Source organism: Neodiprion virginianus, chromosome 2 (genome assembly GCF_021901495.1).
Source record: "Neodiprion virginianus isolate iyNeoVirg1 chromosome 2, iyNeoVirg1.1, whole genome shotgun sequence".
Classification (NCBI taxonomy): Eukaryota; Metazoa; Arthropoda; class Insecta; order Hymenoptera; family Diprionidae; genus Neodiprion; species Neodiprion virginianus.
Genome location: NC_060878.1, coordinates 17,351,665 through 18,451,183, shown reverse-complemented (window position 1 = coordinate 18,451,183; position 1,099,519 = coordinate 17,351,665). Strand labels below are relative to the sequence as shown.

Genomic DNA, 1,099,519 nt, shown 5'->3' with positions numbered 1-1,099,519 from the left:
ATTATTATAAATAATGGAATGCTTGCCGCTGCAATGCAAGAACTGTATTTGAATCAGAAATGAGAATTTCACTTTCATATTACGAGCAATAATTCTCTTGTTACTCCAATAATGTCTAGTCATTTCTGAACAAAATTGATTTACCTTCGGAAATCTCGCCAGTAAATTCACATCCACGTGAATAATCTTTTTCTCGAAGAACGCCAAAACTGTGTTTGTATTTCCCGAACTTTTTTCTTCTTATTTATAATACATCTCTGCGACTAGATTGCAGGCGCTGACAAGTCCACGATAAAATCGTAATCACGCGCAATGTGCTTGGTACGTTACTCCGCGCGTTGACGCACCTAAAAGTGAATCATCGAAGTTTCGCAAACCGGCTTATCTAATATGTACTGCCCTCGGTGTCGTGTGACAAGTTTTTATTTATTCACTTCTTTCGTGCCCTGTTCCTTTAGTCAATTCATGATTTAACCTCGACGATATGGGAACTTAATCGCCAGACAAGAGACGGTTGTTGGATTGAAGTTATCACAAGATAGATTCTAGTATTCCGGGCTCGAAAAACGATTCCTTACATTGTCAAACTATGAAATAACTTACATGTGCTAGTTCGATTTTTTCCGAACATAAATATTACATCTTGAAAATAAGGAAAGTACTGAACGTGCTTTTCAGTGGTATCGAATATTCTTAACGTCGCACCGAACGAAATATAGTACGACCAATAAATTTCAATAAGTTCCCATTCAAAAGAATCTCAAAATCACCTAGTGCGTCAAGTTCTCAAGTTGAGAATTTATCAGTCTAAAATCTCAGTGCTTAAGCTACTGTTTCAAGATGTTTATCTCTGTGGTTGAAGATGATGCCGATGTTTCCACAAAGTATCCAAGTCCAATTTTGATGATATGTGGAGACTGTCGTGCTCTAGTTTCTTACAACAATCTTATTTTCGAATAAATCGCATTGAATGCTTTTTATGGAGTACTTGTTAAGGTATTTAAAAATCTCGCCGATAGTCCATCTCGTTTCGATGGGGGAGATGGTGAAAATTTGTAACACACTATTCGTTTTATCGTCTACTTTCGTAAAATTGAATACCTGTTTCGTAAACGACATGCAAAAATCTGCAGAGAAGGATTGCTTTCTATTTTCAGAGGACACTTTGTGTCCTGATAAGATTTGCACATTCCATACTTTGGTTAATATTCCGTACATTCACAAGATTATCTTCGGAATTCTTCAAGCATCCGTCGTTTCATTTGTTCTCATATTTCCGCCGATTTTATACTGTCGGTAATCGGCGAGACGCATGACTGTTGCACTCTCTGTATCTCATGCATTAAAAACAAAGCAGTTCGGTCAGCTCCTCTTTCAAATCTTCATCCACTTTTCCCAGCTCTCTCGCTCTCGCACTTCATCTCTCATCCCGGCTGAACAACTTGAGCTAACATCGGTTTATTATCATTACAGATAAGTAAGGTATGGCATAAGTGCGGTTGGCGGGGTTACTGACTTGGCTTTTCTAATGATTGAATTACAAATTATGACTGTGTGAATTGCGAACGATTCCTAGGGCATAGAATATAAAGTGCATTGACTTTTCACAACGGCAATACATACGCTAATTCCATAAGATGACTATAAAACTGCCGCGGATTTCAAAGTATATAATGCATTGCCTTTCGAAGAACAATCGAACCCCTCGTAACTCCCCATCAACACTTATAAACGCTTTCAGTGCCTTTGGCGTAAGTTATTGACTTATGCACTATGTGTTAATTAGATTGAATTGTTTATGAGGCTTGCACGTACACCATTGTAAGGTAAAATAATTCATGTGAATTTGAACCTACCGCAAAAGTTCTCCATGACTTTTCTGCTTAATATGGTAACTGGACGTGTCAGATTTCATAATCCGTTTTAAGTGTATTGCGTTATTGTACGTGTTCGAAATGAAACAAAATCAAAGATTTCTCGTCGACAATCCAAGCGCTTTCACCGCAAGGGATCAAATTGTGTTTGTGTAATAAGCATTTTCCTTTCTTTTTTTTATCAATTTGTTTTTGTTTCTGTCAACAAATTTCTAAATTTTTTTCTCTGCTTGCCAATAATTGGTGGTGATTGGTGAACAGTATTTGAAATATTTTAGATACAATTTTTGATCATCACGCAGTCGGTACTGAGAATACAATTCACTGACATGTATACGAAATGAAGAAAACGTAAAATTGTTTCGGGAATTATAACCTAAAAACGAGCGATCAACTGAAGCTGAAGAAGATGATTGTGCATTACAATCGTTAATGAAAAGACGGAAAATGGACTTTTGACTCACCTTTACCTGAACCTGCAGGCCCTCGGAAGGGGAAATGGACTCGCAAGCACTCGGCCGCAGGGGCTGCTGGTTGTGCACTGAGGGACAGACCTCAGTTGCGAAACCAACCCCCGGTCGATCATCCCTCCTTGCTGCCTCCACCTTTGCGGTTATATACATACAGCTGTTCCCATGGTGACCGTCACCGAATAACCTACACTGTCCCACCTGAGTTCTGTAAATGATTACACAGAGATATTTACCAGATATCGAAATTGTTACTTTGCAACGTGCCATCTAGTGAGAACAAAATGAAACCAATGCAACCAGGCTGACAGCTGACCGTTGGCCGTGTTTTTTCGCGTGTGGATGGTAGAACATATGTTATTAATTATGTTTGATTGATTTATATGAAATGAGTCATTTGAAACCCCATGAATTACGATTTGACACCATTAAAATTACAAACTTAGGTTATGTGGTTATATCATGGCACCAACAACCAGGCTCTCACCTCATGAGGACGTTTTCCAATATTCGTACTTGTATCAGCATTATCGATCCGCATTACTGCATAAGTACATGGATAGTATGGTATGGAGGTATGGATCCTCGTTTAAAAAATAATTAGTACTGATGAAAAAACCACTGCACGAAGCTTAGTTACTATCAAAACCACTAAGTACTTAGAGAATCAGGTGTCGATGCATAGTTATTTCGGGACGATTATTTTTTCAACTACTGGTATTGGTAACTTTGCCGATATTTCAAAAACATTTAGTTTTTCGGAATTAGTGAATCACGGTTTAACTTCATTTCATTTGGCATCTGCTCTGCACCTGTATGTTCGCATATTCGAAGCTAACGATTGCTGTCATTTTAACCATACAAACTACTTTTGATAGTTGTAAACCGTCTTACAGAATATGAGTTTATCGTGATTGACCACTTTGATCGAATCAGTGGCGCTCATTTTTATCTACGTTCCAGATCTTACCCCATGTTTTTCCCGTTAATGAAATATTATTTCAAGTCTCTGTTAACATTTTTCCGCATTAGATCATTTTGTCGCGTCTGAAGATCTAACTCGAAAAAAACAGTTTCTGTTTTCTCAAAGGAGCTGCTATGTAGCTGTAAAGATTGGAACAATTTCTATTAATTTCATCAACGTGTAGATTATGTTTGTCGTGAATCATAACGGGGTTTTTTTATATCCCAAGTGTATGCGGGTATCTTCTATAACAGCTGTATTCAATTGAAAAACAAATAAAATGACAGCTCCTGCTGTTTCGCCTCGTCTCGCCTCTAATTTCAGTAAGTCTGGTATAGTAGATATATAATGCCAGGGCACAGGGTCCTCTCATATGTTTGTTTACACGTCGAAAAAAGGCAGGATGTCTACATTCAACATTCTCAAAGTTTCCCGGAACATAAATTCAATGAATCAGATATTATAGTTATACATACCCCATGTATTATTTAATCTTTATAACATGCATGCATTCTGTAGAAAAGAATTATCTTTTGTATCGTATATATTCACTGTACAGTACAACTTCATTTGTTGTTCTTCTTTACTGACGCATCATTTTATCAATCATGTTTTTTTCTGCTGACGGAAATTGCCGTAATTCCTGGTGACCATATAAATCACTAGTGCATTCTCGTTTTGCGTCGTTTGAACGCGACAAGACAAACTAGCCATCATTTTTGTGTTAAAATTTGCTGATTTCTGTTAAATCTACCGTTTAATATATTGTAGATCTGAATTAACATTTACAGTACAGGAAATGTACTTATAGCTAGCTTTGAAACGGTGGTGATTTCCACAGAAGAGATATTAACACAAATACGAAAAATTCAACATCAATGCAAATTATTTCCCAAGGTATGAGCCATTATACCTGATTACGTAAATATTTTTTTCAAAGCTGCAATCGTTTTCACATGCGACTTTTGAAATACGCTGAAACAACTTCAATTCAAACATCACGCGTAGTGGCAACCTTCGAATATCTCCAAGTGTAATTTCTTGACGCTACAAATTCGTTGAAATGTCATGAAAATAACAAGATTTTGACAAAAATCCAATTTTACTTTTTACCGGTAGATGCCTATAATTTTATTTTATTAAATCACATGGATTCAAATTTGGTTCAACGAATAATAGATTTTGCACAAAATTGCAATAAACATTGAATTTGGAACTGATGATATATTACAATTTTAGTTGGTCTCCGAACAATTTATTCAACAAATCACTATTTTCCGTACACATAATACCTTGAAATGCAGATTCATCTTCATCCCAATGGTCATCTGGATATGATAACTGAGGTACGCGAAAAAAAAGAAGTTTTTTTTCAAACGCGCATCGAAATATCGGTAGAGCATTTCATATAGAATATCTCAGCCAAATATGAGCTGTTAATATTGATATTTAGAGGTGTATATTTTATTTATCCCATTTTCCATTTAAATAATACGTAAAAAAAAATTGGAAAACCTTTGAATTTTTTTTTTCCAAAACGGTTTCATTTATAAACTATGCAAGTACAGATTCTTACAGGAAATTTTGCACTCTTTAAAAAAGGAATGAGATAGAATTTGCCTAACTCTAACCGATTAAGGGATATTCGCCTATAAACGTTGAGTCATCTTGAATATCTCTTAATAGGTTAGAGTTAGGAAAATTCTATTTCATAATTTCTTTTAGATAGCGCAATATTTCTCATAAGAAGCTGTACTTACGTAATGTATAAGTCAAACTGCTTACGAGAAAAAAAATTCAAGTTTTCCGACTTTTTTTTACGTGTTGTTTAAATGGAAAATAGAAAAAATAAAATAGGCACCTCCAAATATCATTGTTAAGAGCTGATATTTGGCTAAGATATTATATTTGAAATGCTGAACCGGAATTTTGATGTACGTTTGAAAATTTTTTTTTGTTTTGTTCGGTACACCCTAATGATAACCCTGATCCGAATAACGTACTTTACGATACATGACCTGCCGTGCGCAAGTTTCGGAAAGCTGAGCTTGCCACGATTCCAAACACGCGTGTGACGCAGGTGAGTCGGTATTGGTGCTCTGTCACAACTACACAAGTGCCAGGTTACACGTTTGACCTAGTTTAAGGTTAGCCAGCGCAGGCATTCTCATTGATCAATAATATCCCGGAACGGAGCTATAGAGACGTAAGTGGGGGTATGGTTATAGGAAAAACTTGAACGCTGTCAAGGCACACACCAAGCTGCCTGTACTGTTCTTAAACTCTTTGAGATTGAAGAAATAAATGGCACGTAAAAATTATATTTTTTCAGATTTTTTGTAGCGGAATTTTCGAAAATCATTACGGGCATGGTCTGATTAATTTCAATTCGCGTCAAACAGGCGCGGACTGGCGTCATGAAACCGGCCTATGCAAGGGAAACATTTTTGTTAAGTTAATGGATACGAATTATTTTATTTATGGATAAAATTTCATTAAACTATGTAATATAGCCATATAGGTTATTACTAAAGGAGTAAACAGATAAGGTTTGTGTTGTTTTGTTAAGGTTCATACTTTCAAATTTCTCCGATTGCCGCTTGGACTCCTTATTCTGATTATAAGACGGTGCTACTCCAGCCCTAATACTGTCTTACTGCTGCTCAATCGCGTTTTGGATACTAACTTTTCATGCTCATAAATGATCATTACTCGTGATTTTTTACTATTTGATGTATTAAATACTAATCGAGTTACGCTCTTTAAATCAATTCTGAACATATTTCATTGTTATTTTATGGTCAGAACTCAGTTATAGTAGAGTATAGCGTAACACCTGTAAACAAGTCACAACTGATTATTCAAGCAATCCTAACTTTAAGTTGTAGAGTTCAAAAATCATAAAGATGGATTCCACGTCGTTGGTTCCAGGTAACGCAGAGATGGAGAATGTCGTTAGCTGATGTGGCCCAAATTTCATGGACCCACATCGATCTGTTTGTCACCGGCCCACCGGGCTTTATGCCCGATGGCCCGACGGCCCAGTCTGCGCCTGGTGTCAAAACACTCAGTACACAGATATATTGCACACCACCTTATTCTACACAGCAATATTCGACAAGACATTATTTGTCTCAGGTGTTATTGAACACGGACATGCATTTACCTGAGAGCAAGTACCCTAGGGATAAGTGTTCAAATCTAGGGTATGAAATTCCATGTAATGATTGTGGCAAATGCTACATTGGCCAAATTAGTAGACTTTTAAAAACAAGTATTAATGAACACAAGCGTAACATTTTTGCGGATCAGGACAGACAAACGGCCTTGACAAACCACAGGATGGATTATACGTTCAATTTTAGTAACCTTAAAATCCTCTGTCGTGAAAAGGATTATAGAAAAAGGCTTATTTTGGAAATGTGAATCTTAGATCTGATACTGACAAACCGACTGACGTATAGCACAGTTTGATTGCGAACGAGCTCAATAGATAACCCTTCTTACGACAGAGGATCTAACTATTATGTCGGTAACAGGCGATAGATAGATGATAGGCACCATGATGATGTCATTGAACAGACGCAATGTTTTTAGTTGTTAGTTTTAGTCTACATGAGGTTTACCGTACTTGTCAATTCGTGTCAATGGTGTTTCTCCTTGCACCTTCTCTTCCTCTACGGACACGGTTTAAGGGATCGTCTCAGTGTGAAATTTTCAAAAAATTGTTTTTTTTTTTTGCATTATCGTATAGTATACACTGTTCTAAACATTCTCTCAAATTTTTAAATCGAAATTCAAATTATTACGGTCGCTACAGCGTTTCTTGTAGAAATGGAACGGGTTTTCTACCTGCGCGAGTACTAAGGTGCTTAGGTTCTATAACCTTGCAGAATAAACTGTCCAAGCATTTCAGTTCGTTTTTAACATCCACCACGGATAGACGTACGAGAGAAACCCCCAAGAAAAAAATCAAGACCTGGCATCGCCGATTGATCGTAAGTAAACGATTTATATAAACTTTTCCAACTTCAATCTTTAAACGCGTTTTTCTCAGAATGGTGTTTTTCAAAACGGTTTCCACTCTCAAAGGAAGAGCTTTAAAGATATCTAGTTCCAATTTCGGGAGAACATTTTAAACGTCATTCTTTATCGCGCTATGGAAGCTTTTTTTTTTTTTTGAAAACTTCCTATTTTTTTTTACGAAAAACTGTCGAAAAAAAGGGCCACATTCGACACTTTTTGTTCAAACCGCCGCCATTTTGTCAAATTTGAAAGAAGAAAAAAAACCGTCCATAGCGCGATAGCGACTTTCCTACAGATCAATAATCTTTTTGAAATTTTTTTTTCAGATCAAAATTGCGGCCGTCATCGTGGAAACCGTGCAGCACCTTTTTTTTTCACGTGAAATTACAACAATTTATACAACAATGATGCACTCAATAAATAAACTTTAAAAAAATCATTTTGTATTCTTCATAAACCTATTTATTTATGAAAAAAAAACCGGACCGATTAGTTTATTTGAACATTAAAAAAAAAATTCGCGAAAATCAGTGATTTTTCGGAGGGTCACACTGAGACGATCCCTTAAGTGTCGGTAACGGTTCTCAAGGTTACCGAGAAACTTATTGATTTGTATGTGCTACCACGTTACCGAAATACTCAGATAAGTGGAAAGTGGAAGCTTTTTATCTTGGTAAGGATGATTCGAAGTGAAATAAAATATTTCTTTGGTTGTCGCATGCCTATTGACAGTAACGGTAAATCTAACCTGACTCTTTCACGATTGTAGTTGACAATATGTCTTTATTCTCCCGGACATGACTGATTTGCGAATGACCGTGTTACGATGCGGTTATTTCATTCGTTGTTTCACGTATGTTTCGTGTAAGTATAAGACGTTAATTGTTTTCCCTTCTTTTGATGTTTATATTAGTTGTCAATTCACTTTGTATGATGTGAATAAACTTTTACAGTTCTGAGGATGGCCCCCCAAAGGGGCGAAACGTAAAAATGAGACTAGTTCTTGATTGACCTACGACACCAAAAAAACATCATTATACATCAAGAAGGTCGAGAAACACTTCCTACATTATTTAACCTTTTGAGGGGCAGTGGGACGTATACGTCACACCTATTTTTTTCCATATTTCTAGTATATTTTTGCACTTTTTATGTGCTCATAAATACTTTTTAGACTCTCAGATGCCGAAGTCATTAAAATTCCATGCGAAATTGTAATAATTTATTTATGCATATGTTTTTTGTAAGCAATCATGGTGAAAAAACTCGTTTATTTTTGAATCGTCTTTTTTTTACGTATTCCCCAGACACAGTTTTATAATATATATCTCTTTCAGAATTTTCCGTACTCTAGTTTAAAAAAAAAAAATTGGAAATTTCGGAAAATTACCGCCATTTTAAATTTCGTAATTCTGACTCCAGAATCCTAATCAGCGATCCCGAAAACTTATTTTCCATCTATGATTTTTTTAAATTGTTAGGTAGAAAAATGTTCTTAAAAAGTTGATACGGGCTGATTCCACGTGAAGGTTATTTGATACGGCGTTCCTCTGATAGGTCATCCTAGTAGACGTGATTACACGTTAGTATTTGATTTCAAATAAGGCGCACGGCATTTGTTTCGATTTTTTCATTATTTAACTACAGCATTTGGATGAGTTAATAAAATAAGTCCGTGCCGAATAACACTTAATACGACTAATGTGACGAATAATGCTGGGTGGGGTGACGTTGTGTGCAACAAGTTTGTGTTCAAGGTGGTTTGAGGCGAATGGAAATTAGGTGAATCAGGCCTTCCGTATCTCACACATATATCTGTCGTAGGCATCTAATAAAATCGGGCATTTAATTAAAAGCCTAGTCATCTAATTAAATGCCGGCATTTAATGAAAATCGTATTGATGTCTTTCATTCACCATTATCTGCCTAGGGATTTACTTAAATGCCGGCATCTAATTGAATGCTGGCCGGATCTCCAGGCAAATAATAAAAAAATCAAATGTATATCCACGCACGATCCGCCCGTGTTTACCGCGCATGTTCACCTAGCGACAGTTTCAAAACAAATATTATGCCCAATTAATTCAGATAGAAGCAGTCGGTCAGTAACCGTTATTGAGTATACAGATTCGCCAATTTATAAATCTTTGGAAATTCTTGAAAATGGAGAGAAGTGGTGTTTGTGAAGAATCATTTTTGCAAAAAATCAAGCATATCATGGATTCCAATAATGGGAAAAGAGTGATGTGGGATTGTGAGCAGTTTGAAAGAGTGAAAACGATTTTGAGCAGAACGGAAGCGAAAGCAGATATGTCTCACTACTACTACTTCAAGAAATATGAATTGTTGCAAATCGGGTCTGTGAGTAGTATTGTCTTGAAGCGGAGTAGCGAGAGTGACGATTTAGTCTATATGGTTCCAGTGGAAGGTTATTTCGAGAAACTGTTAGAAGCTCATAATCAAACTGGCCATGGACGTCGAGATAAGATGCTGTACTACATGAAACAACAATGGCGCATCCCCAGGAGTGCATGTGAGATTATTATTAGTTATTGTGAGACATGGTACTGAGTACACAGGAAAAAACCCAGGAGCATATGTGTATTGTTTGTGGATCTGGTGTATCACTTAGACGCAGTGACATGTCAGGAATGTGATCTGGAAACGCACATTAATTGTGGGACCTTGGCCGATCAAGATACATTTTTTTGCTCGTTATGCTCAAAAGAAAAACATATCCATGATGTACAGGAAGATTGCCATAGTAGGCAGAAATTGGCAGTAAATAAAATGGTAACATTTTCTACTGAGGAATTTCCAGAATTGGCTGCTGGAGATTGCATTACACTAGCAGTTTCAACTGTAGATCGAGCCTCCATTGACTTCAGCAGAATCTTGGGCGTTGTTCTAGATAAACAAAATGAAGTATATCAAATCGGAACTAAGGCAGGAATAATGAAGGGTTGGTCTTCTCGACCGGAGATACAGAAATCAGGAGCCAGTATGATTACTCTTCTGGATGTTCGGAGAGATAATTTTCTTACTCTTAGAGAAGCAGCGGTGGCGCAATCAAAATGCGGGGGCCAAGGTTACAAAAAATGTAACTGCAAAGTGACAAAAGAGCAATGTTCGACAAAGCGGTGTTCTTGCTTCAAAGCCAATATGAAATGCGGATCTCGGTGCCACAATTCTAATCCTTGTGCGAATAAAGACTGTTAACTACATTTTTTTTCTAAATGAATTATAACAAATTTTCAAATGACTTATATAATATTATTATGTTATATGATTTTCTAGCTGACTATAATAGTTTAATAAATATGACGCGTTGATATATTTCATGGATATACATTTGCTCTTTTTATTATTTGCCTGGAGATCCGGCCGGCATTCAATTAGATGCCGGCATTTAAGTAAATCCCTTGGCAGATAATGGTGATTGAAAGACATCAATACGATTTTCATTAAATGCCGGCATTTAATTAGATGACTAGGCTTTTAATTAAATGCCCGATTTTATTAGATGCCTACGACATATCTACGGTATAGTATATTATGTTACAAGTGTGGAAACTGGGCGATTTTCCATGAGTGTGAAGTTTGCAGCGTGAGCCGCAAGGGTGAGTGCTGCAATCCTACGAGTACAACGGTGGACGCAGCATGCACCAAGCCGAGCGCTATAATCACACGAGTCAGATATCGCCCATCCGCACGTGTAATACACGCCATTTTTTTCCAATTACTTTGAAGGAAAGTTTGATTTGAGAAATACTGAAGGCGTTACTTACGGCGCAGGGATTTGGGGTTAGGTAACCTCCGCTTCCTCTTCCCGTATTGAATAAACAAACGAATTTAATATACGAAGAAAAAGGGTAAGTTTGCTCGGTCTGTAAAGGTAGGAGTACTGCATGACCTTAATGAAATGCATGCACTAAAAAAAGCCCTAGTAGGTAAAATGTAATATTTCAGGAAGTTGGGCGTACACAGTGTTAGTGAAAGTATCGAGTCTGCCGACTCTCATAAGATTGAACAGTGTATTAGTTAATCTTGATTTTTTCGAAGTACTAGTGTAGTTTGAGTCGAGTCCCAAGGATCGGGGCTACAATGAGAAAGTTCAGTCTTTTCCGTGCAACATAGTCTCTGAACGAGGAGTCCCTGTGAATAGGTAACTTCAAATTGCGGATAAGCAACTGAACATTAATTTCGGAAGATAAATAAACGGTCTCAACGAATGAGTAACGACATCTCTTGACTTGAGATAGGACTCGAGCCATCATATGATAAGCAAGGCTTACCGACCGATCCAACAATAACAAAACATAATTTTAAGCCTTCGTTTAAAAAGCGGGGTCCTTCATGTCCGGGCTAGATCGGTTTCGATTAATAATTTTCTGAGAAGGGAGGGAGTCACTGATACCATGACCTGAAAAAAAAATTATATAAGAAGGGGAACCGACCCTCAAGCTTGAAAGTCTAAGATCCGAACAGTTGCTGTGAGCAGGTCAAATCCGGAGCAGCACCGCTTCGGAAATTTGAGGCCGCAGGTCAAATATTACCGTTGCTTAATCTAAAGCCGTTGGTGCAGCTGTCTCTTCACGTACACCTATACAATTTTGGAGCGCGTTATTTACCTAGGAGATATTGGAAATTATTTTGAAATACGCGGATGCCGAAATCGAGCGATACGTAGCCGATAAAGGTAACAGAGATTGTGCATCGACGTTTCAAACCCTTACTTTCAACGAATTGAAGGCATTCATAGGCCTTCCATACTTTTGCAGCGTGCAAAATAATGACCGAGTAAATCTATCGGAGATCTGGTCGCGCGAGTTCGGGTCAACGCTGTCCAAACTGACGATGTCACAACAACGATTCGAATTTATTAGCTGTCGGCTTCGATTCGATGACAAAGCTACGCGAGCTGCAAGTCGTGCCGAAAATATACTAGCGCCAATTCGCGAAATTTGTGAGATTTTTTTAATGAACTGTCAAAACAAATATAATCCGAGTCTGTTTTTGACTATTGATGAGCAATTGTTAGTGTTTCGTGGACGTTTCTCAGCACGTCCTTACATCAATTCCAAACAGGAGCGGCATCGAATAAAAAAAGTTTCCATGAACGACGCGAAAACTTTGTATATGTACAACACCAGACCGTACATTGGAAAAGTGCCGGTAGAGCGACATGAGAGTGTTCTTTTCATCACAATATTATACACTTCGATTGAGATTTGTAATAGAATGAAGCAAGAATTTAATTCAACAGTAACAGGCATGCTACGCAAAAATATGCGTCAGATTCTGGATTCATTCTAAAGAAATGCTTCAATGGGCGCTGCAAGTGAAGTAAATGGAAAACCAGAAATGATAGAATTTTATGATAAAAATACATATGGCACAGATTGTTTTGATCAGGTCAGTGGAAATTATTTCTTCGCCTGTACAAGCAATCGCTGGCCAATGCGCTTTTGTTTAGGCATGCTGGATCACGCCCGTGTTAATGGTTGCATTTTATATCATTTTCTGCCTGAAAATAAGAATAAAAATAAAAGAAAGTTTTTGAAAGAACTGACACTTTCATTAATAAAACCTCATTCACAAGAGCGCTGAGCGAAGCCCGGATTGCACAAGTCTTTGATAGCGTCCAAGAAATATCGTTCTCGGACGAGATTGGTAACCCAACGCTAAGATCAAATAAATTAGAAAAAAGAAAGCGATGCCATTTCTATAAAGTCGACAAAGGCAGGAAAACGCAGTACTGCTGCGCGAAGTGCAAAAAGTGGAAATGTGACCGGTTCGTTAACGGCCTGTGAAGATCATTGACTTGTGAGTTGTGCACATTGCCTAGAATAGAATAGTTATACTTGAGTCAACATAATTTTGTTTGACTTGTAAACTTTAGTTTATAACATAAGAGTTGACGGAGAGAAGTTTCAAATTATTTAGTTTTGTGAAATAGACGATAAAAGTAATGTTTTTTAGATAATAATGTTACGAGGTAGAACGCGTAGACTTCGATGAGCGGCAATCGAAACTTATTCTACGCTCAACCAAGATGTTATCTGGCTACTTCAGGGTTCGTACACGTCGATTATGCACTTACTTGCCACTACTCCCAACGCAAGAAATGATAGAAGAAATAAGGAATCGGTTCTAAGGGAGATAGACGATTTAAATGGTATAGTTGGTTTATTATTGATAACCGAGTAATTGTAGTATAAAAGTGATCGGTGTGAAGGCGTCGGCTGGGGGGAAGGGTTTGGATTGGCATGGAGAGTGTGCCGTGGTATTTCATATTCCGCCACATAGGTTATAATAACGCACTCTTCCCTCCACAGAATAACGCATAAACAAAGAAGGCACGTCTCAGGCCAATACTCCATAAAGAACGACTAGCGAAATTTAGAGAAGATTTATGTATTAATATTAGGCTAATACCTGTCTATTCTCTATCGTTCGTACCGCACTACAAGAGCCACCTCCACCAGACTGGTGGACTTTGGATGAGAGACCCGTGTGGATATCATCATCACCAGAAAGACTCGGTACGATGGCGCCGTAGGGCGAATACCGAGCACGGTGTAAAAATCAGAGGTGGTCCGACTGGCCCTCAGACGCTGTAATTATTTTATCTTAGTACGGTGGGAATCTGCCAGGAGCCTCATGCATCGGTCCGGATCAGGTAAACAATAATGGCGGCGATCTAACCACACAGTATTTTACTAAAGTTGACAGGCAATCCGGGATCGACGTTTGGGTCTCTGTCGTTTACTCAAAAGACAAGAAAATGGTGAATTGTTGTTTGCCCGACTGTCGGAGCGGATGTCTAGGAGATGACGAAACAATCTCCTTGTTTTGTGCTCCCAAGGATTCTGTTATACTTCAAAAGTGGTCCAGTGCTGTGAAAAAATTTGGCGTCGATCTTGAATTCAATTATTTTATTTGCGAAAAGCACTTCAACTATGGCGTACCTAATTTATGTCAGGCGACAGTTGATGATGCTCTAATAAATTGTAAGTTTTCGATTCCATGTGATTTGCATAAGGAAGAAGTCATTGCAAAGTGTCTACGTTACTATACAGTCATGAAAATGCATCAATGAACTAAAACAAAAAGTCGGGAAATGGTAAAGACTAGTAGGGTCAAAAAGAAGCAAGCCAAACCATACTCTAAGTAAAAAAGCTACGTTAAATTTTTGATATACTTTAATATAATGTGACGTAGTATTTCGTACCTCGTCACATGGTTTAATTATCGCACTTCCCTACGTACGGAATATCGCTAAAAATAACGAAAGCACGACTGAGGCCAATACTCCAAAACAAACGACTAGTTATCTTTAAGTGAAACTCTCTTTATTAAGCTAATTCTATTCTATTTTCTAATTTTGTAACGCTCTACGAGAACCATCTACGAGACTTCCGCTTCAAGATACCAGGACACTGCCTGACAGGGGTCACGTACCTGCTCAACACCGACCACCACCGACTACAGACGAACGAATACCGCTGAAACCACTCCTGATGGATGCCTATCTAAGTTGTGAACAGGGTCGTGCGTGATGCACAAGCAGTACGTCCAACTATTTAAGACTTATCGGCCAGGAGCCTAACCACGAATCAATGCTTCTACCGCTCGGATGCATCGCCCGACGGCGTACAGGGCTGTGCGTCAAAAACACAACAAAGCCTTCCGTCGACGATACTTATCAGACTGGAGTTGAACCGACCATGACATCTACTAAGTCGTTGTCTATCAAATAGAGGACGGTTTTCTCTTAATGAACCGTCCTATCGAAGGGCTGTGATGTGGAATAGGCTAGACTATGCTGACCACGTGGATCTGGTGGATATAGTGTGGGGATCCGCGTCGAGGGCAATCACCACCAGATCGTTCCGACATGAGGGCTCCGATGAGCGAGGGCCGGAATACAGCGCCAACGAAATAGCTACAACGGGGGGTACCAGTAAAGCAAGGGGAGTAGTACAGCAGGGCCGGTTCTGCGTCCAAACACCTTCTTTACCGACCGAGCCGCTCCGCGCAGCCCAGACTCAAACCCTTTGACGTGAACATCAACCACCTCACATTCCTTTCCCACCTTATCAACCACCTCACATTCCTTTCCCACCTTATCAACCACGTGACATTCCAAAATTAATGGTTCCGAGAATTGTTTGTCCCAACGTCGCACCGAAATCCTTTGACCGCATACCGCTCGCCGTCGAAACGAACGCATTGTTTTGTCTAACCACCTTATCAACCACGTGACATTCCAAAATTAATGGTTCCGAGAATTTGCTGATGTGTAACATGAACCACCCCACATTCCTTTCCCACGGTAGGACTGCTGATGTGTAACATCAACCACCTCACATTCCTTTCCCACCTTATCAACCACCTCACATTCCTTTCCCACCTTATCAGCCCCGTAACATTCCAAAATTAATAGTTCCGAGAATTGTTTGTCCCAACGTCGCACCGGAATCCTTTGACCGCGTGCCGCTCACCGTCAAGTCGAAACTTGTCAGGTGCGCGCGCATACGTATTTGATATCAGTCCCGTGACATTCCTTACCCTCCATCAAATTATGTGGTGGGGGAACGTTATAAAAGCGAAAAGTGAAAAGTTCGTCGTCAGTCTGAAGCTGTTCTTGCAAATGAGAAGTGCTCTGGAACAACGTGAGTTGAAGAAACGATTAGAACTGCTCCTCAAGAATATCAGAGAAGTAAAACATCTCCTGAAAATCAGATCCGACCTCAATCGACTTACAAGAGATTTTGAGCACCTACAACTGGACCGTAACGACAATGGACTTCTCAAAACTGAACGAAATCGCGCGGCTGGAGACGTTTCTGCCGTTGAAAAAAGTTTCGGATCTTGAAACCTACTTCGAATACAGAGTCAGCGGTGTTCGTCGAGTCAAAACGAAATTTGGAGACAAAATCGTTCTGGACTTAGATGACGCTTTTACGATTTTTCTGCCCAACCGACTGAACAAAGCCCTCCACGAAAACGAAGATTTGTACCAGAAGGTGACAGCAGCCAGTAAGGAGATACGGTTGCATATACGCTATCTTGGCGGACCCTACAGTCAACTCGAATTTGTATACGTATAATATTCAAACAATGTTCTGTGTAAGTCTTACGTTTAATAAACAAAAAAAGATTGAAATTATGAATATTTTTTCATTTATCCATCCTGTATACCTTTAATCCTACGTACGTTTTGTATCTAGAATTAAGTCTCAAAATCTAAGAAAATGTCCGAACATCACTAAGCGACGACGGAGGGTTTCGAGCTGCAACTCTACGATGAGTATTTGGACGGGTTCAGACCGGAGTGCAAGGTCGACCGATAGCCGCGGTACAGAGCCTGCGGTGTTGGGTTACTATCGCTCTTGGAATGCAAAACTCGGTTTGAGTACAGCTCGGTCAAGGATGGAGAGCAAGGTCGAATCTTACATAAGCTTCTGAAAAAAATTCTCTCTTAAGAGCTAAGGTGAAGGTATAAAATTATTTCATGAATATTCTTTAAGAGTTTTATTGAGTACAATTTTTAGAGTACGGTTGACAATTACTTCACAAAAAAAATAGTACAATAATTCTATTCAACAGTGTCATGACCAGGGTGATATATTCGCCAGGAATGCGGGACCGTTCTTGTAGACGCTTCTGCGCAGTAACACAAATCGTACAGCCTCGCCATCCGGACAGTACGATGATTTTGTAGCCAATTCTGGAGTATGCAAACGTTTCGTGCTGCACAGATTGCGTTGGGTATGGTGTGAAGGTCGCATCTCAGAGCTGAAGTTTTTTGCAGGGTTTCAAGCGACGGGCAGTCAAAGTCCAACATATCGATGATTTCAACTTTCGGAACGATTTTGAGCAACCAATCTCGTTTTTCTTCTCCTTTTACGTACACGGTTTGAGCTTTGCACAGCCTGTCTTGAATGGTCAGCTCAACTTCCTCAAAAGGTACGGTTCCACAGCTCCAACGTAAGCCGTGAAAATCGCGTTCTAACCAAGAATTTTGGCTTTTATATTTGACGTCCAGTAAATTCCATTTGTAAGGTGGTTTGAAGAAAAACACTGAAGGAGATGCTTCCGAGTAGATTGAAATTACAGCCAATTCTTTTAACGTGAAGGTGTTGTTGAGAGGTCTACGAAAGCCTTGTATGTCAACGATGAGCTCCATCTTTGAACTGTGCGAGATGGTGGAAACGGGTCAGCTTTTATACCAACTTTTTCACCCCACCACTGAGCGGGTTGTATTCGACAATACGATCGTGAACGATCAAGCAGTACGCCGATGTTTCAGCGGGAAAGTTGGCTTTAGCTTCAAATTCAAGACGGATGTCGACGGGTCCGTACTTCAAAGATTCGTTTTGTTTCGAACAGTCGATAACGAACAAGGGGACGTCTCGAAGGAATTCACTCTTTGTCAGCAACGGCTCGGGGTTCTTGTCGTAGTAGGTAGCTTGGAAGTTTGCGTACATCTCGTACAGGAGCGCGTAGAGATTACGACTCATGTTGAGGTTCAGGTTACCGTACGGATAAGATTGAGAGTTTAAGAATAGCTTGACGTCCGTGATATTGCAATGATCGAAATGACTTGCGTTCTTGCCGGTCTTGTTCTTTCTACTTGTTTGGAAACTCAAAATGACGTACCGAGGTTTTTCAAGCTGAGTGGAAGTTTTCACAGTCCAAACGTGTTTCGATGTCGTGGGAAGTAAGGGATATTCGTACAATTCCCAACTGCGGAAGCTCATCGAAACAGGCGGATCTCTCTGAATGAAATTTAGTAGGTCAACTTTTTTCTGATCCGCGAGTTTCAAATACGGTATTAGCCATTCCACTGCATTGATCGTGATTTTGAATTCCTCCTCCTGAGTCTGCACGATTGCGTTGACGTCAGTTTTTGATCTCGTCAAAATTAACTCATGTTTAGCGTTGACAACGATCTTGCGGTAGTCTTCGGCGAAACCCAATATCATGCTGAGCGGTATCAGTACGTCAAAGTTACCATCGGCATCGGTTAATTTTTTCTTCTCTTCTACATCGAGCCATCCAGCGTTCTCCATCAGCCAAGTCTGACCAGGGTGCAGGGAAGCGTAACCCTTCATGAGACTTGTCAAGCCAACGTTCTTGCTTCTATCAACCTCAACTGCGTTAATTTCGTAGCGAATTTCTTCAAACAGATGACAGATGGCGTTGTTTACGAGCTGTGTGTTCACAGTAGCTGTACCATCAGGTTTGAGGAGTCGTCCGTGGATATGTACCGAACTTTTGCTGGGTAATATGCATAAATCCTGATGCTGAACGGTGATTCGAATTTAAAGACGACTGGTGTTTGAATGTTCAAGATTTCCTCCTCCATGGCACGTAGCAGATGATAAAAAAGCAAAATCGGATTTTTATTTGTCGGAAATTCCTCTTCCAAAAGGTGTCAGTTTCAGACCCAGAGCTATCAGGAACTCCACGTTTCGAGGTGTTAGCGGTTCGGGAATCGAACGACGACTGACTTGATCGGGGCATGTCGACTTACTGATATACCTACTCTTTGACAGTCTGTTATATACGATTCCCATCGTTTATTGCGATTTGATGTGTAGTCTCACAGTGATAACTTCTCCACGAAAATTAACCAGGTCTCCGTCTTGATCCACTAACCGGAGCTGAACGTGATCTATGGTCTTGACGGTGATCGGAAGATAAATGACGTGCGACGGTACTTCCACGATCTTATATCCTGGTGGGACGGTCGGGAAAAACTCGTGAATAGTGTGTACTTTGTGTCCATTGACGTAGGCGCCCGTTGTAATGCTACACTCGACTCGCAACGCGTTGACCTTGAGTATAGTTACAGGCACGTCCGATTCGTGAGTTTTGTCAACCTCCAGTACACGTGGTGTAAATCCCAAAAGTTGAGCAATGGAATCATTCGGCTCAAAGTTAACCGTGTGGTTGCATGTGATTTCGCTGCGTAATGTATTATTGTTGGGTTTGATGGCGAGCCTGATGTCTGTATTTCTTAGCACGTTTTGAAGATACTTCTCTATGTCCTCGATCTCGTAGCTGCCGGTAGGTATGGTGATCACTTTGTCAGCTACGTAAATTTTATTGTGACCGACATCAACGTTGGGAATCGAATTAAAGGTTAACAGCTCTACCAAGCCAAGAGCATAACTTTTATCACGAGCAAGTTCGATCGGTGGGAAATATTGTGCCTCGAGTATCGAAGAGGTTCCCGAAATCGTTAACGTTAACGAATCATCCATGACTGCGAGTGGTGGACTGACTTTGACGAATCACGCACCATGTTTATATAGCTCTCCGCTTAGAAATTTCAGACACAAGTGTCCGCATTCAAATGTATCGTAATCCTGGTACCTCTCATGATTGTATTTGACGCTACCAACGCCGAGGTATTTTATGAGGTCCGAGGGTGGTTGAAGGTTGCCGAAACTGTCAAAGTAATCGATATTATTGTCGCGTTTCTTGTACGCAACCCAGTGTGTTCCCGGACCGTCTTTGTCGTCAAGGTTGATTATAGCTGACTCGTTTTTTCGTGGACCGTTTTCGGGCATTTCGTTTCGCATGTAAACACCGCGGAAATGTGGAACCCTCAAGATTTTTGCATATTTCAACAAGTCCCAGTCAGTCAACGCTCGACGTGGTAGCATCGCATCTAGTTTTTTGAAAGATGGAGACCAAGACCTGTTTTGTACGGTTTCATGTGAAGCCCTTTGCCCAACGCGATAGCTTCCATAGTTTTGTTGTGTCTTTTGCTTTCCTCCAATTCTCGTTTAGCCGCGCTCGCATCGTTCACAGCTTTTGCTATACCGGCCGCACCACCGGCTAACGCACCCGTAGCGCTGAGACCGGCAAAAATAGGAATCAGAAACGGTAGAAAACCACCGACTTTTGAAGGTACCGGTAGGACGCGAGGTGTTCGCACTTTACCACCCGCTTTTTTAACGGCGTTCTCAGCTCCCTTCAGCGCAGATTCGATAGCTACTTTTGCATCGTTGCTTGGAACCATAGAACGTTTTGCGGCATTTACAATTTTTCTCAAGGTCACATTTTTTGACTTTCGCATTCCCATTCCGAGTTTTGATTTTACTTTCATTGTATTAGCTACTGCCCAAGCGGCTGCCTTCTCACCCAAATTTGCGTCCTTTGCGAGAACCCGTTTCCAAGCTTTCTCAGCCAACACCCTATCAGCCTCGTTTCTAACCTCAAGGTTCTCACGATTTTTCGAATACGCTATATCGTGTTCCTTACACGCTGCATCGAGAGGATTGATACCGGAATCGCCTCTCGCGAGTCTTTTCGTCAACTTCGTACCGGGACCGCAGTATTGGTAACCGGGAACATGCAACTCGATCGGAAGTTTGTTGATGATTCTATTCACCAGACCCTTGCCACGATGTTGCCGCCTGCTGCTGCTTCGTTTACCTCTGTACGCGATCATGTTCGTGCGTTGACTGAAGAAAAGTGCTTTAAAACGGGGTATTTATAGCAAATCCGATCAGTCATGTCCGAGATGCGATTTGAGAAACAACCTACCAAGCTTCCCGTGATGAATTTTGACAAACTTTCGGAGCAAAATGTCGAAAAGCACAAACGCCACGGTGAATTACTCCCGAACAGTGTACGTGCGATATTCTGTGGACCGTCGAATTGTGGTAAAACTAACGCGTTGCTCACACTTATAACCCATCCCAACGGACTCAGATTTGAAAATATCTACATCTACTCGAAATCTCTCAACCAACCTAAATACCGATTGTTGAAGCAATTGCTGGACCATGTTGAGAGTACGGAGTATTTTGCGTTTACCGAGCGTGAGCAAGTGATTCCACCGGAAGAAGCACGGCCCAACTCAATAATCATATTTGACGATGTAGCGTGCGAGAAGCAGGACAATATTAGAGCCTACTTTTGCATGGGTAGACATCACGACGTTGACTGTTTCTATCTCTGTCAGACGTACGCGCGTATTCCCAAACATCTCGTGCGCGACAACGTAAACTTACTCGTGTTATTCAAACAAGACGATATGAACCTGAGACACGTATACAACGATCATGTGAACACCGATATGTCTTACACAGAGTTTAAAAGTGTGTGCTCTGCATGCTGGAACGGTGAGAAGTACGGGTTTCTGGTGATCGACAAAGACAGTGAGCTCAACGAAGGACGATACAGGAGGGGATTCGATTCTTTTGTTAGCCTGGAAAAGGAATAAAATTTACCGTTTTCGAGCGAGAGACGCAGTAGCGTTGCAGACTCAGTTGCGTCAACATGCAGAGCTCTGAAATTTCCAAGCAAAAAGATGTCCTACATCAGATCGCTCAAGCAAGTGCTGCGATCCGTCGAAAACACAGATTGCTCAAGTCGGGCAGGGAATCTACGACTCAGAAATTGAGTGACGTTTTCAAACCAGTAGTGACTCCGTTGCAAGAACTGGTGAATGTTACAAAAGACACCAAACCTGTCAAACAAGAGGTGGAAGAAATTAAAGAAGAAATAAAGGAGATGAAAAATGAAACGAAAAATGAAACTGTCTCGGAAATGGACGATTCCTTTGCTTCGGCGGGGGATGAAACAGTCGTAGAAACACCGGTCGAGGACGAGTATTTTGCACTGATGAGAGATGCGAAGACAAAAGGCGAATTGGACAACGTGTACGGTGTACGCAACCTCTCAAACGGACCGATGATCGGTGATTCGTTGATATCTTTTGAGAATGACTACGTTCGTATTGGCGACACGCGTTACCCGAAAACGAAGGGTTTGCTGGAACTTTTGTTCAAAAAGAAGCCCGACGGTTCTTCTGTGAGCGCCGGAGATCGGGAAAATTTTAAAAACATAATCCTCGCAACGAACGCGCATAAGAAGTATTACTCATCCGACGGGGCTGTTCGAAACGATAACAGTTACAAATTTAGAAATGTCATTGCCGAATTGATGGATTATTCTCCGTCACCTCGCCGAAAGGGTAAAGGTCTACTTCCGCAAGCTATGATCACTCGACAAGGTGTTGAAACGGAATACGTCTTCTGGGATGATCCAAACGAGTTGGTGGAGCGTCTTCGTTTACTCCTGGCATCTCAGGCAGCGGGAAATCCGAGTCACAATAACGAAATAATCTCCATTATCGAAGAGCTACGCGAAGCAGGAATCATTTATTAAGCAGCTCCCGTCATTTTTGCATTCATTACCGAGATGAGCGTCGACGTGTTTGGACGTCAGCTGAATAAAAACACGACCGCGAGCACTCGCGGTCCTCCGGGTGTCGGGTTTCAAATAACAGCGGACGGGCATTACGATATACGGAACAAGAGACTGTGCAACGTCGCGGATCCCGCAGAGCCGAACAATGCTGTAACTTTAAAAACCTTGAGACGAAAATTCGGCGTGCTGCAAAAACGAATCGACAACCTCGATCAAATGATCAAAGCTTTGGAGATCACCACGGAGAAAGCCTTGGATACCTTCTACACAGACTTTAAAACAGGCAGAGACTTATCGATTCGAAACGCGGAAATCATTTCCAAATTGGACACCAGACTAATAGCGTTGGAATATGAACGAGGAAAAGCAAGCACTGGTGACGGAACTGCATAAGCCTGCACGCCGGAATTACCCGCGTCGACGTGTAGACGTGCGCGGCATCGACGAGACCTGGCAGGCGGATCTTGTTGATATGACGTCGTACGCTGGACAAAACAAAGGCTACAAGTACATGCTCACAGTCATTGATATCTTTTCAAAGTATGCGTGGGCTGTACCGATAAAGAGCAAGTCTGGAGACGATGTTACGAAGGCAATGGAATCTGTGCTTGTCCAAGGACGGGTACCGAAAAATTTACACGTCGACAGAGGAACGGAATTTTACAACTCGAAATTCGAATCGCTTATGACACGCTACGGAATCAAACTTTACTCCACGTACAGTAATTTGAAGGCTTCGATCTGTGAACGTTTCAATCGCACGCTGAAAGGTAAAATGTGGACACGGTTCAGCATGCAAGGAAGCTACAAGTGGCTCGATATCTTATCCGATTTGGTTTCGGCTTACAACAACGTCAAACACCGAACCATAAGAATGAAACCGTCGGATGTCACCGTTGCAAACGAGAGGCTGTTGTTACGTCAGGCGTACGGAGGGCTTCGAGCGATACCTACCGTATCGACAAAGTTCAAATCCGGCGACAAAGTTCGAATCAGCAAATTCAAAAATGTCTTCGAGAAAGGTTACACTCCCAATTGGACGACCGAAATATTCACGATAAGTCGAGTGGAAAATACTCATCCTGTGACGTACAAGCTCAAAGACTACCGAGATCAACCCATCGCTGGTGGTTTCTACGAACAAGAGCTCCTCAAGGTTAAGCATCCGGATATCTATCTGGTGGAGAAGGTGCTCAAGAAGCGTGGAAGAAAAATATACGTTAAATGGTTAGGTTTTGACAATACACACAACAGTTGGATAAACGAATCGGACATGTAACATTTTAATAAATGAATTTTTTTGTAAAAACGTATGTCCCTCTTTATTTTATATCCGACACACAACAAGTATGCGTCTTTTTTAGACAATCGACATGGTACAGTTATAAATTACAAAGCTTAGGCTTGTAGCCCCACGGAAGCGTGTCGGTTGTATTTTGAAACACGATCCGCTTGTCGTCATTCCAGCTCAGTGCTACTTTCTGCTGTTCTACGGTGTACACCTCGTGCTTTCGACTCATGATCAAATGCTGATTTGAGGATAGATTTTCACGTTTCAACGCACAGTCCAAATAATCGTTAAAGGTTATTTTTCTTAACGCTGATCCTCTGACACCTTTGGCACGTTTAGTGTCTGTCTCATCTTCCATCACTCGGAATGCGTACAGTTTAGCTCGTAACCCTACAAATTCGAGCATGATTTTGCCGTTGTTCTCGTCTTTCATCAAACCGAGAACTTTTTTGTTTGCTCGAGGCATTCCGTAAGCGTTGTCGAGCGGATAATCCGACGTGTCAAATTTGTGTAAGTCCGCCTTCATGTGTTCGTAAATGTCGGGGACGGTAAAATTGTAAATTAAACTATCAGTATCTGTGTACATTAATTTTGCTAAGTTGCCGAATTTCTGTTTGATATAATTATAATGAAAATCATAGATATATGTTTTGGCTAGATCCATAATGGAGAAACCTGCATACAATGGTTTATTCAATTTAACTTTCATCTTACTCATCTCAACGATAATTATATCTTTGTCGAAAACGGTGCAGCTGTGAAAATTAGGCTTGGCTATGGTAGCTCTCGCACCGTACCGTCCATCCCATTTCGTGATCAACCTGACATCTCTGTACTTTCGCACGTTTTCCATAGTTTTGCCAAAAACTGCGTTGTTCATTAGCTTGTAAAAATTTTTCTCAAATTCGTTGTCAGATTTTTTTCGCAAATCGGTATTTAAATCTATATATTTTTTCAGCCACGGAGTTTGCTTGAATTTCAGAACTCTATGAATTTTAAGTAATTTGTAACGATATTACATGCGAGTCACATAGAATATAAAGTAATTCGTATGTACGCGCCTTAAGCACATACAACGTTTCAAAATAAAGGGCAAACGCTTAACTCTAGGTGTCACGTCGGTCAAGATCACCTATCCGGTGAAATAAGTGTAACTCTCTCTCTCTGCGAGCCGGGGTCGAAGCGAACGGTCGATATAAAGTCTAGTCCTGTCATATTCACATTCTTATAATTTCGTTAACATTTGGGAAAACAAAACAAGTAAAAAAAAAAAAAAGGGGAAACAAAAAAAAAAAAAAAAAAATTGAGACGACGATTCATACAAGAAGTGTAACCCAACGCAATCCCAATCTTTCGGAGCCTGTGAGCCTAAAGAACAAATCCAAATATCTGATCGACGAACGACCACGCAGTATAATCGGTGAAGACCGATTCTATAAAAGGAATATCAAAGAACTTCAACATCCATGATCATCTACGGAGCCGTTAGGCCACCTCTCTTCATCAGAGATATTCCGAGCTAAGTCATCTTTTCATTACTGATTTGTAGGTGGATTGTGCCACAAATCTGTAATAGCCTTCTTAAGTCAGTATTTTATATCTTCGTCTGTTAACTTTATTGTAATCTCACCATAATTTAGAGTCCTTTGTCAGTAGATTCATTCTTTCACTAGAATCATTTTTAAATTTGAAGCATAAAGGAAAAGAGAGCCAGTCTTTCGTTAATATGGTACAAAAATTTTACCAGAATAATTATATACAAAACGTCGGTAATCGCATTGAGTAATTTTAACGTGTGAATGAAAGAGTGAATGAGATTTTCTATGATTGCCTGTTCTTTTAAAAGGTTATACCAAAACTCAATAAATCTGTGTTCTACATTGTTTCCTCCTGATTTAATGTATTTTGTTTATTGAATATATCTAGATTTCTAATATAACATAAAATCAAAACGTATCGGTTGAACCTCAAAAAAAAAAAAAAACCGTTACAAATGGCGCCCGAACATAAAGTTTAGACATAAAGAAAGTAAACATAGGATTAAATTTGAAACTTCGTCGTTGAATGTTTGTATGATTGACCTTAGGTAGTAATTGTAAGAAACATATATTACGCGATAAATAGAAATATAAGAATTTCAAAAGTACATGGCACCAACGATTAAAAGAACACCTGTTAAAACTAGGTCAAGGATCACAAATAAACCAAGGAGGTCAGAACCTGACATATCAAAAGCAGGCAATAGTCAAATACGAAATAATACAGGCGAGATGGAGGGAGAACTGGAGCGTTTGAAGGAGGAAATGGCGAGTTTCGCGGGTTTACGAAATGCGATTGAACAGCTACAGGCACAACAAGCAACTAACGCACAGCTGGCAAACGAAGTCGCATTGTTGAAGCTCCAGAACGAACAACAAAGACAGGCTCTTCAACAGATACAGAATCCAGTTCAACAACCAGTTACCAATAACGATCAAATATCGGTGAGTGAGTTAATAGTAAGTTTGCAACGAAGTCACATTGATGCCAAAGCTCCCGAGTTTACAGATGAAGAAGTTATAAATCCTATTGAATATTTGGAAAATTTGGAAAATTATTTCAGGTTAAAATGTGTGAAGGAAGAGTGTAAATTGTCGATAGTCGAAAGTAAATTATCAGGTAGAGCAAAAATATGGTGGGAAGCGAGTAAAGAAACTATCAACACGTATAATGATTTTAAAGAAGCCTTTAAAAATAAATTTTATTCCATTCCAATCCAAGTTAAAGTCAAAACAAAGTGGAGTTCAAGAAGGTATAATCAACAGGATGGTTCACTTCAAACATATTTTTTTAAACAGCTTAAGGAAGCAAAATACCTATTACCGAAACTAGACCAGTTCGAAATAAACTATACCATTATCCAACAATTACCATATAAAATTCGTGATACTCTAGCAACTGTGAATATGGCGGATACAAAAATAATAGAACAAGCTTTATCGCAATTAGATGTAAATTATGAAGAAAGAAACAATAATAAACACAAATATCAAAATCAAAGTAACAACAATCAAGTGAATAATGTAAACAACATGCAAATTCAACATAAACAACAGCAACAGATAAATAATACAAGTAGGCAACAAAATTATCCAAATGCTGCAAACAACTTTTATCAAAATCCTCAATTTGGTACAAACTTATCACCATGGCAATATCAACCGCAAGTTCAAGCATCAACAAGCAACCAAATGAATTTACCAAACGTCAATTATCCACCACCTTATTTCTCAGGAACCAATAATCAGATACAGTCATTACAAACTCAAATGCAAACTAACACCAATAATTTACAAACCAGTCCAAATAGAAATTTAAACTAATAAACAGCTCGATGTGTATAAGTCCGACATCGAGTTGGGATTATGCAAATTTAGTTGAGGACTTAATGCACGAAATTGGTAATGCTGAAGAAAAAATTGAAAGAGTAAAACAAAACTTATCGAATGGTCCAAATGTAGTAATAAATGTGTTAAATTATCGAATGGTAGCTTTATTTGATTCAGGAAGCCAAGTAACATGTATGTCTGAAAAAGTATATAAATCTCTCAAAGGTAATCATAGTTTAAATGAACTACCAGTTACAAATGTAGTAGTTTTACCAGCAATTGGGAAAAAGCCCACAGCGGTTAAGCGACAAATTTTGGTTGATGTTCATATGGGATCGCAGAAAATCACAACAGCTTTTTTAATTATACCGCATCTGTCTAGTAGTGTGATTTTTGGTAACGATTGGCTTGATATTAATAAAGTAGTTTTAGATTACGGTCAGAAAACAATTAGTATTAAAGGTAAAGTAATAGCTCCACCACTTTTCTCATACGACCGGGAACCTGCGGAAAGGTTGAGCTCATTTGCACAAAACGCGAAAATATATATCAAAATTTTAAGAACTGAAGATTCAGAAAAAGAACATGAAAAAATAGGTAAAGAAATATTTAAAAAGAATTCAAAGAAAGAGAATAATAATGAAGAAAATAAAAATGATGATGAAGATATAAAAACAGTTTTTGAAAATATCACAACTAAAGATCCTGAATGTAATAATGATGATAAAATGTCAGAAACACATGAAAATGTGATGCAAATTGACAATGAATCTGATTGTGTAGAAGAGAATAAAATTGATGAAGAAACAGAAATAAATCTAAAATATATCTTTGTAGAAAATGATGAAATTGATAAAAATATTTTAGTAGATAAGGAAAATATATGTGTAGCAATAAGTGAATTTGATAAAATTGCATCGGTAGATCAAAGAGATAATCCGAGAAATAATGAATTAGAAAATCTAAATTTGATGTGTGTAAAAAATAATATAAAATGTAATGAATCTGTATTTCAAAATGTAAACGAACATGAACAAAATAACGCAGAAACAATAGAATCACAAGACCATAATTTTTACAAAAAGAATTTAGTTTGCCAGAAAACAGTAGAATCGGAAGATCACAATTTTTTTAAAGATAAATTGGATGAAAATATCGAATCAATTTTAATAGAACAAATTCAAGTAACAAGATCTCAAACAAATGATCAAAACTTTTTCGAATCTGTCCGGTCGATCGCGAATAATCTTATGGGTACAAGTGAAGAGCAAAAAGTTGAGCTGGAAAAATTGCTAATTAAATATGAAAAACTATTTTCAGAGAAAGCCGGATGTACAAACATTTATGAACACTCTATCAAATTACTAAAAGACAAGCCAATCGTTAAAAAATCATACCCGGTACCATTTAAACTTAGAGAAGCAGTAGATGCAGAGATAAAGAAAATGCTTCAAGCAGGAATTATAGAAAGATCAAATAGTCAATACTGCAATCCATTGCGAATAGTACAAAAGAGGGAGAATGGAGTGAGGTTATGTTTAGATGCCAGATATATAAATGACATAATTGAGTCTGATAACGAATGTCCACCACCAATAAATGAATTATTAAGAAAATATCATGGTGTAAAATACATGACATCTACTGATCTAACACATGGATATTGGCAAATCCCGCTAGAGAGAAATTCACGTCAATATACAGCTTTTTTACACGGTGGCACTTTATACCACTTTTGCAGAATTCCATTTGGTCTCAAGACGGCAGGAAGTGGATTCATACGTGCCCTAAATATGGCATTAGGTAATGAATTTACCTCCTTTCTGACTTGTTATATAGATGATCTTTTAATAACCTCAACTGATTTTGATTCTCATATGAAACACCTAAGCCTAATATTTGATCGTTTAATGAAACACAATTTTACACTTCGTCTAAATAAGTCACTTTTTTGTAAGAAGTCAATCGCATTTCTCGGATACGTTATAACACCTGAGGGAGTTAGTCCCAACCCAGACAAAATCAAGGTGATTAGAGAATTTCCAGTACCAACAAGTAAATTGATTTTACAACGATTTTTAGGAGCGTGTAACTTTTACCGGCAGTTTAGCATAAAATATTCGAACTATGTCACGCCCTTGAGAGATTTATTAACAGACAATACACCGTTTAGATGGACAGAGAAACATACGAAAGCATTTAAAGAGATAAAGGAAAGTTTTATAAACTGTGTAACCCTTAATCACTATTTACCTGGCGTCATATGTAGAGTACAAACAGACGCAAGCGATCTTGGAATAAGTGCGATTTTGTACCAAATTGATGAGGAAGATAACCATAAAATTATTTCACTTATAAGTAAATGTTTGTCGAAAGCAGAATTAAATTACACAACTACGGAAAAGGAATTACTGGCAATAATGTATGCATTAGATAAATTTAGAATTTGGTTAATTGGAAGTCCATTTGAAATAATAACAGATCATAAAGCATTAACTTTTATAAATACAGCACCGTTTTTAAGTCCACGATTATCACGATGGGTTGTAATCTTACAACAGTACACATTCACAGTCAAGCATTGCAAAGGAAAAGATAATGTGGTGGCAGATTTTTTCAGCCGAAATATCAACGGGAAACAAAGTACAAACGAACGTAACAAGTTACTAATAGCAAAAATAAACCAACTGCTAGTAGATAATGTAGAACTCGAACTAAACAAAATCGCATCTCAAACTATTAAAATGAATCCAACGTTGATAAGAAACCTGAAAAATTTAAAACAATTGCAAATAAAAGATGAGGAATTGAAAAATATCATAAATAAATGCAATACAGATTCATCTGATGGTTGTTACAAAGTACATGAAGACTTGTTGTTTTATAAAAGTAAATTCGATCAAAATTGGCGAGTAGTAATCCCACAAAGTATAGTAGATTTACTCGTAATTTCTGTACATGAAAAAATAGGTCATATGGGTGTATATAAAACATACCAATATATTAACAGATATTATTACTGGCGAAAAATGAGAGAAGGTATCAAAAAACGTATTCAAGCATGTGACACATGTCAAAGAACAAAGGCATTATCCTACAGCATGCAAGGAAAGTACAAGCAGGTAACAGCTGATCACCCGAACGAATTGACTACAATTGACTTCTATGGCCCTCTGCCGAGATCTATTGGGGGAGTCCAATATTTGTTAGTTGCAATAGATGCATTTTCAAAACTAGTTACGTTATACCCCATAAAACGAGCTACTACAACAATAGCATTAAATAAAATAATCAACGAGTACTTTAAAAACGTAGGAAAACCAAAAAGATTGCTATCCGACAATGGAACTCAATTCACAGCTGCTAGATGGAAAGTCGAATTAGAAAAACAAGGAGTAGAAGTTTGCTATTCATCAATTAGACACCCACAATCCAATCCTACTGAACGAGTGATGAGAGAACTGGGGAGATTTTTCCGTACCTTCTGCAATGATAAGCATACTAGATGGGCAAAATATGTCAAAGAAATCGAAAAATTATTAAATTTAACAACACACCATAGCACCGGTTTTATTCCATACGAACTTCATTTTAATAAAACAGCGCATGATGAATTAACAAAAATTGTAAAATTTCCAGACAGAATTGAAAATAGTCACGATATTAAAATATTGTTAGCCAAAGAAAACTTGAAGAAAAATTTTGAATATAGAAGCCGGAATCAAAAATCAATTTCAACTGTAATTTTAAATGAAGGAGATCTAGTTTTACTACGTGTACCATATCCATCCTCCGCTATCGATAAATTAACACACAAATTCTTCCATTTGTTTAAAGGTCCGTACAAAATAAACAAAAAAGTTAATGAAAATGCATATAATTTAATAGATACAAAAAATAAAAACAAAAACTTGGGAACTTTCAATCGTGTGAGTTTACGCAAATATTATCAGCCCACAAATCCAAGTGCTAAATAACAGATAATTTTTTGTAATGAAAATTCACGAAAAACTCGTCATGAATCCTTCAAATGTTCTAATAAGTCCAACATGCATAGATTATAGAATTTTTTAGATGTAAGTCCAGTTAAACAAAATGTTTGCTAAAAGAAAATGTGATTAGATTTTAAAATGATAATTTTAATGATGAATGATGAAGGATGAATGGATTGAATGATTGATAAGTAAGAAGTAATTTAAAGAGAGGTTTTTAGATTTTACTGCAAATATAGGATAACGAGTAATTTTCGATATTTTCGTTCTCACAACAATCTCGAAAATGGGGGGGGTGATGTAACGATATTACATGCGAGTCACATAGAATATAAAGTAATTCGTATGTACGCGCCTTAAGCACATACAACGTTTCAAAATAAAGGGCAAACGCTTAACTCTAGGTGTCACGTCGGTCAAGATCACCTATCCGGTGAAATAAGTGTAACTCTCTCTCTCTGCGAGCCGGGGTCGAAGCGAACGGTCGATATAAAGTCTAGTCCTGTCATATTCACATTCTTATAATTTCGTTAACATTTGGGAAAACAAAACAAGTAAAAAAAAAAAAAAGGGGAAACAAAAAAAAAAAAAAAAAAATTGAGACGACGATTCATACAAGAAGTGTAACCCAACGCAATCCCAATCTTTCGGAGCCTGTGAGCCTAAAGAACAAATCCAAATATCTGATCGACGAACGACCACGCAGTATAATCGGTGAAGACCGATTCTATAAAAGGAATATCAAAGAACTTCAACATCCATGATCATCTACGGAGCCGTTAGGCCACCTCTCTTCATCAGAGATATTCCGAGCTAAGTCATCTTTTCATTACTGATTTGTAGGTGGATTGTGCCACAAATCTGTAATAGCCTTCTTAAGTCAGTATTTTATATCTTCGTCTGTTAACTTTATTGTAATCTCACCATAATTTAGAGTCCTTTGTCAGTAGATTCATTCTTTCACTAGAATCATTTTTAAATTTGAAGCATAAAGGAAAAGAGAGCCAGTCTTTCGTTAATATGGTACAAAAATTTTACCAGAATAATTATATACAAAACGTCGGTAATCGCATTGAGTAATTTTAACGTGTGAATGAAAGAGTGAATGAGATTTTCTATGATTGCCTGTTCTTTTAAAAGGTTATACCAAAACTCAATAAATCTGTGTTCTACATTGTTTCCTCCTGATTTAATGTATTTTGTTTATTGAATATATCTAGATTTCTAATATAACATAAAATCAAAACGTATCGGTTGAACCTCAAAAAAAAAAAAAAACCGTTACAAATTTTAAACCTAATTGTAGACATTGTTTCAAAACGCGGTAGTGAACAACGTAGTTTTTCTTGGAAAATAGCGTGGGTGTCAATTTTGGCTGTTTATTGGTCGAAATCGGAGGTACATAGTGCTCCGGACACAGTGGTAGATCCTTATGAGTTTCATGCAGTTCCTCAGGATATTCCAAATCTACCTCCAGCACGTAACCAAACTCCGCATCGTCCGAGATGGTAAGAACGTCGCATTGTCCGAAGTCTGATAACCATTCGAAGGAACTGTACGGCAGAGCAAAGCTCATAGCAGCACCGTACAAATTATTAACGTCAAAGTACATGAGATAAGATTCTTCGACCTCAGGATCGAATTCCTCTCCCATGTACCTGTTGTTGGCCTTTGCGTATCTGTTCGAACACTGTGATACACCACCACGAATACCTTTTTCGATAAACATAACCATGTCTATGTCGGTGAGAAGCTCGAGTTCGATGTCTGTACATTTTAACATTGCATCAAACGACAGACCAGGCGCTGTGTAGTAATGTAACGGGTCCAGTTTGTACGTCGTCCAACAGCTCTGTCGAAAATTTTGAAAAACGTCAGCCAGTAAAAACACGTCCGTCTGTAAATACAAGTCCGAATACTCTCCCAAAGTTTGGACGTTAAAAGTTTTCCATACGTCGCACGCATGCGCGTAATCGTCGTCTGATATATTCCGGTCGTTCAATTTTGAATAAAACTGTTCTTTGGCTGGTAAATGTTTCTCCTCGAGCTTCTCCCAACTGTCTATGTATTCGTACGGGAAGACACCTTTCCTAGTCAATAACCGAAATTTGTTCAAGCTACTGCAGAATTTACGTGTTATTGTTTTTCGGCAATCGTCCAGATACGATGATAATTTATCGAGACTACTGGGCATGAAACGGTACGAATCTATGAATCTAAACTTTATATCTGTCCCCTTAACGAATTTAGTGAAGGAAATGTACTTTTCTTTGTTTACGGGTAGAAGCTCAGTTGTGCCCTCGAACGATGTAGCCAGTGCTTTGATCAGGAAATGTGAATCGTAACCCGACAGATTGTGGAATATCACTGGGATGGTGTGCGAATTTTGGTAATTTAGATTACAGCTGCGGTGAGCAGCACCACGGTACTTTCCTGTGAAATGACAGTGATCTCGATGTTTCACGTCTGTGAGCGTAAACGGTTTTTCACAAATATGACAGACCGCCGACAAATCAAATTCGTTGATCTGATTGAAATTTAGTGGTTCCATCGGTACAACAGTCTTGTAGTATCCCTCTAACGAAAGTGCCAATTCCTTTAACTCGTTCACAAACCATTGGATGCAAGTTTCTCCACGATTAATTTTGAATTTTGAAAGCGAATCGTCAAACGCGCAATGTAGATAGTAAGCTATACTATACGGAAGATGCTTCTGATAAATTGTTCTATTTTCCCCAAAGCTTTCATGTGTGGGTTGCAGTAAACATTCGAGATCCGCGTAAATGCAGAATGGAACGGTTTCTTTGTGCTTGAAATTTTTGAATTTCAGTATTTTTTCCTCATCTGTAGGTAGAATAACTTTTGTTTTGTTTAAATTCATGCAATCAGCTCGGTGCTTCAACAAACATCTTTCGAAATTGAAATGAGACAGACACCTATCGCACAACCACGTCTGATGTGCGCGTTTGGAAATTTGGGAACTCGTCAAACGAGACAGATTTCGAATCCATGTAAAATGAAAGATTCTGTTTTCTTCATAATTATCCATACCGTCATCGCCATCGTCAGTGGTTTCAGTTTCTATCGTCAAAAGATGAATTACAGGTTTATCAGACTTATTCTGACGCAGGTGAATCGGTACAATTTCACTTTTTTTCCGATCACCTTGGTCTATACCGTAGACGTTAATTGAAAGACCGTTAAGCTTCTCAAATTTTGAAATGGTGTTTTTGTCTAGAGACATAGGAAACGTTATACCATCATACCGTAGCACTGAGCTGAAATGTGGATACGAAGTAATTTTATTGGGATTTTTGTTGTTGGCTGGGAACAGAGCTGCGGTGACCGACCAGAGGAAGCAATACGCGTCTCTGTTACGGATGTTGACGACAGCCTTCTTATCTTGAATATCTTTGGGTAGTGGTGTGTATGTGAAGACACCGCCTCGTAGTGGCACGTACTTGTTGATATTCACAGTCAAATTGATTATTTCGGTCAGCGACCAGCCCGAATCCTTTTCCTGGAAATCTTCCACCTTTTTCAACAAACGCTCCGTCGCGTTTTCGATGAACCATTCGCTGATATCCGTTGTCTGGAGGATGATTTCATTTCTCGTATTAAAAAATTTGATCTCTTCCACCGTGCGATCAACTTTTCTGAGTTCAAATTTACAAGCCAGGATAACGTTGGCTTTCAAGCTCCCGTCTTTCTTCAGAGCGTTTTTCAGTCTCGTCACAGCTAGTACCTTTGCGTCTTCTAGAAATCTCTCCACATCTTTATGCTTCAAATTGACGATGGATCCAGTTCGAATTCTCCTCTCGAAAGCTGATTCCAAATCTTCCCACCGTACTCGATCGCTTCTTCGTCGGCTTCGTAATCCGTCACCCACTTTCTGCAATTGTTGAAATTTGACTGTCAACGATTTCAGAATTCCAATTGTAGTCAAAATTCTTGTCTTCTCCCCGATCGTTGAGGCGTTGTTGCGTAAGATTCTATTCAAAAGCCTGATATTTTGGGTTCCGAGTCGAATCCATTTTGCAATCTCTGCCGGCGACGATTTTTCCGATAAAATCTTGAACGCCGATTCCATAATATCGATCAATCTCAAACACTTCGCGGATTCCATCTCGAGCTCTCACGTATGCTTGACAGGTTGTAACGTAATGATCGTTTGCAGTGATGAGCGTCCTTTTTATAGGGCAGCTGTACGGATGCGCGCGCACCTTTTGGCATTCCAAGAGCGATAGTAACCCGACACCGCAGGCTCTGTACCGCGACTATCGGTCGACCTTGGATATCAAACCGAATAAGTGAAACACGATTCTCGGAACCATTAATTTTGGAATGTCCTGTGGTTGATAACGTGGGAAAGGAATGTGAGGTGGTTGATGTTACACATCAGCAGTTCTACCGTGGGCAAGGAATGTGGGGTGGTTCATGTTACACATCAGCAAATTCTCGGAACCATTAATTTTGGAATGTCACGTGGTTGATAAGGTGGTTAGACAAAACAATGCGTTCGTTTCGACGGCGAGCGGTATGCGGTCAAAGGATTTCGGTGCGACGTTGGGACAAACAATTCTCGGAACCATTAATTTTGGAATGTCACGTGGTTGATAAGGTGGGAAAGGAATGTGAGTTGGTTGATAAGGTGGGAAAGGAATGTGAGGTGGTTGATGTTCACGTCAAAGGGTTTGAGTCTGGGCTGCGCGGAGCGGCTCGGTCGGTAAAGAAGGTGTTTGGACGCAGAACCGGCCCTGCTGTACTACTAAGGGGTGAAGTACAATCGGTCGCAAGTCCAAGAGATCGGTGACGCAATATTATCACATACCTCAATATCGCAACATATGAGCGGTACGACCTTCCCCTCACCAACGATACCGCACAGCTGAGGGAAAACATCTCTGACCACCTTCCGACGTCCCGATACCTCGATACCTGTCGTCGAGGAAGAAGAAAAACAAGCGGCGAAGGATTATCACCGCCTACCTGTAGACCAGAGCTACGCGACCTGCTGGCCCAATTAGAATAACGCAAATTTGAGGAAGAATCTCGTGACAGCAGCACGACGAAAATCAGGATCATCGCTCGTCTCGACACTCTACGTTCAGTTTTCCATCAATCAAGACGTGCTCTCGTAGTACCCAGAATTATTATCGCTATCCATAGATTCAGTTCTCGCTTTATTACCGCATCTTCGGTGCCTGTTCTATCTTCTTTCTACGTAAGTGAGGTTCTATATATTATTGAATCTTGGTGAGCGGTAATAGAAATGTAAAACGTATTTTCGTTAACGTTTCGGCCCGGATATGGGCCCTCCTCAGAACGATTAGTTTTTTTATTCAACTGTCAAGAACAAAAAATTTTTTTATAATTTAAAAAATGTACAATAAGACATTAATTACTCTAGATGTAAAACTATTGAAACTATTCTCTATTGTAGGTTAGTGGGTACATATTAAGTATCTGTTATGGTTATAAAGTGATAAAACTTAGAGAGTAATTTACCTTTTATAGGAAGGAGGATTAAGATACAGTCAGAATCGTAAAATACACGTTAACGAAAATTCGTTTCACATTTCTATGACCGCTCACCAAGATTCTCTACGAGGTTGAGAATTCTTACCCTTCACTTTAAAATTGGATTATTTCTGAGAATATGGGCTATATTCACAACATCGAGCTTTCACACGGGAAAGCGACAGCTGACTACCTACGTCGTTGGATTCGCACAGCTGAAAAAAATATTGAGGATGAAGAACCACCGGATCTTTCTACTTCGATGTAAGAAACAAAGAATAATGCCCAAACACTTAAGTTTCTCAAGGACAACCTCTCACAGTATTAATTTTAATCTGTCAAGTTCAAACACCAAAGCCAAACAATTAGCAATTAATTACGAACTATATTTACTAAACCTAGAAATTAATGACGTACATAAGTATATTATCAATTCCGAAAAGATTTTGACTAACATAACCGAGCAAATCAACCTAAAACTAGGGATCACTTGTGGAAAAAAGTTCTTTGATACCCAAAATCGGATGTTAAACAATAAGTTCAACTCAATCAAAAATCGGAACATCAAAAAATTCACCATGTTGCTGGCTCAAAAAAAACCTTCCAACAACCACAATGAATTACTTTCAAATAGAAAAAATAATTGGTTAGTAAATTTAACCGACACTCATATCCCTGATAACGTTGCCGAAGTAGTACAATTCGGTCCTAAATTTGGACGCCCATATAATAATCGCGATCTTCCTGTTTTCAATCTCATCTTCAATTTTGAAGCAAAAATAACGAGTTTCCCAACCGATTCAAGAAACCAAGTAAGATCAGAATTTACTAACAGAGTTCTCAACTTTCCAAAGAACCCTAGAAACAACAACATTCATTTTGTCCCAGATAGAAAAATTCGTGATACCATGTTTTTAAAAAAAAAAAACCCGAACATCATGTTTTTAAAAGCAGATAAAGGCAATACGTCAGTAGCCATGCACAGAGACACTTACAACAACAAAATGCGACAACAGCTTTCGGACACTAACACCTATAGAATTGCTAGATACGACCTCTGCAATACTCTACAGACTAGGGTGAACAAACTCACCTTCAAATGGTTCAATTCCAAACTAATAAACAAAAGCATACACAGAAGCCTCGCTACCTATAACAGTGTTCCCCCACGTGTATATGGGCTCCCTAAAATCCATAAAGAAGGAATCCCATTACGAATTATAGTTTCTTTTGTTAATAGCCTGACTTACGCATTATCTAAACTAATTAATTCATGGCTCACTACAAATATCACCCCCCCCCCCCCCCCCTACCTCCAGAGTCAAAGATAGCTTTACATTGGTTGAAAAAATAAATAGACTGATTATTATATATATATATTATATATTATATATAGATAATTATATTCTAATATCACTAGATGTAATATCTCTATTTACTAATGTACCCATAGATCTCGCTATGCTCGCAGTAAAAAACCGTTGGGCCTCTCCAGATAAAAAGATTCCAATCCCACTTACTGAACTGGTTAAAGCCTTAAACATTTGTTTTGATTCGGCAATCTTTGAATTTAACAACGACACATACGCACAACAATTCGGGTTGCCCATGGGATCCCCTCTCTCTCCAATCCTGTCTGATCTGGTGATGGAAGACCTAGAAAGGTCATGCATCAGCAATCTAGACTTTGATTTACCCTTCTATTTCCGATATGTTGACGATATCTTAACTGCAGTCCCTAAAGAAAAAATAGACTACACACTGAATATTTTCAACCAATATCATCCACGATTACAATTCACCATCGAAATAGAAAATAATAATGCCATCAATTTCCTGGATTTACTACTGATACATAACAACTCTAAAATCAAAACGGATTGGTTTCACAAAAAAACTTGGTCTCAAAGATATTTGAATTTTAATTCCCACCACCCGATGTCATACAAGGTAGGTACCATCTTTCATCTTGTTGACCGAGCCATCAAACTATCAAATATAGAATTCCATGACAAAAATTTGTCACTCATATATAATATTTTAAAATGGAACGACTATCCACATGGCCTTTTACACAAACATATAAATAAGAGACGCTTCCATATCAAGGACCTACTAGACAATAATATTGACTCTGCTTCCGCAGACGAAAACAACAGACCAGCCACTACATTTATTCCCATTCCATATGTATCGGGCCTCTTTGAGTCATTGAATAGGTTATTTACTAAATACAATGTCAAGTTTGTGGGAAAAAATTCAAAACACTTACAACTTGTCTTTGATTCGGGAAAAAATAGGATCCCTATGGGGAAACGTTCTAATGTTGTTTACAAAATACCCTGTAACGATTGCAATCAAGTTTATATCGGACAAACTGGCCGCCATCTAGACACTAGAATCAAAGAACATAAACGCAATGTACAAGACAATGAGGATCGACATACTGCTCTAACCAAACATGTGACCAAAAAACAACATACTTTTAACTATGACAATACTAACATCCTTTGTGAAGAACCTAATTATTATAAACGGTTACTACTAGAAATGTGCAATATTACAGGACACCCAAATTCCGTTAATCTTAGACAAGACGTTGAACATCTTAGCAATATTTACAAACCGCTGATTACCTCCCACACAGCACACATTGTTTAACCTTAACTAAGTACATAAATTTGTTGTCCCCATGCCACATGTTTTTATAATTGTTTGTACTTGTTCACCTTCACTCTTGGGCATATTTGATTCTCCCATCAGTCGTTGTTTACCAGTTGACACAAACGGTTTAACAAAAATTGTTCAGACATGGAGAACAGGGTCATAATGATACCAGTACCACCGTTTGGACATTGTTTTAAACTATTTTAACTACCACAAACCCTTTGTTGAATCCGCTCTGTAAATTAGCGGCATTCTTTTCACGTTTTACAGTCTTTAATCCTAATCTCTGCGTGGACATTTTAGTCACGTTTTAAGGTCATAAACTACTCAACTGCTGGAAGTTCCCATCCCTTATTGACGAATTGCGTCGACTGATTTGCAAAAAAGGATACTCCTTACGCCGGTCTGCCACATCTGGCATCCAGTTTTGCAATCTCGACAAATTCTCTACTTTCTACTCGTAAATACCTTTGCCTACCTACCAATCCTCTAATCTTCACTTTTCGTCCTTGTTTTTTCATGACGTGTATCCTAAAACGCCCGCACGTGCATCGCACATTGGGAATGTACGTTTCTGCTTCTGGCTCACGTGCTCACTCCCACTCCCAAGCAAAATTCATCCCTTCTCTCAAGGGACAATCCTACCCCTTCCAGTAGTTTTTTGGCCATCGGAACTTAGTTAATTTTTAAAACCTACCTTTAAGATCAGATTCGTTTCGACCAACGCGAAGAGAAGACCAACTTACTCTACTGCCACAACTTCTTTTCACTACCTCGCGTGAATCTCATACAACCGAACTCAACAGTGTATTCAATTTACTCCAAGTCTGTTAATAAATATATCTGTTGACTAAAACATTATAACATTGAATCATCTTTGAGTCAAACCCAATTGTCTCAAGGAAGCCAGTGCATCGAAAATCTTTCCCGATTGGTTTGACGAGGATTTACAACCCTCATTGGTAAAAGATCTCTTACCGCCATCGGTGCCGAGCGCAAACATTTTGGTCCTTCGAGCCGGATAACTACAAAACTAACGACTTTTTCAACGAATTGTCATTGTTATCCATATTGCCATAAAAACTACTGCCATAAAAAAGTCTACGTCGGAAAATCACCCACAACAACGGTAATTCATCGCCACTCAACGTAGCAGCCACGCAAACCTCAACAATCGGTAAGCTCGTTAATTTATCAAATCACCAATCGTCTCCCTTTCCTTCCTCAATTACCACGCAACTGTCAAATACTCCGTAAAAAATGCCAGAAACGCAAGGCTCTAGTGGAGATCGAGCAAGTGAACTCGTAGAATTGCATCAATCGCGAGGTCTAATGAAACGTCGACTTACGTACTTTGAAAAAATGCTCGTCGAAGAAACAGGAACAGGTGAATCGGGTCGCGTGTATCTCAATAAACAATTCCAAACTCTTCAAGAACAATGGAACAAATTTTTACCTATACAAGAAAAAATAGAACGAATTAATCCTACAGATGTAGAACAAGATGAAGGTTCAAACATGGAAGATAGATATTATCAAATCATCGCGAAGGTTAGCAATATATTGCCGAACTTGCAACGCGACACCTCGTCTACCACGACGGTATCAGATCCTCAAGCAAGCATCTCAGTACCCAGTTCTTAAATTATTCCGGTGAGGTTACCACAAATCCAGCTAAGTAACTTCGACGGAAATCATGAAGACTGGGCGCCTTTTTACGACATGTTTACCGCGCTCATTTACGAGAACAAAGATCTAACTCTAGTTCAAAAATTCCAATACTTACGATCTGCACTTACAGGAATAGCTCTCAGAACCATAGAATCATTAGAAACAACCGGACGAAATTACGAGGATGCCCTAACAATGCTGAATAAAAAATATGATCGGAAACGGCAGGTAATTGAAAGACACTGGAATGCTCTTAGTGAATTTCCACGCGTCGCAAAGGAATCATCCAGATCTTTAGAAGAATTAGTGGATGCCTTTCGACAACATCTCCGAGCAATCGAAAATGAGGGTCAATCCGTAAAGATGTGGAGCATCCCCATAATTCATCTCATTCGGTCAAAAATCAACGTATCGTTAATGACAGAATGGGAGCTATCGATAAAAACTAACGAAGTTAAATCATACACCGATTTACTCGATTTCCTTGAAGCTCGAGCGAATTGCTCAGAACATGCTTGGACCGCGCCAAAGACCACAACCTCGAACCCAAGGGCCATAAACTCTCGAAACTCTAAGCCAGGTGCGGCGCATCGCGAACGACAGGGAACGCACCTCCGCGGTCAAAGTTTCGTTACAACGACGAACGCTTCTTCAACCAAACCAACGTGCCCCATATGCAACCAGTCTCATAAAGTTTATGGTTGCGAGAACTTTCAAAAAATGACAACTCAAGAGCGGATCCAAGCTGTATCGAAGGCGGAACTCTGCATAAATTGTCTAGGAAGGCAACATTCAGCAAAAACCTGTTTGTCAGCGCGAAATTGCCAAACTTATAACAAGAGACATCACTCTTTGTTACATGAAACTAAGCCAGCTACCAAATCTAACGAAACATCAGCATGACTAGCTTCAGAAACCGAAGTATCACGAACTCCGCAGCCCAGCTTTGCATCATCATCTAACACAGTCGCCGATCAATTGATTGCAACTGCGCAAATTCTTGTGTTAGATAACTCTGAACCACTCATATCGTGTAGAGCCGTTCTCGGCACAGCTTCGTCTTAGCAAACGAACTCAACTTGCCGAAAGGGACATGCTCCTTTCCCATCGGCGCTGTAGATGGTATGTCAACCATTTCTCACTACGTAATCCAAGCCACAATCCAATCTCGGATTACCGGATACAAGAAGACACTCGATTTCTTCATTGTTCCCCAAATTAGCTCACTCACGCCTCCAGAACATGTCGATTACTCCTCTATAGTGATCCCAAAAAACATTCGGATGGCTGATCCTGATTTTGACAAACCAGCTCCACTACAGATCTTGTTGAGCGCAGGTCCCTCTATGGCCACGCTCTCAATCGGGACAATCCGTCTCTCATCAACTCAGGACCCAGATCTTTATCTACAAAAAACCTTACTTGGTTGGGTCATCGTGGATAATATCTCTTCCCATACAATAATCGATCAGCAAACAAGCAGCGCTACCTGCAATACGTTGAAACTACAGGAGGATATGAGCAGGTTCTGGGAGCTGGAAGAAGGCCCCACCACCAAATATCTCTCCGCAGAAGAACAATCGTGTGAAGATCATTTCACAAAACATGTATCTCGCAATCCTAGCGGACGTTACGTCGTAGCCCTACCTTTCAACGAAAAGAAAAACCAGTTCGGATTATCCAAAGATCTCGCTCTTCGACGTCTCCAAACTCTCGAACGACGCTTCGCTAAGGACGCTCATTTCAAACAGCAATATACCGAGGTCATTGAAGAGTATAGAAATCTCGGACACATAACAAGGATACAATCTAACGACGAAGAAGGATTTTATCTCCCACATCACGCTGTCATCAAGGAAACCAGTCAAACCACGAAGGTACGAGTAGTGTTTGATGGTTCCGCTAAATCAAACACAGGGATATCGCTGAACGAACGTCTCATGACTGGACCAACTATTCAAGACGATCTTCCTACCTTAATCCTACGTTTTCGACTTCACAATTACGTCTTAACAGGAGACACCGAGAAAATGTATAGGCAATGTCTTGTTCGACCGGAGGATAGGAAATATCTACGAATTCTCTGGAAGGAAAACGACGGTTCAATCGCTACGTTCGAACACAACTCTGTGACGTTCGGACTCACGTCAGCCCCATTTCTCGCGATAAGAACCATAGCTCAACTAGTTGAAGACGAAGGTCAGGACTTTCCAGCAGCATCCCAGGCCTTAAAAAATGCTCTGTATGTCGATGATCTGCTAACCGGCGCACCAACAATCGAAGAAACTATCAACTTGAGGAACGAAGTTGTCGCTCTACTGAAACGAGGAGGCTTCAACTTACGCCAATGCGCTTCGAACGACATACATGTGTTAGAAGGCTTGCCCGCAACCAAAGTAAATCGACAACTTCTAGCCGGTGATGATCCGAATCTCAAAACTCTGGGCGTATATTGGAATTCCGAAACAGATAAATTGATATACACCGTCAAACCTATAAACCTTTCATCGCGCTTTACAAAAAAGACAATCTTCTCCGAAACTGCGCAAATTTTCGATCCCTTAGGATTGGTAAACCCAGTCATTGTTCATGCTAAGCTGATAATGCAAGAACTTTGGCGAATGAAACTCGATTGGGACGAATCCATTCCTACATGGCTTCATACCAAATGGACCGAGTTCGCAGGGCAACTCAACCTGCTTAACCAATTATCATTTCATCGAAACCTTCTTCATAAAAATGCGAAGGATATCCAAGTACATGGTTTTTGTGACGCTTCAGAAAAGGCTTATGGAGCCTGTATTTATCTCCGGTCAGACAATGGTAACACCCAGGTATCCTTGTTCTGTGCCAAATCAAGAGTGGCCCCCATAAAAACGGTACAAACTATACCGAGACTCGAATTATGCGCGGCGCAATTACTCGTCGACTTGTACGAGAATATCAAATCAACTCTCTCGGTACTGATCAGTAAAACAATATTCTGGTCAGACTCGTCAATTACGTTGAACTGGTTAAATACATCTCCACATGTATTAAAAACCTTCGTAGCAAATCGAGTTGCAAGCATCCAATCATGAGCGAAGTCGGTAGAATGGAATGTCCCTCTCCCTCTCCCTCGCCCTCCCCCTCCCGCTCCCCCTCTCCCTCTCCCTCTCCCTCTCCCTCTCCCTCTCCCTCTCCCCCCTCCCCCTCCCCCTCCCCCTCTCCCTCTCCCTCTCCCTCTCCCTCTCCCTCTCCCTCTCCCTCTCCCTCTCCCTCTCCCTCTCCCTCTCCCTCTCCCTCTCCCTCTCCCTCTCCCTCTCCCTCTCCCTCTCCCTCTCCCTCTCCCTCTCCCTCTCCCTCTCCCTCTCCCTCTCCCTCTCCCTCTCCCTCTCCCTCTCCCTCTCCCTCTCCCTCTCCCTCTCCCTCTCCCTCTCCCTCTCCCTCTCCCTCTCCCTCTCCCTCTCCCTCTCCCTCTCCCTCTCCCTCTCTCTCTCTCTCTCTCTCTCTCTCTCTTGGACGTTTGACGTTTGACGTTACGTGACGTGCTCGGTTCTGCTCTTAATTTCTTTAAAATATTTGCGCGAAACGTTGTGACATTTCGGTACGTGAGTGTAGCCAAGTTCTTGCTCTGGAGCCGACTTACCTTTGGTACATCCTCATAGGCAACTATTGATGCTGTGTTCTGAGTTTTCTGCAAGTTTTGCATATTCCGCAAAATTTTGTGTTCGAATTATATACATATAACGGTCAAGACTTTGGTGATGACCAGTGATGCTAGCTGGCAGTGTTGACATTCGTCACGCCTGACTGTATCTTTCTAAGAAGAAAAACTTTCTTAAGAAAGTGTGTGCCCTTCTTTGTGTGCGTTCACACGCCTCTGTGTATATTACACTTCGATCTCTGGACAATTCGACTAATTTATGATGTTAGAGCCGTGTGTGTCACTTGGACTATTCTAAAGCATAAAACTAAATCTCACTCTGAACGTCAATTTTCATCTTATTTTATCCTAATTTATAACATTATAATTTTAAAAATATTAATTCATTTTAATTCTTTTTAATATTTCCCGCGGACATCATGCCCAGCAAACCTATTTGTGCTCTATGTTTTGGTCTCGTGGAAAAACCTTCTGATGCGCTTACCACAGACGCACCGTGTAAGCATATTTTTCACACCACATGCATTAAGACACGTTTCTCGGTCGAATCGTCGCGCGCTGCGCAAAGTGCGATACGTGACGCGTGTCCTGTATGCCAGTCTCAGATCCTGTCTATATTGGAATCAATAGACAAACGGTTAGGCAAACTTGACGGAACAGCTGGTCAAGTCGATACGCTTGTAGGTGAGGTCGAGCGTCTAAACAAAAAGGTTGACGCCTTAGTGTCTGAAAACTCTACCTTCAGGCAGGAAACGTTAGAAATGCGTGGTACCATCGATGCCCTCAGAAAGGATCTTGACAATGTGGTCCAGAACGTTGCTGCGCAAGTGGATCGGGTGACAAACTGCGAATCCGCGCTAGCCGCACGGGCCACAGAACCCGTCCGCGGTACCAGCGAGTCCACCAGCCTGTCACAAGGTAACGAAGCCATTCTTTTGCGTATGTTATGTCGCGACATGGCTACACAGCTCGTGGTTTCTGGTGTACCTGAGACCTCCGATGGAGTAGAAGACCCCCATCGCCTTGCACTCAAACTAGCTGAAGTACTGGATGTGCCCCTGTCTGTCGCAGATATTGTTACGGTGGAGCGCATGGGCAAGAAGCGGACTCAAGATCCAGGCGCTAATCCAGCTATTGCCAGTACTCGTACCATTCTTCTTGAGCTTACAACTAAGGCGAAGTGCAAACAGCTCATTGAAGGGAAAAGATCGGTACCTGACTTACGGGCCGGCAGGCTCAACGCTAAATTTGGTGATCGCAAGGTCTACGTGAACCATCGCCAGCCTGCTCAGCTACATCGACTGCGCGCTCGGATTCTCCAGCAGTGCCCCTCCCTTCTGCCTAAACAAGTATGGATCACAGATGCGGCCGTTTTTGTTCGCAAAGATCCCTCCTCAAAACCTATCAGACTTCTCCCTTCCACCGATCTGACTCAACTCTCTGATTGACCATCTGACTCAAAGAACTCTCGCGCGCCCCCACCTTCTACCACCTGTGATCCGGTACTCAACGCTTGCTGCCTAAACGCGCAGTCTTTTCCGGCGCACATCGACGAGTTTCGCGAATTTTTCAGACTCAATCCGTATCACCTCATCGCCGTCACAGAAACATGGCTGAATGATCGCATCAAGGATGACCAGATTGCACTTGCCTCATATTCCATCCTCCGGATAGACCGCAGAGGGCGACATGGTGGTGGCGTTGGCCTTTTTCTGCGCAAAGAATTCAGCGCGAAGATTGTCGCCTCCTCAGCTTTGATGGCGCGAGACGGAGTCCCCGAATTTCTTATCGCTGAAGTGTGGGCTGTCGGCCGTCCTAAGATCTTGGTGTCCGTAGTCTACAGACCGCCAAAGGTCGGATTCCTGAATCTGTTCGAAGCGGAACTGGTAGCACTCGCTCCCCGCTACAAATTAGTTTGTATCTTCGGGGACTTCAACACCGATCTACTGTCATCATCCTACGACTCTACTCATCTCAACGATTTCTTCTCATCACAAGGCCTCCGCATCGTTCCCTTATCGCCAACACACCACACACAGTCATCGCATACATGGCTGGACGTCTGCGCTGTCAGTGTACATAGCTCCCTGGCCACCTGGGGCCAATCTGCGCAGCCATTTCTCTCAGGCCACGACCTTATATATGTGTCCATTAGGTATGCGGTGCCGCGGCTCGTGCCGAGGTCTTTTCGTTATAGGTGCTGGGATGCAGCCGATCTCGATGGCGCTGCTGGTATAGTCTCTGCACTAGATTTGACGCTTCTAGAACATCAGCCAAACATTAACTGCAAATTATCTGTATTTAACTCTCTCATGAATAGCCTTATTGAACACTTTGTGCCGATAAAAGAAGTTGTCGCAAAGTGCCCAGCAGCGCCCTGGATCTCTAAGGACTTACGATGCTTAATGCGTAATAGAGACGCATGTTTTAGGGCTTTTAAGCGATCTCGCTCACCACTACTACATGAGAGATATGTCTTGCTGCGCCGGAACGTTAAAAAAGAACTATGTATAACTAGGTCGGCCTTCATTCAATCGAAATTCGTTGCTTCCGGAAATACTCGTTCTTTCCGGCGGGTAATAGATCGGCTAGGGATAACCAACCGTAAATCTGCAGACCGTGTGCTTCCGTCTCACCTTTCCGTATCGTCACTGAATGAATACTTTACGTCAGTATCCCCTCCTGATCTCTTTCCCAGCGTTCTACATACCGCCGTCTCTCGAAGTCTCACTGGGGTGAACGGTCAATTTTCCTTCTCTCGTATAAATGAACAGTGTGTTGGTGATGCTATGGCTAGAGTTGTTACGCGCGCGCACGGCCCCGATGATCTGCCTATCCAAGCCTATAAGTCGTTTAGTCAGCTAATTATGCCTTTCATCGTGTCTCTCTTTCACACCTCGCTTCGTGACGGTATATACCCCTCCCTTTGGAAGTTCTCGTACGTGACACCTCTCCCTAAAGTGCGTAGTGCACAAGTATACTCTAATTTTAGGCCTATCTCACTACTTTGCGCTATCTCAAAGGTTTTAGAGCGTGTAGTTTTTGACCAGGTAACGCGGTATCTCGTGGTAAATAACTTACTCGACCCGCGTCAGACGGGTTTCCGGAAAGGTATGGGGACTCAGACCGCTGTGCTGCGACTAGTGGATGACATCCGGCAAGGTATAGACGACCGTATGGTCACTATCGCTGTGTTTTTCGACCTTAGCAAGGCCTTTGATATGGTTGACCACTCATTACTGCTCCAAAAGCTTCGAGGCTTGCAATTCTCGGAGACTTCGATCTCATGGTTCTGTTCGTATCTAAGCGGCCGCCTCCAAGCGGTTCGCGACGGTGAGAATGGTCTCTCTGATTGGCTCTTTATTCGGTCAAGTGTTCCGCAGGGCAGCGTTCTGGGTCCTCTCCTGTTCTCGCTCTTTCTAAACGACCTACCCTCATGTCTTCGTCACTGCTCGCACCTACTTTATGCTGACGACCTGCTGATCTACCTTCGTTGTCTGCCTGCACAGTTCGCCGAAGGTATGCATTTACTAAATGAGGATGTTGAGTCTATCGTATCTTGGTGTCTCGAAAACCATCTGCGCTTGAACGCGGGTAAGACCAGGGCAATGACCTTTGGTAGCTCTAAGTTTATCAACGACTTTGACTTTTCATCACTACCGACACCTTCACTGCGTGGGGAGTCTATTGACTTTGTGCCAGTGTTTCGCTACCTCGGGGTCATGCTTGACAGTACCCTGTCGTGGACTCGGCATGTGGCACAGGTGTGCAGCAAGGCTGCATGTGCCCTCTATCGCGTTCGAATGAACGATAATCACCTTACTCCAGAGTTAAGGCGTCGCCTGGTTGTTGCCCTGGTCCTCCCCCATTTCGACTACTGCGTGGCTGCGCTCACCAATCTGTCAGAAGGGCTGGAACTCAAACTTCAGGTCTCACTCAACAACTGTGTTCGATTCCTACTAAGGGTGCATCGTCACGAGCACATTTCAGCTTACCGGCGAGGTCTCGGCTGGCTCAGACCATTTAACCGTCGAAGGCTTCTTATTGGCTGTATATTTTTTAGAACGCTGTGTCTGGGTGAGCCGGGACTCCTCGGTGACCAGCTTCAACTTAGGTCTGACCTGGTGAGACGCCGTGATTTGACCCGGACGGACACGGTTTATGTCCCCTCTGCTCGGACGGTTACATTCCATAAATATTTTCTGGTTACTGGAATCAAATTCTGGAACTCCTTGCCGCCAGAAATCACTTGTGCTTTCACACTTTTAACTTTAAACTTTTCAGCATTTCGTTTTTAAGTATCTGCTATCCGAGGAGGAGCGCAAGGGTGGGATGTCCGGGTGATTGACCGGAGTGTAATTTTTAATCTTTTGAACTTTTAATCTCTATTGTAACCTTAGTTTGAAGTTAAATTCATTTTTTATATTTTAATATTTTTATCTATTAATATTTTACAATTTTTTATTTTTAATTTTATTTTTATGTACATTTATTATTTTAATATTTTTTATTTTCATTTTTATATTTATACTATCTATGAGATTGCATTCTATTTTATTTTATGTTATGATATACATGTATTCTTTGCAATTTGCCTGTGGCCCTTACGGAGCATTGTTCCAGAGTGAAATAAATTCTCTCTCTCTCTCTCTCTCTCTCTCTCTCTCTCTCTCTCTCTCTCTCTCTCTCTCTCTCTCTCTCTCTCTCTCTCTCTCTCTCTCTCTCTCTCTCTCTCTTCCTTTTTTACAGAAATTGTTCAATTCCTGCTTTGACAACTCGTTCTTTCCGGCGAGTTGGAAACGATCATTTATTAGACCTTTGTCAAAACAAAATACACCTTTGTCTCCTTCAGATACTCGACCAATTGCGAACTTGTGCGAACTCTCCAAAATCTATGAAAAGATTGCTCATAATCAGATCATTAAATATCTTACTTACTATAATATTTTGGATTCTCGCCAATCAGGGTATCGCGCAGCTCACAGTACACAGACAGCCTTGCTTCGCCTTTGCCATGACATTAGAAAGTCTGCTGATGATGGACGTGTCACTATTTTAGTTCTCTTTGACTTCAGCAAAGCCTTTGACACGGTCTCTCATTCCATTCTGCTGAAAAAGCTCTGTGACATTGGTTTTTCCGAATCGTCTCTGAGCTGGGTTCACTCCTATCTCACTGGTAGAACTCAGACTGTCATAGATAAGACAAATATTTCAAACTGGCTTCCTATCACATCCGGTGTTCCACAAGGCTCAGTATTAGGACCCTTATTGTTTTCTATCTTCATCAACGACATAGGTGCTTCTCTCAAGTATTCCGACCATATAGTGTTTGCTGATGATACCCAAATCTACTTGAGCTGTCACCGGTCAGAGCTCAATGTAGGGTTAGCTAAGATACTGTATGATATCAACCAGATATCTGAGTATTCGAATGAAAATAGCCTTAAATTAAATTTAGCGAAGTCTTCAGTAATGATTTGTGGTAGTGGAGCAAACGTTCAGTCCATCGACTTTAAACTATTGCCGGTCATGGCAATTAATCAGACCTCTATACCTTATGTACTAGAGGCTCGTAATCTGGGAGTTATATTGCAAGCAAATCTTTCTTGGGCTAGTCATGTAACAACAATATCTCGCAAAGTGAATTTCACACTTCACAGATTAAAATATCACAAGAACTCGCTGTCAACTGAACTTCGCATAAAATTAGTCTCCACTCTAATTTTTCCTTTACTCGACTATTGTTGTGTTGTTTATAATGATTTGTCAAACGAGCTTGACTTAAAACTTCAGCGATTAGTAAACAGTGCGATACGATTCATTTTTGATCTACGTGGTGATGTACATATCACCCCGTATCGATTACGGTTGAAGTGGTTGTCAGTCTCAAACAGGAGGAAGTACTTTGTAGCTATAGTTACTTATAATATTCTGCATAACCATGCCCCGTCGTACTTACGTGAACTATTTCCCTTACATCATGATTATACTCGTCATTCGTCACGCCTGGGCATGGCTAATACTTTTCATATTCCGCTACATAGAACTTGCATTTACCGCAACTCCTTCCATCTCACTGCTGTTTACCTATGGCATTCTCTTCCTCCTGACATTACTTCCTCGTCCTCATGTGCTGTTTTCAAGGCTAAGGTGTATGAGTACTTTTTATCTAATGAGGTTTCTGCCCTAGCTAGCTCGATTAATTAAGCTATCTTTATACTACCTAAGTTATAGTATTGCGTAGTGCTAGTTTATTTTGTTTTATTTTGTTTTATTTTATTTTGCTTATTTGATTGTGTTTTTCATTTAATGTACTCACTTTACTTCATTCTAACGAAAATTTATTATTTTATATTTTATATTATATTTTATTTTATTTAATTTTATTTTATTGTATATTATATTTTATTTTATTTTATTTAATTTTATTTTACTTTTATACTTGTGTATATTATTAATATTTTATACGTAGTTTTTCTCTTGCCCCAAAGTATTCTAGGGCATAATAAAATATCTCTCTCTCTCTCTCTCTCTCTCTCTCTCTCTCTCTCTCTCTCTCTCTCTCTCTCTCTCTCTCTCTCTCTCTCTCTCTCTCTCTCTCTCTCTCTCTCTCTCTCTCCCCCTCCCTCCCTCCCTCCCTCCCTCCCTCCCCCCCTCCCCCCTCCCCCCGCCCCCTCCCTCCCCCCTCCCCCCTCCCCCCTCCCCCCTCCCTCCCTCCCTCCCTCCCTCCCTCCCTCCCTCCCTCCCTCCCTCCCTTCCTCCCTCCCTCCCTCCCTCCCTCCCTCCCTCCCTCCCTCCCTCCCTCCCTCCCTCCCTCTCTCTCTCTCTCTCTCTAATTCCTTATCTTATCACTTTCTATTTCTTATTGCAAGTAGCTTCGCGACTGGTTGACTCTTACTTACGCATTGTTAGTGACTATTGCTTTATTTTGTTATCTCTCTCTTCTAGAATACCTAAATATCTAATATCGCTGTATAGCAGCGTGTTCTGTTAAATGATCAATTCTTATCTTACCTATTGAGCATTACTATTTCGTTATACTTTCTCTGATTAATTCATAACTGCTTCTTTACCTATTATCTTTGATTAATTTATCTTAGTGAGTGTACCGCGTAAGCGATCTTACATCGCCGCGCGGTCTCGCTCGTCGTTCTTTTGACTTTCGAGTATTGCGCCGTACCGAATAACATCTTTTTCATTATTTTTTTCGCTAATACCGCTGATCGTAGTTGTCCGTAGTCTCTTTGGTTTGTTGTATGTTGCGTATTAATTCTCTTGAGTATTAATTCTCTTGAGTATTATTTGTCTTAATCCCGAAATTATCTTTTACTGTACCGAATATTATCTCTCTTTCTTCTCGCACTTACCGCAAACTAGAGACTACGTATTATCTGTTAGTTTCTATATTTTATAATAATTCTCTACTTGACCTGTTTCCTTGAATTTACCTCGTAATTAATAATTCCCTGCCTCTGTTATATCTCTGATAATTCTGGTAGTGCGAGAACTATTACATTTTTTGTATTTCGCATGTTTCTTATAATCGCTTCTCATATTTTATGGTTTGCTTGATCAATGCTTAATTTAAGTACCGTATATCTTTTTCTGTTCTGCCTATTCATTATAAAACCGTGTTAATTATTACCTCGAATCATAGTATCGCGAGCCTACGCATATCTCTCGTTTATTCTGAAAACGTTCTGTTATTTGTTAAAGCTCTTGCTTAACTTTTCTCTGGCTGTGAATTAATTATCTCATCTATCTTAATTGTATCTCAATCTCTTCAGTTGTTTGCTTGTTATTAAGATTTATCGCTTCTTAGCCAATATATTTGATACTATTTCTGCTTCACCTGTTTCTTATTTTATCTATCGGATTCAACCCCTCCCCTCTACCATTACCTTGTCTATACTGAGCAAGCTGTGCAAAACCGTCGTAGAACCTGATCTTGTCTTTATCTATATCTTTTTCTCTAATTATCTATTTTCTGACGCATGTGCGTCTGGCGCCCAACAATCATATCTTTCTCTTTTATTATCTCTCAATATCTAATTATTCAGGTTAATAACTGCGCCGTAGGGTAACCAATCATCTCACTTATTCTTTAACCCTCACACACAAAAATAATATTGGTTACAATAATAATATTAATATTGTACACAATGTGTAATTACTTCATTATTACCCCACACATTTATTATTGTGCATCCTTTGCATGATTGATTCAGTGTGATTATCGTTTTCTTTTTACCAAGAAAGCGCACCGATGGAAGTTTATTTAATCTTTGGTCTTTCGATTCATTATCCATTTTATTTTCACTAATATATTGTCGCTATAGTTACATACATTCATCATACAATTATTTTCTTTCATCAAATACTAGGGGCTCCGCCCCTGCGCGCATCGCGCGCCAACCCCAGGTCGGTGCTTCGTGCCTCACAGATTGTTTTATTTATGTAATCATCATTTATCTTTGTTTAAATGTGTGTTCGTAATCTATATTCCTCTACGATATGAAAATCCTTATCCGTTCAGTCACAGATTTTGACCGAATAATGCAGTATAACACTTGAATCTCGCTAGAACCTAGCTATGAAAAACTAGCACTGAATATGATAATATTAAGGTATCATTCCAGCGTGACCCTCCCATCAGTCTAATTTTTGTTTTTAAATTGAGGCAAACATGACGAATATAAAGGGTTGTGAAGATATCGACAAATCTGTAAGAATCACGTTTAACGGGTTTCCACCCTCCGTTGAAATCACGATCAACCGCTTTTCAACCCCTTATTGTCTAAATTTCTAAATATGCAGAAAGTACTTTTTAGGTATTTATATTATGAACTGTCTGAATCAAAAACCAAGTCGATGTCTCATCTGTGTGCGGAGATATCGTCGAATCCGTAAAAATCACGTTTAACCACTTTTCACCCCCTTAAGGTTCGAATTTCTAAAAATCGCTTCTTAGTGGGTGCTTACGCTCCGAGGGGAATATGCATCCTAAATTTCAAGTTTCTAGGTCAAGGGGTTTGGGCTGCGCGTTGATCGTACTTGTTCCTTTATATATAGAAATTAATTAATTAATGTATTCATGTAAGCTTCAGCAGCAGATTTGATTTTCCATATGCAAACGGCAAACTTTCGTGAATACTGTCTGCTAGATCACCGCCATTATTGTTTACCTCATCCTCACCGTCGCATAAGGTCCCTGGCGGATTTCCGCCGTACTAAGACATAATAACCACAGAGCTCAACAAAGGTAGTATAGGGCAGTCGGACCACTTCTTATTTTTACACCATTGTACCGAGCTGCGACAGCGGAGAAATGGACTGCACGGGGAATACCAGCATAGCGAGGAGTCGGCACAGTCTCTGTACTTTTTAATAACGATACCATAACGTTAAGTCAGATCGCTATACCACCCATTATCATCTTCTACCGGCAAGATCTACTCTCGCATCGATACCGCGATATCGTGTGGGGTACACCTTCCCTTTCTAGGCCTTTCACCTACCTCAACTTGTTCTGTGTATTCTCGTTTAGGTTCTGTTCAGTCGTTCTCTAACTTCTCTGCTGTCTTGATCAGAGCACCTTTTCCTTTTTCTTTGATTCCTCTTTTTGTTTTTTCTTTTCTTTGTTAGTTAGTCTATAAGTAGCCTTAAGAATTCTCTGTAGCTTTCTTTTACTTGTCCAGCATTGTCATGGACATTATGAATTATTATTCTATTCTTTTCGACTCGGCACATTCTACCTTCAGTGCCTGCACTAGCTAGACGTGCTTTCGCTTCTAATTAGTTTATTTTTTCGTTATCGCACCTTCTCTAACTTGTTCCTCATGTTGCTTGAACTGTTCTCCCCTTTGTCTTATTTTCACGTAAGTGAGGTTTTCTTTGTTAGATTGCGAAGCCCGAAGTTATTTGCATCGTATTTTGTCTAGATCTTTTACCTATCTTCTGCTTTATTTTTTCTCGCAGCTTGCACTGCGTAGGCCACGTGGGCTCGTCCCTTACCTTATTTCTTATCTAATACCGCTAATAACTTCGCGACTAGTTAGCTTACTTATTTAATTTGTAATGACTATTACTTCCTTTCTTAATTTTGCTTCGCGTATCGAATATCGTTGAATCGCAGCGTTTTACTATCGCTTTTCTTATGCTACAATAGAAATTATCTAATTACCTGCTTTGATTGAGTAGTTTACCCATTGTTTCTTGTAGTGCCTGACGATTTAATAAGCTTATAAATTCTCTCACAAACAGTGACTTATTCTTATTGTCTCATGGTTCTCTTTTTCTGTAATTTTTATTCCCTTGTCCGTTATGTTTTCTGATTTGATTATAAGTTGCCTTAGTACCGAATATCTTTGAGTAATTATACATATCGTAAGTATACCGCGTGTGCGATCTTCCATCGCTGCGTGGTGTAACACGTCGTTCTTAGAATCTGGAGTATTGCGCCGTACTGAATAACATCTTTCTATTTAATTCTCGTCTCTATTATCGCTGTCACGTAGTTTGTCAGTAGTCCCCTCGCTTGTAATATATCGTGTTATAATATCTTCCTTATGATTTCTTGTATTGAAACGTTAGGAATATCTGTTTCTTCTCTATATCTTATCTTTATTCCTCTCATATCTATCGCATATATTTCAAGCTAAACACTACGTATTTCTTTATATTTTCTATTATACTATCTCAATCCTGAATATTCACGTCGAATATCGTGTTTCTTTGAATTCATGAATCTCTATTCAATTTTGATATTACCTGATTGACTTGTATTTCTTGCTTTTTTTTTGTCACTGCTGATATTTCTTACTTTCTTTATTATTTGTAATATCGCCTGCTTTCTTTATTACGTGTAATATTTTCTGCTTCTCCTGCAAATTATCTCAACTGTTTTTCTTTACCGTGATAATACTATTCTCTCGCTGTATCATTCTGTTTCCGCTTGCATTGTTAACTTAATTTAAGAACCTTAGATTGTAGATTGCATGCTAGCCTAGCTTGACCGCTACTTGTGAATCTTGCTGATTGTTACACCGAGTAATAGTATCGCAAACTCACACGTTTCTCTCGCTTATCACATTTCACTTGTCTCGCTAATTTGTTAATTCTCACTCATAAATTTTTCTCTGGCTGTATTTGGAATTTCTTACATGGTAATTGTACCTAAATCTGTTAAATTGAGCACCTGTAATTAATATCTCTCCTATTTTTGTTAATACACTTGTTACTACTAGCGTTACCTATTTTGTTATGTTTATCTGTTAGATACGACCCATCCCCTCTACCATTATCTTGTCTATACTGAGCCAGCTGTGCCAAACCGTCCTACAACCTGAACTTTTCTGTTCTTGTCTTTTCTCTGATTATCTGATATCTAACGCTACTGCGTCTGGCGCCCAACAATAGTATCTTTGATAGAAGGTATAGTCGTGGATATGAAGGTCAAAGATTAAACGAAGTGAAGATTTTGTTTACGTTTCGTCTCAAGTTAGGGCCTTCCTCAGAACAAAATAATTTATTATGGTCTTACTAAACCAAATAGTGCACACGCACGAGTACTGGTTAAAACTTTGAAAAAATAATAAATTCAAAAACAAATCATATGTAGATAAGGTTAGCGGTATATTATTTTTGAAAATTACAAAGCGATACATCTCTCCCACTACTTATATTCACCGACTTATCTCGTAAGTGCCTGGAAAGCAATTTAAATTCAATTTCTGTCACTTGAACTGGTCGCATTCGCTCCCTATTCCGCGCTTAGTGCCGCACATACAATCGAATATCTCAATAGGGCCTCTCGCGATGGGGCCGCTTCTCCTCAAAAGAGCTCAGCAACGTCCCTCATTACTTTACTTTGGGTGAACAAAGCGTAGCCGCAATTTCGCGGCAAATACTCTCGCAATACGGCCGGCAGCAGAAGTGAAATGTTGATAGAAAAAAGCGTAGCTGTTATGGACTTTGGGCGCCCTGCTGCAAGGCGAGAGTGAAAGCGCTCAAAGCGCTATGAATGCGCGTCGAGGTCGTTGGTCGGGACACGCTAATTTTTAGAAATATCCTCCCCTACACCCTCATGACCAGTCGTATTTAGGGAGTGGACTGTACTCGGAAACGAAAATTCTGACAAATGATTCATTCGCCAGCCATTCAAGCGTTCCCTCTCTGAGGTTGTTTTACTGTCGTATTCACAATTATAATGGCGATTTCCCTATGATTGAGTTTGGCCTAGGATTTACGGAGCCTTTCACTACAACCATTTTAGTCCCGCGTAACACTGCATCACACCTGTGACCATTGAACTAGCATGAAGAATCGTCAATCCTTGGCATAATGAGACGCGGCTCCGCGGGTGATTACTGCGACATGAAGCGGCAGCGGGTACAAGGGTACTTTCAGACATGGTCAGGTATATGGGTTCGACCAATTTTTCAGGTGCCGCGAATTTTATTACACTACCGAGCACCCCAAACACAGTGAAAGGCAATCGGGGGGTACATTCTCCGCCGTATATGTATAAGGTGCGAGCAAATTTTCAGACCATTCAGTTCAGCCTGCGCTTCGTTGGGTCCTAGACACATCATCGCAGTTTCACTTGCATTCTGTGTTAACGTGCGATTCGTTCGCGAGTCAGCTCCGAAAAAGTTTGCGTTTGAATTCCTCTGCACGGACTTATACTTGTGCAAGCAAAAGAGTTGGAAAAAGTTTTTAGTGACACAGCAATTTATTCGTACCGCACCTACGCAATGGAACCTCCAGCAGAAAATAACCACATTTACGCGGGCCCAGCGAAACTAACGACGGAAACGAATTTCATGCAGGTAAGTGAACGACGACGATACATTTCATTTTAATGAAAATCAAATTAAAAGTGTGTAAGAAACGCGTCTTCCATCACTACACACTGTGAGGTGGATTTTTCTCGTCCTCCGGTCACTCGGCGAAAATGACCGAGAACTTACCGCGTACACAATAATTGGGCGACCCGCGATGTCAGCTGACGTGGATCTTACGAAAGGTATCGCGAGATTCTGTTGAGCGCCTGGCGTGATTAACACGCCTCGAAATCGTTGTTTCGCTAGACCTCGGCAATTGACTCGGCAGCTCAGAACCGCGGAGATGGTAGGGGTAATTTTTGGGAAAAGAGCTCGACAAAAACACGTTATTAAACAAAATAAGATAAAATCATATATTTAACGACAGCGATGATTCAAAAACGAAAAAAGAATAATTCAGAATTTGCTCTTCGCGATTCAAAATCGAATAAACAGACCTGAGAAAAATTGACTCTATAAGAAAACTTAAGCCTTCGTGCGCTAGTCGCCTCCTTGATAGTAAACAATAGAACTGAAGTCAGAAACAAAATCCGACCTGAAGCGCGCGCTAACCGCAATCGTCCTTTGCTATTGTGACGTGGCATTTCGTACCCCGTCACTTTGTTTAATTATCGCATTTCCCTAGGTGCAGATATCGCTAAAAATAATGAAAGCACGTCTGAGGCCAATACTCCAAAAATGAACGGCTAATTATCTTTAAGTTGAATTCTCTTCACCAAGCTAATTGTATGTTATTTTCTAATTTTGTAATGCTCTACGAGAACCATCTGCGAGACCTTCGCGTCAAGATACCAGGACACTGCCTGACAGGGGTCACGTACCAGCTCAACATCGACCACCACCGACTACAGACGAACGAATACCGCTGAAACCACTCCCGATGGATGCCTATCTAGTTGTCGAACAGGATCGTGCGTGATGCACAACAGCACCACCAACTATTTGAGACTTATCGGCCAGGAGCCGAACCACGAACGAATGCTTCTACCACTCGGATGCATCGTCAGGCGGCGTACAGGGCTGTGCGTCAAAAACACAACAAAGCCTCCCGTCGACGATACTTATCAGCCTGGAGCTGAACCGACCCTAACATCTACTAAGTCGTTGACTATCCAATAGAAGACGGTTTTCTCTTCACGAACCGTCTTATCGAAGGACTGCGGCGTGGAATAGGCTAATGATATGCTGACCACGTGGATCTGGTGGATCTAGTGTGGGGATCCGGGTTGAGGGCCATCACCACCAGATCGTTCCGGCATGAGGGCTTCGATGAGCGAGGGCCGGGATGCAGCGCCGACGAAATAGCTACAACGGGGAGTACCAGTAAAGCAAGGAGTGAGTTACAGTCTGTCGCAAGTCCAGGAGACCGGTGACGTAACATTGCCGCACACCTCAATATCGCAAGACATGAGCAGTACGACCCCCCCCCCCTCTCACCAACGATACCGCATAGCTGAAGGAAAACATCTCTAACCACCTTCCGACGTCCCGATACCTCGATACCTGTCGTCGAGGGAAAAGAAAAACAAGCGGCGACGGATTATTGCCGCCTATCCGTGGACCAGGCCACGCGACCTGCTGGTCCAATTAAAATACCGCAAATTTTAGGAAGAATCACGTGACAGCAGCTCGACGAAAATCAGGATCATCGCTCATCTCGTCACTCTACGTTCAGTTACTGATAACAACAGACGTGCTTTTAGTAACCGCTCTTTTAGTAACTCTATTGTCAGTTTTGCATTTGATTAATCTTACATTCAGCTTTCGTGAATTATACAAGTGTTCTTGTCATCGCTAATTACCGCTACCTTATCGCATTCTCTCGCACGTGTTATATCTTCTTTTACGTAAGTGAGGTTCCTTTTCTATTTTGTGAAGCCACGAGATTACTTGCAATATATCGTACCTTTACCTTTATCTCTTTCTCTCTTTACCTTGCAGTTGGTCTGCTTGAGCCAATTGGGCTCGTATCTTTTCTCTTTATCTTGCAGTTGGTCTGCTTGAGCCATACCTGGGCTCGTACCTTATTCTCTCTTATCTCTTATCTTGTCCCTTTCTCTGTCTTATTGCAAGTAACTTCGCGACTGGTTGACTATTACTTACGCATTGTAGTGACTATTGCTTTATTTTATTATCTTTCTCTTCTGGAATATTTGAATGTCTAATATCGCTGTCTAGCAGCGCGTTCCGTTGAAGGATCAATTTTTATCTTAGCTACTGAGCATTGCTATTTTGTTATTTTTTCTCTGATTAGTTTCTATCTGTCTCTTTACCTATTATCGTTGACTATCGTATCTTAGTGAGTGTACCGCGTGAGCGACCTCACATCGCCGCGGGGTCCCGCTGCTCGTCGTTCATTTGACATTGGAGTATTGTGCCGTATCGCATAACATCTTTTTCACTATTTTCTTCGCTAATATCGCTGATCGTAGTTGTCCGTAGTCTATTTGGTTTGCCGTACGTTGCATATTAATTATCTTGAATATTGTTTGTCTTATCTTGAATTGCCCTTTATCGTACCGAATATTATCTCTCTTTCTCTCGCACTTACCGCAAACTATAGACTACGTATTATCTGTTATTCTCTATATTTTATGATAATTCTCTATTTGACCTGTCGCTTGAATTTACCTTGTAATTCATAATTCCCTGTCTGCCTATTTCTGATTATTCTGGTAATGTGATAACTATTACAATTGTTGTATTTCGCATGTGTTCATAATCGCTTCTCATATTTCATGATTTATTTGCTTACCGCTTAATTTAAGTACAGTATATCTTTTTCTGTTCTGCCTATCTATCATAAAACCGTGTTAATCGTTACCTTTAGTATCGCGAGCGTGCGCATATTTCCCGCTTATTCGGAAAACGTTCCGTTATTTGTTAACTCTCTCGCTTAACCTTTCTCTGGCTGTAAATATTGTTAATTATCGCATTTATCGTAATTGTATCGCAATCTCTTCAGCTACTTGCTTGTCATTAAACTTATCGCTTCTTGTTTAATATATTTGATATTATTCCTGCTTCACCTGTTTCTTATTTTATCTATTGGATTCGACTCTGCCCCTCTACCATTATCTTGTCTCTCTGAGCGAACTGTGCAAAACCGTCGTAGAACCTGACCTTACCTTTATCTATTACCTTTACCTTTACCTTTGTCTTTTTCTCTAATTATCTATTTTTGACGCATGTGCGTCTGGCGCCCAACAATCGTATCTTTCTCCCTTAGTATCTCTCTGTATCTAATTAGTTAGGTTAGTGACTGCGCCGTAGGGTAACCAATTATCGTTCTATCGTTTTACCCTCAAACTTATTATTATTACTAAAATTAAATTGGTTACAAAATGGCGCCCAACGTGGGGCCACGGCAATAAAGAGGGATTATCTTATTCAAAGGTGGAAGCAAATTATATCGTATACCGTCAAAGCACCAGAGAAAAGTAAGAGACCGAACACGAACCCCAGAAACCCCAAAAATTGACAAAATTGCGAGGAACTCAGACGATTGAGCAACATATTTAAATTAATTGATTACCGCAACCGAGGTTGGAGATAAACCAAATTTTGAATATAAGAATTTCGCATTGCGACCGAGTACAGCATGAATATCGCCAAATTAAAAATAACGTAAATCTGAAAATTATCTAAATATCGCACGGCTTAACCGCCATCAATAACGCAAATTCGAAAATTATCTAAATATCGCACGGCTTAACCGCCATCCATAACGCAAGGTCGAAAAATATTTAAATATCGCACAACATAACTGCCATAACTAACGCGAACATAAAAACACTTGGATACCGCAGAGGTTAACCGACGTACCTCTTGAATAATATCAACAGAAAAACTCAGGGATAATACGATACGACCTAAACATCCTGACCTTATAAACTGCTCAGTCTAGTGTATGGCCAGGGTGATCCCTTGTTGTAATCAAACTTGTTATCGATTCGCTAGATCGCGGTGTTTTGGTTTCTTCAGCGAGGTCACCATATTAACCTTCTTGCATAACAAAATTTATTGTGAAACCTTTGGCTTGGGTAGGATAACATAATCTTCCGTTGTTTATATCGCAGTTTCCGGCTTTACAGGGTCACGCTAGTTAACCGATTCAATGATCCGTCAATACCGCAATTTCTCTCTCTTCGGGTCACCTATCGCTAGTCAATACTTCTTATGTCAATACACACGTCCGCTAAGGCGTGGGTAGACTCCTTGACCGACGCCGAATTAAACACCGAGTTAGAAGGACGCTCGTTGTCAATAGCAGGTATATTACCGGTCCGTCGTCAGCGGCTGACGAATTACTGTAAACAACACGGCCTAAGCATGGACGGCCCCCCTGCTCTCGACGACGTTTATATGGCTACACCGACAGACGACAGCGACAGTATGACGTTACCTACACAGACGCAACCGATCAACCCCGCGTCTTATACCGACGAGGAAATTCGTGACGTGACGCGACCGTCGAACCGTAACACCGATACGTCAGCAACCGGCGCGATTCGGAAGCAGCCACCGGAACCACAACCTAGCCGAATTAGCACGCGAAATATACCGCCAGAATTCCTTCCCGGCAATGACGCACCGGCTAAGCCGGCGCCCGTTTGGCAGCCGCCGTTGAGATCACGGGAGTATCACCCGGCGAATCCGCAACCATTTGACTACCGCACAGGGAATTCTCCACCTTATGAATATCGCGACGCACCGCCGCTGCGGAGACCTGCCTTCCGCAACCAGGGTTTCGAGGACAGCCAATATAACTTCCCGCGACCGAGCATGAACAGCAACTTCGCATCACCGTCTAGACCGACAGCGTTAGCAGCGTACGAAGTTATGAGGAAATGGAATCTCAATTTTTCGGGAACGCGTAACGAGGACGCCGAAGCATTTCTCGCACGTATAGACGAGGGCCGATCGCTCATCAACATTCGCGACGAGGATATTTTAAATAGCATCCCCTTCTTCTTGTCAGGTGTCACGATTTATTGGTTCCGCAACAAACGCGAGGCGTGGCTTTCTTTTGCAGAATTTAAGGCCGCGTGGGGCCGTAGATTTGTCAATCCGGAATTGCAGTTCGCATTGAGGGAGGAAATTCGTAGACGAACCCAGGGCGAATTCGAGTCAGTCGCCGATTATTTAACATATATGAGAGCGTATTTCGACAGATTGAGGCCCGCGTGGTCGGAAGAGGAACAGCTAGATTACGCATACCGCAACTTATTACCGCGATTACCGGTAGCAATTCGACGAGACGAATTACAGGACCTCGATCAATTAGAAGGCATTAAGAGTCGGATAGAAATCAGCTTCCGCGTAGCAAATAATTATCAAGCACCGCCAACCCCGGAACGATCGGTACTACCCGAATTAGCTTACCGCGGGCAAAGAAACCCAAGACCTTCTCGCAATAATTTCGCAGCAATTAACTTTTTCGAGGAAGGCCCGGAACCCGAGACGGAACTGGCCAACGCGACCCAATTCGCTCGATCAACACCTAATCGTGGGACACAGGGTAACCGACCCAACGGTCGAAGTGCACCACCGCGTGCTAAGACCCCGCGATTCAATAGCCGAAACGATACCAGTGCGCTAACCACTCCTACCGCTACCACGGCTCAGACGGATACCGCGGGCATCGCGAATAACTCTCCTGAGTTCGCCGGTAACCCCTTTCTGCCGAGCCCGAAAGATAAGCTGATCTGCTACAGGTGTAGAAAACCCGGTCACCGATATGCGAATTGTCCCGAACCCGCGACCGGTCTATACTGTTTCCGATGTGGCAAAGTCGGATATACTAAGGTGACGTGCCCGAATCGGTGTGCGGGAAACCAGTGATGGAGCCGCACGAACGGGGAACCGCGGAAACCCCTCCGTCACCCGAATCGTTAGATTTTTGTAATCCGATCCAAGCGCCCGCTAGAATGCCGCTATTGTTTCTCAACTTCGAAATTTTATCGCAACCAGTCGCAGCACTATTTGATTGTGGCTCTTCTCGCACCTTTCTTGGCCCAGAGGCTATATTGCTAGTTACCGCTTTAAATCTTCCAATTTTACCGTCTCTCTTAGGTCCGGTCAAAATGGCCGCCGGTCAGGAGGCACAGATTACCGGTGAGGTGGACTTACCGGTCATGCTACGAGGGGTTTACCATAATATTCCCGCTCGTCTAGTGCCCAGTCTTAGCTTCTCTTGTATCATTGGGTTAGACTTCATTCGGATATTCGGGATCGTAGTGAATTTTGCCGCATTGACCTGGCGTTTCCAGGATGACCTTAAGCGTATTTATACATTCGATCATGATCCACGCGTAGCTGCCAATCCTTGTTGCAATGGTTTAGTCACCTTATCGGAACAGCAAAATCTCAAATTAGCAGACTTTATGAAGTCCGAAATACCGCCTATGCCTGAACACATTGGAGTAACCAAGCTCACTTCCCATCGAATTGACGTAGAGAACGCTCTCGCGATCCGCCAGAGATCTTACCGCGTATCGCCTAAAATACAGGAGGCTATAGACGAAGAGGTAGACAAAATGCTAGCAGCCGGTATCATCGAACCTTCTCATAGCGCATGGGCTAGCCCCATAGTAATGGTAAAGAAGCCAAATGGTTCTTATCGCTTCTGCATAGATTTCCGCAAAGTCAATCAGGTATCTAAGAAAGACGCGTACCCTCTGCCTAGAATGGACAGTATCCTAGACAAGCTTCGTTCAGCTCGCAATATCTCGACCATCGACCTTAGCCAAGCGTATTATCAAATCCCGCTTACCGAAGACAGTCGTGAAATTACCGCATTCATAGTCCCCGGGAAAGGACTATTTCATTTCACTGGGATGCCTTTTGGCCTAACCGGAGCGCCGGCCACGTTTCAGAGGCTATTAGATAGATTAATAGGACCGGATATGGATCCACATGCGTTTGCGTACCTGGATGATATAATAATAGCTACTAAAACTTTTGACGAGCACCTTCACTGGCTCAAACATGTCTTACACGTCATTCATTCCGCAGGATTAACCGTCAACCCTGAAAAGGGTAAGTTTTGTCGCTCGGAGGTCAAGTACCTCGGTTTTCTCGTAAATGAACACGACTTGCAAATAGATCCGGATAAAGTCTCGCCTGTAGTTAATTATCCAGTACTGACTAACGTCAAATTAGTCCGACGCTTTTTAGGAATGGCATCTTGGTATCGTCGCTTTATTCCCAAGTTTGCTTCAATTACCGAACCGTTAACTAGACTTTTAAAGAAATCTCAGGACTGGATTTGGGATCAGGAACAAAATACCGCATTCGATGAAATTCGAACTCATTTAACTACCGCACCAACCTTAGCCTACCCGAATTTTGAAGTACCTTTTGTCTTACACACGGATGCTAGTAATGTCGGAATCGGGGCAGTATTAACCCAGACTCAAGATGGCGCGAAGCGTGTTATCGCGTATGCCAGTCGAACCCTATCGGACGCCGAAAGAAAATATTCAGTGACCGAACTGGAATGTCTCGCCGTGTTATAGGCCATACAGAAATATCGCGCTTACATTGAGGGCTACCATTTTACCGTCATTACCGATCATAGTAGTCTAAGGTGGCTCCATAATCTCAAAAACCCCACGGGAAGATTGGCCCGTTGGGCTCTCGAGCTACTTAGTTATGATTTCGAAATCATCCACCGTAAAGGTGCGCTAAACGTAGTTCCTGACGCACTATCCCGCATCCCCGAAGTAGCCGCCGTTATAATACCGTCGGATGACCCCCGGTACGATCGTCGTCGAGCCGAAGTAATATCGCAATCTAAAAAATTTCCGCGTGGAAAATAGATGGGGATAAGTTATATTTTTATCGCGAAGATCCAATAATCGGTACCCTAGTTCAGGATTTAGATGCTTGGAAACTAGTCTTACCCGCAAATCTTCATTCTCGCGCCTTGCAAGAGGCACATAGTGACCCCCAAGCCGGTCACCTAGGTGTTGACAAGTCTTACCGCAGGTTAGCTCTCGCATACTATTGGCCTAAAATGTATCACGACATGGTCCGACACCTCCAGCGTTGTGACGCCTGTCAGCGAAGCAAGGTTGACCAACGGGCCCCAGCAGGTTTAATGGGACGTAGGGTCATCGAACAACCGTGGACAGTAGTCGCCGCCGACATAATGGGTCCGTTCCCTCCCAGTCGCTCGGGCTACGCCTATCTCCTTGTCTTCCAGGACCTGTTTACGAAATGGGTCGAGATTTGTCCTTTGCGGAAGGCTACCGGTCGTAATATTAGTGACGCCTTCACCGATTCAATCGCGTCACGCTGGGGCACCCCCCAAGTACTACTGACTGACAATGGCACCGAATTCGTAAACAAATCCATAAAAGAACTTGCCGATACCTACCACGTAACCCACGCGACGACGCCACCATATCACCCTCAAGCAAATCCCGTAGAACGAGTCAACCGCGTGTTAAAAACCATGATTATCGCTTTCCTCGAGCAAGAACACCGTGAGTGGGACCTACACCTCCCCGACTTCCGTTTCGCTTACAATACCGCATATCATACTTCCGCCCAAACGAGTCCAGCGTTCTTCAATCTCGGTCGGACACCAGTTCCAATAAACTCCCTTCGGCGAACAGCCAGCGGCGGCGTACAAGTGGAAAGACAGAGTCCCGAGCTCTGGAAGGAGCGTATGGAACGCCTCCAACTGTTACGGGAATGGGTCGCCGAAAACCTGGCTAACGCGTTTGAACGACAAGCCAGTTATTACAATCGCCGTCATCGGACCCAGCCGTACTCCGTGGGAGAACTAGTATTGAAACGCCAACATACTCTCTCTTCGGCTGCTCAAAATTACAGCGCCAAACTGGCTAAGAAATTCCATGGACCATATCGCATTACCAAAACCATCTCCCCTGTAGTCGTTGAACTCAGCGACGCAGTTAGCAACAAGCTGATTGGGAAAACCCATATTGGGCATTTAAAGGCATATCGTAACAATTAGACTTGACTTTCGCAGATACTGCAAAAACTCCTCGCACCAATCTTTTATACCGCAACCACCCATATCGCAACCGACTCGAGCATGAGCGACTCCAGCGGGACGGAGGGGGAGTTCGAGGAACCCCAGTTCCCCGAGACGGAAGCCGAACCCAGGGGCTGGGCCAGGCTGGCTCGCCACCAGCCGCTGCTACAGCAGCTGAGGCGCCAACATCCGGCCTTCTGGTTGGACCTGACGACCGCCGCCCTGGAGGTCCAGGAGGACCGGGCGGAAAGGTACCGGGCTCTACGACAGGCCGCTATCATCCACCCGCACCCGGACGACAGCACCCGGGGTACCCAGGCCGGTAACGGCCTCGGGTGGAACGACGTCGCGACTCAGGCGGAGCACCCAACCATCCGGTGCGAGACGCGGTCAGCAGGGACCCAGACCCACGAGACCAGGGTCATCGTTACCAACCATCTTCCGACAACGGGGGTGAAACGGGCCTCCACCCCACCCGAGCACCACCACCGGGAGAGAACCGCACCCCGGACGGCAAGTACCAACCCCCGGCCAGCACCAACCGCGATCTCACCGGTGAGGCCGAGGTACCCGCGGCCGGTGGTCGGTGGCAGATCCCCGTACGGCTCGTGCTGGATCTGCCAGCAATACGGCCACCGGGTGTCGGCGTGTGCGGATAGGGTGCCCGAGGACCGGGCTTGTTACAAGTGCGGCGTTCACGGCTATTTGCACCCGGAGTGCCCGGAGTGCCACCCGCCACCCGAAGTGCTCAGTAGGGAACGGGGCACCTCCCCACCGCCACCGGGGGAGCCGGATGTCTATTGGACCCGGCGCGACGGCGGCCCCGTCTACCGCGATTTTCGTTTATTTTAGGGCCGTTTTTCTTATCTTCCGTACCGCAAACTTTCTTTTTCTTTCGCTAATGTTCGTTTCATTTTTTTTTTATTACCGCAATTTTTATTACCGTAATTTTTTTTTTCTTTCTTTCTGAATTTTTTTTTATTACCGCAATTTCATTATTACCGCAAAATTTTTTTTTCTTACCGCAAGAACCTATCGCTAAGGCTACATTTTTCTTTTTCTCGCAAACATTTTTTTTTTTTTTCGTTAATATTCATTTCTTCCCCTTTAAATTCATATCGCAGCCTCTCGCCAAGGTTACCGTTTTTTTTTGTTTGTACCGCAAACATTTTTTTTTATTTATCGCAATTTTTTTATTATCGCAATTTTTCCTTGTCGCATATTTTTTTTTTACCGCAAAATTGTTCCCTTTCTTTTTTTTTTTTGCCGCTAGGCTTTTGAAATTCTAAACTTGGAGTCAAAACTCCTTTTTGTCGCAATTATCTTAAAAGTAACGCTTACAAATTTTTTTTTGGTCGCTTTATCCAGAATAACACCTTACATGAGGCCAATATTTCAATATCGCTCTATACCGCATAAATTGTCTGAACTCCTCTACAACAACACCCCTCAACCAAGCAATCAAATCAATCACCTTTCTACCTTCTCGCAAAAATTTAGCTCATTTTTTCGCTTCCTTCACTCACAACCGATCAGGTCAATAATAGAACTTGGAAAACTATGTTTCGCCAAGAGTCAGCAAGCCGTACTCCAAAGTCTCTCAACTAAGTCAAGTATCGCACGGATTTTCAATTTCAATCCTATCTATCGCAACTATCTCTAACGTCTGTAACGGCCATCTAGTCACATGCAAAAGTAAGTAGTCAACATAATGGTTTCCGAATGGCAAAGGACCTCCTCGGTCCTCCGTAAGGAGGGGGGAGTTGTGACGTGGTATTTCGTACCCCGTCACTTTGTTTAATTATCGCATTTCCCTAGGTGCAGATATCGCTAAAAATAACGAAAGCACGTCTGAGGCCAATACTCCAAAAATGAACGACTAATTATCTTTAAGTTGAATTCTCTTTACTAAGCTAATTGTATGTTTTTTTCTAATTCTGTAATGCTCTTCGAGAACCATCCGCGAGACCTTCGCGCCAAGATACCAGGACACTGTCTGACAGGAGTCACGTACCAGCTCAACATCAACACCACCGACTACAGACGAACGAATACCGCTGAAACCACTCCCGATGGATGCCTATCTAGTTGTCGAACAGGATCGTGCGTGATGCACAACAGCACCACCAACTATTTGAGACTTATCGGCCAGGAGCCGAACCACGAACGAATGCTTCTACCACTCGGATGCATCGTCAGGCGGCGTACAGGGCTGTGCGTCAAAAACACAACAAAGCCTCCCGTCGACGATACTTATCAGCCTGGAGCTGAACCGACCCTAACATCTACTAAGTCGTTGACTATCCAATAGAAGACGGTTTTCTCTTCACGAACCGTCTTATCGAAGGACTGCGGCGTGGAATAGGCTAATGATATGCTGACCACGTGGATCTGGTGGATCTAGTGTGGGGATCCGGGTTGAGGGCCATCACCACCAGATCGTTCCGGCATGAGGGCTTCGATGAGCGAGGGCCGGGATGCAGCGCCGACGAAATAGCTACAACGGGGAGTACCAGTAAAGCAAGGAGTGAGTTACAGTCTGTCGCAAGTCCAGGAGACCGGTGACGTAACATTGCCGCACACCTCAATATCGCAAGACATGAGCAGTACGACCCCCCCCCCCTCTCACCAACGATACCGCATAGCTGAAGGAAAACATCTCTAACCACCTTCCGACGTCCCGATACCTCGATACCTCGATACCTGTCGTCGAAGGAAAAGAAAATCAAGCGGCGAGGGATTATCGCCGCCTACCCATGGACCAGGCCTACGCGACCTGCTGGTCCAATTAAAATACCGCCAATTTGAGGAAGAATCACGTGACAGCAGCTCGACGAAAATCAGGATCATCGCTCATCTCGTCACTCTACGTGCAGTTACTGATACCAACAGACGTGTTCTTATTATCGCTACCAAAGTTCGTCGTACCTATTGTATCGCATCTATATCGCATTCTATACCAATTTCTATCTTCTTTCACGTAAGTGAGGTTCCTTTTCTATTTTGTGAAGCCACGAGATTACTTGCAATATATCGTACCTTTACCTTTACCTCTTTCTCTCTTTACCTTGCAGTTGGTCTGCTTGAGCCAATTGGGCTCGTATCTTTTCTCTTTATCTTGCAGTTGGTCTGCTTGAGCCACCTGGGCTCGTACCTTATTCTCTCTTATCTCTTATCTTGTCCCTTTTTCTGCCTTATTGCAAGTAACTTCGCGACTGGTTGATTATTACTTACGCATTGTAGTGACTATTTTTTATTTTATTATCTTTCTCTTCTGGAATATTTGAATGTCCAATATCGCTGTCTAGCAGCGCGTTCCGTTGAAGGATCAATTTTTATCTTAGCTACTGAGCATTGCTATTTTGTTATATTTTCTCTGATTAGTTTCTATCTGTCTCTTTACCTATTATCGTTGATTATCGTATCTTAGTGAGTGTACCGCGGGAGCGATCTTATATCGCTGCGCGGTCCCGCTCGTCGTTCATTTGACATTGGAGTATTGTGCCGTATCGCATAACATCTTTTTCACTATTTTCTTCGCTAATATCGTTGATCGTAGTTGTCCGTAGTCTATTTGGTTTGCCGTACGTTGCATATTAATTATCTTGAATATTGTTTGTCTTATCTTGAATTGCCTTTTATCGTACCGAATATTATCTCTCTTTCTCTCGCACTTACCGCAAACTATAGACTACGTATTATCTGTTATTCTCTATATTTTATGATAATTCTCTATTTGACCTGTCGCTTGAATTTACCTTGTAATTCATAATTCCCTGTCTGCCTATTTCTGATCATTCTGGTAATGTGATAACTATTACAATTGTTGTATTTCGCATGTGTTTATAATCGCTTCTCATATTTTATGATTTATTTGCTTACCGCTTAATTTAAGTACAGTATATCTTTTTCTGTTCTGCCTATCTATCATAAAACCGTGTTAATCATTACAGTTAGTATCGCGAGCTTGCGCATATTTCCCACTTATTTGGAAAACGTTCCGATTATTTGTTTACTCTCTCGCTTAACCTTTCTCTGGCTGTAAATATTGTTAATTATCGCATTTATCGTACTTGTATCGCAAACTCTTCAGCTACTTGCTTGTCAGTAAACTTATCGCTTCTTGTTTAATATATTTGATATTATTCCTGCTTCACCTGTTTCTTATTTTATCTATTGGATTCGACTCCGCCCCTCTACCATTATCTTGTCTCTCTGAGCGAACTGTGCAAAACCGTCGTAGAACCTGACCTTACCTTTATCTATTACCTTTACCTTTACCTTTGTCTTTTTCTCTAATCATCTATTTTTGACGCATGTGCGTCTGGCGCCCAACAATTGTATCTTTCTCCCTTAGTATCTCTCTCTATCTAATTATTTAGGTTAGCGACTGCGCCGTAGGGTAACCAATTATCGTTATATCGTTTTTTACCTTCAAAAATATTGGTTACAACCTTTATCTCTTTCTCTCTTCACCTTGCAGTTGGTCTGCTTGAGCCAATTGGGCTCGTATCTTTTCTCTTTATCTTGCAGTTGGTCTGCTTGAGCCACCTGGGCTCGTACCTTATTCTCTCTTATCTCTTATCTTGTCCCTTTCTCTGTCTTATTGCAAGTAACTTCGCGACTGGTTGACTATTACTTACGCATTGTAGTGACTATTGCTTTATTTTATTATCTTTCTTTTCTGGAATATTTGAATGTCTAATATCGCTGTCTAGCAGCGCGTTCCGTTGAAGGATCAATTTTTATCTTAGCTCAGTATAGACAAGATAATGGTAGAGGGGCGGGGTCGAATCCAATAGATAAAATAAGAAACAGGTGAAGCAGAAATAGTATCGAATATTCTGATTAAGAAGCGATAAATTTTAATAACATGCAAATAACTGAAGAGATTGAGGTACAATTAAGATAGATACGATAATTAACAATATTTACAGCCAGTGAAAAGTTAAGCGAGAGATTTAATAATTAACGGAACGTTTTCCGAATAAGCGCGAGGTATGCGTAGGCTCGCGATACTATGATTCGAGGTAATAACTAACACGGTTTTATAATGAATATTCAGATCAGAAAAAGATATACGGTACTTAAATTAAGCATGGATCAAGTGAACCATAAAGTATAAGAAGCTATTATAAGACACATGCGAAATACAGAAATCGTAATAGTTATCACATTACCTGAGCATTGCTATTTTGTTATTTTTTCTCTGATTAGTTTCTATCTGTCTCTTTACCTATTATCGTTGACTATCGTATCTTAGTGAGTGTACCGCGTGAGCGACCTTACATCGCCGCGGGGTCCCGCTGCTCGTCGTTCATTTGACATCGGAGTATTGTGCCGTATCGCATAACGTCTTTTTCATTATTTTCTTCGCTAATATCGCTGATCGTAGTTGTCCGTAGTCTCTTTGGTTTGTCGTAGGTTGCATATTAATTTTCTGGAATATTATTTGCCTTATCTTGAATTATCTTTTATCGTACCGCGTATTACCTTTCTTTCTTCTCGCGCTTACCGCAAACTAGAGACTACGTATTATCTGTTAGTACCTATATTTTATAATAATTTTCTATTTGACCTGTTGCCTTGAATTTACCTTGTAATTCATAATTCCCCGTCTTTGCATATTTTTGATAATTCTGGTAATGTGATAACTATTACGATTTCTGTATTTCGCATGTGTCTTATAATAGCTTCTTATACTTTATGGTTCACTTGATCCATGCTTAATTTAAGTACCGTATATCTTTTTCTGATCTGAATATTCATTATAAAACCGTGTTAGTTATTACCTCGAATCATAGTATCGCGAGCCTACGCATACCTCGCGCTTATTCGGAAAACGTTCCGTTAATTATTAAATCTCTCGCTTAACTTTTCACTGGCTGTAAATATTGTTAATTATCGTATCTATCTTAATTGTACCTCAATCTCTTCAGTTATTTGCTTGTTATTAAAATTTATCGCTTCTTAATCAGAATATTCGATACTATTTCTGCTTCACCTGTTTCTTATTTTATCTATTGGATTCGACCCCGCCCCTCTACCATTATCTTGTCTATACTGAGCAAGCTGTGCAAAACCGTCGTAGAACCTGACCTTACCTTTACCTATTACCTTCACCTTCACCTTTATCTTTTTCTCTAATTATCTATTCTCTTTGACACATGTGCGTCTGGTGCCCAACAATCATATCTTTCCCTTTTCTTATCTCTCTATATCTAATTATTCAGGTTAGTGACTGCGCCGTAGGGTAACTAATTATCTCATTTCTTCGTTTTTACCCTCAACGCCAAAAATTGGTTACGATATATATTGTGACGTGGATTTTTCCCGCTCCTCGGTCACTCGGAGAAGATGACCGAGAACTTACCACGTGCACAATAATTCGGCGTCCACGATGTCCCCTGAACCTGAAATAATACCGCGAAATTTGTTGGGCGCCTGGCGTGATCAACACGCCTCGAAGTCGGTAATACGATATACCGCGACCATATGCTCGGCAGCTCAGTACCGCGGCGAGGGGAGGGGTAATTTTTGGGTAGAGAGAGATACGCCACACGTACGCCAACAAGTTATTTCACAAAGCAGCAATAAAATTAGACAATATATTTCAAAATAGCGATAATACAAAAAAAAAAATAAAAATAATAACAATACTGCGAAAGTTTGTCCTCGCAATCCCAAATGCAAACGCTTAGCTAAAAAAAAAGGAACGAGCAAACAAAATAATCAATAAAAAAATGAAGGGATCCGGAAGACCTCTACGGCCTACGTGCGCTAGTCTCTATACTAATCGTGACCGCTAATTTACACACAAAAAAAAAAACCAAAAACAAAATAGGACCCGATGTGCTGCTCGCGATCGTCCTCTACAGAATGGCGCTAATCGCCAACTTAATACTAACGGATTATGCAAAAAAAACCAAACGGAAACGAGGCTCGTAGCGTCACCCACGACTATCCTCCACCAAAGAATCTTTTTACTAGCGCGCACCCGAGCTCCGCTTTCTCTGCGACGGCGGGACGCGGTCGCGAATTCGAATGCTCCCCGTGAGACTGCTCGCGACCTATACGAGAACTGAGGCTGTATCGAATGAAGTTAAAATGACCCCGTGTAACGGAATTCAGTTACACTCAAACTCGAGGCAATAATGTCTCGGCTCAACCCGTGACTCGACTCGATCTCCTCGGTCACCCGAAATTAACGCTACTTCCTTACGCGCAACTCAGGCTACGGTTACCAAGCAGATGTATCGGCTAAAGAATCTCGAGTACAGTCGCTAACGCCAATCCTCACTGGCTATCCGTCCTCGGCAAGCCTACACTAATTATCTCTCGAGATTCTCTCGCAAGAAGGTTAACAGCGCTTACCGCTCCACATCCAAGCGATGAACTCGCCCACTCCCTCGTGATTTTTCCCGGTCATCTTAACTCGCAACCACACTAATTCCCAGAAACCCACGAAACAAAACGCAACTGTCACAGTGTGCTAGAGCTTCAGCTAACCGCCAGAACTAGAGTGATCTCGGATGGTCGCAACGCCGATCTCGTCCCGCTAATCCTTTGTGACGTCATCACCCTAAGAATGCGCAACAATCGATCTGTCATCGATTTTGGGGATTGCGCAACTTGCCGCGCACCTGTCGTCGCTACGCGGCGCGGAACTTCGGGCTAGATCGCGATGTCGTCTCCCGCGCAGCTCTACGGCGTCCTGGGGTTGGGCGGGGTGGTGCTCTCTCGTCACTACCTGGTCTCTCGCGGTTGCCTCGGTTGAGCGTTGGCGGGGCGAGCGGGGAGGCTGCGGCGCGCCGGCCGCCAGCGGGAATCGCGTCCGCCTTGGATTCCCGCGCTGCAGGGATCTGCGTTGTCTCCCCCTCCGCAGCCTCGGTATCCTTCCCGCGAGATCTCCGCGGTTTCGCCTTGCCTCGAAATCTCTTCGGCGTCGGAGTTGGTCGCTGGATGGTGGACGGTGTACTCGAAAGAAAAAATAAAAACAAAAGCCTGCAATATCTTATTCTTACTTCGCTATTTCGTCCCTGTCGAAGCCCGGGTGCGTGACTCCAGTTCTGGCGCTCTCTCTCTCTGATTATTTCGCGACTCGATTCCCGAACCCTTATCCCGCGATTCCGCCCAGGGTTCAGGGAGTACCTTGTAACGGGCAGGCCTAATTGAAATGCCACGTTACAATATATATATAATTATTATTCTATAATTATATAGAATTATTCTATATCTACAATTTTGGCTTGATAATCAAACTCGCGAATCCATATTGTTCACAACAACATTATGAACGCAACTCGTTGGTCGCGCGCCTTCCAACCCACGCGAGGCAACCAGCCTTTCACACTTTCTAATCACGCGACCCAGAAGAAAGTGTGACGTCACGCGCGCCGCTCACGCCACCCACGCAGCCGAGCGCGTTGCGTAATCAACCAACGTGGTCTCCCGCTGCCAAGGACCAACCGAGGCTGCAATAAGAGACGACCGATCAGACCGATCGGCAGGACACTTCGGGTTCACCTCGTCCTGACCAACCTTACTGACGCTGACGCTACAACGCCACGCCTTACCTACGCTTCAACGCTACGCCGACGTTACGACACTACGACGTTTGACTGACGCTACGACGACACGTTCGAAGACAGACCGGACAGCAGACTGATTGCATAACGGATCCTGTTTATCTGGCTGCGGTCAGCCCACATACAAACACAGCAGCTTCGAACCCTCGTGCTCCTTGGGTACTGCACCCTATCGATATCCCGTCACGGCCTCTCACCAGACCTCCAGTTGTATTACTTTCCTTGTGGGATGTACGGAGAGCTCGACTAACATCACCTAGCTACTACAGACGCATCCCGGCTCCAGTTTCCCCGTTTCACGAGCCGCAGCGCTCCTTCGTGTCAACTGCCACCCAGACGACCGACAGTGAGTGGGAGTCTCCAGTAAAGACGACTGAGAACCGCCGTCCCCCGACACCGCCAAGCTCTCCAGAGAGCCGGTACACGCCACCACCAAGGACTGAGACTGACCCCCCTCGACGCCCGACATCCTCGCTGCAGCCTCCACCACAATTCAAAAGGACAAAAACCTCTCCTATTATCACGTGGCAACCTTCACTCTAACTTGTACATATGTAAATAAAATAAATAAGATGTAAAATAAACTCAAAAATAAAAACAAACTCATCCTTGACTTCAGCGACCCACACCTTCCACGCGGTTCGGTCGAACTACTAGCTATCAAATAGCGAACAGAATGTATTGACAGCATTGTCAGAAGGAGAAATTTCCGATTATGATAAACTTAGTTCCGCGCCTAAATTGAGATACGGAAATGACCATCTGACGAAACTGTACACGGCTCAATGACAGATCAGAAGACAGGGACGAGACGGAGACCTCGCCTCACTTAGCCAAGATATTGAACGGCTTTCTCGTGTAGCTTTGCTAGATCACGAGCCGTCTCGTAATTTATTAGCGATCCAAGCTTTCCTAAACGCATTAGTGATCCGGAAATCAAAATGGCCGTTGGGACATCGGGTTTCACTTCTCTGCGAGAGGCAACGGCCAAAGCCCTTGAGGTGGAGGGTATGCGTAAGCAATATTTTGGGAAAAATAAGCTTCGCCGGATTGCGATGTCCAAAAACACCTCAAAAAGACGAAGTTTTGAGCACTCGGAAAAGACAAAGCCTCAAAATTACAGAAATAAAAATGATAATAATAATTTTAAACAAAGAAATCGTGGTTCTTTTCAAGACCAGAAAAACAAACGTGACATTAAAAGCGCGGTCATGACAAATCAAACTGGCTTGTCTTGTTTATTTTATAAGAAAGTTGGACATGACGCCAACCATTGTCTTCTGCTTAAGAAAATTACTGGAGAGCCGATGCAAAAATCGAATCCGAATTCCTATAACTGGCGGAAAAAAGATATAGATATTAGGGAAGCAAATTTTCAGTCGAGCTGTTCAACAGAAACTCATCCAAAAAACTAATTTTGGATGATTTGTCGGGGCGAAAATCATCGCAGATTCTTAAAAGTGAAAGCCCACTCAGAGAACAGTTTTTAATTAGGAGTCTACGACAGTCTGGTCTTTATGCGCGCGGTACTGTAAATGGCGTCGATTGTCTTTGGGTAATAGATACCGGCGCGGAGGTGACCGTAGTTCGATCAGATCTCTTTGAATACGATGACCAGATTGTTCCCTCTTTATCCCTGCGAACAGCCACAGGAGAGACGACCCCAGTTTTGAGACAAGATAACCTTTTTGGGTGTATCGACTCTCCACGTAAGGTTTTTATAGCAGATATAGAGGATGAAGGTATTTTGGGAATAGACTTTCTTACAGCTCATAACTGTGTCATCTCGACTAAGAGAAATTCACTAGCTTCAAACAATCGCGAAATAGCTCTTTGTACAAATAGGAATGGAATTTATTGGACTCCTCCTAGAATTCGGGAAATGGAACTTTCAGAGGATGATTTTCAACAACACTTTCCTTCATATTTACAGGGCCTTGTTGATAAATCTTCGATTTCATTAAATCTAGCTCAGTTGGAATCGTCTAAATCTCTTTTGCTAGAGTTTATAGATTCTTTCGCCAAAGATAGTGGTGATGAGGGCCGATGTACTTCCGTCAAGCACAAGATCGACGTTGGAGAGAATTCACCGATAAAACAGGCTCCTCGAAGACTCGCTCTCAACGCTCGGGAAGAGGCGAAGAAGCTTGTGGAAAACATGCTAACGAATGACGTGATCGAACCATCGTCTAGTCCCTGGGCCTCACCAATCGTCCTTGTTAATAAAAAGGACGGATCCTAACTATTTTGCATCGATTACAGGAAGCTGAACGACATAACGAAGAAAGATTCTTACCCTCTACCCAGAATCGACGAGACACTCGACCTGATAGCTAGTGCAAATTGGTTCAGCATCATAGATCTTCAGAGTGGATACTGGCAGGTCGAAATGGATCCTCTAGACAAAGAATAAACAGCTTTTGTCACAGGTTTAGGAGGATTATGGCAGTTCAAGGTAATGCCTTTTGGCTCAAGTAATACCCCGGCTACCTTTGAACGAATGATGAAGGCTGTTCTCCATGGGCTCACTAGCAAAATATGCCTCGTTTATTCAGACGATATAATCGTCTTTGGCAAGAACTTTGAAGAAGAAGTTCAGAATCTCAAACAAGTTTTCGCCAGGCTGAAGCAAGCAGGCCTAAAAATGAGCCCGAAAAAATGCCATTTGTTCCAGAAAAGAAGTAGGCTTCCTCGGACATATCGTCTCAACACAAGGTGTGAAGAACGACCCATCCAAAATCAAGGTTTCTTCTTGGCCGACACCTAAGAATAAAGAACAAATTCAAAGCTTTTTAGGCGTCTGTACTTAGTACAGAAGATTTGTAAAAGGTTTCGCTAATATAGCTAAACCTCTCCATCATTTAATCGGAATCAAGATTCCTTTTGACTGGACCGCGGAATGCGAAGAGGCTTTCAAGCAATTAAAAGAAAATCTTATTTCTTCGCCGATTTTAGCTTATCCAGAGGTCGAACTTCCTTTTATTTTGGATACGGATGCCTCTCTTTCAGGAATAGGCAGGGTTCTGTCACAAATTCAGAGAGGTCAGGAGAGAGTGATAAGCTATTTCAGCAGAGTTTTGAGTAAAACTGAGAGGAATTATTGTGTCAATCGTAGAGAACTTTTAGCTGTTGTTAAGACCGTAGTTTATTTTCATCATTATCTGTACGGTAGGAGATTTTTGATACGAACAGACCATGCTTCTCTTAGGTGGTTACTTTCGTTGAAATCCCCTGAAGGTCAGGTAGCTAGACGGTTAGAAAGACTCGGACAGTACGATTTTGACATTCGTCATCGAGCAGGAATTCATCATGGAAACGCCGATGCTCTCTCTCGAAGACCCTGCGAAGTAATGCCAGAGTGTAAACAGTGTGCACAATTAAAGAAAAACCGAGACCCCCCTCTTTTAATACGGAAGATTTCACTCGAAAATAACCTGGAGGAATGCAGAAAATCACAACAAGCGGACGACACTTTAACTCAAGTTAGGTCCTGGAAGGAAGCAGAGACTCGCCCAGACTGGCAGGATATATCCTCAGCCGGGCCAGATTTGAAAATTTATTGGGCTCAATGGGACTCTATCCTTTTAATTGACGGAATTTTATACCGAAAATGGGAATCTGCAGACTTGAAGGAAATCAGGTGGCAACTTTTGGTTCCCAGGACACGAATTCCAGAGATTCTTGCTCTTCATCATGATTCTCCTGCAGGCGGACACTTCGCCTCGAATGAAACTCTGGGCAAAATTCGCAACTTATACTTTTGGCCCCGTTGCCGGACGGACGTTGAAGATTGATGCCGAAGAAGTCGAATCTGCACGGCAAAGAAAGGACCTCGAGCAAAAGGACAAAGCTCTCTTCAAGTTTACAACATGGGAGCTCCATTTGAAAGAATAGCAATGGACATTCTCGGACCTCTCCCGATAGCCCATTCTGGAAATAAATATTCTCTGGTCATTGCCGATAATTTTACTAAGTGGCCTGAAGTGATCGCTCTCGCTAATCAAGAAGCCTCCACTGTAGCACAGGCATTCGCTGAAGAGTTTATTTGTAGACACGGAGTTCCTCTAGAACTTCATACTGATCAAGGCCGAAATTTTGAGTCAACCTTAATGAAAGAGGTTACCCAGATTTTAGGGGTTAGAAAGACTTGTACGACTCCTTTGCATTCACAATCTGACAGCATGATTGAGCGTCTGAATCGAACCTTGCTACAGTATTTGTCGTCTTTTGTAGAGCAGAATCAGAGAGACTGGGATTCGTGGATCCCTTTCTTCCTCTTATCTTACAGATCTGCGATTCATGAGACGACGAAGCAGACGCCGGCTCTCATGCTTACTGGAAGAAATCTTCGACTTCTGTCAGATTTAGACAAAGGTCCTGTTCGTGTGCATAGACAGCATCAAACAGATCATGCCTTTTTATTACAACAACGTTTATGACTTCCGTTTCCGGTTTGGATGTGAGTGGCAGGTGTGAGAAAGAGTGTGAGTGGAAAGGCGAGAATTTAACAGGATAGCAAAGGTGAGGAGGAAAGGAAATAGGGAAGAGAAGGAGCGGGGAAGACCAGGACGTGCGGACGGGTGAAGGGAATAGGGAGGCAGGAGTAAAAGGGAAGGACAGGTGAAAAAAGGGGGAGAGTTTTGAGGTTAGTCAGAGAGAGCCGGCGGACGGCAAAGGGAAGGATAACACAAAAATAGTCGGTGACATCTAAGGAGTAGGAAGGGGGATAGAGCAGAGACAGATAGGCGGCAGGTAGATAAGGTAGGGAGCGGTGGCGGAGAGAAAGAGTATGAGCAACGCGGGTGGCCAAAAAGAAGGGGCGAACAGAGTAGAGGAGGAGAAAAAGAAAGGTAGGCCGGGTGCAGTAGCATCATTAGGGAGAGATAGGAGTCATAGCCTGGGATCGGCGACGACGGTGCTAGATTTATGGAAGAGAAAGCGGGAGGAGGAAGGGGAAAAAGGGGTGGAGGATGCAGATGAGATACAGGAAAGAGAAAGAGTATTTGGGAAAAGCAGGAAAGCTCACCGGTCGCCGGAGGGCAAGACAGGTGAGGAAGGGAAGACAGAGAGAGGGAGTATACAGGATATGCTAAGGCTGATTAGGGAAGACTTAAAGATAGGTCTAGAGGAGGTCAAAGGGGAAGGAAGGGGGATCAGGGACGAAATGAAAAAGATTAAAGGGGAAATGACTAGAAGGGAAGAGCAGTGGGAAGTAGAGAGGGGGGAGATGAAGGAAACGATAAGGGACCTAGGTAAAAGATTAGAAGAGGTAGAAGAGCGGAGAGGGGGGGGAGATGGAAAGGGTAAAGGGGAGGCTGGCAGAATTAGAAAAGAAGAGTGCAGAAGGCGGGGGGGAGAGGCAGAGACAGGGGAATGCGGAAGTGGCGCAGGTAACAATAGATCGGTTAAAAGAGATGGAGTGGGCCATAGAGAGGTAAGAAAGGGAAGAAAGAAGGGGAAATATAGTATTGAGAGGAGCGAGAACATAGAAGGGAAGGGAAAAGGAAGGGTTGAAAAAGATTATGCAGGTGATAGGAGTAGAGGTCGAGGTAAAGGATATGTGGGAGGTAGGCTCAAAAAAGGGGGGAGAAAAGGGGATATGGATAGCAAGGCTAGGGAATAGGGAGCAAAAGAGGCAGGTAATGGGAAGAAAAAGCCTCCTCAAAGGAAGGGAGGAGAGAATAGAGGAGGAGCTCACCTGGGCAGAGAGGAGAATGAAATGGAAGTTGAGAGAGATAGCAGCTATCGAGGAGAGAAGGGGAAACAGAGCAAGAATAGGGTATGCAAAGATCTGGATAGAAGGGTAAATGTGGAAGTGGGATGAGATAGGAGAAGTACTTAGGGACGGTGCAGGGAGAGAGAGGGAAGAGTGGCACAGGGAGGGGAGCGGAAAAGTGGGGGAAGGCGATAGGGAAAAGACAGCAAGCGAGGAAAGACAAGAGGGAGGTATAGAAGCACAGGCTGGGGTACGTAGGGAAAGGCAGTCGGGGGAATGGGCAGTGGGGTGGGGCAGAGGCAGGGGGGGTGGAAAGTAGTTTTCTGGAATGTGGCGGGGCTTGCGAGAAAGGATGAAGATTTCTGGAGGGGTCTAATTAGGGAGTGGAATGTAATATTTTTAATGGAGACATGGATAGAAAAGAAGGGGTGGGAAAGGATAAGGAATAAGTTGCCAGCAGGGTATAAATGGGAAGTGCAGTATGCGGTGAGAAGAAATAGGAAGGGAAGAGCAATAGGCGGAATGCTGTCAGGGGTAAAAAAGGAGATAGTAAGTGGGGAGGGAGGGAAGGAAGAGGTGAAAGAGGGGATGATAATAAGGAAAATAAGTGTAGGGGGGGAAAAATGGATAGTAATAGGAATATACGTAAATGGGGATCTAAAAGAGAAGATAGGGGAATTGAAGAAGCGGGCAGAAGAGGTAGAGGGAGGAACAAAAGTGCTAGTGGGGGGTGATTTTAATGCCAGGACAGGGCAGGAGGGGGGAGGATGTTGGGGAGAAGGAGAGGAGGAGAATAGGAGTAGGAAATCAAAGGACAGGAAAATAAACTCGGAAGGTAAGCAGCTGGTGCAATTTTTGGAAAAGACAGGATGGGCAATAATGAATGGGAACATAGAGGGTGATGAGGAGGGAGAATTTATGTATGTAGGAGGGGTGGGGGTAACGGTGATAGACTACGCTATAGGAGACAGCGAGGTAAGGGATAGGGTCAAAAGGATAGAGATTGGGGATAGGGTTGACTCGGACCATCACCCGGTAATAGTGTGGATGAGGGGGGCAGTGACTAGGACAAGAAAGGGAAAAAGAGTAGGGGAAGCTAGTAAAGGAGACTGGACAGAGGAGGGTAGGAGGAGGTTTAGAACAGAGGTCAAATGGGAGGGGGTAGGAGAAGCGGATGTAGGCAAAGAGATGGAGAAAAGAATAAGAGAGCTTACACGTGCTTTAGATGTAGGAGGGAGGAGGAGTGAAGTGAAAAAGGGTTGGTGGGATGAGGAATGTAGGCGAAAAAAAGCGGAAGTTAGGCAGAGTTTAAGGAACTGGAGAAAGGGGGAGGGGGAAGAGGAAGCGTATAGAAAGGAAAGAAGGGAATATAATAGGCTATGCGAGGAGAGGAAAAAGAAAGAAAATGCGGGAGTCATAAAAGAAGCAGCGGAAGCAAGGACAGAAAGCAAGGTATGGGAGATAGTTAACAGGGAAAGAAAGAAGTGGACGAGGGTGAATGAGGAAATAGGCGATCAGGAGTGGAGGGAGTATTTCATGGGATTATTAGGCGGAGTGGAAAGCAAGGTAACAGAAGGCGTGGGGACGGCAAATAGGAAGGGGGAGGGAAGGCGAGCTGCAGAGGGAAGAGATTAAAAAGGTGATAGAAAAGCTGAGGGATGGAAAAGCACCAGGGGGGGATGGAATAGCTAGCGAGGTATGGAGGTATGGGGGGGAAGAGATGGAGCAGTGGGTATGGAAAACATGTAACAGAGTTTGGGTGGAGGAGAGCTGGCCAGAGGATTGGAGAGAGGGATTGATAGCGCCGATAGTAAAGAAGAGGGAGGGGAAAAGGGTAGAAGAGTATAGGGGGGTGACGCTGATGCCAACTCTGTATAAGGTGTATGCGATGGCATTGGCGAAAAAGTTAGAGAGAGAGGTAGAGGAGAAGGGCATGATACCGCAAAATCAAACTGGCTTCAGAAAAGGAATGGGTACAATTGACAACGTATATGTGCTTAACTATTTAATCAGTAGACAGGTGGGAAGGGATAAAGGAAAGATGGTGGCGTTCTTTGTGGACTTAAAAGCGGCGTTCGATTCGGTGGACAGGAAAGTGCTGTGGGAGACTATGGAAAGGAAAGGGGTGAGGGAAGGGCTAAGGGTAAGGATAGAGGAAATTTACAAGGAAACAAAGAGTCGGGTGAGGAGCGGGGGAAAGGTAGGAGAGGCGTTCTGGACGGTGAGGGGGGTAAGGCAGGGATGTCCGCTCAGTCCGCATGTATTCAACTTGCTGCTGGCGGATTTAGAAGAGGAAATGGGGAGAGGGAGAAGGGTTGGGGGGTGGAGTTGGCCGGCGGCAGGGTGTGTACGTTAGTGCTGATGACATAGTGATACTAGCGGAAAGTGAAGAGGAGATGGAGGTAATGATTAGGAAGTTAGAAAGGTATATGGATAGGAAAAGGCTGACGGTAAATGTAGGGAAATCAAGGATTATGAGATTTAGGAAACGAGGTGGCAGAAGGAAAAAAATGGATTGGAGATGGTAAGGGAAAAAGATAGAGGAGGTTAAAGAGTTCAGCTATCTAGGGTATAGAGTAAAGTGCAATGGGGGACAGGAAGCACACGTGAAGAAGAGAGTATAGAAGGCAGGGGTAGTAATGAGGCAGGTATGAGAAATAGGAAAAAGAAGGTTTGGGAGGGATTGTGTTCACAACAACATTGTAAACGCAACTAGTTGGTCGCGCGCCTTACAACCCACGCGCCGCAACAAGCATTTCACACTTTCTAGTCGCGCAACCCAGAAGAAAGTGTTACGTCACGCGCGCCACTTACGCCACCCACGCAGCCGAGCGCGTTGCGTAATCAGCCAACGTGGTCTCCCGCTGCTGAAGACCAACCGAGCCTGCGATAAGAGACGACCGATCGGACCGATCGGCAGGAGACTTCGGGTTCGCCAGAATTGACCGCCCTAAACTGATACGCTACGCTACGCTACGACGCTACGCTACGCTACGACGCTACGCTACGACGCTACGCTACGCTACACGACGCTACGCTACGCAACGCTACGCTACGCAACGCTACACTCCGGACCTGACCGCAGACCCTCCTGCATGACGGACCCCGTTTATCTGGCACCAACCAGCCCACACCGAAGCACAAGAGCCTGCAACCCTCCAGCTCACTGATATTTATATACACTGGATTGGATTTAAGCGTGGTGCCGTCACGCCAATTGAACGGTAGCCATTTTGTACAGATTCTTGTCACTTCAGATATATATAAATATATACGTGATATATGCATGTGTATATAATCGATTGTGTTGGAAAATTACAGTAACAATTATTGAGGTAACAATGAGTACCTGCGTTTTTTGCAAAACAAAGCAATCAAAATATTGTGGGCGATCATTTTACAAGTGAGTATACAACGCTGAAGCGTTCTGCAAATGATAACTTGCAGAGGTTATGTCAGCATACGAAGTATTTACTAATTATATTTAACGAGTATTATAACGTACGAATCGTGTCAGTAAAAATTCACAATATTTGAATTATGAACCGATCTTATTATAATTGAAATTGAAAACTCGGGTATTATTGACTCAGCGATTAAATTATAATTCGATGTGTAGATTTCCCGTGAAAGATGTGTTCCGCCTTGCCGTACCGAGCGAATCAGTGATCAACATTGCTTCTGTTGCTGAAAAAATGTTCAGGCACGCTGTAAATTGCAATCAAGGTCTCCCTCCAGTAGAGCCTCAGTTTCCAGGTATTTTGTGTTTGCAGATTTTAAAAAGTCTTTTACAGAATCCGTTGGAAAATTTAATATTCAGTGAGCTAGATGCTCACATTTTCGACGATGCGCCAGATGAGCTTTCTAATCACGTATATCAACTCACAAAATCTGTCATCAAAGAGTATATCGAATTACGAATGTTTGCTTTAACCAAGATTGCTACTTTGCGACAAACAGGATTGAATATACGGCATTACACAAATCGGCAACTCGTATGGGCCAATCAGTAACCATTTATATCCCCTGACGAGATCCAATATGTCACCTACACATTTGTACCTGATTTGCATGCTCAGATATGTATATCTTTTTTATTTTCTTTTGATTGTGCTTGTAACTTTTTCTTCGTGTGAATGGATTGTGGATTGATACTACTAATTATATTACGGTTGTGGTTTATCGCACGCTACTATATAAAAATCCCTTAACATTTGCAAGGAATGTTTTATTCTCCATATTTTTGAATAAAGTTTTTACTCACCCAATTCGATATAATTTAATTCAAAACTTTTTTTTACATGTCTTAAGCTCCACTTTGATGCCAATGGATGGTAAATGGGTTCCCTAACGGTTGAATTAGTGTTATACAAATTTTTGAATAATCCGTATGGAATTCAGCCCACCATCGGATAAAGGATAATGGACGGAAACTTCTTAGAATTGAGGACTTCTTTTGAACATAAAGAAAAATCACGCTTAAATACAAGTTTTTCGTCATATTATTTAATGATCTTTTACATCATATAATTGTAAATAATAATATACTTTCGAAAAAATGATTTGTTCTCCATTTAATGTATCAAACATTATTTTACTCGTCAAAAACTTTTTTGTGTGACGAATATATCGTTAGATTTAAATAGCATATTTTACGCAGTTCAAATCTAGCGCACATTCTGTGACAACTTTCTGTACAAGATGGCGGAAATTCAAGTGTTCAATTGGACACGCGAGCTTACACGTAGAGTATAGGGTAATATCCAATCCAGTGTATATATTGTAACGTGGCAGTTCGGTTAGGCCTGCCCGTTACAAGAGACTCCCTGAACCCTGGGCGAGATCCAGGAATAAGGGTCTAGAAAATCGAGTCGCGGAATAATCTCAGAGAGCGCCAGAACTGGAGTCACGCACCCGAGCTTCGACAGGGACGAAATAGAGCATTGCGACCCAGATATTTCAGGCTTTTGTTTTTAATTTTTTTTTTCGAGTGCACCGGCTACCCTCTAGTGACCAACTCCAACACCGAACATCTTTCGAGGCAAGGCGAAACCACGACGATCTCGCGGGAAGGACACCGAGGCTGCGGAGGGGGAGGCAACGCAGATCCCTGCAGCGAGGGAATCCAAGGCGGACGCGATTCCCGCTGGCGGCCGGCGCGCCGCAGCCTCCCCGCTCACCCCGCTTACGCCCAACCAAGGCAACCGCGAGGTACCAGCTAGCGACGAGGGAGCACCACCCCGCCCAACCCCAGGACTACGTAGAGCTGCGCGGGAGACGACATCGCGATCTAGCCTCAAGTTCTGCGCCGCGTAGAGACGACAGGTGCGCGGCAAGTTGCGCAATCCCCAAAATCGATGACCGATCGATTGTTGCGCATTCTTAGGGTGATGACGTCACGAAAAATTAGCGCGACGAGATCGGCGTTGCGACCATCCTAGATCACTCTAGTTCTGGAGCACAAAGAGACAGGTGTTCTTACTTTGCGTTCGTACTTGGTGCCTCTTTAGAGAAATTTTTTTTTTTTGTGTGGTTAGTTGCGAGGAATAATATGAGCCGGCACGAGGGAGTCGGACCGTTTGTCCAGTGGATGTGGAGCGGTAAGCGTTGTTAACATTCTCGCGATCGAATTTCGAGGGTAATTGAGTAAAGGCTGATCCGATAAAGGATAGCCGTTTTATAGTTTGCGTGTCGAAAAGTACTCGAAATTCGTTTGCCGATTCTTTTGCTTGGTGACCGTAGCCTGAGTTGCGCGTAAGAGAGTAACGTTAATTTCGGGGGATCCAGAAAATCGAGTCGAGCCACGGGTTGAGCCGAGACGTTATTGTCTCGAGCTTGAGTGTGACCGAAGTCCGTTACACGGGGTCATTTCACGTCATCCGGCACATCTTCGATTATCGTATAGGTCGCGAGCAATCACGGGGAGCATTCGAATTCGCGACTGCGTCCCGCCGTCGCCGAGGAAGTGAAGCTCGGGTGCGTGCTGATAAGAGTATGCGTTTTTAGAGAAGGATCGCGGGTGTCGCGACGAGCCTCGCATCACTTTAGTTATTTAATATTCTTTTTAGTTATTTAATATTCTTTTTTTTTTCTTTCTTCTTTTTTTTTGTTGTTTGCATTATCAGTTAGTATTAAGTTGGCGATCCGCGCCATTTTGTAAAGGACGTTCGCGGGCAGCGCATCGAGTCCGATTTTGTTTTTGGTTTTTAGGAAGTAGGGTATTGTTAAGACGGCGACTAGCGCACGTCGGCCGTAGAGGTCTCCTAGATTTATTCACCTTTTTTTTTGTTGTTATTATTTTTTTATTTTTTTATTTTTATTTTATTTGGAGTATTTCTACCTTTCTTATTTAGTTTAGTTAAAGGTGACATTGTATTTGGAATTGCGAAGGACGACTTGCGTGGTCGTATTATCATCATTTTTATTTTTTTTTATTATTTTTATTTCTTTTGTTTTTGTATTATCGCTAATGAGAAATATATCATTGGAATTGTATAGTAATTAGCCACATCACGCGTTGGCGTACCTGTGTTGCAATTCTCTCGACCCAAAATTTACCCCTCCCCTCTCCGCGGTACTGAGCTACCGAGCATATGGTCGCGGTGTGTCGTATTATCGATTTCGAGGCGTGTTGATCACGCCAGGCGCCCAACAAACTTCGCGACACTGTTTCAGATCAAGGATACCTCGCCGGACGCCAAATTATTGTGCACGCGGTAAGTTCCCGGTTATTTGCTCCGAGTAACCGAGGTGCAGAAAAATCCACGTCACAATATATATCAGTGCTCCAGCTCCGTGGGTGTTGCATCAGATAGACCTCCCGTCAAGGCCTCTCACCAGACCCCCGGCGGTGCTGCTCTCATTGTGGGACGTGAGGAGAGCGAGAGTGACGTCACCGAGCTACTTTCGTCGCATTCCAGCAGCGGTCTCTCCGTTTCCCGAACCGCAGCGCTCCTACGTCTCGACTGCCACCCAGACGACCCAGTCGGATAGCGAGTGGGAGTCTTCGATAAAGAGCACCGAGCCTGAGAATCGCCGCCCCCCGACACCGCCGAGCTCTCCGGAAAACCGGTATACGCCGCCCCCGACGACCGAGCCCACTCAACGCATCACATCCGCACTACAGCCTCCACCGCGGTACAACCGGCCGAAGACCACTCCTTCCCTCACGTGGCAACCATTATGTTAATCGTGTATATATGTGAATAAAATAGTTAATAAATAAGATGTACATATAATAAAACCAAAAACTCATCTTTGACTACAGCGACCCACTCCTTCCACACGGCTCGGTCGAACTACTAGCTAACTACAAATAGCAAACAGATTAGGAAAAAAGAAAAATGTAAAAATATGGTAAAGGGAGAGGAAAATGGAAGTCTTTGTAAACCCAAGGGGAACAATAAATATTACATACATTACAACAACGTTTAGAAGAAATTCATCACTTTGCTAGGAGTAGAATTTCTATGGCTCCAGATAAATTAAAATCTCGTTATGATATTCAAGCCAGAGATTTCAAATTTAATCCTGGAGATTCTGTCTGGCTCTTTCAACCCCGAAGACAGAAAGGACTATGTCCAAAACTACAAAGAAATTTGGAAGGCCCTTACTTCGTGGTTAACCGGATAAATGATGTTGTTTATAGAATCCGAAGATCTCCTCATTCACGTCAGAAAGTGGTACACTCGGATCGTCTTGCTCCATTTGAAGAAGATCAACCTGGAACAGTCTCTCCAGGAACAAGAACATCCTTCGAGGTTAGGTCTTCGGATGACCACCCTTGACAACTGTGATCGACTTCACCTTCTTTACAGTCGGTCATCGATTGGGGAAAGAAACTGTCTTTTGGAATTAATTTGAGCAAAACTCGACTGCTTACGATTATTATCGAAGAGAATATCGGTTGTGGAACAACAACTTGCACCAAAAGGTTTTTAGCAGATCGCCAGGTCAGTACGCTTTTGGAACCACATGAGAAATACCGAAATGTCGCCGGGATTAATCTTTTAGATTTGATGTATCAAGATCCAGATCGTTATTGCTATCATTTTCAGCATTTCGCTCAGATGGTTATGTTGGATAGGAATCTTCAGACGACTTCATTACCTGTAAAGGTGATGGAAAGATCGATATTCAGTAGCAATTGTTTTGTAGAAGCTCGTCGAAGGTTAGGTAATTTTCGCGACTTCGAATCTCATTTATTGAGGAAAAATTTTGATCTCCTCATTCGCTCGTCTTAACTCAGAGTGGATTTAATTGTTTATTTGCGAGTTTCCCCAGAAACTTCTTTCGCTCGAGTTAGTTCCCGTTCTCGTGAGGAGGAATCGAGCATTTTTTTAGAGCTACTCATAACTATTCATGAGGTTCATGAGGATTGGCTAGTGAAACAAATCTTTTCTTCTTTATCGGCTCCCGTTTTGGTTATCAATGCAGAATCCACAGCCGACCAAGTTTATTCTAATTTTTGATTCGCAATGTCATATTAACAGGGTTGAGCCTTTGAATTTAATATTAACATTTTCTATTAAGGATAATTTTTTTTTTTAAAAGAAATTCATTAAATCAAATATTCACATTTGATGTAACGGACAACACAAATATTCAAACAGTAAACTAGATGATTGGGAAGTAAAAGGCGGTTTTAATAATTGTTTTCAGTTCTGTTTTCACAGACTCGCATTCCTAACATCCTTGGGTTCGCTTCGCGATAAAGATCAAGCTTTCTTTGCAACCTCTGCAAGAGGTGTCGTCTTTGAGAAAGGTCGCATATAAATCTACTTCGCCACGCAAATGTTCGGGACTGGAATTTTCAAAGATTTTCGAAAAATTAATAAACAAATTAATAAGGAGAGGTCGTTTCTTGTGTTTGTTTTTCACTTACCCGTGGGCGAAACATGATCTCCAACTTTGATCTTCAACTATTCCTCCGAAAGGTTTTTAAAACTTGAAAAATCAAAAGTTTGTGCCAATATTCCGGTGTTTATTAAATTGTGAATTTGGGTCATGTTCCTTGTAATTGAAATAACTCGATAATGATTTGTTATTTCTGGGTTGTTAATCAACTCAAAATTTGTTTTCTTCGATTGTTTCTTTCTAGAAACTTCTTCTCTGGAATCGAGTTTTGTATCGGATAGGCTTTGGTTTCTTTAATGATGTGAATAGGGCCACGATTGTTTTTCGAGGTCGATGAGCGATTGCTTGATTTTCACATTTTATTAACCTCAAGTGTCAGTTTTTGTAAGCACTTTTCAAGGTATTTGCCGAACAGCCTTTTCCTTCCGACCTTTCCCGATTCCTAAGGATGACTGATGGCCTTCGTTTTGAAGAATGACACAAAAAAAAAAAAAATGACATAAGATCGTTTCTTTTCTTTTCAATAAATATTCAATTCATCTTATTCGTGCATTTTCCCAAATTCACTTAGTGAATTTGGATTGTTCTACCACCGCTCACGTTTGTCCTCCAAACTCTAGGGTGTGCTGATTCTAGAAGAAATCTTGGATCCAGTCACCCAATCTTTTCCTGTTTCCTGTGTCACGAACGCCGCATATTCACACCCGAGTATATCATCATAACCATGTCAATAATTATTAATATCGTTTTAGAGACAAAGAAGCATAGCTTAAATTCATTACTTAAATTCATAAATATTCATTATAAAACAGTTCGTGGCACGACCAAAGCGCAACGGCGTAGTTGACGGTCAGCAACGTCAGCGTCTCCGCGCCCGCCAGATCCCGAGTGTAATCAACACCGGGATGAGGCGAGCGCGAGATCACGCGCTTCGAGGATGACCGTCGCGAGGCGAGCCTTTGTTCCAAAATTGTAAATTCAGCAAAAACCTCGCTCGCTGCCCAACGTTTCAAGGGGTGTCGGACGAGCGAGCGAAGTTAGTCCCGTTAGAAACAGGATCAAACCAACGTCAACGGGAACAGGCTCCTTTCAAGCTGTCGAGTATAGAGTTATCAGTCTTAGAGTCACCGACGAATAGAGAGAGAATTCCTCTAATTCTACACGCGGTGCTCAAAGCGTTTCGCGTCGCGACGTCAACTTTTCGAAGTTAGATTTTAAGTGTAGGAAGCTGTGCCACGAACTTAATCAAGTTGTGTAGTCTTAATTGAATGTGAGTGTGAAAGCGTGAGCCGTTCTGCGAATTCGAAGTCGAACTACCGAAGAGTAACTGTGAGAGAGAGAGAGAGTAGGAAACATTTGGTTAAGCATAAACATTCTAAGCTTCCCCGTCTCCCATTTCTCTTGCTATCTTTTTTCATTAAACATTTTGGTTCCATAGAAAACATTCCTAAATTTCATATTGAAATCCTCCAATCCATTTCACAAGGATCGTCCTGTATAGGACGATCACCTCCCGACCCACCAAAAAAATAAGAATAAACCTCTACGGTTACCTAGAGGGTTAAGTCGTCGCATGTGAGACCGCTCCGCACGTGACACCTGTGCGAATTCTCAAAAGGAATCAGCCTTTACCCCGCTTGGTCCCGGAATTTTCGGTTTCCCGCCTCGATGTTCTCGCCCGAGTCTGTTTTGATCGGACGATCCTTCATGAAGAGGATTAGATTTCTTTTCGACATCGATCTGGACCATTGCTGATGTCTTCAAATTCATGAAGATACATAACACTTAATAACACTTACCTTTATAAACCAAGGCACATAAAATTTTGAAATTCAATTTAACTCTCAGCTATCTGCTCAAGGTTTTCTGTGGTTTACCTTGAGACTGTGAGCAAATGCCAGATAGTAAAAAAGGGAGTATTTAAATCTTTAGAGCCACAGCTCCAACTCACCTTTGAGCACTGACTGCTAGATCACTTTTACAATTGCTTTTGTTGAAGTATGTTCAGGGACTCAGCCTAGAGACTTGCTACTGCATGAGAGCAGAAAAGGATCAGGATATTGAATGAGTTTGTACACGTGTTTTAATAAAGTAATGAATGGTTTTATTTGATGCGTACCTCCTGCTCGGGTCACGTCTACGAGATGACTGACTCGCCGTTGCGTGAGCGCCGTTTTCATGGGCGCGCATGGAGACCGACGAGAAGCTTCCATGGCGCAGTTGCGCGCGCATGCGAGACTTTCGTGACAAGCACGCTAGTCAAGCTTAACACTTCCGCCGTCTAAGTGCTTGTTAACGCGTACATTCATCATCTCGCGTAGACGCTTGAAGCTCTCTTTTGGTAACGCTTTTGTTAGTATATCGGCTTTTTGCATTTCTGAAGGAACATACATCGCTTTTATCTCATTATTTATTATCATTTCACGTATATGATGATGTCGGACGTCGATGTTCTTTGTTCTTTCGTGGAACTCAGGGTTTTTTGCTAATTTTATTGCACTCTGATTATCGATGCTAATTTGAGTTGCACTCTTGCAACGATGTCTGACATCATTTAACAATTGCCTTAACCACACCGCCTCTTTTGCTGCCGAAGACGCCGCTACGTACTTCGACTCGGTGGTACTTAAAGTTACCATCTTTTGTCTGCGAGATGACCATATTATTGGGCCACTCGCAAGGGTGAACAGATATCCAGTTGTTGACCTACGAGTATCAACGTCTCCCGCATAGTCTGCGTCCGAATACCCGACTAGTTCGGACTCGCTTCCGCCGCTTTGGTATTCGATACCGAAATCTTTGGTTTCTACGAGATATGCAAATATTTTCTTTACAGCTTTCCAGTGATTTACCCCGTGTTTGTTCAAGAATTTACTCGCGTTATTTACTGCCAGCGCGATATCTGGTCTTGAAACGATCGCAAGAAACATGAGCGACCCTACCGCTTCCCGGTATGGTACATTGCTCACGCTTTCACTCTCTTCGACTGAACCCAGAACAACATGGGGATCTGCCGGCACACTCACACCCTTTGCATCGCTCATGTTAAATCTCTTATGGATTTTTCTCACATATTCGCTTTGGTGTATAAATACAGTTTTTCGCTTTCTATCACGCTCGATTTGTACGCCCACAAAGCAACTCGAATCACTCAACGTAATCTCAAACTCTTTGCGTAATTTTGACGTTACTCGATCGAGAATTGCTCTCGATTTACACGCGATCAAACCATCGTCTACAAAAAGAGCCAAATACACTTTGGAATTATCGTGAATCCCAGTATATATACATTTGTCCGCACTTGTCTCGGAGAATTCGCATTTTTTAAGAAACGCATCGAACTTATGGTTCCAGCACCTTGGGGCCTGTTTGAGACCATACAGCGATTTATTCAACTTGCACACACTCGCGTCACTGTTCGGGAGATTCAGGCCCTCTGGGACGTCCATGTGGATGTCCTCGTCCAGACTCCCGTGCAGGAAGGCAGTTTTTATGTCGAACTGTACGAGTTTGAGATCCTCTTGTGCTGTCAGTGCGAGCAGCAGACGGAGAGAATCATACCTTACCACCGGGGAGAATGTCTCGGTGAAATCGATCCCTTCTCGCTGTTGAAATCCCCTCGCACACAGGCGAGCTTTGTATCGAAAACCATTTTTCGACCCGTCGGGCAGCCTCTTGAAGACCCACTTGGAGTCGATCCTCTTCTTCTTCTCGTTCTTGGGGATGATGGTCCACGTTTTATTCTTTTCGTGAGCCCTCAGCTCGTCCTGGATTGCTTCTCTCCATTTTTTCGCATCTTTGCTCGAGATCCCCTCGTTGAAGTTGGCTGGAGGTTCATATTGCGCCAAATGCAACTCCTCGACTTCTTCGACTTTGTCGGAATCGGAGCTGTTGTCTCTGTACCTTTCCGGTCGCCTCAGACTTGCTCTGTCGCGCAGATTTCGAGGCTCAATGGGTGGTAATTCTGGCCTTGGCAGTCTTTGGGCTTCAGCCCCTTGATTACCGACCGCGGGTGCGGCACGTTCGACTCCTCTGTAGAGATGTACACCGGTCACGTGACGAGTAATTTTACGCACTTTCGACCGTCACAAAACGGTTTTGTGACCGATAGAGTTGTGACGAGACAGTCACAAATGACTGCCATCTAGCGGAATATATTTCAATTACAAGCAATAACGTATTTTAGCGGGAAATCGTCGGACCTGGAGTGTATTTGTCCTTTTCTATTTCAGTAATATGCACGTGGTCATATCGTCAATCTGTTTCGATTATTAATTATTTAATCATTTTTTTTTTGTATTCACTTGAATGTGTAAGTATGTTTATGATTTAAAATATACTATTTATTCTAAATTTCAAGCATAGTTACTAATCTGTTTCTGTCAATAAATCAAATGATGACGTTTTTTTTTCCTAAAAGTTGGGTTACTTTAAATAATTTATATAAATTTATTTATTTAAAATTTCAGAACTATGACGAGGGCTTATTTAAAAAAAATCATTATTCGAAACTTTGCTGGAATTAATTTTCATCCAAACCAAAAGATGAAACAATACAAGTGTAATCATTGTAATAAAAAGTACGCAATCAACGTCACAAGAATGGCTAAACATCTACGCAAAGAATGTAGGACCTGTCCAAAAAAGGTGATTGACCAATTAAACTCCATGTATGCTACTAACACAAGAGAGGAACTAAATCAATCATCTGACCATGGATCAACAGACAACTCTTTCGTGGTCGAAGAAGTTGATCTTAATAGTAGCAGTATTCCTTCAACTCCTGATGATTCGACGGAGAATCCAAATCGTTCTGATCAGATCTCAAGTACGCCTAAATCACCCAAGTTTTCGTCCAATTCTATGAGTAAATTTTATGATTCTATGACTGAAAAAGAAGAAAAGAATCTCAATAATTTATTGGCACTAGCTATTTACTCATCAGGTACGCCATTCAGGATAACTGAAAACACTTATTGGCAAAAATTTTTTAATGCTATTCGTCCATCTTTTAAATTGCCACCAAGACGTAAAATTTCCAATATTTTACTTGATTCTACTTATGAAAAAGTTAAAGGTCAAGTTGATGAAAAAATAATATCTGCTCGAACTGTCGGTATGCAATGTGATTCATGGCCAAACATACGAAATGAGTGCATTATGAATTTTATTGTTACAACACCAACACCCGTATTCTTTAAAACTTTGACTACATCCAGCGCATCTAAGTCAACAATTAATTGTTCGAGGAAGATGATGGAAGTAATTGAAGCAATTGGTCCACAAAAAATTATGGGTATTTGCACAGACAATGAGTCAGTCATGAGATGCACTTGGGAAATTTTAGATGAGCAATATGAGGAACAGAGTATTTCATTTTACGGTTGTACTGCTCACATTCTTAACTTATTAGTCAAAGACATAGCTAATATACCTTCGGTCAGCGAATGCGTGCAGAATTCAACTTCTATTATTAAAGAAATTAAAAAAAGTCATGTTCTCAGCGCTCTCTTCGTCCAAGCTCAAAATCAAAACTCGAACAACGTGAAATGTACTTTAAAACTACCAATTAAAACTAGGTTCGGCTATTTGCTTCACTACTTGGAGAGTCTTTTGAAAAATAAAAATAATTTAGAATTATTGGCTGTTATGCCAGATGCTCAAAAATATTTGAGCATAGCGACGAGGAACAATATTCTTAATAATGAGTACTGGATTCGAGTGACAAAAATCAATGAGTTAATTAAACCTATCGGGCAATGGATTTTTTATTTAGAAGGAGATGATCCTAAAATAAGTCAAGTAACTGAAGCGTTTGGTGAGCTAAGTCAACACTTTATTAACGAATTGGAAAATTCAAATCTAAGAGTTTTGAATTCAACTGATATTAATAATTTTCTTACGAATTTTCGTAATAGACGAGTAATGGCTTTAAAACCGATTCATTACGCAGCTAACTTATTGGATCCCAACTATAAAGGGGCTAACTTAACTATTGACCAAGAAGCTGAAGGTTATGATTTAATCTCAAAAGTATCTAAAAAATTAGATCTCGATTACAATCGTGTTATGGCTGAATATTCAGACTACGTAGGCAATGATGGCATTTGGAGTAAAGATCATATTAAACAAGCCATTACAGTGATTTCTCCTTTGAAATGGTGGCAAGTTTGGTGTGGTAAAACTCAACTCAGGAAGATAAGTGTTGCTATTCTAGGATTACCACCAACTTCATCTGCTACAGAACGTTCTTTTAGTACACATGGGTGGATACATTCTTCAAAAAGGAATCGCTTGACAGTTGAACGAGCTGGCAAAGTCACTTACATTGCACACAATGTCAGACTTTTGGATAATAAAAAAACAAAAAAATTCAAGGCGATGCAGATGATGATGATGATGAATCTTATGATGAAACGTCAGATGATAATGAGACAAGATAGAAACAATTAATGAGGTAGAAGTGTCTTAAATAATATTTAATAATAAAAAAACTTGACTAGTCATGAATTAGTCACTAATATTACTGATCTCACAGGATTTAAGTATTTTATGGTAAAAATTGATATATTTAAAAAAAAGATTGATTTATTATAAGTAAATAATATAATAAAAATTATTTTTTTATTGAAAACAGATTATTAAAATATTCAAATGATATTAAAAATATCTAAAGAAAAAAAAAATAATTATATGTTTTAATGAGATGTAAGTCGTAATGTAAAATGAATCTTTAAATAATAAAATAATAGTTGACATAATTTAAATTTTTTTATGCGATCGTAAGTAAATTGAGCCAATTCCAGTCTTGAAATTCTATTTATTTATGCAAAAAATTATATTTTTTAATGAAACATTTCATTTAATTTGTACACTAATTTGTTTTTTCTAATTAAATCAGCAAACATTCCTATTTCTGAACTCTACACAGCATCGACAATGAAATTGTTGTCAATTAGGTAAGTAATTAATTTAAAGAAAAAAAAAAAAAAACCGTCACGGAACGTCTATCTAGTTGTATTTGACGGTAACAATTGTGACCGACCTTGTGACCGTCATTTACACAACAGACCTACTGAAAATATTTGTGACGTCACTAACCGTCACAAAACGGTATTTGTGACGGTCACGTCACATAAATTGAAAATACCGGTAATTGCACATCTCTACTCCTCTGTCGGGCACAACCGGGGCGTTACCGACTGCTGGTACGTCGTTATCGACAACAGGATCAATTTCCTCTAGTCCTTGCAGTTCTTCTCCGTCACTCCAGTTACCAGCTGTGTTCGATGCCTCGTGCTTGCTCGCTGATGAACTTGACTCGTTGAACGCTACGTTCCGTGACACCTTGACACTTCGCGTGTCTGCGTGATACAGTCTATAATTCTTGGAGCACCCCTCGTACCCCACGAGCAGCACTTTCTTAGACCTCGCGTCGAATTTCTTTGTGAATTCCTTGGGAATATGCACAAAAGCTTCATACCCGAACACTTTGACATGACTCAAGTCCGGTTTGTTACCTGTCCAAAGCTCGTATGGAGTTTTTCCCCCTCTCCTTACCGATGATGACACACGATTTTATAGATACACTGCGGTGTTGACCGCCTCACCCCACAGAAAGTTCGGCAAATTTTTGGATTTGAGCATCGTGCGAGAGCTCTCTACAATGCTTCGGTTGTCTCGCTCGGATTTGCCATTCTGTTCAGGCGTGTGCGGAGCACTCGGTTCGAACTGAATTCCTCGCGTTTTTAGATATTCCCGCATTTTATCGTTGCAATATTCGCGACCGTTGTCTGACCGAAACGCCCTCATGGGCTTCGCGAACTTGTTTGCGACGAGTCTCTCGTATTCTTTGAATTTTTCAAACACCTCTGACTTGTGTTTGATAAAGTATACGTGGCGGTATCCTGACGCGTCGTCGATAAACGTAACAAAGAAACGCGCACCTCCTAGAGACACTTCCGGAATCGGCCCGCACACGTCGTTGTGTGTAAATTCACCCGGTTTCGTTTTTATTTCTTTTTCGCTTTTATTGAACGTTAGTCTGTGAGCCTTGCCCAGTTGACAGGCGTCGCAAAAGAAATCCGTGCTGTTCGACAATCTTACACCTTTTACGAGATCTTGTTTGACGAGATCGGTCAACGCGCGTTTGTTCAAGTGTCCAAGTTTTTCGTGCCAGACCTTGACGCTCGTCGTGGTCACGTTCACTTCATCGATTTCGCCCGCGACTTTCACTCGAAAAAACATCCGGTAGTTTTTATTCGACTGCATTACGCCAGTCGCGACTGTCGAATTTTCCTTGACTAGGTTCATAGATTCTCCCACGAATTTCACTTCGTACCCTCGTAGCGCGCACTCGCCCACCGAAAAAAGGTTGCTTCGCACGGACGGTACATAGAGTACGTTCTCGATTCTCGCTTCACTCCAGTTGCCATTCACTAATCTGTCGATAAGTATTGTCCCTTCGCCGGCAAGGTCGCACTCTGTATTATCGCCTAACGTAATGGTAGAGCCTTCTTTTGGACGAAACTCACTGAACCATTCGCGGTGAAAAGTCATGTGCCTCGAGGATCCACTGTCGCCGTACCAGACATCTCTTATGTCCAATCTGAGCCACGCTCTCTTATTGTTTTCAGGTGAACCAATGCCTTGGCTCGACTCATCCTTACTTCTCGCACTTTTTGAGCACTTAGCAACGAACGCGCAATCACGTGAATCTTTTCCGTCGCGGCCATCTTTGTTCTGTCTTTTCGAGCATTCCCGCGCGTGATGTCCCTTTTCATTGCACACGTAGCACTCGACATTTTTCTTCTTCTTTTCGCGATAAGCTTTCTTTTCCGCACTGCTTTTTGAATTAGCACTTTTCTTTTGAACATTCGTTTTTTCATTCTTCTTCTCGGATTTTATCGCCGCGAACGCCGCCGTTTCTCCATTTTCAGCATACATTCTGCTCTCCTCTCTTAGGAGTCGCTCTGGCAGATGTTCCACAGTTTATCGCGCTGGATCCACGCTGTCCCATGCTGTGACAAAGTTTGAATTTTGACGTGAGGCCCGCGATCATTTTCGCCATTATCGTTGTATCTGTGACCGTCTCGCCAAGATCTGTTAATTGCGACGCCATGTTTTGTACTTTCGCCACGTGGTGGACTGCCGTGTCTGTCGGCGCCATTTTGTATTCATGGAATCTTTGTGTGAGGAGAAGTTTATTCGTCGACGAGTTTTGTGCATGAATTCGTCCTAACTTGTCCCACATTTCTTTCGACGTTGTACAAATCAGAAGCGGCTCTAAATATTTGTACTCAATGGCTCGCGAGATGTAATACATCGCTTTTGCGTTGTCTTTTTTCCACGCCTTGAGCTCATCGGCCTGTGCTACTGCCGGTCTCGCTCGCGTTCCGTCGATAATGTCGTAAATTCCACTTGCGATCAGCGACGCTCTGATCTGGAATTTCCATCCTTGGAAATTGCCGCCATCGAACTTCGGCACATTTCCTCTCGATAAATCGTCTGACATCGTCCTCACCGACGATTTATATCACTCGCGTTCTCAAAACTTCGACTTTTAAAAAAATGGCCGACACCGTTTTTCGCAACACGTGAGTCTACGCGATCCTTTTTTTTTTTTTTTTTTCTCTCAAGCAAGTCTCACTCTCGCTACCGCAACTGGGCCCATAACCTGTTGAAGTATGTTCAAGGAGTCATCAGGATATTGAATGAGTTTGTACACGTGTTAATAAAGTAATGAATAGTTTTATTTGATGCGTGCCTCCTGCTCGGGTCACGTCTACGAGACGACTGACTCGCCGTTGCTTGAGCGCCGTTTTCATGGGCGCGCATGGAGACCGACGAGAAGCTTCCATGGCGCAGTTGCGCGCGCATGCGAGACTTTCGTGACAAGCACGCTAGTCAAGCTTAACAGTTTTATCCTTACTGGGTCGGGACGACTCTTTTTCTCGGGGGGGAGTAGTGTTACAAAGGGTGAAATCACCCGATTTATCCCGTTTTGATGATCTAGTAGTCATCATAGATGAAAGACGTTTATAAACCTCTGATGTCTTTCAAAAGAATAAGGTTGCTGCGTCAACCAACATTATTGTAAAAACAGTCTTGTTTCAGACTTAAAACCAGAAACACGTACCCGGCAATTGAAACTTTTTCACAACATTTATTTACGCCTTTGATTTTGGCTTATAATCAAACTCACGAATCCATATTTATTTCCGTAACGTCCAAGAACGTTACAATATCAATATTGACCACGGAGCACATCGCATTCCTGTCCAGTTGTTCTCTAATAGCCAACTCTAACCGCATTACCGCGTCGATCGTCGATCTTCCTACCCGGAATCCGTATTGCCTGTCGTTGATGGCATTGGTGTCCGCGAAGTGTTTCACTATTCGTTGGGCGATTATCCTTTCGAAGACTTTAGCCATCCCGTTCAGCAGGGAGAGCGGTCTGTACGCCTGTTTCCCATCAGCCCCAGGCTTAACCTTGCGGAGAAGAACAAGGTTCGCGTACGACGTTCCTCGCGTCCTCTGGGTGCAGCACTGTCCTGCTCTGGAGCTTGCCCACGCATATTTTATATAGTATTCCCCAAGGGTCTTTCTCTATGCTGTTGAGCAGCTCTTTTCATGCCGCTTCTTTGCTTCTGACGATGAGGGTCCGGAGTCTCTTCCTTGCGCGTTTCTGGGCTTCGTCGGCGTTACTCACCTCGTTATCCATCACCGCTGTCGCGCCTCTGCGCCTAGTTCTTTGCAGTGTCCTTCGGGTGCTGCTGCACTCCCGTCGTGCATCCGTTACCTCCTCATTCCACCATTAAACTGGCCTCTTGTCCGTAAAGTTGCGTCACCTCGGGGCTGCAACGTCGCAGGCCCTCTCGATTCTCTCTCGCAGCTCTCTAGCCTCCACCTCGGGGTCATCCGATGTCTTCTGGGCCCATTGCGGCAGCCTGTTCAATAACTCCTCTTGTAGTTTCGCTCGGAACTTGTTTGGGTCTATCTTACTTATCATCCATCCCCTGGTAATACTGGTGGTGGGTTCCACTTCTTCTCCTCCCCTTGGCTGTGCTACCCGGCCTGGTTTCGCACCTGAGTCCCGATTGCTAGTCTCGTACATCACGTACTTGTGGTCGGTCAGGCTCTCGTCCTGGCTGACTTCCCATGTACCCGCCACTGCTTCAGTGAGCGAGCTTGATGCCAGCGTTATATCCACAGTCGATGTAGCTGTACCTCTTGCGAACGTCGGCCGCTGCCCTTGGTTGCAGACCATGAGGTCTGCCTGCGCTGCCATCACTTCCACGGCCTGCCCACGTGTGTCTGCCTCGCGCTTTCCCACGCAGTTGACCATGCGTTTAGATCTTCTGCCACTATGATGCCTATGACCCCCTTCTCCTTTGGTTTGTTGAGCGCTGCCTCGACAAGTCCATCCAGATATTCCTGGAATTCTTCGTCCGTCTTGTTGGGTGAGAAGTAGCAGCTCGTCACAACGACGTTGCCAATACGTGTCGTGGTATATCCTGTCCCCCTGATCACCAGTTTGGCTGGCAGCGTGTTATCCAGGACCAGTTCACCGGCCTTTCTGTCCGAGCTGTCAAACCATCTTCCCCCACCCTGGCTCCGGCTGGGCTCGCTCACGATTGCGGCCTGCACTCGCTTGTTCTTGGATGTGGCGATCAGTAGGTAGTCGTGCCTTGCATGAGTTGTTGAGGTTGATCTGTATCACGCTTATGCCATTGCAATTGCCCGTGTTCCCCCCGGGCGCCTATCACACCTGGTGCAGTGGTTAGTGGCGCGCCCCCAGCTATGCCGCCATCCATGCTGGTGTTGAGGACTAGGCATGGTGGGCAGAGTCGTTGTTACGGGTTTGCTCCGTGCCCTCGTTTATGGTTGCTGCCTGCTGTGGTTGCGTGTAGAATGGGTTCACCGCTTCAGTGCCCTGCGGCGTGTCCAGGCCCTCTCTCCAGGTGTCTATCTCCATCCCCAGCTCCATACCATCCCTATGGCTGCGCTCTTCTCCGCCCTCTCTGATGGCGGTCGGGGAACCGCCGTTTGGAGTATACGACGTCCTACTTCCGTTTCCAACTGCCACTGTCGCCTTCTCCTGTTTGTTCTCAACTTCGCCCACCCGCTATTGTTGTTGCTGCTGACTCTGCACCGAGATTTCCGGGGCTTCGCTTCTTTGCAGTGTTGACTGCGGTGACTGCGACCCCACCTGTAGCGGGAGTGTTTGCTGGGGTCGTGGTTGTTGTTGTTGTTGCTGTTGCTGTCGTCGCTGCTGTTCTCGTACCTCGTCCCCTTTCGTTCGTGTTGCCGTTGGCCGCCTGGGGGTTGGGGATCCGCACACCTTAGCGAGTGTTATTCCAACTCTGAGGTTGGCTTTATCTATGAAGACTTTCTTCGTCGATGACGTAACCCTAATTATGGCCGCTTTCTCCTCCCAGTGGTATTTGTACATCCTGACGACGTATGCCGGCTCCTCGGCTTCCAGTTTTCCCACTGCCGCCCCGACTGCTGCTACCAGTTTGTCTTCCATGGTCATGGCATCGAGTTTCCATATCTTCAGCGTTTCCGTATTAGACAGTTTTATCACTTTGGCGTCTTCCTCCATGGCTACTTGTAGCTGCCTGGCTCAGTTGTCGGCATCCGCCAGACTACCGACTTGGAGCAGCGTTGCCCCGGCCCTGGTTCTACGTATTCCAACGACGCCACTCGCAAGCGCGTTGGTCGAGGCTTCCTGGGCACATTCCCGGGCCCTTGCCACCATCTCGGCGTACTGGCTTTCCGGATGGCTGACAAGGACCGCGTGCTCACACCTCCTCTTCTTTCTTCGGTTGGTTTGGCGCTGCGTTCGGATCCCTGACTCCTGGTCTAGTAGCCCTGTCATCCTCTTGTTCGCCGATGTCTTTGTCGTCTTTGCCATTTCCTTCCGCTCCCTCCTCTCCGCTCGTTCTGTCCCCTGTGTGGTGAGGCAGAGGATTCCGTGTAACGATTTGGCTCCACTGTGTCACAGAAGCTTAGCTTCTCTTCTGTTCATCGTCTAGGCTGGTCTCGTCCGTCTGGGTGCCTTTGTCTACCATTGTTGGCCTGTAATTCCGGTCTGACCTCACTAACGCCGCTGCAGCTGCAGCTGCGCCTTCGCGCCCCGTTCGGCGATGGGAAGCTGCAGGCTTAAGTTCCGGCCATGCCTATCCTGCGCTGTCGCGTGTTTCTCGGAGATTTTTTCTTTCGGTGGTGGGTACATTGCTAGAGGCTGCTCGCCCCACCTCCTTCGTCTTTTTCACCTCGTGGCGTTCCTCCGTGAGTACGTGTAGTAGTCGGGGAGCAAGTCGCCCTTTTTGGCCGTTTGCCGCGCCCCGCCTCGGACACAGTTTAGCAATGTGTCCGGGAATGCTGCATACGTAGCACGCCTGTTCGCCATCCTTCTGGTGGCAGTCCACCACACGATGCTCCCTGGAGTTGCAGCGAAAGCACCCCCTGAAGTCTACGAATTCCCTTGTCCCATCTGGCCCAGCCGATCTGTATCGTGCCGTTCTCCACGCACGCTGTTGCGGCGCGCACTGACATTTCGACACACGCTGTCAGAGTCCCCGGCCTGCCCTGTATCTTGAACACAACTTTGATGCTGCGCGTCTCCGCGTATCTTCCCAGCGCTTCGATAATCTCTTCGTCCGCCGTTGGGTCATGCAGTCCCCTTATGTGTATCCTTTTCGTCCTTGGGCCCAGAACTTCTGCGTTCCTTCCGCATGCTGCCGTGGTCTGACGCACTAGTTCCAGCGCCTGTCCGTACGGACAGTGGCGATGATGTCCTCTGAGGCGGCGGCCTTGCTAATGCCCATTATGTCTAGGTTGTCTGCCCTGATGGTCCCTCTCAGTGCAGCGCTGGTTGTCGATGGCTGGTCGTATGTGGGCGGCTCTGGGCTCTCCTCCGCTTGGTTCCTGCCTTTCCCAGTTTCTGTCTGCCGGAGCGCGTGCATTGCGTCCTGGACGGGTCCAGTATCTTTCGCTATACCTTCGTCATCTTTGTCTTTTTCCGCGTGCCCCAGTGCATCTGATTCGATTCGCCCTGGGCTGTAGTACTGCCATCGCTGCTGTTGCCGCCTCCGGTCGTCGCAGTCTTCGTTAGTCTGTTCCTTGCCGTTGCCTTCGTTTCTTTTCCCGATGCCTACCACCCTCTTAGCTGGTGGATGTGGGAGTGAAGGTGAAGGTGTGCCACTGCCTGGCGGCACCTTTTGATCCGTGGTGTTGTTGGCTGCAGCTCGCTTGCGCTTTGATAGGCCAGTGGCAGTCTGCCGTTGTCCGGTGCAGCCTGTATCGTCCGTGTGTTCGCCGTATCCCGCCTCGTGTTCGACTTGTGTGGTGATTTGCCCACTCTCCTCCCTCAACTCGGTGATCCTGGCCACCTCTTGACTCCATAGCGTGCGCAAGTCTGTGGCCAGCTCTTTCTTGAATCTGTTCTGCCTGCTCAGGTTCTCTACCACACCCTTCATCTCGATCGCCCACTTGCGCATTGCCGAGGTCAGTGAGTCAGCCCCGGTGTTCGGCTCGTCTATCTCCCTGCGCAGTTCTTCCCGCCACCTCTTCAGCTTGACCGTCGCCTGCTCCCTCTCCTCTCTGTGAAGGTTACGGCTCTTCTCATACAACGCCTGTGTCATTCGGCTTATGGCGATGAGCTCCTCGGCCGTCCTGCAGGCATTCGTGGGGTCGACCGTGAGGGCCTCCCACGCTTCACTCCTTGGTTCTTCGGGCTTCTTCCGAGTCATGTCCCCTCTGTCCTCGGCTCTGTCCGCCCCGCCGTGGTCAGTTGGTTCGAGGGTCGCTATGGGCCCCTTGGCTGTGCCGCACTGCCATTGCTGCTGGAGCGCCTGTGAGGCTTGTAGCTCGGCTGCTGCCGTCCCTTCAGTGTCATCCGGTCGGTCCGCGCCCTCGCCCTGCTCCGGTTTCCCTGAAATCCTGTCCGCGTTTAGCTGAGGCGTTGACCACTCCCCGTCGTTATGTGGCTTGGTCCTGTGTTCCCGCCTTGTGGTTGGTGGCGGAGATCTCCGGACAATATTCTTGCTTTTAAAGGGGTTGTCCAGCGGTCCGTCTACAATAATGCCGGCCCACGACAGTCTGCGTTGGTCCGCTTCCGTGCATAGCGTCTTCCCTGTCGCTCCTACCGGCTGAAGGGCCATGGGGTCCACCCTCTCAGCTGTTGCGTTGTAGTCGCGTGATGTCAATGGTCGCTGGCCTACTTCCTCACCCCGCGCCGCCGTGGCTGGGGCTCCGTACCCCTACTCCGTAAGTTTTGATCCTTCAAATCTCTCCATGACGGGTTTTTGTCAGGGTGCCTCCCTTAGGTCGCCGTTAGTCACTCCCCGCACCCTATTGACCTCACCGGCATGGTAGGACCTTCTGGGGTGCGAGGGCTCCGCCGGCATCGCTACAACAGTTCATCACAGCGAGCCTCAAGCCCCCCACACGACGACAAAGTGGCGACCCTGTGGAGGGAACCTACCCTAACCTAACCTAACCTTACCTAACCTTACCAATGTAAACAACAAGATTGGGGAGCAAGATGTCTGACATGAGATGACAGGACATGGGGTCGGTGTGTTACCGGCCTAACCTAACCTGAACTTTTTTTTTTCAGCGGCGAAGGGGAAATTTTCAAAAAGACATCCGGATGTTCAAGTTGGTGTCTTCGGATAGTGCCGGATTTATACCGGCTAAAACCCCTCCGCCGCTCATCACCCAGGACGAGGCGGAACCGCTTTCGCATTACTTCACCTCGTCCCTGTGGCCGGCCTGTTCTTCTGGCCTCTTACCCGCACGCACAGAATGTCTTGCTGCCGGCTCGCGGAATCTGCTGTCACAGCAGTTCCGTGCCGGCTCATACTTAGTTACCTACTTAACTACCTGCTACCTGCTAACGCAATAGAGTTTATTATTATAGTGTGAGTATGCCTTATACTACCTTAGTTTACCTATTAACGCAATAGCGCATCGTATTAGTATGCTTTCCCCTGCCCCCGCGCAATAGCGCATTAGCCTATGTTAGAGAGTATGTTTGTGTTACCACTTGCAACACATTTATTGTTTATAAATTTAATCTTTACGCCACTTATTATATAATGCTGTGCTGAGCGTAGTCAGGTGTCATGCCTACCGCAGCCTGTGGCCTACTGCCGGCGCGGAATTTGCTGGCACAAGTGTTCCGCGCCGGCCTGTGCCATTTATCCCTTCATTCGTTGTGGTCGCTTCACTGTCAGCTTGACCCACTACTGGCGCGGAATTTGCTGGCACAAGTGTTCCGCGCCGGCCTGTGCCATTTATCCCTTCATTCGTTGTGGTCGCTTCACTGTCAGCTTGACCCACTACTGGCGCGGAATTCGCTGACGCATTGTTTCGCGCCGGCCTGCTCGCACCTGTTGCAACTTGAGTCACTTAAGTTTATATATAACCCACTGCCGGCCGGAATTGCTGGTGCAATTACTCCAGTGCACAGTGGTCCAAAAGCCCGAATTCCTGGTCAAAACTAATAACTCAAATATTTCTCAGTGAAAATTGCTAGTATTACTATACCTATAGTTTTTTGGCTTGCTGGTTTCGAAAATGAACGCAAAAATGCGAAATTCAAAATGGCGGCCCCGAAATGGCGGATATTTTTTACGAAAAATGGTACGAATTTTTAGAAATTCATAGTGCGAATGTTTTTTGGGTCGCTGATTCCGAAAAAAAAACAAAAATGCAAAATTCAAAATGGCGGACGTTAAATGGCGGATGTTTTTCGCGGAAAATGATACCAATTCACTGAAATTCATACTAGTAATATTTTTGGGGTCGCCGATTCCGAAAACGAATGCAAAAATGCGAAATTCAAAATGGCGACCCCGAAATGGCAGATATTTTTTACAAAAAATGGTACGAATTTTTAGAAATTCATAGTACGAATGTTTTTTGGGTCACTGATTCGGAAAAAAAAAACAAAAATGCAAAATTCAAAATGGCGGACGTTAAATGGCGGATGTTCTTCGCGAAAAATGATACCAATTCGCTGAAATTCATACTAGTAATGTTTTTGGGGTCGTCGATTCCGAAAACGAATGTAAAAATGCGAAATTAAAAATGGTGGACAGAAAATGGCGGGAATATTTCGTGAAAAATGGTACAACTTTGTTAAAAGTGATATTTTGTAAATTAATTTCTTTAATTCATACAGTCTTTTTTCTTATAAAACAAAATAACATAATTTTTAAAGATTCATACTAATCGCTATCTGAATTCTCATCATCGACGTCGTTTCGATGAATGACGTTGTCTGTGTCGCCCCGCTACACTAATCCCACGAGGCGGGCCATGAGGCTCCGACCGAGTCGACAAAACACTGCTTCAAAGAATGCGTATTTTTGACCAATGGAGCAAAAACGAGCAGGCGATGCCAACGGTTTCACATTCTCTATACTTTTTCACACTAGGAATCGTTGAGATCTCCGCAGGATCTCCGGGGATCATAACTAATTCTCTACAGATAGTAATGCAATTCAATGAAATAGGTTATTTTCCAGCACTCGTATTGCATCATTAATATCATCGCCATAAATTCCGAAACTTGGTTCATTCACAAAATTTATGTAATTGACTTGCCTTGAGGAATAATATCCATTTTGGTTGACTCGATTTCGATGAAAATTGAAAAAACTACAGCCTTTTTTTTCGCGCGCTCGAAAGCGTGTACACACCGCAGTCCCGCGCGAGTCTCAACAATGGTCACTTTCGAGGGCTTACCACAGGCCATGGAATGAATATGAACATCTGCCCTTTTGGATTTCAAAGCTCTAATGCTATCTATTGACAAATATGTGAAGCCTTACCTCGGATGATAACTTTCGGTTTTGGGGGTTTTGGCCAAGAATTCGGGCTTTCGGACTACTGTGCAGTGGCCTGTTCACATTTCGCTATACCGTTTAATTAATTGTTTTGGTATTGTTCACGTTATTACTTAAGTCGGTCACTCGTCACTCCTGTCCCTTTCAATCCCTTCGGATTTGTATCCCTACCGCCACTTCTCACCGGCATGTTGCTCGCATTGCTTGGCCTGACCTCCCTTGTCAGCCTCCAGTCAGACCTGGTGACCCCATCCTCCACGGTGGTGCGGTGGTGCGGGAACATTCGTTCATGCTCCGCCGAGCTGCCACACTGACAGCTGGCGGTGAACACCGTTCCGTCCAGCAGTACCGCGTCTCGCCCGGGGGGTTGCAACCCCAGTGAGCTGGTCGAGTTGACCAATTTCTGCCCGCCCCCCCCCCCCCCCCCCCCCACCGTCTCTTGATGTAGAGGATGGCCCGGTTGTTACCTAGGTTATTCACATCACCGTAGGTCATCCGGACCATCGCTCCCTCCTCCGCTGTCCTCGTAGCTGGGGGCCGGGGCTCCCCTCTTCGGATCGGCCTGGCTGCGTGTTCGGTCGCCAGGTTCTCCACCCTTCTCATGGTGTCTTCGATACCCCTACTCGCTAATTTTATCTCGTCCTTCCGGTCGTGTAGATGGCCTCCTCTGAGGAAGCAAATCGAGTGTGTGTATGATAAATCACACGCGCACCCGGCCGCCCCCTACCCTCTCAGCCTGTCCACTGGTCTGCTAACAGGCCGAATGATCGCTGGTGTGGGCTGTTGTCTGGGCGGTTGCCCCTGTCGCACCCTCTCTGCCTCTTACTTTGCGCGCAGAACCCCTTTCGCGTACCGCTGCGCCGCTTCCCATTTCCTTGGAGCCTCCAGCATCGCCTTGACGAGTTCGGCGATGCCTTCGACTTTCCCGGTGACACCTTCCATCTCATCGCTCCGGTCCTTCCATGCCGGGCAGCGGAACCAGGTGTGGTCCGCGTCGTTCTTGGGCTCATCACAGTGGTGACACCTCGGTTTCGCCTCCTTACCTATCCTGTTGAGGTACTCACCGAAGCAACCGTGTCCGGTGAGCCCCTGAGTAAGGTGGAAGCTCAGCTGGCCGAACCTCCGTTCTACCCAAGGCGCGACAGATGGTATGGCCACCCTGGTCCACGACCCCTTTCCCCCGTTGGCCCATTCTTGATCCCAGCTCTGGCGATCTTACTGCGCAGTCCCTTTTCCGCCTCCGCGGCAGAAATTCGCCTGCGCTCTTCCGCCATGAGGTGAAGCGGGATCAGCCCCGCCAACACCATGAACGCTGCTGTGGATGCGGTGCGGTGCGCTGAGATCACTCTCAGTGCGCAGATTCTTCCCACTGTGTCGACTCTGTTCTTATTTCTGGGCATTTTTAGGGCTTCGGCCCAGACAGGAGCCCCGTACAGCATTACTGAGTACGTGACTTCCGCCAGGAGATACTTCGCGCTCTTCGCGGGTGCCCCTGGTGCCCCTTGACCATTATGGGGTTGACTATGAGTTTATGCCTCGTAGTCAGGACCACCACTTCTGTCTTTTTTTCGGCCAGCTCCAGCCTTTTCTCGTTCAGCCAGTCTCACAATCGGTTGATGGCCTCCCATGCCGTTGCCTCGAGCAGTTCCGCTGTCCTCGCCGTCACCAGGAGCGCGATGTCGTCTGCAAACCCGATGGTGCTCACCCCCTCTGGCATCTCGATCTGGAGCAGGTCGTCGTAGGCTAAGTTCCACAGGAGCGGTTCAAGGACCGATCCCTGTGGGACTCCCGCCATTACCAAGCGTATTTTCATTCCCTCATTGGTATGGTATATGAGCTGCCTTTTTTCCAGGTAGCTCGCGACCATGCCCAGGAGGTACTTCGGCATGCTGGTTTTTCTCTCTTTATTGCCTCTAGTATTGTGCTATGCCCCACCGCGTTGAAGGCGTTTTTGACGTCCAAAAGCGCCAGCAAGCAGGGCGTAGCGTGTCGCCCTCTCCTCACATTCGCCTCTCTGGCGATACTCACCACGTCTTGTATGGCCTGTATCGTAGACCTGCCCCTTCTTAACCCATACTGCCTGCAGGCTAGACCGCCCGCTTCTTCTACGGCTTCCACAAGTCTCGCGTGCACCATCCTCTCCAATAGTTTCCCCGTGGTATCTGTGAGGCTAATGGGCCTGTACTTCTGGATTCCGGGGGTCCCTTCGGCAGTAGGACAAGTCTCTGGCGTTTCCACTTGTCGTGAAAGCGGCCCGTCCGGAGGCATTCGTTGAAGGCTTTCAGGAACGCCTCCGGGTCACTTTTCACCGCCACTGCCAGAGCCTCGTTTGGAACTCCATCTGGTCCTGGGGCCTTTCCACCAGCTAGTTTCTTGGCTGCCTCCTTCAGCTCTACCTCTGTAAAGGGGGCCGGCGGCTCAGTCTCTCCTGCTTCTCTTGGTGTTGGCATGGTCCTATGCACGGGAAAAAGCTCGTTCAGGACTCTTTCGATCACCTCGGGATCGTCCGGTTGCTTCGTGCCTCCGAGCTTCTTCGTGATCAGTTTATACGGAAGCCCCCACGGGTCCTCCTCTATCGTGCGGAGCAGTTCTTCCCAGCACCTTTCCTTACTTGCCTTGATCTCCCCCCGCAGTCTTTTTTTGGCTGCTTGGAAGATTCCAAGGCTTGCGTCCGTTTCTTGACCCCTTGCTCTCTCCCGCTGTACCTTCCTCCTGATCCGGAGGCAGTCCCTGCGCAGTTGCGCAATCTCCTCGGACCACCAGTGCGTCGTTGCTCTGCCTCTGGGTGGTTTCTTCTTGGGCATCGTCGCGTCGCATGCTGTGGTGATCCTTCTTATCAACCTAGCTGCGTCAGTCCCCTCTGGAGTTCCCCTCGTGTCGCCTTTGCAGAAGGAGTTTGCCATGGCCTCTTTGTTAAGTTTCCTGACCATCCACCCCCCCCGTCAGGCCACTTCCCTTTCTGTTCTTACCTCTTCTCTGGTACCCAGCTCATAAAGAGGTAGCGGTGGTCACTGAGGGTTTCGTCCTCCAGGACCCGCCACCCCTGTACTTCGGTTACGACTTCCGGTTTCCCCGTCATGATGTCAATCACTGACCTTGATCCCGTGCTCTCCCGATACCAGGTTGGCTCTGCGCCAACGTTGATCGGGAGGAGGTGTAGCCTTGCCAGGAGTTCGGCAACGGCTTGGCCCCTCGCGTCCAGCTTCGAGGACCCCCAGCTCGGGGACTTCGCGTTGAAGTCCCCAGCCACGATGATCCTGCCTCTTGTTGTCCGGATGCTGGCCTCCAGGCTATCCAGCTGGGCTTCGAAGTCTCCGGACGCGACGTTGGGCGAGAAATAGCAGCTAAAGATTGTTAAGCCACTCGTTCTCGCCCAGACGAACCCCTCCCCTCTTGCCTCCAGCGTGAGGGTGCCCGGGAGGTTGTTCGTCGCCGCTATTGCCGCGTCCCCCCTCCGGTCCACCAGCCAGCTTCCCTGCTTCCCCGCGCTGCTGGGTTCCGAGACTATCAGAATCTCGGCCCTTTGAGCGGCAGCGGTCTGGGTCAGCAGGTCTTAGGCCGCACGACTCCGGTTAAGATTGACCTAGAGTATTACTACTCCAGGTCCGCCCCCGGGTCCCGTGGTGGCATTCCCTCTCACTCCTGGCATGCTGTGGTGGAGAACTCGAGCCTCCGCCCGAATGATACTCCAAGCGTGGTGGGGGAGAGCATTACTGCCGCAACCCCCGCCGTGCCCGTCTCCCGCGTGGCTGGTGTGCTGTTGTTCACCTTCCCGGTGGCCCTCCTTCCCTGCCGGAGCTTAGCTTTCTGTAGTTCCTCCTTGAACGAACTGCAGCGGCCGCTCCCGGAAAAATGGTCTCCTCCTGCAGTTCAGGCACCTCGGACTAGATCCTTGGCACTCCCTCCCCTTGCGCCCCTCCGTACCGGACTTCCTACAGGCGTTGGAGTTGTCGGGTCCAAGGCACTGCGTCGCGTGGTATCCGTACCCCTGGCACCGGTGGCACCGATCTACCGCGACCCTCTCCCGGATCCGGCAGACAGTCCACCCTATTTTGATCTTGCCTAGGGCCACAAGTTTTCGGGCAGTCCGCTCTGGCATTTTGCACAGCGCGGTCTGTGTTCCCCGGAAACCCGGCCTTAGCCTTATCAGTTTCGCCAGAGGGGCCTTCAGGGCTTCCGACAGGGCCGCCCTAACTTCCCCCTCCGTGGTTACCTCGTCTAGGTCTCTGACCTCAACGACCATGGACGGCTCAGGGTCGAGACCTTCGCCCCTTCCCCCAGAACCCCCCTGACCGCCTCGCTCAGAGCCCGGGCACCGCTAACGCCTTTCACTTCTAGGAGGACGTCACCCCCCCTAGTCCTTCCTGCCGCCGTGACGTTGGCACCGGCCTTGTCTGGGTCCACGCCCACCTTGACCTTTTTAAGCACGTCGGCGTAATTACTGCCGCTTGCTATTTTTATCAAGACCGCATCCGGGCGAACCGGCTTCCTTTTGGGCCCACCCTTCGGCTGGGCCACCGCTGTCATCTTGTGGGTTGGCTGGGGAGCAGAGGTAGCGGGTTTGGCCGGCCTCTTGGGGCGGCCTCTCCTCACTACCTCGCTCCAGGCTTCCTTACTCCCCTCCTCTTTCTTCTCGAGGCGCGGCCGTTTTTCCGCCGCCCCCGCGGATGGAGAAATCTCCTTCCTCTTCGACGTCGCCGCGTCCTGGACAGTTGCCTGTTGTTGTTGCTGCGGTGGTTGCCGAGGTTCCCGCGCTGTCCGGGTGACCTTGTCCCCTGCCGTGCGTGGAGCCTTGGCCACTGCCAGCTCCTCCTCCATTTTCCTCCAAGCTCTTTCGACCTGGCGACGACGATGGCTGCCTTTGCCGTGTCTTCCTTCAACGTCACATTGGTGTTTTTGTGCGCTAGGGCGAAGCCCTTCATGCCCTCGATGAGGTCAATCAGGGATTTCAGGCAGTCCCTCCCGCTTACCTCCGTGGTGCTTCTGGTGGCGCTGGGGCAACTCATCAACCTTGCTCCCTCTTTGGCCATGGTCTTGGGGATCGCTCCCTTCGATCCGGATGCGTCCACCTTTGCCTCGTTTCTTGGCACCTTCAAGTCGACGAGAACTAGCGGCGTCTGGACAGGCGCCGGCTCCCTCATCTGGTTCTCCACACTGATGATCGGCTTGTATGGTGGTGGTGACCTTCGGAGGCTGGTCCTTCTCGCGAAGGGGTCCAGCTCGTAAACCTCAAACTCCATATCGTCATTACTTTTGCTTTTGTTTGTTGTGTTTGTTTGAGCATGCTGCGGCACCCGGCCCAAACAGATCCGGCGGCCCCGACAAGTTCGAACTGACTTTCTACCTCCTCCGCTTCCGGAATTCCTTCACGCTTTCCTTTACTCCTGCAGTTCTATAACCTCACGTGTATACATGATTACGAAGAAATCGCGCCACTTCCGTTTATACGAAAGTCGTTCAATCGATAACGCGCAGTCGAATGTACGTACATGTAACGTATATACGTACCTACCCACGATTATCGAAATCCTGCCTAAACGTCTTCTCCTCTGTAGTCTATACCCAATACACACAGGCAGACTCACAACCGTACTAAGACGAACACAGAGTCGCGTAGAATACGATTGTATTTCAACTTGTTGGGAAAAAACGCGGCGCGAGTTTTGGGCCGGACCCGGTCGTCCGGGGGGACTCCTGGGCCCACGGCGCTTGCACTGACCGCTAGCTAGATGGTTGAACTAGTCCAGTCGCTCTGTCTCGCTCTGAATAGAGAATAAGGAATGAATGCAAATGGAGGGTTGGTAGAACGAAGAAAAATAATAACGGTGGGTCGAGGAAACGAAAGGAAGGAATGAAACGACACAAATGGGATGCAGAACGTCAGTCGGCCACACGGTTCAGCGGACTTTCAAGTCCGGGCGAAGATAACGAGATGCCGAATCTTCCCAGGTAGTTTATTATTCTGGTCAACGTCCCGCGTGGCCCGGTGCCTGAATCCAGCCTCCCGGAAAACGAGATGCGCGAGATGATTATCGTCCGAGTATCTAAAAGGACCCGCGACGCTTTTGCGATTTTTCGGCTGGTATACATATAGCGTATATAATCGTTATCGTATAATGTAAAATCAACCAATGTTTCGCAGGAGCATCGCGCGGCAAATATTATACCTTTGCGGTGATCGAATAAATTTATACGTACAATATAATTATACAGAAAGAATTTTGACAGACAAATCGGGGGGCAGTCGCATTCATCGTCAAACCTCGTTCGCTCCCTGAATTTGTAAATGCTTTAGGGGAGGTAAAAGTGAGGCGGAGATGTTAAGAAGAATAGCAACACGTCGGGAAGAATATCAGCTGAAAGTGTAGCTCTTCTTTTTCATTTAGCTATTTTCCCTTCCGTACCGGTCTTTTTATCCCTTTATACATACAGATATGCACTTCGGTGGTAGCATTTTTATACGCCGCGAAGTTCACGCTCGTTTAAAAGAAACGCGGGGAAAGTGAAAAAAGATCAAGTTTATTTTTATCATTTCGACGCATAGAGAAAAAAATTATGTGAAAAGGTAAGAAAATTCATGTTCATTTTTTTCGTTCTCGAATCAAACTTTCAAAGGCAGAAAAACACATACAATTAAGGCTGCCACTGTTTTGTCTAGTTTGCAGGATTTGAAAAAAAAAAATTTATTCGTGGTAAACCGTGCTATACATATAAATACACTTGTACGATTAGCAGCTCCTGCAATGGAGATATTATACACAGGTGTATCTATACTGAATATGCATATATCAAGGTATTACGTAAGAATATAGGAATAAACCGTGAAATATTTACGAATCAAAAGAACCTTGTAAAAAAATTTTGGTATTTCGGGTGAGAGTACATGTATACGCATTGAAGTGGAATGAGAAAATAGTATAGAATCGCGAAAAAATCAATTGTACGCAGGTTACCACGTCTGAGAGTATTTTTCTTCCATTTTTACTCTACACTTATTTATCTTTTAGTTCTGTTTTGTTCTGGAGTGGTGTGTGATGCAGAAAATAAGTTGACACACACACACACACACACGCACACACACACACACACACCCATTTATACATTATACATACATACTGTGACGTGGTATTTCGTACCCCGTCACTTTGTTTAATTATCGCATTCCCCTAGGTACGAATATCGCTAAAAATAACGAAGGCACGTCTGAGGCCAATACTCCAAAAATGAACGACTAATTATCTTTAAGTTGAACTCTCTTTACTAAGCTAATTGTATGCTATTTTCTGAGTCTGTAATGCTCTTCGAGAACCATCTGCGAGACCTTCGCGTCAAGATACCAGGACACTGCCTGACAGGGGTCACGTACCAGCTCAACATCAACACCACCGACTACAGACGAACGAATACCGCTGAAACCACTCCCGATGGATGCCTATCTAGTTGTCGAAAAGGGTCGTGCGTGATGCACAAACAGCACCTCCAACTATTTGAGACTTATCGGCCAGGAGCCGAACCACGAACGAATGCTTCTACCGCTCGGATGCATCGTCAGGCGGCGTACAGGGCTGTGCGTCAAAAACACAACAAAGCCTCCCGTCGACGATACTTATCAGCCTGGAGCTGAACCGACCCTAACATCTACTAAGTCGTTGACTATCCAATAGAAGACGGTTTTCTCTGCACGAACCGTCTTATCGAAGGACTGCGGCGTGGAATAGGCTAATGATATGCTGACCACGTGGATCTGGTGGATCTAGTGTGGGGATCCGGGTTGAGGGCCATCACCACCAGATCGTTCCGGCATGAGGGCTTCGATGAGCGAGGGCCGGGATGCAGCGCCGACGAAATAGCTACAACGGGGAGTACCAGTAAAGCAAGGAGTGAGTTACAGTCGATCGCAAGTCCAAAGGACCGGTGACGTAATATTGCCGCACACCTCAATATCGCAACACATGAGCAGTACGACCCCCCCCCTCTCGCCAACGATACCGCATAGCTGAAGGAAAACATCTCTAACCACCTTCCGACGTCCCGATACCTCGATACCTGTCGTCGAGGGAAAAGAAAAACAAGCGGCGAGGGATTATCGCCGCCTATCCGTGGACCAGGCCACGCGACCTGCTGGTCCAATTGAAATACCGCAAATTTTAGGAAGAATCACGTGACAGCAGCTCGACGAAAATCAGGATCATCGCTCATCTCGTCACTCTACGTTCAGTTACTGACATTAACAGTCGTGCTATCGTAATCTTCTGTGCCTTATCGCTATCAAAGTTCGCTATTGTACCTTATCGCATTCTCTATACCAGTTCTATCTTCTTTCACGTAAGTGAGGCTCCTTTTCTATTTTGTGAAGCCACGAGATTACTTGCAATATATCGTACCTTTACCTTTATCTCTTTCTCTCGTTACCTTGCAGTTGGTCTGCTTGAGCCAATTGGGCTCGTATCTTTTCTCTTTATCTTGCAGTTGGTCTGCTTGAGCCACCTGGGCTCGTATCTTATTCTCTCTTATCTCTTATCTTGTCCCTCTCTCTGTCTTATTGCAAGTAACTTCACGACTAGTTGACTATTACTTACGCATTGTAGTGACTATTGCTTTATTTTATTATCTTTCTCTTCTGGAATATTTGAATGTCTAATATCGCTGTCTAGCAGCGCGTTCCGTTGAAGGATCAATTTTTATCTTAGCTACTGAGCATTGCTATTTTGTTATATGTTCTCTGATTAGTTTCTATCTGTCTCTTTACCTATTATCGTTGATTATCGTATCTTAGTGAGTGTACCGCGGGAGCGATCTTATATCGCTGCGCGGTCCCGCTCGTCGTTCATTTGACATTGGAGTATTGTGCCGTATCGCATAACATCTTTTTCACTATTTTCTTCGCTAATATCGCTGATCGTAGTTGTCCGTAGTCTATTTGGTTTGCCGTACGTTGCATATTAATTATCTTGAATATTGTTTGTCTTATCTTGAATTGCCTTTTATCGTACCGAATATTATCTCTCTTTCTCTCGCACTTACCGCAAACTATAGACTACGTATTACCTGTTATTCTCTATATTTTATGATAATTTTCTATTTGACCTGTCGCTTGAATTTACCTTGTAATTCATAATTCCCTGTCTGCCTATTTCTAATTATTCTGGTAATGTGATAACTATTACAATTGTTGTATTTCGCATGTGTTTATAATCACTTCTCATATTTCATGATCTATTTGCTTACCGCTTAATTTAAGTACAGTATATCTTTTCTGTTCTGCCTATCTATCTTAAAACCGTGTTAATCATAACCTTTAATACCGCGAGCTTGCGCATATTTCCCGCTTATTCGGAAAACGTTCCGTTATTTGTTAACTCTCTCGCTTAACCTTTCTCTGGCTGTAACTATTGTTAATTATCGCATTTATCGTACTTGTATCGCAAACTCTTCAGCTACTTGCTTGTCAGTAAACTTATCGCTTCTTCTTTAATATATTTGATATTATTCCTGCTTCACCTGTTTCTTATTTTATCTATTGGATTCGACTCCGCCCCTCTACCAATATCTTGTCTCTCTGAGCGAACTGTGCAAAACCGTCGTAGAACCTGACCTTACCTTTATCTATTACCTTTACCTTTACCTTTGTCTTTTTCTCTAATTATCTATTTTTGACGCATGTGCGTCTGGCGCCCAACAATCGTATCTTTCTCCCTTAGTATCTCTCTCTATCTAATTATTTAGGTTGGCGACTGCGCCGTAGGGTAACCAATTATCGTTATATCGTTTTTACCCTCAAAATATTGGTTACAAAATGGCGCCCAACGTGGGGCCACGCCAATAAAGAGGGATTATTTTATTCAGTGGTGAAAGCAAAGTTTATCGCATACTGTCAAAGCACCAGAGAAAAGTAAGAGACCGAACACGAACCCCAGAAACCCCAAAAATTGACCAAATTGCGAGGAACTCAGACAATTGAGCAACATATTTAAATTAATTGATTACCGCGACCAAGATTGTATATAAACCAAAGTTTGAATATTAGAATTCCATATTGCGACCGAATACAGCCTAGATATCGCTAAATTAAAATATCGAAAATTGAAAACTATTTAAATATCGCAAGGCTTAACCGCCACCAAAAGCGTAAATTTGAAAACTATTCAAATATCGCACGGCTTACTCGCCATCAATAACGCAAATTCAAAAATTATCTAAATATCGCACGGCTTAACCGCCATCAATAACGCAAATTCGAAAATTATCTAAATATCGCACGGCTTAACCGCCATCCATAACGCAAGGTCGAAAAATATTTAAATATCGCACAACATAACTGCCATAACTAACGCGAACATAAAAACACTTGGATACCGCAGAGGTTAACCGACGCACCTCTCGAATAATATCAATAGAAAAACCCAGGGATAATACGATACGATCTAAACATCCTGACCTTATAACCTGCTCAGTCTAGTGTGTGGCAGGGGTGATCCCTTGTTGTAATCAAAATTGTTATTGATTCGCTAGATCGCTGTGTTCTGGTTTCTTCAGCGAGGTTACCATATTAACCTTCTTGCGCAATAAAATTTATTGTGAAACCTTTGGCTTGGGTAGGATAACATAATCTTCCGTTGTTTATATCGCAGTTTCCGGCTTTACAGGGTCACGCTAGTTAACCGATTCAATAATCTGACAATACCGCAATTTCTTTCTCTTCGGGTCACCTATCGCTAGTCAATACTTCTTATGTCAATACAAACGTCCGCTAAGGCGTGGGTAGACTCCCTGACCGACGCCGAGTTAAACACCGAATTTGAAGGACGCTCGTTGTCAACAGCAGGCATATTACCGGTCCGTCGTCAGCGGTTGACGAATTTTTGTAAACAACACGGCCTAAGCATGGATGACCCCCCTGCTCTCGACGACGCTTATATGACTACACCGACAGACGACAGCGATAGCATGACGTTACCCACACAGACGCAACCAATCAACCCCGCGCCTTATACCGACGATGAGATTCGTGACGTAACGCGACCGTCGAACCATAACCCCGATACGTCAGCAACCGGCGCGATTCGGAAGCAGCCACCGGAACCGCAACCTAGCCGAATGAGCCCGCGAAATATACCGCGAGAATTCCTTCCCGGCAATGATGCACCGGCTAAGCCGGCGCCCGTTCAGCAGCCGCCGTTGAGATCACGGGAGTATCATCCGGCGAATCCGCCACCATTTGACTACCGCACAGGGAATTCTCCCCCTTATGAATATCGCGACGCACCGCCGCTGCGGAGACCTGCCTTCCGCAACCAGGGTTTCGAGGACAGCCAATATAACTTCCCGCGACCGAGCATGAACAGCAACTTCGCATCACCGTCTAGACCGACAGCGTTAGCAGCGTATGAAATTATGAGAAAATGGAATCTCAAGTTTTCGGGAACGCGTAACGAGGACGCCGAAGCATTTCTCGCACGTATAGACGAGGGCCGATCGCTCATCAACATTCGCGACGAGGATATTTTAAATAGCATCCCCTTCTTTCTGTCAGGTGTCGCAATTTATTGGTTCCGCAACAAACGCGAAACGTGGCATTCTTCTGCAGAATTTAAAGCCGCATGGCGCCGTAGATTTGTCAATCCGGAATTGGAGTTCGCATTGAGGGAGGAAATTCGTAGACGAACCCAGGGCGAATTCGAGTCAGTCGCCGATTATTTAACATATATGAGAGCGTATTTCGACAGATTGAGGCCCGCGTGGTCGGAAGAGGAACAGTTAGATTACGCATACCGCAACTTATTACCGCGATTACAGGTTGCAATTCGACGAGACGAATTACAGGACCTCGATCAATTAGAAGACATTGCGAGTCGGATAGAAATCAGCTTCCGCGTAGCAAATAATTATCAAGCACCGCCAACCCCGGAACGATCGGTACTACCCGAATTAGCTTACCGCGGGCAAAGAAATCCAAGGCTTTCTCGCAATAATTTCGCAGCAATTAACTTTTTCGAGGAAGGCCCGGAACCCGAGACGGAAATGGCCAACGCGACCCAATTCGTTCAATCAACACCTAATCGTGGGACACAGGGTAACCGACCCAACGGTCGAAGTGCACAACCGCGAGCTAAGACCCCGCGATTCAGTAGTCGAAACGATACCAGTGCGCCGACCACTCCTACCGCTACCACGGCTCAGACGGATACCGCGGGCATCGCGAATAACTCTCCTGAGTTCGCCGGCAACCCCTTTCTGCCGAGCCCGAAAGGTACGCTGATCTGCTACAGGTGTAGAAAACCCGGTCACCGATATGCGAATTGTCCCGAACCCGCGACCGGTCTATACTGTTTCCGATGTGGCAAAGTCGGATATACTAAGGTGACGTGCCCGAATCGGTGTGCGGGAAACCAGTGATGGAGCCGCACGAACGGGGAACCGCGGAAACCCCTCCGTCACCCGAATCGTTAGATTTTTGTAATCCGATCCAAGCGCCCGCTAGAATTCCGCTATTGTTCCTCAACTTCGAAATTTTATCGCAACCAGTCGCAGCATTATTTGATTGTGGCTCTTCTCGCACCTTTCTTGGCCCAGAGGCTATATCGCTAGTTACCGCTTTAAATCTTCCAATTTTACCGTCTCGCTTAGGTCCGGTCAAAATGGCTGCCGGACAGGAGGCACAGATTACCGGTGAGGTGGGCTTACCGGTCATGCTACGAGGGGTTTACCATAATATTCCCGCTCGTCTAGTGCCCAGTCTTAGCTTCTCTTGTATCATTGGGTTAGACTACATTCGGATATTCGGGATCGTAGTGAATTTTGCCGCATTGACCTGGCGTTTCCAGGATGACCCTAAACGTATTCACACATTCGATAATGATCCACGCGTAGCTGCCAATCCTTGTTGCAATGGTTTAGTCACCTTATCGGAACAGCAAACTCTCAAATTAGCAGCCTTTATGAAGTCCGAAATACCGCCTATGCCTGAACACATTGGAGTAACCAAGCTCACTTCCCATCGAATTGACGTAGAGAACGCTCTCGCGATCCGCCAGAGATCTTACCGCGTATCGCCTCAAATACAGGAGGCTATAGACGAAGAGGTAGGCAAAATGCTAGCAGCCGGCATCATCGAACCATCTCATAGCGCATGGGCTAGCCCCATAGTAATGGTAAAGAAGCCAAATGGTTCTTATCGCTTCTGCATAGATTTCCGCAAAGTCAATCAGGTATCTAAGAAAGACACGTACCCTCTGCCTAGAATGGACAGTATCCTAGACAAGCTCCGTTCAGCTCGCTATATCTCGACCATCGACCTTAGCCAGGCGTATTATCAAATTCCGCTTACCGAAGACAGCCGTGAAATTACCGCATTCATGGTCCCCGGGAAAGGACTATTTCATTTCACTAGGATGCCTTTTGGCCTAACCGGAGCGCCGGCCACGTTTCAGAGGCTATTAGATAGATTAATAGGACCGGATATGGATCCACATGCGTTTGCGTACCTGGATGATATAATAATAGCTACTAAAACTTTTGACGAGCACCTTCACTGGCTCAAACATGTCTTACACGTCATTCATTCCGCAGGATTAACCGTCAACCCTGAAAAGAGTAAGTTTTGTCGCTCGGAGGTCAAGTACCTCGGTTTTCTCGTGAATGAACACGGCTTACAAATAGACCCGGATAAAGTTTCGCCTGTAGTTAATTATCCAGTACCGACTAATGTCAAGTTAGTCCGACGCTTTCTAGGGATGGCATCTTGGTATCGTCGCTTTATTCCCAAGTTTGCTTCAATTACCGAACCGTTAACTAGGCTTTTAAAGAAATCTCAGGACTGGGTTTGGGATCAGGAACAAAATACCGCATTCGATGAAATTCGAACTCATTTAACTACCGCACCAACCTTAGCCTACCCGAATTTTGAAGTACCTTTTGTCTTACACACGGATGCTAGTAATGTCGGAATCGGGGCAGTATTAACCCAGACTCAAGATGGCGCGGAGCGTGTTATCGCATATGCCAGTCGAACCCTATCGGACGCCGAAAGAAAATATTCAGTGACCGAACTGGAATGTCTCGCCGTGTTATGGGCCATACAGAAATATCGCGCTTATATTGAGGGCTACCATTTTACCGTCATTACCGATCATAGTAGTCTAAGGTGGCTCCATAATCTCAAAAACCCCACGGGAAGATTGGCCCGTTGGGCTCTCGAGCTACTTAGTTATGATTTCGAAATCATCCACCGTAAAGGTGCGCTAAACGTAGTTCCTGACGCACTATCCCGCATCCCCGAAGTAGCCGCCGTTATAATACCATCGGATGACCCCTGGTACGATCGTCGTAGAGCCGAAGTAATATCGCAACCTAAGAAATTCCCGCGTTGGAAAATAGATGGGGATAAGTTATATTTTTATCGCGAAGATCCAATAATCGGTACCCTAGTTCAGGATTTAGATGCTTGGAAACTAGTCTTACCCGCAAATCTTCATTCTCGCGCCTTGCAAGAGGCACATAGTGACCCCCAGGCCGGTCACCTAGGTGTCGACAAGTCTTACCGCAGATTAGCTCTCGCATACTATTGGCCTAACATGTATCACGACGTGGTCCAACACCTTAAGCGTTGTGACACCTGTCAGCGAAGCAAGGTTGACCAACGGGCCCCAGTAGGTTTAATGGAACGTAGGGTCATCGAACAACCGTGGACAGTAGTCGCCGCCGACATAATGGGTCCGTTCCCTCCCAGTCGCTCGGGCTACGCCTATCTCCTTGTCTTCCAGGACCTGTTTACGAAATGGGTCGAGATTTGCCCTTTGCGCAAGGCTACCGGTCGTAATATTAGCGACGCCTTCACCGATTTAATCGCATCACGCTGGGGCACCCCCCAAGTACTACTGACTGACAATGGCACCGAATTTGTAAACAAATCCATAAAAGAACTTGCCGATACCTACCACGTAACCCACACGACGACGCCACCGTATCACCCTCAAGCAAATCCCGTAGAACGAGTCAACCGCGTGTTAAAAACCATGATTATCGCTTTCCTCGAGCAAGAACACCGGGAGTGGGACCTACACCTCCCCGACTTTCGTTTCGCCTACAATACCGCATATCATACTTCCGCCCAAACGAGTCCAGCGTTCTTAAATTTCGGTCGGACACCAGTTCCAATAAACTCCCTTCGGCGAACAGCCAGCGGCGGCGTACAAGTGGAAAGACAGAGTCCCGAGCTCTGGAAGGAGCGTATGGAACGCCTCCAACTGTTACTGGAATGGGTCGCCAAAAACCTGGCTAACGCGTTTGAACGACAAGCCAGTTATTACAATCGCCGTCATCGGACCCAGCCGTACTCCGTGGGAGAACTAGTATTGAAACGCCAACATACTCTTTCTTCGGCTGCTCAAAATTACAGCGCCAAACTGGCTAAGAAATTCCATGGACCATATCGCATTACCAGAACCATCTCCCCTGTAGTCGTTGAACTCAGCGACGTAGTTAGTAACAAGGTGATTGGCAAAACCCATATTGGGCATTTAAAGGCATATCGTAACAATTAGACTTGACTTTCGCAGATACCGCAAAATTTTCCGCACAAAATTTTAATACCGCAACCACCCATATACCGCAACCTACTCGAAAATGAGCGACTCCAGCGGGACGAAAGGGGAGTTTGAGGAACCTCAGTTCCCAGAGGCGGAAACCGAAGAACCCAGGGGCTGGGCCAGGCTGGCTCGCCACCAGCCGCTGCTGCAGCAGCTGAGGCGTCAGCATCCGGCCTTTTGGCTGGATCTGACGACCGCCGCCCTGGAGGTCCAGGAGGAGCGGGCGGAGGAGTACCGGGCCCTGCGACAGGCCGCCATTATCCACCCGCACCCGGACGACAGCACCCGGGGTACCCAGGCCGGTAACGGCCTCGGGCGGAACGAGGTCGGGATTCAGGTGGAGCACCCGACCATCTGCGAGACGCGGTCAGCCGGTACCCAGACTCGCGAAACCAGGGTCACCGTTGACGACCAGCCGCCGACAACGGGGGTGAAACGGGCCTCCACCCCACCCGAGCACCATCACACCCGAGAGAGAACCGCACCCCGGGCGGTAAACACCAACCCCCGGCCGGCACCAACCACAATCTCGCCGGTGAGGCCGCGGTACCCGCGACCGGTGGTCGGCGGCAGGTCCCCGTACGGCTCGTGCTGGATCTGCCAGCGGTACGGCCACCGGGTATCGGCGTGTGAAGATAGGGTGCCCGAGGACAGAGCCTGCTACAAGTGCGGTATTTATGGATATTTACACCCGGAGTGCCCGGAGTGCCACCCGCCACTCGAAGTGCCGAGCAGGCAACAGGGCACCTCCCCACCGCCACCGGGGGAGCCAGACATATATTGGACCCGGCGCGGCGGCGGCCCCGTCCACCGCGATTTTCGTTTATTTTAAGACCGTTTTTTTATCTTCCGCAAACTTTTTTTTCTTCTTTCGCTAATTTTTCGTGTCAATTTTTATCACGGCAATTTTTTTTTCTTTCTCAATTTTTTTATTACCGCAATTTTTTTTTTGCAATTTTTTATTACCGCAAAAATTTTTTTTTGTATCGCAATTTTTCTTATTACCGCATTTTTTTTTTACCGCAAACATTTTTTTTATTATCGCAATTTTTTTTTCTTTTTCTTATCGCATATTTTTTTATTATCGCCAACTTGTTCTCTTTTCTTTTTTTTTGCCGCTAGGCTATTGTAAATAAACCATCTTATTACCGCTACACAATTATTTTCTCGCTGACGTAGTAACAGTGATCCACCTTATCACATGTATCCAATCACTCACGGTGCGCCCACGATCCACTCCTGAATTCTGTCATATTCACCGATACGGGCTCAATTAACCCCACTCTCGTAAATCGGTAACAAAATAACGTCCAACAATTAAAACCCCACTCGACCTTAACATCAGGACTTCGTCGGAATTGAAGAAAGTAAAAACTAAAGAAACCGGCTCTCGGTAAAATAAACGTCTAAATTCTACCACGTCGTCGTTGCGATGTCTAGTCATTTAACGCAGTGACAACTTGGGGTCAAAACTCCTTTTACCGCAATTATCTTAAAAATAACGCTTAACAATTTTTTTTTGGTCGCTTTACCCAGAATAACACCTTACATGAGGCCAATATTTCAATATCGCTCTATACCGCATAAATTGTCTGGACTCCTCTGCAACAACACCCTTCAACCAAGCAATCGAATCAATCAACTTTCTACCTTCTCGCAGAAATTTAGCCCATCCTTTCGCTTCCTTCACTCACAACCGATCAGGTCAATAGTAGAACTTGGAAAACTATGTTTCGCCAAGAGTCAGCAAGCCGTACTCCAAAGTCTCTCAACTAAGTCAAGTATCGCATGGATTTTCAATTTCAATCCTATCTATCGCAACTATCTCTAACATCTCTAACGATCATCTAGTCACATGCAAAAGTAAGTAGTCAACATAATGGTTTCCTAATGGCAAAGGACCTCCTCGGTCCTCCGTAAGGAGGGGGGAGTTGTGACGTGGTATTTCGTACCCCGTCACTTTGTTTAATTATCGCATTCCCCTAGGTGTAGATATCGCTAAAAATAACAAAAGCACGTCTGAGGCCAATACTCCAAAAATGAACGACTAATTATCTTTAAGTTGAATTCTCTTTACTAAGCTAATTGTATGCTATTTTCTAATTCTGTAATGCTCTTCGAGAACCATCCGCGAGACCTTCACGTCAAGATACCAGGACACTGCCTGACAGGGGTCACGTACCAGCTCAACATCAACACCACCGACTACAGACGAACGAATACCGCTGAAACCACTCCCGATGGATGCCTATCTAGTTGTCGAAAAGGGTCGTGCGTGATGCACAACAGCACCTCCAACTATTTGAGACTTATCGGCCAGGAGCCGAACCTCGAACGAATGCTTCTACCGCTCGGATGCATCGTCAGGCGGCGTACAGGGCTGTGCGTCAAAAACACAACGAAGCCTCCCGTCGACGATACTTATCAGCCTGGAGCTGAACCGACCCTAACATCTACTAAGTCGTTGACTATCCAATAAAAGACGGTTTTCTCTTCACGAACCGTCTTATCGAAGGACTGCGGCGTGGAATAGGCTAATGATATGCTGACCACGTGGATCTGGTGGATCTAGTGTGGGGATCCGGGTTGAGGGCCATCACCACCAGATCGTTCCGGCATGAGGGCTTCGATGAGCGAGGGCCGGGATGCAGCGCCGACGAAATAGCTACAACGGGGAGTACCAGTAAAGCAAGGAGTGAGTTACAGTCTGTCGCAAGTCCAGGAGACCGGTGACGTAACATTGCCGCACACCTCAATATCGCAATACCTGAGCAGTACGACCCCCCCCCCTCTCGCCAACGATACCGCATAGCTGAAGGAAAACATCTCTAACCACCTTCCGACGTCCCGATACCTCGATACCTGTCGTCGAGGGAAAAGAAAAACAAGCGGCGAGGGATTATCGCCGCCTACCCGTGGACCAGGCCACGCGACCTGCTGGTCCAATTAGAATACCGCAAATTTTAGGAAGAATCACGTGACAGCAGCTCGACGAAAATCAGGATCATCGCTCATCTCGTCACTCTACGTTCAGTTACTGACATTAACAGTCGTGCTATCGTAATCTTCTGTGCCTTATCGCTATCAAAGTTCGCTATTGTACCTTATCGCATTCTCTATACCAGTTCTATCTTCTTTCACGTAAGTGAGGCTCCTTTTCTATTTTGTGAAGCCACGAGATTACTTGCAATATATCGTACCTTTACCTTTATCTCTTTCTCTCGTTACCTTGCAGTTGGTCTGCTTGAGCCAATTGGGCTCGTATCTTTTCTCTTTATCTTGCAGTTGGTCTGCTTGAGCCACCTGGGCTCGTATCTTATTCTCTCTTATCTCTTATCTTGTCCCTCTCTCTGTCTTATTGCAAGTAACTTCGCGACTAGTTGACTATTACTTACGCATTGTAGTGACTATCGCTTTATCTTATTATCTTTCTCTTTTAGAATATTTGAATGTCTAATATCGCTGTCTAGCAGCGCGTTCCGTTGAAGGATCAATTTTTATCTTAGCTACTGAGCATTGCTATTTTGTTATATCTTCTCTGATTAGTTTCTATCTGTCTCTTTATCTATTATCGTTGATTATCGTATCTTAGTGAGTGTACCGCGGGAGCGATCTTATATCGCTGCGCGGTCCCGCTCGTCGTTCATTTGACATTGGAGTATTGTGCCGTATCGCATAACATCTTTTTCACTATTTTCTTCGCTAATATCGCTGATCGTAGTTGTCCGTAGTCTATTTGGTTTGTCGTACGTTGCATATTAATTATCTTGAATATTGTTTGTCTTATCTTGAATTGCCTTTTATCGTACCGAATATTATCTCTCTTTCTCTTGCACTTACCGCAAACTATAGACTACGTATTATCTTTATTCTCTATATTTTATGATAATTTTCTATTTGACCTGTCGCTTGAATTTACCTTGTAATTCATAATTCCCTGTCTGCCTATTTCTGATTATTCTGGTAATGTGATAACTATTACAATTGTTGTATCTCGCATGTGTTTATAATTGCTTCTCTTATTTTATGATTTATTTGCTTACCGCTTAATTTAAGTACAGTACACCTTTTTCTGTTCTGCCTATCTATCGTAAAACCGTGTTAATCATTACCTTTTAGTATCGCGAGCTTACACATATTTCCCGCTTATTCGGAAAACGTTCCGTTAATTGTTAACTCTCTCGCTTAACCTTTCTCTGGCTGTAACTATTGTTAATTATCGCACTTATCGTACTTGTATCGCAAACTCTTCAGCTACTTGCTTGTCAGTAAACTTATCGCTTCTTCTTTAATATATTTGATATTATTACTGCTTCACCTGTTTCTTATTTTATCTATTGGATTCGACTCCGCCCCTCTACCATTATCTTGTCTCTCTGAGCGAACTGTGCAAAACCGTCGTAGAACCTGACCTTACCTTTATCTATTACCTTTACCTTTACCTTTGTCATTTTCTCTAATTATCTATTTTTGACGCATGTGCGTCTGGCGCCCAACAATCGTATCTTTTTCCCTTAGTATCTCTCTCTATCTAATTATTTAGGTTAGCGACTGCGCCGTAGGGTAACCAATTATCGTTATATCGTTATTACCCTCAAAAAAAATTGGTTACAAGGTATGTTTGCGTAGAATTCCCTTTCATTTGACTACCACGCTAATAATATTCAGTCTTGCCATACGTAAACTGAACTACTATCCAAGTCCTTCTGACTACTATGCTATCACATAAATAATATTCTGTCTTAGTACTAACTTAACGAATAATTATTAATATCGAAACAAACTGTCAGCGACGATTCCACATTGTCGAATACCGTCTCTCTGACGACCAGGCTATCACGCAAATAATATTCAGTCTTGCCATAGGTAAACCGAACTATTATCGAAGTCCTTCCGACTACCATGCTATCACGTAAATAATATTCTGCCTTAGTACTAACTAAACGAATCATTATCAATATCGAAACCGACTTGTCAACGACGATCCAGCATTGTCTGATACCGTCGTTTTGACCACCATGCTATCACGCAAATAATATGCACTCTTGCCGTAGGCAAACCTAATTATTATCAAAGTAAATAACGAAGATGCTCTGCAAGGTAAACCGGAGGTCGTGGAAGACCTGATCCGGTGGGAGGTATTGCCGGGCGGAACTCAACCCGCGACCCTCCCGTTAGCCGAAGCCGAGGAGGAAAAGGACACCGAGGACGCCAAGGCAACCTAAAAAGGACCAGGTTCACGAGGACGACGCAGCTGGCCAGGCGCAAGGACCACGGAGCGACGAGCCAGCGGCGAAGTGACAACGAAGTGAGTGAAGTGACCAAAACCAAAAAGTTTCGTATGTGTGCGTTGGTTATGAAAGAGCGCATGTGCGATGTATAAACCATGTAATTACCGATTGATCAAAATATGCGGTCAGGGGTGAGCCAACCCTCCAGTGCCGGTGTCACCGTCGGCCTAGCGCACCGAGTCGGTAGGGGCATCGACACCCAAGGGGGGAGGGATGTCACGAACGCCGCATATTCACACCCGAATATATCACCATAACCATGTCAATAATTATTAATATCGTGTAGTGTACGGCATGGGTATGCGACACCTTCCCCCCCCCCCCCCCCCCCCCCTTAGCTTGCTAGAGAGGGGGCGAAGCGCTCTAAGCACTTGTAACTCACTGATTGTATAAAGAGCAGTCAGTTCAAAATAAAGACTATTATAAGCAACATGGATTGGATTTCCTTGGGTCTTCACAAACATTACATATCGCTTTATAGACGAGGAAGCATAGCTTTAAATTCATTAGTAAATTCATAATTATTCATTTTACAAAACAGTTCGTGGCACGGCTAAAGCGCAACGGCGTAGTTGACCGTCAGCAACGTCAGCGTCTCCGCGCCCGCCAGATCCCGGGTGTAATCAACACCGGGATGAGGCCAGCGCGGGATCACGCGCTTCAGGAATGAAGGTCGCGAGGCGAGCCTTTGTTTCAAAATTGTAAATTCAGCAAAAACCTCGCTCGCTGCCCGACGCTTCAAGGGATGTCGGTCGAGCGAGCGAAGTCAGTCCCGTTAGAGACAGGATCAAACCAACTAAGAATCAAACCAATTAAGAACAAAAATAACTCTGTCAACAACCGCACTGATATCCAACATCTCAGCCATTTGTACTCAAACATTCTCTAGTTTTCAAATATTGGCGCCCTTTGCTCTGGTTGGTCATCAGTTTTAAATTCATTATTCTCCAACATAGATCAATATCATACCTCATTACCATAGATTCGCGGATCGATATCCGCTAATCTTCACTTCCGTCCAAAATGCTGAACTGACAACATTTTATTTTATACTATGTTCGCCATCCGCAATTTTTACACTTAACCTCAAAATTGTCAGTCAAACATGTGACAATTTATTAATTTATAACTAAGTTACAACAACAGCAACTATTCTTATGAACGTAGTTCTCTGTTTCAATTCAGAATTTTTTTTTTTTGAAACACTTTCTTGTTAATTATTATAGCCTGAGGATGGTCGGCAGGGCTCGGCCGAAACGTCGAAAACGTTTAAACATGTTGCGTTTTCCCAACAATTAAACTCTCTTTACCTGACCAGAATTTTCGACTAAACTTTTTTCTTCAATCAACCTCCTGGTCACGAATACTTCACAGATCAAACCAACGTCAACGGAAACAGGCTCCTTCCAAGCTGTCGAGTATGGAGTTGTCAGTCTCAGAGTCACCGTCGAATAGAGAGAGAAGTCCCCTAATTCTACACGCGGTGTTCAAAGCATCTCGCGTCGCGACGTTAGCCTTGGAAGTTAGATTTGAGGAGTAGAAAGCTGTGCGACGAACTTGATCAAGTTGTGTAGTCTTAATTGAATGTGAGTGTAGAAGTGTGAGCCGTTCTGCGAATTCGGAGCTGAACTACCAAAGAGTAAGTGCGAGAGAGAGAGAGTAAACATTAGGTTAAGCGTATTCCTGTAAGCTTCCCGTCTCCCATTTCTCTTGCTATCTTTTTCACTAAACATTTGACTTTCCATCATAAACGTTGTAGTACAATAATATTGAAATCCTCCAATCCATTTCACAAGGATCGTCCTATAGAGGACGATCACCTGTCAACCCGCCAAAAAAATAAGAATAAACCTTTGCGGAAACCTGGAGGGTAAAGTCGTCGCGTGCGAGACTGCTCCGCACGTGACAAGTACACACTGGAGGTGGATTTTTCTCGTCCTTCGGTCACTCGGCGAAAATGACCGAGACCTTACCGCGTACACAATAATTCGGTGGCCCGCGATGTCAGCTGACGTGGATTTTACCAAAGGTATCGCGAGATTCTGTTAGGCGTCTGGCGTGATTAACACGCCTCGAAATCGTTAATTCGCTAGACCTCGGCAATTAACTCGGCAGCTCAGTACGGCAGAGATGGTAGAGGTAATTTTTGGGAAGAAAGCTCGACAAAAACACGTTATTGAACAAAATAAAATAAAATCATATATTTTACGACAGCGATGATACAAAAACGAAAAAAGAATAATTCAGAATACGCTCTTCGCGATTCAAAATCGAATAAACAGACCTGGGAAAAATTAACTCTATAAGAAAACTTAAGCCTACGTGCGCTAGTCGCCTCCTAGATAGTGAACAATAGAACAAGAGTCAAAAACAAAATCCGACCTGAATCGCTAACCGCAATCGTCCTCTATGATATACAGCATTATCGCCAAACAATAATGATCATCCACAAGGACAATAACTAAAACAAAACTTTAGTCGACGCGCTAATCGTACCTCTAATTATTATTCGTAATTACTCGTTTCTCAACGGTAATCATGGGACGTTTATCGCGACGCATCCGAACTCAGTCCATACTCGCGATTAGCCCAGGTTCACAAATTGCTCTGCTAAACCGAGCGCTCACGCACGACGATACGCGACTTTCACGAGAGGTGATACTTTTACCTCAGCTGACTCGACGGGACCCCGTGCAGCGGAATTTGGCTGCACTCAATTTAAAACGATAGTGACTCGACTCAACACCGTGACTCTACTCTATACCATATATAAACCAAATGTTACTCTACGCGTTATCGCGAGAACTCAGACTACGGCCATCAAACAAGGAGACTCACTAACTCAATTATTAACTGGCCAACTGTTGATCGGTGCTCCGATCTGAATCGTACTCGAAATATGTTCACGAAGAATTAACAGCGCTGACCGCTTCGCAGCCACACTAAAAACTCTCCGACGCCTGTCTCTGCCATGCTACACTCCCAGTAATTCAAATTTTCTCTTCTTTCATCAAACGCTCCGACACCATTTTCGCGAGCTGTCCCCAGGACTCAAGTGCCGAGCTTCGCTAATAGGAGCTGAAAATCGAACATTCTTCGAACGCAGGCGCTATCAGTCCTGAAAAATTCTTCCGATCTGATTGGTGTTCTCCTTACGAAATTCTTATAGCCTAACTTATCGTTATCGTTGACTCCCGCTGTCACGGAACGCTGATTGGCTGTCCAATTCTCCGGTGTCCCGTCGTTCGACAGTGGCGTGGTGACGACTTCGCGAGTTTGCATGACGGCGTAGCGGCACCGCGGCGAGAGGGAAGAGGCTACGGCTGGCCGGCCACCAACGGGAGTCTCGTCCGCCTTGGTTTCCCTCGCGGCTCTACGTTGGCACTCTCCCCGTAGCCTCGTGTGAGGCCCTTCTCTCGTCGCGATCCTCCCCGCCTATAGTCCTGTAATGCTGTTGAATTTGCCGTCGATCCCGTGTATGGTGTCATATTTACTCGGAACATGAAAAAATGAACAAAAATCCTGAAAATTCGTATTTTCCAGCCCGTAAAATGTCCCCTCTCAGAGTATCGGATGCGTGACCTCCGTCCTGGCACTCTTTTACGAAATGATTAGCGGCCTGATCGCGGAATCCCTGATTTTCGAGTTTTGCCCAGGCTTCGGAAGCCGTTTGGAACGCTCGAAAAAAAATGCCACGTTACAGCACATCAATTCAATTACCGGAAGTACCATCGAGTAAGGTTAAAAGCTTTTGTGGTTATAATTCTTTATTTTTCGTGAAACGTTTCTTTCACGTTTCATCTAATTTTTTTTCATTATATTATGTTACTCGCTGTTAGCAATTGGTGTAAAATTTCTATGAATGTGGTACGAACCGGTCGGAGTCCTTCGAGTTTTATAATTTTTTATTGATAGAAGTACACACGGAAAAAAAAATTCAGCTCGTGGAACTAAATATTAGATAGTTACTTGTAAACAGTTCGTCGAACTAAACGTTCTGTTATTGGAAGAGCACTGCATGGTTCGTATAACTGACTGTTAGTCAGCTGTCATAGCTGTACGTTGTTCAGCTCTCTCAGCTAAACAGCTTCGTTCGAAGAGCTAGACCAGAATTTTTCGGCTCCGCTCACAGCGCTTATTATTAAATAGTACAATTATATTGCTATTAGTATTATTTTTCATCATTATTATTATTTATTCAGTGTCATTTACATATTTGAATGGACTATTTAAACAATTATCTATCAACTGTATTTAAATCATACTCATGAAATTTGAAGGTTATGAAATATGTCAACGCACCAGAGCACAGCGCAACTTACCGTTCTTAGAGCAAAACCAGTCAGCTGTGAGAGCTGAACAACTTGCAGCTATCAGAGCTGACTAATATATAGTTGCTGTAACTACAAGATAGACCGTAGAGTGCGTATAGTTACTGGAGCTGTAGAATACAGCTCGCCGAACAGAATTTTTTTTTCCGTGCACAGTCAATGACGACAAGACGTGGGAATTTTTCATGCCCAACATTCGAATATGAAATCGTGTGAATTCCAAATCATTTTATCTCTCCGTTTTCGTGATGATTGCGGAAATTTATCGGGACAGATAGACAGACTGACATTTTTCTAGAAACCTGTTTTTCGTATACCAGAGGTCCGAAAACTTGGAAGATTTATCGGAATAAAAAGACTCATATTCGACTGAGACTAACACCTTGCTTACATATTCACCTCAGGTGACGAAGAGTAAAAGAACTTGCTCTGTGACAGAAATCTGTTTTCGAAATATGCTCGTACACATTGATCTTCGACAATTGAAATTAAACTTCCTTTTTCACCATTATCATCTTTCTCGGCACAGCCCGAGATTCAATTGACACAGTTGTGCGCGTTTCCAGCAGAATATATAACTTGAATAATTTCAAACGCATACACTGAGAGAAAAATTAACACATATAGTTGAAAATCTGTACAGTTGAAATATTATAGTCGTGCCGATAATTTTTACGGTGAAATATAGTCAAATTATCGTTTAGCACACTATAAACACAATATCAATTTTACTATACACTTGTATTTGATGCAAGGACTTCAAAAGGACTATAATAATCTCGTAATTAATGATGTGCACATCCGCATATCATTTATTAGACGGCTTTGCCCGTCTTGCGTGGCTTCCCATAGGAAGCGTAAGATTCCAACATGTAAATATTCATCTACATACATTCTTACATCGGGTGCTCAAGAGACGAAAACGGTCTATTCGGACTATAATAATACTACAATTAACTATATTTTTGTTCTTAATGTTCACCATGTACAGATGTTCATCAGAATTATTTCGGTATCGTGCCGTGAGCTTCGTTTTATAGTCTTCGACAGTACAGCGTATAGCTTTTTTTTATTAATTAACTAATTAATTAACTAATTCATAATCAACTATTTACAGATAAGAATTTGGACCATCCGAGATGATTCATGCAACTTTTGGCAGAGTTGAATGCCTCTTACATAGTTTGACTCGACTTAAATATGGTTAACGCTAATACAGTAATTATTCAGACAAGATCATACGAACACAGTTTCAACAACTATACATACACTGTTGAAAATATTTGAAAATCTACGACACATTTACAACACAAAAGTGTAGTTGAATTACAAATTTCGTCTTATAAAGTGAATTACTAAGCATTCTCGCTAAACGTGCATTAAAATTTTGTCATTTTGCTTAACTTAGTTGGAAATACGCAAAAGGGTATTTTGAATTTACGTCATTGTGCAGTAAATGTATTAGGTATATTTTTAAATTTCATTTACGGTACTTGGAATTTACAAAACATTCTGCTGAATTTACTTGATAAATGGAATAATCTTATTGATCAGTTTTCATACTGTACCCGTCATGCCTGTATGGACCGTATATTGTATTATAAATCAAATGAAGTCATGGATTCCCGTGAAGTAGTTTGGCGTAGGAGGTAGGGTGCTCGACTTATAATCTGAACATTGCGAGAGCAAAAGGGTTCGAGCCCCGGTTAGGAAAAAATAATGCGCTAGGTTTTAATCGATACAAAATGCGTTTTCGACGATTGTAGCTAACTGATGAGTTGTCAAAATGGTGTCTGCGCTCACAAAAAATCATTGACATGAATTATCCACGAGTTCCTCATCTATTTTTTTTCATTCCTCAGTTTGACTATACATTTACGATGATGCTACTCAACTCGTATAGTAAAGTTAACAAACTGCAATCTATAATTTCTGTATTGAATTTCCAAATTATAAATCGAGTAACGATAAGTTTATCACAGTCATCGCACTAATGTTTAAATATGGTCACGTCTTCATTATTGTACCGTTAACCATACAAGTTTTGTCAGATATAACGATAAGTTCATAGTTCGGAACAATATAATGCAATAAGCTCTATGAACTATAACCTCGTATTGTCCCCTCAGCACACTATTTTTTATAGTAAAGTTAACCACATTTTTCTCTGAGTCACGGTCTTAGAGACAGGTCTGGGTACTCCGACTGTAAAACCGTGCTCGAAAATGATACCGCTGTTGTGAATTTTCACCGCTAGCGCTAGTGAGGAAGAGACCTACTTAGAACGCATACACCGGCCTCAGAAATTGCAGCGCTCCGGTCTTTGGTGAACAAATTAAGATACACAGGCTTCTAAACGGTCACGCTGCGTTATATAGGAAGGGGCTTGGAGTGCCCAGACCTGTCTATAAGACCGTGCTCTGAGAGTATGTAGGAAAATGACAGATAATTCTGGTGGGTGAAGTGAGTGACTTGAGTTCGAGCCTGAGAAATACGTCTTGAAATCAAATGATAAAGCATAACGAGACGGTATTAGTAACGCGAGACAAGACAGAGACTCTCTGTCTTAGACAATTCAAAGGACAGTTCCACAACGAGTAAATGTCATTGTCGCTGTCATTTTGACGTTGTTGGATTGCTTCAATAATTCGTCGAATTTAATGATGCTTTTTTTCTTCCCCTCAACAGCCAACCGAGATGCGATGTTCCACCCCGATTTATGAGGACTACATTGTACCACAATCGAATTGTTTCATCCCTAAAATAAACGAGCCAACGGACATTCGAGGAGACCCAGACTACAAATATTGGAAGCGGCAATTGCAGCGGAAACAGCTGAGGTACTTCAGGATCCGCAGCAGGGGTACCCAAACTTTGTCCGACAATGAGCCCGACGAGGAGCTTGAGGAGGTCACATCTTACGTCGGTACCGGTTGCGGCCCCGTCAACTCCGGCCTGTTCGGGGACCACTGCAAACGGTCATTTGCCCTATTATCATGAGGCATTTCCAAATAGATGTATTTTCCGCGGGCACGTTCATCGTCAACATCATCTGATTCCCCAGGATCCTCGACAACTGCCGTGTGTAGGCCCCGTCTGGTAACCGGTGCACACTTGGAACATGCAATTCCGGATGCTAGAATACTGCCAACCGATTTTAAGACATACATACACTCCGCACAAGACATCCGTAAAAATCCGGAAGTCCGATCATGTCAACGTGCGAACATCCGAAGCCAAGTAGGGCTGCATATTCCCGTTCATGATGGACTGTAAAAAGTTATTTGATTTGTATAAGTAATTAGAGTTAAAAATAAATAAAAAAAAAAATTAGCAAGAGAGCGTTACACACAGTTTTTTTGCGGTCAAGAAATTTGAGACGACAAAATTTGCGGTAGATAATTTTTTATTTTGCGTCATGGTATCGTTTCCATTATGGATGGATATTAGGGTGGTCCTCATTTAGAATGTTGACGAATTTATTGCGGTTCACCCCACCAAATCAACTCTAAATAATTCCAAAACAATTCATAATTTTTTTCAAATTTTTATACCAACTGTAACCCGTGCCTGTAAGAGGAAGGATTTCCCAGTTCAAAATACACGTGTTTCGGACACGTTCTTAGCATATATTTTACTGTAAGAGTAATAATGTTCAAAAAAATCCATGAATGTGAGGTTCTAGTGAGCATTAGTGCTACTATCTGAAAAAAAATTCACATCATCATACCAGGTAATATAGGCAATTGCATTTGTTCCTACCCTAAGATAAGTGTCCCAGGGGCGTATTATTTTCACATCCTGAATAGTTAATCACATTTAAACAAACAAATAATTTATTCGGAAATGCAATCTACACGTATCGGTTACAGTTAAAGTGCCTAATATTATTTGACTGGACCCTAACTGATTAATCTACAGCAGACTGAAGTACGTCTGAGGGAACTACGATAAAGAACCGGAAGAGTGTAGTGCTTCAGTGATGGTTCTCGTGTAACTGATTTTGTTTAAACATGAAAATTATGCCTTAGGCAGTAAAGACTGAACCCGTAAGGGTGGGAGGCAATGCCAGGTACCTCCATGCATGGTACGGTATGGGTTGGAAAAACACAGAGACGCCTACGTCACATTCGCGAGACCCTAGGCGTAGGACCCTTAGCGGGCAGCTCATGGTAACGCGTATGGCAACCACCTGGACGCGGTAAACGGAGAAAGTCCGTGGTCCCAAATTCATTGGCTGTATTCTGACCTTGTCTCTGCTACCTTTCCAGGCATGGTTATTTCTTGGATAATTGATGTTGCGTTCTTTACAGCACATGAAAACCGTGGGTCAAACCTGGCCTAGGATTGCCTCCCTTCATAGTTTGGGAAACTTCAAAAACTCAAGAAACTATTTGATCCACAATAAAACTATAAAATAGAACATTCGGGCATGCAGGACCGAACAGCATTTCTTATAAATAACAAGAAAAAGTGAAATTTCGAGGGTGTACAATTCGTCGAGATTGGTTGGTATGATGATGTGAATTTTTTCTCAGATAGTAGTACTAATACTCACTAAATCTTCGCAATTACAGATTGATTCGAATATCGTTACTCTTACAAGAAAATATATGCTGAGAATGTGTTACGCCCCGACGTACCGCCTTGGCTTACCTTTTTCAAAATTCCATTTCATTCCATTTCATTAATTTCTTTAATGCGCAGATATTATTTCATCAAAATCTCATATTCTAATAACGGCGAGTTCCACCCCTCCTGGCAAAACTCACGTAGAGACCGACAATGATCCCTAGTATAAGGTTCGACTTTCTTCTATTTAACTGGTACCAAGAACGGAGATAAGGGACTGCTGAATTAGCATCAGTAGCGCTCAGCCTGGAAATATCCCTCTTTTTAAGTTAAAACTATAACCAATAACTAGGATAAACCACTACCTTTGGAACCACTAAATTAAAATGGATTACTTATTAAGATGTATGAATGAATGTGTGAACATTGTATGTAAATATCTCTTGTTCATATTTTTAATATGTCACCGACGAGATTGAGAATCGTCGGAACACCGTCGAAGAGCGTGAAGTAACGCTGACCATGTGGATTCGGGCACCGGGAGGTCGCCCTCGCACTTCATTGGCTAATTACCGTTGTAACTTATTACAACTGCAGCTCCTTGGACCCTCAGGCCCAAGAAGCCGCGTTTTTCGTCTGTTAAGTCGCGAGGTGCGTGGACGTCAACCCGTATTAGCCCTTCTTGAGCAATAGTAGCGTTCGGAAAATCTTAGTTGTGACCGGCCTAAAGTCTCACGCTAATTCGTCAAATTCGAGCATTCAGTTATTCTATTAGCTGTAAAAGACTCACTATCTTCTACGTTTCCATCTTTTCTGTGCTTTACTAAATCTCATCATTTCGAGAATAGACATTTTTATGCCATTCCATTTTTCGTAATTAAATTGAGTTCGGCCCTGATTCAGCCGAATCAGGTAATTTTAAGTGCTAATAATAATAACTACATTATCATTTTTAATAAATAATCTTTGGAATCATTTTTATCATATATCAAAATCAACAAATTGACACTTTCAAATCATAGCCTTCGATAGTAAAGTTAAATCATTCTAAATCCACAAAGACTAAGTGCCCGACGTTCAACATCGTTCGATTCATCAACTCTTCCGAACTTGAGGTGAGGCCCTGGTTCAGAATTCTACTGACGCAGACCGACACGATCCGACGGCTCTCAAACTCGTCGACTAATTCACCTAAAAATAAGTCAATCCGAGTGTTAATCTTCGACATTGAACGAATTCTTGTTTTCACCTTTATAATCAAAATTTACTTCTGTAATATCCATTTAAAAGCAAGTCTAGAATTGGTGGCTAGCTTCACTACCCCAATTAAATCATACGTATTGTTTCCAAGATTTAACCAACAAGAATTAACAACAGGGAATATAATTAATTTAAGATAATCTAAAAAGAGAGATACAAAAATCACGACCAGCTAGTTATAACCATCGTTCAGAGTAGATGTTCCTGGTACCAAATAATAATATCATTTAAAATAGAATAACACATCATTTGCTAAAACCCGTAAACGGTCGAATTTAGCAATTCTACAGCTTCTCTGCATTTGAATATAAATTCGTCCGCCAGCGTGGATTATTACATAAACTTAAACACTTTATAAATTGTTACTTTCGGCTTTTACGTCATTATCACAATTCATTGTTATCAGACATTTCAATCACCAAATCGTACAGAATATATTTCATCTTTTACCAGTTAAATCATATTAAACCATTTATTTTGAATGACCTTTTTCCCATTTTTATTATTATAAAATTGCCTCAACAATTTAAACAAACCTCACAGACCTGTACAGGGCTATAGCAACACGATCCTACAAATTACCGGCTTATGGAAAGGTCGGTCTTTTCTTAGTTTTAATTTTTATTCATTGTCGTTACGTGGGAGCTTGATTATTCAATTAATAATTAACTACCACCGCTCAGTACACTCTCGCCCCCACGTAACAAATGTATCTGAAACAGGTGTATTTTGAATGGTGATATCCATCCATTTACAGTCACGGATTAGAAGTGATATAAAAATCTGAAAGAATTGGGAAATTGTTTTTGAATTATTTATAGTTGATTTGGGGGGTGGTCTGAAAAAAAATCATCAACACCCTAAGTCAGGATCACCCTAATAGATATCGAGGTATCAGTACGGGTACGGGTAATTCTGTTTCATTTAAAATTCTGATCAATTTGTCGAAGGTTACCGATTTAGTATCTCGACATGTCATGTTGTACTTCCTAGCTATTGAGAAAAAATGTTAAGCTCTTAGATGTATTTTTTAACGATTTATACCCAGGAATGTTAGCATCATTTCGATCCAGCTGGTAATTTGGAATTAAGTAGTTTTATGAACAACATGTCGTTCAAATAAGAAACTTTAGTATGTAAGGTTTTGAATTTTTTCAATGAAAATGAGCACAAGTTTTAGCATTAGCATTAGCAATGCGTATTTTAACTTTTGTAAACATTGATATCATACACAGACGTGTATCTATGTATGATAGCATTTTTTATTGATTCGCGAAATACGTTTAGATACTTAATCAAGAGTTTTGCAGTGTAAATCGTGTTATAACCTGTTACACGAATAAAAAGACGTTTGCAATGAACACAATTCATTCTTGTAGAATTTTTAATTAAACCAAATTCAAATAATACAATAAACAAATATTAGCACAACATGATACACGATTTCTTCGATTCGCCGATGAATTTATGTATATACCTGGGAAATTCTACGCCAACCGCGACAGTCTTTGACCCTCGCACCTCTCGATTTTTTTCATACTTTTCTCTGATATTCGGTCGACTGAAAGAAGCGCTCGTGATTTCCTACAAATTTTTATCTCCAATCATTTTCGATTTACATATTTTTGAAAATTTTCATTTCCTAACGACCGTTAAATATTTGAACTCTCATATTTCTGGATCCATCAGTCGAATTACAAGATATGACTGTGTGAAATTAATCGGTAAGAAGTGTAATTTTCAAAATAAAGTGTGTCGGGATAATTGTGCCTTGTCCTTTGTGGTGAATTCTTCGTTTAACCCTTTCTATGTCTAAAATCCAATGCCGGATTCGTAATCAGCGACCCCGAAAACCACCGAGTACCAATTTTCATCGAAATCGGTGCAGACGAAAAATGCATGACTGAAAGGGTTAAACGTGTAAAATCGATTTTCCTCAAAGTATGACGCGATTCATAATTTTCAAAAAATTCTCCAAAATACTTCGAGGAAAAACAAACATTTCAGGTTATGGCCGATCGCGGCTTTCTCTTCTGAATTTTTGTTCGAATTTAAAAAATTTTCAACGCCAAAAAGATGGCAGTACTGCATTTATTCATTGAGGAAAGCGCGCTATACAAACTGCATACACGTTCGAAAAATAAGTTTTATAAAAAAAAGTGTGTGTGTCAGCTCCAACGCACGACTGGAGCTTATTCCTTACGAACGTCAATTATGATATATATCGAACAGAAAAAGAGGGTAAATGAATGCATCTTCCAAAATGATAAGAGAAACAAACATATATCTGTAATTATTCGGATTATTTTAACTTTAATCACTTGATGATTTCTTTAATAGTACATAAAAATACACGTATCAATGCATAGAAGTACAAGAAAACTTTAATATCAAAACATTAAAAGTTGATGGTTAGGTTACTGTTTGTGTACGTTGTATCGATACAATAAATGCTACTATATGTATTTATTATACAGCATGCATACCCTGTATTCGGCAGCAGTATACAAGTTGCGGCAGAACTTTGTAATACGCAGGCACACAACACACACGTACAAACATACGCACACACATTCAACTCTCAGACCAGCGGTAGTGAACTATACAGTGAGACTACGAAGTATCGCACAAAGAAGAGGCCCCGAGAATAATATACATTGGGAGCTTTCCAGCAACGACACAGAGCGACACTTTGTCGAACATGGTGCTTTCCAACAACGATACAGAACGACACAGTCGGACACAGCTGCGGATCATGGTTGGACATTGTGTCGGATTCATTGCTGCCAATTTTTTAGTTAGAGATTTTATTTTCGACGCATGATATTGTTTATATTTATTTATTAAATGCAATGATAATCTACACGCGTTTCACAAATGTTTTTTTTTCCTGGAGCGCTCAATGATCCTAGATTTTTCGTATAATGCATGAGCGGACTCTAGTGACTGAATTAAGAACCTCAAAGCGTTCCAACAAGCACCAAGGCACAGTGTTCGACCGTGTAACACAGTGTCACACTGTGTCTCCATGCTGGAAAGCTCCCGTTGTGTAATGTATTCCATCTAATTCTTTTGCACGTTCAATCCTACAGATATATCTTAATATATATAAATCTCGTGTCACGATGTTTGTCCTCAATGGACTCCTAAACCACTTAACCGATTATAATAAAATACGCACACCATGTGCAGTTCGATCCAACTTGAGAGATAGGATAGTTTAAATCTCAAATTATAGTCGCAATTATAATATATTGCTAATTATTTGTCTGTTATTATTTGACAGTCACAATTATCTGTTAACTCCGAATGATTCTAACAGATGTCGATACCTTTCGACTGGGTTGAGTAAGTAATCAATAGATGGCGCTGCTATGGTAAATCTACGAACGTGTCATATAAGCTACATTTTAACAGCATAACTAGCAACCCATCCCGGCTTCGCACGGGCATATAATAATATAATAAAAGAAAATACACAATGTTTACAGTGAGTTTCTAGAAAAATAACATTTATATTATTACTTAATATTATTATATGCCCGTGCGAAGCCGGGATGGGCTGCTAGTTTATTATATATGTTTGTCTCTTTCTATAACGCCTCAAGTTTTCGTGTTACACTTGATTTTACTACTCATAAAATTTCCGTTCCGGGCCTTATAACTAAATCGTTTCTTAAGGAGTAAACTCCAAAAACAATGAACGAAACATAATACCAAGTTCAATCGCTGCTCATATTTTTCTCTAGGTATTTCACGAGTATCAAACTGACAGCTTCATATATCGATCCTATTTCTAACGAAGTTATTGTTGAACCTGTGTGGTTCTCTTGCCTCTGTCATTATATCTGTTTGGTCATGGTGCTGAGTATGTGTGTGCATGGATTAGTGTAGGCCGGAGAGCGTGCCTCTCTTATTGTTAGCGCATTGCGTATCTTAGTTTGTAAACACGCCTTGAGACATGTGTGTCGAAAAGGCTCTGAGCTTGATCAATCGCCGTTATTAATGAAATTCTCATTTTTGTTTTCAACAACGCTTATATGTGCCGAAGAGCCCAATAGATTATCAGTTATTTTTTGGCGCGGACAAATAACATTCAAAAGCACCGAAATGAGTAGAACAATGAATTGTTATTTCATCAATCGATGCAATTTCACGAGATACGTAGTTCCACACTAGAAAAATTCGCTTATGTATTCCTGCAATTGAAAATAAACTTAGCAATCTTGGGCGAGCGGCTTTTGGCGTTAAAAATCTTTTAAATTCGAAAAATAGTTTAGAAGGAAATAGAAAGTCACGATCGGCCCTAACTTGAAATGTTTGTATTTTTCTCGAAGTATTTTTGAGAATTTTTTGAAAATTATGAATCACGTCATACTTTGAGAAAAGTCAATTTTACACGTTTAAACGAAGTTCACTATGAAGGACGAGGCACAATTATCTCGACATACTTTTTTTTTTGAAATTACGCTTCTTGCCGATTAATTTCACATAGCCATGTTTTGTAATCCGACTGATAGATCCAGAAATATAAGCGTGTAAACAGTTGACGGTTGTCAGAAATTGCAAATTTTCAAAAATATGTAAATCGAAAATGATTCGAGATAACAATTTGTGAAAAATCACGAGCACTTCTTTCGGTCAAACGAATATAATAAAAAAATATGAAGAAAGTCGAGAGTGGTGAGGGTCAAAGGCTGTCCCGGTTGGCGCGGAACTCCCCACCTGTAGGGAAATTCCAAATCTCGGAGTGATATACTCAATTTCACCTTCATTTACCGGTACAATTGCGAAAAATTTGACAACATTACAATGCATATCAATGGATACTGTACATACCTACATATTTTATGTAACGATTTATACAGATGATTTTTCGCTCAATTCCGCAAAATCAACACTCTCAGTTTTTCAACCATAACCTCTAATCCGTACAGCAAGCAGGACAAAAGTCACAAGCCAGCACTCGAGCAAAACGCCTCTTGGATAACTCTAGTGGCGCGGCTCGGTGGCAGATTCAGACAACACGTGGACGTGCGAGTGCGGCAGCTGTGCGGTTTATGTATTAATTCAATTAAAAAGTGCTCTCCGAAATAAACGAAAAATGGGTGGTACGAGGTACTGTTGTGTTGTGGATTGCAAAAATGCCCAAAAGAAAAATCCAGAGTTAACTTTTTATTCGTTTCCAAGACGAAATTGGGAAATTAGCAAAAGAAATGAGTGGATAAAAGCTGTCAGAAGATGTAAGTAATATTATAACAATTTAATACAAAGAATTAACGTATTGAAAATATACAAACGTCAGATTTTCTGTAATGTTTTATTTTTATAGTACACCAGATAACAAGCCGTGGCAGCCGAATAAGAACACTCGGATCTGCAGTGCTCATTTTATTGGTGGCAAGCAGTCTAACATCGAAAACAGCCCAGCGTACATTCCAACAATTTTTCCGCCTGTACCCAAAAAAAAGTCATAACAAAATCGGCCATAGCTAGACACGAGCGACTCCTGAAAAGAAAAGGAAGAAAGGGCACGTCAAAAGTTCTAAAACCGCAAGAAATAGAAAGCCTCGCGAGTGATATTGAAGTAGGTAAGACGAAAAATTGGAAATATATTTTAATGAGGTCATGCAAAATATTTCAATATCTGTAGAAAAATTTGATTCTTTTACACAGCACACAAAAATATTCAAAAATGACCGTGTAAAAAACCAGAGGGGGTTACTGAATTTTTAAGCAAGAAAAGAATTATTAAAAATTAGATTCTTTGAATGGCAGCAAATGGACCGTGACTTTCGTAAATAGTGGAGAAAAAAAAGTAAAATCACCTGCGTATTCGTTAAATATTAATGTTGTTATAAGTTTTATAAAAATGTTAGCTAGCCGAAATTTTAAGGACAAAATCGTAAATTAATTACCATTACGGCTTATGATTTCAGGTCTCGAAGTGACTTGACGTTACCAAATCAAAGTGAAATTTTTAGTAGTAACCACATTTTTTAATCCAACAACAAATTACAACGAATTAATTTATCATTTATACTAATTTTTCAATCTATGAATTTTGAGGGGATAATTACATCAATCCGCAACGATAAAAATATATTACAGTTGTTCAACGCACGTGTGGTCTGTATGATCTCATTAACAGTATCTGTGAATGAATGATGATTTTTATTGCGGTTTCAAGTTTTTAAAATTTACATTCGTATTATGGTACGTTATTTTAAATACACTTTTGATAATTTTATATATTTCTAGGATTAAATGAATCTATCAATGAAGCTGGGAGCACAAGCATTGGTTGCCAAACCGATGCGTGTGACTACGAAGAAGACAGTCGAATAAGGAATACTTTCTGGAGTTGGAATAACGATAAAAATGAAGCTTCAATGCAGACAAACATTTACATTGGCAAGCCAAAAAAAAATGAGCGAATTATAGTTAACGGACTGAAAACCGTTGCCACTAAGTTGTGTGGTCCTGACGATATTGTACATTACGGCTTCTCAGGATTCTCTGATATTAAAACCGATAAGACTATGTTGCAGTTAGGCGGAGTTACACTAAATTTTTTTATGGTGTTGCTCAATTTGATTGACACGAAAGCAGACGGTCAACCAGCTTACTACCGGGTATTAAATAACCAAAACCGATTATTGCTTTTTTTATGCTTTATTTTTCTTTTCTCAAGGCTTTTTGGAAATGTTGAGTACGTTGACGCGGAATACCAAAACTTGGATTTTTTGGCCATCAAGGGAAAGTATTAAAAAAAATTTACCGGTCGCTTTTCAAAAATATCCAAATTGCAGATGCATAATTGATTACTCCACCTACCGTAGAACAACGCGTTCTCATGTACTCCAACTACAAGTCACGTTTCACAGCAAAATATCTGATCGTTATTACGCCCGACGGTTTCATTTGTAAATTGGCAATGGGATATGGCGAAAGAGCTACAGATAGTTTTATCACAAATGACTGTGGACTTTTACAATTCAGAGAACCAGGGGATACGGTTTTGGCGGACAAAGGTTTTCCTCAGATAAAATCTGAACTGCTCAAACGTAAAGCTTTATTGGTGATACCTCCTTTCGCGTTCCATCCACAATTCAGTAACTCTGAAGTAGATGAAACTTACAAAATCGCATCAGTTAGAATACATGTCGAGCGTGCTATTCAAAGAATAAAACTCTGTAATATTGTAAAATTAATTCCTGTAACGCTTTTACCATATTGTTCACAACATCATTGTGAAAACAACTAGTCGGTCGCGCGCCTTACAACCCACGCGCCGCAACAAGCATTTCACACTTTCTAGTCGCGCGACCCAGAAGAAAGTGTTACGTCACGCGCGCCGCTTACGCCACCCACGCAGCCGAGCGCGTCGCGTAATCGGCCAACGTGGTCTACCGCTGCTGAAGACCAACCGAGGCTGCGATAAGAGACGACCGATCTGACCGATCGGCAGGACACTTCGGGTTCGCCAGAATTGACCGACCTTAACTGATACGCTACGCTACGCTACGCTACGCTACACGACGCTACGCTACGCAACGCTACGCTACGCTGCACTCCGAAGCGCAAGAGCCTGCAACCCTCCAGCTCCGTGGGTGTTGCATCAAATAGATCTCCCGTCAAGACCTCTCACCAGGCCCCCGGCGGTGCTGCTCTCATTGTGGGACGTGAGGAGAGCGAGAGTGACGTCACCGAGCTACTTTCGTCGCATTCCAGCAGCGGTCTCTCCGTTTCCCGAACCGCAGCGCTCCTACGTCTCGACTGCCACCCAGACGACCCAGTCGGATAGCGAGTGGGAGTCTTCAATAAAGAGCACCGAGCCTGAGAATCGCCGCCCCCCGACACCGCCGAGCTCTCCGGAAAACCGGTATACGCCGCCCCCGAAGACCGAGCCCACTCAGCGCATCACGTCGTGGGACATATTTTGTGGAAGTTTGACGATAGTGGTGTGATTATTGAAATAACTCTAAGTTTTAATTCATAAACGAGACCGACGGATTTATCGGTATTTTGCGAAGCAGTACATTATGCGCTAACTTAGTGAAATGGCTGCCAACGAACAACGTCAAGAGGTTTTCCTCCTGTCCATCTATCCTCGATTATATTGAGCCAAAGAGGAAACGTGAGCCAGAGGACTCTTACAACAACGAGCCAGTGGACAGACCAACTAAGATCCCGCACAGTGCCTGCAAGATCCCTGAAATTGTTGGCACTGGTGAAGACGCAGACATGGAACAAATCTTAGCTGAAATCAAAGCTCTCAGACAAGAACAAGACATCAAACACAAAGATCTCACCGAGAGGATTGAATAAAATTCTATCGCCTTCACAAAGGCCTGCTCTGGAATTACGGAAAATTTAAAGAAACTACAGGAGGATTTTCAGAAATCAAAGGACAGACATGAAGCAAGAATAACTGCTCTGGAGACAGACTCAGTCAAAAACTCTCAGCGTTTACAGGAACTTACAACTACCCTGGAGTCCCGGATCAAGATTATACTAGCTAATAATGAGGTCGAGCTTAACAGAAAACTAGAAGACTTGGATAGGAAACTAGAGTATCTGGAGAAAGAGCGTAAGAGAAACAATATCTCAATCGGAGGACTTGAGCTACCAGCTACCAACCAGGCTTCTCACGTGCAAAACTTCTTAAGATCTAAATTTAATGTTGATTGCTCCTACGACTCGATTAAAATTTTCCCAAAACGTGTAATAGTGGAACTGAAATGCACAGAACTAAAAACCAACGTGATGAGAAATAAAAAAGAAAAACTAGCTGGTACCAATATCTTCATCGAACCAGACCGCACTGCTAAAGAGTCCCTGCAAGATTGGCATCTTAGAATTGCTAAAAAACAACTCGAAAAAGATGGCAAAAAAGTAACAAGAAGACACAATACCTTAACAGTAGACGGCACTGTCTACAGATGGAGCATCGAGGATAATAAATTCGTCATCCAAGACAGCAGCAAGAATTCAAGAAGCTATCATGAGAACAGCATGTCAATGGAAACTGACTCCTCCTCGCAAAAAAACTCAGCATAACCAGTAAAACAACGCAACGATGAGAATTACCTTTTGGAACGTTCATGGGCTATCAAATTTATCTCTGTGTCCACATATTCATAGGCATGAAGTTCTAGCTGTCTGTGAGACCTGGTGCACCAACCAAATAACTCCTGTCTACATGTCAACCATCAGTTATTCTGTGCAGCCGCCGTGAGGGAACACCAAGTAGGTAGACCCAGTGGAGGTCTCCTTATGGCCATCAATAGATATCTTACCTCAGAAATTCTAGTCATCTCCGTGGTGGCTGTTCAACAAGGTCAATGCTGGTGGTAAAACTATGATTATCGGGTCTGTATACTTCAAAAAGAATCTGGATCTTCATTACTTACTAGAATTGTTGCAGGACACCCTGGACCAGATAAAAGCTCAGCAAAACTATGATATTCTCGTCCTTGGGGGTGACATGAATGCCAAAGTAGGATTGGTTGATATTTGGCCAGAAGAAATCTTCGAAGGTCTCACGATAAACGACCGCATGAGCACTACCGATAGTACCATTTGTGAAAGAGGAAGAAAACTTATTGAATTTATGGCTGATAACAACTTTGTACTCATCAACGGAAGATCATTAAGCGACTCACCAGTACAGCCGACATTTGATGAAAGAGGCACTTCAATCATCGATCTGATATGGGTGGATGCCTCCTGTATGCACCTCATAACGGATCTTGAAATTCTCATGGAGTCCACTCTGTCTGATCATAGGCCAGTCTGCCTTACTCTTAACATTCCCTGGAAAACTCATTATGACATCATCTCAGTCCCTCCTGCCAAACCAGTCACAAAAGTTAAATGGTCGAATGAATCCAAGATCGAATACCAGCTGCAGCTACTCAAGGCGGAAATCCCCAATACTAATAATCGACAAACACAGCAGATCTATGATCTAATACACAGCGCCATGATTAAGGCGGCTGACCAGGCGGGCATCTTAGTGACAAAAGTTCCTTCTCTGCCACATTCTTGCCTGATAAATCCGTGGTTTGACATAAATTGCAAAATGGCCAAAAGGAATCTCCGAAAAGCCCTACGCACGTATAAGGCCAGTCATCTCTCACCCATCAGCAAAAATAATGTGGCTAGCTGTAAAAAAGCCTACAGAGATATTTGCGCACCCAGGAAAAAATCTTACTATGAAGATATCAAAGACGCCTTCGCTAACTTGTCAAATCCAGCGAGTTTCTGGGCAGCGGTAAAAAAATATACCTTCAAAGGAAGCCTGTCCACGACTATTTCAATAAGCAGATGGAATACCTTCTACACCAATATCTACCAGCCCCGCTACTATGTCCACGCCAGACCTTCGACCTTTTACAACGAACTGCTAGACTCCGAAATCTCGCACGATGAACTGGAAGAGGTTCTTTGCGCTCTGAAACACGCCAAAGCAGCCGGACCAGACCTCCTGACAAACGAGCTATTTCAAAACCTCACAGGATCTTGGAGGAATCTACTAAGGGATCTCTTTAATCGAATACTCGAAGAAGAAATTGTCCCCAATAATTGGGCCAATGCACTGATGACAATGATTTTCAAAAAAGGAGACAAAACCGATCCAGCTAATTACCGCGGTATTGCCCTTGTTAATGCGGTGACAAAAATATTCACTCTGATAATGAAAAGACGATTCGTGAAATGGATGGACACAGAAAAAATTCTTCTAGAATCCCAACTGGGCTTTAGGAAAGGGAGAGGTTGTACGGATGCAGTTTTCATTCTCCACAGTGCACTCCAACTACAACTAAGGCATAATGACGGACGTGGGATCTTTGGAATTTCGGTAGACTTCAAAAGAGCCTTCGATTCTGTTCCACATCCACGACTCTGGCAAAAACTGCGAGATAAAAATGCAAGCAGCAAATTCATAAACGTACTTATTTCACTGTACGAATCGGCGTCTTTCCAAGTTAAAACAAACGGTGAACTCTCGGATAAGTTCGATGTAACCAGGGGTGTGCTACAGGGAGAATCATTGAGTGCCGATCTCATCTTCTTCCTGTGGGACTTTGAGCAGTTCTTCCGGAATCGGGGCTTAATCGGACTAAACATAGACGGATTAAACGATCTAATTACTCTACTTTATGCAGATGATACATCAATTCTCGCACACTCACATGTGGACCTCTCCAGGAAGCTAAAAGCGCTACAGGACTATTGCGCAGCTAACGGCCTCGAAGTAAATCGCAGTAAAACCAAAATTATGATCTACAAAGCAGCTGGCAGAACAAGACCAATTCCTGAACTGATCAGATCCTACAATGGACACCCCCTGGACATTGTTAATAAGTTGGATTTCTTAGGCGTCAAAATATCTTCATCCACCCTTGGACTCGCTGCTCTCAACTCAGCTGTGCTAAAAGCAAAAAGTGCTACAGGTATCGCTATCTCGATACTATCAAAAGCTAAATGCGACTCCTGGGATGCCTACAATAAATTGTACGAAAGCTTAGTAGCCTCGGTACTATTGTATGCCTTCCCTGCTTGGGGTCTCCGATACCGCAACTCGCTAGAAGTCACCCAATGCTTCTTTTACAAAAAGTTACTACATCTCTCACGTAACACTGCTGACTGGGCAATCAGATTGGAGTTCAACCTGACCCCTGTAGCCTGGAAGGCCATGAAGCTGCTATGGATGTGGATCATCAAGAAACTACGCTCTGAAGAATCTACCCTGGTCAAAATTTGCCTACATAGAACCTATAACCTGCCGAAGGAAATGCAACACGTCTCTAAAACTAACTGGGCATCCCAACTTAGAGAGTTCCTCTCAGAGTGCAATCATGCGGAGCTTTTCAACAACCTAGATCCCGACCTCTGGGAAGCTAAAACCGATGATGTCTTTAGCAGATACCGGGCTGTTCTAAGAAATAAAGATTTTGATGCATACAGGCAATCTACCTCTGCTCAGCTATCACTCCACAGAACATTGCAGGACCGGGAACCGGCCTACCTCCTGGCAAATTACTCGATCTCAATCAAGCGTATTTTTGCCCAGCTGAGACTTGCCAATAAATTCATCTGTCACCTGTCACTCCTGAACTCATCCTGTAAACTTGATCCAGCAAATATGTGTCCTTTATGCAATCTGCAAGAACTAGACACCATCGAACATTTCATGATGAGATGCCCGCTCTTCACCCCGTACAGAAACCACTATCTCAGCCAACTTATACTCAATGACACCGACGTAACCACGCTACTTAACGCTTCAAGTGAACGGTCTATCTTTCCCGTCTACAACTACACTAGGAAATGTATCCTGCTCCGCAACTGGGCCCTACAACACTAAAGTTGACCTACAAAACTGCATCCATGACGTTCTTCTCATCGTAATCTTTCAAATGACACTTTTCCCATGCCAAACTTGTGTTCTCTTACTGGATATTAAATTAAAGTATTAAACTATTAAATTTTATGATCTGTTTAGATTTAATTAGAATTTATCTGTTCTGTTTCTTTTGTTGTTTAAAATTTATTTAACTCTATGTCAAATGCTAATTTTGAGTGTAAAATTATTAGTTTAAATATTACAAACATCATTTTGCCCATGGCACCTTTTGCTATAAGATGTATTTTTGTACTCTTAACGCAATAAATTAAAAAAAATAAAAAAAAATCACCGACTGACGAAATTTCGTAACACCTATAATCTCGTCTCGATTCTTGTAAGCTATAAATTAGATCCAGAATATTATATTGAATTTTGAATTTTGAAAGCGAATGGTCAAACGCACAATGCAGATAATACGCTATACTGTACGGAATCTGATTTTGGTAAATTGTTCTTTTTGTACCCATCTTTTTGAGCGTAGGTTTCAGTAAACATTCGAGGTCCGCGTAGATGCAGAACGGAACGGATTCCTTATGTTCGAAATTTTGAAATTTCAGAATCTTTTCCTCCTCTGTAGCTAGAATAACTTTCGTTTCGTTCAAACTCATGCAATCAACTCGGTGCTCCAACAAGCATCTTTCAAAATTAAAATGAAACAGACACCCATCGCACAACCACGTCTGATGTGAGCGTTTGGAAACTTCAGAACTTATTAATCTCGACAAATTTCGAAATCATGCAAAATGCTGTGTTACATTCTTTTCAATATTTTCCATACCATCATCATCATCATCGTCGTCATCGTCGTTTTTAGTCTCTATTACTAAAAGATGGATTACTGGTTTATCAGACTTGTTTCGGCTCAAATAAATGGGTACAATTTCACTGCGCTTTTGTTTTTCCGTACTATCTACACCGTTAACGTTGATTGAAAGTTTGTTAAGTTTCTCAAATTTTGGAATCTGGTCTAAAAACATTGGAAAACGCAAACCGTCGTATTGTAGCACTGAGCTGAAATGTGGATATGAAGCAATTTTATTGGGATTGTTGTTGTTGGCCGGAAAGAGGGCTGCGGTGACCGACCAGAGGAAGCAATAAGCGTCTCTGTTGCGGATGTTGACGACAGTCTTCTTGTCTTGAACATCCTTCGGTAGTGGTGTGTATGTGAAAACACCGGCTCGCAGCGGCACGTACTTGTTCAGATTCACAGTCAAATTTATAACTTCGGTCAACGACCAACCAGAGTCTTTCTCTTGAAAATGTTCGACTTTGCTTAACATCTTTTGTCTCACGTGCTCTTCGAACCACTCGTGTATGTCAGCTGGCTGGAGGATGATCTGGTTTCTGGTATTAAAATATTTCATTTCTTCAACAAGTTCGGCGTTTTTTGTTTCACCAAATTTGCAGGTTAAGATGCAGTTGGCTTTTAAACCTCCAGCCTTTTCTAGCATTCTCTTCATTCTGCCAACAATGAGGTGTTTGGCATCTTCGAGAAATCTGTTCAAGTCCTTGTGTCGTAGATAAATGACGGCTGCCGTTCGAATTCGGCTCTCGAAAGCCGTCTCCAAATCCTCCCATCGTACGCGGTCGATCCTCCGTCAATTTCGCAATCCAGTGCCCACTTTCGTAAACTGTTGAAATTTGGCTGTCAACGATTTCGGAATTCCAATTGTAATCAAAATTCTTATCTTTTCCCCGATAGTTGAGGCGTTGTTGCGTAAGATTTTATTCAAAAGCCTGGTATTTTGGGTTCCGCTTCGAATCCATTTTGCAATCTCTGCCGTTGACGATTTTTCAGTTAAAATCTTGAACGCCGTTCCCATGATTTGTATTAATTTCAAACACTTTTCAGAATCCATGTTTGTTTCTTCTTCTTTCGATCACGCACTTAATTGACAAAGATACAGTTGCAAAGCTTGCTCTAGAATGACCGCTCCACGCTGGCACGGTCCCATTTATGGGTAAACAACGACGTGATTCACACATTGCCGAAAATTCGTGAACAGCCGTATGCAATATTCTGTGTTAGAGCTGGAACATTTGTCATAAAATGTAACAGTTTTATATCCTCTCGTAGGAACATGCTGGGGATCATTTAAATGAGTGCGAAATTCATCGTGCAGCAAGCCCGCCTTGCGCACTTGGCTTCCTTATCGGCAGCAGTGCTCAAATTATGCGATTATATGCACTTGTATGCACTATCGCTGAGCCCGGCAAGAGACTGGATAGACAGTCTCAATACTGCCTCCCGGCGTAACGCACGCCTAATTTTGCTTATACATAAATTTATTATAGCGTTAACGCCCACACTCACAATTGCTGTAAATTGTCAATTATAACGCAATTCTCCTTTTTGAATAAACGTGAATATATACAATCATTGCGTGATTTTCGCATGACAATTCTTCAGCGACAAAAATCCGCTGTCCGCCGTCCGCTCGCCGTCAAGTCAAAACTTGTCGAACGCATTGTTTGTCAGCATAAGTATCCGAGAATCGTTGAGGGTCGAGGCGGCTTTTTCACACGGTTCACGAACTCAACGTCGCACCGCAATCCGTTGTCCGCAGGCCGCTCGCTGTCAAGTCGAAACTTGTCGAACGCATTGTTCGTCGGCCTACGATTCCGAGAATCTTTCAGGGTCGAAACAGCCGCATACAAATTTCAGAACCTTCCAGAATTCGACGTCGCACCGGAATCCGTTGTCGGCAGGCCGCTCACCGTCAAGTCAAAACTCATCGAACGCGTTGCTTGTCAGTCTAATTGTAAGTTTCCGAGAATCTTTCAGGGTCAAAGAAGCTCTTTCTCACGGCCCGGACCGCTCGCTGTCAAATCGAAACTTGTCAAACGCATTGTTTGTCAGGCTAAGTATCCGAGAATCGTTCAGGGTCGAAGCAGCCGCATACAAATTTCAGAACCTTCCAGCATTCGACGTCGCACCGCAATCCGTTGTCCGCAGGCTGCTCACCGTCAAGTCGAAACTTGTCGAACGCATTGTTCGTCGGCCTACGTATGTGCCTCTTTATTTTATACCCGATATATAACAAGTGTGCATCTTTATTTTTTAGTCGCACGGTCCATGCTTGTAAGAAGAAGAGAAAATTTTTTTTAATACGAAGCTTATGTAATATTCAACCTTGCTCTCCATCCTTGACCGAACTGTACTCAAACCGAGTTATGTTTTGCATTCCTGGAGCAATAGTCACCCAACACCGCAGAACCTTGGATCTGAATGGATACTGCCGCAGCTATCGGTCGACCTTGCACTCTGGCTTTGACTGAACCCAATATCAATATCAACCGTTAATTCAGAACCTGTGTCTTGCTAGTTAAGAGTTTATTTCAGAACCTTCCAGAATTCGACGTCGCACCTCAATCCGTTGTCTGCAGGCCACTCGCCGTCAAATCGAAACTTGTCGAACGCATTGTTTGTCAGCATAAGTATCCGAGAACCGTTCAGGGTCGAGGCGGCTTCTTCACACGGCTCACAAACTCAACGTCGCACCGCCATCCGTTGTCGGCAGGCCGCTCACCGTCAAGTCGAAACACGTCGGATGGATTGTTTGTCAGCCTAGATTCGTTCAAGGCCGTTGCATGAGCCTCCCAACGTCGCGTCGTACCTCCGCCCTCGAAGCCTCTCGATCGCCGGAGAATCTTCTCCGTTTTATCTTACGAGAGTGGGGGTAACCTTCAAGGGTTTGCGTCTGGGATGCACCGATAGGCGGCTTGGTCGGCGGGTAGGCGGCTTGGTTGGTAAATAAGGTGTTTGTACTCAGAACCGGCTTTGTATTGCTACTCAGGACACAAATACTTTAAGACACACTAGAATGGATCCCTTAATACATATCTGTGATGTTAGCAGCGATATATTTTATTTATGTACACGTCATAATTGTAATAAATATTAGTGTGACTGGTACGTGAGGCTGGCTGGGATTATCACACAACAAAATCCATTCATCCCTATGTCCGGAGATGACAAGGCCCGCCAGCCAAGCAGGACGGCGGTCAGTCGGTCACCAGTCATTTACACAAAAGAACCGCGGTACAGATTTCGGCATCGTCACATTGTCGGAAGTAGACTTTTCTATAAGATACACGGGAGTAAGCTGAGACGGAAAAAGAAGAGGGACCAGGCCATACGAGCAATAACCCGGGGTTTCCCAGTAGATTTGTGTTTTGTGTTGTCCTTTCTATTATTCATTTATTTTTTTGGCCTTTTAACTCAAAACTGGTCCAGTGTCTATTTGCCGCGTGTTTCTTTCGTATTCTTGGTTTTAGTATATATTTATTCCCGTCAGTAGGACTTCCTTTTTGTAAAATTTTATCTATGCATATATTGGCCGTGTGTAATTTATTTGATATGTCTTTAGTTTTTAATTTTCTGTATGAACTCTATTGATTCTGTTTTTATATATATAATTTTAAACATTTGATGTTCTTATAGCGATTAGAGCTTAGGTTATATAGTTAGCATTGTTATTATTTATTTCTTTTTTTTTCTTTCTGCCTGTTTGGAAAACGTGCCGTGAGAAATCTGGGGAAGGGTGAGTTAATTGGGAAAGGCACCTCGAGGGAAACCACTGGACACCCGTGAGTTGCCAAATTGAGACGAGAGCTCGTAGAAATATCAACTCACAAGGGGAAATTATTTACACCTTTATTTATCGATGTTTGACTATATAACATTGGAAATTCGATAAAGGTTCATGCAAATACACGTATTTTTTCATTACACTACCTTTAAATTGTAATATATATGAAAAAGAATATGACCAGTGTTATAGGAGGAAAAAAAAAATAAAAAAAAAAAACACGAGCGGGACTAGATCCAGCAACCACGGATATCGAACGCTCACCGCTCGGCCGCCGCCTCGTTGTCAGTATCGCTACGCACCGGTAGATATTGAATTACGTAAGATTTCTCTTGCGATTTTCTCGAAAACGCCGAAGTTGTACGCCTTGCTACTTGCACATTATGTTGTTCTAATAGAGTACGAAAACTGTACAAAGTTTGAAGAAAATTCGTGATCCGGACGTCGTGCGTTCTCCTTTCAGCCTTATACGTTGAAGAACTGACTAGAGTTATTGTCTGTTTAGAAGATTTCCGGTAAAACGAACATTTGAAACGCAGCCGAGGCTTATCGATCGCGCAGAAGATAACCGAAGAGCTGACCGCTCACAGCGCGTTCCCGCGTTTTTTACACGCAATCGAGGATTATCGATTGCCCGGAAGATGACCGCAGAGCTGACCGCTCACAGCGCGTTGCCGCGTGTTTTACACGCAATCGAGGATTATCGATTCCCCGGAAGATGACCGAAGAGCTGACCGCTCACAGCGCGTTACCGCGTGTTTTACACGCAATCGAGGATTATCGATTCCCCGGAAGATGACCGAAGAGCTGACCGCTCGCAGCGCGTCGCCGCGTGTCTTACACGCAATCAAAGCTTATCGCTCGCGCAGAAGATAACCGAAGAGCTGACCGCTCAGAAGAAAGCCGAACGAAGTTGACACGAGATCACGCGAATATTCACGCGTGGTCGTAAGGCGCCTGTAGATCGGGTCGAAAATGTTACTTGAGAGATACCAAAGCAGAGAACAAGACTCAGGAGAATAACAGACCGCTGACCGCGAAGGTGGTCGACGAACGAATGCGGCAAGAGCGAAGCAGGCCGGGAACATAGACCAAAAAAAAGGAGGAGGGGGAAGCACGCCGGCCGGCGAGTCTGGTCTAACGTCTGAGTTGACGAGCGACCAAGCACGCCGGTTAAATCCCCCCCATCCGCGATACATAATTTCACTTGAGATTTTCCTGAACACTTTCTAACCCACGTCATGCGTGCAGAGTGCGTGCAAAGAAAAGAGTCCTTTTTTTTGAGACAATAAATAAAATGTAACGCTCGTCACCCAGTATCCTGCTGAAGATAAACAAAAAATTCGTTATATTATCTAACAGACATATCAATTCTTTGGACCAAACAAAGACGAATGCTTGGAGACCCAAATGTTACGTAACATCTGTTCTGTGAATTTAACATAAAATTTTCACGTAGCGGTTACGTTACACTAACGTCAACGTACCTTGTAGGGCACATACAACATATCATTTATATACCTAACAAGATATATCATTGACTTTTTCATTGTGATCCAGCAGCTATACAAACGAAGCAAGTGTGCTGTCTGGGTTGTTATATCGAAGAAACAATATGCTTATGTGCACGAATGTATGTAGACGTGTTAACACTAGCTGATGTATACATAGGTATCATATGCATATCGGTAACTCCAGGAGGCAAAAACTTTTAAACTTACCTAGAGAGTAACTTACCTAAGCATGTAACAAATGATACTGCAACATGAGTGTGATCAAAGACTCGATCGAGTTTGTCTACATAACAGGTGATTCAAAAGTGTGTATTTTGATTCTTCAGTGTAGTATGTCATGATTTTAATATTCATATATCTGTACTAACAAGTCGTGGAGATACGTAAAAGTATGCAGTTTCAAATCTATGTATGTATAATATATTGCTGGATTGTTATAGCTTGCCGTGGATGCAATAATAATGTATTATATGCTGTGACGCCGGACTTTTATAGGCCTTAGGCACCCAAAGAAGTGACCGAGAACTCGCCGTGAGCACAAAGAATTGGCACCCCGCGATGATAGCTGAAACACAATTCTACAGACTTCTAAATACTCGATAATGACGCGCCATTTAACGATATAAAAAAAAATCATAAATTTTGTATACCAGAAGCGATAAAAAAAAAAAGAAACAAATAATCCCTAAATTTGCTTTTCGCGACTCGCAAACGAATACCAGAGGATAACAGTGAACTATTTCTCAATCTATCGAGCTCTTAGCTCGCTTACTAAACTAAACTGAAACATAATCTGTCGAGCCTTTCAGCTCGCTAAGTAAAACTAGACTCAACTTGAGATTTTCAAAATCCCAAATCTCAACTACATTCTAAATTCTCAACCTAATTGTAAGCAAAAAGCGATAATCACTACGACCTCGAAACTATAATTAATTCTCGTCGGCATGCCGACCGCTAGAAATATAAATGGTGAAAATGACCAGTAAATTTATCGTATTTTTACCGTCACAAGCAGGTAATGTGACTGCAAATTTACCACATTGGTCACATGAAAAAAGTCTCATAAACTAACATACTTATTCTAAGAAGAATATTATAAGAAAAAATTATAAAAAAAACTAAGAAGAAATCTAAGAATTATCTTATTGGGTATATATTTTTGTGATGAAACTATAATTTCATCAATATATTCATAGTCAGATGCAAAGATTATGTAGTCTTCCAGTGAAAAAGATGATATTTATGATTATGAGAGGTGAAAAAAAATGACGTGCTACCTCTATCTAGTTATCATTTTGTTTAATTTTCCGAAGAAGAACGTGACCGGAATTCTTGCATGTAATTAAATGGGGTTACCCTATTTTTTACCGTAGAATGACCGAAAAAAATTGTGACCGTAATTTCACAACACAAGATTAGATAAAAAAAAATTACATCAATTTTCGGTACAATTGCGGTATTTTTTTGGCAATTTTACTGAGAATCTTATCGGTATTCTTACACCTTTACCGATCACGTGATCGAACAGACGGCATTCTCAATAATCACCCGATTCCGAGCATCGGCACAACCGCGTAATGACTAAAACCTCAACTAGACAACTTGAACTGAGCTAAACATTATTAGGCCAGGCATCAGAACGGGCCAGAATGATAAAATCGACCAAAAGTGCGAAAAAATGTTGGTAAAGGTTTTATTGTTTTAAACGCTTCATTTTGGTATAATTCACAAGATTTCAAGTTTTCACCTCCACCCTAGACTCACGCTGAACTCTGTAATGACCAAAAAGTACAAAAAATTAATTTTATCGGGCAAAATAGTTCCATACAAAATTAAAGGTGACAAAACTGTCTACAAATAAGGTTGTATACATAATCTCGGTAGGACCTTTACTTTTGAAGCAACAGTCGCGCAAAGTGGACCAATTTTCGACAGCCGCAGAAAATATCAATTATACGTAGGTACCAAATTCCACTTTTGACTTCCTTTAGAAAATGTAAATCAATACTTGGGTAGAAGCACAATATAATCAAAGTGCTTTGAAAATTTTTCATGATTGTTTACATTCAATCACATTTCATTCTTGACAACACTCGTGTCCCCGCACATTTTCATATTCATTTAGCTACATTCACAAAAGTCATGAGCATCGCCAGGTATAAACATTCTGTTTGATTGCGGGAAAAAAGGACTCCCATCTGCTGAAGAGGTGGAGGGCAGGCCTTCGTACCTGCTAGGTGTCTCTTTTCAAACCTTCAGTGTAGCCTGGCTGTTTAGAGAGAAGGCAAATAGATATGGATCATCGACGTGGGATCCGCGAATTAGTAACGAGGACGAGTGTAAATGAAACGAAAGTGATGTTGAGATGGAGAGAGATAATGACTACCGATAAACGAGACTTTTATTGGTTTCGATGTGGCGATACAGACCGTATCGCAAGAGAACGTTACAGAGAGTGATGATTTTACAGAGCGAGAGAACACATAGATTACACACATCCATGATTTCGAGACAGTAGACAATACATGAGATACAGCTGATAGGTTTTGAGTCGCGACACGGGCAAGCGGCGAGATTTGACGCAGAGACAGCAAGTAAACATTGCACGCGAGTGTGCGTACATGTGCGAGGACGATTTTGAGTGTCGCGAGACACACATTTAACTATTCGATACTTTGCCGAAACACTGGCATATATATGTAAGTTCGTGGCCTGTTTACCCAAACTTATCCATGAAAAACAATAAACACGCTGAACGGGTTACGGAAAGGATAACCAAGAGTGAACACCGCGGAGCCATCGCCTCGGGAGAGAGGGGAGTGATTGACAGGCGCTCGAGACATCCACTAGCGTCATAGTGAATGCTCCGCAAAATATATTGTTTATTGTAAATTATTCTTTGTCATCACTGTTCGATCACACCTTCATAAACATGAATTGAAAACAATAGAAAATTTAATGTCTAGTCTGAGTCAACTTCAATCAATATCAAACAATAACAACTCACGTATAGAAGTAAATAAGCAACATCGAAAGTTCGATCCATGTCGTATTTGCGAGAAAGCCGGTTATAAGAATAGATTTCATCCAGAGGAAATTTGCAGAAATGCAAGATCAGCGATTATCAAATCTGCCGAATCAAAAAACTAGATAGCATCCCACTCATAAGACTACATGTTACCGTAAATTGTAATGAAAAGGCAGTTGCTCTTTACGATTCAGGAGCCAATGTGTCCCTGATTAATTATACATTTTACAAAAAATTAAAAACGAATATCCCTATGAGTGGGTGCTCAACAATAAGAACAATGGGCGGCGTAGTAAGTACAAATGGAACGGTATTTTTTAAATTAAAGATATTTGAAATAGAAAAAGTAGCGCCATTCCTAATAAAGAAAAATGATTTATTTGAAGAAGATTTGTTGCTTGGCTTGGATTGTATAAAATCATTCCGATTGCGTCAAAACGAAAATCTTGAAATTTCTCAAAATATAAGTTCGAACCAAAGTTTTGATTGTGTTAAAATAAACTATGCTTCGAACAATAACGATAATAACGAAGATAGTCTGAATGGTTTGTTAAATAAATACAATTCAGTCTTCGCCAAGGAAAAGTTCGATACAGGTACAGTCAGAAACTTCGAAGCAAGAATAAAATTAACGGAAAATAAGTACATATCGAGAAAACCATATAAGTGTTCTATTCCCGATAAATTAGAAATAGAGTTTCAAATAAAGAAATTATTGGAATCAGGATTGATCGAGGAGTCGTATAGTCCATATGCCTCACCAGTGACCTTAGTACACAAGAAAGATGAAGACAAAAAATCGTGACTATGTATTGATTATCGCGAACTAAATAAACTCATAGTACCAGAAGGTTACCCCTTTCCTAGAATTGATGATCTGATTGCTCGTGTTGGGAGGTGTGTTTACTTCTCGAAGTTAGATATCAACTCAGCGTTCTGGTCAATACCATTACGTGCGAAAGATAAATATAAAACGGCTTTCGTCACACACCACGGTCACTGGCAATGGGCGTGCCTTCCTTTTGGTTTACAATCGGCTCCAGCAATATTCCAACGAATACTTTCAACTATAATTAGAAACAACAATTTAGACACCTTTGCAATTAATTATATCGATGATATTCTGATATTTTATAAAAATTACGATAAACACGTACAACATATTAAACAAACATTGGAAATTTTACATGAGCAAAGCTTGAAATTAAACACGAATAAATGCAGTTTTGCTAAAAAAGAAGTTACGTATCTAGGACACACAATATCAAACAATAGTGTAAAACCGATTAATGACAATTTAATAGCGATCAAAAACTTTCCGATTCCGAAAACAAAGAAACAAGTTAGACAATTCCTGGGAAAAGTAAATTTTTATCTGAAATATATTCCTAGATCCTCAATTATCTTGGATCCATTGCATCATCTCTTGAGAAAAAATGTGCAGTTCGATTGGTCCGCTAGATGTCAAAACAGTTTTGATAAAGTTAAGGGTTGTTTATGTGAAGCACCAATTCTTGCAATATTCGACCACACTAAACCAATTTTCATATATACAGATGCTAGTTTAGAAGGCGTGGGTGCAATACTAAAACAACTTCAAGAAGATAACACACTTAAACCTGTCTTCTATTTTTCGCGAAAATTGTCAGAATCTCAAAAAATAAAAAGAGCTATATTTATTGAATTTTCAGCAATCAAAGAGGCGATTCTATATTGGCAATATCACTTAATAGGACAAAAATTTAAAATACTCACAGATCATGAACCTTTACGTAATTTCAACATAAAAAATTGCAAAGATACAGAACTTTTACACATATTAAATTACATTTCACAATTTACATATGATATCGAATGTAATCCCGGCATAAATAACTCAGAGGCTGATTGCTTATCAAGAAACCCGGTTCTATCAGAAAACGAAAATGATGAAGGTTCTAAAATACAAATCGTCAACTTCATAACTATGCAAAACATTTTACAAAACCAAAAAGAATTAAAGTGGGACAAACATTGTGGTAGAGAAAATGATATTATATGTAAAACCTTGAACAAAAGGAAAAAGATCTGGTTAACAGAAGAATATGGTATTGCAGCGCTTGAAAACTTACAGGTCACAAGGTCACATTGGAACTAAACAGATGACACTTACGATTACACCAATATTTTATTTTAAAAATATGCATGAACATAATAAAGTGATCTGCAGATCATGCGAAACTTGTATTAAAAATAAAAGAAGATTTGGAAACTTTAAGGCGCCATTGTCGCAGTTGGTAAACTTTACGAAAACCAAAATAAATCATTGGCAACAATTGCCGAACAATGCATAAATGAATATAACTATACAGTACATAGTTCTACAGGTTTTCACCAAACTATTTGCAGTCGGGAATGGACAGGTCAATAATTCCAAGGGAATTAAATGAAAACACAAAAAAGAATTTAGATTTCAATAGAACAAAAGCATTAGAAAATTCCAAAAAATCGCATAACAGGAGTAAATTATACTACGACACTCACACAAATGCAATAGAATATAACGAAAATGACTTAGTGTATATACAAAATGGGAATAAATTAAATAGAAAAAAATTAGATCCCGTCCGAACTGGACCATTCAAAATTACAAAAAAATTATCTAAATCCATTTATGAAATTGATATCGGTACAAGAAAGAAAGATGTGAATATTTTTCACAAAAGCAAAATGGTCCCATATTCACAACCCGTCCCAGATCCTAACCAATCCTCTCCGGTAAGGGGGGATGTAAGTTTGTGGCCTGTTTACCCAAACTTATCCATGAAAAACAATAAACACGCTGAACGGGTTACGGAAAGGATAACCAAGAGTGAACACCGCGGAGCCATCGCCTCGGGAGAGAGGGGAGTGATTGACAGGCGCTCGAGACATCCTCTAGCGTCTTAGTGAATGCTCCGCAAAATATATTGTTTATTGTAAATTATTCTTTGTCATCACTGTTAACTAAGCTTGCATTCCCGATCGTCAAAACCGACATTGTTGTTGATTTTTAAGTTATAAGCGTGACTCTTATAACTTAAAAGGGTTGCGGAAATAATAATTCCTGGGTCTCAACGACTTAGGTTAATCTTAAAGCTACTCGTTAATCTTAAAGCTACTCAGATTTAAAGAGTGTATGGATATCTGACATAGAAATTTCTTCGGATCGTTCCCGCACGTCTTTCCGTAACGCACTCTCTTCTGGGTATATTTCCGTTATCCGAACCTTACACATGAAATGCTCGCATTCGAACTGTTTCTTGTATTTTTCGATGTTCTTCGAGTATTCTGTCATTTTCTCCAGAAATTGTTGCATTAACTTGGATTGTAATCTTTCCCATTGATTTTATATATGATAAAGATTTCAATAATTAGTAGTATTAGTTTCCACATGGTTTCCCTTGTTCTTGGACTCGAGAATGATAGCTCTTTCAAATATCAGTTTTTTTTTTTGTTAGTCACGTTCGTCAGTCTAGTTTATCTACGTGTTTCACAAATCGTTCACCTTTACTGTCTTCCAAAATTAGATTATTATTGCCCAAGGCTTTCACTGTTTTGCACGGTCCTTGGTATCGCTTGCTAAATTTCCCCTTTCTCGCTTCAATATGTACGCGTGCCATGTCCCATGGTTTACCTTTAAACGGATGCACCTTTTTATCGTAGTACATGTTAGATCTTTCCTTTGCCTCCACTAACAATAAGTTGTTCGCAGGTTTGCATCTCTGTCTAGTCTGGTCTTGGTCTCGTTGTCGATGCAGATCTTAGAAAAATGCTTGCTTTTTTCACATGTTCTTTACAGATGTTTTAAATTTCTTTGAGACTTCTTTTTTATAAATATCAATATCAATTGGTCTGATTATATTTACATGAAGTAGTCCTTATCTAAACTATGCGTAATCCTTCTACAAGAGGGTAACAACAATTATACCTCATTGGAGACGACCAAATTAGTCTTTTTGGATTTTTAAACCCAGCAGTACAACATGCTGGTTTTCGTAGTGAAAATCTAACCGTGCTAGTTTTCGCGGTGAAAACCACAACAAGTTAGTTTTTTTAAGAATTCTGAAACGTGCTACTTTTCGTAAGAGGCCTCGATGTACAGAAATAATCACGGTATACACTGGATGGCGTATTTAATGGGCCGACTTGTTACGAGTTAAAAACCATGCAGCCATTTTTGATAATGTTTATCGTAATATGACGACGTGGCGACCGTGATGGAGCCGTATGCGGATGTTGACTAGTACCATACGTAGCAGGAAGGATTACGTCTATACTTATTTCCGGTTAATTCCACAATTTTCGTGTTTAGAACCACTTTCTGAAACAATGCATAGAAGCCATAACATATCAAAGTCAGTCTACAAATCATACATTCAATAGGGTGGCAGTTATTTCGGCTGTGAAATTTTTTATTGCTCTTCCCACTAAAATATAATCAAGGTGTGCAAAAAAAAATGTGTGTCAAGTTTGAAGGCACTCGAATAATTTTAACCTGTGCCAGTAAGTGTGCGAAAGTTTAAATGAAAATAGATCTACTTTTTTGATAATAATACCTCATAATTCACGTCACGTATGCGATAGCAGTCGAAAAAAATCTGAAATTTGGCACATTCACTGTACATTTTGAGAGTGATTAGTGAACAAAAGGACTTTACTGCGACCGCTTCGTCGATAAACTATCATCTGAATCACTTATACTTTACTACTACTTTATGTAATGTTGCTAGTTCGGATTTTATTATGATCGAAAAAATCTGTGAAAATTGTATTAAATTTGCCGTCCCATAATCACTAATCACGTATGTGGTTACATGAAATGATATTTTAAAAAAAGCATGATTAGTACACGGAGAGAAAAATCTGAGAAAAATTACCCTGCTGTCTATAATCGTGATGTAAAAGACACCTAATGCATTTTTTATTGATGCATGTTACAAAAATTATAGGTTTTTATGAAAAAAATTACTACCTTGTTTAGAAACTATGTATTTCGGCAGCACAAAATTTAAAATGTGACGACGCATTTTTCTGATGCAGCACCGTAAAAACTGCATTAAGTGTCTTTTACATCACGATTATAGTAACAGCAGGGTAATTTTTTTCAGATTTTTCTCTCCGTGTATGAGGTATTGCCGCGATGGTACGAGTAGCGCAACCATGTGGTATAGGATAAAACGAAGAAAAATGTTTAAAGTGTTGTTGAATTTGCGTATTGTAAAATTATGTATGAAAAAGTTTGCAACTCTCGAATTATTTTTGTTTTTTAATCTCATATAACATTTTCCTCTATTTAATGTAACATACCTATAACTATGTATATTTGGTGACGGTCTTAACTTACGCATCTTGAAATTAAGATTGACATTTATTCGCAATTCACTAACAAATGAATATTTTTCACAACTTAATTGTCAGTTAACCACCACCCCCACCGTCATTCTTACCCCCACACCCTTCCTCCATCTCCAAAATCCACCACGTTCCAGACACGATTATGATTTTCAACAGTTTATTCTCTTTTTTGCAGTTACTGCAAAACATCATTAGCATTCCAAGTATTGACGAAGAACGACGACCCATCGATGCACTGGTAGGTATATAAATTTCTCGGTCAATTTTTTTTATCATAGTGAGTCACATGTACAAATTTTTACACCCAATTTGTCATGATTGATTGAATTTTAATCGTGGGTAAACAGATTGTTTCACACAATTGTATATTATATATTCCATTTATGATTGATTAATTTGATTCCAATTACAGCCTTATTATTTTCAAACCATAATTGTACTTACCTATAATTTATTATTAATCTGAATTCAATTTTCAGCCCTATTTTCATTTAATATTTCAATTCATGAAATTCAATATTTTTATATACATCCAGCACTTCATAGTTAATAGTGCATTCATGTATAACTTATGAATTATCACGGTTGTTGGGAAAAACTTAAAAATCAAATGAATTTGGAATAAATTATCATTTTCTAATCCTCTCATTTACGATGTGCGTTTAATGCATTTTTCTATGTATTCCTCACTTATTTTCATTCTGTCTTACGCATCACGCACACCTTACTCTTACTAATTACACTTTTATAGTACGCAGTATATATTATAATACGTGTTATTTAAGTTTGATTCAAATGATTACACTGAACATACAGCGAAATCAACCTTTAGCAATAAAAATATTATACTAATAATAGAGCTCTCTATTTTCAATGTTTTAGCTGTATGAAAATCTTTAAAATTAATACATATTCCCATCGTTATTGCAGTTTGAATTGACCACTTAAACATGCATATTTTCACTTGGTCAAAGATAGCTACCTAGCCTTCAAATCAGATCTCTCTTTTTCCACAGCATGCGCCATTCAGTGTAAATGTATGGAGACCGGTGATTACGCCTCTATTTATGTACAAGTATACAATCAATAGCGAAAGGCAGAGAGGCCTTGGCGCTCGATAAATCGTGGCAAGCCAATTGTAGTTTTTATGTGAAATCTCTCAGAGTTTATTACAAAGTTTTTGTGCTATTCCGTCCATTTTATTTTTTTAATTCCATTCTTCTTATTTAGTCTTATTTCATTTTTTACGCCAACGAACATCAATTGAATCAAGCACAAGTTGATCGGAATCAAGAGACCTTGTCGAATTGATTGGGAATCTCGAATCAGGCCAACGAACACAAATTTATTATTCGACCGCGTGTTGTGCGCACCACCTCTAATCTCTTGTTAGTGATCTACCTTTTCTCCAATACCTGCTTGGAAAGTTTGTTTTTCGAAGCTCGTGGAGCGTGCCTAACAGGCCCAGTGTCCGAACAGTGGGATAGAACAGTGCTGGCAAATGCGCACATTTGAAATGCTAGATACTTACACACTAGGGTTTTCTTTGGCGCATGCGCACTTGCGAATGACTTAATTTTACGCGAAGTGTCATTGAGCCCAAATTGCTGAACCTCAATTTTGATGATGTGATGCTTTTCAAATCAAACTTTCCTTAACAGGTATTGAAAAATTAGTGAGTGCCAACACGCGTAGGTGGGTGATATCTGACTCGTGTGATTACAGTGCTCGTCTTAGCTCATGCTGCGTTCACATTTATCGGAAATCGTCCACATTCTGCACTTCTCATATAATATACTATTTTCTATTCGATAAGATATTGACGTATTTGTCACATATTTAACCAACCCGACGATTGGTTATGTTTATGAAATTTTAGCAGTGTATAGGAGAATGCTGCATTTAAATGACATTTAAAATGAAGTACGGGCTATTCCGCGTCAACCGGATCAGTCATCTCTCAGATATTTTTTTAATTTGGCATGTGGATTGTGTGTGAGGAGTTAGATTTTTGTGCCAAAGCGCGAATCTCATAATGCAAAATTCGATTTTTTATTAACAATAACAAATTAGACTCCCATTTTTTTCAAAAATTCATAACTTTGGCAAAAAATTAGATACAATATATGTTTTTTTTTCAAATTACGCGGAAAACTCCATAGAATTTAAAAAAAAATACGAAATGGTAAAAAAAAGTTGTTATCAATTGTTTATTTAACAATTAATTTTTCAAAGATTTTTAAAACAGTGACTGACACGATCAAAAAATTTTTTTTAAATTCTGACATGTTCCTTGAACTGTACTACAACCTGTGAATTAATTCCAGAGGGGTGTTTTTCTTCGTTTTTGAGTAAAAAATCATTAAAGGTGTCGATGCGCGTGAAATTGCGGCGCGCCGAGTCTCTACGTAATGGCGGGCGGCCGGTTGCCGTCCACCGCTACCCCGCGGTGGCGTCGCAGCGTTATTTTAGAGTCATTTTCACGATGTAGGACATGATTGAAAAATCTGAAAAAAATACTGTACCTTCACAAGGCCTGCTCAAAGCGATAAGTGAAGTTTCAAGAATGTGTTTTTATTTTAAAATAAGTAGCAAGTTATGTAATTATTATCATTTATGTGCACTCTCATGGTGTGTATTTCGAATCTCTGTAATAAAAAAACGGTGAAAAACACATTCCTGAAACTACACTTATCGCTTTGAGCAGGCCTTGTGAAGGTACAGTATTTTTTTCAGATTTTTCAATCATGTCCTACATCGTGAAAATGACTCTAAAATAACGCTGCGACGCCACCGCGGGGTAGCGGTGGACGGCAACCGGCCGCCCGCCATTACGTAGAGACTCGGCGCGCCGCAATTTCACGCGCATCGACACCTTTAATGATTTTTTACTCAAAAACGAAGAAAAACACCCCTCTGGAATTAATTCACAGGTTGTAGTACAGTTCAAGGAATATGTCAGAATTTAAAAAAAATTTTTTGATCGTGTCAGTCACTGTTTTAAAAATCTTTGAAAAATTAATTGTTAAATAAACAATTGATAACCACTTTTTTTTACCATTTCGTATTTTTTTTTAAATTCTATGGAGCTTTCCGCGTAATTTGAAAAAAAAATATATATTGTATCTAATTTTTTGCCAAAGTTATGAATTTTTGAAAAAAATGGGAGTCTAATTTGTTATTGTTAATAAAAAATCGAATTTTGCATTATGAGATTCGCGCTTTGGCACAAAAATCTAACTCCTCACACACAATCCACATGCCAAATTAAAAAAATATCTGAGAGATGACTGATCCGGTTGACGCGGAATAGCCCGTACATAAAATTTGGCCGATTCTGAAAAACAGTTGAGTCAATTATTTGATGCACTATATCGAAGTAGTTTTTCGAGAGGAATCGATTGAACGCCGTCCGAATACGCTGCGAGCAACGTATCAAGAATTACAGCCGAAAATCGAAAGGTTTCCATTGGAATTTCTCTGCTGTTGAGCCCACGCTTCTTCAGAGGTCTTTTTCGTATTCCTGCGAGACCAATTCGTAGAAAAAGAGTCCCGCAAAACGATTCTGAGACAAAGAGTTTCCAGGCTCTGAGTGTCGCGAAAAAGCAAGGCTAACGTCATTTTCCTCCTAACGGTAAATGGTTGTGAAATTTTACAATTTGTTGGATTGCGTAATAGGTGAGTGGTGGCACTGCAGTTTATCACAAAGTCCAGAGTTGTTCATATGAAAAACGTGTGTTCACAGAATTTTCGGTGGAACACCACAACGAAAGAAAATTTGAAAAAACATGAAATGAAAGTAAGTTAAGTTTAAGTTTAATTTATTGAGCTTCTAGGACAATTACATAATCCATAGCCCAGGGGGCACTTATACAATTAATTGACACATTTAATTATAATTCTTAAAAAACAGAGTAAAATAGAATAAAACAAAATAAAATAATAAAGTAATAAACGAGACTATTACAATCAAGATAACGGCAATACAAATATACTTTTGTTATCGACAGAATGCGAAGTGATACTAAAGAGTACGCGACAATTTATTCGTTTAAAATAAATGCTCTCAGACGGCAAGCCTGAGGTATGAACAGGCTGAGAGCTTTTATAGTTTGCATATCAGGATTTTTCAGAGCATCGTGGATTGCAGGAGGTGCAGAACCAGTATTAATCAGGTACTGCTGACGGAGATGAGCCAGGACTGGGCAGTCAGTCATGAAGTGTTCGATGGTGTCATTTTCCTTGGTATTGCAGATTGGGCATTTTGAGTGGTAGTGCAGTTCATAGCAGCATCCAGAGGTTTTAAATGCAAAGTAAAATTTGCTGGCAAGTTTTAGTTGCATAAACAGTCTGGTGGCGTTGAGCTTCATCCTTTTGGAGAGATATTTGCAGCAGCCTCTTGGATTATCATTTGTGTAAGGTGTTTGTAGGTAATGGGCATTACTGGCCAGCCGCATATCTTCCCACCAAGTTTGATTCTGATATCTGCGTAGGAACGTATCCCTGTATGAGCACCATGTGGGTAAGTCCAGTTTTTCGAGACGTGGTACTATATCTGGATAGTATTTTTTGATGATCTCGAGAAGATGGCAAAGCCAATTGAATTTAGCCTTGGATTGTGCAGCCTGGGAGAGACTGCTAATACGTTTAAGGCAGATCTTTGGTAGCCGCTTATCATCCATTGCCAGAATCTTGCAGATCCAGTCCCAGGTTGCCTTCAGTACGAAGTACGCTAGTCTAGGTCGTCCTAGTTCCACTCTTAAGAGAGCACCGGCAGTAGTCTTTGGCAGGCCGAAGACTCGTTTGAAGAACTCACATTGAATCTTCTCTATGAGATCAAGGTTCGATAGTGCCCATATGGGTGAGGCATATAGGAGAGTAGCTTGAACGATGCTGTCAAAGAGTTTTATAATGCACGGCACAGAGTCGGTTTTGGTTGAGAAGATGATTCCGCTGACTGAGCTGAGAGCTGAACGAGCTTTGTTGATGGCATTGATTGCAGTGGGGCGGCTGAATCCACTGGCCGAGACAGTTAGACCCAGATACTCATAGTTGTCGGTAATTTCGATTTTTTGATCACCAAAGCGGAAGTTCAGGTCTCTTGGTAGACGACCAGCGCAGCGGCAGTAAATTATTTTGGTTTTGCCAACGTTGACTGCTAGTTTGTTTGATTGACAGTATTGCGTGAGCAGATTTAGCTTCTTCTGGAGATCGGCCTTGGTATGAGCGAGTAACGCGAGATCATCCGCGTATAGCAAAGACAGTATGTCGCATTTACCATCAATATTGATATCGATGCTTCCGTTGTCTCTGAAGAAATCCTCGAGGTCGGAAATAAATAGGATAAACAATAGCGGGCTCAATATTTCGCCCTGCAGAACACCCTCTGCGACGTTAAAGTTCTTTGTTGTTCTGCCGTTGCTTTGAATTTTGAAGGTTGCAGAGCTGTACATTTTGCGAAGCAGTCTGACCAGTTTTGCACTAACACCCAGTTTGTGTAGCTTTAACCAGAGGAGCTTATGATTGACGGAGTCAAAGGCTCTCCTGAAATCCACAAACAGAATGTAGAGTTTGGCCGTAGGTTGACGCAATCGGAAGTTTATTGCCGAGAGTAAGTTAAACAAATTATCTGTGCAGCCTTATTTGGCTTGGAAGCCAGCTTGCGACTCAGGGATGGCTCCAGTGTCACGTGCCCATTTTTCCAGTCGTTTGTTTAGCATGTATGTGAAAACCTTGGTAATATGGTTGACGAGTGCGATACCTCTGTAGTTTGAGGGGTCGCCACGGTCGCCTTTTTTATGGAGCATCGTTATCGAAGTAGAGAACCAGTTGCTAGGTATAATTTCAGTGTCTAATATTTTATTAAATAGACAGAGCGTGTAATATTTCCAGTTAGATGGCAGCGATTTGTAGAACTCGCTTTTGACTTTGTCGGGACCAGCTGCTTTGTTTGATTTAGAGTATTTTAATGCCGAATTTAATTCCTCGATAGTAAATTCCAGGTCCAGTGATGGGTCTAGAACTCCGTAGAATAGTGTTTCGTCCGGTTCCTTCGGCGGAGTTACCAGTTCATAAAAAGAGTTCCAGGCTTCTATGTCTATAGGAGTAGCATTGGAATTATGCTTCTTTCTATGCTTCTTGATGGTAGCCCAGAAGTCGGCAGAGTTTTTGATGTTTGCCAAGGTTTCCAGTGCTCTCTTGTGCGACTGGCGCTTTTTGCTTTTGACCAACGCTTTGAAATTCTTTTTGGCACTAATGTAGGCTGACTTTTCTGGGTCCTTGAATCTTGCTTGTTTGAATCGCGTGAATAGGTTTTTTAGCTCGTGTTTTTTGTATTTGCATTCTTCATCAAACCACTCCTGTGACTCTCTGTAGTAATTCTTGGAGGATGATTTCTTAGACATACCTGCATGTTGGGCACTTTCGATGATGGCATCAAATGAAAGTAAATCGAATAACTCTCATTTCCGGAAGTATTTACAAATCTGCGAAAATCTAGAAAAATTCTATTTCTTTAAATTGAACATATTCTCAATGTTACATATCAATCAAATACCATGAAAATAGTGTTCCCAGTTTGAAAAAAAGAAAAAAAAAAACAGCAACATAATAAGAAATCATACATAAAATAGATTAGAATTTTAGAATGTTACGCAGAGAATTATTTTTTTTCGCACCACCTGCTTAGAAAATTGGATTTTAGATGCCTGTAGAGTATACGTCAAGTGCCTGATTTCCGAACAGTAGCGCTATAGTACAGTTAAACGATGTTCCTGCATGTACGCAATTGAAATGCTCGATTTCATACACTAGGGCTTCCTTTGACGCATGCGCACTTCCGAATAACTCAATTTTACGCACTTTGTTATTCGGTGTAAGTTTTACTCGCTGTCAATGGCTCTTTTGGTAATTCTCAAATCAAACTTATTTTCACAGGTGTTGGAAAAAATTAAAATGTTATGGTGTGCGCAACATTACAAGGCGCGCCCTGACTCACGCTGCATTCGGCATTCGGTTATACTAATTGAAAATTACTCACTTGCTGCAGTTGTAACTTGTGCAAAACAGTCGAATCTGTATCTTCAATATCACGCAAAAATACTGATCTTCCTCTTGCAAATTTTTCACAAGTTCATCAAATGAATGCAAAATTTTCACAATGGAACCGATCTTAGTCAATTATAGGTGCATTATGCTTACAATTAAAGAAATAATCGGCAAGTAACAACCAGCTCTCTTTTATTTGTACATGTATATAATATTAATTTTTTTAGTAGGTATCAGTACATCGACGTATTGTGGGTAGGGCTGGGTAAAATACTTTTATGAATACATTTAAAATCGAGGATGAAAAATGCTTATGACAATATAATTCAAACGGACAAATGGAAATGCTTTGGTTCTCTTCCATTTAGAATAAATAGTGTGAAATACGTATTCAAACTAATTTAAAATATATGAAATGGTATACTTTATTCTGTAAATATTTATATTTCTTGTAATAATTGAGATACGCCACATCATGTTTGTCATTTTATTTTGTACATGGATTACTATTTTTGACAAGCAACGGCAGTTCTTCAAATTATATTAGGTAGTTGATGTGTTTCTTAGTGAATACATTAGCATTACACTATACGGAAATAATCCATGGTAGATAAGTATTGTATTTCAAAAACGGTTTTTCAGTTGTAGAAAACTACAGTTTTCAACATTACTGCTAGATATAACTAGTCCATTAGTTATTGTAAAAATATCTCAAAAACTGTAATCAAACGCTGTTTCTTTGTAGAATATCATTTGAAACGCTCTCATATCTCTGGATCGAGACAATAAAATGAGGCATATTTAGTGAAGACCTGATTCTAACATTACGTATCCCAATCCGAGAGAATGTAGTTCTAGAATATCGGGAATTTTTTTCAGACTTCAGAATCTATTGTAACACAGGCATTGTAGAAATTGGTAAATAATCATTAATTAAATAACATTTTTCCATTAAAAATATAAAATATAAAATGCACGTGCGAATTTATTTGGAATAGAAATTGCAAAATGCCATTTTGCACATTAATTGCATATTGAAAATGAAACCATTTCAAATGTTACCCAGCCCTGATTGTGTTTATACATACAATTTACATACCAAACAGTATTATTATTTCATGTATATCACATGATGAATTTTCACTCTTGTTGGAGATTGAAAAACTTTACTTTAATAGTTATATACGTGTATAATGCACATATTCACGCTTTAATCTCGATTCATAGATTCGTTTGCGATTTCATAATAATATATATTAATAATAATATTAATAATAACAATGATATCAATAATAATAATAAGAATAATGCTAACAATAGTGATGGTGATAATGATAATGACGATAATAATCATAAGATATAATATAATATGTATATGAGGTATTCCATGCGAACTGAGAGGACATGTTCCCTGACCCCCGCCAATTTGCTTCATTATTTTTTATATGATTCTACAACCTAAAAAAAGCACTCGACATTTTTTTTTAGATTTTTCGTCCCAATCATCCTTTTTTAAAAAATGTTACAAACATAACATATGTTTTGTATACGGGGCATTCCATGCCAAACCGACCTACCATCGAAATTGACAAGTTTGATTTCGTCGTAATTATTTTATCTTTTTGTACTCTGTGAAAAAGAGCTTCATGATTTTTTTCGAATTTTTTTATCAAGCCGTTCACGAGATATGAATTTTTCAAAATTTTAGATGTTTTTTTTTAAATACTCATAACTTTTACAAAAATGCATCAATTTGAATTTTTTTTTTCAAATTGTGTGTATTTTCATGAAGTTTTCGAAAATTTGATGCAAAAAAATTTCGAAAAATTATTTGCTTGATTTTTTTTAATTCATAGATTAAATTCTGATTTTGAACATTGTTTGTATCCTTGGATTTTTTTTTTAAATTCTCAAAAAAAATACTTCCCATTTCACAAATTTTAAGCCTCGTCCCGTCGTGGGAAAACAATTTATTCTATTTTTTCAGAATTTTTGAAAATTATCAAATTTTTTTTTTAACACAATATGATATAAGTATGACTTTTACTTATTTCTGAAAATAACACAGATAAATAACAATGTTTTCTTTAGTATTTCTCTAACGACACGGTAATATTTTGATGTGAGTCGAAACATAAATGAATGCTAGAAAACAGCTGACCGTAATGCCAGGAAACAGCTGAGCGCCTGTAGCGCTGTGCAGCGACTACCGGAGGAAATACTTATTTCCCATATTCATCAGTCCAAATAGTTATTATTTTGCATACTGAGATTGAAAATAAGAATTTCTATAACACATTGAAAATAATGCTTAAGTTCTTTTATTTAAAAAAAAAATCGATTATTTTGAAAAATTCTGAAAAAATAGAAACAATTGTTTTCCCACTACGGGACCAGGCTTGAAATTTGTGCAATGGGAAGTAGTTTTTTTGAGAATTTTTCAAAGCAAATCGAAGGATACAATGTTCAAAATCAGAATTTAATCTATGAATTAAAAAAAATCAAGTAAATAATTTTTCGATATTTGTTTGCATCAAATTTTCTAAATCTTCATGAAAATACACAAAATTTGAAAAAAAAATTCAAATTGATGCATTTTTGAAAAAGTTATGAGCATTTAAAAAAAAACATCTAAAATTTTTGAAAAATTCATATCTCGTGAACGGCTTGATAAAAGAAATCGAAAAAAACCATGGAGCTCTTTTTCACAGAGTACAAAAAGATGAAATAATTACGACAAAATCAAAATTGTCAATTTCGATGGTAGGTCGGTTTGGCATGGAACGCCCCGTGTACAAAACATGTGTTATGTTTGTAACATTTTTTAAAAAAGAATGGTTAGGACGAAAAATCTGAAAAAAATGGTGAGTGATTTTTTTAGGTTGTAGAATTATATAAAAAATAATGAAGCAAATTGGCAGGGGTCAGGGAAAATGTCCTCTCAGTTGGCATGGCATACCTCATATATACTTTGTACACCAGCAATTTGAATTCATCTGTGTACTCGTGCGTGTTTTATGTGAAAAAAATTAAGAACAAACCCGAAAAGTAATTGAACGAAAGTGATGATGCATTTTCCAGTTACATTTGTGGTCGCTACCTCAGAATTATCTAAGAATTTCATATATAATACCTACAATTATACTCTAATCTTTGATCTAGGCGGTTACAATTTATACACATTCATTCGTTTGTCAATTTATTCGTTTATTTATCAACTGTATGTATCTCGTGTCATTTATTTTTTTTCATTGACGTATGATATAAAACTTACGCAAAGGTAATCAATAAAATTGGTGTGTATAATATATAAGTATACATATAATGTACGCATGTAATATGAATTTACATTCACAAAATTCCGCTGCAGAGTTACTCATGACAATAAGTTAAATTTACATTTGCATATATATATTTAATATGTATATATATATATGTATACATATATATATATATACACACACACACACACACATACACATATATATATATATATATATATATATATATATATATATATATATATGATGCATAATCTGTAAATGTAGAACTATGTCTCCGTTTGTTTGTTATTCTATAGCTGGATAATTTTCAATACGTGTTGTGTAGTTTCAGGCTATATGCACAATAGTAGGGCCTTCACAAAACATAGATAGATCCTATGGAAACAGACCGGATAAAACGGACGTACCTCAAAATACGGAATACTTCCGTTTCCATAGAACCTGTGGATATCAACTACGCATCTAAGGCGTCGCCTCGCCTCATTTCGCATCTAGTACATATTTGACGAACCTTTTCAACATGATTAGAGCTAAGTTATTCCTTACATATTTATTTTATTCGACCGACAACCCTGAAGGTTGCAAAATTTGCGTGAAAAAGTTTGCATCATTTCTTCGATGTGTTTGTATTCGAATTTGAAAACCCGTGAAAACTGTAACTACGTCTATTTTTGAATTTCTGAAATTCTATCGAATTTCCTTCGCTAACGTTTCGGAGAAAATTGCAAAATACATACTCCCGGTTTCTGTAATTAAAACTGAAACATTACCAAACAGATTTATCTACACGAATACTTATAGATTGATCATTTATTCCTACAAGATTTTCTGAAATTCCCTGAAAATTCTTCGTAGATTATTTTAAAACTGTTTCGATGCTAAATTTCGAATCAAGATCAGAACTTTTCAAGTGCATGGAACATCTGTAGTCAAGAATTTTTCAATCCCAGGGCATGGCAGTGCAATCGCAATATCAGGTATCTAACAGTTTCTATACACATAGGTTATGATATACGTGAAATATCTATTACCGTCATCTCGACGTAAAATTTGCGGTGGCTATAAAACTGATGATCCATATTACACGTTATTGTAATTACGTTAAAAATCAATAATAATTAAATTCAACCTAACAGAAATGAAACTGCAATGCGCATAAATAAGTTGTGAGATTTTTAATAATTGTTTACTAAAACAATTGGTATTGGTGGAATTAGTAAATCTTTTCTTCTGAGAGAAGAAAGAAAGTTGCCAAGAAGAAAATATAAATTTACAATTACGACTATTATTCTACAACTTTTGTGCCAAACTTTTATCTATCGGTATGAGAGAAATCCTTGGAGAGCTCACATATTTTTACATAGCAGTATGAAACACTTTTTATGAAAAGTGAAAATACGCGTAGTATGTGTACGCAAAAATATCGTATTTGGGTGCAAAATATTTTAATTCAAAAATTATAATACTTGTATGCATTACTGTAGATTATGCCTAGTGTAATGTATCGGGAAGAGAGGGTACAGGTTTTATTTCTTCTTAATCCTGAGCTGCACGGTGTTAGAAATACCTAACACCTTTTTCGTGAAAGTTATTTCATCTTTAAGATCTCATTCTCTGTATATGTTTGCACAAAATAGATTTTCATATGATCTTCAGACATGAATTTAATAATATGTGACTCCCGAAATCTGATATCGTACATATCTTATTGGTATAAGCAAATAAAGCATTAAAAAATTAATGTTTGCGGAAAAAACTTTCCTGGTGAAATTCGGACGTGAACATACCAATATTTTAATAGATATTCAGGTTTTGAGGCTCGCTGATAACGAATCTGGAATCGCGCTTTTAGAATTAAAAATGGCGGATTCAATATGGCTAACCAAACTGCAAGTCACTGAATTAAGGTAAAACTCAAACAGATTTTCGATTATTTGCATCTTCATCTCCAACGACTAAGAAAACCTTATTACTCTAACTCTCATGGCAGAAATGTAATTTTACAAATCTGAGTCGATTGTATTAATCCCGCGAACTTTGATTTTGCAAATTAGATATCGGAGTCATGATTAGCGACCCAAAAAACTTTGAGATGTGAAATTTCACGGCCAAAAAGTATGTTTTGACATTTTCATTTACCATAATCAGTCCGTCATTTTGAATTTCGAAATTTTGAATTCAGATTCGTTAGCAGTAACCTCGAAAACCCTCGGGTACCCCATCTTACCCAAATCGAGTGACTTTTTGAATTTTCGTCCGGCATATTGATTCCACCATTCTGAATTTCGAAATCTTGTGCTCAGATACGTAATCATCGACCTCGAAAACCGCCTATCCAGGGCATTTTAGAAGAGCTGCTTGCACAGAAAAGTTCGTGCATGAAAGAGTTAATTAGTGAAACTGATCACAACAACACTTTGCAAGAAGTTAAAGATAGCTAAGATTAGTCTAGATTACTATAATGGTGAAAAATGCACAACAGTAGAAATCTATCTCACTTGATATTCAAATCTAGTACGGCTCGGTAACGGCTCAAGTCAAACTGAATGTCGTGGACGAAAACGGAAGACCAATTATTAGTTGTCACTGGTTATTCGAATTCGGTATATAACCATTATGTAGAGGTAATTAGAAGATAATACATTAAAAATTGTAAAAAATAACAACTGATTCGTTGCTACCGAGGGTACAGAAAAAATACTATAGCGTAAACGGAACGAGTAAGTTGTTTTCCATGGAATTAGGCGCTTACGACAAGGCCGAACTTGTCACACAAATGCATCCGAATGCAATTCCGATGTATCAAAACAATCGACCAATACCACTGCATTAAAGGATGAAGTAGCACGATCAATCGATAGATTATTAAACGAAAACGTTTTGACACCAGTAGCTGTGTGCAACTGGCGGACACCTGTAGTACTCCTGATGAAAGCAGGCGGATGAATAAGAATAATCGATGATTATAGAGTCACGATCAATGAAAATATAATTGTAGATAAACCCTTGTCACCCCGGATGGATCACTTGTTGGGGGATTCAAGGAAATGTTTTCTTCTTTCAAAAATCGACCTAAGAGAAGCGTGCGCGCAGCTACCACTCAGTCCGGAGTTAAAACAGTTATATTATATTTCAGTGATAAATTCTATGGAAAGATTCCTGTGTAGAAATTTGAAATAGGCGCTGGCTAGACCTTGTCTAATTCCAGATCAAGCATGTAATGCAATATTCCTTAGTGGAATTTCTGGTCAGAAAACTCAGCAGCTGCTAACCAGGGTACTCGCCAGTATCTAGCGCGAAAACTCGACGATACTCGAGTAGAAACTACAGTCCCATCGAGACCAGGACTTCATCAGTCTTGCAGTCTACTGCCTGATTAGGCTCTTTTTTACTAGATTTAGTAGGTTTTAAATTACGTAACAAATTATTCAGTTCCATGTAAATGGACAGAGAATGCTTCCGCAAGTGAGTAATTGAAATCTGCAGACAGATGGCCGTAAAAATAACATACTGGAAGATAATATTTCGTACGGTGTTGGAAGTGGATGGCCACAGGATATTAGAAATCGTGTGATATTTTTATCACGGGAACGTCAAGGAGTTCCATGACGCCGGGTGGCTGCTCTCGGTACTTGTAATGTGCCAGGTTCAGTCAGGGTCAGATAAATCTGGCGATTGCCAAGTCGGGCCTTGCCTAGTTTGCCCTAGCCAGAAGATGCACATAAAAGCTGACCAGTGCCAAGTCGAGATTTGACGAGTTCGCTTTAGACAGTTTATCCGGGAGAAATGTCACCAGTATCAGGTCCGGATTTGCCGAGTTCGATCCGGCCAGTAAATACTCATCTATAGAAACCAGTCACCAAATTTCAACCATTATACGAATCTTTACAAAGAGAAAATTTTTCTGGGATAGGGACATATCAAATATCTTTAGAGACGCCAAAGAGAGGATTAATTTCAGCCCAAGTTCTAATGAATTTTCATCAACAAAAAGATATTTTACTAATATGTGACGCTTACTGTTACGGACTACGGCGATCCTTTCCCATTTCACTACTGAAGGTGAGCGCCCAGTAGTGGACGCTTCCAAGTCGCTATCAGCGAGTAAGCTGAACTATGCACCAATAGATAAAGAGCCACGAGCAATCGTATTCGGTATTAAAAAAAATCTATGATTACCTTACGGAAGTAAGTTCATATAACAAATAGATCGCCAACCATTAGTCGGATTTTTCGGAGAAAACAAAAGGATTGCAAATAACACTTGGCTGCCGGGATGGAGCCGCGTTGAAGAACGGTTTGTTGCCAACGTTTCGCCAACATTGCAGTCCATTTCATCAGGGCGAGAGGCAACCTAATACTGGCTGCTCCCTTGAAGGGTATCCTTATATGTATCTGGACTGGATCCGTCAGGGGCTGACGTTCCAGTTGGATGGAATTGGCCAGTCTAGTGTTCTTAATTGATTAGCCAATGGATCCGCCACTGCAAATTTTGGAAGTCATACTTTGGATTTGATATCAGTGATCTAAAAAATCTCCACCGACTAGTTTTTATCAAAATCCGAATATTTTTAAATTTTCATCCAACATGTTGAATTCGTCAATTTGGATTTCGCAAATCTGACCGCAGATTCGTGATCAGCGACCCAACAAACCTTCAAGTTCCAATTTTCTTCAAAATCCAAATGAAACCGGTGATTAGCAACTGTCATCAGCTATTTGCCATCGAGGGTTCTAGAGCCCTTCGGTTATTGTAGGATATCTCGGAAACTATTCATAATATTTACTTGAAATTTTCAGAGAATATTTTCGAGGCAGGATACTTGGAGAAAATACCTAAAAATCAATTTTTCGACAATTCTTACTACCCCTAACCCCTGAAGACTGAGGAGTATCCATATTGTATGAAATATAAAGCCATGTCCAAAATAAATCCTCTCCAATACCTGCGTCGAAAGAAATTCGTGAAATGCGAAAGATTTTTGACACGAAAGCTGAGTCTGCCCCTCATTGTTTGGATAAATTCAAAACTTCAACTATTTTTCTGACACTGTATATCCGCGCTCTTTCATGGATCAAGGCGATTGCGCAGACGTGGAACCGCAGTTGGGACCCTATCCACTTGGAACTAAGCCGACCGTTCAACAGTTCAACGATTATTCCAGATGAACGTGTTACATGAAAGCCCATCCGGAACGCCAGGGAGGAGTCGCTTTGACCCATGCGGAATGCAACGGAATCATTCTGCGTCACAAGAAGACTGGAAATTGTTGAGTTAATTAAAACTCAAATGTGTGTATTATGACGTGGCGTTTCGAAGCTTACGTTACAAAGAGGTTCTCCGAACCTGAAACGGCATAATTTCGATTCAGTAGGAAAAAGAGAAGCATCAATATCATGACGAGAAGGGGCGATATTCCTAAAGGTGACATTAGCAAGTTCGTAATAAGATTTTAGCTTATTCTTTTCGTTATTTTCTTTTGCGAGGTACGGTACACACGAAGAAAGACGAAACGGACAGAACTGATAAACATCGAGGAGAGTAGCGTCGGACGACGACAAAATCCTGCGAAACGCAGGCTCTCCCCGCCGTCCCCCCGCAACAGCTGATCGCGAAATTTAGAGAAAACAAACGACTAGCGACGACGCCTGACCTGATCCATCTTCACCGGATCATCTAGGAGTTGCGCAAACGACGAAATTACGCCCTAGTCTTCAGCTCTGCGTTAGCGACATGACAGTAGATGCGCAACGAATTGCGCAATAGACGTATATGATCTAGAATCGATTGTTCCGAATTTTTGCAAGTACATGACGTCACGGAACAGGTGGTGCAAAGGGTCCGCGTTAAGGTAGTCCGCAGAAGGTTTTGACACTCTTCGTCGTTACGCTATCGCTTGTAATCAGAGAATTCCGTAAGCTTTTTGGGGAGCATTCAGTTACGGCATTAAGTCCGATCGCTTCTTGCGATTATAAGGCTGTGATATTATTTCCTCAGTTCGACATATTGTATTGTGCTTGCGCTTTAACTCAAGTATTGGTTAATTTTCTTTTGTCTCTTCTTGTAAATTCTCGATGTAAATTCCTGAATTTTTATTATTAATTATAGCGCAAGTATGTCAAATTTATTTCGCTGTTTTCCTTGTCTCATTCTCTGTTCCCTCAAGTCGTCCCACTCCCTCTCCATAATATTGCGTTAGTCAGAGCTGTCGCGAAAGAGCTGAGTAGCCAGTAGCGTATTGAAAAAGCGATGGAGCAATATACCTGGCACCCATCAAAATTATTCGCGACTGTCATGTACCGGCAACAAGAGAGGAAGAGAGTCAGTGGCTGCCGAGTTGTGCGAATGTACGGTGTGGAAATCCCCTCAAATAAACATTTGAAACATATATTACAGGTTCTGTGTTTTTATTTCGATATCTAACGAATCATCGCGGGTGCCAAATCATTGTAAGCCATAGCTAGTGGCCGTGTGGTTACCCGGACTAGGCGATCGTAGAGAAGATGAATTTTTTCTTCTCTTCAAGCACTATATGTGTAAGAATGGATGTAGATGGAGAATGTTTACATTTTGAATTCTTGCTTCCGATGGGAAGCCAAATAAGACAGACAAGCCGTCTAATAATTGATATACGGATATGCATATCGTTAATTACGAGAATATAATTGTTGAAAGATATAAATTCGAACAACTGGTGATTTCGAAAAAGAAGATCGTAGCGAAGAGCTAGGTTACAGTATACGCATATGAAGTAGCAATGAAAGGTAATAATCTAGTGACGAATGAACAGTAAGAACCACTCATTGCCCATGTATCTGTAATGATATATTTACTTTTTGGAATTTAGGTTGGAAAAACCGAACAAGTGCGAAAAAGACTAGCCATCTCAAAGATTGAAGTCTCGAAACGTGCTCGAAATTCGTTTGCCGATCTTCTTACTCGGTGGTCGTAGCTTGTGTCTTCGCATTTACGCGTAGAGTCGAGTTTGTTTGTTAGAAATTTAGCGTAGAGTTACGCGTTGAAATAGAGTCATTTCTTTTGTAAATTGTGTACAGCCAAACTCTGCTGCACGGGGTCTAGTCGCGTTAGCGTGTTTTCAAAGTGTCACCTCTCGTGTAGGTAGTGTTGTGTGTGAGCGTTCGACTATGTGTCGGATAGTTTGCGTATTTAGCATAAATTGGCGGTTTCGGATGCGTGGCGTAAAGCGTCCATTTCATTAGTTAAGTTGAGTTTATCTCGAGATTTAGAGTAAGCTAATTTATCAGGATTCACTTCTTTCCCTAGTTCGTTTTCGGATTAGATCGTGATTAACGCGGTAGTTATTAAGATTTTTCTATAACGTCGTTGCGAATAGAGTCTCGACAGTGTTCAATAATTTATCCATTTCTCCTTAGCGATTAGCGCCATAATTAGTTATAAGATTTGACTTTGTTCCTTTTTTTTTTTTTTTTTGTTCATGCTTGCCGAATAGTACCGTTATTGAAGTTAAGTTAAAATCCGTGGCGATTAGCGTCTTAAGGGGGTAGTCTGCTTTAGAGGCTTCAAAAAATCGATTTTTTTTTTGCATAAATGTCTTCCTAAACTATCCAAGGATGTGTCCCTAAAATTTCAGAAGCAAATTCGAAATATTTTCGGAGTTACAGAAGAAATAGTGAGCAAGCGTCGAGCAGGTATACGAGCGGTTTTTTGAAGTTTTCAACCAGTTTTTTGAAGAGTCTGAACCAGTTTTTTGAAGTTTTGAACCAGTTTTTTGAAGAGTCTGAAGGGCAACTCTATGGACCAGGAATCGCTGATTAGCATATTAATGCGGTAAGTTCAAGAAAATTACGATTTTTTATGTACGAAAACTTTAAAGCCCGTTTTCTCGAGTTTTCATTTTCACAAGTTTTAGGAAACGGTGCCGGCGATGGCAAAAAAAATATATGTCCGATCGAAAAAAATCAAAGTGATCTAGCTTAAGTATTAAATTATCTTCTATTTGAACTAAAAAAGTTGGACAAAAGTACTATTTTAATTACTTGTCTTGCAGCTTGAAGTGAAATTTTTTTTTCAAGAAAGTGAATTTTTTTTTCAAGCTTCGAAAAAATTTGGAATTTCATCATTTCTTCGGTATTTTTTTAGTTCATATAGAAAAGGAACTTAAAAAAACTAAAAAAAAATTTGGTTCGACTGTTTCAGATGCATCGCACGACCTCCACCACCGGCACCGATTTAAAAGTGCAGACTTCAGGCGCCCAGAAAAATTGTTATAACTTTTAAAAATTTCAATATTTTTTAATAATAAAAATTGTTCTTTAAAGCTTAAATATCATACACTATCATCTCAAAATTTCGTTTTACCGCAATCATTTCCTTCCCTTTCAAAAAAATTGCTGAAAAAACGCTTTTTTCGGCTTCTAAAGCAGACTACCCCCTTAATCTAGTAAAGAACTATCGTGGTCAGCGCGGTTGAATACTCCTTTCTTTTTGGTTTTGTTGACTTTGTTTGTTATCGACGGCGCGACTAGCGCAATTAGATTAAAGATTTATTAGATATTTGGTTTACCTTTATATTTGCTTTTGAAATCATGAAGCGCGAATTGAGTATTTTTTTCGTTTTTTTTTTTTATTTTTTTGTATCGCCTTTGCGCTATCGAGTACTTAGATTATTTTATTTTACTTTGTTAGATTGCGTAGCGTACAGGTGTTCGTTCTTTTTCTCTACAAAACTACCCCTCCTCTCTCCGCGGTACTGAGATACCTGGTGCAGAGGAATATAGCCGAGCAATAGCGAAGCTGACGATTGAGAGACATTCAGCAAAATCTCGCGATATCTTTTGTAAGATCAATTTTCCAGCTTTCATCGCGGATCGCCAAATTATCGTGAACGAGGTAGGTTCTCGGTCACTTCTTCGGGTGGCTGAGTGCATCGAAAATCCGACATCACAAGCATTAATAGCGGAAAAGTTTTTTTTTTGACAATTCACAGTTTAATTCAAACTATTTTTCAATTTCAGATGTAAATATGCATTCATTTTTCACTTATCATATCAATTAGGTACTTAATAAGTAAGACAATGATAATAATTTATACTTAAATCACATAAATTGATATTATATTGCATCGTTCGTAGGAGTGAGAAAACAAAAATCGGTTGCGAGGAATAATAATTAATCGTCGCGATTGATTAATAGAGTTTGAAAAATAATCGATCGCACTCGATTAGTCCGGAAAAAATAATCGATTTAATGGCAGATCGATTATTATTGGTCATTCTTAGCGTATACTGTACGCGTGATAATAATAAGTAGTAAGTAAGGAAAGTACGATGGCCAACCATCGAGGATTATTCTATCGTACCGTTAAACGTATACACGTAGTTCTAAACAAACTTCCTTCTCTCTCCGATACACTACATCTAGCTGTCTATATAATATTGGGATTGAAAACATTGACGGGCATCTGGAGGACGCTGATGCTGCCAAACAAACATGAACGCCACGGGGATAAGCCGTTGGCAAGGTTCGCGTTGATTTGACGCAGCGTGTAAACTTTCTTCCGTAAAAATGTCATTTCTACGTTTAACAATGCTGTCAGTGTGTCTTAAATCGTTTTTTGGATACACAAAATCGTCTTTCACTAGGTGAAATTTTATGAAGGTCGAAAGAGCTGTTGATTCGGGTACATGAAATACTGATAAACGCGTTATTTGCAAAAATTTTGGTGGAAGAATGATCTGACGCGAAGAGATGCGCAGTAATTACGATTAATGCCCAGATAATGCCTACGATGATGTTTAGCTGTAACCCCGCGGTCCTCATTTTGAATTGTACACGGAATCGCCACCAGATCTCGCATAGAATGTTTATACTCCCAACATAAAGCTGCTTTGAAATTTTTTTTCTATAAAAAGAAATTACATTGACGGCCATACGATAAATAACAAAACTTAAAAATAGTTACGTAATGATCCCCGGTAAGAGTTCACGTAATGAAAGTTTTAAGGTGTCTGTAGTTCCTATTTATTTCCATTGCACTTGTGTATATTCTGTCTGTCATTAAAGCTTAACCCTACAACTCACGACTTTATTTTTCTACCTTCAAACGCATGACTGGGTTCCGAACACACCTCGTAGCTTGTCTTGATCATAAAACCGGTTCTATCCTGATAATCAGACTTTCTCATACGTAGTTTCGTCTTCTTTACACAAGGAAAGGAATAATGCACGAGAAATCTGATTTTATTTACATTTAGTCAATGAAAAACCCATTCGAAGACTGTAAACCGCTTAGCGACATCGACGCTGAGCGTAGTTCAAAGTTTGGGTGAGGTGCGTTCGGACTCCAGTCACGAGTTGTGTAAGTAAACATATTTTTTTAATATATTTACATTTCTCTTCACAACTTCGATATTGTACCTCTCTTGGAAAGTAACAAGGTTACGGTTGTAAAAAAAAAAGAATACTGTATCAATCGATATCGAAAGTAATATAAATTGCTAAAATATTTATAAATATCAAACCGCCATTTTTAGCTTTTTCATGAATTATTTCATTCTTATGTAGCGGCATAGATAAAGGTATATATAATACAAGGACGTTAACTTTATAATATAATACATAGTGCGACTCTTCACTAGGTCTTCGGCTGTGTTTTTTTCCTCGAGGATATTTCGTAATACCTTCAACATAAACTAAAATGCATTGAAAAAATCTTTTACCCAGAGCAAAAGTTTTTTTAGTTTTCAAAACTGAGAATATAACGCGATCTGAAAGTGTTCAAAGCACACAGACGGAAGTGAACGCTTTTTTTTAGTCAAAGTAGTGCACCGTGTGCTGCACTCCATAATACTCCATATGCCTAAAGTTCAAATGTGTTAATGCGTTCGAACTATTAATTAATCGCTAAGAATATCTTTTGTTTTGTTTTCGTTTCATTTTTAGCATGAATTGAACCTAATACCGTGAAAGAAAAATAAAAATCTTCTTACTATATTTATTTAATTGGAAAAAAACAGCAAACTATAGATCTTTACGTACATTTGACGAGATAAGATGCAACTTCGTTCTTAATTATTTTGTTTCGAGATTTAACAGAGAAACCGAACATAACGGGTTCTTACTGTTAAAATTGAGGAACTTATTTGTTTTTAATAACGAGTTGAGTAATCAGCCAAAATTGATGTTAAATTAATTAAACATATATAACGTGAAAATATGTATATAGAAATTAACTAAAGAGCCAATGACACAAATTCTAAAACACAGCCTTGACGTGTTAAATTATAATACGTATATACATAGTTTCATTACGTCTTATACGCGTCTATTGCGTATAATTCGAACCACTATTATAATTTTATCTCAGCGTTTCTCTGTATCTATGCATTGAACGATTTCATACACAACTGTATATTCGTTTTCTAATAACGATCATCAAGGATCACATTGAATTCGTATTACATATATATGTTGTATATACCACGTTCAGGATTATATACCTATATATACATTAGTACAATCATCACCGCACGTATTATTACATACGCGATTTACGATGCTCTATCCCAATACTTAGAGTAAACTACAGCATATGTACGATTTTTTTTTCAATATGCGTACGTACGTGTATAATATTATATACTTTGGCAGTAGCGTTACTTGTACCAATTTGGTGTTGATGTAGGCCCGAATTATAAAAACAAAGCCCCTCTTTGCAATATAATTCAAAAATTTGATAGCTATTCTATACATAATGTAAACGGAATGGTCAGATTACCTAATCTGACATTCATCGGTCTTACAAAGTGAGCTGTCGTTCCATTCGTCACCCCTTGAAGCATTCATGTCATGCATTACCGTCAGCCTGATTATTGGTATTCGATGTATCGGAAGACGCCGTGTAGTGGCATAAAATGCCCTGATTCTAGTTTACGTATATTTTTCACCGTATTTTTTATTCTATGGTAATTTAGTATAAAGGTATATAAAAGTTTGGAAGCTTGCAGAATGCTTTTCTATCAAATTTAATTCAAGATGGTTTTAAATTCGTGAACGCATTTTATGTGTGGAACGTCATGCGTCATGCGTCAATGGGTTCAGAACAAGAATGAAAAGCACAATGTGTGTGTCCTTGTGCGTGTCCGATAGTAAAATCGTCGAAAATCTAGCGGAGTAAGTAAGGATTAGTATACCAGGTCATTTCGTTGATGCATCCCACAGGCACGTGTATGGGACGTATCAATGAAATAACCCGATGTACCGTGTGTTTTTCCAACAGCGAAACGATCCGTGCGCCTGATACAGGCAACCAAAGTTACAGCTGATGTTTAGGTTGAGCACCGTATCCCGCCACGGGCATTACAAGCATAAAAAATTATTTGTCAAAATAACCTGAATATTACGAAATTCGGAAAATGATGAAAAATTGAACTCGGACAATCAACTAAAGCTACATTTTCACGTGCATCAAACACCTACACTTTGATCTTAGCCAGGTGTTTGCTGCACGTGAAAATGCAGCATTGGTTGATTTTCCGAGTCCAATTTTTTATCATTTTCCGAATTTCGTAATATGCAGCAAACACCTGGATGCAAAAATGCTCCGATTGGTCAATGATTCTGGTGTCTTCTTCAGGATCTTGCTGCACATGAAAATTGCTGTTCGAAGTGTAGAAATGAACCCACTTTCTACATCAGTTTGCTTTGCTACATACATCAGAAGCATCCCATCATGTACACATCAAGCAGTCAATGAGAGCATTTTGCTGTTGCTGCATCCAACTGTTTACCATACGTGAAAATCTAGCTCAAAGCAATAATGAAGAAACTGAAAGTAGGGCTGTCATCAAATTCAGTTTGTCGTTTGAAATGGCCTCAACCTGAACATGATATGTAACTCCGGTTGCCTTTCACAGGCGCACGAATCGTTTCACTGTTTGGAAAAACTCACGGCACACACTCACACACACACACACGCACGCACACACACACGCGCGCACACACACACGCACCCACACAAGGTTTACCTTAGGTTTACCAATAAATTATTGTACAATTATTATAAGTAGGTGTTTAAGGTGTTTAAGGCTGTTGAGCGGCGTTGATGACGGCGACTTTCAAGTCCTTTGCCAAGTGCGATACGTCGACGACGCTATCCACCATCTCTTGGACGGCGGTTACGCTCGGGAAAAACTGCGCTGCCTGTTTCGTCTTCAACACAGTCTGCGCCAGTGCCTCACTCAGCGCATTGGCGCATTCTAATACTCTCGTTCGAACATCATTCCTCTGTACGTTTCTGTGCACCGTATCTCCTATGTGTACGAGCCGGTGTGCGCTTAGGACGACAAATTTTCCGTGCGCCAAGAAAACCTGGAGAAAGGGTCAGAGTTAAAAATATACAGCAAAAAATATGATAACGTAATTAACATCTGGACACGGGGTTGCGCTGATTGGCGCCATGTTCTTACAGTGGAACCTCGATATTGTCAACACCAAGGCCCAAGCACTGGACAACTACGAGTACAATTGAATCTTTCTCAAGGTATATCACTTTCCAACCGAATGAAACTCGCAAACCGTGTATTTTCTCCGCCATTGCATTTCCCAACACTCAATGTGCCCAAGCACTTGGTTCCGCAAACGCATGTTTAATATCTTATATTGTGAAGTCTCTATAACCTAACCTATAAATAATAACTTGTCATGTAATTATTAGCCAGTGGCGGGAGAAGAGGGTAATATGTACGTTTCGACAGTTAAGGGGATATCAGATCCCCGCCAAATTCGCCAAATCTTTACAATCCTTTCTCTTCCTAAGTAATGAAATTTCTTAAAACTTCGGAAAATGATAGCGTGTATGATCGTGCTTGTGGATTGGGTGAAAAAAGTTTAGAAAATTGACAGACGCACCTAAGGAGCTTCCCTGGTCAATTTCAACTTTGACGTATACATATCCAAATGCAAAAAAGAGATTAACAGCCCTTTTCCGTACGCAATTCTGAACAAAAACACTCCAATACATTTTCATTTTGACGTAGAAATAAAAAAACGGCATGAATTTTACGAATTTGGTATTGTGATTTCGTAGAATCCCATTTTTTCGACCGTATTTGCTCAAGAATACGTTCTATTCTTATTAATAACTATTGAAAAAAAAATGAAAATCATAAAATTGTTCGTCAACCAGAAAATACTATTCCTCTGAATATGTGTAGGTACCAAATTTCAAGTCGATTTATTAATTGAAGCCCGAGATATAGTGTAGATACACCGTTTTGAAAAACATAGTTTCGAGAAAACGATTTGAGAAAAACATAAATTTATACATCTTACTGTTAATCTACCATTCTTGCCTTGTATTGCATAATAATTTTGACCGTTCAAACTATTTTTTAAAGGGATAAAATTAATAATTTTATCTTGATAATTTCACAGTAGGGTAAACCTCTTAAGTGTTTGCGGCTGAATCAAATCTTTTTTCATTCTATAGTCAATTTTCCTTACTTTTGGAGAAGAAGAGAAGTTCCGTACAATTTATTCTTACCAAAACGACCTGCTGCATGTTGTCAGACCATGTCTTTGTGTCACGATTAGAAAACAAAATAACTGGCAACATTTTTTCTTTTGTAAAGGGATATACTTACTGCAGTGTTGTAAGTAATGAATGATGACTGGGCTTTAAGGAATAAACATTCCCAAACGAGTTTTTTAGACCAAATTGCCGCCTATATAGGCTAGATTGCGTTGAACTTTACGAAGAAAAATTTCGTCACCTCTCATACATACTCTACTGCTTCTTGATCATGAAAATTTCGGGTTCCATTGGATTGGAAATGGGACGTGGAACGCGCTGGTATTTTTTTTTTTTTTTCCAGAATTTTAGGTCGTGTATGGCGAAGAATCCATTTGAATATTTCAACTAATGAAAAAAGACGGTATGTTACGAGGGAAGAGGAATTCATAATTCATATACATTTTCTGTAGGATAATTATATTTGCTTAAAAATAAGCCCCAACCAGACCCTGTACGATGAATAAGTTCGGTGATAAGAGCTTTTGAACATCATGTCCAACTGTTTTGCTGGTTTTTTTTTTTTTGAATTTTCAACCTTGTGCAACTCCGAAAATACTGACTCTGGAAATCATTAGATTAGAATTATAAAAAAAAAAAATCGAGGAATTCTCCCGGGGTATAGACGACATATTCACGAAGTTTTGTAGAATTTGGAAATATCGATATAACTTTTGTCCGAAAGGTGTGCGGTTCGATAGAGAAAGATTCATATGCCGAATACGAGCAAACAGCATGGTATAATATTATGTTTTTTTCAATTCAAATTCTGGGACTGAAAAATGCGATTCATGAGAATTAAAATGTTCGACACTTTTCACATTTGTTTTCGTTTACTGAGTAATAATTATAGCATAGACGACAGGTTGATGTTAGGTAATTAGGATTGGAGCCATATTGCATATAACTTCGCCGTTACCAAGTGTCGTGCGCATTGAGTAATAGGAAAAGCCAAAGCGCTTGCGACCACGGAGAAATTAACGTTTTGAAAGTTCTAAACGTTCAGAGAGTTTCGACTGTACTTGTAAAACTATTTACTCGATTTTCATGAAAGGCTGTGCCCGGGTACGCATACCAAAAGTGCCCCCATTTTATTTAATTTAAATTTTAACACTCTTGGTATGCTTACCCCGCTATAGCCTTTGATTTTGGAAGGCTGGTGATCTTTCCAAACCTAAGACTGAATTTGTGAAATTTAAATGGTGAATTGATCACGGTGAATTAGTGATGGGTTGTCACTAAATGATCGTTTAATTTTTGGGACAATTCGCTGTCAAGCATTTTTCGGAGTGCCGTTACCGAACCTGAGGGCTGAACAGAGAACATACAATTCCAAAATTAACCCTGGCGATTTTACAATGAACTTTCTATTTTTGCAAAGATCTCGTCAAGTACAAGAAAAAAATCAAGAGCTGTAAAGCTGACGTCTTTGGCATTCTCCAGTTATAGACCTTCGGATATCAGAAAGTCAGTGATGTTGTTTTTTCTACGCTCAATTGCTTTCTAAATTGAGATTTACTAGAAAAGACCAAAGATACCCAGGAATAGGTCCCATACTCGACAGGTGTCTTTAAAATTTCAACCGCTATGTCGTATCTCCAAGGCTAGAACTGATTAAGTATATCTAGGATTAGGTCTCACTCTCGATGCACTAGACAAAAATTTTTTTTACTTTCAGGCTAACGATGATTTATTAACTGTTCTCATGTTTGTGGCCCTATACTACAACTAGTGCCATTACTACGAAGGGTTTCGAGTTTATACCTATTGATACTTGCAATAGGTACTCGATGAGATCTTTCCAATGCCACGGAGCTTGTCGCGAAACGTACCGCGTACTAGGGCACCAGGCCACAAGGGTTCAGAAATTATCCTCTGGTTCTCGTTACCGTTGCTTGCTTCAAAGTTTTAATACCAGATTCATAAAACATGGCTTCCGAAAAATCTCTTGAAATAGCGTTATTTGATAAAATCACTCTGTTCTGATCCTCCGTATCCAAGGTTGAGATTACTCTTTTTTTCTCTGAATGTTTACGATCGAACTCGCTCGAAACTGAAATGTCACAATTACGGTCATATATCACGCCCAAAATCGGGCCGATACAGCCATAATGAAACTGTCGTTATTTGAAAACTTTTTGAACAAGAAGAATCCAAAGGACGCCGCAGAATCCTTATGGAAATTGGGTTCCGGTTAAATTGGCCAGATTTTCTGTATGTTATAGTACATATCCTCCCAATCAAAAGTTCTTATAAACCCATATACGAAGAATCGGAAGAATGGTGTCCAGATTTTTTGAGATCTATGGATTTCGTGATTTCATGAATTATAAAGTTTGAAGGGGACTTGAAAGCAAACAAATCACTCAAAAACCTGTACTGTTGATTCTTAAAGATAGACGGGAAACTGTGATTGATTCCATCCATAAACTCGCTGGTTCACCGAAACGCTGTGCAATGTCAGATTTCGCGTGAAGAACTCGACGCTCCGACTCTTGCAATAATCGACTTGTCCTGTTTTTCACGCGTGTGCCGAGCTCTGCAAATTGGCTGTGAAGTTGTTGAGTGATACATTTAATTTCAAGTTCCCCTTGAAGCTTTTTGATTCGTAAAAATCGCCTACTCCATAGATACCAAAAAATCGATACACCTCCTTTCCGAAGCCTATATCTCGGCAACTATTGATTCTTGGGACTTGTGTCCGTAAGAACGTTTGATCGGGAGGATATGCACTATACATACTGAAAATCCAGCCAATTCAACCGAAGCCTAGTTCCATAAGGATTCTGCGGGGTTATTTGCAGCACCAAGTAACAGGCACATTGAACGTGTCATGCGAGAAGATGCCGCGGCTGGTTCTTACATTCATGATTGTTAGATATTGAATCCACTGTCATTCGAACATTAGACTGTTTAAAGTGAATACAAAGCCGTTTCGGCGTTCCTCGAGAGATAGTCAGATTAATCGGCGCTTCCTTAAGTAACTAATGTGCCGTTAATTCTCACTTTCGGAGGTTGATTCCGTTCGACCGTCTGCAAAAAGGCGTCGATAGCGTGGGTGAGGTGAGCACCGTGAGTTATGAGCTGAGCGGCATAAAAGGCCAGAAGTTGTTTATCGTTTGGATCCATCGGCGTGGGAGTAGCGGGAGGTGCCTGGACCGCGGCTGTGTCATTCTCCGTCACGAGGAGGTCATAGCTGCTCCTAAGTTCTTGCGGCAAAGCTGCCCTCAGTTCTTCTCGTTGCTTAGCGACCACCTCCCGCGACTCTAAATTCACGTAGTCGTAGTCCTCGCCCGTTCCTTCCTTGCTACCGTTGTTGTTACTCCCGCTCGACATCACCGAGCATCTTTTGAAGAGTAAAGTCGAATTGCCCTAATGTGGAATTTGAAATAAGTTTTGTCAGTGTTGTTGTTATTGTTATTGCATGCTAAAATTGTTACAGCTTTATCAATTTTCATCGTAAAGATATCATTTGTGGATATGAATCGAGCACGGAACTTAGAGTGCTATGCAAAAATTTCGCAAGACTCTGCATTTTCAAACTTAATGGAATTTTCTAGTATGGGCTCGGCTGGGAAAATGTGGCGTCGAAACTTGTTAGAAAAAAATATCTGTGCTTTTCAACTCCTAATACGCACGTCTATGGCAGTTGAATTACGCTTTCGTGACCTGTTTTTCTTGAATATGCATACACAATTGTATTTCTGGTCGTTTTTAACGAATTTTAGATAATGCAAACACATAAGTCTAGTTGCTCATAGCGGACATATTAATTTATTCTCGTAACCCCTTAAAAATATATTGTTGTATCTTTATTACCTATTGTTCAAGTTTTGCCATTATCCGAGCTATGGCGGGTTCATATTAGCTCAGATTAGCTTGTATCTATCGTATTTTAGATCGCAGTATATGATTCTTTGACTTGAACATGAAGTACCAAAATGTTGTAGACAGACTGTAAAAATTTGTCTTCTCTATTTTTTCACGAGTGTACACTATTGGAATGTTTTAAGTATAGTGTGAAAAGTTTCAAAATACGCTTTTGGTGTAGTATTATTTACATTTTTCATTAAATAAGTGTTTCAAACGTTGAATTTTTTGCTTTCTGACTTAAGATTTCCTAAATGTGATCGAAATAACAAAAACCATATTCCGGTACCTCAGAATTGCGAATATGTACAAGAACTACGCTTCTTTTGAGATAATAATTAATCGACAGATAATTAAAGGATCAATCGAATTGAAATAATTTGATTTGCAGAATTGTAGTCGATGGAAGAAAATTCAGTACAAAGGTATTCGTTAGATATTTCGGTTCGATTTTCACCGTGATATAAATATAGATTATGGCAGCTCAAACTCCAATCTGTACTTCTCTAAAAGTGCACAAATTTCACAAACAAATGCAGACTTGCACGATAATAAATGATTCCGAGATAACTTGTACGGATAAAAAGCCAAAATATTAAGCTAAACAAAATAGTACTAACGATAAATCTATTGCGTCACTTTGTCTGTACACCCATAGAATGTATATCCATTAGGGTGGTTCGAACAAAAAGCTTCTCTCCGCCGTTACCCCCGTGAATGTTAGTATCTGATAAAGAAAAGATCCTCCCAAAAGATCAGCTCTCTAGCTCAAGATTGACAGGTCGCGTTTTTATATTTTATTTCCCGTTCATTTAACATGGGATTCACTTTTCGTTGAAAGTTAACATACTCGTAAACTATTTAATATTTTTCAAATTCATGCATAGGTTCTTGAAGCTGATTTTTCAAACTTTCCAAAATTCTGTTACAAAGCATAGTTATCATCATTGGAACAAACATTACAGTCATCTGAAAACTACCGATTTTCTCTTTCAGATGACTGTAATGTTCGTTCTAAACTGAATGATGATAACTACGCTTTGCTGTACATACTTCAAGGTATGCTTCAAGAATCTACGCACGGATGCAAAAAATATAGAATACTTCACGAGCATTTCAAGTCTCAACGAAAAGCGAAAAAGAAAGTGACCTGTTAGATCTGACAGCTAGAGAGCTTAGCTTTTTTCTATCAAACACTAACATCTGAGCGAGTAAGTGAGAACAAAAAAGCAAAATTTTTTCTTACATCCACCCGAATGTCCATCCTTTGTGCATCCAATTAGAAGAAATAGTTAAACAAGGTAACGTTGCGATTCTAACCTGGATGAAACTGGCGACTTGACGAACATCTTCGGTGAGGGCCCTGGCACATGCAACGAGTTGATCCAAGGGATCCGGCTGCGGATGAGGTAAGAGGGACGGGGGTGAGCCGTTCGTTGGGGTTGGTGTGTCATCGCCGCCTCTAGACAGCCTCGCAACATCCCATTTAATCGAGTCAAGCTCGGTCGCTGCGTCTTGAACAAGCCGGTCGGAGTCGCGAAGAGCTTTCACCAGCGGGCGAAGCTTCGTCGCCAAACCCTTGTCGGGCGCTTTTCCCGCATTGCCGAGGGTCCCTTGAAAGATAAATTGAAAACTTAATCCTTACTTTGAGATTCCCCGGAGGCGACTTACAGAGTATTGGTTATTGGAATCCGGAATTGCGCTCGTCGGGTGAAACGTACTAAAAATTGATCGCCCGACAACGTGTGATGTACTTATCGTGAATCAAGTGATGTGATCGTGAATCAGGCTATGTTATTACTTTAGGTATAGTTTTATCCTTAGCATTAACTTTAGCATCTTTCAGGAGGAACGAAAAACGAAAAACAGTTTATAAGGGTAAATATAAATATAAAAAAAGATATAATTTTGAGACACGGGATGACATACTTCAATGTATAATATATTTTAATTCTCTTAGGTTTATGGATACCACGACACAAATGTGTTTTTCGTCATTTCAAACTAATTACGCATTAGAAGGATACTAAGTCGTTGAACATGATATATTTTAGGGCTGAATTACGATTTGGCATAGAAAAATCTATAGAGACACCAGGTAGTGAGATTCTTGATAGTTGAAAGATGATTGTTTTCAAAGAACAATATGTTCACTGAAGTGCTTCGAAGTCGTATTCGTAAAGAAAAATTTACATCGTTGCTGCATGTCACTCTGAAGATTGAAACACAATATCTCTCGCTATTCGACTTTTACTTTGCAGTTTTGAAAATAAACCAAATAAACTAGACAATAATACCTACTTACACTTATTAGCATGCTCAACGGACAGTTTGTCAGTGAGAGAACATTTTTTTCTCTTTACACTAATCTAATATTAGAGAACATGAAGGTTTCAATATGCCGAACCTACATCTGCGTTCCATTTTTTTTTTTGCTGTCACGTACATGTTACATAATATAATTTTTTTTTTTTTTTATTGTTTAAAATTCAGAGTTGTAATTTGTGTTTGCATTCACACTACTTTAATTTATTTAAATAGTATCTCTATATATAAAATCAGTTCGAACCCATCGAAAGAGAATTTAAAGGAGAAATTGGAAAGGAGAAATTAGAAAGAGAAGAGATTCGCTTTGAAATTCCAATCGATGATATGAAAGGAAAGAAAACTACAAAATAGCTGGACTCATACCTACTATGTAGTAGCTAGGTTTTCTGAAAATTTTACTGTTTAAAATTTTTAGGGTTTTAACTTTTTTTATAAGTACTGTTGCTATCATTATTATTTGATTATAATTTGTAAAAAAAATTGCGTTTTATTAAAAAAAAAAAAATATTACGTGAAAAGTGAGCGTGGTACATGTTCTTTACTACTATATTTCGGTTTAAGAGCATCAAATATATTATAGTTGCACATAATATTCAGGAGAAAAAAAGTTTTTTTATTGCAGACCAAAATCTTGTGTCGCCTAATTTGATTCGTACTTACTGCATCAATTTCTATAGGAACTGTAAAATATACGAACGCCTGTGTCTAGGCAATACGTAGTGTGATTTAAACTTTGAAGCGCAAGTAGTTGCCTACGCGCAGGCGAACATTACTCAATTGGTTACGATTTTATAAGAATTTAATTGATTGCGAGGCGTAATGTCTTAATTGAAAGTAATAACTCAGTCGAGTCGAAGAAATTCTATTCGTGTAACTGTTTATGGTGATGTTAAATAAATTTACAGCCAAAAATCGGTGTCATAAAAATCAGAATGCGTTCGTGTGATCATTAACATGTACATTAGGCTGATTCAAAAAAAATGGCTAATTTTTTTTTTTCGAAATCCCCGCATAAAAACTTCCGAGAAGGTGTGAAAAGACGCCTGTAAAAAGCAGAGCTCTTAATATTATTATTTAGAGGTCGCGCATCGGGAATTTCTATTTCCCATTTAAATAACACAGGAAGAAATTTTTTTAAATTTTGCAATTTCGTATTTTTGCAACGGCTCATTAAATCAGCGGACCAAAGCATATTCTTGTAGGAAATTTGACGCTCTACAAAAAAGGTCCTTACAAAGTTTTCGATAGACACACTCCTTCAAAAGTTATTCGAGGTCAAAGTTGAACTTACAAAAAAATTCAATGTTTTTTTTTTTTTTCGATGATACTATGAATCTTTTCTCATTATTTTATTATAAATATATATTTAATAAATACATCTTACTCTAATTGGGCTTTTTCAATCATTAATTTTCCCATCGAGTCAATATAAAGTTACCTTACAAAAATGCGATGTTAAATAATAAACATGTTATCATGGAGAATCCATAACTGATGCACTTGACTATTTAAAAATGTAATTGTTCCGAAATCTATCTTCTTTATAACAAAATAATGAGAAAAGATTCATAGTATCATCGAAAAAAAAAAAAACATTGAATTTTTTTGTAAGTTCAACTTTGACCTCGAATAACTTTTGAAGGAGTGTGTCTATCGAAAACTTTGTAAGGACCTTTTTTGTAGAGCGTCAAATTTCCTACAAGAATATGCTTTGGTCCGCTGATTCAATGAGCCGTTGCAAAAATACGAAATTGCAAAATTTAAAAAAATTTCTTCCTGTGTTATTTAAATGGGAAATAGAAATTCCCGATGCGCGACCTCTAAATAATAATATTAAGAGCTCTGCTTTTTACAGGCGTCTTTTCACACCTTCTCGGAAGTTTTTATGTGGGGATTTCGAAAAAAAAAAATTAGCCATTTTTTTTGAATCAGCCTAATGTACATGTAGTTTTTCAACTAATATAATCGTCTGTAGTTTGGTATGTCATCACTGCATCAGTATTATACAAGTAGGAGAAATTAGTTTCAGAATATACCGATTTTGATATGAATATAAACAATATTTTCATATAAATCATTAAAAGTTTTAGGTACGAGCAGAAATCAAAAACGCTTATAGCGAGCACTGGTTTCATTAAAAATGAATTCCAAATAACATTCAGATGTATGAAATAGCTCTTTGGACAGTTTATGATTTGACCATATTATTATTCTGACTTATTACTAGCTTGCCAGTTCATAATGTAAAAAACAAGCGGGAAGTTATTACAGTACTTCCGAAAACGAAAGGTTGAGCGTCCATAATTAACGAATATCTCGTCACTGTTACCTACAATGTGCTACCAATTTTTATAATTCAAACGTTTTAGCGGCGATATTTTTTTATCTGCACAAGTGAAATGTATTTACGTACTAATATTAAAACGTTGAATATTTTCTAATCGAAATTTGAAATTTCACCTTCTCCGGTGACAATCCGTTAAATCATCTTTTCAGATTGTATTTCGAGATCGCATAATGTGCCTTTGATATGTCAATATTTATTCGTTCAATACTATGAAAAAATATTGCAAAAATGTTAAAACTGTCCAAAAAAAAGTAAGAGTTCAAATAAATAGAAGAGAGAATTCCACTATTTCTGCATAGCCGTTGGCTTCTGTTTGGTATTTGGCGCCGTTCGATTTGCTGCGACATATTGTACATACCTGCATGCGGAAAAGAAACAAGAATATTCAAATTCGCCGCGTGTAGCCAACGTACAGTGCGTGTACAAATTATCGTAGAGGCAGTAGCGTAGCGTGGGTTTTAGCCACCCGGGGCGTAGACCAAATTCGCCGCCCCCTTATTTACGTATTTGAGTCCAATAGTTTCCAAAATTTACAGAAATGTCAGAGAACTTTTCGGCAAGAATAAATTTGTTATTGTGTATTGTACAGGGTACAAATAAAGGAGTCAAGTATGTATGGTTCATAATATAATAAACACGGAGAATTACCGCAAAGCAACTGGTTCATATAGACGGTATTGCAAGTTGCTAGAGCGAGCGAGATTACTACAATCACTTAAGGAGTATAACCACTGTAAAAACAAAAGAAAAGCGCCTTTTTGATAATATATATATATTTTTTTTTGTGCGAAGGAAAAGCAATAAGTTAATAATTTTTAAGAAAGTTATTAGACATATATTTAAATATGATATAAAAAAAACTAATATCAACAAACATTCAAAAATGGCGACACCAGAGCGAGACATGTCGAATTTTGTGACACGCAGTGTAACTGGTGGAAATTTGAATCTGAAAAAAATTACTCAATCTACATATTAATAGCCATAGAAATACGTAGAGGATTATTAAAATATGTTTATTTTATTTTATTTTTTTTAATTGTTTTATTTTCGACTCGAATTTGGCCCAGTTAAATCGTGTGCCGCAAATTTGGCGAGAATGGCTTCAGTGTCGCTATTTTTTCAATATTTTTTGATGATAACTTTTTGTATTATACTTAAATATATGTCTAATAACTTCCATAAATATTATTATCTTATTACCTTTTTCCATAAAAAAAAAAAAATAATAATGGTGTATTTTTTAGGTTTTTACAGTGATGTTACCCAGGCAGAAGAGAGATATGAAATGTTTCAAATTTTTAGTTCAGATAACAACATATTATTATTTATTGTGAAATTTTTCCCCCTCCCCTCCGCCCCTGCTTAGACGTTCGCAGCGGTTCACCGCCATTCGCTGCGTTGCGATGCGCGCACATGCATAAGAAAACGGGTCGAGAATACCAATTCGCAGCGATGTAGTGCGCGTTGACCTTAAAGAGTTACCTCTTGTGAAGATGTTGAGGTGATTGATCGAATAATTGACGCCACATACTTAGGCTGGTGTAACAACACGGATAGGAAATGGTTCGTGCAATAATAATCAAGGTTACAAGGTTTAGGCGATCGAATCGTACTAATGGACGCAAAACACAGAGATGAAAATAGCTAGTTTAAGTTGTGCATTAGACCTGTCCTTAATAAGGGTAAAATCGAATTTTAATGGTCTCGCCCCCCAAATTGGTTCGAAATAATACTGGGCCTATTTAATATGAGGGTTTGGCTCGGATGAATCGTTTAAAGGACCAAACTGAGGCCGCGGGTATAGAAAATATATATTAGAAAGTTAATTGTAATAGTAAACGAGGTGAGATAGGAAAAGTAATTGAAATCGGAAGAATAATCGTGGTGTTATAACGTAGCGTGAGTAGCTCTGTATTGGAAGAATCTGAAAAGTAAAGAAACAGTTTTAATTCGTTGTTGATTGAGGAGGTTTGTTCAGAAATGTAGGTACAAATTGGTTATTTTCAAAGGTGAGTAGACAACATATCCAGACTTGAAGGAAGTAGTACAGACAATGCGTTTCATGATTGTAAACGAACGAGTCGTTTAGATACAATAGCGCGAACTAGGCGCTGCGGACAAGATTGCACGAACTAGTTGTAATCAAGTTCAGTGCATGAATTAAATGCTCTTAAGAAGGTTGCACGAACTAGGTACCTTGAAATAGAGTGCACGAACTAAGTGCCTGAACGAAAACTGCACGAACTCGGCGCGGTAAAGTAAAAGAGGGTACTCATTGTCAACCTGTTATTTAACCAAGATATGGCGTCTTTCGTTTACTCATAGCTGATGTCAACTCGGCGGTGGTCAGACTAGCTGTGAGCGTCCATTTAACCCCCACCCTTCCAGCCAAACCGATTATGCCATGAGTTTTAATTTTCTATTTTTTACGATCACTCCGATTTAATTATTTCGATATTTAGCTCTCCAAATGACGTTTTTCGACATTTTTAAAATGTTTTCCCAGCGGTTTCCCAAACACTAGAAAGGAAGATTAGGTGATCGAAATTTTTTAATTTCTATTTGTTCTTTCCAGTGAAGAATTTCCTTTTCATTCAAGACCAATCCCATTGAGTTCCTTGACCGCTCAAAAGTTTGGATTCACTAGTCGAAATTTCTTGCCGCACTAAAAGTTACATAGCGGAGTCAAAAATAGAGATAGCTACATTTTCCGAGCGGCGTTCGAAATGGGACAAATTCACTTTTATTTTTCTTTTTTAGAAAAATTTTTACGATTTTTTTTTGGGCCCGGTACGAATTTTTGATTAAAACCTCGAAAAACCAATGCTTTTCTTATGGGAAAAAGTAAGGCTTTCTAGGGGTGGGTAAATATCGAGGGAAAATTTTTTTTTAATTCCTAAATTTTTTTATAAAGTATTTAGAACCAATTTGGGGGGTGAGACCATTAAAATTTGATTTTACCCTTATTAAGGACAGGTCTATTGTGCATTTTACGAAGGGGCGCTAGCGAGTGGTAAAAATTATGCTGAAAATGGACACATGTTGTATATCTGTGCGTGGGTGCATCTTCAAAAATATGAATTCTTTTGTCCTACTATAACTCGAAAACGGGTAGAGTGATGAAGGTGAAGTTTGTTCTATTGGTCGATTTTATTCCTTAAATTAAAACTGACGATGAGATTATGATTAACATGGGTGAACTCAACTTGAGTTTTATTTGGATGGATGTTTTTTTTTTCTTTTCGTATGCTATGGGAATAGCAGAAAACGTTATTATACTGGTTTTTTGAGACACTGGATTCTTCTGTTTCTTTTTCTAGCCATCAGTTACGAAACCGGAGATTTTTTATCAATTTTCAAAGATATAACACGTCAATATAAATAGTGTAACATCCAGAATTTCAACGTCTAACTATACGGAGTTATTTCCGTGATACGCCTGACAGTGACCCCTAATTATACGCAAATCAGGGTACAAGTCCACTCTGAGCAGCTCCGCTACTCTTTTGTTGTCACACAGCTGATGTCACCTGATTGTGAGCGAAATTCGGAGCTGCTTAGAGCGTGTATGTATCCTGATTTGCCTATAATTAGGGGTCCTTATGAGATGGATCGCGGAAGTAATCCGATATGAATGTAAAGAACTTTTACTTGAAAATTGTTTCCCGAAAGTTTCCGTAAGTGCGGACTAAGCCTTTGACCTGAAGCAGCTCGCCCCCTTAATTAAGTGGAAGAGAATATAAAACGTCTCGTTCGCTCATGTCAACCAGCTTTTAGCAAGAGGGGCAGCAGGGTGTTAATAAATGCTAAATGCGTCAACTTTCGCGAGATTCGTTTTGTTGACGGACAGAAATAGGTATGTTTTTGTTATTTGTTTGGAATGAATGAAATAGAATCTTGAATTTTTTGTTTTATATGAATGTCAATATTCATTTGAGGATTATTCGCAACGATATTGAAATACCATTAATCTCTTGTCACGTGCGTGCCTTCCTTATTACTTTTTAGGTTATAATATATATATATGCGTAGACTGGGCGCTGAGATGTGTGAAGAGAGAGTGGAGAAGTTGTGTGGACGTGAGTAATGCGTATGTGAGTGTTTAGGTCATGGTTCCGTCTTTTTTAACAATATGTTTGGAGTATAACAATACGTGTACCGAGAATTTTACTTGAAAGGACCTGCTCGTAGCGTGCGCAATTCAACTTGCTCAACTTTGATTGACTGACGTTCGTGCCTGCAGCTTGACGCAAGCCTTAGCTGACAAGAAAGAAATCCCTAGTATCGACCGGTTGACAAGTGACAATCAACCATAACCTCTCGCGTATTAAGGGGGTACCCTGGTCGATTTCGAGGTTGACGTATACATCTCCAAGTATCGAAGTCCACGTATCTCAAACGCGAAAACAACCTTGACAGCCCCATTTTATACACAATTCTGAACAAAAACACTATTAAAAAAATTTTCATTTTACGCCGAAATAAATAAATAAGAGGAATTCTACAAAATGGCAATGGTAAATACGTAGAAAACATGCCATTTCTTTAGTTGATATTTTCAGGTATATACGGCATCGTCGAAATCGACCAGGGTATCTCCTTAAGAATGGCCAAGTCACAGTGCCGCCACGATACCTACGATGTTGATGATATTTTTACGAAATTGGCTACGTCGCGCTTATAAACTGAACGAGTTGTAATTGTCGAGCAAGTCCTTTTAAAAAGAACTCTCGGTATAGACAGAAGCTATATATGGCTAAAAAAAGGACACGGGTCAAGAAGGAACACTCAACATTAGTTTTTATAACTGGACATCGTACAGTTAACACGCGAACCCAATATAAAGAAACACAGTACATATTTCTAACCCACTTTACCTTTCTGGATTAGTATTAAAGTTTGTTTTATCAATTTATTACATACCTGAAGTCTTATTCATCATACAATTGACAGTTAATTAGAGCCATAATATCATTATGCAGATTCACTCACACATTACACTACGGCATTAATACTTGCATCACTCGTACGATCAGTTTTATTGCGAACCTACATTTATATTCAATAAATGAGTTATTTGAAAATAAAACAAACATAATATCTCGCTTTTCAAACGAAAATCAGATGAATCGGGTTATTTGGGTAGATTGCTTACTTGGAGACAGCTGGGTTGTTTCTGTTCGAATAAATGTCATGATAAAATGGACTTGAATTGAATCGGTATCTATTCATAGGATGAGAAATTGTGAATTTGTTTCTAAATACATAAACGTTTCCGTTTCTTCGATTAACATGGAATATTGGTAGAATAGCATATCACAACGTTCGACTTTTATAACATTCGAATCATTTTCCTCGTTTCAAAGCGAAGCAGCAAAAAATCAGCGAAATGTATATCTGTTCAACTTCACGGACTTACGTGAAAGGTTCTCTGCGGCTTAATGTACGAAGAGATGTTCACCAGGTATTGACGAGTGAAGCATATTGATACGTGAAAAATCTCACCTTCAGCAAATTCTGCCAAATCGTGTAGGGAGGTTCTTAGCCTGAGAGCGGCAAGCCTGAGGTCCATAACTGTGGTGTCTAGCTTTTGAGACGTTCTCCATCCGGGACTCACAAAGCCGAGAAGTCGAGCGATCGCGGAGCCAGCCTCTCCCTGGAGCCTTTGAAGACCTTCGAGAGCGGATTCGAGCTCCAGAGGAAGTTCTTTGCTCACAGGGACGTCGTAAATTTGTTGGGACTGCTGGAGCGACGGGGGTGGCGTCGGCGTGTGTGGCACAGGTGTGTTGTGCCTTGAGGGCTGATTCGATGCCGATGATTGCTGCGCTGGAAGACGTGGTCGTGGAACGTCGTAATCTGGGGCGGCGAGGCTTGATCTGCGAAACGAGAAGCTCTTATTTCATTTTTTCTTCTCTACGTGATCTACACTCAGAGAAATTTTTAGTTCCGGTTACCGCTCAATCCTTAACTATTTTCATTCTTCACCACAATCGAAAAAGTAGTTCTAGGTACGAAATGAAAATTAGTTTTCTAGCTGTTACCAGAAAGCCTAGTATCCGTTGCTATTCTTTCTCATTATGATCGCTGATACTATATTTTCTTGTAACTGTTGTGAAAATTTAATGCTTGTGCAACAATAAATTGATGTTAAAGCCTTAGTTAACTAAACAAATACAGCAAGCCCAACAAACTGATTTTGAGTTGCAATTACCAAAAAAAAAGGATCGACAATAGCGCAAAATGGTTACGTGTACCTCGTTTTTCGTAATTCCAACAATATTCAAACAGTTTTTTTTTACGAAACCCGGTACTGAATTTTTCTAGTTACTATAAGAAATGAAATTTTTCTTAATGTACACTTCAAGGGGGTAAAGACCTGCAAGGGCGTGGAAAACATGGCAATTTACTTATAGAAAACTTCATTGATGCACTGCGGTATTCACCACGAGTCATGAAGGACCCTTAATTCGTAACATCAGGCTTTTCACTTCCTGGGAAGAATAAAAAGAAAGAAAAATGAAAAAATTCGAGTTCATTAAGGTTAGTTAGGTTTTCTATTATACAACAGACACCTTTTTCACGCACGGAGACAGTAAAAGAACAGATTTTACTAAAAACGGCAGGAAAAGCGGGATGCATCACTAGAGCCTGTCAAATAATGGATAGGAATTTTTTCTACAGCCTAAAACGGGGAATATTTTTCCTGATGTTTCTAAGTGAACAGAAAAAATAAATATAATTCGAACAAGCATAATCATACACTCGTTTAAGAGTCCCACTTTGCCCGGGGGTCATCTATATTATAGATATTACTATGAATGGTGATTCAATTTAATTGCCTGTTTAATTTTTTTAAGTCTTAGTTTTGTTCCAAGTAACAAAGTGCAGTGAACTGAAACTACGATTCACTCATTCGCTACAGAATTTTATTAAACACAAGAACGCTGAAAGTTCATCTTGATTATTTTTACAAAATACTAAACCGTTCCTCAATCACATATTTAATAGTAATTTTCATTTTTTCAGTTTTCTTCATTACATCTTTATTGTGAATGGCTGTCTATATTTTTCAGACTGACAAGATTTGTCACCGACAATCAGCAACTGATAAGCGTGCCAATGTAAAATCACATCCGAGACGATGATTGGTCTCATTTCTGATTGTTCATCGTGTATATTTGAAAGACAATACATGATAGAGTTCCAAGTAGACAATCGAAGAGGTAAACCAAAAAAGGCTGTAAGTAACCATTTTCAATTTTCGTCTTCAATTCCCGTCCGGTTTTATCTTTATCAAGCATCGATCCAGTTTCTCAAGTGGTCCGATTCTTAAGGTTATATTGAATACAGAATTCATACGCTAATGAATATCAAACAATCTACGTCGTGAGCTGACAATGAGCTACAGACACCACAGATCTTATCGTATATGCACGATACAGGAGTTAACCGCCCGTGCAGCGTAAACGTCCTCACGAAGCATATAACGAAATAGCGTAGAAATTTTCCCAAGCATCGTATTCATAAGCGTTAAATCCATGAGAGATAGATACTATTGTTATTATCGTCCTCAGGATACTAATGTGTGATTAACAAATCACAAACAAGAGATTCTTATACTTACATAATTGTATGATTTTTTTTTTTTTTTTTCGGGTCAACAATATTTTCTATCGGAAATCTTCCTCATTGTTATCGAAAAATGAATCACCTATGCTGCGTCTCTTTCAAGGACTTCCCAGCAGTTTGGAACATTTAGCTGTTTTAATTTGTATTCGTTTCCAACTCAGGAACCAACATACGGTTAAAAGAAATAAAAAAACTAAATTGAAAATACCATGGAGGAGTAAATTCTGATCCGTGACATATTGCGCTCAAATATCCGGTTTCTCACCTATTGGAGCCACTGAGGGATCCATCGTTGGTTAAGCTGGATGCTGAGCTGCTTGGAGTGAGAGGCTGTAGAGGTCTAGGAACGTCATAGCAATCCATCGGTGTCAACCCGGATCCAATGGACCCAGCGGAACCGGCGGAACAGTTCGAATTGGGGGTGTAAGACGTCGGCGGACGAGGGATGTCGTAGCAGGAAGGCGCGGGACTCGGACTGCTAGCTGGCGATGGAATAACGGGCACAGCCCTTGGCGGAACGTCGTAGCAATCGCTTACGTCACCACCACTATCCACCGAGCTCCTCGCCCCGGAAGGATATCGCCCTGGAAAGATATATTAGGTGAAATGGAGACGTGATGAAAATCCAGCAAGGCGAATTTCAACAGCTGCTGCCTTTGAGGCAATCAAGTAATGTAATTATCAAGATATCACACTGTGATTTTGTCTAGACGGGGTAATGTTATTTAAAAAATTTTGAGACCCAGCAGAGAGCTGAGAACGTGTTAAGGATTTTTTCAGATTTTTCTGTAGTGAGCTGTACCTTATAAAAATTCTTCAACATTCGGATTACTGATTTCCGGTGGATTTTAAAGAGTGACCACCTTTTCCTTTATACGGTGTGAATATCTGGTTTTGGGTAATCCCTAGTAATTTTATCGAATTTTTTTTTTTACTGAAAGTAAACCATTGCTTAGGAAATCAAAAAACCGACATGTTTTACTATTTTATGAGCATCACCTCAAAATAATTTTTTCCACTTACAGAACTAACACAGAAATTCGAAGTGTGTAACCAGTTTGGGAGAACTTTTCCCATTGAACGTTAATTTCAAAGCTTTCGACCAAAAGAATCGGTAATATAATGTGTGTTTTGCAAGTACAACTTGCGTATTGTTAGTCACCGTTAGCTACTTCCGTTATCAAGTTTTCACGCCATCTTACATCAATGACTAGTATATATCTCTAATTTTGACATGTAATTTCCCGAATGAATAACAAAACCTCACCCGCTTGGGCGGCAACGGTGTGAAGGTGTTCAAAAATCGCAATGAATAATTGGCTACGAGCAAAGAGAGGAATAAGTGATCCAGTGCTGCTCTTTTTACAAAATCTTTTGAAATCGCACGAAATCCTATAAATTCTTATAAAAGGCGCCTGCTGTATAAAATTGTGGCAATTGGATACTTCTAATTTTGTAACCGGATGCGGTTGAGTTTTCAGAATTTTGATACATCGTTCTTCAGTATTCGGGGAAATGGGGAGTGCTGCACTTGATCCAAGTCAAAGATCAAAGTTTTCTTCCAAGCATGACATTTTTCGCGGGGTTAAGTCTATAACACATTGGTCCCTATGAAGATGGTGATGTGTCTTCAAGTGAAATAATAAATAACTAGGCAACGGATCAATATAATGGGGAGGGGGCTTTATAACGCACAGGATATAATGGATTGGAACAAGGTGAAGTTTTGAGTTTCATGATTTACTGAGAAGATAGAGTTTCAATAGCGTTAATTTTGTGCTGAATTGGCTACCTTAACGCAATAGACGTCTAACGTAGAAATTCGATAGCTCACTAAATACGAATTACATTGATTGACACGCAGGTTGTGGAAGATTAATTTACACTCACTCACTCATCATCGATGTGCATTGATGTCATATCGATGGTGATCTCGAGAAACTATCAAAACCAAGTTTGTGGACCCCTAGTACTTAAAAATAAATAAAATTTATATCTCCATAGCTCCTTGACGAACAGAATTGCTACGAAAAAATTGATCTGCATAGCCTGCGAGTTCACGGAACGAAAGGACTTGAGTTGAACGACAACTGGCAAGAATTGTAATCGCTAATCGGGAAGCTGATAGGTTTGAAATCAGTTCTGCTATATATTAAGCTCATGTATTCTAAATGCTTCCAAAGCACCTTATATGCAAGAACATTTCACGGCATACATTAGAGTGGAAGCTCTTAACAAAAATTTACTTTGCGACTTAGAAACTACCAAAATAATAATTCCCAAAGATTCTTGATATCTACATCTACGATAAATATTGAAATCGTGCAAGGAGTGTCGATTTCACTTCAGTGAAAGTTCTTGGTATTCAAAACCTAGATAGAACGTTTTGATTTTTGGGGTATCACTCATTTCGAAGCAAATTCCTGTACAAACCATACTGACACGAGGTCTTTGTAACGCTTTGATTTTCGGTTTTGTTTCATTACTTCTACGTACTCTGTTACGCCCATCCTTATGCTGAGAAAATAGATGACAAAAAAAAGAGTATTACACCGGGTCTTTTAGCGGAGGCCACGAAGACTTAAAATTATAGGTAACTCACGATCAGTGTACAAGTCCACTTTGACTTTTACTGGAGAGTGGAAAAAGTTTCTCGTTAAAGTGTGCGAGAAGCGGGTTTACGAATCTGACTAGGAAAATTTTTAAATCGTAGCTTAAATAAAAGTGTACGTCCCTAAATCCGTGATTGCTGACCTACATCGCTGATAATATTTATTACGATTAATGATGAATAAACAAAATCCCGTCATTCGCATCAAACATGGACGATTGGAACGATCGACTTGTTGAATATTCACCGCTTCTACGATTTCCGAATTTATTTCACTTCCAACAAGGAGTTAGGGACGAATGAAAAGACACACGTAATTCCGGAAAACCTACTACATCAGTTAGCATTTTGCAAATACGGCACACTTTAACAAGGAAACTTTCAGGTGACAGGAGCCCGTTCATTGGTGGCCACTTTCCTTTTACTTAAATTTTCTGACACAACACGGTACTAAGTGATTTTATTGGCCAATTCCGTTAGATCCGACCAATCAAATCACTTAGTGTCGAGTCTGAGTTCAACGTTGAAGATTTAGAAGCGCTGACATCTTCTCACTCGGAGTTATAAGTCGAAGAATACATCAAACCATGAATGTTGTTAAAATAATTTTCGTGTAATGGAAAATTTTTTAACTCATAAAATAGTACACGAACGAAAAGGCAGCGTATTCGAATAACTTTTTTGGATGTGAAACTTTCTGCTTACTCATCGGTGAGTACGGGTGGAGGAGGTACACGTGTATCTTGAGTGATTGAAAAATTATTTATGATAGTACAATCTCACGCCGATATCACGGGTCAACATGAAATTTGACTTTGATTGCAAAGCATTAAATTTCGGTAGTTTAGGTCGTAATAAGACGGGAAAAAAATATATGGCATGAAAAACTTTGCTTTTGTGCTTAGAAGACTGATTGAACGAAATTTTTAAAAATCGTGGATTTTAATTTTTGATTGCAAATAAAACTATTGAAATAAAAATGTTTATTATTTTTATTAAGTTTTACTATCAAATTAGCTTACAGAAAAGTGGAAAATAACTTAAAAGTGCACACTTTTACTTTTTCTTTTATGTTCATAGCTACTTTCTCTCAATAAACCCCAAATATAGTCGCCCATCATGTTTTCATTGTATTGGCCTTGATAGCGTTGTTCAAAATTCATGATGTCCTGATGGAAACGTTCTCCTTGCTCTTCGGAATAGGCTCCCATATTGTTTTTAAATTTATCCAAATGAGCATGCAGCATATGTACTTTTAATGACATCCTGCAGCCCATGGCCTTGAAATTTGTAAGCATATCCTCAACCAACTTTTCGTAGTTTTCAGCTTTATTATTTCCTAAAAATCCAGAAACTACTGCTTTAAAACTGTTCCAACTTGCTTTTTGAGTACGATTCAGCAACGTTGGAAATTTTTCATCGGCGAAAATCTGTCTTATTTGCGGACCAACAAAAACCCCAGCTTTAACCTTTGCTTCCGATAACTTCGGAAAAATTTTTTTTAAGTATCCAAAAGCTTCTGAAGTTTCATCCAGTTTTTTAAAAAATTGTTTCATCAACCCTAACTTAATGTGCAAAGGCGGCATTAACACTTTTTCCGCTTCAACAATCGGCCTTTCTAAAAATATTAAAATCAATTAAAATTTATGAAAAAATTGAAAAATGAGTATTATTATTATAACTATCACAAAAGCAAACTTTATACCGAAAAAAGGTATTTTCTTTTCGTTTTTGTGCATAACTAATTGGAAAATAATAGTATAAACTTTAGGACAAAGAACGAAAATTTTTTTGTAGAGTCGTGTATTCGATGCTGTCTTCTATGTAGAATGATCATAATCCAGTAAAGTTTCATGATTGTGTCAAATGACAAGACGAGCAGTGCATCCCATTAATTATCCAAAATTAATTAAAAATTCAAACTCATTAATTACCTGACATACATATTCACGCTAAAATTCGGCTTTAGTCTGATTATGTTATCAACAATATCATACTAAAGTGATCATATTTTGTAAACCTGCATATTTTTCCAATCTCATGTGATGTGAATGAATGTGGTTTAACACCAAGTCAGAAACTACAGTGCGAAAAAACTGTTGGTTGAATTTGCCACACTCCCTTTGTAAACGAGCCGTTTGTATGAGAAGTATGAATTCACATGTAGCTAAGGAGCTGGGTGCCATTTTGGTAAATAATTTGCTCGTCTCTCATATCGATAGGGATGAAAGTTCAGATCAATACAAATCGATTTGGTCCAGTTAATTAAGGTCCTACGTCCCTGCGTTTTTGAGTTACTGCGCTTCAAAAATGTAAAAAAAAAAGGGTACTAAATCATGTGTTCGTGTCTGCCTCTTGGACTGATGGTCAGAATCGTCCTGAAAACGTTGATAATCCAGAGGCAGACATGCAGGGCCCTGCATTATCACGGGACGTAGTTGTAAAAATGTAAAAAAAAAAAGCTCTACTAAATCATTTGTTCATCGTTCTGGTTGCGTCCATTCGATTCAATAGGACTACCCGAATACAAAGAAACGGTGGCAGACATTTTGGTCACTGATTTTGAGGTGTACCATTTTTTCACGTTCACGCAGAATCAACGGAAAGTGGGTATTACGGCTATTTATTGTTAGTATTAATAGTTTTAGTATTATTATATTGTTGAGTGTTTTTATTTGATCCAATAAAAAAAAGAAAAAAAAACAGTTTATTACAACGTCAGAAGACGCAAATAAATTTAAGGATGTGTGTCGTGGATCGTCCCAGCCAAAAATTGTATACGATCAGACTTTTCTTACTTTGTTACTTAATAAAAATATGAAAAAATTCAACAACATTCGGCATGCTATGAACAACAATCATGAATAATAATATTGCCCAAAAGTTATTAACAAATTGTTTAAACTAATAATTATTTAACAATTAGGTATATACCTACACATATATCTATGTATAGGTAATAAATTTAGGGTGTTTCAAAAAAAGACGAACTTTTTTTTTTTTATGGTGTCCAAAAAATGATAGTATACCTAAAAACAAAAATTTTGGCGCCAATATGAGCTCTTAATATCAATAGTAAGGTTTGTTTATATCCATTTCTTTATTTTCCATTTAAATTAACACGGGAAAATTTTTTTTTTTTAATTTCGAATTTTTATTACTTTGGAACGGTTCATCGTAACAACAATCTGAAAAAAACGAATTGTAGGAAATTTCACGCTCTACAAAAAACGTCTGAAGATCAAAGTTCCTCAGATCAACCGTTTCAAAGATATCAGCTATCGAAAATAACACTAATCAAAAATTTCAAATATTTTCCAATAAAACTACAAAAAAATATCATTTCCCATATTTATATTATTTTTTATGTCAAATTACTTTAATTCTGATAATCTGAGACTGCAAACTTTTTTTTTTTTTTGCTAATTACTTCAATACTTAACTCACAAAAAGCACAAATAAATAAATATAAAGGTTAAAAATATCACATAAATGATTTTAATTCTGTGGCCCTTCACATTGTTTTTAATCGAACAATTCATTTCTGCCGAGCGGACATTTCATATACACGTTTCTAAATCACAAAAAAAAACTTAAAAAATTTACTACTACAAAAGTCAGAGGTCTGGATGTCTGCCTCTAGATTTTGATCGTTTTCAGAATGATTCTGACCATCAGTCCAAGAGGCAGACACGAACAAATGACTTAGTACACCCTTTTTTTTAATTTTTTAAGCGCTGTCAATTGCCAACGCAGGCCTGTCATGGTGGCAGACGCAGTCCTTAATGTTTCTTATGGTACAAAACTTGATATTAATAATGTCTGCCAGACGAACAAATCATTTAAAAATTTTGGCACTCAGCTCCCTAACTAATAGTACTATGACTCTCCAATCTTCTGTCCTGTCACTTTCCCGTCGCATAACAATTAGGGACTGAAAAATAAAAATTCAACCCACGAAGCACGCTGTCTGCATTATACATATGTTCTAAAGGCCAGCTAGAAATACTTATTAGACGGTTAGATTAATTGGTGAATTAAATTTTCGAAGCCTACCTGATTTAATCAAACTTTCTCTTGAGTAAGATGGACCTCATAAATTTTTTACACGCAATGTGAAAAAATTGAGAGAGTTTTTTCAAAATTGTTCGTTTTGTTGTTTTTGTTCGTCCATCATATTGGATTCGCCATTTCAAATTTTCGAATTTCGACTTCAGATTGATAATCAGCGACCCCAAAAGCCCGTCTACGCAAAATTTGAAGTGAATCGCATGTAAGGAAAAATGTATGCATGAAAGGGTTAATAGTTAATAATCATTTCTGTCAATTATATATTTGCTTTCCGTCCGTTCACATCATACGCCATCGGTTTCACAGCTAATGAATTCTTTACGAAATTAAGTCATGTACCACACTACCGCGTTATTATAGCTATAGACAGGTAAACTTGCGTATTTTCATCTCTGTTCAAGTTTTGTACAGGTCAAGCGATTATTTATATAATTTTGTATACTTATGAAAATCTCTTATACCTACCATCGACCAAATATAGCTGGATCGACCTGCGCTGTTATTTCTATCTCTTTGTAACTTCTGCCAGAGATAGGAGAGATCTGTGCTTCTGCATAAAACAACCACCTCTCAATTCTATCTTTATACTCATATAATTTTGGATCAATAATCTGGGCTGAAAATGGAGAAGTCGAAAATTCTTGCCCGAACTGAGCACTACAAATATAGCAAATTATTATGCGTCGGCTCTCCGTTCACGCATTGCATTGAAATTGGGTTTAAACGAAAGCTTTTTTTTTCTATATTTTCTATAAAATCGTGTACTTGGTGTGAGACTGAACTGAATCCCTCGATGCCGTTACATTTTGGTACTAGGATACGAATTTTTTCCTACCTGAAAGGAGCAAATCTGATGATCTCTGCATAATGCATGGCCGTGGATTTCAGTATGCAGCGATCACCAGATCGCCAACTTCTGAAGGCGAAAAAAGTTTCCAGCTCCCGAAACTTCGAGGTGAATATTTTAAGAAGCAATAAGCCTAGACCTACAAATCCCAAGGAGTGGGTGGTAGGACGAAAAGGGGAAAGAAGTAGGGTTAGCCCTTTTTCTTCCGTCACTCCTGAATTCCCAAAAATAGCAATCACGTTACATCATTGCTGTAAAATTCATGGCTGCAACTTGGATGTTAACAGATATAGTGATATATCTACTCACTTGTATGACCAACAGAGATTTCCATAAAGAGATTACGTTTCAAAGATAGATCAACATTATACATGAACAGTTTTCGGTTTTTTATTTTTTTTTTTTAAAGAAATATCATCCTTGTTTTCAGCCTGAAGTTTCAGAAGTCCAACCTTGGATTTGTTATCAGTGACCCAAAAATCTTCCAGCTACTAATTTCTACCAAAATCCGAATGTTTTGAGATTTGTTTTCTACCGTATCGGATTCGCCATTTTGGATTTCGCAATTCTAACTTTAGATTCGTGATCAGCGACCCCAAAAACCTTACGGTACCAATTTTCATTAGAATCTGTTCATCCAATCTCAAGATATCACCATTTTAATTTTCTTCTTAGAATTTTGTCGTTTAAATGATTCAAGAATTACTGAACCGATCACAACCAAAATCATTGAAATCCGGTAACTCGTTCTCGAGTAGTCGTTGCACAAAAAAATTAAATACACGCGTTTATCAAGATCTGTGGTCGCCGATCGCGCCAAGTTCATTATAGAAAATTAATTAAACGCGCGATCCGAAGCACTATCTTTTACCGCGAAGAGATGCCTTCTAACCTCTCCGGTGAAAATATTATCACATATTCTAACCGATCGATGCACGAAGAGCCAAAATATATCAGTTGTAATATTCCCAGCATCGTCGAAATCGTCAGTTCGGTCAAGAATTTCATTCACCTTCAGACCGTTCTTTTTCAGACTACAATATATGACATACGCTTAAAGTGTATATGTATAGGTAGACATACTAGGTTAAAATAGATCCACCCCCAGAAGTTCACGGAGACAGCACAAGAGAATGCGTGTCGATCGCTCGCGCTCGGTCGATAATAACGAACGTGGCAGTGCGGTATACGATTTAATTTCGTGAGCAATTTGTCCGCTGCGTGACACGTGATGCGAATGAACGGACAGAAAGAATATCAGAGCCAGTGTGGAGAAGTTTTTGAATACAAGACATAAATCGGTGATGATTATTTACATCGATTTGTTAAATATAAAAATATTGCGGCATAAAAATGGCACCAAGTATTGCTGTACTTTCTTGAATAACGGTGCGTCGACTTTTAGTTTATGAGAGCCAAGTTGTTGGAATTATCTACGTAACGAATAAGAAAGCATTCGAATGTGCTCTAGAACGTACGTTTAAAAATGTATGAAGTATATTTCGACGAAGGAAGAGTCGCCTGTCAGATAATTATCAAAAAATTTTACCGATAAGCCCAACCATCTGAGGATTATTTATACGAGACGTAAGATTAGAGAGTATCGATATATGAATTACTATTATCTTTGCATAAAACTATCTGATAACGTAAGTGGCGTTGTTCTAAACAGTCTCCCTTCCCAGATACACTTAAAATTGGGCTAACTCCTAAACATCCAACACCGTAACTCCTATAATAATTAAATGTATATCCATCTATCTCGTGTATTGATGAATAAAAATTCTCGACCTCGTATGTAATCTATTATAGAATCTTGGTGATCGGTCAATTAAGAAAACGTATTTTTAGTTAACGTTTCGACCCGGATATGGGCCCTCCTCAGAACGATTTATTTATTTAACTGTCAAGAAAAACAAAAAGATTTTTTATAAAATAAATAATAGTACTAGAAGTAATCAGACTTAAATATTGTAGATGTAATACTCTTAGAGCTATTATATATTGTTGATTAGTAAGAACCTTATGATTAATTGAAATAAGGATGTTTTTAAGTGTTATTTACCTTTTGAATTAAGTAAGTGGATTAAGATGTAGTCGAATTCACAAATACTATTGGTGGAGACAGTGTTCTTTTGAGTGACGGTAGACAATGTCAATCTTCAAGTTATTTTATATGTCGGAGTTAATGGTTGGAAGTCATTAATTAAAAAGATTAAAGAACTATGTTTCTTCACAGTCAGTATGTCATTGTGTTAAAAGGTTATTAAAGAAGGTCTTTTTAGCAATAAAATTAATTCACAGGTGTCAAAGAAGTGGAGGTAGGCTCTTTATAATTAAGTTCCACATGTCTAACGAAATATTGTCGGTTGAACCAATTGAGTCAACAGGTGAATAACGACTGATGGGAGAAAACAATGTAATACAGAGTGAAGGTGAACCTATTATAAACAATTATACAGAAAAACAATAAATATTTTGTAAGAAAAGTTATGTAGAAAGGACTGTATAATGGGGACAAAAAATTTTTTTTTGTATGTAGTTAAGGTTAAACAATATTTGTTGTGTGGGCGGAGATTAGAGGTTTGTAAATATTACTTAAATGTTCAACATCTTGTCTAAGATTAACAGAATTGGTGTGACCTACAATGTTGCACATTTCTAATAACAGTCTTCTATAATAATTGTGTTCTTCACAAAGGATGTTTGTGTTGTCGTAATTAAAAGTGTGTTGTTTATCGATACTATGTTTCGTTAGAGCTGTGTGACGTTCTTCAATCTCATGTACTACATACAAAAAAATTTTTTTTGTCCCCATTATACAGTCCTTTCTACATAACTTTTCTTACAAAATATTTATTGTTTTTCTGTATAATTGTTTATAATAGGTTCACCTTCACTCTGGATTACATTGTTTTCTCCCATCAGTCGTTATTCACCTGTTGACTCAATTGGTTCAACCGACAATATTTCGTTAGACATGTGGAAGTTAATTATAAAGAGCCTACCTCCACTTCTTTGACACCTGTGAATTAATTTTATTGCTAAAAAGACCTTCTTTAATAACCTTTTAACACAATGACATACTGACTGTGAAGAAACATAGTTCTTTAATCTTTTTAATTAATGACTTCCAACCATTAACTCCGACATATAAAATAACTTGAAGATTGACATTGTCTACCGTCACTCAAAAGAACACTGTCTCCACCAATAGTATTTGTGAATTCGACTACATCTTAATCCACTTACTTAATTCAAAAGGTAAATAACACTTAAAGACATCCTTATTTCAATTAATCATAAGGTTCTTACTAATCAACAATATATAATAGCTCTAAGAGTATTACACCTACAATATTTAAGTCTGATTACTTCTAGTACTATTATTTATTCTATAAAAAATCTTTTCATTATTCTTGACAGTTAAAAAATAAATCGTTCTGAGGAGGGCCCATATCCAGGTCGAAACGTTGACTAAAAATACGTTTTCTTAATTGACCGATCACCAAGATTCTATAATAGATATCTCGTGTATTTCCTGAATAATCCAATATTATTTCACCATCACGTATACTTGTCCGGGTTGCCTTGCCGCTTTATTGCCTACGTTCTCTTACCTAGCCTAAGATATTTGGACAACCCATGGTTCTTAGCGCCCCCAGAAGAACTGTATTGCTCTCCGCATTTCACGTTTCCACTTCGTTGTTCATTATTATTACTCGTGACAATTGGTACCCAACATCAACTTGATAAGATAAGATTCGTACGTGGCCGGAGTGCGACACTCAGTACTATGCAACATTTATGCGTACAGTTCTCTTAGAATTTGAAACCGACGAACACTTGGAAAATGTAAATAATACTGCGGAAGAGTATCAGTGAGAAAGTGTCGAGTAATGAGTGCAGCAAAGTGTTATGCACCGCGACTCATGTCAGCGGCACATCTGTCTTTCAACCGGATTCTCTACTTCGTCGTAATTCTAGTAATAAAAAGATCAGGGACAGAGAGTTTATATCATCGCGTACTCCGCTATTGCTCAAGTTATGGGGTAAAATAAAAGTAAAAACATATCACTCATACTGAATACGATATTGGTTGTTTCAATGTTTCACTTGACTTCCAAGCAAGCTTACAAACACACGTTAATCAATGGTCAACAAAATTCACAAAGAAAAAAATAAAAATAGTGCATTTGAATAATGCATAGCAATGGAATTATGAACATTTATTGTAAATGCCTGCTGAAAACTTTTTTCAAATTCATCCATTACTGTTGTTCCATTTTGTGACTTCAGCTGGAGTGATGTCCATAACTGCAGATGTGGATTTAAATATTCTTATAACTTTTTGCATAAAAATTTTACACGTCAATTTAATGGAAAAAAAATATGTGAAGGTAAAATGAATTCCAAAGTGGAGGTTCACGATATCGGCAAAACTTTTAAGAAAATTAAAATGCTGGCTTGAGCATAATTAAAAGTGTGATCAAAATCGATAGCGTGTCTAGTCAGCGCCGTATAATTATCGTCATGTTCATGGATATTTCGTTTAGGTTCAATTATTCTCGTACGTAACTTCCTATTTGTTTGAACTATGTATGACACGTTGCATTGAGGCGTTGAAAAATTTTATCAAAATCACTGTCGTTGGAGTAGCGAAACATGTCGACTGCAATTACTTGCATCGTTGATACAAATAACAGTGAACTGCAGGTGAATTAATGCGAGATGCGTTTTCTGCTGATAAGCATGGATGCGGCGTAAATCTCATTACATACGTCACAGAATGGGGCCAGCCTAAGAACCTCCTACTGGAGTGCGTTTCAAGCCGATTAAACATCAACAAATGAAATGATTTTTTTTTACTTTGTTATTTAAAGAACGCTAAAGCTACTAAGCTAATTATATTCAAAATCTAACTAGTTCTACGTAAAATTCCTATCAAACCAAATGCATATTGAAAACCCTGTAATTAGTTTAAACGTGTGAGAAATAGCTGATGTTACTGTTAAGTAACCCGTGAGATTAGAAGTACAGTACATTGAATCTGACAGCGTCAATCACTTTTTAGAAAAAGAGGTTCATTATAAGTGTCGACGCAACGAAGATTCGGCAGATCGTTAATATTATGTGAATAACGAATTACCCCTCATAATAATATTATTACCGATTTATTTTTTTGACATCGTCTTGCAGAGCAAATAAAAATAATGATCGAAAATATTGTTTTGAGAGTGTGAGAAAATTGTGAAAGTTTTAGTTATAAACAAAATCGATTTTTGCGTGACAAAATTTTTGTAATTTTTCAAATTGCAAGGCTTGGAGAGAGAAAAATACGAGAACGAATCTTGTAGAATCCAAATTTTTCTATACTTGAAGGTCCTGAAAAAAAACCACTTCGGTCCATTTTTCATTGAAAACGAGTTAGCGATACCATTGTTTAGAGAGTACATTCGGGAAATACAACTGTTAAATGAAAAACCAGCATCTGTCCAGGAAAATTCTGCCAAAAACGAATTGCTTTCGGAAATACTCTTACGAGAAAGCAAACATTCATTTACATTTTTCTTTAAATAACTATAGCAATTTTTTCAGCATTGCGCGTTGGGACGGAGAGTCTCAGCGATACGGAAATATAGCTGTATTTGATGAAGATGAATCTAGTAAAGTTACTGTGACGATTCATATTTAGGAAAAATCGCAAATTCGCATCCTTGCGACTTTCCGAAATTGAGTAAACCATTAAAAATAGAATATACACTGATCTCGATAGGCCAATACCCTGAAAATCATCATAAAATTGCCGAATAATGATTTTTTAACCCTTTGTTGCCACGCTTCTATAGAATGACGTACTTGCCACACAAGGGTGCTATACAATATTTTTTTTTTCGAACGCATTAAGTTTACTTTAAAGGATCATGTAGATAATATAGTCAAGAATTAAATTAGGTGTACCAAAAAAAAAAAAAAAAAAAATAATAAGGAAATTGAAAAAAAAAACAGTTTGATAATTTTTCTAATTTCATATAATTGAGGGGAAAAAAGCCAGGGGTGGTCTATGCCCCAGGTGGCAAGTAAGGGTTGACGTTACTTGTTTCAGTCTCAACGTATTCGAACGTTTTAGATTTTTTTTTTTTCAAAAATATTCCAACCTGCAATATCAGCAACTCAGATTTTGATTAAACATGGCATGCCGAATATCTTATCTCCATTCATATTTTTATCCATTGAAAAATTATTGTGATTTCAGCCTCAACATATCGCTCACTTGACTGGCCTATTATACGTAGGTGTAATGTATATAACCTAACCTAACCTAACCAAACCAAACCTAACCTAACCTAATTAAGTGAATATTAGTTTAGGAAATAATATTCTACGGGAACAATGCAAACTGCGCGGCAGGAGCTCAAGGGAATTGACATTAAACCTGAATGCCAGTCACAATCCTCGTGACATATTTGCCTCCGGAGGTATTCAAATTTAGAGGACGCAGGCACGCGCGTTCGTCAAACGTCAGGCCATTAATCCACGTACAAGAACGAGTCACTACTTAGGATCCAGATGGCTGTGCCGTTTTTATTCTCGGCTCATTGTTCTCTTCGATTTTGTGTTCTCACAAATAGTACGCTGATAGGTGGTATTATTAAAGGTTTCATTTGTTCGAATTAAATGCCTCCAGGTAACCATTCAACAAATTGATACTAAATCTCGAAGAAAACTTTTATTGTCCGTGAAATTATTGTATAATTACTCAAGACTAATCACCTATTATTCTTCGGTTATACTAACTCCGCGTAGTATATTTTCAAGTGAACGTTTAGCCTCTTTGACGTTGATGGTGTCAAAATTTGACAGACATTTCTCTCAATTACTCACGTTAATCCCATTAAACCCGGGGCAATCCGTTTGCGAGTGAATCGAAGTCAAGATTTTTTGTATCTCACGATCAGTGGAGAAAGTTTTTTTCTTCGCATTAAGCCGAAACGCGGTATTTTATAACTTTTGTAGGTTTAGGATTAGGTTTTTTAACTCTCTCGAACTCCAAGTGACTTTATACGTTATGAATTACTCGCAACGTGATTTATTCTTGAAGTTTTTCAACCATTTCTCAAGTAATTAATCGTGTATTATCAACCTGCGGATTGATCCGATTACTGTAACTGAAAAATGTTTACTGCTTTAGCTATCTCTGAATACGTATTCCGAAAATTGATACAGTGCACAAATAAATTAAACAAGTCTCAAATTGCAGAGATGAATATCAAGACCCAAAATTGTTCCACATCCTTATGACCAGACGTATGTATACAGATAAGGGGAAATTAGAGCATATAATATGTTGGACCACCATGTAAAATTGGACTGTTGTATAAGAAGTATATTTCTTGTCCTACACTTTAAGGTCATGTAGCACACCTACCTTTACCGACCGAGCAAACCCGCCCTTCTCATCCTACATTACATCAATAAGTGAATGGAACGGGTTCAAATTTCAACGGTGCATCACTCTTTTGTAGCAGAATTCAGGAGCCAACCAGGAATGTTCGACCGTGTTCTTTCCGGAATGGCGGAAACTATTTCAACTGCGCACTTTTTGGCCTTCGAAATGCGGGGTAACGTGGAAATAGTAACACATGTGAAAAAACCACAAATTTTTTCAACGATTTTCGGGATACGAGTCACTTTCTTGAATTCCGCCACCAAAGAACGATACACCGTTGAAATTTGAACCCTTCCCGATCGTTTGTTTATTTAATACATGAAGAAAAAGGGTAAGTTTTCTCGGTCGATAAAGGTGGGAGTACATTATGACCTTAATACAGAGTGGTCCAATTTACCTGGTAGTACAGCATACCCTTCTTCCTCTTGTATGTAAGACTCCCGATATCGTCAAGTTCAATAAAATTGTAAATGGATCTTCACTTGTTAACGCAAATTAATGTCCTAATCAGGGTTTTCTCTTCGAATCAAATTATATTTCGCTAAATAACAAAATAGATCAACTGATACAACACGATGAATAGATCAATCGATTAATCGAACAAAGAATTAATCAAATATACCAATTAATCGATTAATCGCGCATTCCTAAATTGAATATATTTGTTCTCTTATTGTATAAAAAGGCCAGTACAGTACACGTACCGATGTGAAGATGATCGTTAATTGGATTGAGCGGTGAATCGTGGCGCGACGAAGGTGCTGGGCTGCCCCTGCTTGCCGGAAGATCGTAGAGGTAGACGTCACCGCATTTCTGGGGGGTAACCACCTGAAAAATAGAATAGAGTCACCTCCGCTTGAGTTAAACGTCTGATTACTGAAGCACGAACAGTTGAATTATTCGGGGCTAGGTAGTCACACAATTGATATACAGTCAGAAGTTAACCCTCATTGTGTTAATGTATTCTTTTGCGGTACCTCCGTCAAGAACTCGACTACTTGGTGGTTTTTGGCGGAAGTCAGCGTGGAAAATAGGATTTGTGGCATGTACGCATATAGCGACTTGCTATGAAAATAACTGTTCTCACGTCCGGTTCGTTCTTTTCCATATTTCAATAAGCCGAAAGGCCCGAGCTTAAGGAAATCTGCAAGGGATGTAGTAAGAAAACGAAGAAGACAAAGGACTCAGATTGTTTCCTCTTTCATCTCGACATTGACGTCGGGGATTTGGCACTGATGAATTTTTACAGAATCGAGCAGAGGGTAAAAAAAAATCAGAAGAACCGAAAATCAGAATGGCCAGAATTCCGAATTTATTAAACTCGAATGACGACTATAGCAGAATAGTTACTGTCTGAAATTTTAAGTCCCGAATGGTGCCCAATAAAAAAACTGCAGTTTACTAAAAATGTGTTTGGTTTCTGCTTTCCTGCTCAACTGCTTTCCGAATCAATTACTTCAGAAAACGTTATTTTAATAATTCAGTCAATATTCCAGAAAACAAATCTGTAGAATTGTTCAAATTCTCAAACGTCCAAATAATATAAAAATTTTAATTTGAACTCATCATCTGGAAGTTATAGAAAACAGACGTCCAGAATGTAGAAGAGTCATTACTTAGAATTGTACAATTTAGAAAGATTGGTATTCCTAAAGTAAACGTATAGAGCGCTTATCGTCAGAATTTCACATTTCGAGCCTAACGGTTTAATTTATTTTAATCTGTAAAATGTTTTGGCTTATACATCAAATTCTTTACTGAATACTCAACAAAGAAAAGTAAACACTAAGCAAATGGACAACTTTTAGTTTTTCAAACCGTTGAATCAGGCAGGATTAGTACGTGTTATGAGTGGAACCACTGCTCATGTCACGGGCAAAAAGCCGAATGACGCATCTTTGAGCTGGTTCATTCATTCAGATTTTCTACTCAGATTTGTAATCAGCGACCCCAAAGACCCATGATTGCAAGATTTCAAGGGAATCTCACGTAAAAAAAGATGTATGCATGAAAGGGTTATATAAGATAAGAGTGTGCGAATCTCGAGTTTCAAACAGATGCATCGGGCGCATATTTTTAGTTGCAATATTTTTGTATCATTGAAAGATAAAATATCACTTCCCATGTCATTAAATTATATTTCTTGGTTTTTAATATGATTTAAATTATTGATTCTTCTGATATATTGCGATTCTTCATTCTGACGATTCTGATATACTTCAATTCCATATTCTGATCCTTCTATGAGATTACTACCCGAAATTCTAGCCGTTCTGATTCTTCACCTTTCGCATTTGTGAATTCTAATGGACCAAAATTCTACATTATTATTCATCTGAATGTATCTTATTTCAGATTATGAGCGATAGCATTTGCCTCATTCTGCAAATGGCCTTTCGAAATTTTCACCAGTCGCGTATTCTAAATTCCATAACTTTAAAGTTAGGTACTTTTATAATCTATTTGTATTATTTCTGACTCGATGAGATTTCACACTTTGTTCTTTCCATGTTGTGAATTTTCGATATTTTTATATTCGGAGTTCTGGCCATTCTGATTTTCGGTTTATCCGATTTTTCATCCCCACCCATCGAGTAGAAAACCGACTGTTTTTAAGTACACGAGGGCATACCCATGAATGATATACGTATAAACGATCTCATGTAAATGCGTCGATTCCACACGAAAGAAGTTTTGTATCCAGTTTAACAACAATGTGTGTTTGCTGATCTGAGGAAAATCTGGGGAACAGTTTCTTCTGTTGAGTTCACAAGACTGTAAGTAATGTTTTATCACCGTAACCAAATAATGATTGATTATTTTCGCCACTGCAAATACGATGACCTTCAAAGATCAGATATCAATATCACATGTAAAGTCAACTTCAAACTTGTGTTATTTCTCTAACAATAAAAACGATAAGAACTGTAATACATTTATTCCCAGGATGCATAAAGTTTTTCATGAGACTCATGGTTCTGTGAGCGGTTAACCCTGAAAAATTTGAAAAAAAAACAGAATCCGTTCATGTTGCAGTAATCACGGTGAAAAATTGACTTGGTTCGATTGACGGAAACAAGCGTGGCATAAACTGCAAGCGTCAGTCTTTCCGAAACTGCTTTCTTAATTCTTCACATTTAGCACCCGACAGTAGCTATGCAACATTACAAAAGAAAAAGTCCAGTTCACATAATATTTCGGTTTCGTGGGGTTCCAAGTTAATCTTTGGCGAAGCTTCAATCATTGGGGTCATATTAACTCTTCAGAAAAGAAGCTTCCCTGTCATCAATATTGTATTCAAAGGACCCTGCAGAATACTTATGGAAATTGGCTCCTGGTTGAATTGGCTGGATTTTCAGTATGTTGTAGCACATATCCTCCCGGTCAATAGTTCTAATGGACACAAGTCCCAAAAATCAGTATTTTCCAAGATACAGGCTTCGGAACGGGGGGTGCATGGATTTTTTTTTTTTTTTTTTGATATCTAAAGATACGCAATTTTTACGAATTAAAAAACTTGAAAGGGTACTTGAGATCAAATAGAATTTTGAAATTCGTGACCAATGTGGTTATATATATTAAAAATGATTCGTCGAAGCTGGTCATGGTAGAATATCCTTTTATTAATTGATTAAGTGGTCGCGACTTTTCGATCGGCCATGACCAATCATCTTCAGGCAATACAAGTGACACTTCCTCCTGACATGGCTAGACAACAATACGTTATGCTTGTAGGATTGTCGATAATTATTGCCTGAAGATGATTGGCCGTGGCCGATCGAAACGTCGCGACCACTTAATCAATTAATAAAAGGATATTCTACCATGACCAACTTCGACGAATCGTTTTTAATAATGAAATCAAATATATCACTCAAAACTTTACAGCCAATTTTCAGAGCTCCGCACACGCGTGAAAAACAGGACAAGTCGATTATTGCAAGAATCGAAGAATCGAGTTATTCACGCGAAATCTGACATTTCACAGGGTTTCAGTAAACCAGCGAGTTCACACATGAATTCAACGCATTGATGAAATCAATCACAGCTCCCGGCCTATCTTTGAGAATCAACCTTGCAGTTGTGTGAGTAATTTGTTTGACTTCAAGTCCCCTTGAAGCTTTGTAATTCATAAAAATCCCGAAATCCATAGGTATAAAAAAGGTGTTTCTGGACACCTTTCTTCCGAAGTCTGCATCTCGGAAACTGTTGATCTTTGGGACTTGCGACCAGGAGAATTTTCGATCGGTAGGACACATACTATAATATAATGAAAATCCAAGTAATTCGACCGGGAGCTAATTTCACGCGGGGTCCTTTCCGAAAATAGGAATTCTTGAATAAAAAGTGGTAAAGGTAGATCAAACTTTGGAATATAATATATCCAATTGGCAAGATTCCAATAAAGTTTTTAGTTTCTAAACCGGACTATATCATTGAATGTCATCGCCCAAATCTGTCTTAAGCGTGACAGTGTGGAATTGCGGAGAGTAGTGGCTGCCATTCCAGAGTCCTGAAAGGACTTTAGGGGTGGCGCAAACTCCGTCCTGGTAGCCATGGAGACCGCCTCTCGTCCCTTTCTCTTCCTCTCTATGTCTCGCGGCGTGTAGGACGCTGTGTATATGTGCAGATTGTTCGGTGTGCACCAACACCTACGCAAATCCGTTATCGACCCGCACCTACTACCATCCTGCAGGCAGCGTACGTTGGTATATCTCGTGATAGTATACTATTCAATTGATGCTCGAAAGATTATAAAGCACGACAGGTAGGTATAACCATGGTTTGATTCACGGGGATGGATTCAATGGTCTGCAGACATCAATGCCAGCCATTTTATAATCCTTCGAACCTTCGGCGTTTCATCGTATTTCAATATTTTTCCATACATATTCCAGTATAGCGCCAGGGCGTGGAGATTAAAAATGAATACCGCGATCGGATTTACTCCAGGAGATGAATCAAAACCGACTTGGAATACACGGAATTGATTCTAATTCGGAAAGTATGTGAGAAAGATTAGCAGAACTGGCAAAAAAAAAAACCGCCTTTTCTATCTTGTCAGTGGGAAAATCGCGATTCCAGCAGTGAGGTTGTAATAATATGGCAATCCTATCCGGCACAAAAAAAATCTTAGACTTACCGTCATACATTTTCTATACAACAATTTGATTGACAAAAATTCAGTTTCAATTTTTCTTCTTTGTTTTCTCGGATCAATTTGTATTTAACTCAATTTTTCAAATTCTTCGGTACTGACTATCAAGTTTATTTGTAAACATGACTAGTTGTATTCGTGTTAAAGTTTGGCTTCGTAACAACTTTACTAACTTTGCAAGAAAAACGGTCAGGGACCCAGGTCAGCTAACTACTTTCCAAAAACTTGATAAAGTCCAAGATCGGTTAAATTCTTAATCGAAAATCATTTCACGTGGAAAAACATTGTGACCTAAGGATTTTTACATACTTATGGCCAATTTACCCTTTTGATGCCTCATGTCCATAGATGCGGTATACCTCATGGTATAAACGTATGGTTTGGAAAACAGAAAATCGTTCTAGTAGTTATGAACAATTATCCTAACCTTTGGAAAAAAATCACTATTTTGCAAATAGCTTCAGCAGAAAAATTTATTTGTTATACCTGCATGGAAAGGTGGACTTTTCACAATGTGGAGGGACCATGAGTCGCGGATTATCGAACCAGACGAAAGCCGTATCGGAATATACATCACCGTATCGTCGGCTAGGAGGAGGAAGGTGTTGTTTCGGCTTTGATTTGAAAAACGTGATGTTTCACGGGCGATTTTTTAAATAATTTTTTGTAGGCATCACGCGCGAGAAATATGAATTATTAGTTTAATTGCATGAAAAAATCGATATCAAATAGCCATATATTTTAATTTTTTGTACCGATTAAATTCTTACTATACGATGGAGTCATTGAAATGTTCGTACGTCACATACGATTTAAGATGTTGTAGTAGATTGTAAAAAAATACAAATAATCGTCTAAATATAATATAAATAAATTGCAAAACAGTACGCGTGGAGAAATCGAATTTCGGAGCCTATAGAGTATGCATTAAGGTTCATATAGTTCTTTCTTGAATTTGCTTAGCGATGAATAAAAAACTGCACTTCATCTGGATAAAGTAAAAAAATCCGTTAAACATTATGGTGGGAGAATACAGACTATTTATTTCTCACTCTGGAGAGTCGCCAGCTGTAATCAGCGACTTTTGACTGATATAATCTATACAGCCGTGATGCGTGAGGCAAAGGTTAACTTGAAACATAGGAAACTTTAGATCTTGCTCAATGGTATGGTGGCTAACAGAGAGAGAAGTAAAAGATGAAGTGCGCAGAGGCCGTTCCAGTCAATTCAGCCAGCGGCTATAACGTTGAGTTCACCGATTTTCCAAAAATGCATCCACCTAAGTGACATACGAGGCTGAAAATAGTAGCCAGAATTAGCAACCGAACGTTCTAATGTTCATTTCAATAAGATAGCGAAGTCCTAAAATCCAAAGTTTGTAAAATACCTTGAATCCCCAATACTTTTATAGAATTATGAGTATAAGACTGGACTGCATTTTTCTATTTCCAAAAACGTTAACACGTTTGGCTGCTAACTCAGGCTGCAAGTTTGAGCTTCATAAGTGATATAATAATAAAATTACGAAATCCGTTAAAGACGTTTCACCACATAGCTCTCCTTTGTCATATTCGAATACTTGATTAAAACGTTCAATTACGTATCTCACCCTTGAAATTTACAAAAGAATAAAATTTACGGCGCAAAGTTCGAATATTTTATAATCGTATTAATCAATGTACATTAGACTGGGCCAAAAAAAAAGACTATTTCTTTTTTTTGAAAAATATACTGAGAATATCATTCAGTATGGCAAAAAAAAAAATTTCATGAAATTTTAAGCCCTTAATATTAACTTTAAGAGGTCTATCATCGCTATTTTTGATTTTTAGTAATAATTTGATGTTTTACGTCAGAACTGTCGAAATATTGAAGTGAAAAAATTTATGTTCACTTATCCCTTTACAAAATTAAATTCCCTACAAAAAAGGTCTGATTATAGATTTTTGTCAGACCAGTCGTTTCCGAGTAATTAAGCTTAATAAATTGATATAATTTCTCGATTTGACTTTTTTAATTTAGAATTTTGTAACTAACGAATCAATGAATGTATAAAAAAGATCATGACAGATTCTTAAAGGAAATTTAATGTTCTACAAAAAAGATCTTTTAATATTTTTGGCTGAATTTAATTTTTCAAAAGTTATTCATTTCAATTTTAATTGAGAATAACTTTTGAAAAATTAAATTGAGGCAAAAATATTAAAAGATCTTTTTTGTAGAACATTAAATTTTCTTTAAGAATCTGTTATGATCTTTTTTAAAAGTTATTCTCAATTAAAATTGAAGAAAAACTTGAAATTTCAATTTTTTTCTTTTCTCAATTAAAATTAAATTGAGGCAAAAATATTAAGAGATCTTTTTTGTAGGACATTAAATTTCTTTTAAGAATCTGTCATGATCTTTTTTATACATTCATTGATTCGTTAGTTACAAAATTCCAAATTAAAAAAGTCAAATCGAGAAATTATATCAATTTATTAAGCTTAATTACTCGGAAACGGCTGGTCTGACAAAAATCTATAATCTGACCTTTTTTGTAGGGAATTTAATTTTATAAAGGGATAAGTGAACATAAATTTTTTCACTTCAATATTTCGACAGTTCTGACGTAAAACATCAAATTATTACTAAAAATCAAAAATAGCGATGATAGACCTCTTAAAGTTAATATTAAGGGCTTAAAAATTCATGAAATTTTTTTTTTGCCATACTGAATGATATTCTCAATATATTTTTCAAAAAAAAAAAATAGTCAATTTTTTTGGCCCAGTCTAATGTACATAACTTGTAACCTAAATAACTATACGTTCTATTACAGATCGAATTCGTCTGGAATAAAAATTTCTAAACGACTACAAGCATCGTCTGTACGCAAGAACTCGAAACGGATCATCAATAAACGATGCTGATGTCTTTACCGAGTCTTGTTGGACTGACCCATCTAGGGTAAATACAATTTGTTAAAGTGCTCTCGTGCAAACTGAGGCAGTTCCTTAATAACCGTAAATATCGAGGCCTATATTTCGCGTTCTTTACCCGATAAGAAAGGCGCGCCGTTGAGGATGGGCTTGGCTCGCGATATACCCCATTTCGAAGGTTATTATGAGTCAGCTGTTAGCCAGACCTACCTTAGAATTGTTGCCGATGACTATACCTAGGCAACTCTGAGATTGGTATCGGTGATGTTTCAAAACCAGACCTCGGTAAAAATCGCAACCTATTCAGTCATTTGCAGAATCCTTGACAGGAGAACCTGAACTCGAAATTCAAAAATTTAAAATGGCGGATCTAATACGGCGGACGTGAATTCAAAAAGTTATTTAATTTCGATAAAACTTTATGTCACATGGATTTTGGGCTCACTGATTACGAATCTGACCGCAAAATTCGAAAATTCAAAATGGCGGACAAACAAACACAGCAAGACAAATTTTGAACAGACTTTGTAAAATGTTTTGGTGTGCGTTGAGTTATGGCTTAGCAGAAAATGCTTTTTTTTGTGGAATAGTACTAATTTTGACTATTTTTTTATTGTGTGTGCTATTTTTGCAATTAATAAATAAATAAATTTTACATTTCGTTTTATACTTAGAAATATTCCTGGGACCATTTGGAACCAAAAATCTTGGCAATTGTTACCAAACAAGTAGTTTAATAAATAAAAAGCTGCAAAAAAAGGTGAGCGTCCCAGCGTGAATTGAAGGGTTAAGTATCAGTATAAAATATTGCTTGCGTTATGTTGTTCCACGAAAACAAGACTTTAGAATTGATTTTATGGAATTGTTTATTATTTTATTCACATTACTTTAAAATGCATTCATGGAATCATTGATAATCGTGAAATTACAAATCTTGTTGAGGGATTGCGAAATCGCAGTAATTTACTGGAAATGATCGATTTTTAGTAATCTCACAAATTATTGATTCATTAGAGTAGGGTAGACCGGGGCTAGTTTGTACACGAGACGAATCAATACGCGTGGGTTATTTTGAAAAAGGAGCATCCGAGAAACTTTGGATCTTAACTGATTAATTTCACCATACCTTTTGTTTTTCCAGAACACAAGCCTTGCTGATAATTTCTATTTTGTGACTTCACAATTTTCGCTTTAATTCCTAACCATAAAAATACACTTTTTCACAGTACTTTGACATTTTTTTCAAATATATTTGTTGATATAAATGTCATCTGTTTGTCAACGGCATAAGGAAATTCTACTGTTATAGTGATTTTCTCAAAAAAATAATCGGATCGGAGCGATTTGGTACAATTTTTTTGAGTCAAGGCTCTCGGCACTCACTCCTGTCAAATGTTGATTGTTAAAACAGTATTCAACAATAATTACTAGCAGGCAAATCTTGATTTGAAGCTTGAAATAGAAATGTATAAAAATACGATTTTTATTTTTGTAGCTTTTTCTTCAGTTTAAAATATCATGACTCAATACGTATACGTATATCAATGTTTAGTAAATCTCTGATCTTAAATGTTCCAATTTTATCAAATACTCGTACGAAAATTTTTCAAGTTTCATTGACGCTTCTTTCACTTTATATCACGAACGGCCTCTGATAACAATCAAGTTGCGGACAACCATGTTTAGTCGATGTGCCAATTTTTCCAGTTATCAGATCATGGCACACAACTGTTTATCGAATTGTTTTATTAGTTCCTTTTTTTAGTAGCAATTGTAAAGAACATTTTCACGATACGAGTCAAAACTCGAAATAAGGAAAATACCAAGAAGCGAAGATTAACAAATGACTTACGCAAAGTGTCAAAACGATTCACCCCAGAAAATTATTGAAATTAGAACCGTTTGAGATTCATAATTCGTAAATTCGATTATTCCAAGCTCGAACTATTCAAAAATTCTAAATGTTCAAATTTTTGTTCATTCGAACTTACGAGATTCGATGTAATGGTTAATTTGAAATCAAACCATTCAGTGTTTTGATGTAAAATTCATTTTCATTCTGCGAACATACATAATCTCTTAAACAGTTACATCTGAGAAACGGCAGACGTTACTTTAACGATGCATGTTTGGGGAAATCGTTACTTCGCAAGTTATTCAATCGTAACAAAGAAAACATGTTCATATTTTGAAAAGCCAACTCCTCGAAGGTCGCTTCAAAATTATAAAACGATTTATTCCATGATGTTTAGTTACGTTAACGTAACTAACTTCAACATGGTAGACTTACAGTGTTTGCACCGCACATAGCATACTGAAAAGTTCACTTCCTATCTCGCTCCCGCTTTTTCGCGTGTGTAGCATTACCATATTTATGCTTCCTAAAAATCCGAGCAACGAGAGTTTGCCAAGGAGAGGAAGAAGCTCTGGGGACATCGTGGGTATACAACACCGGCAGTGAATATTTAGCGCGAGAATACTCGTAAGTCGTGACCTGCCCACGCAAACGTTGCAGCTTTTGCTACGCCGGTCTAACTTAACCAACAAGCCTCCCGGCACAAATGCTGACTGAGCCCACGTTCGTCCTACCTGCAGGATGCAGTCTGCAATGACCATTCTCCTGCACTCGCTCTCACCCCGATGCAATCTCATCGTACCCGCTTTTTTACTCTTACTTTCCGTTTCATACCTTTCTTCTTGTCTTTACTTTTTTCACCGTTGCATATGCTACGTGCAGAGTGGTGGGTAGACCGTCGTAATTTTTATTCCCAGCTTCTTGTCACACAGACTTGAATAGAGGATTCAAATAGTCGATGAACATTAAAGAGACCGGACAAGTGAGAGTAGAACTCGCGCGCTGAAGGTTTCGTACAAACTAAATTATTTTCTTTTTTTATGCGATATAACTATAAATTAACTATTTTTCGGCTTTCTACTTTAATTGTTCTGTGAGACCTTGCTTCTTTTTAAATTTCATGATTCTGGGTCAACGGGAAGTACCTTATATAGGTTTTGATGAGTGAGTTTGCGATTATCAAAATATGTAACGTTAATGGCCGTATCTTTCGATTGCGTTGACTTGGAAACTTGAATTTTTCGTAACTTTAAGTGGCCGTAGTCCTTAGTATTCGATATTAATTTCAACTTGATACCTCCATTCGTTCCTGAGAAAAAGGCTCATGACTGACGGACAGACGAACAACGAAGTGATCCTATGAGGATTCTGTTTTTTTTTCCCCCTTTTGAGGTACAGAATCCTAAAAATTAATACATGTGACGTAAAAGGTTCTCCAAAACTTGACTTTCATTTACAGTAACCATAATTTTATCATGAATTGCATTTATTCACAGCTGCATTTCTTGAGCGTGCAATAACAACTTGAACTCAGGCTTCACGCGCGTTCTTCATCATGAAATTCACACATAGCCTCTTCCCAAAGTTAGATAGTTTATAGTGATACAGGCGTCACCATTTCCAAGACATTTTTGAAACTGTCAATCCTAGGTCTAGTGGAATTTTCAGTATATCTGAACCTTTCACGGTTTGATTGCTCCCACACTAGATATCGACGAATAGCCGTTGTGTTACTGACAATGTGTTCCATGGTGAAAATTTCACTGTCCCAGCACAAATATGTATTTTCATCAATGGCCTTGAAGTTATGGCGGCCTGCGCTATTGGCAGCTATTTATAAATTCACAATTTATTGCGAAAAGTGTTTGCTCAGGTCCCAGTTCATATCCTCTCCCTAAATTTTGGAAAATGGTACGAATGTTGAACACTATTGACACATGGCCCCTCTCAACACGTGACCTGATTTCAGATAAGAGGCAAAATAATGGATAGACCTTCACGAATAATATCTGATACGATGGCGCAGATTCTGGTCTGTATTTGAAATAATTGGTTACAGTTATATTATTCCTTTCTCTGAGGTGCGAAGGGTTTTTCTAAATTCAACACCGGTATAACCGACTGGCCTCGAAAGTCTTTTACACGCATATTTGCAGTGAATGACGAAAACTCCGGAGCATGTAAAGAGAGTCGAACGAGTAACAGCGTATAATTTGCATCTGAAATAAATGCCAGTCGCGAACATGTGCAGCTCCAGTCTCACGAACTCGCAATCAGAGTCAGTTTGTCCCACGCGAGCAAGTTCTACCGAGTTCATTGATACGTGAATGAACCTTGCGGCCCACGTATGTTCAGCGCCATTTACATTTGATGGTGTTCATTTTATTTCACCCCTCCCGACTGATCGCCGAATGACACCTACGTGTGTCTGATCCTCGCCTACGATTACATACGTGTACAAGACACTACTTACAACGTTTATTGCAACTGCCTAAAGCTGCCAATGGTTACGGATGTAGGACGTTTGATCGAAACCTCCAGCTGCTGCGTTTGCGCGTTATTTTGAGAGTATAGTAATAAAACAAGTCAAGACATCTCAAATTCGAGTGAAAATTACGTCCAGTGAGTTAAACTTTACTTAAAAAAAAACCATAAATTTATATAAAAAAATTATAAAAAAATGAAATAAACGGAATCACATTGTTGTTTTAATGAAAAAATCGTTATATTCATTGAATTTTTATGGGTCACGGCTAATATCATTTGTCAATAGATGCTATACAGATCATATCAAATGAGTTTTTGATTACCTTAACGTATTTCAAGTTAAGGTATTATTTTGTTAATTACAATCCACAATTATTTTGCATACCAAATTTTTGTGATTGACAATTTTGTGATTTTGTCATATCCAGTTGTGTGTGGGGAATTTATTAAAAAACTAAATAAGATGTAATTCATTAATAGAAATAACAGAACAATGTATTTGTTCTCTAGTTATCAATGACTAGGCTTTTCTCAGTTAGAAATTACTTGTTTCAAATATTTTTCTGGCTTACTTCCGTCAAGAACTCGACTACTTAGTAATTTCTATGAGCACTAATTGTTAAAAAATTGACTCGCATGATTACGAGTTTTTCCATGCGTGTTTTCCGTACACAAAATACCCGTTTTTATGACAGACAAGAGAGTCTACGAATGCGCATGCGCAGGGTACTGAAAAACCACTTTCAAGTCCTAGGAGTCAAAAGTAGTATTTTCTGCACAGCGCGCATGCGCTGTTGCGAACAAATCTGATATTACGCGACCCTAACCTCAATTTCGTGCTTCGTGAAAAAACTCATAACATATACTTGTTATATAAAGAATCGTATGCAACAAGGAGGCAACAATCTTTTCGCCTCACGTATTTGCAATATTCGTCTTCAGCTCACCTACGACTCATATTGCAAACTTACGCCTGACCCACAAAGACCGAGTCTGTCTCCTTGCTGTACAATATACTATTTTGGCATGTCCGCAAAAAGGAATTACTTGACTCGTATGAGTTTCTTTACATTACTATATACTCGACAAAAGATCCCTATTTTATGCGCATTTGCCACGAAAGTAGGTTTCGGTGTTTTGGGGATGTCGTTTGAATAAGATGCAGCTTGATTGACTTTAGTCATATTTTTTTAAGCTTCATTTCGTAATTCTCATGCTCCAACTGTGGGCTTGGTGTATTCTGAGGTTTTTGTTTTTTTTTTTCAACTAGAACCGAAATAAAAGCTAATTAATTAGAAAGCTACCGAATGAAATATCAAATTCTTTGTAGCGTGATCGTTGAACGCTTGGTAACATTTGGGGACTCCTCACCGTACTAGAAATACCTCGTATTTCCTATTATTTGAGTAAAATAACAGGAACAGGCCTGGATGGGAAAGTATCAAAAATTCGCCAACACTTCGACTGTATTTTAAAAATCGCACAATTCCGTTAAGTTATCCAAACAATGCCGACTTCGAGGAATCGACGGAAACGTGGAGTGAAAAATGAACTCCAAAAATTACTAAGGATAAAAACTTTCTATTATGATACATACCACGGGTCATTCCTAAGAGTGCATATAATTACTAATTCGTTTATTTATTTCTTTATAACCATCCAATTTATTTTAGGCGACAAATTCTCCGGACGCAACAACGGCCAATGCTATAAGCTGACCGGTAGTTCCTAAAAAGGAGTCTGCCCTCGACCCTGGCTGAGCCTGGAACAGTCCTTATAAGTCCCTCCTCTGCCGAGACAACGTTCGACCAAAGACTATGCCTTGTCCACCGAGTCAGTCCCCATGGTCACGATAAGGGTTAGCAAAAAAGATGAGGAATTTGTCTTGGATACTTAGCCCTTCACGAGCGCAATTACACAGTATACAGGTAAAAGTCGCGGTTAAAGAACCACCGCGGAATTGATTACTCTTACGTGAAGTGAGTTTTTTGCTTTTACGCCGTAGCATTCGGATAATTCAACAGACATGTGGATATATTAAGACCCTCGTCCTGTAGTAACTTTCGTAAATAACTAAAATATATCCAGGAAAATATCACAAAATGAGAGTCTGAGTAATATTTAAGTAGATGAGTTTTATGAAAAGAAAATCTTCGCTAAAGCGGGATGAAGTTGTTTTGCTGATAATATAAATCGGAAGAAGTCCAATTGGTCAACATTTTCGATAACTCATAACGTTCATAAACGGCATCGATCCAAGTGCGATGTACGAATAGTTTGAGATGAATTTTCGACAAGTTTTTTCAATTTCTTTGCATTGATTTTTGGATGATAGTTGTCTCAATCGAAAAACAATGCTGTCAAAGATCTTTTGTGAAAATTTTCAATTTTTGATCGCATTTACCAGTACTATTACTTTCACCGGGAATAGAAATTAGAGACAAAACATTGCATTTTCGAAATGTTCAATATTGTATACGCTTTTAATTAACGTAAACGTTCTAAAAGTTTCGATGATATATGAACATTTACAACCCCAAATTTTAAATTCTTGTTTCATAAATGTCTTAATCGTCATGAAATGGGGCGGCAATACAGAATATGACGAGGTGTTATAGCTTTCTTTTAACACGTCAGAAAAGAAGCAATTTGCCCAAATTTGGCTGTTTTCGAAGTTTTCAAAAATATGTTATCTTCATTCACAGCGATTGAAGTATTTCCGAAGTTTTCGTTACAGCAATTGTTCAAGAAATAGTCAGCGAGTGGTTTCTTGCAACCTACGATTTTAATAAAATTTGAATCGCGAGATCAAGCGAGCCTAAAAACAGTTGAAAACTTTGATTGAATCTTAACTTAACTTCCATGCAAGATTATACATGTCCCAATTTCTGGATAACTCTTTTACACGATTCATCGGAGCAGACACAAGAGTCTTGGGCAAGTTTCTTTACCCTCGTGGGTAACGTGCATTTTCAAAGAAATACTTAAGGTCATGTAGTACTCCTAGATTTACCGATTGAGCAAACTCACCCTTTTCCTTCCTATTTCCTGAATTTCGCTCCAACAGAGCAATCAACCGTTGAAATTTGAAACCTTTCCATTCGTTTCATTATGTAATATAGGAAGAAAAAGGGTGAATTCGATCGGTCGGTAAAGGTAGGAGTAATCCATGACCTTAACCCCTACATGATCAATCGTAGTTTGTAATCCATGAAATTCTGAGATGACTGGAGGATCTGCGCAGGATGATGAGCTCCTGCACGCTATTGCTCCGCATCAGAAATAAGATAAGCATACCTGTTATTGACCCCAACCCAATTATTGACCTTTTTTGGGTTGTATCTGTTTGATTCTCAGTTTTAAGATTAAGAAAAAGTAAATTTGTAGCATCTAACCCTCTAGCAATTGGTTTCGGTCGTCGAGAAATTCATAATTTGTGCCATAAATTTGTAATTGAGAAAAATAAAAGGGTCAATATTTAGGTCTGAACTTGTCAATAACTGGTTCGCATACCATTTTGATCATACAAGTTCCTCGTTGCAAAACTTTCGAGTTTGAAACGTATGTAAACAATTACGGGCAGAGTGGTTCACCAATGTATATATACGTGTTCATCTTCCAGCGAAGCGGGGCGACCTCAAGAGTCATCTGAAAGGAATGTCACGCGGCCGCGGCACTGTCGCTCAAAGAGCAGAGCGGCACGGACTCCGACAAAGTTATGGTAGGTACGCCGTGCCAGGCTGTGCACAGTGGTAAACATGTACAAATGGTGATCTTAGATCTTCAGAGGCGACAAGAAAACAATGTAGAAACCCACGTATGAGCTCTGTTAACAAATACACACCGGAGAAAAGGCGAAGCCGGACGCAGTCACCGGCGTTTGAGTTGTTACGTACATATAATTATATTTGTTATACCTGCGTGAGATCTCGTTGCCGAAATCACAGAACCAAAACCACCGACAAATGAGCTCGTTGAAAACTTTAACCACCATTTTTCTACACGTTCGGTAACTTGGACACACCTGCGGTAATTTCGTTCCTGCTTTTCTTAGTGATGGTTTACTTGTAATCAAGATCGGCGGTATCCCGTAGTGGTACTTTTTTCAAAAAAATTAAAACTTTTTGTCACCGTGAACCGACCATGCACTGACGTCTTCACCTTTCGAATATGCGATGTGTTCAAACACCTTGAAAAAATCTTCAATGGCCTGTAATGACGGTGAAATATTTTTTTCCTCAAAGTACATTTTAAATTTAATGAAGAAAAAAATTTAAAAAAAGAAACAATTTCCTTCAAATAGAAAGAAAATGGTAATTGTTTTTTTTTTTTTTATGAAATAACGATTTTCAGACATCGTTGTTCTGAATTTTAAGCATTTTTACTATGATAATATTATTCTTCGCATTCTAGAATATTACCATTCGATTTCTAGGGAATTTGTTCTCCAAGAAACATTGCTTATCGATCACTTTCGTATTATTTATACCGGAGCTATAGTGCGAATCGCACTAGTGAGTCGGTATGTTCAATAGAGGTGTGGTTACTACGGGTTAGATACAAAAATTTTCGAATTTCACTGACAACAACAAACCAAGGCTAAATACAACAAATTTAATCTAGATGATATGCAAGCAGATAAATTGTTTTCAGTCATAAAAACCAGAATTAATAATAAACTAAGCAAACCACAAAGCAAACCAATCCAGTTACTTACGTACCTGATAAATGGCTCGCTAATCCATTCAACACACCGTTACTTGATGATATGAAATAATTTTCAGCCCTAGGTCCGAAACATGGACTACCTTTCAAGGGGATGTCTTGAAAAATGCTTACTTATACGCCAAGCTCTGGGTCGTTTTAAGTCAATCAAGGTTATTCCAAGTCATGTACAGTTCATAAATGTGAACCGTTTCGAGTCTTGCCGGGAAATAATAATTAGGGACGAGTCCGAACTCCTACTCCCAACACACGTCAATAGTGGACCTAGTTTTGGTTACAGAGTTTGGTAGTACTAAGGGTGCAGCTTGTAGCGTGGTGGTTCTGAGGCAGATTTAGGATTTCTAGGTAATACACTGAAGCAGAAGAAGAAAGAATCAAGTACAGTCGTAGCTTACAGCATATTGTAGCGCATACGGAGTGTTTGCAAGTGGCTGCCGCAGTATGTTGAGTTGCCTACCATGAGGGTAGTAAATATCGGTAAAACAGACTTGCGGGGTTATCGGTAGATAGCGCGTTTAAAGTCTTCGTGAGTGGCCCGTGTTACCAAGTTGTGCGGATTTGTCCAAACAGTTGTTTCGTTGTTTGTACCGAACCATTCAATGATCCCGTTCTGGAGTCACGTTAAAGTGATTATACGACTTGACTTGACTAGAGTGATAATGACTCGGTAGGTCTGTTTTACCGATACTTGTTCTGCTCAGTGGTAGGAATCCAACATACTGCAGGGTTTACTCGGAAACACTCTGTATATTGTAACGTTTATGGTTTTCAGAAAGCCACAGGCTCGTGTAAAAATCCTTTTGTTAAGAGATTTTTTTCCTAGAAATGAAATTAATGGAAAAAGGAGTTCCGCTTAGTAGATAGAAAATAATTAGGTTTACCAATAAAAAACACCCCTCGCTAGTCAGCTAGTTTCATTAACGGACTCCGGCAATTTACGTTGTCAGAGCCGCCTTTTCCTCCGCAGAGCAGGAAGACTGAAATCCTGGCTTACCGTGCCTATTCTTTATACGTGCGAAATTCCCAAGCTCGGACCAGGAATAAAATTCATAGCTGTCCGCTGGGTTCTGTAATTGGGTTCACCAAAGTTATTTCCATTCCAGATTTGGTTTAACGAGGAAAATTAGTATGAATTCTTAAACTTTGGTGACATAAGAAAACGAATTTGGATAGAAAATAATGTTTCATCGAAATCTTGAAAATTCATCAGAACATGAAATAAAATGAATGTAAGCTTCGCGCTTCTCCAATTATAAAGAGTTGTCTCGCTGACCATTGTTATGCCAGGCATTTGATCGGCTTGAACAGCTGGTTGTGTTACAATATATTGCAAATTTGCTATATCTTTTGGCGTGCTGCTATTGCACTAGGCATTACCCACAATTCCATTATCTGCCTCGGAACCGCCACGCTACCAGCGGCAGTATCGGTACTATCAAACCCTCCCACCGAAATTGGGCCCACTTGTACAAGACAAGTCCATTCTCCTCTCTAATATTACTTTGTGGATTTAACATTATAATACTGTGTCGCCTAACACCACTTTGTGTTGCAAATCACTTCAAGCTATTAGTCGAAGACGTGATAACTTCAAGTTATTTCTAGAATACTGGAATAACTTGAGCACATTTAAGGTCATATCTGTGGTTCTTTGAGGTCCTGTCAGTTTTCAATTATTCGGCTGTAAACATAATGTCATAACCAATAATTTGAAGTCCCTTGTATTCGCATGAAGTGACATTATAGTACCCAAACTTGCGTGAATTTTGCTCTAAAGTATATTGCAAAATCATAGGCCAGTCAAATGAGCACTGACGATTAGATTCTGATGATGCACGTCGTCCTGGATATAACCAGTATTTTTTCAATAATCTTAAAATTACTGGAATTTCACACTATAAACATTGCTCATTTGACTAGCCTATCACCTACTATGGGCATAAACAATTTAGTTACTCCACTTCACGGTACAATAGTTCAATCAAAAACAAAGTTTCAAGCAAAAGTTAAAAACCATGGCGCAAGTTCAGAGTTCGTTCAAGCAAAAATCTTGATATTAGCTGCATCGCAAATAGTTGAGTGGCACGTTAGGTTGGTAATAAACAGATTTTAATGGTATAAATTTTTCTATAAATTTTGAGAATGGCTAGCCTCCTTACTTCCTGACCTCTCATCTATAAACTTTTTTACCCCTGGGGACCGAATGTTTGAAATCCTTCCAAATTTCAAATTGTATTCGCTCAAGTGGACTTTAGAGCAGGTCTTCGAATTTTCGTCAGATTTTTCACACCATTTACCAGACAAAACTACTTCGTTTTGCACTTACAGTTCCGTATTGCAGGTTTGCCTCATAAAGAAAAACAAACATAAATCTGGGACTATTTCCAGCAATTAGGAAATAATTGCCCACGTGGCATCCACACGGTCCAATGTAAAATTATTTTTGGTAGAAGAACGGTGGGAGTTGACGAGTAGAATATTTGCTATAGTTGTATAAAAGGAGGGAAAAGATACGGGTTCAGTCTCCGGACAGGCCCGCAGACAAACGGAGCCGACGTTTCGTTGACCCTTCTGGTGTATTTCCGTCCACCAGACGCTTACGTACTGATCGCAGGACTCGAGCTTCAACTACACAGTCATAGTTCTATCGTTTTACCGTTCACTGATCTACGGGCCTGGTGTTATCCATGACCTTTCCCGAAAAGCTTTTGGTAAAAACTTGAGGTACCCTCACTGAGATCGTAATAAGTTAAAACAATAGTAGATCGTGCACCAAGGAGGCAAAGTAGGTATTTTTACGCTGAGACTTAGCTTGCAATATGAGTCGTAGACGAGCGCGCTCAACAAAAGTGAGGTTTACAATTTTTTTTTTTTTCTTTTATATAGCGGAATACAAAAAAGAGTACTTTTAGGTACTCCGATACCGTTTTTTTTTTGTACTATCGCAGAAACGATTAATTTAGGTACAAAACGCAAGCAAAAAAAGACGCGTAAACAATACTAGTGTTACATAAGGATGCTTAAAAAAACTGGATACTTACACGTGGATAGGTTAAAAGTCCGAGATTTGCTACATGATTAAAAACGAATCAAAGACAAACTATATTGAACTTATTGCTTCTGGAAATTTTCTTAGTCATTCGCGCAGGAAGGAATTTCGGCACAATAATTGTAAGGCAAACCTCGGTTGGACAGGAGAGATGGAAAATACATTTTCAGGTGTTATTTGGAGCAAATTGAAGCATTTGCAGAAAAAAAAATTGAGTCTCATAAAATAAGGTGAATAATTGTGATGGGATAATTTTTCTAAGATTATCAAAATCAAAATTATTGAGTATTAATTATTTGACTTGAATCCTGTCTTCTTGATGTCTCACTACTTTTGTGTTACTTATTCGTATCTCACTTCACTCTGAACATTGAAAAAGGCAAGACATTTTACCCCTGCTCACGTAGTTCAAACTTTCACCTACTGATACATTTTCTGTCGTTAATCTCTCCTGTAGGAAAAATGTTCTTAGATTTACGTGTTCAACATTCCTTGTTGTCCCGATGATTCACTAGAATCAATCAATACTGGCACGCACTTTATTTTTCACCCTTTCCATCCAAACGAAAAAAGAACTCACATCGAAGTCACGTGCATACGAATACTGCTCAATAGTTGATAATATTTTGTACAGCGAACCAGGAGGGGTTGGCTCGTATTAATCGATACTAAAATGACTTTGGCCTACACCGAAAGAGTCCGGGCGGTTTCCAACAGTTCCCGCCCGTTCCGTTTTGCCACAGTCGACAGTCTCATTTCCGCTCTCAGTCTAGCGCAGTAATTATTCGTCATCACCGCGATGCTGCGACATACTTTTACACTGCACGCACTGCAAATGCATGCATAGGTAACTATGCACGTGTACCATGGTACCTCCAAAAATTGGTAAAGTGGTGTAGCGATTAACAGTATATTTGTTACAAGTATGGAAAGTAGGCGATTTTCAACGAGTATAAAATTTCCATCATGAGTCCAGGCAAGCGCTGTAATCACACGAATCCGATATCACTCATCTGCGCGTGTGCGACACGTTCTTTTTTATAACGCCTATGAAGGACAGTTTGATTTGAGAAGCAACGAAGACGCCACTGACAGCGCATAAGATTTGTGATAAGTAACTTACGGTCAATGAAAAAGTACGTAAAATTGTGTTATTCGAAGGTGCGGATGCGCCAATGAAATCAGCTTAAACAGACACTTTCACGTCAACCCGATATTGAAAAAGCAAAGCACCAAAAAGTGAAAATTTGAAAATTGAAGTCCATTTTAATAGAAAGACTTTTTTTCTCAATAAAGAGGAAAAATTGAGAATCATAAATTCGAATCAAGCAAGCTCAATTAGCAATCATTTCGTAAAGATTGCATCCGTGTTTCATTTCATTGACATCAATATCGTATGATTTATTCACTTTCGATGTATTTAGAATTTGTATTAATTACAAACGAATTTGTTACGAATCATGTTGATACGAATTTTTATTAATGTGGACAGATTTCTCAATAGAATATGCGTGCATCAATAGAAACCTATAATGATTTCGCATTCAACGTTTTCCAGAAAATTTATAATCATCCGATTTTCGCAGTTGAAGTACGTGAGTTTGAAACTTTTTCTGTAAAATTTAACTTGAATCGATTCCAGTCACGGCCTTTTAGCTTGTTCATTATTAATATTTCAATTCCAACTTTTTTGTTCAGACAGCTTGTTTAAAAAAAAAAAAACCCATTCTTTAGCAATGTCTGTTTTTGTGAATTTTCCATAGAAGACTATGAAGAATGAATTTTCGCGTGCTCTTCACCTCGAGTATTGTCATAGACGTTGAACTTCAGGAAAATTATCCTCATCGCATGCACCCGTGCTCTTATACCCTAACAATAAGTATCCCAGAACTAGAAAGATGCGTGTGCCTTATTCAAGCAACAGGAGTTTCAGCTCATGTCCGGATTGAGCGTCGTATCCTCCCACCGTCATCACAAACGTCAAATAATATTTGTTTTGACAACGTCAAAAGGCGCAAAATTGCTTGAATAAGGCGCACGCGTCGTTCAGCGTCTGGAGATACTTACGTTATTGGAAAATGTCCTCATTACGTCAGAGCTTGATCGTCGGTGCCATTTTATCACCACATAATCAAAGCTTTTAATTTCAATGGAGGCAAATCGTAATTCTTGGGCTTTCAGATCACTCATGACATCACATAAATCAATTAAACACAATCAATAATATACCCGTTCTATCGTCCACATACGAAAAAACACGGTAATCGGTCTGCTGTCAGGTTGGTTGCATTAGTTTGATTTTTTCTTTTTTTTTTATTCACAAGATAACGAATTGCAAAATGGCCACAATCGAGCGTCGTCGAATCAGGAATAATCGCTACCGCAAAGAAACTTAGGGTATGGAGGTGACGTTGCATAGAGAAACAAGTTGTAAGAATGTAAAAGAGCACGTGTACGACGTGCAATCGAAGTATGAGAGACTGTTCGCTTGAAATAATCTTTAAGTTCGGAGAGAAGGATGATGATGGTGGATCAATGACGTGGGATCCACAGATAAGCGATTGAACGAATGGAGTGAGTGAAGTGAATCGAGGGATTAAGCAAATTGACGAAACTTGAGTAAAAACGATGCTTTGCTTTATTTAACCCTTTACGGCACAGCGCCTCATATATAAGAGACACTTTTTTTCAATCGGTTATTAAAGTTTCATGTTCAATTTTTGAGATATGTATTGTAATTTTTTTTTTTGGCATAATGGGACTTCTTATATGTCAAAGTTGATGTTTTAAGAGGGGTTATGATGATTCCACGAATATAGCGAGCGCTATAAATAAACAAAGTTTAGAAAATGCCTGTTTTCACAGAATAAATCTAATTGTGGCAAGGTTATGGGGACTAGAAATGTGTAACTCGGTAATCTTCGGTTATTGGGGTCGCTAAAAACGATTCAGATATCAAAATTTCAAAATTCAAAAAGCTGATCCAATATGGCGGAGTGAAAATATAAAAATTGATTCTATTCGCTCATATCACATCTGCCATTTTGAACTTTGTAACTTTCTCAGATTAGACTCCATTTTTGAAATCAGCAGCCTCGAGAACCCCTGTATACCCTTTTTTTAAAAATATTGATTTATTTATTTATTGTAAAAATATCACGTCTAAACAAATCGTCGAAATTTGTACTATTTCACGAAAAAAGCATTTTCGGCTAATCTGCCATGAAAATCCAACTACCAATTTTTACACAATCTTAATATACACCAACAAGTTTTTCAGAATTTTTTCTTATTGTTTTTGTTTTTCCGCTATGTTAAATCCAGCATTTTGAATTTTCGAATTTCGAGTTCAAATCCGTAATTAGTGACCCCAGTAACCCATGTAACATAAGGTTTTATCAAAATCAAATAACTTTTTGAATTTACGTCTACCACATTGGATGCGCAATTTCGAATTTTCGAATTTCGACTTCAGATTGGTAATCAGCGACCCCTAAATCACATGCATGCAAAATTCCAAGTGAATCGCATGTGAGGAAAAATGTATGCACGAAAGGATTAATCGTTAGTTCGCTCCCTGTTTCGTTGTTGCGACTTTCTGTTGTAGTATTCGGAAGGTAGGACAATTACACGGAAGGAGAGGGGAAATGGACGTGCTTAAAACGTCACTAACTAAAACATTTTCAAAGCGCTGTGTATGCGGCTTCCTTGCAACTTGCACCCTTCGTTTAGTGATTCATTTTTCCGCTGCGAAAAATGCTAATTTTCAGTCAAACTTGTATTCGGATAGGCGTGAAGTGAGATTGCATGTCCTTTAGGGTAGTCGAGCTAGATCGGTCCATTTGATTTTTCCATTGTTGCTGTCACCCGAATTTGCAATTGGCAAATGTAACTAATTGTCAATGTAAAAATAGGGGGAAAGTAACGGGAGGTAATCAAAAATACTTAAAGAACCGAAAGAATATAATAAACGACGACAGAAATTGGAAACTAACTTTAAAACAATTATGTATAATGCCATGCATGATCAAAATATTGGGACAAAACTTTATCTTAGCCTGTGATAACGTCAACAAAGATAAGGATTTTGATTTAAGCGTGATATTAGCATATTATTACTGTCACTGTTTAGTTCCTTGGGTATATAATTTATTTGTCAGAATTGACGTTCGTGCGAATGATAATAAAACGTACTGTTTGGCTGATGGTCGGATATTAATCAGACTAGAGTCAAATTTGTACTCTTGAATAAAATTTTGGATTTGAATTTTTCTTCACCAATCAACAATAGTAATACATATAGATTGTTACGAGGTCCAGTGTTATCTTATATGAAGTTTTTTTTTCTCTTTTGCAATCTTAAGATTAGCAAAACAACTAATAAATACACTGTTATTTAGCGAAGTAACTTCTGACAATTTCAGACTCTTCAGAAAAATTCTGTGCAACAGTTCTGCCAGGCAAATTTGTTTAGAAATCAGGAAGTGAAGAGAATAAGCTATTCAAGAAGCTGAAACAAATATTTTTATTGTTGGTTATTATTTCAAAAATTTATTACAAAGTTGTCGTGATTTCTTGAGTCACCGCATAAGGTTATAAAAAGTGTAAAATTTCATTCCCATTTATGGAAACGAAAGAAAAAGATCAAGCATTCTAATATTTTAACAAATTCAATGTTTCAAATCACTAAATCACGGCTTGCGTAGAATATACTCGCACCGAATTCCTTGGAGAAAGTAAATTTTACTCCAATCTAGTTGAAACGAAATTCCCCGAAAGAATTGGTGCGGAAATTTGTTCTTTCAATTCGTATATCCAATCCACGCTGAGACAGTCATATTCGGCGTGTTTCCGGAACGAAAATTAAACGAAGGGTGAAAGAACGAGAAAAGTGGACAAGAGGGATATAAATTTGATGAAAGGTGCGCCCACGGTTAGGAATACATTTAAGTGTAATAAAACTCACCCTGTTGGGCTGCACGTGCCAACTCCGCCGTTTTCCGTGCCTCTGAATTCCATCTTCTTGTATGCTGAGGTCACCCCGGCTGCCCGCGAGGCACCCACCAGTCTCGTACTGCCCAACCAGAAGTCGTAGTCTATTTCCCGGACAAATACCCTATGACAGAGAAATATCGTCCCTTTTATGCCTCGGCACATGCCAAAGAGAGAGAGAGAGAGAGTTTCGCTAGTTTTCAGCTAATCCGCTGAAACCACTCATCGTTTGTTTGAGAAGCGGCGATCACAAGTTAAAGATAAGATCTGCTTCAGGGGCGGAAGCGAATCGCAATTGTTGATAATAATACTGATTATGACAGATACCACCGCGCTGGAAAATAGGTACAATCTGACAACGCGGAAAAATTTGTGCGACTGTCAATCTAACGCGATAACCTACTTTTGCAATAAATGCTCATCGATTGTATTCCTTTTTCTATGCGACACGGAGAAGGACCCCGCAGAATCATTATGGAAATTGGTTGTATTTTTACTATGTTATAATACATATCCTCCAGAGAAAAAGTTTCTCGTGGACACGAGTCTCAAAAATCAGTAGTTTCTGAGATACGGGCTTCGGAAGTGGGGTGTATGAATTTTTTAATATCTATGGATACGTAATTTTTATGAATCACAAAAGTTGAAGGGGTACTTGAAATCAAATATATCAATCAAAAACTGCATATCTGATTTGCAGAGCTCCGAACACGCGTGAAAAACAGGGCAAGTCGATTATTGCAAGCGTCGAAGAGTCTCGTTCTTCACGCGAAATCTGAATTTGCACCTTTTTCCAGTAAACCAGCGAGTTTATAGATGGAATCAATCATAGCTTCCGGCCTATATTTGAGAATCAATCGTGTAGTTTTTTTGAGTGATTTGCTTGATTTCCAGTCTCCTTATGACTTTCTAATTCATTCAAAAAAATCTGATCACTTTTCTTCTGAAGCCTGTATCTCGAAAACTACTGACTTTTGGGACTCGTGTGCATGAGATCTTTTGATCTGGAGGACCTCTACTATAACATAACATAACATAACATACTAAAAATCCAATCAATCGACCAGAAGCCAATTTCCATAAGGATTCTGCGGGGCCCTTTGAGGAAAAAATTAAACAGGTTCAAAAATGTGTCATTTAAAAAATATATATATATATATATATATATATATATATATATATATATATATATATTATATACGTCAACGTACAGAAACAATGTTCAATTTTGATATTTCCTAACTGTTGAATAGGGATACTGTTGTCGTTAGAACAAAATTATCTGAAGGATTATTACTACTGAACTATCAAGAGAATCTGCACTACACGAGTGTAACAATCAAAACAAAAATATGTTGGTTGCGTAAACGAAAGCAATAATCCCTCCGCAACGGATAAACACAATTATACTTGTCTTCGATCGTTAACAATGTTGAAGAAACTACAAACCTGAATACAACGATGTTGTTCCGTATAGTGGGTGTAATGAGATGCATGATAGGCGCGTCCGGGATTACGGATATACGCCACCCACGTTCATACATCATTTATACTTCCGTGAATATAATTTCACACCTAGTCATCGTGGTTATCAACTGTGTAACGCTCGCGGGAGTGTTCTTTTATTTTACTGTCAGTATACGCACATTGTTTGTGGGTAAATGTGAACGGCACATTCATGGCCTGCACAACGATACGTCTTATGCCTGACTTGCCTTGCGTACAGATCGTGAGTATGTTGGTACCTTATTATTTGAGTGTAGGCAGGATTTCTTCCGCAAAGTGACTAGGAATACATTTAGTTGGATGAATTCATCTGTCCAAACATGAACAAATCGACTGAGTCGGCTGCCACATTGCATCCGGCTCACAAACTCCGATTATAATAGGTACTAGAGAAATTCATCCGAAGAACTGCAAGGTTAGAGAAGTTCATACGCTGTGCTCAAACTGCTGTTACATATAAATTATACGAGGTTTACAAGGTATCCCAGGTCGATCTATCCGATTTGATCTCTTCTCTAACACCAAATTGCCCCTTGACAGGCATTATTTTGTAGGGTGGTTTCATCCCTTTAACGTGTTTAACGGCAGGTTGAAAACTAAGCGACACGCATTTTGTTTATCAACTATAACATATTAAAAAAGAAATCAAATCGGAGGGATCGACCTGTGATACGTTTCTTGTTAGAGCTGACAATAAGAGCTTCAGAGATGGGCAATGAAATTCTTGTCAGAATTATAAGCAACAAGAAAATTACGATCAAGGGTGTGAATGGGATGAATGACGGAAAAAATAAAAAAAATAGGAAACTCATTTCTTTGAATTTCTCTCCTGTTACATTGTATTATAAATACGTTCTGGATCGAGTTCACTATTTTAGTCCAGTCATTTTAATTTCTGACCTCACGGGACTTTTCCAGGTTACCGAAACCTCATCCAGGCCGCAAACAATTCGTACTGCCCAATTATTTAAAAGCCAATAAAAAACGACAATCGGCACGAAGTCATATTTAATTGGCTGACCAGAGAAGTCCGACCACCGCTGCTCCAGCCTTGCGCATGTTGTAAAAATTTGTTTGTTACCATACGAAAACTAACTTTCAACTAGCCCACTAACATTTCTCAAGGCGTCAAAAATAAAAGGCCACGCGGTAAATTTGCAATCTTCTCGGTACCGTTTCAATTTCTGTTCAATTATTTTCAAGGTGTATTACAGTTATTTGTTGTTCTGTTACTAATAATTCACGATTTCAAAATAACAATGTCATCATTTTGCCTGTACGAAGTAAGCCTCCTACCCTTACCGACGAAGCCAACTTACCCTTTTTCTTCCTATATTATCGTCAAGAAAATGTGTGGTTTTTTGTCACGTCCTAATATTCCCACATTTCCTGCGTTTCACGGGCCAAAAAGTGTACAGTTCAGATACGTTGCAAAATTCGGAAAAGAACGAGGAGTAAAATGAGCCGTCGTGAGACTGTTTTCATGCAATATTGAGGTTGCTAGAGAAGAACGCAGGCTCCACTGACCGCAAGCGCCACTTCGTGCTGCGGCGACCACACCAACCAAGAAACGCTCGGCCGTGGTCCCAGCTGATTGTGAGAGCACATTTCAATTACGAAATTATTGTAACTCCTATTCCTCGACTAACGACCTCAAAATTGCATGAAAACAATCTCACGATAGCTCGTTTTGCTCCTTATTCTTTCCGAAACGGCGGAAAGTATCTTAACTTACTATGCAGTTTTTGGCCCCGGAAATGCGGGACATGTGGGATTAGTAACACGTGTCAAAACTCCAAACATTTTATTGACGATTTTCGGGATATGAATAACTTTTCTGAATTCCGCTACGCGTAATGCACCGACAAAATTTACACCCTTTCAGTTCGTTTGTTTTTTTTATTATAATATAAGAAGAAAAAGGAGAAGTTTGCTCGGTCGATGGAGGTAGGAGTACTACGTACCCTTGAGTTGAAGTTCGGAACGTTCGCAAGTGTCATTTGATGTGAGACTTACAACCGCACAAGACAACTCAAAAGGGTCACGATGCTCGCAGTCGCATGAAATTCTCCACTTTCACTGCTTCTCGAGTACGTCGACGAACTGGCTTTTTCCGCGGTATATGATATTACAAAAAACGTCGCGTACGTCACGTCGGTTAAATAAAAATAATTCAATGACCAACTCGGTTCTCCGCATTGTTATTTAAGCATATGGTTTTCTGTCGGGCTGATCTGCGTGAGTGGCACGTGGGGTGTGTAGAAAACACGTGACAGATGTGAGGGTATCCCCCGTAAGCAACCATCGACATCCAATGCAAGCAAGTTCGTTGCATTGAACTACCGGCTCGTGGAACGCATCGTTGGTATGAACAAGTATACAAACACAACAATATGAACAATGCATGTGCCTCACTTACTGGCCATCCACGTATACGTGTTGCATCCCCGCAGGTACGCACACATATATGCGCACTTAGGTATGTACCTACGCAAAACCATATGTGCACAAGGTGACTCATTCCAACAATCTATAGAGTGGATTGCCACCGTGGAACGTAAAAATGTATTGATCGGTGTTATGTCGAGAAGAGAGACGTATGGGTTGAATACTGTTGCGGTGATTGGCATTCTTCAAATAGGATTGTAAGAGAAATTCGATCTCGCTGCAGTGATGCAATTATGAAAAGTTAACACTAGATATCGATTGATAACAACAAAAAATATTACACCATGTGAGTAATACTGACAGGTATTATATGTAGGCATTTTTCAAATCTAACGTAGAGTCCAACGACTGTTGGGTAGTATAGAATTCCACATAGTTTGGTATCAATTTCCACACCATAAGGTGTTGACCAACTTCCAAGGGTCTCTTGACAATATTATCAAAGGGTGTTAAACGAAAGGTTGAATATTGGACCAAAAAGCGAGTTTGACAAAAGCAGATATTTTCTTTTTTTAACGCCTATAGTTCAACAACATTATGTCTATTTGTTTCAACTTTATAGAAGCTTTGGTTATGTTTAGAAAGAACTCCACGGATGGATTTGAGAGAAACTGCATGGTTACTCAAGTGATAGGTAGTTCTATTAAGATGCAATCCTTGTCAAAATACCAGCACTTTTAGTAGAATGGATCATATAACCATTAATCCAAATCAAGATACAAATTTGGAGGCGGCAAGTATAGTAGTTTTGGTTGCATCGACGTTGATTCATGCCTGCGAATTGTACATCGTATTTTTTTTTTTAATCGAGGTGAGACTGTTTTTCAGACATATAAGTAAAGCGTGTGTCTATAAAATCGTTAGTCTTGAAAGACGGAAGGAAGTTAAGAAATGAAAAGCAAATGTAAAAAAATCATCCTTGTTTTTGTGAAAAATATTTTTTCACAGAAATTTTCGTTCTGATCCTACTAACGTATAGTACGCGCCAAGAGATCGTTCGCCTTTTATAATTCACTAACGTATAATATGCATACGAAGAGCCATAATCCTGTAAAAATATCCGATCGGCATCCGTCGGGCAGTTTGCTCAAAATTGGTTCAAAGTTCTCTCATACCGAAACCCTAATTCATGCTCAATATTAGGTCTACAAATGTAACTCAAATAACCAAGAAGAGAGTGATTTCTTAATTTTAATTTTCACCTTTTTCTCCAAATGACAGAATTTGATGGAAAGTGACATCACATTTAGAGCTCAAAGCTAGAAAAAAAATTGTATAACCGAGCCACATCATTTTACGGAACTATTCGGATATACGGCACCTTACACTCGCTCTACAGTCTTCGGAAGTAAGTGTTGGAAGAATATTATTGTTTAATGTTTGTGTGTTACAATTCGATGGAAAAAATGTTGATCATTTTTCATATGTCAGTTTCCCATCGAGGTACAAGCGCCAAACTTTTTTTTAGGAAACGTCTGACGTAGAAAAACTGATTTCTTTTGTTTCGATCGATTTTCTTTGGCGCAACACAGCGGACCAAATGGAAAAAAAGTATTTTTCATGTTTCATCGTTTAGATTATATGCTTATAACTAATTCTCGGATTCGATCACTCTCTAAGACAATATAACTGACAAAGCTTGATCTAATATAAGACGCGATATTCCTTTTCTGCGAAAGTGAGACTATTTCTGGAAACTTGCGTGTGAAAACACCGTGAAAATTGCTGTGGTGCACAATACGTATAAAATAGAAGTTGCAAAACCGTACTAGAAAATTATTCGTAATGAATACATTTTCTTTCATTTACTTTCTTCCAAGAGAGTACATTAGAAAATATATCACTCGCCGTCTCTTACATGTCTCTTGTTGATACGTGCGGCGTCTTTTTGGCAAAACCAAATGACGCACCATACAATCTACTTCGTCTATTCTGAATGCAGATCCATTTGACGGTAAACCTGCGCGTAGAAGAAACATTTTTTTTTTAGGCGTTTTTTCTTACGTTGCGACATCTATGTCTCAAAGCAGTCCAAGAAAGAAATCTCGTAGGAGTATACGAAACACGCATTTGCGTGTCAGTTTTTCAATATGTCCGTCATGACCACGGTAATAAAACGTATTTTCGTACATTGCGATATGAAATATCACTATCGATCGTAATTTTCAGAGTATAAATCCTAGAAGTATTAATATGAAAAAATGAATTCCAATTCATTCGATTAACCTACTAGTCTCTTTTTCTGGATATCGAAATGTTCGTATGTCTTTTTTTTTCTGTAATATTAATCAATTTTCAGTATATCAAAATTCTTGAAATTTTTGTTAAGATCAATAATTGTTATCATTCCGATAGATGTTCCAAAAGCTTGCACCAGATTATCTTGTTTTGATACGTCGTTATTCAGAAGGCTTCATTTTGCTATCGATTATCTCTGAGTAGATGTGCTAATCCGAGACTGTTGAAAACACGTGAAACGATACATCAGGAAAAAAATTATTTTCAATTAGTATCACTATGTAGCACCAAAGAAAATTGATTGCAAAAAATTAAAGTCATTTTTCCGTATCAGACGTTTTCTGACAAAAAAAAAAAATTGGTGACTACACTTAGATGACATGCTATGGAAGCAAGCATTTGAAAAATGACAAATAAAAATTCGTTTAGACTGTTGGCATACAAAAATTGAAAAAAAGTGTTGTCTGTTCAGTTTCAAGCTCTTGATGTAACATACTTTTTCAATGGATTTCGATCACTCAGCGGTTTATGTAAGGTTTAGGGTATAAAGTCCAGTTGTGAAAACCGATTTGCGGACATTTTCGTTAAAAACACATCTTTCGTCACGCCTTATCACGCAATATGACAAGTTTAGGAGTTGTAGGTACATGTGAATTTGATGAAAATTTTCAATAGAAATTATGTTTTGATCAGTCACATTTTCGAAAAACTAATTCCACTATTAAGGAGGATTTGATAGCTGGTAAATTTTTAGGTCGTACCTGTCTTCCCCTGAGTGCGCAGAGCCACCATCCCTCCAAGCCAGAAGTATTCTGTTCGAGAACTGTCAAGACGTCTCCCTTCCGAAAAGCCAATTCGTCAGGTGCCTCTGCAATGTTGTCGTAGAGGGCTCGAGCCTTGACACATTTTGGCTGGAAAAGATGAGGAAAAATGAGATTAGACGAAGTAACTGATCGACCGAAGTCGACGATTGGTCGATTTACTTGAATTTGTGGAAGATTGGTTTCTATTTTCAAAAACAGATCAATCTTCACTTTACTTTTCACAAGCAATTGAATATCGCGTTGATTCCATAGCATAAGAACTGAACTATCCGTCCGCGTCGTTTAAACGAAATTATTGATTCTTTTCAAGATATCTCCAGAACTATTCAAGCCAGCTGGATTAAATTCATGTTGGAATCCACCGACGTCTACTGGCTACTGATCGACCCAAATCTCGACCGGTACAAATCGAGAGTATCTGTAGGTATACACGGGGAAATGAATTCTGAGACGGCCAACTTTTGTAACACGTCAGTCGCGTTGGCAATGCAGAATTAGCGCGCAGCACCATAGAAACAAGCTCAATCTTTGTAAACATAACATAACATAACCCATTTGAACATTGAGCCTGTGGCGCTGCACGCTAATTCTGCATTGCCGATACAACCGACTTGTCGAAAAAGTTAGCTGGCTCAGAATTCATTTCCCCGTGTGTACGTGGCGAAAAATTGTAATTCGCGTCGTCAAAGGCTTCGAGACTCCTTCAGAATTGAATATATTTACTTAACGGATATTCTAAATGTTATATCATACATTTCAATGCTGGAACTGTAACACACATGAGTGTTGTTCAATTTCCATTGGAAATCTGCTCAAATTAGCATCAACAGTTTCGTAGATATACTTCGGGCCAAAAGTTTGGGTACACCAGTCGAAATTTCTTGCCACACTAAAAGTTGGATATCGGAATTGAAAATAAAGATAATGAAATTTACCAAGTGGGGTTTTAAAAAGGGCAAATTTACCTTCAGTTTGCGTTTTTAGAAAATTCTCTACGATTTTTTTTCAACCCCGATACGTACTTTTGAACATGGCCATTTTTCGCCTATTTTTTAGCCGTCCAATACCCCACAGCTTATCAAAAAATTTTCCCTCGGGTATTTCGACGGTCAACTTAAATAGGATATCAAAACCTACATTTTCGTCTTTTACAAAGTTTCGTACGATTTTATTTGATTTGGTTATCTTCATTTTTGAGTCCGCTGTTTAACTTTTAACGCGGCAAGAAATTTCGACTGGTGTAATCAAACTTTCGGCTGGCAGTGTATTTCACAAAAGATACACTACATATCAGTGTAGCTTGTTAAGGAAACCGCAAATTCACAGAAACAGAAATTAAACTGCACCGAGCCAAGACAAATAACACATTCCAGGCCGAATACTTTAAATCCAAACATCTTCGACTGGACCAGTAATTTCACTCGATGGTTAGGTTTTCCAAATCCCACCATCTTTTCCTATTCGTAACGCATCATGCACATAGTGAGAACTACGTCTGCATACAACACACGTGCCTACGATTGTAACGACAAATGGTTTCTCAACGTTAAGCCGGCAGTAAAACACAACAGCATGACGTCATTGTCAAATGTTGACCTGTTAAGCTATCGCTCACTCGTTCCCTATTGGCTGGATGTAAATCAATTATTATTGTCATACGCAATTGAAAAACGCGCTGTGAGTTCAACGGGTTCAAATCCTCACGTGCAGTGTCAATAAAAATCGCCTCATGCCGAGCGTATATTCAGCTTGGACGAGTGACGTCTTTTATTTGCTTTCCGCTTGTCTCCCTTCAATTTCTTATTTCACAAATATTAACACGAGAGCGGAAAGAACAAAAGAGAAAGAACACCCAGAGAAATTAAGTATACTCGTAGATAGTGTTGTAATAGTCAAATAGTGCTTCTCGCTAGGCACGAGTGAGAAAATATAACCTTCTCTGGTTGACCTCGTAATTCACATAAATGTAAAATGACCTTTCGAGTCTATTTATGGCTCACGGGATTCTCACTGTACACGTTTTACTCTGTGATGCGATGCTGGAACAATATGTGCGTACGTGTGTGGGTTCGTATGGCTACGAATGCGAATGCACTAAAACAGACAAGTGTCTACAATGTTTGTCCGTCACGCATGATGTATTATGACGACGTTTATGACGTATATAATTACAATATACTCGTACATATATGCATATATATTTTTATGTACATGTATAATACGATTATGTATACCCAATGTAACTGATGTGTGCACCCGGTGGGGCCCAACTTTTAGGGCTTAATTTTCTTCTCAATCGAATCAATATGCAATTATAACGTCTTCCTTGTAGCTGCACCCGAGGCTGCAACCTCGTTTCAAGTACATATGTACGCTTGGGGACAATGAATCTGAGACGGCTAATTTTTTACGCAAGACAATTATGTTGGCAACACACAGACACCTACAGCGCCATAGTCGGCCGAGCGCGAAACTAACTCAATCTCAATAAACATAACATAACCCATGACCGTCAAATCTAACCTTAGAATACCGCGGGGATAATGACTTGTTGGATGGACACGTATTTTAAGGTTAGATTCGACGGTCATGGATTACATTATGTTTATTGATTGATAGAGTTTGTTTCGCGCTCGGCCGACAATGGCGCTGTAGGTTTCTTTCTGTTGCCAACATAACTGTCTAGTGTAAAAAATGAGCCGTCTCAGATTCATTTTCCCCAAGTGTACATCTTCTGCGTTATTATCTTTGTTTTCATGATAGCCGCTCACTCATTGTCTGCGGCAGATACTCTTTCCCATCGTGAATAAGTCTTTAAGGCGCCGCTTAACTGGCTTCTCATGTGTGTGTGTGTGTGTAAAAAATTTGAAATTATGAAATGAATATAACAATGAAAGAAAAAAAAAATTTCAAAAAAAAGTCATTGAGATGTGAGACTAACCCCTCAAATGAACACTGGTGTGTCTTCGCAGTTTATGTCATTGTGCCGTAATTAGCGCGCAGCAAGCTGAAATGTTCCAATTACAATTAATTTCCAACGCAACTGGCTAGAGAGAAAAATTAGCTGTCGCAGAATTAATTTACGTATGTATATCTGAAGCAAAACCCAATGAAAATCATAGAATTTATCGAATTGCCGAGTCTGGACTGGACAGAAATGGCAGTGAATCCTAACATTGAAACTGGAGTACCGTCTGCATGCAGCGTGTTTAATACTGCATATGCAAACCGGCGCTGATGCCACAGCCTGTATCGGCTGTGAGAAAGGTGAAGGGGCAGAAAAAGAGCCCGTTCTCTGTTGATGATCGGTCGGAGTAACGCGGATGAATCTTGAGGCCAAATGAACCAACGGTAACTCATGACTGCAGCGCGTTCTGAGTTCTGGTACTTTTAGTACTTGGAACGAGACTCCAGATGCAATATTCATCTCTGCCGATGCACGTGCACTCGATTAGATGATCTTTGTATCGAACTAAGATGTGCGAACTAGCAACACTGATCAATTTGGATCAATCAGATAATTCCAGTGTCATTCTGTAGAATGCCTCGTCAAATTTCGAACGGTACGGTAAAATTGTTCAGAGTAACACGTTTGTTAGTGTGAAACAGATAATTCCAGAAACAATAACAGGTTGCCGGCTTTTCGATAACTGACATTGCACTGAATCGGAATTGAAACTTCAGTTAATAGACGTTCCTATCATTTACTGTATGATGTTGTTGTTCGTTGACTGGGATCGTCGTCTTGTTTAAACACTCGCCCAAGCACATCACCATCCCTTTATGTTGAATTAAACTTCAAGTGAATCGTAAAAAAGTGTACTTATAAAATAATACCACTATTGGTGAAATGGCGATCATAGGATCTAATGTTTGAGATTCATTCTGAAATAGCAGGTTTTTCTTTTTCCGATTTCATTCGAGCGTATTTTCAATCGACAAATTTAAAAGTATTACATAAATTTCACCTATATGTAATATTTTTTTTTTCTATCGCTTTCTAATACTTTGCTTTACTTTCCAAATATGAATTTTGCGTTTTTTCTACGGTACTTTGCTGCCCCTTGAAGCTGATCATACACCTCGCATTTTGACTTGCGTAACCAGATGTACAGGCCGTTATTTATAATACGACTTGTTTCTCTATATTTCAGTTTTTCTTCGGTTCGTTTCTTCGCAACTTGCCACAAGAATCGCTATGAAATGATGAAAACAGACAACAGTCTCAATCAATTGGACCTGCTTACATCCTTTTATGTAAATTTGATATCGTCAAGTTTAGAGCCATTCATTTAATAACACAGTCACACGTATGCGAAGCGAACTTCGCATTGATTAGCTATACACAGCTATAGCGCATGTAGAACATATAAGTACGAGGAACAGATAATACCGATGGAGAAAGCAGGAGAAAAAGGTAAAGAAAAGAAATTAAAAATAATAACCGCATGGCGCCGCATCTATCATCAAACGTCACTCCTCGAGTACCAGACTCTCGGTCTTGGAACTGGACTAACTGGTGAACGGATGTCTATAAATAGGAACTACGAAAGAAATCACACGCGAATGTCTTGAAATTAACACAAGAAAATTAGAAAAAGGAAAGAGATTGGGAGAGCATACATTATGTAAATTTAAAAGAGGTGAGAATAATTATAGATATTCAATACAAAGAAGATAAGAGAGCCCGCGGAAAAGAGAGATGCCTTTATTACTACTCATTAAATGTTGAGTAAGGCACGGAGAGGCCGAAGATATACAACAACAATATTATTCACTGGTACTGAAAGCAGGAAATACAATTGGATGCAGAAGAAAGGAAAGCAAAGTATGGATATGAAGTTGTAGAGAGAAGAAGAATCAGTCGGTGATAGTGAAAATATTAATAATTAAATGAAAATGCATCGAATACATTTTTTTTAAGTATTGGTATATTCAGTCATTTCAACCTAGAGAGAAAAGAGTGATATTGTAAGAAGACAAGAAGATTGAAAGTTAATCTCAAGTTTCGTGTCTAGTTAGAACAGGTCTGAATTGAAAATGTTCGGTACGTGGCTGCATTTTTGTCTGTAGGGGTTTTCGTTTCCCTCAGAAACTCAGATCTGAAGTCATTATTGAGCGGCATAGTCCATGTTTCGAGAAAATAGCAAAATTTGACGGGCTTCGCGTTTTCATCAAAAACTGCTATCGACCGATGAACATGACTTGACCATCGTGTAGAGTGAAAAATTTTACATCAAATTATGTCCTCATAAGTCGGAAATGGAGTCGGATTAACAAATTAATGAAAAAAAAAAAATTCTACTTATTGACGGCATCTGGGGAATTTTTGTGAAATAAATGCGGTCACAAGAAATAATCTTCGGTGCGAGTTATAACGAGCCAAGTGCGCATTTTACTAACTATTTTTGTATTTTGAACAGTTAATGGTTAATCACCGTAGAGCCCGCAACAAATTTTTGGTTTAACTTGAAGTTTTCAATATTTCTTGGAATCAATTGTAAGTCAACTTCTCTTCACTTTATACAACTTTCTTTTTTTGGTTTTAAATCTTATTCGTACCACGTCTTTTAATTAATTTGAGTGTAAAAAATCAATTCGGTGTAGATTCAACAAATCGTTTCGTTGTCTGGAGTTTTGGAAATTCGGTTCCTCTCGGTGGTAACTTATTCATGTTTTAATGAGTATTATTACTCACGTTTGCAATCAGTTACTTCTTATATGACATGATCAAAGCGAATAAAAACAGCTCAATTTTGGTGCCAAATTGTTATAACAGCTGAAAATCGCTTATGCCTCAAGTACTTTACCTAAACAACGTGCATCACTAGGTCTGTATCATACTGTATCCTTTATAAAAATATGAGAATAGCATTACAGCAGAATCTCGATTATCCGAACCATCACTTGATTTATCCGAACGTCGGCTCAAGAACTACATTTTTAGTGAAAAATATACATCGTTGCTCGCTGAACAATATGGATCAGACGTTCGTCAATCGACAAAAGACGACTAGATAAAACGAAAGTAATAAAATAAGCGTCCGGTTTTTGAAAGAGGTTCAACACGTATTCAGATGATTAATACGGACTGTTTATCGATTTAAATTTGTGTTGTACATCATTACACCTCAAGATAAAAATTCCATTTCGGATATCCGAACTTTTGATGATCTAAACTAGGCTCGGTTCCAACTAATTCGTATAATGGAGGCTCTACTGTTGTTTGAACAAAGATAAAACGCGTATTGCCATATTTAGCGGGGGCAAATAAGTGAACGAAGTATCCATGGCTTCAACAAATCCCTACCAAGCTCTCGATCACCGTAACGCAGACGATAGCTGGTAACGCAATCTTTTCTTTTTCACAAAGTTGAATCGCACCATGTGAATAATTGCCAGTACCGCTATCCAACAGCGGTATACTAGGCACAATCATCAAGCTACCATCATCGAGGATATCTACCAAGGGAAAAACGTACAAGACACAACTGAGGGGAGAAATCGCCTCAAGCGAATGGCAAGAATTGCAGTATTCAGACGCTTCGTGCTCCGCGCTATGTTTGAATGAACGCGATGACCGGTTATGCACGCATGACGCGTACGCGTGCAAGTGTGTTATCCTTATACGACAGATGAAAATAGCCGATGCACACGCACCATGCGCGTGGGCTCATTAATGCGATATTATGGGCGCGTAAACTCCAGCTCCTGGTTCAACCGCCCGCTGATCATCGGACATACTCGTGTTGTATACGTTGGTTCAAATTCAACCGCACACAGCGTGTGAGGTTATGGTAGTCCAGTCGAGATAGACATAAAAATAGCCTTAAATGGAAATAATTAGGGGGAGCGATTTTTTTTTTTTTTTAAATTTGGGGGGGAGGTGGTTGGAAGTCTAAATCTCGATTTTCGGGAAAATCCCGGCATTGCGTTCGCCGCCATCTTGATTTAAAGTTCGATTTTTTCGTTTTTCTGAAATAACTCGTTAATTTACAACCTTAGAGCAAAAATGGTAGAATCCAAAGTTGTTGGAAATTTAATTTCCCACAAGTTTGGTCGTTATCATTTTTACGCTAGGATCAATATTTGCATTTGATGAGAGGAATTAACGACAACAGACTCAGGGCGGCTAGGTGGTCTAGTGGAGTAAGGCTCCGGTCAAGCATCTCTAGATACCAGGTTCGATTCCTGGCTCCGTCGTTAATTTTTGGAAATCACCAGTTTTTCAAATTTGTATCTCCAACAATGAATTTTCTCGTAACTAATGATACTGCACATCCGCATATCATTTATTAGACGGCTTTGACCGTCTTGCGTGGCTTCCCATCGGAAGCGTAAGATTCCAACATGTAAACATTCATCTACATACATTCTCACATCGGGTGCTCAAGAGACGAAAACTTTCTATTCAATCATAAATGATATTCGATATTCCATTCAAGTAGCCAATATCGCTGCTGCTTCGGTGTTTGCGTGTGGACTTTGCAGAGAATTTCAAAGCACAGCCAAGTTCTATGATACGCTTATACCTCACCAGTAATTCATTCCTTTTAACCCTTTAATTTGCGTTTTTCTTTGCAACTTTTCATTTATAAAACTATTTAATTGGCAACAACTGCCAAGTTCTTTCCTTTCACGTGGTTCTGAGTCTAAAAAACCTATAAAATTTACTTATTTATTTATTTATTGCAAAAATAGCACATGTAAACAAATTGTCGAGATTCGTACTTTTCCAAGAAAAAAAAATCGTCTTCTGCTAATCTGCCATGAAAATTCTAATGCCAATCTTAACACAAACTTAATACACACCGAAAAAATTTTCTTGTTGTTTTATTTGCCCGCTATGTTGGATTCACCATTGAAAATTTTCGAATTTCGAGTTCAGATTCGTAATCAGCGACCCCAAAAGCCCATCTATGCAAAATTTCGCATGTAAGGAAAAATGTATGCACGAAAGGTTTAAATTTTATACTCCTTGAACTTACAATTAGAATTTCTTTTTCGCGTCCTATTTATATCAGACAATTCAGGGAATGGTTTGTGAAATATCCAATTAAAGGCGTGACCGGTAGATGAAGTTACATTGCTGAGTTTCGGTGAAGATTTCATCAGACAAGCACAAATAGTTTCGAAAATATCATGGAAATTGTAACTGCTTACATCATTTGCAGCTCAATATTGTAGATATAAAATTGGCTTTCTTCGCCCACTTTCACCAACAATTGGGATTATTTTGACACTTATCATTTGAAAACCTCAGTGAAATGGTGATGATAATAAACTGCTGCATGCCAAGTTAAGTGAATTTCACGTTTCATTTCGAAAACCTCCTCAATCCAAATTTTTCAATTGTCGGATCAGACGTTAAAATTTGAGAAAAAAAAGATTAGGTAAATCTATGAGTGAATTGGTAGAAAATTTCATCATGAAGCATTAGGAGTTGAAGATAATGTTCTAATGAAATCTGGAGAGATGGAACAAATTGACCTCTTTCTTCTGTTTAGGGACCCGTTAAAATAAAACCTCAGTCCATTGCCACTGCAGTAGCTTTTTTCGTGCTTGAATATATAAACAATATGTTGAAGAAAATTCTCAGGAACTGGGAATCCCGGAGCGTGAATAAATGATCAAACATCTTCGCACTTGCTTACGTTCTTGAAACATCTAATTTGAATAATGTAATTTCATGTTCACAAACCAAACGTTGATCTATTTACTCTACAAATGAATTTTTGCACTGAAAAAAAAAATAAAAATAATGTATACTTCTGAAATCACTTGGGCACGTTTAACCGCAGCCCTAATTTAACAATTGTACTCCGCAGACTCAGCTCGTTCCTTCATTAATGCACATCCTTAATTACAAGTGTGCTGGTTTATCGATACTACTTTGTACCTGACCACGAATGGACTTTGGAATGGATGAAAGGACCGACTTGCTCAACCGACGATGTCATTGTCACGAGTTACTACTAATGAAATTTCGATAGCCTTAGTCCAGGCTTATAAACCAAAACAGAAATTCGATTTCCGAATAGAATCTTGGTTGAATTCGTTGCCATGCCAGTGTTACAAAGAAAAGCACACAACAACCATCAGACGCACGTATCGATAAGCCTGCCTACCCGCCTACCAGATCACTCGACCATAAACCATGCAACGGAGCTTGGGGCTGAGCACGTGACGGGAAGTTTAAAACGCCCGAGGGTGGTGAGTAAGTGGCTGTATATCAAAACCAACCGAATTCAACCCATTATGTGCACCGCACATGACGCAGAGGTAAAGTAAGTATATGTACACAGCATGTATTTCTATTTATATCACTGAGCGCACAGCGTCCTCCGGTTTCTTTCTGCCTGACGGAAGCCGTCGTGCGGAAGAGATCAGAGAACGGTGAAGGGTGAAGGGTACGAACCCTTCGCCACGTGTCCGAGATCAGGGAAACCCTCGATTATCTCTAACCTTTTGTTTTTATTCCACTCCATGATCCGACACCCGAAGTCATCGGCGGTGGCGTAACTTTTCAGCTGTCGAAAATTCTCGATTAACATCAATTATCTCGCCACTAGTCACACTCGTAGTCATCTTTCCTCTGCCGTGTCGACACGCCAAATTACCGCGTAACATTGAGTATTTTTGCAAATCATCTCGCACGCTCGAAGTCTGGATTCGTTAAGGAGCGGCTTCACAGACTGTGCAATAACGGTAGAACTCTGCAGTGGGTTCGGATATAATCGATGTATTAGGGCGGCGTTGAAGTTCCGAATGTGGAAACTTCCGAAAGCGACAAATTCGGAATTTTTTGGTGGTGAAACTTAAAGTGAAGAAATCAAACTTTGACGAAACATCAAAGCTTCGAATATTCTGAAACGCGACGCTCAAAGTTCCGAAAAGACGAAATTCCGAAGGGACAAAATGCCTAAAGGGCGTAACTTTGACAGGTCGAAGTTGCGAAAGTGTAAAAATGGGAAAATTTAAAAATGTGAAACATCAAAATTCCAAATGATCGAAGATTTTTAGTTCAGTGAATTTCTGGCGTGGTGAAATTTTACCACTTTGATCTTTCTTGTTTTGGATTTTTGTTATTTTTACGTTCGGAATGCTGGTCATTCTGATTTTCGGTTTTTCTGATTTTCTACACCCACTCGTTGAGTAAACTTCGCTGTGTGAGTATATTTTAACTTTCGAAATTTCACTCTGTCGGAATTTTACTCTTCGTTACTTTGCTCTAAGTATCGTACTTGAATTTTCAGAATTTTATATTTCGGAACATTGAGCCTTCAGGTTTCTGACCATTCGAAACTTTGATGTTTCGTAAAATTTTCATTTCTTTACTCCAAGTTTCGCCACCAAATAATTCGATATCAGGCGCTTTCGAAACTTCAACACCACCTCTCGAAGTTCACGTATCTCAATCGCGAAAAAGTGCTCAACAGCCACATTCTGTACACGATTCTGAGGGAGAATACTCGAACGCATTTTCATTTGACGCAGGAATAAAAAAACGGCACGGATTCTACGAAATTACAGGAATAAATTCATAGAATTCATGCCATTTCTTTATTTTTGCATCCAATGAAAATGTATTGGGGTGGTTTTCTAGAGAATTGCGTAAGGAATTTTGCTGTCGAGCACTCTTTCGTTTTAGAGATACGTGGACTCAGATATTTGTAAATGTTTATACGTCATCGTCGAAATGGACCAGAGCAGCACTCCCTTAATGTTTATTAATTTATATTTGGAGCGTTGAACGACATCCCTTCACTAATTTATTCACTCTTTCTTGATTCGGACAATTTTTTATTTGTTTTTTTTTTTGTCGAGCTCCGATTCAATCGGTAAAAGTGAAAAAATTTGGTTGTTAAATAGTTCAAAGGAATCAGAGCTTTATCTAGCGCTATCGAGAGTGATGCAATGAATATCTGAGAACAAGTTGAACCTTGATAATTCTTAATCAATTAGCCGGAATCGCCCGTATATGTTAGGTACATGAAAGAAGAGAGGAGAAAAAAAACAGGTGGAAATTCAGTTGAAAAATGGCTCAACACCGATGCATGACAAAGTTCAAACGACCGAAATGAACGCTCTTATTATTATACTCAGAAAGATTACCACTTCGGTATGGAATGCCATTATATTAAAAAAAAAATCAATCAGGAAATCCTGGATCTCAGCGTTCTTGAACATTGAAGTTCGACTTTTTTTTTAAATTTAAATTTAACTGTAATCACCCGGAAAACGAAAATTTCAGTCATCAATTCATACCATTAGCTTTTTCGTGTCGCTAATCACGAATCTAAAGTCAGATTTACAACATTTTTATTGTTGTCCTTGTTTCGGCTCAAAACGAGTAATAAATGGGAAGTTTAAAGACGGTACAATCCTTTTTTTTTTTTCTTTTTGCTTGGGTGTCAGATGCGTGGCGTTATATTTTCGAGTCTGTCATTCACTGGGCTTAAGCTAAACTTTGGCGTCGATCGAGCATTTTGAAAATTAATTTTTGATGCTTCTCTGGGGAGAATTGTATCTGACAGTACGATTCAAAATTAATTTTTTTCCAGTCTATTCACATAGCGGCAGAGGTGAAGTTGAGCATCATTCAGACTGAAATGCACAATATTTTTCGTCAAGTCTTCGAAACGGATTAGTTAGTAGGTTAAGAAAAAAATCCTCACATTTATAACAAAAAAGTTAAGACGTAATTATCGTCGTCAGCATATACAAAAGCGTCCACCAGATTACAAACCTGACTTATAATCGCTGACAAAGATAATGGGTGTTATGTGATACGTAAGTCTTGAGCCAAGAGAATTGTTTTCTTTTCCCCATCCCATCCTCGTTCGCCTTCATTCTTATTCCTTTTTCGAACCATGCGTCTGATTATTAGGAAAGATGGCTACGTCCGCAAACCATGTGCTAGTTCTGCATCTACCAATGAGAAGTATCTCCATATACGTAGATGCATGTAGGTATGTAAGTAAGGAACGAGCTTACGCACATAGTCAAATAATACGACGTCTCGCACACGTACTCATTTTTCCCTTTGTGCAAGCACAACGATGATAACTGACGGAGAGGTGGGGAAGTATTCTCGGGTTACTTCCTGGCAGCTGAACGATTCCATTACCTACGTGCCGATAGGCGAAATTTACCCACAAAGCACCGGTTCGTATGACAATCGTAGGAAAAGGGTCATATAAGCTAAGTTTGTTTGGGCGAATAATGTTTTTCACATGAGCATAAATTTCATGTTTACAGGAAACACGTTAAGCTTAATCCTCTAATTCATACTTTTTGCAGCAGCAGCGCAGCAGTAGCAGCATTTTATTTATTAACCGAATTTTTTGGTAACGACTGCCGAGTTTTTTGGTTCCAAGTAGTCTCTGAAATATTTCCAAGTCTAAAAGAAAAAAAAAAAAAAAATTAAATTTATTTATTTAATCATCGCAAAAATAGCACGTGTAAACAAACGATCGAAATTCGTACTTTTCGACGTAAAAAGGCATTTCCTGTTAATCTGCCATGAAAATCCCGATGCCAATTTTTAACACAAACTTAATACACGCCAAAAAATTGTACAAAATTTTTTCAACATTTTTCTTCTTGTTGTTTCTGTTTGTCCACCATATTGAGCCCGGTATTTTGAATTTGCAATCTTCGAGTTCAGATTCGTAATCAATGACCTCAAAAACCATTGAACGTAAGGTTTAGGGATGCCAAAGCAAATGCGCACAATTCGTGCGTACTCGTTTGATATTTGTATTATATAAATTCTTCCCTAAAACATAGTTTCGAATAGTTCTTTCCCAAAAAATGATCGTGGACCAGATCCTAAAATATATTAACCGAATTTATCAGTCATAACACTGTCTTAGATGTTCTGTTTCCATAATAACCGACAACGATCCTTTTAATGAATTTTTACTGAAAAAAGTAACAAACCCTAAAGATATATTCCAATTATTGATCGTGAATAATTTGAAGTTCGACGCATTGGTTGAGAATTTTCAACTCTGTGGCGCTTAATAAAATCAGATTCACTTGAACCTGAATACTGAACTACTGGTGTGAGAATGATGACCCGTTACTCTGTTTCAGGAATGACGATTGCTGTTAACTTCGTGTAATAATCGGTTGTGGAAACCAAAGTAAGTAAGCATAAAAATGAACGTGTCTAATTCATTAACCGTACAGCAAAAAGGTCGTTAATTGAAACTAATTGGAGTAATTAGGCGTTGACTAGTCGTGACGGATAAATTGCTCGGGAGAAAGACTCACTGGTGATGCGGTAGCACCATTTCAATACTATACCTAATTTGTAAATGCAATATAGTATATATTTCACAAGTAATCATAATCGATAAGTGTATACTCGTTACTGATATAGTTTCTTTATACGAGATAGAAAAAGAATTGCAGTTTATTTACTGCAGAAAAACAGAGAATTAAACGGATTATTTTAGGATATTGATGTTGCATTCCAATTAAAGTTTGGTGAGTATAGAAATTTTGTATTGAAAAGGAATGATAATTGGGATTAGGAAAACTTCGTACACTCCTAGAGCTGTAAAATTTTCACGGCAAATAATTATAATGCCTCAAACAACGTAAACCTAACCTTCCTCAACCAATAAAAATTAATAAGACAAGTAAGTACTAATTCAAATTTTGCCAATTTCTCGTCACATCAAAAGGTGTCCAGTTACAAATATGATAAATTGATGTCCGAAACGTTATTAAACTTCGCATATAACATGTATTACACATTCGTAACGATCTATTTTACCATAATGTTGAATAATATCAAAGTTCTCCGTTATAAAAACTACTTAAAAAAAATTAATTTATTAAGAAATATGGACATTAAAATGTTTCCCCTTTAATTAATAACTTTTTTTTCCAACTTCATGTTTACGATTGGGCGAATGTATGTAGTAGACCAAATTTTGGGTAAAACAAATAGGATACTGTAATTTGTATAATCATTCAAACGAATGTTCGCTGTCAAAGAAGAAAAACTTGATAAAATCACAAACCATGTAACAATAACGCTGTTAGAAAATAGGAATTCAAGTCGTGTAAAACGCTGTCTCTTTCATCAGCTTCGCTGTCTCTCACTTCTTGTCTCAACTGATTCAAGTGTTTGCACAGTTGGAAGAATCACACACACCTTCGAAACTGGCAGTAAAGCTAACAGTTGACGCAGGTCAGCTTTGTCTCCTTTTCGAGTTACTAGCTCCGAGTGGTTGACTGTAATATACTCGCATGTTACACGGGAACTTCGCTTATACACAGTCACAACCACTCGCAATTATACCGAAAATGCGCCACATTATAGGAGAGCATCACCGCTGTAGGGTCGTGTAGTATTCCCACCCTTACCGACCGAGCAAACTCACCCTCACTTCACGGCCAACCAAGGAACGCTCGGCCGTGAGCCCAGCTAATCGTGAGAGTATATTTTATTTACAAAATTATTGTAATTCCTAGTTCTCGACTAGCGACCTCGAAATTGCGTGAAAACAGTCTCACGACGGTACATTTTACTCGTTTTTTCCGGAATCGCACAATGTACCTCAGCTAAGCGCCTTCCGTCCCCTGAAATGCGGGAAATGCGGAAATAGTAACACGTGTCAAAAAGCCCCACACATTTTTTTTCTTTTTTTTTTTACGGTTTGCGGGATATGAGTAACTTTCTTAAATTTGGCCACTAAAGAGCAATGCACCGTCGAAATTTCAACCCTTTCCGTTAGTTTGTTTACTTAAGATACGAAGAAAAAGGGTGAGGTTGCTCGGTCGGTAAAGGTAGGAGTACCGCATGAACTTAACGTCGTATTCCTCGCAATCCAGGGCGTACACGTCGTGAAGGCAGCTCACGTAAACTCGTCATAGCTCGTAAGTGCGTGCGGTGAAGCCTGATGCGTGACAGAGACACGCGCCTAGCCGAGCAATAGTAACTAACCACTCATCGTCAGAGAACTCGCAACCTGGCCTAGACAACATTCCTGCAACGTCGCAGGCTCGAATTCTTGAGAAGATGCCCACCCGCCTTACCGTGCACTGCCCGGCTGATCGACTGCGACACTCAAATTTAACGACCTTCGCCTACCCGGCGGCGATCCACGTTCCAATTTTCGTTCTTTCTTTCTCTTTTTGTCGATCTTTCTTATTTCGGTTTGCTGTAAAGAGTCTTGGGCTGTTGCGAAAGTTCCGACTGTTTTAAGGCGTGAATAGTATTTTGAACAACTGAAATAACAATCGTAAGAATGTTCTATTCCCTCGTTGTTTTGTTAAAATGAAAATTGTTCAGAGACGAAACGGAAGACAGTATCGAATTTTTTAATAGAAATAAGTTCGATAATATCTTTCTGAGATTCCCAGCTAGAATTGTTGTCAACTTTCTGTAAAGTATTTCATTTCACTTACATGTATTCCTGTAAAAATAAAAAACGAATGTTGTGGGTTGACCATTTATTTAAATAAAGCTTATCTTGTTTTAATCTCTTTAATCCTAATTCATAACGATGCACAGATCATACAGCTTGAAATTAAAATACTGAAAACGTATCCGGCATTACACTTTACTCTTTTGGATAAATGGTCTGTTAAATTGTAGAAAAGATTATTTTCAGATATATTTTTTGTTCAACATTATGTACTTGAGTCAGACTTTAAAAGTTGAAATGAGCTCAGGTCTCCGATTTGAATACGCCACAAGATTCAACGCTTTCAAATTGATGTGATTCAACTATTCCATACTTACACATATTTAAGAGTAGTGAAAGAAATGTTAACATAAAAAGAAATAGATATTCCGTTTTGATAAAGTTTGTTCTCTGCACTTCTCAATTAGCGATTATTTCCGAGAATAATTCAGAGTAAAAATGACCGCTTTAATCGTTGATAAGTCATATACACCTACTATCGATAACCTTAAGCCGATATCACGATAGCATCGCTTTGCGTAAGCTTGTATCACGATAACCAGTATTGGTATACCCAAGTTTGACGAATTTGAGTCGACGTAGGATCAATGGCGATACGCACTAGCAATCATAGATAGATAGTCATCCGCAATGTAAGCTTCAAGCGACGCCATTTGTTCAGAACTCGGTTGGCTTTGCTGTCACGAGGCCCCCGTAGCCAAAGAATTTTATTTATCACCACTCTGATTATATATCCAAGTATTGAAGAAATAAAGATACACAGATGCAATGAGTCCAAAACACGACCCACCACGTAGGATTTCACAATATATACTCTGATAAAAATTTGCGAGACCATTGGCGAAAACGGCGCGTTCAGTCTGACCTAACCTATAAATTTTAAACCGATGGACGATGAGACCGCTCGCTTACCGCCTGAATACAACTCTCGTTCCTCCTCACTTCACTTGGTAGGAATTGCGCTAAAGATTTACTGCCCTATTGACGGTGGCTAGTGGCCAGGATGCAGTAACCAAACGACGACAATGGATGGACGACTCCGCCTTCTCCCAATAGCCACCAACCAAACTAACCCTCGGACGTGGTCACAGGAAGAAAGACCGACGAATTTTTGCAGATGGTAGTGGATCAGGGTCAAGACCGGATTGCGTTGAAACAGGGAATATTATACTTATCTTGGCACGGAACGAAAAAATTTCCGAATCCAAACCTCACGAAGTAATTACAGTCGATATTTCTTCCGAGTTGCATTTTATTCTCGAGTGTGTGTTATAACTGCACTGGCTACACTCTTGCACTTATTTTTAGTATGCGCCGGATATACGTTATTATACATGTTGTGGACACAGCAGATTACGGATACATACTAGCAAAAACGCGTCTGTTGGCTGTCACTTGGTAGGCTGGAGCGGCGAATATAATAGGCGCATTCATAAGAATGAGATTCGAAAGATACGCTACACCACGTTGCGTGAGAGACGTGCATATGTGGATGTGATGGCCTGATACCCAAGCAGGCGTGAGTGAGGGCGACTATTTATGGCCTATGCCACGATCGAATCCTCCATGTGCGCCCGTTATTGATCAATAAAACAACCGGAGGTAGGTAAGAAACAGTCGCAAGAAGAACGAAGGATCTGTAGAGACGGAGGCGCTAAGGAAATATTTAATTCCAAGCATTTCTTCCAGTCTTTCACCGTCATTTTTTATTGTTTTATGTTTTTTTTTTTTTTCTTGATACTCTGAAGTACTTCAACAAGTGTTTGCCAAGTCGAGTTTTCACCTACTAACTGCTGCAAGCCTGCTTGCTTCTTTTCTCCACTTCCTTCCGTTCGTCTTTACAGAGTGTTAAGTGTCGGTGATATGTGAATATGTTGGAGGATTTGAAACGGCCAGAGTTTGTATACGTATACGGTTTACGGGTACATTACATGTTTTATGCATTAAAGCATAACATTATAAACTCAAAACTGTCACGTGATCAATGACGTCTTCTCACTTTCAAATTTTCCAAGCACACGGATTATTTTTGATAAAATCATGGAAGCTTGTCATCGAGAACAAGAACGATGCAATCAAAGAGATACGTAAAAATAATCAGGGCTGCAACCAAAAACAAGTTCGACGTTACAAAGAATAATAATACAGATTGTTAGAAAAAAATCACACAAGGTGATAATTAGTATGTACTCACTGAGTTGGCGCTAAATTTCGTGGATGAATAGGAGGTTTTACGTTAATTTCGAAATATTACTTTGAATAATCGATAATCATTAACTTCGTATCGATGGATGTAAACATTACCGCGTGTGATTTAAAAATCTATACGCTTGTCGAATAATTTTTAATTATTCTTCCTATCAATTGAAGACAACTTTTGTCTTCTTATAAGCGCAGGCTGCATGTTAGTCCAAAATATAGCCGCAATCAGCAAAAAAAATTTATATAAAACGTAAGAACAGCGTGCTTGTACCATATTTTTTTTTTTGCCCGTACGTACTGCAGGATGCAGAAGAACTCATTGGATAACGATTATTTTTTTTTTTTTAGATGGAAGAACCAACCTCATCCTGAAGTCTTACATCCATTCGGAAAAAGTTTGGCTATCACACCAAAAAATTGTTGCACCAACTGAATTTTTAATTTTTTTGTTACTGTTTAAACAACTAAGTTTTTGCCAAGTATAAAAAAAAAATTTTGTTGCATTGTTTTGTAACAACAATCCATTGGTTCGTTTGGACAACATAAAAATCAAATAGTTGTTACAAAATAGATATGATAAAATAATTTGGTCGAAATAACAAATTAAAATATCAACAAATATATTGTTGAACCAACAAAATTAATTGTTGCCAGCTCCGCTTTAATTTTTGTAAACCAGTAAAAGGAATTGTTCCCAGTGAAAGAAAACGAATTGAGTAGGAGAAAACGGAATTAACACAAATTAGATAGAATTAAAAAGAACTTTGTGTGAATTCCTTTGTTGTAGCAAAGAATTTACACACGTAAAATCTCCACTCCACTCTAGTAAAATCAAACTAGCTTCATCGTCCATCTGTATTTTCTTCAATTAATGTCGCAATCAGTATTTTTCCACTTCTTGTCCTTGTTTTGCGTGTTTTAAAACTTTTAACGTTGAATCCGTTGCACGCGACGACCACACTAGATATGCGGCGTGCTCATCGACAATTTGCGAATTCGCATCACTGCGCAACGTTCACGCGCAGGTTACGGTACTGACAACCAAAGCTATTGGTTGCCGATGAACAGAAAATTTGTCGCGGACGTTTGATCCGAATTTTCACATTGCGCAATGTTTGCGCGCAGGTTGTAGTACTCAACCACCAAAACATTCGGCTGGCCGTAAAACAATAATTCAATTCACAATTCATGACAAAGCCATTTTGCTGAAAAAAAACTAAGTATAAACAACTAAATAATGAAGTATTATTAACAAAACTGAAGAGCTATGCTAATAATATTTTTCGTTACGAAGGCCAAAAATTGCCTACAAAACGATTTTGGTGCAGTGACTGAAGTATTTTTCTGGTTGTGCGTTTAAGTGTATTGGTATGTCTGTTCGGGGATAAAGCTGTAACAACAACGTGTCGCATCTTGGCGACAAAAATGACACAACGCGAAAATTGGTAATTTTTAATTCAGACCATATTTGGATATGCAAAGTTCGAATCCATAAGCTTGAGAAGTGACAAACGGAGTGGGAAACTGCGAGAGAAGAAAACCCAACCTAAAGATACACTCTGCAACAGTGATCATTGTACTTTTGCAGAGGTGGATTCTGACCGATTCAGGGCCAACCGATTCTTATGCCACATGAGTAAAATAGATGGCAACAGAAGATTCTCGTGGCCTTGAGTCGGTCAGAATCCACCACTGTACGTGTACAAACAACGGTTATTTCGGCCCTGGACGGGTGTCTCTGGTTTCAAAGCGGGACCGCCCCGACCGGGCCCCAATCCAAGTATATCAGCTGGAACGCTTGAAAAAATGCTCCGGTGGCAACACGGTGGTAATGTCTTTTTCTCTTTCTAGGATACTTTTTTACCGATTTTTCGGCTGAGACGAAACCTATGGAGGTTTTTTTTTTCTCTCTTTAACAACCTCAAGTGGGTATGCCTGTGGAGTGTTCAGTCTGCGTAGCTTTCATTATGCAGTTGTACATAAGTTTCCTTTCTTGTCTTTCGCATTAAGGGGGTGTCCCAGACAATTTCGACGTTGTCGTATACATCTCCAAATATCGAAATCCATGTATTGCGAACGCGAAAAAGGGATTAACGGCTCCATTCTACACGCAATTCTGAACAAAAAAACTCAAATGCATTTTCATGTAACGCAGAAATGTAGAAATGGCACAAATTCTAAAATTTCTAAGAGGATACTAATTTTCAGTCTTCACCGACCGAGCAAGATTTCACTTATTTTCACTATTACTCACGCTATCATTTTTTACTTTTCATAACCTTTGGTGACATAAGAGAAGTATTGGTGTGGGTAGAAAATTTCTTCTTCTAATTTCAACGAAACTTTACGTTTTTGAACCTTTGGAATCCAAAAAACAGGGTGTTAGAAAAATGTCGGTCTGTCGACCCATCGGTTTGGCCGAAAAACTTGCGCCATGATCTCGGAAACGGCTTGATGAAAAAGTCTAAAACCTACAGGATTTCACAACGAAATGATGGGCATGAAAAATTTCCATATCCCGTTTAATTTAAACTTCCTGTTCTATCGGAAATCAATCGATTTTCAATGTTTTACCAACAAATCTATACTTTTTCCTTTTTATTACCTTTTCTAAATAAACGATATTGTTTTTCCCAGTTTATATGTTTTGTCGAAAAAATGTCCCATCAGTTTTAGATTTTTCATTCGCTCGTTTACAAGATCAAGACTGACAAACTTTTCCCTTTTTGTGGTGATAAAAAGTATCGCGGAAATTACGTAATCCTTTGATGGTAACACTTGAGACCATTTCCTGTTAATTTTGCTGCTCGCCGAATATATAAATGCAACGCTTACAAAATGTAAAAGTGTTAAGTTTATGTGAACTCGACATTTTTTTTTTCTTTCAAAGCAGATGATGCTAGCTAAGTATTAGTTTGATAAATTATTTGAATTTCGGCGCACCAAGTTTTCATTCTATATCTAATTTTTCAATGAGCCAGAGCAACATATTGATTTTTGTTCACACTTCAAATATTTTATACACGTTAGGAAGTTCGTTTTTACATTTTAAGCAAATCATCGTATTGAAGTAAAATTAAAAAAAAGGGAAATAACGAGGTTCCCGTAAAACAAAAATCTGTCAGATTGAAAATAATCAATAGGTACTGACATTTTGTTGCGCGAAATCAGATGATCAAAGATTTGTAAACGATATACTGAAAGAGTAATTAACTAGCGGATTTTCAATCTGGTTGTGTTACGAATTAAAAATAATTCAACAAGTCAAAAACCAAATATAATGAGATACAGGAATATTAGGCTTATGCAACTAGTTATTCCTCTGCTAATGGCAAGTGAAAAATTTAGCATTCAGAAGTATCAAATCATACGAAAATCTCGATCAGTCGGTGAAGTGTGCGACAGTAACAGGAGCATTGGTAAAGAAAGTAACGGGGTCGAGGCAACTGCCTCTCTAGTCAAGTGCTCGTACTTATTTTAGCCGTCATACGTATTTCGGTCTGTTTTTACCAGTCGTAAGCACGCCTGCAGCTTTTTGACTTTTCCATATTTGGTAGTTCCGCGAACGTGGGCATGGGTTACAGGTCAATTACCTCCAATCAAGTTTTGACCCGTTACAATGCACTTGTGGAGGGTGGAGGTAAGGAGAAGTATCTCGTATTGGTTTGCAGCTGACAATAAAAAAAATTTCATCAAAAAGTGAGAATGGTTCAAGAAATCTCCAGAATGGCGCTTTATGGAACTTTTGCTGCAGCAACACCGTCTTAATTTCCCTCTAATTTACGAAGACTTTCTATACACGGTGATAGTCCGTGCCTTCATCTTCCATAAATGCACGTTACCAAGTCGATATGGAAAGCGAACTGTCACTATTTTAAGCACACAATTATTCACCTTCGCTGCATCGGTAAAGAAATTCATACCTTGGAGTCTGATTGTGAGATATGGAAACACGCCACATTGCGACAGAAAGTACAATGCTGTATCCGGATTACGTTCAATCAAAGTACAGGTATATCGGAGTGATGACGCGGTACCTCAAGATTTGATCGAAAAAGACGCTATCTCAAGTACATGTTTGTTCTCTTTGAAAATAAGTCGGGAATACTACGACACGCTACATGTGAATTCAAAATCTTGCACGATACTTAATACTACTTGTTAACGTGACCTATAATAACTCAAATCTTTGTAGTAATTGCGGAAGAGAATTTGTGGCTTGCAATCATTTGAAACAGAATTTTTTTTCTTCCATCGAACTCGAATCTGCAGTAAAATTTTCAATGCATATAATATTAAGCAAATTTAATGTTACATACATCACATGACTATAAATGAAATATAAATCAGTAGATGTGGATTCAACTTCGTCGATGAACATTTGTGTAGATTTACAGATGTTATAAGACTTGCTTTTCGTTATCCGTAGTTTTCTTTATCTCATTTTTCTTTATCACACCACGACCAAGGCGTATCGAAATTGACTGCTTGATCAAATTGCTATCAAGCACTCGGCAAAGAAAAGATAAAATGATCGTTTTAACGTTCCGAATAATGTCAAGTGCTTTAAGTAACTGTTGGCCACAGGTTTGCGTCAGGCTTTCCCGTATGAGACACTTCAAAGTATGTAATGGAGCGACCCCTGCCATGGTACATCTACAGGCGGATGAAGTCCCCTGAACAGCTCTCAAGAACTGTAGAGCCCTGTGCACAAAGTGCGTCATAAGTTAGCAATCTGACCTTGTGTAAGAATTTTGTTTTCCATATATCCGTATCACGGCAGGTCGGTCGGTCTGTCTTTTCCCTTCAAAAGGGTTTATTGCTCACGTGTGTCATACCTGCGCGAAAAGAAATAAATTTCTTGAACCAACAAAATAGATTAAGTTGGAGTATTACTCAATATGAAAATAGCAGTGTGAACGGGATCCGTAAAGAATTTTACTGACCAAAGATATAAGAACAATAGTAAAATACGACTATGAATTTATCACTCTGATTTTGTAACGCCGGAATTTCGAATTTAGAATTTTCGGAAATAAGATTAGAATTTTGAGTCTATCGGTGAAATAAACTCGTTCGTATACAAAGTACTATCGATCTTGAGAGAAACGAAAGTTCATACATTCTATGTATATTACTTAATACCAAACCTTCCTCCGTTTTTTTTTTTTTTTTTTTTTTTTTTAAATTCTTTAATTTTTTATTTCATACGGAAAATCGCAGGTTGTTGTTTGTAAGCTGATAGTCAGACAGAATGAGTTAGTTACTAGGTGATATTGAAGATATTAGTATTGATGTATAAATAAACTTGTTATTAATTAGCGACATTTCTTTTAAAGGTTACTGGAAAAATCTTATTTTCAGACTGGATTACCTTGAAAAGTTAGAGAATTTTAGAATTCCGAGCAGCGTAAAAACTCGTAACGATTAATGCTGAGGCAAAGCCGTTATTTCGCGATTCTGGAATTGTCAGAAATTGAGTAAATCGTAATATAACAAAACACGCTCATATTTCGAAATCTTACAATTAGTTCCTTAATGATCATTTTTTTTTTTTTTTTTTTTCATGTTGAATTTTGCAACTACATCGTGTGAATCAAAATTTCAATCATTACAGTCAGGACCGCATATACATATTTCTTACATTGTTATACATCTTTTCATACTTGTATACGTCCGATTCGTGTGGAAATATCAGCATTGAGCGTTTAGTTGCATAATTTACGCTCGAGGCTGAGAAAAAATAAGCCGTAAAATAAGAAAAAAATAAATAAATAAATAAATGAAATAAAATTGCCTGGGATCCAAATATCGTCAAATTCGTGTGTGTTCTACTTCGGTTAGTCATCGCCGACAAACTTGGTGCAGTCTTCAGAGAGATTATACGTAGAGGGAACAAGGCCGCATAGAGCAGATTGTAACAGGCGTTCCGTTCTGACGAAAATCACCCTTGTCTGCACGTGACACCCTCATGACGGAGAGGGATTAGTACGAGGGCCGAGGGGTCGTGGCTGTTCCGGGCGGCGACGGGAGTGGAAAGTTTTATTGCCGCTATCAGACACCGCTGAACAGGATCCGTCTCGCTTGGGGGTGAATTTTTGGGAATTTTCAGAATATTGTAACTATTGGGAATTCGAGGTGTTCGTAGTACACTGGGAGAAAATTTTATTTCCGGTTACCGCTCAGTCCTTCGATTATTTTCGTTTTTTTTTTTTTTTTTACCACAACCGAAAAATATAGTTCTAGGTAGAAAATAAAAATTAGTTTTCTAGCTGTCACCGGAAAGTCTAGTATCTCTTACTACTCTTTCTCATTGCGATCAGTGTTACTATATTTTCTTGTAACTGTTGCGAAAATTTAATGCTTGTGCAACAATAAATTGATTTTAAAGCCTTATTTGACTAAAAATACAGAGTGAACCAAACAAACTGATTTTGCGTTGCAATTACCAAAAAAAGATCGACAATAGCGCAAAATGGCTACGTGTACCTCGTTTTTCGTAATCCCGACAATACTCGAACAGTTTTTTTTTTTTTTTTTTTTAACGATACCTGTTTTACTAAATTTTTCTAATTTCTCTAACAGATGAAATTTTTCTCAGTGTAGAACTAAGGAATAGTTCTTTAAAAAAAAGTTATCGCGTTGTTATTTTTTTTTTTTTTTTGGCCGATTTCTCAACACTTTAGATATTTTAGATATTCATCAACTAACTTATAGGTATATTAGATTGTCATTTTCATTGATTATAATAATCTAGCAGCTCTTTTCCGCACGCTCGACTTTCTTTCTTCTTTATTTGTTTTGTTTTTCTTTCTGTTTTTTTTTTCTTTTTTTTTAATTACACTTTAATTTTACTTTATTCTATGCGTACTTGCCATTTTCCAATCAATTATCATTATATTTACTTTATACCTTCGTACTTCTACATTTAGTTTCACCTCTTTTTATTTCTTTTTACTGCTTTATTCGTGTTTCTGATTCTCGATCAACATTGCCATGGTCATAACAAACCCTATCTGTATATATCTAGCTTCTCGCTCAACGATAATACCGGGTGTGAAAAGTTTGATGGTAACACCGAAACTCATTTGAGGTGACAAAAAGTAGACAGGAATCACTGATACGAAAGAAGTGAAACACACGTAATTTTCGAAATTGAATTGTGACTCGAATTTCTGTACGCCCCTGAATAGAAGTAAGAAATACAAATTTTAAAAACATCAAACCCAAATTGTCATCCATGTTCCCAACCCTGTTTTCAAAATACTAAAATTATAATTGTAATTTGTGCCCATTCCATTATTAATCTGCCATTATTTTTTCTCTCCAACACTTTGAGTAACACATGATTGTGCCAAGTCAACTTTTATAACAAGATAGTATTCTATGGTTTTTGGGGTCGCCGATTACAAATATGAAATCAGATTACAAAAATTCAAAATAACGGATCGAATATTATGGACGAAAATTTCATGTTTGATCGAATACGGTAGTTCACTTATTAGAAATATCACAAAAAAGACCGCAAAGAAATATATTTAAAAGTATACTTACCACTATGACTGAAAGGGTTAAACTAAAAATTGTATGGGAATTTATTTCATCTGACACTGGTATGATTTACGCGTCTTTTCTTTTTTTTCGCTTACGTTCCGTACGTAAAGTAATTGGTTTTTGTGATAGAATAAAAAAAAGAGCATCGGAGCGCGTAAAAGTGTACTATTACGTCATAACAATTGAAAGTATTCTTTTTTGTACTCTGCTGCAAAGAAAAACTTGTCAACCACACTTATTTTACATCGAGTATCACGCGCACTATAGATGCAAAGTCTTCTTCACCTCGCGTACTTGAAGTACTCTTAAATTTTCATTAAAAACGAACAGAGTTTAGTTTATTAACATTACTATTGGAAATCTTAAAGTATAAGAGCAGTACAAGAACAAGACTGTAATAGTGAGAGAATTCCTTCAAATTTTACAAGCTCATTTACAAAGTGGGATGATTAAAAAATCTGAGACACATTCGAGACACTTGTTTAAATACTTAATCTTATCGTTGTTAATACGGCTACCGTCAACCAGCAAATATCCTTTACGAAGCATTCCTCTTCTCCACAGAGGCGAGCGACTGTGATCATGCATCGACTCAAAGAGAAATGAAAATTATCCGGAAAGTATAATAGAGTGAAAACCAGAAGACAGAAAAGGAGAGCGGAAAATACCATTGGGAAATATTTGACGTGCCGCGTGTTTTTACAAAACCGGGTCTAAAATATAGTAATAACTGTAAACACGTTTATCATCGCGAGTATAAGTGTAACTGTAAGAAGCCAGAGCATATTTCGTTTTTCGTTTACTTAGGATCGATGAATCGGCCTCCTGTCAGCTCCGGAGGCGAAGGAGAATAAAAAAGACCCTTATTTTCAGTCTCCCTTCTTCGACGACTACACTTTCCCATGTATCCGATATATTGTCGGGACTCTTAGTTTCTGGCACCACGATAATATTTTACATCTATACATACGTTAATGTACGTAGACGGTTAGAAAAAAAATGTCCCAGCAGGTCCACTACAATTTTTGGGTGGTTTGACCATTTTTTTTTTTTTTTTTATGTATTACTAAGTAAAAAAAAGCAGGAAAATTTACGAATTACGTGTCGATATGACAATTTAAATGTTAAAATGACAAACATTTGTGTCATATTTGCTAGCAGAAATGTAACAAATAGCACAAATATGAAATAGACCTGCTGGGACATTATCCTGAGTTAAATTTTTCTGACCGTGTACTGAAGAAATATCGAATTTTTTTTTTTTTTTTTGATTCTCCAATTAGATCAGAATTTATCTCCATCAATACCTACGTAAGATATCCTAACATAAATACTCCATGTTGCTATGACATGTTTGCCAATGTTTTAAAGAGATGCCATACAAGAGTCCATTTTCCAGTTTCAGAAGTTTTGGTTGTGATCAAACGTCTGTTGCTTAAATTTTGTAAAAAATAACTCTTTCGCAAATAAAACTTGGGAAAATAATATCAATCTTATTCTGTGAACTAATCTGAAAATGTTTATGGAGATTAGCCAAAACTTGAAGAAATCTCAAATCAAGTGTAAATAAAATGATTGATATTATGCGCCAAAGAATTCCTTACGTGAATCTGAAACTGTGATCTTTACGAATTGCTATTCGTAGAATACTCTTTATCATACCGTCTTTTGAATGCTCTTTTCCATCTTTTGGCAATAATCCTCGGTGGCAAATAAATATATTTGTGAAATTTTAATCGAGTGCAATACACCAGATATATGCGAATATCTTGATCTAAAATTGGCAAAGGAATACAAGTTATTGCGAATCAAACAGACAAAATTCCTTGCTTTATAATTTACATCGAAACTGATTTTTCACAATTATTTGTTCATATGAAAATCGAGTTTTCTGAAATTCCTAGGATAAGATTGTAACGTCCGAGTCTTACGGAGCAAAATTGAAAAACGAGCGATTGTTTCAGTGTCACTTCCCAATGAACTGAGCTATACCCAGCTCTAAGATCTATCCAGTATAATCAAAATAATTACTTCTCCTTGCATTGATATTGTACAGTGCAATTTTCACCCTTTCAGGCCTAACGAATGAATCATTTCAAAAAAGTTTAAAATCCACAAGGTTCTTCCGACGATGTAAGTTTCCCTTGAAGTGATATGATAAGAAATTGAAAAGAAAAGACAAACAATTTGAAAAACAATCTTACTTCACTTACTACACTTACTAAAAAAAAAAACAAAAAAAAAATCAGAAATGATTCGAACGATCGGTGGACCGGTAGGAACATCACGTATAAGGTGTAGCATTCGGGTATTGATGCTTCCCGTATAAAGTGCATCAGTCACTGCTCTCTGAGTGCAGCCATAAAGCAGCAGGGCCAATGTTTTATGAATTATTATAGTAGCCGAGATTAGCTCGCGCCGGCGTAGGTATACGATGGCTAGCGTAGACGTATCTCTGTAGGCGGCTGATAATTCTGCAGATAGCGGATAAAAATATCCCACGCAGAGCGAGAGATGCGAGATTGACACTAACACAGTATGTGTAAGCATGTACAATGTGCAATATATAGCATGTGTGTATATATTTAATGTATTTTATTTCACATATCAGAGGAGAAATAATCTAGAAGAGAAGAGGAGAGTAAAATGGCGCAAGATCCTGGTTGTCGGCGCCATTTTATCGCCACATAACCTAAGTTTTTAATTTTAATGGAGCCAAATCGTAATTCTCGGGGCTTCAAATCACTCGTATTAAATAAATTAATTAAACATAATCAATAATATATCGGTTATGCTATCCAACCGGGAAAAAAGACAGCCAACGGTCAGCTGTCGGCCTGGTTGCATTAGTTTCATTTTTTTTTTTTTTTCTACAAGACGACGCTTCGCATAGAGACAATACCGATACAGAAAGTTCCGTCAAATTCAAACAAGAGATTCGAGAGATTTCCGATGATTCCAAGTATAGGAGAATAAAATTATGTATTCTTTCCGTGAAGGTTGATTTTTTGATCACGTGACTTGACGGCCAATGAATTTCAAAAATTAAACTAGATTTTTTCAGCGGAATCTGAACTGACGGGCTATCAAAAGTCATAGGATTTATACCAAGTTTAGTATAACATCGCAAAGAACGCATACTTGCACATTTTCAGTCAGGAATGGATTGATTGATCGATTTCAGACAGAACTCGAGATTCCGTTACACTTACCAAAAAAGTTCAGTATATACCAAAGTCGTGAACATATTTTTACGTAGCTGTCATTGTAAACTAATTTATGTGAGTCGTTTCTTTGTTTTCTTTTTTTTTTTGGTATTAGATTCGAGACAATTACAGAAGAAAACCACAGTTTCAATATTTTTGCGTAAACTATAATGGCTTGAGAATATAAGTAGATACAACAAGATAGACAATAATGACTCACGAATGTAAGAAAGTGCTGGAGGATCTACATTTTGAGCTTTGTTTCAATTCATCGGCACGATTCGTTGCAGAGTTCAAATTAAATTCCATACAACGGGAAGTTTATTTTTTTATTTTGTCATTTACTTAATTACGTAAAACAAAGGGCATTTTCAATAATACCGGGCGCTGTGTAGTTATTAATGAAGACAGTGATGAAGATTGACGAAAATATTAACAAATATTTTGATGACCACTTGCGTTTTTGATGAATATTTTTATGAATAAATACATTTTATAATTAGTTGTAAGTAGTGTTCTAAGCAGTTGAAATATAAAATAATTAACAAAAAATTGGTTCTTAATTTTTTTCATGACGTTGCACCAAACCAAAAAAATTGAAAAAATTCCTGAGTACAGAGGGGTATAAAAGACGTATTCTGTCCAAATTTGGTGATTGCATGTTTTAAAATAGGCATAAAAAAAAAATAATTGTAATTTTGTTTTTTAGTTTAAAAGTCGGCTATTAGTCTAGAAATCATAAAAAAAAAAATTTTTCACAGCTTTTACTCGTAAGTATTTAAAAAAAAATCAGCAAAAAAAAATTTTTAATTTTACTATTAAAAAAAAAAATAAATACTAAAAAATAGGTTTTTTTTCAATTACTCGGAAACCGTTTAAGATTAATAGCTGAAATTTTCACTGAATTATTTTCATTTGGGTCCAAATTGATCCCTGAAGTACCGACAAAAAATTCAGCGGGGGCCGATTCGACCTGCGTATCCGGCTATGTCCTTTCAAATTTCAACAAACCGTAAAGTTTTTACAGCTATATGTGGGCATAGATTCTATGCCGAAAAAGTACGCGAAACGCTTTCGGGGGAAAAAACAGCGAACTCTGTATCGGAATTTGTTTTCAACGTGATTATTCATATCTGGAGCATTGAATAAACTTTCACGAACGACGGTTAAAAAGTTCTTTTTTTTCCTACAAATTCTAAGCTTAGGCTCATGCAGTACTCTTGCCCTTACTCACCAAGCAAACTCACCCTATTTCTTCCTATATTAGATTAAATAATTAACGGCATGGGTTCAAATTTTGACGGTGCGATTTTTGACACGTTTTACCATTCCCAGGGTTCCCGCATTTCAATGGCCAAAAAGTGCATAGCTGAGATACTTTGCGCAATTCTGGAGAAAGAATGAGGAGTAAAATATTAGTCTAGAAAAAGTGCACTTGCTCGGTCGGTAAGGGTAGGAGTACTACGTGCCCTTAACGTACAATATTCTGACAATGTCAGGCTTTTTTCTAGGCATCCACCATACCACGAAATTCCAAACGATAATTCCACGATTCGAGAACTTCGACGATGACTCGACACCACGTTGATATTACATTGAAATAACGACGGAAAACCTACACACCCAAAGTGGCATCTGAATGGAATTTCGTCTTTTAACCGCGTTTGCGTGTTTCACGTGACACAGGTAGGTATAAGGTATAATACCACGTATATTACACGTGCCAGGGACACATATGCGGACATTTACAAGCACTACGTGGTAAACGCGAGTCCTTCAGGATGATCTTGAGATTTAATGACGGGGTGGTCGTTCAAAATGGCGAGCGTTTATCGGACCACTTATAAAGCTCAGCGCAGAAACTTTTCCGCTATGCTCACTGACACGCAGTCCCCAACCAATCGAATGGACAGCAGCTGTGTTGCGTGCTCGTACGTGTAGAGCAGCGAATAAATTTCTGCGCTGGAATTACGATTAAAACCTAACCTAACAGGGCAAGCGACGCAGCGGCAACGGAAACCGGAGCAAGCGATCGGATGCTTCTCGTGCTACTCCGTGGTAATTGTGTTACCTATATGTATCAGAAATAACCAAATAAAACGCCAAGTGGTTATAAGAAACGATAAACGCAAAACTTACGAAGAGGCTGCAGGTTCCGCTAACGAGCGGCGTAAGTTGAACGAAACAAGTCCATTAGGGTATATCTTCTGTTTCTATTCGTCTTCTCTCTTTTTTTGTTTTCTTGGATGCCCGAAACATAACTTTGAAAAAGTATCGCTCGTTATTTCCGTTCACTGAAAAAAATATTTTTAAATGCTCTGCCAAGTTTAAATTCATGATATTATCTGATAGAATTTTTCACAAGAATGTCGAGTTGAATTTTGCAAATTTCTTTGATTAAAATATTTGAAGACAACAAACTCTGGAATAAGGTAATGTTTGAAATAAAAATTTTATTATACTTCACAATATTTTTTCTCAAAAATCACATAATCCTACGATATAATACATATTCATCACTGGGTATATTGTGCAACAATTTTTTCCCACAAAGATCAAATTATTGCATATTTCGTGCTCAAATGATTTTGCACAAGTTAACGCATCATCGTCCGTTTTCCATACGGTATCCTCAGCTCTGATGCACCTATAACTCTGATCGTGTGTGCAAAGAGAGAAGGAATGAGAGAGAGAGAGAGAGAGAGAGAGAGAGAGAGAGAGAGAGAGAGAGAGAGAGAGAGAGAGAGAGAGAGAGAGAGAGAGAGAGAGAGAGAGAGAGAGAGAGAGGGGGGGGGGGATTGGTTGAGTGAGAAAGAGAAGTTGGGAATGAGAGGGGGCAGGGAGGGGGGGGGGGTGAACGTGGGAACACCGTGAAAACGTGTTGGTCACATTTCGAACCACGTGGTTCTCACAGGAGTTTAAAATAAATCTCTTTGGAGCGAGGTCGACGTATCTCCATATCCACCGACTCGGAATCGCTGTTGCTTACCGTCTATGGTGAAAATAACTAAGAACCATTAGGTTTCCTCGTTCCGTAAGAGTGAAAACGAACAAGCGGTACATTTTTTTTTTTTTTTCAATATCTCATTCGGCGAGGAATAAAAGAGAAGGAACAAAAAGAAAAGAATAAAAAATCGATGCACCTCACCGTCAGCCCTTGTATGTTCCTTATTTTTTTTTTTTCCAATTGGTCTCTCAGTCATCTTCCCTCTCTCATCTCTGCGAGATATATCTCTACGGAATCAAGCACCGTACCAGTCAAAAGACGCATGCCGCCTTATTAATATGCAAGCTCCGTGTGGCCGAGCGATGCTCACACGCATACGTGTTATACATACAACACGTATTTGAGCGTGTATCATACGTCCATACAGGGTGAGGAAAAAGTATGGAAGCCTTCTGGAAATCTCCTAGGGGTTCGGTGAAAAATAAATTACCAAGGTCAAATAGTATCTTGGGTAATTTTTAACAAGGGTGACCTTTCATTTGACCTTGAGCATCATCCTCAAGGTCATTCTGAGATCAATTTTGTTGCCATAAATATCGAAAATATCGGGAAATTATACGGTTAAATATGTGTCAAGGACTAAGGTCAGCGTGACCTCTACGGGTCAAATAATGGTCAAGGGATCGCTTGCTAACAACAAAAATGACCTTAAAGATGAGGTTCAAGGTCAAATCAAAGGTCACCATTGAATCACTCGTTTATAAATTACGTAAGATTCAACCTTTGTAATTTTTGTTTTTTTTGAAGTTATACTTCTTTAGGCGCGTTATGAAAAACTGATGAGAGTGAAATTTCAAGATGCGCGCGCATCACTGTAACACAAAATTAACAGGATGAAGTTGCCCACTCAACCGAATTCATTAAGTCTCGAAAAATTTGTGAATATTAGTGAAAAAATTGTGCTAAAATACTTTTTCAAGTGCTCCAATATAATTGAGGTTAGTTATCCGTATGTATTATTTATTGATATAAATTAAAATATCATTATTTAATATAATTAATACTAAATATTATTTAAATTATCAATGTTGAATATTTATTATTGGTTTTTTAATATTTACAAAATAAAGAAATAAATTTAATAGAACATTTAATAAAAAGTTCGTGACAAAAATTTAATAGATTATTTAAATATAATGTAAGACATCCGTTATTTGTTTTATTGTTTTTCATTACATACTTCTTTTCTTTATCATTGTGTGACAGAAGATTTTGACATGTTGTGTATTTTTTAATGATGCCAAAGAAGTATAACTTCTCACGCGCGTACATAAGTACACGCACCCATTTTTTTTTTTTTTCACCGAACCCCGCGAGATTTCCAGGGATTTCCATACTTTTTCCTCACCCTGTATACACGGCGTACATACGACATATAGGCACGTAGGAGACGCGTGCATACACGTGTATCATACGTATTACGGGCAAGTATGTATTGCCTGTAATATCATACATAACACTTTGAAAAGGTGGCATCCCTCCGGGGCTCCGTGCGGCAGGTAGACTTTTGTATATTACACACCTGCTCTTTTCATGACCTTGATAAACAAGAGCCGGGCCATCGGCCAGGATAAAGCGAGATGCTGAATATGAGAGTTTAGTTTTTTAATTGGAATGCCACGATCGGGTCGGAGAGCCCATTTTCGCTTTAAGGGGGTATTCTAGTGTAGAAATTTGAAAAAATCGATTTTTTTTTTTTTTTTTATATTTTCAAAGCTTAACCTTTCAAGAATGTGTCCTTAAAAGGACAAGTCAAAATTTCAATTATTTTCAGAGATATAGCTATTTTAGTGACACGTCTTCAATACTGGCTCGGCTGGAACGAATTTTACTCGAAACTTTAAACGCGTTTTTCTCAAAACTACATTTTTCAAAACGGTTGACATGATTTCTCAAGTTCTATTGAACTGATTTACTTGAAATTTGGTGAGAATCTTCTCAATACATGTCTCTATCGCACGAACTATTATTATAACGAAATAATAATTTTTACTATTTTTAAAAAATTCAGAAACGTCCAAAACAGTCAAAAAAAACGTATTATTTTTTCGGACAGCCGTAATTTGGCAAAAAAAAATTTTTTTTCGACTATTTTTTAGCTAGTACGATAGCTGCATTTATGTAGATTAATAATCTTTTTTTCTTTTTTTTTTCTGATTTTGAAAATGCTTGCAATCGTGACAACATTGGCGCGCCATTTTTTTTGTACCTCCCACTTCAACAACTCATAGCACTTTCAATTTTGTATTTTTTGACTTGTTTTTTTTTTTTTTGTAATCGTGAAATAATAATAAACGCCTGATAAAAAAATGGATGGTAAAAATATTTTTTGTTTTTTCTTTATAGCACTTCAAAAAACACCTCAAATTCATGCCTCTACACTAGAATACCCCCTTAAACATTTTACGGCCCTACAATGCCCTATATGTATACAACTATACCACGGATGGTGCGACAAGGTGAAAAGATGATGCCGGTATTTCAGTTATTTCGATCAGAGAATCTTTGAACAATGGCAGTACGGGTATTTCATTCGGTTGAAATATAGAACGATTCGAGATAGATTCACACGCGAATAGACGCTTCGAGACGGTGTCTACTTTTTTCGGCGAGCAAAAGATCATGACATTTCAGGTTTTTTCAGAAACAAAATATGGATGTTTTCATGACCTTTCTGACGATTCAAAACTACATTATAAAATTTTTAAATGTGATTTTTCAAATAATTAGAGTATAGCGAGCAACTTAACACCAACATCTCGATTTTTTGTTTATTAATTATCACAGATATTTCTACCACAACGCTAAAGCAAGAAACGTATTAAATGCATATATTTATTTACCTTCGTAATACTCGCAATAAATATAGCAATATGTTCCGTACATAGGAAGAAAAAATAATCATATTTTCATTAAATCGATCTATCTGTACAAGCGACTCAAAATTTTTAAAAATGTAAATGAGTATCGATATTCCAATATTGTTGAAATCCGAGTTGTTAATTGACCGAAAAAAAAAATTTCAGTTTCATTACTAAAATTTCATGACTTTTTAAGGGTCGCATTGAAATTCATGACATTTAAGACTTTTCAGGTTTTTTCAGGCCGTTAGACATCCTGTCATTAGAATTGCTTCAACACCTGTGACATCGACGCAAACTACTATTTCATTAGTAAAAAATAGCTGGATATTTTGAGATACAGGTAGATTCCTGTCAATTGAATACTACGACACATAGAAATGGATCCTTGCAGGTTGAAGCGAAAGACGGAAAGGTGATCGAGACGGTCAGCCATCTTGACAGGCACTATCGATAAACATATCGCGTGACTAAAGGTAAAAGGGCGCATCCCAATCTATGTGCCCTTTTACCTTTGCAAAAGTAAAAGGGCGTATAATTTTTTTTTTTATTTTTATAATTTTTTTATCCATAAGGAAAAATTTCTTAGGTATAAAAAAAATTTTTTTTTAGTGCATGTTTCGTGAAACTATTTTTCAACATTTAGTATCAAAATGAGAATTTTTCTTTATGCGCCCTTTTACTTTTAAGTATTATTTTTCTAAAAGGTGAAAGGGCGTATGTCTTGAGATACGCCCTTTTAGCATTAGGATGCCAAAAAAATTTTTTTTACAGATCTTTGCGTTTCAGACGATTTTGAACCGATTGGCAAAAAAAAATTTTTTTGTACGCCCTTTCAGCATAAATCCCTACTAACATGTAGGGATATGCCCTTTTACCTTTAGGCACGCGATATACCAAGCATTGTGACAAATGATAAGATAACTTATGAAAAATTCAACCACGTGCTGGGTACAAGTATCATGTGGAAATCTAGTGCGAAAGATCATTGGTATAAACTTGTTGGTTAGGATTTCGGACGAAGAACAATTGACTTTTTCATTTCTGCGCGTTGCGTCATCACGCCAAATTTGCTAAGATACATTATTTGTGAGATATGAATAATTTGCCTTTCACTAATATACCTAAATTACCTACGTATCGACTTGAAAGGCAATTTTACCTTAAAAGTTTCTTTTTTTAGAGAAAAATCGTGTTTCTTTTTTTTCATAAATAAAATTTTACTCTTAAAAATATCTATAGTTATTGAAATATACAATCAATGGCCTCGTAAAATAATATCTTATTACTGGAAAAAAAAAATTGAAATTGAACTCAGCTGATAACAATTGTTTTATCGACAGATTTAGGCTATCTTGTGATAATTTGAAAATAGCACGAGAATAGGGCCTATTATCAATATGGCCGGCCTGCTACCGTCTGTAATCCCGCAATATTCATACTACTTGTCTGTAATTTCATCATGTGCTCCGTCCATAAGTCTATACGACGGTAAATTTAAAATTGTTTCTTTTTTCTTTTTCTCTTTTCTCATTTTCGAAACTGCCGAATTGAATTCCTTCATATGCGGAAACAAATTTAAAGATTAATTTTAACACGACTTAAATGAGTCAATTTTTAATCTCGCATAGGCAAGTACTTGTTTGATTATTACCGTTATGAACTTCAACTTTGTGAAAATTGTGCCTACGGTAATTCAAAATCAACCCATGTTGTTTTCGTCAGAGGTCGGACGAAATAGAAGAATAAATGAGACTGTACAATTACACAACTACTTGATATTTCGCACACTCTGTTTCAAAAGAGCTATTAGGGAAAGGCTTTGTTGCATTGTCGAAAAATTGGTCACCATCACGAAACGGAAAAATAACAGTCTTATTCATAAACGTCCCTGCATAGCAATTGCAATTTTGTCTGGTGAACGAAATAACCATTTTGCAAAAGTCACGTTAAATTTAAGTCGTGCAAACATTAACCTTCAGCCAGGACATGAAATCCTTCTGTGCACCAACTGTCACGTCAAGAATTGTGTCTGAAAAAAAAAGAGAATAAATCGAGGAATAAATCGTTTTTCCTAGCTGATAGTTGAGTATATATTGTCATTATATCGTTCGGCAAATGTGCTTATACATTTTCAAGCGGTTTTTTCTTTTTCTTTTTTTTCGCAGTTTTAGCACATCTCAGCTCGGTTTCACCGCTTCGACCTTGTTCCGTCATCTTTGTTGTTTGTAGATCTGTTTTTCTTCTCTTCTTCTCTATTTTTTTTTTTTTTTGAAAAGGATAGTGTGGGTTACATTTCCTCCAAATCCAAGTGCAAACTCAGTTCTTACATACGAGAGTATCTCATGTATGACATTTGGAGTAGGTATGTATACGTCACCGCAGAACAAGATTGCTTCAGTTGTACACGCGATACCCATAAAGCATGAGCGTGTAAAAGTCGAAAGTGAAAGTTGCATGACATTGTCACGCTGCTTGTGTGCGTACACACACGTATATATATATATATATATATATATACTGTAGCTCGTGGCTGTAATGACTCCGTGAAAATCTGTGCGCATGTACGTACGCTGGTTATACGCACCAACACGCCAGGCGAAGGTTGTGCCTCGCACTTGAAGCCAGTGGGTATGTCGTGTACATCCAACGAGGTTTATTCCGACCCCCCCTGGATTAAGATTACTCGGCATCTCTCATTGATCCATAGGGTACAATACTTCTGATACGACGACATGGTTAACCCTTTGAAGTATACATTTTTCCTTGTCAGTCAAATCCCTTGAAACTGGTTGTATAAGGATTCTCGAGGTCACTGATTTGAAAAATGACCTCAGATGTGAGAAATTTTCCAAATTCAAAATGGCTGATCTAACATGAGCGAATCGGATCAATTTTTATATTTTCAGTCCGCCACACTGCATCCGCCATTTTGAATTTTTGAATTCTGACGTCAGGTTCGTTTCCAGTACCCCCGAAAACCCTCGGTTAACGAATTTCAAGCAAATTGGATCAATTTTTATATTTCCAGTCCACCGTATTGGATCCGCTATTTCGAATTTTGAAATCTTTACGTAGGATTCGTTTTTAGCGACCCCCAAAAAATCCAAAATTAACGACTTCCACTTTTATAGCCCCCCTAACCTAGCCGCAATTACATTTGTGTCTATATTCGTGAAACCATCATAATCCCACTTAAAACATCAACATTGAGATCTAAAAAGTCGAAACAATGCCAAAAAATGCCGATATGTCAAAAATTGAATGGTAAATCTTGAATAACCGATCTGAGAAAAGTGTTTCATATATGAAACGCTGTGCCACAAAGGGTTAAGGAGGGCCTTCAAAGAGATCTCAAGATTGATTCTCTAAGGCAATCAGCGCAATGGATTTATAATTTTTTGGAGGAATATATTAAATTCAATTAAAAAATTCACTTATCACATTATAATGCCTGAGTGCGCCAAATTATTCATTTTCAATCTTGTCAACTGATTTAGGTATTCAATTAAAAACGATGTAGGTGCTTTTAGGGAAATGTGAAAAACTTTAGATACTCGATTACTTTTTGTTTGTTTTTGTTTAAATTTCGATTCACATTATGACTCGTGTCATGTGACTTCAGGTTATACTGATTGAATTCGTGAAATTAAATTGATAGAACCATCTGTGCTGGTTCACCTTGAAAAATCAAAACTCCAATGTGAAAAAAGAAGTATCGTGCTACGGTAATATCGCCCTGATCTTTTGATTGTAGAATATCACGAACTGAATGTACCGAAACATCTTCAGAGATGATTGAATTAAAAAAAACTGTATAAAATCCTATCAAGACCCTGAAATTCCAATAAAGAAATCTTCGGAAATCTCATTGTGCATATTTTCAAGCAACGTAAAATTTACTGGATCACAAGATAGTGTAATTTCTAAATACTTTAATATTCATGCGACTCGAAAACCATACTATGAAATATTGTAATTCCGGAAGAATTGTAATATTTAAAATCGATTTCCATTCTTTCAAATTTGCGTAGTCCGAAATCTTCCAATCCCCGTCTACATTGGCGAAAACTCTTGGTGATTGAAAACTTAATTCTCATTCCGTTTCGATATTACTAATTTCATTGTTTTGTCACATTGGGTGCAATTAAGGCTTTGCTTGTACGAATAAAGCAGGAGAAAATCTCTACTTTTTTCTTGCCACATTTTCACGACATTCGCAACACGCGCAAAATGCCCTGATACCGGAAACAAGTCTCATTACATACTACATAATTCAATAGTAACAAATATTTTCATGTTTCAACGACTGTCAAATATTTTATGCACAGTTCTAAGGAGTCATATTAATTTATTCATTTATCCTGCAAGTCAAGTGTTTTTGCTTTTGAACCCAACAGAAAACTTCGCGAACTTCCTGAAAAATGTTAACTTCACAAAAGAATCAGTCACGTTGGGTGTACTTGGGAATACAGACCAAGTGTCGTAATCCACGTACGCAGCTTCAGAGTTGAGAGGCAAAAACGTGGTGGAATTAGAGCCATCTCCACGCTTCGTGCGCCTCGAAGGCTCGAGTCGTGTCTGTTGGATCAAAGTTGCTCCTGTAGAACCTGCTCCTCCAACGTATATCACGGCGACTGCTTCAGAGCTATTAACTTCGAAAACGTAGTCCTGCAGGTGGCAAGTTCTAAGTCCAGACCTGGATCCTCATTCCGATAGCACTCCCAGTTGCTCGAATGGATCACCTCTAGTTTTGAGCGACACATAGATTATGGCATGCCACAGGATCTCCTTTCCTGTCCCTTTCTACATAATGCGATGACGTGTCATCAATTGCTTATCTCGGCCCTCGAAGGCGCGAGTCTTCTTCCAAAGGATAGAAAATTTTTAGATTAGGTTAGGCTAGGTTAGATTAAGTCAGTTCTCACCTCAAGTGGTTTCAAGTTCTGAGATTCTTTTGAACAACATCCCTGAAGCTCTTGAATTCAAAATGGATCAGGTGATTTAAATTTTGATGCTTTTTTCGAAAAAACGGTACGAAGAAAAATGTTGAATTGAATGAATTTTTTTAAATTAATTTTAAAAATTTATCACTTATCTCATGTAAACCGATCATTAAATCAATGTTGGAAAATCTTGCATACGTAAGACTTGTCTAATCTTTTCACCAGACTACTTTTATTTTTTATAATTTTTTAAAAAGGTCACGTCTTCTAACTAATTTCAATATCAAGTCCAATATTTTCTTCAACCAAACTATCGAAGATATTGAATTCCGCAGCGTAAAAGCATATTAAACACATTTTCATAGAACTCTGTTACCAAATTTATTATGGAACCAAATCATTAGTTACAGACATGTATTTTTTTTATTTAGAATTAAATTCACCGAGTACTTAGAATCCATGAAGTACCCAAAGTATTGTTTCGACGAATATTCAATTGAAAAGGTATCTTGGAACTTTATTATTAGGTTCATATATTGTGACCCCCAAAAATTCTGGTATCTTTTAGTGTGATTGAAACTATCGGTACGGTATTGAATTACTATTAAGTAGTTATCTACGTAAGCGAGATTGACTTTAGTGACTCCATCTCGTGTTTTGTGTTCGTAGAAGAAACACGAAGTCAGAATCACACTGACATTTTTTTCTGTACCGGATGATGTAATTATTTCACACGTGTTAAAAAATTAATTCACTTTACGAAGTTCATGTAACCAGTTTAACTATGACTGGCACTAGATATTGAAACAACTTTTTACAAAATGACCTAGGTCCAGTAGTAAAAATATCTCTCACTTTAACGGTAAATTTTTCTTATCGTAAAAACGGAACCAATTCAAACACAAGAAATTGCTGAAAACAATAACTGCAAAAATAAAACCTGATCCAAAATTCAGTATCCAATTCCTTAAAAACAATAACAAAAATACCTAATCTGTTCATTTATCTCCGTATACATTTATTTATTTATGGGACAATTCTGTGCACGAATATCTTTTAGTTTTCATGATAATACAACCAACATCGTGGCTTTCAAATAATAATATATCCGCTAACGCTAGAATCTATGAAAACTTGTCATTGGAACGTTGCGAGAGGACAATCAAAATGAAAATTTCAGGCAAAAATAAGTAACAAATTTTCTTTATTAAAATAGTTTACTCATTAAACTGCTAATGTAATCAATTTTCATCAGAGCGAATAACAGCCCAATGGATCATACTACACTTCAGAAGCGCTATAATTTTGGAGAAAGAAACACCTCTAGCATTTTCAATAGAATCGGGGATGGAGATTTCTGATACTATCGTTCTAAGTACGTACCGAGGTACAGTCTAAAATACAAACCAAACGAATATTAATAAATTAAAGAGTTTGTACACATCAAATAAAGTAACAGTTGTACTAATAATTATTTTCAAATTTTTTAATTACATCATAGTATATCATAGAATTGAGATATATATATTTCAGTTTATGTATATTAAGAGTATTTTTGCTTTACAGATGAGATAGTATGACCTAAACGTGAATTTTCTATTTACTTATTCATTCAAATTATTACAATTATATTAGAAAATATGTAGGCTATGGTGTGACGAAATATTTTTACTTTTCAAAATCGAATTGCATTTCGGATAACAGATTACTGTTTCTGTAAAAAGGCAGATGCGATTCTTTGTTGACCTTGCAAAGATCTTTGCAGGCTTTGAGATTATTCATATTGGTCTATAATGAGTGTATCTTTCCATTTTTCGCCTCGTTTGTAAATTGGAATAACCTGCAACTGAAATAAGCTCCAGGTTTCTTTTCTTCGTGTATTGTTCGCACAATAAAGAATTTCTTCCTGGAATACAAACGGAGGATATCAAAACAATGCCAGAATTGAATTAAAATAGCCATCCACTAGTTCCTCGCAAAAAAAAAAAAAAAAAAAACTAAAACAAACAGATCACTAGTCGCACAAGTTTGAATCACCAATCATGTTTAAAAGAAACAGATTTTGGAGAGGAAAAAAAAAAAAAAAAATACCGAAATAAGATATATTGCGTGACCCAGTCTGTATTTTCAACAATAATGGCGGCATAAAAAGCTGTGCTGATGCATGAATAGATCCACTCGTTTCCCACAGAGCGTATAATCACCCGACGAAATTCAGGTGAAAAAACGTATGCATAATCCGACCGATTCAATTTTCAATTTCTAAAAGCACATTCACAATATTGTGATCTTTGTATTATATCATCCAGGCATATGGGAATATGTGATGCGTAGACACATTCTCCGAGAGTCGGAGTGAACGAGTTTTCTCATTGTGACGTACAGACATTATTATAAGCTAGGACTAGTCCTGTCCTATGCACACCATATGTGTTGCTTCCAGAGGGAGCGTGTATGTCATGTATAGCTTCACGGATATCAGGGTTCCGTTTGAAACTGTCAACGAATAAAAACCGAAGATACAAAACCGTGCTGGGGTTTCAGCTCGAGAAGGATATATAATATATAGCAGCCCATCCCGGCTTCGCACGGGCATATAATAATATTAAGTAATAATATAAATGTTATTTTTCTAGAAACTCACTGTAAACATTGTGTATTTTCTTTTATTATATTATTATATGCCCGTGCGAAGCCGGGATGGGTTGCTAGTGTAGCTTATATGACACGTTCGTAGATTTACCATAGCAGCGCCATCTATTGATTACTTACTCAACCCAGTCGAAAGGTATCGACATCTGTTAGAATCATTCGGAGTTAACAGATAATTGTGACTGTCGAATAATAACAGACAAATAATTAGCAATAAATTAAAATTGCGACTATAATTTGAGATTTAAACTATCCTATCTCTCAAGTTGGATCGAACTGCACATGGTGTGCGTATTTTATTATAATCGGTTAAGTGGTTTAGGAGTCGATTGAGGACAAACATCGTGACACGAGATTTATATAGATTAAGATTATATTTACATTGTTCGGAGATATTTGTATGATAAATATACGCGATACCCAAAGTCCTCTTTGTCGACTAAATAAAAAGAAATTATAACTAAAATATGGTTAGAGTGTGCCTTTCAAATGTGCAGTGTGCGTGTTGGCATCGTGTACACACCATATACACAATAACTATATTCAAACGCTTGTAATCACGGAAAACAATATTTCGCTGGACAAGCATAGTTTAGGGTTAGTACAGAGATGAATAGAATTCAAGGTGTCAAAGTGAGAACCTTTACTGCAGAAATAAAGATTTTGGAAGCATAACGAAGCGGGCTTTCCAATGTATGTGGTAAACCCGATAGTTGAACTTGCAAAATTCTAGGTGCAGCGACAAGTTCTCTCACTGTCTTTATATCGACACTAAAATTTGCTAGTCCAGCGAATTATTCTTTAACGTCTACATAATGTTAATTGCGATTCCGAACCGATATTATGTCGGTCGTTCATTTCGGTTTTGCACTTACGCAGCTATAAATCTTTAACCGTGTGTTATATTCATCATATTTTTTATAGTTATTTCGAATCCTAAGTAGAAGTACAGAATGTCTGATTTCCATTGACCAGAACGATTAACAATATTATAAGAGTTACGTACCGTGCTTCTACGGTATAAAATTTGAATATTTTGGAAAAATCCAGGAACATACAAATTATTATACACGTTATACATATTCGGATCGCTCCATTTATCTCACACAATCAGATGTAGAGAAAGCAAGATTATATCAGACATGTACCTCTCATCGTCAGTACATGCTTTAACAATAAGAGTTAGCCTAATTAGCCGACTGTTACCGACTGTTACCGACTGTTACCGACCGTTAAGTCGGTGTATGCTACGTTATCGACGTATCGCACGTGTACAGATGTTACTTAGGTGTTCGATGCTTGACGTAAGTTAACACAATTTGAATGTCCGACGATACGATTCTAAAATTTCCATCCTGTGCGTACACCACAATGGAGGTGAATCACTTTTTTTTAGTAGTTGAAATGCTTTGCAAAGAAAACCCACATTTTGTAGTAATTCTAGTATTTTTTATTATTTTTTTTTTGCTCTTAATCGCAAAAAAAAAAAAAATGAATTTTAGCATGAATTCAACTTCAACCTTGAACAAATTTGGAGAGTCGAGTTATCGAAGAATTATAAGAGACCTTTTTTTTTTTGTAGAACATTGAATTCGCTACAAAAATATGTATCGGATATTTATGTGCATTGCCTCGTTACTGAGCTACTTTATTCATAATGAAACTAAAATTATTTTCGAACGTTCGTCAAATGGAAAATGAAAAATAGCGTTCAGGAACTACTAAATGGCAAGATTAATGGCCTCAAATTTTTACAAGCATCTGATTTCCTGTTCCTACAACTAGTAAACGTGTTGCTTCAAAAAAAGATTAGAATTTTCATTTTTTTTTTTTTTTTTTTTTTAGCCCAGTCTAAATTGTGGTATCGACAAAGAACGACTGGGAGGAAGAGGAAGCAAATGTTTGGGGTGAAAATGTTCAATATATCAATTACAATTGGCCATATTGTACTAAAACATGTGGTCCGGTTTTTTTTTTTTTTTCAAATGTTGGGAATCTCAGTTTTCATACAAGAAATTCCGACCGTGCGAATCTCCGTGTAAATTATTCCGAGGTTTGGAAAATATCGTGCGTGATGACGTCAGTAACGAGTTTACTCGGGTAAATATTCACATCTAGCAATCGCCGGAGTACGGATAGACACTCGGCGGCGATTCACTGTCGTCACTAATCTTGATACATGTAACGAATTTACTGAATATAAAATATCACCAAATCGGTATAGTACACAATGAACGCAGTTCGACTCATAATTTTCAAAACTTAAAAAACTTACCGCAAGGAGGCGTAAATTGTCAAGTTTAAGATTTCAGAAAAACTATTCGCAAAACTCAACGCAATTAGAACACGTTGAAATGAAAATATGTGGATTAAAACTCATTGTTAGTTTGACGTGGCCACAGTTGAACGTCAGACGTCAAACACCAATTGAGCTGACTAGGAATGCCCTACATATGTTGTTGAGAAACCTCTCGAGGAAAGTAGGAGACATCAAAAAGGCCGCAACGGGTCAATCCATGTACAATGATTATTCCTCGCATTTGAAACCGTGCACCGTTAGAGACGCTCTGATCAATTTAATTTCAAAAACGCAGGCACCCGCAGAGGGATGTTTCTTAATTCTTAAGGGCTGGGACAGTCGTTGGAGTTTGTAGTGAATCCGCACCCCTATACAGTCGCAATTGAAGTTTAATTTATACGTTACGCTGTCGTGCCTTTTCCTGTTTTTGTCGCCGAACAATTTATGTCTATAAACATTGTTTGGATATCGGGGCGTCCAGAGAAACAGAAAAAGCAATATTTATCTTTTTCGTCTCATCTTTAATTCACAGGTTTACACGCGTTGTAAATATCAATTTGAAGAAGCGATCACAGTTCTGCGGTCAATTAATAATAATTGTCGAGCGATCTTCCTGCTTTGAAAAGGCAGTTACATTTGAAACGAGCCAGTGGTTGAAATGAAACAAGAGTTACATGTTTGAGGTCTAGAGGCAGTGTGGATTCGTTGACCTGTTAGTTTATTGTTATTAAAATCGAAAGAACTACACTGGGGAAATTTATAAGATATCACTGGATTAATACTATATAAATTGACGTTATAATTATTAGCAAATAGAATTGCAGTAAACTAGGTGTATAAGCTAACAGTAAGATAGAAAGATCCCTCCACTACAGCGCTAAGTTTGAAAATTTTTGTATCTGACACCAGATTTTGCAGATTTTTTTTATTCTCAAAAAAAAAAAAAGATAAAAATTTAAAAAAAAAAACGAGTGCCTTTCACAGTGATAACAATCACGGGCCCAATTCGAGAGGTCAACGATCGGAGCCAGATCGAAGTGATAAGGTGCCCCATATACCATATATTGTAACGTAGCATTTTTAACACGAACTTTGGACGGTACCCACAATTAAAGAAATCGTAACAGCAACTGTCGAGATAGTAGAAAAAGAGCGCCAAGACGAGGATCACGCGTCCGGAACTTCGAGAGGGGACACTTTCCAGGCTGGCTAATAAGTTACACCGTGATTTTTCAAGTGAAAACTTCTTTAGCGCCGTTGACGAAAACTTCAGCACGGGAGTGATTTGAAACTCGATGAAACTAAATGAAACGACTATCGATGAAACGGAAATGCAAAACTTAACTTAATTAGCGCGGTAGTGATTTGAAACTCGATGAAACGACTGTAGATGTAACGATATGAAATTACTATCGATGTGACGAAATGAAACGACTATCGACGAAACGAATAATTATTCCACTCCTGATACTGCATTCTCCTCATTCTCTCGCAGTTTACTTTCCGAAGGTTTCACTTCTACCACCTGTGAACTGCGCACGTTTTTTTTTTTTTTTTTTTAAGTTATACTTCTTTAGGCGCGTTATGAAAAACTGATGAGAGTGAAATTTCAAGATGCGCGCGCATCACTGTAACACAAAATTAACAGGATGAAGTTGCCCACTCAACCGAATTCATTAAGTCTCGAAAAAAAGCTAAATATTTATCCACATGGTTTTAGTTTTTACAGTCACAACACGTGTTTTATTTTCATACAAGTGCGAATTATATATGTGGCAATAAAATATATTCAGTAATGATTTAAATTGAATATTTGGATTAATATTATTTACTATTTGTGAATATTAGTGAAAAAATTGTGCTAAAATACTTTTTCAAGTGCTCCAATATAATTGAGGTTAGTTATCCGTATGTATTATTTATTGATATAAATTAAAATATCATTATTTAATATAATTAATACTAAATATTATTAAATTATCGATGTTGAATATTTATTATTGGTTTTTTAATATTTAAAAAATAAAGAAATAAATTTAATAGAACATTTAATAAAAAGTTCGTGACAAAAATTTAATAGATTATTTAAATATAATGTAAGACATCCGTTATTTGTTTTATTGTTTTTCATTACATACTTCTTTTCTTTATCATTGCGTGACAGAAGATTCTGACATGTTGTGTATTTTTTAATGATGCCAAAGAAGTATAACTTCTCACGCGCGTACATAAGTACACGCACCCATTTTTTTTTTTTTTTCCATAGAGTGGAGAAAGCCACGCGCCTTTTTGTTTACAAAATATACACATAACAAGAATTCACGCGAGCACAAAAGACCATATGATTCACTTTTAAGGTCAAGTTCGGATTCGTTGCGATTAGCATGTTAGTTTGAGTCCAAGATGATCTTGGTTAACGCGTTCAAGTCACATTCAACAGACTTAATTTTGTCTTTCGTTTGTGAGTGCGACTAACACGGTTAGGTTTAGGTTTAATTTGATACTTTTTTTGGTGTTTTTATTTGTTTAACGTACGAAGACCGACTTTAGTATTATTATGTTCCGTTTTTTCTTGTATCGCGTATAGTTTAGAATATATTATTTTCGGCTTAATATGTTAAAACGCGTAGTGTAACGAATGTCGCTTTTGTATACACTCCATGAATGATAATCGATGTGAAAGTATCACATGTAGTACGTTGGAAGAGATTTATTCTGGGTTAAAGCGAACTCCAACCACCTGTGACCTTTTGAAAAATAAGAAGTGTTCAGTGATCACGATACACGGAATACCCAACACATGTCCATTTTACCATTGTTTTCAGTGCTGTATAGACAGCTCCAATACAGAACGTCATGTGAGTTGAAAAAGAAAGACGGTGTGCAAAACATTGTGAAAAAATGTATTTTCAAAAAATAGACATACATATCCGATCTGAATGTAAACATCTGACGAACTGTTCATACTTCGGTAAAGAAATCATTGATTCTAACGAAGTGAAGAGTTCAAGTCACGGCATTTCAATCATGCAAGATTTAAATTTTGTGCAAAATTTCATATGCTTCTTGATATTCTCAGTTTTATTCAAATAGATCATAGAGTATGTGCCGTTTTGAGTTCAATAGACAAATATCCTAGGAATAATAGGAAAAAAGGTAGCGTTTCCAACAACTTTCTAACAATAAGTGATTGTAGTAAAAAAAATGGGTGCGTGTACTTATGTACGCGCGTGAGAAGTTATACTTCTTTGGCATCATTAAAAAATACACAACATGTCAAAATCTTCTGTCACACAATGATAAAGAAAAGAAGTATGTAATAAAAAACAATAAAACAAATAACGGATGTCTTACATTATATTTAAATAATCTATTAAATTTTTGTCACGAACTTTTTATTAAATGTTCTATTAAATTTATTTCTTTATTTTGTAAATATTAAAAAACCAATAATAAATATTCAACATTGATAATTTAATAATATTTAGTATTAATTATATTAAATAATGATATTTTAATTTATATCAATAAATAATACATACGGATAACTAACCTCAATTATATTGGAGCACTTGAAAAAGTATTTTAGCACAATTTTTTCACTAATATTCACAAATAGTAAGTAATATTAATCCAAATATTCAATTTAAATCACTACTGAATACATTTTATTGCCACATATATAATTCGCACTTGTATGAAAATAAAACACGTGTTGTGACTGTAAAAACTAAAACCATATGGATAAATATTTAGCTTTTTTTCGAGACTTAATGAATTCGGTTGAGTGGGCAACTTCATCCTGTTAATTTTGTGTTACAATTTTGTGTTACAGTGATGCGCGCGCATCCTGAAATTTCACTCTCATCAGTTTTTCATAACGCGCCTAAAGAAGTATAACTTCAAAAAGGTCGAACTTGCTTCAGATTTCTTGATAGTGAAACTATCTTTGTGTTAGATAAATCATAACTGATCACGAGACAAATGCGTCAAAAAAATTTGTGGAATTAGCTTCAACGACTCAAGAATCGTCGCATTTTTAAGCCGCTGAAGATTCACATTATACAGTTGAGAAGCAACTCCAGCAAAAAATAAGGTCGTTATTGTTGATTCGTTCCAAAATTATGGTTGTAATCACAAGTACTCGTTGAAATTTGGTAATTTCAAATCCGAAATTATTTTAATATATTTAAATACGGTTCAGTGGCCCTTCTCTTTCACCCATTTTCAACCGTTGATTATCATAGATTAGAGTACCAATCACAGCACGAGCCGAAGATAAATATTTGCATTTTATTTAATTCCTATTTTCGACAGCAGAACTTTCCACCACAGGATTTATAAATAAAATAGTTTGTAACTTGCGGCTCGACGATTCCGCAATGCCCGACTCGTGTGAATTATTAGTAATCGAGAACTTCCTGCAGTACTTGCATAAAGTATAGTTTTAAATGGTTAAAGTGTAATTAATAACGCAATTGGAACGATTCATGTTGAGGAAAAACCATTATTTCGCAACTTTAAGACGGTGTGAAATTCAGTAAACCGTAATAAAACAAGACATGTTCAGATTTTTAAATGATACAATTAGTTCTTTCGGTAATTGTAGAATCAAAAAAAAAAAGTGATTTTTTTCCCCAATATTTTATTACAATGGCGTTACTAACTTCAACATTGTATATTTATCATAATGAAGGTAGTAACGTTGTCGTAACGATTCACGCTGAGGAAAAACCATTATTTTGCTATTTTGAAACTGTTTGAAATCTAGTAAACCGTAATAAAATGAAATATACTCATATTGGGCAATTCTAGTGCGTCCAAAATCATTGTAAAAATAAGAAAATAGTGGATTTTTCTCAACGTTTCGTTACGATAATGCTACTTAATTCAACCTCATAAGTATTTGGGCATTCCACTCAAAATGGATCAAACTATTCGGCCAAAATATCATTTTGGTTCAATTGTTCCGAAATAATTTTGCCTTAATTTCTAGAATTTGAGGAGCTGTAGAGACAGATGATTTTAAAAATAACAAACACTAATACCAATCACTTGGTTCGTGAGAAACCAAGTCAACTAATGCTAAATACTAAAATAATAATGTGGTAAACTAATGCATGCAATTCACCTGATTATTGATAATCGGATTGATCTTTGTCACTTCAGACTCACAAAATGATTCTATTTTTTATTTATTTTTTTTTCTTATTGTTCGATCAACACAAATTCTGCCCTCTTGTTTTTCGAAAACAAAAAAATTAATATTCGCTGAAACGTAGGTAAATGGCAAAAATATTTTCGCTTTGTTAAAAATAGATTCAACGAGTGATTAGTTCTTACGTCCATCTGTTGGGTTCGATTAATTTCTACCAAAGAGATGAGAGGTAAAAAATATGAGGGAAAAAACGAAAAATAAAACGCTTGCGCGCTGGATGAAAAATCTCTCGAGTTCACTCCTAGAAGGTGGGTTGGAGTTGGCGTGTTGAGGCGCGGACGGGCTTTGCAAGCTACGGTTGGCGCCGTTAAATGCCGAATCGATTCTACCCCGGGAGCCGTTCTACCCTGCAAACTGTCAGCTTTCACCCTCGAGCAGTTGTTGTTCCTTGGCCAATGTCATTTTATCCTAACCTTACTTTCCTCCTCCTCGTCTGTTTTTTCTTTCCCTCTTCGTTACTATCTCGCCTATAAAACGTGACTGGGCGAGCTTGCGTACTCAACTCTGTCAGAGTCTGGCGCCCCCGTTAAATTAATTACTAAACTCTTTGCTCGATCGATCATGCAGCGAAACGACATTTAGACATGTATAAGTAAAATTGTATTTCCACGTACGTTGTTATACGTCTTGTATGCACAATATAACAACCCTTACACATGATTAATATATAAGCGACCTCGTTCGTTCAAACGGGGCAGGATTGGAATTCCGATTTTGTAAAGTTCCGAGAGCGACAAATTTCGATTTTTTTTTTTTTTTGTAGTGAAACTTAAAGTACTAAAATCAAATTCTGACGAAACATCAAAGCTTCGAATGTTCCGAAACCCCGTGCCCAAAGTTCCGAAAAGACAAAACGCCGAAAGAGAATAACTCCGAAAAGTCAAATTTCCTAAAATGCGAAAACGAGAAATTTAAAAAATCTGAAACTTCGAGATTCGTAATGATCGGAAATTTTTAGTTCTATGAATTTCTAACTGCGTGAAATTTCAACACTTTAATGTTTTGAATTTTCGACATTTTTATGTTCGAATTCCTGGTCATTCTGATTTTCTATATACCCACTCGTTGAGTTATGTAACCACGCTGTGTGAGTAAATTTTTATTTTCCAAATCTTACTCTATCGTAACTTTATTTTTCGGTATTTTGCTATATCGGAACTTTACTTTCGGCGCTTGGCTCTATCGTATATAACTTCAATTTTCGGAGTCTTGCATTTCGGAAATTTGAGCGTCGAGTTTCGGAATATTCGAAGCTTTGATGTATCGTAAAAGTTTGATTTCTTTACTTCAAGTTCCGCCACTAAATAATTCGGAATTAGGCGCTTCGGGAACTTTTCAAATTTAGACTTTAATCCCCGCCCCATTCAAACCTGAATTTCTGTTATATATTGGTCCGCTACTCACCTATATATGGAATGAATATTTCCGAGTTCAATTTCAGTAAGTGTTCGAAAAGTACGAGTAAAAAAAAAGAACATTCGAGATATGCAGGACATAACGTGGCGTTTATCATTAATCAAAACATATTATATATTCGACGAATCAAATGACATTTCTCTATTACCGTTTACTTGTATAAATTAACGTAAATATTGCAGCCTTTGAACTCCCAAGACAAGAATTTCATTAGTAGCGAACTAGGACACAACCGGAAAATGTGTGTAAACAATTTTTGTTCATTTAATTTTTTTAATACACCGCACTTCGCCCCGAGTGTGCCCGCATCCTCTCTTTTCTCTGAACTTGAAAAATTCCCATCTTCAAGGAGATGAGAACCACTGTCTATACAGGCGGTAATTGGATCCTACTATCAGGCAAGTCATATTATACGAATCAGAGCTCCTACCTACCCATATGGTAAAATTCAAACCTAGCCTGAAAATCAAGTATCCCTGTAATATCGAAGCTCACATCTTGATTCTTGAAAAAAAACCTACTATGATCGGATTACAACGTCTTTTCACCCATCGGATCGGTTAATTGATAACTCTTTTTTTTTCTCTCTTGATTATTTATCATGAAATCTAGCTCCAATCGAGACATATATTGCTTGTGTCTTTCGCTTCGGTTTATTCGCGAGAAAATGTATTGAAAAACGGATTAGACAACCGAGACGAAACTTGATCTCGCACTGATTATTTCTTCGTAACGAATCACCAGCGAGATTTCAAAAATTATATATATATATATATGTATATATATATTAGGGTGGTCCTTATTCAGGGTGTCGAATTTTTGCCAGACCATCCCCCAAATCAACTTCAAATAATTCGAAAACAATCGCCTAATTTTTTCAGATTTTTACATCGAATCTAAGATAGTCCGCATTGTGATCGAAGTTTCTTATGGAAATTAACACGGGTAAAACTTTTTTTCTCAGTATATATTTTATTGCAAGAGTAATAATGTTCCAAATAATTTGTAATCGCGAGGTTTTCGTGAGAATTAGTGCTGCTATCTGGGAAAAAATAGACATCATCGTACCAGATAATCTAGACGAATTGCACAACCTCGAAACCTGACTTTTTTTTTATTTAGAGGAAGTGCAATTCGTCTAGATTGCCTCGTACGATGATGTGTATTTTTTGTTTTTTTTCATATAGTATCACTAATGCCGACTAAAACCTCGCAGTTACAGATTTTTTGGAACATTATTACTTTCGCAATAAAATATATAGTGCGAAAAAAAAATTTTCTCACGTCACTTCCATAAGAAACTTCGATCACAATGCGGACAATCTCAGACTTGCTGTAAGAATTTGAAAAAATTTGGCGACTCTTTTTAAATGATTTAAAATTGATTTCAGTGATGAGGCCTTAAAAATTCGTCAACACCCTAAACAAGGACTACCCTAATATATATATATCTCGTTAACATTAAAAATTTAGACAGGTTGCGGGACGAAGATGAAAAGAATGAAAATAAAAACTAAAATTCTTAATAAAAAAAGTGCAAGAAAAAAAGATGTAGATATATTTCTTCAACAAGGTACACTCATACGGGTGACGTAACTGGCATACAGATATGTAACTGGAGTTAGTTCAGCGGAATGTGAATAAGTGAATATGTATATTTGCAAATTTGCGGTGTCTCGCCGTAAGACCCGAGTCTCAGAAATCCATAATATGTTGACATTAGCGAGCTGAGTCGTGGGATTGCACATCGACGGAGTTGGAACGCTTGTACATACCTATATATAGTATAGGTAGATGCCACGCTACGTGTACAGAACATTCGACACGCACACCTTCATTACGCTCATTAACACGTACATTGAAGCAGACAGCAAAATAAGTTACACATGCAACTCATGTCCACCGAATGCATGCTCAATAATATAGCAGTCGTTGTTCAGCTGCATATTTTACATTGTATTTTTGAAGTTATCAAGACACTAAATTGGGTCTACTGCTCGTGATTCATCCGTGTGACATTCACATTGCGATACGAGATCTTCTTATCAACACCTCCAGCTTACGTGTGGCTTGGAAAGAACAGTCACTAGTGCAGTGGGGGTATGGACATAACGATGAATCATCATTTCACCTGTCCTATAAATATTCGTGGCAAATTTTATAGACGTGAAAATACAATCTGGCGATGCGCTTATACGTGGCGATATTAATGTGAATATTATAAAAAAAAAAAAAAAACATAACAGATCCGCTAAATTAGAAATGGAGAGAAAAATAAACTACAACATGTACTTGTTCATCGGTTGAACATTATTCATTACCATTATTATTAATTTTTTTTTTCTTTTCTTTAGCGTACTACGTACAAGATTTCTTAGATCACAGAATATGTTATGTAGATGTATGACCTATCGTGTGTCGAAGAGAGAATCAGGAGAAAAGCCTGGTCGAAAAATTGATCGAACACAATACGGTGGCCATTCGTCACCAGCAAGACGGCTACGACGAAAATTCTTGATATATTTATTTATATAACGCGAGCATGTTAAACGCGTTTTCCATGCGTGTTTCCATTACACGAAGTATCCGTTTCTATTACAGTAGATTAAGTCTGTATACGCGCGAGCGCGGAGAACTGAAAAGACGACTTTTAAGTCCTAGCAGTTAGAAGTGGTCTTTTCTGTACTGCGCGCATGCGCTGTCGCGAACAAATCTGACATTGCGCGACCGTAACCTCAATTTCGTGCTTCGTGAAAAAACGTTGTATAAAGAATCGTGTGCAACAAATAGGCAGCGGTCTTTTCGTTTCGCGTATTTGCAATAATCGTCTTCGGCTCACCTACGACTCATTTTGCAAACTTATGCTCGGCCCGAAAAGATCGAATTTGCCTCCTTGTTACACGATATACTATTCTTTTTTGTTTTTTTATTCTGTTCAATTTCTTTACTGCAACGTTGATTATCCTTTCTCCGACATACCCAGGACGTGCTTCGCTTGTCAACGATGGTCAAGGATTCGGCCGTGCCTGGGATTTCCACATATCTGGCATTTGTGGCGTGACGCAACCTTTACCTCTGACTTGGGGGGTGAGCCTGCATTATTTCTGCATAATTTTCACCAGTCTTTACCGTGTCTCCGCAACGTACTCAACCAGCTAGTTTCATCTCTGCCTCCTGCAGCCATACTATTTATAAATAAACCATTTGCTATCTCCGTTGTTACAGTTACCGAAACTTCGGCGTCAATCATTCGATCCATCCCTCCACGCATCTCTACACACAAAAATAAAAATAATCAAACTCGGAATTGAAGAAATGCCAACGAAGTTGATTGTGTTATATTTTACTGAAAGAATTTCTCACTAATGTTGAAACAAGTTGAAAACCGCAACTACGAATGAATAAATGTCAATGATTTTGTAGACAGTATAGTTTGCGATGAACTGCCATATCATAAGGATAAAAACTCATCACAGGTACTGCACAAAACTTATCCGCCAATAGAGTTAGCCATATGTATCATTGATGGAAATCGAAACAACATTACGTGTTTCGAATTGGTAAACTGTTGTACAATAATATAATTCATACTTCAAAATGATTCACAAACCGTATATCTCATAATGAGTTGAAGTTAATCAGGTTCAAAATTTTTTTTTTTTTTTCAGTATCAAGAAAATATGCTTTTAATTATTCTTAATATTTTCTTTCAATCAAATTCATTTTTGATCGAGTTCATTTTTGAATTTCTGCATTATTTGATACATCATCAAAAACCGTATGTCATGCTTGTACAAGTCTGTGGACTTATATTTACGTTTCATCTTAATCGTATTCACCCAGTCGTCAAATGCGATAATGCGACTGTGACCGACGATCATCGATATTAAAATTAGCCCAATTACGTTCCTAGTGCAAGCAGTCAGGAACTGAGGAAAAAAATGAAAGTTAAAATAAACACATCATGGCAGCTTAATAAAACGATTAACACTAATCAGCATCAAACGACATAGTTAGGTAGTAATTAAGATATTCTCCCGCGTTAATTTATCTGTTTATATAATGTTGCACAGAGTGTTTCATATGTCACGTGACTGCATACATATGTAAATCGTTGATTAACCAACTTTCATTTTACGGATTTGTCTCTAACTTTTTTTTTTCATACTTTGTCTTAACATACATTAAAATATAATGATTCTGCAGCCCGAAGACGATCGGCCTGGGTCCCGATCGAAAATTTATTTTTGTCGATAAATCACTGACCCAAAGAAGATTAAACCTCTTTCCATAAATAAAACGCAATAGCAATGTTTGATATGAACCCGCGACATTGAAATTTCTTGCAGATAAAACCAGGCAGATTGGATTACACATAACCGAAAATTGAACAATAAATATGATGGGTGAACCACCTCGATACATCTTTCGATTCTATGAGACAGAAACGTTGAAGTCTGATCAAAAGTCATCCCACGATTGAAGACGACGCATTTACGCGGTGATGATAATAGTTATTAGATTTGAGCGCCAATTGAAACGCCTTTTCTTTACCCTTGACACAGGCGAAATTCGAGTCCCTGTACAACACACACACACGCGTCTTTTTTTTTTTTTTTTTGAATGATGCTTTTTGTAATACTGCTAGAACAGATATACGGCGTGGCGTAGTTAAATATTATCAAATTGGCGAGATTTGTCGACGTGAACGACTGACACGGGCAAACTACCGCGTTATACAAATTGCCTAAATACACACAACCCACGTGCAACCGAACTCAACACGCAATTCACCATCTGCTAGATGCCCGAATACAATCATTCCACTTCCAACCATCGATTTGCAGAACGAACCTACCCAGATACCGTTCACAGGTACGTGTATCTATATGTATAGGCAGTTCGACACACGTAAAACATACCTAACCTAACCTAACCTATAAGCCGAAAATATATAGTTTATTCGTTCTACCTGAGGATAACGGTGTGACGGGTTCGATGCTATGTGTGCGTGTGGGTGTGTGTGTGTGTGTGTATGTTGTACGATTTTCCGCGTAAAATCTCAGAAGCTGTTCTATCTTCAACAGTGAATATCACAGTATACACAATGGTTGGTAATCGCGGATGAGGCGTAAATTTATCGTGCAAGTGGAGAAAAAAATTTGTACTCGTTACAATTTCTTTATGATCGGATATTTTATAATGAAAATAAAACGAATGAAACAGGTGAGAAACAGGGCGAGCTTATAGATTTACGCAGATACCCATATTAACGTATAAAAACAGTAAATTTCTTACTCAAGAGTATGCTGTAGTCAGTCTTTACCGACTGAATAAAATGTCACTTATTTTATGGCAGCATTGATCCGATAATGCCCGCAGTCGGCACAACCCTACATGCAATGCCTGTCAAAAGTATATCCAAATACTTTTTTTTTTTTTATTTCAAGTGAAAATAACCTATGATCAGTAAAGACTGACTATAGAATACTCTCAGATGTTGTCCTGGTCGATTTCGACGTTGCATATCTCCAAATATCGAAGTCCGTGTATCTTTAACGTGAAAATGGATTCAACAGCTCCATTCTATACGCAATTATGAACAAAAACATTCCAATTCATTTTCATTTGACGTGGAGATATATATGTGAACGTCGAAGTCGACCAGAGCACCCACCGCAACGAGTTTTTACAAGAATCCATCTCATTCTTTCGTAAAACTCTGAATCGATACCGAATTTCTCGTTAAATGATGGTGCTGTTGTTGAAAAGTGCGCTCTGGTGAGCCAGGATTAAAAATAGATAATAATAGATTTTTCATATAATCATTTTGCTGCGAAACAGGCTTGGAGGTTGCACTTTGCAAATTATTCGACTAATGATTCATATGAAAAATTATCGGGCCTAGCTGACCAGACCGCACTTCCTAACATCAAAAATTATGCGACCAAGGATTTCAAATCGAATCGATGGCTTACGAAAAAATGAAATAGACTTTGATAAAAACTTTCAGTCGATCACGACGTATTACGCAATTACGCTGAAACACCTCAAGAGCAGTGTTTGCCCGATATAAATATCGTGGGTGTAGGAGTAGGTATATCAGAAATTCGACGCCGAGGTCAAGTAGGTGAATGATGAAAGAGGTCTGATAAGATAAGCTAGCGAAACAACAATGTGTTCTTTCATCGCGTATCATCTGCGTCGCCACGGATATACCTGCGTGCCACATACGTGGCGAGGCGCACTACGCGTGACGTGTGCGCCTTGAACGCGGTGCGGTATTTTTGAATTTTTAAATGCCCGTTCGAACGAAAAGCGCGCCACGCGAGAGTCGTTGGCTATTAACGATCGTCGCGATAGGAAGGATAGCGACTGGGTAGAAGATGATCATAGGCATGTGTGGCGAACAGTACCTGATTCAAAGACGTGGGAATGATGTCAGGAGTCTGCGGTAACATTTTCACGTTCATTTACCGTCGTCGTTTGGTCGATGCTCGCCTATATCGGCACACAAGCTGTTGCGCCTAAGGCGATCTGCGATAAATAGCAACCGAATGGATGTTCACACTCGGGCAATCGGCGAATTATAATATTATCCACGCACTTTTGATACACGAACTTAAATGTAACGGAACTCCAATTTTCTGCACTATTTCTTAAAATTCTATACCGTTTTCCTCACTGAACTGTCAAAACACAAACACATGTGTACACGAGTAAAAACTGACGAACAATTTGCACCGTTTTCCACCTTGTTTAGAAAACAACCGATTTCACGCTCAAGCGGAGCGGGCAGCGTGTTGAATTGCACTGATTCGATGCTTTGTGATCTGTTCGTGTGTCCGTTAATACCCGGAATTTCACGAAATTAGAGTAACGGAGAGCGGAAGAGACGGGGACATCTTCACCGCCGGAGGTCGTGCGCGAGACTGGCGGCTCTGGAGAATCGAATCGAATCGAATCGGGGCGGTGGAACCGTTGGCCCGAGGCTTGCCGAGAACGCACGATTGCCTACGACGAACCTTCTCTGCACCCTTGTCGATGCAAGGTGTCTGTGACGAGCGTAGTACAATCATATATGTATGAATGCCGGGACAATCTCTTGAAACTTGAAAATCAACCGCGCATGTGCCAAATAATTCAATCTCATTGGTCGGCGAAATCTTCGCGCAGCGATATTCATGTCTGCGACGCAGGCGGGCCAACCTACGCAAAATGTGTACGTTTGAATTTTCAATGAGCTCAAGCATTAAATTCCGACCGTTCTTTGAAGAATCAACTTTCCGACCCAATAACAAATGCTTCCCAAACCTTTCCGAGTCACTGCCTCACTTATTTGAGATTCTAACCTCGATAAACTCGTATCAACTACATCGCTGCCTGAAACAGTTTGACAGCTGAAACTCGGGATGGCCAGCCTGCGCGAACAGCCGATAAAACTCGCGCACGCGCAGTTGATTTTCAAGTTTCAAGAGATTGTCCCGGTATGTATTAAGAATGACCAGAAGTAATCGATTTTAGATTAAATCCATTATTTTTTTTTCAATGTCGATTAATCGACCGACTCGATTATTTTTTCTTACAATCGGTTTCGGTCCTTTTTTTTCGTACTCTCATTAACGACGTAATACACTATCAATTTATGTGATTGGAGTATTAATTATTGTCATTTGCTTGCTCACTGAGTACCTTTTTGATATAATAAGTGAAAGATGAATTAATATTTTCACCTGAAATTGAAAAATATTTTAAATGCATTCATAAATTATCAAAAAACTTTTCCGCTATTAAGACTATATGCTGAAATTTACAAAATTTTGGTTTGATATTCAATGTTTCAAAAAAATACAACATAATCGATTAACCGATTCATTTTCACCGAATCAATTGATTCGTGTCCGATTATTTTTTTTTTTTTTCGCAACACTTTTTATCACCATAAAAAGTAGATAAATCGACAGAAATTTTTCTAAGAACCTATTTTTCGGATTCTAGAGGTTCGAAAACGTAAAAGTTCGTTAAAATTATAAAAAGTTATTTTCGACCGACACCAATACTTCTCTTATATCACAAAAGGTAATGAAAAGTAGTTTTGAAAATAGTGATTACGTAGTTTATACGTGTAAAGTTTAGAATGCCAATGTATTGCGGAACGTTAATTAATTTCAATTTTTAAGAGTATTCGACTGACAATAATGTGAAATGGATCTATTTCAGCGATTAATGAATTTGAAGAAGGCTGTCAATATTGAACAAAGTAAGTAAATGAAAGATGAAATTGAACGGGCATTATGTACGAATAAATCAGTATAAGAATCAATTTAATTAAATTGAAATAAGTCCACTTTGGCCGATCTTCGAATCGATTTTTTACTTGAAATGGGTAGAAAAAAAAAATATTCGGACATCACAAACATTGACATTAATTATTCTCACGCATTTCAGTAAAACTAGCATCCTTTATACATAAATGATTCTGTGCCAACCAATACATATATTTAACATGATTTATTTTAAGATAAGCAAAGTAAACGTGGGACAGTAAGATTAATTACAAGGAAATCAAAGTAAACAGCATGTAGCGTTGTATTGCACAAAATGAAATTTGGCCGCCTAGAGTAATTTTATGTTTTTTTTTCATTGCTATTGTGATTCAAATTGAATGCCTATAATACCCTCTCACTCCTTCATTCCATCCAAAATTACGCTGTCTAAGAATCAATTGATACTTCTGGTAAGATAAAAATCATGAATAACGAGGGAGGTCGAGTGACGACTCGTCTAAAACATCTTTTTGAACAAAATACACTGTAACTAAATTTTTCCAGTTTAGTTGGTGCAGCTAATCCAAAATGTATGACACAGAGATACTTGAATTTTTTGCACACTAATCTAAATTTAAATCTTCAAACGCATCCAACGGTAGATCGGTAGCTAAATAAAGAACACACCTTCCGGATGTTAAGGGATCATCCTAGTGTAAAATTTTTTTTTTGTTCTCTGCATTATCCAATACTATAGACAGGATATCGTATAGGCCTAGCATCGTCGATTGATCGTCAGTAGACTATTTGTATGAAAATTCCAAAACCTTAAACGCATTTTTCTCGAAACGTAATTTTTTAAAACGATGCTCACCCTCAAAGAAGTTTTTAAACTATGCGTCTCAAATTTGGACACAACATTCTTCACGCCATTCTTTATCTCGTTATAGAAGCTTTTGCTCTGAAAGCTTCATATTTTTTTTTTTTTTTTTTCAAGAAAAACTGTCGAAAAAGTAAGCGAAATTCAATACTTTTTCTTCAAATGGCCGCCAATTTATCGATTTTGTTAAAAAAGAAAACAACAGAATAGTGGTTTTCATACTGATTAATAATCGTTTACAAATTTTGTTTCAGATAATATTTACGGCCACAACCGCGTCTACCGAGAAGACTCCTTTTTTTTTTGTCGAAATAATTTTCAACCGTTAGAAAAAGTTAAAATAAATAAAAATAAATAATTTTTCTTCTGTTCTTCACGAGTACTCAATTTGACTTAAAAAAAATCAGACTGATTAACGTATTTTAACTATTATCAAAAAGAAACACAAAAATCAGCTGTTTTTCGATCCGTTATATTAGGATAATCTCTGAACCCGCCGTCTCCAAAACGTGCTCACGTAATTTGTTAACGGCCCCTATGATAAATTTTAATCGGAGTATATATAATGAACATCACAATTTATTTAGTAGGTATTCTCATTTTTCAAGGCAACGATATGTTTCGATCACATTTCTGATCCGTATAGGTACTGTAAACTGCCACTAATACACATCATCATACCGATGTGTCTCGCCTTGGTAAGCTGTAACGATTATTTGGGCATAATACATTATACAGATCACCTGTTTAAAGAGAGAATGTTGTGAGTGTCGTGGAATTCTTTTTTAAATTCTTGAAAAGCATGACATTCCATTCTTAAACTCGTTTGCGTGCAGAGAAAAAGTTGACGGAATTTTCATACTTCACGGTGACAGATTTTTATTTTTTTTTTGTCTGCAGTAAACCTTGCAATAATTTTATTATTCCACCTTTGGTAATACTTTTAGTAACAAAATAGTTATTTCGGATGAAAAATTGAGATTTAGTTGACAAATTGCCACATTCGAAGTGACTAATTTTGTAATCCATTGTAATATAGAGTCTTCTAGAATTCCGGTGGTTCGATTTTCTTCACGAGGTATATTGTATGTGTACTGATTTGGTGTAGAAAAAGCGGTGAATGAAGAAAAATGAACGATTACTCGTATTATGCAATAATTGGTATTTTGTCAGTGCGGCGAATTCGGGTCATACAAATAAATTAATGTCACTTTCAGCATATAAGTAATATATTGTTTCTTATATATCACTCCAATGCTAGTTCGGCAATATATTCAAATAATTGTTAGGGAATCACGGAATTTCTCGATGCAAAATCACGAGTCGATCAACAGAAATGAAAGAAATGTTACTGCAAATTATAAAGCTGACAGAAGATACGTTACCGGCAATAGAAACGAGAGTGTAATGAAATATCGTCCTGCATATGGGGCATTCCACGTTAAATTAGCAGCCCATGTGCCTCAGCCCCCCCCCCCCTCTCCTCTTCGATTCTGATCATTTTTTAGTATAATGTTCTTATCGACTCAAAAGTGTTTCGGGAATTTGTTTTTATTTTTATTTTTTTTTTTTATTTTGCATATGTCTCGATCTAAATAGATTGCAGAATCACATTATTTTCACGATTCCGTGATCTGTTTAGATCAAGCAACAGAAAGAAGAAACTCCAATTTCGACATATTAAAACTAAGAACTTGCGAAATTAGTAGTAAATATTGAGATTCCGTTATCGTGTGTTGCTTAAAAATCAGATTTCAAATCATAGAACCGGTGTGACATTTTTTTTCCAGATTTTCAAAAATGGCGTTTTTGGAATTAGTTTACGATTTTATTTATTTTTTTTTTTTTCAAATTTCACCGGTAGCTAAAAATATTTGAAAAAAATTCCGAGCCCCTTTTGGGTTGATATGAACAACACACTGAAAAATGATCAACATCGAAGAGGATGCGGTACATGGACTACTAATTTGACGCGGAACGCCCCATATACATGTGCATGGATACAAACATACGTAGATGTGTGCGTTCTGTGACATGGGTTAAATATAGAGGACCGGTTACTGAATCGGGCCTTCTGAGGACTAATAAAGAATGGTCTTCTTGTTTTTCAGTAACAGACTGCACACATCCTGCGCACTTAGGTAGTTACATAAGAATGTTTTCCAAGTAGGAATAAAACCGCTGCGGTAAAGTGAGCGTGTATGCCTATACTTATTACAGCAGTATACGAGATATAAAACGTTGTATACTGTATACACCGTTTCAAGTTCGATCCAAAAAAAAATAACCACTTCCAAAGAATTGTCAGACGAAAAATACTTTATTCGTGCATACTTATGGTACGTGAACGAATGCGTATCAGTGTATATTTGCGAAAATGAAACCCTGAACATCAGGGGCTAGAAACCTGGGTGATAATTGGAAAAACGGACAAAATCAACCACAAGAACTTTCAAAATAGAGTCTGGTCGATATTGGAAAATGTCCTCATGACGTCACAGCCTGGTTGCCGGCGCCATTTTATCGCCACATAGCCCATGCTTCTTTTTTTTTTAATTCTAATGGCGGCAAATCGTAATTCTTGGGGTTTCAAATTACTCGTGTCACGAATGAAATGATTGTGAAATCAAACAACGTGTCACTTAAATTAACCCCACTCACTTACACTTATGGAAACTTCCACGTTACTTACACGGAGTTGCCGAGATCACAGCCAAACTTCGGAATGTTATTACTGTACACAATATTACGTTATGCACAGTTACGACTTGAAGAAAATTCTGAGACAAAATTTAGAAATTCAGATCTAGACTCCAATCTTACTTTTAGGAAAAAACGATGGAGGATGTGGGGAAAAATTCTTGAAGCAAAAAAAGTAAAACAATCTGCGATAAGAAACCACAAAGTTTTTTCAAACATTCTTAATTTTACTTGCACAAGCAGCCCTGATTTAAGCACGCTGACTTTAAAATTGTACGTCAAAGTTAGTTCTCGGGGTCAACCGGACCCCGTTGCAGTGATATGGGTTAATTAAACGTAATTAATAATATGCCCGTTCTAGCATCCGCACGCGAAAATACACTGTTAAAGGTCGCTGTCAGACTGCTTGCATCAAGTTTTTTGTTTTTACGGTTATTTATACATAAACATATTGTGTGTTGAACATGACCGTAGGAAAAAGTATCCGACTACCGACGCATCTACCCTATATCGAGTTTAACCCCAACAGGTATAACTTGCGGTGAATTTCACCCCAAATATTCTTCAAACTTCTAGTAGAGTCCCTTAGTTTTTTTTTTTTTTTTGGCACTCTGGCATTTTCTTTAACTTTACCGATGTTTTGCAATATTTAAACAATCAATTTTGGTTAGGAAAACTGGAAAAGATTTGTCTGCGATCCTTAAACAACATCTAGAGCAGATTTTCTTTTTTTTTTTCTATTTATTCAGTCAAATATCACATTTGAGGTGAATTTCACCCAGTGTACTCGTTATACGATTCTACTCATTGTGAGGTGTGGCCTACTATAGTTAGGGAGCTGGTTGCCATTTTGGTAAATGATTTGTTCGTCTTTCATGTCGATAGGGATGAAAGTTCAGATCAATACAAATCCATTTGGTCCAGTTAATTAAGGTCCTACGTTCCTGCGTTTTTGAGTTACAGCACTTCAAAAATGTAAGAAAAAAGGGTACTAAATCATGTGTTCATGTCTGCCTCTTGGACTGATGGTCAGAATCATCCTCAAAACGTTGAAAATCCAGAGGCAGACATACAGGGCCCTGCATTATCACGGGACGTAGTTGTAAAAATGTAAAAGAAAAGCTCTACTAAATCATTTGTTCGTCGTTCTAGTTGCGTCCATTCCATTCAATAGGACTACCCGAATACAAAAAAAAAAAAGTTGGCAGACATTTTGGTCACTGATTTTGAGGTGTACCATTTTTTGAAGTTCACGCAGAATCAAGGGAAAGTGGGTATTACGGCTATTTATTGTTGGTATTAATAGTTTTAGTATTATTATATATATTACATTGTTCAGTCTTTTTTATTGGATGCAATAAAAAAAAAAACAGTTTATTACAACATCAGAAGACGCAAATAAATTTAATGATGTGTGTCATGGATCGTCCCAGGCAAAAATTGTATACGATCAGACTTTTCTTACTTTGTTACTTAATAAAAATATGAAAAAATTCAACAAAATTCCGTATGCTATAAACAACAATTATCAATAATAATATTGCTCAAAAGTTATCAACAAATTGTTTAAACAAATAATTATTTAACAATTTATTACATATGTATAGGTATATACCTACACACATATCTATGCATAGGTATGCCCCAACTCTCTACGGAGTTATAACGTTCTCACTTTCTTCTCTCTAAGAAAGAAAGACAAACTATACAGTTCATTTTATACCTGCGGGACGGCAGGTAACTTATTTAGAACCCGAATTTTTGAAATATGTTTTTAAAATTGTTCCTATCGATTGCTTGTATGTAACATTAATTATTTTCATCAACATTTTGTTGGCGCAGAATTTTTTACTTGTGGCTTGGCGCAAGCGTAGAGTTAAAAAAAAATTTATATTCAAATGGTCTGCCTCTGGATTTTCAACGTTTTGCAGACGATTCTGAGCATCAATCCAAGAGGCAGACACGAACAAATGATTTAGCACAGCTTTTTTTTTTACATTTTTGAAGAGCTGTCAATTGACAACTCAGCGCTACCATGGTGGCAGACCATTTTTCTGTGGCCCTTCACATTGTTTTTAATCGAACAATTCAGGTCTGCCGAGCGAACATTTCATATACACGTTTTTAAATCATAAAAAAAAAAACTTAAAAAATTTACTACTACAAAAGTCAGAGGTCTGGATGTCTGCCTCTGGATTTTGATCGTTTTCAGGATGATTCTGACCATCAGTCCAACAGGCAGACACGAACAAATGATTTAGTACACCCTTTTTTTTTAATTTTTTAAGCGCTGTCAATTGACAACGCAGGCCTGTCATGATGGCGGACGCGGTCCTTAATGTTTCTTATGGTACAAAATTTGATATTAATAATGTCTGCCAGACGAACAAATCATTCAGAAATTTTGGCACCCAGCTCCCTAGCTACTAGGATTAATCAGATTTAGAAATGGAGCCGTTGCACTTCTTCCTATATTTCGTTCATTGAATTCATTTCAGCATCGTAAATAGATTTATATCACCTGGAAAGAGTCCATCTGTTCTACGTATTATAATTTTTTATAAATAAACGAATACCAACCAATTCCCTACTAACAAAAGAGACTTGTTCGTCCAAGAAACATGTATATCGCTGCCGGCGGTAATTTTTTGGGCAAGGAAATGAAAGATTTTGTTACGGCAAGTAAAATTTAGTTGGGACTGTGAAATATGTTTTTTTTTTAATTTTTTTTTTTTTTCACCACCCGCAACCAAGTTACTCTTTACTCGATGTTTAGTCTAGTCGATAAGCTCAAAATGGTCTAAAATAGAGATACTGCTCTTAAAATTATGTGTGATAGCTCATTGAATTTGGAATGACGCATATGCAAATGTGCTAAAAAGTTTATCAGCAGATAAAAAATTGCAAAAAGTTATAAACAATTAAGGGATCGTCTCAGTGTGACCCTCCGAAAAATCACTGATTTTCGCGAATTTTTTTTTAATGTTCAAATAAACTAATCGGTCCGGTTTTTTTTTTATAAATAAATACGTTTATGAAGAATACAAAATGATTTTTTTAAAGTTTATTTATTGAGTGCATCATTGTTGTATAAATTGTTGTAATTTCACGTGAAAAAAAAAGGTGCTGCACAGTTTCCACGATGACGGCCGCAATTTTGATCTGAAAAAAAAATTTCAAAAAGATTATTGATCTGTAGGAAAGTCGATATCGCGCTATGGACGGTTTTTTTTCTTTTTTCAAATTTGACAAAATGGCGGCGGTTTGAACAAAAAGTGTCGATTGTGGCCCTTTTTTTCGACAGTTTTTCGTAAAAAAAAATAGGAAGTTTTCAAAAAAAAAAAAAAAAAGCTTCCATAGCGCGATAAAGAATGACGTTTAAAATGTTCTCCCGAAATTGGAACTAGATATCTTTAAAAGTCTTCCTTTGAGAGTGGAAACCGTTTTGAAAAACACCATTCTGAGAAAAACGCGTTTAAAGTTTGAAGTTGGAAAAGTTTATATAAATCGTTTACTTTCGATCAATCGGCGATGCCAGGTCTTGATTTTTTTCTTGGGGATTTCTCTCGTACGTCTATCCGTGGTGGATGTCAAAAACGAACTGAAATGCTTGGACAGTTTATTCTGCAAGGTTATAGAACCTTAGCACCTTAGTACACGCGCAGGTAGAAAAACCGTTCCCTTTCTACAAGAAACGCTGTAGCAACCGTAATAATTTGAATTTCGATTTAAAAATTTGAGAGAATGTTCAGAACAGTGTATACTATATGATAATGCAAAAAAAAAAAAACAATTTTTTGAAAATTTCACTCTGAGACGATCCCTTAAAGATGAAAAAAAAGGCATTTCGTTTTTCGCCAGTATCTTATAGACTATTCATATTTCTGAAATTTAAAAAAAAAGATTCTCATAAAGGAGGAAATTTCCAATAAAAGACTCCCAGCTCCCGGAACTCTATCTCCATTATTTATAATTTTAAGTTAACGCTGAAAATGGGTCTCCGCGCTTCGTTTTTAGGTCGCGCACGCAGCGTCAAAAGCGAGTACGACACATTGATTAATTTTTTTAAGGTGTGGATATTTTTTAAAAATTTGAAAAAATTATGGTGTATTTTGAACACTTCAAAAACTTTATCCTCGTTGGAAATTTTACTTAAAGTTAATTTTTCACCAAGTTAAACGATTGTTCAGTAACAATATTTTCTCCAACTTCCGTCTTCATTGTAAATGAAAAAAAATTTTTAAATAATTGTTGCAAAAATATTTCGCTTCGTGGAGCCTTTCTTATATACATACTCAACAATATCACACCATAATAGTTGAAGAAATATTCATACTTTGTTTATAATAATTTTTGTACTGGAACAAAAAATGAAAAATCCAAGTAATAATGTTGAAAAAATTTTTTTTTTCTTAATCATGATATTATCGTCTTTTTTATTATTACAAGATATTATTTGATTTGCAAAAAAAATTTTTCCGCCATTTGTTCATAAATTTTTTACAAACCAATTGATTATTTTAATATTTTTCCACAATTTTTTTTCACAACTTTATTATATTATAAATATTATGATTTTTGAAAAAAAAAATTTTTCTTAACAACAATGTTTACTTGTTTATAATCGTTTTTTTATATTTCTATTGTTTAAATAATTAGTTGAGAAATTATTTTTCATCTAAAAATCATAATTGACAGTCCTCTATAAAATAACAAAAAAAAATTTTTTTCTCATACTTCTAAAAATAAACAAAACAACCAAATATAACAAAGTACAGAAAAAAGTTTTGTTCAATTTTTCATTGTAATTTTAAAAAACACGTGCTACAAAAGTTGCAGCGGCTGCTTCATTTGTCTACTGAAAAACAAATATAACTTTTATACTATTACAGATAGGAAAATGAACATTCCAGTCGATTTTATAAAGAATTAAACGATCTTTCAAATGAGTTATTAAAAAAATTGTAGTTATTGTTAATCTGTTGTTATGCGCATTTGTTTATAAAAACTGATGTTTTTTTCGATGTTTTTGGAACTTTTATGGCTTCTAACTTTTTAAATAATGCAAATACGGACCTTTAAGGCAATTCGGTTAAGTAATAAAATATATTAACGTTGCAGTTGTTTATTTATAAATAATGTCAATTTTCAATGAATTCATGCCGTTTTTCTCTAAATCTTATGGTTCTCTCTCTTCACAGTTATTATTTTGCCTGTAATATTCATCATTTATTTTGAGTTCTGTACTTTACAATGAGCAGCTGCTTCTTTCAGAGGCCAAGCCTTTTGACCGACCCTTGATCCTGATCCCTTCTGTTACCTGCTTTCTTTACTGATTTTTAATCAAAATCAGAGGTTTATTCAACAATACAATTTTCTCCTCACATTATTTGCAAAAATTTTTGCATGTTTTTAAAGAATAGACTGTAATCGACAATAATTTTTTATGAAATGAAAAAAAAAATTTAGAGAAGCTGCAACTTTTGTAGCACGTATTTTTTAAAATTACAATAAAAAATTGATCAAAATTTTTTTCTGTACTTTGTTACATATGGTTGTTTTAGTTATTTTTAGAAGTTTGAGAAAAAAATATAACAAAGTAAAAAATTTGTTTGTAACAAATAGATAAGTTAATAAACAATGGAATTGGTAATAAAAAAAATTTTTTTTTCTTCTTTTATAGAGGACTGTCAATTATGATTTTTAGATGAGAAATAATTTCTTAACCAATTATTTAAACAATAGAAATATTGAAAAAAACGATTATGAACAAGTAAAAATTGTTGTTAAGAAAACTTTTTTTTTTTTTAAAAAATCATAATATAATAAATCAAAAAAATCATAATATGATAAAGTTGTGAAAAAAATTGTGACAAAATATTCAAATAATCAATTTGTTTGTAAAAAATGTATGAACAAATGGCGGAAAAATTTTTTTTGCAAATCAATTGATATCTTGTATTGATAAAAAAACGGCAATATCGTGATTGAGAAAAAAAAAATTTTTTTTCAACAGTATTACTTGGATTTTTCATTTTTTGTTCGAGTACAAAAATTATTATAAACAAAGTATGAATATGTATATAAGAAAGGCTCCACGAAGCGAAATATTCTTTTGACCATTATTTAAACATTTTTTTTCATTTACAATGAAGACGGAAGTTGGAGAAAATTTTGTTACTTAACAATCGTTTAACTTGTTGAAAAATTAACTTTAAGTAAAATTTCCAACGACTATAAATTTTTTGAAGTGTTCAAAATACACCATAATTTTTTCAAATTTTTAAAAAATATTCAATACCTTACAAAAATTAATCAATTTGTCGTACTCGCTTTTGACGCGCACGCGGGACCTAAAAACGAAGCGCGGAGATCCATTTTCAGCGTTAATTTAAAATTATAAATAATGGAGATAGAGTTCCGAGAGCTAGGAGTTTCTTATTGGAAATTTCCTCCTCTTTAAGAATATTTTTTTTAAATTTCAGAAATATGAAAAGTCTATGAGATATTGGCGAAAAACGAAATGCCTTTTCTTTTCATTTTTAATTGTTTATAACTTTTGTCATTTTTTGTGAGGTGATAAAATTTTTCAACACATTTGTATAGGCGTTATTCCGAATCCAATAAGCTGTCGCACATAACTTTAAGAGTAGTATCTCTATTTTAGACCATTTTGAGCTTATCGAATAGACTAGTTCAGTGACTTACTGGCATGGCATGAGACGCCAAATCTGTGCATGCGTTTGATGAAGGACCGTAAATTTATGTAACTTGTGACGCGTTTGGACTACTTTCCGGTTAAAGTATACTTGGAAGCTCAAGTGAAAATACCAATTTGAAGATACTTATGGTAAGGTATATCATGTGGAGAATGACGTTCTGGTGAAATGTACTATCCATGAACTTGCTACAGGGTGTAATACCTTGATTAAAAACGCGGTTAACATTGTAGGTATAATAGTGTATCCAAAAAATAAGAGAATAGTTAATAAACCACGAATTGAGAGGAGATGCAAGGACATGGATCTATTTAAAAATTAAGAGTGGTAACAAAAAAGGATCTAAATCTCTATTAAGAGATGAAAATTATCTATGAGAAAGGTGAAAAGAGTAATCCTCATAATTATAGACCAATTGCACTAGCTAACGTCCGTTTCAAAGTCTTTATACAAATAATGAGCAAAATATTGAATGTTTGGGTGGAAGATGGAAAGTTGTTACCTAAATCCCAAAAAAATTTAGGGCTGATTGTGGATGCATGGATAATATCTTCTCATCAAACACAGTTATTCAGGTACATTTAAGCAGGTACAAAGCGGAATTTTCCTGAACGTTTGTGAACTTTAAATCAGCTTTTCTGTCTGTAAGCCACAGCCTGCTGTGGAATAAATTACATAAGCTCAAAAATTATGAAATTCTAACTGAACTGTACCCAAACGCTGAACCGATGTAAAGGAGGAAGTCTCAATGGAAGTTCTTGAAGAAGAAGCTTTCAGCCCAATTACTATTCTGTAATGTAAGAAATAAATAAAATAAGAGGGGTTTCAATCAGCTCAATTGAAGGAATTTTGATGTTCGCATATGCAGGTCACAAATATGTAATCATAAGTATAAGTTCAATTTTAGTATTGCAGATATGAGAATTACAAAAATGTATAAGCACCTAGAAATCACTTTCACTCATTGTCAGTCAGCAATATTTAAACTTACAGCTGAAAAAAGAAAAAAAAATTATAAGTAAGGCAAATTTCACAAGCGGTAAGTAGGTACTAATACTACATGAAGGAAAAGGGTTATTTAAAGTGCCGCTGACCTGGATCTAAAACATGTAATCGATCGAAGCGCCCTCTGCGTAAGTTTCCTCGGTTCCAAACCATTCGAAGGTGGTACTCTCCACCGGGGAGTAGCGCAACACTATATTAGACAAAACGCGGTCGGTAAGAGGCCTGAATCTGAGTCGGTAACCATACCAACAGGATTGACTCGAATTTTGCATGCAAATGATGACGTCATGCGTGTAGCGATTGCATCACGACCGAACTGATTATTTTGATAGTTTTACGGTGAATATAGCAAATTCAATTTATTGTTCCGTCAAAAACACCCTTGAATATGGGACATTCTTTGACGAATCGGACAGATTTAGATAAAAATCGACCGACACAATTTTGATGTAGCTTAAAATTGTTTCACGGCTTCTATATAGAAAAAAAAGGGAATACGTGTTCGAGGATTTTTTTATTTTACATATTTCGTAACATAGAGGGGATCGAAAATTTGATAATCTGGTGTTTTCTGGCACGGAGAACTCATTTTCAAAAATTCATAACGCCGGTTCTGTTTGGGCTGGAAAGTTCGTTTTTTTCATCTCAAAGCTAATAAAATGAATTTTAATGCAACAATTGTTTCATTTACGATTATTCCGAAATTTATATTGGTATAAATAATTAATGTGTTTAAATCGATTTTTAGCAATTGCCTTCACCTCGTAGCGAGTTCTCAGCACGACCATCGTATTCTACGTCAAATTATCTATCAATAACGCATTTTTATTTAATGGAGAAATTATTATTACTGTAGGAAAAAATTAATTTATCCAGCGCGGCACGTCACATCGGTGCGCGGGTTCCATTGCACGCCTCATTATCTTGCCTTGTATCGTTTTCTTCTGTAATATAAATGATTACTGTATATTCTCAATTGAATAATAATATTCAATAGCAAGTAAGACTTTATAAAAAATGTAACAAAAAAATAATCAAATACAAAATATTATTGTGTCAAATAAAAAATCAATTTATTAAGATTTCAATACATTATTTTTAGTTAATAGGTACCTCGTCCTGCAGTACGTCGTACAATATTTACATTTATTCTTCAAAATTTGTATGATTCCAACCTCTCTTGAAGAATTGGAAACAAAGCAATTCTCATTGTGTCAACAAAAAAGCGGTTGTACAAATTTTTAAACGAAAAATATTATACATATTAAAAGTGAATGTAAATATTTTGAGACGTAATGCAGAACGAGGTGTTTATTAAATAATAATAATGTATTAAAATCTTGGTAAATTAATTTTTTATTTGCCACAATAATATTTTTTATTTTATTATTTTTTTGTTAAATTTTTTATAAAGTCTTATATGCTAATAAATGATATTATTCAATCAAAAATATAGAGCAATCATTTATATTACAGAGGAAAACGATACGAGGCAAGATGATGAGGCGTGCAATGGAACTCGCGCGCCGATGTGACGTGCCGCGCTAGATAAATTAATTCTTTTCCTCCAGTAATAATAATTTCTCCATCAATTCAAAATACGTTATGGGTAAAAAATTTGACGTAGAATACGATGGTTGTGCTAAGAACTCGCTACGAGGTTAGGGCAATTGTTAAAGATCGATTAAAACATATTAATTGTTTATAACAGTATAAATTTCGGAATAATCGTTAATGAAAGAATTGTTGTAATAAAATTCATTTTATTAGCTTTAAGATGAAAGAAACGAACTTTCCAGCTCAAATAGAACCGGCGTTATGAATTTTTGAAAGTGAGTCTTCCAAGCCAAAAAACACCAAATTATCAAATTTTCGATCCCCTCTATTTTACGAAATATGTGAAATAAAAAACCCTCGAATACGTATCCCTATTTTTTCGGTATAGAACCCGTCAAAAAAAATTTCAGCTGAATCAAAAATGTGTCGATCACAAAGGTGTTCGGTTGTAAAAGAATGTCCCATATACATTAAAACATATCGCGCAATATTAGTTTTACACAGCACGAAGTATTTTCAAAATGATTTCATAAATATCACCATTCACCATTTGTAGATATTTGGAAATATGTTCGAAAAATACGATTGAAACAAAACGGGTACGAATCGTTGTGGTCTCGTTTTATGAAGTTACGCCATCGGTCGCCCCGCCCCCCCCCCCCCCCAACTCCGCTTCTACTTGTCGCAAACTTGAATGGTCATGTTTATTTTCCGTCCGTGCATTACATTGTATTCGATTATTCGCTCAGTCTACGGATAGTGACTGTGCGCGAGAAAAAAAAAATCTTTGTGTCGTCAGACGACTGTGCTCGAACATTTTGTAGTTCCAAAATAAAGAGTATTTCTCATTCTTCTTCAGAGGTTTCCTATGAGGTAACATACATGATTATCTCTGGTGAGTATTTATACATATATATATATACATACATTATACAGTTGTATAAAACGTGCACCCCGACTTACGTTTTTTTCGACTTGCGCCGTCAATGCCGGAACGACCCACAGCGTAACTTCGGGGTATTACTGTATCGGAATCATTCTGAAATTGTACATCGCTTGTTACACACAACTCTACTGACAATAATGAAATAATTTTATGTTCGAAGCTATTTTACTAGTGAAAAGGGTTTCAAAAAATGATTATATATAACATTGGAACACTTTATTCATGTTACTATGGATATATGAAACAATTGTTGACATCGACGTTGAGGATTATTTTTATACCCTCTGAAATATTAAATGCAAGGAAATAATATCTGAGATTCGAGGTAACTATGAAGCTGCGGGTTGTGCGAAACAGCTCCTTCTCCCGGTTGATGGGAGTTTCTAACATCCTTTGCGAAGTAATGTAATTCGAACATAGTTCACCACTCCATGAAGATATCATCGCGGCATGTGACATTGCGTCCGTCCAACGGTTACGACGGCTTATTCTATAAAATATAAGCGTGTTCATTTGGTTGTTTCGCTTTTTCAATGCAGAATCCGTAACATGATTAGTACTTGTCGATAAAAATATACTTTGGCAGAGAATTCGTGCCCTCCCCTCCTTATCATATAAAGACACATACAAATACATGGGTCCTCTTCTGTTCTCTTACAACCATGTGTCGGCGCCATCTCACTATACCCAAAAATGTTAAAAGTGAATGGTCGAATCTGATGAAATGGAATAGTGTGATTAAAAATTTTCATCATCTTGAGTAATTCGAAAAGTTTAGATAATTCTTTTGAAATTAAGATATTCATTTTTTACGAATCACTCTAAATTTCACCGTGTTCAATATTTTACTACAGATAGCAGATATCTAATGTATGGTCATTCGGAATGAATATGAATGGGAATTTCCTCGTCAAACCCGACGGATTATTTGTAATCGGAAAGATTTTTTACAGGATGTATAAAATGGTAGAAGCCTCGCCAAAAAATGGTACCATTAAACAATTCGTTCGTTAATAACAATTACAATGTTCAATGTTTCCGGATAAACCAAAGTTTTCTACGAAAGCTTATCCTCTCTGCTCGCGAATGTGCTGTGAATAATTTTTCTACGTCAAATAGAACCGGAGATGAGATATTGATTCTTCAAGTTTACTGCGCGCTCATTTTGCAACAAAATTGAATGACTCGGCGCTTCCGGAAAAAAAAATCGTAGAAATAGGTTTTGACTTTTTATGCTCACATATCCCTTCGAAAAAGCTTTCATTGTTTTGGAAAATACCCGGTCTCTTTGTTTCGGCAAGATATCGAATAGTTAAATGTGTGTCTCGCGACACTCAAAATCGTCCTCGCACATGTACGCACACTCGCGTGCAATGTTTACTTGCCGTCTCTGCGTCAAATCTCGCCGCTTGCCCGTGTCGCGACTCAAAACCTATCAGCTGTATCTCATGTATTGTCTACTATCTCGAAATCATGTATGTGTGTAATCTATGTGTTCTCTCGCTCTGTAAAATCTTCACTTTCTGTAACGTTCTCTTGCGATACGGTCTGTATCGCCGCATCAAAACGAATAAAAGTTCTCGGTTACTATTAATCATCATCTCTCTACATCTCTACATCATTTCGTTTCATTCACACTCGTTCTCATCACTAATTCGCGCATCCCACGTCGATGATCCATATCTTTTTGCCATCTCTCTAAACATTTTTTGGTCCTTCGAGCCCGATCAGTCGCGAATCGAATCGGATCATTCGCAAATCGAGTCGAATCTTTCGAATCGTTGCGACTTACGGGAAAACGAATTAGCCAGTGAGTGAAACGGAACTATCGCGTGTGCATCAAGTTGCAAAAGTTCGCGTAATTAAAGTGAACAATATCGTTATCGGTGAAAACCATCATCAAAATCAGTCGCGTCCGTTAAATTCAAACGTGCGGTGTCCTCTGTAGTGACCGTGACTAAGATCTGAGCGTCAACAACACCGATCCCTCGAAGTGTGTATCGACGACGCCCTATTATCACTGTGTGCGGATCTCGGTCGTGAAAACTCTGTTCGTCGCGTGAGTTACACTTTCTCGTTTGTCAAAATGACGATCGACGAATACATTGAACGTCAAACCGATCTCTTCAGGCGCATCTGTCGCACTCTCGAAAACTTGCGCAAGCTCGGTGAAGCAAAAACCACCCTCGGGCAAGTGCAATCGCGATTAGATGCTTTAAATTCAAATTGGCTGAAGTTCCAAGACATGCACGAGACAGTCGATCAAATTAGAATCGCAGCAAAAGGTGATCAACTCGACGCTATCAAAAGACTTTCGTATTTCGCGAAAGACTATTACGGACAGTGCGAAGAGCAATACTTAAACGCGAAGGGAGAGATGCTAGATCTACTCGGAACTCTCAAGACTCTATCGGCACCGATCGTGCCAACAGCCGTAGCCCCCCAACTCACAACTGGAGGAGCCTCAAAACGGCTACCACGCATCGAATTGCCTACGTTCTCGGGCAATTACTCAGACTGGAAGTCTTTCCACGACCTCTTCACATCAATCGTTCGCGAAAATTCGCAACTCTCGGAAGTGGAAAAACTGCACTACCTAAAAACAAGTCTTACCGATGAACCGTCACGACTCATTAAAAACATCGCTCTTACCGCTGAAAACTTCCCTCGAGCCTGGGAAACTCTCGTCTCACGGTACGAAAACAAGAGACTTTTGACGGATTCTCATCTCGCGACACTTTTCGCGATTCCTCGTGTCACGAAAAAGTCGTCATCAGAACTGAAGAGCTTGCACAGCAACACTTGCGAAGCTCTTGGCGCACTCGAACTTCTCGATAGTCCCGAGAAATTAGGGGATCACATCATCGTGCACATGACGATTCGCAAGCTCGACCCAGCATCTCTCGAAGAGTGGGAGAAAAGTGTTAGCGAGAAACTCGAGCCCCCCACGTTTGCGGAGCTCAAGGCGTTTCTCATCGGTCGCATCCACACCCTCGAAGCCGTGGAGCAAGCTCATGCTCACAATCAAATCGCGACGTCGAAACTGCACTCATCGCAAGGAAGGTTAAATCTTCAGACGACAAGGTCACATACAGCGCAATCAAATGAACAGTCGTGTGCTTGTTGCAAAGGCAACCACTACATCGCGTTCTGTTCGACCTTTCGCGACAAATCTCTGGATCAAAGAAGGGAAGTGGTTTCTGCGAAAAAGCTTTGCTTCAATTGTCTCGGTCCACATCAGCAGAAGGACTGTCGATCCAACAAAACGTGTCGCGTGTGCAACGGTCGACATCATTCCTTGCTGCATCGAAACTCTTCCTCAATCTCGACAGCTGCTAACAGCGGCACATCTCAAGGACAGGCTGCAGTAGCGCAACCTGCAGTGCAGAACGCACCGATCTCGAACAGCGCCCCTCAGGTGAGCAACCACTCAGCTCAGCCTACAATGATCAAGCGCTCTCCAGTTCTTCTCGCCACAGTGCAATTGATCGCTTCGAATCCGGAGACTGGAGAAAGAATCATCGCTCGCACTCTACTCGATCAAGGATCCGAAAGTTCATTCGTCACGGAGTCGCTAGCGCAACAATTGCGACTACGTCGGCATCAAGCAACGATACCGATCATTGGCGTCGGAGCTCATCAATCGGCAGTGACTCGCGGCATCGCGACATTGCAACTCCAATCTCGTGCTCACACCTCGTTCTCATGTCAGGTGGAGGCACTCGTGCTTCCACGACTCACATCGTATCTACCCTCATTTCGACTTCTCGTCGAAGACTGGCCTCATCTACGAGGACTCAACCTCGCGGATCCAAGCTTTGCACATCCCAGTCAAATCGACGTAATTCTCGGAGCTGACATCTACAGCAACATCATTGGTCAAGGAGTTAGAAGAGGAGCACCAGGAACACCAATCGCGCAAGAAACTCAGTTCGGTTGGGTCCTCTCCGGCTGCGTTTCAGCGGAAGCAGCAAGCCCCTCGTATAGCGCAGTCCAAGGCTTCCAATGCTCCCTCGATCACGAACTGCTCGATCTCGTGCAGCAGTTTTGGAAGCAGGAAGAAGTGTCGAAACCTTTGGCACTAACTTCCGAAGAAGAGCGTTGTGAGCAAGACTTTCGCGAAACGGTTTCTCGAACTGCGTCCGGTCGTTACGTAGTTCGGCTGCCGCTCAAAGACAATTCGGTAGAGCTCGGCAACTCGCGGAATCCCGCGCATCAAATGCTCCTTCGTTTGGAGAAACGGTTCGGTAGCGACGCGAAACTCAAGGAGGCTTACTCGAGCTTCCTTCGTGAATATCGTGAACTCGGGCACATGCGTCGCGCTATCAATACACCTGAAGACAATTCCCGCGTGTTTTATCTTCCCCATCACGGTGTAGTTCGCGACAGCAGTTCAACAACAAAGTTGCGTGTCGTGTTCAACGGGTCTCAAAGAACCAACCTCGGACTCTCTCTCAATGACAATCTTCTCGTCGGTCCAAAAGTGCAAACCGACCTCGCGGACGTTCTCTTACGCTGGCGACAATATCCAGTCGCGTTCTCATCAGACATCGTCAAGATGTACCGACAAATTTTGGTCCACAATGATGACCAAGATTTTCAGCGAATCCTCTGGAGGGAAGAACCAGAGCTACCGATTGAAGAATATCAACTGACTACGGTAACGTATGGTCTTGCAAGCGCTCCGTATCTCGCGATCCGTGTTCTTCATCAACTCGTTCACGACGAAGGTAAGCAGTATCCCTTTGCGAGCCACGTCATTCTGGAGAACACGTACGTCGACGACATCCTCTCAGGAGCAGAGGACGTTGATCAAGGTCGCGAGAAAATCAACGAACTCAATCAATTGCTCAAGGCGGGCGGCTTTGAACTTCAAAAGTGGACTTCAAGCCACCCAGAAACTCTCGTTGACATTTCTCGAAACCATCAAGAGATCGCGATGCATCTGAATCTCGATCAAAGTCCATTCTTTCGGGCTCTCGGTCTTGCGTGGAGACCAGACATCGACGCGTTCGCGTTCTCTCCGCAAATTCATCAAACTCGGGACAATTTCACGAAACGAAAAGTTCTCTCACAAACCGCGCAGCTCTTTGATCCTCTCGGATGGCTCTCGCCGATCACGATCAGAGCCAAAATCTTTATGCAGGAATTGTGGGCACTCGGTTTCGACTGGGACGAGCCGCTCTCAACTTCATTATCCTCGCGATGGATCGAGTTTCTACAAGATCTTCAAGGCATCTCAGCTATCACCATCCCACGATGGATCGGGTCAAGTTCAGCATCTCTCGGGATAGAGATCCACGGTTTCGCGGACGCTTCTCAAAGTGCATTAGGCGCAGTGATCTACGCGCGAACGTATATCAACACTCACGAAGTGCGCGTTTCACTAGTGTGCGCGAAAACTAAAGTAGCGCCGCTAAAGAAAGTGACAATTCCTCGTCTCGAACTCTGTGCTGCGAATCTTCTCGTCCGGTTGATGTGTCATGTGGAAAAGACTCTTAATTTCGAAAACACCCCGGTTTATCTGTGGACGAATTCCACAGTCGTGCTCGCGTGGATCAAAAGCCACCCATCGCGGTGGAAGGAATTCGTTCGTAATCGCGTAACGGAAATCCAAGAGTTCGCGCGCGCTCGTTGGTATCACATCTCGGGTTTTGAAAACCCCGCTGATCTTGCGTCTCGTGGTGCATCTCCGGAGCAACTTCAAAAATCAGAACTTTGGACCTTCGGACCATCCTGGCTCTCGAAGCCTTCTGTCAATTGGCCATCCTTATCTCCGCGACCGGAAGAAAACATTCATCTCGAGGAAAGAAAAGGGCTGTCGACGCACATCGCAACAGCTAAGCCGCTACAAATCTGGGATCTCGTCGATCGCTACTCAAAACTGTCGACTCTCCTCAAGGTCACATCATTCTGTAAACGCGCAGCAAATCGGTTCCTCGCGAAGACGACATCGAATCGCGTAAACACGTCTATCACTGTCGGACCGATCTCTACTCTCGAATTGAGCGACGCTCAACTGTTTTGGACCAAGGTGACCCAGCAGGCGTACTTTGCAGAAGAAATTCGCCAAATCGAGACAAGCTCAAGTCTCATTCGAAGTCATCCACTATCGCGACTCACGCCGTTCATCGATTCGAACGGATTCCTCAGAGTCGGTGGTTGACTGAATCACTCATTGCTTTCGTATGACGAAAAGCACCCGTTCATCTTGCCTCGCGAATCGTCGTTCTCCACATTGATCATCGATCATCATCATCGGTTGACGCTCCACGGAGGTCCGCAACTCACTCTCGCTACTATCCGACAGCGGTACTGGATCCTGGGAGGAAGAGTACCGATCCGCATGTCCATACATCGTTGCGTTCCTTGTGCGCGTCATCGCGCCACCCTCAGCAGCCAACAGATGGGCCAACTCCCTCAGTCTCGAGTCACGCAATCAAGGCCGTTTCTTCACTCTGGCGTTGACTACGCTGGTCCATTCTCGATTCGAGCCTCCCGCGGAAGAGGAGCGAAATCATGCAAGGGATATATCGTTATCTTCATCTGCTTCACGACCTCGGCTGTGCATCTCGAGCTAGTTTCGGACTACACGACGGAGGCATTCATCGCGGCGTACAAACGCTTCACATCTCGACGAGGAATTTGTGCCTCAATCGCAAGCGATTGTGGAACGAATCTCGTCGGCGCAGACTCAGAACTTCGCCGTCTTCTCGCTGCATCGTCAAAGGAGTTCGCAGAAATCGCAAACACCCTCGCATCACACGGAACCCAGTGGCGGTTCAATCCTCCCTCCGCGCCTCATTTCGGTGGAAAATGGGAAGCCGGAGTGAAATCAGTCAAATTTCACCTCAAACGAGTCATCGGAGAAGCTACTCAAACGTTCGAGCAATTCGCGACGTTCCTCACGCAAGTAGAAGCCACGCTTAATTCTCGACCTCTTTGCGCTATCTCGGACGATCCACGGGATCCAAGTGCCTTGACTCCAGGACACTTTCTCGTCGGCTCAGCATTGAACACAATTCCTGAGCCGTCACTCATCGAGGTGCCAGTTCAACGGCTATCGCATTGGCAACACTCGCGTCAAATGCTGGAGCATTTTTGGAAACGGTGGAGTACGGAGTATCTTCAGTCCTTCCAAAACCTCTCGAAATGGCAGACTCATCACGGGAACATCAAAATCGGATCCATCGTTCTCGTAAAAAACGAAAATCTACCTCCATCTGTGTGGCCCCTCGCGAAAGTGATCGAAGTGCATCCGGGAACCGACGGTCTCGTTCGCGTTGTGACCGTTAAAACGAAATCCTCTGTGTTAAAACGTCCAATCGTAAAATTGTGTGTGCTTCCAGTGTCCTCTTAAGACAATTATTGACTCTAAGAATAAATAACGCACGGCGGGCGGCATAATCTAATTTCGCGATCGTTACCGATAGCGAAGCGGGCGGTATGTTTCGGCAAGATATCGAATAGTTAAATGTGTGTCTCGCGACACTCAAAATCGTCCTCGCACATGTACGCACACTCGCGTGCAATGTTTACTTGCCGTCTCTGCGTCAAATCTCGCCGCTTGCCCGTGTCGCGACTCAAAACCTATCAGCTGTATCTCATGTATTGTCTACTATCTCGAAATCATGTATGTGTGTAATCTATGTGTTCTCTCGCTCTGTAAAATCTTCACTTTCTGTAACGTTCTCTTGCGATACGGTCTGTATCGCCGCATCAAAACGAATAAAAGTTCTCGGTTACTATTAATCATCATCTCTCTACATCTCTACATCATTTCGTTTCATTCACACTCGTTCTCATCACTAATTCGCGGATCCCACGTCGATGATCCATATCTTTTTGCCATCTCTCTAAACACTCTTTTTGTCAGAATGATATTTCTGACTCAAGAACCTAAATTTCGTCCCAACTGACTTTTTATGGTTTATATGATGAAATAATAACAGTCGTAATATTTATTTTCCTTAAGATTTGAAATTTCTCGCATATTTGCATCGTACTTAGGGTATATGTCAACACGTGTAAATTTCTCCAATTATCGGAAAAGAAAATGACCGTACGATTATAATAATTGAACTCTCCGAGCATTCGAATCTATGCTCCGATAAAATTGTGGTATTCGCAACGAAGCATTCAGCAATTCTTATATTCTGCACACTCCTAACGAAAAATCAAAATGATTACATATGAAGAGAACAGAGAAAAGAAAATTTGAAACACGTATACAATTTGGTTACTCAATATTTTGAAAAATGTATAACAAAACGACGTTCGGAACAAATGTCAAGAAAACGACGATCTTTCGAACGCCACTCCTTCGAAGCAAACGTAAACAAGACGATTTGTTTTCTACATTTTTTTTTTTATACTATGAAAATGCTGGAAGTCCCTCCCCACTCCTCAACGGTATACATTTTCGTAGAAATACAATGAGCATCATGGGTACAGTGAGAAAACTCTGGGGCGAGTGTTTCCATACTTATGAACGGTAGTGTATATTCATTCGAAAAAAAACGGCAATTTCTCAAATAATGAATTGAAAAATCTGAAAAAATTCACGCAGAGTACCTTTTAGTAGTACTTTGATGTAACCAATTATGGGGCAGATCTGAGATGGTTGAAAAAAAAGTGGCCGAGTTGACGGAGAATCCTTCCTTTTCGGTTTAAATTCCGAAAATATCGATTTTTGGAAAAAAAGGTGAAAACCGAAGTTGTTCAGAATTTGATTCTCAACAAGTTTGTTACTATTCATTTATGCTATTAAGTTGAAAATAAACGAGATAATGGAAATATTTCGAATTTGTCGCTTTTTTCAGGTTTAATTCCAAAACTCTTGATCCTAGAAGAAAAACTGTAAGTACTAAACTTGTAGAGAATCAAAATTTATACAACTTTTGTTGTTACGGTTTTTCTGTAAAATCAAAACCGGCCGAGTTATTCAAAAAAAACCATTTTAACCTAAAAAAACCATTTTTCGAATATACGCATAAGCATGATTTGGTCACCATTTTGAATTTACACTCCCAGTGACTCCCCCGAGACAGCTGTGGGAAAAAAAATTTTGTACAAATTATTTACAAATTAACCGGGAAATTTCGATATCAATTCTGACGATGACCCAAGAAATTAAAAGGTTGATCGGAGCAGAAATCCGGAAAAATGAAATTTCCATTTCTTTGAGTGAAAAAAGGCGTTTTCCCGAAAAATTTCTTAGGAACTTTCGACTCCAATTTTGACAAGGATTCGCCCTGTCAAATATTTGCTGTGAATTACGAATCACCCTGCATAGCAAGTGCAGATTTGGCAGGATTCTTGTAAATGATATCTATAATTGCATAACAGAAATTTGCAGCATAAAACACTTACCATTGCAACGAACGATTCGTTCGTCGGCGCGTCAAATTTAACCTTTTTTCGGTTCAGCCGTGCGACGTAACTTATCCATTGTTGCACTCACAAGATTATTGTTGTTTGTAACAAATATACCTATGTATAGTTTCAAGAGATTGTCCCGATATGTATGATCAAGGAATCGAGAAGTGTAAGCTATAGACGACGGATGAGCGGTCGATCGTTATCAGAGTGCGCTCTAAGAAAAAGGAATCATGACGAATGGACTGATACAACTGACGAAAAATAAAGTAAAACGCGTACGGATTCTATTGCGATAACAAAGGCAAATTAGCAGCGACCCATCTTTTACGGATTCCCGATGGAGAAAAACCGCCTAGAAATGACGGACGAGGGGAGTCCAATTGACTGGGAACGGAATTAGAGAGTGCAACATGGAAAATGGAAACTGGAATGTGGAGAAAATCACAATAAAAAAGACACTTATGATAAAATTTTATATTCTGACCTGATCTAATTTTATTTCTAGTTATACGAGTATACCGTTTATGGAATTGTTATTGTCAAAGATGTCCGCCGTGCCCATTTTATTTATACTATTTATTTATCATTTTCTTTTATATGTATACGCTTCTTTTATTCGGTTTTAGTTTATAGATGAATGTCATAAGGTCATACCGAACATCCGAAATTCCATTTCATGTGAGAAAAAAATTGAAAAATAAATTGATAGCGGATGATTTTTGTTAACTGCGAGAGGCGCCTCAGTTGGAGTTGGATCCTGGTAGGAGCAAACCGCGATAATGGAAGGACCGTTACAATGGTGTGAGCCGACAGGCACTGAAACGCCAAACATCTTCGAGGTCAAACAGTGTTACCTTACAAATGACAAATTGATTGCTTTCTTTTTCTTCAAGTAGATATAGTGAATATTACAGCAGTATGTGAGAACACGATATACCTGTAGCCGATTTACGCGGGCTCATCCAGACTCGGAAAATCGAATTCTCCCAAAGCGACATGGGCGAGTTCACGCGGAACCGCTCTTACATCGGGGACTTGGCCGCCTCTATAACCAAGACAGGCTGGCAGAGATATCCCGTGATTGCGGTGCACGATGCTCGAGACGATTCCTGGGTCGTGTTGGACCACAGGCGAATCGCCGCAGCAGTGATAAGTCAGAGTGAAACGTTAATGGTTCAAATGCGTGTGTACGAGGAGAACAACGTACTCGACGAGGCTTTACATCCGTACGAGCGATTCAAGACGCGAAACGCCGGCGAAGCCATGCGTAAGAGAATCGAGAAGCAGACAACGCAGCCGAGAGAACCTGGCGCAGGCTTCCATTATGACAGAGTCAGCGTCAGGACAACCAGAGAAGTTCTGCCAAACAGATATGAAACCGAACGTGCGTTACGAGAATTCGGATTCATAATTTGAGCCACTAGGCACTGAAACGCCAAACATCTTCATGGTCAAACAGTGTTCCCTTACGACTGAAAAATTTTTTTTTTTTTTTTTCCAAGTAAATATAGTATATATCACAGCAGTATGCGAGAATACTCTATACATGTAGCCGATTTACGCAGGCTCATCCAGTCTCGAAAAATCAAATTCTCCCAAAGCAACATGGGCGAATCCACGCGAAACCGCTCTTACATCAGGGACTTAGCCACCTCTATGACCAAGACAGGCTGGCAGGGGGATCCCGTAATTGCGGTGCACGATGCTCGAGACGATTCCTGGGTCGTGTTGGACCACCAGGCACTAAAACGGCAACTGAAGGGGTCAACTGCAACTGATCAGGTCAGATGCAGCAGGGCTTCCAGATCATCAAAATTTTTCGAAGTTCTCAGAATCCATATTGACGCCGCGGGGCTTCAAGATCACCCAAACGAACGTTTTTTTCAGACGAAACTGTTTGAAGTATTACCAAACAGTGGTGGTGCTGAAGCAACGCGCAAAACTAACACTCACAGTGGAATGCGTTCGAGTCCGCGACAGAAGAAACACTGTTCGTTCGCGAAATTTCTTAAACCCACCGTCTAGCACTAGCTCATGTTCGACGAGAGATATCAGAGACTGCTAACAGCCGAGGGAATACGTATGCCTCAAACATTAAATATAAAAGTACTCGTTACGAAGTGAAACGTAATTCGGTTTCATATCTGTTTGGCAGGTCTATCCGAGTTGTCCTGACGCTGACTCCGTCATAATGAAAACCAGCGCCAGGTTCTTTCGGCTGCGGTGTGTGCTTCTCGATTCTCTTACGCATGGCTCCGCCGGCGTTTCGCGTCTTGAATCGCTCGTACGGATGTAAAGCCTCGTCGAGTACGTCGTTCTCCTCGTACACACGCATTCGAACCATTGACGTTTCAATCTGACTTATAACTGCTGCGTCGATTCGCCTGTGGTCCAACACGACCCAGGAATCGTCTCGAGCATCGTGCATCGCAATCACGGGATCTCACTGCCAGCCTGTTTTGGTCATAGAGGCGGCCAAGTCCCCGATGTAAGAGCGGTTTCGCGTGAATTCGCCCATGTTGCTTTGGGAGAATTTGATTTTTTGAGACTGGACGAGCCTTCGTGAATCGGCTACATGTATGTAATATACTTATCCCTGGGATGTGGATGGAATACAGGTTCTTAACTCTAGTGGTGAATAGGTTCAGGCTTTAGTTTAGGTGTTCATTATAGTGTTGTACTGTGACGTGGATTTTTCTGCACCTCGATCACTCGGAGAAAAATGACCGAGGACTTACCTCGTACACAATAAATCGGCGTCCACGATGTACCCTGGACCTAAAACAATACCGCGAGATTTGTTGGGCGCCTGGCGTGATTAACACGCCTCGAAATCGGTAATGTGAAATATCGCGACCATATACTCGATAGCTCAGTACCGCGGAGAGGGGAGGGGTAAATTTCGGGTAGAGAGAGATGTAACACAAGTAAGCCAATGCGTGGTTTGGCCAAATCACTATAAAATTCCAATAATATATTTCTCGTTAGCGATGGTACAAAAAAAAAAAAAAAAATTAAAAATAAAAATAATCATACGACTGCACAAGTCGTCCTTCGCGATTCCAAATACAACGGGTTAAATTTAATCCAAAAGAAATAAGAAAGGGAGAAACAAACCAAATAAAAAAATTTAAAAAAATGAATAAATCTAGGAGACCTCTACGGCCTTCTTGCGCTAGTCGCCGTCTTAACAATACCTTAACTCGCAAAAACCAAAAACAAAATCGGACTCGACGCGCTACCCGCGATCGGCCTCAACTACGACGCTACTCGTCACTTAATTATAAACCGCTAAGCAAAAATGTAATCTAGATCATGCTCGACGCGCTAATCGCAAATTCTGATTAAATCTAGCTGGTATCTTATTTCTACGGGCGCTAGTCGCCACCTTGCTGATGCACAATAATTCATAAACTAAATCAAAAAGGACGTGCCTCGACGCGCTAATCGCGACCAAATTAATCACTCTAGAAAGCTTTTCTAATCGCGCGAGTGTATAGCGTATTATGACGCATCCGAGCTCAAATCGTAGTCTCTATTCCCTCTAAGTTCACCACCCTTTTTACGTACGCAGACTCGACGAGACCCTGTGCAGCGGAATTTGGCCGCACTCAATTGCACTCCGAAGTTGTTCCCCACGCGAAACCGTGACTCTACGCGTTATCGCGAAAACTCAGGCTACGGTCATCCTCAAGGAGGTCGGCAAACAGATTTCGAGCGCTACTCTAACTCTAAAATTGCGTGGGCCGACCGTTTATCGGTGTGCCAATTTAACTTGCGCTCGAAATATGCCCGCAAAGAATTATAAGCGCTTACCGCTCCTCAGCCACACCAAAAATCCTCCTACGTCCGTCTCCGCCATAACAATCACACAATATCTTTGCTTTTTTTTCTTTTTAATTTAAATTTCCTCGCCACGCAACTATCTCGAACTGTCGCCAGGACTCAAGTGCCGGGTCCTGCAAATCGGAGCCGCAATTCGAACATGCCCCGAACATAGGCGTCATCCCTAGTCAAAATTTTCCCGCTCGCATTGGGGTTCTCGTTACGCAATTCTTACAATCTAGCGTATCGCTATCGTTGGATTCCGCTGTCGCGGGGTGTTGATTGGCTGACCAGTCTCGTGTACCCCGTAGCTTGGCAGTGGCGTGGTGATGACTTCGCGAGGGCACCTGTCGTCAGTTGGGCGACGGAGGGGGGGGGCTACGGCTCGCCGGCCACCAACGGGAATCTCGTCCGCCTTGGATTCCCTCGCGGCAGAGCTCTCCGTTGACGCTCTCTCCGTAGCCTCGTGCGAGGCCCTCCTTTCGTCGCGATCCGCCGCGATTGCCGTCCAGTAACCTCGTTCGGATTTGCTGCCGATCCCCTGTCCGAAGCCGCATTTACTCGCCACCCAAAAATAAATAAACAAAAATCCTGAAAAGTCTTATTCGCTAAACCGGCGATGGTCCCCTCTTAGAGTCTCGGATGCGTGACTATTGTCCTGGCGCTCTTTTTCGAAATGAGCCGCGGTCTACTTCGCGTGCTCCCTAAGTCGGTGGTCCGTCTGGAGTTCGGGGAGCCGTGTGGAACGCGCATGAAACTGCCACGTTACAGTACATAAGAGTGACACGTCTTTGTCGGTAACGCAGTAAGAACTGAACTCCCTTCTCAGGTCAATTGACCCTCTGTCCCCGTTCACCTCCCACTCCACTCTTGCCTCCCTCAACGTCATACTTACTCCTACACTCTGTACAAAATACCTTATTACTATACCTAAAACTACCTGATGGCCTGTGCATACTCGCATGTTTTTATTTTTTCGATATTACATGTATAGCGTATTCTCGCACACTGCTGTGATATTTACTATATTTACTTGGAAAAAAAAAAAAAAAATTTTTTTTCAGTCGTAATTGAACACTGTTTGACCATGAAGATGTTTGGCGTTACAGTGCCTAGTGGCTCAAATCATGAATCCGAATTCTCGTAAGGCACGTTCGAGTTCATATCTGTTTGGCAGAACTCCTCTGGTTGTCCTGACGCTGACTTCGTCATAATGGAAGCCAGCACCAGGTTTTCCAGGCTGCGTTGTCTGCTTGTCGATTCTCTTACGCATGGCTTCGCCGGCGTTTCGCGTCTTGAATCGCTCGTACGGATGTAAAGCCTCGTCGAGTACGTCGTTCTCCTCGTACACACGCATTCGAACCATTAACGTTTCACTCTGACTTATCACTGCTGCGGCGATTCGCCTGTGGTCCAACACGACCCAGGAATCGTCTCGAGCATCGTGCACCGCAATCACGGGATCTCCCTGCCAGCCTGTCTTGGTCATAGAGGCGGCCAAGTCCCCGATGTAAGAGCGGTTTCGCGTGAATTCGCCTATATTGTTTTGGGAGAATTTGATTTTTCGAGACTGGATGAGCCTGCGTAAATCGGCTACATGTATAGCGTGTCCTTGCATACTGCTGTGATATTTACTATATTTACTTGGAAAAAAAAAAAATTAAAATTTTTTCCAGTCGTAATTGAACACTGTTTGACCATAAAGATGTTCGGCGTTACAGTGCCTACTGGCTCAAATCATGAATCCGAATTCTCGTAAGGCACGTTCGGTTTCATATCTGTTTGGCAGAACTCCTCTGGTTGTCCTGACGCTGACTTCGTCATAATGGAAGCCAGCACCAGGTTTTCCAGGCTGCGTTGTCTGCTTGTCGATTCTCTTACGCATGGCTTCGCCGGCGTTTCGCGTCTTGAATCGCTCGTACGGATGTAAAGCCTCGTCGAGTACGTCGTTCTCCTCGTACACACGCATTCGAACCATTAACGTTTCACTCTGACTTATCACTGCTGCGGCGATTCGCCTGTGGTCCAACACGACCCAGGAATCGTCTCGAGCATCGTGCACCGCAATTACGGGATCTCCCTGCCAGCCTGTCTTGGTCATAGAGGCGGCCAAGTCCCCGATGTGAGAGCGGTTTCGCGCAAATTCGCCCATGTTGTTTTGAGAGAATTTGATTTTTCGAGACTGGATGAGCCTGCGTAAATCGGCTACATGTATAGCGTATCCTCGCATACTGCTGTGATATTTACTATATTTACTTGGAAAAAAAAAAAATTCAAATTTTTTCCAGTCGTAATTGAACACTGTTTGACCATAAAGATGTTCGGCGTCACAGTGCCTAGTGGCTCAAATTATAAATCCGAATTCTCGTAACGCACGTTCGGTTTCATATCGGTTAGGCAGAACTTTTCTGGTTGTCCTGACGCTGACTTCGTCATAATGGAAGCCAGCGCCAGGTTTTCTTGGCTGCGTTGTCTGCTTCTCGATTCTCTTACGCATGGCTTCGCCGGCGTTTCGCGTCTTGAATCGCTCGTACGGATGTAAAGCCTCGTCGAGTACGTCGTTCTCCTCGTACACACGCATTCGAACCATTAACGTTTCACTCTGACTTATCACTGCTGCGGCGATTCGCCTGTGGTCCAACACGACCCAGGAATCGTCTCGAGCATCGTGCACCGCAATCACGGGATCTCCCTGCCAGCCTGTCTTGGTCATAGAGGCGGCCAAGTCCCCGATGTAAGAGCGGTTTCGCGTGAATTCGCCTATATTGTTTTGGGAGAATTTGATTTTTCGAGACTGGATGAGCCTGCGTAAATCGGCTACATGTATAGCGTATCCTCGCATACTGCTGTGATATTTACTATATTTACTTGGAAAAAAAAAAAATTAAAATTTTTTCCAGTCGTAATTGAACACTGTTTGACCATAAAGATGTTCGGCGTTACAGTGCCTAGTGGCTCAAATCATGAATCCGAATTCTCGTAAGGCACGTTCGGTTTCATATCTGTTTGGCAGAACTCCTCTGGTTGTCCTGACGCTGACTTCGTCATAATGGAAGCCAGCACCAGGTTTTCCAGGCTGCGTTGTCTGCTTGTCGATTCTCTTACGCATGGCTTCGCCGGCGTTTCGCGTCTTGAATCGCTCGTACGGATGTAAAGCCTCGTCGAGTACGTCGTTCTCCTCGTACACACGCATTCGAACCATCAACGATTCACTCTGACTTATCACTGCTGCGGCGATTCGCCTGTGGTCCAACACGACCCAGGAATCGTCTCGAGCATCGTGCACCTCAATTACGGGATCTCCCTGCCAGCCTGTCTTGGTCATAGAGGCGGCCAAGTCCCCGATGTAAGAGCGGTTTCGCGTGAATTCGCCTATATTGTTTTGGGAGAATTTGATTTTTCGAGACTGGATGAGCCTGCGTAAATCGGCTACATGTATAGCGTATCCTCGCATACTGCTGTGATATTTACTATATTTACTTGGAAAAAAAAAAAATTAAAATTTTTTCCAGTCGTAATTGAACACTGTTTGACCATAAAGATGTTCGGCGTCACAGTGCCTAGTGGCTCAAATTATGAATCCGAATTCTCGTAACGCACGTTCGGTTTCATATCGGTTTGGCAGAACTTTTCTGGTTGTCCTGACGTTGACTTCGTCATAATGGAAGCCAGCGCCAGGTTTTCTTGGCTGCGTTGTCTGCTTCTCGATTCTCTTACGCATGGCTTCGCCGGCGTTTCGCGTCTTGAATCGCTCGTACGGATGTAAAGCCTCGTCGAGTACGTCGTTCTCCTCGTACACACGCATTCGAACCATTAACGTTTCACTCTGACTTATCACTGCTGCGGCGATTCGCCTGTGGTCCAACACGACCCAGGAATCGTCTCGAGCATCGTGCACCGCAATTACGGGATCTCCCTGCCAGCCTGTCTTGGTCATAGAGGCGGCCAAGTCCCCGATGTGAGAGCGGTTTCGCGCAAATTCGCCCATGTTGTTTTGGGAGAATTTGATTTTTCGAGACTGGATGAGCCTGCGTAAATCGGCTACATGTATAGCGTATCCTCGCATACTGCTGTGATATTTACTATATTTACTTGGAAAAAAAAAAAATTCAAATTTTTTCCAGTCGTAATTGAACACTGTTTGACCATAAAGATGTTCGGCGTCACAGTGCCTAGTGGCTCAAATTATGAATCCGAATTCTCGTAACGCACGTTCGGTTTCATATCGGTTAGGCAGAACTTTTCTGGTTGTCCTGACGCTGACTTCGTCATAATGGAAGCCAGCGCCAGGTTTTCTTGGCTGCGTTGTCTGCTTCTCGATTCTCTTACGCATGGCTTCGCCGGCGTTTCGCGTCTTGAATCGCTCGTACGGATGTAAAGCCTCGTCGAGTACGTCGTTCTCCTCGTACACACGCATTCGAACCATTAACGTTTCACTCTGACTTATCACTGCTGCGGCGATTCGCCTGTGGTCCAACACGACCCAGGAATCGTCTCGAGCATCGTGCACCGCAATCACGGGATCTCCCTGCCAGCCTGTCTTGGTCATAGAGGCGGCCAAGTCCCCGATGTAAGAGCGGTTTCGCGTGAATTCGCCTATATTGTTTTGGGAGAATTTGATTTTTCGAGACTGGATGAGCCTGCGTAAATCGGCTACATGTATAGCGTATCCTCGCATACTGCTGTGATATTTACTATATTTACTTGGAAAAAAAAAAAATTAAAATTTTTTCCAGTCGTAATTGAACACTGTTTGACCATAAAGATGTTCGGCGTCACAGTGCCTAGTGGCTCAAATTATGAATCCGAATTCTCGTAACGCACGTTCGGTTTCATATCTGTTTGGCAGAACTTCTCTGGTTGTCCTGACGCTGACTTCGTCATAATGGAAGCCAGCGCCATGTTTTCTTGGCTGCGTCGTCTGCTTCTCGATTCACTTACGCATGGCTTCGCCGGCGTTTCGCGTCTTGAATCGCTCGTACGGATGTAAAGCCTCGTCGAGTACGTCGTTCTCCTCGTACACACGCATTCGAACCATTAACGTTTCACTCTGACTTATCACTGCTGCGGCGATTCGCCTGTGGTCCAACACGACCCAGGAATCGTCTCGAGCATCGTGCACCGCAATCACGGAATCTCCCTGCCAGCCTGTCTTGGTCATAGAGGCGGCCAAGTCCCCGATGTGAGAGCGGTTTCGCGCAAATTCGCCCATGTTGCTTTGGGAGAATTTGATTTTTCGAGACTGGATGAGCCTGCGTAAATCGGCTACATGTATAGTGTATTCTCGCATACCGCTGTGATATTTACTATATTTACTTGGAAAAAAAAAAAATTAAAATTTTTTCCAGTCGTAATTGAACACTGTTTGACCATAAAGATGTTCGGCGTCACAGTGCCTAGTGGCTCAAATTATGAATCCGAATTCTCGTAACGCACGTTCGGTTTCATATCGGTTTGGCAGAACTTTTCTGGTTGTCCTGACGTTGACTTCGTCATAATGGAAGCCAGCGCCAGGTTTTCTTGGCTGCGTTGTCTGCTTCTCGATTCTCTTACGCATGGCTTCGCCGGCGTTTCGCGTCTTGAATCGCTCGTACGGATGTAAAGCCTCGTCGAGTACGTCGTTCTCCTCGTACACACGCATTCGAACCATTAACGTTTCACTCTGACTTATCACTGCTGCGGCGATTCGCCTGTGGTCCAACACGACCCAGGAATCGTCTCGAGCATCGTGCACCGCAATTACGGGATCTCCCTGCCAGCCTGTCTTGGTCATAGAGGCGGCCAAGTCCCCGATGTGAGAGCGGTTTCGCGCAAATTCGCCCATGTTGTTTTGGGAGAATTTGATTTTTCGAGACTGGATGAGCCTGCGTAAATCGGCTACATGTATAGCGTATCCTCGCATACTGCTGTGATATTTACTATATTTACTTGGAAAAAAAAAAAATTCAAATTTTTTCCAGTCGTAATTGAACACTGTTTGACCATAAAGATGTTCGGCGTCACAGTGCCTAGTGGCTCAAATTATGAATCCGAATTCTCGTAACGCACGTTCGGTTTCATATCGGTTAGGCAGAACTTTTCTGGTTGTCCTGACGCTGACTTCGTCATAATGGAAGCCAGCGCCAGGTTTTCTTGGCTGCGTTGTCTGCTTCTCGATTCTCTTACGCATGGCTTCGCCGGCGTTTCGCGTCTTGAATCGCTCGTACGGATGTAAAGCCTCGTCGAGTACGTCGTTCTCCTCGTACACACGCATTCGAACCATTAACGTTTCACTCTGACTTATCACTGCTGCGGCGATTCGCCTGTGGTCCAACACGACCCAGGAATCGTCTCGAGCATCGTGCACCGCAATCACGGGATCTCCCTGCCAGCCTGTCTTGGTCATAGAGGCGGCCAAGTCCCCGATGTAAGAGCGGTTTCGCGTGAATTCGCCTATATTGTTTTGGGAGAATTTGATTTTTCGAGACTGGATGAGCCTGCGTAAATCGGCTACATGTATAGCGTATCCTCGCATACTGCTGTGATATTTACTATATTTACTTGGAAAAAAAAAAAATTAAAATTTTTTCCAGTCGTAATTGAACACTGTTTGACCATAAAGATGTTCGGCGTCACAGTGCCTAGTGGCTCAAATTATGAATCCGAATTCTCGTAACGCACGTTCGGTTTCATATCTGTTTGGCAGAACTTCTCTGGTTGTCCTGACGCTGACTTCGTCATAATGGAAGCCAGCGCCATGTTTTCTTGGCTGCGTCGTCTGCTTCTCGATTCACTTACGCATGGCTTCGCCGGCGTTTCGCGTCTTGAATCGCTCGTACGGATGTAAAGCCTCGTCGAGTACGTCGTTCTCCTCGTACACACGCATTCGAACCATTAACGTTTCACTCTGACTTATCACTGCTGCGGCGATTCGCCTGTGGTCCAACACGACCCAGGAATCGTCTCGAGCATCGTGCACCGCAATCACGGAATCTCCCTGCCAGCCTGTCTTGGTCATAGAGGCGGCCAAGTCCCCGATGTGAGAGCGGTTTCGCGCAAATTCGCCCATGTTGCTTTGGGAGAATTTGATTTTTCGAGACTGGATGAGCCTGCGTAAATCGGCTACATGTATAGTGTATTCTCGCATACCGCTGTGATATTTACTATATTTACTTGGAAAAAAAAAAAAATTTTTTTAGTGGTAATTGAACACTGTTTGACCATAAAGATGTTTGGCGTAACAGTGCCTAGTGGCTCAAATTATGAATCCGAATTCTCGTAACGCACGTTCGGTTTTATATCTGTTTGGCAGAACTTCTCTGGTTGTCCTGACGCTGACTTCGTCATAATGGAAGCCAGCGCCATGTTTTCTTGGCTGCGTCGTCTGCTTCTCGATTCACTTACGCATGGCTTCGCCGGCGTTTCGCGTCTTGAATCGCTCGTACGGATGTAAAGCCTCGTCGAGTACGTCGTTCTCCTCGTACACACGCATTCGAACCATTAACGTGTCACTCTGACTTATCACTGCTGCGGCGATTCGCCTGTGGTCCAACACGACCCAGGAATCGTCTCGAGCATCGTGCACCGCAATCACGGAATCTCCCTGCCAGCCTGTCTTGGTCATAGAGGCGGCCAAGTCCCCGATGTGAGAGCGGTTTCGCGCAAATTCGCCCATGTTGCTTTGGGAGAATTTGATTTTTCGAGACTGGATGAGCCTGCGTAAATCGGCTACATGTATAGCGTATCCTCGCATACTGCTGTGATATTTACTATATTTACTTGAAAAAAAAAAAAAAAAAATTTATTTTAGTCGTAATTGAACACTGTTTGACCATGAAGATGTTTGGCGTTACAGTGCCTAGTGGCTCAAATTATGAATCCGAATTCTCGTAACGCACGTTCGGTTTCATATCGGTTAGGCAGAACTTTTCTGGTTGTCCTGACGCTGACTTCGTCATAATGGAAGCCAGCGCCAGGTTTTCTTGGCTGCGTTGTCTGCTTCTCGATTCTCTTACGCATGGCTTCGCCGGCGTTTCGCGTCTTGAATCGCTCGTACGGATGTAAAGCCTCGTCGAGTACGTCGTTCTCCTCGTACACACGCATTCGAACCATTAACGTTTCACTCTGACTTATCACTGCTGCGGCGATTCGCCTGTGGTCCAACACGACCCAGGAATCGTCTCGAGCATCGTGCACCGCAATCACGGAATCTCCCTGCCAGCCTGTCTTGGTCATAGAGGCGGCCAAGTCCCCGATGTGAGAGCGGTTTCGCGCAAATTCGCCCATGTTGCTTTGGGAGAATTTGATTTTTCGAGACTGGATGAGCCTGCGTAAATCGGCTACATGTATAGTGTATTCTCGCATACTGCTGTGATATTTACTATATTTACTTGAAAAAAAAAAAAAAAAATTTATTTTAGTCGTAATTGAACACTGTTTGACCATGAAGATGTTTGGCGTTACAGTGCCTAGTGGCTCAAATTATGAATCCGAATTCTCGTAACGCACGTTCGGTTCCATATCGGTTTGGCAGAACTTTTCTGGTTGTCCTGACGCTGACTTCGTCATAATGGAAGCCAGCGCCAGGTTTTCTTGGCTGCGTTGTCTGCTTCTCGATTCTCTTACGCATGGCTTCGCCGGCGTTTCGCGTCTTGAATCGCTCGTACGGATGTAAAGCCTCGTCGAGTACGTCGTTCTCCTCGTACACACGCATTCGAACCATTAACGTTTCACTCTGACTTATCACTGCTGCGGCGATTCGCCTGTGGTCCAACACGACCCAGGAATCGTCTCGAGCATCGTGCACCGCAATTACGGGATCTCCCTGCCAGCCTGTCTTGGTCATAGAGGCGGCCAAGTCCCCGATGTGAGAGCGGTTTCGCGCAAATTCGCCCATGTTGCTTTGGGAGAATTTGATTTTTCGAGACTGGATGAGCCTGCGTAAATCGGCTACATGTATAGTGTATTCTCGCATACTGCTGTGATATTTACTATATTTACTTGAAAAAAAAAAAAAAAAAATTTATTTTAGTCGTAATTGAACACTGTTTGACCATGAAGATGTTTGGCGTTACAGTGCCTAGTGGCTCAAATTATGAATCCGAATTCTCGTAACGCACGTTCGGTTTCATATCGGTTAGGCAGAACTTTTCTGGTTGTCCTGACGCTGACTTCGTCATAATGGAAGCCAGCGCCAGGTTTTCTTGGCTGCGTTGTCTGCTTCTCGATTCTCTTACGCATGGCTTCGCCGGCGTTTCGCGTCTTGAATCGCTCGTACGGATGTAAAGTCTCGTCGAGTACGTCGTTCTCCTCGTATACACGCATTCGAACCATTAACGTTTCACTCTGACTTATCACTGCTGCGGCGATTCGCCTGTGGTCCAACACGACCCAGGAATCGTCTCGAGCATCGTGCACCGCAATTACGGGATCTCCCTGCCAGCCTGTCTTGGTCATAGAGGCGGCCAAGTCCCCGATGTAAGAGCGGTTTCGCGTGAATTCGCCTATATTGTTTTGGGAGAATTTGATTTTTCGAGACTGGATGAGCCTGCGTAAATCGGCTACATGTATAGCGTATCCTCGCATACTGCTGTGATATTTACTATATTTACTTGGAAAAAAAAAAAATTAAAATTTTTTCCAGTCGTAATTGAACACTGTTTGACCATAAAGATGTTCGGCGTCACAGTGCCTAGTGGCTCAAATTATGAATCCGAATTCTCGTAACGCACGTTCTGTTTTATATCTGTTTGGCAGAACTTCTCTGGTTGTCCTGACGCTGACTTCGTCATAATGGAAGCCAGCGCCATGTTTTCTTGGCTGCGTCGTCTGCTTCTCGATTCTCTTACGCATGGCTTCGCCGGCGTTTCGCGTCTTGAATCGCTCGTACGGATGTAAAGCCTCGTCGAGTACGTCGTTCTCCTCGTACACACGCATTCGAACCATTAACGTTTCACTCTGACTTATCACTGCTGCGGCGATTCGCCTGTGGTCCAACACGACCCAGGAATCGTCTCGAGCATCGTGCACCGCAATCACGGAATCTCCCTGCCAGCCTGTCTTGGTCATAGAGGCGGCCAAGTCCCCGATGTGAGAGCGGTTTCGCGCAAATTCGCCCATGTTGCTTTGGGAGAATTTGATTTTTCGAGACTGGATGAGCCTGCGTAAATCGGCTACATGTATAGTGTATCCTCGCATACCGCTGTGATATTTACTATATTTACTTGGAAAAAAAAAAAAATTTTTTTAGTGGTAATTGAACACTGTTTGACCATAAAGATGTTTGGCGTAACAGTGCCTAGTGGCTCAAATTATGAATCCGAATTCTCGTAACGCACGTTCGGTTTTATATCTGTTTGGCAGAACTTCTCTGGTTGTCCTGACGCTGACTTCGTCATAATGGAAGCCAGCGCCATGTTTTCTTGGCTGCGTCGTCTGCTTCTCGATTCACTTACGCATGGCTTCGCCGGCGTTTCGCGTCTTGAATCGCTCGTACGGATGTAAAGCCTCGTCGAGTACGTCGTTCTCCTCGTACACACGCATTCGAACCATTAACGTTTCACTCTGACTTATCACTGCTGCGGCGATTCGCCTGTGGTCCAACACGACCCAGGAATCGTCTCGAGCATCGTGCACCGCAATCACGGGATCTCCCTGCCAGCCTGTCTTGGTCATAGAGGCGGCCAAGTCCCCGATGTAAGAGCGGTTTCGCGTGAATTCGCCTATATTGTTTTGGGAGAATTTGATTTTTCGAGACTGGATGAGCCTGCGTAAATCGGCTACATGTATAGCGTATCCTCGCATACTGCTGTGATATTTACTATATTTACTTGGAAAAAAAAAAAAATTAAAATTTTTTCCAGTCGTAATTGAACACTGTTTGACCATAAAGATGTTCGGCGTCACAGTGCCTAGTGGCTCAAATTATGAATCCGAATTCTCGTAACGCACGTTCTGTTTTATATCTGTTTGGCAGAACTTCTCTGGTTGTCCTGACGCTGACTTCGTCATAATGGAAGCCAGCGCCATGTTTTCTTGGCTGCGTCGTCTGCTTCTCGATTCTCTTACGCATGGCTTCGCCGGCGTTTCGCGTCTTGAATCGCTCGTACGGATGTAAAGCCTCGTCGAGTACGTCGTTCTCCTCGTACACACGCATTCGAACCATTAACGTTTCACTCTGACTTATCACTGCTGCGGCGATTCGCCTGTGGTCCAACACGACCCAGGAATCGTCTCGAGCATCGTGCACCGCAATCACGGAATCTCCCTGCCAGCCTGTCTTGGTCATAGAGGCGGCCAAGTCCCCGATGTGAGAGCGGTTTCGCGCAAATTCGCCCATGTTGCTTTGGGAGAATTTGATTTTTCGAGACTGGATGAGCCTGCGTAAATCGGCTACATGTATAGTGTATTCTCGCATACTGCTGTGATATTTACTATATTTACTTGGAAAAAAAAAAAAAAATTTCTAGTGGTAATTGAACACTGTTTGACCATAAAGATGTTTGGCGTAACAGTGCCTAGTGGCTCAAATTATGAATCCGAATTCTCGTAACGCACGTTCGGTTTTATATCTGTTTGGCAGAACTTCTCTGGTTGTCCTGACGCTGACTTCGTCATAATGGAAGCCAGCGCCATGTTTTCTTGGCTGCGTCGTCTGCTTCTCGATTCACTTACGCATGGCTTCGCCGGCGTTTCGCGTCTTGAATCGCTCGTACGGATGTAAAGCCTCGTCGAGTACGTCGTTCTTCTCGTACACACGCATTCGAACCATTAACGTTCCACTCTGACTTATCACTGCTGCGGCGATTCGCCTGTGGTCCAACACGACCCAGGAATCGTCTCGAGCATCGTGCACCGCAATCACGGGATCTCCCTGCCAGCCTGTCTTGGTCATAGAGGCGGCCAAGTCCCCGATGTGAGAGCGGTTTCGCGTGAATTCGCTCATGTTTCTTTGGGAGAATTTGATTTTTCGAGACTGGACGAGCCTTTGTGAATCGGCTACATGTATGTAATATACTTATCCCTGGGATGTGGATGGGATACAGGTTCTTAACTCTAGTAGTGAATAGGTTCAGGCTTTGGTTTAAGTGTTCATTATAGTGTTGTACATAAGAGTGACACGTCTTTGTCGGTAACGCAGTAAGAACTGAACTCCCTTCTCAGGTCAATTGACCCTATGTCCCCGTTCACCTCCCACTCCACTCTTGCCTTCCTCAACGTCATACTTACTTCTACACTCTGTACAAAATACCTTATTACTATACCTCAAACTACCTGATGGCCTGTGCATACTGGCATGTTTCTATTTTTTTGATATTACACTCGGCCATACTGCAAGGACATCTGCCCTCAGATGTTTTATTCTGCTTCGCTGCTACCTGAATCGTCGTCCTCGTCGTTGGCACCCCACAGCTTCATGGAATCAGCCGTTGTTGATGTTTGGTTAGGTCCTTCGTGCTCCCCAACCTTTTGAACTGTGTAGCGGTCATTTCGTAATGCCCGTATTACTCTATACGGACCCAAAACTTGTCTTTCAGCTTCAACCCAGCTCCGAACTGCTTCCTTTTTATTGCTACTAAGTCACCGCTCTTGTACTGCCCGGCGTCCTTCCTCCCTTTATTGTAGTTTCTTTTGTTCTTCTCTTGTGCTTCAGTGATCGCTTTTGCTGCCTCCTCGCGCAACACACACCTGTTTTCATCAAATTGTGCTGTCCACTCTGCTTCAATCAATTCTCTGACCTGCATGTCCTCCTTGATCCGCATATCCACCCCAACGAGCAACTGAAATGGCGTCTTCCCGGTGCTCCTGTTGACTGTGGAGTTCAAAAACCTTTGCACCTTCTCGACATGTTTGTACCAATCGTCTGGATTAGGCGCCGTCAGTTTTGTTAACAATGGTATGAGAATACGGTTTACTCTCTCTACCTGTCCGTTTCCCCTGGGAACTTCGGTCGTAATTAAGGAATGCTCTACACCTTCTTCGATACAGTAGTCCTTGAATGCATTAGACGTAAATGCTGTCCCTCGATCGGAGATGATTCGTTTCGGATTTCCAAAAAGGGCAGCTTGCTTCGCAATCTGTCTAATACCTCCACTGTATCCGTAGATTTAGTGGGATAAAGCCACGTAAACTTTGTAAACGCATCCACCACTACAAAAATATGCGCATATCTTTTCTTTGTAACAGTCATTGGGCCCACATGGTCAATATGGTAAGTATCCAACGGCGTGTCTCCTTTGTCCAAAGGATTTAAATACCCCTCTTGTTTACCCAGTTTCCGCTCAGCCAAAATACAGTCTAAACAGTTGGCTATTACGTGCTCAACCTTTTCTCGCAGCCCCTTAAACCAGAAGTCTTGCTTAACAAACGCTTCGGTCTTTGTGACCCCAAAGTGGCCACGTTCGTGTGCCTGCTTGACTACCTGGGTCTGCATCGCCTTAGGTACTACAATTAGCAAATCGTCTTTACAATTTTTGTACAAAATATTATTTCTAATTACATACCCCTCGGTCCGGCTGCACGTTACGGCATCTATAAGCTTACGGACTTCACTGTCCTTGTTTTGTGCGCTTCTTAAACGTGCAATCAGCCCATCTTCACTCTCGCTTACACACATGACACTCGGCAATGGATTTCGGTTTAATGCATCAACATGCTGCATACTTTTACCTGGCCGATGACATACTTCATACTTAAAATCACCCAACAATAAAGCCCATCTGGCCACACGCAATCATAAATCTTTCTTTTTCATGGTCATTGCAAACGCTTGACAATCAGTTACAATAGTAAATGGTATAGGCAGTAAATACACTCTAAACTTAACCAATGCCTTAACAATAGCTAGCACTTCTAATTCATAACTCGTGTACTTAGACTCTGCAGGAGTTGTTTTCCCACTGGCAAAATAAACCGGATGGAACCTCCCGTCGTCCGGGTCTAATTGCATCAATATTGCCCCGTACCCTTCTATAGACGCATCCGTATGCAATTCAGTCTTAGCCCCTATTCTGTATAATTTTAACACAGGATTATTGGTAAGTACTGCCTTCAAGGCCTCGTATGCTTCTGTTTCATGATCCCCAAACCGAAACATTACGTCCTTTCTCAGTAAATCTGTTAACGGCTTAGCAATCTTCGCGTACCCTCTTATAAATTTTCTAAAATAACCCGTAAGTCCCAAGAAACTTTGGACTTTTTTGACAGATGTTGGCTTGGGAAAGTTTGCCACGGCCTGGGTTTTATGAGTAGATGGTTTTATGGTGTCTTTCGAAATGACATACCCCAAGTACTTGATTTCTTTTAACATAAAACGACATTTTTCCCAGTTTATAACTAGCCCGTACTCTTCGGCTGATTTTATAACCATTACCAAACGTTCCCATGCCTCCTGGAGATTCTTCGCCAGGATAACAATATCGTCCATATATACTATGACAATACCCTTATCTATAAGCTCCTTAAATATCATCGTAATATATTTCTGAAATACAATCGGGGAAATCTTTAAACCAAACGGCAATTTTAGAAACTCGTACTGTCCCGTCGGTGTGACGAAACCTGTATATTTACGACTCTTTTCGTCTAGCCATACATGAAAAAACCCATTCTTTAAATCTAGCGTCGTAAAATACTCCGAACCCTGTAACGCGTCTAAAATATCATCTATTAACGGCAACGGGAAATGTGGACATTCAATAAGCTCATTTAACTCGCGAAAATCTATACAGACTCTAATTGAACCATCTTTTTTCCTTACTACTACTATAGGACTCGCGTATTCAGAATTTGACGGTCTTATCACTCCGTCCTCTACCCACATCTTCATTAAATCATCAACTTCTTTTTTTTCGCAAGGGGCCAGTCTTCGCGGCCGTCTAACAATTGGCTTCTCGCTCTTTAAAACAATTTTAGCTGTTAATCCAACATCTCGCGTCTTTTCCGGCTTATACCCGTTAATAATGTCTCTCAAAGCGTCTCGATAAGGTATATCTTCAACATAAGATAAGTCTACCTCCTTGGTCTTCTCTATAACATTTATACTAAATATCTCCGGCGCGTTTACGTTAGTCTCGGCTTCGTCTAATTTAAAATCGTCACTTCACCTCGTTTGACCCTAACTTCTACTTGGTCCAAGAAGTCAGTACCCATCAATAAACCGTGATTTGTCAAAACCTTATTAGATACTACATGCAATGTTACTGGCAAATTGTGCCCATCAGTATTAATTACCTTAGAAAAATCACCCCAAGTTTCATTACCAGTGGATCCAACACCTGCAAACTCAATTCTGCGGTTACCCAAAGGTGGTGACCCCAATCTTACATACTCATCTGATCTTATAAACGTTAAATCACTCCCCGTATCCACTAATGCTACAAACTTAGAGTCATCTATTGACACTTCCTTGGTGTACTTCTTCATATCTAGTCTTGAGATCACGCATGATTCTTTCTTCTTGTCCGGGCACCGCGCCGCGATGTGCCCAAACTTATTGCAATTGAAACACTTCGCTCCTTTTTCCTTATCCGGACACTCCGCACTAACGTGATCTTCACCGCCACAATTAAAACACCTCGTTTTGTCACTTTTCTCACCAACTGCCCGCTTCCTCGGATGACCTTTTGCTTCCGGCTTCTTCGTCTTGTCGTCTTTCTTCTCGACGGGCTTTGGCTTCGTCTTCATGTCCCTTTTCATCGCTTCGTACTGTTTGAACCGCTCTTTCAACTCTTGCATCGTCTTGGCACCATACAGTGCACTTTTGTTTGTTACTTCGTCAGGAATACCCTGAATAATGTACTCAACTAATGATCGTGTATCCACTGTTCCTTGCCCTGCAATCTCACGCATAGCGTACATGTACTGTTGCAGGGTCTCCTCCGTTTTCTTCTTCCTTTGCCCCAGCTCTCGGTGAATCTGCTGATCGGTCACTTTTTCTTGGAATTCGTCCTCCAGGGCTTTCTTGAGCTTAGCCCACGTCATCGTACACCTTTCCTGCCGCACAAAAGCCAACGCTGAACCCGCCAACATCTTCTTTCCGAACGCGACTTTGTGTACGTCAGACCACCCACAAACTTCCGCCATCTCTTCAAAATCTTCAAGCCAACGAGAAACGTTCATCAAATCGTCCCCGCTGAACTTCTCCAATGAGTTCTCCACGTCTTTTAAGAGCAATAACGTCTGCTTGGGTCTGTTCGGTCGTCGGATTACTGGGGTTGCACGGTCTACTTCATCGTTGTTTTGAAGGTTCACCTCTTGGCCTGCCCCGGCGTCTTCCGGGATGCCTTCCGGTTCCTCTTCTTCGTCTTCATCTTCTTCTTCTTCGTCGTCGTCGTTGTCGTCTTCCTCGGCCTCTCGCGCCCCGTGCTCCCGTTCCAACCTCAACGCCGCCATCAACCGCTGTAAAAGTTCCCGCTTCCGACCTGATACCCTGAGGCGTCTTCCCCTGAGCTCAGCTTTTAGCTCTGGTACGGTCATTGGGGCCACTTCTTCGTCGGTTAAGCCCAATACTTCGTTAACTCCTCCGTTGTTCGCCATTTTATCAAACTACACTGTCACACTTAACTTTAAACTCGAACTGTCACAATCTAGATCCCGGTTAAGCCCCCAAATGTAATATACTTATCCCTGGGATGTGGATGGAATACAGGTTCTTAACTCTAGTAGTGAATAGGTTCAGGCTTTAGTTTGAGTGTTCATTATAGTGTTGTACATAAGAGTGACACGTCTTTGTCGGTAACGCAGTAAGAACTGAACTCCCTTCTCAGGTCAATTGACCCTCTGTCCCCGTTCACCTCCCACTCCACTCTTGCCTCCCTCAACGTCATACTTACTCCTACACTCTGTACAAAATACCTTATTACTATACCTAAAACTACCTGATGGCCTGTGCATACTCGCATGTTTCTATTTTTTCGATATTACATGTATAGCGTATTCTCGCATACTGCTGTGATATCTACTATATTTACTTGGAAAAAAAAAAAAAAAAATTCTCTTCAGTCGTTATGGAACACTGTTTGACCATGAAGATGTTTGGCGTTTCAGTGCCTAGTGGCTCAAATAATGAATCCGAATTCTCGTAACGCACGTTCGGTTTCATATCTGTTTGGCAGAACTTCTCTGGTTGTCCTGACGCTGACTTCGTCATAATGGAAGCCAGCACCAGGTTTTCTTTGCTGCGTTGTCTGCTTCTCGATTCTCTTACGCATGGCATCGCCGGCGTTTCGCGTCTTGAATCGCTCGTACGGATGTAAAGCCTCGTAGAGTAAGGTAAATACCCCAATGATGGACACTTTGAGAAGAAAATTTTGATATTTTAAAAAATACACTTATACCCGTGAAAGTTTCAACACAAAACGTAGTGAAAATCGGAAGTCCTGTATTTATTTCATTTTTCTGTTCTATTTAATGTAGAGCACTCCAAATGGTTTTGATGTTATTAACAAATAAAAACTCAGATTTTTCCGACCAGTTATGGACAACGAAAATTTAGTTATGGACACCCAGTTATAAACAAGAACCTAATATGGACAGCCAGTAATAAACATTATTGTTATGCTCTACAAGTCCCTAAATAATCACTTTGAAAACTTTAGAAACTACTCCCAATTAGCCTTTCATGTACTCATATTCATTTATATACTATATGTTATACATATTCATATCTTCCATGTATTAATCAGTTGTTCACTCATGAACTATGTATTACTTTTGGAAGTAAAATATATCATCAGAATTAACAATATTAAATTATCTTTTCCGTCACAAACTGTCACAAACAAAAAAAACTAATATCTCTAGAAAAATATAACAATTAAGAAGTAAAATTAGAGTATTTTTTCATATCCTTTACAGCATAAAAACTTCTTTTGTCAATCAAACTTGGCGGACAAATCTGCTCCACGATATTTATTTGTTGGTACCACATCTTATCGGGTTTATCTGACCATTTATAGGTGTTTCCAGTTGAAAGGGTCATCGTGCTTACTTCATACTCATTTTTATTTGTATTTCCAATGACTCCAAGAAAATGTTGTCCTTCATATAAAACTATCACGTAATTTCCCTTTGATAGTTTTTTTCGGGACAAAAGCAATGTACTCAGTGGTGCATCGTCCGATTCCGATCCTTCAGTCAAGACACTTCCGTCACTTTTAGCGTAAAGGACTTCATCCTCAGTTTCAGATGATTCAACTCTGCTTTTTCGTTTATTTGAAACTTTTTTCTTCTGCTTAAGTTTCTTAATTTTATTTTCTTCTCGTTGTTTTGCTCGCAATTCCTTCTCTTCTATCTGTTCTCTTTTCTCTTCTTCCTTCTCGGTATTGTATGCTTTCCATGCAGGGCTCGTAATCGTAAATGGAATTTTCTCTTTTAATTTCCGTTTTTTATTTTTTGTTATTTCATTCGTTTCTGGCCAAAATAAGCTTCGTTTAAAAGGCGATGGTATAACATAATTTGAAGTGCCAGGGTTATTAATCTTCATAGGTGTTTCGGCACTACGTTTTTGTAAAGAAGTGTTAATGACTTCTGAATTTCCCTGTTTTGCATTTCGCTCATTTGAGGTATTGAGAGTTGAAGTGCTTGGTTCGGAATTGTTCATCTTCTGAAACAAGACCGCAATAGTTTCGTTTGTTTTTGGTAAAGAATTATTAGTGGCTGCTAAGTCTTTCTGGCCTGCATTTGAAGTATCAAGATCTGAAATTTCTTTGGATAAACAATTGTTTTGTAAATAAGTTCCTGGTTTAGAATTGTTCTTATTATGAGACATGACAGTAATAGTCTCGTTTTCTCTTGATGATGAATCATCAATAACTGGTAAGTATTCCCGGCCTGCATTTGAGGTATTGAGATCCAATGTTTTTTTGGCTAAGCAAATATTTTGTGAGGAATTGCTTGGTTCGGAATCGTTCATGTAATGGGATAAGACACCAATTGATTCATTTTCTTTTTGAGATGCGGTTTCATTGAGATCATCAGTTTCTGATACGTGATTTGATGTTTCAACGGAGTTAGTGGGTGCCGATACTTCACATCTTACATCCTGATCGAGAATTTGCTTACTACTGGCCCAAATCAAATACAGAGATTTATCTTCATTTGGCAGAAGATTTTCCAGCTCGAGGTGACTTTTGTAATAAAGATCTTCGAAAAGCTTCAGTTTGGCACAAGACAAAGTTGCTTCAATCTTGTTCTCTAAAGTTCTCAAAAATTCTCTCTGGCCAGTAGAATCAGTATTCTGCCTGTTTTGAAATTTAATTTTACTCATGTCTACTAATTCTGGACTAAATGGGTACAATCCTCCAGCTCGAAATCCATTTTTGATTGTCTCAATAGTAAGTTTTTCGATTGCTGTCTTCAAAACTGGAGCAAATTGCTGTTTTTCAAGAACTTGTCCTAAATTTTGCGTTTTCCAGGTCTTAACCGCTTCTCGCCATGACAACTTCAAAGGCCTGAACACAGCCAAATCCATTGGTTGTAATATGTGTGTAGAATTTGGATTGAGTGCTATGACCTCAATACCATTGTCAGAGCAGAAATTAGACAAGTGCAAAGTCAAATGTGACTTGTGTCAATCCAAGAATAATAAAATAGGCTTTTCAATATTTTTGTTAGTCAGCCAAGGATTGAACACATTCGTCATATATTCGAAGAATGTCCCTGAGCACATCCATCCGCTTTCTGAACGACCAATAGCCCAGTCATCAGGCAAAGTTTCTGAAATTCATGACGGTATCCTTGCATAATTAAAAACAACCAGAGTAGGTGCGAGCTCTCCTGCTGAATTTCCAGTAACCAGAACTGTTGAATTTTCTTTATCATCTCCTGAAGAAGCATATACATTTTTATGACCCTTTTTAGCAAGGACACGTCCTAATTTTGGATTTAAAAAAAACGCGCTCTCGTCGGTATTGAAAATCCTTTGAGGGTTTTTCAGTATTTCAATTAGTCCTCTTTCTTTCAAATCAGTTTCAACTTCTGAAAACCATTTCTCAATGTCATTTCGAGTAACATTATCCCTTGCCGTGCATAAATTTTAAGCAGTACGTTCAGCAATCGTAGGGTGTCGTTTCATAAAAGAGGAATACCATTTTTTGCCTGGTCTATTATTAGTGAAAGGAGTCTCCTGCTTTTTGTCGACTATTATACGTTGAACACTATCTAATAATTCCTCTTTGGTTATTGGAATATATTTATTTGACATATCTATTATCCAATCTTCTAGAATGTTTTTTTCTTCCTTCGACAAAATGGTACTGGGTCCCATTAGACACTCTACGGGACTTTTCGCTGTGATTTTATTATGCGATGTTATTCTAGGCACGTTAAATTTGTTGGCTGCGTCAGATATTTTCGCGCCTTTTCTAACAGCTTTGATAGTCCAGCCCATTTGTCGAGGTGTATAATTTTTTTTGGGCGCCATTTCTAAAATAAAAGGAAAATTTCTGTATTACTTATTTTACTTCCATGTCCATAACTGAATTTCTATGCAATACCCCAATAATGGACACAGGCGTCCATTACTGGCAGGCATAAATATTTTTATAATTCTGAACTAGCTTTCAATAAAGAATTCAAAAAGGAGTAAAATTATTCAAAATCTCAGTGAACAATAAAAAACACAAGTTTGGACATTTGTTCATTATTGCAACTATTCAACTTCAGTGCACCAGTAATGAACATTGACAAAATAACGTGGAACATAACCTCTCAAGAGTAAAAGCACAGTACGTCTTTATCTTGATTTCATAGTCAATCCGAACAACAAAATAGATTTTGTTTCAAATGAAGCAACAATAAATTAACAAATAAACTTTCTACCTACCTCACTAACCATTTCCGTAACAAAAGCCACTAATATATATTTTTAATACCACGAGCACCAATTTACCTCATGTCATTTTGTGTTATAAAACGGAAGTGAATGAAACGTCGAAATTTGGCAGCTCGACGACTTTTGTCTATGGTAAAGTGTTGCCAGTATAATAAAATTAATTCCCGCCCTTATTCTAGCAGATTTGTTTTTTTTTTCGTCCATTATTGGTTCCTTGTCCATCACCGGTGCGTCTACCTTGTGTCGTTTTTCTCATACACATCTATTCGAACCAACAACGTTTCACTCTTACTTTTCGCTGCGGCGGCGATTCGCCTGTGGTACAACAAATTTCATGTTAGTGCGGTTCGCAACAAAGAAAATCTAATCGGAAGCGTAGAAACCAGGAACGTAGATCACATCCTGTGACACAAGTTGAAAATCAACCTTCTCAAAATGCGCCTTAACGTCACAATTAGCTTCAAGGACAATCATGTTTTAGAGTAATGTCAGAAAATTATTACGAGGATATTGACTTATCGGATTCAAGATTGTGTCCCTTATTCCATCAAAATAAATTAATATCTAATTTTTAACGAAGTTTATGCAGATTTTTTTCCAAATAATGTAATCCGATACAATATCTTGTCCATAGTCCTCCGAACATCACCTTGTAACAAGGATATTTGGAAAGAGTCCCTTTGTTGCAGGAACCATTATAAAATTCTTGGTTTTCAATTCGTGCTACTGAATAACTTCTGCGTTTCAGGTTCCGTTTCCAATCTCAAAATGAGATTTTTTTTGCTCCAGACAATGCTAACATGAAATGCAGAAATAATTGCGGTAAATGGAGATTCACAAGCTTCCAGTCTTAGCGTAGGACCCTATAAAGAGTGTAAAATTAAATTTGGTTTTAAGTTATCGTGCAACTAGCTAGCCTGACGACACCGTCAACTAAGATTAAATTTAAAGACATTTTTAACCGAAGTTATTTAACAATTCTGGATTTAGATTGATTCAGTTTGCTTGGAAAAATTCAACCCTAGAATCTAATTGAGGACTTGAAAAACTATTCATCTGAGATTAATGCCAAAGAGAGTAAAAGTAAGCTTCAAAATAAGATACCAAATTAAATGGTATAAAGTTTGAAAAACAATGCTTGTCAATAATAATGCTTGAATTGCAATGGTGCACAGAATGATTCCTCGGTAGAATGATATGGCAGCAACGGTTAAGTAACAAACTTATCGCTATTGGCTCGATCAAAGTAAAATGATGGGATATTCAGCCATTATCATCTGTAGTATATCCCGCTCTTCAATTTTGCCTCAACTGATGTTAAGAAGGTGGCGATGGCCTGATGAAATTCACTCTGGCACCTGATGTCTGGCGGAACAACCAGGTTCGATGGTTATAATGATTGCACCGCTCGAGAAACCAGGATCCTTGCCACCTAAACCTTTTGACCATCAGGTAAGGCATAATTTTCCTCGTGTTAATCAAAGTTTAAACTTTGAGCCTGCTAAAAAAAAAACTAATTTTATCATTGAATCCATGTTGAAATATTGTAATAGTCAAAGATCACGTAATTAGAAATGTACCTACATGCTTCCATGCCTGACTTTAGTCCCGCTTTGACAATGAATTATTTCGTACCTGAAAATATTAGAAGCTATTATTATCAGACAGGATCTTTCGGTGTTTTTTGATACAACTAATTTCCAATAAAATGCACAAAACATAAATCGTTAATGAGACGCATTTTTAATTTTATGTAAATAAAGAATCTGTTCACAATAAATTTTGTTTTTACTTACCTACCTCTGTTTGTCCAGACTCCCACTTGTTAATGACATTTCACATTGAATTTCAAATTTCTTCTTTCAATAAATAACACCCAATTTCTGTATCATTTGATATTTGCTTTTCCGTTAAATTCTTTATTGCGTAGGTTGGATATCTTCCGATATCGACCGCGGTATTGCTAAACGATACTGTTCTTCTTAAACAATTCACGTTACGTAAAAATAAACAACAGCATAACCTCAATCCACGGCTTTACGCGCGAGAGATTTACAGCTTTAGTTTCATTTTGTGTACGTTGGCGCTCTGCTCAGCAAACGAAAACATCGCCGCAGAGCGATTTCACCGACCAATGAGATTGAATTATTTGGCGCATGCGCATTGTATGTATACTTTCAAGAGATTGTCCCGGTATATACTTGGAAAAAACGACGTACTCGACGAGGCTTTACATCCGTACGAGCGATTCAAGACGCGAAACGCCGGCGAAGCCATGCGTAAGAGAATTGAGAAGCAGACACCGCAGTGTCACATTACAAACATTCGAATACAGGCGGCAATATTTCGGATTTGACCGGACGGAAGGAGAGTGAGCGTTTGACTAGTCTATAATACTCCGCAGCAATTGAAAGTCTAGTCTATTTTTACATTACAAAACTCAATATACACAGTACGAAGTTCACCGAATATTCGATGTCATTGCGATCCTTGCTGATTTCATCTCCACTCTGAACGTGTGTAAACGACGAAGCCTGAAGGTGAACATCCAAATTCAAAGTATCTATCGAACGAGAGCAATGGAGAGAAGAAGATCAGGATCGGCAAGTGACTCACATGGTGCAACCACATTCGAAGATTAAGACAAGCAAGCAGCACATTTTAACGTATTGTGTATCCATGGCGTATTTTTTAAATTGTGTGAATGTTCGAACGAATGTTTAGTTTTTAATTTTTTACATGAACACTTTTATTTCTACCCTTTATTGCAATCTGCTTATTTGAACTGTTTTATTTATACTATTTTATCGTTACAATTTTGTCGACTCTTTTATTTACAATTTATTTATTTATGTTTTTTAATTGTTCAGGGAGAAATAAAATGTTACAGCAGCCAAGAGAACCTGGCGCTGGCTTCCATTGTGACAAAGTCAGCGTCAGGACAACCAGGAAAGACCTGCCAAATAGATATGGAACCGAACGTGCGTCACAAGATTTCGGATTCATAGTTTGAGCCACCAGGCACTGAAACGCCAAACTTTTTTGAGGTCATACAATGTCACTCCGTGAATTGGAAATTAAATTTTTTTTTTAAATACTTTTCTGTGCTACCTGAACCAGGAATGATCGATGCGTTGCGCTGGCTTGCCGATGTTGCCCTGAGAGAATTTGATTCTTCCAGACTGGATGAGCCCTCGTAAATCGGCTACAGGTATATCGTATTCCCGCATAATACAGTGATATTCACTATATATACTTTATTTTACTACATCCGCAGCACGAACGCATGCCATTGCGAACGTCAGTTTTGCGCATTGCTTCAGCGCTATCGTGCCTGCAGGATCACGTCGATTTGGGGACTTGGAAGAATTTGAGTGAGCGAAAAGCCCGTTAGCACCACTACTCTAGAAGCCCTGCAGCATCACTTCTTTTTCTTCTACTTTATCTACGTATTATAATTTGAAGCATTTATAACTGACTGATTGTCAGCCCAAGTCAGCCAGATGGCATTTTTGCTGATGCAGCGCCATCTTACAGATAGTTTGCCAGATGGTATTTGATTCTTGCAATTAAATGACTCTCTTTTCACTATCTACCTTGCGATAGGAACCGGGTGCAAACATTACGTCTTGGTGGTCGATGTTGTACTAGAGCTGTATTCTGATTAGAGATGTGCGATTCTGCTGAAAAAGATCTATATTTGCGACATTGATTACAATGGTCTTCCAAGACAAGAGAAAATGATTGATATTCAAGGAAATCTATTAAGGATTGTTTGGTATCAGAATTGACAACTAGAGTCCGTGCGAATGATTTAATGAAATTCTGATTGTACCATGATTAATAATAGCAGATTATTTTGTGTGCTGTGTAGCCCAGAAATATGATCAAAGATACTTCGCATGACAATTCAAGAGCAAACGAAGTTGTTTTGTCGGGTCGACCAACCGTTATAAGTTATCAAATGACAGATCGCTGCGATGTATGTAACCTTAACTGTCCCAACTGTCAAACTTTTCAAGGTTATACTCACATCCCAGCGACCTGTGATCTGAATTTAAGACGGTTCGTCGACCTGACAAAGCAACTACTTTTGGTCTCAAATTTTAATGCATACGCGTTAACCCATTTTATCGTGAGCTAATTACTCTGTAAATGGGACATTCCAGGTCAGATCGACCTCACCAAAAGCCTGACCCTCTCAGAATTAGTTTAAACTTTGTGAAAACCTTCTGTTACTTCTCGAGAATATTGGTGATTTCTCAAGACCTTTATTCGATGATGTTTAGACGTCAGCATTCGATATAATAGATGCGGAAGTCGAGTGTACAAAGTTCAATTAAGTATAACTCGAAAACTGTTGATTATAAGAAAAAAGTTAGGTATAAAAAAAGTTCCAGTTTTGCGTTAACTTTAATGACATTATATGCAAAAATGTGTCGAGACCACTGAAAGTTCTTGAAAACTCAAAAAATATTAGTTTTTCAGAATTTTCAAAGCCGATTTAATTTTTTTCGCCAAGAATTTCATAGGATATTCCTCTCTTAGTGTTCAACAGCTTGTGTAAACTTCATCATTCACCGGGATTTTTTTTCGCTTGACAAGCGAGCAAACCGAGTGAACAAGTACAATTATCAGCTAGTTTTGTATTCGGTTCAGATTACTCTAATTGAGCAGTTGATCCGCACCCACAACGGAATGTTTGAAATAATTGACTTCACTTGCAAGTACAAAAAATTGAATGTTCAATCACTTTCAATGACCTTTGATGCAACTTAGTTCAGGATATGCACGAAACAGCCGGCAAATGTTTTTCGGTACCAAAGATATCCGTAAAGGCTTTGATAATCTTTAAAGCACTGTCTGAAATAACAGTGACCATCTTTTCTATAGGATATTCCACTGGTGGAGCGTAAGGTAAGTGTACCAGTTATTGACACGGGTAGACTCAATTATTGACCCTTCTATTTTCCAAAATTATAAATTGACGGAACAAATTATGAATTTCTCGATGACTGAAATCAATAGCTAGAAGATGTAACTCCCTAGAAGATTTTTACATTAAGCGTTTCTGTTCATACATCTGTGGTGATGGAAGTGTTTTCAACAGTTCCGAGTGTCTTCATGAACACCTTAAATCCTTGGTTTTCTGCAGTATGGAGTAACAAATTGTCCTTCGAAATCATGAAAAGCATCGCGGTCGTCACTCTACCAACTGTGGTTCCATCATCTTTACTAAGAAATTCAATTCACAGCTATGAAAATGTCTCCGGTTTAAAATCGGTATTTTAAAGTGCGTAAGCATTGGTGCACATTTAAAAATACAAGTATTTCATAATGCTTTCAAAACGTTTATCAGCTGTAAAAGCATCATCTAGCCGAATCTGGGATGCTAGTTTTTGCAGTTAGCTTGATTCCACTGATATCAAAGATGCAGAAGATCTTGATTCATAGGTTGGTTCGCTCGATTCAACTCTTGTGTTCATAGGCTTGACGATCATCCGGCATATTTTCTTCGCCACTATTATGAATGAAAAATTAAAGGACGTAAATAGGAATTTTTTTCATGGCGCATACCTATATTGCAATAGTGTAGAAATATTGGCATCGTCTGATCAACATGAGAGCAGGTTACTTCTTTCACCAAGTCAATTCCGAATATTGCTCGTCGTTTCTAAGCGTTGGGCTCACATGGTTCAGACATTACTTCTGAATGAAGGATTAAAATTCTCGACCTCATAGATAATGTAGTGGTAAATCTTGGTGAGCGGTCATTGAATGTATTCCGTATATTTTCGTTAACGTTTCGGCCCGGGTAGGGGCTCTCCTGAGAACGATCAATTTTTTATTTAACTGTCAAGAACATAAATTCCATCAGTAAGACATTAACGTCCATGGATATAATACTATTAAGAGTTATTATCTATTGCACATTGGAGAGAACATTTCAGCATATCTATTACGATTAAAAAAGTATATAGACCTTACGTAAGGCATCCAAATTCCGTTAACCTTAGACAAGATGTCGAACACCTTAGCAATATTTACAAACCACTTATCACCGTCCACATGCCACACATTGTCTAACCTTTAATATAAGTTGTACATAATTTGATGTCCCTACGTTGCTATTGTTTTTACTTTTGTATGTACCTGTTCGCCTTCACTCTGGGTCACATGTGATCCGCCCAGCAGTTGTTGTTTACCAGTTGGTTCAAACGATTGAGTAAAATTGTTCAGATATGGAGAACTGGGAGATAATGACACCACTATTATTGTGTCGGCATCGTTTTAACTATTTTAACTTTCCTAAACCCCTTCTTTAACCTTTTTAATCTTTTGAATTGTGCATTGTGAATATATTATTGTTAATTTATTTATTAATACTCAAACCTTATACACCTGCACTGTTTAACAATTGGAGAAGATGCCAATGTCTATTGTCATCCTATGTGAAGAACCATCGCTCTCCAATTTGAATTTTATGATATTGACCAGTGTTTTAATCCTCTTTCTTATACAAGGTAAATTACCCCTTAAGGTCTACATACTTTTTTAATCGTAATAGATATACTGAAATGTGCTCTCCAATGTACAATAGATAATAACTCTTAATAGTATTATATCCATGGATGTTAATGTCTTACTGATGGAATCTATGTTCTTGGCAGTTGAATCGAAAAATTGATCGTTCTGAGGAGGGCCCCTACCTGGGCCGAAACGTTAACGAAAATATACGTAATACATTAATTCAATGACCGCTCACCAAGATTTACCACTACATTACTTCTGGATGTTTACAATTCAGATGATGTTTCAAGTGAGTCGTGACACCCCTTTAGTCTTCACTACTGGTTTGCATAATTTGCATGTTTCGCTATCCACTGTTCTAACAAAATGATGCCACATAGTGATCAGCTTCTTTCTTGACGTCAATGTAGTAAAATTATATTAGCTTTCTTACATCCATTAAGTAAAAATAAGTTCAAAAATCCATCTGGCACCGACTTTTCTCCAACGATTATAGACAGATTTGAGGTAGTGTTTTTAAATTTTTTAAATTTACATTCTCTTTATTAAACTATTACATCAGGCACACAAGCCAAAAATAAGTACGAATTATACAATGTGATAAATACGGAGTAGTTTACATATTGTTTGTTAAAGTTTCGTAAAAATGACATAAACTATGTAAATATAGATTAGATATATATTTTTATATATGATAGATACGCACATAACAGATAAAAACATACAAATACATGCAACATATTAGAAGCCCGACTAGTTTTTTTTAGTACAAGTCACAACAGTTTGCGTTTTCTTCCAATCTCTTCTTAAATCATCACTGTTTCTTCTTGAGCTAATTGTAAAATTTTTGATTTCCTACTCTGCAACTCCTTAGCTTCGAGTGCAATAGCTTTTCGTTTCAAATCCGAACTATTCTCCTTCATCTTTTCTTATGGTTCAACTCCAATGCCTCAGTATATTTGCTGTGCGAATTTTTTGCTGCATGAACAAGTGATTTTGAGATCTCAAATACATCTGGACCTCCTTCAGATGAAACGAAGTCATAAACACCCCTTCTGGTTATCAGTGATTCTTTTTTCGCATTTTCTAGCAGACAATCTTTATTCATGGAAAACCCCCGCTCTGCATTCGCCTTACCATGCGAAAGTATTAAAGTCATTATAATAATTTATAATTCAAGATAACTTTCGGATCGAAACGAGAAACAGCCTTTGTCAGCGGATGCAGGAGAGGTGAACGTGATTTCAATTTTTTCACACATTTGTGCGCATATTCTCTGCAGTTATTACGGAAGATCAAAATATCTTCGTCACACAAATTCTTGGATTGTTTAAAAATGCTTCTGGTAGTGAATATCAGCTTGAAATGAGCTGCAGTAAAAAGATGGTCTTTCTTTTCGAGATCTAGGTTCATTAACAACGCGGTATTGCTAAATAAATCGGTCTTGACTATGCGTTCTATCAAATTACGCAGCTCCATAATCATCTCACTGTATAAAAATATTGAGAGATAGCTGTCAGTCTAAAATTCGCAGAAAAATTTTTCAAATTTCAAAGCAAGTGATGTAAAAAAAAAACTAAGGTTTGCAAGTAATAGCTCGTCTTGCACAGAATTTTTGGCAATCTTGTAGCTGTTGTTGGAGGGTTCTTGTTCATCTTCTTTTACACCTTCTATAAAAGCCTTGACATGAGGAAGAATACTGAGGGCCCTTTCAGCTACATTCGCATTTTCCAGTCGTCTTACTGAAAAAATTAGAGAGGAAAAAAAATTTGAGCTGGAGTAGGTGGTGTACATACTTCTTCGCGCTGGTGAGTTTTTGAATAAGTAATGCAAAGCTGTTAAGAAGCCCATCCCATCCCAGCCAGTAGCATTCGTATATCAGTCTTGAAAGCACCGTGCATCGCGTGAGGTCCACAACTTCCAATACCCGAAAAGGCTCGATCAGGTTCCTTTTCCTTCAAATGCACTTGAAAGTCTTTTACGAATTTCTGGTTAACGTTCGGACCATCCATAGACAACTACAGGATCTTTTTGGGGTATAATGGTGAGATAGCACTTCAAAACGAGTTCAACATATCGCTAGCTCGAATACGGCCGGGAAAATCTGAAGGCAAACACAGCGTTGCTACTTCATCGACGCTATTGTCCCAAAATCTAACGTTAATATCCATTTGTTGTCTTTGAGCAAGTCAATTCAGCGATTCATCAAAATCCATTACATAGTTATCGCAGGATAGAATTTTTCCTTCGAGTTTCTGTTTGAAAACAGGGCTATGCCATGTACAATCATGTACCCAATTTTATCTGTGTGTACCTGCATCTTATTGGATGTTTCAATGTTCGGGACCATATGCGAAAATCTCTTCACATCTTTTTCTATTTTTCTCGCTAATTTGTATACCAGTACGCACTGTAGAGGTCATATTACTTCCGCTTTAATGACGTTTTCTTTTAAAACGAATTTTTCTAATCCACGATTGCGTGGTCTAGAGAGCAAAGTCTCAACTTTCTCAGCAGTGGAAGGTTGGGTCTGTGATGTTGATAGAATTTCCAGTCGTTCAAGTTTGCTTTTAAGATAATGAAGACAGTAGTATCTGTAGAAAATAGATGTTGCTTTGGTCAACAAGCGCGATGGTGTAAACATTGCAATTTACGGTGACGACTTCATGTTTTCTACTCTGGCTAGATGTTTCGTTCCTTTGCTATAGCTGTTTACTGCCATGAACCAATGTTACTTAAATAGAAGGTAACCTGGCATAGTTTACAATGAGCCGATTTTTTATCGCGATCTACCTCACACAGCTAACACAAACTTGGGTTATTCAGTCACTCAACCGGAAACTGTGTATTCTTACGTTTAGAGAACACCATTATTTGTAAAAGAACGGAGAAAATATTCTGATTTTATTTTTTTCGTATTCATACTTGCAAGTCAACCTAAAAATCATTTCGGTGTCACGAGCATGGAGACTAGAGGTAAAGAGCCCGAACGGCATAGGAGAATCATAATAAATTTGGACCCTGAAATCGACGAAAAAGATAAATGTTGGTTGTAGTTCGAAATCAGCCACGTGCGCGTTTGTGTTGTCAGTATAGGACATGAAGTATGGCATTGACCTTATACCATAGACTTATAAAGATAGACTGAGCGCTCTTATGAGCCGCTTAAAGCAAACATTTAAAGGACAGAAATATGCCGGAAGTACTCCTTTCTCTCTCTGACGATATTTGTGGCGGGGATCGAGGCGGTAGAGGAGAATGAGGCGAAATTATGTGCCTATATCTATAACTGTTCCACTTCCACTGCTCCGTTGTCTCCCACCATGACGGCGATTGAAAAGAGAGAGCAGTACTCCCGATATATCTCTGTCTTTTATATGTAATTGTCAGTGCCTCTTATAGGAGCGCTCAGTCTATCTTTATAAGTCTATGCCCTATACTAACGACAGCAGCGCCACCACAGCCTATGTATCTTTTTTGGCGCTTTCAGGGTCCATATCCATAGTACAGCGTTCGGGCTCCTTACCTCTAGTCTCCATGGTCACGATTCTGACGATTGACTTTGTGAATAGATCACGGAAACTGATATTTGATTCTTACTTACCATTTGTAATCAATAATTTTCAATCAACGAAACTAGGGCTCCCCTTTTTTCAAGACAAGTCACAACTGTCGCTGGCCATTTGATATATAATACGTAGTCAAGTTGTCCTACTTACCTCACTAGATATCGTACATCCTCTGGAAGTCTCTTCTCGTGTCACGAACGTGGCGCTACCATGCGGCAGGGCAGTGCAACGCAATCTGTACGTTTCGCGATTCAAAGAATTCCCCGTCACTATACCGTCTATATTACTATGTAAGGCAACGCGTCCATGAACTATGTGTAGCCGGAGTTTTAGTCTAGACGAGTTGTACTGCATTTCTGGAAATTTCCTGCTTTTTTAACACAATTCTCAAATTCCCTGTCTTTTGCCTAACTTTTCCAGTCACTGAAAAATTTCCTGACTATTCCCGGACTTCCCGGTTTTCCGGGATCAGTTTAGACCCTGAGTACATTTTCCACACTGAACTTTTACACTGCAGTAAAAAAAAAAAATAGATTGAGATTTAAGGATTCTAACTTTTCTGCATCGTAAGTAACATTGTGTCAAATATATTTTTGGCCGAAGGATAAGATGAGCCCGTTGTGGTCTTAGGGACAAAGGCTGTGAATGGCAAACAATACATGCAAGCAATATATTAGATTAGACAATGCAAAAGTACTTGAAATTTGAAATGCCATTGTACCCCTAAATATTGTTTGTTTTCAAAATCTTACCTGATATTTGGACGAACTAGCAGATATAACAAAGAACCACTGTCCAGACTTAATAGTACTTTTCCTAACAAGGGCGTAAATCCTACGCCCGAGTCGCAAATATCAGTTCATGATACAGTGGGTGGAAAATACCTCACGAGATTGCGTAGATTAATTAAAACACAAAAAATAGACGCAATTTAAAAACACCAAGCAATATAAAAATGATACTGAAGGAAAGATTTGGACGGGCGCACAGTGGGCTGAATCGCCGAAAAAGTCGGCAAAAGTCGAAATTTCAAAGTTGGCGATCAGAGTTGGTTTTGAAATATATTTAAGAGAAGGGGGTCCTTAGCTAGTTTTCGGAAGGGCAGAGTGCTGACTTAGGTATTTGGACTACAACAGTTGTTTAAAGTGCACCGTTGCGACAGTAACCATTGCGACCTGATGCTGCTCAAAAGAAACGCTGTATTGAAAGTGCCAGTAAATTTTGTTTTTATTTCTTCATATTCGAGATCACGGCCATTTTTCTCGTTAACGTGCATGGTCCGCACGACCCGGTACGGCCGAGTTCCCACAATAGCACAGTGGGCTAAATCGCCGAAAAAATCGGCAAAAGTACACCAATGTTGTGATTGTGACGAAATCTTGCGTCCATACGTTTTCGAGGTCGCTGATCACGAATCGAAAGTCGAATTTGCAAAATTTAAAATGGCGGATCCAATATGGCCAACCGATATCACAAAATTTCATTGGATTTGTTCTGATGGTTCTGTGGACGTGGTAGAGAATGACGATGAATGTGAATAGTTTAGATTAGTTTAGAGAAATTAGTATATATTGACGATGACTTGTACCGTTTGAAATACATAAAAATGTTTGAAATAAATGTCTTATATTACATCAAGCGACGCTTTGTACTCTTTTTTTTGTTACTATTCATGACAAACCAACAAGTAAAACCTGGATATACTAAGTGTAACTTTGAGAAACCAGGTTGACTCAGGAATTTAAAATGTTGACATGAAATTCGTTTTCAAAAACCTGGAAAACATAAGTACAAGACGTTTTACTCAAATCCAATGAAATTTTGTGATATTGGTAGGTCATATTGGATCCACCATTTTGAATTTTGCAAATTCGACTTCAGATTCAAGATCAGCGACCTGGAAAACGTATGAACACAAAATTTTGTCACAATCACAACCTTGGTGTACGTTTTCCGACTTTTTCGGCCCTTCAGTCCACTGTGGGGCGGCTTGTTAAAGGGTAGGTGGAGCTTCAAGGGCACAGCCCCTAATCGGGGACCTAGAGCCCCTGACAGGATGTGGGAACGCGGAGCCCCCTTACTGAAATAATAATGGACTGAAAAATCATCAAAAACATCCCTCAAGTTAATCATGTTATATTTTATTACTTTGAGGAAAATAAAATCTTCATCACTCGCTTTGTTATCACTCATTCTACTGCATACAATCAATTGAACACGTGTTCACAAGTTCGATTGGCACTCAACACTGATATAGCGGTAACAATATTAAACAGAAAGGCGCAACCGTTACAATGCTTTCGGTGGTGTTTAGTAGCGCACGTTCACGCGGAGATGCCACATTTTGACTGTGAGTTTGATTTGTCGCGGCCAGCCTGCAAACACGAAAAAAGACAGAATCCTAATCCTTCACTTGCGCGAGAGTGATGAAAAACATCGTGCGTAGCGTAGTTTTGCGTAGTATCACTCCGAAACTGCTTGTTTCAGTTAAAAATTATGATTTTCGAGAACCTACATTTCACGCCCCCGGAGGTGTGACACTGGCATTTGACGCCCGCAAAAGGTGGCGTAAAATAAGCATTTTACGCTATTTGATGGGGAAATCTGGTTAAAGTAAACTATTTAAAATGATAAGACTGAATTTATTATTAAGGGAAATATATAATAAGAAGGCAATAATAATGAAAGTCTTATATAAAGAAAGAAATTAATTTAAAGGAAAAAAACAATCGAGATTTTATCACTTAATTTGACCTGAAATGCAAAAGAGGCTGTATTAAGATGTGTTTGCACAAGTTATGTGCTCTCAAATAGGATGCAAATGGTACAAACCAGTAACTGCTGCTTTACGTCCATGAAGTGAACTGAACCCTGATCGGACGAAAACTAGGCGCCCGCTCAGCGGCGTCACTTTTATACAAGGCGGTCGGGCATATGAAGGAGCGCTTAGAGAACCGTCGGTAACGTCAAAGCTCTAGGGGATCTCCCTAGATCGACTGATCAACCCCCGTTTCGTTTGTTGAGGCTAAACGAGATGATCATTGATTTCCAAACAATCTATCCACGTTGTACGTCTTGAAGCATTATGCAAGAGAGTGATTGATCTTGTAGAGTGTAATAAGATTGTACTTCCGGGAAATCCAAATGAAAATTTATTCTTTAATTAACAGAAAAACAAATAACAACGGCAATATAATTGTTCAGTTTCTAAAAACGCCCACTGCATCAAAATCAAATGACGTGAACGGGAAACCCCGAGAAACTGTCATTTAGCAATTCTTGATATACCAAGGATGGATTCCCGCAAAATCGAAGCGTGAAAAGACCGATTTGCAAGATCGAATTTTCAAGGTAAAAAGATTAATCTTTGGACTCTTCGTTATAAATCGGACATCCCTCATTCAGATGTTACAGGTACGAAATTTCATCTATCATGCTGTTCGGAATACAGTTATTACGTGTCCCATGTCCTAATACATCTACATTTGTCGAGCCATCGCAATTTAGATGTGTAACACTCATAGAGCGTAAAATAATAGCGACAGTATGCGCCAACTCGAAGTAATACCAATGGCGAATTTACGGTACAAAGATGACGATATTCTTAAAACCATATAATTTATTATATTCTGAACAAGAAGAATTTAAGCTTATGTTGAGAAGTAATTTATAACCTTTGGACGGAAACTTTTCGTCAATAACAATAATATTTGGGTTATGTTTGGTCTATATTTATTAAAACGAAAGATAGAAGTTGTATTAAGTAACATCATTTGTAAAATCTGATACCTTCATTTTTCATGAAATCATTCTTGCAAAGAATTCTTGCAAACATCTAAGAGTTGAATTAATAATAAATGTTCGATATATTGTTAGACTTTGGAAAATGATAAATCACCAGTATCTCCAACTGTTGGTAAATATAGTTAAACTACTTTTTCACATTTATAAATTCAAAAAGACAGTATTTAGAACTAACGTTGGAAAAAAGGTCAATACATATAATTAATGTGCTGGCATTAAAAGTTTGACATCACAAGTAGTATAATCCAAAGCAGGTCAACATTAAAAAGGTGATTTTTTTTGTTGCACTCCCTTGTCCACATTTCATTTGACGTTGTAAAGGTGGGATTTAACCCCGAGTTACCGAAGAGACGTCGATCGGAACGGATAACCGATTAGAATGTGAGGATTGGCGCCACGTGAGCTAGACGTTCATTAATAAAACATGGCTGCTGAGCGCCGTGACATGATAAACAAGAAAACCCGTAGCCTCTGTCATGCTGTCTCCTCGTCCGTTGTCAACACGCGGTTATGTTGTTTGCACTTGAGCAGTTCTATGTGTGAGTTATACAATCGCAACCGGTACAAATGCCCTGAGGATAGTTGCGATCGTAACCTCAGAATTAGAAAGAGAAGGAGCAAACAAGGTTACGCTGCTTAGCCGTACGTAGATACCCACTAATTATGGTTATATGCACCTCACGATTAGTAAATTTCTCAGAACCGGTATACTTGGCATTGTCGACGTTGTGTGGTTCACCGATTTAATTATAATGATGCGTCATCAAAATGCTTGGCCACCGGTTCATGGATTTCAGCATTCCGTTGCAATACATTGATGTGCCTATAGATCATTTCACTTTGTTTTATACCTATCATTAAATGAATTATTGCACTTCGTGTGCAATTCGGGAATCCCAGGTCTCCGTATCTAATGGTACAAATAGTGGTCCGCGCTATCTTCCGGAAGTTTGCTCGCTTGGCGGCTGCAGCAGCATTGGATTGACAAGTACCCTAATTAACATCTGAATCATGTCTGATAGTAAATCATCAATTAATGCAGATGCTAAAATAAAGCATCGAAATGCTGAAATCTTGTTTTATCGATACCGACTGAAAAAACTGCGTTCGGTATGCATACAATTCATAATTCCACTTAATACGGAATTATTGGTTCCAGAAAAAGTTTTTCATTTATGATCAACTTCTCAAGCTCGAAAAAAAAATTATTCAGTAGATAAAACTGAGAATACTAGAAAGCAATGCAATAACACAGTACAAGGAAATAATTAGATATTGGAAACTCTATGACATAGCGTATGACGTAGCGTTTCAGGAGTTCATACTAACGGAGCCACACACTAGTTTTAGGTTGTGTCCTCGAACATTGATATTTTTAGATAGTTTCAAAAGATCTGCTCCTTTGATTTTGTAGTGCTCCTAAGTAAGTTGTACGTCTTAATCAAGTCACCCCTTCCCATTTTAAGGTTTAGTGTGTGTAGTGGTAAACATCCGGGCCTCTCTGTGTAGCATAATAATCTTAATGCACTCGGAATCTTAGTGGCTCTACGCAAGATTGTTTCTAAGATTTCGATGCTTCCCACTAGGGACGGGGATCATAAACGTTAGGAGTTTCCAGTATAAGGCGTACATAGGTTTCACATATTTTAAACAGTAAAGCTAAGGTAATGTATGGAAATGTTTCTTTTCCAACATCTGTTTGTAAAGTTCAATTTTCAAAGTCTGTGCGTGAAGCCTGCGTGAAATACCCTATTTCCGAACAGTGTGGTAAAGCAGGGTTGGCGGATGCGCACAACTGCATGGACTGCTCGATTTTACACACTAAGGGTTTCTTTGGCGCATGCACACTTTCACATAACTAAATTTTGTGCCCTGTCAGTAGTACCTTCGTTGCATCTCAAATCAAACTTGCCTTCAAAGGTATTGGAAAAAATAGCATGTGTAACATGTTCGAATGGGCGAAAAATAACTCGCATGATCAAAGCGCTCGCCTTGGCTCATGCTGTATTGATACGAATACCCTTGCCATGTCTCCAACTTCGTACTCGTATTGGTGTGAACGAAGCACGCGTCTTTGTAGCTCACGCTGCAAACTTCACACTCATCGGCAATTGCCCACTTTCCGTATTAATAACAAATTATACTATTCTAACTAAGTACAACGGGGAGCTTGATTTCTTAAAAACATTGTTGATGTGGCCTGCCACTTCAGGCTGCTCATGAGGGTGACCCCACGATTCCCGTGAGAGTCAACAGGTGTCAGTCATCAGCCTCTAAGTTCGTACTGCAGGTGTGAGTTACTCTTGCCCAAATACAATAACCACACACTTGGCAGCGCTTAGAGAAAGCATCCATTTCCAGATCCACTTGTCCAAATCACGCAATGCACTCTTCAAGGAATGCCCATACAGTTTTGTATCGTCAGCAAATAGCGGTGATTACTCTGAGCACACTTGAAACTCTGGCAATGTATAGTTCGCAGCGCAGCGGCCTCTGGACGGAGCTTTTCGGTACAGTACTAGTGACTGGCCTTGGCTTACGCACTATCTATCCAATTTTAAGCTGCAGCGTTCTTGCTGATAGGTTGGCCCTGATCCACTGGAGCCGCCTGCCGCGTACGTCCAGGTACCCAATTTTCTGATCATTAGCTTGTTAGGCACCTGGTCGAAAGCTTTCTTAGTAAAATTTTTCTAGTAGGCTTTTCTAGTAGGTTCTTAGTGACAGACCTTCCTGGGAGAAAGCTCTACAGACGTCTTTGAGTTAAACCGTTATCATCAACGAAGTCCCAGATTGTGTTTACGATTCCTTCTTAGAAACTTGCAAACTGTCGAGGTCAACGAGATGGGACAATAGTTGGCTGATAGTAGCTTATCTCATTTTTTGTAGATTGGTGGACGACGCATTCGACCAATATGCAGTCCCTCATAATATAGCAAAGTTCTGGCGGCAGTGACACACGTAGTATCTTGAGTGGCAGCGAGAGAGAGAGATATATATATATATAATACATAGATTTATGTAGAGAATATTCTTGATGAATAGATAATTGTACAGGTGTAATAACAATATTGAAACTACTTAAAACTAAACTTAATTTAAATGCTTGAAAAGAACTAAATATGGAAATAACAAAATATTAAAGATATATGGGAATCGAATACAGAGTAATATAGTATAATGTTAGGCTCATAGGACTGGAAATCAAAATCAGGATACTGCATTGATATATTGTTGATATACGCAGACCAGAGCCGAACTAAGAAGAAATCGGAAATAATTCATGCTGAATTTAATAAATGAATTTATTATGTCTGAGCACTTAACAAACCCTGCTCTAGCTGCAAAAAATGTGCATAAAGTTGTGATTTGAATATATTTAGAGTAGGGGAGGAAGTAATATTAGCTGGTAACGAGTGCCAGAGATATGCTGCAGTGAGTCGAAAAGAGCAGTGATACGTTGCTGTTCTATGAATAGGGATATGAAAAATGGAGGAAGAAGGAAGTCGAAAAGAACGTCGCAGATCAGGGTCGAGTTTGGGAAGGAGAAGCTTTTGATAGAGAGGTGATTTCATAAAGAGGATACGGTATGTCATTATGCCAAGAAAATATCTTCGACGATTGCTCACATTTAGCCAATTCAGCTGTAGACGGTAAGAAGCAATGCGTTCATCACGATGTAAATTAAAAATGAAACGAATGCACGAGTTTATCAAACGCTGAAGTTTAGTATTTAGTTCGTCAGTTAAATCATTATATACAAGACAACAGTAGTCTACATGAGGGAATACGAGAGTCCTGATCAGTTTCATACGAAGCGGTACAGAAAGTGAGTTTTTGTGATGTTTAAGTTTATGTAGTATCGCATATATTTTCTGTGATATCAAAGAGATGTGGTGGTTCCATGAGAGATCATTGTCAAGGAGGATACCTAGATTGCGGACGTTCGATACATAAGGTAGGGGATTGTTACCGATAGAAATGGATGGTAGAGTAGTCAAATTAATGTTACGAACGTAGGAATTGCTGCCTAGAATAATAGCTTTCGATTTTGATATGTTTAGAGCTAGACCGTTCGAACGAAAAAACTCAGCAATGACCTGGGCATCGTGGGAAACCTTGGCAATCGCATCATTTATTTCAGATGGTAAACGGTGCAAATAGATTTGCGTGTCATCTGCAAAGATCATTCGCTGACAATAACGCAAATTGTTTCCAATGTCATTTAAGAAAAGGGTGAACAGCAGTGGTCCAAGAACTGAACCCTGTGGAACACCAGCTGTAGTATTAAGCCAGTTAGAAGATTCGCCCTGGTCATCTATAACAGCTTGCGATCTACCCGTTAAGTACGAGAAAAACCAAGTGAGAGCTGAATTAAGAGAGAGAGAGAGAGAGAGAGAGAGAGAGAGAGAGAGAGAAGCGTTTATTTATTCGCCCTGGGACAAGTCCCCTCAGGCGGCATATGTATAATCAAGAACTAGAACAGAAAAATTAATCAATACGAAAATAAGTAAATTAATTAATTAATACAAAATAAAATAAAAACAAAACACAATAACATTGATAGAAAATAAATAAAATAAATAAATAAATAGATAAATAGATATGTAAATGTATAAAAATAAATAAATAAATAGGTAGAAGTAAGTAAAGATAGAGAAAGAAACAGAATAGGATTAGTTGAGACCGCCAGTACTCAAGCATAACAACTCGGGGAGTGAGCCGAAAAATAAAAAATAAAATATAGAAATAAAAATAAAAATAAATAAAATATATACATATATAATAGGATTATAGATAAAGACATAGCCGGGGCGAAAATTGTCTCGTGACAGTAAGAAACAGAAACAGAAGGCTAGCAGGGCAGAGAACAATAAACACAATAAACATAAAAATAGATTCACTGAAATAAAATAATAAAACAAAATAAAATAAAATAAAATAAAATAAAATAGCCTCATATTTTAGACGAGGAAAATAACTACTGCTAAGAATCAAATCTTTGTTGCTTGAGATTTAAGTAATAATCATAAAGTTTGACCTTGAATGTAGCTAGCCTATCACTGTCAACAATTTTCTGTGGGAGTGAATTCCACAAATAGCAGGCACTGACTATAAATGATTTTTGGTAACAGACCGTGCGGCAGTGCGGAATGCAAAGCCTGGCAGTAGCTCCCGTACTGACAGCAATACGTTGCGACCGCGCCTCAGCTGGTTGCAACGTCTCAGCCAAATAAGTTGGCCTACCTGAGCGTAAAATAGTAAAAAGATAAGAACCGATCAAGTATAGCCTCCTATTTCGCTGAGTTAGCCAGCCCAACTCAAGTCGGTGTCCCGTAATATGCTCATCCCTCGCTACGCCTGTAATAAATCTAACAGAGGCGTTAGTAAGTCGCTGGAGCTTAATATCAAGTACACCAGGTAGATTAATATAGACTGCTGAACAATAATCGAGGTGAGGAAATATAAGAGCCGTAACTAACTATTTACGAAGAGAACCAGAAAACAGTTCCTTGTTGATTTTCAAATGGTATAAAACCCTGTTGACCCTGTTGCAAATTACATCAACATGGTCATTCCATGTTGGAGTCGAATTCATAATTAGTCCAAGGTTACGGACCCTGTTGGCATACTCGATAGTATGATTCCCAACCTTAATTAGTGGTAGATGAGAGGCATCTAGCCTGTTAATGAATTTGGAACTACCACAAAACATTCCCTTCGTTTTTCCGAAATTGATTTTCAAGCAATTGTCACCGGCCCAATCATGAATTGCTTGTACATCACGCGAGACTTTACTTACGCCCTCGGCAATATTTGATGGTAGAAATGAAAGGTAAATTTGTAGATCATCAGCGTACAAGACATGCTTACAGTAACGTATCGATGCGGGTAAGTTGTTGACAAAAATGGAAAATAGTAACGGACCCAGCACCGAGCCCTGTGGGACCCCCGAGTGAATATCAACCCAGGAGGATAAATCCCCATCTGACCCCTTGACCGCTTGACGTCGATCACTCAAATACGACCTAAACCATTCAACCGCCGAAGCTGAGCAGTTAAGAGCTTTTAATTTATCTAACAGCTTCGCATGACAGACAGTGTCGAAAGCTTTTCGGAAATCGAATAGCACAATAAGAGTGATCATCCAGTTATCAATAGCTTTTTTAACGTCATCCGTTAGTTTAATTAAGGCAGACTGAGTGCTGTACCCGTGACGAAAACCCGACTGATAGGGATCCAACAAGCACTTTGACTCCAAATAAGCAGTTAACTCGATGTAAACAATCCTTTCAATACCCTTGGAGAGAGCACAAAGAATAGATATAGGACGGAAGTCGTCAAGCGAGGTTGGATTTTTTATCTTATTGATAGGCTGAATTAGCGCTTTCTTCCACTCAAGGGGGAAGACAGAATAAGTCAGCGAGTAATTATAAATTTTCAGCACAAAAGGGAGCAATGATTGTATAACCAAACGTAACTAGCTTGCTGGAATCTCATCACAACCACAAGCTTCAGTTTTCGAGGAGAGTAAACATTCTGCGAGATAAGTAGGAGTGATGTGTTTAAAGTCAAAGCGCTCAGAGTCAAAAGCGGACTCGGAATCGAGTACGATTGGACTGACCGTGCGATGGCAGGCAGAATTGGCAATCCTAGCAAAATGACTATTAAGTTGAGCGGTCGTGAACTCAGCATGGACTACACCTTGACGCTGCTTGCAGAGGCCAAGATGCCTGACTTCTCGCCATAAAGACTTAGGAGTAGTTAGGGCGGAAAACAGATCTTCATAATAGCCCGATTTAGCTTCACGAATTTCCAACTGAACTCGATTCCGAGCAGCCTTGTACTCGCCATAGAGAGTCACAGAACCAGATTTTTTGAATGCCCTAAAACACACGTTCCGTTCTTTGATACGATCACGGATAACTTCAGACAACCACGGAGCTGGTTGACGCTTAGGACGACAAGTTTTAAAGGGGGCATAGGTGTCCAGAGTACTAAGCACATGCTCATTAAACAAGGCTACTTTATCATCGATATTCACAAACCTATCGAAAATAGGAGACCAGTCAAGACCAAGGAGGTCACGATTGAAGGACTGCTGGTCAATATTTTTGATATCTCGGTACCTGATTGATCTAGTCGCTAACTTAGGCACCCTAAGCGAGTATTTAATGTAAATAAGCTCATGGCCTGAAAGAAAAGGGGTACCAGATTGCCCATTAGCTGAAACCTTAGCGATATCGTCAACAATACAAAGGTCTAACCAGGTATGTGAGTGCGCAGTATGATGAGTCGCCCGATACGGGACAACATGAAGGCCACTACAATGAAAAATACCTAAGAGTTGACGGGAGTCAAACGAGTCAGAGTTAAGGTTGGCGTTAAAATCTCCTACAATAACGAGATTCTTATACGATTGCGCAAGTTGCATAAAAGCATCCTCAAACTCTGATAAAAAACCAATTTTCGGAGGTCGATAGACGACAGCAAACAGAAGTTTAGAGGCGTTCGGTACGATAATCTCCATAATCAGATACTCAGGCTTGTGACAATAGAGATTAGGCGAGGATGAGATTAACCGCGCATTTCAACTTTTGTGGACATATACCGCAACCACACCTCCGCCCTTGCCTAATCTGTCGTTCCGAAAAAGGACGTAATCTTGAATCCCGATATCTTCATCGGGAATAAGATCATGAAGGAACGATTCAGAGACTGCTATGACATGGTAGAAACTGTCTGAAAAATAACTGAGAAATTCATCGAAATGCGGAACAAGCGATTGCACATTCGCATGACAGATTGTCAAACAGTCCGAGTCTCGAAGATGTGCGTTGGGTCGAGCAGCTAGGGTAGCAGGTGACGTTGACGTCGATGTCCGTTGCACACGTCACAGAGACGCAGAGGGTTGAGCAGTAGGCAGGTCAGCTAGAGTGCGTATGCGTAATGGTAACTCTCCGGTGGTCTTCTTAATATATATTGTAGCCCTCCTGGCCCAAACATATTTGAAGCCGTGTTGACGGGCATAGCTACGTGCGGAGTTCAGGAGCAGTCGCTCTGAGGATGTCAGGGATTCGTTAACAAAGACACGAGCTGCAGGAAGAGAGTCATCGACATCCTTGGCTAGTAGCCCACTTTTAGCTTGCCAATTATCCAGCCACATATCCCTTATCACACAGGAAGTGAGACGAATGATGAGTGGACGCGGTTTGTCGCCCTTAGAAGGAATTAGATAGGCGCGAGCTATATCCCCAGCTGAACAGGAAACACCCAGGGCACCAGCAAGACGTGAGACCATCCCTAGCACAGTAGTGCCAGAAATCTCCGGAAGACCCGTCACAAAAACCTCGAAGTCTTTACTTTGCTTCTCCAGTTGGTCCAGCCTTGAAGAGGTGAGCGGACAAGACCTTCTCAGTGCATTGGTGGAGGAGCCTGACTCTTGAAGCGATCCTACCGATGCAGCCAGGTCTGACAGCCTGTTCTCAACCACATCAGAGCGATCTTCGAGGGTTTGACAGCGGGCAGCTAGAGCGGCATTAGACCGCGTCAGCTCGTCAACCTTAGACACCAGCTGCTGCGTTACTGATGCAACACTGTCGAGCTTTTGCGCACAGCAGTCCAGCCTCTTTTTGATGTCCTCGAAATTGTCTAGTTTTTTGAGGACAGTTTCCATCGCCCCCGAAATGGTACGGAGTTCACTGGCCAGTGAGGTGATTGAGACAGGCCGACCCCCAAAAACACGACCTTCACCCAGTCCTTTACGCACCCCGGAAGTACCGGCGGTAGCTCCGGTACCCGACTCTCGCATAGCCTGACCTGGAGAAGGACTGCAAGTAGTACACATGTACTGAAATGCTCAAAGTACGGGTTTAGAAGACAGTCCCAAGTGTTTTTTTACACAACTTGCGTCAAATGACCTCGCACAGACACCCTGATAGCCAATGTCTGATTCCGACACGAAGCCGCTGCAGAGACCACAACGTGGCGTCATAGTAAGGTGAGTGTAAATAGATGTTTAGGCAATCTGGAGATTATCAGAGCAGCTGAGGTAAAAACAATGTAAACACTATCACCAACAGTATTAGGATTGACCTATGTGTGCTTGCACGTAATATGTCAATAGACACACATAAAACCAGCTCACGCAATCACACTCTAGCGGCTAACAGCTGAATTAAGTCACTCAAAGTGGCAGTTATAGAATTTCACTTTAAACGATTAAATAAAACACTGAAAGCACAGTTACAGGGAATAGATTACAGTCAGAACAGTGAGAGGTACACCGAAACTCAGGGGATACCACTACACAAAATAAAACCGAACCGTAAAGTCCGAAAAAATATAGGAAAATCCTGCACCTGAGGTAAGCACAACCACTCAAGTTGACAGTTGAAAGCGAGAGAGAGAGAGAGAGAGAGAGAGAGAGAGAGAGAGAGAGAGAGAGAGAGAGAGAGAGAGAGAGAGAGAGAGAGAGAGAGAGAGAGAGAGAGAGAGGGAGGGAGGGAGGGAGGGAGGGAGGGAGGGAGGGAGGGAGGGAGGGAGGGAGGGAGGGAGGGAGGGAGGGAGGGAGGGAGGGAGGGAGGGAGGGAGGGAGGGAGGGAGGGAGGGAGGGAGGGAGGGAGGGAGGGAGGGAGGGAGGGAGAGCCCTAGACTCGGCTTGAAGTGCAATACAATGTTTTACTGAAAATAAAAAATTGCAGTGAAGCAAAGTTTAAATAAGTTCAAAAAGTGTGTGAATTGTTTGTGTAGCACATACAGAAATCGGCAATAACAAGGGAATCGTCTAATGTTGATCAACTACGTGATCGTGATAACTGGTATAAATGGCGCTTTGTTGTAAATGTAACAGAATCTGAATTCTTCTTGTGACATGAAGTTCGATGAAAATCCATTAGTAGTGCACAAACAATTTTTTCACTGTAAGTGGAATAAAAGCGAAAATGTGGCATATAGCTTACCAAAAATTGAGCTGTTGGCAAGTAAAATGAAGACGCGTGGAAGCGAGGGACCAGAGAGCATGTTACTTGTGAGAATTTTGTCCTCTCTGCCTAGGAAATTGAACCATTTTCATAGTACGTGGAACTCGATGGAGGAAACAAGGAAAAATCTGCAGAATCTGACAGCTCGCTTGATGGGTGAAACAACAAGATTACAAGAACAAGAAGACGTCTACGAATCATCAGCGGCGTTGGTTACAAAGTCCGAGTGGAATACTATACCAAAAGGTGAACAGCAAACAAGTCTAAATACGATCCACAGGATCGAAAATATAACAAGACACAGACATGCTACAACTGTGGAAATGCAGAACAGGCCACCTAATAAAAAATTGTTTTCGATGTTTTATGTTCGAGACAAAAGGGCACCGAAGTAGTAATTGTTTGCAGAATCGAAGCAATCAGAGTAACGATTGAAATGACGCATGCTATAATTAAATGCCGAATAATAATAACAACCAAGGAAATAATTCATCAAAACAAGCATTGATAATGAGCAAAAGCGACAGGGAAGACGATGCCTGCATAGTAGATTCAGGAGCGACGGATCATACGTCCAAATGACGAGACTGGTATTCAACCTTTGGAGAATTTGCGGAACTGATATATGTAAGAATGGGTAACGGTCAAACGATGCCTGTGCTGGGAAAAGGTAACAGAGATATCGAAATGTATGTGTATAATAAACGAGTCGAAGTGACGATGCGTGATGTATTGTTTGTACCAGATGCAGTGCATAATTTATTCCCTGTAAAGTGTGCAGGTAAAAAAGATATAGATTATTTAAGAACTAATCGAGGTACGCAATGTTTTTTGAAACGGAACAACAACATAATAGTAACAAGTTCTGAGTATGCAAATTTGTTTAAATCAGATGAACGCGTTACAATGCCGTAAGTGTGTAATTTTTCCGAGCAAGCAGATAAAATGAATAAAAATGACCTTAGTACGTTACAATTATGGCATGAAAGACTTTGCCATCAAAATGTTCGAAACGTATGAGAGTTTTTAAAATTTATGAATGTAAAATTTTATGATCATGATTTCTTTTGTGACGGATGTGCTTATGGAAAGTGATACAGATTAATTTTTCATGAAAAAGTTTAACGGGCGACTAAAGTGCGTGAAATAATGTATACCGATGTTTGCGGTGCGATAGAAGTAGAGTCTGTTGGTAGAAAGTTGTGTTTCGTTAGTTTTAAAAATGATTCTTCGAGTTTTGTAAGATTTATTTTATTATACATGAATTAGAAGTTTTTGAAAAATTAAAATCTTTTTGTCCTGAGAATGAAAGCCATTTAGCCGAGATATTAAATAAATTCATAGCGATGGCGGAAAAGAATGTATTATACTAACAAGTGAAGAGAAAATTTTCTTAAAGATAAAGGAATTAAATATACAGTCAATGTACTATGTACAACCAAGCAAAATGGAATAGATGAACGCGAAAATAGAACACTTTTAGAACCCGCAAGGTCAATGCTATATTCGAATCCGAATTTTCCCTTGTTTCTCTGGGCTGAAGCGGTAAACACCACAGAAGATGTAATTAAGAGAACAGGCCCAACAAAGGATGGTAATAAGACGCCTTATAAATTGGGGTATAATAAAACACCTTAAATTAATAATATAAACGTATTAGGAACAAGATGTTTTGTACACATATTATACCTTACGAATAGCGAAAGAAACTTTATAAATAATCGAAAATGGGTTATTTAGTTGGTTATCATGAAAATTGTAAAGGATATCGCGTATATATGTATATGTTCCAAACATAAAAGATATTGTTATTAGTAATGAAATTTAAAGTGGAAACATTATGAGTTGAAGTTAGTAACATAATTTTTAACAATGACTAAGTTAATGATGAATCTTCTGCTACAACTGAAACTGAAGTCGAAGAGAATGAAACGAGAAAAAAGGAGCCTTTGCAATCTTCAGAGAATAATCAAGAACGGTTACGCGATAGGTTATATGTATATTAAACGAACAGATTTTTACGGCTGTCCAATAACTTTTGTTTCACAAAAACTACCATCTACGTATAATGAAGCAATTACATCCATTGAGAAAGAATATTGGCGTGACGCGATGATAGATGAGATTAAATCGTTGTATGAAAACGGAACCTGAAGCTAGTAGAAAAACCGGAGAATAAATGGGTTTTAAGTGGCTGATGGGTTTTTACTGAAAAAGTAAAGTTAGATGGTACAAAAAGATTCAAAACACGGTTAGTGATAAAAGGGTATAAAATATAATATCAAAAAAAAAATAAGGGTATAAAAAAGGGTATACACAAAAGGAAGGCATAGATTATAAAAATACGTTTTTTATGAAAAACTATGTCTTGGTCAATTTGATATTAAAACGGCCTTTCCGTATGGAAACCTTAACGAAGTACCCTTGGTACGCAGTAAGTCAAAGAATTTCAACCTTCTACTTGAGTAATGTAGTATATAATTTGGCAACACCGCATTCCTTGCTTCGATGTATATGCTCACGTACAAGCGTCTAATAATTATATGTATAGGAGGCTGAAGCAACCAGCAATATATGGATTAATCATTTTTTTGGATTACAATGTTTTTATCATTGAGTTAATGAACATGTTCATACGGTTCGTAAGTGCTGCAATTTAGTAACTCACCTTTGAATGAAGCGCCATAATCTATCATACTGCAGTTTTGCCACGTTTGTGAATTGCTAAAAAGTCTTTTTTTTCAGTTATTCCTCCGAACACAAGCGAGTTTTACATGTTTTGGAAAAAGAAAAATATTCATGGGATATTCGTTTATATCTCCTTAAAATTTTATCAAAATTTGTTTGTTAATTTCAATTGGATAAGCGATAAAGTATGACAAAATCACAGATTCTCATAAGACCGGATGTTAAGTGCTTCGAAATAAAATTGTTAACATCTTTTTTCAAAGTTAACCAAAGCTTACAAAAATTTAACTGAGTCATTTTTAGAAAGGTTTTGACATCTCTGCAAATTTTCGACACTTTCTGTTTGTTAATTCATTAACCGAGGGTACTTCCTAGAAGAATTTTATATGAAAAAAACCTGAGGGGTTCGATGACGGAACTTTGCGCGTATGTAGATTACTTAAAAGTCTGTATGGATTAAAACAAGCTCCAAGATGCTGGGCAGAGGATTTCAGTAGTTTGATAAAAGACCTAGGTTTTCATCAAAGCATAGCTGATCCATATTTTTACATTTTTATTACTCGTCAAGATAAAATTTTACTATCGATGTATGTTGATGACGGTTTGGTAGTGGCCACAAATAATAATTTAATAAATCAATTGTTTAAGGATTTAGGAAGTTGTTTTTCAATGACAAGCACAAAACAAAAGTGTTCTTGGAGTAGAAATATGAAGTATGAAAAATGGTTCTCTGTTCATTCATCAGTATAATTACATAACTAAGATGCTAGAGAGATTTAATACCAACGATGCGAACATCATACGATGTATCTATGCCGATTGAATGTAATTATAGAGATTACGTAACTGAAAGAAATGATTGTACGAAAGCGCCATATCGCGAAGCATTAAGTGCTTTAATGCTCCTACAGATTGTAACTCGAAGCGGCATAAGTTTTGCCGTTAATATTGTATCCAGAAAATTAGAAAAACTGAACGAGAATCATCGGGCAATTGTAAAACGAATCTTTCGACATTTAAAAGGAACGTTATATGTAAAATTGTTATATTGCAAAGATAAAAAGTTTGAGGTCTACAGTGATTCAAATTATGCTAGTGAGAAAATCTCACGAAAATCTATATCAGGGACTGTGTGCAAGTATAAAAGCGCAACCATTTCTTGACAAAGTAAAAACAAACAATGCGTTGCGATATCTTTCACTGAAGTTGAGTACATTTGCGCCGCGTCAGCTACAAAAGAAATTTTTTCGTTGAAAAAATTATTATTCACTGATTGCAAGATAAACATTGATGATTATATTCAAACAATATTTCTAAATTTGATGATTATATTCAAACAATATTTCTAAATTTGATGTCCTTTAATAAAATTCTGGAGACTACCAGTGTCCCTTCACCGTTCACTGTTAGCAGAGGAAACATAGCCAAAATAGACCTTGACTTATGTACCAAGTGCGGTCTTGCTAGTCGAATGACTCCCGTCCCCCTCGCTGAATCCAACAGGTTGTTCAAGATTAATTAAAAGCCTTCGTAGTTTAGTTACTCTAAAGCCCAGGCTTGCCATTCTTGGGGGGGGGGGGGGGGGGGGCATTTTCGCAATTATGACATTAAGCTCACCTTGAGCTTATCGAAAAGTTTACTTTTCGTTTTATCGCAACATTCTTGTACCGAAGTTAGACGTGGTTAGTAAGACTATGGATAGAAAGGAAGAAATTGGTAGCGGGGCGGTTGGATGTTACAATGTGAACTCGCGGCTAGTTATTCACTCTAGGTACATATGTGCAATTCAAAATGAGCTCCTAGTACTGTTACGTTCGTGAAGGTTGTCTATTCCCGAACGGTAAGGAATATATTTACATTTGAGGATTCGTCGCGAAGAGACACAGTTTTGACATGTGTGTAAAGCTTGTTGGTATGTGTACACATGTGCTATATGTGAATATATTTATGTGAATTAAATTTAATTCACTTAACCACTTAAACTTTACACACATGTCAAAACTGTGTCTCTTCGCGACGGATTCTCAAATGTAAACATATTCAATGGCACACGAAAACAACAATCTTCGAAATACAGGTGATGAGAGAAATTAATGACGTGTAGTCAGGGCGGTTAGGTGGTCTAGTGGAGTAAGTCTCCGGTAAAGCATCTCTAGATACCAGGTTCGATTCTTGGCTCCGTCGTTAATTTTTCAACTCACTTGAAAATTTCGAAATTGTACTCTTATCTGGTAAGGAATATACTGGTTCGGCTTAGGTTTTACGTTCTAAAACAACCTAAGGTTAGGATGGGGGTTGAATAACTTTAGGTGTGTTTGGAATATCGATTACATGTTTATTGTGAAGAAGTTGATGGAACAATAGAAACAAATCGGGCAGTTCAGAAGGTAAGTAAGAAGTGAGACATGTGAGATTGTTGAGCGTTGGAATATGAGTGGCTTTAGAAACAAACCGTATGGGTATAAAAAAAAGTGTGAAAATAAGAGGGAGAGAAATGGAATTAGTTGAGTAAGGGCGATAGCGAATATCGTGAGGCTGGATGAAGATAGGAGGACAGAGCTATGGCATGTATATAAAAAATATGGGAAAGTTAGCAAGTAGGAGCAATATACGTGAAAGACGTGTGAGCGGTACGCTAGATGTAACAGTGCTGTCAACCATCTTTTATCTGTTTTCCGCTGCAAAGTTCACGACTAGCTCGGCCTCTATCCTAGGCAGTTTTTAGTGCTGACAGTTTGTTTCGGAACGTACACTATGTATTTAACATGGGGTTTGACAAGAATGTTACTTGAATTCTCTAGACGATTTGTTTCAATTTTTATGAATAATCTATTGACTACCAAACGTTGGGAATATGCCATCAATCATCTACATACGATTTACAAGCTGTAGTCTTTTTATCAACTGAATTTTACTATTCCAAAGTTATCAACTACGCATAACACCGAAACTGTCATGGAGAGCAACATAGCCTTAAATCTCTTAAATGGAAGAGCGAGAAACGGTCGTTGAAGAGGGGAGCGCGAGGGAATATATATATATTACGTAGTACACGGACGACACTTTCCCTATTTCAATTATCAATAAATACATATAAATTGTTTTCCTAATACACGCATACCTCGCTTTACGGCCTAGATACGTTCCGGAAAAGTTGGCCGCAAAGCGAAAACCCGCATAATGAATCAATTATTTTTACACAAACCCATACAAATTCAATTAAATCTATTTCAATTTTTGATAAAATAATATAGTCTTTCGTTCATAAAGTATTTTATTCTTTTTATTTCCTATAAACATGCTTACATAAGAATAATTTTTTTGCCGTGTAACGAAACATTGAAGGCCATATTTAATATAGAGAGCCGTATAATATAGTGAGGGATAGGTGTTATTTAACCTTTCGTGGTCACTCTCATTTTTCGTCTCATAAGAAATACATTAGTTTCTGGAGTCGTGTTGACCGCAGGTGACCGCGAAGGGTTAATAATTTCAAAATCATTTTACTGACCGTAGTAGCGTAACGCGTAGCATGCATGACTCTGGAACGAAAGGACTTAAAATTCAAATCCCCAGCCTTTCGAAGAGGACCTGAGCGGCAACTTACGAAAACTGTGAGACAGGTTACACCGTTTAGGCGCCAAATCATTGAGTTGCGGTTTGAACTCGGTTCGGTTGTACCCGGGCAAGGTTTTCTGCAGTTTACTTTGTCCTTCGTGCAAATACAGATGTTTCTATTAAGCATCTTAAGCCGGCTGCAATCGCAAAATGATGGTTACTGGTCCATTCGCTGATCCCTTGCACCGCACAAGCCAGAAAATGTTTTCTGGGGATATACCCTATCGCGCATGGTTGGTTTAGGCAGTAATTATTATAAACTAAGAATAATGAAATTGGTTAATTTACTTGCCAGCTGTACACTTAAGTAATTTTCATTAACGATCATTTATTAATTGTTTTCCAAACGACAAAAATTATTTTCTGAATTTGTCCAAATGATTAGAAACATTCAGTTTAAAATTGGTTCCAACAGTTTGTTAGGTATACGGTCCTGCTTCGTTCTTGGCTTCAGGGGGGAAACCAGTTTAGACCGATCGAAAAATCGTCTTTTTTTTTATTGCACGAATCGTTAGTATAACTATTCAAGAATATGTGGTCAAAATTTCAAAGCAAAATTCCCATTAGTTCGAATGCAATGAGCACTTAAGTGACCGCCCGTCGGTTCTGTGAAGAAGCGCACGGTAATTATAACGGAGCGGTCGCCCAGGCCCTTCTTTTCCAGCTACCTGCCTCAATACCGCTGTGCTATTGAATAATAGAAAGAGGGGAGTTTCGGCAGATGTTGTTGTTTGGCATTGGGTAGGACGTTCTCGAACGTTTACGATATTTCGACAGAGCATCGAGTCTGGTTAGTTGAGCTCCGGCTTTCTTACCGAGAGTTTTCAAAATGTCCTCGTATCCGAAAGGTTCTCATGAGTCTTGCGAACGACGAAGTAGACCACGTAAAAGATCATTTTATGAAAATCAAAACACCAAGAGTGAGTCGAGTGTCAGTGAAGAAGGTGGAGCAAGTACGAGCAGAAGAAAACTTTCGACTGCTGCTAGTGAGAATGTGATTATGAATCCTATACATTGTTATAGGATCATCGAATTTTTCACAGTATTCACTGCTTTGTCGGACATTCTTATTTGCGGAAATTGTAAACAAAAAGTAAAATTTCAAGAAACTCAAAAACGTGGCCTTGGTTTCAAGCTTGTTGTCGATTGCCACTGTGGATCGAAACAAATTAATTCAGGTCCTTTAATCAACACTGGATTTGAGATAAATCGTAGGATTGTATTTGTCATGCGGCTCTTAGGTGTTGGCAAACAAGGGCTAAATTTATTTTGTAATTACATGGACATTGGTAGTGGTATAGCCGAAGAAACATATAATGGAATTTGCGCTCACATCCATGCCGCTGCGAAAACAGTGTATGAATTCTGCTGTAAGAAAGCAGTTGAAGAAGAAAAGAAAGAGAACGAGAAACTCGAGAGACCTATTTTGAATTTGAAAATATCTGGTGATGGAACGTGGAAAAAAAGAGGATTCAAATCACTTTTTGGCGTTACAACCCTCATCGGATATTACTCCGGAAAAGTCATCGATCTGGTTGTACGAAGCAGTTACCGCCAATCATGTACATATTGGAAAGATAAATCGAAAAATTCAGCAGAATATATAGCATGGAAAGAGGATCACGACGAAGAAAGTTGTATGAAAATACATGATGGCTCCGCGGGAAGCATGGAGGTGGAATCGGTGAAAATGATGTTCTTGAGATCGGAGGAACTACATGGTGTCAAATACGGCAATTATATCGGTGATGGAGATTCGAAAACGTTCACAGCAATTCTAAATTTGAATGCCTACGGTAATGAACTGAAAGTTGTTAAAAGTGAATGTATAGGCCATGTTTAGGAAAGGATGGGAACTCGGCTCCGAAACATCAGGAAAGATAAAAAACTGGGCGGAAAAGGAAAATTGACAGAGGCGTTGGTGAAAAAGCTCAGCACGTACTACGGCTTAGCGATTCGAAGAAATATAAACAGCGTCGAAGACATGAAGAAGGCTATAATGGCAACTTTTCAGCACATGATATCCACAGACGACAATCCACAACACGACAACTGTCCAGAGGGAGAAGATAGCTGGTGCAAGTGGCAGCAAGTTAAAGCACTTGGAACAGAGCCTGAACCGCACCCTGCCCCATTACACCCCGACGTTCAAAAAGAAATTCTTCCGATATACGAAGATTTATCGAGAGACGATCTGCTGACGAGATGCTCAGGCGGTCATACGCAGAATGCGAACGAAAGTTTTAATTCAACCGTTTGGCGACTGGCTCCAAAGCATCTACATGCTGGTTTAAAAATAGTCGAGGTTGCAGCATTCTTGGCTACTGCATTATTCAATGAAGGAAATTCAGCCCTTCTAATGCTGATGAATGAATTAAATCTCGTCGTTGGCTCACAGAGCTTCAATTATGCCGAGAGCATGGACAGAAAGCGCGTGACGAGACAGAATAGGCGCAGCTCATTGGAGACGAAGGAAGGTCGTATAGCTCGGAAAGCGGAGTTGCAAGCTAAAAATGACGCATATGAGCAAGAAGAGGGATTGCTATATGGTGCTGGAATAGCTGATTAACCGGTGAGCATTTTTTATAATTAATTACTGCCTTGAATTTCTCGTTTTCGCTACATTTTATTTCAAACGCGTTTTTCTCGAAACGACTTTTTTTCGACTAGCGTATATTCTAGCTCAAAAAGTTATTGATCAATCGTTCTGAAATTTGGTGCAGATATTCTTTATTCAATTCCATGTAACATGAACCAAATTCGGGGATTATATTGTTATTAAAAATATATGTGTTTATGCAAGAAAGATGAAAAAATATAGTATAAAAACATGACATTGTGTTCAAACACCTCAAAAACATGCAATTTTCAATTTGTTTGATCAAAATTAGGTTCATATTCTTAGAAAATATGTTTTTAATGAAAAAAAAAAAATCTTGATGATTACAGATAAAAATTGCGACGTCAGGGATGTACGCCAGCCAAATGCTCGGATGGCAATCGCCCATGGACTGCACGCGGTAACTCCACTATTTCCGGCGGAAATCGTTTGAAAAAATTTTAAAGTGTACTTGCAAACATAAATAAAATATCCTCCAAGTTTAAACAATTTGTGGATTATTCCTTCCTGGTTAAAAAAAATCATGAAAAACAGCAAAATTTCGACCTCATGAACCGGTTTCCCCCCTTCAGCAACCCTGTAACACCGCGCAGTGCATCTTTACCAGACTATATAGTCGGTACTGATGGCCACTCAAAACTACTGACTCTGCGTTCTAGTATGTACATTTTCACTACATAATTTAAGGTCCACCTCTCGATTAGTCGAAAGTGTTCGTTAAGACGTCATACTCAGGTATATGAGCTCTACGGGCTGTGTAGTACGGACGTTATATGTCGTTTACGTTTACGACCGGACACCTAAGAAGTTACATTCTAAATTAAATCGCGAAAATGTACTGAGATGTACAATGGGTAGTTTGGGTTACCAATATCGATTAATTGTAAGTATTAAAGTATACTGGAAAGACGTGAAACAGCCATGTTATAAAATTACAGTTGGGATATTAAGTGGAATCTACAAGGAGGAACTCGATGGATAATAAGATTAATAATAATGATTTGATGTACAACTTACCTTGTCTCTACTCGATTCAGGACCAGCAGTTGGCGGCCGATGATTCTCGTGGAATTTTTAGGGTTTGAGGAACTAATTGATAATTAGACTTTGAGTTTATAGGTGGATTTAAAAAGAATTAAAACTTGAATCTGATACTTTTAGATCATTCAAGATCGATGATAACACTATAAGTTGGATTACAAATTGGAATATGATATTATTTGAAATACTTGGATGAAATTGTACTTCGTCACCTCATAAAGTCTGTTCGCGTACCCCCGGCTAGCTTTTAGCTTGCTCCCAGAGCTACTTTGCTGGAGTTTATAATATTTGATATTGGATATATTTTCGCGTGTGGCTCCATGTATATTTTAGAATAATTTTTACCATCGAAATATTCCTGTAATTCAATAATTTTATATTTGAATAATTGTATACTTAAATAATTCTTTGGAAGACTGCACAGGTGTGCAAGGGTGCATTGAGTATTGTTATTTTAGACCGGGACAATCTCTTGAGATTTGAAAATAAACTGCGCATGCGCCAAATAATTCAATCTCATTGGTCGGCGAAATGTTCCCAGAGCGATTTTCTTGTCTGCGATGCAGGGGGCCAACGTACACAATGTGTGCGTTTGAATTTTCAAAGAGCATAAGCATTAAATTCTGACTGCTCTTTGAAGAATCAACTTTCCTACCCAATAACAAATGCTCCCAAACGTTTCCGAGCCACTGCCTCAATTATTTAAGATTTTAACCTCGGAAATTTGTATCAACTACATCGCCGCCAGAAACAGTTTGACAGCTGAAACTCGGGATGGCCAGCCTGCATGAATGGCCGATAAAACTCGCGCATGCGCAGTTTATTTTCAAGTTTCACGAGATTTTCCCGGTATACGATACCTAATGGCTTTGCTTCACCTCAAGTAAAATAATATTGACTAATACGACTTTTCATCTATGATCAAATATGATCGAAGAAGGCCCTTAAGACTTCGCAACGTTGCCAGCTGTTGCGCACCATTTCTGAGAATTCAGCCTTCGCGACGTACCGACGCACTGACGGTGGCACAGCATGGTAAGGCTCATGATTATATGAAGGTAAATATAATTATTAAATATAAGTATTGTAACATGGAGAAATAATAGTCATGGTTATGTATGCTATATATCGTTAATGAGGTATGAGTATAATATCCTTGAGTACAAGTGTCGATTATGCCTATGGTATCCTTAGCGACAAAACCACTTAGTGCGCGTGGCGTTGGTCTATGCTTTTCCTGAGAACCACCTCTGAGGTTTTTCGATTGATTACAATTAATGCTGAATAGTGCCTTTGAGTAGGTCAAATTATGATTATGGTAATTTTAAGATTCTGTAGGAGGATGTCACGATTTTCAGGTAAGTCTGGTTTGCAATTTAAATACATAGTTAGGTATGAGTAACCGAACGTCATCTAGTAACTTTTGGTTTGATCGCAAGATCCTCGTGCCAAAGCAAGGCGTGGTTTGTAAAAACTGTGAATATAAAGAAAAATATTTGTAGCGAGGCGGTCGCATGTCACAGGCGGTTGGTGATGGTTATTTAGGGTGCATTCCGATATTAGCTCCCAGTGCTGTCAACAATTTCTTATCGTTTTTGCGCTGCCGAGTTTGTGAATAGTTCTGCCTGTGTCCTAGGGAGTTTTTAGCGCGGTTACCTAATTTTGGAACGCTTCCTAAGGGGAGTTTTGGGCGGAACCCTTAGAGCATATATTACTGGTGGTAGCCTTGCATGTATAGAAAGAGTGACGGAAGAGTGAAATAGAGCCTTATGCCATGTACAGCCTGTCTCTCTTACTCTATAACCTGGTTATCTGATACGTTTCCTTTCAGCCAATAAAATACAGAGTGAGAGAGTCAGAGTATCCACGGTAACCTGGGGATATATATTTCGCCCTCTCACCACACAACCAGAGTTTTCGCGCAGTTGATGGCATGTGTAGCTGCCTCTAGTTGGATATGCTGTAAGGGCTAAGCTAGAGACAGTGTTCCCAACCGTCACATAATTATAGTAGATGTCACATAAATATGAACTTCGTACTATGTAATATAGAACTTTCATTATGTGACGGAAATCTACTATAATTTGGAAATTTCTATAAAAAGAAGTTTTTTTTGTAATACAAAAACTGGCGGGACAAAATTCTTTAATACTTTTCGAAAAAAAAAGATTTTTCGGAAAAAATATTAACTTTGAATTTATTTCTCCTTCTAGTGTATCGTATATAATTTTATTGTACTTATTATTTACCCAATTAAATACAAATTTTTACGAAAAAAGTTGACAATCTTTGTTTAATATACTTATAAAAATAATATTCCGTGATTTTATTGCATTATTAACATTTTCAAAAAAGTACTATAATTTTTTGTTCGGTACTATAATGCTACGGCCCTGGTCACATAGCCCCCCACAGACGGGTTGGGAACACTGGCTAGAGAGTACCTAGGAGGAAGTAACACGACCATCTAGCAATACTGACTGCTTTTCGGCCAGCTGCTTTCGTAGGAGTTACGTGAGGTTAACTTAGCACGCGTCGTGTGGGATTTCAGCACGATGTACGACGATTACAATGATCAGGTGAGTAAATCGAGCAATATGCAACAATTAGCACTGTCTAATTCCATTGTATTTTCATAATCCAGTATGATAGCTACGCCGACTACGGGCCAGTCGCGGATACCCACACCGATGAGTATGACAGGGACGCATACCGCCAGGTGCCCGAACTGGTTAGAAAGTTCTTGATATATTTTCGGAACTGTATAAACGAAGGAGTAATATTCGAGGTTCAAACCCTCTACGAGAATTCTTTTCCGAAACTGTCCGAGCAGTTCTTCGACAAACAGTCGTGGCCAGACGAGACCGACGTCGCCCACATCGTCGACAACGACCCAGTGTTCTTGGTCCTCTATAAGGAGCTCTACTACCGGCACATTTACGCCAGAATTCCAGGTGGTCCGACCCTAGAGCAGCGATTTGGTTCTTTCTTCAATTACTGTGATCTCTTCAACTATATTCTCAGCGCAGAGACTCCTGTTCCATTGGAACTCCCTGATCAATGGCTGTGGGAGCTGATCGACGAGTTTGTTTACCAGTTTCAGTGCTTTGCTCAGTACCGTGCAAGGCTGTTGAAAAAGACACCGGAAGAGATAGAAAACTTGAATGCGCATAATAACATATGGAGCGTACTTTGTATTCTCAATGTTCTGCACTCACTAGTTGATAAATCGAAGATCAAGAGTCAGCTTGAGGTTTATGCCAGTGGTGGGGATCCCGATTCTGTCGCTGGAAGTTTCGGTAGACATTCCCTGTATAAAATGCTTGGATATTTCTCGCTGGTAGGTCTCCTCCGGCTCCACTCTTTGCTCGGAGATTACTATCAGGCTATAAAAGTCCTTGAGAATGTGGAGCTTTACAAGAAAAGTGCGTATTCGCACGTTCCAGCCTGTCAGATTTCTACAGCCTACTATGTCGGCTTTGCTTACATGATGATGCGCCGGTATGCAGATGCCATAAGGACCTTCTCGAGCATCCTACTTTATATTCAGCGCACTAAGCAACTCTTTACGTCAAGAAGCTACCAAAATGATCAAATAAACAAACAGACCGAGCAAATGTACCACCTTCTTGCAATCTGTCTTGTTCTTCACCCTCAGTGCATCGACGAGGTTCTGCAGCAGGCTCTGCGTGAGAAGAATTACCATGAAAAGATGTACAAGATGCAGTATGGTGATCTTGCTGAATTTGAAGCCTGCTTTCTCTACGCCTGCCCCAAGTTTTTGTCTCCTTGTCCGCCGCCACCTGATGCCCCCAATGAGGATTACGTCAAAGAAGCTATCAAGCATCAAACCCAAGTATTTATGGACGAAGTTGCCCAGCAGAAAATGTTACCCACAATTAGGTCCTACTTGAAGCTGTACACTACACTTCCCCTCAGTAAACTGGCCACATTCATGTGCAGCAGTACTCGGCCTGATGGATCTTGGGACTTGGATAAAGAGGTAGCCACATTGGGTATTTATTTGCTCTGCTTCAAGCATAAAATGAAAAACATTGTTTGGACCAAAGGCTCTTCGGGATTGGATGGAAAGTTTCAGTCTGGTTCTGAGGTAAGGATTTGTCATTTTTTAATGAAATCTACTTTGCATAAAACGGGTTGTCCGGTCCCACAAAGATCTTTAATTATTAATTAGCATGTGTTAATGACTTTCAGGGAGTTGAATTTTTCCTACGGTGTCAACTTTATTGAGTTGTTTATTTGCAGTGAAACTTCATCACTGTCGGAGTTAGATCGAAACGTTCTTCGGTGCATTCTTTTATTGTCAGTCTTGAAAACAGTTAGTTTCCAATTCTTTCTTCAGTAATTAATTTTTTTTAAATATCTTACACATTAGTTCAGATTTTGCTGTCCAATTTTTAACAAAGTTCAAAGTATACTGGTTCCATGTATCAGTTTTAAAAGTTCAGTCTTGATTCTATGAAGAGAATTACTTAAAGTGGATGTGCACTTATACACTTTTCTGTACTTTAAATTCAACACCAGCATTTATTGAAATTTTTTGGGTATCTAGAACATATTCCAAAGGTCCCTAAACAAAATCTGTTGAGTAAATACTTGATTCTCCAAACTCGAGTATGAAAAACTTGATCCATCGTTTTTCGCGTGTGACATTCAAAATATTTTGATTTAACATTAATAGTGATGGAGTTCCAGTGCAAACAGCTTCATGAATTCTCTGCTTTTATTTTTGCGATAGTCTGTAATTATATTGCATGTTTAATCTGTATGGAAAACGAATTAAGAATTTCAATGTCCCGATTGATCTATATCCTGCAGAATAACTCACAATTGTGAATGGTTTTGATGAAATTTTGATGAACTATTTTTCGTTTTTTTACTACAAAGCTGGACTTTTACATCGATCACGACATGATCCACATCGCTGACACCAAGGTGGCTCATCGTTACGGTGATTTCTTTATCCGTAAGATATTAAAGTTTGAAGAACTCAATCGCAAACTGCATAAAATAAAGATCTAATCTGTTGGAATGTAGATTTGCAATTATGATTAATTTGTGTACACCTAAATTTTGGAGAATAAATTAATGAAACTTTAAAATAAATAATTTTTATATTTTTTTGATACAAAAGTCGAAAACCTATCGATACCAATATTTTTCAATGCATTATTGTTACATCATAGATTAGGCACAACGTATCCTATTCACAGTATATACATTATTGCATCACCAAATGCATATTATCACTAATAGGTCACCTTTACAACGGTAAAATAAATTTGATTCTTTTCTCAAAGATGTTACTATGATTTACGAATTATCTACAGAAAATTTCAGATTAAAATTACATTTTCGAAGATGTTGTTTACTACAAAACTCATGCCATCAACAACTTCAAATCCGGCACAGAACAGTTGTAATGATAGAATTGATTTATTTTGAAAGAAAGAAAATTTCAGATCAATTCACGAGCAGATTACAACTATTTGATTCGTTACCAACAATTAACTCATTTTCGAAACACTGTTCACTAATAAATAAATAAAAAATTTTTTCACAACCAAAGTTCTTGAAATCGCATAACATGGAAATTGACGTGTAATGGATAACCAAACAACAGTGCAGTAGAAAATTATGAACATATTAAGGTAAATTAGTTGTATTGATAAAACTCAATGAGTATGCTTCGTTATTGCGTTATATTTTGTAGTCACGTCTGAGAGTAGTCTCTGTAGTTTTTGTTAAATTACCTGAGTCTAAAAATATTTGTGATGAAAAATCCACATCTGCAATAAATTCTGTGTAAACTCTACCAATTTTTGGAAAATAAATCCAATAATTTAGTTGACAATGAAGTTCAGGTACAACTTACTACTTCAATTAACATATGAAAAAAATAGTAATAATGGTACGAAAAATATTAATGGCAATACATAGATTAACTATGAGAAGGATTTGTTCGTTATTTGAAAACAAGAACATTGGGAAGAGAAAAAATTTTTTGTTTTACTTTTGCGAAGATGCTGAAGATCAAAAGATTAGAACTTGAAAAATTTGAATCAGGGATTGTTAGGCAAAATAAAAATAGATAGAAAAAAGATATGCTGGAATCTGAGATAGCCGGACATTTGAGATAAGCTTTGACGATGGTGGAAAGTTGTTTCCGCAGCATAAAATAAACTGGCCATTCAATTGTGATTCGAATTCAACCCGCATTTTACCTCAAATCATTGTCAGGTTCAATGAGATCGGATCATACAATTTAAAATTGGACCTCTGAAATCGAGATAATAAGTTATTAAGGCACTATGAGTCGGAAATGAACCTAACTGATTCCCGGATTAGGGTTGATTAAATTAAACTCAAATTTAGTCATGTATGTTTATCTTGAAAAACAGTGCTAGCTGCAGCGAGTACGTTATTTGATGCAGATGTCAGGTTTAGGCCGTGTAAATAATTGTGAAATCGGTTTCCCCGTTTGGTATTAGCTTTTGCTCGGTTTTGTTCAGTTCTGCAGATAGTTCTTACAACGGGTAAATAATCTGTTGCTGTAGATCTATGTTCTAGAGTTGAAGGAATGGCTTGTGACAACGCGAAATCGACCCCCAATTTCACTTTTCTTTTTACAGCCAATTGATGAATGCAGTCAAAATTTGTCGGGCTGACAGACTGTTCAGATTTGAATGAAAATCGGTATAGCCATTCAGCGATGTCATTACCAAGATCAGTAAAATTTGAGTATGGATTAAAGTCTTCAGTAAGAGACAGGCTGGCATTCAATTTTTGGCTCCAAGGAGGTGCCGCAGGATTCTCCGTTTCTGTTAATGACGATATTAAAGAAATAGTATCTAACTTTTCTGCCAGTGTATTGACTAGTTTAGCGTTTTTCTCGGCGATTGCCTTATCATTTAATTTTTCTTTTTTATATTTCTTGCTAAGCTTAATCGCCGGTTTATAGAGCAGAGGCTGCATGTCTGGCCATAAAGTTGCCATGGTGTTTGAATGCAGTTGAGAAGTACTTGGTGGTCCAGATAGCAGAATATACTGAAGTTGTAGCAATGATTGTCTTAAATCTCCATTTCGTAGAAGGATCTGCAAACAATATCAAATATAATCGCTGTGAGTAAAGGGAGGAAAACTAGGCAGACAATTTAAAAAATGAGCTTCAATTCGATTATTCAATTTCGAATTCAGAATTTTACAAGATTGCATAACTTGTGGCTTTGATTTTACACAATGTAATAGCTCTCAAAAAAAAAAGTTCAAGACCAAGAAAGATAAAAAAAAGGGCGCCACAGCTTGCTTATTACAATTTGATTGGTTTCACTATACACCTGAAATTCCCTGACGTTTAACAATTTTCCAATACAGGGGCCATCTGCTACTTACATTCAAGCAAGGTTGAGGGAGTCGATACCCAGATTCAGCTAATGATATTAATTCTAATAATGCCGAGACTCTGTCTCCTTTAGCTGCTTGAAAATGAATGAATTGTTGATGGGGAGCCATTTTGTTGAGATGTGGACATGTCTCTTTACAGGTCATGACAATTGGTCTTTTAGTGTTGGCGGCCAGCTGAAAAGTTGCCGAGATAAACCCCTCGTCTTCCTCAAAGATAAGGTCCACATCTTCGATCAGAATCAGAGACTTCTGCGGCACTTTTTTGTCAATAGGCTGTTTCTTCATTGGTACCGACAAGGATCCCTGAACCCTCTTTACTCGGTGCGATTTAGTGGCCTCTTGGAAATCGGTTGTAATTTTCTTACCTGTACGCCTGGACGATGCATTCACCTCTAGTACTCTATTTAAAAAACAATTCTCAATAAATAAACACACTGGTTCTCAGGGAATCGATCAATTGGATACAGGGCTCTAACAACATTCGATTGTCAGGAACAGCATAAAAAGGTGAGAAAGTGTGCAAGTCAAGTGAAAAACCTGTGAATGAGCGAGTGTGAAGTCTGAACTGTAATTGATAATTTGAACATTAACCTGTATCCAAGTTCTGCAGCAATGGCATAGACGCTAGCTGTTTTTCCACTGCCATGCGGCCCAAGCAGAACAGCGACTTGGCTATTTTCGCAAGAATTATGGCTATCACAATCTGATGAGTAAAATTCGTCACCACTGCTGTGATCGTTAGTGAGTGAAGGTAACCGCCATCCGCTAAGCCAGTTCCGTAATTTAGTAACTGCCTCGTCGTTACCAACAACTTCGCCAGAACTTATCGGTTTATATTTACAAGTCCAGGTTGGGTTTTGGTTTTCTGAATTTTCTTCCTCTTGCGGATTGTTGCTATTTCTTTGGAGACTGAGCTTCTTGGTACGTTTTCTTGGCGATCTTTTCGCCTTGTGATTTAGAGACGATGATATACTCGCCCACATTGTTCTCGTCTCTGAACAACGCGACTCAATGTCTGTTAACACGCTTTCAAAATTAATTTTTTCGACACGATCGATTTCATTTAATTCAGATTTTTCCATGACCTTTGGTAGAGCTTCTTTACAGTCAAAAAGAGACTTGAAGTGGCTCGAATTGACTGAAAAACTGAGTAGCGGGAGTTCTTGTTTACGTTTGTGCAAAGTCTGACAGCTAATTTCCTCCGAATCTGATTCAGCCGGTAGCTGGGAAACGTGACTGACCATGGGAAAGGGCATTGTCGATGATCCGATGTCATTGTAGCAAGTTCTCGGTTCAGAAATTATTTTTTTTAAGTTTTCTGGGATACCGGATAGCAGAAAATTCCGCCGTGCTTCAACAGTTGCTGAATTTGGCTTGGATTTTTTGACAAATAAAGGTGCGAGTTTTTTCTTCACCATCATGGCAGAGCAATCGTTACTTTCTGCCATAATTTCGTTTACGACTATAATACTCTGCTCACCAGGATTTTTAATCACATTCGTTTTACTACTTTCTATTGTGTCTATGAGAGGATTCTTATCTGTACTTTGTTTGATATCCTCGTCAATATTTCTATTACCTTTCTTCACTTTATTTTTCCTGCGACTTTGGTGCTTCATTTCTTGTGTCTGAGATAATTCGGAATCAAATTTTGAGATTGAATTTGTGGCGTTTCTTGAATCATTTGGCTTATCCTGCTTTTTGCATTCCATCGACTTTCTCCTCTCCTCAGTTTTTCCTTCCCTGTTATTTGATCGTATTTTAGTTTTTCGGAACTTTACTTTGGTCTTGGGGGTGAATATGTAATCATCGTTGCTGGAACTGCCATCTGTAAAGTAAATGTGAGTAAAGATTATTTCCAATCCACAAAATCACAAAAATTGTTAGCTACAGAAAAATATCAGCGATCAAAGTGCAACAATCATTGCCATCATACTGTGCATGAATTATGCACAGGAGACTCTCATTCTGTGTGTCATCATCTTAGTCGCCATTTTTACATATGAGTATTATGAGTAATACTCTTTCACCTCTTGAAAAATTCGACGCGGTGAATTTTACTGGTATAAAGATGGTAATGAATTTAATTATGTTTCTGGCGGGAAGCATGGATTATACGGTAATCTTTTAAAACTGTCAATATCATTTACTTTTACAAATAATAAATTTTTAACCAAAAATCCTTAGGGAAGACTATTTTATGGTAGAGCAACAAGTTTTTCACCAGAGTCATGTTCTCAAACAGCATTTGTCATTTAAAGTATATTTATCAGTGGAATGAAATAAACCCCTTAATACCACCATAATAAAAATAAGAAATTGGACTGTTCTCTGTGAATAACGAGTGAAGCACTTTGTAAAGTAATTGAGATGGATTGGAAAAGGTGAGTAATCAAAGAGTTCTGCAGCTATGAGAGTATTCTTTAAAATAAAACTGGTTTGCCTCAACTTTTATAGTAAATCAGGGATCCTGTGATTTGTCATACTTTTTTTTATTATCTCCGGTTTGCCAAACTTGTAACATCAATGCGTCAATATCAACTAGCGGATGGGAAAAGAAATTCACCACATCCAAAACGAAGAAAACTTACCTCTCACTTCTTCATTGTCAGATTGAGAATGCAATTGAACCCTCATAGTCCATTTGGTTTTAGTTTTGAGTGTATTATCTGTGGAGAATGAGGATGACGATGACATAGATAACGATAGATTCGGAGGTTGTCTGACTACAAGGTCCTTAGCTACAGTGCTCGTACCTTCTTTTGCTTGGTCCTCTTCTATTTCGACACCTTTATCGCTATTGCTACTCCGCATACTGTTAAGAAAACCTTGTGCTGTGTTCTTTCTTGCTTCACCTGGAATAAAACAGGTGCAACTCATAACACGAAATACATATTTTCATTATGTAGCAAAGCAACTAAACAGTGATGGTGACTGCAATTAGAAAATATAACAATATTATTGTTGTTAGAAGGCGTTTAGAAGATCAGTTTTTAGTCCATCGATATACTCTCATAATTGATCCTGGTTTTACATGAGATAATCTGAAATAAAAATCACAAAACACCGAAGGGAAATCGTAAGCAAGATTGATCAAGAGACACGAAAGTGCGAGAATTTTCATTTAATTTATCTGCTCTTGGTTCTTAAGAGCTAGTAACTGAAGTAATTTGTCATACGTCAAGACATATTTTATGACAAGTATCTTGAAAAAAAGTATTCGTGAAACAGCTGCAAAATTACATTGAAGTTTAAAATATAAGCCATATGTCAAAGTAATGATAAATAACAATTAATTTTCAATGGCAAAAACATGTTAGATATTAGTAGTTAATACTTCAGTCTCAGATCAAAACTGTGATCTCTTAGTTTTTATATGTATGGCATTAATACTGCAAAATTTATCTATACGTAAGCCTTGAGCACCGATTCTTACCTTTCCGCTTCGCTCTCTTATCGCTATTCTTTTCTCGATTTTCGACCTCCTTGCGGTCGAATAATTTTGCACGCTTTTTAGGCCTGTTCTCGATGACTTCGATCTCATCAGCCTCAGTGTTTTTGCGCTTGGAATAGCCTTTCTCATCAGCCGTGACGATGAGCTTGCGCTGGTTGTCCATCAGCTTTTTCTTGTGCTCCTTTGACCTGTTGATGTTATTTTCACCATCTCGCGGTGAGGATGTGGGCAACATATTGAGGCGCAGCGGCTTCTTACCCATCATGAGAACCTTGAAGGCGTTTGGCGTCACCTTGTCTTTGGCACAACTGTCAATAAAGGGTGTAGAATCCTCATTTCCGGAGACTGGGCTACGTGTATTGGAGCTGTGCACCGCAAACGGACTGGGGGTTTTTTCCACGGTGTCATCCTTGCTGTTGATTATGTCACACCGTGTTGTCCTCGAGTCGTTTACAGATATTTTTAACTTAACCCTCAGGCGTCTTTTCACCGGTGTCTTCTTCCCGCTACCGAGCTCAGCTTCCTCTCTTGTACAGTCAACGGAAGCAGCGTATTTCTTGTCGCCATCCGCGTTTGAGGGTGTAGCCGAATTTTGGTTATCCCCTGGTGAAGCGGTAACTTCTTGCCCCGTTTTTGGCGGGCTCACGAAGTAATGCGTCAAATTCTTCATCGCTAACGATTCCTCGCCAGCGCTTATTAACAGAATAATTATTCGCTAGTAGAACATCAATATTTCGGTATTTATACGAGGTCACAACACATTTGCAACATGCAACAATTGTCTGGCGCGAAAAAGCCATGACACATAAGGCTGGGTTCGCATAGGTGTGACGTCGAGCGGCAGCTCCCGGAAATTCCAGTGGTTAGCCACTGTAATCTGTTGATGAAAACTCAACTAGACGCTAGAATTAACATTCAGTTTTCGATAAAATTTGGTAATTTAAGATTTATGTGATTCAATCACCAGATTAAAATTTTAGATCGATTCACGGGATTGTTTATGAGATATAAGCAAATATATCTTTGCTCGCATCTTTTACACGTATTCTTATGGAGGAATGGACGAGAAATGGAGTCATCGATTAAGTTTGTAATGAAGTGGTATTAAAATTTCGTTGACATTTTTTTGGCAGTAGAAGGAAGTCTAATAATAATTGATATGGATATTTCAGAATTATCCATCACTCCCATGATATTGGGAAAATTTATTTAAAAAATGTATACATGGCTGAGGTTGTATCCAACTGTGCAGGTCACAGTACGTTATGACGTGGCATCAGCGCGTCACATGCGTATAGGTATAACATGAAATTACTGTATTAGAGTTACTTTTCTGTCATAAATAAGAAAAATTGATTTTATGCATGACAGATCTTGGAAGTATATAGAGTGAATATACAAAGCATTCACGATAACTTGACGCTACGTTGCCAAACTGAAAAATATAATATGGTAGTCAGTCACGCAACGCAGCCGTACAACACCGCTCACTCCCTCATCCTATATTTTAGTTCTAATGATAATCTTGTATTCATAAGCCATGCTAGGATCCTCACCTTTCAACGCTCACAGCCCAGACACGCCCAGAATATCTATATTTTCGTGCGTTGTTCCAATGCAGTCATTAGTGCTATGTGCAGCAGGATACAGTTATTAGATTGATAACGTATAAGCGTTTTTGATGAGTAATTTGTCAAGATTCTACGCGTGTGAGCTTTGGCCGCATCGGTTACCCTGTTTCTTAATAAGATCCTTTTATAAGCTATGTGTACTGACATATTATGCTTGCTGTGCCTTGTGGATAAATAATATTATTTACTATCCTCCTAATATATATAAAATTCACGTGTCACAGTGTTTGTCACCAAACTCCTCCGAAACGGCTGAACCGATTTCAATGAAATTTTGCATACACATTCGGTAGGTCTGAGAATAGGTTTATAACTTTTTTCATACTTCTTAGTGCTATTGTTTAATAAATATTCTTCATTTAATAATTTTTGGCATCGGTCGATAACTGCACAAGTGATAATTGCTCATCACCGGCTGATACCAGTTTAGCCCGCCAGGTGTCGCTGCTTAATTTAATAATTTTTGGCATCGGTCGATAATTAGCCCGCCAGGTGTCGCTGCTAGGAGACTCATACACATTCGGTAGGTAATTTGTAAATGGTAATAATAATATAATAAAAGAAAATACACAATGTTTACAGTGAGTTTCTAGAAAAATAACATTTATATTATTACTTAATATTATTATATGCCCGTGCGAAGCCGGGATGGGCTGCTAGTACCTTATAGATTAACATAGTATCATGGTGGACTGGTTTGTATCTTTGTTTAATTAAAGTGACAACGTTGTTGCTATTGTTACTAGTTGTGTAAACTAGGCCTCTCATAGCTTATTGGTATGGTATTGGTTTTGTAAGTTAAATGTTCCGGTGTTAAGGTTTTTTTTTCATGAGCGTGATATTTTTTGAGACAGGACTCCTTACGAGCGTGGTGCGAGTATACGATGTCATGTGTTGGTTGCCTAGTATCTGGGGCTGCCACGTGAATGATTTATATGTGCTTTGCGGGATGTTGGGGTTTGTTTGTGGTCACATATTAATTACTTATGAGTATTGATTATATTTATTTAAAAGGTTATACAAACGGTTATTATATACCAAGTGGCTTTCATGGTGTTTTCGTTATAGTATTCTTGTTGCCTTACCTTACAAGATTATCCCCTGAGTTAGCTTATCTTCGGGCGCCCTGTTGTTGTGCTGTCGGTATGTTCCCCGGGTAATCGGATGTGTGGTTCCGCAACGGGGATCTGCAGCGCTCACAAAGCGCGTGTGTTGTCTACAGTACGGCGTTCTAAGAATGGCGCTTTAATTCACGTTAGGGTGATGTTAGTCACAGGGTTGTTACATTTGGAGTTATGGTGATTAGTATAATTATATAGTATAGTGATTAGTGTAGTCGTATGAACGTTCCAGTCGGATGTTACATAGGCGCGACGGCGCGGGGCGCGGATGAGTGATAACCAATTAAAATGCCTGGAATATAGTGTTCACTAGATTTAATGTATTTTGATCAGTTTCCGCGTAACCGCGCTTATATGTAAACCCGCCGAACTGAAATATAAAAAACCAGGTCTGAAAAACCCACCGTTAGATGTCATTCCAAGGTAGCGTTCCGAAATTAGCTGGCAGCGATATAAACTCCCTAGAACAGAGGCAGAGCACTTACGAACTCGGCAACGCAATGGGTGCTTCCATTTACATGACTTTTGTGTCGACTTGTGTCAACTCGTGTCGACTCTCGAAAACGAATGAATGGAACATTACACATTTGCGCGAGAGTTGATGCGCCCGACACAGTAAGGTTAGAATGTGAAAAGAATGGTGTCAACAAATTTAAGCTTTGCGATGAGTAAATAAAAATGTAAAAGTAAAATTGTCTATATATTAAAAGTTCTGTGTATTATATTTAAATGGAGCAAACATGATATATACTACATCAATAATTACAGTATGAATGAATCCATAGAATAACGTATTCATATTAATCGAGTTCATTTCTTAAGAGCTAAAATATGTTTTTGCATTATAATTATATGTTATTTCAAAATTAAATATTACCGATTTTATTAGATGGAAGAGGCTCTATGAGCTATCCTGATGAATGAATCCAGTAGTAGTAGCAGCAGCAGCAGTTCAGATTCTTCAAGCGATGATGGTTTCAACCCGCTATTAGAAGAAGATGACTACGAAAATGATCTTTTATTCCCCTTCTCCACTTTCTAATGGACGGACGTGAACGACAGCGTGTGCGAAATTTTCTCAAAACAGTTCATGCTAAAAGCAACGAGGAGTTTAAGGAAGATTTCAGATTTGAGTGGCCAATTGTTAACATATTATTAGGTAATTATGTGCACATATTTCACGACGGTAGTTGTATACTGATATTTTTAAAGGAAAAAGCTAATACATATACGTCGATATATTTGCAGAAAGTTTGGAAAATAGTGGATTCATTCCAACCCATACCTTTGGAAAGGCAAAGAAACCTGCTGAATTGTGTTTATTAATGACACTTTGGTTTCTCGGGAACGAGAAGTCACATAAATTTTATATTTATAGATATTAAAATACTATAAGTCGATAACAAAACTATAAAATACATTTAAAGTCTTGAAGGAGTTGACCGTTTTAATCAATAAAGCACTCTAACTTGTAACAGTCTTTTTTTGATCAAGAATACAATAACAGTACACGTACATAACTATGAGTATTAACTACAAGCATGAAACTATTGGTATTAAAATACTATACACTCTGTAACAAAACTATGAAATAACTTCAGTCTTGAAAGAGTTAACCGCTTTAATCAATAAAGCACTCCAACGTATAAAAGTATTTTTTTGGTCCAAAATACTTTTTAGAAGATTGCAACTTCTCTCTTTCTATATTCATTTTTCTCTGTGTCTTTCCATTTTTTTTTGCCAGTTTCAAATCTTCAAAACGTAACTTTTTTTGTTTTAAATCAAATTTATCTTTCTTTAATTGTAATTCTTCTTTCCGCTTATTCTCGTTTTCAGCTAATAACTTTTTTTCAGCTTTTTCTTGTTGTATAATCTTGAGATGCTGTAGCCATTGCTTCTCCAATTCCATCTTCGTGTTTGCAGTTCTCGAACCAGTTCTGTGAGCAGCTTTACGTTTTATTGTATCAGGTACATTGTCGCTTGCTTCTGGGGAAGCTGAAATCTTGCTTCGTACGTTATTGGTGTACTTGTTTTCTTTAAATGGATTTGTATTTTCATGTTGATGTTGCGAAGTATTAACGAAACCTGGTAGTGGTGAATTTAAAGAACTGCAAACTGGATCATCAACACCTTTTTTGTCGCCTAAAATTTCCGACAGATGCTCCTCAAATTCGTCTAAAGATTTTGGATCGTTGCCACTCCCACGGTTATGATATTTTTTTTTATTGTACGATTTTTTTACAGATTTTTCATTTTTTCTTTGTTCGGTCTGCCTCAATATCTCTTGCCTCGTACGCGGATAAAAGCGCAAGAGTTGCTGAACTGGTCCATACAACTTTCGTCTCCAGATTTTCCTTAAGTTCATGTACGGTAACAGTTTTTTGTTTAACACAGTTTTCTGCGGTTTGCTCCTGAACTTCTGTTTTGGATTGTGGTCGATCCTGTTGCTGGTGCAATGTCGATGTTATTGGCAACAATTTTATTTGTCCTTCTCCCTGCAAGGCCTTCAATTCGTCAAATGTAATGCGCTAATAAAATCGTAACCATTTTATTTCAATTAAGACAGAAATTAGAGAAATGTTCCGTTTAATATTGACACGAAAAACAAGTATTATAATGTAAGAGAATTATATATATTTAAGTTATAAGCGTGACTCTTATAACTTAAAAGGGTTGCGGAAATAATAATTCCTGAGTCTCAACGACTTGGGTTGATGTAGAAACGATACTAAAACATTATATTAACACCAATCACAAATAATTACATAAATAATAACAAAAATAATTATAACACTTATAGTCACCTAAATCAACAACAATGTCGGTTTTGACGATCGGGAATGCAGGCTTAGTTAACAGTGATGAAAAAGAATAATTTACAATATATTTTACAGAGCATTCACTATGACGCTAGTGGATGTCTCGAGCGCCTGTCAATCACTCCCCTCTCTCCCGAGGCGATGACTCCGCGATGGTCACTCTTGGTTATCCTTTCCGTAACCCGTTCAGCGTGTTTTTTGTTTTTCATGGATAAGTTTGGGTAAACAGGCCACAAACTTACATATATACAACAATGTGTGCAAAATGAACTCGAACCTGTATGCGCACACAGCTGAGTTATGCACTAAAGAATTGCTGATTTTTACAGATAAATATACAGATAGTTTGTTTTATTCGTATAGTAATTACTTATCTGTTTACACTTACTTTCATTTTTGGTAGATGCAGTTTGATTACATGCAGTTTAAAATTTGGGGAATCTGTGTTTATCACGTCTATCAAGCGTCTTTGTTTGTTGTGTTTATTCAAGCGTCTTTGTTTTTTGTGTTTATTCAAGCGTCTAACTTTTCCTTGTGTGGACTAGTGTGCTGTATGTGTGATGTTTCTCATTGAGTTTCTGTCTTGAGACTGCGGAAATGATGAGTAGGAATTCTCGACCTCGTATATAATCTGTTATTGAATCTTGGTGATCGGTCAATTATGTAAACGTATTTTTAGTTAACGTTTCGGCCCGGATATGGGCCCTCCTCAGAACGATTTATTTATTTAACTGTCAAGAACAACAAATATTTTTTTGTTTTTTTTTTTTTATAATTGAAGTACAATCAGACATTAAATATTGTAGATGTGATACTCTTAGGGCTATTATATATTATTGGTTAGTTAGTACATTTTGATTAATTGAAAAAAGATTGGCTTAGAGTGTTATTTACCTTTTTTTATAAATATAGTAAGCGGACTGAGACGCAGTCGAATTCATAATTTACAATTTGTGGAGACAATGTTCTTTGAGTAACGGTAGTCATTGTCACTCTTCTAGTTGTTTTACATGTAGGTGTTACGAGTTGGAAGTCATTAATTAAAAAGATTAAAAAACTATGTTTCTTCACAGTCTATATGTCATTGTATTAAAAGGTTTTAAAGAAGGTCTTTTTAGCAGTAAAATTAGTTTGCACAATGTCCAAGAAGTGGAGCTGGGATCTTTATGTCTATGTTCTCCATGTCTAACAAAAAAAAAATAACAAAAAAAAAAAAATTTTGTTGTTCTTGACAGTTAAATAAATAAATCGTTCTGAGGAGGGCCCATATCCGGGCCGAAACGTTAACTAAAAATACGTTTACATAATTGACCGATCACCAAGATTCAATAACAGACTGCGGAAATGTTCGTTCACTTATATTCCTGGTATTGCATACCAACTTCGGTTCATAAAATTTTGATTCACGGAGCTCAAATTGTCGATAGGTCCCCACTTCCGATCGGGCAGTTGTCGAAAGATGCTCAGGAAGCAAGAAATAAGAATATAAAAAAAACATAGAGAGAATTTTTCGCGGAAATGTTCGAGAGAGAAAACGATGGAAGATGTTTTTCAACGCATGATGATCACATCTGATCGCTACATTTCAACTCTGGGAAAACATTTGAAAAAGACACGAAGTAGCTTCTCACCTGAAGCTACGGCCATGTTTCTGTGTTCTGATGGTTCTGTGGACGTGGTAGAGGATAGCGATGAATGCGGATAGTTTAGATGTAGTTTAGTATATATTTACGACGACTTCTACCGTTTGAAAAAGAAAACAATGTTTGAAATACATGTCTCATATTTCATCAAGCCACGCTTTGTACTCTTTTTTTGTTACTATTCATGACCAACCAACAAGTAAAACCTGAATATACTAAGTGTAACTTTGAGAAACCATTTTGACTCAGGAATTAAAAATTTTGACATGAAATTCGTTTTCAAAAACATGGAAGACATAACTATACGAAGTTTTACTCAAATCCAATGAAATTTTGTGATATCGGTCGGCCATATCGAATACGCCATTTTGAATTTTGTAAATTCGACTTCAGCTTCGTGGTCAGCGACCTAGAAAACATAAGTATACGAAGTTTTACTCAAATCCAATGAAATTTAGTGATGTCGGTCGGCCATATTGGAACCACCATTTTGAATTTAGCAAATTCGACTTCAGATTCGTGATCAGCGACCTCGAAAACCTATGAACACAAAATTTTGTCACAATCACAAGCTTGGTGTACTTTTGCCGACTTTTTCGGCGATTCAGACCATTGTGGTGATGCTACTAAAGGTGCGCGTCGAGTTGCGCATCTACGGAATCGATGAAGGATCGATTGTTGCGTATTCTTGCGGGTATGACGTCACATAAGTAGTAGCGTATCGAGATCGGCTTTGCGGCCGGTCAACGATTTGAAAGATCACTCTAGTTCTGGTGATTGCGCGAGGTGGTAGTTGGAGAAAATTTGTGACACCACGTTTGGTCCTGTTTTTTTTTTTTGTTGCGACGATGTCGGCGAGAAGTCACGAGGGAGTGGGAGGGTTCGCGTCTTGAATGTGGATCGGTAAGCGCTCCTAATATCCTCGCGATTGCATTTCGAGAGTAATTGAGAAACGGCTCGCCGAATAACGGAAAGCCATTTTGGATTTGCGTTGTCGAAAAGTACTCGAAATTCTTTTTTCGCTTCTTTTGTTTGGTAACCGTAGCCTGAGTAGCGTGTTACGGAGTTGAGTAAATTTTGAGTCATTGAGGAGAATGTTGAGTAGAGTCACGGTTTTGAGTTTCGTCTTTTTCGTTTTTGGAATTACGTACTGCCCGAATTCCGCTGTCAGGGTCGAGCCACGTTATCGCGTTTTTCAGTGCCGCATCTCGAGTAGGTTGCGTATCGTCAAGGGTGAGTGCTCGGCTTAACGAATGACTTGTTAATTTTGGGTGGGCGCGGATACGGATTGTGTTCGGATCCGTTGCGATATGCTTCATAAAATCAAAGTTGAGAAAAGTGTAATTTCGGATAATAATTAGAGTTGCGATTAGCGCTGTAGTTTAATCGAAGCCGATCGCGGTTAGCGTGTCGAGTGATATATTGTTTTTGGTTCTTGCCCTTTTGTTTATTATTAAGAGGGCGACTAGCGCAGGTAGGCTTAAGATTTCTTGGACAGTTTTTTTTTCAGTTCTGTTTATTTTTTTGTGTTTGTTAATTTCGATAACGCGGAGAGCGAATCTTGTTAGTCCTTTTTTTTTGTTTTTGTATTACCGCTATTGTAAAATATATTATATTATTTTATTTTTCGTTAAATAGCGTATTGTTATCGAGTGTATTTTTCTCTCTCCAAAATTTCCCCTCCCCTCTCCGCGGTACTGAGCTACTGAGAATATCACGCGAGGCTTAGCGAAGATAAAGGTTTCGAGGTGTGTTGACCACGCCAGGTGCCTAACAGAATCTCGCGATATCTTCTGTAAGATCACATTTGTTTTCAGCTTACATCGCGGGCCGTCAAATTATATATTTTATATTGTACTATATTATATAAAGATATCGCCGCCACCACCGTGTCAAGAATCCCCTTCCACTTCCCTTCACCATCCCTCTCACCCTTCCCTTCCTCAGTCATTTCATCCGCCACCCACCCTTCCTCTATTTAACCCTTCACCCTTTGATCTTCGACCTTCAACTTCGACCCTTGGTATTCGACCTTCGATTTTCGACCTTCGATTTTCGACCTTCGATCTTTGATCGACCTTTGACTTTCGATTATTGATCGACCTTCGACCTTTGCAACGTTTATGCCCTTATGGCTATGACGATTTAACCCTTCACTCTACGTATATACCATTATACATGTGAAGATTTAACCCTTTGCCATACATGTATACCCGCATACTTATGCAGAATCAACTCTTTTTCTTACGTTTATGCCTATATACCTGTGAAGATTTAACCTTTCATCCCACGTATATACAATTATACCTTTACTGATTCAATCCTTCACCTTTGAAAATAAAACTAAGTTAATCCTATGAATAAGTAAATTTGTGGGAAAATTGGACTGGGTAAGAAAGATGATTCAAGTCAATTCATAAGATTCATTAATTTTAACGTCAGGTTTGTCTTGCAATCGTAAGATGTTTTTGTTGAATCGTTGGAATAAGGAAATGATTTTTTATTATAATAAATGATTAACAATTATCTGCTAACAAAATAATGCTACATTAGTAATTTGTGTTACACGCTGTTGTGATTAAACAACGAATAATGAATGAATGAATGAGCAAACTCGTCGAATTAAAATGATGGATTGCCAATAAATCGTTTATTGGAAAATAATAGTAAGAAATCGAAGAGAATTAATTTTCGGACGTTTGTGTGGGTAATTTTCAAACGTTACTCCCTCGATGAGCCTCGTCGATACATTTACGCCGCAGTGGAGCAGCTTTCTGGGGTTGAATACTTCGATGAAAATCAGCCAAGTCCCTCGATGAGTCTTGTTGATACAATCAAACCGCAGCGAAGCAGCTTTCTGGCGTCACTAAATTTGAAGCTAGACTTACTTGAAAGTCGCAAGATCTTCTTACAGAATCCTAGTATTGCCATAGTTATAACCTAACCCATTAAAAGTATAATTAGCATTAATTATAGTCAACGGAAAACCCCTAGAGGAGGTTTTCCGGGAGAGCATGGACTAACGCCAAAATAAAGGCAACCCCATCTACACGGAGTAGATCTATCGGTACAGACACCGTAGACATAATTAACACTTGTAGCCGAGAATATTGTACTTATATCTCAATACCTTTATACATATAACCTTGAGCATTATTCCTATACATCATAATTTAACACCGATAACCCAAAATTCTGTTCAACTACACATTACTATTTCAAAACACTTAGAACAAGAATATTGTTTTTCTATACTAAAATATTATTTACTCATATTATAAATCAGTATATCGCTATCAAAATCATGAATTCAAATATCTGTAATTTTGAACATTGTTAATTCATATCATCGTTCGCATTATAATATCCAATATATCTGAAGAATAGGAGATATAAAGAATTTATATCTCCCAACAACGAACTTCTCGTAATTAATGATATGCACATCCGCATATCATTTATTATACGGCTTTGCTCGTCTTGCGTGGCTTCCAATTGGAAGCGTAAGATTCCAATATGTAAACATTCATCTACATACATTCTTACATCGGTTGCTCAAGAGACGAAAACGTTCTATTCATATCTGAAGAATATTATCACATTTTACTTGAATATAAAATAGACAATTTAAGTATTGGTTTTAAGCAGTGTTGTACCACCGTTAGTTCAACATTGGTAATTTCGCACCGCGAAGGTGTAATTCTTAGAATTGGTGCGCGGCAATTGGCAACGTGGCGGAGTCTTGAGAGATATATTCGATCATAGATGAAATGCTTGTTAGTCAATATTATCTTACCTCAAATATCGAATATTAAATGTTAGGAATAAGTCCCAAAGGTGAAGCAGCCCCGTAAAACTCTACCTAAGATAATTATACTCGATACACTCCGAACACCTGTTTAGTCTTGCCATCTGTGCCATCTTTCGTACAATTATCGAAATCATACAATTAGTATATTATTCAATTGTTCAACTATAAATTATGGAATTTCAAGTATATGCTGATTATAGATATGATATTGAAAATACATGAAGCCACAAGCGATAGCTTATTTAATATCAAATATTATGAACATAACAAAGAAGCTCTGGAAGCAAGCCAGCAGCTAGCCGGGGCTATGTGAAGCATACCGTTTTAGGTAACAACTACGGAACGAAATTAAGTCAACCCGGTGCGAACTAATCACAATTTAGATCACTTGAGACTCAATTTCATAGATCTGTCAACTGAAATTGTGTAGAAGATGGCCTATGATATAGGTATAAACGGGTGTGGATCAAGGTCAAGCGCAGTGTGAAAATATAAAGTCATTTAGTAACGCGTCACTATGCCCAAACGTAGAACAGTTTAATATCAAAAATTCAATTAGTAAGGGGTCACTCTGCCCGAAAGTAGATTCATTTATATTCCATCCGAGGCACACTCATTGAAGTACATTTTCGTACTTAATTTTGAATAATATTATATTCCAACGTGTAATCCAATGTACACTATATTTGAATCCTGAATAAACTACTAGCATCAAAGTCAAAGTTTAGTTATTTAAAAATTCTCTTATAACTTCATATATTAATTATCAATTGAATCTTCGAACACCAACAACTCATCTACAATTCGTCATCGAGAAGCACCGACTGCGGATCCTGAGTCGGGTAAATCCAAGGTGAGTTATACATTAATTATTCTTATATCTCTCCAGTTCCGTCTTTCAAATGTCATTTAATACTTTAATTATAATTCTTTAACGCGATTATTTCATGCTCGTCCAGTGTATTTTAGTACTTAATCGATATTCGCAACTCAAACTACTAATTGTACGTCCTAGTACATTTTCGCTACTAAATTTAGAGGCTAACTCATAAATTGTCCGGAACTGTCCGTTAGGACATCACAGAGGCATGAACTCGGGAATTTGCTGACTGAACCAATAGATCGCACATCCAACTACTATCTTGTGAGGTTGTCACAACCCTGGCTTTCGTAGGGTGGAAACCATTTACTTGAGATGATGGCCAGCTTCGGAGACCCCTCGGATAAAGATCACGGGTCTACTACCGACCGAGGCGCGAGCTCAAGAATGCGCGGACTGAACCATACCGGTAGACACATTCAGCCACAATCTCGGGATGGTATCACAACCCTAGCTTTTCCAGAGCGGACTCCGTCTCCTTGAGACGGCTAACCTCGGAGATCACTCGGTGTACTTCAATCGACAACCCCCAACACAGGCATACGCTCTTGTCGATTCACTCGTCACTCAACGATCTCATTTCGGCGACGCTCCAAATCCAACCGATCGTGCTCGGACTCACGCGATCCGTATTCGGATAAGTCTCGCCCCCTTTATCGATCGATCGATACATCCGAGGTGTGACAATTTCTTTACTGTTACAAGCGTTACAACCACAGTTTAGCTTCTTTCAAATTTGACAGCATTTTCACTGATTTAACCATCACCCTCACTAACGGTAGAGTTCCGCACGAGAGATCTGCATAGCTTCCTAAGAGCGATGCCTACAATACAGCGTTTCGGAAAGCATTCTACTATTTATGCTGGATAATTGGTATTCATGGTTTTGGAGGTTCCAGTCATTGGTTTTATGGGTCATTGCAGCAATGCGTACATCTCTACATTGTATTGATTATGTATGTACCTATTGTATTACAGTCTTGTTTATCTTCAAGGCTATATGGTGTAACGTAGTTTGCCTATAATGTAGCTCTAAGCTCCGTGATCGCTAGTAGCATTATTAAGTATTGTATAATGTTTGCATAGTTAATTATAGGATTATGTGTTCTTGCGATTCACTGCCATTATGCACATGAAGTTATTTTGAGCACTATTTTTAAAAGCTACAAAACAGTCATTCATTCTTACGTCCACCGTGCCTTATTTGATGGGGGAATAATATTTAAATGTTAAATAATTGTTTACAGAGGTTATCTTGTACCCTTTACGACAAAAACTGAATTTTCGTCATGACGTCATGTGGGAATCACGTGACTTTCCTACTGCGCATCTCTTTTTATATTAGATCACACCAGGATGTCTAGTCATCCAAATATCCCTAGATGAGGTATAATAACAAGAATTATCAATGAAGAGTCTAAAATCATATTACGAGATCTTCGCATTACAGAGAACCATAATATTATTATATTACTTGTTTCCTTACACCATGGTTAGACATTTTCCATGAATGATCTGGTTACAAGATTCTAACATTTGGAATTAGGTTAGTTGGTACTAGTGTTAAGGAATAGTTATAAGCAATAAAACATACGGTCGTTCAAGTCGCATTCAAGTCAAGTCGAATGGCGATTGAGCCTCTTGCTCGATCATTCTTCCTGACGGTCATTGGGTGCTGTAGGTCGTTGAGTAGATGTAGGCAACGATCCTTACGACTGGCATTGGTATTGATGACTTGGGTAGATTATTGGTTTGTGTTCGCAATGCAGAGTATATTAATTCTGTGTTTTCGTAGGATAACTGCTGTTCTTCCGGCCCGCCCTTGTTTGGAAAGTATTTTTTTTATTTCCGTTCATTGGTTCATATTGCGATGATGTCGTCTATCTTGTAGTCGGTACGTCTCGGATAGCATTGGCACTGCGTACACATGTTTAATGCACATGTCCATGTGTATTTCACGGCATTGCTTCGATTTTGTTTGTGTTTGAAGGATATACCCAAAGGTTGAGTTACTGGCGTGGTTCTTCTTGCTTGTCGGTTGGTCCTCTGGGTTCTGTTTTGCCTTTTTTCTTTTGTCTGGCTAGGTGTAGAAGCAGGTAGTGATGACTACTAAACTAAAAATAATCGATGCGTCGATTAATCGGGGCCAAGAATATAATCGGACACGACTCGATTAAATCGGTATAAAATAATCGATTGATTAACTATCTCGCATTTCTTTGAAACGGTGTATAAAAAATCAAAATTTTGTAAATTTCAGTTTGTAGTCTTATTGGTAATAGCGGAAAAGTTTTTTTGATGATTTATAGTTTCATTCATAATATTTATCAATTTCAGGTGAAAATATTCATTTATCTTTCTCTTATTATATCTAATAGGTAATTAGTAAAGTAAGACTATGGTAACAATTGATACTCCAATCACATTAATTGATATTGTATTGCGTCGTTCCTGGGAGTGAAAAACAAAAACCGATTATAGGGAAAAATAATCAAGTCGGTCGATGAATCAAGTTTGAAAAATAATCCATTATACTCGATTAATCGGGAAAAAATAATGAATTTAATCGAAAATCGATTACTTTTGATCATTTTTAGAAGCAGGTTCGTCAAGGAATTCCATGTAGCATCGAGCATGTGAAGCTGCACCTGTGGGCTTTCTTCACGTGTTTGACACGTTTCACGTTGATTACAGTGTCGAGAATAAGCTGTGTTATTTGAAAATTTACCCAAATTCCAATTCTTCCTTCAGTGAGGGTGCCAAAGTTTACGAACCAACTCCACATTTTCGATAGTTGACATTATCTCAAACTATTTTGTGTAGGTAGTGGTTTCTTGTAATTGATATTCAATCGTTAGAAAACGGTACAGTATATTTATACATACTGTGGAATATCACCGGCTATAACTACACATGTAGGCGCCGAAAAAAGTTTCTTAAACACATACGTAGACTTTGCTGAAGTAACTTGCAGGGCAAGGATATTCTTATTTTTACCATTGAGAATAATTATGTTAACATTTGGATTTTATTCGCAATTTGCTTTGTATTTTTTCACAACCCGATTATAATTTTAAGGATCTACATGATAGATCTTGCAAAAAATATACATATGCATAGACATACATATTGCGTACAAATATACAATAGATACCGATCATGTCTTCATACTGAGGTGAAAATTAGTAGTTTCTTGAATTGTTTTCTCTCAGCAAAATGAAGAAAAAAAAATTCCAAATGAAAGAATAATGTTTTTGTGAAATTAGAATTTTTTCGATAACGGAAATTGTCATTTATCTGAAAAATCTGGGAAATGACGAGATATTCTGAAGACCGAGTCCCTCCCTAAAGTTTTTTAGAAATTCTCGCCCGCCTGGCTAGAGAGCGAAAAAAAGATTTCCTTCGCGAGAATTTTCACCCGGAAATGTGTTTATAAAAGCACAGCCCCCGGGGTTTGGACTTCGCAATAGCTGTCAAACTTTTTCATTTCCGTCGTAAAGGTTGCGTACATGTTCATATGTACACTGAGAGAAAAATTTGCGCATATAGTTAAAAATCTGTATAGTTAAAATATTATAGTCGGGAAGATAATTTTCATAGTAGAATTTACTCAAATTATCATTTGCCGCACTATAAACCAAATGTTAATTTTACCACACACTTCTAGTTGATCCAAGAACGTCAAAGGGACTATAATAATCGTACAATTACTATATTTTTTGTTATAATGTTCACCATACACAGATGTTCCTCAGGATTATATTCGTATAGTGCGGTGAGCTCTGTTCTGTAGTCTTCGATAGTATAGAGTATGGTTCAATTAACTAATTTATAATCAACTATTTACGGATAAGTATTTAGACCACACGAGATGATTCCTGCAACAGTTGTCAGAGTTGAATGCACCATATATAGTTTGACTCGACTTAAATATGGTCAACGCTAATACAGTAATTATTCAGACAAGATCCTACGAACATAGTTTCAACAACTAAACATAAACTGTTGAAAATCTTTGAAAATCTACGACGAATTTACAACACAAAAGTGTAGTTGAATTACAAATTTCGTGTTATAAAGTGAATTACTAAGCATTCTCAATAAATGTGCATTATAATTTTGCCATTTTGCTTAACTTAGTTGGAAACACGCAAAAGGGTATTTTGAATTTACTTCATTGCGCAGTATATGTATCAGGTATATTTGGAAATTTCATTTACGGTACTTGGAATTTACTAAAAATTCTGCTGAATTCACTTGATAAATGGAATAATCTTATTGATCAGTTTTCAGTGACTGTACCCGTCATGTCCGTATGGACCGTACATTGTATTATGAATCAAATAACGTCATAGATTCCTATAAGGCAGTTTGGCGTAGTAGATAGGGTGCCCGACTTATAATCCGAACATTGCGAGCGAAAGGGGTTCGAGCCCCGGTAAGGAAAAGATGATGCGCTAGGTTTTAATCGATCCTAAATGCGTTTTCAACGATTGTAACTAACTGATAAGTTGTCAAAATGGTGTCTGCGCTCACGAAAAATCATTGAGATGAATTATCTACGAGTTCCTCATCTATTTTTTTTCATTCCAGTTTTACTATACATTTACGATGAAGCTACTCAACTCGCATGGTAAAAGTTAACAAACTGCAACCTACAATTTCTGTATTGAATTTCCAAATTATAAATCGAGTAACGATAAGTTTATCACGTTTATCGCACTAATGTTTAAGCATAGTCAGGTCTTCATTATTGTACCGTTAACTATACAACTTTTGTCAGATGTAACGATAAGTTCATAGTTCGGAACAACATAATGCAATAAGTTCTATTGACTATGAATTCGTATTGTCCCCTGAGCACACTATTTTATATGGTAACGACAACCACACTTTTCTCTGAGTGTATACACACAAACACAACATAATATGTTTTGGAGAATTTCAGCTATCGCGACTGTTTTTACATTTTTGTGAGGTCGAGAGCCTTGACGCGGTTCTTCCGTTAAAAAATTACAATTCACGGTGCGAGATATCTATGGTGCGTGACAGTCCTCGGAAGTAGAATTATGGAACGTTGGGTTAGATTTACCGGAATCTTTTGGCGGAGAGGGGTTTGAATTCCGAGTTTGAAAAGTTCCGAAAGCGGTGAATTCCGAATTTTTTGGCGGCGAAACTTAAAGTAATAAGGAATCGAACTTTGACGAAACATCAAATTTTCGAATGGTCCGAACCCCGTTGCTCAAAGTTGCGAAAGTGCAAAGTTCCGGAAGGGTAAAAATCCGAATGGAGAAATGCCAAAAGAGCATAACTCCGACAAGTCAAAGTTCCGAAAATGCGACAATGAGAAAACTTGAAAATCTGAAATATCGAAATTCCGAATAATCGAAGATTTTTAATTTTGTAAATTTTTGGTTTGGTGAAATCTTACCACTTTGATCTTTCTTTGTTTCGGATTCTCGATATTTTTACGTTCGGAATTCTGGTCATTTTGATTTTCGCTATGATTTTCGGATTATCAAATTTTTTACACCCGCTCGTTGAGTAAACTACGCTGCACTACTATATTTTAATTGCCCGAATTTTACCCCACCGAGATTTGGTTTTTTGACATTTTGCTTTATGGGAATTTTACTTTTCGGAACTTTGCTCTATCGTAACTTGAATTTTTGGAAGTTGGAGCTGTCGGGTTTCCGACCATTCGAAACTTTGTTATTTTTTAAAAATATGATTTATTTAACCGAAGTTTCGTCAACAAATAATTCGGAATGAGGCACTTTTGGAACTTTCAAAATTCGGAACTTTAACCCGTCCCGGTCGGACTTTGGTCATTAAACGAAGAAATCCATTCTTCGCGATCCATCAATTGGGATGAGAGTTTTGATCTCAAGGTCACATTTTTTGATTTTCGAATTCCCATTCCGAGTTTTGATTTTACTTTCATTGTATTAGCTATTGCCCAAGCGGCTGCCTTCTCACCCAAATTTGCGTCCTTTGTGAGAACCCGTTTCCAAGCTTTCTCAGCCAACACCCTATCAGCCTCGTTTCTAACTTCAAGATTTTCACGATTCTGCGAGTAAGCAATGTCGTGGTCCTTGCAAGCTGCGTCGAGAAGATTGATTCCAGGGCCTCCCCGCGCGAGTCTCTTTGTTAATTTTGTACCAGGTTCACAGGACTGATAACCAGGTACATGCAATTCGACTGGAAGGCTGTTGATGATTTTATTCACCAGACCCTTGCCACGATGTTGCCGCCTGCTGCTTCGTTTACCTCTGTACGCGATCATGTTCGTGCGTTGACTGAAGAAAAGTGCTTTAAAACGGGATATTTATAGCAAATCCGATCAGTCATGTCCGAGATGCGGTTTGAGAAACAACCTACCAAGCTTCCCGTGATGAATTTTGACAAACTTTCGGAGCAAAATGTCAAAAGGCACAAATGGCACGGTGAATTACTCCCGAATAGTGTACGTGCAATATTCTGTGGACCGTCGAATTGTGGTGAAACTAATGCGTTGCTCACACTTATAACCCATCCCAACGGACTCAGATTTGAAAATATCTACATCTACTCAAAATCTCTCAACCAACCTAAATACCAATTGTTGAAGCAATTGTTGGACCATGTTGAGGATACGGAGTATTTTGCGTTTACCGAGCGTGAGCAACTGATTACGCCGGAAGAAGCACGGCCCAACTCATCATATTTGACGATGTAGCGTGCGAGAAGCAGGACAATATTAGAGCTTACTTTTGCATGGGTAGACATCACGACGTTGACTGTTTCCATCTCTGTCAGACGTAGGCGCGTATTCCCAAACATCTCGTGCGCGACAACGTAAACTTACTCGTGTTATTCAAACAAGACGATATGAACCTGAGACACGTATACAACGACCATGTAAACACCGACGTCAATGGACACAAAGTACACACTATTCACGAGTTTTTCCCGACTGTCCCACCAGGATATAAGATCGTGGAAGTACCGTCGCACGTCATTTACCTTCCGATCACCGTCAGGACCATAGATCACGTTCAGCTCCGGTTAGTGGCTCAAGACGGAGACCCGGTTAATTTTCGTGGCAAAGTTATTACTGTGAGACTACATATCAAATCGCAATAAACGATGGGAATTGTATATAACAGACTGTCAAAGAGTAGATATATCAGTAAGTCAGCATGTCCCGATCAAGTCAGTCATCGATCGATTCTCGAACCGTTAATACCTCGAAACGTGGAGTTCCTGATAGCTCTGGGTCTGAAACTGACACCTTTTGGAAGAGGAATTTCCGACAACTAAAAATCCGATTTTGCTGTTTTATCATCTGCTACGTACCATGGAGGAGGAAATCTTAAACATTGAAACGCCAGTCGTCTTTGACGAATCCGTTGCGCATTACGAGATTCACGCTCACAAACCTTACGCCTCGTCAACTTTCAACAACAGCGATGAAATTCGAATCACCGTTCAGCATCAGGATCTATGCATATTACCCAGCAAAAGTCCGGTACATATCCATGGAAGACTCTTCAAACCTCATGGTACAGCTACTGTGAACACACAGCTCGTAAACAACACAATCTGTCATTTATTTGAAAAAATTTGCTATGAAATTAATTTGGTTGAGATTGATAGAAGCAAGGACGTTGGCTTGACAAGTCTCATGAAGGGTTACGCTTCCCTGCACCCTGGTCAGACTTGGCTGATGGAGAACGCTGGATGGCTTGATGTAGAAGAGAAGAAAAAATTAACCGATGCCGAGGGCAATTTTGACGTACTGATACCGCTCAGCATGATATTGGGTTTCGCTGAAGACTACCGCAAGATCGTTGTCAACGCTAAACATGAGTTAATTTTGACGAGATCAAAAACTGACGTCAACGCAATCATGCAGACTCAAGAGGAGGAATTCAAAATCACGATCGATGCAGTGGAATGGCTAATACCGTATTTGAAACTCGCGGATCAGAAAAAAGTTGACTTACTAAATTTCATTCAGAGAGATCCGCCTATTTCGATGAGCTTCCGCAGTTGGGAATTGTACGAATATCCCTTACATCCAACAACATCGAAGCACGTTTGGACTGTGAAAACTTCCACTCAGCTTGAAAAACCTTGGTACGTCATTTTGGGTTTCCAAACAAGTAGAAAGAACAAGACCGGAAAGAACGCAAGTCATTTCGATCATTACAATATCACGGGCGTCAAGCTATTTTTAAACTCTCAATCTTATCTGTACGGTAACCTGAACCTCAACATGAGTCGTAATCTGTACGCGCTCCTGTACGAGATGTACGCAAACTTCCAAGCTACCTACTACGACAAGAACCCCGAGCCGTGGCTGACAAAGAGTGAATTCCTTCGAGACGTCCCCTTATTCGTTATCGACTGTTCAAAACAAAACGAATCTTTGAAGTACGGACCTGTCGACATCCGTCTTGAATTTGAAGCTAAAGCCAACTTTCCCGCTGAAACATCAGCGTACTGCTTGATTGTTCACGATCGTATTGTCGAATATAACCTGCTCAGTGGTGGGGTTAAAAAGTTGGTATAAAAGCTGACCCGTTCCCACCATCTCGCACAGTTCAAAGATGGAGCTTATCGTTGACATACAAGGCTTTCGTAGACCTTTCAACAATACCTTCATACTGAAAGAATTGGCTATAATTTCAATCTACTCGGAAACATCTCCATCAATGTTTTTCTTCAAGCCACCTTACGAATGGGATTTACTGGACGTCAAATACAAAAGCCAAAATTCTTGGTTATAACGCGATTTCCACGGTTTACCTTGGAGCTGTGGAACCATACCGTTTGAGGAAGTTGAGTAGACCATTGAAGACAGGCTGTGCAAAGCTGAAGGCGTGTACGTAAAAGGAGAAGAAAAACGAGATTGGTTACTGAAAATTGTCCCGAAAGTTCAAATCATCGATATGCTGGACTATGACTGTCCGTCGCTTCAAACCTTGCAAAAAACTTCAGCTGTGTCTCTAAGATGTGACGTGCATACAATACCCAACGCAATCTGTGCAGCACAAAACGTTTTGATACTTCAAAATTGGCTACAAAATCATCATACTGTTCGGATGGCGATGGTGTACGATTTGTGTTACTGCGCAGAAGCGTCTACAAGAACGGTCCCGCATTCCTGGTGAATATATCATCCTGGTTATGATACTGTTGAATAGAATTATTGTACTGTCGTTGTGAAGTAATTGTCAACTGTACCCTAAAAATTGTACTCAATAAAACTGTTTTTTAAAGAATATTCATGAAATGATTTTACACCTTCACCTTAGCTCTTAAGAGAGAATTTTTTTCAATACAAAGCTTATGTAAGATTCAACCTTGCTCTCCATACTTGACCGAGCTGTAATCAAACCGAGTTATGTTTTGCATTCCTAGCGCGATAGTAACACAACACCGCAGGCTCTGAATGTACCGCAGCTATCGGTCGACCCTGCACTCTGGTCCTGACTGAACCCGTTCAAAATTCATCGTTGAGTTCACATGACAGTTACAAGCCAAAAAGAATGTCACGTGGTTGATATCAAACCGGCACCCGAGTAAGTGAAAAACAATTCTCAGAACCATTAATTTTGGAATGTCGCGTGGTTGATAACGTGGGAAAGGAATGTGGGGTGGTTGATGTTACACATCAGCAGTCCTATCGTGGGAAAAGAATGTGGGGTGGTTGACGTTACACATCAGCAGTCCTACCGTGGGAAAATAATTCGAAGTGGTTGATGTTACAAATCAACAGTCCTATCGTGGGAAATGAATGCGGGGCGGGTAACCGACATCCAGGTGGGTAAAAAAGTTCACGCCCCCCGCTGCGACCTCTACCGTTGGCAGGTGAGCACTACATAGGGACTCTGACCTTCGGTCGGTAAGACAGCACGATTTTGACCTTCTACCGATAAGAATTGTCGGTAAGGCAGTGCGATTTTTACCGTCGACTGATACAACTGTCGGTAAGGTTGCACGGTTTTGACCTCAAGTCGGCACGGCGGACTGTGACGTCATCGCGGAAAAGGGTTTGAGTCTGGGGAGAATGTCGGTAAGTGTCGGTAACAGGAATCTGTAAGTAGAACTCTCATAGCTATGCTACTAATATCGATATACGTCAGTTATGAATAATCTCAATTTTCACAGTCGTTTCAATAATAAGATTAAACAATCAACAGTGGCATTTATGTACATTAGTAAATTTGTAAATATCATAAAGTTCTCAGCTAAAATTTGTGATTCACTTTACATTAAAGAAACTTGACGATGGTAGGCGGGGCCTGGCGAAACGTCGTTTTGAAAAATATAATTGATTGCTTAAAGTACATCATTCCATCACCGACTGTCACCAAATAAATCGAATCTGTATATCTCCACGGTCACGAACATCAATCTCATTAATAATGCGAATAGTTACCACTTTAAAATTATCATGATAATAGGTAAGGTTTGATTGAAATTCGTGAGCACGAAATTATTTTTTAATTTGGGAAGTTATCAAGTAGATAAAATTCAATTCGACTGATCGTAATTACAGCTTTTGAACCATTATTTCATGGTATTTTTGTAATTTTCTTTTTTAAAATTCGCTAATTCACGTTTCCCAGTAGAGTCACACAAAATATGCAACGATCCTTGTTTTGGCACGGAAAAGAAGAAAAAAGGTACTAATTATTAATTTTATCACAACGTATCAAGGGCCAAGAAGACGATTAACACCTTAAGTCGCACATGATTGTGCTAAGCCATCTTTCATAACAAGATAGTATTCCATGGTTTTTTTAGTCTCTAATTACAAATCTGTAATCGAATTTTCAGAAATTCAAGATCGTGGATCCTATATCATGAACGAAAATTAAAAATTTGATCGAATACAATCAAAAATCTCTATGTAGGGGTTTTCGGAGTCGCTGATTGGATTTGCTATACTCAATTTGCGAAATCTGATTTCATATTCGTAATCAGCGACCTCGAAAACTTATAATTTATGCAAACATGTATATGGATATGTGGGGGGGGGGGGGGGGGGGGGGGGGGGGTGGTGACTTTCTCGGAAATGAGTTATTCCTTAAATTTTCACGATTTTTTCAATAAATTTGTTTCTAACAATAAAAATTTACTTATATTGCAACAATTGCTCTCGACTATTGAAAACCTATCAGTATACTATCAAAAATAGTATAAAATCCAAGGAAATATGTTGAAACGTTCTGTAGATTTACAAAAAATGAATATAAAAGAGATGGTAAAAATACTTACCCATATGACTCAAAGGGTTAAGAGAAGGTTAAGAATAAGAAGGGGATGTGCAAGTGTATGCGTAAATTTTGCACGGCTCGAGAATGGTGTAATTGCTCAGGTAAACGAAAACGGTGGTATTGTACCATCCCGTATACTTACTTCGGTCCCTATTACAATTCTTTTTGGAGATACGGGAGATCACGACTTTCGTTGTGTGTCTGGCTTTTACGTAGTGACTGTGCCTACCAGTGGCTTCTTGGTCGTTGCGTCGGCAATGTGCTGCGTTGTATCAGATAGAGCGATGAGAAAGAGAATGGATAAAAGGGAGAAAAAAGGGAAAATGAGAGAGGAGTGTAGGTAGGATTTGGAAGGGAAATTCAAAATGGAAGCCCCGCGACCTTTTTCGCAGATATACTTATCCTTCCAGCTGTTCTGGGAGATGTTGTACTACATATAGCTAGATGTCATGAATACGTTATTGGAAAATCCAGTGTATAAAACACGGGACATATAGAGATGGGTTGAAACGAGTGACGTTGAATAAAACCCGGTGCGGTAATATACAATTTTTACATCTTATTCGAAGGGCTTTCAGCTGGGCGCGTTTAGGAGTCGACGGATCTGCGCCCTCGCCTCTTTTTTCACCACTTCATTCTTTACTCTTCGGTGCTCAGTTCTGGATCAGCATCTGTCACTCCTTCGGCATTGGTGGGATTATCATCAAAATAGATGAAAAAATCTGAGAATTTATGCACCACGGTAAATCTCGATTTGATTAAATATTTCTTGTCACCTCTGCATTGGTATCATAAAATCCGAGCAGCTTTTGTCGTCTGCACTCTGTCCGAAGAGTTAAAATCTAATTTTCTTTGTTATCGTACTCGCGTGCTTTGGGGCTCCAATATTCCTACTCTGATGAATTATACGCATTTAGTGCTGACTGACTGTTACGCAAAAAAAATAATACGAGTTTCACGACTTCTGTGGAAATTTTCCAATTTTATATACTTCATTAATCTATATTCATAAATCTACATATATGGTTCTTAAAGGCTATGGTATGAGCATCTGTGCTCTCTCATGATAATTGCACGTCGGTAGGTTACGATACAGAGAGGGTGCAGCCATAATTATCGGCTGGGACGTAACACCAAGGAGAACTGTAGAAAACCCTGCCCGGGTGTAGCTCGACCGAGTTCAAACCTCAGCTCACCGATTCGATGCCTGAACGACGTGACTCGTCTTCAAATTTTTGCGAGTTGTCGGTCATCGGAGCTCTACTCAGAGTTTATTTGTACCCTCAATTACCTATCATTAAGGGTCCCTATGGGACGCTTGATGAAAATAATGTGGTATTATGTTACAGGGCGGTTTTTATTTGGGGGTTGGAAAAATTTTCACTGGGATGCCCCTCAGATCTGTTCCAAAACATTCAGAAAACATCTGTGTAAAGTTTTAGGCATTTATGTCAACTGCAACACGTGCCTCTAGGCTCCGAAAGTTTTAAATGTAAAATATATGTAGTTTTAATATCCAGTTATTTCGTTTTGTATGACTTTGGTATAACTTAAGGGACCAAATTGAAACTTGGCAGAATTGTTGCTTGCTTATAGCGATAGGAACAAACCCTGAAAATATAAAAATTGTATAATTACTGTTCCCTTATATATAAAACTAACGAAAGTGATGCTATTAAGCGTATATATAAAAAGAAATGTATTGTAAGATTGTATTGTAAAAACTACATGTATTTTATACTTAAAACTTTCGGTGATTAGAGGCACGCGTTCCAGTTGAGGCAGAGGCTTAAGATTTTACACAGATTTTTTTGTAATGATTTGGCATAGATCTGGGGAGCGTTTCAATGAAAATTTTTTCGACCCCGAAATAAAGACCACATATACATTATACATACACTCGGAGCTCTGGTGTTCCGATTTCTATGTGCTGCTCTGTTTTCATAGAAAAATTGATATTGGTGTTCAATTCTTACGAACTCTGCTCAAAGTGTATGTGTACCCTGAATTGCTTGCCAGCTTATGTGCCTTTTTCACTAGATCATCGTTCAGCTGTACCGGTACCCTTGTTACTTCTAGCTCATTGTATTAAGGCTGATGCTCACTAGACCGCGGCGGCCGCGGCGCAGTTATTGAGAGGTGCGCCCACTATAGTCGCTGTGACCACCCGCCGATACTGTTTCTATGAAAAAGAGATATTTATCGATTATCCGATGACCGCCATTTGTCTCAATCATCATGGGCACACAATAAATAATCATGCATATTTGCCACTACTTCTTGCCTAGTCATTATGGATAGCTCAGATGAAGAAGTGTTTACGGTCGCGTTTCCATGCGAAGAAGCTGAGAGACAAAGTCGAAGGAAAAGAAAGTCGGTACACGACATCTGTAAGGACAGAAATGTTCACGGCGAATACTACACAAAAACATGCTTTTATAAAAATATCGATTTCACCGCAACCCTTAACAGACACCCTTAAAATCTCGTTTTTCAACAGACACCTTGAGGTCCTTTTGCATCAGTTGCGGATTTAAAAGTGTTATTGTTTATTCATGAATCTAAAGAAAAAAAAATAGATTGTATATATGGGCAATTCCACCAATTAACGACAAATGAACGGAACTTCAGAAATTCGATCTGAAATTTTAGTCTTTAATAGCTTATACTCAGATTGGATAGTCCACCGAGTTTCAGCCCTTTGCGACTCACCGGTGGCGATAAATCAGACATAGTCCGTACGCTAGGGGTCGAAAGATATGCAATATATCCCGTGCGGAAATTGAAACCGGGAATTGGCCGGGTACTGGTCAGTTCTCGCGGTTTCAAACCGGGCACTGAGCAGCCTTTCCGGCGAGCTCCCGGACAGTAGTGTTACGATCGGCTGGACAGCCTAAGCCCAGTTATGCTTATACGGCAACTATCCGGGATTTCTCGTTAAAAAATAAATATTAAAAAATAGTTGATGTTAATATTTATTGTGAGCAGAAACAGCATTTCAACAACTTACTAGCAAATGCCATTGATCATAACGCATTTTACAATTAGATCTATCAAAAAAAAAAAAACCTAGCGCATTATTTTCTCCCAACGGGGCTTGAATCCCGTCGCTTGCAATGTTCAAGCTTCTTAGACAGGTACCCTACCTACTACGACAAACTACCTCGTAAGATCAATGACTTTATTTAATTGGTAATACAATGCACGTTCTCAATAAGATTATAATTTCAGAATTCGTACTCACAATACAATTTTAAATAAATTTACGAAAGCATTCCCTTTCCAAATTTAGTAAATTGTTAGATAGTCCGTAAAATTACAGTGTAATTATCTAAAATTGAAAAATTGCGTATTCCAAAATTTACGTGGGAATTCTTTGATCTTTGTTCGGATCTGATACTCTTAAGTATGTCGTATAAAGTTTATACGCGCACAACTTGAGTAGATTCACAAGAAAATTACGGAGTTTCCAAAAACTATTGAGAAATCTTGTAATACAGTACGCGTGACATACTATCAATTAAAACTAAAATTCTCCGAGGTGATTTTAGAACTCAGATTTGGGAAAGTCGAAATCTGACTAAGGAACTGAAAACCCACATGCGACATTTCCGAATCTAGTTGTGAGATATTTGCAATCCTTTTAATTCCTTCTGCTATAGTATATTCTCAATTTCAACAGACTGTGATCAAATTTCTTTGTACATTCGTTGCGTGAATTTAGCGGAATGTTTAGTAAATTCCAAATACTTAATGCAAATGTACAGTAAATGTACAAATATAATATATTTAATTACATTTTTGTCTAGTAAATGTGTAGTAAATTAACCATTTGAATAGCGTTAATATATTTATACATTAGGGTGTTTTAAAATAAAAAAAATTTCGATTTTCCAACGGGCCACACCCGAAATAGTTAGTTTAGGTAGAAACCAAAATTCTGGCGAAAGATGAGCATTGTCGGTTGAGTGGAAGATCGGGCACATTTGATTTTTAATCTTTTTTTCCTTTTTATCGAATTTATGATGGATAATTGTTAGTAAAATTTTTTTCGTGTTTACAGCTGTCAGCGAATCAGTTTGTGTCTTAAATAAGATGCTCCTGGAACTCTTTAGTTGATATTTAATAGGGACCCATTGTAATGAGAAATGTGTAAATATTGAATAAAATATTGAAATCTGAGTGAGGAAATGTTTTTCATGTATTTTAATTGAATAATAATCAGAAAGACATTTTGTTGTTTAAGCGGATCATGTATTGTCTCATTGAGGTATCACCCGTAAGTTGGGACGATGCTCTGGCGCTGTCATTGTCATCTTCGTCTAACAACAATTTTATTTGATAGAATACTTCACATACTTTGCTAATTCGATCTTCGCACAAGCTATACCGAGACGCCATTTCGGCCATTTTTTCGAAACGTTCAACATATTGAATATTCAATAGAGAACATACTATGTACGTGAATAATTGTCTCAACCCTAAGGGACGATGGTGTCAACAAAATTTATTTCATTACCGTAATTCGCCAGGTTTCTTAACTTTCTATCAATCATTTTTAGAACTAACAAAATATGTAGTTGTCTCAACTAACACATGACTGTGCAATTGAAATTTCTCTCGATCAAAAATGATTCACTTCGCAAAACTAATTTAATTTCATTGAAGTAAATGAATTTTAATTTTCGCTATAAAATTAAGCTGCCGTAATGGAATGGGATTTTAATGAAACTATTCAAACATCGGGATGAATTTTTTTTTTTTTTGGCAGTGTAAGAATATGTTTATCACTAAATGAAGAAGTCGGACAAACGAGAGGTTGAGTAGAAGTGGGCAGTCTTGCAGCTCGACATGTTATCCGAAAGAGAAAAGAACAGTTTTGTATCTGGCACGAGAGGCATGGCCTTCTCCGGGCAATTTATTGCCCACAGCATTGTCGTCGCGGAAGTGGATAACACCCTACGACGATCGCGTCAATGTCGCAGAAACGCGGCGAAATATCACCGGTACCTACACTGTATCGCGTAGACATCGGTGTATACCTGGGAGTGCTTGGAGCGGAACCGGATGTGCCTAGTAATAAACCCGAGGACAAGCGCGGATGTTGGATGAAAGTCATGTCGCACTTCTATCTCAGCCCTTTCCAACCCCTTCGCGCTGTAGACCAGGGTCGATAATTTTTGAAACCAAATTTTAAAAATATTATAATGAATAACGTAATCAGTATAAAGTATCTGAATTCAATACTACGATTTACATGTATATTTATATATTATGAGATTTTCTATGACATAAATGTAATGAGAATTTAATGAATAACATTTTTTACTGATAAAAATTGCAGCGGTCACATTTTTTAGATAAAATCCCCTTTAAATCCTATCTTTAATATTTAGAACTATTTTCGCATGTTTTGTACAATCTTTATATTTTATGGATTTGCAATTTTTGTGTTCATCAATGTAACATGGAATCTTACGTTTTTCGAGTAATTAAAGTGTAAATTTTAATAAATAGCTCAAAATTGTACATATGATTAAAAAAAAAAATTTCGGATTCGAGTTTTTTTGTTTCTTTGCATTTTCTGAGAATATTTACCATAGTAATGTATATTTTTTTTACATCATCAGAAAGTAGAGATTTAAACGAACAAAAAGCGTACCGACTTTTCTAAAAAAAAAGCAGATATTTTGACGTGAGAATTTTCGATTGAAAATTAGGGTGCTTTTTCGATATTAAGTCAAAATAAGGTGAAAAAATAAATATTTCAATTCAAAAAAATTACAGTGTGTTTGGGACATAAAAAAGTAAGTTTTTACAAAATTTCGTAAAAAAAAAACTTTTTCGTAAAAGATAAGAATAAAAAAACCAAAAACTTGGTTATTTGAATTTTTCACATAAATTTTGAGCTTATGTGAAAAAAGTGTAAACAACAAAGTTGTAGATCTTTTTATTACCTACAACTTTGCCATTTAACTTTTTTCCATAGGACTTGTAGTTTTACTGGAAATCGAGATAAGCCGTTTTTTACCCTTAAAAACTCACCCCCTTCCACTTCCCGACGTCAGCTCGCCCGTAATTTATTTTTCCTTTCATTTTTGTTATATTCTCTTCTTTTTCCATTGGGTTTCATCCTACTATTATTGTTTTCACTTTTTATCATTTTCAAAGGTTTCAGCCCTGGTCTACTGAGCGAAAGCTAGGATTATCCATAGCAGCAATTTTATCACCGTTTCTTCTTTCAAAGTATTGTACCATTTTTTCTTTATTCCTTCGCCGCTAATAGGCAACGATAATCACCTCTCGTCAACAGAAATAAGGGTGATTTGTAACTCCGTTCTCTGAGCTCTAGATCTTTCGAAATTCTTTTTGACCATATTCTCATGGTTTCAAGTAAAGTCTCATGGATGATGGGCGTTTTGTTCGTCTGTTTACATCTTGGCTAGTTACTGTGTTGATTCGGAAAAGATTATTGATGTAGGCGGGTTAATTGGCGTCCTGAGCCATCCGTATTATCATTTATTTGACGTCTTGAAACCTCCTTACTTCCGTTTATTTCCGGCATACTGAGCCATTCGTATTCCTGTTTATTTGGTATCCTGAGCCATCCGTTATTTCATACCGCACCGGTGGCCATATTGGCAGGGGTGAGTTCTTACGATTGAAACAACCAAGGCCCACTATTTCCTCTTCCCTCGCTTCACAGCGAGGGGTATGTATGCCAATCTTTTCTCGGCCTCTCTTGCCGTTCCATCGCAGGCGTACTGAGTATCACGTACCGGGTGTCCCGAATTGAATACAAATATCACTCACTGCACAACTGCGCAATTTAGGGTTGAACAAATACCGCGTCACGCCTGGCAGAAGGCTGACGATTACAAGTTTTCAGACGGTACGCTACGATACAGGTCAAGTGAATTTGTTGGCGTTTTTGAAAATGCGCTCAGGTCAGTCGCTACGCACAAGATATCTGAAAACAAAAATATTAGTAATAAGATTACAAAACCTATGTACATTTTCAAAATTAGACGGAATGCTATAATTGTTTCTTTGTATGATTTTTTTTTTTCAAATGGTCTTTTGGGTAAGTGCAGCGCTATCGGCGTCTACAAGATATATTCTCGGTATCTCGGGACTATCATTAAACAATATTATCGGGATCAGACGGGTTGCTATGATATAGGTTTGCTACATTTTTTGACATTTTTGAAAATACACTCAGGTTACTTACTGCGTGCAAAATGTTTGAAATTCATATTTTTAGGTTTAGAATCATATATAATTTATTGATTTTATGCGTTTTGAGCCGGAATACTAGGTGCACGGAAAAAAAAATTCTGTTCGGCGAGCTGTATTCTACAGCTCCAGTAACTATACGCACTCTACGGTCTATCTTGTAGTTACAGCAACTATATATTAGTCAGCTCCGATAGCTGCAAGTTGTTCAGCTCTCACAGCTGAATGGTTTTGCTCTAAGAGCTGTAAGTTGCGCTGTGCTCTGGTGCGTTGACATATTTCATAACCTGCAAATTTCATGAGTATGATTTAAATACAGTTGATAGATAATTGTTTAAATAGTCCATTCAAATATGTAAATGACACTGAATAAATAATGATAATAACGATGAAAAATAATACTAATAGCAATATAATTGTATTATTTAATAATAAGCGCTGTGAGCGGAGCCGAAAAATTCTGGTCTAGCTCTTCGAACGAAGCTGTTTAGCTGAGAGAGCTGAACAACGTACAGCTATGACAGCTGACTAACAGTCAGTTATACGAACCATGCAGTGCTCTTCCAATAACAGAACGTTTAGTTCGACGAACTGTTTACAAGTAACTATCTAATATTTAGTTCCACGAGCTGAATTTTTTTTTCCGTGTGACCAAAAGGTTGTTTGTTGGCTCTTGTAGTAGAACTGTCGCAAGTGGGGGTAGCGCGTCCGTTTTGAGACAGTCAAGTTGATATCAGTTTCATAAGCGGAAGCATGCTTGTATTGAATCGATCATTGTTCCGGATTATTGACGTTCTTGGTAGAAAGAATTGGTGGCTTCCGCGGCTTGAATTTCAGCAGTTTTTTAATCGAAGCAAGTCACATGTGTGTACTGGAGTCCCTGATGCTATGATTGATAAGTAAGTGACTGCGGCGTGGGCTTAAAAGTGTCTGTGTGACCGCTTTAGGTCTCCGGCGTGGGGCACATTATGTGCATGTACTGAGTTTCGACTTAGTAACTCCTTGATTAAAAATCAAGGCATTTTAGTAAACTACGTTGTATTATAACGATTGTATCTAAGATGTGTGTACGCTAGATTGTAAAGAATTATGAACCACAGAATAACAGAGAAAAAATTCAATTAAGACTAAAAATTGTTCTTGACTGTGAACACGGCTCTCTACACTATGACCCCGTTCATTCGGTGATGTGATATGTCCTTGGTGACCTTACTCTGAGTGGAGGTGTTATAAGTTGGAGTGTCAGGGTAGTATCAGGGACAGCGCCCTTCAAAGATTACTTAGAACTGGAAATTAGATTCTTACATCACGCTAAAATCACTCAACCGATGAGCAATTTTATGCTGAAAGCTACTAGTGCTCTGCGGTAAAATTTTTTTTGCGATAATTCGTCAACAATAAAGCAATTTGATAAATCGAAGATTTTTTGAGAAAAAATTCATAATTTGTCCATTCAAATTTCTCGGTTTTATCATTATCTTTCCTATTCCTTAGATCACAATAACCTAATCTTTTATGGAGATGATTCCGTGATAAACTAAACCTCACTAGAAAAAATTTTTTTTTTTCTTAATCATGATATTATTGTTTTTTTATCAATACAAGATATCAATTGATTTGCAAAAAAAATTTTTTCCGCCATTTGTTCATAAATTTTGTACAAACATATAAGTTTAACATGTTTTATTTTGAGCGAGCAACATAGATTTTTACAAATAAACCATGCACAAAGGCATTCCCTCACGTCACACACACTCCTTCACTCACAGAAGATTTTTGTACTTGATATTGATGAAATTTCAAGTTCACGATTATAAATTAAGGGAGAATTTCGTTCGGTAAAGGCTAATAATGAAGATCGCTTATCTGAGTTTTGTGGAGTTTTTTATTGGAAATTTCCTCCTCTTTAAGAATCTTTTTTAAAATTTCAGAAATACGAATACTCTATGAGATATGGGCGAAAAACGAAATGCCTTTTTTTTTCATCTTTAATTGTTTGTAACTTTTGAAATTTTTTATGTGCTTATAAAATTTTTTAGTACATTTGTCTAGGCGTCATTTCGAATCCAATGAGCTATCGCACATAATTTTAACAGCAGTATGTCTATTTTAGACCATTTTGAGCTTATCGAGTAGACTACAAGGTGGAAGAAGGAAGACAAGATGATGGTGCTACGCGCGCTAATTCGTGTCAACAAGGAGAATGATGTGCACACTTAGTAGATAATTTAGAAGTTAAGTAGACTAAGTCAACACTGTCGGTAACATACCATGTAAGTCATTGACCTATCGCCAAAGCGTAGTGTTCAACATCATGTCATAAATTTGCAGCTTGGGGGATGTTCCACATCTCCAGAAGGATTCGTCTGTTCATCTGATATGATAACATGATCGCAGTTGAAACCGTGCTCCAATTTGACACTATGTCTCGTTAAATATAGATGTTTTTCTTATGTTCGTTAATTTTAGTGTGTAGCTGTCTACAAATTTGACTAATATAAACCTGGTTACTACCTTTTATTGGAATTTTATACATTACACATGAAAGTTTATCTTGAGGTAACAGATCTTTACCTAAATCGTAGGTTAATGTAAATCATGAATATTTTTACCGACGAACTGGATATCATATGTGCTGAAGATCCTATTTTAAGATTCAAAATGACCTTCTACATAAGGGATGGATCTAAAAATTTTCTGAAATGCCTTGCACTGTAGACGGTCTGTTGTTGTAGACAAAAGAATAACATCGTATTTCTTTTGAATGTGTTTGTTGAGCAAACAGTGCAGATGATATGTAATACAATACAAATGAAAAATGAATTCTTGTTGTGAAATTCGCAACTAGGCAGTCTGATGACTCTATTAACTAACATCAAAATAGTGCCAATCTTGTAAGGTCTAGGATGATGTGACAAATGATTTAAATAACGTTCCTCGGTCAAAATGATTTCTACGAGAAACTAGGAAAAAGCGTGACGCTTGAAAAAATTCTTCAGGAATCGTATTTTTGTTTATAGTTTTTTCATAGAAAACTACAACTTTTCATGAACATCTATGAAAATTAACGATGTTTAACGAGAATTCACGAAAATATGCAACTTACGTAAAGGCGTAATAGTTTACCATAAATTTTGGTAGCAGGTATGAATATCTATAGATTAGAATTCTTCATATATGAAGATTTACAATTGAAATCATGGGAAATAGTTCTGCATCCGTTGCGAAAAAGTACAAAAATAAAATCCATAAAAAACTACTATTGTCGTTGAACGGAATAGTTTCTTTCGTTTAAGCAGACCAATACTACATCGATCTATGGAAATCTGAGCCTTAAATTTGCATTGAATTTATAATTACGAAAATCTATGGAAAAACTACAACCGTAATTCAATGGAATAGTTTATCATGATTAAGCGAAATAAAACTATGACGATCAATGAAAATCTAAGCTTGAAATTCACACTGAATCTAAAAAAAATGATAATCTATGATGAAGTACAACCGTAGCGAAATGGAATGGAATGGAATAGTTTTTCTCGATGACGCAAAGTAAAACTGTCGCAATCTACGAAAATTTAAACTTAGTATTCCAAATGTTGAAAAGTACAACTTTTCGTAAACTCCATGAATTCTCATAAAAGAGTACGAGTTTTTACGAATAATTGTGATAATAGACAATTTGAGAACTCAATTTAGATTGATAATATTACGAATATGTATGAGAAAGTATGAAATACTATTTTTCAATCACCGCTAGATGTCACACCTCTCTCACAAGGAAAACTTATTGCAGACAAGTTAAGTTCTTAGCGAAATTCGGGTGTACATCTAAAGACTTATCTTCTCATTTTTCATCCGTGAGTATGATCTAGACGGATTTAGAGAATCTGTCGTATATTTATGAACTCACTTTATCTCAATAAGTGAGTCGTATGAAAAAACTAACATTCATGCTATTCTACTAAATCTGCTTGTACGAGAAAAAAAAAATATTTATTACAGAAGTAGCGCACTTGATTCGAATAGTATTCCATTCTACAAATATTTACGAGAAACTACATAAATCTAACAACCAGTTAGAAAACTATGACAACGACCAAAATCTACACTCTCGCATAGAAGTTTTTATTGAAATTCATAGAATCATTTTCACCCGGGTTGTGACCAAATTTTCCTACGAAACGAATCAGTTTTAATATATTGGTTATCGTGGATAATCGAGACATCAAGAAAACTAGTTTTACAATCAGCTTCCACTTCACAAGTAAATTGTAGTCTAAGGCGGAATTGATTAAAAATATCAAGAATAAAATCTATTTTGTCACAAGAAACGGTGGTAATTATGTCATCAACATATCTAAAATAAAACGATAACAAGAAATCAAGTTTGTTGATACATTCTTTTTCTAAATCATCCACAACCAGATTTCTTTTTACTCTAAACAGTGATTTGTTTACATAGATTGCAATTTAATAATGCTCTAACTTCAATTTTTGAATCTAAATTCTGTAATTGTTTTTTCGTTTTACTAATTATGTTGTTGTTTAAGCGGGGCTATACCCTCGAAACCAGTCTTATGAAATAATATTAAATGGACTCTGATGCATTTTGGCGTATTATTTTCATGAATCATTCTTACCTTACAAAAGCTCAACATTTTTGAATTACTTCTTCACCATTTTCAAAAATGTTAATTAGGATATAATGATGATATCGAAAATCCAATCTGATAGGCTTTTCGAGTTAGTCTTTTGAAGATCTGAAAAAATTGGAAGTTCTTTATGTTGAAAATTGTGGGAGGAGATACGATTTGAAGTCACTGAAATTCTACAAAAAGCAGTTTTCGTCCTGATTCGTTGCCGTAAGTTTCTGGCCTGACCCTTTACACACATGAACTAATATGACTACAAACATATGATGCCAAAGAGAATAATATGCTGCAAACATTTTGACGAGTAACGTAATACAACCTATAGAAACCTGTGAATATTGCTGTTTTCGTGCGTATTTTGAATCTAAAAGACTTGTTATAAATTGCTTTAATATTGCACCCATCGTCAGCAACTTATGCATATTTATGACCTCTGATTTTCATTCCATTCCACCAAATACCGAAGAACTTCCAATTATGGTGCTTTGGTAAATTCATGTTTTGAAAAATGATGACGAAATGATTAAAAAATGTTGAGCTTTTGTGAGATTAATATTCGAAGGAAATAGTGCTAACAAAAATCATCGACCATTGAACGTTTTTATTTCATAAGGCTGGTTTCAAGGGCATAGGGTCCTCTATAAAAGGGACAGTAAAATAATGTTGAAATTGACACACCATATTTTCCAAGAGTGCAGCTTGTTTATTGATTGATTGTCATCTGTGGAAGAAACTGCATTGAATCATAACCGTTTGATTTATCGGGCCAATATCAAATGAACGATGTTCGAACCTGTAGAGGCAGATATTAATATCGTCCAGACCTTAAAATATTTGCCAATTAATAACCCAGCCACAATAGATCGCAATATATCTCCCAAATTGCAACGCGTACTACACGTGCGAGGGTAGGCAAGCAGAGGTAAACCGGTTTTATAAATTTACAAAAGTTGAAACCACCCAGAGTATAGTTTTTGCCCTCACGTATACAATATACATTACGTATCTACCTACGTTGCACTTCACCAACCGGGGATGAAGTTTGAGTCGGAAATAAGCCGCGCTTGCTTAAGGGGGAGAAAACCCTTTACAATGTGCAAAAACTCAATTTATATAATATATCGAGAGTATGCTGGAAAGTTGATCAATCGAAATCTGAAATACTTACGAAGTTATAGCACGTAGTCGAGAGCGCGTCAGGACTGCATGCTGTAAACTAGGGAGTCAGGTCTAGTAGGGGAGACCGGGGCTAGAAGTTACACTTTTTACAAAAAACGAAATTTCGCATCATATATAATTACGAATGCATTTCTAATTGATGTGGCGTTAGGTTTACTATCAAATATTATTTCTGCGACAGAACTAATTGGATATCGAAAATCGTTCTTGAGATGTGCATTTTTTTTAAATCTTACCCCGGTCTGGGGCAAGGAGTTACGGCCCTGGGGTAAATTGTTACATAGTTTTTTTTTCTGTGGTGTAAGAGGAAGTTAACCCTATTCTTACCTTCACAATGAAACGCAACAAGTGTGATTACGAATAACATTTTTTATTTATTGAAAGTAATGAATACTTGAGATTTCGAGAAAACGAAGCTTAATTCGGTCAAAAACAAATCATTTTCTTCGTTTTACTCTTGAATCAAAAAGAAAGTCGAGTTTTACCACGACAGAGTTTCTTTTTATTTTATTTTTTTACTACAAGAAGCCATCTTAAAAAATAAATTCCAAAAAGAACTTTTTTTTTTTGAAAAAGTACTACACGTACTCACTGCAGCGGCGCAAAATTTGTTTGTTGCGTGAGAAAATAGCTTTTTTAGTTTAAACCGTGGCACCATATTCCATAGTTTAGAAATAATAACCGTTGTAACAACCTACCCTTGTAACTTCTAGCCCCGGTCTCCCCTACTCAAAGCGCTGGAAGCGGATCAACGTCTCTTTCACAATAGCTTTGTATAAACTTTTTGTTAATGTGTTTTTGTCCCTTTAGTTTTGGTAAAGCAGATATCCTTTAGAATATTTCAAACAAAAATACCATTATATTTTATTTATAGAAGGTTATATATATATATATATATCTGTATATAGCCTGTAACTGTAGGTATGCGAAATAAACGTTGCCCGAGCGATAGAGTCAGTTTAGCTCGGGCGTTTGTTGTGTGCAGTTGAATTTTCAAAGCTGAAATACCAAACAATAAAGGGTCGAGAGGTAATAAAGCTCGAAGAAGTTCTAAAATGAGACATTACCAAGGGAATCGATTCACAGATAAGTACGGGGAGAGTTTCGGGCCGAGTACAAGTGCCGAAAAACTAAAGACTGCCAGCAGTGAAGATATCCATAAAAATCCTTTGCACGGAGGCAGAATTGTTGAGTTTTTCACAGCTTTTACTGCTCCGTTAGACATTTCGATTTATTTTACATGCGAGCAAAGAATAAGTTTTGGAAGGTCGGGACAGAGATGCCTGGGTTTTAAAATTGTCGTTATTCGTCAAAATATAATAAAGAAATAAATTCAGGATCTTTTATTAATACTGCTTTCGAAATAAATCGATGGATAGTGTGGGTGGGACATGAGACTGTTGGGCGTCGGAAGAGAAAAAATAAATGTATTTTACAATCTCATAGACATCTGCACTGAATTGAGTTAAGGTTGTTACTAAAATACTAACATCATCATCCATTTTTATGCAGCTGCTAAGTCTTCATTTGATTTTTTTTTTCGCGAAAAATTATTAAAGAATAGATCGAAAAACATTTTAAGAAAAATTGAGGTTGATTCTGTGAAAGAAATGTTTTCGAGGTCGGAAGAAAAGTTCCGCGTGAAGTATAATAACTGTATAGGTGATAGGGATTGAAAAACTTTCATGGCCATTCTAGAATTAAATGCTTGTGGTGATGAGTTGACTGTTATAAAAAGTGAGTGTATTGGTCTCGTAGAATAAGAATCAGTACCAGACTCCGAAAAGTAAGAAAAGCAGAAAAACTTTCGGGAAAAAGAGAGTTAACGGATAAAATTGTAAAAAAACTTAGGAAATATTGGTTGAGTATTCAAAGAAACAGAAATAGTAATAAAAATATAAAAAAAGAAATTATGGTTACCTATTTTCATATTTTTTCAAGAAAAAAAGAGCTGAATTGTGAAAACTGTCCAACTAGAGCCGAAAGCTGGTGCAGGTGGCAGAAAGCTATCGCTTTAAAAAATTATTCAAAACTTGAAGATCTTATTTTATTACTTGGCGACGACATGAAATAGCATCTCCTACCGATTTATGAGGCTTTATCCAGGGGCGATTTACTTCAAAGATGCTTGGCTGGCGATACTCAAAATGTTAACGAAAGTTTTAACGTGACAGTTTGGTGATTGGCTCCAAAGCACCTGCATTCTGGTCTAAAATCCATTCAAATCTCAATCTATAACATTGCCGTTAGGGTATTTAATGAAGGATACAGCCCATTTTGAAAATTATGACCACATTAGATATAATTGTTAATACCTACTCCAAAGTCCTTGCCGAAAACACCGATGATGCGCGAGTAGCGAGGAAAAACTGAAGGAGTCTTTCTGAGACAAAAGTACTTCGCACAACCCGAAAACAGCAGCAACTCGAAGATAATCAGCTCTGAGGAAGCTGAAGGCTTATTATATGCGCGTGGAAAGGCTGATTAATCGGTAAGACACTAAAACTAATAGTTATCGTCATGAAACTTCAAACGCGGCTATCTCGAAATTGGATTTTCAAAAAATACTCATGTTATAACTCAAAAAATTATGGATTGATCTGGTTAAAATTTTGGGAGGTTTCTCACTATAATACCATTGGGAGGATATCCTTAAAGTTTTAAGGTTATCGCGTAAATAAATTTCTTTTTTGCCTGATTCCTTTGAAAACGAGTCCTTGTACGTGTCCACCCTTTTTGGAATTGGTGTGGAACGTGCTACTTCGCACCTGCTTTACTTCGCGCAATGTACTATTTCGGGGTTAAAATTATCGGCAAATGGTTAAATATATGAACATTTGATTAAAAATCTCACTTAATTTTGTATTTTATACTTTTTTGTATTATTATAGGTACATCCTTCCCCTACACATGTCAATAATCGAAAAATATTTTGATTTTCTGTTTTAGATCAATAGAAAAAAGCCGATAAATAGAGCACTTTTTGATGTTACGCAAAAGGTGACTGAAGAAACACACTAGAACACCGACATTTTATTTGGTAAAAAAAAGAAAAAAATAATTCTTTGTAACACTTGAAAGTTGTAAGAAGATAATGTCAAAATTTCAAAGTGATGCAATTATATTATCACCTTTAAGAAAATCCATGACAAATGGACTATTTTCGGGCGTCAAAACAGATTTCTTCCCTTAAATTTGTCTAATAACACGATCCATTTCTCTATATATAGAAACTCGAAATATCACCAAGTTTAGAAAAAAGAGAAAATAAAAGGTGAATCAAAGCATGCGTATTTGCTACTTTTCAACTTAATTTTTTTTTTTTTTGATAAACATGTGAGATTCTTTGTCGCGATAAAGAGGTAAGCGAACGAATACTACTGCTGTAGTTTCCACGATGCAACCTCAAGTGCATGCAAATTGCAGAATAATTTATAGAATTGCAGATGAACACCTCGATTCTGCTTCGCACCAAATGCTGGAGAGCCTGGCGAACTTCCGGGAACGTATAAAATTCGCATTATTTCTTTGCAATCACTTGAAACTTACAAATAATAGCAGATAAATAGCCCAAGGATTCTCACTGTGAACCCGTGTACACCGAATGAGCACCTATACGGCTTTCGTATTTTCGAACATTTTTATTTTATGCCGAGGCGTCAGGGGGCGTGGGCGGGAATGGCCGAATCCTATACACAACACACGCCCGGTGTAAGCGAATCAGCAATTTGCGACGCATAAAAAACTAGCGTTTTATTTGCGCTCCGGAGATTGTTGGGTTGGATACCCACCGCGTTCCGTCTGAATACTTGTATGCGTGTACTACAGTATATAACTAGAGAGTCAGCTCAGGTTGGCGCTTGTTTATCTTTTTATTCTTTATGGTGAAAATTCAAAGTCAGAAACATTTTTTGTTGATGGAAAAAAAAAACTGTGGGAATTGAGAAGGCTGTAAATATCATACCCATGATAAAAAGAGGATAACGAACTTTCGAAATACGATAAAAGTATCGATCGAACCGCCGTGTGAGTTTTATTATCGTTTATTTCGACAAGACCAAGACTTTTTTCGATTGTTTTATCGGGATTAATTACTCTTGTAATTATTCGTTACTTTAATCAACACACGATCAGTTTGTATGCGCATAAATGATTACTTCCTCGGTGAAACAGGAAAGGTACTTATAGTTTAATGGTGTGGCAAGTTTTATTCTATCAATGTTTTGCTCTTCTCCCTCCACCATTGTGATTTGTCTTTCTTCCTTCCTCTCACACTTCATTGTTTTCTTTTATTGTTTTCCCCGTTCTAATTTTTATTCTTATTCTGCTTTTCTCCTTCACTTCAATCGATCGAGGCCAAAAAACTGACGAAAACCAGAAACTGTGTAAACACCGGTATTTCGTATTGCTCGACGACTCCGTATACACTTGCTTTTAACTATACATATGTGCTGTGCGCGCCTTTATTTTTTACTTTCTTCACTCAGCGTAGCATCTTGTAAATGCCTCTGCACGAGCCCGTGATGGTGACGTGGAGCTCACATGGTTCTACCGGTCGGTTCGGGGAAGATTACATAGGCTTCCAACTGACCGCGTCAAGCCGAGTGAAACTCTCCCTTCGTCTTATCACGTTAGGACAATTGTAAAATAGTTTTAAAATAACATTCCCCAGGCCTGAAGGCAAATTCGCTTAGTTCTCGTGTACCAGCCATAATTTAGAGAAAGCGACCTGAGTCGGGACCTTCGGGCGAAAGCCTGGGTTGCCTCCTTGCATTCACTCAGGACATGTGGTGATCCACTATGCTGGGTGTGGGGGTTGTTGCCCACAGCCTGGCCCTCTGAAAACACTCGACTCAATTTGGCAGATGGAAAAGAGACTTCAGAGATAACGCTCGTGCCTTCAGCATCTATCCAACTTTCTGGATAATTCTTGATTCTCTTATAATTTACGTATCCTGTTATTCGGCTATGTCGTCACTTATAGAGTGGTTGTTTTGTGGTAGTTTATCATCGTGTGCTTGTAGCTGGTTGTGTGGACGATACAAGACAGGGCTTTCACCTGAAGATGCATCGGTTGTGACATCGCTGTTCCGGCTGTCATCGTTCTCGAGACGTTGGGGTCCTGTAACGAGCTGGGCTTTTGCCATCCGGAAATCGTCATTTGCCCGGCGACTCGACATAGCACGGAGGGCGGTCCCGGGATCATAGCGCACACCGTGTATTGCGAAAATATTGCGGAAGTTGTACCCTCCAATGCGTAAGAGAGCTCTCTTAGTTGATATAGTTAAACGAACGATCGTTACTGGAGATATAAATTTGAAAAACTGGTGATTTCGAAAAATTAACGACGGAGCCAGGAATCGAACCTGGTTTCTAGAGATGCTTGACCGGAGCCTTACTCCACTAGACCAACTAGCCGCCCTGACTCTGTTGTCGTTAATTCCTCTCATCACCAGTGAGTTCAAATTTGTTTTCTTGTGCTTGGTATGTGTGAATAGAAAGTTTTCGTCACTTGAGCACCCGATGTAAGAATGTATGTAGATGAATGTTTACATGTTGGAATCTTACGCTTCTTGCGTGGCTTCCCATCAGAAGCGTAAGATTCCAACAAGTAAACTGTAAGAATATCTTTTATTTATTAACTATTTATTGAAGAAAAACACAAAATGAAGAGATGGGTGACCGAAACCTTGAAGGGTTATCACCCGCTTATTAATTATTACCAATTCTTGTCTTATCATACACCCTCAACAATAATTCGAAAAACTGTCCTTAATTTGTAACTCGGTGTTCGTCTAATTCCCGTGGGCTCAGCGTCTTCGTCGTTCCTGGAGATATTCCCTGGGATGATGTGTTGTAAATAAGGTTGAGTCCCGTGTGAGATCGATGGTACGAGAGAGAAATGGTCAGATCGAATCCCGGCTCCAGCGTCGTCGATATTGGACGCTCTGTCCAATATTCTTATCAAGTCGTCCCCCTCTGATCCCCTTTTCCACTGTTGGCTATAGCCCGATTGATTTTTATAACAATATTCATAATAATCACTGAGGTGTTTCTGATTGGTAATTGTTGACTATTGTGAGATACGATCCTCCCCGGCCAGGTGTTCTAGGCTGACTGCCTATCCGTCGCTTATTCCCTTCTCCTCTCTCTTTCTTATTCTTCGTCGTCCTTTCTCTCTCTTCTCTGTCTTCTCGAATATGCCCACAAAACATTCATCTACATACATTCTTACATCGGGTGCTCAAGAGACGAAAACTTTCTATTCGAACGGTCATTACAACTACGATAGATTGAGTTAGAAATTAATTCTCTAACTTGTGGTGGTGGGTTCACCCTTTCCTATACTTGGATGTTACCTGATTTTGTTGAATACATTCAGTGTCATTCATTGGCTTGCTCGGGCTTTTCCCTCTACTCCGTGAGGGTCTTTATGCCTCACTAAGTTGTTCGTTGTTAGATTGTCCACGCAATTACCGTGTTTCTATTCAAACGGCCCGATTACTCGTTCCTTTCCGAATTTTCCCTTTTGTAGTATAAGAGTAATTCAACCGTCACAAGCAACAGTAAGTAAAGAGGATATGAAGAACAGGAGTGGGACAAAGAACTAGGCTTTTCAATCCACGACTGTCAGACCAAGGCTGGTTCGAATGAATCCTAGAGTAATTATTCCGGATACAATTCCGCTGGAGTTTTTGGAAGGGGATAATAAAACTTGGGCACTTTGCCGAGGTAAGGGAGAGCGTGAAATCTACTTCTCCCCTACTTGCCCCTCCCTTTTCACGGAATTGTTTTTCATAATTATAAGGGTTCATAATGAAAAACAAGAAGGCAAAAAATTCGAGGTCCTCGCGGTTGTATTGATTCCATCCGAAATAACAATTCGTTAAGTTTATACGGAATACGTCTATACCAGTGGGGGTGGCCTCTGTTAATACAACAATAACAACGAACAGCGTAATAATTATTACACAACAGTTATCCATGCAAAAGATGCCTGGTTGTCGGTGCCATTTTATCATCATACAACCTAAGTTTTAAATTCTAATGACGGCAAATCGTACTCTCTAAATTTGAATGAGTGAAAATTCACTGATTCCCAGTTATAAATATACCATTGGAAAAGAAAAACAGTGCATATGCACTGACGTTACAGTGACTTTTCACCGATATCCCTGCATACTGATTTCCAGTGCATATACACTTATTTTCTTCAGTGGTATACTTATAACTGATTCACATTTAGAGAGTAATTCTTAGGGTTTCAAACTTCTCATGTGAAATAAATTAATGAAATGCAATCAATAATATACCTGTTCTACCATCCACAAGCAAAAAAAACACGGTTAATGGTCAGCTGTAAGCATGGTTACATTAGTTTGATTTTTTTTCCACCAGATTGCAAAGTGACAATCCCAATATACGAGGTAATAAAATTCTCCTATTCACTCTCACGACAAAGCGACAGAGGCGGATCTCCCGACGGAAAACCTTCCTCTCCATGTCGCTGTAAGAGCGTCTTAGACAGATTAATCAAACTTTTCGGTGGTCAAAAATTCAAGAATGAATACATCCCGAAAGTACCAAGATTGCTCAGATTATGGTGTCGGGTAATCAATACACTTTCCATGAAATGACAAAAGGGTTACAGATACAAACAAGGAAAAATGAACCGGGGGGGGGGGGGAGGGGCATGTTAAAATGTGTGCATGTGAGTGCACTACTACAAGACACTTTTGGTACCAATGCTTGTTTTATGACTTTTTTTTAATTTATGCTTAATATTATGCTTCTAAACTAAAATGTTTTTAAGTGCCTAGTTATTCTATCACCACCACCTGCTGATTACGTCACGCGGTCCAAGTATCGGCAAATACATTAGCATTGTACTGCAAAGAGGGCCTTCTTCTCGCGCGTGGGATGTCCTGGAACGTCAGGTTCAATAGACAGCCTTCTATCCTCAGAGGCGCCCAGCGTCTTAACTCAGGCTGTGACAAAATATTATTTTAGCTCCCATCCGCTCCTTCTCTTCCCTACCAACCTCTCTTACCGCCCTAGCCGTAAAATTTTCAAGAAAGTGTCAACAAGCTTGGAATGAAATCTTCTCGGAAACCTGGGGCGCTTTCTATTGCGTGGGTGACGTTAATTAAAACGAACCTGATACGTTGACAATGGCCCGAGAATCATCCTCAAATTCCTTTCGTCATTCAGGTAGGTTCTGCGAGAGAAAATTCAATTTTTTAATATAAAGTTTCTATATGAAGAATCTACAAGCTCATCAAATAAAAAGTGAAGTGATATCTTGAGAAATTATCAAGTTCCTTCGGAAGCGGAACATATCACTATAAACATCTGAAAAGAATCTGTCGCCATTGGAGATCGTCGATAGAGGAGCATCACAAAATTAAGCCAATTAAGTTGCCAACGTCGAAACAAATTTCCACGTGAAATAAAAATTAAAGAGTGATTTCTTGCAAGCAAACGACGTATAGCAATTTAAATTAACGAAACACAACCGTATTTATAAAAAAACTTATAAGAATTTGTTGAATTTAAATTTCATTAATCAATTAGCGAATAAACTTTACGCATATTTTATAAGGTACGACGAACATGGCACAATTTCTTTTATTCTTTTCTTTATCTATATCTAAAACACGAGCCTTTCTTAAGTTTAAGATTCACTCGTTCATCCATTCCATCATTCATTTATTCCATGTGTAAATTCCATGTCTATTAAAAAAAAAAAAGAAAAAATACAATAGTTATAACGAAGAAAATTGCTGAAAGGGGAAGTGTACATAGGGTCATAATCTGTTTACCTTAACACACCACATAGTGCACACGCAGGAGTATTATTTAAAAATGCAAATCATTTGCAGATAAAAGAATCGGCCAGTTAACAGTAAATTATTTTATAAAAGATAATGTGATACGATACGGCTCTCCCAACTACCCATGTTCACGAACTTATCTCTTAAGTGACTAGCAAGGAATTTAATTGAAAATTAAAATTGCACGAAACTGTGAATCGATGTACTATCGTAATGGTCAATAGAGGATGAGACAGAGTGGCCATATGGCTGCAATACAGAGAAGACCATAGTTTGAGGTCCCTATTTAATAAATCACATTGTGGTTCTGATACAATCAAAACTGATAAGAAAAATATTAACTGATGTGTTTCTATACGCTTCCAGGCGAATTTGAGCGGCACTCGAAAGCAAAAATTTTGATTTTATTTATGATCACCCAGACTTTGTAATTAGTTGATTATGATCTTCTCTTCTGAGTCTTTGGTCCCCGTAGGATCTAGATGCTGAGTTGAGATTCAATTACAGTACTGTTGCATCGGGTGCGTTGGTTGGGCTCGGTGACAACTGGTAGGTATTGTCAGTCGATAGGCTGTTAAAAATATGCTTTTTGCCTTTGAACGTTGGTTTTTGCGAAGTAAAGACGTTAAGTTTTGATCAGCGAACTCGATGGCCATAAATAATGAGGTGTCAGCTGATAGTTCTGTCCTTATTTCTCGGAGCCTGTTTCTGCTTGGTTCGTATCCCCACGAGCGACACAGACGGAGGCATTGATTTTTCATTTCTGTCGGCTTCCATTAGGCCGTCAACGCATTTTTCCCGAAGAATCAACCGAACTTGCTACTTACGAGTTCTCCATAGATTAATAGAACCTGTCACAGAGTATCGGCGCGGATGGTTGTTGCAAACTTTGCTTGGCCAGTTATAAATACAGAGAAAAAAGTGAGAGTCAGGGCATGGCTCGGGAATTAGCCTGCTAGATTAAGGCAAATTTGATGAGTTTCTTGAAATGGCTGCACGGGGGCTGCACCCTCAAAATTAAACTGACAGTAAAAATATACGTCACAATTCCCAGCTTTAATCTCGAATTGTCTTGACGCAGCAGCTAAAACGTGTATTTTATCGTTCCCTGGAATTAATGAAGGTTTATGATGCCACTTTCAGCGCTCATCGCGTCATTTTCGAGATGCTAATTACACGCTCGTGATCCATTACGTTCACCTAATTGGCCTCTTGATGTAGAAGTATTAAACTCCGCGTGTCACCTGGCTAAGCTAAGTGTATAATTCATGTTATAGAAGTGGAAATCCGGTCTGCTGGCCAGCCGTCAAGTCTTTTTACCTCGATCTCATGAAACAGAATAAAAAGAAGAAGAAAAGTTAGCTCGATGTAAAATAAAAGGGGCAAAAACTCCCAAATTGAAGCTCGAAACTCTGCGAGAACTTCTCTCTTCAGCTCGATTCCCACGGGACAGAAAGAGTAAAACAATACCTACGACGTATACTACCCGGAGATACGTACATTATTCCTAAATATGTACAGTAACGTGCACACATATATAACAACGTTCCTTGTGACTATAACTACGGTAGTCAAGTTACCGAAAAATGCAGTAAACGGATCACTGCTGAGGTTTTACGATTTTTGTTTCCCTGTACAGCAGGTTTTAATCATAGAATGGATGCGGCTTAAAGGTTACTGTTCCTAGTCCATTATACTTATTGCCAGCAAAAAAGATACAAATAAGATCCTCGAAAATGTAATTCAGTGTTTCGCCAAGAACATCCGGAATAGAATCTCGATGTAAAATTTACTGACGCCTTTTTTACTATCCTGCACATATTTCGATGTACTGGATGACTCTGAGATTAAAACTAGATTCTGGCTACATTTTCAGTTACTGATTTAGAATGTCCTTACAAGAGACGAAAAAGAAACAGAATTCATAGTTTCATATTGGATTATACAAACAAGCTTGATGAAATTGGCTCCTTGACTCGTTTCTCTAGGCTGACTTGTATCTTCGAAATTACTCACTCCTCCGGGGAAATTATTTCTGCAGAACACTCTTGGACCTAGATTCCCGAAAATTTGATCCGTGCTATTTTTAGGTTGTATCGACGTTCTCACTTGAACCAATACTAATGATTTCGTTCAGCAAAAGCAATGGGGCGTTTGGTCTGAGCCACGGTTGAAAGCACACGTGTTTATACTTGCGCTCCGCGATTCTCAATCCTCGCTTTACCGTTGTTTCGCTGGTTTTCGTCCGTACGACTTATGATTTCACATCATCATAATGAATGGCGACGAAAATGTGGTATAGATTGTAATGGAAATCAGAAATGATATCAAAGATGTTAAGATCAAGTAGTACTCCTACCTTTACCGACCGAGCGAACTTACCCTTTTGCTTCATACATTAAATAAATAAACGAACCGAAAGGGTTCAAATTTCGATGGTACATCGCTCTTTTGTAGCGGTATTCAGAAAAGTTACTCATATTCTGAAAATCGTCAGAAAAATTAGTGGTTTTTTTGACACGTGCTACTATTCCCACATTTCCCGCATTTCAAGGACCAAAAAGTGAGATACTTTGCGTGATTCCGGAAAGAATAAATAGTAAAATGAGCCAGCTTGAGACTATTTTCATACAATATTAAAGTCGCTAGACGGTAACTAAGAATTATAATAATTCCGTAAATAAAAGATGCTCTCACGATTAGCTTGACGCACAGACAACCAAGGAACGCTTGGCTATACACTTTTTGGCCCCTGAAATGCAACAAATGTGGGAATAGTAACATGTGTGAAAAAACCTCATATTTCGTTGACGACTTTTGGGATATGAGTAACTATCCTGAATTCTATTACAAAAGAGTGATGCATCGTCGAAATTTGAATCTTTTCCGTTCGTTTATTTATTTAATATAGGAAAAAAAAGGGTGAGTTTTACCGGTCAGTAAAGGTAGGAGTACTACATTACCTTAAACGATGTTGATCAATAGAAGTCGGGAGATTTAAAATGTGGGACCCCCACTGAACTCAATAACAATTCTTCATTTCTCAGTAGCTCAATTATAATGATTTTTTTCTCATTTTTTAAATACGTTCTGGCTTTGTTTCTACCGTTCTGGAAAAATTAAAACTTGTTCGTATTAAATTGTAAAGTTGTTGCAAATTAGTAAATACATGCATGAAGTAAAAGCAATGGCGGCATAAATACGTGCGCCATTTTAATGGTGGAAACATTTGTCGGATTAATGCTTACACAATTTTTACCTTCAGGTAAACCTGTGTCAAATTGGGGAATACTATCATTAGAATCTTGATAACCCCGTAGGACACCATGGGATAACGGTAATCCAAGTGGAAACTTGGCTTTGAAAATACCTGCTATATCGTTGGAGAGCGTGTCGAAGAGAGCGGGGCTACAAGCCTGAGAAGAACAGGTAACCAATCAAATGCATGAAATCTAGAGAACAATATATTTTAGTACTCATAATATCTCGTAACCTGTGTTACAATGCTGATTTGATCAACGACGAGAGAAACGTACTCGAGGACGTAATCAAGTCCGTTAGCTGTCAAATGAATACAATTTATTTAAGGCACCAGAACCAAATAGCAGATGGAATATCTGCAGATATTGCACGGGGTGCAAGTATTGGAGGCATTGAAAATATAGTAACAATGATGAAGAATAAACATTATACTGCTATATATTGCATTCATTAGTAACCAGGATATAGACATCAATTTAAACCATGTATCAGGAACAGAATTGACATAAACACAAATGAAATGTTCAAGATAATCATAACGTCAAAGATTTTTATCGTGTATGAATAAACATGGAACATACATGCATATTTATGCCAATCAAAAAAATCGGTTTCTCTGTGTTGGCAACCTGTCTGGTGTAAAAAATTAGTGTATCTAGTTTATTTAGATTGATATAACATTTGTTAAGGGCTCACATACTCCTGGGCGCGCTGAAAACCGAGTAAATTTGAAAAATTATTATAAAGGTTATATGTTGAAAGAAAATTAAATTGACGATTTCACATTTTTTATTAACTTTTCAAGTATAAGCAAAAAATGTTGTTTTTCATCAATATTAAGACTATTTTTTATATATGTATAAATGGACTACTAATGAACCACGGCGCCTCCTTGTCGACATCATAACTTCATCAAAAATGATCCAATCTGCAAAAATAAAAAAGAATCTTGTAAAATAATGTAGTAGTAATAGTCTGACAGAATGTTTTTTTTTTTTTTGTTATAAAGAAATTACAGTATTTGAAACCATGCTATGCAATTAATAAAAAAAAAATCGTGTTCAATAATTCATAAAAAATTGTCCAACCAAAAAATTGAAAAAAACTTCTCGTCAGACTACAGAGAAAATAACTATCAAGATTGAAAAAAAAATAGTAAAAAAAAAAATATTGAATCGGCTGAATTATCGTGCTATCTAAAATCAGTTTCGAGAAATCCGACCGTACACCTTCTTCCTTTTGTATCTTCATGTTTTTTTATTGTTTTCTGGAATCTCTTGTCAATTCTACTTTCTTTAGTGGATTGAATTTATTGTATCCTGGTATCTTCTTCTTTAGACAAATACCACGTTGATCCCTTGATCCTTTGCGATCGACGGAACGACGTTTCAACATTTGTCAAATGTTCAAGGAAATACACGAAATCTACTCTTCGCAAGACGACAGTCAACTAATACTAGAATCTTCAACTTCACAGATAGTCCGATACAAAAGACCCTGTTTTCTAAGAAATCCAGGTTTTGCTAAGAAGAAAAAGTATGAAACGCAGCTGTCGAGAGGAGCGCGGCAGTTAGCCACGTACCCGTCCAAACCTGATGTCCGATCACACTTATTGAATTTTCTTATAATGTTACTTTTGAAAGATTCTTAAAAGTATAAATAATAAAAGTCCGTAAACAAAAACGATTTTTTGAAAATTTCAGGAGTATGTGAGCCCTTAAAGAATTTCAACGACTGAATTTAAATTATTTCGCAGCTAGAGTATGTTTGAATATAAATTCGGGCATCAACGTTACTTTCATTCACTTTGTCATATTTTACCGATTATAACTTTTCATGTCGTTTGATTTCATCGATTTGTTAGCTATAATTCGCTCAGAATCGTTTAAACAATATACTTAATCTTTTACCAGATTAATTCATATTAATTCATTCATTTTGAACGATCACCTACTTATTATTATTATAATTTTTTCACAACCATTTGAACAACTCTCACAGCCCTGTATAGGACTATAGCAACACGAACCCACATACCGGCTTATCGAAAGATAGGCCCTTTAAGTTTTTAATTTTTGTCCATTGCCGTTACGTGGGAGCAACTTTGATTATTTATCATCATTTACAACCGCCACTATTTTTTACGTCTCAACCCCACGTAACAATCGCATATAAAGTCGATCAAGCGTTGACATGCCATAGTACGCTTGCACACAGAATCTTGGTTGACTGGTGGGGTAGACGCTAGACCAATCACAGCGCGGTCGTTTTCGTGTGACATCTCTGCCAGAATCCTCCTATACAGGCTCCAATCTAGCCAGTACCCCCGCCGTAAATAAAAAATAAATAAATATGGATATAAAATGGCATGTGACCGCTTTACATGACGCCCGAATGTTCGGTTGGACAATTTCATGCGGAGCAGTTTCTACATTTTTTATGAACCTTCAGAACTTTGCTCGTAGGTAATGGAGGAAGACGACGGTGAAAGAGGAGAAGGTGGAGAAGCAGTAATACGTTGCCAAGATATTTCAAGACAAAACGAGGCGAATGAAAGTTTCCCCGGCATTGAAAATACCGCATAGAGCAAATTACGGCACTGTGGTGAACTAGGAATTTTAATCTGCGTAGCATCACACATTGAACTTGTGAGTGAACTTTGCATTTTTGAATTCAAAGATTTATGCTTTCAACTTTAAGTTAAATGATTTGTAAGTATCTGTGTGACGTTTTATTCCTTCTCGATTGGATTTGCAGTTAATCAATCCGCAATTCAAGAAAGATTCAAAGCCAATATTAAAGTTGATTGAATCTGAGCTTAGAATGAATAACTATTTGAATGAAAATAAAATTTTTAATTACCATTAATTTAAAACAGATTACAAAGTTTGAAGTGATAAGATTTAAAACGAAAAACGTTGCGCACATGCTATAGATGATTGATATATGAATAGTTCATCTAAATCAGTAACAATTTTATTGCACTGCAAATGATATAACGTGTTGTGTAAGTTTCTTTAACGACAGCTACTCATTAACACTCGTTACTATTATCTATTGCATGCGCGCTAGGTTATTAGTTTTGTATCATTATTTTATACTTTTTCGTCCGTTTAAAGAATGTGATAAATAAAAAGAAATTTGTTTTTATTTGAATTAATATTTCCATATTTTTGGTCTTGTTTGTGTGATTTTTGTGTGAAATTTTGCAATCGATTTTAAACATTTTGTTGAGACTATGACAGAGCACGTATTGCAAATTTCAGGTCACTGCTTCGAACGCTTGTCAGTGAGTCTATTTGTCAGTGTGCGTCATGGACCACCCCTGCTGTCTCTGTCTGTCGCTGGTCAGCTTCGTTTAACGTCTTCGACTACCTTCGGACTACGTCGGCTATTGTCGTGTCCATCGGTCTTCGGCTACCTTTGGTCTCTGTCGGTGATCGTCGTATCGTTCTCATGTCCACGGTCTTACATACAGGTCTGGAAACACGCTCTAAATTTCAATGGTGGGGGTGTCCTCTTATTGAAGCACCGGCCGTTTCGCCTAGTGACCACGAGTGTCGCTGCTATCGAGGGATTCAGGCTGTATGAGAGAGACGGAAACAGGTTTCAAAACCCTGGACGGTGAACAACCTGTTTCACAAGAGTTTCCAGACCTCTATGTAAGACCGTGCTCATGTCAACGTCAGCTTGTGTCTGTATAGTTAAAAACGATCCCAAAATTTGTACTAAACAGACAAACAAGTAATATTGCATTATGATCCACTTCTAAGCTATGTCCAAAGTTTCAAGTCTCTGACTCATCGGGAAGTCAGTTCAACACCGGTTGCAAAATTTGTACCGAATAAACAAACAAAAAAACAAGGATGCTAGTTAATAAAAATGTGGTAAAATAAGTAAGTCTTAAGTGAGGCCCGATCAAGTCTCCTATCAATTGGTTAGGTGTCAGTGGACAGCAGGTTTTGATGAACGTTTTTAAGTTACCTATTCGCCCCTGTAACCAGTTTCTGATCATGTCGTTCCAATGACTCGAATCTTTTGACTGAGCATGTACCAAATGGTTTGGGAATTATCTGTAAGAACATCATTCGAGTTTTAAACTGAAATTATCATTTAGTCGTGGAATGTAATGTTGAACTATCTTTAAGTTGTAGCGATATACAACAAGTGAAGCAATAAACTCTTATTATGATCCTTCACGTGTTGTCATATCGTCACTTTATTTCGTATTACCACTGAATACCTGCAGGCAGACTGCGGACTTGACTTTGATATCAACACGCGGGCTACGGCCTAATCGGTCAACAAAGCTCCTCCCATTCTCGGTGTTTCAATTGACTCGCTCCAGATTGGCTAAGAGGTACGGCCTAATCCGTCGACTGAGCTCCTCCCATTCTGGCCGTTTTAACTGACTCACCCTGTATATCTCGGATTGTACCAATGTTCTCTTTACACGTTTTTTTTTTTTTTTTATGAATTATTTAATTCGAGACTAAGGAAAGGGGTTATGCAGAAAATTGAAACATATCTTTTCATCAGTACGCAAACGGTTGATTACTTAATATTTATTCAAGGCAGTTTTTCAATTAAATGGAGCAATCATTTGACAGCAGCGTGGTTTGCCCTTTAACAATGTTTAGAAATAGATTTCTCAAATCAAGATAAACACTACATATAAACATTCATTCTTTGAAAATACGCCGACCAGCCTGTAATGAGTACAGTTGATTAATTAATTTGACTCGAGACAGTTGGTGAAACCTGCATAAATGACTCTAAATGGTTACACAAGAGTCGAAGCTAAATTTACAGGATTTCATGGAAGAGAAGCAAAATCAGAAAACGATTTATATATAATCTAAGAATTGCAGGCACTCATCTTATAATGCGAAGCTTGGTCACGAATCGTGACACAATGCGACTACAATTCGTTCATTAGTGATGTTATTCCTTGACGATGTTTCAAGCGCTTTCAAAGGTGGTATGTCAATTCTGAAGAGTTACCATTAGATTACTGTTTTGAATCACATTGAACATCAATGAGGATGAAAAGATTGGCTGACTCTACGAGGTATTACTGAAAGTCTTCCCACAGAGTGAACGAAAAACGCTGATATCGGGATCAAGCCTTAACTATAAGACAATCATTGTATTGATTTTACCCATTTATTTGACTTTCTTATATTGTCAATACATTACATTTTCCGAAGTATCGATATTATCGTCCACTGACAGGTGTCCCCATATATCCGTTGTACAGTGAAGAATCCCACGTTACAAATAAATAGTAATTATTAAATTATAAAGTAAAAACAGTTCACTAAAATTTGAGAAAGTGATTTGTAGGAATAGTCATTCCAACAATTATTGCGTGTGCCTCGCTTTTATACAGGAATATATATTTTGGAAGGTAGAGTCGGCCCGGAAGTGAAATAAATGCCCACCATGATTTGCAACGACGAGATACTGAGTTTATTTATCCAATATTATTTAAACACGCTTGCAGTGGGTGATATGGCTAATTACTCATGACTGATTGTTAGTACGTTGTAGGCTGTTTTGTTAACTCGGTGACGTATCGTTACTAGTCAGCTGTGCTACTTTTTCTTTGTTGAATCGTTGCGTTTCAAGTTCCTAACTGCAGACGGAATCGATGGCTTAGAGTTTGAGACGTACTCGTGGGGTATGTATGAGTTTCGCGGAATGCGTGAGCTTTGTGGATTAGGACACAATGTTTATAAAACTTGAAAGTAAATCTAAAAAATGAAGGTCAGTAATTTCGAGAGGAAGAGCTGAGCGTCGCTGTTTTTTACCACGTTTTTATTAACTCGCATTCTTGTCTGTCTGCTTGTATGTTCGGTATAAATTTTGCAATCGATTTCAAACTAACTTCCTGATGAGCTAGAGACTTGAAACTTTGAACATAGCTCACAACTGGGTGATAATGCAATATTACTTGTTTGTATGTTTGGTACAAATTTTACAATGGAATTTAGTAAATTATACAGACGCGAGGTGACGTTGACATGAGGACGATACGACGATCACCGACAGAGACCGAATGTAGCCGAAGACCAATGGACACGACAATAGCCGACAGAGTCCGAAGGTAGTCGAAGACGTTAGACGAAGACGGCCAACGACAGACAGGCACGGCAAGCATGATCCATGACGCACACTGACAAATGGACCCACTGGCAAGCGTTCGAAGCAGTGACCTGAAATTTGCTATACATGCTCTGTCATAGTTTTATCAAGATGTTTAAAAACGATTGCAAAATTCCACATACACAAGACTACAAAGCAGAAAATAGTTATATGAATAAGTAAAATATTTAATTCGCCTCGTTTTTTAAACGGACTAAACAGTATAAAATAAAAAGATTTAAAACGATAAATGTGAGGTGCTTTTGTTTTAAATCTCATTATTCAATACTATTTACTCCGTTGTTACGTCCGTGAGTAGAGTTTACTCCTGAGCGGAAGGAGTAATCTGGTTGGCTTCGCTTTTACGTTTCACGTCAACCGGAAATCAGGATGAGGATTAAATAAACTTGAGTATGTTTGATATATCGATTATATGTTTATTGCGTAGAACTTGAGATACCGGTAGGAATGAATTGTGTGGTGCGAAAGATATAAAGAAGTCTAGATGTGGAGGTGTCGAGAGTTAGAATAGGAATGTCGCCCGAGACTTGAAACGTACGAGTGCAGAAAAGGTGTGACAATGCTAGAAGTAGGGAATGGAATTTGATGAGTAAGCGCGATGGTGAATAGCGTGAGACTACGTAGAGATAAGAGGACAGGACAGAGACCATGAGATACGTAAGAACTGTGGGAGAGTTAGCGAGTAGGAAAAATAGAGAGAAGTGGTATGCTGGACGTAACAACGTTTTAAAAACGTGGGAAATAAAAAATTTCATTTTGATTTAAATAGTTATTAGTTTCTTGTATGGTAAATGTCCAAAGTATTTTCACAACCGATGTTTCTCACTGCCATATCAGATTAACTCTGTTATCACCGTCTGAGGTCTCGCAGTAACGACGCTCAATATTCAAAGCTAAATCCATCGTATTCCTGTAGTAAAAATTACCCCCGTAGCGAAGTAAGCTCTTACTAATGCGTGAAAAGAAATGTTGGATTTTCTCAGTTCTTGTCTGGTTATTTTCTGTTACAGAAAACGTAGCGTATCCAACTAGCGCATGTCTCATCATTTGTCTTCATTCACACCGCCCTCACATTTGTAAATCTCCACTGAAGATGAACAACCAAGAGAGAAACTACGTCGAACAGGAGTTGTCATTTATCTGGCACATTTAAAAATCACGTTAGGACTCAGAGCGCGGAAAAAAACAGTTTAATCTTAGACGGCAGTTTCATGACATACGTTTACCTTGCTCGTTTCCGCAGCCGTTACGCAACACCTTGGTTACAGGTGGTTATAAAATGCTGCGTCTCGTCCTTTCTTCGAATGTATTTCTATATACCCTGCCCCTGAGCTGATCTGATACCCGCTGATTCCAGCACTGTGCTGCGTTCGGCTGGGTCTGTAGCCGCACTATAGTGAAACGGTCTGTTTGGACATATTCACCAGAACTGCAAAGTTGAAGATTTTACGGAATTGCCATAGTCGGTTGAATACCTCTTGATCTGCTCTGCATCTGGCTCCAAGTGTCTGCTTACGAGCTCTACACAGGTCTTCAAACACAATTTACACAGATAAGGGTATCTATACCTTACGCAATGCGATGCAGTAGTTGCGGAAATCAATGGCTTCATCTGTTTGAATTGTAGACGAATAAACTTCAGTGGTAGCAGCTGATTCTGGATTCAATTGAGGGAACGGCAGTCTGCACTTTGACACCGTTGTAGGTAAATTGAAAGAGACAATCTTTCGACGTTTGGTCTCTGTTAGCTGTAAGAGACCTTGCCATGAAGCACCCCGCTTTTTGTACGGTCGTCAGTCTCATGGACACAGGCGTTGCCGTGCAGTTGTGAAAACCATCATTCACATACACCTTGATGGGTTTCTAAGCTGTATGGAAAATGATGGACAGGCATGCAATTTGCCAACTAGTTACCAACTCATCAAACAATTCCAGGCACGCGTACACTTCCCGTGAGAGTTGAGTGTACGTATATTACAGTTTTCAGTTTGAGAACGTCCGGATTCATCTGATCGATTATTCCTGTAGTTACTCTTTGCAGCTCGCAGTATCGGTTGTCTCATTGGCTAGAGTTTTTTCGCTGACACGTTTGTATCAGGTACCTAATGGAGACACCTGCCATCAGAGTAAAATAGCACAAAACAAAAATTGTCTTCAACGAGAGTCAAATAAGCGCTTGGATAAAAACGAGAGCCACACGTGATCAATTTTCTAAGCTGAGTCAGAGTTCGGCATCCCTCTCACTCTGCGAGAAGACGCCTAAGCGACGATTCGCAATACATAAGTTCCTTGTAACAGAGTACCATTAGAAAGATTACAATTTCGAAAATTTTCAGGTGAGTTGAAAAATTAACGACGGAGTCAGGAATCGAACCTGGTGTCTAGAGATGCTTTTCCGGAGACTTACTCCACTAGACCACCTAGCCGCCCTGACTACAGTGTCATTAATTTCTCTCATCACCTGTATTCGAAATTGTTTTTGTTTTCGTGTGCCGTGAATATGTACATATTTGAAATTCGTCACGAGGCACATTTCCGACTTGTGTGTGACATGTGAACATCAGACATCTGTATGTGGCTGTTAATATGTGTACATCATATTACATTACATAATTCTTACCCAATTTGAATGGACCCAGCCGTTCATTTTTAAATGATATGAAAGAAAAAATTAATATTTCAGCGAGAAAAATTTGCTAGAAAAAGTACAATTTCGAAAATTTTGTTTACCATGAGTTTTCATACTCAGTCGTTATAAATTGTGACACAGGTTTCTGCTGTAACTCGACCACCCGGAGAAGTGACCAAGAACTTGCCGTGTGCATAATAGTTTGGCGACCCGCGATGTAAGCTGGTTGGGCGCCTGGCGTAGTCAATACGCCTCCAAAATCTTGACCTTTGCTAAATCTCGCTAAAGCCAATATATTCGGTAGCTCATATCAGTACCGCGAAGAGATAGATAGATAGATAGTTTGATATGCCCTAGCACGCTATGGGGCAACATATAATACATAGATTTATGTAGAGGATATTCTTGATGAATAGATAATTGTACAGGTGTAATAACAATATTAAAACTACTTAAAACTAAACTTAATTTAAATGCTTGAAAAGAACTAAATATGGAAATAACAAAATAATAAAGATATATGGGAATCGAATACAGAGTAATATAGTAAAATGTTAAAAAGGATATTGCAATGATATATTGTTAATATACACAGACCTGAGCAACTAAGAAGAAATCGGAAATAATTCATGCTGAATTTAATAAATGAATTTATTATGTCTGAGCAGTTAACAAACTCAGCTCTAGCTGCAAAAAATGTGCAAAAAGTTGTGATTTAAATGTTCACAACAACCTTGTGAAACCAGCTTGTCGGTCGCGCGCCGTAAAATTCACGCACCGCAACAAGCGTTTCACGCTTTCCAGTCGCGCGCCACAGAAGAAAGCGCTACGTCATACGCGCCGCTAACGCCACCCACTCAGCCGAGAGCGTCCCGCAATCAGCTAACGTCGTCTCCCGCTGCTGAAGTGGAACCGAGGCCGAGATAAGAGTTCACCGATCTCACCGCTCGGCAGGACAACTTCGGTGTTGCCGGAGTTGACCAGCCTATACGAACAACACCAGTGGCGTAGCTAGGAGGACATGGGCCCTGGTGCATAGGGAAAGAATCGGGCCCTTTCCTCCCCTCTTTCCGCGTAGTATGAACTTATATTGGCCTTCGAAATTATTGTTGAGAATAAGAAGAGGAAACAGTGAGTTGAACTTATCCCTAGTAGGCTAAATCCACACGTTGTCTATATTAGAATCTCCATGTGTTTAATAGAAGACAAAGGGAATAAATAAACAACGACGCACATGACAATATAGAATATTTATTATACAGATGAGATTAATTAAGGGCAAAACCGATTTTTAACAGAATTCGCCGCCCAATTTACAATCTCTTGCGCGCTTCAATTATTACGAATTCGTCTATAATTTCACTAAAATCCAAGTTTGATGCCGCCTCATTTTCTATTGCAATTAACGATAAATGTCGGAGGCGATCTTGTCGAGTGCTGTTTCTTAAATAATTTTTTATAATCTTCAGTTTACTGAAAGATCTTTCTGCTGCCGCGGAAGTAACGGGAATTGTATGAAACAGAAGCATCGCTGTATACACTTCCGTAAGGTCACATTCGAGCACGCCAAATTTCGTTATAATTTCTTTGCAAAGCTGGCGAATAGACCACGTCTTCATCAATTGAGGGAGGATCAGATGATAAACATTAAGAAATTGAAGCGAAAAATTGGGTCCAATTATATCGCAATATTTCTTCTGAAACTGATCACATTTCTGGAGTAAAATCGTTTCATTCCAGCTAAGCAAATTTTTTGGCATCAGGAAGTCGAACGATTTACGAACTGCACTCATACCAATAAAACGCGCATCTAACTGATTGATTATTATGTCGAGTACATTGTTGAAAATAGTTACTCTAAAGACTTCTTCTTGGTTTTCAAATCGGTGATCAGAAGCCAATTCATCGAAATGCTTTTTAGTTTTTCTCCGTCGCTTTTCTGGAAAGGTAGGATCGATATCGTATTTTCTTGCGGTTTCGGTAGCCTTGGATTTAAAGGACTCGAAGTCATTTCGATACTTTTTCAATTTATCCGTTGTTTCGTCCAAAGCCTTACTCGCCTCATCCAAAACGATATCACGTTTTTGCAAAATTTTGGAAACATAATTGATGTTGTTCACTACGTTGTGCATGAATTCACAAAGAAATACAAACTCAAAATTCAGCATTTTTGATTTTATAATTTCTGCTTCACTACGTTCATCTTTATTGGAACTCTTCAGCGTTATTTCGGACAATGCTTTAATGATATCGAAAAAACGAAGTTTGACTGCAGTTATTGAGTTTACCCTGCTGGACCATCTTGTCGGATTCAATTTTTTCAAAGTAAGTTCTGATTCACCGGTGAATTTCGATAAAAGGTCCCAGCGCTTAATGCTGTTTCCAAAGCAGTTAAACAGGTCTTGAATTGTTGCAAAAAACTTCTGAATTTCGACGGAACTTCGAACGGCATCATTAACTACCAAATTTAAATTATGGCTGGCGCAATATCTTTAACTTGTTTTTGTACTCCATTATACGCACCACTCATTACACTGGCCCCGTCGTAACCTTGCCTAACACACTTTTTAAAATCAAGACCCTTTTCGGAGAACAACGTGGTATCTTGATTTACCAAATCCGCGGCGCTGTGTTTAGTGACTGCGTGGAAACCTAGAAATACTTCTCTTACTTCAATACCGATTGGTTGTCCATTTTTCGATCTTGATATCACTGCATATCTTACGACAATGCTTAGTTGATCCACTTTTGATATGTCCTGCGTGGTATCCATGATAATGGTAAAAAACGGTGACGCCTTGATTTGATCCAATAAATGATTCTCGAGTTTGGTGCCCAAACATTCGATCATTTCATTTTGAATCGTTGCACTGAGGTATCTTGTTGATCTACAAAACATGGGGAATATGAGAAAACATTAGATTATGATAACATAAATTATAAACTCAGTAAACGAGATATAAATTCTTACCTTTGGGCATATCCAAAACTTGACGCAAGATGTGGTCGTATCTAGCAACGAGTTGGACAATTGAGAGAAAATTTCCGTGGTTTCTTCCTTCACTCAGATCCTCTCGATGTCCTCTCAAAGCCAAAGAACTCTTCGCAAGAGTAATTATAATATCGAATAATCTCCGAAGAACATGTCTCCAAAATGATGCTTCTTTGCGAATTTCATCTTCAAGTTCTCTGTCGATGGTAGAACTTTTTTGCCACGCTTCATATACAGCGCACGCCTCCGTGTGTGCTTTCGAGGAACCATGTTGCTCAACTCTATCTGATAAATGCCTCCAGTCCCGAATGCCTGTGCACCATGCTTTTATTTGCGAAGCAAACAACCAACACGGTTGGCAGTAGGCAACATCCAGCATTTTCGAGTAGCATATCCAAAAACGATCAACCGGACCGTATTGTGACGTAGAAACGTAATACGTTTCCGAAAAGCTCCTGTTATCTTGGTGGTCCTTCGGAAAAGGTCCCGGAGGTTTCAAAGGTCCTTTGTCAAGAATCAGCCGTTTTTCGTTATCGTTCAATTTCTTGTTCATGTACTTTCCCAAGTCATTTGAAATTTCAAGAACTTTTGAAGATGTAGAAATGGATGATTCTTCTAATGTAGGTTGCACGGAAGCGTCGAGGTAGTCATTTTCAGCAGTGGCATTGGTGGTAGTTATTGGATCCTGATATTCCTGATCTACTCGAGTCGCTTTATTAATTAACACAGCTGTACCCACGTTATCAATAAATGAACACTTGTCACTTTTGACCGATATTTCAGCTGTTGAAGGAACTGTAGCAGAAAGCGGTTTCGTAAAAAAGCTGTCTAGCTTGGTCAATTTTTTTTTACTTTCTTCCCTTTCTTGACGTTGTTTCCGCTTTGCGGCACCGCTACGTTCTTTTTTTCATAATATTTTCCATAATTTTTAATTGTTAACTATCGAAATTTTAGAAATTCGGAGTACTTACTGAGATTTTCCTATATTGCTTTTCAATGTTCAGTAAAGATTACAGGAAGCTCAACAAAAAAGACAAAAGACAAAAAAGTAATCATGCGGGAAAATCAATATTAACTCATAAGGTCATAAGAAAATATTATAGTTTCAATAGTAGCTCATTTGTCAATTTGAATTTGAGTTTAGAATAACGTTGTTTATTTTTTGTTATCGATCATGTTGAGAGCTATCATAGATTATACGGTTACCGTTGGGCTGCAACCTGTATCATACATATTTTGTCATCGGAAATTTTTTTAGCGAAAATGAGTTCTAGCAGAATTTGGTGCCAGATGGATGGATGTGCGGAATAGAAATCATAACATTAGTGGTGATCCTTGATGAAATAAGGCTGGTAGTAGGGAATTACGAATTACAACAGTCAGCGACACACCTAGCGTCAACTATTTGAACTATTGTAGTACGTCCCAGACCCCAGAAGGTTGAAAACATCGCCACAAATATCATAAATGAGAATTGATGCAAGGCAAGAGCGAATGAAAACTTCATTAAAAAGTTGATGGGTGGAATTGGCGAATTGATCTCGCGACCGTCAAGCACGTGAGCTTATCACTGATCCAATGAGCTACTGGTTTACTCATCCAAACTACCAAATAACCGAAATAACAATAACAAACAGCACATGCCTATCGAGGACGCTTAGCGCATGTGTTTGAAATGTTAAATAAGAAGTTCTATAATTGGTGATATGGTGATGTTGATTCGAAAAAAAAATTAAAAATTAAAAAAAATATAAAAAAATCTTGTGAGCAGGCTCGAGACTCGAGGCTCGAGCCTGGTCACAAGATTTTTTAATATTTTTTTTTAATTTATTTTTTTCGCTCACAGTCACAAGATTGAAATTTTTTTTTTTTTTTTAATTTTTTTTTTTTAATTTAAAAAAAAATTCTGTTTTTCAAAGCTGAGGTTAGAGGGCCCCCTGAGCTCCAGGGTCCTGGTGCACTGCACCACCTGGCCCTATGATAGCTACGCCACTGACCACCACTGTTACTCTATGTTTCCAGTACGCCACAGTTACAGACCAGCACGCAGGCTTTTTTGGACATCTGCATGACTGATTCTTTTCAACTGGCACCAGCCAGTTCAACACAAGGGGCAAGCTCCCTCAACCTCTCAGCCCCTTGGGTGCTTCGACCTGTGGACCTCTCATCAAGGCCTTTGACAAGGCCACCCACAATCCTACTTTCGCTGTGGGACGTCCGACGAGCCAGGGTCACTTCTCCGAGCTACTACCGGAGCATCCCGGCAGCGGTCTCTCCATTCTTGGAATCACAACCCACCTACGTGTCAACGGCCACGCAAACAACACCATCTGACTGCGAGTGGGAATCGTCACTACCAATATCAGCACCGGAGAATCACCGTCCTCCAACGCCGCCTAGCTCTCCAGAGAGCCGTTACACGCCGCCACCGAGAACCACACCGATTCGTTGCCGCACATCATCGCTGTAGCCTCCACCGCGGTGCAACAAGACCACGACTACCCCTTCCCTCGCGTAGCAACCAAATAACTAACTGCCTTTGTATATATGTGAATAAACTATAAATAAATAAGGTGTACATACAACATAATCAAATTCTCATCTTTGACCCCACAGCGATCAACTCCTTCCACGCGGCTCGGTCGAAAAGCTAACAACAAATAGCGAACATTTACAGAGTAGGAGTATAAAGAGTAGGGGAGGAACTTATATTAGCTGGTAACGAGTGCCAGAGATATGCTGCAGTGAGTCGAAAAGAGCAGTGATACGTTGCTGTTCTATGAATAGGGATATGAAAAATGGAGGAAGAAGGAAGTCGAAAAGAACGTCGCAGATCAGGGTCGAGTTTGCGAAGGAGAAGCTTTAGATAGAGAGGTGATTTCATAAAGAGGATACGGTATGTCATTATGCCAAGAAAATATCTTCGACGATTGCTCACATTTAGCCAATTCAGCTGTAGACGGTGAGGAGTAATGCGTTCATCACGACGTAAATTAAAAATAAAACGAATGCACGAGTTTATCAAACGCTGAAGTTTGGTATTTAGTTCGTCAGTTAAGTCATTATATAGAAGACAACAGTAGTCTACATGAGGGAACATTAGAGTCCTGATCAGTTTAATACGAAACGGTACAGAAAGTGAGTTTTTGTGATGTTTAAGTTTATGTAGTATCGCATATATTTTCTGCGATATCAAAGAGATGTGGTGGTTCCATGAGAGATCATTGTCAAGGAGGATACCTAGATTGTGGACGTTCGATACATAAGGTAGGGGATTGTTACCGATAGAAATGGATGGTAGAGTAGTCAAATCAATGTTACGAACATAGGAATTGCTGCCAAGAATAATAGCTTTCGATTTTGATATGTTTAGAGTTAGACCGTTCGAACGAGAAAACTCAGCAATGACCTGGGCATCGTGGGAAACCTTGGTAATCGCATCATTTATTTCAGATGGTAAACAGTGCAAATAGATTTGCGTGTCATCTGCAAAGATCATTTGCTGACAATAACGCAAATTGTTTCCAATGTCATTTAAGAAAAGGGTGAAAAGCAGTGGTCCAAGAACTGAACCCTGTGGAACACCAGCTGTAGTATTAAGCCTGTTAGAATGGTTGGGAAAAATGAGGCTCCAATAATTCTATTGGTATATTTATTATATAGAAATACGTTAAGAGTTAATATTTGAATATTCGGGACAACACCAGACACTCGTGGCGCTTTGCCTGCGATCTTGTTTTCGACTCCTTTCGACTCTGTGTACAGAAAAAAAAACACTCTTGCTTCCCACACACTCACTCGGTATTAGAATACATACGTGTAGGTCAGATTCGGTTTCCTCAATGTCAGTATACATTACAGAGTGTAGATATATGTGTGTACAATATAAATGTATAGTACATACATCAACAAAGCCAGTTAGAAGATTCGCCCTTATCATCTATAACAGCTTGCGATCTACCCGTTAAGTACGAGAAAAACCAAGTGAGAGCTGAATCAGAGAACCCGAGCCTCTTTAGTTTAGAGAGAAGTTGTAGATGAAGAACAGTGTCGAAAGCCTTGCTAAAATCGAATAGTAATAAAATAGTTAGTTTTTGCTCATCAGTAGCTAGCCTGGCATCGTCAGAAACTTTTAAAAGCGCTGTTTGGGTACTAAATGAACTACGGTAAGCTGATTGTCGATTATCAATGATGTCGTGAAGTTGAAGGAAGTCAACAATCTGACTGTGAATTATCTTCTCGAAGAGCTTCGAAAATTCAGGGAGATTAGCAATTGGTCGGGTATCAGACGGTGAGCGAGGTGTTGTGATTTTTGATAGTGATCTGATGAGCGCTCACTTCCAACTGCTCGGAAAATGAGAGTGGTGAATAGAGAGATTGAAGATGGATATTAGATGTGAAACTAGCTTGGGTAGAGCTTTGGAGATACAGAACAAGGAAATACCGTCTGCACCAGACGCAAGTGAGTTACATAGTTGAGAGTGAAGATAATGAGACACTGTATCAATAGCAATCGGGGAAAATGAGAAGGATAGGAGAGGTTGGGGGTTTTCTATGAGCATGGATGAAAAAGATGAAAATGTTAATGGAGGATTTACTCCAGAGACAGAGGCGAAATGAGCATTTAACTGTTCAGGAGAAAAGAAATGATGTGGAGATGAAAGTGTAGATTTTGTGATGCCCAAGTTTGCAAGTTCCCTCCACATTCTAGCCGGCTCATCAGTAGAGCTCAGTTTATTTAAAAGGTACTTATTTTTTTGCTTGTCTAGGGTCAGTGATCAGCTTGTCACGGTATTGACGATAGATAGCATATCCTAAAATACTACTCGTACGCTTCGCATGTTTGAAGAGTTTGTTCCTATTACGCATTCTTGATCTAAACTCAGGAGTGAGCCATGGTGATACTGTTCTCCTTACGACGAACGAACGATTGGGAGCATGTAAATCAAATGCTGAATAAAGAGATGATGTAAGCGACTGTACTTGTAGATCTGCATCAGTTACAGAAGTAATCGAGTGAGGAAAGAGAACAGGTTCAGTTGGAGATAAAAGAGTAACTAGCGTATTAAGAAAATCTCGTTGACTAAAAGTCTTCATGCAGCGCCTTGTTATGTGCCGTTGTGAAGGCACAGATAAATGAAACGCAAAACTAAGTTCTAGAAGATCATGACCTACGGCGAAGGGAGCAGACGACTTAGAGTATGACACAAGTTTATCTTCACTATCCAAGATAAACACATCGAGCCAAGAATCGGAGTGCGAAGTATGAAATGTCGCCTCAGAAGGAACAAGAAAGAGAGAATGAGAAAAACTAAGTTTCTTAAAGAAAGTGCTTCGAAGTTGTTGGATAGAAGATTGCAATTTAGATCGCTGGCTATAATGATATTTTTATACGCATGCGCAAAACGATCAAGACTCGAGGTGAAATCTTGAAAGAGATGACCTTTAGGTCTCCTATATATAGAATTAGATAATATAGATTCACCATTTGGTTGAAAAATATCAAGAATGAGAAAATCAGGGGGGTTTGAGAATTTACTAGGGAACGCGTAGAGGATATTAGCTTTGAGTGAAGTATGAATATAAACTGTAACCCCGCCCCCTTCTTTACCTTCCCTATCATTTCTAAAAATAAAATAATTGCTAATATTAATGAGATCATCATGAATGTGTGAGTGAAGCCACGTTTCAGAAACAGAAGTAATGTGAAAGAAATTTGATTCAAAAAAAGCTCTGACTAGATCAATATAAGCAAGCAAGGAGTTAGCGTTGAATTGATCAATTTTTACATGAGATGACACAGATTGAGTATGAGGAGAAGGATTTGAAAAGATTTGTCCGGTTGAGGCAGTCAAATGAGAAGCTCAAGATCATTAATAGTGCGAATAATGAACGGTTGCTGACCATTCGCTTTCCTAACAAAAATGGTAAAATTTTTAACCCAAACATAGTCGTAAGAGGTTTGTTTAGCACGGGCTTTAGTCTGTTGCTATAATTTGTACAAATCTGATGGCAAGAGCTCATTAATAAAAATGTTACCGGAAAAATTTGAACCAAGAACCTCACTGATTTTCAAGTCACGTTTAACGCGCTTGCTGTTAATAACTGCTTCTCTGACTGCAGCAGAAGTGAGGGTGACGACAAGAGAGAGAGACGTACGCGTAACGAAGGCGCACCTAACGGAAGCAACTCACTATTTGTAGTGTTGTTTTTCTTTTGCATTACTCTGACAGCAAGGATATGAGGTATCAATTCAGTAATACCGAGTGCATTGAAAATTTTTTTGGACCACAGAAACCGGAGTGTCAGATAGCCCAGTGGGCAGGCCAGCTACAACAATCTTGTTTGGCGTGTCATTATATCGAGTGTCTAGAGCTTCGAGTTTCAAATTTAATTGCAATATCTCCTGCTTTAGATGAGCATTAGCATCCTCCAACCGGTCGATTTTTTCAGAATGAGCAGTGACGGTTTGAATAAGTTTTGGTAACTCACTGACTGAAGTTTTGATATTCTGAATCGCTTGTTTCTGTTCATTTGCAAAAGCAGCGAAATTCGCTTCAGAATTACGTAACATGGCCATAATTGACTGAAGTGTAACCTGATCATTCTGCATAGTCGGTAGCGGAGTTGAAACTGCGCCAGTATTGAGCTGAGATGAATTTCTACCAAACATCGTGGTAAGATGAATTGAGCAACAGCTATTGACTGATCGGTAAGTTAGGTAACTTTTACTATAGCCGGGATGGAAATGACGGCCGCACTGAGAGCACGATAATGCTTGATTTGCTATCGACTTCTTACATTTAAAGGAGCGAGGGGGAGACATACAGAGTCACTACGCGACACTGTTGATATGGAGATGGTAGTTACAATGTGGACACTATGGATGGCAGCAGAAGTCAGTCATGCGGATCACCGAGGTTGTGGATAGATTGATCACAGTCCAACGATGATCAACGAGCGATTCCCTAGCGGTCATTCAATGGGAAGAGGGAAGGCAGCGTGGGAGTTGTAAACAACTTGAAAATCGTTCGTAAACTGTCAAAGTCGTTACAGCCAAGAATTTTAGGTTATAAAGAACCAGTCTTCGGTTTATTACCTCAGCCCGTAGCTCAGAAGAGAGCAACGACGATTTTTAGGTCAAAATTTTGCCAGAGCGACGGGGGAGGAAAAAAACCTGGAAGCAGAGCCCAAAAACGGGCAGGAGACAGCAGGAAATAGTTCAGAAGAGGAGGTTGACTGAAAGTAGCTAAATAGGTACTCACCAGAGAGAGAGGGAGAGAGAGAGAGAGAGAGAGAGAGAGCCTAATACCCCCTAGCAACCATAGGCATAATATACATTATATATAATATACTGTGACGTGGATTTTTCTGCACCTCGGTTACTCGGAGCAAATAACCGGGAACTTACCGCGTGCACAATAATTTGGCGTCCGGCGAGGTATCCTTGATCTGAAACAATGTCGCGAAGTTTGTTGGGCGCCTGGCGTGATCAACACGCCTCGAAATCGTTAATACGACACACCGCGACTATATGCTCGGTAGCTCAGTACCGCGGAGAGGGGAGGGGTAAAGTTTGGGTCGAGAGAATTGCAACACAGGTACGCCAACACGTGATGTGGCTAAATTACTATAAAATCCCAATGATATATTTCTCATCAGCGATAAAACAAAAACAAAAGAAATAAAAGTAAATAATACAAAAAAATAAAAAGAATGATAATACGACCACGCAAGTCGTCCTTCGCGATTCCAACTACAATTTCACTTTTACCTAAACTAAATACGAAAGGTAGAAATACTCCAAATGAAATAAAAATAAAAAAAAATAATAACAAACAAAAAAAAAGGTGAATAAATCTAGGAGACCTCTACGGCCTACGTGCGCTAGTCGCCGTCTTAACAATATCCTACTTCCTAAAAACCAAAAACAAAATCGGACTCGATGCGCTGCCCGCGAACGTCCTCTACACAATGGCGCTGATCGCCAACTTAATACTAACTGATAATGCAAACAACAAAAAAAAGAAGAAAGAAAAAAAAAAAAGAATATTAAATAACTAAAAAGAATATTAAATAACTAAAGTGATGCGAGGCTCGTCGCGACACCCGCGATCCTCCTCTAAAAACGCATACGCTTATCAGCACGCACCCGAGCTTCACTTCCTCGGCGACGGCGGGCCGCAGTCGCGAATTCGAATGCTCCCCGTGATTGCTCGCGACCTGTACGATAATCGAAGATGTGCCGGATGACGTGAATTGACCCCGTGTAACGGACTTCGGTCACACTCAAGCTCGAGACAATAACGTCTCGGCTCAACCCGTGGCTCGACTCGATTTTCTGGATTCCCCGAAGTTAACGTTACTCTCTTACGCGCAACTCAGGCTACGGTCACCAAGCAAAAGAATCGGCAAACGAATTTCGAGTACTTTTCGACACGCAAACTAACAAAAGAAAACGGCTACCCTCTATCGGATCAGCCTTGACTCAATTACCCTCGAAATTCGATCGCGAGAATGTTAACAACGCTTACCGCTCCACATCCACGCGACGAAAGGTCCGACCCCCTCGTGCCGGCTCATATTCTTCCTCGCAACGAAAATGCTCTCTCTTACGGGCACAGAACCACCGCAGCTCTAACTCAATACAACCAAAAATGCTACTCAACCGCCTAGTTTCCTCGCCAGAACTAGAGTGATCTAGGATGGTCGCAACGCCGATCTCATCGCGCGAATTTTTCGTGACGTCATCACCCTAAGAATGCGCAACAATCGATCGGTCATCGATTTTGGGGATTGCGCAACTTGCCGCGCACCTGTCGTCTCTACGCGGCGCAGAACTTAAGGCTAGATCGCGATGTCGTCTCCCGCGCAGCTCTACGTAGTCCTGGGGTTGGGCGGGGTGGTGCTCCCTCGTCGCTAGCTGGTACCTCGCGGTTGCCTTGGTTGGGCGTAAGCGGGGTGAGCGGGGAGGCTGCGGCGCGCCGGCCGCCAGCGGGAATCGCGTCCGCCTTGGATTCCCTCGCTGCAGGGATCTGCGTTGCCTCCCCCTCCGCAGCCTCGGTGTCCTTCCCGCGAGATCGTCGTGGTTTCGCCTTGCCTCGAAAGATGTTCGGTGTTGGAGTTGGTCCCTGGAGGGTAGCCGGTGCACTCGAAAAAAAAAATTAAAAACAAAAGCCTGAAATATCTGGGTCGCAATGCTCTATTTCGTCCCTGTCGAAGCTCGGGTGCGTGACTCCAGTTCTGGCGCTCTCTGAAATTATTCCGCGACTCGATTTTCTAGACCCTGATTCCGAGATCTCGCCCAGGGTTCAGGGAGTCTCTTGTAACGGGCCGGCCTAACCGAACTGCCACGTTACAACTCCCCCCCCCCTAGACGGATCGTGGGGTGCCAGAGCGCCAGCGCTGCATCCCGCGAGCCGAACTTCGCGAGGTGACCGCAAGCTCGAAGTACTCACACGCTATTGCGCGGTACTCACCGAGAATCCCCTCCCAAGAGGACGATAAAACAACAAAAAAAACAAAAAAAAAGATTTTCTCCCGTGTCCTCTAGGATCCTTCGCGAGCTCAACTGATCCCCTTCCTCACGCCATGGTTGTCTCGGGGAGCTTTCTACTTCGCCACTGGATCTGAAATTTTTCCCAAAACCCGCCACCTGGGATCTATGAAAGAAAGCGGACGCCATTTAGGTTCGGGGTTAAGAATTTATTATAATAATAAAAAAAAAGAAAGAATGATTACAAGAGAAAAGAAAGCGAAAGAAAAAAAACAAATCCTGGCGGTTGTGGGCCTAGCCGCGCCGCCCCGGCCGGCCTCGATCCCGGCCCCGGCCGGTCGCGGACGCCACTATCCTCAGGCGGAGCATCTCCACCTCCATAGTCACTTCTGTTTCCCCCGCAACGATGGGGAATGACGGGGCGGTTTCCCTCGCAAAGGGGGGGTTTGGCGGGGTGACTTCCCTCGCAAATCCGGGGGGTGGTGGCACCCACCTCGCGAGCAAGGGGGGAATCGCTGGCAACTTCCTCGCTACGGGGGTTGCTGAAACTGGGGTTGGTGCCCAGCGAGGGGGTCCCCTACCGGGCCTGCTGGGCTGGTCTTGGCAGTCGGGGCAGGTGGTCTTTAGGTAGCCTGGCCACCCACATCGGCGGCAGAAGACCCCCAACGCCTGGGGGCAGTCCCTGTAATCATGGAACTGCCACCAGCAGTTCCAACACCCCCCTTGTGGCAGCCACCGCCGCCAGGTCGCCGGTGCCGGCTGCCCTGGGTGACGCCCGGTGGAGGCGGGTGGTCGCGGGATCTTTTCCCACTCCAGCAAATCCCTTATGGCCCTCACGTCGTCCTCTTCCCTCGCTACATCTCCGCCAACTAAAGGGAAGAGTTAGTTAGGATCGTAGCTATCGCTGATCACTCCTTTCCTTTCCCCGAGAAGCCTATTTCCCCCTCACGGTTCCTCCCCGTTTCTAGGCGCAATTGCCTCAGACTCCACGTACCGCTTCAAATCCTTTATGTGGTGTCTACCGCGACCCCCTCCTTCGCTATCCTCTAGTTCGTAGACGACGGGCGAGATTACCTGCGCAACGCGAAATGGACCGGCAAACTTGGGGGCTAGCTTCGCAGCGACCTGTTGGGTGGCCGAGGACAGAACTCGGTTTCGCTTCCATACCCATTCCCCTACTTCGAAACGGATATCCCGGTGCCCTTGGTTATAATAGCGTGCCTGTCGCTCGTGGGCTTCCTCGAGATGTTTCGTCACTAGGTCACGCAGCTCACCTAATTTCGCCATTCGGTCCCCCCATACTTCGGGACGGGGAACGGGGATTTCCGCGGGACCCTCCGCGAGTCGTCGCAACTGCATTCGTGGTTTGGGATCGCGACCCAAGTTTAAAAAAGCGGGACTGACTCTCAGTGAGCTATGCACAGCGGTATTATACGCAAATCGAAATTCGTGAAGATGCACGTCCCAGTCCCGGTGATCTGCCTCGATGTAGGCCACGATCATGGTTTTTAATACGCGATTCACCCTCTCCACGGGGTTTGCTTGCGCGTGGTACGGCGGTACTTTCGCGTGGGTAATATGGTACGCAGCGCACAGTTCGTCGACGGCCTTATTCGCAAATTCCGTGCCGTTATCCGTCAGGAGCACCTCTGGGGTACCCCATCGGGACAGCACGAGATCCTCCAGCGCGGCAAGAATGTTTTTCGCGTTTGATTTTCGCAACGGCGCTACCTCCACCCACCGGGTAAACAGATCTTCAAAAACCAACAAATATTCGAACCCGGCGCGACTTCGGGGAAATGGGCCCATGACGTCCGCCGCGACCACAGTCCATGGCGTGTCGACGACCCATCGACCCATAAGGCCCGCTGGTGGCACCTGCTGTACCTTACACTCCTGGCAACGCTCGCACGCTCGGACCATCAAAACTATATCGCGATACATTCCGGGCCAGTAGTAGTCGGCCCTCGCTCGCGCGTAGGTCTTTTCGACGCCAAGATGCCCTGCCTGGGGGTCCTCGTGGACTTCCGCAAAAATCCGCGATCGCTGTTCCCTCGGAAGCACCAATTTCCACGGCGCCAAGTCCGCTAGTATTGGCTCGACTAAGGGGTCCGTCCGGAAATGGTATAGGCGCCCCTCGACCACCGACCAAGTTCGGAACTTGTGTGGGTAGTCCAGGACGTCCTTTACGCGATGCTGGTACCAGGGGTCGACGACGACATCCCAGACGGCTTTACGCTCCGTCCCTGGTCTGCCGTCCCCCGCCACGTCGAGGGCGGCTAGCTGCTCCGACCCCTCGTTTTCGCCCTCGTACATCCGCGATAGGGCATCGGGCACATGGTGCATCGCCCCTTTTCGGTGTCTAATTTCGCAATCATACTCTAGTAAGTCGAGCGCCCACCTAGCTAACCGACCCGTCGGATTCCGCAATTCCCGCAACCACTTTAAACTCGCGTGGTCGGTTATCACCGTGAAGTGGTATCCTTCTAGGTATGCTCGAAACTTTTTAACGGCCCAAATCACCGCGAGACACTCCTGTTCGGTTGTGGAATACTTCCGTTCCGCATCCGACATTGTCCGGCTCGCGTACGCGATCACACGCTCAATACCGCCAATAGTCTGTGTCAAGACTGCGCCAATGCCAAAGCTACTCGCATCGGTCTGTACTACGAACTCGTGCTCAAAATCGGGACACGTTAAAACCGGAGCCGACGTTAACGCGGCTTTTATGCGTTTGAACGCCGCTTCTTGTTCGCTACCCCAGTCCCATCTCTTATCCTTACGCAATAGCCGGGTAAGGGGTTCCGCCACGCTCGCGAACTCGGGGATGAATTTTCGATACCACGACGCCATACCCAAAAATCGCCTCAATTGCCGCAGGTTTTTCGGCGCGGGATACGCTAGGATAGGTTCCACCTTGTCGGCATCGACTTGTAGGCCGTCCTGGTTCACTTTGAACCCGAGGTACCGGACTTCGCTACGACAAAACTCACACTTTTCCGGGTTGATGGTAAGCCCGGCCAACACTATCCGTTCGATAACGCGGGATAGCCATTTTAAGTGCGAACGAAAATCGGTGGTCACTACAATAATGTCGTCGAGATACGCGAATGCATGCGGCTCCATCTCGGGAGTAATTAATTTGTCTATTAACCGCTGAAAGGTGGCCGGGGCTCCGGTAAGCCCGTATGGCATCCGCACAAACTGAAATAATCCGCGACCTGGGACCGTAAACGCCGTTATTTCGCGACTCTCGCGTGTCAAGGGAATCTGGTGGTAAGCTTGACTCAAGTCTATAGTCGAGATGTACTTGGCCGACCGCAATTTATCCAATATCCCGTTCATAAACGGGATCGGGTACGCATCCTTTTTCGAAACGCTATTTACTTTTCTAAAATCCAAACAGAACCGATATTTCCCGTTTGGTTTCTTGACCATCACGATTGGCGTTGACCACGAACTTTGGGAGGGTTCGATCACTCCATCCGCGAGCATACGGTCTACCTCCTCGTTAATAGCTTCCTGCACTTTCGGGGATACGAGATAGTACCGCTGCTTGATCGGGGCGCTTCCCTGCACGTCTATTTTGTGCTCCGCGAGATGAGTGAGACCCAAGTCTCCCGAGACTTTCGGTAATTCCTTCGCTAAGAATTCCTGTAATTCGCGATTCTCGGTATCCCCTAGCTCTACGATACCGCTACAACTTGACACCTCGGTAACGGGGATCGGGTGACCCTCCTCAAATTTTCCCTCGTATTCCGGAATATTCGCGATTCTCCATGATTCGCGCGCGCCGTCAATCGAAAAGCCAAATTTTCGCACGAAATCCATGCCCAGAACGCAATCTCCAACTAAGGTGGGGATAATCCGCAACGAAAACTTATGCGCGACACTCAGCAACGTTATCGGCAGCTCTACTTCTCCGGTTATTGATTCTACCGATCCATTCGCCAATACGACACTCGAACAGCTGGGTGATTTTACCGGTTGACCGTACTCTAACGCAATTTGGTGTCCGATCGAACCGAGAAATGTTCGCGATGAGCCGGTGTCTAACAACGCCCTGACCCATGTGCCCCCGATGCACACCCGCAAAAACCAGCGTTGACCGAACTCCATGGTCTGCATCGGAAAACACGTCGCGATTTCCCCCTCGACGCCACGCAATGCCGTGGTGTCTTCCACTCGGGGCGCCGCGCCGACACTTAGCGAGGCTGCCCTCCCTGGTTTCCCGAACACCGCGGACAATTCGTCGAATAGACGCCGTCGTACCCGCAATGGTAGCAAAAGGTTCGCAAGGGGTCCGGGCAACGGCTAAATCGGTGACCGGGACGATGACAATTCATGCATAACTTTTCGTCCCAAACCTTGTCGCCACGAAATTGTTCGGCCCGGGACACGCCAGGGGCCGGCTGGTTAACCGAGGGGGTCGCTCCCCTCCTGGGCCCTCGCGCGGGTCGCGTTGGTGAGGTCCGCCTCGTTGGAGTCGGGCTTCCGCGACTTGGCGGTGCGCCGCTCGCTTTACCCCTCTGGGTCGCCACCGCCATTGCCTTCAATAATTTCTCCTCGAGCCCTTTCACCTGGGCCGCGAGCAGCTTCTCGATCGTCTGCGCTACGGTTGGCTCAATCCCTACTTCTGTAATTGCGGCTAATCCATGTTCGCCTCGAGTCGCCGCGGTTTTGGTCCGGCACGCTAATTCGCTAATAAAGGACTCTTTCGGCGTGGGCGGGGGGCGGTATTCGCGAGATAATGCGAGGTTTCTTTCCCGCTCCGTGGCGAGATAGATCAATTCGCTCCACGTACGAATTTCCCTTCGACGGAGGACTTCGCGAATTTCGGGACGCATGTTCTTAAAAGCCAGGTCTAATTGCTGTTCCATAGTGTACGGACGCGGCATCCGTCTCAACAACCCTCGAACACAGGAAAGATATTCTGTAACTGACTCTACTGGTCCCTGAGTTCGTGACCTAGCCTGGTCCTCCACGCGACTTCCGACTGTCCCGTCCCCGAACCACAAACGTAATGCCGCGCGAAACTCATCGTACGTGACCCAGCTGTCCCGTTCGCAACGCAACCATTCCAAGGCTACGCCCGAGAAGATCATCGTGAGAGAACTCAACACTTCGTTCTCGCTCAATTCTGACAAACTACGCCACTCTTCCAATCGCGTCAAGAAATCCTCGACGCTCGGCTCGCCAATCCCAGAGAACTTGAGGTTCCACCCTCGCAGGGCCCTCGGGATGTCACGTATTGTTTCCCGGGTACGCAATTCGATATTTGAATCCCGGGTACAGGTCGGCCGGGCAGCGGTCGCCATACCGCGAGAAATTGTTGCGGGATCGACCGGTAACGACCGGAATTCGACCCGCGAAGCTGGTGGCCCCGCGACTAGCCGGGTAGAATCCACGATGGGTTCTTCGAGCCCGTGTCGGTGCCCCTGGATCGGGGAGGCCTCTCCCCAGTGGCCCTGGGCTCCGCTAGCCATCGAAAACGGAATCGAGTGGAAGGGTATTCGCGTCGGAACCTGGTACGCGGTCGGTCGCGAGGTGCTACCATACACCGCCGAGGTGGTGATAGCCGCCGAGGCGACGGCTACGCTCACCACCGTACTCGTCGTCGCTACCGTGGTTAGCCGGGTCGCGATGGTAATATTCACTGGCTCTAACAGCCGCGAATCGCTAGCCCTTCGGGGCTGTTCCCTGACCGGTTCCGTAACGGTCGCCAATTCGGCCAACCCCGCGAAGACATCCTCGTCCTCTGGTTCCCAGGTGACCGTCAAATCCCCGCGCTCACGCAAGAGGTGTCGTACGTACCGGTCACGACGCACCAGTATGCTACCGGTGGAATTTACCCTCGCGGTCACTAACGCCAACTCGAGCTCATCGCTTGTCATGTCATACAACCACGCGCCAATGGGTACTTCCGCCATGTTGACTTTACCCGCGAAAATGAAGAGCAGAAATGAAGGTAAAAGCACGCAAAAGAAATGAGAAGTGATGAAAGTGAAAGCACGCACAACCACTATTCGCACCGAAAGACAAAAGCCGTAGGTAGAGTCTGAGCGCAAGCAATGATACCCAGTATGGATACTTCCGCGAAACTTGTTGAATTAATTCGCTATTTTCCACCAGCACCAACAGAACGTGAGAGAGATGTTTCCTCGTATTGGTGTAATCACCTCTATTACCTTAGCGATATCAAAATTGCGAATAAAAGCGACAATAAAAGAAATACCGTAAACAAAATAAAACAGAACAAAAAAAAACAAAAGACGGGCTGAAAGAAAAAAAAATATGTTGTCGCACCAGCAACAAAACCACAAAAAAAAATTTTCAACCGCGATGCTGAACTCCGTCTTCGTAACACACAAAAAAAAAACAAAAACAAAAAAAAATATTTCGAAATCGCAGCAAACAAAAGTAAACAAAAGAAAACCAAAAGGGAAGCAGAAATCCAAAAGCGATAACAAAAGAAAATAAAATGACACAAGCAAGAGATTGGCGGTAAAAGCAGGCGATCTTATCCCTAGTATTAGAAATATACGGTGTGAATATATACGGGGTACTTTTTCGCCACCCGATATATTCTTCAAGTCGTAGCCTGAGTCGTAAATCGCCAGTTTCGGTGTTATTTGCCACCCTTTGTATACAATTTTATTCTCGTCCTCTGTATTCAAAATTGTCTCGCTGTACTGCAAAAGTCAACACGCTTATCCGAAGTGTCGCGCAACCTCTCTCTCCCCTTTTCTCCGACCGCTGTTGTTTTGGTTACGCGAGCGCAACCCGTTACTAAGTCAAAATTTCCGAAGCGCGCAACGCTATTATCTTTCTCGGAAATTTACAGCGGAAATTTCGCGAAGGCCCCACGTTGGGCGCCAATTTGTGACGTGGATTTTTCTGCACCTCGGTTACTCGGAGCAAATAACCGGGAACTTACCGCGTGCACAATAATTTGGCGTCCGGCGAGGTATCCTTGATCTGAAACAATGTCGCGAAGTTTGTTGGGCGCCTGGCGTGATCAACACGCCTCGAAATCGTTAATACGACACACCGCGACTATATGCTCGGTAGCTCAGTACCGCGGAGAGGGGAGGGGTAAAGTTTGGGTCGAGAGAATTGCAACACAGGTACGCCAACACGTGATGTGGCTAAATTACTATAAAATCCCAATGATATATTTCTCATCAGCGATAAAACAAAAACAAAAGAAATAAAAGTAAATAATACAAAAAAATAAAAAGAATGATAATACGACCACGCAAGTCGTCCTTCGCGATTCCAACTACAATTTCACTTTTACCTAAACTAAATACGAAAGGTAGAAATACTCCAAATGAAATAAAAATAAAAAAAAATAATAACAAACAAAAAAAAAGGTGAATAAATCTAGGAGACCTCTACGGCCTACGTGCGCTAGTCGCCGTCTTAACAATATCCTACTTCCTAAAAACCAAAAACAAAATCGGACTCGATGCGCTGCCCGCGAACGTCCTCTACACAATGGCGCTGATCGCCAACTTAATACTAACTGATAATGCAAACAACAAAAAAAAGAAGAAAGAAAAAAAAAAAAGAATATTAAATAACTAAAAAGAATATTAAATAACTAAAGTGATGCGAGGCTCGTCGCGACACCCGCGATCCTCCTCTAAAAACGCATACGCTTATCAGCACGCACCCGAGCTTCACTTCCTCGGCGACGGCGGGCCGCAGTCGCGAATTCGAATGCTCCCCGTGATTGCTCGCGACCTGTACGATAATCGAAGATGTGCCGGATGACGTGAATTGACCCCGTGTAACGGACTTCGGTCACACTCAAGCTCGAGACAATAACGTCTCGGCTCAACCCGTGGCTCGACTCGATTTTCTGGATTCCCCGAAGTTAACGTTACTCTCTTACGCGCAACTCAGGCTACGGTCACCAAGCAAAAGAATCGGCAAACGAATTTCGAGTACTTTTCGACACGCAAACTAACAAAAGAAAACGGCTACCCTCTATCGGATCAGCCTTGACTCAATTACCCTCGAAATTCGATCGCGAGAATGTTAACAACGCTTACCGCTCCACATCCACGCGACGAAAGGTCCGACCCCCTCGTGCCGGCTCATATTCTTCCTCGCAACGAAAATGCTCTCTCTTACGGGCACAGAACCACCGCAGCTCTAACTCAATACAACCAAAAATGCTACTCAACCGCCTAGTTTCCTCGCCAGAACTAGAGTGATCTAGGATGGTCGCAACGCCGATCTCATCGCGCGAATTTTTCGTGACGTCATCACCCTAAGAATGCGCAACAATCGATCGGTCATCGATTTTGGGGATTGCGCAACTTGCCGCGCACCTGTCGTCTCTACGCGGCGCAGAACTTAAGGCTAGATCGCGATGTCGTCTCCCGCGCAGCTCTACGTAGTCCTGGGGTTGGGCGGGGTGGTGCTCCCTCGTCGCTAGCTGGTACCTCGCGGTTGCCTTGGTTGGGCGTAAGCGGGGTGAGCGGGGAGGCTGCGGCGCGCCGGCCGCCAGCGGGAATCGCGTCCGCCTTGGATTCCCTCGCTGCAGGGATCTGCGTTGCCTCCCCCTCCGCAGCCTCGGTGTCCTTCCCGCGAGATCGTCGTGGTTTCGCCTTGCCTCGAAAGATGTTCGGTGTTGGAGTTGGTCCCTGGAGGGTAGCCGGTGCACTCGAAAAAAAAAATTAAAAACAAAAGCCTGAAATATCTGGGTCGCAATGCTCTATTTCGTCCCTGTCGAAGCTCGGGTGCGTGACTCCAGTTCTGGCGCTCTCTGAAATTATTCCGCGACTCGATTTTCTAGACCCTGATTCCGAGATCTCGCCCAGGGTTCAGGGAGTCTCTTGTAACGGGCCGGCCTAACCGAACTGCCACGTTACAATACATAATATACATAATATGGCGGTTGGTGAACAGTACCGAAATAATATAATATAAAATAATACAAAAATAAAAATAAAATAAAAAAAATAAAAATAGAAATAGAAATAGACACAAGCCGAATGAAAAAGCGTACATACAGAGAGGGCAGCCACATTCTGCGCGCATAACACATCGTACAGCATTCATCATACATCATACAGCATACATCATACAATACATCTGTCGATTTCAATAATTTCACAAGCGTCACCCTCGCTGCACACGCTCAGCCTCTTCCGCTCGCAGATATTCTAGCAGGCCAATACGAAACACCGGCAGAGTACCGAAATAATATAATATAAAATAATACAAAAATAAAAATAAAATAAAAAAAATAAAAATAGAAATAGCAATAGACACAAGCCGAATGAAAAAGCGTACATACAGAGAGGGCAGCCACATTCTGCGCGCATAACACATCGTACAGCATTCATCATACATCATACAGCATACATCATACAATACATCTGTCGATTTCAATAATTTCACAAGCGTCACCCTCGCTGCACACGCTCAGCCTCTTCCGCTCGCAGATATTCTAGCAGGCCAATACGAAACACCGGCAGAGTGGAATGAGGGAGTGGAATGCTGATGTGATTGACGGAGGCAAAGAGTTCCAAAGGTTAACGCCAACATACGCAAAAGACTTTTGATACGTCACCGTACGAGCCGATGGTAGGACAAGAGTGTCAGTTCGCGACGGGTCACGACGACGTGATGCATACTGACTTGGCTGAAAACAGTCGAATAGGACAGGAAGCCCTTCATGTATGGCCTTATAGAAAATGCAACCAATAATGTACAATCGGCGATCGCGTATGGTGAGCCAGCCGAGCCTTCGTCGAAAGTCAGATATGTGTACAAACCGCGTTTGACGAAAAACATAGCGCACACAATTGTTGAGCGCAACAGAAATTTTCCTGTCTAGGCCTTCGGAAAGGTTAGTGAACACTCCTGCACAGTAGTAACTTATCGGTAGGACAAGAGACGCGACCAGGCGCCTCTTAAGCGCAACATCCACGTCATAGGTTGTCATCCTCAACCGATATAGAGTAGACGCGCTACGTTTACACACTTCAGTAATGTGTTCCGTCCGAGAGAGAGAGAGAGAGAGAGAGAGATTGATTGATTGTTCAGTTTATTATGCCTTGGTAGCACCCTGAGGCAAAGTACAAAGCTATGGAATAACTAAAAATAAGTCGGTAATTAGGTTTAGAATAATAAGTAGAAAAGAAATATAACGGAATAAAAAAAAATATAATATAAAATAGTAACATAATAATAAAAATAAAAATGAATTAGAAATAAAGATCTGAAGATATAATTGAGAAATAGTGAGTAATTAGTGCTAATAATACAAAATAATTAAATGATACCAATATTATGAGAAAAACAGAATAATGATTGATCCAACATATCTAAGTCGACATGTCGAAAATGTCTAAGCCATGATTCCGTCTAAGGAAAAGAGGTAGTTTCGTAGCCGGACTTTTAGGATCGGAAGTGAAGATGACGTTACTACTTCCTCAGGGAGGGAGTGCCAGAAATAAATAGCTGACAGGAAAAAGGAGTCCCTGTAGGTAGTTGTGCGGTGTTGGGGTATGAAAAAATAGTCCGTTATTCGTTGTCGTGATGGATGATTTGGCTGATTTCGTTTGGTGAATATATCTCTGTGAGATATGAAGGAGAATTTCCGTGCAATACGTTGTATACTAATATGACGAGAAAATACAGTCGTCTTGACTTCACAGTGAGCCAGCCAAGAACTCGTCGATACGGTGTTATGTGGGCGTCGCGTCTTAAATTAAATATGAATCTTATTCCATTGTTAACGAGTGTTTCGAGCTTGTTGTTGAGCTCTGAAGTTACATCATTGTATACTACGCAACAGTAATCAATTAGTGGGAATAAGAGTAAGACGATCAGTCTAGTTCTTAGTTCCCGTGATAAAACGTTCCTGTGATATTTTAACTTATAAAGAGAGAAATTTATTTTCCTGGAGATTAACACTACGTGTTTCCGCCATGAGAGGTTTGACGACATTATCACACCGAGATTTCGTACTTCGTCAACGTAGGGAAGAATGACGTTGTTAACGACAACTGGAAGAAGAGAGGTGACATCGATTCGGCTAATGTAGTTATTACTTCCCTGTATTAGGACCTTGGACTTGGATAGATTGAGCTTAAGCCCATTATCGTTCGCATAATGAGCAATCACGTTGACATCGTGTGTGATACGCGCGATACCATCATCGAGTTGTGAGGGCAGACAGCTCAGGTAAATCTGTGTGTCATCTGCAAAAATCATGTGCTTTGTAAATTTCAATTTCAGGCTGATATCGTTGATGAAAAGTGAGAACAGAAGCGGACCCAACACAGACCCCTGGGGAACTCCAGCGGTTGTTTTCAACCAGACGGAGCATCCACCTTGGTTATCAACTACAGCTTGCTGCCTGCTCGATAGATAGGAAAATATCCAGTGTAGCACGTTGGACGAAAAGCCAATTTTTTGCAATTTTGTGAGAAGTTTGAAATGTGAGACTGTATCAAATGCTTTGCTGAAATCAAACAATACTAGGATTGTTAGCTGTCTCTCATCAACAGCTCGTCGAACATCATGGCATATGCGCAACAAAGCAGTGTGCGTGTTAAAGCCTCGCCTGTAGCCCGATTGACGCGAGTCAAGGATATTATTCGCTGAGAGGAAATCATTGATTTGCTTGTGAACTATTTTCTCGTATATCTTAGAGAGTTCACATAAGTTGGCTATTGGCCTGCAGTCAGACGGAGACAAGGGAGGATTCACCTTCAATAATGGCCGAATGAATGCAGGCTTCCATAAAGTCGGAAAACACGATAATCGAAAACAATTGTTGAACAAGGACGCTAGGATTTCTGCCAAAAGAGGTGGTGCTTTTGGAATCGAGAAAACTGAAACGCCATCCGGGCCAGCAGAATGAGACGAGGAAAACGAATTGATGATTAGTTGAACGGCATCCGGAGTAGTCGGTACAAACTCAAATTGCGGTTGATCATGCGATTCATCGACGATAATGTCGTCAAGGTCATGTATTTCACACGCCGGGGAAGAGCAGGAAATACTCGCGAAGTGTTTATTTAATTCTTCAGGCGAGAAAAAATTGAGCGGAGAAGACGTAGTCTGTTTTACAAGTCCCAAGTTGGCTAGTTCTCTCCATAATTTAGTAGTGTCAGTGATTGACGAAATTCTTAGCAAATAGAAATTATTCTTAGCTGCCTTTATGTCGTTACTAAGTTCATCTCTGAATTTTCTGAATGTCGCTAACCCGAGGAGACTACCTGATCTTCTCACTCGTTTGTAAAGAGAGTTGCGTTTCTTGATACGTGTTTTCAGATCCTCGCTTAGCCAAGGCGCATGACGTTTATTAATATTGTACGTTTGTCTCGGGGCCTGGATATCCAAGATTGAGGAGATCATAGTAGAAAGAGAATTCGTATAAGAGTCAATATTAAAACTGGAGAGAGGTGGATTTGAACATAACGCCTGGCTAGTCCGGAGCTCGACTGAAAACATATTACGAAACGCCAAGTCATCGGATCTCTTGAAATTACGCCGAGAGATCGTACGATTCAAAATATGTGGTGTTTCGAACTGATAGACCAATTCGATCAAGTCATGCCCGGCGATAAACGGAGCGTCAGACTTGGAGAATGACACTTTCTTGGAAGAAGAATCAATAATAAAAACATCAAGCCAAGAGTGGGATGTGTTCGTGTGAAAAGTGGCCCTAGATTCTTTTATGTGCAACGATTTAGATGAAGAACATTCTCTTAAAAACTCCGCCTCGTAACCCGAACTTAAAAGATTGCAGTTTAGATCACCAGTGATAATTATATTTTTGTACGCAAACGCAAACTGATCGAAAACAGAGAAAAAATCGGCAAATAAGAACCCCTTGGGTCTTCTATACATCGAGGTGAACATAAGAGATTCCTTGTTTTGACAGCATAATTCCAGGATAATGTATTCTGGTGCATGTGAAAATTGGTTCGGTGAAGCGGCTAAGATCTTTACAGTAAGAGATTTATGAATATAGCATGCCACTCCACCTCCCCGTTTTCCGTCGCTGTCGTTCCTTATGAGTAAGTAATTATCTAGTTGAATCAGATCATCGTGTATTAGAGGATGCAGCCAAGTCTCGGATATTGAGATGATATGATAGCTGTGGTTAGATAAGAGAGCTCGGACAAGATCGATGTGACCCAATAGGGAGTTCGCGTTAAAATGCGTAATATTGAGATTAAGGGGACCCGGTGGTCTAGCGCACGAAAATGACACCTATTTTCACGATTTTTTTTTTGCTATTAAAAATAAAAAAAATGATATTCTAACTTTTCGAGCTTATTACTACGTTTATTAATCATACAAAAAAATTTTTTTTTCCTTTTAAAAACAATATTTATTATTATAAAAATGCCGCTAAAGATGACCCTCTCGAAAAATCGGATCCGGACTGCGGAAGTGATTTCGAGACTTTTACTCATCAGAAACAAAAAATTCGAAGACATTCTTAATCAGAAAGAGTGCAGTTATGGTCGGAACTAGAACAAATCGAAAAAATTGAAAATTGACAAAATGGCGAGCGTTGAAAAAAAAGTTCGTAAAATCGGGTTTTTTTCACTAGTTTTTTAGTGTAAACAATAGGAAATTATTTAAATAAAATTATGATTCTAGTTCCGACGATAGCCATACATGTTGAGAACAACATATCCAAATTTCAAGTCATTCTGTTGAATAGTTTTTTTATTTTCACCCCGCAGTGCCGAAAAAAGTCGTTTCGAGATAAATGAGTTCAAAGTTTGAGGTACAGATATTTTCAAAAATTGAGCAAATTTTGAATACTTACAGTTAATCCGCGATTCCGGCACCATAGAGGATCCTTTCGGAACGTTTATATTCCGAAGGGATTATATTGTATTCGGTTACAAATGTAAAGGTAAAATGCGGAGAAGGGTCGGGAAGCTGCCGCGCTCCGAGTGCTGAACCCGTTAGAAGCGCGCGGACCGCTCTCTACCTGGAATGGGCTGTAGAAGCTATAATATTCAGAATTTCCGCATGAAAATTTCACAGTATATTCTTAAGATACTATACTTTCGAAATATCGAAAAAAAAAATCGATTTTTTGAAATTTCTAGACCACCGGGCCCCCTTAACGTGAGACGAGTTAGTTTCTAGCGGCGGTGATGTAACGTTGTCGTTGGAAGACTTCGATTTCAGTCATGTGAGTGAGTCCAGGTCACTCTCGGCATTGATTTGGATAATTTCGGTTTTTTCACTCCTTCGAACGTAAACATTCCCAGCCTTCAGCCATACGAACTTGTAGCCAAGTTCTTCTGCTTTCGATTTTGTGCGACGCAGCAAGTTATAGGTCGCTGACGGCAGGAATTCGTTGATGAAGATGTTTCCTTTTCTATTAAGTGCGAAAACTTCATTGATGGATAACTCCTTTTTCTCACGTCTTTTCTGGATGATAAAATCGCGAACTCTTGATGACTTTAGTGAAACAATCAGAGTCCCCAAAGAGGCTTGGGTCGTAGTGGATGTATGCGGACGTTCCCCATCAGCCAAAGGCTGTTTCGAAGGTATTTGTCGTATTTCAAGAACGTCGCTAGTTAATCCGGGAATTCCGAGTGCCTTAAGAATCCTGTCGACTATTGTGTTCGGTGTATCTGTGATATCAATCGGCAGTCCAGATATCGTGATTTCCGCGCTCGTGTTGTTGGAATCGTTGTTGGTAAGACGATTCGACAGTAAGTTGACTTGCGACTTGAGTGCAGAGTTTTCTTCCCTGATCGTTTGAATGTCCACCTTTGTCGCTTCGGAATTAAGTTCTAGTGTCCCGATACGATTGTTGAGCGTTTCGTACGACGATGAAAAAACTGAAACGTCGGCACGGAGTTCGGCAATATTTTGCTCTACACTTGAGATTGACGTTTGAAGGCATTTAAATTGGCCGGTGTTGACTGTGCTCATCGATTGTAGTTGACGCATGAAATCCTCTGAGGTGATTTTGTCGTGAGATCCTGTGTCATCTAACACTTCCTTGTGCGTTGGAGGATCGATTGACGTATGGCTCTTTATGGGTGACCGTGGGATGGTTGTGGAACGCTGCATGACGCAAGGTTCGCAGTAGACACTGTCTAATGAATTCGCGCCATCGGGGTCGTACCCTAGTCTGTTTGTGGCACACTCAGCATGGATTATGGCACCACAATCGCCTATGCAATCGACAGTATTCAGTCCTCTCGTCGTTTTGTTGCAGACCGAGCAGCGCGACATTGTAAATTATTGTTGTGATTTGATATGATGTGCGTTGATATTATAGTCGCGCGAGAATCGTGAAGTAAGTCTCTGATGATGGTTCAATATATGTGAGTTAGTTTTTCATGACACGAAGAGTTGAAGATACGAAAAAAAAAAAATCGTCACACACACTGTAATGTGCTCATATAAGTAAAGATTGAACAGCGAAAGAGTTAAAAGGTCCAAGTCACTATACACTACACGCACTGAATGCTGTTAGTGTGAGAATGTTTGTCAGCAACAAGAGATCGACACACGTACACGCCCACACACGATCATGAGCCCGCGTAATCTCAAGCGCGAAAATTTCGATGACTCACACTCATGATACTGGTTTCACAGTTTCAACGTTGAGCTGGTCACGACCTAGCTGCGAGGGGCACCAGTAACAGGATTGTTATAAGTCTATGTTTACACAATACGTTTACTAAGATGTAAGTGCCGATGCGAAATTCGAATATTCGCGGCTTTATTAGGCCACTAAAATGTTGAATGAGAGGAGATAGGTGAAGCGGTGCCGAGTAGCGTTAATAGCCGATACGGTCGCGGTATTCGCTCGGCCAGCGAAAGGGGTAAGATTTTCGGGGACAACGGGATCTCTTTCTCTTTCTCTCCGGGGACATTGAAGAGGTCAGTCGCGTGCCACTTTATAATAACTGGAGAAGGAGGAAGGGAGGGTAACGTAGACTGGATACCGACGGCCCATCCCGATCGAGTTGAACACCGGAAGATTCCACAAATTAATTCTCCGCCAAATCACCATCCGAGAGTCCCTAGAGTTTAAAAGAAAGAGCCAACGATCGACGAGGCATCTGGAGAAGATAAGTTGCTAAGACCATCGTAATTTCGCCCTGTAGGGATTGTACGGCTAGTGAACCGATATTCTATTATTTAATTGTTGTAAAAAAGGAAAATCGGGACGTTGGTTTGGTGAAGCCAGATTCCCAGAATTAAATATATTTTTGTCTTTTGGATAATCTCATAAAGAGTTATGCACATTCAAACCCTTTGAATGTGTCATACTGATCGTTACACAATAAAGACGTCTGTGCAGTAAATCGGCGCACGGCACTGTCGAAACCGTTTATCGCGAGATTGAAACAGGAAAGTGGAAAAACTTGATAACGGTCTGAAAAATGCACTCGCGAGTCAGAAATTACGGCTACTGATAAATTCTTGGATTCGGCATTTGATGAGCCACAGAAAATAAAAAACTGATCTCTCTTTCTCGTGTGAATTGAACGAGTTTACAGAGGTCGACGTGACGTTCGTCAAACCGCTAAGACAGAGAGAGAGAGAGAGAGAGAGAGAGAGAGAGAGAGAGAGAGAGATGGATGGATGGATGGATGGATGGATCGAGTTTATTATGCCATGACCCGCTTGGGCTTTACAAAAGGCAAACAAAAATACGATCAGTGAAGGAACTTCAAAGATCGATGCAGGTAATTTTGATACATAGGTAGAGACATAGAATACAAGAACCGGATGGTACAATAGATCCAGTGATAGTAGTGTAACATAACAAAAGTATAACACAATAAAAAGGATATATTACTGACCATCGGACCAGAAAGATTAAGTAAATAGATAGCCAACTAATAATAGGTATACAGACTAGAGTTCATAATCGTTGAAAATGATGAATGGTTTATAGTTTAAAGAACCGACGGTAGGAATACAATAACAATTAGATAGATACAGGATAAGAATAGGTAGTACAAGAAAGTATATATAATAAATTATAAATAGTAATAAAATTAATAGTAACAATGAGAATAAAAGTATAACATAGTAAAACGGAAATAGACATAGATTGTAAAAATAGAACAACAGTGGATAGACGAAAACCAGATAATTGATAGTTAATCCACGCTGTGAAGTTTCCTGCTATACGGCCGCTGCCAGTCATAGCCTGGATCTTATTAGGGTCACGGAAGAGCCCGCTGCTACGAGATAGTGATGGAGCTTAGGCTTGAAAACTACAAGCGACGGGGAGTTTTTTAGGGACGATGGAAGGCTGTTTCAAAACCGCATGGCAGATAAGAGAAAGGAGTTTTGGTAGACCGCTGTCCTGGCTAACGGAATAGGCAGCGTCATGCCCTGAGAAGATGCCGCTAACCTGGATTATCGTCGCGTACTACGATCATCCTCAGGGATTAACTTATTTAGATAAGATGGCCTAGACGTTAGGAGCACTTGATAGAAGACACATCCAATAAAATAAAGCCTACGATTCACGACAGAGAGCCATTGGCGCTTGACACGATGAAGGGTTATATGGATGTCTCTCCGCAGGTTAAAGATATATCTAATGCCACTATTGACTAGTCTTTGTAGCTTGAGATTCAAATACTCTGTGGCATCATGGTAGACTAAACTACAGTAATTAATGTGAGGCATGATGAGTGCATGGACTAGCATGGCCTTTACCTGAGGAGAGAGCGTATCGCCCCTATGCTTGAGCCTATAAATCGAGGCATAGACTTTTCTCGACACTTGCTCTACGTGTCCATTCCAAGCTAGTTCCGCAGATATATGAACACCGAGATTTCGGACTGTGTCGACGAAAGGCACAGATTTACCATCGATGATAATCAGTGGTTTTGATTGGCGTTTTAACTGCTCAACAAAGGCAGAACTACCTAAAATAATTGCCTTAGTTTTGATGACGTTCAACTGTAGTCCGTTTGTCCGGGCCCAATCCGCGACTGACTCCGCGTCCAGATTCAATTTGGCTATGGCCTCTGCAATGCAAGTGGGTGAAGCATGCAGATAGATCTGAAGATCATCAGCGAAGATTACATGCTTAGTATACCTCAACCCAAGCCCAACATCATTGATAAATATCAGAAAGAGCAGCGGCTCAAGAACAGAACCCTGCGGCACCCCGGAGCTGTTGGGCAGAAAAGTAGAGTGATGGCCGCTAAGATCTTTCACGGACTGGGTTCTACCTGTAAGGTAGGAATGAAACCACTTTATCACTTCATTGGAAAAGCTATAGTTCTTGAGCTTGGTCAGGAGCAGTCTATGATTAATACTATCGAATGCTTTACTGAAATCGAACAATAAGAGAACGGTAACACACCTATCATCAACAGCTTTCCGTGCATCATCAAGCACTTTGAGGATAGCAGTCTGGGTGCTATGGTGCTTTCGAAAACCGGCCTGTACCGGGTCCAGAGTGTTATTTTGGTCTAAAAAGTTAGTAACTTGCTCTGACACTAATCTTTCAAGTACTTTAGCCAGGTGACTGAGATTCGCTATAGGCCTTGTGTCCGACTCGGACCTGGGTGGGTAAGATTTACTCAGAGGAATGATGTAAGCAGTTTTCCAAATGGTCGGGAACAAACAGGAGGACATCGATGCATTGAAAAGGTCAGTGAGGCGCGGTACTAGTATTGACAGAAGATCCCTTATATGGATCAGCTTGATGCCGTCAGGGCTTTGGCCACGCGAACGTGTGAGACAGGATGTCAAGATTTTCAATACCTGCTGATCCGTGACATGAGAAAAATTAGAATTTACACTTGCTTGCTGAGTCAAGATAAATGCTAGTTCTGACGCTGAGCAGGGAGAGTGGGCACTTGTCACCGAAGGATAATGGGTGTTCAATTGATCTGCCGAAAAATGGTGGAGCGGAGATGACGATTCCGTATTTTTGGCAATGAGACCCTGACGTCTAAGTTCCGCCCAGATGCTATTTGGATTGGTAAGTTTGGCTATCCGCTCCTTAAAGTAGAGATTTTTCGCACGTTTTATGTCACGCTTGACCTCTCTCCGAATAACTAGAAACTGACTGAAAAGTTCATTGGAGTTAAGACGCTTGGCAGCTGCGTAGGTTTTGTTCCGCAGTTTGATGCTACATTTGAGCTCTGGTGTAAGCCAGCCAGCAGGAGGTTTTCCTACTTCACGTGTGATTAGTGGAGCCTGATTATCAAGCGCAGTCACGATAGAGCGACACAGCATCTCTGTATAGAGATCAAAATCTGGGTTTGCACTTGAATGCTCTAGTATTTTGTTTAGAATTGAGAGAAAGCTAATCCGAAGGGCATTGACATCACACCTTCGAAAATCGCGATATATTTTTACACTCTCGGCGATGGTCTTGATTGGCAACCTATATTCTAGCTCGAGTAGTTTGTGACCCGCTATAAACGAGGATAAGGACTTATCATGTGAAAGTAGTTTCTCAGCTGAGTCCAATATGACGACATCTAGCCATGAGTCCGAGTGGGCCGTATGATGTGAGCTTCCATGGGAAACAAGAAAGAGTGAATGACTATGAATAAGATCTCGCAGATAATCTGCCTCAAAGTTCTGTCGGTTTAGATCACAATTTAAATCTCCAGTGATTATGACATTAGTATAATTATGAAAGAATTTGTCGAACTCCACTAGAAAGGCGTCTAATAAAACGCTCTTTGGTCTACGATAGATGACGACAAATAATATTTTATCATTCTGAACTATCAGCTCAAGTATTCGGAATTCTGGAGAATTTGTAAACAGAGATGGAGATGAATCTAAAGTCTTGCATTTTATGGATTTGTGGACATACACGCCCACTTCTCCTCCTATTGTACCGAGTCTGTCATTCCGCAAGAAGCAATAATCGCTAATGGTCACCACATCACTAGCAATGTCCGTGTGTAGCCATGTTTCAGTGACAGAAATTACATGAAAGAATTTCTTGGAGAAGTGAGATCTTATCTGATCGATGTGGGCCGGTAAGGAGTTCGCATTGAAGCTGGCAATCCTCATATTGCGATGGTTTAGGCCAGCTGAACCGTCTGAAGAGTTTGCACCGTCAAAAGCAGCTCCTGCAGACCCCGCAATAGTCTCCTTTGTCAGCAAATCACCTAGGTGGCGTCAATCTCTCGGAACAGGAACCAATAAATCTAGAACGGCCTCCGAGTTGATAATGAGTTTATCTGCCCCTTCGCTCTTCGTCACGTGGACAATTCCATTTTGGATCCACACAAAACGATAGCCACATTCCTTTGCCCGAGTCTTGACCGTCGCTAAGAATCTCACTAATGAGGGGGGAAGATGTTCGTTGAAGAAAACTGGTGTATGCGGGTGGTTTCCGGCAAGACTGATCTCATCAGCATGGATGGCACCTTTCGCCCGCTTGGCTGACAGAATCTCGTTCCGGCATTGCACAGTCCGTCGACAGAAGATCATTCTGGAGGATCAGTCTGGGCTTATTCGTGACTTTAGTACTTCTAATACGAGTGGCTTCAACGAAGTCATTGCGAGTAGGTACGATTTCAAGTAGCCTAAGCATGGAACTAAAAACGTCTTGGAGATCTTCGGTCTCCAGCTCCGGGACTCCAGATACTAACAGATCACACATCAGATTTTTCATTTCTAGACTCTTCAGGCGCTCGCGAAGTTCTGCATTAGACTCTACAGCCTGCCGGACATCCATTTGGTGACTTTGTTGCACATTTTCTAGTTCATCTAGGCGAGCTGCGTGCGCTCGATTTTCTGCAGCTGCCGCTTCTTTTTGAGCAGCTAGTTCAGTGTTCAGGTCGGTAGCTGATCGCGAGAGAGCATCAACTTTCAATGATGGTTCGTCCATTCTAGCTGGTAAGGCCAGTAGTCCATCAATTTTGGACTCTAAATCAGCTTGTTTACGCTGAGACTCCCTAAGCATTTCTGCATTCGCTTCCATCGCCGCAAGAACAGTCTCCAGGCTGCGTTGAAGTGCCGGAGAGGATACAGTGGTGCGGTTTGAGGGAGTAGACTGTATAGTACTGACTGTATACGCCGCATATTCAACTTCAAAAGTTCAGATGCGCTCGCTGCAGATGAACAAGATCTACACCTGGCAACCGACTTGCTCTCATGCATAATCCTTGTCATTTTAGTACACGCCGGATGATAGTGGTTACGACAGAAATGGCAACAGACAGCGTTCTTCACCTCCTTCTTGCATCCTTTGCAGATTTTAAGCAATTTGGCAAACTGGGGCTGATTTTGCGAAACGCCTTCCTCAGATATTGCAACCTGTCAACTTGGATGCGATTTTCTCCAGTAAATAGCTGACGTTACCTTGGATGACAGCTCCGACTGTATACAATGTAACACTTGCTTACTGAAGCAACGCACACAGTCCTCATACAACTAACAACATGAACCACTGAAAATCCAAATGTCAAGGTCTAATCCTCACACTCACATTTGCACATATACTTAAGGGAGGGGTACACCATGCAAGCAAAAAAAAATACTGCAACTTTGCGATTTTTTTTTGAAAAAACGGATTTATTTATGAACATGCGGTCTTGAATACATTAATATATAAGTCTTTGAGAACTTTAAAAAATTTTTTTATTGTCGAAAAATTTCAAAATGGCGTCGTGACAGTTGGATCCCCAAAGCCGCTCGGAAAAATGGGGTGCGAGATTTGGTGGAGTCGTGGATAGTCCTAGAACACACAAATTACAAAAAATTAGTTGTATATTATGTTTTCTTGTCCACTACGTACCACTTTTTTGATATCTAGTCTGAAAAATTTTTTTTGACCGTTTGAAGTCGCAAAAACGTGGTCGAAAAATTGAAAAAAAAAAAATCGTCACTTAAACAATCATAAAAAATTTTTGAGACTACATATCAAAAAAGTGGTACGTAGTGGACAAGAAAACATAATATACAACTAATTTTTTGTAATTTGTGTGTTCTAGGACTATCCACGACTCCACCAAATCTCGCACCCCATTTTTCCGAGCGGCTTTGGGGATCCAACTGTCACGACGCCATTTTGAAATTTTTCGACAATAAAAAAATTTTTTAAAGTTCTCAAAGACTTATATATTAATGTATTCAAGACCGCATGTTCATAAATAAATCCGTTTTTTCAAAAAAAAATCGCAAAGTTGCAGTATTTTTTTTTGCTTGCATGGTGTACCCCCCCCTTAAATCAGGGCACACACCACGAGGGTCTCGAAAATAAATAGAGCTAGGATCATGCACACTGATCAGCTGTTTTGGACACGCACATACACAGTACACAGAGTTCAAGGTGCTCTGACCAATTTAAACGTCACGCTATCACAGTGGTCGTTAATATTCCCGTAGGAAAGTATCACCACAGGTTTGACGCAAATTGATAACCTCTACCAGGTATATGGAATTTTGACAGTCGGTGATTCAAACGAAAGCAATTTTAAAATTGCGTATTTACAGTCAGCTGGTGAGTGTATTATGTCACTGTCAGTACACAGTGACACACATATCAAACACACGCAGATGATAATACGCAATCAACCATGGCGAAAGACAATGATAACGGTTCATGCAAAATCGATAAGAAAGTTTTTCCCGGATAGAATTTGGAGAAAAACTGGAAAAAGGTCAGAAATCTCCGGTAGTTGAAAGGTTTATTTTCCGCACTTTCATTAAACTATGCTAGAACTTTTTATGAAAGAATATGCCGTTAATAAAATGGTAAGAACATGGAGCGAAACAGAGCACGTCAACTCAACGAACGGGTTAACAGAGAGAGAGAGAGAGAGAGAGAGAGAGAGAGGGAGAGGGAGAGGGAGAGGGAGAGGGAGAGGGAGAGGGAGAGGGAGAGGGAGAGGGAGAGGGAGAGGGAGAGGGAGAGGGAGAGGGAGAGGGAGAGGGAGAGGGAGAGGGAGAGGGAGAGGGAGAGGGAGAGGGAGAGGGAGAGAGAGAGAGAGAGAGAGAGAGAAGCGTTTATTTATTCGCCCTGGGACAAGTCCCCTCAGGCGGCATATGTATAATCAAGAACGAAAACAGAAAAATTAATAAATACGAAAATAAGTAAATTAATTAATTAATACTAAATAAAATGAAAATAAAACACAATAACATTGACAGAAAATAAATAAAATAAATAATTAGATAAATAGATAAATAGATATATAAATATATGAAAATAAATAATTAAATAGGTAGAAGTAAGTAAAGACAGAGAAAGAAACAGAATAGGATTAGTTGAGACCGCCAGTACTCGAGCATAACAACTCGGGGAGTGAGCCGAAAAATAAAAAATAAAATATAGAAATAAAAATAAGAATAAATAAACTATGTCAGAAACACACAAATAACGTGTGTTAAAAATAAACTAGAGAGAGCAAGAGTGTGCTCTCAAGACGCAATAAATATCTCACTGACGGCCGCAGTGACACAGCGTACAGAATTTATTAAATGATTCGATACAAAGATTAAAAGATGCAGGATAATCGTTATAAGGAGATCTCTCGAAGGTGGTGCTAGCGGAGTGTATCGCGCAGAGCCTTTTTCAAAGTATGATCTTTTCGACTCGATGACTCGAGCGAGAGTGCCCGGAATGCATTCCCCAAAAGCCTGAGACCTCTTCGGCCTTCTTTATTCTTTATGACCTAGGCCTCTACGCGATACAACCCACTCGTGGTACCTGCACCACGCACCCGCAATAGGCTAAGTATTTCTTAAACATCCTGACGACATCTGGTCACTCGATGTTCGACTTATGACCCTCCATAAACGTCATAAAAAGGTCGAGTGCGTCGTCCGGACTCCGTCCTCGACTGCGATGCGACATATATATTTAAGTTATAAGCGTAACTCTTATAACTTGAAAGGGTTGCGGAAATAATAATTCCTGAGTCTCAACGACTTGGGTTGATGTAGAAACGATACTAAAACATTATATTAACACCTATCACAAATAATTACATAAATAATAACAAAAATAATTATAACACTTATAGTCACCTAAATCAACAACAATGTCGGTTTTGACGATCGGGATTGTAGGCTTAGTTAACAATGATGAGAAGAATAATTTACAATATAATTTACAATATATTTTACAGAGCATTCACTATGATGCTAGTGGATGTCTCGAGCGGCTGTCAATCACTCCCCTCTCTCCCGAGGCGATGATTCCGCGATGGTCACTCTTGGTTATCCTTTCCGTAACCCGTTCAGCGTGTTTGTTGTTTTTCATGGATAAGTTTGGGTAAACAGGCCACAAACTTACATATACATACTGTGACGTGGACTTTTCCCGCTCCTCGGTCACTCGGAGAAAATGACCGAGAACTTACCGCGTGCACAATAATTTGGCGTCCACGATGTCCCCTGAACCTGCAATCATACCGCGAACTTTGTTGGGCGCCTGGCGTGGTCAACACGCCTCGAAATTGGTAATACGATATACCGCGACCATATGCTCGGTAGCTCAGTACCGAGGAGAGGGGAGGGGTAATTTTTGGGTAGAGAGAGATACGCCACACGTACGCCGACAAGTTATTTCACAAAGCAGCAAGAAAATTAAACAATATATTTTAAAATAGCGATAATACAAAAAAAAATAAAAATAATAACAATACTGCGGAAGCTTGTCCTCGCGATCCCAAACGCAAACGCTTAGCTTACAAAAAAAAGAACGAGCAAACAAAATGATCAATCAAAAAAAAAAAAAAAAGAAAAAAATATGAAGGGATCCCGAAGACCTCTACGGCCTACGTGCGCTAGTCACTATACTACTCGTGACCGCTAATTTACACACAAAAAGAAACCAAAAGCAAAATCGGACGCGACGCGCTGCTCGCGATCATCCTCTGCAGAACGGCGCTAATCGCCAAGTTAATACTAACGGATTATGCAAATAAAAAAAAACTAAACTGAAACGAGGCTCGTAGCGGCACCCGCGACCCTCCTCTAGGAACGAATATTTTTGTTAGCGCGCACCCGAGCTCCACTTTCTCTGCGACGGCGGGACGCGGTCGCGAATTCGAATGTTCCCCGTGAGACTGCTCGCGACCTACACGAGAACTGAGGCTGTATCGGATGAAGTAAAATGACCCCGTGTAACGGATTTCAGTTAACCTTTAACCTTTAAAGTGCATCGTTGTTTCGCGGATCATTAAGTGCATCGTGGGTGTCCGACACCCGCGAGACTTTGAACGTTAATTACTCAGCCGCTATCGAATATTTTGTTACAAAAATTTAATCCGATATAGTTTAACATATATATTTTATTATATAGTAGGTATTTTAATTATTTATTTATTTTAATAACACAAAAAAAATTGCTGAAAGAAAAAAAATGGAAAAAATGGATTTTTTTACTTAAAAAATTATATCTCGCGTAATTTTAAATATTTTTAGCTAAAAATTTAGGATGGTACTCTTCAAATACTATACTTTTAGAAAAAAAATACTATTATACGGATGTTTTCAAAAAAGATATTTATTTGCACATTTGAAGTGCCAATTTTTCGGGTAAAATAACACATCAATTCTTAGCTATTTTCATGTTTTTATTTAATAAAAAAAGGATCGAAATAATGAAATAATACAAAATATTGAAGGATCACATAAAAAAGTTTCTAATAACGTTTCACGCAACAAGCGTGGTCGTAGGCTATAAGCCATCTACAAAGCAAAAATGTGTTAAATAATGAAATAAAAAATTTTTTTCACTTTCGATAGTGTACTTACGTTAAATTATTGTTAATTACGTATACTAAAACAGAGAAAAAATTTGCTCCAAAAACACTTTTTCACCCACTACGTGCACAGTGGGTGTCGGACACCCGCGGATTTTAGAACGTCTACTTTGGCGGGCATCTGTTCGTATACTGACGCTTACCAAAATATACTAACCTACTTTACTTACAGTTAGTGATCTCAATTGCAGGTAGATGGAGACATATACCCACTTTTTTCAAATTAAGTAATGTTTTTGGGACCTTAAACATTTCTGCGGGTGTCAAACACCCGTGATGCACTTTAACCTTTAAAGTGCTTTAAATTGGCACTTCAAATGTGCAAATAAATATCTTTTTTGAAAACATCCGTATAATAGTATTTTTTTTCTAAAAGTATAGTATTTGAAGAGTACCATCCTAAATTTTTAGCTAAAAATATTTAAAATTACGCGAGATATAATTTTTTAAGTAAAAAAATCCATTTTTTCCATTTTTTTTCTTTCAGCAATTTTTTTTGTGTTATTAAAATAAATAAATAATTAAAATACCTACTATATAATAAAATATATATGTTAAACTATATCGGATTAAATTTTTGTAACAAAATATTCGATAGCGGCTGAGTAATTAACGTTCAAAGTCTCGCGGGTGTCGGACACCCACGATGCACTTAATGATCCGCGAAACAACGATGCACTTTAAAGGTTAAACTCAAACTCGAGGCAATAATGTCTCGGCTCAACCCGTGACTCGACTCGATCTCCTCGATCCCCCAAAATTAACGCTACTTCCTTACGTGCAACTCAGGTTACGGTCACCAAGCAAACGTATCGGCTAAAGAATCTCGAGTACAGTCGCTAACGCCAATCCTCACTGGCTATCCGTCCTCGGCAAGCCTTTACTAATGATCTCTCGAGATTCTCTCGCAAGAAGGTTAACAGCGCTTACCGCTCCACATCCACGCGACAAAAGGGCCAACTCCCTCGTGGTCCCTTGCTGCCATTTTCCTCGCAATCACTCTATTCTCTCGAAACCCTCAAAACCAAAAAAACGCACGATCACTGTGTTCGATAGTCCTCGTTAACCGTCAGAACTAGAGTGGTTTCAAAAACCTACTACCTGCCGCAACACGGATCTCGATACGCCATCCCACACGTGACGTTATACCCAGAAAAATACGCAATAATCGATCCGTCATCGATTTCGTCGATCGCGCAACTCGACGCGCACCTTCGATAGCATCGCTGCGCAGAACTTAAAGCTAGGTCGCAATCTCGTCCTCCGCGCAGCTCCATGACATCTTAGCGGTGAGCGTGGTGCTCCCTTGTCGCTAGTCGGTCCGTCGCAAGTTCGCTGGTCAATTGTTGGCGGGGTGAAGGGGAAGAGGCTGCGGCGCGCCGGCCGCCAGCGGGAATCGCGTCCACCTTGGATTCCCGCGATGCGAGGATCTGCGTCGGCTCCCCCTCCGCAGCCTCGACATCCTTCCCTCGCAATTTTCGCTAGTCCGCCACTTCGCAATTTCCTCGAATTCAGTGTCGACTTCTTGCCTGATGCCGTTGTAGCTCGAAAAATAAAAAAAAACAAAAAAAACCTGAAATATCTTACGATATTCGCTAAGGTGTCCCCTCTCGTAGTTTCGGATGCGTGACTCTAGTCTTGGCGGTCTTTTGCAAAAACTTCGCCACTCAATTTCGGAAATTCCTAAATTTTGGTTTCGCCCAGGGTTCAAGGAGCCCCTTGTAACGGGCATCAAAAATGCCACGTTACAATATATAATAGGATTGTAGATGAAGACATAGCCTGGGCGAAAATTGTCTCGTGACAGTAAGAAACAGAAACAGAAGGCTAGCAGAGCAGAGAACAATTAACACAATAAACATGAAAATAGATTCACTGAAATAAAATAATAGAACAAAATAAAATAAAATAAAATAGCCTCATATTTTAGACGAGGAAAATAACTACTGCTGAGAATCAAATCTTTGTTGCTCGAGATTTAAGTAATAATCATAAAGTTTGACCTTGAATGTAGCTAGCCTGTCACTGTCGACAACGTTCTGTGGGAGTGAATTCTACAAATAGCAGGCACTGACTATAAATGATTTTTGGTAACAGACCGTGCGGCAGTGCGGAATGCAAAGCCTGGCAGTAGCTCCCGTACTGACAGCAATACGTTGCGACCGCGCCTCAGCTGGTTGCAACGTCTCAGCCAAATAAGTTGGCCTACCTGAGCGTAAAATAGTAAAAAGATAAGAACCGATTAAGTATAGCGTCCTATTTCGCTGAGTTAGCCAGCCCAACTCAAGTCGGTGTCCCGAAATATGCTCATCCCTCGCTACGCCTGTAATAAATCTAACAGAGGCGTTAATAAGTTGCTGGAGCTTAATAGCAAGTACACCAGGTAGATTATTATAGACTGCTGAACAATAATCGAGGTGAGGAAATATAAGAGCCGTAACTAACCATTTACGAAGAGAACCAGAAAGCAGTTCCTTGTTGATTTTCAAATGGTATAAAACCCTGTTGACCCTGTTGCAAATTACATCAACATGGTCATTCCATGTTGGAGTCGAATTCATAATTAGTCCAAGGTTACGGACCCTGTTGGCATACTCGATAGTATGATTCCCAACCTTAATTAGTGGTAGATGAGAGGCATCTAGCCTGTTAATGAATTTGGAACTTCCACAAAACATTCCCTTCGTCTTTCTGAAATTGATTTTCAAGCAATTGTCACCGGCCCAATCATGAATTGCTTGTACATTACGCGAGACTTTACTTACGCCTTCGGCAATATTTGATGGTAGGAATGAAAGGTAAATTTGTAGATCATCAGCGTACAAGGCATGCTTACAGTAACGTATCGATGCGGGTAAGTTGTTGACAAAAATGGAAAATAGTAACGGACCCAGCACCGAGCCCTGTGGGACCCCCGAGTGAATATCAACCCAGGAGGATAAATTCCCATCTGAACCCTTGACCGCTTGACGTCGATCACTCAAATACGACCTTAACCATTCAACCGCCGAAGCTGAGCAGTTAAGAGCTTTTAATTTGTCTAACAGCTTCGCATGACAGACAGTGTCGAAAGCTTTTCGGAAATCGAATAGCACAATAAGAGTGATCATCCGGTTACCAATAGCTTTTTTAACGTCATCCGTTAGTTTAATTAAGACAGACTGAGTGTTGTACCCGTGACCAAAACCCGACCGATAGGGATCCAACAAGCACTTTGACTCCAAATAAGCAGTTAACTCGAAGTAAACAATCCTTTCAATACCCTTGGAGACAGCACAAAGAATAGATATTGGACGGAAGTCATCAAGCGAGGTTGGATTTTTTATCTTATTGATAGGCTAAATTAACGCTTTCTTCCACTCAAGGGGGAAGACAGAATAAGTCAGTAAGTAATTATAAATTTCCAGCACAAAAGGGAGCAATGATTACATAATCAGACGTAAGTAGCTTGCCGGAATCCCATCACAACCACAGGCTTCAGTTTTCGAGGAGAGTAAACATTGTGCGAGATAAGTAGGAGCGATGTGTTTAAAGTAAAAGCGCTCAGAGTCGAAAGCGGACTCGGGATCGAGTACGATTGGACTGACCGTGCACTGGCAGGCAGAATTGGCAATCCTAGCAAAATGACTATATAAGTTAAGAGGTCGTGAACTCAGCATGGACTACACCTTGAGGCTGCTTGCAGAGGCCAAGATGCCTGAATTCTCGCCATAAAAACTTAAGAGTAGTTACGGCGGAAAACAGATCTTCATAATAGCCCGATTTAGCTTCACGAATTTCCAACTGAACTCGATTCCGAGCAGCCTTGTACTCGCCATAGAGAGTCACAGAACCAGATTTTCTGAATGCCCTAAAACACACGTTTCGTTCTTTGATACGGTCACGGATTACTTCAGACAACCACGGAGCTGGTTGACGCTTAGGACGACAAGTTTTAAAGGGGGCATAGGTGTCCAGAGTAGTAAGCACATGCTCATTAAACAAGGCTACTTTATCATCGGTATTCACAAACCTATCGAAAATAGGAGACCAGTCAAGACCAAGGAGGTCACGATTGAAGGACTGCTGGTCAATATTTTTGATATCTCGGTACCTGATTGATCTAGTCGCCAACTTAGGCACCCTAAGCGAGTATTTGATGTAAATAAGCTCATGGCCTGAAAGAAAAGGGGTACCAGATTGCCCATTAGCTAAAACCTTAGCGATATCGTCAACAATACAAAGGTCTAACCAGGTATGTGAGTGCGCAGTATGATGAGTCGCCCGATACGGGACAACATGAAGGCCATTATAATGAAAAATACCTAAGAGTTGACGGGAGTCAAACGAGTCAGAGTTAAGGTTGGCGTTAAAATCTCCTACAATAACGAGATTCTCATACGATTGCGCAAGTTGCATAAAGGCATCCTCAAACTCTGATAAAAAACCAATTTTCGGAGGTCGATGGACGACCGCAAACAGAAGTTTAGAGGCGTTCGGTACGACAATCTCCATCATCAGATACTCAGGCTTGTGACAATAGAGATTAAGCGAGGATGAGATTACCCGCGCATTTAAACTGTTGTGGACATATACCGCAACCCCACCTCCGCCCTTGCCTAATCTGTCGTTCCGAAAAAGGATGTAATCTTGAATCCCAATCACTTCATCGGGAATAAGATCATGAAGGAATGATTTAGAGACTGCTATGACATGGTAGAAATTGTCTGAAAAATAACTGAAAAATTCATCGAAATGCGGAACAAGCGATTGCACATTCGCATGACAGATCGTCAAACAGTCCGAGTCTCGAAGATGTGCGTTGGGTCGAGTAGCTAGGGTAGCAGGTGACGTCGACGTCGATGTCCGTTGCACACGTCACAGAGACGCAGAGGGCTGAGCAGTAGGCAGGTCAGCAGGAGTGCGTATGTGTAATGGTACCTCTCCGGTGGTCTTCTTAATATATATTGTACCGCTCCTGGCCCAAACATATTCGAAGCCGTGTTGACGGGCATAGCTACGCGCGGAGTTCAGGAGCAGTCGCTCTGAGGATGTCAGAGATTCGTCAACAAAGACACGAGCCGCAGGAAGAGAGTCATCGACATCCTTGGCTAGTAGCCCACTTTTAGCTCGCCACTTATCCAGCCACATATCCCTCATCACACAGGAAGTGAAACAAATGATGAGTGGACGCGGTTTGTCGCCCTTAGAAGGAATTAGATAGGCGCGAGCTATATCCCCAGCTGAACAGGAAACACCCAGGGCACCAGCAAGACGTGAGACCATCCCTAGCACAGTAGTGCCAGAAATCTCTGGAAGACCCGTCACAAAAACCTCGAAGTCTTTACTTCGCTTCTCCAGTTGGTCCAGCCTTGAAGAGGTGAGCGGACAAGACCTTCTCAGTGCATTGGTGGAGGAGCCTGACTCTTGAAGAGATCCTACCGATGCAGCCAGGTCTGACTGCCTGTTCTCAACCACATCAGAGCGATCTTCGAGGGTTTGACAGCGGGCAGCTAGAGCGGCATTAGACCGCGTCAGCTCGTCAACCTTAGACACCAGCTGCTGCGTTACTGATGCAACACTGTCGAGCTTTTGCGCACAGCAGTCCAGCCTCTTCTTGATGTCCTCGAAATTGTCTAGTTTTTTGAGGACAGTTTCCATCGCCCCTAAAATGGTACGGAGTTTACTGGCCAGTGAGGTGATTGAGACAGGCCGACCCCCAAAAACACGACCTTCACCCAGCCCTTTACGCACCCCGGCAGTACCAGCGGTAGCTGCGGTACCCGACTCTCGCACAGCCCGACCTGGAGAAGAAGGACTGCAAGCAGTACACATGTACTGAAATGCTCCAGGTACGGGTTTAAAAGACAGTCCCAAGTGTTTTTTTTACACAACTTGCGTGAAATGACCTCGCACAGACACCCTGACAGCCAATGTCTGATTCCGACACGAAGCCGCTACAGAGACCACAACGTTGCGTCATAGTAAGGTGAGTGTAAATAGATGTTTAGGCAATCCGGAGATTATCAAAGCAGCTGAGGTAAAAATAATGTAAACACTATCACCAACAGTATTAGGATTGACCTATGTGTGCTTGTACGTAATATGCCAATAGACACACATAAAACCAGCTCACGCAATCACACTCTAGCGGCTAACAGCTGAATTAAGTCACTCAAAGTGGCAGTTATAAAATTTCACTTTTAACGATTAAATCAAACACTGAAAGTACAGTTACAGGGAATAGATTACAGTCAGAACAGTGAGAGGTACACCAAAACTCAGGGGATACCACTACACAAAATAAAACCGAACCGTAAAGTCCGAAAAAATATAGAAAAATCCTGCAGCTGAGGTAAGGACAACCACTCAAGTTGACAGTTGACAAACAGAGGAGAGAGAGAGAGAGAGAGAGAAAATTTATTGACTCTGGAGCAATGCTCCCTAAGGGCCACAGGCAAATTGCGAAGAATACATATATATCATCAAGTAAAATAAAATAAAATAAAATGAAATGCAATCATATAGATAGTATAATTATAAAAATAAAAATAAAAAATATGAAAATATAAAAATAATAAATGTACATAAAAATAAAAAAAAAAAAAAAATTGTAAAATATAAATATATAAAAATATTAAAATATAAAAATATAAAAAATGAATTAAACTTCAAACTAAGATTACAATAAAGATTAAAAGTTTAAAAGATTGAAAATTACACTCCGGTCAATCACCCGGACATCCCAGCCTCGCGCTCCTCCTCGGACAGCAGATACTTAAAAACGAGATGGCGAAAACTTAAAAGTGTTGAAGCACAAGTGATTTCTGGCGGCAAGGAGTTCCAGAATTTGATTCCAGTGACAAGAAAAGATTTCTGGAATGTAACCGTCCGGGCAGAGGGGACATAAAGCGTGTCCGTCCGGGTCAAATTACGGCGTCTCACCAGGTCAGACTTGAGTTGAAGCTGGTCACCGAGGAGTCCCGGCTCACCTAGACACAGCGTTCTAAAAAATATACAGCCAATAAGAAGCCTTCGACGGTTAAATGGTCTGAGCCAGCGGAGACTTCGCCGGTAAGCTGAAATGTGCTCGTGACGAGGCACCCTTAGTAGGAATCGAACACAGTTGTTGAGTGACACCTGAAGTTTGAGTTCCAGCCCTTCTGACAGATTGGTGAGCGCAGCCACGCAGTAGTCGAAATGGGGGAGGACCAGGGCAACAACCAGGCGACGCCTTAACTCTAAAGTAAGGTGATTATCGTTCATTCGAACGCGATAGAGGGCACATGCAGCCTTGCTGCACACCTGTGCCACATGCCGAGTCCACGACAGGGTACTGTCAAGCATGACCCCGAGGTAGCGAAACACTGGCACAAAGTCAATAGACTCCCCACGCAGTGAAGGTGTCGGTAGTGATGAAAAGTCAAAGTCGTTGATAAACTTAGAGCTACCAAAGGTCATTGCCCTGGTCTTACCCGCGTTAAAGCGCAGATGGTTTTCGAGACACCAAGATACGATAGACTCAACATCCTCATTTAGAAAATGTATACCTTCGGCGAACTGTGCAGGCAGACAACGAAGGTAGATCACCAGGTCGTCAGCATAAAGTAGGTGCGAGCAGTGACGAAGACATGAGGGTAGGTCGTTTAGAAAGAGCGAGAACAGGAGAGGACCCAGAACGCTGCCCTGCGGAACACCTGACCGAATAAAGAGCCAATCAGAGAGACCATTCTCACCGTCGCGAACCGCTTGGAGGCGGCCGCTTAGATACGAATAGAACCATGAGATCGAAGTCTCCGAGAATTGCAAGCCTCGAAGCTTTTGGAGCAGTAATGAGTGGTCAACCATATCAAAGGCCTTGCTAAGGTCGAAAAACACAGCGATAGTCACCATACGGTCGTCTATACCTTGCCGGATGTCATCCACTAGTCGCAGCACAGCGGTCTGAGTCCCCATACCTTTCCGGAAACCCGTCTGACGCGGGTCGAGTAAGTTATTTACCACGAGATACCGCGTTACCTGGTCAAAAACTACACGCTCTAAAACCTTTGAGATAGCGCAAAGCAGTGAGATAGGCCTAAAATCAGAGTATACTTGTGCACTACGCACTTTAGGGAGAGGTGTCACGTACGAGAACTTCCAAAGGGAGGGGTATATACCGTCACGAAGCGAGGTGTGAAAGAGAGACACGATGAAAGGCATAATTAGCTGACTAAACGACTTATAGGCTTGGATAGGCAGATCATCGGGGCCGTGCGCGCGCGTAACAACTCTAGCCATAGCATCACTGACACACTGTTCATTTATATGAGAGAAGGAAAATTGCCCGTTCACCCCAGTGAGACTTCGAGAGACGGCGGCATGTAGAACGCTGGGAAAGGGATCACGAGGGGATACTGACGTAAAGTATTCATTCAGTGACGATACGGAAAGGTGAGACGGAAGCACACGGTCTGCAGATTTACGGTTGGTTATCCCTAGCCGATCTATTACCCGCCAGAAAAAACGAGTATTTCCGGAAGCAACGAATTTCGATTGAATGAAGGCCGACCTAGCTATACATAGTTCTTTTTTAACGTTCCGGCGCAGCAAGACATATCTCTCATGTAGTAGTGGTGAGCGAGATCGCTTAAAAGCCCTAAAACATGCGTCTCTATTACGCATTAAGCATCGTAAGTCCTTAGAGATCCAGGGCGCTGCTGGGCGCTTTGCAACAACTTCTTTTATCGGCACGAAGTGTTCAATAAGGCTATTCATGAGAGAGTTAAATACAGATAATTTGCAGTTAATGTTTGGCTGATGTTCTAGAAGCGTCAAATCTAGTGCAGAGACTATACCAGCAGCGCCATCGAGATCGGCTGCATCCCAGCACCTGTAACGAAAAGACCTTGGCACGAGCCGCGGCACCGCATACCTAATGGACACATATATAAGGTCGTGGCCTGAGAGAAATCGCTGCGCAGATTGGCCCCAGGTGGCCAGGGAGCTATGTACACTGACAGCGCAGACGTCCAGCCATGTATGCGATGACTGTGTGTGGTGTGTTGGCGATAAGGGAACGATGCGGAGGCCTTGTGATGCGAAGAAATCGTTGAGATGAGTAGAATCGTAGGATGATGACAGTAGATCGGTGTTGAAGTCCCCGAAGATACAAACTAATTTGTAGCGGGGAGCGAGTGCTACCAGTTCCGCTTCGAACAGATTCAGGAATCCGACCTTTGGCGGTCTGTAGACTACGGACACCAAGATCTTAGGGCGGCCGACAGCCCACACTTCAGCGATAAGAAATTCGGGGACTCCATCTCGCGCCATCAAAGCTGAGGAGGCGACAATCTTCGCGCTGAGTTCTTTGCGCAGAAAAAGGCCAACGCCACCACCATGTCGCCCTCTGCGGTCTATCCGGAGGATGGAATATGAGGCAAGTGCAATCTGGTCATCCTTGATGCGATCATTCAGCCATGTTTCTGTGACAGCGATGAGGTGATACGGATTGAGTCTGAAAAATTCACGAAACTCGTCGATGTGCGCCGGAAGAGACTGCGCGTTTAGGCAGCAAGCGTCGAGTACCGGATCACAGGTGGTAGAAGGTGGGGGCGCGCGAGAGTTCTTTGAGTCAGATGGTCATTCAGAGAGTTGAGTCAGATCGGTGGAAGGGAGAAGTCTGATAGGTTTTGAGGAGGGATCTTTGCGAACAAAAACGGCCGCATCTGTGATCCATACTTGTTTATGCAGAAGAGAGGGGCACTGCTGGAGAATCCGAGCGCGCAGTCGATGTAACTGAGCAGGCTGGCGATGGTTCACGTAGACCTTGTGATCACCAAATTTAGCGTTGAGCCTGCCGGCCCGTAAGTCAGGTACCGATCTTTTCCCTTCAATGAGCTGTTCGCACTTCGCCTTAGTTGTAAGCTCAAGAAGAATGGTACGAGTACTGGCAATATCTGGATTAGCGCCTGGATCTTGAGTCCGCTTCTTGCCCATGCGCTCCACCGTAACAATATCTGCGACAGACAGGGGCACATCCAGTACTTCAGCTAGTTTGAGTGCAAGGCGATGGGGGTCTTCTACTCCATCGGAGGCCTCAGGTACACCAGAAACCACGAGCTGTGTAGCCATGTCGCGACATAACATACGCAAAAGAATGGCTTCGTTACCTTGTGACAGGCTGGTGGACTCGCTGGTACCGCGGACGGGTTCAGTGGCCCGTGCGGCTAGCGCGGATTCGCAGTTTTTCACCCGATCCACTTGCGCAGCAACGTTCTGGACCACATTGTCAAGATCCTTTCTGAGGGCATCGATGGTACCACGCATTTCTAACGTTTCCTGCCTGAAGGTAGAGTTTTCAGACACTAAGGCGGCAACCTTTTTGTTTAGACGCTCGACCTCACCTACAAGCGTATCGACTTGACCAGCTGTTCCGTCAAGCTTGCCTAACCGTTTGTCTATTGATTCCAATATAGACAGGATCTGAGACTGGCATACAGGACACGCCTCACGTATCGCACTTTGCGCAGCGCGCGACGATTCGACCGAGAAACGTGTCTTAATGCATGTGGTGTGAAAAATATGCTTACACGGTGCGTCTGTGGTAAGCGCATCAGAAGGTTTTTCCACGAGACCAAAACATAGAGCACAAATAGGTTTGCTGGGCATGATGTCCGCGGGAAATATTAAAAAGAATTGAAATGAATTAATATTTTCAAAATTATAATGTTATAAATTAGGATGAAGTAAGATGAAAATTGACGTTCAGAGTGAGATTTAGTTTTATGCTTTAGAATAGTCCAAGTGACACACACGGCTCTACCATCATAAATTGGTCGAATTGTCCAGAGATCGAAGTGTAATATACACAGAGGCGTGTGAACGCACACAAAGAAGGGCACACACTTTCTTAAGAAAGTTTTTCTTCTTAGAAAGATACAGTCAGGCGTGACGAATGTCAACACTGCCAGCTAGCATCACTGGTCATCACCAAAGTCTTGACCGTTATATGTATATAATTCGAGCATAAAATTTTGCGGAATATGCAAAACTTGCAGAAAACTCAGAACACAGCATCAATAGTTGCCCATGAGGATGCACTAAAGGTAAGTCGACTCCAGAGCAAGAACTTGGCTACACTCACGTACCGAAATGTCACAACGTTTCGCGCAAATATTTTAAAGAAATTAAGAGCAGAACCGAGCACGTCACGTAACGTCAAACGTCAAACGTCAAGAGCCTAACTCATTTGTGTCTCCATATGTGTTGGAAACGTGTCGGTAGGCACTAGAACTTGCAGTGTGTACCTATTTCGCATTGATGACTCATTTTGAATATCGCATGTTTGTAACCTTTGACTCCACACGTAATTGGCGGTAGCTCGTCTATTAAATTTAGACTCATAGGTTTTGCAATCCTGATTTTCTCGGTTCCAGTTTTATTATAAAACCAAGCAGTCTTGCTATCACATGTTTGATATGTCAGTGAATCATGGTGGACTCTATACTTAGTGATATGTTCTGTGACTCTACTAGAGATGTAGCACTTTATCACTGGTCCTCGACTAGGTCGTAGTCGTATTTGCTCATTAAAAATCCTTCTCGCCTCTTTTCCGAAAGTACGGAGTAGGCTTGGATCTTCGTAGATTTTTTGTTGTGCATATGCATTGCCTTGGTGCACTTGGACCTCGTTCGATTGTGTTTTGTACTTGTGTTTCCTTTATACACTTTAGCATTGTTTCCTTTTGATCATTTCTTGTCACGTTATCGAATGATACGCGAAATTTGAGTGTTTCACCGCATGTGAGATAACTCTCAATCTTCTTGATGATGTTTGGAAATTGGCTATATGTTAGTGGAAATTGTGTACTCTCCTCAATTTTGAACGATGTTGTCGAAACCTTGTACTTATACGCTCGATGTATATCCTCAGTGGTTCCCACGAGCAATCCTTCTGGGAACGATTCCTTGACCTCCATTTCTGGAATTGTCACTTCATTCGGCCCAAAGATTGTTGCCAGGTACCCATTTTGGTTCCATACCTCAAGGTTTAAGGTTTGTGCAGGCTCTTCTGCTATCATAGAATTTGAGTTAATGTTTGGCAATACCTCACAGAAATCAGGCATAGCGTTCGTGGCTTCTACGATGCACACAGCCATTCCTAATAGAGGATCATCCTCCATTTTCTCTTGTATTACCGTATTAGCTCGTTCCGCGATAGTTTTCTGCTGATCGAAATCCATTCGCTCTGGTACTTTGAATAGCGCAGATCCCATTATGCTTGCTGCGAATATTGGCTCGTTAATTTGAGCGGAGAAGTTTTCTCTCGGTACTCTTAGCTGCATAGGTTCTACCCATTCGGCACTTTTGCTGGATGACGATTGCTCTGCCATAGGCAGGTGTGTTGGTGGAGTGAGTTCCTGTGATCTTGCGATCTTTTGGTGTTTCCCACTACCTTTCTTCGCTTGAGACTTCACTTTAGGCTGCTTCTGTCCCACTTTCGTAGGATCAAAATTTTCAACCTTTCCCCGATATCCTGGGGCTATCTTGCGAATCTCTGCGAGTGTATAAATCTTGCGATTTATATCCATTTTGATGTTATGTTGGTTTAGGTTTTTATTTTCTTATCAAAGACCAGTTCGTAATCTGGGAGATTTTTTTTTTTTGGATTTAGATTTATTTTATGCCGTGGCCTGTAGGAGCCAATGGGCAAGTTGAACAGAGACAGAGAAAAATAATAGAATATCTTAATAGTATAAACATAAACAGGAAACTACTAAATAGATATAATACTATATAGACATAAATAGGAAAAGAAAATAGAGAGGTACATTTGTGACATTTATGGAGGGCAATGTAACAAGATAACAAAAAATACTTATAATTACGATAATGAGTAGGGATGAACGGGGATATGAAATGATGATGGGTAATCTGTAGTTGCAGAGAGTGGCATCAGGAATAGAAGAGATGGAGCCGCAATCCAATCCAACGAGGGTAGGTTCAGATGATTTCGACGTTAGTCAGGTGCGATGCGAGAGTAGTTGAAGATCAGCCTCAGATTTTATCAGGATGTGATCAGAGGACGCATCCTGCTTGACGTATACTAATCCATTTCGAGTCCAGATGAAGCGATAGCCTCTCTCCTTGGCATAGGCTCTCACCTTTCCTAAAAATTTGGAAAGAGTAGGGGGCAGATGCTCGTTGATGAAGATAGGAGTCCGGAGCTGATCGTGCGGCAAGCCAAGCTGATTTGCATAAATGGGGCCTTTAGCTCTTTTGGCGGCAAGTAGGCGATTTCGACATTGGACGGATCTGAGTTTGCAGAGAATCAATCGGGGCTTATTGGAATTCAATGTGCTTTTGATGCGCCCAATCTCCAAAACATCGGTAGGCGGCACGTCGACAGAGAGTTGGGTTGTAAGGGCGCCAAATGTAGCCAAGAGGTCCTCGCCTTCTAGCTCGGGAACTGCAGAGATAATTAAATCGCTATTTAAAGAGTTTTGCTCCAGAGACGCCAGCCTGTCCGTCAGATTAGTGTTGCACAGTTGTAGCTCAGTATTTGATGTCACTAGGCGGGTGATCTCGGCCGCCTGTGATTTACTAGTATCCTCGAGGTCGTCGATACGAGCACTAAGAAGTGCATTTTTGCTTGTGAGATCCTCTACTTTTGCCGTAAGGCTGCTGAACATCTCAGTTGTGGATTTAGAAAGCTGATCAAACTTGGATGTCAAAGATTCCAATTTAGCTGGCAGCAAGGTCAGACCATCGATTTTAGTCAAGAGCTCTGCGAACTCTCGGGCACGGGAATGCGAATTTTCCTCTAAACCTTTCACTTTAGTAGAAAGTTCACCAACCTTATCAGGCAAGGTTACCAACTTATCAAGTTTCGCATTGATAGCTAACGAGTGCTTCGAAGAGGCTTCAATAGCTGCAAGGAGCGTTTCGAGCGAAGGCGAACCTGTGGGAGGAACTGGAAGCGGTGCAGGTGTGCAGACCTCAGGCAGAGAAGTAACAGCTCCAGCGGTATCGACGGAGAAGGGAGCAGCCGGTGTGGAGTATGTGGCAGCAGCTTGGGCCGTGCAAAACTTGCATCTTGCAGCCGGTCTACCATTAGCCTTTGTAACTTTCGTCGCTTGGGCGCAACTGGGATGGAAATAACCAAGGCATTTGTAGCAACAGATAGGTGATTTGACATCCTTTTTGCATCCTTTGCATAATCTTGTTGCTGCCTGTGCAGAAGTCTCGGTATTGTCGTCGGACATGATAAGGCTGATGTGTATAGAGTGGAGAGAGTCAGGTGGATTTACACGTGACGACGTGAAGAACGGGTTAGAAAGAAAGTAAACAAATACGCTATGGCGATAATAGAGTGTGTTAATCCTTAGAGATCAAAGATCACAATAGCACAGACACAACCACGCACTGACACACTACGTTTGCACATGTATACCAGCTAGAATTTGAAAATTGTAAAAGTCGGCAATAAATGCAATGTATGCACACTAGAACTGGACACTGACAGTATTGAAGGGAACGGAGGCGATTTCACTATAACTTGTCCATAGGTGAATAATAGAAAATTTGATTGAAAGGTGACAGAGAGAGTTTGACTGAGGAGGCGAAATTTACGTGACAGTTTACGTTGACAGTACCCAAGAGAGAGAGAGAGAGGGAGAGAGAGAGAGAGAGGGCGACGAAGAGGGAGAGGGAGAGAGAGAGGGCGAGGGAGAGGGAGAGGGAGAGGGAGAGGGAGAGGGAGAGGAAGAGGGAGAGGAAGAGGGAGAGGAAGAGAGAGAGGGAGAGGGAGAGGGAGAATAGAATAGAATAGAATATGGTTTATTATTATCCATAGCAATGTTGGACAAAGATAACAGCAAGGTACAGAAAGAACTTAAGACTAGTTAAAGGTAGGCTAAATCTAAGTATACAAGTAAGTAGGTCTACGCGTAGGTAAGAGAAAGCAGGGAGAGGTGCGCAAAGGATGCGAAAAGGATGCGCAGTGAAGCGAGACGGCCTGCCATCACCGAGCATCTTCCGTGCTGAAGAGAAAAACATGCAAGCCACGCTTGAACGACTGGAGTGAGACCGCAGACTTAATGTCGGCAGGCAAAGAATCCCAGTGATGGACCCCCACAACAGCGAAGGAGCTCTTAAAGAACTCTGTGCGCGGGGATGGGACGATAAACTGGGAGCTCGCAAGTCGCTGCAAGCGGTGCACAGGTGCGTCGCGATCAACAAGAAGCTCACGTAGGTAAGAGGGGCGGCCAGTGCGGACGACAGTCAAGAAAACCGACAGAAGAAAGAATAGTCTCCTATCCCTAATCGTCAGCCATCCAAGTTCCCGCCGAAACGGAGTGATGTGTTCATCACGTGCGACACCACATACAAAGCGTACGCATGTATTGAGAAGACGTTGCAGCTTTGTATTTAGAATCCCAGACACATCATTGTACACAACGCAACAGTAATCAAAGATCGGGAAGATTAACGTTGTAACTAGCATCTTAGGTAACGGCTTCGAAAGGAGGCGCCGGGAGGCAGAAAGCTGACGAAGAGCGCCATGTACACGGCAAGAGATGTAATTAATATGAGCTTCCCAGGCCAGCTTATTGGCAATGATAAGTCCCAAGTTGCGGGCCGACTCAATAAAAGAAATGCATTGTCCATCCAGCATCACTCTAGGCAACCTCAAGAGATCTATTTTTGAGACGAAGGAACCGCTGCCGATTAACAGAGCATGAGTCTTTTTCGTATTCAGATGCAGAGAGGATTCCCTCGACCAAGCAGACACCGCTTCAATATCCTGGTTTAGATGAGCTATTGCTTCAGGAAGATCATTGGGTGCACACCGCAGGTAAATTTGCAGGTCATCGGCATACAACAGGTGATCAGTATGGCGAAGCACCTTGGACAAATCATTGACGAAAAGCGAGAAAAGTAAGGGACCCAGTACCGAGCCTTGCGGAACTCCGAGATCGAAAGGAGCCCACGAGGACAGACTCATGACATTAATTGAGACCGCTTGAGCCCTATCCTGGAGGTAAGACTCTATCCACTTCAACACGTGCTGCGAGAATCCAAGACCAAGAAGCTTAGTTAGTAAAATAGCATGGAAGAGCGTGTCAAAAGCCTTGCTATAATCGAAAAGTACCAAAATAGTCACCTTCCGATCATCAACACCTCTACGGACATCTTCAGTAAGCCGAAGCAAAGCAGATTGGGTGTTATGGCCCGGTCGAAAGCCAGTTTAGCGAGGATCTAGTAGGTTCCGCTCCTCAAGGTAATCGGTTGTCTGCTCTAAGACGATTTGCTCAAAGATTTTGGACAGCAAGCAGAGGTTTGAGATGGGACGAACCTGATCGAGTGAGGTTGGCGACTTCACTTTCCCTATTGGACAGATCCGAGCTTGCTTCCAGAACTCCGGAAAAACAGAGGTGCTGAGCGAGTAGTTAAGCAGAGGAAGAAGGTAAGGCAATATAACTGGAAGCGCAAGCTGGATGTTGGAGAGCGACAAGTCATCAACTCCACGCGATTGCGAAGAGAAATGACGAATCGCAGATTGGAGCATTATAGGCGAGATGTCCTTGAAGTAAAACTGCTCATCACTAGAGCACGCGGGAGGAAGGTCCACGAAAAACGCACGTACTTCCGATGAGGAACCCGGTCGCTGAGAAACTGCGGCAAAGTGAGAATTAAGCTCATCCACCGAGAAGTCACCAATGTCATTCCCTTGTGCAGGGGCAATGCCTAGATCCCTGAGCTCGATCCAAAGCGCACGAGGTTTAGTGATGGCCAGAAGACGAGATGCAAAGAAATCGGAGCGAGCCGCGGAAATAAGCCTATGAAGCTCATCCCTAGCCTCTCGATAGCGAGCAAGGGAAATTTCCATACGAAGGCGCTTGTAAGAACGATACAATGAGTCCCTCGCCCGTGTGAGAGCAGTGAGGGCCGGAGAGATCCATGGGGGCATACTACGCTTGACAGTGCAAACACGGTAAGGAGCGTGCCGATCTAGGGCCAGAGTGACATTGTCCTGTAAGCAACGCAATAAACCATTGACCGGATTCTGAGCCTCAAAAGATGACCAGTCGGCGGACGCTAAGTGACCCAGGAACGCATCAAGGTCAAAGCTGCCGAAGGAACGTGCTCTGAAGGATTTGCGACCAGGTGGCGGAGCAGGAGTATGCAATTCCACCGAAATTAATTCATGCCCAGCAATGAAGGGTGCGGAGGACTGGCAAAACGAGAGCACAGTATTCTGATCACTAACCAGGCACAAGTCAAATCCGCATCATAGGACTGGCCTAGCTGATTAGCATTGAAGTCACCCAACACTACCGAGAGACTATAGGCAACAGATGTAGCGTCGAAGGCAGATTCAAATGCCGCAAGGTTAGCTGCCTTAGGCGGGCGGTAAACCACAGCAACAAGAAAAGGCGGGCTAGATGGAGAGTTGATTTCCGCAATAAGAAATTCCGGACTGTGCGTATACTGCGACGGTGAGACAGCCAGCACTTTCGCACGAAGCGAGGCATGCATATACAATGCGACCCCACCTCCTATTTTGCCGGCACGATCATTACGTAGAATACCATAGCCCGGCAGTGACACCATAGAGTCAGGAATCAATGAGTGTAGCCACGATTCACTGATAGCGATAATATGGGTAGAGCAGGAGGCAAAGTGATATCGCAGTAAGTCAATGTGACCTCGTACGGAATTGGCATTGACATGACATATCCGCAGATGTTGATTGCAAGAAGATTGCATACGTCCAGCAGGCCTTGGAGAGTGCAGGTGATGGTCCACAGATGGTCGCAGGGATGGTCGGCGTCAGTCAAGGGCAGCCGATTCAAGATCCACGGCAGAGCGAATTCGAACGACAGGAGCACCATGTTCCCTTCGCATAAAGATGATGCCATCGCGGTGCCAAACAAATCTGAATCCCCTGGTTTTCGCAGCTGCTTTGACACCGAGGAGAAGATTGTAGGTATCAGCGGGTAGGGCCTCATTGACATTCACAGTTGTGGGCAGACCCTCAGGCGGAGGAGTAAAGACCTCGGTGTTAACGTGGCCCTTGGCATTTTTCGCTTCCAGGAAACGAGCTGACAAATCACGAGACCGGAGGGTAACGATAATCGGCAACGGGGTATCCTTTTGAGCTTTGGACGGAGTTATTAAAAAGCGAGAGTCAACAATGTCAGTAGGGTTAACAACACATTCAACGGCAGCCGCGATCTGGTTAAACACTACGGGTATAGCTTTAACAGAAAAGTACGGAGCTCCCGATATAATCACACCAGGAGCACGAGCAGAGGCGACGGGATGGCGCAACCCTGCTTGTTCAGCAGCATCAAGCCCCACGCGTAGCTCAGCTAGACCAGTGGAAAGGGCACGGTTCTGGCCTTCAAGTTCCACAATACGCACCGAGTTGGCATCAAGTTGTACTTGCATCGCAGCCAGAGTGCCAATACGCGAAGAAAGGTCGTCAAAGCGTGCGTTCACCAGTCGGAAAAGGTCATTAAGGGTGGCAGCTGTAGGGACCGGCCAATCAGCCATAGGTGCAATCGATGTTCCGCGACGAGGTAGGCGAGGAGTGGGTGGAAGGCGGAGGAGATCTGAGCTTAAGGCGTTCGAACAATGCGCCAGGGCAGCAGCCTTGAGTTTTTCTCGTTGCACCAGCTGGAATCTTTTTCATCGTACAGCTGGGGTGGTAGTAAGATCTGCATGCAGCGCAAAAGTCGGCATCGCGCGCTACAGGTTTGGAGCAGCCTGAACAGATTCGGGCAGGAGGCATGCTGCGAGTCGTTTGTACCAACACAGATTAACAAGGTACGGTCGATAAGCGGTAGGTAGCAGCAGTCAGTTGAGGCATAGGAGTGAAAAGAATCGATGAATCACTCGCCGAACGACGATCGATCGATGCGTAACGTCAGGAGCACAACAGCGCATGCGCGGTAGAAGGCAGACAGCAAGCAGGCTGACAGATTGCAGGCTATGTTTCATAACCAGCATCCAGGAGACTAAACCAAGAGGAGGAAGAGGGGGAGGGAGAGGGAGAGGGAGAGGGCGAGGGAGAGGGAGAGGGAGAGGGAGAGGGAGAGAGAGAGCTGTTTATTTCGTGCTCTGGGACTGAGATCCCCTAAGAGCACCGTGCAAAAAAAAAACGATACAGGAAAATTTAGTAGAAAGGTTACAGGCGATCATGGAAGCTTAAAACTTAAAAGTAAACAGTGAAACAGTAAATATAAGTATTAAAGAATAAGAAGGAAAATAAGTTTTCACATGTATGAAAAGTTATACGAGAGAGCGCACAAGACGCACTTACTCTAGATGGAAACTAGAAATAAAGATAAATAAAGATAAATGAAGATAAAATAAAATAAAATAAAAATGAAGTAAAATAAGATATAGTTGTACATTAATAACTAAATTAAATTAAATTATGCTGACTCTACAAGCTTACATACATTGGGGACTAAGCATCACCACCTGCAAGCAATAACGCACGAAAGGCCGTCTTAATACCTTGCAAGGAGGCTCTCCTCCTAAGGTCTATTGGTAGAGAGTTCCAGAGTGTGCAGGCTGAAACCGCGAACGACTTGTGGAAACACTCCGTACGGAATGGTGGGACCATACAGCCTAGATCAAAGCGCACACGTCGAGTGCCATGCAAAGCGACGGGAACAGGACGCGCAATAATGTCGAGCAGATAACGCGGTGCTCCAAAAAACCGAATTGCAAACACAAAGGACCCCAGGAGGTAGCGACGTCTTTTCGCCACCTTCAACCAACCTAAGGCCTGAAAATAAGGCGTTACATGCTGATCCCGGCGCACATCAAATATAAACCGCACGGCGCGATTCAATGCCCTCTGCAAGAGAAGGTCCAACTCGAGCGTAATATCCGTATATAGCAGACAACAATAATCAATATGAGGTAGCACTAGATACCTCACCAGCATTTTGCGAACATCACGGGGCAGTCTACTACGACAAGTACGCAGACGGTATACGATGCTGTTAATTCGACGCGAGGTCCGCAGAAAATGCTCACGCCACGACAAAGTGTTCTCGATGATGACACCCAAGCACGACACCGAACTTGATAGCGGGGCAATCACGTCCTTCACACAGATGGGCGGAAGCACTGACTCCTGAAGGGCACTTACATAGCGCGCGGATCCAATGATGATCGCTTTTGTTTTTGCAGGGTTAAGCTGTAAGCCACGAGATTCAGCCCACTCACAGATGGCTCTAACATCTTGATTTATACGGGCAATGCCCTCTTCTATTGCTGCAGGAGGACACGACAGATAGATCTGTAGGTCATCGGCGTAGAAACTATAATTACAATTAGAGAGAGCATCCCTGAAACCGTCCAAATATAGCGCAAATAATAAAGGGCTAAGAACCGAACCTTGAGGAACCCCGGAACTAAGCGAGCCCCACGAGGAGCGATTTCCATCATGATCATACACAGCCATACGACGACCACCGAGGTAGGACGCGAACCAGCTCACTGCAGAAACCGAGAAATTAAGTTCGGCAAGAGTGACAAGCAGTAGGTCGTGACGTACACAGTCAAACGCTTTTGAGAAATCAAAAAAGAGCACAATAGACACATTCCGGTTGTCGATGGCCATACGAGCATCATCGACAGTACGTAGTAGGGCTGATTGCGTACTATGATACTTCCTGTGAGCTGACTGAAATGGATCGCGGAGATTACGTGAGTCGAGATAAGCCTTGACTTGCTGTGCCACAATACGCTCAAAAACCTTGGACAGCGTGCAGAGTAGCGAGATAGGTCAATAATCCGAAGTTGAGGTCGGTGTAGCCACCTTGGAAATAGGACAAACAAGCGCGTGTTTCCAGGCCAAAGGAAACTCAGATGAGCAGAAGGAGAAATTCAGCAAGTGCAATATGTGTTCGCGGATGACAGGGAATGCCAGTCGATGCATTGTTGCCGATATCCCGTCAATACCCAGTGCATCTGAAGCCGTAGCACGCAAGGCCGCCTCGAGACTCTCTCGCGAGGCCGGTTGAAATCGAAAGGCATCCACCGCATCCACTGAAGACAGTTGGAAATCCTGTGCAGGCACACCAAGGCCGGCGGACAAGAATTGCGCAGTCAGCGCTTCGAGGGGAAAAACCGGAGCAGTCTTGGCCTTTCCTGATGTAAGTAGTCCCAAGTCCCGGAGCCTGGACCAGATCTTCGCCGCATCGTCCGTTTCAGCTTGGAAGCAGTCAAGGAAGTAGCTGTCACGTGCAGCCCTGAGCATTGCCTTAACCTCATTACGCAATGCTATAAATCGAACATGCAGATGAGGCAGGCGCGTTTTCACGAAGACTCGACGGAGCCGATCCCTGCGACGAATCCACTCTCGCAATTCAGCGGTGAGCCACGGGGCGGGACGCCGCTTCACATGGACCTGCTTTTTTGGCGCATGAATGTTAAAAACTCCCAAGATTGCTGCGTTTAGAAAGTCCACCTTCTCGTCGACGGATTGAAGTTGGTACAGGGGCTCCCAGTCCAGGGCCGAGAGGTCTCGGAGAAGAGCCTCCGCGTTCACCCTCCTGAGCCCGCGGCAAGTAAATGAGATAGGCTCGCGCGCCGGCACGATAACATCGTACACCACGAAAATAAGGTCATGTGCAGATAGGAATGGCACAGGATATTGGCCAAAAGATCGAACATTAGATGCATCATTGACAATGCAAAGATCCAGGCGGGTACTTGACGTCACAGTGTGATGCGTGGCCCCATGATGGACAATATGCAGTCCATTTGCCGTACAGAAATCGCGGAGGTGCACAGGATCGAACGAGGCCGCGTTTAAGTCCACGTTGAAGTCTCCAAACACAATACCATGAGAGTAGTCCGGAATAATCTCAGTGAACCGATCCTCGGACATAGAGAGATGGCCCAGATGAGGGGGGCGGTACACTACCGCCAGCAAAAGCGCCGGAGCATTGGGAAGCTTGAGTTCCACAATAAGAAATTCAGGTAAGCGGCAGTAAAGTTCAGGCGACGCCGACAAGACAGAGACTTGAAGACTGTCAGCCACAAATATTCCCACCCCTCCTTCAAGTTTGCCCACCCTGTCTCGGCGCAGTAACTTATAACCCGGTAGCTCTACCATCTTGTCCAAAATCTCGGGCTTAAGCCAGGTCTCCGTCAGGCAGATTACACGGTGAGTTTTGGACATGAGGTGCAGGCGAAACTCGTCGATATGAGGCAGCAGCGACTGGCAATTTACATGGCAGAAGGAGAGATGCCGGGGCCTAGTAGAAGAGAGGGATCTATCCATAGTTAATTAGGCACGCTTTGGCCTCAATCCTCCTCCGTAGGATGGGACAATGAACACTGTCCAAGCCCGAAAGTCCGCGATCAGGTAGCTTTGCAACTGTACAGTTGTGACACACCACAGGAACGTTTTCAGAGACACAGGTGTTAGAGCGGTGATTGCCAGCACAGTGGCCACAGTGAACCTCTTTGTTACAATCCTTGGCCAAGTGTCCGAAATTAAGGCAATTAAAGCACTGGAGCACCCGAATGTGATCCGCGACACGAGACGAATTCCAGCCAAGCGAGATCTCAGGTAGAGCAAGAAGAAGCTTCCGATTTTCCGCCGTGGTCTCAATAACGCAACGAGTAAAACGACGCCCCCAAGGTGGATACATATATACGAGTTTTGTGTCTTCTGTTTTACTCCCGACAAGGTTTAGCGCGAGAAGGTTTGCCAAAATTGCATCGCGACTCATTGCAGACGGGACATTGTGCAGGATCATTCGAGGGTTGAGCCTTACGTCCTCCTTGACTACGAGACCGGCCGCTTCCAGACTAGCAAGTCCTTTTAATCTCGTGAGGTCTCCTTCCCTCGCCTGCAAGCGCACGCCATGATTGCGCACACTTGAGTCTCGCGATATTTTAATACCCAGGGCCGCCGGGTCTACCGATCCATGGAGTGCTTGCCTAGTGACCTTGACAGACGTGAAGCGGGCCGCTTCAGACGCCTTAGGTTCGATAATAACGCGGTTTTTAGCGGCTTTTGGCACCATAAATGAGGAGCCACGTGCAAGGTACACCGTTTCACCGTGCCCAGCAACGGCTTCAGCAAAAAAACGCGTAGCAGGGGCCCCGATCCCGTGCCTAGCACCATCGCCCAAGAGTTCTTTGGCTTGATTTGCCTTAAACAGCCTATCACACGCGACGATAGTTTCAAGCCTGGTGAGCAGTTGAAGATACGCGGAGCTTATGGCGTGAAGAGAGTCATGATAGTGGTTCAAGGCCCCATTTACCCGCTTGCGCCTATCCACCGATTCCTTACTTGTCAGTAATACAGAGGCTATAACTTCTCTCGAGTTAGTCATCGAATTTAGCATTTTTGTGACGTCTGCATGTGAGTAAGGACTATCTCGCATAAGCCCAGCAAGCCCAGCGAGGTGTTTAGGCGTCATCCTGACCACTGACTCCAATGACTTCGCGTCAACATCTTCAACGGACTCAAAATCTGACTCATTCTCCGTCTCATCGCAGTCTTGCCGTGGAGTGAGAGGCGTCGACCCGGAACCCGCCATAGGAGTAAGAGAGAAAGAGAGAGAGAGAAGTTCAAAGATTAGGCTGCCCACAGTGCCGTGTACGCCCCAGCCAGCCAAGAGAGCGACCCGCTCCCCACTATCACTTGAGTGTCAACCGTCAACCTTCACCTCACATACAGTCCCCACTCGCTTACACACCGCCAGTCGATGGAAACATCCTCGCAACTAGATGGACAGGCGATAAACAGACCGTGACCGCCCACGCACACCGAAAGATCTCTGTTTGTTTGTTTGTTTGTTGGTATTTAGTCTAAGAACGGCACCAAAATAAAACCACACGCACACTTGCTCACTGTACACAATCTCGTGTCACCTTTGAGTGATGGTGAATCCGAAACCAAGGAAAAAGGCACGAAACTATTACCAAAAATTGCCGAAATCAGTACTTTACAGTATAAAATGCTGCACCCGCCCCCCCCACTGTTACTGCATACGCCCAAGGCAAAGCTGCCAGCAAGGCGGCAATGTACACAACGCCTCGTTTAATAGAGAAAAACTTCGAGTAAACGGAGCGATTGAATAACATGTCTATCCGCGGTTTAATAACGTCGAAGAGGGGGAGAGAAGGAGAGGGAGAGAGGGAGGGAGAGGGACAGGGAGAGGAAGAGGAAGAGGGAGGGGGAGGGGGAGGGAGAGGGGAGGGGGAGAGGGAGAGGGAGAGAGAGAGAGAGAGAGAGAGAGAGAGAGAGAGAGAGAGAGAGAGAGAGAGAGAGAGAGAGAGAGAGAGAGAGAGAGAGAGAGAGAGAGAGAGAGAGAGAGAGAGAGAGAGAGAGAGAGAACATTTATTTGACTCTGGAGTAATGCTCCCTAAGGGCCACAGGCAAATTGCAAGAAATACATGTACTCGTATATCATAAAATAAAATGAAATAAAATGCAATCATATAGATAGTATAAATACAAAAATTAAAATTCAAAAATATAAAAATAATAAATGTACATAAAAATATAAAAAAAATGTAAAATATAAATGTATAAAAATATTAAAATACAAAAAAATTAATTAAACTTCAAACTAAGGTTACAATAGAGATTAAAAGTAGATTACACTCCGGTCAATCACCCGGACATCCCAGCCTCGCGCTCCTCCTCGGATAGCAGATACTTGAAAACGAGATGGCGAACAGTTAAAAGTGTGGAAGCACAAGTGATTTCTGGCGGCAAGGAGTTCCAGAATTGGATTCCAGTAACCAGAAAAGATTTCTGGAATGTAACCGTCCGGGCAGAGGGGACATAAAGCGTGTCCGTCCGGGTCAAATCACGGCGTCTCACCAGGTCACACCTAAGTTGAAGCTGGTCACCGAGGAGTCCCGGCTCACCCAGACACAGCATTCTAAAAAATATACAGCCAATAAGAAGCCTTCGACGGTTAAATGGTCTGAGCCAGCCGAGACCTCGCCGGTAAGCTGAAATGTGCTCGTGACGAGGCACCTTTAGTAGGAATCGAACACAGTTGTTGAGTGACACCTGAAGTTTGAGTTCCAGCCCTTCTGACAGATTGGTGAGCGCAGCCACGCAGTAGTCGAAATAGGGGAGAACCAAGGCAACAACCAGGGGACGCCTTAACTCTAGAGTAAGATGATTATCGTTCATTCGAACGCGATAGAGGGCACATGCAGCCTTGCTGCACACCTGTGCCACATGCAGAGTCCACGACAGGGTACTGTCAAGCATGACCCCGAGGTAGTGAAACACTGGCACAAAGTCAATAGACTCTCCACGCAGTGAAGGTGTCGGTATTGATGAAAAGTCAAAGTCGTTGATAAACTTAGAGCTACCAAAAGTCATTGCCCTGGTCTTACCCGCGTTCAAGCGCAGATGGTTTTCGAGACACCAAGATACGATAAACTCAACATCCTCATTTAACAAATGCATACCTTCGGCGAACTGTGCAGGCAGAGAACGAAGGTAGATCACCAGGTCGTCAGCATAAAGTAGGTGCGAGCTGTGACGAAGACATGAGGGTAGGTCGTTTAGAAAGAGCGAGAAAGAACGAGTATTTCCGGAAGCAACGAATTTCGATTGAATGAAGGCCGACCTAGCTATACATCGTTCTTTTTTAACGTTCCGGTGCAGCAAGACATATCTATCATGTAGTAGTGGTGAGCGAGATCGCTTAAAAGCCCTAAAACATGCGTCTTTATTACGCATTAAGCATCGTAAGTCCTTAGAGATCCAGGGCGCTGCTGGGCGCTTTGCGACAACTTCTTTTATCGGCACAAAGTGTTCAATAAGGCTATTCATGAGAGAGTTAAATACAGATAATTTGCAGTTATTGTTTGGCTGATGTTCTAGAAGCGTCAAATCTAGTGCAGAGACTATACCAGCAGCGCCATCGAGATCGGCTGCATCCCAGCACCTGTAACGAAAAGACCTCGGCACGAGCCACGGCACCGCATACCTAATGGACACATATATAAGGTCGTGGCCTGAGAGAAATGGCTGCGCAGATTAGCCCCAGGTGGCCAGGGAGCTATGTACACTGACAGCGCAGACGTCCAGCCATGTATGCGATGACTGTGTGTCGTGTGTTGGCGATAAGGGAACGATGCGGAGGCCTTGTGATGAGAAGAAATCGTTGAGATGAGTAGAGTCGTAGGATGATGCCAGTAGATCGGTGTTGAAGTCCCCGAAGATACAAACTAATTTGTAGCGGGGAGCGAGTGCTACCAGTTCCGCTTCGAACAGATTCAGGAATCCGACCTTTGGCGGTCTGTAGACTACGGACACCAAGATCTTAGGGCGGCCGACAGCCCACACTTCAGCGATAAGAAATTCGGGGACTCCATCTCGCGCCATCAAAGCTGAGGAGGCGACAATCTTCGCGCTGAGTTCTTTGCGCAGAAAAAGGCCAACGCCACCACCATGTCGCCCTCTGCGGTCTATCCGGAGGATGGAATATGAGGCAAGTGCAATCTGGTCATCCTTGATGCGATCATTCAGCCATGTTTCTGTGACAGCGATGAGGTGATACGGATTGAGTCTGAAAAATTCACGAAACTCGTCGATGTGCGCCGGAAGAGACTGCGCGTTTAGGCAGCAAGCGTCGAGTACCGGATCACAGGTGGTAGAAGGTGGGGGCGCGCGAGAGTTCTTTGAGTCAGATGGTCATTCAGAGAGTTGAGTCAGATCGGTGGAAGGGAGAAGTCTGATAGGTTTTGAGGAGGGATCTTTGCGAACAAAAACGGCCGCATCTGTGATCCATACTTGTTTATGCAGAAGAGAGGGGCACTGCTGGAGAATCCGAGCGCGCAGTCGATGTAACTGAGCAGGCTGGCGATGGTTCACGTAGACCTTGTGATCACCAAATTTAGCGTTGAGCCTGCCGGCCCGTAAGTCAGGTACCGATCTTTTCCCTTCAATGAGCTGTTCGCACTTCGCCTTAGTTGTAAGCTCAAGAAGAATGGTACGAGTACTGGCAATATCTGGATTAGCGCCTGGATCTTGAGTCCGCTTCTTGCCCATGCGCTCCACCGTAACAATATCTGCGACAGACAGGGGCACATCCAGTACTTCAGCTAGTTTGAGTGCAAGGCGATGGGGGTCTTCTACTCCATCGGAGGCCTCAGGTACACCAGAAACCACGAGCTGTGTAGCCATGTCGCGACATAACATACGCAAAAGAATGGCTTCGTTACCTTGTGACAGGCTGGTGGACTCGCTGGTACCGCGGACGGGTTCAGTGGCCCGTGCGGCTAGCGCGGATTCGCAGTTTTTCACCCGATCCACTTGCGCAGCAACGTTCTGGACCACATTGTCAAGATCCTTTCTGAGGGCATCGATGGTACCACGCATTTCTAACGTTTCCTGCCTGAAGGTAGAGTTTTCAGACACTAAGGCGGCAACCTTTTTGTTTAGACGCTCGACCTCACCTACAAGCGTATCGACTTGACCAGCTGTTCCGTCAAGCTTGCCTAACCGTTTGTCTATTGATTCCAATATAGACAGGATCTGAGACTGGCATACAGGACACGCCTCACGTATCGCACTTTGCGCAGCGCGCGACGATTCGACCGAGAAACGTGTCTTAATGCATGTGGTGTGAAAAATATGCTTACACGGTGCGTCTGTGGTAAGCGCATCAGAAGGTTTTTCCACGAGACCAAAACATAGAGCACAAATAGGTTTGCTGGGCATGATGTCCGCGGGAAATATTAAAAAGAATTGAAATGAATTAATATTTTCAAAATTATAATGTTATAAATTAGGATGAAGTAAGATGAAAATTGACGTTCAGAGTGAGATTTAGTTTTATGCTTTAGAATAGTCCAAGTGACACACACGGCTCTACCATCATAAATTGGTCGAATTGTCCAGAGATCGAAGTGTAATATACACAGAGGCGTGTGAACGCACACAAAGAAGGGCACACACTTTCTTAAGAAAGTTTTTCTTCTTAGAAAGATACAGTCAGGCGTGACGAATGTCAACACTGCCAGCTAGCATCACTGGTCATCACCAAAGTCTTGACCGTTATATGTATATAATTCGAGCATAAAATTTTGCGGAATATGCAAAACTTGCAGAAAACTCAGAACACAGCATCAATAGTAGTTGCCCATGAGGATGCACTAAAGGTAAGTCGGCTCCAGAGCAAGAACTTGGCTACACTCACGTACCGAAACGTCACAACGTTTCGCGCAAATATTTTAAAGAAATTAAGAGCAGAACCGAGCACGTCACGTAACTTCAAAACGAGAGAGAGAGAGAGAGAGAGATTTATTTCGATTTTATGCCGTGGTCTGTAGAAGCCAATGGGCAAATTTAACAGAGACAGAGAGAATAATAGAATATCCTAATAGTATAACTGGAAATAGACATGACATAAACAGGAAGAGCAACAGCAAACTTATAATACTAAATAGATATAATACTCTATAGATATGATTAGGAAAAGAAAATAAAGAGGTACATTTGTGAGATTTATCAAGGCAATGTAACAAGATAACAAAATAACACCTATAATTACGATAATGAGGTAGGGAATAGATTTAACCTAAAAGGGAGTGAACGAAACTTAGTAATCAGAGCCTCGACGACGGTGGTAGATTGACGGCTGCTAACTCCAATGCAAAAAGCCGATCGAAGAGTTTAGCCTTGAAGACCGCCAGAGAGGAGGATTGCCGGAGTGATAGGGGTAGACTGTGCCAGAAATAGATAGCCGACAGGAGAAATGAATTTCGGTAGCAAGTCGTGCGATGAGCGGGGATATGAAATGATGATGGGTAATCTGTAGTTGCAAGCCTCAAAGAGCGACGTACGTCGGGATCTGTTTCGACAAAAGAACTTTGAAAATAAGTCGGTATAGACGTCAATAGAAGCTGATACAGAAAAGAGCCTAAAAAGTACAGGCGACGATTTGCTACCGACAGCCATTTCAACTGAAGACGGTAAGGTGTAATATGAGTGTCCCTACGACAGTTGTAGATAAATCGGATGCCACAGTTTACGAGCCTCATCAGTTTAAGATTTAGATAATCGGGAAGGTCGCAATAGACGAGGCTACAGTAGTCAAGATGAGGGATAACTAGCGCATGAACGAGCAGCTTTTTGACTTCCGGTGATAGAATATTTCTATGTTGTTTTAATTTATGAAGAGTTCCATGGACTCTGCGAGAGATCTGAGCTACGTGAGCGTTCCAAGATAAATTGGCAGAAATAAAGACGCCAAGATTTCGAACTGAGTTAACGTATGGGATACACTGTCCATTTATAGTGACTCGTGGAAGATTGTCGTGACACAGTTGAGTAAGATAGGAAGAGCTACCAAGGATAATGGCCTTGGTTTTCGCAACATTGAGCTTCAAGCCGTTTTCGGTCGCCCAATCCGACACCGCCTCTGCATCGATACTGACCCGGCCGAGAGCCGAAGCAATGTCGGTCAGGGAGGTATGCAGATATATCTGGAGACCGTCGGCAAATACAATATGCTTCGTGTGGGTTAGTACATGGCCAATATCGTTAATGAAGATAAGAAAGAGAATCGGACCCAGTACCGAGCCCTGAGGAACTCCTGAGTGGTTTGTTAGGAAGCTAGAATGTGTGCCGAAGAGAGTTTGGACGGCCTGGGATCGGTTTGAAAGGTAAGACTGGAACCACCTAACTGCATAGGCAGTCAGCCCGTAACGAATGAGCTTAGCCAGTAGTAAACGATGATTTATACTGTCGAACGCCTTCGAGAAATCAAAAAGGACTAAAATAGTAACGCATCTATTATCAATCGCTTCTCTCGCATCGTCCAGTAACTTGAGCAGGGCCGACTGGGTACTGTAGAATTTACGAAAACCCGATTGATACGGATCTAGTATGGCATTCTGCTCGAGGTGGGCCATAAGTTGAATTGCTACTAGCTTCTTGAAGACTTTCGAAAGATGAGCTAGATTGGCCACAGGTCGAGTATCTGATTCGGAGGCAGGTGATTCACATTTGTTCAACGGGACGACATAAGCCCGTTTCCAGATCTCAGGAAATGAAGTATGACGAAGGGAGCAATTGAAGAGGTTTGTCAGAAGAGGTGCGATCACGTTTAGATGGTCACGGAGGTGTAGTAACTGGATATCGTCAGGACTCTGACCGAGCGATTTAGTAAGACAGGATGAGAGTAGGCGCAGGACTTCGGATTCAAGGACAGGTGAAAACGAAAACTGAAATTTGACCAAAGGTAAAACGTCTTCTAGCAGCTGATCCAACTCATGAATTGAGCAGGGAAGATGGGCATTTGTGATGGAAGTATAAAAAACATTTAGTTGGTCAGCCCCGAAGTGATGTAAGGGGGAGGCCAGTGGACCCTTTGATACAATAAGAGAGAGAAGGAGAGAGAGAGATTCTAACCCAAGAAGCACTCAAAAACACAGCAATCATTTTTACGGAACCGAAACTATCCTCTCGACTCTAACCACCCGACTCGGAGCTTCGGCGCGACCGCGAAATGACTTAAATCTAAGCTCGACAACTTAAATCTTATTCTTTATTCAAACTGAACGCCTCTAAATCTGAACTGTACTTACTACTATCTTAGACTCAACTTAACAGGACGTAACCGCAATGGGATTAAACACAATCTTAATTGTAACTTAACTCAATTGAAATGAAATCTGCACGATATGCAACTCGACACTACACAAACTAAATCGTAACTCAAACATAATCGAAACTCCAAACCGTGGGATTCGCAACTCAATCGATACTAAACCGACACAACGACACTCGAATCATAATCATGATTTGATCAGAAATTATTAACGCTAACTCATTTCAGTGCAATTACAACGTATCCGAGCTCAAAACTTCCTCAAAATCCTCAAAGACCCTATTCGCTAATTCGAGTACTCACTTTCGGCAAATCGCAACTTACACGAGAAGCGACACGGTAAAACACGATACCGCGACTCGACTCTGTACAGCGGAATTCGGGCTGTACGTAAAACGAAAATTGACTCTGCGCGTGTGACGTTGCACCTAGAGTGCAAGTCACAACAAACCCCAAACCCGCGGGGAAGAGCCGAACGGGTGAGTCCCGGCCCGTCGGGAAACACCCGAAGCTACCCGAAGCCCACCGAAGCTCGGCTGAGCCGAGCGCCAGCCATTACGACTGGGTCTCGCAGAGAGGAACCACGTAACCGAGTCACACTGCACAAGCACCCGAGAGAGAGAGAAAGAGAGGAAGAGAGAGAGCGAGAGGGAGAGAGAGAAGGAGAAGGAGAACGAATCGAGAAGCGGGACGTCCCCCCACACAGCCACCCAGCCACACCGACACGACGACGATACCCTTACCGACCGACGACACCAGGTTGGCCTGCGAGCTACAGCCGATCTGCACCTCCCCCCCATTCCTCTCCCCGCAATACCGACCCTTCCTCACTCACACTCCCCGTCGCCCTACACCGCCCCCCGCGCGCGTACCTTTAAGCTAGAATTAAGTAACGCTAAGGGCTGAGGCGTGATCAGCCACATCCAACGTCTACAACCACTTTATATATATCTATGCTCACCAAAATACACACACCAAGTTTTACCTATCCACTCAGTCTTGACTCTCTCGCCCCGTATCTAATTGTTCCTCCCTTCCACATATTTAGTGCGGACTCAAAACCCGTCACAAATTGGCGCCCAACGTAAATTACCCACATTTTTACCCCAAATTCGAACAATTAAGAGACAAAACACAAGAATAAACGCTAACAAAGTACACATAAACTCACGAAACAAAGCTACACAGTCACGAAAATTCGAATAAAGACAGTTTAACACACACACTACCAAACACGATGCACACAATGGCAGACCAAGGACACAGGGAACCGCAAGGCCTAGCGCGCGAACACATGGACATACACACACCCGAACGAAACCAAAACAACTCGACACAGAGCGAGCCGCGCGCGACACGAGAACGACAAACGCCGACCCAACCACAGGAAATAAATAGACGACACACGATAAATTCACCAAACGCAATGAATATAATCGATGCAGCTATCATACCCACAACTTACATAGTACACAAATCCAACCACAAGAAAACCCAGAACCAACAAACCCCACACAAACATACAATACAATCCCAACACCTACACACACGCAAACTAACACGGTAACAAACAATCAAACGAACCGACACTTCACGGGAACAGACACATTTTTAGCCACCAACACACGTAACATACGACTTATACAAAACCTAATAGACCTCGGAGCACTACCAAGCGACAGAAACGAATACGAAGATCCACACCTATACAGCACACAGTCAATACACCCCACAGGCAACCAAAACACGACACACCTAAACCACACACTAAACCCGAACAGTACATACTGGAATCAGCCAGCAATGGCAATGAGAACAATACAAACATGGAACATCAAATACTCGGGAAATACAAACGAAAATATACACGAATTTTCACAAAATCTCCGCGACTACCAAACGGGATACGAAATACACGACACACAATTAATCAACAACCTCAACCCGATACTCGAAGGTGACGCAAAAAACTGGTACAGATTGAATAGAGGCAAATGGCGAACACTGGAAGAATTCGAAAGAGACATTATACACGCATTTCAAGACATACAACACAGGGACAGACTGGAACAAAAAATCAAAAACTACGTACAAGGACCAACACAAAAAATTACACAATTCCTAATACAATTTAGAACACTACTATCACAACTAAAACCGCCATACCACCCACGAACACAACTAGACTTGGCATACAGAAACATGAAAATAGAATACAAGGCATACATAAGACCATACGACTTCACGAACTTCGACCAGCTGGAAATAGCCGCGAAAGAATGGGAAGCGAACATCGAATGGGAAAACACAAGACAAACAATATTAAATAGCTACACACACTCACAACAAACCTACACACACCAAACACACCACACACAATACATCCCATTCAATTACGCACAAACACATCCCCGCCCAGCACTACTCCCACCACCAAATATACCACCGGCACTCACAGACAACATACGACAAAACCAAACAAACCAAAACACGCAACAAACTCGATACCCCGCAATCACCTATAACTCACCACACTACACTCAGCAACAAACACAGACGAACTCGAACACAGGCACAACACCACGCAGATGCTTTAACTGCAACCAACCCGGAACACCTCAGATGGCAATGCACATAGGTACAGAACCAGGAAAACGAGTAAGGGTTGACCCAGCAAGGGTGGAGGGGAGCCCCACAAACAACACAAACACACCCGAGACAGTAGCACCGACAACAGATAACAACAGAACGGAAAGTAGATTTCAGAACAGAATCGAAATACACGGTCACGAATTTAACGCGTTAATAGACACAAGCGCGACACACTCATACCTAGGCGCAGAAGTAATACAAATACTACACAACACAGACACACCAATAGACGACACGCCCGACAGAACAGCTACAATGGGAAACGGAACACAGGTGACGATAGAAGGAGCAGTAACACTCCCAATACGCCTCGGTAACATAGCAAGAAAAATTAATTTCGGATTAATACCAAACTTAGGCTCGCAATGTATCATTGGGAACAGCGGCTTAATGAGATTTAGGATACAAATGAATTATGGAGAAAGCACATGGTCACTTACAGATGACCCACAGACACACTACGACACGCGAGCCAGACCACAAGAACTACCTACACCACTCAAAGAATACATACAAATACATCAAACAAGAAAAACACGACATCAATCAACACAAACACACACAAAACAAGCAAAAGCAGCAGAAAAACTAGAAGCAACGAAACAACAAACGCACCCGAAAACAACAGAAAGACATGAAAACACAGAAAAAACAACCATAAAACAAAAACCACTAACCCCAACACTACCCAGCACAAATACACCACCGGAAAACACCCCCCCAAAAGACAACCCACAGAACACACAAATCACAAACCAAAAAATCATACCCATAAACACACACACAATAGACGACACACAAACGGACGAAGAAACCGAACCACAGATATACGTAGGAATACAAGAACTCACACAATCACAACACACACAACTACAGACGACAATACAGCAGAAAATCTCAACAGTACCGGGCCAACTCGGCCTAACACACCTAATCAAACACAAAATAGACACACAAGGACACGCACCCGTAAAACAAAGATATTATATGGTATCACCAAAAAGTAGAGAAGCCATCCACACAGAAATAGACAAAATGTTAAGAGAAGACGTGATAGAACCATCGGAAAGTGAATGGTTGAGCCCAATCGTCATGATAAAAAAGCCAAATAACACATATCGTTTCTGCTTAGACTTCAGAAAAGTAAACTCAGTATCAAAAAAAGATGCATACCCACTACCATACATGACAGCAATATTAGACAAACTATGGACAGCACAGTACATATCAAAAATCGACTTAAGCCAAGCACACTTCCAAATACCACTCGACGAAGACAGTAAACACATACCAGCCTTTACAGTCCCGGGAATGGGGTTATTTCAATCTAAAAGAATGCCATACGGATTAACAGGCGCACCGGCGACATTCCAAAGACTACTAGACAGACTCATAGGCCCAGAATGCGAACCATATGCATTCGCATACTTAGACGACATAATAATAGTAACACAAACATTTCACGAACACTTACAAAGACTAGAACAAATACTCAAAAGGATTACAGACGCGGGACTAGCAATAAATCCAGAGAAGTGCGAATTCGGATGCGCACAAGTAAAATACCTCGGATACATAGTAGACAGACACGGACTACACATAGACCCCGACAAAACACAACCCACAGAAAACTACCCAAGCCCAAAAACAATAAAACAATTATGGAGACTAATTGGCATGGCATCATGGTACAGACGCTTCATACCTAACTTCGCACACATTACAGAACCACTAACACGACTACTGAAAAAAGACCAGAAATGGCACTGGGGAGAAGAACAAGAAAACGCAATGAACACAATCAAACACGCACTCACATCACAACCCACACTCGCATGCCCAGACTACACACAAACATTCACACTACAAACAGACGCTAGCGGAACAGGGATAGGTGCCGTACTAACACAATCTCTCGATGACGAAGAACATGTCGTAGCGTACGCTAGCCGTGCGCTAAGCGAGGTAGAACGGAAATACTCAACCACTGAGAGAGAATGTTTGGCGGTAATCTGGTCCATAAAAAAATTCAGACCCTACGTGGAAGGATACCACTTCAAAGTAATCACAGATCACCACGCACTTAAGTGGCTAAGAGAATTAAAAAACCTCACGGCCGACTTGCACGATGGGCACTAGAACTATTAGAATACGACTTTGACATTACACACCGAAAAGGTACAATGCACGACGTACCAGACGCACTTTCAAGACGACACGAAGACGAAGAACACAAAGAGACAATAGAAGACACGACAGACAAATGGTACACATACAAGAAAACACAAGTACAAACACGCCTAGAGAAAAACGAATCATGGCGAATCAGAAACAAACAACTATACTTTCACCGCCCTAACCCCCTATACTCAAACCTCCTACCAGACACAAACCCATGGAAACTAGTAATACCCAAAGACAAAATAACACACATACTACATGAAAATCACGACGTAACACAAGCAGGCCACTTAGGCATCGAAAAGACATATCAAAGAGTAGCCAAAGAATATTATTGGCCTTGTATGTACAGAGACACAGTAAATTACATAAAAAAATGTGACACATGCCAAAGAATAAAAACAATACAAACGCGACCGGCAGGGTTAATGGGTACAAAAATAATAGAAGAACCGTGGACAGTAGTAGCCTCAGACATCATGGGCCCACTCCCACTATCAAAACAAAGAAACCAATACATCATAGTTTTCGAAGACCTATACACCAAATGGGTGGAAGTAATACCGATACGCAAAGCAAACCCAAAAACAGTAGAACAGACATTCCACTCACACGTAATATCACGATGGGGTACACCACGCATACTACTAACAGATAACGGCACACCATACATAAACAAACTCACACGCGACTGACACAAAAATTCAATACCGCTAAAACAATGATCCAAGCCTACGTAAACAACGACCACACGGAATGGGACATACACTTACAAGACTTACAATTCGCAATCAATACATGTACAAACACATCAACTAAACACACACCAGCCTTTTTGAACCTAGGAAGGGAATTAAATCCTACACAATGCCTAAGAAATCAATTAGAGAACGACGACGAAATAGAATTACAAGACACAAACAGATGGACAGATCACCTGAGACGACTACAAACACTTAGAGACGAAGTACAGAGGCACTCAATAGAAGCAAACGAAAAACAAGCACACTACTACAACCTACGAAGACGAGACATACAATTCAAGGAAGGAGACAGAGTACTGAAAAAGAACCATACACTTTCATCCGGACCAGAAAGAACGGCAGCAAAGCTAAGTAAAAAATTCACAGGCCCATACATAATAACAAAGAAAATCTCACCCACAATATACAAATTGACAACAGAAAGCGGTAAAAATATGGGAAAATGCCACATAGAATACCTGAAATTATATACATGATCAAATAAGCAAGAAAAGAACCACGCCCGATAACACATCTCGAAAATAAACTAACAGGTGTATTCACCCCCAGAAAGACGACATGGCAGACAGACGACCAAAAATACCGCCCCTAATGTCACTACAACTAACGAGACCGACGACAGCAACAACGGACACACAGACAAACAGAGAAAGAACACCACTACTACAAACACCAGGACAGGTCCCACACCCAAACAGATACGGACGCGACGGACGACACTAGACAGAACACGCACGACACACAAAAAGACAACGCAAAATTTTGATAGAATACAGTAGCACGGACGGACGAACAACGACAGACGGAGGCCAGAGAGACAGAGCACAACCCAAAAACACCAACGCAGAACCACGGAAAAGCAACCACGAGCCACAAGGAACAAGGAACAACGCAGAAACTCATCAAGACCCACACCAACGGGAGCAAACGAACCAAAAACAAAAATTTAAGTACAAGTAGAACACATAAGAAAATAGATTAAGAAAAACACAAAGTACAAAAAGAACGCCAAAGTTCCTACAAAATAGTATAAAAATAGTATAAGTTAGTATAAGAGAAAAATCATAATTTTGATAAATACATACAGGAGACCACGTAGAATAGGGTAGATTAAAACACAAACAAAAATAGGCTAAGTAGGATAGAGTAGGGTACAAATAAAAGCAACACAACCACTAAAAGCAAGTACAAAACATAGAATAAGTAGATATAAGACAACCAACAACCCCAACACACAACACACACCCCCGCAAATACAATCCGACTCAAATCCCTTAACCCCGACAGATCGGAGCAAACAGCAACCCGGACAACGGCAAAAGGATACGATAGTACACAGAAACGACGGAAAATACCAAAAGGAGGATACGCAAAAAGGAGAAAACCAACCCCAAAGGAAAAACACAACGACGAAAAACACAAAAAAAAAAAAAAAAAACAACCACAGACGAAATGACCACAAAAACGTCACGAAGCCGGCTCACCCTATAGGCCTCGCCCCGCGTGGGGAGGGAGGAGTTGTGACGTTGCACCTAGAGTGCAAATCACAACAAACCCCAAATTTTCGTTGGAAAATGTCGACCTTGAGACAGTGCAGACAATAAACTTGATGGGTGTTGATGTAAATAAATCAGCCTGGAATAGGGGATTCGTAACAAATTTTCCCACAAAATTCCTGACGTCGTTGTTAATAAATAAGTCTGGAAATTCATAAAAAATTCTCCCACGAAATGTATGTCGATGAAAGAATTGTCCACTCTGACGTAAAGGGTTACGAATCACGTTTAGTATGCAAAGGAGTTCTGCAAGGCGGCATTTTTAACCCACTGCTGTAGAACATATACGTATCAAAAATGGCTGAAAATTTGCAACACATTGTAGTTTTGCAATTCGCAGATGATATTGGAGTAATCTAACTCAACAGCTTTATTACAAATTGTAAAAGCACGCTTGAAACTACTATAAATCAAATAAATACGAACGCCACTGAATTAGGACTCGAACTCGAACCGGTGAAAACTAAACTATTTCACTTCAACAACAAAAACATCCCTCCGGGTCAAACGGATATAACTTTCAACAACAATACAATAAAATCATCTGAAACTACCAGTTTTTTCGGCATCATATTCGACTACAAAATGACTTTTACATCAATAAAGTGCAAATCAAATGCAACAATGCACTTAATATTACTAAATACTTACGAAGCACCTGGTGGGGCTCTGACCCACAAACCCTACTTACCCTGTATAAAAGCTTTGTCCGTTCAATCATTGAATACTACAGCTTCATATACCTCCCAAAGAGTTCCATTGCTCTAAACAAAATTGAAAGAATACAATATGCAGCTATTAGAGCTACTCTAGAGTATTGCAGAAGAACATCCACAAACATCTTATGAGCCGAATGCAAACTGCTACCAATTGTTGAACGTGTATAACTTTTAAGGAACTGCTATGTCGCCACTGCCTTATCAAACACAACATCTCTAATATACGGCACCATAATCTATCACTGCCCAACCTATGGAAAGCGGAAAAGATTGATTTATGAGAGCATTTACACTGTAAATAAATATTCTGTCTATATCGAAACGTCAAGAGATCTTAGCAGCTACATTCACGAATTCGAAATTGTAACGCTGTCCATACCGATAAACACTGAATTAGGAAACCGACTAAATAAATTCAAGGAGCCTCGCTCTGTAATACGCGAATTTTTCGAAGAAAAAAAAATATGTTATATACACTGATGGCCGTAAAATTCAGAGCAAAAACCACGTTAGTGCAGCCTGCATTTCAAAACAAAATATCGAAATAAGCAAAACTTGTGACGGGTTTTGAGTCCGCACTAAATATGTGGAAGGGAGGACCAATTAGAGACGGGGCGAGAGAGTCAAGACTGAGTGGATAGGTAAAACTTGGTGTGTGTATTTTGGTGAGCATAGATATATAAAGTGGTTGTAGACGTTGGATGTGGCTGATCACGCCTCAGCCCTTGGCGTTACTTAATTCTAGCTTAAAGGTACGCGCGCGGGGGGCGGTGTAGGGCGACGAGGAGTGTGAGTGAGGAAGGGTCGGTATTGCGGGGAGAGGAATGGGGGGGAGGTGCAGATCGGCTGTAGCTCGCAGGCTAACCTGGTGTCGTCGGTCGGTGAGGGTATCGTCGTCGTGTCGGTGTGGCTGGGTGGCTGTGTGGGGGGACGTCCCGCTTCTCGATTCGTTCTCCTTCTCTCTCTCTCTCTCTCTCTCTCTCTCTTCCTCTCTTTCTCTCTCTCTCGGGTGCTCGTGCAGTGTGACTCGGTTACGTGGTTCCTCTCCGCGAGACTCAGTCGTAATGGCTGGCGCTCGGCTCAGCCGAGCGGCGGTGGGCTTCGGGTAGCTTCGGGTGTTTCCCGACGGGCCGGGACTCACCCGTTTGGCTCTTCCCCGCGGGCTTGGGGTTTGTTGTGATTTGCACTCTAGGTACAACGTCACAAACTTAAACAAATTAGCATCTATCTATAGCGCCGAATGGTTTAATAGTTTAATGGTTCAAGGGTTCAATCTTCATCTTTTCCATAACATTATTGGATAACATTATTGCAAAATTAAAAAGAAACAGAGCCCTAATTCTAAAACCTTAGCCTAGTTCTATATTACTATTTAAGATCTAGGGATAAAAATTAGAACGGAGAATAGAACAGAGAACGACGGCGAAGACAATGACAGAAAAAATGCGAAAAAGAAAAGAAAAGACAAGAAAGCAGAATGAAGCTAAGTATGTAGCAACATAGAAACATAGAAACGTGGGAAACAGGAGGTCGAGAAGACTAGATGACGAGCCGCCATCAATAGCGGGTCTCCTCCGTCCGGAAGAGATGCTGATACAGATCGCGCTTTAAAACCGCAAGCGTCGAGACAGACTTGAGCTCGGTAGGTAGAGAGTTCCAGTGTCGCGCGCCTGTGACCTTCAGGGAGTGACGGAATGCTTCAGAATGCGGAAGGGGCAGCACAAGTTTACCCGGATTTCGCAACGTGGAGGTGGAAGCTGCAGATGCACGAAGCGAGAATAATGCGGACAAGTATGCGGGTTGCCCCGTGCGCAAGATATTGAACACTGCAATCAGGAGGAGGTACAATCGTCGGTCGCTAATTGTAAGCCAGCTTAACTCCTTGCGAAAGGTGTGGACGGAAACGTCTCGGGCAACGCCATAAACAAAGCGGACACAATTGTTTAGAACGCGCTGCAACTTGAGGTTAAGGCTGGATGAAAGATCGAGGAAGACCACGCAGCAATAGTCGAACAAAGGAAAGACCAGAGCGACAACGAGGCGCTTGCGCAACGAGCGAGAGAGTAAGCGGCGCCAAGCAGAAAGCTGACGCAGAGTGGCGTGCACTCGATTTGAAATCAGATTGATTTGGGCAGTCCAAGAAAGCTTGCTGTCAAGAATAAGCCCAAGATCACGTACAGAGTGAGAGTAAGGCAGCGGAAACCTATCAAGAAGGACTGGAGAGAGTGCGGCAGGTACAGGGCAATGCCGTGTCAGAAGATTGCCACTGCCGAGGACTAGAGCATGGGACTTCGACACATTAAGTTTGAGCGAGGCGCGTCGCGACCAACCTAGCACTGCTTCCACATCTTCATTTATCCGAGCAACGGCATACGCGAATTGATCCGTGGTGCACTGTAAATAGATCTGAAGATCGTCAGCATAAATCAGATGGGAGCAGTGTTTCAAGACAGATGATATCTCGTTAATGAAAAGAGAAAACAGGAGTGGCCCCAGGACAGAACCCTGGGGCACACCCAAATCCAGAGGAGCCCATGAGGACATTGGTTGATCCGTCACCGAGACTACTTGCAGTCTGCCCTGCAAGTAGGAAGAGATCCAGCGGAGTGTATGATGAGAGAAAACGATTTTGCGGAGCTGGTCAAGAAGGACAGCATGCGGAATGGTGTCGAAGGCTTTACTGTAGTCGAAGAGGACTAGTATAGTAAGCCTGCGACTGTCCATGCCAAGTCGAACGTCCTCGGTGAGGCGAAGCAAAGCTGTCTGGGTGCTGAAGCCACGACGAAAGCCGGATTGACGGTGGTCGAGCAAGTCGTTCTGTACCAAGAAGGAGGAAATTTGTTCCAAGACTATGCGTTCAAACACCTTGGAAAGGAAGCAAGGATTGGCAATCGGCCGCACCTGTTCAAGAGTGGTGGGGAGCTTTACCTTGCCCAAGGGGGTGACGCGCGCGCACTTCCAAACCTCGGGAAACACCCCAGAGTTCAAGGAGCGATTTAGTAGCTCAAGTATAAGTGGCAAAACAGCAGGTAGAGAGAGCTTTAGATCGGTGATGGATAAGTCGTCAACCCCACGAGACTTGGAGCTAAAGTGACTAAGAGCGCGTAAGAAATCATCTGGTGAGATGTCATGGAAGTGAAATAGCTTGTCGTTGAGTTCAGTCTCAGGCAGACCCGCGAAAAAAGCCGTGACCTCTGCAGAGGAGGAAGGGCGCTGTGACACAGCACTGCAAAGGCGATTAACCCTTTCGCTACGGACGCATTCTACGTCGTGCCGTCCCCGCTGACCGAGCAGTCGCGGCTAGCGTCCGTACTTGCGGAACAACTGCAAGTGCCCGTCAGACGCACAATACCAGGCTATCTTACGCAGAGCGAGTGCAGTCGCTCTCAAATAAAATGCTTAAAAAATTATAACATAATGTTGGGTTACTATGGTCACCGTTCGTACATAACGAGCGTCAAATGTTGGGTCACCATGGTCACCGTTCGTACAGAGCGAGAGTCAGGCGTTGGGTGATCATAGTCACCGATCGGGCCGAAAGGGTTAAGCTTTTCCGGAGAGAAGTTACCGCAACTGTTCAAATGCGAGGTTGCAATTCCAAGTTGTCTAAGCTCCCTCCAAAGGTCGCGGGAATGGTGGATGGTAGACAACCGCCCAGAGTAATACTCGGCGCGCGCGGCGGAAATGCGTCTGTACAAGTTATCGCGAGCCTCTTGGTAGCGCTGCAGCGCGCCCTCCGTTCTACGACGCCTGTAAGTACGGTAGAGATTGTCCCTGGCCCGCGAAAGAGAATGGAGCTCAGGGGTAACCCAAGGTTGTGTTTCGGGTTTGAGTATGCACGTGACATAGGGGGCGTGAATTCATCAAAGGCGCGTGTGATGTTGCCTTGGAGACAAGAAACGAGGTCATTAACAGAGACACAAGTGCCAAAGGAGGTCTAAAAGCACGTCCAATCGCAGCGAGCGAGGAAATCGGAGAAAGCATCATGCGAGAGATAACGATAGGTGCGTGATCTGACGCTTTTGCGGAGGGTCAGAGGAGCAGACAGTAGAACAGCGACTGATATTAGATCGTGGCACGCTATGAAAGGCGCAGGCGATTGGTTAAACGAGATCAAAGCGTCTCGATCACTAATGAAGCAGAGGTCGAGAAACGTGTCAGAGGTGTTTGTATGGCAGGTGGCAGAATAGGGTACCATGTAGAGCGCCCTCGACGTGCAAAAATCATGCACATAGGCCGCCTCGGGCGATTGAGCAAATTTATTCGCATTAAAATCACCGAAGACTAGCGAGAGAGCAAAAGGGCCACTGACACGGTCGAAGGCCTCCTCAAAGTCAGATAAGTTAGATGCCTTGGGTGGTCGATAGATTACGGCCACAAGAAACGGTGGAGCAGATGGGGACTTGATTTCAGCGATAAGATACTCCGGACTAAGGGTGTATTGTGCTGGTGAAGTAGCCAACACACGAGCTCGCATAGACTGCAAGACGTACAACGCAACACCCCCACCAACTTTGCCCTCTCGATCATTACGAATGATGGTGTAGCCTGGTAGCAAGACAGCGGAGTCGGCGATCTGCAAATGGAGCCAAGTTTCAGTGACAGCGATGACGCTGTATATGAGAGCAGAGAAATGGAACCGAACGTAATCGATGTGGCCAGAGATGGAAGTGGCGTTGAAATGACACAGGCGGAGAGGTCGTTGAGCATCAGTCGAAGACAAATTCAGGACAGGCATGCCGGTACTGGAGAGCGGGCGAGAGGTCGCAGAAAGTCAAGACGATTTTAGAGCAGAGAGATCGTCCATGGTCCGGATTCGGCTGATCGGTGCGCCATCCTTCTTCCTCACAAGAATAACGCCATCCCGGTGCCAAACATACTTGAGACTTAATCTTTTGGCCTCAGTTTTCGTAGCCGCGAGCAGTCTATACAGATCAGACAGTAGGGCCTCGTTAATATAAATGTTGCTAGCTGGTCCTACGGGCGGTGGAGTAAGATTTCCGGTAGAAAGACGTCCCTTGCGCTTCTTAGCTTCAAGTAGGCGTGTGCGGAGTTCATTCGAGCGCAGCTTGACGATCAGCGGGAGAGGTCTATCATCGCTAGCTCGCGCGCGAGAGATCAAAAATTTAGAGGACACAATGTCTGAGTCCAGCAAAGCACAATCCACAGCAGCCGCGACCTGCTTGACGATCGCACCTGTGGATTCTACGGAAGGACACGGAGCTCCAGAAATTATGACTTCGGCCTCATGAACGGCCACCGCGACACGTCTGAGCTCAGCATGCACAGAGGATTGGGACTGGCGCAAGGCCATGAGTTCCCCACGAAGAGCCTGGTTTTCCTGTTCCAGTTTATCTATTTTCCTCGAATTTTCGTCTACCTGATCCCGGAGCAAGGTAAGACCGCTGAGCCGAGCATCGAGGTCGTCAAAGCGGGGGTTAAGGAGACGGTACACCTCATCCAGGATCGAAGGGCCAGCAGAAGTTGACATCGGGACCAGGATAGAAGCCGCCTGTGATGACGAGGCAGCACCGCACAGTAAGTCGTCCAACAGCTGCGAAGAGGACGAAGTGGAGAGCCCAGTGGGCTCATCTGGGGGTCGAGATGGTTGAGATGTAGACTGAGAAGAGGTGGGCTGTTTCAGAACTACTTCCTTGAAGGCAGCATGCCAGCAGCAGGACTTCCTTTTTACGCATCCCGGATGATAGAAAGCTTTGCATGCGGTGCAGTGAGAAGCTAGTTTGACAATGCTCCCACTGCAGCCAAAGCAAGTGCGGGTCGGAGCCATGATCACGATTCAGCTAACAAGTAAAGTTGAAAATTTCGAGCTCAGTTCCGATCAGTTACGGTTGAGATGAGATGAGAACACAGTCGGTAAAGATGGACGAGATTGCACGGGGAAGGTGACAGCAGCAGGTCAGGTGAAGAAAGGCGGAAGTCCAAGATTCAACCGCTATCCTCACGTCGTGTAAGCAGGTGGAAAGAGGAGCATGCGTAGTGAGGAGCAGCAGATGAGTAAGAGGAGCTGCGCATGCGTGGAGCAGTCCGGGCATGTGACAAGCAAGTAGATAAAGTGCTGTGACAGTTGATGTCAAAATAAACACATCTAGGTGAATACGAACTGTCGGTTTCCAAAAGAGCAGCAGAGAGCAGCAAAAAGCAACAAGCCATCAAACCCTACTGAGTATCGGATGGCTCGCATTAGGGCGCAGGCGAGAGGTTCTGCAACAAAAATGCCCGGAGGTAGGAAACGGCAGCAAACAAGCGAAAAAGGCCGAGTGACACAAGCAGGTTTTCAACCGTACTCACCGGAACCGGAACCTGCTTGTACTGCTTGCACTGGAATCTACTGCATGAATTTAGCACTTTTTTCCCAAGAAAACGTCTTCATTTTCTCCGACTCTCTCAGCGCACTTCAAGGCATACCAAGCATGAAACTCTGCAACAAAACAAATTCGTTAATTTATCAAATGAAGCAAAAATACAGCTTGCTCACTAAACAACATCACAACAGAAGCATACAATTCTATTGGATACCTTCAATATTAAGAATCGAGGGAATTGAGGCCGCTAATTCTTTAGCTAAATCAGCAACAAACAAACTACTAACAAATTACGTTAAAATTTCAAATACAGATCTATTCGAAACATTTATTTGGTACAACGAACTAACGACTTGTTAAAAAATCAAGGGTAAAAGATATTTTGATTGTTACTTTCGCGAAAACTTCAAGACATGGTTTTGCAACAAGAAACTCACTAAAGCATGCATTGTAATTATTAACCGATGTAGGGTAAATCATTACCACTTAGCTGCGTCTCTGGCCCGCATCAACGTTATTGACAACCATCTGTGCCCTTGCGAGCAACAAAACTAAGATACCAACCATATATTGTGGCAATGCATTCTGTACGATATTCAAAGAGCCTGTTCATCCAAGAGCCTGCAAAAATGATACTTTACCCACCTCACTGTATTGAAACAATAATATCGGATCATAATTTCAACGTTTGTAACTGCACACACAGATTCTCGACTAAATATAACCTAATAGTATAACAATTGATTCTAATACAATAATCCACAACTGTACAAGTCACAGGAACATAATATCTATCCGATTACATTTAAATCTGTAAAATCACTGTAATGCAGCTATAAGCCTTTATGTATGTTTGAAATGCTTAATAATAAAGAAAAAAATGCATGTCGAGGCTTATTTGTTGGAAAATTCTGATGGGGTTGGCTAGTACATAAAATGCGAACTTAATTCGATAGTCACTCTGTTCTCACGGTCTTCTTTTGTCGTGAACTGTTCGCACCAATGAAAAACGAAGCTCTCATCAAAAACGTGGATGACGTGGAAAATCATGGATCTGTGAAAAATTAACCACGTTAGGCACCTGGAGAATCTGCAGACCAAGAAGATGTCAGAACTCGACATTGGTGAGGTGTATAACATCACTGGGCTAAGACTGGTCAAAACAAAATTTGGGGTACGTGCTCTGGCGACGATCGAGGGAAAATACAACGTCTTTTTTCCACCGAGAATCGGAAGAGTTCTACAAGAAGATTCTGATCAGCTTTCCAAAATGTGTAATACGGCTGGGGGAAATTGGTTAACATGCAATTATTACGGAACACCATAGAATGATGGAAACAAATCTCACGAGGATGTACCGAAGATTGTGAGAAAATATACTCCAAAAGGGAGGAGAAGAACGCATAGCTGACGGAGATTCTCGATGGTACAACGTGTGTTATTAATATGGAATATTTGCATATCACACACTCTGCACTGGAAAAATTGAAGCGGCACCTTGGCATAATTTAAACCATGGATACTTTTCATCAGAAAATATCTCGAAATGCGGGAGAAGGAGCGATTTGATATGATGACAACCCTGAATACATCCCGATGTACAACTGTGCCTTCGAAAACATGCAGCGGCTGAAGAGTTGATATTTGAAGGAGTGTACCGTCTCCCTCAAGAAATCCTTCCGTCTGCAAAAGGAATTGGGTGGTTCAAGGGCGATGGAGTCTGTGGATATTGCGTTTTTACCAAACGAATTTATCTACACGTTCTCATCAAACACCATCAATGACGTACGAGATAAACTGTCCGAGAATATGAAAATGGACGACAACATTGACAGTTGCTGCAGATGCCTCCTGCATTATACACGACGACCTGAGGGTGATTTAACGGATGGACCAAATCCTTTAGTTAAAGACTATCTGGAATGCAGCCATCTACCTAAACACTGCAGTCAATATGTACAAAAATAGTAATAGAATTTATTACAATTATTACAACTATATACAGTGTGACGTGGATTTTTCCCGCTCCTCGGTCACTCGGAGCAAATAACCGAGAACTTACCGCGTGCACAATAAATCGGCGTCCGCGAGGTATCCTGGACCTGAAACAATATCGCGAAATTTGTTGGGCGCCTGGCGTGATCAACACGCCTCGAAATCGGTAATGCGCTATACCGCGACCATATACTCGGCAGCGCAGTACCGCGGAGAGGGGAGGGGTAACTCTTGGGTAAAGAGAGATACGACACCCGTACGCCAACACGTTATTTTACAAAGCAATAATGAAATGAAACCATATATTTTCAGCCAGCGATACTACAAAAATAAAATAATATAATAATACTGCGAACGTCGTCGCCGCGATTCCAGATACTGGCTTAAATATAAGCACAACAAAGCAAAAACAAAAAAAAATCAATAGATCTAGGAGACCTTTCCGGCCTACGTGCGCTAGTCGCCGTCTTAACGATAACCGCTAACTTCCAAATTAATAACCAAACAGGACCCGACACGCTGCCCGCGATCGTCCTCTACCGATGGCACTAATCGCCAACTTAATAATAAACTCCTCGCCGGAAACGGGACCGAATTTTCAGCCGACGCTGCCCGCGATCGGTAATAAATCAAACAAAAGAAAAAGAAAGAAAATTACTTATGCCTACGGGCGCTGATCGCCACCTTATTTCTAATCACTAATACAAAAGTCAAAAAGAAAAAGAGAAGGTTCGTCGCGTCACCTGCGACGGTCCTCTACAAAAGAAAATTCGTTTACACGCACCTGAGCTCAACGGTTTCCACGACGGCGGGACGCGGTCGCGAATTCGAACGCTCCCCGTTAGACTGTTCGCGACCTACACGAGAAATGAGGTGGTATCGTAATAAATTGACGTGACCCCGTGTAACAGAATTTGATTACACGCAAATTCGAGACGACCGCGTCTTGGCTCAACCCGTGACTCGACTCGAACTTCTCAATCACCCGAAATTGGCGCTACTTTATTACGCGTAACTCAGGCTACGGTCACCAAGCAGATTTATCGGCTAAAGAATCTCGAGTACTGTCGTTAATGCAAATCCTCTATGGCTATCCGTTCCTCGGCAAGCCTTTATTTAATATCTGTCGAAATTCTCTCGCAAGAATATTAGCAGCGCTTACCGCTCCACATCCAAGCCACAAAGCAGCCTACTCCCTCGTGACGGTGTTCCTCCATTCTGCTTCGCAAATACCCACGCTACTCGTCACACTCAACCAAAAAAAAATTCTACACGAGAACAAGCTCTCCACTCCCGATCGTCGCCAGAACTAGAGTGTTCATCTGGCCGATCGGCCGCAACGCCGATCTCGTCCCGCGAATCCTTCGTGACGTCATAACCCTAAGAATGCGCAACAATCGATCTGCTATCGATTTTGGGGATTGCGCAACTTGACGCGCACCTGTCGTCGCTACGCGGCGCAGAACTTAGGGCTAGATCTCAATGTCGTCTCCCGCGCAGCTCTACGTAGTCCTGGGGTTGGGCGGGGTGGTGCTCTCTCGTCACTAGCTGGTATCTCGCGGTTGCCTTGGTTGGGTGTAGGCGGGGTGAGCGGGGAGGCTGCGGCGCGCCGGCCGCCAGCGGGAATCGCGTCCGCCTTGGATTCCCGCGCTGCAGGGATCTGCGTTGCCTCCCCCTCCGCAGCCTCGGTGTCCTTCCCGGGAGATCTCCGTGGTTTCGCCTTGCCTCGAAAGATGTTCGGCGTCGGAGTTGGTCGCTGGAGGGTAGCCGGTGTACTCGAAAAAAAAAGTAAAAACAAAAGCCTGTAATATCTTATTCGTAATGCGCGATTTCGTCCCTGTTGAAGCCCGGGTGCGTGACTCCAGTTCTGGCGCTCTTTAGGATTCTTTCTCTACTCGATTTTTGAACCCCTAATTCCTAGATTCCGCCCAGGGTTCAGGGAGTCTCTTGTAACGGGCAGGCCTAACCGAAATGCCACGTTACAACAGTTATATCCAAGCTTATACATAAAATTAAAATAAAATATACAATAAAATTATTCACTTATCTATAAAATAATATCTATTATAATTATAAATATATGTTCATAACTTTAATCCGCTATTGCAATATAAATTTGTTTAAGGGAAAATGTAAAATATCGTTAATTTTACTTGTGGAAAAATACATGATAAATAATTATGAATTTTGAGTAATGTATAGTTTTATTTTTCAAAATAGTCTGTAAAATAGTCATTATCCGAACTATTGTGATCAACATCATCGTCATCATTATCATCATCAACATTATTTTCAATACCCAACATTATTGCTCTAGTCCCATTCTCCCATTTTTCGATAATAATTTATAAAGATATCTGATTATAATTTATGTAATATCGGCTGTTTGGCATCACTTGAGCCGCCCGTGCGTCCTCAACAAGATCTCGAAGCTCCTACAGCGAGAACTGCGACGTTACTTCGAAAAAGCCAATAATTATTTCCTCCCCCACTTCCTCGTCCCAGTTGCAATTGAGGATGATGGTTATTAATAATGCAAACATACATATACTCAGCAGAGGAAACGCTATTACCCGCTACTCGATAAAGTACTCACAAAGTAAACTGTTTAAAGTGTTTGGATTTTTGACTAAACAATTTTCACTGGTCACTTCGTCAAACACTTTTTCTGCACGGGGGATTTTTCGAATGCGAGTGCAATTTCAAACAGCTATTCGAATTCATCCAGAGGGAGACATGATGGTATGTCCACACCCATGTGCAAACCGACCAAACGCTGATGAGGTAGCAGACCACGTGGTGTATGACCAAAATGCAATATAGGAAAAATATACGCAGAGAAAACTTTCTCAAGAGATTTTTGTCACGAGACTTTTCTACCAAGCATCGTAAAATATGGATTCTTGGCTAACGGTTGCAGAGCAAGATTGTTCCTATCAGGATGCAATAATTATTGACCGTTGCTTCGTTTTCCGTAGCAGACGTTATGTGCGTAAGTTTTCCTGAAGCCACTTTTATAGTCAAGTGTCATGAACACGGAGTCTGTCAGCTACTGTCCGAGGGGTTCGATAATTTTTTTTTTTTTCATTCTCGAATTACCGTTTTTTTCGTGGTAGGTGTTACACGCGTGACTTACAATAAGTCACTTTTTTTTGTCAAATGTCATAAGCGATCGCAAGCAGGTGTCTATTAGCTAGTGTTCGAGGTGGTTCGACTTTCTTGATGGATTGATTATTGACCACAGTTTGTGCGGACGTGAATTTCCCTCTCCAAGTTTTTTTCTGTATCAGAGACCTCTCATTATTGCTGTTCGTTAACCGGTTTTTCATATCAGATATCCTCCATATTACATTTTTTCGCTGGTAATGGGAGGTGTGTGCAGGCTCAGACATGTTTGGCGTCGATTTTTTTTATTTTCTGTTGGAAGGTGGTATAGAACGTGGAGTACGTCCACCACCCTTCAAATTCTCACGACCCATTCGTATATAAGGTCAACGCATCCATTTCAGACTCATCAGTGTTACACGATACGTGGAACAGTTAAGAGTTCTGAATATATCATCACCACTAACGTCGAGGTCGTGGCTGTCGAAGCATACTCTGAACTCCTCAAGCAAATCGAGACCGCACACAATTTGCTAAGTGATCTGCCTCCTGAACAAGAAAATCACAATATCTTCAATATTTGAATTGCCATTGGAATGGGAAATATCCAACTTCTGAATGGTATTTCTCTGGGCGTATGAATGAGTGTGGGTGCATAACAACAAATTCAACACACAAAGCGGTCCTGCAATTCTGGGTGGTAAAGATCCAACAGCAGCAGCAGCAGCAGAACGCTGTGGTGACAGGCGGCAATATCGGCAGTTCTGCGATTGAACAGTGCGACGATGTTGATAGCGCTTTTGCTGGCCGAATTCACACCAGCATTGTCACCAATCTGCATCATAAGAATTTGGAGACCTTTTTGGATGATGCGCAGTAAGTCATCGTCCAGATATTGAAGATGGTGCAGTGCGATGAGGGAAATGTGAAGGTTAACAACTCACCCGCGTGCATATTTGAAAACTTGAAGCACGGTGATATCGTCACGTAAGTTACAAGCTTTAATACATTCAACGCAACGATCCTCCCCTCGAGCTGTATGTATAGACGGTTGGTTTACGCGCGCACGGAGTGATTTGCTTGCGAAGGTGGAAGATCTCGATCAACGTGATTCCGGTTGGAGTATGATCGAGATCCTCAATGTCGCCGTAAACATCAACCAGTACCAGTCTCTTGCTGCAAGAGTTTCAACATTTATCGAGGTACCCAAGGATATTTAGCGACAGAAGGCGGTCGTGAACGTGAAAAACGACGACGAAAGATGCCTTCTCTGAGCCACCGCTGCAGGTCTTTACCCTATGAATGAACGCTAGCCAGACGCATAGCTATCGCCAGTATATTTTCGAGTTGGACTGCACTGATAACTAATTCCCCGATACTCTGCATGTTGAAGAAAAGTTTGACAAATTAAAGAATTTGCGAATCAATCTCTACGGAATAGAATCTGAAACTTTTTCCCATCATGCGAAGTTAGAGAAAAGCGTCGTCGTGCTAATTTTTTCAGTTAAAATTTGCATAGCTTAAACGTTGACACGATTCACTTTCTCATACTTAAAAGTAATGATCTCCGTATTTACCAATTCAATGTTGTATATGGTATCAACAACATGATGTTGACACAATATTCGATACTTCTGACTACCCTCCCAACAATGTGTACGGTATTGGTATTCCGCCTAAAAACAAGAAACGTCTGGGCCTGACGAAGGACAAGAACAACGGAAAAATTATTACCGAGTTCATCCGGTTACGAGCGAAACTGTACACACTTACCACCATGGGTGAGGTCGAGAAAAAATACATCAATGACATCAAAGTCAGCAAACGCCTCAATCGTATCAAAAGTTCAACGCTGAACACCATCACGTTTGATGATTATATGCGCTGCCTTTTGGCTTACAAAGAGTTGGGCTGACCGCAATGTCAAATACGTAGCAAAAATATCCAAGTTGGCACTATCGTAGAGAAAAAATTGGCTCTGAGTTGGTAAGATGACAAGCCACGATTGATACCTGAGCAGACCGACATCGTACCTTGGGGGGTTTACTGCTGCCCTTATAAGCTAGTCGTAGGATTAGCTGTATATATGTATGGAACGGTTCTAAGTATTCGCGTTTGACCCCTCAGATGATCCTTCATCAGGTTCAGATGTTTCTTCATCGATATGATATTGGACGGATCGAAGTTTTAAATGCGAATACTACGTATTGCAAAATTGATATGTTTAACAATTATTTACTTATGTTTGTTCGTTTACGAAAAACAAAGTTTTCAGAGAGTGAAAAAACGTTTTCCAGACAATAAAATGGGTATTAATTGTATGAAAAAATTGTGTATTATTATTATTAGTTTTAAAATAATGGATATGTCACATGTGTGTACAAGTGGAAATATTGTCAAAAATGTGGAAATATTTTCTATAATTGAATCTTTTATTGTCATTTTGAAAATACATACAAATTATTTTGCATTTGTGTTTTATTTATTTAACTATTGCGTAAACTGTCAAATCTCAACCACTGCACATACAAATGATTCCCATGTTTGCGTAATACTTTCGTAGCCGTCGGCTTTCTTTACTTTACTGCGTTCCGTCTCGTAGAAGCCTCCTTCGATATGATGGTCTTAATAATCGCAAAATTTGTATGTCGGCGGATTGGTATTTTATGTTTCGCTCACGGTGAATATTTCCGTCGTCCAATTGGGTGCATAGCGTTTTTTGAATACATTCTTGTCCTTGCTGATTCAAACTCGATCGCTAACTTTGAATTTCCGCCGCCGATTACTCCATCTAATTTGCCTAGGCTCGTAAACGCTTCGATAAAGTTGATTTTTTTGACAGTGCTGACATCCACCGGTTTCAACCGAATTGTGCGATGTTTGATGTTGTTGTACGATTTCATTGAATCTCCAAAAATATCAATCCGCTTGTGAGATCCTCGTCGAGTAAACTGCTTCCTCATTTCACTTTTTCATGTTCGATTGAAACGCTCGCATATCGATGCCTTTAAATTGCTGAATGTCGAATACATGTTGACATTGTGCTGCTTCATGAGGACTATGAATTTACTGTTGTAAAACTGTTTGCTCTGATCAACGTGATGATACTTGGGTATACGGTTCCGTATCAGTACAGATTTCATGGCAGCAGTCACATTTTTTCCACTCTTGGACTTTATCGGCACCGCCCACGTGTACTTGAAAAATGTGTCGATGGTTGTGAGTAGGTATTTGTGTGTTTGTATCCCTTGTTGTGAAAGCTGTGTGCGGCCATGTCAACAAGATCAGCCAGTTAGGTCTCATTCAGTCCACGTACATCTGCGAACCGGCATGGATACTTACATCGAGCAGGTCTATGAAGTTCAAACGCTATCTTCATTGTTTCTGGCCCTTTGCTGCCCAATTTTAAAACTTTCTTTCAAACGCCTTTGCTACCCAACCGTATTGATTCTTTGCTGGATTAATCCAATGCTGTCACTCTACTATGAAGCTTCCGAATGAGCTCCAATAACCTACCTACATGATAATGATCATTCCTGTTACGCAGGATTTCGTGATTTTGAATCCGATGCCTGAAGTTCCACGAATATATTTCTCACCCTCACCACGCTCCAACTGTCGTCCAAATATATCTATGCTCATCACTCGACGGTTACTAAACGAATGATGATTTTATATCGATATGTTGCTAATAAACGATTCCAGCTTCCGACAACCCTTCAATATTGGTGACTATTTCATTGGAATGGCTGGTATTACCTGCAGTCTGCGACGCCACAAGTAGTCGGAGACGATGTACAATTTCATTTGGATTATTCCAGTGGACGTCATCCACTTTCTGCGTCGTATTTCGCGCAATCTTACAGTCGGGTAAGGTTTTACCTGATTTTTTCTGCGAGCTGACGTGTTGTGCAATGAAATTTCTATACTTTGCACTTTTTGAACAGTCGCGAAGACTTGCATCGGCTTGGAAACGTTCCCGACGTGCATTTATCGTTGTTACAATTTTTACGTAATTATTCATGTCTGCATCATTTACAAGCGCTATATCAGGTGTTTTTTTTTTAAACTAATAATTCAAGTAGTTCTGGCGTTTTCTGGTAACTTTTATCTCCTACGTCTATCAGATTATCGGTGAAATTGATTCGCGAATCACAAATCATCATACGGTCTGTAAACTTTCGAACGCCGTATTTGGTATCTAAATCCTTCTTTTTGCTTGCGCTGAATATTTGCAAATATCGGGCCACAGAATCCACTGTTGTCTTCACCGGAGTGCTTGCGGTGAAAATTTCACAAAATTTCAGTGCTATATCATTCGCATTCATGAAATCCCCGTCGTCCATATTTTCGTCTTCCTCATCGTCATCCTTCGAACTCGCATCACCTTTTTTTGTTTCTGTTTTCATTGTAACATCCGGCGGTTCTGTTTTAATTTCTTGTTGAATATGCTGCTGCTGCTTTGGAGTATCCACCGATTCTTACAACTGCGTTACTAAAGGCTTGAACACTTCTCCCATAATCTGCACGGTCGTGTCTGTGTGCAATTTGATCGTCTTCTGATTTCGACGTATGGCATTGCTTGTTTTCGATATTTCACTCATCGTATCGCTATGCGTACGAATCTTGGTACTCTCCATGTTGGCAACTTGACTGTCACAATGAAGCTGTGCAAGTTTGCGTTGGTTTATGTTTATAAAGCAGTCAAACCCCTTACTGTACCTTCCTCTGTTGATCTCGCTATCCTTGTCAATTACGACAAAACTGTGTATTTACCATCACTCCAACATACCGAGCATAAGTTCTTAAATTGTTGATACGTCATGTCGGTGTTCACGTGATCGTTGTAGATATATTTCACATTCATTTTATTCTGCCTAAATAGCACCGATAAGTTTGTATTGTCACGGCCCAGGTATATTGGAATACGCGCATGCTTTTAACTGATTGTGAGATAAAAACTATCGACGTCGCAATGCCCACCGTGCACGGGTTCTAGTAACTTTTGGAAAAATTGAAACTTTGGTTGGATGAGAGATTTCGAATAGATGTAGACATTTTTGAATCTCAATATATCGCGGTGGGTGATGGGTGAGAAGAGAGTGTTAGTTGTACCACAATTGGATGGGCCGCAAGAAATTACTCTGACGATATATTTGGTAACAATTTTTGTTGACGTTTCCGTATCTTCCTCTTTACACGCTGAAGCATTTTGTTGAAATTTGTGACAGGCACTTAATCTGTCTGATCTTGAAATCTCGTGATACTTGGCTAACGTGATAACATGAACTAAGATGACCGCATATAAATTCATCCTTTTATAGGAGGACTCTCGTTAGTTGCTGCTTGGCCATAAAGACGTACACATGAGAGACGCGGTGGAGATTTGCTAAATAAAATCATCAATCATTTTCAAGTTGAATTCCACGTGCCTGGGTATTAGTATTGCAGACCGGGAACAAAATTGACCAGGAGGTTGACTTGTGGTGATCCGGATATGAATCCGCTAAACGCTGCATGTAAAGTTCATGACATTGCATACGCAATGAATCATGATATCGCAGTGAGAAATCTGGCTGACAAAGTGCTTGCTGAAAAGTCGTGGAATCGGGTTTTGGCTAAGGACGCTGGTGTGGGTGAAAAAGCCGTAACTTGGGGAGTCACCAATATCATGGCAACTAAATTTAAACTCAGAATGTAATTGGCGAGGAAGCTGTCGAAACTTGAAGTGGGTGCGTAGTTGCAGAAAAAATCCATGACGGGTGGGACGACTAAACAGCAGAAGAGAATAATAAATCTTAAATCTGCTATTGGGGCTGCAGAGGCCTCCATGCAACTGGGTCATGAAACCGTCGAGTGGGCATTGCCAGGTGCTCATGCGACTGTGCGTGGGGTGGAGAATAATGTTCATGTGCCTCGTATTATACCTGCACCTGATAAAATTGGCGGCATCCTACCACTTGTCATTCCAATTCTGACTGATTCAAGTGCTATTGGGGTTCTAGCAGGTGATGCCGCGGGTACAGCTAAAACGGTCAATGAGGCTAACGCCAAGAAACATCAATGAAGCGAGACTAAACGGCACATTGCAACAATGGTGGTGATTGCGCTAATGAAGGAAGTATACCTGAGTCCCTACTGCAGCAGCATGGGTATCTATTTTTACGACCATCAAAAAACTAAAAAAGCCACCACACCGAGCTCTCACTGACATTGATTTACGCAAATACGCTAATGATATGAAACTTTCACATTTTCGCAGCATTTTTATGTGGAATGGTCTACCGAAATCAGGGCACAAGATGCAAGAATCTGCAATTATTAATCTTGATGATAAAAACGGTCTAGGGTCACATTGGATTGCATATACGTACAATGACGATCACGTTGTGCATTTTGATAGTTTCAACGATTTGCAACCACCTGAGGATTTGATGAAGTATCTCGGTGTGTTTAGCATCAAATACAATCATAAGAGGTAGCGGGAATATGATACCGTGATTTGCGGCCACGTGTGTCTCAAATTTCTCAGCGTGCAGCTATAAAAAGAAGAGTACTACATGAGCAAGCATTTGTCATGGCGGAATCGTTGACGCTGGCACTGCTGGGCATATCTTCCGTTCTGAAAGCACAATATTTCTCTCTGAGTTGAGAACGGATAACTGTGCTTTTAGATGTGAAATCTCTCAAAAAATGAGGATTGTATTTGAGACGAAAGAGTCGGGCAGAATTTGTAAAAGTGAGACATCATGGCCAAAAATCATAAGTCGCCCAGCACCTCTGACAAAGCTTACATCTCCGTCGAAGCTGACAACTTTGACAGTTCGGTTTCTCCAGAACGTAGGTCTTCGATGACGTGGAAATTTCGGAAAATGAAAATTAGTATTCGCTGCATTCTGTGCGTGTTGCCATAGAAGAAATGATAAAAATATAGAAGTTCGTGTCATTTCACGAATCGATTGCGCACGCTGAGATTCACGCTCGTCAACCATTTAAATCATCAACCTTCGGGAACAACGATGAAATTTGTATTTCCGTTCAAAATCGTAAGGAGCGCGTGTTACCGGAGAAAAGCTCCCAACCCATTCACGGAAAAGTGATGAAATACGATTATTCGATGGTGACTGCCACGAAATTGGTCAACATGGCTGCTTGCCATATGTTTGAGAAAAGACGTTACGAGTTAAATGGTATGGAACTTGATCGGAATAAAAATGTGGGCATCACCAGTGTTATGAAGGATCACTTATGCCTCACCCCCGACAGTCGATATCAACCTGACCGATGCTGCTGGAAATTTTGATTTGTTGTTATACTGCAGCATTTTCTACTGGGATTCGCAAAGGATTATTACCGAGTCGTCGTTTATGCCAAACATGAGTTGGCTCTCGTATGGATTAACACCGATTTACGTAAAAGTGGTTATTCAGACTAACTGTACCGAGAAGTTTAAGATTATCCTCAAAAAAGTTCTGTCACCACTGCCCTACATCAAACTAGCCGATAAGTCGAAAATCCAGCTACTCATCTACATCACCAAGAACCCTGCCATATTTATGAGTTTCCGTTTTTTGGGAATCGTGCGATGCTGCCGTCAACGACTCGACATGTGTCGGCAGTCAAGATGTTGACGCATCTAGAGAAGCTTAGATACATCGTGATGGAATTCTGAACTGCGCGGAAAAACGAAGCTTTAAAAAATGCTAGCGAATTTGATCACAGTAGTATGAGAGATGTAGTTCTTTCTCAACTCTCACAATCAGTGTTACCCCTATAGAAATTTAAATACAGATATTTCCAATTATCAATACGCCATCCTCGACGATATGTATGTCAAGTTTTGAACATCCTACTACAACAAGAAGCCCGAACTTTTGCTGTTGACAAATGAATTTATAAACCATGCACCCCTCATCGTTATCGGTCGCTCAAAACAGAATGAATCGTTGAAACCCGGACTGGTGGATATTTGATTGGAATTTGAAGCGAGCGTGAAATTTCCTGAAAACATTGCAGCTTAACGCATGATCTTGCACGATCATGTTGTCGAGTACAGTTTGATTAGTGGCACGGTAAAGAAATTAATGTAAGTCAATTTTGGAACAAGATGTTTAATCATTCATGCATGGATTGAGAAAATATATATAAGATTATTTGTTTCATTTTGAATAAGACGATCCATTATTATTATTGTGTATCAGCTGAAAACTGAATGGAATTGGTGATAAATAAAAATATCTATTCAAAACATTCAACTGTTATTTCCAAACATTATATTTTCCCCACCACCACCACCCTGTAAAAGTAGCCAGCTTGCGGTGCACATCGGAAAGGAAGTAGAGTCGATGAACATCGATAGAACATTAGATAAATCGATAAACAGGGCGCCACCTGTAAAAATCTATGGTAAAACTTCGTTGGTCACGTGGCTATCCATCTGACGGAGAAAAACCCAATTTAACGCCTTGTCTGTAATATCGATCGGCAGTAGACGTAACTTCTCACGCCGCGTGGGCAACACCGACTGTCGGTAAGGTCGGGAGGTAACACACTCATGTGATGAACATTGGAAACAAAACAGGCCAGTCGGATAAAACAACGACTCATTGATAAAGGGGGGGCGCCACCAGTGATAATACTCCCATCGAGTAAAATGACTGTCATCTAACAGTAAAAATTCAAAATGCTTGTACATCTGACAGCAAAAATTAAAAATGGGTGCTCATCTGGTAACACGAAATCTTGCTATTAAAGTCCCGGTAGGTAAAATCAACCGGAAATACAGGTAGCGCTATCTTTGGTAACACTCTTGTCGTTAACACTTTCACGGGTAAGACTTACTCCTCACAGGTAAGGTAACGACTTTCGGTAAGGTAGGGATGTAACACCATCCGGTGGGGGAAATTCGAATTCAAATTTAAAACTCTCTTATTCTATCTATCAATTTAACAATTATGTGGGACTTATTAACAACAAGATTTTCACAGATTAGAAATCAGCGTTGACTTATTCTCATAATACATCATCGGACCACATGGAAGATTGGACTAACCTGTTGAGGATTAGGAGCGTGGGTAATAACATAGACACTGGATCGTTCCTACCCTCTGAAATTATACTCTAACGTGTACATAGTGTCGTGTTATACGATAACAAATGAAGGATTACCTTCCCTTGCTGAGATGATGCTTAGGGATCAGACTGTAATCTATGCATTAATACCCAGGATATTATTGTTTTGCAGCTTCTTACTGTTTGCATTTACCTCCCTAATAGATATTGCCATGCAGACATATATATATACTTTAGCCTGTATATTTGCACTGACGACGGTCAAACATTGCAGATAAAGGAAATGAGGCAGAAGTTTGTAAGCCCTGCTTCTGAATTTTGTTTGAGTCGGAAATTGAGTTCGACCACAATTACGGGTGTCCCACCCATATACATACGTATCTGATGTTCTATGCTGCGAGATTTCATGAAACAAGGTTGGATAAACATTTTTTTGAGACTCTAGACTAATTCTGGAATATTGTCACTTATATCAATTACCAGGATCGAATCATTCAATTAAGAAAACAAAGTGCATGATATTCTGGATAAACAATAATACTCCATTAAAATCAATTTTATTTATAACCGTTGGTGTTTAATTAGCAGACATGAAGTAACTGGGAGTATCGGTTCAATGAGGTTAATCCTGAAATCAAATTTGTAAAGCGAATGCTTTTTACTTGATAACACAGGCCTGCGATAGTTTTCCCCTGACGAAACTGAGTAGTAATTTCGGCAGGTATTAGTTACAAATCTATCAAAAAAAAGTTCCAAAAATTCAATCACGTAAATTTTCTAAGAAATTTTTTTTTCTATTTTCTTGCTACTACTAGAGTTACCTTCCAATTTCTGTGTTAATTATGTATATTAAGCGTGGTGTTGATATTTAAATATTCATCTACCCTCACTGCTTACTGCTTATGGTGATTTTAAGCATATGTAGAGCTACGTCAAAGTCTAATTGAAAACGAATGAACAGGAGTTTTGAAGAAAGTAGAAAAAGATACCATAAGTTTTTTCGATTTATCTAGTTTCTTAAGTCTTGTTTAAAACTAATGCTGTTCATTTTGTAACAATACATTCAGTTTTATGTTCAGTATATTTTATTTTTTTATAAAAATTGTTAAAAAATCTGTAAATATGCATATCTTTCATAAAAACGAATCTCGATGCGGTGTAAAAAAATTAACGCTAAATTTTAATTCAACATACCTAAATAACTGAAAAAAGCATCATTATTTTAAGGCAATATACAAAATTATATTTCTCTATCCTGTGTAATTTTTTGACAAAGGTGTATTGATTTTGCAATGTTTGAATAGCTCTTCTTCCGGGGATGTAGCAGATGCTGGAGTACTTGAAATCAAGAAGCACATGAAGTGTCATACTTCGAGAAATATTTCAATTGAAACTTTAGTGTTTCATACGAGATTAACGCCAGGAAATATATTCTTGCAATGGGTGGTAATTCAATTTCAAGAGGACATTTATGAGAATTATTGTTGCGTAAAATTTAATTTTGTTCGGTTATTTGTATTCGACATTACATGAAGAATCGTGCTGACTGCTGGATTTTCGAATTAGTGATGCGTAGGCTTTGATAATGGGTAATATTTGACGCGGTCGGTAAAAAATGACTACAGGATCCTTTTTTAAGAAGTTGATGTGACAATCGAATCTCGAAGTTATCGAAATATATCGAGCACATTGCTGGCATGTTATGCGTTCTCTCATTGGTCAGTGTGTGGTGTGTCAGTTTGACAGTTGTGGCGCACCGTTATACTTTCAAAGAATACAACCCTTTCTTGTCATCGTCTTCGCACTGTATTGGGTGTGGTGACAGTTTGATAGTTAGTGCGCCTGTACGCTTATGCATCTGTATAACCCAAAGTTGAAAATAATAATGACACTTCATCATCATGTTATAAAAAGTTGAAGAAAGCTGACGGGCTCCAAACGAATGCAAATGATACAATGACATGAAATAAATAACACGTTTTGAGATACCATACACGGTATTGAGTATAACCACACAAATTAAAGAAAAAAATGGTTTTTTCATTTAATCGATACGACAGAATAAAATTTGCCTTGATGGAGTTGTACCGAATCACGACAGAATGGACGGACGCTACAGCGCTGACAAACTGTCAGATGCGCGCTTTTAGCGTCCGTCCTGCATCTAATCCTCTTAAACATCCCATGATACGTCCCAAACGAAACCTCAAAATGTTATGGGGGTGGTTATACTCCATCCGTGAATATCAAATAAAGCGACAATCACGTGAAGATAAGGGTTCATGAATGTAACCGTGATTTGTTGCGGTATGGTTTCGTCATGTACGTTGCAACAAGAAATTGAATGGATCAGATTACGCGAAACGCTTTGTGAGTTGTTTGGCAACTGACCAAGTAGAACGAATCTCAGAAATAGTAGTATTAGTACAATGAATTGCAGCCGTTTGTCCGGGGAATTTCAACCTATTTTACCCGAAAGAATACCACTAGAAGAGAAAAGACAAAGAAATAAAAAGGGTACGGAAGAAAAGTTGTTCTCTTGTATATAAGACTTTTTCACAGGTTATGTCAACATGTTGAATAAGTGGTAGTGGCTCGTGCTAATTATAGTATCTTTTCTAATGAACTTTAATTCGTAAGACCAATTTACCACTGTGAAAACTGCGCGCATGCAAGTTCACTGTGCATACATTATGACATGGAATTTTCTGGCCCTCAGCTCACCAGGGGAAGTATACCGAGAACTTATTATGTTCACAATAATTTAGCAATCCGTGATGAAAGCTGGAAAAGGGATGTCAAAGAAGTTATCGCGAGATCTTGTTGGGCATCTGTCGTGATCTCTTAATCGTCAGCTTCGTTAATCTGTGGCTGTATTATTGTTGCACCCGGTAGCTAAATACCTTGGAGAGGTGTAATTTTGCGGAAAGAAAGAAAGAATACTGGTCACGCAATTCAATAAAATAAAACAAAAGCGATACGAAGAAAAAAGAAACAAAATAATCTTAAATTCGATCTTTGCAAGTCAAAAGAAAATGTAAAACAAATCTTAAACTTGACCCAAACTACCGTTACTTAAACGCGCTAACCGCGATCGTATCAAAATGACCACAGTAAATGATTCAAGTCAAAACTATGAGTCCACTCTAAATTTTCAATAAACGAAATTAACTCTACGATAATCGCGAAACTCAGGCTACAGCCACCAAGCAAGAAGATCGGCAAACGTATTTCGGATAACGTTGAGATATAAATTTAAAATTGCCAATCATTAGTCGGTATACGGATACTTGAACTCCCTCGAAATTAGTTCGCGAGAAGAAAATTAGAGCTACCAGCACCTTAACCAATCTGCTAAGTTCCCCAGTTAATTTTCTGACATCAGTTCGCTTCCCATTGTGTACGACCAAAGAACACCACTATTCCAACTCTCCTCGACAACAATATTTATTCGCTTTAACAACTTCCGTGCTTTCGTTACACTTGCCACGACTCAAGCGATGAGCTCCGCTACACGAAGCTAGAAATTCGAAACACCTGCACTTGTTATTCGCAATATTTTCAGTTCTTATTCGGTAATGAATTACGAAATTCTTAATTCTAGCTTATCGTATATCGGAACGGTAGTTACGGTACGTCGGTACTGCAGATTTCGGAGTAGATACCTTGAGATGTTTGCAAAACGGCGATGCCGAGGTGTGCTGCGGGGAGGCTACGACTGGCTGGCCAACACCGGAAATCTCGTCCGCTTCGATTTCCTTCGCGACAGAGCTCTACGTTGGCGCTCCATTCCTAGCTCCATGGACGGCCGTCGATGATAAATTCACGCTCGTCGCGCTCCCTTCGAAATTTCTGCGCTGTCATCACCAGATGAAATTGCTGAATTCGGCGCCAATCCTCCACTTAGTGTCGCATAATCTCGAAAACAAAAGAAATCAAAATCCTGAAATATCTCATTCGCTAGCCTGTAGAGTGTTCGTTTTTTCGGGTTCAACTTCGGGAACTTGTTTGTAACGCGTATTAAAAATGCCACTGTACAACATACCTATAATAGAAAATGTATAAATAATAACCCATGTTACGAAAAAGAATGTCCGTTGTCTGACCGAAACGTCGTATAATAAAACAATTACTCCAAATGACCTACCTCGATGAATTTGAAATTATTCATATATGATAAAAAGATACAATCAAAAAACTTCCAATTTGAACCACAATGGAGTAGGCGAGACGATACGAGAACGAGAAGCTCTACTGCTCCTTTGTTGAAACTGTTTGTTGTGTAGGACGCTTTATGCATATACGGTAGAGTAAATTCACGATAAGTTTGTTAATCATGTTACAAAACAAATTTCTAACTTTAATGTACCGTGTAGCAATATGGCATTACATTTGCGTATTAATTTTACCAAACATAGTAAACTGAATTTGCTGTACAGTTTTGAGTAGTTCAAAAAATTACGGACCAACCAGGTATCATGTGTTTTTTTTCTACTCACGATGAGAACAGTTCGATATCGCCTCCTTAAAATTTTGAGTCCGATCGTTATGAATTGCCTAATGATTAAAATGCATTGCGAATCTGATAAGGAGACCCCGCATGAGTTGATCAGAGGATCGACCCTGGGACGTATTCATTGCTCAAATTACTAATCCCACATTGTACCGATTGCGCCGAACGCTCGCACGCAATGAGAACCAACTTTTCATAACTTATGATGGGTTAGTATGAATTCTCGTTCGTGTATCGTTCAGAATTATCATCCAGTACTGAAGACATGATTAGTGAGGCAATTGCAAGAACGACGTAATGAATTCAAACGTGGCATTTCGAATGCACGTTACAAGAAGCTCCCTGGACATTAGACGGAACCCACAATTATCATTTTCGCGAAATTGATTACGATCAATTACGAAAAGAGTGCCAGGACGGGAGTCACGCATCCAAAATTCCGTTAGGGGACAATTTAAGTTATATTGAGTAAGATTTTTTCACACTTTTTGTTGCTTTTCATTTTTCGAGTTTTGAGGGCATCAAGCAAGGAGTTGATGCCGATTTCGAAGGAATTACGGAGTAGACAGATAAATAGATATCAGTTTCTATTATGTCTTGGCCGAGCCAGTCCTTGAGGCAAGTATAGAGTAGTATATAGCATAGGTGGGTAATGCAAGGTAACCAAATAGTAGAACACAGAGAAATAAATACATAAGATATAAATATTATTAAGTAGAGCAGAAATGGAGATGAGAAAAAATTAATCATAAAATCGAAAAGAATTAGTTACTAATAGAAGTCTACGATCCACGACAGAGAGCCATCTGAGTCTGCTATGGTAAGGTGTGATATAGACTTCTTTCCGTAGGTTGTAAGCAAATCTGATGCCACTATTAATAAGCCCTTGCAACTTGAGATTTACGTACTCCGTCGCACCATGGTTCACTAGACTACAGTAGTCAATGTAGGGCATGATGAGAGCATTAACTAACATGACCTTTATTTGTGGAGAGAGGGTATCGTTACGGTGTTTGAGTATATAAAGAGAGGAATAGACCTTTCTTGACTCTTACGCTACGTGCTCATTCCAAGTTAGGTCCGCAGATGTGTATTAGGGTGATTAATATTTAGGGTGTTGACGAAGTTTTTCTGGGATGACCCACGAAATCAACTTCAAATATTTTCCTAGACCGATTCCACGATTGACTCCACGTCCATGTTTATCGTAGCTATGACCTCATCAATGTAACTGAGTAAAGCGCACGGGTAAATCTCAAGAATATCAGCAAAGATCACAGGTTTGGTGTATCTCAACCTCAGACCAACATCATCAATAAATATTAGGAAGCGGCACCTCGGAGCTGTTGGGCAGAAAACTAGAGTGCTGCTCAAAAAGATCTTGAACTGACTGAATTCTACCCGTTAGGTAGGAACGAAACTACTTTGTCATTTCATTACAAAAATCTGAACGTTTCAGCTTAGACGGGAGTAGCCTATTATTTATACCGTTGAACGCTTTACTGAAGTCAAACAGAATGGTGACACATGAATCATCGACAGCCGTTCTTGCGTTATCGAGCACTTTGATGATAGCAGTCTGGGTATTGTGACACTTTCGAAATCCAGCTTGAATAGGGTTCAGAATGTTATTTTGATACAGATAGCTAGTAATTTGATCAGACACTATTCTTTCAAACACTTTGGCTATATGACTGATCGTGAGATTTGCTACAGGTCTCGTTTTCGACTGACAATCGGTTGTGGGTAAGATTTACTTAGAGGCATAATGTAAGCAGTTTTCTAGATGGTCGAGACGAACAGGAGGACATCAAAGTGTTGAAAAGTTTAGTAAGGTACGATACTAGTATTGACAAAAGATCTTTTATTGGATCCTTTACTTTAGATCAACTTAATACCGTTTAGACTCTGTACACCTGAGCTTGTAACAAAGGATGCCAAGATTTTCGACATAATATGAGATAGCTCGGACACCGAGCAAGGGGAGTAGACACTTGTCACCGAAGAATAGTGTCCATTGAGTCAGTCAGTCGAAAAATGGTAGAGAGGTCATCCATCTGGATCTTCATCCAGACTCAGCACTCTTGGCAATGAGACTCTGACGCCTAAGTTCAGACCACGTGCTGGTAGGGCTAGTAAAATTTGCTGAGCGTTCCTTAAAATATAAATTCTTTGCACGCTTTTTAATATCACGTTTGATAACCTTCCGAATGGCTTGAAACTGACCAAGAAGCACGTTCGATTTTGCAATTTGACGCGACATTTGAGTTCCGGTGTAAACCAGCCAGCAGGAGGTTTGCCCACTTCTCGCGTGATTAACGGAGTCTGATTATCAAGCGCAGACCAGATAGCGGAACACAGCGTCTCTGCACAGAGTTCGAGACCAAGGTGGTCAACATGATTAACATTTGAATAGAATGTAATAACAAATAAACGAGACGTCAAATAATCGATTTGTCTGAAATTTTTACCTCGTGTAGTGTGTACTAAGATTGTAAAGTTCACCAAGTTTGAATCTTTTAGGTGTTACCGTTCACGAGAAATGCCACATCGAATTTTATGATTCCGACCTGATTGAGATTTAAATGCGAAATATTTTCGTATCATTATCGGCATAAAAACATATGTGTGCTACGTGAAAAATTCTGACCTTTCCGAATACGTTATTCATTTTTTGATAACTATTCGAAATCAATCTCAAAAGCACGTTTTTCAGCAAAAAAAGGTTTTTTCATGTGCCGTCAAAATTTATCTTACTTTTTAGTCTTGCATGTGAAAGCTGCAATTTTTTCAGTAAGGAATTCAAATTTTCAGAGTGGGACGGCCATAGGATCTCACATGAGCTACGTTCAATTAATGAAGGTCTGTTATTACCATGATACATCATTTCTCAGATTTCTGTTTACGAGTACAGCAAGAAAATGGTGACACTTAGCAGGCTCAGCGACTAACTGGGCAAGCGTTAAATAATTTAAATATCATTGGTCGTACCATGGCGATATTTTCGCCCACCAGCCAATGAGCAGACGACAAAGCTCGTGCCCTTTGAATTCGAACTAGGATGACACGGTTGTTTGTCAGGAAACAAAGATTACGCCGAAAACAGATCACTCAGAGCTGGGCTCCTATCAATATTCATGCCTTCTACTTGACCGAATTTTTATGCCAAAGTTAAAAGTGCTGGCTGCTGGTTCAAAAATCCCACGGTGAAACGAGGCTTCAGCCCCGTTGCCAGCGGATTAACGTGGACTGATGGCTGTGCACCGAAATGTAAAGGGAAGAAATAAAGAGGCAAAGAGCTTTGGGAGAGGGCGGTCACCGGGTGACGGGACGGGTGTGGTGAGACATGGCCGAGGGACAAGAGGATCTTGTACGAACTCAACGGAAATTGATGGAGGGATTCTCGATCAATCAGTACCAATGGAGTCCCGTTCGTTTCTGCAACAGCGTTCGATAATTTTATACCTGCAGCTTCTACTCGTTTTCCACGCTTGATTGTAATTTTTGTTACCGTCGGAAATTGATATCGGTTATCTCTTAGACAGTACGTGATACTTGCTAGCAACCGAATAGTACAGGATAATATTACAAAAAAAATAGTAAATACGGGGAATCTTACGTACGAAGGTATGCTTAGGAGTAACGCCACTATAGAGATGAAAAAAGGCCATTTTTGCGATTTTTGAAGTTATACTTCTTTAGGCGCGTTATGAAAAACTGATGAGAGTGAAATTTCAGGATGCGCGCGCATCACTGTAACACAAAACTGTAACACAAAATTAACAGGATGAAGTTGCCCACTCAACCGAATTCATTAAGTCTCGAAAAAAGCTAAATATTTATCCACATGGTTTTCGTTTTTACAGTCACAACACGTGTTTTATTTTCATACAAGTGCGAATTATATATGTGGCAATAAAATATATTCAGTAGTGATTTAAATTGAATATTTGGATTAATATTATTTACTATTTGTGAATATTAGTGAAAAAATTGTGCTAAAATACTTTTTCAAGTGCTCCAATATAATTGAGGTTAGTTATCCGTATGTATTATTTATTGATATAAATTAAAATATCATTATTTAATATAATTAATACTAAATATTATTAAATTATCAATGTTGAATATTTATTATTGGTTTTTTAATATTTACAAAATAAAGAAATAAATTTAATAGAACATTTAATAAAAAGTTCGTGACAAAAATTTAATAGATTATTTAAATATAATGTAAGACATCCGTTATTTGTTTTATTGTTTTTTATTACATACTTCTTTTCTTTATCATTGTGTGACAGAAGATTTTGACATGTTGTGTATTTTTTAATGATGCCAAAGAAGTATAACTTCTCACGCGCGTACATAAGTACACGCACCCATTTTTTTTTATAAGTGCATAAAATCAAAAATCTATTTAAAGGTCTTTATGTTATACAGTTTAAAGATAGTTGACGATATTTTTAACTATTATTCTCAACGAAATGGCGGCCACGGAGCTCAGTCGAAGAGAGTTTATTTTACACGCAGTGTCCCACGACCACAACAATTACTCCTCCAATTTTTTGACCTGCAACAAAATAAAAAAAAATTCTCAGTTGCACTTAAAATTAGCTCGGAAAGCACGTAAGTATCGAAAATATTAAAGAAAGTATTGAAAATATCGTTTTTCGTAAAGATAGCGCACAATCGATGTATTTTTATTTATAAAATAACAACTACCGGCCGTAGCGTAGCGTGTAGCGTGCGAGACTGCGGAACGAGAAGAACTGAGTTCAAATCCTCAGCCTGTAAAAGAGGATTTGAGCGGCAGCTCGCAAGGATTGTAGACGGGTCACGTCACTCAGGCGCTGAATTTGCGGGTGAAGGCTTGAACTCGGTCCGGTTACACCTCGGTAAGGTTTTCTGCAGTTTTCTTTGTCCCTTGTGCGAATACGGGTGTTTCCAATTAACATCTTAAGGACGTTGTATGCCAAACACCCTTTTCGACAGATTTTGTTAAAATTTTGCTCGAGTTTTAATTGTAATATTTCCAAATTTCTTGCCAAATTTCAATACGATTGACCACGTCATTTGAGAATAAATCGAATTTGAAAATCCGAAAATTAACACAGGGCTTATGGGAAAATCCGCAAAATACCTGACAAAATTCACGTTTGCATATGTAATTGGAAAACGGGTGATTGAAATGCTTGAAAAACTAGTATCATCTTATTCAATAAATTTTGGATCCATTAGAATTTTTTAATATTTTTCCACCACGTCGTTATCTCGTAATTAATTCCGAAAGTAGGGAAAGTTCGTGAAGATTGCACGAAGAGAATATTTTTTCTTTTTGCCTTCACGCAATGTGACCACTGCTTTCAAATTCCGATCCAGCTTTTTTTTCGCACAAATCGGCCTTTATAGCGGGTTCTTTCCATTTTTCATTTTTTTTTATTCGTCCGACAGCAACTTTCGAAAATTCAACACTATTGGTAAATCACTTGTCACTCGTTTCAAGCTCGGGTGGCCTATAGGTTAGGTTCATGCGACGCTGCCACGACCGAATTTTCGTGTCGTGCGTTAGTATTGTCCCCCGCGTTCCCTATCCGTGACAGGGCTCTACAGCTGTAGTGGGTACAGACGCGGCGATAAATATCGTTCTTGATGCCAAAAACATGAACGATTTCGACTATTTTTTTCGCTTTTCGGATCAAAAATTTATTTTTTACTATTCTTATCGTAAATATTTCGCAATTCTAACGGCGTCTCAATTCAATTTTCAATAAAAAAATATTGCATTCACTATTTCTTATAAAAGACGACGTCACAAACTTTTTGCTCGGATTTCGCATACAACGTCCTTAAGATGGCTGCAGCCACACAATGACGGTTGACATACCCTATCGGGCGTGGCGTGTGTTAGCAGTAATTATTATTATTATTATTATTAAAAAGCACATAAGACATGACAAACTCTCTACGTTCTTCTCTAGATTATGCAATTTTAAAGCTATAGTGTAAGTTTCAAGTGAATCGGTAAAAATTTGAAGTTATGTCCGGCCAGCTTGTAAAATGTAGCTTCGAGACACACACGTTTAAAGTTAACACGTTTAAAGTTTTCACCACGATTTTGACGCTGATTTCTGTATCAGACTGGATGAAAATTTCTTCTACCCTTAATCGGCGATTCCTGGGCTACATTGGAGGCCTTCTGCCTTATTCGCAGCTACCTCACAGACTAATCTTTCTAGCCCGAAGTCAGCTCTATTGAGGCGCATACCATTATGTCGTTGCACTCAAAGGCTCATACTTTCTCAATTTTGAAAAATTCGACATCACAGCTTTGAACCCAAATATTCTTAACACATGTAGCTATAAGAATATACGAAAAAAAAAGAACGATTTCTTAAAAATTCTATAGTGGCGTTACTCCTTAAGGTTATCACAAATTAAAATATCAAAACTTTAGACCAGCAATGCTGAGGTGTCAAGTTTTTGCCAATTGATGCTTTCGATTACTGCATCGACAAGAAATTATCCTGACAGTTAAATACTTATCACTTATTTTATATCTAGAAATGGTTGTGCCAATCGACTGGGGACCAGATAATATTCAAAAATCTTAATTTGTGATAGGATAATACAATAAATTGACACACAGTATCATTTACGCTAAAGATGATTCTCGAAAGAGGCATTTATTCCAACGCAGGATGAGCTAACAAATGGAAATGTTTAACAAAAGAAAACGCACACATTCATTCATACATTTTGAAACAGGCCTAACGGCTTGGAAGGTTTGAATTTAATGATTGAGTTTTTTTTTCTTTTTTTTATAAAGTTGAAATTTAGAGTTGATTCGACGAAAAAAAGAAATCCTGTTTGAAGTGATGCTAAGTTGTACAAAATGATGAATCAGCAACGTGCTGCGGAGATGATATATGCTCGTCGATAACAGATACGGGCTTAGTCAGAAGTTTTCACAAAGGCCACGGATCTCGAAAAAAATTCTATCAATTTCGTATTCTAAAGGGTAGGAAATTGACTACCTCTGGTGATCACTGATCTTTGCTTCTCGCTCACTGAAAAACTATGAAACTTTGCTGAACAATTATCCTGCGAATAACATTCACGTTTATATCAATTACACATATCACCTTTGATACATGTACATTTTTCTTCTCCATTCTTTGATACGAAACTTACCTGTATGTGTTACATTGTGGTATCTACAGGTGTAAGATATAACATTTCATTAAAGTAATTCTGAGAGCTCAATTTTTTTTTCCAGAGCTATAATTAGTCGAATCCCGACGCAAAATTTCAGCAGAATCTCCTATCCAAGTTTTCGTGTACATTTCGTGATTCATTGATAATTTTTGAAGGATTTTCAAACGGAAAATTCACTGAACTATATCATAGGAGGTCACCTACTAGATCAATTTTCGTTCTTCTGTTTATGTTTTTCGATCTTGATACCGTCATCCCTGAATTCCTACCTTTTGCGGGCTCTACCTCATCCTCCATGATTATCTCGGTTAATCCTTTCGGATCGAGTTGCTATGAGCTTCTTGATACGTAGCAGCGAATTGTGCTGCAAATTTTACATGTGGAAAATACATTAATGTATTGTTGTTACCGTGAGTTTAGTTCAGAAAATGTAAAGAACGTGTGTATTTCGTTTCCAGATACTCAATTGAGATTTCTTGCAAAATTAATTGCTCAAGTCCCATGAAATGTTGTTCTTTTTTTTTACGGTGAATATTGCTTCGTATTTAATTGCCGACTGAGGTAAATCATCAGCCAGATAACGTTTGGCTTGAACTTGTGTGAGTGAATTGTTTCCTCGAGTGATGGTTTGAATATTTTGCATTTAGTATTATGATCATCATGGTTTGAAATAGAAATTTAAATGTGAAACAATAGTAGTTTTCTCTGATTTTTTCATTGTAAAATGTAAACTTTACTGATTCTCTGGTAAGGGGTGAATGTTTACAAAAAAATTCATATGCATGTTAACAGTTTCGATAGTTTCATACTAAATGAAATGAATAACTAGTTAAAGACTAAGTTCCAGAAAAACTTGCCGACTAGAAATGAATTTTGATAAATCCTGAATTTGGTCAACTGTAAATTTGACTTTCGTGAATAATGTTGTCGAAATTTAAAAAATTTTTGTTCTATGCGTTACCTGTACAACGATTTTATACACCTTGAAAAATGTTGAATAGTGAACCAAGGAGACAACAATTTCGATTAGCAATTACATGAATATTTATTCTACGAGATATTTTTTCATAATAAAAATTTACCTTACCTTAGAAATTTTCAGCAAGGAAATAAGGATCTATGTATTACATTATATGATAGATATGTATCTTAATTGCTGTAAAACGTTAGTATTCATTTTATTATTCTTTCATCTTTACACAAATGTTGTTACATACGTTCTTTGCTAATATTTTGGAGTTTCCGGGAACATGATCAGCAATGTACCGGACTTACTTTAATGCAGTTTCGGTTTTGGCGAATTTTACATATTTTTATAAAACGAAGAATATCTTGAAAAAAATCAAGGAGATCAGTGTATAAAATATATGAAATTTTCTATACCATTCAAAGATTTGATGCTGCATTCATCTAGTAACAATAGTAAGTGAATTATTAAACTATACCTACGTTGAACTTAGAGATGGTGCAGTTTTTCCCACCGTTTCAACAATAAGGTAGATTTAAAAAGCACTGTTTCGTTGCTGTAATAAATCTACAATATTGTCTCTTCGGAGTGATAGATGAATGACAGTTGAATAATGAGTTTTCAAAATAAAGCTACTCCCTTGACGAAAATTATTTCATATTAATTATCACGAAAATTCCTTGATTATCGTCATGGAGCGATGAAAGTAATTAATTATCGTGGAAATACTATCCTCCCTAGCGGGTGAATAGCTCGTTTTATGGCCTTGAAGATGTATAGAATACCATAGAGTAGTACGTATAACATTATAATTTACAGATAGTTATATTACATTAACAATGCTGGTCAAAGTAGAATTTATTTCTATTCACTCTTCTACCGTTCTGTGCTTGTTTCGTTTACGGTGGCTCCTGTACGACTTCGCGAATCAGGCGGGAGTCCTCGGGATATAATTTATTCACCAATATTTAAAATGCAAATTAAGATTAAAATTACTGAGTTGCACGAATGCGTGATAAAAAAAGGCTATGCGAGAAAAATAATTATATATATAACATTTCTTGTTGTACGCGAACATAGCCCAGTCTAAACATGTTTGAATTAAAACATTCAGGATATGGCTGCATTTTTTTCTACGGAGGTTTCCAACCCGCAGGAACTCAAATTTCAAGTCATTTTTCTGTTGCATAGCTGGCGTTTCGACAAAACAGCAAAATTTGATATTTTTGTGCGTTTTCTTCCAAAACTGCTGTCGATAGACGGAAAATGATTTGACCATCGTGTAGCGTGGGAAATTGTACGTTAAATTATGTCCACATATGTCGGCAACGGAGTCGGATTGATAAATTAAAAAAAAAAAAAAGAAATTAAACTTATCGACAACATCTGCGGAATTTGGGTGAAATAATTTCTCTTTTCTTAATTTGTTAATCCGGTACATGTGAGGACCTCATTGGATGTAGGATTCTCCGCTCTGCATGACGGTCAAGTCATTTTTCATCTATGGACAGGACGTTTTGAGGAAAACGCAAAAAACGTCCAATTTTGCTATTTTCTCGAAACACCAGCCATGCAACTCTAAAATGACTTCAGATTCAGATCTATTTTGCCTGGACTAAACATGTGGATCGTATGTGTCGTCTGCGGTCTGAATTCTTTGCATCGTTTGTGCTGTGCGCTTATTTTCGGGCGACGTTGCCACATCTCATGAACATGTGCATCTAGAACGTGAGAGCGTGAATCATCGCTTCTAATCGCTATTTTTAGAAATATTTAATCGTCAACTTACACTTTTCTCAAGTTCATCCGATTGCTAGATATTCGTACTATGACCTCCATTTTTTACATGCCGAAAAATAAATTTATATCGACACTGCAAGTAATAATCTGTCACTCCCATAAGACACTATGTTAAACTCAGCATTTTTAATTTAGTTTTTTTTACAAAATTTTAACCGTCATCTTCACTTTTTCTGCACATCATTGAGAAATTCATGACTTATATTCCCTCAATGACTTTGTCTGACATTTATGTTTGTATTACTAGTCGTGGGAGCCACCTTAACTCTTATTTCTCCATTCCCATTACTTTACATCCATCACACAGTGGTCCCAAATTCCGAAAAGCTGGCCAAAAGTTGAACAAATGTTTATTTTTTCTAGGGACTTTCGAATATTGGAATAGTTGTAGTGGTACATCTAGTATTTATGACCATCGAGGAAGGGCAAAGGTCCCTGCCTAGCTAAGGAATTTACTTCGTTCGTGACCGTACAGCGTGTCACATCATTAGCTTGTGATGCACAAATCAGTTCCATTAATTGCCCAAGTTCATTAATTTCAAACGCACGTAGAATATCGAAGATGTGATCGATTTTTATTCTGTAAAATGAGGTTGTCTTCGGAAAGTAAGGTCAATTCAAACGTATCAGTCAAAAATAAATATTAACAATACACCAAATAGCAAATTAATAACAAAGGAAGTCTTTTTTGGTCCCGTTCTAAAAAGTAATTATCAAAAAAGCAATAAGTCAAAACTCTTGTCAGATTTTACTCTAAAACCAGACGAAAGTTTTTTAGTAGACATCTGTTCAAAACTTCTGAAAAAACTAGCGGCCGATATCTGCCTGCTCGGCTTCTATTATAATTTTTATGCGATAATGTGTGGACATGCATGAATCCGCGCGTGTTCCACTTTCAATTCTGCGTAATTTTCGTCTATGAAATGGTGTTCCTAGGAAATTGGTATTGATCATATTTTTTAATTTCTACAGGACCTGCGAATCATACCTAAGAAATTTCTTTCACGAGAAGGAAAATTTTCTTGTTCATGAAATCGATATTAAACAAAAATATCACCTTAGCGAATGGCATTATTGAATCAGAGGTGTCAAAAAAATTTAAATGCCTATACATTTTGCAGCAAAATTTAAAAGATATTGCTAAATTGATATCAAAGTTTAAACAAAAATGGAAACAAGGTAACCAAATAGAAACAGTAATCTGAACTATACGAGCGATGATGCTGAGATGAAGATACCATGATGATTCTTCACATCATTGTCAAATTATAGGGAAATAAATTTATATGACACGAGCATGTTTCACGCGTATTTCCATGTGTGTTTTCCAAACACAAAGTACCCATTTCTATGACGGTCGAGTGTGTCTGCGAATGCGCATGCGCAGAGTACAGGAAAGACTACTTTTAAGTCCTAGGACTTAAGGACGCAATCCTAACCTTAATTTCGCGCTTCGTGAAAAAACGCGTAACATACCCTTGTTATACAAAGAATCGTGTGCAACAGGGAGGCAACGGTCTTCTCGCTGCGCGTGTTTGCAATATTTGTTTTCGGCTCGTGTGTGTGCTCGCCTGCGACTCAAATCGCAAACTTACACTCGGCCAGAAAATGCCGAGTTAGACTATATATACCTACTATTTCATTATCATTCCAATATTGATTATTATTTTTTTTCGACAGCGGAGCGAAAACGAGTTCGGGACGATCGAAAACGGGTGATTCTCGGTCGGTAAAACGCGGAGGATTGAAAAGGTTTCATGATTTCTCATTGATTGTAATATTTTTAATCCAACCTAAATTCAAGTTTTCAGCAACAGCAATAAAACAATCTACGTCTCAATTTTTTTGTTAAACAGAGTACAAGTTAAAAATTCAATAAAAATTTATCATCACGTGGGAGGGCATTCTCATGGGCCTTGGTGAAGAGTGCGAGAAAAACAATATCAAATATGAGGGATTAGATTTAAAAAAGGAAGCTTTATCTCGATAGTGTGCCTTTCAAACAAGAAATTCGGTGAATATTGAAAAAAAGATACCCAGAGTAATTTTGAATGTGTTCTCAAGACTTTTCAATGAAATGTTCTTGGAACTTGTGATTATAGTCAATTCGGGGGAGCTCCCTCCCCCCCCCCCCCTCCCCCTCCCTGAAACCACTAATTGGGAGGTTCTCCTCCTGGACCTTTACGAGAGCGATGAACCCCTTCACCTCGGTAACTTTATGCGCGACGCGGAAACGCCCGTTTTCGCTCTCGATGCACATTCTACTATAATTCAATACTCTTCTTCCCCAAAGTTCATAGGTATAGAAAATATCATGAAATGTTTCACTTAATTTATCTACAATCATCGTTTTCACTCGCATTTTGTTGAAGTTTGATTTCATATTCATCATCAGCAACCTTGAGAACTTCGGAATACTGAATTCCGTGCCAATCGAATGAACCATCCATATTAAGATTTTTATTTATTTTTTTTTTTTTCAAATTAATCGACGCTTTCTACGGTAATCCATGTTTTCGGGATTTGGGAGCACTGTGTGTCGTATGTAAAGTAATGTGTTAAATTAAAGGTACGCGTATAATGGTATATACGATATATACATACGTATATTTTCTATAATAGGTATGCCAGTGACTGCCTTTGTTTTGATATTCGAAATATGTCTCATGCACTTCGTCCGAATCATTTATTTGGTTCAAATTTTCTTCATCAAAATTCATTTAATACGTATCAGCTATTATATTACGTTCGTATAATATGTATAGGCGACCCAGTTTCATGGAATTCCTGAAACTGTAAAAAATCGCATGTATATTTATAATTCGTGTAATAATAATAATGATAACAGTGATAATAAGGTGTGTATGTATTTACAATTAATGTTGCACTGTATGTAAAATGTTGCTAGTTTGATTTCATTGCAAATGAAAAGCAATTCAGCGCAAAATTCTTAGTCGTTAAAGTCGAGTTTGGTATAGGCAATAATTAAAAGTCCACCCTCGTCTCGTTACGCTCTAAAGAATTTTACCCGCGACGAGCACCGAACTCAGGTCAAAATGAGATAACGATATGAAATTCTGTTTGATCAAAGCGATTAAATTATATTATCGCAGTCAAAGTTATACTGCCAATCAAGGCCGTGAGAGAGAATTTCGGGTATCACTCACACTTTCTATTTACTCTCGTCGCTTCTTCTCCATTCATCGCCATACCATTTTTTTCACCAATGTATGCTAACTCGGAATTTCAGAACAAAGTCCCAACGCGCTTTTCTCTCCCTTTGTCGTTTTCTATCTATTGATCAATTAGTCTTCAAAGTATTTTTTACAGATTTTCATTATTCCCATTCTTCAGGTACATGTATGGATGTGGATTGGGACCGATTCAAGACTATCGGTGACTTCTGCTACTATCTATTTATTCTACGCAGCAGGCGACACAGCTGTACAAGAATCGGTTAGAATCCACTTTTATATGTAAACTTTTGACGTTTGCTTTCATTGCGCAGCTCTGTTTATGACGAATTCTAACAATTGTAATCATCGGGATGTCGCAAATATGTAATGCGCAATCAAACAAACATATCATGCATTATGGGAAAAAAGTTGGATCTTTCGACACTGAGGAGAAAGAAATTTAGTTTCTCTGAATGACAAGGAACCTTAGATAGGTTGACCCCTCCGATTTCGATTTAGTTCCTACATGTTACAGTTCATCGAAAACTAAAAGACGCGTATATTTTTTTATTTGCTGATAAATGGTGCTGATGGATGAAAACAACTCCATTCTTATGAGTCAATAAAAAACCTCAGTGTTTGTTTCATTCAAATCCATCAAGCGTATCAAGAAACCACCCCGTTGGATGCTCATCTTTGAGGTTTGTTTTCACCCCTTTAAATCGTTTATTAGCAAATACAAAAATATATGTGTATCTTGGTTTTCGATGCACTACAGCATGTATGAAGTCCATCAAAATCGGAGGGTCGATCTACCTAGGGTTCCTTGTAAGAATATCATTGGTATCGTTGAATAAATCTTAAGATTATTTCTGTTTATTTCATACATTAGGTGTAGGATGAACAATTGATAGAGTAAAAGAAATGCATGTTTGTGTGTATTTGTATTTCTTATGAACCTACATCATACTATGTCCTCGGTCATCGTCGACCACGTTCCTCAACCACGGATTAGCCTTGTATTCGAATAAGCACCTGAGGACACGTGGGACTCGTCAATTTATCCAATTATTTCGATTTGTTTCATTCTTCCTCTATACACAGCTTGCAATCGAAATTGAATAGTCCACTAGCCTGGCTGCCGTCAGCTTTGCTCACTCCGGACACATCTCTTCTCTCTTTGGCAATTTTCGCACACATAACCTTTCTACACACCGTGAAAAAGACAGCAACATACGCAGAAGACGGAAAGTTAAGGTCATGTAGTACTCCTACGCTTACCGACCGAGCAGATTCACCCTTTTTCTTCCTATATTAAACGAAGAAACGAACGAGAAAGGTTCAAATTTCGACGGTGCATCGCTTTTTTTTTGTACGGGAATTCAGAAAAGTTAGTCATATCGCGAAAATCGTCGGAAAGATGTGTAGTTTTTTGACGCGTGTTACTATTCCCACATTTACCGCATTTTAGGAGCCAAAAAGTGCGTAGCTAAGATAATTTGAACGATTTCTGAAAGATTGAAGAGTAAAGTGAGCCATCGTGAGACTGTTTCCATAGAATATTGAAGTCACCAGACGAGAACTAAAAATTACAATAAGTTTGTAAATAAAAAATGCTCTCACGATTAGCTGGGCGCACGGCCAACCAAGTAACGCTTTCCTGAATTTCGAACCATTTTTGTTCGTTTGGTTATTTTATATAGGAAGAAAAATGGAGAGTTTGCTCGATCGATAAAGGTAAGAGTATTCCATGACCTTAAGGAATTTCACAGATAATCTGTTTGAGTTGATTGAAGTTGGTTAAACGATGTAACTTTTACAAGTGGATATAAAAACTTCGTTACTTTCCATTCGCGCCATATAGTTTTTTTTTTTTTTATTATTATTATACAAGGTGACTTCATAAAGATTAACTTTTTCTCAAAATAAACGTCGCTGTAACATTTTCTCGATACCTGAGAATTCGGTGCACAACTCGACGATGACAACGCAATGCATAAAGAATATACAGTTGTTTCTTAAAACCCATGTATCATATCAATATCATCCTTAAAAATGAATCGACAATGTCGATTGTCGCATATATTATATCCCTATTTATATTTTTTTATAGTTACAACGCGTCTCCATGAAACAGCAATTTTCACGTGTTAAATTACTCAATATGTATATCTATGCATAACTGCTAGAGTTTCTATAAGAAAAATTTACAATGTACATTTTTCATCCGAGTATATTTCTGACTATGTGAAATTTTATAGTTGTCAGTTTCGTATTTCTGTAAGCACAGCTTCCTTGTCGCGTATTTATACCTGTATAATGCAACAATGTGAATGAGATTTCAAAAGGAAGCTTATCCAATTAAATTCACTTAAAACAATGTCCTCTGAGTGAAAAAAAAACTCATACCACGTCTTTTAATAAGAAGGTTAATTGAACAACTATGCAGCGATGTATAATCACAGACGACAGTGTTGATTAAAGAATTTCGTATAGAAATGGTCATTAACAGTGAGAAGAGTGAGGTTCTTCGAAAGTAATAACGTGTAGATTTATCTTGTATGTGATCTTCAGTGATTTTACGCGCCATATTATTTTTTTTTTTGTAACTTAAGCATGGTCATATATTTTCTTCGTACAATAGTTTCATTTGATTTTAACAGCATTTAACACTAATCAAACTTCACTTTCGTCTTCAAACATAACTCTCACAAGATTTCGTTTGGACGCTGCTTTGGTGAAGCAGTGCGTTCCGTATATCGATGATGTATAGAGTTTGTAATTACCGTCCACCTGAATGTCATTTTAAACCAGCAATGTCGCAGCGTAAATGTCGCGATGCAAAGTAGCTGACTTTAAAGCTTGCCTTAGTTCTGGTGATGAATTGTATTAATTATAAACTGCTTAAAGGGGTCCGTATTTCTAATTGTAAGTAGTAGTAATGTGTCACCGAAAGTCTTGGTTTGTCACATGACAAGATGATGTAGGCAACGGATGATTTCATCCTCTTCTCGTCCTTTGTCATTTGCTTTCTCCTATTTTCCCTCCATTTTTCGATTCCATATTGATAACCAACGTCACATGTTTTCCGAACTGAGTACAACAGTTGCTTTCGTCTCCAGCGTATCAACTTTTCTATTTTCATGTCACTCGGTCGGCTATGGCGTCATCCATTAGATACAGTCTGACAAAAGCAAGCATCGAAGAGAGAAGAGCCGGAACTTATTGTGGACGATGTTGAATTCAGCCTTTCTTCACCCGACTTAGTTCGCGATTTCTCTCTGCTATTTTCACCATTTTATGCGGCAAAATCTCTTTTCGACGCACCGCTGCACACTGTATAGTTCTATCTACCAATTCTCACCTAGCAACCTGGCATTGGAAATTTGATTAATCTGCCGTTCTGACATGAAAAGGAATTTGATTCTCATTTCTGTGCATAATTATACAACCCTTTTTAAAGTAATTCTTGACTCTACGGAACAGTTGGCAAATGAAAAGAAAATACGAAGATTTTCCACGTCGAAGTCTTAATTTTTTTGACACATATTACTTTTCCCAAGATAATGACGTGTATTCCTGAAAAATACATCGTTCCCCACGAAATAATCCGTTTGAAGGTTCCACCACACGGAAATACAGCTTAGTTTTTTTTTTCGAGATTTTCATAGATGACTCAGAAACGCAATATTTAGGTGAAAAATTCGATTTCTTTTTCTTCACATCTGAAGTTTATCAAAAAAATGCTATCAATAGTTTCAGTTGCACATACGTAATTTAGACAAAAGTGAAAAAAAAATTTAGAAAATATAATACTTTGTTGTTGATGCCATGAAAAATACGGCATCACGAGTTTAGTCAAAAGGAGGGCAGGCGGGTATTCCAAAAATAAAAAAAATTATCAAACGCGAATAAAAATTTCGATAAAGCATATCAAATGGAATATCTCCAAAAAAAACGAGCTCTTAATATTGAATTTTTCTGTTTTCCATTTATTTAATGTATTACGTGTTATTTAACACGTAAACAAAATTCAGAAAATTTTTGAATTTTTTTTTCTCGCAAAGGGTATGATATATAAACTATCTGAATACAGATTCTTATAGAAAATTTTACACTCTATACAAAAGTACTGATACCTAATTTTCCTAATTGTAACCAATTGTGAGGAATTCGCCTATAAACATTGAGTCATCTCGAATGCAATACTACAATGACATAAAAACCAGGATCAATCTAATATAACCATAATTATATTCGTGAATTCTACATTCCCAAACAGCAAAATTAACAGAAAAAATCAGGGCAACAAAAAAAGTTTTCATTTTGTAGACCTGTGTAATCAACTGATATTTCCTCTACTTAATTTTGGAATTAAACTGGAACGTTTTTTTTTTCTCGATAAAAAATCATCATAATATGTGAAAAAACCCAATTAAAGCATATTTGTATGAAAAATCATTGTGATTTTACCATTTACATGTAAGTGGGAGCATTTTAGAGGTTGAAAGCTAGAATATTGTTGAAAGTTCATAATAATACAGAGCGAATTAGTTCGAAATTGACAAACAAAGAGAAAACCAGAAAAACTCATCTGCGGGAGAACGTATATGGATGAATCATATGATACTTTTCTCCAGCTTGTCAAGTCAAAAAAGTGAACATTATCGTTAAGTCGAAAATAATTAGTATTGTGTTACGAGTGCGGAAAGTTGGTGATTTTCAATGAGTGTGAAATTTATAGCATGAGCCAGGGCGAGCGGTTTGATCGCACGCCTCTGCCATTGCGACGTACGATATTTTTTCCGAAACCTGTGAAGCAAAGTTTGATTTAAGAAGCAACAAAGGTTTTACCGGGGCTTGGACGTTTCACAAAAAGATGCGTTAAAATAAACCTTAATTGAAAAACAATTGAACAATTGAACCCACAGAGTACAGTGAGTGGGGGACTCACATTATTCCATCATTAAAGAAGGATGGTTCGATTAGAATAGTAGGAATTTTCAAGGTAATGGTAAACCCGTTACTTATTGTTGATCATTTTTCCTGTGCAATTTAGGTAACTTACGCTTTATGACATGGCCACAGAATTGAGTTACTCGAACGTGCGCATGCGCCAAGGAGAGCCCTAGTGTGTGAAATATAATACAGCATTCTACCTATGCACATGCGCTAAGCTCGTTTTATTACTCTGTTCAGAAATGGGGCCCTTCATGTACGCTCTACAGTCTTCAAAACTCAATGTTTCCAAGCAGGTTTTGGAAAAAGTATTTACAAATTCGCATCTCGAAAATTATCAGTCATTGCTTTCATCATATTATAAATTTCACCTTATGTACCGGTAAAAACTAAATTGACAAAGCATTGAAACAAATTTTCACGCGTTTGGTGTTGTTCGTTGTTGCAATATGCCTTTTTCGTCCTATTCTGTAAAATTCAGTTTTTGGGAAACAAAAACATCAACTTTCAGTAGTGTTTTTGTTTACTTTTTCAAAAGACAAAATTATTCAATTCCAATATCTCGAGAACGGCTCAACGGTCCCTTTGATCCGAGTTTCAATCAACGTGGATCTTTCTGACTCGGAACTGAACAGAATTTGGATTCAAACGGTTAAATCGTTCTCAAGTTATCTTAATAGCATAATAAGAACAGAATAACGTTCTATTCCAATGTTTTCTAAACTCGGTACTCATCGAAGTGGTAAGTACCGTACGGAGACTGGCCCATTTAGATTAGAATAATCATATGTTCACGTAGAAACTCTTTCTATTTTCATTTTCAAGATGCCATTGGGTCTGATCAATAATAACCCGATCAAGCGAGTCTTCTATTGCAAAGTTCGATCCGAATTATATCAAAGGCTCGTTCAAGGTGATTACAACGTAGTACGGCTCATTCCTGATAGATATCACCACATATTCAGAGTAAAAGAAAACGTTATTCATCTATTTCCTGATAATATTTTTTTTTTGTTTCTATGCGTTGTGACGTGGCATTTTCGATACATGTTACAAACGGCTCCTTGAATCCTAGATGGAACCCAAAATTAGTGATGACGTGAATATAACTGTAGATAAGGTAGAGTAAGGTAGAGAAAGAGCGCCAGAACGAGGTTCACGCATCAGAGACTCGAGAGGAGATACTTGACAGGCTAGCGAATAAGTCATATTTCAGGCTTTTTGTATATTTTTGTTTTTAAGTTTATGCGACACCAAACGGGGAATCGGCAACAATGTCTGCAAAATTCATTTGGCGGAGACAACGCAGTAGTTTGAAAAAAAGGACGAAAAGCGTGAGGAGCACCAAAGTAGAACTCTGCCGCGAGAGAAACCGAAGCGCACATACTTCTGATAAATGGTTTTGCTACCCGACATGTTAAGTGTGGGTTACAATAAAGACTCAAGACCCGCGTAAATGTAAAGTTTCTTGGTGTTTAAATTGATTTAATTTCAAAATTTTCTCCTCTACCCGTAAAGTTACTGCTCTTCTTGAAAGCTGTGCAATCAAAGCTGTGCTTTGACAAACATCTTTAAGATTGGAAGCGAGTCAGGCATTCATTACATAACCAAGTATAACAACGATGGCTAAAGAAGTGCGAATTTTTTAATCGAGATAAATTCCGAATTCACGCCAAATGATGGATTGCACTTTTTTCATAATTTTCCATATCAACATCATCGTCGTCCACTATAATTTCGGTTTCTAATAATACAAAATGAATGATAGGTTTATCAGCTTTATTTCAGCTGAAGTAACACGGTACTATTTCACTGTTTTTTCGATAATCTTGATCTATGCCATAAACATTATTAGGATGTCCGTCAAGTTTTTCAAATTTTGAAATGCTGTCTGGAGATGTACGAAAGCTTATATCGTCATACCATGGCACTGAGCTGGAATGTGAGTACGAGCTAGTTACGCTAGGATTGTTGTTGGTCGGTAACAGAGTTACAGTGACCGACCAAAGAAAGCAGAGGTAGTCGTTGCTTCGGATGTTTATTCCAGTCTTCTTAACTCTTATATGCTTTGGTAACAGAGTATAGGTATGCAGACCACCTCGTCAGGGCGCATACTTGTTAATGCTGATGGTGAGATTTATAGTTTCAGTTAACTACCGGCCTGAGCCGTTTTTGTGGAAAGCTTAAACCTTTGTTAACAAACCGGGTGTCAGATTTTCTATGAACCATTTGCTGATATTCTTTGACTGAAGGATAATTTTGTTTCTCGTGTTAAAAAATATGATTTCTTCAACTATGTGATCATCTATTCTTACGTTGAATTCACAAGACGGGACGATGTATACTTTCAAGCTCCTCGCCCCTTACAAAGCATTATTTAGGCTTGTAACAGTAAATTCCTTTGCATCTCATAGAAAACTCTCCATGTCTTTATGTAGCAAATTAACGATGGATCCATTTCGAATTCTCCTCTTGAAAGCAGACCCCAATTCTTCCCAGTGTATTCGATCGCTTCTATTTTGGTTGTGCAAATTTTCACCTGTTTTCTGAAGTCGTTTGAATTTCGTCGAAAACGATTTCAAGAGACCGATCGTTGTGAGAATTTTTTTTTTCTGTAACCGTTGACGCTTTGTCCAAGAATTTTGCTCAGAAACTGTATATTTTGAGTTCCAAAGTTGACCTATTTTTGAATTTCCGTTTTTTGACAAAGATTCATCTAAAGTTTGATACTTAGTTCCATAATATTAATAAACTTCAGACATTTCTTGGATTTTATCTTCTTCTTCCTTCTTCTTTCGTGCGGTTGGTAAGTTGAATCTTGAACTGCCTTTTGCCGTAGTGGGAATACTTTTTATAAAACGAGCTCTACGTATGACTATATAGTGTGTACGTGGAGGTATGTGTGGTAAGCGAATTACAGAAAGCGCAAGAGCGGTGTGTAGCGCATGTGAAGCAATTGTTTGATCACCTTACACTATTACATACATTACATCCTGGATCAGCTCAGTCAATCTGAAGCAGACGAAAAGACTATCACAATCAATTTTTGCAACTGTTGATTGTGGAATGTGGGGTGGTTAATATCGGACCGGAAATTGCACCGACAAACAGTTGTCGGAGTCATGGGGAAAGAATTTCACGTGGTTGATACCACACCGGAATTTAAATCGACTAACAGTTCTTGAAAATAATAATTATGGAATTTAGGATGTTTGACATCGTACTGGAAGCCGCCTAAAGTCAACCAGGCAATTCCTAAGAGTGAACGTTCCATAGAGAAGGGTTTACGTCTCTGCTATACCGTGACCGTCGTTAAGAAATGATGATGAAATTTAGCAAACTGTAAGTAAAGCAGCGAGATGTTGACCTTTGGTTGATAAAACGTTGGTACAGCAGGGGTTGGTTGCGGTGACAGAGAGTCGACCTCATTGTGAAAAAAAGTTTGTGTTTGGGTGAAAATAATATCGGTAAGTGACGGTAAAAAGAATCTGTATTCTGACACCCCTCTCTTGTATTGCTACTTCAGAAATCAGTTTGTTACTCTCTTCAATAAGATATCTTACCCGCTTTGGTAGAAAATTACTTAGATGACAGTAGTGTTATCCAGAAGGCCTTTGATTTGAGAGGGACCCTTAAGGATTCAATCAAGTTAGGATGTCCACCAAAAGTGAATCTTCACTGCAGCAATCCAAAAGCGCCTTGAAAAATAGTGGCATTTTTCTTCAAAAAATACCTTAAATCCTTATCAGGTTTCAATCGCCAACGTCCTCTGTTTTTTAACAAAGAAATATTGGGATGGAGTCTCACATGAATCATTGAACACCTTTCGATGAGTTATTTCGGTGATAGTTGGAAGTGATATTGCTCAGGGTGACAGAGTTAAGCGCTTTTAAATTAGTAACTTGCGGACCTGAATATAATGAGACCTGGGACCCGTAGCTATTGTTCAATTATCTATTATTCTTCTCCCCACACAAGGAAAACTTCCTTTAGGATCTGACGATAGAGCTGGTTACTCTGCTTGCGGGCGTCATAGGCCACCGGATGAAAACTCTCTCTTGTCTCTCATAAGATTAAAAAATATAGAGCAAGCTCAAGGTTCCATCTGAATAAAAATGCACAACAGAATTGAAATGTCAAACTAAAATAAGAAGCAGCCAAAAGTTGATTTTACCGTTTTACACAAAAGATAAGTCAATTTATGCAGTGCCAGTTCAAGAGAGTTTCTTAAAAATTGACCGTATAGAGCGATCACTACTCAGAATTTAAGTCGATAGGTCCATACCTAGTTACGGATACAAAACCGAAAGAAAGCGAAGTGGATACACGTAAATTTTAAGCTCTTAGCACTCACCATGCGTCGACTTCGGCTGCGGATCGAAGTGGCGTGAACAAAGATAGTGTTACAAAAACAGCGTGGAGGACCGAAAAATCAACCTTTTTTATTGCGTTCCATGATCTCCGGATCATCCAGGATGTAATGGCTTTTCCTGTAGCGATCTTAGAAGGTTGAAGCCATAAGTTATCTTTTCAAAAGAGGCTCCGCACACAATTATGGTAGAACTTGCCTTACGGGTCAGTTTGTTTAATCATTTAAATAGTAATCCCTGAGGCTACCATAACTGAGCCGAACATTTGTTGGGACTCCACGAAATTGGTGTCTCTAGTATTTGAAATGGATAATTACAAGATGCTGTAAGTGCTGGTAACAAATAATTGGGGAAAAACTGAAGAAAAACTGCTTTCACTTCACTCCATAATGACCGATCGGTGGGATATTTTTTTCTTGCAAACAATGGCACTTACAGCCTTTTTTAATTGTCCTTTTCAGTTATTTAGCTATTCAAGGACTAATTCTCTTTTGAGTCCAAATGCTATCCATGATCCCATCTTCTAACTAAATGCCGGTGCAAGGCAAGCAAGTTCAGCTTAATTTTCGTTGAATCTTTATCGCGAAGATTCAATGTCTCAAGGTTCAAAGATACTGGCGTTTTTTGAACCTCGACATTTTCAACGAATTGTGAGAAATCATCTGGTATCTGATTTACTAACTTTCGGCTGTCCCTCACCAAAATCTTCTTAGGTGAAAGACATCATGTTGGAGTAGAGTCTAGGTTTCCGAATAATCAAAAGCCCGTGATCTGATTATTTTAAAAGCCAAACTCTGATACATCAAAACCTTGTGAATGCAAGAAGTAGAATACGCTGGATTTCGAAAATGAGAGCTCCGCAAGTGCACAATCCCGATTATTCAACATTCCGAATGACCAACAGTTCAAACGGCCGAATACCGAAGGTTCAAAATCTACAATGCACAAACTTCTAAATGGTCGTATCAGTAAATAACTGCACTTTGATGTAGCAAGGTTCTGAAATGTCTTTGTATCGAATCCTTCGCACTCACATACAGTATATATGCTCACTGAAAGCTCATGTGCAGGTGGCTCGCGCATGCGCAGTGATGATTCAGGACTTTGCACCATCGAAATGCGTTCTAAAAGTCTCACTTGCTTTGTGATTCGTCGTTCAGGACATCAGTCACCCTGAATATTACACTACCGCAGCTTTGAAAATTTGGAAACAAATTATTCGGAACCCTGGCATTTGGAGCCTTTCAAATTCAAAGTCTTGTAGCTTCAGATCCTAGTACTTCGGAATCATGACATTTCAAAATTTTGAACATTCTGCATTGAAATTTTCGGGTATTTGGTTATTCGGGATTTTATACATCATCCACCTGTTTGTGAATGAATAAGAATATATTTCAGTTGAGTGTCTAGTCCATTGATCGAGCTTCACCGGTGAAAAAAGTATGCCGGTTTGACCTTGTATACAAGCCTACTAATTTAATAAACTAAGATTGGACCAAAAAGCTGCCCTCTCCTTACTTGCTAATACTCTTGACTCTCAACATCAGCCCATCTGTATCACTCTGCTGATTATGCACACGGTTTTTACTTTTGATCATCGTGTGATGTAACCTTTTTGTGATTTTCGTATTCTTTTGCGATATCCTCTAAATTACCGCTTGCTTTATCTTTGGAGTGACATTCCTTTTTTGGTTGTTCCATGACAAATTTTTTAACATGAACATAAAAGTGCAAAAGTACGAAAAACACTTAGCGTGGCGTATATCTTGTACACCGAACAACAATATAAAGCCATGGAAGCACATAAACAAAGGAATTGTAAGAAACAAGTTCAATTCTACTCTGAATTGGTGACATATAGCAGAAAGGAGCAGTACTACATTGCAATCTCGAAAACTAGTCTCGAAATATAATTGAACACGGTCTATACTGCGATATGCACAGAGATAGAGAATCAATTTTTTTCCCGATGTATTATAGAGTTACTGCGCTTATATCTAACAAATCACCACTTCTTTTTACATGAAACAGGGTATGAGTTTTCCAGGTAATTCAAATTTTCAATGCTGGTTTTCTACGTAAGGTCCAATCAAGCCATAGAAAACACTCTGTTTATAATTTATTCTTCCCTGCTCCTTCACCATCACTAAAGGTAAGCTTCGTTCAGTCTCTTGTATGGTAGAACGTAGGTATTTGCGCGGGATGCGCTGGTTTCGGTTCTTCATCTCACCACGACGACTCGTAGTAGGAAACCAAGGAGAATTGGAAGACAGACCCCATCGCGTTTACTCGCTGAGCCGTGATGCAACTCCGCTAAACTTTCTCCTGAAACAAAGATCATACTCAAACACCACGTTCAAATTGACCTCCTCCACCCTCCTCGCCCACCTGAAATGAAAATTCCACGGCAAACGTTAGGTTTCGAATAATTAATTGACCTGAGATTCACTTTTGGTTGAGAATGTAGAGCCAGGACATCCTTAATGCAAAAACGGAGAACGGATCGAATATATCATCTGAAGATCGTTACGAATGCAAGAATAGTAATTTCCGTGTGAAACTATTCTGTTGTCGTAGATCTTCAAGTGGGTCTCAGTTACAATTTTAACTGTCAGAATGACTTTTATACTACGACTTCGCAATTGAAAAAGGGGAAAACAATGTGACACTTTTACATGATTATTCACCAATCTTTTTCGATTTGAATTCACGGTTCTTCTTTTGTTGACCAAAAACTGGTGGTCATTTTCAAGAAATTCAATGCACTGGAATGAAGATTGGTGAATAATCGTGTAAAAGTGTCACATTGTTTTCCCCCTCTGTGAATATATTGTTCAATCAAAAAAGTAGATAAAAACCTACTTCTTACTTTTTTGATTGAACAATATATTCACAGAGCTACAGCGCTCCAATATTATTTTTAATTTCATCTGTTCTAAGGAAAACTATTCACTGCCAAAATTGCAAATAGAGTACCGATCATCTTTAAACAGCCGCCAAACAAGTGCAGAAAGGAGATTTGAAAATGTCGATATAACAGAGGCCAGTTTGACCAGTAAACTTTGATTTTCAAATTTGAAAGACATATTTGGCCACTAAATTTCCAAAGCGAACTATCAAACCACCACCAAATGATTTCAATAAAGAACATTCGGAAAATTAGAAGTTGGACGGCCAACTTGACTAAGATTATTGAAAATTTTGGCCATTAAGATAAGAAAAACTTATGCCCTCATTTTGTCAGTACACAAATAATTCAGCATTAATTCTTTCTTCATTTTTGGAGATTTATTTCGACGCACAGGACATTTTTTTGATGGTACTAGATAATTCAGGGCGCACTACAGTTTTTTTTAAACACTTGACGCTCCAGACGAAAGGAATTTTTTCAACGTAATACAAAACTTTGGCCACATGTAACCTTTAATATCAGGGTCAAAATCCGTCTTGCAAAGTCGCATGTCGGGGTTATCCTCACCATGTAAAATGTGCACAGGTAGCACACACTATACATAAAATTTGGACCGAACACTTTGTACCTCAAAATTATGAAACTAATGTCAACTTATGAACAATTATACTTTTAAACTTTATTTACTAGCTTTTTTATATATCTGTAATTTCCTTAATAAATCAATCAGCCTGTTCTATTATATTAGATACTTCGTCAAGTTCTTTGATCAATTTTGATAGGCAGATCTGGTGCGATGAATTTAATACGAGCAAATGGCTAACCCTTTGGGTCATAATGGTAATTATTCTGAACACCTAATTCATATCCACTTTTTGTATATTCAGAGAACTCGACAACATATTTTTTTGCGGTTTTTTGGCTATTTCTGATAATATACTAATAGGTTTCCAATATTCGACGGCTATTATTGCAATATAATGTGAATTATTATTGTTTGAAACGAATTGATTGTAAAAAATCGTAATAATTCAAGAAATAATTCATTTTCGAGAAAGAAAATACATACACATATACATATTTTACATATTTTATAAGTGTTTAGGGTGGCTTATTACGAATCAGAAATCAGATTTAAAAAATTCAAGATGGTGGATCTAATATGGCGGACAAAAATTTCAAATTCGATCATATCCGCAGAAAAAACTCTGTCCAGGGACTTTTGTGATCGCTGATTACGAATCTGAAATCAGCTTTTGGACATTCAGTATGGCGAATCTAATCAGCGTGTCCGTAAGCCCCTGCATAGAGTTTTTTTGACCGGATTTGATTAAATTTGAAATTTTCGTCCGCCTTATTGAATCCGCCATATAGAAGTTTTGATATCTGATTTCAGATTTGTAATCAGCGACCCCAAAAACCAGCGAATTCTATCTTGTTATAAAAGTTGACTTAGGACAACAATGTGTAATTCAAAGGGTTAAAGGGGCTCCAAGTCATGACACTCACCGTTAAGCACGTGCACGTGAACAATAGCGGGTTGGTCTGGCATCATCGTTAGCGTGCAGGTGTAGTTTCCGCTGTCTGCGGGGCCAACCCTCGCTATGCTAAGTGTAGAGTTCGCCCCTTCTTCCATCAAGTTTGTCTTTACACTGAAACAATAATTTGCAAATGAATTCAAGACCCCACAGCTTTCTCTGTTCCTTTCCACCTTGATTTCTTGTTCTATCTTGGGGAGTGGAAAACACACCGAGTTTTAATGCAATAAATCCTTATTTCTGCTAGTGAAAAGGACGAAGGGAAATCGTATTACCATATTTAAAATCTAGAAGCTGTTCAGAATATCTATTTAGAGAGAAGAAGCGTATCACCGACCGATCACCAATGTAATAACATTGAACTAATATAATTTTGGAAAATGCTCGGCTAATTCGTAACATCTTTGCCTGGATATTTTAATTCTTACGAAAATGGAGTATCATACTTTGGCATTGAATTTACAGTTGACAATATAGTGTCGAAACGATAAGAAATTATGGATATAAAAAATTTAGAACCTGTGATCAAAGATAATCAAGTTGAATTTCATTAATACAATGTACATCCTTTGTAACTTCAGACTCTAGCAGTACGTTGTGGCTCTACCTGTGAATATTTTCAAATGCCCCTTATGGCAAAACTATCAGACATTGCGATATGCTCTCAATGACTTTTTTTCTTGTTTTGGAGAGCTCTTCGAAACCTTGAGAACGCTTCAACATAACTTTCCTCTATCTGTAATCGTTCAGTCAGCATTCGCATAAGTGTGTAATCCCGTTCCGACTTGGTTTGCAAATATTCTGATATCTCCAAAACTATTGAATTGATTATAACAAAATATAGTCTAAAACCTGACCAGACGAAGTAGCTATCCACAAAAAAATACAGAATTAAAATTGGTTGAGTTGTTCTGGAGTTATAAGGTAACATCCGGACAGACAGACAGAAAGACGTTGAGTTTTACACACCAAAGAAGAGGAGAAAAAGATCGAGTAAAAAGTAAAGAAGAGAAGCTTAGAGTTTTATTAATTTCTTATTCAAGAATTCAGATGATTTTTAATAATTCTATTTATAACTGAAACCATGCTCAATTCATCAAAATCGAACAAGTAAAACGACCCTTATATCGAAGAAATACGATTTCACTTGAGTCGTTGAAGGCTGAATTTTTTAATTGAATATACAATTAAAAAATTTTTCCATGACGCGCAAATATTCTCGTGATAAAATTCAATTTTATGTTCAACTGAAGTAGTATCAGTTTTTAAACATTCATTCCATAATTTTCACGTTGTCGTCTGCCATCTTTTATTTTCAGCTTCTTTATTTAGTTTCGGCGCACAAAAATATTGTTCCCCCCTCACATTCATTTCACAAAATGAAACCTCCGGAGATTTATATATACGTGTGTATGACAATGTCCAGTACGAGTGTCTCTCACCGTTAAAAAATGCTATCAGGAAATGAACACGCTGACAACAGTAATTAACTACTGTAAAAGTCGACTACGATTTAACATGTGCTTCAGACCACAAAATATTCGTGCAACATCCGGTTGCTGGAGTTCACGGGCTGTATAATACGACTATATGGTAAAATTACCACTTCGGCTTTATATCACTGCAGACAATTGCTGATTGTGAGTCACGCATGTTATCTGATATGTAAGATACCAATAGTCAGTTATATTTATAATATTTTTTCTCATACATCTTTTGACCAGAAATTTATGTTGCGAATACGTGAGTGATTGAATGAATGAATAAATGAAAATACCATATAATTTATCTCTATTTCTATCAGAAAAAAAGAAATAACAAACAGAACTATTTATAATTTTCAAATTACGTGCAATAAAATATTTTTCTAATTTCTTTAAATGAAACCTTTATTTTCATAAGTTCTTTGTTACATTAGGTGGTAGCTTTAAAAGGTTACTCGCCTGATTGGCCTGGATAAAATTCTACAGAAGTTCATTAGACAACGAATAATATTGTTACAAAAGGTGAAATCATTCGTTCCTCCCCCCCCTTTCTGATCTAGTAGTGGTCACAGACAGAAGATATATAAAATCTTTTATATGTTACAAAATGAATGAGGTTACTATGTAAACTAACATTATTGTAAAAGCAGTCCTGTCTCAGACTATAAACTGTAAACACGCATTGCCGTTAAAGGATATTTCCTCATCTTTTAATTTTGCTGCTTGTTTGTTCACTTCATAAGCTAACGAACCGGTTCTATTTATTCTGTAGCTTCTAGTTCGTTACAACATTTATGAATGGATAATACGTTTTTACCTTTCTTCATATTACGCGTCTCATTATGAACTGACACCGGTTGGTGTCAGCCATAGAAGGTTGGTTGTTTAGAGAGAACATCTCATGTACACTTGGGGACAATGAACCTGAGATAGCTTATTTTTTACACTAGACAGTTATGTTGGCAACACAGAGACCCCTACAACGCCATAGTCGGTCGAGCGCGAAACAAACTCAATCTCAATAAACATAATATAACCCATGACCTTCGAATCTAACCTTAGAATACCGCGGGGGTAATGACTTGTTGGATTGACACGTCAGCGACGGTCATGGGTTACGTCATATTTATTGAGACTGAGTTTGTTGCTCTGCCGACTATGGCACTACAGGTTTCTCTATGTTGCCAACATAACTGTCTAGTGTAAAAAATTAGCCGTCTCAGATCCATTGTCCCCAAGTATACGTGAGATGTTCTCTCTAAATAACCAACCTTCTATGGTTGACACCAACCGGTCTCAGATTCATTGTCCCCAAAGTGCCCCAAACGTACATAAGTTTCTAATTTGTCCGTCGGACCTTAGCCTAACTATTTTGTATTCAGGTTACAACAATAGGAACATCGAAATTGTATATTGTCAGCGGCAAAGGCGAGTGCTGCGTTCACACGAATACGAGTTCGAAATTGGTTCGATGCAATCAGACGAGTCTTAGTATTAACGTTGCAGCATGAGCCAAGATAAGCACTGTGATCACACGAGGCAGGTATCGCTGATGTGCACGCGTGACATACGTTATTGATGCCAACACCGTTGGGTGAAAGTTTGATTTGAGAAGCAACGAAGATGCCACTAACGGCAACACCTACTTGGAAAGTTAGGATCTTCAAAAAGTGCGGTAAAACGACCTTGGTGCATGTGCGTAACTGAAAAGTTTTATTTTACACACGAGAGCTTTCTTTGGCGCAAGTACCTACACTTTCAAATAACTCAATCGCACGTACTATCTCATGAAGTGTAAGTTACCTAGCTCCACTTTAACGTGCCGTCAGTAGCACATCCGTTGCCTCTTAACCCTTTCATTTACAGATTGTTCATCTTAATCTTTTGGCCTGTATATTGTTACTCGCGGGTTTTTGGGGTTATACGAAGTAGCAAGGGTCATTTGAAGTTGTAAATAAGCTGTGATAAGGCTACGTCATGAAATTTTTTGAGTTGAGACGTTGATCATCCCACTGTGAGCGGAAAGATTAAATCGAAATTTTATTTACAGGAATTAGAAAAAAGATCGTGCCTTACATCTGCGTGTAGTCGGTGATACCTAACTCGTGTGATTACAGCGCTCGACTTTGCTGATGCTGTAAACTTTAGATTTATCAGAAATCGCCCACTTTCCAAATTCGCAGCACAATATGCAATTTCTCCGAATTCCTAATTCAGCGTGCTCTGCTTGTGACAAGTGATCAAGGTCAAATGTTTACCTTAAGAAGCAAAGCCGCTTATTGAATGCGGATTACGATTAGGTTGCTTCAAAGCGGATTCCACAGCATACGTGAAATAACGAGAATAAATAAGTAAGAAAAAAATCGAATGAAATTCTGAAAATGATCGGTGAAACGTTATTCGCATGCAGAATCATTGAAAAATTGATGATGACGTGGCAGTCGAGCTGCGATTTCACCGAACACCACCAGTAAAATTTCTGTGGAAAGGTAAAAGCCGAGAAGCTTGATTATCTGTACTGCAATGTTACTTCAATACGGATGCAGAGAAATCGTAAGTAGCAGATCTGAGAAGCGGAGGAGGGTCAGCTGTTGCATCGACGAACGCCTGCGGTTTCTTTGCGGCGCTAAAGTGCTAAACCACAACTCAGACTGACTTCCAAACTCTTTCTAACCGACTCTGGAGACGTCTTCGTGAGTCTGTAGTGTTATCGCGGGCCACGTTGATTGTCTATACCTAATCACATGATTTTGTGTTTTCCAACTCAGTTATTCTAGCACTCATGTATTATCACATCATTGAATAACAGTATTTGCTATGAGTTTTTATCCAGCATGAAAACGACTGCCATCGAAGCGTTCTAACACCAGATAATCTTCTTGCCCCGTGGTGTTTATTAATGATTTTCGAAAAGATGAGAATTGTGGTAACCGGAGATATGCTCAAATGAGGCATAAGGACAATTAATTCATAGCGATTTATTAATGTCTAAACTACCTGAGTCCAAGATAAGGACTGGCGCCATCACCTGAGCTCGAACATCTCTACTACTAGCTAATTACAGGGAGGGGGGAGTGCGTTGCACTAATATGTCATATTCTGCCAACATAGCATTAAGTATTTCGCTGTTTTTCATCAGTGTTCGTGGAAGAGGTTTTAGTATGCACTCTTGGACGTCATGACCAGGACGACTCTTGAAAGCTCGTTACAGCAGAGAAACCCCCAATTCAGAAACTTGGGAATGACCCAAGGCTCAGGGTAGAGTCAAAAACTCTATCGGTTGGTTCAGAATTGTTTCAATGTTAAATTTGCAAGTCGCAGACCCAAGGACTCATGTGTCCAGCTTCATTTATTTCTCTATTTTCCCTTGTGACACGCAGCCCCATTTAGCGTTTGCTATACAAACTCAGTTCCCTGTGGCACCCCGGTAACTTGCTAAATTCTAGCTAGATTCACCACGTGAACAATAATAACTGGTCGTTGAAGTGCATTCACTTGAATTATAGTCGGGACAATGACTTGCCTCTTCACTCCCTATCCCGCATTATTCTTCCTGTATGTTACCCAGATATTAGCATAAAGGTGACCGAAATTTAGGGGCTCGATCTGTCACCCGGAAAAAAACTTCTGGCCGAAATCAAATTAACAATCGCATGCTGCAGCTCTGCTCGTATATCTAGAGTAGCCATGTACCTATCCCATCACCTCTACTGTCGAAAGCACGTCATGTACATGTGATTACACAGGTCTGCAGAAAAGTATATTTCATTTTCAGCCGCGTGGGATGTTTTTGGTGAATATCATGTTTTCGAGTTTGCTGAACCTAAAAATGACTTCTATTCCTGGCGGTCACGTCCAGTACTCTTGCAAAATACAAGGTGTTTGCATGACAAAGCATAACGATAGTAAAAAAAAAAAAAAAAAACATTTTATTACAATGAACTAAACAATATTTTTTATAAAATTCAACAAACAATTTCTTTATGAAATATAGTCAGCATTACGTGTTCATTCTTTTCGCCTATAAAACCTTCTCTTCTCTTCGATACGTCTCCGAACACGCTTCCGTTTTCCATTTTCTGTTTTCGAATTTGTATTTATTTTTGAGTCTCACTCTGATACATATTAAATGGAAGTAAGAAATCATTATACCATTGGATTTTTAGCATCAAGAATAGTATACCAAATTTCGAAATAAACGGAAGTTTTACTCGAAATGAAACTACAAACACCATTTCAAGAAAAAACCTGACGTGATGGATCCGTTTAAGTATTTTTTACGGTTTCAGTGAGTGAAAATCCATAAGAAACACTATAAAAAAAACTAGTGCATTTTTTTGGTTGTAGACCTGTGTTATTCATTAGGTTTTGACTAACAAGCCCGTCAACATTGCATATTCTCAGAATAGTGAAATGCACAGGAGCATGAGTTTTAGAAGCGAGGCGTAGAACATATGATAGAATTTTGTTTATACTGATCGAGATAACGATGGATATTGTAAGGATTAGGGGGTTTTCAAAGTTGGTTGAAAACCCCGTTTTTTACGATTGAACACGTCGTACGTTAGTTTAGTTTATCTTGTTTATCCAATTTCACCCATTCAGCTGTATATCGGTGAATGTAACCGCCGTTAGTGTATTAGACGGGCGCTTAGAATCACGTGAGGATGGTGTGAGGTAAATTGATCCATGTGAGGGTGGGTCTCGTTAAGTTGACGCGTTTCAGAATCTGCTGACGTTGGTAAGCGTGACTGCTACGAGCTTTTGGCAAAACGTCGCTCGCACTCGCGATTGAGAGTTAAGGCTTTCCATTAGTAGGTTTTGTCCAGCTTACGATTAGTGTAGCCAAATTCTGCCAAGTTTGCTAACTTTACTCCACGTTTCTTTCTGCAGACGTATGTTGTACTTATATCGGCAGTACATACTGCAAATGTATGAGTACAGAGACTTTCACCCTTTTTTTTCGTTTGTAATTGCAGCGAATTTTTCAGTTTGATAATTTTTTCCACTTGCTTCGTTAATGAATTACTGAATACTCTGACGCAATGTGAAACTGGTGACAGCGGTGGGATACGGAAGATATGAAGAAGCGTCTGTGAGGACGTATCATACTGGCTGGAAGAAAATTGTTATCTTCATACGAGGGGAAATTTAATTGTTTAATGGGAGGTTGACATCTTCGCTTTGAAAACCGATGTTAGGGACGTCGTAGGGAACTGTAATTGAATTTCGTCGGGATTCCCAAGAGTACTCAAGGCCTGTTGGGTGTATTCAGCGCACATAAACGTGCCTGTGAAATGCGAGGACTAATACAGAAAATCCGTAATTTCACTTGGTATGAGCTTGACTTCACCAACCTCTTGCTAAGTCTTCTTCCTACACCCAGGCTCAAATTGTTGACAGTAGATTATAACTTGGAAGCACTAACCTAGCCAACTTCTCTGGTCGGATTGCCTTTCGCTATCGTATACAACGGGCACACATAGTCACATGCGTCGCGGGAATCCTACTCTGCCTTCGGGAATCCTCTTCTCACCCTCACCGTCGTACTCCTCCTATTTCCCGTTTGAGCCAATTCACTTTGGAGTAAGCTGAACCATAGATCTTCAGACGTGTACATAATCATAGCTTGTAGAGTGGAGTAGAACGCTCAAATTTTTTGTGGAACGAAGCAATACTGGGGGATTGTTAGTGATACCGTAAGGATGTGATGAACGTATGATTAGAGCACGATGGCCAGTTCGCATTGTTGATCGATTGAATGATAAAGTGAAAATGTTATTAGGTAAACTGGAATTTCTAATACTGAACATGAATCTTAAGGGTGAGCTTAGGGTTCAACTAGGTCCTGTTAAATTACGTACGCGGACAGTCGACCATAGCAAATAACGGTAGAGAACTGGTTAGCGATAAGACGTACCCAGGAAGGTTGAATCCCGGTGTCTCAAGGTAAAGAGAACATCCGACCGTACATGTGACCAAGAGTGCCCTAGCCCCTGGAGAGCACTTCTAACAATGAAAAGGGGTTGAGGGTAAGTGCCACGGCAACCTGCCGACGCACGAAATGTTTTCTTGAATAGTTTCAAAGTGTTGTGTTCGCCGAAATATACGTGCAATTTACCCTAACGATTTCACGCTTTCGTTCTCCTATTGCAATCAGCACAATTAACATGTAAACTCAATATTCGTAGCTACTCGGTTGAAGATCTATTTGCTGTCCTAAATATATGTGCATTGATCATTTGGCTAGTATAGAATAAGGATTTGGGTTGCAAAAAATGAGAAATAGAAATGTGCCGGCTACAGATGCTTTTGAAATAAGCCGTGTTCTTTTGCTATGGACGTTGAGCCAATGCATTTCAGTAGGTTGAAACAGCTATACCTCAACTGTAGTCGAGATATCGTTGAAATGCAAAATGGCGACTAGTCGAGCAGCGTAATCGCGGCACATAATTCCTGTTTCAACTAAGTTAGAAAATTGATATTCATTCAGGTGCACTCTCGCTGAGTCTGATAGCCGTTTCTGGAATCGAAGTGTCATATCATCCGTAACACCATCTCTTCAAATCAACAAATAAACTTGTTAAGGCAACTGTGCAGGGAATCGACGTGGTTCCATTACTCCTTGAATTCGCAAGTGGCATTCAGAGCCACCGATCAATGGCACTTGGAATCACAGGTTTATGACTAATAAGTGTGTTTGCATTTACCGACTGATTAATGGGTTGCAATACACGCTGATGAAATTATCTTAGCATGTTCTGAGCTTACCTTATACCTCCTCTTGTCGTATCGTAATTGAGCGTTCTGTTCCCGTGAAGCCATTGAACAACACTATACTGCATCTGCATCGCGATGTGTCGCACCACACACAGAAGTTCGATGGTACTGTCAGCTTCGTAATACTTGTCCCTCAACGGCTGTCCCATTCCGTCGACTATTTGTACCGATGGGTCTGTAAATCAGGAAGACAACACAACATTGCACGGTTTATTTTATTCGAAGCATATCATAATTATTCATTTCTTGAAGTTTATTTTGTAATCGATACACGGATATTCCTCACTTTTCTAAAAATTATTATGGCGCAATAGCTTTTAATGATCTCAATTGGGATTCTAAGCGTATTGTCATGATTTCGTGACATCATCTTGTATGTTTGCAAATTCGTTCCGAAAATTTTACGCGGTGTTAAATATTTCCAACTCATAGTAAATGAGTTCACATGATTGTACGGGTTCACGCGATACCTATAGTAAGAGACAACTGTTAGTTTAGATCACGTCATTACAACCCTGCGTTCTCCCTTCAACGTAACGGACTGGTAGATAACTCCAGATGTCAATGCGGGAATAAAAAGTAACACATCAACCACATATTATGGCAGTGTCCACTCTACGATGATGAACGAATTGAATTCTATGGATAACTAGGGGCTTCGCCCCTGCGCGCTTCGCGCGCCAACCCCACCTCGGTGCTTCGGGCCTCACTATTTCGTTATACAGTGTCTGTTAGACAGGTGAATTTATTTGTGCTGATTTGATGACAGGTCTGCAACTGTTGATCGGTTGTTTCCGATCAACCCGACATTGCTATTGGCTCCCTATGCAGGTCTGCTCAGATTATTTTCGTAAACGAATCCACTCACATGTACAAAACCCCCGATGCCATGCATCCCCAATTGCATTTGGCGACTTATTTTGCTATAGTTATTATTTTCCCCATAGTAGAAGAAATTCATAGCCTTGCTATAAGTAGAATTTCTATGGCTTCGGACAAATTGAATACTCGTTATGATATTCGAGCCGGGTGGACTGTCGAAGCTTCTTCATAGGCGAAGTTGCCTCGTAGTTTTGTATTGAATCTTTTTTATTAGTATGAAGGATACAGGTTGAGGTTTTCTTGAATAAAAAACTCTCGCGTTTGAGCCATCGAATTATGAATGTTTATTGGCTCTTGTGGGAAAAGACTTGCGGCATAAAAACCCACGACGTATGAACGTTTATTTGTAAACTTATAAAAGCGTGTGTCGCACACGTGAATGTGTCGATTGTGTACATGAATGTGCATATGCCTGTTACAGCCCGTTTGGCTCATGCCGTCGTATTGTGATTTTTGTTTTATTCGATTCGATCGAATTTCGTATGATTTGCATTTGCCTTACTCAGAGGAGCGAACGTATATGAGAGTATATTTGGTATTGGTAGTACACCAAGAGCGTTTGGGCTCGTTATATGATGAAAGGGTGCAAGACCCTTGGTATGTGTGTATGGGCACTCGGTCCCGTGTAGAATGAGACACACTCGGGCCGTACTCATCTACCTTACTCCGTAGAGCGAACGTATACGAAAGTATATTTGGGCCTCTCGTTTATGGTCGTGGTACGAGAGAACGCACGGTGTCACTGACGATCGTCACTAGACGGACGACCGAACTGGACTGTTTTCAAAAATGCGTGATGCGCGCTCACATCCTCATCTACGCGAGATTTGGCATCCCTGCGGAGACGAGTCGTTCGAGCGCGGCTCGCATGGAGATCGCAATGACACGGGCACAAACGACGCTCAGGCACTGAACACCAGGGATATAAAATTTAATCCCGAAGATTCTGTCTGGCTCTTTCAACCTCGAAGACAGAAAGGACGATGTCCGAAACTACAAAGAACCTACGAAGGCCCTTACTTAGTGGTTAACCGGATCAAGGATTTACAGGATCCGAAAAAACCTATTTCTTCTCTGATATAACTCTCCTCGAGTTCTGTTTCATTACTTCTGCTGACATGTTTGCCGGTATGATATATTTGAAACGATACTCAGTCTCACCTCTGCGTGTCGATCTTGAGTGCCGTATACACAATACGCCAGCGCGCGAAAAAGACAATTCCCGTCGGGAATTATCTTGATAATTCTCGTTTGCATGTTTATTTTTTGCGTGTCAGAAACAGATACCTATGAAGATATTTGTCAAAGACTGTCAGAAACTACTGTATACTATTGTTATTATAATCTTTTTTATACTATTGTTATTATATAATCTTTTTCACCTGTTGCTACTTCTTTTTCATTTGTTCAGAACTTTTTTATTAGATAGAGAGATTAAGTGAAATGAACCGCCTTCATCTGTCATGCGCCGTATTATTTCACAAACGAAATGTTACTATATATAATGTATTGCATTCACATCTACATAAATCTCATTTCAAAATTCAACACGTCTCAACAGAAATCTATCATACAACACACTACTATGTGATTATACTCACGATGTTGCAGCAAAATAATTTCCCATAGAGATTGAAATTACTGAACTAAATAAAGAAATAAGTTAAAAAAAAAAGAATTTGAGTTAGGTTAATCTTATCATAACGCATTTATTTCTTTTGCGTGTCGTTAATACATGATGTATTGAACTACCTCTGTATAATTACTTAAAATGAATAGTTATTTTCAAGTCCAAATAGAAAATGCGTAAATTAGATCGTTTTATATCATTAATCAATTTATTATCAATAATCAAATAATTAAGTTATTCCAAATTCGATTTCGTCGCGATTGTTTCAGACATTTCATTTGCAAAGTCCGAAATTTGTCGGTATTACCTATCATTTCTTGGAGTAAAGTACGTAGGTATGAACTACAAGAATTGGGAAGTACACGTATTTCTTATGTATCAATTATTTTCTCTCCTCGAACAAACCTAAACTCACTGGCATGCGAATGTTTCTAGAGCGTACAGTGAGGAGGCAGTCTAGAATTGACTACTTGAATTTCAAAAGCGTTATGCACGGCAGTTATGCCGACTTTCTGAAATGCTGCAACTTTTCATGACATCTACGCTCACCAGCTGTGAAGAAAGTCTTCCGACTTTGCACAGTGTTCTATCTCTGTTGCAGAGTATAGAGTTGCACCGACTAACTTGAGGAAAGAAACTTATTCATACTTGATGCAGACACCGTCGAAGTTCACCTACAATATGACTTCAACTGTGTCTCTCTTAAAAGTTAATGCTTTCCCGATATCGACGAGACGTGCCATTCAACTTGCAGCGAAACTTTGTACCTACTTACTTCTATTTGATAGCTGATACCGTTTCACCAACTCGCCGATAACAACTCGTGCAACAATATCGCGAAAATCTATAATTTAAGGTCATGCAGTACACCTACCCTTACCGACCGAGTAAACTCACCCCCACGATCGAGCGATTCTTCGTTGCCCGTACACCTAACTGATTGTGAAATTTTCGTTTCAGTATTTAGGAAATTATTGCAATTCCTAGTTCTCGACTAGCGACGTCAATATTGCATGAAATCAGTCTCGCGATAGCTCATTTTTCTCCTAATTATTTTTTTCAGGAATTGCGCAAAGTATCTTAGCTATGCACTTTTTGTCCCTTGGAATGCGGGAAGTGTGGACATAGTGACACGTGTCAAAAAAGCTTGACATTGTTTTTCTTTTTTCTTACGATTTCGGAATACGAATAACTTTCCTGAAATCCGCTACAAGAGAACGTTGCGCCATCGAAATTTGAACCCGTTTCGTTCGTTTCTTTATTTAATATATAGGAAGAAAAAGGGTGAGTTTCCTCGGTCGGTAAAGGTAGGAGTCCTATATGATCTTAAAACCTTTATAACGTAGTTCAAAATTAGTCTGGTATCGATCCGGTACACGTTGGTAGAAGACCGCGCCATTTTTTTTTTTTTTGTGTGTTAAGAAAAGTTTCACTGCAAAGCGAGCAGGTACTTGAAGAAGGTTTTGGCCGAACAGCAATTTTTTCCGCCTCTGAATAGTTTGGTGTCCGTAAGGTGATATAAGCCATCTTCGAGTTTTCAGCAAAACTTTTCACAAAACTTTCTTCGGTGGAATGGGGAAGTGTTATGCGTTGTCAGACTGACATGGCGACACAACGCGATATTATACTTTTATGTCAATGACATGAATTGAATATCGAAAAGTTCAAACAGGGAACTTTTGCGTGCACGAGGGACATTACAGAATAGTGTTGAAATGAGATTTGAGTTTTATAATTGGAACATCAAACTAACTTAGCCGGAATAAGTCACTGTTTGATCACTCGAATGGTAGTATGATTCCTAAGTCTTCGTATACGCGTAAAAAATTTGAAACAGAATAAATCAAAAGTGTTGCAACTGATTTATATTTGAGATTCCCATCAAATGTTCAAATACACTGGTGCATATTGTGTATTAGACAGAATCTCTGCGAGCTTTACTTCTATGTCCTCGTTGATTTTTTTTTCTTTCCCTCCAGACTAGCATGTCATTTGATGTTTTTTCATCATGATAAAAATTCCTCCGATATACAATACCCGTGCCTCATAAATATGGAGAAACACCAGACGTCGTCCGTTTCGCGCAGCCTGTGCCCCGATCCCTGTACGCGACTCCACGGTGCTTGATCCAGGAATCTCCATTCAGAATTCTGTATTCGAAATCTTGCCACCTCGTTTTTAGCGGCATGGCTCTTTCTACAGTATTGTCAGCACTTTGAACACTCAAAGTCATAACAATTCAAATAATGGTCAAGGTCTTCTCGTGACAATGAATTCAAATCGTATAAAAATTTACTTGCGGTTTTCTCTCTAGTTGAAAAGCAGATATGAGAGAGGAAAGCGAGATAAAGAGCAATTTTTTCTCGCAAGAGGTTTTGTTTCGGGTCTTCCAAAAATTTAACCTATAAATTTATCACATTAAAGCGAAAGAAAAACTAACTAAAAATAAGACAGATTGCTTCCAAAACATACGTGCTAAAAAACACAGTCAAAATATCTAAGTCGTGCCTTCTAAGAGTTACTTAACATGTAAAAAAAAAAAGGTTAAATGATTGCATGTAACGAAGAAGGATAAGGTGAGTGCTTTTGTTACGTCAATGTAATGGATAATCCTGGCTCTGGTGTAAATAATTACCATCATGTTCTTTGAAAATTTGATACGGAAATTCCCACGTTTTATTAGGCCGATTCTAACATGACATAGAACTTTTCTCAATTTTATTTTCGTGGTATATCGTAGTTCTTTGGAATTCTGTGTAATTTTGGGTCGGTCAATGTTTGTAGTGAATCGTATTTTCGAGTTTAATTTCGTGTTTTTTGGTTTGGTGGATTATTATTCGTTCTGCCAACTCCATGTATACGGCTTTTTTTTTTCTTTTTTTTTTACGTTACATATCGACATAAGCATATTTTGTTGTAGAATATCATAGAATTTGTGATGTAGAGAGATAAGAAATATTTGTACTTTCATAATAGTCTACTATCGAGACAAGGTGAGTTCAAAAATATACGATAGATTTATTAAATCAGTCTACATCATGCTCAACGGTGAGATGAATCTTCGAACGTAGGTGCAAATCCTGCTAAGTACACTTATCTGCAATAAGTATTCCTTGTGAGAAAGACACAACATTTAACGAGGGTCTAAACTAGTCTTTTACACTTTCTCGTAATCTTATCGACCTTCATTCTGAGATACATTTTTCTGCAAAATTCTATGTAGAACATTTTTTTTTTTTTCCATTTTCAAGTTGCAGATTTCCTTGATACCTGCAAAGGTTTCTAGTTTCTATTTGGACTTTATTACTTTTCATGCAGAAAATTGTTGATCATCGTCATTCTTCGTAGATATTTGTACTCTTTAAGGAAATTCATGGAGTATTATTTAAATTATTGTGACTTTATTTCTCAATTTGTAATATTTCATGGCTTTCTATAGATGATTTCACAGATAAAGACCATGCTATATTTTTTAAATATTTTCTCTGTATTTTTGTGGATTATTGTGGAAATCATTATTACCATGGGCTGCAGTTTGAGGTTTAAATGATGGTTAATTTTTTTGTAGAAAATATTGTCTTTTTTTTGGAATTTTCATTAAAATTCGCACTTTTAGTCTGAGAATAACTATTAAAAAAATCCACTTTCCTGGATGCGACATCGTATTTGTTACGGGGAACGTCACGTCGTTTAGATTTCGATAAGCAGCTTCCGGAATCTATTCTACGCCCAGCCAAGACGTTTAATTGGCTATTTTAGGGTTCGTACCGGTCGATTTTGCACTCACGTGCCACTACTCCGAATGTAGGAAATGAGCGAAGGTGAAAGGAATTGATTTCAAAGGAGTTAAATCTTCGATTATCTAATTGATTTATTGTGAATGATCTGAAGAGTAAAATAATAAGTGTAGGTTGGTGAAAAATTTGAGGTCTGGAGGACGTATTATCGAAATCGTTTTTAGTTGAAAATCGTAGGTTTTTCATAATTTTTCGTAAAAATTCGTAATTTTCCATGCAAAATACTACAATTTCCGACGATTTTCCACAATTTTAAAATTTCTCGTACAACTTCGAACGAACCGCACTGCGTAATTTGTACAGCGTTTTGCATTTGACAATAGGTTGCCCTACATGAAGGTATGATAGTTGATAAAGTAATGAACTCACGATGTTTTATTATAAGATCCTCATTCAACTTTAACACTCCCTAAACAATCACGCCATAACAACTGCTTCATCAGGCATACACTTATTTATGCCTCTCCTGTATGGTCTCCTCAAACTAGCTACTATTGCTATGATTAAAAAACATAAATAAATGAGATACAAGTATCTCAGATTTATTGCCGTCAGAATCAGCGAAAATATGTTCCCTAAGATTGAACATGACTATTGTTCTGTTGCTAAAAAGATTAGCGTATGTGGTCTACAATCGATGCGCATATATAACGACCTACTTCTATTGTTTAAATTGTGGAATACACTACTGCCATTATCTAGGACGTCTTTCGCAAAAATCCCATTACCGAGATTTGAAAGAACCTATGCTACAATAATCCTTTTTCTTGATATATTGTCACAAACGTATTTTTTATACTTTATTAATAGCTAACCTGATAATCGTTATTACAAATTAATTCAAAATTCGTTCTTGTGTTAAATTATTGCTGACGTAAAAATACCAAAGTAAAATTAAGTTGAACACACGAATGGGGATAAAAATGTAGGAATATTGAAAAAGAGAAGGATCACGACATCGAACTTTCCGAAACGCACAACGCGTGGAACAGAATTTCAGAACTCTAGAAAAGTCTAAATGTACGCCAAGAATTCCATCTGTTGTGAATACTACAGAGAATTCGTGTAAAATGAGTGTCGTGGGAATAATGGCCCAAATATTGTTGAAAGTATAAGAAAATATGATACAAGTAACTAAATAGAAGTAAGTAAACTCAACGCCAAGTGAAGTAAGTATCACAAGTAACAAATGATCATAGTTGTCAATAATAAATCTGTTGGCCATTGCGATTTTAATCCGCTTATTGAATTCACTAAATATTTTAGTTGAACGAGGTCTTATATCAACTTATTGTTGCACCAATATCAAATTATAGCAACAGTTGTAGGAAAACATAGCGATTGAAAAGATTATTACACATATTAAATTTTAAAGTTACAACTACAAAACTTATTTTTAGCTTATATCCAGAATTTTATTATCAGGTTATGGTGTAGACTGAATCGACTGTAAGAAGTTTATGGAAAAAAATATTTGAGTACTGTATTATAGCGACCAGAGTAAGAAAGTCTGTTACGTATCGGATGGTCAAAGTACGGAAAACCGAAATAAAAAATTATCAGGCTAATTGAGAATACAGCAAACTGAAGTATAGGATCGTCAGAATACGGAGGGTACTGCATCTAAATTCTCTATACCTTACCTTTCTACTTCTTGAATCTTCTGTACTCCAACTTTCCACGCTATAAAATTTTATAAACCAGATATTCACGTCTCTGATGAATCGATATTGCAATGATGTCTCTACATTTTCCCACCACTCTATCGTAACTCAATCTTACACGCTCAATTTTGTAATTCTAGTACTTTTGCAACTGTAAAAACTTAAGGGTCTTTACAATATTATAATTTGTTAACGTCAACTTCGATTTTATAGAAATAGGGGACCGTGGGTCTTTGATGGGGTAACCACCTGACGTTCGGCCGAAAAAGGTGATCAAAGATTTTTACTAATTGTGATGGCGTGAGAAGGGGAAGAGGGGGAGGGGGAGCGAGTCGTAGAAATTCACGGCCTTCCTTTACGGACGGATTTATAAGACGTGACAGAGAAAAAAGGAAAGAGACGTTTGTTAGATGTTCGCCGCTTGAAGGATTACTTGAGAGTGGTATACGGGGGAAAGGATGCGAAGGACTAGCTAGTTGCAGTGCAGAAGTAAAGGGAGCGTTCCGTTGATGCGGTACGTAAACTGACATGAGACAGTGAGGTTATGATAAGAACAGGATGCAGGGTATAAAGTGACTGTAAGAGTGTGGGAAAAGAATCTAAGGTCTGAAAAACGTAACACACCCTGGCTTGGAGGAAACATTCGATCAGAGTAGGGAATCGAATGTTTAAAGAATGTTGGAAAAATATCAGGAGGGGTATACACTTATGTACATGGAATCTTATAATGATATTTAAAAAAATATAGCGCCTGGATGTTAATGCGCGTTCAAGTGGGTGAGTATATATTCCCAATACATTGTATAAACAGTTCACAACAAAATCTTACAAATTTTGTGACACATTATATGGTATAATGTTGTAGGTACAGAACTTATTTTGGAGTTACATGGTGTACATGTGATTTTTGAATCTGTGTGGTTTGTTGGTTTGATCTACATAGAGTCGCGGCAAACGTCTAGTAGATACTTTAAAATATCACAGTATAAGAATTAATTCGTTTGTTTTTACACACTAATTGTTCGAAGAGCATGTCGAACAGCGAATGTTTTTAGCAATTTCGAACATTATTTTTCGTTACGTGTACGTCAATCCAAGATGAAAGAAGTGCGCATAAGAATTACACGGGCTTCAAGTTTCATTTTTTACTGTGCGATTGTAGAAAGTAAACTAGGTATATAATTAACTAATAATTATGGGTCATTTCGAATACATTCGACTACAACATTAATTGTGCGCGAGTATAAAAAATTGGGGGACAAGACGCAACTCACATCCTATCTCCACATATCTTTGTACGTAAAGGTATATATGTTTCTCCTTCAGAGTGTTATTTTTTGTTGAAGTAGGATACAATACGAACAGTGATAGTAAGGGTCAGTCGGTTCCAGGTCGGATTAACATCGGTTGTTGATTTTTCTTTGAAATTCATACGTTGACTGGCATACGATATGCGAACGGGAAAAAGACAGTATAATGAGAGGACAAAAATGGCATTAGTTCCAGCTGTAGTAGGGTAGGTATTTTTCAGTGGAATGGCACGGCAGTTTAACTTTCTCAAATTGGCTCGGTGCCCGAGATTATTTTCACTGGCGTAATCCCGTAAATGATACCCCCCTCCCACAAAGCTGCCTAACAAAGTGGGCCATATTTTTTTTCGTCATTCTTCTCCTCGTCGACCTGCGATGACGGTGCCCGTCTACCGTCGCAGCGGAATTACCTTCCCAGAGAAAACTGCTCAGTCCTGTTCGTACCAGGGGTTGTATAGGTATGTATTATTACTTCCACATGAGAAGTTACAGTAGGCAGAAGAGACGAGACATGGAGTAAGTGGCACTTGCAAGAATTAAGGCAATCATTGTGAGAAAGAACCCCGCAGAATTCTTATGGATATTGGCTCCAGGTCGAATTGGCTGCATTTTCAGTATGTTATAGTACATATTCTCCCGATAAAAAGTTCTCATGGATACAAGTCCCAAAAATTATTCACCTCCGAGGTATAGGCGTCGGAAAAGAAGTGTACCGATTTTTTTGATATTTATGGATTACGCTATTTTGACGAATTAGAAAGCTTCAAGGCCGACTTGAAATTAAACATTTCACTCAAAAACTGCAGAGCCGATTCACAGAGACTTCGCACACGCGTGAAAAGCAAGACGAGTCGATTATTACAAAAGTCAGGGGATCGCGTTCTTCACGCGTAATTTGACGTTGCAGTTGCACCTCCTTCCAGTAAACCAGCGAGGTCATGAATGGAATCAATGGATTGCTGGAATCAATCACAGCTTCCTGCCTATCTTTGTGAACCCACCGTGCAGTTTTGTGTTTTTTTTTCTTTCTTTTTTTGTAGTGACATGTCTAACTCGAAATCCCCTTGAAGTTTCATAATTCGTGAAAATGACGAAATCCATAGATATTAAGAAATCTGTACTCCCTTCTCCTGAAGCCTGTATCACGGAAACTACTGATTTTTGGGATTCGTGTCCATATGAACTTTTGATCAGGAGGATATGTACTGTGGCATACTGAAAATCTAGCCAAATCGACCGAGAGCGAGTGCCCATAAGGATTTTGCGGGGTGCTTTGTTTTATAATACTCGGCAAATGGCAGAAATTGAGATTGTGACGAATGTAACTGTTCCGTTTCCCAGTAACGTTTCGCGTTCCGAATGAGTGCACACGCACATCTATTAACGATTGCAATATAGAAAATAGAGGGTGGATAATGGATCAGTTTTGGTCTGCACCGTGTATTATTATGGCTTCGCTCTGGATACTGCTGATAGTGTAACATTCGGTAATTAGAAGTTGCAGCCCTACAGAGCGGAAACTAATTACAAAGATTTATTCAGTTTCAATAGTATCCGTTCCCCATCCCGCCATGCTACTACACAAAATTGATTCATCAGTCGTGAATCTTATCGTATAATAATTATGAGTTCAATTTAATGCTGTTTGATAATAAATTGACGAAATTGAAACAGACTAATTGAACTAGAATGACAGCCGTGCCTTCACTGCAGCTGCAATTGTATAACAAATATCGATTTTATCACGGTTCTGTCACGCTCATTTCAAGTACATCGGAAGTCATGAATTCACTAAACCTATCAGAAGACGGCAAATAATCGTAAAAGGAACCAAACTTTCACTGGACAAATTCACCAAACTTGATCTAACGTAATTCAGAGATTGACAGTAGCTGTAGTATATCGTCTCGAACTTCGTACCTCAAAGGTTGATCAGAGGCGTTAGAGAAATTATTCTTAACAACTCTGAATTTAACGTGGATCGCTTTCACAAAAGGTCTAAAGCAAGCAAAGGAGGCAGTTCAAATATCGTTCCAAAGATGATAACAACACTGAATGAAAAAGGTAAATTGACGGAAAAGAAATAAGTAATCCAGTATTTTCTTCTACACTCTTGGAACATTATCATCACATTTCATGTCCAAACATGTTTGACGAGTATAAGAATTAATGGCCGCGCTAATTGCTCTGAAATTTGGAATGACGATGTACCTAATGTGGAGTAAGATACTGCCGGTGTAGAATAGTAACAGTTTAACAATCGGTTGCAGTACACTCTAGATATTAATCTTCTGATGATCAACAACCTTACACAGATACACCTGCATGCTGGTTTGGTAAACGAAACTTACGGACAGCAACGTGCCATGCAATCCGAATGATAATTGCAACCACAGTAATTCAGGATTGTAGCTATGTTGACCGCGGCAACAGCGTTGCGGTCTCATTGGGTGAAATGGAAATGATGCTTTCTTAGCGCAATTCGAATAATCGTACAATTGTAAACTGATGACAGAGAGTTTGCTGTCGAATATTTCATAGACCTACTGGACTGGAAAAGTCTTTTGATGATATTGTTTCAGTGAGGATTTAGATTGGAACATATTCAGAATCTAAATTTGAGTTTTTTTTATAAAGATATACTAATACAAATGTCAGATTAAATTTTCATGTTGGTTAATTCTGAAGTAATTGAATGATACTAGCTTTGATATGACAGTGCAAACAGTAGCAGATTACTTCTACAAGTTTTGACCATCAAGTCTTATATTACGTAACGTTTGTTATCCCAATTTTTTTTTTGTGTGGTGTTTGATTCAAAAGCGAAGTGTACCTAATGTTCCAATCGATCAACTTTGATTGAAAATTTAATTCGTCGAGAGTATTGATATGCCGTGGATAATATTTGAAGGTCCAAACGATCTTGAGCAGATTGGAACTCTGCAAATAAGCTCGATTGATCAAAACTTCAGGTACACGAAGCGAGCCACGTTGCACTGAATGATCAATGTATTAAAAATAGCCAGGTGAAAAAAGTTGAAATGACAATGTAAGTCGTGCTAATGATAATTAATATCCCAGAACTCAAACCATAGTAGGCTTTGAACAAGCGAAGTCAGCAATACGAATTTTGGTACAAATTTTTAAATTTCTCAGAAGAAAACTGTTTTGATATGATGAAGTGTACATCTGTATAGTGACAACGCTAAGAAAATCGTTTGGTCACTGATTCGTTTTATATATATGAAGGCAAATGATGTTCATGTGTTTGAAAATTCGAAATCATACCCTGCAAATCCGTTTCAATCGTTGAAGACTAGGTCAAGTTCCATGAGCTGAGAATCTTTCGGTGAGACTAGACGCATAGTTAATAGTCTTGCAAAGCCCAAGAAACGTTTATGTCACAGATTAAACTTGGCGTTCAAGCCATATCGCCTTCGGACAAACTGCATAAGCGATGAAATCCTCCCAGAATAACCATGAGTGTGTGTAGAAAAAAATTCACTGTGTTTCAACTGTGTTTTGAATTTATGAAAGTTTACAAAAAGTTGCGCAATCCCCAAAAAGTACCTCTAGTACAAGAATCGTGCTCCAGGTACATTCGAGTAGAATTGACAAGCAAAAGTTTACGTTGCAGCTTAGATACCACCAAAATAGCAATCCACAAATATTAATTTAAACAAATATTCAAAAAAAATGTAACGGGTAAGATGACTATGATCACGGCGAACAGCTATTGATGACCGCATCCATTCTTGGCGTGATAAAAGGAACTTTTGTTGATGAAGTAGAATGTTGGATTATGTAATTGATTTAATGTAAAGGATATGAACAATATCATAAGAAGGTGTGGAAGAGAAATTGTTCGTAGCTGGAAAGCGGGGAAAGTTCAGCTTAATTTCAAGAAGAGAGGAGAATTTAGGTGTTGCCCGAATGAAAGATGACTTGAAAGTGAGTGTATGGGAGGAAGGATGTGAGTGACTGACTAGTTGCAATTTACCATGTGCTGCGTGCGACTGGCGGCGTAGGGAGCAATCTGCTGACTCTGTATGAGAAAAATGCAAATTTTAATTTTTTTTCTTACAAACTGTGTGAAAAATTTAAACTCAAACATTGAGGTATTCTAGTTCATACCATAGCCACAAGCTTGAAGATTAAAATGCCATTTGTTTTATTGATTTCAGATGAGCAGCACAATCGGATTCATGTCTACACTAGAGCACATTTGTTTTTTTTTACATACCTTCCTATCCGGCAGTATACATTAGGTTATATTCAACATTTCAGCTCCAAAAAATCTGCAAAGTTTGTTTAAATATCAATAAATATAATATGAAAATTATGAGAAATTTTATTTCCATGGATTGACTAAAAAAAAATACTCCGAACCTTTAAAAAAAAAAAAAAAAACAGCCTTCACACTAGACGACCCCCTTGAATCTTCCAACAATTAAATTGGAGGACAATAATAAAATATGATGAGCGCCTAAGTTTCAGCATCCTTAGAGAATGAAAATAACAAATAGGGCCAAATTGGTTATTTCTTATGGTCTAATACTGTTAAGAAGTACTAATCAATACTGTCAAAAAATTTTGATCTCCACGAACCGGTCTAGTTCAATATTTACTTCTTTGCTCGCCAAAGCGTCGACACTGTTCGATTTTGTGGAAAAGCATGTTCAAATCAGAACAGTATTTGCAGAATTTGATTGATATTGGATTTATTCTCTTTTACGAGGAGTCTCACGGTAACATTATTAAATAGTCTTAGTTCTGAAACAATTCGTTGCTCCCGTAGTGGCACTCTATAACTGAGGTATTTGTTCAGCCTGATGTCTCCAGCTGGAAAAAGATATGCAAATAGGATGCTTGAAAATATATGTACCGTGAAATCCATGTCTTGTTAGAGCTATCAGATAGCCTTTCTCTTTTTGGAGTGAGACTTTTGAGTTTTAAATACCAGTTGTATTTCGGATAAGCCTTGGCGGTCTCGCATTCTTGAAAAGCTGAGCTTTGATTACCGTACAACCTCTCAATAATGCCACTCCCAAAAGCGTCACTTCCCCTAATCCGTGCTTGCGCATTTCCCCCACTACTGTATTACATTCCGGCCTTTTCCGCATTATCTCTCAACGATGCCACTGGTGAAATACATGCATACTTACTTCAGTGATACAGTAGTATGTACGTAAATGGAACACAAACTTACGAAAGTTAGATTTTTTCGCGTGGTACTATTGAGAGAGTCGAGAACTAACTTTTGAGAATGAGCGTTTGTAGTCAGAGTTGGAGGAACCGAGATTCTGAAAAATGTATTCCCCGCAAAACCCGGAGTGGCTCTATTGGGAAGTTACATTGTAGTTACTGGAGGAAGTTGCAAGATTCGTTCAATGAAGTTTAGTATTGGGCTCGACACCTTGACTCGGATGGGCATAACAAAACAATATATCATCCGGGAATCTTATCCTTCTGAAGTGCATATTAAATAATAACTATTTTATGAGATTGAATCAATGATGAAAAAGGCGTCGGCTACATTTCTCAAACATCAACTGGAGACTTGATACTTACAACTATAAGTCTTCTTTGTGTAGTAAATTGATATTATGATTGATGTAAGCAATAAAAGAAATGTTTATTCACGATATTTCATAAATTGAAAAAAATGTATAAAAGTGAAAAATCAACTCAGCGGAATCTTCCATATAACGTAGAACGCTCATCGTTTGACAGGACGTTTTTTTTTTCAAGTTAAACAAACTTATTAGATGCTGCCATGTTGGAAAATTGCAAATTATTTTTTTTTTTACCGAACCACCCTAATGTTTATGCACATTGTACATTAGACTGGGCCAAAAAAATTGACTATTTTTTTTTTTTGATAAATATATTGAGAATATCATTCAGTATGGCAAAAAAAAATTTTCATGAAATTTTAAGCCCTTAATATTAACTTTAAGAGGTCTATCATCGCTATTTTTGATTTTTAGTAATAATTTGATGTTTTACGTCAGAACTGTCGAAATATTGAAGTGAAAAAATTTATGTTCACTTATCCCTTTATAAAATTAAATTCCCTACAAAAAAGGTCTGATTATAGATTTTTGTCAAACAAGCCGTTTCCGAGTAATTAAGCTTAATAATAACCAATACGAATCTATGAATGTATAAAAAAGATCATGACAGATTCTTAAAGGAAATTTAATGTTCTACAAAAAAGATCTCTTAATATTTTTGCCTCAATTTAATTTTTCAAAAGTTATTCTCAATTAAAATTGAAGAAAAAATTGCAATTTCAAGTTTTAATTAATTTTTCAAAAGTTATTCTCAATTAAAATTGAAGAAAAAATTGCAATTTCAAGTTTTTCTTCAATTTTAATTGAGAATAACTTTTGAAAAATTAAAATGAGGCAAAAATATTAAGAGATCTTTTTTGTAGAACATTAAATTTCCTTTAAGAATCTGTCATGATCTTTTTTATACATTCATAGATTCGTTAGTCACGAAATTCCAAATTAAAAAAGTAAAATCGAGAAATTATATCAATTTATTAAGCTTAATTACTCGGAAACGGCTTGTCTGACAAAAATCTATAATCAGACCTTTTTTGTAGGGAATTTAATTTTATAAAGGGATAAGTGAACATAAATTTTTTCACTTCAATATTTCGACAGTTCTGACGTAAAACATCAAATTATTACTAAAAATCAAAAATAGCGATGATAGACCTCTTAAAGTTAATATTAAGGGCTTAAAATTTCATGAAATTTTTTTTTTGCCATACTGAATGATATTCTCAATATATTTTTCAAAAAAAAAAATAGTCAATTTTTTTGGCCCAGTCTATTGTACATTCAATCATTTCTAATAATTACTGTTTCTTGAAATCGTATATGCACGCGCATAATAATATAGAATGAATAGTAAAAATGATCCACGGGGTAGCGAACGGAAAATTTAGAGATGTGTTGCAAGATATGAGTCCCCTGATTAAGAAGGCTTTCTCAGAGATCCAACGGTGGTTACCTGTACTCTGACATTTGCTTGCTCGAAAAATGCGTCTATTCAACTCGAGCATACCGAGGTGCACTATGGTTCATTCATCGTTTTTTTAGAAAGGCTCGCCAAGTACAAATGCAACTCTGAATCATCCATTCTATTCCTAATTAATTCTGTATTTTTCGTATATATTTTTTCTTTTTGCTTTCAAGTCAAGTACGAAGCAATGCGGGTTGATTTCAATATTTTTTGGAGGTGAAAGTAATCTTGCCGATCTATTTAAGGCATAATTTTGGTACGATATTTCCGAGAAAAACTGTTTCATTTTCATTGATTCATCGCGTGAAATCCACTTGTACGTGTGTACATGTGGTCGTCTGGCAAAAATGAAAGACATGGCTGTGGTAGAATGTTTACGTGGCTCATTATCAAAATCAACTGCGAAAGAGACAACTCATTTTCGTATGTGTGAAACTCGAAGTGGCCAACTTTGTATTCTGAAATTAGGATCGTTTTAAGGACAAGTAACAAAGACAAACAACTTGGAAATTTGAATTCTCAAGACACAGCCTTATAGTAAACTCATTTATGTACCCATCTTAATGCGAATGTGTATACATGGGACATTCCACGCCAAATCGGACGGTTTGAAAAATTTTGATTTTTGATTTCCTCAATTTCTTGATATTTTTTAGTACCCCTAATAAGAGCCTTTCTGGTAAAATTTGACATTTTTTTGATAGCTTCTTAAAAAAATACCAAATTTTCCAAAAATTCGCTCTTTTTCTTGTTCTTTAGTCATAACTTTCTTAATAATGGTCCAAATTATAGTTTGTTTTTTTTCTAAATCTTTGTTTTTAGATGGCCTTTACAGAAAAAAATACAAAAAAAAAATATTCAAAGTGTCTGTGATTAAGATTTTTGAGTTTGAAATTTTAAATCGTGTTTTCGAAAGTGAGAGTCTCTTTCGATGTTTGTGAAAATTTTTTATTTAAAACTACTGTTCTTTCAACAACTTTTAAAACCGGTCCGGTCGTGGGCCCTTCATACTCACTATTTTTTTCGATTTTTGAAAATTAAAAAAAAAATAACAATTTTCGCTACAAATCATTATACGTACCAATTTTTGCCACTGTATACTCTTTTTTTACTTAGTTTAAATCGATTTTTATACTTTTCAATTGTTAATAGATGTTTAAAATCAATAAGTAAACGTTAATTCTATGTATAAATAATTATAACGAACGTTTTAAATTATTTTCGTGTTCTTAATGAAAGTTTTTCGAACCGTCCGATTTGGCGTGGAATGCCCCATATGTAGATATGGGTCCTTGCCAAAGAATCTGCAAAAAGCGGGTTGAGCTGAGTTAAAGAACCATCTTAACATAGAATCCCAACGCCAAACCGGAGAAATTAATAAACAAGCAGTAGTAAAGTCCCGAGTGTGCCGGAGAGTACGCGGATCCGCAGTCGTTGATCGTCACATTGTAATGGAATGAGGTATGGCGACTCCAATTCAAATTCAGCACCGGAACCCCGCTATGCTTGAGAATACACGTAACTTGGAAACGATCAAATGACTACTGTTTACGCCAGTTCTATTTGAGGATGAGGTGATTGATGCGAATGATTAGACACTGTTTAATTGAAAAGAAATGTGACGTATAATTAGTTGTATTACTGGAAACTTGACAATGTTTTCAAAATGGAATACCGGAGTCACGCTTACTTTTACTAAGTTCTTGATCTCTGATAATAATTTGTAGTAACTTAAATATTGGTTTGAAATGCAAGACAAGTAGAGCTGACGGTCTGAAGAATTGCGGTAGACTGGTTGTTGGCGGGTGTTTCGAAGGATGATTTGGAAAAGAAAGTGAAGGGGTGTAAGAGTTTGATCGTTTGTATTGATTGGTTGATTTTTAGTATTGGTTGATTATTAGAATCGGTGGATTTTTGGGATTGGTCGAAAAATGTGTACCGGAAACGCGTTACGGCGGGAGGAGTATTGGTACATAGGGCTTCTTGGAAAGGGTATGTGAATATGAACAATAGAAGAAGAAATATTGGAAACTCCTATGGACGGGGTTGTAAAAATAAAGCCTGGAAAAATAACGTTTATGATCGCACATTTGGTTACCAAATGTTTCAGTCGAAAGTAAAGAAAAAAGGTTCTCCTTTATGGCTGGTTTCTTTTATGGGTTCCCGGCTGATGTGCCGGCCACTGTCTACGGCATGCATTGTTCCCGGTGTGATTACAACCCGAGTGTCTTGTTATTGAAATCACCAAATTGAACTTAAGAATCTATAGATACTTACTGCCATTTGAATAGTAGTAATGTTGCAAAAGGGATCAAATTGATCTGAAACCGCGTGACACGGCACGCAACGACTACTCTCGTCAACATCAATTAAAAGGTAGCCGAAAATAACTCTCTAGAGGGTTCTCTGTCGCTCATTATCCACAGAGATGGAAGCACACATTTTCGACACCTGTGCTCATTAATTACCATCGAACGTTTGTAAGGGGACCCTGGTGATTTCACATCATTTAGATTCATCATCATTCAACGGTGACGAAGGATTGGGGTGATTACCGTAGATGGCAAACGACGTAATTACCAAAGAAGAATCTCGATTATCAGCCGACCGACATCGATGAAGATGTCAGAATGCACGTGCCACCTTGTGTATAAAGCCGTAGCGTATTTCTTAGCGCATTTCCAAGATGAATGACACTGAATATCTAAAATTTAATTTCTAAGAACAACTAAAGGAATAATTTTCTTAGTGTTAAGTCCGTGTTGTAATTTTGTATATTAAGGTGACCCCAAGAATCAACGAACAGCATTAGAAACTATAGGCGAATAAATGGTTGAGAGTGTCCAAGCATCACTTCAATCGTACTATTGTCATTTTTTATATTTTTAAAACCATTGTTTGGTCAATTTTAATAATGATTTTGGTAGTCTTACTACATCTACATATATTTGAAATCGTTGTTTCATCAAATTGTGATCAATTGACAGCATTTAGGCCTGACCTGATATCGCTTTGATAGTTCTAATTGTAATCATTAATCATCCTATTAACGTTTTCATTATTATCAACTTAAAGTTATGGAACTGAATCAGGTAATATTGGCCTTGACCCGGTTTTTTGGATTCGTTATGCTTCTCGATCTACAATCACCTACCGTTTTAATCGCCCTTATATTGACGTCTAAAGCATTTCAGGACATTAATTAAGTAAGATGATTTATGTTTAAGATTATAAATTATAACCAGACTTCCGGTTGGTTTGTCTCGATGTTTTCTGTTTGGTGATTACGTTTACCTGTACAATTCGCTGTATGCAAATCGTTACCCTTACCAGTAGTATTTTTTGATCGTGTCACGAGAAACTGAGTAAATAATATTTGAATTGAATGATAACGAAGGTCAAACAGTAAGGCTGACCTATCTGATATGAAATGATTCATTCAAACGTACATCCATCAGTAAGAAAAATAGCATACAGCTCAATGCTTTTCTACGCGAGGACAACGTCTATACGAAGAGAAACCATCCCGCACTCGATCTTCCTTCATGCTCGACCACCGTCTTGTTTAAGGAAGTAACGCAACTACCCACCTCGTCATAAAAACATTTGCCCGTGATTTGACCTAAGTAGTACTTAATCTGGCAACGTCGCTTTTCATTGATTGTGCGCGCGTGTATATGTGTGTCAAATATGCCGTCGACAGCTCATCAGCGGTATCAGTGAATTTCTTTTAAGCGCCAGTTCGATATCCCTAAACGAAAGAAGCCAAGATTTTATTGGAAAGGTAAAATATGTCGTGTAACCAAAAAACGAAGAATTATAAAAGATGTAATTTTCTTCACGAGCTGTCACATACGTTGAAATTTCAAAATGCGCGCTCATAACCTCGAATATGCGACGTTGCAATATTTTTAGCGAGGGTACGAAAATTCGCTATTAGTACTTTTTATTGTTTTTATTATTCCTATCATAAGTCACCTTCGAATATTTTTAAACCGGATAAATGATTCTGAGTATTTCATGTCTCTGCTGTTTACATTTCATTCTGATCTATCCATCAATTACGGAGATATAAGGAATAATGTGCAGCTAACTCCGTTATTTCTCATAAGAGGCCATGTTGAAGTGGCTTGTAAAGATATAAAAAGAATTACAAATATCTCGCGTAAAAACCCACCTCGGATCGTGAAAATTTGTATGAGTTCTTCTTACATTATAATCGAACATTCTGCAAAGTTTGGTATTTTTCTGTCCATCAATTCTATTTCCTGCGTTACTTCCTTAAACTGGTTGTAGACATGGTATGCAACTTCTGGAGTCAAATCTTAGAACCATCTTTCAGTTCAAATTGAAGTGAGACTTGAGATTGAAGGCTTAAGTATTAGGATCACGTGACTGTATCGCCGACCCCGACTGATCTGTGGATGCCACTTTTCATTTTATACTAACGAGAAAGGTATCCCAGGTTGATGTTCCCGATTTAATTCTTTTTGTAAAACGTGTAGTATACTACAAACTAAGTAACACGTATATTTTCTTTGTTTCTTTATTTGCTATTAGAAACTTTAAGGGGGTTAAACCACCCTCCAAAGTAAGGCATGTCAAGGGGTGATTGGGCACTTTCACTCACAGGACCATAATATTTTTTTTCTTAATCAATCCAACTGGAAAAGTTTTCTCATAACGAAAAATGAAGCATGCAATTTTTTCAATGGAAAAAAAAGAAATGCCAAATCACTCCTTGACATGCCTTACTTTGGAGGGTGGTTCCACCACTCTTTAATGGCAGATAAAAAAACTAAATGTCACCTAGTTTTCCGTTTACTATATCTTATTACAAAAGAAAACAATTCGGAGAGATCGACTTGGGATACCTTTCTTGTAAGTCCTACATCAGTCCAAATTAGCAACTCCGTCACGAGACCGTACTACTAACGCCATCAGTTTTGAACCCCCGTGCAATTTGAACGAGAACGTGTCTTCATTCAGACCGTGTCAAGATTCGCGGCAGCGAATCGCCACCAATTATTTATCGGCTGGCGCACACAAGCAAGAATAATTCACCCAAGCTAGTTTAAAAATGACGTCATCATATGAGTTATCTTCTGAACGAAGTAATAGTTTGACGTTAAATTTACAAGGTTGTCAGTACTCCTATAGGGACGTACACTACTGAGGTTGAAAAAAAATCATGCAACAGATCTATAGGTATTAAGAATACGAGCTGAATTCCAGAAGCGAAATGATTTTCACTTCGTTTTTGCACTTATTCACCATGAATGACGATACCTATCGAAAGGTTGTATGTATGTACTCGAAACTTGACTGTATATTACTAGAGTCTGATCTTGCTCCCTCTTGATTTTCAGCATATTTCAAGGTCGTAAAGCAAAGTTATTGGCATTCATCAGATGAAAGCGGTGCAAAATGTATACCACACACACACACACACACACACACATATGGATGCTGCGTGTGTGCTGTAGTTCTCAACTGACCCACCGACGGCGTGGTGGAAAAATCGATACCGAAATATCGTTGGCTAGCGGCGTCACGGCTGTTTGTCACTTCCGGTCACTCGTTACTCGTCATCAGCTATGGTCGGTGACATTTAGTTGCTACGAAGACAATTATGGGTGCAGTAGTGGATCGAGTGGTGAAATATGTACATATACATATGTACACTCTAATATATAATATATGCCTAGGATGACGAAAGAACAAGGTTGTCGTTATTTTCTTCTATTATTCTGAAATGTTGCTAGAGAAACGAGGAGCTGTCAACAAGAGAATCTTCGATCTGATTGACGTGTCTTTCTAAAATTGAATATTGAACGTTTTTTAAAAGTTCTGTTAATCGTAGTTCAGAGTTTTCTTTGTTAAGCAAAAGGTTCGATATGCGTCCCAAACGCAAAACACAAAGTTCGCAAGTGATAATTGGCCATTCTCCGACATATATGTAAGGCTTTCCCCAACCAATTCGGGCATTTTTTCTTTTATCCTCTTGGATTTTTCCATAATTGGTTATATAGTATTACTATTTCAAGGTACTCTTTGTAAATTTTTTCAGAATTTTCTAATTTATTCGATTCGGAAATCGTCTCCTTTTCAAACCCGTATGTCGTGGAAGATTAAAGTTGGGCAAAATATATTATGTTATGTATGTTATATTTTTAATGGCATCAAACAGGCTATTTTCAGCGAAAAAAATTGAAAACTGTTTTTTGATTCCATGCGACACCTTTGATTTCGCTTTAAATTTTACAGGGTATTTGGCAGTGTATTGAGAACGTAGAAAAAAATTGGCATCGTGGAACTTGACATCATTGCCGAGTAGAAAAAATATGTCGCCGAGAAAGGTGAATTAAGGTACATCTCAATTCCTCTTTTTCATTGACAATTTAATGCGATATATGTTTTATCTGATGCGATGAAAAATATAGGATAAGTTTTCTTTTTTTTGGTAAAAGTTCGATTTTCCAGCGTCGTGGAGAACAATCCTTCAATCAAATTCATGTTCAGAGGTTTCTTTTTAAATCCAAAAAAATATGATTGTTACTACAAGTCGAAATGTTGCCTATATACGGTTGCATTAAAATTTCATTTTGTTCCGCTCGGTGCTGTGCCGTGTTGTATTCAGACTTTAAATGCAAATTTTTGCAGCATCATATCTGGGAATACTTACCAAATGCGAGAAAATGCGAGAAAATGAGTTTTTCACTTAGCTTAGAACTGTGAGTGTTGTTTAATATTTTCATCCAATTTAAATACTCAGAAATAAAAATAAAACTCACGAATCAGAAATTAGGTTTGTCTGCACAAATCAGGTAATAGTTTCGGTCGGGACTTAATAATATTTGGTACAAATCAATGTTCTAGTATGAAGCTTGGACCAGTTTCGAACAAGACCTCCGTCCGTTGGGGGATAATCTACTACTCTTCGCTGGAAATAATTAATGTATTCCATCAACCTTATCAAAGTAAAAAATTTAAATATACAGGGCGTCCGATTTTAAATTACTCACCTGAATATCTCGTCAGGGGAGCCACCAATCTGAAAATGACTCGTGATAAAGTTGTTGGGTTCGAAGGGGGACATCGGATAATGACCTTAAATCGAACCTTGACTCTGACCTTCAAGGTCATTTGAAGGACAAGTCAAATGTTTTAAACAAAAACTATATTTTTGACCCCGGATTCGGAAAGAGTACGAAATTTCACGTTTAGATGGGTACATGAGGCTCTTCTTTGGAACGACCTTCAAAGGTTATTTTTCGAAAATTCTGGAAATTATTACGTTCTGGAAAAAGGTCTGCGAGAGATCTTCGTTGCGTTGTTCAATTCAGATAGAATTTAGATTCGCAAAGCTTCCGATGTTCATGTGTGCGAACTCTAATGTTCGGTTCGTTCAAGCTGTGAATTCGGTTATTTTGAGTCGTTCCAACTGTTGCCGTGCGTGATTGAAATAATTCGCTTTACACAAACACTTCAATTTAAAAAACACGCTTATAAACAAATAACAAGTTCTTTTCGATCAATTCTCAAAGTTAGTTTTTAACAATGACTTATTTACTCGTAAAATTATTTAATTACGGTTGCAATAGCAATTTCGGTATTTCTGAACCTAAGAGTTTGATAGATTCAGTTTATTTGCCCTGCACTTGAATTTGGAAATGATTTTAAATTTAGTTTGTTCTGTACTCTTTGATGTTGATTTATGTTCTGCAATCTAGAATGAATCTTTATTCTTCGATGTTAATTTACGTTCTGCATTGTGTCTTTCGAGATTCCTGGAAAGGTGGAAGTAAGAGGAGTTTGAGAAGAAGCTCTGCGGGATGCTAAGCTCTTAGATAAGTCAGCGCATTTGCAGCGACTAGTCTGTGAGGGCCTATCGGCAAGTGCTGACAGGACATCTTGTGTGTTCGCGTTTAAGGAATAGAGGATGGATGAAATGCTTACGAATTTCCTGTCTCTCGCTCTTCGCGTTTCAGGATGCAGGTTGACGTTTTTTTTTTGTTCTTGTGTTATTGTCTAAAATGTTATGCAATAATTTACTGAATCTGAGATTATGTACCCTGTGTGCAGGCTAGTGTTGAAAAAGATACGCAGTTTCAATGTGACATATGTATATATGGGGCGTTTCACAAAGAAACGACCAAGCCAAACTGAACGGGTCGGGAATTTAAGTCGTATAATTTTTTTCTAAAACGTTTTGAGTTTGGAAATATACTCCTAAAGGGATTTTTTAATTGCCGTTTTCGTTTGGACAGAATCACTCTCGGTCAATTTGAAAAATTTCATATTCAAGGATAAGTTTCTAATAAAAAAAAATGGATATTTCAAAAAAACATCGAGAACAAAAAGGTATTGTTTTTGAAAGCAGTTTCAAGCGAAAAATATACGGTATCATAAAAACCAGCAGAAAGGAAAATAATGAATATTTTTTCACCTCCTGAAAATACGACATTTTTTATTTGGAAAAATCAAATCTTAAATTAATCTTTGTCTTTGTCTTTACCCGAATCTATCCGGAAATACCTGAACCTAACCTAACCTAACCATATATGAAAATGGGGGTTGGCGCGCGAAGCCCCCCTAGTATATATGTATTAGGGTGGTCCTTATTTGGGGTGTTGACGAATTCCGATAAGTGCGCCCCCTAGACACGTTTGAAATAAATTTAAAAAAATGTGTGCGAAAACGGAGCGCTGTAGTCCAATTAGAAGACGTGCCTGTAAGCTCGTTTTGTTTTTCATTTGAATAACATGGGATTTTCAGACTACTTCAGTCATTATGTTTTTGAGTTGTCCCCATGAACGCAAAAAATTCTTTTTTCACATAAATCTGTTGTTCATGGGTACAACTACGCGTATATTTTTCCACAAGTCGTTATCACAACCTTTACGCCCCCCATCCCCCTGATATTATACACGACGGCAAATTGATCAACGTGAGAATACCTCTTTTTAGCCGCTTGGTGCTTGACAGTATTTCACCAATTAAAAGGCAGTCTTATTTACGTCATAAGTTTGTAAAAAAAAATAATTGTACATGTGGGAAAAAATATGTATTTCAATTAGTGTATTTAAAAACACATCTTTTATACTTTATACTTTTTTAAAAAGTAATAATTAAAATTAAAATGTTTTGATCGCCGTCTGTTTTTCTGGATCGGGAAAGATTTTACGATATTCCGAGATCCATGAACAACAGATTTATGTGAAAAAAGAATTTTTTGCGATCATGGGGACAACTCAAAAACATAATGACTGAAGTAGTCTGAAAATCCCATGTTATTCAAATGAAAAACAAAACGAGCTTACAGGCACGTCTTCTAATTGGACTACAGCGCTCCGTTTTCGCACACATTTTTTTTAATTTATTTCAAACGTGTCTAGGGGGCGCACTTATCGGAATTCGTCAACACCCCAAATAAGGACCACCCTAATATGTATATATATAATTTAGAATGGTCCTTGTTTAGGGTGTTGACGAATTTTTACCGCCCCATCACCGAAATCAATTTCAAATAATTTAAAAAGATTCGCCAAATTTTTTCAGATTCTTACAGGAAGTCTGAGAAAGTCCGCATTGTGATCAAAGTTTCTTATGGAAGTGATATGAGAAAAACTTTTTTTCGCACTATATATTTCATCGTGAAAGTAATAATGTTCCAAAGAATCTGTAACTGCGAGGTTTTAGTAGGCATTAGTGATACTATATGAAAAAAAAAAAATACACAGCATCTTACGAGGCAATCTAGACGAATTGCACTTCCTCTAAATAAAAAAAAAGTCAGGTTTCGAGGTTGTGCAATTCGTCTAGATTGCCTGGTACGATGATGTGTATTTTTTTCCAGATAGTAGCACTAATTCTCACGAAAACCTCGCGGTTACAGATTATTGGGAACATTATTACTCTTGCAATAAAATATATACTGAGAAAAAATGTTTTACCCATGTTAATTTCCATAAGAAACTTCGACCACAATGCGGACTATCTTAGATTCGATGTAAAAATCTGAAAAAATTAGGCTATTGTTTTTGAATTATTTGAAGTTGATTTAGGGGATGGTCTGGCAAAAATTCGTCAACACCCTGAATAAGGATCACCTTAATATACTGGTTAGCATTGCGTAGCTACGAGTTGGATTGCTTCATGAAAGATGGTATGATGAATAAGAATTATGAATGCAGTAATAGTGTACACTATGTGTGGATCGATATAGATCTAAGAACTTACGGTAAGAGCGTGCAAGACGCTGATACGGTGATTGCACGTCGGTAATTAGTGATGCGGCGAAGGCACAGCCGCGATTACCGGCTGTGACGTAGCGAAATTTTGAATGTTTTTGAAACTTTTCAAAATTTTGAATATTTTCGAAAATTCTTTAAGAATGAGAAAAATAACTTCAGAAAGTCATTCCAAGGAAGAGCCTCAAACATCTATCTGAACATTAAATTTTGCGCTCTTTCCGAATCCAGGGTCAAAAATAGAGGTTTCTATTTAAATATTGGTTTTGACCTTTACCTTTGACCTTTAAGGTCAAGTTCAAGGTCAAACTGAAGGTCACTATCCCATCTCCCCCTTCGAACCCAACAACTTTTGTCAGACTTATTTTCGGATTGGTGGCTCCCCTTCACGAGATATTTAGCTGCGTAATTTAAAATGGGGCACTCTGAATGAAGTTTCTTGGTGTCATAGGTCCAATAAAGACACTGGCAAATAGTTGACGGTTCGGCCCTTTGAGGGAAGCCCTCTTCAGAAGCTGCAAAATATTATTTTGCAAATTGTAAGTTACAAGAACTTTTATCCAACGCGAGTATGTTTTACGCGTTTCTTCATGCGTGTTTTCCGTACACAAATTACCCGTTTCTGTCACGGTCGAGTGACTCTGCGAATGCGCATGCGCAGAATACTGGAAATACCACTTTTTACTCCTAGGACTTAAAAGTGGTCTTTTCAGTACTGCGTTCATGCGCTATCGCGACGAACACAGTGAACAAACCTGACATTACGCGACCCAAACCTCAATTTCGTCCTTCGTGAAAAACATGTAACATACTCTGGTTATTTAAAAAATCATGTGTGACAGGGAGGCAGTGATCCTATCGCCTCGCGTATTTGCAATATTTGTCTTCGGCTCACCTGCGACTCATTTTGCAAACTTACGCTCAGCCCAAAAAAACCAAATTTGCCTCCTTGTTACACAATATACTATTCCACGAACTTACCTCCGGACTTTTTTATGTTCTTGGATTTTTCATTCAGGAAATTGTTATGGTTTTCAAGGGTAACTCTTGTATTTGATGTAAGTATTAGTCTAGGAATTGTTTGCTTCTTTTGGTTGCTTTTTTCGTATAACTTACAATTTGTATTAACACATTCATCAGCTTTTGAGGAGTCCCCCCCTCTCCCTCTCCACCTTCAAACGGCTGAAACGTCAAGTATTTAACAGTGTCTTTATTGGACCTATGACATCGAGAACCAGTACATAAACTGGCAATAATGCCTGATGAGATTTTCATAGGATTTTATGAGTTTTCACAAATTTTCACGAGAGGTTTCGGCTGAAATATACAGGCGTTGAATGATTTTCCCGAGTTCATAGAAATTGAATCGACTTCAGAAAGCTCAATGTACATCGACCATTTCATTTCTAAACATGTTACAGAGTTGTACTTGGTGAGAAAACAGGGTACCACGTGACTAAACGTGTAAAGCATCGATCATCGAATTAGCTTGCTTGGTATGCGAAGACTCAAACTTACCATTTATGTGCAAGTTTATTAATATAAACTTCGGTGGGTGCGTGCTGATTTGACACTCGTATTGGCCTTCGTCGCTGGCGTTAACGAACTTGATCTGCAGCCGCCAGTTGTTCGGGTACTGAAATTCAACCGTGTATCTCATATCCCCGGTGTATGTGTGCTGGCCAACCGTTAGCAAGCTCAACTGTTCGCCATCAGGCAGTCTCCGGACCCAAGAAACCTGTTTAAAAATCATCGCGATGAGCATTAAACTGACATAGACTTTTTACATATTTCATTTCACATCTTTTTCGCTGTCGAGTTTCGAGACACTGAAATGCATTCTGCACGCAGGACAGTCGATGAAACTTATTTATTTTCAAGCTAACTTACTGGCTTCGACCTTATCTTTTACTCCCATACATCAAAGTCGTTTCTGGTTTTCTTATCACATGGTGATCAAAACTGAATCTGAATTCAAGTGAAATTTATTGAGGCAAGTGCGGAAAGCGTAAATACCATAGAGATGGTTGATCAAGATACGCGGGTCCGTAAGACAGAGGTAAGTTTATTTTCTGAAAATAATAAGGGGCCATTATATTACATCATACATTCATGCAGTTGAACAACGGCGTTTATCTTTACCATGCCGTTTCATACCGCGTACGTCCTACATATTCCGTATATGAAAATTTAACACGTTAATGAACCCATGTCTGTTGCACCCGTTGAATATTCCTAAAAAAATTAGTTCTTATACTGGCTTCTAGAAAGCTGGCAGTGTTTGAGCAGAAATAGTTGCAGCATGACTGGGGGGAATTTCAGATTCACGAGTTACGTCACTTGCTTTTTTCATGTGTGATTGTATCAGGCAAAAATACAAAACTTAGTGGAATGGGCTATAATCTTAAAAAAACATTGAATGAGTTGTTTTTTTCTGTTTTTCTTTTCGTCTCTTTTTGTGCTTCTAAGTTACTATGAATTTATCGCTATTCTTGTCACGAATTCATCGAGTAATTACAAAACGTATTTCAGTTATCAGAAAAAAAGTTTACCCTAGTTTCTAACTGTTGGCTGTTGAGTTGATTATCAGTTGTCCCTTAACGGCACAAGCTTCAAGGACAATGTTAGTGATTATTTTCCGGTTATACAGATTATGAAAGCCTTGGTGTACTGCATAAAAAGTTTATTAGTTATGGATAACTCTTTGTTCTCGTAAAGTATGACACCGATCAAAATAACAAAATGCTAGCGACGTCTGTTGTGCAGAGTATTATCATTGTTTCATTATTGTGAATTATAATTCTCGTCTTCATTGGATAAAAGTGAGGATTACTCAGGTATTTCGCAATATTGGTAGTTTAAGTCCTTTCCAGTTTTTACTTTCCTTCTTCACACTGTTTGTCAAGACAGATGAAATAATCATCCGTTAAAACGTAGTATACGATCAGGCCGTGTTTCAATTATAACGTAACGGCCGAGTTCTTTTTCTTTCCACGTTTTTATTAGCTTGCTTTCTTTGCTTGTCTGTTCGGTACAAATTTTGCAATAGATTTCAAACTAACTTTTCGATGAGCTAGAGACTTGAAACTTTAAACATTGCTCAGGACTGGATGACAATGCAATATTATTTGTTTATTTGTTTGGTAAAAATTTTGCAATCGATTTTATTAAACTATACGGATTCGAGCTGATGTTGAAATGAGGACTATACGATGACCACCGACGGCGACCGAAGGTAGCTGAAGACGTTGACGAAGACGACCAACGACCACGGTTAGCCCCCTGACACTCATCACTGCTCGTATACTAAAAAATTGTACGCGTTTTGTCCCCATTTTTTAGTTCCTCTACGTGGCGCTAGTAGACTTCTGATACGCTCGCTGCTCTCGCTGACCGCGCGCAAGCTTGTCAGACAACTACTAGCGCCACTAGTGGTGGAGATTGGCGGCAGAATCAACGGACATTTTGCGAAATTTGGTTTTGGTTCAAGATGACTTTCTGAAATTTGAGTGAATCTTCATGTATTGGAACCTCTAGTATTTGTCCCGACAAACTCCCGCGACGATCTCGGTAACGGCTCGATGAAAAAGTCTGAAATCGCACGAGTTTAGAATCAAATGATGGGCATTAAAAATTGCCATGCCCAGTTTTCTGTGACCGCATGTTACTACTGAGAAAATTCATAAAACTCAAAGTACTCCCACATAGTTCACAAGAAATTTGCAAAAATTTTATACACAAATAGCTGTAAAATGAATAAAATATTACAATAGAAAAAAATTTTATGAAAAATAAAAGAATCGAAACGTGATATTGCGGATTTGAGTGAAATTTCCAATGATATCGTCCAGAATGATGAGGTGAAAAATATTCTTGAACATTAAATGTGTCATTTTAAAGCAAGAGTTTTAATAATTATTATCGTCACATCGTCACCAGCAAAATGAAATTTTATCTTATTCGGATGGTTCATGCTGCATTTCGAACATTGAAGGGAACGTTTTCTACAAGCTGACATTGACTTTTTAAATTTCATCGAGGCTGCAAACATTGACAAGGTGATGAAAAAGAATATGTTTATCTTAAAACCTCAGTTTTTTAATATGCTTGAGTTTTGAACATACTTGTCTGACCTGTAAAATTTGCACTTTGCATTTTCTATTCCAAAAGTACATATCTCAAACAATTTTTTTTTCCATTCTATTGGTCAAAGGTAAAAATGATTGTTACCTATGATTGCATAGTTTCATCAAACGTTGAATGGTGTTTGCATTCGTCAAGACAAATGCAAGTCAATATTTTAGAATAATTCTCTGCAACTGCATATTGAACACGTCCATCTAATGCTAAGGCCATATAAGACCTGCCAATTATGATATGTTTTTACGGGAGAATTTCTGTGGAAAGTCTGAGATAAAATTTGCCCGCAATTTCTACGAAACATTTCGACACTTTTATAAATTATCAGCCACGGTCCAGAAGATTGCAGATTCTATTTGAAAATAACAAAGAATTACTCATTATTTCAATTGTTATGGAATTTCTTAGAAACTCGTACGGTATAAAGCTCACAAAACCTGATTTAAGTTACTTTGTGAGGTTTTAGAATAATTTTGAAATTCGTCATAGTTGACCTTTTTCGAAATTCAAATGTCTACAAAGATTTGTATGGAATTTGTATCAAGTGTAAAACAAAATTTCTTCACTTAACTGTAGAAGTAATATTTTTTCCACAGTTTTGTGAAACTATTATGAAACTCTACGAAAATCCCTGCAGATTCTCCACGAATGTTTAAATTTTAGTTAAATCTCAGTATGAGGGTAGATTATGGAATTGTTGCTTTTTGAGACAAATAGTCCATTTGTATATAAGAATAGGTATAAATGATGGCAAACTATAAAATAGAAATGAATTTAAAAAAACATACATACACTTCCGGTTGTATAATAATTTTACGTGTCACGACGTTTTCCAAATACTTTACTCACGTTCTGTGTTTCAAGTACTACCAAGGAAACCACCTTCATTTTCCATTTTTCTATTTCGAATATCAATCTAATAATATTTCATGTATCGTATTCTAAATGACCTATTCTGGTAACCAAATTGTTGTTGAGCCCAAAGTTGAGCTAAGCGAATACTTCATAGTTTTTACTGCCTTTTCTTAATCCAAACTCCAAGATCTCTACTCACCGTTTTGTCTTGCAGCAAGGAAATCCTACAGTCCAAAGTGACTGTTGCGCCAGCTTGAACCGTGAGGTTCTGGCCCTTTCCTTCGAAATGTGGGCCCCATCGATGGTCATGATGATGATGCTTATTAAGGGTGCTGTGTGCGTCAAAGATGTAATTGAGCATTGGTGCATCTGTTGGGATTGACCGTTTCGCTGTAGTGGCCATCGTCGTTGATGTCCTCTCCGTGGTGTCAGGCGAATCTGAAGAGAGATGACCAAAGTTTCATCGGACGTTATGACTAAATCGAGAAAAAATTTTCATTTCTTTCTTATTCCAAGATATAGACTTCAACCTTGATTTTAGTTCCATTTTTTTTTTATCTGTCAGCGAGTTGGAAAAGGAGAAGAAGTTTTTCGAGAGGGACGAAAATAAACATATTTACTCATTTCCAGTCCGCCATTATCGACGAGATTGATATTAAATGGCCATCTTTAAGAAATCTTAGGAATCAAGTAATTATATGTGATCACTGGGGTGGGGTACAGGAATGCGAAAGTTCAAAAATTCAACCGGACGGGATCCTGGGCCTAAATGCATGAGGTAAATGCTGAGTAGTTTCAAATTTCTCATTTTTTTTTTATCCATCATTTTACAATAATTTTAAAGTAATGGGGGAGGAGCTTGACTTAAATTTTACAGCATTTTAGAAGCGAAGTGGGTAAGTAATAGTTGAACGCTGCCTCATCATGTACGCTCGACCACGATAACGACGCTGTATGGTCGACTTCGATTGCCACCGCTAATTGGGGCCAATATGATATTGAAGTCGTATTTCGTTCAACAGAATAAATAGACGTGTGACGGATCAATCACAGGCACATATCCGGAGTCTGCAGTAGCGACCCTCGCAAATCAAAGCTTGTAGCATGTCTGTTTGCACAAGTCACGTCTCCTTAACCGTGCCACCGTGAATGTCGAGAGGGAAGTTCTTTCCGAGCAAACGTCCTGAAGCACGTGGATTCTTTGACATGTTCAGGCACAGAGGTTAGTGGCGTATAAATTATTCCTTACGGCCAGGACCAGCTTCGTCCGTGCATTTGCGTTTGAATTCAAGTAGAATCGCTGAACTCATTCGCTCTATCCACTTCATAATTGTAATAATAATAATAATAATGAGTATAATAGTGATAACGACGATGACGATGATAATAATAATAATAATCACTTTGACTACTGCTATGCTCTTTCGTGTCCTCATAAGCGGACAGCTTGCGCAGGGTGAGGGAAAGATGGGTTGGTGACCATTTTGATGCGTCGGCACAGAAACACCTGCATTCATGCAAAGGAACTACACAAGACTTTGTCTAGCTGCAGCCGGATCGAGTTCAAACCTCAGCTCATCGATTCGATTCGTGATGCTACTTCGGTCGGCTTGATATTAATATCTTCTTTTACTAATCCAGTACATATTTTTACCACGACTAGGTCACACTGCTTTAAACAAATGTGCTGTGTACTACTTGCGGCCGTTTTTATTTTTATATTCTTTCATACTTGGTACGTTTTCGGTGATGGAAATAATGACCATGAAAGTAATGAGGTTCTGGTAGTTAAAAGAACATACTGCAATCTGTACTAATTATTATCCAGACAATACAATTTGTTGCGAAATCAACATAAAATTACACTATCATTATTAGGTCTTCCATCTATTAACTTTAAGCCTCTTTACCACTCCGCACTGTATCTTTTCCTCTTCTTACCCGTCCCTTATATCTAAAAATCCTTGTACCCAACGTTTTCCATACATAGTATCTGTGGTTTCTTTTTCTAGCCTGCATTCTCAAGAACTTTCTTACGAATTCCAACTTTTGAATTCTATGCCTTTCCGCCAATCAACCTCCTCTGAAACTCCACCCACTTCTCCTTAGTTTTTTTCAAAATGGTCCTAAACATGCAACATGCAGTTTAACACCAATCAACAAGTCACCTACATCCTTCTCAATATAAAACAACGGTCCTAGCCTTCTCTACACCACCCCTTATATCTATCAACATTTGTATACCATAACCAATCATGACATCTAACATATTAAATAAAACAGTTGATTTATTATCCATTAAATTCACCGTAAATCGAAAGTTACTTCTCCTTCAAATTCAAACTATCCCCACTTCAAGATATTGCAGTGAGGAAGCTGCATGTCCATGTGATATGGCAAGTATTATGGTTTCGTCTCGTTCACTCGTGAATACCCACGGGTCAGACTTGCTTAGCTTTAGGTTATGTTTCTTCAAGAACCCTGTTCATCTCTTACGCCAACATCTTGATGACTGTTTCGGTCCAGAGACTCCTTTCGAGTTTACAAAGTCATCCTATTTCGTCTTCGTAGCTTTGAGGTCGTATCATGTAGATGGTTTCCGGTAACTTTCTATCAGGAAGGTTGTTTCTATGTCGAACCGTTGTAGCTTTAATCCTGTTGATGCAGCTAGCACCAATATCATTCGTGTTGAGTCGAACTTGACAACTGGGCTGAATGTTTCGTTATAGTCAACTCCATATTTTTCGGAATACCCCTTAGCCACCTGTCTGGCCTTTTACCTTACTATCTCTTCATTTGGTGATCTTTTTATCTTGTAGACCCAGTGATCTTCTATCGCTGTTTGTCGGTTCAGTTATGTTAGCGACCATGTTGCATTCCATGTGAGCAAGGCTATTTCTTTGTCCATGGCTCGCTTCCACTTCACCGCATCCTAACTTGCGATTGCTGCAGATTTTTTTTTAATTTGTGTTCTGTCTCTTAACGAATGAGATTGTGGTTGGTCTCGTTGTTCTTGCGATAGTCTTCCCTTCGGTACTTCAAAGACCTTATCTTCTGAGTTGTCTTCCTTCTCATCTTGTTGTTCTTCCTGTTCCTCTTCTTTTGCTTCTTGTTCTTCTGAAGATTCGTCTTCGGTTGATTGCTGGATTTAAGTTAATTTCGTTGTGGTATTTGTTGAAAGGATCCATCTGTAGCTTTTCTTTCACGTTTCTTTTAAATTTTACATCCGTGCCATATTTAACTTAGTTTTCTCAGGCAAATCAAATTTTGATTCTTTCCTTGCTTTATGGTAAAGTTTCTTTTTGTTTTGACACATGTGAGTACGCTTCCACTCCAAAGCAATCAATTTTTCGAGCTTTGGTTTCTTGCCAAACCAAAGTTCATACGGTGCTTTGTCACGAATTTCGCTTTTGCCTATGCGATTCAGCATGAAGGCTGCGGTGTCGGCTGCCTTCGCCCACGGAATTTTCTGTAACTCTGTGGCATGTAGCATTGCCCTTGTTGATTCTATGATAGTCCTGTTTTCCTTTTCAGCACTACCGTTTTGCTCCGGAGTGTAAACTACGGCTCTTTGACGGTGAATACCATAACTTTTTGTGATTCATTCCACCTGCTGATTAATGAATCAAGTGTGAACGCTGCTTTGCTTGGCCATGTAAGCTGCACATGGCTCTGCTCGTTTGTCTGCCTGTGATGGTCTTAGCAGCTTGAACTGTATTTGACATAGTTTATGCTTGCGTACTTCCACTGCTTCAACAATTCATCTGCGTATAAAACAGCATTCCTTGGAATCTGCAACAAGCTGCGTATCTTTATCGAGTGCTGCTCTAGCCGAGAAAACGTTATACTTTAATTCGGGTACATGAAGCACCTCAGTAGGATGCTTCACCTTCCGGACGATTTATTATCATATGCAAGTACGTTTATGTTACCTTTGTCAACAACATACGTGTTTTTACCATTTTGGGATATCATCTTCGCATAGGGCTACGGTCTCTAATAACAGAGATTCACCTTTTGTTTCATTATTGTTATAGTTTGTCCAGTATCTTAAGCAGTCGCATCTCCAGTAACCAGGCTTATTGCATACGTAAGAGTTACCAGGCTTGTTCTTCTGCAACGATTGCTCGCCACTCTTTTTCCACTTGTCATTCATCTTCATTCGCTTGAATGCTGCATGTTCTTCATTTTCTGCTTCCGATCTTTTGTCCAATTTTTTCCGAATCTAAGTATCTTAGTGATATGATTTCTTCACTCTCGTTGAACTTGATTGAGTCTCAAGCAACTCGTCATACGCTTATCGATGTGATGAATACTGATAGTAGTGATAAAAATATGGCCTTTGCAAAGTCAGAAATTCCGTTCATTGCCGGAAATAATCTTCTCGAACTCTTTCATGCTTTTAACATACGGCGCAACGCAGAACAGATGTTTGTCCGCCGAGATTTTTTTTTTTTTTGCCTTCTATTGTTGGCCTTAGAAGTACAGTGAAACCTAATTAATGAAGTGGAATGAACACTTAAGGATTTCATAATCATTGAAGAAATTAGTTGTTTTCTTAGTGCCATAGAAAGAATGCTACTCTCAGCGTAAACCGATTACATCGTGGCTCACGCCTGAATTAAAATCGCGTATCAAAAGACGCAAAGTACTTTATAAATAAGCCAAGAGAGCGAATAGTCTGTTAGGATATGCAATTTATTGTAGATTTAGAGATGATTTGACGTGCAAGTTAACACATACGAAAAGCGACTATAATTTCAGCAGATTAGCTGACATTAATAATGTAGTTAGATTATGGAACAAGTTGGTGACTCTTGGGCTAGTGAAAACATCATTGGCCTCCTCTCTCAACTTTTTTACACCAGATCAATTGAACTCTTACCGTCGTGTTTATTTCTAGTGTATCGCCAACTTGTTCTGACGAAGAATTGCATGTAATTAAGACCCCTGTTGTTTCGGTGAAACATCTGTTTCAGTTTAAACATGTAACAGAAAATGACTTATTCCAGTTGATAACTACAACTGTTTCCAATTCTCATTCGTCGGGCTTGACTGTGTCTTTTCGTTTGTAATTGAAAATGCAAATCCACAACTTGCTCCCTTGCTGATAAAATTGTTTGATTCGTACTCTGACTCTCTTATTTTCCGTCAAGCTTGAAATGGGCTTTCATAAGGTCACTCTAAAAAAGAAATTCACCATTTTCTCCTTCTGACACTCGACGGATAGTAAATTTGAGTGAACTCTCCAAAATTTACAAACAGATTGCTCACAATCAGATAGCCAAATAACTTACGAACAATAGTATTTCAGATTCACGGTAATCAGGATATCGCAATACTCACAGTACCCAAACAGCTTTGCTTCAGCTTTGTCCTGAAATTAGAAAGTCGGGTGACGATGGGTGCGTTATTGTTTCAGTATTGTTTGATTTTAGCAAAGCCTTCGATAACGCTTTCCATCCCATTCTGCTCAAAACTCTTTTAGATATCAGTTTCTCTGAATCGTCCTTAAGTTGTGTGCATTCTTTATCGTACTAGTAGAACACAAGCTGTTATTGATAAGTCAAATATATCTAATTGGCTTCCTACTACTTCTGGAGTCCCACACAACTCTGTGCTTGGACCTTTATTGTTTTTTTTATCTTTATTAACGACATAGGAGCTACTTTTAGATATTCATCTCTCTCTCTGTCGGTTTCTCTTTTGCTCTTTCATTCCTGCAATTTAGAAACTTCAAAGGTATAGCAGGACGGATAAAAAAGGGGCATATATTTCTTGTATCGATTTATTTTTATGTATTTACAACATATTCTTGTCGGTACGATGTTTATCTTATCAAGTAAGAACTCTACAAGTTGTGTCAGTAGGTATGTGTATTTAACAATTAAGGTGACGGGGTAGTCTTTTCACCCTAACGTCGTGGTGACAGTAAGTGCTTTCACAACCCCATTTCAAGTGTTCGGAGATACAAACAGTTCACTTCGTTTTTAATTCTCAGTATGTTGATATTACAAATTTTTTTTTTTTTCAAACTTATATGTCATCAATCGTCAAAGTATCAAAAATTCATGACGCATAGAAGTCATGGAAAAGATTAACAACCGCATGGAATCATACCTACTCCCCCTTTCCCCCTCCCCCGCCACTTCCCATAAAAACAATATTAAGTGTTCGATTCTTGAATTCCGGAAACTTCACTTCATGGAAGACCCAAAAGATACTTGAAAATACTTTAGAAAATACTTGAGATACCCTGTGAGAATTCCCAAACCTCATTGAGTCGTTATAAGCCGCCTCTGGAGAAATGCTGGGAATCTGGTGGAATTCACGTAAGACAGTAAAATTTCTGTTAAAATCTTTTTTAATAGTTCTTAAAACCTTTTACAAAAATTTCCTAGTTCTGGTGCTAAGGACTAAGATATCATTGGAGAAATCTTGTTAAAATTTTTAAAATATCACCCAATCTTCATCAACTGTAACCAAAATTATTTTTGACAACTTCATTACAGGTACCTACATTCTCTGATGACGACCATATGATCAATAATTTGAATGGAAATGCACGCTTAATAAAACTTATTTCAGATTACCAACCATCAGCAATGAACGATACATGCACGTAGAGAATAACACAGCAGATTCTGCTTAAAATTGCAGGAAACGAGGGACACATTAAGTTTTTCGATAACATATACTTTGTAAAATGCAGAATTTACTCTGAAAACAGTAAAAACCGCTGTACGGAGACCAAAATCTACTATATTTACAGTCGAAAATAAAATTGACATGGGTATTTTTCACCAAAAATCTTAATGTGTCTCTTTTTCTCTGCGGTTTCGACTAAAATGTGCTTTCTTTTTTTTTCGTCTCTTTGTGTAACGTGATTATACCAGAAGATGATATAGAAATGAAACCCTGTGCCTGTCTCCAATCAGAAGACTTCAATTACTTTCGATGAGAAACTGATGTGTTCATGAAATACATAGAAGTTATCAACTGACTAATTTGACCGAAAAATAATTGTAATTGCTGAAGTTCCGATCCCATCGCTCAGATTCTTTGTAACTTTTAAAGGAACTTTAAGGCTAAGCGTTCTACAGGAAATTTTGATGAATATTTCTTTGAACAAGTTTATCCCAAAGGAGGCACAACTCTCTCGACGCTTTCGAGCTTTTTTATTAGAATTCAAGGAACTCTGCTGGGAAATTTTTGGTTAGTATTTTTTTTTTTTTTTATTCACGAAATGGATTACTATTTCAGCTACTGCTACTTGCTAGTCGCAAATAAAATTGAACGTACTGAATATTTATGTGTCGGAAAATGTGAGGATTTTTTTATTTATTTTTTATTGCGTGATAATAAGTATTTCAAACCTTGGAATGAACAAACGTGAACAAATTCAACAGTTGATTGTTTTGGGACTGGAATGGATACTTGAAAAGTTACATTTATCTCTGTCTCTTACCTTACACGTCACCATCTCTTATGCAAATTCACAAAATGAGTATAATGTATTCTTATGGATGCATCCATCATCTATATAATCTTGTTTCTGTATGCATCAGGTAGTGAGTTATTCGGGAAAACCATCTATCATACGATGTTCGATGGATATAATCGAAGCATAAAAAAGCCGATAACTCCTCCGGCAAACGTCTTTCTACGAAACTGTATCGGAGAAATGTGGTATCTGAATTTGCCAAGAGAACCAAAGTATGACCTAGTTCGTATGGGCCAAAGTGGCTCGTGACGGTTGACACTATTATTGAGAGGCTATGAAATTAATTGATTGCAGCAAACCGCAACTCAAGATGCAGCTTTTTTTCGAAAAATAAGTTTAATGGCTTGAATTGGACCCAAACTCGAACCCTGGATCTTTCGCTGTCCAAGCGACTATTTTAACCACGACCAGCTACCCAGACCACTGCCGAAACGTTCCCCGGAACTTTACACTGTCGTCAATGATATGTTGCAGCATACACTTGAATGATTATACTATAATATTGACACCTTTAGTTTCTACTGAACAATAAAAAGTCAATACAATTATGAAATAATAGAGAGAAAAAATGTGGATCTTTATCAAAAGATGTTTCTTTCCCGAAATTTGATCTCCATCGCTTTCACATACTTATTTTCAAATTCATTCGTGCATTGTACGTTTTAAAATTCAGAAGAGTGACAAACAATGCAATCTGCTATAAATAACCCGTGCAGCTTGCAGTTCGTCTTGCCTTCCTGTCTACGGCGTCAAACCGTGTTTTATTGTGTATATATATATATTGTACCCTTTATCATCCTGAATACCTACATCTGCACTCCAAAATGCATAAAATATCGCAGCGACGTTTGGCTGCTGAAGAGTTTCCTCTGCAGTGATGCTGGTTGCGCGCCCCGAGGCCTGTCATATGCAATGTAACTGGTCTTGCTGATCGATACCGTCAAAAATGACAAATCACTTGGAAGAGGCGAATCGATCAATGATGGCCATCTCGAATATCAGAACATATTCTGGTTGTATTCATGACTATGACCATGAACCGTGACAATCAAACATGCTCGTTATTGCCGTATTATCTTTACGAAATGAAACACAGAAAATTATTATACTGCTGTAAGATTTTGTCAAAATCGGGGAAATTTTGAAGTTCACATTGAGCCGACGAATTTTTCAATCGCTGACTTCTACTTGGATTCAGAAAAATCGTATTTCAACCCGGTGAATTCGCTAGTACAGTATGTACGTTGTAAAAGTCTGCGTGCGCTTGAAGGTGAAGGCTGTTGGATTTATTAAACAGAGGCCACAGGGTTACGAGTGGTTATCCGTTTTCGGGTCAATGGTACAGCATGGTTAATGTAGGATTGTTACAAACTTTCCTTTTCAAAAGTTTCTGAGTTGTTCACGCTCCGAGAACCAAGCGCTGACTTTTCTCATACAATTCGAAACGCTTACATGTATACCTATGGTATACCCTGAGACACGGATTTCCGCTGTCCCCGAACAATCCGCAAAAGTTTCCGAGTACGAACCTCACGCACAACGATTCGACGGCCCTCGACAGAAGCCCGAATCTTACAGAGAATATCGCAAGATTCTGTACGGTGCTTGGCATGGTAAATAAAACAAAACAGTTTAACAGAATAGAACAAAAATCATCTCTTACGTAATAGTAGCAATACAACAGCAAAAAACAACGGATAAAAAAAACATCTTGACGTAATATAACGCATAACAGATTTAAAAAGAAATAAAATGTAGCAAAATGAAAGAAAATGCCGATCCATGCCACCAAGCTTAAGATTCCGGTGCTCACCACAATGACAAAAGACCTTAGAAAAGTAATGATTTTGCTCGATCGCACTGATAACGATCGTGCCTCTACTTACAATTAAACATTACTGCGCTAATCGTGACCGAAAATACAAAAAGATGATTATTGCTCAAAAACGCTGGTCGCGATCGTACTTCAACTGACACACCACTGCGCTAATCGTGAGCGCAACAAATCAGACACTTAACACTAAATTAACGTAATGCTCGCAATTTGTAAATTAACCTTAATAACCTGCGATATTCGCAGCAATACAAAAATTAATACCAAATAAAAGCGCCAATTGCAATCGTAAATCGAAACCTATTCACTACGTGTGGCAATCTTAGCAACAAGAAACTACGATAATAATCATGCTAGTTACTATCCAATAAGGAACATAAGACGAGCCGAAAAAATACCATTTGTTTCACGATGCTTATCATGGAAAAGAAAAAAGTATAGGTTCCATCAGTAGAAAGGAAGAAAGAGAAGCGTTACGTCTGGCATTTCACCACACGTCCTCCCCACCTTCTTCGACCATCTCTTGTCTCTACCTGCTAACTCTTCCACATTCCTCATAGTATATATAGTCTCCATTTTGTCCTTCTGTTTCTATCCAGCCTCATCGCCTTTACTTGGCTAATTATATTCTCCACTATTCTGGATTCCCACACCTTTCGTCTACTCATACTATTTGTCTCAGGCCCACTTGTATTCCAATGTTCGTTTAATCCACTTCTACTGCTACGTCCTACAAACTCAACTTTTAATTTCAAAATACACTTCGTTTACACGTTACAGGCCTCACTAGCCTAATAAATCGTCTACGCATTCAATTAAACGTTCCTCATCTCACTTATTGCTCCTTCCACCTTTTTCCGAGCCTAGGGCACTGATGAATATGGACCCGATGAAACCCAAAACATCTTTAGCATATATAGGGGGATATTGATACCGTCCGTCAACACCAATCCCTCTATCCGGTAACATTCTGGTGGCAGCGGTGGGATTGGATGTATGGTGTTCAGTTACACACGAGTTAGCGTAGATGTGCAGTAGCGATATTGTGACTTCAAATAGCAGTGTCTTGAATTTGAGTTCACAGAATTTTTTTTTGAGATCTGTCTACGATATCGGTGATGTGGCAATCGATCACTTGCACTTGAACGTGGATTCGGAGAAGTCTGAATATAGTCTTTGAAGGAACTGTCGTAGCAGAATTACTTATGACGTTGGTATGCGTTGGGCAATGATTCGTAGATATCTTCCTTAGTAAGTAGCACGATAAATTTTGGATTTGCTTTTGAGAAAGGTTTCAACATTCATTTCGTGAAGGCAGTGAGACGAGCGAATCCGCTGCCTCCATAATGTTACGGGATAGAGGGATTGATATTGGTGAGCGGTATCAATACTCCTAAAGCCCTCAAACACAAATTACTCTAATAGTAAGTGTTTTTATTTTCATAAAAAAAAAACCCTAAATGTAGGTATGATTTTAAACCGTCCAAACCGTGACCCCCCCACCGACTCATCATGAAATAATCGCGGTGCTTTCGAAACTTTAATATTAAACCGCTAACCTGCCTTAATTCTACGCCAAAGGCTCACACAATGCGATACGCGGCCTATTCTTGAGAGGTGACACTTTTAAAAAAAAGCTAACATGACTTAACCGAGTACAACAGAATTGGACTGGACGCAATCAATGAACAAAATGACTCGATTAACGTTGTCATTTAGCGTTCGAATCCGCTCTTCAAACAAAATAAACTCGACTCAACAAATTGTGAACACTTTCCGATACACAAATTTAAAAATAATCAAGCGCGTTGCCGATACGCAATGCTCTACTTCTCTCGAAATTTAATCGCAACAACCAAAAATCAGCGTTCATCGCTTTGAAGCCACATAAAAATGCGCGACTCCCTCGCACTTTACCATGAATGGTCAAGAAGTCAAAAAGAAATTTTCTGTCTTCATAAAACTTCTCGCATTCGTGATCTTCGAATTCGTCTCATTATTACAAGAAATACCTGGTGCGTACAATCTCTAGGACAAGAGTGAATTGCCTGCTTGCTAAAATCCATGACTTGTCAAGCCATTAGATCAAATATTGTTGCAAGGCTTATTTTAGAATTATTCGAGTAAAGGAAAAGAGTAGAATATTACTATATTGAAGGTTAGAGCTAGAAGGACGTGAACCTGAAAAGTTAGGTATCCTGCCATAAGGTAGTGACAGTAATTTTAACATCAGGCTTCAACAAGATGATAATTCAAACCCGTTTGGCCAGAAGGGTATAAGCCACAGCGCTCTTTGGCTTGGTCTTGCCACAAAGGTGTAAGTCAAATTATTCGAAAAAAACGTTCCGCCCTTCTGGCAGTAAGTGTTTGCAACTTTTTTCAATCTAACTTCCATCAAGTGGGCGGGACATTTTTAAATTGTGGCGGGTTGCAGCCTTCTGAGAGTTAGTGAAATTGGAACAACATGAAAAATTACGAATACTTACCGCCAGGCGGACGTAAGCCACGAAAATTGAATAAGTTCTCACACCAATCTGGCAGAATTAAAATTAAGAAAAAGGCAAGGCTGCAAATACTTACTGCCGGAAGGGCGTAACATTACTTTTAAAATGATGTAGCTTCCGTCCATCTGGAGAAATGCATTTGAATTTTTCCCTAACGATGCTCCACTGTTAAGATTACCATTACGTATTTACAAAAGCAAAGTAGTCTTTGGTTAAAAAATCACTGGTTGGGCCCTTATACCCTTACGAAAAAAACCCTCAACTTAGGTGTCAATTCGTACCCCTAATTCATAGGTAATGCTAAACTCCCCTAAGAAAAAAATTGAGTGTACGAATTCACCCCCAAATTGAGGGGTTTTTCTGTGAGGGTAGTTCCTTTCCCTTGATACTGTAGTCAAGTAAGGAATGATTTTGTGAAATTTGTTATATACCACACTGCTATAGATTTCTTTTTCCTTATATACGTATTAAGTATTTTAATTTTGAGATACCTCGATGGCTGTTATGATTCCACAGATGACAGAAATTGCAATGTTATCTCAAAAAAATTTCAGTGTTCCCAAGCGCATCCACAAAACGATAAGACGTATTGACGGTTCTTAATACGAATTCTGAAAATGCATACTCCGTAGCTTTCGTCCCTTTTCCAATACATTCCTAATATCACACTTCGATTCAAATATACTGTATTTTTAAAATCTCAAAAATGACATTCGCTTGTTTCGTACTTTAGAGTCGTAACAACGTTTTGATAGTTAAGCAACAAACAATTCAGCCATGAAGAGTTCTCGCGCCTTGCAAGATACTCAAAATTTAAAGTTTTTTTTGCGAGTGTCTTAAGAGGAATATTTATCTTATAGACGTTCAAGATTGGAACCATTTCTCATCACACAGGCAACCGAAATGAAGATTTTTCACTCGATTAATCACTGTAGAAAACACGTTCTTGAACATTGTGTTATTTCCTTTGTCGACCAAATGATGAATAAATCCGAGCTTCAATTTAGAATGTTTCAAATGGATGTGTTTTATGAATAATCAAGTCTTGTGACTACTGAGTCAAATGATTTCTCTTCCAGAGAAAATTCACTTGCAAATAAATTGGAAATCTCTAATAAATCACGACCATCTTTCTCCACCATAAGTTAGTTCCACCTGCACTTCAGTCTCACACTCTTACAATCTCAGCAGGGCTGCAGAAGATTGAAGAAACAGATGAGAAGAGTTTCACTCATACCCACCCATCTTCGTATCATCATAATGTATGTGCATTAATTTCTCTTGTTCGTTGATTTGCATCCGTTCGTCTTGCGTAATCGTTACGGGCTGAGCTACCATCTGGCGTATTTCACATGCTACCCCACCCCTATTTGTTGGGGTCGTTTGCGTTTAATGGTCCTCTGTAACACTCAATGTATGATCAGGAGAGCATGGGTTAAACTCGATCAGTTACACAGGCGGGTGCAAACGAGTGTCAACTTCAATGGGTACCTTCCACTTACTTACCACCTTCGACAATAAAACTGCGAAGACCGCATCAGTTTGTTGTGGCAATGACAAATATTAACACAACTCCGATGAAGTCATTCAAGATTATTGTTTGACTTGCGTTAGATACGATCGTCGCATGGAGAAGTTCCGCTTTTCGCAGTAACGTCACATTGCTGTCAATTATGGTAATATGGCGAGTACAAAAATAGTATAAATAATTTAGTTTTGCCTACAAGGAGGAATTACGAATAAAAGAATCTTCAGAAATCTTAAGGTATTAAAAAGTTCGATAAGATGACGAAAGGTGATAGTTTTTCAGAATGTGGTATCAATAGTGGATAGCGACTCATATTATAAACTAACGCTTGGTGTAAAAAGACCTATTTCCTTTTTTCATGCATAGTCTACTATTACCACCTTAGGAAAATGGCACCGATGTTCCGTTTTCTTTGTCGAACAGTAGTTTTATAGGATAGACAGATTTATTATTTGGACTTTCACCCTTGTTTGTTATTTAGCCGATTAGTTTCAGACTTATAATAACTTTGAAATATGACTTTTTCGTTTAGATTCGAATTGTCAAATCAAATTTGATGTCATATCTCAAGAAATTTTTCTTAGCCTCAAACGTTAACAAATCAGTGCAACTATTCAGACACGTGAAGGTAGTTGCGCATCCAGAGTGTGTGAATATAAGCGAAAGCCACGTATTCGCACAGCACAGGTCGCTGAATGGAATGGAAAGCGATTTACGAAGCTCCGAAGGCTGCAACCTTATGAAACTTGAGTATGTAGCGTGTTTTGTGCGATACTGTCAGCAGTATGCTGTGGAGATATGAAAACCTGGCGGGAAATAAACTGCAAGAGGAAAATATAGCCAGATAATTGTATGCTGCCGCTCAGCTTTATCTATCGTCGCTACGACCTGTGTGACAATTTTAGCATTTGATATGTGTCAAAACAATTACGTCTGCGTAAAAGTAGTGAAAGTTCACGGGAATTTTATTTCCGTATAATTGAATTATTTACTTAATGTTCGGTTTCATAAGAAAACTGAATTGTTAAGTTGACGATTGAGGATCGCATTATTGATATGTAATGGAAATAATCTTCTTTGACGTTGAGAATTGAAATAAACTACCATTTCTTATTCGTGGAAAATCACGTAGTCGAATTAGCACTCAATGAATGTGAGTTTGGTTCTTTGGAAATGACTTTTATAAGAGAGTTGTCCTGTTGAGGTTTAATGGTGCCGTCAAAGTAAAGGTATTGTGCATGGTGTTCATAGTTTTTACGATCTTTCTCGATCATAAAGTAATCGGTATCCCAGGCTGATGAAGAACAAGCGAAATTAGGATATCTAGTGTCTCAGCTGACAAGGAAGGTGACCCATATCGATCTCGCCGATTTAATTTATTTTGTGACGTGTTATAGTAGACTGAGAAATAGGTGACACTTATTTTTTCTCATTTGCCAGTAAACACTTGAAGGGAGTGAAACCACTCTCCAAAGTAAGACATATGTCATGGGGCGATTGGCAGTTTCACATAGAAGAACATAATATTCTCTAACTAATCGAACTGGAAAAGTTTTCTCATAACGAGAAATGAAAAATGTAATTTTCTCAGTAAACAAAAAAAAAAAAAACAAATAAAATAAAATAAAACTGCCAAATCGCCCGTTGACATGCCTTACTTTAGAGGGTGGTTTCATCCCCTTAAAGCGTTTAATGGTAGGGCAAAAAAATACGTGTCGCTTAGTTTTTATTCAACTGTAATATATTACAATGCAAATTAAATCAGAGATATTGACCTGGGGTAGGGGAGAGTGTGGTAATTGCGAATACTTGAGGGTGAATTCGAATAAAAACAAAATCAGACAAAGTTACAAATACTGTTTATTGCCTGGTGTTTACTTAAATTATTCAACCAGTCAACATAGTTAAATTTTCCAAATAAAATCAACTTTCAACAAAAACACGAATCCCTTCGCCTTCTAGGATTACCCATAGCGCATGGGGTAATTACGAATGGGGCGTCGTTTAATCACGAATACGGTTTAATCGTCACAAAAATCACAGATGAATCCCGTTGATATGCTTTTACTATTCGTTCAGTTTTCATGGGCCCTTCAGCTACATTTATTGCATTTTATGGAAACTTCGACGGCAGGTTGTTCCTTATAGTTCTCAGCACAAATTAGGCAGTAATACTCATTCTCCCTCGTAGCTCCTTCAGTAACTTTATTTCTTGCACGGTAACTCATTTTGAGCCTTAATCTTTATACTATCCTCATAAAATGTTTTGAGATTCTTTACTGCTTTCTTACTTTTAGTTTCACTTTCAGTCCCCTTGAAGCTTTGTAATTCGTCAAAATCGCGTAATTCAGAGATACTAAAAAATTCATGCGACCCCCTTCCGAGGTCTGTATCTAGGCAACAACGGATTTTTGACACTTGTGCCCGTGAGAACTTTTCATTACAAGGGTACAACATACTAAAATCCACAAGGATTCTGCAAGGTCATTTGAAAGCTATTTTCCGCACCGTTTCTATCCATCCATCTCCATTTCTATATGGTTAACCTACAGAAAAGTTTACTGCATTTGATGATATGTTCTTCCAGTTCATTTTCTTGGTCTTTGGAAAAAATAGCCCTTCTTCCATTTTTTGATTGTTTTATAACTTCATTCTTGAGATGAAAATGTGTACAGTACGTTTCGGCACAGAACAAGTAACGGCTGCTTTGCATAATGAAAGTACTTTTTTCTCATATCTTTAACGGCCTTTTCTAAGTTTTCTAATTTGTACTTGGTCTGAGTCTTTCTTTGGTAATTTCGAGGCATTTGAAACATATTTGAGTGTGTAAGTACGTCATTTTTATTCAATAAACAAATTCGTATATCGTATATTTACTATTTAGAGATGGCAATGTGTTTCAAAATAATGAAATAAAAATTGAACTGATAATAATTTGATTTTTTCGGTGTAATTGGCACGTAGCATATACCTGAAAACGTTGTTTGATTAGTTATTAATTGTGCAAAATTATTACAAATTTTTATGTTATAGCTAAAATATGTTCCACCTTCTCAAATTTTTTTAAAAAATTGCATGCAGTTGCAAAAAAAAAAAAAATATTCAACTTAACTCATCTTGTCCAGCGAGAGCGGTCTTACTTCATCACTGACCGTGCGGCACTAGAGTCGAGCCCAACTCTTGATTGCGTCTTACAAAATATCTTTCATTCCTTTCTACTAATCTGACGCGTCCGGCATTACCCACCGTCCGTGATTCCCCCACTTTCTCCTATCTTTCTTCCGAGTTTTATTAGTTAAGCTGAATGTTTGTATGTGCACAGTGACAAGTGAAACTAGCCCTACAAGTTCGTCATACTGGACTATCTATGTCCGTAGACCGGTTGCGTATTACAATCAAGGTGCTCTCTTATCAGTTGGGACGATGTGTCTGAAATTCCACCCAATTCCGTTCCCTTTTTTTGACGAGAGTAGTTTCGAGTGGGTTGGTATTTCAATCCCGCGAAACACCGAGGGAACACTCTCTGCTGGTTATATGTCCTCTATCTCTCTCATTTCTCACTTTCCATGGTGCCAGGAAAAAGTCAGGAGACTGAATCGCACAAGTGTTAAGACAGACAAAGTAAATAGTGGAATGAAAGTATGCGTGGGGAACTTTGGCTTGGGTGTCGGACAGCTCGCATTTCAAAGTGAACATACCCATGTCAAAGAACACTTCAAGTTGGTTTGATACGGGAAGTTGTCATAGGTTTCTATATCAGTGACGGAATTAAATCGAAGGACTTAATCGGGAGAAAGGAAATTTTTCCGGAGTCAATTACCTGGGACATGCACTAGCATTCAAAAGTATTGTGACAAAGATAGTAATAGGGTTAGTTAAGAACAAATAGAAAATACAAAAATCAATAATATTTGTTGTTGAAACAAATCCGACGTTCGACACGATTATAGAAAATTAACTTCCGTCCGATAGAAAATAAAGTTGTAATAAAGAAAAATAAGAAAAATGATCGATCCAAATGATAACGAATTTCATATTGGTAAAATACTTTTGAGAGTTACTGTATATCTATTCTTCGGGACTCCGAGATCTGGGGTCTCATTTTCAGAAACAACGGACCAAATGACGCCGCATTTATTAAGTCGGATGACGCTTATGTCAGACAAATTCTCTACTTGGATGGTTTAGATCACCGCTCGTAATTAGATAACACACTTCAAGCTATCTAACAAGTTAGGAGGAATATCAGAAAGAGGATTGGTGGGAGGGAAAAGCAGAGAGCTTTGGGGATTTATTATACTTTGAAACTACGTCATCCCAGAATTAAGTAACATACATATACTTCCATCAGAATGGCACATCGCTGTAATGATATCAAGGCCACTTTTTTGCTAAGAGTCTCTTCATAAATACCCACCATTCGGTAGGCAGCAACTACTGCGTTTGAAACATGCATAAGAATTTTAGGAGGACCGAGTAAGGAGATATTTTCAAAAGATGGATTTAAAAAAATCACATTCAATAGAAAAATATTTTGGCAAATATTTCGGCAGTTCAAAACGGTAATCACGAAATTCATTAAATTTTTACGGTGGAATCTCGCATATTGTGTCCTCTTACATTATCTACGACCCTTAGTAGTCTGATTCGGATTAATCTTTCTTTTACAAGTCTGCCCGCTTCGTTATCTCCAGGTAAGTAAGTATTGCAATGATGATTGCGAAAAATCGTCCTATAGATCAAAAGAGTTCAAGCCTGGTCCAATGTCTAACTTGTTCTAAACTTATACAGGTTTATTCGAGGGATCAATACAAGCCAAGGCTTCACAATATAAAAAGGTCTATGCTCGATGGTATTCTCGGAAAGATTGCCGTCCTTTCTTGGAGGGTGACACGCCCTCTCCGTCACGAAGGGAGTAGACACGTACTTCCCTAGATTCGTGTGCCTGCTGATTGTGAGTCTCCGGAAGATCCTCGCCAGGCTTCGCTGCCGCTGGTTCACGGGCACTTCATGGAAAACCTGTTGACTCATCTTCGAGTTGGCTCGACTTCGGTGACAGAGAATTGGCGAGCATGTGTAGATTTCTGATTTCATTATCACGTTATACCATGAAGTCACAACTTTTCTCTGCCTCTCATTCAACCGTAGAATTTGAGATAGACTCTGACAAGTCTTCACCCAGTAAAAGCGACGGGATTCCTAGCAAAATATTCGGGATAAGCCCGGTATTCCAGGGCACTTGAAACCATGGTGTCGTATATCCAAGGATATACAAAGGACTGTAATGTCTTGGTATATATATATATATATATATATATATATATATATATATATATATTAGGGTGCTTTTTTTTTGGACTATATTTTTTTTTTTCGGTCCCATCGTGAAATTTTGTTGGAAATACAACAAAAAAAATTCCCTAAAAGATTGAGCCCTTAATATTAATATTAAGTGCTCGCCCAAGGCATGTAAAGATTTCCCGCTTAAAATACACGTAAACTTCAATTTTTTTCTTTAAAACATCTACAGTTCAGAGGCATTCTATGGTGTAGTCTAGGACGTCAGTAGGTTTTCTTCGGAATGAAATGCTCTACAAAAGTGCTCATTGCGGTGAAGTCGTAACTCACACCGGCGAAGTCGTACGGGCCACCCAAACCCAATTTTTTCATGAAATTCTTGTCTTTTTGCCCGTATCTCGTAAATAACAAGAGCTACAAAAAAAAATATTCAAGAAATTTGTAGGAAATTTAATTTCCTACAAAAAAGTTCCAGAAAACCAAATTGCTAACATCAATATTTATTGAGATATTGGGCTTTTAAGGTGAGGAAGTATGGAATTTTCATGAATTATTGAGTTCAATTGTCGAATTATTGATTGTCGAATATTTTTTTGTTTTGTAGCTCTTGTAATTGTAATGACAAGAATTGTAATTGTAATGACAAGAATTGTAATTGTAATGACAAGAGCTACAAAACAAAAAAATATTCGACAATCAATAATTCGACAATTGAACTCAATAATTCATGAAAATTCCATACTTCCTCACCTTAAAAGCCCAATATCTCAATAAATATCGATGTTAGCAATTTGGTTTTCGGGAACTTTTTTGTAGGAAATTAAATTTCCTACAAATTTGTTGAATATTTTTTTTTTGTAGCTCTTGTTATTTACGAGATACGGGCAAAAAGACAAGAATTTCATGAAAAAATTGGGTTTGGGTGGCCCGTACGACTTCGCCGGTGTGAGTTACGACTTCACCGCAATGAGCACTTTTGTAGAGCATTTCATTCCGAAGAAAACCTACTGACGTCTTAGACTACACCATAGAATGCCTCTGAACTGTAGATGTTTTAAAGAAAAAAATTGAAGTTCACGTGTATTTTAAGCGGGAAATCTTTACATGCCTTGGGCGAGCACTTAATATTAATATTAAGGGCTCAATCTTTCAGGGAATTTTTTTTGTTGTATTGCCAACAAAATTTCACGATGGGACCGAAAAAAAAAATATAGTCCAAAAAAAAAGCACCCTAATATATATATATATATTTATATACATAGGTTTAACTATGATGTAAGCCACGACTCAGGGCCTCGCCATCCGTCATGTGACGCGGGCATCGCATCTGCAAGAGCCCAGACACGGGATGTATCTTGGCTACGCGAAACTCTTCCTCAATTAAATTATATCATTATCTTAAAGCGCCATATTGTATTCACAATTGAGACTTACACGAATAAATATTGTTCACTCGGTGTACGAATTTAGTACACTAAACCCTTTGGGAGAACGTTGAACTGGATATTCCTAGATCACCGATGACCGCTACTATGGACTCACATTGGCTAACAATAAGCACCACACTGAAAGATGGACTAAACACATTGGGTGAAATCACTTGACGTTAATGGATGATTTTTTTCTAATACTGCTTGTGAGGCAAATGAAACTGTTGGCAATAAATTGTAACTGACAGTGAGATGGGTAAAAAGTCAGTAACGACGGATAATTTATATGGCTTATCATGGATAATGCAATGATTATATAAATGCTAAATCTTGGGTCGCCTGTCTGATATTTTATTCAGCCATGATCTTCCATTCATCAGATACCTTTGCCATTACCTGAGAAACTTGGAAAAAACTGGGAAAGCCGTATAGTAATAAAATATTCCGAGCGAATTTTTCACACTTATATCTGGTTCTTAGGGGAGCCTGCATAAGTTTACATTTCTTCATCACCCCGCGGCCGAGCGTTACCGACTTTCGGCGTGCGAAAGGATGCCCGCAATTTCTCCCCGCTGTCGAAGACGTTGTTTAATTCACGAAGCTAGAATAAAGTTCAAAGTTGAAACCTACAGCTGCCGGAGATGCTAGCAATGCGGGAAGAGCTGTCAATGTATTAACGACTTTAGCACGAGTCATTCCGGCGATTGTCGTTTTGAATAATGATTAAAAAAAAAAAAAAAGCAGCTCCTATCAAATATCCCAAAAGATATGGTTAAAAATAATAACGAAGACTAATCACTGGAATAATGCTGTTGAATAATATTGCATGGTGAAAATACGTAATTCGAGGATACATTTATGATTGGCAAATGAACGAACTTTAAGATTATTGTACATTTCTTAGCTGAAAAGATCATTGGTCGTGTGATAGATTATTCATTCAAAGTTCTATTTTTCGAACGCGGTCTCTTTTTATTGACATGATCTAAAAAATCATCTTTGGTAAATAGTACATATAGAAATGTGAATATATTGTATATACTATGTATTATATTTTCCGTCAGATAAAACATAGCGAAATGAGTGAAAATCGAGGTCTTCAGATGAAGTTCGTTCTAGTTTATTAATAATTGGTAAATTTTGATTATTCTTGCTCTTCTGAGAGGGATGGTTACATTGCAATTATTTTAAAAATAAAAATTGAGTTTTCACGGGATCTCTACGTTTTGAGGTCTAGAGATATCCAATATTTTATGAATTAACCTTTGATGTGAATGTTAATAGCGTATTTCTGCATTATGAATTGTTCTTCCGGCGATATTTTTGCGTACGAATGAACGAATTTTGATGTTTTATTTATTCATTTTTTTTTAATTTACGGTACGAGGCAGGTAGAAGCATTAGACAGATCACAAGCTTTAATAAAATTTAATAACCCAAGATTCGTTATGACGATGGTTTCGGTTACAAATGCTATTAATTCACCCCATATTTATTAGCTGGCTTTCTCGTCTGTTTGCTTGTCTGTCCGTCACAAATTTTGCAAGGGACTTTAAACTAACTTCCCGATGAGCTAGAGTTTTGAAACTTGAGACAGAGCTCGGAACTGGATGACAATGTAATATTATGTGTTTGTCTGTTAGGTACAAATTTTGCAATAGATTTCATTCAAATCGTACAGAAACAAGTTGACGTTAACACGAAGACCAATGGACTCGACAATAGTTGATGGAGACCAAAATTAGTCGAAGACGTCAGACGAAGACAAGTGACAGACGATCACGGCAGGCGTGGTCAGTGACGCACACAGACGAAAAAATCTCATCAAGAGGTTGAAAATCCATCGAAAAATTTCACACACACAAGACTAAAAAAACGAAAATAATTATTTAAATAAAAGTCAAGTTTTCAGTTCACTAAGTTTTTAAAAAGAACTAAGAAGTGTAAAATAATGGTATAAAACGAAACACGTGAGGCGTGTGCGGTAGATGATAGTAACGTGTGTAGAGAGTAGCTGTCGTTGAGACAACTCTGACAACAGTTTACATCGTTTGCTCTGTAATAAAATTGACCTTGACTTAGGTGAACTATTCATGCATAAATGATCTATTGCATGTGCCCCACGTTTTCCGTTTTAAATCTGATTAGTTTATACTTTTCGGTCCGTTTTAAAAACGTGGTAAATTAGAAACTTTGTTTTCATTGAATTAATTTTTTATTGTAAGTGGAAGAGTGCGATCGTTTCCACTGGCTGTGAGTGTTGTTGCCTGATGATGGCATTGATGGCCGACCCGCCTGACAAAATTGACAAGGACGGAAATTATATAAAATCACGTCTATTATTCAAAAATCATAAATTTAAAATCATAATATTAAATCATAATTTAGCAGTTATAATTCTTGGCCCAAATACATTTCTGTACCAGATAAGATAGACTAGCTCGGTGAACCTTCGCCGGATGAGTCGAGAGAGAAATACTCGGTATTACGATAAGAAGGCAGGATCACCTATACCTGGCTGTAACAGCTGATAAGCGTTACAAGCCGACAATAATAATCCGTAATTATAGGCATGGAATAGGCTGTAATCAGTCTGAATCGATACCGTTCTTCCCCAACTTAAGACAGAGCAGATTTTGAGCAAAACCGATCGAGTCATTTGCAAAAATAGAATTCTTATTGGCCTCGTATTCGTAAAGTTCGTGTATGAAGTCCCGAATTCTGAGCATAAAGTGAGCTCTTTTGCACGCAAGTATGTAAAATTTTCAGGGTGTGTGTAAAGTAGAATGCTGTACAAAAAGTGTTTTCGTTACGCATTGTAGCGAAAATCCTCACGTTACCTATTTCAACCGCCGATGTTTTCATCAGTCGTACGATTTTTAAAAAAACACTGCACGAATAATTAATAATGCAGTTTCATTACATATAATAATACGTGTCGAGCATTTTCCGAGATCAACATCGATTTTCGAAACGTGGTATAAATAATCAATACTTCAGTTTCATTAATTGTACAAATCTTACATTTCATACTAATTTCTGGGAAATGATTATTTTTTTTTTTTTCATGCATCGTTGAAAACGCAATCGGTAAAATCAGTGAATTCATATTGAAATTTCAAATTTTCACTTGGAGCACAATTCTTTGTTACGATTAAGTATACTATTTAACAATCATTTTTAGGGATAATTTTATGAATAAGTATTATTTTTAATAAATAATGTATTTTGTTCGAATATAAATTTAATATAACGATTGAAAAATGATACTCCAGATATGGATTCTATTTTCCATAAATAAACTTTACGTTAAGACAATTCTTTTTGTCATAATATTTCCTACATATTTCCTGTTTGACAAGTGTTTGAGTCGATTTATGTGGTTTGTAAAATTTTTTTTTTTTTATCCGTCGAAGGTGGGGAGCCCTCCCCCCCCCCCCTGGACCCCGCTTCCACCTTTTTAACACATGCGATTTATTTCATTGTGCTGTCGATAAGGATGGTCTAATTGTAAATATCATCCTATGATTTTCAGTATACAAAACTTTACGCTGAGAGGCCAAAAAATGTTCTAAGTATGCGATTCGGGCGTAAACTTTTTGCACTCGTGTGATCGAGCGGCGCGACACTCGTGCCACAAACTTTGCTTCACGCTTCCGTTGCATAAGCTACTATTATATTATAACTCCATGATTTCTTTTCAAATGTATAGTAGAGAAGTCTTGGAACTTATCATTTCTCCTTATTAGATTTTTCATACTTATCGACACATACAAATATGATGTCATAACATCCGTTTAAGTGAATCAATCCACACCTGGAGACTCTCATCAAAATTATGCTGCACAATGCCGTTTCAATTGCAACATTCGCAAGAGAACATCAATTAAATATTCATTGACAGTTCTGAGACTCAATATTGTAATTATAATTTGAACCTGTTATTGCATAGTAATGTTTGTGAGTTGGCGAGTGGCCGGGAAAAGAGGGCCCACCCTGATTTTCTTTCCTTTCTGCCCCCCCTCCCTCCATTGCTTCTCCTCGTCTTCATCTCAACGTTTTGGACGCTGGAACCTGCTCGCGTCGTCAGGAGATGATAATGTGGCGATCGCCACGTACTCATCGTCACGTACCGACCGGTAATTGGTTCAATTGGTGATCAAAAAGCTCGTGTGGTGAATAAACAACACGAACCGTAACCGGGAGTGGATGTGTGATGGGAAAATTGGTTTTAGTGGCAGATTGCTGGTAGAGAGTTAAACGTGGTGCAGTATATTGTGCTTCAACTTCATACCAGTGGGCAAAAGGAATAACTAGGTATGGGATTCCCGCTCGCAAACACAGCAAACATGGAACGTTGGGGAAAAAATTGCCCGCACCGAGAGAGATCTCGCAAGTGCGTTTACTTTCCACCCCCCTCCCCCCCATCCAGAGGCTTTTGCTTGTTTTTCAAACAGTTAGAAATCTCTCTCAGTGTGTGCGTCACAATGTGACATCTAGAGCTCTCTGAACTATTTGCGTCTCTTCCAGTAGCTTCTCTGCACTCTTCTGTATCCCAGCTTATTCGTCTTGTGGTTCTTACTCTCTGAGGAGAAAAACTGATCAGAATTCTGGAGAGATCGTCGGGCGTGTCCGGGCTACCAATATGGCAGCCGCTCCCTACCTCGCTCTTCTTCCTCTCAGGTCGACGAATATATGAAAATCATCATATTCGACTTTCGCCCTCTCCTTAAAGTTTGACGCCATGAAAACAGGGCGGTTTCACCAGAAGCCTTCGTAACTTGAGAAAAATTTACTGGTTCATTTAGAAAACTATTTACGATTGTAATTATACGGAGTACGAGTCAGCCAACAACGTAACTATTGCATACGATCTGTATAGATTTGATATGAGTTACAGATATTCGGTACAATTCTTATCAAGCACAACAGTAAAAATCAGTTGGATCTGCAATCATGAAAAACATCACTCATTGTCAGATAAAATTCATGTCAAACTGGAAACATGTTTCATCAATTATACGTTAATTTCTTACTGTCTTTCAACATAGACGTACAACTGTACGTATGTAGGGGAGAGCATTGTACCTTGAAGAGCGTACACTTTGGACCACCTATGCTACCGCCAACATGTATTGTGGATTTCTTCAAGTATGACGTTCACTGCTTTCGTGTAACTCTCAAATAGTTTCAGATCGTAAAAATCAGTGCACCGCTAAACTGAATATAATTGCACATTGAGAAGTTCTCTTTACGAAGTGAGAAGTAACATTATCGAATTTTGAGTAAAAATCTATCAGGGAATCCTGATGTAAGTAAGGAACTTCGTAGAGAGTTTGTAAATAAAGGTTTGTCGGATAACACTGTCAAGGCGCTGGTGGGGCAGTGCAGATCCATGGAGAGGGCGGGCAAAGACTTGTATATTTGTCATTATTTTGCTTAGGCATTGAGGCAAATTAGGTCTTCAAATGCCAAGGCTCATTTTCTTGAAACAATATTTCAATTATTATAATAACTGACTTTTCATTTAGATAATTAATTAATCAAGCATCAATAAAAAAAATATTCCTTCCAAGGTATTGCTCCATGAAAACGAGCCTTCAAAATTGATTTGATAAAATTGTTCACTATTTTATTCACGTTACTTTGAAATGCATTCATGAAATCAATGGAAATTGTAAATTATAAAACTTTTCCGAAATCGTAATGACTTATTGCGAATTACCGATTCTTAGTAATCTCACAAAGGTTCATTAGATAGTAAAGCAGATCGGGGCGAGTTCTTCATATTTTTTATACATTTTCTTTTTTTTTTTCCTCGAATTCGAAATATTGTGACAGGATACGATTACGTGTCCATGTTTCACAAATCTCCTCATCTTGAATATTACAATTTTATCAGATATTTGTACAAAAATGAGCTACATGTAAAGTTGAACAACTTTTCTTCTCGTATTCTCTGCGACCAAAATACCTACAAGGTACTTGAAAAACGTGTCCGGGATCCACGCCTGCCCTCATGTAGGTATGAACAAAATTCTCAAACTACGCAAGACTTAGTATTATGGCCCACAATCACCAATCAATCAAGACAAGCGGTAGAAAGCTGTCCATTGTGTCGAGAATACACGAAGTCACAAAATAGGAAGCCAATGCTGTGGTCTTTCGTTAATAGCTATAATAGCGACACGTAACAGATGCTTTACTATGCGTCCGCAAGCCTTAGTCATATCCTTGTTCAGGTTGAATAAACAAGTTTAACTGAATACGATCACCTGCATCTATAAACTTCTTTTCTTCTAGCCTACCCTTATATCCTACAAATGCAACCGTACGAAATACCAAACTTACCATGGAATAAAATGGCATACGACATATGTGACATAAATGGCCAGAAATACCTCCCACGAATATATTACTACTCGAAACATTTCGAAGTCGGTGAATTAAACAAAAACATGCCTAGTCAAAACGTGGTTAAGCAACACAATGCAATGTTCGCGAGATATGGCCTACCATTAACTTCAGTAACCGATGGATGATAAGAATTCATCTCTAGTGAAGTTAATGAATTCGCCAAACAATGCGAATTCACCGTCGTAACGTCGTTCCCATCTAATGGAATGTCCGAAAGACACATACAAACAGTAAAAAAAATGATAAAAAAAACATAAGTGAGAATAAAAAAAAACATTTGTCTCGCTTGACTACACTATCGAAACATCCCCGTACATGGGAAACTTGTAGGTACCTGACAGAGATTACAATGTCAAAGAAACTCGGGGACAACCTACCAAATCCCACACACAAATCACAACCACACCCCAACGAGTTAAAATCGTTGTTCATCAAACAACGAAAACAACGGACAAAATGTTGCGATAAAAAAGGCTCTAAAACCTTCCCAGAAATCCCAAACAACACAGATACGTACATAAAACTCAAACCCAAGGAACGCTTGCAGCCAGTCAAAGCTTAAGAGAAAACCAGTGAACGACGCTATCAAATACAGACAGAAAACCTCGACACATTGACAAGAAATCAACGATTTACAAGACCGTTGAAAAACAACATTCAAAAAAAGAAACAGACGAAACCGTCAACTAAAGGTCAAAACAAAACAATAACGCATTACTATATACTAATAAGTCCTGACAGCAAAAACGAAGACATATCTCGCGAGAATCCGCACATCGAACCACACGATGACAGATAAAGCTCAGAAACTCATGACGATGACACTTGCAATGAATCATTTCAAAGCACAGAATCATTTGACGATAGTGCACAAAAATATCAAATTAAAGCGTACAGTTGTTAGATTCACCGATCAGCGACACAACGAAGCACCCAGGCGATTCAGAATTGCAACAAATAAAAAAAAAAAGAAATAGACAACACTACTGTAACTGCAAAAGGCAGAATAAGGAAATCACCCGATAGATTTATACTTATAGAAAAAGATGTAAGGAATCCCAATTTACCGACATTCTATCTGACATTATAATACCATGATCGTGACCATTCTACGACGGTATATTTAATTGTGAAGATCTGTTCATTGGTACGCCTCATAGAACTGCGGCGATAAGTTTGAGGCTCGTTTCGTGAATGTGGAAATATTTGGAATTGCGATGCACAGCGAATTCACGGAACGTTGGATATTAGCTTATGTAACATAAGTACTATAGAAGCCCTGAAGTAGGTGTACACTAGCTTGTATACCAACTAGGTATGTACACTTGATGAATACGGAATAAGTGAATCCTCAAAGTTAGTTGAACCAGAGTTGTTTGGAGTGGTGAGTCACGCAACTCATGCGCAAAAAGACCCAACGTGCGGGTACGTTTACTGTGAAACCCAAGGTCAGAAAACTCTATCTGAGGCGGAATAAGAGACAAAATAACACCTCCGTTGAGGTGGCTTTTTTAAAGCTGTTACGTGTGGATCTAATCTAAAATTAGAGGTATAAGTCATTACCGGAAAACTGATCAGAATGAGGATGACAGTCGAAAGGAATATTCGGCTTGTGCTTGCAAAGGAGCTATTACCGATCAACATCGTAATAACATATAGAATATAACAATTATACAACTAATTTGGGATCCAATTTCGGAGTGAATATAACTGTGATTAAATTTTTATCGATGTATGAAAATCAGCGTGATACATATCGCTATCAATAAACCGAATCTGCAAAGACGACTCACTTCATACTGTCCGCTTTAATTTCTTTCCTTCTTCTGCAATTCACATGCTGACTCATACCGTATATAATGATCATTTTATGCAGAGAATTATTAGTTACGTAATAAGCGAAATGCTGAGTGAAATGCTTGATTAAATTCTGTTCAAGCGGCAGTCAGTCACTCCCAGGAGAGACGATTCATCAAACGGAATCGCACAATGGATTCCCTGCGCTAAGTCAAATTCGATTGCCGAAGTAACTCCTTGAGGAGCTGGTAGGCATGGGGTATGCCATACTTGATGTGAAAAGGGGGACGCAAAAGTCGTGGGTGTGGGATATCTGTATTCTAGTCTCATGCTGATTTGCCTGATCTGCTGAAATCATCGTTCCCGCAGCTAAATCTGACGACAAGTAGACAGTTTCATACTTTTATTGCTATAAAACACTGAGGATATATATATATATATATATTTTTCTTGACGACGAAAAAATTACAGATACAGTTTTTAAATGGATATGAGTCGAACTTCATTATGGAGTAATTTTGTTCGATGGTTCGTCTCCCGGGCTCCTCAAACTGCAGTACGAGATCATATATCTAAGCTAGGGTGCAAGATATAAACAAACCTGTAGCATTACGAAACTATAAGTAACATTTTACCCCCAATTTTTGAGGTCTGACAAGGCCTACAATGCGGATACGTAAAGAGAGATTAATACGTGATCACTCGCCGGCCGATAAATCCGGTATACCTTTACAGTGAAGAGAGTCTGTATCCATAAACAGTCTTGTTTTTATTTCTTCGCGCCTTAATTCATGACAACGTTACAACAAACCATCAATCACATTTGGATTTTTTTTTTTTTATTTATGGTGTTCTAGCACCGGGAACAAGTTGTTTTGAACTATCTTGAACAAATTCATCATTATTTTGCCATGATTTAAGAAAGAAACAAAAAAACTTTGCGGGACATGACGGACCCCCTTCCAAAATTTTAAAATTCAATTTTTTTTTATTTTTTTTATTCTTCAATTCTACCAGTATTGACTAAACTACTGATTACATATCAATATGTACGAAGAGAAAAAAAAAAAAGAAAACAATATTATATTACGGAGCTAATGGCGTTGGTCTAATATATGAATTAAAGAAAAAACCTTTTGAAAAAATGCGTGTTTCCCTAAAAGAATGTTGCGTACTTCAATTCAATACATTAAACAAATCTCTATGAGTATCTCGATATTCAAAATGAAAATTCATTGGGGGGGGCATCGTGCCCCCGCATTCCCCCATATTACGTTTGACTGTACGCATGGTGAACTATATTATAAATAATAATCAGAACATGTCGTTAGAAATAGTTCATTATGTATCAAGGGAAAAATCAGTTTTATTCCGAAAAAGGTCCGTAATGCACTTAAGCCCGCTTTGTGCGTACGTCGTACGCTCTAGCAGGAACACTATTGTTCATGTGAATGTTACATTTCATGTCGTCAGTAATGAAATTATTCTCATGCCAAATGTTAGCTAGTAAATTTACACGCAGGGATGTAAGTGAGACCATGTTTAACAACTTTGTGTTGATATCTGACAATTGAGTTAACATTTTACTTTTGTAATCATCAATTGTAATGCACACAATAGTGTTGCCTTTAACTGCTTTAAGGAACAATAATTTCGGATTGGCCATACGAAGTGGTCTGCCAGAATGAACGACTTGTCAAAAAGCTACAAAACAGATGTTCGGGTGAGAGTGATTGCGTCATTTATCAATACTTATATTTATAATACTTATCATTTATAATACTTATCAGTTAGCCAATTGTTGAATTCGTGGTTCAAATCTACCCCAGTTATACCAAAGTCCCATATATATTAAGGATAGTTTCATTTTAGTCAACTTAATCAGAGGATGCATTTTGCCCCACCCCCCCCCCCCCCCCCCCTGATTATAATCTATGTTGACGTTTTTCGCTGTGATCTCATTGCTTACGAACGTGCCGTTAGATTTAACAATTGACTCCATAAAAAACGCTGGCAATTTCTTTTGTCCAATGTCTCTGTCCCTCTGGACCAGCTTACTCTAGCTTTGAAATTCTGTTTTAATGCCTCCATTTTCAAATTTGACAACACTATTTTCCCTCAAACCTTTCGTTTGCCGTTGGGGTCACTGGATTTCCCAATATTAGGGGAATTTTTCATGGATAATTTGGAATTTCAATGTATCAAAAAATTGATTGTCAAACTACCGTTCTATTACCGTTATGTTGATAAAATTCTCACCGCCGCACCGAAAGATTCATTGGCACAATTGTTGAAAATTTTGAATGAGTTCCATACTAGATTAAAATTCACTCACGAGACGATGTTGGGTGGTAGAATTAACAATTTGGATGTCACGGTTATCACCAACTAATCGATTATTGAAACAGATTGATATCAAAAACCCACATGGTCTAATACGTATTTAAATTTAAATTTTCACCATCCTAGATCCGATAAAATTGGAACTATCATGAAATTGGTCGACAGAGTTATAGAGTGTGCAAATGATTGTCAAAAAATTTTGGTCCTTTCTAAACTTCCTCTAGTTTATATAAAATCAATTCACGTCTCAATATGGTGGTTGTTCTTCCGACATTTTATATACTTTACTTACTTGTACATATTTTTTTTTCGTCTGGTTTTATACAGTTTTAAAGGTTGATGCATTCCTAACCTCTGTATTAGTTTCGTTAAAAGTGTTTAATATGTAAATAATAGTTGACTGGCTTTTATGTAAAGTATAGAATTTGAGTCTTCACTCGTTCGTGGTCTAAAATTTGTACAAGGTCAGTTTCATGTTCCTTTGTTTACTCTTGTTTTATACACAGACAGTTGTTCGTTGAAATGTGTATGTTTCCTGCTATATAGATGATAAATCAATATGTGTCCCGAGGAGGGCCCACACAAAGGGCTTAAACGTTGAGAAAAATGATGCTTGTTTTTGATCAAGACCTTTCCAAGATTTCGTTCTACATATCAATTCTGAGGTTAAAATGATAACTTCACAGAAAATCATATAAGCAGTATCTGAGGACCTTCGATTCACTTTGTTATTAGCTGTAACGTGGAAATATATAAATTCTCCAAATGTTGTAACAATAAAATAAATTTTGATATTTGAGAGTCTCGTGAATATTTTTATTCGGGGTCATTAGATTTCTGTAATTATGACTAAATTGTCAACGGTATCAGTAACTAGGCAATAACATGAACCACAGAATGGGAAGTTTTTAGGATAGCAATAATTTATTAATTTGTGGATGCCTTTGATAGACGGTGACCAATACAGAAATACCTCTAAAAAAACCGCAAAAATTTCTAACCAACCCACGAATGTTTGATAGGTGTTGTCCAATAAGCCTTGATAATAAGTTAAATTGTCAACTGACAATTCTTTACGAAAAAAAAAAAAAACAAAACATTACATTCTTAGAGAAACCAATCAAGCATTGACAAACTCAAATTGGAAAGAATTAATTCCACCACCAACATGGTAATATTCACGAATTTCCCCTCACCGATTAGAAGATGTACGAGTGTGGAGTCGGAGGTTATATGCAATAAAGTTACGCAGCGGTCGCAGTTTGATATTTATATACCCATTAGAGAAAATCGATGACAGTCTGTGCCAGTATTTATTGGGGCATTTATTATTTATTCTTCAGCCTGGAGTTCGTTAAACAGACCAGTGAGGTGCTGAATGCGTAAAATTAAGGCAGAACGGTGATTTCAGTGATAGTTGAGCTCCCGTCTCACGTCGAAATTCCAGTATAACTAAACGTGATGACAGAATACTTCGTCAGATTCACATATCCCGTTAATGGTAGTAATGAAAATAATCAACCTCTGTCCTTACCCTAGCGATGAACGATGGGGCATAACAAAAACTGCTAAATCGCCCCTTGACGTGCCTTACTTTGGAGGATGGTTTCACCCGCTTAAAGTGTTCTATGGCAGATACAAAAAAAAAAAAAAACACGTGTCGCTCAGTATTTAGTCTACTATAACATATTACAGAAGAAATCGATTCTGAGTGGTTGATCTGGGATACTTTCATTTTAAGTAGACGGAGCAGAGAAGTTACTGAAACTGAAAGAACAAGAAAGCGGGAAAGAAAAAAAAGGAAATGAAGAAAGAAAAATTCAAACGATGCTGAGACTGCTAATTCAGTTTCTTGTAGATTAGCGCGACTTGTTGGAGTCCTTGGTCCCTCGGGTAAATCGCGGGCAAGCCGCATTTTGCCGCGCTGGCAGGTTGGTTTATTGTATGAGAAAAGGGCGCGAGTTAAGCCAAGCCTAAGCCGTGCTGCTTAGAATTCGGTTAGGCTGCAGAGTTATGGCCGTTATTAAAACCAGCTGAAAGCCTGTGAAGCATCAGTCCAGCACGCTTTGCGTTAGCTGATTAATGATTCGCACGTGAAGAAGCAAACGCAGGATTGTTATTTAGATTTATCGAACTATCTATACACGTGAACGTAATCAATCTCCAAGTCCCTCCGGTGAACAACTCATCAAGATTCACAAGTACAATTGGTCTAAAGGAAAATTGCATTACATGTACTGGAAAAATTCAGCTGACAGTGGTTAGTTTGAATTCGGTGAGACTAAAGGGTCCTGGTCATGTGAAAAAGTCACTACTGATCAGAAAGCAACCTATAGTTTTGGATTTCCGTTTGTTGGATCATCTAAGAAAAATTGCAATGCCAAACAAATGTAGGCAATTACAGACATGGCGTGGTTCAGAGGTTACCAACCCTGTATGGTTGTGGTGAACTTCATGAAGACCAGAAAACAAAAAAAAAATTATGCGTATACGCCCGCTAGAAAACGCCTTTTCCCAATGCAGACAGTTATTTTACTCTTAATTGATTCTTTTAACAGCTTCATCTTCGGCGTTAGTTTTCGAATCACCATGTTGAATGAGATCTAATGATAATCATCCTGACGTACAGAATATCCACTCTGAACAGAAGAATGAAACGCATTAAAGACGATTACAGTGTGGTTTTTTTTTTTTTTTTTTTTTATTCTGTTACTTTTTGCGTAAGAAACCTATTCTAAAGTATTCGAAATTCTTTCGACGTACTGTCATCAGGTTTTTTGGTATGGCTTTGAGTTTCTGACCAGCGGCAGGAAAGTAAATATGGAGTTCTTGGCTTTTGAATACTACGTGATGTGAGACCTTGCTCAAGTGACTAATTATAAGTGAATTCTCGCACCTTTCTAGCTATCACACTCGTGTCTAACTCACTTGTATTCCATCTTCCATCAAATACACTTGTATACCAACTTTCAGCGAGAAGACTTCTAATCCATCCCTTGTCAGGAATACTTCTAAATCATTTTTAACTAGTCAACTTTCACTCCAACTTCCTGTTCCAAATCTCAAACTCATTCCTAAGTCATTCTCCAATTATCAATTCCAATACTCATAACTACGACGCACTTTGTTTATACATTTACACTCCTTAACAATCCAATAAACCATGATACATTTGAATACATCTTCCTCGTGTCAATTCTTACTCCTTCCTTTATTCCTTGACTTCGAACCAGCGACAATATCGGATCCGAAGGTATCATATGTAACATCCCGGGTGGATATACAGACCTATTGATAGCCGCGCGTCAATACCTTCCCTCTACCCCGTAACAGATCCGAAATTCCATGCGTTAAATCTTAAAATCCGTGCTATTTGCATGAAAATGGGTACACAGAGATTTTGAAAGTTACTAATTTTCAGTTAGAAATCCAAATTATCGACATCAAAACTCAATCAATATATCTCAGCGACAAAATAACCCGTATCAACTACCTACGACATAATAACTAGTTACAAGAATATCAAACGATAGAATAACTTGAGGCTAATGAAACAGGCACCAAATAACATCGACAAAATAACCCGTGTTAAAATTTACGAGTCGTGGGATATTCTGGGTTAGGATAGGTGAGAACACCCCACTGATCCCATGCACACCAACATGCCCGGCGTCTTTCATCTGGATGGTACGGACTGAACCATACCTGGAATATCTGAGGTATGGAATTCCATACCTGGGAATTTGAGGAAATTTTTTTCCACATTAATGCTATAGCTGGAAATATCGGAGAAATCAGAAATCTACCATACCGATTAACGATACTGTATCTCTAATGTAGAGTACAAATTTTACTCTATCGGAGCGCTGGTTACTATGTTTACTGTTTACAATAGCCGGATTAGCCGGTTATCCCAACCCCATTAGTTTTGCTTGCGTGTACCTGTGCCCTATATACCAATTAATCGACTATCATATATTCATGCAGAGAGATATTGAATATACATAAATAATTTATTTATGTATAATTCATATTTATTTAAAATAAATTAAAAATATGTGTAATATATATGGCTACTGTTACAAAATGACCCCCCCCCCCCCCCCCCAACTCCATACCTGAAAAATTCATAAGTCGCCGGGCCTGCATACCAACAAACTTCATACGACGCAGGTAGGGTCACCTTGTCCCCTGACGTTTTGTTATGAAATGTTTTTGTCTCGTGATGTTTTGCCGTGAGATGTCTTTGTCTACGGTTATTTCGTCTCATGACGTTTTGACGCCAGGAGGCATTGTCTCACGATACTATCGTTGTGGGTTATTATTTAAAAAGTTATGGGATATTATCACATGTAACCTGTGCATCGTGCATCATTTCCTCATTTATAAAAAAAAGAACATCACACCGAGATTCAGTCCTAAAAAAATACATGTTTCGCAGTTTCATGTGATGTTTTAAGCCTCATGTTTTCATCAAATTTGGAAATGCCGGAATGAACAAAAAAAAAAAACATTAAACATTCAAATTTCAGATTGCAACAATTAAAATGTTGGATTGTTTCAAAAATTTCGATTATTTGCAAATTAGCTTCTTACAGCTTGAAGGGGTTAAAAAGGATGCGTAGACCATACTCTGTCACAAAAAATAGTACATTTTGTAACAAGAAAATAAAGTTGGAGATCACTCCCGTGACCGGCCCCTCCCCCCAACCTCGGAAAAAATGCATATGTCTGATACGTTATTGACCCATTAAAATCCAGTAGTTAATTTAATGCTATCTGACACAGTTTTTTCTTGGGTTTTAATGGGTTAAATAGAAAGAATGTGTTATTGAATATTGCACAATCGTGTAACAGCAACATCTATTCTCATAGGTAAATCGTTATTTAATAAAATTTTAAGGAATGTCATAAATTATACTTTTATTCATTGAAATGCTACGATTTGCTTAAGTAATTTATAAATTTGTGATTAAAAATCATCATAATTCTTTTATCATGCGTAAGTGTGAGGGTAGCTTAAAAGCTGGAATATTATTGAAAGTTTATAACACTACATATAATCGGTCTTGCCAACTTTTTCCATTTCAACCACTAAGCCCCCCCCAATGAACTTTCAACGTTCAATACGAAAAGAAAAATAGAGAAAATTTCAAAAATAATTTGTCGGAAATATGGCCTCGCAACATTTTACGTAAGGGGTGTAACGATTTTTTGATTTTTTTTAACTAATTGGTACGTATCAAAAATATAAATAATTGCATAAGTTCAACAGGATAATTGGTCAGCTATATAAATTTATTTGGTTTAGACATCGAATACAGAGTCTATAAATGAATACACAGGTGTCAAATTTTATGAAATGTTATTACTTAATTGATGAATTTAAGATGCTGAACAATTAACAACTAGACATATATGCTTATCTGTTAGAAGTGGCGTACGTTGAAGGTGAATTGTATTAATTTAGAGTGAGTTGTCAGTATTTATAATCGGATTAGTTAATTTTCAAAATTTATAAATACGAAGAGTAGATGTACACAAATTTTCGAACAGGGTTCGAAGAAGGAAGAAGAAACAGTGTCGTCGCAAAATAATATATCAAATAATATGTTATAATTCTGAGTCGTTGTGAACATCCGTGTATCATGTCCAGATTCTTACAGTGGAAATAATATGCTATCTTCGTCCCGTTTTTCAGGTCAAAGATGTTAACATAATGGTTGAGTCAGGAATAAAATACTCTTATTCAGTGATAAAATAGGTATGGTACTGCATAGGGATTAGAAAGAAAAAATTATTGCATTTAGTACAACTCCCGTTTGATTTGGCCCATAAAGTTGATAGTAAAAATTTACTATCAACAAATGGTTAAGCGTATCGCAAAAATCCTATGCCATACTTCGGCTAATCTTATGAAGAATATGTGTAACAAATTTGAAGTAAATCGGACATGCAGTTTTTTTTTTTGATATTTTTTTATTTTTTTTTATCGTCGCCCTGATAAAACGTAATTTCGAGAAAAACTCAAAATACTAGTACGCGTTTATGCAGTAGGCGTTTTATTTCTGATAAAAAGTGAATTTTCAATTTTACCTTCAGTCTGTGATTACTGGCACATACAGCGTCTCTTTTCGAGCCACACTTACATTGTTTCAACCTTGGCTCAAGATATTCTGGAAAGTACAAACTTTGGAAAAATGTGAAAAAAAAGAATTTTTCAAATTGTTCAGGATGGCGTAACCCTTTAATAAATGCGTTGTTTCAAATGCTTCGCGTTGGATAGAACGGGAGCTAATAATCGTGAAGTTGAACAGATGCACTGACTTTTCCAAAAAATTAATATTGTATGATTTTCGATAAAAGTATTTTGACGGATGGAAAACTACTCGTTTCTTTCTTTTCACGATTACTTTGCGTAACAAACGTTTTGATTGATTAAAAAAAATACGTAATCGTTTTTTTTCCGGTTCGATTTGGAATCGCCAATTTACCAGGCGTATTTAACACTGCGCTCAACTTTGAGGAAACTCAGTTATTTTAGCAAGGTTTGGCGTGCCTAACATCATTCGCAGTTTATCTGTATCCGGAGTGACCCTTGCCTCGTATAAGCTTGAAATTGGCCTAATTTCAGAGCCGGCCGACCCAAGTACATCATTCTAATTCAAGCATAGTCCCGTGTTCATGTTTTATGCATAACCGTGCACACATACCGGTACCGACCTGCGTAGAGCAGCACATTACCTAATGCGTGCTTCATGCTGAACACCACATTGCTTATAGGCTCCACTTACTGAAAATACCACTTACGTGCCTGATATACAATCTATATTATATACATCAGTGTGTACTCGTACGAGCCAGACTACCGAAAATCAACCCCGTAGAAGATGACAAATGAGCTATTACGAGCGTCATAATTAAAAAAATCTAAAAATAGAATAAGTGTATTACTCCTACCCTTGCCGACCGAGCAAACTCACCATTTTTCTTTCCATACTAAATAAACGAAACAACGGAAAGGATTCGAATTTCGACACTGCATCGCTGTCTTGTAACGGAGTTCAAGAAAGTTACTCAAATCCTGAAAAACGTCAAAAAATGTGTGGTTTTTTTGACACGCGTTACTATTCCCACATTCTCCGCACTTCGGGGGGCCAAGAAGTGCATATTTGAGAGCTTTCGTTCGTTTGTTTATTTAAGATAGGAAGCAAAACGGTGAGTTTGCTCGGTTGGTAAGGGTGGGAGTACTACATGACCTTAAGGTAATCGTCACGGTGACTGGTGGGCAATAAGGGGTCTACCCACCTACGAGAATAACAATAAACTAATGTAGAGAAAATAAAGCAGCATACGGGAGGCAGCAGCAACTTAAGAAGTATCAAATCCGAGTATAATAAACGTGGAAAAAGAAACAAACTTTACTTGAATTATCAGTGGATAATCAATCGTTGTTATCATCACAATTATCGCCGCCCTGTTATAAGAGTAGGCTCCTGGTTAGCTTGTGTTACACACATACAGCACAAGATTGTCGCGGACACAAATATGTGTAGGGATAAGGGCATGTATTTGCAGAGCAAAAGGTCAAGATGAGTGTTTGACTGATAGTTGCCCGGTGCTCTCCTTGGTCCAATTCATCCTGCCTGCCAGAGAAGCCTATGAAATGTTTATACTCCCTTAACCATCGACACAGGTATTCGAAAATTTCAAACTCCGCGTGGCAGTTTGTTTTGCTGACGCCAATTTCGATACATGTATACCTACTAACCTATATCAGTAGTTCAACGTAATCATAATTCAGCTTGGTTTTAACGAATTCTTTGAAGGCAGACACAGAACTGCGTTGATGAGAAAAGATGTTTAGATGTTGAAGAAGTTTGGGAATCTTGTTTTTTCGAAACCCACTGGGAAATGAAAAAGATTATTCGTATATCGTGAGCATATTTTACGCATTTTTCCATGCTTGTTTTCCACACATATCTGGTACGGTTTCTACAATGGTCGAATGAGTTTGCAAATGCGCATGCGCGGAGTACTGAAAAGACCACTTTCAAGTCCTAGGAGTTAAAAGTGGTCTTTTCTGTACTGCGCGCATGCGCTGTCGCGAACAAACCTGACATTACGCGACACTAACCTCAATTTCGTGCTTCGTGAAAAACGCGTAATATACTCTCGTTATATCGAGAATCGTATGCAACAAGGAGGCAACGATCCTTTCACCTCGCGCATTTGCAATACTCGTCTTCGTCTCACCTACGGCTCATTTTGCAAACTTATTCACGGCTTTAAAAGACCGAGTTTGTCTCTTTGTTTCACAATATAATGGTTTTCGACATTTATATTCTCAGTTGGTTTATTATTCTCACATGAACTGCAGTTTTTTTCATTTTCACGTGTCAATAACGTAAACTAGAAAACTGGAAGACGCGTAGATTATATCATGGGAAGTATATTATATTCCATTGTTCGTGATATAAATCTGATATTAGCGATGCGGTTAAGCCGTTCAAAGAAATGTATACCACAAAGCAGCCTTCTTATATTTTTGATTTTTTACGGTATCGATAACATTTTTCTTTTTATCCGTAGGCTTCTCAGATTAGAAGGTTTCGCGTAATTTCAGCTTAGATTTTGAAAACATTATAATCTGTGCATTAACGAATAGTGAACATCACCAGTTTCAAATTATACTTTGTTTGAAGAATTTTAAATGTAACGTTCGTTTGATTTAGCTACGTGATTTCATTTGTGTGGAAAAATGTATGGCTGGGTTTTTTTTTATCTTAATATTTCTTATTAAATTGGTTAAACTGTGGCTTATCTGTATTTATATTGTCATCACACAAGGATCTCGTTAGTCAACATTTCGAGTAAGTATTTTGTAAAATTTTCAAAGTGGTCCACTATTTTTGAGCTTCAGAATGGGACTGAAAATGAGACAGTTATGTTTGGAAAATGTGAGTGAGCGTTACATTTTACTACAGTTCACTGTATTTCAGTTTATTCTGATTTGAAAAAATAGCGCACATTGACGAAACAAATTCAACCTGATGGAATTTGAACCATTTCAAATAGCTAGTTGAGAGCGAAGCATTCGGGTAACATTTTATGTTGGGAGGGTTTAACTATCTGGAATAACGCACTCACATAATTACGATAGAATTTTACTTACGAGCATACTTGTTTGATGAATTACGTTTGGAACATCGTTCTACGTTATTTCAATCTAAATATTCGGAGTGAGTTGAAATTTTATTCCATCGACCAAAGTGAAATCGTTTCTAAATGTCCTAATTTGACTTCACTCCGGTGAAATTATATCCTATCGTTGAGAGAAATCTGAAATCAGTATTTCACGAAATTAAATCTCGAATACTATTCTTCTTTTATAAGACCCTCGTGAAATTATTGAATTTTGATTGTATTCAATCACCGTTTTCGTTGAAGTATAACGAATTTGTGTCAATTGATTTATAACACTCGCAGACCACAGTCGCATCGTAACAGATGACAATAAAGAAGTTGATCTGCATGTACAATTCGTCCGAGATCAAAGAAAATATTATTGCAACCATTAAACGATATAATTATGAATGCGCTTTTTGAAGACAGCATGATCGATGAAAACATTTACGATATTGCTAGATATTTTCTCTGGCCACGATATATGCAACCACATACAATTCGATTGTTAGCTACATTTTCTAAAACTGTTGAAGATTTATCATAATAAGCAAGTTGAAAAAAAATGTATGTATAAAAATGAATTGTACTCAACCATTTATATTAAGTTGGTTTTGCGAAAAATTGAAGAATGAAAATATTTGAAAAATACAATCGACAATACATTTGTTAGGTGAGTGTATGGAATGGTCTAGATAATGTAAAATTATTTATTTATTTATTTATAATTATTATTTATTTTATTTTTTTTTTTTATGGGAAAAAATATTCAATTCCACTCGGGAGTCGGTAAAAAAAACAAATTATATACATATATATTCACGATAACAATACATCAACAATACGACGATAAATTAGAGACGCAGGATTATTAAATCCAGTAATTTAACATGTCTTCTCGTTCTCTTACTTCTATATCTCGACTCACACACATAACTCTTTTCTCTCTACTCTCTCCATACTCTCTTCCGTCTCTCATCTTAATACCTTTAACGTCAACCCTCTACTACTCTCTTGCTCTCTCGCTGTACACTTCACCCGCCTTTCACTCACACTCCTCGTACCCTCTCTCTCTCTATATATATATTTTCCTGCCATCTGTCTCTTGCCATATCAAACATATTGTTGACATAATCGTTTCTATTATCTTAGTTTCATGTAATCTTGTTACAAACATACGGTCTCAAAATATTACGGTATAACAAAATAGCCTGCAGGGTACAACTCGTATACTACGCATGGAAGCAAAGCATTCTGTACGTTGGATAACTTCCGTTCCGGACTTAGCAGCCCGTAAGTAGAGCGAGTATACATCAGCGTCACACGATACAGATATGCTGCAGGCACAAATGCCACGAAATAGATGTACACGTACGTAGATGTATCACGCAGTAAACGTTCACGCAGATCGGCAGTACAGCACAAGCCCTGGAGCTAGGGGCGTAACTAGGCATTTAGGGGCCCCAGGGCAAGGACGCAAATTGGGCCCTTCTGGATGACTAATGAAACATATTTTTCTGAAGCCTCCCCTCCCATGCTTCATGAATTTTCTCCCAATAAATCAGTAAGATATTCGACTCAGGCAGTCTATCCATTCTAAAATAAAATCACCATTTATCCAATGAAGATATTTGACATTTTTGACCATAAAGTCGCTATAATCATCAATACCGTTACAATATGAAATTGAAATGAGTATTTAAAATGAAAAATATCAGAAGCACACTGACAAGATGTTAGTTTGGCTAAAATGCCATGCTGGCATGTGATGGCAAACTGATGAACTATAACCAAACCTTTGCGGAATGCATCTCACAATATTACGAAATCATTTTTACCCCCCCCCCCCCCCCCTCCCTGTCTTGGGGGGCTCTCTTAACTCGGGGGCCCCGGGACATTACCACGGTTGCCCCAGCCTGGTGACATCCCTACCAGGAGCTTTTGTTTGGTTGCTATATCTCATTCGCAAGCACGGGATCTGGATAAGCTATCATACGACCGTCGGAACTGAGTCTAGGTATAGCGTTTCAAAATATGTATGTATGCCGGCTTGAACCGAGTGATCTTCTCTTGAAGCGGGCAGGAACTTCGAATCGGTCCACAGGACGGAGCCAAGGGACTAGAGGAGAGGTGCACTTACAGATCAAGATGGATCTGATATATGTGTAAGGACTCAGCGTGGCGAGGGGAAAAGGAAGAGATCCGCAGGTGTGGCATCGTGGGGATCCCGTTGCCATTCGACTGTGAACAATTTTGTCCCCCCCCCGCTCCCCCCCTGATCGGAGGTATCCTTTCGCCGCTCTTTCCATATCCGTTTCTTATTTCCGGCACTTATTTGTTCAATTTCTTGAAGGAAGTTATACCTATCCACTAACCTATCATGCAGCAGGTGGATCAAGAAATTGCGCCAGCTTGTCTTCTTGCTCTCTTGGTTTGATATTCTTTTAACCCTTAGCGGCCACATGGGGTAACTCATTACTCCACGCTGAAGGACCTAGTTTTACAAGACATATATGGGTGTTTTAAGACTTCTAACCGATTGTTTCATGTTTGTTGAAAAGTTCTTCAACATTTATAATGATTTTTATCGGTCAATTTATAGATGGCGTTCTAAAAACTGGTCATATATGGGAAACTTCAGCAAAAATGGCTTTTTTCAGAAAAATATTCATTACTCCGCCATTTTTCGATATTAAAATTTTAGGATTGTACGCATAACATATACCATTACCATAAAAAAATAACAGTATCCGCTGATCATTCAAAAAGTATATTTATTTTGCAAAATTATTGGAGGGGCTAATAATTTCGCTTTTTCTGAGCCTATAATCTCTCAACACCAAACAAATGCTAATTACTATTGTTCAGTTTTTCAGAAGCACTTGTTCGGTTTGGAATAGTTGCGCATAATACAAGTGAAGAAAATCAATACAGATTCTACGTATCAATAACACCATCGATATTACCATTGATTATCAGTTATCACTACTGTTTAGCGAACTTCCATAGTTGGAAACAGATACCGTTAAGATAGCTACTGTTGATAAAAGTTACTTGATGTAGCGGTTGCGGCAACATTCAGCACTTTGAATAGTGAGCTAACAGAATCCTTTAACAATAAGATATCCAATAATCAGAGCGTTACTTCCTCTCAAATCCTGATTCGTAATGAAAAAATGTACTGAGTCTTCTACCAAGGTACATTTTTTGAGGTTGAGATGTGTCGTTTTGATTAGGACCCGTCATACCAGAAAAAAGGACCGTGAATGGACAAATGAAAGCTACATAATTAGCTACATATACACCTGTAAGCAATATTTAGGCAGGTCCAGCCAGTAATGTTTTTGGCGGATAAATATATTGTAATCTGACCCCATTTTTTTGCGACAACCGGAAATTTTTCATAATGGAACCCTCGGTAAGGCTCACATGTGGTATTTGGTTCATTTGCAGTAATGTCCAACTAATTTTCCACACCGGCGCGTGTATCAACATCTAAAAACACCTGGAGCTATCAACAACCAACGCACCTCTGTCGCTCGTTGGAGTGAACTTTAATTGGAAAACTTTAGAAACTACAGATATACACGTAGAATCGGAGTTTAATCCAATTGAGACGAAATTCAAGTACGCCTGATTATCCTTGCATCTTTCAACCGTGCTAAGCTTTGAAGCCCAAAGAAATTTCAACATGATCAGAGGAGTTCTGTATCAGAGTTTGAGATAGCACTCAACGTCAACTTAACCAATGAACAGATGTTTTATTTTCAATTGCTCTTCTCGTTTAAGGGAACAGCAGAACGATTTTTTTTTTTTTTTGCGATACCTACGTGGAAAGTCAACTTTTATGCACCATTAACAAGCACTGAAAGTAGTCTTTTATACACATGTGCGGGAAAAACCTTTGCACATTGCTAGCAGTGTGAGAAAAAGGTGGTCGGGCTTTTATCCACGGTTGCGCATTTCGCAGACAGCTACACTAGCGCCACCGATGGAACAGTTTGTCACTCTTTGCCTCTTTTGTTATTTTTTTCTTTCATTACATATTCCTATGTTTACCCCTTGTTTTTTTTTAATCGGATTCCAGATCCTGTTTGAGGTCAGGAGCCCCCCCCCCCCCCCCCCCCCCGCGAACCATCCACAAGGGTCTCGCCCGTCGACCCCACCATGGGCTTTGTCCCTGGACCTCTACGTCACGCAGAGTGGTCTGTTAGAAATCCGTTTTTTCAAGATTTTCGGACTTTTTCATTCTTTGACTGGTTTCATTTTCTTATGTCGGACTTTCCATTACAGGTGTAACAAAAAATGGAGTTCGATACACGTACGAAAGTTGGCAATGCCTAACTCGTGTGAATGCGCCACACTCGTGCGGGCATTGTCACCTTCGCGCACTAGTATCGAAAAACACTATTCAGCTTTTATTGTGTTTTCTTGAGGGATAGGTACTCACACAAAGTCGGCCACAATTGCTATGCACGTTTCGTGAAAATTTATGGATATTTTGTTGTAGAAATTGAGATTTCTTAAGCTCATGAAGTTCTGTTTTAGTGCTGTAGTTTTGTTATAAGCAAAAGTTTTATTTTTTTCTTGTGTAAACTACAAAAGTATTCTTTTGCTGTTTAGATATATTGTCGAATTCTGAACTAAGGTACTTAATTATACCCATACCATGATTATATGACTTCATTCGACAGTAACCATTATTACCAAGTCTTAATTAATTTCCATCAATTTCATTTCGAATGTTATGTAACAGCTTATAATTACAAAGTTCCGATCGTAATTTTGAGGTGACATATTTTCTTGAATTATTATAAATTTTTAATCGTTATATATTGACTGTTGTAAAACATTATTTCGGCAAAATAACATTAAATACTTGAAGGTTATTCTTTCAAATTTGGGTGATAAATCTTTATCGTAAAAAAAGAGAAGAAGAAGAGATAAAAAGGTAGAAGATTGGACTAAAGAAATAAGGGAAAATGATTGTCGTTAAATTTGTTAATTTTATTCATCAGCGCGCTCACGTCTCCTTTAGCAGATGTCTTCGTCACCGGCGAAAAAGAACAGAGAAGTCGTAAAATGGTCTAAAAAACAGAGGCTGTGACTGGTGTGAATATTAAAACGATCCTGTGGCTGCCGTCACGTCGTCTCGCTTCACGATCACGACGCGACGTGAGCAATGAACGGGCGGTGAATAATCAACGAATGCAATGCGCATGCAACACTCGGCTTTCCATATACAGACATTGGCAATTCACCTGAACAAAACGATCGGCCTCTGTCAAGACGATTCGCTAGCAATACCGTGTGTGCACATATTCGTAGCTGAAGGCGGAAAAGAGATTGCACGTACAATCGCGCCCAGACTGCAGTGTACTCTACGTAATAATATAACTTTTATCGTGGAAGTCGAACGGCTCACGGTTGGTTGTAAACTAAACTCAATCGTTACTGCGTCCAAGAGGAAAAAATTTCCATTGTTAAATTCGAATCAAATACCTCCATACACGGAAAAAAAAATTCAGCTCGTGGAACTAAATATTAGATAGTTACTTGTAAACAGTTCGTCGAACTAAACGTTCTGTTATTGGAAGAGCACTGCATGGTTCGTATAACTGACTGTTAGTCAGCTGTCATAGCTGTACGTTGTTCAGCTCTCTCAGCTAAACAGCTTCGTTCGAAGAGCTAGACCAGAATTTTTCGGCTCCGCTCACAGCGCTTATTATTAAATAGTACAATTATATTGCTATTAGTATTATTTTTCATCATTATTATCATTATTTATTCAGTGTCATTTACATATTTGAATGGACTATTTAAACAATTATCTATCAACTGTATTTAAATCATACTCATGAAATTTGAAGGTTATGAAATATGTCAACGCACCAGAGCACAGCGCAACTTACAGCTCTTAGAGCAAAACCATTCAGCTGTGAGAGCTGAACAACTTGCAGCTATCAGAGCTGACTAATATATAGTTGCTGTAACTACAAGATAGACCGTAGAGTGCGTATAGTTACTGGAGCTGTAGAATACAGCTCGCCGAACAGAATTTTTTTTTCCGTATACGTGCTTTTCCGCTAATGTAATACACGGAGGGAAAGGATTGTTTGAGGAAAGTGTTATTCGTTTGATTCGACTAAATACTGTTGTCAAATGCACCGAACACAATACTTACTTAATTCAACAGAATACTTTTGGCGGACGAAATACTTGTGACAACTTGATGTAGGATTGAATCAAGTCTTTGTATGATCCTGCTGACTATCGATTTAATCAAGACAATAATAACGGTGTGAATTCCTTGCGATAATGTATATTTTGTATCAAGAAAATGTGTGATTGAAATGACCGAAAATTTCATTCAACGCGCCTGAATCGAGTTGTTTTAAGAATGTGAAATTGTTGTATCACAGCAAATTGAGCTTGTTTTAAATTCATGTTTCATTCAGCGAAGAGTAAAATGCTTAAAGCACGTGATGAATTAGTTGGTGCAAAAAATCTTTAGCATCAACTGAACATCAGAGTTATTCAAGTACACAAGACGTATTCTTTGAATGATATCATTTATAACTCTGTTGGCTCAAAATTTTGTGGGCCATACGCGATATTTCATGGAGAAAATCCGAAAACTTATTGTTGTATATGTAGAAGTATAAATCGATCATGTATCAATAGTTTTTGTTTATTCGTCGACGATATCAATTTCGATGAGTAATAACTTGGTATTATGCTTACTGTCATTTGTAAGAGGTCTCATGCCAACTTTATCTCACGGTATCCGTGTCTGCTTTCCCAGCCGACTACCCGGCTTCATAACGATCTCTGAAGCTATTTCCGAAGCGAGAGAGTTCACCACCTAGTGACCGTTTGTAGTAACGGTATACTGATGATTACGACGAATGTGATCTCCACTTGGTTCAAAGCTGGTAGTGTTTCTTTTACCTCGTCAGCAACTTAGTGCAACTGATTCAACCAGTTACGCCAAAGAAGCTCTGGTTATATCAACGGAATATGGAATTCAATCGATGTAAATTTTTTTTGTTGGATAGATCTATGTACTTACTTTATTTGAAGTACCTAATTGTTTCTGCCAACGAGCATGCGACTTGGAGGAATAATACGTAACCTTCAAATGAAATGATATTTACTTGACTCAATATCGGAAACACATGAACAGATTCATTCGAATCAATACTTCACTTGATCGTAACAAGAAAGGCTTGTATTGAATCAAGGAATTTGCTCAACAAAATCATTTTGACAAACTAACTAAATCGGAATTGTTGAATTGAAGTCATCGAGTTTGTAACAAATAAGGCATGGATAAGATACTAGATTGAAGTGAATGGAGTCCAACAAAATGTATTTTGTTGGTTCAAGAGATCCTTTTCCTCCATGTATGCAGGTAAGTGCCTGAAAGCTGTACCTTAAAGGTATATTTGGCTGCTGTAATATGCTCAAGCGCCTCAACAGGATCATCAGATAATTTTATTTCACCGGCTCTTATCTCGATGCTTTACCAGCTTATGAAATTCTAAAAGAATGTACCACGGACTTGCTTTCTTAAAGAGGAGAATAATATTTTCACAGTCTACTTGGGATGCCCGAATACACTCCAATCGGTTCGTCACATAAATCCTGTGCGTGAAATAGAATTTATTGTGATAATATATTTATTTATTATATTATATGCCACATTCCGCAAATTATGGGTATGTAAGCTGTTACGTTCGAAAAATTCGATTTGGCCACGATTTCGGAGTGTCATCATGTGTACCGAGATACGAAAATCCTCCAAATATAAACCTCTAGGCCCTACCGCTTACTAAGAACACGTCGATGAATTTTTGACTTGTTTTCGATCGCATGTCTTACTTCGAATTTTCTGCATCTCTTGTCGTTGGAAAAAAGATATTCCGCAACCAAATAAAATATTTTGAAAATTCCATTGTGAAAATCTAAAAATTTTCGGTCTGAACTCAATTTGTGTGAAACTTGTACTCATCGTGGAATTAAACCAGACATAACGGAGGTGTTGAGCTAATATTATAGTTGGAAAAATTTTACAGCAAAATAATTGCTATTGCTCATAGTTTTTTTTTTTTTTTTTTTAGAGTAGAATCTTAACATGACATATTACATCCTTTTTTCGCAACCGGTGTGATATTTCAAATTTAATATCATAGAAGTTACGGGGAACCTTTCTTATGTATTTCCACGCTAGAGTTATAAATGTACAGTAGACGCGTGTAATGTATTGTACTAGATTTAAGTTTAAAGTGTATTGAATTGCACAGAAATTTTGCAGTTTTTTAGATAAATTTCGCAGAGTTTCATATAGAAATATTCTTACAATCGCCATGGATATTGAATATTCTCTGCAGAACACGAAATTATACGATATTTTTAGTAAAATGTAGCGAGCTGAAAATTTCTTGGTTTGATGAGTTTTTTTGTTTGGTTGTTCTTTTTTTTTTTTTTTTTTAGCGACGTTTGATTTTCTTCCGAGAAGTGTTCCGAACAACAGATAAAAGCGGAGTTTTCAAAGAAATTTTGAGAGTATCGCAGATTTTTTTTTTATTTTTTTTTTTTTCTCACAAAGGAACAACTGTGGTGTAACAGCTAAAAAGTGCGAACGTCACGACTCACTTGAAGTAGATCTGTGAGACGAAAAAAATACCCTTTATAAGCTGTGATAATTAATATTTCTCCCTCATTCAGTGTTATTCATAGTCAATTAATAAGATCACAACTCTCTCGTTTATTTCTCGAGAAATATTAGTTATTTAATACCTTCAGCTACGTAAACTATTCAGCAGGATTATTGGCGAGGGATATTACGGTATAAACTGTGATGTCGCCGATACGAACGTGATTTTGTTATACGTGCAGACGTGGTACTAACCTTGGAGCTGTATTCACAGCCATAAAAAGTTAACCTCGTATAAACGGCTGAATCTCGCGGTTGAATTTGTCTTTTTTTATGTGAGGTAACGTGTGCGGATATGATAAAAATATGGCCTGCATTTCGTTGCGTTATTTTATACAAAACATCACCGTTGCTGAAATTCGCCAACCGATTTGACGAAATAATGCAGGGATATTGAGAGAACTTCCTCGTTACCTTTTTACTGTTTTTTTTATCTCTTTTTTTTTTTAATCTAATTCCTAACTCTTTCATCGACAGTCATATTCGATGCTTAATATGCGACCTCAAAAATTTCCATGTCCTAGCCTTATCACAGTTTGTTTACAACTTCGAGTGATTTTCGTTACTTCGTACAATCCCAACCCCCCCCCCCCCCCCCCCCAGTAACAAATTTGAGTCAAAATCATCGAATTTTGATAGTTTTTCAATTTTACAACCACTATACTGGATCCGCCATCTCGGATGTAGAAATCATTAAATTCCGATTTTAAATTCATGATCAGTCCAACCCCTACCCCCCCCCCCCCCCCCCACCGGTTAGAAAATTCAGGCCAAAATATTAAGTTCAAAAATGTATGATTGGAAGGGTTAAAAGTGCATATCTAATCGAATCGGAGGGGCGAGTTCCTATTTTATTCATATGCTAATTCGGTACGGTAGGTCAAAATTGTTGTCTAAAAAAATCTTACAAAGTTGATGTCTCATGGAATCAAACGAATCGGGGTCGATGCCAAATTTATTTCTGCATGGAATGGTTGCTGGTGGTATTTCAAAAATTAGATTTTTTTTTTTTTTTTGATGTGGTCAATTGACATTGATTCATCATTATATTTGACGTGTCTTCAGAGTCGTGGCACGAGCAGGCATAGATGTTCCCAATCACGGAAAAGAGATATTGATATAATTGTTTAGGAAACGCAGAAATTTTAAAGATTTGGTATAAGTCAATTTTTAGAACTTTTGTGGAGTGGTAATTTTGTTGGCTGTAAATAGGATTCTTGATTTGTGCGCATGATGCTGTTAAATTTCTACCTTGGTCCTGGGCGGATAATGTATTTGTTTCAAACGGTAGCTTGCTTGACAATAATGAATTCGTCGTGTCCACAAAATATGAGGCAAAATAAGTTGGGAGCTGGAATAAAAAATGAAATACGTCAGCGAAAATCAGGATAAATGACCCCGCAGAACCCTTACGGAAATTGGCTCCCGGTCGAATTGGCTGCATTTTTAGTACGTTATAGTACATATTCTCCTGATCAAAATTGTTTTCATCGACACAAGTCCCAAAAATCATTAGCTTCCGAGATATAGGCGTCGGAAAGGAAGTGTATGAATTTTTTTAATATCTATGGCTTACGTGATTTCTTACGAATTACAAAGCTTCAAGGGGGACCTGAGATTAAACATATCACTCAAAAACTGTACAGCTAATTCACAGAGACTCCACACACGCTTGAATAGCAAGACAAGTCGATTATTGCAAGAGTCAGAGGGTCTCGTTCTTCACGCAAAATCTGACGTTGCAGTTGCACCTCCTTCCAGTTAACCAGCGAGGTTATGGATGAAATCAATGCATTGCTGGAATCAATCACAGCTTCCTTAGAGAATGAACCGTGCAGTTGTTTTTTTTTTTTTCTTCTTTTTTTGTAGTGGCATGTCTTACCTGAAATTCCCTTGAAGTTTTATAATTCGTGAAAATCACGAAATCCATAGATATTAAAAAATCTGGACAGGTATATATTATAATATACTAAAAATCGTGCAAATTTGACCTGGGGACAATTTTCATAAGGATTCTGCGGGGTCTTTTGAAGAAAATAACCGTCTTTTACCTAGATGGACATTAGGAGCAGTGTAAAAGTAATACATGGTGTATGCGCTGCGTCCACAAAACTGCAGCGTGAGAGAAATAGGTAAGAGGTTCGCGATCAGTGTAAGTTAATTAAATAGTATTAAATATACCAGGCAAAGGCACAATTTTGCACAAGGTTGATATATTGTATAATGTACGCTGCAAAATGAAGCGAAATGTAAATCCACGGTAGCATTCTAATGTAGTGATCTTGTCATGATAATTGGAGCAATCTGTTCATTGAAAGTATGGTAAGAGAATTACATTTATGATGATAGAGGGAAATCAAATTGTATTTGTGCAAACACATGTGGGCATAAATTGAATGGTATGGTTCGATGATTTGATATTTACTGAATTTTTGGTGATGATCGAAGAAGGAATTTGGAAGATTTTTGGAAACGCGGAGGGTGTAGGAGTTTGCTGATTGGTCAAGTTTTCGTATTGGTCGATTATTGTGATTGGTGGGAATTTAGAATTGGTCAAGAATTTCTACCGGAAATGTTGGTTGTAAGAGTGTAAATTTTGTACATGGAAGGGAAGTTGGAACATGCAGGTATGTCTCAAAGTTAAACAACACGCGACGTTTCCGCACCTTTGCGTATATACTCGTACTCTCGAAGCAGACTAGCGTCGACATCTGGCAGCCAACTGAGTATTTTGTAAATGGGTAAAACCCACGCTGGAAGTCACGTACTTTTGACTATTTAGTTATTTTTTGATACTATCTTATTATTTAGGTGCGTAGTTCCTTCAGCGCATTATGATCTTACCAAATGTGGAACTCTTGCCCTTACTATTCAGAATTGACTTTGCTTGGGTTCTATCTGTCGTGGAAATCCCAACCGTGTAAGAATGTATACATTGAAAATAAGACTAATTATCGTTCTCAATTATATTAATGAAATTGTATTGATACACAACACTTCTTGCGTCTGCACGTTCTATAAAGTATTATATTATCTTCTGGAGTTCGTTAATTATCAGATTGTTATACAATCACATTGTATAAATACGATGTTTCCTGACAAAATTTAACTATGAATTTTGCCCTTGGTAAGATCAAGAAGCGATCGCGTCATCTGGCGGCTGAGTTTGACCGTGGAACACATTATTCCATCTTAACAGCTTCCAGGTGATGATTCCCACCCCTCCCCCTCCTATCTCTCGACGATGTTGGCTTTTGGCAGACACCTTGAAGATGGATTGGGTTGCGAAAGAACATCCGAACACAAAATAAAACGAAAGGAATAAAAATACATTTTTCACAAAGCGAAGTTTAACTGTATCGTGAACTATGACTTTTTGTTGTTACCATAAGGAATTTGCAATAGGGTGGAGATGGCGAACATAACAGCCATTATTCATAAATCGTAATGTTTCGACATAATATATTTCATGATTTTTTCACCTGAGATTCAGCATAAAAAAAAAAATTTTCAACTTGAAAGAAGTACTACTGTACCGTTGAATTATGTAAAAAATGTGCCCCACAAGTATATAGCTGCTGGAATGATTTTTCGATATCGAGACATAAACCTACGAGATTTGAAATCGCGGTGTAATCCGGTGTGGTGCACAGGATTGCCTAGATTTTTTTTTTTTTTAACGATTCTACAGCAGAGACTGTGGATGAGTTTTTAGATCGAACACCCTGCCAATTGGTTAATATTTTTGCCAAATTTCAAATCTACTTTTACCCTGGATTTTGATCAAATTAATTTTGAGGTCTTCGCACGATCACAAAAGTCCACTCGAAAAGAGTCTTTGAAGACAAATTTCACTCCAGCTCTATAATTCAGAGTGAAAAAGTATTATCAAGGTTGGCTTGAATCCAACGCCGAGTCTCCATATCCTAGAAAAGATTAATTTATCACCGCAATGGCCTGAGAAGTATCTTTCCGTTTCACATTTTTCAGCCTCGGTTTCCACGGACTTGCGTTAGCGGAAATACAAAACATTAGGTGTTGCTTCTTATTCACAGTTCTGGTTTCTTTTGTTCCATGAAAGATAAAAAAAATAAGTAGCGTTAGTATTAAACTTCTCCAGTTTGATGCGATAGAGAAAGCCGGAAAACTGGAGATGCGATATCTTCGCCGTGAAAACTTGCACCATTTGAACCTTCATCTTATAGCTGATGATAAAAAAAACGAAATCTAACGTGATACTCTAAGTGGTGATTGACCTACTTGGATAGAACCAATTGCAGGATATCGCGCTCTAAAGCGTGAGGCCAATATGTTACATGCGATATATATATATTTATATATACATCTCGCGATTGGTTCTTCGAAGATAGGTTAATCTGATCTCTCCAGATTTATTCCAACGCAGGCTGTGATATCAAAATTAAAAAAGCATTGCGTCTGTAGATCAATCGTAGAAAAGAAGCCAACCTTCGTATCTCAGAAATAAAGAATTACGAGTGCTTGTATTGATAATCCAACTTCACGGCGGGAAAGAATCTGCAATTTTTTTTTTCTCTTCACTTCATTGTCGCCCACAATGATTGTCGGGTCGATTGGATTAGTGCTGAAAACATTGAATAGGAACCTCAGTGTACGCAAATTGGAGAATTAGATGAAACGAAAAACTTTGAGTGCTGTTAAAAACCAGAGTAATTACTATTGCTAACCTAGTCTGAATCAAACTTTGTTACGTTGACACTGACTTGTTGAATCTTTTCGAAATTGATTCCGAATTTTGCAATCCTGCCTACTCTGTAAAACGCATTAAGTGGTGAGCCGAATGGGATTTGGAAAATTTTTTCGCAACCGAAGTGCAATAAGCAATACGAGATGTACGGTGCTTCAGCGAAATCCAACGATTTTCAAATTTTTAACTTCCACACTGGGTTGGACTTTCAAATTTCCGAAATCTGTTTGTAAAATTCTGATCAGTGACCTCGAAACCCCCTGCGTACCAATTTTTGTGATATGTGGACGTGTAGAAAAGAAGAATTCGCGTGGATAAGGACTATACTTACACCACTATTGCATGAAAGTGTTGAGACATCAACATCGACATCTTAGAAGTCCAATTATGCAAAAAATGATAACGATATCTTGAAAATTGAATGTAAACCTTGAATAATTCTTGAATAACACTTGAAAGAATAACTAAAAACAGGTGTCTCGTATATAAGACGCTGTACCAAAAAGGGTAGATGAGTAATTGTCAGTACTTTGTTGTTAAATTTGATATTATGCTTATCGATCAGTACGCTTACCCTACTCTCAAATCGTGTAAAAGAATTTTCTAATTACCATGATTTTATCGAGTTATCGAGAACATTCTTCTTCATGCGTGGTGGAACCAATACGGTCTAAGTGGGCCATTGTCTCCGAAGAAATATTCAAAGTTCGAACACACTGAATAAAGCCATCGGAAGACAAATATAAATGCAAGAAGCCAAAAGAATCCTACTAGTGCAATGTTTGCGAGTTGGATGCAATAAAAGATACGCGCATTTGCGCAAGTGTGAAGACTACATTAACAGGATTGTGTAGTTGCCAAAAAATGATACAGAAGCTGTTATCTCTCTTCACTGAATTACGTAACAATAAAAGAAGTCATATACCTGTCAGTGTAAGTTAATTTGATCAAATTACCCAAATTTTTCAATATTTCTTTTGAAAAAGATTCAGAAGTACCCTTTCTTTAGAAACATAAGCCAGTACGCCTCTCTTGGTTTTTTGGTACGTAAAATTGACCATTCTTTTATGTAGCTCCCATTTTGTTTTTTTTTTATTTTTTCATAGCATTGTTCGCTACTTATTGAATTCAAAGTCTCCTAATTATCCGACGACATCCAATTTTGGAAGTTCTGCGAAATGAAACTCAGTTTCTTCAGATGCTACCAAGCTGAGCCAGAAGTATTAAAATGATTTAACGAAAAACTTCACTTTGTGCCGTGAAAGATTACTTATTATTTATCGACTGTTTTCTCGAGTAAATTGAAAATATTTTTTGATATTTGATTTAATTGATAAATCATATTTATTAGTTCGATTGGCGAGGCTAACGGCTTTGATCACTGTAACTCTGCCGCGCCGATTTCACTCTTGTTAAATTCTTATGAGGTGATTATTTAAAAAAAAAAAACTGATCACGTACGTAGTTCCAGGTTCCAAATCTAGAAGATTCAATATTATACTGATTAAATAGTCAAAATGTTGCGTTAATTTTTATTGAACGGATTCCTCGGAACCCTGTTACTAATTTATTTCTAATAAAATCCCCATCATCAAACTGTTTCACTCGCAAACTATTCTGATTTGGTTGATCTTCTGCACCGTTATAGTATTCACTGAATCCAATAATTCCAGAATAAAAATTTCCAATTATCGGAATAATTGTTCCTTGTCGAACTATTCTAACGATGTTTCCTAATTTATTCGGTATTATTTATAAGACGTGTTCAGCCCTGATGGTGCCGTGAAAGAGACGAGGCTTTGCAATAGAGCGAGCAGAACGGAGTTAGCCGGAATAAGACACGGGCTTGTACAGACCAGACTAATATATGAGTTTCCAAGGCTCTGTAACGGTCGTGGGCCACTGTAAAAACGCTGATAGTCATACGTCTGCTTAACTTAAAAATTGCAAGGCCCTGTTCCTCGAAGACAATTATCTACGTCCTGGGAAGGAAAACCTAAGTGGTTATAAACCACCCCCCCGCACTCGCACATGCTATCCTCATTGAAAGAGACATACATATGTGAAGAGGCTTCTCGCGTTAGTCAGCAAGTGACGGTGAGATAGACCACACATATCCGGCATGTACGTACACTTTAAATAACATATCTTGTAAAATATTCGAATACATCGTAATTATAGACAACCGTGTGATAATTATTTTTAACTAACGTCGAGTCCTTCCGTATGTTTCCCTACACATACAGACAAGATATCTTTGTGATACTACATCTGCGATTTTTTTTTTTTTTTTTTATTCCACGTGATCCCTGAAATATTTCCGAGCCTAAATAAAAAAAAAAAAAAAATATGAAACTTATTTATTTATTTATTGCAAAAATAGCACATGCAAACAAATGATTGAAATTCGTACTTTTCCACGAAAAAAAGCTTTCCTGCTAATATCCATGTAAATTCAAATGCCATCTCTTACACAAACTTAATATACACCAAAAAATTGGACAAAATTTTTTTAAATTTTCCGTATTGTTGTTTTTACTTGTCCGCCATATTGGAGCCGCCATACTGAATTTTGGAATTTTGAGTTCAGATTCGTAATTAGTGACACCCAAAGCCTATGTGTGCAAAATTTCAAGTGAATTACATGTAATAGGAAAAATGTATGCAGGAAAGGATTAATAAATATTCACCATATCATACGGAAGCGATACAATTAAAGAAACAGGCCGAGAAAGAAAAAAGACAGGAAGAAATAGTGATAAACACGTTCTCTTCGAAGCTTGTCACTATGAACCATATTTCAATATTCTTATATCGAGAATTTCATCGATTCGATAACACAATTTCGCAGCTGTACATAGATCAATTTTGATGTACTTGTGTGTCTCGTTGTATAAGTTAAATTATTAAGAATTTTTAAATTATTTATCAAGAAAAATTTCACTCTCTTCTCGAAGTCACTTGTCTAATTGTATTGCTTGTATTAATGTTTTCAATGATTAATAATGCCCATGGGAATATTGCACAACTTTGAATTATCTGTTTCAAACACGTTTAACAAAAAGGAAGATAAAAATCTTGAATAGGAGAAAGCTAAAAATTACCACTTTGGAAGAAACAAACGCAATTAAAAAGCCTGAAATTAATTAAAAAAGAAATCAACAATATTCATAGCAAAAGAAAACTGAGAAATGAACAACACAAGTACAGCGATAAAAGTTAGAAGGTGTGATAAAAGAAAGAAATCGAGCCGTATGTCAGGCTACATAAAAAAAAGTTCAATATAAAATAAAATAAACATAACTATGCAACTAAAAATTCAGCGTAAGATCATAAATAATCAAAAAATACATTGAATGACAAGGAAAAGCAAGGTCAGATCGCATCTCGTCGTCATCAGTGGCTTGCAGGTTTGTAGGGCTGTAAATTGTAAAACAATTGAAAGCTCCTTTCATACGTTGAAAACTTGACCTTTCCAGACAAAAAATTACCGTATGTATGGAGTCCAAGTGAAGACCTGGGCAATAATGAAAATACATATTGCAACCGTTATTTTTTTTTTTTTTTGTCGTCACCAAACACATGTTCCATTCATATATTTTTTCCGAAAAAACTTAAGTAGACAGATAACCATTTGAGAAAAACGTGAATCTTGACGAGCAGACGAACAGAAACCTTATGAGTGTGAAATTAAAAAGATCTGTGACATGGAAGTTATTCATAGTTCGACATGTACAAAGAACCGTCAAAAATGAGAAAGTTGAATCACTTTCGTGATGATCGACAGTCAGGGTAATTGTTCACGTCATAAGCAGACACCGTCTTTGTGTAGCCAGTACGAGTTGAAGATGAGGCGATTGATGTAAGTGATCAAACACTGCATCGATAAAAAAGAAACTTGAAGTATAATTCCTAATATTAGTTGAAACTTGCAAATATTTTGACAGTAAGATTCCGGAGTTACGCTTATATTTACTAATTTCTTGATCGCTGTTAATAATTTATATCAACTTGAATATTGGTTGTAGTTGCAAATGCAAGAGAACCAGAGTTGACGGATTGAAGAATTGCAATAGACTCGTTGCTGGGAGGGGGTGTTTTGAAGAATGATTTGGAAAGAAAGTGAAAGGGTATAGGAGCTTGATTGTTTATATTTATTGGTGGATTTATGAGATTCGTTGATTATTAGGATTGGTGGATTTTTGGGATTGGCCGAAAAAATGTGCACCAGGAATGCGTTATGGGAGAAGAAGTACTGGTACATAGGGCTTCTTGGAAAAGGTATGTGGATAGAACCAATAGAAATAGAAATATTGGAAAGTCCCATTGACGGGTCTGTGAGAATGACGCTTGGGGAAAATTGCGTCTCATCATCGCGCATTTGATTGCCAAATGTGTCAGTCAAAACTAGAGAAAAAAGCTAGTAGTTCTCTTTTTATGGCTGTTTTGCCCCATTGGTTCCCGGCCGATGTGCCGGCCACTGTCTACGGTACGCTTTGTTCCCGGTGTGATTACAACCCACGATGTCTTGTTATTGAAATCACCGAATCGATCTTAAGAATCTATAGGTAATGCATCTCGAATAGTGATAATGTTGTAATGATATGAACATAACGACGATACGTCGTGACGTTGCTCACTCGCGATTTCTCCCGCGGAATGTTTACGGTATTTCAACCAGTGATATACGATGGTTTCCCATCATTTTTGGTTTGATGTGCTCTCCTATTTCTCCGTAGTTTGTTTCAGTGCTCTCAACTGTGCGTAATTGTTCCGTCAACTTCGCACCCCATTCAAGCTCTATCGAAGTGGGTGCAGTCGGTACCAACATAACTAGCGTACCTGCATTCTTTCTTATATCCGCATACGTACACGTTTTAATTTACTACAGAATACATTAAGCCGACCGATAGAAGCTGAACTTTTTTTGACAATTTTGGCAATCGTTTGACCAAAATGCGTGGATGCGTTACGTTTTGGCGCGACAACGATTCGACTTTGAGACAATTCGGCATGAGGACGTTTTGGCGCTAGACGTTTCGGGATGGGGATGATTCGGCATTGGGACAGTTAGACGCTAAGGTTTTATGTCGTTGATTCCCAACGCAACCATAACGTTAATTTTGGTATCACCAATAAGGCCAATTGACCTAAAAAGCGGAGCAGAAGTAGCATATTATTCCCTCGCTCGCTTCGCTCGACTTTATTCCCTTGTTACATAATGTACTATATTTCAAAGTATGTCATAAAATACATTCGTTCAGGACTGAAATTTGAAAACAAACACCCACAAAATGTGACTTCCGACTTCCCGTCATCCGTAGCTAGACCTGCAAGAACTTTCCCAGGGACCGAACCTTGTCTAACCGACTTTGCGAGTCTAACTCTTTCTAATTCCGTTGTCGTGTCGTGGTTCACATTCATTAGGTATACCGACCGACGATATTCCTTATTTTTTTTTTTTTTTCAACTTAAATTTTCGGTCAGCACTCAGGTATAATTATGACAACGTTGAATAAAAGCATTCAGTTCAAGTTTTCATTCCATAACACAGCGTTTAGCGTCAAACCACCCAGCGCTAAAAGGTCGTGGCGCCAAAAAGTCCTGTCAAGAAAGAGTTTGCGCGCCAAAAAACGCCCTGATTTTCATGTATGCATCTACTCACCCGTTTGTGATCGAATCATAACCGAGAGGAGGGCAAGACAGCAGCATGTTAGGAACTGCTTGTGCCACATGACTGCACAAACACCACTTTCTCTGCTTATCCCCAACCCTGAGCATGGGTAGTGACCGTCATAGTAATCTGAAACAGAAGAGAAGACTTTTTCTCATTCGTTTGTATATTATCTCTTACGTGTACGTAAAAAAAAGGATTCATCCTATTTTCTTATCCTGTATTTTGTAGATCCGCCAACATTGAAAATTTTCGTGCGATGATTTAATTTTTTTATTTTATTTTCATATGGTATTGACACTCACTGAGAGGAAAAATAGTAGAGAATATGTCTCTTTTGATCGCAGTATGGGAACACAATGGATTAAATGATATTTTAGACCGTTTTTTTTTTCTTTTTTCCGGAAGGATAATTCAAATGTGAAACTGAAGTTTATTCGATTGTTATTTACAATCAATGTTTGAGAAAATAGGTAATTTTTCTGAATATCCGAAATATTATTTTAGTTTCTACAAGAGCAAACTTAATAACGTTTTTTTTTTGTTTTTTTTTTTTTTTTTTAATTTGATTCTTAGTAGTAGTGACGATTTCAGAATTTCATGCTAAAGAAATTCCGAGAGGAAGTTACAGACGCATAAGAAGTAGAAGTAAATTCCAGATCATCCAAATTTTTCCAAGTTCTCAAAATCGATAGTGACGCCACGGGGCTTCTAGATAACCCAAATGAATGCTTCTTTTAAACGAAACTATTTGAAATATTACCCAGCAGTGGATAGTGCTAAAGCAACGCGCAAAACTAACGTTCGAGGCCGCCACAGGAGGAAAAATTTTCGTTTACGAAATTTTTCAAACTCACCGTCAAGCACTAGCTCAGGTTCGATGCAACCTGAACCTGGATAGCTCGTTGCTTCGCTTGCGTGCATCCTTGTTCGGGTACCACGAAAAAAAAAAAATTACTTTTTCATTCGTCAGGTAACATTGTTTGACCTCGAAGAAGTTTGGCGTTTCAGTGCCTGGCGGCTCAAACTATAAATTCGAAATCTCGTAACGCATGTTCGGTTTCATATCTATTTTGCAGGCCTTTCCTGGTTGTCCTGACGCTGAGTTCGTCATAATGGAAGCCAGCACCAGGTTCTCTTGGCTGCGGTGTCTGCATCTCGATTCTCTTACACATGGCTTTGCCGACGTTTCGCGTCTTGAATCGCTCGTACGGATGTAAAGCCTCGTCGAGTACGTCGTTCTCCTCGTACACATGCATTCGAACCATTAACGTTTCACTCTGACTTATCACTTTTGCGGCGATTCGCCTGTGGTCCAACACGACCCAGGAATCGTCTCGAGCATCGTGCACCGCAATCACGGAATCTCCCTGCCAGCCTGTCTTGGTCATAGAGGCGGCCAAGTCCCCGATGTAAGAGCGGTTTCGCGTGAATTCGCCCATGTTGCTTTGGGAGAATTTGATTTTCCGAGACTGGATGAGCTTGCGTAAATCGGCTACAGGTATATCGTGTTCTCGCATACTGCTGTGATATTCACTATATAAATTTACCTCACTTATTATATGTGTTTTATTAATTATACCCCGAATCATTTTGCAAATAGCGTACACGTTTCGCGTCGTAACGAGTACTTTATGTTTAATGTTTGAGGCGTACGTATTCTCACGTCTGTTGGCAGTCGCTTAAACCTTGCATCGAACCTGAGCTAGTGCTTGAAAGTGAGTTTGTAAAAATTTGAAATACATTATATTGAAATGTTATTTTGTATGATGAAAACTAATTCGATAAAACACGGCGGAAAGTTCACAAATATATTTCACAAGATATTCCAAAAAAGCTTTTAAGAATCGTTCAAAAATTATTTATGGGAAGATATCAGAATGAAATAATTTACAAAATACTTCATTAAAATGTTTAAAACATATTTGTTTTACTTTTCAAAAAAATATTTTGATGAAACTTTTTTCAAAACGTATCTTAATATATTCCATTGAAACGTTTTAGAATTCTTATCGCATTCGAAGCAACGAGCTATCCAGCTTCAGTGATTATTTCTATCATAAAACCGTATCCCGAGCCACCGAAAATAAGTAGTAATTTTTCCGCGGATTCTATTACAATTAGCTATACTTTCGCTCCAAGTGTATATTAGAACCCGAAGCCTCGGAGATATGAAGGAAACACGTGATTGAGTTATTCTCATAAATTTCGACAGGAAGTTAAATGAGGATCTTGCTGTCGTTCCAATCTGGCAGCAACAGTTTCGAAGTAGCAGGCGCAAAAGCAAGGCTGGGTACCCAAGTGGGTTCAGTCGTTTGCAACGATATTTTATTGAATTCTCTTACTCAGCCTGACGGAGCGGAGGATGAAGGCGGTGGGCATCGCTGTATGCTTGCGCGGAGTTTTCATTCGTGTGCTTATTGAGCCCAGGAGGCAAATGTTGACTTTACAAAAGTGCCTGAGAATCACAGGTACCAACGAGGGAAATGAGCATTGAAGGAAAAGGAAACGAAATTACTCAGTCTGTTAAGCACGATGCCAGAGTTTTGGGGGAGGAAATTTCAAGTACCTTTCCATAACCGTCGCTAACTTTCCAATTATATGGGTCTTTCCTTTGTCACATTTTCGAGTCCTTTATCACCGCCTTGGCTTTGCAGACATAACTGTCTGTTTTTTCTCTACCTTTGCCTGAACTCCGAATCCGTTACAAGTTTCCCATCCTTGTTACTTACTAGGAAACCCTTATCCAGATCACACGCACTTTGCGAGTTGTTAAAACTATCTCAAATTATTCTCGCGTTGCAATATCAATCAATGCAACTAATCTAACCCATCGATAACCATGCATCATAGTCTGTATCACATTCCACCATTTGTGTTGTATACAATTGTTGAATAAGGTAATTAAGGGGGTTACCCTACTGTGACGAGCGTCGAAACAGGTTGTAACGGTATAAGAACGTAAAGCCATTCAAATTTAAGGGCCTTGAGCAAATGTCAAACGCCGCAAAGCGTTTGAGAATCGACAAAAGCACTCGGTTCTAGAGGTCGACATCGGATCACCTGCCCGGTAGAGGAGTAACATCGAGCTCTCTACGGGAAGACGCCGAGGCGACAGGTTCGCCGAAAATTCCTCGTACGACAAAACTTTCATTTTTTTATCCAAACACGTGCAATGTGATCTGATTCATCCGTATATTAAAAGACGTAAAAAAGCAGACTCATATATCTCTTGGCCTTCAAATTCAAATCAATCAACGAGACCGAATCCACATGGCCATTATAATCAATAACTGGTGACGATCAATTATTGATTCCTTCGCAAATTCACCAGCAACTGTTACATCTCTGGAACAATCGAGCCACCCACTTCACCTGGAACATCCGAGCTAAGGTAACAAATGAATGAATAATAGGTGCCCATGCCACATTCATTCATTCCTTGTTCTAGTATACTCACATGGTTAAATTTTGTCATAATGCGTTGTATAAAATCATCCTTATGCTGTAATTTAGAATCATTTACATAAAATCGAGTCATTTCACAATTTAGCGTCACTCTCAACAGCTAGAAGTCCCCTTTGCCATTTTCAAATTTATGTATTATGCGTATTTTAATTGGAGTGCGAGAGTGCGTGAATGATTTATTTTCATAATTTTGATTAATCCACACTTTCCACTAATTTTCCCATTTACCTTCTCTCAGATTGATCCTGAATAAACGAAATGTTCTTCCGTGAACATGTTTTTTACTAAATTACGTGCTTTATTCGTTGAATATTCTCAGCCTCCGTAGATATATTTCATTGCTTAGTAGTCGAATAAGATTTGTGGCGTGAAAGGTCGTAGGCCATAAATAACGTCACAAGGTCAATTTTCTAATTATAGGAAAAACTACTCATGCCATATATTAATGACTTTTTGATATCAACTAATTAACACGTTAAGGTGTATCCTCGAAAATATTTCACTGAAGAAGCTAGTGCTCAAACTTTGAACGCGTTCTTCTCAAAACTATATTTTTCAAAATATTGTACATGGTACCTCGAGCTGTAATCGATGAATTGACTTGGAATTAGGTTTGCTTTATAAAAAGAATAGTATTTCTCGGGTCACGAACGATTTTGTCGTTTTCAATTTGTTCAATAGTTATGAATGATAATAATGCAACGTTTTCGGGAATCGATGACGCTGAAGAAACTTCGAAAAATTTTCCGAAATGGGGACGCAAAGTGGGTATTTTCACGTCGAGCGATTAATTTTGCAATATGAATTGCAGGCGAGCGCGTGCACGTGTCGAAGATGAATATTGCAAATATGCAAAACGGAAAAGACTTTGCCTTCATGGTACACGCGGTGCGTTAAATAAAAAAAGTGTGTTTTTCATTTTTTTTTTATTTTTATAGCAATACCAATACTTGGTCGTGAAGTGCAATTTTAAATACTCCGATACTTTATGCTTGTATTGCCACAAACATGATTACTTTACGTACGGAACGCAGGCAAAGAAAGACAAGTCAACCATAGTATTATTATTACACAGAAAAGATTCGTCACCGGAAATCTGATACGATGTAGTTAATGAGCATATTTTTTGTGACAGTCCACCGATACTTGTGATATTACGTACATCGATCGACCACGCACGAAAGCCATCGCAAACCACGAAGAGACATATCTTTATTGGATTATATTTTTTCCACGAAAAATTCCTAGACAGACTCTTCAACATGTACATGAGTTGATATCAAAATAAAAGAAAAAATAAATAAATAAAAAATTGACGGTATTGAAATTGACCAAAAGCGGCCGGTGTGGAATTCTACTATAGAACAATTTTCGCAGTCAATTCAAAATTTCAACGTCGGATAGTGTTAAATTCACGATAAGCAGCATAGATTGACTTCAAATAGTGTTGCATTAACAGCAAAAAGTATTCTATTGATGTCCCTACCGCGTTTGTTTATAGTATTGAGTTAGCCTTCCGTATTTAAAGACTTGACCGAACACATATCTTACGAAATTTATTGAGTTGGCTACAATTTTCTGAAGAATATAAGCTGCGTCTCAAAATAAGGCAATTCAGTTCACTGAAACGAAAATCATTTGCACCGTATTTGACTCAATTGGTGATTTTTTAAAAAGTGCAATGGAAAACGATCTAAATAATCTACTATTCATTTTCAGAATATGTTTTTTAACCAATAGCGAAGAGAAAACATAATTGGTTGGTACGATTGACATCAAAGAATAATCTATGTTCGTATAATGCCCCGCAGTGTATTATATTAACAGATTTTAGGCCTATCGAAACCGAGCGGTAGAACTAAGTTCTTCTGAAAATAATCATAGTACACGGAAAAAAAAATTCAGCTCGTGGAACTAAATATTAGATAGTTACTTGTAAACAGTTCGTCGAACTAAACGTTCTGTTATTGGAAGAGCACTGCATGGTTCGTATAACTGACTGTTAGTCAGCTGTCATAGCTGTACGTTGTTCAGCTCTCTCAGCTAAACAGCTTCGTTCGAAGAGCTAGACCAGAATTTTTCGGCTCCGCTCACAGCGCTTATTATTAAATAGTACAATTATATTGCTATTAGTATTATTTTTCATCATTATTATCATTATTTATTCAGTGTCATTTACATATTTGAATGGACTATTTAAACAATTATCTATCAACTGTATTTAAATCATACTCATGAAATTTGAAGGTTATGAAATATGTCAACGCACCAGAGCACAGCGCAACTTACAGCTCTTAGAGCAAAACCATTCAGCTGTGAGAGCTGAACAACTTGCAGCTATCAGAGCTGACTAATATATAGTTGCTGTAACTACAAGATAGACCGTAGAGTGCGTATAGTTACTGGAGCTGTAGAATACAGCTCGCCGAACAGAATTTTTTTTTCCGTGTACTAGTTAAAATTTATATTTCTCACATCGTAAGTGATATGGTTGAATTATTTCTATAAATTTGTAGACCGAATTTTTGACCTTCGATTCTTACCTAAATAGAAAGTGAATTAATAAATAAATTTGAGAAACGAGTTAATCGAAGATTTTCACCCAATTCAGAAATCAATCATCTACATATTTTAATGCTTCAGGTCCAGTGATTTTTAGCAGTATAATTCATACTATTCAATAAAAGAATTAGCACGAAAATATAATTTTTCATCAGGGTGTCAGAAAATTTGGTCTTCACGAGATTGAGAATTATGAATCCCACGTACCGTTGGGAGAAAGGGTTAGGTTTTAAAGGTGAAGCCGAGGTGAAGAGAAGATCCCTTTATAGGGCTTATAGGCCAGGAATGAGTTGCTAAACGGTTTCTTACGTGCTTTGCCGTGCTTCCTACGAGACGTATATGAAATTATACGTTACACGGTAAAGCGTCTAATTTTCTGTAATCACTATCAATCTCCGATTTGGGTATTTAATTACGGTTTAATTAAAACCTCGGCAATAAGGTCGAGCAACCCATGGCAAAGTTTGCGAACTTTATCTGCAAGGTAAGCGAGGTGCTGGTTCGCGATACTTCTACGTTAGCGAAGCACCTGCTGAGTCTGGAGTAAAACGGTTTAATTATGTTTTCCGTATATACGCTTTGCCGGACTCACCTTTGCCACTTTCATTGCATCCACGCTCCACCCCTGCTCTTAATTTTATCCAACTTTTTTTTTCATAATACAGGAAAGTACGCACTGGTATGGCGCTATTACACCCGTCAATAATTTTTATCTGGGAGCCTCTTTGGAATACTGATATCTTGCAATATCGTAGCAATAAAATTAAACGATGTGCATTGACCCCTCCGCAATATTATTATCTCACAACACACTTCAGTAAATTACAATTAGTTTCTATCAGATTCTGCGCTTCCCCATGAACGCGGCAGCACGTTGAACTTTTAGAAGCTCCAATTTTCCTGTAACTTTAGCCCATGCGGTGCGTTTCAGATATACTACATAACACTTCAGCAGTTTCACATGAAAGGAAAAAAAAATACCTTACGGTCTGCCGATTCGAATGCATTTTGGCACACATGGACAAAGGTGATTATCTTTAAATGAGAAACAGGCCTGGCCAACAGTGAGATTCTCCTTCTTGCTGCAACCGTAAGAGCATTCTAGGTAACAATTTCATGTGGCAGCTATACTGCAACTACATGACCGAACCCTTATAGATATGTGGTAGCCTTGTGGACACTTCATGGTTTTATCTCGGTAAGTACTTGACAAGGGGACCAACATATGTGGCATCTAGATAGTAACAGGCTATGCAAGCTTGATGATGTTGTCTTGGTTCTAATATCGCTGCTAGCTTGCGATAGCAGCTAGTACCACAGTATCAGTGACCATGCCAGCACAACGCTACGCTTAATTGCTGTTGGGTAAATGCCACGTCAATACTCTAAGAATCCCGGGATCATTCTACCGCCAAGAAACCCCGAATACTCTGTGTAGTACGTCTGATTAGCAACTATCTTGAAGTTAAATACGTTGGTTGTCATTGTCGACTACACACCAAGGAAAAGCCGCTTAACGACTACAGGGTGATAACATCAGTTAACCATCTCAATTCTAAGTATTGTAATGTTCACGGGTTTTATGGACACCGTGTTCTTGAAAATACCGGACCGGTGGATGTCTTTGTCCGGTATGAAATTAGAAAATTTTTATTACTCTCTGAAAAGGAAAAGGAACTGTGTTTTAAGGGAAGTACGCGTTATTAGTAACGTGTATCTGTCAAGTCCCGGTCTTGGTCTATCTGTTCCAGTTAACGTAGGATTATTTAATCTGTTGCAAGAAGATGCAAATTCGGGCGTTCAGTTAGTCGTCCGTGGTTTTTTAGACTTGGGCGATGATGTCACTGTGCGGAAACAAATTCTGACGATCCGTGCCGTTACTGTGCTAACACAAATTATAGATTCAGGCTAACAATGAAATACCATCATCGTATTCCTTTCGCTATCTGTTTGATTTTATGTACTGCTTTGCAGACACGGGATCCACTCCGTTGCCTCATCACAGATTCTGGTTGTTACACCGTCATTGCTCCCTGAATAACCTAAGCTGTGCAGACGCTGGGCATTATTCCGTCGCTGTTCTCTGGCTATTGTTTGATTCTAAAGCAATTTATGCAACTCATTAGTTAATAAAGACGCAAGTGTAGTTTTAACAAATTTTAATCAAACGAAAACTTATCTGATAATTTACAAAAGCATTGGCAACCAAGGTGCACATGCGAGAACAATGGTCGTATAATCTAATAAACTAATTCTAGGCAAATTAAATAATGCGTGATTCTGTGGTTACGTTCGTGAATTTCGTTTACGAGTTTAATTTATGATTTTATTCGTTAAACACTTTATCAAGTTTTTCTTAACTCGCTTTCTTTTCTGTTTGTTTGTTTCTTTGTTTGTTCGTTACAAATTCTGCTATCTATTTTAAACTAACTTCTAGATGAGTTAGAGACTTGAAACTTCAAAAATAGCTCAGAACTGGAGGGCAATGCAGTATTAAATTAAGTTCGATAAGAATTTTGCAACGATTTTGAACTATAAAAATATATATGTATTTTAACGGTTAGCTGGTCGACATGCGCGACATGAGGACGATACGACGACCACCGCCGTAGACCGAAGGTAGCCGAAGACCGATGGACACGACAATAGCCGACGGATACCGAAGTTAGTCGAAGACGTTAGAAGAAGACGACCGGCGACAAACGGAAATGGCAGGCGTGATCAGTGACGCACATTGTCAGAAGAGTCGCTGATAAGCACGGTCTTACATACAGGTCTGGAAACTCTGGTGGTGGAGGTATGTCCTCTTATTGAAGCATCGGCCGTTTCGTCAAGTGACCACGAGTGTCGCTGCGATTGAGGGATTCAGGCTGTGCGAGAGAGATGGAAACAGATTGTTGACCGTCCGAGCTGTTTCCGTCTCTCTCACACAGCCTGAATCCCTCTATTGCAGCGACACTCGTGGTCACTAGGCGAAACGATCAGTGCTTCAATAAGAGGACACCCCCACCACTGAGATTTTGACCGAGTTTCCAGACCTGTATGTAAGACCGTGCCGATAAGCGTTCGAAGCAGCGAACTAAAATTTGCCACATATCTCTGTTATAATCTCATCAACATATTTGTTGGTATAAAACGAAAAACTTGGTGGGGGGGGGGGGGGGTAAGAAATAGAGTAAGGAGTGTAGCGAGTAGCTGTTGTTGAGAAAACTCACAGAGCAGTTCAAATCATTTGCATAGCAATAACATTATTACAAACTTAGGTGAACTATTCATGCATCAATTCTACTGGTCAACGGTAGTTTCGTTGCCCTTGATATTTGAGTGATCTGTAAAAGATTTGATGTCAACGACCATAGGAGTATGCGTTGTTTTTCGACACTGGCTCTAGTTTTTTGTTTTATCGACAGTTTCGTATATGATTAAGAAAATGAATTTTCAGGTGAAAAAGACTATTTTCTGCCTTTTTTTTCATATATAAAGTAAGAAAAAAAAAAAAAAAACTATCAATAGCTGTAGTTAGACTTACTTTATTCAAACCAAAGTGAACAAAATATAAAAAATATTCTAATTTCAGTAGTGCATTTCAAATAGAATATCACAGCCAGATATAAGCTCTCAACATTGATTTTTTTTATTTTCCATTTAAATAACACGTAAAAACAACGAAAAGATTTGGAATTTTTTTTTCCTCAACGACTTGACTTATCAACTGTCTAAATACATATTCTTATAGAAAATTCCACGCACTAGAAAAAAAAAATGCTAATTAAACTTTCCAAACTCTAACCAGTGAAGAGATATTCGCCCATAAACATTAAGTCATCTCGAATACAGTACTACAATAACATAAAAAACTAGACCCAATCTAATATAATCATGATTATGCTCGGAAATTCTACGTTCTCAAACATCAGAATTCACAGATAAAATCAGGGCAACAAAAAGAAGTTTTTATTTTGTAGAGTTGTATTGCTTGCATCCAACGTTCTTTGTTTTAAATTTCATTATTCTATACTTCTTAGTCCGCTTTAACCTTTGGTCTACACTTGGGACATTAATGGGACCTGGGACCCGACGGCACTTTAAAAGTCATGCTCCTGCAAAAGGAATCTTTCGCGCCTTACTGGCTTCATTTTTAAGTGAATATTTACTAAATGTAGATATCGCACTTGCGTTTGCATATTCTTACTCATGAAATACTGATGATTCAATTTCACTACTAAACTTATAAAAACAAATGCTCTGAATTAGCTTTACAAGGAATAGAACTTTCAGATCATAAATGACTCATGGCACACATAAAAGTAGCGATGGAAAATGGTATAGACCAGAGGGTTAAAGGCGTGGTAAATGGTAAAAAAAAAAAATTCATATAATTCGCAATTTCCCCAATTTCTATCTATTATTCGACAAGAAAGCCGCTATGCTTTGTCGTCACTGTGATTTTTCAATGCTTAATTCGAAAACGGCCTTTGCCCATAGGTTCTATTTATTTTTATGACGAATAAAACTGCTAAGTTCGGTCCTAGGCTCGTGACGAGATCTACGACGTATAAAAGATAATGAGTCAGGCAAGCATTGTACCATGCATCTGCTAATCAGCTTGTCCGAGGCACTCGTATTCATACTGGTGTCCTGCGGTAGGGTTGACGTTCGAACGACGAAAGGATTAGGATCGGTGTTTTGCTCATACGTCGGTGTGACCTTACAATATTGAATTATTTATTGATTAATACCGATATTATTCGATTAATGTCAGACGAGATATTGAACAATTCAATGACACCTACGTCAGATTACTTACCAACTAATAATCAGTGTGATAAGTTACCGATAGTTTACAATGTGACTATTTTCTCTGGTCTAGTAAACTGTTGACTGGGTCCACCGTCTCGATCGTGATAATTCACGCAGGCTTACCCGGTCTTAATTGAAACTTCCTCACCGATCGGTGATGAGACACACGTACTTGTTCGTACTTCAAAGATTTTTTGACTAACTCGAAGAGTAAAAAAATTAAAAATAAAAAAAATTAAAAAATCGATGGAGGATGAGATGAGGAGAAAGAAAAGATAATTGACGTGATTGCTTCTGTTCCGATTACGACAACGCACCTTGACCATTGGGTTTCTAAAACTCTGCTGTTTTGTTTTTTTTCTAAGGTTAACTACATCCACACTCAAACGTGTGTAACTGATTAGTACGATATGTGAGCGTTCGTTTCCGTGTAGTTTTTGTATGAAAACGCGGTTTGATTGCAGCACGATTCAAACTCCTCTCTTCTGTTCTTTCATATATGTATATCGGATCGTTGTACATATGGGAAAGTCCACCAATAATTATCAACAAATGAACAGGATATAAAAAAACCGACTTGTCTGAAATTCTTACCTGTTGTAGCATGTACTAAGATTGAAAAGTTCACCAAGTTTGGACTTTCTAGGGCTAACCGTTAGCGAGAAATATCACATTTAAGTTTATTACTCCGACTCAATTGAGGTTTAAACGCGAATTATTTTCGTATCGCTATCGGCAAAAGAAAAAAAATTTTGAAAAAATAGCTATCCTATATAAAAAATTGCTACTTTTTCGAATATATTATTTATTTTTGGATAACTTTTCGAAGTCAATCTCAAAACACGTTTTTTGAGAAAAACCCACTTTTCATCATACGCTACCAAAATGTATCTTACTTCTGAGTTTTTTATGAGAAAGCTGAGAATTTTTCAGTAAGGCACTTGAATTTTCACTAACGGATGGTCATACGATCCCACGTGAGCTACGTTCAATTAATAAAAGTCTCTTACTAATATTCTCTTCTTAGAATATTTTTGCTTCTCTGAATTGTTGACCACCACTGAATTGTTGATATATTTAGCGGCAGTTCATGAGGCAACTGCATCATCATTCCTCAGATTTCTGTTTATTAGTATACTGCGAGAAAACGACGAAATTTATCAGGCTCAATGACTGTCTCATCTAACAAGGAACATCCGCGTCGTGTCCGGCTCCGATTTTGATGAAACTTGGTAGGAATGTTAAGTACGCTAAAATAAAGGATGCGTATTTTTTTATATCGGCTGAAATTAATTTTAAGGGTGTGAACTACCCCCCTGAAATGCTATTTTTGACAACTCCTAATATATTGCGCAATAGAGCCCAATGTACAGATTGCAGGGAAACTTGATTTCCAGGGTTTGTGACATTTCTGTTTCCAAATCTGAAGTCCAAATTCAAAAGTTCAAAATGGCGGATCGTACATGGCTGACATCAATAACGACAAATCGATCAATTTTCACCGAAAGTCGGTGGAAGCTGTCTTCGAGGTCACTGATCATGGATTTGACCACGAACATTCTAAATTCGAAGCGACGAATTCAAAACGGCGGTAGAACATCATCACAATATCTGCCATCTCTACGAAAATTGGTATCCATATTTGTTTCTGGAGTACTTCAGAACCCATCCATTTCTGTTTCAATGACGGGATGAAACGATAGCAGGAGTATCTCCTGTATCTCCTGATGTTGGATTCGCCATTTTGGACTTCCGATTTAGAAAGAGCAACGTCACAAACCCCTAGAAATCAAGTTTCCCTGCAATTTGTACAATAGGCCCTATTATACAATATATTAAGAATTGTCAAAAATAGCATTTCAGGGGGGTAGTTCACCCCCTTAAAATTAATTTCAGCCGACATAAAAAAATACATATCTCTTATTTTAGCGTACTTAACATTCCTAACAAGTTTCATCAAAATCGGAGGCGGACACTTCTCGGATGGTCCTTGTAAGATTTGACAGAGGCTCCTCAAATGTAAAAAAGAAAAAAAAAAAAATACAAATGACTAATTTTCATACGGGACTTCAGAAAAATATTCAGCTAAAAGTCATATTTTTACATATACTTAGTACTCACAACTCTTGTCATCTCATCAGACTTCTGATTTTTCGTACATAGTTGACAGAGCACGTGGCGAAAGTATTCGCAAATTATCAGAAGTGCACTCAATCATGTGGGTATGATAAATCAATAAAGAAGGGGCCGCGCGCCGTTCTTTCGTGTGTACTTTCGGAGGTAATTTTCGCTCGTTGTACTTCACTCAGGGTTCGAACATTTAACACAGTATATTTTTTTTGCTGGTAATTGTGTATGTACCATATGTCAGGAATTGACTTCATCATGTTAAATTTCCACGTGATGGGCCACCTTTGTTGACTTCTGACGATGTTTTCTCTTCCACTTGCAGAGTACCAAAATATTCTTCAAGCCTTTGAATAAAAAACCATCGACGATTTTTTCGAAAATCACCCCGGTTCCTAAATCGCACGCCTGAAAAGGTCGTATCGTGTGTGCTTGAGGAACTGAAATTTTACAGGCGAGTTCATTGGATAGGAAGAAGACAAATCACCGATGCAATGGGTTCGTTCTGATTTGCTTGGTTCATTTGAAGAAAAAACGTGAAATTTCTTTTTAAAACTTTTCTTGTATTACGTTTCACGGTGTTACGTCCGGTGTAGCGCCACGTCTACTACTCCCCCTTGCTAACTCTCTCACATTTCTTATATTAACTCCATAGTTTTTATCTTGTCCTATTATCTTCATCCAGATTCACGCTACTCGGCATCACCGTTACTCAGCTAATTTCATTCCCCTCCCTCTGTATGCTCACACCTTTCCTGGACCCATACACTTTATGTCTAAACTCACTCATATTCTAACACTCAACAACCTCACATTATAGACTCCCTTACCTACCTTTCGAACTGCACACGTTTCTACTGTTCCATCAAGTATCACACAATAAACGTATAATTAACGTATAAACCCACCTATACTTTTTCAACTCTCATCCTAACCTCCGGTTGTTTTAGAACGCAAAAGCGAAACCAAACCAATCTATTCCTTACCGCTCCGGCATGGATAACCTTCACGAACGTAACAGCACCTCGAAAAAAAAAAAAAAAATTAACATGTAAGGTGACCGGTAGAAAAAAGAGTCGCCTTAAAATTTTTACATTTTTTTTCTATTAGTTGCCAGCTGAAAGAATCGTGTATGTGAGAATTTGCGTGCCTTTGCGTTCAGAGGCTTGAGATGTTTCTTCTCCAGCATTTATCCGCCATCCCCACCACAAGCCGCGACTAGCGATCGTCTGACGCTTGTCTTTTCCAGCCTAGCGTTCTGATGCCGAGAACAATTGAATATTTCTTGGATCGAAACTTACGTACACGATTGTTATACAAATAGGGATTGCTGCAGCATTGGTATATGCGGTGGGGAGAGGGGGGCTCGCTCTGCAAGAGTGTGAGACACATAAGAAAGCTTGCAACATTCTAAAGACAGATATAATAAAATACGTTACACCTAACCCGGTTAAAACTGGTCGCTAGCTCTTTCAGAATAATTTACTAATAGCTTGTACTCTAAATTAATCAAAGAGTGATCACGGGATTCCGCGGGACTTGGTACTTTTCGTCTGTGTATCGTCAGTTTTCTTTCAAATAAACAGTCACTTTTTTGATGTATTGTTACAAGTAGTATAACAAGGCGGGTTGTGCGTAGAAACACCTTCTTTACCGACCAAGCCGACCAATTTGCCTATCCGTGCATCCCAGACGCAAACCCTTGAAGGTTACCCCCACTCTCGTGAGATAAAATGTGCTCTGCCGACCGCTCGTCGGTAAGAAAATCTCCCAAATCACCATGATCGTCGGTAAAAAATACTCCAAATGACCATGATTTTCGGTAAAAAATCCTCCAAATGACTATGATCGTCGGTCAAAAATGCCTGAAATTGCAGTAGTATTACACCTTGTGGGATAAATTGTGCTCTTTGTCGGTAAAGAAAATCATGCCATCGAGCGGGATCGATAACTGCATTACCGAGCGCACTCCGTGAATCCTCAGGCGTTCGAGCGGACCCCGTGGATCCTCGAACGTTCGACCAAGAATCCTGGCATGTGTCAGGTTTTGAGAGCTTCCAGAAGGTTCGAGAAGATTCTCACAGCCTTGAACGAATCTAGACTGCAAACAATTCGTCCGAGTATTGTTTTCGTCTAACGATTCCGAGAATGGTTTGTCTAAAATTCGTTCAAGGCCAGAGCGGGTCTTTCACAATTCAACGTCGCACCGAAATCCATTGACTGCATGCCGCTCAACGTCGAGTCGAAACACGGCTTGGTCGGTAAAGAAGGTGTTTCTACGCAGAACCCGCCTTGTTATACTACTGTTATATGTAATAAACAAACAGAGCGACTGTTTTACAGAAAAAGTAAAATACCCATGATATTCTACATACCTCCAGGAACCTCAGCCATATTTAAATATTTTTTTATGATTGTAACTTCGCGTAAATATTACTTCGAACTTTGTAATGAATTTCGTAGATGCGTGCGTCGAGCATGTGCCGTTGCAGAGGGTCAACTTTACACTGAAATATCTCGACAACCACAGGTCGTCGGGGGTTGGGTTTAACGGTTTTGAATAAAGGGAATATTTCTGAGCCAATCCCCACCAGTCATACATTAAAAAAAAAATAAAATCACAATGTTCGAATTTTGGCCGCACTTCGGCCGAAATCCCCAACTGTGCGTCCGTCTGAGTAAATTAAAAATTTTAGTATAAATTTTATTCAACTCGAAATGAAAATCACTCTCTTTCCGAGTTAGGAGGGAGAGTGATATCAAGTTGAGCTCGTTACTTGATTTTGCACAGAATGAGGAAAAAAAAAAAACCTAGGCAGCAAACACACTAGCCAGTAGCCCTAGACTTTTCATTATTTGGTTACTGAAATTATTTCTTGTTAAATAAATAAGCGAAAGTCGTGATAGCCCAAAAACAAAAAAAAAAAAATGTGAGTTTTTGATCGTAAGGAGATACCTCGAATATTTCAAATTTCGTTATCTGAGTGTTGATCCGTCCTTTGTGTTGGGTTCCATTATTTTCAATATAACGATATTATGAGTTACGAAACCACAAGGATGTGGGGGATTCTCCTTCAGTCTAACCATATATTTTTTTTGTAGTTCCTTTCAGATATTGCTCATAATTAATCAGAAATGAATTTATTTAGATTTCTAAATCAATCCTTTTAGCATACGGTTTGTTTTCCATTCAAATAGTTGGTCTTTTAATGAAGGTTCACAGCAAAAAAAAAAAATTAGCATATAAAAGATGAAAAAAAAAAAATTTCCCACAAAACGTACAAGCAAAAACATTCTTGATCTCATCCAAAATATATGCAGTAATTTTAAGGTGTGAAATGTCACTAAAGTCAAACAAGTGTTGACGTTTCGGCCTTGTGAAAGGGGCCCTCTTCAGAACTGCAATTTCATCTGAACAATCATAACATTTCGTTCGACACAACGAAACTAACTAGCTAGAGAATCAAAAAGAAGAGAATATGTTCTTGACGGTAAATGAAAAGATACTTATATAAATTACATACAAATCGAACATAATATCAGTTAAGGATCAACTCATGTCGGTAGATTGCCAAGGTCGTCAACTGTAACGACACAAAATCTTAGGTTAAATGTTACTAGTGAAACGTATATAAATTTTGAACTACTGGTAAATTCGAAAAATTAACGACGGAGCCAGGAATCGAACCTGGTATCTAGAGATGCTTTGCCGGAGCCTTACTCCACTAGACCACCTAGCCGCCCTGACTCTGATGTCGTTAATTCCTCTCATTACCAGTAAGTTCAAATTTGTTTTCTTGTGCTGTGATAGTATATGTGAATATAGAAAGTGTTCTTCCTCTTCAAGACACAGATTTGTAAGAATGTCTGTAAGTGTTTACATTATGGTATCTTACGCTTCTTGGTGCGAAGCTCGTATGACGGTCAATGACCGTCTAATATTGAAATGCGGATATGCATCTTCAATATTAATATAAATAACGAGGCAATTTTCATTTTGTGAAACGTATATAAATTTTGAACTACTGGTAAATTCGAAAAATTAACGACGGAGCCAGGAATCGAACCTGGTATCTAGAGATGCTTTGCCGGAGCCTTACTCCACTAGACCACCTAGCCGCCCTGACTCTGATGTCGTTAATTCCTCTCATTACCAGTAAGTTCAAATTTGTTTTCTTGTGCTGTGATAGTATATGTGAATATAGAAAGTGTTCTTCCTCTTCAAGACACAGATTTGTAAGAATGTCTGTAAGTGTTTACATTATGGTATCTTACGCTTCTTGGTGCGAAGCTCGTATGACGGTCAATGACCGTCTAATATTGAAATGCGGATATGCATCTTCAATATTAATATAAATAACGAGGCAATTTTCATTTTGTGAAACGTATATAAATTTTGAACTACTGGTAAATTCGAAAAATTAACGACGGAGCCAGGAATCGAACCTGGTATCTAGAGATGCTTTGCCGGAGCCTTACTCCACTAGACCACCTAGCCGCCCTGACTCTGATGTCGTTAATTCCTCTCATTACCAGTAAGTTCAAATTTGTTTTCTTGTGCTGTGATAGTATATGTGAATATAGAAAGTGTTCTTCCTCTTCAAGACACAGATTTGTAAGAATGTCTGTAAGTGTTTACATTATGGTATCTTACGCTTCTTGGTGCGAAGCTCGTATGACGGTCAATGACCGTCTAATATTGAAATGCGGATATGCATCTTCAATATTAATATAAATAACGAGGCAATTTTCATTTTGTGAAACGTATATAAATTTTGAACTACTGGTAAATTCGAAAAATTAACGACGGAGCCAGGAATCGAACCTGGTATCTAGAGATGCTTTGCCGGAGCCTTACTCCACTAGACCACCTAGCCGCCCTGACTCTGATGTCGTTAATTCCTCTCATTACCAGTAAGTTCAAATTTGTTTTCTTGTGCTGTGATAGTATATGTGAATATAGAAAGTGTTCTTCCTCTTCAAGACACAGATTTGTAAGAATGTCTGTAAGTGTTTACATTATGGTATCTTACGCTTCTTGGTGCGAAGCTCGTATGACGGTCAATGACCGTCTAATATTGAAATGCGGATATGCATCTTCAATATTAATATAAATAACGAGGCAATTTTCATTTTGTGAAACGTATATAAATTTTGAACTACTGGTAAATTCGAAAAATTAACGACGGAGCCAGGAATCGAACCTGGTATCTAGAGATGCTTTGCCGGAGCCTTACTCCACTAGACCACCTAGCCGCCCTGACTCTGATGTCGTTAATTCCTCTCATTACCAGTAAGTTCAAATTTGTTTTCTTGTGCTGTGATAGTATATGTGAATATAGAAAGTGTTCTTCCTCTTCAAGACACAGATTTGTAAGAATGTCTGTAAGTGTTTACATTATGGTATCTTACGCTTCTTGGTGCGAAGCTCGTATGACGGTCAATGACCGTCTAATATTGAAATGCGGATATGCATCTTCAATATTAATATAAATAACGAGGCAATTTTCATTTTGTGAAACGTATATAAATTTTGAACTACTGGTAAATTCGAAAAATTAACGACGGAGCCAGGAATCGAACCTGGTATCTAGAGATGCTTTGCCGGAGCCTTACTCCACTAGACCACCTAGCCGCCCTGACTCTGATGTCGTTAATTCCTCTCATTACCAGTAAGTTCAAATTTGTTTTCTTGTGCTGTGATAGTATATGTGAATATAGAAAGTGTTCTTCCTCTTCAAGACACAGATTTGTAAGAATGTCTGTAAGTGTTTACATTATGGTATCTTACGCTTCTTGGTGCGAAGCTCGTATGACGGTCAATGACCGTCTAATATTGAAATGCGGATATGCATCTTCAATATTAATATAAATAACGAGGCAATTTTCATTTTGTGAAACGTATATAAATTTTGAACTACTGGTAAATTCGAAAAATTAACGACGGAGCCAGGAATCGAACCTGGTATCTAGAGATGCTTTGCCGGAGCCTTACTCCACTAGACCACCTAGCCGCCCTGACTCTGATGTCGTTAATTCCTCTCATTACCAGTAAGTTCAAATTTGTTTTCTTGTGCTGTGATAGTATATGTGAATATAGAAAGTGTTCTTCCTCTTCAAGACACAGATTTGTAAGAATGTCTGTAAGTGTTTACATTATGGTATCTTACGCTTCTTGGTGCGAAGCTCGTATGACGGTCAATGACCGTCTAATATTGAAATGCGGATATGCATCTTCAATATTAATATAAATAACGAGGCAATTTTCATTTTGTGAAACGTATATAAATTTTGAACTACTGGTAAATTCGAAAAATTAACGACGGAGCCAGGAATCGAACCTGGTATCTAGAGATGCTTTGCCGGAGCCTTACTCCACTAGACCACCTAGCCGCCCTGACTCTGATGTCGTTAATTCCTCTCATTACCAGTAAGTTCAAATTTGTTTTCTTGTGCTGTGATAGTATATGTGAATATAGAAAGTGTTCTTCCTCTTCAAGACACAGATTTGTAAGAATGTCTGTAAGTGTTTACATTATGGTATCTTACGCTTCTTGGTGCGAAGCTCGTATGACGGTCAATGACCGTCTAATATTGAAATGCGGATATGCATCTTCAATATTAATATAAATAACGAGGCAATTTTCATTTTGTGAAACGTATATAAATTTTGAACTACTGGTAAATTCGAAAAATTAACGACGGAGCCAGGAATCGAACCTGGTATCTAGAGATGCTTTGCCGGAGCCTTACTCCACTAGACCACCTAGCCGCCCTGACTCTGATGTCGTTAATTCCTCTCATTACCAGTAAGTTCAAATTTGTTTTCTTGTGCTGTGATAGTATATGTGAATATAGAAAGTGTTCTTCCTCTTCAAGACACAGATTTGTAAGAATGTCTGTAAGTGTTTACATTATGGTATCTTACGCTTCTTGGTGCGAAGCTCGTATGACGGTCAATGACCGTCTAATATTGAAATGCGGATATGCATCTTCAATATTAATATAAATAACGAGGCAATTTTCATTTTGTGAAACGTATATAAATTTTGAACTACTGGTAAATTCGAAAAATTAACGACGGAGCCAGGAATCGAACCTGGTATCTAGAGATGCTTTGCCGGAGCCTTACTCCACTAGACCACCTAGCCGCCCTGACTCTGATGTCGTTAATTCCTCTCATTACCAGTAAGTTCAAATTTGTTTTCTTGTGCTGTGATAGTATATGTGAATATAGAAAGTGTTCTTCCTCTTCAAGACACAGATTTGTAAGAATGTCTGTAAGTGTTTACATTATGGTATCTTACGCTTCTTGGTGCGAAGCTCGTATGACGGTCAATGACCGTCTAATATTGAAATGCGGATATGCATCTTCAATATTAATATAAATAACGAGGCAATTTTCATTTTGTGAAACGTATATAAATTTTGAACTACTGGTAAATTCGAAAAATTAACGACGGAGCCAGGAATCGAACCTGGTATCTAGAGATGCTTTGCCGGAGCCTTACTCCACTAGACCACCTAGCCGCCCTGACTCTGATGTCGTTAATTCCTCTCATTACCAGTAAGTTCAAATTTGTTTTCTTGTGCTGTGATAGTATATGTGAATATAGAAAGTGTTCTTCCTCTTCAAGACACAGATTTGTAAGAATGTCTGTAAGTGTTTACATTATGGTATCTTACGCTTCTTGGTGCGAAGCTCGTATGACGGTCAATGACCGTCTAATATTGAAATGCGGATATGCATCTTCAATATTAATATAAATAACGAGGCAATTTTCATTTTGTGAAACGTATATAAATTTTGAACTACTGGTAAATTCGAAAAATTAACGACGGAGCCAGGAGGAGGATAATGAGAGGAATTAACGACATCAGAGTCAGGGCGGCTAGGTGGTCTAGTGGAGTAAGGCTCCGGCAAAGCATCTCTAGATACCAGGTTCGATTCCTGGCTCCGTCGTTAATTTTTCGAATTTACCAGTAGTTCAAAATTTATATACGTTTCACAAAATGAAAATTGCCTCGTTATTTATATTAATATTGAAGATGCATATCCGCATTTCAATATTAGACGGTCATTGACCGTCATACGAGCTTCGCACCAAGAAGCGTAAGATACCATAATGTAAACACTTACAGACATTCTTACAAATCTGTGTCTTGAAGAGGAAGAACACTTTCTATATTCACATATACTATCACAGCACAAGAAAACAAATTTGAACTTACTGGTAATGAGAGGAATTAACGACATCAGAGTCAGGGCGGCTAGGTGGTCTAGTGGAGTAAGGCTCCGGCAAAGCATCTCTAGATACCAGGTTCGATTCCTGGCTCCGTCGTTAATTTTTCGAATTTACCAGTAGTTCAAAATTTATATACGTTTCACAAAATGAAAATTGCCTCGTTATTTATATTAATATTGAAGATGCATATCCGCATTTCAATATTAGACGGTCATTGACCGTCATACGAGCTTCGCACCAAGAAGCGTAAGATACCATAATGTAAACACTTACAGACATTCTTACAAATCTGTGTCTTGAAGAGGAAGAACACTTTCTATATTCACATATACTATCACAGCACAAGAAAACAAATTTGAACTTACTGGTAATGAGAGGAATTAACGACATCAGAGTCAGGGCGGCTAGGTGGTCTAGTGGAGTAAGGCTCCGGCAAAGCATCTCTAGATACCAGGTTCGATTCCTGGCTCCGTCGTTAATTTTTCGAATTTACCAGTAGTTCAAAATTTATATACGTTTCACAAAATGAAAATTGCCTCGTTATTTATATTAATATTGAAGATGCATATCCGCATTTCAATATTAGACGGTCATTGACCGTCATACGAGCTTCGCACCAAGAAGCGTAAGATACCATAATGTAAACACTTACAGACATTCTTACAAATCTGTGTCTTGAAGAGGAAGAACACTTTCTATATTCACATATACTATCACAGCACAAGAAAACAAATTTGAACTTACTGGTAATGAGAGGAATTAACGACATCAGAGTCAGGGCGGCTAGGTGGTCTAGTGGAGTAAGGCTCCGGCAAAGCATCTCTAGATACCAGGTTCGATTCCTGGCTCCGTCGTTAATTTTTCGAATTTACCAGTAGTTCAAAATTTATATACGTTTCACAAAATGAAAATTGCCTCGTTATTTATATTAATATTGAAGATGCATATCCGCATTTCAATATTAGACGGTCATTGACCGTCATACGAGCTTCGCACCAAGAAGCGTAAGATACCATAATGTAAACACTTACAGACATTCTTACAAATCTGTGTCTTGAAGAGGAAGAACACTTTCTATATTCACATATACTATCACAGCACAAGAAAACAAATTTGAACTTACTGGTAATGAGAGGAATTAACGACATCAGAGTCAGGGCGGCTAGGTGGTCTAGTGGAGTAAGGCTCCGGCAAAGCATCTCTAGATACCAGGTTCGATTCCTGGCTCCGTCGTTAATTTTTCGAATTTACCAGTAGTTCAAAATTTATATACGTTTCACAAAATGAAAATTGCCTCGTTATTTATATTAATATTGAAGATGCATATCCGCATTTCAATATTAGACGGTCATTGACCGTCATACGAGCTTCGCACCAAGAAGCGTAAGATACCATAATGTAAACACTTACAGACATTCTTACAAATCTGTGTCTTGAAGAGGAAGAACACTTTCTATATTCACATATACTATCACAGCACAAGAAAACAAATTTGAACTTACTGGTAATGAGAGGAATTAACGACATCAGAGTCAGGGCGGCTAGGTGGTCTAGTGGAGTAAGGCTCCGGCAAAGCATCTCTAGATACCAGGTTCGATTCCTGGCTCCGTCGTTAATTTTTCGAATTTACCAGTAGTTCAAAATTTATATACGTTTCACAAAATGAAAATTGCCTCGTTATTTATATTAATATTGAAGATGCATATCCGCATTTCAATATTAGACGGTCATTGACCGTCATACGAGCTTCGCACCAAGAAGCGTAAGATACCATAATGTAAACACTTACAGACATTCTTACAAATCTGTGTCTTGAAGAGGAAGAACACTTTCTATATTCACATATACTATCACAGCACAAGAAAACAAATTTGAACTTACTGGTAATGAGAGGAATTAACGACATCAGAGTCAGGGCGGCTAGGTGGTCTAGTGGAGTAAGGCTCCGGCAAAGCATCTCTAGATACCAGGTTCGATTCCTGGCTCCGTCGTTAATTTTTCGAATTTACCAGTAGTTCAAAATTTATATACGTTTCACAAAATGAAAATTGCCTCGTTATTTATATTAATATTGAAGATGCATATCCGCATTTCAATATTAGACGGTCATTGACCGTCATACGAGCTTCGCACCAAGAAGCGTAAGATACCATAATGTAAACACTTACAGACATTCTTACAAATCTGTGTCTTGAAGAGGAAGAACACTTTCTATATTCACATATACTATCACAGCACAAGAAAACAAATTTGAACTTACTGGTAATGAGAGGAATTAACGACATCAGAGTCAGGGCGGCTAGGTGGTCTAGTGGAGTAAGGCTCCGGCAAAGCATCTCTAGATACCAGGTTCGATTCCTGGCTCCGTCGTTAATTTTTCGAATTTACCAGTAGTTCAAAATTTATATACGTTTCACAAAATGAAAATTGCCTCGTTATTTATATTAATATTGAAGATGCATATCCGCATTTCAATATTAGACGGTCATTGACCGTCATACGAGCTTCGCACCAAGAAGCGTAAGATACCATAATGTAAACACTTACAGACATTCTTACAAATCTGTGTCTTGAAGAGGAAGAACACTTTCTATATTCACATATACTATCACAGCACAAGAAAACAAATTTGAACTTACTGGTAATGAGAGGAATTAACGACATCAGAGTCAGGGCGGCTAGGTGGTCTAGTGGAGTAAGGCTCCGGCAAAGCATCTCTAGATACCAGGTTCGATTCCTGGCTCCGTCGTTAATTTTTCGAATTTACCAGTAGTTCAAAATTTATATACGTTTCACAAAATGAAAATTGCCTCGTTATTTATATTAATATTGAAGATGCATATCCGCATTTCAATATTAGACGGTCATTGACCGTCATACGAGCTTCGCACCAAGAAGCGTAAGATACCATAATGTAAACACTTACAGACATTCTTACAAATCTGTGTCTTGAAGAGGAAGAACACTTTCTATATTCACATATACTATCACAGCACAAGAAAACAAATTTGAACTTACTGGTAATGAGAGGAATTAACGACATCAGAGTCAGGGCGGCTAGGTGGTCTAGTGGAGTAAGGCTCCGGCAAAGCATCTCTAGATACCAGGTTCGATTCCTGGCTCCGTCGTTAATTTTTCGAATTTACCAGTAGTTCAAAATTTATATACGTTTCACAAAATGAAAATTGCCTCGTTATTTATATTAATATTGAAGATGCATATCCGCATTTCAATATTAGACGGTCATTGACCGTCATACGAGCTTCGCACCAAGAAGCGTAAGATACCATAATGTAAACACTTACAGACATTCTTACAAATCTGTGTCTTGAAGAGGAAGAACACTTTCTATATTCACATATACTATCACAGCACAAGAAAACAAATTTGAACTTACTGGTAATGAGAGGAATTAACGACATCAGAGTCAGGGCGTCTAGGTGGTCTAGTGGAGTAAGGCTCCGGCAAAGCATCTCTAGATACCAGGTTCGATTCCTGGCTCCGTCGTTAATTTTTCGAATTTACCAGTAGTTCAAAATTTATATACGTTTCACAAAATGAAAATTGCCTCGTTATTTATATTAATATTGAAGATGCATATCCGCATTTCAATATTAGACGGTCATTGACCGTCATACGAGCTTCGCACCAAGAAGCGTAAGATACCATAATGTAAACACTTACAGACATTCTTACAAATCTGTGTCTTGAAGAGGAAGAACACTTTCTATATTCACATATACTATCACAGCACAAGAAAACAAATTTGAACTTACTGGTAATGAGAGGAATTAACGACATCAGAGTCAGGGCGGCTAGGTGGTCTAGTGGAGTAAGGCTCCGGCAAAGCATCTCTAGATACCAGGTTCGATTCCTGGCTCCGTCGTTAATTTTTCGAATTTACCAGTAGTTCAAAATTTATATACGTTTCACAAAATGAAAATTGCCTCGTTATTTATATTAATATTGAAGATGCATATCCGCATTTCAATATTAGACGGTCATTGACCGTCATACGAGCTTCGCACCAAGAAGCGTAAGATACCATAATGTAAACACTTACAGACATTCTTACAAATCTGTGTCTTGAAGAGGAAGAACACTTTCTATATTCACATATACTATCACAGCACAAGAAAACAAATTTGAACTTACTGGTAATGAGAGGAATTAACGACATCAGAGTCAGGGCGGCTAGGTGGTCTAGTGGAGTAAGGCTCCGGCAAAGCATCTCTAGATACCAGGTTCGATTCCTGGCTCCGTCGTTAATTTTTCGAATTTACCAGTAGTTCAAAATTTATATACGTTTCACAAAATGAAAATTGCCTCGTTATTTATATTAATATTGAAGATGCATATCCGCATTTCAATATTAGACGGTCATTGACCGTCATACGAGCTTCGCACCAAGAAGCGTAAGATACCATAATGTAAACACTTACAGACATTCTTACAAATCTGTGTCTTGAAGAGGAAGAACACTTTCTATATTCACATATACTATCACAGCACAAGAAAACAAATTTGAACTTACTGGTAATGAGAGGAATTAACGACATCAGAGTCAGGGCGGCTAGGTGGTCTAGTGGAGTAAGGCTCCGGCAAAGCATCTCTAGATACCAGGTTCGATTCCTGGCTCCGTCGTTAATTTTTCGAATTTACCAGTAGTTCAAAATTTATATACGTTTCACAAAATGAAAATTGCCTCGTTATTTATATTAATATTGAAGATGCATATCCGCATTTCAATATTAGACGGTCATTGACCGTCATACGAGCTTCGCACCAAGAAGCGTAAGATACCATAATGTAAACACTTACAGACATTCTTACAAATCTGTGTCTTGAAGAGGAAGAACACTTTCTATATTCACATATACTATCACAGCACAAGAAAACAAATTTGAACTTACTGGTAATGAGAGGAATTAACGACATCAGAGTCAGGGCGGCTAGGTGGTCTAGTGGAGTAAGGCTCCGGCAAAGCATCTCTAGATACCAGGTTCGATTCCTGGCTCCGTCGTTAATTTTTCGAATTTACCAGTAGTTCAAAATTTATATACGTTTCACAAAATGAAAATTGCCTCGTTATTTATATTAATATTGAAGATGCATATCCGCATTTCAATATTAGACGGTCATTGACCGTCATACGAGCTTCGCACCAAGAAGCGTAAGATACCATAATGTAAACACTTACAGACATTCTTACAAATCTGTGTCTTGAAGAGGAAGAACACTTTCTATATTCACATAAATGTTACTAGATCTCTTTAAAATTGATCTGTAGGGTATCAGTCGTAATTCTTACCAAAAAGAGAAAGAAACAACAATCAATCTTTGTCTGTGTTCTTTAGTGTCCTCATTGTAAGGAAAAAGTTCATCTAAAAACTCACAAAGAGCGGAGTAACTGAGTTCAATAGCTATAAACAGACAACCGTGTAAATAATGACATTAATTGTAGAGAGAGGACAACACACCTGTTTCAGAAACCAATATGACATCAATCTCACGTGGCGTCAAAAGTCTAACTACGAACCAGGGTTTCAAACACTTATATCAAATACATTGCTTCCTACTGACGATGAATCTTGTCAAGCAATAAATTTTAGATTTTCTATTGCTACGGCTGTTTGAAACAGATAAACAAAAAAAGAAAAAACTGAACCAATTATTTATTACATCACCACTTTCAATATAATTTCTAATTTCATATAATTAATAGAGATATCTAACAGACTTCAATATATATACATATACCACCATAGTGGGCATCGGTTATTTAACGATGTTGTTTTTTTTTCGAAAGTCATACTATAAAACCACAACGATTAAGATGCTATTAATGACGATGACGACGTCATCGATGGCGAAGCCGACAACAATAATGACGATAAAAATAATAACACCAACAGTGACAGTACAGTGACAGTAACGATAAAAATAACAATTACAATAGCAATGATAATGACAATAATAATCACTTCTAGTCCTGCCATACCCTTTCACGTACGTCGTCATAAGTCGATACCTTGTGCGTTGTGAAGAAGGGATAGGTTAGGGACTATCATTATGCGTCTGAAGCTGTCTTGAAATGTTAATTAGAAACACCTGTGTTCGCACAGGGGAAGGGGGAGGGGAGGAAAACTGCAGACAACCTTGCTCAGGTGTAACCGGACCGAGTTGAAACTTTAGCTTACAGATTCGGCACCTGAGCCACGCAACCCAACTTACAATTTTTGCGGGTTGTCCCTCAGGTCCTCAGCTTCAGGCCGGGGATTTGAACTCAGATCCTCCCGTGCTATGCGGGACGATACTACGGACGGTTGACCCATAAGACCCAACCATTTATGCAATCACCTGTATACGTATCTTCCCAAATCGTTTACATAATAACGATGTACATAAATTGGAATTAAAAGTCAACTGCGGCCTCATATACAGGGTAACCTTGGGACTATCGTTCCACAGGCTCGAACCAGTGTACTCCTCGCAAAAATCTGTGCCTGTAACGCTCTCTGCTTTCGATAAGAAATTTGTCGTTAGCGGATTGCAGCTGTTTGAGACCGGTAAATCTGACTGCAGTCCTCTTGTGATTCATCAAATGCTATTGACGATAAGTTAGCGAATCGTCATACGCTCAACAGCTGTCCCGAGCCATCGGATGCTACCGGATTGATCAATTCCAAACGGCTTTAATTCGTTAGTGAAAAATTTCCTCTCAAAGGTAAAAAATATTTTCATCCCCGATTTTCACAAGAAACACATCGGTAATATATGGGTTGATATTGACGAAACTTTTAAGCGAGTTGAAAAATTATTGACGGAGTCAGGAATCGACCCTGGCATCTATGGATGCCTTGCTGGAGACTTACTCAATTTGATCACCGAGATATCCTTACCAGATTAAAGTTGATTTGTCCAATCTAGAGACTCATTTGAGTCTCGTGCCAAGTTAATAATAATAGATTTTTTTTTAAACTCAGTGCTTACGCGAGCTGACTTATTGTCAGTTGCCTCACCCTATATGGCAAGAACAACAATCACCTGCAAAATTCGCGAATTTCAATTTTGTGGCACTTAGTGCCTGGTGTCCAACAAGTTTCGTTTTTCGGATTTCCGACATTTCACGAGTTTCTATTTATTCTACTGTTTTTCTTCTGGTTTTTGTGATTTTTTTTTTTTTATACATTCGGTGTTTGTCAATGCACTCGTGTGAATGTAAACTTCTCCGTAGGGTGAGTTCAGAGCCTGCGTATCACAGTTTACACACAGACACAGACGTTCAATCGTAAAAGATTGAAGGTGATTCTTTGGAGCACGTTTGTTGACAATTGCAGAAACAACAGGAATATGTAGAAAATAATCAGCGTGGATTGTGGATACAGATAATCAATTCTTGGAAGGGTCTCAGTATAGAAAGAACCAGTTAGGATAAGTTATAAGGTCTTCCTCAGAATTTACCAAAGCATTTTTAAATTCTAAACTTACCAATTAGTCGCTGAAGCCGGCTGAATACAACTCAAAAATTTCATTCCAGAATCATATCCAGATGAGTTGAGAGTAGAAAATTATGCATAATAAGTAATAGGTAATTTCGTTTAAATGACATAGATCGAAGACCTTAACTTACCATAATCTAGATTCACATTTTCGGTAAAATTATTCCCATTCTAAATCTTCAAATTATCACCAACCGTATCCCACACCCGTGGATACTGAAACGGAGGAGAATCTTCGACGAAACAACCTAGGATGCAAATTTTTCTTATTTAGGTTTGAGACAACGATAATTGGATTGTTTTCGATTTGATCCCATAGTCTCTAGAACGACACCACGTATGAGAACGCGGTTTAAATTTTTTCCTTTTCTGTAATAAGCTCAGACGTATTCAATTTTAAAGTCTGATCTTTTTTTACCTTGGCGAATTGTGATGAAAAATACGCCTCATGGACTCTACGAGTCTATATTTCCTTTTCAGCACTTCGGTAATTCATAATAGTACAGTGCAGTAATTTGTCATCAGCTTTTATAATAGTGATACCAGAATCTAATTGCGCTTTTGTAATATCAAAGAATCCAAAGAGTAGAGGTCGCATCTTACAATTAGACGCAATATTCAGTTGATATGTAACTTAGATGTACACTGACTATAGTATAAAAAGAAAATGCATTTGCATGTAAGTAACCGAAGCACTATAATTAAAAATTGAAACCTACTTGCAAAGCTAATTACAGAACTAACAGATAAAATCACAGTCCGCTGACATTTATCTTGCCCCAAACTTGGCACTTACAGAAGCAGCTTACGGTGTCCCAAAGTTATAATATCTTTGCGCGTTTCATTTCTGAGGCACCTACGATCGCTTACACAGGTTTGCAATGCTTTTACCATGACAAAACTGAGTAGTGATTTCGGTAGGTATTAGGTACGTATCGATAAAAAACAAAATATTTAAATAAATTCTATCACGTAAATTTTTGGAGAATTTTTAAATTTTTATAGTACTACTACACTTAACTTTCAATTTCTGTGTTAATTATATGTATTAATGGTAGTGTTTATATTTACATATTCATCTACCCTCACCAGTTGTTGTTTATCGTGATTTTAAACATATTCAGACCTACGTAAGTACAAGATAAACAGATTGAAGAAGAATTTTTAAAAAAGTAGAAAAAGACGTTATAAGTCTTTTTGATTTATCTGGTCTCTTAAGTCTTGTTTAAAACTAATGCTGTTCATTTTATAAATAAACATTCAGTTTTATATTCATTATATTTTAATTTTCCATGATAATTTTTAAAAAATCTGTAAATATGCATATCTTGTACCAAAATGAATCTCGATGGGCTGTAAAAACAGTAACGCTATATTCTAATTCAATATACCTAAATACCTAAAAAAAAAAACATTACTTTAAGGGAAAATTAAAAGTTATATTTCACAGGCTTGTGTTATGGATCTAAAAGTCGGCGCTCGTTCCTTAGATTCTTATAATCCAACCCCAGGCTGCTTTCAGAACTCTTAAAGCAATTTTCGCTACACCAAGTTCGAGTCTGAGCGAACTACTTGCCATATTTCGAAGAAGCAGCGGGAGTCTCTTGAAGTATTCCGACGGTGCTTTCTCAATTATGTCTAGCTACATCAACCCCCGCACTGGGGTGGTTTACGGAAGATTCAATAGTACGATGCTGTCGTGATGCTTCATTCTACGGCTCCGCAAGTCCATTGAGCTTTCGTGAAAGAGCGCCGTTCCGATGGCCAGTTTTATCTTTTGAAGAGCGGACACAAATAAAAAGCGCCACCAGGTACACGTAGGTGCAAATTACCTCGATCTTGGTTCAGTAATGTCAAGCGACGTGTTCTTAAATTTTTTATTCGATCGCTAGTAAAAATAAATGAAAACTGTCTACCAATAATTATTGTAAAAGGTGATTGAATATTTTATTTCGAGAACTCCGAAGCAACACGTCTCTAATTATAGTAAAATTGTTTGCTGGACTACCTGTGGCTCTTTTTACTCCTCGGTGATATTTTTTTACGGTAGGCCATGAATCGTGATTTTATAAGGGATAATTTAATTTGACTAGCGGCATCTCTTGATCTCGAAGGAGATTAATGTGACGGAACGATCTTTGGTCATTAAATGAATAGGAACGAACAAGAAATGGAAGATCTTCCTTCGTCTTACGGCAGGAATCATCCTAGGATTTGCAAAAACGCCACTAATCCGCTGGAGTGTTTTTACTGAGGCTGAAAGGGAAGCTCCCTCGACTTTGCCGGCTAAGCGTTTAGGTTGTTTAAATGCGGGCGTTTATATCTTAAATGTCCGGTCGATTGAATCCGATGGATTGAAGCGAAGTATGTGTTCGACGTAATATAGGCTTCGTCAAAAACTGATGGCTAGATCGATATTTTATTGTTGTCACTCTTCCGTACATTCTAAATACAAAAATAAAAAAAAAAAAAAAAATAGAGTATAACAAACGGAATGAATTCTCAAAAATTATCATTTACAAGTAAGCTTTGGTGCCCGTTTTCCGACGATGCCTGCTTTTCTCCGCTCTCCCCTACACATTTACACTCAGGCGGAAATTCAGAAGACTCTAATATGAAAGTAACTAAAATAATGTGACAATCCATAATTATTCGTTCAATATAATTGGCCATATGTGATGTATATTATATGTAATCACATAAATCAATGCAATGTTTAATCTAACCTAACAAAGCCAGACATCCAATATTTAATAGCACGAAATTTTCAAAATTGACTTTCAACAGAGACAAATATCTCGAAACAGCCACTTCTAATGGATTTAGTTCCATGAACAATTTTTTACAGCGTCACGAGAACTATCGTATCATAAAATCTTATTAATATACACATATTCATTTTATGGTATTTTTTTTTCATTTCATACGTTTTTGTGAATGGTTTCAAGACTGGCAAGGTGATGAGAGTTGTAGATTTCTAGGAGCTGCGTCTCGATCGATGCTACATGGCAGAATAATATTGTGTTACAAATGCCGAAAGTGGGCGAGACCCAGTGAGTGTGAAGTTTACAGCGTGAGCTGCGAAGGGTAAGCACTGCGTTAACGCGGATATAAATCGAAGCTGGCGTCACGAATCGAAAGCAAGTGCTGGAAACACACAAGTCAAATATCGCTCATCACACGCTATTATGTCCAAATCAATGAAGCAAAGTTTGATTCCATAAGCAGCGAAGACGCCACTGACGGCGCACAAACTTGGGGTTAGGTAGCTTACGCTCCATGAAACAGCGCCTGAAAATTAGTGATTACCAAATACACATGCGCCAAAAAAAAGAAAGCCTTGGTGTGCAAAATCGGGTATTCCACTTGTACACATGTACCAATGTTGTTTTACCGCACTGTTTGGAAAAAAGCACATGACACACGCTCCACAGGCTTCCGAAATCGGAACTTCCAAGCGGATATTGGAAAAATTAATTCAGCATGTAACAAATACAGTCCAACCACGAAAATGCAGTTGCCATCTGACCAAAGTTCATGTAAATAATGAGCTTGGATAATTATCTACAAGCACAGTAGAATTTCTTTAAACGTGAAACGGATTCTCGCAATTCTTGTCATTATGCGAGACGTACCCTCTGAGAGTTAGAGGTTTCTTGGTTCTAAAGTCAAGCGCAAGCACGTTAATGTCACAAAACTTGACCAAACTATGCCGAAGATAGCCAAGCCCTGGATCGGGGGTGCACGAGGCGAGAATTCTTCGGAGTGACTTTCATCAGCATGATCTCCGAAAGTGAGGTAGCGCAAAATGACAACTTTAAAACTGTCCTGGCCTTCCAAGAAAAGTCTATTATAGATATTTCAATCCTGTATAACATATCCGTATTCAACTTATATTCAAACTCTTCGCGGCTTAGTTGAATATTAAAGATTTACACATATAAAAGAACACGTTACGTAATCATATTAAGTTTCACTTGTATCCAACACTTATTCCAGTTTTATCATCTATGATGGATTTGAACGAAATGTTGATAAATTTTGGTAGATATGATAGTAGTGAAATACTCCATAGCCTACATTCTATTCGAAGATGTGGAATAAAATTACATAGTACGCTAGATTATAGTGTTTCCGCAAAGTTTTTGTGATTTCTCTCATTGGCAGACATAAAAAAGATCCATGTTTCCGATCAGAATTGCAAATAATGCATTACTGTATTCACTACATATCACACCGCGTCACGTGAAATGAACAAGTGCTCCATTACGAATGAAAAAAGTAATGTGTAACGGATGAGTGCTACATTATGAATTTAAAAAAGTGATGTGTTATTGATAGATGATCCATTACAAGTTACAAATGAAAAAAAAGAAGTAATTTGTAATGTAGAGTAATCAATAAATTGTTTTTGAAAACTTTTTTTTTATGTACAAACTTTTTCACCCCCTTACAATCTGCTAAGAGTTGAACTTTGAAAAATGTTGAAATACGTGTTTTATTACTTGTAGTGTAGAGTGAGGAAGTTGGTTTCCAGGTGAGAGCTTTCTCATACAGAAAATTTTGTCAGCGTAATAAAACAACGATAATGCAATGTGCAGGTTTCTAATTTGCACGTTTTTCTTCCGCGTGAAGTAATGATCTTGAACACACAAGAAAAACAACTTTGCCTCGAAGAAACCTTTAGTGAGCGAAATAAAACAATGATGGAGCAATTATTCTATTTGTAATGGAATTATAAATCACTTTTTTTTTTCATTTTCAATTTGCTATGGATCACTAATCAATTACACATTACTTTTTTAAATTTGTAATGGATCACGTATCCATTAAACATTAGTTTTTTTTTTTTTTTTTTTTATTTCTAATGGAGAAATTATCCAACACACATTGTTAAAAGTAATGGATAATGCATTGCATACACGTTACTATTTTCACAACTTTGTTTCCTATATGGTTTCTCTCCGTCTCTGAATCATCGCATTTGTATCCAATACACGTATTTAAAGTCCCCAGCGCACGGTTCAGCAGCCCGACTTGAAGCTCGACTGAGAATGAAAATACCGGGCGATTAGACGGTGGTTGAATGAAAATGAGGTTGGGTTGGGTTTGCGTTTCTTCAGGAGGTTGAAAGGCTCGCGTCAATGTATGTGTATGCAGATTTCTTCGAGGCAGTATATAACGTACATTAAGGATAAGATTTCCCTTCGTCGGTGTGTTTACTTGAATGTTTTAGCACCTGCCCGCGGCTGTACATGGTTGTACGACCCCGGAGGAGTTCCTCGCCGATCTCAATGCTATCTCTTAGCCGAGGGCCATCATTTGCCATTCTAACCATCTTTTCTATTTTTCCGTTTTTATCACTTCTCCAAACTTTCCTCAAACCCCGCCAACATGCCCAACGCATTCGGCCAATGGGTTTGCCCGCGTTTAGTATTCATTCCGACAGCTCTGAGAAATCTCCGGAACCTCTTCTTCAAACATTCCCAGAATTATTCACGTACCCTCCATCGATCTTCGTTCACCATCGCATTATCAGTTTCTACATCAACCGTCATGCGTCAAGTTATGCTGGAATCATCCATTTTTTTTACTGCTATCAGTTCACGCTCCGTGAAAAAATCACAATCAAATTTTACCTACGAGAGGCTCATAAATTTTAAGCCGCACCTGATTTGATTTCACCAATGACAAGCTGCACTCTTCCTAATTGTATCTCAGCTGCAGATCGTCGCTGCAACATGAAAAAAACTCTTCGTAACAAGAATAGTGACCACAGAGAGACTATGATAACTTTTCGACACCTCGTTTTCGTAGTGAATGTAATATCATAACAATATTATCTTTACCCTATCCGAGGAAAAAATATCGTCAAAGCGTACGAGGTGTCCGGAAATCATCGGAATTCTTACTGAGAGACGTTTCTTCGAGCAGTTGGCACATCGCTCTTTCACTTTGGGGTAGCCGTTCGGTAAATCTGGATTATGTCCATTTAGAAAGTGTTAGTTCTTCTGCATTTTTGCCGACATCATTTAGTTTAGGTATTTTCTGGCATTCGCATCGAAAACTGATTGTGAAATTTGTCATTGCGAGGAATATGGTTAAAAATTGGAAAAAAAGAATTCAGAGCTGCGTGTGTAATTTTGTATTTCGAATTCCGTGTCAAGAGTTTACTGATTCGAATGAATTTACGTAAAAAATAAAATACTGGGACTAAATGATCGACGGAAGCTTTTAAACCTTCAAAACTTTACGTTACAAAATGCCGAGTATTTCAAGTTCAAAGTGATCGATACGTGGCTTAAATTCTGGGACAAATTTCAAAGTTCTCATCTTCTCTAAGCTATTAGTGGAAAAAGTCTTTAACGGAGACGAAGTTCATCTATCTATTATTTGATACTATGTTTCAGACAGACCTAGCCCTCTGTCTTTTGACTATATCCATAACAAAAAAAAAAAGACAATGAAAAAAAATACACAAGCAGAAACAAACTGTGAGATCATCAACGTATCAGGTAAGATAATATCAACGATCAGCGTCGTTCGCCTTAGAAAATGATATTACATTTTACAATTTCGATTACTGCTAATTACGTTTCAATTTAGATGCTTATAGTATACCATGAAAAAATTATAGCGACGTAGAGATGCTTATTCGATTCTCAACTCACTCAATTTGCACTCCATTTATGGCTTAAGTTGGGTATCATTCGTACCGCATGTGGCGGTGAATTGACCAAGGTAATGAGATTGTGAACTCCCGATAAAATAAAAACTGATTCACCGATCCGGTCAAGATTAGACCGAGATGATAGTCGGAGACGAAATCTTCAAAAGCTAATTAATCACGTACTTCGATGACGGTGTTTGAAATTTTTTATATTTGGTCCTTGAAGAATTTGATTGCGAGGTGTGTATCATCTCTTCAAGTAGCCGTTTTCGCAAATGAATATTGACAATCAAAATTGCGTCTACGAATCAAAGTATGACCCGCTGAACTTGAGTTATCTGAGTCTCTAGGTGTTATCTCACAATGATGACGATATGGTCCTTTTTTAAAACGCTCGCCACAAATAAATAGTTAAAGGACCTATGCGGCGTCTAATATTCATCCCAAAAAAACTGCAGGAAAAATGTTTTCACCAAAAAACTTTTTGAACATAAATTCTTATGAATTTTGTAGAATTCTATACAACGCCTTTGAATATCATGCGAAATGGTTTGTAAATTTGACAAAACATCGCAGGATTTTGAACGACACTCCATTTTAGCCCATCATGTAGATTAAGGTTGGACAAGAGATCACGTATTAGCCTGGACGAAAATAATTTGTACGTCAAACTGTGAAAAGTTGTCGGTCGTAGAAGATCGTATATAGAAGATAGTAGCAAATCGTAAAAAAAAGCATAAAACATTATAAATAATCGTGAAAAATTATAGTATTTTTCGTAAAAAAAAGTACAAATCTTTACCAAAAATTATGAAAATCCACGATTTTCTACGAAAAATGATAAAAAATGCATATTGGAAGTAGTATTCATTTTTTTTTTTTGTAGAATTTCGTAGAAAGTTACGCAAATCAATGAACAATCATAAATATCTGCGACTTTCCACGAAAAATAATGAAAAATACATATTAGTAGTGGATTTTTTTTTTCGTGGAATGTTGTAGAAAACTACGCGGATTAACGAACAATCATTAATATCTACGACTTTTTATGGGAGATAATTTCAACTTTGGACCTGAACGTTAGTAATTTTTTTCTTTGAAGAACCGCGTTGAACTTCGTAGGAAAGTGCAAAATTCTACAAAAGATTATGAAAATCTACGATTTTCTACGAAAAATAATGAAAATTATACGCTGGAAGTAGTTATTTTATTTTTATTTTTTTTTGGTAGAATATCGTAGAAAACTGAGGATCAACGAAAAATTATGAATACTTATGACTGTTATAAAAAATGATTTCAGTTTCGGACCTAAATATTACGAATTTTTTCTGCGTACAACGGCGTTGAATTGTGTAGAAAGGTACAAATTTCTACGAAAAATTATGAAAGTCTAAGTCTAGTTTTCTATGAAAACTTATTACAGACAACTTGAGTACCGAGAAAAAATTTGGGTTTATATCCGATAACTGATTTTTTTAGCTTTTGAATACGAGCTAGACGGATTTAAAGAATGTGTCGTATATTTTTGAATCATCTTATCTCACTTAGGTGAGTTTTATGAAAAAAAAGACTTTCGTTAAAAATACGATGATCTACGAAAAATTATAGACTTCCACAGAAGTTATGACCACAGGATTACAGAGGCGTAAAAAAAAAAAAAAATCCACGATAAATTACGCTAAAATACAATAATCTACGGACAATCAAGACCAGAAGGTTAAGAAACTTACACCAAACTGCGATAGTTTACAAAATAGTAGAATATTTTACTAAAATGTACAATGACCTACAAAACAATATACATTTTTACGAAAAATGAACGGCAACGGGCTAGAGCACATTATAAAAACCTACGAAAGTTTATGAAAAAGTACAATAATCTACAAAAAATATTCCATCCCAAAACTACGCACGTGTCCAAAATTCTTTATTTAATCATAGAAATTTTCGTAGAAAATCGTAAAATGAAATTCGTAGTTTGGCGCAAAAATAATTCCTGTCAGGGAGGTGTATCAAAAGTTACGCGAGGCTTCTGCAATCCTTATTAATTTTTACTTATTAATTGGCAGTGTTATTCCCAATCTCACCAAATGAATAACTTCAATCAACGTTGACGTGTTCGGTTTTTCTAAAAAAAAAAAAAAAAAAAAAAAAAAAAAAAAATGGGTGCGTGTACTTATGTACGCGCGTGAGAAGTTATACTTCTTTGGCATCATTAAAAAATACACAACATGTCAAAATCTTCTGTCACGAAATGATAAAGAAAAGGGGTATGTAATAAAAAACAATAAAACAAATAACGGATGTCTTACATTATATTCAAATAATCTATTAAATTTTTGTAACGAACTTTTTATTAAATGTTCTATTAAATTTATTTCTTTATTTTGTAAATATTAAAAAACCAATAATAAATATTCAACATTGATAATTTAATAATATTTAGTATTAATTATATTAAATAATGATATTTTAATTTATATCAATAAATAATACATACGGATAACTAACCTCAACTATATTGGAGCACTTGAAAAAGTATTTTAGCACAATTTTTTCACTAATATTCACAAATTTTTCGAGACTTAATGAATTCGGTTGAGTGGGAAACTTCATCCTGTTAATTTTGTGTTACAATTTTGTGTTACAGTGATGCGCGCGCATCTTGAAATTTCACTCTCGTCAGTTTTTCATAACGCGCCTAAAGAAGTATAACTTCAAAAATTAAAGTCAAGAAAGCACCTGGTATGACAATCAGGTTCTTCTGAATGGAATACGTGTATTACAGGTCTGAAAGAATACTGCCAACCGCAATAAGTAAGCCATACTACGACGATGACTCTGTAAGTTCAGCCTTGAAAGCAGTTCGTGACTTGAAACGCACCGCGGTTGTAATTACGCGTACGTGTCAGGCCTGGTAAAATAATAGCTACCTTCTCGGCTCCTTCACTATTTGGTCGACCCTCTTCATTCCTTTTGCCCTCGTGACCTCTCTCTGCAGTGGTGGAATCCTTTGACCGAGCATGGATTTCAAAATCACGATGACAATAATTAGGTATATATGCGCCTGCGAAGGTAATAACCTGCAGAAAGCAGAAAGACTGCAATTGTTGACGGCCTTTCAAATGTATGTCTCTCGTAGACTGCGCGATAAAACTGCGCCATGTAATTACAACCTGAAACTGATGAGAGCGAAATCATGTGGACGAAGATGTCAAAACGCAACACGTCAGAGGTAGGAGAGAGAACACAGTCGAGGGACACTGTCAAAGATCTCAATCCAGGTTCTTCAATAACCATATCGAGGCAACGCAGAGGATCACAGTTGGAAGAAGATTCGAACGGGTCTAATTAAGGTGTACTTCTGAATAACTATTATTTATTATTATAAGTATGATCTGAAATCGGAGAGAAAGAGGTTAATTGAATCAACAATTTTTATTATTAAGGGGGGGGGGGGGGTATATTTAATTCGGCCAAAAAAGGTCTTTTTTCAACAATGCACGAGCACATCTTATTTCATAAGAATCAACAGGAAATAGAATTCCCCGAAGTAATATATTTTGAGATCATGAAATGTAGGTCTGAGCATGTGGCATGTATTATCAATTGGTAATTTGGAGTTGAGAGTTTGAGATTGTGTAAAATACAGCTACATATTTAGACTGATAAATTTTAGCTGTGATTGTTGTACTTGCCCGTTGAATAAAAAATTTAAAAAAATTCCTGAATCGTTTTTACCTCGAAATATATTGGTGCGCCAATTGGATCAGCAGTATTGCTATTTCGCGTTCTCATCGTGGTGATTTTAAGTCATAGCAACAATATCAAGTATAAATGCAACAAGTATAAAAGTTGTGGTTTACTGACAATTAGTTGACTGGTTACTTAGGTACACTTGGTTGGGAACAATGAATCTGAGACGGTTGATTTTTTGCACTAGACAGTTATGTTGGCAACACAGAGAAACCTACAGCGCCATAGTCGGCCGAGCGTGAAACAAACTCAATCTCAATAAACATAACATAACCCATGACCGTCGAATCTAACCTTAGAATACCGCGGGGATAATGACTTGTTGGACAAGCTGGACACATCGACACGTCGATTCAAGTCATTATCCCCGCGGTATTCTAAGATTAGATTTCACGGTCATGGGTTATGTTACGTTTATTGAGATTGAGTTAGTTTCGCATACTGCTGACTATAGCGCTGTAGGTTTCTCTGTGTTGCCAACATAACTGTCTAGTGTAAAAAATTAGCCGTCTCAGATTCATTGTCCCCAAGTGTACAGTAGTATCATTGGCGCATACTTACAAAAAGTAATGAAATCTAGGCAAAAACATCTGAAGTGTAAAATAAAAAAAAAAAAAAAATAAAAAAAAAGCCGCCAAGTTACCAAAACCACGTCGCAATAAAAATACAAGAACAATTTAGTTGTTGCCAGTCTCTGTCGTGAAATCAGGAAGGACCCCCAAGTCCAAGGATCTCTCAGTAAGTAGGTATGCTATGTCGTGAAGCCGGATCTCGCTGTTGCGTGTAGTGATATCGAAAAATCATACTAAGAGCTTAGGGACAATTTTTCTTGAAAAATAATTATGAATGCTATGGCGACAAAGCGATCACGGCTACTAATCTGTCGCATTATTAATGTGAAACAATGACCTGGAAATATAAATTGTACATGTCCTTTCAGCGTAGGATGGTATTCATTTAATCACACGAAACGAATACTCGATGCTGCACTGTTAATCATCTCTCTGTGGAACTTCCTACACTGTATTGGAAGTTTTATTCGGATACGAAACGGTGAATTCACGATAGATTTACTGTTTATTAAATTTGCAAATACAGTAGATTTACTACACAATTTGGTAAATTTAATTTACTCTTTTGTATTCTTCTTATCAATTTTAGTAAAATCAAACATTTTCATTGGAAATTCAAAACAAATACACAGCAATTTATGTCGCTATATCGAATTTGTAAATTTGCAACCTGATTTCGTAAATCGGTAACTCTTTTGTACTGAAAATGTGTAGTAAAGTCACAATCATTTTTAACAATGTGTATGAAAACAGAATTTTTGAATACTTTGTGTGGTACAAGCAACAAAAGACCTAATTTGCACAATTCATCTGAACAAGGTCTTATCCTTAATTATTTGCTACGAAATATTTCGATTCTTACTCACTTTGTCTGAATTCATTTGCAATTTGTATACATTTTCTGAATATCGTTGCCCGTGAGTGTATGGAAGGGCTGGAGTGTAGGCACCCCAGGCACGCCAGGACATAATCAACGGCAATTGATACAACAGAAAGATTTGATGAAATGCAATTGATCAATTGACTCAATCCGATTAAGTCCTCGATTTTATAAAATATGAATCTAAGCTGCAAGTGGTAGAAGGAAAGAAATTTCAAATTGGATACGTTGGTAATATTGAACAAGTTATTATCAACTTACTGAGAGATCCTTGGACTTGGGATTCTTGCCTGATTTTACGACAGAAACTGGAAATTTCTAAGTTGGTCTTGTATTTTTATTGCGATGTGATTTTGGTAATTTGGTGGATTTTTTATATTTGAGATGTATTTTCCTAGATCACTTTCAACTCTGCTCAAAGCCTGCTACACTCCTCAGTGAGGAGAGAAAAAATAACAATGACAGAAATTGAAAAAATATAGAAATCGAAAAAATATATAAATGTACGGTATATTCCAAAGGTGAAAATTCTTATTTTTTTTAAGGTTGTGAAACACAGGAAGGCAACCGAAACTTCCGTTGACCAGCGTCGAAACTTTAGTCGGGCGTAACATAATTCAGGATGCAACACTTGGATTTGAACAATGGACATGTCAATAATTTCTTCATGCTTACTTCCGTCAAGTTTTCATTAAGTAGTACTAATTAAATACAGAACTACATTCTACGAAAGAAGTGATGGAAATGAATCAAGTGCCTGGTCATTTTTCATATTATCGTCGTTTTTTAAACAAGCTGAAAATCCAAAATGTTGTTCTTATTGAACTATCAGAATGATCTGATACAAATTTTAACGTTCATTTTATATACTTCGAATCATCAGGAGTTTTTTTTACTAATTAGCATACTTAGAGGTTAAACTTGGTACCTCTTAATCAATAAGTAGTAGCTGTTTCCAACTAATTTGGACTCGGAGAACTGAAAAATTAACACCAGAGCATCGTGGAGTTCAGGAAATACAACCATATATCTGCCTTTCTGTGGTGTAACCTATGAGCTATCGATTCAGCGATTGATCGAATGCTTTTTCTCGACAAATGGCGTCGATTGCGTAGATATACCTTTTCATGCCTTCATGAAAAGTACGTTTTCTCAAAAACATCACTAATAGCCTTTCCGTTGTACAATTTGGGATTGGCGACATTCATCGAAGGTATTTCTTGCAAGCCAATTAGAAAGAGACGAAGGTTTTCGCATTTAGCGGTTTTTAGTGCAATTTTCAGAACTCTATCTCTTACAGTCTGAGATGTACATGTTAGTCAATTTTTCAACGTTAAATAGATGGAGTTTCGCATTTAAATTTTGATTTTGTCCTTACGTAGGGAAAAATGATCTAAGGTGGTTTCGTTGATAAAATGTAAAATTTAAAAAAAAAGATGGTTTAATCGATTTTTCCCAACTTCAATCTCGAATTTAACATCTTTATTTGAAAGCTTGCAGTCCTCAGTATCAAAGGCGTGTATTTGTAGTAGGTGCAAGAAATAGGATTCTTCGACAGCTACAATTAATTTTGTCCAGCATAATGTTCTTCCGTTTAATTAAAAATCTATGTGAATAATATCTTTACCCACCTCAGGCAGGAAGCTAAGACACATATTCAAAGAAACCTACTTGTCATTAAAGAGTCAATTAAAAAAATTTAGAGATCGAATCCATTTCAAATCGGGCAGGGAGAAAATCGCGATGCCACGGAATTTTCTGAAATTGAAACGTGTTGTTTTTTTTTTTTTTAAAAAAAAGTGATCCGTAGTTTTTCTGTTCGAAAAAAAAATCTGCTACCAAGTTCTTGATAAACGAATACTTTTTTCTTGAAGACACTGTATCTTTGGAACGAATCGTCGCAACTATTTGATCTTGGTCTCATTTTGTAGGGTTTTCTGCATTTTTCTGAAATATTGAGAGAAATTTCCCATTTGGATTAAAAAATCTGAATAAATCCCAATTATGCCCACAAAGTCGACACCAGCACAAAAATTGACAAATTTCAGTAAAGCATAAAATATTTTTTTACGGAATGAAGCAGTGTTTTAGCATAGTGTTGAAGTATATTCGTCATATCACCCGACATGTACTGTGTATTATTAAAAAAAAAAAAACGATCACAACTGGCACAGAAGATTAATCAAAGAAATGATTCAAATTTCTAAAAACAAGACCGCCAACAAAAGAACTGACATTTGAAACTTAAGCTATCTTTGTTCCAACATTATTCAATTCCAATGCAACTAGTCTAAACAATTTTGAAATTTTTCGCCATAATCCTATTTCTATTCATAATTTAAATTCGCCTTTAAGTATTTACTACCTGGCTCAAGTATCTGTAACTGTCAGCCATCTGGATTGTCGATAATTGAAATCACTTCCTCTTCGATCGCCGAGAACCGAAAATCTGAAATGCTTACGAATGTCATTTTATGTAAGTTAATTAATTCATTCTTGTTTATATTATATTTTAACTTTCCAACTCCTATATAAGTTTAAAACTATGTACACGCGTCTAATCTGGCATGATGTACTATCAAATCGTCACTTTATGTGGAATAGCAGAGGCACTCTAACCTCAACATCAATACGCTGCTTAACAGCAGTTACATTTTCCCAAGTGCGAGAATATTATTTTTTTTTTTTTAATTATTTGTTCCAAATAAAGAGCCTGAATACGGCTAGCTGGGCCGATGCTGAATCGTTGCCCGTATTAAATGCTAACCAGGCATTTATATTTTTTCTGACTTTCCCCGACGATCTCTTCATCGGAAAAAAAAAACGCTTGACCACGAGTCTCAACTCATCTATAAAGAACGTCATTTCGTCAATTTTCAAAAATCTTGAAATTTCTCGCTACATTTAAAAAGAATGCAAAAACTCCTACAAAATGAGGCTAAGATCAAATATTTGTGACGATTCGTTCCAATTATATAGCGTTTTTAAGAAAAAAGTGCTCGTTTATTAAGGACTTTGGTAGCGCGAGATCAAACGTTGAAATGGCCGTAAATTTGCACCAGATTTTATTTCGAAAAAAACTAAGAAAAAAACAAAATATGGGTAACTTGAATTTTGTTCAATAATGACATATTTCAATTTGGGAAAATTCCGTAGCATCACGATTTCCTCCCTGCCGGATTTGAAATGGATTCTGTCTGCAAAACTTTTAATTTGACTTTTTAATGACAAGTAGGTTTCTTTGAACGTACATCTCAGCTTTCTGCCTGAGGAAAGTAAAAATGTTAATGACACAGTCTTTTAATTAATCACAAGTAGGCATTTTGTTTATGTATCTTAAAATTAGCTTCCTTCCTGAGGCGAGTAAAAATATTAATCACACAGTTTGTTGATTAAACAAGTTTTAGGTACCTGAAGTATCTTCATAAAGACAATATTTAAATTAAAGTTACATACAATCAAGACGTGATGTCTCGATTTCTCGACACTTTTTTCTCATCTCGAGTAAGGCTAGAATTTCCTGAGAATTCTCGCTACGAGAAGTCTCAAACAGAAGCTCTAAATCTAACTAAATCAGCTTTCTTTACTATTGGCGTCATGAAATCACTACCATTAATCACAGTATTGTGAAAAATGGTATAATTTTTTTTTAGATTGATCATAATTCTGTATAAGTGGTATTAACAGAAACAGAAAAAAAAAAAAACACTGGATAGGCAAAAAATACCGTTTAATTGTTTTTCAGAGGCATTCAATTTCAAAACGAAAGTGACTAAGTTGTACAGATTTTCGTTTTAAAACAGGAAGTGTGACTGAGCTCAAAGCTTTATTGATAGATATTCACAACAATAAAAACACTGTTCCTTAGAAATTTTATTCGAATCGGTTGAGCCATTTGACTGGAATCCTTTTCACAAGTCCGTGCTCACATACATCCATTTTTCAAAATACTGGAAAGTTTTTCTTCAAATAGTGAAACATATTTTCCAAGTGAATTCAGGATTTCTTTTTTATCTGACGTTTTTGCAATGGCAAATGTATACGAGGCCCTCTGTTCACTAACAATCGTGTCTAATAAAATAACTTCCTTGACTCAGAGAAAAAAAAAATAATGTATCGTAAAATCAATTGTAACTTCTGTTTGATGCTATTTCGCACAGTTATCTCAAGTATGAATTTTTAATGTAAAAAAAAATGCGAATTTTGAGGTACAAATATTAGATTCGAGATTAAAGTTGGGAATCATTGAAAAAAAATATTCGCCAAAAACTTGTTTTTTATTAGGCTTCCTGTTCGAAATTCTCAATATCTTACTGAAAATATTGGGTTTCACTTTTGATAGACTTTAGAAATTAGAAGTAAATGTTCTTAGAAATGATGTTATTTTCTACATCGCGTTACTTTTTGTGACGTAGAATCTGACTAAGCCAAATAATCAAACTGAACGTACCACAAGGTATGAAATTTGCAGAAAAATCGAAATTTTCACTCCAGATTGTTAAACGATAATTGGCAAAATGGACCATCTGCGCCAAATACCTTGTAAATTTGAATATTGTAATGCGACGAAGCAATTGCTGATTATTATTATTATTACTGTCTTTACTTATTTTCAATGACTGATATTTGCAATGTTTCACAAAACAATTTTTCACTCATTTTTGGTTTGTAACAGCTAATTGAAGGGGTGATTACCAGGAGGATGCATGTCTAATCCAAGGAGCATTATTAATTCACTCGAAATTATTATCTCAATTTGTTTTTCAGTCAATAGAAAATTTTCGTTTTCAACTTCTCAAATGAATATAACTTGAGAGCGAAAATAGACATTGATAAAATTCAAAACTTTGAATTCCAACAAAAAAAAAAAAATCCTCTTCAACATAATGGTCATGACGTTTTCTCTTCTTGCGATATACTGAATCATCTTCTGTAGGACCACTGTCACTTTTTATTCCTGTACCTCGCCATATTTTTTCTTCTCATATTTTTTTAGGCTATACCATCCCAAGTGCAATTTGTTCACAACGACGGGCCTGAGCAAAGGTTGGTAATAACAAAATTTTTTTTCCAACCATTTATGATACCGACTCATGTTTTTTCACTCTCTAAAAATCTCACATGTGACTACCAACGACGCAACGCCCGAGGTTATGGCGATGTCTGGAAATGTTTTTACTATCATTTCTACGTCGGTGCTATGATTTTGTCAAGCTTGGTACGTACACTTGGGTACAGTGATTTTAAGCCGGCTAAGTTTTTGTGCAACATCGTCACGTTCACAGTGGAGAATAAGACCGCAGTTACGTGTTAGAGTCACTGCCTCTAAGTGTATAGAGTGCCTAGCTGCGTACACCTTGGGTAAGTCGACTAATGCTTATTGCCAGTCTCTTTCTTCGTAAAACAAGGTGACTTCAGGATGTGCTACTGTGACTGAATATTCGGGTGAGACGCTCATTTTCCTCCCATGGTGTGTTCGTGGTTACAATAAGCACTGAACATTCCACAAGGTACGTTGATATGAGAATGAAGTTAGTAACGTTACCGTAACAATGCATACTGAGGAAGTAATACTCATTCGGACCATTATGAATTTCAGTAAAGAGTATTAGAGAGTTCTCAATCAAGATCCCTACTACCGACACTTTCCACAGTCGGTAAGTTACCTGCAGAGGGTAAGAATTCTTGATTTACCGACTGTGATAAGTGTCGGTAGGACGGATCTTTATTTAGGACTCTCATATCCTATTTACTTCTTTCCGAAATTTAGTAAACCATTATAAACAAAATATGTACACTAATTTTGAAACGCAAATTCCTTGAAAGTCATCCTAAAATTGCCCAATAATGATTTTCTCTCCCAATGTGTCGTTACGTGTAAGTTACTTATTTGAGCTTCATAAGTTGACTGAGCTTTTAATTCGAAGTAATCCATAGATAATAATTGTGATCAGTACTCTCTGTTAGTTTCAGTACGTATTATCTGTTTGATCATTAAATTTTGTGCTGTTGATTTCATGGTGGGAGGGAAGAAGTTTGAGAATCGATTGCCACAGAACGGTAGTTTCAGCTATGAATACGCCATAAAGAAAAGTTAAGGTAAGGAAGAGAAGCATCCCCAAAGCAAATGTAGGAAATTGAATTTCAGGATTGACGAGAATTTTGGCTGTGTCGCTTCTTTTGCGTCAAACTCGCGGGAGTGAAGTGTAACACACACACATAAGCGTGTGGCCATGTTTATGGATACACACCTACGGACGGATCCGTGTCGAATTTTCCGTCCCGTTCTCAATCCAGGTTCGAATTTTTTTGATGAAAAGAAATGAATGAGGACAGTTCTACTTCTTTTATTGATTTTGGTGCGATATACTGATGATTCTATATTCATCTCACTTTATGTCACCTTATATTCATATAATTTCTCGCATACTCGAAATTGTAATAAGATAATAAGTGAAATAGCATACGAATATTCTTGAAACAATCACACAAGTCTTATTATAAGCAGCGCATTCTTTTACATGCTAGTAACCCGAGAGCTTTGAACACTCATAGAGAGATGTAGTACATTTTACTTTTAATTTTAAGTTATGTTTCCTGGTTTAATTACACTGATCAACAGTGGTTTGTTTGCTCCTATGTTTGAGTGGTCTAAGAAAAATTTAATATCAACGACGCAAGGAGTAAGCGCAGTTTTTCAAAATTGGCTGTAGTTATTTATTTTAGCGATATTTTCGTATTTGACTCAAGAAAGCAATATTTAAATGGAAAATTCGATTTCTTTTTGCTAATATCAAAAGCTTATTAAAGCAATGCTATAAATAGCTTTGGTTATACTCACTTTATTCAAACGAAAGTGAAAAAAATATGTAAAATATAATACTTTGTTGTTCCCGCTATGAAAAATATGGCACAACAAATTTAAAAAAAAAAAAAAAGAAAAGATTTTCTATAACGCATCAAAATTTCGGTAGACGATCTGAAGTAGAATATCTCAGCCAAATCCGAGCTCCTAATATTGATTTTTTCTATTTTCCAATTGAATATCACGTAAAAAAATGTAGGAAAATGTTTGGTTTTTTTTTTCTCTCGCAAACGGCTTGACTTGTAAACTATCTAAATAAATATTCTGATAGAAAATTTCACATTCTATAAAAAATTACCGATATAGAATTTTCTTAAGTCTAACCTATTAAGAAAAATTCGCCTATAAACATTGAATTATTTCGAATACGATACTACAATAACATAAAAACTAGAACCAATCTAATGTAATCATTATTATATTCGTAAATTCTACGTTCTCAAACAACAGAACTTAGAAAAAAAAATTATGGTATTAAAAAAAAAGTTGACTTATCTTCTCGAGCTGTATTATCAGTGCAGAATATTTCTTTTCAAATTAATGAATATCAGCCAGATTAAACTGACCGGCGGTGCCGTTTTTGGAGATTACGCGCCGACTGTCATGTTACTTACGACATTTTCTAGTTGATATTTTCCTCATCCGGTTTCAAGCAAAATTTTCCTACTTCTTTAATGGTACTTGCGAACATCGACACCAACTTGGGCACACGTGTAGCACTAAAACCTTTCAGGCAACAAGTGGCGTCAGCTTCAGAATATGAGGTTTCTAGGGCTGAGATGAACTGACATAAATTATTTCTTGTCTCAGATATAAACAAAAGATTACGATGGAAATTACAAATGACCACTCGAGGAAATCAGCTTCTGGCGTAACTTTTCCCACTACCCCTTGTTTAACGGTGAAATTCGAAGAACGAATCGAAAAATGTCAAGACAGCTGTTTTGGAAGTTAGTTTTGCTCATTGGCCCAGATGCTATAAATTTTGGGAGAACTAATTATAAATCATGAAAAAAAAAAAAATAATGGCGAGCTTTACTGCTGAGAAATGAGCGAATAGTCGGCTGAACTTGAGGAAAGAGTCAAGAAAAAAATAAGTTAATGAGTATGAGTCAAAATCAAAGTCAGGGAGTTGAGCACTAATAATCAAAGATTCTTAGTAAGCATTAATAACCAAGAGTCGAAGTATATAGTAATAATCAAGCAGTCAAAGAGAATGATAATAACCAGAGACTCGAAGTGAACAGAAGGTAAGTGAGTTCAAAGGTTAAAAAGCCTTACTGATTAAAGATGGTTATTATGGTACGTTTTCTCATGTTCTGACCAAAAACCGTGAGTATTCTTCTGATCAGAGTGGGTGCCCCAACCTGTGGTACACGCATCAGAGAATATTTATGTCACAGGAATAAATTGTCTGACAGTGTTGTTTAGATAAGAGAATTCTTGATTTCTACCTTAATATTTCCGTTTAAACACTTTCGGAAATCGTTAAATCTTATACTCGCATAATCTTGATTATGTAGGGTGAACGCGAGTAATTTCTCACATTCTAAGCATTCACCATAAAGCCAACCGTATGCTACCATTGGATAAGCTGCTATTAACGAACCAATTACCCGAGGAAATTCCCTTATAGTGGACACAATCATTTTTACAAATGAGGTTTGTATAAATCTGGTAATTCTGAAGTGAATTTGATGTCTCAGATTGGTTTTACGATTTTTTGTATAAAAGTGCATGACGAAAAATGTGATCGAAATTTTTTTCAGAATTTTTCTACCCAGCGTATCTGCTGTATAATTTAAAAACTTGAAAAAAGAAACGACTTTCTAAAATCTGAAACAATTCAGAGAAATCTCATAAAATATAACAACATTTTTGACGCCTATTAGAAGATGGAGATTTCATAATTTAAATAAATAAACAAAAGAAACAATAATTCAAAAAAAAAAAGTTTATTATTATTGGATGGAAATTTTTGACATAAGAATGAAAATAATAGCTCATTACAATATCTCTCTGAATAGACAATTTTCGGTCCATATTTTAATGAGCTCTTATGTTGATTCTAATGTCAAAAATGTAATCCAATAACAATCAGTTTTTTCCCCGCATTATCTTTTCAAGTTATGAAATTGCTATCTTTTAACGGGGATCAAAATTTTTTCCACATTTTATAAGATTATTCTGATTGTTTTCAGATTCTAGAAAGTGGGTTTTTTTTTCAAGTTTTTAAATTATTCTGCAGATACACTGGGTCAAAATATTCGGAAGTAAATTGCGATTGCGTTTTTCGTCGTTTACTTTCATACAAAAAATGATAAAGCCAATCTGAGACATCGACTTAGAATCTTGATCGAGATTTCATGGAATGCCCCAAATACAAAGGGGCTTGTACACAATCGAAAGAGAAGAAAGCATGTAAATTCAGAGATTGACCTTTGAAAGTGAAATGTAAATATTTCCTATTCTGAATAATATGTATCTTTCAGATCTAAACTGAGCATGTAAGAATTACGTGCGATAAGCTTTGTTACTTTTCTTGACCCTCCACGGTCACGCGGGGTCGAAACGACCCCACTCTCAACTTTAACACTAAATAAGTATAATTGAACGAGGAAAAATACTGAAACTTTTTTTCATAATTATGCGTTTCTACTTTACTCCAAAATAGATTTTCTTCAGATCTCAGACTAAATTGCTCATCAGATCGCTCACTATCAATCTATTTTTCCCCTGAAGGTATAATATTTCAAAAGTATAATCTATAAAATTCAATAAAAAAAAAATACTGAAAAATGAAAAAGTTATGAATCTTTTAGTGAAAAAAAAAAAAAGTACTTACACTGTTACACCTTCGAGATTTTTTTGCACCGTTTCATCATTTGATTTTTCATATGACAACGAATATCCAAAGTGTAACCCTGCATTTTTTTCAGAAGACTTTGATCAATCAAAGCGATGCGACAGCTACTTAAAATATGGTTAGGGTTACTGCAACCCCGCATGACCAGCGTGTTACAGCTACAATATGTGACCGCGGAGGATTAAATGGGACGTTTCTACGAATTGATTAAAACCCTTGAGACTCAAGATAAAGCGCTTAGTGTTATTTGGTTTAGGGACTGTGAAGAGAAGATAAAAAAAAAAAAGAAAATGCTCCCATCAATGGTCTACACCGAATAATGCACCAATGATCAATACTTTTGACATTTTTTTTTACACATCTCTCTCTTCGTCCGAAGAAAAATTTCTTGAATAAATGACACATCGATGAAAAGGTTCACAAAATGGGACTTTGTAGTCTCTTATACACTCAAGAATGAATTTATCCTTTGTAATATTTTTTCATGTCTGAAGGAAACGTTTTAAGCGACCAGCTATTCTTATCTCCTCATTTAAAATCGTCACTGATCCAGGAGTATTACTCGATTTTTTTCCTAATTGTCGCGGTTCGTTTGTGATGCCTTGAAATTGTGGGAACCGCCTCGGGAAATTTCGCTTTAGGTTACCCGTCTTTTCGTCCTGATACGTTTCTCCCTCTCTTGTATAAGCGCCTTTCCAGATTAAAAAGCGTCTCGTTGGCCTTGAAAAGAGTTTCTTCACTGTACTCGTAGAAGGGGCCAGCTGGCTCTGATACCTCAATTCCTTGCCCATTTTCACCATTGATTTAGCGAATCCAAGAGTATCTGTAAATTATTCTCCATAGAGGTAGTCTCCTCATCTGGAGTTGTTTTCTGTACTAAATCTTCGGCCGATTTCGATAATAAAGGAGCCATGAAGACCTTCCTCGTAGACGAGATCTGGTGGTGTAGTTGTGTTGGACACGTTCCCGCATCGGCAAGGTGTTCGAGAAGTTTCAAACGATCTACTAGATCATCGCCGTCTCTTAAATTCATGCTGCTAGCTGTCCCCAAGGGTAAAAGGGCTATATCAGTCCACTTCTGTTCTTGGGTAAAGTGATTATATAAATGAAAGAAATTCGCGATGAGAAAAATTAACGTACAACCATAAGAATCGAACCCAGGACCAGCAGAAGCCTATTCGTGGACTTATATCTACTGGACCACCAGGTGTCTCCGCAGTCGTCACGTCAATCCTTCTCGTCCGGATGTTATTGATGTGCGTTTAATTATGCAAAGAGATTATCTTTCTCTAATCTAGCTTCGTTGAGTGTAACTGCATTCTCGTAAATTAGAATCTCCAGTTCCAACAAGACGTTTCCCTTCCTCGGATGCTCTGATAACAGATCATCCATGATATCTTTTGACAAACCTTTGGTCAAGTACGATGTCTACCGGGACGCCAAATCTGGATGAAACACCAGAAAATCGACTGTTATGGCTGCTCGGTCATCCTCGAGAACTTTCCTCGACTCTAATCTCAACATGTTGGTCGGGTACATCGTTAGAAAGCATTTCTTCCCCGAGAATTTTACCATGCGAATTTGGAGTATGATTTTCATTATTCTCCTTGGAGATTGTTTTATTTGAAAAGACAAATTCGCATACAGCTACTGACAATCACGACCTCCTATGTGCATAATTTGTCAGCCAAAAAAAAAAAAAAAAGAAAACCAGTGAATAAACACACGGATGTGTTGCATTTAAAAAGAGAAAACGCCACCGACATTTATTTTTTACCTGGTTTGGACCTGTTGGGTGATTTACGATTTCATCCACGTTGGATTTTTTTTTTCAATCTTTTTATTTTTTCACCAAGTTTTTCCTCGGAATTTTCGTCTTGGTTGTGTTCACTGCTTTTACTCATCTTCTTGGATAGACACTGGTTCACCCCCTTAGCAGGTTGGATAGATTTTTATTTTTTTGTTGGAGGCTAATTACACTATAACATGTTTTGTAACTCGTGTGGTTTTTGAGAAAAAAAAATAAATAAATAAATAAAATAATGAAGACGTAAGATGCACAGACGCACGAGATGCTTGGAGCGTGTTTTTTGTTTTGTTGTTGCCCTAAACTTGTGGCGCACAATAGCGAAATATGCGGTATTACGTTTGATCTCGAAGAATGGGACTCGAGGTATAATTTGATTGTGTTGCGTATCTTATTGTTAGAGTAATCTATCAGTTAACGTAGTTTCATTTTGTTACGACCCTTTTGTAACTAAATCAACTTTTTACAAATGTTTGATAGCCTCTTCAGGCATGTGAATTGAAAGATCAGGGATGCTGAAATCAGCGTTAAAATAAAAGAATAATCGTCTATTTTTTCAACTTTATCTATTGTGTCATCTTTTATTATTTCACATACTACCCTCAAACACATCTGGTCCATGAATATTGTGGAAAAAAATAGGTCCGTTACATGAGTCAACTCAAATTTTTACGAACAATAATATATTCATAATAATCACTGCGATTATTCGTTACTAAAAGTTATTACAATGATATTTCGCTTTATTCACAATGCAAGCAAGTTGAGCCCCACATGTGACGATTGATGCATTGGTGTTTTTTAGAAATGAAATATGACAGACAAAATAATGTGTGTCTGTATTGTTATTTGTCAAAGATTCATGGAAATTTCTTTATAGATTTCGAGTAACGTTTCGACGTATTTTTATGAGGTTTTTTTATTTCTACTTTTCTGACTCATGGCAACGTTTTTTTTTTTATGCTCTGCAATAGAATTCCTGACTGGACTATTAACATGAACACCAGATTTTAGTTTTGCTCTTCCAATTTCTTTCGGAATTATAACGTGCTACAATCGACACTGCAAGCGATATCAGAGTTGAGATCATGCGTCATCAAGTACTGAACTGGGATGGCTTTATAGATTTGTGATATTCAATAATTCTAGAAAAATATCTTTCGATTTAGTTTGCTTACTAATTTTACGTCCTCCAGAGCTTGGATTCTTTTCCTACACACGGAAAAAAAAATTCAGCTCGTGGAACTAAATATTAGATAGTTACTTGTAAACAGTTCGTCGAACTAAACGTTCCGTTATTGGAAGAGCACTGCATGGTTCGTATAACTGACTGTTAGTCAGCTGTCATAGCTGTACGTTGTTCAGCTATCTCAGCTAAACAGCTTCGTTCGAAGAGCTAGACCAGAATTTTTCGGCTCCGCTCACAGCGCTTATTATTAAATAGTACAATTATATTGCTATTAGTATTATTTTTCATCATTATTATCATTATTTATTCAGTGTCATTTACATATTTGAATGGACTATTTAAACAATTATCTATCAACTGTATTTAAATCATACTCATGAAATTTGAAGGTTATGAAATATGTCAACGCACCAGAGCACAGCGCAACTTACAGCTCTTAGAGCAAAACCATTCAGCTGTGAGAGCTGAACAACTTGCAGCTATCAGAGCTGACTAATATATAGTTGCTATATAATATATAGCTATATAATATGTAGTACTGGAGCTGTAGAATACAGCTCGCCGAACAGAATTTTTTTTTCCGTGCACCTTTACAGCTTATACCCTACATCCTCTTCTTATCACGACCTCGCGCCCTCAGTTCCCATACCGCATCATCAGAATGCTCCCTCTACTCCTGAACTGTAACTAACCAGTCCCTTGCACGCTGCCTTCCATGTAATATATACTCTCAAGTCATCTTTCATTAGGCCAACATCTAAATTCATCTCTCCTTCCTTTCACCTCCTCCACATCTCCTCATTGTACTCTCCATATCTTTCACAACGAATCAATTATATACTCAAACATTCAACTCCGAAATACGAATTCCTCTGCTTTCCGCTTGTTCATCACAATCATCCATCCCGTGACACTGAAATGATCCTACATCAGGGTTTTTTTGAAGATATAAAAAAAAAAAAAAAAAATCTTGAACGAGCGATCCGAAAAATAAATCGACTTAAAGAATTGACTTTTCTTGGTTGAAAACAGTTTATTGATGATAATTTTCAACACGACACCGTTCGACAAACTCTGTTTAGAGATGTTTCGTGGTCTAGGGAAACACGTTCTGCTATAGTATGCGACAGACCGTGAGTTGGCGATTTGATCGTTACTGAAAGTTTCGTCACGGGTTTCCCCTGATTAGACGTCAAGACACGGCAACACGTACAGAAGTCCTCACGTATCTTGTGAAAAGACGATTTCAGTCTCAAGATTAAATCACCGTTGGTTAGCCATTGCTAGGTGAAAGGCAACGCGAATAAACTTCCATAAAATTGATACTTCAATACTTGCAAAAGCTCGCGTGAAAGCGATCACCTAATTAGGTTATAAAAGATTGCGAGCTTTCGGCCTCCACCAAAGCGGGGGATGATTTTTATCGACTTTTTCTTTCCACGCGGTCAATTAGTCGAGAATGGTTGAATACAGCTCAAAATTGATGATAAAAAGCTCCGGATTCTCCGTGATCAATTTGTCTGGTTCAGGTTTTCGGTCTGCTTGTTTTTAGCAGATAAATTGTGTCCTCATCGAAATCGACACGAATTGATTAAAGGTTTTAGCAAGGGCTTTTCCGACTCTCCTTTATCCTTCTGCTATAGAATTCATCCGCCTCGATATTGTTTCAAGCTTTATTTGGAAAGCGTTTTATACTCTCTCTTTGCCTGCAACAAAGATTTGCGATTCACTGCGGTGTTAGCACTAATTACCACTCATCCTCACTTTAGGCGATGACGAAGACTGAAGGCGTTTACATTAAACCAAAAATACATATTTAAGTAAGTTTTACGTTTTGGGATGAAAGTCACGAGAGATCTTCGGTTCACTACGAGATTTAGATTTATGTTCGATTTACAGACCTTGTGATTTCTGTATCATGAACTCCCATGATCACCTCGTAGAGATTTCTCGTTCAGCTCGTCATTATCTGTGAATCCGGTCATTTCTAGTAGTGCTAATTATCACTGTCGAACCAAATCCTAAAAAAAATAAAAAGCGTGTGTGTCAGCTCCGACGCACGACTGGAGTTTACTCCTTACGAACGATAATTATGATATATAGCGAATAGAAAAAGAGGGTAAATGAACGCATCTTCCAAAATGATAAGAGAAACAAACATATATCTGTAATTATTCGGATTATTTATATTACTTCAAAAGTTTCCAAATTTTGAGTGCATATTCGTAATGAGTGACCGCAAAAACCCCTGATTACCAACTTTCGTTCCCGTCAAACGACTTTTTACATTTTCGGTTCGCCATATTGGATCCGCCATCTTGAATTTCTAACTTTTGAGTCCGGATTCGTAATTAGCGACTCCGAAAATTTTCGAGTGCCAACTTTCGCTTTCGTCAAGGGACTTTTTGTCGCCATCTCGAATTTCTGACTTTTGAGTGCAGATTCGTAATCAGCGACCCTGAAAACCCCCGAGTACCAACTTTCGCTCTTGTCAAACGACTTTTTGCACGTTTGGTCCGCCATATTGAATCCGTCATCTTGAATTTTCAAATTTTGAGTACCGATTCGTAATCAGCGACCCAAAAACCCTCGAGTACAAAATTCAAGTCGATAGTAAGTAAGGAAAAATGTGTGCCGCTAAGGGTTAATATAAGTAATGAAAATAATGTATAAATATAAAATATATTAAATCAATTAATCAAAAATAATAAAAACACTAAATAAAAGATCTAGTTGTTCGTATTCGAAATGTATATTATTCATAAATGTAAACGATAAGCGTACCAATTAACCACATCCATGTGTTTTTCGGATTCTTCTTCATTATCATCTAAATCAATTTCTTCCATATTTTCAAATATTTTGAGGTGATAACGTCACGTCTTATAAATTCATACGCAGGCACACAACACACACGTACAGACATACGCACACATTCAACTCTCAGACCAGAAGTAGCGAACTATACAGTGAGACTACGAAGCACCGCACAAAGAGGAGACCCCGAGTATAGGATACGCTGTGTAATGTATTCCATGTCATTCTTTTGCACGTTCAATATATATGTTTGTCTCTTTCTATAACGCGTCAAGTTTTCGTGTTACACATGATTTTACTCCTCATATAATTTCCGTACCGGGCCCTATAACTCAAATCGTTTCTCAAGGAGTAAACTCCAAAAAGCAGTTATACGTAATTCTCGTCCACCAATGAACCGTACACTTTCATCGCAAGTTTCAAGCATTCGTAATTTTTATCGAAAGTTCAGTCTAGAATACTCAAATTACATTCAACCATTTAGAGAATTACTTAGAAAAGATAGTGTACGGAAATGGCAGGAAAAATATCAGATGGAACTGGAGAATTTGAAGAAAAACTTTGTAAGTTGCGTAACATTAAAACACCACGAGCAAAATAAGATCTTTAGTGTATAAACAGATGCAAGTAAGTCCAGTATTAGTGGAATATTATACCAAAGTCGTCATCAATACGTTATATCTTTGATAAGTCGTTGCTTAATAAAATCAGAACTAAATTATTGTGCAACAGAATAAGAACTATTGATTATAGTACGCGCAATTAATTAATTTCAAATTTATTTGTACGGTACTCATTTTAAAATTATAACTAATCATAAAGCACTAACATTTCTACGAAGTACACCTTTTCGTGACTCACATTTAATGAGATGAAGTTTCTTATTGTAGCAACATACTTTTGATATGAAATATCATGCAAGGGAAAAGATAATTTGGTAGCTAATTTTTTCAGTAAAAATTATGCACACCGACAAAATAAGGTTAAATCGGGTGAATTATTAGTACCATGTTCAAATAATCATAAAAGCTACAACACAAGCTAGTTTGAATGAAATCTCGAACCACTACTTCATCAATATCAGAAAATCTAAAGCTATTTTATCGGATCATGGGACACAATTCATAGTAAATGGATAGAAAGTTAGTTTAGAAAAAGGACACATATTTTCTTCAAATCGCCATCCTCAATCAAATCTAACAGAACGTGTTATGAAAGAAACATGAAGATTAAATTTCCAGCAATAACGGATATTACAATTGAAACGCAACTAGCAATAATAAAAACCCCAAAGAATTTTGAGCAGTGCAGACGAAATCAAAAAGGTATCCCAACAGTAGAGTTAAGTTTAGGAGATTTTGTTTTATTAAAAGCTCCTTATTCTTCTCCTGTAATCGATAAGGTGGCTCACACATTTTTGGGCTTTATCAATGACCTTATAGAATTTATCGAGTCAAAATTGATAATACTTATAGACTGGTAGATACCAAACAAAATAACAAAGTAGTTGTAACACATAATCGTTGTAGTTTAAGAAAGTATCATCAATTTATCCACTAAGAAATTATTATTATATTCAAGGAAAGCTATGATGACAAGTAAGTTGGGAAATTTATATACATCTACTTTTCGTAATGGTAAATTTTGAAAATTGTCTAATCGAATTGTGAGTACTGACAACCTACTCCAAATCAAGACAATTCATCTGTGACGTACGACACTTCTAAAATATAAGGATATCTAATTGGTGATTGGTCAAAATCTGAAATTCATCAATTAAGGTAATTTGTAATAATATTTTGTAAATTTGACAACTGTATATTCATTTATAGACTCCTTACTCAATGTCTAAATCAAATAAATTTATATAGCTGACCAATTATCCTGTTATCCTATACAATTGTTAATAACTTTTATAAAAACCAATACAGTTATAAAAAAATTTATTACAAATTTTGTGAAGATTGATGTATCAACGGTGGTATCAAGTACCCGAATTTATTTCGAAAGAAAAATAGTTACAAGGAATGAATGTTTACAAATGTGAGATGGGTGAATTAACTAGTTTTATAGATAATTAGATGAAATAATGAATCACTCAATTATAATGTTGATTTCGAATCAAGCAATTATTAAATTTTAATTTATTTGCACATTCACAGTATTACAATTTGCACTATGCTTTATTGAAATAATTCTTTTAATATAAATACTTTAATTAAATATACATTGATTAACAAATTCTGTGGATCGATTCTTAAAATTCGGTTTCGACAATGATTTTATTCACTTACAAGATTCACTAAGCGTAGTCACATCAATAATATTAAAGTTGAAAGTTTCTGATGTGAGTCTTGTATGGTTATTAGGCTGAAGTTAGTAACGTTAACGTAACAATATATCAGCAGAAAAAATTATTATTGGTTAATTTTAGGACGACTTTCAAGGAGCTGGCCTTTCAGAATAAGTGTATATTTTGTTCATAATCGTTCGACAAATTTCGTAAAATCATAAAGATGCGAATTTGCGATTTCTCCCAAACTTGCCTCGTTAAGGTCACGTCACCAACTTCATCCTCGTATATGATTTGGATTGACCTGTACTACGCGTGAATTCAAAATCAATATTGTTCTGTCCATTTGAATTAGTCTGTTTTATGCAATGTCGAATTTTGTTCTCGACTTTTTCGTCTGATGTCTAAAATGGTTTTATTCTGTCTAAATGACTAAATTAATTCTAACTTCTCTTTTCTGACTCAGGATTTGAATGAAGAATGAAATGTAGGCGCAGTTTAAATGCTTATTCTCTTTCAATTCATAATAGAAATAATTTAATAGTGTAATGGAAATCATTTCCATTATGAATTGAAAAAGTAATGGTTAATGCATCACTTTTTCATTAAAAAATTTGCAATTCTGTTAATGATTGGTGAACAACGTTCTTAAATATGTTAGCACGAGAAGATTCGTCTGGAACGACCAAGCGATGAAGTGCCGACAGAAAATCTCTGTTCTAGGAAAAGGAGCTTGCAAAATGCTTATCATTCCTTTCCTAGCGTTCTTGGCATTTAGTCGGCGGATTGGAGTCCATGACTCCAAGTCTTGCGAATTCCAGTCGAAGATTATGTGCTTTATGTGAGGGTTAATATTGAAGATACAATTTATTTATACGCTGGTTAGCATTGCATAGATGTGAGCTAGGTTTGTGAAATAACGGATAGTATGATCTATAAGAATTTACATTTTGGTCAGAGAATCGCACACTTTTCTAGGTTTAAATGGAAAAGCCCATCTACGCCTGATTTTCAACAATCCCACTACATAGAATTCTATTTTAAATCTAGAGAGCATTCTCATTAGCGAGTAGTAATAAATTATGAATTTTGCATTTTTTTTTTTCTGCTGTAATTCACCAAGATTTTGTAGATCCCTTTGGATTTTATTTTGTTGTGTGTTTTTATTCAAGAAAATCAATGCACCTGATAGTTTTTCAATTACGATGAAGTTATGTAATCCATTTGTCATCGGACTCACTGGCGCCTCGAAGAGCTGAAGGGTTTCAGGTTTCGACTTTCTAAGTAGCAAAGACAAGGAGTAACTTGAGGCAGAGTAGGGAATCATAGTTTGTCAATTTGGGATGTTTGGAGAAAGAAAACTCAGCAGTCCTCGCTAAGTTGGCTAAACCAATACCATAAACGATAAGGCAAGAACTGAAGACTACTCATGTGACAGAAGACAAGTGTTTTTATTCCCATAAAGGGCGAACCAATGAAGAGTTACAACACCATCTCTCCTGCCTCCTTGTGAATATAAGCAGGGGCTGCAGGCCACTGATTAAAAAGAAAATCTATAATCAGCTGGAAGCAAACTGGAATCAGGTTGACAGCAATTGTCCGTAGTAAGCACATCACAAATTATACTCTTTAGACATTTTCTATTGAATTTCCTAATAAATTCAATTACTCATTGAACATCGAAATATTAGAAGCTCGTTGCACCTATACAAATAGTGAAATATCTTTCAATTGTACAAAGTCCTGAGTACAATGTGGTCTCTTTATTAACAAACCAGTGTGCATATCTCACGTACGTACGTTTACACGCAGAGCCTTTGAGCTTAACAATTTTCGAAACAAGATCCCAATTTAGAACGGGGAACTTGAAATGAGAGATCAATAGTTTTCCAACAATATTTAATTCTAGAAATTTATCGGATATTTGACATTCCGACAAATATACTTCAATAACTTGAAAATCATCACATGTTTTTCGGATTTTGAGACCATTAGAAATTCATAAATCTGCTTTTTGTAGCCAGAGTTGATGGAAGTGTAGAGCTTTTGACGATTATCGTATAATTCTGTGACATAAAAATTAAAATAATAGAATGTAATTGCTATAGTTGTAAGAAGAGTCATATTCCAATTTCCGCGTAGTGAAATTTAACAAAATTTCGTATGCAATAGCGGTTTTGTTTTGTTATTCCAGAATATTTTTGTTGTGATGAACACAAAAATGTATTTTTTATATAAGCATCGATGACGTAGAATAAATACAAATCATACCTACATTAGAAATATTTGACGGGTAGGTGATTGAGGTTTAGTGGTGACGTAACGTACAATCTGAAACTCTCGGTTAAGGCAGTAGTCTGGTCTAGAAATTTGAGGAAATCTATTTCTTTCTTTTTTTTTTTATTCTATTATTCCTTAGGCTTTTCTTATTACGCTCGTGAAAACCGTTTATTGATATTCCAAAAATTAGCAGAGTAATAGAACTTGCACTATTGGAGCAAGATCAATTCTACGAAAGGGAAGATGGAGCAATCTGTGGACCCGGGTTGGCAGATTAACTAGTAAGCATCGATAATTCAATTTAAACCTCATCTAGCTGTAACAAAACTTTGAACGTGTTCATCACAGAACTATGTTTTTCAAATCGGCGCCCACGATATCTCGATAACTAATTAAACGATCGAGCTGAAATTTTGCACATACCTTCGGTAGCCTCTTTCTGAGGACTGGTAGCAGAATTGAGTCGAACAATAATTTTGCCCACATTTTATAACTCGTCGAATACCCGAAAATGTATGAAATATCGTTAATCAAAGTTTAACAGGCCACCATTTTGTAACAAAATTTTTTTAAGTACTAATTCTGCTATCAGTGCTCAGAATACTCATACAGATTGAGAATATATATATATATGTATATATTCTTTTTTCCAGATGTATACAACATCACCCAGAGTGGGCGCCGATTGAGGCGGTTCTCGGCGGACCATGTTGTAAAAAAATAAAAAACTACATGAAAATATTTACCATCGCTTTTTTATTTTTAATGTAGATACATTTTCAAAGGAACAATAAATACATATGTAAAATTTTATCAAGACAACTTCAACGGTTTAAACATTATTCCAACCCAAAAATGACGTCAAAAATGTCGCTCTAGACCGGACTACTGCCTTAAGGGATCGTCTCAGTGTGAAATTTTCGAAAAATTGTTTTTTTTTTTTTTTGCATTATCGTATAGTATACACTGTTCTAAACATTCTCTCAAATTTTTAAATCGAAATTCAAATTATTACGGTCGCTACAGCGTTTCTTGTAGAAAGGGAACGGGTTTTCTACCTGCGCGAGTACTAAGGTGCTTAGGTTCTATAACCTTGCAGAATAAACTGTCCAAGCATTTCAGTTCGTTTTGAACATCCACCACGGATAGACGTACGAGAGAAACCCCCAAGAAAAAAATCAAGACCTGGCATCGCCGATTGATCGTAAGTAAACGATTTATATAAACTTTTCCAACTTCAATCTTTAAACGCGTTTTTCTCAGAATGGTGTTTTTCAAAACGGTTTCCACTCTCAAAGGAAGAGTTTTAAAGATATCTAGTTCCAATTTCGGGAGAACATTTTAAACGTCGTTCTTTATCGCGCTATGGAAGCTTTTTTTTTTTTTTTTGAAAACTTCCTATTTTTTTTACGAAAAACTGTCGAAAAAAAGGGCAACATTCGACACTTTTTGTTCAAACCGCCGCCATTTTGTCAAATTTGAAAAAAAAAAAAAACCCTCCATAGCGCGATAGCGACTTTCCTACAGATCAATAATCTTTTTGAAATTTTTTTTTCAGATCAAAATTGCGGCCGTCATCGTGGAAACCGTGCAGCACCTTTTTTTTTCACGTGAAATTACAACAATTTATACAACAATGATGCACTCAATAAATAAACTTTAAAAAAATCATTTTGTATTCTTCATAAACGTATTTATTTATGAAAAAAAAACCGGACCGATTAGTTCATGTGAACATTAAAAAAAAAATTCGCGAAAATCAGTGATTTTTCGGAGTGTCACACTGAGACGATCCCTTAAAAGCAACATCTCATCTTTGGTGATAACTTTTAGAAAACCGAAATTTTTTTTTGGGCATCCCTCTTTCCGTATTGTGCAAAAGCCCTAATAAAATCCGAACGGCATAAAATATTGGTGGCGGATTGAAACGGGCCAGTTTTCAGCACACAGGGGAGATCGTTTGGAGAAAATTGGTACATGACTGGCGAAAACAGACGTCGGCACACAATATAGAGTCGTTAAAAATATATATGCTAATTCGATTTTATTACCCGAAATGTGTGGTATTAGGCATAAGAAACACCCGGTAATGCTAGCAGCTTATTAAACAGGTTATATTCCAAGGAGAATGCGAGACGCGCATATTAGTACTTCCATGTGTTAATAACGATACTGTTTTCATCCCTGGGGTGCTGGCGCTGGCTGGTTTTGAGAGAGGTGTTACAGAGCACTCGAATACTCGGACGATAACGTTCCAATAACGACTTAGATATCGATGCTTAATTTATTCCGGAACGAAGAAATGGAGTTGGCAATATTCGGGATTTATTTTTTGTTTATTCAATTTTTTAATTATTTGTTTCAACAAAAAAAAAAAAAAAAAACTTGTCCCAGTGTTTGAATAATTATACCGATACGAGTGAAGAAGAAAAGTATTATGACAATTCTATAGTGCATCCAATTACTTTGATAACAGTTTTACAATTCGTCAGCAAGTAAGTTAAGTTAAAGTAAGAGCAAATGCACTAATAACTAAATATTAACCAATGAATAAATGAGAAGCATTCAACCGGCTGATATAGTTTGTAACTTTTAATAAATTACCGTTAATAGCATTACGTTTCATCCACTGTGATTGTACTTTCTACTAGCATTGCGCAATTGAAGTTTCAAATTTATATCGCGGCGTATTCACATCCAAATTTACGAATGAATTATACCACTACTATTACTCTAGAAAGCCGCATATCGTGGCAAGTTTTTTTTGTTGACTCGATACAGTAGTATAATAATGACTTAACCAAATATAATTATACCTATTAAGCAAATACCCGACGGTAGTGCTTGTGGGATGTATCACGCAGAGCCTCTTTCTAATGGCAAACTAAAAATATCTTGCCTTCTTCGCTGACCCGCAAGGAATGCCCAAATTCCCATGGATCTCCACTTCAAAAACCCAGGCTCTTACGTGGCACAAACCACTCGTGGTCTACGCACCACAGACCACCATTGGGAGTGGAGGTTCTTCTCATACGCACTTGGTAGGCACAATCTCTTCTGAAACCATATCTCGCACTTGAGGTTGCAGAAACATTGGCCGGAAATCTGGAGCGTTGTTTGGACTCAGTTCAGTTTGAAAATTTCAAACTCCACGGGGCGGGCGATGCGACATTATACATGCTGTGATTGCATTCTATTATCTTCCATAACACATACGTGCTAGTTAAGAGTTCGTAGTTGTAGGTAGATATCCAAATAAAAAAAAAATAAAAAATTTCACCAAGTTGACTGCAGCACCTGCACAGTATCGATGTTGTCTCATAGAAGTTCACATGACAAGTTAAATAAATTGCTCTTACTATCTTCCAACTTGTTCATCGAATATCATTGTATTCAATTATGGCGTCACCCTTTCCTCTCTCCTCTCAAAACTGAACCCTGGTCGACTCCGAGTATCCGGTTGGAAGGGGTTGCAACCACCACTGAGGGCAACTCGAACCGACCAGGACGATACCTTTACAAAACTGTGAGGAAAGTGGCGTGGAACAATTTACTTTTGACAAAGCGATCCACTGCAAATTGTCGGACTGTGCTATTTTGCAACAATCAGATAGCAGAAGAACTGCTAGAACTTTTTTTTTTGCAAAAAAATGTACTCTTTGTAGAATTATAAATAATAAATGATTACTTGGCCTCACGAAACAAAACCTTTTTAAATAACTTTATTTTTACCGAATTTTTTCCCCATATAACCTACGTTAGACCTGACTGCAAAGTAAGAACAAGATTTCCTCAGTTTTAACTTACAATTTGTTGTTTCTCCGTCATGAAAATTCCAGTTTTTATTGTAAATTCTACGAGCGACAGGCTGGTATTTTTGGAATCTTACAATTAAGTCATGTAGATTATCGTGAAAAATCTATTCGAAGATTTGTGTTGACGAAAAAAAAGACGTTATGTTACGAGGGAAAATTATTTATAAATATTTTTTGATGGGAATTTTCACTAGCTTAGGAATGAGTGCCATCCGGATTGTTTATAATGAATTGGTTCGGAGATATGATCGAAATCATCATACGGAACTGTTTTACCATATTTGCTTATTTTTTATTTTTTTTTTTTATTTTGTAATTTTTGAGCGCGTGTAACGTTAAAAATACTGACCTTCAGATTTAAAGAAATCTCAAGGAATTCTATCGGAGCAAGAACGTTGTAAACCAAGGACATTGATTCAATCGTCGCTAATAACTCGATGATTCTAGGCATTCAATTGAGAGTGAAGTCACCACATCTTTGTTTATTGCAAAATCAAATTCTCTGGGTGGTGTGTTCATTCCAATACTAACATCGTCAACCAGTAGTCTCACACGTTTTCTTTTATCCAGTTTCACTGAAATATAACTAGCGAATCTATGCGGTATGTGGGTAAATAATATCGGTTTAGTTTAACCCGTACATAATCGGTTGGTACCATTACAAAATCTGAAGTCAGAATGGGGGGTCTTCCGGGCTGATTTTCAGTAAATGGCTGTTGAAAGTAAGCAAATAGTGATACACAGTCGTATGAATTTTCGAAATTACAAGCACTACAACATACGATTTTGGGGTAACCGAATCCGAATCTGGGATCGGTTTGAGTCTATCAGGTCAAAATCAAAGTCATTGCAAAGTCAAAACAAAAAACAGCTGTTAAAGCAGCGACAGTCATCATAACTATACGTTTTTGGGACAATCTATACTAATCTATAGATTAGGTGTTTACATCTGATTTTTGAAATTTTTTCACCTTCACCAGCCATTTATTGAAAATCAGCCCGGAAGACCCCCATTCTGACTCAGATTCGGATTCAGCGGTAAAAAGTACGTAAGGAAACGTGTTTCGCATGCCGAGTTGAGATACTTTTTTATTTTTGTGGACCAGCGTTATCTATACCTTGGGCCACGTAGCCACGCCGGGTTCCCGGCATGTCAACCACTCTGAAGTCACGCTCCAGGAAGGTCATCCCACGTAATCGACGGCGCTGCCGCTCCATACGGTTATTTCACGGGTTTCATATCCAAGCTGGTTTCCCAGCATGTCAACCATCACGAGAATCTCCTCGCAACTGCGAGACCCACTCGAGACGGTCAACCCACGATAACCGTTTTCGCTTCCACTAATGATTCACGGAAGGTAATTTCTGCGCCAGTTTCCCGGTGTGTCATCCTGGCGTAACCCCCGTATCAGGTCCCCAGGGGCCAGCTTGCCAATCCCGTATTCCGCATAGACTTGCTCTCATTTCATAGTTATCCACAAGTTAATTTCATTATGCAAGTTATCCCAATCGACACGCTGATAGCCATACACTCCCACAATACCAGACTGTACGCGTATTTACGCATGGACACATAATTATCCTATAGCATTTACACATTGCGATACTGACTAGATACTGACAGCTCATCCGGTTAGCCGAACGTAACGCTGAGTAGACAGGTCGTGTCGTGTTTATATTTATTCGGTTCTCGCATATTTTTTCTGCTTTAATAAGCTTCATTCATCTCACTCTCGCTAGTTACGGCCTCTATAATAAACGAATCGAGTAATTGAACATAATTATTTCATTTTACTTAATTGATACACGAAGAAATAAAACGGCCAACCGGAATGATGAGAAATAAGATAAATTGAAGTTACATACGGATATCGTCAACAGACGTCGTATATAAAATTTTTCATGAAATTTTGAAATATTGATACAAACCTTGTGTCAAAAGGGCGCGCTTTGAAGTGGAATGATTTAGATACATAACTGACATGATTTTTTGTCCACTTTGCATCACACATTACATTAGGCGATACACATATTATACACTATAATTTATGAAAAGTGTCGTAGCTGTTCTTGGATCACGTTTGCGTGGTGATTGGTCCGAAGTCTGCAGAAGGTACGAGACGAAGCTTTTGTGGCTGCCGAATCACCGTATGATTAAACATATTTAAAACATTATTATTCAACCGTGTTTGAAGGAATTTTATGTAGACTTTGCTGTAATTTCACGGTGCTTACTAAAGACCTTCCGTATTTTCTTCACGATCAACCCTGAGTGTGCAGAGTGAAGTATTCTCACGTACCGCTACAACGCCGAGTGAAAATACTCAATGACCGAATACCTTATACCCTGCGGGATGCTTTATTCCGTTCTCACATCTGATTGGAAGAAGTAGAATTCGGAAAGTGTAGTCACGTTTATTTGACCCAATTAGGGCTGAATCCCACTGCGGTACACGTGGAATGAAAAGATAAGATTCCAGGTATGACATATTACTTGACTCAGACTTACTTAATTAACCACAAAAACATTTAGGGATTTGTTGTGTTACGAAGCTGGCAGTGCCGAATGCGACAGGATGTAGGGAGAATTCTATTCATTATAATATGATTTTTCGGTGCGGCTTAGAATTCCCACCAGGTGGCGTTTGTGCTGCAGCTTGATAGCGAGAGAGAGAGAGAGAGAGAGAGAGAGAGAGAGAGAGAGAGAGAGAGAGAAACGAACGAATTAGAATTTTAGGAAGCAGAACGAAACGAAGGCAGGCTATTTTGAAACAAGCCGTCCAAATACGTCATTTTGAGAAAAACGCGTTTAAAGTTTTATTTAACGAAAAATCGTGAAAAAATCTTACTTACGTCTAATCAGCGATGCCTGCACCATACATCATGCCTCCACCTTCTTCACAGCACTCATTTTCATTCAAAATAGCCTGCGTTCGTTTCGTTCTGGCTTCCTAAAATTCTAATTAGGGTAGACCCCTTAACGGCACGACGCATTGCCATGCACGACTCTAATATTCTTACAAAAATTTTTCGTGTTATCGAGATTAGATGTTACACAACATTGGCGACTACCGTAAGACTCGCGTGATTTTTCTGATTTTCTCTTTCTACTTTCCATTTTGAACTACATGTCTTTCTATTATAATTGATTATCATGTCAGTTATTGATGCTGCTAATGTAGAAGAAATGCCTGACAATAATTTGTATTGTATTTTAAAGATTTTTTTAAAACTTAATTTTAGTTTCAAAAACTATCTTTTTTAGGCCCCCCCTGCAGTTAGAGTTTCGACCGCTGCACTCCTACCAGTGTATGCAGCTCTGAACCTGCTCCCACACCTTGACTCTTACCAATCACATGCATGCACTACTTGTATGAATTGTTTGGATTTTCTCTTCTTTTCTTTTTTCTTAATATCATCTGCACACAAAATTCAACCATTCATGTTTACTTGTTTCCCCAGGAGTAATAACTTCATTAAGGTAGGTTAGAGTGAAACCTAAAAAGGCAGTAGTTGCAAAAGTCCTGAACAATCAATCTTACCTTTGACTGGTTTATTGAGAGATTGGAATGAGCAAACCATATGCTTATTTGCCGAAGGCGAGATGAAGAAGCGGTTGCACAGCAGATTATAGTCAGCAGTGTAGTCGTTGACATGGTCAACTTCAAAGGCAAGGAAGTTACTTGAGAAATTCTAGTTTAACGCTTCCCATCACATCAGCTTAACTTCCAATTTTCCCTATTTCTCGTGAAATTATTTCTGCCTGTCAGCTCTGCTGCCTGGACTAAACGTACTAATTTATTTAATTACGTGTCATGAATCTTGAGAAATGATAAGAGATTTAATTCCTTGGAATTCCAGGATATCATACAATTGCGATACAACATTATACAATTTCGATAGGGGTCTTAATATGCATCCTTATATTTACAAACGTCGAACCCTTTACTGCCTATCCTCCCCCTCCTGCCCGCTCCTACCCTTTTTTCCTATTTTTCAGTATGCCCTATACCATATAATCTCGCCGCTGCCGCTGCTGACAACCCTGACATATGTATCCTGATCCACCCTTCCAATATGCACACGCATGCACACTCACACGCTCGCATTTACACACACACACTCGTTCATGTGCACACACGAATACACTTAAACACACCAGAAGACATCCGAACACACCATAAGATACCCGAACACACACGAAGGTACCCGGAGACACCCGAACACATCCGAACGCACCCGAAGACACTCGGACACATCCGAACTCACACGTGAATACCTGAATATTTTCAGACGCACACACGCACACACACCCTTGGGCACTGCCGGATTTAACTTGGAGCCGCCTGTAGTCCCGAACTTATTTGCCCCCCCCCCCCCCCCCCCCCCAGCTAGTGATCTGTTCTCTAATAGGATTTTTTCAATCAGGATCGATCAGTATTTGATAATTTGTATCACACATGCTCATAAGCTGTCATTTTATTCAATATTTTTCGATAAAGCTGTATAAATATAATAATAATAATGACATCAATAATAATAATTCTGTTATGTAATAATAGTAGTACAGTATAGTACATTTGGTGAGTGACTAGTAATGTCTAAAAAAATTCTCACTTCTTTAATGCAAATTTTTTTTCCTTGCTTTTTGTGCCGCTAAGTCATTTATAATTGTAAAGTTCATTAAATTTCAAGACGTTTTTTCCATCCGTACTATGATTGTCCGGTACTAGGGATACTTCTCTGACACCCTAGTTTTCGTTAATAAATAAATTTGTATTTTATTCTTAGCTTAACGTTATGTACTAATTCCAAAAGTTCCTATATTGTTAAACATACTCCAAAGATTATAACAAAAATAAAAATGATTATTTTTTCACTTAAATGACGATTTTATTAACGAATAACCTTAGGTGTCTGGTACTGAGGGACTTCCCCCTATACTAATAGAATTTTAGGAAGGATCAACATCGATACATGTGCGTATATGTGCCCTATATTAGTTACATATAAAGATATCTCACCGCCGTCGCCGTCAAGGTGTTAGAAATCCAGGAATAATAATAATAATAATCACAATAATAATGCACTGGCCTCTTCCATCCCCTCCCAACGAAATCGAAAGTATGTACATATAGCATAGTTATCATCTTCAGAATACACACTACAGACATCTGAAAATGACTGATTTTTGCCGAAAAGTGAAAATCGGTAGTGTCCTAATGATCATAACTATCCTTGGTTATAAAAGTTTGGGAAGCTCGAGATATCAGCTTCAACCATCAATGCATGAATATGGAAAATATTCAATAGCTTACGAGTATTTTAACCATTAACGATAAATAAAGTTATCCCATGTTAAATGAATGAGAAATAAAAATCAAATGGGCGTCCTTTCAAACTTGAGCTTATCTTTTGGGACGATCTTTTTTCTATCAAACACCATCATTTCAAAAGGTGAGACTGAAAAAAATTTCTATTCAGGACTTACCAGTATATACAATACATAACGTAAATAATTGTTTGAAAATTGAAAATTGGGCGAAATCAATGTTAAGTATCTTTTATAAAGTACGAATAGCAGAGTGAAATTTTAATTTATTTATAAATATATCAAAACATGAGCCGTCATTAGGTTTAAAATTCATTCATCCATTCCACAATTCATTCATTCCAGGTGTATATTGTTTAAAATAGTGTATATTGTTAAAACTGGTGGATATTCTTAAAATTATAAATAATTTTAAATAACTGTCTTTCGTCGAGGCACTATATTTTTTGATTTCACTTCTATTGTTCCTTCGTTTTATATCGTCTCTCTTTAAAATTTGGCTTGGCTTTTGGAGTGTATAATTATTAATTTGAAATGTTCGTCCTCGTGGTTTAGATTTACTTTATTATCATTAGTTTGTCGATTTTCGACCGGTTACGACTTAGTTTCAGAGAGGGGAACCTCCGCATCTCCGTCCTCCTGGAGAGACGTAGACCAAGCACCCTTTCTTCTTAAATTTGTGACCAGGTGCCCCACTCCCTGGGTCTAGCCTCATCCGCTCGAGCCGTGTGCATTGCGCGGTTATATTTGAATCATTACAATATATACATTAGAGCGGTCCTTATGTGAGGTTAAAATTTTTCTTTCACCATTTGAAACCGATTTGACAGGCTCCGTCATGAATGTTTTTCTTTTTTTTACTCCATATAAGGACCACCCTAATATACATATATATACCATGACGAGGTGGTAAAAGTTAAGAGGCTGAGCGGCTGACTGCGCATGTGCAAGATAATTGTACTCCATCGATCGATTATACATATTATACCGCAGCAATATTTTCGTCCGCTAGATAATGCAGTTAACTTACTCTAAATGGGCCATAAATGTATGCACTGTTAAACTCTTCCGCGGCAAGTGGCGGATTGACGTTACGTTTTTATGATGACCGTAGCAGTTACCATTTGTTTAACAATAAATGTTTGATAAGCTTCTCCAAATTATACACCATAGGAAAAAAGAAACTCGTTCGATCAGCGCATTCTTGGAGTAAAAATTGCAGGCAATATGTCGAGAATGACTCATTGGTACCTATGTTGAAGTTACATTTGCGAACATTCTTCGAACTTATTGAACACCGCAGTTGAAATGATTTTTAATCCAAAAAAGTGGTGTTCTTGTAATCAATGTAGCGAACCTGGCGGGCGGGGGGCGGCAGTAATTGGGGATCATATTCTTTATTTGACTCTAGTAGTAAGAGTAGGAGAAACCGGCAACTCAGCTGCTAGTCGAGGAAATAAAGCAATGGACTGTCGATTTTTTGAGCAGTAAGACGGATTTTAATGCGGTTTTTTGCATTCGATTCGTAAGAGCGCCTACAAACTTTGTGAACTAAATTGATTAATTAATTTTTTGAAAATGCATTATGGCATTAATAATATGCATTTTGCAAGTGCACTTCCAAGAGACACTAAATAAAAAATTTGCTACTCGGGGGTTTTTGGGGTCGCTGAACACGAATATCGCCACGGCAACCGTCTCCGAGGTACCTGGTGCCCAGGGTGGACAGTATCAACGTCTTCTTCTAGAGTTTTGGCGAAAATTGTAATCGATCACAATTATGGCGCTCTTACGAAGCGAATGCAAAAAACCGCATTAAAATCCGTCTTACTGCTCAAAAAATCGACAGTTGGGCCGTTTTTAGTGCTTTATTTCCTCGACTATGCTTGTGTACAGCAGTCTCGATCCGCGCCCAGTTTAGATACGTCTTGTTGGTTTAATAAAGTTAATAAAAGTTTATTTACCCCCGTGCCAATTACTGTTTGGAATGTCATTCGTTAACAGGGGTAGGCCTGTGACTGAAGCAGATAACCAGACAAATATCTGCATGGTTGAACACACGGGTGCCAACTTCAGGGCTGCTTCGCAACCTCTCCCAGACCCATCGAATTTTAAGTACGTTGTGTTATATTTTTCGAAGTATTCAATGTTTTCATGGTAGTCTGTGATGGATTTGTACTCGTTACATTCGTCGTTTTTATAAAGTAACGAATATTTTTTAAAAACTGATGCAAGAGAAGCAAATGGGTGACCCAACTTCATAGATTTTCTAGATTTTTTCATCAGTTTAGGTTTTTTTATCGTCAGTTATCAGTGTCTCGATTTATGATTTTGGTTTCCAAGATGGTTCATATTTTTCAGAACACTCACCCCCCATACCATAAAGCAACACATGGGTTTTATAAAGGTCGACGCCTGAAGTTGAACGTAAAAATTCGTATCGCTTACATGACTTCTACGAGTCACGTTTGACAGCTACAAGTCAGGGTTGGTCTGCCTGTATGACAAGACGATAAAGATCACAAATGTACACGTAGGCTGCTCAGCTTGCTGACTTTTATTATTTCCTTTCGGTACCTACTCGGCTTTCTATTTACAACCAAACGGCCCATTCCTCTGATCCCTCTTGATTTTCTACCCACTTACACAAGTCAAGTATCAAATAAAAGGATCCAGTATAAGAATATCTTCAGATTGTTCAAGTCAACGGTTTCATTGTGAAAATCATGTGCAGAATTTTGGATTCGAGTACAAGATTAAACGATATATTTTTCGAAATCTGAAAAATCTCATCCATTAACTTTGTTTCAATGTTCTATGTCGTATTAGAATTTATCATTGTTGCATACTATAAAGTTTATTATTACGTAGCCATAACTATTCGACCAAAATACGTTATGCCTGGTTGAAAATTTTTACAGTGACACTTGAAATATTGCCCACTAGTAGCTTGTAGCCTAGGTACCGCTCATTTTGTCTCAAAATTCACAGACAATCGCTTATAGAATTGGAAAGGAGATGTTTTGTGTGAAATTTAATTAAATTTATGAGGGAATTTTCGATACAAACAATTTCCTACAACTTGCCCTTTAAAACTAGAGACATTTTTTGAGTGGCTATTTAGAATTTTTCAGCAGGACAAATTTTTTTGTGAGAACCTTTTTCATCGGCCACTCGAACATCTAGCCACGTTGATCTGAAAATGAAATGAATCGCTTCAAATCAATTTTTTGGATAGTTGCTGTCCTGAAAATATCCTCGGTTCAAAAAATATAAAGATACTCGCGGTTGAATATCTCAATGCTTACTTGAATGCGTAACAGGTGAAAACATAAATAAATAAACCGTGGCCGGGAAAAAAGTTAAATTGTTTTAATGGATTGATATAGAACTCTTCTTATATGTATATACTTATATGTTTGTTGGTATAATTCAGAGTCGCGCGAACTGCGAGAAGGAAGTTGCAGGCTCGCCCCGCTGAGAGTTAAGAAAACTTTAGAGTCAGCCTAGAGCAAATGGAGGAAAACATTCCGTCGTTCCTGGAACCGTGGGTGGCTGGTATTTTATGATTTTTATTCGAATCTTATCTGAAACCTAAGGCGTCTTGGGACGAGGGCTAGATACCACAGTCTGCACAAGCCTCGTAGCCTTCGGGCTGCTTGTTAATGCCTTCAAAGAGAAATAATAAACTTGAATAATATAGTCTAATTACGCCCCGTGGCTGTTAGCTTACATCGAGACTACTTCCCAGATTAAGAACAAGTCTTCTTACCTCGGTGTCTCTTTAGCAATGCCAAAGGCTCGAAAGAACTGAGATGCTGAGACTGTTAAACACGGAACTAAAGCTTTGAACCACTTTTCCAGTTGTGAAAATGCTTGTGTCAGATATATATCCTTTTCGATTGACGTGAGCTGCTGAGCTTAGAACTCCAGATAAGCCGCAGTAAAGTTCCCGATAGACGTACGTCGGGGTGAAAACTAGAAAGGCGAGCAGTTTGTTTGAATTTATCTCTCATGTTCTGCTGATTCAGTTTCATACTCCAATACATGCTTTGGTTATCTATTTCTCTTTGTAGTTTATAGACGCGATCAATTAACAGCTTGTTTTTATTTCAGAGGAATGAGATATTTTTCTGGTTTTGAAAACACTGTTGCTGTATATTAGACGTCATTTTGTCAATTTTATTAGCTTTACTGATCGATGAAACTGAGAGATCTTTTAATTCTTCATTCCAAGTCAACCAGTCAAATCAAGAATACCTGCACTTTGTAATCCTTTATGGAAAAGAGAGGAGTTGCACGGATAAGATTATATAGTAGACTAGCAGCCCATCCCGGCTTCGCACGGGCATATAATAATATTAAGTAATAATATAAATGTTATTTTTCTAGAAACTCACTGTAAACATTGTGTATTTTCTTTTATTATATTATTATATGCCCGTGCGAAGCCGGGATGGGTTGCTAGTGTAGCTTATATGACACGTTCGTAGATTTACCATAGCAGCGCCATCTATTGATTACTTACTCAACCCAGTCGAAAGGTATCGACATCTGTTAGAATCATTTGGAGTTAACAGATAATTGTGACTGTCGAATAATAACAGACAAATAATTAGCAATAAATTAAAATTGCGACTATAATTTGAGATTTAAACTATCCTATCTCTCAAGTTGTATCGAACTGCACATGGTGTGCGTATTTTATTATAATCGGTCAAGTGGTTTAGGAGTCCATTGAGGACAAACATCGTGACACGAGATTTATATATATTAAGAAGATATAATAGTAAAGTCACCACAAAAAAAGTGTATTCATTGTTAATCTAAATGAGTACTGCCATTTATGCGCCAAAAGTAATACCTTTATATATATCGCTGGAGAGTGTGAAAAGTTGAATGGAATCATTTCAAAATGACTACTTTAATTAGACAGTCAATGTGACGAAGTTCTAAATTATGATAGTAAACGGTCAGCTATTGGATATTATCAAGCTGTTCCTACTCGCTGGAATAATATTTAGTTAAAATTCGTGAAAACTATGGTTATAATAAGTAAAACACTCAAATAAATAAAAATCTTAGCTGAAAAACTATAAACTTAAGAACAAATGTTGTATAAATACATTATATGAAGAAAAAGTTTAAACCTTCAAATATTATTTAACACAAGCAACTAAAACTTATGATATAAAATCGCAGCGATAAAGTTTCGATGGGTGGCTGCAATTTTTACGTAATGTTTCTGCACTTATACACATGGTGACTGTTACTATCGCCACATCAGATGATATCTCTCAAAGTACGACCACTTGGGGACAATTAATTGAAATCTAGATGGGGATTTAGTGCCATTTTGTTGGTAATTTGTTGCGGGAATCCCGAGTTTGCTGTTAGGATGAAAAAAGTTAAGCATCGACCCAATCGAAACCTCCCCCCCCCCCTTCCATGCCCCCCGAAAAAAACAAACAAAACGGCATATTGAGTTGATGTTTAATTTTCTGAGGTTCACGGTGATACAAATTTCAAATTAACAATCCCAACTTAGAAAGATAACCCTAATGCTATAAAAGTACGAATTTATGCAAAACATCCTTTGCTTGAGCAATTACACGACGAATACTTAATTCTGAAGTTAGAAAATCGGGAAATCTATATCGCGATATTGTTACTCGCCTGCTTTCGGATGAAAACTACCCTTAACCTTAACTCCTATAAATACACGGAGTCACGAAAAACTCGTTTATTTTATAACTTACACAATCTATATCGACTGCTAGAATTAGTTGCTTTGAGAAACTACATCACGATATAGTGGCCCATCTTCTTCGTGTCAAAATTTTTTTTCACATTTGTACTTCCCGCTCTTTATTCTCTTAGAATTAAGCTGTTGCCGTAACCTTTAAGCCTCACACTAGTTTCAGTGAGTTGATTGTTTTAATAACACTGGTCAATAAATTGTTTTAACAAGGAAGGTGTTTACTAATTTTGAAATACTCGTCTACTCTCATTATGAAACCATGTTTATTTTGATTCGATTAGGTCTAGTTGTTGCGTTACAGCTGATACCAGTAAAATTGAATGTTTATCGTTCTGACTTAACTTTGTTGATTCAGGGCGTTCTTTTATTTACTATAAGTACCAGTTAATTAGTTACAATAAATAAGAAAATACCAGAAATCGAAAGAGGTAAGTTAAAATAATAAACATTCAATTTTACTGGTAGTAGCTGTAGCATGACGACTGAACCTGATGGAATGAAAATTAATATGGTTTTATAATGAGGGTAGATGTGCCGTATTTCGAAATTAGAAAGCACCTTCCTTGTTACAATATTTTGTTGACCAGGGTGTTGTAACACTATGTATAACCTAATTTTTGTTCATAAAAACTGTGTTTTTGGAAAAACTAAAGAAATCATATTACTGAATAAGAGACTATTAAAGATTGGGTAATGTTTCAACGGATCTACGACAGTATTGTCAACAGTTGAATAACTCCTTCTGAATGGAAGGGGAAAAAATTACTCGGTTAAACTGTTACTTTCGCTCATTAAACGCAGTGCGTAAAATTGACTTGTAAAATGCACGTGTGCCGAAAATAAAAATAAAAAAACAGCGTGTCTATAATCGAGAATTTTAATTGGGCGCGTGCGTCAACGTTGTTTTATCGCACCGTTCAGAAATTAGGCAAGTTGCGCATGCTTCACAGGCTAAAATCGAACTTTCCAAGCAGATGTTGGAAAAATAATAAATACAAAGTGCTGACTGCTAGTCCAGGTCATCACGCTGGTAAACGCAATCTTCAATTAACTATGTTATTCCAGTGATTTAGCCAGTTTCGATCGTTTTCCTTTTTTTTTGTAAGGAACGAAACATGTCACATTTATGAAACTTCAGGAACAATTTATCACATAATTAAACCGTTCATACAAGTATATTTGTTCAAAAATATTGCAAAATGGCAACGTTATGGCGTAGTTCTTCGGGAAGGTTTTGACGTCAATTGTCCGTTTATATGGGCAATCCAACGACTTCAATATTGGCCTGAAAACTATAAGCTTAGAAGTTTTGGTATTGCGACATTTAAATGCTGAATTTATATCTAAAAAATATTTCAAAAGTTGAAATTTGAGAATATGGGACACATTAGGAGAAAAAAAAATTGAAATTTTAACTCATTTTGAAGTTACGTTTCCCATGAGCTTAAAAGATGTAGTTTAAATTTTGATGTTTAAGTAAGTAATTGTGTGGGATTAAATTTTTCATTTAAGAAGATGATGCTGTAGGTTTACGTGTTTCAAGTTGAGATGTTTTCACAGGACTCTCTTGAAAATCGAGTAGAGTTTTGGTTGTTGGCGATGAAGGAGCATGAAGGAATCTTGAGTAGATGTAGGAAATAGCTAAGCTGTGGCGATTGGTTGCATTGGAGGAATCGGCTGCTTGATCAAAATAATGCATTTGTTAAGTTTTGAGTGTAAGGGTTCTGGTTGAACGAGTAGGAGTCTGAGGGGTTAGAGTGAAAATAGTTTGAACGTAAGGATTGCTGGAAGAGGTGGATAAAGAAGAGTTTTCAGGGAGAGAGTGAAACGTAACGAAATAATTTCCAAATTTTTTTAACCTTGTCAGCCATAAATTAGCATTAATTAAATCTAAAAAGCCATAAATTTTAATATAAAGTTTCGAGTGCTAGCTTGAATAATTGGTTACCAAATTGAAATGTGGATGCGAGTTTACAGTGAAAAAAGATTACTGAGTGAAGTTTCTTGAAAAAGAAAAAGGGTCATAAATAAAGATAAAGGCTTTGGACGCTCGGTTCAAGGAATGTGCGTGATGTTTGCCAAATGTCACGTAAAAATGGTAGTCGAAAGGAAACAATGCGTAACGATTTGCGGATTTTTGTTGTACATACCCAAGCTAAACCAGGCAAATGAAATGCAAATTATAAGACATTGGTGAGCAAACAATAACAATTATTTGAACAAAGATACATTTTTCAATTTATCGCGTTTTTGAAACGGACTAAAAAGTGTAAAATAATAATATTTAGAACGAAAAACGTGGGGCACATGTAATAGACAATTGATGAATGGATAGTTTACCTAAGTCAGTAAAAATTTTATTGCACTGCAAATAATATGAACTGTTGCCGGCGTTTCCTCAACGACACCTACGTTTTTCGTTTCAAATCTTATTACTTTATTCTTTTTAGTCAGTTTTAGCAACATGATAAATTAAAAATTTTATTTCAATCCACATAATTATTTTCTACTTTTTCGTCCAGTGTGTGTAAAATTTTTCAATCGATTTTTATTTACACATCTTGTCGAGATTATGACAGAGATATGTGGCAAATTTCAGGTCGCTGCTTCGAACGCTTGTCGTTGAGTCGTTTGTCAATCTGCGTTACTACTGACCACGTCTGCCGTCTGCATCTGTCGTTGGTCGTCTTCGTCTAACTTCTTCGACTACCTTCGGTCTCCATCGGTGATCGTTGTATCGTCCTTATGTGAACAAATAAAATTGATTGCAAAACTTGTACCAATCGGACAAACAAATAATATTGCATAGTCGTCCAGTTCTGAGCTATGTTTAAAGTTTCAAGTCTCTAGCTCATCGGATGGTTAGTTTAAAATCGATTGCAACATTTTTACCGAAGATACATGCAAACAAACAGACAGACAAAAAAAGCGAGTCGATAAAAACGTGGTAATGATAAAATAATAATAATAATAATGACAACAACAATAATAATAATAACAACGATGAAAGAACGGGACCCAATTATTACGATCGAGATAAGCGGGATATACCACGCAACAAGCGACACAAGATATTGGTTGGGAAATGGTAACAGCTTGCCATAATTCGAACGGCTTGAAATTACTAGGCAATAACCTGTGATGTAAAGTCGTTTCGTGAAATTTAGTGACATGATACGAATAAATACTGTACGAGATCACGAAAGAGGATGAAAAAAATAGGATAATTACGAAAAAGTCTGCCTAGTATCAAAGAACTGTAAGCAATCACACCGAAAGGAAGTGTGTAAACAAATTGTTATCTGAAAATTCAATGTACAAATTGTAACAGTTTGAATACGCCCGCCGAAAACAAGGACAACTGGACTGATTGATGGGTAAGCCTTGACCTGGGCGGTTATTGGAATGATATAGGATCTCAATCTCCAGGAGATTCTTTTCACGACGATTGAACGATCGAGAGTTATTGGAGCGCGCTCTTCAAACAAAAAAAAAATCAACGAATTGATCAAAATTTAACAAAATAAAGTTCACGCGTGTTGGGTAAACTTGTGGTTACACAAAAAAACTATCAGCGACCAAATTTTGCGGATCAGCGACAATGAAATCGCACCAGAACATGACGGAAGATGGGAGTTCTATTGGCCAGGCAAAGAATTAGCGAGTTCAACAGAGGAAAGGGAAACCGGAACATGGAAAACATCCAGAAAGAAACGTTGATGATAAGTTTTATAATTTGACATGTTATTTCTCTAATTTTATAGGTATACATTTCATTGAACTATTATCGTCATAGATGTCCGTCGTACCAATTTTAGTTATACAATTTCTTCATATCATTGTTTTTTTTATATTTATACGTTTCGTTTATTCGGTTTTATGTTATATAGTCATGTAATTGGTTCATACCGAATGTCCTAAATTCCGTTCCGATCATTTTAAACATTGAAAAAGTCTCGTTTCAATCTGTGTCCTGTAAAGCAAAAAGATAAAAAAAAAAAAAGAATGATAACGGATAACCTTGTTATTTGCAAGAGGCTCCTCATTTGCGTTTAAATATTTGTCGGAACAAACCGTGATAAGAAATAGTCCGTTACAAAATGAAAGAAAAAACGACAGAGCCTGAAAGGACGTTCGGAAGCTCAGGAATTTGTTCGCGCGGGATCATTGATGTGAAAATTGAATCTTCATCGTCGAAGAAGTTTCAACAGTGGCTCGACAAAGAATGAGAGCAACAGCGAGAATTTCTCAGCTCAGCTGACGTACGATTTCTACCTCAGAACCCTGGGAGAACAAGCAAGGATCCGGCACAATCTCACCGTCTCGTCAACTTTTGCCTCGCGCCTCACTGACATATTTCAAACGTTTCCCCTTTAATGGGTGTAGAGAGCTGGAAAATTTGCTGATATGTATACAGGAACCCGACCGCGCATGCGCTGAATGCCAACGACTCTGGCCGTTTTGCCGTGATTATTTTTCTCAATTTTTCTTGGTGCCTTTAAGGTCGCATATTTATTCAATTCATACTGTAAGCAGTTTTGTTTTTTCCTCTACCTTTATTTCCAGATTTCCATCTTACGTTTCGCTTTGATGTGAAAACCGTTCACAGAAGCGTTCTTTGTTTTATTGTAAAAATTGTTTTGCCGACCTGCTTTTCCCCATTTTTCAGTCCACTTGACTAAGATTATAATGCTCTGAAGTCTGTCAAATAATATTAGTCTATCTATCGTGTAGAATAATTTTGCACTACGGTTTTGTTCCTTTAGCAATATTCAGTCTCGTCTTTAAGGACAACATTTTTTTTTACATGTATCACTTGAAGGGAAAGTGTGTCGGCAAAGAACATATTAATTACCTATCGGCTAAATTTGGTCCGTTTAATATTTGGGTAGGTGAAATTAGGAGAAATATAAACATAGAATCAACCGCGTATTCCATTGAAGCAAGTACTTGCATTTCGATATGCGAGAAAAATTCATTTGTTGAAAATGTATAGAAACCAAGGAGTCTCACTAAATTTGCTGGATCTCTGCACGGAATTCTTTATCGGATTTATTGACTTTTATTCTCTTATTCCTATTACCACACATTTCTCTGAATGCTCTTTTCTACGACTCCTCTGACGTTGTAAGTATCGTTAAGCTGAGGGTTAGTTTACGCATGCGAAGTTTCAACCTACAAAGTCACTCCTGCGATATTAGTCGAGGAAATAAAGCACTAAAAACGGCCCAACTGTCGATTTTTTGAGCAGTAAGACGGATTTTAATACGGTTTTTTGCATTCGATTCGTAAGAGCGCCTACAAACTTTGTGAACTAAATTGATTAATTAATTTTTTGAAAATGCATTATGGCATTAATAATATGCATTTTGCAAGTGCACTTCCAAGAGACACTAAATAAAAAATTTGCTACTCGGGGGTTTTTGGGGTCGCTGAACACGAATATCGCCACGGCAACCGTCTCCGAGGTACCTGGTGCCCAGGGTGGACAGTATCAACGTCTTCTCCTAGAGTTTTGGCGAAAATTGTGATCGAATTTGTCGAAACTCGTTGCCTGGGGGTTTTTGGGGTCACTGAATACGAATATCGATACGGCAACCGTCTCCGAGGTACCTGGTGCCCAGGGTCGACAGTATCAACGTCTTCTCCTAGAGTTTTGGCGAAAATTGTGATCGAATTTGTCGAAACTCGTTGCCCGGGGGTTTTTGGGGTCACTGAATACGAATATCGCCACGGCAACCGTCTGCGAGGTACCTGGTGCCCAGGGTGGACAGTATCAACGTCTTCTCCTAGAGTTTTGGCGAAAATTGTGATCGAATTTGTCGAAACTCGTTGCCCGGGGGTTTTTGGGGTCACTGAATACGAATGTCGATACGGCAACCGTCTCCGAGGTACCTGGTGCCCAGGGTCGACAGTATCAACGTCTTCTCCTAGAGTTTTGGCGAAAATTGTGATCGAATTTGTCGAAACTCGTTGCCCGGGGGTTTTTGGGGTCACTGAATACGAATGTCGATACGGCAACCGTCTCCGAGGTACCTGGTGCCCAGGGTCGACAGTATCAACGTCTTCTCCTAGAGTTTTGGCGAAAATTGTGATCGAATTTGTCGAAACTCGTTGCCCGGGGGTTTTTGGGGTCACTGAATACGAATGTCGATACGGCAACCGTCTCCGAGGTACCTGGTGCCCAGGGTCGACAGTATCAACGTCTTCTCCTAGAGTTTTGGCGAAAATTGTGATCGAATTTGTCGAAACTCGTTGCCCGGGGGTTTTTGGGGTCACTGAATACGAATGTCGATACGGCAACCGTCTCCGAGGTACCTGGTGCCCAGGGTCGACAGTATCAACGTCTTCTCCTAGAGTTTTGGCGAAAATTGTGACCGAATTTGTCGAAACTCGTTGCTCGGGGGTTTTTGGGGTCACTGAATACGAATGTCGATACGGCAACCGTCTCCGAGGTACCTGGTGCCCAGGGTCGACAGTATCAACGTCTTCTCCTAGAGTTTTGGCGAAAATTGTGATCGAATTTGTCGAAACTCGTTGCCCGGGGGTTTTTGGGGTCACTGAATACGAATGTCGATACGGCAACCGTCTCCGAGGTACCTGGTGCCCAGGGTCGACAGTATCAACGTCTTCTCCTAGAGTTTTGGCGAAAATTGTGATCGAATTTGTCGAAACTCGTTGCCCGGGGGTTTTTGGGGTCACTGAATACGAATGTCGATACGGCAACCGTCTCCGAGGTACCTGGTGCCCAGGGTCGACAGTATCAACGTCTTCTCCTAGAGTTTTGGCGAAAATTGTGATCGAATTTGTCGAAACTCGTTGCTCGGGGGTTTTTGGGGTCACTGAATACGAATGTCGATACGGCAACCGTCTCCGAGGTACCTGGTGCCCAGGGTCGACAGTATCAACGTCTTCTCCTAGAGTTTTGGCGAAAATTGTGATCGAATTTGTCGAAACTCGTTGCCCGGGGGTTTTTGGGGTCACTGAATACGAATGTCGATACGGCAACCGTCTCCGAGGTACCTGGTGCCCAGGGTCGACAGTATCAACGTCTTCTCCTAGAGTTTTGGCGAAAATTGTGATCGAATTTGTCGAAACTCGTTGCCCGGGGGTTTTTGGGGTCACTGAATACGAATGTCGATACGGCAACCGTCTCCGAGGTACCTGGTGCCCAGGGTCGACAGTATCAACGTCTTCTCCTAGAGTTTTGGCGAAAATTGTGATCGAATTTGTCGAAACTCGTTGCCCGGGGGTTTTTGGGGTCACTGAATACGAATGTCGATACGGCAACCGTCTCCGAGGTACCTGGTGCCCAGGGTCGACAGTATCAACGTCTTCTCCTAGAGTTTTGGCGAAAATTGTGATCGAATTTGTCGAAACTCGTTGCCCGGGGGTTTTTGGGGTCACTGAATACGAATGTCGATACGGCAACCGTCTCCGAGGTACCTGGTGCCCAGGGTCGACAGTATCAACGTCTTCTCCTAGAGTTTTGGCGAAAATTGTGATCGAATTTGTCGAAACTCGTTGCCCGGGGGTTTTTGGGGTCACTGAATACGAATGTCGATACGGCAACCGTCTCCGAGGTACCTGGTGCCCAGGGTCGACAGTATCAACGTCTTCTCCTAGAGTTTTGGCGAAAATTGTGATCGAATTTGTCGAAACTCGTTGCTCGGGGGTTTTTGGGGTCACTGAATACGAATGTCGATACGGCAACCGTCTCCGAGGTACCTGGTGCCCAGGGTCGACAGTATCAACGTCTTCTCCTAGAGTTTTGGCGAAAATTGTGATCGAATTTGTCGAAACTCGTTGCCCGGGGGTTTTTGGGGTCACTGAATACGAATGTCGATACGGCAACCGTCTCCGAGGTACCTGGTGCCCAGGGTCGACAGTATCAACGTCTTCTCCTAGAGTTTTGGCGAAAATTGTGATCGAATTTGTCGAAACTCGTTGCCCGGGGGTTTTTGGGGTCACTGAATACGAATGTCGATACGGCAACCGTCTCCGAGGTACCTGGTGCCCAGGGTCGACAGTATCAACGTCTTCTCCTAGAGTTTTGGCGAAAATTGTGATCGAATTTGTCGAAACTCGTTGCCCGGGGGTTTTTGGGGTCACTGAATACGAATGTCGATACGGCAACCGTCTCCGAGGTACCTGGTGCCCAGGGTCGACAGTATCAACGTCTTCTCCTAGAGTTTTGGCGAAAATTGTGATCGAATTTGTCGAAACTCGTTGCCCGGGGGTTTTTGGGGTCACTGAATACGAATGTCGATACGGCAACCGTCTCCGAGGTACCTGGTGCCCAGGGTCGACAGTATCAACGTCTTCTCCTAGAGTTTTGGCGAAAATTGTGATCGAATTTGTCGAAACTCGTTGCCCGGGGGTTTTTGGGGTCACTGAATACGAATGTCGATACGGCAACCGTCTCCGAGGTACCTGGTGCCCAGGGTCGACAGTATCAACGTCTTCTCCTAGAGTTTTGGCGAAAATTGTGATCGAATTTGTCGAAACTCGTTGCCCGGGGGTTTCTGGGGTCACTGAATACGAATGTCGATACGGCAACCGTCTCCGAGGTACCTGGTGCCCAGGGTCGACAGTATCAACGTCTTCTCCTAGAGTTTTGGCGAAAATTGTGATCGAATTTGTCGAAACTCGTTGCCCGGGGGTTTTTGGGGTCACTGAATACGAATGTCGATACGGCAACCGTCTCCGAGGTACCTGGTGCCCAGGGTCGACAGTATCAACGTCTTCTCCTAGAGTTTTGGCGAAAATTGTGATCGAATTTGTCGAAACTCGTTGCCCGGGGGTTTTTGGGGTCACTGAATACGAATGTCGATACGGCAACCGTCTCCGAGGTACCTGGTGCCCAGGGTCGACAGTATCAACGTCTTCTCCTAGAGTTTTGGCGAAAATTGTGATCGAATTTGTCGAAACTCGTTGCCCGGGGGTTTTTGGGGTCACTGAATACGAATGTCGATACGGCAACCGTCTCCGAGGTACCTGGTGCCCAGGGTCGACAGTATCAACGTCTTCTCCTAGAGTTTTGGCGAAAATTGTGATCGAATTTGTCGAAACTCGTTGCCCGGGGGTTTTTGGGGTCACTGAATACGAATGTCGATACGGCAACCGTCTCCGAGGTACCTGGTGCCCAGGGTCGACAGTATCAACGTCTTCTCCTAGAGTTTTGGCGAAAATTGTGATCGAATTTGTCGAAACTCGTTGCCCGGGGGTTTTTGGGGTCACTGAATACGAATGTCGATACGGCAACCGTCTCCGAGGTACCTGGTGCCCAGGGTCGACAGTATCAACGTCTTCTCCTAGAGTTTTGGCGAAAATTGTGATCGAATTTGTCGAAACTCGTTGCCCGGGGGTTTTTGGGGTCACTGAATACGAATGTCGATACGGCAACCGTCTCCGAGGTACCTGGTGCCCAGGGTCGACAGTATCAACGTCTTCTCCTAGAGTTTTGGCGAAAATTGTGATCGAATTTGTCGAAACTCGTTGCCCGGGGGTTTTTGGGGTCACTGAATACGAATGTCGATACGGCAACCGTCTCCGAGGTACCTGGTGCCCAGGGTCGACAGTATCAACGTCTTCTCCTAGAGTTTTGGCGAAAATTGTGATCGAATTTGTCGAAACTCGTTGCCCGGGGGTTTTTGGGGTCACTGAATACGAATGTCGATACGGCAACCGTCTCCGAGGTACGTGATGCCCAGGGTGAACGTTTCAACGTCTTTTTCTGGAATTATCTTGAGTATTATCATTTTTACCTCAATTAAAGTATATTGTTCTTAATTCAATCACAAATTCGATCACAATTTTCGCCAAAACTCTAGGAGAAGACGTTGATACTGTCCACCCTGGGCACCAGGTACCTCGGAGACGGTTGCCGTGGCGATATTCGTGTTCAGCGACCCCAAAAACCCCCGAGTAGCAAATTTTTTATTTAGTGTCTCTTGGAAGTGCACTTGCAAAATGCATATTATTAATGCCATAATGCATTTTCAAAAAATTAATTAATCAATTTAGTTCACAAAGTTTGTAGGCGCTCTTACGAAGCGAATGCAAAAAACCGCATTGAAATCCGTCTTACTGCTCAAAAAATCGACAGTCCATTGCTTTATTTCCTCGACTATATAGAAACTTGGGATACACAACTGGTATTATTAAGTTTGAAGAAATCATCACGGGGTAGGTGACGCGGTGGGTAAGAATTCGTTTGGATGAGCGTGAAACCCTTTATCGTATAATAGCAGCTAATACATCCGGGTGGTCCTTGATAAGGTCATTTTATAATTTCGCTTAGCTCAACCACCAAATCAATAGCGAATAATTCAAAAACAATTCATTGTTTTTTTCAAATTTTTATCTCAAATCTAACATGTGCCCGTAAGAGGGTGGTTTTCTCCATTTAATTCTTTCAGGAACACATGAAATCCACCGAACGGAATACGGCAAAATTTGGTATAGGGGGGTTCCTGGGGGGGTGCTGATTACGAATCTAAACTTAACATTCCAGAATTCAAAACGGCGGATTCAATATGTCGAACCAAAATCCAAAAAGTCATTCGATTTCGACAAACCTCCGTACTCGAGGGCTTACGAGGTTGCAGATTACGAATCTGAACTTGAAATTACGAAATTAAAAATGGTGGATCCAATAAAAAGTTTTGAGTTCAGATTCGTAATTAGCGGCGTCAAAAATCCTTGTTGTTGAGTACCAAATTTCTCCAAAATCGAGTGTCTTTTTGGATTATGGTCCACCATATTGGATTCACCATTTTTAATTTTCAAATTTCGAATTCAAATGCGTAGTCAGCGACCCAAGAAACCTCCTGAACCAAATTTGATCAAAATCCGTTGGTTGGATTTGGTGTGCTCTTGAAGGGGTCGAATGAGGAAATCTATCCTCTTGCGGCTACGGGTTAGAGTTGAGAAAAATATCCGAGAAAAAGGTAATTATGTTTTAATTATTTGGAGCCAATTTAGGGGATGAACCAGTCGAAGTCCAAACATAACCTTATTCAGGATCACCCTACTGATACATACTTCGGCGGAAGTTCATTACTGCGGGGGGGGAACTGTCACGTAGTTAAGATTCATCTGGAGGTGAAAGGTGAAGTTCCGTAGCCATGATCAAAATTACAAGAGTGTGAAAATTTTTATTCAGAATCACCGTAGAGACTTACTTACCTCGCCATCCATTCCCCAAATTAATTCTGGATTCGAAGACGATCAGCTCGCACACCAAACATTCGCCACAATTCTGACTGGTCTCTGGTTTGAGTACCTGGGGAAAATTATGAATATTACATCACCATTAGCAGAATACATGTTGAAATAGAATACTGTATTATAAGTGCGGAGGGCAGGTGATTTTTAATGGGTTCGAAGTAGCAGCGTAAGCCGCAAAACCAAGTCCTGTAATCGCAAGAGTACAATTGTTAAGGTGATGTAGTAATCCTACCTTTACCGACCGAGTAAGCTCACCCTTTTTCTTCCTGTATCAAATAAACAAACAAATGTGAAGGGTTCAAATTTCGACGATGCATCGCTTTTTTTTGAGGAATCCAGGAAAGTTACTCGTATCGCGAAAATCGTCAAAAAAATGTGTGGTTTTTTAACACGTGTTACTATTCCCACATTATCCCGCATTTCAGGGGCCGAAAAGTGCATGGCTGAAATACTTTGCGCAATTTCAGAAAGAATGAGGAGTAAAATGAGCTATCGTGAGACTGTTTTCGTACGAATTGAGGCTGCTAGACGAGAACTAGGTATTAAAATAATTTCGTAAAAGATGCTCTCACAATCAGATGGACGCATGGTCGAGTATAAACCCTTTCCGTTTGTTTATTCGTTTAATACAGGGGAAAAAAACGAGTGAGTTTGCTCGATCGGTAAGGGAGTATTTTTACAGCACCTGTTGAAAAAATGTTGATTTGAGAAGCATCAAAGCCGCCATTAACTGCGCGTTAAATTAAAGATTGAGTGACTTACGCTCATTAAACGCAGTGCGTAAAATTGACTTGTAAAATGCACGTGTGCCGAAAATAAAAATGAAAACACAGCGTGTCTATAATCGAGAATTTTAATTGGGCGCGTGCGTCAACGTTGTTTTATCGCACCGTTCAGAAATTAGGCAAGTTGCGCATACTTCACAGGCTAAAATCGAACTTTCCAAGCAGATGTTGGAAAAATAAAAATACAAAGTGCTGACTGCTAGTCCAGGTCATCACGCTGGTAAACGCAATCTTCAATTAACTATGTTATTCCAGTGATTTAGCCAGTTTCGATCGTTTTCCTTTTTTTGGAAGGAACGAAACATGTCACATTTATGAAACTTCAGGAACAATTTATCACATAATTAAACCGTTCATACAAGTATATTTGTTCAAACATATTGCAAAATGGCAACGTTATGGCGTAGTTTTTCAGGAAGGTTTTGACGTCAATTGTCCGTTTATATGGGCAATCCAATGACTTCAATATTGGCCTGAAAACTATAAGCTTAGAAGTTTTGGTATTGCGACATTTAAATGCTGAATTTATATCTAAAAAATATTTCAAAAGTTGAAATTTGAGAATATGGGACATATTAGGAGAAAAAAAATTGAAATTTTAACTCATTTTGAAGTTACGTTTCCCATGAGCTTGAAAGATGTAGTTTTGAGAATGCATTTCTGTTTAAAAGTATTCATAAAATGTGTCGCCAATATTTGTCGTAAAGAAGAAAAAGTTTGATTTTTTGATACCGCTGTACGTGTTTCCCCTCTTATCGAGAAGCCCTGAAACAATACCTATAATGCAATATTAAGAGTGTTACGTGCTCATCACCATTTCGCATTGCTCTATTATTCATACATTGCCTTTTATCCCTCCCATCTAAAAGCCTCTTCATTTCTTCATACTAAACAATCCCTCGCGCATCCTGTGCGAACCCGATTGTCTCCTTTTATTCGAAAAACTCTGATATTGCGCTTTGCTTTCTGCGCTCACTCACGCTTCGCTTTGCTCATCCGACGTTACGTTCCATTTACCTTTTGAACAACGCACTTCGTTTACCCTCCTCAACCTATTCACTTTCCGTCGCGACTTTTTAATTACTCGACACCACGCATACGGTAATAAGCACTAGATCACCAACTGCTATTTTATCTCCGACAGCCATGTTCACTTTAAATATGTCAATCACGAATCCTTATCCCGGTTTTTCTCAAACGGATAAGTGAAGTTGAACCTAGATAGACGGGCTCTGTTCCTTTTCGGTTGGGAATAAACGACCGGACCCTCAAGTCATTACAATAGCGCTCACGCTGTAAAAATTTATGGGACGTAGCTTCGGAGTGGAACCTAAATTTTCTGGCTTATACAATATTTACGTTTCTATATCTATGAGAATTTTACTACGTCGTAGACTTGCCAATAAAGAGAAAAAAGTATAACCCTTGAAATACTGGTTGTTTTTTGCCATTCAATCATCTCTAAATATATGTTTTCACATTAAAACAGAGATATGTACGGGGAAGCGCGGGAGAACAGGTATATCGGAGCAGAATTAAAAATTCGGCTGAAAATAGAAAGCCGTAGAAAAACGCGCAGGAAAGTGAGAAACACTTTAATTTACGCAGGTACACTCAGAATCCCAACTTTTTGTTTGCAGCTTTTAATTAATTACACTACTTTTTTGATCACAGCTCCCGAGATTTTTTGTTTCACATGATCCCTGAGATATTTCTGAGTGTGAGAAAAGAAAAAAAAAAATTATTTACTTATTTGTTGCAAAAGTAGCACATGTAAACAAATAGTCGAAATTCGTACTTTTCCAAGAAAAGAAGAATTTTTTGATAATCTACGATGAAAATCTGAATGCCTATTTTTACACAAACTTCATAAACACCAAAAAATTTTACGGAATTTTTTCAACACTTTTCTACGTGTTTTTGAATTTCGAAATTCCGAATTTTGACTTCAGATTCGTAATCAGTGACTCCAGAAACCATGTAACATAAAGTTTCAACAAAATCAAACAACTTTTTGAATTTACGTCCGCCGTATTGGACCCACCATTTAAAATTTTTGAATTTCAAGTTCAGATTCGTAATCAGCGACCCCAAAAGCGAAACTTCAAGTGAATTGCATGTAAAAAAAAAATCTATGCATCAAAGGGTCAATGTAAGTACTTCTCAATAACTAGTGATGTTCAGAAGTAGGCACCAGCTTGATGAAGTCTTCGCAATATTCCATTCATTAAAGTTGAGAAACAAATGAAGACTGGCAGAATTTAAGTAATGAGCCGATACATGCTGTTGAAGAACGTTATTTAGGTTTCCTGTTCGCGGTTCAATGGGGGCTGCGGGCTGCAGATATCATCAAAGACAGACATTCGAATTGATTGCTTTCACCATCTCGACTCCCACGGGTCTATTCAGATCTTTTTGGTTGGTTTATAGTAGTTCCGTTAGCTCTGTACACAGTTCGATTCTATCCATGTACTTCTATCCACGGATTTTCCAGGATTTCCCAGGACTCGGTACTCGAGGACTCTAGATTCACCGCACGTAGCTACCACCCAGCATCGCCTCACCTCCTCACTTCGTCGTCACCATCTTCCTCCTCAGACCAGATACGAGCAGAATCCTCACACTGTGCTAGCGCGAATAGCACCTGACAATTTTCACCTAAGTGGATTGTGGCCACTGCTTCCAATTGTCGATATAAATATAGAAACATATTCAACGATATCGCATGCATACTGCGTCCTAGATTGGTCAAACTATCATGAGTTTCGGATGAGGTTTTACTTACCTGTTTCTAGTGAACAATTTACTCAATTGCTATCTGAATTATTTGTAGATCATCGTAGAGTGACTTTTATCAATTCCATACATCAAAATGCATACGCCTTGGTCAATAATACTGCCACTGATTGGGTATTTCGGGTTTTTCTAACAATGAATGGAAGGCCTGTTATAGTTTTCAAAATTTTTATTTGCAAAAGTTCTTCACCTAAAGATAAAAGAAAAATTCAATACATAGTAATATTTATTGTTTTTTTTTTTCTAATGGATTGTGAAATTACCAGTCCAAGGTTCCAAGCACCAGAGAATTGACGTCTTTAAATGATATTGTTTAACAGTTTTGTTATTTTTTTTTTTTGCAGTATGGTTTTATTTTTGAAATACCATGAGTAAATTAGCTTTCTTTGATATTTGACCGATTCTGTACTTACTTTGGTTGAGCAACGCGGCACCGAACTATGCTGGGGTTTTATTGGACAAAGTGAGCCATATTGCAGGGTGATAAAAGTGTTTGGCAAAATTTCATATGTAAAACGATGTCGCGCGACGTATCTACGAGGTCAACGCGGTCTGGAAAATGTCTAGACTTTAGAAAAGTTTGAGACGAGAGCTTCGTACGTTTCTGTTGCGTGTTTGACGGTTGAAGAAAAGTTGGACAGGGGAAGTTGCATTGAGCAGGTGCAGGTTTACGCCTTCTTTTTCTTCCTCTCACCATGAAATTTGTTGTTCGAATAGGCGGCGTACGAGTTGAAGTTTCAGCCAACTTTTTAACTTTTTGACTTTAACTGGTAGTGAAACGTTGTGAGAAAGAAGAGAAAAAAAAATGAAATAACAAGTATGGCGGAACATGTGTCATATGTGTGTACGTATTAATTTATGTGTGTATACTTGTACTTAACTAGTATAGGTACGTCATAAAACGGAAATTGAGCAAACAAAGGTGCGGACCCTGTGCTGTTTGGCGTGGGTAGCAGTTCACAATACCTTTGATTCTAATCGAGTATCCAATTATCGAGGAAAGTCGTCACTGCTTAACCTTGCTCATCGGATAATGAAGAGCGATTCCTGCGAGGATTAGGTTATTACATGTATGTTACCCCCGATAATAAAAATTCAGATTCTGCGATAGGAAAACTCATTAGCCTCACAAGCTGGACTCGTGAAGATTCTCTGCATGTCCATTTTCCATCTCATTTTATGGAAAGTTGGAAATGGATCGATATATAATTATCTAAATGACGAGTCCCAAGGTGCAATAAAGATAGCATCCTTTTTGAAACGACTGTAGAAAGTCGTGATGGCTGAGTTCGGTAATTTCAATTTGAAAATCGCGAGCCTGAAATCTATCAATTCTAATTTTGTCAGCCGAAATTCTTCATTCAGAATTCAGATTTTCTTTCACTCAGAAATAAGATTTCCTTACAGTCACAAATATAAAGAACAAATTTGCATGCTTTATGTAAACACACTTTATTTCTATACGTATTCAAATCACATTTCGTGCTATATTCGAGATATCCCGAGCCCGAAATTTTGCGAAAGAATATCAACTTTCCACACAGTTCTGAAAAACGTCGTAAATCTGTTAAAATTATTATTCCTTCCAGTGCAGATTCGGCTTTCTGGAAAGCGATCGTTAGTAATTTTTTAGAGTATCAGGGGTGCCGGGTATACTTTAGAGAAATTGAAAAAAAATGCGTAAGTATCATTTACCTAAATGTTGAATGAAATGTCAACTAAGCTGATTTAATTTGTGCAATGGATATGATAATTGGCTAAAGTTTCATCAAATAACTGGGTCAGGCTATCGAGTGCTTTCGTAATTGAGGGGCTCATAATTTGCGCCCACGTGATATCGATTCAGAGCTTGTGGGACTGGGATCTTCACACACACGAAGTCCGGACTAGGAATTCCTCATTGCCACCTAGGGGCCTCTACCTACGTTTATTATGTATACATGCATCTATTATGTATACAAAAGCTCCGCTTGTAATCACTAATAATGCTGTAGAAACCTAAAACTTAATACCTCAAACCTAATATTCCGGGGCGGAGGTATACCGGTTTGAATTACGCACGGCGTACGAACTGCGGGGCGCGAAACTCAAGGTATGCTTTTTTTGGGATAAGCTCAAGGGAAAGAACGTGGGATGATTAAAATCTCCCCGCAGTTACCGGAGGATAGGACACACCTCAGCTACCCTTGAAAGGGTGGCTAAGGGACGGTCCTTTATGAACCTCGAGAGATTTTCGCGCTCGGTTATCACCTCGAAGAGAAATCGCTTCGTGAAAAGCGAAACAAGAGAGAGTTATCGGTGATGTGACTGTGTGACCTGAGGTGAGAAAAATTGCCGAAAAGTCCATGGTAGAATCATGAATCGGCGCTGAAGACTGCAGTGTTTTCCTAAATTCTATGGTGTTTCACGAACATCATTAAACGGATGGCGGACTTGTAACGTGGGTGGGACATTCACTCATGAAAGTCATAAATTTATGAAAATAAAACTGTGAATTTTGGGTACTCGGGTGACTAAAATGCGTTTTGGAATCATTTTTTATCACTTGAAATCACGTGATAGCGCTAAGAAATCAAATAGTAAGCGTTCGAAATTATAATAATAGCTGTATGCGTTGCGATAAACCCTAAATAGTTTTCATCAACATCGACGTCAAGCGTTTCCTACTGAATTTTGACTTATTCTGTGGTTTTATTGATTTTAAATGATTTTCGAGCGTTAAAGGTGATTTCCAGTGACTTTCTGTGATGATTCTGTCTAACTCGAAAATCACTGAAAGTCGTCCAGGACGTTACATAGTAAAAGGAAAATCATTTGGAAACATGAGTAACATTCTCAGTCATAGGTGATCTCTGAGTACACTAGAAATTTTATTGGTGCAGACTAAATTATTTGGATGGCTGGATTTAGGAAATACACTTACACCCTTTTACATTATCGCACATATCGCCACGCGCGCACTGAAACCCTGATAGGAAAAAGTTACCAAGCACAAAAAGATAACAGTGTTACTGGCCATAAAGATATCACTGCAGCCTGACTCTACTCTAAGTTTATTTCTTAACAATCAACAGTCAATAGAAACAGTTTGAAATCAATGCTGATAGATTAAAAAAATTTTTTTTCTGCCTGCATGACTAAAACGATTCTGTCTTCTCTGCTCTGAGTTGGGATTCGAATGAAGAATGTAATGCAGGAGTAGTTAAAAGGATTGCGATTAGTGAATGAGAGTCTTGGATATGTCAACGCGAGACGATTGGTCAAGAAGGATCAAGCTATGAAATTCTGGTAGAAATCCTCTGTTCTGATAATAAGGGGTTCTTGATTGCGAACTGCTTATGCTTCCCTTTCTCACGTTTAATTTTCAGTTATATTTATTGTTTGTTTTCTATTAGGATCTATCGTGGGTATTCATTACTCCGAGTCTTGCAAATTCTGATCATGCGTTTTATATGCAGGCAAATATTAAACGTATGATATTTAAACGTGAAATTTAGATCGATTTGGATCTTAGAACTATAGTTACAGCGTATGATGAAGGTGGCTTGCAGTAATTGGACGTTGGTAATAGTTGCAGCGCAGGGAGTTAAAGATAAACCTAATTTTGAGTATCAATGCTGTTACTTGCCCGTGTTAATTATTTATTGATGGAAAACAATTAATTATTTTCAGACACTATGTTGTACGTTTTAATTTTTTTTTCTCCCCTCTACTGCTGTTCGGTCCTGTATGCTAGATATTCTTTGTATCAGTATACACCTTTGCATTTGTAATCTATTACCAATATATATATATACCCCAATTTTTCAATTTTAATAAATAGCCGGGACTACTTGTTTATTATGCCAACAGTTGGTACACATTCAGCTGAAAACGGTAAAAGCAGTTATAGTTTCATTTACTTTATAGTCATCAAGAATTTCTCAAGGTTTTAGTGCAAAAATGGGACTTGATTTGGGGAACACAGATATCGACAGCCGCGTGGAAAAAGCAGCTATCTCGGGTTTCAATTGAACAATCTATCTCAGGTTTCGCTTGAAGAACCGGCTGTCTCGCTCGAGAAATTTTTCCATCGCAAATTTAGCTGGCAGCACAGTCAGACTCCATACAAAACTCGCCGTTGAGCTCCAAAATTTATACACGCTCCATTTTGGGCATATCATATTAGGGGGGGGGGGGGGGGGTAAGGGTTTGCATTTTCGAAAAATCGAATTTTTTTTTGTCTTATCTTATTATTAAACATTTCAAGAATATATTCCCAAAATTTTAAGTCGATCTTAGCAAAACTCTTGAAGTTATTGTCTAGTTAGTCTCCTGTCCTTTAACACTATAGCTCTGAGAGCAGGTATACAGCTTATTCACTTCTATCGTTCTGGTCCATTATCCTGTTTCGAGAATATTTTATTTAGTAAAGACAGGTAAGTAAAGCCATAAAGACATATTTTATATTTGTATGTATATACTATACACTGTACAATATTTCAAAACGAGAGACGAGCGTCAGTTTGTCGTTGTACGTTCGATCGTGTGCTTGTTATTTTTTCTCAAAACTACTTTTTCAAAGTCCGTGTTCACTGCCATTTAGAAACTACTTGACCGATTCATTTCAAACTTGGTACAAATTTTTTACATATAAAATACCTCCCCCCCAATGCTTAGTTAAAATTTTTTTTTCACATTAAGAGGGTTTCCCACCCACAAAATGGCGGAATTTTTCATGGAAAATAACAGTTTACACTTTAGATGGCCACCAAAAATTTGTAAATGAAAAAAAAAAAATAATCATAGAACGTTGGGGGGAGGATTCGATGATACTTTGACTAAATTTTAATGGTTTTTGATTTTAGATAATTTCCAACCGAGATATAGTGAACACCGCAAATTGCTTTTTTTCTAAGACGTTCTGGGGCAAGCTCTGTCACCGGCTTGTTTTTCAATATTTCCGCATCAAAAAATTACAGAATATTGTTAAAAGTGTACTTAACAATGCACAAAAGGTTTGAATAAATTTGCTCAATCCATACTTTAAAAAAAAAATGCACAAAAAAAGTGTTTTTTTACGATGAAACCCTTACCCCCCCTCTAATATATTCTTAGAAACAGGAGCAAGGTGGCAAAATATGCACTTTAAGGAGAAAAGGTTTCGAATGGAGACTTGAATCAACTATTCAATTGATTTCGAATTAAAAAAAAATGATGTAACCGAAAACCAATACGAGTCAATGATCGGTATTGAAGGTTTAAAAAATTGCCGGTTCTGGGATTTAATGATACTGAAAGGTTTCGATAGCTCTCAGTTGCAGAAAATTATATTATGAACTCGCTAAAAAAAAGTATAAACATTCAACTAATGTTTCATCATAATGAATTAATGTAAATAAAAGGGGGGTCGGGAAGAATGGGTCCCATACCGAGAACATGATCTTCCAAAAATTTCGAGATAACAGTTTGTGGGAGTAAACACCTTGTAATGTTACGTAAGAGGTTAGTCCAGATGGCAGGTCAGTCGTACGATAGATAAGAGTGAGCTCATGAGACTCGGTAGATCAGAAGTGAGCCGGTCGTCGTGATAGACGTACGCAGTCTCCGGTGCAGAATTGGGCAGCAGAAATTACTTTCGTCATTTCATTACCCGTAAATTACAATTACTGTGAATAACTGTAATATTTAGTAACTAATTACAATTGCGGGAAATAATTATAAATTTTGATTTACCAATTACAGTTAGTATAAACAATTGTAATTTTATGATTATCAACTACAATTACTCGAAATAATTGTAATTTTTTTGTTGTCGATTAAAATTACTTGAAAAAATTGTAATTTTTTTGCTATTAATTACAATTACTTGGAACAATTGTAATTTTTCTGTTATCCATTTCAATTAATGGAAATGATTATGTTTTTTTTTTTCAAATTTCAATTGTTTTTCATAATTTATTTATACAAATTACCTTTGGAAACGTAATGTCAAATTCTCAACATAATTTCAAATTCCGAAAACATCGGGAACTTCATGGAGCTTACATATTCACATTGACTGGTCAAGCAAATTATTTAAACAAATTAATTTTTCAAAGTAATGTGAAATCCTCGATCAGCTACCCAAAAAACTTTGGTAACCATAGCCCATTCACATATTGACTGTAAAAGACTCGTTCCGATCACACCATTTGAATACTCCAAAAACGAAGTAAATTTATTTGTCTATTTGTTATTATTTCACAGGAATAACGTTAGAGAAAAAAATTCAATTGGACCACATCGTGTGGTTTACAATTACTCAAAAGAATTTTAATAATGTCTGATTTAATTACAATCACTGAGGATAAATGAAATGATTTCTGATTAAATTCCAATCACTGAAAGTAATTTTGATAAACTTTGATTAAATTCAAATTACTCAATGTAATTTTAATGAAATCCAATTCAATTACAATTACTGGAAATAATTTCGATGGACTCTGAGTCAACTACAATTATCAAAAGTAATTTCACTGAACTCCGATTCAATTATTATTACTGAAAATAATTTTAATGGAATTCAATGTCATTAAAAATTATCCTTAGTGATTTGTAATTGTTAATTTTTTATTACAATTTTGCCCAGCACTGCTCCGGTGTGAGTCAAGCACTCTGAATTACGCACACGAGTCATAGACATGGGCTCCACCCCCGAACGAGTCATTGCCGGTCTCGCTCCTACAAATTTATTTAGTCTTGACCTAAGAACAGTTTTTAAACACTTTTTCAAAAATAATTTGGATCGCATAAGGCCTATTTTGCCCGCCCGTCCCGTGAATATTTAATTGGAAAAAACGTTTGTTGTCTGTGTTGTTGATAATATGGTGTTCCTGCGAAGAAAACCTACTCTATCCACCAATTCAAGTCTCCATTCGAAACCTTTTCACCTTAATGGGCACATTTTGCCACCTCGCCCCTATGTGTAGAAATTAATATAATATCTCCAAAATGGAGCTTGCGTGAATTCCGGATCGCAACGATGAGTTTTATATGGAGTCTGACAGTGCTGCCAACTAAATTTTCGATGGAAACCCGAGATAGCTGGTTTTCCAATCCAAACCAGAGAGCAACTTTTTCCACGTGGCCGTCAATATAGACTGTAATTCATTTCAAGTCATACGCAGACTCATCGTTCACTTTATTCACTCACAGTCATGTAGTACTCTTAGCTCTACTGACCGAGCAAGCTCACCTTGTTTCTTCCTATATCAAATAAATTAACGAACGGACAGGGTTCAGATTTCGACAGTGCATCGCTCTTCTGTAGCGGAATCCAGGAAAGCTACTCATAACCCAAAAATCATCAAAAAATTGCGTAGTTTTTTGACACGTTTTACTATCTCTTCATTCCCTCATTTTACGGGTCAAAAAATGCATAGCTAAGATACTTTACGCAATTCCGGAAAGAAAGAGGAGTAAAACGAGCCATCGTGAAACTTTTCATGCAATATTGAGGTCGCTAGAGAAGAACGCAAGCTCCATTGACCACAAGCGCCACTTCGTGCTGCGGCGACCACGTCAACCAAGGAACACTCGGCCGTGTGCCCAGCTGATCACGAGGGCATCTTTCATTTCTGAAATTATTGTGATTTCTATTTCTCGTCTAGCGACCTCAATATTGCATAAAAACATTTCACGATGTCTCATTTTACTCCTCATTCTTTCTGGAATTACGCAACGTATCTCAGCTATGCACTTTTTGACCCCTGATATACGGGAGATGTGGGAATAGTAACACATGTCAAAAAACTTACAAATTTTTTTAACGATCTTTGAGATATGTGTACATTTTCGGGACTCCTTGAAGAAGTAGCGATGCACCTTCGAAATTTGAGCCCTTTTTGCTCGTTTGTTTATTCAATATGAGAAGAAAAAGGGTGAATTTGCTCGGTCGGTAAAAGTAGGAGTACTTTATGACCTTAACAAGACCCATATTGAATTAAACAAAATGAAATTTACCCTACAACGTGTCCTAAAAAGAACTGTAATTTTCACATTCTACTTGTGGTATAACAAGAAAGGGTACCAGTTACGTGAAATCTTTGTCCAGAATCGTTTGTCGAGAATGGAGGTTAAAAAAGTGCGTTCATATAACGATTCAATACGTGACTTGGGTAACAATGAGTTACAGTGAAAATGCAAAAATAAATATACTTATTCCCTCGTCAAGCAGTCTGGTAACGCGAGTTCCACCAACCAAGAAACGAAAGCCATAAATTCGGCGTTAGCGTTTCACCGCCAGCATTTTGCCCCGTTTTTCTCCTTTGCTTGACGTCTCGTCGAGTGCCGTGCCGGCTCGCGTATGTATTCTTCAAAGTCTAACCGCAAGCAGAAATGCTGGCGGAGTCTGTGCGCTCCTACAACGAACGCGTTCATTACAGATTGTACGAGAATTGTCGAGTGGCCTTATAACCCTAAAACACAGTTCTAATCTCGAATTACGCAAGGTTCCTTCAAATCATCTACACGCTGCAGGTTTACAAATCACTTGTAAATCGACTATTCGAATTTCATTGCAACCATATTATGTCACACAAAGTTATTCCTATAATTTTGGTTGAAAGTTTTGGAAAACATTTCCATATGACGAATTCGCATTCAAAGTATCATGAACGCTTTTGTACTGACGGTGAGTGGAATAATTTCAAATCTCAGGACAGTTTAAAAATTCCAGAAATTATTACACCTTTTGAAATCACATGGCATATTCAAAACCGAAGGAATAATCGGTAGGAATTTTTTTTTCTCAAAATGTCAAGAGATCTTCTCAGAGTTTCCAGAAATTTAGTAAACTATATTCAAATATAGGAAATATCAAGTGAGCGATGAATTCGTGCAACAAATTTTGTGGAATCCCATTAACGAATCTTTGAAAGGCGCTTGAAATAAAATTTCTTCAAATCTGCCAAAATTTGCAGTAATTCTTTGTCAGCTTTGAAAATCCGAAGTCGTGTCAATCTTTCAAAATATCACATCTTCTGACACTTTTGGTTTACTCATAAAATGCTTCAGATCTTAGGAAATGAAAGATATATTCTAAAATCTGTAGATACTCGAACAATTTTACGAACGATTTAAAAGAACTTGAAACTATGTGAAATGTTTTTATGTTGGATCAAAGTTTGAGATTTATTTCATCTGGTTTTATTTGAAAGTTGACTAAATTATTATTGAAAATATTGAATTCATTCACACATCAAAAGTTTTCAATTATGTGCTATCACTTCACAGTCACTAATAATCAACTGGTGTTATAAGAAAGTTTTTAGAAGCATCAGCTCAAATATAAGACCGCTTCGTGCCGTGTAAGACTTGAGCATAGAATAGATAGGGTAGAACCGAATATACTGCCGTATAATGTGTTGAAAACTTTGGCGAAAATTTTACGGCTCTTTTTGTCTAAGCGACGTTTCCAGAAACGATGTGGGTGATAACTTCCAACCCTTCGTATCTACAAAGTTTAAATTCATGCGTGACTTTAAAAACACTGTTTCACTTGACGTGTGATAAGACCAATAATGGAATATAGTTTCGATCTTGTCTACACGTAGGGAAAATCATTTTCTTCTTCAAAAGTGGAGTGTACATTCATCATCTTCCATATCTTTATGAATTTAACTTGAGTCAAATTGACTTATACTTCAAATTGTCAGGTTATGATCGTAATTGATTGCAAAGATTATTCTAAATTTTTCTATAAATATTATTATTAGATTAAGTCATACCATGCGATGCTAATAACAACTTCATTTCAGTGCGAGTTTCAAAATCTTTCGTATAAATTTCAACAATTGCGTGTTGCGTTTTAACACACTTTTTTAATAATTCTGTTTCATCCGTAGTATTCATTGAGATGATATTTCTTCTGTATTCTCCAGCACAAGACTTGATTGAAACGAGGGTATTTGATTAGGTAGTAATTGTTGAGTCAAATTTTGGAAAACCTAACTACATATTGACAAGTTGAATATAGGAAATTTATGGCTGAAAGGTTCCAAGTAGTATTATTCGTAGCAGTTTAAAAATTTAACTCGTTATAGTACCGATGTTGATATTGACTATTGGTTTGTTTGTTGAATTTTTTAGAGTTCGAAATATAGCTGTTCATTAGATAGATCGATAATTAGTTGACTTCATAGTTAGTTAGGCTTATTGTTAGATATTTTGTTGGTTGGTGCTCGAAATTGTTAGGAAATGGTTGTAGGTGTGAAGACTTGGCGTGTATTCACTTTATGGCGATGATTGAAAAAAGAATTTGGAAAATTATTTGAAACTGTAGAGGCTGTAAGAGTTTGAGTTAAAACCCGTGTATAATAAAGGGAAAAAAACCGCGTTGGAAGTCACGTACGACGTTTCGACTATTTAGTCATGTTTGATATTATTTTACTGTTTAGGTCGGTAGTTCCTTTAGCGCGGTATTATTTTGCCAGATATTATCTCATCTGCAGGATGTTCGTAAATTAACGAATCAGGGAATCAGAACTTAGAAAATTCGAAACAAATTGTGTAAACTCATTCGCATTAATCCAGCTCCGAGACTTGTCGACAAATTGTATAAACTCATTTGTAAGCACCCAGGTTTCGAAACTTTTAAAAGCGTTTCTAACAGTTATTATTGAATAAACGACTCATCTCTCCACTTGGTAGTAAAATAACAAAAAAAAATGCATTTTTTGAAGCCTGTATATGGAGTGCACCTTTTCACGCATAAATCACTTGAATAATTTTGTCACTACGAGTTTTTAATAATAATAAGACGAAAAATCGTTACAAAATATAACATCAAATGCAGAGATCCAAATAAATCGACACTGACCAATCGCAGCCTGACTATGGGGCACTCTTTTGGTTTTGAAAATCGCAGGATACTTTAGTCGGAGACAAATCACCACCACAGACTTATCAAAGAAATGGTTAATATATCTCAGAATAACACGTTCAATAAAAAAAGCTTTCACTACATATGCCCTACCAACCAGTCCATCAGCTAATTCTTTTTACGAGTGTCAATATCAGTCTGAATTTGGATACGAAAGCATGAGAAAATGTGCATCAAGGATGATAAAAACGGTTCGCCGGAAATTTGGAACTTAACAGAAGTACTGATTTTCTTTGACTTTCGAATTTGGTAAAAATATCAACCATTACGGTGTTTGGGAAAAGCTGCTGAAGTGGGAAAATTTTCTGCAGAAGAATAAGTTGAATATCTACGTTTCAATGGCAATTTCGAACTGCTGGTAGACTTGGAGATTTTAACAAAAATGATTCAATAGTGAGATATGATATAATTTTCATCCAGATAATTTTATCTACAATTTAAAGTGTACTAGTGGGTGGAAATTGGTTCTTATAGTTAGTAAATTTGGACGCATATAAGTTGAATTCATCAACAATCGGATCTTCAAAATCATTTCATGCATATGTATGTAATATGTATACCTGTATGAGTTCTCAGAAATTGGAATAATCAGCTTGACAAATGTCACTATTCAAAGCAGAAAGGGAATTATTGTTTTGCAATCTAAAAAGTTTTATTCACACTGTTGTTTCAGAATTGAAGGTTTCAATCGCCATGGAAAACATATTTGAACACGTACTAATCCGATATGCATATGAAGTTGGATTCAAATGAGTTTACTCTAAGGCATTACAAAGAGCTCTTTTTCGGACAAATCGTGAATAATAATGTCAGAATTCTGAACACGTTTTCTGGAGAACTGTCTGAGGGGTTGATTATCTCCGAAATTCGAATTAATTCTTACGAGGTCTTATGCATCTGGTTTGAGTATGCCGGTAAGGCAATTTTTCTAACAAGAAAGGTATCCCAGGTCGGTCTCTCCGATTTGATTTCTTTTGTAATGTGTTATAGTAGACTAAAAACTAAGCGACGCGTATTCTTTTTTATCAACGAGTAAACACTTTGAGGGGGTGAAGGCATCCTTCAATGTAAGGCATATCAAGGGGCGATTTGGTAGTTTTCTTTTTTAATTGAGAAAATGATATTTTTCGTTTCTCGTTATGAGAAAACCATTCCAGTTAGATCGGTTCAAAAATATTATGTTTCTGTAGGTAAAACTGCCAAATTGCCACTTGACATGCCTTACTTTGGAGGGCATACCTTGAAGTGTTTAATGGCAGACCAAAAAAAATACGTATCGCTTAGTTTTTAGTCCGGTATAACACATTGCAAAAGAAATCAAATTCGAAGAGATCGATTCGGGACACCCTTTCTGTAAGCGATTATCCCCATGGGCATTATACCGCTACACGGGTATAATCATGCACGTGGACTCATGTGAAATATTTTGTGGAGTGTGAACAGATTCGGTGAGGATCTCAATGCGCGATTGTCGAAGCACGGAACCTAAATCAGTAAACACTGTCAGAGCTCCACGTTTATCGTTGCCTAGAAGTACATCGTATGGCCAGAGACAATAATTATCAGGTTTCGAAATGTTTACTCAATTCTGGAACGGTTTGTCAACTGTATACCAAACGGTTTGGTGTTCATGAGGCGAAGGACCTAGAGGTGGGTTTCATGCGGTGAGTTTACAGCAAACTAAAGCATTTTCGGTTCTACGGTCGTAGTTTCTGAGTACACGGTATATACCGGCAATAACGCTCGTAGAAGGGTAATAGCAGAGAATTGGGGTTACCGTTAGAGTTTTGAGGAGCGAAAGAGAATAGAAATAGGTGAAGGATAGATGCGTGCCGCCTAATCCTCACCGGCGATATCAGCTGGAGTGGTCGTGAAACAATTGACGCAAGGGAGTTATATGAAGCCTCCAGCGTATCCTCACAAGCGAATAAACGTGCTTGTGTTTCTGTATGCGTGTAACGCTGCTTTTTCATCAACTTGCAAGGGCTGTCTAACCCACAAATCACTGCAAACTACTGAAAACAGCTCCCGAGGTAAGTCCGACACCGATGTTTCTTGGAAAATGGACTCACAAATTACGCTAAGCTGAGCTAATTAATTGAGTACATTTCTTTTCTTTCTTTTTTCATAAGTATGGAACGTGCTGTGATACGTACGTTGAGGTACCACCAGCAAGAACCACTTACGCAAGGATCGAGGACTGAAAGGTGGAAGAAGCGTTTTTGGATTTCTTCGTATACGTTGGTTGCACGATAAAAAATTGCAGTTATGAAAAATAAAGCGTATCAAATTCTTTGAAAAAAACTGGAACCGCACATTGTTCTTCTCCAAGCGATTATTGGGAATGAATGGTGTGCAAACATCAGGTAAATTTCAGCAACTTGGTGTTGGCGCGAGGGAATCATCGACGACCATCTTTGACCACCTTGAATAACTTTCGTTTCACTTCGCGAAAATTCTACGATATCGTACAAAAGTTAAGTTCATCCAAAATTTCTTATTCAAATTTTTTCATTTATGAAGAAATAAAAAACCGTGCAAAACCTAATATACTCGTCAGAATCTAATTTATTACAAACGTTTATTATTTCTCAAGAGAAAATTTTTCACTGGTATAAATGACAGCGAATAGATGTACGAATGAATGATTAAATTTAACAAAAAGAATTTCTGCTTACAAAAGCAAACTATAATTGATATAATTTTACTTTTACGCATTTATTCAAAAAAAAAATAGAATTTACAAGCAATTTGATTCGTTGAAACATGCAAAAATTGTGCTTAATAAATTAATAGTCTGTGATTATTATGAAAAATAAATAACTTTCCTCATTAGTAGATAAAAGAAAAATAAGAATGTCTTTATTAAGCGTAACAATAGAATTTTACAGCAGCAATGCAAGAAAATAAGCAAGAAACAATTAACAGACCTGTGCGTTTCAATCACGATTGTGACAGCGAAAGCACAATTCCACTTATCAGATAAGACATTGCGCAGTTTACATGACGATTAGCGGCACAAGCTAATGCCTAAATACTTGAGATTAATTTATTACCGTTGTGTATACGCGTGTTGATATGAACGTAAACCTTCTGGTCAAATATATTTGAATGTCGTGCCTGAGGATTCGGTAACGCGAATCAGTAACGAAAGACTACATGACAGAAGACTGGACTCGTTTATTGATTATTGATCAAAATGGCTCAGATATTAAGTATAAAAGAAGATAAAGACGTTTCGGCTGGGCCAGGGCCAGCCATCTTTAGGGTTATAATGTAAATATAATTGACAATATGGCTAAATTATTTGTATAAATAGTGCATTTGACAAAATATGAAGATTGCAAGATCATTTGTTTTATTACTACTGTTCAAAGTATTGGCATCTTATGAGGTAAAAACGTTATAACTAGAATATGTTTTACCACTTTATCAAAACTTGACAGATGGCTTAGATTTTATGGAAAGAAAATAATAAATAATATTCGGAAATAACATTTTATAAAATTAATTTTTTTTTTTTTCTTACCATGTTGCACCAAATGGATCAAAATAAAAAAATTTCCGTGTAAAGAAGAGTAAGATAAGTTTTCTGTGAAAAATTCGTGAGTTATTCCGAATGGAACGTATTTAAGTAAAACGACAGAAACTTTTTTAATTTAAAACAGGGACGGTTGAGCACTTATAAAGTAATTGGTTTTTAACGTCTCTTATCGATAATTCTCACCAAAAAAATCTTTCTCAAAAAATATTCAATAGAATAGTTACGATAAAATAAATACCGAAAAACACGTTTTCTTGAATTATATCATAACTATTTGGGTCTACATGCTGAAATTTGATGAAAATTTTTATTTTTTATTCAGAAATTGATTAGTTATATGGATTTTTAAAAAATACTGGGGGCAGATTTTATATGCTTGTCCGGCTATACCCATACAAAAAAAGGTTGATAAAGGATACCGGCCGTATTTTAATAAATGAATGGTCGATATCCGAGAATTTTTAACTGATTATACGCTCCACAACCAAAAACTTCCTCTCAAATTCATTAACTACCAGGGGATCCACCCCTGCGCGCCTCACGCACCTCACCAATTAATTGTCAGTGGTGAACACACATCAAGGTCTGTTACACTGAAAACCACCAGGTTGATATTGTAACGGGCCCAAGATGTGTCGAAAAATCCGTGAAAACACGTTTCACCTCTTTTCGTCCCCTTGGGAGTGGAATTTAGAAAAATCGCTTCTCAGTGGATACTTGTACATCACGAAAGAAGTGTACATCCAAAATTTTATGCTTCTGGGTTCGGAAGTTTGAGCCGGGCGTTATTGTATTACTCAGGACATCTTCTTACACTGTGTGTCCGTGAGGAAAATGCGCAACTTGTGCGCGTGCGTTAAGTCGTTCGAATTTTATTGGCTGACAGTTGCCACCTGATTGAACAGCCGACGCAATACCAATCGCAACTGTCAGAACATAACCTCTTTCGAGTTCGCAAGGGAAGCGCGAAGTTTTGGCCAAGTATTTTGTTAATAGTGATTTCCGGATTGCAGTAATAAATTTCCCGTCGAAGGAATCCGACGATTTTATTGACACGATTAACGTGTGTCTGATTTATTTTACTTAGGATTAGCTCCGAATCGGCGAACTGTTTTTCGTAACAACATCGACAGCAGTTGCCCACAGGTAGCGGTGGGCTCCTAGGGAGATTTTCTGACAGTCGCGATTGGTGTTGCGTCGGTTACTCAATCAGGTAGTAACTGTCAGCCGATTAAAATTCGAACGATTTGACGCATGCGCATAAGATGCGCACTTTGTTCATGGACACAGGGTATGTGTAGAGGACAGCGCAGAAAGCGTCGAAGTGGAAAGCCTGTCGTTTTAATCGCCGATCTGGCGAAATGGTTTAACGGTGCAGACTGATAGAACTGCTTGAAATTCTTACATTATTGATAGGAATAGTAAAGGATGAGAAAGATGAAAGATAACAGGAACATCCGCAGTTCAGAAAGAGGTGATGCTCAGCTACTTTGCTGTGCTCTTTACGATCGGTGGACGGTGTTGGTTGGCAGATTTGGATAATGGCCGATGAAGACCAACGACTGACGGGATATCTCGGTACCCAGCCTTTCCATCGCGTTTTATTTGATGTGGACGGTGCAGCAGTGTTTGTGGTCCAGAAGGTCCTGTCCAAGTCCTAGGTAGACCAGATCAGGGTGATTGGTAAAGAGATGGCGGTGTAGCTGACGTCACATGCTCATCGAGACGGCAGCTTCCATTTTTTGGTTATCTATTGCACCGTGTCACAATGGTTATACAAATACGTAAAAATTTCAGATATTTCGATGACCTGTGATTTCACAACAATTCGACGAAACTATGTGAAAGCTGGATTTAAATTCATTTATTCTCAATATCATAGCAAATTCACATGCGTTTAATTGAAAGCCCAGTTTGACCCAATCAAGATTCTACACACCGAGTCTAATTGTGTGCCTCGGGATATTTTCTTTCAAAATAAAACAGAATATATTGCCACATGCATCCTCGTTTCGTTATCGATGTTAAATTGGTGTGAAAGCTCTACATACCGGATCTAATTGCGAGCCTCGGGATATTTTCTTTCAAAATGGAACAGAAAATGATACCACATACATCCACGTATAGCTACCGATGTTAAATTTTTGCGGGAGCTCTGAAAGTTGAAAGCGAAAAATGTGTCATTTATTTTATTATCACAAAATATCTTCACGTCACAATGTTAATAAAACTTTCAAATAATAATTGTGGGAATAATTTTTCCATTCCATGTTTCCTCAAGTAACCTAAGCTTAAGTGTATCACGTTTTACGTTATATTTTACGTTATATCGAACCAGAAATGTGCAAGTAACATCTGCATCACCTATAATTCCACCGAAGGCCTCTTCACGGTGAAAATCCAACCATGTCAGCCAGGTTATTATTATTGAGCTGCTTATCGCCAAAAGAAAGACAGATCCGTCGGATATTATTAAGCAAAATATGCATGTGTTGGAATCGAATAACCGGCTAAACAAGTCTCGATATCTAATTTGAAGTAAGGTAAACACTCGTCGCGTTGTTGGCTTGGCGTCTGGGTAATTCAAGCTATAAAATTGACGTATCTGTAGTTATTGCGTGAGAGAGTTTGACGCGACGCTTATTATCATTTTCAGATCCATCGTGCATTACAAATCAAAGGCTTCACAAATATTCTGTCAGTTCTTTAAGACGAGACAAATAAACCAATCGAATGAATCAATTTAATCACTTAGATAAATTGTTTATTTTTCTGGAAAGTCAACTTTTCCACTCGAAGCAAGTCGAGTGTGACAGCTTGGACTTTCATTGGATTCGTCATAGGCCAGATTAGATTGCTCCCTGAGTTGTACTATTCAACGGTCTTTCCTCGTAAGCACAGTCTTTCTTCGAAATTTAGTTTTGTTAGAGTTACTGCGAGTACCTATTCATCAAATTGGCAATTACCAATAACACGACTCTACAAAAAAATTTTCGTTCTTTGTCCTAAAGTTTATACTATTATTTTTCAATTAGTTATGCACAAAAACGAAAAGAAAATACCTTTTTTCCGTATAAAGTTTGCTTTTGTGATAGTTATAATAATAATACTCATTTTTCAATTATTTCATAAATTTTAATTGATTTTAATATTTTTAAAAAGGCCGATTGTTGAAGCGGAAAAAGTGTTAATGCCGCCTTTGCACATTAAGTTAGGGTTGACGAAACAATTTGTTAAAAAACTGGATGAAACTTCAGAAGCTTTTGGATACTTAAAAAATTTTTTTCCGAAGTTATCGGAAGCAAAGGTTAAAGCTGGGGTTTTTGTTGGTCCGCAAATAAGACAGATTTTCGCCGATGAAAAATTTCCAACGTTGCTGAATCGTACTCAAAAAGCAAGTTGGAACAGTTTTAAAGCAGAAGTTTCTGGATTTTTAGGAAATAATAAAGCTGAAAACTACGAAAAGTTGGTTGAGGATATGCTTACAAATTTTAAGGCCATGGGCTGCAGGATGTCATTAAAAGTACATATGCTGCATGCTCATTTGGATAAATTTAAAAACAATATGGGAGCCTATTCCGAAGAGCAAGGAGAACGTTTCCATCAGGACATCATGAATTTTGAACAACGCTATCAAGGCCAATACAATGAAAACATGATGGGCGACTATATTTGGGGTTTATTGAGAGAAAGTAGCTATGAACATAAAAGAAAAAGTAAAAGTGTGCACTTTTAAGTTATTTTCCACTTTTCTGTAAGCTAATTTGATAGTAAAACTTAATAAAAATAATAAACATTTTTATTTCAATAGTTTTATTTTCAATCAAAAATTAAAATCCGAGATTTTTAAAAATTTCGTTCAATCAGTCTTCTAAGCACAAAAGCAAAGTTTTTCATGCCATATATTTTTTTTCCGTCTTATTACGACCTAAACTACCGAAATTTAATGCTTTGCAATCAAAGTCAAATTTCATGTTGACCCGTGTAATTTATGGCAGAGGCTTTTAGTTACTTACAAGATTCACGTCGATTGTCAGCAATGGCTAAAAATTAGGAAATTAGTGACGGAAGCTTTTGATAGTTAAAACTACCCGTGAATGGAATTAAATGCAACGAATCAAATATGCCTGCCTGAAATCAAAACAATACCCAGGTGAAATTTGACCCTCAGTATGAATCACGTGGTGTCCATCTTCGAATAATTCCATGTGTTTTCTCTTTAATTTCAAAATTTCAGATATTATCAAGAAAACTTGATTTATAAAAGAACCAAAAGTGAGACAATTTTGCAATTGATAAAATAGGAAAGAAATACGAAGAGACAATTTTAAATGACTGATGTGAAAAAAAAAAATGAAAGGAAAAACAATTTACCCTTTAAAATTTAAATGTTGTACACTTTTGAAAACGCTTAACGTGTTGTAGGTACGAATAATCAAATGGATGAATGAATGATTTTGATACAGTTTATGTGCCATTTATGCTCACAACAATGCAACAATGCAAAAAAAGCAGCTACGAAATAAATACAAAATATAGCTATAACGTCTTTATTTAATACGTTAAAAGAAAACTGTTTTTTGAAGTTATTTCTAAAAAAGAAACCCTGTCCTTAATTTAAGTGTTTTTTTTTTTTTTAAATATTAGGGTAGTTTTTAAAATCTCGTTATTGTTTGTTTATTTTTCAAATGAATAAACATTACAGGTAAGCGTCAAAATCCCGATAGATCAAAAAGTCGATTGGTCAAAAATCCGAAATTTCCGAGATACGAATTTGAAAATAATGATTAGTGTACCGAAATTGGGATTGCTGATTAATCACCTTATAGAATAATTGTTTTCCCGGAAGTTCATTTTACCGAATGCACTTATATACGAAAAAGCATTTTCAGAGCAGTCGTCATTCCGAATAAATTCCGAATATGACGATGTAGAAAAATAAAAGTTCCGAAATTAAAAATCGAGAGCGGCTAATACTTTAAACAGCTGAAAAACCAAAAAAAATTATTTATCGACGATCAAAGTTCAGATGGAGCAAAATTTCGCTTCGCAAAATGCAAAAAGATCAGAAATCCCAAAATTACGAAATACCGAAAGGCCAAAATACCGAATCTTCTAAAAATTTGGAATTTGTAAAATTCGTCAATTTGATACTACAGTCTTATCAAGATTATCTCATTGTATTAGACGATCGTCAGTGTCATCAGAGAAAAAAGAACGCAATGGCATAGGCAACATATCTTTAATAACATTTAAACAGTGCATCTTCTTCTCCATACCTTCAATTTATTCAAGACATTATATGATAAATTTGAATTCGTAAATTTTCGAAAAGGGCCCGAGTCTGGCATTTGAAAGGTCTACTTTTTGACTGTTCGGTAGTTTTGCCATTCAATTTTTGCCTTTCGTAATGTTGCCTATTGTCATAAAACAATGTTGGCTTAAAACTTATACCTTTTTGCGTTCTCAATTTTCATTTATCTACAAGACAACTTTTCGTATCTATGGTTTCTCTATGTTTTTAACTGTCAGTAATTTGCCCTTCGGGATTTCTTACCGTTGAATTTTTGGTCTTTTATATTTTTGTTCCCCACCCCCATGGACACAGGCGTACACCTTTAGTCGGCTTCTAATCGTACGTTATATACCCGGATACCGCTCTGTTGCCACGTCCGGTACGTCGATGGTGATGCTCTCTTCAAAAATCTCAATCTCTATAGCCAGATTATTCATTCTTCGATTCACAAAAATCCTTTGAACAATATTAAACGTTGAAAAGATTCGTTAGATATTTTTGTCGCTATTAAAGATCGTTTCGTCGACATCTAACCGTCAATTATTAGGTGCCGAGTGATTGAACACGACAGATTGTTAAATAATGCAAAATATGTATAATGATATCTTGGCCCACATGCATCCGCGAATCATAAAAATTTAACTGATTTGTCTTTAATGTTTCAATCTTCATCTTTTTTTAACCGTCAGTTGAGTTTGCGATAGAACTCCTTTAACAGAATGGGTTATAATTAGGCGACAAGGGCTTTTTTTATATACGAAAGTTCAAGCTATTTACGGAAGCTATCATTCCGCTAAACTTGAAGTAACGTATTAAATTCGCTATTCGCTTTTTCGTATACTATAGTGTGCAGTAGAGTGTATCAAAAAAACCGACTACTTTTTTTTTTGGAGAACATTGAAAAGTCTTCCGAGTGTCCCTCAAAAATGACCACGGTAAAATATGAGCTCTTAATATTGATATTTAGAGGTGGCGATTCTCAATTTTCTATTTCCCATTTAAATAACATAGGAAAAAATTTTTTGAAAATTTAGAATTTTATTACTCGAAAACGAATCAGTGTGAAGATATAAACAAAACATATTCTTGTAGGAAATTTGACACTCTACAAAAAAGATCCGAATAAAGATTTGCGTAAGGTAAGTCGTTTCGGAGTTATCAGGCCTCAAACATCGAACCGTTTGAAATAATGATGTTATTAATTTATAAATGCTACAAAACTGACTCATATCGTTGATTAATGAAATTTACTAATTAACATTTCATTGGAAGTCTATAGTTTTGATTTTAAAATCAATGATATTGTGTATTTAAGTGATATGAGTCAGTTTTGTAGCATTTATAAATTAATAATATCATTATTTCAAACGGTTCGATGTTTGAGGTCTGATAACTCCGAAACGACTTACCTTATGCAAATCTTTATTCGGATCTTTTTTGTAGAGTGTCAAATTTCCTACAAGAATATTTGTCTATATCTTCACACTGATTTGTTTTCGAGCAATAAAATTCTAAATTTTTAAAAAAATTTTCCTGTGTTATTTAAATGGGAAATAGAAAATTGAGAATCGCCACCTCTAAATATCAATATTAAGAGCTCATATTTTACCGAGGTCATTTTTGAGGGACACTCGGAAGATTTTTCAATGTTCTCCAAAAAAAAAAAAAATAGTCGGTTTTTTTGATACACTCTAGTGTGCAGTCTTAATTGTCGCGTTGTACGAATTTCTCGAGATATGCTACATATTAAATAATTGTCAAGTATGTGAAATAGGGGTAACATTTGAAAAATCGATTGCCACTATTTATTTTGTAGAATTATTCTCACATTGCAAGAAAAACGCAGATTTAAAAGAAAAAACCATCAATTTCAAAAACATGTCCAAAACATCTGAAAATCGTCCAAAGAGTGTTTTTTTACTAAAATAAAGGCAATTTGTGTCAATATTTTCATTTTAAAGTGAACGGGCGAGTTCGCCAGATATTCGATTAGCGCAGTATGCAACGCATAGCGTGAGACCAACCCTCGGTAATTAGCCTATGGGTCATTCCAAATCGTATTTACGATCGAAAAATCAAATCACCGAAATATTTTTTTATTCATTGCTACACGCAAAGTTTGAGCGAATCTAGACTTTGTCCGAAAGTTACGTTTTTTTTTTCTATGAAATTGTTTCCGAACTAAAAGCATTCAAAAACAATTTGGATGTTTTGACTTGGAAACTTCAAGAATTCATAACTTCGAACTTTTTCATGCCATGTCAAAATTAAAAAATACGTGTCAATTCTTTTCATATTCTATATAAGAAAAAAGATATTTCACACGACTTTTTTAAAATTGTAATTACGATATGGAATGACCCGTATGATTTCATGCACGTGATATATTCGAGGGAACATACAAGGGTGGGGAAATGTAATCTGTCAGGGATCGCATGTATAGATCCACCGATTCGAAAATGTGTCCGACTCCCTGATTCTGCTCTCTACTTGCACCTTTCCCTTCCCCTGTGAAACGAGGTTTCGGTTCGGTTTACCGCTTCTGGCATATAGCGGGTGCAGGGATTCGCTCACCATTATATGCTCGATCGGCTCTAGTTACACATTCCATTGTGATCAACCCGCGAGTTCCTGGCACAGGAGTAGTTTTAAAGCAAATTCAATCAGATAGGTACATCTACTCGATGCATTGAAATTTTCAAGATTCACTGTTGTTGATTCACAAGATTTGAATAAAGCATCCGTAAGGACTCATTTTATGTTTTAGAATTTTTAATTTCCAAGTTACAATCTTCCAAAATTGGGTATGGTATGCCAGGGTGGGTCTTAAATGGGTCATTTTTCAATTTCGACCGTTTCACCCTCCAAATCGGTTTCGAATAATTCAAAAATAATTCCCATATTTTTGCATTTTTATTTTTTTTTTATTTTAACTCTAACACACGTGGATTAAGAGGCTGGATTTCCCCAGTTAATCCGTTTCGGAGCATATTAAATCCATCAAACAGATTTCGATAAAATTTGGTACAGGGGGCTTTCTTGAGTCGCTGATTACGAAACTGAAGTCAAAATTTGAAAATTTCAAATGGCGGATCCAATATGATAACATCAAATAACTTTGGGGATTTTGGTCCACCATATCACATCTGACATTTTAAATGTGGTGATATGGAGTTCAGACTCGTAATCAGCGACCACAAAAGTCCTTGAGTATTGAATTTTACCGAAATCGAGTCATTTTTTGGAATATGGTCCGCCGTATTGGATCCGCCATCTTAAACTTTTAAATTTTGAGTTCGGATGCGTAGTCAGCGACCGAAGAAACTCTCGTATATTAAAGGCATAGCCGGGTAAGCATGCTAAAAGTGCCCCCGCTAGGAATAGATTCTGCAAGTGACCTTTTGTTTTCTATCGATGATTGATTGACCCATACCAAATTTTAGCCTTCTAACTCCATTTTGCTCGAAATTATCGCAAGATAACTCGATTTTCAGTCGATTCGCGTTAAATCCGTCATTTTAACTTCGAAAATTATGAAAAAAATCACAAATCTAGCAGACACCTGTACACATGTCAAGAATTTTTTCGGTAGCAAACTCGAGCGTCTCAAAATTCTTGAACATTTAGATTGTTGATTTCCGGTGGATTCTAGCAAGTGACCACCTTCTCTTTTCGACATCTTGAACGTCTGGTATTGTGTAATTTTCTGTGATTTTTTCAGATTTTTTCTAAAGGTGCGTGAAAATTAAAAACCGATATTTTTCATTCTTTTATGGGCACGATGTCAAGATGACTTTTTCTACGTACAAAAATAACACTGGAAACTGTAATGTGTAATCAGCTTGGAAGAACACTGTGAAAGTTGTAACCGTAGCCTGCTATCAAATGAATTATACCTGTACAGTTTTATGGACAGATGATAGATAATATTCAACGAACATTAAGAAAAAAAATTGTGTCCATTTTTCAAACAGTATATTCTTTTCTGGGTTGAAATGGATTTCTGTAAGCAAATATAGTTTTATTCATAGAAGTTGCAAGTTCTCTGACATTTATTGGAGCTGTGTAACAGCTAGCAGTTTTTTTTTTTTTTTGTTCAGGGCTTGTCATTCAAGTTTTGCAATATATTTAAATGGTTTCTTTGAAAGACTGTTCACGTCGGTTTCACCCGTTCTTCCATATATATGTCCCCGCTTTCTAAATTGGCAATGTTCTTACAGCAACACTTACACTGAAAAGAAGAATTAGCTGAGCCAACGAAATATCTTTTGTCTCATCTAAACAAAAAAATCACCGGCCGCTAAGTGAGAATTTGGTTGAATTAACTGAATCTTGTGGTCAAACTCAGGATACACAAAGCAGTACCAATGATCACATGGTACACTTGACTCAAACAAGAAAAAGTATCTCTAATTTCATATTCGATTGACTCGACAGAAACTGTAGATTTATTATACCGTATGGCATTTCAATTCAAACGATCTGATTCGAAAACGAAAAGTCTTTGAGTTCTGTGAATCTGCAAGGATATGTTCAAAGAAACCAAGTAATTAGTTCAGAAGACCCCACGATTATGACACATAACGTTAGTAGTCGAAACCAAAATTTGAATTTGTCCCATACGGTGATTGTAACTTACCGAACACATTAATCAGACGCAAACTACTCATAATCAGCTGTAGATTGAAGAAGAGGCATTTTTTTATTTTCTGGAAAGGTACGAACTCTGAACGGAATAAAAACGAGATATAATGCTCATACTACCTACCCATTTTTATACAACCGCACACTTCTATTTACTACGTGAATCGACCCCTTATGAAACTTGATCATCTCGTTCCATTAATTTGGCAGCCATATACAAATACACAATGATATAATATGGATTTCATCTTGACATGCAAATTTGTCATGAATATTTTGATTATTCCAAATAGTCGTATGCAGATAATAAGAAACCAATTCGAATTTTTCAACCAAGAGAATATCGCATTGGTGTAACCGATTTATCTAAAGTTAACCGTTTCAGAAAGGACTTCCATTCTAGTCGATAGACATTTCAAGAATTTATTAAAGAATTTTAACTGATCAGGTCTTCTTTTTAATGGGTGGATTTTGTCAACAATTCCAATATGTACCTTAAAAAATATATTGGTGACTGTCCCTTTAATTTAAGTATGTTTTTAGTCGAAAAAGCGCAGCTAATGTAGTTGAAAAAGATAGGTGTAATTCTCCCTCTTGTTTATAATTTTATAGACTTTTGTAAAATTAAATTTTCATCTAGAAAAGAATAATTATGTTTCTGGTATAGTTTCAAATATTACGAAAAAAAATAACTGTGGCGACTGTACGATTCAGTTAAATTATAAAATATCGTAATTGTATTGATTGATTCGTTTAATCAAATCTGTGATTGAATGAAATGGTTCGAATGTCGTATTCCAACTGATTCTTGTACATTAAGCGAGTATGGTTTTTAGGTCTTTTTTGCCTACGTTGGCAATGAAAACAACCTGTAAACCGTATTCTCGTTACGTAAAGTATAGTGTGCGCCACGGAGGTGAAGTCTCTTTATGCCTCGCGTATTTGCAATATTCGTTTTTAGTTAGCGCACTGGCTCAACTACCAATCATATCGCAAACCCAAACTTAGCATAAAAAGACCAGTTTGATACCTTGATACCCAATTTACCATGTTTGATTTGATAAGCGGATGATTTGCTTGAACAATTCAGCTTTGACTTAATATAATATGTAGCTGGTTAGATGAATTTTTATTCTCCGTGAATGACATGAAAATTCTTCAGAGTTGGGTTGAAACTTTTTATTATGCTCATCACTGGACAAAGAACCTAAAGCAAACTAATTGTGAGCTTTCGTTCTATCCACGTCTTGTTCATGTTTATAAATACTCTATATTTTTAGAGTTTACTGCATATGATATTTTTTATGGTAACCTAGCACGCAATATCAACTACACATGTCTCAAAAGTATTCTCTGATTTGGTGTGAAACATTCAGAAAAACATTATCGCGATTTTCTTGTGCCTCGCACACTTTTTCAAGGGTTTACCAGTTACATACAGTGTCCTCGTTATGCTTATTACGATCATGGTATCATGATTACCATGATTACTGTAGTTGATGTGAAATCATTCCTCCTCATGTTCGGAAATACGAACAATAATATACGTGTTCATGTCACTAATAATTGAGGTTAGCCCTCAACCCATAATGGGAAACTAGCACAACTGATGATACTGGAGTTATGATATTGCACCGAGTTCATTCGTCATACATGCAATGCTAGGCATACCGGCTTCACGGTTTGTTGTTCCGTTCAACCGTCCGCGTCGGTCCACCCATGGTTCAGCTATTTTAACACGAGCCCCAGATGTCTTACAGAGAAAAATGTAACATGGGTGATCGGAATACTCGTCAGCTAGTACACGGTCTGCTTGGTCCCAAAACACGCGATGACAACTTTTCATATGACGTCCATCGTCATAGCTCTGATTTTGGATGAATGAAGCATTGCAATGCGCGCAAAAAAACATAACCAGAATGAATTTTGAAACTTCGTTTGCGGTTACAAATGGATGATACGTATTAGGGTCAACGTAATTCAAGGTATAACAGCGTTGCAGAAGTTTACCATTAAATTTTTTTTCATTCGGTGAGAGGTCTGGTGAGGCAAGAGGCTAAAGGTGACAGAAGCGAAATTAGCTATAGCTAGTTTATGAAATTGTAACTAAAGTTCGTATGGCCTGTGCTTGAAAAATATCAAAGTAAATTCGAGTCTACAAGTTTGAAAGAATATGTAAACCGATTCCAGATGAAATGCTGTACTAGTACAGCACCGACCAACCGAGACGCTAGGGAATCTATCTACGTGCCACCATGCCGCTAGGAAATGGGATTTTGATTTTTCTTATTCTCCGCGTGCCGTTACTGCAATGTTGACAGGTTTTCAGATCACCGTAGATGTTAACCACACCGTATGAAATGAAAAGCACAACTCCTACAGCCGGAGAAGATTCCCTAAGGCACAGACGTGTACTTTTTCTGCGTATTCCTCTCTTGCGAGATTCCACCGACGACAGGAAAAGCCAAGGGTTCAGATGCCCGTAAATGTGTCGCGCAAACGTTGGCTGCGTTGTCGAGACTGCAGTGTCGGGTATCAGACACGTTGGATGCTCCTGGTGTGTCAAGCGTACGCGTCCGGGAAGATTACTTCGTCCTGTGACTTCTGACACGAGCTATCCTCCTCCCTCTCCCTTTCTGTTCTCGGCTCATCCTACCGAGTTCAATAAAATGTTCAACAGATGCGAGGTGTAGCCACGACTGTTTCCGTGGGGGCTGACACTTTAACGATGGCACTAGTTTCTCGTGCATCGTTGCAGTCTACTGGCAGGTTCCTCTGGATATCCTGCCTCGCGCAGCGCAAAGCTCTAAGCAAAAACGAACCAAAACATAAATTCAAAGATGTCCTTTTATTCTCAATTCTTTTGGAGAGTGTTCCACGGGGATGGAGGTTGGAAAGCCTGAAATAGATAACCAAATTTTACGCATTAGCTTCCAGAGAATCCTTTTACGTTTCTGAAATCCTCATCCCCAGACTCGTGACATAGAGATATTTATTTGATTATCCTCTGGCGATGTGTTTTACACGTAAGCTTGATGTAAAGAAGTGATGATACTTTATCGAGTATCAATAAATTTGTTTGGTTTCAAACCATCTTGTACCATGTGCTCTGCTCACTTTTTGGTTTGGAGTAACTGCGGTTTACAACATATCCTTCAGACACCTGAAAAATTATGACTATTGTGATGGCCTGGGCGGAGCGTTTACAGTAAATCGATATCGTCTTCAGTGTGAAAGTAAACACGAATGCACAGATATGTTAGTAATAATTGACTTATAACTACAATCTATAATCTTAGCAATTGGAGGGTTAATCCTTAAAAGGTGCGATGAAACAATGACACTAATACTGATATAATAATTAGATTTCACTAATAATTTATTTGACACAAATAGAAATAAAAGAAGTATTTACAAAGAAGATAAAAAGAACGAAGAAAATCAAAGAAATATGGAAAGTAGACAGAACATAGGAAATGAAGAAAATATAGAAGAAATATACAAAATGGTTATTCAGTATAATTAATGAAATGAACACTTTGCTCTATTAATTAATTTAAGTCAATGTACTAAACCTCGAAATTATTATTTTATCCAAATATTCTGAATTATTTATCATTATTATCACTTTAAAAATTCAGGATGAGATTCTTTCACTGGATCGACCATTCGCGGTTAATAGATCATGCGTTACTGATCTGAGGAGTTCCAGACTGCCTCGCTTATATGGTGCATCACACAGATTTTCGGATCTCCTGAATTAGCAAATGTGTATCTGGAATGTTCTTTTGTTTTCAATGTATTTTTTATGACTAAATCAGAATCGAGATATCAGTTAATTATGTGGAAGTTGGTAGACTTTGGATTAGCTTTATCTATGGCGCAAATGGTTTTATCCGATTATTATTATTGCTTCTTGTTTCGAGCAATAAGTATTCGTTTTTGGAAAAGATGCGCGACGAGAAAAGTGATCGCCGTCGAGGATCTTCTACTACCTTCTACTAACTTGAAGTGTTCTTCTTATTCTAGATGCTTCTATACATGTAAGCTTCTATGGGCTTGATTATCACATTGATTTATTAGAACATTCCACACGGAAAAAAAAATTCTGTTCGGCGAGCTGTATTCTACAGCTCCAGTAACTATACGCACTCTACGGTCTATCTTGTAGTTACAGCAACTATATATTAGTCAGCTCTGATAGCTGCAAGTTGTTCAGCTCTCACAGCTGAATGGTTTTGCTCTAAGAGCTGTAAGTTGCGCTGTGCTCTGGTGCGTTGACATATTTCATAACCTTCAAATTTCATGAGTATGATTTAAATACAGTTGATAGATAATTGTTTAAATAGTCCATTCAAATATGTAAATGACACTGAATAAATAATGATAATAATGATGAAAAATAATACTAATAGCAATATAATTGTACTATTTAATAATAAGCGCTGTGAGCGGAGCCGAAAAATTCTGGTCTAGCTCTTCGAACGAAGCTGTTTAGCTGAGAGAGCTGAACAACGTACAGCTGTGACAGCTGACTAACAGTCAGTTATACGAACCATGCAGTGCTCTTCCAATAACAGAACGTTTAGTTCGACGAACTGTTTACAAGTAACTATCTAATATTTAGTTCCACGAGCTGAATTTTTTTTTCCGTGCAGATTCGTATTGTGGGCATATTCCTTAGATGTGATATGCACGCCACACTCTCGTTGTCAGTCTCACGTTTCGCAAAAGCCTTCCGGATAATAGCATTTTGGTTGAGTAAGGAGTAACGGACAATGTTTCTGACTGAATTTCCAATTATGATTGGAAAAAAGTGAAACTCAATGTCTTATCATAGTACAGTCCTTGATCAGGTAGGTCAGATCGTGTGTACTTTTTATTTTGAGAGCAACGGTGGAGCCATTTCCAAATGAACGAATTCCATTCTACCGTAAATTCGTAACAATTAGCATATTATACGTTTCACATTTATATGCTTTATTAGATCGAATGCCCCCCCCCCCCAAAATTATTGCATCAATGCACAATTTATAGTTTTTAAACGAAATTATTCAGGTATAATTAAAAGATATCGATTGTTCCTGTGTCAATGAAATAATTAATACTCACACGCGATGTAGCATCTATTAATCCTAACGTACAGGGCTCGATTTGGGCAAGAATAATTTTAGGTGTCAAATATCAGTTTTAAAGGAAGGAAGCTCGATAAAGATCTTTTCCAGAGTCGGTCTAGTGCACAAGTGATTTTGTATAAGTCCCTTAAACAATTTCAGACGAATTTCAAACGGACAGCTGCTGAATTAGCGCTAGCAAAATTCTCAAAGACTTGATATCTTTTTTATTTTAGCGACGATTGCGGAAAGAAATATCCTGAGCTTTTTGTTTCGTTCTTCTGAAAAGTTTCTTCCACTGAAGATGTCGGTTACCAAGTGAGCTTACGAAGCAGCTTCAATATAGCTGTTACGGGATTATTCTACTTACTGAAAATCACTTACGAAGAAATTCACTCGCCAAAGTATTATACATCGTTTGCTAACGATTTGAAGAATTATCTCGTCTAGACGTGGTTTACCTTTTTTCTTAAGATTAAAACTGAACGAGCTTCCTTTCTGCACAAATTTTGTGTGTCTGTGATCAACGTTGCAACTTCCACGAGCAACAAAAGTTGCCGAAGTATGGTTTGTTTTTCCAGTTCCCTGCATCGCTGGTCATTGGCATATGAAATTTGTTTAGAAAAGAAACTCGTTCCAGTTTTGGTTCCGAAAAAAAATGTGAGTCACGGGGAACCCATCGTCGAGCATTATTGTATGTTTTGATCAGCAGTTGGATTCCCAGAAGACTCGCCTATCTCTCATTTATTGTTCCATTTTTCCGCGTATCTATAGTAGAGTATGATTCAATTCTCAAGTACCGTGGAACTGTGATTGATGATTATGTTTTCTCAATGATCTGCCTTAAGGGGTCTTCTCCACTGTCGTGATAATAATTTTAGGTAAACTTTTGAGTTGATTCGAAATATATTTCTTGAAAAGTGTTCGACGTTTTAACTCAGACCAGCCAGTCATCTGCAGCATGTCAAATGCAATTATAATTTGTCTCAAATTATACTTCTATACTGCGGTCCTTACGACCGGATATCGTTTGTCGGTTGGGTTGCTCAGCCATAGAACGACGCATTCATTTTTTTCACCTTTTCGCCCCAGCCACCTCACATTTCACTTGTTCGTAAAATCATTCATATGACAGCAAAAGGGACTTGATGGGACACGAATCTTTTTGTTTTTTTTTCGTAAGGAAAAGAATCATAGTGCATCTTGAATCCAATTTCATTACAATCTAGCAAACAAAAAATACATTTATTCCCGACTCAACCATAAATTTGATTTTTTCATCCTCAAAAGCGGGACGAAAGTGGCAGATTTTTCTTTGAAACGCATTTGCGGGAAATATCAGATCATATTTCCCACAAATCCAAATTAATGGGAAATGTGACGTCAGTTTTTTAGAGGGGCTTTCTGCAAAATTATAATTTATTTTTTGTGTCATCTGAAGTTAAAACTTTCGATTTTTTTCTTCGTAACCCTTGCTATTTTGTTTTAGGAATGTCACTGAGAAAAATTTTCTACGTTGATGTTATGCTTCACCTTTATTGTGCTTCTCAACATTGAGTATTTAGTCCATAGAGTTGAAGGATTATGTGTATCTATGGATCATGAATTTTTTTTGTAAGCAACGCAAAAACTTTTAAAACTTGAAGACTTAGCGATGTCAGAATGAATTTTTGAAATTTTTCACTTTCTAAAAAAAAAATTATTGCACTTGACGGTATAAAGTCGTACCCGCCAATTTTTTTCGCAAACGCTTTGAAAACTTGTGAAACGTAAGAATTCGTCAATTTAGGGAAAAATCTTACAAATTTTTTATTCTCTTAAAAAATAATATTGGACGTAACGGTATAAGGTCGTATACGAGCACATGCAACCATACACCATTAGTGAAGGTGATCATGTTTCATAAAGTTCATGATGAAAGGGCATAACCGACAGTACTTACGACCTTTTACTGTTAATTGATCCATTTCAACGATCCAAGTTCAACGTTTTAGAATGTATGTTTATGTTTTTCGCGTAAATGCAAAGGGGAAAAAATACACAGTTTTGCCTTTACGCGTGGTAAAGGGTCGTATAACGGCGCATACGTCCTTATACCGCTCGATAAGCGGCATAATTAAAACCGTAACTGACAAGGCTACCTCGGATTGAATGACCTACTGATTCGTAGGAAAATTTGTTCCCTCAGTGTAAAAGAAATTTTATTTTTAATTGACTTGTGATTGATAATTGTCCACTGTGATCGCGAATGATTGCCACACGTTTGCGCGCGTGCTAACGAAAATTTTCAGGATTACGTAAAATTTAATTGCATAAACATTCGTGGGCCAAGAAGTGTCCACCTTAATATACAGCTCAAGCTTCCAAACTTTGACGAAAATGATGCATTCGATTAACGTTTACCACTATTACTGTTGAATTCTGAATCAAAGGATGAGTTTGATATGCGGATACATAACTTTAACGAACCATCGGTATTGATTGACTATTAGTTGACCCAGTTTTGGTAAACTAAGTTATCAATCCGTTTCAGACTAAATAAGTTTAGTTTGGGTGAACCTGCTACGAATTAAAGTGCCCCGAAGTGATGTGTAACAACTTTCAGTCATACTCAATGACAAACAAAATATTTTGTGGATCGTCTATTGAATTTCAGCGACGGTCGAAGATTTTTATTGATTCCTGGATGGTTGAAAATAATATTAGAAAAATTTAGGTTGTCTAAACAATTTCGGATAACTATCAATGCATTGTCCATATAGCAATTTCAAAATGATATAATCTTTTTGTTAAACTCAATAAAAATTATTATGAACTGAATACCAGCTACTTTTTCCTTCATAGCACCCGTCACGTCAGTACAAAACTTTAGATCATTATTTACTTAACGAGGTTATGTTATTGCAGTTTTATCGTTTCGATGGATTCCCTAATTTACTTTCATTGATGTTGAACATGATTTTTTCGATGCTACTTTCCATCACATGGCTACAGAAGCAATCATCTGTCTTTGTTACTTAAGACAAAATTCTTTTGTTATTCTTGAACTAGCTCGTCTGAAGTGCCAGTAGTGACAGACTAGATGAATTTAATATCGGGATTCGAAAATAGTTTTTGATCCAGGAAAGATCGTTCAGCCCTTGATCGGGACTGCGACGCCTTTCTAAATAGAGCCCTAAATAGATTTCCCCATCAGGACCTTACCAGACCTTATTTCCGTAATATTGATTGAGAAGCAAATTTCCAACCTCAAAAAGTAGATGAACATTTTATGACACCTGCAACGCACTTCGTGCAAGATTCTATTACTGGCATCTTTCTACAGCGGGCCTTCTCTCCAGTTTGTGCTCGAACGCCACGCGTTCTAAGCGTTAAACGAGTATTTCCTCATTCTTTTTTTTGTTCTCTTTTATAGAGGCTATTTGGTCATGTCAGGCCTGAAAGGTCGTTCAGGTCTAATTTTTGATTTTATTTAAAAATTAAACTAAGACGAGAGTTCCCTGCGTGTGCATTGTGTCAATCCCTGTGCGATTTCTGCCCTCTGTGTGCTGTGTCAAAATGTTCTTATTCGATATTACAAGAGGATCGTGCGATTGGGATGGCAAAATATTTTATGGCCTCTGCAGGAAAAAACAATGCTCAGCTAATGGTTCTTCTACAGCTGCGGTAAAATTGACTGCAACGAATCGACTGTTTTGGATAAGTGAAACTTTAACGATCTTCTTAAAATTGGGGGTAAATTATGTAGTAAAAATTAATGAAGCTTACCCTAAAGCAAATTGCCAAGACTATTTGGCTGCATCTGATTGTCAAACAGTCAAGATTTCAGTTTTACAATATTCAAAATTGTTTAGTCAGGTTGCAGTTGTTGTCGCACGCTATTATTGTAGTTTATGCAGAAGATTTGGGTCCTGTTTCAATATTTCGAAAATTTTCGACTGAGCCAAGAAAAACAAAACTTTTATTCTTGCAGCCAACATTTATTTCACTGAATTTAGTATGTTTTTAGCTCTCTTTTTGGATAATGCAACTGACAAAAGATATGGTTCACGTCGGTCACAGGATATTTTTCAGAAAATATGCGTTCGAAGCAGAATCGATGAAGTCAGAAACATGCTGCTTACTCGAGAACAAAGAGAGAATGGCGACAGGAGAAGGGTAAGGCCTCAAAGTAAATATCAGAAAGAATGAAGGAAAAAACCTGAGTTCATAGAAAATGAAATCCTTAGTGACAACGAAGTTGCGGAGTGTTTGTATTGCATGGTATTATATTCTGAACGTTCGCTGATTGTGAGACTTGGATTCCAAGTATAAAAGTGCACAAACAATACGTGTGCCGGCATAAGAAGCGATAAAAAACATGCGAACTCATTTATAAGTTTTGACATCGAAAAAAAAAACAAACAAACAAATAAACAACAACAACAAAGAGCAGTTAATTCCATCCCATTTATAGTGCACTGGAGGAGTAACGACTTCAAAAAATGTTTTTGTTTTATTGACATAGCAGTTGGTATTTATTCTTGACTGTTGATTTCATTATTAGATTTGATTACAACATTATTAAGATAAAGTGTTTCTTGTTTTTTCAAATTTTCTGCATCTGAATGATGCCTTCACAATTAGCACCATGATCCTCCGTACTCGACTTCGAAATGACGTGTACTCTGGTACTATTTGATTTCCAAGTGGATAATACAACTTACCTGCTAACTGATTTAAGATTGTTCGATTAGAAACACCAATGTAATGTCTTGTTATCTGCATTGTTGCACAATTGGTGAATTGTCAGCATCAGTTCGTCAGAGTAAAAACCACTGAATTGGAGTTGGCGAAAGGCATTCGCGGTTCTCAATTCAAGTTTGCCCAAAAACACTTTGTAAGGAGCTTAAGTTGCACTGAGCTTCTCCTGAGACTACTATAAGCCGGTGCTGTATTAAGCCAGATATACGAAGCGTAAGAAAGCACTATCAAAACGGCAGGTGCTGCAGCCATCTCTGACAAACCAGCTGTGAAAGAATACCATATATACCTGTAGCGTCGAAAAAAACTAGCTTTTCAGGAGTCTATTGTTCGTCTGAAGTAACTCAAAGAGCAGTCTTTTTCTTCCAATTCAACTACCTTCAGTTCCACAATCCGTTTGCGCTGAAGAACCTTGCCTTTTTTCTATGTCCTCTCACTATGCATTGTAAGAGCTGAACTGATAGGCTACTCTTGTGCAACTAGAAAATCGAATGAAAGTTGATAAAGTCGTGTCATCGCGACGCAGTGTCCGAGGTTTAATGAAACATCTTCCATTTAACAGATTTCCCTGTGACATTCAGTAGTCTATCGCACTACGAAATTACTAAAAACTTCTCTACATACTGTAGAAACATGAGGGAACATTATGAGAAATGAAAACGTTACTGTTGTGGTATACTTTTAATTAGCCTCCAGTGAGAGAACAGTATAATGTGCTCCAAGGAAGAGGCAAGCTCTGCCGATGATGCAAAACCTTCCTTCTCTGGTGCAGATGATATTTTTTTTTGTCGATACCTGCTCGCAAAATGTCACTTTTCATAACTCTTGAGTGGGCACGAAGCAGATCTTCTCGCTAAACGCGGTTGAAAGAGACTACTTTCCCGCATTTGGGCGCAAAGTCCTGTTTTGTGCCCGCTCACACGTTCTGACAACAGGCATTTCTGCAGAGCAAGTGTTAAGAGAAAAATCGTGTGCACTACGGACTTCTCTTCGGCTCGTGCCGCAAATTGCAAACTCGCAAAACAGGTCTTTGCAACCTTGATAAACCTTGATAAACAATGCATTATTATGTCCAACCCCTCTGATATCGTGTCATTTTATGCAGGTAAAACAGGCACGAAGTAGTGCGTTTCATCCCGGTTCGGCAGTATGCGTCGTACTAAGAAACATACATAATATAACATGTAAAATTAATAATATAAAAGATGGAAACTGATATAAATTGTAGCAGAAATTTCAATAATTTTGTTGATAAATGCCAAGTGCTACACATATATATATATATAAACAAGAGAATCATCTGCGATAATAATAATAGAATCTTTGTCGAATATCAAGGCTGCAAGGTGTACGATTTAATAAATATCAAACCGTGCCTTAACTGTGGAAAATTTGGGGATAGTGGTTCAAAATGTAAAAATGAATCGAAATGTCTCGAATGCTCAGGTGAGCATCTAGAGAAACGCTGCAACAGCAACGCCATAAAATGTGCAAACTGCGAATTTAGTAACATTAGGTATAAAACTAAGTACAATACAAACCATACTGCATATGATATGGCGAAATATGAAATTTTAAGAAATAAATCGAAAAAAGTGATTGACCTAACGGATTACCCAATCTCACTTGTTCTAGTGATATGGAAGGAAGCAAGCAATCGAGACAGGCAACGGTCGGTACATCAACCCCCTTCAGTGCCAACAACAAGAATACAACAACAACAACAAGGCCTCTCAGTCCCCCGTAGTCTTTCATAATGGAGCAACACATTGATCTGGTTAAAAAAATGTAAAGTCAGATGATCCAAGAGGAAGTTTTTTATACTGACCTTAAAACTCTCAACGAAGCTGTTAAGGGCTCGTCTCAGTGTGAAATTTTCGAAAAATTGTTTTTTTTTTTTTTGCATTATCGTATAGTATACACTGTTCTAAACATTCTCTCAAATTTTTAAATCGAAATTCAAATTATTACGGTCGCTACAGCGTTTCTTGTAGAAAGGGAACGGGTTTTCTACCTGCGCGAGTACTAAGGTGCTTAGGTTCTATAACCTTGCAGAATAAACTGTCCAAGCATTTCAGTTCGTTTTTAACATCTACCACGGATAGACGTACGAGAGAAACCCCCAAGAAAAAAATCAAGACCTGGCATCGCCGATTGATCGTAAGTAAACGATTTATATAAACTTTTCCAACTTCAATCTTTAAACGCGTTTTTCTCAGAATGGTGTTTTTCAAAACGGTTTCCACTCTCAAAGGAAGAGTTTTAAAGATATCTAGTTCCAATTTCGGGAGAACATTTTAAACGTCATTCTTTATCGCGCTATGGAAGCTTTTTTTTTTTTTTTTGTAAACTTCCTATTTTTTTTACGAAAAACTGTCGAAAAAAAGGGCAACATTCGACACTTTTTGTTCAAACCGCCGCCATTTTGTCAAATTTGAAAAAAAAAAAAAAACCCTCCATAGCGCGATAGCGACTTTCCTACAGATCAATAATCTTTTTGAAATTTTTTTTTCAGATCAAAATTGCGGCCGTCATCGTGGAAACCGTGCAGCACCTTTTTTTTTCACGTGAAATTACAACAATTTATACAACAATGATGCACTCAATAAATAAACTTTAAAAAAATCATTTTGTATTCTTCATAAACGTATTTATTTATGAAAAAAAAACCGGACCGATTAGTTCATGTGAACATTAAAAAAAAAATTCGCGAAAATCAGTGATTTTTCGGAGTGTCACACTGAGACGATCCCTTAATACAAAAGAAACTTGGATTTTATATGTCGACAGGCGTAGTTTAAATGCTAATCACTCTAAACTCAGAGTTCTTATTGAGAGTTTGATGATCAAGCCATACATAAAAGTATGTGCGGAAACTTGAAATCTTGACCACTATCAATATTTTGATATACCTAGTTATGAAATTTATTATAACAATAGGAATATAAATAGAGCAGATGATGTTGTATATATAAGATAGATAATAAAGTAACTGAAATAACTGAAACAATAGATTTTGGCAAACTTGAGATCCTTAACTCTTGCATCAAATTAAATAATAACAATAATTTAGAAACGGCAGCTATGTATAGATCTCACGATCTTCATAGTCTAGACTTTGTCTCAAGCCTAAAAACTTATATACATCTATATGCATATATAATAAGAGAAATAGTGAAAATCACCTAACAGTAGGTGACTACAACATAAACATATTTAAATTTAACGTTATCAGTCAAAAATATCTAAACAATCTACTGGAAAAAACTATTTGCCTGGTTTTATGAATACAACTAGAACATCCGACAATAATAACGAGGGTACCTGCATTGACTATATACTCATTAAATCAGAGTCTATACACACGAAAACCTTTAGATTAATGACTCCGATTACACATCATTATCCACTGTTCATTTCGATAAATAAACCTCAAACTAAAATGAAAAAAAAAAGATACAACTTACTATTATAATTAACAAGAATTGCATCATGTAGCAAGTCTAAGAGTTTGGGTATACATTAAGTCAATTCAGGATCCTAACGAGGCGACCGACGATTCACTGATTAATGAAATACGAGATTGTTTAGAAAATTCTAAATATAAGCCTACGAGTAGGACAATGAACAAAAAAACCTAGAACCGAAGGGATTACCAAAGCAATCGTAAATTCATGTCGAATGAAAGAGAAACTCAGATGGAAAAACTGCCTAACAATTCACGGCTAAAGGCTGAATATAGGAGTACACCAAACTATTAGATAAAATTATTAAGGATGCCAAATTCAGGTATGATAAAGAAACAATGGAAAAAAATAACAACAATGGAAAACGACTGTGGTATTTTATTAACTTTAATATTGGATAAAAAGTTACTGGGGGCAATGGTATCAACCACTTAGTAAATGGAAGCAACAATATAATTGATCGGTTTAGCGATATAGCAGACTATATGAATACTCACTTTTGCTGTATAGGAGCTAATTTGAGTAAGAACATACGAGCGCCAGATAAAAATGAAGTGAAAATGCCACAAATGGATCCAAAAACAATATTTTTGAAACCTATTAATACTCTTGAAATACAATAAATTATAAATAATGTGAAAATAAAAAATGGTGGAATTGATCAAATTAATACAAAGACGATGAAAATAATTTATAATTATATCACATGTGTATAAGCGCACCTTTTTAATATATATATGTAAGGAAAAATTGAATTCGTCCAAAGACCTGAAAGCAACTGCAGTACCTATATATAAATCTAGTTAAATGGATGTGCCTGCCACCTATAGACCGATATCTAATATAGCCGAAATCTTTGAAAAACTAATATACAATATAGTATTTGACTTCATCTGCAAAAATAAAATTCTAGCCACAAATCAATTTGGTTTCATCAAACAGACAGGAACTAAAGATGCACTGAGTTTTATCACCAACAAAATCTATGAGAGTCTCGATACAAGTAAGCCGATAGTAAAAACTTTCTTAGATTTAGCTAATCTATATTATCTAATCACACATTTAATTATTCTCAAGCCAGCATTTTAGATGTAGAACGAATGTATTACAAACGGCTATTGTTAGAAATGTGCTATATTGATGCACACCCCAATTCTGTCAACCGAAGACAAGATATTGAATATCTGAGTACTATTTACACCTCTATGATACATCCTACATAACTATTAATTATCGACTGAGCTTGCTCTTGATTTTACCTTCTAACATTTTCTTACATCTATTTAAACCTTTGACTCTGTGCTTGCTCTGCTAATGATTGAAGTCGTTCTCCTTCCACTACACTCGTGACGATCCTCATGTTCAAAAGTGAGCCAGACTCAAAAATTGTCGTCTGTTTGATTTTATTCAATTTACCAACCAAGATGAATGCTTGGGAGTTTCTCATCGCAGTTGTTGTGTTTTTTTAATAAAAATAACATTTTTTAAAATAAACATGTTGAGTTTTTCGAAGACGCTTATGTTTATTTATTACTTCCACTCATTGTATTTTTTCTTCGTAAATTGAAAGTGCCAGTTCATCATCAGGTAATTTCCCTTAATTATATTAGCACATTTCCCCTGTTTTATCACAGAAGCTTTCTACATATTAATTTTGTGATAAGTAACTGTATTACATAATTTGTTTTTCTGTTCGTGACAGATGTTCTCAAATAAATTGTTCCGAGGAGGGCCCCCATCCGGGCTGAAACGTTAACGCAAAAAAATTGTTTTTGTTATGACCTTCATATCCAAGAATAATATTCACTCAACAATTTACCATGGTCAAGAAATCATTTTCTTCATTTAGCTAAAGCCTTCGACGCTGTCAACCATAACGTCTTATTGGACAAATTATATTGTTACGGAATTAGAGGTAATGTAAACAAAGTTTTGAAGAACTATCTACACAACAGGCAATAAAACGTTCGAATAATTGAAATTAGTAGGAATTTCAATTTAACTACGGGAGTGCCGCAAGGAACTATCCTAGGACCACTATTGTTCATATTATACGTAAACCGTCTTGTAATTGATACATCTGAAGATACGATATTATCGTATGCTCATGATCCTGCGGTTACCCTAACTTATGACTCTTGGGAAGTTGCAGAACGAAAAATGAATAATTACTTCAATGACATATCAATACAGCTGGCTCTGAATAAACTATCGCTGAACGTGGAAAAGCAGTATACAGGGTGGGGCATTTAAAGTGTGACAGAGCAATAGTACTCAAACTATTGATGTTACTCAAAAAATTTTCAGATGAAAGTTACATTGTTCGAGAAGGCCGTCGTACTGGACCATCTTATTTTTTTTCGGTGGAGGTGCAGAAGCTACGTCAAGGTCAACGTCACTATTTAAATGGAACAACGTACTTTTTTTTTACGTCATTATTACTGACTTCGAGGGAAATTCAGTAATTTACAACACAAGGTCATTCTAGGCACGCGAAGTACGAAAATAGTCGAAAAATCGAATCAAAGCAAAATAATTATTTTCAAAGGATTTATTAACCTTGGTTTGTGTCTACCTACAGAAGATACCTAACCTCACCTAACCTAATATCACTTGATTACTTCTTATGGGGTTTTTTCAAAGAACGCGTAATGGCGGTAGCATCTACCACGCCTGACGGCATGAAAGAAAGAATACACCGAGCATGTGCTGAAATTACACCATAAATGTTGGCTGAAGTTAAATGGTCTTTTCATCAGCGAATTCACAATTGTTTGCGAGTCGAGGGTCATCACTTCTAGCATCTTCTGTAGGTAGACTATTATTATCAAAAGTTGGAAGTCTGTGAAATCGGCTTTCCAAACATTCGCAGGCAAGGTTGGGATGATATTTTCTCTTGAGTATAATCAATTCAAACCGATGTAGATTTAGTAACATTTGGACGAAGCTTTTTCCCTATCTCATTGTCAGCGGACCCCTTTTTCGACTTGTTAATTTTCTTCCCCCAGCCCCTGTTTTTCTTCTCGGCAGCTTCAGCAGGTCTGCCATGCGAATACAGTAATGCATACGTATCCAGGGATATTGTTATGCAATGCGAATAACCGATGGAACATACTTTCTTTTGCTTACCCGGTCTCGCAAGGTGAGTTGGAAATGCTGAATAAGGCTTAGCTGCTCGACTGTATATGAAGTTTCCCTAGAGTTCTCTGATTCAATATTCTGTGTTGCCTCGTTGATATTCAGTGGACAGATTTCAGCATCAGGATTGAGACTTTCACTCGAGCAATGCGAAACACGAGACATCAACGCAACGTATGTGCTTACATAAAAGCTCATTCCAATATTTTAACTTTATTTCGTTATATTAATTTGATGCAAGAAGCATGACGTACTGTTGTGTAAAAATGAGTTCATTCTATCATCTTGAAGCCAGAGGTGATTCCGATATTTCATACACAGATAGTTACAAGAAATTGAGAAGAAAAAATTAACCCCTGCACATATTCATGATACAGGGTGTCCCATAAGTTCCAGGACGGCTGAATCACTTAAAAACTCCGAGTCGTGGAAAAAATGTTGGGCAATAAGATTGTAAGATTTTCCTTTAGCTATTCATTCATGTTCTTGGATTTGATTGTGTAATGACTTTGGAGGCCGATTTTTTCAAATGGGACCCCATATTCTTGACCTCGGAAATGAAGAGGGTGGAAAATTCAAATAAAAATACGACATTAGGCATTGCAACTTTTGATCTCTGAAGGTAATCTCAAGGTCGAACGCTCGGTTGAGACTCAGAACGCGCATATCCCTAACAATGATATTGTGGTCAGAGATACCAAGGAGAGAGGTCAAAAGCTTGTGTGAGGATCAAAGGGGTAGCAGCTACCCCCTCTCAGATACTGCACAATGAGCCCAATTGCAATAACATCCAGTGTTTGGTTGGAAAACAGAGAGCAAAAAGCTGGTGGTAACTTGGCCTACTTTCCAGACGATAAGGATGCCACAACGGCAGGTCGAATACTGCAAGGAGAGAGCGTGGCCGCTGTCGGTTGGATGCTATGCTAATGATCGCCGTACCGTGTGGGGCAGTGCAGCAACCAACAAGAGGGGGGAGCTTTTCTGGAGTAGTTGTCGACCACAACAATAATCTTCCCCAGAAGAGGAAATAAACGTATCTATCACCTAACCTGGCACTATAACGCTATAAATTTTCTGGAGTTCTTAATTGATGCTCAAGTTTAAAAATCTTTGTTGCGATACTTCTCCTTGCATCGTTAAACTGACATTCTGAGCAATTCGCTTGGTGTTTGATCTATTGTAGTTGCATGGCGAAAGGAATCGCTGTTCCTTGTTGGTGTCGGGAAATCTGAGCTCGGCTAACTCATTGTAGAACGGAAAGAAGAATCTCCGAAAGGTTCCGCTTGGCACAAACGGTGAAGCCATCATGGACCAAGATCAGCTTCGATCATGCCTTCTAACTTCAACCCTTCAATTATCGAATGATGGAGAGAGGTTGGGGCCGCCAACTTTAAATGATAACGCAGTTCCGGGTTTCGAACCGCGTTTATGAATTTAGCTCGGGCTAATTGGTCCCTAGCTTTTGCGGAACAGTCAGGAAGGGAGTGTCCGGCAACACGCCCAATATCATTTCCGATGGAGCCTAAATATTCCTTGGGGCCTTGACACCTATTTTCAGATTATGTAAAATAAAGTTCGGTCAAAAGCTTGTCCCCGAACCTAAGCTTAAAGGCCGCACACATCTTGTCGATAGTTTTGGAATCAGAGGCCGAAAGTGATCCAAGAACAATCAAGGCTGGGCCGGTCAAATAAGCTGTACCAATGTGACCCCATTTTGCGAAGGGCTTCAGCCGCTAACCTTGCGTATCATATTGAATTGACGTTGTCGTACAAACTTCGAATAGATCAACTGTCATACATGTCGGGTTTCAAATCCTAGGGTTTCGGGGGCATCGCTACGTGAGTTGCGGTAGACGCGGAGAGCTGATTTAGTCCGAGCGAGTTTTAAATCTGCGGAGGGAGCACATCGACATTACTGTTCAATTTTGAAAAGGCTATAAATCTTATCAGGTTATCGACCCCCGAGTGAGTCGACGTGACAAGTGCAGCACCGACCTTCTAAAACGTCATACAATTGAACATGGCAACACTAAGGAAAGAAATTAACCTGCGCTTGGTGCTGATCCCGAGTAGACTCGAAAATATTAGTAACTGGATGAATTTCGCTTTCTTCCTAGATGGAATCATACCTTCACTGGTTCATAATTGAATGCATTGAGGTCCCTTCTCCTTGCTGGGACCGGGGTTAAACGGAAGTCCTTTTAGTCGGGATCGGGACCGGAGGAACATAAAGTTCTTGTGCCTGTTCTTGAAGTTTTTGGATACCTCGCAGGATTCCAACAAAGGCTTGAGACACTACTTCCTGCTGTTGCTATTGTTGAGATAGCAACTATAGTAGCAGCCGAATGTTTGGGAAACTCACGTCCTTGATCTGAACGTAGCGTTCAGCCTTGAGATGACCTTGAGAGGTCGAAATTTGCAGTACTCAATATCCTCTATGATGGTAGAATTTTCCGCTCTCCTTATTTCTGGGATGAAAAACTTAGGATTTCTATTTTAAGAAATCGGTTCGAATTTAACATGTTCTCGCAGGTCATTGTCAAGATCAAATCCGTGGTCATGACTGAATAGACAAGGGGAAATCCTATAATTTTGGTGCCCAACAATTTTATTACGAAGTATTTAAGTTATTCAGCCATCCTGGAACTCGTGGGTCACCATGTACGTACATTAGGTACAGGCGTTTAAATATATATATGATTTGCGTTATTTCAATCTCCTGAATTTCGATCAATTCTCAATTTCTAAACTAACAATTTTGCCTCAAAATTCATGGTCATATTACCGTTACGAACTTCAACTTTATATGTTATCACTCCCAAGATGAAGAGTTAAGTTCTCTCTAAATCACGATATTTGAAGGCTATAAAATCATCTTCAACCATTTTCAGATTAATTCCAGGCTACATGCGCACGCGTATGGGTACGTGACGAATGTTTCGTTCATATGATGTCTCGAGACCGAATTTTAATGACGTTGATTGCAATCGATATGATTTTTCCTAACTCACAATCAGGGGTGATCAAATTTTGAGCGAAATCGACTAAGCTATCTCTCATAATGAGTTTTTGCAATTATGAAAATCAGTACTTCCAAATTTCACACTTCATCAAATAAAGAAAATACTGAGAATTTCTGGGTATCGTTTTTGGGGTTACTCCATTTTTCATGCTTGTAAATACTATATAAGCTCACATTGTTGTCAAATCAATGGGTCAATAATATCCCTCTCTTACTCTAGATAAGTATAAGCTGTGATACTGTGTTAACGTTCTCCCACGTCCTCATCAACACGAGATCCGAGTGGTCGTTTCAAATGAAATTTACTGCACAATTTCTGTGGAAACTTCTCCACGTGCTGAGAAAAACATGTTTACTGAGTCACACGTCATCACATAATGTTGTTGCATAGAATCCAAGTAAAATGGTTACTCAGAATTGCTATACGTACCATTAGACGATCGTACGGGAAGAAACGTTTACAAAATATCTGACCTTGTACACTTGACACTTGATGTATCTAACATATGCCACTAGTGTAAGAGGGAACTTGAAATGATTTTGAGAGGTGAAAAAATTTAAAAACTTTCTACTCTTGGAAGCTGATCGAAATAACCCGAATTTTCGGGCCATGCACTCACATGTAAATGAGTGGAGATGTGAGAAACAACGTGGCTGACAGAAGATTTGTAGCTCGATACCAACTTCACTTTCATACGGATCTTGACGCTTTATACAGAATGGTTTCATTTAGTTTTATTGCTACCTTACCGTTTCATGGGGTAATCGTTATCTAGAAGGACATCCGGGATATTCCGGGTGAAACGGGACGGGTTTTGGCCGATGGTCAGAGGATTTGACGTCTGGCCAGAATCTCTTTCCTTACTATCTGGTGAAAAGTCTTTTATATTTTTGGGTCCCAAATGATTCTATTTCACAGAAAGTTACGATTAAAAGAATAGCCCTTAGGGTCTTTTCGATTCACTAGAAAATTTTATTGAACATAGTTCAAGTTGTGAAAAAAGTGTCGTATAATTTGGAGCTGGACATTTCCTTTTGTTTGCCCGTAGTAAATTTTTTCTAAAAAATGTTCTGTTGAAAGAACATCCGGCTCAAAATTGCAGCAAACTTTTTCATAATTTCAATTATTTTCAGTAAAATTTTGAAGTGAATCGGGTAGACCTTAAGGGCAATTTTTTCAATTGTGATTTGCGGTAAGCCAAGAATTGTTTGGGACCCAAAACTGCGGAACACTATTTACAAGAGAGTAAGGAACGAGATTCCGACCAGACGTCCAATTCGCTGATCATCGGCAAAACCCGTCCCGTTTCGTGTGAAATATCCCATATAACTCAGATCTATCAACATTTTATGCGGTTTCCTCTAACGAGAGAGGAGACCATTCGCTTGATAGTCCACATATAGGGTGTCCCATTCTGGAAAAACTAGACAAATAATTCTGAAACAAGGAGTGATACAGAAAATCATTTGACTGAAAAAAAAAGAAAAAACAAATGAAGTTTTAATAAAGAAGAACTAAATCCGACTGCCTTTGATCGGCCAGTCTTAGAACTTCCTGCTCGGATGCATTTCAAGCTCATGGCACACCATCAACTAAATTTTTAATCTTTGTATTTTTTTTTTATTTACATAACCCAAAAACTACAGAACCGATCGAAAATGGTCGGAAGTGATTCTCTTGACCTTAAAACATAGAAATCTAGAGAAAACCGCACTTTCCATTATCGGGGTTATTATAGCATCTCACCATATTATCTCTCTTTTCCAAAGAAAGATTGAGGACGGGAAGAAGGGATTACAACAAGAAGCGTTTTGTGTCAAAGTCATGTACTTACGGATTCTGCTAAAAAGACAGCAACTAAGCTGGTGCTCAATGCTCACTTCAGGACTCTCCACAATCCAGACATCGTTCCATGGATTCTTTGAATCACAAAATTAAAAAAAAAAAAATTAATTTTTCGATTTTTTCCCCATCACACGCTTTTCAAGACTCAGAACAAATTTTTATACTTTGAGTATAAGCAATAGCCAGTGAAACGAAGCTAAATAGTATACATTCAAATTTATCTCCGTGAAACTCGAAATTTTTTACATCATGGGAAAAATCACTTTCAACTTGAAGAAATGGTAGCTTAGCGGGCTTCACGGAAGTTACATTATCTCAGATCGAATGGATTGTGCGATAATATGTCCCTCTTTAAACTATGAAACCGCTATATGAAACAAAGATATTCGATTCATCTGTTCGAAATTGGGCTCCCTAAATACAAAAACATAGGGTGCATGTCAGATAGTGATTGGCGATAAAATAAAGTTAATAAAATTCAAATCAGCAATACTTTATTTACCTTTCACGTAAGGATAAAGAATTTAGTAATTGAATTTTGCAAAGAACAGGCCCCCCGAAGTCTGTAACTTTGTATGAATTCTGAATATTCTAATTCAGAGAGAACGTAGGGACAGGATGGAGATCTCCCTCGGGTAGTAAAATGAGGGCGAATTAAATTCGGAAAGTGTCTGAATCAAAACTTTGCTGGCCGCGTGATACATCGCTATTAATTAAGAAAAATTGTACTTACAAAGCAGATATCTTGATCTCGATGCAGTGAAGGTACATAATATATGAAATGGGAAATCAAATCTCTCCTTGCCTACTCGAGGTAACCGTCCACATTATAATTCCTCAGAAACAGTCGTTGCTCTACTAGTAATGAAAGATCGGCGAAAGAAGCATCTTAAAAGATTTCGGCTCTACTTTCACTTGCGGAGAATCAGACATGTGATATGACTTATAGATAGTTGATGTTGCCAACTCTATATGTAATTTTATTTAAAAGTTGCTTGATGGTTACCTTTTAAGACTCAAGTTGGTACCAAAAATGCTTACAAATGTCGAACAACAACGAGGTTGTCAGCTGTCAGTTGTCAGGTTAAAGCAATGTCATCGGAGAATGCCCTCTTGATGGCTAGGATCGTGAAGTTGTGAACGTAAAATAAACGAGATCAAATCAGACACACATGCTGGAATTTGAGAAATCACCGAAATCTCCTACATGAGGAGCGAGGGGTCACTTGGAGTCATTCGAAGTCATTCGAAGGGTCTGCTAGGCGCTTCAAATTGCACTAACGGATACTGCTGTGAGGAACATGTATCGATAAAATAAAAGAGCTTACATCGTGCATGCAGAGAAGAAATTCTTACTCATACAAATCGGGCACATGAAAACAAATTTGAACTCACTGGTTATGAGAGAAATTAAAGACAACAGAGTCAGGGCGGCTAGGTGGTCTAGTGGAGTAAGTCTCCGGTAAAGCATCGCTAGATTTCAGGTTCGATTCCTGGCTCCGTCGTTAATTTTTCAAATTTACCAGTTGTTCAAATTTACATATTCTCAAAAGAGCTAACACTTCGGGACCTATCGTGCTTATATTCATTGACAGCCGGATCGATGATGCGGTAATCACCGCAAAAAATGAAGCCGAAGTCTAACTGAACACAGGACATATTTGTTGGAAAGGAAACAGTACCGTCACTAATCGTTCGTTACCGCTATACTCTGCCGAAATTCACGCCGCTGTCACAGCAGCAAAAAAAAAGACGAAGGCTGTCAAGTATCTCTGGATCCTAGGAGGCAAGATCTTTGTGCTTAAAGCGATAGCGCTTCTGTAATCAGATCCGAGAGAATCGAAGAAATCCCATTATAGCAAGTACCACTACCCTAGACAACCCACTAAACATACTTCGCTGGTGTTACAAAAGCGACGTTGCACGAACGTCAATGATTTCGTATAATCGCTTTGCAAGCGCTGTCAAACTTTAGTCTTCACTGCGTTTTACCCAAGTGGCTTCAATGCAGTACGTAGATATTTTTGGTGAAGTATTTTATTGCCTCGCAACTGCCAATACTCCAATGCTCAGAATTACATATTAGTGGCTGAAACTCAGCAAATGGTCAGGTGAATGCCAAATCTTTGCTAGCTCATATTGATGAATTTCTAGAATATTTTAAGTAGCACAGCTTCGACATCATAGCCGTATCTGAATCTTGGCTGAAGTTGCATATTTTGGATTCGCATATTATGCTTCAGGGCTCGTGTGATGTCATAAAATGGGGAAAAATAGAGGGGAGGTGTTGCTTCACGTATCTCATCAGCTCTAAAATTCTGAGAATCCTTCTTGAAACACCCCCTTTCGCGGAGAGATGCAGTACGTTTATGACAAAACTTGCTTAATTTGTACATGAGCTGAGCACGGCAGAAGCATTTTGCTGAATTGACAATAATCACTGTCTAACCAGGTATTTAGAGGGTCGCGAGCATCATGGCAATCGATGGTTTGGGTTAACTCGTAGAAAGGTTAAAATTGGTCTGAGGTTTGCGATCGGTACAAAGAAAATTAATCGGGTAATCGATATCTCACGATCTGTGATTACCGATTCGGTAGAAAAATAAAGGTGAAATAATTTATTAAAAAACAATTATTACAATGATCTTTATCCGTTATTGTAAAATGAATAAATTTTGTGTAATCATTACAAAATCAACCAGATTAGAGCGCATGTGAGTAAAACGAAGTTTAATGGAATCAATTTTATAAGAGAAAATTTGGTCACTCGATTGCGTTCTCCTGGAGTCCTCCGTTTGATAACAATCAAGCCTACACCTTAATCACTTCATCAATTGAGGATTGAATAACTGAATTTGTTTAAATCCAAAACTGAGACTGCCTGAATTTGAAAGTTTTACGTAAAAAATTATAAATTCATTAATTATAAAATATTCGCGATCGGATTGGTGGTTCGTGCTTCTAAAACACAGAGACCGGATTTATCAATTTAATTCAAGTCACAAACCATTTTAACCTTATTCAATAAAATAAATGAAAAAGGGATTCTACAGTGTAAAGAGAGTAGTTAATTGTGGAAACCTGTTAATATTTCCTAGCTCAGTTTGGTGACGTGGCAAGAAACGTGATTCCATTTAGCAAAGATTTCAATATAGGCCGTTGTCGAATTATTCCGAACCGAACTGCGATCGAGTACCGAACAACACGATCACTTTCACTTTCTGACTCAGAGATGGAATACGGTCATTTAGTCCGATGTCAAAGTTTTTCCTGCAAATCATACACTTGAAGGATTGCATGCAGGGCATCGTGGATGGTAGGCATTGTGGCCAGCGGACTATTACAAATTACCCGTGTAATCGACCCGGGTAAAAATACATGCAAAAATACATAAAATGATAAATTATTTTTCAATACATTTAATTTCCGTACAAAATTTTTACAAATACAGTAATTACCTGTTCAACAGGTTACGACAACTACGTTAGTTTCCAAGCATCTGGATTTTCTCAATAATTGCTACTGTTTGAGGTTATGTAAATCAATGTTTTGACAGCAAAACAGTCCGAGCTTCATTCGTTCGCTACCGTCGCATTGTGCATGCATTTGAGTTAGCGGATCATTACATTACCTACACTGTCGCTAACCTAAATTGAACATGAATTGAACGTTTTGCCCATCGTAGGGGGAACACGTGACCAACGGGGCATTCAATGTTAACTTAACCAATGATTTTTCCTCACCAGTTTTGATTTGCTTCAGGATCTCTTATACTATTCTCCGATCTTAGAAGAGCGCTCCTGAATTTTTCACATTCTTTTCTATAGCCGTTTTTACGATTATTCAAACCTATCTAAAAATACGAATTTTTTCCAAAGTCTCAAAAAATTCCTAAGAATCTAATTTTTTATTCCAATCAGTCTAACAGCGGCCCACAATGGGTCGATTTTTTTAGGACTTTGAACATCTTGATCAAACAATACAGTATGTTTCAACGTTCCCAAAATTCGCAAAAATCACCATGAGTTCTGTGTTTTTGCGTAAAAAGATTTAGGACAAAACAAATAATTTTTCGAAGAATTTTCAGAACGTTCAACCATGAGGTTTGTTTGTTCGAGACTTTTAAGGTGTTGAAAAAAAATCGAAAAAAATCGCCCTATCATGGGCTCATGTCAGAATGAGCCAAATGGAAAATAACTTGTTCGACAATTTTTTGAGGCTTAAAAACGGTTTGAATAATCATACAAAATCGACGGTGTAGGAAAAAATCTGAAAAAAATTTAGTATCATTTTTTTTGAGATCGGAGACCCGTATAAGAAATTTTGAAGTAAATCAAAAATGGTGAGGTGAATATTTTTGGTTGAGTTGACATTGAATGCATATATACATCGGTACATGAATTAAGGGTTACCTACGATCGATCCGTTACAATTTCTTTTAATTCGTTTCAAAAGAATATTATTCAAAATATCAACTTCACGAAGAACCGTGCAATATCAACCCAAGACTTGTATAATCAATACACAACTATTATTTTTGTTTTTTATGCCACAAGTTGTCCAACTTGTCACAAATTACGAAACTTATTCACTGATATAACCTGAAGATTTCCAATCTTCATTTAATTCTTCTATGATAAATTATTATGTTTTTCGTTCACGTCTGTTGCTATTTAATTGAATTAATTTATGTGAATCATTATCGAACGTTTTATAGGCATTTGTAAGTTTCGTGTAATGAGAGCCTTTGTTCCCACAACCGTATTTTTGTAAGCCCTCAGGGGACTCATTATCCCAGTCTTTGATCAGTGCGTTTCTCTCTCTATTTCTCTATTCCTTCTCTCTCTCTCTCTCTCTCTCTCTCTCTCTCTCTCTCTCTCTCTTTGTACCCGCGGATGTGTGTATCCTAGTACAATAAAAATATGTTCTTTCTTTCTTTCTTTCTCTCTCTTTGACTATAAACATATTCTTATTTTTATACTATGTTATTTGAGTGAGAAAGATACCTGTTAGATTTTAATTGGTGTGTAAGCATTTGTTGTTGCTTACCCCTACTGACTTGTTTACTTGCTTGCTCTCAAACTGCTTAACTTTGTTTATTAACTAAATGAGACATATTTTTAAGTCGCTACTTGTTGTTAACAGTGCTTGCTCTCCTACTTACTCATATATTTGCAATTACTTTATTTTCATTTTATTCTTCCTTTGCTTCATTGTTATTTTCTTTTTAATTTATTCTATTTATTGCGTTGTTCATATTATGTGAGTTGTTTTCTACGATCCTTATTATGTTATGATATCATATGTATCTATGAATTTGATACCAAATAATTCTCTATTTTGTATTTCCGGCCTCTCTCTCTCTCTAGCGAGACTTGGAAGAGTGACGTACGTTGTGTGGCTCCGAGATTCTTTCTCGTTTACTTACGGAAAAAATTATCTGAAAAATCTATACTGTGGTGCAATGTATGCGCAAAAGAAATGCCTTTCAGTGGGCGTAGGATTGTTGTCCAAATTTATAAATTCAATGCCTGTTTCACTGGTTAAGAATTTGTGATAGATTTTCTTCTAATATCGTGGTTAACGGTCAATCTGTCATCGTGACTTCTAAACCAGGCACCGTTGCCTGGTACGTGTATTGTGTGTGTGTTGCCTAGTGCGAATCTGCCATACATTGGCTGTAACAGCCGACTGTTGCGTATGCACAAGAGAGCGAGGATCGGACCTTTAAACACACTTTAATTTGGTAATGTAGCATTAGTACAAATTGTTTGACAATGAGAGCTTGTGAAAGATCCTTCTCATAGCGTGAAAAATGGGCAGTCTGTCATCATCATGGTCGAGTCAAAACCTTTGCCCTGTATGTGTGCCGTATGGATGTTGCTGAGCGTGGTTTGGCATACTCTGTTTACAACAGCTGACCGTATGACTTTAATTTTCGTGCTTGTGTGGAACTGTGTGGCGCGTATGTTGCTGTATGTATGCTGCTTGGTACGATCTGACATACTCTGTTTAACAACTGACGGTGTGACTTTGAATTCCGTGCTTGTGTGCAACTGTGTGGTGCGTATGTGTACTGTATGTATGAATATAAAGTGTTCTTCTCCTTCGAGCACAACTGTAAGTACTGTATGTATGTCGCTTGGTGTGATCTGGTGTACTCTGTTTAACAGCTGATGGCGTGACTTTAAATTCTGTGCTTCTTCAATTGTATGGCACGTGAGTGGTGCATTGGACCTCGAGTGATCGTCGGATGTGCGACTGTTTGGTGTATATCTTGCTAAATACTCTGCAACTCTTAATTTATATTTACAAATGCTTGATGACTCAACCATGAGTGGTAAATTAACCCCTACGCAGTCACCACGCTCACTCACTATCTGCAATGGCTGCAAAAATGAAGTCAAGAACCCCACTGTCTGCCTCGCATGCCTTGGTCGCTACCATCCAAGATGTACCATCTTTACGAAAACCACTGCAAATGGCAAGCTACTCCTCAAGTGCAAGTCTTGCGTGACCACGTCACTTACGGCTGCGATGGGTACTGCTGGATCACCAAGAAGTTCGGCAGTCATGTTCCCTGCATTGGCTACGACATCGAGTTTGCAAAGTCACTCTTCAACCACCTCGGCAACGACACTCGAAGCTATCATGGCAGCGGTAATTGCCAGTTCTGCAAAGCTTGATGAGCTACTGGCATTGCCCGAAAAAGTCGAGGACATCAACATGCAGCTCACTACGCTGTCGATAAGCACTACTGCGCTTATCTCCGAACTCACCAACAAATTAGAGGATCTCACAGTTCGAATAGTCGAACTGGAAACAGCTCGTGAAGACCGGGATGCCGAGATTTCACGACTCACATCTCTAAATATAGATCTTACTGACCGCCTATCCAAAGTAGAACAGAACTCCTTGAACAGCGACCTAATGATCTCTGGAGTCTCGGAACTTGAGGCTGAAGATCTACTGAATGATTTTCAGTCAATGACCACTCTTCTTGCAACTGCAGTCTCCCCTACTGATGTTATCGAAATCGTACGTCTCAAGAGCACTCGAAATTTAGATAAGCCACGGACGATCTTAGCTCGACTCAAATCAATGGGTTTCCGAAATCAACTTCTGGCTGCAAAGCACGCCAAAGGGCACGTCTATGCGGATGAGCTTGGCCTAAATGGAGATCATCCTCATTCCCCAGTCTTCGTAAATGAACGACTTTCGCCTTCCCTGGCGAAACTCTTCGGCAAAACTAAAGATCGTGCACGGGATATGGGCTACAGCCATATCTGGACCAGAAATGGCGTCGTTCACGCTAAGCGTGATGCCGCTGCAGACCAGGCCATCATAATTCGTTCTGAGGCCGACCTACACCTCCTAACAAGAGCTGAATGACACACGAATGAGGTCACAGGTGTGACCGACCGATTGCCGTCCTTCTCTGCTCAACAGTTGAACATCGCAATTTTTGACGCAAGCTCGTTACTTGGCCATATAGATGAAGTAAGGACATTCTTTGCCGATGAAACTCATCATGTAATTTCCGTTCCGGAAACTTGGTTACATACCAACATTCCAAACCAACTCGTCCATATGGATAATTACTGCTTCATCCGAAACGACAGATCTGGCAAGGTTGAGGGTGGGGTTGGGGTCTACATCCACAAATCTCTGGAGTGTAAGGTCCTTGCCGCATCTCCTTCACTATTTTCAAATTCTCCAGAATTTTTAATTTTAGAAATCAAATCCCAGTGTAATAAAGCCCTGTTCTCTACCATTTATCGCCGACCGAAAGGGGCATTGCTGGAAGATTTTCTTACTCAGTTTGAAACTTTTTCTCATAGTTATACAAATATAATTATAACCGGTGACTTGAACTGTAATTTAAGCTCGGATAACTTTGAGGCCAGGTATCTTCATGAATTCATCTTTAGTCACTCACTATTTCTTGTACCGCATGGCAATACACACCACACATCTCATTCTGAGTCCTGGCTGGATGTGGCTATCATTGACTCATCTGAAAATTTGCTGTCCTTCACCAAAACTGAGACTCCGCTTATAGCGGGCCATGACCTAATTGAGTTAAATTACAAGCTATTCATCCCTAAGCCCGCAGTAAATGTCAAGAAATATCGTGACTTTGGAAACTGTGATGTCTCGACCCTCAGTGACACCCTGAAGCATAACCGCTCAAATTCTGTGCTAGAGTCAGCTGTCTGCCCAAATGAGCTAGCCTCTGTGCTTTGTGAGTCCATACTGGATGCCCTAAATACTCATGCACCCGTAGTTCCTAGAGAGATAAAGAAGCCCCCTGCCGGCTGGTTCACCCACGTGATCAAACAACGTATCAAATCCAGAAGTAGGCTCTATACTCTAGCTAAGTGTACAAAATCCAGAGCTATCTTAAACCAGTATCGTACTCTGCGAAGGGATATTAAGCTAGAAATAAAGAGTGCCAAAAATACTTATTTTAAAAGTCGCCTGTTAAATCTAACCGACATGTCAAGCGTCTGGTCGGAGCTTGAGCGCCTAGGACTTGTTCTTGGAAAATCCACATCCACGTCGCCACTTCACCACTTCACTGCCCACCAACTTAACACGTATTAAACTGCAGTAACAAGCGTCCATCCATCATGCTCTCAAAATGATTTGCAACAAATCCTGCTGCAGAAGCCGGATATTCAATCTCAATTTTCGTTCTCTCTTATTCAAAATGATTAAGTCCTAGCATTACTATCATCCTATGTTATAAAGTCGCGTGGCCGGAGTCCTGTCGGGATACAACTATCTTATATCAAAGATCATTTACTGTTACTTGTCCATTACGTAGCACATCTCTTCAATGTCTCATTAGAGGCTGGTGTTTTTCCGGATGTCTGGAAGAGGGCTTATGTAATTCCTCTCAGTAAAGTAGAACCCCCAAGTTCAGAGGCTGACACAAGACCTGTAGCAAGCCTTTCGCACCTCTCCAAGGTCTTTGAAAGGGCTGTAGCAGACCAGCTAAACTTATACCTGGAGCGATTTACACTTCTGGACCCGTTTCAGGCTGGCTTTAGGAAGAGTCACAGCACCCAGACAGCGCTACTTAAAATACTCGATCATATTAGAAATGCGACAGGTAGCCGGCATGTCACAATCCTGTTATTATTCAATTTTAACAAGGCGTTTGACAGTATCAATCACTGTTTAGTATTAACTAAACTTAAGAGATATGGTGTTTCCAATGAGGCGATTAAATGGTTTCACTCCTACCTAACTGGCAGAACACAGGCGGTGCAAGACCCTAATAATACCCAATCTAGCTTTCTGCAAAATCTGTCTGGAGTGCCCCAGGACTCAGTCCTTGGGCCCCTACTTTTTCTCATCTTTATTAATGACATAGCTCAAGATTTCTTGCACACCAAGCACGTAGTTTTTGCCGATGATCTGCAGATCTACTTGCATATTCCACCTGATGATGTCCTGTCTGCCATCGATAAAATTACTAGCGATGCCGACGCAGTCTCAAATTGGGCATCGCGAAACGGCTTGAAATTAAACATCGGCAAGACGAAGGCCATTATTCTCGGCAGCTCCGCCTATGTTGAGCAACTACGCCTAAGAAATCTACCGACTATTGTTATCAACAGCCTCCCCGTGCCATATGTCGAAACGGTACAAAATCTTGGTGTTTTTATATCCAACGACCTCTTCTGGAACACACAAATAGCGCATATCTCCAGGAAGGTCCATGCTACACTGTATAAGATAAATTATCGCAGAGACCTGCTCTCTCCACAGATTAAAACCCTTCTTGTTTCTGCGCTCCTGCTGCCTCACATCGATTATTGTAGTTTAGTATTTCATGGTCTTACTAATTATCTGAATCTAAAACTTCGAAGAATCATGAATTCTGGTATAAGATTTATTTTTAATCTATGAAGGGACGTCCACATTACACCCTACCGGCAGAAACTGAGGTGCCTGTCAGTGCATGATCGTCGACGTTTGTTTCTAGGTGCATCCTTGTTCCAGATCCTGCAGACATCCGTGCCTTCCTACCTCCGTGAATTTTTCCCTGAGCTGGACCCTACTATCCGTCGATCGTCGAGGTTGGCGATTGCAACCCCAGTTTCATCCCTTGCTGTTTCCACTCGTAGGACCTCCACCCTGCAAAACTCCTTTGCTCTTTCTGCACTATATTTATGGAATAGTCTTCCACTATCCATTAGATCAGCATCGTCGCTGGATATATTCAAAACTAGGTTTTTCAGTCATCTGCTCGCAGCTGAGTCCATAACTATACGCAACGCTGAGTGATAGCCTACCTATTCGTAATTTACCTGTTTTATCTGCTAGTCATTTTTGTCCATATCTCTTGCATTTGCCCATTTACTGTATTTATTATGTCACTCCGTCTATGTTTAAGTAATACCTATTCTCGAATCTATGGATATATTTCATGCTAGGTTCCTCAGTCATCTGCTTACGACTGGTCCAAGATTATATCCAACGCCTAGTGATAGCAAACCTACTCTTAACTTATCTGTTTATCTGCTAGCCAGTTTGCTCATATTTTTCGTATTGGCCTCTTTACTACACTGTCTATATTTCTCGTACTTACTATGTCCTCCCATGTATTGTAAAGTGATATCTACTCTCGAAACAGCGTGAGAGCGTTGAAACCTCACACCTGAATTTGATTGTACTGCAAATTGCTCTTTCTCATTTCCCTCCTTTTTAAATTAATATGCTAAGTCATTGAATCGATTTTCCCACCTATGTAAAACTATCTCATCATGCCTATCATTTTTCATGTTCGCATTAGTTCTCTAATTCATTTTTATTATACATTTTAAATAGTGTGCATCACCATTGCCATAGCTACTATCTATGTTGGACAAATCGCTACGTCTCTCTGTTTTCCTTTTGTCTCTTTTGTATACATATTCGAATTCTATGTGCCTACTTTGTATTCTTCCATTTTCCCTATGGCCTAACTAGGCTACGGCATTAATAAATGAGTTGTAATCTAATCTCTCCCTCCCTCCCTCCTCTCCCCCTCTCCCTCCCCCCCTCTCTCTTTCTCTCTCTGTGAATAGAGAGAAAAGTGAATAGAGTAAGAGTAGAAATTCAGCACTGTAAATCTTATGAATTGGAAACAATAATGAGTGAAGCAGTGAAAACTGAGATGCAATAAGTATTAAGTAATATGCCGATGCCAAGCATGGGAACAGGACAAATAGAAAAGAGCTGCAGTGAAACAATAGAAAAAAAATCAATAATCGGTGTTAATCATTAAGTCTAAGGATGGAGAAGAGAATAATTCAAGTGAAAATACGAAAAGAGATATCAAAAGAATTGATATCTCGAAATTAGGAGTGGGGATCACAAAAATGAAAAATGTGACGAAAGGAACAGTTGTAGTAGGGTGCGAAAACAAATCCCAAGCTGAAAATCTGAAGTGAGAAGTGGTAAAAGATATGGGAGAAAAATATGAAATACAATCACCAAAGAAAAGAAAACTGACGATGAAGATGTTTGGTATCGACAAAGAAGACTGTGAAAATGAACAAAGCTTTTGGCAAAAAAAATAGTGGACCAAAATGGACTGGAGGAAACCACCATCAAGAGGAAGATAGTACATAAGGCGGCAAAGGATAATTCGAAAAAGACGGTTGTGATAGCGGAGGTGAATACTGGGACCAGAGACAAATTTCTGCAGTTGGAAAAGCTAAAAATAGTCTGGAATATATGCAGTGTACAAGACTATGTAGGGATTCTAAGATTTTTGAAGTATAGTGGTGGGTATTGTCATTTCGCTGAAGATTGTAAAAGAAAAGAAATGTGCCGACAAGCTGGGACAAAAAAGTGTGTTAATAGTGAAAAAAAAATCAGGAACTTTAAAATAAAAAACCTGAAATCAGATCATTGAACATATGACAGAGATTGTCCATGGTGGAAAAAAGAAATAGAACATCGAAGGGATAAAATTGAATATTAAATGGTAGAGACGGGAGCAAAAAATATTTTTTCAAATATGTGGGCAATTAATTAAAATTTAAATAAGAGCAATATAGACGTAAGATTAAGATGTAACGATGTAAGCAAATAACTGAGAAAGCTAACAAACATCAATCAGTCAATCTATTTCCCTCTCTGTCTCTCTTTTAAAAAAAAGAGCGAACGTCTATGGCACTAGGTCTGGATCGATCTCATGCCCGCGCGATGTTGCTTGAGCTGTCTTCCAGAATGCGGTGTGAAGCGCTGATTGCTGCAAAAAGGCTCAAGCTGGACCTATGTGCTTCCCAGATCAGTACGTAGCACCCGAAGTCTAAGGTCGACATCAACCACCGCCAACCCGCGCAACTACATCAGCTGCGTAATGACATCCTGAAACGGTTTCCGAACTTGCAGTCCAAAGCCGTATGGATCGCCGACGAGGTAGTCCCGGTCAAAAAGAATGATGCCTTAAAACCTATTCAAGTCGTGCTGTCCACCGACGTACAAATGCTGCCACTCTGATAGACACCTCGGCTGAAAGGGTCCGCTAAAACTTAGCCGCCTCACTGTTATCGTTGCCTGCTGTCGCAATGCACGATTGCTTCAGCTTACATTCATGAATTTCGCGAGTTCTTCCGTTTTCACTCTTATCGTCTAATTGCTGTCACCGAAACGTGGCTTAGTGAACGCGTTGTAGATGACTAAACCGCACTTCCTTCATACAGAGTATTTTGGATTGATTGCAAAGGGCGTTATGGTGGTGGTTTTGCGCTGTTGTTGCCAACGAGTTTTGCGAACATGTCGTGGCTTTATTGTCTCGGTTGGCCCGGGATGGCGTGCCAAATTTCCTTCTTGCCGGAATGTGGTTCGCGTCCGAAGTTTCTGGTTGCGGTCGTCCATAGGCCACCGAAGATCGGTTTCTTAATCTTATTAGGAGGAGAGCTGGTGGCGTCCCTGCCACGCTACATGTTCGTTTTCGTGTTCGGTGACTTCAACGCAGACCTTCTTTCTGCCTCCAAGGATGCCTCCTCAAGGGCTACTTTGCTCCTAAGGGCTGCAGGTGGTGCCGTATCCGCCCATCCATCATACCCAAACATCTGAGACGTGGCTAGACCTCTGCGCGGTCAGACATTTGGGCTTCTTAACGTCCTGGGGGTGATCTGATCAGCCTTTTCTGCCTTACTGCCAATCATTACTTGGCTGTTTAATTCGTCACTTGAAGACAATATCTGCCGGTCGCTCTAGAAGTTCTCTATTGTTATCCCTCCTCCTAAGTTACACTGCCAGTTTCTGTGTTCGGAGTTTCATCTTATTTCGCTGCTGTGCGCTAGATCTAAACTGCTCGAGCATCTGGTGTTTGAGCAAGTTCTTTCGTTTCTGCAAGCGCGCAACCTCTTAGATCTGCGGCAAATAGGCTTCCGGCAAAGGTCAGGGACCCAGACGACTATCCTGAGGTTTGTTGACTACGTGCGTCATGGATGGATGACCGTGAACTTACCTTTTCCACATTATTCGACTTTACGAAAGCCTTCGATACGGTTGATCATCGTCTGATACCGTAAAAGCTTCAGGGATTGAGCTTTTTAACAGACGTGCTCGCATGGTTCCATTCTCACTTGAGCGGCCGTGTGCAATCAGTTCGCGGGGGTGGTGGCGAGCTCTCGTATCGGCATTACACGCGATCGGGAGTTCCTCAGGACAGCGTCCTGGGTCCCCTATTCTTTTGGCTATTCATCAACAACCTGCTAATATGCTGGCGGAGCTGCTCCTACTTACTCTATGTCGATGATCTGGTTATCTACCTCAAATGTTGCCCGGTTGACGTAGCCGAGTATATTATCCGCCTTAGCGATGATTTTGATAGTGTGCTGAACTGATCTTTAAATATTAAGCTGCATTTGAACGTAGGAAAAACCAAGGCGATGGTCTTAGGCAGCTGACGCTTTATCAATTCGCTGTATCTTAGGGGTCTTCCGCTTTTGAGAATGAGGGCTGCGGCCATTGAATTGGTGCCAATATTCAAATATCTTGGGGTGGTTCTCGACAATACCCTGTCGTGGTTGCAGTCCGCTCTGCAGATAAAGAAAAAGGTAGCGGCAGCGCTATATGTATCGTATAAGAATGAATGACAACTCATGAAGCTTAGCAGTAAAGTGTTGCCTTGCTTCTCCTCTTTTTCGACTATTGTGCTCCTGTGCTGACTAATACATCAGGTGAACTCGAACACTCTCTTCGGGTTGCGCTCAACAACTGCGTACGATTCTTACTTAGGGTCCCGCTCGGCGCTTGTATATCGCGTCACAGAGATGCCTGCGGTTAGCTCCTCCAGTTCAATCGATGTAAGCTCATGATCGGATGCATGTTCTTTAAGGCGTTGTGCCTTGACGAGCCGTGGTTATTTAGCAATCAAATACGGCTCCATGCGACCCTTGCATCGCGGTGTGATCCTTCCCGAACAGATATGTATCTCGTTCCTGCCGCGCATACTGTCTCTTTCTAGAAGTCGTTCTTTATAACTGGCATATAGCTCTGGAACTTACTGCCATCTAAGGTAACCTCAGCGTCCAGCTTTTCACAATTCCACACGCATTGCTTCCAGTTTTTGATGGTGGCGGAAGAACGTGAGGCGTATCCGGACAGGCTTTAGTGCTCTCTTTGCCCTCTGCTTAGCTCTGTGTATGTGCGATATGTGGGTTATGGTCATCAACTTATTTTTCTATTTTTCACCGCAATAAATTGCTTTCTTACGCTAGGTTTAGTTTATAATCTCATGTACTTTTACGCCTGCCTTTTATTTATATTTTCCATCATAATTGATTATTAATTTAATTATCTTGTTGTAGTTTGCGAAAAGAAAAAACTGCTTTTTGATTTCATTTATTTTTTTTCAGCTTTTATTATTTTCTTACTTTTTTCTTTGTAGTATTTATTTTTGTAAGTATTGTATGTCTTGTAATATTGTCTGTGGTTCTCAGGGAAGTTACTCCGGAACCTAATCAATTACTCTCTACTCTACTCTACTCTCTCTCTCTGTCTCAGACATGTGATCTTTGCAGATGACCTGCAAAATTACCTACACGCCCCGTCTGGCAGTATCCTCGAGGCAATTGCCAAAATTAATCACCATGCTGAGGTCGTTGCTAATTGGGCCCTGTGAAATGGTCTGAAAATAAATGATAGAAAAACGAAAGCGATTGTACCAGGAAGTTCTTTGTATATTGAGCAAGTAAATTACCAAAACCTTTCACCCATTCTCATCAATGACCAGCCTGCACCCTATGTCGACTCGATTCGTAATGTAGGGGCCCATATAGCACCCGATCTTACGTGAGATAGGCATATAGCGCAAGTACATAGAAAATTTCACGCAACACTGTATGGGCTTGAGCACCGTGGTGATGTTCTTTCTCCTTAAGTGAATGCCATGCTTATCCAAACTCTGATTTTACTTTATATCGATTATTACAGCTTAGCGTACCTACTGTAACGCCACAAATTATCTCAACCTTAAACTCCAAAAACTAATCGGTAGCGGCATCAGATTCGTTTCCCGCCTTAGAAGAGATGTGCATATTACGCCTAATCGAACCAGATTACGGTAGCTTTCAGTTGTTGATCGGTGGTTATACTTTCTTGACTCACAATCAGTGATAGATCAACTCCTTGCATCATTCTCGCCTTCCTATGTGTGTGAGCTGTTCCCTGAAGTAAGTTCGGGCACTCGCCGGTCTTTCAGGCTAATAGCTGCAGATCGGCGTCTACCTGTAGCCACTCCTTTAGCCAGTAGTGCTGCGTATCAAAATTCCTATACCCCCTCGGCGATTTACCGCTGGAATGGTCTCCCATTATCTATCAAAAATGCTTACTCTATTGAAGTTTTCAAGCCTGGCCTCTATGATCACCTTCTGGCAGCGGAGGCTAGCTCCAGCACGGCAATGCGATCCAGGCTATATACATTACATGCACCATAATACACATGTGCCTGCTCTTTTTACTTTATCTTAGTTCTCTGCTCCATGCTGCTTTTTGACTTTCGTTTAAATTTTCTGCTTCTTCGGCTATTACTACTTGCTTGCTAATTCTGTCTACATCGTTTTGTTTCACTTTACTCTTACTATTTTGCGTATTATTTTTGTACAGAACATGTTTTATACTATTCTATGTATTAATTCTGTATAGCACTTTACTTTACTTCATACCTAGTTCTACATTTTCCGAACTGTATCGAATTTATCCTCATATCCTATGAGTTTATTTTGTTCTGCTCTCTTGACTACTACCACCCCACCAGCCAATTCAATTTATATTTATTTATTTTATTGGGGGTCATCCATAAATGACGTCACACGTTAATGGGGGGGGGGGGGGGGGGGGGTATCACCGTAATGTGACATAATTTGACAAGGGGCAGGGGAGGTCAAAAGCTTTGTGACGTCACATGTTAAAATTTAAAATACTAAAACACGAAATTTATATGTGAATAAAAAATTCGTTTTTTTTCTGTTATCATAAATATTTAACTATATGTTGATCATATTAAAGATTATTTGATAAAAATAAGAAAAAAATGAGAATAACAGTTTTCTTTTGATTATTTTTAAATACATGCATAAGTTTGAAAAATTTGTGAAGTCACATCAGGGGGGAGGGGGTTCTAAAATGTGACAACCTATGAAAAGGACGGGGGGAGGGGTTTAAAAGTTCTAAAATTTGTGTGACGTAATTTATGGATCGCCCCTTGTGTTACTATTTACCTCACTTATTATACTGTACCAGTATTTACTCTTCATTGTATATTAGCATCAGAATCATCCTCATCAGCTCACTAGCCTTATTTTTTTCAGTTCTTCGTTTATCTAACCTTCTTTTGCCCTATGTCATCTGCATTGGTGTGAGTTGTATTTCACATTACACAATATCTATCACTGTCATCTTTATTCTGCACACGTCGCGTTTCTACTTTATTTTATGTTGTAATATTTCTTGTATGGTCTGTGTAGATAGGGGATTCGTCCCAATAATACAATAAAACCGTTTCTATTCTTTTCTATTCCATTATTTTTGTATGTTTTTCTTGCATCGAGACCTTGTCAGGCTAAGGCATAAAACAACCTACATCTATTTATCTATCTCTCTATATCTACTGTCCTTATTTACTTTTAATACTTTATTTTATTTTATTTTATTACATTGATCTGTTATTTTTGTTCTATTATGTGCGCGTTTTACAATGTTAACTTCTCATGCTGCCTCAGGAGACTTGTACCTAGGTGAATACATTGTATTTTTAATTCTATCTCTCTATCTCTCTCTCTTAGTGTTAGTGCTGTGTGCTTGGATTTGATACGGGTATAACCTTGGCTTTTATCATTTTTGTCATCATCTGCCAATAGCTTGACAACGTATGGGATTTCATGTGTATTCGAACGTGCAATTCCTATTGAAGTACTGTCAATAATGATGATATTTTTTACATTTCCTTGGTTGGCCCAAGTTATCACATTTATTGTTCGAGTGCGTGTTTCCACGCACAGTGTTGACTCACTTCTGTATAGCCGAAGTGACTAATCAGTCCATCGTCACGTTATATGGAACGTATGTGTGTGTCTGTATCATCCCAACTTCCGAATGTATCACTTGAAGGGCCACGTCAGTGAATCTCTGCACTTTTTTGATTCGCTTGAAATTTGAACTTATAATAACGCTCCATGAAATGAATATTTTTGACGCGGTTTCAATCAGTTACGTTCTATATGTGTGCAGGTATTATTTATCGTAATTTCAAAAAGTGGTGTTTTTCGCAAGGGTAGCAGTACCACATACCATTAAAATAGAAAAATATACTAATTACGTTTTGTGTATTATAATTGCAATGAAACAAAACCCAAATTACATTGTATTTCAAGATTCAGGTGAGATGAAGTATAAATTACGTTCATCATGAGTGAATTGTTTCATTTTGATTACAATTTTGTAAATGGTTGGTTTTTCAATTTAGTTGAACTGAAAATTTTAAATATAGTAAATATCTTCACTGCATCTGCTAACATTATTGAATATTGTAAATTAGTAAAATGAATCTGTAACATCTTATGTGCTAGTATGTATAGCCATACTTGGATGCAAAGATTCGTAACAGACCTGACCTGATAAAGGGGCACCACTTACGGTAATGCTCTTGTCGGTAACACTTTTATCGGTAAGATGTCTGTTCTTCTGACGTTAAAGCAATTTTACCATCAAAACTCTGTCGGTAAAATCGACTAGCAATACCAGTAATTTCTTACCTCTCGCAGGTAACACTATCTTGCTGTGAGCATTGAAAACAAAACAGACTTGACCGGTACAACTATTGGTCGATGAAGGTGGCGCCACCTGTAGTAACGCTCTTGTCAATAGCACTACCGTTGATGAAATCGTCCAGCAGTATGGATTATTTTTCACCTCTTGCAAGTAACACCAACTGTTGGCAAGGCAGGAATTTTTACCCCTTGTTGGTAACTTACCGACTGTCGTTAAGTGTCGGTAGTAGGGATCTTGCATTGGAACTGTGATATTATATCAACTCGTCTTCAATTGAATTTTTTTCAGTTCATATGTTGACATGCTTTACTTGCCTTCAAAACATATGTCATTTATTTTCCGAGTACTTTTGTCTAGAATTGATGGCCTAGTATTCTATTTTCAGCTCAGCCAATTTCGAATTCAAATAATTTCCATTCAGTAAAATTTCTTTATAAAGCACAAGACAGATATATGTATATATATATATGGGGCATTCCACGTCAAACTTACCCCTTTTTTCCCGTACCATTTTTGATTCGTTCCACGACTTCTTATACGATTCTACCATTTGACAAAGGCACTCCTGAATTTTTTCAAATATTTTTCGCTAACAGTTTTTTTTTTAATGCCATTCGAACCCTTTTCGAAAATGGTCGTTTTTAAGAATCTGAAAAAATTATGAAAAGTCTAGTGTCTTATTCCGATCATACTGACACCTAGTCGACGATGGGCGGATTTTTTATTCCATTTTTTCCTAGCTTTTTAAACATTTTCAACAAACGAAACGCCATCTTGAAACGTTATGAAAAATCTTCAAAAAGTCTCAAAAATCGAGTCTTTCCTTTCGATTATTTTGACACCTGGACCATGATGGTCCGATTTTTTCCTTGAGGAAGCTCAAGGACGCCGTCGCAGGCCCGTGCCGGCCGACGCCGTCATCGTGAAGGGGATTGGCGGCACAACCAACTATGCCACCATGGATGGGCGACCTCCTCCTGGAGCTGGAGAAGGGTAGCAGCGGTGTATCGGAGCTCCACGCGGCATTCGCCTCAACTCTCGGAGAAGCAGCGATGGTGCGCACACTGCTCCCACAGACTACTATCGAGGTTCACAACCTTGACGAGGTCACAGACGAGGCGGAGATCAGGAATGCTCTGGTAACCTTCACCTCCTGCCCCGACTACGCTGTGGCCCTCCGACCAGCGTTCCGCGACACCCAGATGGCTATCGTTCGCCTGCCCGCCGAGGACGCGAAGAAGATTACGCAGGAGGGAAGACTCAAGGTGAGATGGATCAATTGCCGAGTCCGGGAGCACACACAGGTCGTCAGGTGCTTCCGGTGTCATGGCCCGCCAACTGCGGGGACCCGGTCGACGGGTCGACGAGCTGCATGAGGTGCGGACAGGACGGTCACCTCTACAAAGCCTGCACGAGAGACCCGAGATGCAGCGTCTGCGCGGCGGCTGGTGGTCCGGCCTCGGCCGGCCACGTCCTGGGTTCGCGCCAGCCAGTGCGCTACCTTTTTGAGGGAACTAAACCGAGCGAGGAGATGATTAACTTCCTCCAACTCAATGTAAACAAGTGCCGGGTCACCCAGGTTCTAATTCTCCAGACGGCCAGGGAGAAGCGTGCGGACGTCCTTCTGCTCTCCGAGGTCAACCGCGCTGGAGCCCCCGAAGAGTGGCTACAGGATGACATGGCGAGCGCGGCGATCGCAATTACCAATAGCAACGTACCCCTCAGGCCGGGCGGCCGGGGTACGGGCTTCGTGCGGGTGTGGATCGGCAGCCCCAGAGTCTACAACTGTTACTTCTCGCAAAACACCAGCATCGACATCTTCGTTGGACAGCTGGGCGTCCTGGAGTACAGCATTCGCGGCCACGGTAGCGGCTGGGCCCTGGTAGCCGGGGACTTCAACGCGAAGTCCGCCGGGTGGGGTTCGGCACAGACGGACGAGAGGGGACTGCTCCTGAGTGAGTTTTCGACGAGGCTCGACCTCCGGGTGCTCAACCAGGGTTCCGTGGCAACGTGAGCGTGAGAGCATACTGGGTCAAGCTCCATCATCGACGTGACCCTGGCCAGCGCGGGACTTGCGGCGGCTATTTCTTTGTGGCGCGTCCTCGGGAGCGGCGAGGAGAGTCTCAGCGATCATGGCTACATCTCGTTCTTGTGGATGGGCCAGGCTGCCAAGCCCGTGCAACCCGGGACCCAGAAGGGGTAGGCCACTCGTAGGCTGGATCGTGCGGCTTTTAGGAAGGCCATCGTCGCGTAGAACGTCCTATTGCGCGGGAGGTGCGAATCTACGGAAGACCTGGTAGAGGAGACGATGGCGGCCATCGCGCGAGCGTGCGACGCCTCCATGCCGCGAAGAAGAGCGCCCCGCGGGAGGTCCGCGGTGCACTAGTGGATGCCCGAGGTGGCGGACCTTCGCGGCAATTGTCTAAGAGCCAGGAGACGGGCACAGTGAGCGGCGAGGAAGAAGGACGTCGACTGGGAGATCCGGCTGGCGGAATTCAGGACCATGCGCAAGCACCTATGATTGGCCATCAAGGCCAGAAAGGAGCGATGCTGGAGAGCTCTCCTCGAGATGGTGAAGGCCGACCCGTGGAGTCTTCCATGCCGCCTGGTGACGAAGCGCCTCCGCAGGAGGGCGCAACCTCTCCACGACCCGGAAGAAATGGAGCGCTTGGTGGCGGAACTCTTCCTAGCGCGAGAAGAGCCGCTGAATCAGAGCGCCGCGGCGGCCAGGGAGGAGGATCAACCACCACCATCCTTTACCAGCGGGGAAATAGAAGCGGCAGCGAGACGCTTGGCAGCTGGCAAGGCACCGGGGCCGGTCGGGATCCCCAACGAGGCGATAGCCGAGGCGGTATCCTGCTGCCCGGGGATGCTGCTGAGGGCATTCAACGCGTGTCTGGGAGCCGGCACGTTTCACGCCAGATGGAAGAGGCAGGCACTCATCCTGCTATCGGAGGGCGCACCGGAGCCAGGAAGCTCAAGGCGGTACAGGCCCATTTGCCTCCTCGATACCGCTGGGAAGCTCCTCGGGAAGATGCCCCTCTCGAGGCTAGCGGACGCGTTGGAAGCGGCAGGAGAGCTCTCGGACAACCAATATGGCTTCCGGAGGGGCCGGTCGACCATGAACGCTATCGAAGCGGCCGCCAGGATCGCCATGGAGGCCAACGCAAAGCCGGGTCGATTCACGAAGCCGTGCGCGATGGTCTTGCTGGATGTCCGCAACGCGTTTAATACGGCCCGCTGGGACAAGATCATCGAGGCATTGGAGGACCGCAGGAGCTTTTCCACCTACCTGCTCCGAATGGTGAGGAGCTACCTAACCGATCGGCGACTGATTCACAGGACCAGAGAAAGACGGAAGAGTCGATGGGTGACGGCTGGCGTTCCACAGGGATCGGTGCTAGGACCGTTCCTGTGGAACGTCATGTACGACGGCCTACTTCGGATGGAGCTGCCCGTTGGCGTGAACACCATCGGATTCGCGGACGATATAGCGTCAAGGCGTCGAGGCGCCAAGCAGAGGAAAAGGCTCCTATGGGCGAGCGTGGTGCACTCCGTTCTACTTTACGGAGCACCGGTGTGAGGCCAAGCTCTGACGCTGGCGAAGTACCGACTGTGCGCGGTGCGCGTAACTTGCGCGTGTCGGACAGTGTCGACGGGAGCAGCGCTGGTGCTGGCGGAGATTCCTCCGATCGACCCACTGGCCGAGGAGCGCATGCGGCTGGCGGAACGCTGGCGAATCCCGAGCCCCGAAGAAGACCAGAGGGGCAGCCGGGTGACCGTGAAGAGCGAAGAACGGAAGAAGACCCTGGAGGCCTAGCAGGAGCAATGGGCGAGGGACCGAAATGGCCGCTGGACCCACGAGGCCATCAGGAACGTCGCGCCATGACACGAGCGAGCCTTCGGGGAAGTGGACCATCAGATGACAAGCCCTGACTCGACACGGCTGCTTCGGGAGTTACCTCCATCGAATCAGAAGGGAAACAACGCTAGCATCCCTTCATTGCGAAGTGAAGGTGGATGATGCACCGCACACGCTGTTGGTCTACCCAGCGTGGAGGGCAGCACGAACAACGATGGAGTCTACGACCGGAGAGGTTACCAGTACCGCCGACGTCAATAGGGCTCTGCTGCGCGGACCAGAACAGTGGAAGGCCGTCCAGAGCTTCATGCGGCAAGTAATGGGCTGGAAGATGGAGGTCGAGCAGATGCGCCAACGCTGGAACGCGATTGCACCAAGAAGACCGAGGACCAGAGGAAGGACCAGGGCACCAAGGACGTCAACGGTGCTGTGACGACGACGTCCTTGGAGACCCTAGAACAAGCGAACCAGCGGCGGCGACGACCGGAACAACGATGGTGACTGGGAAACTGGCGGCGGCTGCTACCACAAGACCTAGGGACCAGATGACCTGAGGCGGCCAGTATAAGCGAGACAGGGCGAAGTAATGCTAACGCGGTCCCACCCTGTCTCGGGAGGGCGGAGCAGGAGTTATTAATCGGCAATAATCCGACACTATCCATAAATAACAGGATGTCTTATGAAGATTGTAACCTCCTCCGGTAAATAAGAAAAAGAAACGTATGTAGGTTAGGTTCCGGATAGATTCGGGCAAGTACGGGTAACTTCAGGTAGGTTCGGGGTGGTGTGTGTGCGTAGGTTCGGTTCAGGTATTTCCAGATAGATTCAGGCAAGTTCGGTTAACTTCGGCTAAGTTCGGGATTCTTGGACACGGCCTTAGCGGCGGCGGCGGTGATGATATCTTTACATAATATAGAACGATATATATACATATAAATACATATATATAAATGAATATATACATACAGGGTGTCCCTAAATTGCCTCCCACGGACTAGCCAGCATAATACCTCGTTAAAATCCAACCGAGAATTTCTTTTCCGGAAGCTCGTCCGACGCATAGTTTTTGAATTATGAACGATGGCGCTAGACCAATCAGAGTGCACCATTTCATCTAGATTTGCCGCCACGGAAATTGCTGTTTTTTTCGTCTGGGTGAATTATTATTATTTGCTTACGAATTAAATATCGGCACCTCCCCTCTCTCGCTGCTGTATCCCTTATTCTTGAGGATGCGCTTCTGTTTACACACACAAGTGTGCGCCCATGGATGTGCGGCCGGCAGCGTGTGCCGCGGCAACAATACCGAGGTCAGCGCCCGAGAAGGGGTACAGCAGCGAGAGAGGGGAGGTGCCGATATTTAATTCGTAAACGAATAATAATAATTCACCCAGACGAACAAAACAGCAATTTCCGTGGCGGCAAATCTAGATGAAATGGTGCACTCTGATTGGCCTAGCGCTATCGCTTATAATTCAAAAACTATGCGTCGGACGAGCTTCCGGAAAAGAAATTCTCGGTTGGATTTTAACAAGGTATCATGCTGGCTAGTCCGTGGGAGGCAATTTAGGGACACCCTGTATATATATATATATATATATATATATATATATATATATGGTAATGATATAATTATTCACAAAGAGATATAGAACTATGAATTGACCGGCCATTAACAATTCGAATGGCGTTTAGAATACGTATTTCTCGGTACTGTTCTCATCTTGGTATCTGATTCAGGCCACCTCGTAATTTTATATGATTATTAACGTTAACGTATGAACTATTCTCCTTATGCAGTCATACTGTATTCAAATAATATTTTTCGAGCGTTGAAGTTATATCTTCATTTCTTGAGAAAGGTCTAAGGAACGAGAAAAGGATTGCAGAGGAGCCACTTGCATGCTATCTGCTGATGCTATCCACCTTTCTTGTCGCTCCATAATTATTCTTGAGTATCCAAGTTCGTCAGGTTGATATTTGTTTATTCACTTCTGTTGTGGGTTTCTGTATGTTAATATGTGAGAAGAATACTGTTTTCTACTGGATTGTTGAGACTCTTCCGTACCGATAATTTGGTTAATAGTATGTCGATATTTCCTTATTAACGTCTCATGACGCTGCTTTACCGATGTCTTTGATCACTGATAGTATCATGGTGCTCCAGCGATGTTTTTAGGAGGTGGTGTAGCAGGTTTTGTTGACCAAAATGACTGAAATTTTGATTATTAGTTTTTAACCGGAAATTGTTTCTGAAATCTTTGCTTGTCAGTGAAAAATATCGTGGATGCTATACATATAGTTTCTGCATGAGCCGAATTCCACCCAATATGCACATACGTGAGTAATTTTATTAATTCTGCGCTGAATGTAATTTAAAATTGCACTTTTTGTTCATTTATGATAACATTACTGTCCAAAATTCTATAAAAGTAAATCCCGCTCAAATTTGGGCCTCTGTTTTACCTGAATCGGATTGTGATTGATCTACGATAATTGTTATAGACAGTACGTCAATTTATTTGTAACGAAGAAAAAATTATACATTACATATCCGAATATGCTGTGGATTTCAAAAGCATTAGTTTTTTCAACGACCTCATGTGCGCGCCAACTCGTGACATCAAAATTCGGTATACCAAGCTCCTTCGTAGCTCGGGATATTCTAGGAACAAGCCGTCCTTTAACCAATGCTGTAGTAGAAAGGTTTGGAAAGCTGAGTCTTTCAAATTGGAAGTGTACACCAGTACAAGCTAGATATCAAGGTGTGGTCCAAGATAAATTCACAATCATACACGCTGCCTGTTGAAAAGAGCTCATGCTGAACTTTGCATGTGATGAATGCAGTAACAAATGCTTTGCCGTACAAACAAGGATGTACAAAGGCTTCTGCACCAGGTTCGTTGTAAGATATAGAGATTGTGGATATGTAATAGGAGAGAGCTAAACAATGTTTAAAACAACAAGTAGCATAATTTATTGTGGATCATATTATTACTATCCAGAATATAATCACGATTAGCCGATTTGTGACGAATTTATTTATAAATAAAGTCAGCTGTTCTTTATATAATTCAGTCAATATTAGTCTTTGAAAATATTTTTTTGTCTCATGGGAACTCTTGTGTTTAAATGTAACTATATAATTTTCAGAGACATTTTTCAAACGATTGTGTAATTAGATTTTTGCTTCAACACTTCTATTATACGTCCCTTGGTACATTCTCAAAATCCTATAAAACTGATTCTGAGGATATTGTAATTCAGTTTGTAGACAAGAAGCTTATTAAAAAGGTAAAATGGGAAACAGATACTTAAGTCTTGCAGCTAATTATTACCTCAGCATCAACAATAATGAGCGGAATTAATTTCACTTGATTGTAACAAATAACTTTTTATTACCTGAACGGAAATTTATCGTTTATCAGCGCCATTTATTCTAATTTATTCTTCAGGTAAAGTAATTGACAGACTAACGAAGACATCTGCTCTAAATGAAGACAATTCAACGTCACCCCCCATAAAACCTCGAAGTGTGTAATGAAATGAAATTTCATTAGATATTTAATAATTAGGTGACATATCAATTCCGTTTATTTTACGAGTATTTACATAAACCAAGTATACACAATAATATCCCAACTTAAGCGAACTCGTTACGAGGTTTCTCACCTCCCTCTTCCGCTTGACCTTTCACCTCCTATTCGAATCATTCCGGCTGCGTGTGATCGCAGGTTTTAAGCCTTTAGTTTCAATCAACTAAAATTCCATATGTAGCTGTATCCAAGAGATTCTACTCCAAGTTGCCCAAATTCAACGTACGCCCTCCATATCAGCCCTACCTATCATGCAATTTCGAGGTATCACTATTAATTGTGTATATATGGTTTATCGACTTTACTTGCACTCATACTCGTCGAGTGCACCCATATATTGCTTGGAAGGTAGTGGGGGCCAACACGAAGCAATATTTTCATATTTCGCATACTGTGGCCTGTGACACGAGTTTTAACGACTAGGGTATGTCGTTTAAATGTTAATTTTTGTAACTAGTCACGGATAAATATATGAATGAAGGAAATAAAAAATTTCTTTTTTTTTGATTTACATATCAATATTACCATATGAGTTTCGGATTTTTTTGAACATGATATCTAACAAACCACTGATCTATAAGACTGAAATTTGAACAGAAAATTATTGACATGTGGTTGATGTGATAGTAACTTTGCTGAGCCGTTTCTACGTTCAATGGTGAAATAACAAACGCTCAAACTCTCATCAAATGCGTAACTTCTATTCACACGGTAATACCTTCAGCCTTCTAGCTCGCTACTATACATATACAGCATTCGACGAAACATTCTACCCGTCTCGTCAACGCGCATTAGTTGACGAAGACAAAGCAGCATCAAATGTTCGAGATTTTTTTGGAAATTCATAAGGGTGAAGGATAGAACTTAACAATAAGTTTAGTGAGCGAAGAGAATTTAGTGCGCACAGTTACTACCCAAACGAGATTGTCTGAACCCGGGTGCATAGCCTTAACGCGCGCGAGTGGCGATTTCGAAGGAAAGTATGGTTCGTCCAAGACGAGAACAAGTGACGATTTGAATGTCGTTGGTTTGATGACGCCACTTGAAGATGCGTTGGAATCGCTGGAGATACTCTGTAGACCATCGATACCAAAACTTTCGAGAATCTGTCGCAGTAATTGCCAGCACGATGACCTTGATTCTGAGAGGTGATTCAGCGATAGTTCTCGTACTGTATTGAAAGGTTTCCGATGAGAAAGTGCCCTGACGTCAGCGCTTTGACGTTCGCTTTGAGTATCACGTCTCCAATTATGCGTTTCAGGTGGAATTTTACTACCTTGATACCAGCTTCCCACTTTCCATTCTGTGCCGTTATTCACGAAGATTCGTACTGCAGTTACTCGTGAGCGACAAACAAATTCCGCGGTGACCAGTAAATCGCTCAAAAGCTGCGATGAAGCTTGTCGCGCGCACGCGCTTTTTCAGCTGGAAGAGCTCAACGAATAATTATAAACTGAAGAGGCCGAAAACGAAACGATATCGCTGAACGAATCGCGGGCGTAAATCGCGAGAGTTCGTTGATTAATTTTGACGAAGTGAGCCAGGGATATGTTAGTAAAACTATTGGATGATTGAAGAGCACGAGGTGTACGTGTCGTGGCTTTTTCGAAGAATACTGGTTGAAGATGGCGACGGAGGCCTCATGTCGAAATGTCGAAGGGAGGGGGAATCGTTCGTCGGGTTCGAAGTCCAAGCGAGGCGACGGCTAGCATGTGCCGCCATCTCGAGTGAACTCCGAACACCAAGAAGAATCCTGAAAATACGGTTAGGCCCGTCTACTTTTCTCAACCGGGCTTCGGACCGGCTACGGCAGTCACCCGTGGTCGGGAGCCACTCCCCGTAGGGACGCGGGGTAGCCCCCTTCCAAGGGTTGTTATTCGTTACGGAGTTCAATCTCATATCTCGCTATTGGCTCTAAATCCCCATCTATCCTGCACTCTCTTCCATCACCTTTGTGGTTGAGAAGGAAGAAACCCTCAAAATCTATCCCCCGACTATCCATAATGGCCTATTTACCACATTTCCTCAATAAATAAATAAATAAATAGCTAAGTGAGGTAATTATAAAAGTAGTGTAAAAAATAGATAAGATAAAATACGGTAGGTAAGTAGGATAAAACTATGTCAATAAATCAAAATATACATATCTAAAATATAATATATAAATGAATGAGTAAATATAGTATATAGGTGATCTGACAGTCCATTGTCGATTATAACTTCGTTTCCTGTTCTTCAATACCCTTTGTTCCGGTCGTTAGTCTCTTTTTGGGACATTTTCCCGGATATGGCATCCCAGTTGCGCTTGGTTTCTAGCATGATGTTCATTAAGTTATCCGGAGTCAGGGTCGGTCCGCGGTACCCCCAGTTATCCTTCCTGAAGTTGTTCCCCCTTGTGCACTCGAAGAGTGTGTGCATCGGGGTATCCACTGCCTACTCCTCGCAGTATTCGCACCTTGGGCTCCTTCTTCTTCCATATTTGTGAAGATATTCGCCGAAGATCCCGTGGCCGGTAAACGTTTGTATTAGCGTGTAATTTAGACCTCCATGATTCCGTTGGTACCAGGGTTCGATATTGGGGATTAGCCGTCTAGCGTCTGGTCCAAGCGCCCTTGCATGCTGTTTCCCATTCCTTCTGCCATTTCTGCAGAGTCGTGGCTCTTGCCTCGTTCTTGTCCTTTTTCCTAGGGCATTTTCGTTCCTTCTCCGTGGGGTGAGACTCTTTTCTCAGCGAGTCCAACTCGTACAATTGCCGCCGTTCCTGAGCTATCAGGTACAGAGGCGGTTGCCCGGCCAGCACCTCTGCCGCCTCTGTGGACACCGTTCTATATCCGCTGATAATTCGCAGTGACCCCATTCGCGATATCCTCTGAATGGTGTTGCGGTGCGTCTGTTTGTACATTGCTGTGGCCCAGACTTACGCCCCGTAGAGGGCGACTGATTGCCCTATCGCAGCGTACAATTTCCTACGGGGGAGCCGCGGTCCGCCGATGTTCGGCATCAGTCGTCCCAGGGTCGTTGCGGTCGTAACGGCCTTCGCCACTGCGTTCTTGATGTGTGCTTCGTAGACGAGGCGCTTGTCCAGCGTCACTCCAAGGTATTTAATCGTCGATGTGTACGCGGTCTGGTGACCGAGTACTTCGATGCTCCTGATTCCCTGGTTGTTTCTGCTCGTGCTGTAGGTCGTGGCCGCTGTTTTTTGTGGAGCTACCTCCAGATTTTGCTCTCTGATCCACTCCACCGTCATGTTCGTGGCGTACCTCGCCCTGTCTGCCGCGATGCGCGGGGTGTTTCCCACGGCTAAAATCATCGTGTCATCCGCATAGCAGGTAACCGTTGTACGTTCCGCTAGGTCGAGACGCATTACCCCGTCGTACATAGCGTTCCAGAGGAGCGGTCCCAGCACGGATCCCTGGGGGACTCCTCTGGTGACGATCCGATCTATGGATTACTGCGTGGTTTTTACAATGATTCGGCGCTCTTGCAGATAGATGCTGATCAGCGCCATGAGGTATGCCGGAGTATCAGCCCGACAAATCGCCGCCATAATATTCACCCAGTCTGCAGTGTTGAAGGCATTTTTAATGTTGAGACATACGGCAACAGCGGTCTCTTTTCTTCGGAGCGCATCAGAGATGACATCGGTCACTGCCCTGAGGCCAGCGGCAGTCGATTTACCTTTCATGAAACCAAACTGGTCTACGCTCAGTCCCCCTGTCTTGTGCAGATGTGTTGTGAGCCCGTTGGCGATAATTTTCTCGTACAGCTTGCTTATGGAGTTGAGTGTGCAAATAGGTCTGTACTTGACCGCTTCCTCCGCAGTTTTCTTTGGCTTCGGGATTAGAATTAGCCTTGCGGTGTTCTATTCGTTGGGGAATTTCAGTTTCCCTATAATTGCAGAGTACAGGACAGGCAGAGCGTCTGGGTACGCTTCGTGCAGGCCTTTAATCGCTTCCACCGGGATCCCATCTGGTCCCGGTGACTTGCCCGAGTTGCTAGATCTTAATGCCTCGGTTACCTCTAGGGTTAATACCCTCAAGGTCGTAGCCTCAGTTTCTTTGATAACCCTCTCTGTTTCGTCCATAGTGAGCTTGGAATGAATTTTCCCACGAGGGAACAGCTCTTTGATGACCCTGATGGTATCCTCCTTGTACGCAGGTGCCAGAGAACCGGCTCCCGCTAGTTTTCCCGTGATGATTTTGTAGGGTTTCCCCCACGGGTCAGCTTCGAGTTGGGTCAGGAGCTCGTTTCATGCCTTCTCCTTGTTTTTTTTTATAAGCATCTTAAGATGTTTGCGGGCCTCTCGCAACTAGATCGTCAGTCGTCAGCGTCGCTAGGCACGCTTCCGTCTCCTTTCTCTTTCGTGCCCTCTGGAGCTTTCTCCGTGCTCTCACACAACGCGTGCGACATTGTGAAATGTCCACAGTCCACCAGTAGACAGGGGGCTTTCCGGGCAGCGGCCCTTTCTCTTCGCGACTTTGTCCAGAATATCGACCAGCAGCTGGACGATCGCTTGGTGTAACTCGGGTGCGCGGAGTTCCTCCCACTTAACATTTAACTTTAGTTTCTGCATGGCATTCCGGATCATTTCCTTGGTAGTCTGCCTCACGCCCCATCTGGATATATTCACCAGGTCATCGGTCCCTGTATTTCCGTATCAAGCCTTGCCTGGTGTTATGATGAACTCTATCCTCCGATGGTCGCTCATTGTTTTAATCCCCTGGATTACGCACCATTTCGCTGCTTTGCTAGCGGCCACCTGCATAGCTACGGTGATATCTATAATGGAAGTGACATCTCGTCCGAGGAAAGTAGGTGTCCTCCCCGTGTTAAGGCACGTCCAACCGTGTATCTCGATGGTGTTCGTAATCATTCGTCCACTGGGATTTTCCTTAGCATATCCCCATGCGTGAGCCCAGGCATTGAAATCTCCGGCCAGTATAATGCTGATCCCTTCCTTTTCCGCCGCTTTTATTGTTTCAGCTATGACCTCGTCCCAGAAGCTCGCGAACTCCATCATGCCTTTATTTGGCGAGAAGTTCACTGAGGTTATGCCCAGAGCCTTTCCTACCTTTGCTGTGACATACCCTCTCCCGGTGTGTATCATTTTTGCTTGAATCCCTCTGTTGATGAGGATTATCCCAGCGCAGGGACGTAACCTAACCTAATCTGACCTAATCTATGTAAACAACAAGGTGGCGAAGAAAGATGGCGGAACATGACGACGTGGTCACGGTCTTACATACAGGTCTAGAAACTCGCTCAAAATTTCAGTGGTGGGGATGTCCTCTTATTAGAGCACTGGCCGTTTCGCCTCGTGACCACGAGTGTCGCTGCTATCGAGGGATTCAGGCTGTGTGAGAGAGACGAAAATAGATTTTAAAACCACGAATAGTCAACAACGTGTTTCCATCTCTCTCGCACAGCCTGAATCCTTCTATCGCAGCGGCACTCGTGATCACTAGGCGAAACGGCCGGTGCTTCAATGAGAGGACATATCCCCACCACTAGAGTTTACAGACCTGTATGTAAGACGGTGGACGTGGTAGATGACGTGTTGGCGGGGGAAAGTTCGTGGAGCAAGATAGAGTAGTAGGATGACGTGGTGGTGATGGGGCAAAAAGCAAGGGAATATGCCGTTTTGAAATAATATCGGGATGCTTTAAGTACATTTTTTTGCACTAACGGACACGATGGTGCCATTGCAATTAGGTAGACTAGGATTGTTGATGACCCACAATCCTTTTCGCGGGTATAGCCGGGTTAATATGGGAAATCTGCCCCCGTGGCTTTTTTGACTCGCACTTAGAGGATCTATTTGGTGTCAAATAAAAATAATTCACCTAAATTTTTAGCTCTTTAACCCAAACGGTTTTCGAGATTTTCAAAAAAACCTGTTTTCAGATTTTATTTTTATTTTTATAGTAAAATTCAAAATTAATCAATGATGATTTTTTTCCTAATTTTTTAGGAGTCTGAGATATGAAAAAAAATGTGATCATGATTCTTAAATGAAAAACCAATTTTTAGCTAAGAAAAGAAAATTAAATTTTTTTTTTTTTAGCTTTTTTGAAAGGTGTCACTCACTGAATTTTGTCAGAAAATGTCTTCTATACTCCTCCATACTCAGGAATTTTTTCGAATTTTTTGAAGTGGTGCAGCAATATCAAAAAAATTAAAAACTCTTTTTTTTTTAGAAAAAATCGGCTGTCTTTCGATACTTACTTGTTCTGCAGATGAATCTTCAGTGATCTTGACTTTAGGTGGTCTTGATAGAATTATTCGACACTCGCTACTGAAAGTATCATTAATAAACACTCTGTTTCCAATTTTTTCTGTCGCATTATTAGCCTCATCAATTGTCATAATAACTTTTTATAGCCAACTGTTTTACGTAAATAATTGTTACAATTAATGCATTTTTTATCAACATTCATTCTAAAATAAAGATTTAAATTACGTACCAGAATTGTAGAAATATACAAACAGATTAAATATAAAAAACTTTACTTACTTCAGTGGAAGTAATCAACCGTAATATTATTTAACGTTAAAAAATAATATCTTGTAATGATGATAAGAGATAAAATAACAAAAATGATATTTCAGTGTTATTTGATCGTGGAACTTATAAATAGTCCCAATAGAAATGTACTAGATCAATTAATGAATTAATTGCAATTTAATACATACAATGACATGAATGACATCAACCAGGAAGGCTACTTTATGGTTAGGTTACCTAAACAAGCAAGACCTTAGAAGAAGTGATTGATAGGTACTGAAAATCCCAATAGATGGCGTAAGACAAAACAAAAAAAAAAAAATAGAAATATATTTAAACGTAAGATTTCGGAGACAAAATGAGTTTTTAATTTTTTTGATATTGTTGCACCACTTTAAAAAATTCGAAAAAATTCCTAAGTATGGAGGAGTATAAAAGACATTTTCTGAGAAAATTCAGTGAGTGATGCCTTTCAAAAAGGCTAAAAAAAAAATTTAATATTCTTTTCTTCGCTAAAAATTGGTTTTTCGTTTAAGAATCATGATCACATTTTTTTTTCATGTCTTAGACTCCTGAGAATTAGGGAAAAAACCATCATCAATTAATTTTGAATTTTACTATAAAAATAAAAATAAAATCTAAAAAACAGGTTTTTTTGAAAATCTCGAAAACCTTTTGGGTTAAAGAGCTAAAAATTTAGGTGAATTATTTTTATTCGACACCAAATCAATCCTCTGAGTACGAGTCCAAAAAGCCGCAGGGGTAGATTTCCCATATTAACTCGGCTATACCCAAATTTTTAGCCCAAGTATATTTTCATTCAGAGAAAGCGTTGCAAAAACAAATCATGATATAAATTTTTATTCACTCATGATTACAAATTATTATCAATTTCTACTGTACACAAGCTTTTTCACGCTACCACGAATCGGATTATAGTCAACGATGCGATCGTGCAAGATCATACGGTGGGCTACAGAGTTTAGGGAAAATTCAGTGCAAGAGTCAAATGCTAATCGCATGTCCAAAGATCCAGTTTTCAATTACTCGTTCTGCTTGGAGCAATCGATCACGATGAGGGGAATTTGGTTAAGAGATTCACGCTTCGATAACGAAGGTTCGGATTTTTTGTTGTAGTAAGCCGTTTGAAACCTGACATACATATCTTAGAGAATAGCGTACTGATTATTGGAAGTATCATGATTCAAATTTTCGACGGAATAGCGTGGTAAGTTGAAAGAGTTTTACATCTCTGATTCTGCAATGATAAAATTCGCTATCATTTGTCATTATATCGTTTCTCCTTGCAGTCTGGAATCCCAGAATGACGTATCTCGGCTTCCCCAGCTGTGTCGATGCTTTAAATGCCCACACATGCTGCGTCGCTGACAGCAGCATCAGATACACGTACGTTTCCCAAGAACAAAAACTCGCGGATACGGTGGGGTCCTTGTCAATGTTGTTGAGTAGCTTATTATCGGCTTATCGGTTTATCGGTCAGTTTGATGTGTGACAGCAGCCACTGGATTTTGCTTAGGGTAATTTTAAATTTTTCCGCCGGCCGGGTCTGAATCACAGCACTCAAATCGGTGTTGGAACGTGTAAGAATCAACTCATGTTTAGCACTGACGACGATTCCACAACAATTCTCGGCGAATCCCAAAGCACAAGTTAATGGTAGAACAACCTCCAAAGGGTACCTTGCGTTATAATAGGTGTTGCCCCTCGTCACGAATATCTAAATTTGTATAATTTTGTGGTTAGATGGGACCACAAATTAAGGTATGTATGGTCCATACCTCGCAAACCTTTTTTCCACCTCCTAAGGGTCGAAAAATGTAGTATTTTGGATTTTGTTTTCTTCAAACCATAGAGATAAAAAATCTGAAAATATTCATGGTAATAGAGAACATTGATATTTTTGACTCGGAATTTCTTTATACTCTTGGCCCACCTATAAGCTTCCTTAACAAATATTCGAACTCACAAAGTAGATTTTGTTTTGACCAATTAAGGGCTGCCGAAAATTTTATTCCACTATACCATTTTTATGGTTGAATTCTATTTTCATCAATTTTCTTAGATTTTTAAACCCCGTGCGTCATGTCTAAAAATTCAAATCTGAGATTTGTATCGATATTTTTATATAGAAACAGATTTTTAATGATCTTACATGGAAGGCTTTGTACAAAGAACATAATTCATTTTACCACTAGGGACAGATATAAGTGATTTTGATTATGGCGATGTTTCCTGGCTGAGCGAATCGACTAATTAACTCTGTAAAGAAAGATATTTTTTTGCATTTTACTCAAAATGCCCTACATGGAGAGAGATTTATTTCTTTCCATTTGTTATATAATCAATAAAGCAGTTTCGTCACTTATAAATTAATTTATTTCAAGTACTTGAAATTTCACAATTCATTTTTCATAAAAATGAATAATCACGTATAATGAAAAAAACATTTTATGTTAAGGAATTGGGTAATTTAAGAACAGTATTCATTGAGCTTTACATTTATTGGGCTCTAATAATCTAACAAAAAAAAAAGAATTATTTCGAAAACTAGAATTATACATATTTTAACTTATTCTGAAACAACAATTTACGGTCACTTAAATTTTGAAACAATATCCAATTTTATTTTTATCGGTATCATGCAACTTATAGTAGTTCAATTCTTTTCGCTATCTTCATCTGCTGCAGGACATATTATATTGTCCAAATCGAAAAGATGGGTGAGCATTTCGCCTAGACGTATGGCTCTTGACTGGTATGTGCCTTACGACTGTCTTTCGACTGATTTGTCTAGATTTGACTTCGAACCCAATTATATTGGGTTCAACTTTTTAAATACTCAACTTCAGTGTGTTATCTTCAAGCATTTCAGCCAAGTACGAAATAGCTCGTGACAATTGATAAGTTCCGGTAAATAAGTATTCCAAATCCTCAATTGTGAGTTCAGGAAAATATACCAAATCTTGTGATGATATTTCCATACATATTGCATACAGATTTAGAAATTCGTGACGGGGGACATTTCACCTATGATAACTCAAGGTACCCTTTTCAGCAGCATCGGTTAGTTCGTTATTCCCACTCAACGAATCGGTATTCTTTAGGACATATTGGCGGCACAGACTTAAGGATACGTAACCCTTTATAGCGCTGGTGATACCAATATTCTTATTCCGATCAATCTCCAAACCGTTCAACACGTAACGAATTTCCTCGAACAAATGGCACACTGCCGTGTTGATCAATTTCGAAGTCACCACTACAGTAACACCATCGTCGCTTGTAATTTTTCCATGAATGTGTATAGAGTTTTTACTGGGCAGTAGAAACATGTCTTGATGTTGATCAACAATATGGATTTCACCGATGTTCTGGAATGTAGATGATGCAAACGGCTGTTGAGCATGAATCTCATAGTGCGCGATCGAATCGTCGAATGTTATAGGTTTCTGTAATCTTATCGTTTCTTCCGTGATAATATAGACAGGGTGCAACGAATGAGAATTCTTATTTTTCCTAATTTTCACGTAATCAAAGACCTGGACTCCGGAAAAACCAAGCGTTTAGAGATGTCGGCTTCGTAATAGATGTCTGCTCCGTTGGAGGTGCTTGACAACTGATAGCGTTTGGCCATAATGTGTTGCTTTTATAGCTTACATAAGATTTTTTCATCTCAAATACAATTCTCATTATTTCAGAGATTTTTTATGTAATCGTACAATTATGGTTTCTCCGGGAATATTAATTAACTCGCCGTCTTGATGAACTATTCTCAGCTGTAAGTGATCTATGGATTGTACAGCGATTACCAGGTAATTGTCGTTGGTGGGTACTTCAATGATCCTCTATCCTAATGGAAGAGTGAGATAAAATTCTTGAATCGTGTGAACTAGACGATCGTTTATTTATGCTCCTGTGGTTATATTACACTCAACACGCAGGGCGTTGACTTTCGGTATAGTCACCGGTAATTCAGATTTACGAGTGATGTCATTCGCCAGCTGGACTTCTTTGAGACCCATTGCAATAATAGTCATATGGAATCTCTCGATCTAAAGTCCATCGTTTGATTGTGTGTAACTTCACTGATGAACTCGTTGTTATTGGCTTGCAGACTGATGGTCATGTCTTGGGATAGTGCCTTACATGGAAAACTTTCAATACCTTCAATTTTGTAGCTTCCCGTGGGTATTGTGATGATTTTCCGATCAGCATTTGACCGCGTTATGTGAAATATATTGCAGTCCGCTTCAATATTGGGCATCCAATTGAAAGTTAGCAATTCAACGAGTCGAAAAACAGAATTTTTCGTTGATGATAACTCAATAGGGGGGAAATATTGCGTCTTCAGCACGCAAGATGCGCCCAACAACGTCAACGTAAACAAATCAGCCATGACTAGTGCTTTGGTCAGGCGTCGTCATCCTTTTTATATCCGCCCGCTGAGGAATTTGAGACACAAGTAGCCGCAAATCACAATATAATATTCCTGATATCTCGTATAATTGTATTTTACGCTACCAACACCGAGGTATTTCATTAGATCTTAGAAGCTATCGAAATAAACGACCTGATCACCGTTTTTCTTGTATGCAATATTGTGTATAATTGCTGACTCATGCTTTCTCAGCCCCGATTTTGGTAGATCATTTCGCATGTAAGCATCGCAAGAATGTAAAATTTTCATGTCTTTGGCGAATTTGCGTAAATCAACATTGGTGAGAACTCAGTGTAGTAGCCTTATTAGTTTTTTACCAGTCACTAATACAAAGCCATATCTTTTCCGCAGGGTTTCAGGTGTAAACCTATGCCCAAAGTAATTGCCTTCATTGTAGCGTTATGTCGACCTCATTGAATTGATGTTTATTGGCAGTGACGTCATTAACGGCTTGAGCTACACCTGCGGCGCTACTAGCTACAGCTCCTGTAGCACTCAAACTGGCCAGAATTGGAATGAGGAAGGGTGGGATACTGCCGATTTTATCAGGTAGCGGTATTATACGAGGTACACGTATTTTCTTTAAGCGACCCTCAACCATCAAGGGGCGCTTGACAGCGCTGTCACAACAGCTTTACGATCAGACTGCACTATTTTCTTCGCAGCCTTAATAGTGGATTCAAAGTTAATTGCTCTCTTTCGCTGTTTAGTCTTCAAACTCGTTAAAGGACACTTAGCATATGCTTTTACTTTTCCATTCATACTCTTGGTGCCAAGTCCCGATCGCTTTCCCATTAGGCCCATATCGAGTTTAGGTTTAGCTTTCATTGTGTGACTCCCCAGGTTATGGTTTCTTCAACCATACTAGTGTTTTTAGCTAAGACACGATTCCACGTCATCACGGCGAGCACTTTATCAACTTGATTTCTAGTAGCAATGTTATTCTAATTCTTTGAATATGAAATGTTGTATTTTTTACATACAGTGTTCAACGGATTAATGCCATAATCGCCACATTGTGAACCTGTTTTCCAATTCCCTACCGGGTCCGCAGTATTTATACGCAGGCACGTGTAATTTAACAGGGAGATGATTGATGATTTTATTTAGCAGACCTTCACCACGTTTCACGCGTGTACATATCGCAATGGTTAGATAACAATTGACTACATTACAATAAAAGGGGTAAATTTATATATAAACATCTTAGTCCTCGTCGTCGTGTTAATCGAGCATCATGAAATTTCAAGATGAAACGAATAGGTTACCTCTTGTGAATTTCGACAAAATGGTTCAGCGTGTTAAAAAGATAAAGAAACGCCACGGGAAATTACTACCAAATACCGTAAGAGCAGTTTTTTGTGCACCATCAAATTGTGATAAGACTAACGCCTTCCTCTCACTTATCACCCACAGCAATGGATTAAGATTCGAAAATGTCTACATCTATTCAAAATTACTCATACAGCCTAATTATAAATTTTTGTAAAACTTACTACACCGGTGCAGGGTGTGGATTATTACCCACTCGGTGAAAACGTGGATGTTGTGAAACCTGAAGATGCGAACCCTAATTCCATTATGATTATCGAACATGTAGCGTGTGAGAAGCAAGATAATATCAGTGAATACTTCCGCATGGGTAGGTATCAGTATGTCGATAGCTTTTATCTCAGCAAGACGTATGCGCGTATTCCAATATACCTCATGCGTGACAATGTGATCTTATCGGTATTATTTTACCAGAATGAAATGAATCTAAAATGTATTTCCAACGATCACGTAGATACCGATATAACTTATCAGCAATCAAAAGACTTCTGCTCGGCATCCTGGGATGATAGTGAATATAGTTTTTTCGTTATTGACAAAGACAGAAAAATCGATGGGGAATGATACAGAAAGGGTTTTGACTCCTTTATAAGCATAAATTATCGCAACCACGCACGGTTTTGTTGCAAAAATCCAGACGTCATGATAAATGGCACCAATATTCATAAATACGGTGATCTGTGAAGCGAAATATTGAAAGCTAGTGATGCAATACGTCCGAAGCACAAAATGATTGAGTCGGATAGGGATGCCACCGAGCAGATTATGGCGAAAATGTTTAAGTCTCTGGTAACCCCGTTGCAAGAATTAATTGTTACCTCAAAGCAGCAGATTAAACAAGAAATCTAAACAAAACTTCCATACATTACTACGAAAAAAGAAGAACTTAATTATTATTATGATTTCGACGGAGAGAACGAGAATATGGATGACGAGAATTCCATGGATGCAGCTTCTAAAACATTAATAATAGATGACATTCCCACTGCTAGTACACCAATGAAGAAAATACATAACCCCGTAACGCGATATTTGAAAATGTTCGGTACGAAAAAACGAAATGATGTAGACAACACATAGCATTCGAAATTTGATAACTCGTATGCTGATTGGTGATTCACAAATCCATTTGTTGATGATTAGATAGAGGGGGGAGGGGGGATGAAACTTACGAGATAACACCCGGATTACTCGAATTATTGTTAAAAAAATCACCCGTAAAAAAATGATTATATAAAAATTGTTATCACCACAAACGCGTATCGGAAAAATTACAAGGCAAAAAAAAAGTTTTCTTGATAATCCGAAAAGTGTAGTGTAAAAATTTCATTGCACCACATGTCAGCTCACCCCGAAAACCTGGTAGAAGCTTACCCAACTACAAGATTGCATGAAAGGAGGTGCAAAAAGTCGATTACATCTACTTGGATAATTCGAATGAAATCATGAATCGTCTCCGACTGCTTATGGTGTCGCAGGTGGCTGTCAATACCAGTAATTCCAACGAAATAGTTGCCATTATTGAAGAGTTGCAGGAAACTGGAATGGTTTATTAGCGATAGATCGACAAGAAAATTGTCATTCACACATTAAACGTTCAACAATGAGCATCGAAACATTTGGCGGACAGTTGGCGCATGGCGGGGTAGAGAAATGTGTGCACGGACTTCCAGGTATCAGATTCAAAATAGATCCAGACAATTAATACGATATAGACAATAAATGATTGTGTAACATTGCTGATCTACAGCAGGTAAATAATGCTGTTCCCTTAATAGTTCTGCACAGTATTTTACAAACTGTTGTTGAGGATCTTACAGAAACTTTTCAATCAAATTTTTTCGCGTCCTTGAATGATATCAATCAATTGTGTGTGAATTATGAGAAGAATATCGAGTTTATGAATAACGTGTTCGAGCGCATTCGAAATCTTGATGTTCGGCTTTTAGCACTGGAAGTAACCAATCATAACTTAACCACGCGGGTAGAAGAACGAAAATTGAACTAACAAAGAAAAGTCTGAAAAGATTCAGAACAGCAGGATTGATTGCAAACCGGAAGCGAATCCATCAATTAAAGCATGAAGAGGGCGATAACCAATGAACTTCACAGACCCGCTCGAGGTAATTATCTGCGATGGTTTGTAGATGTACGTGGACTCGATGAGACCTGGCAAGCTGATCTGGTTGATATTACTGTATACAACTGACACAACAACGGTTACAAATACCTGCTCACAATCATCGATATATTTTCCAAATACCCGTGGGCGGTACCTATAAAGTCAAAGAGCGGAAAAGATGTGACTGCTGCCATGACATCCATCCTGGCAGTGGATCGTGTATCCAGACATCTACACTTTGATCAGGTTGAAGGATTTTTCAATAGCGAATTCAAAGCTCTCATGAAACTGCATAATATCAACATGTATTCGACATTCAGTAGTTTAAAGGCTTCAATATGTGGGCGTTCTAATAGAACGTTGAAAAATAAAATGTGGAAACAATTTACTCTCCGGGGTTCTCACAAGTGGATTGATATTTTACATGATTTGATCAAATCCTACAATAACACCAAACATTGTACGATCCAGATGAAGCCAGTGAATTTTACCAGCATTAACGAAAAACAGTCGCACCGAAGTGTTTAGAAGCTGTGACAAGTCAAACTGGGTAATCAGAACCGAAAATTCAAAGTTGGTGATCGCTTTCGATTCAGCAAATATAAAAATGCATTCGAAAAAGGCTATACACTGAATGGGACAACGGAAATATCTCCCGTGAAGAAGGTGAAAAATACCAATTCCCCAACTCACAAACTCATCGATCATTAAGATAAACCTATCGAAGGAGGCTTCTACGAAGAGGAAATAATTATAAGTGAAGTAAAATTTTTAGAGCAATCATATTTATTAACAATCACAAAAAAAATTTTCTTAATCATACAAGATGTGGAATATAATTACCATCAATTTTATTATTACTATCATTTATAATTTATAATTTGTCCCAACATAATTTCACATTGGCAGCAAACACTGATGCATATACAATCATTATTATTATTATTCACACCGCCGAAAACGCATTTTTATTTATAAATAATATACATAAAATTCAAAATATTTACATAAAATTTACAATGTTTATATAAAATTTATAATATTTATATTTCAATTTCGCAGATATCCCTAGGTCAATATATCAGTTTTATTTGATAAAATTATCCGTTTATCGCCATTACTCCTCAACGCCCACTTTTGCTTGTCTAATAGTGTTCGCCTCGTGCTTTTTGCTACGGATCAGACATTGCGGCATTTGCAGATCCGTCCAGTCAAAAAGACACTGCTTATAATCGTCAAGCTTGATCTTTTGAAGTGTCGAGACTTTCATATCCTTTGCATTTTTCTTAACTCTTTCAGACTTCTTCTCATCATCATTATCATCGTCATCGTCATCGTCATCGTTATCATCATCATCATCATCTGTAGCTTGGATTCTAAAGGTGTAGAGTTTGGCTCGTAATCCTACAAAGTCCGTCACGATCTCTCGATTGTTTTCATGCTTCATAAGACCCAACACTTTCTTGTTTGCTAATGGAATGCGGTAGACGTTGTTTGCGGACTGATTAAAGGTATTGAACTTCGAAATATCCAATTTGACGACATCACAAATATTTAGAAGGGTGAAATGGTAGATGAGACTGTCCGTGTCCGTGAACATGAGCTTAGCCCTGCCCCCAAAAGTTTTCTGTATGTAATTATAGTGAAAGTCGTATATCCAAGTCTTGAATAAGTCCAGAATCGAAAAACCTACATATATCGGTTACTTAAATCTAATGTGCAGTCGAGTCAGTTCAATTATAACCATGTCGAATATACTGCAGCTATGAAAATTGGGCTGTGCAATCCTCGATCTTGCACCCCGTAGACCCTCCCATTATGTAGCCAACTTAACAGCCTTGTGTATTTTTACATTTTCCATCGCATTCCCATTTTTGCATGCGCATAATCTTTATTGGAAACGTTGAAATCATTCAAATTCGAGTGGAATTATTCTTTATCCGGTAATTGCTGCTCATTCAATTTCGCCCAATTATCGATATATTCGTCATGAAATCACCTTTGCGCGTTACAAGCTCGAAATCTTTAGCATTATCATAAAATTTGCTAGTAACTTGTTTATCTGCATCACCCAAATACGACGAAAGTTCGTCGATTCTGCTGGCCATGAACCTGAACGATTCGATGAAGCGCAATTTCACCTTTATGTCTTTGACCTCCTTTCTGAATGCGATATACTTTTCCTTATCGATCGGAAGCAGAGTAAACGATCCTTTTATGGATGTTGCCAAATCGCGAATTAAAAAATGTGCGTCATAACTCAACAAATCGTGAAACACAATCGGTATATTGAGCGACTTCATGTAAGACCGCGTGTAGGGCGGCGCACTTCGGGAAGGAACCACCAACAGGGGCAGATGGCCGCGGAGTAATGCGCGGAGACTGTTCACCCCAGGGGGGATTTTCGGTCACAACCAGGGGTACCACCGCCACCACGGCCGAGAAGAAGAAAAGGGGCACCACATCGGCAGGAGAAAGAGTCCCCGGAAGGGGTTGAGCTAGCGGAACACAGAAGGAGGACCACGGCGGACCTGCGGGCCCAAATACGGGATTGGTTAGATGAGCTAGACATATTTGGGGTTAAGTGTAGGTCTATCCAAGGGCAGGCGAGCGAAGAAATGAAGAAGAGTCGCCTGCGTGTAGTAGGCTGTGCTTACTCTAACGGCCAAAGCGGAGGCGACCGGGACTCGGCATACCTTGTGCCGTGAAATCAGGAGCTAACGGTGCAACTACAGGCGGAAACCTGGAAGAGAGATGAGGCCAGGTGTAAACCGGTGGAAATCAGGAGGAAACTGGAGAGGGTGAAGGGACAGGCAGGGTGATGGGGGGTGACAAAGCAGCCGGGCAATACGGGAAGAGCCCCAGCGCTGAGATCGCGCCACCGGGTACCAGCGGCACGACAGTTTCGGAGCCACGGCGTCTAACCGAGGCCGAACTCAACTGGCTGCTAGCTAAGATAAGAGCAAGGGAGAAAAGGCCGTGGAGCAACAATACGTGGCAATTCGTGACGTCTCGTCAGAGCTGAAAAGCGTGTCCAGGCAGCTACAGAAACTGGAGGATGAGGGAAGGAGGGAAGTCCGGCGGCCAATGGGGAGCAACGACTCACCCGAGCCAAAGAGAAGGCCCGCGGAAGGGGCGTGAGGTGCTTGTCCGGCTAGCTCGATCGTAACGCGGGCCGTCCCGGGTGAGGGCCGGAACGATTCTGGGGCAATGGTAGGACTACCCGGGAATGACAGGGACACCGTGTGGACCGTGGTCCACGGCGGCAAGCGCAAGGACAGATATGAAGCCAGAGGTGAGGACACGGAGAAGAACAAGATGCCGGGGAGCACAGGGGGTGCAGCCGCAAGAATAGAGGCATGGCCAGAGAGAGGTGGCGCCGCGATGGGGGCTACAAAAAACACGTGGAAACCCCCAAGAACAGCAGCGGTGGCCATCACTGGGATAGGGGAGAACGTCCCATATGGTGATATCCTCAGAAAGAGAATGGCAAAGGGAAATATAAATATCTCAGACACTAGAGTCTGGAGAGCCATGAATGAGGGGGGGGGGGGAGGTTCTTCGGGAGGTCGCGGGCCCCGACAAAGCGCAGGAAGCGGATGAACTTGCATCCCAGCTCAGCAAAGTGGTCCACGAAGACTTCAGCGACCGAGTACATGTCACCCGGCCCACTAGGAAGGTGAAGCTCAGAATTAAGGGTCTGGACGACTCAGCCACAGCGGAGGAAATCCGCGATACCATTGCCCGGAACGGAGGATGTGAGCCGGGAGACGTCAAGGTGGGGCTACTTCGTCAGATGGCGAACAGACTCCTAAGCGCCTGGGTACAATGCCAACGGGAGGGTACGTATAGGATGGATGGCAGCACAGATTGAAATGCTGAAGGTCTGGCCCAAACAGTGATACCACTGCTGAGGGTTCGTCCACATAGGTAACTCGTGCGGGGCCCCAATGGCCCGAGGGCGGGCGGCTTCAGATGCGGCACTGAAGGACACTCGGCGGTGAGCTATACAGCAGCCCCAAAGTGTGCGGTATGTGCCGAGAAGGGCAAAGACGGTACCCATAGGATGGGCTCAGGGCGATGAACGGCGGTAAGCGAGTGTGGGCGGAGGCCCGCTACCAAAACAGCCAAAGATGGTTGAGGTACTCCAATGAAACACGAACCACAGCTGGCGGACCAGGAATCTGCTTAGCCAGCATATCCTGGAGGCGAGTGTGGACATGTGGCTCATCTCCGAGCCGTACGTCTCCCCGGACTCCAGCTGCTGGTTCAGCAGCGGAGATGGGCGAGCGTCGATTGGCTGGAGACTCGGGAGCCATTGGAGAGGGTGCGTTCCAAGCAGCAAGGGGCGCTGTTCTGCAGCCGTCAGGTGCGGGTATTTCTCCATGACCTCAGGGTATATCTCCCCGAACATCTCATTGGAGGAATTTCGCTTTCACCTAGAAGAGCTGCAAGAAGCCGTCTGCACGCTATTAGGAGAGGGCGAAGAATATTGAGAGGGAGCGATTTTAACGCCCGATCGTCAACGTGAGACCCCTCAGGGGCGAACCATAGGAGTGAACTCTTGGAACAATGGGCGGTAGTATGCAGCCTGTGCCTCCTCAACGACGGCACGACCATGACCTGCGTGAGGCCTCAGAGCAGCTCCGTCGTGGACCTGGCCTGGGCCACGCCGGGTCTAGCCTCATGGGTTGCGGGATGGGGGATCCGCACAAAGGTAGAAAATCTGTCCGATCACAGGTGTATTGGTTTCGAAGTTACCAAATCCTCCGCAGGCAGGGACTCCGCCTCTGGGCCACTAACGAGACAGTGGAACTTCGCGAAATTCGACCGGGATAAATTTATGGCGTCCCTCGAGCTCCAGCTAGCATGGAGCCTAACTGGAGCGGATGGGACTCCGACCAGGGGCTTCACGGGTGGATTGGCTTGGTAACAGCCGCGGCTTGTGACGCAGCGGCGCCCAGAATAAAACAACGGAGCCCACGAACGACAGTATATTGGTGGAACGAAAATATCGCGGAACTGAGGAAGGCCTGTCTACGAGCGAGGTGCCAGCTCAGCAGGCACGACCACCCCTCGCTGCCGGATTCACACGACGAGGCGGCCTACAATACCGCAAAACGGTGTCTGAGGGGCTGATGCTGATTAATCGTCGTAGTCGAATCAGAAAGAATGCCTAGATTTATAGTCGATGGCGTCGCTTCCGGTATGAAATTCATATTTTTGCACCCTCAAAGCTGCAAAAGCCCGCAGTTGGCGGAAACTGATGGAGACCATCGAGGCTGACTCCTGGGGCATGCCTTACAAGATGGTGCTGGGCAGGCTCCGAAAATCCACCCCGGGTCCGACGGAGACCCTGGATACAGGGATGACCACCCAGCTGCTGGCCTCACTGTTCCTACGTGGGAGAACGGGGCGGCAGGAAGAGGAAGAGAAAGAGGACGTTTCAGTCTGGTGCGAGAAGTGGTCCGTCACACTAGAGGAAACCCGCGAGGATCTGAAGAAGGGAGGACGCAGAAACGTGGCCCCCGGCCGAGACAGGATCAATAGTAAATCTGGGCCAGCCTCCCGGAAGAGATGATTTAGTGCTTGACCAGATGTCTCCGCGAGGAGAAAGTCCCATCTGAATGGAAGACCGCTTCGCTGATCCTAATCCTGTAGGGCGGGAAACCAGAGGAGCCTTTGCCGAGAGTCAGGCCAATTTGCCTCCTAGACGAACTAAGCAAGGCGTTCGAGAGAGTCGTCGTCGAACGCCTTCAAGGGTGGATGGCCGCAAACCTGAAGCTTGGCTTATCGGAGGACCAATTTGGATTCTGAGAGGGGCGGTCGACGAACAACGCCATGTTGCGGGCACGCCACTTCGTGGAGGACGCGATCGAGAGGGGTGAGGTGGCCGTGCCGTATCACTGGATATCGCCAACGCTTTCAACAGCATCCCGGGACGAACAATCATAATGGCGCTCCGGCACAAGCTGGGTACCGGGGTACCTCGAACGGATAATCTGCTTGTACCTGGTGGGCAGGGGGGGGGAGGTTATTGGAACGTGCGTGTGTGGGTTCCGCAGGGGTCGGTACTGAGTCCACTCCTGCGGAACCTTGGTTTCGACGGGGTGCTCCGGACCCGGAGGGAACGAAGATGCGAAGTCATCTCCTATGCGGATGACACATTGGTCCTGAGCGTGGTAAGGGACCTGAACACGGCAATCGTGCTGGCAAATATCCAGCAGTCATCGGTGATCCGGCGCGTTAAATCTTGGGCCTGACGGTATCCGCCAGCAAAATTGACGCCGTTGTCTTTCACGGAGGAAGGAAGCCCGATGTCGGAGCGGCCCTAAGGCTGAGGGTGGGGGGATTGACCTTCACTCCAGGGGGGTTAATTAAATATCTCGGAGTGCACCTGGACCCGAGACTCAACTTCGGGAAGCACTTCGGATACGTTGATGCAAAAATGACTAAGGTTTCGCGAGCGCTTTTCAGGTTGATGCTAAATCTGTGGGTACCTACGGAGCGCAACCGTAACAACGCGGCCTCGTGAGGACCGAGCGGGTTGGGCGTGGGGCATCGTAGGCGCGATGTTAGTAAAAAATATCAGTCGCGCGAGATGTCGACGGGATCGGGTGGAAACGCATGTTATTGGGGTAAGTCAATTTATTACCACAACCCACTGCAATCCAAACATCCGAAAATGAATCTCGACACAATTAAGTACTCCTAGGCAAAACGTGCCTTGGTTTTTGAAACCTCTAATGTCTGAAAATGCTCCAGCGCACATAACTGTATGCCTGCAGGTGCGAACAAACGTCGAATGCAATTAATTTCGGTCAGTATTTAGCCTGAAAGATGATTTGTCCATGGAATAAGGAAACAAGGACTGTTTACCTCCTCATGGGTTAGTATTCCTTATTTTTGGTTGATATCCTCAAAAAACAATAAAAAAGTAAAAAATTTTCACGTAAGCTACACCTTGATGGTGTGAAATATAGGTAAGCTACGATATGGCTGGTGCAGATTTGACTAATCCTACGCCACTAGACGATTACGCTGAACTTGTACGGGTAATAAATTCAGTATTGTGGTAATACATTAGTAATAAAAAAGTAAGAAAATCTCCCGTCCGGTTTGTTTTATTGGGCCGATTTGGTTGGTGCAGCTACTAGGACGTTTTGAGTTCCTTGCCGGCGTCCGATTTTGCTTCCATCAGCTCTTTATGATTGGTTTGGAATTTTCCCTAATTTGCAGTAAGTGCTTCTATGCGCGCGATGACACGTTGACGCGTCTTTTCCGCGGCATCTACTTCCGATAGATTTTGGACCACGCGGCTGATGCGTCCGAAAAGTTTGACCTGGAGGACGAGACTATTATCGATGAACGGCATATTAATTTGCGAGGCTGTCTATGTATGGTGCGCCAGTGCGAGAGTTCGATGACAATCGTCTGCCATTGAGATTTGAATTTTTCGATACGCAAATGCTATTTGACCTCACACTGTCACTCCTGAGTAAAGTTTGAGCGAAAAATGCACTTTTCTGTTGGCGGCACTTCAGACACACGTGCTTACACACACTTTAGTTCTGCAAATGATACAAGATTTTGATCAATTTCTCCCGAGAGATGACTAAAAAGTGAGATCAAGACTTACTCATAGTTTCTGCTGTAATGCGAGAATCAACGGTATCCGGCTCAAAGGACCAAAATGTTGAGAGATGGAGAAAGTTCAGTAATTTTAATCCTAGAAGGTTCGCAAAAGGAACGGGGTTTGAGGATGGGTGGAGATCGAAATAGAGAGAGATATGTTCTTTAACAGGTTCGCTTTATTCCGCGTTCAGAGCATTTCTGAGGATACAGCTAATACGAGAGACTCGCGAAGGATAGATCACAAGAAAAGTAACCATAGAGACGATAGAAACAGAGAATACGTAAAGAGAGACAGATATAGCAACGTCAGTGAAAACGAGGCTTTAAATTTGCGAACATATGAGACATGTTACAGATACAGAGATCGCTATTATATATGAGGCATTCGCTGAAACAGAAACTTTATGGGCATGTTGAGGACTCTAAAAAATAAAAATATATTATACACTATTTCAATATATAGGTATTTTTCCGGAGCTCGGACGGTTTTTCAGAATTTTCAACCCTTCATTCTGAAACCACGGTTTCAAATTTCGAAACATTTTAAAAACTTACCTCGTATTTGTAATCAGCTACCTCAAAAGCCTTTCACGAATTGAGTTTCAAGGGATTCGTGGGTGTAGAAGAATTTATGTTTCCAAGAGTTGCTGCTTAACTCTGGAGTCTGCTCTAATAGCGCATCTCAATCATATAATCCGCTGTGATTCCACACAAGACTCAAATGTCGTATACCAATCTTTCGGAATAAAAAAGGCGTGAATTTTGTCAGAACAGAATATGGAAAATCTTTTCAAGACGGAGGGTTGGGTAGAATGTTTTGAAAAATTGTGAGTAATGTATCTTAATTCAAGTTACGGTACTGAATAGATTTCACATCAAACGTTTTTTAGTCATTTCCACTATTTATGTTGAATATTCTTTGAAGAGAGTGAAACCAAAATTCGGTTAGTACAAAGATATAAATGTTTCATATTTTCATCCCCTCAAGATGCCTAGAAAGTTTCATTTGATTCCAAAGAGAACGAATGAGGATCCCTTGTAAATATAACTTTCTGCCACTAAAATGTCTTTACAATTTCTCCATTCTTTTCAATTACATAATTTCGCATACGAGTTTTCGATCAACATTTTAGTATCAGAAAATTTTGATAGAAAATTAAGTATTCAAGTGAGTCCTACAGTACTCAGTCGTGCGCCCCGCGAAGAAGAAAAGCATTTTCGCTAAATTGTTTTCTCATCGTACGCATGGCCTTATGTTTTTTTTGGGAAGCTCACTATGGATGTAATTCTTCACAACATGTAAAATATAAACCTGCATATCGTGAGAAAGTAACAATATCCCACTGGGTCGTAAAAGCAAGCTGACGGTATTTACTTATTTGCTATGTCAAGAATGGGAACAAACGAGGGTGGCGCGAGGATTAGGGCACGTGGGTAGGCCTGCGCCCTGCATCGGATTCTCGAGGGTGAGAAAGCGCCTTGTACATACCTAGCGGAGAAGAGCACTCGATATGTTTTGTCAAGGAATGAGCATCGTGAATGGCGGTGGTTGGCGTCGAAAAATAAAGGGTGAATGATGAGGGTCCTGGATAACTTTATCCCAGCAGTAAACCTTACGATAGCATCCTTTATTTTACTTCCTAATTGTCGATTCTTGGTCTCGCCTGGATTCATATTCAGACATAATCGTACAATATAGATGAAAAAAGTAGTCAAGAACAAGTGGTCGATTTAGCTGACCTTGATGAGATCAGTCTGAAAATTTCCCAGTAGAATCCGTTTCGAGCCAACCAAGCATGAACAGAAGGAATTCTCAAAACTTTTTAGAATTTTCTAATTCACATAATAAAAAAACTACGTGACTGATAGAATCCAAATACACACACACACATAAGGGGCGATTAAAACGACTTTCCTAATTATTTTTTACCTCCGGGGAAAAAAGTGGAAACCTAGAAAACGAATTAAACTCCGAGCTTTTACCAATAATTTCAACACTATACAAAAACTATATATGCATAAAAAAATATATATGTAAACCAAAAGGACAGGTTTTTGTAGTGCTCGTGATTTGCATAAACAGAGCAAAAAAGTGTACTTGAGGTTTTCATACTTTGGTGATTTTGCAAATGTGACAGCAAAATGTTAATCGGATAGATGGTAGATGCATGGTTTATACAAATGGTGTGGCACAGTCTACCACATACGGCAAGTTCATTTATTCATTGTTGAACACCAGCGTTATACCAATGTAGAAATAGGTAGAAATTCTTGGTAATTTAGATCGTGAGTGCGTCTCAGAATTGGTTGCGCGGCTGTCACGTAGGTTCAGCCGTAGCTACACGTCGACCGTTGCACAGCAACAATTACGACATGGTTAGGGAACTTAAGGTGATGTAGTAATCCTACTCTTACTGACCGAGCAAATGCACCCGAGCGTTTCTTGACTGGCCGTGCACCCAGCCGATCATGAGAGTATCTTTTATTTACGAAATTATTCTAATTTCTAGTTTTCGTTTAGCGACCTCAATATTGCATGAAGACAGTCTTACGATGGCTCATTCTACTCCCCATTCCTTCTGGAATGATGCAAAGTATCTCAGCTATGTATGCACTTTTTGGCCCTTGAAATGCGCAAATATGGGAATACTAACGCGTGTCAAGAAACCACACATTTTTTAATGATTTCCGTCCATGAGTAACTTTTCTGAATTCCGCTACAAAAGAGTGATGCACCATCAAAATTTAAACCCTTTTCGTTCGTTTATTTATTTTATATACGAAGAAAAGGGCTAACTTTCCTCGGTCGGTAAATTTAGGAGTACTACATGACCTTAACGGTCGACATGTGGATCTCTCTGCTCTGACACTAGTTCGAATTACGTGACAGCCATACCAGCCAATCCTGGGACACGCTTAAGATCTAAACTAATACGAATCTCTACCCATTTCCACAATAGCATATCGCTGGTGTTCAGCACCGAATAAATAACCCTGTAAAATATGTAATATAAAGTGTGAGTAGGGCCAACGATAAGCTATCAAGCATTCGTGGACAATTCGTCACGAGTCGTCGCATAAGAAAGGTTATATTGAGCTTAGAACAGAATGAAACATGATCGTATGTATTTATATCGAAATTTTCAAACTATACACTCTGTTGAGTGTGTTACAGATAAATTAAGAAACAAAAAGTGCGGCTGACTTAATCCTATACAAAATTTACAGCTTCAAATAAGATAAGACGTAGATAGATCTTAAGGTCGATGGCACGATTTCAATATTAGTTTTATCAATTGTAATGATCAGTAGAAAAAAAGCATCATAAACATAAATTGAGATTTATATTTCTTGTGTTCTTTCAATTCAAATATATCTTTTAATTTATATCATAAATTTAAATAAACTGATCAATATCACATATTGCAGCACATACCTAAAATTTTGATTGGTCGAGCTTACTTGCGGAGTTGCAAACTATTCAGTTTCATCAATTCCTCAAATCTTCATCATATGTTTTCATCAGTGACGAATTAAGTTTTTGATCAAAGTCAATCGATCAGAATTTCAGGCTTACACTGTAACATACCTAAGGTGTCATGTCAAATATCTTGGATTCTATTTGCGAATACTGTTAAAGCGATATTAAGTGAATAAAATAAGTGACCGAAAATTATTTCGATACTACACACCTGAGCGGGGTGGTTAATAGAAATCTGTTCTATCTTTTGCTGGGTTCCTTCGGAAGAGAATGTAGGAAACTCTTTTGGACGTGGAAAAAGCCAGCAAAATTCCCACAGAAATCCATATCTATAGTGGGCTATTCATACGAACGTGTTTGAAAGTAGCATGTCGCGGTAACGGTCACGGTCACGGTCACGGTCTGAACAGCGAGATGAACAGTCTTTGTTCAATTCCACGCGTCGGTTGTTGGGCCTGGAATTTGGTAGGAAAATCCACCTAGTTTATCTTGTCTCTTTTTCACTCTGCGGCTTCATTTTTCTTTTCTTCTTCCTTCATCTTCGGCAACCTTACATCGAAATCGTTATTGCAAAGTTATTCGAACCACAAAGAGTCTGGCGGGGCTGAAAAATTTTCTCGCCACTCGCCCTATCGAGTGGAAAATCGTATGGTTGTTTAGATAATGTACAATACAGTGGACTCTGGGTTTCAGATGTAGTTGACCCGTATAGAATTTCTAAGGAAAAGTGAACTTTTCGTAATGTTTTGCTCTTCAACTTCTCGTTCGGATCGCTTCTCGTAACACGTGCTTGATACTATGCGAAGACGAATTTGATCACTATTCCAAGGCCTCAGTAGAGCACTGGTGTCGAACACGAAGAATCGAGTGCTCACCTTATTCGCACAAAACGTCATTCTCAGACTTCATAATTCCTAAGCACCCTCTAACAATCAGTCAGTTATAGAGAGTTTACTGTGCTCGTGATCAGTGATTTTCTACTCAAATTGTTAAATTGTTTTCGATCAGTGTACATTATCTCAGAATAAAGATAAGAATCATAACAGTCCAAATAAAACATCAGCCCGTATTTATTATAATCATCAAAACATAAGGGTGAATTTCGTGCACAGGCGGATGTCGTTGATTTGGAAGGAGATTTTCTCACTCACTCATTCGCTTCTGAAAAGTTGGTGTGGCACAGGAAAAGGAAGCCCTGTGCTTTTGACAGCTTTAAGCGCTTAGCTTCTTTATCTTATCTTCCTCCAATTATTCTTGAGTCCATGAATAATCCCATAACCGCGGCGCGTCCTACCGGGAATAAGAAGCTAAACTAAGTATAAAAAATATTTATCTCTGTTGACAAGGCTGTGGAGCGTAAGAAGTGCCGGATGTATATAACGTGTATATACAGTATGTACGTTGCTTGAATGAATTATAATACCATTATTAGTTCCATCGGAAATACGCAAAGCTACATCTTTATAATTTTTTTATGCAAAACCACCAGCTCATACAAAAGCTAATATCATGTTGATAATAAAAATAATTTATGGAAATAGGCATTTATTATCCTCTAAAATATGATGGTGGCATCAAGACATTGGCATATACAACGACAACACAGTCATGGTGACTGCAAAAGATACATGAAAAAGAGCTTTTAAAACAGCAACTGAAGATCTGAATGCAGTGCCTATATCGCATTGAATGTCTGCTATCTTCAAATGAAAAGAAAACCAAGTAAATGACCTACGCAATAACCGATGTGAATAAAGAAACAAGAGAACCAGTAGAATCGATAAAACTACATACATGTGATATAATATGCAAGAAATGCGACTGTGAAGAAATTAAAAAAAAAGGGTGGAACTGCGATACCTGAAAACAATCATTTACCAAAATCTTAAATCGAAAACGCACATAATATCAGTGACAGTCGGAAAACCGGTATAGATACCTTTATCAACGTGCAAAATATGGTAGACAGAATAACTATGAAAACGATATATTAGTCTTGAGAATACCGTCTTCGAATACGGGGTAATAGGATGGGGTGGAAAATACAGTAATCACTTGAAACCACTTCAAGAAAAAAAAAACTCAGAAGCTCATTCTGTGAATCGCGTACTGGAAAGATATGGCGTACCAAAAAAAGAAAAAGAAAATTTTTTAAAGAAACGGGATTGCTATGCATCAGATAAATCTAAATGAAAGCTGCAGCGATGAAAATGCGTGAAACTAATTCAACAGACCAAGAATATAAGATTGTACACACGCATGCACCAAGACAAAAGTCGATGAAAAAGTAACCAACTTGAAAACGCAAACGGCAAATGGATAACGTCGAGTAGACAATATGAGTAGGAATAAATATTCATAACTAACTCACCAAGGAACGGAGTAAGCAGTCTATAAATGAGTTAAGAAAAAAAAATAAAAATAAAATAAATCTGACCAAAGAAAGAAGACACTTCACTGAAATGACAAACTCGGAATGAAGCTGACCAAAATTGGAAACAAAAACATAGAACGGATGACACCAACGTAATGATGGACAAAAGCAAGCTCAACCTTCCATACCCACTTACAAGTTTTCAATCTCTTGTGGGGAAGGGTAAAGCTCTATCTATGGAGGTACACATAGGGAACTTCAACTAATGTACGGAAAAAAAGGTTCCAACAAATAACTTACACGGCTATAAAGACCTTTCATAAGAAATATAACGTGATAAACGATACGACAAAAAAAAAAAAAAAATTAAAACATGTGTTGAATCCGCTCTGTAAATTAGCGGCATTCTTTTTCACGTTCAACCTTCTTAATCTTTATTTTACATTCTTTAATCCTAAATCTCTACGTGGACATTTTAGTCACGCTTTAAAGGTCATAAAATACTCAACTGAAGGAAGTTCCCATTCCTTATTGACGAATTTCTTCGACTGATTTGCAAAAAAGGATAATCCTTACGCCTGTCTGCCACATCTGGCAGCCAGTCTTGCAATCTCGACAATTTCTCTACTTTCTACTAGTAAATACCTTCGCCTACCTACCAATCCTCTAATCCTTACCTTTCGTTCCTTGTTTTTTATGACGTGTATCATAAAACGCCCGCACGTGCATCTCACATTGGGAATGTACGTTTCTGTTTCTCGCTCACTTGCTCACCTCCTCTCATTCCTTCGTACCTACCCACTACAATCTTTTTTTCGGTGCAAAATTTTCCTATAAGTGACTATCTCTTCCACTCCCAAGCAAAAGTCATCCCTTCTCTCAAGGGACACTCCTACCCCTTCCAATGGTTTTTTGGCCATCGGAACTCAGTTAATTTTTAAGAACTACTTCTAAAAGCAGATTCGTTTCGACCAACGCGAAGAGAAGACTTCCTTATTCTAACTTCCACAATTTCTTCTCACTACCTTTATCCCGCGTGAATCTCGTACAACATCAGATCAACAGTGTATTCAATTTACTTCAAGCCTTTTAATAAATATATTTGTTGATTGAAAACCTTCTAACATTGAATCATCTTTGAGTCAAACCCAATTGTCTCAAGGACGCCAGTGCATCGAAAATCTTTCCCGATTGGTTTGACGAGGATTTACAACCCTCGTTGGTAAAAAATCTCTTACCGCCATCGATGCCGAGCGCGAACAACATGGGCATCTGACCGAATGAAAACAAGCTATTCAAGATATTTTAAATTTCCATATTCACGTCTATACTGATTGTGAGCAATGATTAGAATAATGAATTTAACTTGAATTCTGGAATCTGGACAGACCTCCAGTGTCAATAGATCTTTAAAGATTTAACAACAGCTTATCACATACGGGGTGTTGAATATTCACTTGTTTCAGGAAGCACCGTGAAGCAACGCAGAATGCTTAGTTCATTGTGTATCCAACGGATTTTCCAAACGGATAAATTTCAAGTATTTGCACTCAGTTATTTCATCCAAACCATGCCAAAATTTTTTTATCAATCCATCTTAGTGAGAGTTCAATCTTTTTTCTTAACCGAAGACGCTGAATACAATTTGTGAAAACTGCAAATGATCATTAAGTTTCTGTCCGTTCAAAATGTTACACAATTGATTGAGCCAATATATTTTGTTCGACATCGCGAGGTCTACATGGTTCATTTTTGTTCATTTATCTCTCTTTTACAAGATTCAACGAAAACACCCAAGTCAATTTTCACTTGAAACATTGGTCATGAAAGTTAAATAAGGCGTTTAGGTTTTCTCACAGTATTCAAAGTCATAGTTGTAACTCGCTTTAATACGTAGCCTCGACTTCAGTTGACCTCAGCGAACGTAGAACGAGTCAAGTCATTTTGACCAAAGTTCTCCGACAAAATCGTGGGTAGCTCGAAAGACGCATGCCACTTCTTCCCAACTGACCCTCTCATTCGCACGTGACTCATCCTCTAGCTGGACCGCGGAATGTCCATGGCATCTGGGGAATCTCTGATCCTTACCTTTCTGTCTTCCCTCTACCCATTCATTCATCCATTCATTCGCCACCACACCCCGTGCTGGAACTTTTCTGGACTACGAACCAAATCCCGATATTTATTGTACTCTCAACCGGACCCTGCAGAGGCAATATACTTTCCAATTTTTTTTTTTTTTTTTGTATTTTTGTTTATTGTTGATCCGGTGTACTTCGCTTTGTAGTGGCTATGGATGTTGTTCAAGATTCCGTACTAGATTATGGAGTCTGAATTTTCATGGGACGAAAAATGAGATGGCGGTATTCAGGGTAAATGTTAGGAAACGTTGCTACTCTCAATTTTCAAATTTATCCCCGCAATTCTCACTTCACAACTCCACGAAACTCTGTATAGAACTTGTCAAATTGAGACTCTAAAATGGAAAATTGCAGATATTCAGATAAGCTATCGGTGAATTTTTTAACATTCCTGATAGGCTCATTTTTTAAAAGAACTCAGCATTTGTTTTTCCATTTCCATATCAAACATCAATATCCCAAACAGAAGAAACGAGATTTGATGCCGATGAGAATTACGACATAGCTCACAATTAGTTAGATTAGATTTACACTTGTCGGAGTGCGTGCGTTCGGTATAAGGATGAGTTCGTTACAGTCGAGGGTGGAAAAAATGCAAACGATGCGGTGTTAAGGAAGAGGTAGAAAAAAAAACAGATCGAGTTATGACTACAAGCACAGGGTAATAAGAGAGGAGCTTGCGGAAAACGAATATAGTTGGGAATACAAACCAGGACGAATAAATGCGAATGCTAACAAGTTATTAAAAAACACAGTGTTAAACGAAAAACAAATATGAGCCAGTAATCAACAAATCTAGGATGTGATATTGAAGTCAAGGCAAAGTATTAAAATAACTTCAGGTGACTCATTAATAGTAGATCAAAACTATTCATTAGTTCAATGCGTGTCAGAAAATCTTTGTATGAGCGCAGGTATAGTTCTTGACCTTAAAAAACGTATTGGAAACGTCGATCATTTGTAATCCCACCGCTGTCATCACTGTTATGAGACAAGTTCGGATTTCCGTACACAACTAATAGCCAGACCCAACCCATCTCATACCAGTCGATTTTTTTTTTTTACTTCTACGCGTTGAAAATTATCAAAATGCATAATCAAATTGAAATCAAGGATTTAAAAATATAAAGGCAAAAAGTTGTGTCTTAGGCACATAGAAGCTTTTTCCATTGATAAATAAATGAAAAACAAAATTAAAACAAAAGGTCGTGACACGCGATATACAAATAAAAAAAACAGAATAGTGCGCACTTGAAAAAAAAAAGATTTGTTTGGTAAATCGAAAGAGAAATTTTTCAGAAAAACACAGTTCACTATCTTCACGACACCTGACAGTTTCTCTTGGGGTATATTGTAACGTGTGCGGGTTTTCTCAAGAGCAGCTCTGCTCGTGGAAAGTGCATTGGTTCTGAGTTCATTGCAGAAAGATGTTAGTAATGATTTTGTTTGTTAAATTCGGGCTATCTCAAGGGAATAGGGACAAGAAAGATAGGTATTGCATATTCAAAAAAAAACCCTCGCCGTGCTCTCCGTTCCTGCTATTTATTTTATCGTTAAGTTTTACAGTCCATGGTGGATTGCCATGGCTATCAATCAGGCTCGGGATCAACAATAACACGACTGGATCATGGTTTTTATAACGATGCCAAGCGTGAGGTAGTGTCACCGTCGCTGAATCCCTCAACTATCCGAGATTATACTTATCGGATGAGGAAACAATCGTGGTTAGTTTATAACGTGCCGAATGTACGACGAATAATGATTACATATTCTACAAAATAATACGGAGTTGTTTTGAGGAACAAAAATTGATACAAAAGAAAAATAATATAAAAATAAATTTGGTTTTATAAGAATCTAGGTTTAAACGTGAAGCTGTCCTAGCTCATCTATTATCGCCTTTTTTCCCCCTTTTTCTAATCCATTGATGAATTTGGTTGCTTTGACTCGAAATTATCGTGGATACCATGCTCCTCGCCTTGGGTCAGGCGGGTGCTTTACCTCGTTTGCTCTGCTCCTAAAACTATATCTGATGTGAGTCAGGCGGCGCTATGCTCGACACTGCTCCTAACGTCTGTCTATTGAGTCAGGTCCGGTCTTTGCTGAAACACTGTTGATTGGTACTGCTCAGCGTGGTCCTTATATCTTCGGTTTACTATTCCGGTATTATCTCCTCGTCGTGTGTAGAGATTATCCCGCTTATGTTAGGTTGGTTCTGTTATGTCGATCCATCATGCGTGTACTCGGTTATGTGTATGTCGAGTAACCGGTACGTTGCAATATACAATAGCGATCAGAAGTATTTTGACAAAGATAGTAATTGGGTTGTAATATAAAATACAAGAATCAATGATATTTTTCATTGAAAGAAATTCGATGTTCTACATAATTGTAGAAATTTAACTCTCGTTCGTTAAAAAATAATGTTAGAGTAAAGAAGAACAAGAAGAATTATGGATCAAAATAACAACGAATTTCATATTGTTAAAATACTTTTGAGCGCTACTGTAGTATCATTCATTTAGGCATACACACATTATCAGGCGTAGCGTCGATTTCACCCCTGGATGCCACGTAAGGGTTAATAGAGTTGACTCGGCTTTGGACTGTATTGCTATTCGGAAGGATTTAAACGTGATAGTTGATTGTTTTCATCAGAATAAGCTTGACCCGGGCCCTTGGCTCTCGACTAGATTCTCGTATAGCAGAAACGTTCCGCTAATGTGCCTCATCACTATGTGGTGCTAGTAGTCAACTGGTTCACTCCCTACGCTCCCCACTCCCTCGCAAATCTGCTTTCTGCGCTGTTTCTAACCTTTATTGCGTCGTTTCTAACCTTCACATGACCAATAGGGACCTGACATTGCTAGCAGGTGCCTATTGCCACCGCGTAGTGCAGTGGAACATCAACGGGGACGCGGTAAAACTAGGAGTACCAGGGGCCTGGCTTCAGCTCAATATTAATAAGTGTAGTTTTTATCTTCACTAAAGATATACCAAAAATATTTGGATAAATAGCGATGGATATGTATCGTTGACGTAAGATCCGCGAATTAGTGACAAATGACTGTAGTGAGGAGTCGGGATGATGATTCAGATAGATAATGAATTAAGGAACGATAATGGATACTTTATTTTGGGAACGGTAGGGCAATATGATTTGTATCGCAAGAGATCTATGTAATAACTGAGGTTTGATACAATCGAAAGAATATATGGATAATACACAGATATGATTTTGAGACAGTAGCCCAATACATGAGATACAGAGTTGATCTGTTTTAGTCGAGGAAATAAAGTAATGGACTGTCGATGTTTTGAGCAGTTAGACGGATTTTAATGCGGTTTTTTGCATTCGCTTCGTAAGAGCGCCTACAAACTTTGTGAACTAAATTGATTAATTAATTTTTTGAAAATGCATTATGGCATTAATAATATGCATTTTGCAAGTGCACTTCCAAGAGACACTAAATAAAAAATTTGCTACTCGGGGGTTTTTGGGGTCCCTGAACACGAATATCGCCACGGCAACCGTCTCCGAGGTACCTGGTGCCCAGGGTGGATAGTATCAACGTCTTCTCCTAGAGTTTTGGCGAAAATTGTGATCGAATTTGTCGAAACTCGTTGCTTGGGGGTTTTTGGGGTCACTGAATACGAATATCGATACGGCAACCGTCTCCGAGGTACCTGGTGCCCAGGGTGGACAGTATCAACGTCTTCTCCTAGAGTTTTGGTGAAAATTGTGATCGAATTTGTGATTGAATTAAAAACAATATACTTTAATTGAGGTAAAAATGATAATACTTAAGATAATTCCAGAAAAAGACGTTGAAACGTTCACCCTGGGCACCACGTACCTCGGAGACTGTTGCCGTATCGATATTCGTATTCAGTGACCCCAAAAACCCCCAAGCAACGAGTTTCGACAAATTCGATCACAATTTTCGCCAAAACTCTAGGAGAAGACGTTGATACTGTCCACCCTGGGCACCAGGTACCTCGGAGACGGTTGCCGTGGCGATATTCGTGTTCAGCGACCCCAAAAACCCCCGAGTAGCAAATTTTTTATTTAGTGTCCCTTGGAAGTGCACTTGCAAAATGCATATTATTAATGCCATAATGCATTTTCAAAAAATTAATTAATCAATTTAGTTCACAAAGTTTGTAGGCGCTCTTACGAATCGAATGCAAAAAACCGCATTAAAATCCGTCTTACTGCTCAAAAAATCGACAGTTGGGCCGTTTTTAGTGCTTTATTTCCTCGACTATTTCGAGACCTGGCACGGGCAAGCGGCTAGATTTGAGGCAGAGACGTACAGGTAAACATTGCACGCAAGTGTGAGTACATGTGAAGACGATTCTGAATTGCGAATGAAATGAGACAGTAATAAACGCGAGATAATACTTTTGTTTGAACTGTTACATCGCTACTTTGCAGAAACAGTAGAGTTCTTGGCTTTACTAAGTTGTGTCATAATCTGCACTATGACTGAAAACTACCTGAGTATCTGACCATGAACGAATTCTAAGCCACGTTGATTTGAGTGTAACTTTTGACATCGAGTTCGAGTTCAGTTTGCACATTAGTGAAGTAATGTCTTCCGCCTGTCGTAATTGCGGATTTATTTGCAGGAATGTATGATTCTTCAAAAATCACGAAGCAATCATGCTGCTCTATTACGTCTTTGTACGTTCTAAGCTGAAACATGCGTCTGTCTTTCGGAATCCTCATTTCGTCAAAGATGCTGATCTATTGTAAAACAGATTCAGCGATATCTAAAGAGATACTTCTAAAGAACCTTGCCTTTAAGACTGACCACGTGTATTGCAACCATTGTGCGGAATATCATCTTTTTTATAAGCGTTTTTCTCTTTCCGTTTTGGCCAATAGACGTGTTGTTGCTTCGGTTCAGTTCTCGCACTAGCTGATGAACAATAACGTAGATTAATCTGACTCATTGCAGCGTTTACCTTTCTGGGTTCCTCGCCTTAAAGCTACGTTTAGCAAGGTCTTTTGGTTCCTTACTACATGAATGTAGTTTAATGTGTCACCTTATTCTAATCTGTCTGTTTCAATTGATTATATTTTAGTTCACATTATTTTATGCTATTTCACGTTGTTCCCACCTTTATTTCTTTATTATCTATCCTATCTCTGTTCACTTTTATTATATCATACTCGTATTTATATACTTTTGTATTTTTTCGTCACTATGATAATATATAAATAAAAAAGCATCGTGGGGACGCGCGACTCAAATCAAAACATTCGGTTAAGTTACCTTCTCTCAAGAATTTCATCTTTTCATGTATACTGACACAAAATCACTTTCACTTTTACACATTTGGTTCGATTATCGGTGTGCAACGCACATGGCACGGTGACTTAACGCCACCTTATGCTCGACATAAATAGAGGGTCGTACGTGACTTTAAGCGCGCGGTTTTCTCCTTTATTATCCCCGGGTTCAGCCATTTACAACCCTCAGTTGGCTGCCAGATATGGATACTGACCTGCCTGGACTGTAGATACGCGAAGGCGCGGAAGGGTCGTGTATTGTTTAACTTTAAGACATACTTGCATGCTCCCACTTCCCTCTTATGTATAAAATTTCCTCTCCTGCAAGCAACATTTCCAGTACAAATTCTTGACCAATCATAAATTCATAAGATAATCAACAAATACGAAAAATTGACCAATCAGCAAACTCCTATACCCTCCACATTTCCAAAAATCTTCCAAATTCCTCCTTCGATCATAACAAAAAAGTCACTACACGTCAAGTCCTTAAACCGATAACAACTACCTGACAATTTCAAGCATCAACCATGAACGATATAAACCTAACTAACTATCAAGTCAACTAATTATCGATCTATCCAATAAACAACCATTTCGAACTCTGACAAATACAACAAATAAACTACTAGACAATATGAACATCACTACTATATAATGATTCAAATTTGTAGACTACTACGAATGATACTAATATTCAACTTGTAAATATACATTTAGGTTTTCCAAAATTCGACTCAACGATTGATTTCTAATTAAATGTCCTTACTCCACTAAAGTATCGTACGGGACAATACAGTTGTGGTAGTGACTTGTAAGGATGCTGGTACAGCCGCATCTGGACTATTGCAGCGTAGTCTGCAACGACTTGCCAGGTGTTATTGACTCGACGCTACTTGTTGCACTGAACAACTGTGTCCGCTTCGCGTGGATCCTGCGAAGGGGTGAGCATGTGTCACACCACAGACGCGAACTCGGGTGGTCGACTTCAGGAAGTCGCTGGCTGTTCTTCATCGGAAGTATATTTTCGCAACAGAGAATAGAGGGGCATCGCCCTATCTAGCCGAGGACGTCCATGTCGCTAGGCGAGTAAATCGCAGGGTTGCTGGTGACAGAACAAACCTGCTTGTTCCGCTGTATAAATAAAATTGTATAATCTGAGTTTCTTAGGTTTTGGATAATATTTGTTTTTATTAAATTAGTTACGCAATCATTCATACATAAAAAAAAAATGTCTCTCAGAACGATGAAATGTTTCTCATAAATTAGGTCAAGACGAGAAGGTGAACTTTGTCTGTTCTTGCTTTCGTTAGAAATAAAGAGATACGAATAGGAAACCATCGATTAACCTAATTTTTATATAATAAAGTAGCTTCTATGCAAAGTGAAATGAAGGTGATCCACGATGATTGAAGATGGTCGTTGATATATCCCTCGTGGCCACGGATGTTTGCCGATGAAATTTAGTTGGGAGATCTTCTAGGTAGAATTCAACGTTATTAAGTTTGTTTAATTTCATTTTCGTAGTTATTCATTTATTGATGTTTAACTGGATCAGGTATTGAAATAGCGTTGTCAAGAGTAGACATGAATATCGAACCTCCGCAACATTGTTACTTATTAGTTGGATTTAAAGTGTTCTCTCGAAATGTAAATTTTACGAATGTTAAATGTCTATTTTTCACTTAAAATGAAGCCAAGTTGATTTGATTTTAAATTGACGGTAATTAATTTAAATTATTTTTTTAAAGATATTTTACTTAAAGCAGTTAAATTAAACTGTTTGGAAAAAAAGTGTAAAAAGTGCTCATTCTCTCTGCCTGCTCCCTACTCCATGGTCATAATTTTAGAGTGTCTCGTTTGAAATGATAAAATAACAGGATTCCAAGAGTGATCGAGTCAATGTTTCGGCTTACTGTACTCTATTATCAACTGCGATTAGTCAAATTAGTCTCTCATACCTTCACAGTCAAAAGCTTATCGATTAGTCTTAATTGGACTACGAGTTCTCATCACAACCGGTCTATGCCACGGAATATATTCGCAGGTCTTTTACACTAGGTGGAATATAACTGTGGAACGCACTACCACAAAGCGTGCCTGAATTTGCCCTGCTACTGGCATTCAAGCGTTGACTGGCTGCTTAGATCTCACTTCAAGAAGCCCAGGGGCGCTTGCAGGTGTAACGGTATAGCTACGATTAGCACGTCTTCTGCGCATGAAATTATTGAAATGTTTGTCGTGCAAATTTTCGCTCCCCACACATTGTCGCGTGTTCACATGTCGCAAGAATATCATTTGTAAACTTGATTTTTTCACTAGTTACACTAGTTACAATGCACTAGTTAGGATTCCATTTTAACAAGGAAGGTATTCCAGGTCGATCTCTCCGATTTGATTTCTTTTGTAATATGTTATAGTAAATTAAAAACTAAGAGACATGTATTTCTTTTTATCTGACATTAAACACTTTAAGGAGGCGAAAACGACCTCCAAAGTAACTCATGTCAAGGACAATTTGGAAGTGTTTTTTGTGTTTTTCTTAACCCTTAGCGGCCACATGGGGTAACTCATTACCCAACGCTGAAAAACCTAGTTGTACCAGACATATATGGGTGTTTGAAGACTTCTAACTGATTGTTTCATGTTTGTTGAAGAGTTCTTCAACATTTATAATCATTTTTATCACACTTGTCTACTACCGGAAGATGTCATTACTTGTATCAATTTCAAAGGTTTTAGACCGTTAATTCCACATCTTTTGAGCCTGGGGTAACTAGTTACCCCGTGTGGCCGCTAAGGGTTAATTGAGAAAATTAAATTTTTTATCTCTCGTTATGAGAAAAATTTTCCAGTTGGATGTTAAAAAAAATTATGTTCTTGCAGGTAAAACTGCTGAATCATCCCTTGACATGCCTTACTTTGGAGGGTGGTTTCACCCTCTTGAACTGCTTAATGGCAGATAAAAAAGAATACGTGCCACCTAGTTTTTAGTCTACTATAACATATTACAAAAGAAATCAAATCGGAGAGATCGACCTGGGATACCTTCCTTGTGAGTGTTGGTATAGGGCGTGTCTTTATACACATATACGTCCAAGTGTAGGGTCTTTTTTGTGTCAATATTGAATATTTACTTTCACTATTGTTATTATTAAGATATTGATTACTGAAAATAAAAATTGGGTCAATTATTTTGGGTCAATGTACAATGTGTACATTGCGGTTTGTGTGTGAATGGGACTAGTCCCGGTGTCACGTTGAATAAATATTATTATTATCAGTGTTCTTGTATGTATATATACTACGCATATAACCCAAAGTACTAAGGCTCTCTACTCGGTGTGTTTAGGCATAAAACAGTGGGGGGACGAATATCAGCACAGAGAAGAGACCGAGGATAGAGGGTTCGTGACGGATTTTTCTTCCCTCGAAGACGTTACACTCAAAGCGAACTCTGCAGTTTATTTTTGTATCGAAATCAGCTCAACGAGGTCCCGCGTGACAAGTTTTCAATCATAAAATTGGAAGGGGTAGAAGAGACTTTTGCTAATTTTAACATTTGCGATTTTTTTTTCGCTATAGTGACGTCAAAACATAAATTATGAGAAACTGTGATCCTTAATTATGGGAAAGTTTGTTATTCAAAAGAAAAAGAGCACACACTTCTAAACATCCCGAAGTGTTTCCGAAAAATTAGTAGGTATTCCTCTGCGTGTCTCAGTACTAATTAATTCTCCCATCAAGAAGTACGATTAACTGTATGTTGATTTTCAATTTATTTTTTAACGGAGATAAAATAACGTTCAATAAGATACCCTTTTCGCAAAACGTGCAGAGATAGGATCGATCTCATCAGAGGATTATAATTAATCACTTTCTCCAGGTTCTGCTTGTTCCTGACTTGTTCACTGATTAACAAATTTAATACCCATTTACACCGATCTAAACAGATTCTAAAAATTATTCTTCACTGTTATTAATAGCGCATAAATAAGGTAACTCAAGCAACTCAGATAATTCCACAAATCGTATTGACTGTATAACATTTACCGACTCAACGACGCGGCAAATGCTCACATGTATAAGATGGCACCGATATACGTATATCCTCCATTCGACCGGACGAGCTTTCTTGAAGAATTCCAACCTCGGAGAAATTCGATTACCAATCATACTTCGCGGTCGACAGAACAAATCTCTCTCTCAGTTTTCCAAGGTTATTTTTCCCTGCAAAGGTGATACTTTACCAGCCAACGGCGCGGATGCTAATGGTCTGGAAAATCGTCGTGAAAAGAGATAAACAAATCTGAGGTATGGATGGAGTTTGATGGCTATTTTCAAAGCCAATGCTGCTATGATAAAGCCATAAAGTGAGGAAGAAAAATGATTGAAATATATTCGTGAATTTTATCAGGTCAATTGCGTCATTGAGATAATTTTATGAAACTGAAATAACACGTTGCATTCCTCAAAAATATTTTTATCAAGCAAATTTTCTAAGATTCGTTATGATCTGTTATGGTCTATATCGTCAGTTAACGGTTACAATGTCCGAATGGTCGTATCTAAAAAATTTTGATAACTTCAGGTAGTTTTTTTGTGAGAGTAATAAGTCATTGGTGTTTCGTTTGATTCATGTTATTTCTGTCTATTGCTTTCCTAACAAATTTAAATTCTTCAAATGTACGTTAAGCAGTGTTTTTATTACCATCCTTTTATTTCACTCTCAATTTTTCGTTCAATGTTACTTACGCGTTCTAATGAAATTGCTTCACTTATTTGTAAAACGATGAGACTACCATCGTTATACGGCTTTAGGACGAACAAATAGGGTTCAGGAATTGCCCATATGGCTGGAGCAAAAAACGCTAATTTCCTTAATAATTCTGTATTTTCCAGTCATCCAGGTTATTTATGTAAATTTGAATCTGCCTTTGGGTTCATGCAAGCATGGGGGCTCATTGATGAATTTTTGGGAACTGAAGCCTACCACTTGTGACGCAACTGCGTACACGCCACCCATTGTATATGAATGAATAACTCACTATATATAGGTATATTTGTATATGACCGCGTATGTGTGTGTATGTATCCGGATTTACATAGGACACGGTTGCCACCCTTTGTATCTTTCCATCAGTAGCCCCCGACATCGTTTTACACTTTCCACTGAGAAATAGTCAGCTTCTGTTGTCAGCAAAGGTAAATTGCTTGTACCTCGAAAATCTGATGTAACCCCATCATCGGTGGTCTTAATGGTGGTATACAATTTTTCAATTTATCCTTGAGTACAGTTATGTTATTACGCAGGTGAACATATAATTATAGCCCATGTAGTGTGAGCAGGACCGGAATAGTGATTTCATTGCGCGGTTCTCCAAATCTCTGAGTTGATATCACTTACAGATTTATTAATTCATAGATTTTTCCGGGCTTGGAGCACTTCCAAAAACCATTGTAAAATTTTTTTTTTCACTTCAAAGATTTTTGCACTCTCTTTATACATTGCTAAAGCATTACTTATTTTACTGTAAATATTAATTGTTATTAAATATTCATTGTTTTACAGTTTTTACAAAATGTGGACTGTGACGTACATACCTTGTTTGTGTTAGAACAGGACCTATGCGTGTTCAATTCCAATGAATATGCCATCCGAGGTTATCTCAGTAACCTGACTTTCTTGCAAACAGTTATGAAGCCATCTGCAGACAGTTTGTAATGGATGGCAGAATACCATATGAAAGCCACCAACATTAACAAACTATCGAAAACCTGACGGTTTTTGTCAATTATTCGATTAAATTATTGTTTCATTTTATTCGGATACATTGTGGTTCTCAAATTGTCCTATGAATCAGAAAAAAAGTTTAAACTTTTGAACCTCTGTAACAGCTGAAATAAGCCCGCCTAAATCACAACAAAATTTGAACATCAGTAAAGGTAACGGCTTGACCTCCGTAGCTATGCCCATGAGTTTCGTTCTCACCATTTTTCGCTCTCACTCCCTCGACGACGACCGAACCGGTGACACGTGTCAAAAACATAATATAGATATATATAAAAATGGAGCGAGCTCTTCGAAAATTAAATGTTTATCCAATAGTCACCAATTTATCAAATTTAAACAAGCACCTGAATTATAAAAAAGAAGAGAAACATATAAAATAAATAAACTGCGAAAAGGCAAAAAGGGCAATTGAATAAATTAACGGACGAAACTGGACAAACACGAGGATAAAATCATACACGGATCGCTAGTGATAAGTTTACATTATACACATATTTATATTCCTTTCACACATATCATATACATTTTACACAAATAATGACGATTTTATTACATACACGATAGGAAATAATAGTTCGACCGATTTTATCAACTGATTATTGAGTTAAAAAAAGCATACATGAACGCACACGCACACGCACACACCCAAATGTTCATCTGCAAATGATCGGAGGTGATTTTCTAACTTTAAAACATCAAGATTTAATGATATCTAGATATTTCATTGTCGGAGTAATTGTAGGAACTTCTTTTATTTTTGTTTCTTCGAGCAAAACTAAGCTGGGAATTGAAAATTTTAATCTCAAACCTGTGGCATCATCGGTGGGAAGTTTTGGTACCACTAATTGATGTAGAGGCAATGTAATTGTTTATACTAAGGCTTTGCGATTAATCGATTAGCCGATTGTTTTACGTAACCGTCTTTTCGATTAACTAATAATCGAAGAAATGATAAATTCAAACCACGAATTAATAGATTGGTGGGAAAAATTATCAAACGAAACAATCGCATGATAGGCAAAACCATTGATCGAAATCGTCCATTGATCGGAAAAACCACTAATCAAGGCCATCTATTTAATCGATTAATTACACAGCCTTAGTAGATACGCATTTGAGGTTTATCAGCAAACGTCAGGAAAATTTCGACGGACGCGAAATGTACCGTATTCGTTGAAAGAGTGTCGTGGATGTAGACGCGTGAGCGGTCGATTCATTTGATGGGGTTTGAGGAAAACGTGGTGCTGCTATTATGTTCAGCATTTGTTCGATTGCGCCCGTAGATTTTCGTGGGAGTTGAGTCAACCCTTTCATGCACACATATTTTCTTATGTGCGATTCACTTGAAATTTTACATCCATGGGCTTCTGGGGTCGCTGATTACGAATCTGGATATGAAATCCGAAAATGGCGGATACAATATTTTATTCTGATAAAACTTCATGCTACTTGGTTTTTGGGGGCACTAATTACGAGTCTGAGCTCGAAATTGGAAAATTTGAAATGGCAGATCCAAATTGACGGACGAACAAAAACAACAAGAAGAAAAATTTTGAAATAATTCTGCGATACTTTCTGGTGAGTATTAAGTTTGTGTAAAAAATGGCATTTGGACTTTCGCGGTGGATCAGTAGAAAATCCTTTTCTGCGTGCAAAATTACGAATTTCGACCATTTGTGTACATGTGTTATTTTTGCAATAAACAAGTAAATAAATAAATAAATTTTATATTTTTTTACACTTAGAAATATTTCAGGAACTATGTGGAACTAAAAAAATAGTGTAGCAAGTAAAAAGGTGCGAAAAAAGTGGGACACTGAGCGCCCTGGCATGAATTGAAGCGATAACGCAAAACCAGCTCATTCCTGTGATGGGTAATAATAATTCGGGAAAGCGTTACGATTTCTCAGAATTGCGAAATTAATTCTCTCGGGCACGTAGTGGGTGGGTATTTCCGGATGCAAAAATTAACCCGTGGAACGCTCAGGAGTCACTTTCATCTTTCGATTATCCACAACCCACTGAACGTTGATATTTTATGGTCGAAACGCTTCTTTGAAGTCCAGATCTTATTTATCAGTGCTTCAGACACTTGGCAAAACGTGTGCATGAACTCGTATATCGATTACCCCGGTTGATAAGAAATCCACTTTGTTGAACTCAACAAAGTCAGGGTAATTTGCTTGAAAATGACTCTTTACTAGCAAATTAACTGTCGCGGTTTTGAAACTACTAAAACAGTTATGTAGCTACTTAATTGCTATTTCCTTGTAACTTCGACCGAGCATGCAAACTACGAATATTACTTATAATTTTCGAAAGATGTAGCCTACAATTCTTATGCGAGCTATTACTGAACGCTTTACTTATCTTTAGGATCCATCTTATAAGAAGATGGAAAAGATCAGCGCGTATTATGACGTGAACTTCAATAGGTGAGAAAAATACCGACAATCAAGTTTTGGATTCCATTTTATAATTAAATTTTAAAGATCGAGCTGATATGTTTCGAGCAGACTTATATACCGAGGGACAAAACATCGGTTGCTCTCATAAAGCGCAGACATATATTGGGCAGATATTACAGTAAATGACATTTCTCAACGAGTGAACCGATAACGGTAAAATCAAAACTCGTGTAATGATAAGTCAAGCGAATTGCAATTATAACTAGTGGCTGAGTCCTGAGATAGGAGAACCGGCGTTGAAAGAAATCGAGCTAATAAAAACGTGGCAATAAATGCTTATGACCAGCATTATTATTTGGTGTTAATTTTTTCCACCTTTACTACTGCTTACAGTTTGTATTTCATTCGGCATAAAGAAAAGCAGTTCCGTTGGTATGGAATGTTTATTCCTGTGATCTGTATAACTAGATATTTACCAATTTTGTACATGTTGGAACGAAAGGTACGGCTGCATGATTCATTACGCGGAATGTTGTCTGTCAAAACACGGAGACATGAGGCTGTCGTCGTGAGCGAACCTGGGTCTGAAATATATCCCTCAAAAGGGACGTGGTAAACGGAAAGGGTGCGATGTATTAATGAAAACAAATGAACACTCTTGCGTGATGCATGCAAATTCGGTGCGTCTCTGCTCTTCCCGAGAGAATGATTTCACCTCATTAATATGTACAACAGAATGTGGACATATCTATATAGATGTTGTGCGTGTCGCCCAGCTGCGTGACCGAATGTCTCGTGTACTGTTGATATTGAAAACTTTCTGTGATACGGTTTCTGGCAATTGACTTTGTTGATCAACAAAACGCTATTCGTACAAATTTGATAATTACAGAGGAAAGTTAGCGTACAAAAGATCTAGAAAAAATTACTTAAAAAAAAAGTTTAAAACTGTAATTAAAGATCATTAAAGTAATAACAAAATAAAAACAACATCTCATCGACACAGACAACCTTTCAGATCCAAGAAATTTAAATGAAATAAGGGCAGTTATAAATCTTTCCAGGCTAATAACATGAATGCGTAATTTATTCAATACCGCAAAACTTTACCATTCTCTCAATTCTAATAAACTGTAACTCATTTCGTCTATCCCGCGTGATTTTTTGTTGTGAATTCGCTTGTTGATGAAAGAGGTAATTTATTTCAAATAATTATTCTATTCATTTATGCAATTATTCACCAGTTATCTTACAATAGAACCTGCAGAGCTGCCGAATATTACCTATTCACAGAATTGGCACCTACATTCTAAAGACAAAAACTTATAAACTAGACGTCTAAATTTTCAGTGTATCCTCTTATTTTATGGAAAAAGGGAACATATTATCCCTCTCATTTGTAAACATTTTATGTCCAACAGATGTTCTTCGACCAGATAGCGTATTTCATTTTGTTAAGTTGACTCACATATATTTTTCCGTAACCATTCCTCAAGTTCTTTGCTAATATAATTCTTACTTCCTACCGATATTTTTCGTACGTTTGGTAATTGTTCTATGTTTTACTATTTGAGGTTAAAGATTTTGGTTGTATATCTACGTAGTGAAATTTCAAAGATTGGACAGAGAAACCCTGTTTAATGTTGATTAATATTTTTAAGAATAAAGTATTCTTGTTTCTTATTTTTAGTATTCTATTTTGAAGCGCTTGCACTAAATTTGCACATGTTTACTAAGCACCGCCGCATGCAATTATTCCATAAATAGTTATACTATGGAAAAAGACATAAAAAACCATACGATGTGTTCTGATGTTAAGGGGAAACTTCGGTGAAAATTCGTAAAAAATGACCGTAAAACGGATTTTCGGTTCTTTAACGGAAAAACATTCTTTGAACTGTCTCCCACCTGGAAAAAACTTGACATTGCTAAAATATTTTTTCAACGTGTTTTTTGTCCCGATGAACAAATTTTCGAACTTTTTACTGTCACAATGAAATATTCTCCGCGAATGTGTTGGCCATACTATTTTTCGAACGATAGATTTGACCAAATGTGATAAATTTTTCTTTTGGTTCCAAATACTCCGACGTAAATTTTGAAGAGATTTGCCTCTGAAATTGAAACGAATCAGTACTCGCTCATCGTCAAATGCTATAGCTGGGGTTACAAAATGAGTGAAAATTACAAGAGCCCACGAGCCAATGACACTTCGACATGGCCACCCTTCAAAATAAACGGGCGAGTAGTTGATGGATTGATCGGCGTTGGACTAGGGCACTCAAGTATGAAAAAATTCTGCACCATAATGGGTATGAAAAACATGAGTATCGGTAGCTTCAAAAGTCACGTGGACCAGTTGACTGCGGAGACTGAGAAGTTAGAATCAAGAGTTTTCGAGAAATATGGAAAAACTGATAGGAGAGCGCATGAAGTAATAGATCCTTCAATGGAGAGTGGGGTAGTACTTGACGTCGCAGTATCTTACGACGTTACGTGGCACAAACGAGGCCTTACATCGTTATATGGAGTAGGAATAGTCGTCGACATCCTTACTGGACTGGCCACCGATTACCAGGTACTCTCAAAATACTGCCAGGTGTGTATCATTGTCGCAGCCCAACTAGATGCTACTTGGCCTGATTTTGCAGTATGGCAAGATGGTCACAAATCAGATTGCAGTAAAGACTACAGCGAATCCTTTGGTACTATAGGCACGAAGGCAGCAGCGTATTTGTGGAACAGGTCTGTCGAGAAGAACTAGATGCGATACACGACTTTTCTATCCGACGGAGACGCACAGACATTTAGTCATTTAAAAAGTATCGCCCCATAAGGAGACCATGTGCTCGTCACAACGGAGGAGTGTGTGAATCACATCACGAAACAAATGGGTACCAGACTCCGAACGCTCGTCAAAGAATAGAAAGTGAAAGAAGAAAGACTGTGGGGGGGGGGGGGGGGAGGTGGTACGACGGCACACTCAAGGAGATGACGATCGTATCCTTGGTTAATTATTACAGAAATGCCATTGTAAAACATATTCCTAACATACCAGCCATGAAACGAGCAATGGATGCAACGATTAGCCACTGCGTGTCAACCGACAGGATTCCTCAGCACGAGCAATGCCCCACTGGACCAGGCTCATGGTGTTTCTACAACTGAAGTGTGGCCAAGAGAGGAGAGTGGTAAGGCCATGAAAACATGTGACCAGAGCTCAACCCGAGAGTAGTCGAAAAGCTGAAGTCTCTGTACGAACGCCTGTCGACCAATGATCCACTAGCGCGGTGTGCCCGAGGTGCGAAACAGAATGGTAACGAAAGCTTGTACTTCCTGAACTGGCACAAAAGTTCGAAAGAGATATTCATCTCCAAATAGAGAATAGAATTAGCAGTAACAACCGCAGTTGCTGAGTTCAACATGGGAGCGCTCCATGCTCAAAAGGCAAATATGTCAACGAGGCCTGAGAAGGTGGCACATAATGCAAAAAAGGTGAGTCAGCAACGAGATGACAGGTGGAAGCGTAAGGCTGAGTGGAAAGCAACGACGGAGTGCAAGGAAGCTAGACGAACAGTGAAAATTAAAAGAACCGCTACGGAGGGGACTGAAACAGAAGCCGAAGGAACAACGTATGGTGCCGGGGAATTCTAACGATTTGTTCACAGGACTAATTTTCAAGCAGTCGGCTCCAAAGTTAAATTCAGGTGCGTTTTTGTATAGTAGACTCAAATGGGGGCTAGATAAATATTAGTTGATCGTTTTCATTTACTCATTATATGATCGAAATATTTGTCTAGTCCTAATAATGATTGCACAATAAAAGGATTGGATCTTTCATTGCCTTTATGTCCCGGAGTGAGTTCATTGAAAATTGAGTGATTCTGGAGGAAGAAGCGGAGTAAGAAGAGGGTTGACCTCAGAACAGACATGCAGAATCCGATTGGATACAAACTGGCACCGAGGAATGGAATTGAAGACAATCAAAACAGCGATAGGCACTGACGAGCGACACACAATTTATCAATATTATTACTAACATTCTGAGATGAATTTTGAACTCAATTCAATTAAATAGAAAAAAAAAATTACTGAATATTGATTTTTTTTTTCTTTCGACCCAATTTGGATGGTCCAAATCAACGCCAAAGTCAACTAAGTCAAAGCTTCTCATCTCTACAATAAATGACTCATTTTGTGCATACTTCATATTTGCTTCTTAGAAGATCATGAAACTGAATTCACTCAATCGCACTTATCTCAGAACTATGTTTTCAGATATTCAAAAAATTCCTTGCGCGTTAGGTTTCATCCAATCATTTTGTCCTTTGGCAGATATGTTCTTAGGCATTTGATCTTGAAATTATTGCGGGGAATTTCAGCTCCGGTGAATATAATTCATTTCCCAGCCTATATAGTAGTTTCAATGACTTAGAAATCTCTAATCGAAAATTCCGTGCAACAATTTTTAGTCTATGGTATTAAATATATCCATAAAAAATGTCAACCTTCTACAATGAAAAAATGCATAACTTTGGAATTACTTGTCCTATTGAGCTGAATTTTGGATCAGATTCTAGTCTTAGGATTGTAAATAAATGGTCCAAGTTTCAATGAAATTTATTCAAAAATACGGGACTTTTTTTTTCACCCAGGTCTCCCTGTAAATTATTTTACCCAATTTATAAAATATAAATACTAGATCTTAGTCTTTTTGGTTATGCACTCAATGTCTTTATACCATTTCAAGTAAAAATCAATGATTATTCTCAAATATCAACAATATTCAGCTCTATTTAGTTTTATACGTTTCATTAGTATACCCAATTTAGTGGGTTCACTACCTCATTAGCTTCCAAAGGTTATAAACACCGTCAGATAATTCATGCACTGTAAGCCAATTTAAAATACAAGCCAAATATATTTCAGTTTTCTTTCTACTCTAAACCAACTTTCGTCGGTAGAGATTGTAGCTCTATCACCTACATACGACAGCACAGTACCATCAGGCAGTACCATCAATATCGATGAGGATGTCATATATAATATAAATAAGAAAGGTCCCAAGCTAGTGGTCCGGAGAACTCGAGTTGAAATTTTATTTTATAGGCATCTGTTGTCTATCATCCAGAAAACTATTCATCTTGTTTAAAGTTTTCGCTCTGATACCATATCTTTGAAGTTTGTGCAATAGAACATTGTGGTCAATTGTGTAAAAAGCTTTTGGTAGGCCGAAAAAATGAATAGCAGTTGGATTGTTTTTCTCCAGTTCATTATAGATTCTATTTGTTAAATAGCTGAAAGCATCATTTGCCCCTTTATTTTTCATGAAACCATACTGGTTCTTAGCCAAGACCTTAGGGCATTCCAAGATGAAATTGTATATTCTTTTATGTATTGTTTTCGAAAATATTTTACCCAAATTATAAATCAATATTGGTCTATAACTACTGATATCATCTTTCGGTCGCGCTTTGTAAATTAGTATCACTTCAGCTCTTTTTGGTGCATTTGGCCATTTAGATTTCGCAAAACAGAGATTAAATACATGATTACAGATTATATAATTAATGAATGTATGCTGTATCCGTATGTTAATGTTAAGAAAAATTCATTATAGGTCATTCGTAGAAACTCATCTACAAGGGTTAATTGAGTTCCAAGACTTGAAAACTGGTCAACGAATATGATTTTAGTATTAGGGGGAAATTTTCACATTAAAGAACAACTTTTCGGTATAAAAAAATAATAATTCATAATGCATTATTTAATGGAAAATATGTATGAAGTAAATGAGTTATGTACTTTTTCAATCACAAGGTGTTTCTTTAATAATATTTGTCATTAAATAATGCATCAATAGAAAACATGTACAAAGCAAATAAATTATAAATTATCTGAATATCGGCTTCCGATTTTTTCACATATATGAAAACTTACTGTCTCAAGAATTACGTTTGACGATATCTTACGTCATTCGGAAATGGAATTTGTGAAACTGTCATGGATTTTTTTAATTTTTGCCCATCGTAAAGGGTCCTTCGCAATCGCAGATGAAACTCCAAAAAAAATTCTGAATCCTCTAGGATCGATATTTACGATAAATACAAAAAAAGCAAATACACTTCGCGGGTCTAAACGGTTTCGGTCAAAGCAAATGTCCATTTATACTCACGACGCGTATTTTATTTATTGACGTACGGTCAAGAACAATACGTATAGATAAAGTGCACCGAACCTTCCCAATAAAATGCAAAACAACATTGTGGTTTTATTGAAGTTGACAATGGCTGAAACTTATTCCTTTTGATGTTCGGTTTTTAATTTTGATGGTAGCAGGTTAGAAAAGTTGTGTGATAGAATTGAACTGGTCCTGCGACAACTATACGTATTCGAGATTTTTCTTCCAAATCTTTTTATATCAGTCTGCTTACTTTAACTACCATCCATGAAAGAACCTCGAGTATGAACAAGGCTGACTGTGAATGCTTCTGGTCACTGGTCATGGCTTTCTGAAATGACGTGCGAGGGACCAGAATAACGAGGATGAAGTTAGTAACGTTACCATAACGATGCAAGTTTAAGAGAAATCGTAAATTCGTATCTTCATGACTCTCCGAATTTTTGTAAATTATTATAAAAAAAATAAACATTAATTCTCAATAGACAACTCTTTGAAAGTCATCCTAAATTTGCCAAAAAATAATTTTTTCTCGTAATGTATCGTTACGTTAACATGACTAACTTCAGCCTCATCCAGAATAACACATAAATATTTACAAATTCTGTAGGTACTGCGATCTCTGAGCAGGCGTGGACATAATGAAACTGTAGCCATGAAGTAAGTCCAATCTCTAAAACTGGAGTTTGTCAAGGGTCGAAGCGGTGGCATGTCGCGTACGTACTTGTAGTTAAGATGCTAAGGAGTCCATCGTCCCCTTCCGTCACCACACCTCTACACTTAATTGCTTCACTGTCCTCGTATCCAGGGACGTCACATCCGTCTGACATGTGATTGTACGCGTATGCATACATCTTGACTCAGAAGCTTGTCCTTCATCAACTTGTAATTCAACAGATGACAGCCTAAGAAATTGAGTGATTAACTTTTCTGGTATCAAGATTCGCGGTAGCGAATCGCCGCCAGGTAACCTTAAAGGCGAGAGCTAGTCGAAAATTATTTATCGGGCCGAACTACTTCCGTACCTTCCCGTGTATAAGCATGGCGGTATATCTCAGGAACGCGTAAATATTTTCGAATGAGACTTACGTGGCTGGTAGTCCCAACTCATATGACCTCAGTGTTGAAGCCTGATCGAAGTCGATCAATTGGATTCGGAAATATTAGCTGTCAAAGATGATGAAAAAACATTTTTCTTCTTCTTCCCACGCCGGAGCGTCTTGTGAAGACGATACCGATCGACCGCGACTATCAATCGACTTCAAGTTTTAAACACAGATATATGGCATTGAAATCTCGACCTCTATTGATTTTAGCATGAATCTACATCCATTTTCGGCTTGTATATTATTATAAAGTTGCGAAGTGAGTCGATAAAAACATGGCTGCTGAGTAGAGCAGTTGATAATATAACCGCCCGATGGAGCTGTAAACTGTTTAACCGTAATAGCCGCCCCCTGGCGCTGTCACGCAGTCAATCGTAAAAACATTCACTGTAAATCATTTATTTATATGCTTTCAATCTTCAGATAAATTTGTAAATTTGGTGAAAATTGGCTGTGCCGATTATTTTATCAAAGAAGTAAGCGAGTGAAACAGAGCGAGTGTCGTGATAGTGAAAAGGTACGACGAACGTGGTTTCTGGCCGATTCATGTTAATTAACACTAACATCTGCATTACGGGGCTCTTGTGATTCCACAAACTAAATCTTCTCAACTAGGTGGAAGCAAAGAATCGAATCAACATAGATGGGATACTGCGCATCTGATACAATTTTCTAAAACAGGGTAAATAACAATCACAAGCATTTGTCTCACGCGCAAATGGATAGCAAGAAAATACTCAGGAGAGGGTTATTCGATCATTATGAATCTGACGAAACAATGCTGGTGGAAGAATATTCATGATGCCTCAAATCAGATGGTATATTACGTACGGTGATTCTCATTAGGTAACATTTATCCATATAGCATGTGAGAAATGAATAGATCATCCTCAACCTTTTCATGTCTATTAGATCTATGACTTGTTCGTTTATTCATTTGTATGATTTCTTCAATCACCTACGATATGTCGCAATTACGAATACAATAAACTTGGCGAACACGAAGCTTTAAATAAATAACAAATGATGCGATCAAACACAAAATCTGCCTACTGCTTCGAAACTTACAGTTGACACGATATTTCGTATCTGCTACGTTGCCTTGATTAGCACGAAATACGCTTGAAAAATGAGAAGCAATAAAGTGGAACCTTTTCTTCAATTGCTTATTATTTTGTATGTTTCACAGTCACTTGGCATATTCCTATCCTATTATTAATCCATTCAAACAGAAAAACCTTTCAATTTGGCAAAACGATGTCGCAAAACAAGAGGTGGTCCGTACATGTGCCAGAGGTTAACCTTTTACGTATTGCATCGAATGGACCAACTTCTACGAGACTACCAATCGCTAAGTTAACCTATCGATACTAACCACCAATAACTGCTTACCAAGAAAACTGGTACAAATGTCAATATCTGTAATCAAATGGTTTGCTATACAATTCCACATTCAGTAAATCACCTTCCCTCATATGATATGTACAAGCACAATGATAAGTCGTCATCACTTGTTTGTTTGATCTAACTACATGTATAATGACACCATGAATGTTTTTTATTTCATATTTTCACAGTCACCTGGACGATCCCTATTGGATCATCAATTCGGTGGAACAGACAAACATGACACTTCAGCATGACAATGTCCCGACACAAAAGACGGTCCAGAGCTGCTCCGAAGTTGCACTCTACGTATGTCTCATTGCCCTGAACCAACTACTACTGTTCTGCAAACCACTAACTTCATCTGCCTATCCAGCAGCACCATTGACTTTCCAGCGACATGTCTGATGCAATCCCAAATCTCACTTCAAATGGTACGCACTGAGCAAAATATTATTACTAAATAAAATTATTACCTCACTGGCTACCGCGCTCGACCTTACCATCGCCAGAGCGGACATCTCGGCCTGTCGATTTCTGATCCCTCCTTCAAAGGCTCGGAAGGACACTCCGTTGCCACTCCTTGTGAGGTTTTCGTCCAGGGATCTCACCCTTCGCCTACTGGCTGCTAAGAAGAACAAAGGGATTCTCCGTACAACTGACCTACCCGTGGTTGAGCCGGGACGAGTTTTCTATGTGAATGTGAATCAAGCTCTTTCCTCCGAATTCCATAAATTACTTGTCGCTACCAAAGCCATTGCGAAATCTCGTGGTTTTAAGTATGTTTGGCACCATGAGGGTGTCATTCTCATCCGAAAATCTGACGGTTCTCCCATTCACCGCATCTCATCGGCTGCTGCTCTGGCTGCTTTCGAGGCTCGATTCTCTGTAGATATCTCCACTGCCTCTCTCGCCTTTCCGGCCGCTGCTAGCTGCTAGCTGTGACTGAAACCTGGCCCGATTCGAAGATGTGGGACTTCGTTGACTTGCTACCAGACTACCTTACCAAACAAACTAAGGTCTATCTCGACGCTTGCCGTGTTTGAACGCGATCGCGATCAGCATCTCCTCTGGACAGAAGAGACTCGCTCTTGATGGCCATTTGTCATCTAGTTTTCTCCACTTCCTGCGTCCCACGTTTCTTTGTTGCTGCTTTCTTTGCTTTTTTCCTGCTTTCTCTTCTTCTGAAATCTTCTGAAATTGTCTTCGCCTTCTTTCACTCTTCCAATCTTTGTATCCTTCTATCTTTATACATATTTCTAGTCTTGTCTATGTCGTTGAAGTTCTCTATCATTATTCTGTGCTCCTCTTTACACTAATTATACAACCAAGCTAAGTTTCTTGGATTGAAGACTCTGTACATATATAACTTTGTATATTGTTGTTTCCCAACATGGCTAGGGGAAAGATCTAAATAAACCATCAAACCATCATCAAATCACCTGTAATCATATGAAATAGACTAAAAACTTAATAACCATTCAATTATAGTATAAATGCAATAGTACAAATGTATAGTGACTAGTTGCGTGTTCCTGGTTTTTTATGTGATTGTTGTTTTGTATATTTTTCTACAGAAACCTAAATTGTTCTTATTATCAATCCATTGATGAAAATTATACTCATTGTCAGTTTTAATGATAGTCAAAATCAGGATGTGAGCGTGATGGATGCTTTAGAACCAAGGGATCATTCACGTATGAAATCTGTTGAACACCCCGCTGAAAACTTGTGACTTCTTCCGCAAGCTTGTGAACTTTTCTGCGATCAAATCTTTTAAGTTTGTCTGTCCGTTCTGAATATCGAGGAACCAATGTTGCATTGTACAACAAATCACTCCACTATGCTACATAAGCCAATTAAAAGTGGTAGCTTTCACCGCAAGAGTAAACCAAATAAATGAACTGTAAAATGCTTCAAATGATAAGAAATGTCAGAATCTTTTGAATCATTTGAAGTCTAGAAGCTTTTGTTGAATCAATTAGAATCTACCGATATCTTCCGTATTTAAAATAAAATCTTTCAGAATGTTTTAAATCATTTGTAAACTTGTAAAATCGTTTGAAATCTTGGTATTGTTCGAAACCATTTGAAACCTATGAATCATGATAAATCATTAGACTACTTGTGCAATCGTTTCACATAAGATCTGTTGAAGTTTTTAAAATCTCTTAAAATTTCCTGATATTATTTGTAAATTAGTGAAATCTTCTGAAATAAGTATGTTAAAATATTGTAAGATCAATTTGAAAATGCTGAAGTAATTTGGAGTGTTATAAAATATTTCAAGATCTATGAAATCAGTTGAATTACCTGATATCTTGTAAAATCTGGTCAAATCGTTTGATACCTTGTGAAATATGCTATCTATTGGATTAATAAAATAACGTACGGTACAATTGATATGTCCTTGTTCAATCACTTTGAACCGTGCGCCCTGACCTGTATCTTTATAAAACAACCTATACTGCAGATTCAACCACCAACTGCATATACCGATGCAACATTAAATGTGATTCCTTGTCATTGTAATGTGTTGACCAATTATGATTATTCGAATCAATCTGTTGTGTATCCTAATGGTTTCAATACAATTTCGAATGAGTTACAACTATACGCCACATGTGTGATTAATTACTAGTAAACTATTTTTACATGTATTTATCACTCACAAACAATGCTGTACAGAAATCCCATGTTAATTTGAATCCAGTTTTAGGTCATATACTACCTACTCAATATGAGAAATGATCATCATTCAGGGTACAAGTTGAAAATAGCTATTTCAGACAGATAATACTGAAAACTCTCAGGTTGAATACGATTGTATCTGTTCCAGGAAAATGTAATAGAAACGATGTGCAAAACTTGAAAGGCAGTAAAATCACTCAAAATATCAACTGGAATCATCGCCCAACTGTACGTATGGATCAACGTATAAAACAAGGAGACAGTTACCTGATCATAATCCTCAGGAAGAGAAAACAATAATACGAATGGAGATGAAGTAACTACTTCAAACTACACATAAAACAACAATGTAAACTACAAAGTCTGTTAGCAAAATACGAATAAATGAACGCAGATACATCTCATATATACATCTCAATATACACAGATAGATCTCAATTTCATTTACGGTAGCATTCATTCAGCTCAGAAAGAAGAAAAATTATCGTGTAATGAAAAATATTTATAAATCCCCGAAAAATTTTTATTACTCGAGCAAAAGTTCTGTTTCTTGTTATTGCAATGCTAAAAATATTTTTAATTGCCGAAACAAAAAGAGTAACGACCTCCGTTTTGTCGGTTTCATGTATATATAATATAGGTGTATGTACAAAAATAATCTCTCGTGTATGCAAAGACGATGTATATCTCGAACCTAAACTGTTGATGTTAATATTGCGCTCTTATGTATCCAGAGCGACAGTTACAAACGAATAACACATTCTTGTTTAGAGCCACAGTTCATCACTCTTGTCGAGTATTTCGTACAAGGAAGACCTAATAAAAGTGTTGAAATATAATCCCGCATTATTAATCCATTACCTACAGGTTATAAGTTATACGCGCATGGCTATCTGTGTACTATGTAACAACTAAAAGTGATAAGACTATAATACTTACTCATAAATTTTGTGTGGGACTTCAGTTCAAAAGAAAATGGTAAACTTAAAAGGACAAAGGAACATTAACGCTTTTAACGGTTACAGATACGGTGTATGAAAATTTAGAGTACCGGCTTTATCAAATGAATTTGATCTGCTGAACGTTATTGATGATCCAATTCTTAACCCATTGACTGAAGAATGGAAGAAAGCCGAACAGATTGCTAAAATCGTTATTATAGAACATCTGCACGATTTTTTTTTGGTTTTGCAAAAACAGAAAGTACTGCAAATGAAAAGTTCCGCCAAGCTTAGACGTTATTTACGAGCGTAAAAGTCTAGCCACACAATTGGCCCTAAGAAAGAAATTGCTAGGTCTGAAACTGTAAAGTAAAACTTCCTTGATAAAGCATTTTCCAAAATTCGATGATTTAGTTACGGAGTTATTAGCAACTGGTGCAATATCGGACGAAACCGACAAAGTGGCTCATTTATTATTGACGCTTCCTACATTTTACGATAGATAATACGATGGAAAAGAATTTTTTTTCATAAAAAGAAACTTCATAACCAAAAGACTGAGAGAAGAAGAACTGTGCAAACCGTCGACATGACTCAACCATCAACATCAAATGACACTTCAGGTTTTGCCTTTATGGCTGGAGACTACGAATTTGAAACTGAAGATGCAAACAAAGATAAAATCAGCTTGTGAATTATGAGTTTCCCCGCATTACAACGACCAGTAAAGATTTCCGTTTCGAGAAATGGAGTCTTCGTAACCACGACGAAGAAACGCACATTAAAAGCGATCAACAACATTGGAATCCAGGGACTCATAGAGGACGTTCTTCACTGCCCAAATATTCCACATGATTTCCTGTCTGTGCTAAGAATGTAACAGGCTGGAATAACTTGTTTTCAACAAAAAAGGTGTTGAAATCAGTAAAAGTGGTCAGACCATAATGTAAGGTAAGCCTTTGAATAACTTGCTTGCTGTTGATTTTTCCATCGATAAAAATTCAGTCAACTCTATTGTTCGAGTAAATAATACCAGAGGTGGTAATTGTGAATTGTCGCATCAACGTTTGGGTCACGTTGAGAAATAAAAATTTCTGTAATTGAAGAACAAACAAATGATGGATGATACAAAGCAAATTGCTTACGTAAATCCTAATGACAAGTTGTGTGAAGCATGTATGAATAAAAAACAGGCGCGATTTCCATTCGAAAAGGTGGAAAATAAAAATTATGTAAAGCGACCACTATTTATTCTTCATTCGGATGTTTGTGGTCTAATCACTCCGTCAGCAATAAAAAACCAAAATTATTTTATTTTATATAATTTATTTCAAATCCGTTGTGTTTTCAGTATTTCAAGACTATATTGTTGAGTGAAGCTCACTTCAATTTAAAAATCGTTGACCTATATTGCGACAATGGTGGAGAATATTTGTCGAATGAGATGAAAGATTATTGCGTGCAAAAAGACATTTGACATAATAAAACAAGACAAAAGGAATTTGAACAAAAATTTTGGAAAGTTATACTGGGTGAATGTGAATGTAATGAATGTATATAAAGTGTGGATTATGGAAACTGAAATGTCTATTGTAGTAAGAGACGTTAGTGTGGTTGAGATAAATTTTTTGGTACCCATGCCAGTAGTAAAATCAGAAGGGATTAATTATGAAAACTTCCGTGATAAAACTGAAGCATCTGATACACAGTCAAAATTAGTTGGAAAGTCTCATAAATGTGATAGTGTTAATCAGATACATTAAAACCGGAAATAGAAAAGATCTATAATAAAAATGCGATATTTCATCACGATCCAAATAAATCTGTAGTTGAATCAAATGTACACAATGAATATTTTTCTCAAAATCCTAAGTGTCAAAGACAAATATCACATGATCTTGAGCCAAGGAGAAATAAAAGGTTAAAATATCGTCCTGTTATCTCTTATAACGAAGATCCTGTACCAGATGATAACCTCATGTGTGTTCAATCTATTATATGTAAAATTCCTACTTCATATAAGGAAATGCAAAATAGATGCGCCAGAATTTAGTGGGTGGAAGCCATGAAAGACGAAATCAATTCTCCTCTATTAAAAAAAATCTGTTCTTTGGTTCCGACACCTAGAAACAAAAATATTGTTCATTGTAAATAGGTATTTTTTACCAAAAATGGTGAACTCGGAAAACCATTGAAACATAAAGCTCGTCTCGTTGCTCCAGGTTTCACTCAAGAATATCTAATAGATTATAATGAAACTTTTAGGCCAGCTGGAAGAAATTCAAGTTTTAGGTTCATAATAGCTTTTTCAAATAAATTTTATTTAGTAGTTCATCATAGGGGCGGGAAGATAGCCTTTTTAAATGGCGTAATGAAATAGGAAATTTATATGAAAGTTCTTGAGGGAATTATAACTAAAGGTGATCAAGTCTGTAAATGTAATAAAGCTTTATATAGGTTGAAACAAACAGCAGGATGATGGTTTGAGATTTTTGAACAAGCTCTCAAGGACAAAGGTTTTCAAAATTCTTCTGTTGATCGTTACACTTATATTTTGGATAGAGGAAATGTATTTAAAAATATCTATGTCGTACTTCACGTGGATGATCTGACAATTGCTACGATGAGCATTAAATGAACAATTTCAAAAATTATCAATTTTGCATCACTGATTTGTAAAATATCAAACTCTTCGTAAGAATCAAAGTCAATAGAAGCGGTGATAGAATAACTTTAAATCAAATGCATATATTGAAACGATTATGAAGAAATTTAATATGCACGATTGTAAAGCTGTCAATACGCCACATGAATATAAACTGAATTACACAGCTTTAAATTCTGACGAGAATTATGACGCTCCTTGTCGATATTTCATCGGGTGCGTAATGGACGTGATATTATGTACACGACCTGATATAAGCACAGCTGTCAATATATAGAGTAAATATTTGAATAAAAATAATACAGAACTCTGGAGATGTCTAAAAAGGTTACTAAAATATCTTCGAGGTTCGGATAATTTGAAATTGACTTACATCCGAAGTGGTAAGAATGTCCTTTTAAATGGTTACGTAGATTCAGATTGGGGGAAATATGATCAAAATAATAATCGAAGTACGACGGGCTAGTTATTTAAATTATTTGAGAGTTGCACGATATGGTGGAATACGAAAAGACAAATATTAGTAGCATCCGTATCTACCGAAGTTTAATACATGGCCCTTTTTGAAGCGGTCGAAGAAAGCTTTCTGATTAAAATCATTGTCAAACAGTATTTATATATATATATATAGCTCAGAATCAATAGTTATTTATAAGAATAACAACGGCTGTATAAGTATAGCAAACAATCCGACTGACCGCAAAAGATCAAAGCACATTGATATAAAATATCATTTTACCAGAGAAAAGATTGAGAAAAACGGAATAAAATTGAAATACATTCGTAAAGGTAACCAGTTGGCTGATGTGTTGACAGCGAAGAAAATTAAGCGAAGTGGCATCGAAGGTGGGAAAAGGATGAGGTAAGCTTTCAAAAGTTAAACAATAGGTGACCCTTTCCCAGCCACGCTGTCCAGGCTGGTTACGGTCCATATCTGTCAACCAACCGAATGTTTTAAAACGGGAAAAACCCGCGTTGGGAAATGCCAACGGTATTTTCATAATTAAATCAATCTCACTTATCTACCTATTTTAATAGAAATGTATACGTCGCAACAATTACGAATTCTGCGAGTGAACAGGTGTAAATATTTTCATTTACTAACAATTGGTTCATTAGTTACTTAGGCACAGCAGTATCGTTGTCGCATACTTACAAAAAGTAAAGAAATCCGAGCAAAAACATCGGAAACGTAAAAAAATCTGATAAGTTACGAAAACCACATCAAAATAAAGATACGAGAACAACTTAAGTACTGCCGCTTCTGTCGTGATATTAGGAAAAGACCTCCGGCCCTAGGATTTCTCAGTAAGTATACATCGCGAAGTCGAACCTCGCTATTTTGATTAGTGATATTGAAACAGAATTCCAAGAGCTACGTACACTTGGGGATAATGAATCCGAGGCGGCTAATTTTTTACACTAGACAGTTATGTTGGCAACACAGAGAAACCTACAGCGCCACAGTCGGCCGAGCGCGAAACTAACTCAATCCCAATAAACAAAACATAACCCATGACCGTCGAATCTAACCTTAGAATATCTACGTGTCAATCGAACAAATCATTATCCCCGCAATATTCTAAAGTGTACTTGAGGGCACATTTTTGATGGAGATGAATTATGCATGCTGTTGCGACAAGGTGATCATGGGCACCAATCTTTCACGTTATTTACGTGAAATAATGACCTGGAAATATAAATTGTACATGTTTTCACAGCGTGAAATAGTATTTATTCAACCACACAAAACACAAACCGGTTGCTGTATGAAAACAGAATGCTTGTAAGGTAAACAGGGTGACGGTGAATCAATACCTCACAAGCTTATATCAATAACGAAAAATATATTTATTCAAGGAACGGTAGAGTGTACAGTGAGTTTACTGACGAAGACTGTAAAGGCGAAAAAGGAATATGTTGCCTGACTGACCGCTGGTTTAAAACTGCATGTATTTTCAAGCGAAAACGCAGGCATCGCCCGGACCGCGGCTAAGGGTGGCATGGCGTCATAAAATTCCAGATGTGTAAGAAAAAGTCTAAGCCTGCGATGGCGTAGGCGATGCTTGACGTGGGCACTAGAGTGAAGGCCAAATTTGAAACTTTGTTGAAAAATGCCGAAGATGTTTTAAAACTGGAAAATACTTTGAAACGTCAGTGGCGAACGGCCAAGTCGCCACACTTGAATACTTTACGTGGCACGAGCAAGAGAAGCTCTAATTTGTACAATTTTCCTGTCCAATGTCTCGTTTTTACTTATTTACTGCAAAATATTTTGATTTTCACTTACCTCGTCTGAATTCACCTAAAATAATACGCAATTTCCGAATATCGTTGCGCGTTAGTGTACCAGGAGGCTGCCTGCACTTCTGTTTGGGTACCATTAATTACTTTGTACAATTAATTATATCGAAATTACTAATTACATGTTAAAACGTTTTCGACGTTTCGGCCGGGCCCTGCCGACCATCCTCAGGCTAAATTTGGACGACCTGTTCCTGCTTGGATGTTGTTAATTCAGCATTTTGGGCGGAATTTGTCGACTGAACTTTTTTCTTTTCAATTTATAATGAGGAAATAAAAACTTACTAGTTATAATTGCAATTTATAACTAGAAAAATTTCAATTACAAATTACACATGTAATTAGTATCGATTCTGCTTCAAAGTATAAACGTAACTGGTATCGATTTTTCTTCCAATTACAAATTACGAATTTAATTAGAATCGATTTTTCTTCTAACTAGAAGAATGTGCGATACAAATTACATTCGCCGTTTGTAATTTCGAAAAATATGCCATACCAATTTCATCTGCCGTTTGTAATTAGAAGTAAAATCGATACGAATGATATTCGTAACTCGTAACTGACATTTTTCCAATTACAAATCACAAATGTAATGATTATTTTTATTCTTCCAATTGAAAATTAAAATTGTAGTTAGTCATTTTCTTTTTTTCAATTACAAATTACACTACATTTGTAATTGGAATATAATTAATTTATAAGAAACGCCCAACACTGCTCGCACGCAACGATATTCGGACGGCAATCAACGGCAAACGGAAATGCATCTGTTGAATCCAAAATCGACAATACCATAATTTGTTCGAAGCTAACTGATCAATTAACTCAACCCATTAAGTGCTCAATAAGAAAAAAAGATTCAAAATTAGATACGTTAGTAACACTGATAAAGCTGTTATCAACCAGTCATTCCAATTGAAACTCGATTGTGTTCGAAAGAGAATACAGTCCATTTATTTGACGATAAACGTCGACCTTCGAGGCGATGTTGTTACATGGGATCACTACACGAACAAGTATATTCTTAAAAAAAAAAAAATGTGCCCACCAAGTACGTAGTTCTTAAAATGATATTTCGATATCACTACACGAAACAGCGAGGTCCGAATTCACGACGCATGACTACTTGCTGAGAGATCCTAGGGCTGAGGTTTTTTTCTCAATTACAGAGACTGGCTAAACCTGAGTTGTTCTTGTATTTTTATTTTGATGTGGTTTTGGTAACTTGGCGGATTTTTTTACATTTCAGATATTTTTCTTGCATATTATAGAGGATGGATAACAAAATGTGAATCACGAAATCAAAATTTCGGTTCTTCTTCCAAAGTGTACTCTAATACGAATTTGTGTATGTCATATTTCTGTGACGCTGATCTATGACTGACATATCTGTCATGCCAGTATGTGAAAGATATTTTAGAGTTCACGGACTGTAACATTTATAGTCCATGTGATTTCTCTGTGAGTCTAGAAAGAATGAAGTTACATAACCTTCATATCACAGCGGTGTAAGCTGGGTACCTGGGATGAGATACCAATCGTGACCAAGAAAATTGATATGATCAAGACACAGTCACTCAGAAATAAGAAAATGGAAGAATGCCGTAACTTTGGAAGTTTTCAATTTAATGATTTCAAATTTGGATCCACGTCTGCTCCAGTGGCTGCACACAATAAGTAACAATTGAGAGAGATTCATGGGAATGCAAAAGAGTTTGCAATTTTTCATTCATTTTTTCGGCATACTCATAAGAGGGTCGCTTTGCATCGCCTATTCTCGATCAGTGAAGTGCCACTTTACATAATAAACTCTGGAACTACGCGAAAACGTTTTTACATCACAGTTCTGATGCGCAGTTCAAACTGCGGTGTAAAGTACTTTTAGCGTAGTTCTGATGCGCGATTTAAACTGCGGCATTAAGTACTTTTTAGCATAGTTCTGTTGCACGGTTTAAACTTAGGTATAACGTACTTTATTCGTAGTTCTGATGCGCGATTTAAATTGCGGTATGAAGTACTTTTGGCGTAGCTTTGATGCGCGGTTTAAACTGGAGTGTAAAGTACTTTTATCGCAGCTTTGATGCGCGGTTTCAACTGCGTTTTAAAGTAATTTTAGCGTAGTTCTAATGTACGGTTTAAACTACGCTATGAAGTACTTTTAGCATAGTTCTGATGTGCGACTTTAACTGCGGTATAAAGTACTTTTAGCGTAGTTCTGATGCGCGGCTTAAACTGTGGTATGAAATATTTTTTATCTTAGTTCTGAACGTACTCATTTGTCTGCTCTCCCGATCGAAAGTAAATGATGCAAAACGACCTACTCATGCGTGTAAACTGTATTTGACTCAAATGATGTTTGGAGTACAAGCCGCGGGCTCACACTTAACGCTTCATCCCCGTTTGAAAACACTGGGCTTGCAGGCATGCCACATAAAGTATCTATTATTATATGACAATTAGCTGAGATGCTGATTTACCTTTCTGAATAATGCATTCCAACGTTATTCAGCATGCTTTGAATACAGAACAAACAAATGGTTTGTTTGTAACAACGCTTGGATGAAATCGACAGTCACGGTCAAGCGGGCAAATTGATCGGACGTGTTGAGATCATCGCGCTTTTACAATGAGCAATCCTCGACGAGCCAATCCTTCATCCTCTCCGCCTTTCCGAGGCTTCACTCCGACATATATTATAATACCCTAAGCTATAATGAATTAGAATATTGCATTAAGCAAACGAATTCTGATCACGTGTTATTATAAAATTATGTTAACGTCTCTACCAAACTATTATAGCGTACTATTAAGGAAGTAATTGTAAAAGCTACAATTGAAATTTAAAAAAAAACCAAAGATGGTAGCAAGGATGGATCGGATTACTAATGGACTTGTCATTTCTAATTTGAATACAGAAAGAAAGTGGCTGCAACTGGAAAAAGGTACCAAAAATGCAATTACAAATTGTATCAGGCAAATGCACGAGTGAAAATTGTTCAAATGATATCTGCTAATGCCAAAAAGTTCTAATTACATAAATAGTAAAGTCGAAGGCAGCACCAAAAGCGCCAAAACGAACAAAATTGATTACCGATTGCAGATAATAGAAATATTTTTGAAGGAAAGGAAATAGCAAACTGCCTCGATAAATACTTTACTAATACTGACAGTGTTTTGGCTGGAAGAATAAAGAAACCATTAATTATTGAGTGTACTTCTTGAGCATATATTCGGTGGTTGCATATCACAATCAACATAGCCTATGCGTTTTAAAGAAACTATCATTGTTCAAATATTTCAGGCTGGCTCTCCTCATGAAACGACAAATTATAGGCCAATATCTCTATCTCTCACACCCATCGTGGCAAAAGTATTTTAAAAAATTATACATATTGTAACGTGGCATTTTTGATGCCCGTTACAATTGGCTCCGTGAACCGTGGGTGAAACCAAAATTAAGGGGTTTTCGAGGCTGAGTAGCGTAGTATTTAGAAAAGAGCGCCAGAACTGGAGTCACGCATCCGAAACTACGAGACGGGACACTTTAGCGAATAGCGAAAGATATTTCAGGTTTTTTTTTTGTTTATTTTTCGAGCTACAACGCCGTCAGGCAGGAAGTCGGCACCGAATTCGAGGAGATTGCGGAGTGGCGGACTAGCGACGATTGCGAAGGAAGGATGTCGAGGCTGCGGAGGGGGAGCCAACGAAGATCCCCGCATCGCGGGAATCCAAGGTGGATGCGATTTCCGCTGGCGGCCGACGCGCCGCAGCCTCTCCACCTTCACCCCGCCAACAATTGACCGTCGAACTTGCGACGGACCGAGTAGCGACGATGGAGCACCACGCTCACCACCAAGCCATGGAGCTGCGCCGAGGACGAAATTGCGATTTAGCGTTAAGTTCTGCGCCGCGATGCTATTAAAGGTGCGCGTCGAGTTGCGCAATCGACGAAATCGATGACGCGTCGATTATTGCGTATTCTTGTGGGTATGACGTCACGTGTGGGATGGCGTATCGAGATCCGTGTTGCGGCAAGTAGTAGGTTTTTGAAACCACTCTAGTTCTGGCGGTCGTGCTAGATAGTCACGTTTTGGGAGTTTTGCGAAGTAATGGAGCCGCCTAAAAATCGCGAGGGGGATGGAGAGAGGTTGCGAGGATGTAAAAGGTAGGCGCTGCTTATATCCTCGCGGTTAAACTTCGAGAATAATTGCGAACAGGCTTGCTGAATAACGGATAGCCATTTTGGATTTGGGTTGTAGAAAAGTACTCGAAATTCTTTGGCCGAATCTTTTGCTTGGTAACCGTAGCCTGAGTTGCGCGTGATAAAATGGAGCCAATTTTGAGTATTCAAGAATGTTGAGTAGAGTCACGAGCTCTAGTTGCGTCTTTCTCGTTTTTGAAATTACGTACAGCCGTATTCCGGTGTACCGGTTACGTACAGCCGCGTTATCGGGGTTTTCCAGTGTCGCCTTTCGAGTAAGTCGCGAACTACCGAATTGGAGTGCTCGAATTAGCGAATAACGTTTTTAAGGATTTCGAGAAGGTTTGATTTCGGATGCATTGCGATAACGTTTAGTTAAGATGACGTTTAGTTGCGCTTGCGCTTAGTTCAGTTCCCGTTTAGTTAAGATGGTGTTTAGTTGAGTTGCGTTAACTTGAGATTGCGTTTAGTTGAGGGTACGTTTAGTTGCGCTTGCGCTTAGTTCAGTTCCCGTTTAGTTAAGATGGTGTTTAGTTGAGTTGCGTTAACTTGAGATTGCGTTTAGTTGAGGGTACGTTTAGTTGCGCTTGCGCTTAGTTCAGTTCCCGTTTAGTTAAGATGGTGTTTAGTTGAGTTGCGTTAACTTGAGATTGCGTTTAGTTGAGGGTACGTTTAGTTGCGCTTGCGCTTAGTTCAGTTCCCGTTTAGTTAAGATGGTGTTTAGTTGAGTTGCGTTAACTTGAGATTGCGTTTAGTTGAGGGTACGTTTAGTTGCGCTTGCGCTTAGTTCAGTTCCCGTTTAGTTAAGATGGTGTTTAGTTGAGTTGCGTTAACTTGAGATTGCGTTTAGTTGAGGGTACGTTTAGTTGCGCTTGCGCTTAGTTAAGTTTCCGTTTATTTAAAATGGTGTTTAGTTGAGTTGAGTTGAGGTTGCGTATAGTTGAGATTGCGGTTTCGTTGCGTAGTGGTTGAGACGAGAAGTTCGTGTCATTGGGTTCTAGTTCCCTCTGAAATATGTTGGCGTTTAAGAATCTGTTTAGTTGAAATAAGTAGGAAATAAGATTTATTTTAATTTAAGTTGTCAAGTTTAGATGTAAGGTAGCTCGCGGTAGCGTCGAAGCTCTGAGTCGGGTGAATCTCGGGTGAGATTGAGGGCACCGTCTGTTCGATAGCCCGACGGCGCACCGTCGAGAAAGTAGTTCTAGTTCCCCGGTTTCGAGCAATTATTGCTATAGCGGAAAAATTTCTAAGTTTCGAATTGAGAGTGGCGAATGGAGATTTTGTAAATGTTGAGATAGATTTTAGTTAGCGAGCCGCGAGCTCAATAGAATAAGTAATAGCGTAGGTTACGAATCATTTTCTGTTTTTTTTTTTTTTTTTAATCACGAACAGCGAATTTTGAATTATTTTTTTTGTTTTTGTGTATCATCGCTATTGTGAAATATGGTATTTTGTTTTAATTCTTTTGTTAAATAGCGTGCGTTTTTCGAGCGTCTCTCTCTCTCTCTCTAAAAATTACCCCTCCCCTCTCCGCGGTACTGAGCTACCGAGCATATTCCCGAGGAATAGCGCATTAACGATTTTGAGGCGTGTTAATCACGCCAGGCGCCCAACAGCATTTCGCGATATTTTTTTTTTTTTCAGATCCAGCTTACATCGCGGGCCGCCAAAGTATCGTGCACGCGGTAAGTTCTCGGTCATTTTCTGTGAGTGACCGAAATACGGGAACAATCCACGTCACAATATATACTAGACTATTAAACTTTTGAACCAATGTAACATCTTGTCGGTGAGTCAATTCGATTTCAGTAAAAACAGTGGAACTAGTGATACAATAATAGCCCAACTGCTAGACAAAATCTATAAGAACATTAATGATTTGAAACCCGTAATAGCTGCGTTTTTGGATTGGGCAAAAGCTTTTGATACTATTAATCATGAAAAGTTACTTGAAAAAACAAAATTGTATGGGATCAAAAACTCATTCGTAGTTATCTAACTAATCGTAATCAAATCGTTCGAGTAAACGATACACGCAGTGATGTTAGTATAGTAATTACCGGTGTTCCTCAGGGAACAATACTTGGTCCATTATTATTCATTATTTACATAAATTATATGCTCCAAATCATACGGAGCACTAATATAATTACCTATGCAGACGATACCGCTGTTATATGCTCAGAAGACACGTGGGAGGAAGTTAAACTTGAGATCTCTTATTATTTGGCAGAAGCTCCAATTTGGTTAGTCAACAATGCACTTTCATTGGATATTAACAAAACAGTCTTCATGACATTTGGTGCTTATAAAGACAGTGTTCCTAATAATATCGAAATCGAGATAAATAATATAACTTTAAACAGAACTGTATTCTGTAAATATTTCGGAATAATTATAGATTGCCATCTGAGATGGGAATGTCATATGCAAGCAAATGTAATAAAAAAAAAACTTAGATATCTATTATTCATTTTTTATAAACTAGCAAAGATACTGGATCGAAAAACTACATTAATTATCTATTATGCTTCATTCCATAGTGTGACTTTATATAGGATAGCTGTTGCGGAGGACCACATGCCAACGTTATTGGACCTCTATACAAAGATTACAGAACAGGTTCCTGAAAATAGTGCTTAAAAACTCTGAGTTGAAAGCGCCTTTGGCTTTTGAAAACTCCTTTATTACTAAAAACAATCATTATAATATTACTATGAAAAGCTGAAATCAAACGATGATAGCTCAAGTTTCAATACGAGAAATAAAAGTATAATCCATCCCAATGTTGAAAATAACTTTATCACAGAAGTACTTTTATAATAGAGATGGTCTTCTTCAATAAACATTATAATTACCTGAAAGCTTTGAACTTGAGTAAAAATACTGTAAAAAAGCATCTGGAAAATCGTCTTATTGATATAAGGAAATAATACAACTTTTCTATGTATTAATTAGCTATTTATTTTTGTAAACAGTTCCTTCCACACCAGAGCTATGTACAGGTGTTTATTCACCTCTATAGAATATAATGATCGAATGTTTCTCATATTCAACATTGTATTTACCTGGCTTTAAATAAATAAATAAATAAATACAACAGAGCTTTCGTCGACACGTGTGCAATTTGATACAACTTAATTTCGCGCACTGTGTAATTAAGCGTAAGATACCTAACCCAAATCTTACGCGCCGTCCGTGGCACCTTCATTATTCCTTAAATAAAAGTTTCTTTCATAGGTGTTGGAAGAATATAACGTGTTTCATGCGTGTAGATGGGCGATTACTGGTTCGTGTGATTTCAGCACTCGCCTTTGCGGTTGACGCTGCAAACTGCAAACTCATTAAAAATCACCCACTTTTCGCACTCCTATTACAATATACTATGTTTCGCAATTTAAACTCACTTGACTTCAAAATGTGGAACACTTGCCACATTTAGCCTACGCAGGTAATTCGTTGTTTCTATTACGGCGTGGAAATTTGAGTAGATACAGAGTGAGTAAAAGTGGAATTAGGTATAGTGAATTAGATTTGAATATTCGTTTTTTAAAAAAAAAGTAACTCGCAATACAATTTGATGCTAAATCTAAAACGAATCCCTCAACATGATGTACCTTAAATTAACACTAAATTTTCCTCTTCAAAATCTTTGAGTTTACGGTTTATCCCGAGTGGGCACAAGCTTTTGAAATGAGGTTCGTCATTTACTTTCAGTCTATCTAAATTATTTCGAACCGCGGGCGGCTCGGCGTGTTCGACGGTAGCTGGACACGAGATGAACTCCTTAATAATTATTCGGGTTTCTAAGAAATGGTTTCATTTGAATATGTCAAGCACTTTCATTCGAAGCTGAAAAACCACCCCGTTGGGTGCCGATATTTAGGGGTCATTGTCACCCCTTCCAACCGTTAACTAGCAGATGAAAAAAAATACACGTGTCTCCCAGTTTTCGACGAACTACTACATGTATGTACTAGATCAAAATCGGAGGGGTCGACCTACCGAGGGCTTCTTGTCCGACAAACTCAACGACCAGTAGGCAATCCGAATAGGGGTGAAAACGGGGCTACTCAGCGTTGACGTCGGCTTTCACGTTGATGCTTTCCTGAGTTAGTGTGCCAAAATTAGCTTTTCGGTGATACGCTGGTCGCTGACTCGAAAGAACTCCCTTACTGGACCTCGCTTCGCTGCGTATATCCCTTTGCCACCATTCGCACATACCCGCACGTACCCTGTGTTTACTTTTCACCTCTGACCCATTTGCCACCTGCCGCACTTTCGCGCTCCATTTGTGTGATTCGGCTGTTGAACCAGGCGTTAGTTAAATTTATGCACTGGCAAATCTTCCGGTGCATACACAGGTGGACCTTCGTGCATATGCGAATGTATATTGCACTTGAATATTGCCTCAATAAGGTGCGGGACATGAAAATGAGCACTAAACCGTTACCATTACTTGCTCGGAACTTGTATAAACTGCAAATTTCCAACAACATTGTTAATTGTCAATTATGTTAAAGAAGGCCTAGTAAATTAAACTATACGTCAGTAGTTCCATAATTTCGGTCAAACTAACATCCCCAATGGTATCAGCAGCATCCGTGACGCGGGAGTCTGATACTTGTTCTGTAAGATTAGCCGAAACAAATTTACGTGGTGTATCCGTGCCCAATGATACAGTTGACGTCGATTAAGTATGATTTCAGAATAACCAAACTTAGCAAACCCCAGAAGTTTGTTTACGACTTAACAAAACGAAGTTATGTCACGATACACGATACATTCATCGGTGCTGTCTGATATTTTTGCAAATGCTACTTTTCTAATACGCAACCTCCCCAACCCAAAGTTCTTATTAACTTTTTGTTCTGGTATTTGAATGATATCGTGCTGCAAAACCACTTTCCTGATTTACTTCAACCTCACTGAACTATTTTTGACATTGCGAGGTGATCCGTAACTGGCAAACAAGAAGTTTATTGTACCGCAAGGTTTCAAAATTACTCAGTTCCTGCCCTAGATGTGGCTTACCAAAGCCAACATGAACGTCAACATCACAGCAACCACACCCTCTCAGTGGTTTTCTACCCGCAGGAACACAAACCAAATCGAAACAAGGCGTGATAAAGAGGGTGTCAGGATGGAAAGGGCTGCAACACATCATGACTTAAGAGTTAATTGGGTAACAAATGGAAAGCATTTCCATTCCCAGCTTCATGCGCACGACAGCTTCCTTTCCTTGGAACTCTGTTTTCTTCTTTGCAAGACCTGTAAAGGTAAGTTCAATTTAAGAAGCAACGAAGGTGCCACGGACAGAGCGTAAAATGTTTAGGGGTTGGGTAACTCACTCTCAATGACAAATTGCATAAAACTGAGTTATTCGAAAGTAAGCTGAAAAAAGCTCTAGTGTACAAAGTATAGGATTCAAATTGCGCGCATGCGCTACCGGTTTTTTACCGCACTGTTAGGAAATGGGGCACTTTACGCATACTCGACAGGTTTCGAAAGCGATCATTCCAAGTAAGTGTTGGAAAAAATAGTTTTGAAATTCACCATCATAATTTAACGCCTAAATCAAACATTCTCAACAGCAAATTGAACAGTTGAATGAAACCCATTGGTACAAACTAACAATGAAATTTAACAATGTGAAGCTGTCCCAAAAAAAAAAAAAAAAAAAAAAAAAAAACGAATCATGCGCATCAGGTTGTTGTTTTACCGACACGCAGATGGTATAATATTTAACCAGCAGTTGAAGTTCTATTGGTAGATTTGTCTACGTTACACACAGATCCTAATGGCAGCTCTAAGTTGATGATACTATGGTTCATTTAAGGAATTAGAAGAACATGTATAGATGCAGAAAAGTGAGATCCGCAATTGTGTCAAACTTAGTATGTTGTGACAGGAAAATATATTTCCCGTCTTTTCCCTCGACGTCAATACGCGATCCGACTCCTCGGGCGCTATTATCCGTTGTCGCCTTAACGAATATGAGTAGTGTTAAGTTTATATTTAGTTAATAATAAACTGGCCGTTTGCATGTGTATAAGGCGAGAGCCACCAAATTCGTTGAACAGAGTCGTAGCGTGAGCGACGGGACGCAGAGAGGCTGAGAGACGAAACCCTTCCTACTTTACCTATGAGTTAGACAAGGATGCGTATGCGTCGCGTTTAGCGAACCGCAAGCGAGGTGGTCAAGCGGGCCAAAATTTGCCACTTATCTCTGAATATTGAGAGAGATAGGTCAGTCCTCGAGGAGTTTCGTCGTGTTTTCCGGCTGTACAGTCATTGTAATTGTGTTAAAGTATCGTATGTGAATTTGTCCAAGTATTAATAGTGTTCGAGCATGTATTAAAGAAGTCTATTGACTTTTGTGGGGACTTGTGTGGCGTTGCTGTTTCTCGAATTTGCCTACCGAAGGAGAATATCGGCCAATTCGTCAATTTCATTAAGTAACGAGGTTACAATTATACAAGTAAGTCAACCTTATATAAGCCAGAATTCTCGTCTCGAGCATTCTGTATTCAACTCTTTTTTTCTTGCAACATCTAACTCTATGGTCCCCAACTGGAGCCATCCTGTGATTGTCTCGTGTTATTCGTAAAGAAATTAGTTACTTAATTAGTTAATTATTTATTAAATAAGGTTATTAGTGATCCGAAACTAATTGGCGCCCATTGATTGTCAAATAAAATTAAATATAATCAGATCCAGAGCCCCGACAGCCGACGGATCACGGCCGCGTCGGGTGAGGCCTATTTCACTAAATTGAACTATTAAAATCACAACGAAAATAAGCTTTGTCTCAATGTTATTAGCAGAAATTTGAAAGTCATATCCTACATGATCAATTATATAACGTATCAACTAATTGTAAGTTTTATCAAGATTACGCAGAGCATGTGGCAAAAATCTGATACGAACGCTGCAGATTATTGTCTCAGCCCAAAGGCTGGAACAAGTGAGCTGGTTTTAAGTGATCTCTAGTACTCCAAAGCCTAGAATATATCAGGCCACAAAACCCATTAAACACTGAGGCGCGAAGCGCATAATACAGGATATATTGTCTATTAATAATGTCCACTGACATTGAAAAACGTGAAATGTGATCAAATTAGTATTGTCAGTTTATAACACAAACACAACTATACCCATGGAGTTCATTTTAGGTTACAAATTATCATGATTCTTCAAATACAGACCATGGGGATGCCTCAAGGGGGTATATATTAGGTAAGGAAAGGTCTTCTTTCACACAAAGTATTAGCCAACAACAGCTTTAGCCGACGGCACTTTTGCACACCGTTTGTTTGTAAACGGCATGTTGGCACACGGCCTGTTTACGTACACGAACTTGATCACACAGCACGTTAGCACACACAAACTTTATTCTGTACGACACTCACGCATACAATCCTTAAGACACGGTAATATTGTACGCCGGCCTTCTTATCGGTGTCCTGTAGCCAACAGGTAACGAACCCCCGTAAGCATTAGAAAAATTTAGAGGAGGTGACTGTGAAATAGTTTAAAAAATTTAGGGTACCGGTGTACTGTAGCTGAAAAGTACATTCGACAGCCAAACTCCTTACGAAAAATTACGAAAAGTGACTGTGATCAGGTTGGATTCACATACATTTTTTTACCCAGAATCCATCTTCATACATTTTACTGCTCCCAAGTGTTCATGCGTTACCGTGGGAAAAAATCTTGAGTCCAATAGTGCCATGTGCTGAAGTTCCTGTGTGGAAACAGGCCGTGTACAAACAAACAGTGTGTAAAATTACCGTCAACTCAAGTTGGTATGAGCTTTTACGCACTGTGCGCAAATGATACTCTATCTTTTAGAGCTGTACGATTAATTGGTCTCATGGATTATCCGATTCATCGACTGTTTCGAATAATCGTTGGACCAATTTGTGAAAGGTTCTTGATTCATTCATAATACTTTAACTACAAATTTCTATCCAACGTGTACGGCTATAATTTATATTTCATGCAACCACCGAAGTTAAACTCAAAACTATACTTCAAGAAAAAAAAAAATTAAAATATTTCAAATTTCTCTAGAAAATACTTGATACAAGTAGCTGAGAAATGCGGTTTTGGGATGAACGCCAAAGGGTTGATAAAAAAAATCACGGTTAGAAAACATTTATTCATCGATCAATCATAAAAACAAATAAGCAAAACCGTTGATCATTCAATAGATCGATTTACCGGAAGAAATGACAATCTAGACTATCAATCAACCAATTAATCGCACATTACTTGTATATGTATATACATGTACAAGGCATTCTATGTCAACTTGACATACGATTAACCCTGACCAGTTTTTGATTCATTAATTTGTTTTCGTCTTTCAGTACCCATTCGAATTAGCACCAAAGATTTTCTTCAGAATCTTATATCAACTTCATCTCAGACCATATATTATTTCAAAATTTCGACCTTGACAATGCTAATAACTCGGCGAAAGAAAGCAATATTTACAGAAGTGAGTCTCGTATTTTCTTTGTTTCAAATTGTTCTTTAATAATAAAATATTTGAAAATTCCTCTAATTAGTTTCAATGATTATATGATACTCATATGCAAATGAGTTTGATAAGCTCAGTGCGACACTTTAAATTTTCTTGATGAAATGATATGTAATTCGAAAGTTGAAATCTGAATTTACAACACTAAGCCTATCATGTGACTCTGATTCTTATTTTATCAGCATTTAATCACTCGAATGTTATGTAATATTTTACACATTATTGAAAATTCTTCATTCATTTACCGAAATCATGAAGTATATACCAACAAAGATATCTCATTTATCTAAAAAAACTATCCAGATGTAGGTTATTGTCAAGCCCATTGTAACATTCGCTTACACAAAAAATTCGTAATCAATCAAAGTAATTGATAGACATGTGAAGGATTTTGAACCGAATTGGAAAAAAATATTATAAAAGTAAAACACTTCACCCGCTTGACTGTACGAAGAATAATCCAGCTAAATTAGAATGACAATGTGGTTACAATGACGACAATCCAGAACTATACTATGCCGTTGGAGAAAAAAATCATTCACATGGTTTTGATGTGACACGTTGATTGGTCGTTTGATAATTCAGACTAAGGGGAGCCACTGGAGAGACTATCGCACCGAGAAAAATTTCATTTGTTACAGCAACTAGAAAAATTCAGTAAAACAGGTATCGTTAGAAAAACTGTGTGAATATTGTTGGAATTACGAAAAACGAGATACACGTAACCATTTTGCGCTATTGTCGATTCTTTTTTGGTAATTGCGACGCAAAATCAGTTTTTTCGGGTTACTGTACTTTTTTAGTTGAATAAGACCTTAACATCAATTTATCGTTGCAAAAGCATTAAATTTTCGCAACAGTTACAAAAGAATATAGTAACAGTGATCGTAATGAGAAAGAATAGTAACAGGTACTGGACTTTCTGGTAACAGCTACAAAACTAATTTTCATTTTTTACCGAGAACTATATTTTTCGATTGTGGTAAAAAATGAAAATAAAATTTCTCTCAATGCATGCAAAGCTCACTGTATCAAAATGCCATTTGGATTGCTAATAAAAAGTAAACATTCAAAACCACCAGAGATGACAGTAGCGAAATAAATTAAACTGTTCAAATCTCGACCTTAGAGCAAAGTCAAGTTAAAATTGATAGTTATACCAAGATTTCTTCTTGAAACGGACTCGTTCGACAATTGCAACTCGTCTAGTTTACTGGCTTCGACAGGTTTGTGAAAAATTGTAGGTTATGGTTGACTGTCACCTGTCAAATGATCGATTCTAGGCCATTTGTTCTTGTCGGCGAAGGTTTGCTTCAGGCTAAAAGAATCGATATCAGCCAATCGAGATAAAGCAAGTTGAATCGCGCGCATTACAACCGAGTCCTTTCAAAAAGAACTCTCGGTACATATTCATTACAGTATCGTTGATGAAATAAGGAAACCAACGGAGGAAAATACGAAGAAAGAAACAATAAAACGACAGAAGAAATACAAAAAAAAAAAAAATGAAAGAATTCGAAAGAAGCCTGGAAGCACGTGCAAAATGGATTACGCTCTTCTGCCACGTTGACAAAGTGTAGACTTTCACCCGAGATCTCTCAATGGTTGTTCTCGCTCTCTCGGCACCCCTCCACCGCCAAGTTACATCGCCACCCCAACTGATCCACCGCAACGCAAAAGCTGCGACTCCACGCGTCAAGATTGATTGACACTCGTCACGCTGTGTTCCTGCCTCGCCGATGCTGAGGTCTTATCTATTCAGCGAGTGACACATGCTCTACCAGAGAGGGGAATTTCCATTGAAAAATATCAATCCCTTTGCTCCTCCGCGCCACGCTGTCAGCGCGTGTTCAGAAGATATGCTAAAGAAAAATAATGACGAAAAATATGCGAAAAATGGGCCGTAACAATAGCATTTTTCACGGTGCTTTTCGTCACTTTGCAAACTAATTCAATTGATGGAAGTACCGTTAAGTACGATCGGAATCTTTCGTTCTACCTAACTATTCTGTTTTTCGGGGTTCCGACTACAAACGGAAAAATCGGGACCCTTAGAGGATCATTTCGTTATCCGTATGTCTGTCTGTCTGTCCGTCTGTCAAGATTGTTTTTCTAACGGAACGGGTAGAGGTATCAAGTTGAAATTAATACCAAATACTAAGATATATGGTCCCTCGGAGGTGTAAAAAATTCAAGCTTCTAAGTCAACGCAATCAAAAGATACGATCATTTATGTCACATATTTAAATACTCGCAAATCTAGTCAGCAAAAACTATGGAGTTCTTCCCGTTGACCTGGAATCACGAAATTTGGAGAGAAGCAAGGTCTCTCATCTCAAGTAAAGGAAAAATCTCGAAAACACTGAATTTGTAGTTATATCGGGTGAAAAAAACGAATTGAGTTTGTACGGAACCCTCAGGGCACGAATCCTACTCGCATTTGTGCCGTTTTTTTTTTTTTTTGTTCATAAATGGTTTCTTTATTCACCATGAAATTTTTTTCCGTTGCATTGTTACTTTTCATCGCCCATGGTAATGTGAAAATATATTGGTTTCGGCCAAAACTAACTTTTTCTAATTTCAATAAATCTTCACGCTTTCGGACTTCTAGTACTTGAAATAAACGATTTTCAAAAAATTTCTACCTGTCGGTCCGGACAAATTTCCACGATGATCTTGAAAACCGAATTGATGATGCAATGAAAAACAAAGAAACCGTTTTATGAATAAAAAAGAATCTTAACGATGTATGATTTTTATCATATTTGACAGTATTTTCAGTGATTTGTTTGGGTAGCTTTTTTAAGGCATCCTAATGGGTATACTGCTAATTCAGTAATTTGGTGCAATGTTTATTTGGAAGCCGGCATTCCAAGCTCCGATGCGTCGGAAAATCGAACCTATCGTTAGTGTGATTTGGATTTGACATAATACTTAGTGAAAGCTCCGTAAGAACGTTAAAACGTTTGTATATAATACATGGCACCGACTCGTCACTTGCATTACGATTTATCTTCGAAAATTCAATCCATTCGAAATGTTGATCCTACGCCAGCCATGTGTCAACGGGGATATGTAATCTGTCAGTGTCCACAGTCCGAGGGGTGAGTATGCTTTTGCATGAGACCGCTAAAGTGAAAGTATCAACAGTTTGCGAGTGGAACGTTTTTCGCAATGCGTGCATCGTAAAGGGGAAAATGCTGCGAGAAAAAGCACTCGTTTTACTTGCTTGGCCTAATACGTCTTTGTTGAATAAAATATACACCACCGATGGTTGAATTCATGCGACAAATTCGCCTCGTCAAATCAGTTAATAATTGGTTTAGTAAAACGTTTACTCACTGAACCGCCTCTTTGAAAATTCTAGACCGTCCGTCAAATCCATAAAAATTCTTCGACTTTGGTCGCACATTTTATTGCAACGGGGAAGTATGCCGAAGGTAATCATCAGTGGATACGTATACAGGGTGTCTCATTTTAATCAATCCAGTCAAATATCTCGAAAACCGAGAGTGTGAGTGAAAAATATTTCTTACGAAAATTGTGAGGTTTAAAGCGGGAAAGAAGACGATCAAGTCAAATTTTCCGAAAATGGACCCGCCAGGGTCAAATAAATGTTAACTTGGTTTTTTTTTTTTTAAATGAAACAGTATATTTTTTTCTTCGGCATCTAAAAGGGCAATGAATTCTGCATCAAAAAGTGCTAACTGACTTATCACTTAAACTCGACTTGTGATTAAATACGAGCCGGTCAAGTTGCTACGGAATGTTTCTGCCGTACTTCGTTCATAAGGGTCCTCTTTCTACCTTCTTTATAAATATTAATATTTTGTCAACTTTTATTTTCAAGTTTCGAGATTATTTAATTTTTTTAATTTACTATCTTAATTTTTCAGTTTAACTTTTCATTATGTTACCTGCGTCATTACGCTACACGTCTTCCTCATCCATTTTGACCACCTCTTGCCTGTACCTGTTAATTCTTCCACATTCCTCATAGCAGCGTCACAGACTTCACCCTGTCCTCCTATTTCTATTCAGCCTCACGCTACTCGTTATCGCACTTACTCCGCTAATTCTATTCCCCACTATTCTGAACTATCACAAAACTTCTATTCCATCCTCCGTCGAGATACCTTCTATACCATCGTTTGTCAAAGTCACTTCAATTCCAACGTTCATATAATCGACACCTGTTCCATACTTCATCAAATAGACTCCAATTCCAACATTAAAAATAACCACTTTGTTCAACTATACATATAAATTCTTTACTATCCCAATAAACCATCTATACGTTTAATCACAAGCATTTCTCATATCAATTCGTACTCCTTGGTCCATTCCTTACCCGTACCCGAAACAACATCTCGAGTAGGTATAGAGACGTATTGACAGCCACCAGTCAGTATCTCCCCTCCATCCCGTAACAATTATTTCAAAATTTTCTTATTTCAACTACTTTTAAAGGGATCTTTGTTTATTCTATTCGAAATTTAAAAAATAAAAGGATATTCGTAAACCATGTTTACGATAGCAAATTACATACGGTTATAAGTCACTTTAATAAATGTTCGCAAACATCTCCTTATACTTTCAATGCATCGTTGAGTTCTCATGTGAAATTGTTCGACTGTGAATGGTAGTACAGCTCTCCGAATAGCGCGACACGTGTTAATAATTTGACAACATATTATCGTAAATACGGTTTACGAATAACCTTTTATTTTTAAAGTTGCTAATAAAATAGACTAACATCCTTCTAAATACAGGTGGAATTAACAAAAATTCAAATGAAAAATCAAAAAATTTAAATTATCTCCTTACCTTCTTACCTTATCTCCACCGAGTCAGCAGTATACCCCCTCTACTCCTGCACTGCAACTAGTCAGTCCCTTGCATCCTTCCCCCCATACACTCACTCTCAAGTCATCTTCCATCCGGTTAAAATCTAAATTCACCTCTCATCCCTTTTTCTTTCTCCGCATCTTCTCACTGTACTCTCCATATCTTTGACAATAAGTCAATTATACGTATACTTGAACATTCAACACCTGACAATGAGTGCAGCTTCCTCTTATTTCCTCTGATCCTTCATACGTGCAAGCAGTCGATGGGTTACGAACACGAAATATGCCGTGATAACATAGATAAAGATAAAACTTGAGAAAAATATTAATATTTCGGAAAAAGGTGTAAACGGGGCCTCGTGTCAGATGCACATCTCTAAGAATCCATGCGGAACTCATGAACCAAGTACGACAGGAACATTCCACAGCGACTTGACCGGATCGTATCTCATCACGAGTTGAGTTTAATTGGTAAGTATGCGAGTACTTTTCGATGAATGATTTAAGGGATCGTCTCAGTGTGAAATTTTCAAAAAATTGTTTTTTTTTGTTTTGCATTATCGTATAGTATACACTGTTCTAAACATTCTCTCAAATTTTTAAATCGAAATTCAAATTATTACGGTCGCTACAGCGTTTCTTGTAGAAAGGGAACGGGTTTTCTACCTGCGCGAGTACTAAGGTGCTTAGGTTCTATAACCTTGCAGAATAAAATGTCCAAGCATTTCAGTTCGTTTTTGACATCCACCACGGATAGACGTACGAGAGAAACCCCCGAGAAAAAAATCAAGACCTGGCATCGCCGATTGATCGTAAGTAAACGATTTATATAAACTTTTCCAACTTCAATCTTTAAACGCGTTTTTCTCAGAATGGTGTTTTTCAAAACGGTTTCCACTCTCAAAGGAAGAGTTTTAAAGATATCTAGTTCCAATTTCGGGAGAACATTTTAAACGTCATTCTTTATCGCGCTATGGAAGCTTTTTCTTTTTTTTTGAAAACTTCCTATTTTTTTTACGAAAAACTGTCGAAAAAAAGGGTCACATTCGACACTTTTTGTTCAAACCGCCGCCATTTTGTCAAATTTGAAAAAAAAAAAAAACCCCTCCATAGCGCGATAGCGACTTTCCTACAGATCAATAATCTTTTTGAAATTTTTTTTTCAGATCAAAATTGCGGCCGTCATCGTGGAAACCGTGCAGCACCTTTTTTTTTCACGTGAAATTACAACAATTTATACAACAATGATGCACTCAATAAATAAACTTAAAAAAAATCATTTTGTATTCTTCATAAACGTATTTATTTATGAAAAAAAAAACCGGACCGATTAGTTTATTTGAACATTAAAAAAAAAATTCACGAAAATCAGTGATTTTTCGGAGGGTCACACTGAGACGATCCCTTAATCCCCTTTCAGATGTCGATTAAAAAGTAATATACTATTTTGTCTGAAAAAAAAACCAAGTTAACCTACATCCGACCTTGGCGGGTTCACTTACGGAAAATCTGATGTTCTCATCTTCTTTCCCCTTTTGAACCTTACAACTTTTGTCTGAAACATTTTCCACTCGTACTATTTGTTCTCGAGATATTTGACTGAATTGATGCAAATGAGACACCCTGTATATGTACTAGAATTATCCTTATTTAGGGCGATGGAAAATTTTTTCTGGACCCCCCGCCACTCCTGAATATTTTTAAATAAGTTAAAAACAGTTCCTTAATTTTTTCACATATTTATCTCAACTCTAACCCGTGCCCCTGTAAAAGGGAGGATTTCTCTATTTAAAATACACGTGTTTCGGGCACATTCTTAGTATACATCTCACCGTAAAAGTGGTGATATTCAAAGAAATCTACAACTGCGAGATTTCAGTGAGCATTGGTACTGTTACGTGAGAAAAAATTTACATCGTCATACCAGGTGATCTAGGCAAATTGCACTTTCTTTAAATGGAAAAAAGTTGGAATTCGAGGGCGATCAATTCCTCGATTGCATGGTATGATGATGTGAATTTTTTCTCAGATAGTAGCACTAGTAGCCCACTAAAACTTCGGAGTTGCAAATTTTTTTGAACATCAATACTCTTGCAATAAAATATGTGTTTTAAATGGGGAAATCCATCCTCTTACAGGGGCACGGGTTAGAGTTGAGATAAAAATGTGAAAAAATGAGGGAATTGTTTATAAATTTTTTAAGTCGATTTGGGGGCCGGTTCGACAAAAAAATTGTCAACACCCTAAATAGGACCACTCTTATATATATGGGGCATTCCATAAAATCTCGATAAAGATTCTATACTGATGTTTGAGATCGGCTTTATCATTTTTTGTATGAAAGCATATGACAAAAAACGCGATCGAAATTTTCTTCAGAATTTTTAATATATGTATTAAATAAATAGAAACTCACTATTTAAAAAATGACGCATAGGTTAAATGATATTTTAATTCGCTCAAAATATAGAATTTGTGAAACTGTCATAATTTCCCTTCATCGTTGTAAACTACACGAGTTACAATTATGAAGCAGGTCCTTTCGAAAAGAACTCTCGGTATATTACACTTTTTCGTTGAATTGCTTAGAATTTTTGTTCGATTCGACGGGAATTGCGTAACTTAATTTCGCAAGGTGAAAATATATTCAGGTATTTCTCAGGACACTGATTATTCAAAAAAATCATGCGTCGGAGGAATAATCTGAATTCATTGATGGGGCCAGTAAAACTTTTTTCAAAAAACATCAACATAGTCCAAGCCGACTCAATTCGGAATTAACGTATATTCAACATCGAAAAAAGGTTTGGAAATAAAGTCTGTGGCCCGAGGGTTGCTCCACACCTATGGGCCAGTTCCTCTTTGCGATGCCTCATATCTATCGGTGAACCATTTGTCATAATATGAACATGGGGGATTATATAAAAAAAAATGTTGACTGAGTTATTAGACGATAATTTTTCTTTTTTTTAACTTATTTGTTAACGATAATCTCTCGCATCATCTTTTGTTTTCGAAAGCCTACGTTCAAACGATAAGGAATGGTTCATCGAAGGAGATAAAGCATCGAAAGAATGAATGAACCATTGATGTGAAAGAATCCTTGCGACGCAAATTTTTTCTGAACATTTTTCGGATGTGAAATGAACATTAATTAAGAGATTAGTCGATTTTAAAATATGATAGTTGCTTTTGAAAGAAGCTGTGCTGGTTCCTTCAAATTCAACTGTGCAGATATAAAAATCCAATTTACGACACGCTCGTATCAATTGCAGTATTGGAAAATGATGAACTGTTTATTCTCTTACAGTGATAATAATGTAGTAATCATAATGATCTAACTTCAATACCGGGCATCTGTCTAATTTACCAACTATCCCAGGGAATAATATATATGTATTTTTGAATTGTCCATGGTTACAAAAAGACGTCGTATTACATACACTATCATTACAGCATAGAAGCGAGGCATGAAATTGATATGCGAGTTAATAATGAATGATATAATTTCTTTACTCTCGTATGTAACAACGAGGCTAAGAGTAAATGTGAGAAAGAATCGTCTCGACGTTGAGTAAACATCGTCGGTTGACGAAGAATTGCATTAGATTAGTTCCAGGTTAATATCTCTTCGAAACTTTTGATTTCAGTATCAAATTCGTATGTCATAAATTATCGTTTTATAATCGTAGTTTTTCAGGTCCAATTTATGTGTATGGAAAAAGTTGAATGAGGCGGGAAAAAAATGGTTAAAAGAATGCAGGGAATGCCTGAGGCCGATTCTGAAGCTTAGAAAACAGGGGCAAAGCTGTGAAGAAATGATCGCGCGAGGGGTAGAAAAGTAGTCTCAATAATTTATTCGAGGTTGGGGAAGAGAAGAAGAGCAATTACGGCAAATACCATGGTGTACACATCCGGTATGTTGAACGAAGAGAGTTGAAATAACTTATTGCGAGTGCGCAAATCTCGTTAAGCCATTGGATAACGGTCAATAGTATGTAACAGAAAAGATCGTTATAAATTTCTATCACGCAATTTTATTCATTATTTAATATATCATTTTTACGTAGTTTCAAAGGATCTGATGGGCAAAAAGATCGAAATACGATCTGTGATGGTTTTTCAATGAGAAGAATTATTTAATAACACTTCTAATGCTAAAGGAAAATTCAGACGATTTTGACAGGCGGAAGGACCGAAATAAAATCCACGATATGTCGCCAATGAGAGAAGTTGATAAATGAATTCATTCGCAAGGATTATACGTTAAACTCTTACCGACAACCCAAGGATAAGCAAAACAACCGAAGTACGATTTTCGATGCAGCACGACAATATGTTATAAGCAGATCTGATTCACTGATTCGATCGAATAATCAAGCCCTAGGTATTCATGAAAAAATGTTACTTTGTTCGCGGGACAGCAGCGAGTGTATCGATGCCACACCCTAAGGACGAGAGAAGGTTAGCATCGTCAGCCGTGGTTCGTCGGAATATAGAATACTGTTTTACCCTGCGATCTCGATCGGTGGAGGACTCTGAAAGTCGTCACGTGCTTGAAATGATTTGCTGAAATGAAAAGATTTTTCACTCGATAAGAAAATATATAAGAAGAAATGAGATTGGGAAAAATATTTAGAGTGATGTGGAAATACTTCAAGGGTGGTCAATTTTTCAGTTCGTACACTGGATTTGCAAGACGAGACAAGCTTGACAAAGAATCACTCGAAAGCACAAATTATTATGAAAATAAATCCGAACTCTTCCATCGATACAACAGTCCGAAAATTGTTGTCCAGTTTTCCCAGTCGACCGGATATCCACCCTGCACTTCTCGCAAAACGAGACTAAATTAACGTTTGCGGGTTCCCCTGGGAACTCGCGCTCCACCTGTTGGTCATCACAGCACAGCGGCGCCCCCTGGCCCTGTCCAAATTGCAAGGGTGACCGTTCCTTGGGGGGTGAAGGGTGACGGGCGAGAGAGGGAAGGAAGGAGGGATTCACGGTGGTGCGCGAATAACGCGCGGCCGTTTTCGCATTTTCCCAACGGTACGTATTTCAGAATGATTCAGAGACTCCGCTATCTCTCTGGCAAGGGTTCAATTCTTTCATCCCCCTGGGCAACTCCACCGACATGCCATGCCGTGGCATACGGGTTGAAAAAAATTCTGTTCCTACGTTGTAACCCTCTTAGGTTTGAGAAAGTGAGTTTCGTACTGGAGATCAGTCACGAATGATGCAACGCCTGCAAATCGTTTTTTATTTCATTGTCGCTGCACTCTTCACCTGTTTCACTCTGTATTTATTTATTTATTTTTTTTTCTTTTTTACTTCTTATTCCCTCGAATATTGAGAATATTCGGATATATTTTTCTACATATCCAAATTAGATGTAGTGTTTTCGAAACAATCCAAGACGATTGTTTTCACAAGAAAATTATCGAGAGATAATAAGAAGTTGCAAGAATTCGCAAACGAACCATTGCTGTCAGTAACCGCACTAAGCTTGCGGTAAACGCAAATTTAAAGTTACGGTCACTTAAATTACTATTTAAAGTTTTTTGCATCGCATTTTTCATCCTGAGTATACAGTCGAATAGTCACATAAAATGAACACGAACAGAGAAAACAACTCTCGCATTGACGAATGATGTGTAAGTTTCATCGTAAATGATGTTAAGTCGATCTTTGATGTCATTATAGTCGATTCTCGTAATGGGACCGGCCATGGTAGTAAGTATTATACGGAGGAAGAGAATTCCAAGAACGGCGGTTCCTCCAGCAACGCTTGATTCTGCGGACACCGCGTTTAAATTTCAGACGCTCATAATCAGGCTTTGCATGATACACTTTCACCAAGTGGTTGAGTGGGAAAAGCTGCCGAGCGCGATTGAGGGAAAGCTGTTCTGTGTGTACAATCTACACGGAAAAAAAAATTCAGCTCGTGGAACTAAATATTAGATAGTTACTTGTAAACAGTTCGTCGAACTAAACGTTCTGTTATTGGAAGAGCACTGCATGGTTCGTATAACTGACTGTTAGTCAGCTGTCATAGCTGTACGTTGTTCAGCTCTCTCAGCTAAACAGCTTCGTTCGAAGAGCTAGACCAGAATTTTTCGGCTCCGCTCACAGCGCTTATTATTAAATAGTACAATTATATTGCTATTGGTATTATTTTTCATCATTATTATCATTATTTATTCAGTGTCATTTACATATTTGAATGGACTATTTAAACAATTATCTATCAACTGTATTTAAATCATACTCATGAAATTTGAAGGTTATGAAATATGTCAACGCACCAGAGCACAGCGCAACTTACAGCTCTTAGAGCAAAACCATTCAGCTGTGAGAGCTGAACAACTTGCAGCTATCAGAGCTGACTAATACATAGTTGCTGTAACTACAAGATAGACCGTAGAGTGCGTATAGTTACTGGAGCTGTACAATACAGCTCGCCGAACAGAATTTTTTTTTCCGTGTACGTGAAGAAGTTTGTTCGATCACATTGAATGAAGACACGAAATCATTTCAGTTGTTTTGTTTTTGTCTTTCTAACTGCATATCACATTTGTAGTAAATAAAGTATGTTCAATAAAATAAAAAGAAAGTTCATACAAGTCAACCTTCTAGTAATTGATTCACAAGCAAAATGCATTTTAGTTATTGCGACGTTTGTCCGATATTACGGTAAGACTGACAGTAAAAAAAAAAATAGTTTCACTGAACTGCAGGTACAACTAAATTTCCCGAAGTCTACGCAGTGTGTGCGGACAAATGATTACAGGCAAAAGCACCGTACCTAGATCTAGATTATTATCAGTCAACTCACAAGTTATGAGACAAAGTTCCACTCCTGCGCCTGGGGAGAATATTTTATTAGCCAGCATCGACTGAATCATTGCCTGAGCGTGTCTGATGCCCAGATAATGTAGACTATCCGGTATTGAATTAAAAATAATCAAACCTGTCAATCATCGATGTTTACGCTCTAATAAATCACCTGCATCAAGTCGTATTATAACCGACGTGACGCCGGACGTGCTCGAGCATCTCTGTTCAACCTCACTTCGACGCGCTGACAGGCGTGAAGAAATCTGCACTTGCACAAGTTTGACATGCTTACAGGTAGACGAATATATATGGTCATGTATTTCATTTACAAAATGGGTATTCGCGGATATTATAGCATGCAAATTGAAGTCAAAGACTCCTGCACGCCTTGTCGGAATTAATACATTCACGGATTACATGCCATCCCTCAGCGGATTATACATACATCCAAAATTTGCAAACGAGGCTGTCATTTTTCAACCTGCGTATAATACATGGAGCACGTATAATCACACATGGCTGCGGGTATGGGGCATTCCGTGTCTACTCAACCCACCTCTAACCCTCATCATCTTCCATTAGTTTTTCCAATTGCCACGCGTCGGATGTCTGTGAAGAAATAATAACGGGTAAGAATATTGAAATTTTCTCATAATAGTTCTAGTCACCGAGAATGCAGTCGTTACTTTGAATATCGTTTTACCAAAAAGATCGTTCCATAATCGATCGAAGAAGCTAGAAACGCGAAAAGGTTATAAATAAATAATTGAGATTGGAATTACGGCGAGAGACTTTATAAAAAAAAAAAAAAACGATAACAACGTCATGAGAAACAGTATTACGAAGTCTCACAGTCAGTGAGAGATCCGAAAAAAATGTGAATTTTGCTACGAGGTAATGAAACTTATTGAATACCGAACGAATGTTTATGCGCAAAAGCTTTCACGGTTGTTGGACAATACGAGTTTCGGATGTGATTCGTATACATGCGAGTGAGCTTTTTTCGAATTCCGTAAGACTGGAAAATTGATTTTTTGGTAATTCAACGAATCGACATGTTCTTTATTTTGACATTCTTCCTTACCGGAGAAGCCGCTCCCTCTTATCGCAAATTGACAATGTTGAGGTACACGGACTTTTTCGAAATTCGGAGAGTAGAATGCCCCATACGTCGGTATATATTTGCATTTCACGATGGCGCTGAGGGATTAAGTTTTTGCGAAAGTCCCCGCAGAGTGCCGACCACACGACCCAAGGCTAGAAATATACGTAGGAATGCTAGGTGGATGGGCGCATCCTGTAGTAACGTAAACGTGTGTATACAAAACACCCAGTTGGATACACGTACTCGCATAAAGATTCGCAGGTCTTTGGTGTTGGTATGCAAACACATGTTGCTGGTATTGTATGGTACGACAAACATACAAGGTACGTGTGGGGCGCATCGAGGGCATCCCGGTACACACATTATAGACGTTGCGTTGACTTTTTTGCACAAGTGAGATAATGACGATCCATGGGACAGGTTTTGCTGTTTGCGGTTTTTATGCCAAGTTCAGGGAGATACCCGCCCTCGACCAACCCCCAGCAGAATTTACTTGTCTCGAGGTTACACGAGATTATAACGTGCATGTAGAAGTTGGAAGCCTGCGGTGCAAGTGGATACACGCATCCATGCAAAAGTCTGGAGTATCTTCGTAACACCGACGGCGGACGTGGTATCTATGGGATAATGCATTATGGCTGGATTCACGGGTAACCGAATAGTTGCACCGCTGTGCATTGTTGACGTTGAATATCATCTGCATAAATCACACGCAGCGAACATCTAACCTGACGCGTACTTGCATCAAATTTTCAGGGCACGAGATCGCATTCTCGTTGTATAACTCATTTACACTCACAGTTTTACGAGTATCTCTAGTATGCCCATTGGTGCGGATCAATTTTGAATCCTTACCGTGATTGATTGTTATGATAATAGAACGCATTTTATGAGCTTTTTCCCTTTATGTCTTTTTTTTTTTTATTTTCAAAAAGTCAACTCTTCAAATTTCTAAATACTCACTCACGCGAGAAATTCCATAAGCAATTTTTCAGTGCTCATTATTTTTGTTCACCTTTCATTCCGTTAGAACACCGTGACCGTCGGACCGGATGTTTTCAATTATAATCGTACATTTCGCCAAATAATAAGCAGTCGAAATATAAAATTTTCTGAACAAAGAATCTTTGTATTCGAATTTTCCACTAGTGACAGAAATTATACAACTTATACCTTTTGCTAGATCCAAAAATGTCCACGAATTGATATACGTCGATGCGAAATTGCGTGAAGCGTTGACGTAAAGAATTTCTTGAATTGATAACAACCCATTGTATGGAACTAATGTAGGCTTGGATCACGAAAAAAGCTACTAGTTTCGTTCGAATTTACTACCTGGCAGTTTTCAGATGACTAACGTTAACACTAATCACAGCACATCAGTTTTCGAAACGTGACGAATTTAATATTCACAGAAATGAAGATTTTTCAATAGAGGAACAGGACGTGACTTCCGGAATTCCGGAAAACAATCGCGCAATAAAATTTTCGAATTGGAAAAACTGAAAAGACCTTAAGGTTAATAGACGTCGTTTCTCAATCTGTAGTTTTCACTTTCTTCCGATGGAATCCGCAAATTGAATAACGATGAAGTCAGTTACGTTAATGTAACGATTAATGTGTAGGAAAAATCGTTACTTCGTACCTTTGATATTATCTGAAATTTAGTAAACTATATTGAGCAAAACATGCTCCTATTTTTAAAAGTCAACTCCTTTAAAGTCATTCTAAAATTACACAGGGATGATTTTTACCCAAATGTTTCGTTCCGTTACCAAAGTACCAACTTCAGCCTCATGAAATTAAACTATTATTGCAATATGTATGTTTACCCTCATCGTTTCAGTTGAATTCATTCGAAGCCCAAGGAGCAAGGGCGAATATGGGTATAGATAATGCTCAAGCCATATGTACCCGCTTGGGTAATTTTGCACATTCAACACACTATTCGGGTTACCTAATAAATTAGAATCAAAGCATATGTTCAGAGGCTGTGGCTGCCGTAATTTTCTGACGTGTTTCAAAGTTATTAGGTTTCCCCCACCCTGAACCCAAATTTCATCCCGTTTTACCTTTAACCTATGTGTGAATGTTAATTAATTTCTCCATTAGAGACCCTGCATGCCCACGTACGCTACGCATACGTAAGACCCCATAAAACAGTCCTTACACATTTGTGTGAACACATACTTGCACGTAGGTGCCGGAGAGACACTAACGAACGAACGTTAACCGGAGGATGAACGTTTTAACATGCGGTTCAAGTTTAGTGCAGTTATCCAAATTACCGTGACCATACCCGGAAAAGTGAAAAAATCATTGAATAAACAGTTGATGCTGGGTAAAGAAAATATTTTTGCACTGCTCGCAATATGCAATGAAAAAACTCTTCAGTATCTGCAGGTTTGGAAGACCGCCCACTGATATTCTTTTTTTTTTTTTCTTCACTGAAGATCAAATCTGGTGGCAATTTTAGATCGATATAATTGAAAGTTGAAAAGAAATTTCATCCCTTCATTCATGATTATGACGAAAGCGAGAAATTATACAAAATACATTACGGAACTGGACTATATTTCAAAGCTCTTCTACTATCCAATCCGTAGTGGTCACATTTCCAAATATGTAGCGCGATAGTCACATGGGTCATGCTTGAAAACAGTTGGTAATTCTTTGCCAATTGAAATATTGTTACAAAAAATTAACTGAACATACAATAAATTGTAGTTTCCATGACCGGATAGTTTGTTTGGGGAAAATTTCCTTTCTAATATTACGATGGGCAATATGAATTTTTTTTTTATAATAATCGTCTTCTCTTACGTAAATAGTCATAATTGTCGAATTTCAATATTTTTCCGTATAAATATAAGGGCATATTCCCGACACATTATATTTTGAAATGATAAAAAGTCTAAATGTTGGCACTTGAAAAAGTATAGAAATTTTAAAGATTGAAGTGATGAATTTTTAACTATAATTTGAAATTCAATAATAGGATTTGTGATGAGGAAAATTGGGTGAATTTTAAGTAGAAGTTTCTAAGCTACGTAGCCGTAAATTTTATCGGGGTCCTCCAGAGCCCAGTAACCATTACGGGTTAAAGACTTCCGCAGATTTGTGTCTGGTATTTGAAAAGCACTGCACAATTACAATCAGATGGACCAGTGTTCGAAAAGTGAATCGAAGAAACGTTTCTAATGATGCTATTTGTACCAGACGTGAGCTACGGTTTCACGTCAAAGTACCCGGAATAGTTTATTGCTTGCTCCATCAGTACTCACATGATTGCCCTGAAAGTTTATTTATTTGACACTTGCAAGATTGTACAGTTCAGTTGCTTTAAATACTTTACAGCCAAAGTATGTTGTATATGTCTCTTGTGAAAAAAAATGTATATCCTTGATTCTGGGAAAAAGGTCGGTCCGATTTACTCAATTCTGAATATTTGTGATAAAATATGGGCGAAAAAGTGAGTATTGAATGGAGCTGATTTATGAATTTCCAAACTTTAATTACTTTTGGTTACAGAATAGAAATTTTTTAATAATTATTTTATGCATCCTAAATTCTACAAACCGTTCAGCCGATTCTCACAAAATTCTTTGGCTGAATTTAGTATTCGACAAAGATGTACGGCAAACCTGATGAATCCTCTATCACTTGTAGTTAAGTAGTTGCGCTGAATTATGAAAAATAGCTTTATAGATTTTAATAGAAGTTCTTGAAAAAATCTAAAATTAAATCGGGGTATCGCGATGTTTTTACACATTTGGGAATTCCCGTTTATCGAACGGTAGCCACCCAAACTTCAAAATAATCGAAATACGGTTTACTTGATTTTCTAATTTTTTTCTTAATTATACTCTGCTCATGCTATTCCTTAAGTTTGTATGTAATTTTACTCTGTTCTTCTCTATTCAAATATCAACTAAACTTGAACGACGAATAATTAAAAGGAATGAATGCCGTCATGCAGTCGTGCCTGTTGCAAAAATTCCATGCTATTGTGTGTATGGAGTTCTTTACTTTTCTTCACTTTGATGAAAGGTACCGAATTAACCACGGACAAAAAATTAATTTCGCTAGGTTTAACGTATCTCTGCATTTTGTGACTTTTAGAAACTACTAAACAAGGTTTTGAGATGGCAAATTTTCAAGGTTCAGCAAGACGAATCAACGTTGAATGACGCGTTTTTCATTGTAATTTATGGTACACAAAGATAAAAATTATATTTTCATACGACAACATACATATAAACTTATATATATATACATATATATACAAACTCAATCACAGTAATTGTAAATTCACTCGCAAAATCCTGACAAATTTCCAATCAGAATAAATACTGTCACCCTCTTCAAGTCCCATTTCCCATATATCAAATTTTGGCGGAGTCAGTCGAATAAATTTGTGCAATCAATGAGTGCAAACGCGAAATATTTCATCGTAACTGCAACTTCGTTCAAGAATTCGATCGAATAGTGCACGTCATTTTAGTAACCATTCCACAATGCAATTAAATTTATAAATGGTAGTTTAATCAAGTCAGTACCCACACTTTTGCAGGTATATTAGGCAATTGGAAAACGGCTAATTTGTAGAAATCATGAATTCAAAAATATAACTGCTCCCCTCGATTCGGACGAGGCTCGAGGACACGACGAATTTCCACGACAAATGTGTGACAGTTGATATTGATTTATTTTCTTTCGTAAGGTGAGAAGACTGTTTCAAACATTGGTTTACGATCTAGACACCCATGTCTCCTGAACCATTTTTTTCTTCCTGAAATTCTTGTCACTACTAACGTGAATACTCACACGTGCTTGTGGTTCCAGCGATCGTTTTCTTCGACTGGTCCGCGCGTTGCGTCAATCCTCAGACCGTCTATCCTGGAATGACAACGAAGAACAAGTAAAGACTAAGTTTAGAACAGGTATCACGAAGGATTAGGTATTTCCATCATGGGATTTTGACTCGGAGTGCCGTCTAATGTTGAAAAATCCTCTTGAGTCAGAAGCTTTAATGCTCAAGTAAAAACGTGTCTCGCCGGGGTGAGCTATAAACACTGTAATATCGGCATGTATATAATATACATATAGAGTATCCTATTTCGAGGGCCGCAAAAACCGCCGTCACCGTGACGACACCTGAGAACATATATGATCTGAGGTGATATTCTACAGAACCCAATGGTCATATGGTTACACTACAAGGTACCGACATTCCACTTGACGTTCGTGTTCAGAAGATTCCTTACATACACTTCAGATTGAAAAGAACATTTGTTTCGAGATTGACGACAATGTGACCATCGGTGACAAGAAGTTGCCACCCAGAAGGGGTTCATAATTGATTGTCACATATTAATTCAAAAGCGAAGGTATAGGATGTCAGCCATTGTGAGACTGTTTCAGGACACTAAAAAGCGATTAGCCAAAGGCTCTTTCTTGCGGGCGTAATCTTGTTGTACAATAAGAATTTAAGGTTCGCCGCAAGCCTTTTACCATTATAAAGCCCGTTCTCGCCGAAAGGTGGTGCATTAATCATTTTAGACGTGTCGGGATCAGCTCCGTGACGTTGCAATAAGAGCCACAACAACATGAGCAGGAGGAACGACAGCAATAGAAGCATCAAGAATTGTGATGCGGGTGGCGAAGGAGCATCAATACATTATTTGCTGTCATCTCGATCGTTAGGTCGATTACAATGTACTTTAATAATTTGCCGCTGTCTTTAGACTAGAGAAAAATGGATGCGTGATAGTTTGGCTTTTTATCGTAGGATTTTTTGCCACCCTTCTTCTTTGCAGGACGCCTGGTGCAGACTACATAGAAGAAGGCTTATCCAGCCGGAGTACTACGGGCTATTTGTCTATCTGCAGAGACACATCGACGGGGTTCAAATGGGTCACACCTCCCCGCCTCCTGCCGACTGATTGGCACCCGATCCACTCACCTTTTTCCTTCGACTCCTCTTTCTCCTGTCATTTATAACCCAGTTCCCGTCAAACCCCTGTCAAAGCACCGGGCTGAACCTGCGGCACCTGATCTTTCATTCCCTTAGGATTATGATTGAGTGGGTCGCGTGCCAAGAATTTCTTATTATATAGGCGTTACGTATCTCAAACCCCAAGGCACAGATGAACTCCACAAAAAGCAGCATCAAAACATGTGATGAAACATGCACCATGTTTAGATCAGTTGCAACCAAGATTTCATAGGATTACAGAAGATTTCACGAGAGTTTGGTAGAATTTCGAAGAATTTCAATCGATTGGAGAAGTTGTAGTATAACAACAAAAAAGGGATCATTTCATGAAATTACTTGTGAAACAAACCGAAATACTGGAGGTGCGGCAAACATTTATAGAGAAAATAATGATTATGTACAAAGCACAACATCGACATAAAGAAATAAGGTCACACTTGAGAGCCACACGATATCCAACTCAAGGAGCTTGATAAGAATTTGTAAAGTTTACTTCAATTCATCATTATTTGAGTACGATTCCACACGGATTTCAAAAAACATATGACGTGAAACTTCACAAAGATCATGAGGTCTTCTGAAGTAACGATCAGAATTTCTAAAATATTCAATGGGGACTCGACAAGACTTCACAAATTTCACGAAGCTTTAGAATGTTGATAAGATTTCGTGGAATTCACAAAATTATATTCCCAAGTAATGCATATTGTTTTACTGCAATGGCAATTTAAAGAACCAATATACTCATGAAATATACGGCACCTTAGTCAATTTCTTGGATTTGAAGAAATAGTTGCTCTAGATGAAACCATACTTCAAATTAATTGATCAAAGATTTATTCAACCTGAATCATAAATAAAACTGTACTCAAAATTTTGCAAAGTTGATAGCGATTTAATACAGAGCAGATGTGAACATACCGTTTATAATTCAATAAACAAGCATCAATCGTGTTTCTAGAATAAAATTCAATCGATGTATTCGGGTTTGTGGAAAGTCTCAGCGAAAAAAGTCACGATGAAAACTCATCCTACTCAATTCTCGACTCCACATTTTTCGTTCGTAGTGATTTTTAACTTATTGTTTAAGAATTACATCAAGAAATTCCTGTTTCAACTCACAATCAGCTAATTTCGCTTGAATACCGGATTACTTCTGAACAAACTATTGAAAAAAAAGTGGGAGAGTTAGGCACCTTGATTAAATTTTCCGTGCTATTTTGACGAACGTATCATGAGATTCATTTGCAAGACAGAATTTTTGGTCCCGCATGTCCGGATTTTCTGTATTTAGCATAACTGCTTATAATAATCCATTTTTTAAATATTTCATTCGACCAATCAAACTAACTAGTCGGAAATTTTCCATCCCACAAGGTAAGTCAATTCCAGGCTAAGTCTAAAATTACCTATATTATTTGCCTGAACCATAACTTCGCACATTTGCAGCAATCACAAATAACCGTGTTTAAGGAAAGTTGAAGAAACATACCAACTACCAGGGCCAAGTCCGTGTTTCGCTAAATTTACTGACAGCATGCAAGTGGTTGTCAGATACGCTCATCCTCGGCCGTCCATCCGAGTGCCACAATAGACATCAGTGACGTAGTTGGCCCGCGAATTTTCACACTCGTGATATGTCGGGTCCCGAGGTTTTCCCCCTCTGTCGATATCGTACCACACCTTGGACCCTTTCACCCCTACCCAACCAAGTACGGTAGGACCTATCATTGGTTCCTACTCTACCTGGTTCAGCCTCAGCTAGTACGTTAATCATATTTGGTCAACATTTTCAAAAATCAGTTGTCAGGGAATTACCATTACGTGCACTTTACTCCACGGTTATTCGGTGAATTTCAACAGGCTTTCTTGTCTCTGGCGTACAAATAAGGAATTCTATAAAATTTTTCTCATCATTTTAGAGGGTCTTAGTACCTAGTTGATAATTATTTTCAATCTCGCCACTCTTTACAGTAACTGCAATGATTTGTTACGTCCCAGCCGATGATTACGGCGATTCTCTTTCTGTACAGTGACTTTTGACGTGCAGTTACCATAACAGAGCTGCACATGCTCATATCATATCGTTAAGATCCATATCGATCTACATACAGTTACAATTTCAGTATGCAATGGTCTTGCACCGGCAATCTGCATACAACATACCATCCGTTATATCGCAATCGACCTTACGTTTCGTGTAATACTATACAGTATGTATAATTTTCATTCTTAACTTAACATCTTCAATTTCAGCCCACGCATAGACCGCATGGTTTACAGTCTAAATTCGCAAAACCCAGATTCCAAAACCTTGCTAACCGAACACAAGGAACGTGAGAAAAGAAAGTATGACCAGTGCACAAAGCGTCATTTACAGAACTCAGAAAAGCATTCAGGCAACTACGAATCTTGTCAGCACTGCACCGATTGGCCTCTTCAAGACCAATTGTGTTGCACTAACGTAGCAAAGACGAATCAAGAGTCTTTCCAAGACTTCCACTATTGAAGATCCTTTTCAAACCAGACTGACGCAACAGAGAATCACTTTAAACACCAGAGAAAACAGAACTAAATTAAACGCAGAACCAATTTAAACTTCAGCCAATTCAGAACACATCGAAATTACGAACAGTGCAGATCATACTAATTGTAAATCATAAAACGCTCATATACAGAAACTTCGAACTTTAGTATAATTAACGTGATTGCATTAATGAATCATGTAAGTGAACAAAACCATTGTAAAACCGAACCTTAAAAATCGGTTAGAAGAACCTTTCATTGTTAATAAATGGCTATTTAAATAAAAGAGTTATGTAAAAAAAAATTATTTCAATCACGCATAGTAATAGTTGGCATGACACACAACAACATAAATCCAGATTGAGCCAAGCTGAACAAGAAATCAATACCAGCAGATCATCGAAGCTCGTGAACCTGGACACCATAAGGTTTGTAAATCGAAGTTAAGTCGAAAATCACTCACAATCAGTGGATCAAAGATTTCTCGCGACTTTCTTCCCAGAATGTAACAGATTGGTAGATTGTAAGCTTTCGTTTTTACATTAATACTTTTCAGGCTTAAATCATAATTTACTTTTCAGGATACGAAAATAATAAGCCCTCACACTCTGCCTGAGGTACACCACAAAAGAAGGCGGACAAGATCATCGGTAGGCTTAAAAATAGGTGGGACGGAAGTTGCCCAATTTACTAAGACGAATGAAAGTGAGTACAGGTATTATTATTACCCAAAGATTAGCCGTGTAGAGAAAAAGCTGAACGCCATTCTTTTGGGTGATTGTGAATCAGGCCATTGGATGAGCCAACGCATTGGCAGATTATATCCTACTTTTCTCAACCACTGCGAAAAACGGAGATATTATCCCCGCAGCGCGCCCTCGACGGTAAAGTCTTTCCTCGCCGTTTCGATCAAAGAAAAAGCTTTTCATTCTGAGAGATTGCCAAGACAACGGTCTCGGCTTCAGACGTTGCCCCACATTCATCCCCAACGTTCAAAAGCTACCGCCACCCTCGTAAAATTTTCACTCAATTCATCTGGACCACTGGTTAAATTTTTCAGACAGATAACAATTGGTCTTCAAACGCTCGAGACCGCTCTGTAATATTTTTTCTCATTAGTATGCAATTTTCATTTATTTTTGTTTGTACGGTCAAATCTTCGGCCTCTGTTCAATTCAAAAAAAATTTCAAAACTGTCATATGAAACTCTTACTTTGTATTTCGGTACAGCAGCGAGGAATGCGGGACAAGATTATAACCGCGGTATATATTTTCCGAGACATCTCATCGGCCAGCAACGCAACCTATAAAGTTGCCCCCTTGTAAATCATCCATGAGAAATTTGTCGTTATACAACCGCGCTGGCAAGCCTTGGACCAAGTCTTAAAATTTATCGCACAAGGTAAAAAAGTCTTTCCACAAGTCGATGAATTTACTGAAATTACGTTCGACCGGTGACATTGCGCAACGTTCCAGTACACTAAGAAGCGTTCCTGCAACACCTACAATTTGAGGTAGTCCGTGAAAAAATGATTTTTGAATTTCGACCAACTCACCCACCAAAATCAGTTCCAGATAATTTGAAAATAATTCCCAAATTTCTTCAGATTTTTATCTCAACTCTAACCCATGTTTGTAAGAGGGTGGATTTCCCTGTTTAAGCCTTTCAGCAGCACATTAAATCCACTGGACTGGGGTCATTTATTACGCATCTGAACTCAAAATTTGGAAATTAAAAATGTCGGATCCAATACGGCGGACCCAAATGCAAAAAGTTACATATTTGATTTCGATGAAATTCCGTGCACGAGAATTTTCGAGGTCACTTATTACGAATCTGAACTTGAAATTACAAAATTCAAAAAAGTGACTCTTGGCATTTCGGTCCATCATATTTGATCCGTCATTTTGAATTTTGTGATTACGACTTCAGATTCGTAATTAACTACCTTAAAGGTCCCTAAGTATCGAATTTCACAAAAATCGCGTGACTTTTTGGATTATGATACACCGTATTAGAACCACCATTTTGAATTTTCAAATTTTGAGCTCAGACGCGTAGTCAGCGACCCAAGAAATCCTGCTATACCAAATTTTATCGAAATCCGTTCGGCAGATTTGCTGTGCCGCTGAAGGGGATGAATGGGGAAATCCACCCTCTAACGGGCACGACTTAGAGTTAAGAAAACAATCTAAAAAAATAAGAAAATCATTTTTTAATTATTTTGAACTGGTCGAAATTCAAAAATGACCCACATCTGTTCTCTTTCGCCCTCGCTGTATTTCTTCATATATCCTAACCGTCTATAATAATACCGTACACTGTTTCAAAAAAATTCAATTTTTAAGCTGTCACATTCCAGAGGTAAAAACAGTCTGAGTTGAGGTTAGTGCGCGTAGTTTATACATCCAATTTAAATTTCAGGGGGAGATTAATCTGTTCACACCTATTTTCTGAAATGTTTGGAAAAAACAACGCAACTCAATCTTGTAGATAGCGCAGCGTAATGCGAAACAAGCTTTGGCCGTATAAGTAATTTCACTGGAATTTGAGAAATACTCTGCAATACGCCTCAGAAGTCAAAGTAATTTTTCAAAGTGATTTATGCCATTTATAAAATCGTTCTACAGCCATACGGGACAGCTTGAAATTTGATTTTACATTTTCAATCGTACGCTTGCGCGTAATCATAGTGGAAACCACTCAAACGTAAAATCTTTAAAACGCTGTAATACAGTAAGTAGGCAAAGGATTCTTGTTAAAATGCAAACGTATAAGATGGCAATTTATTTTATCTTTTTTCTGGGCAACGCGCCAAAAGGCGACAAGCGATCAATTCCGTATCTGACAAAAAAATCTGGCGAATGCAGGTATCGATCCATCTCATCATGAACTAGAAAACCGGAAAACGCCAACGTAGCACAAGAACTATGAAATTACCTCTTTGGTTTTGAGAGGTACGTATTTTTCAATGACGGTGCATCGAATATGTGAAGAATATTTGAGGGTTATATTTAATACTCACCATTATGAATTTATTCATTTCCCCTTCGGCTTTTGCATCATCCAATTCGTTTTAACTAAGCTTGCCTAATGAGTCGTGCATGGATTAATATGACAAAAATTCATATCCGTAATATATTTGCATGATTCACATTCAATTGGCTGGTCCTAAAAGGAACGCGTCGTCAATATTCAAGGCACTGAATTTTCACTGAAGCCTTTGAAACATCATGACTTTGGAAAATTGGCAAGTAATGCGATAACCAGCGAGTAAATTTTTTGCTTTCTTGCTAAACCCTACAGAAATGTCAATAGGATTAATTAATCGGGAAAGGCGAATTATTTTCAGCTTACAAATTCAAGTATAAGGAAAATTCTAAATGTAGGTGACCCATTTTTTCAAAGATTTTGGTAGCAACGTGTTCTGCTGTACGGAGAACCTCTTATACTTCAACAAATCAACGGAAAGAAAGTTTTTAGCATTAGAAAATTCGCACGACAATTTTGATACAACTACAAAATTGTCTAATATGTAAAATCTCAACCTTCATAAGTAAATTGAAGAAATTCCAAGTACAATAACTGCCATTTCAAGAAATGAGTTTTAACTACAGTTTCTTTCTGATGCCTTTTTTTTTGTACTAGAAATAAATTGCGTGGCTGGTGGAACATCCAAGAATAAAGTGAGAGCTTTAACGTTGTGGAACTAAATGCCACATTATACGAATTGAAATGCTTTGTTGGAGAATTCAAGGAGAGGTTATATATCGTTACGAACTAATAATTATAATACAACAGCAATTTACAGAATTTATTACAGGGTCTACTAATAGGATGAGCAGAGGTCAGTCTTCAAAGATAAGTGAAGTTTGCAAAGAAGGGTGGCAACGCTTCGAAGTAATCACTCTCCTGATATTTCCTTTATTTATCGAGTCAACATAGAATGCAATCACCGATACTCGATCACGTACGATTTTAGAGAATGGAGAATGCGAATTAACTGATAGAGCATTCAGAAAAAAAGGAGAACCGTTCGAATTGTGTGTGAATTTATTTGTCACAAACATGACTACGAATTATTTCTTTTATACTTCATAATCCGAGTTTTCGTGCATGATATTCATCTGTCACTATGAATTTATGATAATTACACAATCTTCTTTCAGTGTGTTTTGCCTATCGGTATTGAATAGACTGTATTAAGTCCTTCAAAATTGGCTCAATGAAAGGTAAGAAATGTAACACTGTTCTAGAAGTTTGTTCACGCTTATTATCATTTGACACAAAAGTTTTCGAATTATTCTGGGATTTGTGACAGGTACATAACGCTGACACCTGCCATCAGAGCTAAGTAGCTCAAAACAAAATTATCTACGACGAGAGTCAAATAAGGGCTTATATAGAAACAACGAGAGTCATACATGACCGATTTTCCAGTACTCAGTCTCCACATCGCTATCACTCTGCGAGAAGACGCTTAAGCGATTAGTCGCAATACATTAATTCCTCAAATTCCGTGTAGCAGTGTGCCATTATTTTTCATACTTAGTCGCTACACGTGTATGAAATATAAATATAACTCGCTATTGGTCGGCCTGATATAAAATTCTTCGCAAATGTCATCAATTGAGCATAAATAACTACGGATCTTGTGGGACATCGCTGAATATCTTCCTTTCCACGTGGAGTTCATCAAAGATCTTGGTCTACCTCTTACGAACTATAGTCGTATTGTGTCACAGTTCGTAACGATCATCATGTATAAGTTGAATACTGTAAAAATTGCGAGTGTGTTATCCGAAATCCAATCATCGTCGTCTTTTGATAGTCCTGTTAATTTAGCGTCAAATCCTTTTAGTATAACGTAGATTCATTGAAACAGGGATTCTTTCTTGTTTTTTAAATCAAATTCAATATATATTCTTGAAAACTTTCAGGCCTACCGGCGTATTTTCAAGTGTATGGATAAATGGATGAATGAATGATTGTGAGTTATTATCCTTGGTAATTGATTAATATTCTTCGTATATTATCCTTGGTACCATATCTGTGTTAAATTGAGTAATATGCTTCGTATGGGTTTCGAATAAACCAAATATATTACATAGAGTAAGATATTTTCTGCACTTATTTATTGAACTAGTAATAATATAAACCTATGTCTGAATTTCAATTATAGTAGTTCTCCTTTTTGTCTCATCATTAATTTCGGTTTTGGCAAAATAAAAAAAATAATATCATTACAGATTCAAGAAACGGTGTGGCCGGAAATCTTCACGTTTTCACACAAGGCTTGACCACACGCAATACTAACGCTGGTAAATTGCGTACTTCATTTTCCATCCTGATTTCTGCATAATTGCTTGAGGCATTAGTTCAGAATTCTGTCTAAAAGAAATTCCTATGCCGATCTATTGGTTATAAAATCACGGGAGTACTCTGAGAAACTTGTATTCACGAAAAAAAATGTTTTATTCAGAAGTTAAACTGATCACCTCAAGGGATGTGAAAGTTGCGAATTTTCTAAAAGCTTAAACTTTCGCCATTACGATTCCGAATTTGTAAAAGGGTCGACAAAATTATTGGATCGTCATGAATGTGCTGTCCAAGTTTCAACCAAATGAGTCAAGCAGTTTTTTTAGTCAATGCTCATGTAAATGCATATACACACATACGTATATACATCAAGTTTTAGAATTACTTATGGACGACTTTGATGGTGACAAAACATATTTCTACGCTGATTTCACATTTTTCTCTAAAATAAACGTTTTTTCGCTACAGCAAACGTACAAGGTACCCCTTCGACAAACGGTCGTACCTAAAATACATCATGAATTCTCGAATTAAAGGAAAACATCAAGTAGCAATGTCACCGAAGAAAAAAATATTGCAAACATGTAAGAGCTTTTAAGATTTTAAATCAAGTACGAAAAAATATAACGAAGTCTTGTGTATTTGTGATAGATCTTTTGATATTTTGTCGAATGGAAGTGTTTCAATGTTGAGACAAGAAAAGTTTTTAACAGATGTTAGTTTCCGGGAAACGGAGGATACGCAACGATAGCACATAGATTCTTTCACTCTGCACAATGGTCCAAAGTCGGGTGACATCTGGCTAAACGGCTAACTAATAGAACCGTGTTAAAACGTACGATTTGCGATACCTAATTGCCAGCATTCCAACGTCAGCAAGGCAAGACAGGGGAGTATTTCATCCAACGAATTGAGACACTCCCGACCTCTTTCCGAGCTTTAGTGAATGCACAGAGGGAAAGAAATTCTTGAACCAACAAAATAGATTTTCATCAAGTCCATTCGCTTCAATCTAGTATCCCTTGTTTGGTCTAAATACGATGACTTCAGTTCAAGAATTTCGACGTAGTTAGTTTGTCAAAATGCTTGAGTAATTGTGAATTCCTTGGTTCAACGAAAGTCTTTCTTGTCGCGATCGAATGAAGTATTGATTTGAATAAACCTTTTCATGTGTTTCCGAAATTAAGTTGACTAACAATAAATATCATTTCATTTGAAGTTTACGTATTGTTCCTCAAATTTGCATGTTCGTTAACAAAAACAATTAGGTACTTCAAATGAAATAAGTACACGAATCTAGCAAACAAGAAACTTACATCGATTGAATGACATGCTTTGTTGATCTCAGCGGAGATCGTTTGGCGTAACTCGTTGAATCAGCTGCACTGATTTGTTTACGAGGTAAAAGAAAGACCACGTGCTTTGAAACAAGTAGAGAATATATTCGTCGTAAACGTCAGTATACTAGTACTATAAACGGCTACTAGACGGTGAACTTTCTCGCTACGAAAGTAGCTTCAGACATAGTTATAAAACCCGGCAGTCAATGAGGAAGTCAGATACGGATGACGTAAGATAATTTTTTCATAAAAACTTTTAGAATCAAAAAAAGCATAATTACGAAGTCTTGATACATCGAAATTGATATTGACTACAAATAAACAAAAACTATTGACACACGTACAATTGAAACGTCTACACATACAGTAATAAGTTTTCGGGCGTGACCCATTACACATCGGGTAAAACTTGCAAACTTTTAAAGTTAAAGGACTCAAAAATGATATGATTCAAGGAATAAGTTTTGTCCGCTTGAATAACTCTAATGTTCAGTTGATGCAAAAGATTTTTGTAACAACAAAGAACCCGCAATTATCTTATGGGAATTGAAAATTTCATACGTGTAGATTAGGGTGATTCAGAAAAAAAAAATTTTTTTTTTTTTTTTCCAAACAGGTTCAAAAGTTTCATTTAGGTATACAAAGACACCAGTTAAAATTTTAGATTTTAATAATAATATTTAGGGGTGGCTCATCGCACTTTTCGATTTTCCATAAGAATAACATAGGAAAAATGTTGTTTGCTTCTTATAGTTTTTATAACTAGCTAAAGAAGCGTTGTAAAAAAAATCTAAAGACATATGTTTGTAGGAAATTGAATGCTCTACAAAAAAGGTCTCTTGTCAAAATTTCGTAAAACAAACTGTGTCAAAGTTACAGCCTGTCAAAAGTTGAGTTACTTATAATTTGACCTTTTTTGAATGTTATAGCGTAACTACCGGTCTTATAAAAAATTGTACATGAGTTTTTTTTGTGAAGCATACACTCGACTTTAAATAGATGATAAATGATAATTCATTTTTGCAACAATGAAAAAAAAACTATCTTTTACCATTAATAAAAAAAAAAAAAATAATATAACGAGAAAAACAATTTTAGAGCAGATTTCTGCTAAAATTTTTTTTAAAGTGTACGGTTTTTTTCGTTGTTGCAAAAATTAATTATCAGTTATTTAAAATTTTTTTTTTCTGAATCACCCTGATATATATACATATATACATTATAGATAGTTTTTTTTTCATTGTTGCAAAAATGAATTATCATTTATCATCTATTTAAAGTCGAGTGTATGCTTCACAAAAAAAACTCATGTACAATTTTTTATAAGACCGGTAGTTACGCTATAACATTCAAAAAAGGTCAAATTATAAGTAACTCAACTTTTGACAGGCTGTAACTTTGACACAGTTTGTTTTACGAAATTTTGACAAGAGACCTTTTTTGTAGAGCATTCAATTTCCTACAAACATATGTCTTTAGATTTTTTTTACAACGCTTCTTTAGCTAGTTATAAAAACTATAAGAAGCAAACAACATTTTTCCTATGTTATTCTTATGGAAAATCGAAAAGTGCGATGAGCCACCCCTAAATATTATTATTAAAATCTAAAATTTGGGTGTACTTCCGTTTAGAACATACCTCCGATCGATCTGAAATTTGGTATACTTATGTATTTTGATGCGCTGATCAAGAATATCATACTCAAAACACCCGCAAATTCGATTTTCAAGGTCAAATCGATAAAAAATCGATTTTTTAAATGTTTTTCACATTTATTGCAACAAATATAAGGAAAAACCCAAACCCAAATCTAAACAAACCCACACATACATACACACACACACACACACACACACATACAAAAAAAAAAAAAAAAAAATTGATTTGACCTTGAAAATCGAATTTGCGGGTATTTTGAGTTTGATATTCTTGATCAGCGCATCAAAATACATAAGTATACCAAACACACACACACACACACACACACACACACACACAAAACAAAAAAAAAATTGATTTGACCTTGAAAATCGAATTTGCGGGTATTTTGAGTATGATATTCTTGATCAGCGCATCAAAATACATAAGTATACCAAATACACACACACACACACACACATACAAAAAAAATAAAAAATTGATTTGACCTTGAAAATCGAATTTGCGGGTGTTTTGAGTATGATATTCTTGATCAGCGCATCAAAATACATAAGTATACCAAATTTCAGATCGATCGGAGGTATGTTCTAAACGGAAGTTTATCCTAAAATTTTAACTGGTGTCTTTGTATACCTAAATGAAACTTTTGAACCTGTTTGGAAAAAAAAAAAAAAAAAAATTTTTTTTTCTGAATCACCCTAGTGTAGATATTGGCATTCTGAACAAAAATCTCCACGAGCACAACCCTTCATGTGAGAATATACCTCCTCCGTGAATATACATATGTAACATGTACTCTTGGGTACAATGAATCTGAGACGGTTAATTTTTTACACTAGTCAGTTGTGTTGGCAACACAGAGACACCTACAGCGCCATAGTATGTCAAGCGCGAAACAAACTCAGTCTCAATAAACATAACACAACCCATGAACGTCGAATCCAACTTCAGAATACCGCTGGGATAATGACTTGTTGACGTATCAATCCAATGCAGTTTCTTGTAGTTTTATACATACAAAACTACCTGCATATCACTTTGCGATTTTCCCCAAACACTGTTATGATGCTTGACTATACTAAATATTTCAAAGCCCGCTGTTGTTCACTCATCTGCACGATTGATATAACACTATATCAAAGTACGGTCCTTTAGAAAACTCTTGCAGTTTTTGGATACGAGTTCCTGGACTACAATATCATACTCGTGAATAACGAGCATCGCGACTTATTCCAACACCCGTGCCAACACACATGGAATTGTGCTATTTTTGCATCATGAATACTGGCGCTAAATGTAAGAACTGCACATCAGCTTCAGTTTACAGTTTCTCGTCTGTCTCCATTTGTCCACATATATTTTTCTTCTTTGTCCACGTTCTAACCTGGTGCTAGACTGCAGCTTTTTTCATTTTCCACCTCACAGAATCCACACGATGGCTTAACGTGTCAGGTGGATCTGTGCAGATTTTGTTTCACTCCCAGACGTAGGGAACAATGTTTCTATTTTTCTACCTGACACTGCCAAGCTGTATATGCGTTACGCTCCAGTTACATGAGAACCTCATTTTTCTCGCTTTTTTTTTCTCTCTCATTAATTTTTTTCATCACTTCGTTTTTTCTTTTTTTTACCACCCTCCACCCTTCGACGGCTGCTAACGTGGGAAACTTGGTTGGTAGGGACCGAAAATTCTAAATTTCCAAATTAATCTCGATCGATAGTACCACAACTTGAGAATACCCATTTGAAATTTAGAATCGAAATTACAAGTATTTGCTGAATTGTAGCTTTGAGAATCATCACGTCATTCGTCAAGGAAATATAGCAGCGCTCGGCAGATATTCCGTATTAAATAGATGAGTCATTGTTTGAGTCTGTGAATTCGAACCCAGGTTTGGACTTGTAGGAATAATCGACAAAGCTAAAACATTATTATATGCGATTAGCGTATAATTTTTGTGTGTTTTCCATCAGTATTATTTTTCGTTACGTTACGTTTCCTTACTTTTTCATCAATATGGGTAAACTATGAATAAAAATTAAGCTTACTGTTTCTGCTGTTTTTCGGCTTGATTTTTGACTAGTTAGATTCTGTATTAATCAAGGCCAAACATTAATATGACAAATCAGGTTGAACTACTTTTTTTGATAAAAAAAAAACTAAACTTTGTTGTAAAAATAGTTATCTTATTTCAAAGCTATGTAAATTTTTCACCTTTTCTCTTACATCCAGTTCTTCTGGTTTGATTGGGCGATACATAGATTTGATTAAAGAAAAGAATTGATCTCCTAATTATTGAACAAAATTGCGGCCTTGAGTTGACGCAATAAACTAGCATCGCTATACTACCAACATGGTTCTACTCTGTACTATTTTTGGTATTTGTCAATAAGAAATTGTGTTTCATCATTTGTATATGCTATAAAATATTGTTAGACTTTCGAAATGATTAGTTTTGTTTTGATTGCAGGAAATTTTTTTAAAGATTACACATTGTTTGACTTCCTGAACAAAGTTTCCCCTTATCAGCATGTTCCTCAACTCAAGTCACTCAGACAACCGTGCGAATTATCATCAGCTTTGGGACTTTACACTGATCGACATGGAGTCAGTTTCGCTTCCTCAAAAATTAACAACAAAAAACACACACACGTCTGCAGAGAAGAAAACAAAAGCAAGAGAGTGGAAACTTACATTCTTATCCCTTTTTCTAACTACTTATTAAGACTGGTAATAAAGGCGACTGGAAATTTTCTTATCCTATGTTCGTTCACGTGATAATTGTGCAGGGAAAGAAAAAATGAAATACTGCGCTGTTGTTCGGTGTAATTGTTAGGATTGAGTCTCTCCGGGCAACGTCTCTTTTGCCGGTACTGCAAAAGCTGCGGCGAGACTAGACGTGAGTATAATTCAAACTAGAAGTAGGGGAGAGTGGATGACTCGCGGCTGAAACTGGCTCCAGAAACTTAAATGGCCAGCGATTTGCATTTGGACGAGTGTCAAATTGCCGTCAGTAGAATTATACTCCCTGGAAACCGCGTTGCGCAGGTTCATTGTAGTTCATAGCCTTCCTTCTCCAGTGTAAGGGACCTTAATTGGATTGCCAGCTACATGCATCTGGATTAGTTCAAACAGTCATTCCCGTTTAGTTTATTCGTGACTTATTGCTACACAGTGAAATATGCAACTATTATTTTTTGCATCAACATAGATTTTATAATCTTGCCTAGATTGGTTTGAGGTTAATGATGTCAATTGTATCACATACTTATAGGAAATAGTTTTGTCATGTCGTGTTACCGCACACCAAACTTATGTAAGGTGAATTTTACAGAGAAGATTGTCCTTCGTATTACCGGAACAGCTTATTCTCCGTACTGTAGGGGTATAAATTTCCAATTTAACATCTGGATTAAGAACCTTAAAATTATATATACATATAGATACAACTAAGAAAATTCTTGAACGAAGGTGCTAATTTGGAGATATTCAATGTTCTTCAAAATGTCGCGAATATGTACAGAAATATTGAATTTTCAGAATTTCTCTATCAACTTTTTAATCAGTAACTTCAGTTTTATGACTGCAAAACCGTAGAAAAAGAATTTTCGAGTAAAGCCAAACACTTATCTTCAAATTTAAAGCCCGTGATTGAAATAGCCACTCTCATACCTGAAAATAAAAACCCCATATTTAACATGCGAACCCTTGTAATTCTTCTAGAACATAATTCGTCAGTGTGACTTTTATTTCTTCTGTTCAAAAAAAACTGGAATAAAAATGGTAACAATTCAATAGTTCGTGTCCTGAGCATGATCCTTCTCACGTAATTAAGGAAGAGAGAATAGTGTGACGGTACAAAGAATCCCAATTTTTTGAAGGATAAGTCTTTAAGTCTCAAAATTAACCTCTCTTTACCCATACATTAAAGACCGAAAAGATAACGGTGAAACCACGTAGGCTGATTAATCGAATGCGCTTGCGCAAAGTAATTGATCTCAATTTATCGGGGAGATCGTATCGCGGCAATATTTCATCTGCAAGGTGAGTCAGATAACTTATCCAAAACGTGGTATAAGATGTCAAACTCTCCCGTGTCAAGTGATAAATTGGAATTATGGATTATGATGACTTGTAGCAATCATCAGTCAGCATGAAGTTGACCTAAAGGTTTCCCAAGCCTCCTTGAATCGCTACAAGAACTATACTTGAGACCTGATGAACCTGTTTGACATACGTAGACGATATTTGATACATATACGTCAACGTCAAAATCAATCAGGGCATTCCATTACAAAACTGAAGTTAGCAGCCAGAGTTTGCAGTCGAATGTGCTATTGTTGATTTGAATACGATATTGATACATACGCCTGTTCGACTCGTGAAAAAATTACGGTACTGATATTTGCTTGGCGAAAATTTGTAACATACATATAATGAGTCAGAATAAGAACCTGCCCGATAAAGAAACCAAGAGCCTGTTGTGAGTAATACTTCTCAAGTGGCCTGGGAAGCAACCGAGGTTCAGGGCCTAATCGTAAAGATTGTAAACTTTTGAGTCCTCCGGTGGCTCTAGATTTTTTTCATTTTCACGCCACATTTCATAAAAAATCGATTTTGTGTCAGTATTGAAACCCGAGAATCAAAACTTCATCAAACACACTTAACCCTAGATAATTTTACAAATCTATTAGCTGGCCGTCGCGCATTCCAATTTAATGACATAATCTAGAACCGCACCTATTCTAACCCGCGGTTGAAAAAAACAAATCTTTGCATATCTGTGAACCATCGTCTCGACAGTACAAATATATTGTATGAATATGATCTCAGTCAGTCAAGTCGTTTGAAAGTTACACGATAACAAACAGACGCACAGAAGAATTATATATATGAAGTTTAGCATAAAATTGGACTGCATTACACTATTTAAAAGAAGTCCAACGAGTTGAATGCTAACTTTGGATGTTAGCTTCGACTACATGATGCGTAACGTATCCAGCATACATGAAAAAGACGAAGACACATTCACGCATGCGCAGTCGGACACCCAATTACCTTGCAATAGACGTTCTTGGCCCTCAAGTAACTTCTCAAATTTTTGGAATCTTACTTGAATAAAGTATGTCAAGTTAACCTTAAACTGACACCTCAGGGGCGCTCGTGACGTCAGGGTTTTTAATCGAGATTCTCGTGACTTGAAAGTTTTAAAATGTGACTTTATATTTTACCACCTTAAAATTGACTATTATTATTGCGAACCTTATCATCTTGTGAAAGACACTTAAGTGAGGACCTAGAAAAAATTCATGTGAGAATAAATAAATAAACAAAAAATAATTTAGCTATTTTTTCTCATTTTTCATCCTCGCAACACTTTATCAAATGAGTTGGACAATTTGCAAATCAATCTTAAGAAATACAATAATTGTTCTGTTTAGCTTCAGAAAACAGCTAAATTTTGGTTAGCATGAGTTACTGGATCCATTTCCTCACATATTTATCAATTTATGCACACCTTTCTCCCTTTTGCTTCGTTCGGGTCGAAGAAGGTGTCCTCACGGAATGAAAGACAGTCTATAGCTGCGTGTCCATATCGATAGTCGACGGGAACGGATATTGGAATGCCGTCACGCCGAGTATTTAAGAAGTCGGTCTGCCAGCAGGAATTCCAATTTGGAGGCAAAGTCTCTGCGGCTGGATTATGACGTTTGATAATCACTTTGTCCTCAAAAATTCCAAAGTTATTGCCATGTCGAAGGTTCAGCGGCACCGTTGAAAATCTTTCCTTGCTCATTCGAACATTGTTCAACTAATTTCAAATCCGGAGCGTTTATCGGAGCTGTGTATTATATAAAATGTAATATTAATATACACAAATCAAGGTATAAAATCCATTTTTCACACTTCATCGAGATGCAGAATAATTTAATTATCCAGTCTTATGAGATAAAACATTTACTGATAATTTTTAATGTTTGAATTATAATATATGGAAATAAAAAAGGTCTCATATTCTGAAAAAAAACAAAAAAAAAATAAATAAAAATAGTATTGATTTATTTTTCCAAGTCAATCAACGAACTCTTAATAGCTGCCACTACATTTGAGTTGGACGTGGAAAACGGATAGCAAGTTCTTCTCAACTAGTTAAACAATGATCTAGTGAATGCCGGAATACGTACCAATAAGCTTACTAAACATTTTGATACCGCTAAGAAAAAGAATCTACAATGCATATGATCCATGGATTTCTCTCCGGAAAAACTCTAGCATTTGTTTTTTTTCTAATTGTGACGTAAGAAAAAATAAGTTTACACACAAGAGTTTCGCGAGTTCTGTGTCTGATTGTCAGATCTTCTCTGCGTATAACCTGTACAATATGTCATAATCCTGTTACGTATTTGAACACTGCATGTTTTTCGAATACCCTAAATTGTACGCAGAAATAAATATAATATACGTTATTGTATTTTGGAAAACGGTAACGGATTTTTTTACGCGAATGGAATTGGACCAGCTTGCATAAATAAAAACTGCAGATGGATCGTGAAAACGATTAAGTAGAGGATTTTCGTCGCAAAGAAATAAACACGCCTGTGTCTTCTCTTCCGTAAATTAAGCGTTCGCGTTATTTCATGCGTATTTTCCGTACACAAAGTAACCGTTTCTGTAACGGCCGAGTGAGTCTGCGAATGCGCATGCGCGGAGTACTGAAAAGCCCACTTTCATGTCCTAGGGTTAGAAGTGTTCTTTTCTGTACTGCACGCATGCGCTGTCGCAAACAAACCTGACATTACGTGACCGTACGCTCGATTTAGCGCTTCGTGAAAAAACGTCTAACATACTCTTGTTATATTTAAAGAATCGTATGCAACAAGAAGGCCCTTTGATGGTCTTTTCAGCTCGTGTGTTTGCAATATTCGTCTACGGCTCACCTACGACTCATATTACAAACTCACGCTCGGTCCAAAAAGACAGAACTTGCCTCCTTGTTACGCAATATACTATTAAAATCACTCATTAACCCGTAGTTTGCGCAACAACTACGCAATAGTTCCGCAGGGAATCAAGGAGCGCGGCACCGAAGCAACGTGAATCCAGGGTTAGTCCGTTTCATTGTGTAATTCAAGAAAAATAAAAGCAGAAGGAACATAAAACTTGGGGGGATTCTACTCGTTTCGCTTCCTCCACAGCCCAGAATCACCTGTGTGGGCTTATTCAACCCTGCATTAATTTTCACCTACACATAGGTATACATGCCTTTGGGTTTATTCTCGACATATGCAGGGCTTTCTTGCCTTCTGGGGCACGATAAAAAATTTCGACGCTCAAGTACAACGTAATTTCATTCGCGCGTAACTCTACAAAGCCACTGTAATTTATTGCTTCGTGTCTCAAGTGTCCTGCAGGCTTATCAACTGCCATGTGTTACGATTGAATTAACTCCACGAGACTAATGTAAGCAAAATTGATTAAACTATACAATATGTCGACCCAACGCAGTTTTATTCCGAGAGTCCGATAACATTAATTGTCCTTTACGGAGATGAAAAGCTGGAATTTTTAAAATTGGAAGACAGAAATCTACATATTTGCCTTACAATTATAGTCAAAGCAATATTTTCGCAGGCCATGCTTATCATACTCAGTTTTATGCTTAAAAAATAATACTGAGAGAAAGAAGTATTCGAAATCAACGTTGTTCTTTCAATAATTTGAAACTAATCGTGAGAAACCTTCTTGCTTAAAATTAAGTATTTTCTGCCTACGATCGCAAAAACATCTGCCTTACATTACTCTTGAGAAAATACAATTTGTGACATTAACTCGCGTGAAATCCGCATTGCGACTACTCACCACAGTTTCTTTCGCAATTTTGACTATTGACAGGCAGATTTGAAAGAATGTCTCAAGCCTAGAGTTCTACTCATGTGAAACCACCCATAGATATATATCGTTTTGTATCATATAAAGATATCGCCGCCTCCACCGCCGCTACCGTGTCAAGAATCCCGAACCTATCCGAACTTAGCCGAAGTTATCCGAACTTGCCCGAATCTATCCGGAAATACCCGCACCTAACCTATCCTAACCTAACCCGAACTTGCCCAAACCCCTATGGGGACTGGCGCGCGACGCGCGCAGGGGGGCGGAGCCCCCCTAGTATAATAAAGGAATTGTTAAATTCCATGGTCACGAATTATAGGTTGGAAAACTGTAGACCATATATATAGAACAGGTGTTTATGACTATGGAGGGTAGAGAAAAAGAAGGAAAAGTTTATCTTTGTCGATGGCAATGTTGGACAGAGTACCAAGGATCACTTGACGAGAAAATGAAGTATGGCAAGAAAGAAAAGATACTCCCCATACGTAACACGGAGCTGGCGGCGGTGAAAATTCCAGCACATAATGGTTTTAGCTTTCGCTAATAGCGGCGGTATTACTACTTTTTCAGAATTTTTCCACGGCGACGGGGAAATCGCCAGTACTGTCAAATAAGGAGTCTAGCTGCTTGACGACGTGCTTCCCACTATATATATATATTAGTCTGGAAAGAGTGTCTATCTAGCACGCTGCCTAGCGGCGAAGTAGGTACTTACTATTTTTTAATATTCCGCTATCACGTGCAAGGGTTGAGTCTGTACTTTTTTTCTCTGCCCTTCTTACTTATCACAGCGGAAAAGTTTGCAGAATTTGCCTTAGTTTTTGCATCGTAACCGCTACGGCCTGTTTCGCTTTGTTCACTGGCAGATTAATTGCCTTGGAACAGGCCAGCCACCTAACTTCTTGTATGAAACTTGGAGAAACTCAACTTGTTGGCCAGCGAGCTTGACTTGCAACTGACTTCCTGTATATTAGCCTCGCGATACCATATCTGAGCCAACGTACGTAGAAAACTTTTCCCGCTTCGCTGTATCGCCGTCGAACCTTTACCGTGTCAAGTATATTCGTATTATGCGATTATCAATGGAACTGGTTGTGTAATTACGAGTTTTGTTAAAAAAAGTGATAATAATACTCATGGCTGGAAGTATAATTATTGATGCCATGTTTTCAATGAAAAGGGTCTAGCCGCATAAGCATGTCAAAAATGCCCCCGAAGATTTTCAGCGCGGAATAGGGGCAAAAAATTTGTCATCCAAAGGAACACATTTCGACCAAAATTGAACCCTCTAATCTTCCTACTTATTGCGGACTGTCAAATATTGCGTTTTGGCGTTTTTCCTTTTTTCTTCGACCTCATTAGAGCTATCGTACTAAAAAAAATCACAAACGCGAAACTGGTCAGAATACGTAAGAAAACGTATTTTTTAAACCATCTTGGTGTCAATTTCGAGAAGAAAAGAAATGAAGAAGTTTTCTTTTCCTGTTTCCACTATGATTAAATAGACTTGCATCCATCATTATTTTTGAGAAAGAGATTGTGCTCAAAGTACAAAACTTCTAATTTTCTCAGATTTTTCGCATCGGTGCGCCATTGTCAAAAAAAATAAAAACCGCTTTTTTAAATATGTTTCCGGGATTTTCTCAATATCTGGGTATTCGATGGTCGATTTATTTCACTTCCGAGCATGCTTCTACAAATCCACGTACAGACACACTGTTCCAAAACGAAACTCGAGATTTCACCCTGAGCTAGCTAGCTAGCTAGCCTTTAATGTGACCCAATATCAAATCAGCAGGAACGTAAATGATTTTTTTCTAGTATTTATATTTATGTATCACATTTACACTGGAGGTCACTCAAATTCACGTTCTAGTATTAATGTTACGTGGTAGGTTGGAAATAAATAGTCCTGTATGTATTTGAAAATTTCATTTATTTATAAAATGCATACCAAATAGTTTCAATCTTCGTCAGTGTCATCGTTAATTACGGGATAAACTTTTCCAATATTAAAAAGACGCGATAAAATCTCTGCGGGTCTTATAATTTTCCAAAAATACCTAGCGTGGGAGAGATAATATATGGTGACGGCCACGTGTGAGCAGCATCCAACAGTGCATAATCCATTGGCGCATTCGCATGATTACAAAAAATGATGACAGAATTGAGATTCTAAACTTACATCGGGAATCTCCATGAGTAGTATCGGCCAATCGATACATTTTTGGAGCAATTTTTTTTTGATCGTCTCTTGTGTATTTGTAGGAGGGTGCCTGGAAGTGAAATAAATCAACCATAGAATACCCAGATACTGAACAACCCCGGAAAACTAGTAAAAAATGCGGTTTTTTTTTTTGACAATGGCGCACGAATGCGAAAAATCTGAAAAAAATTAGAGGTTTTGTACTTTGAGCACATACTCTTTCTAAAAAATAATGATAGGTGCAAGTTTATTTTATCATAGTGAGAACAGGAAAAGAAAACTTCTTCATTTTTTTCTACTCGGAATTAACGCCAAGATGGGTTAAAAAACTACTTTGTTCACGTATTCTGACCAGTTCCGCGTTTGTGATTTGTTTTTTAGTACGATAGCACCAATGAGGTCGATGAAAAAAAGGAAAAACGCCATAATGCAATACTTGACAGTCTGAAATAAATAGGAAGATTAGAGGGTTCAAATTTGGCCGAAATGTGTTCCTTTTGATGACATATCTTTTGCCCCTATTCCCAGCTGAAAATCTTCGGGGGCATTTTTGACATGCTTATTCGGCTAGACCCTTTGAGTCAACTCCTTGCATTTTTTTCTTTCACGCTTCTTCATCACATCCCTTTCTACTGAACTCTAATTTTACTGGTAGACAGCCCATTTATTACGTTCGATGACTGTTAATTCATGAAAATAAGAGAATTGATGGTTAGATCGGCTACCATATATTTTGATAAAGTGGAAACATAAGGGGTGGGACTGATGAAAGGAAATTGATTCATTCCCGATACTTTTGCCACTTCAGTCATGGATAGCGTTGCGAAAAGAACTAATTGTGAGGGTATAAGATAATGAGAAATAACATCAGAAATAACCTAAGCTGTAACTCCAGTCATAACGTTAGATATAATTGAAACAGAACTACCTACCTGGAAATATATATCGAGACAAAAATACTTGAAATGTGAAGAAATTCGCCAAGTTACCAAAACCACATTACAATAAAAATACAAGAACAAGTCAGGGATTGCCAGTTTCCGTCGTAAAATTAGGGTGAAATTCCAAGCTCTAGGATCTCTCAGCAAGTTGGTATACGTCGTGAAGTCGGACCTTCCTATTCCGTGTGATTCCATAAAATTATCATTTCAAGAGCTACGTACTTGGCGGGCACATTTACTGTGTATTTTTTACTGAAATGTTTATACTCGTGTAACAATGTCGTCTCTAACATTGACATTTATCATCAAATAAATGAACTGATTTTTTTTCGAAGAAAATAAATTTTGCATTAAAATGACTGGTTGATAACAGCTTGCTCAATATTACTAACGTATCCAATTTGAAATAGTTTTACAGCCAGTTTTTCTTGCAGCCTATATTCATATTTTATAGAATTCATGACAATGGGATTAAGTCAATTGATCAGTTAGCTTCGAACAGATTATCGTATTGTCAATTTTGGAATAGATGGATGCATTTCATCAATCTTTACTGTTATATTAATTGCCGTTGATTGCAGTCCGAATACCGTAGCACGCTAGTGAAAGTTGTTATTTCATCTCCATTAATAATGTTGTATTTTCTTCTTATGGAGCATGATCTGTTAAATGACTCCTTGTTTTATAGTATATTTGATCCATAGGTACGGTTAGCAGTGATTCCAGTTCATATTTCGGGTATTTTCACTGATTCAAGTTCTGCATATCGTTTATTTTAAATTTTCCTGTAGTAGATATCATCATATTCAACCTGGCAGTTTTCAATGCTATTTTCCTAAAATAGATATTTTCAAGTTGCGCCCTGCATGTTGATGATTTATCGTATCAAGTGAGTATCATACTATAATCCATGACTGCGATTAAACTAAAATGAAATTCATGTACAGCATTCTTTGTGACTGGTAAATATATGTGATAATTTACTAGTAATTAATTAGACACGTGTCGTACAGTTGTAACATATTCGCTATTGCATTGGAACCATTAACATTAGGATAACCAATAGGAGTTAAATTATCACAATTGGTCAACATATCACAATGACAAGGACTTGCATGTAATGTATGGGTAGATGCGGATAGTGGTTGGATCTGCAGGACAGGTTGCTTTATAAAGATACAGGCCAGGGCGCACGGTTCAAAGTGATTGCACAAGGACATATGAATTATAGCGTACGTTATTTCAGTAATCAGATAGATAGCATATTTCACAAGGTATCAACCGTTTTGACCAGATTTTGCAAGATATCAAGTAATTCAACTGATTTCATGGATCTTAAAAGATTTTATAACACTCTAAATTACTTCAGCATTATCAAAATAATCTTACAACATTTCAACATACTTATTTTAGAAGATTTCACTAATTTACAAATAACATCAGGAAATTTGAAATGATTTGAACGACTTTAAGAGATTTTATGTGAAACGATTCCACAAGTAGTCGATTAATTTATCATAATTCATAGGTTTCAAATGGTTTCAAACATTACCAAGATTTCAAATAATTTCACAAGTCTACAAATTATTTAAAACATTCGAAGAAATTTCATTTTAAATATGGAAGATATCGGTAGATTCTAAATGATTCAACAAAATCTTATACATTTCAAATTATTCAAAAGATTTTATAAGATTTCTTATCGTTTGAAGCATTTTACAGTTCATTTATTTGGTTTACTCTTGCGGTAAAACCTACCACTTTTAATTGGCTTGTGTAGCATAGTGGAGTGTTTTATTGTACAATGCAACACTGGTGCCTCGATATTCAGAGCGAACAGACAAACTTAAGAGATTTGATCGCAGAAAAGTTCACAAGCTTGCGGAAGAAGTCACAAGTTTTCAGCGGGGTGTTCAACAGATTTCATAAGTGAATGATCCCTTGGTTCTAAAGCTTCCATCACGCTCACATCCTGATTTTTACTATCATTAAAACTGACAATGAGTATAATTTCCATCAATGGATTGATAATAAGAACAATTTAGGTTTCTCTAGAAAAATATACCAAACAACAATCACATAAAAAACCAGGAACATACAACTAGTCACTATATATTTATACTATTGCATTTATACAGTCGGACCTCACCAACCCAAAGCTCTATAACTCGAAAACCTCCATATATCTGAGATTCAGTCTATTCCTTTACAAAATCTTATGATTTGAAGAAAAAGCAGAAAATAACTCGAAGTTTTCCAAACGTGTCAAGGTTCATTATTTTGCCTCTGTAACTCGACCTCTACCGCTTAAATCTCTTGAAACTTGAAAAACCAACTGCGCATGCGCGAGTTTTATCGTCTGCTCGTGCAGGCTGGCCACCCCGAGTTTCAGCTGTCAAACTCTGTTCCTGGAGGCGATATAGTTGATACGAATTTTTAAGGTTAGAATCTCAAGTAATTAAGGTAGTGACTAGGAAAGGTTTGGGAACGATTTGTTAGTGGGTCGGAAAGTTGATTCTTCAAAGAACGGTCGGAATTTAATGCTTATAATCTTTGAAAATTCGTTTTATTCGATTGAAATAAGAAATCTATTTAAAACAAGTTTGGTAAAAGAAGTTGCAGGTTTCAGGGTTTTTTTCAATTCAAACCATATCTTCTAAGTAACTTTCTCACTCTCGCTTAATTACAGGATGCAACATTAAATTTTATGACTTTTAAAAATGAAAAACATCAAACCGATCTTTCAAGAAATTGGAATATCGGACTATCTATAACAAAGCCATGTTTTCTCGAATTTAGTTCAAGAAAGTTTACTAATAGTTTATAGTCAATGTATTCGTTCCGATCAATAAATTATTTTTCCTGTTATTAAAAATTTTCCAATAATTATCAAAGTTCATTTTACAAATTTTCGACAATGTCCGATTGAATGTGTGAAGGGGACCCAATACTAAAATTGAATATTCAGTAATATTTGATTTATTAACACTTAAATGATACACGTCTTAGGAATGACTAATTGGATATTGTCTAATCGGATTCAAAATCGTGTCCCCTGTTTCTCTAAAACAAAAGAATATCCAATTTTCAACCAAATAATCTCCTAGTTACTGTTATTTAGGAACAATAGACTCAATCCATTCCGATACAATATCTACCTCATAGTGCTCCGAACATCGTCTTGTAACATGGATATTCAGAAAGAATTCCTGTGTCGCAGGAACCATTATAAAATTCTTGATTTTCACCTTGCACCACTGTATAACTTCTGTATTCCAGGTTTCATTTCCAGCATCCGGATGAGATTTTTTCTGTTTCAGGCAGAGCTAACATGAAATGCAGAAATAATTGCAATAAATAGATCCACAGACTTTCAGTCACAGCATAGGGCCCCTTCAAGAGCTTAAAATTGAATCTGGTTTTACACTTTCGATAAGTTTCAGGATAATACCCTGATCCAGATTCATTACAAAAAATAGTTAGCGAGCAAGTAAATCCTAGTGTAGACCAAGTGATTATTTGCAAGGCAACGTGTACCAGTAAATGAATGCATTCCTTAGACTTTTCTGGGGTTGAACGATTCCCAAGCATGTATGATACCTGGAACTAACTACTCAGATGACACGTTTAACTAAGATCAACTTTAAAGACATTCCCATCTGAAGTTATTTAACCTTTGTAGATTTAGATTGGTTCAGTTTTCCCAGCAAAATTTATCCCTACAATCTAGTACAAGACTTAAAACACGATTCATCTGAATTAAATGCCAAAAAGAGTAAAAGCAAGCTTCAAAATAAAATATCAAAATTAAATGGTGTAAAATTTTTAAAAATAAGTCTGGCCAATAATACTGTTTGGATTACAACAGTATACGAAGTGATTTCTCGGTCGAATGAGTTAGCTGCATCGGTTAAATAACAAACTTATTGCTATTGTCTCGATAAAATTACAATGATCGAATATTCAGGCACCGTGATCTGTAGTGTATCACGCTTTTTAATTTTGCCGAAGGCAGCGATAGCCTGAAAAATTTCACTCGGACACCCATTGTCTGTCGGAACAACCAGGTTCAATGGTTGGAATGGTGACACCAATGGAGAAGCCAGGGTCCTTGCCGCCAAAACGTTCAGACCATCAGGTAAGGCATGATTTTCCTCGTGTTAACCAAAATTGAAATTTCGAGCCTGCTCAGAAAAACGAATTCCATCGTTGAAGAGATGTGAAAATATTATAATACTCAAAGATCACAGAATTAGAAATTTAGTTACATGCTTCGATGCCTGACAACTTTAGTCTCGCTTTGATGATGGATTGTTTTCTACCTGAAAATATTGCCTACCTGTCAACTATTCAACGGAGTCCACGAGGGTTTTGGAGGGTATTGCGTTAGATACGTCTGCTGTGAATTGCTACTTTTTGTACTCCTAAGCTTCGTGTTTAAGATGAATAATTTTTTTTATTCCTTGTTGCTGATTTTATTTGTATGTATTTCATGTTCATCGTCATGATTACTGACTTCCGGAGCACTGCACTGTAACAAATCTACTCTCAACCTACCTTTTACCGCGTTTCAACAATGTATTTAAATATTGTTTTGGTCACCCTCTATAACTCTAAAACTTCAGCAAGACGAAACCTTTCTTACTCAAAGAAATTAGCTCTGCCCCTGAGATTCAAATAAGCGAGGTTCAACTGTACTATAATTAAATGGTTATAAAGTTTGTAGCCCGCTTTATATGATTACAGGTGATTTAGGAATAGTATATGGCTGAGTGTTGTAATGCGGATTTTCGCTGCTACTCGGCCACCTGGAAAAGCTGCCGGGAATTTATCGTGTGCACGATAATTTGGCGGCCCGCGATGAAAACTGGAAAAATTCATTTTAAAAAAGATATTGCAAATTTTTGTTGGGCGCCTGGCGTAATCAACACGCCTCTAAATCGTCATCTGCGCTAGACCTCGGCTGTATAGCTCATTACCGCGAAGAGGGAAGGGGTAATTTTGTAGAGAGAAAGAGAGGACACTTGTATGCTACGCAGTTTAACAGAAAGGAAAATAAAATGATATATTCTATACGAAAAGCGATACACAAAAAAAAAAAGCAACAAAATATTCAATTCGCTTTTCGTGAGGGACATGCAAAATTAAAGAAAGGCAAAATATCGAATCAATCCTAAATCTACTTGTGCTAGCCGCACTCTCGATCTCAAAGTAAGACAACTAGCTTAGGCTTCCCCCTTTATGATTTTAGTCGGAGAAATGCATGAAAAAAATTTTTACTGCAAACGGGGTCCACTCACAAAAGAACAAAAAAACCACAAGAAATTGCCGTTTTCAAAACTGTGTGCTAAGTGTCAAAAAAATCGTAAAAATTTTTTTGAAAAGCCAAAATGTAGGTAAATCCCCCTTCTTTAAAATGCCGTTAGTCAAATTGGCCTAGGCCAACTACCGGCGAAATGGCATAAAAAACTGTTCCGGCACTTTTTCCAACTCTTGTCCGGAAACTTACCGCCGGTAGTGTATGAGTCCTGCATTTAATGGAAATGAAAATATTGAGGCTGATCTATTCATCTTTTCCATCTTACGTGAATAAATTTAATTCAATGAGAATCAATGTATGTATTATTTATATCGTCTGATTCCATGCACCGTGACTGTGCTCTGGCTAGCATTGTGTTGTCAGATTCATGACGAACAAACAACCCTTTCCGGGGCATTTTCTTCCGATCCATTCGTGCGTGAGACAGATGCTTTTGATTGTTATTTAGGCTGTTTTGGAAATTTGTATCAGTTGCGCAATATCGCATCTTTGTTGGTTCGATTCTTTGTTACCACCTAGTTGAAAAGATATATATTGTGGAATGACAAGAGCCCATAATGCAGATGTTAGTGATAATTAACATGAATTGGCCTGAAGCCACGGTCGTACTTTTTCACTCTCACGACACTCACTCTGTTTCACTCACTCACTTATTTCATAGAATAATCGGCATAGCCGATTTTCACCAAATTTAAAAGTTTATTTCAAGACTGGATAACGTATAAATAAATATAATAATATATTATAGATATTTTTACAATCACCAGCGTGACGAGCGTGACAGTGCCAGGGACGGCCATTGCGGTTAAACGATCAGCAGAGCCATCGGGCGGTTATATTATGAACTGCTCTACCCAGCGGCCATTTTTTTTTATCCACTCACTTCATAACTTTATGATAATATAACAGCCGAACACGGATTCAGATTCATACCAAAATCCATAGGGGGCGAGATTGCGGTGCAAAATATGTGTGTTTAAGACTTGAAGTCAATCGGTATACATGTTCAATCAAAATCGTGTTTGCAAGGCGCTCTGGCGTGCACAAGAAGAAGTAGAAGACGAAATTTGTTTTTTTTTTCATTATCTTCGACAGCTGATACTGTGGAAACCATTTGACAGATTACGATAAAACTTTTACACTAAGGTTATTTCAGCCGGGAGTACCAGCCGTGCAAGTCTCATTTAAAAATATTCACGCGTTCCTGAGATATAACATGCTGCTTATACACGGGAAGATACGGAAGTAGTTTGGCCGGGTAAATAACTCTCGGCTAGCTCTCGCCTTCGAGGTAACTTGGCGGCGATTCGCTACCGCAAATTCTGATTATTTTGTCAAAAATTATGTAAACTGTACTCTGTATGTAACAAGGAGTTATGGCAGTGTTCGCTAAAGCGCGCAGCGTAACAAACGCCCCACGGATGTGTAAGCCGATATTGATATGATTTTAATTGGTTTATCCATTCTTGTTTCTGTTTTCATCTGCCTCCGCTACATTTTCCCCATCTTCTTCATTTTCACCGTTCATCAATTTTCAATTCCCAAAATATGCGTATCACGTTTCGTTAATTTAATTCTGTTGGAGCCACTGTATCGAATTAATGGGACCACTCCCTATGGATGCTTCGCAAAATGTAATTTTTTTTTATTGCCCAAAGTTATAGTTTCAAACCTGTTATAGAAAACGATGCAGCTAGTGATTTTGGTCATTTTGAAAACATGGCGCCCCAAGAGCCTTTGAGCGAAACTCACCTCTGCCCCATTTGGAGCTCTGCGCGTAGGTGTATATATATAGGTACCATATATATCTATTCAATAAATCACGCAGAGAGGAAATGATCAAGCTCATATTCAGCACACGATTTTGTGATACTTATATCCAAGTGACGAACCTAAAATTGACTCAAAACGATCTAAAGAAACGTGTTTTTGACTGGGGCAAAATTTGAAATTTTTTCCGAAAAAATAAACTTTTTTGTTCTAAGGCCTCCCCTTTAGCCAATTATTATTATTTTTTGAATATTATTGGTTAATCAAGTAACCACATGTATGTACTGATCAATATTTTTGCGCAGACTAATTCAAATAATCCTACGAAGTGCCGGAGTGTACGCCGCATTCGGCCTCCCATCCGGAGAGCTTCACAGTGACCGATGCAACAAAAATCGTTTTGAACACTATAATTACGTGATGAAAAGTATCTATGACCCTGAACAGATATACACATTCCTTACCCTCCAAAAAAATTCATGAAAATATAAATAAACATGCGAAAGTATTTCAAATCCCAACCCACTCGAGAATGGAATACACAAAAATGAATGGAATGGTATGAATTTAAAACATTGAACGATTCCATAAATTTTTTAGTGTATCAGCTAAGTGGAATTATATGGTCACGTTTTGAATCTTCGAAAAAGATTCTTCGGCAAGAGAATACCAAAGAAGGAATCGGGAAAAAATATCAAAATGTTGAATTTACGTTTCATCGACTATATCGCAACGGCCATCAGTTTTCGCTGCATGCTATCCTCTCGATTACCAACCAAAGCTAACAGTCGTTTTATTCTATGAAACAGCTTCTTTACACTCTTGATTTTGCTAAAAGTACTTGGTTCTTTCGAACTTTAGAAGGGATTTTCGGAAAAAACTTTAATCTTCATTAGCTGGCATAGTACCATCAGCTCGAGTGCAAGCCACCGCTTGGAGAGACTGGAACTATTACCGAAAATGTATATCTGTAGCCTACTGTAGATGTCATGTCGTTGACCCTGAAGAACATTACATTTCTCAACTTTTTTTCTAGAATAGTCAATGATTCTGAAATGCTGATGCCACATCTTCGGAGCCCAATACTCCTAAATGTTGCAGACTTATTTTTGATCATTTGTCTCATATTTCGGATTGATATCATATAACAACATTTTTTATATATGTCTGCAATTACAAATAAATATTATTCTGAAATTTATTTTAAGTCATTCTTATTTTTCCTGTGAACTTTTGTACACGTAGATACGATTTTTATTATTTTCTTGCCCGCTTTCGGAAAATCTTCCGATTATTTCGCACTCATATAACAGTTTGCTTGTATTAGCCTTAAGATTAAGTAATTTCAATGATATTCTTAACCCAAACAGGCTTACAAGCAAGGGCATATCAGAAGGATCTTACCACGCAATAAGAGTTACCTTATTGGTATCGCAGGCCAACGGTCAAAATATTTTACAGTGCCTCTTACAACTTCAGGTATTTTTCTGATACGCTTTGAGCAAAATCCCTTTAGCGTTAAGTGATAGCTCATTCGTTCGATGTTAGAATGAGTTAGTGAAGGTGGCGTTACTTTAATTAGTATTATGCGTGAGAAAACGATGGAAATTCTTACCGCGCCCTTGAGAAGAATTGGAGTGGGTGTAACTAACCCACTAAGGGTAGTGTACCGTTTATTTACATGCGTAGGCCCAATTATTGACTCCTGTATTTTCCTGTAAATTAATTTTTTGGTAATTTTAGAACCAAGGATCAAACGGATACAACCAAAAACGGTTAATAATTGGAACAGGGTCAATAACTGGTACACTTACCTTACTCTAAGCCAAAAATGCAGGAGTGAAAGAGCGAATAAGAAGACTCAAAATATTCTTTACACATATAAATCTTTCTCGCCTGTCAAGATTCCATAAAATTGCGAAAAACCAATTAGAAATTGCGTTATAAACTGCTAACTGAAAAACTCACTATAAAGAAAGCCTTGCACAGTTAGGATCAAGGCAAAAAAAATCAAAATCAAAATCCTGTGAGTGAAAAAGTTCTTAAAAAAAACCTCCCAGTGAGGCAGTCTCTATTGAAAGTTCATTGAGAACATGTCTCCCAAGTCTAAACTGATCTTCAATGTTTACAGAGAATTGATGACCGGTAACAACTCATCTTAGATCATTCGAAGTGCAAAGTGGGTAACCAAATCGAAGTCAAATTATTGAATTCCAAGCTTCGTATTTTCTTCAATGACATCATTTCTTTTTTTTTCTCAACTCAAACCAATTATTTTTTAATAAATTTTTGTTATAGTACTAAATCTGAATTGTGTGTATAATCAATTGGTAAACTTCTAACTGACACTAAATACAGTGTTGCTCAAAATTTGACTCAAAGTATGGTCAATTTTTGCAACGAAGGAAATTGCAAATCCATCTAATCAATGACTTCGACATTTCTCTCCAAAATTATCTTCAATCAATTTTTTTGTTTTTTTTTTGCGATATTTTTTCATTCAATTTTGAAATATCACACAATGTATCTCTAATGAAACAATCAATTTTTGCGGAAGTTATATCATCGTAATTCTGAACTTCCCCATGGACATTATGTTACAGCCATGAATTTTTACTTTCAAATGCAGCGAACAAACAGTCCCATTTGTACGATGCTTGAAGGAGGCAAATTGCCGTAATAATTTGTTCGTTGAGTGACGCTACCGCCAACTGTTTTGGTGTAAACTATGAACTCCATCAAGGAACATACTAGTGCGCATATTCCAGCTGACACAGTTTTTATACCAACCTATTCATCTCACTACTCATTGTCAGTAGATTGTATTTGACAAAACGATCGTCAAGAATCAAGCAATACGCCGACGTTTCAGTGAGGAAGTTCGTTTCGATTTGAAATTCAAGATGGATATCAACAGGTCCGTACTGAGGAGACTCGATTTGCCCTGAGCAGTCAATGACGAACAAGGGTGTGTACTATAGAAGTTTTTTCATCATCAACAACGGCTCACGTTTCTTGTTGCAGTAGATAGCTTGGAAGTTCGTTTATATCTCATACAGGAATGCGTACACATTACGTGTCATATTCAGACTCAGATCACCCTGCGGATAAGACTATAAGTTTGGAAAGATCTTAACTTCGCTGATGTCACAGTGATGTCAGTTTTTATTTTCACGGCTTGTTTAGAAACACATGACATAACGAGGTTTTTCGAGCTGATTGATTACCTTCACATTCCGAAAGTATTTTCATGCTGTGAGGAGTAACTCATCGGAATAGGTTTGTCTTTCTGAATAAACTTCAACAAGTTGTCTTTTTACTGATATAATAGCTATAAATACAGTAATAACCATCCTATTGTATTGAGTACGAATTTGAATTTTGCGTCTTGACTTGAAATAACTCCGTTTACATCGCCTTTTAACCTTGTTCGTATAGATTCGTGTTTGGCAGTGACAACAATCTTGCAGTAGTCTTTATGAAAAATTAAAATCATGCTGAACTGTTTTATCACATCAAAGTTGCCGCTAGTGTCAGCTGATTCTTTACTCTCTTCAACGTGAAACCAGCTCGAGTCTCCATCAGCCATCTCTGACCAGGGCTCAGGGGAGCACAGCCTTTCATGAAACTTGTTTAGCGAAAGTTCTTGTTTCTACGAAGACTCCCGGGTGAATTCGGCTACGCGACGAATTGTATCAAGCCCTACACAGGCGAACGCCACGTCCGTGAGGTTTGATATGGCGAAGGTAGGCTGTCAGTGGGATTCCCACCGCTCTGTTCACCGCGCTCGGCCAAATTCGTAGGGTCTTTGTACGTTAACCTCAGGCAACAAACAATCAATGTGAGTAAATAAAAGAAGGTTATCAACTAGTTCTACGATCCCCTTGGTGATAAAGTAAATATGCCTGACGTGGAATTTGATCTTTAACATTAATTGAACAATTTCACACAGAATCTCAATAAATTCATTAAGAAATTTAAAAATTACGTATCTTTGACATAAACTTTTCCCAACTTTGGATGATCTGTATTGAACTCTTAAATCGGAACCTGGTCCAAATTTAAGCTCAATAGGTAATATAAGCAATTTGAACCTTGTGAATATTTTCCTACATCTTTTTCGAAACATTCCTTGCGCATTAGGTTTGATTGTAGAATTTCGATGTTTTTTATTAATCTGCCTAATGTGATAAACTACAAATTCGTCAAAGAAACTTTCCATTACAGTTTTATACATAATTTGGATGCTTGCCTAAACTGGCTGGACTTTTAACTATTACAATTTTTGGCAAGTTTTCCGCATGGAAATGAATTGTACTCTTCAAAACTTAAATTATTTTTACACATTTTAAGATAAAAGGTCGTGGTCAGAATGAGTGGATAAAACCTAACGCACAAGAAATTTTTCAAATAACCATAAACATAGTTTTGAGTTTATCGCGATTCAATGAATTTCTCCAAGGGGCGAATCACAAAGGGGTTTGATGTACACTTGGGGACAATGAATCTGAGACGGCTAAATTTTTCCACTAGACAGTTATGTTGGCACCACAGAGAAACCTACAGCGCTATAGTTGGCCGAGCGCGAGACAAACTCAATCTCAATAAACATAACATAACCCATGACTGTCGAATCTAACTTTAGAATTGGCGTGTCGATCCAACAAGTCGTTATCCTCGCGGTATTCTAAGGTTAAATTCGACGGTCATAGGTTATTTTATGTTTATTGAGATTGAGTTAGTTTCGCACTCTGCCGACTATGGCGCTGCATGTTTCTCTGTGTTGCAAACATAACTGTCTAGTGTAATAAATTAGCCGTTTCAGATTCATTGTCTCCAAGTGTACAAAGGACAAGAGATATTAGAAGATATTGTATATTTGCAAGGGTTTTAATTGCGGTCGAAAGATGTCAGTACTGCTACAAGAATGTAGAATGATACCAAACGGTGCTAATATGCACGTCACACGTGTGAAAATCAGGTTACGTTTTGATACAGGGCATAGATTCCTTTTTGTCAGTGCTTCCAATATGGCGCTTTCACAGTGCACTGCAAAATTTTTCCGAAATAACTTCTAGTGCTTTTAACACTGTAAATATGTGTCGAATGGAACAGTTTACAGTTCGCTGCATGTAGCTCGATTGTTTTTTTCTCAGTTGCTCATCATAACCTGGAATTCACTGATAAAAAGTCAGTACTTGAATTGCAGTTAAAAAATAGAAATAAGTGCCGAAAGTTCACAGAAGTATGTCAAGAATTGACACAAGATGTGATAAGTTAAGTGTATAGGTACAATGTATCACGGGATGATTAATTCTTTCATATAAATATATGTAATTATCTATCACATAACCTCAATGGTAGAATATCATCTCCCCAAAAAGCAGCTCTGGTGCAAAAACTTTTCGCCAAGTACATTAAAAATATGGTCATCACCTTCAAAAATACCTTCACTGATCAGAAATGTATGCATATAATGATCTCGTACAGAAAAAAACTGATTTTCTATTAATTTACAATAAAAGCATGGTTGAAACTTGACCCTTAGCTTTCACATTTGTCTGGAAGCACGTAACTGCCACACTGGGGTCAGAACGACCCTACATGCATTTAACTACAAATAATAATTAAATATATAATAAATAAAAAACAAAATAACTCACACATCGATAAAACTCCTGAAACAAAAATTAAATCGGTACGAAAAACTTGACGGGCCTCTTTCAAGGCATGATACTTATATGAAGCGATAATGATACAATTTTATTTATTCCTGAAGATATTTTTCTAAAACGGTCTGCCAAGTACCACTTACTGATTCAGTCCTTTTTTTTGTGGATTTTTATCAATGTATGAGGTGTTTTGTTTTTTATTCATACTTAATTACCATTTGTAGTCTAAGCGTTAAATTTCAATCATGCTTTTATTTTGAATTAACATATGTGTACTTGGCAATTCGTATGTGATTTGAATCTTTTTTTGTATGAGGTGATTATATGCATATATTTGTGATTAGTGAAACTATCTTTGAGGGTAATGACCACATTTTTAATGTACTTAGCGAAAGGCTTTTGCACCAGAGGTGCTTCTTGAGAAGATATTACTACTTTTTGTACAAATTTATTTGTTACTCGTTCTTTAGTCTTATGTATAAACTACTTATAATCGACATTGATAATTTCGAAAAGAAGAGAATTGTTTTGAAACAAAATCATGGTTATTTTAAGACGATTTCATCGCAGCATCCAGTTGGTTCGAAGGCGCTTTAAATTATCAAATCAAGTCTACCCGATTACATAAGCATAAATTTGGGCTTCGTAAGACTACTAACTGTACATCTAGCCTTTTCAAAAACTCCGCGTTTCATCAAACCAGTTTAAAGTAGTCTAATAATAGTGATTAATTTGTATATTTTTGTGATTATTAATATATTTATCATGGAATCTGGATATAAACAGCGAATTGAATTTTTAATTAAAATTAGAAAGCTACTCAACATCAAGAGTAAACATGTTAGAACTATGTTCAATCTTGTGAACTTTTACTTCTAAGTGACCAATATTTAATTAAATGGAAATCAACACACATGGACTTTGCTGTTAAATTGGTATCACTATATTTTTAACGAAAGACTCGATTTCAACTTCTGAATGTGTAAAAGTTTGAAATTTTCCTGAAGCGATATTATTAAACTTCTTTTGATGCACCTTAAAGTTGGACAAAGAAATCTGTGGACAGATTTTACGACGATGGTCGAAGAGGCCACGCGCTTTGTAAAGGTCAACAATTTACAAGTGATTTCCTAGTGATTTCCAATATTCGAAAATAGTTTGAATTTCATTAGTTTTCAAGTGGTTCCTAAACGTTTGAAGATGTTTGGCATACTACTCATTTCCAAGTGATTTTCAATATTAAAGTACATCTTGAATTCCAGTGATTTCCAGTAATTTGAACTAATTTCTCAATTGAATGGTCCCACGATGCTGGTGTTTGATCCTGCGTTCGGTCGTTCATATATGAAAAACTAGCTGTCGATACGCACGTCACACTAATTCTGCTTCAGTCGCAGCTTTTAGTCTCTAAAATATAGAAAGAATGTCTTAATGTTCAGGATAGACAGAAGAATAAATTACTTAAAACAGAGCACTCTACATTTTTTACATGTTTTCACTCGAAGTTATGACTCCAAGAATATATCAAACCATGTGTAGTGTTCAAGTGATTATTTGCCGATCCTATAGGTTGCATTGTGTAGCACAAAAATTTCCAACCCCTATGATGATGAATGAATGGACAGAACCGAACAAGAACAGACCTGGGATAAGCTCGCACCGAATACAATACAATCAACTTTTCAGGGTAACAAGGCCAAAAAAGGAGACACCAGTGCCAGCAAATACTTGTACAGCAACTTATTTGTTATACAGAATGGCGAACATCGTTTGCATCATGTATCACACAGCTGACGGATTGTTCACAAAATGCCTTGTTCAATGAGAGCCCAGTTTTCTGTATATTCCGACCCTTATCCTTCGCTTTTTGCCATTATCAGCTAACTTCTATAGGTACCGGATCTACGCTTCTTCGGTAAAGCCACATGAGAGAGGCAATAGCAAGCTTTCATCCACCTGTCAAACAAGATACTAAATTCATGCTACATACCAGCTCTCACAGCACACTAGTGACATTCTGCAGATTCTATTAACTCTTCGGCTTTGCCCGCCATCAATGTTACTACGTAAGATTTGCTGCGCACTTTGTGCACTGGACTGATTTTTGTTCCTCAGTGCATGCTGAGCTCAGCGACGGACTTTCTCGTGCGTATCTGGTCTCTTTGAGTCTTTGATCAGGTTGATTCCAAAATATAATGTCAAGTTTGTGGGAAAAAATTCAAAGGATTTACAACTGGTCTTTGATTCTGGAAAAAATGGGATCCTTGTGGGCAAACGATCGAATGTTGTCTATAAAATATCTTGCAAAGACTGCAATCAAGTCTATATTGGACAGATTGGCCGCCATCTAGATACTAGGCGTAAAGAACACCAACGTAATGTACAGGAGAATGATGATCGGCATACGGCAATATTGTAGGGCATTCAAATTCTGTTAACCTTAGACAAGATGTCGAACACCTTAGCAATGTTTACAAACCTCTTATTACTGACCACATGTCACACATTGTCTAAACTTAACAATAAGTGGTACATCATTTGAGGTTCCCACTCTGCTATTGTTTTTACTTCTTGCTATACATATTTGTTCGCCTTCACTCAGGGTCACAGGTGATTCGCCCAGGAGTCATTGTTTACTAGTTGAGTTAAACGGTTGACTAAAGTGGTTCTGATACGGAGAACTGGGAGATAAGAATACCCATATTACTGTAGTTGGCATCGTTGTAACTTTTTTAACTTCCTTAACCTTTTTCTAATTTTTTTAATTTTATGAATTGTGCTTCGTGAACATCTCACTGTTAATTTATTCATATGTTAAGTGTCAAATCTTATACATCTACATCGTTTATCGAGTGGAGAAGATACCAATTGTCTTTGGTCATCTAATCTGAAGAACCATCGCTCACCTGTTTGATTTTTCTGATTCTGACCAGTGTTTTATTCTCTTCTTATACAAGGTAAACTTTTCCTTAATTGTTTATATACATTTTTACATGTAATACATATATTGAATGTATTCTTCAATCTACAATAGGTAATGATTCTTAATAGTATGATATCCATTGATCTTATTGTCTTACTGATAGAATCTATGTTCTTGGCAGTTAAACAAAAAAATTTATCGTTCTGAGGAGGGCCCCTCCTCGGGCCGAAACGTTAACGGAAATTTACGTAAAACATTTACTGAATGCTCACCATGATTCACCACTACTTTCTCGTGCAAACCTAATTAAATAAAGATGTATATCTATCAGGTTATGTATGTCCAAAACGCAGATGCTCATTGATATTAATAAATAAATAATTTCTGCACACTCTCCTGGGTATACAGAAGTATATAGAAAACACAATTAATGAAGCAGACTGCAATTGACGTTCATTGTGATGTTATAATGCACTTGCGAGATCTTGCCGTAAAATGTTAAAATGTTAATGAATCACACATATATGAGGGATTCTCCGTCAACTCAGCCACTTTTCTTTCAACCATCTCAGATCTGCCCCATAATTGGTTATACTAAAGTACTACTAAAAGGTACTCTATGTGAATTTTTTCCGATATTTTAATTCATTATTTGAGAAATTGCCGTTTTTTTTTCAAATGAATATATCTCGGAAACTTGAAGTAATTGAAAAAAATGACCCCACATAAAAGTTGTAGTTTTTGGTTAGCTTTCGAGAGGAATTTTTGAAAAAAATTTTACGTTCCGGTAACGCTGATTTTTTTGCAAAAAAGGAAGAAGTTATTTTTTTTATTCAAAAAGGACCCTTTTTTTTGCTGAACAAATTACAGAGTCTTCCAATATGTGTGACAATATCGCCTAAAAATCGCCAGAGTGGCACGGATCGAGGTCCTAGGGTAAAAAAAACGGAGAATCCCTCATATATGAAAGAGAAACCACAATTTATTGACCAAATCTCATAAATTTTTACCAACATGATATGCTAAAATACATAAATCACAAAACATTACCTGCCTACCTGTTGTTACTCCGTGTGTTTCAGCTACGGCGGAATTTTCGTTTCTATTGAAAAACTTTACCACCATACCCACATCAATTTTTGGTACATTATTTGAGGGTGCCTTTTGGAAACAAATATCGATTATGATTTTGCAAAAACACTACTTATACGAATATACTAAACAAAATTACAGAAATATTTGTATCGCGTGTAAACAGCATAGGCTGTACTGCCATCATGCTTCTGGAACTAGCTAGGGGAATTTACACGGAATTCGAAATGCGGCCAATCAGCTTCTCAGCAGGGCTATTGAGATTTTCGCCACCAGATAGAGTTCAAACCACGGTCTTACATACAGGTCTAGAAACTCGGTAAAAATTTCAGTGGTGGGGGTGTCCTCTTATTGAAACACCGATCGTTTCGCCTAGTGACCACGAGTGTCGCTGCGATAGAGGGACACCCTGTTAGTTTCACTGTGACTGCCTTTGAGTCCTCGCGGTAAGAAGTATGGCATGTATGCATCAGCAATAGCACACAAATTCAATGATGTCATAACAGTTTCAGTATATCCAAACGCGTTCGCAGCGCTGTCAGTACTGCTTGTGAGAAAAAAAAACATACCCAGTACATTTTTTCAAGGGTTTATCATTTTAGTAAAAGAAGACGATCTAATCGTGATAATTTTGTCGCATCTGGAAAAAAATATTCAAAACTACATGATTTTGCGAACTACATTTCAATGGAAAATATTTCTAAGACTGACGTGACAGAAATAGAATGCTTCGCTAGGAAAGAAGTACGAATGGTTGTTAACGCATTCCAAACTGAATCAAATCCTGACATTATGATTCAGCCATTCCGTAGGTTGACGTGATTTACGGAGTAACAATACTTTTTGCACAACTGGTTCTTCGAACTTAAAAAGACGTTGGTCATTTTGGGATTTAGAGCTTAAAACTAGTTGATTTCGTTTGAGCCAATAGCATGAAAGTTAAATTTCACTTGCTAGCCTTTCAGTAATTCAATTCTACAATAGTGTTTTTCGATACTAGTGTGCGAAGGTGACAATGCCCACACGAGTGTGGCGCATTCACACGAGTTAGGCATTACCAATTTTCGCACGTGTATCGAACTCCATTTTATATTACACCTGTAATGGAAAGTCCGACATAAGAAAATGAAACCAGTAAAAGAATGAAAAAGTCCGAAAATCTTGTAAAAGGAGATTTCTAACAGACCACTGTTGGGGAGACTGGGGAGGTTTGACCATACGGGAGGTCTGACCAATAACTGTTTTCTTTAAAACAAAACCGTGATAAATGGCGACATCTGGCGCCACATAATGGTACTACCAACCCAATCATAAACAATACATGCGTATCATTTTCTGAAGCGTAGACAAAAGATTATGTGCAAGTTTATTTTCAAGCATAGATCGTTGTTATTTTTTAAGTATGTCCCGTGAGGTACGTAAATATTTATTTTGATTATTATTTTATAAATATAATGTATAGTAGGTGCCCTGAAAGATATGAGACCAGTCGGATTAATTTACTCGCGAAATTTTTTTTTTTATCCTCACCTTTGTTAAAAATATTACACATAGGAGGTTTGACCCATAAATGACAGGGAGGTGTGTCCAGCTTGTTATATAGGTAGGTACGATGAATGTTTTAATTCTTTCAGAATGCCATTCGTATGGAAATCCAAAGGAAAAGTCCGCGAAAAGGTGCCTGCAGAAATAATGAGAAATTCTGTGAAGCATGTCTTGGAGCATAATAACAGCGTAAATGCAACTGCTCAAGAATTTAACGTAAACAGGAAAACCTTGGGCCGATACGTCGAAAAAGTTAAAAAAAAAACGAAGAAACCACTTTTGTCGCTAATTATAACTCTTCTCAAATATTTTCGGTTGATGAAGAAAATGCACTATTGCAATATTTGATTCACTCGTTTAAATTGAATTACGGTTTGTCATCGTCGGGTGCTCGAAAGTTCGCCTTCCAATTTGCGAATGCAAACAATAAGAAGGTACCTTCAAAGTGGACCAGTAACCAGTCTGCTAGCTACGATTGGTTTCGAGGCTTTATGAATAGGCATCCCAATTTATCGTCGCGAAGCCCTGAAGCAACTAGTCTATCTCGAGGAACAGCGTTTAATGAAACTACTGTCAAAGAGTTCTTTAGCAACGTCAAGTCTGTGTTAAGCAAACATGCATACGGTCCAGATGCCATATTCAACATTGACGAAACTGGAATCACGACGGTGCAAAAGCCAGGTAAGGTGATTGCACAAAAAAGACAAAAGCAGGTATCCCGCGCAACTTCTGCAGAGAGAGGAACCCTTGTTACCATGTGCTGTGCTGTGAGTGCTATAGGTGTGGCGGTTCCACCATATTTCGTTTTTCCGCGAAAACGAATAAATCCCCGAATGAGCGCTGGAGCTCCTCCAGGTTCGGAAATTGCAGTTCACGAGAGTGGATGGGTGACTGCGGAGAACTTCGAAAAGTATTGGTTGCACTTTATAATATACACCAAGTGCTCGAAAACTAATCCAGTCCTCATAATTTTGGACAACCACGAGTCCCATATAACACCGAAAGGATTGCAAATATGTAAATACAATGGGATCACATTGGTCACTTTGCCACCACACACTAACCACAAACTGCAGCCTCTGGATAGGAGTGTTTTCGGCCCATTTAAAACGTATTACAATGCTGCTGCTGATGACTTCATGGTTACTTATCCAGCGTAACCTATCACCATCTACGACCTCCCAGCACTGGCAGCAAAAGCTTTAACAAAAGCCTTCAATCCAGTTAATATTCAGAAAGATTTTCTGTGCACTGGAATCTGTCCACTAGATATCGATATATTCACCGAAGATGACTTCCTCAGTTCGAATGTGACCGACCGACCTAATCCTGGTGCTGCAATTAATAGTTTGAACATAAGTAATGATCCTCATCTGCGTTCCAGTTCCAGTATGGGCACAATAACGGCACCCAAAAATGACGTGTTAGTGAAAATCCCGGGCACTTCTTCTTCAGCAATCGAGCTGAAACGGCTGCGAACTCAAAGTTTGAGAAATCAGACCACTCCAACCATTGTGCTTCCTGAGGAAATAAGACCGTATCCCAAAACAGGAGAAAGGAAAGGAACACGTTTACGGAAGAGGGTTATCAGCAGAATTCTAACAGATAGCCCTATAAAGAAATCGATTGAGGAAGAGTATGAGGCGCGAAATGCAAAAAAAATGAAAGCAATTGAAGTTAAGAGAGAAAAAGCAGAACGCGCCAAAAATGTACCGAAAGTGAAAAAAAGTGGAAAGGAGAACCAACTTAAAAAATGTTTAAACGAGAACAAGGATAAAAAATGTGGAAAGGAGAACAAGGAGAAAAATAGTGTAAAGGAGAATAAGGGGAAAGAATCAAAAAATAATGTAGTGACAAAAAAATTAAATTACCTTTTTCACATCAGTTTCACTGTCAGTTCTTATGATGTAAATGCTAATAACTTGTACTTTACAAAATAAACCGATAGCCTATTCTTCGTTATCGATTACTATGTGCATTTCTTGATTGGTCAAACCTCCCATGGCACTGGTCAAACCTTCCATACGTGGGGAGGTTTGGCCACAATTACATTGCAGTATAAAATGTGAAACAACTTTTTTGCGAACAGAAATTAAATTTGAAAATAAATTGTGTATGTTCTGAACACCAGTAATTTAAAGGTCATACCAATAAACAAGTCAATATTTCCCGTATAACGATAAACAAGGTCATTGAAAAAAAAGTTGGTCAAACCTCCCCAGTCTCCCCTACGTGACGTTGGGGTCCAGGGGCAAAGCCCCTGGTGGGGTGGAGAGGCGAAAACCCCGACCTAAAATGGGAACTGAAATCCCATTAAAAAAAAGTAATATCATCATAATAGTATACGAGGGATAAACATAGGGATATGAAATGAAAAAAATAATACTGCTTCCTCTCGGCACGATGTTGAGCATGGCAAACAGTGACAAAGTATTCCATCGGTGGCGGTAATGCAGTTGTTTGCAAAATGCGCAGCCGTGAATAAAAGCGCGACCACCTTTTTCGCACACCACTAGTGATTTACGATGGTTTTTCTCACAGCGCTAGCAATGCGCGAAAGTTTTTCCGGCACATATGTATAAAAGACTACTTTCAGTGCTTGTAAATGGTGCATAAGAGTGGACTTTCCATGCAGGTGTTGCAAAATAGTGTTTTTCGATACTAGTGCGCAAAGGTGGCAATGCCCGCACAAGCGTGAAAGCGCAGCACGAACCCAGAGACGAGTTGAAGGGCGAGTGTGGCGCATTCACGCGAGATAGGCATTGCCAACTTTCGCGCGTGAATCGAACTCTATTTTTTGCTACACCTGTAATGGAAAGTCCGACATACACGATTATATTTACACGAAACCACGGCACGATGTCTGTCCAGTGACGATGTCGAGTACGGCAAAAAGTGACAAACTATTCTATCAGTGGCGCTAGTGCAGCTGTTTGCGAAATGCGCAACTGTGGATAAAAGCGCAACCGTCTTTTTCGCACACCGCTAGCAATGTGCGAAGGTTTATCTTATACCGCCGGCAATGTGCGAAGGTTTTTTTCTCACACCGCTAGCGATGCGCGAAAGTTTTTGCCGCGCATGTGTATAAAAGACTACTTTCGGTGCTTGTAAATGGTGCATAAAAATGGACTTTCCATGCAGGTGTTGCAAAAAATAATGGATGAAATTGCGTATCTCCAATAGCCTCAATAAACATGCTGCGTCGCAACACTTCAGTGAGCCGAGTAACCGCATATTTTCCAAAACATTTTTGATGCGATAATTGTAGTATTCGGCTAGGTTCATTATTTAGTAGAGATGGAAATTTTTTACTATTAAAACTGACGACCCAGTTACAAGCCAATTTTTAATCCCTGGTCTTCGATTGATTATGCATTTATTTGTATTCAGTAAAGCTGTCAAGAATAAACCGTCTGATCAATATGTATTTTCGAATTAATTATTATTTCTATAAGTGAATATAACTTCGTGTTCAATGAATGCAAATAATTCACTTGACGAGGGTCTGAAGCTTTGTAAATATATGATTCACTTCAATCTTACAGTTTAACATCTGTAAAAGAATGCATTGGGAATAAAGAACTGCTTTTCACTTTTTTGACTGTCAATTCAAAATAAATTTCGTTCAACAGTCGTGGGCTATTACTTATTGTTCTGAAATAATTTATTTTTATTTATCCCATTTCGTCTTTTGTTAGACGCTAAATTGTATAAATAGGAAAATAATCTCGTTTTCCAATCCTAACATAGTTACTTGACTCGACCCGATCGATGACAGCCTTCCAATTAATATCACACAATTTCATTAAATGAAATACCTGAGTAAAATATTGAAAGTTCCTTACCAAGAAAAGTTCTTAATTTATGAAACCCATAAACATTATATACGATTGTATTATGTATGAAAGGGTTCTCAACCTCCAGATATATATATATATATATATATATATATATATATATATATATAAAGAATTTTTTTGAGCGTCAACAGTGAATACATAGAAACAAGTTTCAGTTTACGTTTCGGCTATTTGAGGGGGGCCTTCCTCAGAACTGTAATGCATTTATTTACAGTCAGAATGCGTCACCCAAAATATCTTTAACATTGATGCGACGAACAAACAAATGGGAAAACAATAGTTCTGAATACTTACATCGAGCTTACGTAGAATTAATTTAGGACATTAATTCCAAAAAAAAAGTAAATGACAATCAGTGCAGAAAATTCATATCCAGGGACCATAGCTAGGTCCTCAGCTACAACGATAAAATATAGACTGGGTTCATCGTTCCCGTCAATCTGTCTCCCATTATTACAAATAAACTTTATTGTTTATCATAATATTACCGTAGAATTGGGTGGTAACCCTCTTATCTCTCTGGGTCTTTTAACAACATTACGTTTTTGCGAAGTTTTTTTTGAATCTCAAGGAACCTTCTTTATACGTAACGGGTCCCTACGTGGTCATAGAGAAGAGGAACACGAAGACAACAAATTGACAAGAACGATGAACTTATACATATAAGCTAAGCTTGGCGTCAAAAATCCCACTATCGGACCTATTATCGACTCTATAAGTTAGATCCTCCGTCGTGAGAAAAAGTTACCTACCGAGCAGATTGGTAATTAACCTGTGGTTATACATCACTCAGATTGTCGATATCTAATCTAAGGTTCACAGCATTTTTACGGCTAATGGTGTTACACATCTCCAGGATAAGTCTTTTTCTATAATCCTTCTCATGGCAGAGGATGCTGACATCATTGAAATTGAACGTGTGATCCAACTCTGACACTTACGTTTTGTTAACGCTGTTTGTGTTTTCGGACCTACGAAAATATTACGTTTGTGTTCATTGATTCTAGTTTTTAAGAACCTGCTATTTTGGCCAGTATGATATTTATCACAGTAATTACATGGTAATTTATAAACCAGGCTGGAAGACTTTTGTTTGGGGACTTGGTCCTTTGGTAAGACAAACAACCGTGACAAATTAATAGTGTTACGGTAGACGTACCTAATATTGAACCTTTTCAACATTTTACCTATCTATTGTGATAGCCCTTCGACACAGAGAAAAAAACTGGGTTTTTCAATTCTGAAGGATAATTCTTATTTACAAGAATTTCTTTCAACAATTTCAAACTGTTATTGTGAAAATGTGAGTTTAGCAATGAGATACCCCTGTCTACCACATCATAGATGATCGGAACTTTTTGTTTCATAGGGTGATAAGAATAAAAAATTCAAGTACCTTTTGGAGCAAGATGGTTTTTTGTACCAATCAGTTATTATTTCACCATTGCGATTCATTGTACGTACGTCGAGGAAACTAATATTCCCATTTATTTCAACTTCTGAGGTGAATTGTAATCTGTCATGATAAGTGTTGAAGATGAAAAGAACCTGATCTAAGCTATTAGGTGGAAATGTAAGCAGAATACCATTGACGAAGCTGTAATAAAAGGCTGGTCGGAAACTTAAAGAATTTGAGGCGCGTGATTATATTCTTCGATGACCATATTCAATAAGATGGGGGACAAGGGAGAGCCCGTTGGCAAACCAAATGTATGTGTGTCAAGACTAGAGAGAAAAAAGAAATCAAGAACCAACTCTTTCTACAATTGTATTATACAGTATTAAATTTGATCAGAGATTATATGATCGAGGTTACCATCAATCAGCATCTGTTACGTTATGTTCGCATATATTGAAAGCTCACTTGTTCTTGGCTTCTTCTGCTATAAAAAATCTAAATTTCTACTCAATATATTACTTTAGTTTCAGACCCTCGTCGAGTGAATTATTTATATTCATTGAACTTATTTATATTATTGACTTATAGTAAAAATAATTAATTCGAGAATACATATTCATCAGAAGGTTTATTTTTCACCGCTTTTCTGAATACAAATAAATCCATGATTAATTGAAGACCAGGGATTCGAAAATGGCTTATAACCAGATCGTTGATGTTGATAGTAAAAAATGTCCATTCCTATTGAAATAATAAACCCAGCCGAATGCTACAATTATCGCATCAAATATGTTGGTCAATTAATTTTTGAACGAATTAGTTACTCAACCGATTTGGCCGCAAGTTCAGAGAGGTTGCAGAATATTTGCAAAAGCTTATGAAGTGAAAACAAAGTGTGCACAAGAGCATAGACTATATAAAGCGGAGGGCTAGAGAGCCGGGAAAATCACGATAAGCGCGCCTACTTTGTTAGAATAACTCTCCTCGTATCCTGCACCGTGACACTAAGATTCAGCTCTCTCTCCCTTTCTTTTTTCCCATTTTTTCTCCTCTTTTTCGCGACCACTTTGCTCCTAAGAGGGGGCCCGGGTCATAGTAGAACTGCGTCGTAAACTTCCAGCCAAAAAACGTATAGCGGTAGCTGCTATCAGGATCTTCACATCCGGATTATTTCTTACTGAACGCCATGTTTCTATCTCCTGATTCTCAACTGTTTTCATTACATTTTTATACCCGGAAAAGCTTTTACTTGCCGTATTTCAGAGGCTGCGTGCTGTACCGTGACTTCCGTAAATGTACGTTATTTCAGAAAATCAATCCACAGGCGAAAAAAAGAGAGGAAATGGTATCAGCTCTCCACTTCTCACGTACTTCAGAGTACTTTGGTAGTCAATTTCTATCACAGTCAGGTGAAAGAAATATCATTCTAATGAATCCGAATGATGAATAATGTATCTAAAAAAAAAATATTTGCACTAAATATTCGCATGAACCATGTTTTTCGCGGGCTTCTGTAACCTATTACGGAAATTTTCTAATTTGCCACAATTTTCACCATTCAAGATCGTCATGGAGAATAATATATTTTGTTACGAATGTGAAAAGTGGGTGATTTGTAAAGGCTGTAATCAAATGTGTCAGATTGTTGCCTATTTCCACGTGTAGCAGGTACATGACATTTTTTCCCGCACCTGTGAAACAAAATTTAATTTGAAAAGCAACAAAGGTTCACTGACAGTGTACAAAATTGAGGTTGGATAACCCGCGTTCAATGACAATGCGTAAGATTGAGTTATTCAAAAGCGAGGATGCGCCAAAGAAAGCTTCGGTGTGTAGAATCGAACATTTCAGTAGTGCGTACGTGGCCACGTTCTTTTAACGGAAATGAGGCTTTAAAGCAGGCTACACAGACGTCAAAAATCAAACTTTCAAACCAATTGTGGAAAAAATCAATTTCTGCGAATAGAACACGTTGAAATTTCAATAAATAAACTTGAAGCCTGCTTTCTTATCATTTATCTAACAGTAGCTCACCTTCATTTCTTCTTCTCTACGTCCGTTAAGAATTTTTTTATAAAGCCTCCCGGTTATTTTGCGCTCACTTGTCTTTGACAGCTTTTGTGTCTTCCCTTTGTGAAATATTTTGATTGATACTCCGCAGAGATATTTTATCATACGGTACATCTTATCTTTCAGCTTTCTGTTTCTTGCGTATTTTAAAAATACTTTTCTGCTGCTTAATTGTAACGCTCTGTGTGTCAATTCAACTGTCATTTTCCTCATATTTTTCACAGAAGCCCAACAATTTGCCTCGCTTGTTTTTTTCTGCAAATACAGTTCTTTAAATAGCACATTTCTTATTTTCGCTGGATCCTTTGCGAACTCCAGTCCGTATTGCGTGCACATAAACTCACCGCGTGTGTGATCGACATCAGACAGTACAGGCGGGTAATTGAAGTTCTTTCAAACAACATAATTATTTCCAGGAAATATATTAAGCCGGCGTCCTTTTTCATCTCTTCTGTCTGTTTCCCCTGTGTTGCCGGTATACCAAGTTCCGTTAATTTCGTGTTTTATTCCGTTCGCCATAGATATAAAAAGAGACAGCGTAGTGTAGGGGCAAGAGTTGTCGACTAGTGTGTGCTAGATTCAAGGCCCCATTCCTTCCCATAAAACCCTGCATCTTTGGATTCCAGCCAGCATCCAACAACCTACACTCACTAAGCTTGTGCGATGAACGACTGGAAGCAGAGAATTCGAGATCGATAGATGCCCGCTTCGCAACTTTCGTCTTATCCTGCTCAGTTAAATAGAACACTCGTATAATCTTTGCGTATGAATTTCTTACCCGCATATTTACACATACCAATTTTCCGACAAAGGACTCTATCTACAATAACGCTTTCCTACTTGGCTTCTAGCAAGTAGAAAACGGGATGGGAGATCTATACTGTTCGATTTCTTGAAACTCAGTGGTGAAGTACCCAATAGTGAAAGAGGCAAAGGATTCCGGTGGTGTGACCCGCTTCATCGATTGCGGATCAGTATGACATTCGTATCGATTTTAAGGTGGTACCTGCATCGGTACATAACTGGTCAGTGTAATGAACGCTCGTTTTTGACTGGTGCGGTGTTTAATAGCGATGTAGCGATATCGCGGAGCACAATGAATACAGCAGTGGCATTGCACGGCTTCTGTTGTATGCAATTGCGATAATCTAACCTTGCCTATGTTGTTACATCATCTGAGACATCGCTAACGCACCGTAAAAACTTCAATTATCGTCATACACTGACTTATTGCCCCGCTCATGTCTACTGAAACGTTATTCTCATACATTCATTCAAAACATTCTTGAGCCTTGACAGTAACAGGGTGAAAATTATTATTAAAGTTTAAACCGTACTTCTTGTGCAATACTACGAAAAGTGTGTTTTTCCATAAGATTCCGAGTGAAGCGTTTGAGAAAGAAAGAACTCGTAACTTTTCTCAAGTGTACCCAAGACCCATACATTTGATTAGTTCACTTTCAGCCCAAAATATAACTGTGTGTCGAATTTTACAGAAATCCAATCGGTGATTCTTAGGACGACGATGCTCCCGTAACCATCTGAAACTACAGCAGTGGGTGGCAGGAATTTATGAAATTTACATTTACATTTACCTTTGAGTTTGTCAAAAACACGTACCATTTTCTAAACCCAAGCAGCTAATTTTCTGCCTGGACCTCAGCGACAGACGATGCATCAATGCGTGTCAATTAAATTGTATAAATACCAGTGATTGGAGATACCTTTTCAGCTCTGTTCAGTTCACAAGGAGTCAAGACATTTTTGGACGTGATCCATTTCTGGTAAAAGCATCGACGAAAACTCTGACCATAATTTACGATCAGTTGGGGTAGAATTCATAATGGAGAATTTGATCGTCTACACAGTAGTTGGTGTTGAAAACTGATTCTTCGTTTGTGTCGCGTTCGATCTGTTATACCAATTAGGCCATTTGGTTACAATATCTACCGAGGATCTGTCATGAGGATTGGAACTTTCACTGAATTTTCTAAATACTCCCAAAATGTTGGCATGGCCGGTTTTTACCATGTGGATTTATGAAAAGAAATCACCTGGAAGTCGTGCGATCGCTTTTACTAAATTGTGTCTCTGAAGTTATTCCACAATTGAGTAAAATGGCATCTGTAGTCTGTCAAAATTTTGAATTTTTTACGTTTTCAAGGGCTGTTTTTATCGCATTAGATTCATGTCTTACGATTCCGAACAAATTTTTGGATTGTAAGAAAGTCTTTACACTATACATATATCACTTATTGTTTTGAAGAGAGATACTTTTACGATTTATCCAAGAGTACAAGCCCATGCTGAAAATAATAATTCATGAACTTTGTGAAAGGGTGGTCTATGATACCGAATCGGTTCACCGAATCTTTGATACCGTTACGATCCAGGCTGCTCTCATCTCCTATCACAACATGTATAAAATACGAAACCAAAAGGTGAAGACAAGCATCCATCGAACGAGAGGGAGGGAAAGAAGAATATCTGGATTGGAAAGTGATTAATCGGTTTTAACAGTATTCGACGAAAAAGACAAGGAATCAGTGTATTTTAATGTATTGTGTATCGGAGGCGTATTTTTAAATTGTGTGAATGTTTGGATGTGTGAATGGATAACTTTTGACCTTTTTTATGTGCACACTTTTATTTTTACTATTTCTTTCAATCTATTTATTTGAGCCTGTTTATCTACACCATTTTATCTATACAATTTTATGGACTATTTTACCTTTAATTTATTTATTTATTTGCTTGAACGCTTCTGGTAGAGTAGAGTGTTACAAGTAGTGATCATTCGTTATTATTGTAAAAGAAGAGCATTGTACCTTGGGATGTGTCTTATTGAAATGTAATGTCTCTTCCAACGAATTGATAATCGAATAAAGATGGTCGACATGACTATGAAACATATCAAATAAAAAACAATCATGGTGTCATTACGTATATAGTTCGATAAAACGAACAAGCGATAATGGCTCATCACTGCGTTTGTACGTATCATATGAGGTGAGGTGATTTAGTGAACGTGGAAATATATAGCATACCATTTGATTACAGGTAATGACATTTATTAATACCGGTCTTCTCGGTAAGCAGTTAGTAATACCGAAGTATTGACAGGTCGAGTTAGTGGTTGCTAGTCTCGTGGAAGTTGGTTCATTTTGATGAGACACATAGAGAGTTAACTTTTGGCATACCTGCAGGCCACCTTTTGTTTTGCGACATGGGAAGGGGTAATATTTGAAGAGAGAGAGAGAGAGACACTCGAAATACACACGCTATTTAACAAACGAAGTAAAATCAAATCTTATATTTCCCAATAGTGGTGATACAAAGGCAAAAAAAATATAGTCCAAAAGTCGCTCATCGCGATTCGAAAGATAAACAGAAAATTGCACGTAACCTACTTTATTTCTTACTCTACTGAGCTCGCGGCTCCCTAGCTAAAATGTCACTCAACGATCACAAAATCTTCATACGCAATTTTGAACTTGCAAATTCGCCATTTCTTCTCCATGGCGATTATTGCTCGAAACGGTAACTAAAATTAATCACTCGAAACCGAAACTAAAACTAATTATTCGACGGTGCGCCGTCGGGCTACCGAACAGACGGCGTCCTCAATCTCACCCGAGATCTCACCCAACTCGGAGCTTCGACTCTACCGCGAGCTGCCCTAAATCTAAACGTGACAACATAACTTAACCTAAAGCTTATTTCCTACTTATCTCAACTAAACGAATCCGCAAACGTTACTATATTTCAAACGCAACCAAAACTCAATACTCACACTTCTCATCTCAACTGCTGCTCAACGCAAGGGCAATTTCGACTATACATCACCCCAATTCGACTGAACACTATCTTAACTAAACGGCAACTTAACTAAGCGCAAGCACCACTAAATTTAGCTTCAACTAAATACAAGCTCAAGGTAACACAACTCAATTTACATTATCTTAACTAACGGGTACGGAAATCAATGCAGGCGCAACTAAACGTAACCTAAACTAAACGCTATCGCAACGGAACCGAAATCAAACCTTCTCAAAATCCTCCAAAACGTTATCCGCTAATCCGAGTACTCCAATTCGGCACTTCCCGAACTACTCGAGAGGTGGCACTGAAAAACCCGATAACGCGGCTCGACCCGGTAGAGCGAAATTCGCCTATACTTGATTTCACACACGAGAGAGACTCAACTATAACCCGTGACTCTACTCAACTTTCTCAGGAACTCAAAATTTACTCTACTCTAACGCGCGTACTCAGGCTACGGTCATCAAGCAAAAGAATCGGCAAAATAATTTCGAGTACTTTTCTACAACGCAAATCCAAAAGAGCTATCCGTTACTCGGCAAGCCTTTTCGTAATTATGCTCGAAATTCAATCGCGGGGATAGAAGCAGCGCTTACCTTCTACATCTTTGCAACCCCCTTTCTATTCCCCTCGCGATTTATGGGCGACTCCATAACTTGGCGAAACTCCCCAAAACGTGCCTACTTATCAGGAGCGCCCAAACTAGAGTGGTTTCAAAAACCTACGACCTGCCGCAACACGGATCTCGATACACCATCCCATACGTGACGTCATACCCACAAGAATGCGCAATAATCGATCCGTCGTCGATTTCGTCGATCGCGCAACTCGACGCGCACCTTCCATAGCATCGCTGCGCAGAACTTAAAGCTAGATCGCAATCTCGTCCTCCGCGCAGCTCCATGACGTCTTGGCGGTGAGCGTAGTGCTCCCTCGTCGCTAATCGGTCCGTCGCAAGTTCGCTAGTCAATTGTTGGCGGAGAAAAGGGGGAAAGGCTGCGGCGCGCCGGCCGCCAGCGGGAATCGCGTCCACCTTGGATTCCCGCGATGCGGGGATCTGCGTCGGATCCGCCTCCGCAGCCTCGACATCCTTCCTTCGCAATTGTTGCTAGCCCGCCACTTCGCAATTTCCTCGAATTCGGTGTCGACTTCTTGCCTGATGCCGTTGTAGCTCGAAAAATAAAAAAAACAAAAAAACCTGAAATATCTTAGGCTATTCGCTAAGGTCCCCTCTCGTAGTTTCGGATGCGTGACTCGAGTCCTGGCGCTCTTTTGCAAACACTTCGCGACTCAATTTCGGAAATTCCTAAATTTTGGTTCCGCCCAGGGTTCAAGGAGCCCCTTGTAACGGGCATCAAAAATGCCACGTTACAATACAAATTTCTAATATATAAGCTTGAAAAGTGACTTTTCTATAGTTAAAAAATTGGCCGTCACAGAGTAGAAAACTGCTAACTTCGATAAACATGCAAGGCTTTTACTTATAGTTATTTGATTCTACTGAAAATTCCCAATTTTAGAGTTGTCATCCTCGTCGCTGGGCCGCGATTTCTTGCAATGCATCACGCGCCATTTATGCGTCATACATGTGGCACTTGATGTCCGCCACACAGGCATGTCTCAGGAACCTCCCGAGTATGAGACAAAGGTATGTACCACATGAACGTGTATCATTGATATCTCATCTATGCACCACCGATAGCTACGTACGTACCGCGGGGGTTATACAGATGTAGGCCGTAAAGCACAGATACTATTGCTACACTGCAGCATGTACTTATTCCGTCTCTGGTACATAGCATATTTATGTACTACGGACGTGATAAATAGTTAGTACAGTAAAATTCAGTAGTATGTGTATTAGGGTGGGCCAAAAAAAATGAGTATTTTTTTTTTTACTTTATACTCTGAAAATCGGTTGCTAGATACCTCTAAAGAATTCTCACCAAATATGAGCTCTTAATTTTGATAACAAGGTCCTCCGCTTTACAATTTTGCATTTTTTCCTGAGTATTAGAAACAAAAATTCATATCTTTTTGACAACTGTTCGTTAAAAAATATCTCTCCTCATATTCTTGTAGGAAATCGAACGCTCTACAAAAAAGGTCTCTTACAATTAAATTGAAATTTTTCGAATTATTCATCAAAAACTGTTAAAATTAGTATGCATTGAAGTTTGACGATGACTATCTTTTAAACGCTTAACTTAAACGACAAATCATAGGACACCATTTTTGTAGAGCAGTTAATTTCCTACAAAACTATGAGTTGTGTAATTCATCAAAATTTTTTGTAAGCGAGTTAAAAAATTCATAAGCAAAACAGAAATTTCTCTTAAAATAATCAAACTTTAAGCTTTGATATCTTTTAAACGGTAAGGTTTACGAAAAAATTGTAAGAGACCTTTTTTGTAGAGCGTTCGATTTCCTACAAGAATATGAGGAGAGATATTTTTTAACGAACAGTTGTCAAAGAGATATGAATTTTTGTTTCTAATACTCAGGAAAAAATGCAAAATTGTAAAGCGGAGGACCTTGTTATCAAAATTAAGAGCTCATATTTGGTGAGAATTCTTTAGAGGTATCTAGCAACCGATTTTCATAGTATAAAGTAAAAAAAAAATACTCATTTTTTTTGGCCCACCCTAATGTGTATGTCAAATTAACGTTTGTCACTTTATTCAGTGAAGTAAGCCTAAGTGCGGCAATGCATTTAGGAATACATGGATGTACAAATAACAATTGAGCTTATTCGACGATCAAAGGACATCGCGTATGCGTCTCTGGTTGAATAATAAATGTATAATAGAAATTTAAAAACAATGATACCTTTTTTCAATTCATAGTTGGTATTAGAACACGTTTCAGGATTCTCGGCGAATATCCCGAGGATTTCGGGCAAGATTTCAGGTAACAAGTAATTCATTTCATCGCCGATAGAATCAGTGATACTGTTCTTCATTTAACCTTTACTTCGCACACATTCTATGTATAAGACCGGTGTCACAATGGGATCGCTGGAGACCCCACATCAAAAATCATTGCGTAGAAACGGAGATATGGCTTAAAATAATTTAAAGAAATTCTGGGTTACTCTTTAACTATTATATTTTAGGGCACATCAGTAATTTCTAGCCCAATGAAATTTTGAATATGAAAATATATTCATAAAATCATAAAATACCCGGTGAACAGATCATTATACCCAAGAAATTATAACTTACCGAATCTTAAGTATTTTGAGCTGATTATTGACTGACTAAGTCTTAAGACACAGAGACATTCGAGAGAAAAACTGAACCTGCCTCAAATCTTTCTTAAAATTTAATAAGGTTACTCGGTAACCCTCCTCAGAGTATGTTCAATAAAAAGTTGCCTAGGCCTGGGTAGAATCAAAAATCAGCATCGAAAAGCAAGTGAATAAAGCCAGGGTTGTCATCATAAAAGATGAGTGCGAGGCATTTCTTGAAACTTATCGGAAGAGAGCTCAGAGAAAACCAGCGTTTTTAAAAATTCAACAAATAAAACTACAATCATCTATGGATATAACTTTCAGCATGAAATGTGTTAAAACATTTATAAAACGTTCACATATATATGATAATAATATGTCATCACAGCTCGGGGTACATAATGAATGTTCCAAGCTTGTTTGCGTTCTCGCTTAACCTTTGGGAGGCATGTCTGAACCACTCGCTGTATATTGTCACTTTCATTTTGTGCCTTTGATGACTATCGTTTTAAATAAAAACATATACGTATAACGTTAGAGATTGTGATATGCAGCATACTTCTAAAAAACCCACCAAAGCTGCAGACTGATATTACTACAGTGGATTCTCCATAACTTCATTTTTGCTCACCGACGTCTCACTTGGATTGCTCTTGATTCTTCTTACGTATATCCCGGCACACAGATGAATTTCACGACTGCACAACTAAAACGAAGTAGTAGAAATGAACGCATTACGACGAGTTTCTGATTGATTAGCGCACAGGGATGGTTTTCTAAGTTTACGATTCTCGGCAAACCTCTTCCCTGAACAACCGAAGAGTACGAAGTTATGGAGAGTCCACTGTAATGGAATTCGAATGATGATCTGTTTGGCTCATAATCTGTGTACCTGCAAAGCGAAATTCGTATGCGCAACTCACGAATCCTATTCAGCAAATTTGATTACTCAGTAATTCATGTATAATATTGCATATATTTAGAACTCTGTCAGTGAGAAAAACAAAGCAAACATAACAGCTTTTCAGCACATAATTGAGTGCACAAGCAGAGTCATTAATCAAATGAGATCCATGCACCTTACATTTTCGGAAGATTTTCCAGTTTTCAAAAAATAAGCCTTCAGCAGTAAAAAAATTGAAATGATCATTATCAAGTATAATAGAACTAATGACTTCAAGGATGGCAACCGGTATGATGACATTATTCATATTCTATGTACTCTTATTGTTATTCCGTGCAGCTTAGAATATCTAATTGCATACATTGCAAAGCCATTTGGTAGCTATATTGTATACAGTTAAGATTTTAATTACTTAACATATCTGTAACAGCAATAGGAAAATGATTTACTTTTCATTTTACCTGCAGATTTCAAGCCTCAGCTTCCATGCTGGGGTCCAGTCCCATATGACAATTATGTGATTCTAGAGACGTGTGATGGATAAGGTACTAAAAACATAATTTATACGATTTCCTTAAAGACCGTGCCAGAAGTATTGAATTGCAAGTGGATTTGTAAAAACTTTTTTTAATATCCTACTAAAATTATCTCTGGCATTGTAACCTTCGATTGAGTGGACAAATTCTATCTGACAACAGAAAGTAGTTCAATGATTATTTTGGAACAGGCTTCAAAAATCAAAATTTTCAAGAAAATTTTGCCAAAATGTATTACTTGTGGTTATATTTTTTTAAACATCAGACCACTTGTGCACATTATTCTTAGTTGATGTGAATTCAAGTATGAGCTTACTCGATGACTTCAATGTTAACCTCTATTCTGCATCAGCAGCATTTATTTCCTTAGGTTACTGTTTAGTCACATAATTTCGAAGATGGTTGTCAATTATCGCTCTTGTATCATGCACAGCCTTTTACACTTGATATCATGGGACATGCAAATTTTGTATACTAAAAATATAAAACGAGTTGATTCCCAGAACTATTTGAAGCGTGGAAACAATTTATCCCAGAATCACCTGCTTTGCTTACATCTTGTTCGTCATAGAAGGTATAATATCATCTATGGCTAGATAGCTGGTCAAGTTATGTGCTGTTTTCTACTAGCAAATATGCACGGGGTAAAATATATATTTACAAAAACTTGAGAGACAAGTACTTACAGACTCGTGTCTCTATTCCACGTGTTCATTTATATTTGCTTCAAAATCATCCAATTCCTCTTTTATTCAAAAGCACAGGTACTATTTTATTGAAATTCTTTGCTGAAGTACCGGCCACTGTTGCATGTATTTGGGCCCATTCTACATTTTCTACTCTATGTTCCATAATTTTAGCGATTGCTAAATCGATATGAGCAATTTTTTTTCCCAACTTCTATCTGAAACCTAATCATAAGTACAATTTGAGTCACAAATATTATTGATTATATGTAAAAAGCAAATGCTGTGACACTGCAGAGTTACGGTGAGGCTTATCCTGACCACGTCTCAAATGGAAAATTAATCAGTATCAAGCTACATTACCAGTTTGAATTTTTAGTGTTTTTGACGTATGAAGTGCATGAACTATGAACTAGCAGGACCTGGATTTGACTCTGGAAAATGTTTGAATTTTGGTAATTACATGAGTTATATACATGTTCGTTAACTATTTGATAAAATGTATGATGGGTTATAAACATTCAGTTGCAGTTTACTTGTTTTTATCATTGCACGTGCAATTTTAAAACTTGTTTGTACCGAAAGAGATACACGTATCTATTGAATTTGGGTGTTGCGTAGTTGTATTCTGAATATTCAACTGTATGCTACTTATAACGTGCGAAACCAACTCGGAAAAATGTTATATTTTCTTTTTTCGAATAAATTTTAGCTAATTGTCTGCTCAATGAACTATTTATACAGGGTGTTTCAGTATTCGGGGACCACCGGGCTCTCACGGATTCCTTGCAAAATAATGAGACTAAAATTACTCTTGGCAACTTTTTTTTTCAAATCAACGATTTTCGAGTTACAGCCTTCTACAGGTGCCAATACCTACAAGTTGCGGTTCTACGAGTTCGTTTCTAATACATTTAATTGCCAGTTTCGTGCATTTTGATTTAATTAAATTTAATTTAATTTAAATTATTTGAAGGACACTTGTAGAAACGAACTTATAGGAACGCTACTTGTAGAAACAACTTGTAGTCATCGATACTTGTAGAACCAAATTTCATCGAAATTCGTTCAGCCATGTTAGTGTGAAGAGAGAATTACAAAATTATGCTAAATAGCTATCCCACATGCATCGTGCATTTTTCCGGGATAAGAAATAGCCTATTTCACTCTCTGGCCCATAAACTATCTCTGTGAAAAACATCCCGGGGATCCGTTGCTCCGTTGCTGCATAAAAGAATGACAAACCAACAAACATACTTTCACATTAAGAATATCAGTAGGGATGAGCGGGGTAAAAACTAAAACGGTAGCTGATACAGTTCCTGGCATGAATACTTTACATAGACGCATTAACTGTGAAAACTTCTTTATGCTAAACCTTTCGACATACCTTGAGAGCTTCTATGTAAAGTGCTCTGGCTGTTGTTTAAAATATGATTTGCATTTCGAAGTGGTTTAGTGCAGCTGATATTGCTCTTAATTTTAGTTTTTGTGTATTCTTGTGTGTTTTTACATCGTTTTTTTATTGATTATTCGCATTGGTTATCAAAGTTTGCACTCACGTTCTCATTGAATATGATAGGTATACTTTCAGTATCCATAACATTCCTATAAGATACAAAGGTCAGAATGTTGTGCAGGTGTTTGACTTCTGCAGCTTTGGATAATTCACTGCGGCAAAATATTGTTCTCGTACGATGCGTTTCATGGAATTCACCAAACCCATTGATATTATTACTTGATTTTTAATGACTTATAGATGTGTGACGTAGAAAAAAAATCTCCTGCACTCGCTTGTTACGTGAAGTGTGATCGGACATACAATTATAAGCAGACGGTGAGAGCAGCGTTGGTATTATCGACAACACTTCACCTCTATTGAAATTTCTTGGTATGTTTATATTTTGTAAACCGGAAGGCGCGCGGCTTTTTCCCAAAATAATAATTAATTGAAAAAACTATTCCATTTTAAACTAGACGCCCCAAAGACCGTGCATGAATTTTTTCAGAATTTTCGGAGCACTTGAAATAGCCAAAATAAGGGTAAGAATCAAAAGACCCCGTGTGACAGCCGACGTATACTGAAAACCATGTGACAGGGTCACGTTTAAGATCCCCCCGATTGCTTTTTATCATTTTGCAACTGAATTTGTAATCACCTTATTTGCCAGAAAGATTACCACCGATATTCACAAATATCGCAAGGAAATTATCATTTCTTCTTAACACGTCCCGATCATGGCGTTACAGCATCGCAGTTCAATTGCACGTAACAACGTGTGTCAGTGATATAACAATCTGACATCTGTGATACATCACATTAATATAAATTCCGCAAAAAGTGTAAGGGAAACACTCGGTGATATTTATTGTACGAGCCAATTGTGCTCCCCCTACTGAAAATGTTCATGTGTCAAATCATACAATGTTTTGAGAGAATTTCGTGTGTAATTTATTACATGATTTATTTACTAAATTTGATAAAATTAATAAGAAATCAGATAACAAATTACGAACGCACGAATCGTCAGGTATACTAGATAAAAAATCATATAATCAACTATATCGTGAACTATGTGAAGTTTGATGTGATTTCTTATACATATATTTCATCGAGTTTGCAAGATAAATCATGTCATAAATTACACGCCAAATTCTTGTAAAACATTTTATGATTTCGCACATAAACATTTTTAGTAGGGTCTCCTTGCCGTATAACCGCGTAACATTTGCGTTACTTTGTACCTACATCAAACTTGTGGAATGCATAAAGTAAGCACCCGTGATGTCAATCTGACATTTCTGGGTATCTATACTATCTAAATAAAAAAAATCAGTCTTTTTTCCGTCTAGAGAAGAGGACAAGATCGAAAAATAACTTACTTTGTACAAAAAAAGTGTGCCAAGGTACACGATGCTCATGCGTCTCAAGGTACAAGAGGGTACAACTTATGAAAAGTAAGGTCTGCATATTTAGAGGTTATGCTCGTATCTCCCACCAATTTTATGGTATACTCACTGGGTATATGTACATGTCACATGCCCTCAATGGATTACCGAAAAAATTGTTCATTTGCCTGTCCAAAAGCGGAATTCTAAAACACTTAATTTGAGATGCTGGTATCTTGAAATTACGATAAACGTTGATTGTACGGAGTGAATAAGACAAATTTATGTCTGAGAATCCTTGGACACAACCGTTTATCAGAAGCTGCAGCATTCTTTCGATAAAAGTTACTGTGCCCCTCAATATAGAACATATCATATAATGCACACTATGGTCAAGGTACAACGGATTCCTCTAGTAACAACATCAAATTGCTCGTATAACAGCGAATGCCGTTGTTCTAAAAAGAGTTGAGAAAGACAGACGTGTACTCTGACAACAAGTTGACACAAGTTCAGTATGTGTTTTAATTCTTATTTGTCTCGCTTCCTCTTTTTGTCTCTTGTTAGGCGACTGCAGATGATGTACGTATCAGCGTGAAGTTGAGATCGCAAGCTCAACGGCGCTGCGACAGAAAATTGCGAGCTCATTCAAGACAGAGAGTGGTATGAACGATTTCACGAATAAAACTTACACCGTTTAAACTTACACCGTAACATCATCGACAAAATTTCTTAAATTTATCGTCCGTTACGTTGCAGTACTGGTACGTTAATGGAAGTAAAATAAACGACGAAAACGTTGCTCGGAAAACTATACAGAAAAGTTTCGTAGCCTGAAGGGGAAAATCTTCCGACCCATCCAGAACCTCGCACCACTAAGTAGGGCTTTTGAAACAATCCAGAATCGGTTTCCTCCGCACTTTCGACCACCTGTCAATTCATACTTTTATTTCAGCCGTTTTCCGTCCAGTCGTTCATCTTTTGGTCTGCACATGTGAATCAGTGTTGCATTCGTATGTAGATACCGAGTAGTTGATCCAAGCTTTTAATAATACCTCCTCCGTAATTGAATACGGTGACAATAAGCACGACCGCGTCGGTTGCGGGTATTGAGTGCTGCACAATGTTGAGACATCGAAGGACAAATCGGTCGTCCGTCTATCTGTCCGCCAGGTATTGTCATTTCCAAGACAAAGCACTCAAGGTTTCACTTAGATGCATCCCCGTCTCTCAACGTTACGTCGAAAACAGATACTGCCTGTTGTTTCAAGTTTATAGACTTGCATGGCTTACTGTTGAACAAATACTAGCCAACCACCTTGGAAGTTGTCCTAGTCTTGGAAGAATGAGATGACTTGTGAAACGCGTATTAGAAATGAAGAAATTATTTCACATCGCGGAGGTTTGATATTTTAGTGACGTTTCCCGAAAGTCAATACATCGGACAGAATTTTAAGATTAAATTTCACGATGATGGATCAAGCCCGGATGAAGTAAATACTTGTTTCTAAAATGCCAAACACAGACGATCTCACGCTGTCTTTAATCACTGAATTTCATTTTGTCTTTTGCAGTAATGTCAAAGGTACTTCCAGCTCACTCGGGTAATTGTCTGAAAGAAAATCGAGTGTTCTGTTGAATTATTTGCGACACCAAAAGCGAACAATGACTAATCGCAGTGACAATCAAAACGCGCAAACCGTTACGGCGAGAGGTTCGGTGTTTTTGTTCGTGTGTCAAGTAATTTTCTGAGCAACTCAAGACGACGTGGATAAGATACGCGTTACTGCGTTAGCAAAAGTGAAGAACGCGAATAGAGGAAGCTGTAAGTTTAATTCGATTCGAAAACATTGGAAATGTGACAAAAACCGCCACGTACCCAAATTATCTTACAGTGAAAAATTTATCATGAATCTTTGCCGTAGAATCAGAAAAAGAAAAATGCTAATCACGACCTCCACGCACGTACACATTGTGAAGTCGGAGCTCGTTTTTCGTGTAGTGACATCGAAACATCATTCCAAGAGCTACGTAATTGGCGAGTACATTAAATTTCTGCAATTTGCCATCAATGTATTTGTTTCTTACCCGGCTTGATGATTAGAAAGAGGAAAGGATGTACGTGTTGACTGCTTTTGCTGATCAAGAAACTCGAAACTCAAATATCGACACTGTATGTATACTAGGGTGGTTCTTATTTGTCCGATGTTTGAATTTCAATCTTGCCGCATCCTCATTTGTTTCTAAATAAAGAAAAAACAACAATTTTGAGCCCAGTATGAATGCCCCAACTTGATTTTTACTACCTGCTGTAACGACGCGAAGTTTGCTATTTAAAATACACGTGATTTTTATCTTCTAATGTTATTATTTTACTGAAACATTTAATCTTTGACGAGAAAAATTAATTTTATATGTAATTGACAGGAATCGCTAGTACTTTCGAGGAAAAAAAAAAATAAAATTCAAAGGCCATTCTGCGGCATTTTTGCCTTGCTGATTTCAATAAATTTCCTTAATTCAATTGAAAATGGTAGGAAAAAAGCAAGATATCAGTCATATCTGACGGTAATTACGTATTCAGGTTATCTGGAAATATAATTCAAAGAATTTTAAGTTCTAACAATCTCATCAAAGAGATATATACATAACAATCATCCACTTTTAATATGAAAAACAAAAAATTTCGAAGGAAAAGAATTGTTTTAGAGATCGATTTTTAGATTATTTCGAAAAATATTTATGTAAAGTAAGCTATACTTTTCATAGCTTTTTTTACGTGCAAAAGAGCATAATCTATGAAATTCTAAACTATACCAGTAGTTCAACGTACTGGTGCTAGAATGGTTTTCATTTTTATCCGATGCAGGGCAAGCGACGTTCAAGTGGCGAATGCAGTTAAACTTTCTGCCGGTGGTAGCTAGACTTGTTATTAGTATCTGTCAGTTACACACAACAGTCTTCATGAGAAAAAGATTATTACACTAACTTAAATGCATGTAGGATTATTCGTTTATTTTTTATTGTCTGAATTAGATAGTTATTAATTGACCTTATGGCAATTTAAAGAAATTATATCGGGTGCCATGGATTTACGTGACAAGAAATTTTTTACTCGCAATATTGAACCAAAAATTTGTGGAAACGAATTGCGGTCAAATGATCAAGTCATCGAGGTGTTATGAATATATAACAATCTGTTCGTGAGAGTCTTCGATTGGTTTCTAACGAAGTGAAAATTTTCTGGCAAACGGCTTGATTTCTTGTTCAGCACGAATCGCGGTGCTTGGACAAAATCGTTACATTGTATCAAGATTAAATCTGAAAAAAAAAACAAACAACAGTTGAAATAACTGTTGTTAAATGTTAAATACATTCCAAAAGAGGAGCAATTCGTTTGATTAATGAATAATTTATTTGACATATCTTATGGTAGTATTGTTGATGATTGGAAGATGGTGATCGGACAAAAGATTTTTTTCTTACCCAAAAAGAAAATCGTCGCGTAGGTATTATCAGCGACGCCGAGAGCCTCTTTGGTAAACTCGAGGAGCAAGAAAACAGAGGACAAAAAATCCTTTCTCACAGCAAGAAGTTAGATTGACGTGAATAAATTGGGTAAGTTTATGAGACTGTTTATTGAGAGGTGATACAAGCTATAAACTAATTTCAAATACATATTTAATAATAATAACGATAAACTTGCATAATATCAAACAATTAAAATAATGAAGTTCAATTTTATTACTTCATTTATTACAAAACAAAAAACCATATTTTCCATAAGCTTTTTTATTGGCACGGTAACATTTTTCTAAATATTATTATATATTGAATAAATTTATTCATTTCATCTGTTTTGATATTAATATATTCCAGATGATATGGTTGTCTTGGCTTCGAGTAGTGAGTCAAATAATTGCTGGTGAGGAATTAACTTCTTTGTCAGGGTGGGAACCGGATGCCGGTCGGTCCATCATTAGCAAAACGATCTCGAGGCACACTCAATACCTTTAATAATGACAAAGTCGTGGCAGCCCTGGACAAGAGCAAAGTTAGTGACAGAGATGCTGTTCATCTGGATGCTGCTATAGTTCAGTCTTTGGAGATTGATCGTCTGCTTGTAACCTTGCATACTTCCTTGATTCGATTAGCCAGATGAAAAGTACGTAAAGCAAGAGCTGTAAAAACGAAAGAGTATTTCAAAACATTGGAATTGAAAGTTCTTGTCGTGCACTATGATGGGAAACTTGTGGAAGTTGTAAATAAGAAAGGGAAAATAGAGAGGTTTCCCATTCTGTTGGTAAATCGAAAAATTGAAAAAATTTTTCAGGTTTTGGCGTTAGAAAACAGCGAAGAAAAAATGCAAGCGAAAGCAGTTTATAAAGTTTTAAATTACTGAGGACCCGCAAAATCTGTTCAAGGTATTTGCTGCTATACCACGGCATTAGAAGTGGATCTGCAATCTTGTTAGAAAGATTATTGATGAGAGATAATTTATTCCTGACATGCGGACACCATATTTTTGAGTTGGTATTGCGATGTGTGTTCGAAAAAAATCCACCTGAGATAACTGGGTCGATCATCCCACTCTTCAAAAATCTCAATCAAAAGTGGTCGATTATTGATCAGATCAAATATAAGAGTGAGATACAAGATGTTAATGTAAGAAAGCTTGTGACATTTGATGACATTAACCGAATAAGTTAATTTGCAGGACTTATCTTGGAAACTCGTCAACCTCGAATCGATTACAAAGAGCTCCTGAAGCTAACGCTTATTTATTTGGGACGTGTTCTATCCGATAAAATATCGTTCAATCTTCTTGGAGCTTATCATCATGCGCGTTTCATGGCAAAAGCAATTTATAACTTGAAAATATTCATTTTCTGCGGTGAGTATCAAATTTCTGAAAGCGAAAGGCCAGCGGTTTGTGATACATCAATTTTTATCATTTTACATTACATCGAAGTATGGTTTACATGTCCGATCACACTAAGAGCGCCCAATCATGACTTACAACTTTTGAAGAAACTTTTTGACTATTAATTGATAAAAGAGGAAATATCAACAGATGCATTGAAGAAATAATCTAAAAATCGATCTCGGAAAACGTTTATTTTTTTTGGAAATTTTTCATTCGTTACATTAAAAGTGGATGATTACTACTTAAATGTCTCTTTAATGGCTTCGTTAGAACCTAGGATTCTTTATATTATATTTCTAGATAATCTGAATACGTAATACACGTCAGATATGACTGATATCTTGCTTTTTTCCCACTATTTTCAATTAAACAAAGAAAAATATTCAAAAAAGCAGGGTAAAAATTCCTTAGAATGGCTGATACAATTTTTTTCTTGTCAAAGATTAGATGTTTCGGTAAAATAATAACGTTAGATGATGAAAAAGAAGTGATTTAAAAAAATTTTTAATTTTCGGTTTTTTCATTTAGAAACAAATTAGAAGGTGGTACAATTGAAATTCGAACATTGAGCAAATAAGAACCACCCTAAATTGTATCCATCAAATAATTGCCGACATCTTTTCTTTAAGAACACATGTTCCGGTACTTACAATTAGCAGGATATGAGAGAAACTGCTGATAGTATGACTTTTGTTATTCATATTTATGGTCAGTGGCATTTGGATGTGGTTATTGTATACAGGAAATGGGAAGATCGCCACGTGCGGCGCATGTTCTCATTCTTCAAGTAACAGGTAAGCTTAGACAAATACTTTAATATGTTATTGGCAGATCGTACGTCGCAACTCCGGCAGCGAGAAACATCGACAATCACCTCTGTAATTAACTTTATGTACAAAATGAAGTTTTTTTTCTAGGTAGTGATGTATTATTGTCGAATGAAGTCCGAGTATAAGATTTCGAGAAAACGGTAGAAGAGCCAATTTTTGTTGGGCAAGTACTATGCAGCGAAACTGCAAATAAAATACTAGAGCTCATCTCCAAAGTGGCAATATTAAAGAGCGTATCTCTTATGTATGAGCATAAGAAATAAGCCTTTTCATATTTCACATTGAAGATAAGCCATTTTTAATAGTAGTTATATCCATAGTCGTTACATCCTTAGTAAACAGCAATTTCCAGTCGGTTCTCGAATTTATCCGGTGACAGGTTGCATTAAAAACGCAAGAAAGGATATTTGATTTTTTTGATCAGAATAAAGTGATGCTAGATTATGTAACCTGGCTATTTGATTCTCACCTCATCCATAAAGCCTTTACAAGTCATTCGAGTTTAAGCTGTTTGCGTGAGCAGTGATGATTATAATACAGAAAATATTGCGTATTATATCGATATGAATATAATTTTTATCGTCATCACAATTATTATATTCAGAGCTAATAGTATCACTATCGATAGCGCAGTTTTGTTGAAGACAAAAGGACGCTAGGGAAGAGCGTTGGTAGAATAGAAAAAATGTGCCCACCAAGTACGTAGCTCTTGGAATGATGTTTCGATATCAGAACACGAAATAGCGAGGTCCGACTTCACGACGTGTACGAGACTGTATAAATTGTCATTTTTTCTGATTTCACGGCAAAGATTAAAGACAAGGTTTTCATTGTAAGATAATTTTGCTACTTGGCGACATTTTTTACGTTCCGGGCGTTTTTCATTCGGGTTTCACAACCTTTTGCAAGTATGTGATAGCAATAATACTGTATCGTATAACCGATCATTTATGATAAACACAATTGCGTGTGGCCGTTCATCGCTTATTGAGGCGTAGAAGAAAAAGAAGACTTTTGATTCCACATCAACTTTGGCCGTTAATACGGCCGAAACTGTAGTACAGATTTCGATCACATTTATAGAACAAGGTCATATGGACAAAGTCTCTCGATTCTGTAACTCCTGTTAGAAAATATTCACTCGTTCCACTCTGACTTCGGGCAAATGGTTTTCGGCTAACGCTTGGCGACGTGCGGGTACTTAGCGGCGATTCGCTGCCGCGAATATTGATCTCCCGACATCGAAGCACAAAAGACCTGTTCCCCTTTCGCAGTATTATTTTTACTTTCGTTACATACGGTGATACGAAGACAGTAATGGTTTAAGCCTGTTTCGGCAAAGTAGCGATGTAACAGATCAAGTGAAAGTATTATCTAGGGCTCATTACAGTTTCATGTCAATCCATATTTCGAGTCGTCCTCGTACACTTACCTGCCCATCTTTACCTCGAATCCTGCCGCTTGTCCGTGTCGCGTTTCGAAACATACCAGATGTGTATTTTACGCATTGTCTACTGCCTCAATATCTTCTATGTGTATCATCTATGTAGTCGCTCGCCTGTGTCAAAACCTCAGTTGTCAGTCTGATATCTCGCGATACAGCTCGCACATATCTCTCTCAAATGAAGTATATCTTTGATTGTGTACCAATCATCTAACTAACTATCGTTAGTTATCATCCTGCTCACTCGTTCCACTCCTTCGTCGCCAATTAGTGGATCCTGAGCCAACGATCCAACATCTATTGCTATATCTTTGAGCATTTTTTGGTCCTTGGAGCCGGATTTGAACCAGCGACCTATGGGTCGTTTCGATGTCCGAAAACGACTTCATCTGATTTAAATCTATCTTCACGTTTGCCGATCTCTGGTATCCAAAAAACTGGCTTTGGAAATAGATCTCAGTTTGTCGATCTGACTGTCTGTCCCGACAAACTTCCGCGATGTTCTCGGAAACAGTTTAAAGAGAAAATATAAAATACGCACAACTTCATACTTGAATGATGAGCATAGAAAAAGCCATATCTTGTTTTATTTGAATGCATGTATTAGTTGGAAAAATATGAATTTCAATGTTTTACACATCTCGAGATGAAATTCCGACGACTTTAGAATTGTATTGTAGGCTTCTAAGTGTATGCTTTTATCGAAACAAAAACTCGAAAACCTTGAAAAACACCGACACAGTTCACTCGGCAATTAGGAGAATTTTTATACAAGTTGCTATGAAACGAATAAAATAATGCATAAAAAAACACTTTAATGAAAAAGAAAGAAACTAATTTATGAAGAAAAAAGAACAGCGATGACAACAGATTTTGATCATACTTGACGGTACTTTCAATAATTGGATTTATTTGTCAACTGATAAAAAGTACCGTGATAAATGCTGTTTAAACGCTTCTTTTTTACATTGTTTGCCCACGTGATTTACGATTTGCGAGTTTCAGAAGGGGAGTTACGCCGTAGGGAAAATCCTGTGAAGATATTTTAGGTGCTACATAACTGAAAATGAAAAAAGGCAATTATTCTTTTTGCCTCTACAAGTCTTTCATCTCGTGGTGTTACAAATCTCCAGCAAGGAACGTTGGCGTCCAAAGCTTGAACTTGATAATCCTCATAAAGGTTTTTCCGGTCCACGAATATTTTTGAACCAATTAACGGTCACTCACTACTGTGGAATAGCATGTTTTACAGTTTCCACACTGGATCCTGTGTTCTGTAAACTTTCGAACTTGATAACGATCAGCTACCTACCATTTCCAAAGTTATGCTTCTAAGTGATACGTTATCTGCTACTCGACGCGCGTGTTATTTTTCTTCAGTCCTTTTCTCTTCTTCTTCGTACCGACTTTTCTGTGCTCTGCAATTTCTATGCAGCTAAAAATTGAAATCAAGACAAGGTAATAATGTTTTAATCGGTTTCCAATATTGTTAGACAGCTGAGTGTTCGATAACGTCAAAATCGACAAAAAAAGAATATCATTTGAGCATAAGTTAGATGAATAAGTATGACGTTCGTCGGAATTTTTTCCGTCTCTTGTAAAAGTCTCCGTCTTTGTAGTTCGTTATACCATTCTACTCTGAAGGGAGCACCAGGTCTCCTATGCACGGCATCAAGCTTTGCTCGATAGGTGGAAGGCGCCTGAATGACCACTTAGGACTGCATTTGTTAATTTTTAAGTCCCAGACCTTCTGGGCCACGCTTTAGCGCATGCTTTACCACTAACTGCCAACCTGCTCTTCGTAAGCCCCGTTATCTGTGTCATAGGGACAGTAGCCTTCACAGGATCGAGTGATTTACCGCATATTGGTTGTTGTAACACAGCAATAACCTCTCTAAACACGACCGACATCTTATATTTACAACAAAAATGTTAGCAGATTAGAACGTTGAGAGACAATCGGGACTGATTTCGGCGAACATACATAGACATGAAGTTCAAACTAGTTTCTCGTATTTCCGCGTGGATAATGTATCATCTGAAATAGTCAAATTAGCACCAACTTCTATACAAATGCTAAAACTGTTAACATTTATAACTGCCTGCTGAACGATATTGCCGTACTTGTCCCTAAGCCTTGTATTCGATTTTTTTTCTTTTCTCTTTCATTGGTAACTTTGCTACTCGCCAATTACCTTATCCCACCGCTGCCACTAGTACTAGCGAGAACGCAGCATGAGCTAAGGCGAGCAGCGCTGTAATCACATGATTTGGATACTGCACTTCGGCGCATGTGACATTTTTTCTCACATTTGTAAAGCAAAGTTTTATTCGAAAGGCGACAAATGTGGCGCTGAAAACACGTGAAAATAGGATTAGGTCACTTATATTCCATAACACAGTGGGCATTCGATAAAGAAATCCGTAGTGCGTAGAAACATTTTCATCATACGCATGCGCTAATGGTGTTGTACTGCGCTTACGCACGCTCTACATGCTTCGAGAATCAAACAATCCAAGCAGATGTTAGAACAACTCATTTTAGATATCAATAATATTTGTGAACTTGCAGGCTTTTATTCTTAGTAGTACGCTACGCAATTGTCTTTGTTTCTGGTATCACGGATGATCAGGTTCTAACACAGGAATCAACCTTTAAGAAACATTTGACTTATTACTAGCAGTAAGGCGATTGTGATGTTATGCATTTGTTTCAATGATCTTCTTAGTGTCCTAATGTAGCCTTCCAATGTCTTCAAAAAAAAAAAAATACCAAAGGTATGAAATTGACTTGAACTTTTATCGTTAGAAAAACTGAGCCATGTCTTGAAGCTTATAGCAGATTTGAACATCGAAGTAGCCTTTATTCTTCTTCTTTTTCCTCAAAAGTAAATCACGAAACACACATCGTATGAGTGGGGTTCTATTTCGTTCAATTGGAAGAAATTTTAGGCGAAGTGAATCGTGTGTAGCAGATTATGTTGAACTGAAATCAAAATTCTTCTGCGTTTTGTAATGCTTTTTCTATAATATGGCATCGGTAAGGTTTTGGGCAAATATTCGACTGCAGTGAAAGTTATACCGCTTACGTACTGCTTTGAATTGTAAACAAAAATTTACATTGCCTTTTGAAGTGGCAGTGGTCTGCCTTTTATCTTACTTAAAGATGGTTAGCAATCGTTTCCTTTTGCGATGTTCTTATTCTTCGCTCCACTTTCTGTGACGTTCATTTTAAAGTCATTTCACTTATCATCTCGTCTGTCGTAAGATCTAAAATACCTTTGCACACTAGGGTGGTCCTTATTTGGGGTGCTGATGAATTTCGACAAGTGCGCCCCCTAGACACGTTCGAAATAAATGAAAAAAAAATGTGTGCGAAAACGGAGCGTTGTAGTCCAATTAGAAGACGTGCCTTTAAGCTCGTTTTGTTTTTCATTTGAATAACATGGAATTTTTAGACTACTTCAATCATTATGTTTTAAAAAATTCTTTTTTCACATAAATCTGTTGTTCATGGGTACAACTACGCGTGTATTTTTCCACAAGTCGTTATCACAACCTTTACGCCCCCCTATCCCCCTGATATTATACACGACGGCAAATTGATCAACGTGAGAATACCTCTTTTTAGCCGCTTGGTGCTTGACAGTATTTCACCAATTAAAAGGCAGTCTTATTTACGTCATAAGTTTGTAAAAAAAAATAATTGTACATGTGGGAAAAAATATGTATTTCAATTAGTGTATTTCAAAACACATCGTTTATACTTCATACTTTTTTAAAAAGTAATAATTAAAATTAAAATGTTTTGATCGCCGTCTGTTTTTTTGGATCGGGAAAGATTTCACGATATTCCGAGATCCATGAACAACAGATTTATGTGAAAAAAGAATTTTTTGCGTTCATGGGGACAACTCAAAAACATAATGACTGAAGTAGTCTGAAAATCCCATGTTATTCAAATGAAAAACAAAACGAGCTTATAGGCACGTCTTCTAATTAGACTACAGCGCTCCGTTTTCGCACACATTTTTTTAAATTCATTTCAAACGTGTCTAGGGGGCGCACTTGTCGGAATTCGTCAACACCCCAAATAAGGACCACCCTATTGCACACAGTACCTAGTGCATAATACCAAGGAGTACACAATATGTGAAGACAAACAAGTTAAGCTTTTTAATTCAATTCCATTTCATGAAATCCATTTCATTACTTATGGTAACGTTAATTTTATCGATTCATCTAAACATTTGACTAAGTTCTTTTTCTATGTGACAGAATCGATTGACGTTAACATGGCACCAGGTATTTTTACGGTGGGAAAAATAAAAATGTTTAAGAAAAATTTCAGTAGTGCAACTGAAAATGTTCATACTCGTTTATGTTGTCGATTATTTTATAGTGTTGCAACGTGTGCAGCAAAACTATTTGAATAATTCATCAAAATTACGTGTAAGTGAAGTTCTATCACAATGGTATGAAATTCCTCTTTCGAATTGATCACATTTTTAGTATCGCCATTTGCCACCGATGCCTCGCAGTTTTTAAAGCTGAGATATTTTCATCTGCACTTGCGGTACGCACATTTCCCGAAGCAGAAACCTCACTTTTCAAAGCTTCACCATAACAATTCACGATATCCCGACAAACGTTAGAGGTGAGTTTACAGCGTTCAGACTGGTCCACTGTTGGATCGTTTAATCTCACTGAGGATTTCTTGCCCTAGATCACGAACCTATCTTATCTTAATATATATAAATCTCGTGTCACGATGTTTGTCCTCAATGGACTCCTAAACCACTTAACCGATTATAATAAAATACGCACACCATGTGCAGTTCGATCCAACTTGAGAGATAGGATAGTTTAAATCTCAAATTATAGTCGCAATTTTAATTTATTGCTAATCTTAATATATATAAATCTCGTGTCACGATGTTTGTCCTCAATGGACTCCTAAACCACTTAACCGATTATAATAAAATACGCACACCATGTGCAGTTCGATCCAACTTGAGAGATAGGATAGTTTAAATCTCAAATTATAGTCGCAATTTTAATTTATTGCTAATTATTTGTCTGTTATTATTCGACAGTCACAATTATCTGTCAACTCCAAATGATTCTAACAGATGTCGATACCTTTCGACTGGGTTGAGTAAGTAATCAATAGATGGCGCTGCTATGGTAAATCTACGAACGTGTCATATAAGCTACACTAGCAACCCATCCCGGCTTCGCACGGGCATATAATAATATAATAAAAGAAAATACACAATGTTTACAGTGAGTTTCTAGAAAAATAACATTTATATCATTACTTAATATTATTATATGCCCGTGCGAAGCCGGGATGGGCTGCTAGTTATATTATAAGTTCAGAACTTTTCACAGCAGCCATGTTGAAGTTCGAATAAATAGTACCAAAATGTAATTTATGTGTCATGTATTCTGGCCGATCTTGTAGAAAATATTTCTGGTCTATATCCCGTAGTCAATGAGTGATGCCTAGTCGTCGAACACAAGTTGTAAGGAACTGTTAATTCTCCAGATTGAATTAGCGGGCAATAAGCTGGGTACTACTCATGATAGATATCCGTTATGGCCACAAATCGTCGGAAATCTTCGGATACTTTTCATTAAATTTAAATTTGGAACCGATGAGACGTAACAAGTTGGTTGCATTTGCTGAAAATTCGAACGTTTCTACGTCGTCAGGTTTTCGCGCCTAGCAAATGCTTCAATATTTATCAACAACCAAACAGATGCCCGTTGAACAATTAATTTGTTTCCTCTTTTTCGTTTTACTGTAACAAACCTCAAATAATCTATTTTACTGGGATTTTCCGCTCTTAGGTTTCAAGGTTATCATAGATTTGCACCCGTCTTATGCTTTCCGTAGTTACATGAAATTTAACATTTAATTTACTTGATCTTATACATTTTTGATTGAGTTACAACAGATTTGATTCGGACCATCGATGCAAGGTCAAACTAATCTTTTTGACTGACCGAAATCCCAATCATAGGCCAGCAAAGTATACCATAACTAATTGACATAGCAAATTTCATCAACTCAAGTCATCATAACGTTAAGCTTGCTATTTTCGTTGGAATCACCATACCGATTTATGTCGATTAATTGTTTATAGTTGTGTGAACATTCGTACGTCGTCCTTTCAATGCTTCATTTGACGTGAAATATATGAGACAACTATTTTTTGTATATTTTTAGTGAGTACCGATTGTCATACAACCCTGTCTGCCTCCCATCACTTAACGTTATGTAAGTGCTTGCGCGTATGACAGAGCCAGTCAATGTTCCTATTTAACGCTTTAACTGTTGAATTAAAAAAACCTAGCATGCACAGTTATCGGTGTGCTTGAAACGTGAAGGAGGCCTGAAAACGTAGTAATCAGTCATGAGGCAAAAATTCCATGGAATTAACAGCGATTTTACGTACTCGAGGAACAGAGACACTCGAGACACGGGGCGTGACCGCCCTTGAGTGCTGGAATTAGCATGCTTCAGTTCAAATTACGCTTAGATATCAAGTATCGTAAAACGGCCCCCTATGCCAGCTGGCATTGAAAGCTAATTGCAGTCTTTGACATCGTTTCAATTCCTCCTCCTGCCAGTAGGTACAGAATCCACCCCTCCTCTCCTACAGACGTCGAACCTACCATTCGTATAGCTCAGTCCACAGTTCATTAATCAGCCTTGAGATCCGAGCCATTTACTCGCGGTTTTCCCATTGAGCTGTTATTTGAAGGGGGTGAACCCCTACCTTTTAAAATTGTCTTGGTATCGGGGATTCTGTTTCACTGAATTCAATCATTGAATTTCGTCTGTTCGTTTTCTTCGCAAGCTAGGGTGTGTCCGATTCTTTCTTTACATTTTTCAATTTCCCTTATTTGTGAATAAGATACATACACAGACAAAGATCGTTGTATAATAGCCAGAGTAAAATTTCGCCGTTGAAAACAATTAAAGCTAAAGTAAAACCCTACCCTCCGTTTACAGGAAATAAATAATCTCAGAAGACATTGTTGTAAACTGTTCCAATCACAGCATGTTTTTATCTCGTTTGCTTGTCAAGGTCTCTGTATGGTGCTTCTAATGGAAGGAAAAACAACTATTACATAATGATCAAACCACCATCTACTATTGCTCACCCGCATTTTTTGCCATCATTAGCAGTGGCTCCAGAAACAAAACACTGAGGCTTGATTTATCACCAATAATCTTGCTTTCCCTAATAGAACACAACGACAGGTTGCGGTAGCCTCATACCTCTCCATCAATGCCAAACTCTGACAATATACAAGTTGTGAATTATGGTATACGCTAATTAGACGCTCTGTTTCGTCCTTGATCGTCATCAGTATTAGAATTACAGTTTTCTTGCTTGTAAAAGTTTTGTGAGTGCTTTTTCTGCGATACATCTTCCGTGATGTCTCGATTTCGTAGATGTGTAGAGTTTAAATAGTCAGAGATGATCAATTCTATCAATGAGCATTTCGAATTCTCGTCTGAGAGCCGCGAGAAGCTATAAGAATTAGAGTCGAGATTTGTCCGCTTAATTGCAATCTACGGGATGAGAACTGATTCAATTCCAATTCGTATTTCAAGACCCTGGGTGCAGTGTACCGAATCACCAGTTAGTTTTGCCTGAAGTCAAGTCGAGTCGTTCAAACGAGGGGTGAAGAAATTACGATAACACCCCGAGATTACATGAATTGTGCCACGATTATTCTGCACTGTATTGCAAAATGGTAGAAGTACCTTTACGTAGTTTTGAGGAGAATTAAATTGCCCATGAATTATTGAACTGGGGAGGATGAAATTGACGCTGGATTTATGTACCTCACGATGGCCGAGGATTTATGATCAAAAAATCGAACCGTACTGTTATCTCAACTTGTTCAGTTGCATAAGCTCTCAGAATTTTTTGTAAGGTGATTGCACTGAAAAAACTCTGTTGATTCGAAAAGACCCTGGAAAATTCATTATCTATTTATGATTACGAGTCTCTGAATATAAATACTGACTTGTTCACAGTTTTGTACACTTGTGTATAGGTCAAAGTGAGAATGTGAAAAACCCATTTTTATATTTGACTCATTATTCATATTCGAAAAGTTTGCTATCCATATTCTGAAAGAATGACTCATCGACTAATGTCATTCGAAAAATGACTTATTGTTAGGTAAATCACCTGTAATTTTAATAACACTCGTATTTCTCTCCTTCTCAATGAACCTAAATACATCCTTCTTACAACATTATCATTCATACCGTTGAAAGAAAAGTCAGAATCCGTACATTTTATTCTCTTGCAAATCCGATTCACCATCTTTCGAAGAAATATAGCTTCACATAAGCCTTGAACGGCTACGAATCTCCGAAGAACGAAATCGTCTTAAGGGGATTTTTAGATAACACAATCTTACTATAGCAGCGGACTGCTCTGTAAATTCAGAATCATGCAAAATCCAAGATTTGCGAGATCTTACGCCTTACGTTTAAATACGAATAAAATGATAGCATTTGTCACCTGAATACATTGGTTCATTTATGGCTGTACTAGGTATTCGGAACACGATTTGTCAAAAATTATATGCAATAATGGTCTCGGACCAGCTTACAGTATGATTTATTTCAGAGCTGCAAAGAATAATGCCATTGTCAACTATCGCAAGTAAATATTAAAATCCTCCGAGTTTCAGTTTATTTTAAGATTGTTATGTTTTCACGATTTTATTTGGTGATTTGCTGGAACGAACATTGCAGCGAACAATATTATTCAGCAGTTCAATGTTGGATTTTCATCGACAAGTATCTACCATTCCATACATATAATTTGGTTCAATATTCAACGGATACTGACACTGTAAAGTCATACTTGTGAATTATTTCGTCAAATATTTCTTCAATGTGACTGAATTAAACATATTTCGAGGCAAAATAGAGGCGTAAAGTTTGCATGGCTGACTTCAAATGTTACTCTGGTCAGAGGCATCACTAGGATTCTTGTCCAAAGTCTGGACTTTAACTTACGAGGAGAAAATGGAATAATTCAGATCATGACTAGTTTGATGCACTGCACAACTAATCGATTAGTTGGGAATAATTGAAAGAAATTTTCCTAACTCTTTAAAATATTTCTCGCTAATTTTGTTGAGTTATTGGTTTCTTATCGATCTCTAATCTCATCCGAATATTTTTAGGGCATTCTGCTCCCTTTCGAGCAACGTTTAACCCTCACACCTTTTAATTTCGACATTAATATTAATATTAATATTAATATACATAATATTGAATAGAATGTAAATTTTTAAATTTTGTTCATTTTTTTAAATTCTCTAAACCACTTTTTAGCGAGACATTTTTTCCATTGTTCGAATCTTTATAGTCTGCCAGGTTCTTACTTGGAATCTTTACGTCGCATCGTGAAAACTCACTTAATGATAAAATTGCGTCTTTCAATGACCGAGTTGTAAGATGAACGCGATTCAATGACTTGCTATAACACAGTGTCGGAGAAACAGAAAATAAATAGGCAAAATATGAGCCATTCGCTGCGAAGATTTGAAGTTTTGACCAAGTTCATGGCGACATTAATTATTACCATCAAAAATTTAGTGGAAATTAAATAATTGCACCAACCAACTCATATGCAATGAAGCATTTTTATTGGTGTGAAATAAATTTGAATATAATCTCTTGATGTGAAAACCAGAAACAAAGTATAAAAATCTAATAACTTTTATGTGCAATGATAATTGACGAGCGCGGATAATCGAATTGTATTCATCTAGATAGCACATCTGTCTGCTATCTAATTGCTTTCTTACCTGTACGAAAAGATTGGTGACTGTGCATTTACTGCACGCAATGTTCCTGAAAAGTTAAGTCCAATAAATAAAGTATATGTAGAGAAATTCGTCGATGCCTCCGAATTGGGAGCCATTTTCTTCTCATGTACACATCATGTCGAAGAGACTGAGATTCTCGAAGCTTTCCATTGCTTAGACTTCTGTCAAGTTGACTGGTTCCAGGATTTGAGATCTTGATCCTACTCCAGATGATCCAGCCACTGCATTGATCTTCGTGTCTTTAAAACCTAGTGGAGAAAGATCACGGATAAAGGAGCGCAGGAATGAGGTACGGTAGGAGCCCGCTCAACGAAATTTTTTTGGAAGTGATCTGCTGTTTTACTTGAACACTTCTTGGAAGCGTGCCATAGAAAGTTAGATCAATTCATTTTGAGAAGCAATCTCGTAAAAATTCACAGATGAAGTAATTCAAATCGCACAAAGAAAGTTTTGTCAGAGTTCGTTAAACTTTCGTTCGAGAAACAGTATGATAAGCGAATGTGCGCGGTGTTGACAGATAGTTACCACGAACTACCCTTGTATGAAATTTCGTTCGTCCCTAGATACCTTTAGGTGGCATCAGAAAAGACGCCAAACATAACTCTTGGATAATGACGCCAATTTTTAGACGCGTAAATTATTTGCAGTTAATAAATTATATAGTATAAGATAGAATGCACCACGAAAATAATTAATATAGATTATTCATCATTTTTGATATTTGAATAGCGGATCAGCAAGATGTGCACATTTTCAAACAAAATCGTGGGTTGGAATAAGTTGTGACATGTAACAATAATTTCCCGACAACTTGCCCCATTTCAACTTTTCCGTGGTTTTCTCAGTCCGGGTCAAGTTTTTCGGTATTTTCGAAGCCTAAGGCGAATTTTTCGTGGTTTTCGCAGTATTGGTCTACTGTTTCATGGTTTCCAGGAGAAAATCCAATGAAGAAAAGAATTAATGCTTAAAAATCTACACTGAAAACTCGAGTTTCTCACAGCAAAACAAAGACAAAAAAACAGAGGTGCAAAAAAAAAAAAAATTATTCATAATTTTTTGCCCGTTTCCGTCATTTAAAATACTTGGGAAAACTTATCTCCGGGGTAAATTTTCACACTCCACAATTTTTTTTTTTTTTGAAAAATTCGAAAAATCCTATCTAGACTTTGGAACAACCACGAATTTTCTCTAGGTGTACAAAGGGTGCATCTACAGTGCCCCATGCCTTAATAGAATAAAATTATATTCGAAAAAATTCTAACAATCATAGAGTAAAAACTCTAACAGCTAGGACCCGTATCCCCTACTTTTAATTTAATTTAAAAATAAGGGAATATTCTGTAGCTGCAGACGCGAATTTTGAGACCTTTCGAAAGTAAATGCGAATTATTTCAAAACAAATGATTTTCCATGTGTATCCCACCGATGTGAATTGATCTGTTGAAGGAATGAACTCGTCGTCGGAATAAAATACCAATAAGGCGTAGCTATGCCTTGCGTTCAAGGTCAACCACCTATTTGCGTCATTATTAATTTGTCATTGCTTGAAGGTGTCCAAATTTTGGAGGTATGAAAAATTCTATATACCATTCACACGAACATGTATGTACATACTGGACCGCTAAGTCATCATAAGTCTATAAAGCATTGGTCTGGCGGCCATTACCGCCCAGTGTAAGCCACATTCCGAGGGCTGCGAGGAGGGTGGTGGCAAAATATTGCTAGGTAGCTTTGCCGCCCACGCCGTTACGATACCTAACCCTATATCTCAGCTATTCTTGCAATAAGTTAACTAAGTGCTGCCTTTCACCCCATTCATCCGTCCCTCCCCTTGTAACGTTCTTGAGCTATTAATAGGGAATGTGTGGTACGTGGACCGTGTGTATTGAACCTATTGCATGTGTTGCTCTCATGCTACAGGCTATGTCAAAGTATATTCTACGTACGATGAACACCGTATAACATTTCTAATATTTATCAAACAAAGCTGAAAAAGATATAAGAATATTTATTGCTGTTCTGGAAATATATAAGTGAAGAAAGAAGTCGAGGCAGAACGAAGTGCTTTCAGATTTTGGTTATAGAATTTGAATAGAGTGACAGTGTTCGACACCAATAGGAGGCTAGATATTGTGGACACCAATCTCACGACGGAATGCGTGAAGTAAGTACAAGGAATGGGGAGGGTAGAAACTGCTAGAGTCGGAATAAAGATGTAAGATTAAGTTCGTGCGGGCGTAGAATCAAGGGAGAAACGGTATCCAGGGTCCAAGGGAGACATTCCTCGTGAAAGGGGTGATTAGATTCAAAAGTGCAGATTTACGATGAATCTTCACACTGGGTAGTTTAGCGAGGAAGTCAACGGGATGGTGATTCAGGTCTGGTGCATCGTTGCAAGTTTCTTAGTCAGTCCCTTTTGATATTTAAAGCCAAGTTCACCCATAGTTGTCTACAAGGTAAACATACCATAACGAATGGAAACAAACTGACGCAAGTATTCTTGGAGGAAGACATAGTGACGTACAAATTTTCCGATTTCTCGAGAGTACGTAGTATCTTAATTCGCCTACCTACCCTTAAAGGTTATAGAACACCAGAACTGACCCAGTACTTGACTGATTTTTTGGCATGCAAGACTTCGTGGTTTTACTCGATTTCGATAGCCCTGGGCCTACCAGCCATCAGTGGACTCACCCAAACAGCTCGGACACTAAACCCATAGCCATTGCCCGCACTCTACATAACGAGTTTTGTATGAAATATAGTTTACACGGGTGTCTAGACAAGTACAAGTCAATGGTGGTGTTCCGTTATGATGAAGTCTTTCATTCGTTATTTACATTTCAAGTTCTTCAGAGATCTGAGAAGGGATAATTCCGTAAATACAAAGTCACAGCAGGATGACCCGACACCAAGGGTCACGATAGTAGCAACGAAAACCGAAACAGAGCAAAGCCTAGGACGGAAGTGGTCTCACTGTGAGAATCAAATGAAACTAAAAATCAATATGAAATGTTATCAAACTTACGTAAACCACCTGTGAATAATATTGAGACTTTAAATTAATTGAGTTGTTCAATTAGTACCATTCTAAGACAGAATGACACAGTTTGTCCGTTTTATCTCCAAAATTGCTACGCAATATTGAGGACATCAATATAGCTGCACTGTACTTGAACTAATTTCGTTGTTCAGGTACCATTTCAAAGTCATTATTTGAATTAGAATCTTCATCGCGGTTTACTGGTACTCAAAGTCAGTTTGTAAGCATGACACATGAAAATCATAATAACTTGTGTGCTATTGTAGTTCTTTTGGGTCTGACAAAACTGCGCCGATGAGAAAATCGACCTGATCCATTTAAATCATGACTGCATCGAAATCTGAATGAATCGAATGTGAATCAACTGGCGAAGTGAGATTCTCTCAAAGGAAGATTCTGCAAATGAATGTGGTGAATATCGCGACCACGTGAGAATTATACCAATCAGTATAATTATGAAGAATGTTCGTTCCGAAGAATCTTTACCTGCTTAAAGGGAGGGGCTTTTTTACGATTGATTCTGGGATCGAGTTACGGAATCCGTTGATTTGCAATGACTGATTAAGTTTGGAGAGGTAAAATGCCTGGTGAAATGCCAGACTGAGCATTAAAATAAGTATTTTACGCCGAAGTGTAAAGCTATTAAAAAATTGAGGCGTATGATAGTAGACCTAGGCTAACAGGTTACCAGATGAGAAAATTCTGGTCCAGCAAGTGTTCGAAGAGAAAGGAAACCCGCAATCGAGCTGCTGGATGAAGATTTAAAGAAAGTTGACGATCTGCAGTGCTCCTGGAAGAACGGGATGTGACGAGAGTTTGATAAATTAGCTTCTGATTTGTTTCATTGGTCTCCCTCTACTTCTTAGATCTCTGTCCATCTCTCCTCTGCCGAGACCCATTTTTTCAGTTTAATTATCAGCCAGTATTCGCGATTTCTGTTCGAAAACCTACCACTATAGCACTTGTTTCGCAACTAATCAGTTTGCATGCATTATTCGTGCTCCTGGATTTTCAGACAAAAGAATTAGCTCCGCATGTGGGTTTCACCGCAAACCCGTTGCATAGTGTGCAGTATTTGATATCTCGCTTTATTCCTCCGTCGTAATGTAGCGTGAGGGTCAACGGCCGTGAAGAAGTCTCTAGTTTCTACGTCAACAACAAAAGTGGGCTCCTGTTTGCGCAAGCTTTACCTCTTCCAGTGGCCCTAGATTCACTTTGCCTATGGTTCTAAGACCTCGTAACGGGTCCAAGAATACCATTCCACTTGTGAAAAAAAGGCTGAAAAGCTCGCCATAAGGGATAAACTTATCAAACTATCGATAAAGATAACGAGACTGAAACTTTGACTCTCACATTGGGACCAACCACGCGATCTAATCATGAATAATTTATGTCCTATGTTATTCGCCCTCGCCAGATGCGGTGTCTCAGGGTGGATCACTGTCGCAGCCTTAAGTACACTCCTCTGCATCAATGTCACAGCAAAAATTGACCTCATCACTCGTCGAGCGCTAGGTATACATCCTCTCGAACACCACTTTACTTCTTGAGAACCTTCAGACAGCTCAATTATCGTATTATGGATATCAACGGGTAATGAATGACGTACCTATAAAATTCCCGATAACCTGGAATCTGCTCAGTGTTATACTGATCGTGACGGAATCCGGCGTTCAAAATAGCTAGCAAGGATGGAATATATTTGTATTAAAATGAAAATTTCTCATAATGCTCATAGTGGTAGAATTAATTAAACCCGGGGCTATACAAATATTTTCCGACACTTGGTTGTACATATTGAATCCGCGAGACCCAATCAACTTATTGAAAAATTGTTTTTATACCTGAACTAGCAGAAGTACTCGGAGTTGCCTGGGTTATAATTTTTTCTATCATAAAGAAAAAATATCGCATTTACAGAGGAGATCATCATAGAATGCCCATTCGCGCGTGTTTGTCCACGCGACCGGAAGCATTACAGATCCAGCTCCACTTCTTCCACTTATACCATGCTCTCCTTATCAATTACCTAACCCCCACTACGGGCGATCGGAGTGGTGGGGAAACGGTGAATCTCAGCGATAGCTCAAGTAGTACAGAATGCATAAAACTTCGATTAATTATTAACTCAAAAGTTTATATAAAAAGTTGAATGTAACATAGCCTATAGCACTTCTGGAATCATAAGGAACATTTGAAAAAAAAATTTCATGAAAAGCCATCACGTAGACTTTAAATTAAATCCGTACAAACATACATTTAAAAAATCTGATATATTAGCATAGAAGAGAAGACTTTTTACACAGCATCCGTGAAATTACAGGCATATTAGATTATGAAGGATTAGAATTCTTGACCTCGTAGATAATGAAATGGTAAATCTTGGTGAGCGGTCGGTAAATGCGTTACGCAAATTTTCGTTATCGTTTCGGCCCGAGTTAGATTATATATTAGATTAGAAATAATAAGAATACATTGTATTATGTTGCAAGTGTGAAAAGTGGTCGATTTCCAAGGAGTGTGAACGTAGCACGAACCAAAGCAAGTGATGTAATTAGATTAGTCAGATATCACTCATTTACAGATGTGACACACGCTATTATTTCGAATATCTGCGAAGAAAAGTTTGTTTTAAAAATCACTGAAGGTCCCATTGATAGGACGTAAATTTGAAGTCAGGTAACTTATGCCTAATGAAACAATTCGTGGAATTGAGTTATATGAAAATGCGAGTATGTCAAAGAACGCCATGGTGTTAAAAATAGAGTATTCAAGTTGTGCACGTATGCCAACGTTGTTTTGCGACACTATTACGCATGCTGCATGGACTTCAAAAATCAAACTTTCTAAGCAGTTTGCAACGTGAGCCACAAAGGCAACTGCTGTAATCAGGAGTAAGATATTGCCTATCCGTATTTTACCACACTAATCAGTAATAAGGCACTTGATGCAAGCTCCACATGCTTCGAAAATCGAACTTTCTAAGCAAGTGTTGCAAAATATATTTCCAGTTCAAATTTGGAAATCACATTTTTTATTTTTCACTATGAGAAAAATTTTCTAGTTGGTTTGGTTAAATATTATAATATTTTTATGGGTTAAACAACGAAATTGATGCCCCATACTTTCATCTTTGGAGGGTAGTTTCACCCCTTTAAACTGTTTTCTGGCCGCTGAAAAAAATACGTGTCACTTGGTTTTCGATGCACTGCGACATATATGAACTATCATAGATCAAATTCAGAGAGATTGTCCTGGGATACTTTCTTTGTTAGATGGTCATAAGGAATCCCAAAAATAATCTGATAAACTCTGTATAGCCAAATTTAGCGTCAGTACCTTTGCTTTATGAATTGAGATAGAACCTTACCGTGATAACCTTCAGCCACTTTAGTCCTTGCCTCATTCCATGGTGACTGAATCACCTACGCAGCAGCTAAAAGCGGCTACAGAAGAAAACTATCGGATGAATGATTTGGATTTAAGAATTTTCGATGACAGCGTTACGCCCTTGTGAAAAAATTGGAGAAAATGAGAATTCACTTAATGTGTTTTAGACATTTAACTGGCCTATAAAATGTAGGACGAAAGTTCTGGACCCTAGAGTGATAGAAATGCCTTCATCAAATCGAAACAAATAATAGAACCCACTTAAATCTTTGGGTAGTGTATCTCCCAAGGGTTCAGGATACTAAACTTTATGATAATGCTTTTATTCCCATGGGTATCGGATTTAGAAATTTTATTTTGTTGCATTTCTGAATTTTGGACAATTGAGACCCTAAGGCATTGCCTTATTACATATCCTACGTTCAATTACAACTTAGTTCTATTTTATTTCTGATCTTTCCATTGCTTTTATTTCCGCCTCAATTATCTTCGATCCTTTTTGGATCCTAATTCAATGAGAAAACTTTTAACGTAATTTAACATTTCACGTGTGAAGTGTAGCCGCACAAAGGGCTTTAGAGAAATGAGGAAATGAAGAATTGATTCGCCGAAAAACTTTTCTGTTTACTCGCGAATTGCTACAACGCACACCAAAGTTCGCAAAGTTCAATAAGAAAATGAAGGGTGGCATTGACCTGAGAAAATTTTTTCTGATTGTTATTCTTTGTCGAACTATGCGTAACTCAATGATCACATCCCGATGAATATATTTCTAATAGGTATATTCGTTAGCATTATCACTGTTGTTACTGTTGAAGTATTGGCAATTAATCACTGCTCGTTGTAATTTCAGGTTTGACCATGTAAAGAGAATCTTTAGCACAGATGGTGAAACTGCAAAGTACATCGGTATCACATCACTCATCTTTTTACGAAGACAACAGTCAATCTCGAGTGAAAAGCTTTGAAATTTCAAATTTGCTGCGAAACTGTTAGTCCCTGATAAGTATACTTTATAGGTACGCTCGTGAAGTTTCACATTTGAAATTTTTTGATTAGTTGGTTTCTCGTTTTAGGCAAAAACATTAAGGCCATTTTTCTCGTCTAATGGAAAGTGGCAAAAAATTTCTGCTACAGCTGTTTAATATCGTGTCGAGATGAAATGGATTTTCATAACCTTCGCAAATAAGTGAAAATGTGTGTATAACCAAATTTGGAATTTTGTGTTCGAAATTTCTGGAAGCTATACAGTAACGTCAGAAATTTTTGAATTTTGCATTGGAAATTCTTCAATATCAAGTTTTGAGCTTGAATCGACGTAAAAAAATTAATTAAAAAATAGACCGACTGCATTTTCTTATTTTCCGAACAATACATTAGCAGTTCGAATACATTCAGAGAATATTTGATGAAAATCGTTTAACCTAGCATAAAAAGTTTTTCATCGAATCAATTTAGTTATACGAAGTTATGAAGTTGCATTAATTGAATTGAATTATCAGTTAAGTCATGGAATATTTACTGATTACACAAGTCTGCGATGAAAAAGATTTCTGAATACTTGTGTACGATACATATAGATTTTGGTCTGCTGATTTAGAACATGAACTTCGTTTTTACGAATCACATCATAATAAATATATGTGTCAGTTTCAAAAGAGTAATTTAGTGAACTCATGTTTACTTCGTTGGTATGAAGGTGCAGACTTTCAGAATGTTATGACAAGCTCAGAAAAAATTCTGAAAGTCCTTCATAATCGTTGTTTCTAAATTTTCAGGCAACGTTAAAGATCTTAATTATAAAAATATTTTCTAACTAATGTTAAGTAACTATAAGAACTCGGGGTTTCATATGAGTCTGAAAGTTCACCTCATAACATTGTTCATTCGCTTAAATTGGCGCTAGTTTGCATGTTATTGTAGTATTGTAAGCGGGGGTTCTAACATAATCATGATATTATTCCTAAATTGTACGTTCTGAAACACCAGAATTCACGGAAAAAATCAGGGCAGCAAAAAAAAAAATTTCTACGTTGAGCGGTGTAGTATTTTTTTGATAAACTTTAGATGTAAGAAAAAAAAATCGAATTTTTCATCTAAATATTGCTTTTGTAAGTCATATATGAAAATGTTGATAAAATAAATAACTCGAGCCAATTTCGAAAAACTACACTTACTCCTAGGGTCGTTGACAACAAAGTTTCCCCTATAAGTACGTGGCCATTAGTCATTTACATCAAGCTTCAAATCTTACTAAGATATTCAAATATCAAGGACGACAAAACCGCTATTAACCAATCTAATCAAAACTTTAGGTATAGGTAGCGTTATTTCATTCAACCTAGTAGTTTCCATTCACCTATTTTCCATTTAAACACAGTTTCAGCTGAATCCGCTGAATGTGACGTGAGGTATATGATATGAAAGTCGTTTTGTATTATATTCAGGACTAATTTCACGAGTTTTAATACTCCAGTAAAAGAACTTGTAGAAAGAAAACCGCAGATCTGCGTTACTGTCACTGTAACTCACCCTTTAATTAAAAGAACAAGTTGGCCAACCCTGGTTTGATCATCAGGATCCACAGATGTAGGAATGAATGGATGGAGCATAACCTTAGAATATAGATGAAGGGACTGACGTTTGAGACGTGAAGTGAAATCGTAAATGGAGGGGATAAGTGGCCATATTTCGCTGGGTGTTTCAAGAAGAATTGTAAGAATCAGAAGTATAAGTGAGTGCTCGTCACAGCTGGTGCTACGGATGATTGTTCACATCTGTGTTAACATGATAGACATCAATAATACAGGTCTGCAACAAAATCCTCCTTCAAATGAAATATTACAGGTATAAAGGTTTTAATTTGCCAAATTTATATATATTTCCCATTTTTTGCTGTGACGTATAAATTACGTTATATGATTTTTTTTATTGTATAAAATGCAGAATTCGTCGTGTTTTGTTTTTGCATTTACACTGCTTTCACCTATTTAAATAGTGTCTGTATGTGAGTGCATACAAAACCATGATAGAAATAGAAAGAAAGATATCGTCTTAACGCTGTTTTCACACCTCTGGAATGTATGTAGAGCCAATGTATGCGATTGCGCAGTTCTGGTTGTGACTTTGTGAAAAGAAAGAAAACTACGTAATAACTATAATTATACTAGTAGATATATTTTCGGACGATTTTAATGTTTAAACTTTTCAACTTTACAACTTTTCTTCATAAATATCGTTGCTATCATAAGTGTTTTATTATAATTTGTGAGCAAATATAGCATTTTATTGCAAAAAACATTGCGTAAAAAGTATATGTCGTACATATTTTTTATTACTATATTTCTATACAAGAGCATCAAATTTATTATAATTATATACAATAATATTAAGGAGAGTCAAAAGTTTTTTTTTTTGCAGACCAGCGTAATCGGTAAGTGGCGACGTAACGCAATAAATTTGAAGAGCATTGAACGGGTAGAAAAAGAAGTTGAAACTATCAAAGATATCACATTTAATGGGAAATTCAGCGTTGGACAAGTTTGGTAGGCCAGAAAATACAATTCAATTTCTTTATGATACAACATAACATGTAAGCAAAGAGAGAACTTCTATTGAACATTTCTAATGTTTTAAATGCCAATGGAGGTCAGTCATTAACTTTCATAATCCAAAAACAGTCTGTGGGTTTCTTTTTAAAAATTGTGTACAGGAATTTCCGTTGTTACGAGCTGATCTCAGCAAAATTTCCGACCTATGAAAAGCATAATTATTTCATTTCTTAAATGTCGTGAATTAACAGAAATTTTACCAAAAAAACAAGGCTTGTAAACAGCTATTTGAAAGCACTTTTAGAGAAACCCAGTAGAAGCCTCATTGTCATTTCCAAGTGCATGGGTACTGACGACATCTTTTTTCTTAATGTTCGATCTTAATGCGGAATACGTTTCATCAATCCAATCGTTGAAAGCACTACTTCAAGTAAAGATGTCTTTAACCTTTCATATTATTTTAGGAAGCAGAACATTTCGGCGTGAAGCATTTCGACGCCACGGTTTCGGTGCGCGGACTCTTCGGCGCCAGGACGTTTTGTCACTAATTGTAAGACGTTTTGGTGTTACGGTGTCGGTGACAGCTATTTCCACGCTGAGCCGTTTCGGCACAAAGCGTTTTGGCGGAGATAAAGATTCAAGTGAAGACTTTTATTCAATATGTGTGTGCCGAGTGAAAATTTGAGGTAAAAAGAAAAACGGTAATATCAGTAGCCAATGAACACGACAGCATTGCAGATCTAGGAGGTAGGTCTCCGAAGCCGGTTATCAAAGCTCGGACTCGGAAAATTTTTTTACAGGCTTCTCTGTGAGTGACGCCGCGTCAGATGTCACATTTTTTGGACGTTGGTGTTTGACGCACCCAAGCAAAAATGTCGAAACGTCTGGCACCATAACATCCGACGCCAAATGCCTCAGCGCCAAAATGACCCTGCACAGAAACGTCTGGCTCTGGAAAACGGTGGTGGAGAAACCTTACCTTATATCAGATGTCAGATCAGATGAATTGGACAGACGTCAAATTAGAAGAATCGTTCCGAGGAGCGCCTCCACTCAGGCCGAAACTTCAGCAACCTGTGTCGTCTGATTGACCTTCATATCCAAGAAACTCCCCCCCCCCCTCCAATTCATCAATACTGAGGTCAAGAATAAATCTTTCTGCTTACCTCGTATCATCTACATATTCGTTTTTAAGCCAGCACGTGTGTGTCTATGGGATTTGAAATAATTTAATTAGGGCTAAAGAGCTCGACCGATTCAAATGATATTTACGTGATAAATAAATATTCTATGCAAATTACGAAATTGTGCTCACCGTGAATTGTGATGCGTAAATAATACGCGTTTACGATTTTATCGTATCGACTTATATTCCATCTAAACTACTCAGAAATATTCCATCGACAAAATTGGAAGCAAAGGAATGCTTAAAAGTATAAAATAAACTGGTCAGAAACTGCAGAAGCCTTCTCCATATGAGATTCGAGAATAGGCCGGCTTTCTGCGGTCAAAAAAATTGAACACCGTAAAATTTGAAGGACGTTTCCGCAACTCGTGCGATTGTTTCAGTAACATACTAGTATCGAATACTCAAACACTGAATATCTGCGTTTCTTGTTCAGGCAAAAAGTGATTTCCTGCCTATCAAAGGTTCAATCTATTCTAGAAACCGTTGGTACGGTGGTCGTTGTGGGCATGGGGCAGAGAAAAATTGACCTTCATTTGCCTTCGGGGTCCAATGGAATATGGTCGAATTATCCGGAGGTCTTTGAGAAGCCAGCGTGTAAGCTTTTTGGGTTAAGTTAATATCGTCTTCGTATTATTTATGGATCGTCGGATCAACTCTGTACCTCCAAAGGCCTTTGAAGAATCTCTGACAGGGTTACAGAGTCTCCCTGTGCCTCCAAACGAACGGGAGACCTTAATGCGATAATTTTATCGTCACTTTGTGTTTCAAACGAAGGCCTGCCCCCCATGCTTCTAATCTATGTGTGAAATGGCCACTCCGCAATGTGAGCGGCCTTTTCGAAGAAACAAATAACAGAAAAGTAAGACTGTGAAAGAAACAAGTAAAAGAAGTTGAACAAAATGCTGAAAAAATAAGAAATAAAGAACCAACGCCGAGAACACTCTTTCTCACTGACAATGAACCCCTACGAGCCTTCGATGCAATATTGTATCGAGGGATCGCCTGAAATAAGGGACGAGCATTATTCACCCCGGTGAAGCCATAAATCTGGAAGGAACTTGGTCTAAGGTTCCTAGGAAACCAAGTATGAAATTCTCCAACGTCCAGCCGTGTTGAAGTTGGTGTCCAGTGTCTGGCATCGCTCGAATATTCCGAAGCTGAGACTTGACCAATCTATCACCATTCTACTACGGTTAATTTCGAGAGAACAATGTTCTCTAGATGATGTGAACTGATTGTAAGTACGCATCGATCAACCTGATTTTCCTCCGTCTCTGAATACCAATCCAGATCCCTTACTCTCCACGAAGTGATAAAGCAGCCGTGGTGAATAAATATTCTGCCTTGACCTTTTACTACTCTTTTAATTTCGAACAATATTTTTTGAAGCCTTGATATCCATATATTTTATATATGGCAGTCCGCGGCTTTTGGTTACCACATCTAAACTTCTCTCTCTCTCTCTCTCTCCCCCCCCTCCCTCTCTCCCGCCCTCCGTCCCTCCCTCTCTCTCTCTCTCTCTCTCTCTCTCTCTCTCTGACTGGCATCAGCAAAAGAAGATGTTTGTAAGACTGACAAAGCAGATATACAAAGTAATTTGAGTTTTGAATTTCCGTTCAGATTAATGATTCACCAAAATGCCAATTAATAAAAAGTATGAAGTTTGAGCACCTTTAACTACGTTAAATGTTCTTTTGTGCGGATATTTGCAAGTACTTGAGCGACATGATAAACAATAATTCCATTTCTCGATTTAATTGTTTGTTCTAGACTTTTGACTTCTAGACTATTTGAGGTGGTTTTGACAAAGACCGAACCTTATGTCGGTTATGTCATTGAATCGAGAATCCTCAGCCAGCCTCACAATCGCCCAGACGTTGTGTTGTGGAGGAATTTACTCGCTTTCTTTATTTCCACCTTCTTTTTCATACCTCGTAACTCTGAGGTCGAAAATCCTTGCCGCCAAAACATGAACGTCTGAAAGAACAGAGGGCCTCTACAACACGAGGAAAGAATGAAAGAAAATAGGTCTGACTTGGATATTTTTCGAGTCGGCACCCTCGAACTCCAGGAAACACGAGGCCTGGAGAGTAACTTTGTAGGACTTCTTGGGAAGAACTTGTATATTCATGAAGAACCTTACCGTCCTTATACCCGGAATCGCCGAGCGTTATTCGAGTGTTTTCCTTTCCGCCTTTTACAAGTGGCTGTAAAAAATCACAAATTTTTCTTTACACGCATGATCATAAGGCCAAGTGCTTATCAGTTATTTATAAACTCTCGATGTTTTTTTTTTCAATTTGAAACGTAATTACTTCATTGCCGTCATATGTATGTAATGTATCCTCCCATAATACAGTCCGACCTCTCAATAGGAACTCAAAAGCACTCAAGGGGAAGAGTCTCTTGTTTTTTTTAGGCTGAGCATTCTTATTGAGAGATTCGCACGCCGATAATTGGAGCATTGAGGTTGAGTCAAAGTGAGAAAAGTACACAAGCGAGAAACTAAGGATACGTTCATATTACGGGCGTTCCTTATTGAGACGTCGAACTGTATATAAATCCAAAGTGACCACCACTGCTACCGTGCATTCTTTTGAATAAGTAAACCATTTTTCTAAGTGTAGAGAAACTTTTTCATAATATCGCACGACTCTAACTATTGAAATAACTACTCGTTGTGGTAGTGCATTACAAATCACCTCGTTAGACAAATCGAATAACGGAAATTTTGATTAACGATTGCCTCAACAAAGGGCGCCAAGTTGTCAATATCCGTGTATATCGTTGATTTTTAGAGCCGCAACAAAGGAGGAAAGGATGATTATTTGTGGAGAATATTACTGTTTCTGCGGAATTATAAGGCTTGAGCTGTAAGATTTTTTTTTCAACTGAGAATTTTTACCATCCAAAATTTTATCGTCCTCAGATACTTTAGAGAGAATTGGGTTATATGACTTCATAAGACCAGCATATTTAGATCGAAAATTATTGATCAAATGCAATATTTCGTTAGTATTTATTCTGTTTTAAGTAAATGTTAAAGTGTAATTTAGCGTGTTCGAAATTTGTGGCTATTTGGGACATATATTCAAATGGTTTGAGAACGAGTTAAATTTGTAAGTTCATGCGAAAATTCAGGTGAGGGCCTGAAGTGCGCGAGAATATTCATTTCTATAATACTTCGAAAAGCAAATTTTTCCAGAGGCGAAAATCGTAGTGACAGGAGGCGACTCGTGGCTACTATGAGCCATAGTCACGTATTAAAAGAGTGCATTGGAGAAAAAACTGGTGAATCAGTCAATTCCGAATGCCATGTATCTACCAAGAACTCCATTTCACGGATATATGAAAATTTGCTTTCGTCGGATAAACAATGGCACATCACCATCACAATTCAGTCGGTGTCGCCTATGTTTAAACCATAAAAATAGTATCAAGCCACATACCATAAAGGCGAAGTGATGGCAATACGGCCATGACTAAAATCTACCAGGTATCAGTCACCGTGCCCGAACTGATAGAGTAAAGGCAAATCAATGCCGACACTTTGCCTTCGTTACCGAAGCTGGCCCATTAAAACGCCGACAATGCTGTGTTTGCTAAGTAATTTTCTTAAGTCACATTTATTTTCATCTCATCAATACTATGATTTATACAAGGACACAGAACTTCCATACCCTTCACCATTACTAATTCCGACACTACCGTTTCAACATATCGCACTGCGTTATATGGAAAAACAAATATGATTTAGTTTCCTAGGAAGAGGAGAACGGTTTTGTGGTTCGTTAACGAGGTTTTTTTGCATTCCGTATTGCGTTACAAATTTTTGAAACGTTTACTAGAAACCACGTTTGGAGTCTACGGATTGTGGAGAAGATTAATTCGTCGGCAATTCTGTGTCGGCCGCAATTCTCCTACGACGTATAAATAATACGAGGGCGGGGATACCTTTACATGAGGTACATACACGGGTATAGATGTGCAGGTGGCAATCGTGGAAGATAACTTGAGGATGTATATGACGGCGCCACCTGTAAAGCGGCAAGAAAATTTGGCCCGCAAAGTTGATTAGGTCACAAACTAAAATGAGACTCGACGAAACATCTGCAAATCTTCCCGCTCTCGTTTTTATTCCCCCTACCCAAGCTTCCCTTTCCATTCGCTAACACCATTGCTTGCTACCGTATATCTGTATATGGCGTCTTAAGACAGCGCCAAAATATGAAACGCGGAGCGAAGAAAAAAGAGCGTAGCAGAAAGCTGAAAATACCAAAGAGAGTAAAAAAGAACAAGATTAGAATAAAATTCTTTCAAGGCAAGATGAACTTCTCCCTGCAAATTGCGTAGTGATGTACGTACATTACGGTGGCTCAAAAACTTCTGTTGTCACTGAAATCGAGACTGAATACATTGTGCCTGCATCGTACCAGACCTGCAACTATTGACATAACAACAAACTATATTCAATGGATATTCAAAATGCGAATAAATTCTCTTTCACCTCTCGTAGGCAAACTAGATAGAATCGACCCATCGATCATTTTTCGGCCTAACTCTCTAATAATCCCTGGCTTCAAACGTGACTTTAGTCAAGATGCACCTGGGGTTCAAAGTTTCCTCTATAGTTACGTGACCGTTAGATGTTTGAATTATGCTTTAGTGTTGACCTGACAGCCGATCAAACGACACCGTACGCGGAGAATAAATAAGTTTTTTGGAATGCGCGCTATGCTACTATTTTTTCTCCAAAATTATTATATCTAAGAGGTAACACTTCCAAATTTCAGATGAAAATATAAAAAAAATGACAAAGTTAGGGTATTTAAGTGAGAGTGTCCTTTATACGCACACACCTCCTTATGATTTTTTTTTAACATGTTGCCATTTGGTTTTTTATGAATCAACTTTTCGTACGTAATATAAAATTTTCATAGCACGTTCCGTAATTTGGTATTCGAATCTGACGGATAGTTGTCTGAGGATTGTTTCTTTAAAACTGATGACCTGGAAAACTGATCAACATAACCGTTTTCCAAGTCAATTATCGTGACATCTGCAATAATGGTGAAAATATGGTAGCCACTGTACAGGAAAAACCAGAAAGTTAGAGAAAAGTGAGATCATTTTTTGGCGTTACGATACGAGAGAAACTGCAGCTCTCCCCGTACTGAAGCGAAATTTGAAGCATAATTTTTTTCGGCTCACGGTCCTATGAAAAAAAATATATGAATTTTTGAAGCCTGTAGAGCGTGCATAAACCGCACAGTACTGTGAAACGACGTTGGCTATACAAATTAACGTCCGACTATGACGAGAACCAGGTTTAGAGCCCTTAGCAGTTAGCTGACGCCTTGCTTTTCGGTATCCTCGTTGGGCCCTTAAGCTTAAATTCATGGTTTGCTTATGTCTCGCCCACGGTCTTCAATAAACAGTTGTGTGCTCTAATGTAAGGCACCTTTTTACGTTCTAAGCGTCAAATTTTTTCCCCACCATTAGTTACCCATTCATACATGTCGTTATCTTGTTAGAATAATTTTAACACGCTCTTACACTTTGAAATATTTTACCCAATGTAATTTGTGATAGACTGAAAGAAAATTACCAATTACAATCTCAATTTGTAATCAGAAGAATAAGGTATACTCATGACAATTGTAAGATGTAATTAGAAAAATTTCAATTACAATTTACTAATGTAATTAGTATCGATTTTACTTCTAATTACAAGCGACAGATGTGATTGGTATCGCACATTCTTCCAATTACAAATTTCGAATGTAATTAGAAAAAAAATCGTTACCAATTACATTTGTAGTTTGCATTTTTAATCTCAAACTGAAAATGGGACCTGTCAGTGTTATTTTTCCCAGCACTCGCTTGGCAAGCTTGATCTCCGGATCCTGCGGAGTGTGCGTAAAGTGCCCCATTCCTGAGCAGCGTGGTAAAACGGTGTTAGCGCATGCGCACAGCTGAAATGCTCGATCACATTCTAGGGTTTTCTTTGGCGCATGCGCATTTTCGAATAACTCAATTTTATGCATTGTGTCACTAAACGTAAGTTATTTAACTCGAATTTTAAGCGCTGTTAATGGCTCCGTTGGTGCTTCTCAAATCAAGTTTTCGTGTACAGGAACAAGGAAAGAAGCGTGTGTCGCACTTGCGAATGCGCGATATATGACTCGTGCAATTACGGCGCTTACCTTGGCTCATGTTATGTTCACACGATCACTTGTACAATTGCAGCATTCAGCTTGGGTTAGTGCTATAAAATTCGCATTCATATTCGTGTGAACGCGGCACTCGCTTTCATGTCTGATGCTGCAAGCTTCGCACTCATCACAAATTGCCCACTTTTCGCACTTGTAACATAATATACCATTTTGTATGAAATTTGCATGAAAAATTGCATTTTCTTCTAACGCTCCGATGCGTATATCACGTATATGTTAATGTCTCAATATTGGAAAAATCATTATGTAGATAATCCTCGCACAGGGTGAAAATTTTTTGTCTTGAAACGTCAAGTGGAGTAAATTTTATTATGGATAAAATTCAGCTAACGACGGAGGGAACTTGTTCTTTTTCTTTCTTAATGTTTTTTCCCCCGCTCTTCTTTTTCGTGTTCTGGTTCACATGACATATATATTATGAATACAATCAAATTACATTAAGTATTTCTTTTTTTTACCGCAGTGTAAAAAAGTGTCGCGGTAAAAAATAAAAATTTCTTTCGATAAAAAGTTGCTACATCGGTAATCATACGACAATTTTTTACCAATTCTCAATATGAATACTTATAAAGCCTCTCGAGTAGCTGAATGATTTTCTCCGAACTAAAAATAAACATCCAACAAGTAATTCGTACTTGTGGTGATCAACCTTGCTTTGGTAATTGGCCGAGGTATTATCTCGTACGTCACCGACGCCATACAGCTTGAAGTTCGAGAATCTTTCAATATAATATTAAGTTAGTAATGTTCAACGAGCGAGAAACAATTGGCCATGACAGTGATTCAAACGAGAAAAATTAACCCATTTGCTTTTTTGTACACTATAATGTACAATCTTGATTTTCGTTTTTTACCATTTTCTCGAGATATACTGCATATCAAGTAATTGTCAAATATATGAACTAGGTGTAAAATTTTCTGAAAAATCGGTTGACGCTATTTAATTTGTAGAATTATTCTCATATTGCGAAAAAATCGTAAATGTCCAAATATTTTCATTTTAAAGTGAACGGTTCTCGACAAAATTGCGATGTGGATAAAGAATAGCTCAGCAGTTTTTGAAGGAACGCATAAAAAGAAAAATTAATTCTGTTTTAGCTACATTTTAGATTTAAATCTTTTTGGGGGGTTTTTTCGAACACTCAAATAGAAATTGACACCAATTTACCAGCAAAAGAAGAATCTTATTGCTGTTGCAATCTTGTTTTCCAGTTGTTAGCCATACTTGAGCGTAGCATTTCGATTATGAAGAAACGCTGGAAATGTAATTTGAGAATTTAAATCCTCAAGTTTAAAAAATCTTGGGTGGTGGGAGATAGGCGTGAGCACAAGTGTAAATTTGCACTACGTAACCTTGGGGGCATTTAACTTCGCTCAAAATTGAGCGATTAATGCGTGATCTTGTAAAAAATGATGTTTCGACCCTCTGACCTACAAATACAAGTTCTACGGTGAATTTTAATACTTTTTCCGAATGTAGTGAAACTTTCCGTATGCGAAATTCCCGTACCCGAAATTTCGGCTAATTTAGACGGAGCTGAAGTCATAAGTTGAAGGTCATATCCTTAATGAGCCTTGAGCTAACATGACGTCACAAGGTTCCTATCGTTAAGCCTTTTATTTGAAGAGTAGTCCCATTACTTCCGATAAGAAACGTTTTACTGTATTTTTAGGATTACTTAGTGCGATTGATCCAATCACTGCTCAAAGTGCTTGAGAAAACGGGATGAGACAAACGTGTCACGCAGCACGCTGTCTATTCTGAGGGTCGAACGACCATCTGTTTGGTGAAAGACCGAAAATAAAATTATTATCAACATAGTTAAAGAATTTTATAATGGATCAAGACAACGTGGTGAAAGAAAGATGGAAAGATTTATTTTGAGTGGTATTGAAGTTCATTGAATTACACCGGACGACAGATAAAATTTTTTCTCATGCCTGCACTGTGAGTGGTATTTTCTTAACCCTCGCATACCACATCTACATTTTTAGGACGTACCTACTACCCACGATCCGTGAAATCCCACCCAGTTTTTGATCATAACTCCCAGTAAAATAGTCGTGCTTATATTTATTTTATTTTCAATTGCCATAGTCAATTGGTCGAAAAATATTTATGGAATGCAAAAATTGTAAGAGTTGAAGGCTTCTGAGATACAGTTAGTTGAGAAATATTGTCTCCCGAGAAACGTGAGTTTGGGGTTCCATTTTGGAGTTGCTATAACCCCAGTGTAACACGCGAGGGGTAATGTTCATGTTTAAATAATCGGAAAATGTATCTATACTTGATTTAACTTTACTGTCGCCATCAAAATGTTATCAATGTTTTAACGTGGTTGAATTTGAATGAATTTGTCAAAAATAAGGCTGTTTGGCAGGCAAAAACTTTGGCTCACTTTATTGAAACGATTGCTAGCCGTCAATTCAACTTCAAATTATCGCTCTTCTGATTCCAAAAACTAAATTTTTACAGAAGAATAACGATTTTCGTCACTTTCGAGATGAAAGAAATCAAGTTAAACTACGCATCACTTAGGTACAAAAATGATGTTGACAGATGTGGTTCAAGACCCTTACCCATCGGAAAAATAAAAACGTTATAATAATTGTGATACGATTCTTCCTGATCAGAGGCAGCAATAGAAGTTCTTCATATTACATCCCATATACTCTGCACATGATGAACAAAAGTCTTGAGACTGTTTTGGGACACGAAACACCTCGTTTGAGTCCGTATCAAGTTCTGGCTAATTACAACAATGCGTACAGGGCCTGGCAAACAATTACGTTAAGGGTAAGGGTAGAGTCGCCCCAAAGTTGGGCAATGGGTTTATTGTAACACGTGCGCGTGTGAGACGTACCTTGACGTGTGTGCAGGTACCTGAGTAGGTTGAACCCTCGCCCGTCACACGCCAGCGCACGAGGCCCGCTAAATCTCGGCTTAAAGGACCGAAATTTGTTTTCCTACGATTTACGCGTCGTTTATAAGACGCCGCCACAGTCTTACCCAGTTGTCTATAGCATTTCCCACATCAACCTCCCTGACTCCTTCTGTCTAGATAAAACTTCACCCCATATTTTTTTTCAGACTCTTGCTTTACCGATGATAAAAGTCGTTTTTATCTCAACATTGAATTATACCAACGTGTGCGAAAATGGAAAATGATTCCTTCGGCAAGAATTGGCATCATGAATATATTCTCAAACTTCGGATCTCTCTTGAAAGTATTTTTTCACACAATTTATTTTTCCGTACCTCAGTTTTATAGTACGAAATAAATATATATTAATATGGTAGTAAAAAAAGCCGCTCGATCATATTTTTCGGAACTTTCATTTAGAAACCTGGTTATGTATGATATTATATACCTGCCCTACAGCACCCCGCATAATATGTATACATATTGATAGATCGACGCTTGAATAGATTATGGAAGCCACGATTTTCAACCAAAACCATATAAATTCTTAATTCACATATATGCATAGCTAAAAGCACAACTAGCCAAAGGAGATTCGGGTTGTTTAAAAGACCCGAGTAATCGTTTATCGCGGTGCACGAAGCGTTTTACCGGTTCAGAAGTACCAGAATTTAAGGTGATATCATTGCAGCCACCGCGCTATCTAGAATATACCCACCCTTCCCCTTTTCGGGCACAAACGAGGGCATCCAGAGCATGGGGCAGGCAGGATGGGGGAGAGTTAGAAATGATGATACCGGATGAAAGAAAATAGCCCTCCTCATTCCCAGGGATCCAGTATTCATGGGCTCGGCGGCGTTCACCCCACGTCCATAGTTCATAGTTCATATACATATAGGTTTAATCGAGAACTGTTTTAAATTGCAAATACGCGCACAGTGTGCTACCATCTCGACGCCAACAGTCTCGAAATTCTGAACTCAGCTCCTGGATACATGCATAGGATGCGTTCGTGTTACACGTACACGTGTGCAGATTTTTCACGGTGCGGGTATTGATTGCACCCAATGGTTTGTTATCGGCACCCGCATGTTTCTGCCCAAGAAACAAACCCGATAGTGCTGCGAATGCTCCTACGCCAAATGTTCGGTGGATCCGACTTCTGGTTGGGATTGTCTAAGGCTATGACATAATATGGTTTCATCGAGTAAAACGTTAAGGGGGATGTGAAGCTATGGACTATGGGCGAAATAAAGTATTTTTCTAATATTATTTTGGAAGGCTGATAGAAGTTGACAAGAATTTAACGGGTGAAACTTTTTCAGAGTACGATATTTTGTCGGAATTGCAACTGAACTAAAATAACCCTTTTAATTTTATTAGTTAAAATTAATAGATAAATATTTAAACGAACGAATGAATAAATAAATACATAAACGTTTCGAGCTAATAATTTTATCAATATGACTTACTAAATCATGATTCTTTTTAAATTTCAATACCGAGCTTTAATACAATCGCTTGAAAATTAGTTGGTACTGTACCTACCAATTTCAGTTTCGAAAAACCTGCGAATCTTATATGAAATTGGAAATGGGTGGTCGAAGTTCTTTATAAATCTTGACAAGTTATTTAGCAGTTCGTGATGGAGGAAATAGTATGGGTTACCGGTGCGAAATGTGGCAGTTTTCCGATGAGTGTGAACTTCGCAGCGTAAACCGTAAAGGCGAGTGATACGTTCACACGAATACGAGTGCAAAGTTAATGGAACAAGCCGAAGGCGAGTGCTGTAATTGTATGAATACTAATATCAACGCAGGATGAGCCGAGGTGAGCGCTGTAGTCACGAGAAAGATATAGCGCCCATTCGCCCCTGTGACACACGCCATTTTTCTCAACACCTGGGAAGAAGCGTTTGATGTGAGAAACAGCAAAACGGCTATTGACGGCGCGTGAATTTAGGGATAGGTAACACGCTAAATGACGCAGTGCGTAAAATCTAGCACTTCAGTTGTGCGTATGCGCCAACGTTGTTTTTACCGCACTGTTTGGAAATAGGAAACTTTCGCACACTTCGCAGGCTTCTGAAATCGAACATTCTAAGCACGCGTTTGGAAATAGTATATTCTGTACCAAGGCTAACGGGTCACTTTTACCCGCGTGTAAAATTTTCAGTACTAGTCGCAGGCTCGCAAGCACGAGCGAAGCGAGTCCATATCGCTGACCGGAAACGGGTAATGCAAATACACAAGGGCAAAACTGACCCTTCACCCTTGGTACAAACCATATTTTTTGGTACATATATGTGTATATATATGGCATTGTTTTCCTACCAAAAGTCCGGGGTCAAATCACATTGATCAATAAATTGAAATATGTATGAAATCGGGGAATCAATGCAATATATATATATATTCATTCGATTCATTCATAATATACTATTAATTAGTATAAAGGTCACTTGTAACTTTTCCGCCCTCTGTTGATTTTGACTGCCCGCTGGTTGTAAAAGGGTTACATTTCTCCCGAAGTCATGTAAAAAAACGTGATCATCGTGTATGTGTTACAAAACCGTATATTGTGTTACAAGTGCCGAAATTGGGCAATTTTTGGCGAGTGTGGAGATTACAGCATGGCTAAATCGATAATTTGAAGAAAGTGGTTCGAGAGGTCCAGAGGCATGTCCCAGAGGCTCAGTCATAAGTCTGTAATTCCAGAACCATCAGCAATGCACTTCAGTAAAAACGGCCGTTTCATTATTGGCTGCTTGACACGAAAATTGTCTGCGCATTTGAATGCTACGATGAACGTCCTTCAAATTTGCGCTGGCTTTCTGCCTTACCACTTAGAAATCTAGGAAGATAGACATTGTTCAGGGAATGTAAGCCCCGACCTCCGTACCAGGAGCATTGGCCGTAATCCCGAGTATGAAACGTACCAAGCTGACTCGCCGTCCTTCCAAGCTGGATGCCTCGAGCTCAATACTGCGTCGCTGTCAGATTACCTGATTGCGCCTTAAACTACACACGATTCTTTTTCCAGTTATTCACCGTTGCGGGTAAAATAAGAAATTTTCATTACATTCCTGTTTTCATCGTACCCATCGACACAGATGAATCAGAGGAATGGGATCATTTTTAGTAAACGGTAAATAGCTGGAATCATGCCTGCGTCCATGACAAGTTCTTAGCCAGCAAACTTGCGTTTGGGAGAACATATATTATGGCGTCTTCGCTGACCATTCAATTCGTTTGGCAGTGCACGAGTCATGATTGATTTGTTGCGAAATAGATAACGGAAAATTTTTTCTGCATTCCAACGCTGGCCGTAAGCACGAGAAGTTTGAATTCGTTGATTTTACTGAATGAACATATTTTCATCAGCCTATGCTGTTGATACGCCAGGCGTCCAATGACATTTTGGTAAATCAACTCGTTATTAAAAATTTCAACAATTCACAGCCAAAAAATATCCAAAAACATCTGAAAACTTTCAAAATTAAACGTCTTGGAGTTTTCAAAGTATAGAAATCATTGTATTACGAAGCATAAAGGGGTCGATTTTAGATAAAACATCAATTTAACGTCATTGATATGATTTTAATATTGACATTGTTGGAAATATAAGGGTAGAAATTAACTGGAATGAAATAAACAAAGTAAGGTCGTACCAAGACTTAGTGCATAGATCTATAGTGATATGTCACTCCAGATACGCCTTTTTCGGACAAACTAAAAACCAGGTGTTGACTATTTTTTTTCTTTTGGTCTTCAAATTGCAATGTTTCCAATGAAAATGTAAGCAGTAGGTTGTTATTACAGCTATTTGGTTAATTTCTATTCTTAAAACTTTTGTGGATACGAAACTTTGTAATATGAAACGTAACGTATTTTTCATCATTTACCACCAAGATTATAACATATTTTGGCCTATTTAATTTTTGCAACGGTAAATGGTGAAATTTAAACAATACCCCTTTAGTGTTTCCGCTATAACGGGTAATTCCATCCCTTGGAAAAGCTTCCCGGTGACAAAGAACCTACTTGTCTTTTATATTTCCATGGAGAATAACATAAGAAACCGTATAAAATTAAAGCATAATATAAACAAAAAAGAAAAACTCGACTTTCAATTTTTAGTTAGTCAGTCTTTTGTCGAATAACGAAAAAATGAAATATGAAGTGTCAAGAACTTTGCCAAATGAATGCTTACCGCTCGGTAAATGTATAGCGATAGCAGGCTCGTCCTCCATAATAAAGTTTTCTTACACTTTAATTCAATAACTGAGAATATTTATTTTCTTCATACCTCGGTTAAAAGTACGCATTTTCATCCCCGATTTGAAGGGGGAAAACAAGTGTTTTATTCCTTGCTAAAACGCCGCGCGCGCCATCTGTGTCGCGAGAGAAGAATCAAGCGATGCGGGAGGAAAATTAGTGAGTGACGGTTGGAGGCAATGTAAGCGTCTTCGTATCACGGACCTCTCCACGTGGTTTATATTGAATGTTAAGAAGGTTATAAAGTGAAATGAATAAAAAGACGTTCTCATCAGAGAAATGGGAAAATGAAGAAGAAATCTTAAACTATTTCGGTTCCGAGGCAGCATTAATTGTGCGAAAGGAAACTTTACCGAAGAAATCGACCGGCCGGTACTTAGCGGTTAACGACACTTACAAGAATTGGCGACAAGAAAATAAAAATTCGTTATCCACAGAAGAGGAGGATAATTTAGATTGTTTACTTTAAACAAATGAGTAAAAAATTAAAACTGAAAATGATTATTGGTTGTCAATGCCCGCCGCTGGCCAGCAGCCCTCGTTGGTGCTCGTGCTGTGAATGCCGCGGGCATTGACTATAAATTCGTAGCGTGAAAATTTTAGAATGAATTATGACAAATCAATCACACAATTAATTCCGTACTTTCGACCGGCTATGAAGAAAAATAGTACAAGTTACACGAGACAAAAATTGAAAACCCGTCCCTGCGTGGTATGATTCCCGAGGCAAAGGCGAAGCCGAGGGAATCATGACACGCACAGACGTAAGTTAGATTTTCATCCCTTGTAGCTTAACATACTGTTTCAATGGAATACTGGCAGTGATGCGACTCCTGCTTGCGAGAAAGAATCGGTTTAGAGAAACGAAATTATTTATCACCATATAATGTAATTCTACGGCTTATAATCTCCCAAAATTCTACCTTCATACCTGCACATACATGAGTGAATCTTGAGCTTAATCGAACATTTCAAGCAGTTCTCCAAGGAAAACTCAATTACGGAAAATGGATCTAGTAACGATACAAGTGCTTGGATGGGTTCTCGAAATTGTTTTCAGTTTTTACAATATCTATCTTCTTCTGTGGAAGATTGAATGAAAATATGCCTTCGGGTGCGATTTCCCTCCATACTTGTACAACATAGCGTACTCGATATTCCTGGGACACTTTCATCGCTGGATTCAGAGTATCCAAAAATGTAGGGTTGGTTTTCAATCCGAACCTTTTTTTTTTTTTTTTTTTTCTTGCTAGAAAAAATACATATTGTTTCTAAACGTGATGTTATTCTAGGTACTCGGGAGTCTTCAAACTGGTTGATTCAGGCGGCTTTGATCGAAATAATTCCAGTATTAGATATCAGGACTGATTTGCTGTATTCAAATGAAAGAGAAAATATTTGATTGAGAACAAGGCAACGAATGAGGTAATTATCCTCAGATTTTGAGAGACATTGGACATAAATATGAGTAAAGCATGATTCCTAGTTTCGTAGAATAATTTTTTTTTAACCCACTAGAAAGGAAATCGACTAGATAAATCCGAAGTAACCTGAAACGCAGTGAAAAGCCGCGTTATCGGCCGTAAGATCAGACCCGAAGGAACTGGGAACGATCCGTGGGCTGAGAGATCCAATCATATTCGTAATGCCTCGGCAGAGGATGCTGCAGTGCTGACTAGATTCTGGCATATCCGTGTAATATTTCCGCATCTAGTTGGCTGGGTACGGGCGTACGTTCCACTAGGATAACTTTTGTTATGGCCGGTACGTGTTCCTCGGTGGTATGGATTACGATAACGTTATAGTAGGTGGACCGAAACTTTGTTAAGCGGATCCCACGGAAAGCATTTAGAGTTCCAAGACTGCCTACTGCTAGGCTTTGAAGCATCCGACGCGATAAGGCCTACCTACTTCGAAACAGTCTCTCTTTCAAGACTCGCCTTCACGGAATCAATTTGGTAACGACTTTCTTCGCTCTTCAACGTTTATTTGTTTTCTGCATCCTACTGGATCTAAGTGTAACGTTATTTCCCTCTTTTCTTCCTCTTGCTTGAGGTTTTTTCGCCCGAAAGCACCGCGCGCTGTTACTTCAATACGTTTTCGGTTCCGTACCATTTTCAAGTGCCGTTTAAAGTTTCATTGTTGCGGCTGGAGCCACCCCACACATCTTGAAAGCTCTTGACCGTTTCCCGTATATTTTTTGGCGATGGCACTAATGCGTTAATAATATTTTCACAACCAACTGAAAGAAAAGTTGTTAAGCCAAAGTCAGGATAGCCTTGTTGAAAACATTCACATACGCCAAACTTTTGTTATTCTTTCTCGCAATCTTCTTACATCGAAGTTAAAATAAGATTCGTAGTAAATCGGAAACTTTTATTCTACGCATTTTGCGAATACCGTACTGCGATGCGTTAAATTTCTTGCGCAATACTTCATCCTTGAATAAATTTTTCTGAAAATTGTCTACAAAGGGCGTGAAATTGTTGGAAAAAGTGATATTCGACACATGATGACTTTTTCCGGAAAATTGCAGTGAATTAGATCGCGAAAAATTTCACCACTGTACATGGCAAGCTAACTTTAAAAATTTGTATACATCCTAGTTGGGCGGCGAAAGTGATGCTACAGCAGAGAGCTGTTCCTGCAACGACATTCAGCAATAGGAATAAAAATGGATATACGCTGGCTGGTGTAATAATTTTGAAGTATCAGAACAAGTCTCCAACGTTTCCCCACACTCCTTACGATCGCCACAACCATAGAGTATTATTTGATTCCTCCGAGGGTTGTGTGAGTGCCAGGCAGAATATACGCTGACACAATCTAGGAGTAACGGGAAAAAAGCCTCGCCTATACCTGACTCCCTGGAAACTTCGATTTTCCGTCAATATCGTCAATATCGCCCATATATATATATATATATATATATATATATATGTATATGTATATACATATATATACCAGCTTCAAACCCAATCACATTTTTTTCGCAGCTCAGAATATCCATCGTGCCACCTAGCAACTATCTCCTTATTTTTATGTGAGAACACCAACCCGAACCTTTTCGGTTTCCGGTGTTTTTCATGCGAGACAAGAGCGATGAAATATAAAATCATACCTTTGGCAATTTCGATCTAGGAATAATATTTACATGCATATTTGATCAAGCTCCTCAGCTACAGCAATCTCAGAAGTGTACAAAAATGGCTGCTGAGCTGTCAAAGGAACTCATTGATGAGGCTTTCGAAATACGAATTTTCCAAAATTCAGTCTTTGAGTCTTGAGACTCTGTTGGTTAATATCTGAGTCGAAGCAGTTATGACATGAAGTAGAATCTGCAAGTTGAAATGAAAATATTCCCATCCCAAATTGAATAACAATATGACGAGACTTTCTGTCAAAATAAATATTTAATTGATTCTTTCCTGTGATTTCAATGCAGGTAAATTTTTGGAGTCCGCACCGCTGAACAGGTAATTTAAATGATTCGATTACATGTCGCAAGTACCAAACAATTGTTTGCGTGTTGTATAGATTTAATGAAATATGGTGACATAAGTCTCCAAAAAAGAATCGGAGTTGATTTTGGATTCATTCAATACAGGGAGTTGATGGTTGTGATTTTAGTGATTATATCATAGCATCCCATCAAGTTCGAATGGTAGTTCAGTCATCAATGTACACTTGACTCACTGCATTTATTATTATTACCAACTCCTGTTACGCTTAAGTTGCGTCTGGTTTTTCACTAAAACCTGAAACTAAATGCCGATTGGGACATGACAAGGTATGATACACCTTGAGAGAGAGATAAACATACCAACAAGTAAAAAATGTTCGATGTCCCATGACATTAGCCACCGAAAGCACTCGTCCTGGTTATGAAACACTTAAAGACTATATTGTAAGCGGCGCTAATAATCTTTGCGTTCAACATTCCCTATTTCAAAGCTTATTTACCCCCTAGAGATGGCATGAAGTATATGCGAGCCAGACTTCAGACTAGCAGCCTACTCGTTTGAGACGTAAAAGAACGGAGTATCGGTTAATATTGCTGGAAATATCTCCGACTACAAAGTTTTGTCAATATTCCCTGAGGCATCCTCAGGGGGTGCGGCTGAGCGATGCAAAGTCGAGTACGAGCGTAAAGAACGATCTCTGTCAAAGTAAAACATGGGATTGGAGGTCGACGAGCGATTAGGAAAAGGAAAAAGTTAGTCAGTCATCAAATACAATTACATTCCAACGGTTGATATCCTGCACGCGCTTCGCGTGACACATCCTAGCTGCCTTTGTGCGGTGAGCATAACTACGCGTGAGACGGAACATGCCTGCTACTTACCAGTTGAGATTAGCTCAGCTCTTCAGGCCACGATGTCATGTACTCGGTTAATATTGCAGACTTAATTTTCCTCGCAGAGTCTAAACGCCACCAGCTCCCACCGAGCTAAATCTACCGTGCGTTTTTAGTTCGGTGACCGGCGGACCTGAATGCTGATTTTCGGAACGGTATGTAAATGCAAAACCCTCCCGGCCTCGAGTGTAAAACAGACAAAATTTAAAGCAATGCTGGACGATTCTCTTGCGGGCAGTTGACTACTGTGTGAAAGTCTTTACAAATCTGTCTGAGGGCGGTTAACAACACCGTGCACTACATCATCGTCGATCGTGGTTTGTCTTTATCTCCAGCTTGTGACGCGGGCTCGATTGGCTTATCGACTATCGTGCGTGATCACCGACTTTATATTATTGATTGTGTTTTCTACAAGGCTCTTCACGAAGGGCTCTGCTACTGTTTTCACCGTTTCCAGTCGAACCCGCATGGATCCCGCCGTCGCGGCCCAACGAGAACCGATAACCTCAATCCACTTCTAGCTCGTACGGTGACGTATCAGAAGTCTTTTGCTTATATGGTTGTTTAATTTTAGAACTTTTTGACCCCGACGTATTACGTCAGCTTTCAAGTTGCCTTTTTTCGTACATTGATCATTGAATACCTGCGAGCGAGGGAGGATGGACGTGTGACATGAGTGGTATCATATTATGTATTGTTTTTGATGTACTACAACACGTCTGGAATGAATAAAATCGATGAGGTACACTACGGATACTTTCCATGAAGATGAAGTTAGTAAGGTTACCGTAACGATGCATGTTTAGGAGAAATCGCTAAATCGCATCTTTATGACTCTCCGACATTTAGTAAACGGTTATAAACAAGATATACATTAATTCTAAAAAGCTAACTCCTTAAACGTCATTATAAAAGTGTCTAATTATAATTTCTTATTCGGATTTATCATTACGTTAACGTTACTAACTTCAGCCTCATTACTTTCCTTGTAGGTGCATTACGGTATATAAACAGACATGATTTGATGTCTTCTTGAATGTAGGTAATTTTACTGAACTAGATCTAGATTTTGTCTCCACCCAATCTGATCTTAATAAATATAATTGGTGGACCAAATTATATCTGAATAGATTCAATCATGTGTCATTAGTAGATTCATTTGAGTCTGCATATATCTATGTAATTGGATTTACGTTGATCTGATCAGGTCTGCAACTTTCATATAGTTGAATCAAGTTGAACAGAGACAAAATGTGGAACTGATAAGAAGTCCTCTGTTCCGTGCTTGCAAAAAGTTCGAGTTTAGTGATGAATCAAATAATTGAATCCCCTCATAAAATAGGCATGACATCGACGTCAGTTTTTCGTACTAATCGTCACCGAAATATCAAATTTAAATTGTTGTCGCTTAAAGGCCATGCCAGTTGGTCGAGGAATCATCGTGAACCTGGCTAGATCCAAATGAATAATCCAGAACCCAAATTAAAAATGCAGTTAATTCAAAGCTGCATAAAGTCGAATGAAATGTTAACTCAGGGCCGTGGGTGTCACTCGCGCAAAGTTGTACTTTGCCGTAGGTTGCAAGAAGAATCGTTACCACCAAAGGCTACCAAAGTGCAAGGAATGCTGAAAGACCATGAGAGCGAGTAAGCACCTTCGATGTTTAAAGCATGAACATGAATTCGACAACCCGAGAGGCACCTTCTCCACCAATTGCACGATGTTTCGTGCTTCCGACCAAGGCACTGACTATAGTTATTCATTTATTCAACCTTCAAGTAGCACGTTAAGTGACACATTATTCTATTATCGAAACGGTGTTCATATAAAGCGATTATTATGTCAAGTGTTTGTCGGTGAGAATAGTTTATCGTAGCTGCAATAGAGCGCACAACTTATCGATACGTATGATGCAGTATTTATAATATAACGTGCGAAATTATATTTTACGAATGAATTATTTATAGTTCAAGGTGATGCAGTTTATAAAAATTTTTCGTCGATCGTAGTGATGAGAAAAATTTTTCGTATCACCCGACATCGTTACGTATGATAATATACATTGTAAACATGCAAACCAAAGGCGTGCGCAGTTCGCTTATAAACTTGCGATTTACCTACGAAATAGTGCGTCTACCCCATGTCGTAGCCATTCGCATCTATATGGAAATTGCTTTCGGGCGTATTAGAAATTTCCTGAAACTTTGATTGATATTATGTAAGTAGTGAAATTGATGATATCAAATTTTATTAAAAAACTCATCTGTCTTTTGTGCCACAGAAGTGTTTTTTTACTGTTCCGAATTAAAATTTTCATTCGATCTATCAGTTATTCGAGATCAAGTTCAGCTGCCGCGAACAATTTTGATGGGTAATCTTTTGCAGGGGGTGAGCGTGGTAATTTTTCTTCAACAAAGATACGCGCCAAAATTTGTCCCCTCTCTAAGCCTAGTAAGGGCAGAAGTCTTCTACATTCGGAAGATTCACACCACTCGAGCATGTATCTTTATCTCGATGTCTTACAGAGCTTATACCATAGAATTGGACAAGAGAAAAAGAGACGAGAAAGACAGGAACTAAGGCAGGCCATCCGTTCAATACGCGGTTCGTATACGTAATGAGTTTCACCCGTGTAGCCTATGCCTCCACAGTTCCGCATTATTTTCTCAATCGGATTGACCATTTCGCCAAGCGTTCGATAATAGGGCATCCACTACTGGCAAACAAGGTATCAGGCCTTCGTTGTCAAAGTATCGCTGATCCTTGGACAATATGAAGTCACCTTTCTGCTCAATTTTGTATTTTCTTACCGCTTCTTCCTTCCCTTGAATGGATTACGAAGTACTTTACGAAACAGTCCACAGGCTGAATATTTCCTTTATTTCCCTTATATCCCGCATTCTTCCAATTTCGACTTGAGCTTTTTGTCCGCCCTGTTTTGGTATAATATGAATCGCTATTTTCTCGCCCATTCGTATTTCCTCTCTTACTCGTACGAAGTAATTCGTAGAAAAAGAAATAACAGTGATGAACCAAAACATGAAAAAAAAAGAAATTGAAAAAATCTAGTACGTTCGTAGATACCTCCATGCATTTTTCTGTAAGAAGGGGAAACTGCAGAGAGAAGTCGTGGAGGTTGTTTCGAAGCGGGTTTCCCAGTCGAAGGAGTTCTGAAAAATGAGTGGGATTTGAGTACAAATGTAACCGCTTACGGACAAGCTAGGTCACGTTTTTACGAATCCTGACAAGGAAGAGCCAGACAGGAATTTTCGGCAGCATACTTTTAGCGAGGGGCCAATCGTTCAAGGTTTTACAAGTGGTTGCAAACGTCCTCAGGGGCTCAAACGAGAACGAGGGGATAATATTTGAATCGATTCTCGTCTTTGAAAGTGTCCATCGACTCTGTGTCTGAGTCTTTATCTTTCTCTCCTTCTTCCTCTCTCTCTCTCTCGTTCTCTCGCTCTCTCTTTCCCTCGAGCACTTAAATCGAAATTCAAGGTAAAGAGGTCCTTCCATTCGAGGGCAAGATTGATCGGAACGGTCTAGGAAAATAAAGCGAAACGAAATAAAATTCAGTTCCACCGACACATTTTCTTCATTTTCTGAATATATGAGATTTTCTCCTACTTCGCTTCATCCGATTCTGTTTTCGTCATACACTTGTCTCTGATATAGGCTCCTACACCCGAAACACTTGAGTATTCAATCGTCAAGGCGATGAATCTCATTCAAACAAGCTGCGCGGAGACGAATACCTTGTCGTTATCGATTCTTTTTCTGACATCTCACTACAGTGTTGTTCCTTTCTCTTGCTTTTTTACAAAATTTGAACGTTTATTCAGAGCATTGAATGTACGTGACGAACTCATTTTTCCGATTAATATTGTTTGGAAGTTCCTTCTTCCCTTTCCACTCCCCAATTCCTACTATCGCCAACTATCGTATACACTATTGCTACAAAATTTCAGACCGCACCTTATATTTATGATTTTTACAAAATATAACGCATATCGAAGGACTTTATATATATATCTCTTACTAGAGCACGAGAGTATTGGACTCTGCAATAGAACGGGTTTTTGTCACGATCGAAGTAAGTCATCATTTAATGTGAATTCTGAAAATTAAACAATGGAATCACCTGATTGCTGTATAATTGTCAATTATTTGACTTTTATATAGATGAAATCATTACGGCTCAAACACCATTTTTTTCCGAAGCTATTCCTTCATTTGTATTGAATTTAATCAACCTGAGTCGCAATTTTGAACCTTTTGCTTGATATTTACATTTTGTGTTGCGGCTTACTTTGCAATATTTTCTCTGTTTATACGGGGTTTTCGGTATATTCTCAAGTTGGGAAGAGACATTGTTCTCCAGAATTTCCTTCTTCTTCTGCCGACAATGACACACTTTCGTTCTTAGACCTTGTATTCCACATCTGTGCTTTTGATTTATTTTTCAAAGTATAGTCTGCATTGCTATCTGGAATAGAAATCTCATTCAGTGCTGACTTTCAGCTCAAAGAAAAGCTTAACTTTGTCCCTACTTCACTTGTCAAAGAGATTCTATTTATACAGAATTGAAAAAAAGCTCAGGCATGTCGGTGGATGTAAGCCTCAATAACAAGCGACGGGCGAAAGCGTGAGAGTGGAAGAATGTATTTTCTGTTGACGAGTTCTCAGACGAGTTGATCAAAATCTGGCGCATCGTTACACCGACAGATACGACATTTCCGATGAATCCTCTGGTAGACGGGACAATAATCTAAAAATTCCGTGTCCCTTCGTGCCCTTCCGTGCCCTTCGTGTCCTTAGTGCCCTTCCGTGTTCTCCGCGGGCTCGTATCGGATCCCACCATCCATCAACGTTTCGACAAGCATTTCTTGCACGTGAAGGAATCAGAGGGAAAAAAAAAGGAAAAAGAAAAATGTTGGAAGAAAAAACAAAATTGCTTCTCTCACTTTTACGTTGTATTCCCCGCAGCGTTGTTAGTCGAATAGCGAATATAACGAGAACGCGCGAATTTACTCCCAGCTCAATTCTATCGAATCAATCGAGGACCCTGGGACTCGATTTAACGTGCAGCGGAAGGTCCTTGTTGTCGCGGGTGCTGCTGCCGGCCATTCATCGTCCACCCACGCTAAAGCCAACCAGATAAACTGAATTTTTCACATTCGATGTACGTGGGCAGGTTCGATTACACGTACCTACATTCGCTGCCAGGTTGATCGCGGTTATCGCCACACGGGAAATATTCTGAACGCTCACCTGCATCTGCAATGCACGGGGAACTCGCGTCAAGAAATCTACGACCTGCCGCGAGGATGATTTCTTATTTAACAAATTAATGGCAGCATAAGAGAATTTCAGGATGAAATTTTTATGAATTTTACAAATCGCTACGATTTTGGTCATGATTTTGGTATTCCGATTAACCCCGAAAAAGAATTAAACCGAACTTGAGCTATCACTCTAGTCGCAAAAAGGGTAACCGGGTACCCACTACACGTATTTATACTTAGTACATGATAAATTATTTTTTTATGACGCACGCAAGTGAGTTTTAATTTTTAATACCAAAGACACAACAAGTATGTTCACAAAATATTATTATTCATGACAATCATTACATTTTACAGTATTTACTAACTGTTCATCACAAACAAGCAGTTGACACTCAGTGCACGCCGTTTCCGTCGTCATTCAATAGTTAATTTATAACGTATCGAGAATTTTCGTCTCTTCAAGCACCAGTAAGAATATCATGTGTAGGTGAAATGTTTACATCTGAAATTCTTGCTTCTGATGGGAAACCCCCTAAGACAAGCAAAGCCGTCTAATGAATGATATGCGGATATGCATATTATTGTTTACGAGAAGAATATTGTTGAAGGAATGTAAATTCAAACTAAGAATGTTAATTTATAACGTATGTGGCCAGAGCCAGTGATCTTTTTCCTCTCCGTTATGTCTCGCTAAGCCGTCGGACCAGCAACTTCTTCAGATATTATTGCAATTTTTGGAGTGTAGTTGCACATCACTTGAGCATTCGTCATGTAAGTTTGAATCATTAGTTTGGCTAGTTCTTAGTTCACACAATTACCGCATAAAATGACGTTATTCTGATATTTTTTTCGCTAATATTTTATTATTTTCATAACAAATTCTATATGCCGCGAGTGAACTGATGTCTAACATGTTGAAAAACATAGCCATTGGCCACCTTCAACATCGACGTTGAGTTGCATATCTTCTTAGCATTTGATCTGTAGTGTCAACGCTGGTTTTGTATTTATTGCAGTGACTGATGATATCAGGTTTCTTTTTCAAATCGTTACTCACAGCCATGTCTGAAAAGTAGCGGATTCTTTTTGTTTTGTATTATTGTAACAAAGATTACACTTAAATATGAAATACTTTCTTCAATCACAAAATTTTCCGTTATCTAATTGTTCCTGTGACAAGACATAAGTTTGAACGATACTTTGAAATCTTCAAAATTACAGTGGTGTAAATTTATATTACTAGGTGTATAAATAAAATGTATAACGATAAAAACTGTATAAATAAAATGCATGGCAATAAAACTCTATAACTAAAATGTATATCTATAAAAACTTATCATGAAAAGTCCATACAGGATTTTTGCCTCGTTCAGGCCTCCATTTCCTGTTTCGATTTCAATAGATTTCCGTCGCACTTTAGATCTAAGTGTCAGTTATACGTTGGCTTTATCTCGACCGTGTTTGTTTGCAAACTAGTTATTTTTGTCTGATGACAACGAAGATTAAAATTCAAGGACAAACGTAGATTTGATAAACGTTTTTAGTTTTTTGAAGAGCGCACTCCATATTGCTCTACTCAGGTACGTCTCTATCGTTCAGTCGGCGTCAAGGGAATGGGGGTGAGAGATTGTCATGTTGGAAATCGTCAAAGTAACCGCCAAGGTCAAGGCTTGACCTACGGGCTTACCTACTTAGTCAAGTTGTACTTTGAGTTAGGCGGGCGTATTCAAACTGTTACGGAATGCATGCTTGATATCGAACTTACAGGTTTATTTTTCGTCGGGGAAATAAAATTTCAATCTTCTGTGGTGAAGGTGTGTGAGCACGGAATGAAATTTTAATCACATTTTTTTTTAGACATTTCAAAAGCGGAAACCTCGATATTATTGGAATTTCACCGGAGCCCCTCCCCCCCCCCCACAACAAAACATTTCTTTCAACATATTTGATTACCATATCGCGTGTCGAACGGCAAAAGGCTGTAGCCAAAAATAAAAAACCCGAACTCCGATTTTAGTGGCAAAAGGGTGTAGAATTTTATTTTTTTCATCAACAGCTCTGAAAATGATCAAAACGTATAATTCAATTGAAATGAAGCTGTTTGAAAATATAAGGGCAAAAGGTCGCATATTAGGCAGATATAACCTTCTTCCATTTACGAGTACATTTGAAAACAAATGATTGTAATGGAGGGTCGGGAGCACAATTTTTTTTTTTTTTTTTTTTGTAAATCGACATCTGCAAAGAATCAGAAATCGTAAAAAGAAATTCTCAAAAATAACAACAAAGGTCGATACTACCAATTTTTTATTTTTTCTTACAAACGTTTTACCGCCAACTAAAACGTACATAAAATGGAAACTAACAATGTTATGCGGTGAGGATGTCTATTTTCTAAACGTCGATTATCCAAATCGTCAATTATCGGAATGCTAGGAATAACAACAATAATTTTTTCCCGATCGGCCTTTATACAATTACCGTGGTGGATCATAGACAGTAAACACGACCTTTTGATCTTAATTAAACTGGCATTCAATTTCAATGTTTCCGATCATATTAGGTCTAGATACGATATAAAAAAAATGTACGCCCCTTTGCCTTTTTCAGCAGCAAAAAGTGGCGAGGTGGCGCCTAAGATCTTAATGACATTAAAAACGCAATATGTTTGAAAAATTCAAAAGCTTGTACGTGGCTAAAAGCAGTTAATCTTTTTCCTTTTACATTTTACTTTTCGCCTGTTTTATGCATATATTTTTTTTTCTAATCCTACCGCCGCACCGGACAGATATCGATGCCTGGTTGATTCTGGCGCCGATTGAATCGGAAAGAGGCGTTCACCAGGCGGTATCACAGCAGTCATTCCAATTCCAGGACTTCCCCGGTCACAAAGGAAACCAATGAAGCATGACGACCCTCGGCCCGCCCTTTGTCCCCTCGGTACCAGTCGACCCCCCAACAGACTAGAGCACGGCCAGTGCGTGTCTGTATACATTTCGTATACGGTAGACAATTTTCGGTCGCCAATTTTACCCCGTTTCCTGCCTCCTTGGCTCATTTCATTCGAACAAACGGTACGGGCGCAGCTCTCTATTAATCAGATCGCTTATTTCTCGAATACCACGTGTAACGGGAACTACGTTTCAGGGTGTTTAGAGGCGTATTATTCCTTCGATCCTATCGAGGAAAAACAAAGGGAATACCTCGTTAAGACGAGACTCTTTTGTGCCTCAAGATTGCCTAGGGCTCGTTTGACTGGCTGAGTGTGAAAGCGCTGGAATGCCAGCAATTACCTCGTGAGATGTAGGAACTCGTTGCCTCAGCCTCGGTCTAATTGTAAGTAACAGTAGTGACACGTCCGCGACCCTCACACTGGATAAATTTCACGAACATGACCCTCAATTACATTAATTTCGGTATCCGTGGGTGCAAGCGGTAAAGCAGGCCTCGTTAAGACGAGAACTATTTTGCAATGTTTTTGTTTTCGTTTGTATTCTTGTCCGGAATTGGAACTGTGCCAGAAACTAAGTCAAGAAATGCAACCCGCATCCTTATTATTGCAACTACCATTGTGACTGTTATAATCGTTCTTCTCTCCAAAGTTCAACCACTATTTTGTCCACCCATTTATTTCCCTGCATTTCTGTTCTGTTTTTTTTTCCTCGCTTTTTTTCCTTCCTGCAGTACAGCCCCACATCGGCGCTTGCGACGCCTCGATTGTTTTAAATTTAAATGAACTTATCTCACCTAACCAAATCTGAAGGCATCCCCTCTGCGATGTTGCGTTATGCCTGCGAGACCTCCAGAGTTCCCTGCGGTGAGTTTTTCTTTTATGGAGGGCATCATTTTTCTTCTTCTGCCTCGTGTGTGCGCTTCTTTTTTCTGCTCTTGGATTCGTTTGTTTCTCCTCTATCCACTACACTTCCTCATCGCGGTATGAGTGACTCGCGAGGTTTTAGATTTTCCACAAGCATTCACGGGCCATTACTTCCGAGTCGTTTTGATCAGAACAACGACATTCCTTACTCCGGCCCTCGCCGTCATCAAACGGTATTCAAATATATTGCGATACGCAAGCTCTCCTTTTGCTCAGTTTGTTAAAACACTACGGCTTTTAGCTTTGGCTTTTATTACACTAGGTATTCCAATCACCCATAATCAACGGTAAATAAGAGACAGCAGTAAACAGAAAGAGAAAACATTATTGAAATCTGAAATTCTGATCTATTATTTCAGACTTCCTGATCTTGTGTATTTCAAAATTTGGGTAAAAATTGTGAAAATCGTAACGTTCGGTTTCATGACTATAAAAGAAAGAAATATTGAAAGTGTCGTAGCGTGGAGACGCACACAACTCGTTGATTTTCAGTAATTTGATAGGCGTGAATATTGCCTCACACATACTTAATGTCAGGGCTCGACCGTAATCGAAACGAGACCAAATTCAGCTTGACCTATAGGCCTTTGCTCGCAAAAATGTCACGACCGCCGGTAAACAGTTGAGAGAGGAAGTAGGAATGTTTAATTTTAAAATACATCAAAGGATCCGATGGAAAACATTCCGTTAAGGTTAATGATTCTTGACAAGAATTATAGTTGCGGTACATCAGAAACTAGTCTACCCCACTGTTTTGTGCTGATTTAATTCTACTGGCGTAAACTTTATCAGCTGAGTAAGAGCAAATTTATTCACTCGCATCCATAGATAATGATACCACGCTAGAATTAATTACTCAATAAATCAACACGGAATCACTGTGACTAGCTAAACATCGGAACTAGCTGTAAGCAGTTTGCTCAAATTGACACTAAGTTTGCACCACGGTGACAGCTTAAGTCACGAACGGTCATGATGAGCATGACTGAGCATGCCAATCAGAACCGCTATCAAAGGCAATGTCGTGAGGTTAAAGAAAAAAAAATCGAACTTCAGAGGAAACAAATGTCCAAATCGGTCCTATGATTCAATGAAATTTATGTATCGTATGAGAATAACAATTGGACTTGCTATCCTTAGAGTGACCGTAGGCCCATCATGTAACATAGGCACAGACGTGGCACTTCATCAGGATTATTGAACAGCAGTTAAAATACCGCCATTGTATCATTCAGCCATGAATATTGACACAATGAAGATTGATTTTTCAGGGACTCTGGATCAAATACCGGGCCTTGGAAAGTTCTAGCAATTGGTAGGGTGGACCTCTCCCGACTGCTTTCGCTCGTGATAATTTATTCCAAGCGGATAATGTTCTTCTTGATGCAAGATGCGGTAGTAACAGCCTGTCGTTCCAATGAACTTAGCGTCAAGCGTTCGCTTCAGTCTACTCTCAAGTTCCGTGGTACCATAATGTAATAAACAATTTCTACTCATCAGAACACAGTTTTCTTTCATCAACAATAAAACTGCCCGATAAAAGTTACTTGAATTTCCGAAAATTTACCATAGTTACGTTGCGTTTGACTGAATCTATCAGTCAGCGAAATCATATCGCGGCAATATTTTCGTCTGCACGGCAAAGAAGGCAACTCACAAGAAACAAGGCAAACTTTTCCTTGTCAAGTAGCGAATGGAGGTAATGTTGTTACGATGACTTGTAGCAGTCATTAGATGGTCTTCAGTCATATTAACAATAAAAGTTTGCCAAGCCATCGCAAATCATTACATCAATCATTTGAGACTTTTGAAACCTTATCCTGATAAAAAATTCGCATCGCCTACAAAACCTCCATATGCCGTGCTTGACAGCTGAAGCTTAATGTGCCCAGTCTGCATGAGAAGTCACCGAGCTGGCTAACTTTCATCATTTCCTCCCGGTGCGACGACGTATTATACTCAAAGTAAATGTATTAAGACAAAAAAGTGAGAGAGGAAGAAAGAGAGAGAGAGAGAGAGAGAGAGAGAGAGAGAGAGAGAGAGAGAGAGAGAGAGAGAGAGAAAGAAAGAAAAGAATTTACTTTCATCCATCACAATATTGGACAAACTTAAGCGAGGTACCGAAAGAACTTTAGACTAATTATAAGTACAAGAGAACAAAGGTAAGGTGTGCAGACGAAATAGTAAAGGAAAGTACCATCAACGTACATTTTTAGTGTTAATTAAGGAGAAATTCTAGCCTTATGATACATATATGCTAAAAGGCTGTTAATTTGTTGTTGTTTTTTTTTTTCTTTTTTTGCATGGTTTTGTATAAGACACGATGTCCCACATTGAAAAATAATTCCGGCAAAACTTCGCCATGTTTGAAATTTTTCTTTTAGAATGAGAAAGAATTTCGCAAAATCTATGCTTGAAGTTGTTCGAATTACTCAACAGAACATGTGAAAAATCAGCGGATCTTGATATCAAGTATTGAAAGAGGAGATACGTTTTTAAGTCAATGAAAACCACTAAAAGACCGTTTTTTGTACTAGCATGCTCTTCGATTTCATGTTATATGACTTCTACTGCCATGAGATATAGATCTAGAACTAGCGGAGGTAAAGTAAAGTGGAACGGGAATGTCGAGGAAAATTTTTGAAGAATTCTGTGCGCGGAGTAGGTGTAACAAAGTGGAGATGCGCAAGTCGCTGTAAGCCGTATGCAGATAGATCGCGTTCGATGAGAATCTCACGTAAGTAGGAGGGACAGCCGGTACGAGTAATAGTAAGAAAGAACGAGAGCAGAAAATATAACCTTCTCTCACTAATCGTTAACTGGCCAAGCTTACACCGAAACGGAATGATATGTTCGTCACGAGTGACACCACTTACTAAGCGTACGCACGTATTAAGAGGAACGTATTAAGAGCTTTATATTCAGAATGCCAGACAGATCATAGTGCACGACGTACCAATAGTCAAAGATGGGAAATATTAACGTAGTGACTAGAATTTTACGTAGCGGCTTCGAAACGAGGCGTTGAAAAGGCAGATGGCTGACGAAGAGTACCATGTACACGGCCAGAAATGAAGTTGATATGAGCCGCCCATGCAAGTTTCTTGTCGAAGGTAACTCCATGGTTGCGGGCTCACAATCAGAAAAGGGAAAGCGGTGTCCATTTAGCATCATGTTAGGCTATTCTTGGAGATCGGCTGTGGAGACGAACGGTCTGTTGCCGAGAAATAGGGCGAAGGTCTTGTTTGTATTGAGACGTGTAAAATAGTCCAAGAAAAAACCGCTTCAATATCCTCATTCACACGATCCATTGCCTCCGGAAGATTTCCAGGTGCGCACTGCAGGTAAATTTGTAGGCCATCAGCGTAGAAAAGCTGATGAAAGAGTGGCGAAGGAACGTAGAAATGTCATTGATAAAAAGCAAGAATAGCAGTGGACCCAAGACCGAACCTTAAGGATCCCCCAGATCAAGAGGAGCCCACGAGGGCAAACACGCGTTCGCGACAGAAACCGCTTGCACCCTGTTTTGAAGGTATGACGCTACCCGCTTTAACACGTCCTCCGAGAAGCCAAGATTATAAAGCTTAGTTAGTCGAATAGCAGGAGACAGCGTACGGAAAGCCTTACTGTAATCGAAGATCACCAGAATAGTCACCTTACGATCGTTCACACCTCTACGGATGTCTTCGTTAAGCCCAAATACGGTGGACTGTGAGAAATAGAGATAGAGAGTAAGAGAGAGGGAGTGCAACGTATGAGTGACTCGGTCGAATGATCAGTTAGAACACGCAAAGGTGAGGTGCCGATTTTAAATTTGTGTGAAACTGTGGATTGCAGAAAATGTGTTTATTAATAAAATTCTGATAAGGTAATCCATGGATATAAATTTATAAATATACCTAATACGACACTAATTGTATGAAAATAAAACAGAAGAAAACTGAAAAATCCCCTTAATAATTGAAAAACGTCCATATTATTGTTGATAATCGTACTTCCTTCACCATACATTATCGAACGCTCTACTCTCCGAAATGCATTTTGGTCAAGCCAGGTTTGGTAGATCGTGACGTGCAGGGTATTTCTTTTCATGTTGAATAGTCTATAACCTTAAACCATTAGACACGCTATGTAAAGCCCAAAAGTGCAGGCGAGATATGAAGTCTTAGTTATACTCTAGTGCTCTCTAGCAAAGTGTTATTTCCTGGATTATGAACCAGAGTGGAAGCCATTCAAACTTTGTGCCTTGCAGTTTAGCCCACATATTTGGCTTTCGGTAGTAGTTAAGGTATTTATATATTCGAACACCAGTATTTACATGCCGCAAAGTCCTGTGAAAATTTCAGCCTCTTGAATACTGCAAGGATCAAATGCCATCGCATTGAAACGTTTGTGAAAGTATACCTACAAGTGTCAGAAAATAATCTCACAAATTTGAAATGTGAAATCTACTTTACGGAATAAATCTGTGTCCAGTTTCAAGACTAAGCATATATTCCTGGATCATTGATATAGCTGAAACTGTAACTTATCCATTTCTGTGTAACTGTTATCAGCTGGTGATGATGAGTGAACCCGAAGGAGTTTAGGACCTCTAGACTTCACTCGGAATTTGATTTATTTTTTCTTTCTCTTTTCTTATACTAACTAATAAGTGAATAATAGCGACAACACTATAATTCTACAACCTGTACTTCTTTGATTTTCAATAGGTAAGTCAAAGAGTAACTATCCTTATCGCGCTTTATGTTCAAGAAGTGTCATGCACCCGGTCAACTTGAGTCAGAGCAGGGACTTTCTCAAAGTCACGAACGCGAAATGTCTTGGACGCCTCAAGGTCTCGAAGATGCAATGTCATGGCCGCGCGTGGACCCAAATGGGGAAAGTCACGCAAGCACGTTTCCCAATCTGAAAAGTGACGCCTGTTTGTTGTCTGAAACGGAAAAAGTTACGATCAGTTGCTGTCTCGAACAAGAAATGTCATGGATCATTATTTTCCGCAGCGCCAAAACACCACGAGTACTACCTATCCATAAAATAGTAGATATTGCCTTGCATTTCCTTTGTTCTTTATTTACATTCTAGACAATTACACGTGACGTATATACATATGTACATATATAAATTAATATGAGTACACCGCAAATCAAGAGTGACCGAAGAAACGCCTCTAAAATTCAACAGTATTATATACTCAAACCGTTTTCCCTTCGTTTTTTTCTCTCACAGCCTCACTTAGTAATTTGCTAAATGACCGGATCAGTTATGTCGTAAATCAAAGAATCGCACGTAAAGTTTTTGAATTACTGTGAACGCGAGGCAGATTCGAGATTTGCGTTATCACTCTTCGAGTCAGAATCGACTTAAAATGCGCGAATATTGATATAGCGTACGAACGAGCACTCACTGCTAATTTCAATCGACCAAATGTAGAGAAACCTTTTTCACAGTTAGATACCTGATCCTGACGCGTTCAATTTAACTAGCGGCTCGTTAAATGCAACGGATTCAATTTCGCTAAAAAGAAATCTCAGCAACGCAACGTAACCAGCCCCCCTCGTCCCTCCGCCGCCGTTAATCCCGTTGAAAGGCGAATAGATGCACGTATATGCGGCGCAGATACCTTGTACAGGAAAAACGAAATACAATGACAACCAACATTTTCACCAAAAAGGATTTCCCGATAGGCAGGACTTGAGAGGAGAAAACAATTTCTAACGAGAACGGAGAATGCCAGCGATCGATATCGAATAGTGCCGTTCAACCTGATCGAAAAAAACATTGATCAGTTGTGTTTCGCTGGTTTTTTGTTTGTTTGATTTTTCTTCAGGCGGGCGGAGAGCCTGATTACGTATTTTTTGGCGGCTACGTCCGATGAAGCTTTCGACACTGCTACAGCAATTTTTCGTATCTCGTACTTTTGTGTCCGCAAGGAGCCAATAACTACAATAAAAGAGAACTGCCGAACTCAAATCATGCTCGAAAATTAGATAATATTCGTTTTCAGTTTTCAACACAACTGCTAATATATAATTATTAATAATACAACCGGAAAACCAATGGCAGAGCTGGTAAATAAATTCATTGATTGTAGGCAGTGAATTTGTCTAGTATGTTTGATGAAATGGCCCCTTGAAATTCTGAGACTTTATCAGGACTACAGGTAGTAAGATTTTATACAATTAATATGACTTCGTTTGTAATATCTACAATATATTCTACATATAACGAGGGTTGTGATCAATCTCGGCAGAAACTACACAATAGCAATCATGATATTACTAATGACATTACATCCGCTGTTATTACTGATACGTCACAGATACAGAACTGAGTTGGTAAATAGAGATACATATTCATATAACAAATGTGACACAGATGCCTAGAAGATCTACGAATCAGATGTCCAACGTTGATGTAACAACAATATATCACAGGTATAGCCAAAAATGCGTTGCAAAAAACTGAAACATATCTTCGGTATACTTGTGTTTTTTGTTTATTAGAAATGTATTGTTAGTTACGATCAACTTACCCACATTTAATATACCTATCTGTACCTATAAAATTAACCTATATATTGGTACATGACCTACCTATCCGCAGTCTGGTACTTACCTTGACTATCTATATTTTCGAGGATTGTAAAAATATTTAGACACTTACTCGTAATGCTGACATTATTACAGTAAAACATTTTTACGTTAAACTGAATTCATCATTATATGACCATTCTTGACACGCAAAATTTATCTAGATTCTATGAATTGTGATGTTATAAGGTTGTGTTGTCGATGCACGCACGCAGCTGTGAGGATTTTGAACCATGTAATATTGTGAGGTCACATTTTTTCAAACGTTATGAGGTCCTGAGATATGAGATATATGGGAAAAGTTCCTAGTCGTTGAGAGGAAATTGCCGAGAAACATAGAGACTTGAGCATTGTAGAGTATACATACCTGTTGTATCATGTTAGTGATCTATCAGTTTGACATATCAGGCACGGTACATGAACATTGACTATCCAAGGCAAAGTGACAGTGTTGCGTGATTTGCGTTTAATATAAAATTGTGCTGTTCTAACTGCGTAACGCTGTGATCCTTGTGTTATGCAATAGTTACTTGTGTGAAGTACGATGTCAATTCCACGTATTAATTCTGCTTTCCTAAATATATTGCTACATTGAACTTGTAAAATGAGCGACCAGAGTACTACGTAACATAACATTTACATATATCTGTGCTCGTTTTGTGATATAACAATTTCACAGGAGAACTACACCGTAAAAGGTGAAATGTACTAGTGATCGTACAGTACAGTGTCACAGTGGTAGAAACGTGTCAAGAATGTTCACTGGAATGGGTTATAAACATGATGTTGTTTGCTTTCAAATTTATGGTATCAAAAAGGGGAGCTGTATTGGTTTACGGAAAATTCAGGTTCATAAGGGTGTTGATTTACTGCAAATTACTTGTAATGCTACGCAGGAAAAAAATTTAGCCAACTTGAATGTGATATAAAGGTAGACAGACCGTTGCGAAGGTAAAACAATGAATTGTGTGACGTTATTTATACGAAGATGAATGACGACCATTTAACCCTTAATTGGCACCGTGGGTCCAGTGGACCCGAGCGATTTTTCGAGCTCGATTTAATTGTACTAAATTTTGAAAAATGAACCAAGTGTCGATATCTACCGTTAATTGACATCACTAACTGTAACTTAAGTCGGTTAGTACAGCGTGGCAAGCGTCAGTGTGAGTTCAGCAGTCGCTCAAAGTTGACTTCTCGAAAATCCCGGGTCCAGCAGACCCAGTGTGCCATTAACGCGTGAAAAACGGTTTTTTACAAAAATTTTTTTATACTGTATTTCAGTTTTTTTCATCAATCTATAAGGTAAGTGTATCATATTTGATGAAATAATTTTTTTTTGATGTTATGACTTACATTTTTTTCATATAGATGCCGTACAATTTACGGCAACGTTTCTTGCGAGACGAATTAGTAGAAACACAGTATGACGAAGATAATATTGGTGGTGAACAGTGAAACTGAAAGTTGTGATGGTTCTGATTACGAGCATGAAGGAGATACTGATTCTACGGATGCAGAAGAAGAAGATGAACTCGAGGAGGAATTAGAAAATGCACCTCCAACAAAGCAAATGCGTTTGAGAGAAGAAGAGGAAGATGCGCTCGATTCTACACCTCTTGCTGAAAGATTACAAAATCGCCAACGCAAATCTCGTGGAAGACCACAATCGAAATTGTAGAGAAAAAAAGAGAAGATGCGGTTTCTGCTCAGAAAAAAAAGATCGCAAAACTAGCCTCGCTTGTGCCGTTTGCCATGTGGCCATGTGCAACGATCACCGATCGCCTTTGTGCCGCAAATGTAAATTTGATGAATGAATTTCGTGCCTAACTTTTTGTTAAGTTCAATTTTATATATTCATAAGTTACTTTGTGTGTATTTTTTTATAAATAATTGAATAAAATTAAATAAATTAGCTTCAAACATTGGAAATTGTGTACTTAATGAATACCTAAAAAAATCGATATTCAATGTTCCAAATAAATACCTTTTTTTAAAGTTCGGCTACAATACTAATTTTTTTCTTAAAGCCTAGTATCTCAAGAGTATTACCCTAAATTTTTAGCTCTTAATATTAAAATTTACATGACTTATGAATTTTTAAGTGAAAAAACTCATTTTTTTCTTTTTTTTTTTTCAAGATTTTTTTTAACATATTTAAAAGTAGTTAATCGTTACAAAACCAATGACATCTTAAAAAGGATATCAAAAAGTAGTACGGAAAAAATTTTCAAGTAAAAATATCTAATACAGGCTGAGGAATGTACGTTTAAACACGCTCGGGTCCAGCAGACCCACTGTGCCAATTACGTTCGAGCGCGGAAGAGTGCCAATTAAGGGTTAAGGTGTCAAATTGTAGAAAACTAAAATTTTAGGTATCAAGGCACAGGAGCTTAGAACCTTTCAAGAGTCACTGACAGTAGGTGGAAATTTGAGGAAGAGGTTCGTTTCTAACTGCAATGTTAGTTCAGAAATCCAGGAATAGTTTATGTTTCGTTGAAATGGTCGTGTGAATTTCCTTCTCCGTTATATCACTCTTTCTCAACGAATGTCGTTTGCTCAATAAAGAAAACAATAATAATAATAATTGAACAAGTATCCAAATATATACGTTTTTCTGATTGTTGGCAGAAGCTCCAATGAATGTCCACACTTAGAAATAATATTTTATTCAATCAGTTAGCGGTGATCAACACGAATTTTGAGTCTGGGTTCTAGACGTCAAATTTATACTTCTTTCACGCAAGGAATAAAAGAAAAAATTTCATGAGATAAAGTCTGTTTTTTATTTCAACGTGCTTGCTACCTTTTGATTATACTATCAATCGAAAACTTCACCGACGTATTTATCAACGTAAAAAAGACAGAAACAAACTTTATAAGTAATAAATAAAGATTTTGGTTATTATTCGATGAGTACAATCAAAATTTATTTATTTAAATATAAACCATGCAACAAATTTTTTTGTTCACCTGTGTTATTATTACTATCTCTATGATTATGACACTTTTTGGGGCATCTAATGCTTGGGTATATTTTTTGATTTGCTCAAGTAAAAAAAAAATAAAAAATGAATCAAAAATCAAATGATCTTCCAAAAAAACCATGTTCCCTGTGTTTTTTTTTCCTGTGTGATAATAAATGTACGTACTTTAGGCTCAACAAAGTTACCATGAATTTATGATTACGACACCGACTAATGTTTCGTAAGAAAATATAAATTGTTGAATGGAATTCATCAAGCAGTAATAAAGTATGAAAATATTTGTCACCAGATACGTTCAATATACAAACCGACATTTGTCAGACTTATCCAAAATGCTACAAATGTAGGAAAATTTTCAGGATGTCCCGAACACTCTTCTTATGCGTTTTGTGAATGATACTTCATTTTGCCGTTTACTAAAATAGCTTAAATATGTTCCACAAATACGTTTACGTGTGACTGGATATAATTCAGTACTCCAATTAAGCGTCATATTGCTAACTCAATTAGTGTTTACTTTTAAATTACGGTCCTTTCTTTTGTCGTTAAGTCATTCCGTCTCTGTGACTTTGAGAAGTGTTGCAGATGTATTTCTCTATTCCACAGGGCACGTCGTACGGGCGCGACGAATTTTTATCTTACAAGACGGAAGTTGGTGACATTCGCGTGTCGAAACATGATGGAATAAATCGTTGTCAAATTTTAGAAGGACACTCAAGAAGATGGTTTTTTTGAAAATATGAACATGTTTTCTTTCTTACGATTTACTATCTGAATTTCAGACAATCCTAAGGGTGCGAAGTAACGATGTTCCCAAACATGCATCGTTACAGTAACGTTACTAACTTGAACCTCGTTTTATCCGTACCAACTTGGCCCCAGAGGGCCTGAAAACGCACTCGTCAACTAGTAGTTATTCGATCCTTCCGTTATCTTTCCTACTTGTGGACCATACCAGCGGACAGCAAAGCACCCTCGCCACTCCGTGATATACGTTATACATATATGTATAGCTATGGACATACGTCCCCACGACAACGTGCGGGATGCTGGTGGAATGGTCCCCATCCCCGGACCGCTCCACTTTGCACCCAAGGCTATAAAACATTTATTCGACACTCAGATTGTCGCCATTTAAATTCAAGCAAATAGTTATCGAATACCTGCAGCATGATACTCACCAGACACTTTTATATTTTATGGGTCAGAGGCTCGCATTTCGGATGCATAACACTACATTTGCAACTCCCAACGGAATTCACAATCGCGTTTTAGAGATACACAGAGTGCCGTAAAAGGCAAAATTCAGATAAAATCGTTTGCATTATTAACAACGGGAATTAATACACTTCTGGAGGCTACGTGACACTTCTACAAGAACGATTGATCATTACTGAGTTTGATACTGTGTGCACAAATTATGAAGATGTCAGATTACAAAATTGACGGTGATGAACGGTTGAATGGGAAGACTGAGGTACTAAAGATAGATCTGACATTCAGATATTAAAAAGTTCATGAAGAAAACCATGTGCGCTGTACTTTTCAGGTCTGGACACAAACAAAATATCGGAAGAACAATGTCATCAACTGCTTTTACAGGATTCAAAAAAACCGAACACTTGAAATTTTCTAAATGTATGAAAAAGATCCTCAAATGCTTCTTCTACAACGAATGGTTCACGGTAAATACTTCCATTCGAGGTAAATAATACTTTGAATATAACAGGTGAATCGTAGATTTTGAAAATCCGGCAATAAAGTTTGATGACACAGTACATAATAGTGTAACCAATGAATTTTGAGGATGGGCAAGTGTGGATAGTCCGTAGTTATTCAGAATGTGCCATTTATAACTGTATATGTGCATATTTTTTTCTTCTTTTCCCACCGTTATCACTGATTAAACAAAGTGTGGACCACCATAGCTTTGCCTTTCAGCCTGCATACACGTGCGGCTAACCACAGAAAAAGATGATTAGAATTGCTTTGATCTATGATCACTGAAAAAACACACCTCAGCTTGTTTATTCGCACTTAAATTGGACGATTTACACATACTTGAGTCGTGAAAAATACATCTCATTCACTATGTGCATATGTGTTTTTGGAAGCGTGATCACAAAGCTGTTCGACCATTTATTTTGATCTGAAAAAAAGTAATTGACTGATTATAATAAATTGGTAGAGATATTAAACAAAATCATTCAAATGTCCATCACTCTCTGCTGCTGCAAAATGACTAATGACCGTATTTGGAAATGAATTACATTAGGCGCTTGACAGCGGAGTTAACTATCCGGAGAAGTTAATGACTATCAGAAGAGTGGATTCATCATCTCAGCCGGAATTATGATGAAAATTTAGAATTTGGTAGAATTAGCTACGAAATCGTCTGGGAGTTCCGGTTTTAAAATATAAGGGTAAAGTAACGATGCATTCGTGAAAAAAAATCGTTAGTCATTGGCAACGTTATGTTTGCCTGAAATCCAGCGAATTGATATCAGGCAAAATATACTCATGTTTTGCGAAATCAACTGCATTAAAATCACCAAACAAGTGCAAGACAGTAAGTTGTCTTCAATGTCCCGTCACATTAACATTACATTGCAGGTTGAAAAATTTTGAAGATACCCACTTTCCACTCACTGTCTTAATATCCAGTACACAAGTTCTCGTCACAGGTAAATCTATTTTCCCGAATTATTTCAAGATATCTTGTCAACGGTATTTTAAACGAAGACAAGTGTCAAATACTAGAAATACCTGACTGACGAAGTAGAAATCAGTATGGCTGATTTAAAAACCTCTAAAGTTCGCATTCACTTTATGACAGTAACGAACTCGGAGAAATCTTATTGTAGTCGTGCATCCTGCAAAAAAAAAAATGGGTGCGTGTACTTATGTACGCGCGTGAGAAGTTATACTTCTTTGGCATCATTAAAAAATACACAACATGTCAAAATCTTCTGTCACACAATGATAAAGAAAAGAAGTATGTAATAAAAAACAATAAAACAAATAACGGATGTCTTACATTATATTTAAATAATCTATTAAATTTTTGTCACGAACTTTTTATTAAATGTTCTATTAAATTTATTTCTTTATTTTGTAAATATTAAAAAACCAATAATAAATATTCAACATTGATAATTTAATAATATTTAGTATTAATTATATTAAATAATGATATTTTAATTTATATCAATAAATAATACATACGGATCACTAACCTCAATTATATTGGAGCACTTGAAAAAGTATTTTAGCACAATTTTTTCACTAATATTCACAAATAGTAAATAATATTAATCCAAATATTCAATTTAAATCACTACTGAATATATTTTATTGCCACATATATAATTCGCACTTGTATGAAAATAAAACACGTGTTGTGACTGTAAAAACTAAAACCATGTGGATAAATATTTAGCTTTTTTTCGAGACTTAATGAATTCGGTTGAGTGGGCAACTTCATCCTGTTAATTTTGTGTTACAGTGATGCGCGCGCATCCTGAAATTTCACTCTCATCAGTTTTTCATAACGCGCCTAAAGAAGTATAACTTCAAAAAATGAGTCTTTTCATGTTTCTTTAACTATTACCTCTAGTTTTTGATGCCAACACATTAGTAAATGCAGCCGATCCACCACACAAACAACTTCAATGCGATATTTTCCGGAATTCTGGTTAGAGGCGTAGAATAGTGTGTGGAATAGACTGGGATACGAAGGATGCGGAGCATTTGCAGAAGAGTTTTGTAGTTTCATTCGCAAACCGCATTCGAACAGATCGACAAAATGAAAGTGTTTGCATGTTTGCACGTGCGGGTGTCATTGGTATAAATGACCACACCACATCCCCCTGTCTTCGCTTCTGCTTTTACTTTTATTCAATTTTTTTTCCAACGTCGTGCTTCCTAGGTACGCAAATTAAAATTCCGAACCCACCATCTAATTTTCATTCTAGACTGAGGATTTAACTTTAAACTCCAAATAGTCAATTCCCAAATCGAAAATCCTTGCAGGTTAATGGAGTGTGCGTACATCTCGAAACGTTTTCTGTTTCTGAGAACCGAAACGTCCGGGGAAGTTATAATATAACCATTTTCCACACTCATTACTATACGTTTTTAGTCTTTTCTGCTCTTTTTACTGTCATTGATGATATCCAATCAAAGACAAGAACCGCTGTGAGAAATCGGACCGATTACTGTTCGAACTTCATAAATCAACATCTCAAATTGTTCAAGACATGTTTCGCAGTATCCGCAATTACGATCACTAGAGTAGTTTTTGTAGTAACAAAAACGAACCGGTGCTCCCACAGAATTACAGATCACAGGCATCTGTTACTGACCGAAACAGTTGTTCAGCTGGATTCAGGTGATAATTGCTTGAACTCATTGTCCGAGGAGGCAACGCATTGGTTATCCTTGGCTGTTTATGGTTTTGGTTGCGGGTACTAGTATGTACAACGGTCCAGCTGGATTGCAGTGAATTTTGCATTCATCGAAATGCGTTCGCAGTTTAAGTCGTGTACCTGAAGAAAGAGCTAATTGCCTCGACGTGTTTATTTTCTTATATGTAGGTTCAGATCGGTTGTTAAATCGCATACACTCGGTTAATGGTTATATTATACGCTACTTTGATTACGACACGGACACATACTCTGACAATAGATGCACGAGCGTTTACGCACAAATGGATTATCTCAACGTTACTTTTCGGCCTGTGTTTACTTGCATGCCGCTGTTTAGCGACTGTGCGTACGGAAGGCCGGAAGTAAAGGCTGATAGTCGTGTTGTCTTATTATTTTATTTAGCGTTCTGTTCATCCCAATGTGCAATCAAAGAGGCACGCTAAAGGTGTGTGTACTACCTCAGTGATTTCCAAAAGCGGATGACGACTTGTTTCCGGCACGATGCGTTAAGAAGTACAAGTGCATATCGGATGCTTAGATTAGTAGCAGATGCAACCAAACATAATGTTCGAATTCCAAACAGGGTTCTTTCTTAGGATGAATTTATGTTGAAAATGAAATGAAAATAGTAGAGTGACAGTGACTATGCAAAAAATGATGTTCGGAAATAGACATTGGTCGATATCGAGAAAAATACCTGATACGGGAATGAATAATGATTCTTTCAATTTCGCAGTAACGTGTTGAGAAATGATTATTTGCAACTCAGATGCAACTCAACTGTCGAAGATGAGGCTGAATCGAACAGCCGTACCCTTCCCATGGAAATTTAGTTGATCAATCAATTTTAATATATGTATGGAAAAATTCATTAGAACTGTCAGTAGCCTACCTTCGTAATTGGAAATTATACATTGACAATTGTTCGGTATGCAAATCGATTTGAAAATCGGTAAAACTGAGACGGGAGGCGTACGCCCTCCTTCCAGTTACGATGGCGGTACGGCAGGGAGAAAGGGAAACACATTTCAATATTACTTTATGAAATGTTTGCCGTCGGTATTGCTCCGGCATAACGTAACTGTGTCACGAACAAAATCACGCTCCGGAACCCTGCGTTTCTACATTTCGACTGTATCCACGTAATTGAACTTTCAATTTTTTAATAATGTATTGCGAGAGAAAACATTCTTCTAACATGAAAATGCAGAAATAATGTTTAAGAAGGTGATTTAATAGATTTTGGGTGACAGGAAAAAAGTGCCTCCATCGGAAAATAGTGAAAATCTACTAAATTTGATAGATAGAGTCGATCGTTGTATTCTAAACAGTTCGAATTGATTTCTCATTCGTTAATTTTCTAGAAATCAATAGAGATAGCAGTTCATTGACATATATTTGCTTTTGAGTGATGCACAAACCGATTTCTATTAGCTGAATTGTAATGATTTTACCCACACCGAATCCTTCGTTTTTTCGAATTTTTTTTTTAAGGAACGTGTCGAACTGTCGAAAGTTGGATTTTACAGTTTTTTGATTGCAAATAAAAATTGTTTTCTACGCCACATTTAAGTGTATTGATCACACTTTACCCAGTCAAATTTTCTATACCGTTAGGGTTTCAAGATATTTTCGTTAATAAACTTTTTCAATAGACTGTACACACCCGATATATTTTGGTGCTCGATATAATTCTGGATATTTTGGAACGTGTTTGCTTCGCAGCTTCGGTTACATTTATATTTCATTCAGATTAAAATAAGTAAACGAGTTTTCGTATATTACCGCATAAAATTTATGAAATTGTATGAATCTATAGCGTAACATGTTATTCCTTTTTTTTCTGGGATCCTTCTGAAAACCTTGTTTCTTGTTACCGTGAACTTATCTTCAAAACTAAAACCAACGAAAAATGTTTCTAAGTCGATTGATCCGTAGAATTAAAAATATCAAACTTTCATAAAATATGAGTACTAGGGTACTTTGCCCAAAAAGGCTGATTCAACTTTCTTCCCTCTTTTTCGTTCTCCTCATAAATAATGTCTGTTTAATTAGTGCCTGTTGGGTATAAAAAGTTGGGTGCCGATATAAATCCAGTTAAGTGTCAATATTAACCCAGTTGGACAGTTCGAATAAAAATTTAGACATAAAGGTAATAGATTTTGAAATCTATTTCGGGGAACAAGAATGGGTTTGACCGGATTTTGGAAACCACATCGTTCAAAAACCGAAATAATAAAACAGAAAGCTGAAATAGTGCCATCAAGACTATACAGCGCTGGTTGAGTATTGATTTAAGAAATAATCTTTTCGGCGTACGACAAGACTGATTTCTCTCATTTCTTGCCGGCATATCAAACCAGCCTGACTCAAGAGAGAGCAAAAGAAATTTCAGCACTTTAAACTTGGCGCACAATTTCGCTCGTTGCAGATATTTATCAGGCCGCAAAATCGGTGCGGTGGTACAGCCGTCGCAAGGTAAAGTACGCGGGTAATAAATCACCTCCAATCTTGTGAGAAATTGATTTGACCCTGTTGGATTTTTATTTGGATGGACCTAATACTCCCCCCTTATAACCTCAGGTCAAGCATCGGGCCTATTTTGCTTGACAAATACGTACCGATTTGCAGGTTTCCAGCCGATTTCTGGCTGTCAGCAATTGTGACGATGCCACCATCTTTTTCTTGGTAAATCTGCTCAGAGCACAATTAAACACCTCAGGAAGCAAGGTGACGAGGTGAGCGTATTGTGCGTGCGGATATTAACATCCGATGATTGCGTCATTAAACGTAAATAATTATAAAGAAATTGTATTACTAGGGCAAAAAGTGGACGATTTCCGATGAGTGTGCATAAAAGGAAAATGCGGAAATCGTACGAGTACTAGTGTGAACGCAACGAAGAATTTCAAACACGCAGTTAATATGGTATCTTTACTGGTTTGATAGTTATACATTTTACAAAGAGAAAAAACAAAGTTATTTCTCGCTTAGAATTTCACGCGATGAAAGTCTTATCGCTTGTTGCGCAGTTTTTAATCGGTAAAGCGATTATCGCGTGAAATTCTCAGCTAAAAATAATGACGGTTTCACTCTCTAAGACATTTATAAGTTATGGGCCACGAAAGATTCCATTTTGAGTAAGCGGTTAAAATTTTCGGTCTTCTTGAAATGATGTGACAAAAAAATGAAACAAGATATCGAAAATAAGTTATTCAGATCTAAGTGTTACGTGCTAGATGGAAAGATCCGGTAAGTGGCAATCAGAATCTGTACCTAAGCTCACCCAGACATTTGTCTGCTAGATTTGATTACGGTTCTTTTCATTGATTCCAATGCACACGTACAACTACAATTACTGACTAACAGATGGACAAAATAGGTGACGAAAGGAATAAATGTTTCTATATTGTGACAAAAGGATGTAGTTTAATGATAATTGGTTAAAAGTATAAGATTTGGCGTCGACGCGGAGTGGTTCTGAGAGTGACACGATATTGTTTGGAAGGGGAAATAGAAGTTGACATTCTAAAGTGGATGAGAAGCGATTATGCATGAAAAGTGCATGAATTCAGAATAGCGGGGGAATTAATGTAGCTGGATAAGTGACACTGCGAGTGTCGTATGTGCTCGTCTTACAACCAGTTCATCCGTGAGGCATCCACGATCTCATATGTGTGAAGAGAGAAATAAGTTTTGAGAAGGCTATGTGATCTTTAGTTCCTAATTTATTAAAGAAATAGGTGGAAGTATCACCCGAATATTAAAGTGAGTTGCGAATATGTTTCACCTAGTGGATAACGTGAGAGTTCATTAGTGTTAGGAACCTCACATCAAATACCGGCCTTATTTAATTCAACGCAAATTTTCTTCAGATTGTTATGTATTCGATCAACTCGTTCTTAAACGTTGAAGCACATTGTCGCTTTGACTATACATATGTAAAAAATATCTTATAACCTCGTGGATATGAACGTAGAACGAGAGGTCCGGATAAGCATCGTTACAAAGCTTTTCAATTTCAAAATATAGTTAACAAAGTTGGTCGATTGGGGTTATGATATGCGTGGTGTATCACGGTAGTCGTGAGCCAGCGTTACTCATAACATCAGGTGACTGCCGTTTTTCGTATATTGGTTTACTAAAAATTATAATATATCGAACGTACGAGATTTTAATTCACTCTTTCGAAAGCACTAAACTCATTTTCGTTATTCGATTCTACCATAAAATGAAATATAATGGTTTGCAAATGCTGTGATTCTTTTAACATACGAGTCTTACATTTTTATTAGTCATTACAAAACAAGATATTGTAAGATTACGTTTTCTTAATCAATTGGCTACTTCGTGTAAGACTCTACTTCGATTGTCCCTAACTTCGTACATTTTATTGTAGATGTGGATAAACAATGAAGCACATTGATACGAAGTCTTTTCCTGACGGGATAACCAACAATGTTTTACAGGCAGAAAATACGCACAACCAACATATGGCTAATGTCCAATGAATCCACGGTGACGAATATTTCATTCTCGATTTGTCCACCATGCGTATAGTTTTCCCTATTTTTTTTCTACGCGAATAAAGATTCATTTCGAATGTGTTCCCCACCTAAGATTTCGCAGTACAATGTAGCTACAAGTAACAAAATGATGATCAAAGTACAACAATTGTCCTCCCGTGAAAATTAATTTTTTGATGATTGTGCAATACCAGCAACGAATTTCACCTCGTTCACCTCATTCTGTACATAAATGTTGAATCTTTATTGTATGTCCTCTTTTCCTCCGCTGCACATAAATTTTCTTCTCAGTTGCTACCACCCAATTTACTTTCTATTCATATAACTGAATGTCTCGTAATGCAATTCGCAATCATCATGGACAAAAATTTCCAATTATAAAGAAGAGTAGCTGCGATGTTATTGGGCACGACTGTTGTGTATATACGCAATTGTTTGACGATGGACCAAGGAAATTTCGAATCATAAATTATTTTGCACAAAGTTTTCTTCGACCATCATGTTCGTGATTGACAGGACACGGAGACGTAGAACAGACGTCTTACAGCTTAAAGGTTGACGGGAAGCATTATCTTTTACAGGCTACTTTAACTTAAAACGAACTATTTAATCCCTTTGCCGCACAAGTTAATGTGACGTTAAATCGAAAAGCTCGTCACCGAAATTTTCTTAAACATTAGCCAAAAAGATGATTCCCAGTTGATTCCGTTGTTGTGTTTCAACAAGTGTACAAGAACCAAAATCCAACAAGGCCTGAACGGGATCGATCCAGAAATACATGGAATAACTATAATAATGATAAGAAGCGAAGTTGTCTCACAAATTACAACTCACCAGGCAGACGTTTCTTCGCGCACTTGTTGTCACAAGGACTAAAAGTTGGGCCGCCTGAGTTGATAGAAGGTGATAGGTGAGAGATCCTTGTAAATCCTGGAGCTAACATCAACGTGACTGCTACGAGTCTTTTTCACAGCCTGGTTGCCGCGGAAATAAGTCGAATAGCGAGTTCTCGACTTTCAAAAGTACCGCATCACGCCTCCTCAGACATTACCTCTAGACATTCGTCGTCGCTTGCATTTTTCACGCCAACTGCAACAAATCCACTCCAAGACGCGTCTATGCCTCAATCTCCGCCAAAATTACCGTGAAAAATTTCAACTCCACATATATCCAACGAGCCTCTACTGCTTTTCTTCTTCTTTTTCGTTTGTAAAATTACTTTCACAAGCGATTAGTATGTTCACTTTTCACTTCCGATCGACACAGGTGTCAACGAAGAGACGGGGAGGAGGGCAGGATGCAATAGAGGGGTTGTTTATTATAATTGGTCGCCCCTCAGCTCAACAGCTTTAGTAATCTCTGTGTATTCGCAGGATTTTTTGTATCTCGAATCACTTGATTCTCTTTTTTAATGACACTTTTACACTTTTACACTTTCACACTTCGATACCTTTACACTTTTACACGCAATGTAATCTTGTAGCGGACCGAATCATCCGCTCCGTCGGCAAATTAATATGGCACGTATAAGACTACGTATACGGCCGAGAACGAAAACGGGACGAGCTACGCCGAAGGTTTAAAGCCTTTTAATGGAATTAATTCCGGCTATGAATAATACATCGATTCCTTCCATTTCTCAACGGACGAATGCCTGGGGCACGCGGTGTGTATCACTTGGTCGATTCGTTGCCATCGTCAACAATTTAGGAGCAAAACAAACAGTCGCAAAAGTAACCCCACAACACTTGACGCATTTGATCACTCTGTACCAGCTCGACCGTCTAATCTCTCTCACGAATTCTTAGCAACGTCTATTCGTTGATCGCTTTTCTTGAGTAGGTTCAGCGTGCCAGTATTATTACTATGATCCAAAAGGAATGGAAGTTCTTGTTCGAAACATTCGCTTTCTAGAACGGTAAATGTCGATGACGTGAAAAGTTTTCTTTCATGTTTGACCAACGACAGGGTAGGAGATCACAACATCGCAGTAGAACTGCCGAATGTTGTATTTACTTTCGTCTCTTTACCCGGTCCTGAATTTCCGTCTTCTCCCACGTCTCCTTTCGTTCCCTACAGGCTGAGAAAAGTTTCACCGGCTTCCGATATAACTTTCCCCAAAGATTCGAGAGATAAAATACCGCTCGCTGCGGTCGAGAACAGTTACTCCCGCTTCTCCAAGTAATGCAAGAGCCTCGATAACTGCGCAGGTACTTGATCACTCTGCTTAAATTGTACTTGTACGCGGCACACCCGGTTGTCACCGCCCCTACACTGTGACTCGACTGCTAAAAACAGGCTCGAAGGTAAACGAAAATATTTCATGCGGAAGAGGAATCACATGCACATACACAGACGCGCGCGCGCGATCGTGATAAGGAAAGTAAACAAAAAATGGAAAGAAATTATCTTTCAAACAAACCGAGCACCACCCTTGTCGCGCTTGCACGTAACGATCGGAGTGCAAAAATCAGGTTTATATCATTTCAATCGCGTCGTCGTAATTGCGACTTGTCACATCGATTATGCGGCGCGTTATAATCGACGGTTCACGAGGGTTTCGTAAAATGTTGCCCTTGCAAATCGCGCAGAGCAACCTCACGGTGAACAGCGCACTTCGCAAGGGGCGCGGCGTTACTGAACACAGAGAGCCGAGTCTCGCTCCGTTCTATACTTCGCTCTCTGTCGCTCTCGCTTCTCTTTCAGTATTCTCGATCCGTCTCTCTCCGTCTCTGCGCCTCGGAGCAACTCCGGGGATGTACGAGAGAGAGAGAGAGGGAGAGAGAAGAGAGTATAATAGTTCGTATCAATGAACCGATACTGCCTATCAACGTTTTCGGTTTGAACGACGATCGCTACGCTGAGTAATCTCTTTACAAACCCTTCCTCTACGAAACCTTTCTTCGTTTTGCAAACTAACCGTAACCTTATTCATGAGCTAACGCTATTTGCGATCTTGGATAGGTTAGGATTGAGGGGGAGCATTACCGGCAGCTGCATAGGATCGCTTAGCCGCGCTAGTGAATATTAATTTATGGTGTACGTGATATTGCTTTTTCATATTTCATCGTATTTAAATGGTGTTAGCTGCAGGAACGATAATATTCTTCGAATAAGAGACGTTATTCATTAAAAAAGTAGAAGTCTATTCACCAGGGAGGAGGTTAAGCACAATTATTCAATTATTATGTCGTTTCGGTCGGGCCTAGCCCACCATCGTGACTCATCAGACTGATAGAAATATGAAAAAAATAAATAAACGGTAAGGGCAAGTCAACGATGTTACATAACCAATAAGTGGATAAATTAGAGGGTAGGTATTGCAACGTGTCAGAATCCGTCAACTCTATTCACACAATTCCACTTGTAACTTAGAATTCAGCCAATCAAGACACACAATTTCATCAATTTATCTCGCCGATCGGCAAATATGTAAGTGCGCGAGGTAAGACAGTGATCCACAGTCTCTACCGGACCACGGATGGCAGCGCCGAACTTCACTTATAAGGAAGTTATCCCAGGTCAATCTCTCCGATTTTATTTCTTTTGTAACATGTTATAGTAGACTAAAAACTAAGCGACAGGTATTTTTCGTTATCTGCCATTGATCACTTTAAAGGTCAACGCGCACTACACCGAAGCGAAGCGAAACGAAGTTGCAGAATTTATCGGAAGAGGAATGACCGTCTTATAAGAGATTGGAATTGTACTACTTGTCCATTCGATTAATTGATCGTGGATTGATAAATTGATTTGATTTTACACTTATTGAATTATTACATCAATAAATCGTAAATTGAATTACTTCAATTCTAATAAGATAATCAAATTGATGATCGATTGATTAATTAGTTTATTCAATATTTTGCTTGAATTTAATCAATCCTATTTTTGATCAACTTCAAAAAGCGCACACTCGGCTCGCTCATAAAATTAATGCGTTCTCGCTAATTTCAAGGTGAATACTTACTTACTAATAATAATAATCATACCTACTTCGCGAAACTCAATTTCACCTAATATTCTCACGTCAATTGCTGTTCGTTTAATACTTGTAATTTATTGTTGCTCGTTTGATTACTACAAATCACCAGTGAAATGCCGGATGCAGCGCTAAAATAAAAATAATTCGAAAGCACTGTTGCGTAATCTGAAATCCATGTTATTGTATTCCATTAAAGTCTGAGGAAAATTTGTGGCAAGAACATTATTATTAGCAGCGATTATTAGCGCAACGTGAAAAATTTGCAGGTCCTATTATCCAATCTACATATTTTATGACTCCCCTAAACTCCGACAATTTCGAAACAAGTTTAGACTAAATTCCACGATATATATTCACGTTTCAATAAGGGAACAACATTATTACAATAATAATGTTTTTGTTTGTTTTTTGGACATTTGCGGTGAATAAACCATTTTTATTTTATTTTTTTTTTTAGAAAACACGGTATCACCCCTCGTCGCTCATCATAAATTGTACGTTACTTCATACTCTCTGGATACTGCATACTCTCAATTCAAATATTCATATTTGCAAAATTAAGCGAGTACGTTCTTTCACATATAAATGATGTGAATTGTTTCAGTCTTAAACACCGACACCTCGAATTTATTTAAATGTATTTGTTCTGTCGAAGTTATTGCGTCGAATTACACAAATAACGGGATGTCTGTCAATTGCAACAGGACACCCTGTGCATATCAATCATGGCCATTGCGATACGTATCATGAAAATGTTTGCACAGATACCATCAGTGTCATTTTGGATAGCGGACAATCGTATTAATAAACACGAATCAGAGCGTGAATTGACGTTGGTCATTGCCTGTACACAGATCACATTTTTGAAATATCAATTTACAAAAAGAAGAGACGATCGTCTGACGTTCAATATGTCCGGAAGAATGACTTATTGTTCATTTAAGGTAAATCTTAATATATATACATCTCGTGTCACGATGTTTGTCCTCAATGGACTCCTAAACCACTTAACCGATTATAATAAAATACGCACACCATGTGCAGTTCGATCCAACTTGAGAGATAGGATAGTTTAAATCTCAAATTATAGTCGCAATTATAATATATTGCTAATTATTTGTCTGTTATTATTTGACAGTCACAATTATCTGTTAACTCCGAATGATTCTAACAGATGTCGATACCTTTCGACTGGGTTGAGTAAGTAATCAATAGATGGCGCTGCTGTGGTAAATCTACGAACGTGTCATATAAGCTACATTTTAACAGCATAACTAGCAACCCATCCCGGCTTCGCACGGGCATATAATAATATAATAAAAGAAAATACACAATGTTTACAGTGAGTTTCTAGAAAAATAACATTTATATTATTACTTAATATTATTATATGCCCGTGCGAAGCCGGGATGGGCTGCTAGTATATATATAAAAATGTTCATACTAGCATTCACGTTCGGTGCCAATTGATGACGCGTATAATTTATTATCATTTTGAACCATGGTTACATCAACAGTAAATGCAGTTCAATATTTTATAAATATAATGACTTTCTAAATACCAGTTATAATAATGCAGTTGCAGATAAAATTAAATAATCATGTGAAGCTGTTTTTGTACCAATTTTCAACATCCCAGTTTTTATTGCAAATTAAACTCATAACTGAAGTAATATTTTTAGGTAGTTTTACCAGTGAGCCATATAATTCGACTTTATTCAGTTATTATCCATCGATCATAAATACGTGATAGCCGGGTTAAAAAGTTAAAAATATAAATGAAAATATGCGAATTACTTTACGAAATTGATTGATAAAATCTGAAAGGCGGCACAAGTAGATTTCAGTAATGATGAGAGTCAAACTAGTACTAACCATGGCTTATTAAGGACATTTATGGGTGCAACTGATGAACACCACGGAGCGTCTTCGAAATCAGCATGGATACAAAAATAAATAGCAGTACCGTTCGCAGTTTGATTTTCCTTAATCGCAAGATGCATCTGAATCTGATCTTCATCCGATAAATTTTGTACATTTTGGCCTATACTCATGAAAAAACTCATTAATAGGCTCAATGCTGGTTTATCATCAGCAGAAGGTCTATCAGTACTTTTTATGTGTAGATAATTAAGCAGCACTACTGATAAACCTCATTCTGAAGTTGTTGCACTATTCTTCATACTGCATTTATTCAATTTTTCCTTTCTTCTATATCCAGCAGATATCGAGGCGATATCTGTAAGCGTATAAGTAAATAAGATCGAGGTAACGCTATTCACATAATACACTTCTCGCAAAAATTAAGGGAACAACAAAATTTTCGCAATTTTTTGGTGATTTTCAACAGGCTGTATTTCAGTGAAAAATGGTCGTGCAAGAAATAAAAAAACAAAGCTTTTGAAGCTTGAAGACTCTAGTTTTTGAATTTTTTGGTTAAAAATTTTTCGAAGCACTATTAGCCATGCAATCCTTGGATAAAGCACGAAGAAAAAATTTTCAAAATTTTTTACATTTTTTTTTTCGCTCTACGGGCATGGAAAAATTTTTCCGAGCTAAACCAATGCATAGGTCGCATAGCCTGTTTATTCAGCTTCAAGACGCTTTTTTTTAAACCTCGATACGACCATTTGTCTTCGAGATATCGAATTTTGAATGCCAAAGGATCCTTTTTCACTCAACTGCCGATATCTCTGGAACTACTGGTCGCACAGCAAGCCGAAGGGCAGTTTCTTCTTCTGCAGAAAATTTGCTACGAAAATCTGTCAAGGTTGATGTCAAAAAAAATTTTTTTCCACCTGTAGCGTTAACGTGAAAAAAGAGCAAAAAAATGCCATTTTGCCTTTTTTTGGATAATCGACTGTATCTTCGTCAATATTGGGGGAAGTCGCATAGCCATGCGACCTATGCATTGGTTTAGCTCGGAAAAATTTTTCCATGCCCGTAGAGCGAAAAAAAAAATGTAAAAAATTTTGAAAATTATTTCTTCGTGCTTTATCCAAGGATTGCATGGCTAATAGTGCTTCGAAAAATTTTTAGCCAAAAAATTCAAAAACTAGAGTCTTCAAGCTTCAAAAGCTTTGTTTTTTTATTTCTTGCACGGCCATTTTTCACTGAAATACAGCCTGTTGAAAATCTCCAAAAAATTGCGAAAATTTTGTTGTTCCCTTAATTTTTGCGAGAAGTATATTACAAAGTCATCTATCAACGGTAAACACAATCGTGTCAATTCTTACCAAGTCATGTGAATTCCTAGTTAATTCGGAACCCGCAACTAATCGTTTAAATCATGTGAGATCTCGATGCTTTGTAAATATGTTCAAACAATGAAACTCAGTATACTGTATTTAGGGTCTATGGGTATGAATCCAGATTACCAGATCCATTCGTAGGCCCGTTTTTTATTCCCTATATTCATTTTCGCTATCATCATGATCATCAGTTTCGAGACTTTCGTCGGATTCCAAATTTTCCACTTCCTCCAGTCTCGGTGAGTCGCCTTGACTATTCGCCTAAGATTCAATCGACGTATCGTCGCAGACATTCGATTGGGTAGACCTATCTACTGAATACAACGATATAAACTGCACGTGCTGTTCGTATTTCTATGGTCTAAATTTCTTAGCTGTCTGTCCACTCTTAGTTTTGCGAGCATTTATAGCTTTTCCATAGTAGCCACGGAGTTTTACGCCAGCATTGCTGACATTGTTCAACTATACAAGCGAAATGAAAAATAAAATCACTACCACTCTCATAGATAATTTACTCATATATATTAGGGTGGTCGTCATTTAGAATGTTGACGAATTTATTCCGGATCACCCCACCAAATCAACTATAAGTAATTCAAAAACAATTCAAAATTTTTTTCAGATTTTCATATCAACTGTAATCCGTGCCTGTAAGAGGAAGGATTTCCCAATTTAAAATACACGTGTTTCGGACACGTTCTTAGCATATATTTTACTGTATGAGTAATAATATTCTAATGAGCATTATAATAGTGCTACTATCTGAGAAAAAATTCACATCATCATACCAGGTAATATAGACAATTGCATCTCTTATGAATATAAAGAAAAAGTCAAATTTCTAGGGTGTGCAATTCGTCGAGATTGGTTGATATGATGATGTGAATTTTTTCTCAGATAGTAGTACTAATACTCACTAAATCTTCGCAATTACAGATTGATTCGAACATCGTCACTCTTGCAATAAATTACCTATATGCTGAGAATGTATCTGAAACAGGTGTATTTTAAATGCTGATATCCATCCATTCACAGGCACGGGTTAGAATTGATATAAAAATCTGAAAGAATTAGGAAATTGTTTTTGAATTATTTAAAGTTGATTTGGGGGGTGGTGTGAAAAAAAATCATCAACACCCTAAGTAAGGATCACCCATATATATGCATAGATATATATATATACACACATTTTCCACTATACAAAACACAGGTTGAGTTTCCGCAAACTTTAAATAAAGCGTGTACTGTGTCGACAAAATGAATAAAATTATTATTAGTAATATAGATATGTATCAACCCTCTGCCTGAGCACTGAGACTTCAAAGGTACAGTCGGAATTTCTACTTCGAAGTTTTGTGATATGAATGAAGGGTAGGTTTTGACTCTTCACCATATAAAATCACGATAAAAGGGGCTTAACTGAGGGAGTAATCACTCGTGAAATAGTTCGAACAGTCGATTTTGAAATGGTGCGAAATGCTTGTGAAACGCTTGAGAACCAGTTGTAAATGGTATGAAATAGTATGCAATGGTATGAAATTGTATGAAATGGTATGAAATGGTATGAAATAGTATGAAATGCTCTTGAAATAGCATGAAATACTTGTGAAACGATCGTGAAATTGCATGAAATAGTTGTGAAATACTTGGTGAATGGTGTGAAATACTAACATAGGTATAGGTTAATCCGCATCTGGATAATCCGTCAGATAAATCGGGCTAGGTCCGTTCACTTTCATCTTTATCTGAATTTGTATATAAAGTGATATTCTCAGTGATACGTGGTGATATTTGAAAGTGCAATGTCCGAGGAAATTCATTAATTCATCAAAATATCAGAATATTCAGAAGAATGATTTCAGAAACAGGTTTGATTTTGGTCAATATTGAACCATTGGAAAGTTTTGCAACGGAGAAATTCCTCGAGAACGACTCGGAAGAATCGGTATAGAGGAAAAGACCAAGAGAGATCCATGCGAGAAAAACCACAATCAGAAGAAGCACGAACCAAATAATTGGGACCAAAAGACCAAGAAGTAGGGATGGCAGACTCCAGAAAAATCCAATTAGAACTGCCGATAAAAATTAAATAATCGATTATAATTATAATATTCGACGAACAACTGATTTTTGTATAAATCATGTTGTTGTTATTTTTTTTTTTTTTTTTTTTTCACATAATGATATAAGATGATAATAATAAAATTGAAACGATCTCATTTTTAAGTATCTTCCAACGACATAGTCCTCCTGGAAGAAAGCCCAGAAGAAACAGAAATAAGCATTTCATCAGGGATAAATCTGATTGAAAGTGCGAAACAAAATAGATTCTGGCCGATTGCATCAACCGAATTAGTCCTCGATCTTGGGACTAGATTCGGTAACTGCGATGACGCGATTTGACGAAAATTCTTTCAACGAATGTCTGAGTAGTGATCGTTTACAGCGAGTCAAGGAAATTGATTTAGCCCGAAATCCAGACTAACTGCATGATAAAAATCGAAAACATCTCGACATGGAATAAAAAACCATTAGAGAAAATGAAATTAGATTTGGCGAATGGGCAATATTTGAAATTGAAGATGATATACAGAAGACTTTCATGATAGGATTCATACTTGATTTTGTTTACATCTCCGGAAAAATCTTGAAACAAAAAGAGTAATCCAAAGATGATGCAGATAAGAGTGACTCCAAAATTGGCGTCTTATGTACATGGTACAAACTAGCTGAGAACGTTCTTGACTTGGTTTCACACGAAGCCCATAAATACGTAAATATTTGGTATTATAAATATACTCTTCCTGCTCCAACAGCTTCGGACCACAGAATATATCACTCGGAAGATGAGTGTATCGTGATAAAGAGCCTTGGAAAATCTGTTAGGTATGTAAAATCATGTATGAATGTCTGTAAATTTGTTGAAAATCTCGTCTATATAATTTAGGTGTTGTATACGGCTTTTGTTTTGTACTTTAAAAAAACTGCTCTGAATTTTATATACCCTTACGGATGCTTTCGAGTGAAGATTTTCATATGCTGGAGACTTCATCTTCACAGTCAGATTTTCATCGAAGAAAGTGCTATTCGAGATGTCTTATATATTATACATATATGCCTTATAATGGGAACAGAAAACCAAAAATCTGGTCAAGAAGAGGAACAAGATGAAGATAAATCTAACGTTAGATTGTATTAATACCTTCATATTTCCTAAGCAAGATCATGTATCACTCTTCAATATCTGTGACATAATGATGTATTTTGATCCCCCCTTCATTAGGTTAAGATATCGATACTATGACAATGTGTAAAAACTTTTCAATGAAAGAATTTGGAATTTTCCACATTATATCGGGACTCTGGATGGCAAGTATATTAATATTGAAGCTCCCGGAAATTCCGGATCCTTATATTTCAACTATCAAAAAAAAAAATGGGTGCGTGTACTTATGTACGCGCGTGAGAAGTTATACTTCTTTGGCATCATTAAAAAATACACAACATGTCAAAATCTTCTGTCACACAATGATAAAGAAAAGAAGTATGTAATAAAAAACAATAAAACAAATAACGGATGTCTTACATTATATTTAAATAATCTATTAAATTTTTGTCACGAACTTTTTATTAAATGTTCTATTAAATTTATTTCTTTATTTTGTAAATATTAAAAAACCAATAATAAATATTCAACATTGATAATTTAATAATATTTAGTATTAATTATATCAAATAATGATATTTTAATTTATATCAATAAATAATACAGACGGATAACTAACCTCAATTATATTGGAGCACTTGAAAAAGTATTTTAGCACAATTTTTTCACTAATATTCACAAATAGTAAATAATATTAATCCAAATATTCAATTTAAATCACTACTGAATATATTTTATTGCCACATATATAATTCGCACTTGTATGAAAATAAAACACGTGTTGTGACTGTAAAAACTAAAACCATGTGGATAAATATTTAGCTTTTTTTCGAGACTTAATGAATTCGGTTGAGTGGGCAACTTCATCCTGTTAATTTTGTGTTACAGTGATGCGCGCGCATCCTGAAATTTCACTCTCATCAGTTTTTCATAACGCGTCTAAAGAAGTATAACTTCAAAAATTGCTAAATCGCCCCTTGACATACCTTTCTTTGGAGGGCAGTTTCACCCCCTTAAAACGTTTAATGGCAGATACAAAAAATACGTGTTGCTTAGTTTGTAGACTACTATAACATATTACAAAAGAAATCAAACCGGAGAGATCGAGCTTTCCTATCAGTCTGCCGCATGGCATCGTTGTCTTGTAAACAAATTAGTATATTATTATAAATGAATAGGACCTTATTAATCTGTCAAATCAGCGAATCAGATCTGCTAATATATTACCTATATATTGAGGTGGCTCATCGTGGATCGTACTTCGGTCTTTTTGTCTACCCTTGGCTTCATGGAATTCTTGCTTTGTAGATTTATTTATTACCTCGTCTCGTTGGCAATGCATCGCGGATTGTACTTCGTCCTTCTGCCTATTAGACCCTTCGATATTACGAGGGCAACGATGACGCAACCCGAGTTTTACTTTGGTTCTTCTGTCTGTCAAGATCATTTGAATTTGCTTTGCAAATTTAAAATTGTATTAGAGAACACTGCTGATTGGGAAAGTATCGCAAATCGTACTTCGACGTTTCTGCCTGTCGATCATGAGTTAAATCACGAGTTAAATCAGCAGTCGTGCACCCAGATTGCCTTGGCCTTTCTGCCTATTAAACTGTAATTTTTTTTTTTTGGAAATATTACATCTTAGTATTTAGATTCATGTATTAGCTCCATGTTATTCTCCCAGCATTCAACACATAGTTTTCGAGAATGCGTCTCGTCACATTGTGTTTAATCGAGAGTTACACATATCACGTTACCTCCATATTTTCAATTTCAAAGTTACCGCTCGTCAGCAAGTCCTCGTAACAAATAATAGGAACAAACTGAAAGCGAAATTATGATTTATTCTGTGTATAACCATACGATAGCGGGGATTTATTATTATCAATTATAGTTGTATTTCTGTATATCACTATCGCATAGCAGAGGTTTGTTATTGTTTATCCTTACATTATTGTACATAATCCTTGTGTCCAACTATCCGACTGTGGAAGTGAAATTATCCTAAGCACTCACCTATCCCAAATACACTGAAAATTGAGCCAACTCCTAAACACCCAACAACCTTGCTCTCACCGATATATTTATAGGTACCTTGCTATCCTGTTAACTTCCTGAATATACGAATATTAATTTTCCATCACATATAATTTCTGCCTTGTCTCACCGATTCATTTCGTATATTCGTTTACTTAGCCTCACGTCTTTAAACAGCTCATGGTTCATTCCGAACGCCCTAAAAAGGATCTAGTTCCTCTCCACTTCTGTATATTTCCGTGTCATTTTTGAATTATTGTTGTAGAAAGCAATTGGCGGAAAACATTAACATAGAATTAAAATGGCAACAGTCAAAAACCATTCACAAGTAGGGTAATGCATTTGGCGTATGTGACTATACATGAAGTTATTCGAATACGCCTCATGATAAATCTTTATTAACAGTTTTATTATTCGTAGACAGTAACAAGAAACATTCTTAATTTCAATTACATAAGAATTACATCAATAATAATGCAGGAAGAAGTTTCAAAAATCAACATGTTACAACTATGACTGTCTTACTGACTTATTTCGTTCTCTGTGTCGCGTTTAATATGTTCACAGTGAGTGACAAGATTGGTGACACAGTGACAGTCATACATTTGGCTAACGTAAAAATGGTTTTATTGAAAAGTCCGTTGTGTGAAAAAAAAATCGTAGATAAGTATCTATGGATAGGTAATCGCAAGGTTGATATTAGTCGTAAGAAGTGCTAAGTATGTCAGTAAAGCTCAGATTTTAAATATGTGTCCGTCAGTTTGTAACATCCTATAGAGAGATTTGTTTCATTTCATGATTTATTTTCTGTTATTTTATATTTTGTTGAGTTTGCAGTATAATAAAATCATCAAGGTCTGAATTGTGGAATTCATTCGTGGCGTGTGCAAACAATGTGAATTTTCCCATTTCTTTACATCTTAGATCGTACTCATGTTGGTGAAGGTTTTTTTGTAACGTTGTGATGATTGTCCCACGTAACATGTTCGACAACTTTTGCAATCGATCTTTGAAATCATGAAATCACGGCTCATCACTCTTACAGGATTTATCAGATTTAAAACAAATTGAGGTCGGTGTGCCTGATTTTGTTGACAATGAATCTCTTGCCAGTTTTCAACAGCCTCTTAATATTTTCCGAAACCCTTGGACATCCTATTGGATAGAGCTAGCGATGGGAATAGCATTGGTGACAAATCAATTTTTGCAATTTCATGTTTAAGTGAGTTGCAAAGAGCATCCATTTTGTTTCTCATGATGCCATGAATACATTTTGTGGGCACTGATTAATTACTAAAGTTTGCTGCACAAGTTGAAACAAAATGTCAATCTAGGGTAAAAAACTCTTGAACAATGATAAAAAACGGTAGTTATTTATGGAAGAGGATAGAAAAAGACTAAAAAGGTCAAAGAACTCATGTTGCATTAATAATTTGATTTCACAAGTTTTTGAAAGATGTAAGTAGAGTATACATATACGAGTATTCTTGATTCAATTATGGTGGCGTACCAACAGGATCAGCCCCGATTCCTATCTTACCGGCAGTCAAAGTCACCTGCGAGGGGTACGAATTCTTGCTTTACCGGTGAAAGCGTTACCGACAACAGCGTTATTATAGATGGCGCCACCTATATTACCGGTCGTTGTTGCTGACAGAGAGTTCGATAATGAGATTTTGTGCTATCAGATGGGTGAACATTTTCAAATTTCGCTGTCGGATGAGCCTATATTTTGAATTTCTGCTCTTACAAGGCAGACTTTTTACCGATGGAAGTGTTACCACAGGTGGCGCCTCCATTATTGATCAGTCGCTGTCTTATTAATCAGGTCTGTTACGTTCCCAATGTCCACCGCTAGATGGTGCTACCTCTAGTCTTACGGATAGTTGATGTTACCTGCGAAGAGTAACAAATTACCTATATTTCCGATTGATTCTGCCGACAGAGAGGTTAATTATTGAATCTTTTGCCGTTAGATGGCAGAAATTTTACCGACGGAGATGTCATCAGAAGTGGCGACTCCTTTATCGATCAATCGTTGTTGCATTTTATCGGCGTCGTTCAATCGACTTTGCTTTCATTTTTTAATGTCTACCAGTGGATGACTACTTTTACGTGGCGGTAGTAAGGGAAAAATAAAGTTTGAAAATAACGGTTGGACGTTTGGAATAGATGTTTTATTTATTGGCAATTTTATTCAGTTTTTCAGCATATACGCAATAATAATGGATCGTTTTATTGTGAACTAGTGCCCCCTCCCGGCTTCGCACGGGTGGGCATAAGATTTTTTTTATATTGCTACCTTTTATTTATATTTTTTTGTTGTTGAGTTGTCTCTACATAAAATTTCCCCCTAGAAAATAATTGATATGATTCTTACATATCGTCTCATGGACGGCCGGGTCCGTTCGATTTGGCTGTTTATAGTATTGTACCGAGTTACATTCGTGAATGCCACATACACACAACTTCTTAAATGTGTCTCTTGCGACGAAATCTGCAATTTCTACAAATACACAACACACGAACCAAAACAAATTCGAATACAGGTGATAAGAGAAACTAATGACATTGTAGTCACGACGGCTAGGTGATCTAGTGAGTAAGTCTCCGGCAAAGCATCTCTAGATACCACGTTCGATTCCTGGCTCCGTCGTTAATTTTCAAGTCACCTGAAAGTTTCGAATTTGTATTCTCTAGATTAATTATACTGACCAATCGCTGATGAGGTAGCACACCATATGGGATATCGTCAAAATGTAACGTGAGAAAAATAAATGCAGAGAAAATTTTCTAGAGACGCTTTCTTTTCTTGCCGCCAAGCATTATAAACGTAGATCTCTCAACTATCAGTTGTGGAGTCCAACTTTTTCCATCAGGTGCCACGTGACTATTAACCTTCCCGCCGATTTCTATCAAGTGTCATGAACTAACGCAAACAAAGATCTGTTAGCTAGTGTTCGAGGGGTTCAACTTTTTTTTGACCCGTTAGTTATTGACCACTGATAATGTGGACGTGACTCTTCCCCAAACAATCTTTTGCTAAGCACCATAGTCGCCAAAGGACAACAACTATTAAACCCCTTTTTAGTCGGACCAGCTTTAGCGAATAAGTCGCAAGTGTGAGAAAGTGGAAAAACGGCGACGAGAGAATAAGACGAGGTGTCTTCCTTGCCTCTCAATGACCTGTGAGCTCCATAATCCGGTCAAGCAGTTTGGAAAAACCAAGTGGAATAACAGTCCGTAGGAGCCTATGAAGGATAAGTCTACGAGGTGGTGATGCGGTATCGGTATCTTCCTGAGCAAAAGACGACCAGAGACCGCACACGCTTATCGAAAAGCGAGCCAGACGTAAGGTAATACGGTCGGGTGCCTTTGCGAGCGAAACGCTGTTGCACCGTACTCGCATTTGGGGGTAGCAAATAGCTAGCGTATGCTGCGCTTGCGCTGCAGTGAGTAGGCACACTGAACGAGGCTGGCTGACCGGGGTAAAAGCGAGCGTGTGTTGCGTAAGCGTAGCAGCGAGTATGCGCACCAAACGGGGGTCCTCGAGCGGCGGAGAAGCGACCGTAACACTTGTGGCTCGAGCTCCGAGTAGAGCACATATCGGACGAATCCATCTTCGCAAGTATGACACGCGAAACCCCTCTTCTCGTAAGGCACGGAAGCCGTGGGGTGACCAGGCTATCAACGGTGATCTACCAACTTCGTCAGATTTCTAGGTGCAATAACTACACTTTCAACACCATAAGCCGAGAAGTTCATTATTCGCATCCGGTACTCAGAGTCCACATCGGAAATGCAGAAGTCTGTTCAGAAAGTCGTGAATTGTTCTGGATGATTGGGATTGGACAGAGACTGACAGTCCGTCTACGGTCGATTATCGCCAAGCGGCAGAAGGCCAGACGAAGCACAACTGACAAGCTGCTCGAGCCCGAGGCTCGGTCTCACGGAATCCACTATCTGTGAAGGAGTGGGGACCGACGTTGTAAAAACCACTAAATTCTAACATGAAATGCTGGTTCTTCAATCTCGCGAATCATAGGGTACATCGTCGTGTCAATCCTTCGTTCACACGCGTTCAACTCTCATACCTCTCAGACTTTAACTCATACTCGGCGAAAGTTGCAACCGCAAGAATGAAAACTGTTACTTCAGCTACGATATGAGCCGTCACCAATGAAGCAAGATTGTGCCCGTAGAGCTGGAGATATTTTCGCTTCAACGTTACGGTTATCGATCTTTATGAATCTCCGTTGGATAAATCACTCAACTAGACCCCCTTTGTACGTCACTATCATAAACATAAATCACTCTGTCAAGAGTCGGGTCCGGAGGGGGGGGGTCAGATTTTAACTCCATCAGACGCCGCTCGCCACCTGCTTTTCTCTAACCAATTTTTTGCCCACCAGATGTCCCTAACACATTTTTTCACCGATGGGTGGTGGGGGTGAACAAGTTCACGCTTTCCAGCGGGATGCACCATCTGAGTGGAAGCATGCAGGTTAAAGCCAGTAACAATATGCGCTCAAGAGATTGATAGTGAAGGTGTGCGGGTTCGGTTGTGTTTGCCGTCAATTATTGCATAAATCAGTTGGCTAAGAGTCTAAGAACCAGATTTTATCTTCATCGGGCGTCACTGCCACGCGCTTTTCGGTACCCGATTTTTCACATCTGATGTCCCCAACGCATTTCATTTTTTCACTGATGAGGGGGTGGCTGTGCACGCTCAAGTCTGTTTGGCGTCCATTTTTTTTCTTGAAAGTTGCCACAGATGTGAAGACCCCCACCACCCTCAAATTCTCATAATCCATCCGCATATAAGGTCGACACATCCAATGCAATATATCGTATAAGCAATCGTTCATGATGAACACAATCTTTCTACCGGTCAAGACATAAAACATTTGTCGTTGATAGCTTTGCGTACTACAATATCTCACCAGGAACTAAATTCGAATTTGTAAACCGCTTAAATTTGTAAAAATAAGAATTACATCGTCTATGTTTATGCAACATTCGTGCCAACTGGACTGAATTGTGTACCACTTACGATACAATACCTGGGGCGGGGTTAAATTTCCGAATTTGAATACTTCTGAAAGTGCCTGATTAAAAATTTTTTGGTGGCGAAATTTGAAGTGAAGAAACCAAACTTTGAAGCAGCATCGAGGTTTCGAATGGTCTGAAACCCGACGGCTTAAAGTTCCGAAATGCAAGATTCCAAAAATTCAACTTACCACAGAGCTAAGTTCCGAAAAGTAAAGTTCCGAGGAAACGAAGTGCCGAAAAATGAAGTATCGGTAAAGTACAATTCTGAAAATTAAAATATACTCACACAGCGTAGTTGACTCAACGAGTGGGTGTAAAAAATCAGAAAATCCGAAAATCAGAGTGACCAGGATTCCGAACCTAAAAATATCAAAAATTCAAAACGAAGAATGATCAAAATAGTGAAGTTTCACCAAGCCAGAAATTCACAGAACTGAAAATCTTGGATTACTCAGAATCTCAATACTTCGGAACTTTGACCTGTCGGAGTTATGCCTTTTCAGAACTTCGAACGTTGGGTTCCAGACCATTCGATACCTCGATGTGGCATCAAAGTTTCATTTCTTTACTTTAAATTTCGCCACCAAACAATTCGGAATTTGGCGCTTTCGGTACTTTTTTAAATTCGCAACTTCAGCCCAAACCCCAACACATCATTTAACAAGAAAAAAATGGTATATCTTAAGAGATTAGCCTACTGTGAAATTATCAAGGTAAAATTACTTTTGCTTTTCTTCAAAAAACAGTTCGACTGGTGAGAACGTTGCGAGAAATCTTTGGTCCACTGAGTGATTTTTGACTTAAGATCGGTTTACAGCCCATCTGAGATTCTGGTTTACGAACTTCAATAATCTGCTTGTACTGATTTCTCATTCAACCTGTCTGAATCTAGAATTATTTTCTTAGGGATCGTGCCAACTATCACTATGTGCGCTTGAAATACTTGTTTTTACACAAGACTTTAATTTAAACACACATTTATTAACAATAAGAAGTTCTTTCGATCGATTTTCAAAGTTCGGTTTTATACTACCTTTGTTCACTTATATGCTTTACTAACGGAATTACGTTATTTGTACTAAAGTTCGAAGTTTCTGAATATGAGCGTCTCATAATTTTGAATTGTCTGAACTCTTAATTTGTTCTACGTCGTGTCTCAAGTGATTCTCTGTTGCATCAGTCTGGTTTGAAAAGGATCTCCAATAGTGAGAGATTTGTAAAAAACTCCTGATTGGTCTTCAGCTACGTTGGTGCAAGACAATTGCTCCTAAAGAGGCCAATCGGCGCAGTAGTGAAAAGGTACTTAGTTACAAGAATGCATTTTTGACTTCTGAGAATGATGCTTTGTGAATTGCTCATTCTTTCTGTTCTCACGTTCCTTGCATTCGTTCAGCGAGATTTATGAACCCAAGTTCTGCGAATTTTGATTGTAGAGCGTGCGGTCCATGTGTAAGTTGAAATTGAAGACGCAAAGTTAAAAATGAAAATTATACATAGTAACGTGGCATTTTTTTTGTGCTGCCCGCTACAAGGTGCCCCCTGAACCCTGGGCGGAACCAATAGTTAGGGGTTTCAGGGATCGGGTCGCAAAGTAATTGTAAAAGAGCGCCAGAACTGGAGTCACGCATCCGAGCTTCCGAGAGAGGACACAGTAGCGAATCATGATCGAGATATTGCAGGCTTCTGTTTTTTATTTTTTTTGAGTACACCGGCCCCAGGCCAGCGGTCAACTCTGGCGTCGAGGATAGTTCGGTGGGATGGAATAGCGACGATCTCGCGGGAAGGATGTCGAGGCTGCGGAGGGAGAGCCAACGCAGATCCCTGCAGCGCGGGAATCCAAGGCGGACGCGATTCCCGCTGGCGGCCGGTGGGCCGCAGCCTCCCCTGCTCACCCAGCCGAAATCTAGTCCAGGGCATTTAGATCAAAATCAGCCGGAATAAAGAAATTTTTGGAGACAACAGATATCGAGATGCGGTTTTCTGCATTGTGTTCAGGAAGGTCCCAGAAAAAAAGTCAATATCGTCTGGTAGGGCCATTTTTCGAAAAATGCATTTTGCAATTGCATAATTACTTGCAATATTATGAGAAAGACTGGAAACTCGGAAAAATCGCTCGAAAATCATTACTCGAGGGTTTTTGGGGATGCCGAATTCAACTCTGGCATTAGAATTATCGGGGGGTATAAATTATAAACATTTTAGTTTAATCTTGAATCATATTACATATATTATAAACAAATTGCTTCCGGTTGCTCTACGGGAAAGGTAATGGAGAAAGTGAAAAATCACAAATTATGAAAATAACACTTTATTTAAATGATAAATCGTAGGAGTTTCTATTAATATTGAATTTGGCATCCCCAAAAACCCCCGAGTAACGATTTTCGTTTGTTTTCATGGAAGCTGCAATTTTCCCCCCAATCACCCCACGGACGCCCCCGCAGAGCCACCCCCGAACGCCCCCGGATAATTCTAACGCCAGAATTGAATTCAGCATCCCCAAAAACCCCCGGGTAACGATTTCCGAGCGATTTTTCCGAGTTTCCAGTCCTTCTCATAATATTGCAAGTAATTATGCAATTGCAAAATGCATTTTTCGAAAAATGGCCCCACCAGACGATATAGACTTTTTTCCTGGAACCTTCCTGAACACAATGCAGAAAACCGCATCTCGATATCTGCTGTCTCCAAAAATTTCCGATTGATTTTCTATCTTCCCTGGACTAATCGGATCGCGGCAGCTTCGAGAGACCGTCCAGCGACGAGGGAGCACCATCCCGCCCAACCCCGGGACACTAAAGAGCTGCGCGGAAGACGACATCGCGATCTAGCCTCAAGTTCTGCGCTGCGAAGCGACGACAGGGGCGCGCCAAGTTGCGCAATCCCTGAAATCGATAACGGATCGATTGTTACGCATTATTGGGGATATGACATCACGAAGGGAATACCGTAGCGAGATCGGCGTTGCGGCGATCGTCAATTCCGAGACACTCGAGATCTGGTGATCGTGCGAGATAGTCGCGAAGTCAAAAAGTCGTGAGCGAGTTCGTTTTTGTTGGAGTCTTGCGAAAACAAAATGGCACCACCGAAAAATCACGAGGGGGTTGGAGAATTCGTCAACTGGATGTGGAGCGGTGAGCGCTGTTAATATTCTCGCAAAAGAATTTTGAGGGTAGGTCAATAACGGCTTGCCGAGGAACGGATAGCCATCTAGGATTTGCGTTATCGAAAGTACTCGAGATTATTTGGCCGATACCTTTGCGTGGGGACCGTAGCCTGAATTGCGCGTGATAAAATAGAGCCAATTTGGAGTGATTGAGAACGTTGAGTAGAGTCACGGTTCTGAGTCGAGTCACTATTGTGTCAACTTGAGGGCAACCCAAATTCCGTTGCCCGAGGTCACGTCGAGTCAGTTTAGGTAAAATGTCACCTCTCGTTTAGGTCGCGTATCGTAGACAGGGGGAGCGTTCGAATTCGCGAATCGCGTTAGGGCATTGCGGGGAAAGATGAACTCGGATGCGTTGCGACGAACGGTAGCAAAGTAGAAGTACGCAATAATGATTTAAAGTAGTGATTAGGATTGAAACTAGCGCGGCAACCACGGCCCGTTATCGTTTTCTTTTTGCCAAAGATTCCGCCCTTGAGCGTATTAGCCGGGGTTGCAATTAGCGCTATACCGTAGAGGACGATCGCGGTTAGCGCGTCGAGGGAGATTTTGGTTCCAGTTTTTATCCAGACGTTTATTGTTAAGTTGGCGATTAGCGCTATAATTAGTCGAGGAATGTCGCGGTTAGCGCGTTGGGTCAGATTTTGTTTTTGGTTTTTGGTTTAGCGTTGAGTATTCAAGGAAACGACTAGCTCACGTAGTCTTAAGTTTCTTCTAGAGTCAATGTCTTTTTTTGTAGCTGTTGTTTGATTTCGAATCGCGAGGAGCGAATGTTGAGATACATTTTCTTTTTGTTATTAGATCTAAGCATTTGATCCTGAATCGCAAAGAGGGAATTTAGAATTATTATTTCTCTTGTTTTGTATAATCGCTGTCTAGAAATATATTATTTTATTTTATATTCGTTTTGTAAAACAATGTGTTGATGTTGAGTATCTCGCGCTCTCTCTCCCCAAAAATTACTCCTCCCCTCTCCGCGGTACTGAGCTACCGAGCATATTTGCGAGGTATAGCGCATTGACGATTTCGAGGCGTGTTAATCACGCCAGGCGCCCAACCACATTTCGCGATATTGTTTTTTTGTTGATCGAGGTTACATCTTGGGCCGCCAAATTATTGTGCAGGTGGTGAGTTCTCGGTCATTTTCTCCGAGTGGTCGAGGTACGGAAAAATCTACGTTACAACATATACTGCATAGCATTACACGAATGTAGGCTTGGTTGCGAAATAACAGATCGTATGTT

The 1,099,519-nt window shown here is 39.0% G+C and overlaps 10 protein-coding genes and 3 long non-coding RNA genes across 17 annotated transcripts; 6 read left to right on the top strand and 7 right to left on the bottom strand.

Moving 5' to 3' along the window:
* Nucleotides 1-7,907: 7,907 nt before the first annotated feature.
* On the top strand, nt 7,908-8,418 carry LOC124297866 (uncharacterized). Its single transcript, XR_006906672.1, has 3 exons — nt 7,908-8,007; nt 8,104-8,198; nt 8,288-8,418. It is a non-coding gene; the product is annotated as an uncharacterized LOC124297866 (long non-coding RNA).
* A 1,226-nt stretch (nt 8,419-9,644) lies between these two features.
* LOC124297098 (uncharacterized) lies at nt 9,645-10,553 on the top strand. Its single transcript, XM_046747723.1, has 2 exons — nt 9,645-9,867; nt 9,967-10,553. Exons 1-2 carry the CDS (start codon nt 9,645-9,647, stop codon nt 10,551-10,553), a joined length of 810 nt encoding a protein of 269 aa, XP_046603679.1.
* Nucleotides 10,554-25,868: 15,315 nt separating this feature from the next.
* On the top strand, nt 25,869-27,882 carry LOC124298008 (uncharacterized). Its single transcript, XM_046749525.1, has 2 exons — nt 25,869-26,348; nt 26,468-27,882. The coding sequence occupies exons 1-2, from the start codon at nt 26,013-26,015 to the stop codon at nt 26,492-26,494; spliced, it is 363 nt and encodes a 120-aa protein (XP_046605481.1). The 5' UTR covers nt 25,869-26,012; the 3' UTR covers nt 26,495-27,882.
* A 49,216-nt stretch (nt 27,883-77,098) lies between these two features.
* Nucleotides 77,099-77,824, bottom strand: LOC124297095 (uncharacterized). The gene is made up of 3 exons (XR_006906523.1): nt 77,663-77,824; nt 77,469-77,570; nt 77,099-77,387 (listed from the first exon to the last, which is right to left on the bottom strand). It is a non-coding gene; the product is annotated as an uncharacterized LOC124297095 (long non-coding RNA).
* Nucleotides 77,825-110,573: 32,749 nt separating this feature from the next.
* On the bottom strand, nt 110,574-111,707 carry LOC124297064 (uncharacterized). Its single transcript, XM_046747660.1, has 2 exons — nt 111,533-111,707; nt 110,574-111,160 (listed from the first exon to the last, which is right to left on the bottom strand). Exons 1-2 carry the CDS (start codon nt 111,705-111,707, stop codon nt 110,574-110,576), a joined length of 762 nt encoding a protein of 253 aa, XP_046603616.1.
* Nucleotides 111,708-148,013: 36,306 nt separating this feature from the next.
* Nucleotides 148,014-151,025, top strand: LOC124297050 (uncharacterized). The gene has a single exon (XM_046747638.1). The coding sequence runs from the start codon at nt 148,014-148,016 to the stop codon at nt 151,023-151,025; it is 3,012 nt and encodes a 1,003-aa protein (XP_046603594.1).
* Nucleotides 151,026-169,620: 18,595 nt separating this feature from the next.
* Nucleotides 169,621-171,030, bottom strand: LOC124297043 (uncharacterized). The gene has a single exon (XM_046747625.1). The coding sequence runs from the start codon at nt 171,028-171,030 to the stop codon at nt 169,621-169,623; it is 1,410 nt and encodes a 469-aa protein (XP_046603581.1).
* Nucleotides 171,031-184,330: 13,300 nt separating this feature from the next.
* LOC124297189 (breast cancer anti-estrogen resistance protein 1) lies at nt 184,331-311,743 on the bottom strand. Of its 2 annotated transcripts, XM_046747935.1 has the most exons (9): nt 311,046-311,740; nt 253,757-253,906; nt 246,778-246,927; nt 222,321-222,444; nt 206,903-207,221; nt 204,514-204,884; nt 195,651-195,943; nt 193,467-193,832; nt 184,331-189,259 (listed from the first exon to the last, which is right to left on the bottom strand). In XM_046747935.1, the coding sequence occupies exons 1-9, from the start codon at nt 311,100-311,102 to the stop codon at nt 188,972-188,974; spliced, it is 2,118 nt and encodes a 705-aa protein (XP_046603891.1). In that variant the 5' UTR covers nt 311,103-311,740; the 3' UTR covers nt 184,331-188,971. The 2 variants fall into 2 exon arrangements, with proteins under 2 accessions (XP_046603891.1, XP_046603892.1); XM_046747936.1 differs by lacking the exon at nt 246,778-246,927 and having other exon boundaries at nt 311,046-311,743.
* Nucleotides 311,744-397,010: 85,267 nt separating this feature from the next.
* Nucleotides 397,011-399,702, top strand: LOC124297203 (eukaryotic translation initiation factor 3 subunit L). Its single transcript, XM_046747974.1, has 3 exons — nt 397,011-397,151; nt 397,217-398,683; nt 399,481-399,702. The coding sequence occupies exons 1-3, from the start codon at nt 397,128-397,130 to the stop codon at nt 399,613-399,615; spliced, it is 1,626 nt and encodes a 541-aa protein (XP_046603930.1). The 5' UTR covers nt 397,011-397,127; the 3' UTR covers nt 399,616-399,702.
* Nucleotides 399,689-406,259, bottom strand: LOC124297202 (ATPase family AAA domain-containing protein 5). Of its 2 annotated transcripts, XM_046747973.1 has the most exons (6): nt 405,434-406,259; nt 404,754-404,852; nt 404,589-404,666; nt 402,589-403,825; nt 401,986-402,397; nt 399,689-401,688 (listed from the first exon to the last, which is right to left on the bottom strand). In XM_046747973.1, exons 1-6 carry the CDS (start codon nt 406,119-406,121, stop codon nt 400,969-400,971), a joined length of 3,234 nt encoding a protein of 1,077 aa, XP_046603929.1. In that variant the 5' UTR covers nt 406,122-406,259; the 3' UTR covers nt 399,689-400,968. The 2 variants fall into 2 exon arrangements, with proteins under 2 accessions (XP_046603929.1, XP_046603928.1); XM_046747972.1 differs by having other exon boundaries at nt 404,589-404,852.
* A 2,129-nt stretch (nt 406,260-408,388) lies between these two features.
* On the top strand, nt 408,389-409,565 carry LOC124297204 (uncharacterized). Of its 3 annotated transcripts, none has more exons than XR_006906548.1 (3): nt 408,389-408,889; nt 409,093-409,362; nt 409,452-409,565. It is a non-coding gene; the product is annotated as an uncharacterized LOC124297204 (long non-coding RNA). The 3 variants fall into 3 exon arrangements; XR_006906549.1 differs by having other exon boundaries at nt 408,390-408,823; XR_006906547.1 differs by having other exon boundaries at nt 408,390-408,883.
* Nucleotides 409,566-489,263: 79,698 nt separating this feature from the next.
* On the bottom strand, nt 489,264-490,325 carry LOC124297027 (uncharacterized). The gene has a single exon (XM_046747591.1). It carries the CDS (start codon nt 490,323-490,325, stop codon nt 489,264-489,266), a length of 1,062 nt encoding a protein of 353 aa, XP_046603547.1.
* A 97,175-nt stretch (nt 490,326-587,500) lies between these two features.
* Nucleotides 587,501-1,078,545, bottom strand: LOC124299299 (uncharacterized). Its single transcript, XM_046752435.1, has 8 exons — nt 1,078,453-1,078,545; nt 776,821-776,917; nt 690,014-690,151; nt 631,262-631,500; nt 627,586-627,805; nt 599,485-599,668; nt 591,201-591,343; nt 587,501-589,105 (listed from the first exon to the last, which is right to left on the bottom strand). Exons 3-8 carry the CDS (start codon nt 690,081-690,083, stop codon nt 589,002-589,004), a joined length of 960 nt encoding a protein of 319 aa, XP_046608391.1. The 5' UTR covers nt 690,084-690,151; nt 776,821-776,917; nt 1,078,453-1,078,545; the 3' UTR covers nt 587,501-589,001.
* Between the last annotated feature and the right edge of the window lie 20,974 nt (nt 1,078,546-1,099,519).

Excerpts from the sequence above, each read along its gene's own strand:
- LOC124299299 (XM_046752435.1), bottom strand. The coding sequence starts at position 690,083 with ATGTGGCACAAGCAGTTCCTAACATGCTGCTGTCTTGCCCTCCTCTCG. Across the intron at positions 627,806-631,261 it reads CCTTGCTGCAAGACAAAACG|GTTTCTTGGGTCCGGAGACT; the intron begins GTGAGTAGAGAT and ends ATTTTTAAACAG. Across the intron at positions 599,669-627,585 it reads AATAAACTTGCACATAAATG|ACCCATCGGTACAAATAGTC; the intron begins GTAAGTTTGAGT and ends CCTGATTTACAG.
- LOC124298008 (XM_046749525.1), top strand. The coding sequence starts at position 26,013 with ATGGCACCAACGATTAAAAGAACACCTGTTAAAACTAGGTCAAGGATC. Across the intron at positions 26,349-26,467 it reads CCAATAACGATCAAATATCG|GTTAAAATGTGTGAAGGAAG; the intron begins GTGAGTGAGTTA and ends AAATTATTTCAG.
- LOC124297064 (XM_046747660.1), bottom strand. The coding sequence starts at position 111,707 with ATGCCAGAGCGGACTGCCCGAAAACTTGTGGCCCTAGGCAAGATCAAA. Across the intron at positions 111,161-111,532 it reads CAACGCCTGTAGGAAGTCCG|ACCTGCTGACCCAGACCGCT; the intron begins GTACGGAGGGGC and ends GTGCGGCCTAAG.
- LOC124297202 (XM_046747972.1), bottom strand. The coding sequence starts at position 406,121 with ATGAAGAATTTGACGCATTACTTCGTGAGCCCGCCAAAAACGGGGCAA. Across the intron at positions 404,853-405,433 it reads TAAGAGAGCGAAGCGGAAAG|GTGAAGCAAGAAAGAACACA; the intron begins GTAAGAATCGGT and ends GTTTTATTCCAG. Across the intron at positions 402,398-402,588 it reads GCTGCAGAACTTGGATACAG|AGTACTAGAGGTGAATGCAT; the intron begins GTTAATGTTCAA and ends TTTTTTAAATAG.
- LOC124297203 (XM_046747974.1), top strand. The coding sequence starts at position 397,128 with ATGTACGACGATTACAATGATCAG. Across the intron at positions 397,152-397,216 it reads ACGACGATTACAATGATCAG|TATGATAGCTACGCCGACTA; the intron begins GTGAGTAAATCG and ends TTCATAATCCAG. Across the intron at positions 398,684-399,480 it reads AGTTTCAGTCTGGTTCTGAG|CTGGACTTTTACATCGATCA; the intron begins GTAAGGATTTGT and ends TTTACTACAAAG.
- LOC124297189 (XM_046747935.1), bottom strand. The coding sequence starts at position 311,102 with ATGAACGTGAAAATGTTACCGCAGACTCCTGACATCATTCCCACGTCT. Across the intron at positions 204,885-206,902 it reads TCCCTCAGTGGCTCCAATAG|ATCAAGCCTCGCCGCCCCAG; the intron begins GTGAGAAACCGG and ends CTCGTTTCGCAG. Across the intron at positions 189,260-193,466 it reads AACGGAATCAACCTCCGAAA|GTTTTCTTGGCGCACGGAAA; the intron begins GTGAGAATTAAC and ends CCCTTTCTCCAG.
- LOC124297098 (XM_046747723.1), top strand. The coding sequence starts at position 9,645 with ATGTCTCACTACTACTACTTCAAGAAATATGAATTGTTGCAAATCGGG. Across the intron at positions 9,868-9,966 it reads GCGCATCCCCAGGAGTGCAT|ACGCAGTGACATGTCAGGAA; the intron begins GTGAGATTATTA and ends TGTATCACTTAG.
- LOC124297027 (XM_046747591.1), bottom strand. The coding sequence starts at position 490,325 with ATGTCGCGCTGCTCGGTCTGCAACAAAACGACGAGAGGACTGAATACT.
- LOC124297050 (XM_046747638.1), top strand. The coding sequence starts at position 148,014 with ATGATTATCGGGTCTGTATACTTCAAAAAGAATCTGGATCTTCATTAC.
- LOC124297043 (XM_046747625.1), bottom strand. The coding sequence starts at position 171,030 with ATGTACAGCTCTGCAACCTTCAAAATTCAAAGCAACGGCAGAACAACA.